Source organism: Macaca fascicularis, chromosome 8 (genome assembly GCF_037993035.2).
Source record: "Macaca fascicularis isolate 582-1 chromosome 8, T2T-MFA8v1.1".
Classification (NCBI taxonomy): Eukaryota; Metazoa; Chordata; class Mammalia; order Primates; family Cercopithecidae; genus Macaca; species Macaca fascicularis.
The window spans coordinates 896,965-1,931,287 of NC_088382.1; the positions used below are offsets into that span (position 1 = coordinate 896,965).

General features: G+C 47.8%; 3 protein-coding genes, 5 long non-coding RNA genes and 1 pseudogene across 28 annotated transcripts; 6 read left to right on the forward strand and 3 right to left on the reverse strand.

The window, feature by feature from the left end:
- Positions 1–4,218: 4,218 nt before the first annotated feature.
- DLGAP2 (DLG associated protein 2) lies at positions 4,219–924,068 on the forward strand. Of its 10 annotated transcripts, XM_045398975.3 has the most exons (17): positions 4,219–4,384; positions 113,119–113,220; positions 187,360–187,671; positions 196,903–196,957; positions 515,657–515,689; positions 726,983–727,048; positions 778,827–779,884; positions 797,829–798,040; positions 853,454–853,601; positions 857,940–858,159; positions 890,464–890,813; positions 891,876–891,917; positions 898,648–898,733; positions 900,629–901,044; positions 913,476–913,567; positions 919,101–919,253; positions 922,655–924,068. In XM_045398975.3, the coding sequence occupies exons 3-17, from the start codon at positions 187,480–187,482 to the stop codon at positions 922,871–922,873; spliced, it is 3,342 nt and encodes a 1,113-aa protein (XP_045254910.1). In that variant the 5' UTR covers positions 4,219–4,384; positions 113,119–113,220; positions 187,360–187,479; the 3' UTR covers positions 922,874–924,068. The 10 variants fall into 10 exon arrangements, with proteins under 10 accessions (XP_045254910.1, XP_045254915.1, XP_045254911.1 ...); XM_045398980.3 differs by lacking the exon at positions 187,360–187,671; XM_045398976.3 differs by lacking the exon at positions 113,119–113,220.
- On the forward strand, positions 5,086–6,918 carry LOC107130539 (uncharacterized). Its single transcript, XM_015454420.3, has one exon. The coding sequence runs from the start codon at positions 5,466–5,468 to the stop codon at positions 5,907–5,909; it is 444 nt and encodes a 147-aa protein (XP_015309906.3). The 5' UTR covers positions 5,086–5,465; the 3' UTR covers positions 5,910–6,918.
- On the forward strand, positions 221,455–222,522 carry LOC141407545 (uncharacterized). Its single transcript, XR_012416994.1, has 2 exons — positions 221,455–221,576; positions 222,265–222,522. It is a non-coding gene; the product is annotated as an uncharacterized lncRNA (long non-coding RNA).
- LOC141407505 (uncharacterized) lies at positions 625,821–633,053 on the forward strand. Its single transcript, XR_012416885.1, has 2 exons — positions 625,821–625,915; positions 625,974–633,053. It is a non-coding gene; the product is annotated as an uncharacterized lncRNA (long non-coding RNA).
- Positions 864,641–868,310, reverse strand: LOC141407544 (uncharacterized). Its single transcript, XR_012416993.1, has 3 exons — positions 867,675–868,310; positions 866,084–867,642; positions 864,641–866,029 (listed from the first exon to the last, which is right to left on the reverse strand). It is a non-coding gene; the product is annotated as an uncharacterized lncRNA (long non-coding RNA).
- Positions 924,069–949,160: 25,092 nt separating the features above from the next.
- On the reverse strand, positions 949,161–953,880 carry LOC141407546 (uncharacterized). Its single transcript, XR_012416995.1, has 3 exons — positions 953,766–953,880; positions 952,983–953,291; positions 949,161–950,929 (listed from the first exon to the last, which is right to left on the reverse strand). It is a non-coding gene; the product is annotated as an uncharacterized lncRNA (long non-coding RNA).
- A 20,035-nt stretch (positions 953,881–973,915) lies between these two features.
- Positions 973,916–1,016,216, forward strand: CLN8 (CLN8 transmembrane ER and ERGIC protein). Of its 12 annotated transcripts, XM_015454423.4 has the most exons (6): positions 973,916–974,061; positions 974,186–974,266; positions 978,334–978,445; positions 988,403–989,067; positions 997,679–1,003,058; positions 1,003,411–1,004,305. In XM_015454423.4, the coding sequence occupies exons 4-5, from the start codon at positions 988,525–988,527 to the stop codon at positions 997,994–997,996; spliced, it is 861 nt and encodes a 286-aa protein (XP_015309909.3). In that variant the 5' UTR covers positions 973,916–974,061; positions 974,186–974,266; positions 978,334–978,445; positions 988,403–988,524; the 3' UTR covers positions 997,997–1,003,058; positions 1,003,411–1,004,305. The 12 variants fall into 12 exon arrangements, with proteins under 12 accessions (XP_015309909.3, XP_005562569.3, XP_073856306.1 ...); XM_005562512.5 differs by lacking the exon at positions 978,334–978,445; XM_074000205.1 differs by lacking the exons at positions 973,916–974,061; positions 974,186–974,266; positions 978,334–978,445 and adding an exon at positions 981,657–981,736 and having other exon boundaries at positions 1,003,323–1,003,427; positions 1,003,473–1,004,305.
- Positions 976,038–981,442, reverse strand: LOC123575148 (uncharacterized). Its single transcript, XR_006700278.3, has 3 exons — positions 981,155–981,442; positions 978,691–978,918; positions 976,038–976,558 (listed from the first exon to the last, which is right to left on the reverse strand). It is a non-coding gene; the product is annotated as an uncharacterized lncRNA (long non-coding RNA).
- LOC135964587 (uncharacterized) lies at positions 998,010–1,004,305 on the forward strand (annotated as a pseudogene).
- Positions 1,016,217–1,034,323: the final 18,107 nt, after the last annotated feature.

Here is a 1,034,323-nt window from a genome sequence, read left to right on the forward strand (position 1 = left end):
TTCTCCACTTCATCATTCTCAACAGCACTCAAGCCCACTGTGGACTCCCCCATAACAAAATCCTCCCAGAAAATCTGTATTTTTCTCTAGCCCTGTTTCTTCAATCTCTCCCACACCCAAACTGGCTGAAATCATTGACCACAAAGCCAGTCTCCACTTTGAAGTCTTCCATGGACTCTGTGACCCCGTCCATCTTTTCTCTCCACCATTCCACTGCACCTGCTCCTGTCAAAGTCCCCAAGGCATCCATGTCCCCAGCCCCAACACACACTTCTCAGTAAGCATGTAACACGCTAAGGCCTCCCAGAAGTGTCATCCAATTGCTGGGCCAAACTTGGGAGTCACTGGTGACTCTCCTCTTCCTCTCTTCCTGAATAACCCATCCAGAAAAATCACATCAAGCGCATTCTGCTTGCAACGCATCTTACTTCCACTGCTGAGTTTGTGTCTTCATCATTTGTCACTAGGATTTCTCCAGCCTGTTTTAGGTTGATCTCCGCAATCCCAGGATTTCTCCGAGCATTTTTAAATTGATCTCCCCAATTCCACTCTAGTTCCTCACTCCCACCCTACTGCCATCTCTTCTTATGGCAGCCAAAATGGTCATTTTAAAATCTGCCATTTAAAAGCCACTGCATGTGGGCCATCGCAGCAACAGAATAGGGAAGAAAAACCGCACAATCACATCAATAGATGCAGACAAAGCATTTGACAAAATCCAACACCCATTCATGATTTCAAACCCAAACACCAGGCTGGGCGCGGTGGCTCAAGCCTGTAATCCCAGCACTTTGGGAGGCCGAGACGGGCGGATCACGAGGTCAGGAGATCGAGACCATCCTGGCTAACCTGGTGAAACCCCGTCTCTACTAAAAAATACAAAAAACTAGCCGGGCGAGGTGGCGGGCACCCATAGTCCCAGCTACTCAGGAGGCTGAGGCAGGAGAATGGCGTAAACCCGGGAGGCAGAGCTTGCAGTGAGCTGAGATCTGGCCACTGCACTCCAGCCTGGGCAACAGAGCGAGACTCCGTCTCAAACAAAACAAAACAAAACAAAACAAAACCCAAACACCTTCAGCCAACTATGATTAGAGGGTAACTTCTTCAGTTTGATAAGGGACACCTACAAAAACCCTAGAGCTCACAGCATACTAAACAGTGAGAAACTAGAAGCTTTTCCCCCTAAGATCAGGAAGAAGGCAAGGCTCCCCCTCTCACCACTGCTTCTCACTGTCACACTAGAAGTCCTGGCCAATGCAATGAGACAAGAAAAGTAAACAAGGTATACAGATTGGGAAGGGAGAAATAAAAGTTTTGTCTGCAAATGACATGATCGTCTATGAAGAAAATCTCTGCCCTGCTCAAAATCCTACATCATAATTCATTGTATAGAGGATACAAATCAAAGCCCTTAAAATGTCCTGAAAGACAACCTTGAGTTTTTCTCCAGTCACGATCATGTTGTCCTTCTTTTCTCCCTCAGTTTCAATTATTCTGACTGTTCTGTTAAAGGAAAATGTGGCCAGGCATGGTGGCTCATGCCTGTCATCCTAGCACTTTGGGAGGCGGAGGCAGGAGAATCACTTGAGCCCAAGAGTTGGAGACCAGTCTGGGCAACGTAACAAGCCCCCGTGTCTACTAAAAATACTAGAAGTTAGCCAGGCATGGTGGTGCACACCTGTAGTCTCAGCTACTCAGAAGGCTGAGGTGGGAGAATCACCTGAGTCAGGGAAGTTGAGGCTGCAGTGAGCCATGACAGCACCACTGTATTCCAGCCTGGACAACAGGAGTGGTGAGACCCTGTCTTGGAAAAAAAAAAAAAAAAAAAGGCCAGGCACAGTGGCTCACGCCTGTACTTTGGGAGGCCAAGGTGGGTGGATCACGAGGTCAGGAGATCGAGACAATCCTGGCCAACATGATGAAACCCCGTCTCTACTAAAAATACAAAAAAAAAAAAAAAAATTTGCTGGGCGTGGTGGTGCACACCTGTAATCCAGTTACTCAGGAGGTTGAGGCAGGAGAATCGCTTGAACCAGGAAGTAGAGGTTTCAGTGAGCTGAGATCGTGCCATTGCACTCCAGCCTGGTGACAGAGTGAGACTCCGTCTGAAAAAACAAACAAACAAAAACAGCAAGTCCTTCTATCTCCCCAGGTCTTCAGGCCTGCACTTATCTCCCTAAATCCTGTTCCCAGGGCCATGGCAGAGGCTACCTCTGACGCCACCCTCACTGTGCTCTCAGGTTCCGGTGCACTTCCTTGCTGGTTGGCCTCTGGACTTTCTTTGAAGCTTTGGGAGGTGCTCAGCTGGGGGAGCAGGGTGTGTGGGTGAAGAGCAGCCCTCAGTCACTGGTACCTAGAAGCTGAAAAGCTGTCCAGCCTTCCTATGCTGACGTGCACTCCAAGCTGCTCCTCTTAGAGCACCCCCAGCAGGACGGGGCCCCACTGCCGACAGGAGCAGCCTGGTGTCACCGCAGCCTCCAGGACGTCCCCTCCTGCCCTGCCTCTCTCTCCCGACTTCCTCTAGTTTCCTGGGATCGATCTCCAAAATGAACTACCTGCACCCAAATCCACATCTCAAAACCTGCTTGTGGGAGAACCCAGGGGAAGATTTAGTAACGACATCCTCAAAAAGTTCTTTCCTGATGTCACAAACCATATTCGTTGCCGTTTTCACATTCACCAATAACACTCCATATGTTTCCTTCAGAGAAGTAATTATAACTTGTAATTGTTCCCTGGGTAACTTCTGGGTGGACCCCTCTCTAGACAGAAGGCTTCGTGGGGCCGGCGACCGTGGCTTTCTGTACTGCTCACACACTAAGAACACAGGAGAGGCCGTCAGTAGATTTGTGTGATTTTCTTGTTGCTGTTGCATGAAAGAATAGATTCTTTTAAAAAATGTGAAGGGATGGGGACGAAATGCCGGGGAGGAAAGCAAAGGGAAAGTAAATTGTGAAATGAAAATAAATTGACCTGGACGCTCTCCCCGGTTGAGGTTTGGGCTCTGAATCCAGTGGAGACCACTGATGGATTCGGGAAACATTTAGGAGAAATGGACAGCGGCTGTACTTCTTTCTTCCATTCACCTTGCTACCCTCTCATCGTTTAGCACTCTGCCTTGAAAATACACTGCAACTGATGAATATTTGGGTGATCAACTATACGGGAAATTCTTACAGAGCCTGGTTTAAAGATCTTGGAATTTCTGGAAAAGATGGGTTTGTCCATTCCAAATATTTTGGATGACCTGATTTCATTCTAACTCCCATCCGTCTTTCTATGCGGTTTGTTTTCGCATCTTTTATCTCATTTAAATGCCATAGCCACGCAGGTGGAAAGCAGAAATCCATTTCTGCATTTACGTTAAACTGGGACTGCGAGACTTGCCCAGGGTCGGTGACCGCCCGGGGACCCTCATGCCAGTGCGTCTCGCTCCCGCGTTCCGCTCCTGGAAGGGCAAACTCATGACCCTGGCGAGGGTCCGTCCACACGTGGCCAGGGTGGCTGATCTTCCCGGCTGCTGTGGTTGTCAACACCACTTCTCCGGGTCGATTTTCCCTTTTCCTCGGCTCTGTCGTCCATACGCCGCTCACAGCAAACCCAGGCGGCGGGTCCCCTCCAAGGGCGCTCCCTGCGTCCGGACCCAGGTTCTCGGGGCGCCCCCGGTGGGTCCCCGTGAAGCCGCCGCCGCACACCCACCTCAGCGGAGCCCGCCAGTGGAAACCGGGGGAGGTTCCGCCTCCAGCACCCACGCGGCGGCCGCACCTCGCAGTGAGATCCTCGCAAGCGCCCGCGCCTCCCTCGCCCCACGTCCCCTCTGCCCCGCGAGCCCCACTGGGAGCCGAGCCGACTCGAACCGGAGCGCGAGTCCCTTGCACAAAACGCCGGCGCGTCCCTAACCGCGGTCCAGAAAGGCTGACCCTGCCCGGGGGCGACGGGTGTGACCGGGTCCCCCGCTAACTTTCGGGCGCGGTGAGCGTCGCCCGCGCGCGCCGCGGTGGAGGCCGCTGCTTTCCCGCCGGGAGCCCCGCGCCGTCCCCAGGTGACCCGCGCGCCCCGCGCAACAGTTGGGGCCGGGCTGTCCGCGCGCTCCCCGAGCCGGGCCCTTCCCCAGATGCAGCCGCGCGCCGGCCGCCCCCCAGTGCGCCGGTGCCTCCCCGGGCGCCGAGTGCGCAGGCGCCGGCCGTGAGGACCGACCGTGCGCCGGGCTCGAGCGCTGTCTGAGCGCGCGGCGGCGGCGGTGGACGGACAGACGGACCGCGGACGGACGCACGGACCCCGACCCGCGAGCCCCGGGAGCCGCCGGCCTGAGGAGGGGCCGCTTCGCCATGTCGCCCCGCACCTGCTGAGCTCGGAGCGTCCGAGGATGTCCGCGCTGAGGAAGGTGCGAGCCACCGGGGGCCGCAGGGAGCTGGGCGCGAGAAGCCGGGCGCGGGGCTGCGAGAGCCGTCGAGGCGGGGAGGGGGCGGCGTGTTGGAACCGCGGGGACGCAGCGAGGGCGTCAGGGTTGGGGGCGGGGGCGAGCGAGGGTCGTGCCGCCCGCCAGGGCCGGAGCGCCGGCGACCCCAGGGACAGCCTGTGCTCGGGGGTCGCGCGTTGCGCTCCTCGCCGGGCTCCCCGCATCTCTGGCCGCGCTCGGGGGTGCCGGGACCCTGGGCTCCGGGGGTGCGGGAGCCCACGGGGCCGCGGAGGTGTGAAATTCTCCGTTCGTGGAGGGGGCACAGCCTGGGAAGCGCCGGCGGGCCAGGGGCTACGCGCCTACCTCCGGTGGGACAGCTGCGAGCGAGTGGGGGCGGCGGGCAGCAGACTGCATCCCCCTCCCCCCAAGCCCGGATGGAAACGCCGACGGGGACCGGGAATGAATGAAGGGTGTCAGGCTGGGCTGCGCGCGCGGGGGCTCGCGGGGGCGGGGGCGGCCAGGAGGGGCCCCTTGTGCCGGGCGGCCGCGGCTGCCGAGACCAGGCGGGGTGGAGGGTGCGCGCAGCGAGGGGGTGGCCGCCGCCCGGCTCTCCAAGTGCGAGCGAGGAGCACGGGGGCTTTTTTAGGGGTGGTTGCTAAGCGAGGCGCTACCCAGCGCAGGGTTTTGTAACTAAGCCTCCCCCGGCAGCGGCTGTTGCTGTTCTCCGGCTCCTTCGCTAACGATTGCAGGAGAAATAATGAGGATGTAATTATTACAGCTCTGCGCGGAGGGCTGGGAGGCGGCGGGCGCCGGCTCCTCTGCCTGCGCGCCCAGGTGGGGCTGGGCTGGGCTGGACTGGACACCTCTCCCCGCCCGGCCCTCCCTCCGCGCGCGGCGTGTGTGGTGCCGGAGGCTTGGGAGCAGGCTGGACCTGGGAACCCGGGGAGGGGCCTCGAGGAAAGATAGTTGGGCGAGGTGGGCGCCGGCGAGAAGGCGGAGCCCCGGGACAGCGGAGGTTCTCAGGTGCAGAGCGGGCGCGGGGGCGAGGGCGCGCGGCGGGTCTGCGATGCGTGTCGGAAACTCGCGGCCCCGGGTCCGGGCCCTACGCGCTTGGAGCCCGGGTCCTTCCCGCCCCTGCGCGACGCCGCCGCCGCCGCTGGTGAATGGCGATCCCGGCCACGGCTTGGAATTGGGAATTCGTGACTTATCGGCGGCGCCGGTCTCGTATCGATTAAAGATAAAGCGATCAGCAGTGAATTTATCCTTCGTGTGGATGAACTCGGCCAGCCTGGGCTGTGGGGGGTTTGGGAGCTGGAAATATCCTCCAAAGCGCCGCCGCTTCTCCCATCATCCCGGACTCGAGGCTGGAGGCAGCTCCGGTGACGCGAAGGCGAGGACCCCCGGCGGGGTCGGGCCGGGGGCGCCCCGGACAGAGACCCGGTCCCAGCGCCTGGCGGAGCCCAGTGATCCGCGCTGTCAGGAGGACTCTTATCAACAGCCGGTGAATTAATTGTGTTTGCAGTTGGGAAATAACCCAGCACCTCGGCGTAGCCCGAGGAAGTCCGGGAGGCTCTCCAAGGACCCTTCCCCCAGGTCGCGAGGCTGCGCTAAACCCCGGCCCCAGCGCACCTTGGAAAGCACATTTTGGCCTGAGATGAACGCACCTTACACCATTTTCATTTTACTTTCTTCCTTTTCTCTGAGAAAGGTAATAGATAACCAAGGCCAAAAATGGCGAAATGATGAAAAAATGGTAATTCTTGGCAGGTCAAGTTGTTACTCTGGGTTTAAAAAAATGTCATTAATCAGGATTTTCCAGTAGCCAAATTGTCTTGTGCCGGCAGCTGGGTGACTCACAGATTTGGCTCCAATAGTAATTGTAGAGTGTGCGTACCATTTCCTTCTGGATGGTGTGACTTTTTCATTGCTTGGAAGAGAACACATTAGAATATTTTATCCCCTACATCTGGCAGCACGGGGAGCAGGCTGTAGGCAATATTCTTTCCAAGCACAATCTGGGCGGGGAGGACGCAGAGGGACAGAGGTGACCCAGAGCCGGCCCTGTCCTGCGTTCTCTCTTGGGTCACCTGAGGTATCTTCACCGCGGCAGCTCAGGGGCGTGGGATCTGCTCTCAGTGATGACCTGGGGCGCGTCCTGCCTCTGTGCGCCATTCCTGCCCCTTCGCTGTCACTCCTTGGTGATCGCCCCTGTTCTTGGGTAAAAGCGGAGAGGTATGGAACGGCTTCCTCTGTTGAGCTACCACGTCAAATCTGTATGTTGTATTTTCAGGTTAAAGGATAAACGTTGTAAGCAAAATGAGTACTATGTCAAATAATTCATGGAATGAAGTAATTAAAAGTAAAGTTTTCTCAACACAGATGTTTTCTCAGATAAGCATTCTAAGTCAACTTTTCATAGTATTCAATGTGTATTTGTTATCCTTCGAAAGAACTTTGCACTTACCATAGTCCAAAGTGGTACAGCTTAAGACAGAAATAAACATGTATTTATTTACCAACTTTTTGTATGCCTTTTGTTACTTGTGATTTAAATGGGTTAGTTCGATTTTTATTTTTATAGAATTCAGATCACATTACATTATTTCTCCCCAGTGACGTACATGCCCTTCTGTGGCAATCTATTGCTTCTCTTATTTTTGTCTACTTATTTCAGTTTTGAAATTGGTAGAAATTCCAAATTAAATATAAAAGCAAAAATAGGCTTCATGGAATTTAAATTACATTGGATTCTATGTACCCAGAACTCAACTAATTCTGAAACTAAAGTGCTCTAATATCTTTTTAAGGGTGAGAGGATTTTGTTTTGTTTTGTTTTGAAGACATTATCTTCCATAATGTCAAAATTGAAGGAATGCTATAAATTTTTTTATTATATAGCCGTATTTGAGGAAAAGCTTCATGACTCCTCAGTTATCCAAGGAACTGAATGATATATACTTTGATTATAGATTTTAAAATGAAGTTAATTAAATGTTCTATTTATTGACCCTCAGGACAGATGCTCCATGGTCATTCATTGGATATAATAAAAATAGCTATGATTCATCATTTTGGCCAGATGGGAGTCATATTTAGAGCATTGCCAGCATGTTGGTTATAAAAGAATTATAGGCTGCCATACAGGAAGTTAGTGGGCTCACTTTCTATGCAGTTGAAAATTATTCTTAATTAACCGTAGTTTTACCAAGTAGTTTTCATCATACCAGGCTTCCTAGTACCACCAACTTTTTAAATATGTTTTGTTGTTTCCTAGGTACCTGTGTGTACAAAAACTGAGCATGGTGATTTCATGTGTGTTCATGACAAAAGACTTTAATTTTTAGGGAAGGTAAGCAGATGGGCTTTGGCGTTGACCAGGCATGGGGTCGTAGGGTGTGCAAACTCCAGTTTAAATCCTGCATCTGCTGGTAGCCACCTTTCCCCTCCAGGGCTTAATAGCAGAAACAAATTAATCTCCTCAGCAAAGGCAGTAGAAGCTCATCTGTAAACCTCTGTTTTTCTTTTTTCATGTCATTCTTCTGTGCACTGACTTCATCTGCCTATGAAAATCTTCTCCCAATCCTCAGGTCATGGGCCTTGCCCTTAATCTCAGCTCCAGGAGAGGTGCCTGGCTGTTCTGGCATCCCGGTGATGGGTGTCCGCTGCAGCTGCTCTAAGGCATGCACCTCTCCTGACTTGCTGGCAGTGTCTGCATGTGGGATGTTAGTTGCCTTAGTTCTGGAACTGTCCTGTCTGTATTTGTTGGTGGGTCTTCAGGAGTTGAGCTTTCCAGACCCGTTACTGCAGACTCTGGTGTATTCGCAGTTCAGCGTAGGCTTGCCTTTCCAGGCAGCAGAAAGCTCCCCTTGGAGAACACCTGCCCCCTCATGGGGTTGGCTTGGTGGACCCCTCTTCCCAGCAGAGGTGGCCCCTGACTGGTTGGAGCCCTAGCTCCCTCTCAAGAGCACCTGGATCAGTGAAGAGCGGGAACTTTCTAGGAAGGGAAAGCTTTAGGAAAAACGGCGGGAAAGGTGTAAGGCCTGGAGCTGTGGCATCAGTGCACAGTCTTGTGGGGATGGCATGTCTGGAAAGGACACCTTCATCATCTGTCTGTGGAGAAGGGCGGCCGTTATGCAGAGAGCTTGGTCCTGAGGACGCTGTTGGAAGCTGTGAACTAAGTTATGCCTGAACCGTCATTACCCTGTGATTTTCAGTTACATAAACCAGGATATTCTTGCTTTGAATTGACTTTTCTGTCCCTGACAAGCAAGTGGGATGTTTGGGTTTTTAGTTTCTCCAAACATTTCCATGTTAAAGCTCTTGTTGCAAGGAAAGGCTTGTTCATCTTCAGGTACTGTTTTTTATATGGTACATTGTGTGTATCGGCAGGAAAAGAAGAAAAAAATTTAAATAAACCATTTTAAACAATGAATAAACATTTGGAACCAGCCCATCTGTAAACTTGTGTTAAAAATTTTCAAAGTAACCTGCGAATCTGACTGATCATTGTCTTTAAAATGTTTCACACTCTGCACAAAAGAAGAAAAATGGAAATGATCCCCAAGGGTCCATAGAGTATGTATTTTAAGTTAGGCTGTATTTAAAAATATCCTCCTGTGTGTAATGAATGTTTGTCCTGTGATTTTTGCACAGCGTTGCAAGTGGCTTTCTAGAGACAAGGTATCCCTCTGTCATCCAGGCGGGAGTTCTGTGGCATGGTTGTAGCTAACTGCAGTCTTGACCTCCTGGGCACAAGTGATCCTCCCACCTCAGCCTCTCTAGTAGTTGGTGTATGCCACCACACCCAACTAATTTTTACTTTTTTTTTGTAGAGAAGGAAGTCTTGCAGTGTTGCCCAGGCTGGTCTTGGATTCCTGGCCTTAAGGAATCCTCCTGCCCTGACCTCCCCAAGTGCCGGGATTAAAGGAGTGAGTCACTTTTCCCGGCTGCATTTGGCCCTTTATTTGACCTCACCATATTTTAGTTTTCTCATCACTAAGAGTGGGGCTAATGCAATATTAACTTATAGGGTTTAGGAGGATTAAATGAATTGATGACTGTAAAGTGATAAGAATGGTGCACGTAGTAAATGCTGGATTAGTCTTGACTATTTTTATCATGAAAAAATATAATTGAGGCCTACTTTGAGCCAATCCACAATGGAAATTAGCAAGCCACTCTTTGATTTCTCCCAAAACTCTTTTACTTATTATTTCTGGTCTTGTTTTATTTTTTTGTATCTCTCTTGCCACTTTCCAAAAAGTTTTTGACTGAACTTAACCACAAAAGGACAAGGGCAAAAAAGTTAATTAGAAAATAGAAGTAGAAAATTAGAGGAAACAAACGTGATAACCATGAGGATGGATGTAATTCTTCAGCATCACATTTGACACTGAGCTTCCAGGGAGTCAAGTCAACAAAAACCCAAAACCACAAAGCCATGTTTGACCTCACTTGATCATGCTATCAGGGTGGACAATGGATACTCATTTTTTGGTGAAGATGAATTTTCTCTGGCACTAACTTGTAAGAGATGTTCTGAGGGTAGATCTTATATTCAGGGGCTGGGGTTGTATAACATATAACAGTTACAAATACAGAAGTTGTTTTTTTTTTTTTTTTTTTTTTTTTGAGATGGAGTCTGGCTCTGTCACCCAGGCTGGAGTGCAGTGGCCCGATCTCAGCTCACTGCAAGCTCCACCTCCCGGGTTTATGCCATTCTCCTGCCTCAGCCTCCTGAGTAACTGGGACTACAGGTGCCCGCCACCTCGCCCAGCTAGTTTTTTGTGTTTTTTTTAGTAGAGACGGGGTTTTACCGTGTTCACCAGGATGGTCTCGATCTCCTGACCTCGTGATCCGCCAGTCTCGGCCTCCCAAAGTGCTGGGATTACAGGCTTGAGCCACCGCGTCCGGCCACAGAAGTATTTTTAAATGATTGTGTCTTGATTTGGTTTCTTTGAAATAAACCAGAAAAACTCACATGCACAGCCTACACTCAGCACTGATGATCTCTTCTTGGTATTTATTTACTTATTTATTTAGAGATGGTCTCACTCCTGTCTATCAGGTTGGAGTGGCATAATCACAGCTCATTGCAGCCTCGACCTCCTGGGCTCAAGCGATCCTCCCACCTTAGCCTCTCAAGTAGCTGGGACTACAGTCATGCACCACCACACCCAGCTAATTTTTTGTATTTTTAGTAGAGATGGTGTTTCACCATGTTGCTCAGGCTAGACTCTGACTCCTGTGCTCTAGCCATCAGCCTACCTCAGCCTCCCAAAATGTTGCAATTATGGGCGTGAGCCACTGCACCAGGCCTTTTGCTGGTATTTGCATGGCCAGGTCTTCGTGTCTGCATCACTCACTAAGCTACTGTGGTTTAGGGCTGAAGACACGTGGATTCACGTTGTGTGTCCTGCAGACAACAGCAATTTCTCAAGTTTCGTGTGCCTTCACATTCCATCTGAGTCTTTGCATGTAGATGCCCAGAACCCTGTTTTAGCTGAAGGTAAGTGTTGTTCTGGTGGCCGAGGCAGTCTGTGGATGGAGCCGTCATAATGGTTCTCTCAGACCCGTTGCCACTTCCCTCTTCTCTCCCTTGTCTTGCGCTTTGGGAAGAAGTGCTCGTTCGCTCAGCAAGCTTAGAGGCAGCATCTCCTCTCCGCACATCCTCCCTGACCCACGAGATTGGGTTGGGCAGGTTTCTCTGTACTCTGACTGTTAGGGTAACGCCTCTCACCACCTTGTAATTCCCACTTTCCTTGTCTTTGATGTTTTGGAATAGCCACTCTGTGAGAAGGGTCTTGATCACCCTTGAACCCTGGCCCCCGGTCTCATCTAGTGATCTGAATGGGTGAAGGTGCAGCAGAGGGCTGATGCCTCCTCGAGGTACAGATTCCCCAGCCCGACCTACGTCCCTGCCTCTTCTCCGGCCACGTCACCCTCCCGGGGTGCTGGCTGTCTGCTCCCCATGGTCACTCTCTGTTCCCTGCCTGGGCTGTGCCCCAGCATGACTCTGGCTTCACCCACACTTGACAGTGCTTTTCATTCTGCCTTTTCCTCATGTCTTTTCTCTCGAACCTAGTTGGAGTGCTGCTTCCCCGGCCCCAATGCCCGAGTGAGGTCATGCTCCCAGCCTCCGAATTCCTCGCTGGGGCTGGGTCCCAGCCTCCACCTCCCCCAGTCTGTCCACATGCTGTCCTCAGTGCAGCAGAGATGGCAGGAAGGGGTGGCCCAGGCCATCTCTACACCTGCTGCAGGGTTTTAGGCCATGTCACTGGATAAACAGTTGCATGACCTCGTAAATACACACAGTTGACGCCTCGTTACGCCGCCGTCCCTTCTCCACGTTTCAGCCGCTGCTTCCGAGTTGCGAGTGCTAGAGACAAGCACAGCAGCAGGTTCTTTGCCTTTTTTCTTGGTCTTTAATATGAAACCTTTAGCTCTTTAAAAATAATTTCCATTGTGTAACATTCTTCATAATATTTTGACATTCTGAACAAACTTCCAAACATCTGTTTTCTGACTATCTTTACTATATATAATTTAGAAATTTGCGTAAACAATTGAGAGTTGTAGTTTCAACCTTTTGTTGTGGCCCTTTTAGAATGTAACACTACTGGGCCCGAAACAAAATGTTCTAGGTTGTCCCTATAATTAGATTCAAAGTTTTATTTTTGTTGGTGAAACCTGAATTCTGTAGTTCTTTAAAGCAACCAAACAGTATTTCTCAGTCTTCAATTTTTCCTGCTACTTGCTTTTCTAATGATATTTTCTTAAGAGTCACAGCACTCAATTAAAAAAAACTCTTCTTTGCATGTAACTATCCCAGCAATTTCACTTCTGGAAACTTTTTCTAAGGAAATAATCATGAATTTACAGCAAGTTAGGTAAGTGGATGTCCTCTCCAGTTGTGTTTCGTAGTATAATACTGGAAAACAGCAGTAACAAGATTGGGTAAATTCATGGTGACACAGCAAAGTTATAAAAAATACACATCCACAAAAAGATGGAAGTTAAGTACTTAATTCTATAAGAAGGTGTTCATACCATATTAAGTAAAGAGAACGGATTATAAGACAGTGTGAATATGTTCATCCATTTTCCTAAAGCCACTGAGTTTGGAGCATAAAGACCAGACTGGAAGGATACCGACTCCAGAATGAGGAACCCTAGAAGCCCGATCACATCTCCATCTGCCTCAGCTCCAGGCCACCTGCTTATGGGGGTCCACACCACCCCTCACAGCCCGCCCAGGCCAACCAAGTTCATCCCCTCAACACTCTGCCCCCATCACCCAGGCCTCCTTGCTGGTGCCTGAACTTCAGTGATTGTCCTGGTTCAGGGCCTGTATGCCCTGCAGGAAGGATGGGGCGTATCTCTCCTTCCTCCAAGCCTTCCCACATGTAGGGCTTCTCAGAGAGGCCAGGCGAAAGTGGGTGCCATCCCTCTGGTGCTTCCGGCTCCCTTGCCTTCTCATGCCCCATGCAACTTATTTATTTTTGATGTTTTCTGATCATATCTGGCATCTCTTGAGTGCTTGCTGTGTGCCTGGCACTGCTGGGTGAGTTACTCACATTAACTCATGTAATTCTCATGCTAGCCCTGTGAGGTCAGTGCTGGCGTTGTCTGAAAGCTGCAGATGAGGAAACTGGGGTAGAGGGGTCAGATGGCGCATCGGATCCCGTGTGAGGTCACACAGAGCCGCAGGCCACATTGGCAGGGGGGTCTCCAGAGCTGGGGACGCAGCTGCCACCGTCCAGTGCCACGGGCTGGGAGAGATCTGTGGGATAGAGGGCCACCCACTGTGGTCATGGCAGTGTCCCCCATGCCTGACACCTTGCTGGGCATGAGCCCCTCATTTGCTGAATGAATGTGGATCAGAATGCCAGCTGCACACCTGCAGGTGCTGAGGTGGACAGTGGTTCTGATTTTCTGGGTTTTATTGTTTTGTTTTGTTTTTGTTTTTTTGCTGTATCAGAATACTTTTGGCTGCATATAATAGAAAGTCCCACACAAAACAACTGAAACTGAGGATTTGTGAGTTCTTACCACAGAGCACCACAGCATGTCATCCTCAGCAACCAGGTTCCCGCTGCCTGCTCTGTGGCCTTCAGCATCCCGGCGTAGCCCCTGCTGGCTGCGGACACTGGCCCTAAAGGCATGATGCGGGGACGGTGCCCCTGTTGGTGACGTCAGCCCTGCAGGCGTGATGGGGGACACCTTTGCAGTAAGGAAACCTTACTGTGAGTTCTCCAGAAGACCTCCCCTCACATCTCATCATGTCCAAGCCAGTGGCTGGGAAGGGCAGTGGGGCCCTTGTGCTGGGCCTGGGGTGGTCACACTCGCCCTCCCGGGCTGAGCTGTCCTGGTTCTCCGGGGGCCGGGGAGAGCGACACAGGAAAGCCGGCCTGTCCTAGAGACCAGGAGGCTCTAGAGGGTGAGGGGCTGCCTGGCACTGCCCCGCCTCTGACTGCTCTTCTGAGTGTGCACACTACCCACAGTGCATCATACTTCTGAGTCTTACGGGACTTCTTTATGTTTTCGTTCAATAAAAAGACTGCAAGATATCATAAAGCAGACAGGGAAGGAGAAACCTCCTCTGAAAGCCATCGAGCCATAGTGACAAGTGCACCATTTACTGTGCCCCGCGCCAGTCACGTGATGGACTTCACCGCCAGGCCTTGCTTAGGCATCTTTGGTCCCGAGTTCCAGAAACGAGCTGTGACTGACGAAAAGCAAGGCGGAGAGACCGGGAGGACAGGCCATGTTCCAGCCTAGGGGAACGCGGAGGACACAGGCAGCCAGAGGGTGAGCTCTGAGGTGGGATGGGGTGCAGGGCAGGGGTGGGGGCTCTGCAGCAGTATGCGGGGGGGCTCCATGACGGGATGGGCAGGCTCTGTGGCAGGATCGGGTCGGGGGCTCCAGGATGGGGCAGGGTGGGGGCCTCCGTGGTGGGACAGTGGGCTCTGCGGTGGGATGAGTGGGTCTGTGGTGGGATGGCGGGGAGCTCTGTGGCAGGCTCTGTGGTGGAACGAATGTGTCTGTGGCAGGATGGGCCGGCCTCTGTGGTGGGATGGGTGGGCTCTGTGGTGGACTCTTTGGGGGGCTCCGTGGTGGGATGGGCGGACTCTGGTGCTTTCTGTCTCTGCCTCGCTCCTCTAAGACTGAGGTCCACAGAGCCAGCTCAGCGCGGCTGCATGCTCCACGTAGCCGCAGAGGTGCATGACCCCTGGGTGGGGACAGAATGGTCCCCGTGGGCGTCGGTGGGTCAGCATATCCCATGCTGTAACCCGAGGAGGAAGCCCTTACCTGGCGTTTGTTTTCTCGCAGAAAAGCACTAGAGTCCAAACCATAGAGGAGCTGCGAGATAGAATATCTCGTATCATTTACCACTCACTTTAGCTTTTTAAAAAGTGCTTATGCATATTGGGTGACATCCAGCCCCGCAGTGCTGTGAATTTGCGAACAGCCTCACTGAGGAGTGCGTGGCGGCACACTGGTGTTTGGCACTGCCCATCAGCACCTGCCCGTTCCTTAGAGCCCTCCTCTGTGGTGGGCTGGGACACGCTCAGAAAGCAGCCAGTGGCTTCCCAGTGGACAAGGACAGGTGAAACCCCGGGGTTACTGCTTTGTCGTGTGTCATGAGACCTTTCCTTGGCTACCAGATCTTTGCTTTCTGACAACTTTTACTATATTTGTTATAGCTCTTGAGATTCTTCTCACCTACAATTCATTTTGCTCTCTCTGTATCTGAGGGTATCATGGGAGGCGAGTTAGGCTACTTTTGTACATTTTCTTTTCTTTTTTCTTTATTTGAGACAGGGCCTTGCTTGTTGCCCAGGCTGGAATGCAGTGGCATCATCATAGCTCACTGCCGCCTTGACTTCTTGGGCTCAAGTGATTTTCCTGCCTCAGCCCCTGAGTAGCTGGGACTACAGGTGCATGCCACCACGCCCAGCTAACTTTTTATATTTTCAGTAAAGCTGGGGTTTGGCTATATTGCCCAGTCTGGTCTCAAACTCCTGGGTTCAAGCAATCCTCTTGCCTTGGCCTCCCAAAGTGCTGGGATTACAAGTGTCAGCCATTGCACCTGGCCTTCTTTTCTTTTATTTCTGGTCATTTTATCTGCTAAGTATTTAGGAGCTAATGAATATATTACAAGTCAGCAATAATTCCATGACCTAGAAATGATTATAGTTTATTGGTGTGTTTCTTTCCAGCCTTCTTCTAATTATTTTAAAAATCAGAATTGGAAACTACCTTGTTTTTTTTCACTTTATATTCTTTTCTAAGAATTTGCCCATATATTGAAAACATCCTTTTATAATTTAATTTTAATCGATGTGTAACGTTCCTGTATGGAATGTGATTGAAACTTTCCCCTATTGTTTGACATTTAAGTTACTTACAAAAATGTTTGGCCATTGTTCTGTGGTTAATGTATTTTTTTGAATATTTTCTGAAAATGTAGATCTTTCTTTTCTCCAGTCAATTCCTAGGAACAGAATTATTGATTAATGGGTGTGTTTAGTTTCCTAGGGGCTGCCATAGCAAGTTACCACAGATCGGGTGCCCGAAACGGCAGAGTGCAGTCTTGGTGCTGGAGGCTGGAAGCCTGGAGCCCAGGCATCCTGGGACCTGCTCCCTCCAGAGGCGCGGGCGGGCCCTCCTCTCCTGGCTTCTGATGCTCCAGGCATCCTGGCTTGTGGCCTCATCACTCCAGCCTGCTTCTCTGTCTCCACGTGGCCTCCTCTTCTCCGGTGTCTCCCCTTCCATCCATTGCAGATCTACCCCACAGGACACATGTGAGGGCGGTCAGGGCCCCCTCAGAAAGCCCAGGGTTATCCCCTCACCAAAGAGCCTTAGTTCGTCAGCTCTGCAAAGCCCTTCTTCCAAACAAACTCACATTCCTGGGTTGAAGGGCTTTTCCTGGGTCTCCCGAGGGCCGGTTAGGCTGGCTGCACGAGCGAACGATCCCGAGTCTGGAGGCCATTGCCAGAGCTCTCTCTAGACTTGCGTGTCCACCGTGGTACTGCACGTGGGCACTGGCCGTGCCGCGTCCTTGCCACATGAGGGGAGGTCAAGGCGACTGTGTGGACTGGGCTCAGGGAGGACATTAGAGGAAAAGTAACAAAAGAAACCAAAATAAAAAGGAATGAAGAAATGGATCGATAGATCTGACGAAAACATTTTGAATCTTTTCTATGTCTACAGTAATAAAATCAAGTGCACTTAGAAACAGTTTAATATGCTAAATATGAGGGTTTTCCTGAGTACATAAAAATGGACAAAAAATATAAACAAAATTAATAAAGAAGCCAATATTTCAGTTAATAAGCATTTGAAAATGGCCAGAATTGCCAATGAATGGTAACACAAAACATGACTTTTAAAAACTACAAGTGAGCTATTATTTTACAGTTAATTAACGGCCATACATTTTGATGTCTGACTTCCGGGACACCTGGCCCATGTCCCTGTCTGTGCCTCCGCCCTTCCCCGCGCGGGTCCGTCTACTGCGCGGCCCCACAGCTCGTCGTCTGCAGCATTTCGGGCTGATGGGAGAACAGTGTGTCCTGTCTTTATAATGAGATGTATATTCCCTATTTCAAAAGGCCTAATGGGATAGCATTTTAAAAAAAGAATTCAAACTGACTAAATTTAGTTTCTGAAAAATGTCCAGTCCATAAATAGACCTATTCCGAAATATTCGTCACTGGGACCCTGCTCGTTTTGTCTGAGCAGGTGAGTTGGCCGAGTTGTGGACGGTTGGAAGTTTCTTTCTCCATCAGCAAACAGGTGTCCGTAGGCACGCCGATGCGAGGCCACCCTCCCCTGGAAAGGAGCGTTTTCCTGGCGCTTGGCTGCTGCAGGTTTCTGACAGTCACTCGGGAGGTGTTGCCCTCTGTCCCTCTCACTCGGCCGTCTCGTGACTCTGTGACCAGGCCTCATATTTTTCTCCCCTGACACGTTACAGAAGTTGAATAGTGAGGTTAGAAAAACCTCTCTCTGAGTTTCCTGTCTCTTTCTGGTCCTCATAGAAAGTTCATCTGACACTTTTTTCAAGCCCATTTTTTCTCCTTAAAGAAGTGGTCAGTTGCTGCTGGCTTAGAAAAGGGTCTCCCTCCAGGGCTCTGCTGTGGCCCGGTTCTTCCCTGGCATTCACTCACCCAGTTTTCATCTCGCTTGCTGCTTGGAGGTGAGAGTGCTGGGTTGCCTGTGCCACTTTCTCCCTTCCCTGAGCTGAAATCATTGGTCTGTCACTTTTTCCTCACTGTGAGGTCAGTGTGGGCTGAATCGTTCTGTCCAGTTGTCCTGCCATGAAGCAGAGAGGGCGAGGAGAGACTCAGGATAATCCCCAGGCTGCCAGCTACCACCAGCAGTGCAGAAGGCAAGGTGCACGTTGCTCTACGCTCATGCCTCGCCTTCCTCCAGCCTAGTGTGTCCGGGCTGGTCTCACACCCATGGATTAAAGGGCAGGTGAGGCCTGGTCTTGCCCTCCGGAGGTCCACAGTCAGGCAAGAAGCACAGATGTGCCAGTCTTGGTCGCACCACCAGGCAGAGGTGCAGCCGTGCTGAGCCAGATGCCGCTGCTGATGGCAGGGCCCGGTCAGCACCAGCCGCCTGTGCTCCGTGTGGAGTCAGAAGGAGGGGATGGGGCAGGAGGTTCTCCAGACGGCTCTGTCCTTGCTGAGCACCGTGGGGGCTGCTCAGAAGATGAAGGCTTAAATTCCCTCCTGAAATTTATAAATGGGAAGATGCCATGGCGGCCGGGAGGCACTGGAGAGAGGCAGCCTGGAGGTGCAGGCCGCGCCTGTGAGGGGTGCTTGTGACTGGATGCTGTACTTTCAAGGTGGGTAGGGGAGGCCCTCATGGTGCTGTTGCCTGGGTCCGGGGCACTGCACATCCAGCTCAGAGCCTCCCACTCCTGCCCCTCCAAGAAGGCGAGCTCCGGGTCCTCAGAGCAGCCTTCTGTAGCGACTCTCTCAGCCATTTCAGTAGATAACCCTCACCCCGTTCCCATTATTATCACGTGAAAAATGGCAGAAACTGCAGTCATTGTGTGGTCACCACTTTCCTATACCTCTTCCTTAAGGGAACAGACAGATTACAGCTCAAACAATCTTTTAACTTGGTGTCTTTGGGTCAAGTGTTACCATGTGCCTTGCAAACGTGAAAGCAGAGATGTTGAGAATCCAGGAGGCTTCACTGGGGGGATGCAGACCTGACCGTTTAGGGCCAGATGGGTGTTGCCGTGGACCCAGTCACTTACACTGAGGAGGGGCCCGGTGTGTATGAGGAATTGCTACTCTGTATCATGGAACACAAACTTTACAAACGTGTCTTTGGAGGCTCATCATGCCGGGAGGTCAGGCCGTCCCCTGCTCTTTCCTGAGTTTCCAGCTCACACAGCCCCGGTGGGTTTGTTCTGAAGCCCCCTCTCTAGGGAAATGGGGCATTGAGTCACTCGGAAGAATAAGGGCCTTGAAATCATAACTACGCCAGCGAACGTTGACTTCCAGGAAAGAAGAACTGCAGGGATGCCTGTGAGATGGGAGGTGCCGCTGAAGGTCTTTTGAAATTGTGGACAGAACTGCAGGAATGAGAAGTTCTCGGTGAGGCGCTGACAGGGAGCCACAGATGCCTGGGGGAATGAAACGGAGCCACAGACGGTGGATGGAGCGGGAGGAAGTAGTTGGTGGAGCAGCCAGCAGCCCTAGGAGCTTTGAGTTCTTGATTCATCATTCGAATGCTGTGGGTATAAAAACGTGCTGGCTCACCAGATGGAGCCTTATCCCCTCCTTAGACACACTCGTGTGTCCTCTAAGATGATCCAAGATAATGAAATAGATAAATACTTGCTATTTTCCTTGAGGTCTTAACAAATCCTGCACAGAGAAGGCCGGGGATGTTGAGCGGCCCGCCATGGGAGGCCGTGCCCTGTCTGGGTGGCGCGGTGCACCAAGTGATTGCAGCAGGAGGGCCTTCCCGGCACCACCACGCGCCCAGCGGCATCGGGTGCACTTTAACTCCCCATTTAACAGCCCTGCCTTCTTGCTTAGTTGCCTCGGGGTGGGAAGGTTTGGTTGCCTGGCGGATCTGAGTGAGGATGGAGCCGCACCGGTCCACGTGGGGGGTGAGTGGAACCGCTCCACGTGGGGAGTGAGTGGTGCGGCGTGGGGGGCGTCAGGGCAGGTGGGAGGGATGGCTCCACGTGGGGGGTGAGTGGTGCGGCGTGGGGGGCGTCAGGGCAGGTGGGAGGGAAGGCTCCACGTGGGGGGTGAGTGGTGCGGCGTGGGAGGCGTCAGGACCGCGCCACGTGGGGAGTGAGTGGGAGGCCTATGGCGTGGGAGGCGTTAGGGCAGGTGGGTTTCCCAGTCCTCAGGGCAGCCTCTGCAGCAGGCGTCCCAGCCACATGACAACTTTTGTAGGGATCACTTTGCGAGACCCTGACAGAATTCGTCGTTGAACCTTAAACAATGGGACAACTCTCTTCCTAACAAGTCCGGGACTGGCAGGAGCCAAGACACTTTCAGCCTGGAGTTTGCATGTTTTACCTCCCTCTGTGCCCGTGCCTTTCCGGAGAGGTGCAGTGAGCTTGGCTTAGAAACAGTGGTTGCAGTGTCAGTATCTTACATTCCTGAAGATAGGAATAATATTACTTAGACGTCCAGGGCCACAGAGTAGGGACTGAAAAGCAGTGTGCCTGGTCAGGGGCAGGGCTTACACCTGCAATCGCAGTGCTCTGGGAGGCCAGGGAGGGAGGATTGTTTGAGGTCAGGAGTTTGAGACCAGCCTGGGCAACATAGTGAGACCTCACTTCTAAAAAAACATTAGCCAGGCGTGGTGGCATGCACCTGTAGTCCAGTCACTCAGGAGGCTGAGATGGGAGCATCGCTTGAGCCCAGGAGTCTGAGGCTGCCATGAGCCACACATGCCACTGTACTCCAGCTTAGTGACAGAGTGAGACCCTGTCTCTAAAAAAAAAAAGCAAGCAAGCAAGTTAGGAAGCAAGCAGTGTGCTGTTGTAACCAAGATACATATTTTTAGTCCATCTGGTAAATCATCCTAGCAATTTGTGATAATCTGGATGACTTTGGCTGAGTTTCTGAAAGCTTGCTGACAATATGTTCTTCTAGAAGAGGCTTTTGGCGTGTCTGGTGGATACAAAAGAGGACATGAGGGTTTATTACCGATGAGTCATTCATTCATTTGATGTATTTACCGATAACCCCCAGTGCACCTGTCACTGGGTTTGGCCTTGAGTGTGCTTTTGTAAATACAGACGACAGTGTTTTCTGGATTTAGAGTCTGTGGAGGGAGGTAAGTATTAAGTATCCTGTAATCCCAGCACTTTGGGAGACCAAGGTGGGTGAATTGCTTGAGCTCAGGAGTTTGAGACAAGCTTGGGCAACATGGAAAAACCTCGTCTCTGCAAAAAAAAAATACTCAAATTATTAATACCTGGATATGGTGGCTCGTGCCTGAGGTCTCAGCTACTCGGGAGGTGGGAGAAGCACTTGCCCAGGAGATAGAGGTTGCAGTGAGCTGTGATTGCCACTGCACTCCAGCCTAGGCAACAGAGCAAGACTCTGTCTCAGAAAGAAAAATAAATTAAGTGCCAAGCAAGTGAATTGCTAAACATGTTTTTAATAATCTTAATTATAACTGAGCTCTGACTGTGTGAGCAGCTGGAAGCCCAGGAGGGAAGCGGCATTTGAGGTGAGGTCTGGAGCGTGAGTAGGAACGAGGGGCAGGTGGGGGTGAATGTATTCCAGGCCCAGGGAGAGAGGGAGGGGCGGAGCTCTTGGTGAATCTGAGGACTGTGGGTCGACCAGCGGCTGGCGTGGCTTGAGGGGCTGGAGAGGGGGCTCCATGTGTGTCGGATCCCTGGCTGGGCTGCTGTCCACTGGCTGATGCCCCCAGGTGTGGTTTGAAAGAGCAAAGTGCTGGACATTGGCTGGGAAGCCAGGGTTCTGCATTTGTCAATTGACTGTCAGGGCTGTGCCACCCACACACTAGAGACCATGGCAGGCAGGGAGGCAGGTGGAGCGTGGGGGATAATGCTGGGGTGTGCCCACAGGTGGTCGGGGGATCCAGGGGCATCCTAGTGCTTGCCCGGGGCCTGGTGCCCTGGACTGTTGGGGTCCTGTTTTAGGTTATAACTGGTATTTGACTGACAAGGCATTAGGGGCCAGGCTGTGAGGGCCTTTTAGGTCATGTTAGTGGCTTTTTTTGTTCTAATAGTCATAAGAATACTTTATGGCTGGAATACTTGCCAGGGGCTGTGTGAGGGTGAGCAGGTTGGGGCCACGAGTGTCTGGAAGGATCTGGCGTCTGTGGGGGATGCTGCTGGTGGCATAGGAGATGGGAGAAGGTGATGGACTCATGCTGTTTAGCAAGTGGACCAGGCATTGTCATGGCCATAGGGGAGCAGGTGTGGGCAGGTGAGGGCTGACGGCAAAGACAATGCTGTTGTGGGACCGCCTTTGAGGGCCAGGTTGGGTTAGAAACCATGGAGCTGATGTTGAGAACGTTCTCTAATCTGGTTTTAATTAGCACAGATGCAATCTTATATATTAGAGAAGATTTTAAGACACAATAAAAAATGCATGAATTTTAATTTGCCAAACCAGGCCTTGTTCTTTAGGTGTGAAAGTTGGGATTTACTTTTTTTTCATCTCCCTGATTTCATATTCATATCCAGCCTACCCTGAGATCATACTGGGATCTCAGGACAGAAGTCAGTTGAGTCAAGACCTGTGTAGGCTGAAAGATCATCTGGTCAGGCCTCACCTTTCGCAGATTTGGAAACTGAGCCTGGACCTGGAATCCCCCTTCCCCCAAGCGCTGTCTCCCCACACAGGCTCTGCCCAGCCACGCCCTCCTCACCCTGAGCTTGAGTCAGGAGAACGTTCTTTTAGCAGATCTCCCGCCTCCGGTCTCTCTCGGCTTGAAACCATCCTACACACAGCTGCCGGGATAATCTTTCTGGAGCCATTTTTATCATGTCACTTCTCTGCACGCGGTGTTTTCTGTGCCTTTTGGCAGACCCAGATTTCTCCTTTCTGTCTCTCAAGCTTTCTGCAAAATGTCCTCTTTCCTGGGGTGCCCGCAATGGGTCTTCCGGAACGTTTGCTGCAAGAAGCTGTTTCCGTGCAGTTCCTTGTTCGTGGCTCCGTGTTTCCTGCCATGGAGCCTTTGCACATGCCGCACCCCCACCTGGAATACTCGCCATCAGCCCCCGCCTCAAGCTGTTTCTCCTCGTCGCTCTCTGTCCCCTTCCCTTTCCCGTCTAACGCAGGGCCCTTTCTGCTTTAAACTTGCTCCAAAAAATTCTTTCCTCCCCTGAACTCTGACCATTTCTTCCAGTTTGGGTCCCTTGTAGCAGTGAGTTATCCAGTTTACACTTATAGAATATGTAAAATTCTGCAATCCAGCCAACCTGCCCTCATCCAGTGATGAAGCTGATCTGTGAAAAACGCTAAGGCAGCCCCCATGAGATTTGTTGAAAACACGGTTTCCTTCATGTGTCGGCCATGGTGCAGTTGCGTGAGACTCGATGTGTTTAGCATGGTGTTTTGAGGACCGTTGTTCTGAAAGTTGAATGACACCCGTCACTGGGCACTGGGCTAAAGGGATGTTCTGGTGGGTTCCTAAGCAGGAGCCTTTGCCTCATTTGGGTCTTCTCTTTGGACCCGGCCGTCCCCTCCCCTGTGTCACATGCTGCTCACGGCAGCTGATGGATGGTGCTGAGTCACAGGCTGCGTGGTCCGCAGGCTGGCTGAGGGTCAGGATCGTACGGGACCGTATCTGAGATCAGATGTCTTTGAATTAAAGAGTGTGTGTCTTTGATTTTCCTATTTTACATTCATGTTTTTAGCAGAATCTGGAGGGTGTTGAAGTTGTTCTGAAGCCGTATCCAGTTCCCTGGTGCTCTGCATCAAAGTCACTGTGGAATCAAAGACTGAGTCTCCTCTCGTGTATTGTGAAGAGGAATCGGGGCACATGTACCAGGCATTCCTGAGTGCGTCTTTCCTCCTCCTTTCCCACCTCTGTGCTCGTTAATGACCACTGGGCAGCGTGGGGCAGGTGTGTGGGGTTGAATCCTGGTGTGGCTGTGCCCTTTACTGTCCCTGCCCTGTTATTTTATCTGCGAAATGGAGATGATGGTAATTTCATCACCTACCATCCATGGCTGTTACAAAGATCAGAATGAAAGTGAGGTCACTGTGGCCTAAAAAGCTGGAGTGGCCATCCCGAGGTTCCCTCATGTCCAGGTGGACAGTGAAGCCAGGACTGAAGGAAGAGCCCTGTATTGTGAGCAATATTTCTTATTTTTGTTTCCAAAAATATTTTTTTCTTCCGGCAAAAACTCGGTAGCGCCACATCTGTACTTTCTGAATAAACTTTGACACAATCACGAAGGCCTTTCTGTAGATAGAGAGTTACCTGGTTTCCCTGTTATTGCTTATCAGGTTGTATTTAAAAACTTAAAAATGATTTAATGTTTATATATTTATAGATATTTTAATGAAAGTAACATTTGTGTATAGTTTACAAATCAAATAGTTCAGAAGGAATTACAATTGAAAGGCAAGAGTGTCTTGCTCTGCCTCTGGCTGCCCCAAGGTGCCCAGGAGACTCACTGGTAACTCACTGTTAAAGACTTCCTTTTCTGAAATTTTATTTGAGACAGGGTCTCATTCTGTTGCCCAGGCCAGAGTGCAGTGGTGCGATCATGGCTCACCCCTGGGCTCAGGTGATTCTCCCACTTCAGCCTCCTGAGTAGCTGGGACTCCAGGTGTGCACCGCCACACCTGGCTAATTTTTGTATTTTTTGTGGAAATGTGGTCTTACCATTTTGTCCAGGCTGGTCCTGAACTCCTGGGCTCAAGTGATCTACCCACCTCAGCTCCCAAAGTGCTGAGATTACAGATGTGAGCCACCATGCCTGGCCAAGACTATATTTTTCAAAGAGTTTTAGATACACAGCAAAATTGAGCAGAAGGCACAGAGAGTTCCTATCTACCCACTACCCTTCCCGACAGCCTTCCCATTATCGATACCCCGACAGCCTTCCCATTATTGATACCCCCACAGCCTTCCCATTATCAATACTCCCACAGCCTTCCTGTTATCAATACCCCCAATAGCCTTCCCATTATCAATACCCCCACAGCCTTCCCATTATCAATACCCCCACAGCCTTCCCGTTATCAGTTACCCCCACAGCCTTCCTATTACCAGTACCCCCACAGCCTTCCCATTATCGATACCCCCACAACCTTCCCATTATCAATACCCCCACAGCCTTCCCGTTATCAATACCCCCACGGCCTTCCTGTTATCAATACCCCCACGGCCTTCCCGTTATCAATACCCCCACGGCCTTCCCATTATCAATACCCCCACGGCCTTCCCGTTATCAATTACCCCACAGCCTTCCCATTATCAATACCCCCAACAGCCTTCCCATTATCAATTACCCCCACAGCCTTCCCGTTATCAATACCCCAACAGCCTTCCCATTATCAGTACCCCCACAGCCTTCCCGTTATCAATACCCCCACAGCCTTCCCGTTATCAGTTACCCCCACAGCCTTCCCGTTATCAATACCCCCACAGCCTTCCCGTTATCAATACCCCCACAGCCTTCCCGTTATCAATTACCCCCACAGCCTTCCCGTTATCAATTACCCCCACAGCCTTCCCGTTTTCAGTTACCCCCACAGCCTTCCCGTTTTCAATTACCCCCACAGCCTTCCCATTATCAATACCCCCATAGCCTTCCCGTTATCGATACCCCCACAGCCTTCCCGTTATCAATTACCCCCACAGGCTTCCCGTTATCAATTACCCCCACAGCCTTCCCGTTATCAATTACCCCCACAGCCTTCCCGTTTTCAATTACCCCCACAGCCTTCCCGTTTTCAATTACCCCCACAGCCTTCCCATTATCAATACCCCCATAGCCTTCCCGTTATCAATTACCCCCACAGCCTTCCTGTTATCAATTACCCCCACAGCCTTCCTATTATCAATACCCCCACACCCTTCCCATTATCAATACCCCTACAGCCTTCCTATTATCAATACCCTCGACAGCCTTCCCATTATCAGTTACCCCCACAGCCTTCCCATTATCAATACCCCCACAGCCTTCCCGTTATCAATACCCCCACAGCCTTCCTATTATCAATACCCCCCACAGCCTTCCTATTATCAATACCCCCACAGCCTTCCCATTATCAATACTGCCTGAGTGGTGTGTCTGCCACAGTGCATGGACCCACACTGACGCGTCATTGCTGTGCAGAGTCCATGGTTGACGTGGGGCTCCCCCCTGGGCTGCATGTTCCTGGGGTTGGGACATGTTCCCAGGGTTGGGACGGGTGCGCACAGGTGTGTGTCCAGTACTCTGAAGTCCGTGGTTGACGTGGGGCTCCCCCCCGGACTGCACGTTCCTGGGGTTGGGACACGTTCCCAGGGTTGGGGCGGGTGTGCACAGGTGTGAGTCCAGCACTCTGGAGTCCGTGGTTCATGTGGGGCTCCCCCCGGACTGCACATTCCTGGGGTTGGAACACGTTCCCGGGGTTGGGACGGGTGTGCACAGGTGTGAGTCCAGCGTCCCCCAGGGTGGTTTCCCCGTGTGACTCCCTGCGACTGGTTCCTGTGTGTAGCTCTGTGGGGGTGACTTACATGCCCCCTGATGTATCTACTCTAGACATTAAGTATTTACCACCTCTTCCCCTCTCTCGATGGAATTGAACCATTGCTTTTAGTACTCCCTTTGCTGAATCATTAACTTTAAATAATACATCGCACCTTAATTTCTTGCTCTGTCAACTCTAGGCAGCGTCAGTTGACAGCCCAGCTTGCCATAGAGAGACGCTAGCACCTCCACACTTCTCATTGCACTTCTGCCACCCAGCATTTGTCAGGGTTGAGACCTTTGAAAGTCTGTTTAGTAATCAGAGTTAATTTTGGTGCTTTTTGTATAAGCCGAACATTGAAAACAAATCTCTGTGTCCACCTTACGCTGACATTTTCCCCTGCAGAGCCGGCTGCTGCATGCTGACGGTTTTCTTTCTTGTCCTTCCTGGAATTTCTGTGGCTTCTTTTTTTCTTGCATTTCCATCTTTATTCCTCTTAAAGGCGTTCCAGAGGCCCAAGGGATGACACAGGTTTCTCACTGTGACGCCTCCTGTCTCCTCCCTTGCTGCCTGGTCTGTGGGGATTTCTTTCCTGGAGGCTTCTCTGTGAATTTCAGAACCAGCTTCTCTTTAGGCCTGAATGCAGTGCTGTCCTTGCTAACCCTTTCATCTCTCTCCTGGTTAGACCTATTGTTTCTTAAATTTCTCATGTTTTTCTGTCTTTATTTCCACCCTCATTTTGTCGATGTCCATCTTCAAATAATTTCCTAAAGTTTCTCATCTTGCCTGTCTGAAACTCTACCCTCATATATTTGAAAGTTTGATTGGGTATAGAGTTCTGACACCAAAATTATTTTGCCTAAGAATTTTGCGGGCATTTTCCTTTCCTGAGTTTGTTGGTTTGAACTCAGTGTTGTTGCTGGGAAGCCTGATTTTTGTCCCTTTGCTGACACTGACTCCTGCTGTCCCGACCCTCAGTTTATTCTCTTTATCCTTGTGTTCTAGAAACTCACAAAGGTGTGCATGGGTGTCAGGCTTTTCCCTTAGTGCAGACGCATGGCTTCGTGGGCACCTCTGATTTGGAATTGCACGCATGCACCTGCTGCTTCCACAGGCGCTTGGCGGTGTCCCTCTACCCCTCCCACTTCACAGGTGCTTGGCGGCTTCCCCCCACCACTCCCACTTGCTCTCCTGTTGCTGGGGTTTGCTGTTCTGCTCAGGGTGGCTGCACCGAGAGCCACCGTGCTGCGGGAGACCCTAATCCCCAGAGCTTAGGTCTCAAATCAGTTTTTGAGAGGAAGAATGTTCCAGTTTTGCGAGTGGGTGGTAGTTCCCAGGCTGATGGGCATTTTGTGTGGGGCATGTGAGGACTGGCAGCTGACGTGGTCGGTCCTGGCTAGCATCGAGTGTTTGCCTGTGCCTGGCGCCGTTCAGAACTATCCGCTCTCGGCACATCGCATGTGTCCATTTCGTCTCTGCCTGTAGTAACCAGGCCTGGGTGTCTCGAGCCTGGCGTGGGGGGCCGGGTCCCTCCTCTGCTCCCTTCCTCTCCAGTTCCCAGTAAATTGGTGGAACCTGCTGATCTTCCACCTAAGCCTTTCATCTCTGTAGATTTCTTTCTTTCTGAACTCCTTTACCGTCACTCACTGGGGGTTTGAAGGAAGAGGAGGTGCATACATGCAGTTTACCGTCACTCACTGGGGTTTGAAGGAAGAGGAGGTGCATACATGCAGTTTACCGTCACTCACTGGGGTTTGAAGGAAGAGGAGGTGCGTACATGCAGTTTACCGTCACTCACTGGGGGTTTGGAGGAAGAGGAGGTGCGTACATGCAGTTTACCGTCACTCACTGGGGTTTGAAGGAAGAGGAGGTGCGTGCATGCAGTTTACCGTCACTCACTGGGGTTTGAAGGAAGAGGAGGTGGGTACATGCAGTTTACCGTCACTCACTGGGGGTTTGAAGGAAGAGGAGGTGCGTACATGCAGTTTACCGTCACTCACTGGGGGTTTGAAGGAAGAGGAGATGCATACATGCAGTTTACCGTCACTCACTGGGGGTTTGAAGGAAGAGGAGGTGGGTACATGCAGTTTACCGTCACTCACTGGGGGTTTGAAGGAAGAGGAGGTGCGTACGTGCAGTTCCTCAACCACCTCGAGTCGGGAGCAGACTGCAGTTCTATTGTGTCACGGATTTTGGCTTGAAATGTAATAGAATTCTCTAACATTATTCACATAATAATGGTCAGGCCTTCTGTAAGATTCTAGTTTTTTCTATCTACGTGGTGTTGCTTTTTAAAAAAATCTGTGGATTTTTCAATTTCACAAGTGGACCTGTGACTGAAAGGTCAGTGTGGGGGATCCTGGACGGGATGGGTACCGAGTCCCCTCCATGTGCCCTTAGGGGACGTCTTCTTTCATGTTTGAAAGCAGAGACATCAGCAACATGGTGTGAGGATCATTCCTGTGTGTCAGGCACTCCTGGAACCCTTCCTAGAAGACGGCCTGAAACACAGAGCAAGCTCCCTCTGTCCCTGAAATGAGTGCTTGAGGAAAAGCCTGAGGTCGCGCTGTCTTCACCCCTCCATCCCCGGCTGGCTTCTTGCACCAGCTGTCCAGCCCGGCCTGCGACACCCTGGGGAGGAGGCCCTGGAGGGAGACGTGGAAATGTTGGTCTCAAGACTGAGAAGGTGAGCACCCCTGAGGACTGGATGAAGATGCTTCTGAAGCAGGAGATTTTTACTTGTTTTTAAGAAAACCCAAGGAGGAGCTAATGAACCCGCCCCGGACGCAGCATCGGGAGTATTCATGGTGATAGGTCGCTGTGGGTTTTGGCGTGTATCTTCCAGGCAGCCAAAGGCTGTGCTACGTAACTGTAACAGAACTCCTATGTATCTCTTTGTGAGCGAGGTTCTCATGCTCACGACTAGAAAAACAAAACGTAATCCTGGAAGTAATGCTTGGCCCAGTTAGTCCAACAGAAACTAATATTTATCCATGGGAGAAAAAGCCCACTCTTGCCATGAAGTGGTAGAAGTTGACTTTTTATGTGCAACTTATTACTAACGATAGGGAGTGTCTTCGTCAAACACTTGGGACCTCATGGTCACAGGGTGTTTTAAAATGTAAATTGTATTCGCATATACATCTTTGTTGCAGGAAAGTATAACATGATGGATGAGAACTTTCAAGCATGTAATATGTTACTTTGGGATGAAATTCTTTGGCTCAGATGGAGTAGAATTAAGAGGTGAAAGAGAGTAAAAGTAACAGTGTCAAATTTGTTCATGTATTTAAGAGAAACCATTCCAAGTTGCCACTCTGCTGACTCTCACAGGTCACCGACTACTTTGCAGAGCTCTTCTGCTCGCCACCTGGGCAGCCCTACCACGGCGGCCACCCAGTGGGTATGACCCTGGGGGTCCACTGAATACATTTAAAGGAACAAGGTGACAGTCTGGCTGATTGATTGAAGGAGACAGGGTCTCACTCTGTAGCCCAGGCTGGAGTGCAGTGGTATGGTCACAACGGTCACAGCTCACTGCAGCCTCTTGGGGTCCAGTGATCCTTCCGCCTCAGCCTCTGGAGCAACTGGGATCACAGGTACACACCACTACACCAGGCCAGCTTTTGAATTTTTTGTAGACACAGGGTTTTACCATATTGCTTGGGCTGGTCTCCAACTCCTGGGCTCAAGCAATCCACTCACCTTGGCCTCCCAAAGTGCTGGGATTACAGGTGTGAGCCACTGCGCCCAGCTGACAGTTTTATTTAAATGTCAGTAATGACAATGGAGTAGGAATTAAGTCTCTTGCAATACTTCACTAGTTATTCAAAGAGGGATTGGAGCGGGGGGGGGGGGGGGTGGGAGAAAAGGAAGACCAGTAGTTCAGGGAATCAGGAATCCAGAAATCCGGTGGGTTTAGGAGCATGGGGACGAAGCCCAGCCCAGGCTGACCGTGCCCTGGAAGGAGCGCAGCGCTGCAGAGATGTGGAGATCGGGATGAGGACTGGGGTTAACCTGCACTTCCCTTCCCATGCTACTGCTGTATTTATTGAGAAGGTTGCTTGTTAAGGATGCACATCGTATTTAAATGAAGATCACTGTTACTGTTTTCACTCATCTTCTTGTATATCAAGATAAAGAGCCCTCCATGGTTATCAGAAAAACTGCTTGAATCTGAAGGGGGAGCTTCGCTGTTTCTGCCGGGCTCTTGTGCTATTAGAAGTTGTAAAGGAGGAGGACTTATCAGTGGCATCTTGAACGGGATTCTGTTCCATAATTCCCACTTCTAAGACCATTCCTTGTAGAATTTGCTCCAAAGGGTCTGTTGAGATTAAGAGAGATGGAGTGACAATTTATGATGGAAACACGTGATGAGTGGCAGACGTAGGCAGGTGAGCAGATGGTGGCAACCCAGAGAGGCAGTGCTGGCTGAGGAGAGGGCAGCACACCTCACCAGGGACTTGGTGTGTCTTTGGTCTCAAAGACAATAAATGTGTCCTGAGTGCAAGGCCTTGTACACACGTGAGGCGTGGAAAACCCAATACCCAGTGGTAGAATTAAAACAAAATGAAAAGAATGAGGCAAACGATGAAATAGAAAATCCTTCTAACTGCAGTCTTGACTCATAGCTGATGATTTCCTTATTTAAAACAGTATTTAGTTAAACAGAAAGTGATGGCCTCATAAGGTGAAACCAAGTGATATTTGGAGGGCCAGGGCCTTCACTGTGTTTGGCTGAACTTCTGGCTTTTAATTGGAAATCTTCATTTTTAAGAGTCTAGTTTGTTCCAATAGGGTATGTATGTCTTAAGACTTCCTAACCTGTAACCACATTTAGTTTTTGTGGTTTAAATAGACTGGTGAGGTACTGAGTCATGCCTCTCCCTCCCAAAGGCATGACATGCTGTCTGAATCAGGCCAGGGCTCAGCACCATGCCGCAGCTGCCACTCATCCTGCTCATTTTGGCAATGAAGAGTCACAGGCATGGATTTAGACTGTAAGGCTTCTCACTACCCAGAGGTGAGGAACTGTGGGGTACAACATTTTTATTCAAGTTTCCATCTAGAGAAATTGCTTCTATCACAAATCTTTTTAAACCCTTACTCAGTAATTTTCTCACTTCCTATGAATTACTCCATCCATCCAAGAGAAGAAATGAGATCAAAACTTACATAAATGCCTATTATATACTTTGTCACTTTGCTGTTTAAAAAAGAACTATCATTTTCTTCTAAAACCCATTAATGTGTCTTCTGACAGAATAACAAGCAGGAAATACCTGTGGTGGAGCCCACAGACTTTGTGGCTGATTTTGTGGTCTAGCCTTGTTACCTGATTCCAAACTGTTCTCAGTTTTATTAGGTAATAAAAATCACCCTGGTATTATTGATCAGTTATTTTTCTAATTAGACACATCAGTAACCTGTACCATAAGTACCATAAAACTGGCCCCGTCACACACCTTATGGTTGTAGTAGAGGAATGACTTGTGCCGTCTTCTAAGCTGTTGTGGACGGGGCTCGTAACTTGCAGGTTCCCTCATAGGTATAACTGTGACCTCACCAAAAAGCAGTCTATTCTAAATACCAGCCACAGAACTTTTAAAAAAATTTGTACCAAAATTTACCTATAAATCCCGATGTTTCGTATCTAACCTACCCAAAGCAAAATGAAGATTCAGGGAGAAAAATGAATGATTCCTCAGTAACCAGAATAGATTCAATAAAGCTTGTGGCTGTTACTAATATAAATTGACAGTGACTAGTGGTAGTGAGCAAATTTTATTGAAAAGTTTGAATTGGCATTTAGAAAGTATTTAGTAAAATTGGAGTATTGCAGAAAGGGACTTGAGGAACTGGGGCAGCTACAGTGTGGGGTGCCCGTCTCCATGCCCAGGTTTCAGGATGAGTTTTTCTGCTCTTATCTGTTTTTATATTGGAGTTTTTGTATAAGAGTTTATTTAAAAGACAGTTTTATTGCAAAAAAATCCTAACATGAGCTACAAGATTTTCAAGGGCTATTCTAGGACTAAAATGATTTGATAATGTATCAATGTTAAATACTGTATTTGGTAAAATCTTTTTTTTCTTTGGTGTGCAGGTAGTTTATTAATAATATCCTTAAACCTGTTACTCAGTGGATAGAAAACAAATTCTTTGTCACGAGTCTAACAGTGTTATTGCCACATGTTGGGGGAGACCATTTTTGTTGACTTGTGCTGGACTCTAATTATTAATTGCCAGATATGTAGCATTTGACCTGTCTCAAATGACATTGGAATACAGCAGCCCTTGGAGCAGGAGAATGTCAGTCTAGTTTATATTCAATCACTGTACCCCAAAATGGTCCTGAAACCATAGTGACCCTAGGGAAAGAAATTAATTTTTGTATAATATAAACGAGGGTCACATTTGGGAACTTCAAGGCTCTATGGAAGTTCCTCTATCATCAGGAACATGGTGCCTTCACCTGGTTGCTCTGCCGTCCTTGATGTCTGTCTTCCATCTCATGAACCAAGAAAGATGGTAGCGCATCTTCCATGCCTTGTTTGCTTCCTAGCCATGGCTGAGAACAAAGGGGCAGAGAAGGACACATTTTCTGTTCTTACCAGTGTGTTTTAGGGCCACACACATATTTCTGCTAATAGCTTACCATCCAAAACTTAGTCAAATGGCCATTCTTGGCATCAAAGTAAGCTAGGAGATACAGTCTTTATCTTAGGGTGAGCGCATGTGAACTTTTTCTTTAAAGGGTCAAGTAATAAGTGTTTTAGTCATAGCAGGTCTGTGTTGCAGTTACTTGTGTCTGCCACTGCAGTCTGGAAGTGCCCAGACAGGATAGGAGTGAGTGCGCATTGCCATTTTCCAGTAGAGCTTTATGGACACTGGAATTTGAATTTCATGCAATTTTCACATCATGAAATATATTTTGACTTTTCAGTCATTTAACAGTGTAAAAAACATTTTTAGCTTGTGGGCCATGTAAAAACAGGCAGTGGTATTTGGTTTACTGGTCTGAATTTGCCAATCCTTGTTCTGGAGTGTCCTAAGTCCAGGGGTTCTAGAAACAAAGAAGGACATTTTTACATTCATAAGAGACTCAATACATCAGAAAGATATGACAATTATAAACACGTAGGCACATAAGAACGGAATCCCCAAAACATAGGAAGTACTAATTGACAGAATTGAAGAGAGAAATAAACAATTCTACAATAATAGTTAACAATTTCAATAACCCATTTTTCAATAGTAGAACAATCAGAAGATCAATAAGGAAAGAGAGGACTTGAGTAACAGTATAAGCCAATTGGATCTAACAGATAGATACAGAACATTACACTCAATGATAGTAACTACACATTCTTCTCAAGCACTTGGTCTATCCTCGAGAATGCTATCCAGACCATTCTCCAGATAGACCACATGCTTGGCTACAAAACAAAAATTTTAATAAATTAAAAAATTTAAGGTAATGCAAATTATCTTTTCTGACCACAATGAAATGAAAGTAGAGATCAGGCCGGGTGCGGTGGCTCAAGCCTGTAATCCCAGCACTTTGGGAGGCCGAGATGGACGGATCACGAGGTCAGGAGATCGAGACCATCCTGGCTAACACGGTGAAACCCCGTCTCTACTAAGAAATACAAAAAACTAGCTGGGCGAGGTGGCGGGCGCCTGTAGTCCCAGCTACTCGGGAGGCTGAGGCCGGAGAATGGCGTGAACCCGGGAGGCGGAGCTTGCAGTGAGCTGAGATCCGGCCACTGCACTCCAGCCTGGGCTACAGAGTGAGACTCCGTCTCAAAAAAAAAAAAAAAAAAAAAAAAAAAAAAAAGAAAGTAGAGATCAATAATAGAATGAAAACTAGAAAGATCACAAGTACGTGAAAATTAAACAACACACTCTTAAATAATCAATGGATCAAAGAAGAAATGACAAAGGAAATAAGAAAAGACCTACAGACAAATGAAAGCAAAAGCACAGCATACCAAAACTTGTGGGATGCAGCGAAAGTAGCACTCAGAGGCAAATTAATAGCTGTGAGCAACACCTACATTAAAAATCCAGAAAGATCTCAAATCAATAACTTAATTGCACATCTCAAGGAATTAGAAAAAGAATAGCAAACTAACGTAAAGTTAGCAGAAGGAAGGACATAAAGATTAGATTGTAGATAAATAATACAGAAAATAACAAAGCCAAAAGTTGTATCTTTGACAAGAAAATTGACAAATCTTTATTGAGATGAATTAAGCAAAAAAGAGGGAAGGCTCAAATTACTTAAATCAGAAATGACAGAGGAGGCGTTACTTACTGACTTAACAGAAGTAAAAAGGATTAAAAGAGAATACCATGAACAACTGTGTACCAACAAACTGGATAACCTAGATGAAGTGGACAAATTTTGCGAAACATACTACCTGTCAACACTGAACATTAAAAAATAGAAAACCTGCACAGACCTATGACTAGCAAGGAGACAGAACTGGTAATCAAAAACCTCCCAAGAAAGAAAAGCCCAGGACCTTATGGCTTCACTGGTGAGCTCTTTCCAGCATTTAAAGAATTAACACTGGTCGGACACGGTGGCTCATGCCTGTAATCCCAACATTTTGGGAGGCTGAGATGGAGACCATCCTGGCTAACATGGCGAAACCCCATCTCTACTAAAAAAAAAAAAAATTAACTGGGCATGGTGGCATACGCCTGTAGTCCCAGCTACTCGGGAGGTTGAGGCAGGAGAATCGCTGGAACCCGGGAGGCGGAGGTTGCAGTGAGCCGAGATCGCACCACTGCCCTCCAGCCTGGGTGGCAGAGTGAGACTTCCTTCTCAAAAAAAAAAAAATAAAAAAAAAGGAAGGGAAAGTAATGTTCCTAACTCATTCTGTGAGGCCAGCATTACCTTGATACCAAAAACCGGATAAAATCACTAGAAGAAAACTACAGACCAATATCCTGCATGAATATACATGCAGAATTCCTCAGTAAAACACTAGCAAACCAAATTCAACAGTGTTGTAAAAAGATTGTACACTGTGACGAAATGAGATTTATTCCAGGAATACAAGGGTGGTTCAACATATTAAAATCAATCAGTGTAATGCACCACACTAATAGAATGAGGATTAAAAAACCACATTATCATCTCAATTGATGCAGAAAAAGTATTTGACAAAATCCAGCCTTCTTTATGGTAAAAACACTCATTAGGAAAAGAGGGGACATCCTCAATGTCATAAAGACCATATGTGAAAAACCCACAGCTGATGTCATACTCAATTGGAAAACACTGAAACTTTTCTCCTAAGACCAGGAACTAAGTAAAGATGCCCACTTCCTAACTTCTATTCAACACAGTGCTAGAAAGTTCTACAGAGAACAGTTAGGCAAAGAAAATAATCCAAATTGGAACATAATAAATTCAACTATTTCTGTTCACAGATCACATGACATTATATGTTAAAACCGCAACAATCCACAAAACAAATCTTTTAGAGCTAATCAACCCAGCAAAGTAAATTTGGCAAAGTTAAAAGATACACAATCAGTCCACAATTAGTTGTATTTTTATGCACCAGTAATGAACAATCAAAGGAAATTAAGGAAGCAATTCCATTTGTAATAGCATTAAAGAGAATAAAATACTCAAATATAAATTTAACCAAGGAGGCAAAAGGCTTGTACATAGAAAACTACAAAACACTGCTAAAATAAATTAAAGCTATAAACAAATGGAAAGATATTCTATGTTCATGGATTGGTAAATTTAATATTGCTGAAATTACAGCATTACCCAAAGTGCTGTACAGATTTAATGCAATTGTGGTCACAATTCCAACCACCTTTTGGGCAGAAATAGCAAACTCCATCTTAAAATTCATGTGGAATTTCAATGGAGCCCAAATATCCAAAATAATCTTGTAAAAGAACAAAGTTGGGGGAATATACTCTTGATTTTAAGACTTAATTCAAAGCTACTGTAATGAAAACAACATAGTACTGGCATAAGGATAGCCATATATATCCATGGAATAGAATTTCAAGTTTGTAAATAAGCCATCACACCTCTAGCAAATTTTATTAATTTTAAAGTTTTAATTTTTAGAGCAGTTTTAGGTTCACAGCAAAATTGAGTGGAAGGTTCAGAGATTTCCCATGTATCCTCTGCTGCCCCCACAGACTCGCTCATTATTAACATCCTTCACCAGAGGTGGTGCATTTGTCAGAATTGTGGAACCTAGATTTACACATCATAATCACCCAAAGTCTGTCATTTAGGGTTTGTGCTTGGTGTTCCGTGGGCTAGGACAATTGTATATTGACATGTATTCACTATTATAATGGCTAATTTATATTTGACAAGGGTGCCAAGTCCATTGAATGGGGAAAGAATAGTCTTTTAAATGATGCTGTGAAAACTGTATCAATAATCGAAAGAATGGAGTTGAACCCCTATCTCACACCATATACAAAAATTAACTCAAAAGGGATCGAAGACCTAATTGTAAGAACTAAACTGTAAAGTCTTTAGAAGGAAACAGGGCAAATCTTTGTGGCCTTGGTTTAGCAATGATTTCTTTTTTTTTTTTTTAAATTTATTTATTATTATTATACTTTAAGTTCTAGGGTACATGTGCATAACGTGCAGGTTTGTTACATATGTATACTTGTGCCATGTTGGTGTGCTGCACCCATCAACTCGTCAGCACCCATCAACTCGTCATTTACATCAGTTATAACTCCCAATGCAATCCCTCCCCCCTCCCCCCTCCCCATTATAGGCCCCAGTGTGTGATGTTCCCCTTCCCGAGTCCAAGTGATCTCATTGTTCAGTTCCCGCCTATGAGTTAGAACATGCAGTGTTTGGTTTTCTGTTCTTGTGATAGTTTGCTAAGAATGATGGTTTCCAGCTGCATCCATGTCCCTACAAAGGACACAAACTCATCCTTTTTTATGGCTGCATAGTATTCCATGGTGTATATGTGCCACATTTTCTTAATCCAATCTGTCACTGATGGACATTTGGGTTGATTCCAAGTCTTTGCTATTGTGAATAGTGCCGCAATAAACATACGTGTGCATGTGTCTTTATAGCAGCATGATTTATAATCCTTTGGGTATATACCCAGTAATGGGATGGCTGGGTCATATGGTACATCTAGTTCTAGATCCTTGAGGAATCGCCATACTGTCTTCCATAATGGTTGAACTAGTTTACAATCCCACCAACAGTGTAAAAGTGTTCCTATTTCTCCACATCCTCCCCAGCACCTGTTGTTTCCTGACTTTTTAATGATCGCCATTCTAACTGGTGTGAGATGGTATCTCATTGTGGTTTTGATTTGCATTTCTCTGATGGCCAGTGATGATGAGCATTTTTTCATGTGTCTGTTGGCTGTATGAATGTCTTCTTTTGAGAAATGTCTGTTCATATCCTTTGCCCACTTTTTGATGGGGTTGTTTGTTTTTTTCTTGTAAATTTGTTTGAGTTCTTTGTAGGTTCTGGATATTAGCCCTTTGTCAGATGAGTAGATTGCAAAAATTTTCTCCCATTCTGTAGGTTGCCTGTTCACTCTGATGGTAGTTTCTTTTGCTGTGCAGAAGCTCTTCAGTTTAATTAGATCCCATTTGTCAATTTTGGCTTTTGCTGCCGTTGCTTTTGGTGTTTTAGACATGAAGTCTTTGCCCATGCCTATGTCCTGAATGGTACTACCTAGGTTTTCCTCTAGGATTTTTATGGTATTAGGTCTAACATTTAAGTCTCTAATCCATCTTGAATTAATTTTCGTATAAGGAGTAAGGAAAGGATCCAGTTTCAGCTTTCTACTTATGGCTAGCCAATTTTCCCAGCACCATTTATTAAATAGGGAATCCTTTCCCCATTTCTTGTTTCTCTCAGGTTTGTCAAAGATCAGATGGCTGTAGATGTGTGGTATTATTTCTGAGGACTTTGTTCTGTTCCATTGGTCTATATCTCTGTTTTGGTACCAGTACCATGCTGTTTTGGTTACTGTAGCCTTGTAGTAGAGTTTGAAGTCAGGTAGCGTGATGCCTCCAGCTTTGTTCTTTTGACTTAGGATTGTCTTGGAGATGCGGGCTCTTTTTTGATTCCATATGAACTTTAAAGCAGTTTTTTCCAATTCTGTGAAGAAATTCATTGGTAGCTTGATGGGGATGGCATTGAATCTATAAATTACCTTGGGCAGTATGGCCATTTTCACGATATTGATTCTTCCTATCCATGAGCATGGTATGTTCTTCCATTTGTTTGTGTCCTCTTTTATTTCACTGAGCAGTGGTTTGTAGTTCTCCTTGAAGAGGTCCTTCACATCCCTTGTAAGTTGGATTCCTAGGTATTTTATTCTCTTTGAAGTAATTGTGAATGGAAGTTCATTCATGATTTGGCTCTCTGTTTGTCTGTTACTGGTGTATACGAATGCTTGTGATTTTTGCACATTAATTTTGTATCCTGAGACTTTGCTGAAGTTGCTTATCAGCTTAAGGAGATTTTGGGCTGAGACAATGGAGTTTTCTAAATATACAATCATGTCATCTGCAAACAGGGACAATTTGACTTCTTCTTTTCCTAACTGAATACCCTTGATTTCTTTCTCTTGCCTAATTGCCCTAGCCAGAACTTCCAACACTATGTTGAATAGGAGTGGTGAGAGAGGGCATCCCTGTCTTGTGCCAGTTTTCAAAGGGAATTTTTCCAGTTTTTGCCCATTCAGTATGATATTGGCTGTGGGTTTCTCATAAATAGCTCTTATTATTTTGAGGTACGTTCCATCAATACTGAATTTATTTAGCGTTTTTAGCATGAAGGGCTGTTGAATTTTGTCAAAAGCCATTTCTGCATCTATTGAGATAATCATGTGGTTCTTGTCTTTGGTTCTGTTTATATGCTGGATTATGTTTATTGATTTGCGAATGTTGAACCAGCCTTGCATCCCAGGGATGAAGCCCACTTGATCATGGTGGATAAGCTTTTTGATGTGTTGCTGAATCCGGTTTGCCAGTATTTTATTGAGGATTTTTGCATCGATGTTCATCAGGGATATTGGTCTAAAATTCTCTTTTTTTGTTGTGTCTCTGCCAGGCTTTGGTATCAGGATGATGTTGGCCTCATCAAATGAGTTAGGGAGGATTCCCTCTTTTTCTATTGATTGGAATAGTTTCAGAAGGAATGGTACCAACTCCTCCTTGTACCTCTGGTAGAATTCAGCTGTGAATCCATCTGGTCCTGGACTTTTTTTGGTTGGTAGGCTATTAATTATTGCCTCAATTTCAGAGCCTGCTATTGGTCTATTCAGGGATTCAACTTCTTCCTGGTTTAGTCTTGGAAGAGTGTAAGTGTCCAGGAAATTATCCATTTCTTCTAGATTTTCCAGTTTATTTGCATAGAGGTGTTTATAGTATTCTCTGATGGTAGTTTGTGTTTCTGTGGGGTCGGTGGTGATATCCCCTTTATCATTTTTTATTGCATCTATTTGATTCTTCTCTCTTTTCTTCTTTATTAGTCTTGCTAGTGGTCTGTCAATTTTGTTGATCTTTTCAAAAAACCAACTCCTGGATTCATTGATTTTTTGGAGGGTTTTTTTGTCTCTATCTCCTTCAGTTCTGCTCTGATCTTAGTTATTTCTTGCCTTCTGCTAGCTTTCGAATGTGTTTGCTCTTGCTTCTCTAGTTCTTTTAATTGCGATGTTAGAGTGTCAATTTTAGATCTTTCCTGCTTTCTCTTGTGGGCATTTAGTGCTATAAATTTCCCTCTACACACTGCTTTAAATGTGTCCCAGAGATTCTGGTATGTTGTATCTTTGTTCTCATTGGTTTCAAAGAACATCTTTATTTCTGCCTTCATTTCGTGATGTACCCAGTAGTCATTCAGGAGCAGGTTGTTCAGTTTCCATGTAGTTGAGCGGTTTTGATTGAGTTTCTTAGTCCTGAGTTCTAGTTTGATTGCACTGTGGTCTGAGAGACAGTTTGTTATAATTTCTGTTCTTGTACATTTGCTGAGGAGTGCTTTACTTCCAATTATGTGGTCAATTTTGGAGTAAGTACGATGTGGTGCTGAGAAGAATGTATATTCTATTGATTTGGGGTGGAGAGTTCTATAGATGTCTATTAGGTCTGCTTGCTGCAGAGATGAGTTCAATTCCTGGATATCCTTGTTAACTTTCTGTCTCGTTGATCTGTCTAATGTTGACAGTGGAGTGTTGAAGTCTCCCATTATTATTGTATGGGAGTCTAAGTCTCTTTGTAAGTCTCTAAGGACTTGCTTTATGAATCTGGGTGCTCCTGTATTGGGTGCATATATATTTAGGATAGTTAGCTCTTCCTGTTGAATTGATCCCTTTACCATTATGTAATGGCCTTCTTTGTCTCTTTTGATCTTTGATGGTTTAAAGTCTGTTTTATCAGAGACTAGTATTGCAACCCCTGCTTTTTTTTGTTCTCCATTTGCTTGGTGAATCTTCCTCCGTCCCTTTATTTTGAGCCTATGTATGTCTCTGCGTGTGAGATGGGTCTCCTGAATACAGCAGACTGATGGGTCTTGACTCTTTATCCAGTTTGCCAGTCTGTGTCTTTTAATTGGAGCATTTAGTCCATTTACATTTAAGGTTAAGATTGTTATGTGTGAACTTGATCCTGCCATTATGATATTAACTGGTTATTTTGCTCATTAGTTGATGCAGTTTCTTCCTAGCCTCGATGGTCTTTACATTTTGGCATGTTTTTGCAATGGCTGGTACCGGTTGTTCCTTTCCATGTTTAGTGCTTCCTTCAGGGTCTCTTGTAAGGCAGGCCTAGTGGTGACAAAATCTCTAAGCATTTGCTTATCTGTAAAGGATTTAATTTCTCCTTCACTTATGAAACTTAGTTTGGCTGGATATGAAATTCTGGGTTTAAAATTCTTTAAGAATGTTGAATATTGGCCCCCACTCTCTTCTGGCTTGTAGAGTTTCTGCCGAGACATCTGCTGTTAGTCTGATGGGCTTCCCTTTATGGGTAACCCGACCTTTCTCTCTGGCTGCCCTTAAGATTTTTTCCTTCATTTCAACTTTGGTGAATCTGGCAATTATGTGTCTTGGAGTTGCTCTTCTCGAGGAGTATCTTTGTGGCGTTCTCTGTATTTCCTGGATTTGAATGTTGGCCTGCCCTACTAGGTTGGGGAAGTTCTCCTGGATGATATCCTGAAGAGTGTTTTCCAACTTGGTTCCATTTTCCCCCTCACTTTCAGGCACCCCAATCAGATGTAGATTTGGTCTTTTTACATAATCCCATACTTCTTGCAGGCTTTGTTCATTTCTTTTTCTTCTTTTTTCTTTTGGTTTCTCTTCTCGCTTCATTTCATTCATTTGATCCTCAATCGCTGATACTCTTTCTTCCAGTTGATTAAGTCGGTTACTGAAGCTTGTGCATTTGTCACGTATTTCTCGTGTCATGGTTTTCATCTCTTTCATTTCGTTTATGACCTTCTCTGCATTAATTACTCTAGCCATCAATTCTTCCACTTTTTTTTCAAGATTTTTAGTTTCTTTGTGCTGGGTACGTAATTCCTCCTTTAGCTCTGAGAAATTTGATGGACTGAAGCCTTCTTCTCTCATCTCGTCAAAGTCATTCTCCGTCCAGCTTTGATCCGTTGCTGGCGATGAGCTGCGCTCCTTTGCCGGGGGAGATGTGCTCTTATTTTTTGAATTTCCAGCTTTTCTGCCCTGCTTTTTCCCCATCTTTGTGGTTTTATCTGCCTCTGGTCTTTGATGATGGTGATGTACTGATGGGGTTTTGGTGTAGGTGTCCTTCCTGTTTGATAGTTTTCCTTCTAACAGTCAGGACCCTCAGCTGTAGGTCTGTTGGAGATTGCTTGAGGTCCACTCCAGACCCTGTTTGCCTGGGTATCAGCAGCAGAGGCTGCAGAAGATAGAATATTTCTGAACAGCGAGTGTACCTGTCTGATTCTTGCTTTGGAAGCTTCCTCTCACGGGTGTACTCCCCCCTGTGAGGTGTGGGGTGTCAGACTGCCCCTAGTGGGGGATGTCTCCCAGTTAGGCTACTCAGGGGTCAGAGACCCACTTGAGCAGGGAGTCTGTCCCTTCTCAGATCTCAACCTCCATGTTGGGAGATCCACTGCTCTCTTCAAAGCTGTCAGACAGAGTCGTTTGCGTCTGCAGAGGTTTCTGCTGCTTTTGTTATTGTTTACTGTGCCCTGTCCCCAGAGGTGGAGTCTACAGAGACAGGCAGGTTTCCTTGAGCTGCTGTGAGCTCCACCCAGTTCAAGCTTCCCAGCAGCTTTGTTTACCTACTTAAGCCTCAGCAATGGCGGGCGCCCCTCCCCCAGCCTCGCTGCTGCCTTGCCGGTAGATCACAGACTGCTGTGCTAGCAATGAGGGAGGCTCCGTGGGCGTGGGACCCTCCCGGCCAGGTGTGGAACATGATCTCCTGGTGTGCCTGTTTGCTTAAAGCGCAATATTGGGGTGGGAGTTACCCGATTTTCCAGGTGTTGTGTGTCTCAGTTCCCCTGGCTAGGAAAAGGGATTCCCTTCCCCCTTGCGCTTCCCAGGTGAGGCGATGCCTCGCCCTGCTTCAGCTCTCGTTGGTCGGGCTGCAGCAGCTGACCAGCACTGATCGTCTGGCACTCCCCAGTGAGATGAACCCAGTACCTCAGTTGAAAATGCAGAAATCACGGGTCTTCTGTGTCGCTCGCGCTGGGAGTTGGAGACTGGAGCTGTTCCTATTCGGCCATCTTGCTCCGCCCCCCTATTTATTTGTTTATTATCTGTCTCTCCTGACTAGAATGTAAATGCATTTGGTTAAATGGACACTCCCGAAACTTCCCAAAGCTTCTCCAGCCAGCTTTGTAGCTAGTGCGTGTTAGGGGCTCAGCAAATGTTTGTGGACTTGCACCACAGATGTGAAGAAATTTCGTCGGATAACTGTGAATTTATATCCTAGTTCTTGCATCAGCTAGCTGAGGGGCCCTGGGCAAGTTATTTGACCTCTTGGCACTTCAGTTTTCTTGTTTCTTTGTGAGATGCGTTCTCATCGCTTAGCTCCCACTGTCACCTCCATTTTGAAGACTCCTGTAACTTGGTCATCAGCAATGATTTCTTAAACATAATGCGAAAAGTATAGGCGGCAAAAGAAAAAAAAATAGATGAATTGGTTCTTGTTTGTAGGAGAGAAAATCTTTTATGTATAAAGTACACTATGAATGGAAGAAAATATCTGTAAATCACATGTGTGATAAAGATTTGTTATTAAAATATAAATAACTCCTACAACTTAACAACAGAAGGACAAACGGCCTGAATAAAAATGGGCCAAAGATATGAGCAGACATTTTTCCAAAGATGATATACAAATGGCCAAAACACATAAGGAAAGGTACTCAGTGTCATTATTCATAAAGGAAATGTCAGCCACATCCACAACAAGATTCTGGTTTACCCTGACTAGATGGCAGTTAAAACAATGACAAAGGACAATAGCTGGTTGTGGCCGTGATGTGGAGAAACTGGAAGCCTCACACATTGCTGGTGGAAATGTAAAACTTGGCTGCTGGGGCAAACGAGTTGGCAGTTTTGTGACCCTGCAATTCCATGCCTCGGCCTATGCCCAAAGGTGGTGATGACAGTGACTCAAACAGATGTTTGTGCTCCGATGTTCATAGCAGCGTTAGTCACAACAACCGAAAGGTTGTGTGACTTTTGTGAAGCAACCCAAGTGTCCATGAATGGATGGACAGATCAACACAATGCGGCTTCTGTGGACAGCGGAATATGACTCGGCCAGTAAAAGGAATGAAGTTCTGATACATCTGACAACATGGGTGAGCCTTGAAAAGATACTAAGTGAAATATGCCAGACACAGAAGTGTAAATATTGAATGATTCCAGTTATATGAGGTACCTAGAATAGGCAAATTTAAAAAGACAGAATCTAATAGAGATTACAGGGGGGCTGGGGGAGGACAGAAGGGGGTTACTGCTTCATGGACAGTAACACAGAGTTATTGCTTGTGGCGTTGACAAATTTTGGAAAAAGGTAATGCCGATGGTTGTACAATATTGTGAATCCGATTAATGCCACTGAATTAAAAAACGCTTAAAATGGCAACATTTGTTATTTATATTTTACCACCACCACAACAAAAAAGTTACTAAGGATGAAAAAGGGCATGAGTCTCAGGGGCGAGGGTTCGTGCTGTGCTCCCTCCTCCCTCAGCAACCTGTTGAGCGTGTCTGTCCCCACAGTGTTCATCTGGTTTGAAACAGGTGTGTCAGCCCTTCCAGAAGAAAGCCTGTCATTTTAGTGTTAAAAACCGTAGACCACCGAACAACAACAGCTATACCTTCAGTATTCACTAACTAGAAAACTTCACTATCCTATTAACTTGCTAATTCATTTAAGTGAGGGGTATTTTTTGGGTATATTGTCATCCATATACGTTTTAGCAAAAATAAACATTATAACAATCTCTGTTTTTACTTAACTATCTACCTCCTTCTGTGTCTCAACACAGTCCCTCTGGTCTCCTAGGCCTTCTTTGCCCACAGGTGGGGAATCTCTGGATAATGCATTTCTTTTTCATTGGCACCTGCTTTGGTTTGGATCTGGTTGGTTGTTCTCGCCCAAACCCATGTTGAAAAAAAGTATGAAAAAATGCTTAACATCACTAATCATCAGAGAGATGCAAATCAAAAACCACAGTGAGGTACCATCTCACACCGCTCAGAATGGTTGTTGTTAAAAAGTCAAAAAATAACAGATGCTGGAAAGGCTGTAGAGAAAAGGAACATTTATACACTGTTGGTGAGAAGGTAAATTAGCCCCTGTGGCAAGCAGTTTGGAGGTTTGTCAAAGAACTAAAAATAGAATTACTATTCAACCCGGCAATCCCATTACGGGGTGTGTACCCAAAAGAAAATAAATTATTCTATCAAAAAGACACATGTACTCACATGTTCATTGCAGCACTATTCACAATAGCAAAGACATGGAATCCACCTAGGTGCTCATCAGTGGTGGACTAGATAAAGAAAATGTGTATGTATACACCATGATATATCACACGGCCATAAAAAGAACAAAATCATGTCCTTTGCAGCAACATGGATGGAGCTGGAGGTCATTACCCTAAGAGAATTAACACAGGAGCAGAAAACCAAATACCACCTGTTCTCGCTAGGTGGGAGATGAGCCTTGAGACACAGGGACATAGATGTGGAAACAGCAGACACTGGGGACTGCATCAGTGGGGAAGGACAGGAAGGGGGCAGAGCTTGGCAAACTGCCTGTTGGGTGCTGTGCTCACTACTTGGGTGATGGGATCATTAGAAACCCAGACTTCAACATTGTGCAATGTACCCACGTGCAAACCTGCACACGTACTCTCTGAATCTAAAAAAGAAAAAGACTGAGAAACAAAACCAAAACAACGCATGTTGAAATTTGACCCCCAGTGTTGGAGCTGGGGCCAAGGGGGAGGTGTTTGGGTCATGGGGATGGATCACTCATGAACGTCTCAGTGCTGTTCTCTTGGTGGGGAGTGAGTTCTCACTTTTGCAAGACAGGATTTGCAAGACAGGATTTGTTCTGTTGGGAATGGATTTGTTCCCTCGAGGGGGGTTGTTACGAACCCAGGTGCCCCTTGCGTGTTGCGTCTTTGCCGGTGTCTGCTTCACCTTTGACCTTCACTGCCATGTTGTGACACAACATGAAGCCGGAGGCCAGAGCCAGGCCCTTGAACTTCCCAGCCTGTGGATGTGTGAAGTAGATCAACCTCTCTTCTGTGTAAATTACCCAGTCTCAGGTATTCTGTGATAGCAACACAAATGGACTGAGACGGCACTTCGTTAATTATAAATACGGTAGTACTCGTTACATGTGTGGAGCTGGCCACTTTATGAGATTTAAAAAGTGTTTATGAGGCCCTTGAGTAAAATGATCTAGATGTGGCAGCATGAAGTACCCCAGGACAGACAAGGAGATGGGCGCACCTCGGGATGACGTGAGGAAGGCCTCTGAAGAACCCGTAGCAGTGAATGCACTACTGCGAGGTGTTTAGCCGTGATGATTCCGTCCACGGAGCCATCACTTCAAATGCGTAGAACCGCGTGTATCATGCAGAGAAGCAGAAGCCCCTGGAGTGGCTGGAGTGGGTGGGCCTGGAGCTGGAGTGGGCTGCAGTGGGTGGGCCTGGAGCTGGAGTGGCTGGAGTGGGTGGGCCTGGAGCTGGAGTGGCTGGAGTGGGTGGGCCTGGAGCTGGAGTGGGCTGGAGTGGGTGGGCCTGGAGCTGGAGTGGCTGGAGTGGGTGGGCCTGGAGCTGGAGTGGCTGCAGTGGGTGGGCCTGGAGCTGGAGTGGCTGCAGTGGGTGGGCCTGGAGCTGGAGTGGCTGGAGTGGGTGGGCCTGGAGCTGGCATGAAAACCATGAGAGGGGACCTGGAGGGACGAGCGTCTGGGAGGCTCGGCGCTGGCACCTCACAGCTTCCTAGAGCTTCTCCCAGAGGCTGCCTTGAGTGGATTACTCAGGCTCAGGCAGGGCTGGAATCCCTGCGAGGAGGGAGGCGTGAGCCTGGGGCAGCCACATCTGTGAACGCTGCCACGTGCAGCCTGTGGGTGGGGGACTGGGACCTAAGTCTGGCGTTTGAATCCGTGGTGGCCGTGTTGCCATGACTTTGAACTGAACTTTTTTTTTGCTTTCCTCAGTGAAACCGGGGTGCTTAGGATTGTATCTGACTTTTAATTTAGTTTTGTGTGGTGAGTCTCTTTGCTGTTAATATTGTAAGATAATTACTGGTGATGGCAGCACAGCATTGTGGATGTGCTCAGTGACACGGAAATTTCACTTAGAAACGGCTAAGGTGGTGAATGTTACATTACACGCTTTGTGTCTAAGAGGACACTGGGTGCTTGATTTACTGAATAATATAGAACTTTCCACAGATGCTGTGAGAGCCTCATTAGGCTTCTCCCTCTCGAAGGCATGCCTCTGCACCTGTCGTTTGGAATAACTGTGGGGATTACTTTTGATGGCAGATGCAGATTTTTAAGAGGTGATATGACTGGTGCACTTAGTTTGCTTCTGTGTTATAGGTGTTAACTGATTAAAAATGTAATTGTTGATTTATTGAACTCCGAAAATAATTTTTCAAAATGGTTTTTGCATTTTGGTTGTATATGCCCGCTTCAGCATCTCTCATAGTTTAAAAATTAATATGTATCCTTTGTAATCAACTGAGTAATTTTGTACATAAAATACATTTTATGCCATCACATATATTACATTTGTTTCAACACAGAAGAGTTGAGAAGTCTGTCTTGTTGCCTGGAGATAGAAAAATGAATCCCAGCCTATTACAGTTAAAATGATGTGTAAAAATGAAGTTGACCAACAGAAATTTTCGTTCCACCTCTTAAACCAGAAGCACGTTAAGTAGAGTGTCTTCAAGCAGGCGGGACGCAGAACTCTTCTCACGTGGGCTTTTTCTGTTACATTTAAAATTGATTTTATAACGGATCTGTGCTGTAAAATGGAGAATGTGCTTCTCCCAACATCTTCATTTCTGTTTCCATACTCTTGGTACCCCTCGGTTTCTGTCCTCTCTTCTCTGAGAACCTCTCTCCTGTCACTCACAAGACGGACTCATTCCCAAGGAGCCTCTCGAAACTAACCGCAGTCTGCTGTGGGGAGCTCGCGTCCGGGAGGGGGTGGGCTGCTGTGTTTGGATTCTGTTTGTAGGCGTTTTTTCTGTCCATATGCACATACGTGTGTGTGTGTGTGTGTGTGGATGTGTGCATATCACTAATCGTGTGTGGTATGCCTGCCACATAATCTGTGTTCAAGACCTGACCTCACCACTCACTCTCCCGAGTTTTGGGTAGGTCACTTAAAGATCAGTCTCCTTACTTGAAAATGAATGCTCACGCCTGCCTTGTGGGGTTTCTGCGACAGCCAACTAGAGGGTGTGGGAAGGGCTTGCATGTCTCAGACAGGCAGGTGCTGGGAGGTGTGCCTCCACTTCTCCGCACCTGCCTCTCTCCCTCTTCGCCAGGGAGTGGCATCCCTGACTGCACAGACGCTACACAAGACTGGGCTCTGCACATCCTGGATGATGACTCCAGGGACCGGCGGAATTATCCTGGGGCCTCTCTTGGATGGGACTGTTGCTTTGCATTTTCACATGCAATGGAGCTATATTCTTTCCATTACCGTTGTATTGTTATTATCATCACTGTTGTTGTAGTGCTAGCAGCACTACAGTAATAGCTCTGTGTCAAGTATGAGCTTCTCCTTGCTATTCCAAGGTGGCTGTTTCTAATCTTCATTTTGTTTTCTCATTTTGCTGTTTTGTCTCCCTGTGTCTTCATGCTGAGTAACGCAGAATCCTCTTGCTTGCCTGTGAAGCTTGCGAAACAGTTTTCACTCCTCTAGAAATCACGGATAGATGTTTGCACAGTTGAGTTTAACCCACGTGGTGTGGCCCTCTGGGAGGCGGGCTGAGGTCAGGGATGGCCCAGGTGTGGGCCCCAGATGAGCTTGCACCTCCTGAGGCTCCGGACGGGTGTTGTTCACTCTCTCCACCTCGCTGCCAAGCTCCCACTGCATCGTAAAACGGGGTTCAGAGAGGAGTAGGAGGTCCCCTGCCTTCAAGACCGCACATCCCATGACATGTTGGGGAGCAGACAGAAGAGACGGGGCGACACAGGCACGGCTCTCACAGGGGGTTTGCGCCCGGTGCTGGTTGTGCAGAGAAAGCCCTGCCTGGTCTCCACTGTGGAATCCTTCAAAGACAGCTTCTCAGAGTTAGCAACGGGGGTGTAGACATCAGGCGCATCTCCTACAACTTCAGCTTCTTCAGGTCTCTCTTCCCAGGCACACTACTGAAAACTTGGATCAGGGTTGAATTTTATCAAATCCTCTGCCACTGTCCCTGGTGCACCGAGCAATGGAGCCTGACTTCTTCTCTTGAGAGTGGAGACCTTGTGCACTTGGAAGAGTTTCACACCCTCAGCTGCCTCCTTATCCTCCAGCCTCTCTCCTTCCCGAGAAATGTCTCTATTCCACTGCTTCTCTGCAAGATTCCTCTCCATCTGCATCAACGCAGTCTCCCCTGGCCCCATATTGCCGTGCGTCGGCCTCCTGTACCCGGCTGATGGTCATGCTGGCTGTCTGGTGCCCTCCCGTGCCCGGCTGATGGTCATGCCGGCTGTCTGGTGCCCTCCCGTGCCTAGGTGATGGTCACGCCGGCTGTCTGGTGCCCTCCCGTGCCTAGGTGATGGTCACGCCGGCTGTCTGGTGCCCTCCCGTGCCTAGATGATGGTCACGCCAGCTGTCTGGTGCCCTCCCGTGCCTAGATGATGGTCACGCCAGCTGTCTGGTGCCCTCCCGTGCCTAGGTGATGGTCACACCAGCCGTCTGGTGCCCTCCCGTGCCCGGCTGATGGTCACGCCAGCTGTCTGGTGCCCTCCTGTGCCTGGCTGATGGTCATGCCAGCTGTCTGGTGCCCTCCCGTGCCCGGCTGATGGTCATGCCGGCTGCCTGGTGCCCTCCCGTGCCCGGCTGATGGTCATGCCAGCTGTCTGGTGCCCTCCCATGCCCGGCTGATGGTCATGCCGGCTGCCTGGTGCCCTCCCGTGCCTAGATGATGGTCACGCCAGCTATCTGGTGCCCTCCCGTGCCCGGCTGATGGTCATGCCGGCCGCCTGGCACTGGTGCTGAGGGTGACGCCTTGAACCTGGGAAAGGGCGTTCTTCCAGGACGTCCTCTTCCCCTGGGCCTTCGGAAACTTATTTTTTTGATCGCTGAGGAAAAGCAGTTCGTCAGTGACTGCAGGAAACAAGTCTGGTTGCTGCATGGAGGTTGTGTTGGCTGTTTATGATGGTTAAATGCCTCACACAGAGGTGAAGAGCAGTCCTGTTCCCCCCAGGGCCGGGGCCCTGAGACAGCTCGGCAGGGCCTAGTTCTGGGCTTTGGGCCTCCTGCTTTGTTTCTTACTCCACATGTCACTGTTTATAAGGGACGTAAAGTTCCCATTAAGCAAGAGGAGTAAGCTCTAGAGGTCAGCTGTGCCACAGGAAGTCAGCTGTGCCACAGGAAGTCAGCTGTGCCACGGGAAGTCAGCCATGCCATGGGAGGTCAGCCATGCCATGGAGGCCAGCTGTGCCACAAAAGGTCAGCTGTGCCACAAAAGGTCAGCCGTGCCACAGGAGGTCAGCCACGCCATGGGAGGCCAACTGTGCCACAGGAGGTCAGCTGTGCCACGGGAGGTCAGCTGTGCCACGGGAGGTCAGCCGTGCCACGGGAGGCCAACTGTGCCACAGGAGGTCAGCCGTGCCACAGGAGGTCAGCTGTGCCATGGGAGGTCAGCTGTGCCATGGGAGGCCAACTGTGCCACGGGAGGTCAGCCATGCCACGGGAGGTCAGCTGCACCATGTGGTGTGCGCAACCCATAATGATGCATGGTGCACTTAAAAATTGCAAAGGGAGATTCCGTGTAAAGGGTTCTCATCACATTAGAATGCAAGTGTGGCATCCACACACACTCCATTCGGATTAAGCCACCTTTCAAGGATAGTTCACCTTTTCATTACTAGCACACCATCCATTTGTTTATTTACAAGTCAGCTCTTTCTCGAGTTTGAGACTTAGTTACTTAGCCTTGGGAGGACCTTGGGGTTGTGGATGGAGGAGTGTGCTTTGTGCTGCGGAGGTGCACTCGTGTGTGGGGGCTGCTGGTGCCTCTGGGGGACTGGCTGCACTAGAGCTGGGGGAAGAGGCATGGCCCCAGAGCTTGGCTGCATGAGTAACAGGACTGCTGGTGCCCTCTGCTGTCACTGGGACACTCCTCTCTGTGCCACCTGAGCAGGGGAGAGGTTGCAAAGCTGCCGTCAGGCCTAGCAATGGGGTTCATCATGTTTATCAGGATAAAAGAAATACTGTTCTTAATTCTTTCAGGAGAACTGCCTTTTGTTGGTAAAAGGGACGTAGGTTTGTTTTCAAATGAGTTTCAATTTGTTTAGCAATTTGTGCACAGCATTTGATAGAAACAATTTAGAAAATGACAAAATTTATCATTTTTTCTAATTAAAATTTCATTTCTTTTTTTCTGAATTTCATTTATTTCTAACACATAATTGGTTGAAGCAGAGTGATTCTCAGACTTGCCCTACAGAGTGGGTATCTCTCATGCTTCTTTTTACCTGGATGTATTACTCAGCTCAGGGCATCGTAGCAAAGCACCCTGGACGGGGCGGCCACACAACGGGAGTCTGTCCTCTCGCAGCCCTGGATGCTGGACGTCTGAGATCACGGCATCACCAAGGTGGTTCCTCTTGAGGCCTCTCTCGGGTGTGTGGACACCACCTTCTCCACCTGTCCTCACAGGGCCAGCCCTCTGTGTGTGTCTGTGTCTAAATCTTCTCTTATGGGGACTCCCATCAGATTGCATCAGGGCCCCACTCCTGTGACTTCATTTAACTTTAGTTACCTCCTTAAGGCCCTGTCTGCAAATTTGGCCACACTGGGGGTTCAGGCTTCAACAGATGAATATTTGGAGCATGCAGTTCAGCCCATAACACAGGCTAAACCATGTATGCGTATTTCTGTGTTTCCACAAATTAGAATGGTTCTTGAGTTCAGCTGTGGAAAAGTAGGTGCAGCCAGGTGCATTGGCTCACGCCTGTAATCCCAGCACTTTGGGAGGCCACGGCAGCAGATAACCTGAGGTCGGGAGTTCGAGACCAGCCTGACCAACATGGAGAAACCCCATCTCTACTAAAAATACAAAATTAGCCAGGCCTGGTGGAGCATACCTGTAATCCCAGCTACTCGAGAGGCTGAAGCAGGAGAATCACTTGAACCCAGGGGGCAGAGGTTGCAGTGAGCCGAGATCATGCCTTTGCACTCCAGTCTGGGCAACAAAAGCGAAACTCCATCTCAAAAAAAAAAAAAAAAAAAAAAGAAAAGAAAGGAAAAAAGAAAAGCAGGTGCATCCATCAGTGTTGCCTCTATGGATTTTTGTGGCTTGGTGACATCGTTCATAGGATGAGGGCACATGTGACTAGACCAGAGTTAAGACAGGAGCAGCTTTGCTTTCATTTTTTAATCAGCAGGTGTTGTCTAGAGGAATTAGTTGAGTTGTTTTGTCTATCATGTAGGTGATCATAAAGGCAGAGGTGCAGTTGCCAGAAAGGCTGTTTCATTTCCATGGGAAAATGTTTCAGAACCACAGAGTATCTGTTATCCGTGACAGGTGCTCTTTCTGTACCGATAAAAATGAGGAGGTGGAGTGTCCACTAATGTTCCAGTCACCGTGTAAGTAGGTCTGTTTGACATAGGTCTATTTTCTTCCTTTTCCTCGTGTTCAAGATCACGCAGTGGTGGTACCATTATTTAAACGTGGGTGATACGGTTTGGCTGTGTCCTCACCCAAATCTCATCTTGAATTGTAGTTCCCATAATCCCTGTGTGTTGTGGGAGGGACCAGGTGGAGATAATTGAATCCTGGGGGCCATTTACCCCATGGTGTTCTCGTGATAGTGAGTGAGTTCCCACAGGATCTGATGGTTTTGTAAGTGTATGGCATTTTCCCTGCTTGTACTTCTCCTACCTGCCGCCATATGAAGAAGGATGTGTTTGCTTCCCTTTCCACCCTGATGGTAAGCTTCCTGAGGCCTCCCCAGCCATGCTGAACTGTGAGCCAATTAAACTTCTTTCCTTTATCAGTTACCCAGTCTCCGGTATGTCTTTATTAGCAGCATGAGAATGGACTAATTCGGTGGGTCTGTTTTGAAATTTGTTGGCCGAAAACCTAATTTAAGGAACCTAAAATTAGCAGCAGAAATCTGATGATCTAGCACACCCTTTCTAATGACGATGTGCCTGTCTTTTGTGATCTGTCCCTTCTAATTCTTCTTTATACGGGTGGGTTCTGTCTGCACCTCTGTCCCGGGTACCAAGCACAGATGCATTGTAGAACCCATGACTGAAAAGACAAGGTTGTACAAGCCATGGGTTTCCGAGGACACCAGGTGTGATAACACGGATGGCTCTGTGTACTTTGTAGTGTTCCTAGAAAACAGCTCAAAGGGCATGTGCTGCTGAAAGGTTAGCCACAGCGATCTTCTGTGCACAGAACAGTGCATTGTTATATTAAGGCACTAATAAGGGAATGTTTGTTTACTCAATTCTTGATAAAAATAGATTTGTGAATTCAAAGGTGATCTCTCCACACCATCCAATTCTCAGTACATCTTATCTTAAAAATGGAGCATGGAAAACCTCTACATTCTGCAATTTCAGTATTCAGTGCCTCCAGGAGTGTGGAGGCAGGTGCAGCTTGCCAAAGGCCATCCCGGGGCCTCTGTTTCAGTCCCAAGGTGGTGCAGGCCGCCTTCTGCTGCTTTTCTTGCAGGATTCTCTCCCTGCTCCTTGCTGACCCCCACCTGGTCTGATTTGACAAACTTGTTCTCGTGGGGAGCAGCTGCCAGTGGCTGAAGGTATGGTGAATTCACATTTTCGTTGGTACTTGGGTTTACTTCTGGGCTTTCTGTTTTCTCTCTTGGTCTGTGGATTTACACACGTGCTAACTCATGGTCTCTGCTGGGGTCTATCTCAGGAGGCTAGGGCTGGGAGGGCAGCCATCATACTGGTTTTCATGCATGTGACTTGGTGAGCTGTGTCTACAGGAACCTGGCAGGGAAATCTCGACCCCCCCCACTCCCCGGGGGGAACAGGGACAGCTGGGCGAGGGGCTGGACCTGGGTCAAGGAGGGCCAGAGAGCCAAGGGCAGCTGACCCTGGGATCCTAATTAATTACGTGCCATGGAGCCGTTGCTCATTCAGGGTTAGGTCCAGGGAACACCCAGGCTGAATGGTTCCTTACCGGCCAAGGAGTCATCCCGGTGCCCAGGCTGTGGGCCGGTGCTGCCTCCCTCGGGGCCTGGAGGCACTGGAGACCCTGCCTGTCCCTGTGCTGCTGTGGGAGAGTCTTGAGGACTGGGGCTCCCTTGAGAAATGAGATACTGGCTGGTGGTTCTGTCTGGAAGTGAGTAAGTTCTGAAAAAATTCGGGGCAGCGATTTTTTTTTCTGGATGCCGGTCAAGAGAGAAGTATTAAAGTGAAGGTGTGTTTCTCGGGGATATCAGAAGCCTTCCTGCTGTGGAGGGAGGTTGATAGCTGAAGAACCCAGAGATGAAGTAACAGGGGCAGCCCAGTCCCTGCACAACACGAAATGAATTAAGGATACACGAGACACCGCGAAAGAACTGGAGCCTCTCAGGTCTTTGGAGAAGGGCTTGGGTCTGCCTCTAAGAGCTGAGCTTCCTGGTTTCCCCTTCTGTAAGGGATGGCCTGGGAGGCCTGTGTGTTCAGCTGACATGGAACAGAGCCGTGGGCTGGAACTGGCACTGAGGGGGCCACCTGCACCCCAGCCTTGCGCCTTGGAATCTGAGCGGGGAACTGATCCTGCATTTTGGGGCGGATCTTGGAGCCAGGTGTGAGGCTCAATGTTGGATTCTGGCATCTATAGTGGATTTCTCATTTTGAAGTAGAGAAGGAGTTAAAGTATTTAATTCATTTTCTCGGTGTATTTTTACTCCAAAAAATGTTGACACTCCCTGCTGTAACCAGAGAGGCTCTGGAGCCCAGGCCGGGTCTGCCCTGAGAAGGCCCAAGTCTGAACGGTGAGGATGGGGCTGTGGACTTAAGAGTCACTCAGGCATAGGAGGGCCTGTTCCTCGTGCCAGGGAAGAGCTGATCATACAAGTGGCGTTTGTAGGTTTCAGGAGGCTGCCTTGAAGTCAGGCGCTGAGGTGGCTGGCAGGTCTGAAGGTGAGAAAGCCTCCAGTTGGGTGCAGGGGAGGAAACCTGAGAAATCAAGTCAGCTTTTGTTTTTAGAAACTCCCCCTCCCCCATTAGAAATGCCATTATTTTGGTGAAATAGTTGGGAATCTTAGACACAGGTTTCCAAACCGCCCCTTTCATCCAAGAATATGCTTGGAATTCTGGCAGCTACTGGAAGGGCACCGCAGGTGCCTCCTAAATGTCTTTTCAAGTGTAAGAGGCTTTTGTGTTCCTACATCAAAAAACAGACCAGGTGCTGATTAGGCACAGTTGGTTCCTACGATTGTATTTTAATGTTTTAGGAAATTGAGAATATATAAATACAAACTTAAATATACATAAATAAAAATACGCTCTTAGAAGAAACAAAATTTCATGTCATACCTTAAAACCAGCTGTTATGAAGTGTCATAAAACTCTGTGCGTTTCAAACTGGAATGCAAGAATCACGTACACAGCCATGTCACGGGAGTGAGTAACTCTCAGGATAATCTCAGCACACCTTCTCTTTTTGTAAAATAACAGCTTTATTAGGTAGAATTCACAAATCACACAGATCACTCATGTAAAGCGTAGGGTTCTCTGACATTCATGTACTCACAACAAGGCAATCACTCATTTAAAGCATACGGCTCTGACGTTCGTGTTCTCAGAGCTGCATAAGGGAATCACTCATTTAAAGCATACCGCTCTGATGTTTGTGTGCCCACAGAGCTGTACAAGGGAACAACTCATGGAAAGCATTTGGTACTGACATTTGTGCCCTCACAGAGTCATACAAGGAAACTTAGCCAGTGGCAAAACACAGTGCTCTGGAAAGTGTAATTTCAAATATCAGCTGTAATTTTACACCTGCCATATTCACAGAATTAAAAAAACTAATTATACCCAGTATTGGTGAGGACATGGGGAAGTAGGAACTTGCATTGCATGTTGGTGTGTAAATTAGTGCAGAACTCAGTGTGGGGCATGCTGGCAAGTGTAAATTGTGAGAACTTAGCAGTGTCTAGTAAAGTCAAAAATGTGTTACCCTGGAACCTTGCAAACTCCTCTGCTTTATACATCCCAGGGAAATTCCCACCCCAGTGCCCAAGGACTTACTGACGTGTATTTCAGCCTTGTCAGTGATCTGTAGGTAACAACCTAGAAACACTCTTGAGTGAAAAATACAATGAAAGGATTTCATTTCAAAGTATCATATGTGATAATTGATGCAGATTAAACACATGGGTAACTTATTTATTTCTGGGTAAAGATGAAAACACGTATCACTTGCCCTGGATGAGCACTAAATTCTTCTGACCGTGGTCTCTGGGGAAGAGGATTGCCAGGAGGGTGATGAACTTTCATCATTAATGTTTCATTCTTAAGAAAATACAAGTGATGGTTACACAGTTTTGTTATATGACCCTTTGCATTGTCTTTCCTTAAAAATTCAGATTAAGGGCCGGGTGTGGTGGCTCAAGCCTGTTAACCCCAGCACTTTGGGAGGCTGAGGTGGGCGGATCACAAAGTCAGGAGATTGAGACCATCCTGGCCAACATGGTGAAACCCCATCTCTACTAAAATACAAAAAATTAGCTGGGCGTGGTGGTGCCTGCCTGTAATCCCACCTACTCAGGAAGCTGAGGCAGGGGAATCTCTTGACCCGGGGAGGCTCAGGTTGCAGTGAGCCAAGATCGCACCCCTGCACTCCAGCCTGGGCAACAAAGCGAGACTGTCTCAAAAAAAAAAAAAAAATCAGATTAAGAAGTAGCCACACGACATAAAGATTTTAATCAGGGAGAACATTCAAATACTTTGAGTGAAAGGCAAAATTCATGTGAATATTTCAGACAGACACGGCCCTTTAAATAAAATTCATGCTGTGGTTTTTCTTGTGGCTCTCGCCCCACCCCCGCCTGAGCTGCTGCAGTTTGAACAAGCCCTGCTGTTTGCCCCTTGCCTGGCCTGTCAGGTCCCAGCACCAGGGATGAGTCCTCTGTGTTTGGAGGCACCTTCCTTGAGTCCCGTGTTTCCACAGCCACTGGCTCAGGAGCACTGTAGAGTTTCCGAAGCAAATCCTGGCAAACCCTCAAGCCCCAAGTGTGCGTGGCTGCTGTCCAGAGAGCAGATCTGTGAGAACGCTCTGAGGTCCAGGCTGCCTCTTCAGTGGCACTTTTCCTGTGCTCCTGGGGTCACGACCCTGCCACGTCTCCCGTGTCTGCGTGCCAATGCCTGCCAGGCTGGTTCCACAGACGCTGCCCGCGCTCCTCTCCTGCTCACTCGATGTGCGTGGATGCCATCTTTCCTTCTTCTGTGTTGACTGTCCCTAAGTGAAAGGGGTGTGTCATGAGGCCATTTGGTCCCCAAACAAATCAGGTCTGTACTGGCTTCTGCTCCAGTTGTAGAGGTGCAGCTTTCTGCTCAGTTTGCTCCTGGTTACCTGAGATTCTAAATGTCCCTTCTCTCTAACTCAGATTTTACACAGTTTTGATAGAGAGTAGTGAAATCATTTTAAATGGGGTTCCTACAAACCTTAAATCAGACTTCTTCCCAAGCAGAAAGCCCCAGGTTCCTGCCGTGGGTGTGTCATCGGGCTTTCCTGGGAAGGCACAAGTATTGGGTGTTACCTTTAATGACATATGTATCTCGGTGTGTGTGTGTGTGTGTGTGTGAATATATATACACATTTATATATATTTGTATATATATATTTATTTAATATATATAATATATATAATATATATATTTGTATATATTTATTTTATATATAATATATATAATATATATGTATATATATTTATATATAAATATATTTGTATATATTTTTTTAACCAAGGCAGCGTCTCGTTCTGTTGCCCAGGCTGGAGTGCAGTGGCATGACCTTGGTTCACTGCAACCTCCGCCTCCCAGGCTCAAGCGATTCTCCCACCTCAGCCTCCCAAGTAGCTGGGAATTCAGGCATCTGCCACCACACCTGGCTAATTTTTCATATTTTTATGTAGAGATGGGGTCTTGCCATGTTGCCCAGGCTGGTCTTGAACTCCTGGGTTCAGGCAATCTGCCTGTGTCCTGGGATTACAGGTGCGAGCGCCCCTGGGTCCTGCTGAAATACGCTGCATATCTTATCAGAGAAGACTTGAGGCAAGTCCTCTAAGCCAGGTGCGGTTTTCTCCCTGACTTTTGTCAAACGCTGGAAGCTGATTTCCTTGTGGACGTGAAGGAGTTCCGGTACCAGAGAGTCCGGGTCTGTGCTGCTTGCCCTGCTCCCTTTGGGGTGTGTCTGGACAATGGATCCGGCCTTTCTCCCTGCCTCTGGCGTTCAGGATTTTGTTTTTCTCAGGTCTTCTCCTCTGTTTGGTTACATTTCACGTAGGGAACAGTGGTTGGCATTGTTATGAAGACATGCGCCTGTGGACTATGCAATTAGAGAGGGCCAGAGGAGGCTGCTCCATGCTCTTTGACAATTAAGCACCAGAGGCTGTGGAAAGCTACTGTTGCCATCCAACCATACCACACAACCACTGGAGCAGTGTTCCTGCACCCCTAGGGCCTCACTCGCTACTTAGCTGTGTAGTCAGAATTGCCATCTCCGCTTTACAGAGCGGCTGGGGATCACGCTGATCACGTGATGTTTCCAGAGACTCACAGTGAACTGGTGGCACCAAAATGCACTGGGTGTTTCCCTGGTTCCAAATCATATTAGTGGGAATATTCTATTTTATAGCATATACTGGCAGCCAATTTAAAAATAATGTAATTTTAAATCTCTGAATTAAATAAAATTTCACAATAACATTTATTAAGAGTCACTCTGTGGGCACTGAGTCCTGGGAACGGGACCCAGAACCCAGCACAGCTCCTGTTCCTGTGGGGCTTTGTCTTTAGCGGGGAAATGGACATGGAAACAAATGCACGATGCCATATCGGAGAGTCACAGGTTCAGCAAAAAGGGAGGGCAACAGAGAGTACAGGGATGCTCTTTTAAGAATGTTCAGGAGAGCCTTCAGTTGTCCTCTCAATAGGCGACTTGTCTCTTGTTTAATGTGCCCGTGCCGTGTTGATTTGGGGTCTGGGGCGGTATCTCGTCATTGGTCAGTATTTCTGCAGTGGAGGATGTGAGTATTCACATGAGGGAGGGTGAAGACAGATGGTTTTGTATCAGTTCAGGTCCTAGGCTGCCTCTTGGAGGGTGAAGGAGCCAGGCTTTGTTGCCAGCACACTTATGATTTTCAGAGCTTTTTGAATTTTGAATTTTTGGATGAAGGGATAGTGGATTGGCCTGTATTTGTGAGAGTGGAGGAGGCCAAAGAACTGAGAAGGGAGACTTACAGGGAAGAAGACACAGGTCAGACATTTTTCCCTGCCATTCTTTCCCACTGTGACACATGTGTGTACACACATGCACGTATACAGATACACACGTGATCTTGCACACACAAATGCACAAATACACCCACACACATACAACCACACACAGGTGCACACAAACATACCCACATACTGCCGGGCGCGGTGGCTCACACCCGTTTTCCCAATACTTTGGGAGGCTGAGGCAGGCAGATCAAAGGTCAGGAGTTCGAGACCAGCCTGACCAACATGGTGAAACCCAGGCTCTACTAAAAATACAAAAATCAGCTGGGTGTGGTGGCATGCACCTGTAATCCCAGCTGCTCCAGAGGCTGAGGCAGGAGAATTGCTTGAACCTGGGAGGTGGAGGTTGCAGAGAGCCGAGATTGTGCCATTGCACTCCAGACTGGGTGACAGAGTGAGACTCCGTCTCAAAAAAACAAAAAACGAAAAAACCATCGCACACAACCCACATACCTACAATCACACACAGGTGCACACACACACATGCACATATGCACACACACACTGGGTGTGGGGTACGTAACATCTACCCCAAACCCTTTCCCAGTCAGCTTGTCACCCTGTGGTGTGGCTGCACACCCCTTTTTGGTCAACCCTTGTATGTGTTCAAGTCATACTTATGCTGGAGGCCGTCTTTCCTCTATGTGAGCTGCAGCGTTCTTTGAAATCAGTCACATAAATCTTTCTAATGTCCTCCAGAATTAAACTCTGGGGTGACCCAAATTAGCGCAGCAAATATATTGTGATAATAGACGAATTACGCCCAGTGCCTCTGCCTTTATCAATGTGTCCGGCATTATTGGCTGTTGGAGTGGGAGGCAGAGCTTATTCCACCAGCATTTCTCTCTGGGCAAACACACACATGCATGATACTCGGAGTGTTCATGTCCGTTGACCAGTGGGCACTGTGCAGTCTCACAGAGGATGGTTTTCATTCTTTGAAAAGCAGCTTTTGTCTTACCAGAGTCAAGCACCAAAGAACTAAGCTTTCCTGTCAACACTGCCGGTGTCAGACAGTTTAGCAGATGCAGTCGGGACAGACACTGTGTCCATCCCGAGGCTTGGCCGAAAGTGGTCTGAGAGCTGCTTATTCTGGGCTATGTTTTACAGTTCCTTGGCTGGATGGGCGGCCTAGACTTGTAACATGTGAAGACTGGGGTGGGCAACAGTGAGGGGACATCTGAGGCCATGACTCAGCGGGAGCACAGCCTCCTCCTCCTGGGGCTGCACTGGTGTCAGGTGCCCGTGGGATGGGAAAGCCAGGCTCTGAGATTCTGGATGACGAAGATCCTCAAGCACTGTAACTTCTAGGAAAGGAAGTTAGATCCAGGGCGCCATCCCCGGGCTGTGTCTCCTCTTTTGAGGTTGGTGTCCTGGTTATGAGCCGTGTGTTTCTGCTGGGGTCACATCCACGGCCCTGCTTCTTCCTGGATCCTTGTGGTCCTGCATGATGGACCTTCCACTCTTGCTAGCAAGGAAATAAAAACACAGGAACACCAGCCCGGTGAGGCACAGTTGTGGGAGGAAGTCAAGAGCTCAAGGATGCCCAAAGGCACAGGCACAGGTGGTGCTGGCTCTTGGCTGTTGACTGTTTTTTTTTGTTTTTTTTTTTTTTTTTTGATAGAGTCTCACTGTGTCACCCAGGCTGGAGTGCAATGGCGCAGTCTTGGCTCAGTCTTGGCTCACTGCAAGCTCCACCTCCCAGGTTCAAGTGATTCTCCTGCCTCAGCGAGTAGCTGGGATTAGAGGCGCCTGCCACCATGCTGGCTAATTTTTGTATTTTTAGTAGAGATGGGGTTTCACCATGTTGGCCAGGCTGGTCTTGAACTCCTGACCTCGTGATCTGCCCACCTCGGCCTCCCAAAGTGCTGGGATTCCAGGCACGAGCCACTGCACCCAGCTGTTTAAGTGTTTAAGGTACAAGGAGTTTGTGCATCAATCCTTAGGGTTGAGACATTACAAGATATTTCTACAGAGGTAGTGAGAACATTTGAGACACAGGCAGCTGCAGCAGAACTTTGGGGTGAGCACTCTTGGTAAGTGGTTTAGAATTAGCAACCGATAGCAAGGTTTTTATCAAATTCAGTAAACTTGACCCTCAGGGAGAAGTTTCTTGCAGTAGAAGGCTTCATTTGTGCCAGTGATGGCATAATAATCTCTTGAGATGGACATTTAAGCTGTTTTTTTACAATGTAAGAAATAACCAAAGACATTAACTCAGAAAAACAATACTTCTCTGATGTATAATTTACAGGGACATGATGGGGTGAAGGAAGATGTGCGTTCTCTTTCAGCTCTCCAGTGTTTCCCAACTTCCTGCGGGCTTTGGGAGTGTAATCAGAGGACAGGAAGATACAGGTCTCATCACTCATTGACCAGTTGGGTTTGTCCGTTCACTACAGTGTCTGAGGGAGGCGGGAGAGGCACTGCCATGAGCTGGTCAGACAGGCTTGTGGTAGCTGAGCCCTGCCTTTTGTTAGCGTCTCCACCTTATTCCAGAACCACTTCTTCTAAGAGTAGCGTGGTTATTTACTATACAGTCACTCAGACAAATTACTCAAATAACTGTTATTTCAGTTAAGCTTTTCTCTGTGGGCTTGTAAGGACTTCGGCATGAACCAGGAGGGAAGGCGTTGATTTTTTTTTTTTTTTTTTGAGACAGAGTCTCTCTCTGCCGCCCAGGCTGGAGTGCAATGGTGCCATCTTGGCTCACTGCACCTCCGCCTCCCGGGTTCAAGTGATTCTCCTGCCTCAGCCTCCCAAGTACCCGGGACTACAGGCACCTGCCACCAGGCCTGGCTAATTTTTTGAATTTTTGGTAGAGACAGGGTTTCACCATGTTAGCCAGGATGGTCTCGATCTCCTGACTTCGTGATCCGCCCACCTCGGCCTCCCAAAGTGCTGGGATTACAGACGGCATTGATAATTTTGGTCTTCACTTTGACTGAGCCTGCACCTCCTGGTGCACTCCAGCATCACACAACACTTAAAAATGGTGCGTTTCCATCTGAAAACCTAACATTTAAAATTGGCATGCTTTAAATATACGAAATTCATTGGCTACTTATGTCAGTTCTTGTGTCTGGGGTCGGGAGAATGCAGTCTGTGTGGGGCTGAGGACGCTGGCTCTGGTCTGAACCTCGGGCTCCCCCAGCCTGTGTGAGGGGGCATATCCTTATCCCTCAGGGCCACAGCTTCCCAGAGGAGGGTGACACCAAGGGATTGTTTCGAGTATTAGGTGAGACAGTGTGTGCATGATCAGGTATGGTCCCGGTTCAACAGTGAGTGTAAGCAGCTCTGATCTCCAGAGAAAGAAAATAAGCTCAGAAACCTTTTGAGGTTAATAAATAACGATAAACAGAAGCATTTCATCCGGAGGGGCAATTTGAAAGCTAAGAGACTGGCTGGGCGCGGTGGCTCAAGCCTGTAATCCCAGCACTTTGGGAGGCTGAGACGGGCGGATCATGAGGTCAGGAGATAGAGACCATCCTGGCTAACACGGTGAAACCCCATCTCTACTAAAAAATACAAAAAAAAAAAAAAAAAAAAGTAACTGGGCATGGTGGCGGCGCCTGTGGTCCCAGCTACTCGAGAGGCTGAGGCAGGAGAATGGCGGGAACCCGGAGGCGGAGCTTGCAGGGAGCCCAGATCGCGCCACTGCACTCCAGCCTGGGCGACAGAGCGAGACTCCGTCTCAAAAAAAAAAAAAAAAAAGAAAAAAAAAAAAGAAGAGACTAAGATGTGAAGGCACATGGAGTGCCTGCAGGGTTGGGTCTCAGTAGGGAAGAAGTATGTTCTCTTGAATTTCTACTCAGCTATCCAGCAGAAAAATGCTGACAAGGACTTGTTTAAAGGTGACTGTCGGTGTGGTCAGTGGTGAAGTGGGATGTGTCATAACAAGCGACTCCGCTGCTGATGGGAAGCACAGCCGTTAACCCCGAATACAGGAAAACGGGACAAACTGTTTAGAAAAATGAAACAATAGAGAATCCCCGTGAAATTTTCCCTTTCAGTATTGCTCCTTTTTAAAAAATTATGAGAAATCTTTCAGAAAGTTTCAGAATGAATATAGAAGTAAACTGGGCTAATTTATTGATTCAAAGTTTTGATGAGTTACAGACATCTGTGGGGACGTGTTGGGATTTGAGCGGCTGAAGTGAAGCTTATGTGTCTGTACACAGTAGATGGTGGCTTGGGTTAGGGGCAACAGAGACACTCATTTCCACCCCTCTTCCTCCCAGGGACTCGAGCCTCTTGCATTCCCTGGGATTCTTCCCATTAAAAATGACAACTCAATGGGAACAGAAGCCGCATTGTACACGTCCACAGGCCCCCAGAGCAGCCTCCACGGATGCGTTACAGAAAACATGAAAGATGGAGTCAGAAGCTGTGAAAATGGACCACGGCTGAGCTGACAGGTTTCAGCAGCTGCAGGGGTCGTGCTGACCCCAGAGTCACTCATGCAGCTCCACACAGGAGGGTTTTCTTCCTGTTCAGAATCATGAAACATTGAGGGAGAGAGAGCTTTAAGTATGAATAATAATAGGATCTTACATGCAGGCATCATTATCCTACCATACCTTCAAGACCTTTTCTAGATGATCTTATCACAGGTTTTGTACGTTTTTATAAAGAAGAAACATACTTATCCTTATTTATTCAGGTTCATTTGCACAGCACAGTGCTGCTAAAATTTGCCTGGAGTTGTGGAGTTAGTGAGGGGCTGCCAAACGCTCATCTCTTGAGGGGAGAGGGAGAGCACGTGCGTGGCGTGCGTGGCGTGCGTGGCGTGCGTGGCGTGCGTGGCGTGCGTGGCGTGCGTGGCGTGCGTGGCGTGCGTGGCATGCGTGGCATGCGTGGCTCGGAGGGAAGATGGAGGTGTGAAGGAGGCCCTACTCCTCCTCTATGTCCTCTGCGTCCCACCCTGTGGAGCGCGCTGCACTTGTAGGTTATTTAATCGCAGGCCCACGCTATGCCAATTTGTCTGTGACTTAAGACTTTCTGACTGATGACCAAAGGCTTTTTTTCTTATAGAAATTAAATTTTGAGACTGAAGATATATGTTGTTCACTGCAGAAAGCCATATGTTCCTCAGCTTTATAGGGCTGCCAACCCCCTGCCTCTCCTCAGCTGATTTCTGTAATTCACTTGGTGTCTCCTTGGCAGTTTCTGTGGGCTCTGAACAATTTCTAAGCATGCACCTCTGTCCTTTTTGGCCGAGGAAGACTCAGTGGCATCCCTCCTTCACGGTGACCTCCTGCATCTGGCTGTGGGATGTGATTACTGGGCTGACTGTGGAACAGGTTCAGGGAGTTATGCTTGCGTTGCGAGCCTCTGAGCTGTAAAATCCTGGGTCAGACATCACACAGTTATATAGTGGTCTGTATTTCTCTTGTCCATGATAAGACATGAATGACATTTAACTCATAAACCTAATTTTGGTTTAGAAATTATGCCCTTTTTTTTTTTGAGTAGAAGGACACTTAGGGATGGAAAAATTTTTTCAGTTTTCTGTGGGGCAGGCTGATGTAGTCTTCTCAGTGTAAGCGGGGGTCTTTAAAATATTACCGCTAGATGTTTTTATGATGATTTTGGAAGTGTGAGTATCCTGTTCTCCAGACTGGTGCCTTCCGGCTCCATTTCTCCATTTCGTGAAGTTGTGACAGGTCCCTTGGTCCTCCTGTGCTGGGGTCAGAATCGAGTAGTGATTGCAAAATTACCTAATTTATGTCAGTGATTGCTAACATTTCCATAAACTCTAAACACTTAAATCATGTGTATTGCTACTTTTCTGCCCACATCTACTTGCAAATATCATTAAGAATTTTCTGCAAATGCTCAAAACTAAGAGGTATGAGTTTTAATGCAAACGTGCTGTACAGTATGCATTTTGTAAAAGGATCGAGGGACCTCTGTGAACGCTTAAATCTAAATACATTTCATAGAGTTATTAGGTAGGTCTCCCTTATTAAATAGAGAAAATCACTTTCAGAAACACATTTAGATTTTGCTAAAAGGGTTTTATCCTCTTTATCCAAAATCCTGGGCCTGCACTAGCTGGGTCTAAGGCAGGTCTGCTAACTCTGTCACTAAGTACTTGCCACTTAATTGTTTCATACCCAAAATTTGTGTATTGCCGGGGCAACTTTCAATTCTAAATTAAAAGGCTGTCTGTACTAGTCCAACCTCGGTGGTTTACATAAGAGTGACGGCCACAAGAGTGGCAACCCCTACCTTGCTACCCAGAGATGCATTGAAAATGACATGGCCTCTGTGGCTCTGCCCCAGTGTTAGGTTAAAATATTTATCCCCAGAAGCTCCTTTTTTTTTTAAAAATGACTTTGTTTTAAAAATTATGGAAGTAATTTACACTAACCATAAAAATCAAAGCGGCACATAAAGAATGAACAATGGAATGTGCAGTGTGGAGCATGTCCTTCTAAATTGATTGTGTCTGGTAGGGACAGAATTCTAGGCTCATCTGCAATTTTATTTCGTTTTATTTTTTTAGAGACAGGTTATATCTCTGTCACCCAGACTGGAGGGCAGTGGCACCATCATAGCTCACTGTACCCTCCAACTCCTGGACTCAAGTGATCCTCCTGCCTCAGCCTCTTGAGTAGCTGGGACTAAGGCATGCACCACTATGCCTGGCTAATTTTCTATCTTTTTGTAGAGACAAGGTCTTGCTCTGTTGCCCAGGCTGGTCTTGACCTCCTGGGCTGAAGTGATCCTCCTGCCTCAGCCTTCCAAAGTGCAGGGATTACAGGCATCAGCCACTGTGCCTGGCCTCATCTGTAATTTTAAATTTTCTAGTAGCCACATTAAAAAAGTAAAAACAGCTTAAATCATGTTTAATAATATAGTTTATTTAAACCATTATGTTTAAAATGTCATCTCATAATCATTATATTAATATTAATATATTTTTTTTGAGACAGAGTCTCGCTCTGTTGCCCCGGCTGGAGTGCAGTGGCATGATCTCTGCTCACTGCAAGCTCTGCCTCACAGGTTCAAGTGATTCTCCAGGTTCAACCTCCTGAGTAGCCAGGACTACAGGCACACACCACCGCGTCTGACTAATTTTTGTATTTTTAGTAGATACGGGGTTTCACTATGTTGGCCAGGCTGGTCTCAAACTCCTCGCCTCAGTTGATCTGCCTGCTTCAGCCTCCCAAAGTGCTGGGATTACAGGCAGGAGCCACTGCGCCCTGCCTTAATAAAGTATTTTACTTTCTTTTTTTCGGTACTAAGTCTTCAAACTCTGAAGAGTATTTGACATACCTGCAGCCCATCTCAACTGGACAGACCACGTTCCAGGTGTTTGAGAGGGATGTAGGGTCAGTGTGCCCTGGCTCCAGCACAGTGCCAAACATGGCTTCTCATGGCAGGCGTGGAATTATGTGCTCTGCAAATCACTTCTTTCACTGAACAGCGTACATTGGAGGGTTTTGTGTGTTATGTGTAGGCAGAGCTTCTTAATTCCTCTGGGTGGCTGCGTTACAGCTAGAGTACGTGGAGTGTACCCTAGATGCAATGAGCCATCAGCACACACACTCCATGAAAGACCTTCCGGTTTGTTCTCTGTAATAGCAGGATGGCATGGACATGCTTGTTTATGCTGGGTGAGGTAGTGCTTGGGCCGTTGCTAACAGATCTGCTGAGCTGCTTAGCTGCTATAACCAAGCCCCGGATTCTGGGAGGCCTGAACAGCAGAAACTCATCTTTTCACAGCTCCGGAGGCTGTGAACCCCCAGTCAATGCATCGGCAGGGCTGGTTTCTGCCAAGGCCTCTCTCTCTAGTGGGCAGACAGCTGCTTTCTCATGGTGTTCTCACATGGTTTCTGGTGTCTTTACAAGGGCACTAATCCTATTGGATCAGGGCCCCATCCTCATAACCTCATTTTATCTGAATCACTTCTTTATTCCAAATACACCTACACTGGGGGCTCAACACGTGAATGTGAGAGAGGCACAGTTCAGTCCAGAGCATTTTCTCTTCTTTTCTTTTTCCTTTTTTTCTTTTTTTTCTTCAGACAGGGTCTCACTCTAACTCCCAGGCTGGAGTGCAGTGGTACCATCATAGTTCACTGCAGCCTCTGCCTCCTCGGCCAAGTGATCTTCCCACCTCATTCTCCCAAAGTGTGGGAATTACAGGCATGAGCCACCATGCCTAGCCTAATAGCATTATTTTCTGAGAAGGTGGTAGTGACTTGATGTTTTCTGGTTTCTAGAACTGTCTTCTACCATTGTTAGCCATCCAAGCCTTTGCTTTCTCTCAAGCAGACACTAACGGAATATTTGTAGCAGGGCCACATTTCTCTGTGTCTTTTGCAGAGTTCATTGCAGAGTCTTCCAGTCCTGCCTGCGTTCCTTTTTTATATTTTATTTCTAAAATTATACATTTATATTTTATTTTAAATTGATAATCACTGTATATTTATGGAGTACAGTGTGATGTTTTGATCTATGTATACACTGGGGAAAGAGTCAAGTAAGCTACCTGACATACCTGTCACCTCACCAACTTACCATTTTTTCTTTTTAGTGAGAACATTAAAATTCTATTCTAGAGATTTTGAAATGTTTGAATTATTATTAGCTGTGTTCGCCATGCAATGCAGTGATTACTAAGCCTTAGTCTAAACTTTGTACCCTTTGACCTACATCTGCCCTTTCCTCATCCCCTCCAACCCCACCTGCCAGCCTGGCCCTCACTGTTCTAGTCTGTTTCTATGGGGTTCACTTTTTCAGATTCCACATATCCGTGAGATCATGAGGCATCTGTCTTTCTGTGCCTGGCTTTTTTCATTCAGCATAATGTCTTCCAGGTTCATTCACATTGTCATTAATAACAGGATTTCTTTTTCTTTTAAGGCCAACTGGCATTCCACTGTGCACACAACCATGTTTTCTTTATTCACCCATTGACATACACGTAGGTTGATTCCGTATCTTGTCCATTGTGAGCAGTGACCGTGCAGTGACCATGGTGGTACAGACTTCTCAGCGTAGTGATCTCACACCCAGAAGTGGGATTGCTCGGTCTTGTGGCAGCTCTACTTTGGTTTTTCGGGGAGGCTTCTCAGTTTTCCACAGCGTTTTACTAATTTACCTTTCCGTCAGTGGTGAATGTGGGTCCCCTTCCCCCATATCCTCAGTCACACTTACCGTTGCTCCTTTTGAAAATATCCACTCTAGTCACATGCTGGTTAGCTCAGTCTGCAGGGCAGGAGGCTCTTGTGACAATTTGGAAACTCACAGCACATTGTCATTAACCAGAGTCGCCGTGCCTGGCAGCTCTCCAAACCCGTTCCTGCTGCCTCACTGAAACCCGGTGCCCTATAGCCATGTTTGGTCCTTCCCCCTTCTCCACACCCCCTTTTTATTCCTTTTCCAAGGATCCAAAGGAATCCCCCTGTACCAGAATAGCAATTATTGAGGACATCAAAAAAATATACCAAGATATATTTGCTTGTGCTAGGATTTTGTGTGAGGGAACTAGCGTCTGGAAATGAATTACGTTTCTCTCCATGAGGTTGTATAGTACCTTATGATTTTCAAAGCATTTTGTAGCTTTGTTTCAGCCCAGGCATGAAAATATGTATAGATAACCCCTTTTTTGGTTTTTATTATTGAGTGATCTTTATTCCCTTAAGAGTAAGTCATGTATCTGTTAAGAATTTCTAGGCTCTTTTTGTATTAAAACTTCATATTTATTGTTAGTAAGGACTATATTGCTCAGTATGGTATACCTGATAGTGCCAAATTTATAAGCATCATCAGATGTTAAAACTTTGTGTTGAAAATTTTTGCTTATGTTTTCCTATTATTTAAATGACATTAACTTTTTTTTCTTACTATTTCTTGAACTTCTTAAAAATGAGGTTTGATTCCTAAAGCTACTCATGGAAGGGTTAGGAACATCACAGAAAATAATTGATGAGAAGACCTCAGGGATTTTTTTTGCTATTTTAATTACTTAAAAATGCAAACCTGAATGCAAATATGAAGGCATTTTGAGACTTACTACAACTGTGATTAACTGCTGTAATTAACTTTTAGTGTTACAGCCCTCTCAAAAGTGAGGGGTTGCCCAAGTACCGCATTAAACCTGTGAATGACTGCAGATTACAGTGGTGGTGGGGAGTGCTGAGCCCATTAACACAAGAGGACAAAGAAGTTCATTGTGACACGGTGTTTTGGATGAACATTTAAATGACTTGTTAACGAAAGAACTTACTTCTTAGAGTCACACAAAGCACATGAAAAATTTGTCTAAGGGCCCATGTCATTGTTGCTATGGGAACTACAACTTCATTTCCTGACATAGGTTTGTTAGAATTTTTTTGCAACAATTATGTAACCTAATGTTTGTGCTATAATTTTTGTTTCTTTTGTGAAAAAGGAGAAGCTGAGCGCATTTAGGAGATAGGATAATACCACTGCTATTCAAAATTGGGAGCTGGGGGGATGGAGAGAGGCTGATTAATGGGTAGAAATGTACAGTTAGAAGGAGATAGAAAATCTGGTGTTCAATCAACCAGCAGGATGAATACCATTAACATTAATTGATTGTACATTTCAAAATACCTAGAAGAGAAAAATTTTAATGTTTCTAGCGTAAAGAAAAGATGAATATAAGGTAACAGATATCCCAGTTATCCTGATTTTGTCACATTAATGTATCAAATTATTGCATGCACCCCCCAAATATGCACATTTATTATGTTTTGATAAAAAAGTATAAAAGTTAGATCTTTAAAAAAATTTTTTATAACCTAGAAGAGAGGGGAATGTCCTACTTATTAGAATTCCATAGATAACCTCTAACAACTGGTTGTATCTTGATAGAATTCTAGCTTGATTTTTTTAAAAAATCATGTAAGACTTAAGACTGTCTCTGGAATTGATGACATATTAATAAATACTCTCTTACTAGGCTATCAATTATGAATACCTAAATATTATGTTAGATACTCCATGTCATTTCATGTGGATCAGTATTTTAAGTTTAAGCATCCTCAATTATTTGTCAATCTATACATGCCAATATTTGATGAAATATGTTAATTATTGACAAAATAGCAAGAATTGAAAAGCAAATGCAGGTTAAATTATTGCTACGGCAGATTCAAATCAATGTGAAGAGACCTGAAGGCAGAGTTTATGTGTCAAAGCACTTGAGGGCCCCCACCCTGAGCACTGATTTTATCACCTGTTTTTCTCTACTCATCACTTTTGCACTCTTTCTTTACAACTAGTTAATTCATGAGGATTTGTTGTCTGCCAATCCCATTCCTACCTCAGAACACCTTGAAAAGCAGAAATACCACTGAGACCTCGTCTCCCTGTTGGCCCTCTTCTGCATCTACTGTGTCCTCAGCTGTCAGGTGACAGATGAAGAACCAACCCCCAAATCACAATGCTCTGTTAGGGCTCAGAAACAGTGTGTGGCTGTGCTGCCTGACCCGGGAAACCTGGATTAGGATGGATGGTTGTGTCTGCAGCACTTGGTGGGATTAACCAGTGACTGCATGACAATGTAAAGCTGATGCAATTGACTAAAGTTACAACAAAGATTCTGCCTTTTCTAGGACATCCTTTCACAATGACGGATAATGTGACCAACATAAGGTCTGTAACCTTTCCTACTGCAAAAGTTTCTTACCTCAAGAAATATCCCAGATATTAATACATGTGTCTTTTTGCGCTGCTTAGGAAGAATGTAAGAATCACTCTTCATTGCTCAGAAATACTACAGAGGATGGTTTGCCTGCACTCTGTTCCCTTGGAAACTTGTTTAAGGGAGAGAAGGAGGTTAAGGAAATTAAAATGCATGCTAACATTTCTTTCTTCTGTCTTGGTTCTGGTCTTTTGTTTTTACAGGTTTAAAGGAATCTAATGATATTACATACACGGGAAAGTATCACTTGTGACTGTTTTCTAAACTGGGTGCAAAAGATAGAGATGGTTTTCTGGGCATTTGGATGTGAAAAGGATGATGTTTTGTGACCTCACCTTAGCACAGCAGACTTCACATTAAGGAGCTCACCGTTCAGTGGCACATCGGGTTTCTTATAGGGGTGATGATATGAGACGGTTTTAAGGCAGTTGATTTCTTATCTTAGGGTTCACGGGTGCCTTTCCCTACAGTCTGCTAATCTGAGAAAGTGTCTGAGCAATGCTTCTGTGTCTTTGCCTACTGTGTTCTCAAACTCACCCTTCCCCCTCTTATGAAAGAGGGAAAGAGGGAAAAGGTGTACCCTCCCACCCCATCTGGAATCTGGCAGGGAGTATTGCCCTCGGGCGTCAGAACAATGGACAGTCTGGGATAAATGTCTCACTGCTGGTGAAGTTAATGACTAGTGTTATCAGCTAATTCTTAGGAGTAATTGTTAATGGTAAGTGCTCAGTGATTTCTGAAGGAGTTCCAAGGCTTGAGGGCCGTTGCCAGAATAACACACTTATGTTCCATCCAGATATTAATGCAATCTAAGTTTCCCATCTTACAGCTATTAAAAAAGTCATTGACACTGAACCCAGCTTTCTTTCACTAAAAAGTAATATTTATCCCTGAGTATATTAATGAATTGGGAAAAATCTCATTAAGAAATGCATTTCCAATTCAGTTTTAATGGTAATATTTAATGTTCATCAAAATTTATAATTATATTTTAGGGTCACCTCTAAAACTAACAATAGTCAAGATGACAGTTTTATCATCTAGAATCTTTGTCACAGAAAATTTAAAAATGTATTTTTGCTTTTATATGCATACACGTGAAATGTGTGTTCATGTGAGTATAGACAGAAAAAGAAAGGAAAACACATTTTAAGCTTAAATATATGTTACAGTAGGATGCGGTTCTGTAGGAGGAGATGGAATGGAAATAAGAATTTAAGGACAAAAATGAATACTGTAATATTTTAGGCCATTTAATACTAACATGTTCATATGTGCTTTGAATGGATGATGGCTGGTATCAAGTTAATATGGTGGATTGTGGTATTTAGTTAGATTCCAGTTGATATGTTAAAAGGGCGATATAACAGTTTTATCTCAGAATGTCAAATGTACCCTATCAAGATCTTTTCCATGGGGAGGAATTTAAGATGTGGACCTGACCATGTGACTGTGGACCCCTACACAGTGTTCCCGAATACAGCAAAGACCACACGGCCCAATGCCTGTGAAGACCAGTGCTATCTGTAAACCTTTTGAAAAAGACATAGTGTCATAATTAACGTGGAAAAGGTACAATAAGCCTCATTTTTATAGTGCTCTTTGTCTAGTTTGGAAACTTGACCTCGGGAGGTGTGAGAAGAAAGTTTCTTATTTTACAACCACTAAAAAAAGGGCACATCCTGGCCGGGCGCGGTGGCTGAGGCCTGTAATCCCAGCACTTTGGGAGGCTGAGGCAGGCGGATCACAAGGTCAGGAGATCAAGACCATCCTGGCAAACACGGTGAAACCCCATCTCTACTAAAAATATAAAACAATACAAAATATTAGCTGGGTGTGGTGGTGGGCGCCTGTAATCCCAGCTACTCGGGAGGCTGAGGCAGGAGAATGGCATGAACCTGGGAGGGGGAGCTTGCAGTGAGCCAAGATCGCGCCGGTGCACTCCAGCCTGGCCTGGGTGACAGAGAGAGACTGCGTCTCAAAAAAAAAAAAAAAAAAAAAAAAAAACACAAAAAGAAAAGAAAAGAAGAAAAAGAAGAAGAAAAAAAGGCATGTCCTGACCATGCTTGCGCCAAAGCTCCGGGCGATTCCCCTGTTGCTCAGGCTGAAAGTGGAGCTCTCCTGATGCAGGCCGGGCCCCTGCACCTCATGCCCCTCTGAGGCCGGCTTCCCTCCTCCCCTCAACCCCTGTGACACCAGCTTCCCTCCTCCCCTCAACCCCTGTGAAACTGGCTTCCCTCCTCCCCTCAAGCCCCTCTGAGGCCGCTTCCCTCCTCCCCTCAGGCCTCTCAGACGGGCTTCCCTCCTCCCCTCAGCCCCTATGAGACCAGCTTCCCTCCTCCCCTCAGCCCCTGTGAGGCCGCTTCCCTCCTCCCCTCAGCCCCTGTGAGGCCGCTTCCCTCCTCCCCTCAGCCCCTGTGAGGCCGCTTCCCTCCTCCCCTCAGCCCCTGTGAGGCCGCTGCCCTCCTCCCCTCAGCCCCTGTGAGACCAGCTTCCCTCCTCCCCTCAGCCCCTGTGAGGCCGCTTCCCTCCTCCCCTCAGCCCCTGTGAGGCCGCTTCCCTCCTCCCCTCAGCCCCTGTGAGGCCGCTGCCCTCCTCCCCTCAGCCCCTGTGAGACCAGCTTCCCTCCTCCCCTCAGCCCCTGTGAGACCAGCTTCCCTCCTCCCCTCAGCCCCTGTGAGGCCGCTTCCCTCCTCCCCTCAGCCCCTCTGAGGCCGGCCTCCCTCCTCCCTTCAGCCCCCGTGAGACCTTCCCTCCTCCCCTCAGCCCCTCTGAGGCCGCTTCCCTCCTCCCCTCAGCCCCTGTGAGACCTTCCCTCCTCCCCTCAGCCCCTCTGAGGCTGGCCTCCCTCCTCCCTTCAGCCCCCGTGAGACCTTCCCTCCTCCCCTCAGCCCCTCTGAGGCCGGCTTCCCTCCTCCCCTCAGCCCCTCTGAGGCCGGCTTCCCTCCTCCCCTCAGCCCCCGTGAGACCGGCTTCCCTCCTCCCCTCAGCCCCTCTGAGGCCGGCTTCCCTCCTCCCCTCAGCCCCCGTGAGACCTTCCCTCCTCCCCTCAGCCCCTGTGAGGCCGCTTCCCTCCTCCCCTCAGCCCCTGTGAGACCTTCCCTCCTCCCCTCAGCCCCTGTGAGACCTTCCCTCCTCCCCTCAGCCTCTCTGAGACCGGCTTCCCTTCTCCCTCGCCCGCTGTACAGGCTCCTGCCGGGCCCCTCCGTGGTGCTGCAGAGACGGAATGAATGAACCAGGGAACGGGAGCACCGAGCGATGTGGCGTCCTCCGTGGAGGTGTGATGTGTTACCGTCACCGAGGGCTGTGGGCCTTTTCCACAGAGAGCTTTTCCGCAGAGAGCTTCATCAGGAATGGCCCAGACCAGAGCTCACCGCCCGCCGCCTCCGACCAAAGCCTCTTTGCGAAACACACCAATGCCTGAGCTTAGCTCAGCTGGGCCGGCACCGGGGCAGGAAGAGCCGGTCCTGGCAGGCGTCCTTGCCCTTCTTCAGTCTCAGCCTCTGGCTCATCAGTTTCCTCGGTAGCTCGTGGGGCCCAGTGGGGTGTGGGGCGCCTCCGAAAGCCTGCAGAGAGGGTGCAGTTGGTCCATGGAGCTGGGTCCCGGAGGTCACCAGGAGCCACGGTCCGGGCTCCCACTTCTCGGGGCCGAGTCACTGGCGTGGTGCTTCTCACGTCTGCATCTTCCGGGCACAGCCACCATTTTCATGGATTCTCAAAAGAATGACCGAGAGGGAAGGGCCAGCAGAGGACTTAGAAACGCAGCAAGTTTTGAAAGCGTTTTCTTCGCACGCCCACATAAATGTAAAAAGCCTGAAACAGCCTTGCTGTACACAAAGGCACTACGCGGCCAGAGAGGCCAGCGGCCCTGCCCCTGAGGAGTGCACCACGCACGGCTCCCTTAGAGACCCAGGAAGCAGCGGCTCCTCGGGAGACACGGTGACTGCCAAGGAGGTGCCTCCAGAGACCTCCAGGGAGGGGCCTCGCTGCTGGCCGGGAGGGGTCCGGTGGCTGAGAAGGGAGAGTTTCCCTATTAGCATCTGCCTCCAAGTGATGACTGCACCATTTAAACTTTTACAAATGGTATGAGTTGGAAGCATCATGAACCTTGTCTTCGGTTTTTTTTAACAGCGTCTCAGTGAGACCTGTGAACATGGCTTCTTGGAGGGGTTACCTGGTGATTTGAAAGAGTCTTCAGCTCACCTAAAACCTCTAAGATGAGATGCCTCAAAACACTTGTGTCCTTGGAGTTCTTTTAGGTGAGGGCAGAAAGCAGGTTTGGTCCTGTCAGATTCTAACCAGGAACAAGAGCTTTCTCTTTCATTTTCTTTTTGCTTTTCTTTCTTCTTCTTTTTGTTTTGTTATTAAAGAAGCCACCGAACTTGGAATATTATTCTAGGTAAACTGACGATGCTTTATTCAATTTTCCTTCCCTTAGCAAACCTCCCTACCCCTCATTCATTTATCCCACCTGATGAATGTTCACCCAGCCTCAGCTGGTTCTTCCTTTGAAGACTGCCATGTGTCTTTCCTGTGTCAATCACTCGTGTCCAGACATTAGTAACTATGGCAGAGCCTGACAGGTCTGTTCTCTCACATTTGCCTGTCAACGGCGATACTGATGTTCTGTGATGCTCAGGACCCTCCTTCCCATGTTGTAGCAATCATACACCCCTGGTTAGCCATGCTCGTTGCAAGCCGAGGAAGGGTGGCCTCTAAAAAATATCTTTTAACTTCTCTCTCTCCACTTCTCCAAAGAGAGCACCCTTCTCCACACCTGTGCTTGTTTTGAAGGAAGGATGGTCCCGCGATGTGGTCATTCTATGGACCACTCAGGATGTGCAGGGGGCACTGGCCCGTGCTGCTCTGTCTCCCCTGCAGCCTCACTTGGTGAGGTCAGCAGTGTTGGGTGGAAGCTGGGAGCTCCCAGAGTCATATTCCACCAGCCCGTGACCTCTTCCCCGCTCAGCCTTGTCTTGCTCTGGGCCCCCTTGCCAGATGACTTTCTCGGCATCACAGATCACCCTGGGGGCTGTCTTAGCCTACATCGGAATGGTCATGCACAAAAGTTCATCTTCCTGGAGTGTATTTGCACAGTGACCCCATGCTGGTGGTGCTGTTGGGGCTTGAGGCCTGGGTTTGGGCTCGCTCAGCACCTGGGGCTGCTGTGAGGTGCGGGAAGGGGGTGATGAGAGGCTGTGGCTCTAATTTTCACCAAATCGATGAAAACCACCTTGCTCATGTATGGTGGCATTCCAGGTCTGGTGTCCCTGTCCACCTCCAAGCCAGGACACTCCATGGCTCAGGATTCTAGGAAGTAGGACGGCAGCATGGTGGCCACAGGGTCTGCCCCTGCAAAGGCACAGCGATGGCACCAGATCCCTCCCATGGCGGCTATGCTGGGTCTCCCCCCACTTTGAGATCCTGTCTCTGACAAGCATGCTGTTTGGTGATGAAGTGTGGTGGAAGATGGGTGAAGGATGAAGCTGGTACGTCTCTCCCAAATCATGAATCTGATCCTGTATTTTCACACAGCTTCCTGTTGTTATTCTGTAGCCAAATGGCTGTTCCCGAGGCATCGACATCTGTTCCCACATGGTCTGGTCAAGATAGCAGCGTTCAGAGTCCACGTGGTCCGGTTGAGGCCTCAGCATCTGTGTCCACGTGGTCCGGTCGAAGCCTCAGCATGCATGTCCACATGGTCTGGTCAAGGCCTTGGCATCTGTGTTTACACGGTCTGGTCGAGGCCTTGGCACCTGTGTCCATGTGGTCTGGTCAAGACCTTGGCATTCAGAGTCCATGTGGTCTGGTCGAGGCCTTGGCATCCGTGTCCACGAGGTCTAATTGAGGCCTTGGCGTCTGTGTCCGTGTAGTCTGGTCAGCAGCAGCCTCAGCCTTCGGGGCTTCACTTGCAAGTTTGGCACCGTCCCAGGCAGTGTCCAGGGAGCTTGTGATTATATTTTACCCTTAGATAAGATAGTAGCCATTTACAAATAACCTACACCTTTGATAAAAATAAATATTCTTTCTTAGGATGAAATATCTCAGCTTGGAAAAAAGTGAAGTTTGATTTTGCGAGAAGTCCAGAGGAGGGAGAAGTCAGTGCTGTTCCGCTCTCCTTCCTGGAGGCAGTGTTTTAATCAGATTTCTTTTAAGAAGTGGGGTGATACTGATAGTAAAGAAACAGCAGAAGTCACTTGTTTTCACTGGGTTGTGATGGGTTCTGTTCTACTTTATCGAAAGGTTATTGGGTCTTTGTGACTTTTTCCCATGGGTTTTTGTTATGCTTTCACTGTGGGTGATACAGCGTTTTTCTGGTGAGACGCCTTTGGCCTCAGGTGGGAAGCACAGATGGTTCCTGTGTCCTCACAAACGTCAACATCAGAGCCAATAGGAACCCTATTTGCCACCCGTCTCTCTTCTGTGGGGAAGTGACTGTTCAAGGTTTTGCCCATTTTAAAAAACATGCTTTTCTTCCTGTTGAGTTTCGAGAGTTCTTTATCTACTTTGGACACAAAACACAGTCAGATGTGTGATTTGGAAATATTTTCTCCCTGTCTGGAGCTTGTCCTTTCATTCCCTTTACCGTGTTGTATTAGTTCTTTCTCACACTGCTATAAAGAAATACCTGAAACTGGGTAATTTATGAAGAAAAGAGGTTTAATTGGCTCACGGTTCCTCAGGCTTTATAGGAAGCATGGCTGGGAGGCCTCATGAAACTTACAATCATGGCGGCAGGTGAAGGGGAAGCAGGCACATCCTGCATGGCTGGAGCAGGAGGAAGAGAGTGAAGGGGGAGGTGCTACACACTTTTAAACAACCAGCTCTTCTGAGAACTCACTCACTATCACAAGAACAGCAAGGGGAAATCTACCCCCGTGATCCAGTCACCCCCCATCAGGCCCCTCTTCCAACACTGGGGATCACAATTTGACATGAAATTTGGGTGGAGACACAGAGCCAAACCATATCAATTGTCTTTTGCAGAAAACTGACTCTGGATGATGGATACTTAAATTTTCAGTTAGATAATTCTTACTCTTTTTTGGGTAACATACTAGTATATATTCTAGATAACCCCCAAAGTGGACACTATCACACTGTCAGCAGACACTTACTATAGCTCCAATGCATTCCAGTCCTTTGAAGGCATTTGCTGTACCCAAAGTTGAATCAAATACAGGCCCTGCTTTGCAAAGCCAGCAATGCAGTTTAGAGACCTGGCCTGTGGAAGAGTATTGTTTCTGTCTCTCAGGTTAGTGTAGACCTGAACGAGTGGTATTGCCCTGTGTAATGATTACAAAAGCTGGAGACCTGAAGCCAGGAAGTTGGAATCTTAGCTGCACCCCCTGACCCACTGTGCTTAAGGTTGCTGAGCTCTGTTTTGTCCTGTGGAAACTGGGGAGATGATGTCGCCTCCCAGGATGGCAGTGGTAATTCAGTCATGGGACGGACAGCATCAGTGCAGTACATGTCAAATATGTCCTGGCTCCTGTTCTACACTCCCCAGAGCCAGAGCCAGTAGATAAAGTAAGAATCTGAGGAGAAAAGGTCACCTTGGAAGCTCTTAGGGGAGAAGGAGTTTGGATCTAATCAGGGCCTTGGAGAATGAGGAGGGTTTTGACAGGAACAGAAAAGGGAAAAGGGAGGCTCGAGTCAGGGGGTGGTGCAGAGGCTGGACAAGAACCGTGCATTTCAAGGGAAATAATAGAAGGGTTTGCCTGAACTGTGCAGGGTGCAGAGACAAATGAAGCTGTAAGAGACGCTTGGAGATGACGTGACCAAAATGAAAAGATATTTGTTAAGTCTATGTATCTTGAGTTTGTTTCCCATTTTCTGGCCCGCAAGTCTCAGGAAATATATTTCTTATACTTTGTTGTGGTTTTCATCTATAGAAGTTACCTTATAAATGCTTAGCATAGAGATCAGAATGTAGCAAGACCAGCATGGGGAGTGAAACCTGGAGAAAGGTGTGAGTAGTTGGCTTAGCTGGTAGATATTTCCTGGTCCCAGTGTAAAATCTGAATGGACTTTGTATTTCAGTAAAATAATATTTAATAATTTGGTCTATGCTGACAAGAACTCCGTGTTTCATTTCTTGGTTTCTCTCTTTCATTTTGGGGGACATAAACCCATCAGTTATTTCTCATTTTAACCCTCATTTGAAGAGGTTTTTTTTTTTTCCCCCCCCATGTTTTCAAAACAGGATTTCTTTCTGTTGCCCGGGCTGGAGTACAGTGGTGTGATAATAACTCACTGCAACCTCGAACTCCTGGGCTCAAGTGATCCCTCTGCCTCAGCCTCCTGAGTAGCTGGGACTACAGGTGAACGCCACCATACCTGACTAATTTTGTACTTTGTAGAGATGAGGTTTCACCATGTTGCCCAAGGTAGTCTGAAACTCCTGACTTCAAATGATCCGCCCACCTCAGCCTCCCAAAGTGTAGGGATTATAGGCGTGAGCCACCATGCCTGAACTGACATGCATTTTTGAATCATTTTTTGTCATTGTGAAAATTGGATTTGTAATTGTTTTCTTATTTGCTTTTTTCCCCCCCAATTTTAAAAATAATGCAAGCACATTGCAGAAAATTTGGAAAGCTTTAGAAAGTAAAAGGAAAAAATTAACAATCAGCCCTAATCCTGTCACAGATATTTGATTACCGTTGGGGTTTCACCATGTTTTCTGAGTGAATGAACCTCACTTCCCATTTCTGGGAATTGTGTGACTGCCAGTGACTCCCTCCACGGAGAAGCCCAGGCTGTTCCAGGTTCTTATCTTCCCTCCTCCATGCCTCAGTGTTACCAAGAGAAAACAGTTTAAACAGGGATATGTTTTTAAATGATCTGAAAAATATTCTAGATATTCAGGGTTGAATGCTGAATTTCTTTTCACCCTTCAAATTCCTATCTTCCCCACCTGCAACTGTATCTAAGACTCTGGTGTCTCAATAGGTGTATATGAAAAGAAATACTGTATAATGTGAATATACACTTAAATGCCCACATTTCCATTCTAACATAAATAATCATGATGTGCACAGTGTGCTGTGAATTTTTTTGAGGTAATGTGCCAAATCTTTGTTTTGATATCTGCACATAAAGTTAATTAATTTTAAAATTCCTTTAAAAAACCTTTTTTATTTGGGAGTAATTTCAAACTTCAGGAAGACTTCAAGAAAAGCATAGCAGAGAGAACCCATTATGCCTCCCCCTTATTCACCTGTTGCTGGCGTTTTTTGTTGCTTGAGCTCACATGCGCTCACTCTCCTGTTCCCTCTCCACACACAGCACTGTTTTCTGAGCCATAAGACAGTTGCACACCCCATTAGCATTTACCTCTAATGACAGCATGTGTGTTTCCTAAGAATGGGGATGTTTTTTACATAATCATGGTGCAGCTGTCACTGCATTAAGCAAGTGGTTGGATTTACTGAGTCGCTGAATGTACCTGTACGATGTTGATAGACACTACATTTACCAGTGTGAATTTTATCAGCCTTTTATGTTTTCTACTTTGATGAAGAATAATTATAATATGGTTTTAATTAAATTCCAAGATTTCTGGAGAGGCTGAACAAGCTGTCATAATTTTATTAGATATTAATATTTATGTAATCACCACTTATTATTTCATAAATCACCTTTCCATATTCTTTGCCCATTTAAAAAATCATGGCATTGTATTATTTTTCTTACTGAAGGATTTCTAATTGGTTGTCAGCTGACACCCCAGGATTTTCTAAGTGGATAAATTATGAGTAAGTGCTAATTTTATTTTTCCCTTCCTAATATTTATACTCCTAGTTTTTGTCTTATTTCGCATTTTAGGACTTATAGCACAGTGCTGAATACTAAAATTGATCCTGGGTGTCCTTTTATGTTTCACCATAATAAAAACGATTCTAATGTTTCATCATAGCATGAATGTTTGTCAGAGTTAAGGTAAATTACCTTTTATCAAATTAAAGAAGTTTCCTCTTAATCGTATTTTACAGGAATGTGGAGTAGAAGGTTCATTCACTCAGAAAATGCAACAAAATACCAACACTGATTGTATCTCAGTGTCAGAATAAAAATGGATTGCTCTTAGTTAGAAAGTTATTTATAAAGTTAGGAATGGTGTTGGGTTTTATCAAATGCTTATTTGGTTTCTGTCTGATAGGAGTTCCCCCCATTTTGTAAGTTTTGAATGAAATAATAACTGTTTTAATACTGAACCGTCTTTTCATTGTGTGGTTACATATTTTAATACAGCGTTGGACTCCACTTGCTTATATTTATTGAAAGTTTTTGCATTTTTGTTTATGGGGCGGAGTGTGCTTTTACCTCCCACACATTTCTATTGTGCTTTTCTATCAGCACCTTTTACCTTAACAACAAGGGGTTGTCTTCCCTGCCCTTCCCCATGCTGAGACGATGTGAGCTTTAGTTTCAGATGATTATTAGTTGACTTTGTTATGCATCAGCAGTCATTTCCCTTAGCTGTATTTTACTATCCGCCCTCCTTTCTTCTTGCTGCTGGCTCTTCTCCCATGCCTTCCTTGTTAATTTTTATTCGCTTTTCATTTGGCTGATGTCTATCTTCTAGAGAGTCTCTTTGTTCACATCTGTGGGTGGGAAAGCTCTTAGAATCCTTGGATGTCTAAAAATATGTTTATTCCCACATAAAATCTAATTTTACTGAGCATTGGAATCTCAATTCAAAATGATTTGCCTTTAAAACCGCTGCCTTCTACCAGTCAGTGTGGTTAGTGGAAAGTCTAATTCTAATCCCGTCGTCTTTTTTGTCGATAAATCTCTTTCCTCCTCCCCTCGCCCTGATGATTTTACCCATTTTGCTGTGGGATTTCACAGAGCTGTGCTCGCCTTGGGCTGCCACCATCTGGGCTGGTTTGCTTGGCTTCCCCCCACCACGCTGCTGGGTCTTCGTGGCTCTTTCAAGATCTAGTGCCTTCTCTTCCTTCAGTTTTGGAAATTTTTCTTCTATTATTTCTTTCTTTTACTCCCTCTCTTCTGAAACTCCTATCAGACGGGTCTTGAGACTTTCTGGACCTGTTCTTCATGTCTCTGGATGTGGAATTTGTCTAATCTTTGCATTTTGTGCAATTTCCTTATAGATTTCCCTGACAGAGTACACAGCTCACAGATTTTCTCTTCTGTGTTCTCCTGTGCCCAGGCTGTTTTCTGCTTTATCACGATGGATGTGTTTTTGATTTCCAGCACCTCTGTTATTTCTGTTTACGGAACCAAGGACAACATCTTCCTGGCACTTCCTGTGGCCCAACTTCTCAGCTTTGTTTCCTGCTGGCTGAGCTGGGGGATCTCCCTCTATAGTGGGTTTTATTCACCTCTGTAGGACTCCAGGCATCTGCTTGTCTTTGTCTCTGAAATCCTGCTGGCCTGTGGGTGGGGTGTTTGTGGCTGCAGGATGGGGTCCCTGGTGGCGTGAGTGAGGTTGAGATGAGCTGCCATTTGTGTTATGCGTGTGGCTTGTCCATCCCTCCAGGTGACTTTAGCTGATGGGGACTTCCCTGTCTTGAGGTCCTCCGTTTAGTTTGGGAGAGAAAAGTTAATATTGCTGGTGACTTGGCATAGGGACCAGGGAGCACTGTTTAGACACCCGACTGCATTTTCTCAAGTAACCACCTGGCTCCAGCGGGTTTTTGTTGTTAATAGCAGGTATGTTCTGTGAAGTCACCGTGAACCCTGAACCCTCGCTCCTGGAGAAACACAGGTTCCTGCAAGCCTCTAGTCAGGGCGATTTTGTCAATCAATCAGTGCATTACCTTGTTTTATGTGTGTTTCTGCTTAGACATCTGATTTAATATCTACTGCTGACTCATCAGTGCTGAACTCAGAGCCGACAGCCCATGGCCCGAGCTTTGGCGAAGCTTCTCTAACATGTGTTTTCTCCGTGGGGCACATCACAGCCTTGCACTTAGGCTATGTAGACAGCACCTCAGCACTAAGCTTGGGGCCATTTTAAACAGTGAAATCACCCACAAAAAGCACAAAAATGCACCCAAATCTGGACCAAATAAAGCTTGCAAAGGACAGGCACGTGCAGCGTGAGCTGACACGATGCCGCATGTCGTCCTTTTGACCGCAGCAGAAAATTGTGCGTTGGAGACACACAGGTCTGTCACGGAGCAGGTGTCCAGTGTGAGCAGCTGTCCAGTGTGAGCAGGTGTCCAGTGAGAACAGGTGTCCAGTGTGAACAGGTGTCCAGTGTGAGCAGGTGTCCAGTGAGAACAGGTGTCCAGTGTGAACAGGTGTCCAGTGAGAGCAGGTGTCCAGTGTGAGCAGGTGTCCAGTGTGAGCAGGTGTCCAGTGAGAACAGGTGTCCAGTGTGAGCAGGTGTCCAGTGTGAACAGGTGTCCAGTGAGAACAGGTGTCCAGTGTGAGCAGGTGTCCAGTGTGAGCAGGTGTCCAGTGTGAGCAGGTGTCCAGTGAAAGCACAGCTTTGGGGGTTCCAGGTAGAGTTTAGCAAGCAGATGGATTCAGGACCAGGCTCCCTGGTGATGAGCTGACTCTGGTCTTGGGATCCCACCTGGACTTTGTGTCCTTGGTCTAGCTCGTCATCAGGCCACCCGCTGCCAGGAGAGTTCTTCTGTCACGGCCCCTCAGAGCCTCCGAACTAACTTCTGCCTTTCCTGGTACCCTCAGGATTTCCCTGCGACTGCCTGGATGCTTTCCTGATGTTTGGTGCTGGTCTGTAAAATCTTGGCAACATCCGGAGGTTTGCGGGGGAGGGGCAGAGGGAGTGGCCTGCTCTGTTCTCTCCCTGCCTCTCCTCCCGGTGCCCCTCGCTCCCTTTGCCCCTCACTTCCTTTGCTCAAGCGCTCACTGGCCTTCCTTGGTCTGAATGGATTCCTCCTCTGCAGCCTCAGAGCCTAGCAGTGCGTCCCTCCTGTCCCTGCTGGAATGCTTTTTCAGACACAAGCCCGCCGTGCTGCTCCCCTATTTAAACTCCCCTGCCGGCTGCACCTCTAGTGTGCAGTTGTGACTTTGTAGTGTATGAGGCCTTCATGGCCCCATGCCCACACTATGACAGGCCAGCTGTTTCTGCAGCTACACCCCCACTGGCACCATGACAACCAAGTGGCTTCCATGTTCCAGCCACCTTTTCCCTTAGTGCTGCCCCCTTCACCCCACCCTTTTTGCTCAGCAAACACCTATCTTTCAAAACATAAGTCAAGGATCACTTTTGCATAGGATCAAATGGCAAGCCTTCCCCAACTCCCAAACTTTTAACCCTGTTTGCAGATAGTATTTTGTACTTAAAATGTATTTCCATTGGAAGATCCAATATTACTTTCTTGATTTTTAAACTTTTATTAAGGAATAACTTTATGCAATAAAATGAACAGCTATTAAGTGAGTTCCATGAGTTTTGACAATTGAACACAACTCTGTAGTCATCACCCAAGACAAAGACATCCCATCACCTCCAAAAGTCGTCTGTGCCTGTTCATGGAAGGTCTCCCACCCACCGTGCCCAGGGGCTCTCACTTGCTGCTTATATCACTGTGAAATGTTTTTCTTATTCTTAAAAAAATGGACTCGTAGAGCATGAATTTTTTTGAGTTTGCTTATTTCTCTCAACGTAGTGTTTTTGAGATTTATTCATGTTGGTGCATGTATCAGGAGTTTCTTTTCCATTGTTGATTAATCTTCTGCTGAAGAATGTGCCACAATTGGCCTTTCCATTCTCTGGATGGACTCCTGGCTGTTAGGAATTTGAGGCTGTTGTGAATGGGGCTGCTGTGACTATTTCTGTTGAAGTCTTTCCATAGACATATGTTTTCATTTCTCTTGGGTAATTCTAGGAGAGGAATTGCTGGCCATAGATGTCAATGTGAGATGTTGTAATTTTTGGAGAACTTGGCACACATCCCTCGGTGATGGCTGCACTGTCTCATACTCCCACCAGGCAGGGCTGGGAGCTCCTGGCACTCCAGGTCCTCATCAGCACTTCCTGGTGTCAGTCTTTTGTGTTTTATTTTATTTTATTTATTTTTTTGAGACGGAGTTTCACTTTTGTTGCCCAGGCTGGAGTGCAGTGGTGCAATCTCCACTCACTGCAACCTCTGCCTCCCAGGTTCAAGCAATTCTCCTGCCTCAGCCTTCTGAGTAGCTGGGATCACAGGCACCTGCCACCACACCTGACTAATTTTTTATATTTTTTTGGAAGAGACGGGGTTTCGTCATGTTGGCCAGACTGGTCTCAAACTCCTGACCTCAGGTGATCCATCCACCTCGGCCTCCCAAAGTGCTGGGATTACAGGCGTGAGCTACCACGCCCAGCCAGTCTTTTGTATTTTAACTGCTCCCAAGGCCCCTGTTGCATCTTCACCAGGCTGTTTGTGTCAGTCTCTCATCTGTCAGCTGAAAGACCCTCCAAAGGGTCTGGTTCTCTGTCCTGGCACCCCCTGTGGTGCTCAGGACCTGCAGCCTTGTGCCCGTCGCCGGCCAGGTGATGGGTGCCTGTTTCCGTTGGCACTGAAAGCAAAAGCTTGTTGAGTCAGGACCTGCAGCCCCGTGCCCCGGCCCTTGCCAGGTGATGGGTGCCTGCTTCTGTTGGCACTGAAAGCAAATGCTTGTTGAGAGCCTTCCCACTTGGTGTTTTCCTTAGAATCTTGGAGTGTTTTTGTGCGTGTTCACGTCCTGACCTGGGATTTCAGGGCGCTGGGGACAGTGTGACACGTGTTGGGATTAAGAGACTCTGGCGGTCCCGTGCCCTCCCTCCCTGCCCCCACCCTGCACGCTCACACCAGCTGTGCCTTCTTTTCGATGAAGCCAGTTTTCTCCCTAAGAATCCGAGTGTCTTTGGGAGGCTGACACCCCAGGCCTTCTCTCTGGGTTTCAGCTCAGCCTGGGCTCATTTCTCGGGCTCCTTCCCTGGTCAGCACCCTCACAGCTCTGTTTTCTGGGTGCTTATGCATAGGCACTTACCGTTTCAGTGGGCAGAAGCTTCGTTTACAGTCGCGCGCTTGTCTTGTGGGCAGAGGAGGGAGTGTGGCGGGAGCAGCAGGATCCTGGGTGCCTGAGTGGGAGGTGGCCGCACCTGAGAATTAGACGCATTTGACGTGCGCTCTGCTGGAAGTTGGAAAAGAGGATGGAAGTTGGCAAATTCAGCTTACTTCACATTTTGTTTTTGGCTGACTCTGTGTACCTAACAGAGTCCACATTATGACAATACTTATTCTGCAAAAATGCATTTTGCAAATGATGCCTATCAAACAGCTGATATGAACTGTGAGCTCACTTTAGATTTTTTTTTTTTTTTTTAAAGACAGGGTCTCTGTCACCCAGGCTGGAGTGCAGTGGTGCAAATACAGCTCACTGCAGCCTCAAACTCCGAGGCTCAAGTCATCTTCCCACCTCAGTCTCTTGAGTAGCTGAGACCATGGGTGCACGCCCCCACATCCAGCTACATTTTAGTTGCTTTGTAGAGTTGGGGTCTTGCTAGGTTGCCTAGGCTGATTGCAAGCTCCTGGGCTCAGGTGGTCCTCCCACCTTGGCCTCTCAGAGTGCTGGGATGACAGGTGAGAGCCACAGCACCCAGCCCCTCACTTTGAATTATTAAAAGTGCTTAAGCCTCATGAATTAATGCTGTAATTGCAGTGATTGGATTCTCATTTCTAATGCGTTAATGAAAGCTGCAGTCATGGCCAGGCAGAAGCAGCGTACCGAGAAAACCATGTTTCTGGATGTCCTTTAAAAACTTGCAGCACAGGCCCACATTCTGAAGAAAGCCATGCCCGCCACTTTTGGTGTCTGCTGGCTCTAATCTGGTCTGTGCCACGTGCCAAGTGGAGCTCCTGAGGATGAGGTGATGTGTCTGAGGTGCGGGTCCTGCCAGGCTCCAGGCCTGTGTGAGGACTTTGTGCGCGGAATCATCAGCGTTCCTGGGTGGTTTGAGAGGATTTTAAAGATGTTCAGAGATTGTGTTTTCTTTAAAGATCAGAGGGCAAATGCTGGAGAAGCCTAGTGAGGCAGTTCTGTGATGTTTGTTTAGTGTTGCCTGTGAAGGAGAATCAGCTAGATGTGGGCTGTTTGCACAATGAGTTTAGACGATTGTACACAACCATGTAACCAACACCAAGGGCCCAGCTCTCATGGCGGAGCAGCCTCCATCTGCCGGGCATGGAGACTCTAACCCACAGCTGGGCTGGGGCCTGTGTCTTGCTGCCTTGGGAGTTGAGATTCACATGATGAGATGCCTGCATTGACATCCACAGTGGAGAACCTTGTGCACCTGCATGTGTGTGTGTACATGTGTGTGCATGTGTGTGCATGTACATGTGCATGTGTGCGTGTGTGCACATGCGTGTGTGCACGTGTCTGTGTGCATGTGTGCACATGTATATGTGCGGGTGTGTGCGTGATCATGTGTGTACATGTATGTACATGCACTGTCTGCATGTGTGTACATGTATATGTGCGTGTGTGCATGTATGTGTATGTGTGTGCACGTGTCTGTGTGCATGTGTATACATGTATATGTGCGTGTGTGCACGTGTGTCTGTGTGTCCATGGGTGTATGTGTATATGCGTGTGTGCACATGTGTGTCTGTGTGCACATGTGTTTTCTGAGAGTGCGGTTGTGCAGGTGGGGCTGTGACATTTGCTGAGAAGAAGTGGAGATTGGTGGCCCTGCCTCTCTGAGGCCAAGTCTGTGCTTGCCCCAGCACCCGCTGGCCGTGCAGTGTCCTCGCCCCCCCCAAACGCTGCTTCTCTCCTTGGCTTGCTTGTTTTCCCCCCCCACCCTTCCTCACCTGCCGCCGTCCACAGCCTGATGCACTTTCAATGGCTGGTGCGGGGTTTATGGCTCATGAATCCTGTTGATAGTAACTTCTTTCCAGATCCGTGGTCTTCTCTTACCATGCCACGTGTTCACAGATCCCACTGCACGATAGGTTGATTAGACGGAAGCCGAAGCCGTCGCTCCTGCGCATTTCTCACTTCACAGAGTGCTGGGTGCACCTTCGGTGGTGAATACGCACGGTGGCAAGCAGCCGCCAAGCGATCATTATGATCAATACAACTTTGTTGGATTAATGAAGTAGTTTAAGGAAATAAGAAAAGCGTCTCCGTGAGGAGATAATCTGAGGAGTGCAGCAGTGGACCTTAGGGCCTTGGATTCAGGTGTAGGGAACCTCCTTTGTAAAGAGAAACTGAGGAAGGTCAGATTTGCATAAGGCCCTGTGGGCCCCACTCTTAAGGCTAAAGTTTTCAGGCTGGAAGTGTTGCCTTCATTAGGATGGTGCATACGTGCTTTTAGAGCATGTGCGTTCATGAAGTTAAGAGTGGTGAGGTCATGGAACGCTGAAAGGCTGTGCTGCCTGGTTCTGCCTTGGCCCTGGATCTTCCCTGAATAGCTGTGTGGCTCGTGGCTTGTGGGGCTTGCTGGACGGTGGGGCTGCTGGGATGGGCTTTGAAACACCTGTTTCTCCTGTGCAGCGGGCTTCTCGTGAGGAGCAGCTGTCCTTAGCCCACTGTGCCTTCCCACTCTCCAGCAATATGACTTTCAGCTCATTTTGATTAAAAATAATGTCCACAATAGGCTGGTTATCTCCTGGGAGTTCACACGGATGGTCCCTGCTCAGGGATGGCTTACCACCCTTGCTCGCCACCCAGGTGGTTGTGCCCTTTCGTACCTGAGCCGCCTGGTCCCATTGTCTTCACTCACACTCACTGTCATAGTGTAATAAATGGCCATTCGGTGAACACTGGGCCCTCTGTCCTCATGGCCTGGGGAACGGCCTGCATCCCTCCTGGGTCCTCCCTCCTCATGGCCTGGGGAACGCTCCCCACTCCTCCTGTCCTCAGGGCCTGGGGAACGGTCTGCACTCTTCCCAGGTCCTCCATCCTCACAGCCTGGGGAACAGTCTGCACCCCTCCTGGGCCCTCCATCCTCACAGCCTGGTGAATGGTCCCCACTCCTCCTGTCCTCATGGCCTGGGGAATGGTCTGCACACTTCCCAGGTCCTCTGTCCTCACGGCCTGGGGAACGGTCTGCACTCCTCCCAGGTCCCCTGGCCTCAGGCCACAACTTCCCTCGTCCGGCCCAGTCTTCCTGGTTGAAGTCAGTGCTTTGAGCCCCTGGGCAGCACCTCCGCCCTGGGGTGGCCTTGGTCCCTTTGTCGCTACTTGTTGTGTTGTCCTTTTGTTGCTGCTTCCCCACTTGCTGGGTGGTGGTAGCTGAGGTCCCAGATGGGCCCACCCAGTCCTGACGGCACATCCAGCTCTGTGCCAGGCACTCAGGGACTGCGTGGCAGGGTGGGACCCAGCCACCATCAGAACCCGCAGTTCCCGAGAGGCTGCATCTCACCCTCTAAGGGATCTTTTAGACAGGTTTTCCCTTGATCACCGCCCTCCATGGAATTTACTAGCAGAGATGGGCTGCATCTTTCTACAAGCCTGGACCTCTCAGGGGGTCACACATCACCATAACATCTAAGATCTCTTCAGGTCCCAAGTACCGGTTTTCACCCCTGGGGGCTGATGGGGCCTCTCTGAGAAAGTGAATGGGAACGAACTCATTTGCAGCAGTGAGCAGGCTCCGGGCAGAGTGGACAGTGCTGTGACTAGGAGGGGGTGTGATTTTACACATACTCCAAATAAAGGAAAGGTGGGTGGGGTCAAAAGAGGTCGAGAATGATTACGGAAAAGGTAGGCATTTGTTGGGACCTTAAATCCTCTCTAGAGTTTGAGTAGGGTGAGAAGAGGCCACGAGGAGACCCAGGAAACAGCCCCCATGACGGACTTGGACGCTGGTGGCGGCTTCTGGGCTCCATGGCTCCCACGGCTCCTGGCTTTGTGGCTGGGGTGCATTCATGTGTTTAGACTTTGGGCCTGGGTTCACCCCCAGGTCCCGTCAGGGTCAGCGTGGGTGCCGCTTCCTCCCCACAAACTTCTCCGTGTTTCTTCAGCGTGGAATTGCTTCTCCCAGTCTGGAGCTCAAGCCCCGTTTTATCTCTGCCTCTCTTCCTAGAATTACAGTATATTCCTTATATTATAGTTACTTTTACTTGTGGTTTATTCCTTGCTATATAGGCTGTAAACCCTATACAAATAACATCTACATCTGCATGTATCGTCTTTTTTCCAGTGTTTATTGATTGAAAGGGAACGGGATCCTCGAGGCTACCTTTACTCCAGCTACTCCTGTCCATGGGAAAATGGGAGCCCAGGAAAGCTTGGAGATGGCTCCCAGTAGGAGCTGCCTCTGACGTTACCAGTGAGATGCCCACCAGAGAAGGATCACACATCTACATGCCCAGAATTCCGCTTTTTTTTTTTTTTTTTTTTTTTTGAGGCGGAGTCTCACTCTGTCTCCCGGGCTGGAGCGCAGTGGCCGGATCTCAGCTCACTGCAAGCTCTGCCTCCCGGGTTCACGCCATTCTCCTGCCTCAGCCTCCCGAGTAGCTGGGACTACAGGCGCCCGTCACCTCGCCCGGCTAGTTTTTTGTATTTTTTAGTAGAGATGGGGTTTCACTGTGTTAGCCAGGATGGTCTCGATCTCCTGACCTCGTGATCCACCCGTCTCGGCCTCCCAAAGTGCTGGGATTACAGGCTTGAGCCATCGGAATTCCACTTTTAAGTTACTTGTGGGTTCATTCTTTTATAAAACTTGAATCACAAGATACAGTTAGAAGCAGGGCTGCCTCAATCCACTGGCCTTCCATGGTTAGTAGGAGTGGTTGGGTCAAAGGAATGTTTTTCTGTTTTAGCCAGAGAAACATGCTGTACTTTGGATTTTATATTCCCATTTTGTGATACTTATGCTAAAATCATGAGCATAATGAATGAGCACATTATGTTTGCACTGCACTATTGATTAGACATTAACATTTTGCTAACACCAGGAAGGAAATATAATTCATGCACTCAGGGCTTTCAAAAGAAATTTGGAGTCAGATTATGGATAGAAAGATGTATCCGTGAGATACATTTAACTATAGCTCCAATGTGAATTTTAAGCTACTGTCTTCTTGCCGGGTTGGCGGGGAGTGTGGATTTTGGTTTAAACGGTGGCAAGAGTGACGTTGGTTCAGAATAGGAACAGGCCTCTCTGTTGTAGGTGATTAAGCACTAGGATATCCTATGCACAGCTTTGTAGGATTCTTATTGTAGAGATCTTTAAAAACTGGAGGGAGAATCATATATTTGTTTAATAATAGATTATTATGTTCCCTGGAGTCAGAGCTATTCTAGATTTTTCCTTGAAGTCTATTTTAGTCCACTGATTCTGGGATTTTTAAGGAGACTGTTTTCCTCTGTATCTTCTTAGATGTTATGGATCCAATGCTTAGACTCTTATGTAAGTTCAAAGAGAGGCAGGCAGCGATGGTCTCTGTTTGGAGTCTGCACACGTCCCAGCCCTCCTGCCTGTGTGGCAGTGGTACAAGCCACTGCTGCACCAGATACGGCTTTCTGTTTCAAGGAGATCCGGGGTGACCCATCCTCCGGCCTTGTTGCTGTTTCCATGTGTTATCAGGTGACGAGACGCAGGGCTGACCTGCTATGGTTTGCCCTGTGTTCTCTAGTTCACAATTTGTGCTTATTTGAAGAAATGAACGCTGGCTAAGCTGCCTGTTCTTTACCAGGAAAATTCTAACGTAAGAAAAAAGCTCATTATGTTCTCTTTGAAACTTTTAAATAATATTTGAAACTTTTAAATAATCTTTTCACTTTGATTCAGCTTAAGCTTTCTGATTTCATCCAGAAAGGGCACTCATTGTCCTGTACAAATTAATATCACTTCATTTTCATTTTCTTTTCTTTCTTCCTTTTTTTTTTGGAGATAGGATCTCACTGTCACTCAGGCTGGAGTGCAGTGGTGCAATCATGGCTGACTGCAGCCTCGGCCTCCTAGGCGTAAGTGATCCTCCCACCTCAATCACTGAGTAGCTGGGACTCCAGGTGTGTGCCACCACACCTGGCTAATTTTTGTTTGTTTGTTTTTTTGTAGAGACGAGGTCTCCCTATGTTGTCAAGGCTGGTCTTGGATTTCCAGGCTCAAGTGATCTGCCTGCCTTGCCCTCCCAAACTGTTGGGATTACAGGCATGAGCTACTGCTCCCGGCCTCTTCCTTTTTCTAAAAGCTCCAGATACTTACTTGAGTGATGAGTAATGGGGGTGATTTAGCCCCTAAGCAAACTATTATTGTATAAAGGTAGAGTTTTTCTTTTCTCATGTATAATGCCCAGAATAATGAAGGGTTTTCATGAAGCTCTATCAGTGGTGATTAGGATAAGAACTACTTCTTCCTGTCCCCAACCCCACGACCATATATCCTTCCTAAATTATTTCATTTCTTCTGGGTGGTTTCTTAGTCCAGGGAAGCCCTTCTGATTACCAACAATCCTTCCTAAATTATTTCACTTCTTCTGGGCGGGTTCTTCATCTAGGGAAGCCCTTCTGATCGCCAGCACAGCTGCCCAGTCTGCTGAGGGAGTGTCTGTGGGGCTGGGGCTTTCTTCCTGTAGGTGTTCCTCACCCGCTGCCACTACGTTTTTATGTCCCACTAGGCTCTTCACTTATGTAAAGCTCTTCCCTGACAATCAGGCCCACACCCAAATTCAGATGGCTCCCAGCTTACAGTCGGGTTGCATTTCAGAATGCCCTTGTGTCCGTTGTTTTGAACTCCCAGACCACCTGTAGTTTCTAAGGTTCTAAAAGTATCCGTACTATGATTTTTTTTTTTCTTTTCTGGGACAGGCTCTCTTTCTGTCACCCAGGCTGGAGGGCAGTGGCACAATCTGGGCTCACTCCGCCTCCCAGGCTGAAGCGATCCTCCCTTCTCAGCCTCCTGAGTAGCTGGGAGCCCAAGCAGTCCTCCGGCCTTGGCCTCGGCCTCCCAAAGAGCTGGGATTACAGGCGTGAGCCACCACACAAGGCCTGCACTATGATTTTTAAACTAGTTTCTAGTGTCCCATACACTGCTGTGGGCTGATCTTGTTTGGATGTGGTCCAGGCTGGGAACATAGCCAGCACCTACAAGCATATTTCTAGGGGAAACCACATTCTGAATTTCAACTTGGTCTGTGAGTTCCTGCTGGGTTTCCCATCTAGCCCTTCCATTTTCAGGAGAAAAAGATAGAATGATGCCTTTTGCCAATTCCTTTTACATAGGTTTTTTGCCAAGACTGTTTGGAAACCACATGGAAAATTGGGTGTCTGTTATCAGCTTAAGACTCGAAGAAGATGCCAGGCAGCAATTTACCTGCATAGAATTGCAGCTGACTTGATTAGTCGGATTGACTTGGTTGCGAGTGACAGATACTCAGCTCATTCTGGTTTACAGAAGTAGAGACTCTACAGGATCATGTGATTGGAAGCAGATCTGAGGTCTCACAGGTGTCATGGGGCTGGGTCTCAAGGTGTTGCAGCTCTTCTCTCCGGAGGGCGGCCCAGGCAGCCAGCATTCGGTGCCCATCACTCTGCAGCAGCCATGCCGCCAACCATTTCTGGATCTGTGAGTGGTGTTCGCATCTCTAGACTGGTCACTGCGGCCAGGGGATCCAGTGTGCACCTGGAGAATTGGCAAAGCCTGGGAAGTATGGAGAGGGAGGGCTCCCCAAAGGGAGACTGAGGCAAGACAGCACAAGAGGGACAGGTGCTCTGCAGAGAGCTGACAGGTGCCCTGGAAATAGGTGCCCCCGGAACAGGTGTCCCCGGAAGAGGCTTCCCTGCTCAGCTGCTCCTGTGGTCCATTTTGACGCCTTGGGGCCAGCACTCCATTTCCTTTCTCGTTGGAACTTTTCAATGCATTTCAGAGAAGTTATGATTGATTAAACAGCATTTGCTTCCCATAATCATTGTTGAGTGACACAGCAGACTCTCCTACTCAATTACATTTTGAAATATGATGTCACTCTTCTTATTAAAGAGGTTATGTAAGTTAGAGAATAGCGTATGAAAGAAGAAGCATTAAATTATCACTGATAGAAATGACGGACCCCTAAGAGCAAGGCTGGAAGGAAAGGTGAGACCCTTGAAGGAAAGACGAGATCCTTGAAGGAAAGACAAGACCCTCGAAGGAAAGGCGAGACCCTCGAAGGAAAGGCGAGATCCTTGGTAACCGCACTGTATGATTGGGGTGGTGGACACTGCAGTTTTCCCCTGGAACTGGGCGTCTAATAACACAAGCACGTGCTTTCACCCTGAGTCTCCTTCCTGGGACAGAAAACCTCAAGTAATTCTTGACTGAAAGACTTTCAGCCACTGCAGCAGAGGTCAGATTCTGCCACGCACTTCTGTATTTAGGGTTTTAACTTGCTCTGTGTGGATTTTTCCCAGTGGGCTGGTGGCATGAAATATTCATCTTCTCTTCCTAAACTCCAAGCTCTTCTTTGGTCTGATGCAAAGAAAGATACTCGTTCTCATTCATATGTTCTCTCTCCTCTTTTTCTTCATTTTATTCTTGATAGAAACCCAAGGAATGAGGTTGTAGATGCAATGTGTGTGTGTCCCTGTGTGTTTTCCCATAGCTAAAAGGCAATTTCGTAGCTACTTAGCTGTCTCTTTTTACTGCTACCCATTTTCCCTTTGAACTTAAAGCTACTTTCAAAATGACGGGGGTGCTGGCGCATGGGAATGAGGAAGGGAGGATGTGGGGGGAGTAAATCACAGCAGCCGGGGGAAGATAAAGGGGAGAAGGTTGGCGGGGAGCTAAGAACCGGGTCTTGGGATAAAATGTGGTAGCAGTGAGGCCACTTTCTAAGCAATTCATGCTACTAAGCAATTGCTACGTGCAGTTCCAAGGCAGAAGATCTATGGTGGAGTCTGGGCTTTGCTTCTGGTTTATTTGGATTATTTTATGCTCATCTGTGTCAGCCTTACCTGTCCTGTGGCGGATGTGACACCTGCCTCACAGGGTCATCAGCACGTGGATCCTCTGCTTTCTGTGTCATGGGGTGACAGGAGGCCTCTGATGTCAGCATCACGCAGGTTTGGCACATTTGACCTCTGCCTCAGTGATACGTGCTGACGATGCACTTACGTGTGCATGCAGCGGTGTTCGGTGCAGCTCCATCTCCAGGGGGCCTGTGCACCACGCCAGGAGTGTGACGGTGCATTTCACTGGGAAAGATGCCTAAAGTTCTTGGTGTGGGGCCCTTATTCCCTCTGATGTTTGGAGTCTGTTCCTGGGTCTGCTGAGATCCAGGAAGGTCGCATTCAGCCCTAGGAGAGGGAGTAGTCCCCGGAGGGACATTCCACCCCAAAACGGTGTTCTGGGAACAGGGAGGACCAGCAGTGGGATTCCTTCCTCATCCAAATGGAACCACAGAGACTGAAGGGTGGGGTTGGTGCCTCCAGTGAGGCTGGGACGAGGGGATGTGTGAGTGGCATGCGAGATGGAGCCTGTGTGAGGACAGTGGCCGCTGCCCGAGCTGCTGCTGACCGACGGTGGACGGTAGTGCTGAGGGGCAGTGCCGCTTTATGGCACAGGTGTGTGGGCCATTTCGGGGCAGCCTGCCAGCCAACCCACCTCATGCTTGCAGGAGGCACCCACCCTCGGTTTTTAAGCAGTGTGCTAACACTTTCTCTTTGAGAGAAATACTTGTGAAATACTTGTTTAGCCAGTAATAACCCTTATATGTAACCTTTAGGTGCTTAGTACCTTTCACATTGGATGATAATTGCTGTTGCTACTTTTTTTTTTTTTTTCTGAGACGGAGTCTTGCTCTGTCGCCCAGGCTGGAGTGCAGTAGTATACTCTCAGCTCACTGCAACCTCCACCTACTGAGTTCAAGACATTCTCTTGCCTCAGCCTCCCAAATAGCTGAGATTACAGGTGTGCAGCACCACGCCTGGCTAATTTTTTTTATTTTTAGTAGAGACAGAGTTTCACCATGTTGGCCAGGCTGGTCCCGAACTGGCCTCAAGTGATCTGCCCACCTTGGCCTCCCAAAGTGCTGGAATTACAGGTGTGAGCCACCGCGCCCGGCCAGTGATTACTTCTTCATATGTTATTTACACTCTATGTTAGCACGTGGGCACACTTCAATGATTTACTATTGAAACACCTTTAATGTCCAAATTGGTTCATAGACAATTATTTTCATTTAGGGTTCTTTCTCACTATTTGCACTTGTCCAGTAACCTTTTGACTTTTACCTACACCATTTATTTTGTCTACGTTTTTACTGCTAAGGAAATACGTCATCAGTAACGTGCTTAGGGTAAGTACTCTCTCTCTCTGGCAGGTTTTTTTGTGGCTAATTTCATGCAGCCGATATCTTAGGCACTTTCAGCTTCCCATTTACACAGCATGAGTCTGTCTAGTTTGACGTGGTTACTTGATGGTATGGCATTGGGGAAAACCATAAAATTACAGATGAAATGGCCTCTTTTTGCACAAGTTAGAATCTACCAATACAAGTCAACCTGACTGAAATTGGTAAATAATGGAGGTGCTGTTTTCATGTGAACTTACCTCCTTTGAGATGAGTGTTTGGCTGAAGATTTCACCCTCCCCTGGCCTTGGAGAGAGAGGGTGACCAGAGGAAAGGGAAGTGCTGCCATTCTCCTGGTTTCCTAGGGTGATGAGTTATCTCTGTTTCTTTGTCCCTCACTGTTCGTTCTCTAGGGTTTGTCACGGGAGGTTCCACTCTGTCCTCCATCTGGCTCTGACTCGCCCAGAAGCATGGTGTGCTCTGGTGCTGATTTCTCTTTGGTTGGCGATGTCTTGGAGAAGGCCTGGACTGCGGTCGAGGCCCTCAGCTCTGAGACTAACTCTGCACCTGACAGTCTGCTCTAACTCCTCCTCTCAGCGGGGCTCAGCCCATCAGCACGACTGGGGGTGTGAGCTCGCTCCATCCCTTTCTAACTACCGTTCATGACCTGCAGGCCTTCAAGCGTCAGCTCCTCCTCACCCTCCTCTCTCTGGAACATGTAGACTTTCCTCTGTGAATCTCATGCTGTTTACTGTCCCCACTTTTGATCTTTGCAGCTTTCCTCTGTCTTTTAATTCCTCCAATTTTACTGATTCTTGCAATACTTGACAATTTAATATTGCTCAAAATGCATTTTGTACTGAAATGCTGTTTCATATCATTTTAGTCATTAATTAAAATATTAAGGAAAATAGAGGGTAGTTTATCTGGTACCCACCATTACACATTTTATGCTCGTGGCAATACAGTGATTTTAAAACAATTGCAGATATGAAGTTGTAAGTACCTAATACTCTGATAATTGGATTTCACACAAAGCTCTTTGCCACCTATTGTTTTTGAAGTACATTCTATAAATGAAACTTCATTACACAGTAAATTATTTTTCTGTAATCCTTATTTATGAGACATGCCGTGTTGCAATTTTTTCTAACCATTGTTTACTAAATTCTGTTGCCATTTTTAACAAGATAATCAACTATAAAAAGGTATAATTGAGTTTTCTTGTCCAATTTGTTTAACAGTGGGTTTTTAAACTGAGAACAGAGGAGGAAGAAAAATAGCGGGCGGTGATTTATGAATCAATTCCTTCATCTTATCCTGTGGCTGTTTTCCCATATGCCAACACATGCCAGAGCTCAATTTCTGTCTGACACACTTCTCGTTCAGTAATGCAGTTATGTTCCTTAGGGACACGTGTTTACGCGGAATTGCAAACTTGATTAGGCGATCCTTTGTCAGTGTTGACATCTGGAGGTGGCTGTTGTTGGGTGTTCGGGTATAATGCCTGTTGGAAGAGGAAGAATGTACGGGGAGGGTGAACTTGAGGCTGTGAGCTTGGACGGCCGCTGTGTAGAAGGCATTGCCGTCATCTCCTGGACTTGCTCTTCACTTTCTTGGTCGTGACCCTGATTTCTGTTTGTTCATCCACGGCGCCTCCCTGGCCTGTCCCCGTGCAGCCTGGGTGTGCTGGTGAAGCTCACTCCATTATCCCGCCTGTGGGCACGAGCAGGTAACCTGATTCAAGTCTGTGAAACTGGAGAAGGGGCTTCTGGGAGAGAGGTTTCCTCCCTTCTCGGAGTCAGCTTCTAGGAGTGCGGATTGCTCCCCTTCCTGGGAATGAGCAGGAACTATCTGGGGGCCCTGCCAGCCCTCCTGCCGAGGTGAGAGGACACCAGCTTTCAGACGAAACTCCCATCATCCTTGGAATGAGCAGGAACTATCTGGGGGCCCTGCCAGGGTTCCTGCGTGGTGAGAGGCCACCAGCTTTCAGATGAAGCTCCCATCAAAGGATATAAGGGGAAGAAAATAAACCACGGCTTCACTGAGCCGTGGGACCAAACTGACTCTGAGGCTCTGCACTTTGCCTTCCTGTGAGCCAGTAAGTTGCCTTTACCATTAGGCAAGCGTGAATTGGTTTTTCCTTAACTCTTCATCAAACACGACGTGATTGGCACCGGCCGGAGTTCTGGAAGGACATGGGGTGGTGAGGCCTCCGGACTTCTGCCAAAGCCTGTACTGGTCGAGGTTCTCCAGAGAAACGGGATCAGTAGGATGTGTCTATGCTCCTCCATCTCTGCAAGACGGAGGGAAGGAGAGAGGGATTTAATGCCAGGAACTGGCTTGCACAATTGTAGGGACTGGTGAGTCTGAAATCTGCGGGGTGGGCCAGCAGGCAGGAGACCCAGGGAGGGTTGGTGCTGCAGCTGAGGTTCGAAGGCCATCTGGAGGTGAAGCCCCCATGACCTTCTGGGTGACCTTGTCCCTATGGCAGTGGGAACGCTTGTCCCGTGGTGTGTCCTGACTGCCCACAGAGGGTGGTGAGGGAACGAGTTAGCGATGGTGTCCATGGGAAGTCCCTGCCTCCCAGCCTCTTGTGCATGGCTTCTCCGTCCTGCCTTGCCCTCCGCCAGCCCTGCCAGACTCTCAGCATCGACTCAGGAGTTCTTCCCAAGAGGAATGGGGACTTGAAGAAAGGGTGGCTGCGTTGAGCATGGGAGGAATCAGGTGTGGCATTTTGTGGCAAAGACAGTATCATTAGAGAAGGTAGTTTTGAGAATGATTTTTTTTTTGCTGATGAGATGCCTATGACATTTCAATTAAATCTATAATTATAGAGTAATATATTATAAACTAATCAGATAGATGAAATTATCAGCTACAGATCCTTGCACGTGGTGTGCTGAGATTTAATCAAAGCTTTGATAAGGGTGGGGATAACAGATTAGCAATCAGACGGCATACGGGAGCTAAGTGTTTAAATGGGACTGAGAAATCAGATCAAAATTACAACATTCAGCTTTGGAGCATGGGAGCAGCTGAATTCCAGGCACAATAGTGGTTATGCTAATGCACCCGTAGTAAAATTCCTATTTAAGTATTTAGGTATTGATTAGATTAATAGTGCTTTTGAATACATTTATGAGTTTAAAACCTTTGGTAGAGAATCTCTGATTCTCAAATGAGGAATGGCCGATGGCTGTGTGTCATGTAAGTGACAAAACGTGATAATAGAACACGTGTAATTTTTCATAATACCCCGGTATGCTTTGCCATAGCTGCTTCTTAGCTATAATGGAAGACTTTCTAAATTTTATATTATTTTCAATGAGTAATACCTTTCAACCAACAACATGGAACCTAAAATTGCTATATTTTCTCACCTTATTATGTGGTCAAGACAAAAAACATTGTGATCTATAGTTTCTGTTATCTCATAGATATCCTAGTGGTTTATATTTCCTTGTTAAAGGAAAAGATAAAAAACCCAAAATGAGACATTTTGGGATTGTTAGTTACAGTATTTATGGATATAAATTAAGTGGGGGATATTTGATAAAGTATTTATATTCATATAAACACTTGTATTACAGAAAATATTATGTTGTGATTTGGAAGGTAGATTCTATAATATCATCTTGTTTCTTTTTATTAGAAAAAGATGCCCCGTGTGAAATAGAAACTTGAACTCTGCTCTTCCTGGTACCCTTGAGGTGTGTGTGTCTTAGATTTCTTCAAACCTGTTCTTTTACTTTCAAAACTGAGGAATAAGTAGGAAGGTAAACTGATACGGAAATTATACAGCGTGTTTTAAAGGAGGTGAGGGCCTAGCCACTCGCTGATGCTGCTGGCTGAACCCTCCTCCAGGGCCTGCTCTGCTGAACTTTTTGTCTCTAGCACAAAAGTAGGGGCAGTTCCCTCTTTCGCCAGCTCTGCATTCCCAGGAGAGCTGAAGAATCTGGGGTTCCTTCTCCCTCCACTGGTTGAGGCTCCACATTTCCCCAGCAGATAAACAGTGAGATGCCTGTTATTCTATGCAACAACTACCTGCCTCTCAATGTTCTCCTGTCAAATGTTCTGGGACCCCAGAAGCAGGACTCCTGTCTGCACTCAGTGTGTAGTGATGAGGATGAATAGATGATAAAAAGTATAGGACATCTAAAGGGAATCATTCCCTTGGGAACTCAGAAAAAGATCTAAAGTGTCTTTGAGGGAAGGTTTCAGATTTCTTCTGTAAAATAAGAGCAGGATGCCCTAACAAAGGAAGAATTTTAGCATCACAATTTAGTTTCTTTTCCCCTCAAAATCAGTAGAGGCAGTGAAAAGTAGAATAGATATTATAACACCTCAGTTTTGATAACTGAGTTAAGTGACTGGCCCCAAGTTGTGTAGTGCATAAGAACGAACAGACACACTTGGCTCCGGATGCTGTGTTTGCAACACTAGTTGAGCTCTTAGAACATTTCTATTCATGTCCTGAGGACTTTACCTGAATAATTCATTGAATCCTTACACATAGCGTACGAGGTAAGTGTTATTATTTTCATGTGCACACTAGGAAACAGGTATGGAGAGTTTATGTACCTATGTCCTGAGGATGTTTTACTAGTAAGGGCTGGATCCTGGATTCAGACCCTGATTCACATCCCATAAACCAATGTGCTATGCGGAACACCTGTAAAACAGGAATAGGTAGTTTTGTAAAATGACCAATCAGAAATACTATGAACATTGGGAGACCGAGGCAGATGGATTACGAGGTCAGGAGATCAAGACCTTCCTGGCTAACACAGTGAAACCCTGTCTCTACTAAAAATACAAAAAATAAAATAAAATTAGCTGGGCGTGGTGGCAGGCGCCTGTAGTCCCAGCTACTCGGGAGGCTGAGGCAGGAGAATGGTGTGAACTCAGGAGGTGGAGCTTGCAGTGAACCGCGATCACGCTACTGCACTCCAGCCTGGGCAACAGAGCAAGACTCCATCTCAAAAAAAAAAAAATTATGAACATTATAGCTCTTGAAGTGAAAACTCGGTAGATATTTCTAGATCAGATATAGCTGAAGAAAAAATTAATGGACTAGATTTAGCTAAAGAAATTTCCTAGTGTTAAGCATAAAAAGATAGAACATGAGAAAGCATGTTAATGGAGTGGATATATCTGAAAAGCAAAAAAATAGATCCATTAGAAGCTAAAGAAGGAGGTAATAGGTGGGTGTCATAGTCCATGTGTGTTGCTGCAATCAAATACTTGAGACTGGTTTCTTGATAAACAACAGGAGTTTATTTCTCAGAGTTCTGGAGGCCGGGAGTCCAAAGTCAAGGTACAGCAGACTTGGGGTCTGGTGAGGGCTGCTGTCTGCTTGTAGGGTGGTACTCTGTGTCTGTGTCCTCTGAAGGGAGGAGCACTGTGTCCAGACTTGGCAGAGGGGCAGAACACCCTGTTCCCTCAAGCCTTTTTATGAGGGCCGTAACCCATCCATGGGGGCTTTGCCCTTGTGACTTAAGTTTTAGTATGTGAATTTTGGAGACATTTTTAGACCATCACAGTGGTCAATCAGTATTTGAGATTAAAATGGCAGATAATTTCCCCAAATTGAGAGAAAATCCTTTCAGATGGATACATTGTATCACCTGCTAAGCAGAAATAAAGATAAATTCTATGCCCTGATATATCACTGTAAAATTTCACTGTGTTGAGGATGACAACAAAATCCTAAGCAACTTGGTAAAGAAAATATAAATTGGTTATAGATTGGTCAATAATGCCTTAACAATAATACTAGAAGAAGATATTTATTGAATGTCTTGAATTCTGTCCCTAATATACCTATCATTTGATACTGAGGGCAAATAAAGACATTTTCAGACTTGGCAAGTTCACAGAGGCCATACTGAAAGGAAGACAAGAAGATGCAAAAGAAGAATACTTTGGAGCATGAGGAAAACGAACCTAGAAGGATGTTAGAAAAGAGATCAAAGAAACATAAATAATTCAGGTGTTAATTAATATGTAGATATTAATTTTACAGTTGGTAATATTCTCTCTCTTTGTTTAATAAGAAACTGTCCCTGATGATATATGTAACAATATCAGAGCAGGGTGAGGGTGAGGGAGATGTGAGCCTGGAGGGAAGGGACGTGTGCTGAAGTTCTTTTGTTGAAGAGGCTGCTAGAAATACTGACTAATTAGTGGCTTTATTAGGAAAATGTGCATATATAATTGCCTAAGCTAAAACTTTGAAGGGAGAAGTACAACGTATGGGCACTGAAAAAGTAGAAAGTATAATTCCTATCTGTAGAAGCCAGGAAAACAGAAAAAAGTACAAAGAAAAACATGGTAAATTAACAAACATGAAACATTACAATAAAACAAGTTCCAATATATCATTGATCACAGTAAATGTGAATGGATGAAACTCATACATTAAAAACAAAGATTCTCAGATTAGAATAAATACAACGTTGAGTTATCTGCTGTTTATTATTTCTTAATTTTTTACATTAATAGGTTTTTGGGGAACAGGAGGTGTTTGGTTACATGAATAAGTTCTTCAGTGATTTCTGAGATTTTGGTGCACCCATCACCTGAGAACAGTGTACACTGTACCCAATGTGTAGTCTTTTATCCCTCACCACCGCCCATCCTTTCCCGAGTCCCCAAAGTCCAATTTATCATTCTTATACCTTTGTGTCCTCATAGCTTAGCTCCCACATACAAGGGAGAGCATACGATGTTTGGTTATCCATTCCTGAGTTCCTTCAATTAGAATAGTAGTCTCCAATTCCATCCAGGTTGCTGTAAATGCTGTTAATTCATTCCTTTTCATGGCTGAGTAGTATTCCATGGCATATATATACTATAGTTTCTTTATCCACTTTATCTTTTTTGTATAATAACTTCTTTTCCTCTGCATAGATAGCTAGTAGTGGGATTGCTGGGTCAAACAGTAGATCTACTTTTAGTTCTTTAAGGAATCTCCACACTGTTTTTCATAGTGGTTGTACTAGTTTCCATTCCCACCAACAGTGAAAAAATATTTCCTCTTCACCACATCCACACCAACATCCATTATTTTTTGATTTTTTTTGTTTCTGGCCATTCTTGCAGGAGTGAGGTGGTATTGCATTGTGGTTTTGATTTGCATTTCCCTAATAATTAGTGATGTTGAGCATTTTTTTCATATGCTTGTTGGCAAGTTGTGTATCTTTTGAGAATTTTCTATTCATGTCCTTAGCCCATTTTCTGATGGGATTGTTTGTTTTCTTTTCTTGCTGATTTGAGTTTTTTGTAGATTCTGGATATTAGTCCTTTGTCAGAGGTACAGATTGTGAAGATTTTCTCCCCCCTGTGGGTTGTCTGTTAACTCTGCTGATTATTTCTCTTGTTGTGCAGAAGCTTTTTAGTTTAATTAAGTCTCATCTTTGTTTTTGTTGCATTTGCTTTTGGGTTCTTGGTCATGAAGTCTTTGCCTAAGCCAATGTCTAAAAGGGGTTTTCCAGTGTTACCTTCTAGAATTTTTATGGTTTCCAGTCTTAGATTTAAGTCTTTGATCCATCTTGGGTTGATTTTTGTATAAGGTGAGAGATGAGGATCCAGTTTCATTCTTCTATATGTGGCTTGCCAATTATTTGTTGAATAGGGTGTCCTTTTCCCACTTCATGTTTTTGTTTGCTTTGTCAAAGATCCACTGGCTGTAAGTATTTGGCTTTATTTCTGGGTTCCCTATTCTGTTCCATTGGTCTTTGTGCCTATTTATACCAGTACCGTGCTGTTTTGGTGACTATGACCTTATAGTATAGTTTGAAATCAGGTAGTGTGATGCCTCCAGATTTGTTCTTTTTGCTTAGTCTTGCTTTGGCTATGTGGGCTCTTTTTTGGTTCCATGTGAATTTTAGAATTGTTTTTTCTAATTCTGTGAAGAATGGTGGTGGTATTTTGATGTGAATTACATTGAATTTGTAGATTGCTTTTGGCAGTATGGTTATTTTCACAATATTGATTCTACCCATCCATGAGCATGGAATGTGTTTCTGTTTGTTTGGGTCATCTATGATATCTTTCAGCAGTATTTTGTAGTTTTCCTTGTAGAGGTCTGTTGCCTCCTTGGTTAGGTATATTCCTAAGTATTTTACTTTATTTTTGTTTCAAGCTATTGTGAAAGGGATTGAGTTCTTGAGTTGATTCTTAGCTTGATCACTGTTGGTGTATAGCAGAACTACTGATTTGTGTCCATTAATTTTGTATCCTGAAACCTTTGCTGAATTCATTTACCAGTTCTAGGAGCTTTCTGGATGAGTCTTTAGGGTTTTCTAGGTATATGATCATATCATCAGCAAACAGTGACAGTTTGTCTTCCTCTTTACCAATTTGGATGCCCTTTATTTCTTTCTCTTGTCAGATTGCTCTGGCTAGGACTTTCACTACTATGTTGAATAGAAGTGGTGACAGTGGTCATTCTTGTCTTGTTCAGGTTCTCAGGGGTAATGCTTTCAACTTTTCCCCATTCAATATAATGTTAGCTGTGGGTGTGTCATAGATGGCTTTTATTACCTTAAGGAATGTCCCTTCTATGCTGATTTTGTTGAGGGTTTCAATCATACAGCGATGCTAGATTTTGTCAAATACTTTTTCTGCATCTATTGAGATGATCATGGAATTTTTGGTTTTAATTCTGTCTCTGTGGTGTATCACATTTATTGATTTACATATGTTAAATCATCCCTGCATACTTGGTATGAAATCCACTTGATTGTGGTGGATTATCTTTTTGATATGCTGTGATATTTGGTTTGCTCTTATTTTGTTGAGGATTTTTACATCTATGTTCATCAGGGATGTTGGTCTGTTTTTGTTGTTGTTGTTGTTGTTGTTGTTATGTCCTTCCCTGGTTTTGGTATTAGTGTGATACTGGCTTCATAGAATGATTTAGGGAGGATTCTCTCTTTCTCTGTCTTTGGAATAGTGTCAATAGGATTGGTACCAATTCTTCTTAGATTCTATATCTTTCTGGTTTAATCTAGGAGGGCTGTATATTTCCAGGAATTTATCCATCTCCTCTAGGTTTTCTAGTTTATGTGCATAAAGGTGTTCATAGTAACCTTGAATGATCTTGTATATTTCTGTGGTATCTGTTGTAATATCCTCCGTTTTGTTTCTAATTGAGCTTATTTGGATCTTCTCTCTTCTTTTCTTGTTTAATCTTGCTAATGGTCTATGAATTTTATTTATCTTTTCAAAGAACCAGCTTTTTGTTTTATCTTTTGTATTGTGTTTTCTGTTTGTTTTAGTTTAGTTTAGTTCTGCTCTGTTCTTCATTATTTCTTTACTTCTGCTGGGTTTGGGTTTGGATTATTCTTGTTTCTCCGGTTCCATGAGGTATGACCTTAGATTGTCTGTTTGTGCTCTTTCAGACTTTTGATGTAGGCATTTAATGCTATGAACTTTCCTCTTAGCACTGCTTTTGCTCTATCCCAGAAGTTTTCATAGATTATGTCACTATTATCGTTCAGTCAAAGAATTTTTTCATTTCCATCTTAATTTCATTTTTGACCCCACAGTCATTCAGGAGCAGTTTATTTAATTTCCATGTATTTGAATGATTTTGAGGGTTCCTTCTGGAGTTGGTTTCCAATTTTATTGCACTGTGTTCTGAGAGAGTACTTGATATAATTTTGATTTTCTTAAATTTACTGAGACTTGTTTTCTGGCCTATCATGTGGTCTGTCTTAGAGAATGTTCCATGTGCTGATGAACATAATGCATATTCTGTAGTTGTTGGGTAGAATGTTCTGTAAATATCTGTTAAGTCCATTTGTTGTAAGGTATAGTTTAAGTCCATCGTTTCTTTGTTGACTTTCTGTCTTGATGATCTGTGTAGTGCTGTCAGTGAAGTATTAAAGTCCCCCACTCTTATTGTGTTTTCATCTATCTAATTTCTTAGATGTAGTTGCCATTGTTTTATAAATTTGGGAGCTTCAGTGTTAGGTACATATATATTTAGAATTGTGATATTTTCCTGTTGGACTAGTCCTTTTGTCAGTATATAATGCCTATCTTTGTCTTTTTAAAATGCTGTTGCTGTAAAGTTTGTTTTGTCTGATATAAGAATAGTTACTCCTGCTTGCTTTTGATGTCCATTTGCATTGAATATTTCTTCCACTCCTTTGTTTTAAGTTTATGTGAGTCGTTATGTGTTAGGTGAGTCTCCTGAAGACAGAAGAAACTTGGTTGGTGAATTCTTATTCATTCTACCATTCTGTATCTTTTAAGTGGAGCATTTAGGCCATTTACATTCAATGTTAGTATCGAGATGTGAGGTACTATTCCATTCATCATGCTATTTGTTGCCTGAATACCTTGGGTTTTTTTTTTTTTTTCCATTGTGTTATTGTTACATGTAATAGGTCCTGTGAGATTTATGCTTCAAGGAGTTCTATTTTGGTGTATTTCAAGATTTAAAGCTCCTTGTAGCAGTTCTTATAGTGCTGGCTTGGTAGTGGGGAATTATCTCAGCATTTGTTTATCTGGAAAGAGTGTATCTTTCTTTCATTTATGAAGCTTAGTATTACTGGATGCAAAATTCTTGGCTGATAATTTTTTTTGTTTAAGGAGGCTAAAAATAGTACCCCAGTGCCTTCTAGCTTGTAGGGTTTCTGCTGAGAAATCTGCTGTTAATCTGATGGGTTTTCCTTTATAGGTTACCTGATGCTTTTGCCTCACAGCTCTTAAAATTGTTTCCTTTGTCTTGACTTTGGATAACCTGATGACTGTGTGCCGAAGGTGATCTTTTTGTGATGAATTTCTCATGTGTTCTTTGAGATTCTTGTATTTGAGTGTCTAGATCTCTAGCAAAGCCAGGAAGTTTTCGTTGATTTTTCCCTCAGATATGTTTTCCAAATGGTTAGATTTCTCTTCTTCCCTGGAAACAGCAATTATTCTTAGGTTTGGACATTTAACACAGTCCCAAACTTAGAGGCTTTGTTCATATTGAGCAGATCATGAGGTCAGGAGATCGAGACCATCCTGGCTAACATGGTGGAAGCCTGTCTCTATTAAAAATTTAAAAAAAATTAGCCGGGTGTGGTGGCAGGCACCTATAATCCCAGTTCCTCAGGAGGCTGAGGCAGGAGAAGGGCCTGAACCTGGGAGGCAGACCTTGCAGTGAGCAGAGATCATGCCACTGCACTCCAGCCTGGGCGACAGAGTGAGACTCTGTCTCAAAAAAAAAAAAAAAAGTTATATTTCTTTGTCTTTGATGGGTTGGGCTAATTTGAAAGCCTTGTCTTAAGCTCTGAAGTTCTTTCTTCAGCTTGTTCGATTCTATTGCTGAGATTTTCCAGTGCATTTTGCATTTCTCTAAGTTTGTACTTGATTTCCAGAACTTATGATTGTTTTTCATTTATGCTATCTATTTCACTGAAGAAGGTTTCTTTCATATCCTGTATTATGTTTTTTCATTTTGTTAGTTGGACTTCACCTTTCTCTGGTGCCTCCTTGATTAACTTAATAATTGACCTGGATTCTTTTTCTGGCAATCAGAGATTTCTTCTTGGTTTGGATCCATTGCTGGTGAGGTAATACGATCTTTTGGGGGTGTTAAATAACCTTGTTTTATCCTGTTATCAGAACTGTTTTTCTGGTTCCTTCTCATTTGGGTAGACTACATCAGAGGGAAGATCTGGGATTCAAGGGCTGCTGTTCAGATTCTTTTCTCCAATGGGGTGCTCCCTTGATGTGGCTTCCCTTAGGTATGTGGCTTCCTGGGAACCAAATCGTAGTGATTGTTTTTGCTCTTCTGGGTCCAGCCACCCAGTGGAGCTACAGGCTCTGAGCTGGTGCTGGGGGGTGTCTGCAGAGTCCTGTGATGTGACTTTTGTCTTCAAGTCTTACAGATGTGGATACCAGCACCTGCTCCGGTGGAGGGGGCGGGGGAATGAAATGGGCTTTGTGAGGGTCCTTGGTTGTTTTTGTTTAGTGTGATGGTTGGTCTCCACCCAGGAGGTGGTGCTTTCAAGAGTGCATCAGCTGTAGTCCCATAGGGAGGAAGCAAACTTGCCCAAGGGTCGCCTAGCTAAATATTCAAGTTTCTCAGGCAGTGGGCAGGGCCATAGAGCTCCCAAGATAGTATGACCTTTGTTTCAGCTACAGGGTGGGTAGAGAAAGACCACCAGGTAAGGGGCAGGGATAAGCATATCTGAGCTCAGACTCTCCCTGGGTGGGGCTGGCTGCAGCTTCTGTGGGGGATGGGAGTGTGGTTTCTAGGCCAATGGAATTGTGTTCCCAGGGGGATTGTGGCTGCCTCTGCTGAGTCACACAGGTCACTAGGGAAGTGGGGGAAAGCTGGCAGTGACAGACCTCACCCCACTCCCACACAGCCTGCTATCCTAAAGGTTGGTCTCACTCCCACTGTGCCCCACCAACAGCACCGAGTCTATTTCCAGGCAGCCAATAACCCCCTGAGAATTTTCCCTGGAACTTTCCTTGGACCACGAGCATCCCCATTGAGAAAGTGCAGACTCACAGTTTTTCGACATTTCAGGGAGTCCGCAGCAGTGATCCAGTTTCTTCCAAGGGTCTGTGGATTCTCTTGGCTTTCCTAGTATGTTCCTGCCATAGTTCTTGGGGCAAAAGTTCATGACGTGAGTCTCTACATGCTGCTCTGTCCATCCGAGTGGGAGCCGCAAGTTAGTCCTGCTTCCTATCTGCCATCTTAATCCTCTCCGCTGTTTAAAAGAGCACGTGTAAACTGTGCCGAGAATAGGAAACTTGCGACAAGATTTATAAAGAAAATAAAGAGACAATTCAAGAATATACAGTTAGTGAAAAATGTGATAGAATCATAAAGTTAGAAGGAACAGAAGATGATCTGTAGAAATTTTTGCTGAGAAATTTGAAAATCAAGATAAATGATTGGTTTTCTTGGTGACTATAAATGATATAACTTGATTCAACAAAACTTAGAAAAATTTAATGGAGCAGTAATCATAGAAAAATAAAAAATTTTCATAGATGTCTCTTTATAAGAGGAACTGGCTCAGATTTTTTTTTTTTTTCTAGACAGAGTCTCACTCTATTGCCCAGGCTGGAGTGCAGTGGCATGATCTCGGCTCACTGCAAGCTCTGCCTCTTGGGGGGTTCCCACCATTCTTCTGCCTCAGCCTCTCGAGTAGCTGGGACTACAAGCACCTGCCACCACGCCCGACTAATTTTTTTTTTTGTATTTCTAGTAGAGACGGGGTTTCACCATGTTAGCCAGGATGTTCTCGATCTCCTGACCTTGTGATCTGCCTGTCTCAGCCTCCCAAAGTGCTGCGATTACAGGTGTGAGCCACCGTGCCCGGCCAGAACTGGTTCAGATATTTTATAGATAAATTCTATACAACCTTTTAGGAAATGATCATTTTATGTTATGTCAGACTAATAAGCATCACTCTCATTTAATGACTGAATCCAGAATTTGATAAATATCACAGAAAAGGGCTGACCTTATTTAAGAATATATAAATTTCCTACCCAAAATGTTAGCCAATTGAATCTAGTTAGATGTTAAGTATGAGCATAAGCTTTGCCTCATAAGTGCAATATTATTTTAATAATAGTATCTCTGTGTAATAATGCATAAGAAAAGGATATTTTTTAAAAAACCCTCATGACTATATCAGTAGATATCATAGGACCTTTCAGTGATATGGCAGCCACCTGTGATAGAATTCTGAATGAAAGGGAAATGGCAGGAAACTTCCTCGAAACGGGTCAAGATATCATCAGAAACTCAACAACAAGCAAAGGAGTAAGTGGGAAAATGCTAAACTATGGAGCAAAACGGCAATGCCACAGTTATTACTGTTATTCCATTTCTTCTGAAGTCTTTATAATCTTGGGAAAATATATGAGAAAAGATATTAGGAATCAAGAGAGTTATTTTCATTGGAAAATGATAGAGACTATACAAAACCCATAAGACAATCAGTAACATTGAGCATGGAGAACAAATACGAGATCAATGAATGAAAATTATTAACTGTACTGTGCATGACAAGGTAGCAGAAAAGTAGGCCCATCCTCAGAAAGAATAAACCTCACAAAATATCTTGGAATGAAACAGAAATGTGTAAGATTTATAGGGAAAAACAATGAAACACTTGGGAGGTACGTAAAACATCAAGTATTTGGTGTGGAGCGGTGCTTATGTGGCCAACTTGGCGTGGAAATGTGGCACTTCATGGAAGCAGGGGGTGTGGATTATATCATTTCCATGGAAACTCTTTCCTGTTTGGATTGGTCATGAAGGCAGGAAGAGGGGAGTGGATGTTCCCTCCATCCACTCCCCTATTGGTAATGAAGTTAACCTGTAAGAACAAATTCACAAGATTGTTCAGTAAGATGTGTTAGAGAAAAATCTGAACCGTGAGAGTTCCTGTCTACTAAGAGAAACACACTAGTGCTGTAGGAGATAAATCAGTCTGTAGAACACACTTTCTTTTTTTTTAATTTATAGTATTCTGGGTTTTTTTTCCATTATTATTATTTTTTTATTATTATACTTTAAGTTCTAGGGTACATGTGCATAACGTGCAGGTTTGTTACATATGTATACTTGTGCCATGTTGCTGTGCTGCACTCATCAACTCGTCAGCACCCATCAACTCGTCATTTACATCAGGTGTAACTCCCAATGCAATCCCTCCCCCCTCTCCCCTCCCCATAATAGGCCCTGGTGTGTGATGTTCCCCTTCCCGAGTCCAAGTGATCTCATTGTTCATTTCCCACCTATGAGTGAGAACATGCGGAGAACACACTCTTTTTTGTGGGTAGCATTTTCAAGTTAGGAAAATTTACTTCAGTAAATTTGTTGGGATAATTGGTTATCCATTGGAGAAAAAATTCATTTCCACCTCATAACTCAACAAAGTTTTAAGCATGTTAAATATGTAATCATTAAAGTTAGTTACAGAAAGTCTAACAGAAAATTTAGTACAATATGTTTTTAAAATTGTAGAATTGGGAAGATCTTTTAAATCACAGAAATGGTGAAGGAAGGAACTGATAGATTTGGACACATGCATATGAAACCCTTCTGAACTGTTGGAAGATATCATTAGTGGGGCTAACAGGTGAATGACAAACTGAAAAACATTTGCAATGTATAGAATAGATAAGCATCTGGCATATGTAACGAGTTCCTACAAAGTAATGAAAAATTTATCCCCCAAAAGAAAAAAATAAGGAACAGTTTACACGGAAATGTGTTTGCTCAATAACCACATTAAAAGGTTCCTAGACTCTAGGAAAACAGTGAGAAACTATTTTTTTCTACCAGAGGCAAAAGCAAGAAGATTGTTGATATGTGGCAATGTAAATGGAAACCAATGTTTTGGTAGCATTTTGGGGTAATGTGCATATCCTGTGACTCAGTAATTCTGTCTAGAAACCTATTCTGCACAAAGTCACATAATGAGAAGCATTAAAAAATGTATGCATAATTCTTAGGAAATGGGAAAATTGGAAATAACCTAACTACCCAAGAGTCAGGGATTTGTGGGGCTAAAATAATTGTGACTCTTTCATGCCGGGAAAGATTTAGTTCTGTCTGTACCGATATGGAGAAATGTTGATATATTAATAGGAAGTGGATAAGGTTCCTTGAAGAGCAGAATGTGAATTCTAGAAGGGTGGAGAGTTTAACAGTAAGGGATTTGTGGGGCTAAAATAATTGTGATTCCTTAATGCCGGGAAAGATTTAGTTCTGTTTGTACTGATATGGAGAAATGTTGATATATTAATAGGAAGTGGATAAGGCTCCTTGAAGAGCAGAATGTGAATTCTAGAAAGGTGGAGAGTTTAACAGTGAGTGCCTGGAAATGAATATGCAATTTAGACTGACAATCACATAAAGCGTATGTTAACTGGTTACAAGAAAGCAATGGTTGATTTTCAGTTTGTATATTATTTTATAATGAATATTTCCCAAATGTGCTTGCTACAATAAAAGTCAGCTAATTTTCTTACCTTATTAGGATTTTACATTTGAAAGTAATTACATGGCATTAACTAACTGATCATCAAACAGATGTTTGGTCAGAGATTTTGGTGACAATAAATTTTCAGCAGATAGCAGGCAATGTTCAGCAGCCCTGACCTTCAGGAAAGTTACTATAACATGATCATGGTTTTTAAGGCTATATAAAGTGTATGTAGGAGAGTGTTTTGCAATCACCAGCTCAGTGAGAAGAGTGGCGTATCTTTCCAATATAACTTTATAAACCTAATAAGTCTCCTTAAAAAAAACACAAGTGTTCGTTCTTCCTCCGATTCATTTCTGGCGGGGAATAATAATTTCATGCATTAGTATGCCATGGAAAAAATGAGCACGGAATTTTGTAATTTATCAAAAATCATATATTAGCACCTTCTTTTTAAAAACATGCTACACTGAATTTCATCTGGGTACATAGCATTTTTGTCTCCTGGAAAGAAAATGATCAATTATTAATATTCTCTGGTACTGCTTGTTTCTTGGAATCTGTTTGGTTCTTTGCAGAACTGGACTAAGCTCACAGATACCGTTTTTATCATCAAATTATATAAGAAATCATCATAACTCCTGATTTAAAGTATGGTTTCATTATTTTTCTTTGGTTCAATATTTCAAAATGGTAAACGTATGTTATTATCATTTCAAATCCTGCTTTAGAATGGAAATAGTAGTTTCCACGACCATACATCCTGGATCCACTCACGCGGTGCGCCATTCCACGGTCTGATGTACGAACACTTGGTGGTGATTTTTATATACAGTTTCTATGCCGGCTTCTTCTTGCCATATTGCTCTTTTCAGCTGATTAATTATTGCTTAGTCTCACTTTTTAATGTACTTTCCATGTTTTTTTTGTTTTGTTTTGTTTTTTGTTTTCCATGGGGGAGGTTATTTTCCCTTTTTATCACATTTTCCCCATCTCTATCCATTCTTCACCTAGGCTTTCTCGCCATCCGAGGCTTGGCCCTAGCCCTGTGCGGCTTCCCTCGCGGCTGCGGACCCTCTGCCTGCGCCCAGCCCAGCCACAATGGGGACTGCTCAGGTACAGTGTGATCTTGCTCTTGCTTCCTTTGTGTGTCCGTCCTGCGGTCCTTCCCAGCATTTGCTTCCTGCCTGCTGTGATGGGCGCTTCACCTGGGGAGGAGGCACAGGGATGACAGGGGCCTGGCCAGACTTGGAAAGAGCCAGGCAGCCGGGCGTGGTAAGGCCGAGGGGTGAGTGTTCCTGGAGTAGAAGCAGGAGAGGCTGCGGACACTGCCCACAGCTTCAGCTGGATGTTTCTCTGTTCAAACAGAGCTGTGTTTACAAACTTCTCATGTGCACAGTGTTTGTCGCTCTGTTATCATTGGCAGTGGTGACAGAATGTTGAGAAATTCGGGAGGCCTGATGGAGGATAGGAGCTGGGCCGTGTCACTGCCTGTGCTCCGAATGAATCCGTGCATTCACCGAGTGTACGTGTGACTGCAGATTGTCCCCAGATACTGCCAGAATGGAGTTTTTCAAACAGCAGTCTGAACTATTTTCCAGTGGCTTTCCAAGAGCTTTCCTGTGGAAGCTGGTGGTATGTGGGGAAACAGGAGTGCACGGCCACAGGCCTGGGCATGGTGAGACGGGACACAGCCTTCAGACAACAGCGTCCTGGGGCTGTGGATACTACAGTGACCGCTGCCGGGTGCTGCAGGGACTGTCCAGGGAGCCGTGCCCACCTCCTGCAGTCCCCAGACCCACAAGAGCATATTCGAGAGGAGGGTTTTGTCAGTTTACCTGCTGCAGTGCCAGTGGGTGAAGCACACAGTCATGGAGACGGCATTTCACGTGATTTGTTGAAGGGAAGAGAGGATTATATATAATACAATCTTATTTCTTATTCCAGAAATATTTCGCACTGATGGAAATGTCTAAATTTCAGGGGGGCCATGTTGCTGCCGCTGCCCTGTCATCTCCTTCTCTTTCTTTCCTTCTTTTACGTCTCACTTGGTGGCAGCTTCACACGTTCTGGCTCAGGGTTCCGATACTTTCTGTACCTACTTGGTGGCCTCAGAAGATGGTGTTGACTTCAGGCTGCCAGACCAAATTGCCACCCCAGGAACAGGCAGCTCTTGTTCTGGGATTTTGGGAGCTCTGTGTACAGCTTCTGAGGAGTTGTAACGCGAGCTTGAATTCATTATTGTTTTTTGATATCTGCTTTCCCCTCTGATCAGAAAAGACAGTCCACAGTATGCTCGTCAACTCTCCACTGAAACTCCCTGTAACCAGCTAGGGGCAATTGCTTATTTGTCCTGTGAGTTAGTTACGGTGCTTGATGGCCAAGAAAAGACTCACTCTGGTGGGTTTAAGCAGAAGATAACTTGTTAAAAAGGAAATCAGGCATCCCATAGACCCTGGACCTCCGTTAGCTCCAGCAGTGTGGGGCTCAACAGGAGACCCCGGAGAGCTCTGCACAGACCCCTTCCTGGCGTCGCACCCCAGCAGGGATGTGTGGGTATCAGGATACAGCTATGGCGCCTGCCTCCAGCTGCCAGAGATGTCGATCAAAATGTTTTTGTTGATGTTTGTTTTCGTTTTGTCTTGCACTTTAGAAAGGGGTCATTTGCAGCACGGGGAGCTGTCAGAAGTGCAGGGAGGCCATTTGGGAGCCTGGGGCAGCCAGGACCGGGGAGGCCCGGAGTCTGCGGCCTGGGTCCATCCACCCAGGCTGTCCTCTTGTTCTCTTGTGTGATGTCAACGGCAGCTCCCGTGAGACACAGCTATCCCTTATAAGATGGGCTCCCACTTAGTCTTATCCCAGAGGGGAAGTGCAGTTGCATTTGTCATGTCCCCTAACTCCTAAAGGATCCTGGGACAACATTGCTTCTTCTTTCCTTTCTTCTTACTCCTCCTCTTCCTTTTTCCTTCTTCCTTCTTTCTTCTTTTCTCCCGCTGTCACTCAGGCTGGAATGCAGTGGTACCATCATGGCTCACTGCAGCCTCAACCTCCTGGGCTCAGGTGATCCTCTCACCTCTGCCTCCTGAGTAGCTGGGCCTACAAGTACTTGCCACCATGCCTGGCTAATTTTTGTAGTTTTTGTAGAGAAGGGGTTTTGCCACGTTGCCCAGGCTGGTCTTGAACTCCTGGGCTCAAATGATGTCTTCGGCCTCCCACAGTGCTGGGATTGCAGGCGTGAGCCCACCATGCCCGGGCGCATTCCTTCTTCTTTCTCTGGGTCAGCACAGCCCCTCTCGATTTAGATGCTGCCAGGGTTCCCTGCAGGAAATGAGGGAGCGCGCTGGCTTAGTTTTGATGTATAAGTATCTACATGACACAGCAGTGTTACAGGCAGCCTTTATGGTTTGAGGACCCGGTGTTCATGACTCCTGTCCCCACCCCCACCTGTGTTCCCCTTGTCCTGGTCCCAGTCCTGGCTCCAGGAGCTTTCCCTCTGGTGAAGACGACTGCTGACCTCCTGGTGGTTCCTTCTGTGTGGGGTCACTGGGGTCACTGCCATCCTCTGCAAGCCTTGGTAAGTGTGGTAGTACCAGCGATTCAGAGGACCCCGGGTCTGGACACGCTGCCCTCATCAGCAGCAGCAGAGGCTCTCCTGCACCCCAGGGACGTGGTCACACCCACTTCCTTTCTGCCCCCTGGTCTGGTGGCACAGGCAGCTCAGCCTCCAGCTGCAATTCATGGAGCATCCCGCATGTCCCCTGGCACCTCACTCCCTGAGGGGACATGGGAGCCGCAGGGCATCAGGGGACAGGAGACAGAGGTTTTGAGAGGAGCCGCCCACCTCCGTGGCAGTCTCTGGAGCGACGTCTTCTGGCTGCGGGACAAGCAGCACCCTGTGTTGGCTCCAGGTGCGAGTGAGATACCCACCACATCCTGCAGGAGCCGGCTTGAGAAACCCCCAGAACTCACTGTGGACCCGGCCAGAGGAGGGTTCTTCCTCTGCCCTCACTGTCCCCAAAATGACCCCACAGAACCGTCTGCAGGGTCTCTGCTACTGTATGGCTGTCAGGACAGATACGTGCCCTCGATGCCTGAGACCCACGTGCCTGTGGTTCAGCCACACAGCTGCTGAATCAGGTTGTTCTGTTAGATTCTACCTTGGGAGGGTGGAGCTTCTGTGGGAACCTGCACACCTTTAGGATGAATAGGCACCACGGTTTGGATTTGGGATCAGAGAGTTCTCTGCTGTGGGCTTTCCTGGGCGTGGAGGCTGTTCCACAGCTGCTGGCCTCTGCCCAGAGGCAGCTGCACTTCCCTCCAGCAGTGAGTGCCAGGCAGTCGTCAGCCCCGTCAAGTCCTGTGGGCAAAGCATCCCCACCCACTGAGAAACTTTGTTAGCATGAGGTTCATTGTGTTCCTTTATTATCTCTAACGACATCGTCCCTCTCATTCCAGATGTTGCTAATTTGGGTCTTCTCGCAGTTCTTCCTTTTCAGTCTGAGGTTTATCCATTTTGTTGATTTTATCAATGAACCAGGTTTTGGTCTCATTGATTTTCTTTTTTTTAAATTTTTAATTATTGTAGGTACATATTAGGTGTATTTATTTATGGGGTACTTGGGATATTTTGATACGGGCATGCACTTCAAAATAATCACATCAGGATAAAAACGTATCCATCACCTGAAGCACTTATCTTTACTTTGTGTTATAAACAATCAATTATACCCTTTTAGTTATTTTGGAACATACAAGAAATTACTGTTGACTGTAGTCACCCTGTTGTGGCATCAAATACTAGATTTTATTCATTCTATCTGACTATATTTTTATGCGCATTAACCAGCCCTTCTTACCCTCCACTACCCTGGTAACCATCTTTCTGCTCTATCTCCATGAGTTCAGGGTTTTAATTTTTGCTCCCACAAATAATTGAGAACATGCTGTGTTCATCTTTCTGTGCCCAGTTTATTTCACGTACCACAATGAACTCCAGTTCCATCCATATTACTGCAAATGACAGGATCTCATTCTTTTTTATGGCTGCATAGTACTCCACTGTGTATGTGTACATTTTCTGTATCCATTTGTCTGTGGATGGACACTTAGGTGGATTCCAGATCTTGGCTGTTGTAAACAGAGCTGCAGTAAACATGGGCATGCAGATACCTCTTTGACGTCCAGATTTCCTTCCTTTGGGCTTGGTTTTACTGATTTTCATTGTTATGTTTATATTCCCTGCTTCACTCATGTCTGTCCTGGTCTTTATGATTTCCTTCCTTTCATTCACTTTGGTTTTAATTTGCTCTTCTTTTTCAGGTTTTTTAAAGGTCAAAGCTGAGGTCAGAGATGTGAGACTTTCCCCACAGGCATTTAGTGTTACAGAGTTTCCCTGTGAATTTCCACCTTTTTGGGTGCTGGGTATTTTGTGTTTCTGTGACATTCTTGGAAGTAATTGTTTTGCTGAGCAGAATTAGCTGGGAGCCCTGCCTTCTGCCTGTGGCTGCAGCCTGGTGTCTGGAGGGGCCCGCGACTCCTCTCGCAGCCCTCTCTGCCCGTCTGTGCTTCACTCGGTCAGGCTGACTTGTCTCTCCTGCTGCTTGAGGGACCTCGGTGCTGTGTTTCATCGGTGGCCTGCATGTTCCTGTGTCCCAGCTATGTTGGGGATTTCTTCTTAGACCTCTGTCATTTATGTGGATTTGAGGAAGAAGAGAGAAACTGAGGGGTGTCCTCATTTCCCAGCCTCGCGCCAGTTTTCCTCATGAATGTTTTCGTAGAAACATCCGGGCTTTCCATGCCGTCTCGCTAGAGGAGGCAGAGGAGGCGCTCCCCTCGCTAGAGGAGGCAGAGGAGGCGTTCCTCTCGCTAGAGGAGGTGTTTCACAACTAGGGGAGGGCTTGCCCCACATCTCCGGGGACGTACGCTGTTTCCCCTTGTGGCAGTGGTTCTAAATGGGGGCAGTTTTGTCCCCGGGGACATTTGGCCAGGTGGGGAGACATTTTTGGTCACACGGTTGGAGGACGTTTACTTCCGGCATCCGATGGGTCATGGTGGAAGATGCCACCGAGCAGCCTACAGTGCCTGGACGGCCCCACAGCCAAGAATCATCCAGACCAAAATGCTGAAAAAGGCTTCTTTTATTACCTAACCTATAACACTTAGGTGTCTTCTGGAGTGTGAATAAGAAGGGTAAGGAGATCATATAACCTTGATATAGAACTGTTTGTCTTCAGTGTGAGGATTTTTCATGGGTGTTCTTAGGGCATTGAATGGTAGCAGACTTGCATGCAAATTCATTTAAATGGATTATTTTTAAAATACACATTTGGACTTTTGGGAATAACAATAAAATGTCTTTGAGACAACCTACTGAACTTATTCAAATGATTATTTCAATGATATGATAGTTCAGTGTAATTGCATTTATAACCCTTTCTGTGGTAGTTATTGCAGTTGCAATCTTCATGCAGAACTTAGACCAGTATTTACATTTCTGTTGTGTTTAGACAAGCATAAGAATGACTGCATTTTGATATTTTGTCTCATCTGAAATAAGATAAATTATAGCATGAATTCTTAGCATTAGTTCTGGGTCAACCCACAATAATTCTGAATGAAGAAATCTAATTTATTTTGCAAAAGAAAATTCTCTTTCCTCCAGGTAACTGAATAGATCTATGTTGCTCAGAGACAAAGACTATGTGGAAAAGAAACTAAGGATGACACATTTATTATCTTAAGTGTCTATATGTAATCATGTACCAAAAAGCAGCTCTGTATTAAAATATATTATTTTTTAATTTCTACCAGGTAATGAATCATTGGCTTTTAGTTAGGGTTTGGAATGGCTTCTAATTTTTTAAAGTGTGTTTAGCTTTGACAAACCTAATTTTTTTTTTATTAAACCCACGAGTCCAATTTGGTTTCATTGTTTATGAGGCGAAACCAGGAGAAATCCATAGTGTTTTCTTCCATTTCTCCCTTAACTAGCAAGAACACTGTGAGATAACTGACGTTGCCTGTTAGAGTGGTAAGGAATCCAGTTTCTCATGTTACAAAATAAAGTGGAGGCAGAATGTGTGAAAGTGATCAATATTTGCCTGGCTGTTGGAAACCGAGTTCTAGTTCAGGTTTGTCAGTCTCTTTTTTGACCCTGATGAAGTTTGTTCCACCTGTCCCATTTCATCACCCGTGAAGGTGACAAGCTTTGACCAAATGCCCCGAGGTCTCTCTGTTTCTCAAGGAAAGAGAACACTTGTCTTATTACAAGGCCTTCTGGGTATGGGATGATGAATACCCATTGTGCTTATTTATAAGTAGAGAATTCTAAGACTTTTACTTCAACAAGTTAGGAAACAAGTTTATTATTTAAAAGTAAGCATACACATTATAAAGGTAAAAGTACTTTCTATCAAATTCAGAGCTTTACTTCTAGAAATTGTGAAAACCATAAATTGTTTTGTTAGTTATTTCTTTTTTCAAACTATATAAGCAATATGTCTTACCATAGAAAAATTAACAAAATGAAGAAAAGATGGAAGGTTCAGAGATGAGTGTTATTGACATTTTGGTTTACTTTCCACATTTTCTATGTTCTTAGTCACATATAGGTTCACAGTTTATATTAATGAAAATAGATATCTTGTGCCTATTATAATAACTACAGTATATTATGGTACTTTCCTTGTCATTCAAATATTCAAAATGTGTTCATAGCTATGAGGTTCCCCATAACATGGGCACACCTCAGTTTATGTACCAGTCTCTCGTTATTGACAACAATGTTCAATTCTCCAGTGATGTAGATAATGCTTGGATAAATTACCTCTATTTGGGCACTTAATTATTTCCTTAGAATAGCTCTTGGGACTTAAAATATTTCAAAAGGTGTGGAGATTTTTAAAGATCTTCATTGTAAAGTTTTAATATAGTTTCTAGGCAAATGTACCTATTTGCCCTCTCACCAATATTGTACATGTCACATTTGCTTTTTATTTAATTTTTAAGTTTTAATTTTTGTGGGTACATAGTAGATGTATATGTTTATGGGGTACATGAGACATTTTGACATAGGCATGCAATGTGTAATAATCACATCGGTGTCAGTAGGGCATCCATCCCCTCAAGCATTTATCCTTTTTGCTTTTTACAAACAATCCAATTATACCATTTTAGATATTTTAAAATGTACAATTACATTATTAAACTATAATCACTACTGTTGTGCTATCAAATATTAGACGTTATTCATTCTTTCCATTTTTTTGGACCCACTAACCATCCCCAGTTCCCCCCAACCCCCATGACCCTTCCCAGCCACTGGAGCCATCATTCTACTCTCTATCTCTGTGAGTTCAATTATTTTAATTTTTAACATTTGCTTTTTAAATTCTTGGTATAGTTCTTGGTATGGCAGATGATACATAATTTGCAACTCTATTTAAGTTACGGGTGCTACTGAGTATGTTTCTTCTTTATTTTCCTTTTTTTTTTTTTTGGTGCATTCCTTGCATGGTCTATTTTCTCATTTCAATATTATTAGGATGTTTATTTTATTCTTTTGAAATCAAAACGAGGTATTAACCTTTTTTCATATATTTACAATTCAAGTATTTTTGTTTCTCAGATTGCCATTTGAGTTATTTTGTTACTTATGTAAGAAGTAAAATAGCTGACTTTGGTGCCTTACTTTAAAAGTCTTTCTTTGCCAACAAACCCTATTTAAACATTCAGCTGTAACTTTTTCTTTTCTTTTTTTTTTGAGATGAAGTCTTGTTCTGTCACCCAGGCTGGAGGGCAGTGACACAATCTCAGCTCACTGCAGCCTCCGCCTCCTGGGTTCAAGCAGTTCTCCTGCCTCAGCCTCCCAAGTAGCTGTGATTACAGGCACGGGCCACCATACCTGGGTAATTTTTTTGTACTTATAGTAGAGACAGGGTTTCACCATGTTGGCCAGGCTGGTCTTGAACTCCTGACCTCAGGTGATCTGCCGGCCTTCACCTCCCAAAGTGCTGGGATTATAGGCGTGAGTCACCATGCTCAGTCCAGCTGTTACTTTTTTCTTTTTTTTTTTTAAATACTTTAAGTTCTAGGGTACATGTGCACAACGTGCAGATTTGTTACATAAGTATATACATGTGCCATGTTGGTTTGCTGTACACATCAACTTGTCATTTACATTAGGTATTTCTCCTAATGCTATCCCAACCCCAGTCCCCCAGCCCCTGACAGGCCCCAGTGTGTGATGTTCCCTGTCCTGTGTCCACATGTTCTCATTGTTCAGTTCCCACCTATGAGTGAGAACATGCAGTGTTTGGTTTTCTGTCCTTGTGATAGTTTGCTCAGAATGATGGTTTCCAGCTTCATCCATGTCCCTGCAAAGGACATGAACTCATCCTTTTTTATGGCTGCATAGTATTCCATGGTGTACATGTGCCACATTTTCTTAATCCAGTCTCTATCATTGATGGACATTTGAGTTGGTTCCAACTCTTTGCTATTGTTAATAGTGCTGCAGTAAACATACATGTGCATATGTCTTTATAGTAGTATGATTTATAATCCTTTGGGTATATACCTAGTAATGAGATCACTGGGTCAAATGGTATTTCTAGTTCTAGATCCTTAGGAATGACCACACTGTCTTCCATAATGGTTGAACTAATTTACATTCCCACCAACGGTATAAAACTGTTCCTATTTCTCCACAGCCTCACCCACATCTGTTGTTTCTAGACTTTTTAATAATCACCATTCTGACTGGCATGAGATGGCATCTCAAAGTGATTTTGATTTGCAGTCCTCTAATGATCAATGATGATGAGCTTTTCTTCATATGTTGGTTGCATAAATGTCTTCTTTTGAGAAGTGTCTGTTCATGTCCTTTGCCCACTTTTTGATGGGGTTGTTTGTTTTTTTCTTGTAAATTTGTTTAAGTTCCTTGTAAATTCTGGATATTACACCTTGTCAGATGGGTAGATTGCAAAAATTTTCTCCCATTCTGTAGGTTGCCTGTTCACTCTGATGGTAGTTTCTTTTGCTGTGCAGAAGCTCTTTAGTTTAATTAGATCCCATTTGTCTATTTTGGCTTTTGTTGCCATTGCTTTTGGTGTTTTAGTCATGAAGTCCTTGCCCATGCCTATGTCCTGAATGGTATTGCCTAGGTTTACTTGTAGGGTTTTTATGGTTTTAGGTCTAATGTTTACATCTTTAATCCATCTTGAATTAATTTTTATATAAGGTGTAAGGAAGGGATCCAGTTTCCAGATGTCACATTTAAATTTTATTGTTTACAGTCATCGCCTGCGTTCTTCTGGATTTATTTAGGTGTATCTGTAAGTCAAGTCTTTGCTTGTCTCTGCCTCTGATTGGTGAATCCACTGTTGTATTTACTGAGAAATGATACTATTAAAAGTTTTCTAATGTCAGATTATCTTTGTATTTTGGGAAAATGTTAATTGTGGTCATAGGATATCCACTTGTCACTTTTCTTTTGCATTGATTTTTTTGATAAACGCTTATGTTAAAGCTTTATTTCCCTTTTCAGAGTGCCTGTGGAGGAAGTGAGGACAACTGTGTTTGTGTAAGAATGTCAGCTGCAGTAGGCAGCACACGCTGAGAGCCTCTGCTGGTCCCTGACAGGAGACTGTGCTCAGCTTTGGGTGGGGGCTGAGCAGTGAAGACACTGTGGGATCAACTAGGAGGAGAGAGATGGCACGGGGTGTATGGACATGGGGTGGGCTCTTCCTCCTGGGAGTCAGTTATTTGTAATGGGATGATGGCTACAGGGCCCCTCGTTCACTCTGGTTTCTCACACAGCACACTGATCTGGATTTCAAGTTTGTGTAGATGAAGGTGTAAACCCAGTAAACACCTCTGACAAGCACCACATCCTCCCATCATCCCTGCGAGCAGCACTGGGGTTGAGACAGGGCTTACCTGTCTTCATGGTGTGTTCACAGTGTTAGTAAAAAATGGCAGACATATGATTAATGCTGATGTCTGAGAGCTCTGTCAGAGTAGTGGTGACATCACCCAGTTATTCCTAAGACTTTGGGAAGGCACACTGGGGGAGTCAGCACTCCAGTACCCATTTCCTGAGAGAATTCAGGCTCTTTGCTGTAACAAATTACCACACACTTCTTAGCTTAACCAATACACATTTATTATCTTAGAGTTCTAGAGGTCGGAAGTCCAACAGGGGTCTTGCTGGGCTAAAATCCAGGCGTCAGCCAGGCCAGCTCCTCTTGAGGTTCTGGGGGGACCTGTTTCTCAGCGTTTCCCAGCTTTGGAGGGTCCTATGCTTGCCTTGGCTTGTGGCCCCACCTCCGTGTGCAAAGCCAGCAGCAGAGGGTGGGGTGGGGGCGTCTCTGATGCTGCACCTGTGGCTCAAGGTTCTCTGGCTTAAGGACTCTTGTGATTAGAGTGGGCCATGGCTAGTCCAGGATCACCCGTCTCATCTCAGGACCCTCGGCTTCTCCCCTCTGCAAAGTCCCTCTGCCATGTGAGGTCACCAATTCTCAGCTTCTGAAGATCACAGTGTAGACTTCTTTGGGAGTCATTATCCTGCTGCCAGAGGACTTGTTTTTTATTTAAATGTATGCATACCTTTCATCTTTAGAGATTTTATTTTTACCATGGATTTAGACAAAATTTCTGTATTTCCTGGGAAAATAGTTGCAAAGGAAGTTTTTCATCTTTTAATCTCAGAACATGACAGGTTGGATTAGCCTCTTTGCCATTTTCCAAGTGGTAAAAAAGAAAAATTATTTATGGAGCTGGTGGCTCCTCAGTGGGATGAGAATTCGTGCCTTTTCATTGGTGCAGTGGGCTCGCCCTTGTGTGGGACACGCAGAGGCCTGGAGACGTTGCCCGATTCAATCAGTAACCAAGGAGTGGGATTCATTAGGGGAAACGGAAACCAGGCTGAATCACGTTCCCAGGCAACTCAGCGTTGCCTAGTACACCGAGCTTGTCTCAGGATGCAATCCTAGTCAGTCATTTTGTGTCTCCACTCGTGGAAGAAGCGGAGGACTAGACCACGGGCTGACCAGTCCTAGTATAGCAGCGCTGGCTTTTGTGACCCCACACGCCCCCTGCCCCTCACTTGGGGCAGAGCTGGTCCTGCGTGCCAGCATGTGGCTGTTTTAATTTGTGGGCTTTAACATGCAAAATTTGAGCCAGGCATAAAGACAAGCTGAGAAGTTTAAGCCATTATAGTTCCATGAAGTTGGTAATAGGTTCTGAGCAAATGCAGGCCGACACATGTGCCTGCCTTCCTCAGTGCCATGAGCACATCATTCAGGACATTTTTGGTGAACAGAATTAATGCTATTCAGCTTAAACGTTAAGTGCAAATCTCACTGCTGTGTTCCACCTACCTGCACTTTAACCTGTGATTGTTTTTAAGAGTGGTTAGATCTTTCTACCTTTAAAACACCCTGTCTTCCTTGACCAAATCAGTGCAAAAAAAGGAAACCTTCTGGGAAATGCAGCCCTGGACCACCTCCTTGTTGCTAGGGAGGAGGGGGCTGAGTGGGTGCTATGCCCTATTGGGTACTACACTCAGTACCTGACAGGATCCTATTGGGTACTATGCTTAGTACCTGGACGTCAGGATCATTCGTACCCCAAATCTCAGCCTCATGCAGTATATCCATGTAACAAACCTGCACATGTAACTGTTAACCTACAATAAAGATTGAAATAGTTTAAAAACAAAAAAATGCTTTCTAGAATGAGACTTAACCCAAGCAAGGCTGTCACATTGTGTCACATGTATGTGTGCCTGGCTCTGTGTGTACATGTATGTTGGGGTGCACAGGTGCATGCAGGTTACTGCTCACATGTGTGCACATGTTCGTGTGCATGTATGTTAGTGTGCACATGTCTTAATATGCATGGGTGTTTGTGGAGGGGGGCTGCTGTCATCTGGATGGAGTTAATGCTCCTCCTCTGGTACCATGCACTGAACTGAATTCACCAAACTGACTAGTAAGGAATAAAACTTTAGTTGAACTATTGCCTACCATTTAAAACATTTACTTTTAAATATTTAAGTTTCTCTTTATATACTTAAAATATTATCCACTTCTATTCAAATATTATTTGCTTCCAAAATCTAGTAAGCCAACATTTGGGGTTGAAGTGGCTTTCTTCAGAGACATTGGGAGAAGGGAGGTAAAAAATCAAAACATGAGGACATCGCTCCCAGGCCAGGCCCTATTTTAGATTCTGCACGGTGCTTCACACCGCCCCCTAGAATGCTCCCCACCCCACCCCTCTCTCCATCTCCCTCTCCCATCTTGACGTTTCAGGTTTTTGGTGGTGGTATTGTAGTCCGTGGTCCCCCGTGCTCCTGGGTCCCCTGTGCTCCTGTGTCCGGGGGTTCGTTTGTGGCTGGCCCTGCTGACAGGGCGTCTCTCTGCCGTGTGGGTTTTGAGGCACTCTTAAAACGAGTTCTCTTCCTGAACTTCAGGTTTGCTACCTGTGAACTTGGAATTTTGCTATTCTCTGTGCTAGGCTGTGTCACCAAATTTCTGAAATACTTAAGAGTTATTAAAGAGTATTTATGGCTATTAATTTACAGTTAATTCAGGCTTTCCCTTCTCTGGAGTTCATGCTTTCTCCCCGTACCAGCCAGTCTGTGGCGCGTTCTTTCGTGTGGGTCCAGGCTCACCGTGGCCCTCTCAGAACTGCTTTCCTGTTACGCTGTCAGAACTGCAATGTTTGTGTATCCATCGCTTCATGTGTCAAACGCAGACGTTTTCTCACAGGTTTGGTCATTTTTGGGTCTGAGACACGTTCCTTCCTTGGAAGACTTTTTGTCCGTGAGGGTGAATGGATCCGCAATTACTCAGAATAAACGCCGAGATGTAAAGGACACCGGCAGCCATGGAGCACAGCGGCGGCACAACAGCTGGGTTGTTCGTGAACGCTTTTTCTCTGGTCTTAAATGTAAACACCGAATCCTACAGATACCGGGAAAAGCCGGAGAATGCAGCTGCGGGCTGGGGACTCGGCCAAAAGCCCCGGCCGCCTCCTGCTTGCAGTACCCGGCAAGGCTCAGGCGGGAGGTGACTGTGCCCGTCCACGTTCTTCCCTGTGGAGTAGACGCTGTGCGGCCATCGGGTGAGATGTCGGCTTGGTCCTGGGCCCTGCCTTGCGGGTGTCCGTGGGATAGCAGGTCTCAGGGCCCTGGGCCCTTGTCCTGGAAGAGGCACTGGACGGGGCGATGCTCTGCAGGTCCTGCAGGTGCCCTGGCAGGGATGGGGCCCGGGGGCTCCTGTGTGCCAGGTTCCTGAGATCTTGGCAAGCGTTCCAGGCCTGGCAGGTGCGGGGGCACAGAAGGCTGAGGCTTTGCCAGGGTGACCCTCTCAGGCCAGCGTGTCTCGTGGGAATAAAGCCGAGCTGGGGAACAGGCCCTGTGGGCAGGGGGTGGGGGTGGGGTGCTCCTACTTCCGTTTCCGGGCCTGCGGCGCTGCCCTTTGACCCTGGAAGGGCTTTGGAGAGAGAGGGCCATGTTGGGGCCAGGGCCGCGTTGCTAAGGAGACGAGGGCGTTTCATGCGAGCACCGCGTTAACGAGCTGCCTATTTAAAGATGGCAGCAAACGGAGATCTTTTGTTTTTCTGGTCACTTTACCGAAGGAGAATACCAGACTCAGCGCTCGTCTCCTTTCGTGTTTTTCTTCCGTTCTGCCTCTCCTGGCTCGTCTCTCCCAGGGCACATGCGCACACCTGGTGCTGTTCTGGTTGGAAGATCCCACCTCTAACATTCCCTGGTAGAAAAACAATGTTCTTCTTTTACTTGGCAAGATAATGCCATGGCTAGAAACACAGATTCTGGAGCCAGATTCCGGGGGTTGAGTCGCATCTCGACCACCTCCCGTCTCCTGGGCAGGGGCAGGGCGCCACCCCTGGCATCTCCGTGTTCCCATCTGTGACACGTGGGTGGCAGCGCCTTCCTCCTGCCGGGATCCTGGGAGCGGATGCGCTCAGGCCTCGGGATCTCGCGGGCCATGTGCCCAGTGCTGCTGGCATGAGCTCGGCCAGGTGTTCGAGGCAGCCTGGCAGGTCCTTGGACCTGTGTATCCTGCCGAAGAAGGGGCCGCACCTTGTGGATAAGGAATGTGTTTCATTCATCTTTGTGTTCCTGGCACTTTTTGTGGTTCCTGATTCATAATAAATGTTGTTCATTGAATTTATTAAACATCGGTTTTGACCAAGACTCCAAACTGAAGCACGATGAGAATGCTGGAGAATGTAATATGAAAAATTATGTCTCAGAATCCTTCAACATTTTTATAGTATGTTCATCACCATCCCTACTTTAGTAAGTAGCAGTGCAGACGTGCTTTTATTTACCTGCCTGACCTAAGGCCGCACTCAGGCTGCAGGCAGCGTCTCTGGTCCATCCTGGCTTCCCAGGCTGGCTGCTGTGTTGGGCACATTGTAGAAGTGTGTGTGTGTGTGTGTGTGTGTGTGTGTGTGTGTGTGTCTATATATATTTATATATATATTTTCAGATGGAGTCTCCTTCTGTTGCCTAGGCTGGTGTGCAGTGGCGCGATCTCGGCTTACTGCTACTTCTGCCTCCCATGTTCAGGCGATTCTCCTGCCTCAGCCTCTTGAGTAGCTGGGATTACAGGCACGCTCGACAACGGGCGGCAATTTTTTTTTTTCTAGTAGAGAGGGGGTTTCACCATGTTGGCCAGGCTGGTCTTGACCTCAAGTGATCTGCCTGCCTCGGCCTCCCAAAGTGCTGGGATTACAGGTGTGAGCCACTGCTCACAGCCTGAAACTCGTATATATTAATATTTGGTAAACAAATGTTAAATGAGGTACTGTGCGTGGATCCTGTAGTGTGGACGATGGTGGAAATTGAATTAAATATGTGCAGACTCCTGATGATGTCCTAAACATACTTTACAATAATTTAAGGGATGCTGGCATTGCACTTCTTGTCTTTCCCCTCCCTTTGTTGCTTCCTTCCTCTCCCCCTTCTTCCTTCTTCTCACTTCCTTTCTTTCCATTTGTCCCTCCATAACTAAAGTTTAGATACTAAGACTGTCTCAGTAAGTAAAGCTTGCTGTAAATTATGGTTATTATTTTGTTAAATTCTTAATGTTTTTAAAATGAAAAATGGTCAGAACCTTTTTCTCTTTCAGCATAATGAACTCATTGTGTTTAGAAATCTCATGGTTAAAACCTAACAGAAATCAGCTACTCCACTCACACAAATCCTGATTCACTTGTTCTGGGGTGTGGTCCTGGCATCAGTATTATTATTATTTTTTTTAGTGCTTCCTGAAAAATTTCATTGTACAGCCAGGGTTGTGAACCACTGCCATACATTGATAATATTACAGGTCTTCAGGAATCTCATTTACTCTATAATATACATTGTTTGATAAGCTTTAAAGTAAAAAATATTAATTATAGATCCAGTGGATTTCCCTTTCTAGCTTGGACAAGTGCTCAGGAACACCAAAAAAAGGGAAAAGCTCTTGCACATTTTTGTTTTTACTCCTAACTAGATTGTCGTGTTAATGTAATTAAACTTCTTTTACTGCAAACAGGGATCCCTTAAGACTTGAAAGAACAAGTGATGAAGAACTTTCTTTAATGAGGGAAAAAGAGCCTTCTTGCTTTGCACATCATGGCTGACAGAAGACAGAAGTAAAGACAATTAATTAAAGCTGGACTGTGATTCCCCTGCTAGTAACTTCCTGGGGAGTGAGAGCATGTCTGTGGTTATGACAAACAGCATCTGAAACGGCAAGGTGCTGCTTGTAGCCAGTCTGTAAGCAGAAGTTAATCACAGTGATTAGATGCTCAGAATTCTTATCAATGAGTTTACCTGTTATTTTGTTAAATCAGGAAAAGCTTACATATGACCCCAGTGAGATATCACCTCACACCTGTTAGGATGGCTGTTACTTTAAACCAAAAGACAACAAGTGTTGGTGAGGAGGTGGAGAGAAGGGAACCCTAGTGCTTTGTGGGAATGTAAATTAGAGTAGCCATTATGAAAACAGTATGGAGGTTCCAAAAAAAATAGAAATAGAACTACCATGTGATCTAGCAGTCCCACTTCTTGGCTCAAATCCAAAGGAATGAACTCAGTGTGTTGAGGAGATGTCTGCATTCCTATGTTCACTGCAGCATTATTTATAATAGCCAACATATACAATCATTCTAGGTGTCCAACAGCAGGTGAATGGATAAAGAAAATGTGTCAATATAGATGCATATGCTGAATACTATTCAGCCTTTAAAAAGACAAAAGAATTTTTATCCTTTGGATGAATCTGGAGGACTTTATGCTGAGTGAAATAAACCAGGCACAGAAAGACAAATAGCGCCTGTCCTCACTTATACATGGAATCTGAAACATTGAGCTCACAGAATCAGAGAGTACCATGGTGGTTCCCAGGCCTGGGATTAGATGGATGGGAAGAGTCTGGCCAAAGGGTACGGAAGTTTGGTGAGATGAATCACCGCCTTGGTGAAAAACAGGACGGTGCCACCTGTCCCTCTGTGTGCCTCGTCCTAGTCAGCACCCTTGCTCCCGCCCTAAGTGCCCCTGTCCTGATGCTCATGATTATCATTTCTTCATGTTTATTCATCATTTTATCACCCACATGAGCATTCCCTGTCTCTGCAGCTCAGCCTTCAGATTTGTCTCCACTGAGATGTCTTTTAGGTCTCTTTTGACCCACAGCCTCTTCTACTGCTCCTCTTTCCCTGGGTCGTTTGGGCTGCACGTTTCCCCACAAGCTGGATTCTACCAGTGTGTCTACATGGCCCACGCCTGCACGTTTCCCCACACTCTGGATTCTGCGAGCGCGTCTACACGGTGCATGCCTGCACGTTTCCCCACACGCTGGATTTTGTGAGCATGTCTACACAGTGCACATCATGCATTCCTCTGTGTTTTCAGCCTTGGCAGCTGGATCCAGAGACTGGATCCCCTTGTGTATTCTGTTTGGCAGGACTCAGCCGTGGCTGTGCCCTTTCATCCAGGGACAGTGTGTCTAGCTCTTGCTCTCTTGGTGATGTCAGAAAGTATTGATTGATGAGAGCCTAGGCCCGTTAATTCGCTGGGGGTTGAGGAGTGGTAATATTTTGATTTTACCTTTTATTTCTCATATATAAATTGGATTTCTTTCTATAAAATAATAGCCCTTCATCTATTTCATTATGAAATGGAGCGGTTCATATGGGAAAGGCAAGATAAATTCTCGATTCTTCCCCTGAATTTAAAAGTTATCAAGTAATGAATTGGTTTATCTCACCCTCCAAAGAGGACCAATTCATTAAAATTATGATGAACTCATGCATGGCGCACGTTTGGCATCTCAGCACATTGTGATGGTCGCTCATACTGATGCTCACATTCATCCATCTGTGACCAGTGGGGCCCTCTTCTCTTGGCTACTGAGTCCTTGGGACACATCCCTGGCAGCCTTTGATAGATGTTCATGTTGCCCAAGTTCTGTCCCAGACTTGGAATTATCTGTTATCTAAGGAGCTCTGCTTTGTTTAGTGAAACTGGCATTTCAAGAACACGACCCGGTTACTAGCGGTGTACATTGCTACATGAAGGTCATTGTTTCTAGACCCTTGTAAGGCAAAGCTAGAAATACATGTGATTTTTTTTTGAGATGGGGTCTTGCTATATTGCCCAGGCTGGAGTGCAGTGGCCATTCAGGTGTGACCTTGGGTCACTGCAGCCTTGAACTCCTGGGCTCAAGCGATTCTCAGGCCTCAGCCTCTGAGTAGCTGGGACTGCAGGTGCCGCCGCCACACTCAGCAGCATGTGAATTTTTGAAGACTAACTATCACATTAATTAATACTGGTACTTCCAATTTGAACTTAGGAATTTGGAATACTTTTTACTACAGCTATTTCATATCACATTTGTGTCTGTTGTTTTCCATGCTGGGTATCCTGATTCCCAAGAGCACAAGATATAATAGAGTTACAGTGGTCCATAATTAAACATTTCCTCTCTCCTACATCGTGCACCTGGCAGTCTTAACATAATGATATGGACACTGCCACCAGTGTGACTACGGAAGACACCAAGTACCTTTCTCACATGCTTCCCCGTGTCCTGCATTTTTAGTGCCATAATATATTGGCATTGTCAGAGCAGATCCATTAAATTCTGCATTCTTTCCCTTCTGGTCATCACTTAGGGTTCTATGAGCAGCCACATGTTTACTCCTAACTACTCGCCCTTAGGCCACCATCTCTCTAGTCACTGTGGTTCCCTGGAGTTTGTTGTCTAGAACTTTCTTCAAAACATCCTCATGGGAACAATACTCCTTGAGTGATTATGCGTTGCTGTCAGTTTTTCTGTGTCCTTTATACCCGAAGGACAGGTTTGCTGCGTATGCAATGATTGGCTTATATTTACTTTCCTGGCGGATCTGAAAGGTGTTATTCTGTATTCCTCTAACCTGAACGATGCTATTGAACAGGCAAGTGCTTGAATCTGTTTCCCTTAAAAGTCACTCATCTTTCTGCCTCGATGCCAAAGGACTTTTACTGTCTTTATTGCTCAGTAACCATATTATTATATGCCTTGGTGTTCATCGTTCTGAGTTAATTTCTCTGGTACATGGTTGTTCTTTCAATATGTAGTCAAACTTTTAAATTTTCAGGGAACATTTACGAATTATAGCGTTTAACGTTTGTTCTCTTCTGCTGCTTTGATTTTCACTTTTAGAGATTCCTATTATCTGTTCTTTCTGTTTTCTTTGCCTGTCTAATATTTGCAACTTCATTTTTAGAGGTTTTCTTTTTTTAACCGTATATTTCTCTTAATGCATCATTTGTGATTATTCATTCTTGTTTCCTCTATTTTATTCTTCATTTCTGAAATGAGCTATCATTTATTTCTAAAAGTTTTTGCCTGAGTTCCGTTGCTTCAGTTTTAAGTTTTTCTAATTCTGATTTACATTGTTCTTTTCTGCCTTATGTAATCTTCTTAGTGTCTTCCAGCTTGTTTTACAGCAGCAGGTGGTAGTTTTGCCTGACTTTGTGGATGTGCCTCTCTAGCGGCTTTTGTTGTTTGCAGGCAGGGGTGTTATTCGGCTTCTTTGTTTTCCATAGTAACTTTTATTGGATTGATTTGACCATGATGATAGCTTTCTGTTGCTTGTTTTTATGTGACCTTGATGTAGCTGAACTTTGGGAAGAAAGCAGAATCCGGGAGAGCTTTTCCGACTTCCTAGAGCTCTCCCTTCTGTCGTTTTCCTGTGGAGTTAAGAAGGTGGCAGTTTGACTTCTAAGATTTCCTGGCTCTGTTCCCCTCCCCTGGTTTCATGGAGGTGTTTTTCCCTCAGACCTATTGTCACCTCAGACCCTTTCCTGGAAGGGCGGTGTGGCTGATCAACCTCAGGAGTTCACGGGGGCTGTCTATGGGGAGACCCCTCTGCTCACTGACTGCCGGTAGGCAAATCCCCTTCCGGCTTTGCAGCCTGGCTTGGGCCACTGTGCCATGATGTGGAGTGGGCGCCACGGCCTCTCCTGGGGTTCCACCGGGCCTGGCCTGTCCCCCACCAGTCACTGCCCCTCTGTCCTTGGACATGTACGCCACGCAGATCTTGGGTGGTTGGTGGTCCTTGTACTTCCCCATGTTTTACACTTCTTGGGCTGTCTGGTCACCTAGTTGCTGTAAATGGTTTTTGGGTTTTGCTGTCTTGTTGCTTTGTGTGATGTGATGTGCGATATAATTGGTCTGGGAGGACTGAAAGCTGTGTCGCTGCATTCACCACATTCCTCACACTGAGTAGTTGTAAAGGAGTATTTAAAAAGAAAGCCTTAGGCTTTCTGTCACTGTGTCCTCGCTACATGATATCTTTACATTTCTTCACGTGTATTGTTTTAAGCTGTCAATAGGAGTAACTGTATGGAAAAGATATGTTTAAGTCATTGATGTTTATCTGTCGTGTTTTAGACACATTTTAATGGATTATTTAGGGGATTAAATATTTTAAAACGTTGGTAATATGTTTTAATGTGTCAGATGTAAATTATTTTGTAAATGATTTTTGTCATTTAATAGTACCTGTTGCCAAAAATGTTTTTGATGTGAAGTGGTCTACTAATTTTTTTCATTTGCCTAACATATTTTTGTTTACTTTGTTACCACGAAGTATCTGTCAGCTCTGCCATTGCAGTGAATGAGTTAGAAAGGAAGTGTGTTTGTGAGAGGGAGGAATTAGTAATTTCTCTATTAGGAAGTGAAACTGAGTCAAAATAGTAGGGATGGTTCATGTATACATCGATTCGATTTACTTTTTTTAAAAGACATTTTTATTGAACTATGACATACCTGCAAAAAGGCCAGTCATTAAGTTCACAGCCACTGAATTTTCATGGAAGGAGCACAGCCTTCTGCTCAGCAGCCAGATCAACAAAGAAATATTGGTAGATTACAGTCTCGACTGACCCCCTTTCCAGCCATGCTGTCCTTCCTCACCCATAAAGGATCAATAAGGAAGTACTGGTAGACTGCAGTCTCACTCGACCCCCTTTCCAGCCATGCTGTCCTTCCTCGCCCATCAAGGATCAATAAGGAAATATTGGTAGACTACATTCTCACTTAACCCCCTTTCCAGTCATGCTGTCCTTCCTCACCCATCAAGGATCAATAAGGAAGTACTGGTAGACTGCAGTCTCACTCGACCCCCTTTCCAGTCATGCTGTCCTTCCTCGCCCATCAAGGATCCCCACTGTGGGGACTCCAAACCACATGGATTAGTTTTGCTTATATTTCAACTTCAAATACATGAAATTGTACAGTAAATGTTATCTTTTATTAACAAATTTACTTATATGTAACTCATATACTGTGCAGTTGACCTGTTTAAAGTACACAGTTCAGTGGCTTTAGCATCTCCAAAAGAAACCCCACCTGCCTTAGCCATCCTCTCTTCTCCCTGCCCCCTCCCCAGGCCAGGTCTGGCCACCACGAATCCACTTCTGTCTGGGTTGATTTCACCACTCTGGACATTTCATGTAAACAGAATTGTACAATATATGGACTTTTGTGACTGACTTCTTTCACTTAGCATAATGTTTTAAGGTTCATCCATGTTATAGCAGGTATTCTCTTTTTATTGCTGAATGACATTCATTTTGTACAGGCATACCACATTTTATCCAGTCATCAGTTGAAAGCTTTTGGGTTGTGTACACTGTTTGGCTGTTGTGAATAATTTTGCTGTGCATACTTATGCACAACTTTTTGCATGAACATATGTCTTTATTTCTCTGGGGTATATACCTAGGAGTGGAATTGTTTGAACATTTTCAGGACGTTCCAGACTGTTTTCCAAAGTTGCAGTACCATTTTATGTTTCTGCCAGCCGTGTAGGAGGGTTCTGGTTTCTTCACACCCTCACCAGCCCTTGTTATTTGGCTTTTTGATTCTATCCGTCCTAAGTGGTGTGAAGGTTATGGTATTGTGGTATTTTAGGGTATGGTATTATGGTTGTGATTTTATTTCTCCAATGGCTAATGATGTTGCACATTTTTCCATGTGCTTGTTGGCTATTTGTATATCTTCTTTGGGGGAAATATCTATTAAGATCCTTTGCCCATTTTAAACTAGGTTTTTGTCTATTATTGGATAGTGAGGATTTATGTATTCTAGATACAAGTCCTTATCAGATGTATGACCTGCAGATAATTTATTCCCATTCTCTAGGGTGTCTTTTCACCTTCACTTTTCTTTTCTTGATGGTGTTCTTTGAAGCATAGATGTTTTAAATTTTGATGATACCCAGTTTATTTCTTCTTTTGTTGCTTGTGCTTTTGATGTCATATTTAAGATACCATTGCCTAATCAAGGTAATGAAGATTTATGCTGTTTTCTTTTAAGAGTTTTATATACCTTTTGCTCTTACATTTAGGTCTTTGATCCATTTTGCATTGATGTTTGTATATGGTGTGAGGAAGGGATCCAACTTCATTCTTTGGCATTTGGCTGTCCAGCTGTCCTGGCATCGTCTGTGGAAAAGACTGTTCTTTCATAATTGAATTGTCTTGGCACCCTTGTCAAAAATCAATTGGCCATAGATGTATGAGTTTCGTTGTAAACGTTTGTTGTTTATGTTTGAAAATAATACTTATAACACTTATGGAGTACAATGTGATGTTTTAATACATGTATAAATTGCATAATGGGTAAATAAGGGCAATTAGCATATCTATTACCTTAAACATTGACCATTTCTTTGGGTGAGTACATTAAAAAACCTCTATTTTAGCTATTTTGAAATAAACAATACATTATTGTTAACTCCAATCATCCCACTATGCAACAGACCACCACAACTTAGTCTTCCTATCTAACTGTAGCTTCACACTATTGACCTTCCTTTTGCCATCTTCCCCTTCCACACTCTTCCCCAATCTCTGGTAACCACAATTCTACTCTCTGCTTCCATGAGATTGACTTTCTGAGATTCTGCACATCAGTGAGATCATGTGGTGTTTGCCTTTCTGTGCCTGGCTCTCTTCACTTAACATATGTCCTTTATGTTCATCCATGTTGCCCAAAGTGAAAGGATCCCACTTTTTATGGCTGAATAGTATTCCACTGTGTGTAAGTACAATATTTTCTTTATCCATTCATCTTTTGGTGTGTGACAGTTGGGTTGGTCCCATATCCTGGATATGGTGAATAGTGCTGCAGTGAATATGACGGTGCAGAGATCTCTTTGACACTGACTTTATTTCCTTTTGATAATACCCAGTAGTGGGATTGCTGGATCATATGGTAGTTGTATTTTTAATTATTTTTAGGAACCTTGATACTGTTTTCCATTCCCAACAGCAGCACAAGTGTTTTCTTTCCTCCACATCCTTCCTGACATGTTTGTCTTTTTGGTAATAGCCACTCTAATTGGGATGAGGTGATATCTCATTGTAGTTCTGATTTGCATTTTCCCAGTGATGAGTGATGTTGAGCACGTTCATGTCTGGCTTGCTCTTATTTTGGTTAGGGTTATTCTATCCATATTCACATGATACTACCCTGTAATTCTTGCTTCTCCTGTTTTTCTTGTTAGGGTTTACTACTAAGCTTATATATCCTTATAAAATGAGTTGTGAAATGGTGCTTTTGATTACTACAGAATAGTTTTTGTATAGTTGGAATTCTTTTACCTTAAATATTTGGCAGAACTTGCCATTAAAACCACATGGGCCTAGGTGTTTTCTTTGTGGAAAGATTTAAAACTACTGATTCAATAACTGTTAGGGTTATAGGAATATTTAGGTTTTCTGCTTCTTGACATAATTCAGGAAAATGTTGTTTTTTCTGAACTTTTCCATATTATCTTAGTTTTCAGATGTATTGGTCAAAGTTCACAGTGTTTCTTTTGATCTGTTTAATCTTTGCATTGTTTTTACTTATGTTTCCATTTTCATCGATTCTGGCTATTAGTGTTTTATTTTTAATTTTTGACTAAAATTAAAAACAGTTTTAATATCAGCATAATTGAGACGTAGTTTACACTTTTTTTCCCTTCTTTTTCATGTAACTCTGACTAGAATTTTAAAATGATCTTTTTGGTTGGATTATCTTGATTGTGTACTTTTTTCTTTTCTTTTTTTTTTTTTTTTTTCATTTTCTTTTTGAGACAAGGTCTCGCTCTGTCACCCAGGCTGGAGTGCAAGTGGCGCAGTCTCAGCTCACTGCAGCCCCGCCTCCTGAGTTCCAGCGATTCTCCCACCTCAGCCTCCAGAGTAGCTGGGACTACAGGTACACGCAACCATGCCCGGCTACTTTTTGTAATTTTTGTAGAGATAGGGTTTCACCATGTTGGCCAGGCTGGTCTCAAAGTCTTACCCTCAAGTGATCCGCCTACCTCGGCCTCCCAAAGTGCTGACATTATAGGCTAGAGCCACTGCGCCTGGCCTTTGATTGGGAACTTTTTTCTATTTAATTTCTATGAATTTCTGCTCCTGTCTTTATTACTTTTTTTCCCCTTTACTTTCTTCTGTTCAGTGGTTCTTATTTTGACTTTTTAGCTTGGATACTTGCTTGCTTGTTTGTTTATACTTTGGTTTAGACTTAATGTGAATATTAAAGGGGTAAACACTTCTGCTAAGATCTTGTTTAGTGGCACCTGCAAGTGTGGGCCTGTTACTCTTCAGTTCTGTGTTTCCTATTGCCTGCTCCCAGCCACAGGTACCTGCCTGCCTGTTCTCTGGCTGTCATGTTTCCTTTTCCAGAATGTGACATAGATGGAGTTTACCGGAGGCAACCTTGAGACACTGGCTTCTTCCAGTTAGCATGATGTATTGTAGACTTATCTATATTGCTATGTGAATTAATAGTTGGTTTTTATAAATTGCTGAGTAGTATTCCAGCATAGGATCATGTGGTGTGTATTCCAGTACAGGAATGTGCGGTGCATGTTCCAGTATAGGAACGTGCGGTGGATTGTGTGGTGTTTGTTCCAGTATAGGAACGTGCAGTGTATGTTCCAGTATAGGATTGTGTGGTGTTTGTTCCAGTATAGGAACGTGCAGCGTGTGTTCCAATATAGGATTGTGTGATGCATGTTCCAGTATAGGAACGTGTGGCGTCTGTTCCGGTACAGGAATGTGTGGTGTCTGTTCCAGTATAGGAGCGTGCGGTGTGTGTTCCAGTATAGGAACATGCTGGGGTTTGTTTTAGTATAGGATTGTGCAGTGTCTGTTTCACTATAGGAACGTGCCGGGTTTGTTCCAGTATAGGATCATGTGGTGTGTGCTCCAGTACAGGATCGTGCAGTGTGTGTTCCAGTATAGGAACATGTGGTGTCTTCTCCAGTATAGGAACGTGCAGTGTGTGCTCCAGTATAGGAACGTGCGGTGTCTGCTCCAGTACAGGAATGTGCAGTGTGTGTTCCAGTATAGGATTGTGAAGTGCTTGTTCCACTATAGGAACGTGCCAGGGTTTGTTCCAGTATAGAATCATGTGGTGTGTGTTCCAGTATAGGAACGTGCCGGGGTTTGTTCCAGTGTAGGAACATGCCGGGGTCTGTTCCAGTATAGGATTGTGCAGTGTTTGTTCCACTATAGGACTGTGCCAGGGTTATGTTCCAGTATGGGATCGTGCCGGTGTTTCTATGGACTCCGTTGCTGAAAGCGTTGGAGCTGTTTCCAGGTTCTGGCAATGATGAATGAACTACTGTAAATACTGAGTGCAGGATTTTTTGTGGAAATTGGGTTTCATTTCACTTGGGCATTTAGTTTGATGCCTGGGATGGGAGTGGCTGTACCAATGGTAGTGTATGTTTAACTTTATGAGAAGCTGCCAAGCTGCTTTCCAAACTGACCGCGCCCTTTTGGGTTTCTACCAGCCTTGCCGGAAGGTTCCAGTGGTGCCACATCCCTCCAGGACCCCTGTAGCCTGGGTTAATGGTCTCCCAGCCATCCTAATAGTGGAGAGTTGTATCTCTTTCAAGGTTTTACTGCATTTCCCCTAATAACTGATGACATCGGACCTTTTTTCACATGCCTGCTTTCCATCTTTAGTCTTTGGTGAAGTATCTGTTCAATTATTTTTCTCACTTAAAAAAGCTAGGTTGGCCGGGCACGATGGCTCACACCTGAAATCCCAGCACTTTGGGAGGCCAAGGTGGGAGGATCACGAGGTCAGGAGTTCCAAACCAGCCTGGCCAACATGGTGAAACCCCGTCTTACTAAAAATACAAACATTAGCTGGGCGTGGTGCCGCAGGTCTATAATCCCAGCTACTTGGGAGGCTGAGGCAGAAGAATTGCTTGAACCTGGGAGGCAGAGGTTGCGGTGAGCCTAGATCGTGCCATGCACTCCAGCCTGTGCAACAAAGTGAGACTCTGTCTAAAAAAAAAAAAAAAAAAAAGCTAGGTTGTTTGTATTTTAATATTTGGTTTTGAGACTTCCTCCTGTATTCTGGGTCTGAGTCCCCTGTCAGATATGACATTTGCAAATATATCTCCCCCACCTTTGCATTGTCTTTGCATTTTCTTAACGGTGTGTTAAAATAGTGTTTTGAGCAACAGAATATTTTAATTTCAATAATATCCAGTTTATCACATTTTTAAATGCATTGTGGTTTTGGAGTTGTATCTAAAAGCAATTTTTTGAACTTTCCACCTGTTGCTAGTAGTTAGAAGCTACACTGCCTCTCGAAAGATTTCATTTCCAATTTACAATGTATTTTTTAAAAAATCACGAAATTTGCTTTTAAGTGTTTTTATTGTTTCACAGAAAGGTTTAAATTAATTTTTATAAGAATATTTTGGAATAGGGAAACTCTTATTTTCACAATTTGGCAGAGTATATATCTATGTTCATGTATATTTGTGTGTCTGTGTGTGTATGAAATGAGGCTGTTGCTTGAATAGCCCAGCTAAATGTTGGCATGCTTTATTTTACCTAAGAAGTAAAATTAGACCCCAGAGAGCAATATATGCATTATTGGCCTTTATGTATTTTATAATTATTTTATAATAGCATGAAATTTTAAATGTTGTGAAACTGTCTGGCTACTATTAGGCTAATACTGAAAGTACACCACAGTGTTGTAATACACTGTGATTGTCTCAGTTTTCCTAAAATAATAGTTACATTTTTTTTTTTACTTTAAAGAATTCAGAGATAAGTTAGTAAAGTTCGGTAACAAATTTTTCTCACATAATATTGTCTTTCACTCTCTCTCTTTTCATTTTTGAAATAACCAAGATTCACACCATTAGAAAACGTTGCAAAGAGGCCACGTACAGAGCTGTGTGATGAACAAGGGAGAGGTACAGCAAAAGATGAAAGACGCACTGTCCAGATGGAGTTCTCTATATCTAAACAACACGTTTTTAACAATACGAGTTTTCTGTTTCTTTGTGCCATAGATGTTTGCTGTTGAGAGAAGACTTTTCTGTATTTAGATGCACAGGTGCTGTGTGTTATAGTTGCCTTCGGTGTTCAGTACAGTCACACACTGTGCAGGTGTGCAGACTAGGAGCTGTGGGCTGCCATTCAGCCCAGGGGTGTGGTAGAACGCACCATCCAGGTGTGTAAGATTACACTCTGTGCTGTTCCACCCTGACAAAGTCGCCTGATGATGCATGCTTAGGATGTAGCCCCATTGTTAACCGACGTATGACTGTGTTTTCTTACCACGTCAGTGTTGTTGTGTTACCTGTGAGTGACGTGTAAGCTCATCGCTGCTTCGGAATGCGTGTTGCTATTTCCCTGCTACTAGGTAATTTAAAATAATGTGTTAATAGGTAGCACCTATATTCGTATATTGTGATGAAGACTATTTGATTACTCTATTACTATATGATTTTTTTGTGTGCATTTTATTGTGTACATTTACAAACACAGTTCTGAGATTAGTTCCTGGGATTTGTGGACTGGTCAGTTTTTCCTCTGTTCGAAAAACTTGTCACATTTATTTATCCAGCTGCCAAATTGCTCAGATCAACTGCCAGAAAGCATGCAGTTTTGTGTTATTTGTGGCTATGGATGGGGCACATGAATTTCCTCCCTCATTTAACAAGACTCATGGAGCCCACACCATGTGCCCCACAGCCTGCTAGATGCCAGGAACCACACTCGGAGCTGGGAAGCAGCGACTGTTCTGTGACTGCTGGGTGGTGGGAGCTGCAGGTGGCCCCGCTGTGTTTCCCTCTCACCTTCGCTAATACCTGGAGCTGTCTTTGTTACCACTCCTTTCTTATTAGCGAGGACACTGGTCTTGGGAAGGTGCAGTGACTTGGTCAGGGCACTCAGCTAGTGGGCGGTGGACCTGGGACTCAGCCCCGAAACCCAAGCTCCCGCTTGCCCTGTGGACAACAAAGGCGTGCAGCCTCCTGCCAGCTGTGAGAATTGGCTTTGGTGTAAATTTCGATTTCCTCTTATGTGTGTGTGGAGATTCTGAGAAGCGACACATTGGAAGCTTAAAAAGCACGTCAAAAACAGTTTAAGGAGTTGCTCTGCGGGATAGGAAATCTCTCACTGTGCTCTGTCTTGGTGGATGACACGGACTTCTGTGTCCCCTCTCCCTGCACCTGGATTCGGAGGCCACAGTCCTGGGGCTCTGCCTCCTGCCTCCACTGAGCTGTCATGAAACCACAGTATCCTCCTGTCTGAAATCTGAGATTGGCTTTTCACATGTGATCATCAGTTTTCCAGATGGAAGAAAGAACACTAATGGCAAATCCAATGAAACCATCATGATTCTTTTGTGTCTTTTATCTGCTCATCAGCTGTAAATTGTAATGAATTATTAGCTTGATTTTACTCAAGATTCTGTGGGTCATTTTCCTTTTTCTCTTGCCAGCTTAATCGATTGTCTGATTGTGGTAAATGAGCAAATCAACATCTCTCAGCCTCATGGGCTTTTGTATAAATCGCGGACAGAGTGTTATGTTCCCAGCAGACAGGATTTGTACTGATTATGTTCGCAGATGTCATGCTCACACCTTGGCTACTTCAACGTTTCTGTAAAGGGTAAAATATCCACCCAAACCCAGCAAGGCTGAGGGCGTTCTCGGGCGAGTGTTTCCTTGGGAAATCCAAGTAGCACAGTTTCATTCTGAATCACAATGTCCTTCATGTAGAATTACTGTTGCTTCACAAAAGCACCTCATTTACCTTTGTGCTGTTTTTGTTTATGGATCCCCTGGCTGATTCCATTATTTCTGCAACCAATTTTGGTAAAACTGGCTGTTCTTCTGTGCAGCATGACGCCAGATCTTCGCAGATGGGTCAGACTGGCTGCTTTGGGGCAGTGGGCTTTGTCGGGACACATTAAATAGTTACAGATACTTTAGGAGCCAAAGAGGAAATTCATTGCTTAGTTTATAATGCTGGGTGCTAGAGTTTGAGTCTAACATTGCACTTACTTGTGTGTTGGGGTCTCCAAGAGCACCCACAGCTCTGTGATTCGCCGGGAGCACTCCTGGGGCTCGGTGCAGCTGCAGGACGGCTTGAGTTGTTACAGAGAAAGGACGTGGAGCGTGGTCAGCAGAGGGAGAAGGCGGAGAAGGGAGGTCCAGGGAAGCCAGGTGGGAGCTTCCAGAGCTGCTCCCCACAGGGTCCCAGGAGGGGCTTGGTTCCTCCAGCATCAGGCTGTGACCACGTGAGTCGTCCAACAGGAAGCTCATGAGAGATGCGGTGCCCAGGGTGGTGCGGGGGTCTGCTCAGATAGACACCCCTGCCAGCAGGAGAGCAGGTGTGTGGTATAAACATCATCTGCACAAACGGTTTAGGTACAGGACGCCCCTCATCAGTTAGGGAATGGTGGGGAGCCCCCTACGACATCCAAGTTCTCAGATGTAGCCCAGGGCCAGCCTCACAAGCAGCCGTTCTAGGGGAGGAGTCTCAGGCCTGCAGCCACACGGCCCCCTGCACAGGCTTAACTACTTTAAATCGCTGGAGGGTGTGTTTGTCATTTAATTTAATAAGAATTCAGTATTCATGCCCTGATTTCTAGGGACTGAACCAGGGTGTTACTGAAACAAGGCAGTTTTCTCTCTATGTTGATTCTCTCTGTGGTGGGCTGAAGGTTTGTCCCCCAGATTCATACCCTAACCCCCAGTGTCATGGTGTTAGGAGGAGAGACCATTGGGAGGTCACAAGGTCATGAGGGTGGGTCTGCCACAGGTGGGATAAGTGCCCTTTTAAAAGGGACCCGAGGGCCGGGCGCGGTGGCTCACGCCTGTAATCCCGGCACTTTGGGAGGCCGAGGCTGGCGGAACACAAGGTCAGGAGATCGAGACCACGGTGAAACCCCGTCTCTACTAAAAATACAAAAAATTAGCCGGGCGCGGTTGTGGGCGCCTGTAGTCCCAGCTACTCGGGAGGCTGAGGCAGGAGAATGGCGTGAACCCGGGAGGCGGAGCTTGCAGTGAGCCGAGATCGCGCCACTGCACTCCAGCCTGGGCGACAGAGCGAGACTCCGTCTCAAAAAAAAAAAAAAAAAAAAAAAAAAAAAAAGGGACCCGAGAGAGCTCCCCACACCTCCTCACTAGCGAGGACACAGTGAGAAGGCACTGTCTCTGGACCAGGAAAGGGGCCCTCGGTAGAGACTGGAATCCACTGTCCCTTGATGGTGGACTTCCAGCCTCCAGAACTGTGGGAGATGAATTCCTGTTACCTGTATGATACCAGGTCTGCAGTCACATGACTAAGACCCTGTAGGAGAGCCCCGCAGCAGAGGGGACTTGGGCTCGCCACAGTGAGGGGGACAGTGCATTGTGGGGTAGGTGGGGCTTGTGTGGGGGTCCTTAGAGCAAGGCCCAGCAAGCAGGAGCCGCTGAGTGGGGGCCTTGGGTGGCTATCCTTATCCTTTTATTCAGGAGGCAGAAAGGACAGAGTGGGCTCTGTCTTGGTCCATTTGTGTGGCTATAACACAACACCTGAGACACTCACCGCCTGGAGGCTGCAGTCCAAGGCCAGGAGGCTGTGTCTGGTGAGGGCCTTGCTGTATTGTCCCGTAGCAGAAGGGGGAGGTGGGAGAGAGTGGGTGAGAGAGGTCTGAACCAATGTGTGTATTCATGTGTGCATGTGTCTCTGTGTGTTTGCATGTTCATGTGTGTGCATGTTGTATGTGCATGCATGTGTGTGCATGTTCATGCATGTACATATGTCTGTTTTCATGTGTGCATGTGTCTGTGTGTGTGTTCACATGTGTGCGTATGTGCTTTCATGCAGGGGTGAGGGGACACAGAGGGCCAGGGCTGTCTGCAGTCTGCAGTGGCAGGTTGGATTCAGGTGTGGTAGGGCCTGCCTCAGTGGCAGGAATGTGGTTCTGGAAACACTGAGCTTCAGGATGAGGTCCCTGAGATGCAATGAGGCTCTGGAGAAAAGCTTCCCATGTGGGAAATGCTCCTGCAGATAAGCAGTGAGTGAGGAAAGACCTTCCCAGATTTTCTTTGTGGAAAAATGGTGCTGGCAGCAACTGAGGAGGGGCTTGGGCAAAGTGCAGGTTAAAAAAGAAAGAGGCCAAAACAGGCCTGGCAGTAGTGGGCCCAGGAGGGAGGGATGGGAGGGGCTTGCCCAGCGGTGGGGAGGAGGCGGGAGAGGGTCCTTGAGTCTGGGATGTGCGATTGGGTTGCTGTGTGCAGCGTCTTCATGCAGGTGGCGGTTGGAACCGTGGGCATGAAGATTTTTAGAAGACACCTGCAGGCATTCATGTGGGATCGTTCACTCCAGCTATGTTATGCTTTTCGTTTCCTTTCTTTTTTCCTTTCTCAGAACCGTGTATTCCCACGGGCACTTTCAGCATGAATGCCTCTGTTTTCCACTAATTCCTGTGCTCCCAGCCGCTGTGTACGGTCAGGAGAGTTCTCTGCGCTCCCCAGTCAACACTGGGACCAAGGCTGAGTGTGAGCTGCAGGGATGTTTGTTGAATGAATGAATGAGTTACTACAGAGGAGTGACCAGAGAGGCAGGAGAGTCAGGAGGCTGGCATATTGAGGGAGCCAAGAGAAAACAATTTCAAGAAGGAGGGTGTTTGACGGTGCCACGTGTCACACAGACACATCAGGAGCAGTGAGGGGCAGTGGGGGGTCTGTAAAACGGATGCTGTAAGTTCCCATGTAAGCTTCATGTGCTTGAGAGTGAAGCCAGGTTGTATTTGGTTGGGGAAAGAATGGAAGTACAGGAAGGGGGGGTCCTCAGTTACTGATGTTTGAGGCCCTACGAAACAGGTTGAAGCTTTACTCTAGCTATGCAAGGCTGGTTCAATATTCAAAAATCAGTTGATGTGATCATCCCATCAGCAGGCTAAAGAAGAGAAGTCCTGTGGTCATATTCATAGATGCAGAAAAGGCATTTGAAAAAATCTAGTCCCGTTAATGATAAAAACTTTCAGTGAGCTGGGGATGAAAGGGAACTTCTCGAACTGAATAAAGAAAATCTAAAAACCCCCCACAGCTAAGTTCTCACCAAATGGTGAGAAATTTGGAGCTTCTCGCAGAGATCAGAAATGAGGAAGCGTGGCCTCTCACCCCTCCTTTTTAACACCATACTGGAAGTCCCAGCTAATGCAATAAGACAAGAAAAGGAAATAAAAGATATGTATATTGGGATATAATGAATAAAAATGCATTTGTCAACGGATGACATGACTATGTAGAAGATTGCAAAGAAGAATCAGTGGAAAAATCTTTTTTTTTTTTTTTTTTGAGATAGAGTCTCACTCTGTTGCCCAGGCTGGAGTGCAATGGTGCAATCTTGGCTCATTGCAACCTCCACCTCCCTGGTTCAAGGAATTCTCATGCCTCAGCCTCCTGAGTACCTGGGATTACAGGCACACACCACCACACCCAGCTAATTTTGTATTTTTGGTAGAGACGGGATTTCTCCATGTTGGTCAGGCTGGTCTTGAACTCCTGACCTGAGGTGATCTGCCCACCTTGGCCTCCCAGAGTGCTGGGATTACAGGCGTGAGCCACCACACCCAGCAGTGGAAAAATCTTCTGAAACTAATCAACAGTTTTAGCAGGGTTTTAGAATGCAGGGTTAATATGCACAAGTCAGTCACTTCATTTTATACCAGCAGTGAATGAGTAGAATTTGAGATTAAAAACACAGAACCATTTACATTAGTACCAAAAAAAGGTAAAATGCTTATGTAAAAGTTGAACAAAATAGCATAAGATCTATATGAGGAAAACTACAAAACTCTGATGGAAGAAATGAAAGGAGAGCTAAGTAATGGGGAGGTGCTCCATATCCTTGGATAGGAAGAATCCATGTTGTTGAGATATCCGTTCTTCTCAATGTGTTCTATACATTCAGTGCAATCCCCATCAAGATCCCAGCATGTTATTTTGTGGATATCAACAAATCGATCCTAAAGGTTACATGAAGAGGCAGAAGACCCAGACAAGCCAACACAGTATTTAAGGAGAACAAGGTCACAGAACTGATGGTTGACCTCAAGACTTACTAGAAAGCTACAGTAATCAAGACAGTGTGGCACTGGTAAACAAAGAGACAAATAGATCAATGGAACAGAACAGAGGGTCCAGAGACAGACCCACGTAAATACAGCCAGCTGATCTTCGATGAAGGAGCAAAGGCCATTCAGTGGAGAGAGGATGCTCTTATCAACAAATGGTGCTGGAGTGATGGGACATCATGTCACCAAAATGAACCTAGAACCAGACCTTACACCCTTCACAAAATTAACTCAAAATTGATTATACCTATAAAACTCCTAGGAGATAATATGGGAGAACCCTGGGTAACCTTTGATTTGGTGACTTTTTAGATATACCACCAACTGCATGATGCATGAGAAAAATGGAAAATTGGACTTCATTAAAATGAACAGCCTCTGCTCTGCAAAGACACTCTTCAGAGGATGGAACCACAAAGTCCAGACAGGGAGAAAATAGTGGCAAAACACACATCTGATGGAGGACGAGTGTGCAAAATATACAAATAATTTTCAAATTTCAACGGTGAGAAAACAACCTGATTTTAAAAATGTGTAAAAGATCTTAACAGACTCCACCAAAAAAGATACAGAGATGACAAGCATCTGAAAAGATGCTCCATGTATTCATCATCCAGGAAATGAAAAGTAAATAAAACAACAAGGAGACAGTGCTGCACCCCTGCTAGAATGGCCAAGATCCAGACATTGGCAATGCCATCAAGTGCTAGTGAGGATGTGGAGCGACAGGAACTCCCCTCCTCACTGTGGGGAGTGTGAAATGGTGCAGCCACACTGAAGACCACTAGGCAGTTTCTTACGAAACTGCACATTTGCCATGCCGTCCAGCAGTCAGGCTTCTAGGTAGTCTCCCAGATACTTGAAAACTTCTGTTCACACAAAAACTTGCACATGATTTTTTTTTTTTTTTTTTTTGAGATGGAGTCTCACTCTTGTTGCCTAGACTGGAGTGCAGTGGTGTGATCTCGGTTCACTGCAGCCTCCGTCTCCTGGGTTTAAGTGATTCTTGTGCCCCAGCCTCCTGACTAGCTGGGATTACAGGCATATGCCACCACCCCCAGCTAATTTTGTATTTTTAGTAGAGGTGGGGTTTCACCATGTTGGCCAGGCTGGTCTTGATCTCCTGAGCTCAGGTGATCTACCCGCCTGTTGGGATTACAGGCATGAGCCACCATGCCCAGCACACATAAATGTTTATAGCAGCTTGGAAACAACCAATGTGCCTTTAAAAGATGAATGAATAATCAAACTGGCCTATCTGGACAAGAAGTGCTGAGAAGGAATGACCTACCAGGCTGTGAAAGGACGTGGAGGAACCTTAAATGCATGTGACTACACAGAAGAAGCTCGTCTCCGACGGCTGCGCACTGTAGGATTCCGGCTCCGTGTCACTGTTGGGTTCCGACTCCACGGCATTCTGGAAAAGACAGAACTGTGCAGACTGGAAAGGTTCAGTGACTGCCATGGGCTGTGGGGAGGGAGGGATGAATGGGCAGAGCACAGAGGAATTGCACAGCAGGGAAGTGCCTCTGTGTGATGCTGTCATCGTGGGCACATGCCACTGTGCATTTGTCCAAACCCACAGGATGGACACCACCAAGAGTAGCCCTCGTGTAATCTGTGGACTTAATAATTATCAATATTCGCTCATTACAGCAAATGTTTCACACTAACACAAGATGTTAATGCTGGGAAACTGGTGGGGAGGGGGTTATATGTGAACTCGGTGAACTTGGTGGTCAACTTTTCTGTAAGCCTATAAAAAATAGTCTTTTAATTAAAAAATACATCAACATTCTTATTTTATTGTCACTGAAAACGTGAGAGGTAGACCAGCCCCGCCTTAGTCTTCTGTTTTTTTTTTTTTTTTTGAGACGGAGTCTCGCCCTGTCGCCCAGGCTGGAGTGCAATGGCGTGATCTCGACTCACTGCAAGCTCCGCCTCCCAGGTTCATGCCATTCTCCTGCCTCAGCCTCCCAAGTAGCTGGGATCACAGGCGCCCGGCACCAAGCCTGGCTAATTTTTATATTTTTAGTAGAGGTGGGGTTTCACCGTATTGGCTAGGCTGGTCTCGAACTCCTGACCTCAGCTGATCCACCTGCCTTGGCCTCCCAAAGTGCTGGGATTACAGGCTTGAGCCACCACACCTGGCCCCATCTTAGTCGTGTAACTGGAGTTTAGGTGACTGGAGTTTAGGGAAGTGAGGGTGCCTCGCCTGAGAGCTGGTTAGCAGCACGTTTGAGCTGATCTCCGGTCTCCTAACTCTGTGGCTTAGTTCATTTCTACAATACAGAAACTGAATGGCCCATCACCCCCTGCCCAAGCCTGCTGGAGGAGGCTGGCTAGCTGGACGTGAGAGTCTGGGAATGAAGTCAGCTGTCTCAGCGCCAGGACTCTGGCTGTCTTCGGTGAGGAGCCAGGTCAACAAAGCAGAATGAGAAGTTCTTAGAATTCCGGATTTGCTGCATTCACTCTGGCAGGTGATTTTTCTCCAGGGCCTTGGTTATTCAAGTAGCAGGAGTGAAGGGGTTAACTGGCAACCCTAATTAGAGTGAGGTGTGGTGTAGGGCCACCTCACAGGCAGCTGAGATTGAAGACGTGGCTGGGTTATAAACGCACACACGAGACACGTGGGCTTGTGTGGGCTTCCTGTGACATTTCCAGTGTTGAGGTGTCTGCTGCTACTGCTGCTGCTGCTGTTGTTGTCGTTGTTGGTTGGTTGTTTTTGGAGCTTGTTAGTGTTAATGGTAATAAGAAGTAGATTAAAGTTACTGCTAACTAAGACGATTTCTTTACATACTAAATTTGGTTTTAGGTTTAGATTGTTGTTTCCAAATTAAAGAAATAAATGAAGAAGGATAAATATTTCTGATTTTTGGCCATTTTGGTTTTTTGCTGTAGATTCTGTCATGACTCCAGGAGCTTTCCATAGTTCTTGTGGTCGCCTTAAATACAGCATTTCAGGTGGCCTTCATTATGTAAACTTTCAAATCCGCTAGTTGGAAATGAGAATGGAGTTTTGGGATGACACCCCAGGTCTTGCAGAAAGATCACTTTTGTGACCAGCGACTGGCTGCCGCTGCCAGCTCTGCTGATACCGTCGAATAGCAGAGCCCCTGGCCTGCTGGCTGCGGCTGAGAAATGAAAACAGCCCTGGACTCCAGAAACACCTTCAGGGCTCTCCGCTTATTGATCACCTTGGCTTTTCTGTCCTAATGGAATGAATTTCATTGTCGTGGACCAAATGGCTTCACTGGGGCCGTAGAGAATGGAAAGGGTGGACGCCTCCGGCAAACCGTCTGTGTCTGCATGACACTCACGGCAGTGACTCAGTCGTTACCACGGGGACTGATAGAGTCCTTTTCCAATCCCTAACCTGGACTTAAACCATTTTTAACTTTTATTTATTGGCAAAAAATGTAAAGACGATAACTATCCTTTCATTCGCTTTTTCATTTATTCCACAAATACTTAATCAGGCAAGCTTCTTGGTGATGGAGGCGCAGCAGGTAGCGTGTGCACCCTGTGCAGAGGGCAGTCAGTGAGAAAGACGGAGAAGAAGCAGACAAATCATGCTGTAATAAGTATCATACCAAATCATGAGGCCTATAAAGAAATGATGAAGTAGGACTAGGGTGGAGGAGCAATGGGTGTTCTCTCAGGTAGGAAGGCTGCTCATGACCTGAGGGTGAGCTGTGCCCATCCCCTGCTGGACAAATATTTCATACGTGGGGGCCACACGTGCAAAGGCCCTGAGGTTGATGTGTATGTAAGTGGCCAGAGAACAGCGGGAGCAGAGGGAGTGGGAGGAGAGTGGGGCAGTGAGGTGGGAGGCAGCCAGGACCGGGTGGTGCAGGGCCCAATCCAGGAAAATGAATGACTGGGTCTCTTCTGAACGTGCACAGACTTCTTTTGGACGTTGTTCCCTAAACGATACAGTATAACAACTATTGACATAGTATTTACAATGTCCTAGCTATCACAGGTGATCTGGAGATGACTTAAAGTATCTGGGAGCTGCGTAGGTTAGATACAGACACTGCCCCTTTTTATATAAGGGACTTGAGCATTTGTGGAGTTTGGTGTCTGCGGGGGGTCCTGGAACCCCTCCCCCACACATACCAGGGATGACTGCACTTCCCTCATGCTTGCAGAATTCCTAAATACCTGTGTAAGAAGTCTGAAGCCCTAGCACAGCAACTGCTTTGACCATTTAACAGAAATCAAGAAACCAAACATTTCATGGATCCGTAGCTCCTGTCATACTTGTTACCACTTAGTAGGTCTTGTTGAATGATAGAATAAATGAATATGTAGAGTCAGGTAGTTTATCCGCTTTTATTTTAACAGTGCTTTTGAAAAGTTGTTACCTTTAATATGACATCAAATATGGAATTCCAAACAACCCAGGAATAATTCAGGAAATGACAAGACACATACCTGGCAGCGTGAGGCATGGTGGTTGCAGACCTGGCGAGGCTCCATTCCTGCTCAGGCACAGCGGCGCTGACGCACAGGCTGTATCATTTTGTAAGCAGGAGACACCTAACTTCCCGGTGGAAATGTGTTTGCTGGTGGGTGCTCACATGTCTTTGCCAAGGCATTATTCTTTGTTGATGATTCACATGTTGTTTTATCCTTTAGGTAATATTGTAGGGCTCAGTATAAATAAATGCAAATTGTCCTCTTTGAAATCATTAGGAAATTGTTTTAAAAGGCACTTATGCATAAATTCTCATCCCACCAACTGTTTAGAAATTTCTTTTGAAAGAAATTCCAACCTTCTGCATCAGTGTTTCTGACACAGTTCTCTGTAATTCTCCTGAACTATACGCAGAAACAGTCATTTCGTGGTTTCATGAATTTATGATGAGGTCTCTTCTAGTAGAGCCAAACAAAATTGAACTTGAAATAAATTAAAACCTCTCTTTTGAGATCTGTGTGAGCTGTGGAGACATGTGATACGTTGATGCTGACGGGCAAAGCCGCCTGGAAGTCAGCCAGCGCGTTTCTGCCACAGTCGGAGTGAGCACCTGTGGGCCGGAGCCCCGTCACGGCCAGGAGAAGACTCTGGGCCTCGTCCAGAACAAAAATAATCCACGGGCTGAGTCGCACCCAAATTCCGACATGTCCTGTGGAGAGGGGATCCTTTTCTCAGGTATGTTGGAGCAAGTCCTGGACAGTCAGCAGGACCGGACTCCAGTTTTCTTTTTTGTTTTCTTTTTTCTTTTTTTTAGACGGAGTCTTGCTCTGTCGCCCAGGCTGGAGTGCAGTGGCGCAATCTCGGCTCACTGCAAGCTCCACCTCCGAGGTTCAAGCCATTCTCCTGCCTCAGCCTCCTGAGTAGCTGGGACTACAGGCGCCGCCACCACGCCCGGCTAATTTTTTGTATTTTTTAGTAGAGACGGGGTTTCACCGTGTTAGCCAGGATGGTCTCAATCTCCTGACCTCATGATCCGTCCGCCTTGGCCTTGCAAAGTGTTGAGATTACAGGCATGAGCCACCGCGCCCGGCTAGACTCCAGTTTTATTCCTGGAAATAACTGTGTGGTCCTGGGAAAACCTTTTGACTCCACCCTGCCCTCAGTTTTCTCGCCTGTGAAATCAGCAAGTGAGAACAGATGTCGTCCACCGTTGCTTGGAACCTCAGGTGTTTTGAGTCCAACTGGACGTGGTTGAATTTGAAGCTTCGGCTTCAAAATGGGTTCCGCAGGGTCCCAAAGTCTGGTATTGACTGAGGACGCACTGCTGACATGGGACTGTGGGAGGTCTCTGATCATGATGTTATTTTATATTTTACTTATTAGCATACATAATTGATCCACAAAATCAGGAAAATAAATCATAGTACTTTTCCACTGCCACAGAGAATACGAGTTATTTGAATATCTGAGTCAGTTAGTGTCTCTCTCCAGAAACACAGATATGAATATGGCAATGAAATGGAGTTCAGGGACATGCTGTGAAATCTTGTACTTTGCTATTTGTGAATTGTCTATGCATGCACGATTCCGTTGGAAGGTGTGAATCCTGTGAGGTTTATTTGGTGCATATTATTCCTGTTGCTGACGGCCAAGGAGGTTCAGACACACAGTGGTTAAGGGACCAGCCTTTTTTGTGGAGGGGGCAGTGGCAGGATTGGGGTGGAAGTTGGGGTCTGGACATGCTCTCCCTCCGCCAGCTGCACCAGGGTCATCTAAGGATGTGCTTTGATACCAATGGCGTGGATTTCTTTGTAAACAAACCCTCAAGTCGTGGATGGAGTGCTAGATTGCATCACATAACAAATATTGATGACATCCCAAATATTTAAGGTTAGCTGTCCTTAGACTCACTGTGAAGAATAATTTCTCTGTTCTCATTTCCAAGTAAACAGACACAGCACCTTGTGTTTCGGCATTCCGCTGGTGCCCACACCGCTCGGAATTAACATTTCAGGATGCTGGATGTTAACCGCTGTCAGATCCATGCTTTGCAAGTATTTCCTGCCATCTGTGGGTTGTCTCTTCACTCTGGTGATTGTTTCCTTTGCTGTGCAGAAGCTCCAGTTTGATAGAACCCTCAGCACCATGGATCATCAGGGAGATGCAAATCAAACCCACAACGAGCTGTCCCCTGGCCCTTGTTCGAGTGGCTTTCACCAAAAAGACAAAGACAGCAGATGCCAGCACGGGTGTGGAGGGAGGGGAACTCTTACACACAGTTGGTGGGAATGTAAATTAGTACAGCCGCTATGGAAAACAGTGTGGAGGTTTCTCAAAATGCTGTGATCCAGCAATCCCACTACTGGCTACAACCCCAAGGAAATGAGGTTGGTGTGTGGAAGAGAATCTGCACCCAGGTCCATTGCGGCACTGTTCCCCATAGCCCAGATATGGAATCAGCCTGCTTGTTCATCAACAGGCGAATGGATAAAGAAAATACGGTACACAGTAGATATGACTCAGCCATCAAAAGGATGAAGTCCTGTCATTTGCAGCAATGTGGATAAACCCAGAGGACGCTTTGCTAAGTGAAGTGAGCCAGGCAGAGAAAGGCAAACACCACATGATCCCACTCGTGCAGAATCTCAGAAAGCGGATCTCACAGGAGCAGAGCGTAGAATGATGGTTACCGGGGATTGGTGGAGGTGGGAGGACAGGGATGCGGGAGATGAGTTAGCAGGTGCAGCGTCTCGGGTAGGGGGAAGAAGCTCTTGTGTGCTGCTGTGTGGAAGGGTGACTACAGGTGACAATACTGTACGGTGTGTTCCAAAATAGAAGAGAAGATTTGGAATGTTCTCACCATAACGAAACGATGAATGTAGGAGATGATAGAAATGCTACACACCCTAATTTGAACATTGCACAAAGTCTCTGTGGATTGGAACATCTCACTGTGCCCCATGAATAAGTACAATTGTTGTGAGTCAACTAGAAAATTTTAGAAACCTCACTATTCTGGGACATCTTTTGGCCAGAAAAATACGTAAGGCCAATCTCTGCAGTGGTTTTGGGAGAGACTTGGATCATCAAGGTGCTTCCGCATGATATGATATTTTAACTCACTTTCGCTCAAATGACTGGGAGTTAGGAGCTATAAGCATAGGACTCAAGGACGACAGTCACCGGTGCACTTTCAGTAAACCTTTTGCAGTTGCACAATGCTGAGCGTTCTGTTTCAGAAGTGGGTGCACCTGCTGATGGGAGGCCCATGGGAGCTGCCAGGGTCCTGCGTTAACGCTGAGAGCTTGTTTTTAAAGAGGGATGGCTTAAAAGAGTAAAATATTATAAAATGTTAATATTTATATTGGTCAATGTTCTTGTCATTGATAATTGTAAGACCAATTATACACCTCCCTCTTTAAATGTTTCTTCTTAAATATTTCAAGTTAAATGTATTCTTAGATATAGAAAAACTGGGAAGTGGATTTAGGAATCTCAGATATAAACTTGTTGAACATCTGAATTGTTTCTAGATGGAGTAACCTTGTTTCCATTCTCAGATTTGGAAATGATGTTGTTTTCAATCTCGGCTATGCGGTCTCATGGCCACTGTCCCTGTAGGACCCCCATGGAACCAGGGGGGCCCTTCCAGATTTCCACGGGCTGACCTGGCCCACCAGGATGATGGGTGCCCTCACTGGATGTGCTGTCTGCAACATCTTTGCTCCAGCAAGACTGATGTATGGAAATTTCCTTTAAGGGATCTTCTAGCTATTCCTGTTGAAGTCCAGTTAATACAAAATGACAGAGAGGAGAGTTATTGCTTCTAAACGCTGAGCTCATGCCACAGGCTCATGCTTTTATATTAGCTTCTGGTGGAGAAGATGGATTTTAAGATTGTGCTCCAGAGTTAGACTTTCTGGGATGTGTCTTGATTTGCGGCATCAGGTCTACCTGCAGCCTCCTTGCAAGCCTCGTGTTGTTCTCAGTGTTGATCAAATTCTGTGATGTGCCCGAGGCTGTTTACTTTGTGAGCCATTGTGTGACTTCCAAAATCTATAATTCTCCATCTGCCTTCTCATCCTTCCTTCCAAATTGCTCACCTCTCTCCAGCATACGCATTTCCATGGTATTTACTGTTAGGAAAGGTAGGGTTTATAGCTAAATCCGGTTTTAAGGTTGTGGGAATGGCCACTCGCCCTCACAACGTGCTCTTTTTTTATAAGGCCGCTGTGAGCTGCTTGGATGTCTGCCACAGAGCCCTTTTCCCTCCTGGCAGGGATGGGCCTTCGTGGACGTGGACGTGGACGTGGACGTTCCAGCTCGTTCGACGGGTCTCCCCAGCTATGGGGCCCTGAGCTTGCGCCCTCAGGGAGAGGTGCGGTCTGCAGCTAACAGCAGGACAGGGGGAACAGCTGCCTAATGCATTCACTTGAAATAAGAACATGTTTTTCCGGCCCTCCCTGTTCATCCTACATTAAAAGCAGGGAAAGGGGAGTGCTTAGTTGGGTACAATATTCGAATCCAGTTACTTTTATGGGTCTCTTTTTAATTTTGATGGGGAAGAAACTGTGTGCTCTTGGGACAGGATGGTGTTTGGAGCCATGGTGCTTATTGGTTTATCTCAGGCATAGCAGCAGGCAGAGTCCTCTGCTCTGTGTGTCCTGCAGCATGGCTGGCCGGGGCCCTCGGTGCCTCTCACACACCCTCAGCATCCTGATGCCCCGTGCCTGGCCAGGCTCCTTATCCCAGGCCTGTCCAGGTCTTCCAGAGCCGTGCCCGTATCTCTCATGGAATCTCTTTCACAAGGGGCCCTGATTCCCGCTTCTAGGTGTCTTGTCCGGGAAACATGTGTGGGGCACATGCTCTGTGTTGGGAGTAGGTGCCAGGCAGGTGCAGGTGACCAGGAGACCTCAGGGCCTCGGAACCATCTCTCAGGGTCCGAGGCAGCGTCTCATCAGGCCTGCCTTCCAGTGCTTTCATTTCAGTTCCCGTCTGTATAGGGTAGCTGATCAGCCCCCACCTTCTGGTAAACTCACTTCTCAAGGGCCTGGCCTATCAGTTGATTCTGAAAAGAAGGGTCTGGAGGACCGGGGTGCTGGGTTTGTGTCTCCGTGGGACAGGAGAGTTGGCCTTGGTTCATGTGGCCATCGGGAAGGGCTTGCTGCCAGCTCTGATGGCTCCTGGGAGCTGTGCAGCTTCTGGCCACCACGCCAGGGCCTTCTAAACACTTTCTCAGACGTTGTTAACTGTGAGCATCAAAATAATACATATTCCTTTCTAGAATCGACCATTTCTCCCTTTCTATGACTCAGACTAGGATTTGCCATTCATTCCAGGTCCCTGGGCCTTTCCCGCTCCCAGTGACTTGTTGGAGAAGCTGCTCAGAGCCGGTGTTCTCCTGTTGCCCCAACACACAGAAGCCACATTCCCAGGGTCTGGAGACAGTGTCTTCAGCCCTCACGGTCTCACTGCCTCGTGCTGGGGTTTGTTCTCTCTCCAAATCGAGGGCCTCTCTCCTTCCCCATGAGTCAGATGTCCAGCGTTTCCGCCGTTCTCTCCTATTCACCCATCAGCTGTCTAACCCGGTACCACTGATTCGTGTGCCACCTACCAGCCGTCAGCATGGGCAAAGTGACCACAGAATTCTCAGTTCAGATGCGGAGTTCGTAAATTAATGTTATCTTTATTGATTGGGGAGCTATTTGCTTTATGAAAGAAAAATGCTGAGTTTTCCTTGGGTCTTTCCTGGATGCAACCAGCTCTTTGCTTTTGCAGTTTTATGTTAGAAGATGTTGAACTCAAGTATGTATAATTATCCGAACTTTGTACCCTCCTCGTTTTAATTAGCAAAAATAAACCCTTTAAGCTGTGGTTATCTTAATTGGCTGGAGTCAGTAGGAAGCCTGGTTGGAGGAGGAAGACAGAAGGTCCTTCAGAGGGTTCTGACAGGTGCTAGTCCTTGAGGTGTGACCTTCTTTTGATATCCAAGCTAGTTGAGAACAAAAGAGGAACAGTGTTGTGATTATGTCATTATGTGGCTTTCTCTGCACTGCATTCAGGCTGGACCTGGTGACAGCAGCATCTGGGGACACGCACACATCTTGGAAGGCTGGGGATCTGGGATTACTGACGAGGAATAAATCACTGATACTGGCTCGGGTGTAGCCTAATGATTTAATGTGAGACATCGATGTCACCTGGTCACCTGTGCTTTCTGCTGTGGCAGCAGATGCAGGTTTCTCAGTGCGTTATTCCTGTTCATATTGGTTTCTTGTAGGGGAAATGAAGCTTCGAATGATTCTGTTTTGAATAAATCTCAAAATTATGAGAAGTGAGCTGAGCATTATTTAAGTGGCGTCTTTAGCTTCCCACTTAGCGCATTTATGGCAAACATATTTGCTCAACTTTCTTTTGGCAGTTGTGCGAATTTTATACTCATGAAAAGCTTTGTTAACATCTGAGATGATAGTTTAATATTTTTGTATTATTTAAAAAATTCAGCAATAGCTTCATCCCTCTTAAAATGTGTGATACGTAGAAATTATTTGTGGGTGTCAGTTTTCAAAATGGTTATATGCTTTGAGCTATTTTTAAAAATGATTTTGCATTTTTTTCTGTATTATTTATATTTAAGGAGTATAATTAACCTTATAGATACAATGAGTAAAGGGCTTATGAGAGGAAGGAGATTGTTTTTTATTCTGAGCACTTATTTTTGTCTGTCCTGTGGGGTCACATGTTCTGGAACAGCTGTGGCTCTCGTGTCAGCAGCTGCGGAGGTGTGTCTCATCGTTAGCGTTGCTGTTGATCCTGTTCTTGTATCCACATGCGGATGCGTGTACTTACAAGATCAGCTGGCACCTGTTCATCCAGAAGAGGTCTATCTACAGAAAAACGAGCCATCTTCGTCGTCTTACAAGACACTCACAGAAACGTCTCGCTGTGAGAAGGTGCCTGGTTGGCGCACAGTGAGCCATGCCCTGTTTCACAGCCCCACAGCCACACCGCTCAGGGTCAGCCTCAAGTGACTGGGGACGATGAAGATGTGTCACTAATCCAGAAAAGGTGTCCGTCGTCTCTGAGATGATTTAAAGAAGAGCTCCAGGCGTACTTTAGTGTCCGCCTCGCTGGAGCACTCATGTGTTCTTCCAACGGTGCGCGACACCTTGAAGAAGGCGCTGGTGTGGGCTTTGGTGTGTCTGAGGCATGTGCAACCCTGTCTGTCACCTGGGAGTCCTGTCGCACAAACCATGTTCCCTCTTCAGGTGGATCGCGTGTTCGTCTGAGGCCACCACACCTCCCGGCCTAGAGAGCGCAGTCACTGGAGGCTGGGAACATCAGGCAGCCTAGAGTGAGAGGGAAGTGGGGGCCGCACAGGTTCCAGTCATTGTGTCTCCTGGTGTTTTGGGTTCTCCACGATGAAGTGAATATGTGACAATTTAAAAACTGAAATTGCTGTCTCAGAAAAGGTTTGATTACCATTTGGTCTAACTTTGATCCACAGAAAAGGATGGCGGGTCTCTCCACAGGCGTCCTGAGTACCAAGTCAGAGAGCAAGTTTCTGGGCTGGCTGCCCTGGGCCCTCCCTTCCCCTCCTCCCTTCCCCTCCTCCCTTCAGACCCCGCTTCACCCCTCCCTTCTTCCCCTTTATTTACATATAAGGCTTAGTGTAATTTTGAGTCAGTTCATTTGTTTTCCCTGTAGTTACCAACCAGCCACCCCCAAATGGTTCCTCTGTGGCTGGAAGTCACAGTTTGGACCTTCTGTTACTGTTAAACTGTTTTCGCGTCCTTCCTGCGCCACATTTGATGAAGTGAGTTGAAGGTGCTTGTTTCCGTCACAAGAGTCACGCCCTCCCTGTCGGATCCTGAATCCCAGGGATTTATTTGCAGTTTTGTTTCTCTAGCTGAAAGAATGCTGCATGTCTTCTTTTTCAGAAAAAGAAAATTTGGTTTACGTTTGTACGCTGAGAGTTCGAATATACAGTAATTAAAACAGACGTTTCTTAATTTTGCTCTGTGGAAAGTGATAGCATGTCACAATTAATCACTTTAAAAACTCTCAAACGTGGGCTTTTAATAACTCCAAGACCTCCCTGTCTCTTCCAAGGCTGGCGGCTGGATAAAGGTGAATTTAATAAATATAAGAAAAATAAAAGGCTCCTTGGTCTTAATGAACATGCGTATGTTTTGAATCATAGTTGGAACATTCAGGGATCAGGAACTTCATGGGAAAAAACCAGTGATATTTTGGCAAGGCTGGTTCCCCAAATCTGGGTCACAGGAGCTGGATGTGGTGGTTTATTGTGACGAGTGGGCAGGCCTGACGGGCACCCTGGCAGCGGGACACGTTCTAAACAGCAGGACTCTGCTCAGGAAAAGACACTTTCTGAGCGGCGGCTCTCTGCTCCGGAAAGGGGACTAATCAGGGAGTACAGAATGAGGTTATTGGTTGTTTCTTCAGGAGAGCAGGGCCATTTAGAAACTGGCCGAGAAAGATACCATGCCTAATTTACAAAAGAAAACAAGATGACTTGAGGCTTAACGTCAAATTCTAGGTCGTCTTTTCATTTCTTATTGTACATTTAACCATTTTATATCTACAAAACTATTGCTTTCTTAAGCTTTTCTCTCTGGCTTCTATAATACTCCATTATCCTGATTTTACTTCTTCTATGGCTATTTCTTTCCTCCAAAACGTGGATATTTTCCGAAGTTTTCTCGCCCATATTTCTCCTGACAGGATCCCTGAGCTGTCACCACTTAACAACTGCGGTTATTACGTCCATGCAGATGATGCTTATAAACCTCTGTCTTCCATGCTGACCTCTCTTCCAGTACTGGACATCTTCACCGAGAGATACTGACAGCTCTTAAAAGCGGCGTTCATGTTCCCTCCCAGGACCCTAAACATGCGGCTGCCCTTGGAGACTCACTGCTTCTGTTAGTGGGTCTGTCTCCTTGGCACCCCAGCTTGAAAACCTGGAGAATTCAGATTTCCTGCACTCTCTCACCCCTTTGCATCTGTCTCCTCTCACTTCCTGCTCTCTCTTCTCACTTCCTGCTCTGTCTCCCCTCATTTCCTGCTCTGTCTCCTCTCACTTCCTGCTCTGTTTCCTCTCACTTCCTGCTCTGTTTCCTGGACTCCTCAGGCACAACATAACCTCATTGTTTTATTTTTCCTTCCTGTGGTCATGGCTGTAATCCAGACCATGATCCAGATTTTGGATCTGCCACTTCTTGGTGAGAGATTTCCAGAAACCTCCGCAGCACCCCAGCATCTTTCCTGAGCTCCTGGAGTGGGCTTCGGGTCTCCACATGTCTTCTTGCCCTGGCAAAGTCAGTGAGTGAGGGGGAGGAGGGCTGCCGGTGGGGGCTGGAGTCTTGGCTCTCTTTCCCTCGCCACTGATAAGGATAGAACTCGGGAATCTGAGATTCATGTCTTGGGGGCCCAGGAGGTCCATGACCACTCTGTGGTTATTCCCCCAATTCCAAAATGTGTAACTGTAGTAGACGTATCTGGCACCTGAGCTCAACATTTTCCTTCCCCTGGTTCTTCAGAATAAATAGAAGGGACCCAGTGGTCCCGTTAACCTTCCCTGAGATGTTCTGTGGCAGCGCGCACTCTTTGACATTAGTCAGAGCCTGACCACCTCTCGGTGCCAGCGTGCAGGTGTCTGCCTGTGAGGATTTACGCCACTGTCGGGTGCCGTGCCCTCCCCAGCCCGCACCCCTTCATGCTGAGAGGGCCCATTGCAGGCCCGGTCCAGGGTCCCCCCTGCGTCTCTTCAGATGGCCATCCAGCGTCCACGCCTGAATTAATTGGCTGCACTATCCTGTGTCCAAACTGTTAGTTGAGTTTTGGATGGAACCTTTATCACCTGCTAAATTTCCATTTGCACTTTGGTTTACTTTTGTGTTCTAAGAATGAGTTTTGTAAAATCTGACAGGGTGATCCTGCTTCTGCGTCCACCATTGCTCATTTTCCTACATGTTTCTTCATCCAGATAAACTTTACAATCAGTTTTCAAGTTTCCAAAGAATTATGTCTGAAATTTTGATTGCGATTATCCAGGTTTAGAATCCTAAATCTTAAAATTTGAAATCCAAAGTGTTCCAACTTCCAAAACCTTTAGAGAGCTGACATGATGCTCAAAGGAATTGCCCACTGGAGCATTTCGGATTTGGATATTTGGATTTGGGACATTCAACCAGGTAAGAAGAGTCCATATCTTCCAAACTCTGAAAAAAATAAACAATTTGAAGTACTTCTGGTGCCATGCATTTTGGGTAAGGGACGCTCAGCCTGGGCTGGATTTACAGATCAATGGGAGAAACTGACCCTCTGTTAAGGATCTGGGGTCTCACAGAGCAAGGTGGGCCCACCTTCTTGTTGGCATGTATATTAAGTAATTCTTATTAATATGTCATTCAGAGTTTCATCCCTTCATGCATTTTTTGTCTACGTGGTGTTATTTGGGCTGTTCTTGTTGAATTTCTTCTTACATATTCTACAGTTTTTGCGTTAGCTATTCCCATACATATAACAGATTTTGTGATATGATTATAACAGATAGTTTTGTGCTATTCTTGTTTAGGTTTATATCATTGTTTTCATTGCTTAGAAGCTTTAAAAAATTATGTAGTGTTCTTTATCCTGTGTGTTTATTTGGTGAGCTTTCTTCTCATTTTTCTCCAGAAATTTAGAAGGAATTTATTCTAAGGTTCATTTTTAATAATGTAATTAAATCCTATTTTTTTATTATTCAACTTCAAAGCCAGAACTATTAGGACAGATGAAAAGATGCTGCACTTATATTTAATGACAGCTAAGCTTCCTTTCAACAGAGGAAAGTTTTCTCTGACTTTTTTTTTTTTTTTTTGAGACGGAGTTTGCTCTTGTTGCCCAGGCTGGAATACAATGGTGCGATCTCGGCTCACAGCAACCTTCACCTCCCGGGTTCAAGGAACTGTCTTGCCTCAGGCTCCTCAGTAGCTGGGATTACAGGCATGCGTCACCATGCCCGACTAATTTTGTATTTTTAGTAGAGACGGGGTTTCTCCATGTTGGCCAGGCTGGTCTTGAACTGACCTCAGGTGATCCACCCACCTCGGCCTCCCAAAGTGCTGGAATTACAGGCGTGAGCCACTGTGGGCGGCCTTCTCTCACTTCTTAATAGCAGTTTTATTGAGATATAATTCATATACCCCATACAATTCACCCATTCAAAGTGTACAATCCACTGGTTTTTATTATATTCAAAGGTGTATGTGCAACTGTCACCACAGTCAATTTCAGAACACTGTCCTCACCCAAAATAGAAGCCCTGCACTATTTAGGTGCCCTCCCTGTCCTCCACCCCTGCCTCCTGTATCGGCACAGTCAGTCCTCCATATCCAGGGTGGGGCAGGTGCCAGGACCCCCACAGATACCCACATCCACGGATGCTCAAGTCCCTGATAGCGAAAGGCTATTTTTGCCTATAACCTATGCACATCCTCCTGCATAGTTTAAATCATCTGTAGATTACGTATAAAGCTTAATACAATGTAAGTACTGTGTGCGTGTATGCATGTGTAGTATTACAACTGATTCTTTATATTGACCACACATGCTCCTGCATACTTTAAATCATCTCTAGATTACTTATAAAACTTAATACAATGTAAATGCTTTGTATGAATAGTATTACAACTGATTCTCTATAGTGACCTTGTATCCTTCAACCTTGCCAAACTTTATTTATTAATTCTAAAAATTTTTAGTAATTTTTCAAGAATTTTGTGTATATGACATCATGTCATTAGGAAATAGAGATAGTTTTATGATTTCTTACTTTAAATCTGGATGCCTTTCATTTCTCTTCATTTCCCTGGCTAGGACCTCCAGCACAATGTTGAAAGGAAGGAGTGAGAACCAACATCCTTGTCTTGTTCCTGATCTTAGAGAAACAGTATTTAGTCTTCCACCATTAAGTATGATGTTAGCTATGTAGTTTTCATAGATGCCTTTTATTAAGTCAAGGAGGTTTCCTTCTATTTCTAACTTATTGCTTATTTTTAATTAATACTTTATAGTTATATACAATTGCTGGATTCATTTTGCTAATATTTTATTGAGGATTTTAAAATCTGTATTTCTGAGATATTGATCTTTAGCCTTCTTTTCTTATGATGTATTTGCCTGGCTTTGATATTAGGGTAATACTGGCCTCACAAAATGAATTAGGAAGTACCCCCCTTTTTTCTGTTTCTTGGAAGAATTTATGAAGCATTGTCATTAATTGTTCTTTAAATAGATTTAAAGAAAGTTTGTTTTGTGACTTAGTTAAGGTTTGTTTTGATTTGGCAGAATTCAGTGGAGAAGTCTTCCAGGCCTCAGCGTTTCTTTGGGAGGACGGTTTTTTGATTTGTAGTCTTCACTTGTGAGAAGTCTGTTTAGATTGTTTTCTCTTGAGTCAGTTTTGGTAGTTTGTGTCTTTCTAGAAATATGTCAATTTCATCTTAGGGCATCTAATTTGTTAGTATAAAATTATTCATAGTGTTCCTGTATAATCCTTGCTATTTATGTAAGGTTTGTGATGATATCCCTCTTTCATCTGATTCTCTTAAATTGAGACTTCTTTTTTTTCTTTGTCAGTCTAGCTAAAAGTTTGTCAATTTTGTTGGCATTTTCAAAAAGCCAGCTGTTCGTTTCATTTACTTTCTCTGTTTTCTGTTCTCTATTAATTTCTGTTTTAATATTATTATTTTTTCTTTTTCCTGCCTGCTTTACATTAGTTTGTTCTTCTTTTTCCAGTGTCTTAAAGTGGAAGTTTAGCTTCTTTATTTGAGATCTTTCTTTTTTCTTCATATAAGCATTTACAGCTATAAATTTCCCTTGAACACTGTTTTGGCTGCATCTCATAAGTTTTGGTATGTTGAATCTTCATTTTCATTAATCTCAAAGTATTTTCTAATTTCCTTTTGGATTTGTTCTTTGTCCCATTGGTTATTTGGGAGTACGTTGTTTAATTTCCACAAACTGGTGAATTTCCAAAACTTTTTTCTGTTGTTGATTTCTAATTTGATTCCATTGTGATTAGAGAAAACAATTTGTGTTATTTGTGTCATTTTAAATGTATTGAGGTTTGTTTTATGGCTTAACATATGGTGTATTCTGGGATGTTTTATGTGCACTTGAGAAGATTTCATATTTTGCTGCTGTTTTTGGATGGAACGTTCTATTGGTGATTATTAGGTCTAATTAGTTTACAGTGTTGTTCAAGCCTTCTCTTTCCTTGTTGATCTTCTGTCTAGTTTATCTATCCATCATTAAGAGTGTAGTATTAAAGTCTTCAACTATTGTTGAATTTGTGTCTTCATTTTTGTCAGTTTTTGCTTCACATTTTTTGGTGCTCTGTTATTAAGGTGCATGTGTGTGTATATATGTATATCTACATATGCACACACACAAATAAAGATATATTTATAATTGTTATTGCTCCTGATGGGTTGACTCTTTTATAGTTAGTCCCTCTTTATCTCTAGTAACACTTTTTGTTTTAAAGCCTATTTTGTCTGATATCAATGTAGCTATTCTAGCTTTCTTGTGATTGCTGCTTGCATAATATATTTTTTCTATCCTTTTCTTTCCACTTGTATCTTTCAATCTTTAAAGTGTGTCTCCTCTAGGCACGATAGAATTGGATCTTTTTAAAAAATTCAGTCTGACAGCGTATTTCTTTTGATTATATTATTTAATCCATTCACATTTAATGTTATTATTGATATAGTTGGATTTGCATCTGCTGTTTTACTTTTTTCCCTCATATGTTTCTGATATGGTTTGACTGTGTCCCCACCCGAATCTCATCTTGAATTGTAGTTCCCATAATCCCCACGTGTCATGGGAGGGACCCGGTGAGAGGTAATTGAATCATGGGGGCAGTTTCCCCCATGCTATTCTCGTGTTAGTAAGTTCTCATGAGATCTGGTGATTTCACAAGGGGCTTCTCCTTTCCCTTGGCTCTCATTCTTCTCCTTGCTGCTGCCCTGTGAAGAAGGACGTGTTTGCTTCCCCTTCCACCATGACTGTAAGTTTCCTGAGGCCTCCCTGGCTATGCTGAACTGTGAGTCAATTAAACCTCTTTTCTTTATAAATTACCTAGTCATGAGTATGTCCTTATAGCAGCGTGAGAAAGGACTAATATATTCTCATATCTTTTTTATTTCTTTATCCCTCCTTACTCATTTTTTGCATTAAGTGAATATTTTCTAATGTAGCATTTTAAGTTACTTAAGGATTTTTTCAGTATATTTTTGAGTCATTTATTTTGTGTTTGCTCTAGAGTTTCCCATATATGTTTTAGCTTATTAAAATGAGTTTCAGACTTATGCTGGCATAATTCTGGTGATAAATAGAAGCATCACTTCTACGTAGCTATACTGTGTTTCTCCTCTTCTGTGATATTATTATACTTATTACATCTCTTAATGTTGCAAACTAAACAGTACTTTGTTATCATTATTACTTTACCACTTGTAATTATATTCTTAGTATAACATAGCTTTGCTTCCACCAACCCCCTTTGTGTTGTTATTGACAAACATGTTACACATATATTTTTATGTTTATAGGTCCACCAGTCTTTTTCATATGTATTATTTTATACAATTTTATTTTAACTCAGTTAGGAGGAGAGAGAAAATATGTTAATACTGTCTTTTATAATTATGTAATTACCATTACCAGTTATCTTAATTTTTCATGTGGATTTTAATATTATCAGGAGTCACTTGCTTTCAGCCTCAAGAACTTTCTTTAGAATTTCTTGTAAGGTTGATCTGCTAGCAATAAATTCTCTGAGTTTTTATTTTTCTGGAAATGTCTTTATTTTGTCTTCATTTTTGAAGAATAGATGTTCTGGATATAGCATTCTTGATAGACAGTTTTGTTTTTCTTTTGAGGACTTTCAGTATGTTATACCACTGCTTTTCCGGCCTCTACTGTTTCTGCTGAGAAGTCAGCTATTAATCTGATTGGGTTTCCTTTGTAAGTAACAAGTCATTTTTCTCTTATAGCTTTTAAGATTTTCACCTTTTCTTTGACTTTCAGCATCTGTACTGTGACATACCTGTTTGTAACTCTGCTTTTATCCTTGTTGGAGATTGTTGAGCTTCCTGGATGTGTAGGTTATTGTTTTTCAGTATGCTTGGGAGGTTTTCAGCTATTATTTTTTGCATATATGTTTTGCTGCTTTCTCTTACCTCCTTCTGATGCTCACTGTGCTTGTGTTTGTGTGCTCTAGGTGCCCCATGCTTCTGAGCTCCTTCACTTGTCTCTATCTTGTTTTGTCTCTCTGCTTTAGCTTGCAGAACATCTATGTGTCTATTTTGCAGTTTGCTTATTCCTTTTCCTGATGTTGAAATCTACTGTTAAACCCCTTGATTGAGTTTTTATTTCAGTTATTTTACTTTTCCAACAGTGAAATTTCCATGTGGTTATTTTCAGTAATTTCTATATTTTTACTAGTTTAAAAAAAATTTTTTTTGCAACATTCTTATACTATCTTTACCTCTTCAGTCATAGTTTACTTTGGTTCTGTGGATACCTTTGTGACTACTTTGAAATCTTTTTCTAATAAACCTGGCATCTGGTCACTTTCACAGGCAGCTTGTGTTGCCTCTGCCTTTTATTGTTTTTTTTCAGTGTATGGATCATACTTTCCTATCTCTTTGCATGTCTCATAATTTGTTGTCAGAGACTGGACTTTTTTTTTTTTTTTTTTTTTTTTTTTGAGATGGAATCTCGCCCTGTTGCCCAGGCTGGAGTGCAGTGGTGCCATCTTGGCTCACTGCAACCTCCGCCTCCCAGGTTCAAGTGATTCTCCTGCCCCAGCCTCCCAAGTAGCTGGGATTACAGGCGTGCGCCACTACGCCCAGTTAACTTTTGTATTTTTAGTAGAGACGAGGTTTCACTATATTGGTCAGGCTGGTCTCGAACTCTTGACCTCGTGATCCGCCCACCTCGGCCTCTCAAAGTGCTGGGATTATAGGTGTGAGCCACTGCGCCCAGCTGAGACTGGACATTTTGATAATATAATGTCGTAGGTCTTGCCAGTGATAGTGGTCCGTCCCCAACAGCTGGGCTCGTTGTTGTTTATTTGTTCAGTGATTGCCTGAGTTTGTTTAGAGGAGTCTACTGTCTGCCCTGTCCCCCATGGTGTTTAGCCTCTGATGTGGCTCCTTGTTGGGGGGTGCAGCTTTGGGTGTGACCCCTTTACCTGGGATGACAGTGGTGTGGGCAGGCTTTCTTCCTCTCTGGCCCTGACCCAGGCAGCTATTAAACTTCACTAATTGCTGCTGATTGCCCTATTATTTCAAGCAATGTCCTGGGGGGATACATTGCTCCACAAATAAACCTAATCAAATTGTGGCTTCTTTGAAGGAATAGTTTGAGGTTCCTGTTTGATACTTGCTCTGACACAAGAAGGATCCTCCCAGCTGTCTTATTCCCTAGTTCTTCCTTGCAAGCCAACAACCTACAGGTTTGCCTGTGTCTTGAATCCCTTCCCAATTGCATTTCACCACAAACTCCAATGCTCCTGAGAGCTCCCTTAGGTTTAAGCTTCTCCATATTCTGTGCAAATGATGTTTGGCTCCTTTGGAAAGAGATTGTCTTCCACGGCTCTGAATGTCAGTGATGGCCCATAACTATCTGCTTTTGTCCTGCTTCTCCACCAGAAAAATGAAGACATCCCAAGTGGAGTCTCTGACTTTCTGAGCTGGGAGGACTAGGAGGGAGCAGACTTGGTTCAAATCCCACAGGTGCTTGTCTCCCTGAATTTTCATAGCTTTTCTTGAAAGATATTTCTTCATTTGCTGTTTGCCAGTGGACCATTTTCAGAGACTGTAGATGTTTTGTTGTTGTCATAATTTTCAACAGTTTTCCTTGAGAGTACTGGGATTCCTCATACTGTCATGCTGGAAGTCATTCTCCCATTTTTTTAACAATGAGAGAGACTTGAATATATTTAAGTACTCATGGGAAAAGTCAGTGGTGGGAGGAAGGTTGAATTTATAGACAGAGATGGAATAATCAATAGAAACAAGTTATTTTAGGAGAATATGGGATAGAGAACAGAGCTAGAGTGTTTAGTTTGAAATCCATGGGACACTTTCTGAATGTAATGGAAATCAGAGAGGAACACATGGTAGGTTTTGTTGTTCAAAGTTCAGAGAATTCTTGATGAATGCTTTGCTCTTCCTTGTGAAGGTGGTGGTGGGGTTGTGGGTCAGAGGACGATGTGTGGAGGTTGTGGGGACTGCAGAGCTATTGGGATGAATGAGAGAGTAAATTTCTAGGAAAATGGGTTAGAATTTCCATGTTATGGTAGCCATTCTCAATCTTGTTGTTCCAGTGGTGCTATGGTTTGGTATGGTTGGTCCTCACCAAAACTCATGTTGAGGCTTGGTCCCCATTGTAATGGTGTTGGGTGGTGGGAGGTATTTGGGCCATGAGGGATCCTCATGGAGAGATTAAATGCCATCTCTCAGGAGTGAGTTCTCCTGGGAATGGGTTGGTTTCCAAGAAAGTGGATTTTGTAAAGTGAGGCCACCTCTTCTGTTTGGTCCTTCTTTCACTATGCCCACTTCCCTTCCCACTTCTCTGCCAATTTGTGAGGTAGCACAAGGCTCCCACCAGAAGCCATGGGTGCCTTGCTCTTGGACTTTGCAGACGCTAGAATCATGAGTTAAATACCTCTTCTCTTTACAGATTACTCTGCCTCAGATATTCTGTTATAGCAACACAAAAGGGACTAAGACAGATGGCTTTAAGAGTCCTGGAACTGATGTTATCCTGGTCTGGGCTCAATGAAGGAGGCTCCCAATATCCTAATTGGCCAAAGCCAACTAGGTTGTGTGTGAAAGCAGCTTGATTATATTATGTTCTTTATTTTTATTTTTTACATTGACAAATGCCATCTAAAATTTTAACTAGGATCACAAAGGGAGTTTGTGGATGTATCAGTTTGGGTTTGACCAGTTTGTTCACTGTGATACAAGAACAAGTCCAGAGGCACATAGATAATTTCCCTGTTAGCCACTGGCTACAGAAGAACTATTCACTCTCTGGCCAGTAATTTGTGAAGACCATTGAGTTCACTGTGAACCCCGGAGAAAACATTTGTTTTGCTGTTAGGACATTCACCAAAATGACACTCTCTGCTTGGGGAGCGTAGGGTTTACTTGAAGATAGAGGTCCTTTGGGTCTGGTGGTACCCGTGGATAAGTTCCCATGGTTTTCTTCATCAGGTGTCACTTTCCCCAGGTGGGGGTGTTGAGCACTAGGCTCGGTTTGTCCTGTGAAGGCATCTTTCTGCCATCATCCCTGCCTTAGGTTAGAGTCACTACAATCTGACCCATGATCTAGTCTTTGAACATCTCTGGTTCCTTCTTCCATCTCCCCCTGTTGTCTTCATTACTTTCCTAGGAGCCAAGACCACACAAATCCATTCTTTGTGCCACGACCTCCCTTCTCACCCACTTCCCTCCCTAATCTATCATTTTGTTACTTGGCAAAATTCCAATGTTGGATTTTTTCGTCATTGACCTTTTCCACTCTATACCCCGAAGAGTTGATTGCTGCTAGGAAGAACCATGTATCTGTGCAGTGGATGCTGATAAAAATAAAACAACATCAACAGCCTCCACTTTATGTAAGCTCTCATTGTTACCTGGACTCTCTTCTCCATGCCATTGTCGAGCACTTCTCCATTCTCCTTCCATGTCTCTCCTGCCGAATGGAATTTTATATCTTAACCATATCCCTCCAGCCTGCGGCCTCCTTCTTTACTCATTTGATCTCAGCAACCAATGGGCACCCTTATTTTGTGTAAGAAATGTAGAGGTCTTCAGGAAATTCTGTCCTGGTCTTCTTGTCCTGCTGCTCCCAAATTCCTCAGAACAGGTCTTTCCTTTGAGAGGGGTGAGGGGAAGTTTTCTTTCCATCCGTGGTGTGTGTTCACCTGTGTTCTTGGCCCTGCCCCTTCTCCCTCCACTACGCTTGCATCTCTTTCTCTGAGGTTTGTTCCTCTGTCCCTCTTTTCCACCACATCCTCCTATTCAATTTCGGTGTTTCTAATATTCTTCTCATGCACACACTCTGTGCATCCTGCTGCCAAGGCCATGCATCTTCTAGAATGTAGATGTGCTTCTGTCTCACATAAGATACCATAAATCGTTCCCTAGGAAAGTGTTCATGCTCACACACAGAGGGTTCTGCTATCAGGCTTCTGTCCGGGGTGACCGTCCAGCGTGTGTCCACTCTCCAGCCCTTGCCTGCAACATGGCATCTTAGCTGGGGAGACTTTGTATGTGGGTCCTTCCTCTCCCGAGAACGTCCCCATCACCCACTTGCCACGGTAACTCCTGCTCATTCCTGGACTCAACGCAGATGTAATTTTTGCTAAGAAGTTCCTCCTTCCTAAATTAGGGCGGGTGCCTCCTCCATGCATGAACATAATGCCCTGATCTCCACTCTGTTAATTTATAACTAGTCATATCACTTAATATCTAATTGCACAGCCAACTTTCTATCTCCAGGGCCTGCACAACACCTCATGGTTGATAGGTGCTCAGTAAGTGGCTTATATATAAGTGAGTAAGGTCTACCTCCATTTTACAAAGCTAAGGTGATATTCACAAGAATTTGCAAAGATTACATAAAAATGACTTATAGCAATACACTTAATCTTACATATTGCAAAGTAGAATCTTCCTTTTTAAAACAATTCAGGGAAGTTATGAGACCTAGGATAGGGATTTTTACTTTTCAGAAAATTAATAGACGATCTTCATTTGAGCTATAAAACTCTCTCAAGGTAGTCATACATCTACATGGACTTAGCTTGGCTGTGAATCTCATTTATCCCTCAGTTTTATGTAGGACATTTGCCCCGATAATTTGACTGGTTGTATCTCCATCTCCGTAGATACCAGAGAATCTGGTTCCTCTTTTGTTCTTATTTCTCAGACTGTTATGTTTTGGAAACAAAATTACAATGAGAATACTTTAATGCATCAATAGAAATAAATGCAGAAGGACATTTATTTTCTCATCCTCTCCTTACCATTTCATCTCTCTCTGTATTTTCTTTGTGTGTGTGTGTGTGTGTGTGTGAGAGAGAGAGAGAGAGAGAGACAGAGTCTCGCTCTGTCACCGAGGCTGGAATGTAGTGGCATGATCTTGGCTCACTGCAACCTCCGCCTCTCGGATTCAAGCAATTCTCCTGCCTCAGCCTCCCGAGTAGCTGGGATTATAGGTGCACACCACCACTCATGGCTAATTTTTGTGTGTGTGTGTGTGTGTGTGTGTATATATATATATATATATTGTGTGTGTGTGTGTGTATATATATATTTATTTATTTTTTTTAGTAGAGACAGGGTTTCACCATGTTGGCCAGGCTGGTCTCGAACTCCTGACCTTGTGATCCACCCGCCTCAGCCTCCCAAAATGCTGGGATTACAGGTGTGAGCCACTGCGTCCAGCCCATCTCTCTTTTTATTGGAAACATATGCTCCGTCACTTTGTCCCCAGAAATAAACTGTGAAATGTAACAGAATATAAATTCTCCCACCCAATCCCCAGTCTCATTGAATTTATTCATTCCAAGATATCTGAGTCCCCCACCATGCAAACTCATAGCCTTGTGTGGTATATTTCACCTTTCCAGAGGGCATAAGTGCTCACCTGTGTTCTGCCCATTCTGGGCACTGAATCTTGTGCCAGTGGTCACATGATATCCCCCAGTCCAGAGGCTTCCCTGTAAATACTTGAAATGGCTCCTTAACTGGGAACATAAGAGAGGTGTCAGTGATGCTCCAAAGGAGACGTGAGACCCAGCTGAGGCCTGAGACATGAATGAGACACGACGAGGATTTATCTAATTCAGTTAGCACATCATCAGAGATCTGCGGAGGCCTCTCCTGCGGGCACCCGTGCCTGGCCCAGCGGCACCTCTCCCTGGTGTCAGCAGCTTTCCCATTCGTTCCCCTCCACCCGGTGGTGTCGTCACTTCTTGGTTGCTCACACTGGGATGTTGTTTCATTGGGTCAGATCTCTGCATCGGTCTGGGTATGAGTAACTACTCAGGATTAATGTCACAAGTTGAGTTTTTGTTGGTGACACTGACAAGCCTTGTTTCCCTCCCTGTGCTCTGCACAGGCTCTGGTCACAGGCTCTGGTCCTCCAACACCATCTTTCTGAGCCCCGTGCTCTGCAGGGCCCGGTCAGATGATTTCCTGAGCAGCGCGTATGTCCTGTGCTGCTGGAATGGGGTGAATTCTCTCTCAGTAGGAAGAACAGTTTTCTGATTGTGATCTGAGTGGAAGTCACGTGCTGTCCCCACCACTGGACAGACCTTGCTGGCCGTGGCCTCCACGTGCAGTGACCGTTCTCATGGCAGCATCTCAGGCTGTCTGGACCAGCTGTCCCAGTCTCGCTGTGGGTGAGTCACCTGAGGCACTGTATGGCGGATAAGGATGCATTGCCCTGGGAGGTAAGCCTGGGCCTACATTGGCCTAGGGACAGTTGTGAAGGTTATCTTGTTTTGATTCCTGGCCACAGAGAAATTTAGAATAATGATCCTTTTTTTTAAAAAAAGTATAGAATAATGTCTTTATTACTTGATATGCAAATGCATATTCTTTTCTTTTATTTTCCTTTATTCTTCTAAAAAAAAATCCAGGATACATGTGCAGAATGTGCAGGTTTGTTACATAGGATACGTGTGCCACGGCGGTTCGTTGCATAGGTACGCGTGTGCCACGGCGGTTCGTTGCATAGGTACGCGTGTGCCACGGCGGTTCGTTGCATAGGTACGCGTGTGCCACGGCGGTTCGTTGCATAGGTACGCGTGTGCCACGGCGGTTCGTTGCATAGGTACGCGTGTGCCACGGCGGTTCGTTGCATAGGTACGCGTGTGCCACGGCGGTTCGTTGCATAGGTACGCGTGTGCCACGGCGGTTCGTTGCATAGGTACGCGTGTGCCACGGCGGTTCGTTGCATAGGTACGCGTGTGCCACGGCGGTTCGTTGCATAGGTACGCGTGTGCCACGGCGGTTCGTTGCATAGGTACGCGTGTGCCACGGCGGTTCGTTGCATAGGTACGCGTGTGCCACGGCGGTTCGTTGCATAGGTACGCGTGTGCCACGGTGCTTTGTTACAGAGGATACGTGTGCCATGGTGGTTTGCTGCACCTATTAACCCATCCTCTAAGTTCCTTCCCCTCATTCCCCACCCTACAACAGGCCCTGGTGTGTGTTGTTCCCCTTTGTGTCAATGTGTTCTCATTGTTCATCTCCCACTTACGAGTGAGAACATGCGGTGTTTGGTGTTCTGTTCCTGTGTTAATTTGCTGAGGGCAATGGCTTCCAGCTTCATCCATATCCCTGAAAAGGACATGATCTCTTTGCTTTTTATAGCTGCATAGTATTCCATGGTGTATATGTACCACATTTTCTTTATCCAGTCTATCATGGATGGGCATTTGCGCTGGTTCCATCTCTTTGCTACTGTGAATAGTGCTGCAATAAACATACATGTGCATGTGTCTTTGTGGTAGAATGATTTACATTCCTTTGGGTATATACCCAGTAATGGGATTGCTGGGTCAAATGGTATTTCTGGTTCTGGATCCTTGAGGAATTGCCATACTGTCTTCCACAATGTTTGAACTAATGTACGTTCCCACCAAAAATGTAAAAGCATTCCTGTCTCTCTGCAGTCTTGGCAGCATCTGTTGTTTCTTGACTTTTTTAATAATTGCCATTCTGACGGGCATGAGATGGTATCTCATTGTGGTTTTGATTTGCATTTCTGTGATGATCAGTGATGTTGAGCTTTTTTTCGTATGTTTGTTGGCTGTGCTGTGTAAATGTCTTCTTCTTAGAAGTGTCTGTTCATATCCTTTGCCCACTTTTTGATTTTTTTTTTCTCCTGTAAATATTTTTAAGTTCCTTGTAAATTCTGGATATTAGACCTTTGTCAGATGAGAGAATTACAAAAATTTTCTCCCATTCTGTAGGTTGCCTCTTCACTTTGATTATAGTTTCTTTTGCTCCTCAGAAGCTCTTTAGTTTAATTAGATCCCATTTTTCAATTTTGGCTTTTGTTGCCATTGCTTTTGGCCTTTTTGTCATGAAGTCTTTGCGCATGCCTATGTCCTGAATGGTATTGCCTAGGTTTTCTTCTAGGGTTTTTATGGTTTGGGGTTTTACATTTAAGTCTTTAATCCATCTTGAGTTAATTTTTGTATAGGTGTAAGGAAGGGGTCCAGTGTCATTTTTCTGCATATGGCTAGGTAGTTTCCCAGCACCATTTTACTGAATAGGAGATCCTTTCCCCATTGCTTGTTTTTGTCAGATTTGTTGAAGACCAGATGGTTGTAGATGTGTGGTGTTATTTCTGAGGTCTCTGTTCTGCTCCATTGGTCTATATGTCTGTTTTGGTGCCAGTATCATGCTGTTTTGGTTACTGTAGCCTTGTAGTATAGTTTGATGTCAGGTAGCACAATGCCTCCAGCTTTCTTCTTTTTGCTTAGGATTGTCTTGGCTATACGGGGTCTTCTTTGATTTCGTATGAAATTTAAAATGGTTTTTTTCTAATTCTGTGAAGAATGTCAATGGTAGTTTGATGGGAATAGCATTGAATCTGTAAATTGCTTTGGGCAATATGGCCATTTTCATAATATTGATTCTTCCTGTCCGTGTTTAGTCTTGGTAGGATCTATGCATCCAGGAATTTATCCAGTTCTTCTAGATTTTCTAGTTTATTTGCATAGAGGTGTTTATAGTATTCTCTGATGGTAGTTTGTATTTCTGTGGGGTCATTTTTTATTGTGTCTATTTGATTCTTCTCTCTCTCTCTATTCGTCTGGCTAATGGTCTATTTTGTTATTTTTCTTTTTCAAAAAACAGCTCCTGGATTTGTTTATTTTTTTTGGAGCATTTTTCATGTCTCTATCTCCTTCAGTTATTCTCTGATGTTAGTTACTTCTTGTCTTCTGCTAGCTTTTGGATTAGTTTGCTCTTGTCTCTCTAGCTCTTTTAATTGTGATGTTGGGGATATCAATCTGACATCTTTCTAGCTTTCTGATATGGGTATTTAGTGCTATAAATTTCCCTCTTAACACTGCTTTAGCTGTGTCCCGGAGAGTCTGGTATGTTGTCTGTTTGTTCTCATTACTTTCAAATAACTTCTTGATTTCTGTCTTAGTTTCATTATTTACCCAGGAGTCATTCAGGGCAGGTTGTTCAATTTCCATGAGATTATGTGGTTTTGAGTGAATTTCTTAATCCTGAGTTCTAATTTGATTACACCGTGGTCTGAGAGACTGTTTGTTATTATTTCAGTTCTTTTGCATTTGCTGATGAGTGTTTTACTTCCAATTACATGGTTGATTGCATAATAATTGCAATGTGGCACTGAGAAGAACATATATTCTGTTGATTTGGGATAGAGAGTTCTGTAGATGTCTACTAGGCCCACATGATCCAGACCTGAGTTCAAGTCCTGAATATCCTTGAGAACTTTCTGTCTCGTTGATCTGTCTAATACTGACAGTGGGGTGCTAAAGTCTCCCACTATTGTTGTGTGGGAGTCTAAGTCTTCTTGTAGGTCTCTAAGAACTTGTTTTGTGAATCTGGGTGCTCCTGTATTGGGTGCGTATATATTCATAATAGTTAACTCTTGTTGTTGAATTGTTCCCCTTTACCATTATTTAATGCTCTCTTTGTCATTTTTGATCTTTGTTGGCTTAAAGTCTCTTTTGTCAGAGACTAGGATTGCAACCCCTGCTTTTTTTTTGCTTTCCATTTACTTGGTGAATATTCCTCCATCCCTGTATTTTAAGCCTATGTGTGTCTTTGCATGTAAGATGTGTCTCCTGAATACAGCACCCTGATGGGCCTTGACACCTTATCCAATTTGCCAGTCTGTGTCTTTTACTTGGGGGCATTTAGCCCATTTACATTTAAGGTTAGCATTGTTATGTATGAATTTGATATTGTCATCATAATGCCATTTGGTTATTTTGCACACTAGTTGATGCAGTTTCTTCATAGTGTCATTGGTCTTTATATTTTGGTGTGTTTTTGCAGTGGCTGGTACTGGTTTTTCCTTTCCATATTTAGTGCTTCTTTTAGGAGCTCTTGCAGGGCAGACCTGGTGGTAATGAAATCCCTCAGCATTTGCTTGTCTGGAAAGGATTTTATTTCTCCTTTGCTTATGAAGCTTAGTTTGGCTGGAGATGAAATTCTGGGTTGAAAATTCCTTTCTTTAAGAATGTTGACTATTGGCCCCCAGTCTCTTCTGGTGTATAGGGTTTCTGCTAGAGGTCTGCTGTTACTCTGACTGGGCTTCCCTTTGTAGGTGACTTGGCCTTTCTCTCTGGCTGCCCTTAACACTTTTTCCTTCATTTCAACCTTGGAGAATCTGATGATTATGTGTATTGGGGTTGATCTTCTCATGGAGTATCTTAATGGTATTCTCTGTATTTCCTGAATTCCTAGCATGTTGGCCTGTCTTGCTAGGTTGTGGGAGTTCTCCTGGATAATATTCTGTAGTGTGTTTTCCAGCTTGTTTCCATTCTCCCTGTCTCCTTCTGGTACTCCAATCAATCGTAGGTTTGATCTTTTTATGAAGTCCCATATTTCTTGGAGGCTTTGTTCATTCCTTTTCATTCTTTTTTCTCTATTCTTGTCTGTATGCCTTACTTCAGTAATATGATCTTAATACTCTGATATCTTCTCTTCCACTTGGTCAATTCAGCTGTTGACACTTGTGTGTGCTTCATGAAGTTCTCGTGCTGTGTTTTTCAGCTCTATCAGGTTGTTTATTTTCCTTTATAAACTGGTTATTTTAGTTAGCAATTCCTCTAACCTTTTATCAAGGTTCTTAGCTTCTTTGCATTGGGTTAGAACATGCTCCTTTAGCTCGTCGTAGTTTTTTATTACCCATCTTCTGAAGCCTACTTCTGTCAATTCATCCATCTGATCCTCTGTCCAGTTCTGCACCCTGACTTGCGATCATTTGGAGGAGAAGAGACACTCTGGCCTTTTGGGTTTTCAGCTTTTTTTTTTTCATTGACTGTTTCTCATCTTTGTGAGTTTGTCTAGTTTTGGTCTTTGAGGCTGCTGACCCTCGGACGGGGTTTTTGTGGGGGCCTTTTTTGTTGTTGTTGTTTTTGCTGTTGTCGCTTTCTGGTTGTTTGTTTTTCTTTCAATAATCAGGTCCTTCTTCTGTAGGGCTGCTGCGGTTTGCTGAGGGTTCACTTCAGGCCCTTTTCCTGTGCCTGGAGCTGTCGCTCAAGGAGGCTGAGAACAGCCAAGATGGATGCCTGTTCCTTCTTCTTGGACCTCTGACCTTGAGGGGCACCAACCTGACACCAGTAGGATTGCTCCTGTACAGGGTGTCTGACAACCCCTGTTGGAGGGTCTCAGCCAGTTGGGTGGCACGAGGAGCAGGCCCCGTTTAACGAAGCACTTTGTCCTTTGGTGGAGAGGGTGTGTTTCGCTGCAGGAAAGCCCATTCGTTTGGGCTGCCTGGATTCCTCAGAACTACCAGGAGGAGAGGCTAAGTCTGCTGGTCCGCAGAGACTTTGGCCACCCTGCAGCTAGGCGTTCAGGTCTAGGGAGTTCTGGAGTTTGTCCCTGAGCTTCTGGCTGAAGTTATTGGAGTTCCTGCAGGAAAGCCACCCACTGAAGAAGGATGGGACAGGGTCGGCCTGAAGAGGCACTCTGGCCACAGACTGCCACAGGGTGTGTTGGGCTGTGACGACCAGTCTTGGAACCAAGCCATCCTGCTTCCCTGGCTCCGGCAGGGGAAAAGTGCAGCCGGGAGCTACAGAAATGGGTGCCCGAGAGCTTAGCGTGTTAGGCCATCTCGAGCCCCAGGACAGCTGGCTGCTGCCCCTCCCCAGGGAGTTCAAACAGCTTAGACAGCAGGCAGCTGCAGCCAGTGCTGGTCACCCTTCCCCCGGGAGTTCTGTAGAATTAAGCAGATTCCGGCTGAGAGGCTATAAGAATCTTCACGTTCCGGGGCTGGGACTCTAGGCCCCAGTGTGGTGAATTTGCGAGTGGGATCTTCTGATCTTTGGGGGTTGCACAGTTTCCCCCGCTGGGTAGCGTGGTCACTCACAGTTCCCCCCCTGGGTAGTGCGCTCACTCACAGTTCCCCCTGCTGGGTAGTGCGCTCACTCACAGTTCCCCCTGCTGGGTAGTGCGCTCACTCACAGTTCCCCCCGGGTAGTGCGCTCACTCACAGTTCCCCCCGCTGGGTAGTGCGCTCACTCACAGTTCCCCCCGCTGGGTAGTGCGCTCACTCACAGTTCCCCCCTGGGTAGTGCGCTCACTCACAGTCCCCCGCTGGGTAGTGGGCTCACTCACAGTCCCCCGCTGGGTAGTGCGCTCACTCACAGTTCCCCCCTGGGTAGTGCGCTCACTCACAGTTCCCCTGCTGGGTAGTGCGCTCACTCACTGTTCCCCCCTGGGTAGTGCACTCACTCACAGTTCCCCCCGGGTAGCTCGCTCACTCACAGTTTCCCCCGCTGGGTGGTGCACTCACTCACAGTTCCCCCCTGGGTAGTGCGCTCACTCACGGTTCCCCCCGGGTAGTGCGCTCACTCACAGTTCCCCTGCTGGGTAGTGGGTTCACTCACAGTTCCCCCCTGGGTAGTGCGCTCACTCACCGTCTCCCTTGGCTGGGGGGAGGGGCTCCCCTTCCCTGTGTGTTTCTCGGGTGGTCCCCATACCACACTGCTCTTCCTCCTCTCTGTGGGTCACACCAGCCTTCTGGTGAAGTTTGATGACAGAACCTGGATACCTTGGTTGCTGGTGAAGGATTCACATGCTTGTTATGGTTTTTTCTCGATGGGAGCCTCCAAAGGGCACTGCTTCTAGTCAGCCATCTTGGCCAGAATAATCATCCTTGGGCATTTAGTTTCTGATACAGACATTAAGAAAAGTCGTCTAGGATGAGCCATGCACACGCATGGCAGAGTGTGGTTTGCTGCAGGACTTTTCAGAGCGCTTATGGCCACTTGTCATTGCAGGCACCTGGATCAGTGTGTTTATTCCATGATTCTTCGACTTCTTTGACCATGGAACGTTCTTTTTCCCATGGGAATCTAGTTTGGGAATTGCCACTCCAGCCTGATGGAAGGTTGGAGACGTGGGCCGTCTTCCTTTCTGGTTCTGGTTCTTATTCCTCTGCTCAGCCTTGCCAGGATGGTGCTTCCCTTCTGGGTCTGGAAAGCGCCTCCTCCTCCCCTCCCTCCTCCCCTGCCTCCTCCCCTCCCTCCTCCCCCTCCCTCGGAGGCTGTGTAATTCCACTTGTGCTTTCTTGATTCTACCTCAGGAGCCTCACAGTGGGGACCTGCAGGTTTGCCCTCACCCACCCAGTGCCACCACCAGAGCCACCTGTCCAGGTACAGGTTCAATGTTGTCCTATCACAGATCCCCTCGGCAGAGTGTGGCTGGGATCTGCTTCCCTTGTGTCTCCAGCCTCAGCCCCATGTCCTTTGCAAACCTCCCCTCTGTGCCCAAGCCATCCAGGAGCATTTCCTGACACCCGTAAACTCTAGGGCATGGTGTGGAATGTCCTTGGCCCTCTTGCTGGGAGATCCTCACTATGTGGCCTTCCCACCCACCTGGCCATGCCCCTTACTGGCTCCCCCTTGTTCTCGCTCCCCCCAGGACCCGGGTCAGTGCTATTGGGTTTGCAGGGCTGTGTCCCCCATTCCCTCCCCTCATCCCTTCATGGTGGGCAGGGTGTGGCTTCCGCTTCTGGCTCCCTCTCCCTCTGTGGGTGGCTTTCGGAGGCTGTGAGGAATTCAGGGTAAATAAGGCACCCCCCCCCAGTCACCAAGGCCGTGGACATGGGCTTCCAGCCCGCAGATGTGATTCAGGTCATGGCTGAAGGTGAAAGGCGGCCAGGACCCATGTGGCATGTGCACGTCAAGAAGGGTGCTTTATTTCATCTTAATTTTGAGAAATGCTCAGGATTTCAACAGAAAAGCAGAAGAAAGGCCAGGGGTGGGGCTGAGAAGCCGCAGACGCCCAAAAGGTCAGGCTGCGGAGAATGTGAGCAGTGCAGCCCTGGTGAGATGTACGCGTGACAGACGAGGGACGTGCTCTCCCTGCGGTCGGAAGCCGTTCTCTTGGGGTTCGGATGATGCCAGGTGGCACCTTCTCTGCACTCGTGCGTGCGTGGGCAGCTGCTGGGCCGCAGGGTGGAAGCCTTGCCCAGGGAGGGTGGATCACAGGCCTCCTCCGTCTCAGAGAGCATGAGGCCGGAAGGTGGCTGGTTCTGGGAGCGGAGGGTGGGTTGTGTGGGCAGGAAGATCTAATGTAAATGATAAATAGGACCCTTGAGAAAGAAGAATCCCATGACAAAGAGGCAAAGAGAATTCTAAAAGACACACGGTGGAGTGCAAAGCATGTCAGGATCCCAGTCAGCCGAGGAGGGGGAGGGCCTGGGAGAGCTTTTCACCACCTGGGGACGCAAAGCACGTCAGGATCCCAGTCAGCCGAGGATGGGGAGGGCCTGGGAGAGCTCCTACTGCTACGGGGAAGCCAGGCTAGTGACTGGGGCCACATCCACAGGTGTCTGGGGGCTGCGCCACACAGAGCATGGGGCGATGCTTCCCTGTAACAACACACATAAGTGTGCATGAGTCAGTGCTGAGGAAGCCTCTTTTGCCCCTTAGGACGGCCACTGGCAAAACCACAGAAAATAACAAGTGTTGGGAGGCTGTGGAGGAATTGGGTCATGGGTGCTGCTGTTGGGAATGGAAGATGGGGCAGGTGCTGTGGGAAGTGGTGTGTGGAGATTCATCAAAAACTCAAAACAGAACCACCGTGTGACTCAGCAGTTCCACTCCCGAGTTGATCCAAATGATGGACAGCGGGGTCTCGGGCAGCCCCTGCACACCCAGGCTTACAGCGGCTCATGCGTGGCAGCCAGGGGTGGTGGCTGCCCGTGTGTCTGTCCACGGATGGGAGGATGAGTGAAGAGTGGCCCATCCACGCAGCCGAATATGTGTCAGCCTCAAAGAGGAAGGAAATCCCGACGAGGCTGCGGTGTGGATGAATGCCGAGGACGCTATGCTGAGTGGAATGAGCCAGTCACAGAAAGACCGTGCTGTGTAATTCCTCTCATAGGAGGCCCCTGGGGTTGCAGATTCCTAGAGGTGGAAGGTAGAATGGGGGGTACCAGGGCTGGGGAGGGGCATGGGAGGAGAACACAGCTAGATGGGGAGAGTAAACATGTAGTCAGAGAAAAAGGAGTGTTTAGCTACGCGGCCTCCCTGGGTAGGTGAGTGCCCTGGTCTGTTCCCTGTGCTGGAAGCACAGTACTGTTTCTGCTACAGAACAGAGAGGCAGGGGAGACCAGTAACCACCAGGCAGGGCAGAGGGACGGGCAGGAGAGGCCGAGCCAGGCGGGCCGTGCTCCAGCGGTAGCAGCAGCATCTCAGGTTTAGGAGGGAATTTAGGGTTTTTCCTGCTGCAGCTTCTTGGTCCTACAGAAATGTTAGATGAATGTAGTTTCTAAGCATCCCTGGCCAGCCCCGCCCCGCCAACCCACCCCCACGGAATCCCGTGCCTCCTGGTCTGCATCCTGCCTCTGGGATTGGTTTGTGGATGTGCAAGCAACTGTTGGTTCCAGGTTCGAGCTCTTGACTCACAGAAGCACTTTGCACCTCCAGAGGAAAGCTGGGGGCTAAAGAGGCTCTCTTTGCTTTTTACAAGATGACCTGAAGTGAGACAACCTTGCCTGCAAGTGCAGAAGGGGAACCGAGGGCAGGCCGGGTCCTGCTGAGCTGCGTGCGACGTGGGGTCCTGGGAGACTCCCACCCTCCAGAGTCACTTTCCCTTTGGGTAAAATGATGAGGTTTTGCAGAATCATCCTTCCAAGCTTTAAGGTTTCACGTCTGTCTCCATGTGACAGCTAGGAAGGCAGGCACCATGGAAGACCCTGAACTGCTGGGTGCCTTTTGACCCTGCCAGGATGACCAATTTGATGCGGCCGCCCTGTGATTCATCTACCTTACGTGTCATATCTAATTTCTCACATTGCAAATCAATTCAATTAGATTTAATTAGGCAGATGGAGCAAATATGCACTGTTGTCTGCAGCAGATAGGCAGGAAACCTGTCCCATGAAGGGGAAGGCGGGGTTAGAGTCCAGCCCTGCGGTCTTGGATGAAGCCGCTCCTCCATCCAGCGTGGCCTTGAGGCCGTCCCTCAGCCCAGAAGCTCCCGGGAGGGTCTTTCTGCGGGCAGGGAAGTCCGTTAGGCATGCTGTGGTTTCATGACAGCGTCCAGCAGCCCTCCTGCCTGCAGGTCTATCCGGGACTCTGTTAACCGTCGTTCTGTTGGAAAACGTTTACAGAGCACGATCCCTGCCAGGTGCTGGCATAGGCTCTGGACATGGGGGTGTCCGAGGTGTGTCCTGACGGAGCGAGACCCCCTTCAGCTAGCAGCACAGCACGGGGCCCGAGCCCCTCCTCTTGCTGTGGCGATGTGGATGTGGTTGTCTCGGAGTGCAGAGGTTCCCATGGTTACTGGTGAAGCATTGGGAGGTTCAGCGTCTCCGGGTGGCTCAGGCTCCTCTTCTTGGCTGTTGGCCTGAGGCTTTGAGGTCACCCAGGCTGTGTGGCTCCGGCGTCAGGCCCTTTCTTGCTCTTCCCTTCTGGCAGGCAGGGGCGTCTTCCCCTCGTGGGTGAGACCTCCTTGTGGGAAGGGCCCTCTGGGCAGTGTGCGTCTCCCTCTCCTGTGGCCACTGTGATGTTTCCGCTGTTGGAGGCTCAGTCAGCTGAGCCCTTGGATGGGAGATGCCCCCAGAGCAGCCTCCTGGCAGCCTGAGATGGACATGGAATGAGTGGTCTTTGTGGATTCCAGCCCTTAGACTTGGAGGCTGTCACTCCAGCATGGTCGAGACATCTCCGTGTTACAGAGACTGGTGTGACAGGGACAGGGCTGTCCTCCCCTCCGGTGCGTTCTCAGCAGCCAAGATGCTGAATCTGCCTGCATGCCCAGCAGTGATGGGTGGGTGAAGATAATGTGGCATGTACACAATGGAATACTATTTAACCTTAAAAAAGAATGAAATCCTATTGTTTGTGGAAACATGGATGGAGCTGGGGGACACCATGACAAATAAGCCAGGCGCAGAAAGACAAGCACAGCTGATCTCACTCACGTGGGAATCTATGAAAAGGCAAATGTATGGAGGCAGAGCAGGGGCGAGGTGGGGAGAACAGAGTGGTGGTTGGCAGGGGTAGTGGCTGGCAGAGGTGGGGTGGGGGAGTGGGGTGGCAGATGGCAGGGGTGGTGTGGGGAGAGCAGAGTGGTGGCTGGCAGGGCTGGGTGGGGGGAGTGGAGTGGTGGCTGGCAGGGCTGGGTGGGGAGTGGGGTGGTGGATGGCAGGGCGGGGTGGGGAGTGGGGTGGCGGCTGGCAGGGCAGGGTGGGGAGCGGGGTGGCGGCTGGCAGGGCAGGGTGGGGAGTGGGGTGGTGGCTGGCAGGGCGGGGTGGGGAGTGGGGTGGTGGATGGCAGGACGGGGTGGGGAGCGGGGTGGCGGCTGGCAGGGCAGGGTGGGGAGCGGGGTGGTGGATGGCAGGGCGGGGTGGGGAGTGGGGTGGTGGATGGCAGGGCTGGGTGTGGGGAGTGGGGTGGTGGATGGCAGGGCAGGGTGGGGAGTGGGGTGGTGGATGGCAGGACAGGGTGGGGAGCGGGGTGGCGGCTGGCAGGGCAGGGTGGGGGGAGTAGGGTGGTGGATGGCAGGGCGGGGTGGGGAGTGGGGTGGTGGATGGCAGGGCTGGGTGTGGGAGTGGGGTGGTGGATGGCAGGGCTGGGTGGGGAGTGGGGTAGTGGATGGCAGGGCTGGGTGTGGGGAGTGGGGTGGTGGATGGCAGGGCGGGGTGGGGAGTGGGGTGGTGGATGGCAGGGCAGGGTGGGGAGTGGGGTGGTGGATGGCAGGGCTGGGTGGGAGGAGTGGGGTGGCGGATGGCAGGGCTGGGTGGGGAGTGGGGTGGTGGATGGCAGGGCTGGGTGTGGGGAGTGGGGTGGTGGATGGCAGGGCGGGGTGTGGGGAGTGGGGTGGTGGATGGCAGGGCTGGGTGTGGGGAGCGGGGTGGTGGCTGGCAGGGCGGGGTGGGGAGTGGGGTGGTGGATGGCAGGGCTGGGTGTGGGGAGCGGGGTGGTGGCTGGCAGGGCAGGGTGGGGAGTGGGGTGGTGGATGGCAGGGCTGGGTGGGTGTGGAGAGTCAGGTGGGTGAGCTGGTGACTCTGGAGGCTGCACAGTGTGGTGACTGCAGTTAATAATAACATGGAGCTGCATATTTCAAAACAGTCAGAAGAGGGGATTTAAAATGTTTTCACCACAAAGAAATGGTAAAGCCTTGAGGTGATGGATATGCTAATTAGCTCAATTTGGTCATTCCACATTGTATGCAAAATGAAAACATCATATCGGACTCCATAAATATGCACAGTCATTATTTGTCAACTAAAAATAAAACTGTTAAAATTGTGGATGTGTATAAGGTAATAGCTGTTGCAGTCGCAGCGTCCTTTTGTGTGTGCCCCCCCGTGCTGAGACACAGCAGCTCTCTCCACCTCTGTTTCCGGGGTGCAGGGGGCCATCGCCTCTGGATGCTTCCCCTACCCCCCACCTTCTGAGACCACACGCTGGGCGCTGATGAGGAGCAGGGAAGGGTTTGTGTAGCCAGAGCGTGGGAGGAGACTGGGAGGAGACTGGGAGTCGTAGCTCAAGCCACATTGCATGAGGCCTTCAGGCTCTTTAAGGACAAAGTGTTCGAGGCCATCGCGGAGGGTTTTGAGCAGAATGATGCAGCGTGACTTGGGATTTACGAGGTTTATGAGAACCCTTTTAGTGGTGGTGTGAAGGAGGGTTATGGGACAGGAGGCTGCTGGACCAGTCAGGCTGTGGGAGGATGGTTGCTGGCCAGGTAGGTGTGGGGCAGTGGTGAGAGGTGTCAATCTCCAGGGTTTGTCGGATGGGGATGATGGACAGGATGCAGGTTTGGAGGAGAGGATGCAGGGTTTTGTGCAGGACCGGCAGGGAGTGGAATGGTGGTACCATTGCCAGTTCCACCCAGCACCCCGAGCTGCCGGGATGGGGTGATACCAGGGCAGGGGGCTGGGTGGTAGGAAGATGATGTATTTGGGGAAGTCACACTAATTTTGGGACACCCATCCAACATCTAAGTGGTGCAATGGACTGAACGTGTCCCCCCAAATTCCTGTGTTGAAGCCTTGGTCCCCAGTGGAATGGTGCTTAGAGGTGGGGCCCTGGGGGGCGATGAGGGCGAGATGTGGCCATGAGGGTGGGGCCCCGTGTTGGTATTCGTGCCCTTGTAGGAAGAGGAAGAGACCCAAGGTCTGTCCTGCATGGGAGGGCATGGCTGGAAGGCACTGTCTGAGCCAGGAAGTGGGTCCTCACCAGACACTGCCGTTGCCTCCACCCTGGATTTGCAGCCTCCAGAACTGTGAGAAATGAACTCTGCTGTTCATTTATGAGCCCTCCGGTCCATGGCTTCCATTTTATCAGCCCCAGCTGACTAAGACAAGTGGTGTGTCTTGATGAATTGATGAATTCTCTGTGGTTTGAAGAGTCTTCGTGGATGGTGCTTCAGCCGGAGGAGATGCATGTGCTTTGTAAGAGATTTGGGGAGCGAAGTCCCCCCCAAGTTTTACATCTATAACAGGCTGTGAATGACTGTTCTTGCCTCAGTGCCACCAGAGTTGGTGCAGGGGAGAAGCATTGGAGGGAACCCCCACACTGGTGTGGAGTCGGGGCACCCTTCCTGCACTTGGAGTGGGGGTTCGGCAGCAGGGTCTCTGTTCGTTGTGACAAATGCTGACATTTCATGGGGATGCTGGAATCTGGTGTAAAACGTGAGTGTGGATTCGCCCTCAATCCCTTATTTCACAGGCAATTGTCACAAAGCGACCCTGGTCCTGCCAGGCCGTGTTGAGGGTCCGTTCTTTCTTCGAATCCTGTTTGCTCTTGTCTGGGTGTGCTGGACACTTGTTTTAAATAAGAAGGTGAAGACTATGAGTTTGCGGATGTATCTACATTGTAACGGGAAAGCTGTAGGAACGCCTGGGAGGACTTCAACTCCAGATGAGTTTCACGGTCCTTTTACATTTTTTTCTTAATGACATTTCAGTGCTGCTTCCTCATAGTTGTAAAAATCGTTGGGCAGACTAGCTGGACATTATTTTACATGAGTCCTTTTACTCTCGTCTAATAACACATGGGCGCCCGGTAAGAAGCCAAGGAGTCACGGCGGCGTGTGTGATTGGGAAGGGCTGCCTCTCACCCGCATGGCCCGGCACCCCTGCATCCTCCGTCCTCTCTGCCGCCCCTTCCTGGCCCTGGCGGCTGCTCTCCTCCCGCCCCTCCCCTCCCCATGGGCTCACAGGGCTGCATCTGAGTTTCAGATGAGCCAGAAGTGAGCACGGCAGATGCCTGAATAACGCTCTTCTGTTCAAGGGCGTTTCCTTATGACACTGATGAGGAAAACGCGGATCCCAGCTGGCGTGCTGCACATGCGCGGGTTGGCTCCTTCCCCCAGGGCTCTGTGAGTTTCTCTGGGGACTGGGTTTCCTCCCACATCCCAAAGTGGTGCACGTGCGGCGAGTTGCTGTTCCCTGGGTCCCTGTCTCAGTGCCTGGGGCGGCCTCCGTCCAGGCCTGGTTCCCGCCTGGCACCCTGAGCTGCTGCTGGGATGGGCTCCCGCCACCTGTGACCCTGACCTGCGGTAAGTGGGTTGGAGAATGAATGAATGAATGAACGAATGAATGAATATAAACTTTTGTAAAAAGACATGTATCAGGTCTGCGATACCCGTACAAACGCGCAGTTAAACCATGCAGCAGGAGAGCGCTCCGTGAGAGGCTGTGTGCCGTTCTTGTCTGTGACCTGGGTGGGGGCGGAGGTGCTCCCCACCGGGTTTGCTTTGCAGTTATCCCATGACTCAACCCACTGTGGCCAGGGCGTTAGCCTCCTGCTTGGGTGAGGCCTGGCAACTTCACTCCGCAAATCTCTTATACAGCACACGTATCCCCTCGGGCTGAAGTGCATCCTGGCATGGTCCCTAGAAGGCGGTCATCGGCTGGGGCAACACTGTTCCTTGTGTGAACTTTGCACTTATTGAGATGCTTCATCCGCAGGGCACACGTCCAAAGCCCGTGCGGCGTCCGGTTCCCTCTCATCCATTTCTCTAGTCAAGGAGATGAGGTTGGGGTGCCGTGTGCAGGGAAGGGGCCTGGAGAAGCCACAGGTTTGGATGTGGATTTTCAGACACCTGCCTAAAGGACTCCACGTGCTTCCAGCCCCTGCAGCTCATTGCTAGGGTTCTCAGATGCCTCCATGAGGACCTCTGGTCCTGCATTCCCAGCTCTAAGCAGGCCCTCCGTCTGCTCTTTATCTCACAAAGCACGTGGAAGCTGTTACCTTGTGCTCGCCGAGTCTGTTCTTCTGGTGCTTGTGAGTTTTTGCCTTGGTCACTCTCCCGTGTAAAATGGGGTTTCAGCTGCAGCTTTGAAGGGGGTTAATGGAGTGTATCTCCCTGTTCACTGGAGGTTGAGCCCTTCACATCAGAGAATGTTTCTTGCACCAGCAGCACCAACAGTGCCTGGGAGCTTGACGGACAGACTCTTGGGCCCCGCCCCGGGACTCCTGGGTGGGCCCAGCAGAAGGCGTTTAACAAGCCCTCCAGGTGGTTCTGATGCCGGTGGAAGTGTGAAGACCTCTGCCTCATGATTACAACCGTTGACTGATTGCAGCTCATCCCGGTGCTGGTGAGATCCAGTGAAGCAGCAGCCTGATGTCTTCACAACGGTGTCACGACATCTCCAGCCCCTGGATGGTTCCTCTGTCCAACCTGCTCCCACAGCGCCTTCCTCATGGGACTCCTTCAGTCCTCAGCTGCCCTACGAGGTGTGGTTTCGCCTGGACATGGAAGGTGCAGCCCAGCCTGTGAGCCATTGGCCAAGGATGGCCTCCCCGTGGCGGCAGAGGTGAGAGGTGCCCCGAGCAGCCTGTCTGATGCCTGCACCTGCCTTCCCTGGGCCATGCTGCTGACAAGGGCCTCAGTGGTGAGTGTGACTCCTTAGAGCTGGCAAGACCTGGGATACCAGCCCTGTGTGCAGAGGCACAGGTGTTACATCGGGTGCACGGGGTACGGGACTGGGCCGCGAGAGGCAGAGGGGCGTTCTGGTCCCAGCCTCTCTGGCTGTGTGTGTGGTAGCAGGCACCTCATCTCTTAACTACTTTTAATGCCACAGAAGGGAGGCCAGAGATAGAAGACATTATCAAACAAATATGGAAATCATTAAGTCCTGGCATCACAAAAGTTAAAATGCTATTATGTCTCATCTCAAAGAAAGCTTGTAATGCCGCATATTCTAGAAAAAAACCTAAGGCTGTTTCTTCTAGGTTGAATTAGCTGGAAAGAATTAATTGAGTACGTGTGAATGTTCTTGACACTCTAAAGCGTGTATTCATGTCTCGGGCTTGTGTGGCTGGAGAAGCACATTCAATGGTGTGGGGTAATTTCACGTTTCACGACACACCACTTATTTGTTATGTGAACTGCAGAGGGTGAAACTGTGAGGACGACCCGGGGGACACGCACCCTCCGTCTCCCGAGGCTGATGGGAACAGCGAGATTCACCATCCCAGAAGGCAGAAGACACAGAGGATGGGTGACAGAAGAGAAAGCGGAACACATCTTTAAGACCTTTGTGTTTGGAAATAACTTCACATGTAAAAGCTGTAAAAATAAAGGAGCACTGGGTGGATGGTGGGTGCCACCTCTTCACGGGTGGACAGTGGGCACCCTGCTCTTCACGGCGTTACTCCTGGGTGGACGGTGGGTGCCCTTCTCTTCATGGTGTCGCTCCTGGAGCCGCGAGGCCCATGTCCTCTCACTCCTGGTGTTCATTTTGGTTATACCTCGGAGCTGGTGGTCTTGCTAACATATAATTACTATTCTTTCTCTCCCTTTGCAGCGAATAAGCAGTGTGTGGGGAATAGTTTTAAACCACATGATACCTTGTTCCCCATCAGAATTTCCCCCAGTTCGGTACCCATGGATGGCTCCTGCCCCGTCCCATGTTTATGAGGCTACATGTAAACTGGAAGGGAGGAGCTGGCGTTGAATCCATCACCAGGAGGCGGCTGCAGCCTGAAAGGAGCATTCGTGGAAAGAAATGCCAGGGAGGTTAACAGCAGGACGGCAGAAGCTGAGATACTCACTAAAAGATTGGAATGGGAAGGCGAGAGAATTTTCCAGGAACAAAAACACAGAGAAACAGAAAACAGAAGTGAGATGTTAAAAGAAAATGAGCTCTGTAGGTCCGACAGCTGAATAATAGAAGTTCCAGGAGAAGAGAACAGAGAAGTATTTTGAACTTCCAAAAGTGAAAGGATATGAGTTTTTATTGTGAAAACTATACACATTGTTTTAAAAGAAAAGTAGGTATAGGCTGGGTGTGGTGGTGTGTCCGGAATTGGTGGGTTCTTGGTCTCAGTGACTTCAAGAATGAAACCATGGACCCTCACGGTGAGTGTTACAGTTCTTAAAGATGGTGTGTCCGGAGTTTGTTCCTTCAGGCATTCAGATGTGTCTGGAGCTTCTTCCTTCTGGTGGGTTCGTGGTCTCGGTGTCAGGAGTGAAGTTGCAGACCTTGCCGGTGGGTGTTACAGCTCCTAAAGGCAGTGCGTTTTGAGTTGTTTGTGCTTCCTGGTGGGTTCGTGGTCTCACTGGCTTCAGGAGTGAAGCTGCAGACCCTCGTGGTGAGTGTTACAGCTCATAAAGGCAGCGTGGACCCAAAGAGTGAGCAGCAGCAAAATGTATTGCAAAGAGCCTTCCCCCAGCGTGGAAGGAGACCACAGCCGGTTGCCACTGCTGGCTCAGGCAGCCTGCTTTTATTCCCTTATCTGACCCCACCCACATCCTGCTGATTGGTCCATTTTACAGAGAGCTGATTGGTCCGTTTTGACAGAGTGCTGGTTGGTGCCTTTACAATCCTTGAGCTAGACACAGAGTGCTAGAGAGAAAAGTTCTCCAACTCCCCACTAGGTTAGCTAGATACTAACTAACCAGAGTACTGATTGGTGTATTTTCCAACCCTGAGCTAGACGCAGAGTGCTGATTGGTGTCTCTACAATCCCTCAGCCAGACATAAAAGCTCTCCAAGTTCCCACCAGACTCAGGAGCCCAGCTGGCTCCACCCAGTGGATTTCTCAGGGGGGCTGCAGGCAGAGCTGCCCCCCAGTCTGGGCTGTGCAGCTGTGCACCCGCATTCCTCAGCCCCTGGGTGGTCCATGGGACCCAGCGCTCCAAAGCAGGGGCAGCGCTCTTCGGGGAGTCTGGGCCACAGCGCGGGCGGGGGAGGGGGTCGGGGGGTTCGGGCTTGGCGGGCTGCAGGTCCCCAGCCCTGCCCCTGGGGGAGGCAGCTGAGGCTCCGCGAGAACTCGAGCGCAGCGCTGTCCACTTGGCACTGCTGGGGGACCCAGTGCACCCTCTGCAGCTGCTGGCCCGGGTGCTAAGCCCCGCACTGCCCTGGGCCGGTGGTGCCTGCTGGCTGTTCGGTGTGCGGCCGGCTGATCCCGAGCTGGCACCCACCAGAACTCGCACTGGCCCACGAGCTTTGGGTGCAGCCCTGGTTCCCACCCGCGCCTCTCCCTCCACACCTCCCCGCAAGCAGAGGGAGGCGGCTCTGGCCTCAGCCAGCTCAGAGAGGGGCTCCCACAGTGCCTGCAGGCTGAGGGGCTCCTCAAGTGCCGCCAGAGTGGATGCGGAGGCCGAGGAGGTGCCAGAGCGAGGACTGCTAGCACGCTGTCACCTCTCAGTGGCTCATGCCTGAGATCCTAGCACTTTAGGCGGCTGAGGCAGGAGGATTGTATGAGGCCAAGAGTTTGTGACCAGCCTGGTAAAGACCCCATCTCTTAAAAATTTTGTTTTTTAATTAGCTGGGCATGATGTTGTGTGCCTGCAGTCCCTGCTACTCAGAAGGCTGATGTGAGAGGATTGCTTGCGCTGAGCCCAGGAGGTTGAGGCTGCAGTGAGCTACGATCGCACCATTGCGCTCCAGCCTGGGCAACAGAGCAAGACCCTGTCTCAGACAAAAAGTAGGTCCAAACGCTTAAACAGCAATGCAGTCCTCCACTGCACAAATCGGTCTATTTCTGTATTATTTGAATTTCTTCCAAAGAAAGAAGGCTGTACAGGGAGGGTTTGGACAGGAAGTTGAAACTGATCAGTGGAGAGGGAGATCCAGCAAGAAGAGCCTCGGTGGCAGTACGTGGCGTCCCCATTGCAGTGGCAGCATCCATGTCTCCTGACCCTTGAGCTCGACACCTTCCAGGCTCATCAACAAGCATCTCATGTGCTGTGAGCCATTTAATACTTGTCCTGTGACATCGTTGTTCCCATTTGCAGGCTGGGCATGAGAGTTCCAGGGCTTTGCTGGACATCTGTGTCTCAGTTGAGAGCCTCGGGGGTGGGCAGGGAGGAAACGGCTGGAGGGCAGCTTGGGAACCGTGCAGCCCCCACTGGACCCCACCCGCGAGGTTCTGTGGTCAGACGAACCCAGGGGGATTCCAACTCATGGTCATGGGAACTGAGGAGCCCTGGTGGGTCCATGGTAGAGGGATTGGTCAGGAATGTTGCCCCAGAAGCAAGACGCAGGCTGGACTGAGGCTGAGGCCAGCAGACGGGGGACAGTGCGGAGGCACAGACCCAAGCCCGGCCACTCCCCTCCTTGGGCGTCCAGCCACGTTCGTCTATTCCTCTAGGGCTCTGGTCACTCCTACTGGACAGGAGTCCTCTCTGAGCCCCCATGTACCTGGCACCGAGTGGACGTCTGCTCTGGGACTGTGTTTTAATTTGAGGGGAGACGTGGTCTTGCACTGGCGGGGGCGGCGGGGGGCTCAGAGGGTTCAAGGAAGGAGTCACGGTGTGTGGTTCATGCTGGTGGAGAGGAGGGCCCAGGCGTGTGCAAGGTTTGAGCCCAGGGAGCCTGGCGTGAGTCGCAGATGCGCTGGGTACCGTGCGTGAGGGTGAGTGGGATACAGTTCCCGCCGTGGGGAGCCGAGAACCACGAGGAAGCAGCCGGGCTGGGAAGGAAGAAGAGGGCTGGCGGCTTGAGGAGATGGATGCCAGGGCTCGGGGGTGGAAAGTGTGCGGGTAGGTGGGGGGGCTTGGCCGGGGGCACGTGTCTGGGTCGGCGGGGCCTAGGGGAGGGTTGGAAAGTGTGCGGGTGGGCGGGTCCGCGGGTGGGTGGTGGAAAGTGGACAGGTGGGCGGAGACAGGGGGTTGGAAAGTGTGCGGGTGGGCGGGGGCGGTGGGGGGCGTGGTTGAGACGGGTATTGTGGAGCAGCAGGCGAGGGATCCCACGCGGCGCCCTCAGAGTCCCTGTGAGTTACCTTGCTGCCTCCATGCTCTTTTATCTTGTTAATATCAGGACGTTTTTATCCTTTGATTTCTGGAGGGAGTCCTGTGACTTTGGTTGGGGCCAAAGATGACAAACAAGGATGTTTTATGCAGCTGCTCAGCAGGTTGGGGAATAGCTGGGTTTGGCTGTAGGATAAGGGAAGTGTAGGCGTCCTGCCCGCTGGTTCAAACATCAGTTGGAGAGCAGGGAGGGGCGGCAGAAGTAACTGCAGAGCCCCGGGGGCAGCGCCTTTGAAGGCTGTGATGTCGGCTCAATACGTGTGATACAGCTCAAGGCCATGTCCATAAAATCAGCCACAACAGGCCTGTGTGTTTTTGTGGCTGTGGCTTATGTAGAGCTAGTAACGACTGTCACCATCTCAGAATACAGCAGCTGCCAGTGTCAGATTGCTTCCCATAGGACGTCATCGCGGGGCAGCTTGTTTCTACTACATGAGCCCTGCCTGGTGTGAGTGTTATCCCCCCGCTCTGTACGGGGGCCCCTGAGACCAAGAGCTTGGTGACTCGGTGCATGGCACGGCCAGGGAGGACGCTAGGCTCTCCCGTCCTCATCCCTGAAGATGTTATGGCTCAATCGTGTCTCCAGAAGAGTGTGTGATGGAGCCCAGTGCCTCCAGACATGCCCTTCTTTGGAAATAGTGTCTTGGGGGAAACCAAGTCGGCACATTTCTGTTAAGTCACCTGGTTTATGGTGCTTGTTACGTGGCCGCAGCAGACTGATGCGTTCCATAGGAACACTTCCCCAGCTCCGACTCACATTCATCAGGGACCCTCTGTTCCCTTGGAGGACGGAGCTGCACCAGAGGCATCAGGGAGGGTGAGGAAGAGGCGTGGCCGGGCCTGGGCCTCTGGACACAGGGGACACACGCAGTCCAGGCCCTGCGTGGAGAGACAGGATGCTGGTGGGGTGTCCAGAGCCCTGGCTGGGGCTGAGTTTCTTCATCTGAAAATTGGTCGCGTGTCCAACATCAGCAGCGTATGACGAGGCCACTGGCCACACAGCCTGTGAGCATGTGGTATGTGGACAGTGTGACCGGGCACCCAGATTTCAGGTTTTAACTGATTTTCATTAATTAAAATTACATTGCTGGCCAGGCGCAATGGCTCACGCCTATAATCCCAGCACTTTGGGAGGCCGAGGTGGGTGGATTGCTTGAGGTCAGGAGTTCGAGACCAGCCTGGCCAATGTGGCGAAACCCCATCTCTACTAAAAATATAAAAATTAGCCAGCCTTGGTGGTGCGCACCTGTAATCCCAGCAACTAGGGAGGCTGAGGCAGGAGAATCACTTGAACCCGGGAGGCGGAGGTTGCAGCGAGCCGGGATTGCACCACTGCACTCCAGCCTGGGCGACAGAACAAGACTGTGTCTCAAGAAAATTACATGGTTGCATGTGACAGCCCAGTGGATGTGCGGCCACTGACCGGGGGGTGCCCCCTCTCCACACTTTCCGATTCTGCTTTCCTCAGACAAGGAGGGCCGTGCTCTGGCTGATGCCCCGGAGGGGTTAGAAATCAGTATTTTAGGAACACGTGTCAGTGCTCACAGCTGGGCAGGTATGGACGGACACCTCGGGGTGACCGCTGAGTATATTTTGTGGCCGCGGCAGCCCTGGCAGGAGAACTCAGCCTCCTGATCTTTCTCAGCTGCCGTGGAACAGGCAGCTTGCGTGGAACTGAACTTTCAAACGTGCCTTGGGCAGTGAGGATAATTTCATTCGTGTCTGTGGTCTTCTGTAAATCCTTCAGAGAGGAAGAAATGAACCTATTATGGTCCTGCCTTCCTGCTCCAGCCAGAGCCGGTGCGGGAAGCGACGAGTGCTGAGCCTTCCAGAGGCCGCCGCTGGTCTGGATTTAATGCACTGTCCTGCCTGTGACTGTGGCGGGGAGGACGCTGTCAATGTTAGGTATGAGCACCTTTTTTGAACACAGATTGTCTGCCTTTAGGGAAGTCACAAGTGGATTCTGCCCTGGAAGGTTGATGATTTGTCTTGGATCCTCAAGTGAAAAGAACTCTCTGGCAGGTTCAAGGAAAGCTCTGTGGGAGCCGCAGTGTTGGGCATTGTGTTTGTGGGACCATCCGACGAGATTCCAGGGTGCAGTGAGTGGCTCTGCTGGTCGGAGCTGCTGGGGGCTGCCTCCTGGGGAGAGCGAGGGGCTGGAAGGACCCCAGGGGTCGGGCGTACTTGGCTCCATGAGAGTGGACGGTGCACAGCTGCCCCGGGAACCCCATGACTGGCTCGTGGGATCATTCATCACCCGGCCAACACGCCGTGCGTCTGAACTGGTGGCTCTCCAGTGATTTCCTCCCCAACAGCCCTTTTTCAAATCGAACAGAGATGGTGGAAAACAGGCCCCAGCAGATGCAACTGTGTCATGCGTGAGGCCTGGTCGCCTGAGTGCCCGTGTCCAGGGATGAGGTTTGAGGTTTGCAGTTCTGCGGAGCGAGGACCCTGCCTGTCCCTGACCCTAAAGGAGCCCCAGAGGCAGGACGTGGGCTCCCGTCAGCACCTCCAGCGCTCTGGTTCTGTGCATTGTCAGAATCCAGGGTTTGGAGGGACGGTCACGGGAGCTGCAGCATTGGAGGGGGGTGCCGGCTCCCACGGAGGTGACATCCTGGGCTGGTCCTGCTGCGGCGGCCCACAGCTTGGGGTCCCAGCCCCGCCATCCTGCCCCGAGCACGTGTCCTACTGGCCTCACACGCATGTCTCGTGACCTCTCACGGCCCTCTCCAATGCTGTCACCACTGCCTGTGATTTTCATCTGGATAGAAACGTGGCCGAGACCGTGAAAGGGCACCGATGGTGGTGGAGTCCCGCGCTGTGATTTGATTGATTGAGACTTCATTCCCGCTTCTTCAAGACGTGTCTGTGGAGTGGTGTCGCCTGTGCTCGCGTTAGTCTAGAGCTGTACCGGGGATGCTGGAGTTAGTCTGGAGTTAGGTCGGTGCCGGGGATGCCGGAGCAGGCCCCGAGTTCTGCTGTGGACGTGCCTGGGGCTCACCCGTGGGCAGCCCCTCCTTAGGAGCAGCACCCAGCAGCAGCAGCAGCTCACGATTTCAGCCGGGAGGAGACTGTGAGGGAAGAGATCCCTCAGGTGGCGTCTGCAGCTGACTGGGTCAGTGTTTCCCCTCTGGCTGTTAATGGGAAGTTGGCACAGGAAAGCATTCTGTGGGCAACTGAATTTAGGGAAGGACGCGCGCGGAGCCTGTCTATGGAAACGTGTGTCTCTGATCTCCACGTAGGGTGTGGAGGCGGTAGCCTTTTCAGACCTAGTGGATCGTTGACTGCCTCCGGAGGGGGTGGGTTCTGAGGCCTGGCCTTGATCCCTGAGGCCCTTTGGAAAGTTCTGGAAAAGGTGAGTGAATGGGTGTGGCTGTGGAATGAGACAGAGGGCAGATCTGCAAGGAGCCCTCGGAGGTGTCGAACCTCAGGACTTGAGTGTGGGTGTGTGTTCTTGCACTGTTGGGCATGGGGACTAGGAGCTCATCAGGGAAACAGTGTCAGATATGACCCCACAGGCTCAGACCACACTGATGAAAAATACCGACAGCTTCTACGTGGCACGGGGCCAGCACCTGACCCTGTGGTGATCACAAGGGTTAGCGCCTCCCTGCCCCGACTATCTCACCAGGGTTTGCTCTCTGCCTCAGCTACACGGTCAGCTCTGTGCAAATGAGAAGCATGTGATGGAACTTTTAATTCCACATTTTGCACAGCATTTGGTAGGTACTAAAACTCATTATTGTTTTATTTTCTGTCTCTCTTGATTTGCACAGAGTTGAAAGTTTGTAATACTGTCTTGTTTGTGATTGATTGTATTTGGGAGAGAATTGTTCTTTTTTCAACATAGAAGGCGGTGGGGGGATGGAGGAGAAGGGAGTGGTTATTCCAGATCATCTCTTGTGGTTTCATCCATTGCATTTATGAGAGCCTGCTGTATACTCAGCCAGACAGAAAGTCGATCCAGGGCCAACATATGACTGGTGTTTCTTTGCAACACCCTCTGCTCGCCCTCTCTCCTGAGTAAATTGCCCTAGAACAGGTAATAAGCAGAGACCTCTGTTCTCCCTCTCTCCTGAGTAAACTGCCCTGCCCTAGAACAGGCAATAAGCAGAGACCTGTAGGTGCTGCCTTCATGGAGGGCTGAGGAATGGCTGCAAGTTCGTCGTGTGGAGTATTTAGGATGAAAGTTCAGCTTTTCCTCTAATTGAGTTTAGAAAGATAATCACACATTTCCCGTAGACATCTCTTCAGCTGCACGTTACTGGACTGTGTGCTTTGCAATTTGTTTTATGTTGATGAATCTTGGGAAAGCCATTCTCTGTTATTTTCACCTCTCCTTCCCTTACCAAATAAGGTATTTTCTTCACATTTTACTACTGAAGTATGAATGTAAATGCAGCCCTTACTTTCACATTCTTCTTTGTGATTCACACTTGATGGAAGCTCAGACTCTAGAAGACCCAACACAACGTTCCAGCAGCCCTCCATCTCCAGGCTCTAATTGCGCCTAATATTTTAAAAGCCATCACAAAAATTGGTGGGTCCATTTACCTTATTGTGGGAGCCCCTGGAGTACAGCTTTCAAGACCCTGATGGCCCATTAGGGGCATCCATTAAACCCGGCTGCATTCCCATTCCAGAAATGGCACAGATGATAATCACACTCACATGATTAACCTTTTCAATGAAAAATGTATGTCATCACGATTCTTCTGTACCATTTAATTTGTTAGGCCATTCTGGGCGTGCTGACTTTGTGCAGCATTGGATGACCTTATTAGAAGAAACACTCGTAACAGTTAGTGAGATGCCTTCCTCCACCCGAATGATAACAAATGCATTTTATTTGTTTGTTTTAAAACAGGTTTTGCCTGGCATTCTGCAGAAGCATTGCTGTATCTTACCTGACAGGAATACAGGTAAATACATTTCATTCTTCTGATTTGAGATTATAGGTTTCATATCAGTAGCAAAATTGAGAAATGTGATTACCTAATTTAGATATTTTGTGCATTTTTATGTTGTGGGTTGTTTTTAGTGCAAGGTTGCATATTAACTAACTATAAGATGTGAAAATAGGATATTTAGTTCTGTAATGAGTTATGAGCTGAGCCCAGAGATCTGTTTTTATTTGACAGAGGAAATTGATTTATTAATAGATGATTGTTGTATTAGGTTTTTAAGGGAAAGTGGTTGTCTTATAAACTTGAATTTGTTGGTTTCAAAGCTGTTTCTTTTGCTAATTATACTTATTTATTAAGGAAAAAACACCATTTTTATTGGCTAGAGTGAAATGTATTTGGAGTCTGTTTGCAGTCAAGGCCTTTCTTTGTGATCAGGGAAGGAACTGGCTAGATGTTATGTTCTTAAAACCCCGAAGGTCTCAGTGAATAAAACGTGGGCATGAATGTTTTGAAGTGGGAGATCCATCTCTGTGTAACTTCTCATGACAGGACAGGTGTGTGTGGCTGGTGGTTGTGAGGAAGTGTTTTGCGTGACTTTTAAGGAAACATGACGAAGAAAGAGAAGGTCTAAAAAAAACTTTGTTATCATACAATGAAGGGGAAAAAGAATCAGTCGGGGGCCGGGTGCGGTGGCTCAAGCCTGTAATCCCAGCACTTTGGGAGGCCGAGGTGGGCGGATCACGAGGTCAGGAGATCGAGACCATCCTGGCTAACACAATGAAACCCCGTCTCCACTAAAAATACAAAAAAATTAGCCGGGCGTGGTGGCGGCGCCTGTAGTCCCAGCTACTCGGGAGGCTGAGGCAGGAGAATGGCGGGAACCCGGGAGGCGGAGCTTGCTGTGAGCCGAGATCGCGCCACTCACTCCAGCCTGGGCGACAGAGCGAGACTCCGCCTCAAAAAAAAAAAAAAAAAAAAAAAAAAAGAATCAGTCAGGGCTTGTTATCCTGTGGATATGGATCTGCGTTTTTGTTATCCTCCTGCAAGAGTTCTGATTTATGTTTATCAAAGAAATTGCAAGTCCTGAGGAAAGTAAAGAGAAGGTGGTGCGAGTTTATTCATTTCTAAAAGCAATCATGTTCTGTCAAGTATGTATTTGTGTCCCAGGATATCTTAGTTGCGTATGAAACAGAGGTTTGCTGACATTTTCTTACTTGTTTTCTAGCTATAACAAGTTAATTACAAAGACTCTTCCATGGCAATTAGAAGAATTTAATTTGTTGGGCTTTACTGTTGACTCACCACTAAGAATGGCATCTCAGTAGCCAACGTTGTCTGTATTATACATTCCAGAGTAAAACACCGGGTGTTTTGAGAAAAATACAATCTTTATTTATTAATTATGAGCATGGATGGATGACATTACTGATAGTACTCTTCTTCAAACACAGAACTGTCCCTGTTTTGTTTTTTTTTACCCAGTCAACTGTGTCTCAGCTACAAGTTTGAGCATATCTACTGCTTACGGGGAAGCTCGTTGAGTGTGTCAGATATTTTTGAGCCTCTTTTTATTTTCTGGAAGTCTTGGTTATAAGTAAAATTACATGAAAAAGTCACATGTGCAAAAACAAAGATTTTGGCAACTGTGTCCATCAAAGTCAGCATCACAAAATTTTTTAAAAGAAATTAATTTTCCGGGTTCAGGTGAATCATTACTCTGATTCTAAGAAACATCAGAAATAACGGTAAAATAAGTTAAAAGCTAACTACTTTACTGTGGGCATCTCAGTGGGTCTTAAGTATGGAAATGCATTTTCCTTGTTTTTTTTTTTTTTTTTTTTTTGACAATTTGTTCTGTTAATGGTTTTAAGTTAATTTGGAAAACATCGCCAACTGGAGATGTTTTATTTGCTCTTCATGAGACTCTAAGTAATCAATCTGTAGAACCAAGAGAGTTGCCTTCCATTGGGGCCTCAATGCAGAAGACAGTAGCCGGGCAATTTCCTCAAAATTATTTTTATATTATAGAATGTTTCACTGTCATGTCAGCTGTGGAAGACCATAGGCTTTAATATTCGGTGTGGATAAGGGAAGGAGTGGCTCCAGAGAAGAGAGAGGAGTTGGTTGAGATTATAACTCTTAAAAGTGTAAGTCCATTCAGAATGGAAAGATGGGGAGAATTCTAGCTTTTAGCAAAGAATTTGCTCCAGTATGTCCAAAGCTCCTTCATGATTTAGAAGATCTTGTTTGGAAATGTCTTCGGACCTCAACACAGCGGAGGTTCTCGGTGAAAGCTTCTGCATTTCAGTGGCATGTAAAGGTTCTTGTAAGGGTGACTGTAATGTTCTTCTACCTTAATGGTTTTGTGGAAGAGTTTTCAAAATTTCTCATTAAGGACATTAACTTTGGAATGGGCACCAAATTTCCGTTTTGGAAGGTGAAGCGCGTTCTGCAGAAGGAGGATGGGGACGGCTGCCCAGCAGCAAGAATGTAGCGAGTGCTCCGAACTGGCTGCTTAGGCAGCAGCTCCACGGTGGATTCTGCGTTACGGGTGCTTGACCAGAATTAGAAAGAAGATTAACTTTGGGATGAATCATCACTTTTTTCTCGTTTGGTTTTTACTTATTTTAGAAACGCTTTATACTCCATTAATTTTATACATGTCATGTTTCTGAATTAAACATGGCTGCTTGTGAAAGATAAATATATTATCATTTTCTCTCGCAGTTTTGATTACTTGTGATGGTTTTAGGCAACGCCGTGAAGCGTCAGAGGGAATCCCACTGGTTACTTTCCCATACGGTCTTGTTTGGCTGCTTGTTCTCAGAAAAGCGTGTTTGTTGGTGGAGAATGTGACCAAGGTGACCATCCTTTTCATGAAGGCACAAACGTAAATGCATATGTAGCTTTTAAGCCTTTAAAAAAAAAAAAAAACCCAAAACACATTTATGCCTGTCTTTAGTTCTAAGCATTCTTGCCTTTTCTTGCTTTGGTGACCCCTGATTGGCCTTTCATAGGCCTTTGGTTTGCGACCTACCTGGAGTGGGCTTTGAAGCCAAAATACACAGGAAGGTGGAGTGACTTGGGGAAGAGTGGACGTCTCAGGTGTCTGGATTTTAGCAGCTGCCTCTGGCTTGAATCCAGCATCACCTTTTACTAGGATTGGTGTCCTTGGAGGGGGTGTTCCATCCTTAGCACACCTTTTTTGGTTAGCGGGCTATAGAAAGGATCGCCAAGCAAGGCAGGCCTTGGGCACGGCATCCTGGACGCGCCACCACGTTTGGGCTGAAGGCAGGCCCACTTGCTGCTGGACTCGGGCTGTCGAGTTTCTGGTGAAACTCAAGGCATCGTGCAGTTAAAATAGTCCCAGATGCCTGCCGATTCCTGCGTGGAGCTGGAATCCTCATTTGAGGAGTGACTTTTTCACAAATACCCTTTCATGACGAATCGCTGTTTCCTGAGGGAAAGTGAACCTGTCTAAAGTTTTATAGCCAGGTGTGCCTCCTAGGAACAGGTGTTCCTCCTAGCAACAGAGACCTCTTACAGTTGCTTTAGTACTTTTGACCCAACTGGAGGGGTGAGAACTTTGGTTCCATGGTGAAGAGATGACGCGGCCTAAGCAGTGTGTTTTCCTTCAGGGACTCTGTTTCTTAGGATGTGTGTATAATGTACGTTGGAAGGATGCTGGAGAATGTTGGAAGGATGCGTGTGTAATGTATGTTGGAAGGACACGTGTATAACGTATGTTGGAAGGATGTGTGTATAATGTATGTTGGAAGGATGCTGGAGGATGTTGGAAGGATGTTGGAGAATGTTGGAAGGATGCATGTATAATGTATGTTGGAAGGACACTGGAGAATGTTGGAAGGATGTTGGAGAATGTTGGAAGGATGCATGTATAATGTATGTTGGAAGGACGCTGGAGGATGTTGGAAGGATGTTGGAGAATGTTGGAAGGATGCATGTATAATGTATGTTGGAAGGACGCTGGAGGATGTTGGAAGGATGTTGGAGAATGTTGGAAGGATGCATGTATAATGTATGTTGGAAGGATGCTGGAGGATGTTGGAAGGATGTTGGAGAATGTTGGAAGGATGCATGTATAATGTATGTTGGAAGGACACTGGAGAATGTTGGAAGGATGCATGTTTTCATGTAGGTTGGAAGGACACTGGAGAATGTTGGAAGGATGCATATATAATGTAGGTTGGAAGGATGCTGGAGAATGTTGGAAGGATGCAAGTATAATGTATGTTGGAAGGATGTTGGCGAATGTTGGAAGGATGCATGTATAATGCATGTTGAAAGGATGCATGTATAATGTATGTTGAAAGGATGTTGGAGAATGTTGGAAGGATGCTGGAGAATGTTGGAAGGATGCATGTATAATGTATGTTGAAAAGATGCATGTATAATGTATGTTGAAAGGATACTGGAGAATGTTGGAAGAATGCTGGAGAATGTTGGAAGGATGCATATATAATGTATGTTGGAAGGATACTAGGGAACACATCAGAGGCCACCTTCCATTTAATCCACATTTCCCTGACAGTGAGATCTAAGCAGGGAAAACGTTGGGAGCTGTTTAGTTCCTAGAAGATCTGGCTTCCTTACCTTGATTGTTAATGACCTTCACTTCAGAATTGCCGTGACATTTGGGAAAATTAAGTTACACAGTTGTAAGCGTAATACATTCTTTCTTTAGGCTGCACAGTTGGCCAGGTTCTGACTTTGGGCTTAGCTGCCTCACACAGCCTTTATCCTGAGTGTTTCAGGAGATGGCCTATTCTACTGCCAAGAATAATTAGAATTTTCAAGAATGAATTGATTTTGCAATATGGCAGCAGTAATTACCCATGCAAACTTTGATAATAACAACTGAATAATGAAACCTCAAATAGATCAAGCGTGCGGGAGTACTATGTTTGATTTTTGAGATACATTATGTTTCTAATTGACAGTGAATACAAAATGACTGTGAAACACGTTATATATAAAAGTTGGGTGGAAAGGTTTCACGTGACTTCCCTGTGTTTGTGGGACTGACGGTGGCTTTATTTGCAAATATGTAATGGAAACTCCTGACTCTGAAAGTGGGTCCCCACAGCAATGTGCTGGTCAGCATTTATCAACTGACTTTCTGATGCTGGGTGAGAGGGAGGGTGGGGAGGCCTTGTTCTAGTGTTTGCCAGTTTCTGTGGTCCAGTTTCAAGCTGCTGCTTGACGTTCTTGGACACGGAGTTGTGGGGAGTTCTTGGCAGCCACCAGTTGTGTCCAGCTCATCGGAGCCGGCTCCTGCACCGTGGTGCCCGCCTTCCTCTGTGTAGCTGACTCCCCACACCAAGATGCCCGCCTTCCTTTCTGTGGAGCTGGCTCCTGCACCGTGGTGCCCATCGTCTTCTCTGTGTAGCTGACTCCCCACACCAAGATGCCCGCCTTCCTCTCTGTGGAGCCGGCTCCCCGTACCATGGTGCCCGCCTTCCTCTCTGTGTAACCTTCCTGTGGTCATTCCCTTCGGTAGCTGCAGTTCCTGTGTGTTCTCTGCAGGGTGGCGAGCTGTTTAGTTGTGCGTTGGCAAAATGAAATCTTGGATTGAAATGTAGCCTTTGTAATGGAGTGCTTCATTTTCAAAAATCTACGTAGGTTGAGCGAATGTTTTTGTGATTTATATTTGGATGTTGAGCATATTTGTATTACAAGGTAGGATTTTAGAAGCCTACAGGGTGGCAGACCTAATTATACTTTATTAAGTTTCCGCACGTAGAGCTGTTGAAACCCAGTCGCCACTGGAGCAGTTTGCAGGTTTAGTTCAAAACCGCAGAGGGACACCATTGTTGAAATGTTAGGAAAGGTTCTGTTTGGTGATTGTAAATCCCCTAGATTTCTCGTGAGCTAAAGGTTTTAAAGAGCTTTTAATTTCATGATGGACAAATAACGGAAAATCAGTGGACCAGTTTGCATTCTCTGCTACAGGCCTGTCTGAAAGGCCAACAGTTCGCGATAGCTGGTGGCACTGAGAGTCTGGCGTGAGCGTATATGTGGAAATGAGACTTGACTTCATTAATGTCACACCTCCCTGGCATAGGATTCCTAAAGCTATGTAGACAACGACATTGTTACTTTGTGTTACATGTGAATTCTTACACTAATAGTGGATGTTACATGCTTTTTTAATGCTTTCCAGTTTATAAGGTGCTTTCACATTCATCTTGACTAGTCCTGTAACTTTGTTGTGAGATAGAAAATGTGTCCCCATTTTGCAGAAGAGAAAACAGATCCAGAGGTACCTGTGACTTCATTGTCCCACAGCTGTGCCTCAGATTTGTGTTTGCACTAAGTCAGTGTGTGATACCATGTGACCTGAATAAGTCCTGAATTACCCACCTGTGACTTTCCGGTCACATTTGATGCAGAACAGCACGGCGTGGACCGGGAACCCTGACGTGGGAGCCGAAGGACGGGGAGGCTGTGGGCACAGCCCCCGGAGCCCCGGAACTGAGCTATGCAGGCACCTCAGACGGGTTTGCTGCTCCAAGAGATGGGAAATCTCCACGTGTGGATGTTACCTGTTTTCAGGAAGTCAGGGAGCGGTATTCACACATACAAGATTGAAGATGAGCCGGGCGCGGTGGCTCAAGCCTGTAATCCCAGCACTTTGGGAGGCTGAGACGGGCGGATCACAAGGTCAGGAGATCGAGACCATCCTGGCTAATACGGTGAAACCCCGTATCTACTAAAAAAAAATACAAAAAACTAGCCGGGCGAGGTGGCGGGCGCCTGTGGTCCCAGCTACTCCGGAGGCTGAGGCAGGAGAATGGCGTGAACCCGGGAGGCGGAGCTTGCAGTGAGCTGAGATCCGACCACTGCACTCCAGCCTGGGCGACAGAGCCAGACTCAGTCTCAAAAAAAAAAAAAAAAAAAAAAAAAAGATTGAAGATGAGATCTCATTTCTTTGAAAGACCAAATACTTCAAGTAAATTTCTTTTTACCCAGATACTAAAATTATTTATAATACCTTTTCTCTTTCCAAAAAGCACTGAGGTTGTGCAAATAGAATTCCATACGATGTGATTCACGCAGTAAGAGCAGCAAAACCAAAGCCAGGGCTGAGCTGGAGGGAGGAAGCGAAGGCAGACGCCCTGGAGCCTCCCCGTGACCCGTCTCTAATGACCCAGCACCACCTTCCAGTGAGCTGGAGCCTCGTTTCCTGCGTCCTCTCTCCCTCCCCACCAGCCAAAGAGGAAAAAACCACATTCCTCATATGCTTGAAAGGACTTTATTTCATACCCTGGAAATGCCTTTATTAGAAAATTGGTCACGCTGTTTAATTCCTGCTCGAACAAGGGGGCGCGTATCAGTGTGTTAGGGCCACTGGTCTTTCATTTCATGAGGCTTCTAGCATAGATGCTGTCTGTGCTGATTGGAAAAATGTGACCCCCTGGGGAAAATGCAAACCCTGAATGAAGCAGGGTCAGCCCCCGTCCGTTCTGGGCTGGGCACTTCTGTGCAGAGCAATAATTGCACGGTTATAGATGGCAGTCCTATTAACCCCAGAGCAGGTTAATGGACGTATTTACCTAGGTTTGTGGTTTACAGCCAGTTTAATGTGGAGACATAAAGAAATTTTATAGCTCAAGGCTGCGTGTTCTGTGGATACTTCTGTGCTGAGAGGGTTCACGAGTAAACCTGGTGTGTGATAGTCCTGTTTTAATGATATACCAACGTAAATTCCTGGGACTTTTCTGTGTGGTGCAGATCTGTGGGGCCGGAAGTAGACCTACAGTTACTTTTTTGGGAGATGTTTGGCTTTGTCTGAGGGTTCATGCTTGGGGGGGTATCAGGAGGGTAGATTTCTGTCACATCTCCTGGTTCTCCACCTGCCCCCCGCCCCCCCGGCCCCGCCCCCCGCCCTGCCCCGCCATCCTGTAACTTTGAGTGTAACTATCGACACGGGGGTTGCTGCCACAGGTTCCCGTGAGAGGGTCTATGTCAGGTTCCTATAGGAGGATTGTTCGGGCAAAGCCTCCCATTGGGATACTCTGAAATCTCTTCCTAAATTGAGAGAGAGCCCTGTCTTGAAGACGTCCTCTGCATCTTCGTTGATGGTGCTTTGGTGCTGTGGCGTTGCCCTCCCTTGGGATCAGGGAACATCTGTGAAACCCATCGCTGGAATGAGAATGTTGTCGGAGTCTTGGTGGCACCTGCCACAGCCCCCACCCCCTCCCCTGGAATTCCCGAGTCACACAGCTGGTCATGCGTTTGCCTTAGCTTTTAGGAAATGCAACAAATGTGTGGTCATGTGTTAAATCTCCACGTCTATTCATCTCTCTGTCCATCAGTTCACCTGTCCGTCCATCCGTCCCAGGGCATGGTTTCTGTGTGTACCCACAGATCCTCCTCATTGTAGATGTTCCCCACTCTCTTTTTCTATCCACCTGTTTTCCCACCCATGTATTTGTAGGTTACCTTAAATTCTTTCCCGTGTGAGACAAGATACATGTGCCTTCAGACATACATGAAATTGATGACAAAACCCAAGGTTGACACCAACGCTGATATTGCTCATGAAACCCCATCCAGGCTTCTCTGGTGCCAGAGCAGAGGGCCACCGAATTAACCCACTTGTTATGATTTCAAGGCAAAAGGCTGATTTGTTGGGCAGTGGAAGTGAAAATGTTAACCGAGCAGCTCAATCTTGCATCTTGGTTTGGGAATTTGGCCTGGAAGCCTGGAGTTGAGCTCCTGGAGAACTGCGTTGAGACCAAGATGATCCTGGCACTGATACCTGGGTGGGCACGCCCAGGGCTCAGCCTCCTGTGGGGACAGCCTGGGCCACAGCCTTCCTCAGGACCAGAAGGGTCTCCTCTCTGGGATTTGCCCCTTCCTGGGAAGAGAGGAAGATGTGAGAGGCAGGAAGCTTGTGGAGCCACTGCTTCCTCATAGCTTGTCCTGCTTCAAAGTAAAACACCAGTGAGGCACATGCCTGTACATTTTCAGGAGTGAAGGGCCAGAGATAGTAAAGCGAATTTTGAGTCACCCATTTTACCTGTTTTCCTCACTAAGGTTTGTACATCAGTATTCCTCCCTCCCTCCCTCCTTCTGTTCCTTTCTTCCTTTCTTTCGAGACAGTCTCACTCTGTCACCCAGGCTGGAGTGCAGTGGTATAACCACAGCTCACTACAACCTCCACTTCTCAGGCACAAGCGATCTTCCCACCTCAGCCCCTCAAGTACCTGAGACTACAGGCGTGCGCCACCACACCCAGCTAATTTTTGAACTTTTTATAGAGGCAAAGTCTCCCTATAATCCCCAGGCTTGTCTCGAACTCCTGGGCTCAAACAGTCCTCCTGCCTTGGCCTTCCAAAGTGCTGGAATTACAGGCGTGAGTCACTGCACCCAGACTGATTCTCTTTTGTTACAATGTTACTGGACAACGTCTCCAGAGTATTCTTTGTTGTTGTTGAGACAGAGTCTCGCTCTGTTCCAGGCTGGAGTGTAGTTGCAGGATCTCGGCTCACTGCAACCTCCACCTCCCGGGTTCACGCCATTCTCCTGCCTCAGCCTCCCGAGTAGCTGGGACTACAGGCGCTCGCCACCATGCCCGGTTCATTTTTGTATTTTTAGTAGAGACAGGGCTTCACCATGTTGGCCAGGATGGTCTCAATCTCCTGACCTCAGGATCCGGCCGCTTCGGCCTCCCAAAGTGCTGGGATTACAGGCGTGAGCCACTGCGCCCGGCCTCCAGAGTATGTTGTGAGATAAAGTTGATCAAAATGAATAAATACAAGTTGAGTGATAGACTGCCTCCTGACTTTCTGAGACAAACTCTTTGGTAAGTTGCATGTCTAGGGCCACGGATGACGTGTGCAGCTGAAGAGGAGGTGTGCAGCCCTGCTGTTTGGGAGCTACGGATGTAAATCTAAGTGAATTTACCTAAATTTTGTGCCTTCCCCAGCTCTGGAATCTCAACCTCGTCTGAATTCCGAAGGCATTCTTTCTGGTCTGTGTGGGTCTGTGTGCAGGAGACTGGGGCATGGAAATGTGTGTTCATGCCTGCGCTTACTGGCAATTCAAAACACTTTCGATTTAAGCCTCCTGTTTTAAAATATGTCTCTGTTATTTGGTTTCAGCCAGTCAAGCCCCCTTAAAATGGCAAGTGTTGGTAATTTGTTTTTAAGCCATTCGTAGAATTAGGGTTTACCAGTCGTCTGACAACCTGTGTCGCTTAGATGGGCTTGTATAACAACCCACGTTTAGTTCTCGACTGTTTTCTGATTGTGCAGACTGGGTGCAGTGTGATTCCTTATGAAAGACAGCAAGACAGGCACGGCCGTGTCTGTGCCACGCTGTGTCCACGTCCATCCTGAACAGGTTTACTTGGTGTTCACTGCAGTCTTCTGTTTGCTATCTTTGTGAACAAGACTGTGGTGATACCTTGTGGATAAAGTACCAGTTGCTATAGATGTGTTTCCAGGAAGACAATTGTGTTGACCCACACTGTTGTTCAACTTAAGTTCTTGACTAAGAAAATGGTGTTCCATCCTTTTCTTTTATAGCTTTTTAGACCTAGAGACATGTAGACTTGTATGGGTAAGACAAACTAGTTTGAATTGAAGACAAACTGATATAGTTATGAGTTATTGGAGATATGAAAGCATATTTTTTGAGTTATTGGAAAGATCTAAACATATTACTTTTTAAAACATTCAAATCTAAAGACTGAGCTTTCAATGCTGTAGTTTTTTTATTTTTTTGAAACAGGGTCTCACTGTGTTGCCCAGGCTGGAGTGCAGTGGTGCGATCAGAGCTCCCTGCAGCCTCAAACTCCTGGGCTCAAGTGATCCTCGCGTCTTGGCCTCTCAAAGTGCATGGATTATAAGCATCAGCTACTGTGTCCAGCCTCAAAGCTTTACTCTATTTTGAGAGTAAAAAGTACTTGGCATCTAAAATACATTATTATTTGACCTGAAATGGAAGGACTTGACATTGTAATTGAAACTGGTTTAATGTATTATCAGGGAATTGTGCTCACAGTAGGAAGGAAAAACAGCCGTCCTGTCCTGGATGCCCTCATGGTGCTGGGGTCGCTCAGACAGAGCTGCTGGTGTCAGGCCACGACGGGCAGGATGCTCGTGCTTTCTGATGCGTCTCAGTCTTTCTTCTTTGCCTAAAGTACTAGGTTCTGGGCAGCGTGGGTGGGGAAAGGAAGCTGGGGGAGTTTGTGAGCCCCCCTGCTGAGCTCCAAGGAAAGGCAAATCCTGCTGGGCAGTGTTCATTTGCTGCCACCATCCACCCAGTTACCATCACGCTGGCCTTGAGAACGGAGTCCAGTGTTCACAGTGGGGCCCTGAGAACAGGAGAGGCTGCCGCCAGTGCAGGATGGAGCCCCGGTGTGCCCGGGATCCGTCCGGCCGAGAAGCAGCAAGTCCCTGGAGGAAACTGCCCCAGGGAAGAAGGTCAGAAAGAGCAGAGCCTGGGTGGGGTGTGAGCCGCTGGGCTGTGCTCGCCACCACCCACCTCTGCTTCCTCTGTGGGACACAGAAGGCTCTGCCATGTGGCTGTGCTCTCTGTGGTGTCTGGAATATTTTCTTCCATTTCCTCATTATTGAAATCTTTCCCTTTACTAAGAAGCGCCTTTAAAATGGAAATGTCTTTGAAACCTGGGTAGCAGTTTTAATAACTCCCTTCCACCCCATGTCTATAACTAGCATTGGGGTCCCCAGGAGCACCCCCACTCCGCCATTCACTGGGAGGACTCCTGGGGCTCGTGCCCAACAGGACGGCCATGATTTGTGACAGAGAAAGCACGTGGAGCGTGATTAGTAGAGGGAGAAGGCCGAGGACGGAGGTCCAGGGAAACCGGGCAGAAGCTTCCAGAGCTGCTCCCCATGGAGTCCCAGGAAGGGCTTGGTTCCTTCAGCATCAGGCTGTGACCATGCGTGTCATCCAGCAGGAAGCTTGTGAGAGACGCGGTGCCCAGGGTTGTGCTTCGCCCACAGAGGCACCCCTGCCTGGCACTTACCCGAATTCCGGGCTCCCAGCAGGACGGCAGGTGTGGGTATGAACCACGTGTTTGCACAGTTTAAGCACAGGAAGCCCCTGTTATCAGGGAATAGCCCCCAAATCCACATTCCCAGGAGCCAGCCAAGGACTGACTGTAGAAGCTTCCCTTTCTAGGGAGAATTTCAGGTCTGCTTTGTGCATCCTGTGTGCGTCATAACAATAAACAAATTTAAAGACGGCCGGGCGCGGTGGCTCAAGCCTGTAATCCCAGCACTTTGGGAGGCCGAGACGGGTGGATCACGAGGTCAGGAGATCGAAACCATCCTGGCTAACACGGTGAAACCCCGTCTCTATTAAGAAATACAAAAAACTAGCCGGGCGAGGTGGCGGGCGCCTGTAGTCCCAGCTACTCGGGAGGCTGAGGCCGGAGAATGGCGTGAACCCGGGAGGCGGAGCTTGCAGTGAGCTGAGATCCGGCCACTGCACTCCAGCCTGGGCGACAGAGCCAGACTCCGTCTCAAAAAAAAAAAAAAAAAAAAACAAATTTAAAGACAATTCAGCAGGCACAGTGGCTCGTGCCCATAGTCCCAGCACTTTGGGAGGCAAAGGCGAGTGGATTGCTTGAGCTCAGGAGTTACAGACCAGCCTGGGCAACATGGTGAGACCCCATCTCTACTAAATACAATTAGCCAGGTGTGGTGGTGCACGCTTGTAGTCCTAGCTACTCAGGAGGCTGAGGTGTGAGGATTGCTTGAGCCCCGGAGGCAGAGGCCACAGTGAGCCACGATCACGCTTGGGTGATCTGCTGAGCCTGGGTGACAGAGCGGGACCCTGTCTCAAAAAATATATATAAAAAAAATTGCAAAAATAATGTCCAGATACACTTTGCCAGGAAAACCCTGTGAGGACGAGGGCCGGGCTCACTGCGTGCTTGCTTCATGCTGAGCTGAATCCTGGTCCTCACCCCACTTTCCCTCGTTTTTGTTAATGCCTGTTGTTCATTCCCCGGGTGCTCTGTGAAACCCTCCACCTGAGCTCCGTCTTCCACATCACAGATTTACCTACGTGCACATTCGGCTCTTCGTGACTTCACGACTTGGTGCAGATTTAGCCCTTGGCTTGTCTTCCTTCTTTAACTCACCATCTCTGTCTCCTTCTGTGAGATTTCATCTCAGTCCATTTTCTTCCTTTTTTGTTTATAGTCCTAGGAATCATTTTATAACTTTTTTTTCCCCAAGACTAAGTGGCTCTCTAGACTTGTTTCCCCTGATTTCTGTGGCGCACACTTTCCCGGGCTCAGGATTTAAATGTTGGTCAGACCCGTCCTCCCTGTCGCGGTGTTGAGTGTGGATGCGTGTCTATGAGCGTTTCTGTGGCCATGTGCTTTCACAAGACCCATGCATCCCGGAACGGGAGACGACCTCCCTTTCACTGGCATTTCCCATAGACAGTCTGTGGGATTGTCCTGGCCCCGTGTCCCGTCTGCCTGGAGGACCCTGGAAACTCCTCCCCTGGCAGCAGTTACAGATGCTGTTCTGTACCTGTCACGGCTGCGGCCACCCGGCCGTCCTCCACGCGGGACTCCGCTGCTCAGAGCAGGCTTCCCACGGCCAGTCCTATCAGGCCGCCTCACACGGAGCCAGTGGCCGTGACCTGGCTCTTCTGGTCTTGGTCTTGGCCTTGGCCGGCCAAGGGAGCCAGGCCAGGGTCCTCACCCACCGCTGGTCTCTGCTCTCCTCCAAGAATGTGCATCTTCCAGTGGACAGAGGTTCGGGCAGGAGAACTACAGCTGCTTCTGGGGTGATGTCCGCCTCGTCTTGTGGGTGGGAGCCGGCTGCAGGCTGCAGTCCTGAAACGGCAGACATCTGCGTGGGACACAGGTGTGTGACATGCTGGCCGGCTGCAGGCTGCAGTCCTGAAACGGCAGACATCTGCGTGGGACACAGGTGCGTGGCATGCCGGCCGGGTGTGGCTGCAGGCTGCATTCCTGAAACGGCAGACATCTGCGTGGGACACAGGTGTGTGACATGCCGGCCGGGTGTGGTGCAGCTGGGCAGGTGTCATGTGCACTGTTGTTATCATGTTCATGGAGAAACGGCTCCTTCTTTCTTGCAGCAAATGACGATCTGTCCTTGTTTTCAGAGGCGCCGAGTGCCCCTCTCGTTTTTGGTATTTTCATGGAAGTTGGTAGAGGCTGTGTCAGGGCTGTGAGCCAGATAATACTTTAAACTGGAAGCCTTCTCTCTTCTCTAACCCATTAACCGTATCTCTTCGGGATGCGTCCTGCTCACTTTATTCTGGGAGAGAGAGGTGCTAATTGCGGTAAAGGGACAGCGGACCCCTCCGGAGGGAAAAGGAATCCCTGAGGTTGTTCGAGTGAATTTCTTATTTTGAGATGGAAGACAGTTTTAATATTTGCCCCCCAAAATTTAAAAGTAATTCCCGGAAAGCATTTTATTGAAAAGACGACTCTGCACTAAAGGGGAAAGGTTTTAAAACTATGACTTACTTCATCTTTGATGAAAACTATTGTTTGTTGGGTTTAAAATAAATTAAAACTATTTCTAAGCACCACCGTATTCTGGGATGGTTTTGTGGGTGTGTGCGTTGTGTTCTGAGAAGCTTTGATTATTTGCAACCATGAGCCATATATAATAGAAATAGTTTTAGTGTGTATTTTAATACCCTCCCATTAACCAGAAGCATCAGATAAAGACAGTGATTGATTTTTCCAGCAAAGCTTTGCTTATTTAGCAGTGGCAGTTTCATTGCTAAACAGGTATTCAGGTGGCACATAAATCAAATTGGCGAGACTTGATTTATGGCCACTGTTCTCTCAGGTATGAGTTGGGGTTAATGTGCAGGCATCTGAAGCACTGATGCACAAATAATGAAAGAAAAGAAAATGTTTCTTGAGGGAAAATGAGGCCAGGAGTTTTGGAATATAGAGGGAGGTGCCCAGGGCTGGGAATCGCAAGCCCTGGGCTCTAATGGATGCTTGTTACCATGGAACACGTTACTCTGTGTCACACTCTGTATCATACTGGGGGGTGTGTAGATTTTGCTACCATGTTAAAAGCTGTGGTGTAGCAAACCCTGGGTGGGTGTTCCCTGACTGTGCGGCAAGTTACTATGGAACAAGTTATTAGGTAGCAAACCACAGGTTATCCGGGACGTGTCATAATGTCTGGAAATGAGATGGCTGGTCTGCGTCAGTCTTGGCGGATAGACTTTCTCTATGTCACGTCCTGCGACTGTGTTTTTCCTTAGGAATGCATGGAGGAAGACTCCGAGGGGCCCCTGCCGTGATGGCTGTGACACCCACCAGGGCATGGGTGTGAGTGCTGATGGCCCCTGACCCTCCACTTTAATTACCTTCCACCCAGGAGCTGGAGATACCAATATGCCGAGCCCTGCATTCAGAATGAAAAAGCTACAGTTCCTGAAGTTTACATAACTAGTTAGGGTATTCGCTAAGAAAGAAGCAGGGGGTGACATTTAAATGTATCCTTTTAAAGGCATGGCATAGAATTCCTTGGGAATCAGGATTGCATGTTACTGGTTTAGAGACGCCTTGGATCTTGGTGTATAGGGGACAGTCAGTGGGAGCATTTTAATTTGAACTGAATTGAACCTGTGCTTGTATCAGATGTCAGGGGTCTGTTCCTGGAGAAAAAACGTAGGAGAAAAGCATAGCCAATTAAGGGAAAATGTCTCAGACACTGGCTTTTAAAATAATTAAACAATCAAAGACTGCCAAAGGTCTATTAGATGCACACTCAAGTAATTTAGCGGCTGTGTGGCAGGCAGAAATGGCCTGTGAGTGATTTCAGGGTCACCCCAAACAGAAATTATCTTCTGAAGAGAGGGATCTAGTTTAATGTTCTTAGGTTAAGTCATGATGCTGTTAATGTGTTGCGTTCCGTAGCTACTGAGGGATGTCGCCTGACAGCATCCATTGCGTATTGATGGCTGCAGATAGGAGACTATAAACATGAGAATGTGCACATTTGGAGGGAGTTTCATGAAAAGGTGTTTCTGGTTTTCAGCTTATCATCCTTTTTAGGGTCTCCTCACGGGACCAACACCAGCCGCGTCCCTCACAGCCACTGCTGATTATGTCTTAAAGGAGGTGACGTTAATTCAGTCAATCCCAGAGATGCTGGCCCTTCTTAGTGATGTGGGTAGAAGACAGTGAGGCCATCTCTGTCCTTGGGCTCATGTTTTTGGAGGCGGGAGGGCAGTGCCGACAGCGGGTCAGCAGGTGTTGGGACCAGATCCTCGTGGAGCCCTGGGCTTGGACGTTGGGTGGGGTGGATGGGGAGGGACGATGTTGTGGGGTCACGTTGTGTGGCAACTGTTATGGCAGGACTGTGAGCCCGGTGAAGTTTAGTGCTGGCCTTGCCGGGGTGCAGGACGTGAATTTATAGAGGCACATTTCAGAAACTTTGGGAAGCTGGCACTACATGCTTATCTAAGTTATTCTTTTTTTATTTTTATTTTCTTTTGAGATGGAGTTTTGCTCTTGTGGCCCAGGCTGGAGTGCAATGGTGCAATCTCTGCTCACTGCAACCTCCACTTCCTGGATTCAAGTGAATTTCCTGCCTCAGCCTCCTGAGTAGCTGGGATTACAGGCATGCACCACCACGCCTGGCTATTTTTTTTGTATTTTTAGTAGAGATGGGGTTTCTCCATGTTGGTCAGGCTGGTCTCAAACTCCCAATCTCAGATGGTCCACCTGCCTTGGCCTCCCAAAGCGCTGGGGTTGCAGGCATGAGCCCCCGTGCCTGGCCAATCCGGGTTATTCTTACTAAATCCAGACATTGTAAAGGCCTGCTTGCTATTGATGTATTGATAATTATGTTGATAATGGTGAAAGTGTAGGCGCGTGTGGGTGGTGGCCACTTGGAGTGCTTTGGGTATGTTTGCTTTTAAAGAAGAGATCTTATTTTGTCACTCCAGCTGGCGTGCAGTGGCCTTCTGGGCTCAAGCGATCCTCCCATCTCAATCTCCAGAGTAGCTAGGACTACAGGTGCACACCACCTTGCTCAGCTTTTTATTCATTTATTTATTTATTTATTTATTTTTTGTAGAGGTGGAGTCTCCCTATGTTGTCGAGGCTGGTCTTGAATTCTAGGGCTTAAGAGATCCCAGCTCAGCCTGTTTGATATACATATATGAAGTGTGAATGGTTGTCTCTGGGCTGAGGTTACCTCATGGAAGGATGCTGTTCTGTGTGGATGCTGGACAGGGCTGGCTTTGTGGTGGTCCAGGAATCCATGACTTGGGGGACAGCCTGGTGGATGGGTGTGGAGAGAGTGTGTTAGCACAGCTTGGATGTCTGCATGGTGGATGGAGTGACCCTGTGGGCTTTGCAGGTACATTAGGGCCCTCCAGAGAAGTGGAAGCCGTCGGAAGTGTGGGTGTGTTTGTTTACACATGCGTAGACCCCATGCTTGCATATGTAAATCACACGATGTACATCTGTGTGTATAGAAGGAGATTTGTTATAAGGAATTGGCTCCTGTGGTTACGAGGCTGACAAGTCTAAGATCTGCTCAGCCAGCTGAAGGCCCAGGAAGATCCGATGTGTCCATTCTAGCATGAAGGCAGAAAAAACCATGTTGTTCCAGTTCAAAGGCAGGCAGGGGCGTTGCATAATGACATTTATTTTAATTAATTAATTCAGGGTTTTCCTGCCCTACTGAATGGGGTTGAGCTCACGGGAGGAGCGGATGTGTCACGGAGAATGAACACATCACACTTCCATTACTCAGGGAGTAACTCGCTTGGGCTCCGGGCCGCTCGCGGGCACAGAGCAGGTCTTCGCCGTGCTGTTAATTTTCCGTGTTCTGATGCTTTCGTGTCTGGGTCTCACTGACTTGGGAGGGGTGGCTCTTCCTGGGCTGGCCGGTTCCTGGGGACAGTAAGAGGCTTGGCTGCGCTCGTGGCTTTACAGGAAGCCGACTTCCAGAGCCCACGCCTGCCACTCCCTCCATGGGCTCTCATGCTCCTGACCACTGACAGCCCAGAGCCCCGGGAGCATTCGGCCTGGCCAGGCCTAAGCCTGCTGGTCCTGCTTTCCCGTTCTTCCTTCCCAGATCCCAGTGAGGGCTCCCCATGTTGGCCGCCCCCTCCCACACGTCCTGGCCCTCCCAGTGCACCTGTGTGGCCCTGCCCCATGGCTGGCCCTGCCCCATGGCAGGCCCTGCCTCCGAGTCCGGGGTCTGTGTGTTTCCATTTCTCCATCCATGATGGTTATTTCTGTCTCTGTGTCTCACTGCACCTGAGTAAACAGATCCCAGGATCCCTGAACACAAGCAGAATCTGTGCCTGTTGTTCTCCTGGCTCCTGGAGGGCATGGTGGGCTCTGCTCCTGCTGGGAGGAGAGCGTCAGGTGGCACCAGGTGGCACAGAGAGCTGCTCTCTGGAGCCGCCTGGGCAGCCGTGGCCAGGGCATGAGCTGAAGGGGGTGTGCAGCCGTGGGTGGCTGCAGAGGGACTGGCAGCAGCTGAGCCACGTGGAACTAAACTGAGTGAGCCGGGAGGAAGGATGAGGGTGCTGGCACGCAGAGCCGGCCGCACCCACAGGAGCCGTCACACAGCAGAGCTGCCCTCCTCCAGCAAGGACGGCTGCGGTTGTGTAATAATCCCGGTGGGACTCACAGCGCTGTGTGGCAGGAGCGGAGCGAGCCTCGTAGGAGTTCCAGGTGTTCCCTGAGCTGGATTAAATGCCTCTGCGCTGTGGGGGTGGGGACAGCGTGGGGGGAAGCCGGGAAGAGCCGGGGCCAGAGGACCCCCCACCGAGAAAGAGAAAGAGCTCAGAGCCGGGGGCTGGAGGCCTGGAGGAGCCGATGTGGGAGAGGCCCTCGTGGGAGGGCCCCAGTGGCCGGGATGGTAAAAGACTTCGGAGCAAACTGATCGATTGTAATTACATGAAGGTGAAGCTGGTGATGATGTGTCAGATGGGGAGCGTTCAGGAAAACTCCTACAAAGGTAGGAACGCCGTTTATAGAATGTGATCCGTGGCGGGGGATTGCTGTTGATGGAGGACAGTGATGAGCCTGTGGGGATTTTCTTGAAGCTTCTGTGGTGACTGTTTTCTTACTTGAACGTGTTGATTCAATGATTAAAAGTTACCGTGATTGTAGCCCTTTGTGGGGGTGTGTTTAAAACGTTCTGGTCCCCAAGGCTCTTGGGTCTACCCGAGCATACGCGGCACACACCAAAGGTCTCAGGGTGGAACTGGGCACGTCAGGAGTGTGCTTTGAGCAAGTGGCCGATTTTGAAGTCCTTCAAATTCAGAGTCCTCCGTGTGTCCCTCACCGAGAGACACTTAACGCCTCCGAGCCTCGGTTTCCTCATAGATTGGACGTAATCATGACAATTCTGTTCTGAACAGAACTGTGAGGCCCACCGGTGTGGGGATGTTGCTGGCTGTGGTACAAACGTGTCAGGCCAGACACGACAGGAGGGACGGAGGTCTCGGGACGTGGGGAGCAGGAAGAAGGTTTGGAGTGTGGGGTTTGGAGTTGGGAATTATTGCTCTTGGTAGTTCCTGGAGATTATAGTTAGAAATCTCTCAAGAAATATATAATGAGAAAAATAGGACAGAGTTCAGAGAGCTAAACTGCAAAAAACAACAACAACAACAACAAAAAAAACCCCACAAAGGACCAGCACACAGATGCACAAGGTCCCTTGAAGGGGCAGAGCAGTGCCAGGCCCATCAGACACCATGGGACACACTTGAATTCCGTTGCACAGCAGAAGGAAGCACGTATGTGCAGTAGAAGGGACACCGACCAGCCATGGGGTCCCAGGAGAATGGGACCAGAGTGCCCTGCCCAGAGCTGAGGGTCTCATGGTCCCGTGACTGGGGAGGGCGCCAGCCTGAAGCCACCTCCTAGGAGAATTTCTGGTCATGTCATAGACATGGAATTACTGAGGCTGAGTACATATTTAGTAGGCGTCATGGACACAGATGTACGAGATTTTCCTGGACATGATTCACCGAGGTCCAGTTTGTGTTTAGTAGGTGTCCTGGACATGGATTTACGGAGGTCCAGTTTGTGTTTAGTAGGTGTCCTGGACACGGTTTACTGAGGTTGAATTTGTGTTCACTGGGCGTCCCGGACACGGATTTATGGAGGTCGAGTTTGTGTTCAGTAGGTGTCCTGGATGTGGATTACTGTGTCCTCAGTGTATCTCGGGCTTCATGGAAGTGGAATGAAGAACAGGTCCCGAGCTTGGTGCTCAGGTGCCTGTTTGATTCTTGTGGTGACAACACAGGTGATATTGGCGGGGACTGCATACTTGACACCTTGCAAAGGCATCTGCGAAGGGTGGGATGCACTCAGAAAATGGCATAAGATTTTTTATTTAGAGGAATTAAAAAAAATAAAGCACAGGAGAAGAACTTGGTGATAACACTGGACAGGTCCTCCTCTGGCTTTTCCCTCGCATCCAGGGTCAGGTGCAGGATGTCCACACATGGCAGGAAATAGGTGGGAATCGCTGCCCTCAATGCAGGAAGAACCAGAAGATTCACAGAGCCTTCGAGTTAGAAGGGACTCGAGGATTCTCTGTTGCGAAGCCTGATTTCACAGAGGAGGAAACAGGAGTGCTGAGGCTGTAAGTGGGTTGTCTGGGCTCACATCAGGGTAGAGGCAGGGAGGGCCAGACGGCTTTTCAGACAGTTTTGGCTGCAATCCACTCCTCAAGGTTTGTCTGGAAAGACGAAGACCCCCCCGCCATTCCCCCCTAAACATCCCACACCCCCCTCCATTCCCCCCTAAACATCCCACACCCGCCCCCCTCCATTCCCCCCTAAACATCCCACACCCGCCCCCCTCCATTCCCCCCTAAACATCCCACACCCCCCTCCATTCCCCCCTAAACATCCCACACCCCCCTCCATTCCCCCCTAAACATCCCACACCCGCCCCCCTCCATTCCCCCCTAAACATCCCACACCCCCCTCCATTCCCCCCTAAACATCCCACACCCGCCCCCCTCCATTCCCCCCTAAACATCCCACACCCGCCCCCCTCCATTCCCCCCTAAACATCCCACACCCCCCGCCATTCCCCCCTAAACATCCCACACCCGCCCCCCTCCATTCCCCCCAAACATCCCACACCCGCCCCCCGCCATTCCCCCCTAAACATCCCACACCCGCCCCCCTCCATTCCCCCCTAAACATCCCACACCCGCCCCCCTCCATTCCCCCCTAAACATCCCACACCCCCCGCCATTCCCCCCTAAACATCCCACACCCGCCCCCCTCCATTCCCCCCAAACATCCCACACCCGCCCCCCGCCATTCCCCCCTAAACATCCCACACCCGCCCCCCTCCATTCCCCCCAAACATCCCACACCCGCCCCCCGCCATTCCCCCCTAAACATCCCACACTCGCCCCCCTCCATTGCCCCCTAAACATCCCACACCCGCCCCCCTCCATTCCCCCCTAAACATCCCACACCCGCCCCCCTCCATTCCCCCCTAAACATCCCACACCCGCCCCCCTCCATTCCCCCCTAAACATCCCACACCCGCCCCCCTCCATTCCCCCTAAACATCCCACACCCGCCCCCCTCCATTCCCCCCTAAACATCCCACACCCCCCGCCATTCTCCCTCTAAACATCCCACACCCGCCCCCCTCCATTCCCCCCTAAACATCCCACACCCGCCCCCCTCCATTCCCCCCTAAACATCCCACACCCGCCCCCCTCCATTCCCCCCTAAACATCCCACACCCGCCCCCCTCCATTCCCCCTAAACATCCCACACCCGCCCCCCTCCATTCCCCCCTAAACATCCCACACCCCCCGCCATTCTCCCTCTAAACATCCCACACCCGCCCCCCTCCATTCCCCCCTAAACATCCCACACCCGCCCCCCTCCATTCCCCCCTAAACATCCCACACCCGCCCCCCTCCATTCCCCCCTAAACATCCCACACCCGCCCCCCTCCATTCCCCCCTAAACATCCCACACCCGCCCCCCTCCATTCCCCCCTAAACATCCCACACCCGCCCCCCTCCATTCCCCCCTAAACATCCCACACCCGCCCCCCTCCATTGCCCCCTAAACATCCCACACCCGCCCCCCGCCATTCCCCCCTAAACATCCCACACCCGCCCCCCTCCATTCCCCCTCTAAACATCCCACACCTGCCCCCTCCATTCCCCCCTAAACATCCCACACCCGCCCCCCTCCATTCCCCCCTAAACATCCCACACCCCCCGCCATTCTCCCTCTAAACATCCCACACCCGCCCCTCTCCATTCCCCCCTAAACATCCCACACCCGCCCCCCTCCATTCCCCCCTAAACATCCCACACCCGCCCCTCTCCATTCCCCCCTAAACATCCCACACCCGCCCCCCTCCATTCCCCCCTAAACATCCCACACCCGCCCCCCTCCATTCCCCCCTAAACATCCCACACCCGCCCCCCTCCATTCCCCCCTAAACATCCCACACCCGCCCCCCTCCATTCCCCCCTAAACATCCCACACCCGCCCCCCTCCATTCCCCCCTAAACATCCCACACCCGCCCCCCTCCATTCCCCCCTAAACATCCCACACCCGCCCCCCTCCATTCCCCCCTAAACATCCCACACCCGCCCCCTCCATTCCCCCCTAAACATCCCACACCCGCCCCCCTCCATTCCCCCCTAAACATCCCACACCCGCCCCCCTCCATTCCCCCCTAAACATCCCACACCCGCCCCCCTCCATTCCCCCCTAAACATCCCACACCCGCCCCCCTCCATTCCCCCCTAAACATCCCACACCCGCCCCCCGCCATTCCCCCTCTAAACATCCCACACCGCGAAACTCAAGCAGCGTTGGCCTGGCTTTGATTGGGAGTACCCGGCCACAATGAGGGCTACAGTCTAATTATACTTAGAGGAAATATTGATCTTGGTTTCCATGATTTATACTACAGGTCATTTCCACTTTAATTTGAGTTACCAAGAATGGACACATTAGTGCAGGATGAAATTGAAATGTACTGGGCACTATAGAAATTACTTTGGTCTCTGTGGCTTTGTTTTTCACCTCAGAAATGTGTGTTTTTTTCTTCCTGCCATTGCAGTTCTAATTTTGTGTGTTGTGTCTCTGGGAGGAGTGAGGTGGTGCACCTGCTCATCCTGATTCATGATTTTCTTGTGCCTCTCAGTCTGAGACAGGCCACACCGATGTGTTTGCATCGGGTTGAAGGCCAAGAATTCTGACTCAGACCTGGCGACCCTGGCCTCTCCTTTCTGCAGGCCTTAGAAAGTGAGTGTCTCACCGTAGAACCCAGGGCTTCACAGCCCATTGCCTTCCCGGAGGAAGCAAAGGCGAGACACGGAATTCAGTTTGTTCTCCTTTTGGTTGATCACATGGGCTCAGAGTCAGTGCACGATCCACCTACTCTGCCGGCCACCAGGGTTTAAAGACAAATGCGGTGTTGTCTCTGCTTTGGGGGAAACGATCGTGTCCTACGGAGACAGCAACATGAGCGAGGGGTTCCTGTGTGGGGTGCACACCAGGGACTCCAGGCACATAGAGAGTGATGTGACAGCACTGCACTGGAAGCCAGGGGTGAGAGGATTCTCTGCAGAAAAGGCCCAAGGAGGGGACTTCAATGCTGAGTCGTTTACAATAGATTGCCAGGCAGACAGAGATACTCTAGGTAGTGGAGGAAACCTGCAAAAACTACTTGGAGATGCCGAGAGGGCAGGTGTGTCCTGGGCTTGCTGCCACGTAGGATGTGGGACACAGGCTGTGGGCCAGACACCAGGAGCAGGTGCAGGTGTGCAGGACTGGGAGCCTCGTGGAGTCCCCACACTGCAGAGCCTTCCTCCCACTGTCTTCCAGAGCTGTGGGAGCCACACCAGTGTGCCAGGGCGTGGCGCAGAGGCCGTCCTGTTACCAGTAAAAAACAGGGAACTCAGATTTACACCCCGTTTATTATGTAATGGGAGGGAGACGCCTTGCCCATGGAAATCCCTCTGGAACTACATTAATTGGGAGGACGTTGTGGGTTGTTCTAGAGATGAGTGGGGATGGAGGCAGGGGAAGGGCAGAGGTTTGGGGGCTCAGATCCATTCTTCTGGGTTTCCTTAAATCCTCAGTGAAGATGACGCGATCACAGAATTGTCTTTGTCAAATGATTTCACGAGGCGGAGGCAGTAAAAGAGAGGATTTTTTTTTTTTTTTCCAACTGAATAGAAACGCGTGTGTAGGTAGGAGGTGTGTGTGAGAAAGTCGTCAGCTGAAATCCAGGCATGGAGGCCACGGCCTTGGGCTCCTGGATCTTGGTCCTGCGGCAGGCGGGTCTCTGAGGGCTGAGGAGCTGCGTGGACAGTTGACACAGGCCGGTTGTGTCTCTGAAGAAGTGGTTCCCAGTTATGTCCACACCCTGGCGCCTGGGGGACTCCCACGCTGAGGGAGCAGGGAATGGCAGGGGCGTTTCACGCGAGAGTGAGAACGAGAGCGCTCTGCCTCTCCCGCCTCCTGGCTCTGGAAGAAGAATCAGGAACGTGTTCTAGAAAAGGCCGCCTGTGATTCCTTCTTCAATTCCTTGGCTACCCCGGGATCTGGGATTCCTGGCCCTTCTGTTACGAATCCCAGGTATTTCGGCCGTTATTTTTAGGCACTGCCACTTGTCATGATGTTCTTCCTGCAGTGAGAGCCGGGACATTCGGCTCCCGGGAACCTTGGCGGGTTTGTTACTTCCATTTGAATTTCATTTGTTCTCTGGAGTCCTCGTCAGCCCGTTCTGAGATTCTGATTAAAGCCCTCCCCGTCGTCCCGGTGGCCACCCCCTGGCTCCCAGCCCTTCTTACTGAGCTGCTGAAACGTGGTGGTGGGTGTTGGCAGAGGAAAAAGAGCTCCACTTGGTTTTTCTTTAAAAATCTTTGGAGTCTTATGACATCCTTGCTCTTCATTTTTTGGACTCTCAATTAAACAACATAATGTATGTAAAACCCACAGTTTTGAGTCTTTTGCTGGAATTCGTTTGGCCTCCGTCTTCCCAGGAGGATTAACTGAGGGGCTGTTTGGTCCCCGTGGCTGGAAGGAAACGGGTGAATATTTGCCTCACGCAGGTTTTATTTGATAATCTTTCTTTTATTTGAGGAATGTTCTGTTATCAGTGGAAATATTCCCTTCTAGGAAATATTGCAGCACAAACATGTGCTCTAAGACCTCGTGGCACTCCTGTGAGTTTGCTGGGATCTTGGAGGAAGAACAAGTGTCTGATGTTTTTGTCGAGAAACCTTTTCCTTTTCACCTTTTCCCTCTCACCTTTGGCTTCCAGGCACTTTCCTGACCAAAGTCCATAACCACACATGCAGTCCGGCAGCCACGCGTGTGCTGAAATGGAAAAGGCGAACAAACGTTCTCTGAAGTTCATAACCTTCGGATTTTCACACACTGAATAATTCCTGGGAGGGGCTCTCATGATCCGGTTCTTTTCTTCTTATGATTTGTAAAGGGAAAAATTCTCAGTGGAGATGGAGAAAGACTGAGAAATGGTTCCAGGTTAAATAAAACTAGAGATGTGACGAGTACAACATGTGGTTTTGTGCGGAGTTTTGTTTTTTCATTTCCTATAAAACACAGGAGTGGAACAACTGCCAAAATGTGAATAAGGTTTGTCAGTGAAATACTAGTATCTCAAGATTTTGATGATCGTACTGTGGTTATTATGAAAATCCCATTGGTTTTAGTAAACACACAATGAATCATTTACTATGCGAAGGGCTATCATGCCTGCAATGTAGTGTCAAGTGGCTCTGAAAAATAATTACATGAGACAGAGAAAGAACAGTAAACGTAAAATGTCAGGGTTTAGGAAATCAGGGTAAAGAGTACGTAAGAATCCCCTGTACTGCTTTTGCAACTTTTCTATATGTCTGAAATTATTTCAAAATGAAAAATTTAAAAAAATTCTTAAGATGAAAAAATATTGATAACCAACAGTTTGAAAAAGATCAGCCAGCATTTCACATTCTTGATTCAAAATGTAACTTCCCCATTTCCCCCTGATCTTTCTGTAGGTTCTTAGACTGTTTTGGACAAAGATAAAGCATATTGGAAATATATGGTTAGGGTTTTTTCTTCCCTCCTGCAAGGATATGTGGGAAGGAAGTAATATTTTCTGGAGTTCCTATGGACTCGTCTATAAAGGTACCTTCCAAGCCTGTCCCCGTCCGTTCCTGCAGAGCCCTGCACGGTGGCAGCTGCTGTCTGTTTCCTTCAGAGAAGGAAGCTTTGGCTTGTGAGGCAGTCGGGTCGTCATGGGAATTCAGGTGTCTCCAGGGTCAGACCCTCTTTGCCACGTCTGCTGCTTCCCTGACCCCGATCATTCTGTGGGTTAGGGAGCCCTCTGTCCTGGAATGGCTGCCGGCCCTGGCTGTGGGCACAGGGGTGAGGGCAGAGCCTGCTGTGCAGACACCTGGCTGTGGGCACGAGGGGAGGATGAGGGCAGAGCCTGTGTGCAGACACCTGGCTGTGGGCATGAGGGGAGGGTGAGGGCAGAGCCTGCTGTGCAGACACCTGGCTGTGGGCATGAGGGGAGGGTGAGGGCAGAGCCTGCTGTGCAGACACCTGGCTGTGGGCATGAGGGGAGGGTGAGGGCAGAGCCTGCTGTGCAGACACCTGGCTGTTCGTTCTCATCCCACTTAGCGGGAACGGCAGCCTGTCGGAGTCAATCTATTTCCAGCTCCATTGAGTGGGACCCGCTTGAAACAGGCCCCCTCTTCGATTCTTGCCTTGGTTTCTGCCCACCGCTACTTGGGGTGGCTCTGAGTCAGCTGCGCATCCCAGGGGGCGGAGAGGAAGCGAGTGCTCTCTCCTGCGAGGGGGGTGGCGTGGCTATTCCCGGCTTGTGGTGGGGAGGGTGGAGGCAGAGCGGGCAGCGGGCGCAGATTCGGAGACTCATCCTGCTTGGCACTCGCTCGTCCTCATGAGCTCCGTGAGGCGGTGGACCCCAGCCCCATGTCGGCTCTGGGGGAGATGGAACATTTGGGGAACCAGAGTACCCACCTTTTCTTCAGTTCAAGGCTGTTCTGTCTGAAGAAGAACAGATCAGACGCACAGGTGTTCCCGGCTGTAAGAGCAACAGAAGGAAGGAGTGATTTGCTGTCCAAAGATAGAGGTTTCCCCCAGCCCTGCCTCTTTAAAGTCTAAGGAGCCTCCAGCGTTCCCGTCATCTTCTTTCTGTCTCTTCAACGCTTCCAAACCCTCTGAGTGTGATTTGTAAGAACGTGTATTCCTCGGCTTCTGTTGGCACTGGGAAGGGCACAGTACCTCAGCCTGGCAGACCCGCGTGCTGCGAGCTGTGTCAGTGGCCACTACACTCCGCACGCTTGCAGAGGGCCCGCTGCTGTTCCCGCAGGAGACGCTGAGGCGGCCGCCCCTCGAGAGGGTTGGAAACACCTTCTCCGAGCGACTCCACCGTGGGGGCGTCTCTCTTCCTTCCTGGTGTGGGTCTGGGGCTCAGAGACGTGCTCTTTGCCTTGGACTCAAAGCTGTGTGTGGGAGCCCTCGCTGTCCCCTTCGTGTGTCAGCTGCCAGCCACATGCGGTCATGGGCCCAGGACGCCCGGCCACTGCGTCCACAGGGTGTGTCCGTGTAAAACACTTTACGCGCCGGATTTTGAAGACTTGGTATGAAAACACATGTGAAGTAGCTTATTAACATATTTTACGTTGATTGCATGTGGAAATGATATTTTGCATATGTTGGATTAAATAAAATATATGAAAATTAACCTCACCTGTTTCTTACGGTTTTAATGTAGTTAATAAGACCATAAATTGCACATGTGCTCACACTGTTTTTCTCTTGGATGGTGTGGTTCTGTCGCGTTTGCAGACTGCTCCACCGATTTCCGTGTTTCAGGGCTGGGTGTGCCTCGTGTTCTGTCATCTGTCATGTCTAAGTGTGCGTCCTTCACACCATCTCTACATCCCACAGCACAGGACCCGTGCATCTTGCTCTAGTTTCAGAGCTTCCCTCGAAGCAGAGTGGTTCCTGTTTGTTGGCTACGAGGAGGAATTCCACATAAACCTCTGGGTTGGCTTTTTGTTTTTCAGGAAGTATGAGCGTTTATGTGCTTTTTATGTGGTTATTATTAAAATGTCTATCAATTGTTGTTCATACTTGCCTAATGAAAATTGGAGAGCTGCGTAAGAGTGGGGACGTTTAACAATGATTGTTTCTAGGAAACTGGGAACAGTCTAAGAGTCAGAGTAGGAAGTTCATTAAAATGACCGAGGACCCTGCCCAGTGGGACCCGTCTCCAGCCCGCTGGAAATTAGCTAACAGAGCATGTCGTGGGCTGAGCTGCTGGTTCGTTCTGAGTGGAACAGAACACTGTGTACCGTGCGTTGCTGAGTTATGGTCGGTTTATGAAGAGGGTCTCGGAAGAGAATGAGCCTCTGTAGGCGTCTGTGTGGCCCTGTCAGCAGAGCCCGGAAGGCCAGAGCGAGCAGCCTTGACTGCTCCCATCGAGAAAGAGAAAGGGACCCAAGGGGGCCCTATTCAAAGGTGGCCACACATGCTTCTACACTGGAAAAGGCAAAGTGCAGGAACCGACCGACGTGTAAAACTCGGGAAGCATGTGTACTGTTAAATAGGACCTCTGTGCTGTTAAATCGCCTCCCCTGGGAAATGGCGGCCTGTCTTTTAAGAACTTAATGCCTAGGGAGGAGACACCTCTCCATGTGTCTGAGCTGGAGCCTGGTTGCAAGCTGAGTGCAAGGTCTTCTCTTTTTGTGTTGTTTTTTAGTGCTGTTGGGCACTTAGGGTCCAGCGTGGAGGCGGCAGGGAGCTGCTGTTTCAGGGAATGCTCTGCGGATTCCTGGGAAATTGGGTGAGAGAGAGCATTTAGTCAACTTTTTCATGACTTTTGAATAAAATAAAGCGCTGACCAGGAGAATGTTTCCAGTGGTGTAGGAGAAGATTCTGGTCCATTGTTTCACCTCCTTGAACCATTTTCACAAAACACACCGCATGACGCCAATGGGTGATCGGTACTGCCCTTTCTAAAGGCGGGGGGGCTCACATGTGAACTTTCCTCAGGCCTCAGAGCTGGCGGCGGGGCCTGTCCCTGAGTACGGAGGTCTTGGCATGATGGCCTCCTGCGTGAAGACCCCTAAATGGCCCTGCGCAGCTACAGACACGTGGTGCCCTTCAGCCGTGGCACTTTTCTTAAGACCTTCCCCTGAGGACACTCCTCAAGCTTCCCTTACTTGCCTGACAGGCTGCTGCCTATCTTGCTGTTGTTCTGGGAAAATGCTATCCTTTACAAAGGATCTCTGGTGTCTCAGGTGGGGCAGCCATCTACATATAGACCAGGAAGTGCTGGTTAGCCTTCCTATCAGGTGGGGCAGCCGTCTACATATAGACCAGGAAGTGCTTGTTAGCCTTCCTATCAGGTGGGGCAGCCATCTACACGTAGACCAGGAAGTGCTGGTTAGACTTCCTATCAGGTGGGGCAGCCATCTACATATAGACCAGGAGGTGCTCGTTAGCCTTCCTATCAGGTGGGGCAGCCGTTTACATATAGACCAGGAAGTGCCAGGTAGACTTCCTATCAGGTGGGGCAGCCGTCTACATACAGACCAGGAAGTGCTGGTTAGACTTCCTATCAGGTGGGGCAGCCATCTACATATAGACCAGGAAGTGCTCGTTAGCCTTCCTATCAGGTGGGGCAGCCGTCTACATATAGACCAGGAAGTGCTGGGTAGACTTCCTATCAGGTGGGGCAGCCGTCTACATACAGACTAGGAAGTGCTGGTTAGACTTCCTATCAGGTGGGGCAGCCATCTACATATAGACCAGGAAGTGCTCGTTAGCCTTCCTATCAGGTAGGGCAGCCGTCTACATATAGACCAGGAAGTGCCAGGTAGACTTCCTATCAGGTGGGGCAGCCGTCTACATGTAGACCAGGAAGTGCCGGTTAGACTTCCTATCAGGTGGGGCAGCCATCTACATGTAGACCAGGAAGTGCTCGTTAGCCTTCCTATCAGGTGGGGCAGCCGTCTACATATAGACCAGGAAGTGCCAGGTAGACTTCCTATCAGGTGGGGCAGCCGTCTACATGTAGACCAGGAAGTGCCGGTTAGACTTCCTATCAGGTGGGGCAGCCGTCTACATGTGGACCAGGAAGTGCTCGTTAGACTTCCTATCAGGTGGGGCAGCCATCTACATGTGGACCAGGAAGTGCTCGTTAGACTTCCTATTGTTCTTGCCGTGTGCGCTCAGCACAGGATGCACTTACAGCGGCCCAAGAGGCAGCTGTGAGTCCTCTCCAGTCACTGTCACCATGATGGGCACACTCTTTCATATGGATTCAAAACATGCCCATATTTCATCATATTGAGATCAAAACAAAAGTGATGTTTTAAGTTTTTCATCATCTCTATTGTTTTAAAATCGGATCTAATTGTCATTTGCTTTCTCCGAAAAAATTTTTTTAAGAAGCCTATTTTTCCCCATGACTATGAGAGAGGCTTCTTTAAAGAGATGCCAGTGAATGGAACTTTTTAGAATGTCGCATGATTTTCAAAGCCAAACACAACACAGTGGAAAGACCCTCTGCTCCGTGGATGGTTGGGTGCGTTTATCAGAGAGAACAGTCTTTCTCCATACAGATCCCTGGAGTTGCTTGGGGATGGAGGAGCCGGAGGAAGCGCCAGAGAGAATACCCTTGGAAGGCGTGGGCCTCGTCTGGCCCAACTGCCTCGCCGGGTGCCGGGTGGAGCTGGGATGGGACAGGGTCTCCTCCGTCTCCCACAATCAAGGCAACCTGGTGTTGTCTGCGTCTGTGCTCTGTGTTCTAAGGTGTGTGTTCCCTGTCTAGGCCTCATTTTTCTCTTACTGAAAGTGAAGGAGTGGGACCGACTCTATGGACGCCTCCAAGTTCAGTATCTTGCCTTTCGGTGACTCTGTGAGGAGATGACAGGTGCCTGGGGTGGGGGGACAGGAGGTGTCCGGCCCGGCCTCTCTGCAGTGCTGATCCAAGGTGGAGCTGAGGGTAGTTCGGCAGTTCTTACTCTCATATTGGAACCCCCTGGCCTTGTGTCTCAGACAGCCATTCCTTCCACACACATCTGCTGAGGCCCTGCTGTGCACTGTGAAGGAGGAGAGGAGGAGAAGCACCGCGCTTCCTGACTTAGCACATCAAACGCACAGTGTGAGCTGTGGATCCCACATGAGCTGGGAAGGCCACAAAGCTCAATGACAAGTTAGACTCAGCGTGTTTTCCTTTTCAACTGAGACAGGGTCTCTCTGTGTTGCCGAGGCTGGAGTGTAATGGTGACAGAGAGAAACCTTTGAAGGCTTACTACAACCCCGAACTCCGGGGCTTAAGCATTGCTCCTGCCTCCGTCTCTGAGGAGCTGGGAGTACAGGTATGCGCCACCATGCCAGGCTAATTTTTAATTTTTTTTGTAGAGACAGGGTCTCGCTATGTTGCCCATAGAGGGCTTGAAGATGGATCCAAGTTCTCGAGGGGACAAAGGTGAAGAAGAAAGACCAGGCCTGGACCCTGAGCAAGCTGTAGTGGATGCTTGGGTTGTGTGGAGCACACGGCAGGGGTAGGGAAGGGATCTGGGCCAGACCCAGCCTAGAAGGGCCTCCCCTGCTCCCTGCAGTAGCGGCTCCTTATTCCTGGCTGCAAGAAAGAGGCTTGGATGGCCACACTGGCCTCCTGCTCAGAAGCCAGAGTGTGACCTGGGGGTGACCAGCCCGCATGGCAGCCTGTGTAGCTCAGCTTGGGGGGGCCGTGGCCTGGCTGTGAGGTGGCGTGGGCATGGCCAACCAACATGGCAGCCCTGTGTGTCTCAGCATAGGGGCCACGGGAGCCAGAGGGAGCCCAGGTCTCAGCTCTCATTGCCTCAGAGGCCAAAGAGAGGGCAGAGGACGTGAGAGAAAATGACAGGAACTCCCAGGCCTCTGCCTTAGGCCCTGGGGAAGAGCGTGAGGATGAGACCAAGGTATGAGGTGAAGGGCATCTGTGCTCAGGAGGCCAAGCCTCTCTGTTCAGAAACCTCTGCGGGCAACCTCTGGAGACACAACAGAGCAGCCACTGGCAGGGCTGCAGAAAGCAGGACCACAGCCCCTGCCTGGGAGTGGGAGGTGCACAGATGGGGCCGAGGTGCCCACTTAGAGGCGCCAGGCTATGGTCCCCACGTGAGGCGATGGCTGAGGCCTTCCCAGGGTGAACATGCCCGGGCTCCTGGGAGTACACACCAGGCCCCCAACTGCCCATGAGAGAATCTGGGCATAGAAGGAGCCAGGATCTCCGTCTTTAAGATGGAAAGTGTCTTTGGCTGCTATGGAGTGCAGTAGGGTGCTTGGAATGTGAACGAAGGCCACAGAGCCGTGGAAAGACCGTGGGACGTGGGGCCTAAAGACATGGCTTACGGCTTGAGTTTTACTACATATTTGATGACTCTAGTGACATTTACTTAAGTTCTCTGAGTTTCCCTTTCATCTTTAAAATTGGGAGAACAATAACGGTGACATTCCGAACTGGTCAGGTGGCCGGGATGGGCAGAGGCATGAAAACCAGTGTCTGCGACATGAGGTGGTCCTGTGAGGTTGACAGAGCCAGGCACAGGGACAGAGAGAGAAGGAACAGGGTGCTCAGGCCCAGGAGTTCTCTGCGATTTCACCCTGGGCGGTTCATCCCTCCTGAGCCAGGATTCCTCATCTGAAATGTGGGTGTGGACGTCGTCTGTGAGTGTCTTGTGAGGAACGTGCAGGAGCTGACCGCATCCGACATGCAGTCAGAGGCTCTGGGTCACTATGGATTCGGGGCTCTGGCAGCAGCTGAGGAGGGCAGCATGGGACATTCTGGCAGCAGCTGAGGAGGGCAGCATGGGACGTTTTGGGGGGAAGGGGGAAGGAAAGGTTTTCAGGCGAGTTTGGAAAACCAAAGTTCACTGATGCTCTCCTTCTTCTCCCTTGTCTCCAGATGCTGGGGTTTTGTTTTACAAAAATTTAAAATAGTTTTCTGCAGCTGCTTTTGTTCTGATCATTATCCGGTGAGAATACATCACCCCCTTTCCGGGAAGAGCTCTTGGTGGTCGTCTACCCACCTCACTGAGGTGTTTGCTCTGGGAAGAGGGGAGGGGGCAGTCAGGCTGCCCGGGAGACTGAGCCCAGGGGTCATCAGCCCTGAGATGTCCCCCAGAGCGGGCGGAAGGCGCCACCTGCCAGGAGAGGGGGGCAGCAGGGTCACAGTTCAGCGATGCCCCCACCCATCTGCAGGTTTTGCAGGAATCGCACGTATTAGCCTTTGTACCAGAAGCACGGTACAGAGCTCAGCAGCGTGCTTTCAGATGGCCCCAGCAGAGAACAGGCCCTTTCCTGGGGCTTTCATGTGGGACCCTAAGGGGGGTCCTGGCTGCTGCCGTCCCTGTGTCTGAGTCCTGTTCGTGGGGTGGCACCGGTCACCTGATCTCAGCTGGGCACAGCTAGTGTCCAGACAGACACAGCAGATACTGTCAGGTTTTAGCATAGACTGAGGTTTGGGCAGTTAGGATCTGGGTATCTAGGATTTTGGGGAAAGCCAGTGGCTTTTCTTGGGCAGCAGCAAGGTGAGATATGGCGGGGTCATGTCCCAAGCCCGGTCCAAGCAAGGCTTCCCCGTGCCCGTTTGCTTTGTCAGCCTGAGGGTCTGTGTTACTCACTGGAGATGCGCACATCAGGCTGGAAACCCGCCAGACTCGAGATGCCATGAGGGCTCACTGGCTCCTAGAAAGTGCCTTTGAAAACCATGGAAGAGTGTCTCCATCTGGAGGTTGCCTCTCTCCCTGCTCCCCTTTCTCCACAGGCGCCCTTGGAAAAACTAACAGCAACTCTCATCGTTGTGGAGATCGAATACTAAGGAAGTGTACGTTTCAGTCGGCCAGCCACAGTGAAAAGCCATCGTGTCCTAAGCAGCTGTGTCCTCTCGATGTTATCATTCTTTGTGCAGCTTTCTTTGATTGGGATAAGCTCTCTAGCATTTATGAAATTGCAAGCATATATATTTTACATCAGTGTAGGTCCTATATTCTGATTCAGTAGCCACAAAATACATTTTTTCAAAATCCTTCCTTTCTTTTTTTCCTCATTGGAAGTTTACTGAAACCTCTGGCATTAAACTCAGCATTTACAGGGCTGACATTCCAGGTGCCTGGAGGTCCTGGCTGGGAAGCAGGTGGGACCGAAGCACCATCAGTGGGAATGTTTTTGTTGTCTCTCTTTAAATAATGGTCTTTTTTTTGTAGAGCTGGGCTCTCACTATGTTGTCCAGGCTGGTCTTGAATTCCTAGCCTCCAGTGATTCTCCTCCTTTGGCCTCGAGTCGCTGGGACCACAGGTGCATGCCACTATGTCCAGCTAATTTTTGTAGAGATGGGGTCTTGCAATGTTTGCCCAGACTGGTCCTGAAATCCTGGGCTTAAGTGATCCTCCTATTTCAGCCTTCCAAAGTGCTGGGATTACAGGCATGAGCCACTGGGCCTGGCTCTGAGCGTTTCTGTTTATCTAAAGCTCTGCTGCAGCCTGTGTAACCTGACCTTACATTTATTCTTCCCACTTCAGGGAGGGAGCAACACACACTTGTAGTGTTTCTGGCACATTCAGCACTCACCTTAGGAATGTTGGGGTCTTTCTCCTCCCACCTGGAGGAGAGAACAGAAAATCAAAGTCCTCACCTGGGATGTACTTTTCCCACTCACATCAGCCAGAACAGCCAAAATCTGTCCCCAGGTCCAGCAACCCAGCTCTCCTGAGCTTGGACTATAATTTCTAAACTCCGTAGATGACTTTTCCCTTTCACGGCATTTGGCAGCTCAGCTGCGTTTCATGCTGTGGAAGACTCGGGAGCTGACATCTCATCTTCACTTCTTCATCCCTCATTTTCCCAAAGAAAGCTTTCCTCATAGTTCAGTGAGGCAGTCATGCTAGTGAATCCCACTTGTGACACCAACTGCACTGGGGTTCCTAAGACCAACTACAGGCTGGGAGATTTGCTAGAAGGATTCACAGGGCTCAGCATGAGGTTTTATTCACAGGTAGGATTCATTACAGTGAGAAGACATAGAGCCAAGCCAGCAAAGGGAAAAGGTGCACAGGTTGGAGTCTGGAGGACGATAGTGCAGGCTCCCAAGAGTCCCTCCCAGAAGAGTCACATGGGGCGTGTTTGCCTCTCCAGCAATGCATTGCAAGGGTGTGCAGAGGGCTGTCTATCAGCGCTGCTCATCAGAGCCTGGGAGTTCAGGGCTGGATTGTGGGTTGGCCACATGGGCATATCGAGCTTGCATGACTGACCACAATCCGAATTCCTGACTGTCAGAAGAAAATCAGGTTCTCAGCAGGCATCACATTGTTTATACAGGGGGTCTGGGCACAGGGAGACACGCTTACAATTTTAGGGGCTATTTTATACCAGAACACAGGGTACAGAAATGTCTACCTGTTGAGTGCTCAGACACAGGATGGCTGTCTTTCCAGGCAGCCTTTCTAGGGATTGCATTTTCAGGCCTGCTGCTTGCCTTTCTGCACAGTGTGTAATCAGTGGGAAAAAAAAATCATACGGTGAGATTTTACATTTTTTAATGCGAAGTCCTTGAAATCCAGTGTGTATTTTTTGCATGGAACACTTTGGTTTGGACTGGCCACGTTTCACATGTGTGGCACCTGCATGTCTGGAGGCTGCTGTGGGGGAAGGCAGAGCTCTGGCATGTAGATGTCATGACGTGGCCGTCCCGCCACAAGCACAGTGAGAACTGCTGTGTACAAGATCATGTGGAGAAGCTGGTAGTAAATTTTGATCTAAGGCACTACTTAGTGAAACATAATTGATTAGATTGAAAATTATCAAAAGTTAATGAAGGTATCTGAACAGTGTGTGCTGAAATGTCTCATCCGGAATTCCAGGAAGTCAACCTTAGTCTCTCACAGATCAGATTTGAATCTATCAGTGTTGAAGATCAATAGTGAAGACATCGAGATCCCCCTGCAGATGATTAATCTTGAGATTGCAAACATAACACAGCTCTGTTTTCACAAATCTGTGATTTGTTTTGGCATAGAGACCATTTGGCATCTAACTGTATTATATAATTTGCCCTAATGAGGAAGGTAGTATGACTGTTGCTCAGAACATATTTTGTTGCTGATCTGTTAGGTGGTAACTGATCCCTGTGTGGTGATCCAGTGGGTGGTAACCAGTCCCTGTGGGTGATCCAGTGGGTGGTAACCAGTCCCCGTGGGTGATCCAGTGGGTGGTAACCAGTCCCTGTAGGTGATCCAGTGGGTGGTAATTAATCCCTGTGGGTGATCCAGTGGGTGACAGCCAGTCCCTGTAGGTGATCCAGTGGATGGTAATTGATCCCTGTGGGTGATCCAGTGGGTGACAGCCAGTCCCTGTAGGTGATCCAGTGGGTGGTAATTGATCCCTGTGGGTGATCCAGTGGGTGATAACCAGTCCCTGTGGGTGATCCAGTGGGTGGTAATTGATCCCTGTGGGTGATCCAGTGGGTGGTAATTAATCCCTGTGGGTGATCCAGTGGGTGATAACCAGTGGATGGTAACCTATCCCTGTGGGTGATCAAGTGGGTGATAACTTATCCATGGGGGCGATTCAGTGGGTGATAACTTATCCATGTGGGTGATCCAGTGGGTGGCAATCAATCCCTGTGGCTGACCCATTGGGTGGTAACATCCCTGCAGGTGACTCAGTGGGTGGTAACTGATCCGTGTAGGTGATGCAGGGGGTGGTAACCAGTCAATATGGGTGATCCAGTGGGTGATAATGATCCCTGCAGATGAGCCGGTGGTTGGTAACCAATTTGTGCAGGTGATCCAGTCAGTGGCAGCCAATCCCTGCAGGTGATCTGGTGGGTGATAACTGATCCGTGTGGGTGATCTGGTGGGTGGTAACCGATTTTTCTAGTGATCTGTGAAGTGGTAGTTGGTCACTTCTGGGTGTTTAACACAATCTATATGTTAGATGTGACTAATTCAAGAGCAAAGTTCTTTCCATCCCAATTTCCATTCTGTTCAGTTTGGGGATTCTTTGACAGAAACCTGTACTGGGGAGAATGAGGATTCAGTGCATAAAACACCCCTCAGAACCATGACTTTTATTTTTATTTTTGTGATATCTGACTGGTTTATAAAAAGTGTGAGCAGTGTTTCAAATCCAAGGCACCAGCAGCTGATGGCTGCTTCTGGTCCCCTTCCCTGCACCTCTGTCTGCATCCTGTCTCCTGAGAGTGGATCTTTTCATCTCTGCTTGGCCTGGCACCAGAAACAATTCTCAGAATCAGGTCATTGGCCTATGGAGAAAGAGTGAGTTTCTAGACCCCTTTTGAGACTGATACGTTGTTTGACCTTGAATACAGGTATAGCATTTCCGTGTTTATTGTTAGACTTTAAATTTTCCTAGTTTCCTAGCAGCTAGAAGAACGAGGCTGAGCCCCAGACAAGCTGAGGTCACCATTTTCCTGCCCGCCCCATCTTTGTCTCTTCTTACTCAGCCTGGAGAACAGATAAAAACGCCACCACTTAATGTACATTTGTGTAAGAGTTTGTTGCCCTAAAAAGCCTATTGAGCATTACTGTGGTTTCTAAGTTTAAAGAATGAAGATTGAGTCATTTCTGTACCAGCATCTTTGTTGGGAACATTTACAGGGAACATTATCTAATTTTCTCCAAGTTAATTCCTTTTCTTGCTTTTGCTCTCTCCTTCCCTGTCTCTCCATTTCCTTCTCTCTCTCTCTCTCTCTCTGTCTTTCTGTGTCTCTTTGCCTACATTAATGTTGTTTTGTCTGAAATATGTGTGTTGAAGTTCCCATGTTTCCTTGAAGACATGGGAAGTTTCTGGAAAGTAACAAGACTGATTTTCCGCTGTGCCCGTTTAGGACGTTAGCTGATGACTGTGCTCCACTCCACAGCATGGTCTCTGGGGGGTCAAACTCCTTTGTCCCTGAATCGGTGTAAACTTGCCCTCCAGGGCTGCAGCCTCCTGTGCTCAGCACCCCCATTTGTGTGTCCTGTGATTGCGGGAAGGCTCTGGGAAGCTAAGCTTGGGCAAACCCTTAGCATGACCCCCTGGCTCCCCCAGGGAGTCACACATTGACTGGTGTCTGATCTCCTGGGATGTATTGGGGTTTGTCTGAATAACTCGGTGCTTCTGTGAGAGTAGTGCTGTTACTTAGGTTTTTTGTTTGTTTGTTTTTTGAGATGGGAGTTTCGCTCTGTCGCCCAGGCTGGAGTGCAGTGACCTGATCTCCACTCACTGCAAGCTCCGCCTCCTGGGTTTATGCCATTATTCTGCCTCAGCCTCCCAAGTGTTTGGGACTACAGGCGCCCACCACCACCCCTGGTTAATTTTTTTGTATTTTTAGTAGAGACGGGATTTCACCATGTTAGCCAGGATGGTCTCGATCTCCTGACCTCGTGATCTGCCCGCCTCAGCCTCCCAAAGTGCTGGGATTACAGGCGTGAGCCATACCACCCGGCCTGTTTCTTAGTTTTTAGCTGTCACACAATTTGCACGACAGAATGACTAGATAGGGGTTCTTTCTGTTTTTATTTCTAGATTGAGTGAAATTTTACATGGTAACAGCAGAAAGACAGGTGGCTGTCACCGCAAAGTCCATGTTATGACTCTGGGTGTCAGGACTGAGTGCCATAGTAGTCTTGAGAGTTCTCTGTGAACACTGTAGACTGCCGACCCATTCTCATTACAGAAGAACCCCCATTACACACAGAAATACCAACAGCGCAGCAGCTTCCCCGTCCTGCACGGTGGCTGCCAGCAGCCCTGGTAGCACAGTCTGTGCATAAAGCAGGAGGGAAAGCCACGGCCTGCCCTGTCCTGTTGCCGGGGTTGCGCACCGGGCGAGGGCTCTGGGAGGTCGGGTAGCAGCGCCACCTGCTGGGCACCCATGGCTGCACTCGGCTGCATCTGGGGCTGGCCGCTTCCCGCTCCCTGGAAGGCGCCTCCCAAGAGAGACTCTGGTTCCCTCGGGAATCGCATCCCCGGCTCCCGGTGTGCCTGCATCTGCCAGGAAGACTGCCTTTGAATTGAACACAGCAGTCGAGTCATGCTTTACAGTAAAACAACCCAGGAGCCTGGGGAGCTGCATCTGCAGGGCGGCCCCACCACACTCTACCAGGAATCTCCCGGGGTCTAGGCTCGTTCCTGTCAGGGGCTGGGTGCCAGGTGGTCTGGGCTCCGGGGACAGGGGGGTCCTGTCAGCAGGGGCTCCCTCACACAGGACATAACTCTGGGGGAAGGATTTTCATGTTGCATTGGCCCTGCACTTGCTGCAACGGGCCCTGTGCGTCCGCAGGCTCAGCCCTGCCCTGGCACAAGGCGTGGAGAAGCGCGCGCTGTGTTCCAGTAAGGTGTGGCCTGTGGAGCCCGTGGTGGCTGCAGGCTGCCGATCCCTGACCCACAGGTTGCTGGGCCCCTCGGTGTGGCTGCCGGCCTCACATCACCCGGTCCAGGCCCCGCTGGCCTCAGCCCAGTCACCCCCTCCGCCCCGGCGCTGTCTGCTCTTGGCCGGGCCATCCTGTCCTGGCTCCCAGAAGAGCTCTGTCAAGAGACTTCTCCATTCCCACCCATCACCTTCGAGAGCCCGGCTCCCGGGTCCCTCCTGTGCCAACCAGCATGTGCCATGGCTACCCAACCCCGTGCCAGCCCATGTGCTATGGCTCCCTGACCCCGTGCCAGCCCGCGTGTGCCATGGCCCCACCGCATGTGCGCCATGACTCCTCCAACCCCGTGCCAACCCACGTGCACCATGGTTCCACTGACCCTGTGCCAGCCCGCGTGCACCATGGCTCCACACACAACAGCCAGTGCGGGCTGATCTGCCCAGCTGTGGGCGGTCTGAGCTCTAGGCCATGGGACAGCTTGGGCGGGGAGGGAAGATCTTTCACTTTGATTTGGGGCATCGGGGAGGCTCCCCGCTACGGCCCTGTGCGGAGGGGCCTGTTTCTTGGGTGTTGTGATGCCAGCAGCCTCGGCCCTGGCTCCTGGTGCTGGTGCGTGGTGCCTGCCGCCGTGAGGTCCGTGCAGAGGAAGAGAGGAAGAGGAAGGAAGACGTGAGCTCGGCCCGCCCCGGCTGCAGGAGGAGTGGACGAGGCGGGGGACAGGGTCCCCTGTGAGCGCAGCCCTCGTGGGGGAGGCCTCTTCCCCTTCCTTCCTCAGGCCGGGCCTCCCTCCCGCCCGCCACACCAGGCGCTTGCTGGGTGATGGCGGGGTGACGGCAGCACGGGGCGTGAGTTCAGAGGAAGGAGGTGAAGTAAGCGGTGACAGCGGGTTCCTCGAGGCGCCCTGGAAGGCGAGGCTGCGTTCTCAGAGGCAGGCCGGGGTTGCAGTGTGGAAACTCCCCCGCGCTGCCCGGCCCCACGTCTCCCTGCTGCTCCCGCGCAACCCAGGCCGCCCTTCTCACTGCCCCAGGGCTGAGTGGGGCTCACACCGTGGGGAGCCAGCCCTGCCAGACACTGCCCTTCGCCATGAGTGACCAGGCGAACGCCTGAGGCTTCGGCGCAGAGGCGCATCCTGGCCTGAAATGCGCCTGAAGCCACGCGGGAGCCAGGCCTGGTGTTGGGGTGCGAGCAGGGCCCGTGGGCGTGACTGCCGCCATCTTGAGGGGACGCCCGGGTGGGAGCAGGGCTTGTGGGCGTGACTGCCGCCATCTTGAGGGGACGCCGGGGTGGGAGCAGGGCTTGTGGGCGTGACTGCCGCCATCTTGAGGGGACCCCGCGATGGTTGCAGGCCCTGTGGGCGTGACTGCCGCCATCTTGAGGGGACGCCGGGGTGGGAGCAGGGCTTGTGGGCGTGACTGCCGCCATCTTGAGGGGACCCCGCGATGGTTGCAGGCCCTGTGGGCGTGACTGCCGTCATCTTGAGGGGATGCTGGGGTGGTTGGAGGTCGTGGCTCTGGAGAGGTTGGGTATTTGGAGACACAGCTGACGGGATTTGCGGGTGGAAAGGGGGTGTGGTTCTTGGAGAAGATGGGATCAGGGATGCATCAAGGTCCAGCCTGAGCTGTGAAAAGCCGAGTTGCCATTTGTTGGCAGGAAAAGGAGGAACTTTCCTAGTTCCAGGCACAGGTGCAGGCCAGGCCGCTGGACGTTGAGTCTGGGATTCAGGATGGGTTCGTGGCGGACAACACGCTGGATAGTCCCAGCTGTAGACAGTGTCTAGAGTCACGGATTGGCTGGGGCCGCCCAGGATGAATGTGGATCCAGGAGAGAGGAGGAGGAGGGAGGTGTCTGCCAGAGGAGCCCTGGGCTTCCGGTGTTGAAACTCGAGAAGGTGCGAACATTCAAGCAGAGAAGACGAAGAGGAAGGCACAGTCAGGCCAGTGTCTGCCCGGGCAGGAGCGCGTGCCAGGGCGTGTGCTCCCCAGGATGGGCCTCCCCGCTGCAGCTTCCTTATAGCAGGTAACCCTCTTTCCGGTAGCTTCTCTCTCTCTTTCTGCACATCCTCGTTCCCATCCCCCCTGCAGTGTCCCCAGTTGTCCTCAGGTCAGTTCAGGGACACGGCAGATGTTCTGCTGTCAGTCACGGGCAGAGAGTAGAGCTAAGAGGCCTTTGTGGGGACCATCCTGGGACGCAGGTCAAGAGGGCCCTCCGGAGAACACAGGCACCCACAGTGACCCTTTGGTCTGATGGAACTGGCGCTTTTCTCTTGGGGGCAGATGAATAAAAATAGCGTTGACTTTCTGCTAACAGGAAATGGGAGTCTTGGAAGATACTTATCTGGGCCCAACAGCTTTTAATACATTTTCAAAGTGTGCACACACACAGAGAGACACTTGCACAAATCGCTGCAATGTGTCCCGTCTTGCCTCTCCAGGGGACCCAGGTCTTTAGGAGGCCTTATCTGCTCAGCAGCACCTGCCTTGGTACCGCAGGGCTCAATACTCAGGGACTGCAAATGAAGTCACCTGGAGCGGGAGAGTCCAAAACAGGGACTGGGGACTGGGTTTTCAATCTCATGCCCGGCTGAAGTTAATTTTGTGATCTCAAGATGCAGCTTCTTGATAACATGGTACCAAAAGTCATGAGGAAATACAGCATGGTCCATTTTGCTTTATTTGATGATTGTGATACAATTTGACAGGGACGTAGATTTACAAACGAGCACTTCCCAGAGAAAAATCATTCAATATATCTTTGTTCAACCTTTTAGTTATTCGAATAATACATAAAATAATGCCTTTTATTGAGGGCTTCATGCGGGTCACATCATGTCATTTGCAGCACCATTTATGAAGGAACATTTGGTATACAGGTGAGAAATACAGCACAGTTAGTAAATTGTAGGAATGAAATGTAAAGCTGATCTGTTTATCTGACCGTTATTTCTCACCTATCCTTGCAGAAAAATTTGTAGAATATTTCTTATATTAAAAGATTGAGTGAAGCCAAGGAAAAACTCACCTGTATCTCCTGCCCAGCAATAATCACTGTGATGATTTGGATTCTTATTTTGTTCATATTTTCTTCACATAAACCATGTAAATAGGATAAGAATATGCATACTACATTCTATTTTTTAACTTAACATTGTATTGCAAATATCTTTCCATATTTATTTTTCCAAAACATTTTAATATTCTATTGTGTGTCTATACCGTAATTTTCTTCAATTATAGGATTTCTCCCTTGTTTCCGATACTTTGTTACTTTAAAAAATACTGCAGTGACTCTGTGCATGTCTTTTCACACAGTGGATAAATGTATTTTCTTTTCCTTTTTCTTTTTTTGAGACAGAGTCTCACTCTGTTGCCCTGGCTGGAGTGCAGTGGTGTGATCTCGGCTCACTGCAACCTCTTCTTCCCGGGTTCAAGCGATTCTCCTGCCTCAGCCTCCCAAGTATTCGGGATTACAGGCGCCTGTCACCACACCTGGCTATTTTTTTATTTTTTATTTTTTATTTTTTAATAGAGATGGAGTTTCGCCATGTTGGCCAGGCTGGTCTTCAAATCCTGATGTCAGGTGATCTGCCCGCCTTGGCCTCCTGAAGTGCTGGGTTACAGGCGTGAGCCTCCGCACCTGGCTGATAAATGTATTTTCAAAGGGAAAGCACACTTTTAGTACCCTTGATAATTATTACGTTCATGAAACTTGTCCCAGTTCATGCTCACTATTTGTAATAACTCAGCAGATATCTACCGCATGGCGCGCTGTGCTGGGAGATGTCCAGGTGCTCCTTGCAGGCACGGAGAGCATCCTTATTCAGACGGGTCCTCACGTGGGGCGTCATGCGTTTCCTAGATCAGATGAGTAAAGGAGGAGAGCAACTAATGACCTTAGTGACTAAAGGCAGTCTCAAATGCATGTTTATCTTACCCCCTTTTCCCACAACTGTTAAGAAACAATCATTTCAAGGTCCTGGTAGACTCATTGGAACCACTTGGAAGCAAAGTAACTTGAGGAGTAAGGGGATGAGTTCTGGGCATGCAGTTTGCTCCTGCTGGTCCTGGCTCCGGTTCCTCCACTTGGACTTTGTCCTTGCCCTCCCGGGAGTGCCCACTCCCAGTGGGATCTCCTCTGGTGGCACCGACCTCTCATTTTTGGTTGAGTTTGGTAGTTCCACTTTATCCCCAGGTGTGGAGGATTGCAGGCCTCCTCCCCAGCTCATGGAGACTGCATTGATGGAACCACCTTGTAAAATAATCCGACCCACTTTGCAGAGCTGAAAGGATGCACCTCCCTGTGACCCCACATTTCCCAGTACATCCTAGAGCACAGGTTTTGAACTTTCAGAGTTTAGGACCTCTTCATGCTATTACTAAGAACCAACAATTTCCCCAGAGCTTCTGTTTATGTCTCTTGATGTTTATTGCATTAGAAATTAAAATGGAGAACATTTCAAATTATTTAGTGTTTCATTTAAAAATAATTCTTTGGGAGGCCAAGGTGGGTGGATCATTTGAGGTCAGGAGTTCAAGACCAGCCTGGCCAACATGGTGAAACCCCATCTCTACTAAAAATACAAAAATTTGCTGGGCGTGGTGGTGGGCGCCTGTAATCCCAGCTACTCAGGAGGCTGACGCAGGAGAATCATTTGAACCAGGGAGGTGGAAGCTGCAGTGAGCTGAGGTCACGCCACTGTACTCCAGCCTGGGTGACAGAGCAAGACACGGTCTCAAAAAATAAAATAAAAATAACATATTTCATATTAATAAAAGAAGCAGGTATATATGAAAAAACACCTATTTTCCAAAAAATACCTTACCAAATTTTTGATGAGTGACATTATTTTATCTTTTCAAATTTCTGGCATATTAGAAGCATGTGGAGTCTCATGTTTGCATCTTTGATGTATTGTGACATGTTATTTTGGTTCATGTATATGAAGAAAATGCATTCTCACACAAATATGGAGTTAGGCCATATTGATAAACATTTTGTCATTCCTCATGTTGAAATCTGTTGGTCTGTTTTATACTTTGGAAGGTTCTTTTGCTCATACGTGAGATTATAGCATCATGCACCGGTCATTTGGAAATTATTGGTTCACTGAATCATGCAGGTCATCAAAAGGCTGACAGATCCTATACAATATGGAAAAATCTCATTTGTTAATATCACTACCAATTTAATCAAAAAAGCCTTTAAGTTTTGGAAAGCTTCCTTGCTCATTAAATACAGATTTTCTAAATTTCTACATTTTTTTTTTCTTTTTTCTTTTTTTTGAGTGCAGTGGTGCAGTCTTGGCTCACTGCAACCTCTGCCTCCCAGGTTCAAGCAATTCTTTGCCTCAGCCTCCAGAGTAGCTGGGATTACAGGTGCTCGTCACCACACCCAGCTAATTTTTGTATTTTTAGTAGAGATGGGGTTTCACCATCTTGGCCAGGCTGGTCTTGAACTCCTGACCTTGTGATCCACGTGCCTGGGCCTCCCAAAGTGCTGGGATTACAGGCGTAAGCCACCGTGTCCGGCCTAAATTTCTAAATTTCTAATTTTTGCTTGGAAGCTTAAATTTGATCACTGATAGAAAATACTTTGTTGTTTTTCTAAAAGTTATAGTGTCTTTGTTTCTTTTTTAAAAATAAAATGTCTCCCATGTTGCTAAATCCCAGTGACCATAGTTTGTCCATCAATCTTTTTTCACATTAAAACGGAGTTGCATGAAAGAAGGTGCCTAGTGGAGATGACACTATAACATTGAAATTGAGTGCTTTTGTTTGAGACAATCATTTGCTGCGTGGCAGAAGAGCTTTATGGGACTTTCCATTTGGTCAGTCACTCAGACTGTTGAAAGAGTTGAGATATAATAAAACTGATCATAGTTAATGCTTCATCAAGGATATTCTTTAGTGAAACAGACTTTTTTTAAAACTGCAAGCATTTGCTGAGGAAGGTGCCAAGAGGACTTTTGCCATTGGTGCTGGCTGTGTTGACTTCTTTGGAGGCACCAGCAAGCAGCTAGCTCTCCACTGTGCATGCACTGTTAGGCAACCCTCACCATTATTATGAAAGTAGTTTTGATGTCTTGAACCCCTGAAAGAGTGTCAGTGGCTCCCAGGAAAAAGTTGTCCACGCTGCCTAAGAGAAATTTTTTTGAGGTGCATAATGTGGCATTTTTAAAGTTACCACTTGTTTTGTGTAGTGAGAAAATTTGAGATCTACTCTCAGCACATTTTATGTGTACAATACAGTATTATCAACTATAGTCACCATGTTGTACGATAGAACCCCAGAACTTGTTCATCTATAAGTGAAAATTTGTATTACCCTTTGATATTTCTCCATCCCTCTCGCCTCCCTTCAGCCCCTAGGAGAAACTCTTATACAAGTGACCAAGAAATGTGTTTAAAATGTTCACGGAAGCAGTATCTGTAATACTAAAATTTGGAAACACATATAAATGTTCATTGACTGGAGAATGTATAAATTGTGTTGTATTTGTAATGTAACTGAATATTACACAATGGTGAAAAATGAACTGCAGCTTCATACGTCAGAAAGGGTGAATCTTAGGAACATCCCATGGAGAATAAAAAGCAGGTCATACAGGGAGACATATAATAGGATTGGATTTAGATAACGTTTAAAAACCTGGAAAATAAGCAATATATTGATTATGAACATATGATACAACCATAATAAAAATCAAGGGACTAATTAGTTGAAAATGTGTGACACTGGCTAGCCTGGGTGGGGAAGAAGATGGCCAGGGAGTTGTGTCCAGGGGTCTTTGTGGGTAGGGCTGATCTGGTAGGTTCATTGATGTAAATTCCCATGTTATTCTTAATACCTTAGATGTACAGGTGTTAGTTATCTGTGTCTAATATTTAACTAAATTAGAAAAATTTTAATGTCTTTCCATTTCATATGGTCATCAGTTGTTCCCTAACTGCCTAGAAGAGGGTGAGGATTTTTAAAAAGACAAGCAAACAGCATTCCACAGAACGGTTTCATTTTCAGTACGGAACTGCCAGTGCCTATTGTACCAATTTGTCTCTGCTTCGTCAATATTGATTTCTGTGAAAGGCCATGAGAATTTGAAAGTTTGCCGTTGACACGAGGCGTCATCACCTGGCAGGTCTTCATGCTCATGGAAGCTCACCTGTGTATGTTGTGTTTGAGTTTGCTTCCCGGAGACTGGGAGCCTGTCTCGGAAACTACTTTCCTGGGCGCACAGTTGCCTCTTCACCTCACATATGTTTATGTAGTTAAACCTGTGATGCCTTTCTTTCCTTTGTACCCCCATACAGCTTTCCAAGTGCTCAGCGAGGCCTCTCAACGTCACTCTGTTTCCACCCACTGGAATCTTGTGTGTCTGTTCATCTTCCTCCCTCCTCCGCACTGCTGCCTGCCCTAGTGTCAGTTTTTGGAAGTAAATTCTGCCTTCTCTGTGTGCTGCTTTTTGTTAGGTTCCTTAACCCCCATTTCTGAGCCCCAGATTGAGTGGGCTACCTTCTTGGCTTGTCTGTCTGATGGGGCTGCGGCACACAGACATTCCACATTTATAATACATGGGATTTACTACTTGGAGTGACAGCGCTCCTTTTTTCTCCTTTTTCCCCAAAACTTCAAGGCTTTTTTCACTTCGTGTTCCAGATAAACTTTTGAATTATTATCCCAACTTCCCCAACATGAATTTTAAATAGGATTGCATTGATGCAGTCTGCCGGCTTGCGAAGAATGGACATATTCCCAGTATCTTACCTTGTTGAACAAACGTGGTGCCCTTGCCATTTGCAGCTCTCTCTTCTCATCTGTAGTTTTCCTGGGAACATCGAGGGGTGGTGGCCTTCAGTGGCATGTGTTGTTCAGTGCTAAGGACACAGACAGCAGCCCAGACCACCCAGATTGGAGTCTTGGCTTCAACCTTTGTGACCTTGCGACTGTGGGAGGCTCATTAACCCCTCTCCCCTCATAGCTCTCCTCAGAAAGATGGGGTGATGGTCGAGTTAAATTCCCTGGTGGGGCTGTTTTGAGGATGGTTATCAACACAGGTCAAATGCTGACATCAGTACCAAGCATATTGTATAAAGCAAGCGTGAGATATGTAATTTGTGTGTGCATCTGGTGCATTTCTTTTATTTCTCACAGGCTTCACTTCCTGTGCTGTGGTGGATGTGATATTGGAATCTTTTCCACTGGGCACAGCATCTGAAGACATGCAGCCCACAAGCTGTGCTTCCCGGGAGCTCAAAAGCTGCTTGGCAAGGCCAGGTCTTGTTAGGAAAACACAATGTGCCCCACAAAGCTCATGGTCATTTGGTGGATGAACGGTGTTGACAGGGTCACAGTGACTGTGTGGGGGTGGCTAGAGATCACTGCAGGCTGGGGTGGCCAGCGAAGGCCAAATGACAGGACCCTCTCAGTTCTGAGAAGCAATCTGTCCACATGCCGGTTCCTGGCATGGCAGGGGCCACAGCCCAGGCACCACTCAATGAGAGTTTTCTGAAGGGCCAGGGCAGGAGGGGCCACAGAGCCATGCATCATAGGCATCAAAACACTCCTGAAAACTGATAGTTTAGACTCCTGCCTTCGTTTTCCTACACCCACATTCCACTTACAAATCTAATACATGTGATGGCAAAATATCCAGAGATTTTCCACGCTTGTCAATTACAGTTTCTTAGGCAAGGGAAGCCCTCTCCAATCTGTCCTGAGGTCTAACCATGATTCAGGGTTTATTTTATGCTTTTCCAGATACTCTAGTGCACATGTCACTGTTTATATGCTATTTAAGTGGGAACAGGATTATTGTGGTTGTCCAGCAACTTGCTTTTGTCATTTCTTATACATGTCCATGAGAGAATGGATGAAATTGAGTTTTAATTTTGTTTTCACATTTCACACCTCCCCTCTTGTTCATCAGAGCTATCTTACTTGATTGCTCCAAGACACACAAGTGTCAGGGCAGAAGAAATGTCACCTGTCAGTTGTCCTGGCTTATAATTTCAAACACCCAAGCTGGTAGGAAAGCTCAGACCATTTGCAAAGATGTGGGAGAGGAGGTTTGCTTGAAGAATCAGAGTCAGTTGGAAACATGGGGAATGGGGCCTTGAGCTGGCTTCAGAGAGTCCTGGACCTGGCATAGGATGGATAATGGTGAGAGCTGTGGGCCTTTGAAGCCAGGATCAGGGCTTGTGGGACGGCCAGAGGCTCCTCCAGGGCCTCCTGTCTTCCCCACAGCACCAAGGATGACCCTGGAAGAGGAGCCAGGGAAACCCAAGGGTGCATTCCATGGGCCCTGTCTGTGGAGTTCAGGTTAAAAGTTGTCCTTCATTGATCTATAGAAAACACAGGGCTGCTGTGTCTTGGAAGCTGAGTTTAAAGCATGTTTTTCACCTGTGACTCCATTATGCTCAGAATTCTCACATGTCCAAAGCACCAGCCTAGAGATGCTGATATTAGGTCACTGCCGATGTGTATTCGGATTGTGTCCATGTCCTGCTGTTAGAAACAGGCAGCAGCGTTCATCTTTGTGCTCCTGTCATTATTTCAAAGGGATAAATTGTTACAATTCCTAAGTGTTGAAATAGTCAAACGACTGTCTTACATAATCACTATCAGTAATGACAGTATCTCTAATGCCTTACCCTTGTCAGTCTAGTTTTATCAATCTTTCAAAAATCTTTGTCATTCAGATGTGTTTGTTTTATTCCAGCAGAAATGAACATTTTAAAAGAACATGTAGTCTGAAAATAATCTGTGTCTAATTGGTATAGTTTCTTATTATGAAAGAAATTATATATGGGAAAAATATTTTTAAAATATTTTTATTGTGGGAAAAATATATTAAAAACATAGGATTTCCCACACTTGCAATTTTAAGTGTACAATTCAGTGACAGTACGTTCCTGGTGCTGTGTGACCCTCACCATTGTCATTGCTGTGGAAGCTCTGTGTCATTAAACAGCAGCCCTCACTAACCCACCCCCAGCCCCTGGCATCCTCTATTCATTCTACTTTGTTTCTATAATTTTGACCATTCTAGATGTTTCTCAAAAGTGGAGTTATACAATATTTATAATGTTTATTTGGCTTATTTCAGTTAGCATGATGTTTTCAGGATTCTTTTATGTTGTGACCTGTGTGAGAACTACATTCCTTTATATGTCTGAATAGTAATCCATTGTGTTGTGTGGACACACACAACATGTTTTGTCGATCCGTTCATGTATTGATGGGCATTTGGGCCATTTCTGCCTTTGGCTGTTGTGAATAGTCAACAGTGGACACTGGCATGTGAGCATGTGTGCAGGTCCCAGTCGTCCCCTCCATTGTCATCTCCTTTGGGAATGACCTGCAAGTGGAGTGGCAGGGTCATATGGTGATTCTGGTTTTCATTGTTTCTGTGGGGATGAGAGATGGAGCTGCTCATTCAGCCATCTTTCTGGAATAGTATTTTGCAGTCATTCCAGTGATTGTAATGCCATTAGTTATTGGAAATTAAACTAGAACTTAAAAAAAAAAAAACTTTTCCCAGGGATATTAATGATGGGAAAGACCCAAGAAAAATCAAGCCATGCAAATGGAAGCATTCCTGCTTCTGTATTGTATTTAGGGCATATTTGTATCTAGCATACCAAATCTTAGCAGAGTTTTGGTAATTTAGTTGAACCAAGTCTTCAACTATTGAACCAAGGTATTGGAATCGAAAGGGCATGTTGTGGGACTTAGAATGAGAGCAGGATCTACAGGAAAAGAAGATTTGATGATGGGACAGGAGACACTTGCTCTGAAATCTTATACATACAAACTATGCAATGAGAATGTGAGGTGGCTTGATACGATTTTATTTTATTGAAGAAAATTTATAAGCAGATGTTTTGGTGTGCAGGCTTTTGAAGTGTTGATGCTGAAGGTTATGCAGAAACAAAATGTCTTTCCATGGATACAATCCAAATTCAGTGAAAAGGCCATGCTATGATAATATCTATGTAATTTGAATTATGGCTATGTAGGGGGTGTTTGCATGTGACTAAAAACTATCAGTAATAAAGTGATAATATGTATTGTGTCAGGATAGTTGGATAAAAATATGGTATTTCCTAATTTTTTAATAAACTTGCTTATACCTCTCTGAAAGACATGTAGAAGAGAGAGTGTTTCAGAGGAAAGAAGAGTTGTGTAAGTGCAGCAGCTGGTGTTGTGGCTCTAACACGTTTTGGGGAAGGAAGTCTCAAGTGCATTTGTGTGGCACACATGACAGAATAATTGATGTCTGCTCCGCTATCACAGATGAGCCAGGCAGGGCTGGGTCCCTCAGAGAAACGGCCCTGTCCTGTGAGAAGTGCCACTGCAGAGTCATGATTTTCCCACAGTTTTAGCTCTGAGAATGCCCTGGCTCATGCTGGCTTAGAATGTGATCTTGAAGAGCTTGAATATTATGCTGTCTTCTGCGTCCAGGGAAGCCTGGTGCAACAGAGAGCTCTGTGCCCATCGTCATGAGGCTGGCTTCCTCGCTGGGATGTGAGTCCACTGGGCAACACTCTTCATTCCATTGAACTCGAGTGTGGTCTTCTGGGAAACTGTTACTGGTCACCAGTCATATGACATTGTGAGCATTAACTCATCATGGGTGTGAGAGGTCTTTGTGAGAGATGCAAGGTCTGGTTGGCTCAAATGCAAATAACTTGTCCATCTGACATTCACTTTTTTTTAAACTAAAGAGGAGAGAATATGACTGTATTCTCATTTATAAAAAGCATAATCCTCAAGTTGTTAGAAACAATGATTTTCATGTTCATATAAAATGAGTTTTATTTAACTTACTGATGAGGCAGATAGAGTGGACAGCTGTCTCAAAAAGGATTTACATAGTGAGGAAAGGAATACTGAAAAAAGGTAGTTATGCTAGGTATAAAACCGGGTATTGTTCTATAGGGCAATAAACTGATGTTTGAGGATTATCCTCTCTATCAGAAAGTAATAAAATCTTCAACCCTTGAGTTTTCTAGTTAGGCTGTAAGTTTAAAAGGTTTTAAATGTTAATAATTTGTTAGTTGTGGTTATGTTTCCAAAGATGGCCCAGTTCCCCTCATAAGGGTTCTTGCATGCTGTTAGAAGGGCATATAGTCATCCTTAAAAATTTATTTCCAAGTTTTGGGCAATTATTCCTGAAGTGTGTGTGTGTGTGTGTGTGTATATATATATATAAAAAACTACATATATATATTTTATATATATATATATATTTTTTGTTGTTGTTGAGACACTGTCACTCTGTCATCCAGGCTGGAGTGAAGTGGTGCAATCCTGGCTCACTGCAACCTACACCTCCTGGCTTCAAGGATTCTTGTGCCTCAGCCTCCAGAGTAGCTGGGATTACAGGCAGGCACCATCATGCCGGCTATTTGTATTTTTAATAGAGACGGGGTTTCACCATGTTGCCCAGGCTTGTCTTGAGCTCCTCCTGACCACAGGCAATCCGTCTGCCTTGGCCTTCCAAAGTGCTGGGATTATAGGCATGGGCCACCACTCCTGGCCTTGAATTGTATCTTCTGTGATCGTAAATCTCCCTAATGATTATTCTTGATCATAAAAGGCTACTCTCACTTGTGTTCATACAAAGACCGTTAATTGAATTTGTTGTTTAGTCAGCTGGTATTTACTTATCTGATAGATACTAGAAATTGGACATACATTTAATTTACAGATGCTCCTCGACTTATGATGGAGTTATAACCTGATAAACCTATTGTAAGTTGAAAATATTGTAAGTTGAAATGCATTTAATACCCTGATAAGCCCATGGTAAAGTTGAAACATCATAAGTTGAACCATTATAAGTCCAAATGCTTCTTGACTTACCATGGGGTTACGTCCCAATAAACTGATTGTAAACTTAAAAATTGTAAGTTGAACCATCATGAGTCTGGAAATGTCTGTATAGCATTTATACAGTTATGATTCCAAAAAGTAATTGTGCAGCCATTGATATTCCTTTTCATCAATTTTCTAATTTGGGGAAGGGATTCTGCACAGACCCCCATGTTGACACCGATTCAGTGGTGGCTGTCTCGTGTTGCATGTGAACTATACCTGGATGTTGTACATATTCCATTAGGCTTGCCTGATCTATGCACATAGATGCATTAAAAGGTCTTGGTTAGCATACATACTACTTCATATGTGGTCAGCAAAAGCTGGGGCCATACAATGTCAAGACCACTGACTTCTGTCATGTGGCTTTGTAAGGTTCCTGATGGCATATTTTGACCACTTCCTGTGTGTTCAGGAAAATGAGTTCCATCATCAGCTCATTTATTTTTAGGCTTGGATCCAAGAACCATCTAGTTAGACTCCACACAAGTTTGCATATTTCACCTGTAACAGAGGGTGTATGCTTCTTTCTACAAGTCCCAGTTTGCTGAGGTTCTGGCTTGCAGAAGTGACATTCTTTTCTTTAAGGTGTGAACTTAAGCCAAAATGTAGATACCAGTTCTGTTTCTTAGGAGGGCTTTCTGAATGTCATTTCTGTATGGGGGAGCCATCCTGGCTGTGCAACAGTGGGACCTGTCATTTTATTGAATGAGATTTTCCTTAAATTTATACACAAGTATTTCTGATTATTAAGACATTAGAATTAATACATTTTCAAAGTAACGTACCAGTATTTTTATTTTCTTTTAATTAAAACATAACTATGTCAAAATTATGGAAGATATGAAAGAAATTTATCCTGACATTCTGACATTGTTAAAAGTTACATGTTTGTCTAAATTTTTTGTTTTCTTCTCTGGTAGAAAGAAGGGCAGGTTCTTATTGAAACTATAAAAGTAACTAAACTGTCATGATAAGTACTGGACTCGGGAAGGCTTCATAGACCGTTTGATCACCACGTGGAGTGACTTTGCTGGCAAGGCTGATCAATATGGGGATTATTTTCTCCAGCGTCGTTATAGAGGCCACCAGTGCAACCATCCACACAGAGATTTGATTGGTTTCAGGTTATTATAGTTAGAATGAGTACAGTTTAAATGTAATCATTAATTAGATTTCTCAGCTTAGCATTTGTAAAAGCATTTCTTTGAATTCTGATGATCATAGTCGTCGTCATACTTGCATGCCGGTGGCTAATTTTCTTATAATTTGCATTACATTTTGCATAGGACATTTTTACCAAATTCTGAGGAATTAGTTGGAACAAGGTACCAGTGAAAGGGTCTCTCATCTCAAGTAGCAAAATTAAAGCTAAAAACAGATGGCGGAGTAAGGAGAGGGACTTCTTCCCATGGCCCTAGAAAGCAGAACACTGAATACAATTAAATTACCCTCATCAGTGCCATCCGGTCTCGATGATTAACTTTCGTTCTGCCTGATCTTGGGTCAGCAGCTGCCAGTGTAAGCCACCTGCCTATGGAGTCAGTGTCCAGGAGTTGCTCACTCGTCCTTGCACGGTGGCTGTGGGGCGGTGCTGGGAGTCCATGCTGGGGTGGGCGCCTTGAGGGAGCCTCCTGGAGCTGCTCACGTGGGGCCTGGCCTGACCTGTGCTCCCAGACACTCCTTTTGAGGTCACCTGCTCCAGCAGAGGCCCCCACCCTCGGAGAGGGGAGTGGGAAACCAACCCTGTGACAAAATGGAGAGGCTCCGCTTAGTGTTCCCGGCAATGACGACATCAGATGGAGCAGAGTGGAGCTCTCCCTGGAGACGTGATGTGCTGTGACTCCACAGGGGTGGCCGTGGCAGCAGGGGTGGTCCCAGCAGGGAGCATGGCCCTCAGGCCCCAGGCGCAGGGCACTTTGCTGTGGCCCTCAGGTGACAAGAGCCTTGGAAACTCTGATGACCTTCATAGGATGTATCTGCGGGTGGCTTTCATGCCAAGCTTTGTGACCGTGCCTCCCTCCATGCTGAGAGGTACTGACTGCAGCAGCCCATTCCCATGGGCAGGAGGCAGCTCTTGGGTTTGGGATCCCCTCATGGGAAGAGTGTGGGAATGGGCAGCCATCACACAGCCATGCTGGCTGCTGTGCTCCTCTTATCCAAGACTGTGTGGGTTTTGGTGCAGGGGCCATCCAGGAAAGCACCAGCGACATCAGCATGAAAAGCAGCGACAGCAGTCGCCCCCCGGAGCTTCTTGTGTCCAAGGAGGGTCCACACCCAGGAAGGAGATGACCACTGGTCTCATAGGACCTTGCCTGCAGGGAGCAGGGGTGGATGTAGCTCAGCCACCCCACGACCCTGTTTGGAAACAGTGTTTGAAAATGAGTATTTCAGAAGGCAGCCTACATAAGGCAAGTTAGCTCTCAGATGTGAGGGAAAAACAAAAGTTAGCAGCTTTGGAGTGGACTTATTTTGGAATCTGAGCTCCCCGGGCAGATTACACAAAAGATAAAGAATAACCTTTTATTGCCTCTTCTTATTTAATTACCAATCTTCCCTGTGTATATGGTACATATATGCATTTTTGCTTATTAATTTTAATATAACTTTTATGCAAAATATTCATATGGATGATTGTTATTTAAAGGAAGCGTTAAATTCCTCTCAATATAGTGTAAGCAAGGAATAATCACATTAATTTTATCATCTTAATTGGAACTTTACAAAAAGGAAATTTAGTAAAAACTGTGGTTGGTGACCCCCAGGATCTACTCTTTCTCTGCCTCGGTGAATTTTAATTCATTTAATATTGTCTGGGTAACCAAAGATTTCTCATTTATTAACTCAATATTATTTCAAGATCCTAATGTCCTTTATGAACAGTAGGAATTCCATTAAACGTTACATAAAAGCCAACACCATCACAGTTAACATGAAAAATTTGACAGCGAGATAACATTTAAAATTTTTGTGCAATCAATACAAGTGTAAAGCCAAGTCCAGGTGGCTTGCAGCATTGCCTAAAGTTTGAAAGAACTTTTTTTTTTTTTAATCCCCTAGAGATCACTTATTAAAATTCCTTAGTTGACCCAAATGTGTATATTTTCATAATCTCAAACATTATTTGGAAACAATAACTGATAAAACTATATGGAAAAATTTAGGAAGCTTATGCTTTCCACGAGAAAACAAATTCAAGCCTTATGTAAAATAAAATGCACGCTTCCCTTGTATTCCATGTTATGATACATTCAGGGAGACATAAAGCTGTTTTTAAACCCCCAATTTTTGAACCTATCTGATGTCTTCAGGGATTCGCCTTGATTTGAAGTATGATAGCCCTGTGTCTAGGTGAACTCTGTTTATAAACCAGAAATGAAAAAGTGCTTCACAGAGGGCTGTTCTGTATGTTTTTATACGTGTGGCCCTGGTGGCACCGTGCTGTCGTAGACTCTGCTGCGACGCAGCTGTCACTTGCTGTCCTGCCTTGAAGACCTTTCCAGGTAGACACACAATTCTCCCACAGAGCAGAGTCGCAGAGGACCCAACCTTTTATTAAAGCCTATCATAAATCGAGAACAATTATTTCTAACATGCTGTACCTATCTCCAGGTTCAAGTGTTTATTTGAAACATAAACAGAGTCCTTGGGAAATGTTGCTGGTATCTGCCCTGTTCCCCAGGGGAGAAGCCAGAGAGCGTGGCAGGTGTCAGTTCTGTCCTGGGACCTCGGCCTCCTGATGTTCCTCACCAAGGCCTGGTCCTCCTTCAGGGGTCCCGTGTGGCTTCCCCCCACACTCAAGGGGCCCAGGCCTTTTGATATCTGCTCCCCCGGGTGGCCACCGCCTCCACCTACCCTCCCCCAAGGGCCACACATCCTGCTGCTCTGTGCAGATTCCGCTGGAACCCCTTCCAGCGCGGCCAGGCTCAGAGCCTGGTGGCCCTGGGATGGCGTTGTCTCTGCCTGTGGCCACCCTGGGGGTGGGGGGGGTGCTGCCTTGGTTTGCTGAGCCCGACTTCCACGTGGCACACGGCACCGTCTCCACAGCACATGCGGCCCCTGAGCCCAACCCCCATGTGCACATGGCACTGTTCACCTCACAGGGCTCCTGATCCCGACCCTGCCTTGCACAGGACACTGTTCACCACACAGGGCTCCTGATCCCGACCCTGCGCTGCACAGGGCACTGTTCACCTCACAGGACTCCTGATCCCGACCCTGCGCTGCACGCGGCAGTGCTCACCTCACAGGGCTCCTGAGCCCAACCCCCGTGTGCCCATGGGGCTGCTCACCACCACAGGGGCCTCCTGAGCCTGAAGAGAAGCGTGGTGGCAAGGACAGCGACCATGACTCTCCGCGCAGCCGTGAACCCTTATCCTGGGCTGGAGCCATCATAGAGGACGGGGACGCTCCTCAGCTCTGCAGTTATCCCCGTGGTCTCCCAAGGACAAACGCCATTCTTGAGGGAAGATCACAGCTTCTCGCCAGCCTCCCTGACGAGGTCAGTCACGCGCTGAGACCAGAGTGGGGGCATCATCCTCCTTTCCTGCACAGTAAATACAGCGATAACAGTCTGGATCAGTGGAGCCAGTTGTGGAAATCCACAGGAATTTGAGTTTCAGCCATTGTTCCAGGCAGCGTTTTCGGGGGAAGGGTTTACCAGTTGTCCACGATGGGCTGTGAATGAGTGACGCTTCATGAATGTAACTTTAAACACTTGATCAGAAGGAGAAAACAGATGACATGTTTCTGAGATATCATGACTAAGACGATTTTTTAAAATATCATTTAAAAAGATAAGTATTGAGGAAGCTTCAATTTCAAACCAACTCCCCAAGAAAGTTTTAGGGTGAATCAAACCTCTTTTTCTGTAGTTGAGTTAATAACTCTAAATATATCCATTTTGTCTGTGAGAATGCTTTCATATCCGTTTTTTAAAGTACTTTTAATTCTCAAACTTTAAAAAAATGACAATGAATATTTTTGGCAATGATGAGTTTATGCTATGCACACTGCTTTGTAACCTTTTTTCCTCTAATGAAGTGTGATGGGTGTTATCTTTTATTCTCTTTCTCAGTTTTTGCTGCTGGTGGAGTCTTTTAGATCTGGGTTTATTCAAACACATAGAAGCAAATGGATTGAGAGTGAGCATCTGCCTCTCCTCACATTTCCTACGCTAGAAATGACTGTTGTTAGGATGGTCAACCATCTTCCAGCCTTATTTCCACGCCTGTAAAATAAACGGGTCTCTATGTAAAATACACCTCTTTTTCTCACAAATTGATCCTGTTGAGCTTATTTTGTGCTTCAAAGTGCCTTTTGTCACTTGACATATATCAGATAAATTTCCTGGCCATTGATGTTTCTCTTGCATTTTAGTGGCTGGGTGACATTGCAAATATGGATGTACTATCACATACGTCATGTGGACATTTGGGTTATTTTTCTTTTAAATGAATGCTGAAATAAACTTCTTTGTGTATTTACCTTTCTTGATTATACAGATGTCTTTTCAGCACAGGTTCCTCAGAGAGGTGGCTGGGCCATCGCTGACATTCGTGCCTTCACTGCCCGTGCCATGTGCTCACACACTGTACACATTTAACCATTTCCTTACTGATGGAGAGTGAGATTCTTTCCCCGTGTTAGTTTTTCCTAAAGTGCATTCTAGTTTTAAGCAAATGGGAATGAGCCCAGCTTAAGGTCATATCCCTTTGGAACATGAAGGTTCAGATAAGGCATGAACTTGAGAATTCTGTGCCAGTTAGGCTTTGGGTACCTGTGGTTTTGAGAATGAGTAGATTATTATTACTCATTGATTCTAAGAATGAGTAACTGTTGCTAAGGCTTAAGATGCCCTTAATGGTTTGAATACCTTCATGAATTTCAGATTATTCGTGTTCAATAGTCGTATGGAAAGATAAGGATGTGAAACCTAGAATTCAATTCAGAACAATAGGAAAAGTTCAAAATTTTGCCATGCATGACTATTTCAACATTTCAATGCACAATTTGTCTTAAATTATGGGATTTTTTTCTTGGATGGCTTGTGGATTTCTGGGGAATGTACATATACCTATGTACATTTATTGCTGAAAGAGGTTTTTTTTACCACTTTATAAAATCTTAAGGGATCCCAAAAGTGATATTCCACGAACAGGTGTTTTCTTCATGATGACTATGCTAATGTCTTTACGTCAGGTTCTTCACTGTATTTAGTCTGTAGCCTCTCTGCTGACACACAAATGCACTCACACACATGCTCATTTGCCCTCATGCCGACACACATGCACACACATTGTTACTCACCTGTCTTCCTAATTTTTCTTTCCTTTGGTGTTCCCTCAGTTTTGAATTTTAATTTGGTGACTTCAGGCAGAGTCTGACTTGTGACTTCTGTTTATGTTGTAACTGGGAATATGACTTTTATTGAATACAAGCCACATGTGGGCAGTAAAAAGATGATTATGACAGCTATGCTCGTGGGGTGCCTGCCCCCCACTGGGGCTTGGCTGACTGCTTTCAGGTACCGACCCACCTAATTCTCTGAGAACCTTTCATGGTCAGTAGGAATAGGAAGCATGGCCCTGTGAGCTGAAGTGACTTGTGGGGGCTCCATCAGTGTGGAGGTGTTCACAGGAGGTCCACAGGGAGGAACTCCAGAGCCTGTGCCTCCTGCTACTCCTCCCCCACATTCCTCCAGGTCCTTGCATTCGCTCATGCACCTGGACCAGAGGATAGGGCTCCCTGGCATCCGTGTGGGGCTACTGTTCCATACCAGCCTCCCCTGATGGCGGCCAAGCCTCAGGCCAGCACCATGAGTGCATCCTTGAGAGTCGGGAGGGCCGGGCAGACTTGACCACCGTTTTTTCCACTCTGTTTAAGTTTCTGTAACATACAGGGACAAAAGAAAGAAAGCCCTTATACATGCACTGGGCAGTGCCTGTGTCAGCGAGTGACAGGCTTTTAGCAGCAGTAGGTCCTCACCTCACATCTTCAGTAGGGTTCCTGGAAGCTGCGACTAAGTGCATTCACGTATAATGAAACCAATGTTTTTTCCTCATCCACCCTGTAAGGAATCAAAGTTGAACTAAAAGACATTATTGCAGGATTTGCTGTAAGTTGTTTCACCTGAAGTCACAGTTCCTGTGAACCGATCAGTGACATTGAGGACTTGCTGCATAGCGTGTTGATTCATTAGAGGCTCAGCTTGAGTGGGCCACGGGGTTCCCAGGCATCAGTCAGATGTTCTTCTGGGGATGCCTGGAGGCGTTTCTGGATGAGATTCTGATGATAATTTTTGGCCTCAGTGAAGCAGACCGCTCCCCAGGGCAGGTGGGCTCACACAATCCCCTCAAAGGCCTGACTAGAATGAAGGACACCTTCCCCCAAGTCTGAGAGAATTCCTGCTTGATGGCCTCTGATGTCAGCTCTTCCTGGGTCTCCAGCCTCCAGGCTTCAGAATGGAACTTCACAGTTGGCTCCCTGGGCCTCCTGCTGGCCGACACACTCCACAGATCTTGGGACTCGTCAGCCTCCATGCACGTGTGAGCCAATCCCTTAAAATCTTCTCTGCACATGCACACCCTGTTGGTTTCTCCGGAGACTCCTGAAGAATACACAAACCCGTGCAAGTTTGTAGCGCAGCAAACCCAGCGGTGCTGGAGCAGCTCGTGCTGGCTTGCAAGAACCAACTGTTAAGTTTTCAGGAATCTTGTGTGCCAGTTTTAAAAAAAAAGATATAAACTTAAATAATTATATTACCAACAAACAATGCATATTCAAAACTTGTCGTACCCTAGGTACTTTGTGGGTGCTCTAAAAGTTCCTTATTTCTCTCTTGTCTGCAGGGAGGTGCAGTTCATGCTGTGCTGCTGCACACCTCCCCTCAGCTCCCTATTCAGTGATGTCTTAGGGGTGACTTGGAGGGAGTCTGGTGGGAAAATTCACACCGTGGGTATCAGCAGATATTTTGCATCAGGCTCTGATTTATCATTTTGGTGATTGTGTAGACTTAAAGTGATGGGGAATATGTTATTAGTATAGATTAAACCTAAAAGTGTATTGCGTCTGTGGCCATTATATTGTAAATAGCATAAACATTTGAGGTTATGTTCTTTTAGTATTCAAAACTATTATCTGGTTCAGCAAAAAACTGTTCACACCATTGACAAATGAGTGAAATTCTGACATATATCTTCATATTTTTTCATTTTTATCCTGCTCATTAACCTAAATAAAAATATCCACCAGCATTCATGTTGGAACTGCAGTCATTTGTCAATGACACCAGCAGCTTCTTTGCTGAGTCAGATAGTGATCAAGTTTTTCTTCTTCATCTTATTTGGTGACAATGTTGTTACTGATAGAGTTATAAAAATTGATGGTGGGTTTGCAAGAAAAACCAAGTCACAAAGAAATTATAGGCATATTGAATTTATAATAAGGATATATTTTATTTTTTTTAAATTGTGTGCAACTCATTTTTTACATTGCAAACCTACAAAGACACATATACACATTTTTCTCCAGAGAGGTGGCTGATAAACATTTATGAGCACACCACTGCTTAAGGACAAAGGGCAGGCCGGGCGCGGTAGCTCAAGTCTGTAATCCCAGCACTTTGGGAGGCCGAGACGGGTGGATCACAAGGTCAGGAGATCGAGACCATCCTGGCTAACAGGGTGAAATCCCGTCTCTACTAAAAAACATACAAAAAACTAGCCGGGTGAGGTGGCGGGCGCCTGTAGTCCCAGCTACTCAGGAGGCTGAGGCAGGAGAATGGCGTAAACCCAGGAGTCGGAGCTTGCAGTGAGCTGGGATCCGGCCACTGCACTCCAGCCTGGGCGACAGAGCGAGACTCCGTCTCAAAAAAAAAAAAAAAAAAAAAAAGGACAAAGGGCAAAATTCTTATCATGACTTTCACTTGCCATCTGTACTTGGATGAATTTCTTCTGTAATAGGAATAGAATAGGCCTGTTTTATGGACTAATGTAAACATGAGGGATTAGATTTTGTAAGAATATTTACTTTAAGAATAACACTATATTGTTTGTTTTTACAAACCAAGGTTTTTTTCTTCTAAACTGTCTGAGAAATGGGAACACATGTGTTCTGTGACCTTAGAAACATGTAATTATTTTAACAAATGGCTCTTAAAATTTAGTGTAGGAAAAAATGCCTTAATTATTCAACTAAATGGGTGATAGAGACTTGAGCTGTACAAACCTTCTAGTATATTTTATGGCCTTGATTTTAGCCTTAATAACACACCCAAGAGATGCAATGAACTTTCCATTATCAGACCCCAGAGTATCTTAACCTTGTTAACCATTATACCCTTGTAAGAAAATATAAAATTTCAGTGCTTAAGTAATGTGCATTATTTTCTGCTAGACTGCAAGTGAAGAAAACAAATTTTACCTCCATGTTTAACTGTAAACCTTAGAGTCTGCCCATCAGTAGTGTGGCTCTCCTGTTCAGATCAGGATCATAAATGCTGACTTGAAAACCTGGGAGTATGAATCAAAATTCAGGACTTATATAGATAATTGTACTTTATCAAAATTAGTAATTTTTGTGCTTTCAAGGACACCATCTGGAAACTGAACAGAGAACATAAAGGGTGGGAGGAAGTATTTTCATATCAAATATCTGTATGTATCCAGAATTCATAAATAACTCTTGTACCTTAACAATAAAAGGACTAATAACCCAATTGGATAGTGGACAGAGGGTTTCTGCTGTGACACGTAAGGGCCTTGGAAGTCACCACTCTTATCCTCCTCACAAGAGAAGTGCTGAACTTGCTGAAAATTGACAACTTTTCTTAGATTCCTGGGGGAATTGAGGTCACAGGGCACTTGTTCCTCCCCAAAACTGGAGCAATCAGCAGATGGATGTAGGAATCACAGCTTGCTACCACCGCTGGGAGAAGCAGCCCCAGCTGGAGTCAGCACCCACTGGGAGCACTAAAACCACAATTGTCAAAGTGCTGGATTCCAAGCATGGACTAGCTTGAGAGAGAAGACTCTGGAAAGCCCATTCTACTTGTGTGAGTTTTACTTCTAGGACCCCCACCAGGTTGCTCAGGTGAAGATCATACAAAAATACCCACATACTTCTGCCAGGAATAGGGAAAAGTCCCCATCATGGAGTACTCTCAGAGCATTCTATTCTGAGCAAGGCCTGCCCTCAACAGAAATCTGTTTTTCAAGCCTTACAGACTTGGGTTTTATGGGAGCCTAAGCAATGACAGTGAAGGGGAATTCTCAATTCCAGCCCCATTGTCTTCCTTCCTTACACAGGGGGAAGAAAGCTAAGAAGCACTTGTGATGGTTGCAGCCCAGGGGTACAGGCTTATTATAGAACTAAGACCCAATTGTAGCATTGTTTGGTGGCTCTTCTCCTTCAACACCTTTCCACCACATCAGTAGGGCTCCTGTATAATAACATGGAACTAGAGCTGAAAGGGGTCATTGCTAGATTCAGGCCCTATTTAAGAAGGCATCTTGGGGAAACCAAAAGGTGTAACAGGAGGGACAAAAACAAGGACAACAGAGGGCATTTTAACCCCTTAAGCCTACAGCTATAGCAGACATAAACACAGCCTGACTCCTAGATGGACAGACATAAATCTCACCCTAAAGGTTCATTTAACTCAGTACACTTTTACCTGCTGCACTATATCCAGTATCTAACAAAAAACCTACAAGGCATGCTGAAAGGAAAAAAATGAAGGATAATCTGAATAAAACAAGCACCAACATAAGATCTAGATACAACAGAGACTGTAATTATCGACACAGAGTGCTAAGGGTTCTAATGGAAAAAAGTGGACACTTACAAGAACAGATTAGTGATATAAGCAAAGAGATGGAAACTCTAAGAAAATCAAAGATAAATGCTGGACATGAAAAACACTGTGACAGAAATGACAAATGCTTTTGATGGCCTAATGAGTAGACTGGGCATAGGCCAGGTAAAAATCAGTGAGCTTAAGGAACTTCCAAACTGAAAAGCAAAGATGGAAAAGATTTTTTAAAAAGTAGAATATTGAAGAACTGTAGGATAATTACAAAAGAAGTAACATATGTGGAGTGGGAATATCAGAAAGAGAAGAAAGAAAGAAAAGAAATATTTGTAGTAAAAGTTGATGAGAATTTTTCAGAACTAGTGGTAGACACCAAACCAGATCCAGGAAGCTAGAAGAACAAGCAAGGGGTGTGTGTGTGTGTGTGTGTGTGTGTGTGTGTATGAAATCCACAACTAAGCATTTCATATTCAAACTATAGAAAATCAAAGATTAAAATAAAATCTTAAAAGAAGCTACAGAAATAAAATGGCTAACAGAGGGTAAGGATAAGAATTACTTAAGTCTACTCTTTAAAAACCATGCAAGCAGGAAAAAAGTTGATTCAAATATTTAAAGCGTTGAAGGAAAAAAATAAAACACCAATCCAGAATTCTGTATATAGACGACTTCATCCAAAACAGCAGAAACACATTCTTCTCAAGCTTACATGGAATATTCACCAAGATAGAATATATTCTGGGCTATAAAACACACCTTAAAAATTTAAAAGAATTGAAGTGGCACAAAGTCTGTTCTTAGACCACTGTGGAATTAAACTAGAAATTAGTAACAGAAAGATAGCCAGAAAATTCCAAAATACATGAATGTTAAACAACATACTTCTAAATAACACATTAGTCAAAGAAGAAGGCTCAAGATAAATTTTAAAGTATTTTGAACTAAGTAAAAATGAAAATTCAGCTTATCAAATTTTTGAGATACCAAAAAAGCAAGACTAAAAGGAAATTTATTTAACATTGAATACATATTTAGAAATGGAGTATGATCCAAAATCAATCATCTATACTTCTGCTTTAAAAAACTAGAGAAGAGCAAATTAAATCCAAAATAAGCAGAAGAAAAAGAAATACTATGAATGAGAAAAGAAATCAATGAAACTGAAAATAAGAAATCGGTAGAGAAACTTAATGAAGCCAAGAGCTTGTTCTTTGAAAAGATCAAAACATTTGATAAACCTCTGACCAGGCTAATGAAGAAAAAGGGAGAGAAGATCCAAATTACTGAAATCAGAAAGGAAAGAAGGGCCATCAGTCCTGATTCCAGGAACATTAAAAAGATAATAAAAGAATACTATGAATAACTCTATGCCCACAATTTGATAACCTGGATGAAATGGACAAGTTGTTTGAAAAACCTCTCAAAACTCACTCAAGAAGAAATAGACAATCTGAACAGGCCTATACCTATTAAAGATGTTTAACCAATAACTAATAACTTTCCAAAACAGTAAGCACCAAGCCCATATGGGTTCACTGGTGAATTCTATCAAATATTTAAGGAAGACAACTAGTTCAGTACTCTACAACCTCTTCTAGAAGACAGAAATAGAGGGAATACTTCCTAAATCATTCTACAGAGTCAGCGTTACCCTCAAACCAAAACCAGACAAAGACATTTAAAGAAAGGAACACTGCAGACCAGTATTTCTCATAAACTTAGATGTGGAGATCCTCAACAAAGTATGAGAAAATCACATCTAACAACGTATAAAAATAATTTTACACCATGACCAAGCAGGATTTATCCCAGGTATGCAAGGCTGGCTCAACATCTGAAAATTGTAATCACCAACAGGCTAAGGAAGAAAAAATTACATCATGTCTATAGTACAGCAAAAGCATTTGCCAAAACCCAACACCCTTTCATGATAAAACTCTCTATAAAATAAGAATGGAGGGGGAACTTCCTCAACTTGATAAAGAATATTTACAAAAAACCCTATAGCTAACCTCACACTTCATGGTGAGAAACTGGACAATTTTCCCTCATATCAGAAGCAAAACACTCTTACTATGTTGGAAGTTTGAGCAAATGCAATAAGACAGGAAAAGGAAATAAAAGCTATACAGACCAAGAAGGGAGAAATAAACCTATTTCACAAATGACATTATTGTCTGTGGAAAAATTCCAAAGAATCAACAAAAATTACACTGAAACAAATAAACAATTATAGCAAGGTTGCAAGATACAAGGTTATTATGCAGAAGTCAGTTATTTTCCTATACACCAGCAATAAAAAATTGGAATTTGAAATTAAAGAAACAAGATAAAATTAACACCAGAAATAAAGAAATACTTAGGTATAAATCCAAGAAAGCATGCATAAGATCTGTATGAAGAAAGCTACAAAACTCTTAAAAAAGACATAACATTTTCATGATAATAAGTACAAAGTTGGAGGGATGACTTCAAGACTTATTAGAAAGGTACTGTAATGAAGACAGTGTATATTGGTCAAAAAATAGGCCAGTAGAACAAAATAGAAAGCCCAGAAGATAGCCTCAGTGCAAATAGGGCCAACTGATCTTTGACAAAGGAGCAATTCAGTGGAGAAAAGATGGCTTTTTCAGAAATGGTGCTGGAACAACTGGACATCTACATGTAAGAAAAAAATGGATCTAGGCGTAGACCTTTGACTTGTAAAAAAAGAAAAACTGAAAATGGATTTTAGACCTATATGTAAAATGCAAAACTATAAAACTTATAGAAGATAACATAAAATATCTGGGTGACCTTGGACTTAGTGATGACTTTTTAGATACAGTACCAAAAGCACTGTTCATGAAAGAAATAATTGATAAGTTGAATTCCCATTAAAATTAAAAACTTTGTGAAGACTGTGTTCAGAGAATGAAATGACAAGCTACAGACTGGGAGAAATTATTTACAAAACACTAATAAAATACATGGATTAGTAGCCAGGATTTATGACTTGTGCTTATCTAAAAATGGTACTCAGCCAAAATAAGAGGGCAGCTTCCTACGTTTCTTCACCTCTTTCGATTTCCTCTCCTTCCCTCCCCTCCTGAAGTGTTGCAAATGTTTCTGATAGATCAGCCCCGTGGTGGGCAGAGGCCTACTCCCTTGACTCCCTCTGTACCTGATTGGTGTAAAGGCAATGAGAAAATGAAGTCATTCCTTCCCTTGAAGTTGCCCTGAAGAGCACCTCCTATGTTAGTTCTTCTGACGGCTGAGGTGGTCACATGCCTTTGGTCAGGCAGGTAACCGATTGACTCATATGTGCAAATGAGTGGGTTAGTTTCCATAGAGGGCACATGGCAGTGTGAGTTGGGTCAAAACTCTAGGTTTGGCCGGGTGCGGTGGCTCAAGCCTGTAATCCCAGCATTTGGGAGGCCGAGACGGGCGGATCACGAGCTCAGGAGATCGAGACCATCCTGGCCTACACGGTGAAACCCCGTCTCTACTAAAAAATACAAAAAACTAGCCGGGCGAGGAGGCGGGCGCCTGTAGTCCCAGCTACTCGGGAGGCTGAGGCAGGAGAATGGCGTCAACTCGGGAGGCGGAGCTTGCAGTGAGCTGAGATCCGGCCACTGCACTCCAGCCTGGGTGACAGAGCGAGACTCCGTCTCAAAAAAAAAAAAACTCTAGGTTTCTGACCCCTGTGATGTGTGACATGTTCTGATATAGCAAAATGTCTTTCTTCAATAAGGTACAGTCAAAGCTGCTGCTTCAAATTATTGCCAGTTAGTTTTGGGTACTTATTTCTGAACTCATGCCTCCTTGTGAACTTTTTCAAGGAGTTTTAACAGGACCCATATTTTAATTCATACTTAGTAAACTCTATAAAACTGTCCTTCTTTGTGAAACATTTATAATAAATAGAACATTTTCCCCTTTATAGACTGTTTTTTAAGAGCATTCATATAATTTTAGTAATGTGGTGAGGTGCGTCGGGGATGCAGTGAGGGGCTGGGTTCTGGTCTTTGGTGTTGTGGGGAGGGTGTCGGGGATTCACTGAGGGACTGAGTTCTGGTCTTTGCAACGCGGGCATATGTGTATATCGTCTGGTAAGGCATTTCAAAGGTGGGATTTTCCCCAGAAGTCAATGAAGACTTTTCAAACAGCTTACCTTTTGATAAGCTTGACAAAACCAGGTTTCTTTACACCCTCCCGGTTAAAAATAATGCTGAGCCCAAATACTAATAGCCAAAAATGTATGACATCTTATTGGAAAAATAACTCCACAATCTTTCTTCACTGGCAGCGAGTTTAGGGTTTGCTGGCAGATCAACGAGGTTAGCGAGACCCTGTTAGGAAGCCTGGGTCACTCCCCAGCTTGTTCCCCCACTTCAGCCTCCGCAAGAGCGTTCAGGAGCATGCAATCTGAATGCTAGCCCTTGTCGTTAAGAATTCTAAATTGGGGGTGGGGGGTTGGCGACTGCAGTTCTTGAATCTAGATGAGCTCAACATTGTTAAAATTCTTCAAAAGCAATCACAATGACTCCACAGATTATCATAATGGCACCTAGCATCTCTTCTGATGGGATTATAATGACAAACTAATAAAAACAGTAAGCAAATGGAGATTACAGCTTTAAATATACTGGCATCCGAACAGGTGGGAAAATAGATGCAAAGACTGACGGGAATCCCAGTGGATATCTACCCCATAAGGGAGAAATTGAGTAGTTGAACCTAACAGCAGACATAATAGTCTGTGATTTTATCCTTTTTCTAAAAATGTGCTGCCACCAAAGTGACACAGTGACCTTGTTCCCAGTCTCATATCCCTGACTTGTACCTGGAGAGACAGGAGATATGGCATTGTAATAAACTCATGAAATTTGAGAAAAAAGTGCTTGTTGATTTTCACTGTGTGGGCAGGTTTTGCACCTGCCTGTAATGATGGCATAATTTCTCATTATCAGGTAAAGCGTGATCCTACTTTGAAATGAGAACTGCCCTCTTAGCATCAGGAAGCGGTTGGCTTGGTGGAAACTAGGTGTGAAGCATGGCTGTCCACTCAAAGTGTCCCATTGTTTTCAGGCACATGTGCCAGTCCTTCCTCTTGGATGCAGTTTTAAGGAAGGATTAGGATATTTTGAGATGTAACAGTTTTGTCACATGGCCTGCCTAAGTAAAAGAAGGGAAGCATTTGCAGTCTTGGACACTCAGTCTTTTGGGAAGAAGTTTGTGGTTTCCTTGGGTTTGCCACTCCATGTTCCACCTCACAGCTGTGGTGAGAAAGAGGGGTGAGGGAGGGGCTGGGAGTGAGGCACGCAGAACCATAGAGCTGCTAAGGGGAGATGTCTGCCTGCAACCTCTGGGACTTGGCAACTGCTCAAAAGTGGATTTGTGGAGGTTTTGGCTTCAGTGACTGGGAAAACGATAGTGACACCAAGACCAGGCTCCGAGCTGGGCTTCTGGGAGTCAGAGTGACTAAAGAGGAGACCTTGCACAGGCAAATCTGCAACTTGGAGGGTTCAGGCCAGACTTTGTGATTTGAAAATCCTCTGTGTGGACATCATAGCCAAAGATACGGGGTGGGAGGAAGTCTTCACAGAAGGTGCGAGGGCCCAGCGTGTAGAATGGTGGAATCCTACGTTTTGGTTAGTGACCTGGGAAAGATATGATTTGGGATATTGATGGCTGTAGGGTCCAGATTGCAAAAGCTCAGTAGTGAGTAGGGATAGACCTTCTAAAAACACAAAGTCAGTTATTGCAGTTAAACTGCATATAATGAGCCACAGTTGAACCAAATTATCAATTAGGGGATGATTCTTTAGTGACTTTATAAAGAGCTTAGAAAATAACATCTATGAGCATGGCCTCATTAGTTATGTAAGCAGACATTTTCTAACACTTAGTTGACAAGATTAGCATGACTTGTTGTAATGCCTCACACCTGATGACGTGACAACACCAGGACACACTCGCTGCCACCTCCGCCCAGGGCACTGGGCATTGTCTCCATTGTGAGCACAGGGGTGGTGGGTGAGCTGCATCCAGGGAGCCTGGTTTTATGAGCACACTACTCCTTAAAGAGTTTTTCAATATCCCCAAATTCCTATATTGCTAGCAAATCTGGGTTAAAAAAATCATGCTGTGTGTTGAACATGATTCTTGGATTCTCACTGCTGTAGAAGAAACAGAGAAGAAGGGGCTGATGTTCAAGAACTCAACAATTAAATTGGGCTTATAAAACAGAGATGGTTAAAGAAAATAAGATTGTAATCGACAGTTCATGGGGACTAAGAAGTAATGTTGATAAAATGATCATAATTCAATAATTCCAGAGTTGTTTTGTGGTCTTTGTATTGTCTTAACCTACACATTTTAAGTAATCAAGCATTAGGTGTGTAGGGAAAGGAAAGAATCAAAGCCTCATTATGAAAACTTAGCCCACCTGCGCTTCTCCTTGTTAAAGGTGTCTTAACAGAGTGGTTTATTATGCCTGCTATAGGAGGTGATGTAATGTCTTAACACTGCAAGTCAGAAATAAATCCTGAAGGGAAATGGGTATATCGACGGTGAGTATCCTTGTCCTCAGTGCTTGGAACCAGAAGTGTTTCAGTGTTGGTTTTTTTTATTTTGAAATATTTGCATTTATAAAATGAGAGATCTTAGGGATGGCATCCAAGTCCAACCACAAAATTCACTTGTTTCCTATGCACCTTAGACACATAGCCAGAAGGTAATTGTATGCAATAACTGGGGAGGTGCCACACTTTACAACAACCAGGTCTCATGAGGACTCGTTGTTGTCTGCCATGAGTGGTCCACTATGATCCAAACACCTCCCACTAGGCCCCACCTGCAGTGTTGAGGATTACAATTCAACATGAGATTTGGGTAGGGACACTGATCCAGACTCCATCAGTTTCTGAATAAAGTTTTTTTGTTTTTTTTAAACATTCTGCTTATTTTGTGAGCTACATATTCTCATTAGCTAAATTTGCAGAATTTCTTTTTTCCCATTAAAATTTAAAAGAAGGAATTTCAAGCGATTTAAAAATTCATGAAAATTATTAAAAAATCAAATACCATCATTGTACTTTCAGAAAAATCTTATCTAATGTTACAAGTCTATTTGTTTTATAATAAAATCATTTGTACCTATAAATTAATGTTTTAAGAGGAATTTAGTTTGATTTAAAGTATAGTCTGTTAGGGATCTTTAAAGAATACCCACAAATATGTGAATATCACCTATCATTGCGGATGCCATAATGACTGAATAAAATGATGTGTTGGGTGAAGAATATGAAGATATCCTACTGTTTATCTCACAAACTAATCATTTTGCGACTCCATCCCACTTTCTTGGCATGTTGCATTGTCCCCTGCGACAGCCTGTTGATCTGAATGTTCTGGTCTGGCTCTAGTCTCTCTGGTAATTTCCGTGAGGGGAGTCACTGGCACAGAAGAGCTCCCCCGGGGTGTCCTGTTAACTGTGTGCTGTCTCACGCCAGTTCCACCAAATGCCATCTACAAAAGCGTGTTGAAAAATCAGGGAAATTACTCCAACATTGAGACAGAAACTCTTTCCTAAGAAAGGGAAGGGGCCTTTGGTTTGATAGGTCTTAATGGACACATAACATTGATCCATAAAAGCTGTACAATTGACATAATTGCTTTATTCAGTCCTTTTTGTTATTAATCAGGGGCAGTACATTGTCCACCTGCTTGACAGAGTCCACCCTTCATGAATTTATTCTTCAAGATGTTTCCAGGTTTTTTGGTTCTGGGCACCCTTTGAGTCTAGGAAATTTTTCCCAGTGCCCCTCACTGAAATAAACACCCAGCCGTTCTTCTTATGAAGTACTTAGGTCCAGCCAACTTGATAAGTATTTATCACCTAACATGGTAGTAGCTGTTCAGAAAATACATGTAAATGGAAAGATAAATCTTCACATTTTATTCCTAAATAGCCATACCTGTGTAATTTTTATTTTTATTTATTTATTTATTTATTTATTTATTTTGATGGAGTCTCGCTCAGTCACCCAGGCTGGAGTGCAGTGGCGTGATCTCGGCTCATTGCGACCTATGCCTTCCCGGGTTCAAGCGATTCTCCTACCTCAGCCTCCTGAATAGCTGGGTTTACAGATGTACGCCACCGCGCGTGGCTAATGTTTCTGGATTTTCAGTAGAGACAGGGTTTTGTATACAGTGTCTCTAGGCTTCATACAGCTTTTAAAGCTTTGGAGTCAGAGTGGACATGACTGCCCTCACTTACTTTTCCATGATGATTTTTGCTTGGCACTTGCTTTGAATGAAGGAGCTACCAAAAACCCGGCTTCCTGAAGATACGACGTCACCTCAGGGAATGACGCACGGCATCATGTCAGAACCCTGAACTCCCAAGAGGCGATCCTTTGTGTCTAGTCGTTTCTGTTTCCCTGGGAAGTTTACATTTCCTGCATCATCCTCGTACCTGAGAGAGCCTTGGAGCATGGATCGGGAACGTGACCTTGGGTGCTTATTTCTCTTTTCTCTTCACCAATTCATTCGCTCACGGTTGTGAAACACGTGCTGTGTGCCATCCACAGGGCTAAACTCTGTTGACACAGAGGTGAATCCCAGCAGGCAGGTAAGAGGAGGAGTCGGTTAAAGCAGCCGTGCTGAGGAAGGAGAGACTCCAGCAGGAAGGAAGGAAGCTGGGTCCCAGGAAGACACGCTGGCTCAGCCGAGGGGACAGAGAAGTAGGGTGGGGAATGGGGGCTCGACAGGTGGCAGCTGGGCATTTGGGTGACCTGGGGCCAATGTGAGAGGGAGGGATGGGAGTGGACAACGGGCAGCAGTCAGGGAACATCCAGGAATGCCTGGAATTCTAGACTGAGGAGCTGAGACATTGGTGTGATGGTGGCAAAATGTACATAACATAAAATTTACCATTTTAATCATCTGGGTTCACAGTTCAGTGGTATTAAGTATATCTATAATATTATATGACCAACATCACCATCTATTTCCAGAACATTTTCTTTATGCCACATAGAAACTCTGTCCCTGGTGAAGAGCGGCTCCCTGTTCCCCGCCCCAGTCCCTGGACCTGTAACCTACCGTCTGTCTCTGGGACTTCACCTATGCTAGATATTTCATGTAAGTGAGATCATATGGCATTTGTCCTTTTGTGCCTGGCTTATTTCACTTAGCATAGTGTTTCCAAGGCTCATCCGTGTTGTGGCATGCATCAGAATATCGTTCCTTTCTGGGGCTGAGTTGTCCCTCCTTGTAGGCATAGACCATATTCTGTTGATCCGTCTACCTGCTGATGGGGACTTTGACTGTGTCCCACCTTTTGTCTCTTGTGAAGAAGGCAACAATGACACTGGTGTCCCAGTGTCCACTTGAGTCTCTGTGATTCTTTGGCTTTGCATCTAGGAGTGGAAGTGCTGGGTCATATGGTAAATCTGTTTAACCTTTTGAGGAACAGCCAAACCGTTCGCACAGTGGCTGCGCCATTTTACATTTTCCCAGCAGCGTACGAGGGTTCCAGTTTCTCTGCATCCTCTCTACCGTGGTATTTTCTGTTGTTTGATAGTAGCTGTGCTAGTGAGTGCGAGGTGGTGTCTCACTGTGTTTTATATTTGCATTTCCCTGACAATTAGTGACATTGAAGCACCTTTCATGTGTTTATTATCCATTTGTTCATCTTTGGAGGAATACTCATCCAAATCCTTTGCCTATTTTCTGATTGGTTTGCTCATGTGTTGTTGACTTGTATAAGTTCTTTATATATTGTGGATGTTCATCTCTTCTCAGATGTTTTGTTTGAAACTATTTTCTATGAATCCTCTTTCCACAAAGAGTTTGAGCTTTAACAATGAATGGGAATCGAGTGCATCTCCGTGCCTGCGGCTCTTCCTTGTTTTCTACTGTTCACAGATAAAGTGGATACCACATCCCTGGCCTTGGAAGTCATCTCTGGGCAGTGTTGTCCTTTTGCTCCTCCACCTTTAACCTTGCTTTGATCCTGGCTGACCACGTCTCCTCTGTGCAGCATGGGACAGGTTAGTCAGGAATGCTCTTCAGCTTCCCCAGGGGCCTGGCTCTGGTGCCTTCCAGAGCAAGTGTGGACAGGCTATTTAACTCGGCTGTGTCTCAGTTTCTTCATTTCTTCATCTACAGAGCAGGGATAATGATGGTACCTAACACGGGTGACCGTGCAAGTCCCATTAATGAATGAATGCACACGAACCTCAGAACCATGCCTCAGCAGGCACTCAGTATGTGCGGCAGTTTTTACTGTAATATTTTGTATTTTCAACTAGACTCAAGAACTGTTGATATTTTTGTGGCTTCTTTACTCTTATCTCATTCTTTTACCTCTGCTAAGTGGAGTTGCTTAGCAATCAGTCAAGGGTTTGAATGACTTCTCTGTGCCGAGACCCACAAAGGGCTTTTTGTTTTCCGGAAAGAGTTCATAAGGAATTTTTGTGAAGTGATAGATATTGTTTCTTTGTCAAGGAAAACTAGAGCCTTATAAAGAAAGCCAGTTATGCTATGGAGGGAAGTGAAGGTGAAGAGGCTTAGGAAGATGAGGATTCTTTGCTATAAAATAAAATTCTTTCAAGAAAAATAAATGCTATATGGATATGTGCAAATTCTTGGATTTCTGGTCTCAAGAGCTTTGTGAATGCTTCTGACCTAACCAATAAGTCTCTGCCCTGTGCTGGGACCTAAAGCAGCTGGGCAGCCTTTCGTATGCAGCTTTCTAGTCCACGGTCGGTCCGTTTATATTGCCTGGTAGTTTGGTATTTGTGTTCATTTTTTATCTGCTTTAATACACTCTAGAACTTTTAAAGGTGGGATTTTTTTTTTTTTAAATTTCTGATGCCTTCATGGTTTTTGCACGAAAAGCTCCTTAAGAAAGATTTGCCAAATGCATATATCTGCTTTAGTTTCCTATTTCTATATAGGGCTTCCCTTTTAGACAGGGAGCTGTTTGAAAAACAAGAGTTACTGTTCACTTTTCCTGCAGGCTAGGCTCAGGGCGGACTGGGCTTACCTGATGGAATAGCCAGCCTAGGTCCACACAGCACAAGTTTAGCATTTAGATGATGTTCTCTTGAAAATCAGACACTGATGGACCTTTAAATATGCCCTTAGAATCTGTGTGTTGGTGGCACGTACAGGTCCTTGAGATATGCTTCTGTTCAAGTTCCACCTTCATCATACATACCCTGGATATGTCACGTAACTTCTCTGAGACTCAGTTCCCTCACTTGTTATTTGGGTGACTATGAAGACAAAAAAGAGGTAGCATTTATTTTAATTTTTTTTTTTAATTAAAAAGTTTTTGGATAGGGTCTTGCTCCGTTGCCCAGGCTGGACTGCAGTGGTGTGATCGTGGCTCACTGCAGCCTCTACCTCCCAGGCTCAAGCGATCCTTTCACCTCAGCCTGGCCTGGCTTGGCTGGGTTTTTTTTTTTTTTTTTTTTTTTTGTAGAGACCGGGTTTCGCTCTGCCCAGGCTGGTCTTGAACTCCTAGGCTCAAGTGATTCTCCTGCCTTGTGCTCCCAAAGTGCTGGGAGTGCAGATGTGAGCCACTGTGCCCGGCTGAGGTAACATTGCTAATGCCCAGTGTGGGGCCTCGCTGTTCCAGGATTCCTGAGGAAGAATGTGCCGAACGCATGGAAGTCAGAGAAATGGTCCTTGGGTGTGCAGGGCGGTCAGTCCTCCTGGTGTCTCAAGTGTAGCTTTTGGGTGCCTGTCCCTGCCTCGTAGGGATTTTTTATTGGGATTCCCAAAAGTATGTATTTTAAAAATCATATGGAAAGAATCTTGAATTGTGACTTAAACGTCCTGGATTCCAGCCCAGTTTTGCCGACATCCGACCTTGGGCATGGCTCAGCTTTGTCAGCCTGTTTTCTTCTACGCGAGGTGAGGTGGCTGAGCTGGTCGCAATCTCTCTCAAGGCTAATATTCTCTGTCTCTGTGAAATCCCAGTGCATGCCTTTCATTTTTGCTCAGTCCTTAAAAAAGGTTCACTAAAAGCTTTTAATTGAGCCCCTGCCTCCAATCCAGGAGCTGGTAGCTATCAGAGGGCACTGTTTCTAAGGGGTTGGGCCTAGGTTTATCTTGGCCCTGGGGAAGGTCAACTTGGCCCATGCTCCTGGCCACAGACCAAACCACGGCCTTGCCTGGCATCTTCCCTGCAAAGACTGTGTAGAGCAGGCCTGGCGCAGTAGTGAGGACAGTTCTTAACAAATCTGCCACCCTCCAGGAACAGCAGCGTAAAGAGCATGGCATCCCAGTCAATACGCCGACCTCACTTAAAGACAGGACGTGATTAGCTGAGATGTGTTTAGATGCACAGCTACCCTTATTGCATCTGTTTTTACATTTTTAATTGTTTAGAGTTTGGGTTGCTGAGTCCCTAGTAAGTGATCGATAAGGACAGTGAATGCAAGTGGCATAAACAAATGCACCTGATTCTTCACTGGTCATAAAATGAGGGTGACCTGAATTTTGCTCTGTCTGCATCTCTTACTATTGATCCTCATCATAGGAAAGATAGCCAGGCTCCTAACCGCACCTCAAAAATAATTGCTTCCTGTGTGTTTATCTAAATGCTAAGCTTAGACAGAACTGGTGTGAAATGTCTCAGGCGAACTTCCAAATAAATCTTGAGGGGAAAGCAAAGCAAATATTTATAAAGAGCCTCAGAGTTTGCATAATGTTTCCACATAGTCATATCTTGACAGCGATAGTGCCAGAGACCTTTGGGTGTTTCCGGCGTCCCTGGCTGAGCACGACTGTGTGCAGGTTACAGCCTGATCCAGAGGAAAGAGAAATCCCTGGAAATGAGTCAAGATACAAGGTCGGAAGGCCTGGCTCAGCCCGCCACACCCACCGTCCCGAGATGTGTGTCCTTCAGCACGGTGTCATGTAGAATGCCCACTCTTGGCCTTGGGGGTACATGAGCTTCAGAATCAGATCTAATGCTGTGCAGACAAGTTGCTTAATTCCTCAGAACTGTGATTTCCATACTGGCAAAACAAGGGCTGTGACAACCACCTCATAGTGTGGTCAGGATTAAATAAAATCATACATGTGCTGGCACATCCGTGGTCTCAAAGATGTTAATTTCCCTGTTCTTTCACCAGTTGCTTAGCAAGTAGATATGATTAATGCAGATACAATTTTACAAAGTGAATTTATTATGCTGTGAAGGAGAATTGACCAATCAAATTCATGTAGGATGTTTATAATGTTTTATGACATGAAATTCTAGTAGGTCTAATCTGTATTATCTGAGAGCAGAACATCTGGTAATGGCAGAATATTTTGCCTTTGTTAATTTCCCTAAAATATTGAGAATTTGTCATGAGGAAGATTATTTCAAGGTAACGCTTATCTTTGGCCTTTTGATCCCCGTGTTTCCCCAGATGTGAGAATGAGGGACGCCTGGTTCCTTAGCAGCAAGGACTACAGGCACGGGAGCTGCCCATTTGCTCAGTCGATCACCTGACAAATCCCTGTGTTTCAGCCCCTCCATGAAACCCTCTTCCTGGGCCTCCCTCCTTGAAGATGCTCTTGGTGGAATAAAAACGTCCCAAAGAAGATGCTCATTAGTGGGGAGTATGGCTGGTTAGAAAGAAGTTTCTGGAAACTCTTGATATCCCAGTTATTTGGGGGGAATGTGGCTGGTTGGGAAGAAGTTTCTGGAAACTCTTGATATCCCAGTTATTAGTGGGGAGTGTGGCTGGTTGAGAAGAGGCTTCCGGAAGCTCTTGGGATCCCAAAGAGCTTAGGGTGTTGAGCACAGCAGGGTCAGGGAGAGCTGTGTCAGTCTCTTAAGCGGCATGGCTTCTGTGCCAGGTTTCCTTTATGCTAATGGCAATGTGAAATAAACTTTTCTTATTTTAAAAAATTTTACTTTAGTTTCTGGGATACATGTGCAGAACCTGCAGGTTTATTACATAGGTAGGTATTCATGTGGCATGCTGGTTGTGAATTAAACTTTTCTCTAGATGTTTTAGTATCTTACTTTACATGGTTCTTAATTATTATCTAGTGTTAAGTGTTGCATATGTGTAATTTCTTACTTAGAGTTAAAAACTACAGCTCAAACAAAGTTTCTCCCAATTGCCAAGAGAGAGAAAGGGGCTGTGTTCTGAGGCAAGCAGCCACAGCTCACGTGCAGATGATGTGATTGGAAGGAAGGACTGGAGGGGAAAAAGAGACTCATAATATATTTACTGGGCACCCACTGCATGTCAAACACTGTATTTGATTTTTTTTTTTTTTTTTTTTTTTTTTTTGAGACAAAGTCTCACTCTGTTGCCTAGGCCGGAGTGCAATGGTGTGATCTCGACTCACTGCAACCTCTACCTCCCAGGTTTGTGCGATTCTCCTGCCTAAGCTTTCTCAGTAGCCAGGATTATAGGCGCCCCCCACCACGCCTGGCTAATTTTTGTATTTTTGGTAGAGATGGGGTTTTGCCATGTTGGCCAGTCTGGTCTTGAACTCCTGACCTCAGGTGATCCGCCCTTCTCGACCTCCCAAAGTACTAGGATTACAGGCATGAGCCACTGTGCCCAGCCCCTTGATTTTTAATAATGTGGTATCATTTAATCTATACAGCAATCCACAAGGAGGAAATAAAAATTGTGGAGCAAATTCCTGGTGAAATCAGGTTCAAATTTGATTTTTTTCTGCTTCACCAAACTCCCATCTTTTTCCTGGACTTCTTTGGGCATTTCCGGTTGTTCCTGAATTCTCTCTGTTCTCCTTCCTATTCAGTGATGTCACTGGAGGTTGGTTTGTGATAGTGTCCTTGCAGGAGTGCCTGGTACACTGGCCGGGGTCGCCCGAGGTCAGGAGGCCTGGGCGGAGGTGGTGGATCACCCGCAAGAGCTCAGCTGAAGGCTTAGGACGTGTCCATGGGTCCTGCTGGGACTCTGCAGGTCTGAGTGGGGCCAGGCCAGGAATTGCCTTCGGCCTGGTTTGCGCACCTGCAGGAATCTTGTGGAAGGAGGCGTCGTCATCTCCCTTGGCTGCAGCCCATCCTATTGTGAAGATCAGGTCTCCAGAGACCACAGGAGGAAGAGGCAGGCCCGGCACAGTCCTGCCGGACACCCCCACAGCCTTCCCTTGTCCATTTTCCAGCCTCTGTTGTTGAACTGCTGGTTTTGTGGTTGCCGTGGAAACTCAGCCAGCAAACAAAATAGACAAACTGCTTATTTGTCAAGATCTTTAGCTTCCTGGTCTTATTGCAGCTCGTGGGATTCCTGCTCCCTTCCCCTTGAATCGTAACCTCAGCTTTTCTGCCAGGAGGTGGGTAATTAGTTCAAGCCGATGACAAGCCCGTTCCCTTCACCGAGGCTGTTGCTATTTAAGTGCTTCTCACTTTTACTCACACAGGGTGCTTCCTGTGTGCTGGCTTCTTCCCCAGTTTTCCCCAACGTATGACAGATAATAAGGATCCTCTTTTTCAGCTGTTAATTTCTAACTCACCTAGGATTCTATTACATGTTTTACATATATGGTCAGCAACATTCTCCGTATGTATTACGGAGTTCAGTGCTTCTCTGTGGCTTCAGTGATATCCATCAAAGCAAGTCTGGTTCTCGATGTAACTGCTAGCACCATTGAATTTTCCTCCATGTGCACCAGACTGGGGAGGAAACTGCCTAAAGGGGCCTAGCATGGTTCTATTCTCATAGGCCCTGATGGCAGTTCCGTTATTTTCTGTGGTTTTCACATTCTTGTAGGTTGGTAGTCAATCGCATGATTTTTATGTGGAATGTATTTTCTAAAGAGTTTGTATTTAGTACTCTTTAGTATTCAGACAGAGAAATAGGTCCCAAATTGCCTTCAGAGGCAGAATAGAATTTTATAAGTGTGCATTTTGAAAAGCAAATAGATTTTAGCTTCAGGGTCACTGTGGAATCTACAAATGAAACGGAAGCCCTATACGTCTCTCGGCAAAGCGTCATTCTTCATTCTTTTCTCCAACGCTTCAGATAACACTCAGCCTTAAATTCTCTTATGACCTGCCCAGAGCTGTTTCCTTCGGTATTCATTACACATGAAGGACAGAGATGTGGCGTCTTCTTTTTTAATTTGCAGTTTCTTTGGCAACAACAGGCCTTGAAGAGACCCCTCCTGGCTCAGCCTCTGTTCAGCCTTGGTCTGGCTTGGCCCTGGGGTTGTCTGGCCTCAGCCTCCTCCCTTCCTGGGTCTGATGTCCCGCCCTGCATGGCACCTTCTCTCCTTGGCTTCTGCCTCCTGGCCGTGGTTGTGCCGTGGCTCTGGACTTCCATCTGATGTACCCCCTGCCTGCCCTGCCCCCCTGCCCTCTGGGTCCTGGCCTCCGTCCTCACCCTCCCTAGCCCCGGGGTTTGTCCCCCAGGGATCTGGTGACCGCATGGCTCTCCTGCCCAATCCTGCTTTTTCTGCATCATTTCCAAGCTCCATTGGTGGCATTGCTGTCTCAGTCACCTGTGTGAGAGCCCCTGGAGTCTCTCAGATGCTTCTCTGTCCTCTGACCATGCAGGTGCCTCTCCACGTGCTGTGGATTTTACCTCTTTTCTTCTTAGGTCTCCCATCTGTCGTTGCCTGTACCGCCTCCACTCAGGATTCCCTGGATCTTGTCTCTGCTGTCGAAGGCTCTCTAGGTTGGCCAGGAGGCTGTTTTAAAGCACAGATCCTGTCTCATCAGCCTCCAGTGTGACAACCACAGGGCAGTCCCAGCCTTCAGCCCTGCGGGACACCACCTTGCCGCGTTCTGCACTGGCCTTTGCTCAGAGCACATGGGGTGCTCTCCCTCACAGCACGTCAGGGCCCAGCAGTGCTCCCCATGGCAGTCCCTCTGGGGTTCCCAGGAATGAGCACCCCTCCCCGCTTCACTCACCCACATCCTAACCTCCTCTCTATCAGCGAACGGCTGCTGTCCCAGGGCTTGAGGGAGGGGCTGTCTTAGGGGTTTATATTCCTGACACCGTATCCATAACAGACGTCCAAGTCTTGCTTGCACCTGAATTGGCCACACTTGTGATTTTGGCCTCTCCTGTGTCTTGGGCGGCTTCACTTCCTCTGTCCTCTACATCTCGGGTTCCACCTGCAGTCAATGGAAGTACCAGGATGCAAAGGCTTTGATGCCAACTTTCTCACATGTCACGGTGTGGAGTGACTCAGCAGGACGAGCTCTTCCTGCCCTGGGGTCAGGCCTTTAAATGTGTTGAAAGGTAGACATTCCTCGAAGGCTGATATGTGTGATTCCGCTCCACCTGGAACCTGAGATAGGGGAATGAGTGACATAATTTCTAATAGTTTGAAACTGCAATTAGTTTAAAATTTTGAAATTGGCTTAATCTTATGAAATACATCATATTGTTTTGTACTTTGGGATTCAGAAATTGAGGCTTCGCAGGGTCCCTGCTAATGGCTGGCAGCGTGACTTTGGAGGAAATCTCTCAGGACACCAGCTGCTCTTGTCACTTAAAAAATTATTTTATTTTTCTAAGTCTTTTAAAAATAACGGGATTGTAATTTGCATGCAGTGAAATGTAGCTGTTGGGTGTTGAGTGCGATGAGCTTTGAGGAACGTGTTTCTCGGAAAGGCTCTCTTGCTCCTCCCAGCCAGCCTCCCGGACCACAATACCAGCCAGCGTTTCCTGGTCACTTCGTTACAGACCACTGCTTCCTGCTGTAGAATTTCATGAAAGGGATCATCTGCGGCTTCGGCACCGTGTTACCTCCTTTCTATCCGCCTGATGATTTGAGCTCCATCCATGGTGTTGTTTTTATTAGTGGTTCATGCTTTCTGTTGGTGAGAATATTCCTAATTTTTCTTTCTTTTTTTTTTTTTGAGACGGAGTCTCGCTCTGTCGCCCAGGCTGGAGTGCAGTGGCCGGATCTCGGCTCACTGCAAGCTCTGCCTCCTGGGTTTACGCCATTCTCCTGCCTCAGCCTCCCGAGTAGCTGGGACTACAGGCACCGCCACCTCGCCCGGCTAGTTTTTTTTTTTGTATTTTTAGTAGAGACGGGGTTTCACCGTGTTAGCCAGGATGGTCTCGATCTCCTGACCTCGTGATCCGCCCGTCTTGGCCTCCCAAAGTGCTGGGATTACAGGCTTGAGCCACCGCGCCCGGCCCCTAATTTTTCACCTGTTACGTTTGTGTCGTGATGTTGCCACCTGGGTGCCCAAGTCTTACGCTGAAGTTTTCTGTGAAAGTGGCCCAGACCCCCTCGACCCCCGTACTCGGAGTTCCTGTTCTTCTCTCCCACCTCCAGGAACTTCCAGGAGCGTCTGTTTCTCCTGGTCATCTCAGCTTGTGTTCTCATATGGCTGATGCCTGGCGTGTGTCCTTTCTCCTGTATCAAGCATCTCCTTCATGGGCTCCTGGTCATCTCAGCTCGTGTTCTCATATTGCTGATGCCTGGTGTGTGTCCTTTCTCCTGTATCAAGCGTCTCCTTCATGGGCTCCTGGTCATCTCAGCTCGTGTTCTCATATGGCTGATGCCTGGTGTGTGTCCTTTCTCCTATATCAGGCGTCTCCTTCATGGGCGATTCTGCCATTTAGTCTAAGAGGACATCAGCACACTCATGCCTCTCAGGGATATTTATATTTCAACACAGTAGCCAGAGGAGCAGTTCTCTAGATGCAGACTTTAAGACACCATGCAAGCAAACTGATCGGCTATTTTGTGTGTGTGCGTGCGTGTGTGTGTTTGTATTTTTGCTTTTGGTTGAGGGCCTTTCTACACCAGTTAGCTGTGTCATTTCAGCTACTCAGAGGCTTGACTCTAATAGCAGATCCTGGCTGGCAATTTTCCCCTTTTGGTATGTAATTGTGTAGTAGACTTAGTATAGAGAATGAAAGTGCTGTTTATTAGTATACTTTTGTATTTACACTCTAGCAGTGCACTTACTTAAACCCAGCAGGCGTTGCGCAGACAGTACTATCAGGGTTTTTGGATCCGGTGTTTTCATATTAGAAATCACCGCTGTACTACAATGTCATTAGTGATTCTTACTGGGGAGTTTTGGGAAGTAGACAGAAATTATTTTGACCTAAACATCCCTATGGTGTTTTATTTTATTTTATTTTTTGAGTTGGAGTTTCACTCTTGTTGCCCAGGCTGGAGGGCAATGGCACGATCTTGGCTCACTGCAACCTCCACCTCCCAGGTTCAAGTGATTCTCCTGCCTCAGCCTCCCAAGTAGCTGGAATTATAGGCATGCACCACTACACCCAGCTAATTTTGTAGTTTTAGTAGAGACGGGGGTTTCTCCATGTTGGTCAGGCTAGTCTCGAACTCTCGACCTCAGGTGATCCGTCTGCCTCAGCCTCCCAAAGTGCTGGGATTACAGGCATGAGTCTCTGCGCCCAGCCTGGTGTTTTTTAATAATAATTGTCTCCGGGAGTTTTCTAAGGCTCCAGATCCTCAAGAACAGCACTCTTAACTTGTCTAATTCTGCACCTGTGCTGCTTCCTAGAACACGGTAGGTGGGAGGGCTTGGGATGGATGCATCCTTGCCTTTCAAGTTGCATTTACACACAGGGGCTGGAACTCAGCTCTGTAGGAGATGGCGTGATCCATCGTAACATGACTGCTGGGCGCTGGAGAGAGCCGGAATAGTTACAGGTCAGACCTGCTCCCTTGCTGGCAGTGAAGCAGGTCCCCACAGTGTGATTCAAGTTCCATCCACAGCAGACCAGGAGTCATTCGGCTCCAGTTTATGGACTGCTGGGGTGTTTTACACTTGAGTGCATTTGTTTTAATGACTAGGAAATAGAACATCTAAGGCCAATCGGACAACAGTGGTATAGTTGGCTTCACGGGGGCAGGGCACATATTTAGTACCTGAAATAGAATTTTTCAACTTACCTTTCAAGGTTCTGAAATAGATTCTAATGCTGTTCTGTTCAGGTTAACAATCTCAGAGTCCACAAACATGCCTGTAAATTATTGAGCAAATGAAAAGGAATACATAAAATTATTTTTATTGCCTCAGACAGTCTTTTAATTGGGTAATACGGAAAAAATCAGATTTTTTCACATTATACTGTATAAAGCAGTATAATTTTTTCACATTACTGTATAAAACAACTGTTTTGTGGGAGGAAGTGGGTGAGGTTGGACGTGCGTTGCACTTATAATAAGCACTCTGGTTTCTGTGACATCAGTTTTTTGATTTTTAAGAAGTTAAAATCTAACTGCAGTTGATAGAAACATCTTTTGATGTCAATGAAATATTATAGTAACTTGTAATTAAACATTTTATTTCCCGAAGGATGTCTCTAATTAACAGTGATTTATATTCCACACAATCAAAAACCGAGTCTCATTATAATTCAATGGTTTTCCTCTTATAGTTTGCATTGCTGGATTTTAGTATTTCCATTACATATATGCATAGTCCTTCCAAATACAATTTGTACCACAAATGTTAGCCATGCTCTGCTTAGTTATAGAAAGAACCTCCCCTGTCCCCCTTAGGAAGTGACCTGCACATACTTCTGTCCAAGGTGTAAGATGGCTAACACCCCAGAAACAGAAGTGACTCAGCATGGGTTGTTGACAAGTAGCAACTGTTTCAGTTAGAAAGATACTAAAATAGTTTGCATCTCGTTTATGAAAAGCAGGAGTGATTTCCATAAATTCGGTTCCCCCTATTTGGTGATGCTGGGGTGCTAACAGCATAGAGAGAGACTTGGGGAAGTGAGATGTGTCTCTCCAAGGAGGGTTAAGCTTACGGCTTCACAGGTGGGCCGGGGAATGAAGGAGACAAAAGAAAAGATGGGATATTTGTTTTCTTTGGCTGCAGTGCAGGGAGGAACCAAGCAGGCTCCTGGCAGCTGGAGATTCCCTCCCTTTTCCATGTGGTTCTGAAGTCAGCAAAGGCAAGGCCATTGTCAGTTACTTATCTGGAATTAGACTCAGGAGAAATCCAACTACATCACCGTTTAAGGAAGTTCCTGAGACCTGTATGCTGTGTTCTTCCGGCTCCAGGGACCACTCCCTGCTGTTCCTCTCCACTCCAGAACTGACGGAGGACTCACGAAAGGCAGCTAGACCGAAGCCTTCTTTACTGATAGTAACTTTTCTTTTTCTTTAATTGTGAGATGGAGGCTGTGAGTTACCTCCCCAGAATCCCTCAGGTTTCTTTTCGGGGGGTCATTCATGTTGTTTAGAGACCACAGAGCTCTTCTCAGAGGGCCCCGGTATCACCATGGGAACAGGGAAGAAATGGAATCTGAGTGGGGTGTGGGTCCCGTGTCCTCAGCGTGTGTGCCTTGAGCAAGCAAAGGCTGTTCTGCAGGTTGCTGGCCGCCCTGCCGAAGGAGCCTTGTGTTAGGGTGCAGTGGCCGGAGGCTCAGGTTTGTGCCTGTAGATGGGATGTGGCTGCATTAATGAAAGTCCCTCCGTGGGCGAGGCTGTTTGTTCTCGGTTCTCTAATGATGGAAAGACAAGTTTCGTTATCAGCCTATGAATATAGAAGGATCTTTGCAGAAGGTTTAGTTTGTTCAGTAGTTTTCAGCCTTTAAAATATTCCATGGAATGAAACCTCCACAAGTTAATCGTCGTCATTCACTTTTTAATACTCAGTTCTCCAACGTGTGTTGATTGCTGGGCTAGTTAGCGAGGAAATTAGGAGAAGCGTAAGTATGAGTTCATATGCGTGGCAGACGTCTGTCTATCTAAACAGTAATATAGCTGGTTTCTTCTGAGAAAACCCCCAAGAACTTACATATAGATTTTAAAGCTGCCACCTTCCCACAAGTCACACTGTTTCTCACCATTTTTAGAATTTCACTTTGGAACCCTTCGTAGACCAGGAATGTATCTGGAGTTATATTAATCATATCTCATGTGGACAAGAATGTATGATCGAAGGCATTGATTGCTGTGTTTTACAGCAGTAGGAGAATAGAGAAAGTATAATATACGTGCATGTGATGGACTGTTTTGCTCACTGTATGAAAGTTAATTGAAAAAAAAAACCAAGATATAGAATAGCATGATCCTAATTTTATAAACTGTCTCATGATCCTCAGTTTCTGAGTAGAATTCACTTAGCAACAGCAAGCTTTGGAAACTTTGATTTTCAGACTGAAACATTAACCCCTACTGATTTACACGAGAAATGAATTCAAATATTGAAATTAATCATGAAAATTACAAAATATTACATTCAAAAATGCTATTTAAATATCTGGGGATCCTGGATGGTTTTACTTGATACTTTTTCCCCTGTCCTTTTTAGATTATCTTTTTTTAAGTGAGAAGAAATACATGTTGTAAGACATTGAACCAATATAGAAAACTACAAAGACAATAACTGATCGCAAGGCCTTCTACTACTCAGGAGTAACCATCATTCACTACCATACACATACAGCATAAAATGTAGAAGCACTTCATCAAATGGGATGATACTCTATGTGGTATTTTAAAATAAAGTATGAAACGTAACTATTTGATTTTAATAAAACTAATAAATTGACTTGAGAAATGGAACTCATTCCTATGCTTCACACAAATGTTTCTTCATCCCAGTAAACATAATTCTTTAAAAGTCTGAAAATAACGAAAGAGAAAATATAAAACAATATAATTTTTGAAAAATGAAAGTACTATTCCTGCATTTTCTCATGCATTTTCTCCTCTACCACAAAAATTTAAATGTGTTTATACTTATGCATACATACACATGTGTGCATACATACAAACACACACAAACATGCATACACACATGCATACAAACACCCATACACACATGCACACACACAAACATACACACACACCCATGCATACACACAAACACATATACACATGCATACTCACAAACACACATACACATTTGCCTACACACACATACACATGTGTACATACACAAATACACATACACACGTGCATACACAAACATGCACACACACAGAAACACACACACATGCACACACTCATACAAGTGCGTGCACACAAACATGCGTACATGTGTGCATACAGAACACACACACATGCATACACACAAACGTGCATACACATACATACACACACGTCTGCATGCACACACGGGTCAGCGTTGCCCCATCTGTGTCATGTCATACAACTCCTCAGCTCCTACAGAGGCTTATCTTTACTTTTAGTCAGTTTACCTAGACAGACAGGGTCTTGCCCTGTCACCCAGGCTGGAGTGCAGTGGTGTGGTCCTAGCGCACTGCCACCTTGAACTCCTGGGCTCAAGCTATCCTCCCACCTCTGCCTCCTACATAGCTAGGACTACAGGTGTGAACCACTATACCCAGCTAATTGTTTTTTATTTTTTCTAGAGGTAGGGTCTCACTTTGTCAGCCAGGCTGATCTTGAATTTCTGTGCTTAATCAAGCCTCCGACCTCAGCCTCTCAAAGTACTGGGATTACAGATACCAGCCACCATGTCTGACCTCGTCTTTTTTACTTTGATCTCTTGGCTGGTCAGTTTTATTATCGAGTTGTTCTTTTCTGCATGGGTCATGAGAGTTTGCTTCCTGATTTCTTCCTTGGTGAGAATGCCTGCCCTTTGCTCTTAGAATCTGAGGAAAATTTGGCTGCTTTTCAACGTTTGGGTCATATCCTTTCTTTCCTTGGAACTTGAATATACTGTTTCACTGTCCTCATAACAGCAGTCTTTATACTGTGGATATTTTGGGGGAACTGGAATGTGTTGTCATCCCCATCTCCAGTGCAGGGAGCCGGGTTTCTGTTTCCCGAGTTACTGCTGTGCGAAGGGCCACCTGCAGCCGCTGTTATGCCTGAGGATATGTGGGCTGGGCGCAGCAGGTGTGGGTCACGTTACCTGTAGAATCCTGAGATCAACGTTGCTCCCTCCAGATGAACCACACCAGGTTAGCTTCTTCCTCCAGGATATGCCTAAGTGATTGATCATCTTCTTAAAAACATGTATTTAAAGCTTGATAACCTCGTTAGGACGTTTTCTGATATTTGTTATTCTACACAAAATTAAGAGTACAGTTAGTGCACCCATCCAGTCCTTTCCTCCCACCACAGAGACTTTCTCCTGCCGTGTCGGTAGAGCTGTTTTATCTCCTGCTTGTTTTCATTTGGTTTTGTCCTTTGCTGCTGCTTCTCCGGCTATGCCTGTCACGCTTCCTGTGTATTCCCCTTTTCCATCGCCTGTTACCTCTTCTCTCACTTTTCCAACCTCCACTTCCCTCGTTGAATTTAATGTGATGATTTTGAATCTTCGATGTCAAGAATTTTCCTGTGCTATGTATCATGTTTTGATAATCACTGTCCTGATTTACCTCTTGGTCTTGTGGTGTGTGTCTTTTTTTTTTTTTTTTTCCCCCGATGGAATCTTGCTCTGTTAGCCAGGCTGGAGTGCAGTGGCGCGATCTCGGCTCACTGCAACCTCCGCCTCCCAGGCTCAAGCGATTCTCCTGCCTCAGCCTCCTGAGTAGCTGGGATTACAGGCGCCTGCCATCACGCCCGGCTAATTGTTTTGTGTGTTTAGTAGAAACAGGGTTTCACCGTGTTTGCCAGGATGGTCTCGATCTCTTGACCTCATGATCCACCCGCCTCGGCCTCCCAAAGTGCTGGGATTACAGGCGTGAGCCGCCGCGCCCGGCTGGTGGTGTGGGTTTAACACTCAGTTGAGTTCCTTTCCTGTGCAGTTTCCCTTTTCATCTCTTTTATCATCTCCTCTTCGAGTTCTTGCTTTGTGGAACTGAGGTGCTCGCTAAGGATTTTCTCTAGAGCAGACAGATACGGGTGGAGGTGGTTTTCTTTTGCACTGGTGTCTAGATTTGGTTTCTGCATGCCGTGTTCCATGTACTGACGCATTTTTGTTATCCTGGTTGCTCTGTTACTACTTTTCCTCTTGGTTATGCACTGTCCAGTCTTACTGTTTGCTTTGATGTGGGATAAATTATTCTCCAAGGTTTTTTTTTTTTTTGGTAGCCTTGATGTTTACTCAACATCGCCTGCAGGGGTGTTGGGCGTTGGGGGTGGGGAGGGTGACAGTGTGGAGGTGGCTCCCAGCAGCCTCTGTGGACGGCCCGCTTCCCTTCTGAGATGTGGGTAGACAGGTGTGGGGGAGGAGAGGGAGACCGTGCTCATCGGGTGCTGATTCTCGGCTCCGTGCGGCGTCCGAGAGTACCTGGGAGCAGGTGAGACTCCCCTCCAGGGATTTCCTCAGTGTGGGCAGGAGTGCCGCTCACCCCGCTCACTGCGTTGTTTAAAACCAGGAGATGCCGATGACATTTGCAGGCTATTGTTGATGCTTTCCATTCACCTCTCTGAGTGACAGTGGCAGGGGAGTCACAACTCCTCTACTCCCTTCTTTTGATAGAAAACATTTATTCATGAGTATGTGCCCCTTTTTCTTGTGTGCTTGCTGCTATAGATATGTTTTTGGAGGAGACGGGAGAGCTTTGACTATTTTCCGCATTTTATTGTGATCAGGAGAGGGTTGTACTGTGCACAGCCTTTCTCCACTGGCTCTGTCAGAAGCCGGAGAGCTTGACATCGTTTTAGCCAGAAGCCTGCTGAGCACTTTTTGAACAAAAACATAAGTTTGTGTTACATCCATGTATTCATTTGTTTCTAATATTTATCCTTTTTAGGCCAACCTCTTGACAAACTTAAAGTAATATTTATAATCTCTCAAACTTCTTATCTAGAAAATGTTTTTATGACCTGATACTATTATTGATGAGAGCAAATGCTTTTGGTTATAAAACATTGTAATAAAATATTGAGGAAGGTGTAATGAAATCTCAAGTGAAAGTTATGGAGAAATGATAGGAAAGAACTGAATTGCTCTTAAGTGTAAAACAGAGGTAATATTTTAGAACTACATTTATTTTAGCTATAGCATTCAAAATAATATTGAAGTTATAAAAGTTGGCAAGTCCCCTGAGTTTGGCAGCAAGCCATTTATCTTTTTCTCTACTATTGCTTTAGAGTACATACAAATTTGAATGTCCCTCCCCCCCACCCCAACTTCTGTTACAATTTCAAGAACAAGGAACAAGGAAGGAATCTGGACACTCAGAACAGATCCTGGTCTAAGGGTCTGGGAGATAATGCTGCCGATGCTTTGAGGCTCAAGAAAGGGCTTGGTTTGAAAAGTGATCCCTGTAAAAACGTGTTTGAGCTTAAAAATGGTCCTATGAACCAGGAGAATTGACACTTTTCTGAAAGGTTTTAACTTTTTTATGCGATATACGATGTGGGCACTTAACATATTCCGGAACTGTGCTACCTGTTTATATAGAGTTTTCTCAATTGTCATCCACCTGCTTAAATGAGCCATGATTCCTATCCCTTTCTGCAGATAAAGACGCCCAGGCACAGGGCATTCGATCACTGGCTGAGAACTCAGAGCTAACAAGGGGGAGCCCGGGCTTCCTTCCTGGGTGCTCAGACCTGAGGCCCTTTTGTTTGTCACCATGTTCAAAGGCACTGCTGCACAGACATGATTCTTCCAGCTGCTTTTCAACGAACATCTCTAGGACTTCCTCAGGGGTCTGTGACCTCATCTATAATTAAAGGGAAAGAGATCTTCCTGAGATTATCCTGTTTTACTTGTTTAACTAGATGCATGCTGCAAAAACTGTTTTCGATAAATGAATAATTCGCTATTTAAAAAGAACCAAGCCTTAAAATAAGACCAGGTTTTAATAGGGAAAACATTCAGTAAAATATTATTCTGCAGTGACTTGTGGAATGACTGCTGTACACACAGCTCCGGGCTGGGTACCTGGAAGCTCACGAGCTTGTTTGGCCTCCCCTCCTGGACACAGGAGGTGTCCAGGCTGTGGTCAGCAGAATCACCCCGGCTGGACACTGCGTGGATGCCCCGTGTGGGGTGGCTGTGATGTGGGTGCAGTTGCTAGTGGCAGCGTCCCTGATACTACTTCTGAAAGGGACAAGATAGAAAAGCAAACCAAACTGAAACAGAAGTTGTGGATGATACCAGGGGCGCAGAGTGGCTGACGGGAAGAGACTGCCTGGAGGGTCTCAGAGCCAGTGGCTGAAGTGGAGTTAGTTTGACCGAGTCCTGGACTAGGGAGGGGACCCCCAAAGCACGCCCAGCATGGCGGGGTCCAGGTACCCCATGTCCCAATGGCTAGAACCAATAATCAGGCTAACATTCATTAAATAAGAAGTGTCTGTGCCCCCGAGATACAAATCCTTTATAACAATCTGGGACACCAGCTCAAGTCTGTGTTCCTTTGTCCTCCACAGTGGTGTGCAGCATGAAACTCAGCAGTTTGGGGTCCCTGAGCCACTGTCTACTCCCTGCTCCATCCCAAATCGCAGGGACCCCTGGGCATTCATGTGGACGTGCCCCACCACGCCAGTGCTGCTCCTTCAGGGTGGCGCAGGGCCCCGCTATGGGAGGACTCTCTGAAGGGTGGGTCTCAGGCCCTCCCCTCTTACCCTAAATCAGGAGAGCAAACCAAATGCGCTGCCCTCTTCCTTCACTCCTGTGTCCTGGCCCCCGCTGTGGCCTCGCTGTCAGCTGGGCATCTGTGCTCCTAGTTTTCATGGGTGGCCCGACGGGGGCTGCAGAAAGTTCATGCATCGCACTGCCCATCAGTGGAAGGTGCAGTGATCCTGCCACAGGTGTCTTTGTCACAGGTCACTAGAATGAAGGCTAAAATATCCATGGGTGGATGGAGTATTTATTTGGCCAAATTGTTTTCTAACAATCCATTGGTTTTGGTTATCTGTTGCTGAATAATAAACCACCTCAACACTTAGTAAGCAGTGAGCATTGCTTGAAGCCACTGTTCCTGGTGGCCAAGGTTGCCTGGGCTCAGCCGGGTGACTCTTCTGCTCTGTGGTGTGAGCTGGAGCTGAGCATCTGGAGACTTGACTGGACAGTCAGGCACTCACACAGGGCAGGTGGGGCTGGCTGTCAGCTTGTAGCTCATTTAGGGCTGTTGTCTGAGCACCTCAGTTCTCCCTCGTGAGACCTGCCTAGCACCTTGGTCCCCCCATACCCTGGAATGGTGGCTGGGCCCTAAGTGGGAACCATTGAGTTAATGATGACATGACATTCTATCAAGAGATGGCACCACGAACCATACAGACATTTCTCACTTGTGTTTTTGTCATCATGTTTCAGCTTGTTTTAGCTTGATGTCCCCCTCCCAAAAGATTATAAGTTCTTCCAGTGCCAGGAATATATTTATTTCAATTCTTTTATACCAATTTTTTTTATTCCCATGTTCTTGCCTGGCACAAAATAAGTGCCCGATACATGTTAGGAAAGAAGTGACATTTAGATTGTTTCCAATCTTTTGGCTTTTATAGTATTAAAACAAAAATTTAATTTCCTAAAGCTTTTTCCATACAAATTAAAATTCCCCTAGAATTGTTCCTACAAATGGAAACACTGGCTCTAAGTATATGAATGTTGTAGACTTGCAATACACACTTCCAAGCTGCTTTTTCTCTAGGGATCACACATATTTATGTTGCCATTGGTGAGCATGAGAGAAACCTCCCAAGGAGCTTAACCAGCATTTGGCCACTTTAATTTTTTCTTTTATCTTCATAAATTTGGTAAGCTACAGTGACATTTTATTGCTTTAATCTGCATTATGAGATTATTACCTGCTATATGAAATAGGTGAGCTCTAGTTTTTCAAATACACACCCAGATTTGGCTTGACTTGGAGTATTATATTCAAAATAGAGTTGGCCACACTCAGAGTTGGAAGTACCTAAGCTGTCATCTAGAATCTCCCTTTGGCCTCACGACTCTCTTGAGTTTCAGACCCTCCCGTAGCGCCTGTGAAGGGATCGGGTCGTGTCCACAGCTCGCACACTGAGCCTCTGGCTCAGTCACAGCTTAGAACTGGTTACCAACCTAATTTCAGTTTCCTTAGGAAGGTAGGAGTGTCTCCGCTAGGTACAGCGGCTTTCTCAGATGGGAGGTCGACTTCACACCAGCAGGTCGAACCCCGTCTTCACTGCGCTCTGCCCTTGGTGAGAGAACCCGTGGCCCAGTATTGCAGCTGAAGTGTCCATGTCAAGGCGTTACCATACGTTTTGTATCCTCAACTGTAGCAAAGTGAAAATGTGACGCAGTGACCAGAACTCAGGCAGGAGGGGGCTGCTGTCGGGCACCACGCGGGAAGGCTGTCTGGCAGCGGGGATGGTCACGGACACACACAGGTGGCCCTGGCTTTTCGGCTGACTCTTGTGCAGTGGTTGAATGAGATGTGTCCATGGAGGGCAATGAGTGAAGAACACACAGAACCTCTCTCTGCTGCCCTTGTGTCTTCCTGTGGATGGATCGTTATTTCCAAAGAAAAGATCGAAAGCAGCGTCACTGGTGCGTCTGTGCGGAGTTCCTGGTCTGCTGGTTGAGGCTGCTGACCTCACCTACAGGTCGGAGCCCTTTCTCCCGTTTTCCCAAAACACATTTGCTCGGCCTTGAGAGAACAGCTGTGGAGCTTGTGTCCTTGGAGTGAATCAACCTTCCTGTGACTTCCACTCAGAAAGTCTGCAGAGAATGTCCTAGAAAAGGGAGCCTTAGCAAGGCAGCCCATCAAATGGCTGATGCTCCTGTTGTTTCAACAACTTCACTTGTTTTTTTTTTCTTTCTTTCTTTTTGCTTTTGAGACAGGGTCTTGCTCTGTCACCCAGACTGGAGTGCAGTGGTACAATCAGAGCTCACTGCAGCCTCAACCTCCTGGGCTCAAGTGATTCTCCTGTCTTGGTCTCCCAAGCAGCTGGGACCATAAGTGTGTGCCACCATGCCCAGCTAATTTTTTTTTTTTTTTTTTTTGGCAGAGATGAAGTTTCAATTTGTTGCCTAGGCTAGTCTCAAATTCCTAGGCTCAAGTGACTCTCCTGCCTTGGACTCCCAAAGTGCTGGGATTACAGGCATGTGCCACCGCTCCCAGCCCTACATCCCCAGTGTTTAAGCCATGCCTCGTGCACTGGGAATTGCAGACACCAATCTGGATAATCTCTCTTGTCCCTCTTGAAATTCAGTAACCCAAATAATACCTTCAGGGAATGTGCTCCAGATGTCCCATGACTGGCAGAACCAGAACTTAGGTAATGGGGAATGAGAGAGATCAAAGAAATCTCACACCCCGGTAGGGTGTGGTGGCTCATGCCTGCCAAGGCGGGCGAATCACAAGGTCAAGAGATCTAGACCAGCCTGGCCAACATGGTGAATCCCTGTCTTTACTAAAAATACAAAAATTAGCCAGGTGCGGTGGCAGGCACCTGTAATCCCAGCTACTCAGGAAGCTGAGGCAGGAGAATCACTTGAACCAGGGAGTCGGAGGTTGCAGTGAGCCAAGATCGCGCCACTGCACTCCAGCCTGGGCAACAGAGCAAGACTCTGTCTCAGAAAGAAAAGAAGAAATCTCATGCCCCACCCGCCTCCACCCCTGAAAAAGACGAGCAACTGTGCTTCTGGGGAGGATTGTGCCTTTATCACGTTGGGGGCGCCGTGTGTCTCAAGTCTTGGGACATGGTCCTTTATCACATCGGGGGAGCTGAGCACATCTGAAGTCTCGGGATATGGTCAGTCCCGCACTCTTACATGTCTGCACAGGTTGTCTCTGTGACTGCTGTGATTTCCTGGAGGGGTTTGCGGGAGGACCCAGCCGGCCGCTCTCAGGTGCCCACGTCTCGCTCTGGTGACTTCTCTGTGCTGTAACCAAGGGGGGGTGAAACGGAAGGAAGACCAGCATTTTCCTGCTACCGTTGAATATTGTCAATCCTGGCCCATTTTACCAAGCCCTTCAGGCAAGAGCAAGTCATCTGACTTACATCCCAGGAGGGAAAGACGTGTCTTTAAATCCTGGGGAGGCGAGGCCAGCTGATGTACACGAAGCCACGTGGCCGTAGTCTGGCGTGCTCCCTTTAAGGCTAAAGGCACCAGTGGCCCAGTGGCTCTTCCCTATGGGCAGTGTTTTTGGGGGATCTTCTGTGAGTCCACTGGCTCTATCGTCCATCTCTTTGGGAGTCAGCAGTAGAAATGCTGCCAGCCATGATGCAGACCTTCATATAAGGAAGCTGCTGATTTGGGTGTACAGTGAACTGTGTTTTATGTTGCAGTGAAATTCATTGTGATTTTAAGGGCAATGTTTTTGGTTAATTTGTGCCCAGCAACATAAAAATTTATAAGGTTTTCAGTTTTTATGGCAGGGGCATTTTAAAAGAGAAAATGTGCCATAGTGGGGGAGGGAGTGAACCCAATCCGTGGCGCTCGGTCTGTCTCACTGGTGACAGGACGCCCTCCATACGGAAGGACTGTTCTTTTCCTGTGATGGACGAGTGAGGCCCTGAACGTGCACCTTCAAGGTATTAGTTGAAAATGACATGTAGTCTCCAGGCTAGAATAAGTTTTAAAGTGTTTTCTTTTTCATCCAAATTGATTAGTGAAGCAAGACCCTGACCTACCTTACCATTTGGACATAATTTATTTCTGAAATCAGGAAGTAGTTGAAACATTCAAGGTCAAGATCTTGATGAAAGATAAATGTCAGTAGTTATTACATAGAACAAATGCTAAGACAAAACCAGGCCATTTGAAAACTGGCTTGCCATTAGTTTCTATCAAGAAGTTAAAACATTTCAGCTTTCTTTTACCTTCATTTGCACGAGTGTCTATAATGTAGCCAAAGCCAGGAAGTAGAGAAAACTGGTATTCATTTTGCATATATGGTTTTAACATAATTGTCATATTCTAGTAATAGGCAGCTCAACTTTTAAAAAGAACTATTTGTGTTCTTGAAGAGGAAACAAAGCAAACATTTGTATATAAAATCGTATTTTCTTATTAATGCATTATAATTGCTGATGGCTGTTCCTGCACAAGAAAAAGTGGAGACTTGCATGAAAACTTGATATAAAATCTTAAATGCTTAGAGCTGCCTTTGTCAGTGGAAGCCGATGTCCTTTGCATGGTTCTTACTGTGCCGTAATTAAGTTGGAGAACAGCTGTCTGCCTCTGCAGGAGGACTTGTACTCACTAGATCACCATGCCAAGGCTGGCGCCCCGCTTCCCCCACCCCAGCACTCAGTGTCCGTCGGGGAGCAACCCTCCAATTGCTGCATGGCACTGCGCCCCCACTGGTGTGCATGGGAACCGGGAGAGGGACCCCGGGCCTCCTAGTCCCGATTCCACCCAGGCAGGCTCCGAACATGGGTGAGACCACATGGCCCCTTCTGACACCCAGCTGCGACCCTGTGAGGATCTGGAGTCAGGTCGGCAGCACCCACAGGTTCCCGGGGATGCAGAATCACACTGCCGTGGCCAGACCCTTCCTTGCAGGCCTCCAGTACCCCTTTCCACCCATGGTATTTCCCTTACAAAAGCTGGGTGGGGGCCCTGATGGGGGGCAGACAGGAGCGTAGCTGCACAGCTCAGTCTGGGGATCCTCTCCCATGTGGCCAAGGGCGGTGTTCCTGCAATGCTCGGTCAGCTCTGCCTCCTGCTTTCCAACCTCCTAAGGCCCTGGGCCCCCATTTCCCACTTCTGTCTCCCAAAACTCGCCTTCCTCCCCTCCTTCAGTGGAATACATTTTCTTTTTATTCGTCAAGGCCCAGCACAACAGACATTAGAATGTTCCCAGTTTCGTTTTTATTAGAACGTTTCATAGACATCATGTGGGATAACGGGCTCTTTCTATAATGGTTTATTTGACCTAAGGAACACATAATGGATTTTTGGAAGGAGATTCTAAATACTGAGAATTCGATTGTTCTTCAGAGTTAATACCCTAGAACAGACTTTTGGTGTTGCTTCTGACATTTTCTTTTACTGTGAATGATGAAGTGGAATTTCTAAACTCAAATGAGGGAATTAGCTTTACACGTGGGAATTTTTTTCAGCTCACACAGTTCATAGTGGAAGTGGATTGAGTCAGATAATTATGTCTTGTGTCAGTGGGAAGCAGAGTCCGTGACCCGGACTGACTTAGCTCCAGGTTCGTTTTCATTCTTCGAGGAACTCGCGTGGTGAAGCAGCAGAAATGGAACCTCTTCCTTTCACTTGCTCCGTGTGTGGACTGGACCACGGGTCGCTTGTCTCCACAGCCTAGACCTTGCTCACACAATCCTGGCGCTTTGCAGAGGAAGGAGGTAGTAATTTTGCAGATTATCTAAACTAGATAAATAATATCAAATGCCCATTTATCTGTTGGAAATACCTCACAGGAGACTGTGTTTGGAATTGGTTTTTCATTAACAAGCCAGTAAGGTCTTGTGTTTTTACACAGTTGATTAAAACAATGGAAGGTGATAGCACAACTCATTTTTCTTAAGACGTTTCCAGGTACACCTTACGCTAAAAATAATGTTAGTATTTCACTGTAGTTGCTTTTAATATCACAGTGTCAGTGAGCTGAGGACTTACTCATCTTCAACACACTAAAGATTTAAAAATTATCTTAATCGGTTAATCACAAGCTACTTAAATACATATATGCACACACGTATGCACACACAGACACATGCACACACGTGCACACTCAGATATTCTCTCACATGTGTGCACACATGTACACACTACTCAGATATTACACATTTACACACATATACACACACGCACACACACACAGACTTTGGGCAGTGAAGAGTAGAGCTGTTTTACTGGTAATCTACAAGTCCAGTTCCACTTACAACATCAAATGGAGCTTAATGAGATTTAACTAAAACCTAAAGAGTGGGTGGGGCTTTTCCCGTAGGTAGCCACCGGAGTGGTGTCATTTCAGGGACCTAGGAATAATTTCCTGCCGTAACGCTTGGTTTTTGCCCTCAGAAATAAACTCCTGAGTGTCTTGAAGACTTTTTGTTTTTAGTTAAACTTTAAAAACACTTCAGTGATCTAAACCCCGGGCAGCATCACGAGGCTCCTTACCTCTGGGTCCAGCCACAGGCAGGGCCCTGCACAGTGGGCCCTGGGCGAGGGCCTCGGTCTGCACGGTGGGCCCCGGGCGAGGGCCTCGGTCTGCACGGTGGGCCCCGGGCGAGGGTCTCGGTCTGCACGGTGGGCCCCGGGCGAGGGTCTCAGTCTGAGGCACGGACATGGAACCAGGAGTCCTGGACGGACGTTTTTCCAATGCTTTGTGTTTCACCGAGGATGTTCTCTTGCCCTCTGCTCCACCTGGACGCGTAGATGGATATCTCGGCTCACTCTAAATTCAAGCTGGTTGTTTGAGTGGCTCAAGCCCAGGGGCATAGCTTTCACAGAAGATGTTTCCTAAGCCCTGCAAACACATGCCAGGTCCTTCACATGCACGGCCCGTGTCCCAGGAAGAGCAGGCTCCGTTCCCCACTCGCAGACTCAGCCAGGTGCAGTGCCATCGCCTTGCTAGGCTGTGATTTTCTCCGTAAAGTCTTGCCTTTTAATTTTCGTCCTCACTCAGGCCTGACATGTCTGACACCCTTGCTGACTTCCATCTGTGACAGGCTTAAATCCCCATCCCTGCACTCTCCTGTAGTCCTCTCTGTTGCAGGGATTAAAGTTAAAATAGAAGATGAAGACGGCCCTCTCGGAAGCCCGTCTGCCACACGGATGCTGTGCTGTGATAGAAAGTGCTTCCTGGTCCCACAGGCTGCTGCCCCAGCGAGGATCTCCGCTGGTCTCTGTGTGGCTGCCTCTGCGGGAACTTCCAGCGGCAGTGTGGACACCCTCCCACCAGCCCCCCACTTTCCAGTGTTCTCCCACCTCTCCCCATCGCGATAAACATGCCAGGTCCTGCTGAGACCACTGTCCCGTGAGTATGTGTTGTGTGCCTGGCGATTGCACCTGTGTGTTCCTGTGTAACCTCAGCAACACAGGGGTCCCTCTAGCGTGGCTTCAGTTTTGCAGACGAGGAAGTTGAGACTCTGGACTAGGAGGTGTTTCCCTTCTTCCTGTGTCTATAGACTTTCAGCGTTGGAGCTACATTATTGGTGTGAAAAGTTCAGCATTTGTGAACTGACTGCCCACCGTGTACCGCCCTGTGCAGGACCCAGTAGGGCTCTGAGCATCTCGTAGGTTGATAAGGAAAAGCCACAGGCACAGATTAAAGGACAGGAGGGGGAACAGCCTCATGCATGTGTGTAGAGCTGGTGTCATGACACCCTAGGGAGAGAGACAGGAGGTGCTGCTGGACCAGCTGGAATCGGAACAGGAGGCAAAGGAGCCAGGCTTTCCCAGGACGGGCAGCGTCACAGGGTCGCGGTGGGGCGTGGTGGGGCTGGGTGATGATGTTGCCGCAGAGGTCCCCAGGCAGCACTAGTGTGACCTGGCCCAGCAAATGGACAGATGATGCCTCCACTTTGTGTGTGACCAGGAGCCTTGGCTTGTGTGTCTTATGGGGTTTCCATATCCCAGGGCTGCTAGAGACCATTCTCACGGCCTAGAAGCAGGACGTGGACTGACTGAGGCTGCAAGGGGGCTGCCGTGTGCAGGTGGACGTGTCTGGGTGTGAATGGCCGCCTTACTCCTCTCCACGCTACCGGGTTCACCCCTATCCCAGGCCTCCAGCTGCTTTAGTTCAGGGCCAGCGAACTGTGGCCTGCATCCTGCCACCGAGTGTGCAGATAAAGCTCGACTGGGACCCAGCCACACCCATGGCTCTGTAGTGCTTGGGGCCACTTTCCTAGTTGTGGCAGAGAACGTGTGGGCCCCACTGCCTGAACTATTCACACCCCATCCCTTTGTGGAAAGTGCTCACTGACCGCTGCCCTACAGGCCCTCCGTCCTCATGCATGGCCCTGCTCAGTCAGAGGCACTGACCCAGACTCTCACACCACAGGACTTCCTTCTTTCAACACTGATTCCGGCTGATGTTCAGTGTGTAACTAAACTGAGCTGTGAAGAAACTGGAGTAATTGATTTGACCACAGCATGTTTTACTGGGATTCTATTTTGCATTAGGTTGGGACGTCCTCCTGCAAGCAAACCTGGTTTATTGTCTTATTAGGGAGCGCTCCAGCTCTTGGCTGCCCTGTGAATGGCAGTCCCTGCCAGGCTCAGCCAGGCCTGCCCTGCTGAGGTTGGCCGGCAGTCCCGGGGTCTGAAGGCCTGGAGGCAGCAGTGACTCCATCCTCCTGGCTCTGTGTGTGTTGGGCTCTAAGCACACATGGCTCTTGGCAGAAGTTAAAGTTTATCTGCCCTTGTAATTAAGTTGAGGTCTCCTACATTAAGTAATCCATGATATTTAAACAAAGCTAATACTTTTCACATTTAATTGACTATTTTAGGTCATAGTCCTTATCAACTGGAAATATTTTGTTAATTCCAAGGAAACACATTTCAACAGTAATCATTTCAACTAGAAAGTCATTGCTATTTGAGATTTTATCTTCTTGTCTCTTAAAAAACTGTTTGGCGCCTTATTTTGTATGAATTAAATTTCCAAACGTTCAAATCCGATGTGTGCAATGACAAGCTGGTGTGGCTGAAACGGCAGTTGCTGAAGAGCATCAGAACGGCCTTCACCCCATGGGTTTACACGGACAGCTTGGTCAGCAGACGGTGAGACGGGCGCTTGTCCACTTGTCCAACACCGGGGGGCCATAGGAGGTGGTGACTACGAAGGTCGGTCCCATTAAAAACGCCCTTTGGCTCATCTGGAAGATGTGTCCCTGGGCATGCACCATGCCAGCCACGCCAGCATTATCACCACATGTGCTTCTCATCATGCAGACGCTGTTCTTCTAGAGTGAGCGTGAATAACTTTCACACCTGGGCACTGTGCTGGTTCCCACGCTGGCTTTCCCACGTGCACACAGGTGGCTGGCACGCAGCTCTGCACCTCTCACTGTTGGGAGCTCAGAAGCCTCTCTCTGTGGTGGTTTCTCATCTCAGGATAATTGAACCCAGCTGGGAAGTACCAGGCCCAGAGAATCTCTGCTGCATAATATCACCACCCCGTGGCAACTCACAAAGCAAGATTTTCACCAAGAATCTCACATAGAAAGAATTCCACATCTGCTTCGGGACAGATTTTCACCAAGAATCGCACAGAAGGAATTCCACGTCTGCCTCTGGAGCACATTCCCCTCTACAGAGAGGGGCGGAGCGACTCACCATCCATCCTCATCTGGTGGTGGAAACCCCTTCTAGGTTTGAAGGTGAATTATTCATGTGGGAATTTCATGATCTCTGTCTGTGGGGACTGTGGCTTATTTCACATTGAGGTTTGGATATTTTTCAGGGTTTGCTTTGGTGTGATTACACGTATAGAGATAGGTGGAATTCATGTTTCTATCAGATTCTGATTATTTCACCCTGAGGTGTACCCACTTCTGCCCTCCTGCCGACCTAGCGCCCATGTCAGACTGGGGGACTCAGGTAAAGTAAACCGAGGGAAGCCTTGAGCTTGGGGCAGAGCCCCTGATTTCTTGCAGGGACAAAGTCAGAGAGCAGTGGCGGCGTTCCCTCCCGGGACGGCCTGTGTGTGTGTGAATCGGGGCGTGAGGAAGGACAAAAGTTGTTTCCCCGGCAGCACAATAAAATCACTTTGTAACTTGGGTTCAGTATTTTAATTGTCAAATATGTTAAGTTGCTTAACATTTTAATTGTCAACAAATAAGTCGATACATGCATTTAAAATTTGATGGCCATTCAATAATTTTTATAAAGCAAATATATCATTTTCAAGTATAAAATAAATTACACAATTATTCAAGTATCCATACAGTGGCCTGATTTTTATTGATTGCCTTGCAAGTAAAATTTACTTATTTATTTCTTGTAAAGCAAGGAAGCCATCCTGCTTTAAAAAGTTTTCAGCTCCAGAGGGACCAATTTGGGTATGAAACCCTGAAGCATATTAGAAAGTGACCCTTAACTGCTAACCTGAGAGAACGTTTGTATTTCAGGCCGCCACGAAGCCCCCTGATTGGCATAAGGACAGGTTATTTTATTCAACAATCCTGGTTGATTTCTAACTCTAATTGAAGCCCTTTGTTTCTTACTCTACGTAGTAAGGGCTGAGGCATTCTAGCCTCGCAGTTTTCAGAAATCTTCTACATGTATCATCGCACCTGATTTTGTACTGAATTGAAGAAGGGATTGAGGTCTCAGAGATGGTGCTCACACTACGTGTTGAGTGCATCAGGGCGTGTCTGAAAGTGAGAGCAAATGCACTGAGAGAGAGCAAATGCACTGAGAGAGAGCAAATGCACTGAGAGTGAGCAAATGCACTGAGAGAGAGCAAATGCACTGAGAGAGAGCAAATGCACTCAGAGAGAGCAAATGCACTGAGAGAGAGCAAATGCACTGAGAGAGAGCAAATGCACTGAGAGAGAGCAAATGCACTGAGAGAGAGCAAATGCACTGAGAGAGAGCAAATGCACTCAGAGCAAATGCACTCAGAGAGAGCAAATGCACTGAGAGACAGCAAATGCACTGAGAGTGTTGTCAGGACAGCAGTCATTAACTGCGATGGTAGTGAGCACACTGGGACCTGTGAGCACCCTAATCTTAGGACTCGCTGAGTAAGGGGAATCAACACCCACTCAGACTGTCTTTGGTAAACATAAGAGAGTAGCCGTCTGGGTGTTGGGAGAATATGCACAGAGCCCAGGGCACGGAGTGCAGAGCTGGGGCTCCAGCCATGGGTTTGGGACCCAGGCTTTATGGCTCTAGAGACTGAACAGTCTTGAGATTCCTCCAAGAGTGACTGACCAGCTCAGCACAGCTGGGGCCATCCCTGCCTCATCCCCCATTCCTACAACTGCTCATCTAGGTCTTAAGAGCAGGCAAAGCAATTAATCAATATCCCACTGCAGTGGAACAAGGCGTTACGCACCTTTTATAGATAAACTAAAAGGAAGAGACGTTCCAAAATCACCGTGCATGTGTGACGTCTGGGATGCAGATTGACGGTACTGAATTAGCCCATCATTTTGTTCCCGTGATGGTCACTTGTGCGTACAGATAATTAATACCAATTTGACTATATTCTTGAGAATAAATAGCTCTAGTAAAAGTGATATAGCTTAAATATCTTAAGAAGATATTGTTACCCTTGACATCGGAAACATGAGAAGGACGGAACCCATAGATTTGCTGATTTTTCCAGGGTGTACAGACGATAAGCTGCCAGCCCTAAAATACGGTATATTTTGGAAAGTGCAGAGAACAACAACTGAAATGACCCATTTAATTCCCTGATGATGAAAATGCTCTAAGGTGAGAGCAGAAACCGTGAGGGTGGCGTGCGGCATTTTTCCTGTTTAACTTCGAGTGAAGGCATTCCATTATTGGCAGGGGCGGATTAGCCGTGCTGAGCTCAGCTAGCATCTTGGGACCAATTATTGGAGCGATTTCCCCTAATTATAGATCAACAGGTTGTGGGCAGGCAGACACCTGTCTTGGCTGCCTTGATCTCAGGCAATCAGAGTCCTGGAAAAACTGTTGATATGATGAAAAGAGGTCAGAGACCACAAATAATTCACTGAGTTAATAAGAAGTCAGCTAAAGACTCCATGAGACTCCAGCTCACATACTTTTACAGCAGGGTACTTCCTTGGGGAAGGTGGGGGACCCAGTGTCTCCTCCCACCACGTCTCCTGCCCATCTCCCCGTGGGACACCCCAACCCAGATGCTGTGGGGTTGGAAGGTGCACACCACTGCCTGCGGTGGGGAGGAGGCGGCGCCGTGAGGTTCTGCCTGTGATGTGTTCCTCTGTCTGGGCTTCTCTTGTTTTTTCCACGACCATCTCCACCCCCCACTTCCTGGGGGCATCTTCTTTCTTGATGTTAGTGCCAGCTTTAGGAAAGGGCCTGAGACCATCATGGCCAAGTTGGATGTGCAGAAGCATCATGGACAAAGCCACTGGCCTTGCAGAGGGACGAGCCATACAAAGTCCTGTGCAGAGCATGTTGGTTGTCACCAGCGAACAGGTGCAGAGAAGCCCAGACAGCACCCAAAGCCCGTCTGAGGGCTGTGCCCCACCCAGCACCCACCCTCCCTGGGGTGGACAGTCCCGTGCCGAGGTGGACACTCCTTGTTGGTATTCAGGGTATTCAGGGTGCTGTCTTTACACTGAAATTGGTGTTGGTATTCAGGGTATTCAGGGTGCTGTCTTTACACTGAAATTGGTGTTGGTGTTCAGGGTATTCAGGGTGCTGTCTTTACACTGAAATTGGTGTTGGTATTCAGGGTATTCAGGGTGCTGTCTTTACACTGAAATTGGTGTTGGTATTCAGGGTATTCAGGGTGCTGTCTTTACACTGAAATTGGTGTTGGTGTTCAGGGTATTCAGGGTGCTGTCTTTACACTGAAATTGGTGTTGGTATTCAGGGCATTCAGGGTGCTGTCTTTACACTGAAATTGGTGTTGGTGTTCAGGGCATTCAGGGTGCTGTCTTTACACTGAAATTGGCAGCTTTAGAAATACTGGTGGATTAAACAACCTTGATCCGAATCTTAGAGGCTGCCGTGTGAATGTCCTCACAGGGAACATATGAAGAGCATTAAACACACATGTGTCTTTGCACAGCGGAAGGAGCGTTGGGATCTGCAGACACCCAGCCACACGCCGTGTGTGATGCTGGCACCGTGGTCAAGATGGTGACCTTTCCTCCCCAGGCACCGGCGTGATGCCGATTTTCAAATTTTCAAAGGACACGCTGTTGCTAATAGAAATACTTTCTTTTATTCAGATGCCCAGGGCCAAGGGACTTGCCAGTATCTGGTTAGGTTGTTCTCAGAGTGCCTGAGATAGAGCAGCTCAGAAGTGGAGCTGTCACGTAGGGCTGTTCGCTGGGCTCTACGGCTGTGACTGTGGCTGGATCAATTCGGCTGTCTTTGCTCCTCTCTCTGTAGCAGTATGTAGAGGGGGTGTTGGTTGATGGATTGATGAGGTCTTACAATGTTCCCAGGCCAGATTCTAACTCCTGGGCTCAAGCAGCATCCCGTGACCTGAGCCTCCCCTGTAGCGGGCACTGCAGCGGGCATTGCACACCGCAGCGCCTGGCTGGAGCCCCGTTTTAGGTCCAGCAACCAGTGATTCATTGAGGACAAGAATGATCTTCGTGTGTGTGAACCTCAGTGTGTATGTGTGTTTCAGAGCAACAGCGTCGACAGGCCCCGTGTGCTCCTGCCCAGGACCTGGTGATCGTCATTTTGGTGGCTCCTGTTTCTTAAGAGCACCTTTCCCCCATTGCAGCCCAGCCCTGCTGTCCTTGGAGGGCACCTGTGAGGTCTCGCCTCACCTCATTCTGCAGTGAGATGCAGCATTCCCATTTCACTGTCTGTCTGTGTTAATATTTTCAAATAGCCCTTGGTCTTTCCGTCTGCCAGTGCTCGAACTTTATATGTATATATGTGTGTATTGTGTGTGTGTGTGAGTGAGTAGTTTGCCTCCAATGCTCTGCAAAATCCTGGCTGCTGCTTTCTGTTCTAAGTGGGGGTGGCTGCGGGCCTGCACCTTCCCCTTTTTCTCAGCCTCCACCTCTTGCATCTCAGGGCCCCTGTCTTCCTCATGCCTCTGCCCAGGTGCCACGTGCAGTGTGGGGCAATTCAGACCTCTCGCTGCGGGACGCGGCCTCTGCCTTGGGCTCTAAGTGAGTCCCCAACGGAGGAGTGCCGGGCTTGCGCCTCTGCCTGGCACAGCAGCTTGGGGGCGGCTGTTCCCCGCTGTGCCCTCCATGGTGGGGGCGCCTCCTCGCTCCCTCTGAAGAGCTTTACTCCCTCATGCTCCGCTGTATGACTGGAGACAGAACTAGAACCGAAAGGAGGCGACGGAGGAGGAGCGTGGTGGGTTTGTCCTCTCTGCTTGTGAAGAACTCACAGGCACTTCAGCCGGGCTGGGTCACAGTCACGTAGGGTCTTCTGGGTGAAATGGAGCTTCTTATGGAGGCTCCTGTGGGACACGCGTGAGGGGCTTGGGCCAGCAGCGTCTCAAGCTCCTGTTTTGAAGAACTGAGATGTGACTCCATTTCCCAACTGCAGCCCTTGGTCCTTGTAATAAGGGGAAGCTGGGAACAGAACCCTGGGGTGGCAGAGTCTGGAGCGAGGGACAGAGGCGTTGGTGTGGGTCTCTCCCTTTCGGGAGCTGCTGCCTCTTTACACAGGAATAGCGGTTCTCTCTGCCTCTTTCTCTGTCTGTGCTCCCCCTTCTCTCTCTCCTGTGTGTGTGTGTGTGTGTGCCTTAATTAGTTGCATTGTTTGGGTTCGCCTAGAACATTCTTAAATCATAGCCTGAGCAACTTCCGAACAAGCACAGTGCAGTGCTGCCCCTTTCGCGCTCCCCCACCCAGAATCCCCGATCCCAAATGCGAACTTCATGACGTGTCTGAAGATTGTTTTCAAGGCCGTCCTCTTGGCCTCTGTCCAGCACGTTTTCCCATAAACTTACTGAGCCCGGCACTGGGGTGACAAAGATTAATAAAATAGGGTTCTTCCCAAAGGAGCCCGTTTTGCGGATGGAAAAGATGTAACTACAAAATAATTGTAATGTAAATAAATACAGTAAGAGAAGCACAAAGAGTTACCGGAATAGTTTAGTCAAATACCTTTTCTGGTTTTAAGTGGTTGATGTGGGAGGGAGCGGCTGTGTGGATTTCTGCCCCTCCGGGAGGACGAGTGATGCGTGGAGAAATTCCACATTGGGTCTTCTCTGTACTTTCCCACCCTCTCCCACCACCTGCCCTAGAGCCATGCCTGGCTCTAATAAAGTGCCGCTTTATCAATCTTAGGTCTTTAGAAAGAAGAAAAAGGAACAAACGACAGGGGAGGCAGGGGCCAGTCCGGCGGGGGTTCTGAGGGGCACGGTGGGAACAGCTCTCAGGCCAGTCAGCCCTGGGAGTCTCCAGCTTCACGTGAGCACGGTGCCCTGGCTTCTGTGCGTACTGAGAAAAGACAGTGTGCAAACCGAGGAACAGGGACGGGGCACGCTGCAGCGCAAGTTCCGCAGAGTTTCTAGGGAGCAGGGAGCACCCGGGACGCACAACTGGGCTCCAGCAGCAGGGCTGAGGCGCTGCCCTGCAGCTGCACCAGGGATGCCCGGCAGAAGGCTCCGGCCGGTCCAGGCCGCCTCCAGCACCGCCATGCACTTCGTCCCGGCTTCCAGGAGCCCTGGCAGAAACGCAGCTCAGCCGCCAGCCTGGCGTCCTCGAACATGCGAGTGACCTCGGTGTCCACAGCTGCAAAAATGGAATCGTTTTCGCCTCCTCCAGGATGTGCATCTCGCTGTGAAGCTGTCTCGCGGGTGAAGACGTTTGCCATCTTCGAAGCTTCTCTGCACCAGACCCTCTGAGATGGCGCGCTTGCCCCATCATGACCCCAACGCTTTGCGGTTCACCCGTCTCCTTTGACAGCCCGCTGTGACTTCAGATTGCCGTTCCCATGGAAGCTGCGCTTCGCGGTTGGTGTTGTACTGTCTGCTTTTGTGGACGAGGACGCCTGCCACCGCGGCTGCACCCTGGAATGCGTTGTGCTGGGCCCCGGCTGCACGCACCTGCTCCGACCCGCTCCTCCTGTGATCTAAACTGCTGTCTGTGCTGCCAGTTTGTCTAATTATTTTTTTCCTTTTCTTTGCAGGTTGTCTTATATTGAGAACATTTTCTTAATTTGTCACTGCATTAATGTCCGTATCTGGAAACTGACAAAATTCACAATAATAGAAAAAGACAACAAGTTATATTACTCTGTAGACCTTGATTTTGTCATTTTGAATTGAAAATATTGGAAACTGAAATTAAACATGTGAAATACTGCACATGGCTCAGGTTTCTTATTCATGCAAAACAGCATTGAGTGTTATCAGTGCTACATATTCTATGCTTTAGGTAAAGTATTTATGAAGATACCCACGAGATTAATGACTTGTGTGTATTCTAACTGACCCCCACACATTTATTCTAATTTCTTCTGATCTTTGAAGTTCTAAAGGTTATCACTAAGCATTGGGAATATGTGTCTTTTTAAGGTATGCCTGGTCTATAAATTATTAAAAATCATTTACATTGTATGCTTAAAAGTTAACCAAATAAGGATCACATTTGAAAAGTTAGAAGTGATTACCACACTGTTTGTGGCAGGTGAAAAATATGTCCGTAATGGCTGTGCCTCTTTATTTCTAGGATTTAGGTAAGGGTTTTTTTACTTAAATTATTTTACAGAAAAGGTATAAACACAAGATGGGAAATGGAAGAAGTTCATTATATTTCACAGTTACTTAACAACCTGTTATGAAACAGGATTATAACAAAGTTCGTGTATTTGTGAATTATGTGTTAATCCAGCACATATTAGTTACACACCCGTGGTGCTGCAGGTGCGATGCCAGGCGCCCGTTATCCTCCAGGTGAGATGCCAGGCGCCCGTTATCCTCCAGGTGCGGTGCCAGGCGCCCGTTATTCTCCAGGTGCGATGCCAGGCGCCCGTTATCCTCCAGGTGCGATGCCAGGCGCCCGTTATCCTCCAGGTGAGATGCCAGGCGCCCGTTATTCTCCAGGTGCGGTGCCAGGCGCCCGTTATTCTCCAGGTGCGGTGCCAGGCGCCCGTTATCCTCCAGGTGCGATGCCAGGCGCCCGTTATCCTCCAGGTGAGATGCCAGGCGCCCGTTATTCTCCTGGTGCGGTGCCAGGCGCCCGTTATTCTCCAGGTGCGGTGCCAGGCGCCCGTTATTCTCCAGGTGCGGTGCCAGGCGCCCGTTATTCTCCAGGTGCGGTGCCAGGCGCCCGTTATTCTCCTGGTGCGGTGCCAGGCGCCCGTTATTCTCCAGGTGCGGTGCCAGGCGCCCGTTATTCTCCAGGTGCGGTGCCAGGCGCCCGTTATTCTCCTGGTGCGGTGCCAGGTGCCCGTTATTCTCCTGGTGCGGTGCCAGGTGCCCGTTATTCTCCTGGTGCGGTGCCAGGTGCCTGTTATTCTCCAGGTGGGGTGCCAGGCATGGCTGCCCTGGCGGCAGACGTGGTGTGGGACACAGATGTTCCTCAGAAGCTGTAGGATGCTCACGGGGCTGGAGAGCCATGGAGAAGCTGGGGTGTGGAGACACAGGAGGCTGGTGGGGTTAAGATGGGTCATCACCACTGTCAACCACCCATGGCAGGGAATTTGGAATTTTAAAGGCAATGAGAATCCCTTGGGAGTTTTTAAAGCTGGAAATCTTTTGATCAGAGTTGCATTTTTGGAAGCTCCCTTGGGCTGCACCATGGAGATGGGTTAGCAGTGTGGAGGGGGGACAATAGCGGGATGTGGAAGGCTCTGCTGTGAGCCTGTGAAGGACGACCTGACTGAGGGGCAGCCAGGGCAGGAGGGACACGGCCCTATGGGAGGAGGGTCACTGAAGATGAATTGGACATGGCTTGTGAGGGCGAGGGATCCAAGCCGTCCCAGCTTCCCCTGAGCCTTGGAAGCACTCTGCACTTTCAGCTGCAAACAGGTAGCGAGGCTCTGCGAAGGGCAGCAGGTGCAGGGGGAGGAGGTAACATAGCGTGGCCTGCCAGGTCCCCAGGGCATGCCTGTGATCTTGAGTCTAGCAGACAGCGGGAGGGCTCAGTGGAAAGTCTACAAAGCCTGCACTGGAGCCGCTTGGGTAAGATTCTTCCAGATTTGGAGGTCAACCGAAGGTGGAATTCTGGCTGAGGCTGTCTTGGATGGGACATTAGCGTGAGAAGAGTTCAACCTGAGACAAATTTCCAAGGAATACCAGCATTTAGGGTGGGCAGAGGAGTGAGAAAAGGGGGCAAAGCATGGCTGAGGTACAGAGGAAACTGGAGAGAGTGGCGTCAGGGAAATCAATGGAAGAGGTTCGGGTGGGACAGCCAAGGGCGTCCAGCGGTGCCAAGAGGTTCAGGTGGGATGGCCAAGGGCATCCAGCAGTGCTGAGAGGTTTGGGTGGGATGGCCAAGGGCGTCTAGCAGTGCTGAGAGGTTTGGGTGGGATGGCCAAGGGCGTCCAGCAGTGCTGAGAGGTTTGGGTGGGATGGCCAAGGGCGTCCAGCAGTGCTGAGAGGTTTGGGTGGGATGGCCAAGGACGTCCAGCAGTGCTGAGAGGTTTGGGTGGGACGGCCAAGGGTGTCCAGCAGTGCTGAGAGGTTTGGGTGGGACGGCCAAGGGCGTCCAACAGTGCTGAGAGGTGAATCTGTGTTTTAATGCTGAGAACAGTCACTGGGTTAGAGAAAGGCAGGTGACCTTGACTGAGGAATGTAGGAGGGGCTGGGCCTCAGTTACAGGGATGGAAAGTCAAAGTGGGACGGAGAGGAGGCCAGGAGCACCAAAAATGCATCCTTGTCTGGGAGGGGCAGGTGGGGTCAAAGGAGAGAGGTGGGTTACTGTTCGAGCTGGGAAAGGCAAGAGCTTATTTGAATCTTGACAGAAAGACTCTTGCAGACACAAAGGTGTGGGCAATGTGGAAAAGGAGGCTGTGGTTGGTGCAGAGACCTGGATGAGGGAAGAGGAACTCGTCCTGAAAGGAAGCCGGGACGCCCAGCCCTGCGTCCAGGGGACGAGGCACAGAATAGGCTCATTACCTGGATGTCGTTACTATTTCAACCTCAGGATTAAACAAATGTTAACTTTGTAAATCTTAAAATACGTATTTTCGCCCCAGGAAATAATGGTTAAGGCCCTAGTTCCTCCTCCTCTTACAATAGTCTAACTGTGAGATCCAGCTCTTGCTAACAGACCCAAAAACAATGACCCTACCTGAGATCCCGGTGTTCAGCCTCTTAATTAAATAAAAAGTGAAAATCTGTTTTGCCAGAGTTTATTCTCGAGACTCCTGGGTCCCATTGTGTTTTGTTCCTGAGGTGTTGGGAAACTCTGTATATGTTTTTCAAATACAATTCTGTTCAAAATTAGATTTCTTCATCAAACATACCATGGCTTTGAAGCTCCAGGGCCGGCTGCAGGATACAGAGTCCAAAGGTGCCTGTGGCTGAAGTGGGCGTGCGTTGCGGGTGCAGAGGTGCTCACGGACTCGGCTGTAATGTGTGTTTTATTATTGCTGTAGAGATTGGGAAGAGGCGCTAGTTTAAAAACATTTGACATAAAATAGTCTCCGAAATACTTTTCACATTTAAGCTTTAGTCAGGTGGACTCTTCGTGGATTAGCTAACATGTTGGAGAGTCTGTCCGTAGAACAATTCGGAATGCGGGCTCTACCCTTTCTTGTGGTTGCTTTGCAGTTTTGTCCTCCGATGCCAGGATGCTTCCTAGAGACCCAGGTTATTGAGGTTTTGTGAACTGACCTAAGTTGAAGCAAAGGTGCTGAAGGCAGCCAGTGGGGCCACAGCGGGACCTTCCCTGTCCCTGTCCCGGAGGAAAGCAGACAAAACACTTCTCAGACCACAGCAACCAGACCCCCAAGGTCAGTTCTGAGAAGGGCGCAAGGTCAGTGCCTGACCCAGCGTCAGATCCACACCGACCTCCCCACACTGGGAAACTGGCCAGTTGTTTTTGTTGTATTTAGAAAATAATATTTTTAGAAAAGGTTGTTTTTCCTGGTGGCTGCGGGTCTTCTGCCTCCGCTGTGTTCCCGGAGCCTGCCTGGCGTCTGTGGGAGGAGCTTCTTAGCAGGTGCTGGGATTGTGTCTTACGAGTTCCCTTTTCCAATTTTGTTTTTGTGTCATGATGCTGCCTGTGCCTCACCCAGCACATACACACTCGATGTCCTTTATGGAAGAATCCCAGGGTGGCAAGAGACGAGGGCTCCCATTCTCTTGAAGTTCAGGACGGAAGAGAAAGTGTGAAATCAGAGGCTCTGCAGGGCACGGATTTGGTGGCTCCAGGTCTTATGCTAGGATCATGTCGGTTACAGTTGGGAGGCCCTGAGGACTGACATCGAGACTTCTTGCACTTTATTTTTTTTAATTTTTATTTATTTATTGGGACAGGATCTCACTCTGTCACCCAAGCTGTGGTGCAGTGGCACAATCACAGCTTAGTACAGCCTCAACCTCCCGGGCTCAAGCGATTCTCTTCCCAGGAAGCCTTCCAAGTAGCTGGGACTGTAGGGAGCGTGTCGCCACGCCCGGCTCAGTTCTGTATTTTTTGTAGAGGTGGGGACTCACCATGTTGCCCAAGCGAGTCGTGAAACTTCTTGCACTTTATAAAGTGAAAGGATTAAATTAGATGTTCCTCTGAGACCATTTTCAATGGAAAAAAATTAATGACGCTTTCAACAAGAGCATTGATGCCGAAGTGTGGAAATAGTTTATTTAGTATGTTTTTATTAAGAATCAGTTTACCAAAAAATAAAAATCATTATGATTCTGAGAAGATCTCTTCAGTGCATTAAGCAGAAATGCTGTTTATGTTAGAAATGAATTCACCTGTGGCCACCCTGAGTCCAGTGCTACGCTGGTCTCTCAGATCTGGATCTTTGACCCTGAACAAGCAAGTCTGTCTGGGGATGGAGGGTTTGCATTCCAGCCAATCCCCAGGGGCCCTTGCGTGGTTCGTGGGAGCTGCTGACTGATGGCGTCAGCGTCTTCCATCCAGCTTACAATTCCAGGAGCATTTGTGAAAATGTCCACGTTCTGAACACGCCTCTGCCCCTGGGTCTGCAGTACCCTTCGGGGTCTGCTGAGAGTCAAGCAAGACAGTGCGAGTTAGCACATCCTTTCAGGCTGGGGCCTGTCTGCCTCCCCGAGCTCACGGTAGGAGGGGCAACAAAGGCGTGTTCCCCCCACCCCCACCCCGTGGCTCTGCTGTGGAGGCAGCGGGCAGCCGGTGGGCAGCCTGGGTCGCAGCCGCACCCACTGCAGTCAGTGCCCTGGGACAGTGCTGTCTGCCCACTGGTCACTCGGCAGGACCTGGCTCCCAGCAGTTTCTCTTCAGGTGGACGTATCCGTCTTGAGCCAGCGCACAACGGAAAAATGTTTGGACACCTGAGAATAATTCCAAACCAGCCTAGGGAAAAATGACCTTGACATGCTGACGTGTTGGCTACATAGTACAGGACTAATGGAGTCCACCCTCAGCTGGTTTTCTTTGTTGATTTAAACATTTTCTGGTCTGTTTTTCTTTTTAGGTCTGCTGTGTGCCAAAATATCTCACCGTGCCCTAAAAGTGAGATGTTGGAAGTGGACAAGGAGGAAATATTTATGAATATTTGAGTCTATTATTCTTCAGGTTAAGCCATTTTGGCTTCTGTTGTACTCCTGAATCACTCCTGAGAGCAGAGAAAGAGCTCTGTCTTTGTAGAAACGAGATGTGCTCCTGTGTGCTGTCTGTGATGCATCCCGTGGTCACCGGAGTGCTGTGGCCCTAAGGAATGGCAGCATTAAGGCATGGATGTTAAAGATAGACAAAAGCATCGTTCACGGAGTTGTATTTTAAAATGACGATGTGTATGACAATTAAACTGTTGTGCTTTCTTGTACTCCACACGTTCTGCCTGACAGCTGGGTGCTGGTGTTTGGATGCCCAGAGGGTGATTGTGGGTAACTAGCACTGGATGGATGTAAAAGGTGGGACAGTAAATCTGCAAATGATGGCAGTTCCATTGCTTTTGCAGTGAGTGCAGTGGCTTAAGCTGATCCAAGGATGCGGGGATTCTTCGTCTCCCTCCCTCCCTCTCTGTCTTGGGCACTGACCTTCCTCTGCACAGATAGATGCTGTGACTGATCATGGCCATCAGCTCAGGCCTGAGCATCTAAGCAGTGCTCAGAGCTGCTGGAACAGAAATGACAAACGGGCTCTTCACCTCATGATGTTAAAATTCTCTTATACAACTTGCTTCTCTGAGAAAGCACATGAGCTTCTTATCTCTGTCTCAAGAAGGGACAAAAATGGGATGAATGAAGAATAAGGACTTAGCTGGGGGTTGGGAGTGGTGGTGGCTCACACCTGTAATCCCAGCACTTTGAGAGGCTGAGGCGGGCAGATTGCCCGAGCTGAGGAGTTCGAGACCAGCCTGGGCAACATGGCAAAACCCTGTCTCTGCAAAAATATACAAAACTTGCTGGGCGTGGTGGTTCATGCCTGTAGTCCCAGCTACTGGGGGGGTGAGACAGGAGGATTGCTTGAGCCTAGGATGCAGAGGTTGCAGTGAGCCGAGGTCACGCTCTACACTCCAGCCTGGGCGACAGAGTGAGACCCTGTTACCCCAAGTTAGGGAATAAGAACCGCAAATGGATTCACAGCCTCATCCTGACCCCACGTGTTCACATGTTTAATGGACACTGTGCTAGAAGGTGGACAGCAAACATACCACAGCACCCCATCCCCTGCGGTGGACGCTGGCTTGGGGAGGACACAAGACCCCCTGACGTGTGGTACGAGGTGGGGCCGGCGAGAGCTCAGCTCCTTAAGGCTGGGAAGTCTTCTGTCCAGGGGACCCTAAACGGGGTGCGGCTGGGCAGCTGTAGGTCAGTCTGGTGGCCGTGGGGATGGCCAGGGGGAAGGCGCTCTCCCTCAGGCGCGGGTGAGAGTGTTGGGGCCTTCGGGGATCCTGGAATGGGCCCCGTGGGGCCTGGGGGCTATAAGGGGAGGCCTGGCAGGCTGTAGAGACCAGTGCTTGGTCAGGGCAGGGCCTTGAACTGTGCACCCTAAAGCGCAGCTGGTGTGCACATGGCGGGAAGGGTGCTGGCTCCGGCTCAGAACAGCTCGGGCTGTGGGGGAGCGTGGGGTGAACAGGAGGAGCTGCAGGCTGGGAAGTGCTGTCACTAAGAAAAGTGTCCATAGGCAGTCGTGGTTCAGAATCCTGAGTGCCCTCAAAATAAGAAAAGGCGATTCCCTGCACTTAATTTTATCCCTTGAAACATAAGCTGCTGTTTTTGGACATCAGAAGGTGGCCCCCGCTCCCGGCACGGTTCCCAAAGTCCGGGCTCCAGGCTTCCTTCTCCTGATGAACTGGGGGCCACGGAGCCTCCTGAGCCAGTGATTGGGGAACAGACACTTGCTGTTCTGCTGGCCAGACGGAGGAGCTGCCTCATGGCGGGCAGGTGTGCTGTGTCTCTGGAGAGTGGGTGGCGTGGGCTCCTGCCCTGGGTCATGGAGAGAGAGAGGAATCCTATGTGGATTCAGTCCTTCCTGCCACCTGCACCCGGGGAGCTCAACAGCCTTGAGCGTCCACTGCTGTCCCGTCCTCCCGGCCCGAGCGCCCTGAGCTTTCCACCTTCCCTCAGGCCTTTGCCTCTCTGTTATCACCTGGCGTGACCCTGACTTCAGGCTCTGGCTCAACCCGAAGGACACCTTTTATCTCAAGCTCTTCCTGCCCCTTCAGTAGAATCTGCTGTTCCACCTCGGGCCCAGGGTTTCCCTCGGTGTTATCATTGTCTCCACGGTTCCTGCACCCCCAGGACCCGGCGGTGGCCTGGGTGCTGTGCACTGAAGAGGTAGCGCCACCTTGTCCTGCCCGAGAGGCAGAGCACGTGGAGCCGTCAGCTGCGTCATCTGCTGTCCCTCCCGGCATCACCTGCACTTTATTCTCTAAGGGGTTAATTTTACACTTTTGTTCTCTACAAAACAGTAGTTTTTAAAATGCCAACGCCGTGTTTAGTGAGCAGTGGCTCTGCCCTTGCTGGGTTCTCGTCCTTATCCGGGAGGAAGTTTAACCAAAGAGGAACATGCAAAACCCAGCCCCCTTTTAGCCGCTTGGGGCCGTTAAAATATCTGAGCAGGGCCGGTTCCCTCTGACTTGTCTCAGCCAGGGGCTCTCCAGCGTTAATGTGCGTCGGAATCACCCCGGGAAACTTACCAAAGCTCAGACAGCCGGCCCCTCCACGCTTCTGATGCAGCAGGCCTGGCGTGAGGCCGAGCATTTGTGCTTCTGAGACCCCGGCCTGACCACACTATGAGAACGTCTGTGCTAAGCTGAGGTTTTGTAGACATGGAGGACATTGGTGTCCATCGTGTGTAACTAGAGGCCGGCAGAGCCGGCGTGGAGCCTGCGTGGGCAATTGGATCCCTTTGTCGTTGGCGTCCTCGGATGCTGCAGGTTGGCTGCGTGCGTTACGTGTGTGGTTCATACACAAGTGTCCGTCCCTCTGGAGCCGCCGCCTGTGGGTTTCTCAGGAAGACGGAGCATCTTCTGTGCTAATGCAGACGTGTCTATGGTTGAGGGTCCTTCATCAGAGCTTGCATCTCTCCTCTGGTTTGAGGAGTTACAGCTTTTTGGATGATTCTGCAAGAACCTTTTTTCCCTTCCAAGTGTCCTTGGGCTCAGTTATGGGCAGTTTGGTCCAGGACTGACTGTGTGACCCTCTGTGCGATTGGCCTTGGCAGGGACCCTCCAGCCCACCAGCAACTGTCCTCTGAAGTCCAGGAAACGAGAAAAACACCTGCAGCTGTGGATAAAATGACGGCATTTGTATTTCCTGGAGCCTCTGTTCAGCCCTGAGTCGGACATCATGTGGCAGGAAGGAATAATTCTCGAGCAACATTTTATGGGCTATAAATAAATATTAAGCATTAGGAGTAATTCTTAAGAAGTAGCCCCATTATGCGTCGGGTAATTTGGATAAATTGAAAGCCCTCTTTTGGTTAATTTCACGGTGTGCCTCCCTGTGGTTTCTATTTCTGTAAAAGCATGTAAAATTTGAACCTTGAAAGGAATAATAGGACTCAAAGAAAATATGAAAGTGGGTGAGGGTCAGAATTAATACGTGGGTGGGAAGGAGGACACTATGTATAACTGCGACGCACACGTGCTCGTGGAAACATGCCTGGTTTTTCCGTCGGAAAATCAAGTTGTTGTGTAAGGAACCTCCTCAGTGAGACTCGGTGTCATATTACATCAAATATTTGTCAGTTTCTTGGGGAACCCGTCCATTTGAATTGGATGCGTTCGTGTCTCTCCATGTTATATTTAATTCTTATGCACTGAGGTCATATAGCCTGTTAGAAAGATTTTAGGATACAGTTGATTTCTGTAATTTTTCGGAAACTCAGTTTTCAGCCACACTTTCCTCCTTTATAAAATGGAAACAATGACTTCAGCAGAGCAAGCTCACATAGCTGGTTGCATTGAGGGAGACTCATAGGAAGTGACCCACGTGGAGATGTGTGGTCAGCCCAGTGTGTGTGCTCAGCTTGGTGTGTGTGCTCAGCTCAGTGTGCGTGACCAGCTCGGTGTGCGTGGCCAGCTCGGTGTGCGTGGCCAGCTTGGTGTGCGTGACCAGCTCGGTGTGCGTGACCAGCTCGGTGTGCGTGGCCAGCTCGGTGTGCGTGGCCAGCTTGGTGTGCGTGACCAGCTCGGTGTGCGTGGCCAGCTTGGTGTGTGTGGTCAGCTCGTTGTGCATGTGTGACCAGCTCAGTGTGCGTGGTCAGCTCAGTGTGCATTGTCAGCTCGGTTTCCGTGGTCAGCTCCGTTCAGAAGAGCCACGTATCAGGGCACATGATGCTCTGGGCTGTGAAAATGTGGATCCAGCAGGAACCTGGAGTCACGGCCCCTTCCTGGTGTGGGAGGATGTTTTTCATTACTGACTCCAAGGTGAGCTTCTCTTCCTCCCCAGGACGCACCCTCGTTCCTGGTACTGCCCCCTTGTGATCTAGGCTGTAAACCAGGATTTGTGATTTACTTTTAGTCTGTAAAGGTGCAGGGTGTTTCGAGAAACAACATGCACAGGACGTGCTGAAACTTTCGCTTTCAGCTACTTTGTGTGGTGAGGATGGCATCTTGATTTTAACTGAGTTCCAGGAAATGTTGCAGACTGCGCTCTTCTTGCCTAAGGGGAGGTATCTGTCCTCGGCAATGATATGGTTAATTTTAAATAACAATTAAATGTAATCTGTAATGGCAGGATTATTTAAATTTTGGGAAATAAAAGTCCCCACCCATGTTGTATCTGCCACAGACCCCAAACCCACATCGTGATGGGGACCGTATGTTAACACAGCCATAAATGGTAACCAGCGAGTTAGCTCAGAGGTGAGTGGAGATCGCCCCTCACAGCCACTCTCAGCCTTTTTCTTTTGAGTTGGCAGCTAAAACCTACATGGCCGATGCATCCGTGTCAGCGTGCACCCTGGTCGATGTGCGCCCTGGCAAGAGGCACTCAGGAGGGGACAGAGCCTGTTTCAAACCCCAGGTTTTAGGGTGAAGGAGGATGTGGCATTTTCTTCTTTCCTGTATTTCTGCGCCTGTTTCTCCTGTTTCTGGGAAAAGTGTTCTCCGAGCCCCTTGCCGTGGGTGAGCGGGACTCTCACCATGCAGAAGAATGTCGGGTAACCATCAGTGCCCGCTCTGCTCTTGGAGTCAGCTCTCTCTCCCTGGCTGTTTCAGGAGCCTGCGGGAGTTCCTCTGCCTCGGCTGTCGAGGTAATTCTGTGTCCCCTAGATGGAGCCGTCGACCTGACTTGCAAAGCGGAATGGCCAGGGAGAGTCTCTGGGCCATGTCCTCAGACTACAAACCCCGGACACAGAGAGGCAGGGGAGCCCCCAGCCCCAGCACTTCCCTGGCCGGGGAAAGCCTGTGCCCCCAGTGAGTTCCTCACACCTGAGTGATGCCTCGTCTGGCTTTCCCAGGGAGGCTGCTCAGCCCCCTGCTGTGGAGAGTGGAGGCGGGGACCTTCTCAGGGCACAGCCTTGATTTGGATTGAGCTGTTTCCAAGGTCGTGATCCATGCGGGAGAAAATCAACATGACTAGTACAGAAAGCAGATTTGTGGGGCTTCCTTAGGGGTTTCAGGAAAAACATGTTAGACTCAGTTGGCTTAGGATTTAACGTCTGACCTTGAATCTGTCAGATCACTTGTTATCTTGTAAACGTGAGCCCTCAAAGGAAGCCATAGGCCTGCAGTTGTGTTCTGCCGAGATGTGCGTGGAAAATGGTGGTGAGAAGAGCCATGAAGCGTAGCCCAGGAGAGCACTGCCAGTATTGAGTGACGCGTTTAGCACGTGAGGTCACAGACCAGGTCCCCAGCAGCCAGTGGCCAGGGAAGGCCTCCACCCTGGGAGCTCCCAGGAAGGTGCGGGCGACAGGCTTGTAAGCAGACAGCTCTACAGATGCTCATGACTGCACTGCACTGGTGTGTTAGAAAATGCCATTAGTTCAGAAAGCAGATGAGGGATTATGCTGGCCGAGTCAGAGGAGGGCACAAAGTCCAAACACAGGCCGTTTCTCCAGGATCTTCAAGGATGTCTGGATGACACCTGGACAGGCAAAAGCGAAAGTCATGGCAGAGGTGAGTAGGTGAGTGCAGAGATAGCTGGTCTGTCTGCAGGTGCTGGACATGACTCATGGGTGATGAATGTGGTTCACAGATGGTGCATGTGGGTGGGGGATGTGGGTGGTGGATGTAGGTGGTGGATGTGGCTCATGGGTGGTGGATGTGGGTGGTGGATGTGGGTGGTGGATGTAGGTGGTGGCTGGCAGGTGGTAGATGTAGGTGGTGGATGTGGGTGGTGGATGTGGGTGGTGGATGTGGCTGGCAGGTAGTGGATGTGGGTGGTGGATGTGGGTGGTGGATGTAGGTGGTGGCTGGCAGGTGGTAGATGTAGGTGGTGGATGTGGGTGGTGGATGTGGGTGGTGGATGTGGCTGGCAGGTAGTGGATGTGGGTGGTGGATGTGGGTGGTGGATGTGGGTGGTGGATGTAGGTGGTGGCTGGCAGGTAGTAGATGTAGGTGGTGGATGTGGGTGGTGGATGTGGGTGGTGGATGTAGGTGGTGGCTGGCAGGTGGTAGATGTAGGTGGTGGATGTGGCTCATGGGTGGTGGATGTGGGTGGTGGATGTGGCTGGCAGGTAGTGGATGTGGGTGGTGGATGTGGGTGGTGGATGTGGCTGGCAGGTAGTGGATGGGGGTGGTGGATGTGGGTGGTGGATGTGGGTGGTGGATGTAGGTGGTGGCTGGCAGGTGGTAGATGTAGGTGGTGGATGTGGGTGGTGGATGTGGGTGGTGGATGTAGGTGGTGGCTGGCAGGTGGTGGATGTAGGTGGTGGATGTGGGTAGTGGATGTGGGTGGTGGATGTGGGTGGTGGATGTAGGTGGTGGCTGGCAGGTGGTAGATGTAGGTGGTGGATGTGGGTGGTGGATGTGGCTCTACTGGGACTTCTCTGTGGAAAGCTCCCCCTGGCCTTCAAGGGACAAAGGATCTTCAGGAAGCGGTAGGTGGCTGGGAGGCCCCTGTGACAGTGTTGGTGAGTGATAAGGAAGACCAGGAGGACTGCAGTGGGGAAGGGGATGAAGGGCGAACACGGGCTGTGCTGCTCAGTCACGTGGATGGGGACCAGGTGTGATGGGAGGGAAGCGTTCTGGCCTGTTGGGTTGTCAGATAGTAACAATGCCCGGGTTTCTGTGCATGGGATAAGTTAATGCCCGGGTTTCTGTGCATGGGATACGTTAATCACCTGCATTTTGGGCTCTGAGGAGGCGGGCAGTGCCTCTTTGGCTCCCGTTAGAAGGACACAGTAAGGCAGTGAAGCAGTCAGGAAGCAGGCGTGCCTCGCTGCTGGGCTCCAGGAAAGCAGGTGTGGAGAGACGGGCAGTGAGATCCCAGCTGGGGTGCAGGTGCTTGTGATGCTTTCTGGGTTAGAGACTTTGCGTCACCTCTGAAGCGCCCAGGACTTCCCAGAGGATGGAGCACGAACATGGCACTTCTCACAGCGGTGGCCATGCTGCCACGCCGTGCTGTGGTTTACACGTTTTTATTTTTTAAAGTTGATAAATACAAAGCTCACAGGTCCCACTCCTGCTGGCTGTGAAGCTCAGGATGGTGAGATACTGCCTCAGTCCTCCTTGTATCCCCTCCCCTTACAGCCTGGCACAGAGCAGAGCCTCAATAAAGCCCTGTTGAGAGGAACTGGTGGTCATAAAACTGAAAATACGGCAAGTTGTCACTTAGTCTCATCCCAGGTAAATGGAATATGTAAGAAAATGAAAAGATGGGGGTTTGTGATTGCAAACTCTCCCTGGGCAAAACTCTGCCACCTGTGGATTTGTCGTGTTCCCTTGGCAAAGCCCTGTCCTGTACATGGAACCACCATCTCTCCTGCCCCTGCTCAGGCGCTGCACAGGCTGGAGGGCCGCAGACAGCTGGGCGAGTTGGTCTCACTGCACGTGCGTGGCCACCAGGCTCAAACGCAGCCCCAGCGCTGCCTGGCAGGACACAGTGTCTCTCTCGGCCTCCAGACAGTCATTTCTCCCGCATGGATCCCAGTGTCCCCTCTCCCATCCTCTCTCAGTAGATGACTTCGAGTCCCATTGCACTAAAAGACTAGAAGCTATCGGAGGAGAGTTTCTGCCGAGCTCTACCTTGGCACGTCTCAGCTCCCTGTGTCTGTGGCTGTGGCTGCTCCACACCCCTCACCATGTAAGAACTATGCTGGATCTTACCTCGGGTCACCTCTCGACCTGCGCAATGGACCTAACCATGTGCTTTCTCAGGGCCAAAACCCCAATAATTCTTCCCTCTGGTTCTGAATCTTCAAACCTTTCCTCTTGACCACATGATCCCCATTACCCCACGGTGAGGCCAGCATTTCCTCTATCTTTCAGAGGAACGTGCTTACCTTCAGCCACAGACTTAAAAGATCCTTGTCATTTCCACGTAAGCGCACGTGATAAGTGAGAAGAGAAAGAACCTCCTATTTCTTCCTTCTTTCCCGAGGCAGCTCAGCTGAGTGCCTGGTCCATCCCCTGAACGACAGAGGTCGAACGCGGAAACGCTGGTCTAGACTGCCCTGCCGGCGTCCAGCGTCCAGCGTCCGCTCTGCTGCCTAAGAGCTGTTTGGCTTTTGGCAATTTCCCGAAATTCTCTGCATCTTAGCTTCCCTGTTTGTAAAAGCAGACAGCAGTGGTGTCCACCTAATAGGCTGGTTATGAGCATTAAATGAGTTAGTGTGTATAAAGCACTTTGCACACACGGTGCCCGGCATATATACTCAACACCCCTTACTTTTAAACGCTTTTATTTTTTAAAGTTGATAAATACAAATCGTATATGTCTATGGTATACGAAGTGTTGTTTTGAAAGATGTGTACACTGTGGAGAGACTACATTGGGCTAATAACATATGCATTGGTCACACTCACTTTCTTGGATGAGGCCCTTAAAATCTGCCCTGTTAGCAGTTTTCCAGGATGCAGTGCCTGCTGGACTGCGGTTTCCATGCTGGGCATCGGTCTCTCGACTGATTCCTCCTATCTCATTGGCATTTTGTGTCCTTTGACCTCCCCAGCCGTGCCCCCACCCAGGTCCTGGTGACCACTGCTTCTGTGAGTTCCCTTGTTTAGATGTCGTGTTTTAGGGACCGGTGTGGGTGTGTGTTGTCTGTTTGTTCACTTTTGGATGGGGACACCTAGAAGGGTTCTGGCGCATAATAGGTGCTCAGTAAACATTGGCTGCAGGCCGGAATGTGCAGTTCCAGGAGACTCGCCATAGGAGGGCGCCCCGTGGTCGCTCGGATGTCTGCGGAAGGTTGGAATGTTTTGACGCCCAGACCTGCCGTCTGCAATCAAGTTTCACCGGGCTTGGGTCCCAGTTATTTCAAAGCGAAGGGATGCAGGAGGTAAAGCCTTTGGGTTTTAATTCAGGAAAGAGGGGGAAAGTGAGAGAATGCTAGGAATGTGCTGTTCGATTTTGTTGAAGATTTTTCTCTTTAAGTCCCGGAAGGCAGCCCAGCAATATAAAAGCTGCCCAGTTACCAGTAAATTAGTGATAAATAGAATAAAGTCAGGCAGTTATTAGCAGAAACAATATTTTTGAAGGCTAATGTGAGTTTAATCACTTTTATTTTCCTACTGCCTTCATTTTTGTTCCGCCTTGAATGCAATCTGTAATTTGGCGTAATGAAATCCGTGCCATAGGACGTTTGCTTTGCCAGCTTGGGATCAGGAGTGTCAAAGTGTGCACGTGACCGAGGGCCACGCTTCACTTCACCTCTAGTTTGGAGGTTGCTTTTGCTTTTGCTTGGACTTCATGATCTAAATTCCACCTCCCATTTCCCTGGCTGCTGTGCATGTATGACTTTGCAGGGGTGGATGTGTACGTGAATGGGACTGGCTGATTCAAACGTCTTCTGCTGGAATAAAAAGAGATATTAAAGAGAGATATTAAAGGGGCCCTAAGTAACAATCCACATTGCATGTGGGCGTGTCTGAGGCTTTTTCACATAACGTCTGTGTTTCCTTCATCCCTGTAACCCAGATGCTGTTGGAAATGTGTCAGCACGTGTTGAATAAGGGAATAAGTGAACCCACTCTCTCCTTAACATCAGTGTCATGCATATGTAGCTGGAAGTTGCTTTACAAATGCAAATACGGTGTGATCTCTATTCAACTGTTGATTAACAGAGATACTTGTGGAATGAGGAATTTGTGGTTTATAAAATTTTCTGCTGAATTTGAATTTCACCGCAAACTCCTTTTTTTTTCTGCCTAGCCATCTGGGGTCAAGGCCTCATCTGTTGTCAGTGCTTGGTAAACACACGCAAGGTTTGAAAGGACTGAAACGCGTCTTTTTTTTTTGTATTAAAATAACAGGATTTTTTTTTTTACAAAACAGCTTTATTGAGACATAATTCACATACCATAAAATTTACTCATTTCTAGTATAGCATGCAGTGGTTTTAATATATTCACAGAGTTTTGCAGCCATCACTGCTATCTAATTGCAGAATATTTCTTATCCCTATAAGAAACCCTGAGCCGGTCGGCAGTCGCTGCCCATTCTCTCCTTCTGCAGACCCTGGGAAAGCACCAGCAGACTTAGTCTCTTTCTGTAGGGAGCCAGCTTTCAGCATCTCATATGAAAGGAATCATACAATATGCAACCTTTTAGGTCTGGTTTCTTTCACTTAGCAAAGTTGTCAAGCTTCTTCTGAATTTTATGATATACAGGTTGAGTACCTCCTATCCCAAGGTTTTGGGAAATGAAGTCTTTTGGATTTTGGAATTTTTTTTGGATTTTTGGAATATTTGCATTATACTTACCGGTTAATGATCCCACATTTAAAAATCCAAAATGCTCCAACGAGCATTTCCTTTGAGCATTATGTTGGCACTCAGAAAGCAGATTTTAGAGAATTTTGGATTATGGATTTTTGGATTAGGGATGCTAAACCTGTATCAGTACTTTTTACTGCCAAATATTATTCCATTGTCTGGGTGGAATATGCTGTGTGTCTCCATCCTGTCTGCTGATGGACATTTTCATCATTCCCTGTTTTTCGCCTGTTCGGGATAACGGGGCCCTGAGCACCCGTGTGCCGTGCCCGTGTGGACGAACGTTTTCGCTTCTCCTGAGCATCGAAGTAGGAGTGGAATTTGTTGGGCCATGCGGTAAGCGTAACATACCGAGGAAGCACCACTGTTTTCCACAATGGCTGCACCCATTTGCGTCCACCCCTGCGGAGTATGAGGGCTCCGTATCCCCTGCATCCTCCCCGTCACCTCCTAGTGTCTGCCTTCCTCGTTATGGGCACCCTAGTGAGTGTGAAGAGGCGTCCTTGTGTAACTTTGATTTGCATTTCTGTGTCTGTCAATTATGTTGAGCATCTCTCTGTGAGCTTATAGACCATTTGTATATTTTCTTTGGAGAAATACCTCTTCTGATCCTTTGTTCACTTAAATAATGTTCCTTTTTACACTTTTGTTGTTAAGTTTAAAGAAATATTTAAATATTGTGGATATAAGTCCTATATCAGTGATGTGACTTGCAAATATTTTCTTCCATTCTGTAGATTGTCTTTTGGGTTTCTTGATGGTATATTTGCAGCACACGAGGTTTGAATGTTGATGAAGTCTAACTTACCTATTTTTGCTTTTTGCCACTTTTTTCTTTTGGTGTCATAGCTAAGAAATCATTGCCTAACCCAAGGTCACAAAAAAATGACCCCTAGACTTCAAGCATTTTCTAGTTGGAGCTCTTACAAAAGGTTCGCAATTCATTTTGAATTAATTTCTGTTTATGGTGTATGATAGAGATCCAACCTCATTTTTTTCTTTTTTTTTTTTCCGTGTGGATATCCAGTTACCCCAGGATCATCTGTTAAAAAGAATATACTTTTCCCATTGAGTCACCTCACATCCTAGTCCACTCAGACTGCTGCCACAGAATAGCCTGGACCGGGTGTCTTATAAACAATACAATTTATTTCCCAAGGTTCTGGGATATGGGAGGTCAAGATCAAGACACTGGCAGGGTCGGTGTCCGGCGACGGACACTTCCTGGTTCCTAGACGGCCTCCTCAGTGTCCAGCGACGGCCACTTCCGAGTCCCTAGATGGCCTCCCACGGTGTCCCCCTGTGGCAGAAGGCCAAGGCAGGTCTCTGTGGCCTTTTTATAAGGACTCTAATCGCATTCATGAGGGATCAGCCTTCATGACCTAATCACCCTCCTAAGGCCCCACCTCCTAACACCAGCACTTTGGGGGTTCGGTTTCATCGTATGGATTTTGAGGGGACAGAAACATTCAATCTATAGCAGCATCCTCGTTAAAAATCAATTTTAATGTTTATTTGTGGCTCTCAGTTTTATTCCATTGTTCTACATGTCCAGCCTAGGTACAGAGTTGTAACTCAGTCTTTCTTTCATGTTTGAAAACCTTAGACCGTTAAGGCCTGCAAGGGTGCAGACACTGTGGTATTTGCCCGACTGTATGTAGCTCAAGTTTTGGACCAAGCTGTCTGAGTCTGAATTTCTGCTGGAAAGTATTTGACCTTATGAGAGTTGTTCAACTCCCTAAGCCTCAGGTTTTTTTTTTTTTTGAGACGGAGTCTTGCTCTGTCGCCCAGACTGGAGTGCAGTGGCGCGATCTCGGCTCACTGCAAGCTCTGTCTCCCGGGTTCACGCCATTCTCCTGCCTCAGCCTCCGGAGTAGCTGGGACTACAGGCGCCCGCCACCACGCCCGGCTAATTTCTTTTTGTATTTTTAGTAGAGACGGGGTTTCACCGTGTTAGCCAGGATGGTCTCGATCTCCTGACCTCTCGATCCGCCCGCCTCGGCCTCCCAAAGTGCTGGGATTACAGGCTTGAGCCACCGCGCCCAGCCGCCTCAGGTTTTTAATCTACAGAATACAAACGAACTTGATAGAACTGGCCTGCAGTGTGGGTGAGACGTCTATGAAAAGCATGTAGGTCACTCAGAACCGTGCCTGGCGCGTGTTCTCCTTCCACCCTCTGTCCTGTGAGGCTGTCGTCTCCGTTTTACAAAGGACGCCCCAAGGCTCACAGACGTGCAGGAAGTAAATCAAGGTGGAATGTGAATCTAGTTCCATCTGACTTCAAAGCCGTTGCCAGTTCAGTTATTAGCGCCTCTCCTGGTCTCAGTAAGTGCTGAGTCTAAAACCGGCCGCCAGGTGTTCACAGGTAGTGATGGCGTCTGCGCATCTGCGCGCAGTGAATCTCTGGAAGGTGTGGGGTGGGCCTTGCTGCGCTCCGCAAGGCCTCTGCTGTGCAAGACAACGTCCCTTCTCTTCTGCTTGAAACGACGTTTAACTAGCAAAGTACAGTGGTGAACACTTGGTGTGTTTCCTTGGGCTCAAACCACACGCCTTGACATGGTTGTTGTGACGCTGTGTGAGTAGAAGAGGAAGCCGCCCAGGACCCTAGACCTGGAACCGGGGCTGCGGTGGGCCTAGCCTGTCCCCAGGTCTGCCACCAAAGCTGCAGTCTTGGGACAGCCGCCCTCCCCCGTGTGCCTTTCTTCTCTGTAAAATGAGTAACTGGGATTGCATATTCTCCTGGTACGCTCTGACTTTAAAATTCAGTGTGCCTATAAATATGACTAAGTGATTTCAGAACTATATTTAAGACTGCATGAACAGACTCACTGGTAGAAAAGCAGCAGTGATTTGACTGAGCCACGCCAGCCCTCGGTTTTCCAGGAAGCATGATAAATTGTAGAAGTTTCGGAATGATATTGATAAGAGATTGTCATGTGTCTGTCATTGACCAGTTACTTCCCGTTGAGGATCCATTCCTATAAAACACATGTGAGGGAAGCATCTTGCAGCGGGCGCCGTCAGTAATGTTTCGACGACAATTGGTGTCTCTGAGCCTCAATTCCACGAGACTTCGTACTCATCGTCTCTCACGTTACGGGGAAAATGTGTAATGAAGTGGCGAGTTTTATGCAAATGGGGGAAATGTGTAATAAAATGGCGAGTTTTATGCAAATATCAATGTTGAGGATGAAGGCCCATTCTACTTCTATAATTTTAATGTCTTCGAAGACACGGACACCACCTTCCTGTGGCTCGCTCAGAGGCTCCCCAGCCATTTTAATGTCTTCAAAGACACGGGCACCACCTTCCTATGGCTTGCTCAGAGGCTCCCCAGCCATTTTAATGTCTTCAAAGACACGGGCACCACCTTCCTATGGCTTGCTCAGAGGCTCCCCAGCCACTGCCATCTGGTTAGGGACGTTTGGTCAGCGGCCGCTGGTTGAATGTTTCTTTCTAAACAGCCTGTTTAACATCACACGGGAATACAATTTACCCTTCTGTCCTTTATTTGTAAAAACGTACTGTGCTTTCCTCCTGTTAGGTAAATATTGTTTATGTTATAAAAGGTAGGGTGTATACAAAAAGAAAATACTTGGTTATTCCATACTCCTCCACTCTAACCACTATTGACAGTGTGCTGGATTTACTTTCAGGAGAGATATCCTTCCATGAATACAGACCCATGCGTGCGTGGACACAGACACAGGCACATATGAATGGAGGTGCAGACATACATGAACAGAGACATACAAACACCATGCATAGACACAGACCTATGCACACACGAGTGCAGGCAGTCATACACATGTGCATATGTGCACACATGTGTAGGCAGTCACGTGTGGATATGTGCACACACATTTGCAGTCACACACGTACATACATGTATGCACATGCACAGGCAGGCAGACATGTGCATATGTACACATGTGGATATGTGTACACACATGCTGTCACACACACGTACATGTACACATGCACGGCAGTCACACACACACGTGTGTTCACAGATGTGCAGGCAGTCACAACCACATATACCTATACTTTCAGAGAACAAACTTTGTATGCCTACAGTTTTAACCAGCTTTTAAGTATTCATTATAAATTGTAAATACAGACAGTCCCCGAATTAACCATGGTTTGACACACAATATTTTGACTTTAGGATGGTTCAAACATGATACAGGTTTAGTAAATGCCATACGAGTGCCCCTCCTCTTCTGTTTTTCACTTTCAGGATAGTACGCAATATTGCATGAGATATCCAACACTTCAGTGTAAAACAGGCTTTGTGCGAGGTGGCTTTTGCCCACTGTAAGCCAACGCGTGTGTTCTGTGCACGTTCAAGCTGGACAAGGCTGAGCCGTGATGTTCTGTGGATTAGGTGTATTAAATGCATTTTTGACTTATGGCATTTTCAGCTCATGATGGGTTTGTTAGGAAGTAACCCCATTATAAGCCAAGGAGCGTCTGTCCCTGACTGCAGGAACTTGGTGTTCTTAGACTACAGGAATTTAATAGCTAATTGCATCCCATGTACATGGGATAATTCTTCCAACCCAGTCTCCTCATCTTGACATTTAGGTAGCTTCCAGTTCATCACACACATAACACATTTTAAAGTATCTTCTCCTTAAACTGCCTGGCTGTTTTCTCAGGAACTAGATTGAAGGGCAGATTCTCAGAAACCTTGAGTCAGGAGGTCTGTAAGGGATGAAAAGGGCCTGAATTTTTTATGTGCTTCCCCATAGATTTTGATGCGGCAGTGTGTGAGGAACGTGTGTGACCTGTGGGCCTTAGAGAGAGGCTGTCACGTGCCCGGTCATTTCTGGGTGGGGGGTCATTTTGTGGTGGGGTCATTTCTGGGTGGGGGGGTCATTTGTGGTGGGGTCATTTCTGGGTGGGGGGTCATTTGTGGTGGGGTCATTTCTGGGTGGGGAGTCATTTTGTGGTGGGGTCATTCCATGATGGCCCTCGATGGGGCAGGGCACAAGGGGAGCAGCTTCCTCCTGGGCGACGTCCTCGGCGCCACCTTGAAGCACACCTGCGTGATTTGACTTTATCCCAGAAATTTCTTTTCTCCAGAGGCCTCATTGAAGGGAACCCAGGCTGTCTGGGCCACGTGGATGCAGCAATTTTCAGCAGCACTCACCTGGGAGGGGCACCTGACTTTGTTGTTGCAGATCCGGCTGCAACTTCTCTCCATACAAGATCGTTTTACCCTCAGATGCAAAATGATCCAATACCGTCGGCACAAGGGGAGTGCTGCTGTCACTTCGGAAGCGAAGGCACAGACTGTGTTAGTGTTAATGCCGCTCAGCATGAAGATGACACATGCAGAGCGTTTTGTCAAAAAGACACAACAGGGAATTTACACATGCACAACCAGAAATAGACTTTCTACTGTAGAATTTTATCTAATAGAGCATTTTCTGGAGTCTTCAGTGGACTGATTTTGGGATCCACAATAAAGTCACGTCCGGTCCACGTCACAGTTTAGACTCATGGAAGCTGCTTCCTCTCATGCAGCTCCCGCCACACTCAGCACGGTGGCTGTGTGAGGCTGGGGGGCTTCACCTCTGTCCTATGCCTGCTCAGTCACCTGCCAGGTCTCCTGCCTGGGCCCCTCAGGGCTTAGCTCTACTCCTCTCTAAGTGGATAAGTCGATTGGGAATCTGCTAGGGGTTTTTTCCTTTCAATTTCAACATGCCATGGGTTCATGAGAGCAAATGAGCTTAAATACGTCATCTATAAGCCTATTCATTTTTAAATTTGACACCAGAGGAATGCCACCTGCCCACATTCTGCCCACAATGGGATGCCCCACAGGGATGCAGAGGGAGAAACCAGGCTCAACACGCCTGCCACCAGCACGCAACTGCCAGCTGCACACCGGCGTGGTTCTCCTGCGCCTGGCATTGCAGCCCCAGAGTGCCTATTGTGGGCACTGAACTCCCGTGTCACGAGGTGGGCCTGGGCCCGGCCACCCTTCCTGGGTCTGCCTCTGACCACCCCTTACCCCCATTCTCATGCATGTAGACAGTTCATACATAGCCCAGTGGGTTTTACCTCATTCAGCTGTTTCTTCCTCCTTTCTACAAATTCAGAGGACTTACTTTACATACAAAACCACGCCAAATGCCATGGGGTCTTTAAAAGCTAAGTAGCCTGTAATCCTGACTCAAAGGCAGTAAGAAAGAATTTTTACAGGTAATGTTAACGCATGGCATCGCAGCATACACTGGGAATGGGGAAAGTTGGCTCTAAGGTGTAGAGAAGGCAGTGGGGAGAGGAGGGAGTATAATATTTGGAGGAGTTACTATATTCCAGGCGTTGTGTAGGAGGAATCCTCTGATGGGGGCTCATGGGCAGGGTCCCTGGAGAAGGTGGCATTTAGCTTTGGCCTCGAAAGATGGCCAGGGGATCATTAGAGCTTCTATAGGAACAAACCCCGTGGATGTTGCATTGGTCTAGCGGGGGCAGTTTGTTTTTTCGAGTTGGCCTGGTCATTAGAATAACTCATCTGGGTAATACAGGGAGGGGTTTTCTAGGGGCTCGATTATACACACTGACTTGTTTATAACATAATAGAGGCTGGGAGCATTTCTGCAAAATGGCCTATAAAAACACGGGGCAATGACGGAACCTGTAAGGAGGATGGAACTGGCTGTAATCCATTCCTGTAATTTTCAAACTCATTATTAATCTTCCCCCAAATGTCTAAATAGAGAACCAGGCGATATCCAGGTTAAGCAAATATTCAAGAGAAATGTAAATGTGACCTTCCTTAATTAACAAATTTGCTAACATTTCTCATCACTGCAGAGTTGCTATAGAATGTTCAGCTGCCCCTTGAATTTACATGTGTGTAGAGTAACAAACAAGGAAGCGTATGTAATGCACTTTGCCGTTTGCAGTTTTGTGATGGAAAAGAGGTGCTGTGCATTTTGCTCTGTAATTTTGAGTTATTTAAAAGAAATCAAAATAGAAGCATGGATGTCGTGGAGTCGCACCCATCAGATGCAGAGCCTTCTCTCTCCTGGCGACTGGGCCAGTCTATTTGGGCAAATTATTTAACGCTCTCTGACCTCAGGCTTCTAATCTGTAAAATGCCTTCCTCAGAAGACTGTTAACGAAGTTTGGCGTAACATAGAATGAAGTGTTTCCTACACAGGCAGTACAAGTGAGTTCATACCCTGGGAAGGGAAGGAGCTTGTGCAAGCTTGATCTCCACAGAGAAGGAACCAGAAGGACCAGGTGTGTCCCAGTCAGCTCTGTCATCCCAGCCGGCTTTGTCATCCCAGTCAGCTCTGTCATCCCAGTCAGCTCTGTCATCCCAGTCAGCTCTGTCATCCCAGCCGGCTCTGTCATCCCAGTCGGCTCTGTCATCCCAGTCGGCTCTGTCATCCCAGCCGGCTCTGTCATCCCAGCCGGCTCTGTCATCCCAGCCGGCTCTGTCATCCCAGCCGGCTCTGTCATCCCAGTCGGCTCTGTCATCCCAGTCGGCTCTGTCATCCCAGCCGGCTGGCAGTCTCTGAGGCCGGGGCGGGGGGGGGAGTTTAAAACCTGGGAAGTGAAATGTGTGCCTGCAGCTGAAGAAGAGACAGACTCGTGAGTGATGAAGATTGACGCAGAAACACCAAGCAAAGAGGCCCGATAGCCGTGAGGAATTCCGTGGATGTGTACTGTGTGGGGAGACGGGATAATTCCTGGATTTAATTGCAAAGGGCCCCAGTCTTTCTGCTTGACATATTGGGTGCTAGAAGAATGTTGCCATAGCAACCCAGCAAGGAACTGTGGCAGGTTAGCAAGCAGCCAAAAATCATTATAATATTTAAGAACCAAAACTTTAATATTTTATTTTCGTTACCGTCACTGGTTTTCCTTCCTAGCAGAATGGATTCCTGCGCTATTTGTGGGAACCTTTTCTGCAGTGCTTTTAGAGCAAGTACTGTTGAGTTTATATTTTCCAAAAGATTAAAAATGATCCTTTTGATGAATTTCACTTTTGTTTGGGTCTTTCTGTGTAAAGAAATCTGTGGTTAGCAGTACAACAAATGTGTTACACCGGCTTCCTTTTCCTGGTCGGTTTCGACGTGCCCCTGCTGGGTGCTGTCCATCGTCACGAGTGCTGAAACGGGAGCCTCTCAGCCCGTGTGCCGCGCCCGGGGGTTCTGGGAAGCTTCCTATGGATTTTTCCTCTCCTGGTTTGATTACAGGCATGAATACGCACACGCGCACACACGGACACACGCATGTGCATGCACACACACACACGCGCACATGGTCCATGCATAAAAGTCATTCGCTGTCATGTCTATGCTCAAACCCAATATTAAAACATTTCGTGTCTCTGTTTCAGTGTCTGTATTAAATGGCTTGGACTTTACTCTTGGCTAAAAGCGTCTGAGATTTGTGGTCGCCAATTACTCTTCGGCTTTGTAGGCTCCTATCATGTCAACATAAGTTTTGACAGAAGAGCTGTCATTAAAGTAGTCTAACTTACTGTATATTAGAATATATGATGTTTCTGCAAATACTTATATTTTCGATGTAATTCATTATTAGTATAGAAATTAAATAAAACATGCCCAGTAATTTATCATCCCTCTCTTGAGTTGTGTACCTAGGAATGATCAGATAACAATTGACTGCTTAATTTAAATAAAGAAAAGCAGTATTCTCAGCATGAATTAACATCATTTGGAATGTTTGATTCATGGTTTTTGCATTGTTATAGTGTTATACTATTGCATTGTACAAGATTTTAAAAAACTCTTGGAGACTGAGACTAAATTATTCTCAAACAATCAAATTGTAAGGAAAAACCGTAACTTATCTAAACATTTTTTATTATCAACTGTTTTCATTAATGCTTTGTGTTTGTTTTATAAAAAGCACCAGAACAAAATAATAACAGCCTTCATAGACAGTGGCACACAAAAATAGTTTTTCCTCATGAAGCAATAATTGCATGTAGAAAATTGAATATACTTCTACAGCAAGAAATGTTGAGCCCACATGATCAGAGAACAGTTCCATATTATGACGCACATTTTAGATGTGTATAAGGATCAACTTTCTAAAAAACTTTACCAAGAGTAAAAGCTATGGAATAGACATTTTGTAAAGATGGATACTATGTGTTTTGAGATGACTTTTTCTTAATTGTCCAATTGTGTGATTATGTGATGACATTCTCTAAACATAAAGCCCTTTTGCTGGTGGTTTAGGCCTGATGAGCTCTATTTTAGTGATGAGTGCATTAAGAACTGTAGCTTCAACTTATCAAACTAGCAAATTGATTTTCTGTTTTTCATTTCAAATCAGAGTCATAGTGATTTGGAGTCGTCCGTCCGCTGTAAGTCTCTTCTTCCTGCTCTAAATATTAACGTAGTAAGATATCTAGGTTCCTTATCTATGAATATGTTAGGACTTTAACTGGTTTACTGTTTGAGTCAGATAAAATATTTTTCTACTGAAGCTCTGTAGTCATTACTTATAAGAGATTTTACATGTGGACTATTTATTACATGACCCTACTCATATTTTCCATCAAATGTCTAAAGCCAAGGACGCTCGCCTTCTCACTGCTGGACATCTGGATAGGATGCTGGAAACAGCCGTTGGGTAGGCCGTTGGTCACCGTCTTCTAGCTGCTTCACAAAGCAGGCTCTAGAGCTGCAGCCCCTGCCGTAATAGCCCAGGAATCTGCAACCAGCACTGTGGCCATGCTGAGCGTTCACAGCTCATCCCACTGAGGAGGCCTCGCCAGCAGAGGGGCATCTGAGTCAGGCTCATCTGGGCTTGAATCCTGATTCTTACTTCAAGGATTTGTGCACAATATTTAATCTCTATAGATCTCCTCTTCTCAATCTTCAGATGTCAGGGATAATAATACCTGGCCGGCTACAGAAAAGAGTGGTTGCACGGGTTGGATTGTGGTCACCTTGGTGTGCCCTGGGGGATGTTGAGATGCAGGAAGTGGCTCCTTATGGAGGCAGCTCAGGGAGTTGAGAGCAGAGAGGGCTTGGTAGCTCCTAGGTAGCAATATTTCACGACTGAGTAAGAATTGAGTTGTATGACTTCCTCAGGTGATTCAGTGTAACACTGGAGGGTTTTTAGAGAAAAATGTAATTCTTGTTTTAGGAAAACATACTGTTTGTTCCTGGTTATAACTTTTGATCAAACGACCTCAGTTGAGTGTGTTGTGTGGAATACTTTTACAAGGGCCTGGTCACGTGGGCCTTTCCACTCGCGGCATCTGTGGCTCCTCTAAGGCATCCTGTAGTTTCACATGACTGTTCGTGCGTGTGGCAGAGGGTGGAATTCCTCTAGCTCTGCGTGTCCTCTGTCCAGGTTTACTTCTGCTTTCTCCTATTATTCCCGTCTCTTTTTCCTAGTTTGTTTATTTACATGTCTTAATTTTGCAACTTTTTTCATGTTTTGGAACTGTGTTTCAAAGAGCCATTCTTTAGTCTCTTGTTTGCTGTAGAACTATTAAAGAAAATTTTATTTTTTCCCCCAAGCCAGCAGGACTCCAACTAATGACTTGCAAAATGTGTGTAATGAAACACGACTCCAGTTGTAAGGTGCCGGGACACTGACACACCCGTGCCAAAATGTGGATTTATACAGGGATGCCGTTAGCACTGTTCTGCCGTCAGCATCAGCTCTGGAGTCAGATTGAGCTGGATTTGAATTCTGACCCTGCCAGGTAATCGCTCCAGAAGTTTCTTAATTTTGATCTCAGTTTCTTGAGTTGTAAAATGGGAATTCCAGCACTTACATCAGACCAGCCGCAATGAGTACATGCAATTGTGCCCCTGAATTTCTAATTGTACCTGGTAGGTAACTCAGTAAATAGCAATTCCCCCTTAATCCTCTGCCTTCATTTTCTAGTGAATACAACCCAAATATGGAGGTGAGAATTTCATAACGATAAATCCCCTCAAAGAGACAGAGACAGACCATGTTTGTCAGTTTTTGTTAAGCCCGAGAACTCACGGACCACCAGAATAATCCACACCCACAGTCTGAGAAACTACTGTGAGATACATATTTTTCTGCATGAAAATGACTTTGAGTTGTAAAAGTATTACTGCAGAGTTTTACCTTTCAAACCTGTGAACCCTTTCAGTGTGAGCATACTTTTTTACCCTAGGACACACAGTTCCCGTGAGATATGCATCTGTTACGACACGTTGAAGTTAGCTGTCTGTGTTACCATAGGTTATTAAGAAACAGGAGCTTTAACACAGGTAAATTTGAATTACATACATTGAAGTTAGCCATCTGTGTTAACAGGTTATTAAGAAACAGGAATTTTAACACAGGTAAATTTGAATTACGTACAGTTCGTGTTAATCCAAACATTCAGATGCTGCATGTATTTTCCATTTTACTAAATCGTTATTCACGTTAGGGTTCTGCATACAAGGCTAAGTCTTTAATTGATGGTTCTTCCCTTCTATGGATATAAATGGCACTGCCTAAGAATTCGGCTGTTCGTTTATTGTCTCTCTCACTTACTGGCTGTGCTATCTCTTGATTTCTTATGTCTGTCTATGAAAGAAGATTAGAAACCTCTATTCTGAACACTGGCAAAGTCTTTCTGCAGGATGTAAGCAGGGACCAGGCAAACAAGAAAACCTCCGGTGTCATTTTCTCTGAATTAGATTTGTTTGCGAACAGCTTGTGGCCTTTCATCTTTGAGAATTGTGACTATGTTCATTGATACTAACACCAGAGGTTAAAATGTGTTACCGAGAGAACAAAAGGGAGATAATCTTTAATTTAATGTAGCAAAACAAAGTACTTGTTGAAGCTTTGATGTTTAAGGCTGGAGAAATAAAAAGAAAGATGTTGAGTTTCTGGCTCTCGTTTTCCAGTTCTTAACTCCTTCATTTTATATTAGGACCCAGAGACATCAAGCTGCATAAAACAAGAAAACTTGTTTTGCTTTATTTGTGGCTCTACCTGAACCTAGGATTTTGGGAAAACATTCTGTGGATAGTCTGCGTCTGGTGAACGTAACAGTTTTGAGAAGAAAAGATGTTACCCCGCCCTGCTGCATCCCCGAGTGCGGATCATGTGGGATTGCATGCGGGTGGATTCCCCCGGGGGCGTGGCCGGCTTGACTGGCAGCGGGTCTGGGGGCGTGGCCGGCTTGACTGGCAGCGGGTCTGGGGGCGTGGCCGGCTTGACTGGCAGCGGGTCTGGGGGCGTGGCCGGCTTGACTGGCAGTGGGTCTGGGGGCGTGGCCGACTTGACTAGCAGTGGGTCTTGATTTCAGCATTTTGCTAAAGACCCTCTTTTGGGACTGAGACGTTGCTTTACAAATAAATAGTCACTCACTTGGCCCTGAGAGAATAAGCCTGAATTTCTGTAGGAACCAGCACCTGTCACAGCTCTGATGGGCGACCTGACTGCTGCAGGCCACGCTCCGCAGTGAGATGCTGTGTGATGTGGGTTCGAAGCTTTGCACAGTCCAGTTCAGTCATCAGTGGAACTCTGAGAGTGGCTTCCAATACTCGCCCATGTACCCATTCTCAGGTCAGCCTCGAGGGGCCATGCAATGACTTAGCTGGCTGATGTGGTTCAGCAATGGGGGAGCACTGTGTTGGCAAAGAGGAGATCAACTTGGAGGGAGCAGGGGGAGCCTGGCTCATCAGGGCTGGTTAAAAATCCACATTTATAGCCATCTACCAAGTAGGTCGTTTAACCTGTTGTCATTTATGTGGTTGGTAAATTAGAGTTGTGGTTGTCACCTCTTAAGACAGATTGGCCTTGTATTATATGGACAAGCTACAAAGATCAAGCCATCTTAAAAGTGATGTTTGAGGCCCACCCCAGATTATTGGGTTAGGAATCAAGAAACACGTTATGGTGTGACTTCATGTAAGTTTCCTGGCACTTGTGAGTGTTCGTTTCTCTTGATGGCCACACCCACCTGTGTCTACCTCAAAAGACCTAATCAAAACTGGTGTTAGAACCTCGAGGTAGAATGCAATTCAGCCAACCTTTTTTTAGCATCTCAGGGCTGTACCTTGGGCTGGATGTTGGCTGTAGCAGCGTCTGCTTCCGAGAAGACATAAACAGAGTTCTCCAGGGCTCCCCCATGTGTCCATGAATAAGCCTCAGGCTCTCCCGTGTCTGTGTCCAGTGGGAGTCCTAAAGCCAGCAGCGCTGCTCTCTGCTCTGGGGCTCTGTGACAGCTCTTTGGGCCCTGGATCCTCTTGGCTTCAATTACAGAGAGAGGCTCCATCACTGGCTGGGCCTCATCCCCTGCCCACTGACCCCCCGGGGTCCCAGTATACTCCATCCCTGAGGGCCTCCTGGGACCCCTGCATCCCCTGGGCAGGGACTCTCCGTGCCTTCTCCATGGAGGCACAAGGGGTGGCATATTCCTTAGGAGCACAGCTCTGGAGCTGCACTCCTGAGCCCAAAGTCTTGGGCTCCTCTCTCAGTTCTGTGCCTCAGTTTCTCCCTCCGTGAGACCCTAGGAACTCCAGCCTCAGGGGCTGTGGAAGGATTGAACGAGCAGTGCACGTGGTGTGTGGCGAGTGTGGGCTGTTCAGTGCCTGTTGCCTCCTCTCCATTAGGCTCTGAGCTTCTCCCCTCCATTAGGCTGTGAGCTAGTGTGTGGTGAGTGTGGGCTGTTCAGTGCCTGTTGCCTCCCCTCTGTTAGGCTGTGAGCTTCTCCCCTCCATTAGGCTGTGAGCTCCCCAGAGGGAGTGGTGTGTTCATGGCTTTTGGTCTGGTTTGCTCCCTCCTGTGTCCCTACCACGTCACCAATGCCTAGTGAATGCTTGTGGGTAGATATGCTGTGGTCAGCCTCCTTGGACCAAGGCCTCCGCTTTCCTGTGGGAAGGCTGAGGTGGGTGAGGCAGGTGATGTAATTTCATGTGTGTGCAGGCACAGTGGTGACCACAGGAAACTCCAGGACAGATGGAGACAGGCCCCTTGGGAAGGCAGCTGGGCTGTGGGACGACCGTATGGGGCAGTACAGAGAGCCAGGGGTGGCCACAATGCAAATTGCCATTCCATGTGGCCCTGGGGCGTGGATCAGGGGTAGTAACAGCTGGTGGTTTTGAGGTATGAGTGGGCTCTAGAGAGCCAGAAAAGTGGTAACAAGGACGTCTTGACAGCAAGCAAGTGGTTGCCGGGATGGCTGGGTGAGCTGGAAGCGGAATCTCAGGACGTGAGCCTGGGGCTTTGAGTTCCTCCGCAGGGTCAGATGCGAGCTGTTTCCAGCGTCAGATGTGAACCATGGAGTGGGTGCTTGGAAAAGCCTCAGGGCGTGCGTGGCTGCATCCTTTCCCCGTGGCCGCTGTCATGTGACCACAGACTGGGTGGCTGAAGGTGACAGAAATGTACTTTCTCGCAGTTCTGGAGTCCAGAAGCCTGAAACCAAGGTGTCGGCAGGGTGGGCTCCCTCTGGAGGCCCTGAGGGCTTTGGTTCCATCTTTGGTCCCTCTGCTGTGTCCTTGCTGTTCCAGGCCCGGGGAAGCGCGTCACCACCCCCTGCCCCTGCTTCACACGGCCGCCTCTCTCTGTGGGTCTCTGTGTCCTGAGCGTCTCTTCTTAAAAAGATGCCTATCATCAGATTTAGGGCCTGCTCTAAATCCAGGATGACCGCGCCTCAAGATCCTTAATTAATCACATCTGTAAAGACCCCATTCCCGAATAAGATCCCATTCTGAAGATCTGAGTGGCCCTGCATTGTGGGATATGCTGTTCATCCCGTTACTCCTGGTGACGGTAATGTCCTCAGTGATGACAGCCCCATATTTCAGGGCATCTTGTGGCCACCTTTACCTCAGAGGGGAGCCTGCAGGGTCCACGTCCTGGCCTCCCTGTGTGCCTGGGATGGGGCAGGAGGCCACAGCTGGGGCAGCCTGGGGTGCTGGTGAGGAAGAGGAGGTGGGCTCTGCCCCCTCACAGTCAAGGCATCTGAGGGAAGGGAGACTTACTTGTGTTCCGAGTGTGTCTCCCGGCCTTCAAGGTGTTGATATTTTGACGTTGTGTAATAAACACAGAACTGTGGATATTTCTCTATGTTGGGCAACCATGGCAATTCCCCTGGTGGGCAGAGGAGCAAATTCCCTGATGCACCCTCCACCTTTCCAGCATGAAGAACCCTCCGCCAGGTCTGTTTTCCAGGAAGATTCTCCTCTGATTTGGTCTGTGGACCTGGCGCTGTGCATCGCCAGCCAGCCTTGTTCACGGTGAGCCATTCGGTGGAATCACCGCCCGTTCCAAGTGAACTCTTTGGGTCACTGGAATAGTTGAGGGGAAATGTTAGAAGATTTTATGATGAAAATATGCCGGAACACCTGCCTTGCTCTCTCCAGCGTGGGCCCGACTGTGGTTTCTACCACCAGCTGTCTTTGTAGGCTTGGGCAGTGGAAGCTGAGGTGTGTGCAGAAGTGAATCCCAGCTCATCGTCTCTTCCATGTGTTTACGGAGGGAAAACCGCTGCTGCCGGTTAGAATTTACAGTTAGAACTCCGCCACCCGTGAGTTGTGGAAGGATCGTGTCACCCCTTCTCATCTGCATCCCCCGCTCCAGCCGTGTGTTTTACGGGGTAAGACCTGTGTGGACTCGGGGGGAGCAGAGCTGGAGTCTCGCTACTTCCAAGAAGAGCAGCAGCAAAAAGGCCCCAAACTGTCGCTGCCACAGAGAGTCCCTGTGGTGTTTCCCAGGGAGCGGGGGCCCGCGTGGGCGGCAGGTTGTGCTGCAGATGCAGCGAGCTCCAAACTGCTTCCCTTCCCTCTCCCTCCCTGGTGAGGACTTTCTTGGAGGTTGCACTGAGCCATTTCCATGAAGGGCTTTCCTCCTCCTCTGGAACTTTTCAGACACCAGGGAGCACGAGACCGGGAGGAGCTGCTCTGTGCGGACGGGGCCCTCCGAGCACCCTGCCCACTCACTCTTATAAAGACCCGTGTCGTCAGCACGGTGACGCTCCCTAGGAAGTTGCCCATTTATGGCTACTAGAGCGAATGATATCATCACAATAGGTGGCTCCTGTCTAAATAGGGATCATTTGTGAAATGAGATTATAGACATTTATCTGGAAAAAAAAAAAAAAACAGGAGATAGAGGCACCTGCTTTCTGTAATTGATATCCTGGGGGAGAGCAGTGCGCGGTAATTAAGGCGTCCATCTCCATGGCTAACTCTGTTACGAGGAAGGAGCTCGCCTCTCCTGCTCTGCACCAAGCAGCCCCCACATCCACATGGAGTCGACTCCAGATCCATGTTTTCTATTATGCTTGACTATATGGGCCATGCATCGCAGTCCTGTGCCTGCCACGCTGCTGCAGTGCCTGGTTTGCAGAGCTCCGTGGCAGCCTGGTCCAGGCTGTGGCTGACTGGAGCCTCGGAGGCACGCTCCGTCGTCTTGGCCTGCTTCTCTTGCAAGGATGTGCAAGCTTCCCTGAGTGCAGGTCTCCCCGTCCGCCCAGACGCCTCCTGCACTCGGCGTTTGGATGCTGCAGACGGAGCGGCAGGAGGCTCTCCTCGGTAAGTCAAGGATGACTCATTTCTGACTTTCTGTACCTGGAACATCTACTTCGCTGGTGCGGTGGCATCAGGTAGACAGTGACCAGCTGGTAGCACTCAACTAGTTAATCCCGATAGCTGCTTTCCCTCCATACTTGGCAGCATGTTTTTCCCTTGCCCTCCTCCCTCCTGGCTGCAGGTCGTGCCTTTCTTATAAGTAAAGCACTCATCTCTTGATAGACGTTGTGATAGCAGCTGGGGGTGGGGGGGACTAGGATGACTGCAATCCAGGGAGCATCTTAATTGCCAGAAAGCTTTGGGGGAAAAGCTCTTGTACAGCAGCCCAGAACTATGGTGCTGTAATTCTAAGGAGACAAGTTCAGTCTTCAGTTAACCATTATTCCAATAATCACCGAATACCGGAGCAATTTGTAATGCAGGAGCTGTTCCAGCTTATTCTCCGTTTGCTATAGCAAAGATGCAGCAGCCGGGCTGCTGGTTTCAGTACTCCTTTGGGAATGAGTAAATCCAGGGACCTGCAGCTATTAAGACCTGTGTTTTTCTATGCAAGCAATGGAGAGAGAAGCCTGTGGAGACGGCTTCTTTTGTAATGCCGAGTACAGTGAAAGACTGGGTGCTTCTTATCAGCCGCATCAAATAGGATAAAAAGAAAAGGGGGAAGATGTTTGACTGAGATGCCACAAAGTGCTGCCATATATTTGTCATTAAGACCAACAACCTCTTCAAAAGCAGAGATTCCAAGATTTAGCTGACCGAGCGGACTGTCCTCTGTTCTGTCTGAAGAGACAGGTTTTAAGTGTGATGGGAATTGCTGAGATTTTAGAGGAAAAGTGCTTCCGAGTGCACACATTTTGACGAGGGTCTCTGCGATCCCCGAGGTCTCGGGGTTATACCATCCACAAAGGGCTTTAGCAGTGGGGAACTTTGTAACAAGTGACTGGCACCTGCACAGTCCACAGGATGATGGTCAAGTGTGTTTTGGGAGGGTTTTTCTTTTCATGCTTCTTGCCTTACTATGCTGACATTTTTTTTTTTTTTTTTTTTGCTTTTGCTTTACCTCGTGCAAAAATATGCACCTCTTTAAATGGTATTGTCTAGCCTCTTTCTGATGTAATAGAATGTCAGTAAAAGCATGTACTAGCTTAGGCGTCTAGGTGATTGCTAGCTTTAAAAGTTCCTATAAATGACCAAAATATCTTACATTAAAATGTTATACTCTGTACAGGACTGAGCGTGGCCAATAGGAAGCTGTTATTGGTTTGTCCATATTTAGGTGGGTATCGACTATTTCATTCATAATTTTCCCAGAGCTCGGTGCCTCTCCACACAGAGGTTTAGTGTTAAAATGGTCTGTTGTGGCCTTTAATTTGCTCATGAAACAGAGCAAGTCAGTGGGACGCTCTCCAGCTTGGTGAATCACGCTTGCCGTTTAGCAACAAGTGCCGGCCTCCGCAGCCAGGGTCGTCTGTCGCTCAGGCCATTCATACATTCATACGCAGGATGACACGGTTCTCCGGAAGAGCAGTTAGGAGACGCCAGCCTCTCACAGGGTTTGTGGCCCAGGGCAGAGAGGTTCACTGGGAGCAGCTGCAGCTGTGGGAAAGCTTTAGCTCCTGGGGACAGTCCAATGGCTGGTGGGGCGATGAGGGACTATTTTACTAAGTTTAATTCTTGCTCCCAATTTGCAGCAGTTACTCAACAGTAAGTACTTGCAAGTAATGAATGTTGCTTTTTTAAACCAAGTCAATGTATGTATGGTTAAAACAAAACTGGATAACCAGAAAATAAGTGGTGTGTGTATACAGTGTTCAAATTGGAAAAATGTAGTTGCAAGAGGTACACGCAATTCCTCAAATATGTCCGGAACCCGGTTTTTACAACCAAACCAGGGTGCTGTTTGGGGATGTTGTATATTAGACAGATATGCAACAAATGTGATTTCACCAGTATTAATAACTTCAAACCAAATGCATTAATAACTTCAAACCAGCATTAATAACTTCAAACCAAATGCATTAATAACTTCAAACCAGCATTAATAACATCCACTCGCATGTTATTTTACCAACATTAATAACTTCAACACCACCTGCAGTTGTTGTTTTCTAAAGCAATATCTGTTTTATATAAACACTATTTAATTTGATGGCTTTCTTTTTTCTTCAACAAGGAAGTCTTCAGTAAATTTGACATTCTCTAAAATATTCGCCGTCAACACAGGCTGAATATGACCTCTCCACGTAGTCAACACATAAAAATTAAGCTCTGCCAATTATATATAACATTTTAAGCCAGTGTTTCCTCTCTCCTTTTGTTCTGCTGTATGCGGCAGAGGGACAAATGCTCATTCGGAAGACAAGCCTGGTCCGTGATACCACCCCCTCCACCCTGACACGTGCACACCCGGCCCCCCCGACACCTAATGTGGAGAATCCTTTAAGGAACAATGAAGGGGGGGAACGTGGAAGGGTTGTGGTATCATGGGGGGTGTAGAAAGGTGGTTTGAAAGGCGTGCTGTGCACTCACAGTTTATTGCTGTGTGAGTCTGGAGATACAGCCAGACACCTCCACACAGCGGCCGTTTCCCACCCACCAAACTGCATGCCCAGGGGATTTCTGAGAAAATACGTCTCCACGCGCCAGGGCGCCTGCCTTTATTCACTCTCTCAGTTTAAAACACAGAGTTATTCACCCCTGAGCTTCCGCGCACACAGCCCAGCATTCACTGAAGCTGTGTCTAAACCTCTGACTCAGGAAGGTCTTTTCAAAGATACAGCTGTTGCCAGAAATTTGATTATCGGGTCGTTATTTTATTCATGATTATTTCAAGGTAACAACTGGTAGTAAAATTAGCATTTTTCATATGACTAACATCAAGAAAAAAGTCATCACATTTTCATTTAGAGAACAGTTATTGTGGAATTACTTTTCTGACCACACATCTTTGTTAAAACAGCACTGTGTTCAGTAGAGATTGAAAGCAGCATATTCACACTGGAGTGGACAGTTTCTGACTCTTATCACACAACACGGAGCGTTTCGCTTCTAACTCCGTGGATGGGGAGTACAACATACTCTAAACCACTGGCCTCTGCGAAATGCAGCTGTATGCCTTAAGAATGACATTGTTTATAATGAAATGTTTAACAGATGCCCGTGTGCTTCCTTTCTTACGGGATCATCAGAGACTTTCATGCTTGTCTTCCTTCCGATTCGATACTCTCCTGAGATTTATCTGTGCCGAACGTCTGCACTTCTGGTTGTCCCATTTAAGTGCATCGTTTGTTCCTCGTGGGGACAGTTCAGAGGCAGAATCCTGACTGCCGAAGCCCCCGAACAGTTCTGTAGGATGGTCTGTCTGTGGGGATGGCCTGGGTCCCAGGAATTCCGGGAAATCTTTCCGAGCTATTTGCTCTCAAGTTGTCATTCTCCTGCGTGGTCTGTGGGCAAAATGCTCTGGGGCTGACTTGAGTCTCAGGAGCCCTCAGAGGAGAGGCCACCGAGCTGGACCCTGTCCAACCTGAGTGTGGCCATGCCGTGGTGGTGTCCAGGCTGTGTAGTCGCTGGGGCTGGAGTCTGCTCGCTGGATGCGGGGCAGGTCCGAGCGAGGACAATTCCCCATCATGGGCAGGTCTGGGCGAGGAGGGCAGCTCCCCACCACTGCCCTGTCTTTGTCCTCGGCCTCCGCACGCAGCACCTCCATTCCTGCTGTCTGGGCGGCCAAGCTGTGCTTGTCGAGGGCAGGTCTTCATGGTGAAAAGGACCCTGACAGGACGTGGGAGAGCTGGGACCCAGCACAGTCTCAGTCCTGTTTTCCTCTCAAGTCACCGTCAGAGCCCACAGCACCCCTTGCCTTGGACCTCAGGGGCTTCCTGGTTGCAGCAGGCGGCCCATGGCTTTTGCCGCATCCCCAGCCGAGGCTGTCCGGGGCCACCCCGCTGCCGGGCTCTGCCTGGTGGTGTCTGTTTTGTTGCCGAGAGGGGTTGGTCTCCTTCCCTCCTTCAGGTTCCATCTAATCCCAGGTGGGTGGGTGGCTCTGACCCAGCCCCTCCCCGCAGCCCCTCTGTGGTCTTCACATCCTTCTGTGACCAGGGCTGTGACCACGTTGCCACGCACCCCGTACCTCACGCTGCTGGCCCAGATCCAGGCCCCTTCTGACCTCCGGTTCCTGGGCTTCCTCACTGTTCTTCAAGGAGAGACTGAGAAGGCTGAAGGGTGGTGCTGGGTGTTCTCTGGTCAGGAGGTTCTAGACTCCTAGTGCTTTTGCTTTGGGTGTTCTGATCTGTTGGTGTTCCTGCTATGGTGCCTGCCCAGCAGGGGCCCTGCCTGTAGGAGCAGCACCTGCCTGGGAAGCTGCAGGCTCCTAAGTAGACTGGGGAGGTCAGAGGCTTGCTGGGAGGCGGCCGCGCTGAGGAAGCCCGTATGGGAATCGTGTCCCAGCTGTGCCTTCCTCCACACGGGGCCATGCCCGGCCCACGCACGCCTGGGCAACTATTTTCACGCTCATTTTCCAGATAGGAAAACTGAGACTCGGGTGGTTGAGTGACCTGTGTGTGTGTGTGTGTGTGTGTGTGTGTGTGTGAGAGAGACTTAATATTTTTAGCACAGTTTTAGGTAACCAGCAAAATTAAGTGGAAAGCGCACAGTTCCCATATGCCCCCCGCCCCACCCACGCTGTCCCTCATGACCCGGTCCCCTCCAGAGTGGTGCATTTACTGCAGCTGATGAGCCAGCAAGACACGTCGTCCTCACCCGGAGTCCGTAGTTCACCTCGGCTCACTCTTGGAGTTGTCATTCCATAGGTCTGGGCAGGTGTGTGATGACACACATCCCCCGTCACAGCAGCACACTGAGGAGTTTCTCTGTCCTGAAAATCCCCTCTGCTCTGCCCACTCCTCCCTCCCTCCTCGTGAGCCCTTGGCAAACATAGGACCATTGACTGTCTCCACAGTTTTGCCTTTTCCAGAACAGCGTTTATTTCATGGGAACCGAGTGCACAGCCTTTGCAAATGGGCTTCGTGCACTTTGTGACGTGCATTTAAGGTGCCTTCGTGTCTTTTCCTGGCTTCATTGCTCATTTCTTTTTAGCACTGTGTGCTGTTCCGCTGTCTGAATGCTCATAGTTTATCTGTTCACTTACGAAGGGCACCTCAGTTGCTTCTGAGTTTGGGGAATGATGAATGAAGCTGCCACAAACATGGGCCCCTCCCAAAGTGCTTTCCTGTGAGTGTTCCCAGGGAGACCTCATGGGGGCTTTCTCCAGCCCATCCTCTTCCTGAGCTTATTTGTCAAGAAGATGCTTCAAGAGTGAGGGTTTTTGCATAAGAAAGGGAATCTGCGGCCTGGGCAGCCCCTGGGGCTGGGCTCAGGACAGGTTCTGTGCCTGGCATTTGACCTCTGTGGGACCCAGTCCTTGAAAGACTCACAGGAATGTGCCTAATGGAAATCCAGTCCCAGTAACAAGAACAAACCTTAAAAATCCCCGGCTGAAGTTGGCGGACAGCACTGCCCTGTGCTGGACGCACATTTGTACAAGAACAAACGTTAAAAATCCCCGCCTGAAGTTGGCGGACAGCGCTGCCCTGCGCCGGACACACGTTTGTTGCAGCTGATGCAGCAGCAGCATTCTTAGTCGCTGGAAGAGTGATGCGGACTCTGGGCAAATATTTGTGGAGGAGAGACTGGGCCCCAAATTGTGTTTGCTAAGGCAGTCTTGTTTAAACTGAAAAGATGGGGCTGGCGGGCAGGGAAGTGGGAGAGGCAGTGGGGGCCACTGGCTGGGCCGGACAGAGCTGGGGCCCATGGACAGGTCGCGAGGACGCCGGGTGTCACAGGAGGACAGGCCAGCTTCTCCCAGGACCCGGACCCTCTGCACCCTCCTGTCCTCTCAGCCCTTAAGGTCAACTGTAACATTTTTAGAATGTTACAAAAAGAAGGCCCAGCAACCCCAGGACTTGAATTTTTGCTTTTTGGACATAATGGTTTCTAGGGAGAGCAGCGGGACCTGCACATCCGAGGGTCAGAGCCTTACTGTCCCTTCACTGTGGAAATTCTCATGGCTCCCACCTCGGTTGTCTTGTGTTTTGCTTAAAAATAGCACCATTAATGTATAATAATATATACTCCTATGAGTCCCATATTTAATATGATATTACAATGCTGTACCTATGATAAAAGTTCCTGGTGCTCGCCAAATGCAGAGTGCTGGGCTGAGGGCTTGGAATTCAGCATCACGTTTGGATTCCACAACAAGATGAGGTAGAACCACAATGCGTGTCTTGTGGAGGAGGATGCTGTGAGGGCCTGTGGCTGCCTCACGTCTGCGGAGGAGGCCAGGTGCCAAGCTAGAGAGGCCTCAGTTTCCCCTCCTGTCCTCCTTTTGCCAGACTGAACTCCCTCCCCAAAGCTGCGTCAGAGGACAGAGGGAAGGGATTTTAGATCAAAGTACATTAAACACACATTTAGCTTTGGAAATGTTTTGTTCTTGGACTTAAAAGTATGTCTTTCTGGCACTGTGAATATTCAGACATTGTTTTCTCAAATCACGACGCTACTTCCTGAAAACCTCCACTTTAGGAAAACCCGAGAAGGTTCTGGGACGTCTTGTTCCCCTCTTTGCTCTTTGCTCTTTGATGTGAGCTGATGTGTAGACTCAACCAGTCCTTTCTTGCCTCCTTTCCTGAGTTCTGTGTTGTCTGAAATGGGAGAAGGAGATCTTGTTTCATGGGGTGGGTTCAGGGCAGCTGGGAGAGGCCACAGCGGGGCCTTGGGCAGAGAAGAGGCCCCGTGTCCCGGATGCCTGGTGAGCAGCGGCTGACATGGGCTTACCCTGCCAGAGCCCAGTAGATCTCATGGTTCCTGAGGGAGGTGTGTGGATTTCACATACAGTTTTAGAAATGTTCTTGCCGCTGCCATTTATAACATCAACATGCAACCCCAAAATGTGTCGTGAAAACATGTGAAAGTCAAATACATGTCCTTGGGCTTTGAACTTTCTCACAAGTAAGGGGGGATTTCTGCACTGTCCAATGTCTACTCGTGTTCCAAACACACAGTTTGAAAGGTGCAGCTTTCACATATATGCACATATGTGAAAAGTGTGAGTGTGTCTGTTTAGACACACACACACACACACACACACACCCCTCCCTCCTTACAGAAAAGACCGTGGGGAAAGTTAGCCTTCAAAACTGTTTTCCCTCAGCTAGTATTTGGAGTGAATGAATGAATGTTCACAGGAAAAAGGATGCACTGGCTTTTCCTTGTAGAGAGGCGGCTCTGAGCTGGGCTGTGGTTGTTCCGACTCGCCCCTCACGCTCACTTTCCAGACTCCACAATTGCAGATGAGCACTGAGCAGCATTGGCTCCAGGATAGGAGGCAGAGGGGAAGCCCCTCAAGATTCAGCCTGTGTTCTGATGGCTGCTTTTCCAAATCAGAAGGGGCGTTTTAGCAAACAGCATGCTGTAGATGAGGTTACTACATGCTGTAGATGTAGCACTGGCACCTCACTGAGCAGAATGAGGGTCCTGTGTTTCAGGGGCGACCTGGGCCTCTCTCTCCTGGTCTCCTGCCGCTGACTGCTCCTCCCACAGATTCGCAGCTGACAGCAGCCCAGCTGCCGAGCGGAAGCCGAGGAGGAGAGGATGGTGAGTGGTGCTTTCCAGTTTTAGCTTTTGTGTGATGATAAAAACTGTACTTCTAGAGTAACCCGGCATTAAGCTAGAATCCACTTGTCACCTTTTACTTGTGGGTGAGAGGAATAACCACCACTTTCCACAGTGTCTGAAATAACCACTTCGGCTGCCTCCACGGTGCTTCACTTTCAAGGGTGGCTTCCTGGGTGACACCCCTCCGTCCTCCATCACCACCCTGGACAATGTGCAGTCTCTCCTGGGGGGCGGGGGGTGTGCTGGCCTAGGCTGGGGCAACTGTCCTCAGCTGCCAGTCAGCATAACACTTGCTCCTGCACGTCCCAGTGCCAGACAGGATCCAGAATCCCCTTCTTATCATGTGCCTTTCACAAAACAGCACTAGCCTCATTCTTTCCATTTTCTATTTTCTGTGTCTAATTTTTTCCATATCCGTTTTCCACCTGGTTCATTCAGTGATCCTGATTTTCAGCCTTATTTTTTTAAGGATTTGTGAATACTGTACAACTTATTAGGATAGCGGTGGAATACTGGCTCCAAGGATGCAATTTCGATTTATTTTCCTAATATGTGTGTATAGATAAATGTCAGCGAAGTGAATATGTGTGTGTCAGAAAAAGAAATATCCTTAGTCACCTGGTTATTTAGTCAAACATTTAAAAAGTGACATGGCCTTCTGCCCGGGCCCTGGAAGCTGTAGGAGGCTCCCTGGCCTGTGAGTTTAGGGAACTTGTGTCAGTCTGGTTGAGTGGGTGGTTTGGGTGCAGTGCTGGCTGTATGTGGTTTCTTGTCAGTGTGCTGGACATTGGCCAGCCAGCACTGCCTGGGCCTTGAAGGCGGAAGTGGCTGCAGACACCACTTGGATCACGGAGTGGATGATCTTTGGCTCCCTCCTGCCATGAAGTCATGCTTGGAGTTAGTCACATCACCCACCACCATCAGGGCACACAGCGGAGGAGGTGCATGTTTGTTGCAGTTGCAGAAAAATTGGTGACATCGAGAGACAATCCCCCAGGGACTGTGAGGGGACCGGGAACCTCCTGATTGATGGTGTTCAGATGCAGTGCACTCTCTCCAGCTTTTCACTTCCATCGGTGATGGTGGAGGTTGTAATAACAGTTTGGAAAGTAAAAGCTTCCTATTCATTAATTCTTCATCCATATAATTCATAAATCTTGGTTCTCGCATGTGATCATCCAATGAAAATTTGATGAGTTTGATTTGTTGAAGTCTTTACTGGGTGTCCTCCAACGTTAAGAATGTGCTTGGAGACTTGAAATGCAGAGTCCTCATTTGCGTTATCCTGGAGAACTTGACGCGTGTTTGATTTCACTGCAGCGCTTCTCCCCGCCGTAGTGCAGGCACCTGGCAGGGTGGCACAGCCTGGCTTGTGGCTGTTCCCGAGAGCACTGGGTGTGTGTTCAATGAAGGTGCTGGTGGGTTTGACCTTGCCATCCTTTCAAAACAGATCAAGCAGGTCTGTTCACCATCATGCTCTCCTGGAGAAGATGTGCTTCTTATTAAAAATACATCAGCTGCACACAGCGCTTTACACTGGCAGGTTTTGTTTAGGGCAGAGAATGACACTTTCTGTTTAGCCAGCGTTTATTAGGCGCATACCTTAGATGGAAGACGAGGGCTGCTGTGGAGCTCCACTGCCGGGAAGGTTTTGGGGAGGCTGCATGTGCCTGGGGACCCTGCGCCGCTAGGATTTCTCCCTGCTAGCTGAGATGGAATCCGCGGTTACTGTATTAACTTAATTAGGGAGTTCTTATGTGACGCATTAGGATTTTTAGCTTTATCCCACTAATTATCACTCCCCATTTGTACCTCTCATTTGTACCTCTGATCTTACGTTGTCACAATCATTATAGCACTGTATTTTACCCAAGAGAAAAAAAACCCACAGTTGAAGTCAGTCTCGTAGCTGTTATTTTGAGTTGAGGCAGGATCTGGCTTCCAGTCTGTCTTCCACCTTCCAAAATCATTTATTCAATAGAAATGACACCAGCAAAACATTTGAGATCACCTTTCTCTTCTGCCTTTGGAACATATCAGTTTATATTTTCTTCCAAAATTAGTTCTAAAGACTAAAATTGTAAAAAAAGAAAAAAAAAAACTGGGTACAAAGCAAATAGCCAAATCATTTGTTTTACTAAATTACATGGAGCTATAAAGTTTTGTAGTTAATACATTACAAAATAATCATTCTGAAGTATTTTTTAATGATCATGGAGTCTCTGCAACATTTGTCTATAGTTATTTCTATAATAGAATTATTTTCATATTAGCCTTGGAAATACAGACATGGATATGTAACTCAGAAAAAATATACTCGCTCCTCAGCTCAGAATTTAGAAGAACAAAACGGTTGATTCGGAGTAAATAGCATGTGTTCTCTTACTTTTCCAAAGATGGTTTTTGTTTTCTCAGAAGCACTGTGTCATAGTTCCTTGAATGAAATGGTGGAACATGGCACAGTCGTGTGGAAGGGGCTGTACAGCCCTGCACAGAGGAGCCGTGTGCATTTTGTAGATGGCCTGGAACTTGAATTTGGCCAGTGTTTTCCACAAACATTTCCCATGCACGGCTCCCATGCAGAAAGTTAGTAATCCTGAGAACTGCCATTCCTCCCCAAACCCTTTATCTTTTCACACGTGGATATTTTTATCTTCTGCTATTCTGTGGCAGAATCCAGGGGAGTAAGTTCTGATTTGTTTGTACATTTGCCTTCAGACTGAGGCTGAACTCACCCGGGTGCATATTCAGGATTCACTGTAACAGAAAGGTTTGCAGCAGACTGAGGCTGAACTCACCCGGGTGCATATTCAGGATTCACTGTAACAGAAAGGTTTGCAGCAGACTGAGGCTGAACTCACCCGGGTGCATATTCAGGATTCACCGTAACAGAAGGGTTTGCAGTACAGCGTTTCTCTTCATCCTTTTAGTTCACATCATGCTCAGTCTTTGCCTACAATGTGTCCAGCTGACATCAGAATACAGAAACCCTTTCATGTGGGCACAGAGGGAAGTGAGTGAATGCCGGGGACAGAGAGAGCTCCCACCTTCACAGCCGAGGCTGCCCTGGCCTAGGGGCTTCTCCACTCCCCTCTTTTTGCTTCTTACCAAGAGCAAGCCTAGATCAGTAATAGAGTTCAAGGTGAAGATGAAGCATTTGATCCGCTTGTGAATTAAGTGGAAAATGGACCTAGGTATTTAACTTTGGGGAAAAGAAGAGAGCATTTCCCACTCCTCGTCTTTCCAGTGAGCAGGTGGTCAAGGCGTGGGTGATTTTTGAGAAGTCACTTGGTGTATCCTTTAAGATTATATAGACTTGATGCAAGTCCAAGAAAATTCAGTACTGCCCAGCAAAGTGATCCACAGCCTCCAAGAGGTCACTGGGTCATAACCAGCAGGGTCCTGCATGGGGTCAACCCAGTGAAACTCTCCTTGGTCACCTTGCAGTTGGCAGGGGTGCAGCGTATCTCACCAACAAACAGTGCAGTGGGGAATGGGGACCACGTCTCACCAACAAACAGTGCAGTGGGGAGTGGGGACCACGTCTCACCAACAAACAGTGCAGTGGGGAATGGGGACCACGTCTCACCAACAAACAGTGCAGTGGGGAATGGGGACCACGTCTCACCAACAAACAGTGCAGTGGGGAGTGGGGACCACGTCTCACCAATAAACAGTGCAGTGGGGAGTGGGGACCACGTCTCACCAACAAACAGTACAGTGGGGAATGGGGACCACGTCTCACCAACAAACAGAACAACAGGGAGTGGGGACCATGTCCCACCAACAAACAGTGCAGCAGGGAGTGGGGACCACATCTCACCAACAAGCAGTGCAGTGGGGAGTGGGGACCACATCTCACCAACAAGCAGTGCAGTGGGGAGTGGGGACCACGTCTCACCAACAAACAGTGTAACAGGGAGTGGGGACCACATCTCATCAATAAACAGTGTAGTGGGGAGTGGGAACCACGTCTCACCAATAAACAGTGCAGTGGGGAGTGGGAACCACGTCTCACCAACAAACAGTGCAGTGGGGAGTGGGGACCACGTCTCACCAACAAACAGTACAGTGGGGAATGGGGACCACGTCTCACCAACAAACAGAACAACAGGGAGTGGGGACCATGTCCCACCAACAAACAGTGCAGCAGGGAGTGGGGACCACATCTCACCAACAAGCAGTGCAGTGGGGAGTGGGGACCACATCTCACCAACAAACAGTGTAACAGGGAGTGGGGACCACATCTCACCAATAAACAGTGTAGTGGGGAGTGGGAACCACGTCTCACCAATAAACAGTGCAGTGGGGAGTGGGAACCACATCTCACCAACAAACAGCGCAACAGGGAGTGGGAACCACATCTCACCAACAAACAGCGTAGTGGGGAGTGGGAACCACGTCTCACTAACAAACAGTGCAGTGGGGAATGGGGACCACATCTCACCAATAAACAGTGCAGCAGGGAGTGGGGACCACGTCTCACCAACAAACAGAACAACAGGGAGTGGGGACCACGTCTCACCAACAAACAGTGCAGTGGGGAGTGGGGACCACGTCTCACCAACAAACAGAACAACAGGGAGTGGGGACCACGTCTCACCAACAAGCAGTGTAACAGGGAGTGGGAACCACATCTCACCAACAAACAGTGTAGTGGGGAGTGGGAATCACGTTTCACCAATAAACAGTGCAGTGGGGAGTGGGAACCACGTCTCACCAACAAACAGCGCAACACATAGGTGCCGGGTGTCCTGACTCAGGCTTGTAATGCCAGCACCTTGGGAGGCCAAGGCAGGAGGATTGCTTGAGCCCAAGAGATCAAGACCAGCCTGGGCAATAGAGGGAGACTTCATCTCAAAAAAAAAAAAAAAAAAAAAAAAAAAGACGAAAAATCACAGGATGGTCTGGGCCTGAGTTCTTAATAATTATTCTATGGGGTTTTTCCAGAGAGAGCAATTGGAGGATACATTTGAGGTGTGTTTCTCAAAGAGAAAAAGTAATTCATACTAATAGCAAAAGGTAGGATTTTTTTTTCACAACAACGTTCTCTAGAAAATCCACACGTGATTTAAAAGCACAGGCTGGCTGGTCCTGCTCCAGGTGGCACAAGCCTGTCTGTCCCATCAAGGTGAACCTGACGTTCTCCGCCTCTCCCCTCACCCCTGTGCCGCCCGTCTTCCTGCCTGTGAAGGAATGAGCCTATACCGCGTGCTGGTGGGTGGAAATGGCGTAAGCCCCCGCTGGCTGTCCGCAGCACACACGGCACCAACACGGACCCTGAACTCCAAATCCCAGCTCACTACGTGGCAGTGAGTCGCAGCTCCCCATCTCCGAGCCTCAGTTTCCATATGGGAGAAGACACTGAACTCCAAATCCCAGCTCACTACGTGGCAGTGAGTCGCAGCTCCCCATCTCCGAGTCTGTTTCCATATGGGAGACGTAACGTATTTTGGGGAGAGTCAGACGCGTCAGAGGGCAGGATGCTTTCGAAGTTCTTGCTGAACAGGAGGCAGATCTCCCGCTCATGGCCCACACCTGGGTTGGTCTCGGAGGATGGCCCCTGGGCTGTGAAGCTCCGGCCAGGGCCATGGCTCATCCCCTCTCTTGAGCCACCTTCCGTTTTCACTTGTGAATGACGTTAGAAATTGCAGTCTGTACGTCTTCTTCCTAGCAGTTGGCAGAGTTTTAGGAATGAAGCATCATCTACCTCATCATTAAAGGCTGTTCCCCCTAGTTTGTTAGTATCCTGGGCTGCCGTAATACAGGCCTCACACCAGAGATTCCTTTCCTCATGGCTCTGGAGGCTCAAAGTTCAAGATCAAGAGGGTGGAGGAGGAGTCTGTCCCAGGTTCCCCCAAGACCAAGAGGGTGGAGGAGGAGTCTACCCGAGGCTCCCCCCAAGCTCCTCATTTGCTGTCAATCTTTGGGGTTCCATGGCCTGATCACCCTGATTCCAGCCTTCACCTTCGTGCAGCGTTCTCCATGTGTGTCTGTCCTCCGGTTTCTCCTTCTGATGAGGACACCAGTCATGTGGGGGCAGGACCCTCCACTCCAGTGTGACCTGACCTTACCTAGTTACCTCTGTAGCAGCCCCTGTTTCCAAATGCAACCATGTTCCGAGGTCCTGGGCTAGGGTTTCAGCACACGCCTCCGCAGGGCACAGTTCTACCCACATCTGTTAATGAAAGCTCAATGAAAGCTCAGCTGGGCACACAGCAGTCCCATCATATCCGTGGCTCTCAGGAGCAGAGGGGCGATGGTGGTGTCGGGGCCTCAGCTTCTAAAGTGAGCCACTTTGCTGTTCTTGCTGCCACTGAGATATTGGACTTTTAGGTGAACATCATTGGACCCAAATTCCATTCTGGGCGCCACTCTCTACCAGAGGCACTTCATAATACCAGCTGGTGTGCTAACAAGAAGGTGAGATGGTGTGCGCCCAGGATTGTTTAAACCACCAGTGGCCGTACCACATTTGCTGGGAAATCTGCCAGAATTCCACCTCTAAGTTTTATACTAACAATGTTCTTAAGAAGCCCTTGAGCTCTGGGTTTTGCTCCGTTGTTTCTGTAGAGAGATTAGCCCACACAGTGGTTACTGAAAAATCTTGGCATAGTTTATCAAACCCCCCTTTTCCACAAGAAGATGCAAGCTTCCTGCATCCTTTTTCGTAGCTCTTCCGGGTGACACAGGGGAGCTCACGGCTGTCTCAGCACCTGCCCTTGTGCATGCACGGGTTCTCCAGTGGCCGCCACACAGCCTTGGTTCTCCCCATACCACCGTCTAGTGCATAACTCCAGGGGCGTCCTCCACACCACATCCTCTGTGGCTGTTACCAGCTCTGTGGGGCAAATACTCTTTACAGGTCAAGCACGGAGGAACTTATATCCCACTGGTACCTGGTGGGGGTTTTACCTTCTGTCCCTGGTTTTCCTAAACTTCAAGATGGGAGGGAAGGTGGGTCCCATCCCTTCCAGCTCCCTCAACATGCTGGCTCTCCAGAGACGCTCTCCTGGCTTAGAGCATTTACTCATCCAGAATGTTACTGACAATGGGAAGAACAGTGGCTTGCACTGTGTTTTAAATTAATATAATTTACTTTTAAGAGCAGGTTTAGGTTCACAGAAGCATTGAGCAGAAATTACAGAGTTCCCACATACTCTTTCTGCCCATATTCAGTTTCTCTGCTGTTAGCATCTCACGTGAGGTGCCACATTGGTTACCGTTGAGGAGCCAGTATTGATACGTGATTATTAACTGAAGCCCACAGCTTATATCACATTCAGCCTTAGTGTTGCACATCCTGGGATTTTTTTGGCACATGTGGAATGGTGTACACCCACCCTGGCACCATCACACAGAGGAGTTTGCTGCCCAAAAAATCCTCTGTTCTCTGCCTGTTCCTCCCTCCCTCCTCTCTAACCCCTGGCTAACACTGATCTTTTACTGTCTTCACAGTTTTGTCTTTTCCAGAATGTCATAGAGTTGGAAATAGACAGTATGTAACCTTTGCGGATGGACTTTTTTCACTTAGTAATATGCATTTAATTTTCTACCGTGTCTTTTTGTGGCATTATAACTCATTTCCTTTTAGCCCTGAATAACATTCCATTGTCTGGATGTACCGTAGTTTATTCATTCACCTAACGAAGCACATCTCGGTTGCTTCCAAGTTTCGGCAGCTATAAATAAAGCTGCTGTAAACACTTGTGTGCAGGTTTTTGTATGGAGATATTGTCAGCTCAGCCAGGTAAATAGCAAGGAGTACAGTTACTGGATTGTCTAGTAGGAGTATGTTTAGTTTTATAAGAAGCTGCCGAATATTCCTCCAATTTGGCTGCTCCATTTTGTACTCCCACCAGCAGGGATGAGAGTTCCTGTTGTTCCACGTCCTCGCCAGCATTTGGTGCTGTCAGGGTCTAGATTGTGGCCATCTGGGCAGGTGTGTGGTGGTGTCTCCTTGATTTATTTTGCATTTCTTGGGTGAGAAGTAGTGTGGACCGTCTTTTCAGATGTTTGTTGCCCTCTGCATATGTTCCTTGGTGAGGTGTCTCTTCAGATCTTTGTGTATTTTTTAATTGGATTGTTTTTCTTATTGTTGAGTTTTAAGAGTTATTCATATATTTTGAATATCCACCTTTTATAAGATTTGTGTTTTGCAAATATTTTCTCTCAATCTATGCCTTTTCTCAGTCTATTTTAATATGAGTGTGTGTGCTCTTTTAAAATGTATTAGTGCCTTAAGTTCTTCTGGATTATTTTGTTTAAACTATTTTTCAAAAAAATTGAAGTGAGATTAGCAGCCTTTATTGGTTGCTTGCTGAGAAACAGATGGTATGTTAAGAGCTCATTTGGTCCTATAAACTCCCTTATTCTATGTTTTGTGGTTTCATGATGCAGCCAGGCTCCCCAACAAAGGAATAATTCTAATGGTCATGCATTTATCTTAGGAACATTTATGGACTGTGGGCTATGAATAGGAACTCTCCAAGGTGCTGGAGACACAGAGACAATTAAAATATGATTCATAGATTGGACGAGGTTATAATCCAGTTGGGAGGACAGGCATGGACATAAATAGCAGCAATCCAAGGCAGATGAGAAGTGTCCGCAAGATGAGCCCAGGGCAATGGGGCAGAGGAGAGAGAATCAGCTCAATTTGGGTCTGAAACATCAGTGAGGCTTTCACAGGAGAGCAGGTTTTGATTGGACTTGGCAGGCAGCTGGGGCCGCACGGGCTTGTGAGGGCACGGGCTGGTTAAGTGGCAGTGTAACAATGCCGGAATGGACTCCTCTCCAACATGGGTTGTGGTTACTGTTGTTATTGTGATTCTAGAGATGTGGAAGTGGAGGCTTCTGAAAGAGGAACGGGTTAAGGGCATGGGTTTTGTCCTCAAGCATATGATCGAGGGCCTGGCACGGGCCTTCCGCAGCCTCCCAGCCACGTGGCCGGTGCTGCAGGTTCACTGGGGGGTGGCAGTGGGCACTGAGCAGATGAGGAGTTCCACATAAGAACTGCTCGCATTTTTGTTTTCCAGAAAACACTCAGCTTGCTGTCAGGCACACAGCGGGCACGTGGTAAAGTCTCGAGGGTGTGATGCGGGCACCCCCTGTGCTGCTGTGCTTTCCTCAAGTGCCTTGTTAATGCTCCTGCAGCCGCCGTCCCTTTAGTGCCCTCACAGAGGCGTGCGTTACGAAGGGATGCTCGTCACACTTAGAAAATGGCCATCAGCCCGTGCGCTCTGTGCTTGCACATCTGAAGTGGGACGGAGAAGCTGCATGGATGCAGAGCTCCTAGTTTTGTGTGAGGGAGTCATCAGGCAGAACAGGGACCTGGCCCCGGCGCCCAGTCCTTCGTGCTGAACACGGTAGTTACTCAGTAAAGGGCTGTTGAACAGGTGCTTGTTCAGCCTGTGCATCTGGATCCTAATGGCTGTCTGTGTTCCAGTTGTGAGTCCTGTGCACTAATATATTTAAACCCATAAATCCTTAAGTGTCAAATTTATACTGGGTCAGATCCACTCACTCGGCACTCTGAGGAGTTGTCCAGGCTACTTTCTCGTACTGGACATTTACTGTATTAAATATTGGTTTAAAGGAATATATTGCCCGGAATTCTACATATCTATCACTAAAATATTTTTGAAAATGGAGAAGCCATTGGTATCTTGATAGTCCAACAATACAAAATTATATGCATATTACCTCATTAGCATACACATATGTTTGGTATATTAAAATTTAAAATAATATTTTATTGAGGTGATGATTATAAAACCTTATTAAATTTGTATTAATTTATTCCATCTTTTTTTTACAACTGAAATAATGCTGAACATGCCTCCTTTCTTAATGTTTGCTCATTTCTGAAACAATGATATTAATAATAACAATAACACATACCTCACAGGGTTGAAGGCAGTATTAAGAGTGTTAATCTATGGGAACTACTTACAGGTTCCTGCACTTAGTAAAAGCTCAATAAAAATTCATTCTTAGCCATTACTATTTGTGTCGCTAAATTTCTGGTTAATAATAAGATACATAAGAAAGGTTTTAAGAGAAAGTTTTTTTGAGATGGAGTCTTGCTGTGTCGCCCAGGCTGGAGTGCAGTGGCACAATCTTGGCTCACTGCAACCTCCACCTCCCAGGTTCAAGCGATACTCCTGCCCCTGCCTCCGTAGTAGCTGGGATTACAGGCCGCCGTCACCGCGCCCAGCTAAATTTTATACTTTCGGTAGAGACAGGTTTCTCCATGTTGGCCAGGCTGGTCTTGAAATCCTGTCCTCAAGTGATCCTCCTGCCTTGGCCTCCCAAAGTGCTGGTATTAAAGGCATGAGCCACCATGCCCAGCTAGTTTTAAGAAAAATTATTTAATATTGTGTTCCTTTTCTTATTGATTCCATCCTGTTCTTTCATGATTTATTGAGTCTCTCCTATAGGCAGGGCACCCAAAGTTCACCCAGGGTACTAGGAACTTTGAAAACTTAAAACACTCTCACATGTTCTGAAACACCCACAGCAACAAAGAGGAAAAGAACGTCCAGCAGGTGTATTCCATCTCCAGCAGCGAGTGGATACCAAGGCTGCTGCTGCTCCTACCCCTGGTCACTTACGCCCCAGTCAGGAAGCCAGGAAAGTGCCCACTAAGTTTCACCTAAGAAGGTGAAATCTCCAAGCCAAGAAGACAGTGAAACTGTCTTTTCCTTGTTCCGAAAATGGCAGGGCCCTCTCTGTGCTGGAAGAAGTGCACCTGGCACTGGCGAGTCGTGTGATGTCTGCTCTACACGTAGTAAAAGGAAAAATCTTTTACACATTAACTTTTTCTCTCTCTCTCTCTCTCTTTTTTTTTTTTGTTTTGTTTTGTTTTGTTTTGTTTTGTTTTTTGAGACGGAGTCTGGCTCTGTCACCCAGGCTGGAGTGCAGTGGCGCGATCTCGGCTCACTGCAAGCTCCGCCTCCCGGGTTTACGCCATTCTCCTGCCTCAGCCTCCCGAGTAGCTGGGACTACAGGCGCCGGCCACCTCGCCCGGCTAGTTTTTTGTATTTTTTAGTAGAGACGGGGTTTCGCCGTGTTAGCCAGGATGGTCTCGATCTCCTCACCTCGTGATCCGCCTGTCTCGGCCTCCCAAAGTGCTGGGATTACAGGCGTGAGCCACCGCGCCCGGCCTTCTCTCTCTTATTTTACCCCTTTGAGTCTTCCCATTTCTACATTTTCTTTATTTTTTTAAAAAAATCACCTTTTCAAAATATTGTCTGGATCTAGCTAAGGGTGCGGGTAGCCAACACAGGATACCAATGGAGAAAATCTCCTGTCCACGTTGGGGGTGCCATGGCTCTCAGAGGAAACTGATAGCAAATTCATGCACAATTAAACTCAGAAGGAGAGGCACAGGCCTCAGAACACGCGTGCCAAAGAACCCACATTTGGCGGGAGCAGGGCTGGGCACGGTGGTGGCTCCACGCTGTCTGTCAGTCTGCCTCCATCCATGACTCCTTCTGGAGAAAGATGAAAACGGCTTATTTGGGGACTGCTGGGAGACCGGAGGTATTCTTCACACAGGAAGAGGGTGTGCACTCTCTTTTCTTTGTCAAAAATTGTGTCTAGATTGAAAAACCTGGTAGGAACAAAACGGTACTTTGTGGAGAGAATCAGTGGTGACTAATTTGATTTGGGAAAGTAAAATTCAAGATAGGCTATTTCTGAAACCATTTAAAATGAGGACAGGGGAAAATGAAGGTATTATTTCCTAGTTTTATTCACCTTTTGGGGGAATATTTTACAAAACTTCTTTTTAGAAGGGGTCTGTCATGGAGTTATATTATGTTGAAATGTTAAAATCCATGTCAAACCTTATTAAAAATGAAGAAGGTATGTATTGACCACAATTAATTACTTAGTTATAAGAGTCCATGCTGAATTTACTGTCAGTCAAGTCAACAAGAGACGTGGTCAGTTACACAGTTATCTCTGTATGAAAGAGAAGTATTTTTTCTTCAAAAGAGGCCAGTTTGGGAGAGGAATATCCTAAATTTTGAAAGGAATTTTTCACGTAGGATCCTCTACAGGGGCATCGCGTAACACAAATGTCAGCTTTCCAGCAAGGGCAGGACATCGTCTCATGGCCCCTGTTCCTACTGACCAAGGCCAAGCGTGGGGCATGAGCTTTGCTTTTTAATTCTTCACAGGCTGCAGAGCCCAGCCTTTTGTAGAGGCGGGGGGAAGAGTAGCCATTCTCTATTTATAAATATTCCTTTCTTGATTTTAGGAAGTAACCAGATATTATGGGGAGTTTGAAGTCATTTTAACTTTTATGACATTCAAGTTTGTATGGACGTTTTAGTGTCCAAATTTATGCTCTGAGTATTTTGAGCTGAGCTTATTCATTCCACAAAGTATACGTTTATAAATATTTTAAGTATGAATTTAGTAACAACCTTTTCCCTCATAATTATGCTAACTGACGTAGTGAAATGTTGAGAGAATCAGATGTTAATGGTTGGCTGAGCTGGGGCAATTACGTGGCATTTATTAGTCTTTTGTTATGGCACACAGTTCTAAAGTAGATCATTTAAAAAGCATTAATTTCATCTGCAAGCACCAGTACACGATTCAGCAATTACATTGAGTTATAAAAGTTAGATCTCAAAACTATGAATGTACCTTAATGAAAAAAGAAAGTCTTATTTTGCACCACAATGAATTTTTTCTTAATATAGAAAGTGACTCATGTGTCTCAGTGGCTAAGAAAGAACTGTGTTCGTGTTCCTGGCAAAATGCAAAATCATAACTTTTTAAAAAAGGGATGCATTTTATTGTATATAAATTATGCCTCAAAATAATGTAGGACCCCATGATTGTAAGCTCCTGATAGACGTATGTTCCTGTATGATTAACATGCAAACTTTTCTTTTATCTCATTGTTTGGTCACATTTTATTATTTGTATGTACTCTTAACTCAGTTATATATTTTAAAGCATTTAAATTTATTTTGTTTAATATCAGTAAGTCTTTTATAGTGACAAGTTTCTTCAAAAGATCTAGCCTGTCAAACTGCCAAGAAGCAGTGCTCAGTCCTTCTGTTTTTAAAAATGTATTCATATTTATTTATCATGTTATATTGATAAATTATAGTTGCATACTTTAGGGGCACAAACTGGTGCTATGATTTATCAATCCAGCGTGGCGTGATTAAGCTAGTTAACATATCCATTACCTCACATGTTTAACATTTTTTTTTGTGATGAGAACATGAGAAATTTACTCTTGGCAATATTTACATGTAAAATACTCAATAATTAGCTGCCGTGCTATTGATGTAGAGACAATCAGACTTGCCCTCCTGTCTGAGGCTTTGGACCCTCTGACCACCATCTCTCCCTCCCCACGGCCCCCAGCCTCGGGTGACCACGCTTCTCCTCACTGCTTCTGTGAGTTCAGTGGTTTTAGGCTCCACATTTAGGTGAGAACATTCAGTATTTGTCTTCTGTGCCTGGCTTCTTTAACTTAGCATAATATCCTCCCATTCCGTGCGTGTTCTCCAAAATGACGGGCATTCTTTCTTCCTGAAGGCTGAACACTGGTCCGTTGTGTGTGGACACCCTGCTTCCTTTATTCATTGCTCCCTTGAGGGACACAGGTTGATTCCGTGTCTTGGACGTTGTGAATGGAGCTGCAGTGACCACGGGAGTGCAGGCATCTCCACATGCGATTTCAGATCCATTTCTGAGTAAACACCCAGAGGTGGGACTGCTGGATTACTCGGTCATTCTCTTTAATTCCTGAGACACCTTTTTCCTGTTCTCCAGAGTGACTGTGCTAATTTACATGCCCACTAACAGCGAGCAGGGTTCCCCTTCTCCGCATCAAAAACTCTTGGTATCTTTTGTCTTTTGGACCATAGCCATGGGAACACATGTGAGCCAATATCGGGGATTTGATATTGATTGGCGGCTCCTTGTGATTCTTGATGCTGAGCTTTCCTACATGTGCCTGTTGGCTGCTTGAATGCCTTCTCTTGAGAAATGTCTGTTCACGTTCCTTGCCCATTTCTTAATTGGATAATTTGTTTTCTTTCTGTAGAGTTGTTTGAGTTCTTACATATTTTGGATATTAATCCCTTATCAGATGTGTGGCTTGCAAATATTTTCTCCTAACCTGTAGGCTGTTTCTTCACCCGGTTGATTATTTGATGGGCAGAACCTTTCTATTTGGATACAGTCTCATTTCTCTGTCTGTGCTTTTGTTACCTGTGCTTTTGGAATTAAATCAACTACCATCACCCAGACCAATGTGATGTAGTTTTTTTTTCCCTTAAGTTTTCCTCTAGTAGTTTTGCAGTTTCAGTTCTGATATGTAAATCTTTAATGGTTATTGAAGAGATTGTGCTTTTCCCGTGTGTATTCTCGGCGCCTTTGTTGAAGATCAACCCGTGCATGCATGGGTTCGTTTCTGGGCTCTCTGTTGTGTTCCATCCGCCGATGTGCATATTTTTATGCCTGTGTGGTGCTTTTGTAATTACTGTCACTTTGTAGTATAGACTGAAATCAGGCAGTGTGATTCCTCTAGCTTTGCTACTTTTGCTTGTGATCGTCTTATCTATTTGAGGTTTTTTATGGTTCCATATGAGTTTTAGAATTGTTTTTTCTATGTCTACAAGGAATGACACTGGTGTTTTAATAGAGCTTGCATTGAATCTGTAGATCCCTTTGGTTATGATGGACACTTCACAATATTATTTCAATACATGAACACAGGACATCATTCTGCTTATTTGTATCTTCAGTGTCTCTCATTAAGGTTTTCTAGTTTTTAGTGTACAGTTCTCTTTCCTCCTTGGTTAAATTTATGCCTAAATATTTTATTTTTATTTTTTGTCGCCATTGTTAATGGGATTGTTCTCTTGATTTCTTTTTTAGAAATTTTATTGTTAGTGTAGAGAAACACTAATGACTTTGGCATGTTGATTTTATATCCTGCAGTTTTACCACATTTGTTTATTGGTTTTAACAGTTTTTGGTGGAGTCTGTAGGGTTTTCTATATATAATATGGTGTCATCCGCAAACAGGAACAATTTAACTTCTTTCCAATTTGGATGTTTTTCATTTTTTTTCTGCTGTCCAATTGCTCAGCATAGGACTTCCAGTACTGTATCGAATGGAAGTGGTAAGAGTGGGCATTTTCATCGTGTTTTGGGTATCAGAGAAAAAGCTTTCAACTTTTCTCCATTGAGAATGATGTTTGTTGTGGGTTTGTCATATATGGCCTTTGTTGTATTGAGGTACATTCTTTCTATATCTAATTTGTTGAGAGTTTTTTTTAGTCATGAAAAGATGCTGAATTTTCTCAAATCTCTTTTCTGCATCTTTTGAGATGATGATATGATTTTTGTCCTTCATTCTGTTAATATCATATATCACATTTATTGCTTTGCATATGTTGAACCATCCTTGTGTCTCAGAGATAAATCCCACTTGGTCATGGCGAATGATCCTTTTAATGTGTTGTTGAATTTGGTTCACTAGTATTTTTTTTTCTTTTTTTTTTTTTTTGTTTTTGAGACAGAGTCTCACTCTGTCACCCAGGCTGGAGTGCAGTGGCACAATCTCGGTTCACTGCAACCTCTGTCTCTCGGGTTCACACCATTCTCCTGCCTCAGCCTCCCGAGTAGCTGGGACTACAGGTGGCCGCCACCACGCTCTGCCAATTTTTTGTATTTTTAGTAGAGATGGGGTTTCACCGTGTTAGCCAAGATGGTCTCCATCTTGTGACCTCTTGATCCGCCTGCCTCCGCCTCCCAAAGTGCTGCGATTACAGGTGTGAGCCACCGTGCCTGGCCTTTGGTTCACTAGTATTTTGTTGAGTATTTTTACATCTATGTTCATCAAGGATTTTGACCTGTAATTTTCTTTTCTTATGATGTCCTTGTCTGGCTTTGGCATTAGGGTGATGCTGGCCTTATAAAGAGTTTGGAAGAATTTTCTTCCTTTAATTTTTTTTTTGAGTCATTTATGGTGAATTGGGGTAGTTTATGGTGCCAATTCACCATAAATTACATAGTTATTTAAATGTTTGGTAGAATGCAATAGTGAAGCCATCAGGTCCTGGGATTTCTTTTGATAGGAGGCTGTTTATTACTGATTCAATCTCCACTCTCATTTGTCTGTTCAGATTTTCTATTTCTTCATGATTCAGTCTTGCTAAATTCTGTGTGTCTAGGAACCCATACATTTCTTCTAGGTTATCCAGTTTTTTGGCATACAGTTGCTCATAATTGCCTCTTGTGATCTTCTATATTTCTGTGGTGTCAGTTATAATGCCTCCACTTTCATTTCTGATTTTATTTACTTGAGTCTTTTTTCTTTTTGTCTTGGTGTGTCTACATACAGGTTTGTTGCTCTTGTTTATCTTTTTTAAAAATGGCTTGGTTTCATTGATCTTTTATATTGTTTTCTAGTCTCTATTTTATTTCTGCTCTGATCTTTATTTCTTTTCTTCTGCCAACATTGGACTTATTTTTCCATTTCTTTGAGGTGTAGTGTTATTTGTGATCTTTCTTCCTTTTTGATGTAGGCATTTACTAAGCAATACTGAGCAATGTTAAGAATGCTCTGGGGCTGTGATGTTGGTTTTTGTAATTTTTCCCTAACATCGAGTTAATGGACAAAAATTGTGAGTAACAACTATAGATAAAATAAACTGTCAAGGGATACATATTACAGAATAATATAAATTTGGACATCAAAAACATAAAATGTCAGGGGGTGAGTAAAAGTGTAGAGTTGTATACAATCAAAGTTAAATTATCAGCTGAAATAGACTGTTATAAGTACAAGATGTTCTTTGTAAGCCCCATGGCAACCAGAAAGCGAAAATCTGTAGAAGATGCAGAAATAAAATTTTTTTAAATATTCAAAACATAGCATTGCAGAAAACCATCAAACCACAAAGGAATACAGCAAAGGAGGAAGAAATAAGCAAAGTGTCTATAATAAAACCAGAAACAATTAACAAAATGGCCATAATAAGTCCGTACCAGTCAACAATTACCTTAAATATAAATGGATTAACTTTTCTAATCAAAATATGTAGAGTGAATATACGTATAAAAAAATAAGACCCAACTATACGATGCCCACAAGAGGTTCACTTCGTTTTTAAGGATGCACAGCCTGAGAGTGATGGAAAAAGATATTCCATGCAAATGGAAGTTGAAAGAGAGGAAGAGTAGTTACATAAGACAGAATAGACTTAAAGTCAAAAGCTGTAAAAAGAAAGAAGGACATATAATGATAAAGGGGTTAATTCATCAAGAATATGTGACAATGGTAAATATGTATGCACCCAACAATGGAGCACCTAAATATATAAAACAAATGTGAAAGGGATCGAAAGGGAGCGAGAGGCTACAATGCAGCCATCATAGGGGATTTTACCACTTTCAATAATGGAAACATCATACAGACAGAAAATTGTAAGAAAACATTGGACTTGAACAATACTTTAGACCAAATGGACCTAATAAATACAGAACTTTGCCCAAAACAGCTAAAGAACACACAGTCTTCTCAAGCACACAGGGAACATGCCTCACGGTAGATCATTTGTTAGGCCACCAGACAAATCTTAGCAAATTTAAGAAGACTGGAATCATATCAAGTATCTTTTCTGACCACAAAGGTATGAAACTAGAAATTAATATGAGGAAGTTCAGAAAATTCATAGCGAAAAAAATTAAACAACATGCTCTTGAACAACCAATGGGCCAATAAATAAATTAAAAGAGAAATTAATGAATATCTTGAGATAAACAAAAATGGAAACATCATGTGTACTGAAACGTATGAGATGCAGCAAAAGCAATTTAAGCAGAAAGTTTATAGCAATATCATAACATTTTGAGGTCTTTCCTCTCTATCTCAATAAGTGTGATTTTAGTACATGGTGAAAATATCTTATTTGGTTGTAAAATAGAGCAACACTTTTATCCCATGAAAGTCTTACTGGAATCAATAAGAACTTAAATATCTATTAAAAATGGATAGTTTTTGGCATTTAATACTTAGGTCTTACTGATCCTATTATGAATCTAAAACATTTGAAGGTATGAATGCATTCTTTCCAAATAGCATGTCAGTTCCTCATTTTCTTCGAGGTAGTCATCCTGTTGTCATCTGGGATCTTCATAAATCATTCCATCTTTCCATCTAAAACCATTACTTCCCCACTCACTTCTTACCACAATGTACAAATGTGCTCATGAATCCTTCTGCCTTAAAATGCGTGAGACCCTGACTTTCTCCCCTGATCCGCTGTGTCCTCCAGCTCACTTGAAGTCTTTTCATTCTTCTCCTGTCCACTTCAGAGTGTTGTCTGGGCCTGGCTGTGTTCCTCACTCCATCTCCTTTCTCAAGGCTATGAGCAGCATCAAATTGTGTGTGACTCCTGCAGTATTTGGCAGGATGATTTGTAATCTCAGACATTTCGTTTAGTTGTTAGTGAACTACACGTGTGGCTCCTCTTTCTCTCTCTGTTTTTTTTTTTTGTTTGTTTGTTTTGTTTTTTCATGTTTTCTCTGTTCTGTCTTCATCTTCTAGGCTCTCTCCTTTGGCTGTTTCATCTGATCTTATTTCTCCAACTGTCACATCAACATATTTGATTCCCCAGAGCTAAATGCTAGTCTTGATGCATCCCCAAATTGTCGGAGCCTCCTTCCAAAATCTACGGACATTCTCACCTTGATGACTGGTTACCACTAACACACCACATCCAAACGGAATTCATTTCACTCTCTCCTGACACTCCTGTTCTCTCTGTCCTTTCTCTTCATGGGCTCGCCATCAGCAGACACTTGAGTGCAAAGCTCTGGGTCCTTCTGCCTTCTCCCTGTCTCCACGTCCATGTCACCAGGTCCCCACCCTCTCACAGTCTGCCCTCAGGACACAATGTCAGCACCTGTTCCTGGGCTGTGTGGCCTCCTTATCCATCCGGGGTAGAACTGCATGTCACTGCCTCACAGCTCCGGGTCCCTTCCCATCTGGTTCTGCCTTCACACCACTGCCAAAATCGATTTCTACAGCTGGACTTGGCCCCACAGGGGGTCTCTGCTTTGAGAGCTTTGCTTGTTCCACATCACTAAGGTAGCTGCCAGTCCACCTTCCAGGTGACTTCCGACCACCTAAACAGGCGCTGCAATTTCTGCACCAGTCCTGGTAGCCAATATTCATTGCTTCTCCTTGGGCCTCTGTGGCACTTCATTAATAGACTTTAGACCTACCATGAAGAGTTGTTCCCTATCTGTCTGTCTGTCTGTCTGTGGGGGAGAGGTGTAGGACAGGGCACCAAGGGCCTGGTGGGGACTGGGTCACACAGGACTTTCTAAGCCAGATGAAAAAGCTTTTGTTCTCCTCATCTGAGTGCTGTTGGCTGATTTCCATCTTCTATGGCAGTTGACCAGTAACACTGCCAGAAATTCAGACAACAGCTGAATTTTAGTCTTACTCTGTCTCAGTTTTTCTTGCCCTTGAGATGGGATAAAGCCGTCAAATCTCTGACATGTGGTGCGTCATTACAGATTGTAGGAAATTTAGTTGTGGCTTCTTCCGGGGTCTCCAAAAGGCAAACTGGCAGAAGAACATTACTCACTCTCCCAACCCACTCTCTCCACCCCTCATCCAGCATGCTATGCAGTTCTCACTCCCCTACCCCACTCTCTCTACCCCTCATCCAGCAGGCTATGCAATTCTCATCCCCGCACCTGACTCTGTCCACCCCTCATCCAGCAGGCTATGCAGTTCTCACTCCCCTACCCCACTCTCTCTACCCCTTATCCAGCAGGCTATGCAATTCTCACTCCCCCCACCCCACTCTCTCCACCCCTCATCCAGCAGGCTATGCAATTCTCACTCCCCCACCTCACTGTCTCCACCCCTCATCCAGCAGGCTATGTAATTCTCCCTCCCCCACCCTACTCTCTCTACCCCTCATCCAGCAGGCTATGCAATTCTCATCCCCGCACCTGACTCTGTCCACCCCTCATCCAGCAGGCTATGCAGTTCTCCCTCCCTCACCCCACTCTCTTTACCCCTCATCCAGCAGGCTATGTAATTCTCACTCCCCCACCCCACTCTCTTTACCCCTCATCCAGCAGGCTATGCAATTCTCACTCCCCCACCTCACTCTCTCCACCCCTCATCCAGCAGGCTATGCAATTCTCACTCCCCCGCCCCACTCTCTCCACCCCTCATCCAGCAGGCTATGCAATTCTCCCTCCCCCCACCCCACTCTACCCCTCATGCAGCAGGCTATGCAGTTCTCCCTCCCTCACCCCACTCTCTCTACCCCTCATCCAGCAGGCTATGCAATTCTTACTCCCCCACCCCACTCTCTTTACCCCTCATCCAGCAGGCTATGTAATTCTCACTCCCCCACCCCACTCTCTTTACCCCTCATCCAGCAGGCTATGCAATTCTCACTCCCCCACCTCACTCTCTCCACCCCTCATCCAGCAGGCTATGCAATTCTCACTCCCCTGCCCCACTCTCTCCACCCCTCATGCAGCAGGCTATGCAATTCTCACTCCCCCACCTCACTGTTTCCACCCCTCATGCAGCAGGCTATGCAATCGCTCTGGCCATAGTAGCTGCTGCAAAAGTAAAAATGAAAGTAACAAATCTCTTAGGCCAGCACAGGCTTTCTCTGGACGTGGTCTATTGGTCTGTATATGTCAGCCTGAGTAGCACCATATGATGAAAACAAACCTCTTACTTTCCCTTTTGACACCAGCCAGCCCTTTGTCTCCCGGAGGCATGTTGCCCTCACTCATAACTGTGGGCCGGTGAGACTCCATCGTCTTCCTAACTGTGGGCCGGAATGGGCCCATAGTCAGCTCCGTCTCTCCCCCAGGGTCTCTCCTGCTGCCCCAGGCCTCCAGCAACATCTCTGTCTCTGCAGAGGCTGGCATCCTCCCTCCTGGCCATGCAGCCTGAGAGCGCTGAGGCCCAGTGCTCAGATTTGGGTTGGAAGTCGGTATTTTGCAAATGTGCTGAAAAATGATAGGTTCATACTGATTTTCAGGCCAAGGAATGCTGTTCTTATAAATGCTGTGTTCATGATGTTATCATTTATTATAGCAGTTTAAAGGATATTTTTGAAAGGAGGGGTGTTTTCCTTTGGAGGACATTAAAGGGCATTCCTACAACATATCCTTCCGTTCTTTCACTGGTGTGTGGATTCCACATTGTGATCGGACCCAGATTGTTTGGGAGACACTTGGGGGTTGGAGACACATATAATAGTTTCTTGCTGAACAGCTGCAGCTCTGAGCTGTGCGAATCCACGGCTTGGGATGAAGTCTGTGACTTCACTGGAAGGAAGTGGCTTGGGGGGTCGTGGAAACTCACACCCCGAGGACCTGCTGCCTGTCTGCCTTCTGGGGCCCTCCTGGCCAGGCAAGGCAAGCTCTTGGGCTCCTTAGCTTTTGACCAGGACAGGGTTCGCCTGTGCCAGATGCCAGCACAGGGCGTGTGCACAGATGCCTGAGGCAGTCCAGAAATTCGGGGCCTGAGTGGGAGGTTTGAGAATCCACAGGGGGTTGGAGCTGTGGGGAGAGTGGCAGCCCCCCGGCTCCAGAGGTTGGGGTCTTGCCTCTTGCTGACTGAGCCCAGCGGGGCCTCCAGAGGCTGCTGCGCAGGTGGAAGGCAGGACACTGTGTGGATGTCTGCTGACTCCAGGGTACCCTGGGAGCTGTTTTCTGTTTCCAGGTTTTTATCCTGCATAGGTGGTGGTGGTTGTTGTTGTTATGATTATTTGGTGCAAAAGCTGAATGTGGGGAAAGTAATTCTTTTCACTGAGGATTCTTATCGATGGAGATTTTGTCCAAAAGTCTGTTTAGACTCACAGGAAAATCATTTTCTGTAATTTCATGATTTCAGTTTAAACTTAGTATTCCCGTGGCTTGGAGTACTTAGCAAAACTGATTACTTTGGAAGAACATCTTCCAGCCTTTGGAATTCTAAACTCATCAGGACGTGAACTTCGGCTTGAAGGACGTGGTGTTTCTCAGTCTTCACTCCAGGTCTGACAGGCAGTCTTGCCCATCTGTGCCAGGGCTCTGGGCGGCCTGCAGTGCCCAGACCCATCTCCAGCAGTGGAGAGCCAGAAGCACACAGCCCAGCCCGGCTCTCTCTGGGAGCCTGTGCATCTCTTCCTGGTCATGTAAACGTCACTTTGTGAAATACTGGAAGCACCCGGTCAATCCCACGGGGCCACTGAAATTCCAGAACGGATACTCGAAGGTGAGGTCCGCGAGGATTAAATCCGCCGGCACCTTGTCTGTAAAAACTGTACAAAAATGTCCAGAAGCGTCGCTGAGCATCGGGTTGGCGAAGGACATGGGAGAGGCCAGTGTTTCATGGCCTCAGTGGATTCCTTTTCTCAGTCTAGTAAGACGCTAACTATTAAAAACATCTACTTAATAAAGTTACAAAGAGAAATGAAACATCGTCTTCATTTCACCATCCGGATGGCTGGTATTTTGCTGTGTTGCTTTCCAGCACCCACCTATGTGTGTGCACACACCTGTAGTGCTTTTCAGCCAAAAGCCCGCAGTGATGTCGTACCACCCGGTAGGTTCTTCCGGCTGTTATTATCTGTCTGTGTTAAATAGAGACCTGCATCATGACGCTGGAGGCTACGGAGATACCTTGAGTTGGTGAAGCAGTTCTTGTAGGTGGACGTCTGGGTTGCTGACGTCTCCTGTCTCCCGTGGAAGCTGCAGCTCTGGCCCTGAGTCTCCTCTATGGCCCCCGACGCTCTCCCCACTCCTGCCCCTCCCCAGTCCCTGTCATTCCTGCCCTCACTGTCCCCACACCTGCCTTCCCCGCTTTCCCTCTTTTGCTCATTCTGCTTTTCCTCTTCCCTAACGCACAGCTCCCCACATCCCAGGCTGGGGCATAGTGGCCCAGCCTCTGGGAGTTCCATGTCATCCACCGCTTCTGCCCGACGTTTTATTTTCTGATTGTTCAGTAGCGACAATGGAACAAAACACAGGGTCAGAGAGCAGCGTGTCTGAACTGCACCCACAGTGCGGCCTCTCCTGCGTGTCTCCTCTCCATGTTGTGGGGACTCTCATGGGAGCGGCCTGTGTCTGCCCCTTCATACCCAGGACAGGCTTTGTCCTCGCCTACCTGGCTCAAGTTCCGGGTGGAGCCGGCCTCACAGGTCAGCGCTGGGCAGTCACACAGTCCCCGGAATCAGTTTAAGGCCCTGCTGTCTTCACAGTTTTCCAACCCAGAGCCTGGCATTTCCACTTTGCTGGGCTGGCACCTCCACAGCCCTCTGCTGATGTGCAGTATGTGTGCTTGGTGGCCATGTGGACGCATAGGGTCTGCCCGGCACCTTGAAGCTTGTCAGAGCCTTTGCCATGAGCAATCCCGGGGCTGATCTGTCTGTGGTTGGACTTCGGCTTTCCCCTTCCTCTTTGCCCCATGGTTCCTGCAGAGGGTTTCAGGGGTGGGCGTGCAGGGAGCATGAGGGCCCTGGGTCTGGGGTCTCCTGGCAGGAATAGGGGGCTGTGGCCATCTCTGTGGCATCCACAGGTGGACCCACTTCAGAGGAGCCACATGCCTCTCCAGGGACAGAGTTTCGAAGGCTGGAGACGTTGATTGGCTCTTGTAATTATAGTCACGCTGTCTCGTGCTGAGGTTTCAGGGTTGGTTCTGCAGAATCCTGAAGACAGAGAGGAACCTGAGGTCCCGACGTGGTCTGGGAGCCCAGATGTGGCTCTCCCAGCAACACAGATGGTGTGGGGGCCCCTCCCATGGAGGGCAGAATCCAGCCACAGGAACGGATTCCTGGAGGGCAGGAGTGTGGACAGGGGCCTCATAACTGGGTTCAGCCCAGATCAGCCACTTACACTGTGTGATGTGGGGCAGTGAACAGACCCTGTAGGGGTGTTTGTGGATAAAGAGAGAGATCGATTGTAAGGAATCATTTCACCGGATGTGGGGGCTGCAGGTCTGAAATCCCCAGAGTGGGCCCTGGGCAGGCGCCTGTGAAGAGCCGGTGCTGCAGCTGAGGCTGAAAACCGAGGCAGAGCTCCTTCCTCCTCGGGGACCGCAGGCTTCTTCTCTTACAGCCTCCAGCAGACTGGGTGAGGCCCACAGTATGAGGGCCATCTCCTCCACTCACAGTCAACCAGTCTAACCATTAATCCCTTCTAAAAAAACACCTTCACACCGACAGCCAGACAGAAACACCTTCACACCAACAGCCAGACAGAAACACCTTCACACCAACAGCCAAACACCTTCACACCAACAGCCAAACACCTTCACACCAACAGCCAAACACCTTCACACCAACAGACAGACAGAAACACCTTCACACCAACAGCCAAACACCTTCACACCAACAGCCAGACAGAAACACCTTCACACCAACAGCCAGACAAACACCTTCACACCAACAGCCAGACAGAAACACCTTCACACCAACAGCCAGACAAACACCTTCACACCAACAGCCAGACAGAAACACCTTCACACCAACAGCCAAACACCTTCACACCAACAGACAGACAGAAACACCTTCACACCAACAGCCAAACACCTTCACACCAACAGCCAGACAGAAACACCTTCACACCAACAGCCAGACAAACACCTTCACACCAACAGCCAGACAGAAACACCTTCACACCAACAGCCAGACAAACACCTTCACACCAACAGCCAGACAGAAACACCTTCACACCAACAGCCAGACAAACACCTTCACACCAACAGCCAGACAGAAACACCTTCACACCAACAGCCAGGCAGAAACACCTTCACACAGACAGCCAGACAGAAACACCTTCACACCGACAGCCAGACAGGTATTTGACCAACTCTCTGGGCACCATGGCCTGCCAGGTGAATACACGACATCAGCCATCATGGCCAGGCACCTGCTGCTTCTGGCTCTAGGAGTATTCAGGTCTGGAATGAGGGTTGGGGTCTCAAAGGTGACGACGTCTGCATTTATTCTTCTATGGGTGCCAGCCAAGGGGTCTGTCCGCATCCGAGGAACTGGGGCTGAAGTCCACGCCTCTCTGTCCGCAGGTGCTGGTGGATGGAGGGCAGCTCTGTGGAGTGGGCAGGGGGCAGTTTGTGCTCCTTGATGTCGGGGCCCATTTGGGAACAGAGCCCTGGGAGGGGCAGGGAACTGCGACTGTGGCTGAGACTGGGCGGTAGAGCTGGGAGGGTGAGCATTTCCAACGTGACTAAAGTTTTCAGCAACTGAAAGCTGAATATTTTAAGGCATTTTAACTTTAATTATGTTTTTCTTTTTTTTCTTTTTCTTTTTTTTTTTTTTTTGAGATGGAGTCTTGCTCTGTAGCCCGGGCTGGAGTGCAGTGGCCGGATCTCAGCTCACTGCAAGCTCCGCCTCCCGGGTTTAGGCCATTCTCCTGCCTCAGCCTCCGGAGTAGCTGGGACTACAGGCGCCCGCCACCTCGCCCGGCTAGTTTTTTGTATTTTTAGTAGAGACGGGGTTTCACGGTGTTAGCCAGGATGGTCCCGATCTCCTGACCTCGTGATCCGCCCGTCTCGGCCTCCCAAAGTGCTGGGATTACAGGCTTGAGCCACCGCGCCCGGCCTTAACTTTAATTATGTTATAAAAAGTGGTTTCTTTCCAATCCACTAATGGAGTTAGAAAGTCACGAGGTGGGTCCACAGTGAACTGCAGGGATGGAGAATCCAGTATTTACGGTAAAACTGGGGCCTTCCTGTCAGTACAGAGAATGAATAATTAATTGTGTATTTCTGGGTGGAAAAAGAAAAAAAAAAACAGCTTCAAGTGCTTTTCTCTGTTTTGTGCTGAGGTTTAAATTTCTCAGTCCTTTGAAGGTGCCTCGCACCTTCCAACATGTCTTGTTTCTATGGCGACACCCACGAGCTGCAGCTTGAATTCTTCGGCTCATCACAATATGAGGCTTCTTTAGGGATTTACCCAAAGCCTTCAGAATGCACTGTTTTGTGTCTTTATTGACTGTGCAGTGGGCACAAGGGAGGCCAGACATGCTCCGTGCCTCCCTCTCTTTCTCTGGACCCAGCCGCAGGTTCTTCTCTTGGCACGGGCGTGGCATCGAACACAGCAGGCTTATTTTAGGGTGTTAGAATGTGCTGAGAGTATACCGGGATTATCCAACCAAACGTCCTGACCCCTGGGGCGGTGTTCCCTTTGCACTGGTTTTGGTGGTTGTTTTCCTGGGGGGTTAGTTTGAGTGGACACGGGGAGAAACAGAAGGACGCTCTGCTCTTCAGGAGGGACACTTCCGGGTCTCAGGAGCCACGCTTCCGGGTCTCTGGAGCCGTGCTTCCGGGTCTCAGGAGCCGCACTTCCGGGTCTCAGGAGCTGCACTTCCAGGTCTCCACAGCCTGCTCCCCCCGGACCGCCTTCCCACGGTGGAGCGAGACAGCCTGGTGCTCCTTCAGGAGGGAGGTGAAGATGCCGTGGTCGCCCTTTGCTTGTCGTTTTTAAACCGGTAAACACAAAAGCACAGGAATGGAGGCCCTCATACTTGCGTTAGGGCCACATTGGGGAAAGAACAGAGAGAGTGGTTTAGCATCCAGATCTGCAGAACCGCTCTCTCCCCACCACCTGCCCTTTGCAGACCCTGGACATGAGGCCGGTCCCACCCCTGTCCCCAGCAGACCCCGAGCTCACCCTCGCCCGGGAGGTCATTGTTGGGATCCTCCATAAGGGCGGCTTCTGGTTCCCCTTGACTTCCCGGTGGTGAGAACAGGGGTTTTGGGTGAAGTGAGTCAGTCCTACTTCCTGGTGGCCTTTCCGAGCCCCCTGGCTTTAATTGTAGTAATGGGTGAGCAGTGCCCACCCTCAGCGCTGTTGTGAGGCTTGGGGGTCTTCAAAGTGAACCATTTTCCGAGTACTGGGCGCACAGCCGGGGCACACGGTGAGGACTTGCTGTAATGACTGTGTTATTGTCAGCTTTGTCAGGTCCTGGGCCAAAACAGTCCCGGGCTAGAGAAGAAAGCTCGACGGAGGCTGTACTCTGAAATGTCTTTTTCTTTTTGTAATATAAAAACCTTATAATTCTAGAATACAGAGTAAATAGTTAATAAAGCAATTGCATGCATTAGTAAGAGCTTATTTATTTTTCAGTGTGGGCCAAACTTGAGATGTCTAAGAAATGTCTGCAGAGTGAATGCATGCTCTCACCTACAGAGTAGGCTCTGGCTGAATTTGACACCAAAACTAACGATTTTAGAGAACTGCATATTTTAAGAACAAAATTAATGACTTTTTTAAGGAATCAAGATCTAGATGCTACCTGAAGAAAATATTCAGTGTAAAAACTTTTCAAAACATTGGTTTGTTTAGAAATGATGTTGCCCTAAATTATTTTTCCGTTTACACCACACAAATGTGTAAACAGTGTTCTAGGTGTGTTTGGGGTTAATTGGACCTGTTTTCATGCTGTTCACCGTGGCTGACTTTCCTTGGTTGCTGCCAAACCAGGACTATTGATTATTTCCCAAGCTCTAAGAAGGACCTGGGCTACTTATAAAGTCAAGGCTTGCCAAGCCTTCACTCAGACCTCTCCAATGGAAACTTGGATGTAGGAGGTTTTGTGTGCGCTCAGGGCACCAGCATTTAAATGCATTCCGGGCCATATGCATCATCAAGAACTTTAGGGAGCAGTGTGTTAGCACAAAGGGAGAAGCAGCAGCACCCAACCTCTGTGGCATGGAGAGGACCGCTCCAGCGTGAGACCCACCTCCCTGTGCTCAGGAGAGTCAAGCTGGGAGCCTGGGGCAGGCCTTCACCCTCTGTGGCATGGAGAGGACCCTCCAGCGTGAGACCCACCTCCCTGTTCTCAGGAGAGTCAAGCTGGGAGCCGGGGGCAGGCCTTCACCCTCTGTGGCATGGAGAGGACCCTCCAGCGTGAGACCCACCTCCCTGTTCTCAGGAGAGTCAAGCTGGGAGCCTGGGGCAGGCCTTCACCCTCTGTGGCATGGAGAGGACCCTCCAGCATGAGACCCACCTCTCTGTGCTCAGGAGAGTCAAGCTGGGAGCCTGGGGCAGGCCTTTGTGTCATGTTGATTCTGCCCTTGACTGAGTGTGCTTAGAGGTTTGTATGAACCCCAACTGCATGGCCTTCCACGTTTCTGCCTCTTCTCTGACCATGTTGACCGGTTTTGATCTGAAGAGAAAACTGCAGTGAGTTATATTCCCCTTACAACGCAGCTCTGCTCTCAGCAAACGTTGGCGGTGCCACTGACACACATCCCTCCCGAGGAGCACACACGGGCGTCCTGGCCTTGGAGCTGGACTGAGTCCCAGCGTCCTCTGCCTGTGCATCACTGAAACTCCTCTGCACACCAGTTTGTTTCCAAAAATATGTTTACAATTTGGAAACTAACTTGGAAGTGAATCATTTTAGATACAAAATGGCAAATGAGATGCTCAAACAGTGAATGTTCACCTTCAACGCTGGAATGTGCTTCTGGAACATTCAGTGACACCTGTCATGGGACTAGCTCCTCCTCACAGGGGCCTCCCAGGCAGGTTTGTTCTTTTACAACTTTGTGGGCAAATTTGAGAATGTTTTCCAAGGCATGGAGAAGCTGGGAATGCAGCCAGTGTTTGCTGGCCTTCAGGGAGGACAGGCACAGTGGGCTGGCTCCACCCTGCGATGGCCACCCACAGACGCGGTGACCCGCACCAGGCTCCCGGCCACCCACAGACGCGGTGACCCACACCAGGCTCCCGGCCACCCACAGACGCAGTGACCCGCACCAGGCTCCCAGTAGGGCCCTTCATCCTCGCTCGATTTGAACATCGTACAAATCACAGAAGCACTTTGCTGTTGCCGTTTACCAAATGCGTTGCTAAGTGGTGCCTCAGAGGTGGGATAGGTGTGTATTCCAACAGTCTGTTCATTTGGAAAAGGGTACATTTCATGGCTCACTCCTCTGGGGCTAGTGTGCATCTTAGAAAATACTGTTCTTAGAGCATTTCAAAGAGATTCTTTGAAGGCAAAAAAACCTATTTACTAAAATAGACTCCGTTCTCAGCCTCGCCGGCGTTCCTGGCTTCCCGATTTCGAAGGTGCCCACGTGCCTGGCGGTTTTCCCTGGATGTGCGCTCAGATCCTCTCCGAACGCGTAGTAACTGCGATGAATTCCTGCATGGGGCTTCTGGGAGTTCATATGTCTGTCGACAGTTTCTTCACATTCTCAACAATGAAAGGAAAACGAGGAGCGACCTGTGTGTTGTGTAGAGACGTGTGTCTCCCGGTGTGTGGAGCGGAGCCTTTGATCACCCCTGCAGCCATTTGTCTTTGCTGCAAGTTTCATTCAACAAATGACCGAGTACCTGAGATGTGCCAGGGACGTACTGGGCTACGTTGATAAGTAAACTCGGCGCCGACCTCAGCCCTCAGGAGGCTTCTGGTCGGTGCCACCACATCCTCGCAGTGGCGTCTCTTCCTTAGAGCGGGGACTTTGTCCGTGTCAGAGGCTGCCGGGAGGATTAGGAAGAGTGTTGGGACGTGTTTCTACGTGAAGGTTTGAAGCTTCAGAGGTGGAGAATGTCTTCTGCCCTGAGATTTGTACATTAATTAACTGAGTAGCTTGTTTGAAATCAATTGGTTTACTTACTAAAAGTAGCCTGACATTTAGACATTGGTAATTAGTGTGTACAGTATTTAGAAATACCGCAGGTCTTTTATATTTACCCAATCCTTGGGATTCTGAAGATAATTCACTTAAATGTGATAATTCCTTCTTAATATCCATAGACATGCATTCAAAATCCTTATTCCGATGGAAACGTGTACCATCTTTTATGCCACAAAGCTCGTACAGTAGGCTCCCCTCTCCAGGGTTTAGCTTCCCAAGATTTCAGTTACCTGAGGTCAACTGAGATCTGAAAATATTAAATGGAAAATTCCAGAAATGAACAAGTGGTAAGTTTTGAATTGCACACGGTTCTTAGCAGCATAATGAAATCTTGTGCCATCCTTCCCTGCCCTGCCTGGGTCGTGAGTCATCCCTTTGTCCAGCAGATTCACAGTGTACAGTGTGGGTAGGGAAAACCTTTGTCCAGCCTATACACAGTGTACAATGTGTGTAGGGAAAAACATGTATTAGGGTTTGTGGGGGAGGGGGTGTGTGTGCACACGCACGTGCCTACCCACAGTTTCAGGCACCCCCTGAGGGTCGCAGAACGTGTCCTCTCTGATACAAGGGAATTGCTCTATAAGAAAATAAAGGTGGGTCCACACACTTAGAAGGCGTATTTCAGAGGATAATTGTCAGACATGATTGACGAGTTTGTGAACTTGGCACCCCTGTTGCATTTCAGCTCCTTTTGACTTCATTCTCTTTCCACACGTGATCTGCCAGGCAGGACAGAGTTTTGTAAGAAGGAGGGGCTGCTGAGAAATCATGCGTTCTGTAGAAATAGACTAACCTTGAAAATGGATTCAATTTCGTATAGATGATAGCATTTAAAAATCAATTTCTTAAAGCCACTCATTTTAACCATAGCATTTCAATTGCTTTGTAGCTGTTCCAGTGAAACTTTCTTTAAAGATAAGCAGTACCAGTTACATTTCTTTTACCCGCGTCACCTGCAGTGATTGGGAGGCTGTGGTGAGATTCCCGTGCTGGTCCCACGTGGGGTTTCTCCTGGGTTCCTGGTGTTCCCAAGGCCACGTCTACTCCTCGGGGGCTAGAAGGGCCTGACGGGCATCTTCGCTCTGATATTAGCAATTTGAATCTGCCCTGATGGGCATGGCAGGCGCAAATGTTAAGTGAAATAAAATCTGTCTCTGAGTGTGCAGCCTGGGGGTTCTGGAAGCACTGCTGAGTGGCAATTCCTTAAAATTCAACAGGCTTCTCACCAACACAGGGTGGGGCCAAGGCCGGGGAGCGGAGGGGCTGTTTCTTGGCCGGCGTATGCTCTGCTTACAGAATAAATAAGTGAGCATGCTCTGTATTAGAATTCTGCCACAGGCTACAACGTGGATGAACCTTGACGACATTCAGCTCAGTGAACAGGTGGGCCACAGAGGGGCACCCGCAGTGTGGCCAACTCACAGGAGGCACCCAGAGTCTGCAGACTCACAAAGACAGAAGGCAGATGGGGTGCTGGGGCTGGGGGTGGAGGGGGCATTTCCTGGGGGCAGAGGCTCAGTCTGGGAAGATGGAAGAGTTCCAGAGAGAGCGGCACAACGATGGGAGGGTCCTCGTCACCCCTGAGCCGAACACAACAACGATGGGAGGGTCCCCTGAGCCGAACACACACAACGATGGGAGGGTCCTCGTCACCCCTGAGCCGAACACAACGATGGGAGGGTCCTCGTCACCCCTGAGCCGAACACACACAACGATGGGAGGGTCCTCGTCACCCCTGAGCCGAACACACACAACGATGGGAGGGTCCTCGTCACCCCTGAGCCGAACACCTAAGACAATCAAAATGGTGGATTTTACATTATGTTTATTTTAGCACAAAAAAGAGGAAAAAAGATTTATGAACTAAAAAAAGCAACCAGCGTATATTATATTATAGGGGAACGTTCAATTCGGGAAATGTTCAAATAAAGAGAAGAACTCATATTATAAAACAATATATGTGATATGACACATTTTATTCAATATAAATTAGTAAAAGCTTAATATATGTTCAAGTTCTTACTAATTTATAATTATATATAATGTTGAATATATATTATTGAATATATATTCAAGCTTTTACTAATTTATAATTATATATAATATTGAATATATATTGAATATATATTCAAGCTTTTACTAATTTATATTAATATATATTTATATACATATGTAATATATAAAATATAAATTACATATAATATATGATTACATTATAATATGTAAAATTACATATATAATTTTGTATTATATATAATTATATCTATATATTTACATGTAATTTATATATACATAAAATATTACAGACACACACAGCTGTCTCGAATCACTCAGTGATTGGCATGCCATCCAAAAATCCATGTTAGAGAGAGACTGTCTCTTAAATGAGAAATGCAGGCTATTCCTGTGATTCGAGAGTAATTTATTTATTTTAATATTGTATATTTATACCGTAAGTGTGTAGACATGGTCTCCTGAAGGCTCTGCACAAGTCCATGCAACTCTGATAAGATTTCAGGAAAAGTGATCTGCCCGCTGGGCCTGTCGCGTGGGCGCCCGCCTCTGTGGCAAGGGAGCCTGTGAGGCCGTGGCCTCTTGCGTGGGGGGATTTAGGCGTCTGCACTCAGGAGCCTGGGGTCCTCACAGGTGAGAGGTGGTGATGTGGGGAGGAGAAAAAGAGGGAGAAAGCACAGCCCCGGGGGAAGTGACTGGGCAGAAAATGTGTGTGGGGTCTTGTGAGTCTCTGGGGTCTTCGTGACTCTCTGGGGTCCTTGTGAGTCTCTGGGTCTCTGTGGTTTTCTGGGGTCTGCGTGAATTTCTGGGTCCCTATGAGTCTCTGGGGTCTCTGTGGTTTTCCCGGGTCTTTGTGAGTTTCTGGGGGTCTCTGCGGTTTTCCGGGGTCTCTCTGAGTCTCTGGAGTCTGACTCTGGTGGAGGTAAGAAGGGAACGGAGGTGACTGTGAGTCTCAGCGGCCTAGCTGCTCTGTGTGTGTATCTCGTCCTGGCCACCCTCTGTGTGTATCTCATCCTGGCTGCCCTGTGTGTGTGTCATGTTGTGGCTGCCCTGTGTGTGTGTCATGTTGTGGCTGCCCTGTGTGTGTGTCTCATCCTGGCTGCCCTGTGTGTGTGTCATGTCGTGGCTGCCCTGTGTGTGTGTCACGTCCTGGCCGCCCTGTGTGTGTGTCACTTTGTGGCTGCCCTGTGTGTGTGTCTCATCCTGGCTGCCCTGTGTGTGTGTCTCATCCTGGCTGCCCTGTGTGTGTGTCATGTCGTGGCTGCCCTGTGTGTGTGTCACGTCCTGGCCGCCCTGTGTGTGTGTCACTTTGTGGCTGCCCTGTGTGTGTGTCTCATCCTGGCTGCCCTGTGTGTGTGTCATGTCGTGGCTGCCCTGGCCATCGTCTGGGGGTGTTTGGAGACTTCCAGGGCTCTGTGTGGTTCATCTGGACTCACAATGCTGAGACTTTCAGGGCTTCTGGATTTATTTGCAGAGTCGTGCGGCTTTGGTTAACGGTGATGACTGGCAGGTGTCTTATTCAGGAGTGTGCAAGTGGTTAATTGTTTATTGGAAATCAGTTCGGGGAGTCCCCGCACCCATGTCGGGGCTGCACCTGCCACTGTTGAGTTGACCTTTGGTGAGATGCCAGTGACGGACTTGGCTGTGGGAATCTTCTAAAAACAAACCCTTTCTGGACCCCTGCATCAGGTGGCATCACAAGAACACAAAGTGCTTGCTTGCGGGGCACAGGATTGCTTGGCTGGCTCATCCTCACGCATGAATCACCACAGAGAGACGTGTGCACGTTTCCTTCATGCCACGGCAGAGGGAGCCACGGGGGTGCCACGTGTTAGGGTCAGGGGTCACTGGTGATGGACAGTTCAGGAACAAGAACAGCATCCAGCCCCGGCCACAGCGGAGCCTCAGACAAGGTGGCTGGAGAGAGGCGTTCATTGAATATTGGAAGGAGGGTTGACGCCAGCCACGTAAAGAGCCTGGGAGAGGGTTCCAGCCACAGGACCAGCATAGCCACATCACAGCACCGAATAGTGGAGGGAGGGTTGACGCCAGCCTGGTAAAGAGCGTGGGAGAGGGTTCCAGCCACAGGACCAGCACAGCCAGGTTACAGCACCGAATAGTGGAGGGAGGGTTGACGCCAGCCAGGTGAAGAGAATCCGGGAGGGGGTTCCAGCCACAGGACCAGCACAGCCACGTTACGGAAAACCCTTTGGTGATGGGAAGTCAGGGCATGTGTGGGCTGGAGCAGATGCCTTAGGGGTGGGCATGTAAAACCACGAGCGTCTTCAGAGGGACTTGAACTCATGACTTAATTGATCCTGAGCACGATCAATAACAGAGGCCCAAACGGTTTCTAGCCTGGCCGAGGCGTTTGCTGACTCTGTCTCAGTTAATCCTTGGGCTGCTCCAGGAAATCACCGCCCGTGGCCCCACTTCCCAGAGGAAGACGCTGTCGCTTCCAGGGCTGGTGGGCTGCACTGAGGGGTTGGGGTCCCGGGCCCTGGGGCCGCCACCCCCTTCCCCAGTTTGCTCCTGTGCCCAAGGCTTGTCAGCGAGGCAACCCTGGGGACCGCTCGCACCTGCTGTTAGGTTAATTACTCTTAATTAGGTTGCATCCCTCACCAGAGAGCGGGAAGTGGAGTGTGCTTCCTCCATCTGCGGGGCCTCTGAGGAGCACCTGGCAGCTTCCTCCTTAGCAGAGGAGCAAATCTCCGCCATCTCGTCCTCGCCTACCTCGACTGGCCAGACGTCCCGGAGCGGAGGAGGAGCGGTGGTCGGCAGCGGCCGTGCAGGTGCCGCACCTGATGGTCCGCCTGGGAGAACCGGGGAGGAAGCCGGAAAGGTGCGGTCTCACGACATGAGGATGTGTTGAAGGAGGCTCACGGGTGCCCCGAGTCCCAGTGTCCAGGCTCGTACATTGTCCTGAGATTTCAGAGTGATGATTTGTCATTGATTTACCTTCTTAACTCCACCTTTTCATATGTGATCCATTCTACAGAGAAAAAGTTCTAACACCTTAAAAATTACAACCATGGTGCCTGAAAGTGAAAAGTGTTCTGAAAGTGAAGACTCTGCCACAGTTGTGGTTAGTGAGGGCTGTGGAACTGTCCAGGCCTCGTGTTGGGGGGAGTAACCTCGTTCTGCCTGAAGGAGGAGGATAGTGCTGGGAACAGGTTCCCCACATTCTCACCAGCACCTGTGACTTCTGTCCTTTGATGAGAACAGTCACCTTAACGTGGTTCTGGTCCGCGTTCCTCTGATGGTGGGAGATGCAGGGAGAGGGAGCCATGCTGAGCGGGGGTCTGTGCTGAGTGGCAAGGCAGGAGCTTCCTCCCGGTGCATTTTCTAATGAAGGGAGCCATTCTAGGAGGGTGGACGTGCTTGTCACTTACTTGCGAGTGACACCTGTGATGAACTGTGTTCAAAGGGAAATTATCAAATGAAAATAGAACCATTTGGACTCTGTAGAGGATAAGACTCTGAGGGTTCTAAGGGTTCTAGGAGCAGGTTTGCTTTAACTTCTCAGACATATTTTCTTCTGGGAAGAGTCTTACCAGATGAGCAGAGTGAGAGAGTTAAACCGCACCTGTGCACGGCATCTAGAAGGCAGCAGTGCGTGCACTGAAAACGGATTTCCCATTCTAACAACATGTGGCTTTTGTGTGAGTTGCTGAGCTGCGGGCAGTATCACACACGCCTCAAAATAAAAGCGAGTGGGGGCGTTTAAAGCACTGCGGAGTGGAGAGAGCAGAGGCTTTGCAGTGCACTGGTTCTGTGACTTTGCTCTGAGCCTTGGTTGAAATGGAGACAGTGGCTCACAGAGAGGCTGGAGGTGAGGGCAACTGAGTGCTTTCCAGATACTCATCACCGCCCCAGGGCCGGAGGCTGGGCTGGCATGGACCCTCGCTGTTGCTGAGCCCCAGCACCCGGGCCTGCCTCGGCTTCAGATCCACTCACACAGAGGTCACTGAAGGCTTCCAGAGGCGTCCAAAGGAAGCTTCTGTGCACCGGGCCGATCCTTGTCCCGTGCGGGTCACATTTGGCCTGAGAAGAGGTCGCAGCTCTTCACAGGGAATGTCGGGGCCCCTCGCACGGGAAGCTTATGTGCTGTTATTTTCCAGCAGAATTCCAGGGTGGAAGCACAGAGGCAGCTAACTGGAGAATTCTAAGAGAAGGGGCTTTCTGTACGACATGTGCCTGGAAGGGCTTGCTGAGGCTTCATTTCCGCTGTTCTTCCCTGCTCTGTCCCAGCAGAGCCGTTTTTATAAAGCACACGTAGTATTTGCCATTCTTCACTTTAATTGTGCCAGGGACTCCGTTCTCTGTCCGCCTCTGGGACTTACGGCCCCTCCCATGCTGTTTCCACCTCCGTGTTGCATTTGGCAGAAGCTTTCCTGATCCCTGAACCACCCTAAGCTGTCAAATGTCTATAGCTCGGGGGGCGCGAGAGGGAGCTCACGGGATGGCAGACAGACCAGGGGTGTGCACAGAACGTAACCTTGGGGCGTGGACTCCTCTCCTTGCTGAAGTGCCTGAAGCAAAGTCGTAACTGAGCCTGAGTTTCCAGAGGGGCAGAAAGCCAACTTGCGTGTTTTCTTTTTGTTGTTTCTTTGAAAAACTGGTCCTAATTTCAGCTTGTTTTTCCAACCATGGGAAAGGATGGCCTGGACGCTGTGCGGAGTGGAGATCTTAGGTAGGAAGAAGAGATCGGAAAGGTGATGGGAAATGAATTGGCTGTCACTGTCTGTCCTGTCCGGATGCATTTGGAGACTTTCTGGAGAATGGTTTCCAAACTCAGTATGTGCTGAAGGTTTCCCCAATCTGTGGGGAAGTGAAAAGAAGACAGTGCAGTGAATTTGAAAGTTTACCACTTTCAGCATTAATAAAACAAATGAAACCCTGGGAGCAGCTTTCATGCTTGTTTGACGTTGCAGGGGCTGCCTGTGATTGAGGCTGTCATATAAGATGATGATGTGAGGATGTGATTGAGTGCACGTGCCTGTGACGTGTGCTGGGTCTGTGAGGTGTGCACGTGCCTGTGAGGTGTGCTGGGTCTGTGAGGTGTGCTGGGTCTGTGAGGTGTGCACCTGCCTGTGAGGTGTGCTGGGTCTGTGAGGTGTGCTGGGTCTGTGAGGTGTGCTGGGTCTGTGAGGTGTGCACGTGCCTGTGAGGTGTGCTGGGTCTGTGAGGTGTGCATGGGCCTGTGATGTGTGCTGGGTCTGTGAGGTGTGCTGGGTCTGTGACGTGTGCTGGGTCTGTGAGGTGTGCTGGGTCTGTGATGTGTGCTGGGTCTGTGATGTGTGCTGGGTCTGTGAGGTGTGCTGGGTCTGTGAGGTGTGCTGGGTCTGTGACGTGTGCTGGGTCTGTGAGGTGTGCTGGGTCTGTGACGTGTGCTGGGTCTGTGAGGTGTGCTGGGTCTGTGACGTGTGCTGGGTCTGTGAGGTGTGCTGGGTCTGTGAGGTGTGCTGGGTCTGTGAGGTGTGCACCTGCCTGTGAGGTGTGCACCTGCCTGTGAGGTGTGCTGGGTCTGTGAGGTGTGCTGGGTCTGTGAGGTGTGCACGTGCCTGTGAGGTGTGCACGTGCCTGTGAGGTGTGCTGGGTCTGTGAGGTGTGCATGGGCCTGTGATGTGTGCTGGGTCTGTGAGGTGTGCTGGGTCTGTGACGTGTGCTGGGTCTGTGACGTGTGCTGGGTCTGTGAGGTGTGCTGGGTCTGTGAGGTGTGCTGGGTCTGTGATGTGTGCTGGGTCTGTGAGGTGTGCTGGGTCTGTGAGGTGTGCTGGGTCTGTGACGTGTGCTGGGTCTGTGAGGTGTGCTGGGTCTGTGAGGTGTGCTGGGTCTGTGAGGTGTGCTGGGTCTGTGACGTGTGCTGGGTCTGTGAGGTGTGCTGGGTCTGTGAGGTGTGCTGGGTCTGTGAGGTGTGCTGGGTCTGTGAGGTGTGCACCTGCCTGTGAGGTGTGCTGGGTCTGTGAGGTGTGCTGGGTCTGTGAGGTGTGCTGGGTCTGTGAGGTGTGCACGGATCTGTGACGTGTGCTGGGTCTGTGACGTGTGCTGGGTCTGTGAGGTGTGCTGGGTCTGTGAGGTGTGCTGGGTCTGTGAGGTGTGCTGGGTCTGTGAGGTGTGCACCTGCCTGTGAGGTGTGCTGGGTCTGTGAGGTGTGCATGGGCCTGTGATGTGTGCTGGGTCTGTGAGGTGTGCTGGGTCTGTGACGTGTGCTGGGTCTGTGACGTGTGCTGGGTCTGTGAGGTGTGCTGGGTCTGTGAGGTGTGCTGGGTCTGTGAGGTGTGCTGGGTCTGTGAGGTGTGCTGGGTCTGTGAGGTGTGCTGGGTCTGTGAGGTGTGCTGGGTCTGTGAGGTGTGCACGGATCTGTGACGTGTGCTGGGTCTGTGAGGTGTGCTGGGTCTGTGATGTGTGCTGGGTCTGTGACGTGTGCATGGGCCTGTGACGTGTGCTGGGTCTGTGAGGTGTGCTGGGTCTGTGACGTGTGCTGGGTCTGTGAGGTGTGCTGGGTCTGTGAGGTGTGCTGGGTCTGTGAGGTGTGCTGGGTCTGTGATGTGTGCACCTGCCTGTGAGGTGTGCTGGGTCTGTGACGTGTGCTGGGTCTGTGAGGTGTGCACCTGCCTGTGAGGTGTGCTGGGTCTGTGAGGTGTGCTGGGTCTGTGATGTGTCCTGGGTCTGTGATGTGTGCTGGGTCTGTGAGGTGTGCTGGGTCTGTGAGGTGTGCTGGGTCTGTGATGTGTGCTGGGTCTGTGATGTGTCCTGGGTCTGTGAGGTGTGCATGGGCCTGTGAGGTGTGCTGAGTCTGTGAGGTGTGCACGGGTCTGTGACGTGTGCTGGGTCTGTGAGGTGTGCACGGATCTGTGACGTGTGCTAGGTCTATGACGTGTGCTGGGTCTGTGAGGTGTGCATGGGCTCTGTGATGTGTGCTGGGTCTGTGAGGTGTGCACGGGTCTGTGATGTGTGCTGGATCTGTGAGGTGTGCATAGGGTGGGTGAGGTGTGCACGTGCCTATGAAGTGTGCATGGGTCTGTGATGTGTCTGGCATCTGGCACGTGAGAGAGCCAGCAGTGCCGCGTTATCCCTGAAATTAGGGGAAAACAATGACAAATCCAAACATCTGCAAATAACAGCTTTCCATTTTCAGGGAAGATTTATAGCAGTTATTTTTTGAGAGACGTTGAGCGTCCCACAGCCCTGCAGCAGCACTGTTCTCATGGACCCTCTCTCTCACATGCAGCTGTCTGTATTTACCCTGCACAGCCCTGACCTGTGTCTTAGGTATGAGGACCCCCAGGACCCCACACACCGTCTGTGCCTGGCACAGGGCTCAGCTACCCCTGTCTGTAGGGTCCTCCCCTGTGGATGGTGCTTTTGGGGGTTTGGGGTCAGGGAGTGTGGGGGGTCAGTTCCTTGGCTGGGTTAGTCAGGTGCATCTGGCAGCCGAGGGTCACACATGGGTTTGAGCAGCCTCTCCTCGTGCCTGCTGGAACACATGCTCCACACACATGTCCCGTCTGCACGCCACAGTGCCTGACTCTGGACCCGCTCTCTACCCAGGCCTTCCTCCGCCTCACAGAGCCCAGAACATCACTCATGGTAGGGCTGGAAATGCAAAGATGGCTGAGCTACGGAAAATAATTTAAATACAGAGAAAACGTGGAGAGAGGTGGCTTAGTATCTGACTTTCCCAGCTTCCCATTGGTGCTCCCGGTGTGGCGGCAGGAATGGTCTTCCCTCCGCGCCCAAAAGACCCAGCACTGTGTGTGCTGAAGGGTGTGGATTCTGGAGCCAGACTCCTTGGGTTCAGATTCCAGTCCCCATTTTCTGTGTGACCTTGGGCGTGTTTCTTTTTTTTTTCTTTTTTAGCTTTTATTTTTGGTTCCAGGGCACATGCGAAGGCTTCTTGCACAGGTTAACTCATGTCACGGGGATTTATGGTACAGGCTATTTCATCACCCAGGTTTAATTCAGCCCGCTACTCGATAGTTAGATTTCGTGCTCCTCTCCCTCCTCCCACACTCCACCCTCTGATAGACCCCAGTGTGTGGTGTTCCCCTCTGTGTCTATGTGTTCTCATTACTTAGCTCCCACTTGTAAGTGAGAACATGCAGAATTTGTTTTTCTCCTCCTGGGTTAGTTTGCTAAAGATAACGGCCTCCAGCTCCATCCGTGTTCCTGTAGAGGACGTGGGTCTTATTCTTTCTATGGCTGTGTAGTAGTCCATGGTATATATGTACCACATTCTCTGTATTCAGTCTGTCAATGCTGGGCATTTAAGTTGATTCCATGTCTTTGCTTTTGTGAATAGTGCTGCAGCGAACATTCATGTGCATGTGTCTTTATGGTAGAACGATTTATATTCCTCTGGGTATATACCCCGTAATAGGATTGCTGGGTCGAATGGTAGTTCTGCTTCTAACTCTTTGAGGAATCACCACACTGCTTTCCACAGGGGTTGAACTACTCTACACTCCCACCAACAGTGTGTTAGTTTCTTTTTCTCCACAACCTCACCAGCATCTGTTATTTTTTCACTTTTTAACGATAGTCATTCTGACTGTGTGAGATGGTATCTCATGGTGGTTTTGCTTTATTTCTCTAATGATGAGTGATATTTAGTTTTTTTCAAATGCTTCTTGGCCACATGTATAAGACACTTTAAAAAAGTGTCTGTTCATGTCCTTTGCCCACTTTTTAATGGGGTTGTTTTTCTCTTGTAAATTTAAGTTCCTTATAGATGCTGGATATGAAACCTTTGTCAGAGGCATAGTTTGCAAATATTTTCTCCCATTCTGTAGTTTGTCTTTTCTCTCTGATGAAAGTTTCTTTTGCTCTACAGAGGTTCCTAAGTTTAATCGGATCCCATTTGTCAATTCTTCCTTTTGTTGCAGAAATTGCATGAATCGTGAAATCTTTGCTCATTTCTACGCCCAGGATGATACTGCCTAGGTTGTCTCCCAGGGTGTTTATAATTTTGGGTTTTACATTTAAGTCTTTAATCCATCTAGAGTTGCTTTTTGTACGTGGTATAAGGAAGGGGTCCGGCTTCAATCTTCTATGTATGACTAGCCAGTTATCCCAGCACCATTTGTTGACTAGGGAGTCTTTTCTCCACTGCTTATTTTTGTCAGCTTTGTCTAAGATCAGATGGTTGTAGGTGTGTAACCTTATTTTTGGGCTGTCTGTTCTGTTCCATTGGTTTATGTGTCTGTTTTTGTACCAGTGTCATGCTGTTTTGGTTACTGTAGCTCTGTAGTATTGTCCAAAGTTGGATAATATGATGCCTCCGGCTTTGTTCTTTTTGCTTATGATGGCCTTGGCTATTTGGGCTCTTTTTTGTTTCCATATGAATTTTACAATAGTTTTTTTCTAGTTCTGTAAAGAATGTCATTGGTATTTTGATAGGAATAGCATTGAGTCTGTAAATTGCTTTGGGCAGTATGGCCATTTTAATTATTTTGATGCTTCCTATCCACGAACATGGGAGATTTTTCCATTTGTTTGTGTGTTCTCAGATTTTTTTGAGGAGCATTTTGTAATTCTCATTGTAGAGATCTTTAACCTCCCTTGTCAGCTGTATTCCTAGGTATTTTATTCTTTTTGTGGAAGTTGTGGATGGAATGACCTTCCTGATTAACTGTCAGCTTGGCTGTTGTTGGGGTGTAGGAATGCTAGTGATTTTTGTACATTGATTTTGTATCCTGCAACTCTGGTTAAGTTGTTTATCAGCTGAGGGAGAGTTTAGGCCCAAACTGGGGCTTTCTAGATATAGAATCATGTGATCTACAAACAGGGGTACTTTGCCTTCTTCTCTTTCTGCTTGGATGCCCTTTATTTTTTCTATTCCTGATTGTCCTGGCCAGAACTTCCAATACTATGTTGAATAGGACTAGCAAGAGACGGCATCCATGTCTTGTGCTAGTTTTCAAGGGGAATGCTTCCAGTTTTTACCCATTCAGTATGATGCTGGCTGTGGGTGTGTCATAGGTAGCTCTTATTATTTTGAGGTATGTTCCTTCAATACCTAGCATATTGAGAGTTTTTAACATGAAGAGGTGTTGGATTTTATTAAAAGCCTTTTCTGCATCTATTGAGACAATCATGTGGTTTTTGTATTTAGTTCTGTTTATGTGATAAATCACATTTATTGATTTATGTGTCCAACCAACTTTGCATCCAGGAGATGAAGCCTACTTGATTGTGGTGGATTAGCTTTTTGGTATGCTGTTGCATTTGGTTTGCAAGAATTTTGCTGAGGATTTTTTTCATCAATGTTCATCAAGGATTTTGGCCTGAAGTTTTCTTTTTTTGTTGTGTCTCTGCCAGGTTTTGGTATCAGGATGATGCTGGAATCATAGAATGAATTGGGGAGGAGTCCCTTCTTTTCAATTTTTTAAAATAGTTTCAGTAGAAATAGTACCAGGTCTTCTTAGTACATCTGGTAGAATTCACCTGTGAATGCACCTGTCCTGGGCCTTTTTTTTTGGTTGGTAAGCTATTCATTACTGATTCAGTTTCAGAGCTTGTTATTGGTCTGCTCAGGGAATCAATTTATTCCTCGTTTAGTCTTGGGAGGGTGTAAACGTCCAGGAATTTATCCATCTCCTGTAGGTTTTCTGGGTTGTGTGCATAGAGGTGTTCATAGTAGTTCTTGATGGTTATTTTTATTTCTGTGGGGTTAGTCATAACATTCTCTTAGCTATTTCTAATTGTATTTATTTGGACCTCCTCTCTTTTCTTCTTTATTAGTCTAGCTAGCAGCCTATCTTATTAATTTTTCTTTTCAGAAAAACAACTTCTAGATTCATTGATCTTTTGAACGAGTTTTTGTGTCTCAGTTTTCTTCAGCTCTGATTTTGGTTATTTCTTGTCTTCTGCCAGCTTTGGGGTTGATTTGTTCTTGCTTCTCCAATTCTTTTAATTGTGATATTAGCTTGTTAATTTGAGATCTTTCCAACTTTTTGATGTGGCATTTAGTGCTATGAATTTTCCTCTTAACGCTGACTTAGGTGTGTCCCAGAGATTCTGGTATGTTGTATCTTTGTTTTCATTAGTTTCAAAGAGCTTCTTGATTTCTGCCTTAATTCCATTATTTACCCAAAGTAATTCAGGAGGATGTTGTGCAATTTCGATGTAGTTGCATGATTTTGAGTGATTTTCTGTGTCTTGACTTCTATTATTTTTATTGTGCTGTGAGCCAAGATTGTATTTGGTGTGATTTTGGTTCTTTTGTATTTGCTGAGTATTATGTGGTCTGTTTTAGAGTGTGTGCCATGTGGCAATAAGAAGAATGTATATTCTGTTGTTTTTGGGTAGAGCGTTCTATAGAGGTCTGTCATATCCATTTGGTCCAATGTTGAGTTCAGATGCTGAATATCTTCATTGATTTTCTCTCTCAGTGATCTGTCTAACGCACCAGTGGAATGTTGGCATCTCCCACTATTAGTGGAATGTTGGCGTCTCCCACTATGATTATGGGGGAGTCTTCGTCTCTTTGAAGGTCTCTAAGACCTGCTGTGTGAACCCAACCGGGTTCATAAGAGCCCAAGAGTATGATTCTGTGTTGGATGCATACCCATTTAGAATAGTTAGGCCCTCTTGTTGAATTGAACGCTTTACTGGGCATGTTTCTTAACCACGAGGAATAACTTTTCCTCTGAAAATTGGAGTAGTAATAACTACTTTATAAAAATATTATGAAGATTCCAAGTTTGTGTATGTAAAGTGCCTAAGACACACCATATATGCTGTAGAAATTTAAATGATCTAAATACAGTGCCATATTTAGGGATCCTTCTTGCAGGCAATGGTAAAATCCAAACAATTAAGAGGATGGAGGTGTAGCTGTGAAGTGTCTGAGCTGCCAGGAATCCCCAGTGCTGAGACCACTGGCTGTGTAGAATTACAGCTGGTGCTCTTGGCACGAGAATTCATGTCAGTGGTCAGCCACACTCATTTTAAGACACAAATAACAGTTTTTACATTTGTTGAGACGATCTCACTTGGGCTCTTCTTCTAGTCAGTCATTTATCCCTACCACACACGGGGGACTGTGCCGGGGGTATGGAACGTTGTTGTCCTTTGCTCAGTGATGGGATGTAATGGCCCTGGAATCTTCTAGAAGACATGAGAGCATCACTCACAGACATCAGTGCCCAGGAAACAATCCCAGCAGACAGCACCATGGGAGCCAGTCACTCCATCAGACGTGCCCAGTGACAGCCACTTGGGAGGACTTTCCAGGGGTTCTTGGAAAGCTGGAGGTGTGGGCCTGGTGGGGGTCTGTGGTTTTGGAGAGCTCAGCCTTGATGGGGTATGCAGTCCCGTCTCCATGGGGTGCGCAGGGGGACACCCGCACCGGCCTCTGTGTGAGAAGGGAGCAGGCCTTCCCCATTCATCTGGGCCCTGACATGCCCTGGGCTTCTTTCTGCATGTCAGATAACTAAGGGTGACTGACCACGATGCCCTTCAAAGCACCAGCCATGTCTCAGCCACAGCCTGGACAAAGAGTGAGGGGTTGGCGCCCAGAAGACTTGGGGTCAGAAAACCTGGGTTTGGATTTAAATTATACAATTTGGTGCTAGATAACCTTACATAAGACACTGGGGATTTTCTTATTTCTTCAGTTTCTTTATCTGTAAAGTGGGGGTGACAATATTCACCTCACATTGAGAATGGGGCAGATAATATATTTGAAAATATCCAGTACTTATAATCCCTGCACTTAGGGAGGCCAATGTGAGTGAATTGCCTGAGCCCAGGCGTCTGAGACTAGCCTGGACAACATGGCAAAATCCCATCTCTACAAAAAATAAAAACAATTAGCCACATGTGGTGGCATGCAGTCCCAGCTAACTCAGGAGGCTGAGGTGGGAGGATTGCCTGAGTTCAGGAGGTCAAGGCTGCAGTGAGCTGTGATTGTGCCACTGCACTCCAACCTAGGTGACAGGGCAAAACCCTGACTCAAAAAAAAGAAAAAAAAAAAAGAATATTCGTTACTATATCTGGAACATGAAGAACTGAATAAAAATTAGTTGACTCTGAGTCGGAACACAGTTGATGGGAAGACAGAAACCAAAGCAAAACCTCTTCGGCAGCCAACAGCTACTGGCTTCCTCTGCGGGAGGGAGATCCCAGGATCACTTCTGCCAAAAGAAAGCTGAAAAATAAACCCAATGTGCAGTCCTCAGATGAACCCCGGGCTTCTCTGCAGGATCCCAAAGCTTTATGGGTTTTTAAAATTTGCTGTTGCCATTTCACCTCCTTGGGACCCAGCGTCAAGAAGAGGTTTTGGAAAACCCAACACCATCTCTTTGACCTCTCTTCCTGAGGTGAGCCTGTGGACGAAGCACGGTGCTGAGCAGGTGCCACGGGGCTGTGCCCTCTCTGAGGCTGACGTCACAACCCTGAGCAGGTGTGCGGACACATCCCGCCTCTCGGAGGTGCCACACTGGGGATGCCACGCTGAGGATGTGGTGACGACACCTGAGCAGGTATGCGGACACATCCCGCCTCTCGGAGGTGCCACACTGGGGATGCCACGCTGAGGATGTGGTGACGACACCTGAGCAGGTATGTGGACACATCCCGCCTCTCGGAGGTGCCACACTGGGGATGCCACGCTGAGGATGTGGTGACGACACCTGAGCAGGTATGCGGACACATCCCGCCTCTCGGAGGTGCCACACTGGGGATGCCACGCTGAGGATGTGGTGACGACACATGGTCTTCTTTGAGCCAAGAGATTGAAGACAAAGGTTGGAAATGTTTAGTGAGTGATCAAGTATCAGATTCAGAGAGAAGAAACAGGCTTATGGTGGGAAGATGTGTAGCAACCAGGACTGAGGGTGGGGTGGACACTCCGTAGAGCAAGTCTGAATGGAGACGGCCTTTTCATTCTTGCCCTGTGGTTGCCGGAGTGAGAGGAGGGCAGTAGAGAGGAGGGGGAGGCGGCTGTTCTCCAGGCGAGGACTGTTTGTGAGACACCCCCAGGGGATCCCCCAGGAGGGTGTGCACACGGAATCACCTGCACATTCTTGACATTCACTTGGGCTCAGGGCCTTCCCCTTTCATAGTGGGCAGCATTGGTTCACAGTTAGACTTTTGAAAGATTTTTTTTTTCTTTTTAAAAAAATCAGACATAAATATCAGCAATTCAAACATGGAAAACGCATTTTAAAATAAAAGTTAATGAGTACATACCCTTTTCCAGATGGAATAGCTCCAATGAAATTATAAAGCAAATTTGTTAACCTTGATATACTTTCAAAAGTTGTATAGATTCATTTGGTCTTGAGTGGTTTTGACCTGAATGCTGTACCTCAGCTCCCAAAAGCGTTGCATGTCGGTTGACAGAGGAGCGGGCGGAGTGGGGAAATTAACCGCAGTTCAGAAAGTGCTTTAATGGCTTTTTCTAAAATGCATTCATTACACTTTAAATAGGCCATGTCTAGAGATTCTGAAGTCCCTGACGTAAGTAGGCTGTGAGCTCAGGGGAACTGCTTCAGCTTCACTCTGGTGCTGATTCCAGCATCTGCAGCTCTTGACCCCTTACTGTGTGAGCAGAGACTGAGAATGCGGTGAAGGCTTTCGAAACTGCGTTAGTGTCCCTGTTCGGTTCCTTACGTGACTGTCTGAGGACAGTGAAAAGGGCCCTCCTGGTGGAAGGTGCTCGTTTTAGCTGCCGAGAAAAGCCTAATTTATCTTTAGGGCAAAACTTCTGCGCTGGGACAAATGTCTTCATTAGAATCCAAAAGCAGCATCAGGAAAGCAGCTGAACTGTGCAAATGAGAACGAATGGGCGGCTGCTGCTGCCGCTTGCTTTTTAATCCGTAGAAATGGGATTCTGCCTCCCGAACAGAAGTCTACGAGGAACTGCAGGCGGCCCCTGTCCGGAGGGCACTTTGTCAGTGTTTAGAGTGGCCTTCGAGGTCGTGACACTCTGCTCTGAGGACTGAAAGAACTTGGAAATAAATAAATGTACATGTACTGTGTGGTGGGACCCTTTCTGAACCTGAACTAAATTAAATGATGGGAAACATCCTTGGGTGAGTTCCTCATGGCTGTACTTCCTGGAATGATACAATTTTTCAAAATACTTTGTTTCCTTGAAATGACACCAACACCTACAGTTAAGTTTAAATTTATGGGACTAGGTGAGTGTTATTTTGTGAGACGTAGCGTTATGCTTCCATAGAATAATTTATCGGTTGATGTTTAATATCATTTTATTTAAGCCTAACTGTGGAGAACCATTCAAGTGACTGTATAATTACTTCATATAAGTACTTAATAGACAACTTTACTATTAACTCTTTTCCTACTACTTTATAACTGATTCAACTTTCAAAAGATAAGTGATTTTTTTTCCCAGTTAAGTACTGACTTGAAAATTAGGAATGAGATTGGCCCATATTATTTTGCACTGAGTTGGCATAAATGCCACATCCTTCCCATACTTGAGGCATGCAGTTTGCAGAATAGGATGTATAGTTTAAGTAGGTTTGGAATCTTTTGTAGGACTACTTTTATTTCAGGCTATAGCCTTTGATATAATGTAAGCTTGCTAATTCATCTGCAAAATATTTTAGTGTCCAGTGTGTTTAGCTGGAAAGAAGCTCCTCTTGCCTCCCCATGCTCTTAGAGGGGAGGCTGACTGTGCCTCTACTGCGGTGTGTCGTGTGAGTGCTGGTTTTATTCCGTGACACCAAGAACATTGCTTAACTTCTGTACTCGTCAGTTCATAGATGAGCAGAAGGCCCATTGCTTCTCGCAGTTCAGCCCTTCCCCTCTTCTTCAGCAGACTGGGGTAGCAGGGGCAGTATCTGAGAGGTGCTGAGCAGCCTGAGGCTCCTGGGTGCCATGCCTGGAACTGACCTCACCACAGCACACACAAGCTGTTTCCTCTTGTGACCAGCTGAGCTTCAAGTGATAGTGTGTGTGAGAGGCTTTGCCGTTCAACTTTGAATTTAAGTCTCCCCAGGTACTGTCAAACTTTTCATATCCAATGGGGAATTTCACCTTGAAGTTGGACCACAGCTGCCTCTAGAGTTGGTACAAGCTGTAAGAGTCACAGTTGACCCTACCTTGACTTAGGAGGGTGGTTGGCACCACGATTTTAAATAAAATACCGTGGAGTCCAGCACCTTAGCTTATTCCACGTTAGGGACTGCTCACTAGAAAGTGTTCCTTGTCGTTGGGAAGACCCTTTCTGGAAGGCTGCTGTAGGAAATGGCTAGGAGGAAAAGGGAGGCTCAGCACTGTTAGGGCTGGGCTGAAAAATGAGTCTACTGGCAAAACCCTGGGTCAGGCGCCAACTTCTAACAAAAGCAGGAAAATCCTGACTACATCTTAGCTAGGCTGGAAATTCAGACATCTTTGCAGGTCCCACTTCACCGCCATTGGGTCTGTGGACATAACCCTACTGAGCGTTAGGCTAAGAGCTCAGCTGCTTCCTTTATGGGAGGAGGAAGAGAGCCATCCTCCATGCAGCTGCTTCTGTGGCTCACACCCAGACACGGAGGGGTCAAGCAGAGGTCAGGGTCAAGGCCTGAGAAGCTCAGACCACACTCATTAGGCATCTTCATTCCAGCCAACAGGCGTCTGAATGAGAACAATATGAAGGGGCACCCTTCAGAATTTGTGAACACTAACTCTAGTCCTTCAGATGCCATGACAGCTACGCTGGTATCTTAAGAACCCATGAGTGCCCATTCTAGACCCTTCAGAAATCATAACCACCTTTCTGCTACTTTCAGAGCCCACAGCCACCCATCCTCATTCCTTCAGAACCCACAGCCACCCATCTTCATCCCTCAGAACCCATGACCACCCATCCTTGTCCATTAGGACCCATGACCACCCATCCTCATTCCTTCAGAACCCATGACTATCAGCCCTAGTCCTTTGGATGCCATGACACCTATCCTGGTACCTTCAGAATCCATTACTGCCCATTCTAGACCCTGCAGAACCCATGAACACCCATCCTAATTTATTTAGAAACTAGTCATTCTAGTCCCACCCTAGTCCCTTTAGAACCCATGACCTCCCATCCTCGTCCAGTTAGAACCCATGACCTGCCATCCTTGTCCCTTCAGAACCCATGACCACCCATCCTTGTTCCTTCAGAACCCATGACCTTCCATCCTTGTCCAGTTAGAACCCATGACCTGCCATCCTTGTCCCTTCAGAACCCATGACCACCCATCCTCCCCTTCAGAACCCGTGACCTCCCATCCTCATTCCTTCAGAACCCATTACCACCCATCCTCATTCCTTCAGAACCCATTACCACCCATCCTTGTTCCTTCAGAACCCCTGACCACCCATCTTCTTCCCATTAGAACCCCTGACCACCCATCCTCATCTTTCCTGAACCCATGACCTCCCATCCTTGTCCATTTAGAACCCGTGGCCTGTCATCCTCATTCCTTTAGAATTCATGACAACACATCCTTGTCCCTTCGAACTTATAACCTTCCATCCTTGTTCCTTTAGAATCCATGGACGTCCATCCTATTTTGGCCATTTGCTCAGAATTCCTTTTAATGGGAGACAGACCCTCTTCGGGAGTGAGTGCTTCTTTCTCGTGGTGTTGCCCCAACCCATTGAGTCGGAGACTGCACTCCCTTAGGTGAGCTTTGGGCCAGATGTGGAGTTGTTACCACCGTTACCGTCAGGTTCTGGTTTTGTGTATGGCTTTAGGGATCATTTGGTTCCACAGCAGACTCTCATTTCATAGAAGAATGAAATGGGACTTCACGGGGTGGCCCTGTTTCTCCCCTTCCGTCCATGAAGTGGAGTTTTCATGACACGCGCAGGTTTGCCAGTTGGTCCATCTGGTCAGGGCTGAAAGAATCTCAGAGTCACTGATGACACATGAGGTTCTAAATGGATTTCCCCAGGATGGGCTGATCTTTACCAATGGGCTGTTTAAATGTGCAGCTGAGGAGGATTCCTGGAGCTCTGTTACTGCCATCCAGACCTGAGCGGAACGTAGAGAAGGATCACATTTTGGATCCCACAATACGTGGAATTGCAATTAAGAAAACTTCTTCTTTTATCCTAAAGTTTTGTCATAGTGAACTTGTTTCCCTTTGGTGATTTATGTACATTTTTCCTGCTTACTAAGTGTATGTCTTTCAAAAATACATACTGGTTTTTATATCAAGGTAGAACTGATCCTGCTCTTTGAGGAATATTTTAGTTGATAAAGTAGAAGCTATACTCCCTTTCTTCCTCCTTCCTTCCCTTTTTCTCTTTCTCTCTCATTTCCTCCCTCCCTTCCTCTTCCTTTTTTCTTTTTTTCTTTTCTTTTCTGGGAGCTGTCTTTTTAAGTTTGATGCAGTCTTGAAAATACCATTTCTCTCATTTCCCCTGACCAGTAGTTCCTGTCGTATTAGATGGTGAAGATTTGTTAGGCTCTAAATGGAATCATAGGAGCTCTGGGAAGAGTGTGATACCAGCTTTTTAAGAACATCGCACAACGAGGCTTTGGCTTAGGTCCGCCAGACAGAGGGTGATCAGGAGATACAGTTAAACTCAGCATAATTCTATGCCTTCAAACTGGGTGGGGGGCACTAAATATTCAAATGTATTTGAAAATAACTATGCAAATCTTTCTGTCAAAACTATCTCACAGTTCAGATGATAGGTTTCAGCTCAGAAGCTTTGAATGAGCGCCTTTGACTATTTTGTGAATTATGAACCAAAAGCCATCTCCATTGATCAACTTTTATAGAAATTGTAGTTACTAATGGCTTTTGCATTCTAAAATGTAAAGCAAAGAATCATGAGCAATGCTTTTTATTACTGTAAACTCACATGGTGGTTCTTTCATGTTTCACTTCTCAGTTCCCATGAGGCGGGTGATAATATTCAAATTTGCTCAAGTAACATCTGAGACTTAGTAGGTAAAGCCCTCACCCGGTGAGAATGAGACACCAGGACTTAGTGAGTCTAAGCCCAGTGTTTGCCAGTAAACAAGGAGGTTCTTCATACTATTTTCCAAGCACACATATCATGGAAAGATGCCTGTTAGCTTTGGAGATTCTAACAGGAAAAACCATTATAGTGTCCGATGTTTGGTCTGAAACCTGGAAAAATGATTCATTATAAACCTGAGAAGGCCATTCAAATGATGTATAATTTATCTTTCCTTTTTTCCTAAGGAGAAAAAGAAATGGTTCTATACACAACCTCTTTCTCCTCCTCCAGTTCCTAGGTGTCTCTCCCTCCCTCCCTTCTCTCGCCACCCTCCTGACTCCCTTTAGGAATAAAACTTCAGTACTTTGTACATTTATCCATATTCATTAATAATATCAAGGATTAACCTCACCTTTTCCTCAGTATTCTTTCCTGTTAACCTAAAACTTATTTTATTTTTCAGAAGAATCTTCTTTCTTCTGAAACAAAGAACATGTTCTGATTGACAGCATGCATTCAGGTTGCTCCCCAGAGCAGGCAGTGACCTTCTTTTTCTTGCCTGTTTTTAGAGGAAGCGAGAGCATGGTATCTTTAAAAAGTTCAGCCCTTCATTTCCCCTGGATGCAGAGCAAGCAGCACTGTCCTGGCACCGTGAACATGTCTCATGCCCATCGTTTTCCCAGAGTTTAACGCCAACAGAAATGTCAGGTGCTGTTCTAAACGCTGTCTGTGTATTGCCTGAGTTAATCCTCATAACACACATAGAACATAGTCCTTGGTTTCCATTCTGAAGAAAGAAGCTGAGTCAGCAGGGAGAGGACCACGGGCTGAGGAACTCGCCACGGAGAAGAGCCAGGAAGCGGCTCCAGGGCTTCTGCTTCCGGAAGGGTCTCCTGCGGCCCAGACTCCTCTCAGGGACCTCAGAGCTCAGTCCAGGGCCCAGCACGTTGCTGCCAAGGGCTCCTCCTTAGACTGTATGTTTGGGAAGCTGGGCCACTTAAGTAAGCTACATTAAGCCACCATGACTTGGCTAATGTTTTCCTATGTTTCTGTTTTTATCACTCATCAAATATACTTTTCTGTTTGTTTCCTACCATTCATGATATATAATTGTGAATTGAATATTTGCACCATGTTGTAATCTAGCTGTGTTCCCGCACTAAGCTGCTTAAGAAAGACAAGCAGCTGAAAACAGGAAACCTGCATTTTAGCTCATCTGTGTTATTGATCCTGAGCAAACGTATGATTTTCACTATCTTTTGAAATACAGATAATAGCCATCGGTGTCATTGCTATCATCTGAAATGACACACACAGTCCCCATGTGGTGTTTTCATTTTTCCCATCACATCATCTCATTTTAGCGGTGTAGAGGCCAGTCTGCAGGAGGGCTGAGCGGGGCCCGGAACCCCAGGCTCCAGGTTTCAGGCATGATTCCCATTCCAGCTGCTGATGTGGCCCTCGGAAGGCTCTGCCCCCACATGGAGGAGGCATCATCCCCTCTCACTGACTGTCCAGCACCTGCTCTGCCCCCACATGGCGGAGGCGTCTTCCCCTCTCACTGACTGTCCAGCACCTGCTCTGCCCCCACAAGGAGAAGGCCTCATCCCCTCTCACTGACTGTCCAGCACCTGCTCTGCCCCTACAAGGAGAAGGCGTCATCCCCTCTCACTGACTGTCCAGCACCTGCTCTGCCCCCACAAGGAGAAGGCGTCATCCCCTCTCACTGACTGTCCAGCACCTGCCCTGCCCCCACAAGGAGAAGGCCTCATCCCCTCTCACTGACTGTCCAGCACCTGCTCTGCCCCCACAAGGAGAAGGCGTCATCCCCTCTCACTGACTGTCCAGCACCTGCCCTGCCCCCACAAGGAGAAGGCGTCATCCCCTCTCACTGACTGTCCAGCACCTGCTCTGCCCCCACAAGGAGAAGGCGTCATCCCCTCTCACTGACTGTCCAGCACCTGCCCTGCCCCCACAAGGAGAAGGCGTCATCCCCTCTCACTGACTGTCCAGCACCTGCTCTGCCCCCACAAGGAGAAGGCGTCATCCCCTCTCACTGACTGTCCAGCACCTGCTCTGCCCCCACAAGGAGAAGGCGTCATCCCCTCTCACTGACTGTCCAGCACCTGCCCTGCCCCCACAAGGAGAAGGCGTCATCCCCTCTCACTGACTGTCCAGCACCTGCTCTGCCCCCACAAGGAGGGGCATCTTTCCCCTCATTGATAACTGTGCAGCACCTCCTCATCTGGGGCCTGTATTCAGGCATCGTTCCCCTCATTGCTGACTGTCCAGCACCTGCTCTGCCCCCACACAGAGGAGGCATCGTTTTCCCTCTCGCTGACTGCCCAGCATTTCCTCGTTCAGGGTCTGTGTTTCTAGTTATTTGAATCCCGTCGTGTCTTTGTGTTCCATAACACCTCTGCCTTCTCTGGCATACTCAGACCATTTTCCCAAGATTGACTTTAAATATTTCCCCGCTACTGTGTATGGCCTTACAATGACAAAACAGGATGCTTACCGCTTCCTCCACACATAATCTATTACACCATGAGTGTTTTAAAAATCTCCCTGTAAGATATTTAATCGTCATTCTCCACCTGGAACTTCCAGTCTCCAGAACGGTATGGTTAGAGTTTTAGAATCAAAATTCTACTGCGTCCCAGACAAATACTCGGCTCTTGATCCAATTTTTTTTATGGGAAAAAAATGAGTTTCTTTCATTACCTGCAATGGAATTTCCTATGATAGCATGACGCTTGTTTTTCAACCAATTGTAGGTACTATATCTATAATAAATATTCCTAGGTTGTGTTTGAATGCCATATAACCACTTATTTCAAATTATATCATGCCGACGAAACCAACTCAACTCTTAAAAATAGGGGCTATTTCTTCTTGCTATCTAATCTGATTCAAATCTAGCAGTATGAAAGCCAGGTGATTTACGTTTTATTAGATAAATAACATAAAAATACCCATCACAAATGGATGTTTTCTTACTAATGTGCTTTGATTTATCTGTGCATTTCAGACTTGCAGGGTTTTACATTGTCTTGTGTATAACTTACTGAAACCCGTGTTTGGGAATTTGAAAGCAAAGCATTGCAGAGGTGGGAAGGCCGCCCGACAGTTAGGCTCTTGAGCCTGGAGTTAGTGGGGCTGAGGCGGGAGGGAGGTGGAAATGCGGGAGACAGCAAGGCAGGGAGGACTGCGGGGGTTGAAGAAGGACCCAGCGGGCTTGATGTTGGCATTGAGAATCCCTGGCGCCCCATCCACCCTTTGCTGTAAAGAACATGCTCATCTCCATGGACACTTCTGGCTCTGGCAGTCGGTAATTTGTAAAACTGTCCGTGTATCCCCTGCCATGGTCTTACCCACATGTCTTCAAGAAGCAGGAAATCAGTGACTAGAATCCCAGTGTCTGACGGCCCCGCGGTGAGTGCGTGAGGGGTGGTGCCGTGGCTTCCGCGTTTATGCAGATGTGCTGCCTGCTCCACCTGCCAGGCTTTGCCAGGGCCATGGATTTTCATAGCCCTATACCCTTCATTCTCAAAAATAGGTTTTTAAAAGTCAGTAGGTCTTTGAAAGCTCCCTCCATATATAAAAATATATTTCCATGTAGCCAGAAACAGGACAGAGAAGAAGAAACACAGGCAGATGAGGAGGGATGCAGGGGAGGTGAGGGCAGGGGTCTCTCGTCGTGCTGTGCATGGACAGGAGGCAGGCAGAGGTCAGGCTGGGAGGTCTCGGTGGCGGGATTAGAGGCTTAGACTCCGCTGTGGGCAGTGCTGTGCTGCTGAGGGCTTTCAGGGAGGGTCTTGGGGTCAGGTTAGTCAGAATGTCTTTTGGAAAGAACATTTGTTGTCTCTGGAAGGAAAGACGTGCAGAGACTCTCGAGGGGTCCAGGAGACCAGACGTTGCTCTGGAGGCTCCCACGGGCTCTGGAAGGCACCGCCCCGTTGTGGTGCAGGTGAGGGGCCTCGCTGGAGGATCCCCAGGGGAATGGGCCTGCCCTCCACCAGCTCCTCCTGACGCAGAGCCCCCGCGTGTGCCTGCCTTATGAGGGACCCCCCACCCTGTCCCAGCCCAGCTCTTAAAGGGTCCTTCTGCTTGTGTTCCTGGAGCTGCCTCTTGCAGGGCTGCTGTGGCCATGCTTTGAGGAGTTGAAGATTTTTAGTGGTTGGGCTCAGCAGGGTGACCCCAGGTCGGGTGAACCCCATTCTCTTCCTGAGCACTGCGGCCACCATGAGGGGCAAGGGAAGGGGCGGGCTCAGAGCCACAGGCCCCAGGTCTGCTGGCCCTGCGTGTGGAGGCCCCTTTGTGTGTGGAGGCCCCTTCGTGGCCACGTTAGAGCTGCGCGTTGCTTTTCCCCGTGCTGTGGCTCCCAGGCTAATCATCTGGGGCAGTGGCCTTCAGACCACTTGGCTGACCCTCCTGCATCCGATGGACACGTCTCAAGTGGCCTCAACCCTCAGCCTGAGCAGTGAGAGGAGGGCACAGCCTGAGGGCAGCCCCAGGCCCCTCCTTTCCCCGTCCCGTGCAGAACCCTGGAGGGGAGAGATGAGATTGTTCTGGCTTTAACAGAAAACCTCGGAAACTGCAGCTTTCAAGAAAACACGGAGGCCCAGAGGAGAACGGTTAACGACGCCCATCCTGTTGTAACTGGGTGTGAAGTAGAAAGGCCGGGTGCTGTTTTGATGTGGCCTCGTCATGATTAAGTGGATTAGTCATTCAAGGCTTGGTAGAAGAGTCTGAACTAAGAGTCTAAAGATGCACTTTCCTATTGTGGATCTTTCAAATAATGATTAAGCCACACAAAATGTTCTCAAATAGATTCTCATTCTCCCAATTTAAAAGTAAAACAAAATAAATCAGAGGCTTTTTATGTTTCCATGCTTGCCTTTTTAGGAAAGAGCAGCTCACATTTGAATACGGTCGTGCACCGTATCCCAGTGTCGTGTGCGGTGAGGGCCGCTCCCGGTGTCGTGTTCGGTGAGGACCCACTCCCGGTGTCGTTCAGTGAGGACCCGCTCCCGGTGTTGTGCAGTGAGGACCTGCTCCCGGTGTTGTTCAGTGAGGACCCGCTCCCGGTGTTGTGCAGTGAGGGCCCGCTCCTGGTGTTGTGCAGTGATGGCCCGCTCCCGGTGTTGTTCAGTGAGGACCGGCTCCTGGTGTCATGTGCAGTGAGGACCCGCTCCTGGTGTTGTGCAGTGAGGGCCCGCTCCCGGTGTTGTGTTCAGTGAGGACCCGCTCCCGGTGTTGTGTTCAGTGAGGACCCGCTCCCGGTGTTGTGCAGTGAGGACCTGCTCCCGGTGTTGTGCAGTGAGGACCCGCTCCCGGTGTTGTGTTCAGTGAGGACCCGCTCCCGGTGTTGTGTGCAGTGAGGACCCGCTCCCGGTGTTGTTCAGTGAGGACCCGCTCCCGGTGTTGTGCAGTGAGGACCCGCTCCCGGTGCTGTGTGCAGTGAGGACCCGCTCCCAGTGTTGTGTTCAGTGAGGACCCGCTCCCGGTGTTGTTCGGTGAGGACCCGCTCCCGGTGTTGTGCAGTGAGGACCCGCTCCCGGTGTTGTGCAGTGAGGACCCGCTCCCGGTGTTGTGTTCAGTGAGGACCCGCTCCCGTTGTTGTTCGGTGAGGACCGGCTCCCGGTGTTGTGTGGTGAGGACCGGCTCCCGGTGTTGTTCGGTGAGGACCCGCTCCCGGTGTTGTGTTCAGTGAGGACCCGCTCCCGGTGTTGTGCAGTGAGGACCCGCTCCCGGTGTTGTGTTCAGTGAGGGCCCGCTCCCGGTGTTGTGCAGTGAGGACCCGCTCCCGGTGTTGTGCGGTGAGGACCCGCTCCCGGTGTTGTGTTCAGTGAGGACCTGCTCCCGGTGTTGTTCGGTGAGGACCGGCTCCCGGTGTTGTGTGGTGAGGACCCGCTCCCGGTGTTGTTCGGTGAGGACCCGCTCCCGGTGTTGTGTTCGGTGAGGACCCGCTCCCGGTGTTGTGTTCGGTGAGGACCCGCTCCCGGTGTTGTGCGGTGAGGACCCGCTCCCGGTGTTGTGTGCAGTGAGGACCCGCTCCCGGTGTTGTGTTCAGTGAGGACCCGCTCCCGGTGTTGTGTTCAGTGAGGACCCGCTCCCGGTGTTGTGTTCAGTGAGGACCCGCTCCCGGTGTTGTTCGGTGAGGACCGGCTCCCGGTGTTGTGTGGTGAGGACCGGCTCCCGGTATTGTTCGGTGAGGACCCGCTCCCGGTGTTGTGTTCGGTGAGGACCCGCTCCCGGTGTTGTGTTCGGTGAGGACCCGCTCCCGGTGTTGTGTTCGGTGAGGACCCGCTCCCGGTGTTGTGCAGTGAGGACCCGCTCCCGGTGTTGTGTGCAGTGAGGACCCGCTCCCGGTGTTGTGTGCAGTGAGGACCCGCTCCCGGTGTTGTGTTCAGTGAGGACCCGCTCCCGGTGTTGTGTTCAGTGAGGACCCGCTCCCGGTGTTGTGTTCAGTGAGGACCCGCTCCCGGTGTTGTGTTCAGTGAGGACCCGCTCCCGGTGTTGTGTTCAGTGAGGACCCGCTCCCGGTGTTGTTCGGTGAGGACCGGCTCCCGGTGTTGTGCGGTGAGGACCCGCTCCCGGTGTTGTGTTCGGTGAGGACCCGCTCCTGGTGTTGTGTTCGGTGAGGACCGGCTCCCGGTGTCATGTGCAGTGAGGACCTGCTCCCGGTGTTGTGCAGTGAGGACTGGCTCCTGGTGTCATGTGCGGTGAGGACCCGCTCCTGGTGTCATGTGCGGTGAGGGCCTGCAGGGGACAGTGGTCCCATGGGACTACAATGCCGAGTTCTTACTGTACCTTTTCTAACTTTAGCTGGGCTTAGGTGCACACATACTCGCCACTGTGTTCCAGCTGCCTGCAGGACTCAGCGCGGTCACGTGCTGTGCGGGTATGTAGTCCAGAAGCAACAAGCGGCACCGCACAGCCTGGGTGTGCAGCCGGCTGGATCGCCGGGTTTGTTTGACACACGATGATGGTCACACCATGACCAGATTGGCCAACAACACGTTTCTCAGAACCTATCCCTGGTGTTGAGAGACATGAGATTGATTTAGCTACTTGATATTTTATGTCTTAGGAGCATGTGTCAGAAATACTGAAGCACTAGAATTTAGTGACTTTTCTGAGTGTCCCAAAATATCAACATGCCAAATCAGTCTCTGATAAGACATTAAAAGCTCATGGTTTGTGAAGTGTTGGATGTCTGGTCTTTACTGGTTTTCGGCCGATCCGTAGTGGAAATAAGCCCAGAAGGTGCAGCTGGTGAGTTAACCTGGATGGACGCATCAGACGCTCCGTGAGGCAGGGTGGCCGACAGGTGTGTCTCAGGACACTGGCAAACTGACGCTTCCCAGTGGAACTTACAGTTCTTTGCCCACTCATAGTCATGTGCTTTCAGTAACAAGAAATCAAAACAAACTCACAATTCCACTTCATGGTCCCCTCTCGCTTTCATGTACAGACATGGACATTGGAATCACATTTTAAATTTTACTTAGGGCCGGGCGCGGTGGCTCATGCCTGTAATCCCAGTACTTTGGGAGGCCGAGGCAGGCAGATACAAGGTCAGGAGTTTGAGACCATCCTGGCCAACATGGTGAAACCCCGTCTCTACTAAATACAAAAAATGAGCCAGGCGGCTGGGCGCGGTGGCTCAAGCCTGTAATCCCAGCACTTTGGGAGGCCGAGACGGGCAGATCACGAGGTCAGGAGATCGAGACCATCCTGGCTAACACGGTGAAACCCCATCTCTACTAAAAAATACAAAAAACTAGCCGGGCGAGGTGGCGGGCGCCTGTAGTCCCAGCTACTCGGGAGGCTGAGGCAGGAGAATGGTGTGAACCCGGGAGGCAGAGCTTGCTGTGAGCCGAGATCCGGCCACTGCACTCCAGCCTGGGTGACAGAGCGAGACTCCGTCTCAAAAAAAAAAAAAAAAAAGAATTAAAAAAATGAGCCAGGCATGGTGGCACGTGCCTGTAGTCCCAGCTACTCAGGAGGCTGAGGCAGGGGAATTGCTTGGACCTAGGAGGCAGAGGTTGCAGTGAACCGAGACTGTGCCGCTGCACTCCAGCTAGGCAACAGAGCGAGACTCCGTCTCAAAAAAAAAAAAAAAAAAAAAATTTAAACAGGTAAAAACTTATTAAAATTTAAAGGCAAATTTACACCTTTCTAGAACTGAAGCAAGTCTTATCACTCACATTTGCAGCTATAATCCTAATGAAGTTTTGTGAAATGCTGGGAGGAGACGTTGATATTATTTTGAGAGGGGCACCTGCCCCCACAAGCCTCGCAGGAAGCCTGAGAGTTTGCCAGCGATGCCCCGTAGGTGACCCCTGCTGTCTTGGTTTCATTTTTACTTAGTTTTCTCATAACCGTGGATACAGGTCGAGTTGGTGCTGGTGTGTTCCATTCTCCCACATTGCACCTCTTCACGTGTTAGCGGGAATCCTGCGTTTTACGATAGGAAAGAATTGGTCCTTACGGCAGAGACCCACTGAGGAGCAGCCTGGATTCCCGGCTGGGAGCCCTGACTCTGAAGTCAGCAACCACGGGCCTTGGACCCCCAGGTCCACGTTTGTTACGTGAGTAATGACAGGTGTGCCACGAGGCTCTGATTCTGATCACAGTCAAGGGATCCTGCGCGTGTAGCCCGTGTTGGGCACTTCACACGAGTTGTATGAGATGATGCAAGGAGTGGTGTCAGACGCAGAGGGACCTTCGGGTAATCAGCCAGAAGTGAGGTGTGTTATTGACAAACGCACTCCAGCCTCTCTAGATTTAAAAGGTGTTATTTGCAGAAGGAGATGTTTGGATTGATGAGAAGTTTAATGTTCTGTTTTATTGATACAGATATGATTATACGGGTGTGTTTATTTTTTCTCCTTTATTATTCAAAAAAGTAATAAAAAGCAACTCACAGATATGACAACAGAGTTCAAAGTAAAACAGTATCGACAGGATAAACCAGGAGCAGAAGGGACCTGTCAGCGTGACCCGCCGTCGCTTGAGATAAGCCAGGAATTTAGACTTTTGTCTGGACAGCCAAAAAAAACAGAGGGATGGAGGCTCAATTAGGTGACTCATGCACCCATTAGATGAAAGCAGACGCCGCGTTTTCTGGACCACAACCGTACCTGGTCCCCCGCGACAAAGAGACACCCCCTGGGTGTTTACCGGGAGGCTGCAAAGCACGGCGTGGACCAGCATGTCTGTAACCATGGCAACCAGCAACCAGCCTCTCCCTCCCAGGCAGGGCATCCCAAGACAGGCCCACCAGAGGCCTGACATTTGCTGCAGTCATCTTTGGGGGGAAATGGGAGTGCGACACAGCACGCCCCCCAGCTGTGCAGCAGCCAGGCTGAGAGAACAGAGACGGGCCTCCCTGATGAGGGGAAGGGTGGCCTCCCTGCACAGCGTGCCCCCCAGCTCTGCAGCAGCCAGGCTGAGAGAACAGAGACGGGCCTCCCTGATGAGGGGAAGGGTGGCCTCCCTGCACAGCGTGCCCCCCAGCTCTGCAGCAGCCAGGCTGAGAGAACAGAGACGGGCCTCCCTGATGAGGGGAAGGGTGGAGTCCTGGCTGTGTCCCTGCTGTTGCCCAGAGCACAGCTTACTCCATACGCATTTTCTCATGCCACTCAGTTTTCTTTAGAAGGATGCACATTATTTTCCTTAATTTTGAGAAAAAATGTTTATTTTTTAATGTTATGGGAAATATAAAATGCACTCATTTTATAACAGAAGAAAAGCAGTAATCCAACCTACACAGGGCTTGCTGGAATCCTTCAGCTGCTTTTCCTGGGTTTCAGGGGCCCCATTAGTAGCCACTTGGAGTCGGGGTGCCAGGCGTGTGCCTGTTTTCAGGAAAAATGAGTGACTGGCTCAGTCACCCAGGCTGCTGTGACACGTTGCCATAGATGGGCGGCTGAAAACAGCAGCTTCATGTCTCACGGTTCTGGAGGCCGCGAGCTCCAGATCCAGGTGCCGGCAGGTGCGGCTTCTGGTGGGAACCTTCTCCCCGGCTTGCGGGAGGCGGCTTCTCACTCTGTGCTCACATCGGGGAGAGGCGGCTCTGGGCTCTTCACATCTTGTAAGGGGCTCGTCCCACCGTGGCTTCTCCACCCGCATGACCTTATCCCACCCAAACTACTTCCCAAAGGCCACACCCTCCTCATACTGTCCCACTGGGGGTTAAGGCTTCACCGTGTGAATTTAGGGCGACATGAACACCTGCTCCATATAGCAACTTTCACGAGAATGAACACGGGCTCCGTTCCACACTAGGTGAGATGTTTTCTGGACACGGGCTCCGTTCCACACTAGGTGAGATGTTTCCTGGACACAGGCATCATTCCACATTAGGTGAGATGTTTGCTGGACACGGGCTCCGTTCCACATTAGGTGAGATGTTTCCTGGACACGGGCTCCGTTCCACATTAGGTGTGATGTTTCCTGGTCACGGGCTCCGTTCCACATTAGGTGAGATGTTTCCTGGACATGGGCTCCGTTCCACATTAGGTGAGATGTTTGCTGGACACGGGCTCCGTTCCACATTACGTGAGATGTTTCCTGGACACGGGCACTGTTCCACACTAGGTGAGATGTTTCCTGGACACGGGCTCCGTTCCACACTAGGTGAGATGTTTCCTGGACACGGGCTCCGTTCCACATTAGGTGTGATGTTTCCTGGTCACGGGCTCCGTTCCACATTAGGTGAGATGTTTCCTGGACATGGGCTCCGTTCCACATTAGGTGAGATGTTTCCTGGACACGGGCTCCGTTCCACATTAGGTGAGATGTTTGCTGGACACGGGCTCCATTCCACATTACGTGAGATGTTTGCTGGACACGGGCTCCGTTCCACACTAGGTGAGATGTTTCCTGGACACGGGCTCTGTTCCACATTACATGAGATGTTTGCTGGACACGGGCTCCGTTCCACATTAGGTGTGATGTTTCCTGGTCACGGGCTCCGTTCCACATTAGGTGTGATGTTTCCTGGTCACGGGCTCCGTTCCACATAGTTGTGATGTTTCCTGGTCACGGGCTCCGTTCTACACTAGGTGAGATGTTTGCTGGACACGGGCTCCGTTCCACATTAGGTGAGATGTTTGCTGGACACAGACTCCGTTCCACATTAGGTGAGATGTTTGCTGGACACGGGCTCCGTTCCACACTAGGTGAAATGTTTGCTGGACACGGGCTCCGTTCCACATTAGGTGAGATGTTTGCTGGACACGGGCTCCGTTCCACATTAGGTGAGATGTTTGCTGGACACAGACTCCGTTCCACATTAGGTGAGATGTTTGCTGGACACGGGCTCCGTTCCACATTAGGTGAGATGTTTGCTGGACACGGGCTCCGTTCCACATTACGTGAGATGTTTGCTGGACACGGGCTCCGTTCCACATTAGGTGAGATGTTTGCTGGACACGGGCTCTGTTCCACATTACGTGAGATGTTTGCTGGACACGGACTGCATTCCACATTAGGTGAGATGTTTGCTGGACACGGGCTCCGTTCCACATTAGGTGAGATGTTTGCTTTGGGGATCTGGTAAGATATGCTGTGTTATAGACATTTCCTGTATTTCTAGCTTGTGAAGTGTTTTTATCCAGAATATGTTTTGAATTTTATGCTTTTGGGGGACATGCGAGTTATCTTTTCCTCCCTTGATTTATCAATGAGACGGTCCCATTTTTCGATGCTGAGTCATTCTTCCATTCCACTGGATTTGATTGACAGATACCTTAATTAGAATGTTTGTATCTTCATAAGTGTGACTGTTATGAATTAGAGAGGATCGATGGTATCTTACGTTTGACCAGCTGTGAAAGAATACAGGTTGCATTTAACTGTCAGCACAGACTAGAATAAGATGGTGTGTGTGTTCCCAGATAATGCACAAAGGTTAGTGCTGTGATCTCATAATGAATGACAGTTTTTCGTTATATGTGTTAATTGTGAAATCAACAAGTCAACCTTATTTGACAGTAGAAAGCTACTGTCGTGTTTAAAAGACGTAAATTTGTAGAAATCGAAAGCCCTGTTTTTGATGACTTTTAAATCCTGTAGTCTTTATTTTGTTTTTGGTGCTTTTTATTGCAAAATCTCTTCTATTAATTGGTTTATGTTAAAGCCTGGTATAAAAACTAGACTGCCTGAAGCATTGCCTGGAGACGGGTTAGTGAGGGACTAGCAAAACCAGCTGTTAGATACAAATGTCTGTAGCATTACAGTTAAGTTACTTGTCTTTCCTGAGTGGTTAAAAGAGGAGCGCAAGGTTGAGAATCAACCAAATAATTAAAAGACTAGATCATCTGCAGCAGTGAGTACGATACTGCTTGATGGGTTTTCTTAGTAACATTTATTTACTGTAACATGTACGTGTGTACCTTGATACAGAGCTGAGCTGGCATCCACTCACCCAACACAGTAAAGCCAGACGCTCACACCGCGGTTTTGGAGTGATGTAAAGGAAGGCGTTTATTGCAGAGCGCCAGGCAAGGAGGCCAGTGTCGCTCTAATCCTGGCCTCCCCATGGCTGCAGCAAGGATTTTTAAAGGCAGGGGTGCAGAAGCTACAGGCAACATCATAAATCAACGCATGGAGGCCACACATGTTGAAGCTTGAAAGGACAGGACACCCTGTCGCCGGGGCTCACGGATCATAGCTGGATTCAGAGATCTTCTCATTTGCAACTGGTTAAAGAAGAGAAGCTTTGTTTAAAAAATTGGGGGTCAACAGAAACATGTTAACTTGCTAGGAAGACTTTCTCCAAGGCCCTCAGGAAGAATTCAGAGCAAAGGGCAATCCTTGTAGTTGTGTCCTCACTTCCCCCTAATCTGGGGTCTGTGTGTGGTGGGGTCCTTATGGGGTCAGAGCCTGTGAAGGACAGTTCAAGGGCAATATCCAGGTGTTGTCTTTAGTTTCCGGAAGAAAGCAAACAGCTCTGGAGCTCTGGCTTCCTTGGCTGTTGTTTTAGGTGATTACCTTCTTAACAAGCTACTTAAGTTCCCTGGGGCTAGCTGGATACCTGGAGTTTTTCTGAAAAGAACTCTGGAATTTTCCTTCACTTCCATGCATGGGGGTTTGCAGGCTCCTAAAGTGGGGGTTTCTGCTTCATTTCAACTTCTCTGCAGAAGATTATGGTTAGAAAATTATCAAAAATAAATTCATCTTTCTGTAAAACCAGGAAGTTATCATAAAATTATATTGATCATTAATAGAAGTCATTATGAGAAATATATATGAATAAAAATATATATTTTTTGCTTTTGGAAGGGACTTAGAATGATAACTAATAGATTTGTCTTCTGGAAAAAAAATTAAGTACAACTTTATCAGAAATAGATTTCTGGAACTGTGACTATTTTGCCCAGATCATAAAGCTGGCTTGGAATTAAGACAGGCCTGGACACAAATACTTTGCTCATCAAGTCATAATAAATATTATTCAGATTTTATTACAGCATAAATTCTAGTTTAGCCAGCATCACAAATGTCAGGAATTCATATTAATATTAATCATATGAATGTGAGCAATAGAATTAGGAGTAATCTAAAACCGGACTTTTTTTTGGATTTCAAATAACAGAGTAGTATTTAATTTGTAATGAATATCACACAGTTGTTTTGTACAATCATAAAATCCATATTGGGAATTGATTAATTTTTTTTTTTAAGTTCAGTGGTACAAGTGCAGGTTTGTTACACAGGTAGATGTGTGTCATGGGGATTTGCGATACAAATTGTTTCCTTATCCAGATATTAAGCCCAGTGTCCATTAGTTACTTTTCTTGCTCCTCCGCCTCCTCCCCCTCCACCTCCCACAGGCCCCTGTGGATGTTGCTCCCCTTTATGCATCCCTGAGTTCTCATCATTTAGCTCCCACTTATCAAACAGAACATGCACATTTGTTTTCTCTCCATTAGTTTCCTGAGGATAATGGCCTCCACTTCCATCCATGTTCCTGCCAAGGACATGATCTGGTTCTTTTTTCTGGCTGCATACTATTCCACAGTGTACATGTACTACATTTTCTTTATTCAGGCTACCAATGATGGCATTTAGGTTGATTCCATGTTTTTGCTATTGTGAATAGTGCTGCAATGAACGTGCATGTGTCTTAATGGTAGAATTATATATATTCCTCTGGGTTTATACCCAGTCATGGGATTGCTTGGTGCAATGGTAGTTCTGGTTTTAGGTCTTTGAGGCATCACCACCCTGTCTACCACAGTGGTTGAATAATTTACACTCCCACCAACAGTGTATAAGCAATTCCTTTTTTTCCGCCACCTTGTCTGCGTGTGTTATTTTTTGAGTTTTTAGTAATAGCCAGGAATTTATACTAAATTAATGACAGAACATGTATAAATATTAATCATATTAATAATGTAAGCAATGTAATCTAAAAGACGATTTCAAATTGAATAAACTTGTATGAGTTCGTTTTCACACTGCTATAAAGAACTGCCTGAGACTCGGTAATTTATAAAGGAAAGAGGTTTAACTGACTCAGTTCGGCAGGGCTGGGGAGGCCTCAGGAAACTTAGTCAAGGCGGAAAGAGAACAGGTATGTCTTGTGTGGCGGCAGGCGAGGGAGAGTGTGTGAGAGCACAGAGAAAAACCACCATTTATAATATAAACCAGATCTCCGGTGAACTCACTGTCACGGCAACAGCGTGGGGGAGACCGCCCCGATGATCCAATCCCCTCCCACCAGGTCTCTCCCTAAATACCTGGGGATTACGATGCAGGATGAGATTTGGGTGCAGATATCAATAGAATCAATATCAAACTCTATTGATTAAACTTTGAATATGATTTTTAGTGCCAAAGAGGGCTTCGTTAAGATGATTCTATTCTTTATTTTCTATTTCCTCCATTCTTGTCACTGAAAAGTGTCCTTTCCCAAGGATTTTAACACCTTCACCTATAAAGCTTCTGGGATTTGACAGCTTTTTTTTTCTTTTGCTGCTATTGGTTACTTTAAATTACAAGTATAGGCACTTACTCTATGTAACGTTGTGGGTTTTTTTGTTTTGTTTTTGCTTAACAAATATATGTCAGTTAGTATTTTCCAAGCTGCCTAAGCAAAGCCTTTGTCCCCAGATCCAGTTTCAAGAATTAAAAAGCAGCTTCAGGACACAGTTTCATGACAGCAAAAGCAAAGCGAAGGACCCAGGTGGCTGTCTGAGTCCATCTCGTCGCAGGGGAAAGAGCCTTTGACGGTGCGTCGGCAGAGAGGTGGAAATGGGTTTTATGAAGCATGCAGACATAGTCACTTACAAATTTCTCACCTTGGATCCTGGAATTTTTTTTTTTTTTTTTTTTGTGGTTTGGTTTTTTGGTTTTGTTTTTTCCCGTTTCTTAAGAAGTGCTAGACTCTGAAAAGGAGCATGAGGTGTTTCAAGAAACGGAGCACGGCACATCTGAGGGGAGCGACAGTCTCAGCCATGCCGGGAAACATCCTTCCCAGGAACGGCAGGTTGGGAACTAAGCCTCTGCTTGAAAACAGCCAGACCTCTCCGTGGATCCCTAAGCTTACGAACACAGGTGATGGCCACTTGTGTGGACAGTATGAGCTGGTGACATTTCTGGTAGAAAAACACGAAGGGGACATTCATGATGATGAAACAGCAGATCTCTGTTGAACACGGGGATTGGTGGGAATCATCGCAGGGAAGGTTGCCAGTTGTTTAATCACAAGCAATCATCTTTCTAAGTTAAGAAATGAGATTTAAACTGCTTTGCAGTTTGCCTCTTGTCACAGGCTGTAGAATCAATGAGCCAGATCCTCCAAAAATGAAACTTTATTCAAGTCAAGAAGCTCATTCTCTTCCTGTGCTAAAGATTTTTTTTGCAACCTGCTCACAAAAAATCCACGTGAGTGATTTGAGATTCCCCTCGCCTTCCTCTTGCTTCCAGGGGAAGCTGCCAGGTAAAAGCTGTAAGGAGCCCAGTATCTCACTGTGCCGAGGGGCGGGACGCCTGCCTTTGAAGACCCCTGGGTTCTGCTGCCCTTAGGCACATGGGTTGGGTTGACCCCATGCCTGGCCTCAATTTCCAGCCCTCTCATTTACCAGTGAGTAGACTTCAAATGTCTTTAAAAAAACTCCCCTCCCGTCAGCCATGAAGGGGGGCTTGTAACTCAGATGCCCCACGGCCTGTCCACTGCAGATGCTCATGGGAGAGAAGGGAGCCGGACCACAGCCTCCCTGCGGCAGCAACCCTGGACAGCACTCTGGTTCCCCAGACAGGCCGGGGCGGACGCCCTCCTCATCGTCAGGCTGGCTTTGCATAATCAAAGTTTCCTTCATGAGGGTCATGGCAGACAACGTGACTAGCACCAAATACAGCGCCTGGTGTGTAGACAACGCAGGGCGCTGAGATCTAGTGCTTGGTGCACAGCAGATCCATGGCTCTGAACACGTGACTACGCTCAGTAAAGGCGCCTTTCTCTATGTTCTGCAAATTGAATGTGGATTCCCCCAGCCTCGTGCCCGAAGAGAGTGAGGAACCACCTGAAGCCAGCTCTCGAGGCTGGCAAACGCGGAGGCCAGAGAGCAGGAGGACACGGGGCGTGCTGATGGCGCAGGTGTGCCCGGAATCCCAGGCCCGGCTGCTCTCCAGAACGGCAGTTTTTAAATGTAGTGATCCTAAATGGTGAAGAGTGAATGCTCAAAACAAACAAAGACATTTGACAGCAGCTAGCAAGTGCCGGAGGTATTCTCTCTGCGCCGCTTCAGCTGGTGTGTGTGGTATGTCTGAAAAACTGTAACTCTGCCTCTCAAGATGGTGCCCAGCCACCGTGCTAGCTTGGGCCGTGATCCCAGAATGGCTCAAACAACAGGAACTTACGTTCTTGCAGGTCTGGAGGCTGGCAGTCCGAGGACAAGAGGGCCACAGCCTGGCTGGTTTCTCCTGAGGCCTCTCTCCCGGCTTGCGGTGTGGCCTCCTGCCTGTGTGCTGCGGCCTCCCCTCTGCGCGTGTGCAGGGAGAGCCCTGGCACCTGTTCCCCTTGTTACAAGGACACCGGTCCTGTTGGATTAGGGTTCCCTCAAAACCTCATTTAACCTGGATTATTTCTTTCTAGGCCATCTCCAGACTATAGTCACATTGGGCTGGGGCACGAAGTATGGATTTGGGGTGTGTGTAATTCAGTCCAAACCACAGAAGGCGCCCCGAGCCGACGTCCCGCTATCGGTGAGGCTGCAGGACACTGTCACGTTACTGCATGGAGCCTCTCACTGTCTGAGCGGTCACCTGAAGCCGGCCCACACCCTTTTCTTATTCTGTGCACTGGAGCAGAAATGTTTAACTGACTACGATGGGTGATTCCTAAAGTTATATTGGACTCGGAAAAAAATGCATTGGTAAAACTCACTCTTTGAATGTTTCTAGTATTCAGAGTCCAGGTCAGAGTCCAGGTCACTATCTTTCTATAACAATTGGTATCTGAAACAAGATCACTGGCTACAATGTCCAGTCTTGCTCTGTCTACTGTATAAACTTCCCCAATCAAATATTTTTCATAAAAATGTTTTTGGAAATGAAAAGTTACAACCTGGTTCCCAGCTCTCTTTTTATTTTTTTTCTCTTAAGACAGAGTCTCACTCTTGCTCAGGCTGGAGCGCAGTGACACGATCTCGGCTCACTGCAACCTCCGCCTCCCAGGTTCAAGCAGTTCTCACGCTTCACCCCCTGGGGTAGCTGGGACTACAGGCGCAGGCTGCCATGCCGGTCACAAACTCCAGGCCTCAAGCAGTCCACCCGCCTCAGCCTCCCAACATGCAGGATTACAGGCGTGAGCCACGATGCCCGGCCCCGTCTCTCGATAGAACATTTTCGAGGGCATCACCTCATCACATCCACCCTGCCCCGCTGACACCAGGACGGGCGGCTCTCAATCCCTCGATGCCACGATTCCAGCAGAGTGAGCCTGAGTATGGATTTGAGGGGAAGGGGGATGTCTCCTGGCTCACTGGTGCTCAGCTTTGGAAAGGGCAGCCCGTTAGAAACCCGAGAAGACGCTGAGAAGTACAAGTGCGAATAAAGTGACATTCCCGACGTGACATTCCCGACCTGACATTCCCGACCTGACATTCCTGACCTGACATTCCTGACGTGACATTCCCGACGTCACATTCCTGACATGATATTCCTGACGTCACATTCCCAACCCGACATTCCCGACCTGACTTTCCCGACCTGACTTTCCCGATGTCACATTCCCGACCTGACATTCCCGATCAATTCCGTCTTTAAGTGGAATGTTGCTGGCCCCCCTCTCAGGTCTGGAAAAATCTTTTCTGAAGCCAAGTTCCAGTCTGCAGTGGTGCCTTCTCCTCCTGTTTATTTACTAGTTCTGGCCTGTGCGGCTGGTGGGAAACGTTCCCCCTGCCTCGGCCCCCTGGCTGGTTACGCATTGTTCTGGTTGAAGGAACTTTTGAAATTGCTCTGAAGTCCTGGTTGTTCAGGTGTTTCCTTGGGTGATGACTGCGTTTCCTGGGTGCCTGTTGCCGGCCTCTGCAGCCTGGCTGGGGGGACGTGGGCACGGGTGGCCTGCTGGGCCACCCGTGAGACTGGGGTATGTGCAGGGCGGGGGGAGCTCCCAGCCACCAATGGCTGCCCCTCATTGCCCCTGTGTTCTCTGCCAACATTTGTGCTTATCTTACAAAAGCAGGTCAGTAAGCACTGTCTCAGCTGAGGCCACCGGGACGCAGTACCGTAGGCCGGGCAGCCTTGGCAGCAGACATTTCCTTCTCACAAGGCTGTGATCAAGGTGCAGCAGGTGTGGAATCTGCAGTGGACGGTGTCCTGGCTCACAGATGACGCCCTCTCGTGTGTCCTCACGTGGGGCGAGGGGCGAGGGGCCTCCCTGGGCCCCATTATTCAGGAGCTTCACCCTCTTAACCTAGTCACCTCCCAAAGCCATCACCTCGGGGGTTAAGATTTCACCGTGGGAGTCTTGGGGATGCAAACGTTCAGCCCACGGCAAATAGGAAGCCCACAGATCACTAATTAACGTGAAGCCCAGAGAGACACCTTATCAGGGGAAGAGTGAGACCACCTAGAACTGGCACCCGACGCGCCCGTATTATTTCAGGACCTTCATGGAGAGGGAGTGAGGATGGTGCCTGGCACAGGTTTTGGGGTCTGACAGTTCCCAGGGGCTCTCTCAGCACTCTAAGTGTATTAACTTATTTAATTCTCATCAGGGGTCTAGGGCGTAGGGTTCTGTTACCAGCTCTGGTTGAGGTGAGGGAAATGCGGGGGAAATGAGGGGATTTCCCTGAGGTCACACGACTGGTATTTGGCAGAGCGAGGCTTGAACATGGGTATTCTGGGGCCTGAGCCAGCCTTGGTGCCCTCTCCACTATACAGGAATATGGCACATTTTCATAACATTATGCATTTTAAGTGGTGCTTTTTTGCTGGGTAAACATCATAACAGTGTGGCTATCAGCCCAGTGGGAAGAATCGTCTCCCATTTCCATTACAAGGAAACCTAGATTCAGAGCAGATACAGCACTCGGCCAGCCCCACGTCGTAGCGGGGCGACACGAAACTCTGGGCCTCAGCGCTCGTCCCGCTCTGCCAAGGGCATTCCTGGACGAAGCATTGCCGGGTGGGTGACATCGCCTCTGCTCCTTGGGAGGCCCCGGCACGGTCCCACGCCTTCCCTCTGGCCTCCCTTCCATCTGGAAGGCAGAAGAGGGCACACGCCTGCTCCGTCCTCTTTGCTGTCTCCCCCGTGCCTCGTGCCCCAGGGCACTCATTCCCCACCAGTGGTCTGTCCCAGCAACTCCCAGAACCAGCCCTGGTGCCCCTCGGAGGCCCCTGGGTCCCACGCACCTGATCAGAGACCTCCTGGGGCTCTGGCCCTGACCCTCCCTTCCCTCACTCAGCCCGGCTGGGGGCTGACTTCCCAGGTCGTCCTCCTGTATTTCTTGCCACCTTGTTCTTTTTAAATTCCCTGCCTTGGCCAGGCACGGTGACTCACGCCTGCAATCCCAGCACTTGGGAGGCTGAGGCGGGCAGATCACTTGAGGTCAGGAGTTCAGAGACCACCTGGCCAACAGGGTGAAACCCTGTCTCTACTAAAAATACAAAAATTAGCTAGGCACGGTGGCACGTGCCTGTAATCCCAGCTACTCAGAGGCCGAGGCAGGAGAATCAGCAGAAAAATCGCTTGAACCCCGGGGGCGGAGGTTGCAGTGAACAGAGATCATGCCACTGCGCTCAGGCCTGGGTGACAGGGCAAGACTTTGTCTCAAAAATAAATAAATGATAAGGTATCTGGCTTCTTCATTGAAGGTGTGGCAGGAAAGTGGTTTGGTTTCCTTGGGCCTGTCTTTGTTGAGTTCAGGACTCTGCTGTGTGCTGTGGACGGTAATGATGGGGAGGCCCTGCTACCTGGAAAAGGTAGCTTTCTCCTGGGGAGGGGCTGAGGGGCTTTTACAGAGGGGCTGGGTCATGATTTCTGATGCGGGTGTGGGAGTGACAGGATTCGCTGAGATTAGAGAAGGGTGTTCGTTTCAAGTGAGTGTTGAAAGTTGAATCCTTTTTCAATTAACTCATTTTTAAGTTCTGTAACTGGATTTCCCAACAAAACTGAATTTGGGCTAAAGAAACCCAATTGAACCTGATTTATGTTATGCTTGATAAAGCATTTCAAGCATTATTTTATGCTTGAAAATTCATGGGCACAGGAATCAGAACTCTTGAATTCAACGCACCTGATATTGAGAAGAAAGCCTATATTATTAAAAAAAGAAAAATGTAATCCAAAATATTGGTGTTGTGGTCAAACGGGATCTTTCTTATATGATTAATGGGAACACAGACAGCCACAACCTTTATAAGAGATTACACCAATTCTAGAATATTTTTCCTGTGGACATACTCAAAGACATGGGTAAATATTAGCAAAAATTTGGACAACCTTCAAGTTCTAACATAGAGGAATGAGAAAATGAATTATGTACCAAAAACTTGGCAATAAAAATCATAGTTTTGAAGAATATTTAATACCACGAGTAAAGTGCTTAACATATAAAAATGACTGAAAAATACGACTCAAGGCCGAATACTAATGATATTTATACAAAAGCTTAATGCTTATGCTTAGATTTTAGATTTCTTTGTTTCTTTATATTTTGAAAAATATTTTCAAAAATTTCTGAAATGAACTCATATTAAATTTATAATTTTTAAGCATGCTATCAACATTGTATATGGAAAAATTCAAAAATAAGTAAGCTTATTTTTTGCTTAAGAATGGTTTGGAAAAATATATCTCAAGGTATTTTGCTGCTTTTTGGATGACTTACAAATGTCCATATTCTGCGTACATATATAAGTTTTTTTTTTTTGCTATGAAATTACCATTTTTAGACAATTGTTTTTCATAAGAAATCTTTGGAAAGTAAATTTGCATTTTATTTAAGGATTTGAAGATCTTTAAGGTTCTGAGAGGTTGCTATACAGTTTTTTGTGTGTATTAATTGGATAATAAAATTATGCATCATAAGGTGGTTCACCAACAAATTGAAGAGTTTTACAGTTAATTTTTCTCTGAAGAAAAAAAGTATGACACATAAGCCATGAGTTCTGAACATCACATGCCTCATAATTTTAAATGTAATAGAAAATGAGTCGATAGGCTTAGCACATCCCTTGAACGTAGAGATATGCAGGAAGAAACTAGATGGAGTGTTCGTACCCAGAGGTCAGCAGGGAAGCTAGTGTTGCCTCACCGCTTCGATAGATATTCGTGAACTATTTGGGTCTAGTGTAGAACATGTTTTGTAAAAGTGCCATAAGAGGAGAACACGTGGCATTTCCGCCGTGAAGAGATGAAAAGGGCAGATCTTGATTCGTGCTTGTCCTGTGAGCCCTGGCGCCACAGGGTTTTGGGAAGTGCCTCGACTTAGGGGAAGTGGTACCAGCTGTTCCATTGGCCGTTGGAATGGCTTTGCCAGGGCAGAACGGAGCTACCATTGTCGTGCCTGCATTGCTGGAGTCAGGACAGTTCTAGGCATGGGGAGGGTGAAGGGAGGGAGGTTAGGCAGAGGATTGAAAAGCAAGGAAGGCCAGCCCTTCACGAGAGACCCAGTGGGAGGAGGAGACGCTGGGATCGTGGCAGGGCAGGGCAGGGCACACCCAGGTTTCCGAAGAGCCAAGAGGGGTCGCATCTCCTTCCTTTCAGAATTGCTCATCGTGTTCTCATAGATACTTTGGAGAGCAGAACTACACAGGATAGAGGCCGTTTTTCCTGAGATTGGATTTATAGGAAGCTCGCGGGACGGCCTCCCCTCTGCAGGGGCCTCCCGAGTGTGGGGACTGCGGTCACGAGGCCCACAGCTGCTTGACGTTAGTGCAGTGGCCACCCTCCAGCCAGGGTTCTCTCCTTTATCAATTGGGGGAAACAGTGTCTCCCAGTCTCTGCTGCTGTTCTCTGTGTAAGTTACTGTATGACAAAAGGGTAAACTGAAAACACATATCATGTGCTGGAAAGGACAGAAAGTTCCACAGACTGACGTGAATGACGCACTGAAACGTGGACATCCTAAGTGGGGTGTCTGTCTGAAATGGGCAGTAAGGAGAATTTCTCTCAAATCTCTGCATTCAAAGTTTTAATTTACTGTTTCACCACTCTGAGTCTCTCTCCCCTTAATATCTTTATCAAACTCTCAGTTTTTGGTTCCACAATTTCTTTCCAAAAAGCTACAGACGGGATGTTTACTGAGTTGTGAGAGCACTATGATTAAGGAACTGGAACAGGAGCCCACCGGTGTGGCGGATTTCAGCGAGGCGCTTCAAATTACGTCTGGTCAGCTCTCAGGGCTCTGAGCCTCGGGCTCTCTGGGCTGCCTGGGAGGGAAGTGCAGTTCTGCAGGCGGCATCTGAGAGGCTTCAGAACAGGCCTCTCCTGCCCTCACCCGCGCTGCCTGCTATTTGGCCCATGGATGCTACACGCTGGCCACCCCGAGTCACTGGCTACCTTCACCTTGTTCTCTGTTCTTTCAAACCCAGTCTCCCCAACAGTCACCAGCACCCTTGTGTGCAGGCATCGCTGCTTTCCCTCCTGTGCAGTGCTGGGCCTGCCTGACCTGCACCTGTGCCCCTCACTGAGGGTCTGTGCAGTGCTGGGCCATCCTGACCTGCACCTGTGCCCCTCGCTGAGGGCCTGTGTGGTACTGGGCCATCCTGACCTCCCATACCAGTGCCCCTCACTGAGGGCCTGTATAGTGCTGGACCCTCCTGACCTCTCACACCTGTGCCCCTCGCTGAGGGTCTGTGCAGTACTGGGCCATCCTGACCTGCACCTGTGCCCCTCACTGAGGGTCTGTGCAGTACTGGGCCCGCCTGACCTGCACCTGTGCCCCTCACTGAGGGTCTGTGCAGTACTGGGCCATCCTGACCTGCACCTGTGCCCCTCGCTGAGGGTCTGTGCAGTACTGGGCCATCCTGACCTGCACCTGTGCCCCTCGCTGAGGGCCTGTGTGGTACTGGGCCATCCTGACCTCCCATACCAGTGCCCCTCACTGAGGGCCTGTATAGTGCTGGACCCTCCTGACCTCTCACACCTGTGCCCCTCGCTGAGGGTCTGTGCAGTACTGGGCCCTCCTGACCCCGTGCACCTGTGCCCCTCGCTGAGGGCCTGTATAGTGCTGGGCCCTCCTGGCCCTGTGCTCCTGTGCCCCTCGCTGAGGGTCTGTGCAGTGCTGGGCCCTCCTGACCCCCGTGCACCTGTGCCCCTCACTGAGGGCCTGTGCAGATGCAGCTTTCTGTCTCTGTTGCTAGCTCAGCTAGCTACATAACAGAGGACTAGATGCATGTGTGTTATTTGAATGGCATAACAGATAAGGGACGTCAAGATAATTAGGTGGAATTTTGGAATACCTGGAGTTAGGACAATATTCCACACAAAGCGCATCTTAGTCCTGTTATTACCGCCAGCACCATTTGTTCCCTCCATTGCGTACCTTTCCCGTGCGTTCAGAATGTAAGGAATGATATCAAGTAAATTAATGAGGGGAGTCACGGAAGAATAGAGATGAGGCAAAAAGAAAGGAGGGGAATGGCTTCCAGCGGGCGCATTTTCACCGCCCTGTGCTGGAAAGGCACTTAGGAAGATAATATAAACTCACAGTATCTGGACACAGATGGAGAGTGCGGCGGAGCATTCGAGTGGATGATTAAAGAGAAAAACAAATCAGAAGGTAAAATTACTGTTTATGGGCCAGGGAGGCCACGTCGTAAAGTTTAGTGGAATTGTGTTTTAGAAAGAATGCTGTAAGAAATCTAGAAACTGTGAAGATGGTAAAGACAATGAAGATAATAGTGAAGCTTTCTTGTTTCTTTGAGGCTTCTAAATGCTCCTACCCAGTCTGTGTCCTGCTCTGTCTGGACGTTGCAAATGAAGGATTCTTGCTTTGTCGGTCTCCATCCTCCTGGCCACCTCCAGAAGCTACAGGAAATAAATGCTCTTTCCATCCTGGTCCCTTTGCCACCCGCAAATACAGAGAAGTTGCGTCTAGGTAAATATTAATCTCTGCTTCTGCTTTTCCTTCCTTTGTGCTGTGAGCATAGGCCCTGTCTGCAGTTTTACTGTTGGCTGAAGTAGCCCATGCTCTAGGGTCCATCCAGGAAACACACAGCCCACAGTCAAACCACAGAGGGCCCGTATCCACAGTCAAACCGCAGACAGCCTGTATCCACAGTCAAACCGCAGACAGCCTGTATGCACAGTCAGACTGCAGACGGCCTGTATGCACAGTCAAACCGCAGACAGCCTGTATCCACAGTCAGACTGCAGATGGCCTGTATCCACAGTCAAACCACAGAGGGCCCGTATCCACAGTCAAACCGTAGACAGCCTGTATGCACAGTCAAACCGCAGACAGCCTGTATCCACAGTCAGACTGCAGATGGCCTGTATCCACAGTCAAACCGCAGACAGCCTGTATCCACAGTCAGACCACAGACGGCCTGTATGCACAGTCAAACCACAGATGGCCTGTACCCACAGTCAGACAGCAGACGGCCTGTATCCACAGTAAAACCACAGACAGCCTGTATGCACCATCAGACCACAGATGGCCTGTATCCACAGCCAGACCACAGGCGGCCTGTATCCACAGCCAGACCACAGGCAGCCTGTATTCACAGTGAGACCGCAGACAGTCTGTATCCACAGTAAAACCACAGGCGGCCTGTATCCACAGTAAAACCACAGATGGCCTGTATTCACAGTACAAAGGAAGGAAAAGCAAAAGCAGAAGTTAATATTCACCTAGACACGACTTCTCTGTATTTGTAGGTGGCAAAGGTACCAGGATGAAAAGAGCATTTATTTCCTGTAGCTTCTGGAGGTGGCCAGGAGGATGGAGACAGACAAAGCAACCAGAAACACAACTTTCCCCCCAGCCACCATCCAGAAACACAGCTTCCCCCACCCAGCCACCATCCAGAAACACAGCTTCCCCCACCCAGCCACCATCCAGAAACACAGCTTCCCCCACCCAGCCACCATCCAGAAACACAGCTCCCCCACCCAGCCACCATTCAGAAACACAGCTTCCCCACACAGCCACCATCCAGAAACACGCTCCCCCACCCAGCCACCATCCAGAAACACAGCTCCCCCACCCAGCCACCATCCAGAAACACAGCTCCCCCACCCAGCCACCATCCAGAAACACAGCTCCCCCCACCCAGCCACCATCCAGAAACACAGCTCCCCCACCCAGCCACCATCCAGAAACACAGCTTCCCCCACCCAGCCACCATCCAGAAACACAACTTTCCCCCCAGCCACCGTCCAGAAACACAGCTCCCACCCAGCCACCATCCAGAAACACAGCTCCCCCACCCAGCCACCGTCCCTCCAGGGAGCCGCTGTTTTCAGTCCCCTCCCATGGGTTATGAATTGTGTCTGGCGCGGTGGCCCCTGGAGCGTGGGCTTGTTGGCTGTGGTTCCGCTCGCCCAGCATGGGGCCTGGGAGACCCGGCTGAACTGGTGTGCGGTGTCCTCCGTACATGACTCCACTGTTGTCTCCTATCGTGTGGCTGTGTGAGCTTCATTCATCCACCGCAGTGTCAACAGACCCCTCTCCTCCTTCCACTTCTCTCCTCCTCTTTTCTAGTTTGAAACTCTTACCAATAATGCTGCTGTAAACATCTTCTGCATATTTTTGGTGAATCTGTGGATGTATTCTGTTGTGTGTGGGTAGAACCGGGATGTCGGGTGGCAGAGCGTGCCTGTCCTCCTAACACATCCCAGCAGACATTTCACCAACCCACACGCTCACTGCCAGGCCAGGAGGGCACCTGCCATGCACCTCCGCAGTTGCGAGGGTGTCAGCTTCTCCACAGGAGCCCCCACAGGTGCTGTGACGGCGTGTTGCCATGGTTTAGCGTAATGTCATGGACGCCTGGTCACCTCAAACTTCTTTTCTTTATCCGCCACCCCATATCCGGTAGCTTCTTTTAAGAAGGGCCAAATGGAGTCCTGTGCCCATTTTCGTAGTGTGCTGTCTTCACAGATTCCGGATATGAGGCCCTTTGCAAACACAGGTTTGCTAATGCCTCCTGCTCTGTGGGACATCTTTTCATTCTCTTAAGTGGCATCTTTGATGATCAGAGGTTCTTACATGTAATTCAGGCCCATTCGTCACTATTATCCTTTGTAGTTAGAACTTCCGTTAAGTTCTGGAAGCGTTACTGTGTATATTTAGACCTGTAATATCTCTGGAACTGTGTGTGTGCGCGTGTGTGTGTGCATGCACGTGTGTGTGTGTGTGGGCATGCACCCGTGTGTGCGTGTGTGTGCGTGTACATGTGTGTAGGGAGATGGGGGACTACATTCATTCCTTTTCCCAAGGCATATCCAGTTGGTCCAGCACCAGCTATTGAAAGGACAAGACGTCCCCACTGTCCTGAAGTGCAGCCTTTCAAAGTTCAAGTCCCCACACAAGGACAGGCCTGTTTCAGGGCTGCCTTTGAGAACCACTGATCTCTTTGTCAGATACTGAGCCAATTCCGCACTGCCACAATTACTGTTATCACCGTATCTTGCTTTCCTTTTCTTCCAATACATTTTTCTTCTTCAGAATTGGCTTTTATGTTCCAACCCTGCATTTCCAGATGAATTTTAAAATCTGCTTCTCAGTTTTTAAAGAACAACTCATTGGGCTTTGATTAGGAATTTATGGAATACGGAAATTAAATTTTGGACATCTGGCATCCTTATATCGAGTCTTTCAAATACATTGACATAGTAGTTTCTTCCGTTTCTTTGGACGCTCTGAGGTTTCTCCCAATGTTTTACAGTTTTCTGTGCATTTGTCCATCTTCCTTAGATTTATCATAGGCATTCGATATTTCCTCATGCTGTTGTAAACTTTATGTGCATCAAAAAATGATTTTTTTTGTAGAAATGAAACTCTATAAAGTAGTTTACAGGTTTTTTATTGCTATTGTGTAGAAATAAATTTTTTATTAACTTTGATTCTAGTGATCTTGCTGTATTTATGTATTATTTAACTCTAATTTATTTTTTCGGTAGACATTTTAGACTTTCTACATTTATAAGTTGTCTGCAAATGCCAGTTTTATTATCTTTCTGATGAAATTCATAAATTGAATTCAACGTTTTTCTCAGCAAGATGATTATGTAATTGTTATACTTTCTTTTTCTTTTCTTTCTTTTTTTTTTTTTGAAAGACAGAGTCTCTGTCACCCAGGCTGGAATCCTGTGGTGAGATCAGAGTTTACTACAACCTTGAACTGACTCAGGCTCTCCTCCTGCCTCAGTCACCCTAGTCACTGAGACTAGAGGCAAGTTCCACCAAGCTCAGCTAATTTTTTCAGAGAGAGGGTCTTGCTGTGTCACCCAGGCTGAACTTGAACTCTAGGCCTAGAGTGATCCTCCCACCTCGACTTCCCAATACCGTGGCATAGTGATTGATTTCTGAATGATAAATGAAATTTTAATTCCTGAAATAAATACAATAATTTTGTAATTTTAAAATTGTTTTAACATGTAATATTTGCTAATGTTTTATTTAGTGTTTTTTTATTTATGTTTACAACAGATTGTCTATTTTTAAAAATTCCTTTGATTTGGATAAAGTTAATGTGGCCTCAAGACAAGTTTGAGAAGTGTTTCTTTTTCTCTATTTGAATAATTTGTATAGTTTATATTATTTATTCTTTAAACATTGGAAATATTTCTGGAGAAGCCATCTACTTCTAGTGGTTCTCTCTTATGTGAAGGTATAATTACAGATTTGATATCTTTTCTAGACAAGACTGTTGAGATTTTTTATTTCTTCTTGTGTCAGTTTTTATAAGTTGTGTTTTCCAAGGAACTTTTCCATTTCAGTTGGATTTACAAATTAGTGATATAAAATTGGTTACACCATCCTCTTAAAATCTTTTCATGTCTCTAGGATCTGTGATTATTTTCCTTTTCAATTCTGATGTTATTGCTTTAAGCTTCTTTTGTTTTCTCTATTAGTTTTAATAGGAATTTATCAATATTAGTAGTCTTTCAAAGAATAATAATTTTTTGGTTTTGTTGATTTTTTCCCTACACTGTGTTTTAAAATTAATTTTTGCTTTAATCTTTATTATTTCTTCATTTGGTTTTAATTTCCTATCCTTATTCTAACTTCTTGTCATTGATGTTTAGACTTTTATCTTCTAATATGTGCACTTAAGATTGCAGTTTTTTATGCTCAGCTTTAGCTGCATCTCAAGAGTATTAATAATTTCATGAACTTCAGTTTAAAACATTTTCTAATTTTCATTTGATTTCTCTTTTGACAAAAATATTTTAGAAGTATCTTTCCTAATTTTTAAATAATTGGCCATTTTCTAGTTAGCTTTTCATTATTGAGTTCAAATTTAATTCTACTATAGTCAAATAATATATTCTGAATATATTTTAAGGATTTCAATTACTTGAGCTTTTCTAGGTCTTTTTTTTAGGTTCCTGCATATGGCCAATTTTGGCAAATGTTTTGTGTGTACTTAAAAAATGAAATTCTTTTATTCTTGACTTTAGTGGTCTGTATGTATCAATAATTCAGTATTAATCCTTGTGTTCAGACATTTTAAATATTTACTAATATTTTCAGATTAATTTATGTGCTTAATTGATCAGATTTATCCAGGTTTGTTTATTTTTGTCTTTGGTTCTGTCAATTTTTGCATCTGATGTTTTGAAGTCACATCATGGGATGTACAAATTCAGATTCTCATACCTTCCTGAAAAATTCATTCTTTTATCATTGTGAAATACCCTCTTTATCTCATTCAGTGATTTTGGTCTTAAAATCTACTTATCTGATTTTAGTATATATCAGTTTTCTTTGGGTTAATGTTCGCATGTTATGTCTTCTTTCATCATTTTACTTTCACACTTTCTATATTCTAATATTTAAATTTTACTCTTTAAGCATATGGTTGTTTTTATTTTCATCTGGTCAGACTGTATATATTAAATGTAATTCCTGACATCCAGGAATTTCATCTGCCATCTTACTATTCATGTTGTATTCTGCACCTATTTTATATTCTTTGTTCTCCCTTTCTTACACCCAGTTATATTGACCTAGATTTATCTTTTTTTATTCCACATTTTCCTCTCTTGACTCGTCACTTTCACTTTCAGTAGTTCCTGAGGATCACCACAGTCATCTTTAGGTCATCAGAAACTCAGACCAATGGGTATTATTATCACCTTCCAGAAAATGCCAAGGCCCTGAAAGGCTTAACTCCTCTGATATCTTCCTGCTCTGTATTTAGCCACAAATACGAATTCTGTATGTATGTTTAAGGCCAGTAAGACATCAGTGTTATTGTTTTATGTGGTTGATAGATTTAGTGACCCACATATTCACCTTTCTTTGCTCTTCATTTTTTCACTTATTTCCTTGTTTTTGTCTGGGATTGTTTTGCTCCTCCCTGAAGAGCTCCCCTAATTTTTGCTTTAGTGTGGATCTCTTGGAAGAAAATTCTCTCAATTTTTGTTTGCCTAGAAATGTCTTCATTTCAGCTTTTGGTGAAAAAGATGTTTTCTCAACTCTAGAACTGTAAGTTGGCAGTTATCTATTTCAGCCTTTTAAAGCTGTCATTACACTGCCTTCTGCCTTCTCTGTTTTTATTAGGAAGCCAGGGCATGGTATCATTGCTTAAATCTTACGTTTCTTTGGCTTCTTATAATATTTTCTCTTGGCTTTTGGTTTTTTTAAGTTTTGCCCTGCTGTCCTAGGCATGACTTTGTATCCATGTGTTCTGTGTAGAGCTGAAGGCTGAAGAATCTTCTATCTGAGAATGCAGGACTGTGCCAGATTTGTCTTTTATACTTAAAATTCCTCTTGGGACAGAGATGAGGATTTGTCATTGTTCCTCATTCCTATTAATCTACTGTGGCTTCTTGACAGTCCAAGGAGAGAAGGGTGGCGTCCATGTTTTTGATTTGGTACTCCACGTTCTTTTTCCATTGAAAATGACGTTAACATTTTTATATTTCATTAACATTTTTTCAGATGATCATAGGTAGTGACTGGCTTCTGTCTCATGGATGCATTTTTGTTCATTTAACCACGTCCCTGTAGAGGAAGAAAAACTTTTCCTCCACCCTCTTTCGTTTTTTAGCTGGAGTCTGCCAATTAAACCGACAAAAGATAGATTCATAGGAGAAAAGTCGTACACAGTTTACTTGATGTTAACATTTTTACCTGCACAGTAAAAATGAAAAGAAGCTCCACAGTAAAAAGTGAAAAACTCAGAGAAGCAGTGAGACTCGGGGGCTCACAGGCACTTTAACAAAGGCTGACACGATGCAGAGAAGCGACTGGACAGAGGAAAAGGAGATTTGGCCTTCGCCGTGGCAGCTCTGGGACGGTGAACATGTGGAAAGATGAATGGGAGAGCAGGGTTATCTTCGTAAGACTTGTTTGCAGATCCTCTCAGTGCAGGCTTTCCGTGTCTGGCGATTCCAGTTGTTCTTTGCCTGGTGTGGGAGGTGAGGGACACCTTCGCGAGGGCAAATGTGTGCACTGGCTTTAGGTAGAAAGGAGGAGGGCAGAGAGCTCCTCCTGTGCCTGTGGTTTCTCTCTTGGCTTCAGCTCAAAGCGGTGCTTAGGCCAAAGAGGCCAATTGTCACATGGTGTCGTCTCATCTTCTTCGTCCCTGGGATCAGGCATTTAGGTTGTTCTGTTTATACAAACTACTCTTTGTACTGTTGCAGTCAACTTATTGTTACACAAATCTTTGGCTTTGTTTCTGGTTATTCCATTAGAACACTATTGGAAGTAAAATTATAGGGTCAAATATCATAAACGTGGAAGGGTCCTTATGTGTGAAGGCTGATTGCTTTTCTGGTTGTCGGAATAAGTGTTTGTTCCCACAAGACACTGCGAGTAGTTTTCTCATCTCAACCTCACCAGCATTAAGTCATGGTTCATTTTTAATGTTTTCCAAATTAGAAGACGACAACTATATTCCATTTTACTTTGCGTTTTTCTGTTTCCTTGAGAGGCACAATATGTGTTCAAGTGTTTACTGGCTATATTTCTTTTGTAAATTTAACTTGTAGACATTTATCTGTTTTTGCTATGAGAGTGTTAGTGATTTTCTTATTGTTTCTTTCGAATTCTTTATATATTGTTGATATTAATAGTTTGTGACTTTTAGAAATATGTTTGCAGTCAGACTTTGGCCTTTTTATTTTGCAAATGCCATTTTTAACATGTATAAATTGTGATGTAGTCTGAAATTTCCTGCTGGAACATACCATCATTAAAACACAGAGTTTGATGGAACGTGTTGCCTCAACGCAATGACAGCGTTTAAACGGGATGACGTAGAGTCTCTGGAACGAAAAATGACTGGAAGACTTTTCCTTCCTTCAATTTCCTGGTCGCAGTTAAATAGGAAAACGTATGTTCACTCCTCTCCCAAATACCCTTTTTTGGATGACTTTAAAAATGCAAAGCAGTGAGGAAGGTGGTGGTTGATGGAATGACGTCATGGGGGGCCCAGCAGGGGAGGCCTTGTGGTCGGGCAGGGAACTCCCGGGGGTACCTGCAGGGCCTCCTGGGATGTGAGGTTGGGGTTGGGGAGAAATGGGTCTTCCACCTCTTGGCATCATCGCTATCTTAAACATGCTCGTTTAGAATCAGCTTCCTCCCACATGCTGAAGCTGACGGCTATGTCTGAAACCACCCGGGCCAAACCTGTATCACATTTTGCCTCTTAGTGGCTCTGTGCAAAAAGTGCTGCTGTGTTCTTCCACAAAACAGCCATTCATCTTGCACACCATTTGCTTTGGAAACTAGAACTTAAGCAAATCAGCATCTTTTTGCAAAGTATGGAAACAAGCCCACTCAAACATTTTTCCTCTCTGATGTATTTGGCACTATTAATTCAAGCTATTCTGTAGAAATTTAAAATGAAACTTACCTCCTTTACTCATGCTTAAGATTCTTTTAAAAGATAGGAAATGATTTTATTTCAAGAACACTGCCTTTGAGACACCTTCTCCCCCTGCTTTGACTCACCCTGACTTAGTGCATTTCCTTTTTTGTTCCTGCAAAGGGCCTGACCCTTCAGTTTCCAGACTCTGAGTGGTGTAGCAGGCATGTGGTTCCTCGTGGTCTGGCCAGAGAATCATCAGTCTCGATCTGAACATGCCCAGATAATTGGGGTCATCTTCTTCGGAAGGAAAAAAATCAGCTTTTGGCACTGGGTATGCCTAAATCATAACTTGCCTACCTCAAGAGCTATAAAAGCGGTTTAGTCAGGCTTCTAAACATGCCTCTTTCTAGTCGCGGATTTAATTAGTGTAGAACATGGTACAGTTCGCTCTTTCTCAGCAATGTGTACAGTAGAAACCTACCAGTCGTGTGGATTATTATATGCAATCCTTTCCCCACTAATGAATCCAGGAACACATCCTGCCAACGTCGATGTATATGGTGCCCACTACGTTAATTAACCTGTTTTTATTTTCTTTTTCATTAGAAGTATCAACCGATATTAAGTGAAAGTCACAAACCAATATTTTTTAGACTTTTCATAGGCGTATCAGAATGTGAGTCTAATGAGAACTAATTCATCAAAATTAGGCTTTTCCTGCATTGCCAGACCATTAACATTATTTTAATGTCATTAGCTCTGCTTAGCAGCAGACATTTGCAGTCGTAACTGTTAGGAAACACAGCGTAATGTTTTGCAGATCTCATTTCAGTGGTAAAATTTCACCACCTAAAGTCTTGATAAATGCATCATCTAGCACTTTCCTCGGCAAAAATATTACTGACATGAAAATCAGTTCAAGTGCACTGGACTCCATAGAAATTTTTCTGTCTCCTCCCACTTCCTAGAGGTTTCATGTTTGCAGTGATCTTATTTTTCAGTAATTTTGTTTTCTTGTGTTTTCCTCTCAAAAATAACTTTATTGAAATGAAGCAAGCATAAACAAGGGGAATATGGAAGAAAATAACAAGCAGAAAAGAGAAATAAGGAACTAAAAATGTGCACACGTGGATATGCACCCGCATCAAACCAGATGGCTTCATTTGGGTATTGTGAAGATCAGATGCCTTAAGGTAATGTGAGGGGCCACTGTGAATCACTACGATGTCATCCAAGCAAAAGAGAAAATGCATTGCAAAGCAAATGACACTGATGTCAGGTTTGAAGAGCTGATTTACTGACCTGAGTGAGTTTGTGAGATCCCCCAGCACAGCAGAACGACCAAGACCAGGTGTGGAGATGTGCCAGTATTTGCCCCCAAACGAATACATCCAAATACAATTTTATGTGAATGTCCCTCTCTTCCGAATGATCAAAGTAGTAGGTGTCACTCATTTCTAACGTACATTTGTGCATATTAATTATTTCCCTTATTCAAAGACAAGGCAGAGAAAATTGATCAGAACAAAACTGAGAAACTAAATAAAGCGATTTTTTCATTTCTTTTCTGCTCACTTTCTTGTTTCTTTTCTTCTCTCATCACAATCACAAGAAAAGACAGATTAACCATCCATAAAAATCCCAGCAGCCAGTTACGCTGCCATGGAGGTGGCCAGGACCAGCTTTCCAGGCCCCTCCAGAGGCGAGGACCGAGCCTCCTTTTCTCCCACAGTCGGTCAGGATTTCAGTCCTCACTATGGCCGGGCACCCTCTGCCGTGGTGCTGTCCATCCCACCCTAAAATAGGACTGTGGGCCTGACAAAGGCCAGGGGTGCCTTGGGAGTTAGGATTTCAGCTGCCACTCTGCTCATCCACCCTCTAGTGTCTGCTACCTGGACCCTCAGTGTCCTCGGCCTACAGGAACCGTATCTCTCTTCTTACTGTTTCTCCTCACTGCAGCCCCTCACCCAATGGCTGCTCCTTCCCTGGCCTTGTCCCCTCATCCCTTCTTACTTATGTTCTTCCCGCTCATTCTGGCAGGCCTCTGCCTGGGCACCAGCACCTCTCACCCTGGCCACTGCCTTCTTCAGAGGGGCCGTCTTAACCCCTGCCTGGGTCCCGTCCTCTGGGTGTCCCTGGGGCAGGGGCTGGCCGGGTCCCGCGTCCCCTGTGTGTCTCCTCTGCCCAGCACACACGAGGGTTTCTTGGAACGCTTGCTGGAGGAGTGAACAGGTGCGTGAATGACTTGTCGCTTCTCGTTTTGGCTGCACCCCGTCTTCCCAGAGGGAGTGGTTTCCAACACGCTTTCTTGGCCTGTCTGGAAAGTCCTAGGGCTTCCTGCGAGGGGCACCGGGGTTGGGGATCTCCCCGGACGGTCTCCCAGCGGAGCTCTTGCCAGGGGCTGCTCGCTGGGATCGCAGCGGCCTCACCGACTTCCCTGGGTGTCTTTGAGCGACCTCGGCAAATTCACTCCGGAAATCTCGGAGGGAACTTTTCTGAAGAGCGTCCGTGGCCGGAGGCTGTAGAAGACAGCAGGTGTGGGGTGTGATGTGTGCTGCAGGCTCGCAGCTTGCAGGGCAGCCCCAGCTCCCGCCACATCTGGCCGGGGTTTGGCCTCACGAAGGGCGCGGTCTGGTCTTTCCGGACTCCGAGATCCCCAGGCCCCTCCGAGGCTTCCCCGCCCGCGCCGGCTGCGTCCCTGGAGCGCGGGGCCTTGGTCGGCGGGGCTGGGACGCCCGGGTTCGGGGACAGGTGCTGCAGCGTTCGTGGAATGAACACACGATCTCTAGTGGGCCAGCGGCGAGTGTGGAGAGGAAGACGAGGAAGGAAGACGAGGAAGGACGAGCTGTCCGCAGCCAGGGGCGGGGGAGGCCGGTGTGCAGGGGCCGAGGGAGCGGCAGGGCTCGGGGAGGCAGGGTGGGCGCCCCGTTCCTCCTCGCAGAGGCCCCTCCCGCCGTTCGGTGAGGAAACTCTTGGTGCAGCCGAGCCCTGGTTCAGGGGCCGCAGATGCGGGGTCTCCCTCGGAGCCTCCCCTGGGCTTGGCTGTGTGTGAATCACCCGGGCTGAGGCTCTCAGACCCTCCCTCTGCCGCGGGAACCTGAAACCCAGGACCCGGTAGGTCTCCTCCTCCTTCCCGGCTGGGCCCCGGTTACCCGAGGAGAGCGTGGGCGCTGCAGAAGCCCGCGGCCCCGAGGCGAGGAGGGGAGGAGGTGGTGGCCTCACTCTGGACGCCCCGGGTGTGGCCCACACGGGTGTCCCTGTCAGGCCTCACATGGTGCCAGGCCCCCGCTCACGTCTCCGCCTCCCCTGCCCGGTGGCACAGCCGGTCACACAGGGAGTCAGTCTCTAGGAGTGGACCCGACTCCCCCAGATCCCGGCCACGCTCTAGCTCAGCCCCCCAGCCCAGCCCCCAGTCCAGCCCCCCAGCCTAGTGCCCCGGCTCAGACCCCCAACTCAGACCCCCAGCCCAGCACCCCAGCCCAGCCCCCCAGCCCAGCACCCCGGCCCAGCACCCCAGCCCAGTGCTCCGGCTCGGACCCGCAACTCAGACCCCCAGCCCAGCCCCCAGCCCAGCCCCCCAGCCCAGTGCTCCGGCTCAGACCCCCAACTCAGCCCCCCAGCTCAGACCCCCAGCCCAGCCCCCCAGCCCAGCACCCCGGCCCAGCACCCCAGCCCAGTGCTCCGGCTCAGACCCCCAACTCAGCCCCCCAGCTCAGACCCCCAGCCCAGCACCCCGGCCCAGCACCCCAGCCCAGGCCCCCAGCCCAGTGCTCTGACTCAGACCCCCAGTTCAGCCCCCCAGCCCAGCCCCGCAGTTCAGCCCCCCAGCCCAGCGCCCCAGCTCAGCGCCCAGGTCCAGTGCCCTGGCTCAGCGTCCCGGCTTAGCACCCCCAGCCCAGCCCCCCAGCTCAGCGCCCCCGGCTGGTGCTGAGGTCTCCTTTTCACCTTGTTCCCAGGTGGCATTTTTCATCCACCTTCATTCACACCGAGAGAGGTTGGTAAAAAGGTCCTGATTTCCACGTGAAGATGAGGAGGCTGACTTAGGAAGGCCCTGCAGTGCACTCAGGGTTTTCAGTCGGTCCATCCTTGAGTTCCTGTCTTCACTGTGTTTCACTCTCTTTTCCAGCTCCTCCCCCGAGTCCCCTCCAAGTTTCAGGGGAGCCAGTGTCCCAGGCTCTCAGTGATGCCTTCAGAGGGAGCTTCTGAAGGACTCGGTGGTGTCTGTTAATTACGGAAGTTTTGACAGACTTTGGTTTATCGTTCGTCTTTCCTGGGCTTGTGGATTTACTGGTGACCGCGGGGAAAAGTTCTGTGTAGCTGTGATCGGCCTGTGGGTTCCGTGCCCCGTGTGTGAGGCAGTTCCCAGGAGCATCACGCGATTGCCCAGACACACTGGAGGATGTCTCTCGTGGCACAGATGAGAGCTGTGACGTTCAGAGACGGCCGGCTCAGCCATTTCACCAATGGATGCTCTTCCAGCGACAAGGGCACACAGGACGGCCCTCGGGGAGTTCCAGTCCTCTTGAGAAGTTGTCGTTTTTAAGAGTACATGCTAGGAATGGTAGAATCATAATTAGAAACCAAAGTTTGCAATGTTTTTCTATTCCCTTTCAGTCTAAAGTTTTCATTCCCATCTCCCAGCCCCAGGAGACCCATCTAAATTACGTGGACCTTTCAGAGCCGTTCAGGCCGCGCTGTGTCCCAACTCCCAGAGCAAGACCAGCAGACGGTAGCGCTGTTTGTCTTGGGGCTGTTCTCACTTGTGCATCCTCTCTGGCAAATGTACTGTAGAAAGACAATTCTAAAACTCTAATAAAGATAATAACAGGCTCTTAATAAAAGTAACACACGGCGACCTGATGAAAGAACATCAGCCACCCACCTATGCGTGGAGCTTCCTAATGTGAAAAGCCTTTTCAACACAAGGTCATCCTGGGATCGGAGGGAGACGCTTCCCATTTGCTGAGCACAGAGCATATCCCAGGCGCTGTCTCAGACGCTGCCTGTGTTCCGTTGTGTTCAGTCTCCTGGGCACCTTGTGTAAGTCAACAGTTATCATCCATACTGTTCACTGTGCCTTCAGGAATATCGGGAGTTACACAAGAGACAGATTCCAGTTTTATGGAGTAGAATCCTGGGCACCAAAGAGGTTAAATCACGGCCCATCGTAGCTTACGGCGCCGTGGAACCATGGAGCTGGCTCTCGCGGGTTCCGCCTTTGCATTTAGTTTTTCTAATAGACCATGCTGCTACATATTTACAGCTATTTCTAGAAAGCTCATGTAACTCAAACATATTTGGTCAGTCTAAATTTGCCAGTTTGAATAAGCTATATAATGATTTTGTGGCCAGTATAACTTTTTGAATTAAAATGAGGCAACGTAAAAAATTGCCATTATGGTGCTGCATTATACGGAGGAAGCAGTACACATCATTACGTGTGTGCATGTATCTGTGTGTGTGTATATGGCAGCAGACACCGTTACATGTGTGCATGTATCTGTGTGTGTGTGTATAGCAGCAGACACCGTTACATGTGTGCATGTATCTGCGTGTGTGTATATAGCAGCAGACACCATTACATGTGTGCATGTATCTGTGTGTGTGTATATAGCAGCAGACACCGTTACATGTGTGCATGTATCTGTGTGTGTGTGTATAGCAGCAGACACCGTTACATGTGTGCATGTATCTGCATGTGTGTATATAGCAGCGGACATCATTACGTGTGTCTGTGTATCTGCGTGTGTGAATATAGCAGCAGACACCGTTACATGTGTGCATGTATCTGCGTGTGTGTATATAGCAGCACTGTTACATGTGTGCATGTATGTGTGTGTGTGTGTATATAGCAGTAGACACCATTACAGGTGTACGTGTATCTGTGTGTGTGTGTATATAGCAGCGGACACCATTACATGTGTCCGTGTATCTGCATGTGTGAATATAGCAGCAGACACCATTACATGTGTGCATGTATCTGCGTGTGTGTATATAGCAGCAGACACCATTACGTGTGTGCATGTATCTGCATGTGTGTATATAGCAGCGGACATCATTACGTGTGTCCGTGTATCTGCTGTGTGTATATAGCAGCAGGCACCGTTATGTGTGTGCATGTATCTGTGTGTGTATATATAGGAGTAGACACCATTACGTGTGTACGTGTATCTGTGTGTGTGTATATAGCAGCGGACACCATTACATGTGTACATGTATCTGTGTGTGTATATATAGGAGTAGACACCATTACGTGTGTACGTGTATCTGCGTGTGCGTATATAGCAGTGGACACCATTATGTGTATACATGTATCTACATGTGTGTATATAGCAGCGGACACCATTACGTGTATACAGGTATCTGCATGTGTATATTTGCATGTATGTATGTACATATGTAATCTCCCTCAGAATACAGTGTGTGTAAAGATGTTTTATTGACTTATACTTGAGAATGCCAACTTTTACTATAGATTTGATTTGCAGTTAGTGTCACTATACCTTGGATCATTGGGGGTTACTAATGTAATAATTACACCTTTCCAGTGGTGTGTGTGTGAGTGGCTTTCCGAAGATGATGTTTTCATATATAGAAACTGCTGTCTTTTCATGGCTTTGGACAATACCCGTGAAATGAGTGGTTTACGTGGAAGCCCTCTGTCGTGCCAGGTGGTTGGAACCTGCAGCTGGCCGTTGCGCTCTGTGTTTGCTGCGTGACACCATCCAGAGCAGCTTTGCCCTTCGTGGGCTGCGCACCCAGAGCCACGCGGGTCCTGGTGGCTCCAAGTCACACAAACTCCTTGAGGTCTCCTTCATGATTCCTTCCACATCGACAACTGCACAGTTTATTTTCCTGTGTGTTGGTCACTTTGGGGACCCTGTTAGCGGGATTCTTACTTCCTGTTTTCCAAAGGACATGCTTAGAGGGTCGGGCCTGACCAGTGGAAGTGAAAATGACTAAAAGCAAAGGAAACTTGGGTGGACTGACCCCTCTCAAAGGTACAGAACCTTTTATATATTTTCCTCTTCCTTCCCTGTATCTCTCCAGAGACGAAAACACTTTCATGTTAACCTTGATGTCAGTGAGCTTTACCCAGGAGCCACGCTGCTCTGTTACCCTTGAGGAGGGAAGAAAGTGGACCTGGTCATTTGACACCTTTAAGGGATTTCTGTGATTCTTGGAAAGATGTCTGATAAAAAATACAGACAAGGTTGAGGTCTCTGCATTTAGTCAAAGCTATTATAAATGTGAGCAATTGTTGTTTTGGTTCTTGTTCCATCTATGAAATCAAATTACTACTTTATCTGTCTCAAGAGTCTCCTGCTGTTTAATCCTTTAAGGAAACTTGTAATTAAACAATGTAAGAAGAGGTATCAGGAATACTGATTTTGATTATCAGGAACTTGTTTACTTTCAGGACCGGTTTATTCTGTGAGATCAAAAATGCATCTCAGAGCCCAGGTTACTGAGATGTATCACATGTCAATAATTAATACGCAGTTATCAGAGTTCCTTACATACAGAGTATTGCACTTGGCTTATGGAGACACTGGATTTTTAGTTACTAGAGTTTTTACTGGGATGTGTACTAAACAGCTCACAAACCAGCACACTCTTCTGTATATTTAATTTTTCTATCTAGATTTGTACGACAGAGTGAGAATACCTGCATTTATCAAAAATATCTCAGAATGGAAATATTGGGATACTTTGGTAATTTTATATACATTTTCACTCCACACACGGCTGGTACAGTTAGTTATATGGAGTTTGAGGCTATATGATTTCAATCACACATTGAAAAATACTAATGACGTATTCAAGGAACGAATGAAAACTTGCTGTGTTTATGGATTACCTGGAACAAGGTTGAACGCAGCCCCTGCGGGGTGTCTGTCTGCAGGCCCCCAACCCCCGAAGCAGGTGTGGACACTGGGCCCTGGAACGCTGCTCCCACCTCCCTGTGAGACTAGAACAAAATTTAAATAAGCATCGCCTGAAAGCGCTTGGCGTTGTGGAGCCGTCCTAAGTGTGAGGAGGCAGCATCACCTGCACCCTGTTTGCGAGGATCACCGTGGTCAACCGAGCCCCACGGCACCTCACAGGCGGAACTTCCATCTTCCACGGAAGCTGAGGCCGCTGCCCCCGTGGTTCGGAATTGCTCTGAAACGCTGTGCACTACTTGGCAATGTGAAACTTAGGCTGCTGCTTAGAAGTAGGCAGTTCACAGTAGAAAACACCTGTATAAATAGCACAGCTTTTCACCTGGGTGGGGACCTCAGCCTGGAGCCTTGGCTTTACATGCCCTGGGCAGTCAGTGATTGACAGGTCTGGCGCCCGCTTCGCCGGGTCCTTCTGGAGAATCGAGGACGGCCCCACCCCAAACTCGGGGCAAGGAAGTGCTGGTCTTTGCCTTAAGGCTTTCTGGGATGTGGGCGCGGGCGCGCGTGAGCACGTGTGCGTAATTTTCTCTAGCCTTGGAGGTGCTTTTTCCAGCTAGCGGAGTCTCCTGTGGTCAGTTTTTCCGCCGCAGACTGAGGAGGACGTAGTGCACGTGCTTTTGCTTTGGATGCCTTTATCTTACGCCCATTAGTTTGCCAGTTTGGGGAGTAACAGCTTAGTTCCACGTACAGGCCTTGGAAGAGATGGCTGCTCTCCACTGGGCCCCATTCGTTTGTGCTTAAATGTGTGTGTAATGAGGATAACTCCAGGACAGTGCGGACCCTCACGTCAGCGTGGTGCAGACCGCAAAGCCGCCCGGGCCTGGCTCTTCTGGTTTTTCACCACCTCCAAGACCAGCACGCGATTCCGCCTCCTGCTTGATAGTTTTTGGTGTTTAAATCTAAGTCTACCCATCAGGTAAGTCACTAAAGACTGGCCATCATCTGGGTTTTTCACCTAAGGAATTATTTTACCCCATAGCTATGGCAGAAATAGCCACCAAGATGTTGGTGAATGTATTTCATAATTGGATAGTATTCTACAGCATTTATTTATATCCAACTTATTCCTGAAGGTACTTAAAAAATTGATAAGAGACTTTGCCTATTCCAGCAGGTTTACTTTTATGGCTGTTACTACTAAATTATCAGCAGTCACGAATAGAAAAAGGTCTTACATTTATTAACAGTTTGCATTATGTCAGCTTGTAAACACAAGGATGTGTCCCACTGTCCAGAGAGATCTTTGTGGCTGGCATGGATAGAACCATCTGCTGATTTTAAATACACAAGCTGACCACACCGGCCCAGGGCCTGGCGTGGAACAGGCGTGAACTAGGTGTGGTAGGAAAGGAAATGGTAAGTGGGCTTAACGTTTTACAAGCAGGTGGAAGATTTCACTGAGCTTCTCAACTTCCTGATCAAAGATTATCTCTGTAACGGAGATCAAAAGGCTTAAATGCTGGCAGAGGGCTCAGCGATCTTGCAAACTGGCCTAAGAGTGGGGGACAAATTCCGTTGGGATGTGTGGGGGCCGGGGCAGGGAGAAGACCTCCTGGCAGACACACACTCAAAGTTAGGTAGAAAATGGGCACCTTCCCAAACTCCGCTCCACAGGATGAGCCGATGGGACTTGGCCCTGGAGTCACGCACGTGTGCTGGGGTTTGAACGCCTGGAGGGAAACAGAGCCTACCCAGGGCTCACACCAGGAGTCCGCGTCTCTGTCTCAGGGCACGCATGGTCCAGCCCCGCGGAGCTGTCCTGTGCAGACGAAGCCTCCCTGGGTGCCGTGGTGCACCCACGGGGCTCCTGGAGGCCTACTGGAGATAGACAGAGGCCACACTGGTGCCTCTTGGTGGCCTTCTGTGTTTGCGGCCTGCAGGTACCCTCTGGAGCCACAAGCTCGAATGAGACGCAGTTCCCACCCTTGGGGCTTAGGGCGTAGACAGGAGATCCGTGTGCCAAGTCGGGTGTGTGTCGGAGTCACCTGAGGGCCTGCTTGCTAGAATGCAGGTGGCTGGGCCTTGGCAAGAGGCACTGGAGGGACCAGCGAGGGGGTCGGAGCCTGCGTTTGCAGCAGATGTTCCAGCTGATTCTTATCTTGTTAATGCCCGTAAGCCCGTGGGGCAGATTCCACAGGGGGCTACGGAGGGAGGAAGCCCTCCTGGCAGCAGGGGCGGCCTGTGCTGCAGAACTCGGAGGCAAGGGAGGCGGCAATTCATCCATTTTGAATGAAGAGTGTCGTTATTCATTTATTCATTTCGCAAATATTTGCCAGTGTTTACCGAGCACCGCGTCTGCGTAGGTGAGTCTGACTCCATTAGACGTTTGTTTCTAGCCAGCGTGAATCGAGCGGTGGCTGAAACAACACACACTGGTGGTGGAGACGTCTCCGGTGCGGGAGAAAGAATGTTGTTTTCAACAGGAGAATGCATCGGTTAAGGCAGTCTCGTTCTACTCGTGGAAGAGAAATACGCAACTCCCCGCTAGCATCACTAGGAACAGAGACCATCAACACAGAACATTAAGCAGGTTTAAAAACTATCAAAATATAATCTATCCAGTAGTCTCATAATAGTGACATTCAGAATAAATGACGTGAAACGTGAGCGTGCACACATTGAAGTTCCATCTTAGGGCTTAGACGGTTGAGTGTTTTGTGGATACATTTTTATTTCATAATATTAATTCCATAATATAGTTTAGTATACAAACAGCCCCAAGGAGTGACTGGGAAGATTCAGACGTGTGCTGTGTCCATTGTCTGTGCTGCTCTGTGGCCGCCAAATGGCCCAGTCCTGATCTCGGGAGGTCCCCGGGTGCTGCTGTGGGCAGATGCTAGCCCTGGCACAGGGGCACCAGAAGAGGGTGCTGGGCTGGGGTCCATGATGGCTTGTCCTCCGTTTGCTCAGCTGAGGGGGCTCCCATTTGGGGAGGAAAGTCAGAGCTTGGTAGAAGGCACCTGTGAAGCCCTCAGGAATCCCATCCACCTGGGAGCTGTGGTGTTTGGTGTGGGACTCCGAGGCGAGGCCCTGGAGTGAGAACGTGGAGTCCTCGGCTGGTAGAGGCCTGGGGCTGTGGCATGTGAGGCTGACTGTGTGTCTTGTCCCCTCCTCTGGTCCTCCGTGGCCGGGAGGCACAGGCACTGAAACTAGTGCCAGTACTGGAGGCCACTGATGCATCTGTGCCAGTGAAAAACTGACGATGGCAGATGCACCTCCTACCAATTGCCTCGTCTCTGGGGAGTCTCCTGTGAGATATTAAACTCCCAGACAGGACCGTGTAGGCTGTGCTGCACCCCCTGCCTGCTGCCGGCCTTCCCGGGTGTCTGTTCCCTTCACCTCTGCTGAGCCCTGTCTCTGGGGTCCTGGCTGGAGACAGGCCGCCCCACAGTGGGCGAGGGGAGGCCTGTGTCCCATGCTCTGGGACGCTTCCCAGCAGGAAGCAAACTCTGTGGATGCCAGTGACAATTATGTATTCACTGAGACTCCAAAGACTCAGGAGCTGTAGGATTTGGGATTAATTAACGAGTCTGAGCAAAGTGCTTTCGGGGCAGAGCGCTGCCTGAGCCAAGAACGCGGTTATGTAACGGACTTGGGAAGCGCAGGGCCCGGGAGAGGCGGCCCCCTGGTGCAGGCTGGGGCTGGAGAGGGTGCTTCAGGAGCTATTTGTAATGACTGGGCACATTCGGTGGTAACTGGTGGAAGTAACACGGCTGCCTTGGGTGCAGCACTCTCCTGCCTTCTGTTTCCTAAATGACGGTGGTGAGGAGCGGCTGCCTGCGGGGTGGGCTTTGGGCACGGAGGCCGAAGAGCTCTGCTCAGCACTGCAGCTGCCGACATGTCCTTGCTGTTGGGTCTCCTTCAGGAGAGGAAGTCCGGTGTCCAGGGACCCCGGCTTCCTCCGCGTGAGGTCGTGGAGGCCGCCTCCCAGGCCTCCGAGACAAGAGCCCTCTGAGACTCAGTGTCCAGATTTTTTCCTTGACGAGATGCTGTCCTTCATCTCCTCCATGAGATTCGGTCTGTCGGGCTGACACTGGGGCCGTCTTCTCTTCCCTGTGGTGGGGACAGATTTTTCTGTGAGCCCCCCGGGCCTGTTGTTTTGGTTTGTAGGGAGCTGCAATTCAGCCCCATGTGAAGGTCTGGAGGCGACGGCCTGGCTGTCACTGGCCGACGTCCTGTCGGGGGAGTTAACCGGGTTAACCAGCTTGGGCGTGCGGGAGCTCTCCTCCCTTCCCAGTGGTGCCACGGACACTGCCCAAGTACTCGTGGGTCATATTCTAAGCCCAGATGCCACAGAGCCCACGTCAGAGGGAAGAGCTGTGCTCAGAACCACTGGGGCCTGACTCGGAGGCCCTTGCCTGAAATTAAGCTGCATTCTCTGGATCTCCATCATCAGTTTTGTGAAGTTTGTCATTCTGACTCCGTCAGGCCCAAAACAAATGTCGAAGGTCTATGAAAAGTCATTCTTTCAGAGGAGCTTGCGACTGCTGCCTGTGGAAAGTATGCACGCGAGAGCGAGAACACCAGGTCCCTTTGTCATTGTCGCTGAGATAGCCCCAGGCTCTCTGTGGTCTCACCCTTGACCTCCTCTCCTGTGAAAGCACATGGTGGAAAATGACAAAGTTCTTGAGCTGTAGAAACCCAGAGGATCTTCCCAGTAGAGAGGCTGGGAGTTGGAGACTGTTCTGAGTTCAGGGATGGGGCTGGGTGTCGCGAGTCCGGAGTCCCGGCTAAAGATTCCGCTCCCTCTCGGCTGCTCCAGATGACGTTTCCTTCCCTCTCAGGCCCTGCACTTCTGCTGCCAGAGGGAGGGAAGGAGGGAGGGGAAGACAGAGGGAGAGGGAAGGAGACAGAGAGAAGGGAAGGGAAGGGGAGGGAGGAACAGAGGCAGAGGGAGAGGAAAGGAGACAGAAACAGAGATGGGGGAAGAGAGAGACAGACAGAGTGCACGCACAGCGTCAGCCCTCAGGGCCCCAGGATCATCAGTCGCTGGCTACAAGGCGCTGGCACAGCCAGGCTCGAGTCTTAGGGGACAGGTGCTATGATCAGAGGCTGATTTTTCACAAAGTATGCATGTGCGTCTGTGCATTTGTTTTTGGTGCAAACGGCATCGCACTAATTAATGTGTACATTCGCTCATCGGATGGTGATTTGCATGGCGTGTGTTGCCAAGCCTGTTCTAGATACTGGAATACATCAGCCAGCAAGAGAGACAGTGGCCCCTGCCCTTGTGAAATTGCGGAGTCGCTGCGCGTGACTGTTACGTGATTTTCATCCTTTTTAATTTTTAATTTTATTTGTTGAAATTATGTTTTTAGCTCAGTGTGCAGTGCAGGGTTTACAAACAATATTATGAAGCTTTGCTTTTTCAGTTTTCTTAGGAACTCTAAAATTTTACAACTGGTATCTCCTCCTGTTACTTTTTCTTCTTTGGCTCTCATTTCTTAAAAGCCTAATTTTCCCATGTTAAATTAAAGGAAAGAAAAATTCAGGAAGGCTTAATGGATGTGCCACTTTTAAGATAATAACAGATTTTATTGCTTGTTATGTTAACCATTATCGCGTTTCTTGTTGCTGTTGATGTTTTTCTTAATATTTGGGAAAAAATGTGGCTAATTATTAAGAAAACTGAGTAATCTCCCATCAGTAATCCACAGGTGCTCTGTTGCCCAAGGTTATCTAAAGAGGAGGCTCTTGCTTTCTCTCAGGTCATGGCACCTTAGCGGCTCCATGCCAGAGCGTCAGGCCTGGCCTTCCCCGGCCTCTCTGAGGTCTTGTTTGTCTTACAGCATCTGAATTTATTTATATATTTTAAACAAATGCCTGCACCACACACTCTCCCCCCCGCTGCTTTCCTGAGTCATGGCTAACGGCCCAGTCTCCATGGTAGATGCACCACCCGGTGCTTCCGTATTCCCGAGGCCCCGGCCTGTAATTATCCTCTTCGTTCAGGACCAGCATCTCGTTGAAGATGTAACCAGGTTGATTATTTAATGCGCCATCTGATTTGACTTCTGCTAGTTCAAGCTTTTCACCCTCTGTTCATCTCCAGGAAGGAGTGGGCAGAGCTTCACATTAGAATATTCTGTTTGATTTTTCTCCTCCTTTTCACCGTATGAATTGCTCCGTTTTTATAGAAGGGCAGAGCATTCATGAGAAATGTCCCTGCAGGTTAATGGTGTTCATTTCTCCAATTTTATCCTTTCTAAGAATACAGAGTCTCCTGTCAACGCCACATAAGCATGTCGTCTGTTTCCAAACATGCCTGATTTAATCACCCCACATTGTGAATGTGTATCAAAACATCACAGTTTACCTCTCAATAAATTATACAATTATTATTTGTCAATTAAAATAAAATTTACATACAATAACAATGGTCTCTGGTAAATGTAAGTATTGTTTCGTGGTTTTCTACATATGGATAATGATAATAGTATATTAAAGTAGCTTATGAATTTTGAAAGAAAAAACACTCCTAGTGCTTTGGGAGGCCAAGGTGGGAGGATCACTTGAGGCCACGAGTTCAGGATCAGCCTATGCAATGTAGTGAGACCTCCATCTCTGCAAAAAATTTTACAAAAACTTATCCGGGTGTGGTGGCATGCACCTGTAGTCCCAGCTAATCTGTAGGCTGAGGCAGGAGGATGGCTTGAGCCCAGGAGGTTGAGGCTGCAGTGAGCTGTGATTGCACCACTATACTCTAGCCTGGGCAACAGATCAAGGCCCTGTCTCTAAAAGAAGAAAAAGAAAAACCAAAATTTATAAAAGCCTCCTGACTTATGTAGCCAAAAAAGTTAAAAGAGAAGAAAAAGCACATGTATGAAACTCACAAGAAAAAGTCCCCAAAGGTTCTGACTCCATGAAATTTATCACAGAACCTCAACCACAGCAACTTCAAGGGCAGGAGAGAAATAACTGGCTTTCTGGAGTCCAATACACACTGCAGGGAAGACCAGTGCGCCTCACAGGGAGTTGCTAAGCAGGAAGAAAAAAGCAGAGAGGGGTGAGGCTGGCAGGGCAGAGGCTGTGTCCCCAGCTGCTTTGGAAGCAGAGTTTCAGGGTTTTATGCATGTCAAACCTGTGGTGTTTCTACATGAATGACTGGAATTGCAGTGTTACAGCCCCGGGGATCTTAGTCGTGAACTGCACCCTAGTTTCCTTTAATCAGATGATCATAAGTGGCCCACATTGAGTTAATACTTAAAATTATATTGAACATCATTTAACCTTGTTTTAATGATTATGAAAGTTAATTTCTTTAGGGTAGTAGTCATGAAATGGAATATTCTTGGTTTAGGGAAATCTGGAATTTCTTCTTAGGATATTGTTGGGCATCAGCATCCATTCAGTTGACAAACATTTGTTGAATGTCTGCAGTGCCTGACACTGAGGTACAAGGTCAAGTATAAAGTACATGGTTGAGGTCCTAAACCAATGTTCAGTAGAGGGATGTAGACAAATTAGCAAGTACTTAACCTGAGCCCATTGTTTATGACACAGCTATGCCTGGGCTGTTGTAGAGGTCATGGAAGCAGTGTTAAACAGTGACAGAGGGCTCAGGGTTTAGGGGAGATCTAAGTGGGCCTGGAACTGGGTATTGAAGGGTGAGTTAGGAATTAGGTACGTTTTACAGCATTTTAGGAAGAAGGAAAAACAGAAAAAGTGCTATTCTGTAGGGAGTGTGATAAGTCTACCCACATACCCATCATCACCATCACCACTATCATCATCATCATTGTCATCACCACCACCACCACTATCATTGTCATCATCATTGTCATCACCACCATCATCATCATTGTCATCATCACCACCATCATCACCATCATTGTCATCAGCACCATCACCATTGTCACCATTGTCATCACCATTGTCATCACCACCACCACCAAAATCATTACCATCACCAAAGTCATTATCACCATCACCAAAATCATCACCACCACCATTGTCATCACCATCACTTTCATCATCACCACCATGATCATCATTACCATCACTACCACCATTACCATCATTGTCGTCATCATTACATCACCAAAATCATTATTACCACCACCACCACCATCATCACCATCACTGTCATCACCATCACTGTCACCATCACCACCATCATTACCATCACTACCATCATCATCACCACCATCATCATTACCATCATCTAGACTGTAGCAGCTGGGTTCTGTTTATCTCTGTTTACAAAATCCAAAGTGAGTCAGGGAAAGAAGGTGAGACAGGCAGGAGGCAGCTCTGAGAGGGCTTATGTTGTTCACCACCTTCTTGTTATGATAAAAAAATTAATTCCCCGTTCTAGTTCCCCCAAGAATGAAAATTAGATATTTCCCTATAAAAGTAGTCAGATGACAGTAGAGAGTTTGGATGGAACTCAAAAATAAATTTAGTTTCCCAATAAAATTATTCTAGGATTCCCCTTCCCACACTTTTTTGCTACCTTCTGTCTTTAGATCTGGAAGAATCTATTTTGTTAAATGTTAAAATTGATGACATTTATGCTATGGCCGTAAAATTAACTAGTAGCCCGCAGTGAGTACAGAAATGTCTTCACATGCTTGACTTTTAAAAACTGAGAAGTGGCGTTAAATTTAGCCCAATAGTGCATGTCATGGGGCAGATCAATACATGAACGTGTGGGCTTAGTTTTCTGTGAATCTCATCTAAGAGTCTAGAAGAATATCATTAGCTGTAAAAATTACATTACCATCATATTTGTGACTAAAATAGCCTTCATTTATAAAAAGGAAACTATTATAAAAGCATAATTTGATCACTAATATATGTACTTGGGCTAATAAAAGTTGTTTATCATGTGTCATTGAGGCTCTCCGTGGAAGGGAGAACATTGTGTTCTAGCTCTATATGCGACTCCATTAGGGCAGTAGGAACATGACTAAATGCCAGGCTGTCTTTGAGAAATTTGGAGGGTGTTGCAGTAAATACATCCCTTGCGTTTTGCCATGGCTTGGTGTTGTCAGACTTCTAGAGACAATGTGTGGGGTTAGATGTCAGCACCTTCAAGAGCTCGATTCTGGACCTGCTCTGTGTGAATAAAGAACTAGATCTTTGTCATTCACTCTATACCTCATGGGGAAAGTAAATCTTAATAGTTATTTGGGCACGTAGTATAGAGGAAGGCACTCGGCATTGGATTTACACAAACCTAGATTAAAACCCTGTGCCTGTTGTTTATTATCCACGTAGCTGTGGGGAGGTTGCATCCTCCCTCTCAGCTTTGCCGTCTGCAAAGTGAGGACAAAGAGATTAGCAGATGTGGGAACCGGCACGGGGCCTATCTCACACCAGCCGCCCAATAAATATTGACTAGTCCATCTTCCCAGATGGATAAGCCTATTCTCACACTGCATAAAAATACTACCAGAAACTGGGTAATTTATGAACAAAAGAGGTTGAATTGACTCACAGTTCCACATGGCTGGGGAGGCCTCAGGAAACTTACAATGGTGGTGGAAGGTGAAGGGGAAGCAAGGCACGTGTTACATGGTGGCAAGTGAGAGACTGTGGGAAGTGCTGCCACTTTTAAGCCATCAGACCTCGTGAGAATTCCCTCACTACCACAAGAACAGCATGGGGGGAACCATCCCCATGATCCAGTCACCTCCCTCAGGTTCCTTGCTGACATATGGGGATTACAGTTCGAGAAGAGATTTGGGTGGGGACGCAGAGCCAGACCAGATCACCAGAGTTTCTGTGAGCTCTGTTAGTTCTACACTTTGGGTGTTTGTTCTGAGTATTTAAACGAGATGTAGAACGATGAATGGAGCCGCGAGCATTACAGCCAGGAGGAGCTACACTTGGAGATCCTGCCCTCACAGCTGCCCTGTGAATGTAACTGGTTTATTGATGGCATTAATGCTCAGGTCCCACCCATCTCAATCCAGTGCCCCTCTCACGTTTCCTTGTGAGGATGACAGGGAAGAAGTTGGAGGCTGGGTGAGAGGGCAAGAAGGTGAAGGTCACCAGGGTGGCAGCCCAGAGCTCTGTCTGCCATGCTTCCTGCTGTGCACTCAGGTGCAGCCCTGTCTGCTGGTCCAGAACAGACGGTCCCCGGGTCCCTGCAGAAAGAGCTCTCAGCTGGAGGCAGGCCTGGTGGTTACGTTCTCTCAACACACCCTCTGGCTTCTTTCCACACTCTCGTGGAGTAGCTAAGGACCAGATACATCACCGAATCAGACAGGACCCAGCGTTTCATGCCATGGCAGCAAAGCAGCACACTGAGAGAATTCGGGAAACTCAGCAAGCAAGTCACGGTACACATAAGCGGTGGCCTGGCTCTGGAAACTGGGAAAAGTCAGTCCTTGAGATCATTGTTGATGTTGCATTAACACTTTAAAAAATTATACTTGCCTTGGTATATTATAACAATATAGTCAACATGGTCTAACCTGTTACACGGGGTCTGAAAGTCCCAGCTTCCAAGTGGACGCACGCATGCCCAGCGCCCCATGAATGAAGAACTTTGCTGGGGCCCTTGCGTCTTTTCTTGTAGCTCAGCTGTGTGGTTTGTCTTGTGTCCCGTGATTGTGCTTTATTTTAGATCCCTTGCCAGTGCCCATATTTATTTATCCTTTCTCCGTATGTTCTTTGAGTATTTTTTGCCCAGGAGAGGCATTATATCATGAGCTTGGCTGTTTTATCACATTTACCAGATCGAAAAATGTGTGTTCTCCTGGCCCGAGTTCCGCCGTCTGTTGCCAGGAGGCCTCCGGACTTTCCCACGATCTTCTGGGCACAGCAGAGCGGATCACAAGCCCCGATTCTGGACGCTTGGTGCCAGTGTCAGATGTTAGTGCCGTTGTTTGGCGTGTGGTTATGTTGCTTCGTTTGTTTGTGTCTTTGCTCTTAGATGACATTTATTTCATTACATTTCAATCTCAAACAGAGAAAATAGGCAAAGCCTGTCTTAGTCCATGTGGGCGGCTGGCACAAATACCCCAGACTGGGTCATTTATAAATAATAGAAGTTTATTTCTCACAGTTCTGAGGCTGAGATGCCGGCAGGTTCGATGTCTGGTGAGGGCTGCTTCCTGGTTCGTAGACGGCGCCTGCTGTGCCCTCACAGGGTACAAGGGGTGAGGGAGCTCTCTGGGGCCTCTTTGATAAAAGGCCAAGAATGCTATGACGAGGGCCCCACTCTCTGACCTCATCACCTCCCAAGGGCCCCACCTCATGATACCACCACTGTGGGCTCCGTTTCAGCATGTGAATTTCGGGGAGATGTGTTCCGACCAGCAAAGCCTCAGGAAGCACCAGCTGTGGCCTCAGTGGTCGACATCTCCAACACAGCGACTCTCAGTGAAGGGCTGTGGCCGTGGCCAGTGGTGGTTGGCACCTCTCGGCTCATGCCACGTGGTGCTCTGGGACCTGAACTGGTGGCATCTGAGTCATTACCCCAGGATCCAAGGCCTGGGAGAGAACTAGGGGCCCCCAGAGGATTGCCTGAAGGCAGGGAAAGGTTAAATTCAGGAAGATAGTAGTTAAATGTGCATAAGCAGGTAATGTCCCAGAGGTGATTTACGGAGTCACTGCATTTGGCTGGTGAGGTTAGAAGGCTGCAAATTGTTCTTTTCTCATTCGGACAAGACCTGCACTTTGAGAGAGTGTCTGCTGGCCCGGTGGTGGGGGGATGGTTGGGGGGTTCCTAAGACTTACTTAACAGATTCAGGGGTTGGTGCCCCCACTCGCTCTGTATTTCTGTCCTGCTTCTGCTATCATAATAGACATCCTTATTAAAACAGCTGAACAGGGGCCGGGCACGGTGGCTCAAGCCTGTAATCCCAGCACTTTGGGAGGCCGAGACGGGTGGATCACGAGGTCAGGAGATTGAGACCATCCTGGCTAACACGGTGAAACCCCGTCTCTACTAAAAAATACAAAAAACTAGCCAGGCGAGGTGGCGGGCGCCTGTAGTCCCAGCTACTCGGGAGGCTGAGGCAGGAGAATGGTGGGAACCCGGGAGGCGGAGCTTGCAGTGAGCTGAGATCTGGCCACTGCACTCCAGCCTGGGCTACAGAGCGAGACTCCATCTCAAAAAAAAAAAAAAACAGCTGAACATAAATATCAAGTAATGTTGACGAACACAGCATTTGGTTTCATCTGGGATTTAATGAAAGGCAAAGTTAGGCATCTCTGTTTTTTGAGGCAAGGTTAGCTCCTACTTAATTTTGCCCAGGTTCTAAAGTATAAATGCAGCTCAGCTCTCAAACCCACCTTGAATGGATTTTGGGAAATGCACAAAATGTAGAGGTTTTAGCAACCGCAGGGCAGCACTTTTCTTCCGCTTTGACTCAGAGACCATCTTACCTGCAAGGATTCTCTGCCAATTCCAGGGAAGACCCAGGTCAGCTGTGCCGACCGCCAGCATCTGTCCACCCTGGTTTCCCACAAAAGGGCATGGGTGTGGTTCAGCGGCAACGGCTCTTTCGATTAAAAGCGCCCCTGCCCCACACCGGTGCCCCTTCAGCCTGGGCACACCAGCCTCTGCACCCGGAGCCCACACCTCCCTGATCTCATCTCCAGTTCACCGGCTTTAGGTCCCTACAGATTTATTTTGTGCTCCTGCTGTAAAACTCCCAGCTTCTATAAGGAGTTGAGTTTTAAGAGCAGGTACGCACTTTTCTATAAGGAGTTGAGTTTTAAGAGCAGGTACGCACTAAAACGGGCTTTAAACGAAACATCAAGTGACTTTTCTACACCAGGTTAGGGCACCAAAGCGCCTGGAGTGTTTCAGGGACTTAATTTCTTTAATCCCTCAAGTGCCCAAAGAAAGTAAATGGCGAAGCCTGTTGTTCTTCCCAGTTTGCGGTTTGGGAGCTGGGATGACTTAGTATTTCAGAGACCTTAGATGCAGAGTGGGAGTGGGTGAGCACTCAGCTCCCTCATTCCCCCACCCCCATCTTTGCCTGTGCCAAGGTGGCCAGGCACCAGCCGAGGCTGTGGGTGGAGGAAGCGCTTTGCTGGAGGACTCTGACTGTGCAGTCGACGGACACCTGTGCTGCCGGCTTTCTGGGAAGGCTCAGCTCCCTGCTGTCCATACCTTCAGGAGTGTCCCCAGCAGGCTCTGCAAGAGACGTGGCTGCCCCACAGGCACCTGGCTGCTGGGTTGAGCCTTCCACCTCTCTCCAAGTTTCCTTTTACTCAAGAAAGTTGCCTTTACATGCAGTTTTAAATAAAGCTGTTTTCTATGTGTATTGCAATCCTAATTTGTGTTTTAAACATATATTAAGTGACACTGGAATATCAGGCGCTACCTTAATATACAGTTAGAGAGTTATAATAATTTTATGAAATATAAATGGGAGTACAAAATTTTGAACTAGAGAATAAAAATATTTTAGGTTTTGTAGCATACCCTTACATTTATACCCAGTGACTGCTAAGAATAGATTGAAAGATATTCAATATATAACAGTAGCTAAAATGTACAAATAATTATGTGAAAACAAAATAACGAGTAGACGGGAAATTAAAGCATGCCTTTAGAAATAAAGACTGGATGCTTGTTTGAGTAAATGCAATTAAAATACTTGGTGTTTTATACTGGCCAATTAAAGTGAACACATAATATAATTTTTTATTCGAATGGAGAAGCACTTACAAAGAATTGTTGACTGTTCATATTGTATCAATTCCATACCATCCAATAAATCAGTAAAAATGGATGTCCCTTCACAGTGACACTGTGATGTTCACTTCACAGTGAACTTCCTCCTTTTCCAAAGTGGGACCTAAATTGCACTTTTTTTCTGAGAAAGCCAGATTTGTTTTTTGACTTACAACTTGCAGTGAGGTGGCCAGATTCTAGCTACACATATGTCCATGCAACCCACATGCCAGTCAGATGCGGAACTCTTGAACACTCCAGGCCGTTCCCTCCTGCCAAATCGCGGTTACACCCTGGCCACCAGAAGCACACTTCTGATTTCTTTGATTGATTTATTATCATTTTTGAGACGGGGCCTCATAATGTTGCCCAGCCTGGTCTTGAACTTAGGCAGTCCTCTGCCTTGGCCCTGTGTGCCTGGGATCTCAGGCAGGAGCCACCATGCCCAGCTCGTAGTCTTCTGTCTTGCATCACTATGGATTATCCGTTGTAATCTCACACAAGAACGAGTGTGTGTGGTGCACATTGTGTGAAAGGCAGCACACTTACCGTCAAGTGTGTGTGGGTGTGCAAGGTCAGCACACTTACTGTCGAGTGTGGGTGGGTGTGCAAGGGTAGCACACTTATCGTCGAGTGTGTGTGGCGCACGTTGTGTGCAAGGGCAGTACACTCGCCATGTTTTGTGGTCTGTAGAAAAAGTAAAGCTTGAGTGTACTGTTTGAGCTTTAACGATGGGAAGAGTGTTTTCTGTTCCCGTGTTAGATTGCTAAGGATAACGGCCTCCAGCTCCATCCATGTTTCTGCAGGGTACGTGATCTCGTTCTTTTTAATGGCTGCATAGTATTCTCACCTCTAAGTGGAGCTGCATGAGGAGAACTCATGGACACCGAGAGGGACAACACACAGCAGGGCTGGGAGGAGAGAGAGGATCAGGAAAAGTAACCAATGGGTTCTAGGCTTAATACCTGGGGGCGGAAATAATTTATACAGTAAGCCCGCAGGACGCAAGTTTACCTCAAACCAACCTGCACATTTACCCCTGACCTTAAAAGTTAAATAAGACATGAACAAACGGCGGGAAGAATGTAAACTTGCAACAGTGAAGCAGAAGCAGCCCTGTGCTCCCCAGGCTGGGCCAGGGCGTGATGGATGGAGACCCCGGGAGGAGGCACCACGCAGAAGGCCTTGAGTGACAGGCCCCACCTTCCTCCCTGCCCGGCACTCCCTGGAGAGGACTTTGCCTCGTCCCTGTAATCCCAGGATGCGTTTCTCCTGTTCCTTGTCTGTGAACCCTTGATAGACAGTAACATTTTAGGTGAACCTGTGGACCTACTCAAGCCAGGAGCTTTCCTTCCTCACAAGCCTCTGCTTGATAGCTGAGGCGGAAGGTGAAGTGGAGCTGACATGGGAGCTTGCAGCCCCTGCGCTGAGGTGGGAAAGAGCCGTGTGCCTGATAGACGGGTCTTGCTAAGGAGCTGATCTTCAGCTCACAACAGTTTCTCCTCCGCGTTCTGTTCCCGAGGGGGCGAGTCGTGTGCAGCTGCTGCTTCCTTTGCATGGGGCATCTCAGTCACGGTGCACTAAGCAGGGCAGAAACCACTTCGTGTTCCCAGCAGGGCTTAGAGGCGACTGCCGTGTTCTTATTTTGGACAAATGGAGAGAAGGGCACAAGGTGTGTTCACCTGAGGTCCCTTGACTGTGGCAGTGCTCACACACGCAACGTGTGTGTGGGATGCCAGGTGGCTGGTTTCAGAGTTGGGGCTTGCGGCCCTAACAGAATTGTATCCATAGGATCTGAGCAGGCATTTAATGCTCACACAGGTCTTGTCTCCATGAGATGCCAGGTTGCTGAATTCTCGTGTCAGTAGGAAATGAGCGTGCATTCATGCTCACACGTGTGATGTCTGTGAGATGCTGGGTGGCTGGATTCAGAGTTGGCACTTGTGGCCCTAACACTTGTGTCAATGGGAAATGAAAGGGCATTTGGCGGTCATCCTTGCCTGTCCTTCTGTGACCTCTGCATGGCAAATTGGGCATTGAGCTCCCATAGGTCACTGAGTCTGCCCCGCCGCCAGGTCTGCGCTGCCCTGAGACACGGAGCTCCAGCATGTTCTGTGGGGCACACACCACCGAGTGCAGCACGTGTGAGAGGCAGGAAGGGAGAGTCCTGTCCACGGGTCGGCGCCTCTGGGCAGCGGTGCGTGGGGGACGGGCTCCGCAGCCTGTGGGATCGGCAGCATCCAGGGAGGTGCAGCGGGGCTCAGGGGAGCTCAGGATGCAGTGAGCGCACAGCCCTGCGTGGCATGGGTGGGAGACGCGCACCGTGGAGCCGGTGGAAGGTAGACGTTCGAGCAAGCTGGGGCCAGTTCCTGGAAGTATGTCGTTGTCAGTGCGGGGAACGTGAGATTTACTCACCCAGCAGCGGAACCTACTGGAGTGCTTTTGGTAAGAGCGGGATGACACAAATGCATTCAGGTTCAGTTCCCCCGAGATGCCTTGTGGGTGGGGCAGGGAAACAAGGAGCTGCATGAGGACACGGCAGCCGGGATCCGGGATGGAACCGGGAGGGCGTCTCGGAGCGGGGTCCTGGCGTGGAGGGGAGGAGGACGTGACAGACATTGAGGTTCACAGAAGGGGAGACTCCAGAATAATATCAGTTCACACAATAAATAAAATAACTACAAGGGAAAACGGCCAATTTGTAATTAGCCTAGCAATTGTTTATTTTTAGATTATAGATCTGGCAGTGCCTGGTGTGTGCAAGTGTGTTTTCTGATATTGATGTTTGATCTAGTTCGTTGACATTGCTGCTTTATAGATTGCACTGCTAAGAGTAATTGCAAATGTTTACTTGTCAGGAAGGGTTCCAAGTGCTGGAAATATCCTCACTGATTTGTTAATCGCAGCAGCCTATGAGGTAGGGGCTGTTAGTATCCCCACCACGTTGCACATGCTGCCCTGGGCCACGGAGGTGGGGGCTTGTGAGGAAGGCACCGCTGCTGGCTTGAGGAGGTCCACAGGGCCGGCGGTGGAGCCCAGGAGACAGGGCAGAGAGGCTGCTTCTACCCCAGGCCTCGTTCCTGTTATCACTGCCTCCTGGTCCAGGCGTCTTTATTAATGGACATCTGCTTTTTTTGAATCATAATTCTAAACCAAGCTGCAGAATACGAAGCACCCTTTGCAAGCCTTCAGGCCGAGAACGTCCTGCCTCCATTCAGCAGGTGTGCACCTGGCTGAGTTATTTAAGGTCTCAGCCTTTGTCAGTTTATCAACTAGGAATAATAGTATGTAATCATTGTGTGATCATGACATTAAAGTTATACACGTAAAAATGATATTTGGCCAATAAAAACATTTCTGTTGATTTTCACCATTATTACTGTTAATATTATATGATGGTCATAGAACTCAGATGGCTGAAAGGCTTTGGGGAAGTGGTGTGTTTGCGGTCGTGTTTGGGGAAGCAGTGTGTTTGTGTGGTGTTTGGGGAAGTGGTGTGTTTACGTTGTTTGGGGGAAGTGGTGTGTTTGTGTGGTGTTTGGGGAAGTGGTGTGTTTGCGTTGTTTGGGGAAGTGGTGTGTTTGCGTTGTGTTTGGGGAAGTGGTGTGTTTGTGTTGTGTTTGGGGAAGTGGTGTGTTTGCGGTCGTGTTTGGGGAAGCAGTGTGTTTGTGTGGTGTTTGGGGAAGTGGTGTGTTTGCATTGTGTTTGGGGAAGTGGTGTGTTTGCGTTGTTTGGGGAAGTGGTGTGTTTGCGTTGTGTTTGGGGAAGTGGTGTGTTTGTGTGGTGTTTGGGGAAGTGGTGTGTTTGCGTTGTGTTTGGGGAAGTGGTGTGTTTGCATTGTTTGGGGAAGTGGTGTGTTTGCGTTGTGTTTGGGGAAGTGGTGTGTTTGCATTGTGTTTGGGGAAGTGGTGTGTTTACATTGTTTGGGGAAGCGGTGTGTTTGCATTGTTTGGGGAAGTGGTGTGTTTGTGTTGTGTTTGGGGAAGTGGTGTGTTTGTGTTGTGTTTGGGGAAGTGGTGTGTTTGCGTTGTTTGGGGAAGTGGTGTGTTTGTGTTGTGTTTGGGGAAGTGGTGTGTTTGCGTGGTGTTTTGGGAAGTGGTGTGTTTGTGTTGTGTTTGGGGAAGTGGTGTGTTTGCGTTGTGTTTGGGGAAGCGGTGTGTTTACGTTGTGTTTGGGGAAGTGGTGTGTTTGCGTGGTGTTTGGGGAAGTGGTGTGTTTGTGTTGTGTTTGGGGAAGTGGTGTGTTTGCGTTGTTTGGGGAAGTGGTGTGTTTGCGTGGTGTTTGGGGAAGTGGTGTGTTTGTGTTGTGTTTGGGGAAGTGGTGTGTTTGCATTGTGTTTGGGGAAGTGGTGTGTTTACGTTGTTTGGGGAAGTGGTGTGTTTGCATTGTGTTTGGGGAAGCAGTGTGTTTACGTTGTTTGGGGAAGTGGTGTGTTTGCGTTGTTTGGGGAAGTGGTGTGTTTGTGTTGTGTTTGGGGAAGCGGTGTGTTTGCGTTGTTTGGGGAAGTGGTGTGTTTGCGTTGTGTTTGGGGAAGTGGTGTGTTTGCGTGGTGTTTGGGGAAGTGGTGTGTTTGCGTGGTGTTTGGGGAAGTGGTGTGTTTGCGTGGTGTTTGGGGAAGTGGTGTGTTTGCGTTGTGTTTGGGGAAGTGGTGTGTTTGCGTTGTGTTTGGGGAAGTGGTGTGTTTGCGTGGTGTTTGGGGAAGTGGTGTGTTTGCGTGGTGTTTGGGGAAGTGGTGTGTTTGCGTTGTGTTTGGGGAAGTGGTGTGTTTGCGTTGTGTTTGGGGAAGTGGTGTGTTTGCGTTGTGTTTGGGGAAGTGGTGTGTTTGCGTTGTGTTTGGGGAAGTGGTGTGTTTGCGTTGTGTTTGGGGAAGTGGTGTGTTTGCGTTGTGTTTGGGGAAGTGGTGTGTTTACATTGTTTGGGGAAGTGGTTTGTTTGCGTGGTGTTTGGGGAAGTGGTGTGTTTATGTTGTGTTTGGGGAAGTGGTGTGTTTGCGTTGTGTTTGGGGAAGTGGTGTGTTTGCGTGGTGTTTGGGGAAGTGGTGTGTTTGCGTGGTGTTTGGGGAAGTGGTGTGTTTGCGTTGTGTTTGGGGAAGTGGTGTGTTTGCGTTGTGTTTGGGGAAGTGGTGTGTTTGCGTTGTGTTTGGGGAAGTGGTGTGTTTGCGTGGTGTTTGGGGAAGTGGTGTGTTTGCGTGGTGTTTGGGGAAGTGGTGTGTTTGCGTTGTGTTTGGGGAAGTGGTGTGTTTGCGTTGTGTTTGGGGAAGTGGTGTGTTTGTGTTGTGTTTGGGGAAGTGGTGTGTTTGTGTTGTGTTTGGGGAAGTGGTGTGTTTGCGTTGTGTTTGGGGAAGTGGTGTGTTTGTGTTGTGTTTGGGGAAGTGGTGTGTTTGCGTTGTGTTTGGGGAAGTGGTGTGTTTGTGTTGTGTTTGGGGAAGTGGTGTGTTTGTGTTGTGTTTGGGGAAGTGGTGTGTTTGCGTGGTGTTTGGGGAAGTGGTGTGTTTGTGTTGTGTTTGGGGAAGTGGTGTGTTTGCGTTGTGTTTGGGGAAGTGGTGTGTTTGCGTCGTGTTTAAAGTGACTTGATGTTTCCACGTTGCACGGCGGTCTCTGTCATGCGACCGTCACACCTCATTCTAAAACTGTAGAGAATATGCCATTTAAAAGGTTAAATTTTAAGTTGCCCTAAAGAGAACATATACTAAAATACGAAGCCTTTGTGATTTATTATTTCAAGACGTGAAACTTGGTGAAAGTGCACAGTTCCGGGGGATGCATCCGAAACACAGACTGGAGTGTGAGCGCTTCTGGGGAGCGGCTGTCTGGAAGCTCACGTCTTCCTTTCTTCTCGTGGTAGCAGTTTAGTGCTGGAAACATCCCGGGTGAAGGAGACGAGCAGAAGAGGCTGAGGCCATTTTTCCCTGGGAGCCAGTGGGGACCCGGGGTGCACTTGCTGTTCTCAGGGCAGTTGGAGGGAAATCATCACTGCGAATTCTAGTGACCACAGATTGGGTGGTCGACCTGCATCTTAAATTAAACCAGCAGGGATTTCCCAGGCAGATGCCGAGCCTGGGGCTGGAGGGCAAGTTCGTTTTCAGCAGGCAGCACCCTCGGAGTGTGCGGGAAACAGTGGGGTGTGGTTAGGAGGCAGGAGGAGGCTCCGTGCACGCTGTAGCCCAGTTGGAGGGTGAGGCGACCGGAGGCAGGCGTGCTGGTGGCACCGACGGGTTGGTGAACCTGGCCCCCTTCAGGCCGCGGCGGAGTGCTCTGTGCACACCGTGTGCCTTCACCTTACAATCTCCATGCCAGTTAAGGATCTCCAGGTTGGAAGGAGCTCACTGAGTTGCAAAGGTGACTCACTTGTCCACATCATAAAACCTGGTGCAGAAGAGGCAGGTTTCAGACCCAGGTTTGCTGAGGGGCTGAGACTTTAGAGCAGGAGTGTGGGGAGTGTTGAAGGGTCTGACCCGGGGGACGGAGGATGGTGAAATGACTTGTTTCCCAGGAAAGGTCAGGCAAGGGATCTGAGTCCTGCGGCCCCTCTTGGGGTGTCGGGGCAGAGGAGCACCTGGCACTGGGGGCAACGTCAGAACTGTTGAACACGTGCCCTGCGAATGCTGCTCATTTTTATTCCATTTGTTCCTCTCCATGGCGCCACAGAAAGGTGGTTTTCCTTTATTTTCTAGCCCAATACAATGGGGGCTCTGAGAGTTTCTCTGTCAAACTTCAGGGCTGGGGTGCAATGAACGTGAGCCTCGGGCTGAGTGACACCAGGGTTCTGCTGGCGTCATCCCGGAATCAGGTGTTGTCTCCAGGGCACTTGCAGCAGCACCGGGCCATCTGCAGGCACGAGGTGACCCCTAAGGCCGGTCAGCTGTGCCTCTGGGAAGAGAGAGAATGGTTTAAGATGCAGGTAGGATGCTGAAATTGACTAAAAGGAGGAATTTTTGGATGTGGGGGTTGTTTGATCAAGCTCCTAGGAACCATCATTCCACAAAGCATCCTAACATCCACTAGTCACTTATTGACTCCCTAATTCCATCATGCAAAATGGTAAAAAAGAAAATCTAAAAAGGACCCGACAATTCCAAAAGCAGTAGGAACCAAGGCTGGTGGAAGAGCAACGTAAACTAGCTCTAAACACACACACATGCGTGCACACACACACATACACACACACGCACACACACACATACACATACACACACACGCACACACACACATACACACACACATACACATACACACACACATGCACACACATGCACTCACACACATACACACGCACACACACACACTCACACACTCACACACACACTCACACACACATACACACACACACGCGCACGCACACATTCAGGAGATCCAATCAGCAGTGATGCCAAACTTACCCCACAGAGAACACTCCGGAGCTCTAAAACACACACACGCACACACTCAGGAGATCCAATCAGCACTGACGCCAAACTTATCCCACAGAGAACACTCCAGAGCTCTAAAACACACACGCGCACACACACACATGCACACACACACGCGCGTACACACACATGCGCGTACACACACACGCACACACACATATATACACACACACACACACATTCAGGAGATCCAATCAGCACTGATGCCAAACTTACCCCACAGAGAACACTCCGGAGCTCTAAAACACACACACGCACACACACACGCACACACGCACGTGCACACACACACGCACACACACACGCACACACACACACATACACACACACACATTCAGGAGATCCAATCAGCACGGACGCCAAACTTACCCCACAGAGAACACTCCGGAACTGAGAAGCAGGTTCCCCTCTGCCGAGGACTTCTCGCCTCGGAGTTCCGTGATCTCAGGCCCCCGTCACCTCCCTCCAGAAGTATTAACCAGGCCGGCTTCCTTGCCCTGTTCCTGTGCTGCATGAGTGAGTCAGGTTTGGAGTGTGGCAATGCTGGGCTCTGGAGACAGCCCCAGGGTCGAACCCAGCCCGGGCCTCCTCCCAACTCGGTGGCCTCGCCAAGGCGCTTCTCGCCCTGCATGCTTGTCTGCGGGCAGAAGGTTTTGTTAGCATTGGTGCCAGGATTACGGTGGGTCGGTGGCACCCAGGGTGGGGCTGCACTCTGCGGTAGGTGCCCTTGCAGCAGCTATGCCAGGGTTACCAGGAGGGTCGAGCGCCTGCAAACCTTGGGAGCAGATCCAGCGCACCCACCGTTAAGGCAGTTCACAAAATTATTTCCTCCTTATTCTGACCAGGGTCCACATAGACTCTGCCAGCTGCAAAACTGTGACCAGGCAGAGAAACGGGTGGGGGATAGTTCCCAGGCCTCCTCTCAGCCCCGCTGTGCAGTGAGTTTACTCGCTTCGTGCCCTAAGCCAGGAAATACCCACCAGCAAGGATGTCAGTGACTGCAGCAGCTTCCAGGCGCCTCATCCCTCTGAGCTTCCCGATAGCCCTGCAGGATGTTATTACGACCATTCCCTTGTCGTGGAGGTGGGGGGGTCTCCTGAGCTGATACTCCATTGTGAGTATCTGTGGGGTGTGACCGTTCCCTTCCTGTCATGGAGGTGGCGGGTGGGAGGTCTTCTGAGCTGGTAGCCTGTTGTGAGTGTCTGGGGTATGACCGTTCCCGTTCTGTCTGTGGGATAATTTCAAGTCGTCGCCTCCCCTGGCTCCGAGGAGGCTGGTCTTGTCTGGAGGTTCATGGAAGCCCCTGCGGGAGTGCCTGGCTTGGCTTTGCCTTTTTGTCTTCTTCCTACTCTTCTCTTTCACTTTCAGAAGCCCCCACGTCTGCCCTACCTCACCCACCCCATATCCCTTAAACAGGTATTTGGGAAATCGTGTGGGGCACGAAAATCCAGCAGCCTTGTTTTCCACACCTCTCTGTCACAACCGTAAATCGAACAATCTAAGCCTCGCTGCAGGCGGCCGATGTGGGCCTTCCCCAGGCCCAGAGTCCGTGGAAGGGCTGCTCTGAGCAGCTGCTTGGAGATGCGTCAATACCTTCAGATGACTGTGAGTTGCCAAAATAGCACCGGCCACATGTTGACTGTGATGTAAACTCGGGGGCAGTCATCACAACACCGGGGACTCTGATGTTTGCCTCCCGAAATCTCACGGCTCCTCCCAACGGAGGAGCGACTCGTCCGCCCGGCACTCGGGGGGGCGCGAAGACATGTTGCTTCTTTCTGTGGCAAGCAGTTGAACAGTCACCACGAGTACAGAGTCGGAGTCTGAGATGTCCGCATCTGGAAAGACGCTTCCCGTTACACGCTGAAGAAAAGCTTTGGGGCGGCCGCCTGCTGCATACTCAGGATGTGACTATTTTAGGAAACACTGACTTGTCACTTCAAAACGTTAAGAAGCACCTCCAAATACAGATGACACCACACCGTCTCCTCTGCACGCAGGTTGCCTTGCGGTGTGGCTTCCAGGCAGGTTCCACGGCTGGGGTTGACAGTACACGGGGTTTGGGCCCCATTTCCGCAGTTGGGGTTGACAGTACACGGGGTTCAGGGCCCATTTCCACAGTTGGAGTTGACAGTACACGGGGTTCAGGGCCCATTTCCACAGTTGGGATTGACAGTACACGGGGTTCAGGCCCCATTTCCACGGTTGGGGTTGACAGTACACGGGGTTCGGGCCTCAGGCTGGTTCCGCAGTTGGAGTTGACCTTACACGGGGTTCAGGGCCCATTTCCACAGTTGGGGTTGACAGTACACGGGGTTCAGGCCCCATTTCCACAGTTGGGGTTGACCGTACATGGGGTTCGGGCCCCAGCGGGAGTTGCTGTCACCCATGTCCACGCCAGCTGCAAGGGCGGGAGACCCAGGAGCCCACCATGGCAGTCACACGTCCAGCGGGAAGATGGGTCAACGTGGTCCCTAAATAACACTTAAGACACTGAACCATCTAAATAGAGTGCAGTTACCATGTCAGAAGCATTTGGAAGAGGAGTGGTCTCCACCAAGAGACGTTTAAACCAGACCTTCTTTTACCCACTCAAGCAAATACTATACAGTAACTCAAGTTTACGCTCTATGGATTATGAATTCAATGCAGTTGGTTACGGAAAGACTGGCTTAAACTCTACCTTTTACTGTGTAGAAACTGTTTTTCATCATTCAAGCATGTTCGGCAGTTGATGTGTGACCGTCCCCGCGCCTGGAACCTGGGATGGGTCAGTGATCGGGCCGGATTTTCCCCTCAGGAAGTTTACAGCTCGCAATATGAAGCGAGCTCGAGTTATCCAATAGCCGTTTGTGTTCAGGACATGGCAAATACAGCCGCCTGCCTGGGACGTTTCCATAAGCTGGAGGGCTTCAGGAGGGGCCCCATGAGGGGAAGAAGGGGCTGCTCTGGCAGGCAGGAGTCGGTGATTAAGGGAAATCACGGAGGTGATGGGGGAGGATAACTCATGGCTTTGGGTGCCAGGAAAGGATACAAAAATCCTAGGAAAAGCCAAGTAGGGTGAGTGAGATTGTAGCAAATTCTTAACACCATTAAAAGGAGAACCCTGTTCTCTGGAGTTTAAAGGCCCTCCTTTACTCACAGAGTTGGCAGGCTAATTATGGGCTCTGGTTTGCTGCTGCCTGAGGGAAGTGCCCTCTGGACTCCTAATGCTGATAATAAACAACTGCACTTTGTAGGGCCTGAGCTGAGTTATGGTTTGTACTTCAGATCAATGGATTCCGTGTTGCCCTAATGCTCAGACCCAGACCTCTTCCGGATGCTGGTGGTCTCACAGAGACTCCTCCAAGTCCACGGCACTCCTCGGTTGCTGTGGTTTACGGCACCATCGTGCCCTCTGTCCACTCTGTTTCCTTTCACGTGGCTCGGTGAAATAGAAGCGTGATGCTGCGGCCTGTGTGTGTTGGCGGTTATGTGCTTGGAGCGGCGAGAGTCAGGCTGGGTGAAATAGAAGCGTGATGCTGCGGCCCGTGTGTGTTGGCGGTTATGTGCTTGGAGCGGCGAGAGTCAGGCTGGGTGAAATAGAAGCGTGATGCTGCGGCCCGTGTGTGTTGGCGGTTATGTGCTTGGAGTGGCGAGAGTCAGGCTCGGGGCGTCTGCTGTTGGAGTCGCTCCCCTGTGACTGACACTTGCTGCTGGGCGGTCTTTCCCGGCAGCATCTCATGCAGGAGGCACCCATCCCATTCGACGCCTCGGGCCACCCCGTCCTTGCTTCTCATCTCAGAGGGCACCACGAGCTGCCTGTCGCTTTCGGCACTGAGAGCTGACACAGCTGTTTGGTGCCTGTGCGAGGTCGTGAGTGTGTGGTTGGCTGGGAGGCTTCTCCTCATCCTCCCAACCCCATGTCTTATGTAGGGAAGAGGAAAGCCAAGGCCAGAGGTCACCTGCCTCAGTGAAGCTCCTTAGGCCAGGGGCAGACCCATGACCAGAGTCCAGGCTCCAGGTGCAGCAGCAGCAAGGCGTGGGGCGCGTGTTTATGCTCCACGCAGCTCTGGAAGCCGTCCCACCACGCGACGGCGACATCCCCAGCAGCCCAGTGAGGGGGTGGGTGAGGCCCAGGCCCGTTCCTCACGGTCGGGGGAGCTAAGGGACCTGAGTCCAGCAGGTGCAGGATGACCCTGCCACGTCCCACGGGGAGAGGCTGGGTTCTGAAGCTTTGAGGTGTTTATTTATATGGGATGTCTTGCGATACATTTTGTGAATACATTTCTTTGTAACTAAGTGTTTCCACATAAGTAGATACAATTTACCTATAAGAAAATTCTACTATCCTGTCTAAAGTACTAAGTAAAACAAAAAGTAAAAAGTATTATCTCTTGAAATTCTGAAGATCCGTCCTCTGCGCTTCTTACACAGAACAAGACGGGCAGCCCGATGTGTTGATACAACGTTTAACGCCAGCGCGTGCAGGACCTGGGGCCTTCTCTGTTCCAATGAGCAGACAAAGCTTCAAAACGTTAGAAATCGAGAAAGAACTTGAGCTCATTGCCACTTACTGTTTAATTTCCACCTCTGATCACACTTTACCCTCCTATGTTTGTGTATTTTCCTTCTTCCAGGGGGCCTTTACCTTGGAATTCAATTGTATAGAAATAAACTGTATTATCTTACATAAGATACGCCTTTAAGCTGGTATCACGTGTTCACATTGCGATCAGTAGGAAGCACCTTTACTCTGGGCGCAGTCGGCCCCTCTGAACGTGAAGCTCACTGCCGACCTCAGCCGTGGCCATTGGTTTCGCATGGTATTTGTATTTGTTGCACAATGACTTTAAAACGTAACATCTCCAAATCACAGCGAGGGGCTGCGAATTCCTGTTACCTTGTGTGACTGAGACTCATAGCTGCTGCCAGCCTCCCAGGGCTCTCTGAGATGGATTTGAGGTGTGCGTGGCCCCTGCACTTTCTGAATGGCTTTGTCGTCTCCTACCTGGTGACACTGGCGCCATGATGGGCTGGGCTTGCAGCTGTGGGCAGGGCTGTTGAGATGCTCCTGTTGCTACGATCAGTCACAGCCAGGGCCATGAAGCAGGTGCCAGCTAAGCTGGGCAATGGGTTTAGTCCTTTTCAAGTACTTATTTACATTTATTGATTTTAAGTGACAAAAATATACATTTATGGTGTGCAGTATGCTTTGAAATATGAATACCTTGTGGAATAGCTCAATCAAGCTGATTAACAGATGCCTCACCTCACTTTTTTGCCGTGAGAACAATGAAATCTACTGTCAGTGATTTTCAAGAATATGATGTGTTGCTATGAACTGCATCACCGTGACGAGCTGTAGAGCTCTTAAACCTGCTCCTCCGTGGGTCCGAAATCTCGTGCCCTTTGTCCAGCCTCTCTCAAGTCTGTCCCCAGCCCTGCCCTTGGCAGCCGCCCTTCCACTCTCCACTCCCCTGAGTCTGAGTGTCTTGGGTGCTTCGTGTCTGCGCGCTCCGGGGTTGCCTCGTGTCAGCGAGCTCTTGGGGCGTTTGGCTTTATGTGGTTTCTGTCACTCAGCACCATGTGTTCAGGGCTCATCCACGCTGAAATCCACAGACGGCAGGGTTTGATTCTTGTTTAAGGCTGGACATACGCCTCTGTGTCCACACACCACCCCGTTATCTGTGTGTCCGCTGATGGATGCTTAGATTGCTTCCCTGGCACGGCTCTTTCTGTGAACGATCCCACTGAGGCCACCTGAGTCTCGCGTGGCTGGCACTCTCTGCACCTGAGACCCCTGGACAGCATCCGGATGACGGGGTCCTGCAGGGCAGATCCCAGCCTCGGCCTCCAGAGCCTCCACACTGTGCCTCCTGCAGCCAGGAGGAGCTGCTGTAGGGAGATTTCCATTCTCAGTAATTTAAAGTCTTTGCTGAGAGCCTGACAGGAAGGAAATCATAGTGTCTGAAGCCTCTGGTGAAGTTTCTCCTTGGCATTACCAGGACCAAATCCACGTACTGTGACATTCAAGTCAACACGACAGATGTGAACTGAGATGCCGCAGTGTAACAAGTGCAGTTTTGACACTGTGGAAAATTAGATAAAGTGAGCAAGACACAGTCCCTACTCTTGAGGGGTGGGGGGATTTTAAAGAAGAAACTGCCCCCTGTGGGAGGCTGTGCCTTGTTCTCAGCCAGACTCAGGAGGAGCTCAGCTGCTGGGAAGTTTGAAACAGAGGCTCTGGCGATTTTGAGAGTGAACCTACAAGAGACGAGCAGACGTTGGCAGTGCCGCGTCCCGGCTGTGTGGAGGGAGCCCGAATGCCAGGCGGACAGTCAGTGGTCGGTTGGCGGCCAGCCCACATGAGGGCATTGTGCCCGCCATGTCCAGCAGAGCTGGAGGCTCCTCGTGCCCAGGGCGGCTTCCAGGTGGGGAGGATGGCAGAGCTTCCCTCAGCTGCACTTTCTGGGTCATCCCCAGGGCTCCCTCTGGGTCACTCCTTGTGATGTGAAGAAATTCTCCATCACATGGAGAGTTCAGGACCAGTCAGGAAGCCCTCAAACACCCATGCCTGCTCATTCAGCGGGGAAGATTCTGGAAGCCGAGTCCTTGCTACAGGAACATGTTGGTGCTGCTGCTTTGGGAAACCGCCCCGACCACAGGCTCGCCCCGGAGCTGCCACGGGTGTCCTGGGCGGCGATGGAGATTCACTTGGCCGGATGAGCTTCATTAGACCTGAAGCTGGGAACGCTCTGCTTCCCACAGGAGTCTCTATTGTTCTCTCCGGCTTTAGGTCACCACCGTGAGATTCGTGTGGCCAGGGTTCTTTCCCTCAGGCTCAGACACGGGGGGCTGTGTCCGTGCTTGGTGCTTACACTTTACTGCTGAGACCACCTGGGCATTCAGTTGTCAACTACCCACGGACGGTCGGGGCTGCCCCACCTGGGTGCACAGGGCTGCACCCCCTCTGCTCTCCCAGCCTTCATTCCTCATGCCCTGCTCTCCTGAGAAGCCTGAACACAGTGTGTTCATTTCAGAGGCGTCCACCCCAGCATGAGTGCTCAAGCCCTGTCCAGACCCCCGGCATCCTCATGGCTATGGCGGGTGGAGATTAGAGTGCCCGAGGTCACAAAGGTGTCAGAACGGTGAACATCTGAAGAGACAAGAGTGTCAGGAAGGTGCCCCATGGTCATCCCAGCCGGGACTGGGGCTGCGGGTGTCCAGGACGGGCCTCCCAGCTCTGCCTCCCGCTGGCCAAGCACCCAGTTAGAACTGGCTTCCCTGAACTCTCCCAAGCAGAGCCTGAAGTCAGGGCTGTCTACCGGGCGTGGAGCTGGTCAGATGCACGCAGCCACCGGCAGGTCGGAGATGGAGGTGTGTGTGTTATTAATGAAAAACATGGGGAAGTGTCTTTAAAAGGGAAACAGGCTGCACGGTGAACCAGGACAGAAACTGTTTTCAGAAAGCGCTACTGAGAAAGCAGTTGTTTCCCCACTTGGAGAAATTCTTGCTGCGTATCCAATTATTTGGTACCTTCCTAGTCTTTTAAAAATATGTAATTCTTAATTCACTCACAAAACATATAATTCTTATGTAAAAATATCTAGAATTTTTTTTTCTTTTTTTTAAATTTTTTATTATTATACTTTAAGTTCTAACTTAGAACATGTGCATAACGTGCAGGTTTGTTACATATGTATACTTGTGCCATGTTGGTTTATGGACGTCTTATCAGGCGTTAGGGGCGTGTGTTGTATGTCAGGACGTTTGTTTGATTTTCGTTACACAAACGATCCCATCACCATCGTCGCTCACCCAGGAGCTGACCGTGTGGCGCGTTCCCCGGAACGTGTGACCTGCTCCGAGGCCTTGCAGTGACAGAAGCATTCTGCAAAAAGGCTTCCGAATGAGGGTCACTTTTCTTAACCGAGGTTTTTAGCATTTCTGATTCTCCCATAAAGTGCAAGAATATTTTGTTTCAACTTAATTGTTACCTCCATGTCTGGATGTTCACACTGGGCGGCTGTGGGGATGCTTGTGTTCGTGAGCAGAGTTCAGCTTCTCTCAAATAGCCGCGACACAGAGAAAAATCAAATGGAGGCCACAGCCCGGAAACCTGTGTCCTAACTTAGGCATCACCAATACCCAGGGCCCCGTCACGTTGTCTCTTGATCCGCTTAGCTGCTTGTTGCAGTGGTGGTCACTGGTTAAACACCCTACTTTCATGTTATGGGTTTGTTTTTGGTAAATTGTCCATCGATTCTTTTATAAATAGGCCACGTTTCACTGTGTGTGTGTGTGTGTGTGTGTGTGTGTGTGTGTGTGAATGCATCTGCATAGAGAAGTGTTTGTGTCCACACACACCAGTGACAACTGTTTCCCGAGCACCATGAAATTCTCCTGTGTGGAGTGTGCTTGTCTTTCCCCATCCCCAGGTGTGAGCACGAGGCTAACACAGGGAGAAGCAGGAGAGGTGTGTGACGTTAATGCCGAGTGAGTGAGTGGGGCAGGGATCCTGTGCCCCGGAAGGAAACATTCAAGTTTTCGTCGTGTTTCAAGCCTGAGCTGGAACAAGTCGTCCGTGATTTTCATAGCATGGAGTTTCTCAGCGGATAACCTGAAAGAATAATGACAGACAAGTGGCTATAGTCACCAACGGCCCTTGTGCAGAGGCATCTACAGGTCGAGAGGGGTATCTCTGAGATGAAAAGAGTATTTTGAAAAACACATATGTCGGGAAAGGTAGTGCCATCTGCCATGATTTCCCAAGCAGCCGCACGTTGTCAGTGGGGCTCAGGTAGCTGCAGTAGGAGCCCGCGCCTCCTGGCTTGGACAGCTGCACCTCAGCTGCCGCAGTCATGAGCCTGCGATAGTAACTGCGCATCGCACACACACCAGGTTCTCCCGAAAAGCAAAACTGACAGGATATATATGGATATGCAAGAGGAGATTTATTATGGGAATTGGCCCTCACAGACACACCCGGACGTCATGTTCCCATGTTGCAGAGTCCAGTGCAGGTCCCTCTGGAAACGCCCTCACAGACACACCTGGAAGTCATGTTCCACCGGTTACCTGGCTGTCACTTATCCCTGTCCATGCTGACACAGAATTCACCACGACACCCTCCCTCCTCTTCTCCCAAATGAACACCAATACCTAAGCCCTGGTCTCAGTCTCTTCTTTCGGGGGAACCCAAACCAAGATAAAGACCCTGGACAGAAAATGCTGTAGAAAAAGGGCTACTTTATAACCCAGGATCAAGCACTGTTTATCTTCCATAAACCTAAGCCACGTGGCTGTGGAGCAGCTGGGCCACGCCAACATGGAGCGTCCTGGTCACCAGCTGTCCATACAAACCGCACTACTTTTTTCATCTCCTGGGCCCCCTGCAGTGTTCCCTCCCCTGGGGGACGAGTGGAATCAGGTGCATCCTCCCAGAACTGGCCCACACATGCATCTGTCCTCACCCGTGCACACCCAGGTCTGTCCTATGAGTGACCTTCGAGGAGCAGCCTGGGTTATTCAGGGACCCGGTGGAAACAAGCCAGGGCTGTGGATGAGGAACAGAGGCCTGTTCTGTGGACTCTTACCTGTGTGGTTGTGTGTGTGTGTGTGTGTGTGTGTGTAGACATAGACTCCCACATAGGCCCTCTGGTGTGGTGCTGGGCCACACTGTGGCCAAAAGGAGCACTTTCCTTGAGCATGCCAGCTCCTCACCCCCGTTAGCGAGCTGCATGTCACTCTGAGAAGGAAAGGGACTTTCGTCAGCTTCAAGTTTGTGACCAGAAAGCAGCCCAGAAAAACCTCCCTATTGTTCTGAAACGACAACGACAGCTTTGTCGTGGGCATCACGTGTGTTGCACCAGCTTTGTCGTGGGCATCACGTGTGTTGCACCACTGCTTTCTGCAGAGAGCTGCCGGACATGTGCCCTGGGTGTGCAGAGGGAGCGCAGGTGGCAGCTGCCTCCCACCCACCTCTGTAAGTGCAGGTGGAGCCGGGGCCTGCGGTGCGGAAGGATGAGCGTCTGCCAGAGCTCGGGGGAAGGGGCTGCAAGGAGACCACTCATGACTCAGGAGGGCCAGGTCCCAGGTGGCGGGTGTGGTTTGCAGATGAGTGTGTGCTCTGCAGACAGGCAGACCCCAAAAGGGAAGGGGAGAGAGGCCGAGCGGCTCAGGCCCAGCTCCACCCCATGTCCATGGGTCCGGCAAGCCCCTTATGTCCTGAAGAGACACGTGTGCCTGGGCAGTGGGAAGGCGTCCTCTGGCAAGACGGCACCTGAAGGATGTTTCCCCTTCCCCTCAGGAGTGAGCCCTACAGGAGGGGGATGGGCACCTCCCTCCTGGGCTGGGCATTGGTCTTGGCTGGGGGTTAGGAGCTGCGCCCCCACTCCTGCATGGGGCGTGTGCAGGTGCACAGGGAAGGGTGGCAGCGGGCGTGTGTGCCCAGGACCTGAGTACAGGCAGACTGTGCTTGGCAAGGGCTGTGCTAGTTGTGGATGAGTCCTCAGAGCTCAGTTTCAGCTGCTCCTTAAAATGCAGCAGAGGTCGCATGGCTGAATAAAGGTGAAGTTCCAGACTCAGACTGCGCAGTTTAGAAAGGTTCTAAGTCATCTGAAATAATTAAAGAATACTTAAATACACATACACACAACAACAGCAACAACCGTCTGAATTACTGAAGAGAATTCTGGGGTATTGAGTAATAGTGTAGAAATGAAATTTTAACATCGTCACTCAGTGGGGATCATGGAAAGCATGGCTGAGTAGATCTCATTTAAGACTCTGCTTCACTCAACAAGCATCCTGCAATATTTGAGCAGGTTGAGCTTCTCCCTTGTGATATATTTTGGCTATTAATTTATGTAGCAGTTCTTTTTTGCATACTTTGTAGGAAAGTAGATTCCAGGACTACAGAAGAGAAGTGAGTATTCACTACAAATTAGTGGACATGTTAAAATGTTGGATAAAAGTAGGGTAGGAGGACACAGTAAAGGCACACACAGTCCAGTGAAGGCTGGTATGTGTCCGGATCACAGCACAGCCACCTCCAGGCCTCTAGGTTGGGAGACTCAGGATTGGCTTCAGAAAAGTAATGACATTGGGAAAAGCCATCTTCGTGATGCACACTCATGCCTGCCAGACGAGCACTAGAAAGTGAATGCTGTCCTTTCAGTGAAAAACCCCACTTTACGGTGGAGAGTCTCACGGGTATTTGCACTTGGCAGCTCTCGGGCGAAATGTTTGTGTCTAGGACACTTTAGCATGGGAACTCTCGCACAATGGAAGGTGTATGGAAACACTTAAACAATGATTATTTTCAGATCAGTGAAGAGGAAAAAAAATAAGTCTTAGAAACACCAGAGTCCTCAGCTGTGTCACTGGGTGGAGAGCGTGATCTCCGCACCACCCCTCCCCCGGTGACGACACAGCCACGGGGTGGAAGGATCTCCCCCCGCCCCGCAACCCCCGTGGAGGCCGGGTCTCAGGAGGGGTCCGTCCCGTGGAAAAGTGTGGGGAGGCTGGGGGTGACCCCGAGAACAGGAGGACGAGGACGACTCGGTACAGGGAAGCCGGGAGGGACGCAGGCGGAAGGGACCAGGGTTTGGGGGCCGGGAGCAGATTCCTGTACAGGCCTGCATGGCCCCCGTGCTCTCATCTTGGAGACGTAGCACCGGTGTCAGCTTCCTCCTGGGACAGCTTGGTGTCTTTCCCTCGTCTGCCTCTTTCTCCAGTGAGGCTTCATGCACCTTCTCCAGCCTCTTGCTCTGGGCTCCTGCGTGTTCTTTTCTCATTGAGCTCAGCCCCGTGGCCCCGGCTCCTAATTCATCTTCAGTGCTTGTTAAAACTGTGCTTTTCGATGTATTTCCTCAAGGACAGTCGCTAGCAGTTGTTCTGAAATGATTCATGGTGTTTCCGTTCACACCGCGATGCTTATTCATCATAAACCATCCATCTGGCCTCTTGTTCCTCGGGGCTGAAGGGCCTGGATGCTGATTGTGCTCTGGTCTGACCCGCCAGCTCCTCAGCCACGGACCCCTCGGACCTCCGGAAAGAGCCTCCCGCCTGCAGGTCCCACGTCACCCGTCCATTAGCGCCACCAAAGTGTCACTTGCGCTGGACGGCAAATTGCAAATGTTGGTTTGACAAAGCCTCGGGGGAGTGCACAGACCTTGACCTTCAGAGGTTGGATCTTATTTAGAGACACATTGAAATCAGGGAGCCTGGATTCAGATTTACAGAGCTTTAATTGATAACACGGGTTCCTAACTTGCTCGACGGAAGCTTCCAGAAGACTCTGAGAGAATGGAGAGTAGCAGCTTTGACTTTGTTTTCTGTTCACACACTTCGGTTTGGCATCAAATGATGCATCTGCTGCTGGCTCCCGGCGGTGGGCGATTCAGATCAAGGAGCGTGTTTTGCATGGCAGGGCGCTGCGCTCAGCCTTGGGGAAAGAAGGCGCAGCTCTCTCCCTGGACCCTGCTGGAAGGTGGACCCCACGGTTAGGGACCCACACCTAGAGGTGTGTGTGGCGCGCGCGGCCGGGTGAGGGCCGAGATGCCCAGAGACCAGCACCGGGGAGGCCGCTCCGGTCCCCGAGGCCTGGAGCTGTGGGAGGAAGAGGCGGGTGCCACGGAGCCCCGGGGAGGCTGCAGCCGCTGAGGAGGGAGCCCCGTGTCCATCAGGGTTCTCGAGAGACACAGAACCAGGGGAGCATGCCCGCGTGTGACTGGAGGCTGGCAAGTCCCCACCACGGAGCCCACGTCCTCAGCATCCCCGCCCGGGGGTGAGGCCGGCGGCGACCCTGGAACCAGCCGGAGCTCTGCTGCTGCTCAGAGGCCTGGGGAGTCCCCCTTCCTCGGGACGGGACGGCCTTCTGCTCCCTTCAGGCCTTCGAGGGTGGGATGAAGACGCCAAGAGGAGCTGGAAGGGGAGGAAAGTTCTCCAGAGCCTCCAGAAGGAAGCCGGGTCCTGGGGACAGTGTGCTTCAGCCCAGGGAGTCCGTTTTGGACATCGCATCTCCGGACGGATCTAGATTGCTTTAGACACCCGGCGTGTGGTCGCTGGCACGGCAGGGGTGGATGCAGGTGCGGCTCACACAGGGGTTCACACGCGCGGTGCTCCTGGTTCAGTGTCTGCTTGTCAGATGCCTGTGATGTGGCCCAGGCCGTGGGATCCAGTGAATGGAGCTGGACCCAGAGCGCGTTTCCCTGTGAGGGGCTTGTATGCTGTGCCCTCCCTCATCACAAGGCGGCATCCGCAGACACACAGGGGTGCCCCTGTGTGTGTGTGTGGTGTATGTGTGTACACGTGTGTATGTGTGTGTACACATGTGTACATGTGTGCACGTGTGCATGTGTGCGGTGTCTGGTGTGTGTATACGCATGTGGTGTGTACAAGTGTGCACGTGTGCACATGTACAGTGTGTGTGGTGCGTGTACGCATGGTATGTATAAGTGTGCACGTGTGCACATGTACAGTGTGTGTGGTGTGTGTACGCATGGTATGTATAAGTGTGCACGTGTGCATATGTACAGTGTGTGTGGTGCGTGTACGCATGGTATGTATAAGTGTGCACGTGTGCACCTGTGGACAGTATCTGTGTATCTGTGGGGTGTGATGTATCTGTCGGTGTATGTGTATGCATGTATTCTGTATGTATAGATGCATAGTGTGTGTGTGCATATCTGTGGAGTGTGTGTGTGCATATATGTGGGGGGTGTGTGTGTGTGTGTGTATTGGGGGTGAGGCCTGGGCCAGGGGCAGGGACGGCTCCTCGTGGCAGCTGTTGTGCAGTGGACGTCCTTGCTGTTGTGGGGCACGCGTGAGCCCTCAGGACTGTGAGGACGTGTGGTTTCAATTTGGGTTTCTTATAATGGGGAATCATTACCTTTTCTGTAGGAAGGAGGAGATGTCAGGCATACAAAAACATGTTTTAATACATATATTCCAAGTCCATCTCTAATGCATAGGAATTCCCCAGCAGATGGGAGGTGTGGAGACGCCACAGAGGCTGTAACACGGGACAGCTCTGGGGATGGGGGCCAGGCAGTGCCCCCTTCAGCTGTCACAGTCAAGGTGGCAAGTGGGGCCCCAGGACCCCTACTGCCCAGCGCTTCCCCCTCGGTCTCCTTTGCACCTGTGTGAGATCCAGAGGCCTCAGGCATTCGCCTTGAATCCGCCCAAATGACAATCGCCCAGGCCACTGAACATGCCTGATCAGATGCAGCTGGAGGAAAAAGCAGCCAGGCCCTGTCTAAGCTGTTAACCGGCCGCTGCCCGCAGACCACCCGCGCCTCTTCGGGACACGCGTTTCTCCTGGATGGGGTGAGCGCGTGCACCCCTGAGAAGCTGAGCAACATCGCGGTCTCTGTATACTCCGGTGATTCCAGAGTTCTCCTCACCCCTGCCCTGTCCATCTGCCAGGCACCCACATCCATGCCAGTGCCGGAAGCTGCTCTCAGGCTCTCCCAAATGGGCTGCTTGTCCGTTCCTCTTAGGATTTTTTTGTTTTTGGTCTGTTATTCTTATTAACACACATTAATTATCCACAAAGAAGTGAATGCTGTTCATTGCTGATCTGGGCGCCCCTCTGCGGACTCTGGCGGGGGTAGCACAATCCCTTTTCTGGTATGACGAGGTCCCCTTGGTCCTGGGGCAAGAAGACAGCCCCTCCCCACCCAAGTGCCTCAGGTCTGCAGGAGGCCGAGGGAACGTCAGGAGCCCCGGCCCTGGTCGTGAGTGACTTCTTGGGTGCGATGGCCTTTCTGTTCTGTCAGTGGAACTTAGCTTGATGTATTCATTCTTTGGGTGGATTTCAGGCAAATGTGGAAGTTCTGTTCACATGAGTGTAACGCCCACAGAGCCAGGCACCGGAGGTCGCATCCCACTGTGACTGGAAGGAGTGGCCAACGGAGCGAAGAACTGAGGTTATAGAAACCCCCTTATTCTCGCTCTATACCCACCACACGCACAAATGATTTCTCCTGTCACTTCACAGTGAGAAAAGATCACTGTTGTTCTCATGTAACCAGTGTCACCAGCGGCTGTCCTGTGTGTTCTGGTGCGTGGATGGTGCGGCAGTCGGGGAGCTGGCTGGAGGCAGGCTCCTTCTCACTTAGGGAGGAGTGGAAGGTGCCCGTGTCAGGGCTGAGCCTGCTCACCTGTGAGCCTGCCCCGAGGTGTGTGCATGTCAAGTGTCAAAAGGTAGGTCACTTCCAAAAAGCGTTCTTTTGAACTGAGCATGTAGGGTAAAGCAGTGCTTCTGAAACACTGATGTGCTTAGAAACCCCCTGAGGATCTCAGGAGAATGCAGATTCTGACTCACGGGTCTGGAGTGGGACCTGAATTCTGCATCTCTGAGAAGGTTGCCATGGATGGCAGCGATGCCGGTCCACAGACAGAGTTTGAGTAGCAAGGGGGCTAAGTCACACCCATCACAGAATATCAGCGGGTTTTTATCTGCTCCTACTGTGTGCCCCATGCTGTGTTAGGTTCCTCGAGAGATTGGAAATAAACAGGATGAGACAATCTCATCATCTGCTGAGATCAGAACTGCTCAGGGGAGAACAATTACAGACCGTGGTGTGGAAGAACCCAGGGATTCAGGGAGTTAAAGAAGGATGGACTTTGGAGTGAAGTGATGGCTCGTGGGTGTGAGTGGTGGTGGACGCTGGCTGGAAGCCAGGCTGACCGCGTACTGACTGTGTGTGGCCCTGAGCAACTTAGCGCATAGCTTCATCTATTCGATCTAATTTTCACATCTGGTGAACCTGGACAAAGAACACATGTATGTGTGTGTATCCGTCCATGTACACCTACGATGTGCTAGTTTCTGTGGGTAATTTTGAGGCCTGAAGGACCGGAGAGACAGGCTGGGAACTGCACGTTGGCTGATTTGCCAACGAACCCAGCCCATTTCCCCATCCTTCGTGTGAGATCCTTGACATCTGCCTGGAAATGAGGGAGGAATGGAGATGGATGAGGTGATGGGAGAGGAGAAAGCAAGGGACAGGGAAGAAAAACTGTGAATCAGAGGTTCTTATGGGCAGTAGAGTGGAAAGAGAGATAAGTTAGATTTATGAGGCTGAACTAAATTACGAATGGCCTTGAACACCGGCCCTCTCCAGAACTTGGACTTGGTCCCGGAGCCGACCAGGGTTGCTTGCCTGGAACAGGAGCAACAGATGAAAACAGTCCTTCAGCAGGATTAATTCAGTGGGGCTGACGGCTCCATTGTAACGTCCAGTCGTTCGTTTGTTGAACGGAGCCGTGATTGCAGTCATTAGGGCCGGTCTCTGCATCACAGGGAACCGGAATGTGGTTGGGTCCCTGTCTGTCAACCAGGGGCCAGATGGGAATTTCTGTGTCTCACGACCCTTGTCCTGGAAAGGTCCGTCACGTTTTTCCCTCTGCTAAGATAAAACCGGTTTTGTTTTTATGTTTGTAACTGTAGGGTAAGAAGTCGATGCTCTGCCTCAGTAAAGTGATAGTTTTACAGCTGATGTCAAGGAGGTGTGTCCAACAGGAGGAGTGGGGGGTAGCCCCTGAGGTGATAGGCAGCCTGTTCCTCAGGGTCTTGGCTGTTTGAGAAAAGGAAGGGTCTGGAAGTGCAGGCTCTTCCTGAAAAGGCTCTAGAAACACATGACGTCCCAGTCTCAAAGAGCTTGGGAGGGAGTCCAGGTGGTTGACAGGGGGACCCTCTGTGGCCACTGATTAATTCCCAGACAACTGGTGGGGTCTGTTCTTAGGAAGAACCCTGGGAGCTTTTTCTATAACACAGAGGCACCAGGAGCTGCCACTGGGACCCGTGGTGTGTGAACCATTCTCTGCTCACCTCGCCTCGGGAAAGGCCGCAGGTAGGAGGGGGGAGGGCCGGGCAGGTAGCAGGTGACCGGAGCATTGGGATTTGGACAGGTTCTCAGCATCTCAATTTCCAAATGGAGTCCTTATGATGGGGGAGGGAGACATGGCTGTCTTGTGACTGGAAATTCATGGAATCCTAGGAGGATTTCACTCCGCCTGAGTGAGAATACATCAAACCTCGAGGACATATTATTCCCTTCAAAAATAAAGGGCAGCCGAGTGCAGTGGCATGTGTCTGAGATTGCAGCTACCCGGGATGCTGAGGTAGGAGGATCACTTGAGCCCAGGAGTTTGAGTACAGCCTGAGCAATGTAGCAAGACCCCATCTCAAGGAAACAAAAGTGAAGGGTGACCTTGGGGATTTCATCAGCAAATCAAACACGAAGTTCAGGCAGCCATCTCAGTCGGGATATCCCTGAGTGTTTAGAAATCCTGTTAACTCCTCTGCACCCAAGGTGATGTTACTGTGAGCTTCTCGGTGGATCACAAAGGAGTTTGAAGGGAAGACGCTGTGGGAAGGGTATGTACAGGTGCCGTGATGGTTGATGTTTGGGTGTTTGAGCACCACAGTCTCTTGGCCACACACCACTGGGCACTCCTGCAGCTCCAGCCATCCATGGGCTGGGGTGGACTGTGGGCGGTTAAGCTCCAGCCATCCGTGGGCTGGGGTAGACTGTGGGCAGTTAATCTCCAGCCATCCGTGGCCTGGGGCAGACTGTGAGCGGTTAATCTCCAGCCATCTATGGGCTGAGGTAGACTGTGGGCAGTTAAGCCCCAGCCATCCGTGGGCTGAGGTAGACTGTGGGCAGTTAAGCTCCAGCCATCCGTGGCCTGGGGCAGACTGTGAGCGGTTAATCTCCAGCCATCCATGGGCTGAGGTAGACTGTGGGCAGTTAAGCCCCAGCCATCTGTGGGCTGAGGTAGACTGTGGGCAGTTAAGCCCCAGCCATCCGTGGGCTGAGGTAGACTGTGGGCAGTTAATCTCCAGCCATCTGTGGCCTGGGGCAGACTGTGAGCGGTTAATCTCCAGCCATCCGTGGGCTGAGGCAGACTGTGAGCGGTTAATCTCCAGCCATCCGTGGGCTGGGGTAGACTGTGAGTGGTTAATCTCCAGCCATCCGTGGGCTGGGGTAGACTGAGTAATTAATCTCCACGCCCTCCTGGTCTCCTGAGTGCCTGTCACAGGAACCAGCTGTGTCCTGGAGAACTGGGCCCTGCCTACCTCTCTGCCATTGCTGCTACCATTCTTTGTCTGCACCTGCAGGCTGAGGCTCCACAGGCCCCTCTTCTGTCCCTGACACAGCAAGGTTTTCCTACCTCAGCCTTCTCACGATCCATCCCTGTCCCTGGTCTGCCCCCATCTCCGTCCACCAGTATTCCTTGTCACCCATCTCAGTGCTGAGTGAGCACTATCTCAGTGAAACCTCTCCTGCCCACCCTCCCAGAGAGGCTTCTCCTGTCCCCACCACACACAGAGCTCACCCAGGTTTCACCCTCTCCATTCCTAGATGTGTCCTTCACAATCTTACCTAAACCTACACTTCTTCCTTTTTTATTTCAATAGGTTTTTGGGGAACAGATGGTGTTTGGTTATATGGAAAAGTTACTTAGTGGTGATTTCTGAGATTTTAGTGTACCCAAGCCATGTAGACTGTACCCAATGTGTAGTATTTTATCCCTCATTCCTCCCCATCCTTCCCTGAGTCCCCAAAGTCCATTGTGTCATTCTTACACCTTTGCATCCTCATAGCTTAGCTCCCACTTGTAAATGAGCACATACAATGTTTGGTTTTCCATTCCTGTGTTACTTCACTTAGAATAATGGTTTCCAACTCCATGCAGGCTGCCGCAAATACCATTATTTTGTTCCTTTTTTTGGCTGAGTAGTATTCCATGGTGTATATATACCACATTTTCTTTTTTTACTCGTTGGTTGATAGGCATTTGGGCTGGTTCTGTGTTTTTGCAATTGTGAATAAACATGCATGTGCAAGTATCTTTTTCGTATAATGAGCCTTTTCTTCTGGGCAGATACTCAGGAATGGGATTGCTGGGTCAAACAGTAGATCTACCTTTAGTTCTTTAAGGAATCTCCACACTGTTTTCCATAGTGGTTGTGCTAGTTTACATTCCCACCAGCAGTGTAGAAGTGTTCCGTGTTTACCACATTTACACCAACAGCTACTATTTTTTTATTTTTTAATTATGGCCATTCTTGCAGGAGTGAGGTGGTATCACATTGTGTTTTTTTTATTTGCATGTCCTTGATAATTAGTGATGTTGAGCGTTTTTTCCATATGTTTGTTGGCCATTTGCATATCTTCTTTTGAGATTTGCCTATTCATGTCCTTAGACCACTTTTTGATGGGATTTTTTTTTTCTTGCTGATTTGAGTTCCTTGAAGATTCTGGATATGAGTCCTTTGTCAGATGCATAGTTTTTGAAGATTTTCTCCCACTCTGTGGGTTGTCTGTTTGCTCTGCTGATTATTTCTTTTGCTGTGCAGAAGCTTTTTAGTTTAAGTTTCATCTGTTTATCTTTGCTTTTGTTGCATCTACTTTTGGGTTCTCAGTCATGAAGTATTTGCCTAAGCCAATGTCTAGAAGGGTTTTTCCAATGTTATCTTCTAGAATATTTAGGGTTTCAGGTCTTAGATTTAAGTCTTTGATCCATCTTGAGTTGATTCTTGTATAAGGTGAGAGATAAGGATCCAGTTTCATTCTTCTGCATGTGGCTTGCCAATTATCCCAGCACCATTTGTTGAATAGGGTGTCCTTTCCCCACTTATGTTTTTGTTAGCTTTGTTAAAGATCAGTTGGCTGTAAAATCACATGATCATCTCAATAGATGCAGAAAAAGCATTTGACAAAATCCGGCATCACTTTATGATTAAAACCCTCAGCAAAATTGGCATGGAAGGGACATACTTTAAGATTATAAAAGCCATCTATGACAAACTCACAGCCAACATTATACTGAACATGGAAAAGTTGAAAGCATTTTCCCTGAGAACTGGAACAAGACAAGGATGCCCACTTTCACCACTTCTTTTCAACGTAGTACTAGAAGTCCTAGCCAGAGCAATCAGACAAGAGAAAGAAATCAAGGGCATCCAAATTGGTAAAGAGGAAGTCAAACTGTTGCTGTTCACTGATGATATGATTGTATACTTAGAAAACCCTAATGACTCATCACCCGAAAGATCCTAGATCTGACAAATGAACTCAGTAAAGTTTCAGGACACAAAATCAATGTACACAAATTAGTAGCACTCCTATACACCAACAATGACAAAGCTGAGAATCAAATCAAGAACTCCACCCCTTTACAATAATAGCTGCAAAAGTAAATAAATAAATAAATAATAAAATGCTTAAGAATATACCTAACCAACGATGTGAAAGATCCCTATACTTCTACAAGGAAAACTATAAAACACTGCTGAAAGAAATCATAGATTACACAAACAAATGGTAACACATCCCATGTTCATGGATGGGTAGAATTAATATTGTTAAAATGACCATACTGCCAAAAACAATGAACAAATTCAATATCATTCCTATCAAAATACCATCATAATTCTTCACAGAACTAGAAAAAACAATCCTAAAATTTATGTAGAGCCAAAAAAAGAGCCTGCATAGCCAAAGCAAGACTAAGCAAAAAGAATGAATCTGGAGGCATCACATTACCCAACTTCAAACTATACTGTAAGGCTATAATCACCAAAACAGCATGGTACTGGCATAAAAATATGCATGTAGAGCAATGGAACAGAATAGAGGACCCAGAAATAGAGTGTAATTTTTCTTTATAGGCTTATTTGTTTATTGGCTTTTTCCTTCCCTACATTTTAAGTTCCAAAAAGATGATCAGGTTTGTAATATATCATTGCATATGTAGTCCTAGATCTGTGCTGGGCCCATGGTGGACATTAGCTGTTCCATCAATGTTTCTTGAGTGAATCATTTTCATAAATACAATTAATCCATTTCTATACTACTCTAATAAATTCCTGTGTTGAAGCCCAAACTCCCAATGTGATGGTATTTGGAGATGGGGTTTTGGGGAGGTAATTAAGTTTAGGTGATGTCATGAAAGTAACCCCCTATTCCAAGCACTCTTGGAATGTCTGAACGTGTCATTAATGAGTCATTTTTATAATCAAAGGAGAACATTTAAAGATGTTTTTCCAGGAATTAGTCATAAGTGAGCTTATTTTGCACAACTGTGACGGTCTGACTTGTCTGTATCCTGAGTTGTCACAGCTCACTGAGATATTAGGACTCTTCCACAGAAGCTACTCAGAACCCCAGGCAAGTCCTACCCCCTCGTAATCCCGCCTCCCTCCCTGAGAAACGGTGTGTCATCAGTGGCACTTGACCACTTTCAACTGGAGAAATTTTATCTTTTTAGCTACTCAAATAATATGCCAGTTTCATAATCTCCAGGATTCAGTGTCTGTCATACTGCTCAGTGATCCCCCTGGCCCCGGCGCCTTCCAACCCCTGAGCCTAAGAGCCTGTGATTGACTTAATCCCAGGTAGGGTGCTGGGCCTTGCTTGGTGTTTAGTGGTGGCGGATTTACACATCATCACCCCCCAGGTTCCAGGCCAGGTTCTGTGGAGTGGGCTCTGCTGGGCATGTGACGAGCGTCCCATCCGACCAGGGCTCAGGTGGCCTTCCTGGAGTAGCCGGCTTAGGACGGGGTGATGTTGGAAGCATAGCAGGGATTCAGCTGATGTTGGGGCAGGAGGAGGTTTGGTTGTCTGGAAGGGCATGCGTCCAGGGCCAGACAAAACCAGTGCAGTGTTTAAGAAACTGGATGCAGCCTGCAGCAGAGGAGCTTGAGATGTCTTGAGGGCCGACCCCGTTAAAGAGTTTCCATGTTCATTCAAGAGTAGCAGGGTTGTGTGGGGGGAAGGATGGGGGCTCAAGCCCTGAGGTGGGGCAGGCAGCTCTGCTGAAACGTAGAATGCCTCCAGCAAGCACAGCACAGGCCTCCTGTGTGGGGAGTGTGCAGAAAAGTTTCTCTGGCAGGTGGGGTGTGGCATGGAGGGGGCTCCCTCTGGGGCCTGGTTCTCTTTTGCCATGGCTGCTGCCTTGAGAGTATTTTAGAAGTGAGTCTGGGGCCACTTGAGGCCAAAGAAGGGAAGCTGGCAAAACTGACCCCCCAACCCCAGTCCTGGTTCCAATGGCGGCACCCCTGCAGGGCCGAAGTGGGTCCTGGGTCCCTTCCCACAGCTCCCCTGGGCCCCGTGTGGTCGGTTTTCCCGTCTGGGACACTTTGTAAGGTCACTCCCCTGTGGCTCCCCCCCCTCCCAGATTCTCTGCCAGTCTGGGCAGCAGTGTCCCTCCCAGGACACTGCCCTTCTGCCCAGCAATCAATGCCATTTTCCATTAGGTTCAAGGACAGATCCTCCCCAGCATCCAGCGAGGCTGCAGCTGTCTTTAAAGGACAGGCAGCCCACACCAGGGAGGACCTGGTAGGCTCGGCTCTTCCACCAGCTTTGGGCAAGTGGAGATCAAGTGAGGGTGAGCTGTGGTTTGAGGGCATTTCCAAGCTTGTTTTGAACAACGTTCCGTGGTTTTGCAACATGACCTCACATGAACAGCCTGCGTCCAGCACAGCGTTCTCAGGAGCCGCCGACCTGCAGATCCTCCCCATCACTTCTGTCATTTTCTGAGTAAAATCCACCTTCCTTTATGGCAAAGACAGGGTGGCCCTGGGGACATTGTTAAAAGTGGGTCTGATCAGTGGAGCCTGTGAGGGCTTTTGCAGGGGTGATGAACACCACCAGCCAACGATCTTGTTTTTCCATAAGATAGATGCACAGAAAAACAACTTTGGGTGCAGCAAAAAGGATTTTGCTTTTAAACCTGGAGCAGTTGGATTTTGAATTAAATCCAGAATTCATTAAAAATTTCTCGATGATGATATAAAGTACTCTCATTATATTTAAAGTTTCTGTTTTAAACACGTAAACAGCTTATGTGAGGTGTTAGCACCACATCATCGTATCCATTAATCAATACTCATTTGTGTCCAGGCACAGTGACGCATGCCTGTAATCCCAGCACTTTAGGAGGCCAATCACCTGAGGTCGGGAGTTCAAGACCAGCCTGACCAACATGGAGAAACCCCGTCTCTACTAAAAACACAAAATTAGCCGGGTGTGGTGGCGGGCACCTGTAATCCCAGCTACTCAGGAGACTGAGGCAGGAGAATTGCTTGAACCCACGAGGTGGAGGTTGCAGTGAGCCGAGATCATGCCTTTGCACTCCAGCCTGGATGACAGAGCGAGACTGTCTCAAAAAATAAATTAATAAAAATAATCATTTGCTTCCATCGCTTTCCATGCTCCTCGCGCTCCAGGCCACCATTGTCAGGACGCAGGTCTGATTGGTGCTGTGGGAACACAAGGCTCTTGGTTCTTGGTTCTCCACCTGATTCACAGTCCTAAAGCATAGAGGAGAGTGGGCACACAATTATTTTATGAGTAAATGAAAACATTTAAACCTGGGGATGTGCAGTGACTCAGAGAATACCGAATGTGCAGAAAAAGAAATGAAATAACAAGAAAAGGGCAAAATCGCCACATTCCCAAGAGCCTCATGTTGACGATCTTTCAAAGATGTGCAGGGTGTCTCACCCTTCAGATACCTGGAATCTCACCAGGGAAAGAAGGGATCGGACTTGGAGCTGCTTTCAGTTCTAAGGGAACTAACATTAGGAAGGTTTGCTCGGTCTCCAGAGGTACACAAGAGGTCGTCCTTCCTCTTGGGCTGAGACCCATGGAGCATTAAGAGAACTCCAGGTTATGGCACAGGCGATGCCGTCCTTTGAGCTTTTAAAAATCGTTCATTTGGTAGAGATCTATTTGATGTCTAGTTAGTATGAACGAGACACTTTTGAGCCACGTAGCACTGTCCATAGACAGATGAGATAGATGAAATCTCAGTGTCCACACACTTCGCAGTGTAGTGGAGAGAGAGACGTATTAACAAACTGCAGTCTAGAATGAGGAGGCAGACGTGCTCAAGGAAGGCTGCCTGGAGGAAGTGACTTATATCTTGGTTTTGGAGGACTGTTGCCAGCAATTGACATCACCCCAGGTGTGCTTAAGAAACCTTCTTATTTCTTTATTTTTCCAGTACCTCTCTCTCTCTCTCTCTCTCTCTCTCTCTCTTCCTCCCACCCCCCCATGATTGGAATTTTAATTGGATTAATGTTCTTAAATTCATGTTTCTTAAGAATGACATGTATAATATTTACTCGTCTTCTCAAAAACATCACATCTCTTAGTTGATACAACTCTTTATTTATAAACCTTGGAAAATTTTAGTGCTGTTCATATAGGTCACAAACATCTGTTGTGAGGTTTATTCTATTATATGCCGTTGTTGCTCTTATGGCAGAGATTTTCTAGTTAAATTCTGTAAGTTGTCTTATGATGAGAATTTGGGAGGCCACAGAACGGTGAGTATCCGGCATCTTAACAAACTTTTCACTGTCTCAAAGATCTCTGGGTTTTCCTAGAAAGAGAATCACATCATCCGCAAGTCACGGTGTGTTTTCCTTGCTGTGTGTGGGATGTTATTAGCTGGTTTGCGGGCGTCATACTCAGTCTTGTCTGTGGCTTTCCTGGGATCGAATCTGCATGTCAACAACAGGCTTCAGGATGTTCATCCTTTAAGAAACTCAGGAGGCCCACATTTGATTGATTTTACTAAAAGTTAGTTTTGATCAAGTTTTGAAATTAAATTTCGTCAAATGCCTTTCCACTGTATATTGCAATGATAACCCAGTATGTCTTTATTAATTTATGGCAATAAATATTGATTTCCTAATATTACATCCTTAATGTCCCAGAGTAAATCCTTGCTGTACTCACCATGTTGCTCCCATTATAATGTTAACTATTCCTGAATTTACATCACCCGTGTTTGTGAGGGATTTCCACCTGTATTCCTAAGATTGCTGGGTAGGTTTTCTGCGGCATCTTTCTCAGATATTGATAGCAGGGGTAAGCGGTGTTCTTTAGGGAGCTTCCCTTCTTTCTCTGGGCTCTGATCCAGATTAAATGGTGCAGGAATTACATCTTCTCTAGTATTCAAGGGCCCTCTCCCATCAGACTGTCGGGGACCAAGAGCTTTCCATGAGGTGCTTTCTGGACACCAGCATCCGTCTTTCCAGGGGCTCCCGTGGCCATTGCGCTTGGCCACCGCTGCTTCCTGAGCTGATACAGGTGATCCCTGCCTGCCTAGAAGACGAGCACATAGCAGACTCCGCCCCATCACTCGGGCCCTCACTGCTTTTGCTGGCCCAGTTCCTTTTCCACAGTGAGCTCAGGGTGACCATGTGATTTTCCCATCTCCAGCCTTCAGAGGCCACCTCTGCCCTGACATCCATTCAGAGACCGGGCCGTGGCCTCTGTGCCTCCCTTGTCCACAGCCACCTGTCCTCACCTGCATGTGGTTTCCCCAGGCTCCTCCCCTGGGACGCTCTACAGGGGCCTTGCCTCTTACTGCACTTTCTCCCGGCCCCCTTCCCTCCACACCTCATTCCGTGCCAGGCCTCCCAGAACTGCCTCCCAGCAGGGGCCTTTTATTCTTCGAGTCTCATTTTAAATGCCCCTCCTCAGCAGGGTCTCTCCTAACCAACCAGGTGGAACTGGGAGAAGGAAGAGCCGTCAAAACCACAGCTCCAGGACAAAAGCTCACCATCTGCGGCCCGGCCACTCAGGCAATCGTTTTTCCATGACCAGCCCAGGGTGCCTTCCAGAGGGAACAGGTGCTGTTGATCACAGAAGGACAACTGGTAGATTGGGACTGCAGGCAGCAAGCTGGGCTGTTCGGTGGTTTTAAATATCAGCTATGATTATTATCCCCACTTTACGTAGGAGATGCTGAGGCAGAGGGCAGTGGCCAAGGTAAGACCGCAACTCGGAAGTCAGATCCCAGGAGTGAAGTTACCTCTCACATGGCCGCCTTCTCATTTATCGTGTGGTCTCTTTCCATTAACTGGTCGTGTGTCTGCTTCTTCCCTATTGTCTGTTTTCAGTTAGGCTCTGAGGTCCTTGTTAACAAGGATGGCATCTTTCATTCCGTGCACAGCGCCTAGTTCTTAGCGCAGACACAGCAGGCTTGCCTCAAGTCTATGCAGAGTGAATGAATGCGTAAATATTTGCTGTTGTTACTACTATCAAGATTTTCTAATTAGCCTTGACTTCCACATAACATTCTCTAATGAATTAAAGCCATCTGTTGCTGCTGTTGTGTTTTCCACGTTTGTGGCCATAACCTGAACTTAAATGGGGCAGGTGCATCCCTCCTCCGGCTCAAACATACTAGAACATGCGTTTAAAAATGCAGTGCAATCTCGTTTCAGGAAAGCAATCTGTGCTCTTGTATCTCAGTGCCCACTTCTCTCTCTAAGGCTTGTGGAAATAGTATAAGAACACAAAAGGGAAAATCAACTTCATCCATGCAGGAAACAGTAAATGTTGTCAAGTGAGGAACTTTGGGGCACTCACAAAAATATGGTACAAGAGGGGGAGAATTGAAGGAAGTCATTAATGGAGTCTCATTTTTGGAAAGGTAAACAAAATCTTAAAAATCAAATTGGGAATTAAGATAAAGAATTTGTGAGTAGGAGAAGAGAAAGTCAAATTAATGTGTTAATTGTCTTCTTGACATGTCAACACCTTCTGAGCATGATCATAGGAGGCTGATAGGTGAGGTTGGTTGAGAGTTAAGGTCTAAAGCTGATCATGGAGGTTGAGAGTGGTACCTTGATGGGCTCATTTGAGTGCATTGCCTGGACAAGTCCAGGTACCTGTATGGGTTCATTTGGATGCATTGCCTGGAGACGTCCAGGTACCTTGATGGACTCATTTGGGTGCATTATCTGGAGAAGTCCAGGTACCTGTATGGGTTCATTAGGCACATCACCTGGAGACGTCTAGGCTCACACAGTGCTTGGAAGGAGCTTTCTGGTGCATCTGTGCATGTTGGTTGGTTCCAAGTTTGAATTACTTCTAATTTGTGAAAGGAGGTTCTGTTTTCTCAGTTGTAAAGGGTGTGTCTAGACAGGGAGTGTGTATTCGCATGTTTGCACACATCTGCAGGGGACTAATAGCTGCACTTAACCATGTCAGATTGGGGTCTTCAGGTCTCACGTGAACTGATGTCTCAGTTACCCTAGACGTTGAGTGGTAACTACAGATAGCTCAGTCAGCTTCATACAGGGGGCTCTGACATCCAGGAAGGCACGTCCATACTTCAGGGACTCAGGCTCTCTCTTAATTGATTTTTTTGTAAGAGGCAGGGTCTCACTCTTCCCGAGGCTGGAGTGCAGTGGCTCAATCTTGGCTCATTGCAGCCTTGACCTTGTGGGCTCAGGAGATCCTCCCTCTTCAACCTTCCATGTATGTGTCACCATGCCTGGCTAATTTTTTTTTTCAATTTTTTTTTTTTACAGATGGTCTCACTATGTTGCCCAGGCTGGCCTTGAACCTCCTAAGCTCAAGCGATCCTCCCACCTCAGCCCCTCATAGTGCCGAGATTACAGGCATGAGCTACCACATCCTGCCCTCAGTTGATTTTTAACCACCAACAAGTTTTTATCTAGTTTTCGCCTTAAACTGTACTGTAGCTCTCGTATTACCTAGCCCTCCCTTTCTCTCTCATAACTGTTCATACATCATCGACTCTTCCCCCACCAAAAATCTCAGATTTTTCTGAATCTGATATGAAGTGAACAGTAGTAACCTAATTAGGGAATGAGTTCTATTCTATCTTAGTTGGTGGAAAATTATTTACAAATCAAGATAAATACGAGATGGATATTCCACACATAGGTACCGTTTCTCATTTACAATGAGACCTGGCAAGGATGATGCTGCTGCTTTTTTCTTCACCTTTTACCTTAGGTTTGGGGTGCATGGGCAGGTTTGTTACATGAGTAGATTGCATAGCTGGGGTTTGGTGTACAAAAAAATTCGTCACCTGGGTAGTGAGCATAGTACCCGATAGGTAGTTTTTCAACACTCTCCCTCCTCCCACCCTTCATCCTCAGGTAGGCCCTGGTGTCTGTTGCTACCCTCTCTGTGCTCATGAATTATCAGTGTTTAGCTCTCAATTATCAGGGAGAACATGCAGTATTTAGTTTTCTGTCCCTGTGTTAGTTTGCTTAGGATAATGGCCTCTAGATGCCTCCATGTTCCTGCAAAGGATATGATATTGTTCCTTTTTTATGGCTGCATAGTATTCCATTGTGCATATGCACCACATTTGCTGTACCTAGTCCATCATTGCTGGGCACTAGGATAATTCCATGTCTTTGCTATTGTGAATAGTTCTGGGATGAACATAGGAGTGCGTGTGTCTTTTGGGTAGAATGATTTATATTCATTTGGGTATATACCCAGTAATTGGATTACAGGATCAAATGGTAGTTCTAGTTTTAGTTCTTTGAGAAATCTCTAAACTGCTTGGACTGTTTTTCCATTTACATGTTTCATCTCTGATTTCCTTTAGCAGTTTTGTAATTCTCTTTGTAGAGATCTTTTACCTCCCTGGTTAGCTGTATTCCTAGGAATTCCATAAAATTCCTAGGAATTTTAACCTCCCCGGTTAGCTATATTCCTAGGAATTTTAAACGAGTTCACAGTGGCTGAACTAATTTATACTCCCACCAGTAGTGGGAATATAAATTAAGTGTTATCTTTTCTCTGCAACCTTGACAATGTCTGCGATTTTTTGACTTTTAGTAATAGCCATTCTGACTGGTGTGAAAGGGTATCTCATTGTGGTTTTGATATGCATTTCTATAATGAGTAGTGATGTTGAGGATTTTTAAAATATGCTTGTTGCTTGCATGTATGTCTTCTTTTGAGAAGCGTCCATGTCCTTTGCCCATTTTTTAATGGGGTTGTTTTTTGCTTGTTGATTTAAGTTCCTTGTAGATGCTGGATATTAGACCTTTGTCAGATGGGTAGATTTGCAGATATTTTCTCCCATTCTGTAAGTTGCCTGTTTGCTCTGTTGATAGTTTTTTTCTATGCAGAAGCTCTTTAATTAGGTCCCACTTGTCAATTTTGGTTTTTGTAGTAATTGCTTTCAGAGGCATCATCATAAAATCTTTGCCAACACTATGTTCAGAATGGTATTTTCTAGGTTCTATTCCAGATTTTTTATAGTTTTAGGTTTTACATTTAAGGCTTTGATCCATCTTGAGTTAATTATTGTATATGGTAAAAGGAAGGGGCCCAGTTTTAATCTTCTACATATGGTTAGCCAACTATTTCAGCACCATTTATTGAATACGAAATCCATTCTCCAGTTGCTTGTTATCGTCAACTTTGTCAAAGATCAATTGGTTGTAGGTATGCTGCTTTATTTGGGGGTTCTCTATCCTGTTCCATTGGTTTATGTGTCTGTGTTTTGTTGTTGCTGTTGTTTTATTTTGTTCTTGTACCAGTACCGTGTTGTTTTGGTTACTGTAGTTTTGTAGTATAGTTTGAAGTTGAGTAATGTGATGCCTCCACTTTCGTTCTTTTTGCTTTGGACTTTTGTGGCTATTCAGGCTCTTTTTTTGTTTCAATATATATTTTAGAATAGTTCTTTCTAATTATATGAAAAATCATGTTGGTAGTTTAATAGGAATAGTATTGAATCTGTAAATTGCTTTGAGTAGTATGGCCATTTTGCAATATTGATTCTTCATAACGATGAGCTTGGAATGTTTTCCCATTCACTTGTTTCATCTCTAATATCCTTCAGAATTTTGTAATTCTCATTGTAGAGCTCTTTCACCACCCTGGTTAGCTGTATTCCTAGGAATTTTATTCATTATGTGACTATTGTGAATGGGATTGTGTTCTGGATTTGGTTCTCAGCTTGGATGTTATTGGTGTATAGAAATGCTATTAATTTTTGTACGTTGAGTTTGTATCCTGAGACTTTACTGAAGTTTATCAGTTTTAGGAGCCTTTGGGCAGAAACTATGGGGTTTTTTAGGTATAGAATCATATAGTCTAAAGACAGGTAATTTGACTTCCTCTCTTTCTATTTGAATGCTTTTTATTTGTTTCTCTTGCCTGACTGCTCTGGCAAGGACTTCCAGTACTATGTTGAATAGAAGTAGTGTGAGAGGGCATCCTTGTTTTGTTCTTGTTCTCAAGGGAAATGCCTCCAGCTTTTACCCATTCAATATGATGTTGGCTGTAGTTTTGTCATAGATGGCTCTTATTTTGAGGTAAGTTCCTTTGATGACTAGTTTGTGAGGGTTTTTAACATGAAAGGATGTTGAATTTCATTGAATGCCTTTTCTGCATCTATTGAGATGATCATGTGTTTTTTATTTTTAGTTATGTTTATATGATGAATCACATTTATTTATGTTTGTTAAACCAAACGTGCATCCAGGAATAAATATTGCCTGCTTGACCATGGTGGATTAGCATTTTAATGTGCTGCTGGATTTGATTTGTTAGTATTTTGTTGAGGATTTTTGCGTCTATGTTCATCAGGATACTTACCACAAGTTTTCTTTTTTCTTTGTATCTCTGCCAGGTTTTGGTATCAGAATGATGCTGACCTCCTAGAATGAGTTAGGGAGAAGTCCCTCCTCCTTGATTTTTTGGAATAGTTTTATTGGTTTGGTATCCACTCTTTCTTTTATGTGTGGTAGAATTTGGCTGTGAATCTGTATGGTGCAGGGCTTTTTCTGGTTGGTGGCTTATTACAGAATCAATTTTAGAACTCATTATTGGTCTGTTCAGGATTTCAGTTTCTTCCTGGTTCAATATTGAGAGATGGTACGCTTCCTGGAATTTATCCATTTTTTTCTAGGTTTTTTAGTTTGTGTGCATAGTGGTGTGAGTAATAGTCTCCAAGGGCTTTTTGTATTTCTGTGGAGTCAGCAGTAATATCCCCTTTGTCATTTCTGATTGTGTTTATTTGGATCTCTCTGTTTAAACTTAATCTAGCTAGTGGTCTATCAATATTATTTATTCTTTCAAAAAACCAACTTATGGTTTTGTTGATCTTTTGAATGGATTTTTGTGTCTCAGTTTTGTTCAGTTCAGTTCTAATTTAGGCAATTTCTTTTCTTCTTCTACCTTTGGGGTTGGTTTGCTCTTGCTTTTCTAGTTTCTCTAGGTGTGATGTTAGCTTATTAATTTGAGATCTTTCTAGCTTCTCGATGTAATCATTTAGTGCTATAAACTTTCCTCTTAACACTGCTTTACCTGTGACCCAAAGATTCTGGCATGTTGTATATTTGTTTTCATTAGTTTCAAATAATTTTTGGATTTCTACCTTAATTTCATTCTTTACCCAAAAGTAATTCAAGAGGAGGTTAATTTCCATGATGTGTATGATTTTGAGCAATGTTCTTGGTGTTGATCTCTGTGTTTATTGTGCTGTGGTCTGAGTGTGGTTGGTATGATTTGGGTTTATTTGAATTTGTTGTTGAGAATTGCTGTGTGGCCAAGGATGTTATCAGTCTTAGAGTATGTGCCATGTGGAGATGAGGAGACTATATATTCTGTATAGACTACGTATATACTCTGTTGTTGTTGTTGGGGAGAGTATTCTGTAGACATCTGTTAGGTCTATTTGGTCAAGTGTGAAGTTTAAGTCCCAAATATTTTTGTTAGTTTTCTACCTCAATTATCTGTGTGACACTGTCAGTGAGATGTTGAAATCTCCCACTATTATTGTGTGGTTGTCAAAGTCTTTTCATAGCCTCTGAGAACTTCTTTTATGAAGCTGGGTGCTCTAGCATTGGGTGCCTATATATTTAGTATTGTTAAGCCTTGTTGAATTGAACCTTTATCATTATGTAATGCCTTTTTTTGTCCTTTTTGATCATTGTTGGTTTAAAGTCTTTTTTTTTTTTTTCTGAAATAAGAATAGCAATGCTTCCTCTTGTTTGTTTTCCATTTGCTTGATAGATCTTTCTCCATACATTTACTTTGAGCCTATGGCTGTCTTCACATATGAGAATAATCTCCTGGTCTCTTGAAGACAGCATGCAGTTGAGTCAGTCCACTGGTAACAACACTCCAGTGGGGGCTGCTAGCCAAAGTGCCCTTGTGGAGAGATGATAAGTGCACACGCATGTTTGTGCTGGCAAGACAGAACGGGGAGGCCGCAGGTGGGTGCATGATGGTGGGGGAAGGCTGCGGGTGGGTGCATGCTGGTGGGGGAAGGCTGCAGGTAAGTGTATGCTGGTGGGGGAAGGCTGCAGGTGGGTGTACACGGTGGGAGGAGGCTGCGGGTGGGTATGTATGGTGGAGGAAGGCTGCAGGAGGGTGTACATGGTGGGAGAAGGCTGTGAGTGGGTGTGCACAGTGGGAGAAGGCTGCAGGTGGGTGCATGCTGGTGGGGGAAGGCTGTGAGTGGGTGTGCACTGGTGAGGGTTTATCTGCAGAAGTGCTCTGATGGACAGGCAGGTTCTGCTGGTGAGAGGGCTATGGCTGTGGCTACTGATGAGTGACTTGGCTGGGCAGCTGTTGCTGTGCTGCAAGTGGGTGCATCCAGGCAGGGAGCCCGGAAGAGGCCAGCAGTCAGAGGGGCATTCAGATCAGACTGGCTGCATCCCAGGGGCCGGCCAGCCCTGCTCTCTTCTGGTCCCACAGCTAACAAAGCCTAAAGCCACCTAGGGGAGTGTGGCAAGCGTTGGGGGATGGGGGCCCATGGCTGAGCTCCACTGCAGCCATTCCCACACTAAATCTTCTGGAGTTCTGTCTGCCAACTCCGTGGGCACTTCTCCCTGCCAGCTCAGATGTCTGTGGGGGTCACTGGGTCTCCCAAAGCTGGGATCGAGGAGATGCAGGTCAAGAGTGCGTCATTCCAGGCCTGTTTCTCTCAGTCCTCCCCTTGGAGTCACTCAAGGCCGATAACAAGTCCTGTTGCCCAGCAACCCTGCACAGGGTTCCCAGCTTCCTCCCCTTCCAGCCAGGGATCTGTGTCCTCACCGTCCACGCTCAAAGCCCTTTTTCCAAGGATCTGTTCGCAATGTGCTGGTCTACGCCATGGGCTGGTCTCTGTGAGAAGCACTTCCTACCTGCATGGAGCCAGCCATCTTGGCTCTTCTCCGAGGTGCTGCAATTTTTAAACAGTGACTACTGTTCAGGGTGGGGAGAAGAAGTACTTTGAAACAATTAGTGGGTGGATGACATTTCTCTTTCTTCTACAAGATGACTAAAAGTTTAAAATTTTAAAGAAAAAAGATCATTGTCTAAGGAGGGCTGCTTGAAAGAATGGTTTGACCAGGGTTGTTGATCTTCACTTTCTCTTTTTAAAAAACATGGCATTAAAAATTGTAAGTGCCTTAAACACTAGAGACATACGCACTGATTTGTGTTCCCACAGCAAGATTCCTGAAAGGGAAGAGTGAGACTTGTCTGCCACTGTGGACCCCTGCAGTGATGATGGAGGGTTGTGTGATGACTATTCGGTTGTCCCTAAGGGAAGTGGGATAATTAACCTGTTGGAATTCCAAGGAGAAAAACAATTGAACAGTAGGTAGAGATTTATTGAGCACCAGTATGCTCTATATGTGTATATTTATGGAGCATCTGTATGTTCTGTTCTCTGGCAATCTGTGTGAGATGGAGAAAAACAGAAGACATAGCCCTCGTTGCTAAAAACAATAAGGATATTTTCTTAACCTTAATTATTTTACTTTATTAATTTTGATTTCTCCTTTTTTGTTTCCCCTTGATGTGGATTAATATGAAGGCAGATTCAAGTTAAGCAATTAATCAAAATGATATTCTTGAGCATACAATATGTTTGTGGCATCGTGGCAGACAGAATTTAAACCACAAGAATGGTTAAGATAGGTTTTCTCCTCTCGAAGAGCCATTGTCTAAGAGGAATTGCAAGAAAATGACAGATAATAAAAATATCTCTTATTTTAGCATTTACCTGACATTCATGGAACATTTAATGGGGGCCATGAAAAAGGAATATAAAGATGAGTAGGGTTCAGTTCTTTCATATAAGAGACATAATTGATATGCATATTTTTAAGTACCATCATGTAGAACAAATTTTCACTCTCATATCCCAAGCACCAAGAACAGAGCCTGCTTGGCAGATAGAAAGCATCTTAAATAATTGTTGAATTAATACATATTTATACACAAGTTAGTTTTTAAAGGTGCTTTCACATTCAGGTGTTTATTTCATCTCACAATTGTTGTGTGTAAGGGTGGACCAGAAATTAATAAAATATCGAATACAAAAAATGAGAGAAAAAAATCCATGAAACTGTAACTTTATTATTTGAAAAGCTCAACAAAATTTTTTCTTTATGAGCCTTTAAGTAACTCATAAAGAAAAAAAGATGACTCAAATTACTAAAATCCAGAATGAAAGAAGAGAGATTCCCACTAACCTTACAAGAATAAAATGAATTATAGTGTCTATAATATTCGAAGAACTCTTACAATTCAACAACAAAAAAAGCTTAAATTTAAAATGAGCAAGGGACTGGATGGACATTCTCCAAGGAAGATATACAAATGGTCAACAAGCACATGATAAGATGCTTAAAACTACTAGTCACTGGGGAGTTGCGAGTCAAAACCACAATGAAGTGCTCCACAACGCCCGCTAGGATGGTTATCAGTGACAAAATTAATAGGAAGCAAAGTAATAAGAGTTAGCAAGAATATGGACAAGTTGAAATCCTCATATGTTGCTGTTGGGAATGTGAAGTTATTTAGCCATTGTGGAAAAGAGTTTAAGTTTTCACTATCCATAAAAACTTAAACATGGAAAAGAATGCCATCCTGCCTGTCTGCCCAAAAGAAGTGGAAATAGGTGCCCAAACCAGTGCAGGAGCTTCCAACTCACAGCAGTGCTTGCGTTATAGCCAAAGGGGCACCACTTGGATGTCCACAGGGGTGGATGGTAAGCACATGCGTATATACAGACAACGGAACGTTTCTCAGTTATGAACATGAGTGAGGGATTGGTAGATGTTACAGCGGAGGAAGGACCTCAGAAACCTTATGCTCAGTGAAAGAAGCAAGACACAAAAGGTCACATATTACATGATTTCACATCAATGAAATATCCATAATTGGTAAATCCACAGATACAGAACACAGAGAGGTAACTGCCAGCAGCAGAGCAGGGAGGAGAATGGGGAACGGTCACTCACTAGGATGGGGTTTCCTTTTGGACTGATGAAAACGTCTTGAAACTAGACAGAGGTGGTTGAACATGTGAATGTATTAAATGCCACTACATGGATCACTTCAAAATGGTTAATTTTATGTTTTTTAATTATATCTCGACTTTAAAAATTAAAATCATATGCAAGTATGATGAACACTTTTAAGCCAATAAATTTGGTAACGTAGATGAAATGAACAAATTTCTACTAGGCACATACTACCAAAAATAAGAAGAAATATTAGGGAGCTCTTGGTCCAAGGACAGAACATTTCAGTTAGACTGAAGGAATAAGTTCAAGACATCTATTGTACCTTGTGGTGATTGCTGTTTATAATATATTGTATAAATAAAAATTGCTAAGGAGTAAATTTTAAGTTCATGCCACAAAAAAGATTTAGTAGCTTGATTTAGCCATTCCATAATGCATACATATATCAAAACATCATGCTGTATGCCATAAATATATATATATAATTTTTCCTTTTCATTTTTAATATTTTAAAAAGATATTTACAAGGTGGTGATTTAATTTCTCATAGGTATATATGGATATATGTGGTATATATGGAAGAGGAATTGCTGAGTCATATATCTAATAAGGGGGTAATATCCAAGATTTATAAAGAACTTATATAATTAAATAAAAAATAGCTCAGTTTAAAACATGGGCATTCTATTATAAAGATGCATGCATATGTATGTTGTAGCACTGTTCACAATAGCAAAGACATGGAATCAACCCAAACGTCCATCAATGATACACTAGATAAAGAAAATGTGGTACACCATGGAATACTATGCAGCCACGAAAAGGAATGAGACCATGTCCTTTGCGGGCACGTAGATGAAGCTGGAAGCCATTACCCTCAGCAAACTAACACAGGAACAGACAATCAAACACCACGTGTTCTCACTTATAAGCAGGAGCTGAAAAATGAGAACATATGGACACAGGGAAGAGAACAACATACACTGGAGCCTGTCGGGGGCAAGAGGGAGGGAGAGCATCAATAAAAATAGCTAATGCATGTGGGGCTTAATACCTAGGTGATAGGTTGATGGGTGCAGCAAACCACCATGGCACATGTTTCCCTATGTAACAAACCTGCATGTCCTGTACATGTATCCTGGAACTTAAAAAATAAACTATAGGCAAAGGACCTGAATAGATACTTCTCAAAAGATGATATAAAAATGGCCAACATGGTTTTGATTTGCACTTCCCTGAGGATGAGTGATGTTGAGCACTTTTCACACAACTATTGAAAGTGCTCAACATCACTAATCCTCAGGAAAATGCAAATCAAAACCACTGAGATATCACCTCATGCCCACTGAATAGGGTAGCTATGAAAAAAGAAGATAACAAATGTTAGAGTGCAGAGAAAAGGGAACCCCCAAACACTTCGGCAGGAATGTCGGTTTGTGCAGCAATTATGGAAAACAGTATGGAGGTTCCTAAGGAAAGTAAAAATAGAACTACCATAAGACCCTGCAACCCCTCTAATGCTTGTACCCAAAGGGAACAAAATCACAACCTCAGAAAGGTATCTGCACTCCCTGTTCACCTGGTCACTGCAGCATATTTCACAATAGCCAAGATATAGAAATGACCGGAGTGTCCCTCAACAAATGAATGGGTAAGGAAACTGTGATATATATATATATCATATATATGAGATATGATATATATGATGGATATATATCTATATAGATATATAGTTATGATATATCATGTATATGATATATATATCATCTGTTCTTTTGTTAACAGTGTTTTATATGTTTGTTTTATACACACACACACACAATGGGATATTGTTTAGCCTTATAAAAATAAGATCCTTATGTAATGCCTTTCTTTTTGTCCTTTTTGATCATTGTTGGTTTAAAGTCTGTTGCTTGGTTGTTTTTTTTTTCTGAAATAAGAATAGCAACTCTTCTACCTGTTTGTTTTCTATTTGATTGATAGATCTTTCTCCATACATTTACTTTGAGCCTATGGCTGTCTTCATATGTGAGATGAATCTCTTGAAGACAGCCTAGAGTTGAGTCTTGCTTATTTTCTTTCTTTCTTTTTTCTCTGTTTTGTATTTTTATTTTATTTTATTTTACTTTAAGTTCTAGGGTACATGTGCACAACGTGCAGGTTTGTTACATATATATACATGTGCCCTGTTGGTGTGCTGCACCCATTAACTCGTCATTTACATTAGGTATATCTCCTAATGCTATCCCTCTCCCTTCCCCCAACCCCACGACAGGCCCCGGTGTGTGATGTTCCCCTTCTTGTGTCCAAGTGTTCTCATTGCTCAATTCCCACCTCTGAGTGAGAACATGCGGTGTTTGGTTTTTTGTCCTTGCGATATTTTGCTGAGATTGATGGTTTCCAGCTGCATCCATGTCCCTACAAAGGACATGAACTCATCCTTTTATATGGCTGCATAGTATTCCATGGTGTATATGTGCCACATTTTCTTAATCCAGTCTATCATTGATGGACATTCGGGTTGGTTCCAAGTCTTTGCTATTGTGAATAGTGCCGCAATAAACATACGTGTGCATGTGTCTTTATAGCAGCATGATTTATAATCCTTTGGGTATATATACCCAGCAATGGGATGGCTGGGTCAAATGGTATTTCTAATTCTAGATCCTTGAGGAATCGCCACACTGTTTTCCACAATGGTTGAACTAGTTTACAGTCCCACCAACAGTGTAAAAGTGTTCCTATTTCTCCACATCCTCTCCAGCACCTGTTGTTTCCTGACTTTTTAATAATTGCCATTCTAACTGGTGTGAGATGGTATCTCATTGTGGTTTTGATTTGCATTTCTCTGATGGCCAGTGATGATGAGCATTTTTTCATGTGTCTCTTAGCTGCGTAAATATCTTCTTTTGAGAAGTGTCTGTTCATATCCTTCACCCACTTTTTGATGGGGTTGTTTTTTTTCTTGTAAATTTGTTTGAGTTCTTTGTAGATTCTGGATATTAGCCCTTTGTCAGATGAGTAGATTGCAAAAATTTTCTCCCATTCTGTAGGTTTCCTGTTCACTCTGATGGTAGTTTCTTTTGCTGTGCAGAAGCTCTTTAGTTTAATTAGATCTCATTTGTCAATTTTGACTTTTGTTGCCATTGCTTTTGGTGTTTTAGTCATGAAGTCCTTGCCCATGCCTATGTCCTGAATGGTATTGCCTAGGTTTTCTTCTAGGGTTTTTATAGTTTTAGGTCTAACACTTAAGTCTTTAAGATGGAGTACTGCTCTGTCGCCCAGACTGGAGTGCAGGGGCACGATCTTGGCTCACTGCAACCTCCACCTCCCAGGTTCAAGCAATTTTCAAGCATTGCCATTTGTGACAATGCAGGTGGACCTGGAGGTTGTTATGCTAAATGAAATAAGCCAGATGCAGGAAGAAAAATATTGCATGATTTCACTTACATGTGGAATTTAGAAATTTAAAAAGTCAAATATAAAGAGATAAAACTAGTTATCAGGGATGGGGTAGAGAGAGGAAAAGGAGAAATGTAGGTGAGAGGGTACAAAGGAGCAGATATGTAAGATGAAGTCTAGACATCTATCATAAAACAGGAGAATTATAGCTAATAAAATTGAACTGTATTTGGGATTATTGCTAAATTAATACATCTTAGCTGCTTTTGCTATACACACACAAAATGGGTAACTATGTGAGATGATGAATATGTTATTTTGCTTCACTGTAGTAACTGTTTTACTATCTATATGCATCTTATGACATGTTGTATACCTTAAGTATACACAATCAAATTTATTTAAAAAATAAAACTTTACAAAAAGGAAATCTGAAAAGATCTATAACATGGAAAGAGATTGAATTAATAATCAAGCTAACTGTGCCAAAGGAAATCCAGGTTCAGATGGTCTCACTGGTGAATTCTGCCAAACATTAAAGGATAAATTAATAACAATCTTCCATATGCTCTTTCAAAATCAGAAGTTGGAGGGAGTCCCCACCTCATTCTGTGAAGCCAGTATTTCTTTGATACTAAAACCATACAATGACATCATAAGAAACTACAAACCAGTGTCTCTTATGAATGTAGATATAAAAGTCCTCCATAAAATAACTAGCAAACTGAATCCAGCAACATAGAACATACCCAACCAGATTTTTTCCAGGAATGCAAGTTTGTTTTGACATCTGCAAATCAATTAATGTGATGCAACATATTAATAGAATAAAAAGGGGAAAATGACATGATCAACTCAATAGGTGTAGAAAAAGTAGTTGACAAAATTCAACACCTCTTCAAATAACACTCAAAAAACTGGAAATAGAAGAGAAATCCTCCACCTTAAACGAACACATATGAACAACCTACAGTTAACATTATACGTAATGGTTAAGGACTGAAAATTTTGCCTCAGTGACCTGGAGCAAGACAAAGATCCTGGCTGTCACTACTTCTATTCAACATTGTACTGGTTTTAGGCAGGAAAAGCAGGTGAGAAAAAAGAAAAGGCATTCCTATTGGAAAGGAAGAAGTAAAATGGTGTCTATTTGCAAGTAATATAAAGTTGTCTAGAAAATATTTAGAAATTTCCTAACAAATTATTAGAAATAATAACTGAATTCAGCAAGATTGTAGGATACAAAATCAGCATACAAAACTCAATTGCATGCACGTATACCGTCAACAAACAGTACAAAAATGAACACAATGTAATAAAACAATTACAAAACTTATACTCTGAAAACTATAAAATATTGAGAAAATTAAAGAAGGTTTTAGTATCAGGGTGATGCTGGTTTCATAGAAAGAGTTAGGAGTTCTTCTGCCTGGATTTTCTTTTTTTTTTTTTTTTTTTTGCAATAGTTTTAGAATAGGAATCGGCTCCTCTTTGTACATCTGGTGGAATTCAAGTATGAATCCATCGTTCTGAGGCTTTTTTTTTTAAGTTGGATTTTTATTACTGATTCAGTTTTGCTACTTAATAATAATGGTCTGTTCAGGGTTTATATTTCTTGCTGATTCAATCTGGCAAGATTATGTATTTCCAGGGATTTATCTGCTTCCTCTAGGTTTTCTAGTTTGTGTGTGTAGAGGTATTCATAATAGTCTCTGAGGATCTTTTGTTTTTCTGTGGGATTAGTTGTAATGTGACCTTTGTCATTTCTAATTGTGCTTATTGATAAACACAGATGCAAAAATTCTTAACAAAATACTAACAAATCAAAGCCAACAGCACATCAAAAAGTTAATTCCCCACAATCAAGTAGGCTTAATTCCCGGGATGCAAGGTTGGTTCAGTGCACACAAATCAATACATGTGGTCCACCACGTAAACAGAATTAAAAGCAAAAATCATACAATTATCTCAATACATCTGGGAAACCTTTAGATAAAATCCAACACCCTTTCATGATAAAAACCCTCCAGAAACTAGGCATCAAAGGAACATACTTCAAAATAATAAGTGCCATCTATGACAAACCCACAGCCAACATTAATACTGAATAGGCAAAAGCTGGAAGCATTCCCCTTGAGAACTGGAACAAGACAAAGATGCCCACATTCACCACTCCTATTCAACATAGTGCTGGCCAGAATAATCGGGCAAGAAAAAGTAGTAAAAGACATCCAAATAAGAAAACAATGAGTCAAACTGGTTATCTTCACAGATGATATGATTCTATACCTACAAAACCCCAAAGACTCTGCCAAAGGGCTCCTGGAACTGATAAAAACAATTTCAGTAAAGTGTCAGGATACAAAATCAATGTACAAAAATCAGTAGCATTTCTAGACATTAGTGAAGTTCAAACTTAGAGCCAAATCAAGAATGCTATCCTATTCATAATAGCCACAAAAAGAATAAAATACTTAATAGTACATCTAACTCAAAGAAGTGAAAGATCTCTACAAGGAGAACTATAAAACACTGCTACAATAAATCATAGATGACACAAGCAAACATAAAAACATTCCATGATGATGGAATGGAGGAATCAATATTGTTAAAATGGCTGTACTGCCCAAAGCAATCTACAGATTCAATGCTATTCCTATCAAACTACGAATGTCATTTTTCATAGAACTAAAAAAAACAAAAAACAAACAAAAAAAACTATTCATGTTGAACCAAAAAGCTTGAATAGCCAAAGCAAGCCTAAGCATAAAGAACAAAGCCAGAGGCATCACATTACCTGACTTCAAACTATACTGTAAAGCTACAGTAACCAAGTAGCATGGCACTGGTACAAAAACAGACACATAGACCAACAGAACAGAATATACAACCCAGAAATGAACGCTTACAGCTAAAGTCATCTAATCTTTGACGAAGTCGACAAAAATAAGCAATGAGGAAAGGGCTTCCTATTCAGTAAATGGTGTTGAGATAGCCAGCTAGTCTTATGCAAAGAATGAAACTGAATTCCTGCCTTTCCACATATGCAAAAAATAACACAAGATGAATTAAAAATGTAAATGTAAGACCTCAAACTATAAGAATCCTAAGAAAAAAATAGGAAACACCATTCTGGACATCAGCCTTGGGAAAGGATTAATGACTTAAGTCCTTGAAAGCAACTGCAACAAAAACAGAAATTGACAAGTGGGACTTAATTAAGTTAAAGAGCTTCTGCATAGCAAGAGAAACTATCAACAGAGTAAACAGCCTACAGAATGGGAGAAAATATTTGCAAGCTATGGTCTAATACACAGAATCTATAAGAAACTTAACAGTTGAACAGGCAAAAAACAAATAGCCCCATTAAAACCGGACAAAAGACACGAACAGACATTTCTTAAAAGACATACATGTAGTCAAAAAACACATGAAAAAATGCTCAACATCTCTAGTTGTTACAGAAATGTAAATCAAACCACAATGAGATACCATCTCACACCAGTCAGAGTGGCTATCATTAAAAAGGCAAAAAACAACAGATACTGGTGAGGCTGCAGAGAAAAGGAAATGCTTATATCCTGTTTGTGGGAATGGAAATTTGTTCGGCCACAGTGGAAGGCAGTTTGGAGGTTTCTCAAAGAACTCAGAAGGACCATTTGACCCAGCAATCCCATTACCGGCTGTATATCCAAAAGAAAACAAAATTGTGCTACTGAAAAGACACATGCACTCACATATTCATTGTAGCACTACTCACGATAGCAAAGACAGGAAATCAGCCTAGGTGTGCAACACAGGTGGACTGGATAAAGAAAATGTCTTTGTACACCATGGGATACTACATAGCCATAAAAAGAATGAAATCATGTTCTTTGCAGCAATGTGGATGCAGAAGGTCATTCTACTAAGAGAACTAACACAGGAACAGAAAATCAAATACCGAACGTTCTCATTTGGAAGTATGGATATAATGATGGCAACAGTAGACCCTGGGGGCCGCTAGAGGAGGAAGGAAAGGCGGGAGGAAGTGTTGGAAAACTGTTGGATACTGTACTCAGTAGCTGGGTGACAAGTTCAGTCATACCCCAAATCTCAGCATCCTGCAATAGACCCAGGTAACAAACCTGCACATGTACCCCTGAATCTAAAATAAAAGTTGAAAAAATTAAATTTAAATCTTTCAAAATAAAATTATAAATGACAGAAGCCCCCCCCCCCCCCCCAAAAAAAAAATGCTATGGGAATCTGAAAGTACCACACAAGTAGTGAACCAATATTTTGAATTCCTTTTTAACTTTAATTTAAAGAAGGGCCTGGGATGGTTATTTGAGGAGCTCTCATCCAGCACTGTCCCCTTCATGACTGGGTGGTGCTGAGCCATCAGGGCAGCTGGAGAACAAAGTGTCACGTTGCACACCTGCTGGGGTCATCAGTCGGCAAGAGCTGGCCCACAACACAAAAGGACCCAGTGCTGAGGAGTGGGTTTTCCTGGCTTGGCTTTGCTGTTTGGACCCTGAATGGGAGTGTCTTCCTCTGGCCCCACAGGCTGTGAAGAGCCTGCTCTTTGGGGCCAACATGAGCGATCCTCGTCCTGGTCATTCCAGGTCTCCACCCCATCCCTTTCTCCAGCACCCTCATGGTAGTGGCCACCAGGGTCAGGTGCAGGCTGTGGGGAGGGGAGGGTGCCTCCTGTCTCTCGAACTTCACGTCAGCTCCTTTCCTCTTGCATCACCGTGCTGGGCTGAGGCTCAGTGTGGTGATGGGGGCTATGGCTGTACGGGGACAACTTATCCTTTACGTTGGCTGATGTTTGTATTTGTTGAGCGTGGAATCCACAAGATGCTTTCATGTACACATTTCACTTATCCTTGCAAAATCTCTGTAGACACTCTCCCTCTCAACACAAGACAAGGTGCATGTTCAGTAACTTGTCTGAGACCACTCACTCATTCGCACATTCATTTAATCCACTAACTTTTTTGAATAACTTTGTTGAAGTGCAGTGAACATATCACATGGTTTACCTTTTTGGATAGCTTTGTTGAAGTGTAGTAAACGTATCACGTGGTTTGCCTTTTTGGATAGCTTTGTTGAAGTGTAGTAAATGTATCACATGGTTGACCTTTTTGAAGTGTGCAAGTCAGTGGTTTTTAGTGCGTTTGCACAATTGCGCAGCCATCACCATAATCTAATTTTAGAATACTTTATCTTCATTAGTAACCGCTCCCATTCTAGGCCCACCCCCTGCCCAGCCCTAGGAAGTCCCCAGTCTACTTCCTGTCTCTATGAACTTGCTATGCTGAACATTTCATAGGAATAGAACCATATGGCATCGGTGGACTTTTGTGCCTGGCTTCCTCCACTTAGCACCACGTGTTCAAGGTTCATCTGTGGGGTAGCAGTGCCAGCGCCTCATAGACACCCCCTCCATGCTTCTAACAAGCAAATAATACTGTGTTGTTTGTATATACCCCATTGTATTTATCTGTTTGTCAGTCGTTGGACATTTGAGTTGTTTCTGCCTCTTGGCTGTGATGAATGAGGCTGCTGTGAACATTTGTGTGGGCGTCCCGGATGCATTCCCCTACCTTTCACTGACTATTTGCCATGTGATGTATTTACAGAGATGAGTCAGGCCTGGCCTATGCTCTAAGAAGCCCTTAATTCAATAGCAGAAGACTCAGCTGTAACCCCCTGAGAGCAGGGGTGTGTCTGTCTTAGTAATTATTGCAAATGTCATGCCTACCATGGGCCTGAATCGTTGGCTAATGGGGCTAGTTGCAGAGTGCAGGGAAGGGTGGGATATAGACCGCAGCTGGAGCCCTGTGATGTGAGAGGCCTGGAAGGATTTCAGAGGTCACTCAAAGGGACCTGATGCTAGCAAGGGGTGAAGATGGAACTCAGGCTCGGAGGTGTCTAGCTCTGGGTCCAATGGGCAAGACTTGCTAAGCTTTGCTTGTGTTTTTAGTTATTGATACATGATCTCGGTGCCTAAGAGTGTGTTGAGCACATGTCAGTTGACTTTCTGGGCAATACAAGGGGATATAAATATTTAGAACATCAGGGTCCCACAGGAAGCTGTACTCCATACTTGGAAATGTAAAATGTACCTAAATATAGAAGTATTGGAAAGAGATATTTTAATCCGTAGGCTAAACCACTGTCCTCTACACATGATAGTGTCACACAAATGTGTATGGAGGATAATAATTATAATGGTATTAATGACACAAAAGGACTCAAGGTGTCCTAGGACGGGGTTTGACCAGGTGGTCAGTAGGCCTGCACTGGGTGGGCTCCATGTTGACTGGTCTGTTGGTGACTGGTAACAGCACTATTGAAAGGCCCAAATGAGCATCTAACTTTTTTAAAGAGATAAATTGTCAAAGAGAAGTTCTTCACCATTGTAGCCTATTACTATAAAAAGGAATTGAGTTTAAAAGGCTTTTCTTGTCCTGCCTCCGAAGGGGAAAGTCCTCTGCGGCTGTTGTCATAGGTGGTGCACGTGTCTGCTGGGACTTCTGTAACCAGTGGCACAACCACTAAAATAATCCCATCTCCAGAACAGATTGAGAACAAGGCTTAAAATTATGTCCCACAAGCTTGACTTTGGACTGACAGTGATTCTGTTGCACGTCACACCCTTTCTGGGAACTCATAGGTGGTTAGGATCAAGCTGCCTCTGCGTTGTGCAACTGGGGCCTTTCATGTGCCCTCGAGTGAGTGAGTTCACAGCGTCACATCAGGAGTGACACCTGCACTGATCAACACTTAACTGTCACAGCGCCATGTCTAGGAGTTCCCTCTCCCATGGCCCGGGTCTAGGAGTTCCCTCTCCCACGGCCCGTGTCTGGTTCCCTCTCCCACGGCCCGTGTCTAGGAGTTCCCTCTCCCATGGCCTGTGTCTGGTTCCCTCTCCCACGGCCAGTGTCTGGTTCCCTCTCCCATGGCGCGTGTCTAGGAGTTCCCTCTCCCATGGCCCGTGTCTAGGAGTTCCCTCTCCCATGGCACGTGTCTAGGAGTTCCCTCTCCCACGGCCCGTGTCTAGGAGTTCCCTCTCCCATGGCCTGTGTCTGGTTCCCTCTCCCACGGCCAGTGTCTGGTTCCCTCTCCCATGGCCCGTGTCTAGGAGTTCCCTCTCCCACGGCGCGTGTCTGGTTCCCTCTCCCACGGCGCGTGTCTGGTTCCCTCTCCCACGGCGGGTGTCTGGTTCCCTCTCCCATGGCCGGTGTCTGGTTCCCTCTCCCATGGCCCGTGTCTGGTTCCCTCTCCCATGGCCCGTGTCTGGTTCCCTCTCCCATGGCCCGTGTCTGGTTCCCTCTCCCATGGCCCGTGTCTGGTTCCCTCTCCCATGGCCCGTGTCTGGTTCCCTCTCCCATGGCCCGTGTCTGGTTCCCTCTCCCATGGCCCGTGTCTGGTTCCCTCTCCCATGGCCCGTGTCTAGGAGTTCCCTCTCCCATGGCCCTTGTCTAGGAGTTCCCTCTCACACGGTGCGTGTCTAATTCCCTCTCACGAGGCGCCGTGTCTGGTTCCCTCTCACATGGCGCCGTGTCTGGTTCCCTCTTACATGGCGCCGTGTGTAGTTCTCTCACACAGTGCTGTGTCTGGAGCTCTCACCCTGAGGCAGTATTTATTTCTTCCTTGACGTCGTTGCCGTCACTCTCGAGGCCTGTAGGGGCAGTAGCCCTACAGAGGAAGTGGAACATGTTTCCTGTGGGGCCGTTTGATCCAGTTCTCTCCCGGGGGAGCCAGTCAGCTTCTAGAGACTTCTCACTCCACACTGGGCTTAAGCGTTTGTGAAATACTCCATTATAATTTGTGGAAATGACTTGAATTAACTGTATAATTTTAATTTTTCAGGGCGAGTGTATGGTTTAGATTTTAACCAGCAAAACATATGTAAGTGGTGAAAAAAAAAACTAATAAATTCTGGAAACCTTCAGGTTGGTCTTGTTTAATTTTAAAGTTCAGAGGCACTGACACTCTTAAATCTGATGAGTTAATTTTCACAACTTGGTATTGTAGAGAAAAATGTAGTTGTCACACTGTTAAAATGACTTTTCTAATAAATGTTCTTGAAGTTTTAATATGACAAGGTACATGAATGATGAGCACTCCCTCTACTTAAACATTCCTTTATGGCACGAGGCGGTCTCTGAGGGAACTCTGGGAATGGCATGCAGGTAGACGTGCTTTGATGATTGGCATATATTCCAGTATAATTTGGTGTAATGGGATTTAATTTGTTTGTAGCTAAACCTACCTAAAGGGACCACGGCAGGAACAGAAATCCCATAGCTTATATAAACAACAGAACATTAATTAACACGAAGACACTAATTAGTTTATCCAGTTAGTTGGCAGAGCTCCGGGAACTGAGGGCCTGAGAGAGGCCTGGTGTGTTTGTGGAAGGTCGTGGGGAGAGGGGTTGGTTGTCAGAGACATGAGAGGATGCAGGTGACGGGGCGAGGGTGCGGTTCTGGAGAATTTGGGGGAGCTATGCCATTACCTGCTCATGGCTAGAAAGGCCATGAATGGGCAGGGCCCCGCGTCATCAGCCAGGGGTCAGCAGCAAAGGGCTTGGCCTGTCTGTTCTTTCCTGGCCACGGACCTTGTTCCCTTGTTTCTGATGAAATGTCCCATCTCTGGAATGCTGCGCCCACCCAGCCTGCTTCCTCTTGAATCCTGCTCAGGTACATTTCCCCCGATGCAGAACACGGCCCACCCTTGCATGAGCCCTCTGCTTTGTGGCACTTGTTGCCGTTGACCTTGTGTGTTTGTTCTTGGGATTCCCTGATTCACATGCCCTCTCCTCCTTAATGGTAAGGGGCCCACAGTGAGTGGGTGGGTGGATGGATGGACAGATGGACAGATGGGTGGACAGACGGTCAGATGGATGGATGGATGGATGGATGGATGGATGGATGGATGGACGGACAAACAGGTGGATGGATGGATGGATGAATGGACGGACCAATGGACGGATGGATGGGTGGATGGTCAGATGGACAGGTGAATGGATAGATTGATGGATGCTGGACAGATGGATGGACAGTGGATGGACTGATGGATGGATGGAGGGACAGAACCTTCTCTGATGCCTCAAATATCATCCCAAGCATCGTCTTCTCTGGGGAGCCATTCCTGAATCTTTTCCCCAGGCAAACTTGCGAACTCTCTCCTTTGTTTTCACGTCCCCATGTTGCCTTACTTTGTTGCCTGACTGCTTGAACAGTTGTCCTTTGTGGGAGGTCACCGTGAGCACTGCATGGGCAGGGCAGGGTGTGCTCATGCAGCTCACGTTAAGTGGACACACGAGGAGAGTGAGGACCTGCCTGGCCTTCAGAGCTCCTGCAGGCACCTGCCCTGAGGTTTGCTTGGCTCCTCAAGGGAAGGGGCTGGTGCCGTGCAGAGCTGAGGCGGGAGCTGGTGCAGGTCTGCTCTGTGAGGTAGCTGCCAGGCACACGTGCACACACCTACAAACCCAGACACTTGTGAGCGACGTCATTCCTCTTGCGTAGCTGCCTGGACTGCACCCTCTACCATCTGAGGCCAGGTGTTCTGAACTTGGCCCCGCGGAGAGATGTTCTGAACTTGGCCATTGCATTATTTATGTTCTGTTGTCATTTCATGTTATTCTAGTTTCCTCTTATTTTTTCTTCTCGCTCATGATAAATTACAAAATCCTTGAGGTTCTGGTTTCCTCACATTATTTTGTTTGGACCCCTCTTCCCTAAAGAGGATTCAGAAAACCAGCTCTGGCGTGTGGTTCCCACGTCCCATACTCAGTGGGGCTGGAGCCTGCCGATGCCCACACCACTGCCTCGGTCACGCCCCGATCCTCCTCAAGTCCTGAGTAACAGAGCATCTCATCCCTGCTGTCTCCTCTCTCAGGTGGGCCACCTACCCTGCCACCAGAGAAACCTTCCTGAGTCCACGTTTACTTATCTAACTCCCTTTCTTTAGGCCCCCGAGTAACCTCACTCTCCACATGATTAAGTCCAGTGCCTAAGCATCTGTTCTCTTGTTAAAGAAACTGAGCAAGTCCCTCCTGTGTGACCGGGTCTACCTTCCAGCTCCCAGCCTCCGCACTCCACCGTAGGGACGGTGTCAGATGCTCCCAGGTGCAGGCTCCTGTGCGTGCCAGAGGCTCTTCGATGCCTCTGAGTGCGATGCAGTTAGAGTTCATGTGTAGGTGCATGTACCTGTCTCCTTTCTGGACAACTTCGTTTTGCACCCTAGTGCCCGGCATAGGCTCTGTCACACTGTGGAGGTGCTTAGTAAATAGACCATTTTTTCTCGAAAGCGCACGCTATTGACTGAGCCCATGCGTTGAAGGCTGTGTGAATACCGAGGTATGAGCTCCTGAGGAGGAAGGCAAAATATAATGAGATTAAAGTTTTGTAAAGGAGGTGCTGTAGAAACAGAGGAAGGGACGATTAGTTCACGATGGAGGGGTTGAGGCTGCCTCTCCAAAGGGCCGATATTTACAACAAATCTAAAGAATGAGTAGGATTTCTACAAATGGCACTGGGGCAACTGGGCACCCACGGGCAGACACGCCAAATTCAGCCCCACCCGCTCCCTACACAATACTAACTCAAAATGGGTCAAAGGCCTAAAGGCAAGAGATAAAATTATAAAACAACATGGACTTGCATCCTTGTGACCTTAGATTAAGCAGCGGTTTCTCAGAGATGACACCCAAAGTACAAAGCACAAGCTACAAAAGAAAAAATATAAACCAATTGAGCTTTAACAAAATAAAGTTTTTGTGTGTTTCAGAGGTTACCATCAATAAAATAAGAAAACTCACGTCATGAGGTAAAATGTTTGCAAAGTGTATGTGTAAAAAGGCTTATATTTGGAAGAACTCCTACAACACATCAAAAGACAACGAAGCCGAGAAAGGGATGGGCGGAGGGCGTGAACAGGCAGTTCCCCCACAGAAGGTGTGAGAAGACACTGGACATCCTTGGCCAGCCGGGAAATGCAAATCAAAATACAGCGAGACACCATTGCCCACCCGTTAGGATGGCCGTAACGGCAGAGACGGACAATCACAAGTGCCGGCAAGATCCTGGAGCAATTGGAACCTTCATCCATGACTGTTGGGAATAGAAAATCGTGCAGCCACTTTGGAAAACCACCTGGTATTTCCTCATAAGTTTAAACATAGAGTCACCGTGTGACCGGAAATCCCATTTCTTGGTACATACCCAAGAGAAATGAAACATATGTCCACTAAAAACACTCGTACCTGATTGCTTACAGAGGCATTATTCATGGTACTCCAAGAGAAACAGCCCAGGTCAAGTATCCGGACACGGAGGGGTGGACAAACACGCTGTGGTCCATCGTGCAATGGAATCTTCTCTAGCAATAAAAGAATGAAGCACTGGTGCGTGCTACGGCACAGACGAACCTCAGAAACGTTTTCTAAGTGAAAGAAGCCGGTCATGAAAACCACGGATAGGATTCCATTTAGACGCAGTGTTCAGAACAGGCAAATCTATACAGAAAGTAGATTACTGGTAGCCTGGGGCTGGGGGCACGGAAATGAGGGCTGGCTGCCGAAGGGCCTGGGTTTATTTTTGGAGTGACGAGTGTTCTGCGATTGATTGTGAGGATGGCTGCACAGCTCTGCGAGTATGCTATTGAGCTGTGCACTTCCAGTGCGAGAATCAGATGGTGTGTGGATGATATCTGAATAAAGCTGTTAGGAATAAATCACTTTTTAAAAAGCAATGAAGAGTAGTTTTCCAGGGGAAAAAAAAGGGCAGAGGCAGACATACTTTGTGCACAGTGGCACACATGGAGACCCCGAGGCGCACGGGACCCTGGTGTGGTTGAGCTCCGAGCGTGGGTGGTCCCAGTGTGACTGCCGTGGGGAGGACAGAGGCACCTCCTGTGCCTGACAAGCAGGGAAGGCCTCAGCGTTCAAGAAATGCATCTGTTGAGGAAGAACTCTTTCCACTTCCACACCCAAATTTCATGTTGATAATTGTTCCTGCTCTTTATGTACTATCAGTGTCTACCTTTTAGTTCAAATGAAGCCATTTGCTTTCTAAATATCTTAAATGTGTCATGAATAGGACTCCCGTAGGTATCTTCTGAATGCTTTGTAATTACTCCATAGCACTTGGTCAATTTAATATTCAAGATGTGGGCAATTGGCCCAGACAAAAGTAATAAATTAAGGCGAGAACGTAGCCATAAAATAGTAGACTTGTAGAAACTTGCAGTCGGTCTGGACATATATAAACGAATTTCCCACTATTCACAGTTCTATGCAGGAAAGTGAGTTTAAAGCCATAGTGCCTTTGGAGGCCCTACCTGCTTACCCATCTCCCGCTGGGCATCTTTCCCTCCACCAGGGCCTCCTGCCTTCTGCGGCTGCTGAGAGCACAGGGGCCTTCTCCTCAGTGTGTCTCCTCAGCCTCCTGTCCCTGAGGGGAGCAGCACAGAGCCCTTGGATTTGGGAATTCATCATGCTCTTCTGCATCAGGTTGAAAAATTAAATACTGTGTTTTTATTGAGATGCACAATGCTTAAGATACTATTAGGAAATCCTAAACCCACCACCCAAGTTTAGTGAAGACTGTTGCATCTGCTTTCACACAATGGAGATGGAATTGGAGGGATTTGTACTTGAAGGACTCCTGGAGGTTGAGCATGAACCACTGGGGATGTGTGTGGCATTGCCACACAAGGCACGTGCCCTGACGCCGGTGCAGACGCTTGTGTGAGTCTCATGGCCCACGTCGGTGGCCGGCCAGACCTTTGAGATCGGCGTGGGAGTGATGGCCCACGTTGGTGGCCGGGAAGACCTTTGAGATCTGTGGGGGAGGCAGTGCCAGCCTGGGTAACAGCCGAGCTCGGGAGGGCTGGGCATAGCAGAGAGGGAGTGGCGGATGCCCCGAAGGCCGAAGCGGACGGTGAGGTTGACTGTGCGGAGAAAGGTGAATGGAGGAGGCTTCTGGGTCCGGACGGTGGGAGGAGATGTCTGCGGTGGGTGATGGAGGTGGGACCTGCACGCAGTCACCGGGTATTTGGCTCTGTGCCTCTGAAGCTTGAGGACACCTTTGGCATAAATGAGTGGAGGCGAAAACCTTGAGGTCGGATGAATTTCCCAGAGAGGCCGTGAAGGCTGAACTCAGCCACAGTGCGAGAGCAGGACCCCGGGGACATCCGTGTTTAGGAGAGAGGCCCTTTTTGCTGCTGTGGCATTGAAGAGACTCAGCTGGGACAGAGGCTGAGAACACCGGAAACGGAGCTGAGCACGAGCGTCCTGCGCGCCGCCCCAGGAGGGTGGCGGATTAATGAGAAAGCACCGCCCTATCCTCCCTGCTTCGTTGCTGCAGAGAAGAGAATGGCAAGAACTCCACAGGCTCAGAACTCAGCGCTGGGAGTGCATTTCAGGAGCAGAATGGCAGACTCGGAAATGGGCCACTGGGCCTGCCTGTGCATCCTCCGGGAAGTCTCAGCCTGCGTGAGCGAGGGTCTCGGGCCCCTCGTTTGCCCATGAGTGGAGTTCGCCGGCCGTGTGCCGCCCATCTAGTTCCTGACGTGGTCTCTTCAGGCGTTTCGTAACTACTGAGGCCTAAACACGACTTTCGTCTATTCCTCTGCGCTTACGTATTTCTCATGTGCACATAAAAAGCTGGAAAGAGATTGCACTAAACAATCTTCTGCTTGATGAAATATTTTGGAAATTGTTAAAAACAAAACTAGAATAATTCCTTATATGAACGAATGGCTGACCAGAGGCAAATCACTTCCTTTCTTTGGGCATCCTTTTCCTGAACCGAATGAAAGACGTAAACAAGCTGATGATTCACACACAGCGGTCGTGGAGTTGGTAAGACTGGAGTCATGAGCAGCATTGAGTTTCATAGATTAAACGGATATCAAAATAAACTATTGGTTATCCAAGGGTGGGCCATTTACTTTTTAGCTAGTTGTTAACCCTGGGTGCACATCCGTTAGGCAGTGAGCACATGTTTGGGTTGAATAATACCGAGACCTTGTTTTTCCTTAGAGGTTTTAAAAAAGTTATTTAACTTTGTTTTCTTTTTTTTTGAGACAGTCTTGCTCTGTCACCCAGGCTGGAGTGCAGTGGTGCAATCTCGGCTCACTGCAACCTCTGCCTCCCGGGTTCAAGTGATTCTTCTGCCTCACGTCCCAAGTAGCTGGGACTACAGGTGCACGCTGCCACGCCCAGCTAATTTTTGTCTTTTTAGTAGAGATGGGGTTTCACTGTATTGGCCAGGCTGGTCTCGAACTTGTGACCTTCAGATCTGCCTGCGTCGGCCTCCCAAAGTGCTGGGATTACAGGCGTGAGCCACCAGCCTGGCCGTCTTTCTTAGGCTAAGCTTACTCTGAAGATAAATCTGCTCCCTCAGAAACATCCCAAAGTCAGATATGGCATTTCAGGACGTGACAATGGCTAGCGGGGAGGCTGAGCTGTGAGCTCGGTTTGTCTCCAGAGCAGCTCGAGCACTGGGTCTGCACACTGTGCACTTCCTCCTGCCACAGCTGCAGGCGTCAGGGACTCCAGAATGAAAGCTCTGGGAGCCGGAGACATCCTGTGTTGATTGCAGGCGGCCCCCAGCACATGGAGCAACACTAGGACCGTGGCAGATGTTCGGTCATGTTCGTTGAAGGAAGAAGGGAGTGAATGAATGCCTCCTCTGAGGATAGCTGAGCACCCGTGCGTCCGTCTGGCCATGAGAGCTTGGTTGTGCTCACATGAGGGTCCTGAGCAGGTAGTTATCTCGGACCAGAAGCAATAGCTTCAGGCAAAGAGAAGACGTGTTCCCTCCCTGTCTGTGCATCTGACTTTCATGGTCGTGCCCTACGGTTCGTTGCTTTATTAAAGCCAGTCACTCCTGGGTTTGCCTTCACGTTTTTCAACTTCATTAAAAAAAAAATTGAATGAGAATTGAATTTGAATGCATATGTAATTGAAGGAACTATCCTACACACGATTTATTAATTAACATTGGAGCATACTTATGTCAACCTGCTTCCTGATTACAGTCAGGCGTCAGTAACGACGGGACGACGCTCTGAGAAACGTGCCAGCAGGCGGCTTTGTTGTGTTGCCTTCATTTGTACAAATTTAAGGGATACAAGCACAGTTGTGTGACGTGGGTGCGTTGCGCAGTCGTGAAATCTGGGTGAATATTTAGGGGTTGGCTTTGTGCTACAGGTATTTTTTCTTTATACATCAACTATTTGCAGTTTAAACATTGGTTTTCAAATTAGAAATTAACCCATGTTCACAAGAATGTTACTCTGTATTCTTGTCTCCCTTCCCTAACCCATGCAACCAGCAATATTGTTACCACAATTTCTCCCTAAGAAATAACTTCTAAAAATCTACTGTCATTCTGGGCTTTTACTTAGCATTTATAAATATACATGACTATTGTTATTAGAATATTATCAATGACTATCTCCTAGCGTAGTACCTGACACAAAGTAGGTTTTCTGTGAATATTAAGTCAGTATTAAAGAATACACATCCAAAAATAAAAATGAGATAATGTGTTACCTTTTGCTCTTTCTGTTTTTTCATGTTTGGTACTTTTCCATTTGAGCAAAGAAGATTCCATAGCATCCACAAATTATCTTTATTTATTTATTTATTTTTGAGACAAGGTCTCTCTTTGTCCCCCAGGCTGGAGTGCACTGGTGTATTTTGGCTCACTGCAGCCTCAGATTCCCAGGCCTAAGTGATCCCACTTGGACCTCCCAGAGTGCTGGGATTACAGGCACAAGCCACGGGGCCTGGCTGAATTGTCATTTAAGCATCACTCAGTTGATGATGAGTGGGGTTTTTGGCCTCTGCGTCAGGTCATGTTGGAACACAGTCATGTGATCGTGGAGACACGTCCTCATGTCATACAGCTGTGTGGCCAGGTTGTCATGCAGTCACGTTGTCATCTTGTCCTAGGGTTGTGGTGTCCCATCGTCACGTCACATTATCACGCATCGCACGGCTGTGTCCTGTAGGCATGTTGCATATTCTTACATCATGTTGTCTTAGGGTCATGTGTCCTATAGCCACGTCACAGTATTGTGTGGTCACACGGTTGTGTTGTCACGTGGGCCTGTTGTGTTTTCTCACAGTCATGTTGTCCTGGGTGTCACAGTCATGTCACACTTGTCACACTGTGGTGTTGTCATGTGGTGTGTTGTGTTGTCCTGGGTCACAGAGTCACAGTCATGTCATGTCACACTGTGGTGTTGTCATGTGGTGTGTATGTTGTCTCACGGTCACGCCCTGGGTCATGGTGTCACAGTCATGTCATGTCACACTGTGGTGTTGTCACGTGGTGTGATGTGTTGTCCTGGGTCACAGAGTCACAGTCATGTCATGTCACACTGTGGTGTTGTCACGTGGTGTGTTGTGTTGTCCTGGGTCACAGAGTCACAGTCATGTCATGTCACACTGTGGTGTTGTCACGTGGTGTGCGTGTTGTCTCACAGTCACGCCCTGGGTCATGGTGTCACACGGTTGTGTTCTGTCAAGTGCTTGCATGCGTGAGTGGCTATTCACATAATCTTGACTAAGCGTCATCGTTTCGTGCCCTCTGCTGTGTGAGAAGTGCTAGCAAGGCCGCCGGGTACCATGGCTGGGCAGTGGCCATGGCGGCCTGGCAGACCTGCTATTGTCTAGAGCTCCTGTTGACGCGTGGCTGGACGCGGTGCCTCCAGGTGGCTGCTGACATGGAGCCTTTCTTGATGAGCACAGCAGAGGATCCTGCCATGTGCTCGGAGACTTGGAAGAGGAAAGACGTTGGCGGTTTTCTCCCGTCTCTTAGTCACTGTCACAGCTGGAGGGAGGCAGAGGAGGACAGAGGACGGGGGAGGCAGCAAATTAATGCAATTGTCACAGCAGCCTGGTGCTGGGCCTCACATCTAGGCACCCCCACAGGCCTCCCAGCACCAGGCCTCCCAGCGCCAGCCCTCATCCCGCTGTCCCTCCGCAGCCTGTGCTGCACGGCCCACGGCAAACGCCGCCCACGCCCGGGCCTGTCCCCGCATGGCTTCCTATAGAAGGAGCACAGACGCTCTTTGCATTCATGGGTGAGTTAGAACCAGCCTCAGGAAAGCAGGACCCGTCCCCAGCAATGCTGAGCTCGGCCTCGCCCTGAGGAGCTCTGGCCAAGGGCCCGGGCTGTGTCCACCACGCACGGCTGCAGCAGCTGAGCGGTTCCTGTGCGTGCCGTTTCTTCCCGGGGCTCCAGGAGAGCTGCCGGGGCTCCTTTATCTCCCGGCTCCTTCGGCTGCTGCTGCGCGCCCCTCCCCGGGCTGGTGTGAGGAGGGAAGGCGGTTACTGCAGAGGCCGACTCCATGCAGAAGCCAGAGAGAGTGTGCTCGGCTTCCCAGACCTCAAAGCTGCCTCTCCAAAAATATGTGCAGACATTTAAAGTGGCCTCCGTAGATAACTTGCTCTATGAATTTACACAGGAGATGCTGCAGTTTCCTCTTTTCTAGGAGATTAACACAAGACGCCTTGTGTCAGAAAACACTGGGTTGGGCTTTTGCTGTTCACGTCTGGAGCTTGGGGAAGGAGCCGGTTCTCACTGGGCCGCACGTGGTGCAGGTACGGGTTCACCTACACAAAACCATCAGGCAGGTTTCTCCATCTGTGTCAATTAGCACAGATCAGTGCAGGCTTCTCCTAATTTAAATGAGACTCAGCACTAATGATGATGGATCCACAGTGTATCGAGGTTAATTCTCTACATTGTGAATATTTTTTTTAACGGGTGTTCCTTGGGGAAGAATTCGTTGAAAGGGTCCATGCTGCTGTTAGTAACTTGCTGTGTGTTCAGCTTGCTGGGTGATTTTAAACATATGTGACCTGTGACGAAGATGAACTCTGGGGAAAGCCTTGAATCTGTGGTCAGTTTCGACGCACATTTTGGTTCGCGTTGGACAAGAGGTGCGGAACCACCGTTGTGATCCACATCCGAGTGGGCTGCCCATGAGGCTTCCAGTCCCTCCTGGGGGCACGGGGTGGGGACAGCCATGGCCGGGGGGCCGATTTGAACCTGGTGTGCCTGCAGGTTCCGCGCTGAGGGCTGGTCACAGATCCCAGCCTTGCGGGTCTCAGTCGGCCTCTCCCTTCCCTGAAATCAGTGCCTCCTACAGGCACCATGGTGAAGCCAGCGTCTGCCCTGCTCTGGGGGAAGCCGGGGCACATCCGGGAGTCCGCTCTGTCCCCATCGTGTGGCCTCTGATGGGTCCATCGAGGCCTCATGGTCTCCTCCACATGGGAGGCCGGAGTGGATCCCACAGTTCCTGACACTTGTGTTCACTCCGTGTTCCTGAGTGTCCTGCCGAGGTCTCGGTGGTCACATTTAGGAACATCTTGATGAGATAAGATGAAGTGGGCTCCGATGTCGTGGGCCTCCTCGGAGCCTCTAGTTTGGGAGTGGCTCTCATGAACGTACCGTGGGGGGCGATAATTGGCAGCACTGACTTTTTGTTTGGGGAAAATAAAGCGATCTATGGCTTCAGATGGCTTCTTGCATCTTGACTCTAAAATAGACTTTCAGGGCCTCGCGCTCTTATTTAAAGCAGTTTTTTGTCCGTATGACTCAGTGGCGTCCTTCCCGGGAGCCTCCTGCCTTAGCTCTTCTCAGGACGAGATGAAAAATCCCTTTTGGGTTTCGGGGGCCGAGTGAGTGTGCAGAGTTTTGACTTTTGGATTTTAGCTTCCCTGGCCCATGCGGTTCACTGCATTCCCGCAAAGCCTGCTCCTGACTTTTCCTCCATGGGCCTCACTCTCCGGCCCTCTGGTCCTACTTCTCCTGTCCGGGTGCTGTGTGTGTCATCTCCTGCCCGGGCACTGTGTGTGTGTGGCCCGTGCCTCCTGCAGTCAGATGCCAGCATGGAGAGTCTCGCCTTGGAGACCGAGGGGAAACTGACTGTGGGCCCTCTGTTCCCCAGCGAGAGGCCTCTGCTTCCCACTTTCTGCAGAATTTGTGAAGGGGTGGTGCCCGCATTTCCAGGTTAACTAAACCTGAGGGTCTGCTTCAGTGACGGCAACGATGGGATGGCCTGAGCCTGAGCTGGCTGCCCCATGTCCCCTGGGTGACAGGAGCCCTGCCTCCCTCCACAGGCTTTGCGGATGGTGATGGCTGGGACGGAGGTGGCCCCGTGCGTGGACCATGGCCTGTCCCATTCCTCTCATGCGGAGCAGTGTGGCCCTGGGCCCAGGGCTCCTGCATCCGAGGGCTGCTCCTTCAGGTCCTGCCCTGCGGCCCCCACGTCTTCTCTCCCCTCCCCTCCACCGGTGCCCGTGAAGGCAGGTGCAGTCAGAAGGGTCCACCCCGAGGCGTGTGGCTCTGTCTCCCCGAAGTCGGGAGAGCTCAGTAGAGCTCAGTCACAGTTTTAAAGGACGATTCCTGTTCTTTCCTTTCCACCAGAACCCTCTCCCACTCGCCCACAGAGCCCGACCGGCCCCAAACACGCGGGCCCCGCGTGGGCTCTGTCCCCGCCCCGCCCAGCCACCAAGGTCACCTTCCAGAGGAACCATGAAAGCCTGTGAGGCTCTGCCTCAAAATCCCTTGTTGCCTCCTAATTTTTATTTTGAACAACACCTCAACTCCCTTTTCAATGTTCCGCTCCCGCCTGAACGCCCTCTGCTCACCTCCCTGCCTGCCCCCCACCCCGCCCCATCCCTCCGGGCAGATGCTGCTGCTGTCCCCTGCCTGTCCCCTGCCTGTCCCCTGCCTGTCCACCTTGTCCATGCCCTTCCTGGGACGTCTGTGCTCCCTCCCCAGATTCCTATTTAAAATCCTGCTTGTCCTTCAAGGCTCAGGCCAGATGGCATCACGTGGCGTCTCCTCTATGGGCCCTGGGCTGTCACATGGGATGGCAGAGTGTGTGCCTCTGTGGCTGGTGCAGAGGAGCCAGTGTCTTTCTGAGGGCCTGTGCAGGCCAGCGCTGTCCCTGCAGCCTTAATATCTGACACACCTGCTCATTCCCCTCCCACCCTTGTGGGCTCAGGGTCCTCGACACTAGTTCAGGGCTGGGGGTTAGGTCACCTGCCTGCATGTTCTCAGGAAAGTGGATGGAAGCTGGCTTTGAACCCGGGCCCACCCAGCCCCCAAGGCTGAATTCTTTCCCACGAAGATCTCGCACTTGTGTTTCTGTGCACTTGCTACAGCTTCCTTGTGTGAGGATCAGCTGTAGATGCTCCCAAAGCGTCTGTGTCTGTTCTGCAGACAGAGCCAAGTTCATAGTCACTCAGGGACCTACGTACGGGGGACTCAGTCCGTACCCATGGATTTCAGTGTTTTCCTGAAAGATAATACACATTTGCTCATAACTTGTGCCTGAAAGGAGATGTAACGGAGCTGTAGCCAAAGTCAAGGTTTCAATATTGCAACTGGGATAAAATATACCATTCTTGTTTCATCTAAGTAATTTGTGTTCAGCCATATACAGTTAAAAAACTATATTTGCTGTGTGCATATGACGGAGAGGTTGTTATTACCAAACACCACATGTTCTCACACATAAGTGGGAGTTGAACAGTGAGAACACATGGACACAGGGGAACATCACACACCAGGGCCTGTTGGGGGGTGGGGAGGGGTGGCGAGTGGGGAGGGAGAGCATTAGAACAAATAACGTATTGCATGCGGAGCTTAAAACCTAGATGATGGATTGATGGGTGCAGCAAACCACCATGGCACATGTATACCTGTGTAACAAACCTGCATGTTCTGCACATGTCTCCCAGAACTTAAAAAAAAATGTTTTTTTTTAATTCTCAAAAGTAAAAATGTAATCTGTAAAACATTTGCCAAGGGAAGCTTTTGAAATAAAAGTTGCTGGCGTGCAAGGTCAGAGCTGGCTTTGTTTACGGAGGGTCCACCGGCTCTGGTGGTCGAGTGGCATCATCTCAAAGTTGTACTTTTGTTGTTGCTGCTGTTGAATCTTTAACTGCATGGTTGAGACCCTGTGGGTGTAACTGCTTCTCTCTGTCTCTGTTTCAGAGTCGCAGTGCACGCTCTGCGGGGAGCCGGAAGGTGAGTATCTGACATGCTGCCTGGGGTGGGCGGGGGCCGCGCGGCTCACAGGTGTGTGGCTGGTGACAATCTGCCATGAAACGTGTTGAGAACCTTGAACACTGAGGACCCTTTCTGTGTGCTGTTTGATATGAACATGAATCAAATAATGGAAGCAAAGTGCAGGGTGAGCGTTAGGACTGAGCCGCTCATCTCTGAAGAAGAACTGGCTTTACCATCAAATTGCAATATTGTCTTTATTTTTTTTTGTTCTGGATCGATAAATTTCCGTCAGTCTCTGCAAGGTAACAGAGGCGGATACAGGCTTATTGGCTTTAAGTGCATGAACCCAAGATGCCAATGAGCCTTGGCTGAGTCGGATCTGGGAAGCCGTTCCCGATTGTCGGTGGCTCAGCCTGAGAGCGTGCGGGGCCTTTGCTGGCCATGAGTGACGTTCACCAGTGTTGCTTATTTCACTTTCCGCGCAAGTCTCATGTGTTTTAAACACACGGCAAAGCGGGGCCCTTGAGTCTGTCATTTGTTGACTCTTTGGAATGGAATTAGTGAAAGCCAGCATTGATGTAATATTTTTCGATGGTCTAATTGGAAAGAATAAGGAAAATGTGGTAAACGCCTGACCCCTATTAATGGGGACTCTGAATTAACTGGAGCTTTGATTTCGAGGTCTGTTTTCAGCAGAAAGAGGCAAATTGGCTAGAAAACGAGTCAGCCTCGGGGAACACGGGACGCTGCCAACCCCAGGGGTGTGCCTTCGGGTCAGAGCCCAGCCCAGCTCTGCTCCCACAGGTGAGACAATCCCAACCCGTGACTCCGAGAGCTGAATGTTAAAGGCTTCTGTACACTTGCGGCCACAGCAGCTCAGTCACATCCACTGGAAAGGCTCTGACCCGCAATTTAAAAAATAAAATAAAGTGAGTACAGGGTTAACTTGGAACTTCTGTCAAACACTCAATTCCCTCATTTGGTGGTTAAGGGAAATATGACAAGGCTTTTAAAACTTTTTCCTGTGTCATTTAGTAGGCATGGAATGCACAGATATATCCACGATAAAGTCAGTTACTGTGTATTTTAAAATCTTAAGCTTCACTTTTATGCAAAACATCAGACTTTGGATCCCTGGCATTTCCAGAGTCAAAAGTAATGTGATGTTTTAGAGTCAGGTGGGTGGGGGCTGTTCCCAGGTGGAGCCTGGGATGCTGGTCTGGGTGTGGCAGGGGCCTCCCGTGATTGGGATGCTGGTCTGGGTGTGGCAGGGGCCTCCCGTGATGGGGATGCTGGTCTGGGTGTGGCAGGGGCCTCCCGTGATGGGGATGCTGGTCTGGGTGTGGCAGGGGCCTCCCGTGATGGGGATGCTGGTCTGGGTGTGGCAGGGGCCTCCCGTGATGGGGATGCTGGTCTGGGTGTGGCAGGGGCCTCCCGTGATGGGGATGCTGGTCTGGGTGTGGCAGGGGCCTCCCGTGATGGGGATGCTGGTCTGGGTGTGGCAGGGGCCTCCCGTGATGGGGATGCTGGTCTGGGTGTGGCAGGGGCCTCCCGTGATGGGGATGCTGGTCTGGGTGTGGCAGAGGCCTCCCGTGATGGGGAAGCCTCAGGTCCTTTCTCCTGGAGACGCCAAGGCTGCTGCAGAGGATCATGAAATTCTGCAGCCTGTCTGTTGGGTGTTTGAAAGCTTTGTTATTTCTTATCATTATACTTCCGTTGCCATTCCCACTATGGAAAGCATATCATGCTTTGAGTTCATTTTTCATTCTCTTTCCCCCAACCCCCTATCGAGAGTTTTCAGTGTGTGAGAGAAACTGTGAAATATAAAACCTTGTAAATAGTGGTTTAAACACATTGCATCTTGCTTTTCATCTACTTGTTTCTAATAACAAATGTCTGCCTCTGCCAAGGACAGTGGCCCATGTGGGGTGTGTTTTGTTGTCGTGTGCCACTTAGCATTGTCATGAAAAGAAGAGTTTGGTCCCAATAAGTCAGAATCAGTGATGTTTGGACCGAATGAAGGCTAGTAAATCACCCCAGAGTCCTGGCTCAGGGATGGATGTTGGATGATTTCTGGGATTGACTCTAGAAGGGACCTTGGCTCGCCCAGGCTGACTTGAGACTACCAGAGTCGTCCGGAGCATGAGGAGGTGGGCTGGCTCCCTCGGGGCACTCCAGCCTGAGGTCTGTGGCCTTTCAGGCCCGGCACCACCAGACGTCAGACCAGAGTGTGCGGTCCTGGACAATCTCAGGGTCGCTCCCCCTGGTCACCTACCTTGGCTCGACCTCCACACCACACATACTGTCAGCTCACAGCAAATGTGTGACAGTGGGGTGGGGACGGGGAGAGACCTGCTCCTTGCTGCTCTAGGGGCCGGTCAGCTTCCGGATATTTAAAACGAGACAGACTGGGACGGCAGGTCAGCTTCCAAATGTTTAAAACGAGACAGACTGGACTCCAAATAAGAAGAGTCCCACTGTCCGGTGGGGAGCCCCACAGAAGTCGGGGGGCTCTCCAGCCAAGGGTGGCGGGGGAGGGGCTGGGCAGTGGGGGCTGGGGGTGGGGCTCACTGCTCTGGCCTGCCCCTCCCCACTGGGCCGCAGTTCTCTGAAGCTGCCCGGGTGTTTCAGACGTGTGAGTGCGGTTGCTCCAGATCAGGGAGGAGGACGGGCTCATGGCGAGGTCTCAGCTGTGTTTTAGTTTTTGCAAAGCACTGTCATATGAATATTCATACATTTTTAAAATCATTTAAGTAATTAGTCTAAGTGAGAACTGGCTGGGCGCGGAGAGTGGAATCTGAAATCAGCCTTTTTGTTCGATAATTTCTTAGGCAGCTTCTGTGAGTTAACTCACAAATGTCGTGGCACAGTAATGACCAGCCAGAGGCTGGCGGCAGCACGGACGGCTTGGATGTGGGTGTGCAGCACTCATTACATCCAGAAGGTGAAGGCACCACTCATTTAGCGTCTCTCTTTCTTGTCAGAAAGCTGTTAACAGCCTTCGGTGGCTAAGCCAGTGAAGTGGGAAACACCTATTTGCATTTTAATGATTAGTTCTTTCAGTGAGACCTAGTTCTTTGGATCCAGATTGAATAATTAGCCTGGTCTCAGATGATAATATCTGTCAAACAAACACGACCCGGGACAAAGTTTACAGGATGCTGGAGACCTCAGAATTCTACAGCTGGGGAGGCCCTGCAATGGTGTGGCCTATTTTTCAGAGAACTTAAAATTTTAATTACATATAAAATGTAGACCGTGATCTCAATACGCAAATTACTTACATGTTCTGTGTTACAAGATTTTGAAACTTGTGAGACTATGTTTTCATGAGATAAAAATGTTTAATAGATTGATTGTTATTTATTGGTACCTTTGTTCCTACCAAGAATAATCTCAGGACAATCTCAGGGTCGCTCCCCCTGGTCACCTACCTTGGCTCGACCTCCACACCACACATACTGTCAGCTCACAGCAAATGTGTGACAGTGGGGTGGGGACGGGGAGAGACCTGCTCCTTGCTGCTCTAGGGGCCGGTCAGCTTCCGGATATTTAAAACGAGACAGACTGGGACAGCCCAACTCTAAATCCTTGAAATGCAGCGTGGCGTGAAAATGGAGCAGCAGTTTGCTTAATGAGGGTCTCGATGCCTTTAACAGGAGTGCAGTTTCTGCAGGTTCTGCTTTCAGAGACCTCTCCTAATAATAATCATAAATTTACTAAGAACAATCTCAGTTGTCATAATAATCTGCCAATTTAATACTAAGATGGTCTCAATTTGTATCATTTTCTTAGTGATTCCTGTTACCTTTTAGCTAAAGGCAGTAACCACATACTATAGAGCGATAAGATGGCAGACTGGTTTATCTTGACACAACAAAAATTCGTGTGTCATATAATCTGTCAGTTTAATATAGGAAAATAAGAGTACATGATTCTTTTTAAACTTTATTGACAGATGCATGACACTACTTGCTTTTCAACTAGAACACGGGAAAATTTATGGACATTGGGTGGGGTCACAGATGTCAGTTCATGGATTTGTCTGTTGGTTTACATTTTTATGGTTTGATTTGTTACCATAGCAGATAGATTTTCCGAGGTAGGAAGACAGATAATGATGCCTGGTGGGGCCGGGAGAACGTATCTGAAATCCACAGCGATGGAATAACAGTGTCTTAGATCTGTGTTATTTGCCCCCATTTAAAACTAAGAAATAAAATAAGCTATTAGTATTACTATATAAATGTAGCATGAGAAAATGCTACAAAAATGTTGGGATACATTGACATGAAAGATTCTTTAGCAATAGAGGCCTTAAGATTGGAATTTTAAGACACAATAGATTATTTGTGATGGCAGAAATATATATATTGGATTATTTGGGTAATGTTTTAGAAATTCCAGGCTAAAAGCAAAATTCAAGTCTTAAAAAAAACTAAGTAGTTTAAGGTACGAGATTTTCTTTCTAAATCTGTTTTCATTTTTGTTGTTTTTACTTTGGTTATTGGAAAACACAATCTGCATGCTGCCCTTGGAATTCTGGGAAGACGAACAGAATCTTGTATTTGAGCATTTTGGGAAGACGAACAGAATCTTATATTTTATCACAGGTAGGAGGAACCCAGGCCATCTCTTCTCCCTTCATAACTCATAATCAAGATATTGGGAAAGTTTTCCTGAAGTTAGTAGCATGAAGTTCTTGATTTTTAAATGTAAGATATTCAAGATTTTCCCCACAAGTGACTCAAAACAATGAGGTCTCGTTAGTGGTTTTTTGTTTTTAACCTTAATTGAACGTGTGTCGTCTTGACGTTTCAAGACCTCTTAACAATTCTGGGGTTCTTGAAATTGCATATTGAAGAGCTTAGAAAGTACCCCCAGCCCTGTTCCCTGCTCTCTGTGGAGGGGAAGGGCACCACCTCTTCAAAGAGGGCTGCCACCCCGTCTCTCTGAGACCATACCTTTTTAATTGAATGCTTTGTATAAAAATGGTCTTTTCTAATTGCTATTTGTGGTTTTCAGTGATTATTGTTGCTTAAGAACTAAAAAGTTCAACTAAGATTTGAAGGAAAACAGACTCAGCTCCAGCCAGTCCGTCTTCTAGGACGTTAATATGGTTAGGGTTTTAGTGGAAGTCAGGAAACAGTCTCTAGGGTAAGAGACAGAATACTGCTCCTCTCTTACCCCAGACGGAAGACTGAGTTGACCCCTGTCCCATGCCCAATAAGAATAAATAAAATACTGTACAATTTGTAACAAAATTTATTTCAGTGCATAGTTGAGCTTGGATGAAAACAAAAGAAAGGAGATCCCCTGAGCCCCAATAACTAAGAAGGAATTCCAGCCAGGGGATCAGCACGAGTTCCAGCTGCAGTAGCTCCTGAGATGCAATCCCAGAAAGGGCCTGGGATGGGGCTGGGATTGCAGTCTGTGTCCTGTGAGGCAGGGGTGGTGGAAACACTGGAATTGAGCCTCTTGAATCAAACCCAGACACTCACCCAGTTTCCCTGTTTGTGAGAAAAGAACTGGAAAAACATGCCTGAGAAAGTGTGAAGAAGCTTATCACACATCCAGGGCCGTTGGTAGGATATAAAGTTACCAACAAGAAATGCACACTCCAGGTATGGATCTGAGATCTGAATTTATATTACCTGTGTGTTGCAGAAGGACAACATGGTGACATTCATATGAAAGTTGTTCCAAAATCAATTATGATTCTGTCTGAGCCTAAGGGCTCTGGCAGAATCAAAATCACAAACTATCTACACAGAATTCTTGACAACATAGGGGTCAAAGGACTTCTCCACTATAAAATAGTACCCACTTTAGATAAACATACAGAAAAGAATATAATCCATATAAAGAAACTTTAAGGAAGTGATATGGTTTGGCTGTGTCCCCACCCAAATCTCATCTTGATTTGTCGCTCCCATAATCCCCACGTGCCGTGGGAGGGACCTGGTGGGAGGTAATTGAATCATGGGGGTGAGTCTTTCCTGTGCTGTTCTCATGATAGTGAATAAGTCTCACGAGATCTAATGGTTTTATAAAGGGCAGTTCCCCTGCACACACTCTCTTGCCTGCCGCCATGTAAGACATGCCGTTGCTCCTCCTTTGCCTTCCACCATGATTGTGAGGCCTCCCCAGCCAAGTGGAACTGAGTTCATTAAACCTCTTTTTAAAAATAAATTACCAAGTCTCAAGTATTTCTTCATAGCACTATGAAAATGGAATAATATGGGGAGTAAGAAGACACAACAGGACAATGAACAACCAAAGCTCTAGAAATAATAGACTTGCCTAGATATTGGATACATTTACAAGTATTAAATAGATTTTCAAAAGAAACAGGAGCCATAATTGTAAGAAGTGTCTATTATGAGGAAAGAAAGACTTAAAAACAAACAGAATATCTGGAAACAAGATAGGTCGTTTAAATAGACCACTATGTGGATATATTATTAGAAAGCAGATTAGACAGAGCTGAAAAGAGAATTGCCAAACTGGAAACTAGATATTAGGATATTACCTAGAACTTTGCATAAAAAACATAAAGGGAAATAGAAGAATTAAGATGCATGGAAGATGGCTTGAGAAACACAAACACATGCCTGGAATTAAATGAGAAATTAAAAAACAATGGGGAGAAAGGAGAAGTGGCGTTAGTCAAAGAAGTAGAGGCCAATATTTTCCTAGAACTGAAGACATTTATTCAGCCTCTTTGATCTAAAGACTCCTAAGACTGAAGCCAGACAAGTACAGACACTCCCATGCCTTCTAAAGTGAAACCACAGAATAGGAGACAAAGAATCAATAAAGCCAGAGAGAATACAGACAAATGTACTTGATTTTCAGGAGACTTTTTATAGTCAATATTGATGCCAGATGACATTGGAATAATGTCTAAGAATTTCTGAGACAAGAGAGTGAATAAAATGCAAAATACTTAATGTAAAGGTGAATAGAAGAGGAGACAGGTAGGGGAAGGGAGAGAAAAAGGCTCAGACAACACAAAGCACATGGTAGGATGACTCCGTTTTTTTTTTTTTTTTTTTTTTTTTTTTTTTTTTTTTTTTTTGAGACGGAATCTGGCTCTGTCACCCAGGCTGGAGTGCAGTGGCTGGATCTCAGCTCACTGCAAGCTCCGCCTCCCGGGTTTACGCCATTCTCCTGCCTCAGCCTCCCGAGTAGCTGGGACTCTAGGCGCCCGCCACCTCGCCCGGCTAGTTTTTTGTATTTTTTTTTTTTTTTAGTAGTGACGGGGTTTCACGGTGTTAGCCAGGATGGTCTCGATCTGCTGACCTAGTGATCTGCCCGTCTCGGCCTCCCAAAGTGCTGCGATTACAGGCTTGAGCCACCGTGCCCGGCTGACTCAAGTATTTTTATAGATAAAATCATTGTTTAATGATAAAGGGAATCTGCTCCAAGAAGCTATAAGAACCATCTACTTTAGAATAGATTCAAGATATGCAAAAAAAATAATTACAAGGAGAAACCAACAAATGAAAAATTATGACAGGAGGCACCCTTGTCTAAGGACACAACCTCATCGAAGGGAGTGGGTCCCACCCAGCGAAGGAAGAGACGCTCTGAAAGGGGTTTCCCTGGCCCCCGGCATTCCCAACAGGGACGCTGTCTTCTATCTGCTGAAGGGGGTTCTTGCCAAGTTCACAAAGTTTAATTTTTTGCTTGACTTCAGTCCTTTTTTGGCTTATGTGGCATTTTAGCAAGCACTTATCCAAGCAGCCGTGCTTTTATTGGAAATATTTGCAGGACCCTTCTGCTTTCCAGATGAGCACAGATTCCCCTGGGTGACATTCTCTCTATTGGGCAGGGTGTGGAGCAGGAAGCAGCATCTTTACTCTCCCTTCCCAGGGTCCTCAGAAGCTCCAAGAATCCGTCTCCACATCACCCTGGTCTTCATGGCCAGCCATAAATAACTATTACCAAAGCATAAGTCGATCATATCATTTCCTTCCTTAAATGTTATCCGTTCTTCCTCTGTTGGAGAAATTCCACATTCATGATCTTGCCCCTACTGGTCTGTCCAGTGCTATTTAACCACATATGAAATAGGCACCCTCCGTTCTCAGTCACCACACACTGACGTCCGGGTCCGTGGGTGCACCTGGGACATTGAAGGCTTTACAATAAAAGCACGATACAGTGATGGGGGAGGAGGGGTGTTGAGTGCAGACTGAGTGTGTGTGTAGGTGTTTGTGTGTGTGTTTTATGAACAAAGAGAAAGCTGTTGAGGAATACTTTGGAATACCTCCCCTCTCCCCGCTGTGTGTGTGTGCAGCTTCTGCTAGGAGAATGAATGGCTTGCTCATTAATTCGTTATCCCAGCAGAAGTTGCACACACAGCGGGGAGAGGGGATGTGTAATAGTTTGTATTAAAAATAAAAAGGGGCCAGGCGTGGTGGCTCATGCCTGTAATCCCAGCACTTCGGGAGGCCGAGGCAGGTGGATCACAAGGTCAGGAGATCAAGACCATCCTGGCTATCATGGTGAAACCCCGTCTCTAGTAAAAATACAAAAACAAAATTAGCCGGGCGCGGTGGCGGGCACCTGTAGTCCCAGCTACTGGGGAGGCTGAGGCAGGAGAATGGCGTGAACCCAGGAGGCGGAGCTTGCAGTGAGTCAAGATCGTGCCACTGCACTCCAGCCTGGGCAACAGAGCGAGACTCCATCTAAAAATAAACAAATAAAATAAATAGTCAGCTATGTGGGCACAGTAGCTCACGCCTCTAATCCCAGCACTTCAGGAGGCTGAGGCGGGTGGATCACTTGAGGTCAGGAGCTCAAGACCAGTCTGACCAACAGGATGAAACCCCAATTCTACTAAAAATACAAAAATTAGCCAGGCGTGGTGGCAGGCGCCTGGAATCCCAGCTACTTGGGAGGCTGAGAATTGCTTGAACCCAGGAGGTGGAGGTTGCAGTGAGCCGAGATTGTGCCACTGCACTCCAGCCTGGGAGACAGAGCGAAATTCCAGCTCAAAATTAAGTAAGTAAATATATAAATAGGTCTAGAAAAAGACCTCCAGGGTCAGCTCAGGCACCATTTCCCCGATGAGACCCCCGTGCCCTCCCTGTCGCTGGCCCCTCCGTAGAGCTCTGTTGGGCTTCCTTTGACACCCCTTCCCTTTTTCTCCTCTGCAGATGTCTGTTGGGGCCAAATGTGTGTCCCACACTGAGCTCAGTGCTGGTTCTATGGGAACTCTGAGCATGGAAACTGATTTTTCCTCCACCACACCCACCCTAGTCCTCTGCATTTCGTAGCCATGTATTTGTGAATCAAATGCATAAAGCTGGCTTAATGGACGTCTGTTCTTATTACAATATAAGTGCTGCATTTAGAATCAGAGGTGATGCCACAGCTATTAAATATGATAAGACAGTGAAATGGGGATGAATTGTACACACCATCTGGTGTCTGAGACTGCAGCAATTACCCATTTATGCAGAATGTTATAAAATTCACAAATGCTAATTTGCAACTTTCTTTCTTTTTAAGAAATAATATCCAATATCAGAGGTTCAGGTATTCTGGCATTGAAACAATTTCACCTCAGTGATAGGCTCAGGAATACATAAATATTTTATATTTTTGGTCACTGGGTAATTTAAATATCAGGCCATGGGTTTAGTGTGATTAGAGAAAATACCGTTTCTTTTCTTTTTGCTAAACATGCCTAATTGTTGAATTTTGAAGCATATTTGGGAGATGGAAATATATGCAATTGAATGTTGAGGAAAAGAAGTATTAGAATTATTCTCAGTAATTCATAATAAGCTCATTTGCAATATTGAAAAAATCGGCTAAAGAGAGACATTTAATGTGGGGTAGAGTCTGACAGCTGTCTTCCGTGTGAGAATGTCGCCATCTCAAAAGCAAGAACTTTGTTGTAAAATTAGAACATCATTCATGCCGTCTCACAAGAAGCATAAAATACCCCTAATTTAACGTCTTTCCGTTGATCATCTGAGAGTCAAGTATCCTTAAGAGAATTCTTATCTTCCTGAGCTCCAGGAGTACAAAGATGTTAAATGGTTATTCGATTTCCTGAGAGTTACGTGTCGCTGCAGAAGCCACATTATCTCAACTTACTCTTTGTTTCTTTAAAAAGTTAAAAACATTTCCTAATCATGCACCTCATGTCGCACACTGGGAAATGTGAGCATTGTTCTGGGGTCTCACTCTGACTTGGCAGGTGCCAAGACCTTTTCAAAGAGAAAGAAGCTTTTATTTGACTTAGACCTTCCAGCTCAGTCAGCTTTGTGGTAGAATGACATGGCCAGAGCCAACAGCAGCGGGGCCCTCAGCTCTATCTGCAGCTGATTCTACAGACAACTCCGCCATGGTCCTTGGTCTGAGATGAATCTTGGAGGGAGACCAGAGACGAGGAACAGAATTCCCTGATGAACTGGTGGGGCGTACAGATGTGAATTCATCAAGTCTAAATATCCTGGGCTCCTAAGCAACTGCACGTTGGCCCACCCCTTTGTCGGTGGACCCGTCTGCCCCCTCTTCTCCGGGCCATGTTTGTCGCTGCTTCCTTCCCTGCCCTTCTCCTGGATTTTCTTCATTTTCCTGCCCGCATTTCACAGCAGTAAATGAGTCCCAGGACACCATGCTGGGTGCCGGGAGGAGGAGCCAGAGGCTGTTCCAGGCTTGAGCTCCCAGCCTGCAGAGGTTCCTGGTACAGGGAGGACCAGACCTGCTAGAAAGACCACCCCGTGTGGCACCACGTGGCTCTGTGGCTTCACAGAGCAGGTGCAGCGAGCCCAGGTCAGAGCCGTCCCCCTTCCTGTAACACTTTCTCCAGGGCTTGTGTTTCTACATTCGAGCTGAGTTTGAGATATTCTTTGTCTGTTTATGTAACTGGGAGAAATGAGAATCCCTTCGCCCTGAAACCCCATATTATTGTGGCTATAAATCCCTAATTGTGCCCTCCTCTCTGATTGGTACATCTAACAACATTAGCAATTACAAAGAACCGAAATTTTTGCAGCACCCACCTTTGCAAAATGACCTTGGAAGGAAATCACCCCAGAATAGGATGACTGTGCACCCCCTCCCCCAGCCAACCTTGCGATCGGATGACCCAGAACTCAAGCTGCAAACCTAGAAATAAGCAAAAAAGGCTGGCGAGGAGTTTTAGATACTGACGTATTTTTAAAGCTGGAGAATCACCGTGGTGTAATGGGCACACCAGAAGCCCTGGAACCGCTGGGTGACTCATTCTCTACAAAACATTGAACTCAATCTTCATTTCCTCTTCATGGACCGTGGAGAGGCACATGCAGAATCCCGCGTGTGGACGGAATCGTCCTGAAACCGGTGTTTTCCTGGGCGGGGAGCGTTTTCATCACAGGCCTTGCCTTTCTCAACATGCAGTAGCGGGTGGTCTTTTCCCGTTTCCCCTTGGGGTCCTGGTCTCTCCTGATGAAGTAGAACCTCCTCCTTCTCCCCGCAGACACCTGTATTCCACCCAGAGCCCACGTCTTGGTTGACCGACCATGACGCAATGCTTTCTCCTGCTGGCCGTGGGTCGCTCTGATTGTTTTTTTGTTTTTTGTTTTTTTTTTGAGACGGAGTCTCGCTCTGTCAGCCAGGCTGGAGTGAGTGGCACCATCTCTGCTCACTGCAAGCTCCGCCCCCCGGGTTCCCGCCACTCTCCTGCCTCAGCCTCCCGAGTAGCTGGGACTACAGGCGCCGCCACCACGCCCGGCTAGTTTTTGTATTTTTAGTAGAGATGGGGTTTCACCATGTTAGCCAGGATGGTCTCGATCTCATGACCTCGTGATCCGCCCACGTCGGCCTCCCAAAGTGCTGGGATTACAGGCGTGAACCATAGTGCCCGGCTGCTCTGATTCTTAAAAAACAGGTGGGTCTTGTCTCACCAAGATGGGAAGCCACATGCAGGATGCTGTGTTTGGTCAACAGCATGGGACTGGGAATATGAGAGCTGTGAACCGTACACACAGAAGGGACTCGGATCAATGGAGAAGCAACGTCTGCGGACGTGCTGGAACAACAGCTCTGAAAAATGTCCAGAAATAGAAGGAGAAGTAGAACCTGTAATGTGGGCAATGGGGAGAATGAAGGTGATTATTGATCATCACAGCCTCATTGACTTATAGGATGCAGAAGCATTTGTTTTGCTTTAAAAATCGTTTACAGTATACATGTCCTCTGTTTCCACTCCTGCCTTATGTCCAAGATTGACTTTCTTCAGGAGAAATGCAGGCTCCGAGCCTAGCGGACAGAGTCAGGCCAACATACATGTCCTCTGTTTCCACTCTTGCCTTATGTCCAAGATTGACTTAGGAGAAATGCAGGCTCCGAGCCTAGCCTGGGACAGAGTCAGGCCAGGAACCAGGTGCCATCTTAACCTCTTCACCATTAATTCAAAGTGGGGGCTTCTTAAGAACCTGACTTCTCAGACCCGGACGTTCTCCTGTAAAATTCCCTTTGCCTTAAAATTCTGTGTCTCTGTGTGTGTGTGTGTGTGTGTGTGTGTGTCTGCCTCTTTCTGTGTCTGTGTCTATGTGTGTCTGCCTCTCTGTGTGTGTGTGTCTCTGTGTGTGTGTGTCCGCCTCTCTCTGTGTCTCTGTGTGTCTCTGTGTGTGTGTGTTTCTCTGTGTGTGTTTCTCTATGTGTGTGTTTCTCTGTGTGTGTATGTATCTATTTGTGTCTGTGTGTGTCTCTGTGTCTGCCTCTCTGTGTGTGTGTGTGTGTCTGTGTGTGTCTGTGTGTGTCCGCCTCTCTCTGTGTCTCTGTGTGTCTCTGTGTGTGTGTGTCTGTCTGCCTCTCTCTGTGTCTGTGTGTGTCTGTGTGTGTCTGCCTCTCTGTGTGTGTGTGTCTCTGGGTGTGTGTGTCTACCTCTCTGTGTGTGTCTACAGAGTGAAGCCTCTGCTGTCGGGCTGGTTTTTATTTTCTGGATATTCTACATGAATTTGGTTTCCACAACTGTAAACGCCATTGACCTGCTACTTGGTAAAACTCTGTTTCTTATTGTTAGACGTGTTGCAGAAAGGCAGATGGGAAGTAATTTTTTAAATTTCGGAATTGTAATGATGGATGACCCATTTCCTAATATTGCAGTTCTCAAATTCTTTCCGCACATCTTCGTGAAATCAGCGGTGGTGAATTTTGGCAGATTAACCATTACCAAATTAAATTATTAAATAATTAAATCATAAACCCACAAAAAAAAATACATGAAAAGGGGAAAATAGCATACATTAGGAGTCAAGATTAGAGCGAAACAGGCCTTGGTAAAAGTCTGGCTTTCTCCACCTCGCACTGCGAGACATCCAGCCCGTGGTGTGACCTCACGGCGTCTGGAGTCCTCAGCCAGGAGGGGTGAAAGGGCGCCCATCTCAATGAGATTTTGGAAGTTATGCTCTTTAAGCACAATGCGTGGCACACAGTGGGGATGCAGTGACTTCTGTTTTATTTTTATTCTGGAGACTTGACTTGATGAACTTCCTTGTTCATTTCTTGATTATTCACTTCTTGTGTCTTGCGCCAAGCCCATTTATCAGGCATTACATGAGTGCCAAGGAAGTATAGGCACAAACGAGATAGTTGTACATCCGAGAAACATCTGAAAATTCAATCAATAGTTGCAATAAAGAGTTGTAAATACAGCAATAGTTGTACTGTAATGATGATGAATATTGATCTACTGTTTTATAAAAATGGTTCCCACAAATGGTGAACTCATAGAAACAAGAGTAGAATGGTGTCTGCCAGGGCTCAGGGGGAGGGGAAATGGGACAATGTTGGTTGAAGGCTACACACTTGTTGCTTAAGATGAATAAATTCTGGAGATCCAATTAGAATGATTTCTTTTTAATTTTTACATATTTATGAATTTATTTTTAAAGAGAGTCTTGTTCTGTCGCCCAGGCTGGAGTGCAGTGGTGCGACCTCAGCTCACTGCAACCTCCACCGGGTTCAAGTGATTCTCCTGCCTCAGCTTCCCAACTAGCTAGAACTACAGATGTGTGCCAACACACCCAGCTAGTTTGGGTATTTTTTTTAGAAGAGATGGATTTCACTACATATTGACCAAGCTGGTCTTGAACTCCTGACCTTAGGTGATCCGCCTGCCTCAGGCTCCCAAAGTGCTCGGATTACAGGTGTGAGACACCATGCCTGGCCTAGAATGATTATTCTCCATTTTCTCAAATAAAAAATAAGAAAGTTAATGTACTCACATTTTAAAAGCAATTAGAATACCCTTATTCTAGGTAAAATGTAAGACAAATTGAATTTGAGTTGGTATTTCTGCAGTTAGAGATGGAAACATCAACTCAGTTTATGTGAGTGAACATATATAATGCATAGCAGGTCCACAGTGTGCCAGTGTATTGTGGTAGGGGCCAAGGAATTTCCAAAAAGTGAGATCTAGCGGGAAAAGAAAGCTTTTATATTATATAGAAGTTTTATATATAGAAGTTAGGCGTCTATATATAAAACATTATATATATATAACATATATATTACATATAAACGTTTTATATAGAATATATATTTCACATCTATGTTTCATATAAATATATCTATATATCATATAAATTCTGTAACATTTTAAACTTTGTTTTATGATCGTGCCAAAGCAGCACGAATGATTTCAGTTGTGGAGAGGAATAATCAATCGTGAAGTGCTGGATATGGGGGAGGCGTTTGATAAATGGTGCGCAGGACCCTATAGGAAGGCCAGGCCTGAGGAGCATGGTGTTGAGGTTCGAGGGTCTGCAGAACTCAGACCATGGGTGACTCTTCCCATCATGCTACAGATATCCCTCTAGAGCTAAGAAGGTCCATGAGCTGCAGGCCTACAAGTCCCTCTCACTGTTGTAAGTGTCTGTAGAGGCTTTGGCGGCAGAAGGATGTGTAGTTTCCATCAAATTTTCATGGAGATTCATGACCCCATAAAAGGTGAAAAGAGCCGCTTCCGTGGTGTGGGTTATGGAACCTGGAAAGGAATGTTTAGAGTGTGTAGATGTTCCAAAGCCATCTGGGTCCACCTCCGCCTTGGATATCTCCAACAAAGTCCATTTGACCACTGGGGTTGATCCTGGTCCGGCTCCTGAATTTTTATCTCAGGCCCATTCTTATGATAAAAATGAGTAAATGGTAGCTGTGGATAACTATGGAGAGCTGTCTCTGGAAGGTGTTTGTCTGAGTGGACCTGGCTGGGTTAGTCTACAGGCGTGCCCTCCCTCTAGCCAGAAACACACATGTACCCTAATGTCCAGTACTTGGGTGTGGAAAGAGGTGGGAGCTGTAGGAAGTCTGGGAGCCGCCGGGGCTGCTCTGAGAGAGCCCTGCTGGAGACTCGAGTCCCTGCTGCCAGATAAGCATTAGCGTGGGAGCATCAGGCACAGCTCACATTCCTGAATTACCCCAGGCTGCACAGCTGGCTGTGGAGTGGAGACCCGGGGGGTCAATGTGCCTTTACGTCCCACCGTAACTTGACGAGGTTTAGGCTCATGATGGGTGACCAGGAGTCTCGAGCTGCAGCAGTTCCCGCGCTCAGGTGTGGATGGCCGGCAGGAGCGTCCTGCTCTGCTGGTTCAGACATGCAGTGACGGCTTTATCAGGTGCAGAGGCAGCTCCATCCTTCCCAGAAGCCCCTGGCTCTGCACAGGCCCTTGGAGTTTACTGCATGCAAATGTTGGCCTGAATTTGAATTTAATCCAAATTCTCCAGCCCACGTGGTACCTCTGCTCAAAGCTGCTTCTAATGAATCAGGATATATGCTGCATGTAAAATTAAGATAAACTTGTTGTAGAATTCCCAGGGAGGCAAGTGGGATTCTGTTCAAAGAGTGAGAGGCTGGAATGACATTGGTGTAGAATTCCCAATGGGGGACTTTAAATGAAATTTATGGACTTTAATATCTTCATGTACAGCCGGGAATCTGCTCTGACTCTGGACAATAAGGTGTGTGCTCACTAAAGCTCTTTGTGATTTTGAAACCAGTTCCAAACCTGAGTCATTCAGTAATCATTTTTCATATATGAAAGTCTTGTCAATTTAAATAATGGCTTTGAGATAAAATCGTTAGAATTCTAACAGCGTAACGGCTCTGTTCAGCATATCTGAATTTGCAAGAGTCAGGCATTTTTACATTTATAGATAATTCTAAAATTATATCTTCTAAAGTTATATCTTGTAACTTAATATTTTAATTTTAAAATAAATACTTTATATTTCAAATAAATCTTAAATTTATTTAACAAAATTATTTAAAATCATGAACTCTTCCCCACCCACTGTAAATGTACTGGAATGACACACGCATGACACACAACCACACATGTGCCCCCACACATACACACATATTTTCATGTGAACATGAAAATAAGCCAACACATATAAGAACATAAACCATAAAATGAGTGACTTTGGATTTGTTTTCTGAGATTGTTGTTTTCATTTATCTTTTTTGTTTGTTTGTTTGTTTGCTGTAATTGTGGTCAAGCTGAACTAAGCTAAGAATTCCATCCCGAACATTCAGGCTGGATATTTGGTATATAATTCCAAACAAAAGGAGGCAAGGAACCCTCTTTCTCTTAATTTACCGACTTAAAATGCGCTCTGGCTTTAATTCGTTTGGGAGCAACTACTTTATGAATATTCCTTGTAGACCCCACCTCATCCAGCGCTAGGAATTGCCGCAGCCATAAGTAAGTGTTCACTGCCTGCTGCTGTGCCCGGAGTCCCAGCTCTCTGATTCATGACCCTGTCTGTTGCTTGCTCTACAGACAGACAGACAGAGCCCACCATGGTGGTGGCTCCAGCCCAGGCAGAGAGGGTCCCTGAGGACCTGTGTTTTAATTTTGAGCACTGGCTCAATGTCATGGTCCTAGTGCCTCCCTGAGTTACAGAGACCAGCTCTGGAGTTATTATGTATAAAACCTGATCCCAATGTTAAGAGGAGGGAAAAATAATTCCTTTGGGATCACATGGTCCAGATCCCTCAGTCTGCAATGAAGGAACTGGGGCTCAGAGAGGCAGAGTAGCTTACTAGATGCTTGCAGAGCAGATAGAACCAGGTACACACTCTAGCTCGGGCAGGGAATTTGGAATTTTAAAAAACACACACACACAACAATAGATTTGCACCCCAGATGCTGAAGGAGTGCTCACATCCATCGCATTTACCACAAGACCTTGGGCACTGGTCCCGGGGCCATCCGGAGATGACTTCAGTCTCCAATCAGACATCGGCATCAATCCCAGATGCAGGTGGAACTCGTAACAGCATCGTTTTCATGCAAACTAAATTTATTTTCATTCCCAGATCTTCACAAAGACAAAAAGATACTGCAAAACCTCTCTTTGTAAGAAGTATATAGGAAAAGGGTCCAAGTAATTGTCACTCTAGGGCTTCTGGAACTTTGTCCCCGTATGAGTCATGGTTCTCTAGAGGGACAGAACTGAGAGGAGATATATATATAAAAAATACAGGTGAGCTTATTAAATATTAACTCACAGAATCACAAGGTCCCACAATAGGCCGTCTGCAGGCTGAGGAGCAGGGAGAGCCAGTCCCAGTCCCCAGACTGAAGAACCTGGAGTCCGATGCTTGAGGGCAGGAAGCGTCCAGCATAGGAGAAGGGTGTAGTCTGGGAGGCTAGGTCAGTCTCTCTTTACATTTTTCTGCTGCTTTATCTTCTAGCTGTGCTGGCAGCTGATTAGATGGTGCCCACCTGGATTGAGGGTGGGGCTGCCTTCCCCAGCCACTGACTCAAATGTTAATCCCCTTAGGCCCCACCCTCACAGGCACACCCAGGATCATACTTTGCATCCTTCAATCAAGTTGACCCTCAGTATTAACCATCACAGTCCCCAATCTGAAAAGAGCAAAATACATGAAATTCCATGCAAAATAAGGATTTGAGAGAGATCTATAAGGACTAAAATAAAAGATGCTTTTTGTAAAAATCAATATTGCCCTTTGGGGAACATTCATTAATGTGTATTTGCCATGTATAAATGCTGTCCTTTATTTCTCTAATCTTTTTACTTTGACCTTCTTACAAAAGAGAACAGCCATAATATATAACTGAGGAAAATGAAACGGAAACTCGCCATCATCCTGCCGCGGAGAGACTCAGGCACTGCTCACGCACTTGCTCTCTCTCCTAACTCCAATTACCACCGCCCCCCACCCTAGCTCTCAATGTTATATTTCTTTTATAACAACCTAAAAAATCATGATAGCTGCTTTTGTACCCAAAACACTATGAAAGTGATAGTTCAACATTAGGGTCTCGGACTGACACATGAATTGACTTGGAATGTAGATTTTCATCAGGCACTGTCAGATGGAACCAGTTTGGATCCTGGCCACATGTTGGTAAACCCGCCCGGCTTTGCTGAGTGGGTGCTGGGGAGGGAAAGGTTGGGTGGGGACGGGAGGGCTGCTGAGGTGGCATCTTCACTTTGCTTGTGTGTGTATCTTCACGTATTCCGCCTGTACTTTACCCTGAAGGTGTTTCTCTTGCTATAGTTTTCACTTTAAGTGCGGTTTGAGTACACGATGACCAGGAAGCCCAAAGGCAGGTGCATCTGGTGTCCATGCTTTGACTTTCCGCCACACATCCCCGGATCCCTCTAGAAAGTCTGCTTGGATGAGTAGAACGAGATACTCTAGCTCACATTTTATTGGCCAAATGTCTTGGTTGGTTTTCTTTAAATGTAGTACTTATTTAAAATGTAAAGTTGTTTTCATTGTTGAATTGATATTTTATACTGGCAAAAAGAACTTCAGTATCTTGGATTGGAAGACATTGTCATTTTCTCACTAAAATTAATAAAATTAGGTTTCCATGTCGTGGCAGAGTTTTCAGGAATGCTGTGAGTAGGGAGTAGGTGTTTTTTAATGGAATCATATAACATCAAATGTGTTCCTAAATATCATTTTTAGTGGTTGCATATTATTCCATTTTGTTGGCCCACTGTGATTTACGGAATCGGTCCCTTGTAATGGAAATTTAAGCTGTTTCTAATCATTTTACTGATATAAGTCGTACCTTTGGGAATACGTATATAGCTTTATCTGTATACTCCTTCATGATTGAATCTAGAAGTCTCAGAAATATAGTGGTTCATTCCAAGTGTGACTATTTTACTAATGAATTTTTGGAACCCAGGAGTGACTTATAACATGTGCTTCTTCCCCATTCTGAAGTGGCAGACGTGTATCTGTGCCTATGTAGCCCCTCCCCAAGGGTTTGGAAACTGTATTATTATTTTTTTTGTTACTTCAAATAAATCTAGACAGCTTGTTTTTGGCAGGCTCTAGACTAAGCAGCAAGACTGTGGAAATTAAGAGAGCATGGAGAAATACATATAGCAAGAAGCATATAAAACAAACATCTGACCTGTGATAGATGTGTGGGGTCAAATGGGGATGGCCAGTTTTACCAGGAGGCAGGTGAATTAGAAAAAAAATGATTATGAAGCAGATGATTCTTGAGCTGTCTTGGTATCCAAGTATTAGCCCAGCAGATGAGTATCCAAGTATCAGCAGGCAGGTCAGTGTCTGAGTATCCAAGCGTTCACCTGGCAGGTCAGTATCCAAATATCCAAGTCTTAACCTGGCAGGTCAGTATCCGAGTATCCAGCTGTTAACCTGGTGGGTGAGTGTCCGAGTATCCAGGTGTTAACCCAAATGAGTGGGGGGTGGGCTTCCAGGCTGGGGGCAGCTGCACTGAGCTCGGGGCAGGAATCAGCATGCCCACGTCAGGGAGCACCTCCTCCCTTGGCAGGACCGGCTTGCTCTGAAACCTCACCTTCCTCTGCACGTTTCTGTAAGGGTCCAACTCCCCACCCTTTGCTGGGGCAGGGACTGCACAAGGACAGTGAGGCAGAGGTGACCTGTCCGTGACGATGTTCATGGCAGAAACGTGATCTTGAATCTCCGTTAATTTAACGTGATTCTAGATTGGGTATTGGGAGGGAGTTGGTAGGGATGGGAGCTCATCAAACATCTTAAAAAATAAATTATTATTTTTAATCATCTTTGTCAGTAGCAGCTTCTCAGTAGCCTCTTGCAGTTTCAACATTCGGGACACATGCCTTTCTGTTTCTCGTTTATTCAGATGATGCCTCAGGCCAGGTCAGGTGAGGGAGTGGCATCCGTGTGCTCGCGGAAGTCAGCAGAGCTGTGTTCTAGCTCTTTCTCCTCCATCAAAAAGCTGGATGACATCAGAAGCCACTCACTCCCTTGGGCTCCCAATTAACTTCCCTATGAAAGTGGAAAAGAAAATCTATATTCTTTCTAAGATCTCTTCCAGTTGCAAAGCTCCAGTGATTAGAAGAACAGAATTAGACAGCATGGTCCTTGACTTGAAAGAGCCTCAGCTCTTTGGGGACTCTGCTCGCCATGTCATCGGTGCAATCGTGAACCTGGTCAATACTCAATTACTTTCCTTGTTGTTGGTTGAGGGATAAATGCCGAGAAGGATAAATGAATTCCAATACAATTAAATCCTTATGCTAACTTAACAAAACAACTGCATATCATTCTGTTTACTTACTGGTACTGTCAGTAACTTGATGAATCTTTAAAATTTGGGTTTAGTAAAATTCAGATTTTAATAAAAATGATGTATTTCTTTAGTCAAGCCAAGGATTTGTTGCAGAAAAGAGATCCCTGTGTAGCTGGTGCCTTCTTCTCTACTTCACCTCATTGGTGGCGTAACCCTCCTATCTGTATGTTTTAGGCACAGGCAATTATAACAACTGCCTTTCATTTGATAAATGGATTATGTAATGAAGATCCCTTTGACGATGAAAGGTTTTAAGCCATAAAAATACTTTCAGTGTTCCATTTGATTAAACACAAACACTTCTTAGTCTTTCCAGAGGAGAGGAAGACTATGTATATGACTTTTTGGACAATTTAATGTTTAGGGGATATTTATGCAGAAATGTCCTTCACATTGATGAATCCATGATTGTACACGAGTAAAGTCACTTATGATTTCTTTCAGTTAAGACGAGGATACATAACATATAGAACATTAGCAGTAACGGGGAAGAAATGAATTATACTCACCCCAGGGGATGTGCTTTAACTGTAAAAATTTACAAAACAAGAACAAAATGTATTTTTTCTAATTGGGACTTGGGCAGCATTGCAAATAGAGGTGTCAGTAGTGTGCTTTGACAGGCTTATCTCTGATAATTTTAAGTTAGGAAGTTCTTAACCTCGAAAGCCCTTTGTAAGAACAGCACTAACGTCCTTGCATCATTTTGTTATTAGGATTCGTCAGCTCCTTGATTCTGTGTTCTAGAATCTTCTTCAACTCAATTTCAATCCAATAAAATTTTATAACTGCCTTCCGTGAACGAAGCTCTGGTTGGCACTTGATGTAAATATGTGGGCCTAACTGCGGTGTCTGTCTTAATTGATTTTACCAAGAAGTATGAAAGTTAGATGTGTTCAAAACTAAGCTTCAAGGCAGAAATACGTATCCTAATTAATATACCAAGAAGCTGCTGCAGAGGGAAATTGCAATTCTAGGTGTACTAGATTCCTATGGCTGCATAATAGACTGCCGTAAGCTTAGCAGTGGAATACAACACGCATGTGTCATCTTGGAGTGTGAGTCCGGGGTCTGGGAATGGCGTAGCTGGGTCTTCAGCAAGGCTGTCATGAAGGTGTCAGCTTGTGGGGCTTGGCTGAGTTGGTGCTGGCTTCCAAGCTCGCCCAGCCAGCTGGTAAGATTTATCTCCTTGTGGGCTGTAGGATTCGTGGCAGCTGCTTCAAAGCCAGCAACAGAGCAAGTGGCAAAGTGGCAGGCAGGATGGAACCTCCTCACTGTATCCCCTACTCACAGGAGAGACACCCAGGACCTTGGCCACCCTCTGTTGGGTAGAAGTCTCAGGCCCTGCCTGCACCCCAGTGAAGGGGTTCACACAGGTTCACACACAGGTTTGAGCACCAGGAGGCGGGGAGCCCAGGAGGCGCCTACATTCTGTCCACTGCACCAGGATGAAGAAGTAACGTGAACAGAAGTTCTGGACTTCGAGGAGCTTAGAATTTAGTAACCTGCTGACATGCACTCACATAAGGTCTGGAAGTTCTGAGCTTTCTGGTATGTGAATGCTCTTGTGACCTTAACTGATCCCCAAATGTGGCTTCAGGGGTCGCACAATTCCTTTCATTCATTCCTGATGGCTGTTCACTAGCTGGTTTGGGTGCCTCTGAGGTTTCCTCTTCATGAGCCAATTTTATTGATCAAATCTCATGAGTCCTGCTACTAAGGATTTGAACCATCTCTGCACTTAGTTTATAGCCCGGCTGTGCTCCTAACCCCTTCCCATCTATTTCCTTGCAATTAAAAGTGATCCATGAATATTTAACTGAGGAAAATTTTCTTAAAACCTACCTGCATCATAATACTTATTTATCTCTATTTAATAAATATCTATTGATTTTCCCTGTATCAGAAAAATACATGCCACTAGGTATTTAAATAGGAAGGTATTTAATAGGAGGATTTAGGAAACAGTAATATCTTGGGGGTCTGTACAGGAGGAAGGATTTCTTGTGGCTCAAAGTTAAAGAACTTCATGGCAGAAGTGACATTTGATGTGTGTCTTGAGGAGTACGGGGAATTTCATTCAGTGAAGAATGGGAAGACCCCTGCCACCAGGGCCCCTGTCGGCAGGTGCATGGGTCATGGGCATGGAGGGGAGGTAGGAGAGCTTGGTGCCGCCTCCAGCTGGGCAGAGGAGTCTAAGGATAACAGGCTGGAAGGGCAGCTTGGGGTCAGGTTGCCGTGCAAGCTTCGTGTTTGCAGATGTCACCTGTAATGGGGAGATTCTTAAATGGGACGCAAAGGCCATCCTAGGGCTTAGGGTATCTTCAGGTCTATCCCTGAAATCACATTCAAGTATTACATGCGTGTTCTGGGAACAAGTCCATTGCGTTTGCATCAGACGCTGTATGGGGAAAGTGGATTTGGAGCCAGCTGGAGGTGGACAGGGAATCCTAACCATAGCTCCACGATCTTGGTCAAGTAATGGCCTTCCCGAGCCTTCTCTGTAAAACTGAGATAAGAATAGTGCCCAGCTCAGAGAAAGCTGTAGGTTTCAATGAGATTATGTATGTCAAGTTCTTATCATAGTGCCTAACGCACTGTAATTATTTACTTTTAAAAAATGTGTGTGTGTGTGTGTGTGTGTGTGTGTGTGCATATTACGAGTTTTAGTCTGTATCCTATCGATGTCTAAGCAGGGCTGATTTAACAACCTCAGAATGCAGATACCTTCAAAGTTGTAGATGTGGGTTTTGAGCCATGTGCTGCATTATGTTCTGTGAGAAATGGGTGATGGTGGAGGTGCCTCCACCCCCTCGCTCCCGGCGAAGGCAGCCTCTTGGGTGACTTCCTGTCATCATGACCTTGATTCTATTCCTAGTCCCTTAGGCACCCCCAGTGGCATACGGCTCAATGCTCAGTGAATATTCCAAGTTCCTGCGCTTCCTCAGCCCTTCTGTCCCCTGGGCATAGGCTGAACACGCATCAGCCCTGGCAGAGATAGCCCTGGGCTCCCTGAGGTCACCTGCAGGGCTCAGACAGCATTAAAGACGTGAGTGGAGACCCAGGGTTGACCAGTTCTGAGCACGTCCTCATTCTCATTGGGGAGCTGTTATTAATAAAATCCATACCCAGTCAAGAGTACAGCACCAGTGTTCTTCATGAAATTCAGCTCCCCACACTCCTTAAGGCGGAGCTGACCAGGGAGAGGTGGCCGCCCCAGCTCCTTGGAAGGCTCCCCCGGGGGGTCAGCTGTACGAGATGGGAACAGAGGTGTGGAGGAACGCAGCCCCACCCCACTGGCCTTTGAACTGTGACATGGCTCCACCACACTGGGCTTTGATCGGCCCTGGGAGAGACGTTCAAACCACAGCCAGAGGGTCATGGGATGGTGTCAGTTACTGCTGATCCGTGAGCATGCACCAGGGCTGAACCATCCGGACGTGGTGTGACCTGAACCCAGCGCCCTGGATTTGTCACTCTTCCATTCCCTCAACAGCGCCCAGGCTTTTCACATTCATAAAAGACATGTGTCTTTGGGTATCACATGTTTGTTTTGATTTATTGAATATGAGTTATTTTAAAATAAAATACAAATGTATCATCCTTTGCTCTACTGAAAAGATGAATCACTTAAGCAGCTGCAGGAGACAGTTCCTTTCAGCCCGGGCGCTCGGCTTTGCTTCATTATAATTTCCAGTTTTCTATTTGCCTTTGCTTCAACTGCAGAAACGAGTAGCGATGATACTGATACAATTTTCATTGAATATTCAGCTTTCCTTTTGTATTCTTTTTGCCACCTAACAAACATTTTGAAAATGTTCATGCCCTTTGGCCTTGTCACTCTAATTCTGGGACACAATCCATGAAAATAAGTAAATATTCAGAAAAAGCTTCAAGTATAGCATATTTACTGCCATTTTATTTACAAAAGCAATTTTAGCACTACCACACTTAAAGTATGAGAGTAAGCTACACCGTTCGTGTGATAAAATCATGCACAGCCCTTCCATGTGATGTTTTATAACATTTCTGAAAACGTGGAAAATGCTAGAGCATCCGTCTGTAGCTAAAGTAATGTTCAAAGTGATTATCTTTCACGTTGGAGCTCTAGATTCCTATTATCTTCCTGCTTCTCTTTTATAGAGTCCAAATTTTCTATGACAAGTATGTGGCCTTCTTGATAATAGGAAAAGTTGTTTCAAAATTACTATTGCCCAGTCCTTAGAGCAGCAGGAAAGTGAGACAGCTCAGAGCATTCTGACTGCGCGGCTGTCTCCCGCAGCAGCTAAGTGCAGCAATCTCCAGGACAAAGGGCTCTACGGTTGCCGGTGGTCATTTGAGGAGTCCACTGCAGGCTTACATTTCCAGGAGAGATTTTCTAAATTGCTTCAGAGGAACCCATTAAAATGATCCCATCAGTAATTGAGGTGCAGTATGGAGAGGAGACGGTGAGAGTATGCAGGTGTGTGGACCATTACCCGGGCTCTGGCGCTAATGCAAAGATGTGAGGATTTGCTGCAAGACCAGACCACAGTCCCCATGCAGACCATGAGCTCTCAACTCATCCCCTTCAGCGCTGCCTGTTTCTCTCAATTCTTTTTATTGCTCTTTCATTCATCCCAAACAAAACATTTTTCCTGTCTTCTTCATTCTTTGTTTATTCTTTGTTCTTCTTTTTTTTTTTTTTTTTTTTGCTCTGTCACCCATGTTGGAATCTCAGCTCAGTGCAGCCTCAACGGCCTGACCCTCCCGGCTCAGCCTCCCGAGTAGCTGGGACCACAGGCCTGGCTAATTTGTTTATTTATTGAGAGATGAATATTGAGTGTTGCCCAGGCTGGTCTGGAACTTCTGGCCTCCCACGTCAGCCTCCCAAAGTGCTGGGATGACAGTCATGAGCCAGCACTTCTTCTTTCCTCATTCTTGACCTTCTGTATTCCTTTACTTTCTTTTTGCCTGCCCATCTTGTTGCACCAGAGTCTTAGGGCTCAGAGCCAGCAAATGCCAGGTTCTTGTCTCCACCTGCATCCTGATTTATTTCCCTTGCTTTTTGGTGTTTTGCCAAATTTTAGCAATATCCTGCCCATGCCATTTAATAGGTTATGTGTAGTGTAAATTCTACCATATTTTTTATGTAATTGAATTCCACATGGCTGGAATGAGGAAACTTGGCACTTGCATCGTATCTTTCTGAGTGTTCTGTTGTGTTGGTCACCTTCCCAATGGCTCCCATTGTGGACTGAGAATATAAGTAGATGACTAAACTACAGGTCACACATCTCAGTATCTACCATATGAATGGTTTTCCATGATTCATTGTTAAAAAATAAAACAGTACATACATTTGTTTTTTAATAATGCCTTTTGATTTATTTTTCTCAAAAAGCTCAAACTGCAAAAAAGACACTAACAAATGAAAATAACACTGCATTTAGATTAGTTTTGGAAGATATTTGAGAAGAATATGCTTGTGAGTAGAGACTGTCCTAGAGATGATGGAAGGCCTGTCTGGATTCTGCTGTGCAGGTGTCTAGTATCTGGTGCTGTGGAGTAATAATAGTCCACTGCCCACGTGAACAAGATGCACCTGTTGCAGGAAATAATTCTGCTGATTCATACAATAATCACTGCTTTTTAAGAGGGGAAAAATAGCTTGTAACAGATTGCTTTAACAAAGTGATAGACCATAAATACACCTTAAATACTTCTATTTTTGTGGTTCATTCCTGTAATCCCAGTATTTTAGGAGGCCGACACAGGAGGATTGCTTAAGCCCAGGAGTTCAAGACCAGGCTGGGCAACATAACTAGACTTCTTCTCTACAAATAATTTAAAAATTAGCTAGGTGTAGTGGCACACACCTGCAGCCCCACCAATCCTTGGAAGGATTACCTGAGCCCAGAAGGTTGAGCCGTGATTGCACCACTGCCCTCTAGCCTGGGCGACAGAGAGAGACCTTGTCTCAAAGAAACACCCAAAACCCTTCTATTTTTGACTTGTTCATTTACATTTTTCTTTTATAATTTACCAACTGATATGGTTAGCCTCTATGACTGCACCCACATCTCATGAATTGTAATAATCCCCATGTGGCAAAAGCAGGACCAGGTGGAGATAACTGAATCATGGGGTGGTTTCTGCCATGCTGATCTCATGACAGTGAGTTCTCACAAGATGTGATGGTTTCATAAGGGGCTTCCCCCTTTGCTTGGCACTCATCCTCTCTCCTGCCGCCTTGTGAAGAGGTGCCTTCTGCCATGATTGTAAGTTTCCTGAGGTCTCCCCAGCCAAGCAGATCTTTGAGTCAATTAAACCTCTTTATTTTATAAATCACCCAGTTTTGGGCAGTTCTTTACAGCAGTGTGACAGCAGACTAATATACCAACGAATACAATGTATATAGAAATCGAAATGCAAAGAGAATGAAGGAAGAAGGTGCGTTCAAAGCAAGCTCTATCAGTTACCCTCTCTGGAAAAGCTTGCCCCGTAGACTGGTTTCTCGTTTGTAAAATGAGGACATTGCATAAACGGAGGGCTGAAGCCTGTGTCTGGGTTGCGGAGGTGCTTGACAGTGAGAGCTTTCCCCTCTCCATGCCCACACCATCCTCTGCTGCTGTAATGATCTAGTCTGACCTGAACTGTGTATCTGTGCTGGGCTGTACAGCATCTCACTCAATCCCTATGAGAACACTAACATATCTCCAAGGCATTAAGCGGAGCAACTGGAGTGTTAATCCGCACTTATCTTCAAAGTGCACCCTCTTTGTGCTGTGCTGAACCACTTCCCCAGTGTCTCTGGATTCAAATCAACTCCTGTGGAAGGATTAGAGTTGTTAGACCATGTGGGGAAAGTGACTTGATTTGCACAAGTGCATTCGAGGAGAAAACCAAGTCTCAGTAGAATGAGAACGTTAAATACGATGAGGGCTTATGCTTGAACTGGCCATCAGCAAGTTATTTTAGGCAGGTATAAACCTTAGCAAATTATTTTTTTTTTAAAAAAGGTCAGTTTTATAATGTGAACCAATTGCTTCATTTGTTCAGCTCAGTGTGTGTGTGTGTGTGTGTGCGCGCGCACGCATGGTTCTATTAGGAGAACTGGTTTTGGTTCAGCGTGTGTGTGTGTGCGTGGTTCTGTTAGGAGGGGAACTAGTTTTGGTTCAGTGCGTGCGTGGTTCTGTTAGGGGAACTAGTTTCAGTTCAATGTGTGTGTGTGTGGTTCTGTTAGGAGGGGAACTAGTTTCAGTTCAATGTGTGTGTGTGTGTGTGTGGTTCTGTTAGGGGGGGATCTAGGTTCAGTGTGTGTACATGGTTCTGTTAGGGGAACTAGTTTCGGTTCAGTGTGTGTGTGTGTGGTTCTGTTAGGAGGGGAACTAATTTCGGTTCAGTGTGTGTACATGGTTCTGTTAGGGGAACTATTACACAATGTTCATTGCTCCTTAGGCTTCAAATGAATTCAGTTGCTTGGCTTGCTTTGTAGAAAATAATGTAAGATTTTTAACATGAAGTTCAGGACTTAGAAAATGCAAGTCATTTATGCATGCGAGTTACTGAATTTAAGAAAACCTCTAAGGAAAACAAAAATCCCTTTGAATCTGTTTTCTCTTTTGACGTTGGCAGATAGAGCTGGTATTGCTTCTGTCTGGGAACTGGCAATGCTAATGTACTCTATGAAGGCTTCTGAATTGAGACCCCAGGCTGTTTCTAGCCTGGAGAAAGCTAATGTCTGCATTTAGCGGTGTTTATGTCTTAGTAGCCAGTATTGGGAGTGCAGGATTCATCAGAAACCATTTAAAGGTTGGATAAGTTACATGGATCAGTAAGTTTGTTATAGGATTGCTAATACATAGAGGCATCTACTTATTTGACCAAATTGGAGGAAATGAAAATTATTACATGTAGAAGACACATTTAACAAGTCATGTTTTTTTAGTTTGAGACACAGGGTTTCCACCTCAATTCCACTGTTAGTTCACAGAGTGGTTGCTACGCATATGGCCTGTCTATTTTGCAGGGTTCCCTTCTTCTATTTTTTAAGTCGTTCTGCACACCGGACAGTATTAATAAGATCTGCGTGTGGGGATATGGCTGTAAAAGCTCATGCCTTGCTCCTTTTGTTCCTCGTGGATGCCAGTAGCTTTGCTTGTCACAGTTTTCAGTGCAGTCCTGGGAATGCCTGTTCCTGGGGGCTGGCCTGGCTTGCGTTCCTACTTAGTCCCTGCTGCCTTTGAGATGAACGGCTAAGCCTCCACTGTGCAGTGTTCTCACAGAAGTACTCCCCTGGGCTAATGTTGTGAGATTGTGCAACCCCCGGAGAGCTCAGCCTCCTCCGCGAATGCAGGAATCGCTGTGCTGTGGACCACCTACGAGGAGGAGGAGAACCTGCTCGTGACCTCTGACCACTGGATTCCAGCAGTGATGGGAATTAAGAGAATCTCTCCTAAGATATTTAAGATGATTTGTAAGTGGTTTTATTCAATTCAGTATATTCTTGACCATCTATTGATACTCAAGACAGATCAAATGGTAGATTCTGGGGATAAGATGTAGTCATAAAGGAAGGAGTAGCTGCTGAAAAAGGTTCTATGCACCAAGTGGAAAACTAACCAACCCCTGTTCAGGGTCCCTGTCATATTATCTCAGTGACGTGGTTGGTGTTGGGGATTTATTCCTACCTGGGTTGCAGGTGCTGAGAGAAGAGGCTCTGAATCTGTTATATAATGTGCGACATGAGTCATCACAGGCCTCTCTAAGCAGATCTAGTCAGCCGGACTCGAGCAAAACGAAGACGGGGAGTTAGCAAAGCTGAGAAAGTCGGGAAAGGAATCACGTCTGTCGCACGCCTGACGCTACACAGTGCATCCAGTTCCATCGAGTTGTCATTTACAATACACCTGCAGTTTGCATGTGATGGTCCCGCTTGACAAATGGTGCCTATGTAGTGATGGCAGGGTTTGAACTTCGGGCCGTCTGACCAGCACACGAGCGCTCCTGCCCTTCCACGAGACTAGTGGCCAGATCTTTAATAGCTTTTAATTGTCATCAGAGGATAAAACCATATAAGGCTCTAAACCCGTTATAATGGATCAAAGGTTAGTAATTGTAAGAGACAAGTTACCCACAGAGGCCTTTAGGAAACAGGTGCTCCCATGGGGAGACAGTGGACGCAGCAGAAAGACCAGGAAGGCAGAGGCCTCTGTGGCAGGACGGTGGCTGAGCTTTAATTTCCTCCCATGCACTCTCCTGTGTTTTCTGGGAGACTCTGTAGACTGTGTATCCAGTTTACACTCCAGACAGTATGTAGTTTAAATGCTAAAATGCTGTGTGTACAAAGCTTATGCTCAGGTCTGATGGCTTGGAGCTGTCAACATAAACAATACTGTGTAAGGTGTGTTTTAAAGAAATAGCCTTACTTTTTTCCACTGTGGAAAAATAGACATAACATGAAATTTACTACCTAAACTATTTTTAGTGTACTGTTCAGTGGTGTTAAGGACATTCACAATATTGTACAACCACCTCCCACATCTATCCACAGAACTTTTTCTACCAGACCAGCCCCACAACTAATACTAAAAGGAATTCTAAAGCTTGAAACGAAAGGTCTATATGCACCAGAATAGAACCTCCTGGAAGCATGACACTCACAGGGCCTATAAGATAATAACCCCGTGAAGAAAACTTAATATCTAGGTAACAGTCATCACGATGATTGGAAATGGGTCTCACATATCAAATATTAATGTTGAACGTAAATGATGTAAGTGCTCCAGTTAAAAGTTACAGATTCACAGAATGGATGGAAAATCACAAACCAAACATCTGCTGTCTTCAAGAGACTCTGCTAACATGTAAGGATTCTTGTGGACTCAAGATAAAGGGATGGGAAAAGCATGAAAATGGAAACCAAAAGCAAGCAGGAGGAGCTCTTTTTCTACCATGGGCGTTACTCTCTAAAGTCATGATTTCCACATGTGAGAGTGAATTATTGGTCAAAGGGAAAATTTTGCATGGTGAGGCACGAATGAAAGGCAGACGTATGGCCCCCTTCAGTGCCATATTTCCCGTGGTGGAGGGAAGCCCATGACACAGAGGGCTTTTGTGGCATATTCGAAGCCCTGCCATTCCTAATCTGGGAGTAATTCTGGGGAAGCCCCTGCCTACTCTTAGCATATTTCCTGTCTTTAAAATTAGGGGATCAGGCTAAGGGATCCCCAGATACCTTCCAGTTTAAAATCTAAGACTCTATAAGTGGATGCACATCCTCCTCAAAGTTGGGTATTCCAGTGTGCTGTGGACCCCAACACCACTCCCAACACTGAGCCCCCTGGGGCCGGTTTTCATCATACAAGCAAATCCATCTCCCTGCCCTCCAGCCACACCTTGTGCTGCTCAGCAGGTCGTGTGGCTTAGGCTGATCACCCAACCTTCTCTCCAGTCTTGCCCTTGACTAACTTTTGGCTGTTACAAAAGGTCCACTCTCAAAAGACTCTTAATCACAGAATCCAGGGGCCAGACAGATGTAGGGACATGAGAGGTTTTCAGTAAAGATGTGAAAAACAAATGCTAGTGGTTGAAATGTTTGGAGATGTAACATCAATAAGGAAAATTCAGTAGAATGTTCTGACTCTGAAGACATATGAATTGAGGTGTGTCAGCTGAGCCTGTTATTAAAAACAGCAAAAACCCTGGGCACCCTCCAGAAGCACTGGCTGTGGGGGGAAGCAGGCTTTGCTCATCAACACTCTCCTCTGCTGGCTAGAAAGTGAGCTCTGTCACCTGTACTCACAAACAACAAAGGTACTGGGTTCCCTCTGCCCTGGCTCTTTCTGGCCAAGGAATGTGGAAGGACAGGAGAAGAGGTGGCCCTAGCGTGTGGTCTGATATCCTGTGGATCATGTCAGAGTCCCATCAGCCACCTGGAAATGGCCTGTCCCACCGGTCAGGGAGAGCTGCCTCCTGTCGGAGGCTGGGACGGTGCTGCGGTGCTTGGGCAGCTGGGAGTGTGCGTGATCAACTTGACTTCTCAGGTGAAGGAATAGCTCATCTCTTTCCTTTCTCTACACAATTTCGGTCTGTTCCTTTTTTTTTTTTTTTAAGATGGAGTCTTGCTCATCACCCAGGCTGCAGTGCAGTGGCACGATCTCTGCTCACTGCAAGCTCTGCCTCCCGAGTTCATGCCATTCTCCTGTCTCAGCTTCCCGAGTAGCTGGGACTAGAGGAGCCCACCACCACACCCGGCTAATTTTTTGTATCTTTAGCAGAGACGGGGTTTCACCCTGTTAGCCAGGATGGTCTCGATCTCCTGACCTCATGATCCGCCTGCCTCGGCCTCCCAAAGTGCTGGGATTACAGGCGTGAGCCACCGCACCTGGCCCGGTCTGTTCCTTTTATACCTTTTCAATAACCTCTGTTTACATGTGGTATAATTTTATTTTAAATTCTCCCTGAAATATTTTTGAAAGTAGGTTGAGCAAAAAGACAACAAATACTGTGTTACCCAATGTAACAGCCTCCGTCACTTGGACACTTTGTAGGCTGAGAAAGGCTGTGTGGATGGGGCTTTACTTTCCTTCTGACCCAGGAATTATTTGGAGTTGGCCACATTGGTGTTGCTGTCTCAAGCCTCCTTTCCACTCATGTCACCCCTCTTCTCGGAACACCTTCCCAAGCTCTTTCATTTCACTCCTGCTCATCCACACATCCCAATCCTACGCTGCCTCCTCCAGCAATAATGCCCACCCCGTGCGTGGGCCGGTGTCCCCTCCGAGTGCCCCGTGCATACGTCGGTGTCCCCTCCGAGTGCCCCATGCATACGTCGGTGTCCCCTCCGAGTGCCCCGTGCATGGGTCAGCATCCCCTCCGAGTGCCCCTAAGCACCTGTCCTCCCTGCATTGGGACCCTGGGCATGTCTGTCTCCCCCACAGCGTGGTGGCCGTTCCTCGTCTCTCTTTTTCTGCATGCTTAAGACAGGTGCTTATCCAGGGTTTTGAGTCCAAAGCAGCTGGAGTAAACGTTGAGTAAGTCAACCTGACCCCCACTGGGGGAGAAAGAGGGAGGCATGAGCAGGGTCCCCAGTTTTAATCCATACGTGTCTCTAAATCCTTCCCTGTCTCCCCCTCTCTCTCTGTCTCTGTCTTCCTCTTTCTGTCTCTTTGTCTTTTTGTCTCTGTCTCCCTCTCTCACACACACATGTGCCCACATGCCCTCTCCCTTTCCTGGTGCAATGCAGGGGTACCCGGGCGTGGAGCACGGCCCCCAGCCAGGCAGCAGTGGGCAGGGCTCCTGGATGGCTCAGCCATGGCTCCTTCCCTGTGCCTCCCTTTTCTGGGCTCCTGTGCAGTTTATCTCAGTGAGATTAATGGCACAGGAGATTTTCCCATTATCTTCCTTTGGGCCTGGATTTTTTCCTGAAATAACCTACGTGTTTCTTCATTTCCTTCTGTGCTAAAATTTATTTGTCACATCCTTAACCATTAACCTCCAATCTGAACAGAAAAAAATTATCATGCCTGCTGTCTCTAGAATTTCTCAGAAATCAAAGAAACAGTGCCCAGCCTCAGCCCTTCCCCATTCTTTATAATACCAACAAATGATAATTAACATTTTGGAGCTGGGGCGAAGTGAATCCCAGAGACTCCTTCTTCACATACTAAAAATTTTGTTTTCATTGGATATTGTTAGTATTTCTTTCTATCTGGTATTCTTACTGAGCAATATATTTAAAAAGTAGTTTATTATCTTCAGAAACGGGTGTGCTGAGGTCCTGAACCTGATTGATTTTGATGCAAAACAAGTACCAGGCTGCAGGTGCCTTACACCATATTAGAAAGAAAGGTTGCTGTGGGAAGGTGGCTCGCTGGCTGGCCGCCACCAGGACTCCCTGCTGGGCAGAAGAGAATGGACTCGCCTTCGCTTCCTGGAATTCAGACAAAACTCGGTGGAGGAGCTGGTGGTCCCTCAGGGCCCACACATCACCTCCCACCTCTCCCCTTGCCGGCTGTTCAGGTTTCACAGAATTTAATTTTCTTGGTCACATCCTCCTTGGGCTGGTAAACATTGTCTTATTAAGGCAAAAAATGTCCTGTTCACACTAGAATCTCGGAGAAGCCGGCCTGTGATTGGCATCCTCCGTCGTCGTCCATGAGGGACTGGTGAGGTTGTTATGGTGTCTCCTGTTTGAGGCACTGTTTTCCCCATTTTTCTGATGAGTCACTGAGACCATGTGTTAAAACACATTCTCACCGTCACGTTCTAAGTGTGATTGGCGATGGAGGCGCGTTTCTCTCCCGCGATTTGGTGAGCTCTTGACAGCGAGGACGGTGTGGCGTCCCACCTGTGTCGCGGCACTACTGGGTCAATGTCGAATTGGATTTTTAAAATTAAGAGTAAATAGGCTTTTTATTATCTGTCACCAAATGTTTAAAACATAAAGCCATCCTATTGAAATAATGTTGTATGTGTGAGAGATTTAGATTATAAAAGCTTATTTTGGCTGGGTGTGGTGGTGCACACCTGTAATCCTGGCACTTAGGGAGGCTGAGACAGGAGGATTGCTTGAGCCTGAGAGGTGGAGGTTGCAGTCAGCTGAGATTGTGCTATTGCACTCCATCCTGGGTGACAGAGCAAGACCTTGTCTGAAAAAAGAAAAAGGAAAAAGAAGAAAAGCTTATTTTTTTAAGTCACCAAGTTTTGTTATGTAGCAGTAGATGACTTGTATACTGGATATGATATAAATTAAGATTTTACAATATATTTAAACTTCACTTGAGAAAAAAAGGAGTCACATAGTCACTGTTAATAGAAGGGTGATATCGCTGAGCAGAGGGAAAGGAACTAATTTTAAAAGGCAAACAGCAAACAGGAAATCCACTGGGCCCATGCTGCAGTGGGGTCTGCGGGCTGTTCACAAACCCGTCTCCTTGGGTGCCTGCATGTTCTGGCCTCCCTTACAGCAGACGTGGTGGCAAGAGTGAGTGCCAATCAGACTGAAGGCGGGAACCTGAACACCTCAAAGCCCTCCGTGCCGCCTCTTTCTGTCCATGGGGCAGATACTCACACACAGCACATTTGCATATTGAAGATGACAGAGCCTCAGAAACCAAGCTTCCTGGTGACCGTGGGCCTGGAGTCCCAGCGCAGCAGCTGCAGGCTCTGCCCTCCTTGGTGGCTCTGGAGTTCTCCCTGGGCAGCTTCTTCCAGCCGCCAGGAGGGGAGGGAAGCCAGGAACGGCTGTGGGCCCCCAGCCACATCAGCGGAAAGCACAGTCGCTGTCCACCATGACCTGCTGGAGCACCCCAGCCATCCTGCCCCACTGAAGTGAAAGGGGCTCTGGTCGGCGCCTGCTCCTGGAAACTGCTCTCCACAAAGGCAGGGTGCCGTGGGTCAATGTAGGATTATGACTATAAATCCCAAAGGGCTTTGAAATGTTTCATAAAAGCCAAATTGGATCCTTTAAAGACAAACAGAATAAAACCCACTCAGGGCTTCAGTCTCTCTGTGCACCCAAGGACGGGTGACACCGGGCAGGGGAGCTGTGGGGTGTGTCCTGACCATCGTCCCCTCATGACAGGGAAGTGGGAAGAGATGTTCCGTTTTGCTCATAGCAGAAGCCGTCATTTACACACCTTCTCCTGGCACCTGCCTGGGAATTGGAAACGATTTCAGGAGCCTTAATTAATGAAGCATCACAACATGCCCGCAGGCTACGTGAGAGTTATTATCCTGGTTTTGCCAGGAGACAGCCGGATGCGGAGGAGTGCGACTCGCCTTTGAAGGTCACCAGGCGCGTTAATGAAATCCCTGGAAGGGTGTCTGCCAACAACGCTTTTATTTTGGCTTTGCCCGCTGTTCGCCCAGTGCCTTTAAAGCTTTCCCCTGAGTGTTGATTTTCGGAAGGGTGCTTTGCAGGGTGGAGTCATGGTGGATGAAATGCAGGCCCCCGGGTTTCTGACTCCCTTTGCGTGGTGCAGGTGGGCTGGGACCCTTGATGACCAAGAGCTTAGAAATCAATGGACATAAATTCAGCGCTCTTCTTGAATACATATGATCCGTGTTCTATCATGGGTTCTTTTCTAGAACCTCAATTATAACTCTATAAATGAATTCCAACGAGTGTCTTCAAGAGATTTTCAGCGTTCCTTTAATCTCCATGGCACGCTGGCTGCATGTGCCTTGTAACTTCCAAAAACAAAATGGATCGCGATTATCCAGATCCAAGGGAGATGTTATCACTGGAGATTTCTTAGCCCTCAGATTGTATGTGTGTCTCTAGGAAGCAGAGCCTTGGTGCTCGTGCTGATCTTTGTCACAGCCTAGCTTGCAGAGTGTGCATTTTATTAAATTCTTTCTGGAATTCTACATGAATAAATATTTTTCTGGGATAGCATAAAAGCTGCTTTCATGATCTATGCAAAGTCTTACTGAACGTGGGATTTTGACACATCCTGGGAACAGAGAACACAGCCCTTTCCTCCCCACTTTGCAAAGGAGGCGCTTAAAGCATCAAAGGCCCTTTGGGTTCCTTTGTGGGAAATGTGGCACGTGAGTCCCTGAACGTGACGCTGACGTGCGGACGGTGTGGCAGGTGCACGGCCACACCAGAGCTGCCCCCGAGCCACTCAGGGCAGTGCTGTGGAGGGGATGTTTCATGCGGGGCTCAGAGAGGCCGGGCCTGGAATCCTGAGTCTGTGGAGGCTGCGTGACACTGGGGTGGGGTGGAGGTCATTCAATCCCAAGGCAGAGTTGAGCATCCCGGATAATGGGAACTGGAGACCGAAGGGCCTGTGCTAAGGATGGAACTCCAGGAGAGCTGGAAAAGCCTCGGATCATGCCTGGCAGAGCGCAGGTTCCCGGCAAATGCTGTTCCTTTTCTCCCTCTTTGCTGCACGGTTTTCATGAACGTGGGGAGAGGAAAGATGTCTTCACAGTAATGCAGGAAGAACACAGTCAGAGCGATGAGAATGGCACGGACCTCCAGGTACTGCGTTTACCCCAGTCTCCTGCGAAAGGACACAGTCAGAGCGGTGAGAATGGCACGGACCTCCAGGTACTGAGTTTACCCCAGTCTCCAGGTACTGAGTTTACCCCAGTCTCCTGCGAAAGGACACAGTCAGAGCGATGAGAATGACACGGACCTCCAGGTACTGAGTTTACCCCAGTCTCCTGCGAAAGGACACGGTCAGAGCGATGAGAATGACACGGACCTCCAGGTACTGAGTTTACCCCAGTCTCCTGCGAAAGGACACAGTCAGAGCGATGAGAATGACACGGACCTCCAGGTACTGAGTTTACCCCAGTCTCCTGCGAAAGGACACAGTCAGAGCGATGAGAATGACACGGACCTCCAGGTACTGAGTTACCCCCAGTCTCCTGCGGAAGGCATGCATTCGTATCCACAAATACATCTTAACACTTCCGTGTAAACGTATGTCAGAAAAACACGTCTCCCCTGCTGTTTAGGATGAGAATGTTCTAGAGTCTAGAGGTTGTTGGCCATCTCTCTAAGAACCAGCGCTTCAGTGAGAGCTTTAAATCGTGTATTTCACTTGGTGAGAAATGTGGCACGCATGAACAGACACCACGTGAGACAGGAGAAACGTGGCACGTGTGAACAGACACCATGTGAGATAGGGACGATCCAGGACGTGATCTTATTTCAGCATCTATATAAAGGATCAAGTAAAAGTCATATAATTGAAGTTATCTAAACCCCCCACACACCAAATGCGCCCACTTTCTGGTCCGTCTGTCCTGCAGCCTACAGAGGCCGCATCCTTCCATGCAATGGCCCCGGGCCTGGCACTGTCGCTGTCCCTCGGTGGAGATACCAGGAAGCCCTGGATCACCATGTGACACGTTCTGTACTGAGGTATAAATATGGTTTTATGGGGACACACAGGAGGGAGCTGAGTGTGCTCCTGTGGCCCTGGAGAGCGCTGAGAGGCAGTGCACCCTGCAGAAGCATGGCAGGCACTGAGCATGGGGGGATGCCTCAGCGGGCACCTCAGACACAGTCCTGCCCGTCCACGCGCCCTGCAGAAGCGTGGCTGGTGCTAAGCACCGGGGATACTGCAGCGGGCACCTCGGCCACAGTAGATGCCTAGGGCCACAGGACAAGCATTCGTGTGCGGCAGAGGGGGTAACTAGAATTTACAAAAGGGCAAGACAATCCCCTTATAAAAAAATTAAAATAAAGGCTTCCATTTGCAAAGACTGTCTTGAGAGGCAATATAATGCTGGCCGTGGCTAGCTCATGAAAAAGTGGTGGTAATTCGAATGTCCCAGCGAGCTCCCAGGGGCAGTAACACAGGCCTGAGGCAGGAACAGGGGGAGAACCTCTTCCCACGGCTGGGTCGAGCTGCGGCACTTGTGTCTCTCTCAGTGATTCGTGCTGAATGACCCAGAGGGGCCCAAGGGGAGCAAAGGTGGGCAAAGGCTGTTACTGCCATCTAGACCAATGCTGCCGGCAGAGCATGGGAGCCTCGTGGGTAACTTTTAAGTTGGATTACTGACATGTGAATGTGTACAGTACAAAGAAGTAGGCAAAATTAAGTTTGGTTTTGACCAAATGCAAGATGGCATTTCAGGGGCTCAGAGTGGTGGTGGGTAGCAAGCAGGGCAGCACAGCTCTGGGCTCTGCAGTGGGTGCCCATCCTGACCGTCCACAGAACCCCCCACCCGAGGCCACCCAGGGTGCCACACGGATGGTCTGTCTGGCCTCCCTGGATTTTCAGTGGCGTCTCCACCATACAAGTGAATAAACAAGTGCGAAATCCGGAAACAGAGTCTCATGGCCCTTCTTTCACATGTGGATCTCATCTAATGTTTTTCCATAAAATTGTGAGGATGCTTAATAATACTCTTTGTGATACTCTTAGGAATCTTAGGAATGCCAGGTTGCATGAGGTGAGCATAAACGCATATGGAGGAACAGCCCTTTCCAACAGAAACACGGTTTTCAGAATTCGATCGCACCTTCAGCTCAGTAACTAGCAGATTCGTTCCTGCTGGGACATTCATTTTAAAAGCTTGTCTTCTGATGTTGGCTGCAAATTAGAAGCAATAATGCTATTCCCAAACTAATATTTTTCAGTTATGTTTTTAAAGTACTGTGAGCTCCTCAGAATAAAACCAAATGATATCATAATTATTATCATCTACAATTCCCACGGGGCTGCACTTTTAAAGGAGGTCAAGGGTAGATCTGAAGCAACTTTCTTATGTAAGGAAAATTTGAAAATCAACCCAAATGACTTCGTCTTAATCTGCTGGAACTTCCACAACAAAACACCACCGACTGAGCAGCTTAAGCAACAGAAATTAATTTTCTCACCGTTCCGGAGGCTGATCAAGGCGTGGGCAGACCTGGCTCCTGGGGAGGGCCTCTTCCTGGCCGCCTGCTCGCCGTGTCCTCAGGGAGACAGGCTGGTGTCTCTTCCTGAAAGATCCTGATCCATTCAGATCAGAGTCCCCGTCTCGCTACCTTGGTTTACCTTCGCTACTTCCTCATGCCAAACGCAGCCACGCTGGGTGTTAGGGTTCAGCATAGGGATTTGTCAGGGAAACCAAATTCAGCCCTTAGCAATATTAAAAGCTGATAGCACCCTTACATGTGTGGGTGTCTGTGTGCAAAGTGTGCATATGTGTACAGTGTGTAGATGCACACACACACATACACACACATATACGTGGGCTGGCCCCTGGAGTGGGTAATTGGACCCTGCAGGGGACTGAGGGGAAGGGTAGGAAGGGGGGCCCTGGACTGGATTTGACCAGACACGTTTTCTCTCCCTACACTGGCATTTGTTTGCACGGCTGAAATGCGGCTCTGCCCACCCCAGATGCATAACAGGAGTTGAATGCCATCTTTCCTCTGTGAAGCACCTGGGGACATAGAGCCGTGCTCAGTACCTATCAAGCACTGACCATCCCCCTTGTCCCTGTTCAGTCCCGACGCGAAGCAGACCCTGCCGGGTGTGGGGTCAGCACAAATTGGAGTTGGAGGTGAGGGGGCCAGTTTTTGGTGAGAATCCCGAGTGCAGCTTTGAGGTTCACCTGCCCAGCGTCTAAGCTGCAGCTTCCTGGACATCAGCCTAGGAGATGGGGACAGCAGCATCCCTCATGTTTTCTGAGACTGCACCATGAACAGGACAGGCCTCACATCCAGGGACACAGCACGGGAACAGTGAGAGCAGCCCCTGAAATAAGTGTGTGCGGCGTGTTGCAGTTCTCTTCGTTTTCTATGTGTGATTTCATCCTTATCTTATTATCTAAGCGAATATTTCCAGCCAGCGAGGCCGGGTAGATAAACCCTAGAGCCTGCTGCGTGAACTGAGCTCAGCGTCCTCCCTGCGGCTCGGCGTCCACTCTGCGCTCGTCTGGTGGGGCTCACCACCCTCACCTGTGGGAAGCGGCCCTGCCTGGCCGCACGTGGCTTCCAGCTCCTGGCTGTGCGGCCTCTGCAGCTGAGTAACAGAGCTGCCCACCCCCCAACCCCTCCTCTGGCCGTGGAAGAGGCCGGGCCGTTTCTCACAGGTAGCGTGGCTGTGTCCCATGGCTAGCCAAGCCCTTCTGGCTCCCCCAGGGCTGCAGGTCCTCTGAGCTTGAGGTCTTTCTCCAATCGATACCTGACGTGGGAGCTAGACCTGAGCCCTCCTGCAGGACTCTGTCCTGACAGCAGCACATCCTGCCCCTTCCATGGAAACTGCTGTCTCCTCCCCTAGAGGCCTCCGCCTGGACATCATGCCCCGAGCTCCGGGGCCTAGGAGGCACGGGAAAAGCTCATCTCTGCTGCAAGCTCTGCTCTCAATAGCAACTGATCGGCTTTGAAATGTAGGACACCCTCCAAACCTCCACTTTTTTTTTTTTTTCTTAAAGTGTTTTTTTGAAGATGATCAGCTCAAGGTAGGTCTGAGGCTCATGCTGGACATCGAGTACGTGACACCCAAGCTTTCACTCTTTTTCTCGCTGTCGCTATCCTGATGGTCCCGATCCTGCCCGTGTATGGGCGTCCCTGCCTGATGGACGCTAGGAGAGGGTGGAGGATAAGGAAGGGCCCAACATAAGCTTCACATTTTACAAATAAACAAGGCAGAGATGATTCCAGGTTGGGATGAGTCCTGCAGAGGATGTCAGGAGGCCTCTGATGTTTGAAGGAGGCGCTGGGCTTGTTCTTGCCACAGTGCCCCTCTCTTCCCATGGCAGCAGAGCCATGGCCAGTTCCATTTCCTCATTCCTCAGGGAAGGGCTGTGACCACAGCAGAGGCAGTGGTGGGAGGCCCCCTCAACGCAACACAAGGTTTATGCCAAGGTCCCGCTGTTCACAGCTCTAATTCAGGTGTTTTCCAAAACCTCAGGCTGTATGTAACTCGCCTCCTTCTGCTGTGCCTTTGGTAGATTCAGAAAAACATGCACGTCCTTGGAGACTCCGTCGCTGTAGGAATCATTTCTTAGCTGTCGGCCGCAGGCTGCGAGGATGGACCTTCGTAAGGACACAGATGGTTGGATGTTCCTGGACTCCACCTCGCAGGGGAGTGAGTGTACTTGGAAGAGGAAAAAGCCAATGAACAAAAAGGGGAAGGGGGCTGGGCACGGTGGCTCATGCCTTTAATCCCAGCACTTTGGAAGGCTGAGGCAGGCGGATCACAAGGTTGGGAGATCAAGACCATCCTGGCTAACACAGTGAAACCCCGTCTCTACTAAAAATACAAAAAAATTAGCTGGGCGTGGTGGCGGCACCTGTAGTGCCAACTACTCAGGAAGCTGAGACAGGAGAATTGCTTGAACCTGGGAGACGGAGGTTGCAGTGAGCCTAAATCACGCCATTGCACTCCAGCCTGTGCAACAGAGTGAAACTCCATCTCGAAAGAAAAGAAAAAGGAGGAAGGGAAAGAGGAGTGTTTTCCTCCAAGATTTCCCATGGAAGGGAAGGAGCTCTGTCCTGGAAATAAGATCTGAGCTTCACAGACCCTGCTGGGCTGTGCACTGCCCTGGTCTTATGCATTAGCTTTAATGGGTTATTTATTTTTTAAAGGTGTAACCCTCTCTTAATGGAGAATAAGTAGAAAGTCCTCCGTCCATGCCTCTGAACACACTCCTAACTCCCCAACACTCAGGAGTCCACAGGAAGCCCTAAGGCCCAGGGTCTCCTTGGGAGGAGTGGATGCCTCCTCCCTGGTGTTTTTTCCTCTGGTCTCTGGGGTTTTGCTTCTCACAGGAGCTAAATTAGTCCTGCATCTGGTGCTTGCCCAACACTGCGTTGCACTGAGGAGAAGGCGGGACTCTCAGGAGGCACCCTGCAGGCCTGGCTGGCCTGCCCCTGAGCGGAGCCCAGGAGGTGGAGGGAGATGGGGTTTTGAGGCCATTTACCTCCCTCGTAAATGGAGCTGCTGATGCACTCTCACAGAAGGGAAGAGGTAATTTTTCCATTTGTGAGGTGAGTGCAGACCCTAGAAGGCTGCTTAGCCACTCAACCTCTTCCAGACAGCTCATTTCTCAGACTGCAAAGGTCAGCAGCAGAATCAGGGCAGAGGGGTTTTACTGCATTCTTCAGTGCAGAGGCCATTTTAATATTCATGAAATTGCAACTGAAACCACTGGAAGGTTTCATGAGAGCAGGCCAGAGTGTCCTTGAAAGGAACTAAGAGATGACAGATTTTGTGTCCACACTGAACTCTTCCTCGAGGAGACCTGGGCATGGTCTACAGAGACACAGGACGCTGGCCACTGTGGCCCCATACCCAGGGTGGCAGGTGCAGCCAGCCCTGATGATGAAGACGACATGGATCTCTCACTCTGGAAGCCCTTGCACCTGACAGAACGAGGAGGAATTTCAAGTGCCCAGGTTTCACGTATGGAGAAAGTTGTACATGAGATTTTAAAAAGAGTGACAACCCACCTGTTCCAAAAACAAGCACTAAACACTGACAGCAAAGGCGGGAGATGTAAGGAAAACAGCTTCCATAATGATTTGTGGGCAACAGTGGGTCTTAATCCAGTTTTGTTTTAAAAGAAGAAAGTAGGATAAGAAAAAAGATGGGTGCAATTGTTCTTATCCAATAATAATTAAATTGATATGGCTGTACCTTAAGGATAAATACAGTGTGGAAGTACTTCTGATGGAGTGGGAGGAGAGAGAATGAAGGAAGATGATCGATAAAAGCAAGAAGGGTAATTTATCGAAAGCTAAGTACCTCTTGCTACATGAACATTTTGGGGTCCTGTACTTATAAATCCATATTTTGTGGATCACCATCAATTATAATAAATGCTAAGCACCCCTCAGTACTGCACAAGATAAGCTGAAAAGCACAATCTGTGTTCTCTGCAATCGCACTTGACATAATCATCTGTCATTCATATATATAGCGCATAAGGTAATAATCATATATATACCCAGCTGAAGTAACACAGATATGAGTTGGACAAATACAGCTAAGAATAACTGTGCAGGAGGTGTCACATTTGGTTTCCACTTTTGTAGGGGCTGGCAGGTGACCCCACCTGGAGGTTATCCCAGGAATATCTCTCGGGAGCATCAGAGTGGCCTGGGTAAAAAGCTTGCTCCGCCACTTCCCATTCAGTGACCTAAGCAAGTGACTTCTTGACTCTGAGTTTAGCTTCCTTCTTTAAAAAATGAAAGTAGCATCTCTCAATGTTAGGGAGTTGTGAAAATGAGAGACAGCATATGTGAGGTGTTCGGCCTTCCACAGGTCCCCATCTTTAGTGGCTGTTGTTTCTGGGATTTTGTGGGGCTACTGAAATTATGATCTTCAGCATTATTTTGTTTGGTTTAGATAATTCATATGTTTATTTTACATTTGGCTTAAAAGAAATTAGTCCTTACAGTTTTCATGAGATGTAAACCCCTTACAGTCATCCCTGGGTGTCTATAAGGACTTTATTCATACATTTTTGTGTTTTTCTGTTCTGTCTGTGTAAGGAAGAATGCAGGGTCCTCATCTGTGCTTCACCCAACTTGAAACTCAGGCCAGAGAAATTAGGGACATTGTTTGAAACACTGCAGGCCTCCAGCAACCTGCCAGGACAAAAATTACCCTGAAAACATACCATAAACACTGCAGGCCTCCAGCAACCTGCTGGGACAAAAATTACACCGAAAACATACCATATACCACCTAAAGCCTGGGAGCAGAAGCTGGGAGAGTTCCTTCAGTAAATCAGGACATTCGAGAGCACCTGTGTAACCACATCTACCACCCCACTCAACAGCGGATGACTGAAAGTTCTTCCTGTAAGGTCAGGAACAAGGCAAGTGTGCCCTTGCCTGCCCTCTACTTATGTGCTTTTATAAATGGGATTATTTTCTTATTTTCCTTTTATACTGTTCATTCTGATAGTATAGGGAACACCTACTAATTTTTGCATGTAATTTTGTATCCAGGCACTTTGCTGAATTCCTTTTATAGAACAGGAAATGCCACTTCTATTCATCATAGTAGAAGTCCTAGATAGATAAATTGGGCAAAAAAAGAGAAAAAATAGAAAATCATCCAAATTGGAATGAAGTAAAATTATTATTTGCAGATGACATAATCTTATATTAGAAAACTGTAAAGATTCCCCACACACACATACAAAAGGTTATAAAAAAGGAATTCAGCAAAGTGTCTGCATACAAAATTAACACACAAAAATCAGTAGTGTTTCCATATACTATCAGAATGAACAATTTAAAAAGAAGTAAATAATTGCATTTATAATAGCATTTAAAAAATTCTTAGAAATAAGCTTAACTAAGGAGGAGACAGACTGTATGCCGAAAACTATAAACTGTTGCTATAAGACATTAAAGACACTAATGAATGGAAAGACGGCTGTGTTCATGGATTGAAAGGCTTACTATTGTTAAGATGTCAGAACTACTAATAGTGGGTTTTTGAGAAATAGAAAAATCCACCCTAAAATTTATATGAAATTGCAAGGGATCCCAAATACTCAAAACAATCTTGAAAAATGAGAACTAAATTGGAGTCTCACACTTCCTGATTTCAAAACTTACTACAGAGCTATGATAAGCAAAATAGTGTGGTAAGTGCTGGTATAATCACAGACATCTAGACCAATGGAACAGAATAGAGAGGCCAGAAATAAACCCTGGTGTATATTGTCAAATAATTTCTGACAAGGGTGCCAAGATAATTCAATGGAGAAAGAACAGTTTTTTCAATAAATTATGTTGGAGAAACTGGGTATCAACATATAAATAATGAAGTTGAACCTGTACCTTATACCACATACAAACAATACTCACAGATAAAAGACCTAAACATAAGAACTAAACCTGTAAGACTCTCAGAAGAAAACAGAGAGGATAAGCTTTATGACATTGGACTTGACAGTGATCTTGGATACCAAAAGTACAAGCAACCGAAGAATAGACACATAATTTAGACGTCATAAGAATTCAAGCTTGTGTGCGTTAAAGGACACTTTCAGCTGAATGAAAGGGATGGGGTGGGAGTAGATATCAAATCATATATCAAAATTCAAATCGTATATCGATCTGAAAATGGACTGAGATCTACACTAAATAACTACAACTCAACAGCAAAATAATCTGATTCAAAAATGGGCGAAGGACTTGGATATTTCTCTAAGAAGATTTACAAATGACCAATAAGCACAGCAACATCACTAATTATTAAGGCAATACAAAGCTAAACCACAAGGAAATGTCAACACACATTAGAGTGGTCATTGTAAAACAACAACAACAGAAAGAAGAGAACAGGTGTTGGCAAGGATGTGGAGAAGTTAGAAACCTGGTGCATTTCTGGTGTGAATACAAAAAGATGTTCCCATCATGGAAAATGATATGGTGAGTCCTCAAAAAATAAACATGGAATTTTCCTATGCTCCAGAAATTTCACTCTGGCCGTACACCCAAAAGAAGTGGAAGCAGGGCTCAGATAATTGTATATTCACGTTCAAGCAGTAGTAGTTACAGTAGCAAAGGTGGAAGCAGCCCATGTGTACAATAGACACGTGAATGGATGGATAAGCAAAATGGGGCCTAGACGGGTCAAAGAAGAACATTTAGCCTTAAAAAGAAAGGAGATTCTGACACATGGCACAATATAGATGAACCCTGAAGACAGTCTACCAAATGAAATTCTCCAGTCACAAAAAGAGAGTGACTGTGATTGCACTCACATGAGGTATGAAAGCAGTCAGATTCATAAAGACAAAGTAGAAAGGAGGCTGCCGGGGACTTGGGGCTGGAGAGAAGAAGAACTAGGTAGTTAGAAACGGGCACAGAGTTTCAGATGAGGAAAAGGACACGTTTTGGAGATGATGGTGGCACCATGGTGTGAATGTCCCTAACACACCACAGAACTACACACATGAAATGGTTAAGATGAATATTTTACCACCGTTTTTCAAAAAAGCACACATGTACATGGGGGAACGCACAAAGCTATGCACACACGAGGTCAATGTGTGCAGAAAAGGCCTAAGAAGATCCATAACTTTCCCCTCAAGCTGGTCCCTGGGCTCGTTGCAAGCCAGGCGACATGTAGAAGTGCCTCAGGACAGAGTGCCCGCAGAGAATGGGAAAGGTGTGTTTGTCTTTTGGTTTGTAGCTCTTGGCATTTAATGAAATATCTGTCATCAGACTAGCTTGAAACAAGCTAAGAAACAGACTCCAGTGACTGCACACAGCAAATAATACAGTGTTTTCAAAAAATAGTTTGGAAAGTCACTAAACAGACTATACCAGCCTTCAACAATCAAAAACAGCCAAACCAGAACAGCACGTTCTAATATCCAAGTGTCCAGTTTTCAACAAAAAGATTAGAAGACATATTAAAAAAACAGGAAAGTATGGCTCATTCAGAGCAACAAAGCAAATTTTTTTTTTTTTTTTTTTTTTTTTTGGAGATGGAGTTTCACTCTTGTTGCCTGGGCTGGAGTGCAATGGTGTGATCTCAGCTCACTGCAACCTCCACCTCCTGGGTTCAAGTGATTCTCCTGCCTCAGCCTTCCAAGCAGCTGGGACTACAGGCATGTGCCACCAGGCCAGGCTAATTTTGTATTTTTAAAAGAACGAGGTTTCTCCATGTTGGTCAGGCTGGTCTTGAACTCCTGACCTTGGGTGATCTGCCTGCCTCGGCCTCCCAAAGTGCTGGGATTATAGGCATGAGCCACCATACCTGGCCCCAAATAATATTTTTTAAAGCTTTCTTAAATATGCCCCAAAACTAAAGGACACTGGGAAACAATGTATGAAGAAAATGAAAATTAAAGAGATCAGATTTGAGCAGGTAGAGGAAAGAGTCTACAGATAAATATGGGACAAATGAAATTGTGGAGCCTGAGGAGCAGAAAGAAAAAGAGAAGAACTGGGAGCCAAAACCTGAGGGCCTGTGGAACATCATCACGCTGATCAGCCTACACATTACGAGAGTCTCAGAAAAGGGAAGAGAGAAAGAAATGAAAAGAAAGAATATTTGGAAAAATAAAAGCCAAAAACATCCAAAATTTGAGGAAAGATATGAATATACAAATCTAAGAAGCATAATGAACTTCAAGTCAGATAAACATGAAGAGATTTGCAAAAGACACGTTATAATCAAACCAGTGAGGGATAGAGAAAATCCCAAAAGCCGCAGAAGAGAAGTGACTCATCACACACAAAGGATGATTATTTATTTTTCAGAAAAAGCTTCTCTCTTGGTTTCTCTAGAAACCATGGAAGACGAGAATGGGATAATAAAGTTCTTAAAAAAAAATCAAGAAGTTTATAGTCAGTACAACTATCCTTCAAAATGAAGGAGGAAGTAAGACATTCCCAGATAAATGAAACTTGAGACTTGCTCTACAAGAATGCTAAAGGGAATCTTGCAGATTGACGTAAAAGGACAGCAGCAGTAGCTCAAAGCTATGTGAAGTAAAAGGTCTTCAGTAACAGTGAATACATGGGTAACGAGGAAAACCAACAATGTTTTGTATTTGGTTTGTAACCCCGCCTTTTGTTGCTATAGAAATTAAAAAATGAAAGCATAAAGGATAAGTATACATCACGTTACTGCGCACTCAATGTGTAAAGGTGAAACCTGTGACAGGACGGGCGCCGTGGCTCACGCCTGTAATCCTAGCACTTTGGGAATTCAAGGCGGGCAGATTGCTTGAGGTCAGGAGTTCAAGACCAGCTTGGCCAACATGGTGAAACCCTGTCTTTACTGAAAACACAAAAATTAGCCAGGCATGCTGGTGGGTGCCTGTAATCCCAGCTACTTGGGAGGCTGAGGCAGGAGAATCGCTTGAACCACTGTAAACCAGCCTGGGCTACTCCATCTCAAAAAAAAAAAAAAAAGATGAAACCTGTGACAGCAAGGGAGGAATGGAGCTGTTATAAATCTGGGGTTCTATGTTTAATCCTAATATTCTAAATTTATCTTCAAAGAAAGTATTTTAAAATATATACTCAACAGGAAACAAAAGGGAAATCAAAATAGTTCACTCCAAAAAAATCAACAAAAAAGACAATAATTAAGAAAACCAAGGACAAAGCCTTGACAGAAGGGTCTATTTCACCAGGGAGATACAATTATTTTAAAGATATATGTACCAAAATCAAAAACAGAGTCCCAAAATATGTGAAGCAACCATTGATAGAATTGAAGAAAGTAAGGGGTAGTTCTCCAGTCATAGTTGAAGGCTGGAATGAACCACTTTCAATAGTAGGCAGGACATCTACACAGAAGATTAACAAAGAAACATGGGGTTTGGACAGACACGTATAGAACCATCCACCTGACAACAATGGAAATACACATTTTTCTCAAGTGTACATGAAACATTGTCCACAATAGGCCAAATGTTAGGCCAAAAGACAGGTCTCAATAAATTGTAAAAGATTAAAATCATACAGAGGTATTTTTTTTTTTTTTAGATGGAGTCTCATTATGTCACCCAAGCTGGAGTACAGTAGTGCGATCTCGGCTCACTGCAACCTCTACCTTCTGGGTTCAGGCAATTCTCCTGTCCCAGCCTCCTGAGTAGCTGGGACTGCAGGCACCCACCACCACACCCACCTAATTTTTGTCAAAGTAACATTTTAGCCACAATGACATTAATAACAAGAGGAAAACTGGAAATTTGACAATGGGTCAAAGAAGAAATTACAAGATAAGTTAGGAAATACGTATTTAGAGATAATTGAAAATGAAAACACAACATACCAAAACTTATAGATGGTTACAAAGGCTGTGCTCTGGGGAAAATTAATAGCCTATGTTTAAAAAGAAGAAACAGCACAGATAAATAACCTAATTTTACACCACAATGAACGAGAAGAAAGCTGTCAGACGGAATTAACACAGAGTAGAAAAGAGATCATTAAATTAAATTTAAAAAATAGAGTACCAACAAAACTGAAGTCGGTTGGTTGAAAAGACCAAAATATTGACAAACCTTTAATGACACTGACATAGAAAAAAGAAGACATAACTAAAATTGGAAAGGAAAGTGGGGACATTACTACCGACCACACAAATAAAAAGGATTTAAGACAATACTATGAACAGTTGTACACCAATAAACTGGCTAACCCAGATGAAATGGACAAATTTATAAAACAGTGATAATGATCTAAACTGACTGAAGACAAGTTACAAAATCTCAACAGATCTATAATAAGTTAAGAGATTGAATCTATAATGATAAAAAAAATCCTCAGAAAGAAATATCCAGAATTAGATACCTTCACTGGTGAATTCCACCAAACATATAAAAATGAATCAACACAAATCCACAGACCCTTCCAAAAAAATAGAAGTGGAGGAAACAATTCCTAACACATTCCTTGAAGCCAGCATTACCCTGGTAGCTGAGCCAGATAAAAATGGTCATAGAAGAGAAAATCACAAACCATATTCCTTATCAATGTAGATGCTGAAATTCTCCACAGATTACCAGCAAACCTAATCCAACAGTGTATTAAAAGGTTTAGACATGTGAGCAGGTGGGACTTATTCCAGGAATGTAAAAGTGGTTCAGTTTAAGAAAATTAATTAACACTACCTGCACATCTCAGTTGACACACAAAAGGTATCTGACAAAATCTCATAACTGTTCATGATAAAAACTCTTATAAAATTAGAAGTAGAAGGAAAATTTCTCAATATGATAAAGGGCATTTGTGAAAAGCCACAGCCAAGACATCCAGTTTCTGGTCCAACATTATACAATAATAGAGGGATTAAATCTCCAAGAAGACACAGCAATCCTTAATGTATATGCACCTGACAACAGCGTGTCAAAATGCATAAGGCAAAGACTGATACAACTGCCAGGAGGAATAGATGAGTCCATCATTAATGTTGGAGATTTTAAGCATCTGCTATCAGTAATTGACAGATCCAGCAGGCAGAGATTCATAAATTCAGCAAGGACAGGGTTGAACTGAGTGATACCATCAGTCATCTGAATCTAACTGACATCTGTAGGCTACTTCATCCAACAGCAGCAGAACACAAATTCTCCCCAAGCTCACACAGAACATTCACCAAGATAGGCTACATTCTGGGCCAAAAATCTAGACACAGATCTCAACTCTTTCATAAAAGTTACCTCAACATGGATCACAGACCTAAATGTAAAACACAGTACTCTAGAATTTAACATCAGAGGGAACCCAGGTGACCTTGAGTCTGGTGATGAGTTTTTAGAGACAACACCAAAGGCAGCCTAGGAAAGAAAAGATTGATCGGACCTCATTAAAATTTAAAACTTCTGCTCTCTGAAAGACAGTGAAGAGAATGAAATGACAAACCACAGATTTGACAACATCTTTGCAAATCACATCCAGTAATGGACTGGTATCCAAATGTACAAAGAACTCTTAAGCAACGAGAAGAAAACACACATGGAGACAAGAATAGATCTGGGGTTTCTGGGGGCTTGAGGGAGAGGGAATGGGAGTTATTTCTGAATGATTATAGAGGTTCTATTTGGAAATATGATGGGTGTGCAGCATTATGAATGTATTTAATGACACATAATTACACACTTAAAATCAGTGAAATGGCAAATTTATGTCATCTGTACTTTACCAGAATAAAAAATATTTATAAAAAATAAAATTAAATGCACATACCTTTCGACTCAGTTAATTAACTTGGAATTCATCCCATTGAAGTGCCCGCATGCTCACACATGTAGAAGGAGAGCTGCTTCTTGCAACAGGGTTTGCAGGAATGAAAGACGGGAAATGAGCGTGAGTGTCCATCTGTAAGAAAACGACCACTTCACTGTGCATCTGTGCTGGGAGCACCGTGAAGCCCGTAAAATGAGTGAGGCCAGGCCCTACGTGCAGCACGGACTGATCTCAAAGGTCGTGTGTCTCCTTGAAAAATAGCAAGACGCAGAACCCCAGATGTCCTGTGTTCTGTGAGGTCAGGACTGAGACACACACCCTGATGTGCCTGCCGGCCACGGTCTGTGCTGCCCAGTGTGTGCCAGAGCCCCTGGACCCAGTCAGATATTTGGTGTTGCCCCTTTGGGGGGTGACATTTACCTATATCTGTTTATATAGACATAGAACATGTCTGAAAAATGAAACAGGCCAGAAATCCTGTAACAAAAGTTGTCTGTGAAGAGGGGTGCGGGGTTTCTCAATCATGAGTGCCTGAAATTTCGTTGTTGTTCAGCATGTGTCTGCATTATGGACATTCAGTGTTGATTTAACAGTTAAATGATTTCGTTGTTGTTCAGTGCGTGTCTGCATTATATATATTCAGTGTTGATTGAACAGCTAAAATGTAAAACTTGACACTTAGAATAAACAAATTGGTCGTCTTCACCACTGGATTCTGGAGGAATCCATGAGTCTTTAGAGAACCCTCCGGTTGTCTGCACATGTGCCGTTCACCTATACTCTCCCCCATACTCTCCCCTATACTCTCACCTTTAATTATGGAGAATTGTAAAGTCCAGAATTTTGATAAATCTTTGAAGAAAAGTCAAGAATGGATAAACAGTAGTGAGGATGGATTCCTCGTAAACGTTTTGCCTACCGACCAACATGACACTTCCTCAGGCCATCTGGTAACAGTCCAGAAAGTCAGGGGTGGATTCAGACGTCACAGCGGCAGGCTCTGTCCCGGGGTGCCCAAAGTCCCACCTGAACCCGATGGTCACTAAAGAACAAAAGAGGGTTTCAATCAGAGACTAGAAAAGGTCAGATTTTTGAATATCAGATGTAGGAAGGCTGAATTCTGTCAGGGGAGGGGAGAAGGAAGCAAGACCCAAGTTCAGCCGGCACCGAAACTGAGCCTTGATAATCATCCCCCTGTCATATTCATCAGTGACATCAAAGACTAAGGGCTGAAACCCACCTCACTCCCACAAACCACCATACAGAAACTTTCCACACAAACTGATCTCACTTCACTATTGGTTATCAGATTTTTAAAATTATTACATTTCATAAAATCCTGTGAAACCATATGATAAGAAACACAGGTTTATTTGCTTTAGAATTTGTAGCAACACACGCTTTTCAGTTATCCATTTTAATTGAGTTACTGCTGACTTAATTAGATATGTGAAATGTTGGTTTCAGATTTTAAAAATTAAAATATTTCATAAAATCTTATGAAACTGTATGATAAGAAACACATGTTTATTTGCTTTAGATGTCATAGTAACACACACTTTTCAGTTATCCATTCTAATTGGGTTACTGTTGAGTTAGATATGTGAAATACTTTTGGTCACTGACCCTTAAAAAGTAAGAGGTTTTCGGCCGGGCGCGGCGGCTCACGCCTGTCATCCCCGCACTTTGGGAGGCCGGGGCGGGCGGATCACGAGCTCAGGAGATCGAGACCATCCTGGCTAACACGGTGAAACCCCGTCTCTACTAAAAAATACAAAAAATTAGCCGGGCATGATGGCGGCACCTGTAGTCCCAGCTACTCGGGAGGCTGAGGCAGGAGAATGGCGGGAACCCGGGGGGCGGAGCTTGCAGTGAGCCGAGATGGCGCCGCTCACTCCAGCCTGGGCCACAGAGCCAGACTCCGTCTCAAAAAAAAAAAAAAAAAAAGGCGAAGTTTTCTTTGCACCTGGAGGCCAACGTCATATTGTAGCAGATTGAAGTGATTTTGCCGTTGACTCTTCCCCTCGGAAGTGCATATTCTGTCACAGTAATGAAATTAAAGGGCACACAATATTTTTTAAAACTCCATTAAAATAATGACACTCTAGAGCTGTCTGTGCTGTCACAAAAGCATTTTGGGATTTCTCCATCTAAAAAATAACATTTTTAACATGTCAGGGGAGACTTGGCCGAGTCACCCTCCGGCCACCATCCGACTTACCGAACATCACTCTTGTGTTGCTGCGTCTCAGGTGTGCATTAGTTTGAGGGTCTTGGAGAACTGGGGCAGCCCATGGTCTGGTGTAAGGAGGGTCCGTCCGCCTGGGACCGGACTGCTGGGGGCCCCTCTCCCACCCCAGTCCACCTCCTGCCCCTGAGGTCGAGGACTCTCAGGGATCTCCCTATGGTGCCACTTCTCTCTTTTCTGAATTTTTTGGAAGTTTCATTTGTTCCTTAGGAAGGATACACAAAGGATTGAACCTATCTCCAACCTAAGTCTCCTCTGAATTTCCATGAATAAATCCTGAACCCTTTTGAAGAAAAATACTACACGTTTCCTTTTACAGCTCCCACGTGCCCTACCTGGGAAGGCACAAGTTGCCCACTGAAAGGGTGACCTACCCCAGCAGCTCTAAGCCACCGTTGTGTGTTTTTAATTATTAATAGGACTTTCAGAACACTGCTTCATGGCGATGGTTTTCTAAGTAATACTTTTTTACAAGAGAGGTTTTTTCAGAAAGTGACACCATAGAACCGTATTTAGTAAGTAACATTTTGAGAAGAGTAAAGCTTCCTGAAGAGAGTGAAGAAATAACTTGGGATAATTCCCAACACTCGAGAAACTCGGCCGCTTTTTAAAAATAGAGCCTGTGTGAGTGCAGCGCGAGTGCAGCGTCTCGTAAACAGGGGTCTACACTCGAGAAACTCGGCCGCTTTTTAAAAATGGAGCCCGTGTGAGTGCAGCGTCTCATAAACAGGGGTCTGCAAAGGGCTTTGCTGCTTTTCATTTCTTTGCAACCCTTGAAGGGTCCTCTTTCAAACTCTGATTTCTCCAAATCAAGGCAACAATACGAAATAAAAAGCTTGATTTTTAGGTTGTCAAAGAATGTATGGCTTTATCAGTTCAGTTTTACTTTCCTGGGTTTATTTTCAAAACCATCTTTGTATTGTATTTCTCCGACAGGGCTCCGCACTGTCCATATCTAGTACACCCAGATTGTTAGTGACCTTCGTTTCTTCGTGTCCCCCATATGCCAGTTAGCAAAATGGCAGCTGTCGTCGCACCTTTGATCCTGTAAAAGGCTGTTCCCAACTTCGAAGTTCAGGCCTCCACAGGGGTCCATTGTCAGGGCCGGTTTTTCACCTCATGTGGAGAACAGGTTCCCCCATCGATGTAGAAAGGCAGTTCTCTCATGTTACGAAAATGGGATCTGTGGCTATAAATTAAATACTGCCAAGCAATATATTAACTTACCACTTTCAAAATGAAAATTGAGTGGCTCCTATTCATATTGAATAGAATCTTACTGTTTTCATTGTGCAGACTCATGGACTAGAAGCACAGCAGTGGGAAGGCTAGTGACACCGGATCGTCTGTTTCTGTGGCTTAGACACGTTCCAGGTCGAACCTTCTAAGCATCCTTACCCTTTGGCTCAGGGGAGCTCTCAGTCTCCATTGACACCCGTGGGCAGCCACACGGTTATGGAGGAGGCTGCTCGGGCTGGAAAACCTGCTGTGTCCAAACCAAGCTGCACACCTGGTGCTCCACTGGAAGTTGTGGGTGCCCGGAAAGGTGGGGCCACACCCTGCAGAGAGGGCAGGGGCTGCCCGGCACCCTGTGCCCACACAAAGCTCTCCTGACGGCTGGGCCGATGGACGCATCTGTTCCTGCCTCTGCCGCTCGTGGGGACAGTGCGTATGAAGTGCCTTCCCTGTGTCCAACCCCAGGTTAGGATTTGGGGGATGTAGCAAGAGTAAAAACATTCTTAAAAAGTATCTAATCTGAAGACAGTAGAAGCTAATGAAGTTCAGAAAAAGGGAGGAAAGGGAGCCAGGAAGGCAAGCAGTGAGGAAGGAATGTGGTCCATCCAGGCAGTGGGACGTCCCCTCCCAGCTGTGAGGAGGAAGGGAGCACAGACAGCTGCCGGAGCGTGCTCCTCGAAGGCACGGCGTGGAGGGAAGGAAGCACGGAAGGCCACTGAGTGTGGGATTCCATGAATGGGGACCGTGTAGCACAGGCAGGGCTGCAGGGCACAGAGGCTGCTGGGGCTGCCAGGGGCTGGGCAGAGGACTGGGGCTAATGGGGTGATGAGAATGTTCTGGGATTTGATGGCTGTGAAGGCTGCACAATTTTGTTACTATACTAAAACCCGCTGACTGGTACACTTTAGAATGTAAATTTTATGGTCTATGAGTCCTGTTTAGGTGGTTCTAGGGATTGGTGAGGGCCACCAGAGCTTGGCTAGGCTTACACTGTCCCCAGCGTCACAGCTTTCTCCATTTGTAAAAGAAAGAGCCCAAGAGGGCACGCTGAGCTCTCCTGTGGGGCTCCACGGTGTCTCCACGTGGCCTCTGGGCTCCAGCCGGGTTGGGCCAGCCGGGAGGATGGTGGAGGGGAGGACGGTGGAGAGGAGGACGGAGAGGAGGACGGTGGAGGGGAGGACGGTGGAGGGGAGGACGGAGAGGAGGACGGTGGAGGGGAGGACGGAAGAGTCACCTGGAGGATGTGGCTTCCAGCCATGGGTTGAAGCCGCCTTGGAATGCCTTAAGTCCCAGCGTCTTGTGCGATGAGATGAGGTTTCCTGCTGTGTAAGGACGGAAGGAGACAGGAAGGAGGGTCCGTGTGATTGTGTTTTGTCATTGGCGAGCACCATCCTGGGTGGGGGCTGTGCCTCTACATTCCCTGCTGACATCCTGTCTGCAGGTGCCTCAGAGTGTGGCTGGGTTTGGAAGTAAGGCCGTTGCGGAGGCAGCTGGTTAGGAAGAGGCTGTGCTGGAGAAGGTGGGCCCAGCTCAGCAGGACTGTGCCCTTCTGAAGAGGGAGGTTTGGACACAGACACGCACACGGGAACGCTGCCCGGCGATGCCTGCAGAGATTGGGGTGACGCATCTGCACACCGAGGAACGCAGAATGCTGCCAGCGGCCACCAGAAGCCTGAATTGCTGTGATATGCATCAAATATTTAGTGAGTTCACACAAAGCGATGAGTCAACAGTAACGCACCCTTGTGGCTGAGGCCTTGTTCACATTAGCAGGTTTAATAGGAGGTTTTGCTTTGCGGGCCCCCACATCCGTGACTGTAGTTTGCTTCAAAGCCCTGTTTCTGCTGTGGGGATGTTTGCCTCAAGTGGATACCGGTCCCTGTTTTTGGCAATAGCTTTTCCTTGGCAAACCTAACTGAGTGCTGAGAAAATAAAACATATGTATTTAATTATGGTTTTCTTTTCTTGCGAAATGGCTTATTACTAGATTAACTTATAGCTAGATTAACAAAATATGAGTGTAATTTATGTCGCGCGTGACTGGAAAAGTGTGCGTGTCGGGATGGAAGAGGGGGCTCCGCTGCCCAACTAATCCATTGTCAGTGATCAGCCCCCCTTCCCTCCCATCCTTGGGGCCTCCACTATGTTCCCCAACAGCTGCCGGAACGGTCTTCCTACAAGGCAGAGTTAGTGATGTCCTTCCACCACTTAGAAGGGTTCAGTGGGTCCCCATAGATTTCAGGATTAAGCCAAAATTCTCAGCATGGCTTTTTCTCACCTGTGAGATGGGAATCGATGTAGCGTCTGCTTTATGGGGCTTTCAGGAGATTTGGGGATGTATCAGTGAGAGCTTAGACGCGAACAATGGGCTCCCTGTTGCTCACTGAAGCAGAATGGAGACTTGGCGGGATTAGTGGCCTCTGAGGTCGCCGAGGGCTGGAGGGCGAGGCTCCGCTGGGAAATTGTGCTCACTGCCTCCCCTCCCTTCTCCCTGGTCAGGGCATCTGCTGCCACCCCAGTGAACTGCTGAGTTCTGAGCTGAGCTCTCTGGAATCGTTACCACCACCTCTGTCACAATGTGTGCTGGTAAAGTGAATTCCCTGAAACCTGAGGTCAACCTTCTCTGACTCAAATCCCAGATCAGAGGCTCATGCAGGTGCTGGGACAGAGGCGACGTGTGGAAACCTCCTGGCAGGATTCTAGGAAATGAGTGTGTCTGTCTGTCCACCCACTCACCCATCCTCTGTCCTCCAGCTCTGCACCCCAGGAGAGACTGGAGTGGGTGTGGAGGCAGCTGACGTGGAACCAGTGGAGCACTCATTATGGAAATACAGCACGAGTTAAAAGTCACAATCACTGACTTCAAGGAGCTTGTCTTCTCCCAGGAAGGTAGGCTTGCCGGATGTCCATCGGCTGTGATGAGATGAGAAAGGGCCTGGCCAGTGAGTGGGGAGGAGCTCATGTCAGTTAAGGGAAAGCCTCTCTGAGGCGTGCGCATTCAAGCAGATGTCAGAACGACGGGAAGCGCCAAGACATATCAGAAGCTTTGGGGGAGAGTTTCCGGGCAGGGAGCTGTTGCCCATAAGGGGTCAGAGACCACAAGGAAATGTAGATCGCATGTCAGACAACGGCAAGGTCAGGTTGCTGGAGCACTGTGGTCAGCCTGGAAAACCACGGGAGACAAAGCCGGAGGGAAGAGACGGGGACGATGGGTGACCCAGGGCCTTTGAGAATGTGCTGGGACTTCGCTTTTACCCAGAGTGGGCTGTGAGTTCCTGAAGGTGCCAAATGCTGGTAGAGTAATGGGGGTGGGGGAGAACAGGTCAGGAGACAAAGATGAGTGTACACGAAGATGAAAGGTGTTGCGGCCCAGGGGTTGAGGAACTCGGAGTGGCTGGGCTCTGGGTGCATTCTGGAAGTAGAGCCCATGAGATTGAGGTGAAGAAGGGAGACCAGCGTTGAAGGGACGGCCTGTGTCCCAGCTGAGCGTTGAGTTGTTAGTCATGGCGGCATTGTTTCCGGAAATGGGGAAGGGCAAGGATGAAATGATTTGCAGGGAAAGTCGTGGGTCCTCCCTGAGCCCCAGCGAGTGTAGTAAAGATCCAAGCAGACGTGCCAAGGCGGCAGCTACCCCGAGACACCTGGAGTCCAGGAAAGAGGCCAGGACCCGAGGGAACTAAAGCGTTTTAACCTACAGATGACTGTGAACCCTGGAGCCAGACTGGAGGAGGAGGAAGGGACACAGTGAAGAAGGTTGGGCGGGGTGGAGCCCGGGTTGTCTGTCTGCTGAGGCTGGGAAGGCACCTGGCAGATGAGTGAACGGGCAACGTGCGGGCGTGGAGCAGTGGGTCCCGCGTTGATGTGATAGCCACGCCTGTGCTTGAGCTCTGCCTGGTGCTTCATGCTCAGCTCTCTCGACTTCTCGAACGTACTATAAGTTCTGGTCATACGGGACTCATTGCAGGTGTCCCCAAGCATGACGTTCTTGTCGCTCTCAGCTTTGAACCAGCTGCCACTTCCCAGCACCTTGTGCACACCCACCCCATTCATGGCCAGATCTCTCCAAATGCTTCTGCGGTCTTCCCCCAAGCCATAGGCCTTCAAGAACAGTGATGCCACAGCCAAGGCTGGAGGTGCCGCCACCTGTGTGTGTCTGTGTGTGTGCATGTGTGTCTCTCTCTGTGCATGCATCTGTTTGTGTGCGCACATGTCTGTATGCACAGGTGTGTACGTGCGTGTGTGCATGTATCTGTGTATACACATGCCTCTGTGTGTGCGTGCATCTTTGTGCCTCTGTGCGTGCATCTGTGTACCTCTGCATGTGCACGTACATCCATGTGTCTCTGTGCACATGTATCCATGTGCCTCTGCATGTGTGTGTGCATCCGTGTACCTCTGCATATATGTGTGTGCATCCGTGTGCTTCTGCATATTTGCATGTGCATCCATGTACCTCTGCATATGTGTGTGCATCCATGTACCTCTGCATATATGCGTGTGCATCCATGTGCTTCTGCATATTTGCATGTGCATCCGTGTGCCTCTGCATATGTGTGTGCATGCATCCATGTGCCTCTTCATTTGTGTGTGTGTGCATCCGTGTGTCTCTGTGTGTGCACGTGCATCTGCGTCCATGTGCATGTGCATGGTCTGTGACCGCCATGCTGCTTGGCTCTCATGAGAGGACTTGTTCACAGCCTCTGCCTTCTAAGTCCTGGGCTAACTTTCCTCCACAGCCCACAGGAATTCAGCAGATAATTGTTTTTACATCAGGATACTTTTTTTCATATTCACCTTTAGTATTAGAAAGGAACTGAAGCTCTTCTTGGGATGTTTAAAATCACATGCATACAACTCATGGATTTTCTCTAGAACTCAGCTTCCTCGTTTATAAAATCCAAAATTCAGTGATTCTCTGACTTTAGAATTCTAAAGGGGAAAATGTGTAATTGGAATTCTAAGGAAAATAATGTGCTTGGTGATTATGTGGATTCTGGATAAACAGGAGTTCCTTCCTTTATTTTCAATTAGTGGAATTAATATTCTCAGACCTATTCTTCAGCTTCCAGAGCAACCAAACAAACTGATTCAATAAATACAGGCATTTAATTTTATGTTGTGGTTTAAAATCTAGCTTAAGCCCTGAAGCGTGCTTAAATTCTAGAGATTAGAATTTATATCTGTTGTAATCCCCAATGGATTTTTATTTTGTAAGTGAGCCTACAAGTTAGCAGAAACCCTAGATAGCAGTGAACTAATGATAAAAAAAAAATAGTCCCGACTTGATATTAAGTGAATACTTTTTTTCTAGCAAACTATTCCCTCAACATAGCTGAATTATTTAATTGTGAATTAATTAACCACTAAATATTTCAGATGTACATCATTTAATAGAAATTAGAGTATTTCATATTTTCCAAAAATATAATTTTAGTTAAAAGCCAAGCATACTGAAAAAACTTTGAAATCCCAAACTTAAAATGTTCATTCTTTACCACAATAAATACAACAAAGGCAAATCAGGACGTATTAATAGAGAAATGTGCGTGGAAATGCGTGCATCTGCCCGGCGTGCTGCCTCCTGCTTCTGTGACTCACACGTGTTGATCTGTGGAAATGCGTGCACCTGCCCGGCGTGCTGCGTCCTGCTTCCGTGATTTCACCTGTGTTGTTCCGTGGAAATGCGTGCACCCGCCCGGCGTGCTGCGTCCTGCTTCCGTGATTTCACCTGTGTTGTTCCGTGGAAATGCGTGCACCTGCCCGGCGTGCTGCGTCCTGCTTCCGTGATTTCACTCGTGTTATTCCTTCAGCCGAAGATGATTCCCTGCATTTCCTGCCCTGGGAAACATAGATCAGATCGGATCCTCCCTGTTGCATCAGGGCCTTCTCTGATAAGCCGAGTTAATCACTTTCTCCTTAACGGTGCTATATATGTAGGTTTGTATGATGTGTCATTTGTCACAGTGCATAATTATTATAATCATATTGTGTATTATTATCAGAGCGTCTGCCTCATTTTGTAGATTATGAACTCCTTGTAATTCATTTTATTTTTAAAATTCACCTTTGTCCCCTCCATGCCCCACAGAATGGGTGCTTAATAGATGTTGATAGTGTTAAACTCACGTTTTTTTGTTTTTGTTTTTTGTTTTGTTTCATTTTGTTTTGTTTTCGGGGGGTGGGGGACAGAGTCTTGCTCTGTTGCCCAGGCTGGTGTACCATGGCACAATCTCAGCTCACTGCAGCCTCCGCGTCCCAGGTTCAAGCAATTCTCCTGCCTCAGCCTCCTGAGTAACTGGGACTACACGTGCCAGCCACCACACCCGGCTAATTTTTTGTATTTTAGTAGAGACGGGGTTTCACCGTGTTGCCCAGGCTGGTCTTGATCTCCTGAGCTCAGGCAATCCGCCCACCTCAGCCTCCCAAAGTGCTAGGATTACAGGTGTGAGCCACCACTCCCGGCCTGAAATTCACACATTTTAAGGCTTTTTAAACAATCATGATGCTCATTCTCTGGGAGGGAAGGTTGTTAAACTGGGGCTGGCTTTGAGTCTGGGTGGCCCTGGTTGTAAGTTTACATGACAACCATGACAAGGGAACTCTTCCTCCCGCCGCACACGGTGGTTCCCGCTGTACCAGGATGCAGATGCGGTGCCGGGGAATGCAGTGTGGGAAGCAGTGGCTCCCGCTGTACCAGGATGCACATGCGGTGCCAGGTGAATGCAGTGTGGGAAGCAGTGGCTCCCGCTGTACCAGGATGCAGATGCGGTGCCGGGGAATGCGGTGTGGGAAGCAGTGGCTCCCGCTGTACCAGGGTCCACTTTACACCTGATGCGGTGCCGGGGAATGCAGTGTGGGAAGCAGTGGCTCCCGCTGTACCAGGGTGCAGATGCGGTGCCAGGTGAATGCAGTGCGGGAAGCAGTGGCTCCCGCTGTACCAGGGTGCAGATGCGGTGCCGGGGAATGCGGTGTGGGAAGCAGTGGCTCCCGCTGTACCAGGATGCAGATGCGGTGCCGGGGAATGCGGTGTGGGAAGCAGTGGCTCCCGCTGTACCAGGATGCAGATGCGGTGCCGGGGAATGCGGTGTGGAAAGCAGTGGCTCCCGTTGTACCAGGGTGCAGATGCGGTGCCAGGTGAATGCGGTGTGGGAAGCAGTGGCTCCCGCTGTACCAGGGTGCAGATGCGGTGCCGGGGAATGCGGTGTGGGAAGCAGTGGCTCCCGCTGTACCAGGATGCAGATGCGGTGCCGGGGAATGCGGTGTGGGAAGCAGTGGCTCCCGCTGTACCAGGATGCAGATGCGGTGCCGGGGAATGCGGTGTGGGAAGCAGTGGCTCCCGCTGTACCAGGATGCAGATGCGGTGCCGGGGAATGCGGTGTGGGAAGCAGTGGCTCCCGCTGTACCAGGGTGCACTTTACACCTGATGCGGTGCCGGGGAATGCAGTGTGGGAAGCAGTGGCTCCCGCTGTACCAGGGTGCAGATGCGGTGCCAGGTGAATGCAGTGCGGGAAGCAGTGGCTCCCGCTGTACCAGGGTGCAGATGCGGTGCCGGGGAATGCGGTGTGGGAAGCAGTGGCTCCCGCTGTACCAGGATGCAGATGCGGTGCCACGCGAATGCAGTGTGGGAAGCAGTGGCTCCCGCTGTACCAGGGTGCAGATGCGGTGCCAGGGGAATGCGGTGTGGGAAGCAGTGGCTCCTGCAGAACAGGATTCGAATGCAGGGCAGGCAGCATCAGCTCCTGCTGTACCTCAATGTAGATATGGAACGGGCAGCAATGCCCAGATGCCCTGTGGCCTCTTCAGGACAGTTATCCTTAGCACCCTGTCCTAGAACAATCCCCAACTTGCCAGGTGAGACAGGTGCACTGCCTGTGCTCCAATGACTGAGTCACCCTCTGTGCTGCCCAGGACGCCTTTTTATTTGGATCTTTGAAGGAAGAGTTCCACATCGTGTTTCCTTCCCTAAGCACGTGTGTTTGGAGCTGAGGGCTTGGCTGTACTAGCAGCTGAAACGAGGGCATTTCATGGATCACGTTTCCTAATTATTTGTTTATTATTTATGCTCTGCCTCTTTCAAAAAGCCCAATTGTTATTTAATAGGATTGATGTAGGGAGTTTCAACACAGTAAAGAAGTTGCTGTTTCTTTACACCTGATTCATCTGGCAACTGAAGTGTGCGTCTGCTGTGATATCCAACAGGAAAGGCTGAAGTTATCTCCCTAGGGCCCCTGGCTTAGTGAAATAAAAGTGTGCATTGAAGGGGGCAGAAGGCAACCCCAAAGTCTGTATTTTGAATACGGACTGTTTGCTGTTAAGCTGCTTTGAACATGATTCAACCTTTCCCAAATTAGGACAAACTGCTGTCTGTTCCCCTGTAAGAACCAAACGGTGTTTGTAATTCAATAACAACATGGTTTTCATTGTGCTCCAGATCATTTTGTGCCAGACAGCACGTTCCTATCCTAGCTCTTCTGTACTGACTCAACTTAGTCCTGAGTTTGACTGTACAACACTGTAATTGGATTGATGTTTCAGCTGCCCTTTTAAAAATGCACAAGATTTCGTCTGCGTTACTGTCTGAAATTCTTCCACGGCATTCAAGCAACATGTTTCCACAAGCAGAGCAGGCACCTTCTTCCGAGATCATCTTAGCCATTGACACATCGCTCAAGATGTAAAACCGTCCAGGACACAACGTTCCATCCATTCTCTATAGGGGTTTCTTAAGCTGCATGGTTTGCAATTTAAGGACAACAAGTGTTACCCTCTCAAAATCTCCATTTGACTGGGATTAATTCCTGTGTCCTTGAGCCATGTCCTTTTCAGCCGTTTCAGAATCCCTTAACTATTGAGGACTTAACATACATGAGATACTTGGGCAGGCACGAATTCCGTGTTCCTGTCTTTCTTCCTAAAATATCAGAGGAGCGGGAATCACAGCATCTAAAATGAAATTCATCTTGGCAGTCCCATTAAATATGGAGCTGACTTGTTTTCTTGCTGCAGAGAGCACAAGAATAAAGGAGGAATCTACAAGCCTCGTCTTCCGGATCCTGCTGACCTGCTTGGCTCAGCCTTGCCCTGGAGGCAGACTCAGGATGAGAATTACAGATTCACAAATATCCCAAACCATCCCTGTACTTCCCAGGGCAGATGGTTCTCTCAGTTTAGACCTCTCGAGCTGAACCGATGGATGCCCTGCCTGGCATCCTCGGCCTCCACCTCACCCAACACTCACCTGCTTGTCTTTCCAGTCTTAATTTAAAACTCAGCTCTGCAGAGACACTTTTCCCCAGTCCTCCAGAGCTGGTGTAGTGGATGGTCTTCTCAGCGAGGCTGTCCTGAGATGCTCAACATCACAATGAGACAGTCATTCCAGGACCCCAAGAGTGAGAGGTCCGATGGTCTCACCAAGCTTTCTTTCCTGGACTGAGGCAGTTCCCATACAACGTAGCATCTAAGAGTTTAAGCTGCCTGCGTGTCCAGCCATCTGCCTGCAGGGGGGCTTGTCCCACCTCCAGCAGCACTGGTCCCTGGGTGTGGTCCCGCAGCCCTGCAGCCCAGCTGCTATAGCACATTTTTGAGCTACCTGCTGGTCAAGTGAACTTTCACTGTTTCCTAAGGTTTCAAGATTTGGGGTGCTTGGTGAATTTATCTTTAACAAACTCTGTATGCATAAATTGCTAGCTCAGCCCAAATTAAATCTAGTTAACATTTGCTTTTACTTGATTTGGGATGCAAAAGGGATCTCTCCCAAAAGAATTAAGGAGACATACCCTACAGAGCCCGAACAGAGCAGCCTCCAGCAGTGCTTGCTGGGGTTTCCATTATTCCTCTCGCGTGTATTGCTAGAGAGTTTAAAGCAACTTTGGTACAGCTTGCTAAAGAAAAATGGCAAACTCAGATCTGTTTTCCTGAGATGGGTGAAATGTTAAATTACTGTGTCAAGGGTTATCCTCAACTCTTCTTGGATCGTTTTTGGCAAGGACCGTCCATGGAGATGGCTTTCCAGCCACCGTCTCCTGTTTTGATCTCCTTCTTCTATTTTGTAATCTTTATTGTAGTAGTAACTACAGGTCTAATCATTATATTCCCCACTAAGCTATAAGGCCCATGGAAACGTGAGTTTCTGCCTCCGGGTTAGCCATCTAGTTTTTCGGACCCAGGGTAGAATGAAAATATGGGCCACTTGTTCAATAAGCAGGAAAAATGGCCACAAATGGACTCAACTATATAGCTTTTTTCTTCTTCCATGGTTTCTTGACTTGCCATGGTGTTTTTTATGTGCTCCTTAATGCTATTTTAAATAAAGATTAGAAGTCTAAACTATTAGTATGCTTTTACCATTTGTCTTTATACTGCGTGACAGCAGTTTTAAATAAAAATAAAAGAGCATTTAACTTGTGTGCAGAATCACTGAAATTAGACAATCTGTATTTCAGTATTGCACATATATTTTGTTCTTCCTGGAACAATGGAAATATTGAACTAAATAAGTACTTTAATTTCACTTCACAGTGTGCTACATTTTAACAAAACTCTCTACCATTGACTCACTGATGAGCAAGGGAGGAATGAAAGGAAAGAAGCTCTGGGCCGCCCTTTCTTTTTCTTTCTGAGTCATCGTCTTCAGCAGAGGTGGTCGGCCCGCTCAGGGAAGTAAGGTGACCAGGGAGGTGTGTCATAGGATTCCCGGACCGCCACGTCTCTCGGACGCTGCTGCCTTCTTTGAGCTTCTGAAGCTCGGTCCGGCTTGAAGGGGAAGCCTGACTTCTTGGGTCTGGTGTGTCCCGCCCACCTGTCCTGGGCACAGCCTTCTGCTCTGGCTGAGCCTTGCCGAGGGTCCACGACTGTGGATCTCCCGGGCTTCTGTGCTCCCAGGACATTGCGAAGGCTGCGCAGATGGAGGGCGGGAGGAGCAGGCGTTGTGGTTCGCCGCGTCCCCTCTGCCTGGATGTGCTCCCCGGTCCCATGCGCTTCGTTCACAAACCCCCAGATTCCGAGACAGTTGCCGAGAACTCGGAGGTGGTGACGCAGGGGCGTGACTCCAGCAGGAGGCGCTCGCGAGTCCACGGCGCGTGAGAACCGGATGCCGGAGCCGCAGCGGAGACGCGGGGTCGCCCCGGGGGAGTGGGACAGGGAGGCGCCGTGGGTTCCAAGGCCCCGCACAGAGCCCCCGGCCAGGACGGTGCCCGCGGGCCCAGGAGGCCAGCCCGGCCTCTCCTTTGGGACTCAGGACACGGCGCTCGCTCGGTCTCGGTCTCGGTCTCGGTCTCGGTCCCGGTCCCGGTCCCGGTCCCGGTCTCGGTCCGGACCTGCCAAGTGAACAGGAGCTTTCCATTGGGGAAGTTAAAACCTTTAAAGAACATGCTTGAACCTTAGTTCCATCGTCTTGGTTTTTCAACTGGAGAGACTAACTCCACGGCTCTTTCCAGCTCTTGTTTCTTCGCGTGACTCTGATTTATGCCCAGTTTTCACAGTACCTTCCTCCCTTCCGTGTTGTAGTATGTGGTGTTGTGGAAATATCTAAACACGGTGAAAATAGAGGGAGAAGAGAAATAGGTGGAAAAAACCGTTACACAAGATCAGCTTTTTAGCCAACATAAAATGTCTTGAGCAATGACACAGGTCTTGGGTTATGAGGGTGAACTAAGACCTAGGCAGTGATTCTGAAGCCAATGTTTCCATAGCGAAGATCCCGGGCCGGCCCCTGGAGGCAGAGCCCTAGTTCCACATGGCCCAGCCCTCTCCTGAGAGCGAGCCTGCCTTCCATCCTCCTGATGCTGAGCGAGATTAGGGTTCCCAGGCATCTCACATTTCACCATTTAGGACGTTAATGCTGCTGTGTAGTTGTTTGCAATTTTACAGGTGAGGCTAAGCTAAGTGACCAGTCAGGGTCCCTTGGCCGAGGCGGATGTAATGGGTCCACCCCTCGCTGCACAGCCTCACAGCTCCACACCTGTGGCTCCGGGGGGCTGCAGTGAGTTTCATTTAAAAGGTCATCAGTCTGTATAGAGTATTTTGGGCTCATCAGAATGAAGTATGCCTGAGCCATCATTACATCTCTTTGTCTTATTTATTGGTTTAGTGACTTCTGGTCATTTAGTTATCACTTGCTATAGTTTGTGAAAAATAGATCCAGAGAAATTGAACTTGACCTTTTTAAAAAGTTTAAATCTCTCACAAGTGTAAGAAACATTGTAAGCCAGGTGTGGTGGCTCACGCCTATAATCCCAGCACTTTGGGAGGCCAAGGTCAGGAGATTGAGACCATCCTGACTAACACCATGAAACCCCATCTCTACTAAAATTACAAAAAAATTAGCTGGGCCCGGTGGCAGGCACCTGTACTCCCAGCTACTCGGGAGGCTGAGGCAGGAGAATGGAGTGAACCTGGGAGGCGGAGGTTGCAGCGAGTTGAGATTACACCACTGCACTCCAGCCTGAGTGACAGAGCGAGACTCTGTCTCAAAAAAAACAAAAAAAGAAAGAAAGAAAGAAAAAAAGAGAAAGAAACATGGTGGAGGAAGATTCAAGGAGAATGGTCAACAGGAAGAGCTGCCTGTTCTTTTGAGCCTCAGGTTGCACGACAGACTCGGCAAGCATGAGCGTCCCAGGTGAGACCAGTGGCTTGGTGTTTGAGCCGCCATTTATCCCAGGGGGGCGTCTGGGCGCTCGCACTCAGGAGCCAAGCAGCCTGTGTGTGCCCCGTGGTACCTGCTGCCTGGCGGATCGTGTCCACCACACACACTGCAAGGTCACGCGGCCTCGTGGGGAGATGAATTTCCTCCCTTTGAGTGCTATAAGAGCTATTCTGAAGTCCAATAGCAAGGCCCAGACTTCAGATGGGCACTCATTTTCTATCGACTCTGGGAAGAAACAAAATCTCCAGACACTGGGAAATACAAGAAATATGTGCTTCAGTAAATTCTGGTAACTAGAAAGCAAGCCAAATATGCAGTAAAACTGAATGATTCCTATGTGACAGTTTTAGGAAAAGCAAACGTATCAGTAAAAAACAGAAAATAAAAAGAAAAGACAGTGTGTATACAGGTGGCCACACAGTGTAGATGAAGACACGCCATGTGACCCGCTTGTGCTGGACCCTCAGGGAGGTGACGCGTTGGCCCTTAGAGGGGTCATTGTTCTCTTACTTGAAGTAGAAGCCCATATCGTCTGACTAGTGGAGTGGAGGCAGCAACAGAAAAATCATTACATTCTGCTAGAAATTAGGTTGAATCTTATTTGAAAGCCATTGTTTTGACAGTGGGTTAGAACAATAATAAATGTGTATCATTTTAGTCTGTAGAATAACACAAAATGTGTCTCTGACTGGCTGAAAGGCTTCTGGCATTTTAATTTCAAAGGCACGCTGCCCACAGGAAGAAGAGGAAGCCCCCATCTTTGCTGTGATGTGTGCGAAGCTGCCGTGCTCTGGAGCAGCACCTTCCTGATGCCCAGGAACGCTGGCCCGAGGTGCTCAGCCTCCCAGCAGTGATGGGCAGGTGGCTCCCCTGGCCTGAGAGCCACACAAGAGGGCCCTGTGCTGGGCTTAATGCTCCGCCGCTGACATCCTGGCTTTCTTAATAATTTTTCAGTAACGGGGGATCTGCATTTTCACTTTTCACTGACCGCTGAGATTGGCGGCCAGGCCTGTGACAAAGGTGCCTTCAGGGCAGGGCAGTTGTTTACCGTTTATTTTTTGAGGGGATCAGGGCAGGGCAGTTGTTTACCATTTATTTTTTGGGGGGATCAGGGCAGGGCAGTTGTTTACCATTTATTTTTGAGGGGATGCATTTTATATTCATGCAAGTAGTGTTCTTAAAAATCACATGCTTGTCGGCCGGGCGCAGTGGCTCACACCAGTAATCCCAGCACTTTGGGAGGCCGAGGCAGGCAGATCATCAGGTCAGGAGTTTGAGACCAGCCTGACCAATATGGTGAAACCTTGTCTCTACTAAATATACAAAAAAAAAAAAAAAAAAAAAAAAAAAAAGCCAGGTGTGCTGGTGCGCACCTGTAATCCCAGGTACTCAAGAGGCTGAGGCAGGAAAATCGCTTGAACCCAGCAGGCAGAGGTTGCAGTGAGCTGAGATTGTGCCACTGTATTCCAGCCTGGGCGACAGAGTGAGACTCCGTCTCAAAATAAATAAATAAATTAATTAATTAATTAACATGCTTGTGAATGAATCCATTCTCCACTTTTTCATTAATTCTGATGCATCTTCCTCAGACTGTGCAAGACCACAGGGATTGCTGGTTCGTGTCTTTGGGCCCTGGAGACAGAGCAGAGCCCTTCAGGCTTTATGGGTGAGGCTGAGACTGTGTTTCTGTAACAAGGGCCTTTTTACAGTTAATTTTTTTTTTTTTTTTTTTTTTTTGGAGACAGAGTCTCACTCTGTTGCCCAGGCTGGAGTGCAGTGGTGCGATCTCCGCTCACTCTAACTTCCGCCTCCCAGGTTCAAGCTATTCTCCTGCCTCAGCCTCCCAAGTAGCTGGGACCACAGACATGCGCCACCACACCAGGCTAATTTTTTAATTTTTTTAGTAGAGACAGGATTTCACCTTATTGGCCAGGCTGGTCTCAAACTCCTGACCTCATGATCCACCCACTTCAGCCTCCCAAAGTGCTGTACATTTAATATTATTATTTTTGAGATGGAGTCTCACTCTGTCACTCAGGCTGAAGTGCAATGGCACAGTCTCAGCTCACTGCAACCTCCGCCTCCTGTGTTCAAGCTATTCTCTTGCCTCAGTCTCCTGAGTAGCTGCGGTTACAGGCTCACACCACCATGTCTGACTAATTTGTGTAATTTTTTTTTTTTAGTAGAGACAGGGTTTCACCATGTTGGCCAGGCTGGTCTTGAACTCCTGACCTCAGGTGATCTGCCCGCCTTGGCCTCCCAAAGTGCTGGGATTACAGCCATGAGCCACTGCGTCCGGGCTTACAGTTAATATTCTTAAATTTAGTGATCACCATTATTCACTCTTTTTAAAAACTCTTAGTAAAGACAGATCAACAACCACAGCAAAATGAACGAAGCTCCCCATAATAATGGGAGATGGTGGAAACGTCGGTATGCCGCTTACGTATCGGGGTGTTTACGTAGAGCTGTGTTTCTGAGAAAGGCGGAACACAGATGCTCATGTGCACACTTCGGTGGTTTGCTGAGACACGTAGTAGAAACTTTCGGGAAATGGCATGAAATAAAGAATACAGTGTCTGGTTCTCTGCAACACTCTGAGGAGCTGTGTTGTGGATTATACGCGGAAGGCTCTTCTCAGCCTTAGAGCTGGAGGCAGAGTCCACGTGCTGGGCACATGTGTGCTGCTCTGATAATGACTCGGCTAAACTGCGACAGGCGAGCGGGAAGAAAAGTCTTCAGAAGGGGACAGATTCAAACGTACGGACCAAACTGGGCCCAGATCAGCCTGGGGTCCTCAAGAGACTTGGAAAAACCTTTATGGGTTAAAAACAATGTCTTTTAGTCAGTCTTTAAAAGTATGTTTAATTTCTGAAATTGTTTCACGGAATGACGTTTACTCTCATCATCGCACAGGTGTGCCCGTGAATGCCGCATTCCTGAACTTTCCGGCTGACTGAGATTAAATGGCATTTCGTTTAGAATCCATATCCATTTTCGATGTTTTATTCACCAGTTGGTTAGATTCAGCCAGATCCATTTTTAAGGTCATTTTAGATCAAAATATTATTTCTATGATTTCTGAAATTTTGCAGTTCTTTCTTCCCAAGTGTTTCATTTAGAGAGTCTGTGCATGTGTGTGCATATTCAAAGAGCAAGTGATTTCTATTTGGGGAAATTCAATTCAGTAGATGCTTACTGACTGTCTACTCCATCCTGGTTCTGTGCCGGGTCCTGAGGTAGCCGAGGGGAATGAAGACGGGCCCTACATGAGGTTGCCTTCTAACAGCAGAGACCCCGGGGGTGAACGAAGATGAGCCGTGCGTGAGGCCACCTTCTAACAGCAGAGACCCTGGGGCTGGGGGTGCATTAGCCCCGGCTGCACCTGCCTGAGCCCAAGCTAGCACTGCTGTGAGCCCCATCAAACTGGGGCTGGACTTCCCACCATGTGTCTCATACCACACAGGCCTAGGACATTTCAGAACCTTGTCTTCTAGCTCTCCTGAAATGCACAACTCATTGCTGCGAGCCGTAGTCACCCTGCCGTGCGGTAGAACCCCAGAGCTTCCTCTCCCCGTCTGGTTCACTTGGTTGTCTGGGGCTGGGACTGAGTGAGCTGCGGACCGCCCCCCGACGGGGACAGAATGAGTGTCCATTAAAGCGGCTTTGCTCCATGTCCCATGCTTGTGGCAGGTCACGGTCCCTCATTTGGGGCCAAGGTTTCTTTCTATCTTGCCCCTGCGAGAGATGTGGCTCTGGGAGTGAGGAGGTGATGGCAGGAGCCGGCAGGTGCTGGCCGTGGTGCTGACGCCCAGGGCAGGTGGGAGCACCGCTTCACAGGGACGGAGTTCCCAGTCCAGGTGGGAGCACCGCTTCACAGGGACGGAGTTCCCAGTCCAGGTGGGAGCACCGCTTCACAGGGACGGAGTTCCCAGTCCAGGTGGGAGCACCGCTTCACAGGGACTGAGTTCTGGGTGGGAGCACCGCTTCACAGGGACGGAGTTCCCAGTCCAGGTGGGAGCACCGCTTCACAGGGACCGAGTTCTGGGTGGGAGCACCGCTTCACAGGGACCGAGTTCTGGGTGGGAGCACCGCTTCACAGGGACCGAGTTCTGGGTGGGAGCACCCCTTCACAGGGACCGAGTTCTGGGTGGGAGCACCGCTTCACAGGGACCGAGTTCTGGGTGGGAGCACCCCTTCACAGGGACCGAGTTCTGGGTGGGAGCACCCCTTCACAGGGACCGAGTTCTGGGTGGGAGCACCGCTTCACAGGGACCGAGTTCTGGGTGGGAGCACCGCTTCACAGGGACCGAGTTCTGGGTGGGAGCACCGCTTCACAGGGACCGAGTTCTGGGTGGGAGCACCGCTTCACAGGGACCGAGTTCTGGGTGGGAGCACCGCTTCACAGGGACCGAGTTCTGGGTGGGAGCACCGCTTCACAGGGACCGAGTTCTGGGTGGGAGCACCGCTTCACAGGGACCGAGTTCTGGGTGGGAGCACCGCTTCACAGGGACCGAGTTCTGGGTGGGAGCACCCCTTCACAGGGACCGAGTTCTGGGTGGGAGCACCCCTTCACAGGGACCGAGTTCTGGGTGGGAGCACCGCTTCACAGGGACCGAGTTCTGGGTGGGAGCACCGCTTCACAGGGACCGAGTTCTGGGTGGGAGCACCCCTTCACAGGAACGTGAAGCGACTGCAATGTCAGGGAGGACGGGCTGCTCCTGGCTGGCTTAGCCACGTGCTGGATATTCATACACACTTTCTTTCATCTGTGTTAATAATCAAATGGCTATCGCAGCACACTGGGAAAGTGGGTTCGTAGATGACAGGAATCTAGTGATGCGGCACTGATTTGCTGATCGAAGCCATACTGTGTGCTGTAAGTAAGGCCACAGATTCCTTCAGAGGTCCTGGGAGCCACAGTGTCTGGGGTTACACTGGTTGGGTGGGTCGGCTGCACGCTCTCCTCACACACCCATTTCACAGCCCGGAGTGGGCTAGCGGGCAGGTCACAGGCCTTTCCTACAGACCCCAGCCTGAAACGTGTCCCTCCCTCCCCTTCACAAACCTGCCCTCCTTCCAGACACCGTGCCGGGCAAACGACAGACTCCTCCTGCCCCGGAAACCTTTTCTGATGACCTCGGGGGCGAGGCTCTGGACACTCTTCGTAAACTCTTTGCATTTGGAGACTTTGTTGTTCATCCACCTCAGTGTTTGGTGATAGAATCCGTCTTGTGTTTTTCTTGGATGCTTCTTTAATCTCAGTTTGGTGGCAACATATTGGGTATATGACAAACGTGGTTAAAATATCCTGGACGTGAAAGATGACCCACTTACAGAGGGTCCTTCCAACATTTAAAATGCGTCTTGGTTTGCTCACGGCCTGGGCAAACTTCTCACATCCCAGATATGTGTAAATCCGTGCACCTTTCTGGGATCTGTGAACAGGCAGGGGCAGAGGGAGAGCGGCCGTGGGTCCCTCCTCTCAGGCCTGCAACCTTCCCACTAGAGCAGCGCTGGGGTCGGGGGCCGCATGTCAGCAAACAGTCCCTAGGGAGCCACCGGGGAGGGCACAGCCACCTGCTGCCAACCCCCCGAACAGCCCCAGGGTGGGCCATGGCTGGGAGCGGGCGGCGGCATCTTCCTTCTTTTGCTGGTGAACCAGTGTGGGGGTGCAGCCCTCTGCGAGGGGTTTCCACAGCCTGGCGCAGCCCATTCCCAACAGCCGCCTTCCCTTACCGCAGCCAATGTGTGTCCTGGTGTAGAAATGGGGGTGTGTGAGAGTGTGTGTGTGCGCAAATGTGAGTGTATTTGTATTTGTGTTTATGTGCATTGTGTGCTTCTGATGGTGTGTGTGTCCACATGTGTGAGTATATGCATGTGTGTATGTGTATGTGTATATACATCTGTGTACATATATCTGCACGTGTGTGTCAGTGTGTGTGTCTGCGTGTGAGTGTACGCATGTGTGTATGTGTGTGTGTATATATGTCTGTACATATATCTGCACGTGTGTGTCAGTGTGTGTGACCGCATGTGTGCGTATATGCATGTGTGTGTGAGAGTGTATATACTTCTGTGTACTCATATCTGCACGTGTGTCAGTGCACGCACACTCCTACAGATGCACATACACTTGCTATCACAGGGAGCTTCTCTGCCCCTGGCTGTCACACATGCTCTGAGAAGCACAGTCCTCCCCTCCAGGCCCCACATCCACGTGACCAGCCTTTGGCCTCCACAGGCTCAGCCTGCAGACACAAGGAGCGTTCAGAAATCACCTCTGAGTCACTGGTGAGCTCAGCCTCACCTCTCACACCCCAGGCAAGGCAAAGCCATGGAGGCTGCAGGTAGCTCTCTAGGGTCCTGGACCGTTCCTAGCCGAGCGTCACATCAGCGTGGCTGGAACGAATGAAAACACATCAGCTTCCTGCTGGGTGCAGCAGACACGCGTGTGGAAGGCGCCGGGCGTGTCTGGAGTGGGAGCACTTGCTGGTGTTTCCTCAGAGAGCCCAGCAGAGCCCCCAGCAGAGCCCACTCCCGTCCACAGCACGTGGCCCCTCACAGCAGGCCCACCTTCCTCCAATGGTGTGGCGCGCCGGGGCAGGGGCAGCCCTGTGGCACCTCCCGAGGCGTTGAAAGTGGCGGTATCTGGGGCAGGTCAGGCTCTTCACGCCTCCTGGGGGTCTGTTCCTCCTAAGCAGATGGATTCCCGGCTGCAGGCATGAGCACAAGGAGAGACATCAGGGACCATCCAGAAGCCTCCACAGACTGCCTCCTGCACATTTCAGAGATGGAGGGAGGAGAAACCCGCTGCTACCCTGGCCAGGAGGAGCAGAGCCCTGGTGGGCTGTGCAGAGTGTGGCGCCTCGAGTCTCGACACGGGGACGGGCAGGGCTGGGGTGTGGGCGTCTCCCCCAAGGAGTAGGAAGCAGAGGTTGAAGAGCTTTTGCTCTTGTCCTCTCAGGACACAGGGACAGTCAGGGCTGGGGTGCAGGTGTTTCCCTGTCTCCCTTCCCTGGGGAGGAGGAAGCAGAGGTTGAAGAGATTTTGCTGCCATGCTCTAATGTCCAGCACAGTCTTCATTTATCCAACTGTGGTCCTGTCCCTGACACTTTCCCATCCCATTGTCCGACGGTCTGAATAGCGATGTTTTGCGAGTTCTTCCACGGACGGAGTTCACACTCTGTTTCTCCTCCCGTAAGTCCTGTGTGCGGGGTTTATTCGCCCAGACACCCCCATTGCCTGAGCGCCTGTGGAGTCCATATCAAGCCCTCATAATAGGCGGCGCCCGTGGAGTGAGAAAGGCACTCGGAGGTAATTTGTGTGCTGATGTAACCGTGGGCTCCCCAGGCAGGTCTGGACTTGCTTATGTGAGACTTGCCTCAAATTCGGTTTCATATGATTCTCACCTATTCTCACACCTGATTTTAATGGGGAACTTTCTTTCAGAGGAGGTAAGACGCGGGGTGGTCCATCTCCACCTGAACTTCTCTAGCAGAGCAGGCGGAACAGAAACTCAGGTCCCAGGTGCATCCTTGCCTCCCACTGCGAGGCTCGGCCCCGGGGCTGCTGAAGGTGCAGATGCGGTGGCTCAGGGGCCAGCACGGCTGGGGAAGCGGCTTCCTTGCATGAGGAAGGCCCACGGTGTCCAGATTTCACCGAGAGACCTCTGCGCCCCTGAGAGCCCCAAACAGCTTGTGCCTGGACCGGAAAGAGTGACGCACAGTGATGTCTGCGTTTCTCCTCGGTGCGGTTCTGGACGTTCCGATGGGCTGCCTTGAAAGCAGAGGACATGTTTCCTGTGATGAAAATGGACAGCTTTTAGCTGCACAGCTGAGCTGATTAAACTGAGAAGCCACACTGGTCAGCAGCTGCCACTCCACGCAGCCCTGGCAGCTCCCCCAGAGCCAACACGGTGGCCCAGCGTTCCTGGCATCAGCCCTCATCCACCTGTCACCAACTCAAAAATGACATCAACAAAACCATCCACATCCAACAGTGGATACTTCAAGGGTTCGGTGAATTTTCTGTAAATACGTGCTGTGGGAATGTGCTGTGGATTTCTCGTGCCTACTTTTTGTTCCCGTAAATCTTCTGGGAAAGGCACTGGTGTGATTCCTAAAGCAGCTTCCAGTGAGGACGTCACGCGGACGTGAGTGTGAGAGGCAGGCCCCTCCCCACCTGCCTTCGACCCCCTCTGAGGACGTCACGCGGACGTGAGTGTGAGAGGCAGGCCCTTCCCCACCTGCCTTCCACCCCCCAGTGCACAGATGTGCCCACCGTGGGCCATGTGTGGACTCCGGCGGGATGACCTGTGTGTGTCCACGTCGGCATTCCCGGCACTCCAGGGTAAACACCTCCATGGCAGCCAGGCCGTGTGCCTTCCGCAGCACCACGTGGCAGCTATTTCTCCTACCAACCAGAAGCCATAATGTAACATGATAAATACATGATACGTGTGTTGACATGGTGTAAAGGAGGAGACATGAAATTGCCTCACTAACACCCCCGTCTTGCCTCTCTCACCCCTTTTCTCTGAATGTTCTGTCTGCTCCTCCCTGCCTCGGCCCTCGCTGCGGGGGCACCGGTTCGACATCTCCCATCAGGCAGTGTCCCGGGACCCAGCCCTCACAGACACTTCCATCAGGCCTTGAAAACACAGAAATCTTATAAGCATCTAAGTAAATCGTAGCTGGTGCTGGATTGTCTAGAAATTCAGGGCAAACCTGAAGGAACAGTTAGTTCTAGGAACTGTGGTCTGACGTTTCTGCAGAAGCGAACTCCTCATCCAGGACACGGCTGTTGAGTCGCTGCCCAGATAATTTCTGGATTTCTTGGGAGTGACAAACAGAGGTAGTGTGGCCCTTCTCCTTCAGTCTACACCTAAACCATCAGGAGGCTTCAAGCTCCAAACCAGCTGTGACCAGAAGGCTGGATGCTTTAGGGTGGCCTGAAAGAGGCTGCTGCTGGAGAAATGACCCTCAGCTGGCCACAGTGGACAAAGAGTTTAGAAGATCGAGTTTAGCGTTACGTGTTCACTCTGAGACAGTCCTGTTCACACTCCGCAACACGTCCGAGTGTGTTCTGTGGGCTGGCATCATGCCGTGTCCAGAGACCCAGAACCGAACGGGACGATGTGCTTCCCCTAGAGGAATGGGTAATAATCACATTGCAACATCAGACGTGAGGCCCAGAAAGACATGCCAACTGCTAAATGAGCTCAGAGGAGGAGGGTGGTCGTTGGCAGGGCAGGGTGAGGTGCTGGGTGGGAGTTTCAGGAAACAGGGAAGCTTTGGACTGGCCATGATGGATGAGTAGGAGTTTGATGGATAGAGGAAGAGCCAAGAGCAATCCTGGAAGAACACACATTGTCTGTGAAGGACGCAGGACGCCCAGGGAACCCTGAGTATGATGTATGTGTTTTGTTGCCATGTTTATTTATGCCCTTCCTTGTTCCAGAGTGGATTTATTGTGGCACAATAAAACAAGTTTCAGATAAATAAGAAAACGCAACTAAAAGGAAACTAAGGGAAGCAAAGTGTGTCAGAGCCGGGGCTGTGCGTGGTGACGCAGGAGGCATCAGGGCCCCCAGAGCCAGGGCTTCATGCTTTTTCTCCAGCTTGATCCTGGGCCCCTCAAACAGAGCCTGAAACAGAATCAGCGCACACACGTATTTATAAGACAAATTACATCCTCTACCCTTGCTGTGGTTGAGACAACTTGTCCTGGAGAAGGCAGCACCGCTTATTACAAGATTTAGAATACTGACGTGGCAAAAACAAAAAATTATAAACCAGAGGAAAAAAGAAAATGAAAACTGGCATACGTGATAATCCAACAAGACAGACAGAAATCTCACCCAGTTTCCCACGTGGGGAAACCTCCTGGGTCCTCCTGGAAAGGAAGGGGTTGTGTGTGACTCCAAGCATCCACATCTACAGTGCTGTCCCCAGACCACGGGTGAAAATGCACTTGTGCAAAATGGCGAACGCGATGGTGGTTCAGCAACCCCCGGATTGTCTTCCCACATGATGGTTCAGTAAACCCGTGGATTGTCTTCCCACACAACGGTGGTTCAGCAACCCCCGGATTGTCTTCCCACACGACGCTGGTTCAGGAACCCCCGGATTGTCTTCCCACACGACGCTGGTTCAGGAACCCCCCGGATTGTCTTCCCACACGACGGTGGTTCAAAAACCCCCGGATTATCTTTGAACTCGAGGTAAAGAGCCCCCAGTGGGGAAAACATCACGATATAAAGAAACTCTGAGCAGTGCTGGGTGGTCAGCCCATCTCAAGTCAAGCCTGGTCCTCCACACCTGCAGTCTTGGCTGCTGCATCCAATAGCACCCTGTTCCTCCCACCTTGGTGACCCCATGGGTCCCTCCTTTCTGTGGATTTGTTCTGAGCTTTAAATAAATGTATTCAATGGATGGTTTTGAATGTAACTATGTTCTTAACTGGATTTACTTTGAAGACGCTGATTCAGTGCTAGCATGGAAACAGTCAAGCAGTTCTGAGATCTGAAGCACCTTGGCTCTGGGAAGAAAGGGTGGAAGTGAAGAAGAGAGAGGGGTGGGGAGAGAAAGCAAGGAAAGAGCTAGAGGAAAAGCGGTGGTGAGGAGGAGGAAAGGCATCGTGCATCCAGAGGCTGCCAGGGACAGGAGGAAAAGTGGCGAGGAGGAGGAGGAAAGGCACTGTGCATCCACAGGCTGCCAGGAACCAGCCGGTAGAAGTCTGGTCTCTTTCCTTCATCTTTACAGACATCCGTTATGAGGACGTTCTGGTGTGCCACTGGAATGCACACAACTCTGTACCAGAAGCTTTTCCCAGCACAGGAAGGACTTTGGCTGGGCTCTGGGCTTGGCACAGCTTGTTCCAACTACTCACAGGGGCCTGGACACCAGCAGCCTCTGTGGCTTCTGCACCTCCAATGCATCTGGAAGAGGCTGCGGCCCCTCGAGGCCCATGTCTTGCTTCTGTTGAGCCACTCTTTTCTCACCCCTAAGTAAGTTAGATGCATTCAGTGACCTCTCAGCTTACCAGTGAAGGCAATGGGCTCCTCTCACCCTTTTTAAATAAACTACTTAAGAGCTGTTGTTCGTTTAATACATACACACATTTTTCCTAATGTTCATTGCAAAGTAATTTAAGGAGTAGCTAAAAGGTATTTATTCTGGGATCAGAAAAACATGCTTTTTACTAGCAAAATGACATTGAGCAATTCATATTTTCTAAATATAAGTTATCCCATCCGAAAATGAAGATATTATTGACCAAATGGGACTGAGGAGCGGAGGTGATGAGTTCCTAGAATAGTCGTTGGTGATCAGTACATAGTAACCAGTAATGGCAGTGTGTGACACGATGAGGAGAAGAGAGAGAGGAGGAGGAGGTGGAAGATGAAATAGATAATGATGATGATGATGGTGATGGTGATGGTGAGAATGATGGGGATGAGGACGATAGTGAGGATGGTGATGATGGTAATGCTGATGACAGTGATGATGATAATGATGCTGATGACAGTGATGTGAGGATGGTGGTGATGATAATGGTGGTGGTGAGGATGACGATGGTGATGGTGAGGATGATGGTGGTGAGGGTGGTGATAATGATGATGACAGTGATGATGTTGATGATGGTGATGGTGATGATGGTGAGGATGATGGTGCTGAGGATGGTGATGCTGATGACAGTGATGATGGTGATGTGAGGGTGATTGTGGTGATGATAATGGTAGTGGTGAGGATGATGATGGTGATGATGATGGTGGTGACGATAATGGTGTTGGTGAGGATGACAATGGTAATGATGGTGATGGTGAGGATGATGGTGGTGAGGATGGTGATGGTGATGCTGATGAGAGTGATGATGTTGATGATGGTGATGGTGATGATGATGGTGAGAATGATGGGGATGAGGATGATAGTGGTGGTGAGGATGGTGATGATGATGGTGAGAATGATGGGGATGAGGATGATAGTGGTGGTGAGGATGGTGATGGTGATGTTGATGACAGTGATGATGTCGATGATGGTGATGGTGAGAATGATGGGGATGAGGATGATAGTGGTAGTGAGGATGGTGATGGTGATGCTGATGACAGTGATGACGTTGGTGATGGTGATGATGATGGTGAGAATGATGGGGATGAGGATGATAGTGGTGGTGAGGATGGTGATGCTGATGACAGTGATGATGGTGATGTGAGGATGATGGTGGTGATGATAATGTTGTTGGTGAGGATGATGATGGTGATGATGGTGCTGAGGATGGTGATGCTGATGACAGTGATGATGGTGAGGATGATGGTGCTGAGGATAATGGTGGTGAGGATGGTGATGATGACGGTGATGGTGATAATGATTATGGTGATGATGACATAATAATGGAGGAGAAGAAGAGGAGGAGGAGGGCAAGGAGGAAAAGGATGGGGGAGAATAAAGAAAAAAAGATGATGATGATGATCATAATGGTGGTGGTGATGAAGAGGAGCAGGAAGATGGCATGCTTGGGTTCATCTTTGATTCATGCATTAATTCATCTCCCCAAAAATGGTTAGGCAGTGGTTTCTTAGATGTGACACCAAAAGCACAAGCAACACAAGGGTGAAAGCAGGCAAATTAAACTTTATTGACATCTTTTGTGCTTCAAAAGACACAATCTAGAAAGTGAAAATACAACCGATAGAATGGTAGAAAATATCTGCAAATCAGTTATCTGAGACAACTCTAGTGTCTGGATTGTGTAAAGAATTCTTCCAACCGGTGAAAAAGACCACTCAAATTAAAAATGGGCAAAAGACTTGAATAAACAGTTCTCCAAAGAAGGCCTTAAAATGTCCCACTAAGTACAGGGAAGCTCAACATCATGAATCATTACAAAAATTCAAATCAAAACCAAGATGAGATACAATTGCATTCTTACTAGGATGGCTGTGATTGAAAAATGAATGATGACAAGTACTGGTGAGGACTGGAGAACCCGGGTCCTTCAGAGATAGCCCGTGGGCACGAAAAATGGTGCAGCCACGTGGTTTAATTTGGAAATTCCACACAAAGTTAAACAGAGTTACCTTATGACCCAGTGTGTGTGTTCCTAAGCATTCATCCCAGATAACCAAATACTGCATGTTCTCACCTGTAAGTAGGAGCTAAATGATGAGAACTCATGGACACATAGAAGGGAACAACACACACTGGGACCTATGGGAAGTGGAGGGTGGGAGGAGGGAGAAGATCAGGAAAAATAACTAAAGGGCACTATGCGTAATACTTGGGTGATGAAATAGTCTGTACAACACACCTCCATGACACAAGTTTATCTGTGTAAGAAACCTGCACGTGTACCCCTGAATGTAAAATCAAAGCTAAAAAAATGAGATACATATGAAATAAGTTTTCAAATATTCTCCTTTTGTTTGAAAAATAAGCGTGTTTTGTATCCCCCAGCATTTTTCAACAGAGACCTGCAGTCCTTTTGGCATACTTTCTTTTTGCAGTACATTTAATTTTATTAGATAGTTCTTACCCAGAAATTATTCATAGCCAAATTGTTATTGAACATTAGCTTCATAAATCACTCCTCTCTGAAACACATATAGGCATATTTAACGGAAACCCCGCGTCAGCAGTTCTGCCTACAGTGTGGGCTGGATGAGTTAGTTGAAGCCATGTCTTGAAAAAATCAGAGATGGGAAGGAGATGACTATGGCTGACCCAGTACAAAAGTTAGTTCTGTGTGGTCTTCCCCTGAATCCTTGCAGGTAAATATGAACTTGCTGGCTGTCTTGACCAGAGGGGCTCCCAGGGAAACAGAGATGAGCCCCTGACCCTCTGGTGTCTCCCGTCACCGCCCTTCTGGGCACGTTAACACGGTGTGCTAGCAGGTGCCATTCGCCAGCTGCAGCAAGAATGCTGTCCACAGGGTCCCTCCATCCCCAGGTCCTGGTGCATTGCGGAGGTCGTGGCCTACAGAACATGGAGCTATCACTTATGGGAGCTGAAATCAGTGGGTGCACTGTGGGATTCTAGCCTGCGGGTGAAGCAGTTGAGGTCTGAGGTTTTGTTTTGTTGTGTTTGTTTTGATTTGTTCTGCTTTGTTTTGTTTTTTGAGACAGCATCTCGCTGTGTCACCAGGGCTGGGGTGCAGTGGTGTGATCTCAGGTCACCGCAGCCTCTACCTCCCGGACTCAGGTGATTTCCTCACCTCAGCTTCCCAGGTAGCTGGGCAACAGGCAGGTGCCACTACCCCCAGCTGATTTTTTTGCAGAGACGGGGTTTTACCATGTTGCTTCCCCAGGCTGGTCCCAAATCCCTGGTCTCAAGCAATCCGCCCACCTCAGCCTCCCAAAGTGCTGGGATTACAGGCGTGAGCCACCGCACCTGGCCCGGTTGTGAGGTTTAAAGTGACTTGCTTCAGGCAGATCAGAGACTGGATTGCAAACCTCCCAACCTCACATATTATTTCCAGCAATTTCGTGAATTACTGGGTCCCACAAATGATGCATTCAATTTGTGATGTGCGGGAGGTCTTCCGATTTTAAGTTTTAGGTAATACATTGTAGCGTCCATAATATTGACCCACCCTGTTGTTGTTAAATGATGCACAGCACAGTTCAGCTACCTTTTTCTGTGAAGGGCCAAGTGTTAATAGTTTGGGTTTGTGGGCCATGTGGTGTGTCGCATCTATTGTACTTTTGTAGTAGGGTAAGTTTTGATTCCTGACATGTACTAGTGCCAAAGGCTGGCTGTGCACCGAGCTGGCATTTCAGCAAGAGCTTTATCACATGCGACTGCTGAATTTTCTGTTATTTCTCATCCCTAACTTTATATTCCTCTCTTAACATTAATTGCAAATGACTAAACAGAACGTCAAAATGAAAATTAACAAGCTTGTGAAATACGGCATGTGTGTCGAAGTGCCGGAAAGAGTCCTGTGGTGCCTGTTTGTCATTTCTCTCATGATTAAGTTAGCACCATATTTCTGAGTTCCAAGTCACAATTCTTTCCCTTACCTTTTGCTTTCCTTCTAAACTGCTTTCTGTCATCTTTGCCGTGAGACCAGGTGCCAGGCACCAGCTGTTTCTGTTTTTCTGTAAATGTTAGGCTCCGGCATGTGCTCATGCCTGGGTGTGGGGTGCTGGAAGCGCAGAGATTATTGAGAAATCTGTTCTTGCCACATCAATTTCTGTACTTTTTGTTCCTATTTTCACAAACTGAGACCCACACCCTGGCCAGTCCTTAGTAGATGGTGCTTAATTATTCACCAAGCGTGCGGAAGTCCCCAAGACCACCGGGAGGCTCAGGATACGCCAGAAGGACACAGACGAGCGGTGTGCATGGTTGTGGCCTCGCAGGGCAAAAGGGCACCGATTAAATCAGCCACGGTGAGAGGTGCGCAGGGCTCTGGAGAGACCAGGCCTGAGCCTCCAGGTGTCCCTCCCGGGGGTCACACAGGTCGTGCTTAATCCCCCAGCGGTGACACACGACAAGACCCACAGGCACGGCCAGCCGGAGTTGTCCACGAGCCTGTGTCCTGGGGTTTTCTTGGGGTCCACGAGGTAGGCTTGGGGTGCCCACGTGACTGAGCCTAGATGCCCAGTCTCCAGCCCCCTCAGAGGGAAAACTGGTACCACGTGGCCCAGGGCCTCGATAAGCAAGGACTCCCTCAGGCTGGAAGCCCCGAAGGCTCACAGGTCACCCCAGGCGCTGGTCAAAACCAGCCCTTTCTTGGCAATATTAACCCTTCACTGCACACCAAGTAAATGCACGTCCTGTTTTTCCTCGATAAAAGTAGGGAGATGATTTCCGCAGTCAACTTTCGGAACGTTTTTTATGGGGAGGGCCGCTAGAGGGTCCAGTGTTCACAACGGTGGAAAAGAGGCCTCTCCAAGAGGCAGCGGCAGTGCTGTGGGCTTCACGCCTGCTGTGGCATGAGATCCTCCCCGCACGTCCGCCCGTGACGAAGCGGGTGATGCTCCAGCTCCAGGGAGTAGGGGGAGCTCGGCCCTCTCATGCTCCTCACGGGTGCCAGCTCCCTGCCACGTGATGTATGCCAGGGCTCTCCCTCGTGGCCGAGGGCAGGTGTACGGAGAAATATGGGGGACAGAGGAGACCTGCATTTATCGGCGTCCTATTCACAGATGTTTCAAGTTCGTTGACAGAAAAGAACAGGTCCTGTCTTTACAGTAACGGAATAATGCCTGCAAATGTCACGTAGATGGGAAACGTTCACGGTCAGGCATTCAGTGCTCGTGTCTTACGTCTGGTGGCGTTAATGGCTGCAGGACAGAGAGAATAAGATAACTCACAAGGTTATTAACTAAGATTTCACCCGCTTCCCTTGGTCAAGGCTACACATTTATTTACTTTGTGTAAGATAACTACGTGAGTCCCCTCAGGCTGCCTGAGCAAAGCACCGCAGACTGGGGTGGCTTAAAGAACAGAAATGTGTTTCCTCACTCCCAGAGGCTGGAAGTCCAAGACCAAGGTGTCAGCAGGGCTGGTTTCCCCAAGGCCACCCTCCTGGGCATGCAGACACTGTCTTCTCCCTCACAGGGTCATCCCTCTGTGCCTGTCTGTGTCCTGATCTCTTCTTAGAGGGACACCAGTCAGATTGCATCAGGGCCCACCCTAATGAATTCACATTACCTTAATTACCTCTGTAAAGGCTCGTCTTCAAATACAGTCATATTGGGGTTAGGGCTTCAGTATATAAATTTTGGGACAACACAATTCAGCCCATGACAATAAATCTATTTTTAAGAAATCCGTTAATGTCCTGAGAAGCTCACAGCTTCCAGCCGTGGGTTTCAAACTGCAGCTCAAGAATGCAACGAAGTGTGATAAAATTTTCACTGTCCTGCAACAAAGTAAGAAAAGGGGGGTTGAAGGCCATGTGGTGAGATAGATAGATAGATAGATAGATAGATAGATAGATAGATAGATAGATAAATGTATTCTAGTTAATAACCTGTTTTTTTTTTTCCTGATATTCCATTCTTTCATAATTACATGTTATTTTATAATAGGGGAAAATGAATAGCGTTTTCATTTTTACTTTCTCATTTGTTGAAAAAGATGTTGGGAATCCCACATGGGTCCGTGTACCAGGGGTCCTGTCCTGGGTCCGTGTACTTGGGGCCCTGTCCTGAGTCCGTATACTCAGGGCCCTGTCCCAGGTCCGTGTACTCGGGGTGCTGTCGTGGGTCCGTGTACCGGGGGCACTGTCCTGGGTCCGTGTACTCGGGGCACTGTCCTGGGTCCGTGTACTGGGGACCCTGTTGCGGGGCCTGTGCCGTGTAGAATCTGTAGCTGCACGCTTTGCCCAGCCTCCTCTCGAGCTACGTGCCCGGGCATTCTGGGTTGCTGGCAGGTTTGTGCAGACAACAGCCTCCATGGTGCCACCTGCATTGACCTCATAACTCACACACGGCCAGGGTACAGCCATGCATCCTCCAGAGAGGTCTAGTGTTGCTTTCTCTGAGAAGCTGCTCCCCATACTAGGTGGCCATGTGTGTAAAAGCCTGGACTCAGACTCACCTGTTTGACATTAGTTACTGAAGCACTTTGTGCCTCAGTTTCCCCATCTGTAAAATGGGAATATTCACATTTTCTCCATAAGAGTGTCACAGAGATTTCATGGAGTAATTCCTAGGATAGACTAAGAGTGCCTGTACCTCTCAGTGCTCAGGAAAACCGGGCACTGGTCTATCTGCTACATCGTAAGGCTGTGCTCTGCTCCATTTCCTGCTCTCCTCCTTGGGGATCACTGGTAACGGAGGCATCTGTGCAGGACTGGGCATGTGCCTGGCTCACAGCAGGTACAGAATACATGTTTGTTGAACTAATGAATGAGAGACTGGAATATGAAGGCTGGCCTCTCTCCTGGACCGAAATATTCCACTTCCAGTCAAAGACAGGGTCTTGGTGAAGACGACTCAACATCACCAGGCACTACCAAAGGGCTGGACCACCCATTAATCACTTTCAATAAAATTCCTTCCAAATTTGATATTGGGACCATGCATCTTTCAGAGGAATCATTTAAAAGCTCAGTTATCTGGCCCTTTGCAAATTTCATGACTCTGGAACAATTAGCTTAGCTGCGTGTATAAATGACAGAATTCAGTTTTGGTGCAGTGTTGAGACCAAGGAAACTCGTTAGGGCACAGTACATTTTCTATGAAGTAGAGTTCTGAGGAGTGTTACTGTATCCTGCGCTTAAGATGCAGGTTCAGTTCCTCCCATGCAGTGTGCGGTTGTTCTGTTTCTCTGCTTAAGATGCAGGTTCAGTTCCTTCCGTGCAGAGCGTAGCGTGCAGTTCTGTTTCTCTGCTTAAGATGCAGGTTCAGTTCCTTCCGTGCAGAGTGTGCGGTTCTGTTTCTCTGCTTAAGATGCAGGTTCAGTTCCTTCCATGCAGAGTGTGCGGTTCTGTTTCTCTACTTAAGATGCAGGTTCAGTTCCGCCCGTGCAGTGTGTGCAGTTGTTTTGTCTCTCTTTGCCAAACACACTTGTTAGATTGCTTTCCTCTGCTGTTGAGAATAAGTACATTGGATGTAATTTCCCCCATTTTGTCCTAGTTGCCAAAATCTAAAGAAACTACATCTACTACAAAATATACAAACGATTTCACTCTTTGTCCCTTTGTTGAAAATAGTTTTTGCTATTACTTTGCATGAGTTTTTCTGTTATATAAAATTTTTAATCTGATAAGCCATCTTAATTGTTTTAAGAAAACACTGTGTTGATGTGATTCCTTGGTTGTCATAGTCCTTCACGTGTGTTAACACGTCTCATCAGCACACAGCAGCCCTGAGGAGTGGGCAGGACAGGGAATGACCCCACTTCAGGAAAATGCACAGAGGCTCGTGAAAGGCCCGTGCCCCGGGATCGGACGGACGCGAGGGGCCCGTGCCCCGGGATCGGACGGACGCGAGGGGCCCGTGCCCTGGAATCGGACAGATGCGAAGGGCTCGTGCTCTGGAATCAGACAGATGTTGTTTCAGACACCGGTTATTGACCTTCCCCAGGCTTTTTATCTTTGATCAGTGTAACGATGCCTGTAATGCTGACCTCAGCGTTGTTGTAACATTAAGTGGGTGTGCTTGGAGTGCACTGCTTGTCGCCATCGCTAGTGGTTGACCTCTAGGAAGGAAGTAAACTCAGAGACGTGAAATGACTCCAGGCAGGAAAGACAAGGCAGCGCTTGACTTCCGAGCCCTTGAGCTGCCCATAGAAACAGGGTCCAGACTCTGGCACCAGCTCCTGTGTCCAGTGTAGATGGGACAGGTTCAGTGCCCACACCATGGGCATTGCACTCATGGTGGCTGTGTGGAGGTTGAGTGCCCGGCAGAGCTGCATTGTACTTATGGTAGCTGCACGGAAGTCAAAAGCCCATACACGTCTGCATTGCTCTCATGGTAACTGTGTGGAGGTTGAGTTCCCATACAGAGCTGCATCGCACTCATTGTGGCTGTGTGGAGGTTGAGTGCCCGTGCTCTGATGTCTTGCACTCATGGTGGCTGTGCAGAGGACCCAACCCATTCTGAATGTGGTGCAGCATGTTAATGCATTCAGCACTAGCCAGTATCGGTCCCCACCACACGTTGGTTGCTTCCCCCTCCATGGCCTGCTTGTGCCTTTGGAATCTTGTGGCATCGTCTCAGGGTAGGATTTTGGATGTGACCTGAATTATACTGAAGAATGGTCACCATGGTCTGTTGCCTTGCTTAGAGATATTTTTAAATATTCTCAGCAATCATTTATCTTTCTGGAACTCATAGTGAGATAAATTAGCTGCAGGGTGGAGATGCGGCCACTTGTTCCTGCAAAGTCACCTCAGGGGTGAGCTGCTCAGAGAGTGCCGCCATTTATTTTGTGGTTGTTTTGTTTGTTTGAGATGGAGTCTTGCTCTGTGGCCCAGGCCGGAGTGAGCGGCGCCATCTCAGCTCCCTGCAAGCTCCGCCTCCCGGGTTCCCGCCATTCTCCTGCCTCCGCCTCCCGAGGAGCTGGGACCACAGGCGCCGCCACCGCGCCCGGCTAGTTTTTTGTATTTTTAGTAGAGACGGGGTTTCACCGTGTTCGCCAGGGTGGTCTCGATCTCCTGACCTCGGAGTGCCGCCATTTTTAAGGGGCCAGCAAGCCCATCAGGTCTCTTTCCTTCCCATTCACCTAAACAGACACAGCTTTATCAAACGCAGCTGTGCTGTACATTCGCATTACATATTAAAATGTGACATTACAGTAGCTGAGATCCATAAACCAGGTGTTGGAGAGGACTCTGTCGTGAGCCTCCCGCCCACACACACGCGCAGGCAGGAAGAGGAAGGACGGCGTCTTTCCCTCCGACCACCAGTGACTCCACAGAGAGGCGCAGACTCATCACACGTCTTGAATTGCTCCAACAACTTTTGTTGCTATATAATAAATTCTGTACCTCAGTTACATTGCGTAGACTGTATATCTTTGTTTAATATTCAGAGCAAACACATTTGCCTCTATCTCTAGGCAGATTCTTACAAACACGCTGTACTTTATAGAGGCTCTATTTTTTTTCAGCAACCAAAACAAACACATATAACCTTACAGCTAATATAAAAGGGAACAAAATGATGACTTTAATACTGAAGCTGTTTCGATATTAAAGCATTTATAAGGTGCCAATAATTTATTCATATTTGTAAAATCAACTGGTTATTAAAATGCAGGAAGAAATAAAAACCTCCCCGACTGCTTCATGCTCTTGTGGCTGTGCAGGCCCCGATGGCAGAGGAAGCCGCTGGGGCCGAGGCCCGGATTGCAGGGGAAGCCGCCGGGCCGAGGCCCCGATTGCAGAGGAAGCCGCTGGGGCCGAGGCCCGGATCGCAGGGGAAGCCCCTGGGGCCGAGGCCCCGATCGCAGAGGAAGCCGCCGGGGCTGAGACCCCGATCGCAGGGCAAGCCCTGGGGCCGAGGCCCCGTCCGCTGCTGGCGGCTGCTCCTCAGGCTGCAGTGTCTGGTCTGGAAGGAGCCCCTGACGTGGTCCTCGCCATCGCAGTTGGACAAACCTCTGGTCTGCCCCAGCTGAGCCCACGTGGCCCCAGGACTGGATTTAGGTTCTCATTGGAACTGCCAGTTCTTCGATGAGCTCTTCGCTGGCGCCCAATAAATGCCTCTTCTCTCAGTGGTAAAAGGGAGGTTTGGTAAGGAACGAAGGAAAAGAGCGATTTCTCTCTTCCCTTGTGGTCCCTTCTCTCTCTCAGCCTTGCTTTCAGATCCTTGCCTCCCACGTCCACGCGTGTGGTCAGCATTTCAGGCACTTCTCTTCCATCAGAGCTTCCGTTTTTTCCATTATCCCCAGAACACTGACTTTTCCATGCCATGCATCCTCCAATAGAACAGTGGGTAAGGAAATGAACATGAAATTCACCAAAAGAAATACAAATAGCCAGTAAACACCCAAACACCCGTGGTTTCTATCGTACCTGGCAAAAACCGCCTTCCAGTCCAGGAGCTTCCTCATGGGCCGTCTCCTCCTGTCCCTGGGAAGTCCCCCTGCACCTGCCCTTCCCTCCCCTTCCTGGGGTCACCGCTGGGCCTTAGCTCTTATCACTTCCCGAAGACTCTTCCCACCTCAGACAGACGTCTTAAGTGCCACCATGGCATTAAGATTCTTAGAGTGTTTATTATAATACCATTTTAATTCATCCAAGTTTGTAATAATTACTAAGTATGTCAATTCCTGGAACCAACAAGCTTCAGTTGGCCCATTTCTCTGAATAAGCTTTGAGGTAAAGACTCGGACCCTGACTGGGGCGTGGCTGGCCTTGTCCACATTCCTTCTTTATATGACTTCTCTGCCCTGAGTTTTACAGCTCTCTGTGCCCTGCAAATGCATTTCCCCTGCCTATCTGAGGCTGGTAGTTTTCCAGTCTGGGATGCCACTCTCCAGCCCCTACCCACGTCTGCTCATCCCATCCTCAGTCATTCTGTGGAGGTGCAGGAGGTCCTAGAGGAAGGAGAGAGAAGGGCTGAGAGAGCCTGAGAATGGGGTCTCTGGGCTTCCAGCTCAGCCTCCCATCGGGGTGCTCCTTGACTCTTCCAGAGCTCTGAATCCATACCCACGTGTAGACAGGATCGAAGGCAGATTTTGACTCAGTTGAAGGGAGAAGTTCTTTGGATTCAGCAGTGTCCTGAACTGGCATGAGCTGCCTTAGACAGTAGGAAGCTATGAAGGACCCCCCACCCCGAGGTCCGTGATCAGAGGAGGTTGCAGGTCCCTAAGGGTATCCGTTTGTTTCCCACACCTGTGTGTGCTGTTGATTTTCAGAGGCATGAGCTGCCTTGGACAGTAGGAAGCTACGAAGGACCCCCCACCCCGAGGTCTGTGATGGGAGGAGGTTGCAGGTCCCTAAGGGTATCCGTTTGCTTCCCACACCTGTGTGTGGTTGATTCTCAGAGGCAGGTAAGGATGTCCTGCATTAGCTTCCTTCCGTGCTCAGCTCCCAGCGCAGGGCTGTGTACACAGGAAGCTTTCTCTAGACACGTGTGAATAAAGGGACAGACGGTCCCGGCTCACAGCAGTTCGATAAGGTTGTTTTACTTTATGATGCTGCGAAAGTAATGCCCATTCATTAGAAACTGTACTTCGAGTCCCGCACAACCCTTCTGATTTCTGCTGTGAGTATTGTGGTCAATGAATTATGTAAGATATTCACTGTATGATGAAATAGGCTTTGTGCCGGATGATTTTGCCCCGCTGTAGGCCCATCTAAGTGTTCTGAGCACGTTTAAGGTTGGCCAGGCTACACTATAATGTTTGGTAGCTTAGCTGTATTACATGCCTTTTTGACTTACAATGTTTTCCATTTATGTTGGTTTGTCAGGACATAACCCCACTATAAGGTGAGGAGTATTTGTACTATGATAAAAATAGAGGCAAATTTTGGATTACCAAGCCTTTAGAAGCATGAAATTGAATTAGGAATAGTAAGAAACATAATTTACTTAACATAAGATTCAAATTTCTATAGGTCAAAAAACCTTGTAAGCAAAATTAAAAGGCAGAAACACGGCAGGAAAAATATTTGCAACACATTGACACCAAATTTTTAATACAGGAAAAATATCTCAAATCAATATGAAAAATGCAGGTTAATATCCCTAGAGGGGAAAATATTGGCAAAGGGGAAAAAGTAGTTATTTAGCTTTAGAAATTATTAGAAAATACTAGAAATTATTTAAAAAAAAATCCAGCATCACTGCCAATGAAGTAAGTGGTCATGTTTTAAAAGTTAAAAGCCTAGTGCTTCTTCTATTTATGATGGAGTGGCAATGGGCAGCACTGTTTATAGAAGGATGAATAAATGCAGTCTTCAGGGGGGAGAAATGTTGTATCAGAAGCCTTAAAAATATTCATTTACTTCACCCAGAAATTGAAATTCTGGAAATTTACCTTAAAGGATATTCTCTCAGCATGAACCGTTAAAAACAACCTGTTCAACAGTGAGATATAATTTAAGAAAAAAAATAATTATAGAGGCCAGGCGTGGTGGCTCACACCTGTAATCCCAGCACTTTGGGAGACCAAGGCGGGTGGATTGCTGGAGGCCAGGAGTTCAAGACCAGCCTGGGCAACATGGCAAAACCCCGTCTCTACTAAAAATACAAAAATTAGCTGGGTGTGGCAGTGCAGGCTTGTAGTCTCAGCTACTCAGGAGGCTGAGGCAGGAGAATGGCGTGAACTCGGGAGGCGCAGGTTGCAGTGAGCTGAGATTGTGCCACTGTGCTCCAGCCTGGGCGACAGAGCGAGACACTGTCTCAAAAAAAGAAAAGAAAGAAAGAAAAAAAGAAAAGAAAATACTATGGAATGAAAGACTCTGGGGCTGTTAAGATGACATTGTGGATGAAGGTGGAAAGTCACGGAAATGTGTGTTGTATGTTTTAAGTAGCAAAGCAGAGCAGAAATCACCGTGGCTGTGGTGGCACCTGCGTGCCAGTGTGCAGGGCACAGGCAGCACCTGCATGCCAGTGTGCAGGGCACAGGCAGAGAGCACCTGTGTCCTAACAGGCACTAACGGGTTGTCTCTGGGTGGTGAGATTGTCAGAGATTCTTTTTTTTTTTTTTTTTTTTTAATCTAAGCAAGTATGAGTGTTTTTTTGTTGTTGTTTGTTTGTTTGAGATGGAGTCTCGTTCTGTCGCCCAGGCTGGAGTGCAGTGGCACAATCTCGGCTCACTGCAACCTCCGCCTCCCTTGTTCAAGCGATTCTCCTGCCTCAGCCTCCTGAGTAGCTGGGATTACAGGTGCGTGCCACCACACCCGGCTAAATTTTGTATTTTTAGTAGAGACGGGGTTTCTCCATGTTGGTCAAGCTGGTCTAGAACTCCTGACCTCTTGATCCACCCGCCTCAGCCTCAGAAAGTGCTGGGATTACAGGCGTGAGCCACTGTGCCTGGCCAAGTATGAATATATATATATTTTTTGAGACGGAGTCTCTCTGTCGCCCAGGCTGGAGTGCAGTGGCCGGATCTCAACTCACTGCAAGCTCCGCCTCCTGGGTTTACGCCATTCTCCTGCCTCAGCCTCCCGAGTAGCTGGGACTACAGGCACCCGCCACCATACCCGGCTAGTTGTTTGTATTTTTTAGTAGAGGCGGGGTTTCACCATGTTAGCCAGGATAGTCTCAATCTTCTGACCTCGTGATCCGCCCGTCTCGGCCTCCCAAAGTGCTGGGATTACAGGCTTGAGCCACTGTGCCCAGCCAAGTATGAATATTTTTTAATGAAAAAATAAAACAAGTGCTTGATTGACTGGTAGCCACAGAGCTCTGAGCACGACTGGCCCTGTCCCTGTGGACAAGTGCCCCACAGCTGGGTGGCTCCCTGACTCCTCCCACAACCCCCACCCCTGCCCCAGCCCCAAGGTCCTAGCCATGCCCACCAGCCAGTCCCTCAAAGCTAGTCCCCTTCACTCCTACCCTGGGATCACTGTCTGCATTATAATCACCTGTTCATATTCACATTAAGCAAAATTCCATGCCCAGGCCGTTCAAGCACACGCGTGTTGGGAAGCACAGGCGGCTCCTCCTGTGGGTGTTTGTGTGTCCCCCCTCCCTGCCCTGCGTGGTTGGGGCCACTGCACTGTGGGCCACTGTGTAGCGTGGGGCGGCCCTCACGCTACGCCAACCAGTGCAGGTCCCTGGACGAGGTGGGCCCCACTGGGAGTTGACAGACGGTTCGTGTGGACCTCACAGCCCCTCCATGGCTCTCGCCCCGTGGTTGATGCTGTTCTGTGGACCCCCGGAGAGACTCCCTTTGAAAGCTTTTGCTCAGGGAGATGGGACCTGGGGAGTCACTGTGCAGAAAGCTCACCTGCTGTCAGCTGTCCTCTGGTTTTGCAGCTGTATCGATCCCCTCACCTTATGGTTTGAACGTTTATAGGCAGTGAAACAAATCCTCATTTTCTAGATGGTGAAAGCTCATTAAGTTTAGGATTCCAACCAGAAAAATACAACCATGTGAAAGTGCTTTCAGAGGAAATGCCAGTGAGAGGCTGCAGTGGGCATCTCTGGGGGTCTGGACTCTGGGACCTGGTTCTGTCTGTGCTGGTGGCCTGGGATGGGATGCCAGGAAGCACTCCTCCCTCGGGGTGCACACTGCGAGAGTTATCCTGTGGCCCCCCAGGCAGAACATGGTGGAGATGTGCAGGGATGGTAAAGTACGAGGCAAAAACGGACAGTGGGATATGGTGAAACCATGACGGTCAGTGAATGAGATGAGTATGAGCAAACGATCATTCGCCACAATGTGACACTACAGTAAAGGGTAACGGCCAAGGCCAAGTATGGAGGAAAAACAGACAGTGGGATATGGTGAAACCATGACAGTCAGTGAATGAGGTGAGTATAAGCAAAGGATAACAGCCAAGCCTGCACAACCAGGAAACACCTCGTCTTCAGGGTGTGCGCTTGTGTCTGCAGCGTCCATATCTACACCGCATGTTCATTCAGCAAACCTGTGAGCAGCTGCGAGGGCTGAGGCTGTGCTCACAACTGGGAACACACAGCGGGGTACGGCTCAGAGCTCAGAGTCCGGCGGGAGAAATCGTCCTCCCTGTTAATGTCTGTTCTGCTTGCAGACTTTGATCCATGACATTAAAGCAGATGAGCAATCCAAAATTAATATACAATGCTCTACTGCAGAAGAAATATGCTCTACACCAGTCTGTGGCCCAGGAAACAAGCTGCCCGGGGTGTCGGTTACAAGGGTGGGCCCGGGTGGTCTTGGTGCAGACATTCGCGGTTCTCAGACTGCAGAATGTGCCAGTCCTTGGAGAAGGGGTGTCCTTCAGGGTAGTGCTTCACTGGCTAATGCCACAGAGTGGCTAGTGGATGGCCAACTCATCACACTGATACCCCCGCTCACCTAAACCAGTTACAACCCCTTCCTGATGCATCCGTTGGTGTCGAATCTTTTGGGTGTGTGTGTGATTTGTTATTATTAAAACAGTCACTGCAATTATCAGGAGTCCTTTAATGTACAGTGACTGCTATTCCTATTGCTGGTGAGTAATAATACCATCTATAGTAGTGAGACAGCAAATATTTTCCCCCTCACAGGTGCCCTGGCATTTTAGTGCGGAAAATATTCTCATAGTTCCCTGGAAAGCACGCTTTTTAACCTCTTACACATTTTCAAAATAGAAATTTTTAAAAAGAAGCCCTCTTGCCTCTGATGGATTTTAACTCTCATAATGTGAGACGCCAGCCTTGCTGCGATACCGGGCACCACAGCAGACGCCTCCAGCAAGCGCTGTGCTCTGCTGTGGTTCTGCGCAGCCGTGTGCTGCCGTGCAGTGCTCTTCAGACATACGCTGGGCTTCAGGGCTGTGGATTTCAGAGCTCAGGGAGGGGGCGGGCCCCCATGGGGAGCAGCACCTGCCCCTGCACCTGCATCTAACTGACGTGGATGTTGGCTCCCCACGCTGAGAGCACCCGGGTGTTCTGGCTCCTTTGCTGGTGAAGTTTAGGACAGACCCAATCGACTTAGAGAGCCGTCTCAGGACTCCTTGACAAACCAAATGGAGGAAGGAGGGGAACGGCTGGCAGGTGCTCCAGGAGTAGGGGCACAGGCAGGATGAGAACGCAGCCCCCTCCCAGGAGGAAGCTCGGGTAGAAGTGAAGATTATAAAATAAAAGAGAAAACCCAGGTGCATCCTTTTATGAAGTAGCTTTGTAGGTGAAAAGTTATTCAAAAGGATGTGGACGCACAAAGGAAAAGAGGCTGTGAAAGGTTTGGTGAGTGGAATGAGGTGAGAGTCTAAACTATTTCACTGAAGTATTTTCTCCTAACGTTTTCATTTCCAATCAGCAGCTTTTGTTTAAAATATGTCAGGTGCAATCATGGATTACAGGAAGAAGGCAGGATGGACAACTCAAGAGATCTGGTGTGGGACCCGGGCCTGAGGTTAAAATTGTATTGATCAGGAGGGTTTGGTTAAGTAGGTAGATTTTAGCTGATTCTCCACACTCTTCATCCACGTCCACTGGGGAAATCCATGAAGCTCTTCGTGTGGCGTTCGGAGGAGAGGAGGGGAGCGGTTGCAGGGATTTGTCTTTCTGGGTGTGACCTTGGTGCAGATGCATAAGGGTTAAGGACCTGCTGCTTCCCGGATGCGCTCGGGGGTGGGGCTTCTCGGGGGCGGGGCTTCTCAGAGGCGTGGCTTCTCGGGGCGGGGCTTCTCGGGGCGGGGCTTCCCCTGAAGGTGCTTCTCCATGACGGCGCTTCCCCGGGGCGGGGCTTCTCCCGGACGGTGCTTTCAACAAATCGTCCAGCAGCCCAGGGTGCAGCTAAAGGCTACTCTCGGCGTCTGCCTGTGCCTGTGTTAGAGTAGAGGGCATGGGTGTCCTCCAGGTACCCAGAGAGTTTTGCCCACTCCAGGAAGAAAATTGAAGGGCCCACCCTGCCCCGCTGCATGTGGACATGGCTCAGGGTTGATTGTTCGCCCCCAAGAGGCAGCACGGGACCCCAACTGCCCGTCTGGGTGAGCTGGGCTGGCAGGCCGAGTCCAGCACCCCGAAAAGCACACAGGGAATCCGATTCAACCAGGGGCATACGCACATCTCCCACATCCTGAGGGCACCTGCAGCCCTCAGAGACCGAGAAACACACACCACACCGCCCCACCATGGGGATCAGCAGCCGTGTTCTGGTAGCTTCCAAACTCCTGTTTGATCGTGATGGTCAGTCTCTTGTGTAGCCTGACACCGTTGCCCATGAGGCACGAGGAAACAAGAGCCCTGAGGCAGAGCGTGGGCCGTCTGCACACGAGTGGGAGATCCAAACAGAGACCCGGGAATGCGCTGGTCCCACCGGACACGTGAACAGGGTTTCACCCTCTCGTCACTCACGTGTGTTTGAGAAGCACAGTGCCAAGTGTCTAAAAGGGAAGTGGGTGATTACAGAAAATGTTGCCAGGCTTAAAATTTCATCCTGAGAAGGGGACGGAAACTCTTCTGTGATCCCTTCCTTTTAAGCTTTGTGTGGCCTGTGCCCGGGGCCAACCCCCGGCTGTTCACAGTGATGGTGCTGACCAGCTGAGATGGTCCTTGGTGGTCACTGCCTGGGACCTCACCACGCGAGATTTGCAACAGTGTCTGCAGGGGTCGAACCACCAACTGCAAATGTGTAGCCTCGACCATGGTCCCTGCGGCAGGGTGACTCCCCAAAGACAGCGGAGACCTTGCTTCTCCAGTCGATATTTCATGAATAAAATTCTCCCCGACACACAACTTTAAAGTCGGCTTTTATCCATCCAAAGTCTCTACTTCAGATTCTATGTATAGGACATGGATTTATGTTTCTTAGTGCTTTATACAAATAAACAGAAATCTATGTGTTGCCTTTAAAAATTACTCTTATCTCTGTAGTTTTTTCCCCTTATCTTCAGAATTACTGTAACACACAGCTCTGTAGGTAGCCATCTGGTGCTGAGAATTGCATAAACATTTCCTCAGCTTCTTCTTGCTCATCATTGTTTTAGGGAAATGATGTTAAATATGTTATTGAACTTGATACATTCTTAACTCACTGCATAGTTTAAACGGTGCATGGAAGACCCCCTGGGTCTGATTATTAGCTTTCTTCATTTACTAAATTGATGTCAAGCACCTTCGTGCAAGGCCCTACAGTGTAACTGAGCCATGAGGAAGCTGCGAGTCAGAAACTTGTAGAAAACTCCAGTGGAGGAGAAGATCCTCCCCGAATCCGCCTCCGTGGGTCGAGTTCTAAGAGAAAAGTGCGCGTGCAGCGTCTTCAGCGCAGGCCTGAGCCCGGCTCCAGCGGTTTCATTTCCGCTGGTTTCTTCTCTGCTCTCCTGGGCACTAACTGTGCTGCCTCAGCCTGGCATTCTCCCGGGAAAGTGCTGGCTGCAGAGGTGGAGTGGCCCTTCCCTGCTACGGCGGCAAGTTCGGTGTCTGGGGTTGAAGTTTAGGAGAATGAAAGAGAATTCATGGAGAACGGTGCAGCTGGGACTGATTGTGTGATCTGAGCCTTCTGAGGTATCTGCAGCACCATCTCGGCACTGGCAGGGGAGGGGCAGGGGCAGCCGAGGTGGCAGCAAGTCCTGGGGAACCATGGGTGGGACCTGGCGTTCCCCACAGTGGCAGCTCCACTCAGGGCCAGGCAGGTAAAAGGGTCGAATCCTGGGTCTTAGGGATGTGACCTGGGTTTGGACCCAGGTCCTGCCACTTACAGCTCACGACCTCAGGCAGGTTGCCACTTCTTGATCGTCCATCTTCCCATGTCCCACGCGGACGGCAGCCCCGCTGTCACAGCGCCCTTGGGAGACTTGGTAAGGGCCGGAGTGGTGCACATGCAGCCTCAGGCGAGGACACTCATCAGTGTCCTCACTTCCCCTTTCACTGTGTGGTCCCTGTGAGCCGTGGCTTCCACATTAACTGTGGGCTAGCCCTGATCTCTCACGGCCATAGTCGCCATGGAAAAGTGACATGAGGCCATCTCTCCCCTTAATGCCAGCACCGTCCTCAGCTTTCTCTGAAAGCATTTTATAGCGGCAGGCAGTGCTGAGCCCCGAAATAACCAAAATCTATTTTCTGCCTATTTGCTTTTTAATTCAAGAGAGAAAGCCTTAGTTTCAAGCAACAGCATCCATTTCTTTACTTCTTTGACACCGTGGGTTTGGGGTTAAGCGCGACCGCCTGGGCTTCCAGTCTTCTCCTGGTGATTTGTGTTGGACGTTTTGAAGTCAACTGCTAGTTTCTCTTTTCCCTTCTCTTCTCCTCTTTCCCATCTTTCCCGTCTGTCTGTCTTCTCTTCTCGTCTTCCCTGTCTGTCTTCTCATCTTTCCCATCTGTCTGTCTTCTTTTCTCATCTTCCCTGTCTGTCTTCTCTTCTCTTTCCTGTCTGTCTATCTGTCTTCTCTTCTCGTCTTTCCCATCTGTCTGTCTTTTCTCATCTTCCCTGTCTTCTCTTCTCTTATCCTTCCTGTCTGTCTATCTTCTCTTCTCGTCTTTCCTGTCTTCTCTTCTCATCTTCCCTGTCTGTCTTCTCTTCTCGTCTTTCCCATCTGTCTGTCTTTTCTCATCTTCCCTGTCTTCTCTTCTCTTATCCTTCCTGTCTGTCTATCTTCTCTTCTCGTCTTCCCTGTCTTCTCTGCTCATCTTCCCTGTCTGTCTTCTCTTCTTATCTTTCCCGTCTGTCTGTCTTCTCTTCTCGTCTTCCCTGTCTGTCTTTCTGTCCTGCTAGTGTTCTTCATTTCAGGGCAGTAGCCTCAGGGGGTTTGAGGGCCTTGGGCAGCCGCAGAGGAAGCCACATCTCAGCCCCACCGCTGGACACAGGCCTGCACCACCAGACCCTCTAAGCTTTAAAGAGAAGCCAAAAATCTGGTTTCTGTCTGAAATCTTCTCATTTTTAGAAGTTGGCAAGTAATTCATAAAAAGAAAATACCACGTGGGCCACACAAAACCATCTGCAGGTGGAGCTGGCTGCCAGGCTGCAGGCGCCAGCCTTCCTTTCTGAGAAAGAAAAGGAGATTCACACGAAGGTACGGGCGGCACAGGCAGCATCCCGAAAGCACCCCCGTGCCCACGGCTGCCTCTCCTGCCTCCACGTTGCTGGTCAGGAGGACACAGAGGCACACGCTAGCCCTCCATCCCCCACACGCGTTTCCTCCACCACCCAGTGATGGCCTTGTCCACAAAAAGCCATCGTGGCAGGAGCTCGGGGCATGTCTCCCCGCAGGGGCGGTGGGATCCCCAGCATTTCCAGAGGAACCTGGTCCTGGCTGTCTTCTCACAGCCCTGTCAGGGGACGTCAGGATCTGGATCTGCAAATCTTCTCTGATTTCTGGCCCTCTTGACCTTGCTGCTGGGTGGGGACAACAGTCAGGACATGGAGAGAAGCTGCAGAGAAGGAAAGAGAACCCGAAGTGCCGGCAGCTCGTCTGCGATGGCTGAGGTGCAGCCTTGCTGTGTGGGACCCACGGGAGACTCAGCCAGGCCTCAGAGGCTGTCGGCGTGACAGAGCCCGGCTGCCCAGCCTGGCCTTGGCCTGCCATGCTTCTGGGAGGCCCCTTCTGACCACCTGCTCCCCATAAGGTTGTGCTGGCTGGAGAATCCCTCCCTGACAGTGACAGTCAGGCTATTGGCCATGGCACAGTAAGAGTCAGGGTGCCTCCCAGCCCCTCACCCTCTGTCAGGTGCACTGGGGGGGACCCCTCACTGATCCTCATGGAGCCCCAAGGGCGTCTTCCTCACCCCCACCTCCTTCAGGTGGAGACCCCATGTCTGGGATAACACAGCTCTCGGCCCCACCTCCCTTCCCTCCCGAATCCCTGTCTCCCCTGCCTCCTCCCGCTGGATGACACGTTGCATCAAGGAGCCCTGTACAGAGGGGAGGGGCGGACGGTGCCCCAGGGCTGGATCCCAGCTGTGAGTTTTGCCTCAGGTGGCCTTGAAGCCAGCTGCCCCCAGAGGAGGGGTGCCCTGTGGTCCAGGTGGGAACAGAGCTGGGGTGAGAGAACCCAGACTCAGAGTGGGATCGTTCTCCTGAACGCCAAGGGCTGCCAAGCAGGAGATGAGGGGTGTGTGCTGCAGTGACCTCGCAGGCCTGGGGGCTTCCTCCACCCCGACCTTCAGGAACCCCGGATTCTGGTGAAAGGGCGCCGCTGTAAGAGGGAGATGGGTGCCGGTCATGGGAAGGGCATGAGGGACAGCGAAGCAGACACATTTTCCCTGGAGGACTGGGGCTGGGAGGACAGCGTCTCTCAACTTCATTCCCTCATCTTTGCGACAGGGGCCGGCGCACCACCTCTCCAGTGGTTCTGTCAGTGACATAAATGCATTGTGTCAAAGTGAAAATTGCTCTGGGCGAAGCTCAACCCGCAAGACTTAAGTCTCCGCTTAAGACTTGCAGCAGGGGAGACAGCCCCGGACTCAGCCAGAGTTCACCTCCCCTTGAACGAAGGACGGGAGGGCTTCTCAGAGCTGGAGAGAGAGGCGATGCTGTGCATTTCCGTCTGAGTGGACGAGGCTCCCGGGGCTCTGCGTTTGCCGATCGGCCTTTCCCAGAGGAAGAGCAAACTCTCTTATCTTCATGGCAGGGGGTAGTTTTAAAACTTGGAAGAGCTGCGAGGCTCCCACCCTCCCCAGAGACTGGGTACAGGCCCCCCCCCCATGCCTGTATTGACACGGATGGCTACCCGGCCCTCAAAGATGGGTACAGCTAGGAAGAGTCCAGCAGAAGATTTACATCTGAGATGACCAGAGAGAAACCCTGCAAGGACATAGTTTTATCAAGTAAATGCTCTATGAAGTGGGAGGTCAGAGGCTTGCAGTCAGGACAAAGCCATCTGCAGTTTGGGGAAGTCGAGGGGTGTGTTGGGACCTGTGTGGTCACTTCTACCCAGTCCACACATGCGTCTGGCAGACACTCCTTAGGAACCCCTCACTCAGAGCCTCGAGCTCTGGGGATATGTGGCTCAGGTGCTGAGTGTGGGGGTCTCTGCACCGAGGCTGCAGGTGGTCCAGGGTCCCCAGATACTGGGAAACAGGCACAGGGGAGCAGGCAGACACTTGGAGTCCTGCGTCTCCCCTGGCTCTCCTCTCCAACCATGGAGGTGGAAGGGGCAGATGGAGCCCACTGGAATCCGCAGGGCTCGCTCCTAATGAAGGAGGAAGTGCAGTTAGTGAGCAGGTGCCCTCCTGGGTCCAGGATGGCAGGTCCTGCAGAATCTGTGGGGATGGCTTCGGGAATTTTGCTTGCCCAGGTACAATAATTCTTGCTACACCACTAAAAGCTGCTACCTGGATGTCCTCTAGCTATTAATGGCATTGACCTGTCTCCAGAACCAAGCATCCAGGTGTGCCGAGCCAAGCACAATCAATCTCAGGTCCCAGTAGATGGAGTCGCTGCAGCCCAGACCACTAAATTTCTAAATTTCCTGGGAGCTCTGAGGCCCATGAGGAGGGGGAGCCTGCGAGAAGGCACGTGGGGGACCAGAGCCGTGCCCCGTCGCATGCCGGGGCCCTGGGGGGCTGCAGCTCAGATGTAAATACAGTGTCACCTCTCTCTTAACTCCCCAGAATAAATGCCTGCCCAGGAGGAAAAACAGGCAATGGCAGAAGCCACGTAACTGTAGCTTCACGACTCTTTGTGGAGAAATTGCCCAGATGTCCATCGTCCTTGCAAAACCTCCCGTTGTGGCACCGCCCAGCCTGGCTTCTGCCACAGACGTGCCATCCCATGAACCGCAGCTGGCAGGGGCGGGTCTGCCTTATGTTATGTCACTGTGCACCCAAAGGCCAGACCCTGTGCTGGGGATTCATTAAGTTTTTACAAGTTGAAAAGTTTCCTATTTTCTTTATTCTTTCTCTCCTTTGGCCTCCATTTTAAAAATGAATTGTAATGTGCTGCTTTCTGTACTGTCAATATTCATGCATTTGTTTATTCCTTCATAAAATAAACATTTATCACCCATTTGTACCATATCCAGTGCTAAGGACTGGAGATAAAGGTGCATGAGACACGTCTCCTGTTCTTTAGGAATTCCCAGGCTGGAGGGGCTGCACACCCAGAGAACTGTCACTCTGCAAGGGCATGTTGTGAGAGAATCAAGTGCACTGTGTCCTCAGGGCAGCAAGAACAGACATGGGTCCCCGTCTGAAGGAGGGGCAGCCCAGGAGGCGTTCCTGGAGTTGGTCGTCCTGAGCTGAGGCTTTGGGGATGAACGGGCTGACCTGGGACAAGGCAGAGGTGTGAGGGGAGGGATGGGGCAGAGGCACCCCGGGCAGAGCAGAGTACAGGGCACAGGAACAGAGCAGGGGAACCCAGTGGCGTGGAGCGCTGGCAGAATTCACTTGGTGCAGAAGAAAGGGGCAGGACAGGAGGTGAGCTGGGAAGTGGCAGGAGGTGCCTGCGCCCCACAAGGACGGAGAGCAGGCATCATCCTGGAGGCTAGGCCTTCTGTCTCAGGTCCCTGCAGCACGTTTGCTCTGAATAAGAAAAATGGAATAAGGGTGTGTGTGGTGAAGTGAGTTATTGAGAGATTCGAGAAATGCCATGTAAATAACAGTGTTAACATTTACATGGCAACCCCCTCCAACACACACGCAGTGACCACAGACCCCAGCGGCCAGTATGATTTAGGAACCGCAGATCGTCTTTTGAGAAATAGTTTCTCTTAGGAATGGGGGTTGGCCGTTGAATCAAAAGGCAAGAATTTTGACCATTGCCTGGTGACTTCATAGGAGTCACCATAGGTGACATGACACAAAACATGCAACTCAAAAGCTTTCTCGAGGAATCAATGCCTAAAGAAGATTCTTTTGGATTCTCCTTTTCATCCCAAACCTTTTAAGAATCTGCTGAAAACTTGTTCCTGTCTCTCTGGGAAAATCCACAGACCAACCAGCACACAGAATTAGCACACCCTCCTGTCAGAGCCTCATTCATAATTCCCCGCCCCAGCACATGCCTGTGGAGCAGCTGGAATCCCAAAAGTCCAGGCACACCCTACTGGGAGCCGCAGAGGACAGTGGGATCGTGGTCACCTCCCCTCTAGAGCTGCTCTCACCGTTCTAAAATGTCAGGAAAGGCATAACTCACACGTTGCTAAGAAAAAGCATTTTGGAAGGTAATTGTGGTTGCTATGCATGGAAACTATGCTACCTCTTAGTTTTGTAACAAAGAGTGTTTAATGAGTGTCTCATTTAAAATGGTTCCCTATTGCGGAACGTTCTTCACTGCAGTTCAGAAAATCACTCTGTTGTGTATTTACAGTGTATTTGGATTAAATATCAAGATTTTATCACAAATAGCAAGTTATTTAGCCTGTGTCTAGACATAAATCATATATAAACTGGTGAGAGAGAAGAGGGGGCAGAGAAGTCAGATACCCAAACAAGCTAAGTTGTTCTGGATGATCTTCAGTGCCTCGCATGGAGCCAGCACCGGCTCTGCCACCAGAATTCACCTACCTCCTCAGTCCCCAGATGGGGACTGTCTGGTTTTATTTTGGGGGTTAACTCCACTTTCACATTTTAATGTGCGTTCCTATCACGGCGGCCTCCTGTGTTGCTGTTGCGTTGAGTGCCGATTGTATGTGTGTAGGTCTGTGTGTGTATGCATGTGTATTTGTGTGTGCACATGTGTGTGCATATGTGCACGCATATGTATGTGTGTGTGCATATATCTGTGTGTGTATGCATGTGTGTGTGCATCTGTGCATGTATGTGTGTGCATATGTGTGTATGGATGTGCATGTGCATATGTCTGTGTATATCTGTGTGTATGTGTGCATGTGCATATGTATGTGTGTACATGTCTGTGTGTGTTCATGTCTGTATGTATGTGTGCATGTTCATGTGTGTATGTGTGTGCACGCATGTGTGTATGCATGTATGTATGCATGTGTGCATGTGTGTATATCTGTGTGTTATGTGTCTATGTGCATGTGCATATGTGTGTATGTGTGTGTATGTGTGTGTGTGCATGTATGTATGTGTAAGTTTTGTGGCCACATGGGGAGCTGTGGGCAAAGCTCTCCCCTACGCTGTGCTCTGTGAAAAATGTGGAAATACACAGAGGATTATCACAGTAAATATTTGTAGAATATACCATCAAGTCTGACCTCCGTTTATTAAATGTGGGCCTATTTTGGGAGGATTAATAATTAAAAATGGATAAAGGCAAATCTTTCAGGGTGATTAAGATGTTTATGAGTCTTTTTGTCCTTTTGGTGCCGTATATCAATTTTTTATTTTTATTTTTGGCATAAAGCACGTGGTATGCTACAGAGTTATCTCATTAGCTGGTGATCTAATAATTCGTTATCTGCTGACTCCAGAAATACAGCCGCAACAGCCCGTGCTGGTTTGAAATCCAAGTCATCTTTGCAGCATTTAGGTAAACTTTTGCTTAGCCTGGAACCATCTATTTCTGATGCTTTCCCAGCACAAAGGTCAAATTGACTCCGATGGCTCCAGGTGGCCTCTTCCTGTAATACAGCATCCACAGCTGATTGTCCCTTCCTGTCCTCCACACATACTAGGCGTCACCCTGAGCTCTGTGCACGTGACGCCCGGTGCCTGGCATGGGACACTGGTAGACACCGAGCTAGTTCCTGCACACAGAGCCCCTTCCTGCATGGAGCTTACAGTACCGCAGAGAACGTAGAACCCTAAATCCACATTGGAATCCCACAGTTCTATGTTATAACATAACAGATAGCTTTTGATCAAAGCTTTCAAGTTTGGTGTTCCTCTGCTGGGGCTGTCATTACAAATTACCCCAGATGTTGTGGTTTCCACATTTATTCTCTCACAGTCCTGAAGCCAGCAGTCCCAGATGGTGAGGTGGGCAGGGCTGGACTCCCCTGAGGCCTCCCCTTGGCTGTCAGATGCCATCTTCTTGCTGTGACCTTACATGGTCTTACCTCTGTGTGTGTGTCTGTGTCCTGTCACCCCTTCCTGTAAAGACCCCAGTCCTGTTGCATCAGTGACCTCATTTTACCTTAATCACCTCTTTAAAAACCCTGTCTTCAAATGCAGTCACATTCTGAGGTCCCGGGGGTTAGGGCTTCAACGTAAGAATTTGGGGGCCACAATTCGGGCCCTCGGAGTTGGTTTTGCACCAAAAATTCTTTCCCCATGTTTCCCTGTCTACTTCATTTGGCCTCCAGTGTAAATTCTAGAAGTGCCCATATCTTACAGGATGTCTCATCCTGCTACATTCTTTTCGGTGGAATGCATGAAACTCCGTTCTCACATCTAAATCGCACCCACCTCGCGAGCCCTGTCCAAATCTCTAGGCTCTTGGAAAGCCTTTTCCAAATTATCCTAGCCCCGCCAAGTTCTGTAGCTTCTGAACTCTTTTAACATTTTGTATCTGTGCAAAGCACACAGCAGTGATGTAGGAAAATGCCTTGGTTCTCTGAGGCTCTCGTGGATCCACGATAGACACTTGGAGGCGCAAAGCACAAGCCTGGTGGAAAGACGCTGTCCCGGGGCGTGCAGAGGCAGCTGCCACAGTCTGAGGATTTATATAGCCACCATCTTAACACCGTCCAGGACTTCTCACTGTTTATCTTACCATTCGTGCTTTCAAAATAGTGAGGTGGCAAATGAACATAAAATAGGTTGGGGCATTCCACTCTCCTTTATCTTCTATTTAAACCATCTATACTTAAGTAATAAGTCACATATTTATTTGTGTTTCCTTTGCTTAAAATAAAATGCTGAAAAATCAATTTTAAAAAAGAAAAAAGCTGTCTTTTATCACCCTCTGGTTGCTACAGGGAGCACGGGGAGCTGTCACGTCCAACGAGGATTAGAAGCCATCTGAAGGCACCTGCTCCTGGGATCAGCCCAGACAACCCCTCCACTCTTGCTTTCTTTTTTTCTGTTTTGCTGGTGTATGTAGGAGCCGGACTCGGCACCCAGGCTCTGACAGTTACCACTGCCTGGCCTGGGGCAAGTTCCTGAAATCTGCTATTCCATTCCTCCGTTTCTACATCATTAAAACGGGCATAAAAGATGAGTAACGCACCACACAGGACTGCTGTAGGGAGTGAATAAGTTCATCTGTGTGTTAGGTGCCTACAATAGCGCTTTACACCATGGATAGTATTTGAATAAGTTCATCTGTGTGTTAGGTGCCTAGAACAGCGCTTTACACCATGGATAGTGTTTTACGTGTCAGCCACTTCTAATACCATTCATGTAATATGATTGCAGTAATTGTCATCGGAAGCAGCCTTGGCTGAGGCACTGTCATTGCTTTTATAAACCATCCTGCATGTTTCTTGCCTCCCAGATGCACGTGTCGTTCCTCAAGGAAGGGAGTAAGACATGTCTTTTGCCTCCATCCTGTACACAGTAACAGTGCCAGCACCTGGTCAGCGGTCCTCAGACAGGCATTGAGTGGAACTAAACGGATGCTCGCCTTAGCCGTAAGCCTTTCCTTCGGCCTCTATCTCTAGTGACTCGCTCCTTTCCTTTCCTGACTTGGACCTGGCTGGTGCTGTATCCACACGGATGGCATTTGCGCCAGGGCAGAGGCTCCGAGCAGTTGCCGCTTGGCAGAAGTCAGGCATGGCTCCTGGACTCCAGGCATGGGCGATGGACAGAAAGGCAGGATGACTCAGGCTGGTGCTGTGCCCAGAGCATTGCTACCCAGTCACTGCGGGATTAATATGCAGTGGTGGTTTGTGGCTTCTGTAATTGGAAATCTCTTCTGCAGAACTCTATTACCCTCTCACTTCCCAGGACTTGATTGGAAAAGAAGGAATTTAAAGATCTTTTATGTTTTCTTAAATTTGATGGTAATGAAACTGGATGTTGAAATTTGAGGTTAATAAATCATTGCTAACAGGACATCTTAGGGCTGAGCTGGAAGAACAGAATTGTGGCCAGGGCTTTGAGCTCACACGTCATTGCCACTTGAGAGGGGAAGTGGATATTTGTGCATTTCTCCTGTATTCTATGGGCATCATGGAATGTCCACTCACCCCGGAAGTGAGCTTGACTGTTTTGCGTGTCAGGATGAGGAAGCTGGGCCCCAGAGAGTCCGGCGTCACACAGACCAGCGACCGGCATCACACAGACCAGTGACAGAGCGCAGGGCCCTTTTCAATATGCCACTTTGCTCTGAAAAGGGAGCCAGGGAGAACAGGAAAGAGTTTCTTACGAACATAGACTGGGCATTTCAATGCTGCAGGTCAACTCAGTGGTGCAGCCTGCTGTCTGCGCGGGTGGGGGGACTGAGGCCCACACTGCTCAGGCACCTGCCAGGTGATGGGGTGGGTGGCTGGGGGCAGCTCTGGGACCTGGGCCTCACCTGCAGGCCTCCTCCTCCCTCCCAGGCATGTGCCGCTGTCACTCGTCATTTCTGCAGCTGGAAACTGTCCCAGCAGCCCTCCGGCAGGACTCACGGCTGCCGATTTCCCAAAACCTTCAGGGTAGTGGCATTTTTTACAATTTTATTCAAAGTGTTTCATGAATAAATATTAATTACCAAATAGGAAAGGCCACTTAATTGCACCTGGCATATGTTAAAATCCTCTTCCCTGCTGCCCTCCTTCCTTCCGAGAGAACGAGAGTCAGAAGGAGCATCAGTCCGAGCCGTGTCTGTGTCGTGCGCACACCTGGGTCTGGGTCGTGTCTGTGTATCTGTCTGGATTATGCTGAGGTTCTGTGAGAACGAGAGTCAGCAGGAGCATCAGTCCGAGCCGTGTCTGTGTCGTGCGCACACCTGGGTCTGGGTCGTGTCTGTGTATCTGTCTGGGTTATGCTGAGGTTCTGTGAGAACGAGAGTCAGCAGGAGCATCAGTCCGAGCTGTGTCTGTGTCGTGCGCACACCTGGGTCTCGGCCGTGTCTGTGGGTGCCTTTCTGAGTTATACTGAGGTTCTGTGAGAATGAGAGTCAGGAGGAGCATCGGTCCGAGCTGTGTCTGTGTCGTGCGCACACCTGGGTCTGGGCCGTGTCTGTGTATCTGTCTGAGTTATACTGAGGTTCTGTGAGAACGAGAGTCAGCAGGAGCATCAGTCCGAGCCATGTCTGTGTCGTGCGCACACCTGGGTCTGGGCCGTGTGTGTGTATCTGTCTGAGTTATACTGAGGTTCTGTGAGAACGAGAGTCAGCAGGAGCATCGGTCCGAGCTGTGTCTGTGTCGTGCGCACACCTGGGTCTGGGTCGTGTCTGTGTATCTGAGTTATACTGAGGTTCTGTGAGAACGAGAGTCAGCAGGAACATCAGTCCGAGCCGTGTCTGTGTTGTGCGCACACCTGGGTCTGGGTCGTGTCTGTGTATCTGTCTGGATTATGCTGAGGTTCTGTGAGAACGAGAGTCAGCAGGAGCATCAGTCCGAGCTGTGTCTGTGTCGTGCGCACACCTGGGTCTGGGTCGTGTCTGTGTATCTGTCTGGGTTATGCTGAGGTTCTGTGAGAACGAGAGTCAGCAGGAGCATTGGTCCGAGCCGTGTCTGTGTCGTGCGCACACCTGGGTCTGGGCCGTGTCTGTGGGTGCCTTTCTGAGTTATACTGAGGTTCTGTGTGTCCAGTGCCAGAACAGAGGATTCACACAAGTAAGTTGGACGCTGTAACTTTTCTTTCTGCCTTCGCTTTAGAATAAGAAATGAGGGCAGCCAGGAAGAAGCTGGTTTCCTACATTGGAGCTTTCTCGTGGCCGGTGGTGCTCAGCTTCAGTGAGCCTCAGTCACCCGGGGGCTTGTGGAAGCAGAATTCTGGGCCCACCCCACACCTCTTGATTCAGGGGTTCTTGGGCAGGGCTTGGGGGGCCACAACTGAGAATTTCCAGGGGAAGTCGAGGCTGCTGGTCCCAGGGCTGCTCTGTGAGAACCAGCACTCTAAGTAGTAGGGAGGCAGCAAAGGGCGTTAAGGATCCATGACAGGAACAGACTTTCATGGCGCAGACGGATTCTCCAGGGAGAAAGTCTAGGCAGAGAGACCAGCTGGGATGCTGGTCACTATGGCACCAACACTAAGACACCAGTCACCGTGGCGCCAACACTAGGATGCTGGTCACTGTGGTGCCAACACTAGGACACTGGTCACCATGGCACCCAATTATAGGACACCGGTCACTGTGGTGCTAACACTAGGATGCCGGTCACCATGGTGCCCAACACTAGGATGCTGGTCACCAGGGCACCAATGCTAGGACGTTGGTCACCATAGCACCCAATGCTAGGACGCTGGTCACTGTGGCGCCCAACACTAGGACGCCGGTCACTGTGGCGCCCAACGCTAGGACGCTGGTCACTGTGGCGCCCAACGCTAGGACGCTGGTCACTGTAGTGCCAACACTAGGACACTGATCACTGTAGTGCCAACACTAGGACGCCAGTCGCCGTGGTGCCAACACTAGGACACTGTTTAATGTGCTTCCAACACTTATCGAGGGCCGGCTCTGCAAGCGAGCAAAGCAGACACCGTCCTGCCCTCACTCCTCCCTCTCCTGGTATGGGGAAGACGAATGTCATGTGGGTCCCCTCCACAGCAGTGCTTCTCACCCTCAGCTCTCCTGACATCCAGGCTGGGTAATTCCTCTGCGTGGGCACCGTCCTGTACACTGCAGGATTTTAGGAGCATCCCTGGCTGCTGCCTGCTAGATGCCAGGAGCACTTCGTGAAAGTGCAGAGACTTTAAGCCACTCTCCGGAGTGACCTGTCCGATGATTCAAAACCAGTTATCTTAATGCTTTTCAATAAGTTGGACATGGATGGCGTGGGTTAGAGGAAGATCAGAGAGAGAGAAAATTGTGATATATTTCCAGTGTTTCATCATTAAACTCTTATTTATTGTACTGCAAGAGAGGCAGTACATTTTCCCAAGTGAACATGGGGTTAGATACAACCAAATCAAAATTCATTTCAATGCCAGAATTCCTTCAGCTGTGTTTCATTCTTCTTTGTGAAATCTTAGGGGTTCCGTTTAAAGATCCGTACAGGGCACTCTGAGTGTGTTATTAAATGTGTCAGTGAAAGGATGCGGGGTTATGTGCTCCCCTACATGGCCATGTATGCAAGATGACAGTTTCGTTCATAGTTTAGCCGTCCTTTATGAACAAATCCATGTTCCTCCTATTGTTTCTTCTGGAGCACTGAGACTTCGTTCGTGAGAGTGATTTCCACGAGATCTCCATGGCTGGGGAGGCGTCAGCATGTGGGGCGGGGGCGTCTCTAGGGGTCTCATTTGGTTTGACCGTTGGAGCATTTGCTTTTGCTACCGTTTGCTTGAGTGACTGACTAAACAGCAAGACTCTGTGCTGGAGAAAGCCACGCCCCTCGGGGAGAGACGCGGCCACCACGCGTGCGCAGCCCAGACCTGCGGCAAGGCGAGACGCCGCCACCACGCGTGCGCAGCCCGGACCTGCCTCGAGGCGAGACGCCGCCACCACGCGTGCGCAGCCGGGACCTGCCTCGAGGAGAGACGCCGCCACCACGCGTGCGCAGCCCGGACCTGCCGCGAGGAGAGACGCCGCCACCACGTGTGCGCAGCCCGGACCTGCCTCAAGGCGAGACGCCGCCACCACGCGTGCGCAGCCCGGACCTGCCCCCGGGACGGTGTCGGGAGCTGAGCGCAGCGCGCAGCCGCTGACGGGCCGGCCTTTCCGGAGGCGCCGCGCCGGGACCGTGGCCACAGGTTGGGAAGCGCCAGACGCAGAGCCGGGTGCCACGTGCGTCTCCTGGGCTTTCTGCCCGACAGGGACGGGGGTGCTGCACGCAGAGACGCGTCTGCGGAGACCCAAATTCGGGGTCAGGTTTGTGTTTCTGTCGACACGTCTGCCCACAGAGAGGGCAGTGGGCGATCGTTCCCTTCACCGAGATGTGGTTTTTGTCAACATTCAGTGAGATCATTTCACCGGTGAGGCGGCCACAGCGGCGCTCTCTCTACCCTCACCTCACTTCCTCTTGCAGGGGGTTCCAATCTGGACCATCAGTGAAGTCCTTCCACATCCATGGGGCGTCCACCAGCTAGGAGCTTAGTCAGTGCACCGTGGTGACCTCTCCACCTCAGGGACGTGCCTTTCCCGTGTCTTCTCCTCACACACAAACGTAGCCTGCAAGGAAGGTCAGGTTCAATGCACGGATCTACCCTGCTGCCCGCTGCCACATGTGTACACGCGCGGAGAATGCTCTCCACAGCACGTGAAGCGCCGGACACATGGAATTAGTGTAATGGGCATTCTCTGAGAAAAGTTATCCCTATAGAATAGTCATTTATTTCTCTTTATTGTAACCCAATAGGTCACAAAATGCAACCTGAGGTTTAAGCCCAAGGGTGGGGTGTTTGCAGAGGGCTGTGTGGTGGAGGTTAGGTTAGGTTTGCAGAGGGCTGTGTGGTGGAGGTTAGGTTAGGTTTGCAGAGGGCTGTGTGGTGGAGGTTAGGTTTGCAGAGTGCTGTGTGGTGGAGGTTAGGTTTGCAGAGGGCTGTGTTGGAGGTTAGGTTAGGTTTACAGAGGGCTGTGTGGTAGAGGTGGGGCCTTCTCCCTGTCCCAGGGTGGTCCCACACAGTCCCCCAAACACACACGCGTGGGTCCAGTGACCTCAGCAGGGAGGCAGCTCCCTGATTACAAGGCCGACTTTTGTTCTTGGACCAGAGCCGATTTTGCTTTCTCTGTAGGATAATTGCACAAAAGGTCACCAGAGTCATTCGGAAAGCAGCAGGAGTTCTGAGGCTTCTATTTGCTCCAATTTACTTAACAAAGGGCATTCAGGTGGATTTGTTTGGGCTGTGCTTTATGATTCTCTGAAAATTAAAAACCCTTCCGGTGATGTAACTGTGTGGCAGAGTTAAAGATTTGAACCCCAAGTTCATCTCTGATTTGTTTCGATTCTGTAATTATTCATCCTTCTTGACTTTGTTAGTTTTACTTTGCATTATCAAAATGCATAAAGTGGAGACTGGACGGTGGAAATCCCTGCAGGTCACCGAGGCACCTAATGTCACAACTGCAGTCCGAATCGGTCCAAGCAGAGGCCACTTAGGAAAACAGCCGTGCGTGGGACGCTGGTGCCACATGGCCTGGCACTTCGTCTTCCATGATTCGCCTGTTTCATAAGTGGGATCCCAAGCCCACAACCACAGCCGGAGCGCTGTCCTCACTGACAGCAGATGGTCACTGGGGAGAATGCCACTGAGGCACTGTTCATCTCTAGGAAATTAGATTCTTAACATCACCTCTCCATGGCATGAGAACTGAGCCCCCACCTCCTACATTTGGGCTCAGTGTTTCTCAAATAAGACAGACATCAGCCATGAAAGGAATCAGAATGAGGCAGTAAATTCAGAAAGAGTCCTTGAAGCCCAGCTGTGGGTGAAGGGCCCGGGATGCGCTGTCTCATAGCCATGAGCCACCTCCCGGGAGACAAACCAGGTCTCTGTGCCTTTTCTTCTCACTCTGTGAGCTCCCGTGCACCACAGTCCCTCACAGAGCATCAGCCACAGGGCCTGTGGAGAGAGGAGCTTCTTTGAAAAGCACCCCACCGCGTGGCCTCTGTGCCCGCCTGCTGGCAGCAATGAATCAGCCTGGAAGCTGGGCCGACCTGCGCTTCAGAACTCAGAGCTCCGACGGTGCTAGAGGCCTTGCTGGTACAATTGAGGCGCTTTCAGAGGAAGACGCTCCCTTTCAGAAGCTGCTCTCCTCCTGCTGAGGAAGGGGGAGCCAGGTGGCGGTGGGCAGCCGGGTGGCGGGGACACGCCAACTCCCAAGGCTGCTGAGACCCTCACTTTGAGCCTGGTGGGATGTGTGGTCGGTGGATGGTGGGGACGCGCTGGCTCCCAGGGTTGACAGGACCCTCACTCTGAGCCTGGTGGGATGTGTGGTCGGTGGATGGTGGGGACACGCCGGCTCCCAGGGTTGACAGGACCCTCACTCTGAGCCCGGTGGGATGTGTGGTCAGCAGGTGGAGTTGTTCTTGTTACTGCAAGCATATTTGGCCGTGAAAGCGAAATGTGCAAGGGTAGGAAATGGCCTCAGAGCGGGGCCCAAATCGAAGGATTCGTCGTGGCCCCTTGTGCAGACGTGGTTCTGAAGGAATAGGAACTGATTTGTAATCATACCATGCAATTAACCAAGTGCACCAAGGGGCCACAGGCTCCCACAGAACCACAGTGTCAGCTACTGTGCGTGGTCCCTGGCTGCTTCAATTAGAATAGGGCAGTGAGGCGGCTGCCACTTCTGTGCGGAGCTTCCAGACAGGCGTGTGCGTCCCAGCGAGAGGAAGTCCCCGGGGCCCAGCCCCACAGCATCTGTCCCTGCCTGGCGCCTGCAGGTCAGTGGTGTGCAGCTGTAGGGTTAGGGCAGCAGAGGTGTTTGGGGCCAGCCAGGAGGGGGCTGCTTAATGCACAGGTCTTCATATCCCAGGAAAGGTGAAGCTGGGAGGCAGAGGGTAACACCCCAGCCTGTCAGAACCCAGTGTGCCCCGAGGGCCTGCGGGGAGGGCCCTGCCGGGATGGGGGTCGGTGGATCTGAGTCCAGTTCCCTCCTGTCTCCTCCCAAGATAATATAATATTGCCAGCTCGGGTATTCTTGGTCCAGCACAGCTTCTTAATCTTTTTCACCTTTGTGATGTAAGACTCAAGCTCCACGCAGAACCCAAACATAGGCATGGAAGTGTGCCCAGGGGGAGGCCTGGAGCCTGCATCTCCTCGGCCAAGCTGCACCTACCTTGTCTGTCTCAGGGAGGAGCCCCAAATCAGCTGATGGAGTTCATGCACCCCTGTGCAGACGCAGCCTCCCCCAGGGCAGTGTCCCCCAGGGCCTTTGGCTGCCGTACACCCTCAGGCTTGGTCCCTCTTAGTAGCCGCTGAATCAGACAGCTGCCCCGAGACCTGACCTGCACGTTTCTTCAGAGAGGAGTTGCTGTGCTCCTGCTGAAGTGACCCGTCTCAAGATATCTGGATGCAGGTGCACACCTGGCCTCACTTGTCCCTCATATGTATGCCTGACTTTGCCTGTCAGTCCTGCGCACACCTGACCTCACCTGTCCATCCCACACACACTCGACTTCAGCTGTCCGTCCTGCACACACCTGACCTCACCTGTCTTTCCTGCACACAAGTGGCCTCACCTGTCCACCCCACGTGCACCTGGCCTCACCTGTCCACCTGTCCACCCCACGTGCACCTGGCCTCACCTGTCTGTCCTGTGCACACCTGACCTCACCTGTCCCTGCCACACGCACCTGACTTCGCCTGTCTGTCCTGCGCACACCTGACCTCACCTGTCCCTGCCACACGCACCTGACTTCGCCTGTCTGTCCTGCGCACACCTGACCTCACCTGTCCCTGCCACACGCACCTGGCCTCGCCTGTCTGTCCTGCGCACACCTGGCCTCACCTGTCCACCTGTCCACCCCGCGTGCATCTGGCCTCACCTGTCTGTCCTGCACACATGGGTTGGGCGGGAACAGGCTCCATCTTCCTCTATGCTTTCATCACCCTCATTTTTGGAAAGTCACGTTTTGCTTTTATTCTATTTCCATTCTCGCTTTTTCACTCTTTTCTTACGTAGTTTCTGGCATTTCCTTGATTTCCCCAGGTTCTTTCAAATCCTGATTCTCTTCCCTGAGGAGTCTGCACCGTCCTCTTCAGGGCAGTGTGGTCGGCCGGTTCAACACTCACACTTCCCTGTCCTTTGGCCTCCGAGTTGTTAAAAAATTCAATCACTTCTAGCTCAGTGTTAGCCCTGTAGGATCCACCAAAGCATGTGTTCCCTTGGGCTGACATTGGGCTATGGATAAAGCTTCTTTTTGAATTAAAATGAAAAAATTCAATTTCTTTCCCAAAAAGGTGTAGTTTCTATAGCTACAAGACCATGAAATGCACACCTAAGTAAGGAGATGAGGCCGGTTCTTCCCTGAGCCCCACTAGACTGTGGCACGTCGGTCTCGTGGGGACACCCGCTGCCATCAGCCTGAGCCCTCCTGCCTTCGCACATTTTAGCTCATGTCCATGCAGTACCGGCTCTGTGCCAGGCACAGGTCTGAGGGCCACATCTTTGCTACGTCACCAGCTCCGTGCTAGGCACAGGCCTGAGAGCATCCTTGCTAAGTCACCTTCTCTGTGCCAGGCATAGGCCTAACAGCCACATCTTTGCTAAGTCATGCCCCTGGCACAGCTGCCCCACACAGCACGTATGCCTGGCATCCCTTAACTGAGAGGTGGAGAAACAGGCAGGGAGACTAAATACCTGGCTGGGATTCAGACCGAGGCAGCTTCTGGCCGCTGAGCCCTCTCCTCATGGCGAATTTCCTCTTCCCGCTTCCTTCACTCGTTCACTGAGCCACCATGCGTGCTGCTGTGTACACTAACGTGTCATATTCAGTCTCTTCTTGTAAGAACGGTAACCCCCATCATCATTTTTAACCAGGTCCCTGGAGGTCTTTGTCATATACAGATGGGAAAACTCGTTCCAGGCCCTGAAAGAGTTTACTTTCTAACTGGCAGGGGCCCAGCACTTAAAATCGGAGTCCCCAGTGCCCTGAGTGACAGAGGCTCGCATGGCAGCTGTGCCTGGGAGAAGGGCAATTGTGCAGGGGCTGCCAGGGAGCAGCCAACAACCTCATTTCCCTGCTCAGTGAGGGCCTGCTGAGTTCAGGGTGCCCTCCCGTCCCTCGCCTCCTGCTCGGTGGGGGCCTGCTCTTTTGGGGGTGCTCTCTGAGTCTCTTCTGAGCCTGGCTCCATCCCAGCATCTGCACCCTGGTCAGGAGATCACTGCCCTGCCCACTGCTGAGTCCTTGGGGTCAGCGGCTGCCTCTTCTGGGTCTCATTCTCTTTTATGTCCCAGCCAGGCCACTGGTTTGTAGCAGTAGTTCAATAAACACTTTCAAATGAACATGCGCAGAAATCCTGAAAAGAGTTCTGGAATGTGGGAAAGGGTGTCTCTTGGCACTTCAGGCAGCAAAGTGCTTTGCAGAGACATGAACATGAGTGTTTGCGGTGCATGTGGGGCTGCTGGCGCCGACGCAAGCTCAGGCTTTGTTGCTTCCTGCATCGCAAATTACATGCACCTGGTTAGCAGCAGCCGTCTCTTCAGAAATTGTGAAATAAATCGCAGGTTACTTCAGAAGCATTTCAATCACCATTGAGTTGAACTAAGGAGACTGGAAAAGCACAAATTCGTACATAAAACCCACCCCTCCAGTTGCCAGAGATGCTCAACTGCACAAAAGACTTGTGATAAGCGAGGCTTTTTTCTGAGATAGCGTGCGGGCCTTTTGGATCTCACCTGGTTACAAAGCGACATGAATTAAAGGCCACATGAAGGATCAGCATGAACACCCAACCACGTCTTACTCCAAATTGCTTCAGAAATTAAAAGTTCACCGAGGTGTCATGTTCAGTTGGGACTCTGTAGCGCTGAGCTACTTTGAAAAATTCTTTACACTCTTGCTAAAGTAATGACTATTGGTATTAACTGGGACACAGGGATAGCTATTTGGAAAAAAGTGACATCGAACTCACAATACCTTATCTTATTAAATTCCATGGAGACTAAAAGCTTAGACTTAAGAAAATAAAGCCATAAGAATTGCAAAAGATGATTTTGGTGACCATTTGTATCATCTCAGAACTGGTTGGATGTTTTGAACATGATTTAAAAAAAAAAAAAAAAAGCACCCAAAAGGCCAAAAAGAAAAAAGGCTATTCTTTACATTTTATATTTTTACATTTATATTTTATTTAAATAACATAAGGAATTCCTTTCTAAATCAAAATTAGATTTAAGAGGAAATTAAAAATAAAGGGCTCACAGCACATGGTGAGGAGTTGCTCTTCGTAACCAACGGAAAATGCTTCATACGCGAACATGGCTGGACGACGGCCAGAACAGGTGTTTCCCCGGGACGTCCAGAAACAAGCAGAGACAGTGAAGGACGTTCAACCTCACCACCAATTCTGTGTGTGCCCATGAAAATAAGATTCCATTGTTGGCTGTTTCAGATTGGCAAAGATTAATAATAGCCAATGTTAGCAAAGATACGAAAAAATGGGCCGTTACGGTTCCTGCTTACATATTAAACATTTCTGTGGGTCAGTTTGGCAATTTGAACTGAGCGTAACTGTTTTGTACTCAAGGAGTAAGACATGATGGTTTGATGTCAGTTTACCTTGTGCAGTGATGACCACAGCCGGGTAAATTAACACACCCATCCCCATCCAGGCTGGACAGTGCAGCCCCAGAACTTGCCCATCCTGTGACTTGAATTTATGTCCTTTGATCAGCATCTCCCCATCCTGCTTTCCCTGGGCCCTGCTGCCCACTCTTCTACTCTGTAGGAATCTGGGTTTTTCTAGTTCCACAAATAAGTGAGGCCACGCGGCGTTTGCCTTTCTGTGCCTGGCCTATTTCACTCAGCAGCATGTCCTCCAGCTCCATCGGGTTGCCGTGAGTGCTGGGATTTTCTTCCTTAGCAAATATGAGGATTATTCGTGTGTGTGTGTGTGTGTGTGTGTGTGTGTGTGTGTGTGTGTGTGTGACATTTCCAAAGTAAGCATAGCCATTCAGAGAGGAATTCCATGTCTACACATTTACGTTAAGGAAATATAAAATGTATGTTTCTTGTCTACCCCTGAACCCCAGCACCAAGAATGATAAAGTCTACACAATGTTTTTTAGATTACATGTATGCAGTCTTGAAAAAATCAAATAAATGCATAGTTGACCCTTGTAAAAAAGCAGAGGTTAGTGGTACCAACCCTCTCATGCAGTCAAAAATCCACATATAACTTTTGATTGCCCCAAACTTTGCTACTGATAGCCTCCTGTTAACCAGAAGCATAAGCAATAATACAGTCACTGACACACATTGTGTTTGTTACATGTATTACATGCTGTATTCATACAGTAAACTAAGCTAGAGACAGAAAATGTTATGAAAATCATAAAATACAATACATTTACATTTTATTAAATGGAAATGGACCACCACAGAGGCCTTCATCCCCGTCCTCACGTTGAGTGGGCTCAGGAGGAGAAGACAGGTTTTCCTGCAGTCTCAGGGGTGGCAGAGGAGGAAGAAGATCCACATATGAGTGGACTCCAGCAGTTCCACCCAATGTTGTTCAAGGGTCAAGTGTCCATGAATATATGTGCAGAGATATGTATCATCAGTCAGGCACGGTGGCTCACAGCTGTAATCGCAGAGCTTTGGGAGGCAGGGGCAGAAGAATCGCTTGAGCCCAGGAGTTCGAGACCAACCTGGGCAACACAGTGAGACCCCATCTCTACAAAAACTAAACTTTTAAAAACTTAGCAATGCAGTGGCGTGTGCCTGTAGTCCCAGTACTTTGGAGGCTGAGGTGGGAAGATTGTGTAAACCCGGGAGATCCAAGCCGCAGTGAACCGTGATCATACCACTGCACTCCAGCCTCGGCAACCCAGTGAGACCCTGTCTCAAAGGGGGGAAAGAAAAATGTATAGTTTATGTTTATTATAGCAAGAAATTAGAAGCCATATTGAATGCTTCATCAAAGAGGACTGGTTAAATAAACTTTAGTATATCGCCCCAAAAAAGTTCTATAGACAATTACAATTATGGAAGGGATGTATGTATACAAAGTGTGTGTGTGTGTGTGTGTGTGTGTGTGTGTGTGTGTAGAGAGGGAGACCCCAATCAATGAGAAATTATAATATTATGTTAATCAGGCTGATACAATTAGCATATGCAGTGTTATCTTTGTGGAACACAAATCTAAGGATCTTTGGACATAAGTACTCTCAGATGGATATTCCTCACCATGTGAGCAGTGCCATATCTGTGTTGTGAGATTGCAGGGATCATCTCCTTTATCTATTTTGGCAAATTTATAATTGTGTCAGGTATATTCATTAATTTTGTAACCAGAAAAATAAGCGATTTTTATTTTGAAAAAATAATTACATGCTTTCTGAAAAGTCATCAAGTTATAAGGTTTGGAGAATATATTACAGTACTTCAAATTGTCAAATATGGAAAAGGTGTTGGAAAAGTGCTTCTGCTGCCACTTGGTGCCGGATGCTGAAAACATACAGGGCAGCAACCCTGAAGGAGAAATGCATTAAAAATCTCAGACTTTTATACAGAGATTCTGTCACATGGTCTGGGATGCGTTAGCCCTGCCTTGTACACACGAGAACACAGAGGTGGAGGCTGATTGGCCTTCGCTCAAGGAAGGAAATGGTTCAGGACACATGAAGTCGGCGATGTTACCAGTCTGAGGAGCTTTAGCCTCCCTGCCTGTGTCTTATTTTTGGGGAAGCTCAAAGGCTGCTTGATTAACGACCAGATCCCAATTCCGTGGCTCCCTTTACTGGCTGGGGCTGGATAGGCTGCCATGCGCCTGGCCCGGGGCTGAGGCTGTCTCTCTGTAAGGTCAGTGAAAACTTCGTGGTGTTTGAATGGCCACATCAGAGCCCATATTAACTTTAACTTGACAGTGACAGGAAGCGTGAATTACACTCCTGGTCAGATGACCACCAGCAGCTCCCAGCATCCCTTTCCAGCAGAGTAAACTAACGAATCTCTTTACTCTTCATGGGTGACAGAGCGGCAGACGTCTTTGGCGGTGGACTCTGACAGGAAGCTCATTTTACTCCCGTTCTCTTCTCTGATGTGATATATTCGTGAAGGAGACCCACACATGCGTGTCTGGGGTTTTGGTGTCTGTACTTAGTGATGAAATATGTGACCCCAAGAATAAAGGGTTTTTCATTATTCACTGGCTCATTCAGACGTTGGGAAAGAAGATACGCTTATTTAGGTATCAATTAATAGAAGAACTAGGTCAGAATTCGTTAAGTTGCCATGTCAGGTCTGTATTTGTTAAAGTAAAAGTTACTGTGACCAAAGCATTCATAAAAGTTCAGAGATGAAGTGGCTCGGGATGTCATTTTCAGAGTTTAATTTTTTTCCTGGAAAGAGCAGAAATTGTGACTGCACAGTCTCTGCACCCTCCTCCGCCCCAGCCTATGCCCAGCCCCTGAGAGCTTGGTGCACAGTTACCCCGGCCTGTGCCCGGCCCCTGAGAGCTTGGTGCACAGTTACCCCAGCCTGTGCCTGGTCCCTGAGAGCTTGGTGCACAGTTATCCCGGCCTGTGCCCGGCCCCTGAGAGCTTGGTGCACAGTTACCCCGGCCTGTGCCCGGCCCCTGAGAGCTTGGTGCACAGTTACCCCAGCCTGTGTCTGGTCCCTGAGAGCTTGGTGCACAGTTATCCCGGCCTGTGCCCGGCCCCTGAGAACTTGGTGCATCTCCTGGAGCCACGGGAACCTAGCCAGCAGCACCCAAAGTCCTAACACCAGAATCAATGAGATCTGAGGATACAAGCAATTCCCAGGCAAGTGCTCCTAGGAATTAAATCTCTCATTACAAACATATGGTTTAATCTACATGGGATTTTGAAAATAAAATTGAAAACAACAATCTCCCAGAAAACAGGAAAATGACAAAATAATGGAAAATAAGAGTGAAAAGATGAGCTGCTCAGAGTGACTTTGCAAAAACTCCAACATATGATGACAAAGTTCTCAAAAGAGCATAGAGAACACAGAGTGGGGAAGTTGTCCAGGAAAAGGAAATTCTAGAAAAATCACCAGACCCAAAGTTGGTGAGATTGTAGATGACAGGAGCATGAACTCCCCAGAACAACGAACACAACGTAGGCCGACACCACTGGGAAACTCCCATACACCGGCATAGCCGGGGGAGCCTGTGAGCTTTCAGCGAGAAAAGACAGATGGAGAAACAGGACGGCTTCCGTCTTCTCCAGGGCAGCAGGGACAGCTGGGAGAACCTGCAGAATTCCCTCCAGGACCCTGGAGAAGTGGTGGCTGCTCCAGAGCTCCAGACACAGGCACACCACCGGCCGAATGTGAGAGGAGAGTGTGAGGCCAGCCACGCAGTCTCTGAGGTTCCCCTTCCCTCTCTCAGCAAGATTCGGGGGATATGCTGGCCCAGAAATGAGAGAAGAAACCTGGACAAAGGAAGATGTGGGGATCCGGGAACCGGGAATCCAGCCAGGTGGGAGCCTGAGGGGACACTCAGAATGGGGAGGAAAGCCCAGGCCACACGGGCACAGAGTGCGGCAAGAGGGTGGGATCCAAAGAAAAAAGGATTGATTTTTGAATGGGTTTTACCATACTGATGGAAAAAAATGATATGACTATGTTGAGAGAATTTTAAACTGTATTAATGATACAAATTATGCACATTAAAAATAAAGTAATAACTCCAGGGAAGGCAAAATGTTGTATGAGGATAGATAATAATAGCTCATTATGCAGATTGACATTGAACAATATTTATCTAAAAATAATTTTAATACTAAATATTAAATTGAACGTCATATTGGTAAGCCAGAGAAGAGGGGAACTAGATACCAGCATGGACTGCTGGTGTGGCTGAAAAGCTCAAGCATCATATAGCAAAACAGCCCCAGTAAGGAAGATGGTATTGAAGAAAACGGCTGGGAGAGGTGAGCTTGCCTGTGGGATGAGGTCTTCATGCAGAGGGTGGAGAGACTGAGAGGCAGGTCTGCTGATTTTCTTCGTAAGGCTTGTAGTATTATTGGGTTTTTGTAAAAGTGTATACATGAAAAATTAGTATAAAGACAAAATTTGGAATTTACAAGAATGGAATAAGTTCACAGAGAGTAGAAACCCCTGAATTGGGCAGTGGCCACGGGGCTGCAGAGAAGGCTGGGTTTGAGCCACCTGGAGACGCACGTCACAGCATTAAGATTGGCGGTCCGGAGCACGGGGCCTGAGGGGTAGTTCGCAGAACTGAGGAGGTTCTGGAGATGGACGGTGGTCGTGATTGCACAGCAGTGAGTGTATCTGACGTCACTGAACTACACCATCGGACATGACTAGAATGGTCAATTTCATGTATGTTCTACCCCACACAAAAAGATCAGGTGCCTGATTGACTTTGAAGTGAGGAAGATCAAGAGGCGATAAGTTGGGTCCCGGGTTTTGGCCTGAGGTGGTTGGTCACTGAGAGGGGTGAAGGGTGAGAGGAAGGTTCGGGTAGGAAGGGCAACCAGGTTTTTCTCAGTGGAGGGCCTCACCTGTGCCACAGTCTGAACCAGGAAAAGGCATAAGGAGGCCAGTGATGTCAGTTTAAGAGCCTGTGCATTTGGTGGCGCTGGAAGCTGAGATGTCCTGTGAGTGGGTTCATGTGGGGGCCTGGAGCCCCGCAGTTAGGGTTACGAGTGGGTTAGGGATCAAGGCGTGGAGGTCCCCAGTGCATGAGCAAACACTGTGGGCCCAGAGCTGCTAGAGACTCACCGGCCAGAGGTGGATGCAGCCAGTGCGTGCGGGCTGGGGCTGGTGTCAGCATCTCACGGCGTCGGGGCTGTGAGAGGCAGAGGCCGTGGGTATGGAGGGCTCTGGTCGCACAGACTAAGGGTGTGGAAGTGCAGGACCTCTTCATGGCGGGAGGCACGTGGACCTCTTTATGGGAAATGCCGAATGGGAGGAGCGGGACACAGGAGGAGGACGATGGGAAGGGGACATGGCTCCCTCCCTGTCAGTGGGGAGGGCAGCTGCAGCATCCCAGGGAAGCCAGAGGCTCTGCAGAGAGGAGAGGTCAGAGAGCGTGGCGAAGCTTGGAATGATCACTCGGGAGTCGACGAGGGGCCCCGCTAAGGGCACCCAGAGCTGGAAGAGGTGTGGATGAGGCCGCTCTGTGCAGACCACAGGTTTGTAGCAGAACCAATCTGCCCAGTTCTTTGATTTGTATCCCACCAGGCTCAGCAGCTTGGATAGGAAAAGCCAATGATGAAATGTTTCCAGACCTCAGATTGTGCAGAATGGATGCAGCGGACAGACAAGCACTGTGTGTCTGTGAGAACGTCCTCAAGGACAGCTGTTTTCCAGACCTCCTCTTAGGTGACGGTGGAACAGCTGGGGGACCTGGAGGCACAACCCGGGTGGAGACCCAGAACGAGCCTTCCCTGCAAGGATCCAACGCAGACCCAGATCCACCACAGACCTAGATGTGTCACTTTGTGAGAATCGGAAGACAACGGTGATTGCTGAAAAACAGCTAGCAGGCGTCCCACAGAGAGGGGCTGCGGAGCACCCAGCTCCGACATGGACAGCTCTTCCTCACACGTGAACAGGAGCAACCGCAGGCTCTTGTCTGCACCCACGGAGCATGTCTGGGTGGACATTGCCCGGAAATGCTTCCAGGCAGGAAAAACTTCACAGGCCAACATTTCGTCCATTGATGGAGATCACAGGGCCCTGGTGGAGTATCAGGCTTAGAGGAGAAGCTCTTCCAAAAGTCAGTAACTAAATCGAGGCACTCTATGAGCTCTGCAGATGTAAACCACTGACTCTGGAATGATCTCTGCCATAGTAATCATGTTGGTGGAAACCAGACGGGAGCCTCTCACCTGGGTGTCTCCAGAAGGCGCGGAAATGTGTCTGTCACCTACACAACACTGTGGTGTGTTTCTTTACAAACTCTTATGTGTGACCTTTTAAAACTCCATTTATTAAAATAATACTTTTTTTTTTTTCATTTTATTCCTTTTGCTGGAGTAAGTTTTTTGGAAGCATAAAATGAAACAGATGGCCATGAACTCAGAACATCAGGATTAGTTCCAGGCCCACCTAGAAACCTATGCGGTGTATTTTGGGACCTCTGTGTCCTGCACTACAGTTAGAAAATTGCGATCTGTCTGAGCTGTGTGCTCCTGTATGCATGCAGGCATCTGGGCTCTGTGTGCTGCTTCCCTTGCCCGTGTGGGGACTGGACTTCTGCCCTCTAACTGCAGTCCCGTCCACCTCTCACCTCCGTTCAGCCGCCAGGCTCTGATCGGAATCTCTCGTTGGGCGACGGTGGTGAGCGAGGATCTTTGCATTTGCCAGGGGGCTGTGCCTAAGAAAACTGCAGGTGGATTTCAGCTCAACCCTCTGTTACAAAACCATTTTTCAAGTCTCTTATCCACAGAGCGAGCCCATAGCAAATGCAAACACACTGTGCTGTGTGCAAGAGTCGTAAAGAATTACAAGGCAACATCACCATCCTCATAAAATGGCAAGGCAGGCAGCAGCCTAGGGAGCCAAGTTAAACACAGCCAGCGTGGCAGCACCGAAATCAGAAGGACCCAGGGTCTGCGCTGGCGGGACGAAGGGGCAGCAGCTGCACCCCCCCATGTGAGGTCATCGGGAACAGGTGCCTTGGGTGAAGACAACAGGACCTCGAAAATGAGTTGGACTGTAAGAAGAAAGAACACATTCCAAGAGTAGGAAGAAGCTTTGGAGGCAGAGATGTCTGGGGATAATGAGATGCCTGGTTGGCTAGATGGGAACAGGAAAGATTCACTCAGAAGTGTCCATGGAGACATTGTCCAGGATGTTGAATCCAAGGCTAGACATTACGAGCTTCCAAACCAGGCAATGGGGCATTCAAGGACTTGGAGCAAGAAAGCAAACGGCCTGAGGTAGGGGTTTTGGGGTACCCTGCAGAACATCCTGGCAGTACCCGTGCGTCTGGATGCCCCATTTGGAGGCCAGATCGGATCTGTGCAGGGACGTACAGCTCATTCGGAGACACCAGGCTGTGGCTGCAAATGGGATGTCAGGAAGGGGTGACTCAGTGCCAAGCAAAGTGAGGGATGATGGAAAATGGTAATATCGGGTTTGGCCCAGCGTAATCACAGTAAGATTGGTGTTTTTATCGGTTGGAGCACTACAAACACATGGTCCACCGTGGATGCCTCGCAGAGCTGACCCCGTCCAGGGTCCAGGAGGGAGCTGGGCGGGGGGGCTGCTCTGGAAGAGGAGACAGGTTCATAAAAGATTTAGAGGGCAGAGGGTCTGGCGATGTGTTTTCTGTTCTTGATTTTACTCCAGTATTTAAGGAGCTCACTTTGGTGCAAATAATTTAGTTTTCCTAGATTGAAGACAACACCCTTTCTCAAGCCAGTTTATCTTTAGAAGCGATCATTTCATTAAGCGGAGGCAGCAAATGCGTCGCTGCGTCTCCACGGCCCGAGTGTGTGTCCTACCCTCCCGCACGCCTGTGCGTCCACCTTGGACGACCAGCGAGGGGCCATGGAGGAGCCGTGCGTGTCTGTGAGAAAATAAGCCGTTGTTGCCATGCTGTAGGATCTTTCAGAAAACCCGGGTCGTAGGACTGAGAGCATGAAGACCTGTTTGAATCGCCTCATCTATATCTCTCATTTTTCGGAGGCTGGGGAGGGCATAGAAAGCAAGACCCCTGGGTTCCAGGCTCAGGTGCCATTGGAACACCCAGATGATAGACAGGGCAGCCTTGAAGTGGACGCGAGTATGAGTCATTCCTGTGTGAGTCCAGATCCCGGGTCGAGGCGCAGGGTTGCCCGTTACCTGCACTCCCAGGAGGAGGGTTTCCCTTTCTTCCCATCAACTCGCGGCACTCGGGGAAAGCTTGCAGCCTGCGTCGGCCTGACTTGCTAATGGGAGGCGAACCCAGTCCGCTGACTCAGACGCTATGTGGTCCTTCTAAGTGCCATTGTCCTGCTGTGCCTCATTGCCAAGCGTGAGAATGCAGCCTAGTGAAAGCAAATAGACCTTGTCCGAAAAGGCCTAAAATAGACTCTGCTTATTTTCATATTAACTTTGAACTTTAATTGTGACCCTACACGTTGTGGAAACCCATGGGGAGTCACACAGGCCTGCTAATGAACGGCTGGGCCTCCATGCATCTCTGGGGACTGGGCAAGGCCTGGGTCAGCACTTCTGCGTCTCAGCAAAGGCACCGGGCCTGTGCCGGGTGATTGCACGGCAGCGATGCTCGTGGGCTGTATTCTTTCTTCTGGATAATTGCAGCTTGGAACCCCTGAGCATCTGCGATTTGACTTTGCCAAAGTGAATGTATGTGTGTTGGAATGGGGCATGCGTCTTGTTAAATGTGACTCTTTTTTTACAACTATTCCCCCCAAATGCAGACAGATCAGTTTTGCTCTAAATGTGAATCCGAGGCCTCAGGAAGGCATTTGAGGTTTTCAGAACCTCCTCGTCCTCCAGAGTCGTGTACTGAGTGCTTACTGAGCGCACTTCCTTGTCCTCTGGAGTCGTGTACTGAGTGCTTACTGAGCGCACCTCCTCGTCCTCCAGAGTTGTGTACTGAGTACTTACTGAGCGTACCTCCTCGTCCTCCGGAGTCATGTATTGAGTGCTTACTGAGCGCACCTCCTCGTCCTCCAGAGTTGTGTACTGAGTACTTACTGAGCGCACTTCCTCATCCTCCAGAGTCGTGTACTGAGTACTTACTGAGCGCACCTCCTCGTCCTCCGGAGTCGTGTATTGAGTGCTTACTGAGCGCACCTCTTCGTCCTCCAGAGTTGTGTACTGAGTGCTTACTGAGCGCACCTCCTCGTCCTCCAGAGTCGTGTACTGAGTACTTACTGAGCGCACCTCCTCGTCCTCCGGAGTCGTGTATTGAGTGCTTACTGAGCGCACCTCCTTGTCCTCCAGAGTTGTGTACTGAGTGCTTACTGAGCGCCGCAGGGTCCACCTCAGGACTTCCAACAGTTCCTGTTGGGGGTTGGGGTGGGCTGTCCTGGACAGCACAGCATGTTTAACAGCATCACTGGACTCAGTACTGGATGCCAGTCAGGACAACCAAAAATGCCTCCAGATATTGCCAGATGCCCCCCAGGGGATAGAATTATCCCCTGAGAATAGCTGGTCTTCACTGAGGTCAAGGCAAGCCCAGTCTCTGGCTCACTCTTTCTTTCCAGCATCTGCAGCTAACATTTTATTCCTGGAGTTGAAGAACACAGGAATCCTCACGCTCTTTCCATCTGCCTGACTGTCCAACTCATCTTCCACTTTCTCGATGCCATTTCAGTTTCCCTTCCTCCTGATGACCTGGGTCTGTTTCCTTACTCCCCAGAGTGTCTGAAGGTTTCCCCTTCCCTCGGGATGCGTCTGCATTCTCATCAGGGGAGAAGTCAGTTCCAGGCCCCAGCTCCAAGTTCCTCGCAACCTCTTAGTTCACCTGGGGCCTGGCATAATCTCCATAAGCATCTGGGCACAGTGTCGAGTCCTGAAGCCCTCGTGGCCCTGCAGAGGGAGCTTCTCTGGGCTTTGGATGATGCAGGTGCTGCTGTGGGTGCTGCTCTCTGCTGGGACTCGTGGCCCTGCAGAGGGAGCTTCTCTGGGCTTTGGATGATGCAGGTGCTGCTGTGGGTGCTGCTCTCCACTGGGACTCGTGGCCCTGCAGAGGGTCCTTCTCTGGGCTTTGGATGATGCGGGTGCTGCTCTCCACTGGGACTCCAGCATTGTCAGGCAAGACACACACGGTGTTGACTGTTCAGCAACTGGAGTTTCTAAGCCTGTTTTTTGGAGCAGGCAACATGGATTCGTGCATAACTTCTTTGAAAATGCGTCTCGGATGTTTGAGGCCTCCTAGCAAGTCCTCGTTTCAGGCTTTCACAGGACAGTGTAAAGGGTTTTCTGGTGAGAGCAGAACCCGGGAAAGCCAGGTTTTGGGAACTCGTAGCAGCTCTACCCCTGAGAAACCCTTCGTCTGTCACGTTCACTGCATTAGTGAGAAGATTTGACTGTCGTTTTAACATTCAGGTGTGCAGGGCACAGAGAGGAAAGCCGGGCAGCGGTGGTCCATGATGCCCGTCTGCCCACCTGCCCGGGCCGCAGGGTCCGTTGTGTTGGAAACAGTGGACATTTAATCGATGTCTGTTGGGGAAGCGTCAGTTAATTCCCTGAAAGATGCATCCACCTGTGAAAAGACAGCAGCATTGCCTCAGTTCCAGAATGGACCACTGCCCAGTCCCTTCCTCACTGTAGCAGGCGCCCAGCTCCCCTTGGCAGTCCTGGTCCTCAGCATAGAATTGTGTAGATCAGCTGAGGATCAACGTGAAGAAATGGGCTCAGTAAAGACTGATTTCAGAAATTCTTTAGACACAAGTTCAAGACGAGAGCTGGGCATGACGAACGTGCTCAGAACCCTCCACACTTCCCGGCCTGTCACCGTGTGATAGTGAATCTTTTGCATCGCCTAGACTGGGATAGGGGATGCCGCAGAGCTGGGAAGACATTATCCACATGTGTCTGTGATGGTGTTTCTGGAAGGGACCAGCGTTTGAATCAGGGAATGAGTAAACAGACCCCTCCCCAGTGCCGGCGGGTGTCCCCCAGTCCACGAGGGCTAGAGTAGAACAAAAAGATAGAGGAAGGGAGGACCTCCTGTCTTCTTGAGCTGGGACCTTCCTCTTCTCCTGCACTCACCGGAGCCCCAGGGCCTTTGGGCTCTGAGGCTTTCACCGGCAGCCCCTCAGTGCCAGGGCCTTTGGGCTTAGACTGAATCACACCCGACGCCCTGGGTCCCCAGCTGTGGGGCTTCTCAGCCTCCATAATCACATGATCCAGTCTGGAAAATAAACCCCCCTGTTATGTGTCTGTGAGTCCTGTTGGTTCCGTTCCTCCAGAGAACCCCGACGAATACCGCTGCAGGTGTGTAGACCCTCAGCTAAGTAAGCAACGGTATCAGGTCCACACGCCAAACGGTGTCCTCCCCAGGAATGTCCGACTCTGACACTGAGTGCCCAAGGGGAAGGGGCGGTTTCAGAACATGCCCTCGATCTGCTGAGGAGACCTCAAGCTTCCATCAGGGCCCAGATCATCTGGGAGTGGCTGGAATCTCACTGGCTTCAGAGCAGAATCTTTGCAGTGGGAGGCACTGGCAACGAGGATACAGTAATAGTGACACAGAAGGTAACGTTCGCAGGCATGGCTTCGGGCGTGTGGCACTGTGGCCCAGGCAGCCTCACGGTGAGGAGCTCACAGCAGAGCGGACGCCGCTCTGACCCCTGTGAAATACTCGCTGAGCACCTCCTTTTGATTCTGTCCCCGCAGTTCACATATTTCTGTAGTAATAACTTACTGTCGTGTCCCACAGTGTCATGGGGTCACTGGAGGAAGGATTCCTGCAGGAGTCCGTCCACAGGCTACTGCATTTCTGCACAGGTCGGGTTAAAGCATCAAGTCAGCTCCCTTCTCAGAATGAAATACAATGAAACTATGGCTTAAAACTCCTGGGAGAGCTTGTAAATGTGAAGAGGCAACAGCACCCAAGTGTGTTTCACACACGGCCTCAGGGACCACCCCATGGGCCTGCGTCAAACCCCACATCCAGGTCAAGGGATCCAGAGATGCTGATTCGGAACTTAGTTTTCTTGTTCAGGGATTTTCCCAGATTATGGTCACCTTTCCCTGTGGGAACCTCCTTGCCTCACTCTGGAGCCATTTTTTTAAAAAACTTCCTTGAGTTGTCTTATCCAGGAAGGAAGGCTGAGTTCCTGGTGAACATGTAAATATCTTTACATCTCTGTTTAAGAGATTGTAATCGTTAGTTTGTTATAATTGCATAGTGTTGTACATTAGTTTGATTCATCAGCTAAACTAATATTGCTCTGGCTTTATTTATTGAGTTTCAGTGCATAAAAAGTGACCGAAGTGTCACCATGGAAAGCTACCTGTATATGCCAAACGTTCCCTACAGGTCTTCAGTCATGGTCTCTTGTTCTAGAAACCCAACATCTCCTAATTAAAATCATCGTATGCTAATTGTTCTGCTTAACCACAGAGAAATTATTCATTGCCGTAATTTGGTCTGAAAATAAGTGCTTATATTTATATTATATATATCTTTTAACAATGTGCAATGAATAGCTACATTATATACCATTATAAGTCAAAGAAAACAGAGTTAGGAATAATCAAAACACCAAAAATGTTGTATGGTTTTGAAGGCAGGGAATTATAATGTTGATACATACGGGTTTTCCACATAAGACAGCATAAAAGCACGAAGGACTTGACCCCTGAGCCAGGCAGTCCTGGCTGGCCCTCGGCCCCACTTGTGCTGACGATGTAGCTCCAGCCTGCTTACCTCCGCCTCCCTGGCCTGGCAACACTGGCAGGAAGATGGAGTCATACACCGTGCTGGTGGAGCCTTGGGCAGATTAGATGAGGTAACCAAAATGCGAAACCTGCAGGTGGTAGACTTGAGGGCCTCGCGCTGCTCCTGGCCCGGTTTATCCACTCATTTCCCTCCTGCTCTGAACCATCTGCTAAACTTCAAACAATGCCAAGAATACACATTTCACAGGCTCACTAAGCTGCGTGTCTGCTTCATTTAAGGGCTTCTAAAATTATTTTCGTGAACTTTCCAGAACTTGAATTTATGGAAAGCGATGCATGAAGTCTCTCTCACTAAGGGTGAATTTTCCCTAATCAGCTCTGCCCCCGTGAGCCGTCATGGGGGCCCTAGTGGTGCAGCACACCCATCGAGGCCTGTGCAAGTGGGACACAGAGTGTGGGGGTAGGTGCTGCCACGCCAGTATCCTCCACGTTCAGACGCATGCTCCGAAAACCTAAAGGCAACAGCAAGGGCTCTGGAAGACGCAGATGCTATGGCCAGGTGACCTCCTGCTAGGGATGTCCTGCCATGGGCCCTCACCTTCCCTGGAGTCGCTGCCCTTTCTCCATTCCTGCCTCCAGGCCTCTCAAGCTTGGGCTGGGCTTGCTACGTCTCCCTTTTCCTCACCTGTGCTCCCATTTTAACCCCAGTGCTATGGCTCCCACTGCCCTCTGCAGAGCCCCCAGCACTGGAACTTTTGTGCTGAAGGGGAGGTCCCCCGCCAGCCTCCCACTCTGGGCCCTAGACTCTGCGGCCTGCTTGTTCTTCAGGCCTCCTCCTCCCTAGCCTTCTGAGGCTCCATTCGCTCCCTCAACCTCCCTGTCTCCCAGGCTCTTTCTCCTCCATCTCTCTTATAGATGTGGAGGTTCCAGAAGGTTCTGGGAGTCTCACCCACTTCTACATAATTTGTTACATTGTTAAATGCATGCATCTGATCTCACGAATTCAATGCTGAAATATCCCACTGCTGCTACTTGACCTGCAAAATAAAAGTGTGGTTTCTTAGGTTGGCCTTGTGTATCCTCGGTAAGCCCCAGTCTTTCCAGCGTGAGCCCTCAGATAAGTTCCTTCACCCCTCTCTGCCTCAGTGTCCTCATCTGAGAAATGGTGATAGCAACGGAACCCACTGTGAAGATCACAGGCTTTTTGTGAAGGTCAGAGTCAGTGCATGTAATTATTGAGTCTTTCTTGCTGTTCTTGGGCACCTAGCAAGACCTCTACAGTCACAAGGCAATGGCCATTCTGGCTCTAATATACCCTCCCTCTTCACAGTCCTCCCCAGCAGATGCCCTGTGTTTCCAGTGCCCAGGGCCACCTTCCATTTCCTGAGATTACAGTGCCTTTCACATGCTATTTCCTGTCTCTGACTTCCCTCCCTCCCACTGGGAAAAATCCTTCAATACCCAGCTCAAGTGTCCCCTCCTCTGTGAAACAGACTTGCCCTTCCTGACCACAGTGTGGGGAAAATCCTTCAGTACCCAGCTCAAGTGTCCCCTCCCCCGTGAAGAGGGCTTCCTCTTCCTGACCACAGTGCTGTTCCCTCCTTGGTGCTCCCAGTGTCCCCTGGAAAATCCCTCTTCTGGAACTCACAGCCCTGTGTTCTATTTGCCCCTCTGTGCTTTTTACTGGATGGTGGCTCCTTCCAAGTCATGGCTTGTCTCCCTGCTCTCTGTAGCACCTTTGTATGTCTCAACACCTTTACTATTAGCTATTTATTTATAGTATTTTTAAAGTAAATAAAGGAAGAAGCAAAAGATAGAAGGATGGGAAGCAGAATGAATAAATGGATAGATATTTATGAGAACAGAGGAAGAAACTGAATTACTATTGTAATATAAATGAACCATCTATTGAAGAAAGGAAAATATAGTTTAAATGCTCAAGAAGCATAAAAAAGACTTTCAAAGTAAATCCAATTTAAGGGCAAGCAAAAGTCACTATGCATATTTTACTTAGATTCTCAAAAAGCTGTAGATTACTTTCCACTAAATCTGGCAAGTATAGAGGTATAATGGAAATGAAAAAATGTTTTTGTCACAGAAAAATATTGCCTTAAAGTTCAGAAACATGAAATGTTTGAAGGCCCTTCTCTGGATGGAGAAATGATATGAAAGGGAATGAAAATCTCAGTAATCAATGATTGGAGTCACTCTTATCTTTGATAAATGGTCTTGAACTCAAAGGTCACCACCCAGTCTCCCAATATGTAGCTCCTCTGCAGCTGCAATGACAGGATGATGGGGATAGATTGTGCGGCTGTCACAAAGCTCCATGAGTGCACACATGCCTGCCAGGTGGGCCTTGGTGAGGCACAGCCTGAGAAGAGGCACGTGCAGATGCGCAATGTCAATGGTATACTTATTAAATGGTGAATTCTTGTTTATCACTTTTTTTCAAAAAGAGCCCCAAAGTCATTGTAAGCTGTTCCCTGAAGACACCGTCAATAGGGTGCTGTCATTTAAAGCAAATAGTCAAAAAGTGCAGCTCAGGGCACTGCATGGACACTTGGTGACATGTCCAGGAATTCTGCTTTTTCCTCTGCTGTTAGTGCTGGGGAAAGGCATTCTTTCAAGGTCTGTAAAGTCAGAGTTACAGGCTGTTGAGAAAGTGGAATATTCAGAGTTGGGGGGAGTTGTCTGTTGAGAGAAACTGACATATTCATAAAGATGGAACCTGAGAAAGTGCTAAAGCCGGAAACTGGCATGGCAGGAGTGTTCTGTGGACTCTCGTGAGGTTGGCACGGCGCCCCAAGCATGTGATTGGAGGGTGTGTTTCACAGCTGTCAGCATGATGGGTGAAGTGAGGCCAATAAAGCTGAAGGCTGTAGCCAGGGAGAGGTAGTGAGGACCTGTCAAGGGCAAGCCAGAAATGCAAGGTCCAGGGTGTGAGTCAGGTCATGACCCACAAAGCCAGTCAACTGTAGGAGGCAAGAGGCACAGGGACACAAGGGACTGACCAGGCTGGGGGTCCCAGCGCAGGGTCCACACCAGAGCAGAAGGTGGCGGGGAGGGACTGAGCAGAGCTGTAAGCCGGGTGTCTCTGAGGATCCCACCATCCACGCATGTCCAGGTGGCCTCTGCCCTCAGCGTGTCTTGCCTTACAGGCATGGAACCTCCTGTTAAATAATCAGGTGTCTGGCTGGGTGCAGTGGTACATGCCTGTAATCCCAAAACTTTGGGAGGTCAAGGCGGGCAGATCACCTGAGATCAGGAGCTGGAGACCAGCCTGCCCAACATGGCTAAACCCCATGTCTACTAAAAGTACAAAAATTAGCTGGGCGTGGTGGCAGGCACGTGTAATCCCAGCTACTTGGGAGGCTGAGGCAGGGGAATCACTTGAACCTGGGAGGTGGAGGTTGCAGTGAGCCAAGATCCTGCCGCTGCACTCCAGCCTGGGCAACAGAGAAAGACTCCATCTCAAAAAAGGAGGAGGAGGAGAAGAAGAAGAATCAAGCATTTTGATTGATTCTTGATCCTGTATTATACTTGTCCAGCCTTTGGCTGTGGTGCACATGCATACACACGTGTACACACATGTGCACACACACTTACAAACAAGTACACACATGCACACACACATGCGTACCAACAGGCAAGTCTACTCTGCCAACCTGTGGGCTGTCTCTATCTTTAATCTGTGAACTTGACTCCAGGCAGCCCTAAGCTGGTTTTAGAATACAAAACTTTCACTTTTAATTATCTTCTTATGACTTTCTCTAGTGAGTCTCTTTCTGATTTAAGGGCTAATTTTTATTCTTCCAACTTTTATTTTAGATTTGGGGGTACATGGGCAAGTTTGTTACATGGGTTTATTTCATGACACTGAAGTTTGGGGTACAAATTATTCCCTCACCCAGACACTGAGCACAGAACCCAATGGAAGGTGTTTCTTGCCCAGCCTCTTTTTCCCTCCCCTTCTGGTAGCCCCGGTGTCTGCTATTCCCACCTTCACGTCCATGTGTGCCCTATGTTTAGCCTCCACTTGTAAGTGAGAACACATGGTGTCTGGCTTTCTGTTCCTGCAGTAATTGACTTGCGACTAAGGCCTCCACCTGCATCCATGTTGCTGCAGAGGATGTGATTCCATTCTCTCTTATGGCTGCGTAGAATTTCATGGTGTATAGGTAGCACTGTCTCTTTATCTCGTCCGCCGTTGATGGACACTGGGTTGCTTCCATGTTTTTGCTATTGTGAATCGTGCTGCTGTGAACATACATGTGCTGGTGTCTTTTTGATAGAATGATTTATTTTCCTTTGGGTATATACCCAGTCAGGGGATTGCTGGGTCAAATGGTAGTTCTGTTTTAAGTTCTTTGAGAAATCTTCAAGCTGCTTTCCATAGTGGCTGAACTAATTTACAATTCCACAAACAGGGTAGAAACTCCTTAAGGGGTAATTTCGTGACTAAAAGAATTTTTTTTAACATATAAATTGGGGGAGGGTGATGGGTGACAAAACTGACTACCCCTGCCAATGGGAAGCAGGTGGAAAATGCAAAACTATTTGGCAGACTTTGAGATGTTTTTAGATGACAAAAACATAGAGGATCCTGTATAATATCTGCTTGAGCTGCTAAAGAGACTTTTCAAAGTATTTTCAGTGCAAAGCCATCCTGTCCCCAGACGATGCCTGGATACCAGTGTCAATACAGAGTGGCCACCAGATGATTCCAGCATCTCTACAGAGTGGCGACCAGCCAGGCTTGGCGGGGGATTGTATGTTCCTGTCACCACAGCCGTGGAAACCCGCCTCCCGTGGTCAGCGCAGGTGTCCGTCTTCCTATTTCAGATATACCTGGTCACTTGAGGGAGGTTCAGACCTCTGCAGTGCAGCCATACTTCAGTTTCTAAGGCGAATTAAACTTTTCCGTAAACGTGTCTGATCCTCAGAACAGTCCATCAGGCGGGAGATTCCAATTTTCCTGCTCCTGTTTCCTAAGGGAGGACACGGAGTTCTGGCCCGGCTGAATGAGCCACCCGAGGTCGGAACCAGAACCCCTCTGTCTCCACAGCCGCCCCTTCTTTGAAAACGTCACCATGAAAACCAACAGTTTCTTGTCACCTCAACATAGAAATGTCAACATGGAAACTCTATGTCCATGTTGACATTTTAATCCAAAGTATCTATCAGGTAGCTTAATAAGTAAAACAAGGAATCCAAAACCAGGTAGTAAAACAAGGAATCAGACACGTTGGCTGCCTAAGAGGAGAGCCTGGCGGTGGAATGCGGCTCGTCAGCACCGTGCAGGCCTCCCTTTCTGTCTCTCCTCAGACACTGGTTTCAAAGCCTGAGCTTCATCCCTTCTCTCCCTGAAACCTGTTCATGTGAACGCTTCTCAAACTTGCAAAGAATGCGCTTTGGTTCCAGGAAACAGATTTGCTGAGTGAGGAGGCCCAGCTCAGCCGGCTGTGGCTGTGGGACTCCGAGCCCAGGCTTGGGGGTCCCCGTCACTCTTCCGTGCAGCCGTCAGGGTTCCCGCCCACACTCCCCCTGGCGGGCTGAGCAGGAGAAAGGGCGGGGCGGCGAGACCGGCGTCCATTTAGCGTCTGAGGGGGGAGACCGGCGTCCATTTAGCGTCTGAGGGGGGAGACCGGCGTCCATTTAGCGTCTGGGGTGGGGGTGTTGGCGGGGGGAGACCGGCGTCCATTTAGCGTCTGAGGGGGGAGACCAGCGTCCATTTAGAGTCTGAGTGGGGAGACCGGCGTTCAGTCTGAGTCGGGGGAAGGAGACCGGCGTCCATTTAGCTTTTTGAGGAGGGGAGACCGGTGTCCATTTAGCGTCTGAGAAGGGGGAGACCAGCTTCATTTAGCGTCTGAGGTGGGGGAGACCAGCCTCCATTTAGCGTCTGAGTCGCATGGAGGAGACCGGCGTCCATTTAGCTTCTTGAGGAGGGGAGACCAGCTTCATTTAGCGTCTGAGGCAGGGGAGACCGGTGTCCATTTAGTGTCTGAAGTGGAGGGGGGAGACCGGCGTCCGTTTAAGCTGAAGCCTGGGGAGACCCGCGTCCATTTAGTGTCTGAGTGGGGGGAGACCAGCGTCCATTTAGTGTCTGCGCGGTGCACAGGTTGGACAGCCTCTCACCACATTTTCATAGAAGCTCTTGAAGCAAGCAGCATTGTCACTGCCTTTATCCTGATCCGGACACGGAGCCTCTGCTCCTTGAAGCAAACCATGTTTTTCTCTGACTTCAGCTCTTTGTGTTCTCTCACTGTGAAGGTTAATGTGGTAACAGTGGTTTCGACGGGCCCCACCAGGGCAGGCATAGTGCATAGCGCAGGTGTGAATGCAGCGGGGATCCGAAGCCCAGAACGGGGGAGGGGAGGAGAAAATGCGGACACATAAACTGGAGGCTCGGAAGGACCTCACTGCGTGGCCGCCTCCAAGGGAGCACAGCAGACCTCACTCCTGCCTCATTCAAGGAGGCTCCAGGGGGGCACAGCAGACCTCACTCCTGCCTCATTCAAGGAGGCTCCAGGGGGGCACAGCAGGCCTCACTCCTGCCTCATTCAAGGAGGCTCCAGGGGGGCACAGCAGGCCTCACTCCTGCCTCACTCAAGGAGGCTCCAGGGGGGCACAGGGGTCCTCACTCCTGTCCCGGCGAGGCTCCACGGGGGCGCAACAGGCCTCACTCCTGCCTCACTCGGTGAGGCTCCAGGCGCAGAAGCAACGGAGACCTATGAACAGACCAGAGGGTCCTGGAATGATTTCAGAGAAAGTGATCAATGTCGCCATAAATGCAGCTAATGCATTTGAAGAATTCGATTACTACCTCGTCTTTATTGGCAGAAATTCAGAGTTCACAACACACAAGTGCAGCTCCAGGAGCCTTTCGCTCTGATAAAATATTACATTTTCAAAACAGAGCTACCACTGATATGCGTCTGTCGTGAAACAAAGAATTAAATATCTGAAATCACGTTTGGAGAGTGGGGTCTTTAGTCCCATTCTGGACAGGGGAAGTGGAGGATTAGATGCCCTCAAGAATATTCTTATCTCATTAGCAAAAATAAATGTAACTCCTGCCCCTCCACCAAATGAAAGATCTCCAGCCATACGGTGCGGCCTCATGCACAGAAATCTCCTTCGGATTCATTTTCAAAGACCTTGATCTTGGGTGGCCCAAAGAATGATGATGTAACTGTCAGCACTACTGAACATTTAAGATATGAATATTCTATATGTAATAACTAAGTCATTGATTAAATAGTATGGTCTAAAAATTAAACAGCTTCACTTTAGATGGCCTCAAACATGAACATATTCATCTTTTAGATATTTATATTCAATATCCTCTAGTCATTAAAAAATATAGCTAATGAATGGATTTGATTCTGGCATGTTTTTTAAAAAATGATTATTTCTGTAGTCAGTGTGAAATTATAGCCATCATTAACTTCTTTCTCTCTTTTAACCCTAAACCCACAATTTATGTCTCTACTTTCACAGTTAAAATGGAAGCCTCAGCTGGCTGCCAGTGCTCTCTCTGCACTCTGACGCCAAATAGAAGTGAAAAAAGTGTTTCTTTCTTGACACCAAATGCAAGAAAAATTCCATTTTTTTTCTTTGCTACACTTACACCAATATTTCTGACCACCAAATGTGTGGGTATTTTCCCATGCATAGTTTCTCCCACTACCAGGACACCAACTGGGTATCTTCTAATTCATTGCAGTCCTGACACTGACCACCTGCGCTTAGCTTCAGACCCCGCAGGTTAAGGACGCAGCCCCAAAAGACCCGGGCCAATCCCAAGTCTGGCTTCTGGCCTGCTGGCTAGAGATCAGGGGTTCACCACGGCCCCACCTCTGGTTCAGTGATTTGCTCGAATGGCTCACAGAACTCAGGGAAACACTTTACTTATGTTTACCCACACTGTATAAATGCTGCTGCTCAGGCACGGCCAGGTGGAAGGGGCGCATGGGGCGAGGTAGAGGCCAGGGCCAAGTGGACCCTCCATGCCCTCTCTGGGCATCACCTTCCTGTTTTCAGCCCTCTGCAAGCACTCCAAAACCCTTGGTGGTTTTGTTTTTCCTTTTTAAAATTGTTACTTTTAATTATAGTAAAAGTTACTTTTACTATAATTATAGTAAATTGTTACTTTTAATCATAGTAATAGTACATATTTGTGGGAGACTGTGTTACACTCTGATACGTGTGTGTAGGTTTTGTTTTCCTTTTATAAATGGTTATTTTTGGTTGACTCATAGTAATTGTACATATCTGTGAGTCCTGTATTACACATTGATACGTGTATATAAGGTATACGGTGAGGTATAGGAACACATGTTTAGCATCCAGCATCGCATCACTGATCCCCAGGGGAGTGCAAATCAAAACCACAGTGAGATACTGTCTCATTCCAATTAGCATGGCAGTAACCAGAAACACCAAAAATAATGGTTCTAGCAAAGATATGGAGAAGGGAATTCTTACAGTGTTGGTGAGAATATAAATGAGTCTAGACACTGTGGAAAACAGCATGGAGGTTCCTCAAAAAACTAAAAGCCACCATATGACCCAGCAATCCCACTACTGGGTGTATAGCCAAAAGAAGTGGTATCAGAGCTACACCATTCATAATAGCCAGGAGATGGAATCAAACTGAGTATCTATCAACAGAAGAATGGAGAAAGAACATGAGAAATGGGGTAGGCAGACACAGTGGAATACAGTTCAGCTGCAAAAAGAATGAAATCCTTAGGATTTTTTTTATGGAGACTTCATTAGATAAGCACAGTGGATTAAATCACCGACCCTCCCTGATCCGGCTAACCTTCAGTCCCTTTTCCCTTCCGGGAGGTCTGGGGTGGGGAGAGGCTGGAAGTTCCAATCCTCTAATCACAAGGCTAGTTCCCTGGGGACTGCCCTATCCTGAGGCTCTCCGGGGTCCACCTGGAGTCTTTGCATCAGTGTAAACTCAGGTGTGGTTGAAGGGCTGGCTGGGAATGACCAAGGACTGTCCTTTCAACCTTTATTACCCTTATCGCTTGGGAAGCCGTGGGGTTTTAGGAGCTCTGAGCAAGAAGTCAGTCATCACAACAGTGTTTAGATAAGTCCACATAAATGAAGCCTATTTCTGGCCACCTCACTTCAGCAATTTTCTTCCACTCTATGCTGGTGTCCCAGGTCATCTCAGCACTTTGAGTTTTTTCTAATTCCAATTCATCCTATAGAAAATTTCCTAAACTACAACTCTATGCATGTCACTATCCTACTAAAGCATGTTTAAGCTATCTACAGTATATCCAGAATATATTTTAAAATGTGATCTTCTGTGTTGAGCACAGCCAAAGCCTGTGGGTTAAGGTTTCACGCTCTCAGGACCCAATTTGTGCTTCCGACTGCATTCCGTCTCGCCAAAATGCCCTCCACTCCAACCCCATAGAGCCACTGCTGTTTCCCAAATCTATCACATAACTCAGCTCCCTGGCTCGGTGGTAATCTTGTTAACCTGGCCCTCCCGCAGTGACCTTGATTAAAATCCCATAATCATCCAGGTTTAGACCTATTGGTGCCATTTCAAAGGCGCTTCCCCATCTGCGCAGTCCTGTTTGGTGTCTTCATTGCCTGCGCTGCAGGTGTGGCAAGGGTCTCTCTTTCTTGCATTGTAATCATTCGATCGGCTGTTTTGAGGCTGTACTGAATGTTGCTTCCCAAAGAGCAGGGTCCTCTCTCATGGGCTGTAGCTCCCCTGAGGAGGATGCAAGTTGTGTTATAGACTTTCCAACTCAGAGGAATACACTGGAGAAAACTTCAGTCTCTCCAACAAGTGACTAGTAGAAAATGGTAAAATCACTTATCCAAAATATGTTTTTCAGACATTTGAATTTTGTGCTTCATAAACAGGAAGCCAAGCTCTTTTTTCCTGGAGGATGGCTCTAACATCTGTGTGTTTCATGTCGTGTGTGTGAGCGCTGCTGTAATCTGTGAACACAGCCTGTCATTTGCTCTTCTTTGATTTTTTTATCCAGTGCTTTTTGAACTGAAAAGCTTGTGTATAGGCCTTGCATGCATCAGAATCTTCCAGCTGTGTTTGAATGAAGTTGTGACTGCAGTTCATCAATCAACATCCCATTCTGAGGCTCCCAGAATAATAACACCCGCATGAGACACACAGAATTAATATATAGGCCAACACAACCTGAAAATACGTAGAATCACTTTCATGCTACGTACTCAGCCTTTCTGTAATACCACAGTATTCCATGGGGTGGGGGGAATTTAGTTATTTCATTAAAGTTAGGAATATTAGGAAAGTTCTATTTTCATATATTGAAGAGAGTAATGATTGCAAAAGATGAGAGTAGAGATTAGTGATGATCAAGAATGTTCATCTATTATAAAAGTGGTAGGGCAGGGCACAGTGGCTCACGCCTGTAATCCCAGCACTTTGGGAGGCTGAGGTGGGCGGATCACGAGATCAGGAGTTCGAGACCAGCCTGGCCAACATGGTGAAACCCCGTCTCTACTATAAATACAAAAATTAGCCAGGCATGGTGGCGCATGCCTGTCATCCCAGCTACTCAAGAGGCTGTGAGGGAGGAGAATCAATTGAACCCGGGAGGTGGAGCTTGCAGTGAGCCTACATCACGCCATTGCACTCTAGCCTGGGTGACAGAGCGAGACTCCATCTCAAAAAAAAAAAAAGAAAAAAATGTGGCAGGTAAAAATGTTAGCAATCATAATAGCTGATATTTACTGAGCATCTAATGCACACCAGGCACTGAGGGCGAGGTGTAGATGAGGTGTAGACAGTGTAGACAAGTTCATTACTCTGTGGAATCTCAGAGGCCCCGGATAGGGTGCGTAGGACAGCTACCCCGTTTCATGGACCACATGGCTGGGTCTCAAGGGCATTTCCTAATGTCTCACAGTCGCTAGGTGGGAAAGACACAGCCACTCCCGAAGGGTATTTTTTAGGAGTTACAGAATATGGAAAAGATAGAGAAGACCAGGGATAGAAAAATGTCATTCTAGTTTTCAAAATAGGGAAGAAGTGGATTCTGGCAATTAATTATGTACCTGTGAAATTTATGTCCACTGCAGACGAAGTTACACAACTCAAGTCTTAATGACACACTTGTGTATACGTAGGGAGAAAAGCGAAGATGACCATGACTGAGCATGGTTCACTAAGAGCAAGTGATGCCAGGGAAACCTCTCCTGTCTTTAGAGACTTAATGTACATCTGCGTCTTGATCCCATGAAGGCAGAAGAGTGTTTGGAAAAGGCTCTCTTTCACATTAAAAAATAAAGTAAAATAAGGTGTGGGTGGAACAGACGGGGTAGATGCATCTTCAGAAGCTGACTCACCGTTATTGGCAAAGGCCGGAGGGCGTGGCTGGTGTGTGTTCCCTGGCCACCATGGGGTGGTACATAGCAGGTGCTAATTAAGTGCTCAGGGAACTCAGCATGCTGAGACCAGCCAGGATTGGGGGTGGGGGGGGATGTGTCAGTTCGTTAGCAGGGGAAAGGCTGAGGGCATGGGAGTGTTTCATCCACAAACAGTCTTCAAATGTGAGAGCTGCTCAGGGCAGAGTTGGGTACTGTGCTGTTCCAGAATCAAGCACTGTGAGGCCTGAGGAAGCTGTAGCTCCCTCCTCACTTCACCCTAGGCCAGCTCTGTCCGGGGGGCCCCTTAGCCTGGGTAGGTGGTCCAGGCATGGGGCATGGTACATGTGACTGTGGCTACATCTTGAGCACATCAAGATACATGGTGCTCATCATAGTGACATCAAAACAAAGGTGAAAATGTTCAGACTGCCACAACAATGTAGACAAGTGGAAATCTTTTAGGTGGAAATATGTGTTTTTAAAATAATGAATGAATTGCAACAGCTAAAGCCCAGGTGGCAAGTTAATAGTTTAATATAGTTTTGAATTCAACCAGCAGAGATTGAGTTTTTTAATGTAAACACAGGTGTGTAGAGCTCAGAACTCTACTTAGTCACAGCTCTTACCACTCCCTGACCCCAGCCCCGCTCAGTCCATGGGACAGACAGGTTCCCCCAGGCACCTGGGCAGCTCAGGTGGAGGCAGAGCCCAGGACCACCCCAGGTTCCGCCTCCAGGAGGGATCGAGAGTGGAGTTTGCGTTTCCCACCACATGCCGAAGTCCACTTTGTGCTCCACGAGGTCTGATGACCACTGCCCTGCCATCTCCATACTGCTCCATGCACTTCTGGCACCAGCTTGTCAAGGCATCAGCGCTTTCAGGCCCAAGCTTAATACTCCTCAAGTGTTGACTGTGAGTGGCTTTGAAAAGCATGACCCCCAGGATGAGGGAACACGATGTTGGGAGCGGAGGCTGCTGGGACCTGCTGCTCCCTTGTTGAACTCTTGGAGGAATTGCTCCGTGCGGTGACAGCCTGGCATGTTAGCTGCTAACACCATCAACAGAGTGTGCATGAGCACTCCAAGGGAGAGAGGCGGGTGGGGAAGACGTCCAGGGCTAGTAGCAGGAACAATGGACCCATGCACTTCCAAGCTTCTAGTTGTTACAGGAGAAATTCGAGCAAGTTAATCCCTCTTTCACATGACACTTGCACGTCTACAGCCATTCCCTGCAGGGGAACATCAGGAAAGCAAAAATATCCTGCATTCAGAAGAACCCAAATGAGGAAGGAGTGCTGAAAAATAGATGTACTCTTGTGATCAACTCACATGACTGGAATGAATTCTGCAGAAATAGCAGCCGGATTATTCAAAGCTCGCATCAGGCAGCCAGTTGGATGGAGGTTCTCCTCCCATGTGAGATACTCTCCTGTGGCACTCAGAGGACACCAGTGTGAACGTCCTTGTGAACTAAAGCAGGCTCCACATGGGTGAAGGAACACAGAATGAGCCTGCAGCTGTTTCTCTCTTTCATGCAAGTCGAGAGACCTCTACAGATTCAGCTAGTCTTAAGCTGATGGCTTGGCATAGGTAAGAAAGTCACTGCCAAAGGAGGTCTCTTCTGTAGTCTGCATCTAACTCTTCAATCTAAAGACAACAGAGACTTATTAAGACATACATATCAAGGGTCCACTATGAGCCAAGCCCCTTGTTACACATTTTTCTCATTTTTCTTTAGCCAGATCATATTGATACTTGGCATATGGGGTGGTTGTGATTTCCAAATGAAATAATAAAATGAAAATGTTCAATTGTGTATAGCCACCCAATGGAATGTTACCCTGTCATAGAAAGGAAGGAAATTCTACGCAGCCTATGACTTGGGTGAACCCTGAGGACACTATGCTGAGTGAAATAAGCCATCACAAAAGGACAAGGATGGTGTGATTACTCTAACATGCAGCACTTGGAGGAATCAGATGCACAGACAGAAGGCCAGATAGGACAAGGATGGTGTGATCCCCTTACACGTGGCACTTGGAGGAGTCGGATGCACAGACAGGTCAGAGGGAGGCTGCCAGCATCTGGGGAGGGAGAATGAGGAGGAGTGTTTAATGGAGTAGAGCTTCAGTTTGGGAAGATCGAAAAGTTCTGGAGATCATGGTAGTGATGGCTGCACAACAATGAGAATGTGCTTAATGCCACTAAAATAGACAAAAATGTCTATGATGGTGAATCTTACATGTAGCTGACCTCAATTTAAACATTTAAAAAGTTTTAAGCACTTAGTTTTTAGTAAACTTGTATAGTACTTTGCCAACTAAGGTAGTTTTTAAAATTATATTTCAGCACTGGGTGATATAAGGATTTTTAAATTTATGAATTATGCCTAAATCCATAGCCTCATGATAACATTATAAATTCAATCTTTTAACTCGCTTCAATGATAGTGAAAATATATGTCTGTATTTTAAAGAATATAAAGGACTTAGCCATGCCCATGGCAAATGGGGGGTTAATAAAAGCCTGTGCTTGATCTGTCAGAAGGGGACCTGGTGTTAACATCTAGCATCTTCCCTGGGAGGCTGGCCAGGTACAACATTAGCTGTGCTACTTGACAGCATCGCCTGTGGTACCAGGGACCCATCAGGAAACTGAGTTGGGACTAAGAAAGAAGTGTCTGATGGGAACACTGGGCTTAGGTCTTCCCTGAGGACAGACACAGATGGACAGCTGGGCGCATCTCCACAGGGGCCCCAGAAGGTGTTCCTCTGGATCCCTTGGAGCAGACGTGGACCTCTCCAGATCCCAGACAGCCTTGGTGCACAATCCACATGGTCATCCATAAGCCTAGAGCTATCACATGAACCCTTGATGCTGCCCTGATGGCAAGATGAGGCTCCTGTCCTGTAGGGAACTGGTCCCTGTGGGCTCATGAACCAAGACAAGGATATCTGTGCACCATGAGAAAAATAAACCCACAGCACAGCCACTGCAGGATGAGCCCAGGGGATGTCAGGGCCCTAGACCCAGAAACAGAGACAGCCAGAAGTTCAGTTCAGTGCCCGAGAGGGGAATGCGGACTGGAGCTCAGTGTCTGAAACCAGGGAAGAAAGGAGACTGGAGAAAAGCAAAACAGCCAAGACCTGATGTAGGGCTTATGGAAACCAGGCACCTGGAGGACAGCACCGAACAGAACATGCTACACCTGCAAGGTGAAGGGATGGGTGTGGGGTCCTCAGTGTGGAGTGAGGCCCAGCTCTGAACTGCAGGGAGAGCATCCCCCAAGGCTGGGAGAAATCATCAGGGTAGGGTAAGAGGAGGAAGAAACCAGCTCAGCTGCTGGAGAAACTCACCGCAAGGCCACACATGCAGCAGGACAATTGTGAACTGACTTTGTTCATCCAATACCCACATCAGCAAATTAAAAATGATGAGAAGAGAGGCAGATGTGAGTTAAGAACAGATGTCTATGAAAAACGAGGAGACCAAGGAATTTGGAGACCTAACATTGGGAAGGACTGACTCCAGACTAGATCTGCTCAAAGTCCATCTGGAGGGAAATGTTGAGTTGCCCATGAGAACATGGCTGAGGAATACAAACAAATGAACCGTATGAAGCAGAAGCCCAGAGCTAGGGAGGAAAGATGTAGAGACTCCAACAAGTTAGCAGAATTCCAGAAGAAAAGATCCCAGAGGGTGACAGAGAAGCTGTATCCAGGGAAGAGTGACTGGGAAGTGACCAGGATAACATCACCCATCCAGACTGAAAGTGTTCAGCTGTTGCCTGAGGCCTGGAAGGAAAAATCCCCAACCTGGACAGATGATGTGAAACTCAAGACCATGCATGGCTAAGAGAAACTCTTATTAATCTCACCCAGAAAGATAGGAATCTACAAAGGAGCAAGGATTAGACCAATAATAGATTCTTCATTAGCAAAAACATATGCAAGAAGATGGTCAAATTATGGATTCCACATCTCAAAGAAAAATAAAATTCCTACCTAAAATCTCATGTCTAAGTAAATTAGTTGTAAAAAAAATTTAGTGTCAGATATACAAAAATTCAACCTTCTATTCTACTTGAAAGATTACTGCAATGCATATGAAAGCAGAAAAAAATAATGACAGAAGATACAGAATACAAGAAACAACAATGAGCAGAAAGATCAATAAAAAAATTGTGTCTTATTGACAATTAAAACCTATGAATGTTTATTTGAATAATTTAAAGAAGTGGCTTCAATAGGTAAAATGTGTTAAGATCTTTAATAAATAACTTTAGTAAAGGCAAAATACAAAATAAAGGATAAACACTACATAGAGTTAAAAATCCAATTAATCAGGAGCATAACAAGTATGAACTAATAAGCCTTTTACAACTAGGATTAAATTTAATAAAATAAGGAGAAATTGACTAGCTTACAATTATAGATTTCAGTATATTTTCTCAGAAAAGGAATTGCTCAAGCAGACAAATTAGTGAGGATATATATGATTTGAACACAACGACAAATGTAATATGATAAATATGTATTACCAAGTATAGAATAAACACTCTTTTTAAGCATACCCCAAAGAGTAACAAAATCAATTACAAACATTTTAAAGAATAAATATGATGCAGCTGCTCCCTCATAATGTAATGCAATTGAGTTAGAAATAATAAAAACAAACATACTCATATCTTTGAAAATAATCAAATGTCAACAGAAAGCACTTGATATGGTTTGGTTGTGTCCCCACCCAAATCTCATCTTCAATTGTAACTCCCACAATCCCCACATGTGGAAAGAGCATGGTGGGAGGTGATCGAATTATGAGAGTGTCTTTCCTGCTCTGTTCTCCTGATAGTGAATGAGTCTCATGAGATCTGATGGTTTTAAAAATGGGAGTTTCCCTGCACAAGCTCTCTTCTCTTGTCTGCCACCATGTGAGACATGCCCTTTCACCTCCCACCACGATTGTGAGGCCTCCCCAGCCACAAGGAACCAAAAGTCCAATAAGCCTCTTTCTTTTGTAAATTGCCCAGTCTCAGTTATGTCTTTATCAGCAGTGTGAAAATGGACTAATACAGTACTCTTCTCCGTAATTCATGACTTAACAATGCCACAATGAATATTGTAAAATACTTGGAATTAATATAAAATGTATTTGTAGGAAGACAGCTAAAATGCAACTTAGATTGCAGCCTTAAAAGTTAAATGTATTTATTGGAAAATAAAAATAAATGACTTACATAGCAAAATGGGCTAGAAAAAGAACAGAGTACACTAAATAAGAGAAAGAAAATGATAAATATAAAATAAAAATACTCAAAATGGAAAACAAAATGCTAGTTCATTAAAAATAGTCTCTATCAAAACTCACCAAATCAGAAAAAAAATTTAAAACCTATTAGAAATATAATTTTTTGAAAAAATATACAATAAACAATTTTATGACACAAAATTTAAAAAGCTAGATAAAAAGGACAATTTGTCTAAAAAATTAAATTGAACAATTCAGTGAGAATGCAAATAAACTTTTTACCAGTAAATAAAGCCATAATTTTAAATAATTGGATCTCTCTTTCCTTGAGAGAGAGAGAGAGAGAAAGAGAGAGTGAATATGTGCCAGGGAATACAAAAGAGGGGAAAGCTACTTGGCTAACATGAAAATGGTATATTCTTGGTAACAAAACAGGCCAAGGACAGTATAAGAAAAGAAAATTATAGGTCAGATTGACTGCTGGGAACAGATGGAAAATATTAAATAAGACAGACAATTACAGGTACAGAAATATGCATATGTATACCTAATAAATATGCATATGCCCATACTTTTAACATAGTGATGGCTCTCAATCATGTAAGGTTTATCTCAGGAATGCAAGGATGGCTCAATGCCAGCAAATGTGCCAAGTGGAAACTTTGCAGGCAGGAAGAGGCCATGTGGCTCATATGGCTCATATCAGTACATGTGCTGCACACCATCATGGGAGAGCCTTAAACAAAATCTGGCATGCATGGTCCATCATCCAGTTGCTCATTTACCAGCTAGGTGACTCCCATGCAAAGGACGTCCTCCCCTGCCCTGCTTAGCTATCTAGGGTGACCCATCCTTGTTTTCCTGAGGTTTGGGCATTTCTGTTGTTAAAAGATCAACTTAGGCACATTAAAATTCTGTGGAATCTATTTGAACAGACAGCAATTCATGAATTGGGCAGCACCAGACTGCAAGCAGTGTAGCACTTCTCTGGGGCTTGAGAGGTGAGACAGAAGCTTTCATAAGTTGTTCCTAGAAGCAAAACAAAACATGTCAGATTAGTTAGAAATATCCCTACTTAGAGTTAATTGATAGTTTCTGATTGGTGGAGTCTCTACTTAGAGGTCAGTTGGCAGTTTCTGAATGGTAGAATTCCTACTTAGAGGTGAGCTGGTGGTTTCTGATTGGTAAGGTCTCTGGTTTCATTTCACCATTTACATGGGACTTTGGTTTGCTTACATAGGAACCAAAAGTGCTGGGGCCATCCCAGCCCAATGGCCTCCCAATTAAACTTTTGTTAACACTGTGGCAGCTGCTGTCACTCACTGTGAGCTCATGGGGTCCAGGATTGTGTCTTGTTCATTGCTGTGGCTTCCATACTACACAAAGTACAGGAGACATAAGAGATACAAAAGGCTGGGTTAATGTGCTGACGATGTGTAAGCTGAAGATGACTCAGGAACATGGAACACTGCTCTTTTGTGAAACATTCTTAAATAACAACTTACAAGAACTAATCCTAAAGACAGTCATCCACAGCCACTGAGAGGAGGGGAGAAATGTGTTCTACTGCCCCGTGTCAGCAAAGTAAAAACCAGCAGGGATGAACCTGCAGCAGGCATGTGTCACAACTCTCCAAGCAGACCTCTCCTCCCTGCCATAAATCCCAGTGCTTTTCATTTACACATAGAGGATATTCAGTGCATGCTTCACACTGAGGCAGAAAAGCAGTGTTTTTATGTCCTTAAAAAAATAAGCAGTATTCATCTGATTTGTCCAAGGTGATCTGGCCATTCATTGTGGAGTCAAGCCCATGCTCAGAACCCATTTTACCTTCATCATACATGGCCTTTTCTATAATTTTCAGATACGCACCTGAAAATATCCCGCAGAACAAAAACAGACAGAAGGGAAGAGATGCATATATATACACACATATATATATGAACATAGAATTCATTTCTAGTGAGAATAATTATGTTACAGTGTGGTAAAATAAACCACTGCCACAGCATTTTGCCTTTTAGGATAATTTTATGGCTCATTAGGAGGTTTCAGTACTCACTTTAAAGATGACATCCTCTGCAAAAATATTTTAATCCCTATATGTCACCAATGATCTGTGATTCCTTTGGTTAGATTTTAATTTAGATTCTAAATAAGCATTTGAAATCCGCCTTGCTAAAAATAAGAAGAAAATAATAGTACAGATTAAATCTTAAGCGGCTTCATTGCTTTATAGAGGAACTTAGCCACATTTACGTTGCATTGTGAATGTGTGGGTGTTTTCTCAAATACAAGGAAATCATGCTGATGTTTCTTCAAGGTCGGTTTGATGAAATCACATTAGGCAAAGGACTTGTAAGCTGGGCTTCCAGTGGAAGAAGACTAGAAAGATTGATGTTCGCAAAGCCTAGGTCTACAGGCCTTGTAGCTAAGGTGACTCAGACAAATCCCATCGCCTCTGGGCCTCAGAGGTTTTGTATTTAAAATGAAGATCAGACCATGGATCTCAGTGTCACAGTTGCCTATGACTGCTGTTCTATGAGATTCAGAGGAGTTTGTGACCTGCCTTTCATACTTTCTTGAAGAAAAATTAATCATTTTAAGTATTCTTTTCTATCACAGTTTTCTTCCACTCAGAAATAGCTTCAACCTGCAGATCCAAAAATAAGATGAACAGTTATTAAAATGTCCTTTGTTAGTCTTTAAAAGACGACCCTAACATGTCTGACACATTAAATCAGGAATGGCACGGCAGCGTCTTCGATATCAGGCATAGGCGATAATGAATGAATAATGAAAAGCTCTGGTTTCCAATTCTGACTCGGCTGTTGACTGTCTCTGGGGTTCTGGGCAAATCATTATCTTCTCTTTCACTTCAAGTTTCCTTTTTACAAGATGAGGCTAGCACTCATGCCCCTCTTACGGAAAGGAGCAAAGGAAATATTTGGACATAGAAACAAAAATATGCCTGTTAACTGTAAAATGGGAAGCAAAGGCGGCTACTATTATTTCCATTGTTACAGCCCAGTATACAGAGAACAGAAACACACACGATTCAAATACAAGTCACTGAGCCGAAATGTCTTTCATGCCTGTTACAGGCCATTGGCAAAAGTTACATCTTGTGTCAATCTGACACGCCATTAGAATCATTATGCATAAGTCCCGATTCAATGTTTTGGGATGTTTTTAAAGACTAAAACTCACTAAATTTAATGTTGAGTAACAGAGTAGGGGCTTTATTCATCTATTTATTCACTATGTTCCTTGATTGCACCTCTGATCCATGCTGACAACCTACTGGGCGCCAGCACCGTGTCTAGCTCAGTCCCATTGGCTGACCAGGTGGACGGGCAATGCATAGAAACAGCAGCAGCGAGAAGAAGAGAAAGGACAAAGGAAGAGGCGACCAGCTGCCTGGTGCTCAGCAGCTGTTCATGCACGAGTTCCCAGGCCAAAGGCAGCACTGGCCACGTCCACCCATGCAAGGAGTCAGCTGACCTATCGTAGGCTCGCTGGCATGGTGAGGAGACCGGGGCTTGGTCCTTGCAGTGTAGCCTTCAGTCCGACAGCCGAGTGGAGACACTGGCTCTCAGGCTTACTCTCTTTGGGCTATTGGGCAGCTTACTCAGCCTTCCTTTCTTTACTTTGGTGTTTTCATTTGTAAAATGAAGACACTGATGCGTGCATGACATGGACTCTTCTGATGCCTCCGTGTCGATGGTCACCAAGCCCTGAGAATGCTGCCGGCACCCAGCACCCCACGCCAGCCGGCACCGTGACAGCTGCCGTCCATCGGGGCTCAACCCAGGTGCTTCATCATTTGGGGCTAGTTCCACCTCACACACTCATATGGAAACAAGCATTTCTCTTTCTGCTGTTTTGCCCCATATTTCGTTGCTGTAAAAGCCAGTGGCCAAGATGAAGATTGCAGCATTTAACAATTCTTTATTGCTTTGCTTTGCTTCCTCTACAAAAGCACCTGCCAAATTTAGTCTGAGAAACTGCTTTTATATTCAAGAAATTCTATGCACCTTAAAAAATTAATGGTAGAGGGGATGAAACATCCACTTAATTGAAAGAAGCTACAGTCTGGGGATTAACCCAATCAAGAAAGCCACAGTCCTGTCTAAACGTTTATTTGTCATTTTCCCATAAAGATTCATGGGGCATATTCTCTTGAAATTGCCAGTGAAATTGTTGACTGGGGAGAGGAGACAAAAGAAATGGACGAGGGAGTCAAGGGTGTGGAATTTATGAAACTTTGTCTTTTGCAGTTGTAGTTCTAGAAATTCAAGGCCTTTTAAGTTAATTGTAAAAACACATTTGAAGTTTTCATATTGAAAGCACTGGCTCTGAGCTGTTCTCTTCTGCGTCTGTCACGTCAGCATGCTGTGAATTTGGCCAGTGAGATGCTGGGCCTCTGGGCACCTCCATGACCTGCCAGCGGGCCCACCCGCGGCTGGACCTCCACGGAGGTGACCCCCACAGTCTGCTCTCCTCACGATTCTGCCAAGTTTTAGTCCCAGGCCACTTAACACAGGCTTTGGGACTCCCTGGCTGAGCCACGTGTCTGCCGTGTGTAGGTGGGAGTCAGCAGGGAGGAAGCTCCCGCCTCCAGGAAGATGCCGGACTTGGGTTCCATGAACTCTTGAGGGAGCTCACCTTGAAAATAAGTCACTGAAGATGCTTCCCAGTGCCTCTGGCAACAGAACCCATCCAGGTGTCTGCTCTACATGTTCCGAAGCAACCCCTGTACTGGTCCAGCTATGGCTGTCGGGGTTTCCGGTCCCAGGCAGCACACGGCCTGTGTGTGCCACAGACAGGAGGGGCTGGTCCTTACCATGCACCCACTGCATGGTGACCACGGCCACGCACCCGAACCACGCGGTTTAGAAAGGTCCTTTGCAAAGGTGCTTGCTGCTGAGCCCGTGAGGCTGCTGTGGTGTGCGAGTGTACAGGGGGTGCTGTCTGGCGAGCCCACCCAAGTGGGTCCTCGAGCTGGATGACACATTTGAAGAATAGTCCTAATCAGTAAGGTGCCTAGTTGGACACTGGGCAGCAAACACAGCTGACGACTGACTTGGATTTTTTTCTGTATCCACAAACACACATTCAGCAAACTGCTGAACACTGATTAGGTGCCTGGAGTTTTGCTAGACACTGAAGATAAATACACAGATGAGGCAAAACTGGCTTTTTTTTTTTTTTTTTCTAGGAGAATTCAGATATTGTGTTGACAGCTGAACAGGTCATATTTGTCGGAATCCAAATTTTTATTAAATGGTATAAACCTTTGCTTATTTGTTCTAAATTTCTCCATGATGCATATGGAATCCAGTGCTGTCTGCAGTCCCTGGGGTGCTTACACTCTCAGAAACCGAGAATAACCTCTTTGCAAACCACAAGCCAAGATTCTTCATGTAAATATGTTAGTGGAGAGAAAGAAGGGACGTGGGCATCTCACTAAGCCTCTCCATGCCCTGCAAGAAAGTGTTTTTACACAGTCCCAGAAATGGCACCAAATGAGGCCCTGTGCTGTGGGCGTGGCTGCTTTGCAGATGGGCGTGGCTGCTTTGCAGATGGGCGTGGCTGCTTTGCAGATGGGCGTGGCTGCTTTGCAGATGGAGCACGGAGAGGCGGAGGCCGCTGCAGGGCTGAGGGTTTGGCATTGGAGGATTAATGTGACCATCAGCAGCTCAGCCGCTCTCTTTTCCTGAGTGGGTTTCATCTTGGCAAACGTGGATTCTCTGGCCCTGAGGAAATCTCATTCCGTTTCCCCGCAGATAATCTGGGTCTGCAGAGATGGGGTCCTTGAGTCACCCAGGAGGCTGACAGGGGACAACAGGCAGAAGGGCCATGCGGGGAGGTAGCCGCACACGCAGACAGCAAGTGCTGCACCTGCCTGGCCCACCTCCTGTGTAAGGGAGAGCCCGTAGCATCCTGCCGCGTCCACCTCGGGGTCACTGAGATACCGCCTGGGAGAGTGTCGGCATTTTGGGTTTTGGTTTTGTTCTTTTGTTTTTTTTTTTTTTGAGACAGGGTCTCACTCGGTTTCCCAGGCTGGAAGACAGTGGGGAGTCTTGGCTCACTGCAGCCTCAACCTCCTGGGCTCAAGCAATCCTCCCACTTCAGCTTCCCTAGTAGCTGAGACTACAGGTGTGCACCACCACACCCGGCTAATTTTTGTGTTTTAGTAGAGATGAGGTCTCACTACGTTGCCCCTGAGTCTCGAACTCCAGACTCAGGCAATCTGCCGGACTTTGTCTTCCAAAGTGCTGGGATTACAGGCGTGAGCCACTGTGCCCGGCAGTCATTGGCATTTTGAGAAACAGAAAATGCTCCGTGAACATGAATAACACGCATTATCGTTCCTTCCTCCTCCTGTCCCGCTTCCTCCTCTCCCCTCTCCATGCCGTCATCATGCTCATTATTATCACTGGGCTCTGATCAGGAGTGGGTGTGCCTGGTCTGCATGTCACATGCCTCTGGCCCTGGACTCTTGATCTTGTGGATCCAGATGTACAACACTCAGTACTCTGTGTTATTCTTCCTAAAACGTGAGCTTTGCCAACATTTCAACGGTCACATTGGCCCCGCCGTCCTTACTGCTCCTGGATGCTTAGGAACCCACGGCCCTTCCAACCTACTTGGGCCTACTCTGTCCTCTTGTATTTCCTGAACAAGCATAATCTGGGGTTAGGATATTTGGGTTTAAGCCCCAGATCTTCCACATCAGCTGTGTGACTTGAGCAAGTTTTGTAGATTTTTGGGTGGTAGTGGAATGAGGGCAACACAGCCTTTTTGTAAGAATAAACGGGCGTTAAGTGCCATGGGAAGCAGGCAAGGGCTTTACAGCCTCCCACACCGGCGCTGTGACTGCATCACGCACCACACAAGCGTGTTTCCGTCAAAGACAAACTGCAGGTGCAGCGGGGGCCCCGTAAGATCGTCATGGAGCTGGAAGACTCCTGCCGTCCAGTGACCTCGTAGCCGGCACAGTGGTGACTCACGTGTGACTTACCCGGGTGAAGAAAGCCCCTGTGCAGCCACTGTACGGAAGTGTAGCCACACAGGGACGCGCAGTGCATCTTGCAATGATGCTGACAGGCGACTGTGTTGCTGGTGTATGCGTCTAGGATACTGTACGTTTCGTCATTATTTTAGAGTGTGCTCCTTCTGCTTGTGGGAAACCGTTATCTGCAAACAGCCCAGGCAGGTCCTTCAGGAGGTGTCCAGAAGAAGGCACTGTGGTCGTAGGCGATGGCGGCTCCATGTCTGTCACCGTCACTGCCCCTTAAGTCCTAACAGTGAGACAGGAGGTGAAGATGGAAGATGGTGATGTCGACAGTCCTGACCCTGTGCAGGTTGAGGCTGATGTGTTTTTGGGTCTTAGTGCTTAACAAGAGAGTTTAAAAAGTAAATTTAAAAATTAAAGATTAAAAATAGTAAAAGGCTTATAGAATAAGAATATTAAAAATATTTGTACAGCTGTACAATGTGTTTGTGTTTTAAGCTCAGCATTACAAGAGAGTCAAACAGTTTTAAAAATAAGATTTATAAAGTACCAGAGTTACAGTGTGTGTATGAGTCTGGGTTCTCTAGAGGGATGGGACTAATAGGATAGATGTATATGAAGGGAGTTTATTAAGGAGAATTGACTCACGACCACAAAGTGAACTCCCACGATAGGCCCTCTGCAAGCTGAGGAGCCAGGAAGCCAGTCTGAGTCCCAAAACCTCAAAAGCAGGGAAACCAACAGTGTAGTCTTCAGTCTGTGGCCAAAGGCCCAAGAGTCCCTGGCAAACCACTGGTGTGAGTCCAAGAATCCAAAAACTGAAGAACTTGGAGTCTGATGTTCCAGGGCACGAAGCATCCAGCACGGGAGAAACATGGAGGCTGGAAGACTCAGCCAGTCCAGGCCTTCCACCTTCCTCCGCCTGCTTTCATCCTGGCTGTGCTGGCAGCTGATGGGATGGTGCCCACCCAGACTGAGGGTGGGTCTGCCTCTCCCAGGCACTGACACAAATGTTCTTCTCTTTTGGCAACACGCTCACAGACACACCCAGGACAACACTTTGCATGCTTCAATCCAGTCCAGTTGACACTCAGTATTAACCATCACAGTATGCTAAGGTTAATTTATTATTGAGGAATGAAAAATATTTTTTAAAGATTGAATGTAGCCCAAGTTTGCAGTGTGTGTAGAGTCTACAGTAGCGTACAGTGATGTCCCGGGCCCCACATTCACTCCCCACTCACCCACCCACTCACCCACTCACCCACCCACTCACCCACCCACTCACCCGCTCACCCAGAGTGGCTTCCCATCCTGCATGCTCCATTCATGGCGAGTGCCCTCTGCAGACATACCATTTTAACCTTTCCTACCATATTTTTACTCTAGCTTTTCTATGTGGAGCCATGTTGAGATACACAACTTCTTACCGCTGTTTGACAGTTGTCTATAGTCTTCAGTGCAGTCACACGCTGTACAGGTGCAGCCTGGGAGCAGGAAGCGTGTGCCCTTCAGCCCAGATGTGTAGGGGCGGCGCCGTGCGGGTCTGGTCCAGCCCAGGTGTGTAGGGGCAGCGCCGTGCAGGTCTGTGTCCAGCCCAGGTATGTAGGGGCGGTACCATGTGGGTCTGGTCCAGCCCAGGTGTGTAGGGGCAGCGCCGTGCGTGTCTGTGTCCAGCCCAGGTGTGTAGGGGCGGTGCCATGCGGGTCTGGTCCAGCCCAGGTGTGTAGGGGCAGCGCCGTGCGTGTCTGTGTCCAGCCCAGGTGTGTAGGGGCGGTGCCATGCGGGTCTGGTCCAGCCCAGATGTGTAGGGGCGGCGCCGTGCGGGTCTGTGTCCAGCCCAGGTGTGTAGGGGCGGCGCGGTCGGGGTTTGCGTCCAGACTGGGCATGTAGGGGCCACGCCATCCGGGTTTGTGTCAGTGTGCCCCACGATGCTCACACAACCACGAGGCCACCTCACGTTTCTCTGTGTCCCCTCATTAAGTGGAACATGACTGTACTTATTACTTCTAATGATGGAAAGTAGAACCTCACTGGTTTGTACCGTGTTTTCAGTGAAACGCTGTTTTACCGAATTTCTGAGCTGTGTCAGAGCACACAGAATACTCTCTGAGTGGTGAATTACTTCCTTTCGTGATTCCTCATCGTGTGAGGAAAAGTTATTTCCCCTCCATCAGCTTTTTTTTTTCTATAAATATGCATCTAGTTTATACATTAAAAATAAATATTATCGGCTTGGCTCATGCCTGTAATCCCAGCACTTTGGGAGGCCAAGGGGGGGTGGATCATTTGAGGTCAGAAGTTCGAAACCAGCCTGACCAACATGGTGAAACCCCATCTCTACTAAAAATACAAAAATAAAATAAAATAAATTAGCTGGGCCTGATGACAGGTGCCTATAATCCCAGCTACTCGGGAGGCTGAGGTGGGAGAATTGCTTGAAGCCTGGAGATGGAGGTTGCAGTGAGCTGAGATCACGCCATTGCACTCCAGCCTAGGCAACAAGAGCAAAACTCCATCTCAAAAAATAAAAATAAAAACCAAAGTAGGAAAAGAGGCCCAAGTTAAAATTGTGTGTAGAGGATTTCTCAAGTTGTGAGCTAAGTGTTTTCACTTCAGAAACACCTGCTGCTCCCCAGAGGTCAGTACTCCTGTCCCAGGAAGTGCTGGTCCCCAGAGGTCAGTACTCCTGTCCCAGGAAGTGCCGGAGGGAGCACTCCCATCGTGTGGGTGTGGTTATGAGGGAGGACAGGCGCGAGCCACCTGGTTCTTTTAAAATGCATTTTAAATAGTGTGTGTTTCAGACTTTGAAGTCTTCCCCAACCCTAGTTTCCTCCCCCCACCTATTCTTGTCATGGACAGGAGGAAGGGTAAGGGATCTTTCCATTACTGAGAATTAAAACCAGAAGACCAGTTACAATTAGCATTTTTGTCTTAAATCTCATCAGATTTGCTGCTTAGGAGGCCATTTTAGTGGGTTGCTAAGGGAGTTTTTCCAAAGAATAAAATTACTATTTTAACTTAACAGTAACAAGGCCCAAAGAGCTGTGGCTTGTTAAGAAACCCCCTCCCCCCCCGTACGTATGTAAGTGGTGACTCACCACTAGATTTTGACCAAGGAATTTTTTTCTTTTCAAAAGAATAACTGATATCAAAAATATTTTAGTGAAACTAGCAGTGAGGAGAGAACCGAGAACTATTTTATACATGGAGCAAAAGCCGGGCAACACTCGCCAGAGTTTTTTCCCCCAAGGGCAGGATCTGATGTATCACAATACACACTTCATCAGAAAATGACTTCCGCATGCACAGACTGTGGTAACAATGCAGTTCTTAGAACGGAGGCAGCAGCAGCTCTAAAGATACGTCGCTCGTTGCTATGGAAACTGCCATCCACAATGTTTCATGAGCAGAAACTGGTTGGAAGTGGAATAGGCTCTAATAACGATATCGTAATATTCACCTTCTCCCTAATTTTTTTTGTTAGAAAAAAAACACATTCACAACTGTGAAGCATGAAAATAGGAACATTTTGTTAAAATAAGGTTGGCCACTTTGTAGTAGCTTCTGCTTAGGAAGAAACAAAGCTTTAGTGTGGAGTGTAAATGGGAGAGGAGAGAAGGCACATCCTGGGCTGAGAAAGTGGTGACTTCATCCTCCTTGATGATTTATGGAGCCATGTGGCATGTTAGGTGCTGAGAATTTAAGAAAATGAATGAAAAGCATAGTCCACTCAGCCGCTCCCCTCTAGAGGCGGGAGCAGGGTCCCCGGGGCCAGGACTGAACAGCACGTGGCAGCCAGGTTCTGGTGGCAGAGGGAAGGGAAGGAGGGACGGACGCTGTGGGGGTTTTGGGAGGAAGCTTCGTGCTGTCCGTGGGAGCTGGAGGTGGATGCTGACAGCATCGTCATTGCCACAGGCCTGCTGTGTACCATGTGCCCTCCGGAGCCTCGGCGTATCCTGTCTAGTTCCTCACGGGAGCCCACCCAGGAGGCCCTGCTGCCCAGCCTTGCTGACCAGGGTTCTGGAGCTCAGTCCCATCCTCGGAGGCCCACCCTGGCTACGTTGCCGAGCTGAGATGCTAATGTGGGCCTTGCTGAGTCCCACAGCAACATGGTCTTCAGTCACTTTACTACCTTTTTTTCTAGACAAATAGTGAGAATGTTGCAGGCAGAAGTCCGGAGTGCGCAGTGAGACGGGGTCTTGAAACGGAAACAGCAACGTGAGCAGCGGTTCTCCTGCCCACCCTCTCCCCACCGTCCCTCAGCCTGCTTTGGATGAGCCACGTGTGCACACAGAGCAGAGAGGTTGCCTAGTGGGGCACTCGCTCTGGAGGCCTCCTGTGTGAAGAGACGTGAGACCGTGAACGGGTTGAATGTCCTCATCCCTAGACAATGACTGTGAACTGAGTTTTTATTAAGGCCACAATATATTTTGATGTTTGAGCACCTACGATGTGCAAGTCAACAGAGCCACACTCTAGTAAGTGATGGATCGAGGACGTAAAGATACGAATGTGGTTTAAAGACTCTCCTCAGCCCTGAGCTCAGCTGCCTCTCGGGTCCCATTATTCTAGGAAGCGGAAATGTGCGATTTTACTCCTCTTCATTTTAAGAAGGAAAAAAAGTCTATTAAAGGGGAGAAAAGACCCTGATACAATTCCCACCAAATATAAAACAGACATAGCCCTAAATTGTGGTGTAAATCGGGGATCTATTTTGAGTTCAAGTTCCACTTTAGCATACTTTTAAATTCAGGATGTTACAGTTTCTTGAATTTAACATTAAAATGGACTCACATGAGAAATGGACTCAATATTTTACACATTGAATTTTGCATTACATTTCAAAAGTGAATGTAAATATACAGGTGTAAAACCAGCGGGACGGCACACAGGCACTCCACTGTGAGTGTGCTGCCCGCCCTGCCGAATGCAGAGAAACACTAGAAGCTCTTCACCCAGCAGTGAGAAACCCAGAGAGTCTGAGCGGAATCTGTTAGCCGTGCAAATGTTACACGATGCACATTTGCTGTGACACGAATCTAAGACTAAAGGGGGAAAACGTCAGAAATTATAAAAGACTCGTGGGCTCCCCTGAATAAAAATCCTGCTGAACTCGTGACTGGCTGGGCATGGATTGTCGGGTGAGCCGCCGTCTGGGTCCTGAAGGGTCCCTGGTGTCTCTTCACAGAGAAGGAACCCCAACATTGGTGCAGGCAGGCAGATGAACCTGCAGACGAGGCTGGGCACTGCCCGGGTTGTGAGGACCAATGGCTCTGTTTATATTCCAGCAACCACGGAACTCTCTGGAGTGCCCAGGGGTGTTTTAGGACATCCTAAACTGCTACTTTCGTGCCAAGTTTGGAGGACTGTCTTCTGAAATATCTTTTATAAAAACAAATATAATGCAAAAGCACACAAGCCTACGTGAAGCCCTCCCAGCCTGGATTTTTCAGCCAAACAGTAGGGGCCTACATAGAAAAATGAAATGTTTGTAGTTGTGTCTTAAAGTCAGAAAAGATACTGAAGGGAAAAGTTTATATTCAAAACATAATCCCAGAATAAAAAGCTCCAAGAAATGCAGTTTTGAGGAAGTATTATCTGAACAAAGAGATGTATTAATATAATTGATGTGCAATATTTATTCAGTGTTAATCTTTTCATTAAAATGTATCCTGAGTTTTCATAAATTCTGGCAGACTTAATTATGTCTATACTGTTTATCATTGTATTTTTAAATTGCATAAAATTACATTACTTATGTCTGTGCTTGTTAAATAATCGAAATGTCTTCATGCCGCTATTTTTGTTAATTGTTCACTGTTTCTGAGAGTGATTAACCTATGGCCCCATTTAAAGTAGAACTCGGCCGGGCGCGGTGGCTCATGCCTGTAATCCCAGCACTTTGGGAGGCCGAGGCGGGCGGATCACAAGGTCAAGAGATCAAGACCATCCCGGCCAACATGGTGAAACCCTGTCTCTACTAAAAGTACAAAAATTAGCCGGGTGTGGTGGCGGTGCCTGTAGTCCCAGCTACTCAGGAGGCTGAGACAGGAGAATTGCTTGAGCCTGGGAGGTGAAGGTTGCAGTGAGCTGAAATCGCGCCACTGCACTCCAGCCTGGGCGACGGAGTGAGATTCCACCTCAAAAAAAAAAAAAAAAAGAAAAAGTAAAACTCAAATTTAGGATCGTTAGGATCACTGTTCAATCTGAAAGTTGCCCTCTCAGCTTGTAACATATGATAAGAGTGGGCTTTCACCAGTTTGACCAGTTTCTTTTTTAAAAATTATTTAATTTAATTTAAAGTTCTGGGATGTGCAGGATGTGCAGGTTTGTTACGTAGGTAAACACGCTCCACGGGGGTTTGCTGCACCTATCAGTGTGGTCCATATACACCATGGAATACTATGCAGCCATGAAAAGGAACAAGATCATGTCCTTTGCAGGGATATGGATGGAACTGGAAACCGTTATCCTTAGCAAACTGACACAGCAAGAGTGTGACCAGTTTCTAAGGGGAACTGTGCACACAGGCCCAGAGGGCACCTTCTTAAACTCAGGAGTGACAGAGTGAGCATGTGTCTCCTCTGTCCTCCCCAGGAGATGGATCCAGGCATAGACCTGCCAGGCTGCTGTGGGTTCATCCCCTGGAGGAGGAGATAGATCCAGGCATAGACCTGCCGGGCTGCTGTGGGTTCAGCCACTGGGATTGTCCCATAAACCACAGGATCCTGAGTCTAGCTATTTGTATCACGTAAATGTGCTTAAATCTTTTTCTATAAATATGAGTTCTGCTTACATACTTATGGAAGCTCTTGTGGTTAAGATTTTTAAATTAACTTTATCATTCCTTTAATATTTAGTGCATTTCTCTTTGCTAGACAACCCTTAGTTATATTATCATTTTAATACTACAAATACATGGAAAGTATATAGTTAAAAAAAAGTGAAAAGTTTTATGTTGTGAAAGTCATAATCATTATAGAAAAACTTAGAAAACATAGATCAACATGAAAACATATTGACATGTAATCCCACCGCCCAAAGATAATCGCGGGTGATGTTTGGATATTTATACTTCCAGCCTTCCCTTCTCCAGCTGCACCTGGGTTTATTTCTACCAGTTTCACTTAATGCTTCATGAACATCTTCTCACATCACTCACTCTTCTCCTGCAACAGAGGGGTAGCGTGGTGGATGCGTCTGTTCTCACCCTGCTAGTAAAGACATAGCCGAGACTGGGTAGTTGATAGAGGAAAGAGGTTTAACGGACTCACAGTTCCACACGGCTGGGGAGGCCTCACAATCATGGCAGAAGGTAAATGAGCAGCAAAGTCCCATCTTACATGGTGGCAGGCAAGGAAGCTTGTGCAGGGGAACCACTAAAATGGTTATCAAACCATCAAATCTCATGAGACTTATTCACTACCACGAGAACAGTATATGGGAAACTACCTGCGTGATTCAGTTATCTCCACCTGGCCCCACTCTGACACGTGGGGATTGTTAAATTCAAGATGAGATTTGGACAGGGCCACAGCCAAACCGTGTCTCATGGCAACAGTGTTCAGGGTGAGTGACTTGGAAGTGGTACTGATAAAAGCCTTTCTTGATGATAAATGACAACTTTAGCTCTGTAACAAGACAGAGCTGTGACTTAAGCTTTCTAGGACTATCAGAAGTATGCCAATTATGAGTTTTCCAGTGTTCATGATCATTCCACTCATGCTGAATACGTGGATGGAGGAGAAAAAACATGACCTCACTACACCTCCCTCTACCTTCCGCTCCAGTGCTTTTTGTCTCTCTGTTACCCAGGCTGGAGTGCAGTGGTGCGATCATAGCTCACTAGAGCCTTGAACTCCTGGCCTCAAGCGATCCTCTTGCCTTGGCCTCCTTGGCCTCCCACAGCTCTGGGATTATAGGCATGCATCACTGCACCTGTCTAAATGTCATAATCTTCAATAATATGACTGAAATATAATTTAACCAACTCCATCTTAGTGGGCACTTACATGGTATTCGAGTTTGTAACTGTTAACAACACTACCAAATACTCAAATCGTTATTGAAGAGCAGCATTGTGGCTTTCTTCATTTCTGGAGATCAGTGTCTACAATATTTCCATATTTAAGGCCTTCCCTAACCTTGTTTTTTTTGACGTCTTTGATATGCCATCATTTGCATGGTGGGTCTTTGCATTGCTTATGGGATTTTGTAAGAGAGAAAGAGACAGTGTGCATGATCCTTCAAAGAGCACATTGACAATGCTCCATGATCCCTAGAACCCTCCCTCCACCTCCTTCTCCATCATCCCTCTTTCAGGGCCTTCTTTCCCCCATTTTTCAGGCTGATGATCTCATGATTTTCACTCAGTTTCACCATCTGCAGTCTCCTTTCTCCCCTGCTTACTCCTGTAGTCAGGCATAGTAGGCATTTCATGATCATGCCTCAAGCCAGGTCATTCTTTTTCTTTTTTTTTTTTTTAAGACATAGTTTCGCTCTTGTTGCCCAGGCTGGAGTGCAGTGGCACGATCTCGGCTCACTGCAACCTCCATCTCCCGGTTCGAGCGATTCTCCTGCCTCCCAAGTAGCTGGGATTACAGGCATGCGCCACCATGTCCAGCTAATTTTTGTATTTTTAGTAGAGACAGGGTTTCACCATGTTGGCCAGGATGGTCTCGATCTCTTGACCTTGTGATCTGCCTGCCTCAGCCTCCCAAAGTGCTGGGATTACAGGCATGAGCCACCATGCCCAGCCAGGTCATTCTTAGGTACTCAAACAAACACTATCACCCACAAAATAATACAGCTAAATAAATTGAATACTTCTGAGCAACTAGAACACTTTGACAATTCTTTGCTATTATTTTTAAATGTGCTTTTCACTTGGAGACCCAACATTTTTGTTCAGCATTTCTGTCCTCAGTGCCTACAAAAATCAATGCATGACATCAGTCACTGCCCTGATCCAGCCATGGAAAGATTTGAAGAAAGCCTGGATTCTAATGTTGATCCTCACCCGTAATAACAGGTCACATTTCAGATGTCTCCACAGTGGGTCAAACATTCAGCCACTGCTGGGCCTTCAAGGAAACAGTCTGTGTCCTGAGGTCACACACAGTGTGGTTGAAAAGCTGACGCGTGTTCTGAGAGCTGTAGGCTGTGATGGGGAGGCTCAGCAGGGGTCAGGGATGGCACATCCCGGCCCCCCACCAGGGCAGTTCTGGGAATGCCTGGTGCCTGTCATCCTGGCCTAATGACTATTGATTCCTGTTCTTTCCTCTCATCTTCCCCGATGGGGAAAGTCACTTACCTGATTACACCGACCACACAGCACACGTCTCAGCCCAGCTGAGCCTCCTGCTGCCAGAGAGGTTTCTACACGTACCAATGAAGTCCTCACCCTCGTGATTCCGGGGTAATTGTTCTGAGACAGGGTCGGGCTATGACGGGCTAAAGAGTGCAGGGTCACTGGGGCATGGGCCGGCGTGCTTAGTCCAGCCCAGGCAGCCGCAGAAATTCTCTCAGAGTTGACTTGGAGCTGGAACTTCCAGGGGGACTCGAGTTTGACAGAGCTGGGAATAGAGCTCAGCGTTTTGGGAAGAGCAGTGGGACGGGACGGGACGTGCGTGCGTGGACCTGGGATGTCAGAGGCGCTCACAGCCAAGCTGCTGGCTTCCAGTCACCATAGCCACTGAGCCCAGCCTGCGCCCAGATCCCATTCCTGAGCCTGGCACTCTGCATTCTGAACAGGCAATGCTGAGGCTGCCGGTCCCTGGGCCACACTTGCAAAGGCCAAGATTTCAGCGGAAGGTGGGAGCAGGGTGTGCAGATGACACCAGCCGCCAGGACAGGCCTTGCTATAAGGATGCAGGATGTGAACGAGAGAGGCACGGAGGGCCTCAGAGAAGGAGCTGTGCTGCAGTCGGCTGCCGTGAAGATGAGGTGGGCGGCCTCGGTGGCTGTGGCGGGGCTGTGAGGACACATCCGGAATCAGGGCACTGCGGGGCTGGCAGGACTTGCCTTTCTATGAACCAAGGCCCCGGGCCACTTCCTCCTGCCCGCCTGTTTTCCTGTCTAAGCTTCCACTGTTCCCACTCTACAATTATGTGACACTGCGTTTCCAAATGACCAGCGTCCCCAGGCCGAGGGATGAGGAGGGGGCCGAGCGACAGGCAGCGTCCTCCACGCAGCGTGGCTGCATCGCTGTGCTCAACATTCCAAAGCCTGGGAGACAGAAAAGTGCTGTTTGGGCAAATATTTAGAAGGCGTTTGTTCTGGTAAAGAACAAAATAATAATATTTATTTTAAAAGACACACCGTAATAAACAGTCGTCTATGAATTGCTTAGTCGAACACTTTTTATGTTGCTTCTCTTTGTATAATTTCTCTATTTGGAAATGCGTCAAACCTCGTAAGGTTGCCGTGACGAGGGAGCCCCAGTGTCGCCGAATTCGAGGGCATCACTGGCTCGCTTGGCAGAGGTCCTGTGGATACCCATGGTGGTTTTTAAAGTTACGTGAGTAACATATCCTACTTAGAGAAAGAAAGACAGAGAGAGAGACAGAGAGAGAGAAAGATAGAAAGAGAAAGAAAGAAAAGAAAGAAAGAGAAAAAGAAAAAGAACATGACCCTGAACCCATCACCCAGAGGGAACTGCCGTTAACATTTCGCTGAAGTCTCCTCTATCTTTTCCTGTAGTAAAATATTTTACATTGTCTGTGATGGAGTCAGTAAGTCTATGATTGTTTATAAAAGACACAAATATGTCCTAGGCCAGGACCGACCTCCAGGGACCCCTGACTAGAGAGTCATCAGGATTCAGTGTCTGCCTTTGGGATCCTCCACGGCGTGGCCCAGGCCTCCCTGAGGGACCCGAGGCCCAGGGGGGTGCATCTCTCTGTTGCCACATCCCTGGTGCTGGCATGTGGGCGGTGGGGGGCAGGGGAGGTCCTGAATTCACTCAGTTCAGGGGAGTTCTAGCCACACTGCCCGGGGCCCAGCCTGAGTGCTTTCGACTGGTGATATCAGTGCAATGGCAGACGTCTGACCCCACAGCGGTGCTGGTGTCCGTGGTGATGGGAGGGCGTGTGCAGTTATGGACAAAGGTGCTCAGCCTCCTGGCACTCAGAGGAACCCCAGGAGCCCCCAAGCCCTTGTCCAAGGGACTCCCCAGGGGCCTTGAAGATGTCACCTGCAAGTGCCACGTGAGCCAGGCCCCCAGGCCGGGAAGTGACAGGGATAGGAAGGGTGTGGACCTCGTCATCAGACCCAGGTGGCCTCCGTGCGAGGTCGGCCTTGATGCTGTGTGTTAACTGCTGAAGCACCTCGTGCCTTAGTTTCCTTTTCTGTTGGCTGGGGCTACAAGGAAGCCAAAGGAAGGAAGGCAGTGAGACCCACATGTACGTGGCTGGAATAAGCCCTCCATTCTCGGGAAGCATTCTTCATGTCATCTGTTGTGACTTGGCCCGGCCGCCTGCAGAGCCTGAAGCCAATCCTGCTGCGGTCGCCCCTGGAGCTGGCCTGTCTCCAGAACCAGCGGCTCGCCTGTGCTCAGAGCCTCATCACAGTGGCATTCGTGCATGACCAGGTCTTGCATCTGGCTCTGGCTCAGCGCCTCTCAGCTTTAGGGTACACACAAATCACCTGGGGCCTTGTGAGGTGTGGACCCCAATTCTGTGGGCCATGGGTGGGACTGGAGTCATGCCTTTCCAGCATGTTCTGCTGCTGCCAGTGCTGGAGCCTTGTGAGATGTGGATTCTTGTTCTGTAGGCCATGGGTGGGACTGGAGTCACTCCTTTCCAGCATGTTCCGCCGCTGCCAGTGCTGCTGCCATATTTGGAGCCTGGTTCCTTCTTCTACACCTGAAGAAGGAACAGGCCTGTTGCAGCATAACTAACATTCTGTATAACCACACCACTAAAACTCAGCCAGCTCCCCAGACTGAGTCCCTGGGGGAGGAGGCAGCCAAGGCCGGCACCTGTTTTCCTCTCCAAGTGCCTCTAGGTTTCGTGCATGACTGAGTCCTCATGCCAACTCCTGCCAGACCTGAGGTTTGCTTGACACTTTCTCACATCCATCAGCCCCAGCACACTCTGAAAGGGCACCAGTGCCAGGGTCCCTGTCCCACCTTGATCCTTCCCCACCTCGGCATCACCCCAGCCTCATCAAACCCGAGGCACCTGTTCCGCCTCCGTGACATGTCCCCTCCTGGCTTCCCTCCACCTCTACTGCCCTCTGCCTCTGCTGCTGGCTCCTCTTTCCTCCCCACATGGAAAACCAAGGTCCCCAGCAGCCCCTTCTCAGCCATCACGCAGCCTCTGCTGCCTCCGCCTCTGCAACTCCGTCTATGTCCAGGACCTCCCTCCACACCAACCACTCCCACATCTTCCTGAGGCCTGACATTCTCCCGACGTCCAGACGTCCCACTAGGTAGCTGGGCCCACGTTTCCTGCGATCATCACGAATGGACCCAAACCATTCTGAACACCTCCACGCTCTCTGTGCACCACTCCCATGTCTGATTCTTACAACAACAACAACAACAAAATCTAGTTAAGAGAACGGGAACTGCGGTTTCTGTCCACGTCCCGTCCAGCATGCAGCCGAGGCATCCAGGTCTGAGCCATCCGTAAGTTTGCCAGTGGGCATGGTTGTAGCAAACACACATGTGCCAGGACTGTGTCTTCCAGCTGTCTGTCAAGACACTGTCTCAGTTTGAGGCGTAGCCTGGTGGCTGAGCATTCTGTGGCTGGGTGTTCTGTGGCCAGGCGTTCTGTGGCCGGACGTTCTGTGGCCAGGTGTTCTGTGGCTGGACATTCTGTGGCCAGGTGTTCTGTGGCCGGACGTTCTGTGGCCGGACGTTCTGTGGCCAGGTGTTCTGTGGCTGGACGTTCTGTGGCCAGGTGTTCTGTGGCCAGGCATTCTGTGGCCGGGCGTTCTGTGGCCAGGCGTTCTGTGGCCCGGTGTTCTGTGGCCCGGTGTTCTGTGGCCCGGTGTTCTGTGGCCGGGCAATCTGTTGCACAGTGAAGGGCCACGCACCCTCCACGCAGGTGTGCACAGGACAGAGGTGCTTATGGGAAGAGCATCAAACACCAGCCCGGAGCCGAGGCTGTGCGTGCGACAGGTTCATCAGCCCCAGGTCGGGAAGGAGAATGAAAACAGTGGATGATGCTTTCAGCACCAGTGGACCTGGAATCTGGTCATCTCAGGGCCACTAGGATGCCTGACGCTTGTGAGCATGTGGGACGCTGGGCACTCGGGGGAGAGCTGGAGGTCCAGTGGTCTGGCTCAAATCCCCAGGCAAAGGGTGGAGGTAGGACACAGGGGAGAGGAGATGGAGAATTCTGGAGGGAAACAGAGCACTTAGGAGGCAGTAGACCCGAAACATTATCAGCAAAGGTTCCCTGCGGGTTCTGCACCAGGGGCTGAGCCGTCACCTCCACAGCAGCCAGGGTTGGGCTGGGTCAGTGGTTCTCCAGGGGTTTCCCGGACCAGCATCTCTGGGGACCTGAGCTTCTTAGAAACGCAGGTCCATGGACCCCAGCCTATGAAACCAGATTATCTCAGGAAGGTGCCCATTAAAGAGTCTCTGTTTTTGTAAAAGGCGGGTGGCCGGGTCTATTATGAAGGTCTCTGTGCTCCCACCATGCAGTGGATCACGGGGGTTTGATACCTGTCGGGCGGCAGGTGTCACGGATGGGAAGGAGGCATGAGACATCCGCAGTTCAAAGAAAGAGACACTGAGTGCCGTCTGTGAAGGGTTAGACATTTCTCTAGGGTGCAGATGGACACAAATGACCAGAAGAGAAATCCCTGGTGGAGGAGACAGCTTGGGAGCTGAGATGCCAGGAAAGGTAACGTTCTTGGGTACTGGAGTGCGCTGGGCAGAGGGCTGGGGCGGCCCACTGAGCCCAGGATGGAAGGTCTTAGGCACGCAGAACTGGGGGCTGTGACGGTGACGGGAATGGGCCGTGCCGGCTGGTCAGGCTGGGGAGAAGCAGGAGGAGCCTGGGGAGGTGTGTGACTGGCCCAGTGGGAGAAAAAGTCTTTTCCTTCATCATATTTATCTTCTTGAGTATTTCTCACAAGTGTCTGAGAAAGCAACACAGCCCATAATGAAATTTACCTTTTTAACTAGGTTATTGTTAGGGTCGACTAATTATTCCATACGTAAGAGGGAGAACGGAGTGTATGCTGGAGTGTTCGTGGGGCTGCGTTGAAAATCATTATGTATTCTGAGTAAAACACCCAGAAATTAAGTGGATTGTTCCTGAGTGCAGTCATTTGCAAACTGAGTTCGGTGACACCTTACAGAATATCTCTTGGGGTCCTTTGCAAGAGGCACGATTCCACCTGTGCCTGCACCACCACCGTCCACCCAGCCGAACCCTCTACCCGGGCCTGAGAAGCGGGAGAATCAGCCTCATCAACTCTTCTCACGAGAATATTGACTTGCAGATTAGAAAATGTGTTTGGACTAGTAACCAGCAGGAGTTTCAACATACTCCCAACCCAGAAGGCATCACGCAAGAATTATAGAGAAAAACGCCCCCTCGTTAGACAGCTCACTTTGATTTCCGTCTCCATGGAAACGGGATATTCAGATGTGCTGGGATATTTTTGTCTTTGGGGTTTTACATGTCTTGGAATGTGGACACGTGCACAGACACAAAGCCAGATGTGGCGCGTGGCACAGGCGATGTCCGCCGGCGTGGCCTCCTGCCAGGCAGTGGGATCAGCCGAAAGGCAGAGCGGAAAGTTACCACTGTTGAATGACAGATTGCAGAGTTAAAATCTGAGGCACGATGAAGCTATGGAGACCACATGCAAAGAGATTTGGGAACGTTTTCTGGGCTGGGAATGGGATTCGGATCTTCACAAACCGTGTGTGTGTGTGTGTGTGTGTGTGTGTGTGTGTGTGTGTGTGTGTGTGTGTGTGTGTGTGTGTGTGTGTGGTGTGTGTGTGTGTGTCTGTGTGTGTGTGTGACAAGCAGTCCACAGCCGCCCGGCAGGCTGTCCCCATTCGATGTCATCCACAGAGTCCCCACTTGGGAGGTGGCCGGTTTCCACTGCCAGCTTTCCCAGCTGCTGGACAGGACCATCTGTGGCAATCTGCACACCTCTGAGGTTTATCTTCCTCTGTAACGTTTTGATGTTTTTCTCTCTTGTCTGTACTGAACCTACCGTCCCTGCATGAGTTTGAGGGCAAGGGTGTTCCTGCCGGCGACTTCACAGAGGGGAGGGCAGGTCGTTCTGGGGCAGCAGCTGTAGCAGTGACTCAAGCCAGAAACCCGCCCCGGAGGAGAGGAGCAGAAAGCGCTGCATCCTCCTGGGTGGGCTGGGATCGACCAACGTGAGTGATCATTGCAAGGAAGGCCAAGATTTATCTCAAATGATATCCCTACACATTTCCGAGCTCCATTCCAGGGGCTGGACACTTCCAAAAACTCAAAGGACATCTTTGACTTCACTTATCCTCTAAGGGAGCTCAGCTTGAGGGCTGAGATACCTGTTTGCTTGAGGGCTGAGATACCTGTTTGCTTGAGGGCTGAGATACCTGTTTGCTTGAGGGCTGACATATGTGTTTGCCTGAAGGCTGAGATATCTGTTTTGTGGTTTGAGGTCATGAGCAGCATCAGTCACAGAACAGGCGGGTAGAAAAGGAATAAAGTCAGTGGCCCCGAGACTCCTGGTGAGCACTCAGACCTTTGACACCCCATCAGGATGACGGAAGGTTGAGGCCTTTGTGGTCCTGTGGCCCACCCTCCCGTCATGCAGACAGGATGAGCCGATGGCCAGGACAGGAAGAGTGGCCACTTCTGAGCTTCCCTGCCAATCGGGCCCCCAATTTCCACACATTCATCCGTGGTAAACCACAGCTACCCATGAGCATGTCAGCTACATCTTGGGGGTCTGGGGAGGGTGAGATGTGGGATGCAAGGAAGGTTCCAGACAGGTCATCAGATCCCTGGCTGCCGTGAGGGGTAGTTTGAGCAACGCGATGGGCCCGTGGCAACCCTGTGAGCGGCTGCCCTGAGAGCCCGTCCAAAGCCCGGATGGAGATGCTGGCACCAAGTCTGTGAGTGCCCAGGGTCACGGCGCTCCTCATGGACGCCCAGTCAGGTGCAGGTGGGTCGGGCACTGATTTGCTCACTGGGGCAGGTTTGTGGAGCTGCCTGGCCACAGGTGGGGGTTTCCCGATGGCGGGGTCAAGGCCGCTGCAGACGGGAGTCCACGTGAGTCCCCCTGTCCCTCGGGGTCCCAGGTAGACCCTGGCCTGTCAGGACTCAGCTGTTGGGGAGAGAACTGAAGGGAAGATGTCAATATTCAGACGTGAGCCTAGACAGCTGCCTGTGTCCTTCACGCCCGACCTGGGGGCGAGAGGAGGAAATCAGGCCGCCCGATACACAGAGGTGCTGCCAGTACCTTTTGCTTTTCTTCGTGGCCTCAACGGAGGCAGAGCGCACCTCGTCTTTGAGCTTGTCCTGCTGTCTCAGCCCAGGCCCGGTCCCACTACCAGGGGCACTCCACCATGTATTCATTAACTAAGGGTCGTATCCTCCAGAGGCGCTTCCTGACCCTCACCCTTAGTTAATGTATTCATTAACTAAGGGTCATATCCTCCAGAGGCGCTTCCTGACCCTCACCCGAGCTCCATCACGCTGCTGAGCGAGTGTGTGGAAGGCACCACCTTCTCCCGTCAGCAAGGCCGTGGCGTCCTAGGCAGACCACAGGCTCCAGGACGGCAGGCAGTGGGTCTGTCTTATTCATTGTCTCGCCCTCCGCCCGGCACGAAATCCATACACATGACTGAGAGGCTGGATCCGATGCCCCCAGCACGTGGTCCGACCCATGACACATCATCTTGTCTTAAAACGAGCCGACTCCCCTCGATGCCCACCAGCCCGATGGCTTCTCGCTGGTTGCATTCTGAGGAATCTGTTGTTGGCCGACTCCTGGGTCCCTCCCAGGAGCTTTCAATGGATCAAAGCTTGACTCCCACGTCACGCTGAACTCAGATGTGAGTTCATGCAGGTTTTTGAGCCACCTCTTTCCTAAGAAAGCCGTGGATCCTGCAGCATTTTGCCAACAGGATGCCCTGGTCTCTCTGCCAAGTGCCGAGTGTGCTGCACACTGCCTTCCTCATTGGCAGCATTGCAGGTTATGGAATGTTTCCACGCACACACTTCTCCCAGGCTGCCACCCTGTACATATTCATCGCACCTTTAAATACGACCGAAATTCTTTCATCTTCCCGATGAATGGCGCCGGGTGAGTCGTACAGCAGAGCGTCTTCAAGGCGATCACATAATGGTTCAAAACTGACTTCGGTGTCTGCTCTGCTGTTTGCAAACAGCAGATCAAGAATCTGCCAAATCATACTCCAAGGATCAATCAAACTCCAAGGATGGTGACAGTGTGGTCCCAGAAAGGGCCCATTTCTTAGTAAAAACTGGTTTGTAAAAATTACCATCGCCTTTTTGCAGCACACTAAGCAATTTAATGAAAAAGTGTCACCAGAGAAACATAAATTGCATCATCAGAAAAATAAAAATGAGACCAATGGTTGACGAGTTGTCTAGGATGTTTTATGTGACCAGCCAGCACTGACGGCCCCGGTGGTTGGACTTCAGCAGGCTGTGCGCTGGTGACGTCGGTTTTGCCAGGGAGCTCTGTGATGCTGATGAGCCCGGGTGCCTGCACTCCGGCCCCGAGCGGTCTCTCAGTGGCACCACATCACAGCACATTAATGAGTGCTGGCGCCCGGGCCTGCAATTAGCCTTTCCCGAGTTCAGAGGGTTGCTCGGCTCTGGGCCTGCAGATCACGGGGCTTCATTTCAATGCGGTCCTCTTTGTTCCCTCCATGCCTCCGGTGATTTGATAAAAGACTCCTATTTTATTGGAGTTGCAAGATTTTTAAAGGCATCCTATATTCAAGCAGATGAAATATGTTGGAGTAGGCCTTTTGTGTATTCTTTTTCATCCCATTTTATTTGTTTTGCTTACATACATTTTTTACAAGATCGAAGTCCGAGGGGTTGTTCTCGAGTTATAGTCATAATTCATCGATGTGTTCGCTGATTGGCAACCACGGAAATAGTTGCAGAGAGAAAACAAACGTCTCCACTAGATTTCTTCATTGTTCCTGCTTTAAAATGAAACTCTCAGTTTTCATGGAGGCTGCGTATACCGTAAGAAGAGATTTACTGAGAAATGTATTCCAGCATATTTGTCTGTACCCGGTCTCCTAGAAACATAGGTTTGTATCCTTAATTAGTAGCCCAGAAATCTACTTTGAATACTAATAGGACAAGCTGATGGCAGCAAGTCGAAACTTTAATTCTGATAAGACAGATGGTTTTTCGCAAACCAGCTTCATTTTGAAATAAACTGATATCTGGTATTTACTAAAAATGGTATCTTTCTTACAGGCAATTTTTCCTCACTGTGCATTAATTGCCATATTTCTCTTCCCTGTAACACAAAGCATAACTTCCTCCATGAAAGCCAAATATTGTAGCCCACCCACCCCTCCTGTCCCACCCCCTCCCCCGGAAGGTTGCCCTTCCTCCCTCCAGGATGCCTCAGTGATGGCAGCAGAGAGCTGGTATCTGCAGAGCCACAGAACTCACTGCTTGTCATTTTCTTTGTTAATTCTATTTTCAAGGGCACACACATTTCTGCAGCTCACGAAATAGCTTTAAACTATGAGGCAGGGAAATTATAAAAGCTGAACTCCTGTCAGTTGTCTCTGTTCTCTGATCTTTTATTTTTATTTATACATACATACATACATATATATATATTTAGACAGAGTCTCACTCTGTCACCAGGCTGGAGTGCAGTGGTGCAATCTCTGTTCACTGCAACCTCTGCCTCCCAGGTTCAAGTGATTTTCCTGCCTCAGCCTCCCGAGTAGCTGGGACTACAGGTGCCCACCACCACGCCCAGCATGTTTTTAGTAGAGACAGTGTTTCACCACGTTGGCCAGGATGGTCTTGATCTCCTGACCTCGTAATTCGCCCGCGTCGGCCTCCCAAAGTGCTGGGATTACAGGCGTGAGCCACTGCGCCCGGCCTCTGTTGTCTGATCTTAATAAGATCTTCTATGTTGCCTTCCTGCACATGTTTGGAAACACACAAAATTTTTGAGTTTGTAGTAGTTTGGTCATTGAAGTTAGTTTAGTATTCTGAATAACTGAGCACCTTCCCCACAGTAAGGATAAAACCTTTTACTCTGTTTCATGCCTTCAGGTAGAAGTTATTCTAACGTGTATCATACCTGGCCTTTGATTGTGTTGAATCAGATGAGATGACTGATATTTCACTGTTTTTGACCTTCACAAATGTCAGCTTCCCATGGTTCAACCTGACATATTTAGACAGGCCTTGCTACCTGGCGTCATGACTAATGGCTCAGACTTTAGGGAGTTCATGAAACCCTAACACTTTCTGCAAAGTGGTGTGTAAATGTGTCCGTGACCTTTTATCAAACTCAAAACAATCTCTGAGCCTCCAGCAGCGCAGCCCTGTGTGGGGCTTCGGGTCGCAGGACAGGGCTCCGAGCAGCATCCCCCGGGGAGGACAGGGTTTGCACACAGCCTTCAGGACCCACCTAGGACGTGTCGACTTCGAGAGAACACAGGGAGTTTTCTCTGCATCCAGACATGGAAACACGAGTGGGAGAAGGCAGCCGTGCAGGGCGTCCCAGGACAGAGAGCAGGGCCAGGCGTCCCCGTGATATGGGGCTCTGGAGGCTCTGCCAGGGCCTCTGGCCACTCAGCATCTTTCCCACCAATGTGCAAGACCAGTGTGCGTCCCAGACAGGAGTGACAGCCAGCTGGTTTACAGGCATCTACCTGAGGGGTCACCCCACAGACCAGTGTGCGTCCCAGACAGGAGCGACAGCCAGCTGGTTTACATGGATAGACCCGAGGGGTCACCCCACAGACCAGTTTGCGTCCCAGACAGGAGTGACAGCCAGCTGGTTTACAGGCATCTACCTGAGGGGTCACCCCACAGACCAGTGTGCGTCCCAGACAGGAGAAACAGCCAGCTGGTTTACATGGATAGACCCCAGGGGTCACCCCACAGACCAGTGTGCGTCCCAGACAGGAGCGACGGCCAGCTGGTTTACATGCATAGACCTCAGGGGTCACCCCACAAACCAGCGTGCGTCCCAGACAGGAGTGACAGCCAGCTTGTTTACATGGATAGACCCCAGGGGTCACCCCACAGACCAGTGTGCGTCCCAGACAGGAGTCAGCTGGTTTACAGGCATCTACCCGAGGGGTCACCCCACAGACCAGTGTGCGTCCCAGACGGGAGTCAGCTGGTTTACAGGCATCTACCCGAGGGGTCATCCTATTCTGCTGAGCATGTTAATATTTTAAGCACCACGTTCAGAGATTGTCACTTGTCGTGATATTCATTATCTGTAATTAACATTGCAACTGAGGAATGCTTGAAAGATGTTCTATTCCATGCACGCTTGTTTGTCACTGTCAGGAAAACTTTAAATGAGCTTGGGCTCATTTCTTCTTCAAATTAACTGCAATACCAAGCATGTATTGTTTATAAAATTGATTAATTGCACATATGTAGGAAATGGGAGCAGGCCTAGAGCAGTCACAGAGCTGTCAGGTCCATCCAGCCCCCCCTCTGGCATTTTAAATTTTGTTGTTTTCTTTTTTTCTTTTTTTCTTTTTCTTTTCTTTTCTTTTTTTTTTTTTTTTTTTTTTTTCTGAGATGGAATCTTGCCTGTCGCCCAAGCTGGAGTGCAGTGGCGTGATCTCGGCTCACTGCAACCTCTGCCTCCTGGGTTCAAGCAATTCTCCTGTCTTTGCCTCCCGAGTAGCTGGGATTACAGGTGTGCACCACCACGCCCGGCTAATTTTTGTATTCTTAGTAGAGATGGGGTTTCGCCATGTTGGCCAGGCTGGTGTCAAACTCCTGATCTCAAGTGATCCACTTGCGTCAGCCTCCCACAGGGCAAAAAGTACTCACAGAAGTTCGGGACCTAGGGTGTTTTTATGTAATGGAGTGAAGTCAGTAAACGCTTTCACTTCCCAGAATTGGCAGAGGGACCCGGAGAGTAACCGCCCCGCGTCAAGAGCAGGTGCAGCCTGAGCACGAAGGATGCTGGCGCGTGGCCGGACTCAGTCCGCGGCCCTGGGCTTCTGTCCGCACCGTGCTTCCTTTGAAATGTGGAACTACATAGGCCTAAGAATTGAGCCTGTCATTGTGAAATAATTCTCCGTTGAAGACCACTTGCTCAAATACACCAGAGCCATGTTCTCCATGGACGAGTGACTTATGATCGAACTTGTGTCTTATGACTATATATGTATTTTTAATTTACTATGAAGAAACTAAAGCATTGGCTCTGATTTTGCAAACAAATATCTGTGGAATAAATGTAACATGTCAGACGCTGGGTAGGACTTTTATCAGCTTATTTCGTGTCGCCCTCACAACAGCCCCTTGAAGATGAACATGTCGCTTTATTGATGCAGCCAGCAGAGCCCAGAGAAGTCAGGCGACTGCCTCTGGCTGCACAGCTGGGGCTCAGGCAGGGGCCGCGCCTCTCCCTCCTCTGTCACAGCCGCCGTCCCGGAGCCACGGTGGATCCGCGCCTCTCCCTCCTCTGTCACAGCCGCCGTCCCGGAGCCACAGTGGATCATAGCACAGCCATGGTGACTTGGTGGCCTTTTCATTGATGGTTTTCATGACAGGTTTTTAATGATGGAATTGTAAAATTTGATTCTTTTTTGCAGGAAGACGGATAATTTTTTGTGCATTTTTTATACATTAGATTAGGGTAACATTTTCTCAACTTTAAAGAGATAAAAACTTATACTTTGTTTTGTGCCACAGTCTCTTTGGAGACATTGGGTTGGAATCAAAAGTAAAGAATGATTTTTACTAAATCGGAGAAGATACTTTACGGGTGAAGACTGCAATCTACAAACCTGGAAACTGGCCAGTGGGTTTTATTCAGTATAATTTCCACACGAGTCTTTGGGTCGGTGCAGATCAGAAAGGACTGTCTCCAGAGATAAATGCCAGGGTACAATTTGGACAGAACTGAGTTTGGAAAGCCTGGCCTGGGTTTCTGCCTCCACAAACCAAAATCAGCAGCCCTCACATGGGCTGGGTACAGCAGCTGATTCGGTGGCCAGGAGGAGGGAGAAGGGCGGTGTTCGGGTCCCTCATATGGGCTGGGTACAGCAGCTGATTCGGTGGCCAGGAGGAGGGAGAAGGGCGGTGTTCGGGTTGGGAGAAGGTGCTGCTGTCACAGGACTGTGGCTGCCTCGGGTGGATGGGAATTACTTTAGTTCCTCCCCAACTCAGTCATCCTGGGGTAATTCAGCCTCCAGGACTCAGGCTGCCAGTGGGGAAGGTGAGGGGACCAGGAATGTGCCGTCTCAGGCCCAGGGAGCCACGTCTCTCCGCAGAGGCCAGGGCTGCCACCTGAACAAGCCTCATCTCCATGAGATACAGCAGGCCCCGCCCCCGACACAGCAGCAGCTTCTAATTTCTAGGATCTATTTTATCTGAAAGGATTCGTTCAAGAAGGAAATGTTACTTCCCAGCAAATGGCTCAAACACATGTTGCCCTCATCCCATTCCATGAGAAGTTGGAAGTAACTTTAAAGGTCAAGTGGGCCGGGAGCGGTGGCTGACGCCTGTAACCCCAACACTTTGGGAGTCTGAGGCAGGTGGATCATTTGAGGTCAGGAGTTCGAGACCAGCCGGGCCAACGTGGTAAGCCCCCATCTCTACTAAAAACACAAAAATTAGCCTGGCGTGGTGATGTGCCTGTATTCCCAGCTACGCGGGAGGCTAAGGCAGGAGAATTGCTTGAGCCCAGGAGACGGAGGCTGCAGTGAGCCAAGATCGCACCACTGCACTCCAGCCTGGGCAACAGAGTGAGACTCTGTCTCAAAAAAAAAAAAAAAAAAAAGTAGTATCTGAGTAGAGACAAGCACAAACCAGATGAGGGAAAACAAACCACAGTGCTTTTCCTATTTTCTCACTCAACAGCAACCAACACAGAAGACTTCCATGACCAAATGTTGGGGGCTTCTCCCCACCACCCAGCAGGTGATCAGCTCTGCTGGGGACACCGGCCAGGTATCCCCTAATTCAGCATATTCGCCTGGCTGGAGCCTCAGGCCCCGCGGTGGACGCCTCCTGGCTGGAGCCTCAGGCCCCGCGGTGGACGCCTGCTGGCTGGAGCCTCAGGTCCCACTGGGTGAGGGTTGGGTCCCCAAGACCACCCATCACTTTGGATGTTCATCACAAGCTCCAGGAGCTTCTAACCAGCCAGCAGTAAATCGAGGCTCCCACAAGCCCCCACACGTGGGTTCCATTAATTTGCTAGAGTGGCTCCCAGAACTCTGGGGAGCACTTAGGTTTCGTGGTTTATTATAAGGGATACAGACGAAGAGATGAGCAGAGGGAAGGGGCGTGGAGTTTCTGTGCCTCCCAGGGCACCACCCTCCAGGAACCTTCACGGGTTCAGGTGTCTGGAAGCGCCACAAAATCCCCGGTCCCAGTCCTAGGGCTTTTTGTGGAGACTCCACTGGATGGGCATGACTGAGGCACAGACCGCCGTGTGGATGGGCGTGACTGAGGCACAGACCGCCGTGTGGAAATGGCACTGGACAAAGTCGCTGTGCTGTCTGCTGCTGACAGACCAAGGGTAGAAACCAGCCAGGCCTGCGTGTGCAGACTCTTCCCGGCCTCTCTGCTGCGTTCCGTCCTCCTGGCGTGGGCGGGACCCTCCGGGGTGGGGGTCTGGGAACTCACATGAGAAAGGTGGGTCAGAGATGCCTTTATGGCCAACACCATGACAGAAAGGCCAGGAAAGGGCCCTGCCTTGGGGAGAGAAAGAGCAGTGAACAGAGCGGGAGGTCAGAGAAAGATCCCCACGTTACAGCAGAGGCCGAGGGAGTCACGGGGGCACCACAGGCGGAAGCCGGTTGCATCTGCCATAACGTTCCCGTCTGCTTGTGCTGTCCGACCTACGCTGCATTTCTGAGTAATAAATTAACCGCGTTCGTGTTGGAGCGTTTAGGCTGAAGTCAAGTGTGCTCTTGACCCACATGGATAAATAGTCAGAGGGGGTCAAACCAGACAGGAAAATAAAACAGTAGACTCTTTACTAATTCACAGAATGGCCTTTGCTTCTCGGAAAAAAAGATTTTATCATTTGGACTGGAAAGGTTTAACTGACAGTTTGGTGCCAGGCGACCTGAGCCAAGCAGAGCAGTGACGAGGCCCATCTGACCCTCGTCCTCAGCAGCAGCTCCCGCGGCTGCCCCAGGAGACATTTCCCTCCCTTTTCCTCTCCGGCTGGAAATCTGCCCCCTGGAACTGCGCGTGCCGTGACTGTGTGGGGACACAGTGGCTCAAAAGGGAATTTTTTTTCCTGGCACAGGGTATCAGGAACCAGGGTACAACTTTTCCAGACATCTCAATGTGTGTGTGTGTGTGTGTGTGTGTGTGTGTGTGTGTGTGTCTGGCCCACACGTGATAAAAACCTTAATTTCAGCACTGTAATGTGATCGGTGAGACGTGTGGTAATTACTATTTTTCAGGAAGTGGCCAGAACCTAGGAGCTACCAGGGCAGGGAGAAGCTGTTTCTTTTCCTTTTTTTTTTCCCCTTAACTAGAGTCTAAACACACCTTTTAGAAATTAGTTTAAAAGAGAGCTAGTTATAGAAGTGATTTTTAATTTTTTAAAAAAGAGGCTGAAAGGCTGAACACTTTGAAGCCTCAAGAAACTGGGGGGAATGTGGGCAGATGGGATTTTTGCTGGGTGACAAAGAGGACAGACGCCCGGGACCAGGAGGGTCAGTCCCAGATCCAGCCAGAGGGAGGAGGGACCCGGCCTGGGGGGACCAGGAGGGTCAGTCCCAGATCCAGCCAGAGGGAGGAGGGACCCGGCCTGGGGGGTCCAGGAGGGTCAGTCCCAGATCCAGCCAGAGGGAAGAAGGGTCTGGCAGGGGCCTGGGAGGTCTCTCGTCGTCACGTGTGGCTTCTCTCTCCGATGTCACCGAGTGTCCTTCACAGTCCCTCCCCCCATCCCCATTCACCCTCATTTCTACATCCAGCCCTCCTTATGATCCTCCTGCAGGCCCCAGCCCTCAGACCCATCCCCATGTGACTGCACCTCCCATCCACGGCCTCCCACAGCCCCCAGAGCTCTGCCCTCTAGCTCCGCAGGATACCTCCCGGGAGCTCCAGACAGACCCAGGACCCCCACTCACCAAGAGGCTCCCGCACTAGACCTCTTGAGGGCAGGGGCTCCATGACCTCGGCTCCAGACCCCCAACACATTGGCAGAGCCCGGCACAAGCTGGCATTTGCTAAGTGGATGGGAGACCACAGGCGTTTGGCGTGTGCAGAGGGAGAGTTTCAGGGAGCCTTTGTGTCAAGCAGACAGACTGCCCTGCCCTGCCCACCTTCCCATAAGCCTGCACATTTTAGCCCCCAGCACAGAACCACGGCGATGTCCCATCACTAAAGGGAGCGTGGCCTGGCTGCTCTCCATAGCTCACTGCTGCCAGTAAAGGGGGCAGAGCGGCGGAGACCACCGTGGTTCTCAAACTGTGTCCCACAGCGCCCTGGGGTCCCACGCCCTGCTGCAGGGGTGACGCCAGGGTGGGAAGCTGACCTGGCTCTGAGATCCCAGACCACCTCTGGTCAGGAGGCGACCACATCATACAGCTTTGTTTCACTATAAATAAATAAATAAGTAAGTAAGTTAGTAAGTTCTGAGGCTACACATTTTTGACAAGTGTTACCGAGCTAGAACCGTGCTACTTCTTTCAGCCCTCCAATTCTAAGAATCTTTGTGCTGCGAAGCGGGGGTGCTGTGGCTTTTGCATCTTGACCCCTCTGCAGAGACACTTTCAGAAATCATTTGCCAAAGACGTGGACGCAGGGTCACAGGAGCAGGGAAGTCCAGGCAGGCCCTGCGTCCCCAGCAGCCGGGGTTGGTTCTGAGAACTGCCCCCGTTCACACGGCATGGATCTGGGCTGGCCCTGAGTCTTCAGCAGCTGTGGTTGGTTCTGAGAACCGCCCCTGTTCCAACGCATGGATCCCAAGTCTTAGGCTCCTGGTGCCACCAGGTCAGGACCACGGCATCCCTCCGCCCTTGAAGGAAACCCAGGAAGCCTGTGCTTTGGGGCCAGGGCATTCCTCGCTTTATCTACTAGGGCTGCTGTAAAAAGTGACTCCAGCCTGGGCAGCGTAAAGCACAGAAAGGCATCCTCTCGCCGTTCCGATGCCAGAAGACCAAAGCCGAGGCAGGGCAGGGCAGGGCAGGGCACGGCTCCTGCTGCAGGCTCTGAAAACTCTCCTCTTCCCTCCCACTTTCCATGGATGCCAGCAGCTTGTGGTGACCGTCGTCCTGGGGCCACGCTGCCCAGCCCGGCCTGGCCTCTCTTCCGATGTCCGTCCTGCTGTGCTCACTCCAGCCTCTCCCTCTCCTTAGAAAGACATCGTCCTGGTATTGGGACCGCCTTCCCTCTGTGCGGCCTCATCTGAACCTGGGGCCACTGCAAAGGCCAAGGTCACAGTCACAGGCTCCGGGGTGAAGCTGTCAACACGTCCTTCTAGGGACACAGTTCAACCCATGACACATCCTGTCATTCATTCTATGAAAGAAATCCATGCTGGGCACCCCACATGTCCGGCTGGGATGTGAGCACCAGGCAGAGGCCTGCCCTGGGAGCTCTGGCAGACCCTCCAGGCCAGAGGTTTCCTCCCCTCGCCCAGCTCCTGCACAGTGAAGGGTGGCTGTGGCCAGCGCATTGGCCATGACAGCAGCCACCCTGGCTCCTGGGACGACACCTTGTGGCATTCAGCTCTGTGCCCAGCGGGCCCTGTACGAGAGCGAAGAGGGCTTTATTTTGACTCCTAGGAGCCAGCTGTTAATGCACGGTCACCACCTCCTCAGGAGACCCTCGGCGTGGCCACCAAGGGCAGCAAAGTGTGGTACATCTCTGCCATTTCCTGTGCAGGAAAGCTTTCTTCGGAAGCTACTGGAAAGCAGCCTGGAGAGGGACGCTGCTGTTGAGGATCCTGCCTGCTCCTTCGCTGCCCGCCCTGACCTTCCTCAGACCTCCCACGTGTGTTGCCTGGCAGCTCTCGGGCAACGTGGAGTCAGCAGCGCACCTGCCTCACCCCAAGATGATTCTCACGTCAGAAGTACCTCCTCCACATGTGCCTGGGAATTCTTTGTTGTATCACATTTATTATTTGTCGCCCTAAATAAAATCCACCCCAGCAATGGGCCCTCCTTGAAGTGCTGCTGTTGTTTGAGAGGAACCGACTTTACAAGTCCACGTATGACACTCGGTTATTTCTCCGTTATTTCTCTAGGAGTTGCACAAAACACAGACTCCTATGAAACTCACTTGAGGGCCGAGCACGGTGGTTCATGCCTGTAATCCCACACTTTGGGAGGCTGAGGCAGGAGGATTGCTTGAGCCCAGAAGTTCAAGACCAGCCTGGACGACATAGGGAGACCTCATCCCTTAAAAAAAAAAAAAAAAAAAAAAAAAAAAAAAAAAAAAAACTAGCCAGGCATGGTGGTGTGTGCCTGCGATCCCAGCTGCTCAAGAGGCTGAGGCAGGAGGATCACTTGAGCCCAGGAGGTCAAGGCTGCAATGAGCTATGATCGTGCCACCGCACTCCAGCCTGGGTCACAGGGCAAGACCCTGTCTCCAAAGAAAAGCCTCAGTTGTGGCTGCTCAAAGACAGGATCGCCGGACCATGGATGCTTCACTCCGCTGTCTCTCTGGGCTTCTACGCTGTGCCGCCTGTGTTCAGTCCTGGTGGCCAGGTGCTCCATCCAGCACTTCTCGGCCCCCAGCACCATCCCCCATCCCTCAACTGGTGCCACCAAATCGGGCCCACTGGTTCCTTACAACACGAGCCCACCACGGTGGGAGCTGGAATTATTCTGAGCAGTCGATGCAGTGGCAGCTGATAGATATGTTTAATATCATCCCTGCTGAAACACCACCTTCTTCCACCGACTCTCTTCTGAGTATTTCCACAGAATCGTTTAGATTCAACTAAATCCATGGACCAGTCACACGCGGAGGCACGTATTGGAATCCTATTCTATTCTTTCTTAAATATTTGATGTTTGACTAAATCCCAAGCCACTGAATAAATACTCTAGCAGAATAGACGTGAAAGTGACTAATCTCTCCACACAATCCTGCCATTCTAAGAGCCCATAGCTCCGTGTGGATATTCTGTGATGAAGGCATCACCAACCACGGCCTCCCCTTCCCCAACTCCTCCAGCCTTTCCCAACCCATGCAGCCTTTTCCGACCCCTTCAGCCTTTCCCGACCCCTTCAGCCTTTCCCGCCAGCCACTGACCTCAGCACTCTGTCCCCAGCACAGCTCCCAAACAAGGCTTCCATCTGACTGTGACCCAGGACACTCCCAGCCGCCTCACCTCTGTCAGAGGCTTGTGCACAACGGCCAACGCAGCCTCTGCAACCCCCTCCCCTCCCCAGCCTCCCCCCTAACCTCCTCTCACCTCCTGTCCACAGCCCACTCACCCCTGAATTAAGGGAGCCTCAAACAACCACCCCACACACCTCCCTTTATGACCATGGGAAATGCCTCTTCTTCAAGACCAAGCAGGGGTTCGTATCCATCAGCAGCTCGTGACGGGCCACGCCGTGTAGGAATTCACCCTTGCTACTCCCAGCCTTGGGTTCACATCCCACCTTTGTGGCTAAAGCTGGGTGAAATCAAAATCAACCTCTCCGAGTCTTCTTTTCTTCCACGACCTCACACGTGCCGTGACAGTTGCGCGGGGTTCCGCACAGGCCTGCGGTCCGTAAATGGTTATGATTGCAACCGCTTCTTGTGCTCGGTACAACATCAGTAAATTGTTCTTTAATCCTTCATTAAATAAACATGCACTTAGCTACGGTCTCTGTGCCAGGCACTACGTTAAGGATAAAGCAGTGAGCACCGACAAGCCCTGGTCTCACAGCAGCCACGACTGAGTGTGGGAGTGAGACAGAGGGCCTGAGCGTGAACAAGTGCCCCTCCGCGGTGAGAACACAGAGCAGGACGTGCAGAGCTCAGACGGGGCCCACACTGGGGAGGTGATGCTGGAGGAAACCCTTGCAGCAGGAGGGACGCTGCCACCGTGTTGGGAGGGATTGGGGTTGAGCCACGCAGTAGAGCAGCTGTGCACCAGACGCGGGGCCGGAGCAGGAAAGGACGCAGCTGGGAGGGAGGCCAGGGGTGCAGGTGCCATCATCCCTTCAGGCCCTTCTGGTAAATCCCAAAGCGGGTGCAGCTCTCATAGTTGGTTTTGTTATGTTGGTGATTTTTGTTTTGTTTTTTAGTGAGAATGACATGGTCTGATTTACATATTTCCAGAATTGCTTCCACTTTGTTTGTTTTGATATCACTAAACAAGGACAAGGCTAGAAGCAAGGAGACGGGGCAGGAAATGTCAGGGTCTCAGGCCCCGAGTGCCAGCAATGGAGACTCTGAGGTCAGACTGAGGATGATGGAATAACACACGATGTAAACAACCCTCGACATATACAGGTTCAGAATTAAAGCTCAGAAGGTATTTTCTACAGATGAGGCAAGGGGTGCAACTGCCAGCCAGCCACAGTGGCCTCTGCAGAAAGTTAACCCTATCATGACTAAAATTAGAAAAACACTAACTGGAGTGACAAGGACGCGGAGTGAGTTGAACTCCCATAAGATGCAAGACAGAGCAACTGCCTTAGAAACTTGTTTAGCAGTTTTTAAAAAGTTAAGCATACACTTTTCACGTGGCCCAGCAATTCTCTTCCTAAATATTTCCCTAAAATGAAGGAAAACTTATGTCCTCACAACATCTTTCACACAAGTTTTGTTTTTATTTTATTTTATTTTATTCTATTTTATTTTTGAAACGGAGTCTTGCTTTGTCCAGGCTGGAGTACAGTGGCATAATCTCAGCTCACTGCAACCTTTGCCTCCCATGTTCAAGCGATTCTCCTGCCTCAGTCTCCCAGGTAGCTGGGATTACAGGCACCCACCACCACACCTGGCTAATTTTGGTATTTTTTGTAGAGACATGGTTTCGCCATGTTGGCCAGGCTGGTCTTGAACCCCTGACCTCAGGCGATCTGCCCACCTCGGCCTCCCAAAGAGCTGGGATTACAGCTGTGAGCCGCCGTGCCCAGCCCACAAATGTTTATAGCGGCTTTATTCATAATCACCAGAAACCCATAGCCACCCAGTGCCCTTCAGGGGCTGAGCAGATGAACAGAAGGAGGTTCCTCCGGCCAGCGGAGCACCACTCAGGGACGAGAGGAACGGAGGACGGAGCCTGCAGTGAGGGAGGGGCTGGAGGCGAAGGTGTTCAGGTGGTCCACGTTGTAAAATCACCAGAAAACGGCTGCATATGGTTTCATTCTACACATATCACATTCCCAAAAAGGCAGAACTGAAGGGAAAAAGCCGCATCTGTGGTTTCCAGGGGCTGGAGACTGGGGAGGGGTTTAGCTGCAGTGGGACTCAAGCAAGCTTTGGAGTGATGGGATGTGCTGTCTTGAGTGTGGTGTTTGGCTGTGTCCTCACGAAAATCTCATCGTGAGTGGCAGCTCCCATAATTCCCACATGTGTGGGAGGTCACTGAATCATGGGGTGGGCCCCCCATACTGTTCTCGCGGCAGTGAGTACATCTCACGAGACCTGATGATTTTATGAGGGATTTCCCCTTTGGCTTGGCTCCCATTCTCTCTTGTCCGCCACCATGTAAGACGTGCCTTTCACCTTCCACCATCACTGAGGCCTCCCCAGCCACGTGGATCTGTGAGTCCATTAAACCTCTTCTTCTGTGCAAATTACCCAGTCTTGGATATGTCTTCATCAGTGGCGTGAAAACAGACTAATACATGAGCAGTGTACACTGTACCCAGTGAGTAGTGTTTTATCCTTCACCACCTCCCCGCTGAGTCCCCAAAGTCCATTATATCATTCTTATGCCGTTGCAGCTTCATTGTTTAGCTCCCTCTTATAAGCAAGAACATTCAATATTTGGTTTTCCATTCCTGAGTTACTTCACTTAGAATAATGGTCTCCAACTCCATCCAGGTTGCTGTGAACGGCTTTATTTTATTCCTTTTTTTGGCGGATTAGTAGTCCATGGTATGTGTATACCACAGTTTCTTTATCCACTCGTTGATTGATGGGCATTTGGGCTGGTTCCACGTTTTTGTGATTGTGGATTGTGCTGCTGTAAAGACGTGTGTCCAAGCATCTTTTTCATACGATTTCTTTCCCTCTGGGTAGATACTCAGGAGTGGGATTGCTGGGTCAAATGGTGGATCTACTTTTAGTTCTTCAAGGAATCTCCACACTGTTTTCCATAGTGGTTGTACTAGTTTATATTCCCACCAGCAGTGCAGAAATGTTTTGTTTTTATCACATCCACACCAACATTATTTTTTGATTCTTTGATTATGGCCAATGAGTAGGCACCTCTCAAAAGAAGAAGACATACAAGTGGCCAATAAACATGATGAAATGCTCATCATCAGTCATCACCCGAGAAATGCAAATCAAAACCACAGCGAGATACCATCTCACATCAGTCAGAAATGGCTTTTGTTATAAGGTTAAAAATAAACAACCAGATGTTGGCAAGGCTGTGGGGAAAAGGAATGCTTACACACTGCCAGTGGGAATGTAAATCGGCTCAGCCACCGTGGAAAGCAGTTTGGAGATTGCTCAGAGAACTGAGAGTTAAACTGCCATTTGACCCCATAATGCCATTACTAGGTATGTAGCCAAAGGAAAATAAATCGTTCTTCCAAAGGGCACATGCCCCCATACAGACATCACAGCACTATTCACAGTAGCAAAGACATGGCCTCAACCTAGATGCCCATCAAAGGGGAATTGAATAAAGAAAATATAGTACATATCCACCATGGAATACTATGCAGCCATGAAGAAAAGTGAGGTCACGTCCTCACAGAGACACAGGTATAGCCAGAGTCACTGTCTTAGTGAATTAACACAGGAACCAAACACTGCACATTTTCACTCGTAGTGGGAGCTAAACATTAGGCATACATGGACACAGAGATGGGAATAAGACACTGGGTGTCCCAGGCACTCACTACCTGGGTGACAGTATCCGTCGTACCCCAAACCTCAGCATCACACAATCAACCCATGTAACAAACCTGCACATGTACCCTCAATTCTAAAATAAACGTTAAAAAAGAAAAAAAGCGGGAGGGGAGCAGGTTTTAGCTGTAATTCTAACAGCTCTACTGAGAAATCACGGAGCAGCCTGATACCTTTTGATCCCCCCTGAAGTGCCCTAGGTAGGAAATGGAAAACCGAGCCCATCGTGGTGACCAGTCATCAAAATGAGAACACTCCTCCCCCAGCGTTTTGCTTTGGAGGCGCCCGGCTGATGGTTGCTGGTTGTTTTGTGAGGATCGATGAAGGGCTGGGAGTAAACATCTTCCATACTGACTCAGGTCACTACCCCCAAGCCCTACAAAGTCATTGATCCTCAGAACCGAGGAACATTGCTTGTCGTCACAGGACCCACCGCAAGGCCACAGCAGAGAGGAAGCCAGAACCCTCACGTGGTCCACGGCAGAACATGAGTGGCACCTGCCGGCAAAAGGCTTGTCAGAAAGAATTACTGTTCATCAACTATTCAATAATTCTTCTAGTGTGCGATTTATAGGAGATCATTACTCTTTGTAACCAAATGGAAAGGTTCAATTTTCAGGTCCCATTTCTTGTTTTTTTTCTCTCCCCTAGGAAATCTTAGAAGTAGCTCTTCTAGAACGTCATTAAAATGTCTTCTTCATTATAAAGAAAAATAGTTTTGTAGTTACTCTTCTCGAGTTTAATCTTGCAGGAGGCAGAGCTGGCCAACACTCCTTTTGAATAAGGAAATATGAGGGGCCCAAGGCATCCTTCAAAAGGGGGCATCACTGGTTGTTGGGAGTGTAGGGGGTACAGTAACCAGTGTCTGAAGAACAAGACAGTGAGCCTTTCGCTCTCTGAAACTCAAGACCTGCTTTGACTCCCACTGGCTTCATGAGCCAAGGTGCTTTCATGGACCCATGGCTTGCCGTGGTACATCTCTCAGCTTTTAGTTCCATTTCTGTACGTTTTTGAAGTGTCATCTGAATGATTTTTTTTAATCCCTCTGAAGTCTTATTTACATGTACATCTACATGAGAGAACAATACAATCCTAATAATATTCCTGCAGCACATTCTCGGCTGCATCGCAAAGTAAATCTATTCCTATCGCGCCCTCGACTTCCTTTCTCCCCTCTGCACTGCGAGGGCGTTGCCTGTTCCTTCCTGTTTTTTTATAGTTCAGCTGAGCGCTGCGTGGGTATTTTGAGCTGAGTCAAACTGATTTCCACTGAGACCAGCTTGGGTATTTTCATCACACACCTCCTCACGGTTCCCCCACCACCAGGGCAAATGTTAGTGCTGTCCCCATCGGTGACATTCCTCAGAAGCCAGTCTCTCCCCATCTTTACTACCTGGAGCCAGACCCACCCATGATGGCTGCCTGCTGTCAGCCACCACCAGCCCGTTCTGCAGACCCACCCATGATGGCTGAGTGCTGTCAGCCACCTCCAGCCCGTTCTGCAGACCCACCCATGATGGCTGAGTGCTGTCAGCCACCCACCAGCCCATTCTGCCAAGTCAGACGGACATTGTGATCTGCACACTTCATGTGATCCTCCAGGAATCTAAACACCTGTGAAGACAGGTTTATTCTTAGGTCATTCCTGCAGAGCAGAGCTTCCACCGCAGACACAATCAATCATGTCACTGCCACAGGCACTGCACACATAGCCTTTTATCTCAAGGGGGTTCGACCCACCTGCTGGGAATGTCACCAGCTGGATGTGAGGTGGGAGTTGTGGGGGTGGATGTGCACCTGTCCAGGATGAGAGACCCCACCCTCTTTGCCTAGGTCAGGTCTCAGATGATGGCTGGAAGGTACCGACCGTAATGCAGGGTACTGGACAGATGTGAATTGTCCCAGGCCGTGTTGGTGGCAGAGCCGTGGAAGGTCCAGCTGGACAGGCCGCCTCCCCACGCTCCGGCTCTGTCCTTTCCTTCTGAAGCCTGCCTCTCTCCCCACCCCTGTGAATCTGCGCTTTGCCTGTCCCTGCTGGACCGATTCAAGTTCGCTTTCTCCGTTCAGCCTTAACCATGAGGAACCTTGTTCTTTCATTGAAATTCTGGCTCAGAAATGCAGCTGCACAGCCTGAGAGCCGGCAGCCCGGCGGTCGTCTTCAGGGCCTGTCTGCTGTGGTTTCTATTCCTCACAGCTCACCTGTCTGTGGCCATGACAAACAGCCTGCTTCTGCCCATCTGCACCCAGGAATGTGCATCCAAAATAGCTCACTTATTTACTTCCCTGACATTTATTTTCTCATGTTTAAACATGTGGATTATTATGGGTTCACAGACTCAGAGCCCACAAGAAATCAGATTATGTGGCCCAGAATAATTTGAAAGGTGAGAAAGAAAAAAAAAGTGTCCTAATGAAATGATAGTCCCGACCATGGAATGAATAGACCTGATTCTGGATGCCGGTGTCGGGATGGCAGAGTGACCCTGAGTCATTTTGCCCGAGACAGAGCACCTGTCAGTCCAGTGGAAAATGCATTTTCAGTGGTGGGAGGCAGGGGATTACCTGCCTGGTTTGGTGCTGCCTGTCGCCCTCCATATGTAGGGTTTGATTTACTTTCATTCCCCCAATGTAAGGGGCAAATGTGACCTTCAGAAGTCACTGCGTTTCTTTTCCCCATTTGCCATCTTTCACTGAAGCATCAGGCTTTAACCCGGCAGTTAAAATCGTAGTGGCCTTCTGCATGTGACCCGTGTGGATAGTAAGGAGACCGTTGCCATCTGACAGCTGGTGGGAAGCCCGTAGGACTGGGCTGGCGGTTCAAGTCTAGTCTCTAACTGAAATCTGTTTACGTTTTCCTGCAAATCTGACCAAACAGGCAGTTGTTGCCTACGTGATTCAGCACTAAGTTTTCAAGAAACGATTTTTGCAAACAGTCCCTGAGCTCTTGATCATGGGAACGTAACTGCTGCAAATTAATGAAATGTCCTCTCTTTTTTTAATCCCGGGTGTCTGTCCACTCTCTCGCATTCATCTTACCCACGAGCCTGTGGCCGTCTTTGTTTACTTCTCCTTCGGGCTGGGACGCTGGTGGCTCCCTCTGGGCTGTCTGGGGTGTGGGTGCCAGCCCTCCTTCCCTTTCCTTCAGGACTCTGTAGCCAGGAGGACACATACAGGCATGAAGGAACATGAGAACCCCTCAGCTCATGTGAGACGTGGTATGTGTAGACAGCGTATTTTCCCAGAGTTTCCGTGAGATTTTCAGGAGCTCCTCGCAGTGTGAAGGGCACTGCTTTCAGCCCCGGCTTTCAGCAGGTGGCCGACAGCGTCCATGATTCCGGCCATTCTTGCTCCACAAGGCCCTCCTTTCTCTATCCCTCTCTCCATCGACACGGGAGATGCCCAGGGCAATGGTCAAACCAGCGGAATAGACCTGGTCCGGGACGCGGCATCTGGATGGCAGCCACCCCCGGCCACCAGCTGGTTCCCCAGCGTGAGAGCTGCATGTCGCTGGGAATCCCGAAAGGCCTGTGAATGGAGGGTCATTAGTCCAGCCCCCTCCTTGAAGATCAGTCATTAGCCAGGTACAAAGGAAGAGGAAAGTAGCTTGGAACGAGTCATGAAGCTGGAGGTTGAGGGAGATCACGGCGCATCCCAGAAACTGAAGGTCAGGCCGCAGCATTAGCCACGTCCGACTTACAGAAAATAACCTCTGGGGACATGTTAATTTACTGGCATTCCACAAATGATGCTGAAACAATCGAAAGGAGCACCTGCTTCCAGTGGCATAGAATCAGCTGAGAGCACAAGGGCCTCTGAGGGTGGAGCAGGGTGAGCCCGGGCAGGGGAGCAACCCCGGGGCAGCAGCCAGCAGGCCAGCGTTTCTCCAGCAACCTTTCAAGGAGAAGAGAGGCTGTGAGTCTCGGAGTCAGTCACGTCTAACACGATGCTCCTTTTCAAAACCTGCAGGACCTCCTGACCTTTACTCCGCCGCCAAACCAGATGGGGACTGGGGGCGGTGGGGACAGAGTAAGATGCTGGGCGCAGGGATGATTAGCTGCCTCTCAAGCTTTCATCCCCTGGGCATTCTGGGATGAAAGTGACCTCTGTTTGTTTTTGCATAGGAAGCATTGTCCTGGGAAGCTGGCAGGATTTACTGCCAAGGTGTGAAAACACAGCGGCATATTTAGCCACTAATTAATTGCGAATGGGCATCTGAACATTGGATCCATCCTGAAAGGGGGTGGGGAAAGTGGCGTTTACTTGACGGAGGACCTAATTCATGAGCAAAGGGGAAGGCTGTGTGTTCCATTTCCCCTGCTGATCGATTCTTGAAAGCAATAAATGGTAGAGTTTGCTGTTTCATTTCAGTGAGTCATTCATTTCTGTCTCCTTTATCATTCCTATTATGCAAAGGGGTTGGCCAACCGTAAGATGAAGAAAATAGTTGATTTCAAGGTAGTCTTTTCCTTGCGCCTCATCAGAAGCCCCCTGCAGTCCAAGCTGGCTGTTAATTTTTGGGGTCTGTGCTTTGCGATAAAGTAATATGAATAGCGAACAGAAATTTTGGCCTGGGAGACTTTGTTGGGCTGGAAAATGTGAATGCTATGATTATTTACCCCGGTGGGGTTCATTGTGAAAGTATCTCAGCTGTGTATCTAAATTGGGTAGTGCTGGCGTGACTTTTGTTTTTCACAAGCGCTCCAGCCCCTGTGCTAAATGTTTCACATAGATTAGTCCTCAACAGCCCCTGTAAGACAGGTGCAATTAGTATCTCTCTTGCAGAGAGAGGCACGGATGCCAAGGGCAGGCAGTGAGTCCCAGGGACACCCGCGCAGTGCAGAGCCGAACCCCAGCTGTCTGGCTGCAGGCGTGGAGCCTTTAACCACCACTGCGCCGAACATCCCCCATCCTCCTGCTGAGCTTTTCAGAGCACAGGAAACACGGGGCTAGATGTCAGTTTTGAGTCTCCAAAAGCCAGGTCTTGTTTTTATGTCTCCTTGGAGTCCACACGTGATTTAAATGGATTTGCCTCCAGATTTTCTTGGAAAAGGAAGAGGATGGGTGATGGGGATGTCTCAGTGCTGACTCCGTCTTTCTTCCTAATACTCAGGGTCACGTTTTACTGGCAGAAGCTCTGTGCACTCGTGGCAGGGCACGTTCCCACACACACATTTTGCTTAAACCCAGAAACACAGCACTGAAGCAAACACACAGTTGGCTGAGCCCCGACCTGGCCCAGTCCATCACTCATCAATGATTTGCCAAATAAAGAGTTATGTTAACAAGATAAAAGAACAGGCCGGATGCAGTGGCTCATACCTGTAATCCCAGCACTTTGGGAGGCTGAGGTGGGCGGATCACCTGAGGTCAGGAGTTCGAGACCAACCTGACCAATATGGTGAAACCCCATCTCTACTAATTAAAAAAAAAAAAAAATACAAAATTAGCCAGGCATGGTGGCTCCTGCCTGTAATCCCAGCTACTTGGGAGGCTGAGGCGGGAGAATCGCTTGAACCCGGGAGTCGGAGGTTGCAGTGAGCCGAGATCGTGCCATTGCACTCCAGCCTGGGAAACAAGAGCGAAACTCTGTCTCAAAAAACAAAACAAAACAAAACAAACAAACAAAAAAAAACCAGCAAAAATGAAAGAAGACTGAAGGAGGCGTTTTTAAAACCTCCTGGAGCCTAGTTTTATGCTCTTCTTATATGATCCATGGACAGGCCATTAAAACAAACAAAACAGTGTGATAACTGATGAGTGTGGCCGTTCAGAGACCAGCCTGGAGGTGGAGATAGGAAAGATTTACATTTTTCTTTCCAATGGCAAAGCCTTTTGCCAGAAAAATCTTAAGAGGAAAAGTCAAAGTGAGATGATATTTTATTGGATTTTTTTTTCTTTTTTCTTTTTTTTTTTTTTTTTTTGAGATGGAGTTTTGCTTTTGTCGCCCAGGCTAGAGTGCAATGGCGTGATCTCGGATCACTGCAACTTCCACCTCCTGGGTTCAAGTGATTCTCCTGCCTCAGCCTCCTGAGTAGCTGGGATTACAGGCACGTGCCACCACACCTGGCTAATTTTTGTATTTTTAGTAAAGATAGGGTTTCACCATGTTGGCCAGGATGGTCTTGATATCCTGACCTCAGGTGATCCGCCCGCCTCGGCCTCCCAAAGTGCTGAGATTATAGGCGTGAGCCACCGCGCCCGGCCAAATTTTATTTTCTAAGACATGAGACTCTCAGAAGGGGAATTGTAAAAATATCTGACTCCTTGGCTGGCCCAGAAAACTAAACTCACGTCAGGGCACCCAGTGGGTTGATCATGTCTCAGGCTCAAGCTTCCAGCCCTACCCGATTATCCTTCTGATGCCAGGGTTCCTCCCACCAGGCGGGTGGAGAAGGGCCAGGTGGGAGGGGCCCCAGTGACTGCCCCCAGCCCTCCCGTGGAATCAGGACTGTTTTCCTTGGGGGAAAGTTGGTCACGTCTTCACAGCAGGGCTGGAAAGTCACCGTGCTCACAAGAAATGAAAGCATCCAAGTGGCTGTGTGACATCTGTCATCCCGTGTCACGCTCACATGGCAGCCTGCAAGGAATCACACAGTTATATCAAATGTGATGTGCTTCAGAACATGTGGGTTTCAAAGATATTTTGAAATTCAGAACACGTGCTTTTTCAAGTCACCCTTTTCCTTTTCAAAGAAACGCGGAAAAAGCCGTTTGATCTGCTTCTTGATAGCTGGGCCGGACAGCGCGGTGGTCAACGCTGTGCGAGGCTTGCCTTACTCAGTTCTATTCTCCACCCTCTGTCTGTTGTGGTTGGTTCGAGTGTCTTTACACTAGAAACACAGCCTAGCATTTGCTGAAAATCATTGCATTTCTTCTTAAAGAATGTATTTAAAATCATCACAGTTGGAATGTATGGGATGTCTGCTCGAAGCAATTTATATGCATTTTTAATTATTCACAGGGCAGTCCCGCAGAGGATCTTGTAGTTAACAAAAAAGGCTCAACAAGCCCAGCTCACCGGCCTGGCTCGCTCTCGTGGGCCAGACACAGGGTGGGCCGCTTGCTCGGCTGGGTTTCTCCCGCCCGCTCCCCACGGTTTCCCTGCGCGGTGGTTCCCACGGCCGCCTGGGCCAGCCTCACCCGACCTGGGATGCGCTTCCTTCCACAGCTGCAACGCCCGGCGTCTCCCCGCCCCAAACAGAGTAGGAGCTGCGGGCAGCCGTGGGTGGATGTGGGGATGGGCATCGGACCCTCGATGGGCATCAGGCTGGACCAGAGGAGGACGGAGACGCACGAAGAGATGACAGAGAAGGAAGCAAAGACACCAGCGAGGAGAGGGACCCAGGAGAGGAGGGCGGATGGCCTGAGAGCATTCGGCCCTCCCACAGCCCGGCCATCCTCACGTCCCACGCTCGGGCCCTGGCGCACCTGTTCTTCCCTCCCGCGCTGCCTCCTCCCCGGAGCTGGCTTGAGTAGGCCTCCGGCGCGTGCGGCCAGAGAGCCGGAGGCGAGCCCGGCGGCAGCGGGGGAGATGAGCCACGCTCGGTGCCGGCAGGAAGGGCAGCTGTGCACCGAGCGCTGGTGGCTGATGAGAGGCCCTGAGGGGTCCAGGGAGTCTGTACTTTGTGGGGAAACTCAGGTTTTCATGAGGAAGTGACCCAGCCCAGGCTTTAAAATGCGTCCCTTTAGAATCTGCTCCATGGCTGAGGAAGTGACCGTGGTGGGCAGAGACTGGGCTGGACGTGCATGAGGCTGCAGTGTGTTTCCAGAGTCTCCAGGCGCCACGTGGAGATGAGCACACCTGGTGTTCGCTTGACGGACCCAAAAGCTGAACTGCTGTGGAGGAGGCTCAGGGAGCAGGACCTGAGGGCGTCTCCACAGGGCAGGGAAGCAGGCGCAGGACTGGGCACCAGGGAAGCAGGCGCAGGACGCGGGGACCAGGGAAGCAGGCGCAGGACTGGGCACCAGGGAGGCAGGCGCAGGACGCGGGGACCAGGGAGGCAGGCGCAGGACGCGGGGACCAGGGAGACAGGCGCAGACCACAGGGCTTTTGTAAGGGGTCTGGGAGCTGTGTTTTGCTACAATTGTTCATTGACTAGTGCCTGTTAGTTTCAAAAATAGCAACACCGTATAGTAATGAGAATGAAACTCATTTTTAAAGAGTTTTTAAAAGCTGGGCAATGGTGTTCTTGCCCATGGATTTAGCGTGATATGGAAACTGGGATATTTTGCCCCATTTTAAACACTCTTCTGGGAAGAGGACCCCAAAGGCATGGAGGCAGCTGGAAGGAAAAAAGACAAAGCCGGCTTCCTTCCTGAGAGCCATTGTGGGCTGAGGAGCTGGTGAGGTGGCAGAGAGCAGCCAGGGCAGGCCCTCTAGGTACCAAGGCCAAGGCCTCCTGGGCTCTGAGCTCCATGAGCTTCTGAATAAACAGTGAGCTGGCTCAGCCATGGCTATCATTTTTGCAGGGCTTGTTGTCAGCAGTCAGACCCGCATCACTGCCTGATCCAGCAGAGTCAATGGCCTTGATTTCCAGAATTCAACATTTCTGATTTAAAAAAGAAAACATCCGTGATTATTTTAAGACACGGACATGAGTTCCTTAGATCCTCATTGCCCACGGACACTTGAAAAGGAAAAGGGAAATTGGAAACCTGCTGGCTTAGGCCTGGGACTGGACGGCTCTGCCCCGGAGTGGTGCCCGCTGACCCGGGTCCTCCATGGCGTGTGATGCTTTGATCACAATGGCTGAGGCCTTTGTTGAGAGCCCAGAACAGCCATCCAGACACTCAAAGCAGGTTCACACTGATTCAGAGTCCTCAGGGTAAAACCAATTCAGACCCAACTTAGGAGCTGGACAGGAATTTCTGGTGAAAATGGCTAAGGCATTTAATAGAAAGATATTCATGTTGTTAGTCCGTAAACTCTTATGAGAGATCCATGAAAAATTAAACCAACCATAGCTGGGCATCATATTTGAGGGAGAGGGGTGGCAGCAGAGCCTTCTGTGGCTTCTGAGACGGCTTCGTGTCCTCTCACCCTGAGTCATCGGCTGTTACCACAGTATTTCCTGGCAGCAGAGAGCAGACCTGGTCTCTCAGCTCAGCCTCCTCCCCTCCCTGCTCTGCCGTCTCTTTTGCCCTCTGCCCCCTCGTTCCTTCATTTTGTCACAGGGGCTGCAATGTCAGTAAGAAGGCATTACCTTAAATTCCGCTAAGAATAACTGCATTGAGGATGAAAATTTCACATTACCATCAGGCGTTGCCACGGCCTCTCTTAAAGAGCTCTAGAAAGTGATGTGGACACTTTCAAATGCGCCTTGACAGGAAGTTTCAGAAACGAGCTTGGAAATTGGGACGACGTTAATGCAGCTGCCCGGTCAGTTTTCCGTAAAATTATTTTTATCCTCCCTTCCTCTCATCTTGCCAGATAATTATGATATACTTTTTGCATATAATTTAGATTAGGTTGATTAGCCAGACCCACTCTATGCTATAAAATGCAGCTAATGAATTGCAGATTTTTCCATATCATTTTTCCACCTAGAGCATAGGCAGGACCTATCTATGATTCAAATGCAGAAAATATTTTTAAGAGCGTTCATGCATATTCAGAATTCAAGGAAAACCAGTTTAGAGGCACAAGTGCCATGAGGCTTTACATAAGAAAGGAAGTAGGGAAAGCATGAATGTAAGTCATGGACTCGCTGGATGCAGATTTTTATAGTAGACGCAGTTAAGGAAATTTGGAGAGGCTGCATGTCCCACGCTGCATCCATGTGAAGATGGCAAAACTGGTTTATCCCCGTTCTTGGTTCCTTGAAGGAGAACGCTTCAGTCCCCCTCCCAGGTCCCACTGTGGGAAGACAGGTGTGGTCTGAAGCCCTGCCCCTACTGACACAGGGAGGATAAGGGAAGTGTTGAAAGGGCCCAGGGAGGTCATAGAAGGTCAGTCATCAGGCTGGGCGCGGTGACTCATGCCTGTAATCCCAACACTTTGGGAGGCCGAGGCAGGTGGATCACTTGAAGTCAGGAGTTTGAGACCAGCCTGGCCATCATGGCGAAACCCAGCTCTACTAAAATACAAAAATTAGCCGGGCGCGGTGGTGGGCGCCTGTAGTCCCAGCTACTCAGGAGGTTGAGGTGGGAGAATCACTTGAACCCAGCAGGTGGAGGCTGCAGTGAGCCGAGATCATGCCACTGCACTCCAGCCTGGGCGACAGAGTGAGACTCCATCTCAATAATAATTTAAAAAAGGAAGATCAGTCATCAGCGTGGCCTTCAAGATCTCTGCTCGCGTCCCGTGCTCCGCCAAGATGCTGCATGGACATTTTCCTCACCTCATCTTCAGAACGACCCTTGGCACGAACGGCATGAGGCCCATCCTACAGATAAGGAAACCAAGGCTTTCATTACTTGCCCCAAATCATAAGAACCAGAGCCTGGATTTGAGCAAATCAGGCCGGCATATGATGGCAGATGGAAAGCTGTGCAGTCTGCGTGTTCAAAGAGCCTTTGCAAAAGGCAGCTAAGACAGGTGGGGCCGGAAGTCTGTTCAGGAGAATGTGACATCTCAGCTCCCGGAGGCCGTTAGGGCTGTGTCCTCTCTGGATCTGTGTTGTTTAGAAAGGACTGCTGTGCAGTGGCAGGTGCAAAGCCTGTCACGTTCCACAGACTCCGAAAGCCGTTTGCCTTGGAGAAGGGAAAGAGCCCCTACGGAAGGCTGTCTGCTCAGCACATTCCAAGAAATGGAGGAGTTTCTCGGTTTCCTTAGGAGCAGTTCAGCATCGGCTGCGATGCAGAGAGTCGCAACACTAGCAGACCTGCATTTGTCTCCTCTTGCTCTTCCAACTCAAAATAATATCTGAGCATTTCATGCCAAGTGGGATGAAATTGCCAGGGTTTTTCAGCGCAGAAAACATAAATTGCCGAAGGCGGATACACTGCCAGTGGAGCTGGTGACGTGAAAATCATGCATGTGAGTCACAAACACGCAGTAAAACACATGCATTTATGCAGCTGCTAATCTCAAGAAGCACCAACAGATGGGAAAACTGGAACAGCCTCTGCCTGGAACGTGTGTCTCCGCATTCCTGATGCTGCTGGGTAACCCAGGGAGGCCAGCTATTTGGGGAGGTGGAAACAATATCGGGGCCCGCCAAGCTGCCATGGCCTGGTTAAGTTTCAGGTTAGGAACTCTGTAACCTGTTAAAACACAATCGATCTAGAATCCGAGGCTTTAAAAATGAATTGCAATCTAGGTGCTGTGCTAAAACCTTATGCTTACTTGGCTTTCTGCAAGTAAGCTTGACATGTGATGTATTTAAAACAAGAATAATGATGTCTCAGGCATGATTGGTCCGTGAATAATAGGAAACTGGTTTCATCTGTCATTTTTTAACAAATGCCATTCACTGTTATTAATACCCAGAGTGGACTAAATGAATAATGGCTAGGCCTGGGGATATAGATCAAAATTCAGTTTTATGGGTAAATAGTACTGAAAGTGGGTATTTACAGAGATTTAGGGAAGAAAACAACCAACCACAAATCAAGTTTTTGAAGGTGCTTTAATTTAGAAAATGAGAATAAACATACTATTTTGGCTGCGAAATATTCTGGTATATAGATTTATATAATAAATTCTATCTATAGTCGATTGAGTTGACTCAATTCTGTAGGACAACTGAGTGCAGATTTAAAATAGTGTTACTGAAGAGAAGGATGTGCTTTTTAAGCTGGTTTGCGCTGTGAGGTTGTCCGTCTAACCCAGATAACATGAGTCACTCTCCCAGTACGTGTGTCCGTGACTGAACTGATTTCGTGGCGTAGGAATCGTCTGTTCACACATGATTCTCCTGCCTGGCTGTGAGCCCGCAGGCCGGGTCCCACCTGTGCACTGCTGCATCCCAAGCGTGCACCACACAGCGCCGATTCTTAGGTCCTCACCCTCAAGGACTGGTTGGATACGAGTAGTCGGTGAAGCTTCCTGTCCTACCTACCTTCCAGCAGGTGCGTGGTGGTCCCTTTACCTGTAACTGGGAGGACAGTGGTCACCACAGTTGCTGGAGCTGTTCTGCCACGTCGTCCTCAGATCATCCCTCTAAACTTCATTCCCAGGACAGGTTCCGTTGGGTGAGATCGTCCCTGTGGAAATCATTGTCGAACCAGGACAGGTTCTGTTGGGTGAGATCGTCCCTGTGGAAATCGTTGTTGAACCAGGACAGGTTCCGTTAGGTGAGATCGTCCCTGTGGAAATCGTTGTTGAACCAGGACAGGTTCCGTTAGGTGAGATCGTCCCTGTGGAAATCGTTGTTGGACCAGGACAGGTTCTGTTAGGTGAGATCGTCCCTGTGGAAATCCTTGTTGAACCAGGACAGGTTCCGTTAGGTGAGATCGTCCCTGTGGAAATCCTTGTTGAACCAGGACAGGTTCCGTTACATGAGATTGTCCCTGTGGAAATCCTTGTTGAACCAGGACAGGTTCTGTTAGGTGAGATCGTCCCTGTGGAAATCCTTGTTGAACCAGGACAGGTTCCGTTAGGTGAGATCATCCCTGTGGAAATCCTTGTTGAACCAGGACAGGTTCCGTTACATGAGATTGTCCCTGTGGAAATCCTTGTTGAACCAGGACAGGTTCCGTTACATGAGATTGTCCCTGTGGAAATCCTTGTTGAACCAGGACAGGTTCTGTTAGGTGAGATCGTCCCTGTGGAAATCATTGTCGAACCAGGACAGGTTCCGTTAGGTGAGATCATCCCTGTGGAAATCCTTGTTGAACCAGGACAGGTTCCGTTAGGTGAGATCGTCCCTGTGGAAATCCTTGTTGAACCAGGACAGGTTCCGTTACATGAGATTGTCCCTGTGGAAATCCTTGTTGAACCAGGACAGGTTCTGTTAGGTGAGATCGTCCCTGTGGAAATCCTTGTTGAACCAGGACAGGTTCCGTTAGGTGAGATCATCCCTGTGGAAATCCTTGTTGAACCAGGACAGGTTCCGTTACATGAGATTGTCCCTGTGGAAATCCTTGTTGAACCAGGACAGGTTCCGTTACATGAGATCGTCCCTGTGGAAATCATTGTCGAACCAGGACAGGTTCCGTTGGGTGAGATCGTCCCTGTGGAAATCCTTGTTGAACCAGGACAGGTTCCGTTAGGTGAGATCGTCCCTGTGGAAATCCTTGTTGAACCAGGACAGGTTCCGTTACATGAGATTGTCCCTGTGGAAATCCTTGTTGAACCAGGACAGGTTCCGTTACATGAGATTGTCCCTGTGGAAATCATTGTCGAACCAGGACAGGTTCCGTTGGGTGAGATCGTCCCTGTGGAAATCCTTGTCGAACCAGGACAGGTTCCGTTGGGTGAGATCGTCCCTGTGGAAATCGTTGTTGGACCAGGACAGGTTCCGTTAGGTGAGATCATCCCTGTGGAAATCCTTGTTGAACCAGGACAGGTTCCGTTACATGAGATTGTCCCTGTGGAAATCATTGTCGAACCAGGACAGGTTCCGTTAGGTGAGATCGTCCCTGTGGAAATCCTTGTTGAACCAGGACAGGTTCCGTTACATGAGATCGTCCCTGTGGAAATCCTTGTTGAACCAGGACAGGTTCCGTTGGGTGAGATCGTCCCTGTGGAAATCGTTGTCGAACCAGGACAGGTTCCGTTAGGTGAGATCATCCCTGTGGAAATCCTTGTTGAACCAGGACAGGTTCTGTTACATGAGATTGTCCCTGTGGAAATCCTTGTTGAACCAGGACAGGTTCCGTTAGGTGAGATCGTCCCTGTGGAAATCCTTGTTGAACCAGGACAGGTTCCGTTGGGTGAGATCGTCCCTGTGGAAATCCTTGTTGAACCAGGACAGGTTCCGTTAGGTGAGATCGTCCCTGTGGAAATCATTGTCGAACCAGGACAGGTTCCGTTGGGTGAGATCGTCCCTGTGGAAATCCTTGTTGAACCAGGACAGGTTCCGTTGGGTGAGATCGTCCCTGTGGAAATCCTTGTTGAACCAGGACAGGTTCCGTTGGGTGAGATCGTCCCTGTGGAAATCATTGTCAAACCAGGACAGGTTCCGTTGGGTGAGATCGTCCCTGTGGAAATCCTTGTTGAACCAGGACAGGTTCCGTTAGGTGAGATCGTCCCTGTGGAAATCATTGTTGAACCAGGACAGGTTCCGTTACATGAGATTGTCCCTGTGGAAATCATTGTTGAACCAGGACAGGTTCCGTTGGGTAAAATCATCCCTGTGGAAATCATTGTTGAAATGATCGCTTTGAAAGGAGTTTCCATCATCGCCAAGAGTCTTCCCTGAGGAGGGCGGAGGTGTTGAGTTCCTTGGCGGTTTCAAGCTGTGGATTTCTTGACAAGGCCGCTTGGGGCAGAGCCTCCACTGAGGAGCTGGGTGGGAGGCTGGGAGTCCTTCTTCCACACGCCCCTCCCACACAGTCCTCCACGCCCTGCACACTCCTACCCGGCAGCTCACGGAGAGGCCTCATCTCCGGAACACAGATGCCTGTCTGGGATTTGGCTATAGCAGAAGGACGCAGCAGGGTGGCTGTTCCATGGAGGCCACTGGAATCCACTCGTACTCAGTATCGGTGAGCTTGGCAGGTCTCTTTTCCAAGCTCAGATTTTGATGCCAGAAAAGGAGTGGCTTAAAGAGAAATGGGAATGGGCAGTTGAGCACCCAAAAGAGACATTGAAAGGCCAGTCAGAAGGGTGCCTGGCCCACACTTCATCTCCCCTTTATTTTTGCAAGGACGGGTCCTAAGCAGCTCCACAGATAGCTTGAGGTGGGCTGCAGCCGCCAAGGCCGAGAGGTGAGCAGTAAATACTGACACACCACACAGGCAGAAACGGGGGCTGTGGAGCCAGAGAGAAGTTGAGGATGCAGGTTCTCGTCAGTACTGCCACGGAGTAGTTGTGGGATTTTAATTCCGTAACATCTCCAAACCTCACTCTCCTCCTCTGCACCATGAGCGTGATGACGTTCTATCTTCCGCATTCAGAGGGTGTGTGTTCCCTCCTCTCAGGCAGCTGCAGTCAGCGACTATGATGTCCAGAGATCGCCCCAGGCTGACTCTTGTCCTGGAGATAGTGGGGCATGCAGGGAGCATCAGAGGGGACCTGAATTCAGGCTGGGTGAGCAAGTGCAGGCACGTCATCCCCACAGCTACCATTTCAGATCGTTTTCGGAAATCGATTACGGGAAGACACCAGATAGACCCCATAGACTCAGTTGGGACTCAGCTTAAGTAATCTGTGCTGTTAGCTTCTGCACACAGTCCAACTTCTTAAGGAACCAGGGTGTCGCCCTGTTCAGATGCATCCTCCAGAGTTGCTTTTCTAGATGCCCAAGAAAGTATGTCCTCCTCCGTGTTACCTGTGGACTGTAAAAGCTTGGGAAGCAACCTTCCATGCTGAAATTTGAGCTGCTCGTTAATGCGACCAACGTGCTTCTGATGTGTGGAGCTGGAGTTCATGGGAAAGCAGGACCGTCAGCTCTGAGGGCAGCACGTCTTCCTCACTGTCTGAGTCTCCTGCAAGACGCGCTGTGCATCGATGGCACCGGTCCCTGGTGGAGTGGATGAGTGAGGGACTGTTCTGTGGGTATCTTTCTAGATGGCAGAGCTGCCACCATCTGTGTGAGGGAACAGAGCAGTCACTCGGGGCTGACCCACGTTAGAGGAAGAAGGAAGGAAGCTGCACGTCTTTACCACCACGCTTTTCATTCCAGGCCACGTCATTCCGACAAGGAAGACAATTCAGATGCTGTCTTTACCAAAGACTGTTGGATGCCAAGTACTTTTACAATGTTTTATACTTAGGCATACAGGTTGGTGGGAGAAAATTTGGAAAGCACAAAATGTTTAAAGAGGAAAATAAAATGCGGCCATAATTCTGCACAGAGACTATCGCCGTATCTTGATTAATTGCCACCAGACATTTTCCAGAGCAAACTCAGATCACAAACTGTATTGAGTTTGCGTATACCATTTCTCACATAACGTTATGATGGGAATTTCTAAACACTTAGAAGCTTTCTAACATTCTGCATGATAATCGCACCATAATTTACTTAACCATTCTGCTTTACTTGGACATTCCAAGATCAAGGCATATCAATTTTTTTTTTTAAGATGGAGTCTCTGTCTCCCAGGCTGGAGTGAGTGGCACAATCTTAGCTCACTGCAACCTCCACCTCCTGGGTTCAAGCAATTCTCCTGCCTCAGCCTCCCGAGTAGCTGGGATTACAGGTACCTGCCGCCACACCTGGCTAATTTTTTTTGCATTTTTAGTAGAGACAGGGTTTCACCATGTTGGCCAGGCTGGTCTTGAACTCCTGACCTCGTGATCCACCCGCCTCAGCCTCCCAAAGTACTGGGATTACAGGCGTGAGCCACTGTGCCCAGCCTCGATTTTTTTTAAAGTAAAAGAAATGGGTGTCACAACTTACCCTGAAGTCATTTGCACAAAACGCAGAACAAGTGTCAGTAGTAATTAGAGCTGTCACTGCTCCTGCCACATCGAAGCACCTCACGTGTGGGGTTGAAATGGCACCTGTGGAGAAGGACAGAAACCAATCCCAGGCGTCCATCAGCTGCAGAAAATCCAGACAATACACACCCACTAAAGAAGTTAAGAGCATTTCAAAGTGAACATTTTTTTCGTGTTAAAATGCCTGAGAAAGTTCTATCCAGAAAGCATATTATGTAACAAAGACATTGAGAGAGGGTGATGGGAGAGTCCTGTGTTTGTGTGGAAAGGCAGTGGTTCCAGAGAGGTCCACAGAGGTGGGGCAGCCCTGGGCGGCAGCCGGCTCAGTGGGTAAAGGTGAAGTGGGCCCTCGGTTAAGCACTTTTGTTCTGCCCCACTTACTGGCGGCCTCAGCCCCGGCTGTGGATAGATTCACCTGTGGTACTGTCAAATGAGCTGACCTGGGCCCCACGCCACAACAAATGAGCGGGATCTCTGGGCTGGGGCGTGAGGCCTGTGTCCTCCTGTAAGGTCCCCAGGGTTAGGGAGGCAAGATTTAGCCAATAAAAATACAGGAACACCCAGTTAGGTTTGCGTTTCAGAAAAACATTTGATGTTGCATGAAATATATGACAAAAATGTTCACTGTTTCTCTGAAATTCACATGTAACTGGTGTCCCGTGTTGCCTGACAGCCCTGCCCAGGGACTTCCAATGCAGTGAGCAAGAGAAACGCTAAGGCTGGTTTCAGGCCGCTCCCCCCGACCCCAGAGGCTTCGGCTGCTCCCCCCGACCCCAGAGGCTTGCTCCCCCCGACCCCAGAGGCTTCGGGCCGCTCCCCCCGACCCCAGAGGCTTCGGGCTGCTCCCCCCAACCCCAGAGGTTGTTTCAGAAAGTGAGCACGAACAGCAGTAGCCTGAGTTTTGAAGGCCACAGTTTTCTAAGCTTTGTGAAATGCCCTTTACTCTGTCTTTAAAGTAGTGTTTCCTGGGTAAACATGGTGGACATATCCTTAAGGTATCTTTGGTATAAAACCTTATTAAGTATAGATGATAGTACAAGAGACCTAACCCTGCATGCGTTTGGAATTTAGATCTGAAACAGGTTACATAAAATGTAAGTAGTGTCACTTTTCATGAGAACGATGTTCAAGTTTCACCGCAGGCAGATGTGATTTCATCTTGAAGTTTTCAGATATTTAAGAAATAGTGCGCCTTTCTGCTTTGGCACTTTTTAATTTTTTTTCTGAGTCCAGAAAAAATGCAAAGTGAAGTGTATGTTGCTGTTAATCATAACTGCATTCCTTCGGAAGATGATGCTGTAATTTATCGGAAGGCATGGTAGTGTTCAAGCTGGTAAGGCCTGCAGAGCTCGGGAGCGGGAGGCGAGGGGGCCATGTGCGCACCTGGTGACTGGAGCGCGGGCCCCGCTGTCGTGCGCCTTCGCGGCCATCTGTTCTGACAGAGGCACTGATTGTCATTCTCAGTTGAGTGGGGTTGCTTCATTAGTGACTTTGAGACTTTCTCTTGGCCTGATTTAAGTGACATTTAACCACTGGTAAAAATTCCGCAGACTTTAGGGGCAGCTTCTGTGGAGACTTGATCCTCGGTCCAAAATAAAATTAGGAGCATTTCTATGGTTTTCAAAGAAAAGCCATTAGTAATCATTACGGCGGTGGCTGAGCGCGGCTGGTGCACAGCTGCGAGTGAAATGGAAGAGGAAGCCGGCATTAAAACCAATCAATGTCATTGTCCTATCGGAGCAGAAATGAATCCCTAATTTAAACAGCCTTCAAATCCTGTCATTACGGAAGCGGCTCAAATGTAGGCTCGAGCGTGTTTTCTGTAAAAGTAAACTTTTCAAGAGTTAGAAGAATCTAGAAATGGGGCGAGCTCAGATGGCTGAACTCTGCGCGGACTCTCGGAGGTCTGCTTCTGCTGAGTGCTCCCTGCATGTCCCGGAAGCAGCTCCTGTGGGCGACACCCGATGGGGACCGCACTTTGCTCTGCGAACACTGTCACTGCACCTTCGCAGTGACTCCAAGAGCCGAGGCCCACACCTGTCTCCTCCTCCCATGAGGAGGTGCTGTGGAGCACGTGGCCTGACCCTCCCTCACAACTGGGGGCAGAGGGGCCGGGATGGACCCCATGCCTCCCTGACTTCCAACCAGGCACCCTCCCGGCTCCATGCTCATGGCGAGGCAGCTGATTCTGCGTGAAGACCTGCGTGCTACCCATGGGAGGCCAATAAGGAGAAGGGTTGTGTAAGACCACGGAGAGCTGTAGGGCAGTTGGTCTGAGAAAAACAGGGAGAACTCCAAGACAGGCACGCTCCATACCTTTCCACACATCTCCAGAGGCACATGTCAGCCCCCCCTCCACCCTCCACTGCCATCCCACCCTATGCATAGGGGAACAGTTAGCATTCCTTGGGAAAGATGGAAACCGAGTTCTCACCCAGGCAAGAGAAAATGCCAGGATCCCAGGGGCAGGCTGGACAGAGATTCAGCCTCAAGGAAAGTCCAGGAGGATCTGGGCAGGGTGCGAGGTGAGAGCGAGCTCAAGCTGTGCAGTAGAACCAGGTGGATCCGTGTAGCAAGAACTAGGGGAGAAGAGGCAGCGCCCAAGGAGCCCAGACGGCTGCCCTCATCTCCGCAGCTTTGAGACGCGCCTCTGTGGACCGAGCGCATAGGCAGCTGCCTCCATCTCCGTGGCTTTCAGATGTGCTTCTGTGAGCCCAGAGATTCCCTGGATGAGAACGAAGCAACAGAATGGGACAGTTAGAGGGACGGACCCCAGGGAAGACCCAGAGACACAGCTGAACGTGTGTGGGGGCCGTGAGGGTCCTGGTGAAGTTCCCCAGATTCTGAACCTTGGTTTAATGGTGAAGGCTTCACATTCTAATCCTCCTGTGAGCAAAGACATCCGTCAGCTCAGAAGACGTCCTACTGGCAATGAAAGGAAGTAAGCGTGCTTTTCAGAAACGGAAAGGAAGCAAGCCCACTGCCTCCTACCATCTCCCTGGGCAGCAACTGGGTCCCATAGAGAAGCTGGGGCGGGTGGTGGGCAGGGCAGAGGTAGATGCAGAAGGGGTGGACGCGGCAGGACCCTGCATCTTACCCCGATTCTTCCAGGGCAGTGCTGACAGCATGTTTTATGGTTTGGGGTTCTGTGTCCATTTCATTTGGAAAAAGGCCTGTACTATAAAAAGTGCAGTGTGGAATCACCACACTGGCGGGAACGTGTTGAATCTCCTGACCATGGTGGGGCTGGCCCGCCATGCCAGGAGGATGCAGGGCACCTACCCTCCTGTTCTGCATCGAGGGGCAGTGGGATGAACCCATCAACACATAACAAACACTCTGCAGGGCCTACACACAGGACAAAAGTGGATCCTTTCCTTCTCCTGGTGTCTGTGAGGTGATAATACTATTGTTTCCTTTTTCACCAAGAAATCCAGTATTTTCTTATGAGCAGTTTCCCTTTTCATGTGTGAACCTGGTTTTCCCTTCCGACACTTTGAAGGCTTAACTGGTTCCTTTTGCTTCCACATTAGCATGATTTAGAGACAGCTTCCCCGGGAAGATGCGGTTTGTGCTTTGAGTTTAAAACCTGTCAATTTAAAGTGTGGGTTTCCTCCTCTTCCTTCCCAAACCTCGCAGCTGGGCATTCACGGGACAAGTCTTTAAGAAATGAGGGGTTGCTTGGGCAGGCGCAGTGGCTCACGCCTTAATCCCAACTTCTTGGGAGGCCAAGGTGGGTGGATCACGAGGTCAGGAGTTTGAGACCAGCCTGGCCAACATGATGAAACCCTGTCTCTACTAAAAATACAAAAATTAGCCGAGCATGATGGCAGACGCCTGTAGTCCCAGCTACTGGGGAGTCAGGCAGGAGAATTGCTTGATCTCGGGAGGTGGAGGTTGCAGTAAGCTGAGATTGCACCACTGCACTCCAGCCTGGGCAACAGAGTCAGACTCCATCTTAAAAAAAAAAAAAGAAAAGAAAAGAAAACAGATGCCACTCAATGCAACTCCTCCAAACAGACGCCACCACACAAGAGAGTACACGGAGCTCCAGCCGCAGAGTTGAGGCTCAGCTTCACGGAGATCTTCCTGGAGGACCCTGGCTTTGGTCTGTGGTTGTGCTGAGCTGGACATCTTTGCCTCTCAGGATGCAGATCACAGACGCTCGTCATCTTGCAGGCAGCTCCAGCTTGTGTGGTGGCCGTGCTGGGTCTGTGCTCGGGGCCTTCCCCTGTATGCTGTCCGTTTCTAGTGTCTGCAGGTGATGTGCGATTCACTAATCACCCGAATTCAGTGCATCTCTATGTTAAATAGTGTGTGTCCATCTGCAAAGCACACGACGGCCTGGTGGCCACTGGGTGCCGGCTCCCTGGCCTGTCCCAAGAGCCTCTGACAGCAAAGGATTGGCCCAGGTGTGGCTGACGGTGATGTGGGGCCCCCAGCACGGTCCTCCTTCAAGTGCCGGGAAACACGAGCCCACCTGATACAAAGAGAATGTAAAACACCCACTGGCTTCCCTGAAAGTCAGGTTTCTTCTCACAAGTAAGTCTACCCTGGAGCTACATGGCCCATTGGTCACTGGCTTGCCCACAGTCATTTCTTTCATCTCTTCTGCCTCTTCACTGGGGGAGTGTTCTGCCTCCCTCCATCATGGCTCAGGAGAGCCCCGTTGCAGGTCAGTGCAGAATCTCTACATGAGACATTGTGGTGTTGGTGGAAGCATCACAGGGCCTCGTGGGGGCACTGAAAGGAGCACATGGGGGCCGGAACCGCAGGTCTGTCTGTGCCTCTGAACTTGGAGGATTGTGGGGGCACCAAGAGGAGTGCGTGGGGGCGGGAACCCACAGGTCTGTCTGTGCCTCTGAACTTGGAGGATTGCGGGGGCCGGAACCCGCAGGTCTGTCTGTGCCTCTGAACTTGGAGGATTGTGGGGACTGGAACCCACAGGTCTGGCTGCACCTCGGTCCTCTGCATATGCGCTCTGCCTCTCTGGTGCTGATTTCCTCACTGGAAAGTGTTGATGGTGCGGCCACCCGGGCCCAGGGCTCTGAGGGCGGCTCTGGGAAGCCTCCCACTTCCTTCCTTTCTCACGGCGCGTGGCCGGAGTCTTCCTTCCAGGAAGCGTGAGCAGCTTGTGACACTGAGACGACTCATCACTTAGCAAAGGAAGGCAACGTGGGTACCCCGCAGTGCTCACGGCGCCCTGTGTTTCACTAAGGGCTGTCACAGACCCTCAGACCCACCAGACCCCGCTGGGCCACAGGGGACTGGCAGGACAGCCGTTTCTCTGAAGCTCAAGGGTGATCAGAAATGCTAGAAAGTGCGCCTGTGTTGTGTCCACGCGGGGCAGGTCCGCGCTCTCCAGGCGGCACCCGAGGCACCGCACATGCCATCCACGCTTCTGCTCCTGGGCCCGGAGGGGTGCGGTGCTGGGGGAGGGCTGGGTGCGGACTCCGCGGAAGCACCGGGGCACGGAATCGCTCGACCGCTTTGCTGCAGCTTCCCCGAGACGGTTCACGGGGTCTCCCGGTCACGCGTTAGGGAGACGGTTCACGGGGTCTCCGAGTCACGCGTTAGGGAACACGGTTCAGGGGGTCTCCGGGTCACGCGTTAGGGAACACGGTTCGGGGTCTCCGGGTCACGCGTCAGGGAACACGGTTCAGGGTCTCCCACGCGTTAGGGAACACGGTTCACGGGGTCTCCGGGTCACGCGTTAGGGAACACGGTTCACGGGGTCTCCGAGTCACGCGTTAGGGAACACGGTTCGGGGTCTCCGGGTCACGCGTCAGGGAACACGGTTCAGGGTCTCCCACGCGTTAGGGAACACGGTTCACGGGGTCTCCGGGTCACGCGTTAGGGAACACGGTTCACGGGGTCTCCGAGTCACGCGTTAGGGAACACGGTTCGGGGTCTCCGGGTCACGCGTCAGGGAACACGGTTCAGGGTCTCCCACGCGTTAGGGAACACGGTTCACCGGGTCTCCGGGTCACGCGTTAGGGAACACGGTTCACGGGGTCTCCGGGTCACGCGTTAGGGAACACGGTTCACCGGGTCTCCGGGTCACGCGTTAGGGAACACGGTTCAAGGGGTCTCCCACGCGTTACGGAGCGCGGCCTTCATGGAGCTCCAGCAGGTGAGAAAGGCGACTCCTGAAGCGCGTTCTGCCAGAAGGGACCGAAGTGAGGGGCCTGAGTGAGGAAGCCCCACGTGGAGTGGCCGTGGTGAAAGTTGCGTTTCTCCAGTGAAGACAGACGCGCATCCCACGCGTGAATGGGTGATTCCCAGCACTTCTCAGTGGAAGGCACGTGTCTGGTTTTGCCACGGAAACGTGATGTGGGAGGTCGGCGCTGTCAGTGCCGTGATCAGCGTGGGCAGGGGCTGGGTCGGCACCGAGCCTCTCCCTGGGAGGTGTTCAGTCTGGACCGTGGGAAATAAGGACGCCAGGTGGAGGGAGCTCCGTCGCCTGATTTCAGAAGGTCTCAGCGCGCAGGCGGAGCTGTGGTTCTATGACGGCAGCCAGGCTGGCTTCCTAGGCCCTGCGGCCCATCTTTCCCATGGTCGCTGGAGCAAACCGCTCTCCTCCCTCATAGGAGGCGGCCAGGAGAGAGAGAGATCTACGGAAAGAACGAGGGTTCCTGTGTCTCTTTAAGCATAGATAAGGGCATTTCTGAGGTGGCTGAGATGGTCATTAACATTTTTCCCCCACAGTCCCAGATGCTGAAGATGTGAGGAGGAGGAGAACATGGCCCTACCCACGCCTGTCCAGGCGAACAGCGTTCTTGCCCAGTGAGCGTTCTGGACTGGGGATGGGAACGTGGTAGAAGTACCCTAGTCCCCTCTGTCCACGGGGACATGTTCCAAGACCCCCAGCGGATGCCTGAAACCTCAGCCAGTGCCAGCACTTGTAGGTAGATTTTTCCTATTGTCCACAAGAAGAGTCAAATTCTGTATTTCGAAGGGATTTATTCTGAGCCAAATATGAGTGACCCATGGCCGGTGGCACAGCCCTCAGGAGATCCTGAGAACACATGCCCAGCGTGGTCAAGATACAGCTTTTGGTATTATACACTTTAGGGAGACGTAAGCCATCGGTCAATACCTGTAGATGTACGTTGGTTGGGTCTGGCAAGGCGGGACAGCTGGAAGTGGGGCCTCCCAAGTCATTATGGAGTCAAACATTTTCCGACTGGCTGTTGGTTGAAAGAGTTAAATTATTGTCTAAAGACCTAGAATCCATAGAAAGCAATGTCTGGGTGAAGATAAGGAGTTATGGAGACACGGTTCCCATTGTGCAGGGGAAGCCTCCGGGCAGCAGGGTGCAGAGGGGATGGATGGTAAGTGCTTCTTACCAGAGGCAGTTCTCTCCTGGATCTGGGAAAAGGAAGGAAAAGGAAGGGAATACTCTTTAGAACGTAGATTTTCCTGGACTATTTCAAGATATGGCAAAAAAAAAAAAAAAAAACCACACATTCAGGATTGAAATATTTTTATTTCCTTCTTTATCTGTCACATGATGTGGTGCCAGAGTCAGGTTGGAAAGTGAGCCACGTTATGCAGGTAAAGAAAACCCCTCTAGTGAGACTCCATGGTTTGTAGGGCATGACTCCCCAGGCCCCCTGGATAGGAATCTGGGCAAGACAAGAAGAAAGCCGGAGTGTAGAACTCACTGTGTGTGTGCACCCATGATAAAGCTCAGCTGGTAGGTTAACCACAGTAAGAGAGTAATCTGAATAACTATAATGAAATCAGCACTTATAACAATCTACTGTAATAAAAGGTGTGTGAATGTGGTCTCGTTGTCTCTCTCAAAATCACTCATTCCATACCTCAGGTGACTGAAGCCACGGGAAGAGAACCTCCGAGAAGGGGGGGAATACAAAGCCTCGTTAGATAAGGAAGGATGGTAACCACAGTTATACCGACACACATGCTACATTAAGCTCTCCTAGCTGGAAGGCCACACCACACTCGGAAACCTTCCATACATGTACTCTCAGCCCATGCTGGACTTTTAACTTTGGGCCATGTTGCCTGAGCCACGCGGCTTTCAGACCTCCTATTATCTCATCCGATAAACAGCAAGGGCAGGTGGGAGGAGATCAGGCAGCAAAGCATTTGTACTCCTCCAGTTCGAGGGCTGACCTTCGAACGTCCCCACGCCTCATCTTTGGAGTGCCATTCTCAAGATAATTAGGTGTGTTCCTCGAGCAAAGCACAGGCTTCTGAGACCAAGCTTGTGCTCTGTGTGAAGCACGTGGCTTTGCTAAACTCCATGCCTGCTGCTGCTGGTGGTGTTAGCAGAGCGCCCATGCTTGTCATTGCAACTGTGTGATGTTGGCCCATCCTTCAAGTCCACCTGGTGGGAGCCCTGCCTTGTCTCTGCATGTGTGCTGAAACTCGGGCATAAGGAGGGCGGAGGTTGAGGGTCCATTGTTTTAGTTTATCCCCAAATTCCATTCTCACCTAGCTGGATGCTCTGTTCTCACATTACTCACACATGTGATGATGGTCTCCATGGAAACTGTACTTAATTAGAACTGTCCATCCTATTTTGACATGAATGAGACCATTCCAGTCTGTGGCTTTATGTTATACTTAATGTGGGCATTTGGCAGATGTATTTCATTAGCTGAAAGATGCAACTTAGAGTATGCAAAAAGTGCTGTTAGCCTTGAAGAAATGGGGTTGAGTTATGTTAAATCATTTGAATGAGCTGTCTTGTAAAATACTTAACCTAATTCACATAGCTACTTCTTACACATGTATGTTTTTTAAAAAGCTGTAACTGGGCAATCCCATAAAATGAAATCTTAGTTCACATTACCTGAGAGGCAACTGTATCCTCTTCATCAGCATCTCACATTCCAAATCTGTCATCTTCCTTTCCTGACCTTCTGCCAACTCACTGAAAACAGCAGATGCCGATTTGCTGAAACAGGGGTGGTGACAGCAGTGTAAGTGGCTCCAGCATCATGTTCTGAAGTAAATCCTTTTGCAGACTACAGCCTGGCTAACTGCATCTAACACTTGGGTCAGGGGTGGGGGCAAATGTGAAATGTGCCTCAAAGCCTGTCCATGAACATTGGAAACCCATGTATGTGTGAATACATGCCTAGAGTCCGAACCTGCAATCATATTTATAATTATATTTTGGGCACATATGCCAAAGTGGTGACAAAGATGTGTGTACATACATGTGTCATCGTTCTGATACATACCCCATAAATAACATGTTTACAGGCATGTGTAACATGGTGCCAAATGCTGCCTTATCTGATGCTCCCTGTCCGCCTCCTCAGGCCATTCCCCACCCCTCTCACTGTGGCTGGTGTGGGGCAGAGCCTCCCTGGGATCCGGCTGTGTCTGCGCTGCCTCTGCAGCCAGGTAGAAACCAAGGCGGCCTGGAGAGTTGGCACCTGGTTTCCTGGGCAGAGCACATCGGGAGGAGAGCCACTGGATGGCGCTCAGTCCAGCTCCCCAGGGACCAGTTAAATAAAATCACAAGCTCATCCGTCTCCCCAGGTCCCTGTTGCCCCACACATGGAGGGAGGACAGTGCTCAGTGACCCCAAGACCTTTTACAGCCACATGGTGATATCATTCTAAGAAAGTGATGTCTGCTTTTGTGTTAGCACAGAGTGAACAATGGAAAATCAATGCCAGTGACCTGGATGATCTCCCAACAGAGGGAAATGAAATCAGTGTTTTGGTCAAAGTGGACCTAATATGAACTAATATTAAACACTAAGACCACAACTGTAGACTTTGAGCATTGCAAAATGAGGCTTCGAATGGCGTGAAGCTTTCTAGACAGGAAGGAAAGTCTTTATCATGGACGACGCGGGGCCCTCGCGGGACTCACCCAGCTGCAAGGAACCAGGGACAATCAGAGTGGGCTGATTTTACTGAAGTCTGTTCCAGTGCAAATAAGGCCTAATAAATTTGAAGTTAGGTCAGAGTTAAAGCTGAGAATCATTGGGACTCACTGCCTACGTCCGTGTCTAGGTAGGAGAAATACGTGCATCTGTGGTCACAATGCTTCCTTACAGAAAACAGTGGTTGTTCCTGAGGTTATTGGCACAAAATGCTGGGCTCTGAGCAGTGACGTTTGAAGAAATACGAAGGTGTCCATCATGTTTGAACTGTGTTGAGTGTGGAGGCTTTTGAAGATGTGCTGGGAGTGACTGCAGTCTATACCAGAAACGCATTAAAGAGTGACTTTGTTTCTGTCTTTGCAGAGGAAGAAGGTGGAGACCTGGTCCAGCCGGGCATCAGCTTTCCAGGGCCGGCAGAAGAGGATCTAGGTAGAGTACCTTCGTCAGCCCTACTGTGGCGGGGCCCGGACAGAACCGGGCACGCTCCGGGCAGCTCCCACCATCGGGACCTTCCCACAAACACACGTTAGCATGTTTGCCTTTAGAAAGGGAGCTAAAAAGAACTAAGTACATTGGGACACTTTTTTCCAAAAATAATAGTTTTTAAACATTACAGAAGTGCTGGGTGAGGAAGAGCTGTTCCTGGCCCTCAGGAACTCAGGCAGCCGTTCACATAAACAATGCATGTCTCCAGAGGTGAAGGACCCTTCCTTTCCTTGCTCCTCTGTGACTAAACGTATTCAAAGCAACCTCAGGAAGCAGGGAGCTCCCATATTTGCGTTTTTCACATAGCCCTTCCTTGGCAGGAAGCAGCTCATCTCTCCAGCCAGCCCCACACACTGGGGTCTGGATGCTGAGTATGACTGTGCTCTTCCTTCCAAGGACCCGGGGAGAGGCTGCCACGACATACTTTCCCTGGTGCTGGTTAAAATCACGTGGAAATTTCATTTCTGAGCTGCCACTGGCACAGTAAAGCTGGTGCCATATTTTCCATCAGTCTTTTGACATGGAGCTATGCTTACAAGAAGAAGGCCAAATGCTTGTGTTAAAGATGTGAAATGTTGAATACATTTGACATCAAACGGTTGAATACAATCAACGACAAACCACAGCTGAAGACGGAAGCCCATCAGTGGCTCTGTCTGTGGTTATTCTCTAGCCTAAAAGAGGTTTGCTGTCTTTGGTTATTCTCTAACCTAAAAGATTGTTGGCCTCTTCCTCAACCCACTGATGGCTGTCTGCGGTGACAGCACTCAGGGCTGGGTCATGGATCACAAGTTCAATTCATATTTAAATGTGCATTTTTAAAAACGTAATTCGGACTTTTAGCCAATGCATCTGTTGCTGGTTTGATTTGCCTAAAGAATAATGCTGAAAATTGAAGGAGTCCACTTTACATAAAGCTGTGATTTCTGTTAAAGAAAAATACCGCCAAAAAATGTTTGCTTTTCAATGTAAGATGATGGAAATGGGTAGAGTTGTAAAGGATGACAGTCCATTATCCACTGCAACTGGGTCCTAAATTTGTTGCTAACTGACGTTCTACATAGCCTCTCTTCACTTGGAAATAGACGAGTGAAAGTATTTCAACTTCTCATTAGGAAGCAGCAATGGCTATTGTGTTGGAATAATTAGGCATCTGTTTTTCAAACCTCACTCTGGTAATAATCCATCGCGATGAATCTTCACTACTCAGTCTGCCTAGGGAGGCTTCCAAATGCATGTGACTCATTTGACATTTGTTTTCTTGAGGCTTTGGAGGTAGCTCAGCTGCCTTTTGCACTGTCTCTGGACAATGTTAATGCCCTAGTTGTGTCTATGCCAGTTCTTCTCCATAGCAGTGGCCCCCACTTGCCCCAGGGGCCTTCTCTTGGGCACAGGCACAGTGAGAAGAACCTGGAGGCTGCAGCAAGGGGCACAGAACCGAAACAAGAGTGCAGGAGTCACTCTGGGGAGGCCAGCTTTGCCCGGATTCCGACCCTGGACTAGGCACACAAAGTGAGAATCAAGGGAGAGGCTGGGGGGCGAAGGAGGCAGAATGTCACACGGGTGGCTTGGTGCAGGCAGGATTGTAGGAACAGAAAGCATTTCTTCGTCTTAGTCCTTTGTAAGTAAGTTCAGCAGCATTAAATGCATTCACGTTGCTGTATAGCCATCAGCACCTCCGTCTCTAGAACTTTTTCCTCTTCGGCAAGTAAAACTCTGTCCCCATGAAACACTCACTCCCATTCCCCTCCCCAGCCCCGGCACCCCCATCCTGCTTTCTGACTCTGAATCTGACTGCTCCGGGGCCGTCCTAGAAGTGGAACCACACGGGATTTGTCATTTAGTGACCGACTCATTTCACACGGCATAATGTCTTCTTGTTACTGCACATGTCAATGTGTCCGATGCCCTTTCTTTTGGAGGCTGAGCCACACTGCACTGTGTGGATGGACCACACTGGTTTCCGTTCCTCTGTGGACAGATCCCGGGTCACTTCTCCTTGACTGTTGTGAATGGCGCTGCTGTGAACACGGCGTGCAGCTCTCTCCCCATGTTGCTGCTTTCGGTTCGTTTGGGTAAACGTCCAGCAGTGGAATTGGTAGAACCCGTGGTGAACCAATGCTTCCTCCTTTTGAGGAACCTCCACACTGCTTAGGGACGGGGTGTGCTTTGCAAGCTGCCTCTATGGTCTTGCCATGGGGTGAGGGTTGGCGGTTGTAAGAATGAGAAGGGTCAGATGTTAGAAGCTTTGGAAAGAAGGAAATGAGAGGATTTGGTGACGATTGGCTGAGAGGACCCTCAAACACGTGCCTGGCTTTCCCCTCTTGGGGCGCGCGTGGGTGGAGGGAGAGGGAGGAGCCGCTGTAGCCGTCTGGTGAGCCCAGGGAGCTGAAACAGCCGGGCGCAGACGCGCGGTGACCTGGAGTCGAAGATTTGTGCAGAAGTGCACCTGGTGAGGAAGGTGGACGCACTGGTTCCAGTGAGTCTGTTTAGCCTGTTCACGGAAATATTAGGTCTTGACCCTAGTTCTATGTCAGTCAGGATCACCCTGGAGAAAGTTTAAAAACATACCAGTGCCCAGGCTCCATCTGATGTATTTGTCTGAGGAAGGACTTGGCTACTGTCATCTTTAAAAGTCCTTTACCTGATGCTTTTTTTTTAAATGGAAGAAACGCTTCTTGTTTTACTGTAAAAATATTTTTTTCTAGCTTCATTAAGTTATATTCACAGATACAAATTGTGTATATTTACGGTGTACAACGTGACGTCTTGATACAGGTATATGCTGTAAGATGAGTTGTCAAAGCTAATTAACATCTAATTAACATTTAGCCACCTCACATCCTTATCATCATCTTGTGCTTGTGAGAACACTTAGGATCTCATCTCTTAGCAATTTTCAAGTATACAAACCATTTACCGTGTGGTACCTAGACCTCCTCACTTACTCCTCTTGTCTAACTGAGATGCTGCAGCCTTCTGCCAACACCCTCCCGGTTCCCCCCGACCCTCCCTCTGGTGACCACCCTCTGCTTCTGAGCTCTCTGCTTTCATATTCCGCGTGTAAGTGAGGTCACATGGCCTCTGTCTTTCTGGGCCGGGCTTGTTCCACTTAGCATGATGTCCTCCAGGCTCATCTATGTTGTTGCAAATGCCAGGATTTCTCAGTTTTCAAGACCGAGTAGGTATTCCACGTTTTCTTTATCTGTGCCTCTGCTGATGGGCTTGAGGCTGGTTCTGTGTGTTGGCTGCGGTGAACAGCACCTCAATGAACACGGGAGAGCAGATTCCCCTTCCACACGTCGATTTTATTTCCTTCAGATAAATACCCAGAAGTGGGATTCCTGGATTATTCCTTTATCATTCTAATGTACCCCTAGGATTGAGAATCCTGATATAAAACATATGAAAGGATAATTAAGAGTAAAAGCAAAAAACACAAGAAGAAAGGAAGAAGGAAGGAACGAAGGTGGGAAGGATATCTGAGTTAGGTTCCTAACGCTATCCTAATAACATTGGGAGCAAATAGCATCATTTTAGTCATTTATTTTTCCAAATTGAGTGTTCCAATCTCCTCATCTTTAAACTGAGAGAGTTAAATGATGATTTTAAGGGATCTTCCAAGTCACAAATTTATGGATCTATAATTCTACTGGGTCAAATTAAAATTAAAAACACTTCATAATGATCTTGATGCTATTACAGTAAATGAGTAACCATCATTTCCAAAATGCGGGGGGACATTTTATAGCACAGTATAGGTTAAAGTCATAAAGCAATGAAGTGACATTTGCTTCTGGTCCTATTTCAAAGCATCAATCTTTTTTTTTCCAACTGCCCTCAGTCTCCAAAAGCTCCAAGGAAAGCTGAATGGCATTGGCTGAAGAGCTTAAGATACCATTAGTGCCAGATGAATTAATAAAGCCGTCCTTGCCTGTGTTATTACCCATTACCTCTTAAGAACATGTGCGTTCTCTGAAGCTCATAGAGTGTAATGTATGAAAAGTAATTTTATGATGGGGAAAATGGCTGTGAAATATAGGAGGATAAGGAAGTTTTCTATAAAATTAAAGTCACCAATAAAATAGATTAATGTGGCACATTCAAAATGAGTACAATGAAAAAGAAAAATCCCACTTTTTCCAGAAGAGAGGTTTCTAGGGAAGACCTTCAGACACACTAGAATTAAATTGCCCTCTTAGTAACGTTTGTAACATTGGCTCATTATAGATGTTACTTCTAAGAATGGCATTTTTCTTTCATTTTCCTGAATGTTATATTTAAACCAGTTGTAAAGAGTTGGTAATTTATTTGCATCTATGAAGATTGTTATATTGACCCAAATTTTGCATTGATAAATGAATGCAAAATGAAATGAAAACAATAGGCAGATTAAATCATCAAAGAATATTAAGCACATATTATATATGCAGCATAACACTGAGAAAATGTACACACTGTGTGATTTTGAAATACCTGAATATTGAAATAATACTTAGAGCTTTCCGCCTGGCAGGCACACAGATTGTGAACACGTTTATATAATGGGACCTCAGATAGCTTTAGTCATCGCCCCAGCATTGAAGTGCACCAGCGTCTCATTCTAGTGATGATCCATGTCTTGTCTCACAGGAATTCCCTTTGGGATGTTTGTTTACTTTTGTGTGTTCTTTCATAAAACAAAAACCTGGCTCTACCTGTTCTTGTCACTTTATTGTCCGTACTTACTTCCTGCAGGGAAATGTCTAGACATAGTGGAAGCAGTGATGTGCTGAGTTTCTGTCTAGGAAGAAGGTAGCAATCCACCCTCAGTCTCCCAGGCATACGTTCACCCAGGTCCTCAGCCACCAAGTCCTCCTCCTGCACTGACCACCCTCCTCCACTGACCACCGTCCCTCCACTCACCACCCTCCTCCTCCACTGACCACCCTCCTCCACTCACCCTCCACCTCCACTGACCACCCTCCTCCTCCACTGACCACCCTCCTCCACTGACCACCCTCCTCCACTCACCACCCTCCTCCACTGACCACCGTCCCTCCACTCACCACCCTCCTCCTCCACTGACCACCCTCCTCCACTCACCACCCTCCTCCACTCACCACCCTCCTCCTCCACTGACCACCCTCCTCCACTCACTACCCTCCTCCACTGACCACCCTCCTCCTCCACTCACCCTCCTCCTCCACTGACCACCCTCCTCCACTCACTACCCTCCTCCACTCACTACCCTCCTCCTCCACTCACCCTCCTCCTCCACTCACCCTCCTCCTCCACTCACCCTCCTCCTCCACTCACCCTCCTCCTCCACTGACCACCCTCCTCCTCCACTGACCACCCTCCTCCACTCACTACCCTCCTCCACTGACCACCCTCCTCCTCCACTGACCACCCTCCTCCACTCACTGCCCTCCTCCACTGACCACCCTCCTCCACTCACTACCCTACTCCACTGACCACCCTCCTCCACTCACTACCCTACTCCACTGACCACCGTCCCTCCACTCACCACTCTCCCTTCACTGACCACCCTCCTCCTCCACTCACCACCCTCCTCCTCCACTCACCACCGTCCTCCTCCACTCACCACCCTCCCTCCACTCACCACCCTCCCTCCACTCACCACCCTCCTCCTCCACTGACCACCCTCCTCCACTGACCACCGTCCCTCCACTCACCACCCTCCTCCACTGACCACCGTCCCTCCACTGACCACCGTCCTCCACTGACCACCGTCCCTCCACTGACCACCGTCCCTCCACTCACCACCCTCCTCCACTCACCACCCTCCTCCACTGACCACCCTCCTCCACTCACCACCCTCCTCCACTCACCACCCTCCTCCACTGACCACCGTCCCTCCCAGGCGTCCTGTAGCCTCCTCTGCCACACTTCTTGGGAGGTTCGGGCTTCAACCTTGTCCCTCCTACACTGCCCAGTGGGAGCACTGTGACCATAGGAGGAGAAGGCTCCTTCTCCACTGTGACATCAAACACGTGGTCACGTGAAACGCCTGGTCTGTGGCACAGGAAAGGGGCCGTGACGTGCAGTGGAAGGTCAGTGTCAGTTAATCACAGGAAGGCTCACTGGGAAGCACTGCATTTTAACAAGCCCATTTTTAAATTTGTATCCGCACAAACACATCAGATACTTTTAAAGTTACACATATCTAACATTTGTGAAACTTAGGATGCCGGGGTTTTTATCTGAATTTCTGGGGTGCATTCTACAGCTTTTCTCCTAAACGTCACACATTCCAGCCTGGCCCTGCCTCCCGCCGGGCGGTGCCTGCTCCCAGGTTGCCCCCCAACACCCCTGCCACCCCCCGCAAGCCCCCGCCATCACACACATGTGGCTGTTGATCATTCCTGCCTCCACGCGCTCTGGCATCCATTCAAACAGCAGCTACTGGTGTTTTCTCCGCTGTGGGATGTGCCAGTGGGAATGACCTGGAAGTTCCCAGACATACGTAGCAGGTTCAACGTCGGGGAGGAGTTGGAAAGAAATAAGGAATCCACAACTGCTGGAGGGAAGTGAACCCAGTGCCCGCAGGAAGCACTGACGGTGTTCCCTAAAAACACAGCCAGCAGGCACGTGAGTGCCGACTAAGCGCCCGGGGAAGACGGGGCGGACGGGCGGACGGGGCACAGGCTCGGGCTCCGGGGATTCAGAGGATCTCCAGAGGTGATCATTTGTAGTTAAGGACCTAATGTTGTCACATTGTCAACGGCTTCTGTTCTGCAGTTCTTTTAGAGCACTGAGTTTTAAACCGTGGGCTACAACTCATTCACGAGCCATGAATTCAAGTGACCGGGTCACTACCAGCAAATTTTAACATGGAAACAAAAATACAACAGAAAAATGTAGACTAGGCCGGGCACGGTGGCTCACGCCTGTAATCCCAGCACTTCGGGAGGCCGAGGCGGGTAGATCATGAGCTCAGGAGATCAAGACCCTCCTGACCAACATGGTGAAACTCTGTCTCTACTAAAATACAAAAACTTAGCCAGGTGTGGTGGTGCGCGCCTATAGTCCCAGCTACTCGAGAGGCTGAGGCAGGAGAATAGCATGAATAGCATGAACCCCGGAGGCAGACATTGCAGTGAGCTGATATTATGCCACTGTGCTCCAGCCTGGCAACAGAGCAAGACTCATTAAAAAAAAAAAAAAAAGTATAGACTAGAAAATACCAAAGTACACTCTGGATAATAGGGGCACATGTTTAATGAAACATTTTTTGGTGTGTGTGGGGGTATGTGGGTGTGTTAGGTTCTGATGTAAAATATACATCTTACTGTGGAATCTAATCCTAAAAGTTTGAAAGCCCTTGGCAGGAGCAATGCCTTGCAGCAGTCGGGCTGGTGGAGAGAAAGGAAATCGCTTTTGTGCTGTCTCGGGGTTTGAAACAGGAAGCAGTGCGCGTCGTGGGTTCTCAGAGGCAGGTTCTGCAGGCAAAGCCTCCCCTGGAACTTGGGCAATTCACCCAACTCCCCTGTTCTTCTCATTCTTTGTTTGTTAAGATAATTGAATATGGCAATATAAGACCTCAGAACAAGGTGTGGCTCACAGCAAGTGTTCATTAAATGCTGGGTTTTACCATGATTAGTATCATTGTCATTGCTTTTACGCTGTGACAGGTAACCCAGCATCACCTGTCCAGGTGTAGAAGTGCATTCAGGAGGTTTCAGGAGTGCAGCTCTGGAGGACACAGCCACGGAGCGGCTGTCAGTAGATGACCATCTTCCATGGAAGTAAGGGCTGTCTAGTGTAGGACAATCAGTAGATACCCATCGTCCATGGACGTAAGGGCTATCTAGTGTAGGACAATCAGTAGATGACCATCTTTCATGGACATAAGGGCTGTCTAGTGTAGGACAATCTTCCATGGACGTAAGGGCTGTCTCGTGTAGGACGATCGGTAGATGACCATCTTCCATGGACGTAAGGACTGTCTAGTGTAGGACAATCAGTAAATGACCATTTTCCATGGACGTAAGGGCTGTCAACTGTAGGACAATCAGTAGATGACCATCTTCCATGGATGTAAGGGCTATCTAGTGTAGGACAATCAGATGACCATCTTCCATGGACGTAAGGGCTGTCTAGTGTAGGGCAATCAGTAGATGCCCATCTTCCATGGACGTAAGGGCTGTCTAGTGTAGGACAATCAGTAGATGCCCATCTTCCATGGACGTAAGGGCTGTCTAGTGTAGGACAATCAATAGATGACCATTTTCCATGGACGTAAGAGCTGTCTAGTGTAGAACAATCAGTAGATGACCATCTTCCATGGACGTAAGGGCTGTCTAGTGTAGGACAATCAGTAGATGCCCATCTTCCATGGACGTAAGGGCTGTCTAGTGTAGGGCAATCAGTTGATGACCATCCTCCATGGATGTAGGGGCTGTCTAGTATAGGACAGTCAGTAGATGGCCATCCTCCATGGACATAAGGGCTGTCTAGTATAGGACAGTCAGTAGATGGCCATCCTCCATGGACGTAAGGGCTGTCTAGTGTAGGACAGTCTTCCATGGATGTAAGGGCTGTCTAGTGAAGGACAATCAGTAGATGCCCATCTTCCATGGACGTAAGGGCTGTCTAGTGTAGGACAATCAATAGATGACCATTTTCCATGGACGTAAGAGCTGTCTAGTGTAGAACAATCAGTAGATGACCATCTTCCATGGACGTAAGGGCTGTCTAGTGTAGGACAGTCTTCCATGGACGTAAGGGCTGTCTAGTGTAGGACAATCAGTAGATGCCCATCTTCCATGGACGTAAGGGCTGTCTAGTGTAGGACAATCAATAGATGACCATTTTCCATGGACGTAAGGGCTGTCTAGTGTAGGACAATCAGTAGATGCCCATCTTCCATGGACGTAAGGGCTGTCTAGTGTAGGACAATCAGTAGATGCCCATCTTCCATGGACGTAAGGGCTGTCTAGTGTAGGACAATCAGTAGATGCCCATCTTCCATGGACGTAAGGGCTGTCTAGTGTAGGACAATCAGTAGATGCCCATCTTCCATGGACGTAAGGGCTGTCTAGTGTAGGACAATCAGTAGATGCCCATCGTCCATGGACGTAAGGGCTGTCTAGTGTAGGGCAATCAGTTGATGACCATCCTCCATGGACGTAGGGGCTGTCTAGTGTAGGACAATCAGTAGATGACCATCTTCCATGGACGTAAGGGCTGTCTAGTGTAGGACAATCAGTAGATGACCATCTTCCATGGACGTAAGGGCTGTCTAGTGTAGGACAGTCAGTAGATGGCCATCCTCCATGGACGTAAGGGCTGTCTAGTATAGGACAGTCAGTAGATGGCCATCCTCCATGGACATAAGGGCTGTCTAGTATAGGACAGTCAGTAGATGGCCATCCTCCATGGACGTAAGGGCTGTCTACTGTAGGACAGTCTTCCATGGATGTAAGGGCTGTCTAGTGAAGGACAATCAGTAGATGCCCATCTTCCATGGACGTAAGGGCTGTCTAGTGTAGGACAATCAATAGATGACCATTTTCCATGGACGTAAGAGCTGTCTAGTGTAGAACAATCAGTAGATGACCATCTTCCATGGACGTAAGGGCTGTCTAGTGTAGGACAGTCTTCCATGGACGTAAGGGCTGTCTAGTGTAGGACAATCAGTAGATGCCCATCTTCCATGGACGTAAGGGCTGTCTAGTGTAGGACAATCAGTAGATGCCCATCTTCCATGGACGTAAGGGCTGTCTAGTGTAGGACAATCAATAGATGACCATTTTCCATGGACGTAAGAGTTGTCTAGTGTAGAACAATCAGTAGATGACCATCTTCCATGGACGTAAGGGCTGTCTAGTGTAGAACAATCATTAGATGACCATCTTCCATGGATGTAAGGGCTGTCTAGTGTAGGACAATCAGTATATGGCTGTCTTCCATGAATGTAAGGACTGTCTAGTGTAGGACAATCTTCCATGGACGTAAGGACTGTCTAGTGTAGGACAATCAGTAAATGACCATTTTCCATGGACGTAAGGGCTGTCTAGTGTAAGACAATCAGTAGATGACCATCTTCCATGGACGTAAGGGCTGTCTAGTGTAGAACAATCAGTAGATGCCCATCTTCCATGGACGTAAGGGCTGTCTAGTGTAGGGCAATCAGTAGATGCCCATCGTCCATGGACGTAAGGGCTGTCTAGTGTAGGGCAATCAGTAGATGCCCATCTTCCATGGACGTAAGGGCTGTCTAGTGTAGGGCAATCAGTAGATGCCCGTCTTCCATGGACATAAGGGCTGTCTAGTGTAGGACAATCAGCAGATGACCATCCTCCATGGATGTAGGGGCTCTCTAGTATAGGACAGTCAGTAGATGGCCATCCTCCATGGACATAAGGGCTGTCTAGTATAGGACAGTCAGTAGATGGCCATCCTCCATGGACATAAGGGCTGTCTAGTATAGGACAGTCAGTAGATGCCCATCTTCCATGGACGTAAGGGCTGTCTAGTGTAGGACAATCAGCAGATGACCATCCTCCATGGATGTAGGGGCTGTCTAGTATAGGACAGTCAGTAGATGGCCATCCTCCATGGACATAAGGGCTGTCTAGTATAGGACAGTCAGTAGATGGCCATCCTCCATGGACGTAAGGGCTGTCTAGTGTAGGACAGTCTTCCATGGATGTAAGGGCTGTCTGGTGAAGGACAATCAGTAGATGACCGTCTTCCATGGACGTAAGGGCTGTCTAATGCAGGACAATCAATAGGCCATATGATCAAAGGTGAACCACAAAATCTGTTTAGGAATTGAAAAGAGAAACATTAGGCTCCAAGTCTTATCAGAGCCTGACAAAAAGCATGCATGTTTTATGTGCACTTCCTACCACCCCTTGGATTTGGCATGGGATGAATGCTAGCTGCAGTTAGCAGTAGACATTTGGCTAACAGTCTTCAGAAGTCTCCCAGAGAACGGTGTTCCTCAGCCCTGTGAGGCATCAGCCCAGGTAGGCAGGGCTGAGGGCTGATGGCCTCCCTAGCACGTCTGGTCCACGGTTCAGCAGGAGAAGCCCTGATGGGAACGGCTGGGTTAGAACACGCTCACATTGCAGAAAGCCTGTTGCTAGCAAACAAACGTCCATCATAGAAGAATGTGTGCTCCTCCACCATAAATTTCAAAGAAACAAATGTCCATAAACTTAAAAAATAACCCATGAATGTTATTACACTTACCTTGACAACATGATCAAAGTTGTTTATTTCACACAATTTCATAAGCAGAAATCACCAGCTAGTGATCACGGTTCAGGCAAATGGTGGAAGTCGTCAGTGGCATAGGGATGGGGCCCAGCATGGGTGTCAGCTGTGGGTGTGGCAGTTCCATCCTGACCTCGGTGCATGCCTGCTCTGGAGTCTAGCATCGGAAAATCACAGCCCACAAGACCCTCGGGTTGCACTTGTGACTCACGCACTCTCTCGAGAGACGCTGACACCTCACAGCAGCCTGATGCAGCAGCGAAATGCCTGCACTGAGGCTGTCCATTAAAAGCAAACACCATGGCAGTTGCTCTAGCCAAGCATGCTCCTTGCTGAGAATTCCAGGAGGCTCAGCTGACAGCAAATGCGTGAGTACCCCAGCCCGCTGTGCCCATGCAGTAGAGATCTCACCTTCACAGCTTTGACTTATCAATCTAAAGGTTAATCAGACAAACTGGGTGACTACTGCCAACATTTTCTAAAGAAAGGTCACACTCTAGGTTTCTAATTGTCTTCCCAATGACCCTGATCCTGGGAAGTGAGGCCCCAGGTCCCGGTCGCACCGCCACCCTGTACCATCTGCGTGTGCACATTGGTGTCCCAGGCCACAGCGGAGGAGGACAGGAGAGGCCACAGGCCAGCCCCAGGGAGGCTCGGTGGGATAAGCTCTGCCTTTCCCTGGGAACAGCTGGTGGGAGAGGTGCAAGCACAGCCCAGCTCAGAGGGGCCATCACCCCTTCACTGGCAAGCGGTTTGCCTCTGTGGCATAGCACCTGCCCATCTCCCAGAGACAAATGCTGCCTGGAAAATCGCAGCATGGAATTTCTGAACCTAAAAATTGAGGTGAGACCTTGCTAAGCCCTCCTGGTCATGTAAGCCCTTTGGGAACTGCAATTTTTCTCAGTAAAAGTTTCCTAATCATACGCAATTCCCCATAACTAAAAGAAACACTTTTTAATAACCAATTATAGATGCATAAGAAGTTGCAAAAACAATACAGAGAAATCCCGGGCACCCTTCCCCCAGTTTCACCCATGGGCACATTCATACAGTCCAAGGGCCAACAGGAAACATCCTTTTTCCAGACAATGGCGGTGGAACTCTCCGATCCATCCGTGCCTTCATTCATCCATCCATTTGAGCATTTACCGAAACCCTGCTGCCTACACACTGTGATTGAGATGTTGAACTGAAAGGTACTAGGAGCTCACACATCCCCTCCCCTTCCTGGGTTATCTTACGTGATGTGGGTCACAGTTTTCTTTTAACTGTTGACTTCTGAGCGCCCCCCACTCTGGAGAAGGCATTGGGTGGTGTCTCATGGCCACGTGAGCAGCCCGAGTGAAGCGAAGCCTGCACCCAATTAGATGTTGAGGAATTCACAGTGACGGGAAAGAGGAATTGTACAGAATTAGCCAGAGGTATGTTTTCTCCCCAATACGAATGTCCTCTTTCTGCCTGAATTTAAAGGCAACTCTCATTTTTTCTTATGCCAGTATTCCCAGAAGGCATCCCGCATCCTGCAAAGTGAAGGGGAACCCGGAACAGCCCAGGCGTTTTAAACGTCACACACAGTTCCTACTTTCTGTTTCACGTAACACAGAACCCGAGAGCACGTTTTAAGCTCCACTTTTAAAACTTGATGAAATTGTATAAAATTCAGCGACTGTATCAAGGAACAGCGAGAAAATATTGTGTTGGAGAATATAAAAGGAAATAATATGAATAGCGATAATCTTTAAGAGCTACAGATGTGGTCAGGAGTGTGAAACTTCTATCAGTCATATATGGGCATTTGTCACCTTCCAGGCACCACTGGAGGTCTTTGCTTACACTCACTGATGTCACTCATCCCTCCACAGCTGTGTGGCCTCTCACTCTGCTGTCACCCCATCCTAAGGGAGGGGACAGCACATGACAGACCAAGTCCCATAGTCAGTGAGTATGGGCATGTGGCTGCACGTGGAGGCCCAAGCTCCTAGCCCGTGTGGCTGCTGCATCTCCCAGCAGGACAGGAAAGGAGGCCGGCCTGAGTCTGGGGGGTGGCGCTCAGGGTGATGCCACCCAGAGTCTGATGGAGCCACACGGCAGGACCCAGGGGAGATGAAATCCGACCTCACGAGGGGAAGAGCCCCTGCAACGGCACAGCCAGTGGATGGGAGCATGCAGGGAGACCGACATGGAGGGAGGGGACACACAGGGAGACCGACGCGCAGGGATATCTATCCCTACAGGGAGACCGACATGCAGAAAGTGCATGTGTGGCCTGAAATGGGATGGATGCATCCAACCAAAGAGAAAACAAGGAAGGAGGAGACATGGAAGGCAGCCTTGGAAACAAGGGAGAGTTGTTGCATTGATTGTTTTGCAGCCGATGAGCACGCCCACCCTGCACTTGAGTCTCAGGGCTGAGGTGTCTTTCTTTCATTTGAGGGGTAAAAGGACCTGGGCCAGAGAAACCGTGGAGGCATCCTGGGAGGGGCACAGAGAAAGGAGTCCTATCCCTTCCCTGAAGAGAGGGCAGTCAGCATACACATGCACATACGTGAACATACATGGACATGCATAAACACACAGGCATTCACACATGTGAACACACATGCACACACACATGCAGACACAAGCACACAGACACATGCACACGCATGAAGACATGAAAACAATTGCAGATATGCAAAAATATGCAGACACACACATACACATGCACACATACAGGTGCATGCACACAGACACATGCAGACATGAAAACACAAATACAGAGACATGCACATATTGACACACACAGATGCACAAATATGCAGACACACAAAAACATGCACATGCAGATAGGCACACTCACATGTATGCACACACATGCATAAACATGCAGACACATACAAAACGCCTGACCTGTCTGCCCCTCCAGTCTGCTCGCTGCTCCCATTCCCTCCGTACTGTGCTATGGACTCTTTAATTCTTTTCCCTTTTCCTCTACATCTCACAGAGGGACGGGCTCATTAAAATGTTCAGTTCTCTGAATGGATGAGTGAGTGAGTGAGTGCAGGAGGGAATGATCGAGTGAGTGAATGACCGGGTGAGGGAGTGACTGGATTAGTGACTGAGTTACTGAGTGAGAATGAGTGAATGAGTGAATGACGGAGTGAACAAGTGAGTGGATGAGTGAAAGAGTACATGAATGAGTGACTGAGTACATGAATGAGTGAGTGACTGAGTGAGGAAGGGAAAGAGGGAGGGAATGAGTGAGTGAGTGGATGAGTGACCAAGTGAGTCACTGAGTGAAAATGAGTGAATGAGTGCATGAATGAGTGAATGAGTGAGTTACTGAGTGAATGAGTGAAAGAGCACATGAATGAGTGTGTGAATGAGTGCATGAATGAGGGAGGGAGGGAGGGAGGGAGTGAATGAGTGAGTGAGTGACTGAATGGGTGAGTGAGTGAAAGAGTACATAAATGAGTGAGTGAATGGGTGCATGAATGAGTGAATGAGGGAGGGAGTGAATAAGGGAGGGAGTGAATGAGTAAATGCACGAATGAGTGACTGAGTGAAAGAGTACATGGAGTGAATGAGGGAGGGAGTGAACAATGAGTGACTGGATGAGTGACTGAGTTACTGAGTCAATGAGTGCATGAATGAGTGAGTGAGTAAATGAGTGGCTGAGTGAGTGAATGAGTGGCTGAGTGAGTGAAAGAGTACACGAATGAGTGAGGAAGTGAATGAGTGAATGAGTGAGGGAGGGAGTGAACAATGAGTGAGTGACTGGATGAGTGTCTGACTTATTGAGTGAATGAGTGCATGAATGAGTGAGTGAATGAGTGGGTGAGTGAAAGAGTACATGAGTGAGTTCATGAACGAGTGAGTGAATGAGTTCATGAATGAATGAGTGAGTTCATGAATGAGTGAATGAGTGACCGACTACGTGGGTGAGTGACTGAGTTCGTGAATGAGTGATTGAGTTCATTAATGAGTGAGTGAATGAATTACTGAATGAGTGACTGAGTACACGAGTGAATGAGTGAGTCAATGTATAAATGAGTTCATGAGTGACTGAGTGAGTGAATGAGTTTATGAATGAGTGAGTGATTGAGTGAGTGACTACATGGGTGAGTGACTGGGTGAGTGAGTGAGTATATAAGCTGTGAGTGAGTGAATGAGTGACAGAGTGGGTGAGTGAGTGAAAGAGTACATAAGTGAGTTCATGAATGAGTGAGTGAGTGACTAAGTGACTGAATGAGGGACTGAGTACATGGGTGAGTGACTGAGTGGGTGAGTGAGTGAAAGAGTACACGAGTGAGTGTGTTCATAAATAAGTGATTGATTGAGTGATTGAGTTAATGAATGAGTGAATGAATGAGTTACCAAATGAGTGACTGAATATGCAGGTGAGTGAATGGATGAGTGAGTGAGTGAATAAATGAGTGTATAAATGAGTGAGTGGGTGAGTGAGTGAAAGTACACGAATGAGTGAATGAGTGAGTGAATGAGTGCAAGAATGAGTGAAAGGCACAATCAGGGTTGTGCCTTTTGGTGCTGAAGTTATTTTTAAGCAGGTGAAACTCCCTACGGCTTCAAGAGGATGAGTAGATGCATTTTCTTCTGTTTGCTTGAAACAATAAAATACATGGAAAATGAAGCACCTCATCCACTGTCTCAGGCAGCGAGGGCCTGCTGGTCCCCACCAGCCCCAGGGTGCGGAGGTGAGGAAGGCTTTGTCACCACCGGGGTCACCAGGAATCGAGGTTCAGTAGAATCACCCCATCTTGAAGGCCGCAGCCTCAAGGTCCAAGTCTTCATTCCCCAGGTTGAGGACGTGAGCTGGGGACCCACGTGGCTCTGGGTGGAGGGTGAGTCCTGGATGTAGTGCTTCATTCTGTCTTTTGGAAGGGGTGATGTTACAAGGTGAGTTCTGGCAGCCATGGGGAGGAAGAAGTCCAGACCTCTGTGGGGTGGGGAGCTTGGAAAAAGAACCCTGAAGAGTTAGATTTGGAGTGGCTGGACCTAGGCAGGGGTAGAAGAACGGGTGTGGAGCCCAGGAGGAGCAGAGGGCATGCCATGAGGGAGGGGCCGTGGCAAGCAGCACCCCTGGGTGCCCATTGCTGGATCCTGCACAACCTTACATCTCAGGATGTTTCCCCACCCCCTGCTCCACCGAGACCCTCCCACCCCGGCCTCCTTTCCTCCACTGAGCTGAGCTGTGCACCTTCAGCGCGATAGAGCAGAAGAGCCGCTCCTCTTTGGAAAACTGAGAAGCTCTCCTCTGAGCCAATGCTCTCCCCATCCACCAGCAAGGGGTCCCTCCACCCGAATGCAGGCACACACCTGCTAAAATGCACCACGCACCAGAAGGGCCTCCCGTTTCTGGCTAGGAGAGCCCTGCCTGTGGCAGGCGGCAGCATTTGCAAGCCTTTCTGCAGTTACGCTAGGAGTTTTGGTGGTGTGGAAATAGGCAAGAAGTCGATGTCCAGCTGCTTGTTGGACTAGGGATCACAAATGTGTGTTTATTTTCCAAAAACAAAAGCCATCCTTCATCCTTCACGTCAGGGCTCACACTCGGCGTTGGTAGTGTAACCCTGGAATAAGAGGGTCATAGAATAAGACAGGGACCGGGGAACCTTGCACAAAATAAGCATTCCCCACGGTCTATTGTTTGTACCTGGGAACTTTCTGGAGCAAATGCCCATTGTCAGTAAGACTAACTGAATTTCACTCAAGGCAGATTTGTGGACTATTTTGTTGAAATGACATCTGTAGAAAAATTTAAAAGTGATTAAAACTGATGGCCGCTGCCGGATGATGGAGTCTGGTGCATCTCAGACAGCCCTCATTTGGAACCGTCTGTGGGCATGTCTAGGTTATTGAGTGTTACGCTTCTGTGTTATGTGACTTGTCCGTACCATTTAGCCTTCCAATTGGACACAAAATCAAGTTTGCTAGCGTCCAGCCCTAACTGGAATGGCGACTGCTCCCAAATTGCATTCTGGCCCTAATGAAATCTGTCTGCTTCATCCTCATCTGCCAGGACACAGCACATTAGCTCTTATGGGTTTTGTTGTTTGTTTTTGTCTTCAAATTGTTGATTCTGTGGCTGTGGCAAACCAAGTGGAGGTTTAAAATGGACTTTTAAATACAAATTATGAAGGGAAAAAGCAAGTCACCTCATATATACATGTGCGTTTACAAGGCACGTAGAACAAAGCTGACATTTATATAATGTTTGAGTTTCCTAAGAGCATGGCTATGGTGATTATCCTATTTTTAGATGAAGAAATTGAGTCTCATCCAACCTTGATTAACTAATAAATGACCGTGTGGTTATTTGGACCCAGACACCCTTATGTTCCTACTAGATTTGAGCTCAGGTCATATAAATTTGGTTCTCCCTGCCATGGACCATGGTTCTTGAGTAAATTATGGAGTCTTTGAGACTTGTTTTTCTCAGGTTCCAAATATTGTGATAATATGTAAATTGTACAGTGATTCTGCAAACCATATCAAACCAATGTTAGATATTTGCATTCTAGTCACCATCTTTGGCTATTGGAAAATAATTGTATGTGCGTGCACGTCGGCATTCGGCGGGTAGTGAATGGCATCTGGATATTTAGTAAAACACATTCTCACGCCAGTGCCCACGCTTCTCCCTCTGCATGGCTAAGATGAGACCAGCTCTGCTTGGAGGATCCTGTCTGTCCCAGGCCCACCCGACCCTGCGTCCTCCAGCTAATCCCAAAATTCTGAGTGCCAGGATCTCAACAACGAGCCACAGACAGGAGCCTGCGGTCCCTGCCGTGAAGGAGCTGGCAGAGCTGGCAGTCCAGGAAGGGATATGAAGGCTTAGCTTTCACATCTGAGGTGCTAAGGTGTCAGAAAAATTAACAACGCTGCCCTGGGAAGTGAAGAACACCAAAGTCAGCTCGGCTTTCTGCAGCGGCACGTCCCGTCCTACGCCTGAAAACCAAAAGCACAGAACCTTGTCTACTTGGAAATCTTTAAAACAAAAAAACATAAAATCTAAACATGTGCTTTGTGTGTCAAACTGTAGCTCCAGGTTCACTTACTGCCCGAAACTCCGTGTTTTACATGACAAGTTCATTAACCTGCTGCTGAAGGAGACTTTGAAATTCAAGATTGGACCCATCAGAAAATAAAATATGGAATCGATAAAGCTCCCTTTTCAACTCAGTACTTTATTTCCTCTCCAGTAAGAGACTTTCGTTAGAGAGGCACAAGCTGCCTTCTCTGAAGTCGAAGTGAAAAAGCCCTGATCCCCTTGTTTAACGGTTCCGTTGACCCTGAGCCTGGCTCTCCCCGTGCACCTTCCCCATGGATGCAACCTCTTGCCTAAACTAGATTAAATGTTCCAGACCCCAAAAGAAAAGTCCAGAGTTCATTGTGGGCCTGGGATCCATATGCATTTTCCTGCCTGCGAGAAGCCAGCCTGTGGGCCCGGCCCAGCTGGGGTGCCAGCATCCTGGGGACCTGGCTGTCCGCTGCCTGTCACAGTGGGTTTTGTGCTCAGCAGGTGATGGCCTCGGCAGGGCCCCCCATGGCCTCCTTTGGGGGCACAGAGCAGGGGAGCATGGGCGGGGTGGGGATCCTAGACCCGAGGGGCTGGGTTTGGGTCCATCTTCCCACACCTGCCCGGGGAGCCTCAGTTTCCAGTCTGCGGAAGGAGGAGGAGCTCCCAGCTGCTTCGCAGGGGCAGGAGGTGTGGGCCATCGCTGTTGGTTACATGTGAAGGAGAAGCCTTCTCCACTGACAGCTCTCTGCCCTGGAGTGCTGGGCACGTCGTCCCTGTCTCTGCTTCCTGGCACACCATGGGCCATACACCTGATAGGCGTGTTAGTGATTATACGACGAGATCAATGATTCATCAGCTATTGATGGTGTGTCCACAGTGGCTGAGGAGAACAGCTGCAGGCCCCAACCCCGGAGCTCATGGTTCAGAGAGGGAAGAAGATGGGAAAACACAGGCACGTGGAGGGGAGCGCCGCGATTGGGAAACCCAGAGAGTGCTTGGGGAGCAGGAGGAGGTTCACCCCGAGTGGTTTCCCGAGCTCTTCACCCCTCGCACTGGCGTGGTGCATCTGTCACTACTGATGAGCCAGAATCGATGCATTAGTGACTAAAGCCATCCTTCATCCTTCACGTCAGGGCTCACACGTGGCGTTGCCCACCCTGTGGGTTTGGATGAGTGTGTAATGGTGTGGACCCCCCACTGCCGCGTCACACGGAGCAGTTTCCTTGCCCTAAAAATCCTGCATGCTCCCCCCGTTCCTCCCTCCCCATCCCTAGCCCCTGGCAAACACTGACTCTTTCACTGCCTTTTCCAGCACATCCCATGAATTCAAACAGGGTGTAACCTTTTTCATGGCTTGGGAGCTCATTTCATTTTAGCAACTGAATAATATTCCACCGTCTGATGTAACAGTTTACTCACCTACTGAAGGACATCGTCCAAGTCTGGGCGTTAGGAATAACGTTGCTATAGACATCTGTGTGCAGGTTTATGTGTGGATGTCAGTTTTGAGTTTGTTTGGGTGAATAACTCGGGGTGTGATGGCTGGATTGCATGGTGAGAGTGCCTAGTTTTGTAAGAAACCGCCAAAGTCTCTTCCAAAGTGGCTGCACCGCTTTGCACTCCCACGGGCAATGAAGGAGAGTTCCCGTGGGGCCCATCCTCGCCGGCGTCTGGTGCTGTCGGGGTCCGGATTCTGGCCATGCTAGTCGGGGTGAGGTGGTGTCTTGTTTTAATTGGGAATACTTGGGCGGCAGGCGGCATGGGGCATCTTTGGTTCGCCCACTTGGCATCCGAGTGTCTTCTTTGGTGGGGTCCGCTTAGACCTTTCGCCCATTTTTCCCAGTTGGGTTTGACGTGGCAGCGTCCTGCCATGTAACAGTCTGGTTCTGATGCTTGCTCCGTTTCTTCAAACTGCATGTTCTGTGCTGAAGTACGCCTTGTGGTGATTTTGCTGAAAGCCAAAACACTTCGGCTTTGGGTGGAAGGAACTGAGGGGGGAGATTGGCCTGGTGTGTGAGGCTTCATCTTTACCTGCCGGACATCAGCCCAGATTCACTGCACCTGTGGGTGTCCGAGACCAGTACCTGCTCCGGCATTCTTGGCTCTGTCTCCCCTGGGATGCAGCAGCCCTGTTGCTGAGTGAAGATGTGGGTTGGGCAGGTGTCCCTGGGTCCAGTGACCAGTCCCCTCTGTCAGCCAGCCTGCGCCCCAGGCCTGCCTTCCCCAGAGCTCCTCAGATGCCCCTTTCTCTAAAGTAGGTGGGACACGGTGGTTGCAGGGGGCTGGAGTTAGTGTTTTCCTTCGACAGGCGGGCAGGCTCTGATAAACCCCAGCAGGGTGGGGTCTGGTTAGCAAGTTTCCCCTGAGGGCAAACCTCATTAGAAACACCCAATGCCCTGGCATTTTCCAAGATAGTTCCCTTCCCCTCTGCTGGCTGGAAGTTCGGGGAAATTTTTCTCAGTATTTACTGTGGGAACCTGGTTGAGCTCTCGGAGGTAACATTCACCAAGCGCAGGTCCCCCATAACTGGGTTCCCCTGGAGTTTTTCTCTCTCACTTGTCCAGGTGGCATCTCCAGAAATTCATCAGCAACAGCTCAGGTCCCTGGCGCTGGCCCTGCGGAGTTCTGCTCCCATCAGCTGAGGTTCCCAGAACCTGCTTGTCTGTGTCTCCAGTTTTGGGTCCGTGCTTTGCCTTGTGACTTAGTTCTCTGAAGAATGAAGAAGGAGAGTTACTGATTTTCAGTTTGCTTGGGGTTTTCCTTGCTGCCAGGATGGTGTGAGGCCCACCAAGCTCCTCATGTGTGCAGCAGAAACTGAGGGTCTGACAGGTTGTTTGAAGCCACTGGGCTGTGGGAATTTGTTACAGCCAGGTCCAGCAGATGGGAGGACCTGGCTCCCCAGATGCCGTGGAAGGAGGTGGAGAGACAGTGGAGGAATTCCAGACAGAAGGAAGACACAAGCAACACCCGGACTGGGGGCACAGAGAGCCCACCCCACGAACTCTGTTTAGCGTTCAGGCCAAACCGAGGGGTCTAGAGGCAGTTAGACGACGTAGGAGAAATCCAGGGAATGAGTGGAGCTCTGGCGTGGATCCAGGACAGGGGCCTTGCTGTCTGGAGGGCATGGATTGTGTACCGAAGCAACGCAGACACCTTGAGGTTTTGTGAAGAGGAGAAGCAAATCAGAGCCACGCCTCCAGAAGAGAAAGCCAGACTGATGTCCATCATCGGGGGACGGGCAGGGAACGCAGCTGCAGGGACCACCGGAAGCTGCCGCCTGGCCCAGGAGAGGAGCGAGGACCCGAGTCCAGTGACAGGTCAGTGTGCCACATTGTGGAGAATGCACAGGACTTCTTGGCCCTCCGTGCACTTTAGACCTCACGATGACAGCGCAGGTGGCCCCACAGACATGGATGGAAAGCACATCTCAAGGGAGCAGGAGTCCTGGCCTGCCGGGACGGCACACAGTGCCCCGTTGCAACACCCCTGCCGCCTCCTGTTGTGGAGACAGATGCAGAGATGGAGGTCGCCCTCCTAGGAGAGGGACAGGCCAGCGTTGCGGCCTTCCTCCCCACAGCTGAGTGCATGGGGAAGCTGGCAGGTGTGGAGCAGGCGGGGCCCGGGGCATCACACCCACAGGGGCCCGGGGACCTCCCTTTGCTCAGAGCATGGGATCCACAGTGCTGGGGCCAAGGCCAGTCAGAGCCTCACGCACGGGTCCTGGGTCGTCACCTCGGCCAGGAGGCTGGGCCTGCGGCCATCAGCAGATCCCTTACTCCCTACATCTCGGTTTTCTCATCAGTGAAGCAGGACACACAGGCTTCCGTGTGGCCATTGCAAGGATTTAAGGGGACACCTGTAAAGTCACCAGCAGAACCTGGGAGCCGAGTGGAGGAGCTTCTATTTCAGCAGAAAGAGGGAGAATGAGTTTTCCGGATCAGGAGACGGCAGTGACCTGCTGTGTAAACTTTCGAATTATACACGCCAAGTGGTTCTAAATAAATAAATCAGGTTAATTAGCAAGCAACAGCCATTTATTCTCTTTAATAGCCTCATGGGAAAAAATATGATATCATGCATTTTGGAATGAAAATTAGGGAGTAGCTCTCCATTGCTAAAAGGGATGCAGCTTTTTACATGGGTGACAGATGTGTATGTTTTAAAGTAATTTAAATGCCTTACCCCTTGCTCTTCATGGCAGCCACGTAAACTAAGGACCGGGGGCAGCTGGAGGTTCACTGGTCAGAACCAGCAGCACTGGGGTCGCACCCAGGCTGGGAACCCACAGATGGCGCTGCTTGTGAGGCCTCCCCTGAGACCTGGGAGCTTTCACGCCACATGTACAATAAGTTTTGGGGGCGGGAGTGAGGAAAAGGCCCCCTCTGGTGGTCCGGGCCCATGGTCCCGCCAGGGGCCCACAGCATGAAGACATAGCTCCCTCACACACACGTCGAATTTGGATTTGCTTCTCTGGCTTCTGCTGGGGAGCAGGATGTGGGGATGGAAGGACCAAGACACTCGACAGAGAACAGCATCACGGGGTCACTATCCCTCTTTCCACCCCGTGCCTCACAGCACAGACGGGGATTTGCTGACCCCACGCTGGCCAAGCCACTGCTGACTTCACGCAGCCCCAGCCGTGCCCCACACAGACCCACGGAGCCCCAAGGCGGCCAGGTCTCCGGTCCGGACGGGGCTGTGGAGCTGTGCCTCAGACGGCGGGAAGGACTCCCTGCCCCAGGCTGGCACCGCACGGAACCTGGGTAGAAAATGGAGTCCTGTTTGGAGGACAGCTGCTCCCACATCTGGGGGCCTCCGGATCTCCAGGGCAGGGCTTTGGTGGTCCATACACATCCCCCGAGGAACACTCCTGGAGCCGTCTGCATTTTATTATTGTCAGTTATGGCACTAGTCCTGTCCTTCAGCTAGAGATCCCGCAGTGTCTCTGCTCCCACGTCACATCCCTAAAAGGCAAGCTCAGGACAGCCATCCATGGTGGCCTCCCAGCAGTTCTTGCACTTCATAGCGTTTAAAAGAAATCCGGTGAATAAAACAATTCAGCTTCAATTCAGTAACCGCGTGGAATTCCCCTTGTAAGTCGAGAAGTTGAGGGCCTGAGACAATCTTAAGCCGTTGGATCTGTGGGGAAAACAAACATCTGAGGACCAGAATTCGTTTGGAGACTCTGCCGCAGGTCCGGATTCAGCATCAGATCAACTGGGCTGTGCGTGCTTCTGAAGACGTTTCTGATCTGCATGACGTCGTCCCACGGGAGTTCAGCGGTGCCTCCACTCTGGACAGCAGAACTGATCCCCAGACGGGGCTGGCCTTGTCTTTCAAGCAGCGATCGGAGTGGGCTTTTAAAGGTGAACATCTTCAGGGCAAACGTCAGGCTCAGCCTCATGTTCCCAGAGCCCATCAGAGAGGCTGGCAGGCAGCGAGGGACGCTGATCCTTGCTGTTTGTGGTCCACCAATCTCCTTAGAAGGTTGTCTCTTTAGGGGACTAAGTAGAGCCTCACTGGTGCTGACTGGGAGGAAGGAGCCTGGCTCCCCCCAGCCGTGATTCCAAGCAGTGTGAGTCACATTCAGCGTTGTTTGCAGAACTGAAATGCTCCCTGTAGAGTCAGCTGGGGCAGCCCTAACTAAGTAGCCCAGAATGGGCGGCTTAAACAACAGGCATTGATTCTCTCACGTCCTGGAGGCTGAAGTTCAAGACCAAGGTATGGCAGGGCTGGTTCCCACCGAGGCCTCTCTCCCTGGCATGCAAACCCCGTCTTCTCCCCATGTCCTCACAGCGTCATCCCTCCATGCGTTTCTGTGTTCCCATCTCATCTTCTCAAAAAAATAGATCCTGGAGCTCTTTCCATATAATCACATAAAGAACCTTCTCATTGCCATTCCAAGGGTGCAAGTGACGTTACACAGTGAGATGGACACAGTCATCGGACCAGCTTAGTCTTCCTGCCACCTTGCCACAGACCTGGGCTTTCTGTGAACATCTCAGGTTCTTCCATCATCGTCAGACCAGCTTACAGTCTTCCCGCCGCCTTGCCACAGACCTGGGCTTTCTGTGAACATCTCAGGTTCTTCCATCATTGTCAGACCAGCTTACAGTCTTCCCGCCGCCTTGCCACTGACCTGGGCGTTCTGTGAATATCTCAGGTCCTTCCGTCATCATCAGACCAGCTTACGGTCTTCCCGCCACCTTGCCACAGACCTGGGCTTTCTGTGAACATCTCGGGTCCTTCTGTCTGCATTTCTCTTACCACTCGTGGGTTCAGCATCTTCCCACATGATCCTGGGACCTGTTAGTGCTGTTTTCTGTGAACCCTCCTCCAGCCCTTGGCTGTTTGTCCCCAATCATTTGTTGGTGTTTTTCTTCTTGACTTCTCAGTGGCTTTGTGAGGAGATTGTCATTTTGTGCATGGCAGAGCAACCAATCCTTTCCCTGGCTTTCATTTGCCTTTACTCTGCTTCCATTGTTTTCTTTCTGTTCAGAAGTATTAAGTGTGCTCGAATTCCTTGGTCCTTTTTGTACAGCTTCTGGATTTTCAGCTGTTTTTAGGCCTCCCAGGGCAACAACTTCAAAGCCATTCACCCATGTGTCTCTAGGACTCTGTTGTCTCTCTTTTTTTCTTTTCTTTTCTTTTTTTTTTTTTTTAACATATGACATTGTTGAAACTTTTGGGGAGCGAACTTACCTTAAAGTCATGAGTTCAAAACTCAAACCAGGGATCTGACAAGTTACTACCACCAAGTATTATCTAATGTTTTTGGTTAATTGCTTTTTAGTTGTATTTTTCTGGATGAAATTGATTGCTGTTAGCTGGTGGAATTACAGGAGCATTTTCCATCCATTTTTTCTGAGCTACACGGTTATTGCGACCATCAGAGTCCCAGTGTTCAGTCCTGGCGATGGTGGAACAGGAGGTGGGCAGATCTCAAAGCTGCGGTCCTCAGGAAATGGAAGAACTCAGGACTTACACAGCAGAAGCTCCACATTTCTAAAGATTTAGTGAATTCCCAGACCCAACCATGTGCGTATCCCAGAAAGAATAGTAGATTTTAAAAGTCACCTTGAGATGCTAATGCTGGGAGGTTCTTCCTAATCTCACCTCTACTTATACAGCATATGCTCACTCCCAACCTCTTAGCAAAATGCTCCAAATCGCCTGTGTGACGTTGGGTGGTGATGGAGCTTGGTGTATCTTGGCCTCATCTCCTGTGTGACATTGGGTAGTGATGGGACCTCAGCGTGTCTTGTCCTCGTCTCCTGTGTGATGTTGGGGGGTGATGGAAGCTTGATGTGACGTTGGGTGGTGATGGGACCTCGGCATGTCTTGGCCTCATCTCCCGTGTGACACTGGGCAGTGATGGGACCTTGGTGTGTCTTGGCTTATCTCCCATGTGACGTTGGGCAGTGATGGAACCTTGATGTGATGTTGGGTGGTGATGGGACCTCAGTGTGTCTTGGCCTCATCTCCCATGTGACACTGCGCAGTGATGGGACCTTGGTGTGATGTTGGGCGGTGATGGGACCTCAGTGTGTCTTAGCTTTGTCTATAAGGTGGATTTATGCTGCAGGCCGAGTATCCCTCTTCTAAAATGTTTGGCATGAGACATTTTCAGATTTGGAATTTTTTTGGAATGGGGAATGTTTGTATTATATACTTACCAAGTGAACATCCCTAATCCAAAAATCTCAACTCCAAAGCACTCCAGTGAGCATTTCCTTTGAGCATCACTGCGGCAGCCAGTAAGTTTCAGATTCGGGAGTAATGATGTTTTGACAATGCTGTGAGCACCTCTCAGTTCCCATGGTGTTCCCAGTGGACTTCGGTTCCCGAACGCTGTTCCTTCCTCTGCTGGAGCCTCCCACATTGACTCGGCAGGTGGACACTGCGGTGGCGACTGTGTTTTTACACTCACGGGTCCATAGCCCTGCTCTGTGGCAGCGCCTCACCTGCATTAACCTTCCTACCTTTTACCTGCACACCTACTGGGCAGGGCTGAGTCTCCCCACCTCACAGGGGAGGAATCAGGGGCTCAGAGGGTGGGAATGCATGTGGGTCCCAGGGCAGTCAGTGGTGGAGCTGGATTTAGACTCATTCATCTTAGACTCCAGAGCCCAGGACTGTAATCATGGGCAGTGATGCCTCTTTATTTTGGAAGCAGATAATGAAACACCTGAATTACAATCATTTGAACAAGCAAAGCTGGTTTGTTCTCATAGTGAGACTTCCCGAGGAGGACAGCTGTGAGTCCTGGCTGACCGCTGAGTCCTGCCACTGAGGACAAAGGCTTTCTTCATCTTTTCACTCTGCCGTCCTTATTGGGATGACTTTAAGTCCTCTTGGTTGCAAGGAGGTTGCTAGATATCCAGCTACTAACTCCACATCAAGAGAGGAAGGAGGGAGCTACAGTGGTGTGAGCTATGTCTGTCCCTGTTAGTGGAAACCCAGAGCTTCCCAGGGACTCCCCTACATAACTTCCATTTACATCTCAGGCCCAGGGGTCTCTCTGGGCAGCCCTCCTGCAGCAGAGCCTAGAAAGGGGGGCAATGACTTTGCCACCTTGGAGAGGACAGAGCAGGACAAAAGGGAAGGAAAAGTGGTATGGCCTTGAGTTAGGCTGCGAGCAGCAGGTGCCATCACAAGCCCACCCATTCCCCAGGACTTCACATCGTCTACACCACAGGCTCACGTTCACACATCCTATCCAACCCTCTCCTGTGAGTTCATAAATCCGTGATTGACATGGTGTGCCCCTCATCCTCTTGTCCAGGCTTCTTACAAATAACACATCCCACCCCAGCTTTCAAGTCTTCTCACCAGAGCCTTTGCTGCCCCATGCCTGAGTGACACCACCATCCACCCGGGCTCCAGCCAGAGGCCCCCTCCTCTCCCGCTGCTCCCTTCTGGGCGGGGCCACCTGGTACATCTCTGAGTCAAGTCACCGTCACAGGCAAGCTCTCGCTTCTCACGTGCAGGACAGATGGCGCCAGGAAGAGGATGTCAGTGGAAAGCCAGAATAAGTTCAAACATGAAATTAGTGTCTCACAGCAGCTCTGGTCTTTGTCAGACTTTAATTAGGATCAGCACAGATTCATTGCCATGGAGAGGGAAGTAAAATAGGTAAATTTCAGTGCATTTCTGAGAGTGAGAAAAGTTTCTATTTTTCCTAAGGAAAGAAGAGAAGTGAAATATGCTTCCTATTATAACCTATCTATGTGGGAATGGAACGGAAATACCCAGAATGTAAAACACTCCTGCCTGTGTCTATGCAGCACGCACGGCTTGAGTGGGGCTGGCTTGAGGGGTCAAGGACGGGCAGGACTCTCCCTGCTATCAAGTGTCTGGCTTGGAATCCATCAGCCAAATATGGCTTACGTATTTAAGCACTGTGTGTATGTATTTTATGTACTTATTATTTCATTCCAGGTAACTGTATTATTTCAAACCATAGGTAAAGTCACCACTGTATTTAACATATTAGCTCCTTATACTAATTTGGGAGTCTGAACCAATGGCTGGGTCCTTGCAGGAAATAGAGTGTGAGGGCATCTCAGGTGTGTACCGCAAGTGTGAGGGTGAGGACCCGGTCACCTGGCAAGGGGGCAGAGGGCTCTCCCTACTAAGCTACCTCTACTGTCTGTTCCAGGCACAGGCCAAGAAGGAACATGAGGGAGGCACCAGGTGAACTCTGAGCGGAACACACGCAGGTGTCTTGGTGCAGTGGTGTCTGCGTTGTTGTGACCTCACACTCTTCTCACTAGAAACGCATCTGCAAATGCAGCATTGATATTTGTATTGATTCATTTACAATCCACGTATATCTGGCACTTTACTGATACTGTATATATAATAAACATCCCAATAGAATATTTTAAAAGATGAATTAAAGATAAATGAATGAATAATGTATGATAATTTAACATTTTTATTTGTCAACAGTACAAAGATACTCACTGTTGCTGTAAAATCTGACTACCTGAGAACATAGAATTACAGATGCTAATTATGTTTGAAAATCTCAGCTTTAGCTGTTTATGAGAAGCCCAAGCTCTTGTTCTAAGTTTAGCTTCTTTAGATTGTTTATTTAGTAGGTGGCATAAAGAGGTGTCTCACACAGTTATGTGACTCAAACGCAAGAACGCATCATCCTAAATCATAATTCATCTTTTTCAAACCTATGCAGAAGGATATTGTTGTAATCTGATTGGTAATTTTCTTTCTCCCTAATATTCCTTGGTGGTTCTTAAAAACAAACCTGTAAGTTTTTCATGTTGGTATTCTTCATTTCGTTCCTCAAAAAGCTCTTCCCATGGCACACGTGTATTGCACACAGCAGTTACTTCCTCACTGTCAGCGCCACCCCCCTCAGGGGGACACGGTGCATGCATTTAGCATCTCCCAGGACATGTGCTACCTGGAGCCCAAGGGAGAGTCCACCCATTTTTAATGTTTTCTGTTTGAAAAAAATACATAGCTCATCTTTACATTCAACTATTCTTTTAAGTATTTGCAGGAAAAAGAAAGTTCATTCAACTGATTGTATTACATACAATTTTCATGGACATTTTTTGTACAGTGATGACACTTCAGCTAAAAGAAAAATGTCCTCACCGAAAAAGACTTAAAATACAGAAAGCACTGCCTCTCCTGGAGGAACCAGCAATAACGTGGCTTCCAGCCACACCACGGCAGCGACTGCTGTGCGGTCCAGGCCTCCACCCCATCAGATGCAGTGATACCTGCTGAAAAGAGCACCTCCTCCTGGGTTGCTGGGTTCCACCGCTGGAACACCTGCCCCGAGGCTTTCTAGCTTTCCTCCTCAGGCCACTGGCCGAGTCTAGGCCCAAGCAGGAGCCCACCCCGGGCAGGAGGACAAGTACCCCAGGAGGCCCTGAGCCCGAGAACGCTCCTGGCTCACCGCCCAGGCCTGGAGTGAACAGGGCATTGTTCCCACCCCAGTGCCAGGGAGGAGGGCAGAGGAAGAAAGTAAAGCAGAACAGAAGACATCATAAACTCCCAAGCCCAGAGCACTGGGAGATCTCACATCCCTGAAAACTTCCCAAAGGGCGGTGCCTCCACCAGGAACAGCAGCAGCTAGGAACTTGACAGAAATGTAGATTCTCAGGGCCCACCCAGGGGGCTGGCCTGCGATGCCCCAGGTGATTCTGATGCTGAGAATAAATGTGACGCTGGCTCTGTCTCCTGTCACCACCTTCAACCTGGAGCCGTCCTCAGTCAGCGCTGGCTTTGCCATTCCAGCTATAGGGACAGGTGAGTGGATGACCAGATGACTGAGCTGAAACAGAGGCCCTGGCAGTAAGGAGCCTGGCCTTCCTGTTTGGAAACAGGAGGATAAGCCAAGGAGGAAACATGGGAAAGGAATGTCCTGCCATCTTAAGGAAGGCCTGGGAGCTCCCCTTTTACAGAAAGCAAACAAATGCTTGATTTCGTAGGTGACTTCCAGGCAGAAAATAGTGGTGCTCCGGAAACGGCAAAAGCCTTTCCACAATTTTAAAAAAATAATTCTCTCCTCACTTATTGATTCCTAGCATTTCCTAAAATGCTTATGTGATATTTAACCTTCCTCATGTTTATAAAATTATAGTGGCTAAAAATCCTTCTGTATTAGTCCGTTTTCATACTGCTTTATATAAAGAACTGCCTGAGACTGGGTAATTTATAAAGGAAAGGGGTTTAATCGACTCACAGTTCAGCATGGCTGGGGAGGCCTCAGGAAACTTACAGTCATGGCAGAAGGTGAAGGGGAAGCAAGTCCCTTCTTCACAAGGCGGCAGGAAGGAGAAGGGGAAGAGCCCCTTGTAAAACCATCAGGTCTTGTGAGAACTCACTATCATGAGAACAGCGTGGGGGATATGGCCGCCAGGATTCAATGACCTCCACCTGGTCTCTCCCTTGAAACATGGGGATTATGGGGATTGTCATTCAATATGAGATTTGGATGGAGACACAAAGCCTGGCCATCTCACCTTCTCATGATGTCTTTCACACCACGGATTCTCTCAGTGGTGGCCGACGAGATGGACCAAAGACTTCAGAAGCCACAGGAGAGCTGAGAGGTTGGAGTGTTCATCAAATACTGAGAAAAAATTTAGGTTTATGGAAAGCACTAAATCCAAAGATATTTATTACCCAAAGAGAGTGATCCACCAAGTGCTGTCAAACCCAAGAGAGGGACCTGAGTTGCCAAAAATTCCAGACAACTGCTGATATGGTGAACATTAAAAAATTACAGAAGTTAAGCTTGAAAAATGTGGAAAAAATGGCAAATAATTGCTCTTTGAACAGACACTCAAATTGTTGTGATGATTATGACAATTCCACGTGCACACCTTACCCACTTCCAGCAGAGGTAGGTGAAGACTTGGGGTCGGAAAAGACTGTTTCCTGTGTGTGAATATCAGCCAGTGATATGGTCTGGTCTATCAGGAATTCAGTAGGCTGAAATTCCAACTGTAAAGAACATTTTTGGATTTAACATATAAATGGTTAGGTACAAACATTTGTTTTCTAACCTTCATCACTTTGAAAGTTCATTCCAATGTTTTGTGTTTAATAAATATTAAGAAACCATAAAGTTTCCAAATTTATTCCACATTTCCTTGAATGTGCTGAAACTTTGTGTTTTTTTCTTTTAAAGTTTAATTTTGAAGTAACTTACGTTCCTCCCCTCCCCCCTAAAAAAGCAGGCAATTGGTTAAGTATGGCACATTTATTAAATAGTAAGATATTAGAGAGCATATGTGTGTGTGTGTGTGTGTTCATATTCTTAACCTGGGACAAATTTCATAAAGATAATAATGAGATAAGGACAACCTTCATTCTGTATTCTCCTAGTTTTCCTAGAATAAGTTTCCAGGTGAAATTATTTGCTAAATGGACCTCCTATATTTCAAAAGCTGTTCTCTTCATTTAGTTCAGTGATTTGAATGTTAGTGAGGTTAGAATTTTTTTCAGCTATTTGTTATTAATTTGTATTTTCATGTCTATGAAATTATTTTATATTGATAATTTTTTGAAGGAAGTGTTTTCTTATTTACAGGAATTTTTAAAATATTAAGTATGTTATTTCACTCCAGCCTGGGTAACAAGAACGAAACTCTGTCTCAAAAAAAAATTAGGTATGTTAGTGTTTAGGATGTATATTTCCTTTTTTATATTTTAATATTCTCGAAGAGGAAAATTCTCTTTTGATTTTGAAATGTATTTTTCTGACCAACTCGTGTGGTCTTGGGGTGTGCATAACTAAATTTTGTTTCTCTCCTTGCATTGACTGGCAGAAAGTTAGAGCTACGTGTAAATCATGCCTATAGCTAACTGTGAACCCTGAACATTTGAGACAGGTCTCAGTTTATTTAGAAAGTTTATTTTGCCAAGGTTGATGACCTGCACCCGTGACACAGCCTAAAGAGGTCCTGAGGACATGTGCCCAAGGTGGTTGGCGCACAGCTTGGTTTTATACATTTTAGGGAGACATGAGACATTAATACATGGAAGAAGTACATTGGTTCAGTCCAGAGGGGGTTCCAGGTCACAGGAAGGTGAGAGACACATGGTTGCATTCTTCTGAGTTTCTGATAAGCCCTTTGAAGGAGGCAATCAGAATATGCATCTATCTCAGTGAGCAGAGGGATGACTTTGAACAGAATGGGAGGCAGGTTTGCCCTGAGCAGTTCCCAGCTTGATTTTTCCTTTTAGCTTAGTGATTTTGGGGCCCCCGGATTTTCCTTTCACATAACGTGGGGGAGGTCCTGGAACACACTCTGTGTGGAAGCCTCCCTCCCGTGCCACTGCCATTCCCATCCTTCTCTCTCTTGCTTCATATCTGAATACACTATAAATGTACCTGACTTTCTCATTTGTATTTGCAAAATCAGATTAACTCCTTTGTAGAATGTGTCAGGGAGTTAATAAATAAGCAATACGAGATTGGTTTTCTAATGCTACAGAAACATCCTTGTGCAGGGGCGGTGCCTTCGTTCAAGAGTATTTTCAAATGGAATACTATAATTACCTAGCCAAAGGGTGGAAACATTTTTATGGCTCTTAAGATTTGGCTCAGTTTATTTCTCAGAAGGTCACACTAACTGATAAATGCCCTCAAATAATCAATTCTTGCTTTACTGCATCCTAATCATAACAGCATATTTTAATTTTTTAATGTATCTATTTGATTCAAAGAATGTGCAAAAACTTTCACTTTGATTTACAATGGAGTTACTTTTTAAAATAGGTAGAAACGAAAGATTGGGTTTGTGAAAATACCCTTTCTCTGCTTTCTACTGACATCAGTTAGGAGGTTCTGTTATAGTCAAATGTTTTGAAACAATTTTAAGGAACTGAACTCACAAAAAGGCTCTTCCTAGGAGAGGAACACAAGTCCAGTGTAACTTTCTGAAGTCCTCAGGAGCGAGGCTGCCTTTCCACCGGCCCAGCACGGCGCATGGCCCCCGTGAAATCACACCTTTGCCGGGCTCTGAGGTGCACTCACCTGCACTTCTGTCTACTCTCCTTGCATATAACGCTATTTCCAGATGATTCTTTCAAATTCATAGACCTGATCTAACCTGATCTATGGATTCCTAAATGAGATATTCTCCCCCAAAGAAATGTGTCATTTTAAAAAATGTGCAGTTGTTAGTCACTGATTCTGCGGGGCGGGGGAAGATTAATGGCATACATTCATATTGATGTTGCCTATTTATCATTTCATTTAGTAAAAGAATATGTTTTTCCTAAAAATGTTCTGTGCACTGATGGCAATGAACAAATACTGTCTGACCATTTTCAGGGCTTAAATTTAAATGTTAAATTTTATTTAAATTTAAAATGTGGATTTTAAGTTGCAATGTTTAGACCAAGGATTATGAGTTTCTGTCATCTTAAAACTTAAAATTAACTTAATTTTCATAAAACTTCAAGTTGATAAACTGAGAAGGTCATCAACAATACCTTAAAAATACTGTGAATCAGCCTAGGCAACGTGGAGAGACCCTGTCTCTACAAAAATTAAAAAATAACCTGGCACAGCAGCATGAGCCTGTTGTCCCAGTTCCTTGGGAGGCTGAAGTGGGAGGATTGCTTGAGCAGGAGTTTGAGGCTACAGTGAGCTATGATCACACCACTGCACTCCAGACTGGGCAGCAGAGCAAGACCCTATTTTAAAAAAATACTATTAATACATATTTCAAAATTACATTTGCTTATGAAATAATTCTTAAAAGTCAAATGTTTTAAGACAAGCATTCTTTTGCTGTATTCTGGTATATACATTTGGAAATTGTCAGCAGGTTATAAATTTGTGTCAAAGCAAAAATATAATCACCCAAAACCATATAAAAGGTAAAAGAGAAAGATTGATTGGTTGGTTTAAATTAAGGAGCCCTTGATTTTGTTTCCAAGGAAACTCAAAGATATTTGGGAAACAATTATAATTACTTTTGTGAAGCGAAAAGTGTGTTTCACAAGGCAAATTCTCTAGCACAGAGAGTAAGGTATGACCTTTTGGCTTGAGGAATAATGAGATTAGGTTTACAACTGAGAGCAGCTTTCTTTTGTGCTTTGGAAGTCATTGTTTTCAAAAGTTACAATAAAGATCTGTTTAAAAGCTACTTAGTTAGCCTCTAAATAAGATGTCACTTGGTAATTAAGTGCAATTAACTTGCAAATATGCTCACCATAATGCTTAATCGAAAATGTAATGAAATTCTGAAAAAGATTTGAAGAGTTGAACACCTGAGTTTAGAATCACAAAACTCCTTATGTTCACCTTGTACCAATTGAAAGACATCTATAGCAGTTTTTCTTTAAAATTAGAACTTTGATATATGTGGAATCAGTGGGGATTTTTGTTTTAAAGATTTTTTTTAAAGATGGATTTTTTTATCCATCTCGCTATTGAACCTGCTGGTCTGAGAACCTGCTGGTCAAAGATGAATCACAAGGCTCTGTGTGTGTGTGTGCGTGTGTGTGCGTGCACACGTGCGTGTGTGTGCATGTGCGTGCATCTGTGAATGTGCATGTGTGTGTGTGTGTGTGTGTGTGTGAAATCAGACTTTGCATGACCTACTCTGGAACATATTATAAGAGTTAATGCAGTGGTTCATGCCTGTAATCCCAGCACTTTGGGAGGCGGAGGCGGGCGGATCACAAGGTCAGGAGATCGAGACACGGTGAAACCCCGTCTCTACTAAAAATACAAAAAACTAGCTGGGCGTGGTGGCGGCGCCTGTAGTCGCAGCTACTCGGGAGGTTGAGGCAGGAGAATAGAGTGAACCCAGGAGGCGGAGCTTGCAGTGAGCCGAGATCGCGCCACTGCACTCCAGCCTGGGCGACAGAGCGAGACTCCGTCTCAAAAAAAAAAAAGGTAATGAAATCCTAAATATTAGCTGAGATTGTGTTGAATGGATGAAATCTTCCTAGCCAGCTCCATTTCCAAGGTGGCCTTTTCATTCCATTTGCCAGAGCATACTGTTTTTGTGTCCCAGGTGTTCATTTGATTAAGCTCTTTCTGGTTGCAAAGGGCAGGCACCCGGAGCCACCTTCTGTAGGGCAAGGTCCTGTGGAGCCACAGGAGGAATCGACGGAGGCAGGCCCGGTCTCAGCAAGTGCTGGCCGCTCCCTGACAGACGCCCAGAAGTCCCCCCGGGGTAGTGGCCGCCTCTGTGAGGACACTCAGGCAGAGGACTGGGCTGCAGCCCTGGTCATCACGGCCTCAGCCCTGGACAGCTGAATTGAGCCTGGCAGCTGAATTGTTCTCCATGTTGCTGTGACCCCACTGACAAACTCCTGCCCTGAGTGTCTGGATTTCAAACACCCTGAGAAAGAGGATGTGATTTATCCTCTCCATCACCCACCAACGTGAAATGCACTTGCCTGGCCTCACCCCACGATGGGTCAGGAACGACGGCCAGGAGGGCAGGACGGTACGGGGCTGAGTGTGGCGACACGTGTGTTCACCATGCGGTTGGGTGGGTGTGCCTGGCACACACACGTGTTCATGCAGGGTGTGTCTGGCACACACACGTGTTGCTCACGCAGTCAGATGGGTATGTCTGGCACACACACGTGTTGCTCACGCAGTCAGATGGGTGTGCCTGGCACACACGTTGTGAACTCTTGCATTGTTAGTAAGATGTGTGATGGATTTGGTTTTACCAAAAATGGCGAATGTGGAGTTATTTTTAAGGCATACTTCGTGTGCTGCTTCTTGATGTGGTTTTATCAGATGGTGTTGTTTTCATCCACCTTGGCACAATGGCCATGGTGTTGCAAGAGGAGGTGAGTTCTGAGCAGAATTCTCACGTATCTCCACTTAGGACACAGTGTTGAGCATTGACGTGTGCCAGAGACTTGCAGGGCATTGAAAACAGACAATGGGCTGTCCCGTGCCGGCTCTCAGGGCCCAAGCCTGGATGACTTGGGCATGGATGGTGCTGTGGATGGATGGTATTGGTGATCAGCCAGCACAAGCACTGCTCTTACGTCCCTTGCATGGCAGACACGTTGCCATCCTCTTCGAGGCTCGACCTGAGAGTCTGTTGTGTGTGCTATAATGTAACAGTCATGACACGTGAGTAGCATTAGCCCCAGTTTCTCCATTAAAGGAATTAAACCTTTTGTGAGAGTCAACTCAGTGTAGCAAGACAAGCACCTGGGGCAGGTGGGGGCACCCAGAGTATTCAGGAAAACTGTTGGTTGATGGAGTGGAAGAGGCAGAAGCCAGGGCATCGTGGTTCTGGCTGAAACTTGGGCACCTACAAGCCATCCGAACTTGGGAATGTCACCTTCTTGGAGCAGTAATGTTGCCATCTGCCAGTCATGGGTAGTGACTGATGACTTCCTGGGATTGTTAGCAGAATCACATGAAATCAGCACCATGCCGATGACCATGAAAACTGCCTCTCATTTCATACCTAAGAACCAGTATCTTATTCATTCCTAAAAAAGGATTATCTAACATCCATGGGGTCAGATTAGCCGTACAGAGGCAGATGCATTAAAATTCTGAATTTTCAAGTGAACTAAAAGATCTTCCTTTTTCTATTCCGTAAACCAGAGTACTGCCTTGATCTGGAAGCATTTTGAGCCTGGTGTGATGGACTTTGCGCCTCTGCTGAAGTGTGGTATAAATTCCCACAGGGCCAGCCCTGCGTCCTGACCATCCCCGAGGACTCTCTAGAGAAAGATGTCAAGAGTAGCCCTGTCCTCAGATGCAGTCAGCAAAGTCTTAGTCTGAACCCCATTTGGTCTCATATTCATTTCCTCTCCCTTTTGCCCAAAGCATCGCAATTCCTGTTCTGCCACTTCTCTCCCAAGTTTTCCCGCCTCTTTATTTTTATTTCCATTCAAATATTTCATTTTGACACCACTGAACTAATTTCTCCCTGTAGGAAGCACCGGCCAGGCCCAGGAGGAGACATGAGGGCAGTCAGTGCTCGCAGTGGTTAACATGTGATCTGCTTGCTGCAGGCCTGGCATGGTCCAGGATGTTTCCCTGTGTTGGCTCATTTAATGCCCACCATGACCCTCCAAGGCAGGGGCCCTTCACACCTAGGAGGAGTCAGGAAGTCTCCCAAGGCGGCACCGCTGGTATGTGGTGGATCGCTGCTGCTCTGCAGTCTGGCTTTCAAGCCTCTGGGTTCTCTTGGAGCTTACGACCTAATGGGTGTGCATGCGTGCATACATGTGTACAAAAGCATGTGTATCTATGTGTTTGCATGCGCTTGCAAGTTTGTGCATGTGCATAATCATGCATGTGTGGTTACACATGTGCACATAGTTGTGTGTGCCTTTGTGTGTGTGTGAGTGTGGGTTGGGGTGGAGGTGAACAAGGCAGGAAAAGCGGGAGGCCATGACAGTTTTTATGTCATTAAAATGATTTCCTATCCTCGAGTTCCAAAGGATGTCTGCCAAAGCCTTCCCTGATTCTCGGATGCCTGCCACCACCACCCGGCCCCAGTCTCTCAGCTGTACCCCTTTGTCTGCAGGAGAAACCCTGTTCCAAGGATTGTCTTACTCACCGGTTTCTCCTGTTAGACTATGAACACCACACCTTGCTTCTGTAGGACAGGGACCGTCCTGCTCATCTCTCTATCCCCAACATCTGCTGTGGAGCCTGCAACTCATGATGCCTGTGGCTTCATGGATGCAAGGATGGAAGGATAGATGGAAGGATGGATGGATGAAAGGATGGATGGATGAAAGGATAGATGGATGGAAAGAAGGAAGGAAGGATAGATGGACAGTTGGATAAACAGATGGATGGATGGAATAAATGTCATAGGAAAAGTGCAGATAAAATTCTAATGTTCAGAGAAAAGAGAACTAAATTTAGGTAGGAGAGTTTAGGAAGATGCTTATAGGAGAAGAAAGCTCTTACGTGTGGGTCTTAAAGATGGATGGAGTGGCCGTAAGTAAGGAGGTGAATCAGAGCAAGACACTGCCGGGGGAACAGAGAGCTGTCCATGGTGAGGGCAGCTGTAGCCTCATGCCGAGTGCCTGCATTTGAGGATGAGAAGCTGGCCTGGGGCATCTGCAGGGCTTGGGGCTGCATGTCCCACACACCATGGCCTTAGTCCTCCCTGCGTTCCTTGCCTTTTCTTCCTTTTCCTTCCTGTTTTCTCTCTCATTCATTCTCAATTCTCTCTTCTTTTTATCACTATCTACGTCACCCAAATACACTTCTTAACTAATTAAAATCTCTACAGTGTGTTCAAAAGTTATTTCTTACCTGCAGGACTCCCTTGACCTCCAGGCTGTCCGTTCCCCCATTTCATTATGCCCCCAAAAGGCTGTGCACGTTTTAAAACATGTTCTCTCCACAAACACAGAATTCCCTGAGCCCCTAAGCAGAACTGAATAGAGAGGAAATGAAAAGCATATTAAATTCCTCTTAGATCCCCAGGCTGATTTCTTTAAGGCTCAGTGCTCAGGCTGCATGATAAGATAACCATTTTGTGAAAAGATGAAAGCTGCTCCGGGCAGGCCGACTTTGTGCAGGTACAATACAGATAGGGAGGCGCTTATGTCTCCATCCTTCCTCCCCCGCTCCCATCTCACCACCTCTTTTCTGTTGAGATTGTCTAGAATGCCCTGGCCCTCTTTTCTATCCATTGGATTTTACCATTTTCATTCCAACCTCTCTTGTCAGAGGCAAAGCCCCAGGGTGCAGCCCTCCCCGCAGCGTGGCCACAGTCACTCAGAAATCCAGAGAGTCACGGCCCCCCGTGCACATGTGTGTGAATCTATCAGCGCAGTGCCCTCAGATCCCCACCCTGAGGCACAGCCCCTCGTGTCATGACAGCTGTCACTCATCTTTTTTTTTTTTCTTTTTGAGACAGAGTCTTGCTGTTACCCAGGCTGGAGTGCAGTGGTGCGATCTGCACTCACTGCAACCTCCACCTCCCAGGCTTAAGTGATTCTCATGCAGCCTCCTGAGTAGCTGCGATTACAGGTGCACACCACCACGCCTGACTAATTTTTGTATTTTTAGTAGAGATGGGGTTTCACCCTGTTGCCCAGGCTGATCTTGAACTCCCAACCTCACGTGATCCACCTGCCTTGGCCCCCCAAAGTGCTGGGATTCCAAGCTTGAGCCACGGCACCTGGCCTGTCACTCATCATTTTTCGTTTGTTTTCATAACTAACAGCATGTCCACCAACAGACTCTGAGAAAGCTCAGGCAGCACATATTCTCTGGGGCATAATCGCCGCTGTTGGCCGGATGCCTTCCGCATTGAGATTCAACCCACAGACAAGTTGTCAAGTCCATCTGGGTAAGGACTCGGAAGAGGAAAACAGATTACCACGTGACACAAGTAGCCACACCATTAAAACACTAGCGACTGTTGCTGTGATGGACAGCTCTAATCTCGGTGCCCTTGGGGATAACAAGCCCATCCCCACGAGCTGAGTGAGAATTTAACTTGTGCCTGGAGCCAGAAGCGTGACGCGGAGTGGACGGGGGTCCGTTGAGCCTTGCCAGGATCCCGCGCCTTCACTGGGAGCTGTGATGGGGCCACCTTTTCCCTCTCCAGGCCCCATTTTCCTGTTTGGAGGATGCCAACAGCGAGACCTGCCCACGTTGCATTGCTTTGCATGTCTAGCTGTGCTTGATACAGAAGACCTTTTGTGTGGATGTGTGACACGCCTCAGAGCTGGCAGGTGGGACACAGTGTGCCATGAGCACCACGGCCCACGTCCTGTGGGACCTCCCTTCTCCGTCTTCTTCCTGTACCCCCGAGACCCCTCAGTCCATCCTCAGCAGCCGGGGAGACCCCTTCAAGTGTCAGTGGCTTCCCATCTCTTCTCTGCTCCTATGGCCTCCAGACTCAGAAGCCCGGCAAAGTCCTGTGATTGCCAGCACCACCCTTCAGGACCCAGACAGGGCCTCCTCTTGCCTGTTCTCCCTGTGGTCCTCCTCCCTAGCAGTGCCGCCCCAGGCACCAACTCAGAGCTGTGGCGCACCGTGCCCGGAACCCTCCACCCAGGACCCTCAGAGAGCCATCCTACTTCCTTAGGTCTCTGCCCCAGTCAAGCCCTCCCCGCCACACCTGTCCCAGGGGGTAAAGCCTGGACACGCATGGTGATCAGCCCCTTGCCCAGCGTTTTTTAGAGTGTTTGTCACTGTCTGACGTGTGCCTGTTTATCTGTTTATTGCCAGTACCACCTCCCAGCTGAAGACTGTGGAGCAGGGGCTGTTTCACTAACTGTCCACCACGGTGCCTTGTTTGCAGCAGGTGCTTTGTAAATTTTGTTTGAAAGGCTGGGTTGGGTCATTAATGAAAGAGAGAGAAAGGAAGGCAGGAAAACACTTTTAAAACTAATACCACAGAAGATCTATCTAAAACCTCTCCAATTCTATAATTCTATGACCTCATGAGAAAACAAAACAAAAGCAAAAAAAAAAAAAAAAAAAACCCAAAAATAAAAAACACCCACCTAGTGACCATGATGTAACAACTTCCTCCTGGGCTGGGCGCTGGAGTTGGCTGCAGCTGCACCGCTCTGCTGCCTTGCAGACCCCTCCAGGGAGCTGGACACACGCTGGTGTCTCACCCCACGGAGGGGGCATCGCTGCGGCCAGAGCCCAGCGGGGGCGGCCGTGACCGGCGGTGCTTCCTCTCAGAAGCTGCCTGTACCTTCTGGAAATATGAAATACGGCAACCCCACAACCATTGCTGGATAATACAGTTCTACCTTTGAAAATGGTTTGAAACTACACAAACATCCAGGTCTCATCTATTTAGGGCTACGATTTTAGAAACAGTAGAATTTTTCTTACAAAAACATTTAAATAAAAAAGTACAAAGAAGCGCCTGTGAGTACAGCAACAGAATTGTTTCTACAGAATTCGGCCCAGGGATCCACAGTTCGGTAACCGGGACGGGATTTTCTACGGAGCCCAAGATTTTCTGTGGAGTCCTTCCTCTCAAGAGCGTCAGAGTGCTTGAAAATATTAACCGTGTGTTATTTGGAGCAATTCCAGCCTTGGAAATTTGCGGAGGATGAAAACTTTGCCAACTGACCTAGAGGAGAGCTTCACCCAAATTCTTACCTCCACTGAGCCCCTAATGCACACTTCCTCTTTACGTTTAATCCATTTATTTATTCATTCCATTATCAAACATTCATTGAGACCTCTGTTGGTAGTTTAAGAAATTCTACTAAGTATACAGCATGACTCAGATTAAAGAGGCCAATTGGGACACACAATATCAAACATAAAAATTAATGTAAGACAATGCAGAGCGTAAACCTGGTAGCTACTGATATGTGCTGATATCACAGACTCCTGGGCTGCACCCCAGAGGTATGGTCTTGCTGCGCCTGGGATGATGTCCAGAAATTTGTCCTTTACACACTTCCTGGGTGATGCTGAGGTGTAGCCTCGGTTTAAAGCCCTTTGAACTATGGGAAAATAAAGGCAAACCTCAAACAGATAAGCAAATGCAAGACCTCAGCGAGCTGTCCCAGGACCAGATCTTGGATCCCATGAGTGGGAAACAGCAGAGCCCACTGGGTTCCGGACCCTCTGCCAGCTCACCCAGATGGGATCTAAGGATTTCCCTTAAGCTTTCCTCAGCAGTTATCTGGGTGGGGGATAAAGAACCATCAGCCATTTGTGTGTAACTCAAACTCACATTATCGGGTCAGTTAACGGATTTAGTAATTTATACCTTGCTTCATTTCATGAGGAACTGAAGTAAGAGCAGAAACGTATACAACGGAATGATGGAATGTCCACTGAATCCACAATCGTGGTCAAGGAACGTTAAGCGGGAATGAAGGGCAAAGAAAAAAGACACATGTGACTGTCACAGGACCTTCGATTATTGATTTAAGAGCCTCAGATGTGTCTCTGAGCCATATGGTGATCAGAGCAACCCAGGAAACAGCTCCAGCCACATTCTTTGTTCTGTGGAGAAGGAGGAGATTTAGAAGCAAAAAATAAACATACCTGCTTTCCTAAATTTTACAAAACAGAGCTTTTACTGAGTTCTAAAGCAAGTGAAGAAAAATTTTAAGTGAAGTGTGTCCATATTCGATTTTGAGTTTCTGTGTATGTCTTCCTCCATCACGTGTGTGTATTTATTTTATTCGAGCTTTATGGGGATAGAAGTAACACACCATACAAGTCATGCTTTAGGATGTACAATTCGGTGGCATTCAGTAGATTTACAGGTATGTGCAACCATCACTCTAATAAATTTAAAACATCTTTACCCCAAAAAGCAACCCTGTGCCTTAGCAGCCGCCTGCCCTCTCACCCGCCGGGCGATGCTGAGAATCAACAATCTGTTTTCTGTTTCGAGATCTGACTGTTCTGGACACTTTATACAAATGAAATCGTACATTGGTGGTCCCTTGTGACTGGCTTCTTTCCCGTGGCATAAGGTTTTGAAGGCCCTTCCCTGGCGCAGCACGTTTCTGGGCTTAACTGGTTTTCATTGCTGAAAATGATTTCATCGTGCGGTGCAGCCCCCATGTTTGTCCAATCGTCCGTCGGGCGGCATTCAGGTTGTCTCCACTTCTTGGCGACTATGAATGATGTCGCTGTGACATTCTTACACAGGCTTTTGCCTGGATGTGTTTTCATTTCTCTTGGATGTGCACCTCGGAGTGGACTCACTGGGGCATTTGGTGACTCTGTGTTCAGCCTTTTGAGGACCCGCCAGCCTGTTCTCCCTTCCCCAGCAGCGCGTGAGGTTCCAGTTTCTCTGCATCGTCATCGAGGTTTGGAACTGTGTCCTTTTCCCTCTGTCCACCCTGGGGGCTTGAGTGGCACCGCACTGTGGTTTTGATTTCATTTTCCTACTGGCGAATGATGCTGAGCGCCTTTCTGTGTGCTCTTTGGCCGTTAGGACGTCTTCTTTGGAGAAATATTCAGCTCCTTTTTTTTTGGATGCCCATTTTTATTTGGATTATTTGTCTTATAATGGAGTTGTCAGATTTATAGATTCTAGATTCAAGTTCCTTCTCAAATATGTGATTTACAAAAATGTTTCCCATTCTGTGGATGACCTTTGCATTTTCTTGATGCCATCTCTTCAACCATAAAAGTTTTTACTTTTAGGTAGTTCATTTTATCTATATTTTTTCCTGTGCTTTGGTGACATGTCTAAGAAACCATTGTCTGGTTCACAGTCACAAAGAAATGCATCTATGTTTTCTTCAAATAGCTTTACAGTTTGAGCCCTTTTCTGTCTTTAAGCCACTTGAGTTCATTTTTGCAGATTGTGTAAGATGGGGGGTTAAATTCATTGTTTGGTGTGTAGAAACTGGGCTATCCCAGCATTATTTGTAGGAGAGACTATTCTTTCCCCTCTGGATGACTTTGTCTCCCTTATCAAAAGTATCGCAAGTGCAGGTGCATGTCTGAACTCCAGTTCAGTTCCATGGGTCCATGTGTGCACCCTTGTGTGGGGCCCCACCCTTTTGATTACTATCACTTTGTGACTCTTGGGATCCATAAGTGTGAGTCTTCCAACCTGGTTCTTCTCTCTCAAGATTGTTTTCGCTTCTCAGGACCCATTGCATTTCTATATGAATTTGAGGATTGGCTTTTGCACTTCTGCAAACAATGCCATCTGAGGTTTTGGCAGGAATTTCAGGGAATCTGTAGGTCACTTGGTGTAGGACCTACCTCATCTTAACAATATTAAGTCTGCCAATCCATGAACATAGGATGTCTTTTCATTTGTGTAAGTCTTGCTTAATTTCTTTCAGTAGTAATGTTTTCTAGTTTTCAGTGTATGAATCTTTCACCTCCTTTTTTAAAGTTTACTTATTTTTTATTATACTTTAAGTTCTAGGGTACATGTGCACAATGTGCAGGTTTGTTACATAAGTATACATGTGCCATCTTGGTGTGCTGCACCCATTAACTCGTCATTTACATTAGGTATGTCTCCTAATGCTATCCCTCCCCCCTCCCCCACCCCATAACAGGCCCCAGTGTGTGATGATCCCCTTCCTGTGTCCAAGTGTTCTCATTGTTCAATTCCCACCTATGAGTGAGAACATGTGGTGTTTGGTTTTCTGTTCTTGTGATAGTTTGCTGAGAATGATGGTTTCCAGCTGCATCCATGTCCCTACAAAGGACATGAACTCATCCTCTTTTATGGCTGCAGAGTATTCCATGGTGTATATGTGCCACATTTTCTTAATTCAGTCTGTCACTGATGACCATTTGGGTTGGTTCCAAGTCTTTGCTATTGTGAATAGTGCCACAATAAACATACGTGTGTATGTGTCTTTATAGCAGCATGATTTATAATCCTTTTGGTATATACCCGGTAATGGGATGGCTGGGTCAAATGGTATTTCTAGTTCTAGATCCTTGAGGAATCGCCACACTGTCTTCCACAATGGTTGAACTAGTTTACACTCCCACCAACAGTATAGAAGTGTTCCTATTTCTCCACATCCTCTCCAGCACCTGTTGTTTCCTGACTTTTTAATGATCACCATTCTAACTGGTGTGAGATGGTATCTCACTGTGGTTTTGATCTGCATTTCTCTGATGGCTAATGATGATGAGCATTTTTTCATGTGTCTGTTGGCTGCATAAATGTCTTCTTTTGAGAATTGTCTGTTCATATCCTTCACCCACTTTTGGATGGGGTTGTTTTTTTTCTTGTAAATTTGTTTGATTTCTTTGTAGGTTCTGGATATTAGCCCTTTGTCAGATGAGTAGATTGCAAAAATTTTCTCCTATTCTGTAGGTTTCCTGTTCACTCTGATGATAGTTTCTTTTGCTGTGCAGAAGCTCTTTAGTTTAATTAGATTCCATTTGTCAATTTTGGCTTTTGTTGCCATTGCTTTTGGTGCTTTAGAAATGAAGTCCTTGCCCATGCCTATGTCCTGAATGGTATTGCCTAGGTTTTCTTCTAGGATTTTTATGGTTTTAGGTCTAACATTTGAGTCTCCAATCCATCTTGAATTAATTTTCATATAAAGTGTAAGGAAGGGATCCAGTTTAAGCTTTCTACATATGGCTAGCCAGTTTTCCCAGCACCATTTATTAAATAGGTAATCCTTTCCCCATTTCTTGTTTTTGTCAGGTTTGTCCAAGATCAGATGGTTGTAGATGTGTGGTATTATTTCTGAGGGCTCTGTTCTGTTTCATTGGTCTATATCTCTTTATAAGAGACAAAATCTCACTCTGACACTCAGGCTGGAGTGCAGTGATGCAAGCTCGGCTCACTGCAGCCTTGAAATCCCAGACTCAAGTCCCAAGTAACTGGGACTACGTGTGCCTACCACTATGCCTGGCTAATTTTTGTGTTTTTTGTAAAGATGGGGTTTTGCCATGTTGTCCAGGCTGGTCTCAAACTCCTGGGCTCAAGTGATCCCCCCCCATCTCAGCATCCCAAAGTGCTGGGATTACAGGTGTGAGTGACTGTGTCTGGCCCTCTTTTACATCCTTGGTTAGGTGGTCCCAGGGATTTTATTATTTTTTATGTTATTTTAAGTGGAATTGCTTTTTAAATTTCCTTTTGGGGTTTCTCATTGCTAATGTATAGAAATACAATCGATTTTTTATTTTGCTCTTGTAACCTGCGCCTTTGCTGAGCAGCAGTGAAAGTGCGCATCCTTGTCTTGTTCTCTTCTCACAGGGAGCGCTTTCAGCCCTTCATCATTGAGTATGATGTTAGCTGTGGGTTTCCCACAAATGCCCATTATCATGTTGGGAAAGTTCCCTCTAGTCCTAGTTCTCTGAGTGTTTTTATCATAAAATGACGGTGTACTTTGTCAAATGCCTTTTCTGTATCAACTGTGTTGGGTATGTGGCCTTTTCCCCTTTGTTCTATTAAAGTGATTTATTACATTTATTGATTTTCCTATGTTGAACCACCCTTGCACAGATGGGATAAATTCTATGTAGTCACACTGTGTAATTCATATATGCTGCTATATTTGATCTGCTAGTATTTTTGAGGATTTTTTTTTTTTTTTTTTTTTTTTTTTTTTTTTTTTTTGAGACAGAGTCTCGCTTTTGTCACCAGGCTGGAGTGCAGTGGTGTGATCTTGGCTCATTGCAACCTCCACCTCCCGGGTTCAAGCGATTCTCCTGCCTCAGCCTCCTGAGTAGCTGGGACTACAGGTGCAAACCACCATGCCCGGCTTACTTTTGTATTTTTAGTAGAGATGGGGTTTCACCAGGTTGGCCAGGATGGTCTTGACCTCTTGATGTCATCGTGATTCACCTGCCTCGGCCTCCCGAAGTGCTGGGATTACAGGCATAAGCCACCGTACCTGGCCTATTTTTGAGGATTTTTGCATCTGTATTTATAAGGGATATTTATCTATAGTTTTCTTTTCTTGTCTTTATCTGGCTTTGCTAGCAGGGTAATTCTGGCCCTGATAGAATTACCATAGAATGGGCTTGGAAGCATTCCTGCCTATTCTAGTCCTGGGAGACTTTGAGAGGGATTGGTGTTAATTCTTTTTTAAATATTGATAGAATTAACTTGTGTCACCATCTGGTCCTGGACTTTTCTTTGTCAGGAGTTTTTCAATTATTGATTCAATCTCTTTGCTTGCTATTGGTCTGTTGGGATTTTCTGTTTCTTCTTGAAGTAATTTGTGTTTTTTATGAATGTATTTATTTCATCTAGGTTATTTAATTTTTATCATGTATTTTTTGTAACATTCTCTTATAATCCTTTTTATTTTTTAAAAGTCAGTGGCAAGCCCTTTTATTTCTGATTTTAATAATTTGAGTTTTCTCACATTTTGAGTTTTAGTCTAGGTAAAGGTTTGCCAGTTTTGTTGATATTTTTTAAAAACAAAATTTTGATTTCATTGATTCTCTATTGTTTCTTTTTTTATTTATCTCTGTGCTGATCTTCTTTCTTTCATTCTGCTAGCTTTGGCTATAGTTTTCCTTTCCTTTTCTTAAAATTCTGTGAATTTTAAGATCAGCTTTTGAATTTCTAAGCAGTAACCAACTGGAATTTGATAGGGATTGTGTAGAATCTGTACATTAATTTGGGAATTCTTTCTGTCTTAACCACGTCTTAACCATTGGATTAAGCATTCCAATCCATGAATATGGTATGTCTTTCCATGTATCTAGATTGTCACAATTTCTGTCAACAATGCTTGACAGCTGTCGGCATTCAAATCTTATACTTTTTGCTAACGTTTTAAGGAACTTTTTAAAAATGGGGCTTCAGATAGGTTCCTTTTGCCATATGGTGGACTATGCCTTTCATACCATCATACAGTAAATACAGGAATAGGTTCAATCTCTCTTTCTTACTATGATCCTTGGCCTATGTTTGCACTTGTGTTTGACCAATGTTTTGACCAATGGCAGGGTGGGCTCCAGGGCCTGGGGGGCTTTAAGAGAAGCAGGATGAGCAGGTATCACTTGGGGGACAGAGAAAGGGACAGCAGAGCAGATGGAAAGACCAGGATGGCCGAGAGAGTCAGTGTGACTCCAGCACCACCAGGGCTGTCTCACCATGTTCAATAACTGCAATTGCAGTTTCTGAGGAAATGTTGCTTATGTTTAACTAGTTTGTGAAAAATACACTGTGGTAGAGTATATCAGTTTTTATTTAGAAACTCGCTCCATGGTCCACTTTATAAAGCTTTTGTTGTTCTGTTTTGTCTTGGTTTGTTTGGTTTTTGCTTTAAGTTCAGCAGGCTTCCACTTCCAGCAGGGCAATTCTTTCTAGGATGGAGGGCAGGAGAGATACATGCTGAGGGTCTCCCCATCCCTTTCCTAAGCAGAAGAAAATGCAGGCAGATAAGGCCGGGTCAGACGAGCTTCAGGCAGGGAGGAAGAACTGGCATTCCTAGTGGGAAGGGCCCCCCATTGCCTGTAGTCAGGGGAAGGCTGGGGAGGACCCCTGTGCTCGGCCTCTTCCTCTCTGCTCTCACACTGGTGGCTGCCCTGGGTAAGCTGCAGGCTTTCCCCAAAGCCCTGGGCTGAGATCGTCACCGAGGTGTGCAGGCAGCTGGCTGGCTCAGGTCAGCCCCGTGTGGAACTACTCGCTGGGTTTGGACAAGAAAGTAGGAGAGTAAGGCTCCAAACACTACCTTCCCATCCATCAGCGGCCAAGTGTAAGATGTGGGAATGCTGCCCATCCACCCTCAGTTTCCTCAGCCTGCAACAGGGTAAGCGCTGCTCCGTGAAGACTGTCGGAGGGTAGGAGGGGACCTCCCGGGAAGAGCCTCCCAAGCACGACATGCACCCTGTAAGTGCTCCATGAAGGGATGGAGGGTTGGAGGGGACCTCCCAGGAACAGTCCCACAAGCATGGCGTGCACCCTGTAAACGTTCACTGCGTTCTTCACGTTTTTATTCCTACGCTCACAATATGCTGTTTAGATTGGGTAGGCCAGCCGCCCTATAAGTGCAACAGTAAGACTTGCATTTACATTCTATTCTGAATTTGGGGAGATGGTTGTACGTTCATGAATAATGACTATAATTGCTGTTTTTTCTCTTAATGACAAAAATGGTGTCGTGAAGAGCTGGAAATTAGGAAACTAAGATGCTTTCCGCCTTTTGTGTTTGCGACCTCATTTTCACAAAAAGAAATTACCAGCCCCTAAGTATTTATTATACACATCGTGTACATCTAAAAAAACCCAAAAAAACCTAGCTCAGTGCTCATTACACGTTCTAGTGTTGCCACTGTTTACAGCATGCTGCCATTGTCATTATTGTGATAATATTTTAAAGTACATGTTTCCATGCATCCATCAGGAAATCCAGTCCTGTACAGTGGAAATGAGAATGTGGTATCAACATGTGGCACAATCAAATTTAATTCATTTCAGTTAAATTTTATCTTTTATGCCGTTCTTTTATGGAGCCACATTCATAAGATAGCTTCTGGGCTAAACATTAGGCAGAAATAGGATACGTGAGTGGGGCAGTAATGGACTCGCTTTTTAATATGAAGGGAGATTAGAATTGTATTAAATTACACGTTAATGGAAAAACAAAGTAAAAGATAATAGGATGACAACTTTATGCTGCTGTAAAGTCTGGATTACAGCACATAGTTTTGCTATTTAGCAGTTGAATATTGAATTTCATTTGGAAACTTGCTTTTAATTATATTAAAATAATATCTAAATATTCCCCCAATATATTAAAGTGCCCTCGTTATAATTTGACTATTTGAGAAAGGAAGACGCAGCCGGGCCGTTACAGCAGGTGCTCCTGTGAGACGGCGTGGGCACCTGAAATATAACACAGTGAGGCTCACTTTGAAGTTAAGGGATCTGTTTATCCTTGAACTGGAGACTGTTTACTGTGAGAGGATGCAGGAGAAATCGCTTTGCTGGCCTCAGTGGGAGAAACAGCCCCACACCTTGCTGTCAGTCTTGGGATCCCTCAGGAAATCTTTATATTCCCTTCTGCTTTCACACCTGGATGTGAGAAGCTGGTCCCTGACTTCCCAAGGACCCATGAAATTGCATCCCTTCCTTATCCCATGTTTCCGTGGCCATGCTGGCCCAGACGGCCAGCAGCCCTGGATCGTGAAACGGGACGTTTCGAGGCTATACCTAGGATTAGTCATTTGGTAAACTTTCTCAGCAGGGGATTTGTTTTTTGTTTTTTTTTGTTTTTGTTTTTGTTTTTTTGGTTGTTTTTTTTTTTTTTTGCCTTGGTTACCTGGAGGGTTGGGGTTGGACGCGATGGGAAAACTCTCACTCCCCATCACTCCGCTTGCTTTCCCCGGCATCCACGTTGCTCAGGGAGTCAGAGTGGGCGGCTCTATGAGTGCAGGGGCATGACGGACTCACCCCAGGACTGCAGGCAGGGGTGCGTCTCAGGCTGCGGAGGGTGGTGGGGAGAGAGGAGCAAGTGGAAGAGACGCTTATGGTGATAGGGGAGCTGGCAGGCAGGAACTCGTTCCGGGATCCGAGGCATGGAGATGGCCCAGGGGAGGTAGCTGTTGGACAAACGTGCGGGGGATAGTTCCCTTCCTGAGGAGATGGCCACACTCAGCCCTTGAGGAGGCCACTTCTTGCTCCTGTCTGGGTCTTTGGCCTCGAGGACAGCACACAGCAAGGCCGAGTGGTGTGGAGCCGGGTCTTGGAGTGAATGCAGGGGATGCATTCCAGGCCTGGGAGCAGAGGTGGCAGAACCCAGGCAGCGACATCGACAAATGATGGCAGCCCGGTGTGCTTAAGGCCCAGCAGACTCACAGGGACGTGTGGACCGTAAGGCAGAGGGAGGCTCAGCAGCTCCTCTGGTCATCACAGAGCTCGGACGTCTGGTCTGGGCCTGGCACTGCTCCAGGGTGGCCCATGGCTGTCACAAGGCAGGCAGCTGAGCCCGCAGGGAGCTCGCTGTCCTAGCCGTGGACTTGGTTACAGGCCAAGAAGACAGGGCTCCCCTAAAAGTTGGTGGATGGGCTGGGGTGCATTTGAGGGGGACAGCCCCACAGCTATGTCTGGGTGGAGGCAGGGGAGAGGGAGACAGAGGAGGAGGCCATCGTGATGGTCCTGGTGACAAGGAGGAGGGTCTGGGAAGGGAGGGGCCTGGGATGGAGGAGTCAGGTGTGGGGTTGTGGGGGGCCTGCCAGGAGGAGGAAGATGTGGGTGCAGAGACCAGGGGGAGCAACAGGCCGTGGAGCTGGCAAATCCTCCTTCTCTGCAGGTCACCCCAGCGCCCAGCTGCCCTCCTAGGGAGAGAGGAGAGAGCAAGCGACCTGCCCCTTGGTGGCTCAGCGGCCATAAGACAGGCTGTGCTGTGTTGTAGCCACGGCCTCACTCCCCCAGGCATTCAGGGAAAGCTCACTGCAGGCCGAAGAAGGGCACAGGGAGGAGTTGGGTGGGCAGGGATGCAGCCTGGCCTCTGGGAGGAGTTTGGTAGGAGGGGTTACAGCCTGGCCTCTGGGAGGAGTGGGGTGGGAGGGCTTGCAGCCTGGCCTCTGGGAAAGGAGGCATAGCTGCCCCCACACAGATGGGGCCTCGAGAAAGCCCCTCCCATCCTCACTGGCCTGTAAGAATGTGAACTGAACAAATGATTTCACAATTAATATGTGTGTATGTGATACATGAGCTTCCCAGACAATATCACCCATCAAATACCAGATGCTATTTTTAAAACTTCTTAAGCTGTACCACACAACTGAAATCTAAGTGAAATACAACTATGCTTTTCCCCCAAATTGTTAATTTCCTTTAATACCACAAAATCCAGCTGTCAAGAGACCTGTTGAATCTACTAGCTGCTAAATCTTGGTCATTAACCATTTGGGAACATCAGTGTTCCCTCTCCACTCCTCACACTTTGTGATATAAAAACAACTGCGTGGCCGGGCGCGGTGACTCACACCTGTAATCCCAGCACTGTGGGAGGCCAGTGATCACCTGAGGTCAGGACTTTGAAACGAGCCTGACCAACATGGCGAAACCTCGCCTCTACTAAAATTACAAAATTAGCTGGGCGTGGTGACGCCTGCCTGTAGTCCCAACTACTCAGGAGGCTGAGGCAGGAGAATGGCTTGAACCCGGTAGGCAGAGGTTTCAATGAGCTGAGAACGTGCAATTGCACTCCAGCCTGGGCGACGGGGCGATACTCCGTCTCAAAAAACAAACAAACAAACAAACAAAAATTAGCCGGGGCAGTGGCGGGCACCTGTCATCCCAGCTACTTGGGAGGCTGAGACTGGAGAACCGCTTGAACCCGGGAGGCGGAGGTTGTAGTGAGCCGAGATCGCGCCCTTATCCTCCAGCCTGGGCGACAGAGCAAGACTCTGTCTCAAAAGAAAAAAAAAAAAAGAAAATAAAGAAAAAAAAACCAGAAACCACAAACCTGCCCTCTCGAGTGCCCAGGCCAGACACGGACACTGATTACTGAAAACACAGCCCACGGTGGGGGTCACACGTTCCCCTTCCCCGCGCCTGGGGGTTTCCGCCGCGCTTCCGGGTGCTGAATGCCGTTTCTGTTTCCCCGCAGACCCGCAGTACTCATGGTCGCCCACGCAGCACTTCAATGAGGAGCGCTACTCGCCCGCGCCCAGGAGCATGAAGGGCCTCTCCGGAAGTCGGACCCAGCCGCCGCTGTGTCCCGGGCACACGTGCGGTCTGGCGCCCCCCGAGGACTGCGAGCACCTGCACCGCGGGCCCGACGCGCGGCCGCCCTACCTGCTGAGCCCCGCGGACAGCTGCCCCGGGGGGCGCCACCGCTGCTCGCCGCGCAGCTCGGTGCACTCGGAGTGCGTGATGATGCCCGTGGTGCTGGGCGACCACGTGTCCAGCAGCACCTTCCCGCGGATGCACTACAGCTCGCACTACGACACGCGCGACGACTGCGCCGTGGCCCACGCGGGCACCAAGATCAACCGCATCCCGGCCAACCTGCTGGACCAGTTCGAGAAGCAGCTGCCGCTGCACCGGGACGGCTTCCACACGCTGCAGTACCAGAGGACGTCCGCGGCCGCCGAGCAGCGCAGCGAGAGCCCCGGGCGGATCCGCCACCTGGTACACTCCGTGCAGAAGCTCTTCACCAAGTCGCACTCGCTGGAGGGCTCCTCCAAGAGCAACGCCAACGGCACCAAGGCGGACGGCCGGGCGGACGACCACCACCACGCCCACCACGCCAAGCACAGCAAGAGGAGCAAGAGCAAGGAGCGCAAGCCCGAGGGCAAACCCCGGCCCGGCGTGAGCAGCTGGTGGAGCTCGGACGACAACCTGGACAGCGACAGCACCTACCGGACGCCCAGCGTGCTCAACCGGCACCACCTGGGCCCGGTGGCCCACTGCTACCCCGACGCGCTGCAGAGCCCGTTCGGGGACCTGTCCCTCAAGACCTCCAAAAGCAACAACGACGTCAAATGCTCAGCCTGCGAGGGTTTGGCGCTGACGCCCGATGCCAAGTACCTGAAGCGCAGCTCCTGGTCCACGCTGACGGTCAGCCAGGCCAAGGAGGCCTACCGCAAGAGCTCGCTGAACCTGGACAAGCCGCTGCTGCACCAGGACGCCAAGCCCGCCCTGAGGCCGTGCCACTACCTCCAGGTAAGCAGGCGCAGGGCCCTGTGGAGGCCCACTCGGCACAGCAGGTGGTTTTGTCGTTATTCCATTTTTCATTGACAGATGACAACTGCATACACATTTAGGGTGTGCAACAGGATGTTCTGATATACGGATATGTTCTGGGACCGCTCCACTGAGCTGTTAAAACACACATTACCTTACATACGTTTTTTCTTTTGTGGTGGGAACACTTAAAATCCACTCTGGGTGATTTCCAAGTATTCAATACACGGTTGTTAACTGATGCTACTGTGCTGGCCAACAGGTCTCTTGAGCTGACCCCTCCTCACTGAAATGTCCGTTGACCAACATCTCCCAGTTCCTCCCCATCCCCAGTCCCTCTGGTAACCACAGTTCCACTCTCTGCTTCTATGAGTTCAGCTGTTTCAGATGCCACCTGTGAGCAACTGTGTGGCCTCTGTGTGCGCCGGGCTCATCCTGCTTTGCAGTTTCTTCCAGCTTCCCCATGTTGTGCAGAGTGGCAGGTCTCCCTCTTTCGAAGGTTGAATAGTGTCCCCTGTGTATGTACCGCATCTTCTTTATCCGTCATTTGCTGGTAGACTCGAGGGTTGACCGCACGCTATGGCTTTGTGTGTGGGGCTGCAGGAATGGCAAGACGTTATTTACAGGCAGCTCTCACGCGTGACTCCGGCCTTCTCTGGGAGGGCCTCTGGAGATCCCAATTCCTCCTGGGAACCATCCCTCTAAACACAGTGGGCCATTTCTTTAATGCCTCTAAGGCTGGAGGGTTTAACAACCACAGCAAACACAGACTAGCCTGTGTGGATGTTTTCCACGTGAAAGCTGATGGACCGGCCTAATGGAAATGGGCCTGCGACATTTGTGAGTTCACTCCCTGCAGCTGACTGCAGCCTCTCTAAGCCCCACCACCACAAAGAGCCTGATTATGGAAAAGGCCTCTGTGTCTCTGGGGTGTGGCTTAAATGAATTTACCAGAGGCAAAAACAAATGAAAGCAGGTACATCCCTAGAGCTGGCGTATTGCGGAATTGTCTGTTTTATGTGATCTCCCTCTCTGTCTCTGAATTGTGCTATGCCGGAGTTCACTGGGGAAGTCCTCTGGGAAGCACACGCTACTTCGGAGGATGCTGCTAAGTGAAGACTCCCCTCAGTCGATAGCGCTGTTAACAAAACATAACTTGTGTGTCCCAACTCACAAATCCCTCCTGCTTGCCTAGAGCAGCAGCTGTGGGCTGCACGTTGGGTTGGAGATGTCACCACGGAGTAACGAACGGGACGTTGATGGCGGAGCCAACGGGCAGTCAACTAACGGGGCAGCGAGAACCAGCAGCCGTGATGCTTTCTGGGAGTCGTGGTGGCAAATGCTTCCAGCGGCACCATCGCCGTCAGGTCCAGCGTCCACGTCTCAATAGCTCTGTTTTGAAAGGAAATGCTAACCAAATTGCCTTTGCAGGCAGGTTTATTCAGAGACAAATTGGTAGTTGCATAAAATATTATTTTATAGCAATGGAAGAGGCACAAATTTTGTTTGCTGTTTGCAAACCCTAATCATATCCAAATGCAAAAGTTGTGTCTGCTTGTTTAGAGAAACCTGCTGTAAAGAATTGGGGTTCACTCTGATCGGTCTCCTCGTTGTCACAGACACACAGCTCTCTTGTTTTTGTCTGTAACTGGGGTGTATAGTCTGTTCCCTGAGTGAACACTTCAGGACGCTGTCAGAGCCTCCAGGTTTTGCCCCAGGGTCACCTGCCTCCAATGCCTGCCACTCTTCCCCAGCCCTTCTATCCGTGCCTTCTCCTCAGGTCCTGTGCCCTTTGGACCTGCCTTCTCCCAGGAGTTTCTCCCACACACTTCCTCCCAGGCACACGCTTCTCTCCACCTCCAACAGCTACTCCATGGTGTAGGTGCAGGGAATACCAATCATTCACAAAGGTGAAGTGAGACAGAATGAACCTGCACACCGTCAGTCCCTTTCAAACACCATCCCTCCGAGAGTGACCTCATTCCCTCTGCACTCACGCCTTCCCACCCAGGCTTCACTGCGACAAATCCCACACGGCAGACAGATACAACTGTAAATATGCCTGTGTTGATCTCCAAAAGATCCACACGGAACAATGAGGATGCTTTCTTTTGAAGCATAACCACCTGCATTATGAGATACTGAAAACAATATCAGCCTGGTCAGTGGTCACATTCCCCTGAGGGCTCGCTGTCTCTTGTTGGCTTTTATTTGGATCAGGATCCAGAGAAGGGGCCCACCTGGCAGCTGGTGATGAGCCTCTTCATCTCGTTCAGGCTGAGGTTTCTCCTGTCTGTCCGCTCGTCCTTCTCCTGGATTTTCTTTGTTTGGAACCAGCTGGTTGGTCTGATTGTGTCTGTCAGTCTGAGTTCCGTGCCATGGGGTCATTTCAGACACTCTGGTCCTGTTGTTCTGCAGCCGGCCACCCACTGCTGGACTTCCCTGCCCCGAGGCCTCTCACCGTACATGTGTGGGTCACCAGGTACCTTTACGTTCATCAGCCGGGTTTCCTGGCAAGCCTGTAAGAGCCTTGAGGGCAGAGGCCAGGTCAAACCTCCCTTTTCCTGGGGTCCCCCCACAACTCTGCCGAGCGCTGAGAGCCAGCAGGGCAGGGAGCGACCTGGGTTGGGCCGAGATGTTGTCCCAGCAAAACGCATTTTTCCAGACTTCAAAATGTGATGTCTTTTTATAGTAACAGGTAAAGAATGACAGGCTGGCCAGGCGCAGTGGCTCAAGCCTGTAATCCCAGCACTTTGGGAGGCCAAGACGGGCAGATCACAAGGTCAGGAGATCGAGACCATCCTGGCTAACACGGTGAAACCCCGTCTCTACTAAAAAAATACAAAAAACTAGCTGGGCGCGGTGGCGGCGCCTGTAGTCCCAGCTACTCGGGAGGCTGAGGCAGGAGAATGGCGGGAACCCGGGAGGCGGAGCTTGCAGTGAGCTGAGATCCGGCCACTGCAGTCCAGCCCGGGCGACAGAGCGAGACTCCGTCTCAAAAAAAAAAAAAAAAAAAAAGAATGACAGGCTGTGATTTGACCCCAGGAAAAGGTGTGATTCTGGGGACACAACATTGAGGTGAAATCCCCCTGGAATTCAATGACGTGGCCACAAGACAGAGACAGGAAAGAGAGGAGAAAGCAGCCACCAGGCCTCACACCCACCAGGGCTTCCCTGCAAACAGCTTCGTCTGCTTCTCCATGGGGGACAGCGGCCCTGCATGCAGCACAACACCTGCCATGGCCACCAGCCTCCCTCTCATGTCCACTCAGGTGAACATCCTCGGAAACTGAACCCAGAGCGTTATCGTGCCAACATTGGGAAGCACTGCCTGGAGGATGGGAGGACATCTGCAGCCACGGCTTTCATGGTGCTTGTTCACAAGGGCACTTTCTTGCAGTAGCAAGCTCCCTGCATCCCCACATCCACCTCCCAGTGAAACCACCTCTTTCGGGGATGCAGCTTGGTGACTTTTCTCCCCTCCTCACTGTCCCCCAGTGGTCACCACTGGGCCCTCGTGGAATGATCTATGAAGCTGAATATCAGGAGCTGTGTGCCACCTCCTCAGACTGCTTCTGTCTTAGGACCCAGCTGCATTGATGTCTGGCGTTTTCAAAGATGCCTGTGCAGGACTGTCCCTTCCTGTCGATTGCATTAAACTTTCTGGTAGAAAACTTTAGGTTTCTGGGTCCTCACAAACCCAGATTTTATTTCACAGCCAGGAAATAGTGAAACTAAAGGAATTTGTCTGTGGGTCCTAGTGTATGGATAAGATTTAAAAGAATTAGAAGAGAGAAGTAATGTTTATAAATTACATTCCTTTTTTTTACTGGGAAGACTTGCGGCTGAATGACAGGATAACTTTTTATTTTCACCCTTGGTTTGTACAGAGTATGTGGTTCATATTAGAGGAAGATTTTTTTCTTGTTTTTAAGTAGTTCAAGACAGAGACTAAGTGGAATTGAAAGGCAATTCTGACCTCACGTTATTCTTTCACAAAGCTCTTATTTTCATCTTTTCTGTATCAGCAGACTAAGCATCTAAGGTCAAACTTTTAATGAGCATTGTAGGAATGCAGAAGGGATTCACTGAGGCTTAGCTCAGGATGCAAAAGACTCTCTATGCCACAGTCCACAGAAAGTCCCAGGGACATGCAGGGAGGGAGAGAGGCCGCCTCCCCGGGAAGGCTCCCGGCGGTGTCCGATGGAGGGATAGAGGGTCCCTGCTGCCTCCCACAGAAGACCTGGCAGCCCCTCCAGCCCTTGGCCTCTGTCCCCGCCTCCTTCTCTGCTGTCCTCAGGCCTCCTCTCTGCGGCATCCCAGTCTCCCACCCCCTCCTGCGCTCCTGGTTTTCTCCTCTTCCAGTGTCCTCCCCACCTGGCATCTCCCGGCTGCAACCCTGGCCCTCCTGGGGAAGAGGTTTGGACCCTAGGTTTTATTTGACTTGAAGAGGTTCAGACCCCCCGTTTTATTTGGCGTGTTCACAGGCAGCAGCCAGTTAGGCTTTGGGTTTTACCTGTCAGGCTTTTTACCTGTTCACGTGTTGGAAGCAAACGGCAGAAAAGAACACAGAGGGGAGGGGGTGGAATGAAAACACGGAGCCATGAGCGTTTCCCGCCCGCGTGTGAAGTATTTCAGAGCCTCTCCCTGCTGCCGCCCTCTGCAGCGGGTCCCAGCACCGAGTACGGACCCTTCCTCGCAGCCGTTCCTCTGAAGGACGTGTCTGTTTTGTAGGCTGTGCAGATCCCTGCCTTCCAGGCTCAGCTACTACATTGGTGAAGTTTCCGGTCAGGCACAGAAACACGTCTTAAAAATCCATCTCCCCGGTCACCAGGTCATCCCTGTGGTGTAGTTTAGAAAAATCATCCATCTTTTACAAAACGGAGCCAGGCTCCCCTGTTTCTTGTCTCTACAATAAGCATTTAAAAGGCTTGTCACGGGGCCAGGCACGGTGGCTCACACCTGTAATCCCAGCACTTTGGGAGGCCAAGGCAGGGGGATCACCTGAGGTCAGGAGTTCAAGACCAACCTGGCCAACATGGCAAAACCTGTCTCTACTAAAAATACAAAAACTAGCCAGGCATGGTGACGAGTGCCTATAGTCCCCGCTACTCAGGAGGCCAAGGCCTGAGAATTGCTTGAACTTGGGAGGTGGAGGTTGCAGTGAGCCAAGATCGCGCCACTGCACTCCAGCCTGGGTGACAGAGCAAGGCTCCATCTCTAAATGAAATAAAATAAAATAAAAATAAATAAATAAATAAATTGTTTGTTTGTCATGGAATGCACAATGCTGGCCATTTGCTTCTTTCTGCCCGGTCTGGGGTGGAACCTGAGTTTCATCAGAGTTGGGACAGCCTGGGCCACCTCTGGCCCTCCCGCCACAGGGCCACCTCCACGTGCTGGGTGGCCCCTCCCTGCTTGTTTCCTTCACACCCTCAGCTCAGCTTGGCCTCCACCTTGGCCTTTATGGAGGGTCCCTCTGCTCGCCATCTGTCTCCTGGTCCCGGGTGCTGTCTTTGTCCCACTTTACCTCTGTATCTAGGAGGGTCCAACACACTCGGTACCGATTCGCGAGGGGGCACCTGTGTCCTACAACGTTCCAGAGGACGCTGGCTCGAGCATAAGGATCTTTCTGGGCACCTCAGTGTCCCATGTTCCAGAACTTGGCAAGCAGGAAGGCCCCAGGTGTCCCAGTCCCCCACCCCACCACCCTCACAGTGTCCCCACCTGTTCAGGAAGGTCCCCACCTGTTCAGGAAGGCTGGAATTGTGGCTTATAGGGTGCTTTCAACTCCAGAAAACCAATAGTTCTGACAAGCTTCTCAGAAACTTTGTATTTGTAGTTTTAGGGCCGAAAGAGTGAGAGAGGAGATGGCTGTGGTTGGTTCCTGTCCTTAGCCATACCAGTGCTCAGTGGAACGGAAGAACCAGCCAGTCGGGCCGTGCTCCACTCTAACACACGTTTGCAATTTGAAAGGAGAGCTTTTGTTTTAAGTGGCTCGTGGTGTAGATCTTGGGCCGTGAATGGATAGGAGAGTTGGGGTGTGGTCACACCTCACTTCCAATCCCGTAGTGGAACACCAGGGCTGGGAGGAGCTTCTCATCCCCTTTTAAGCTGCTCTGGACACAAACGCACAGCCCTGCACTCCTTCCACAGCCCCTTGAGTTCCTTGTCTGGATCTGTCCGGCACTAACACCTGGCCACCAGCTTCCCCCTCCATCTGCTGTGAGTCCTAAAACGCCTCATTTGGACAAAGCAGTGGCCTCTGCACCAGCACCAGGAGCCACGTGTGCCCGGCCCCCACACTCTATGTTCCCCATCCTGTGGCCCAGGCCACACCATCTCCTGACTGCAAAGCCTGTGTTGTGAGGGGCACCTCCACAACGGCCCTGCCTCTGGGGCACCCCTTCCTTCCCCCCAGCCCCGACTGCCACGGAATCCTCTCTCACCTTGAGAAACGTCACACAGGGCTTGGCAGGATCACGCTGGCGCTCACCGAGCCCATTCATGTAATCAGGGACCATCTGCAGGAGTGCGGGAGATGGGCCTGTGCCTTCGAGCCTCCCGGATTACGTGATGCCACTCACTGTCTCCCCGGCTGGACTCCTCCCATCACCCCCCGTTATCCTGGGACCCGGCATGTCACTGCTGGGAGCAGCTTGGTGCTGGGCAGGCAGGGAGATCGCTGGGCTGTGTCACATTTCAGTGACATCATCTTAGGACCCACCACGTTCTCATCCCCATGACAGAAATTCCAGCAATGTTTGTGGAAACGCTGATGGATGTTGAAGGGTGTCTGGTTTCGGGTTTTTGACCAACCTTGTGTCTGGTAAATCTTTCTGCCTCATCGATCCTGCGTGCCTCAGTTTGTGATGAGATGCAAGACAGTGTCCTGAAAAGCGCATTGGAAATCATGACTCGTGTGAACATGGAACACTGGGTGGGCACATGCGCTGTTTTATCCAGGTTTACCAGGTGAGAATGACACGGCCTACATGTAACTTAAGGTGGCCGTGGATGCAGAGACCTCGTGGTGACTGGGTACAAAGACCCTGTGGTCTGTGACTGGGTCCTTGGATTCTGTGATCTAAGACCCTGAGGAACCAGCTGCATTTAAGCAACGAGGGTCACCAAGTGGTCACCTTGTTCTGGGCACGGTGCCCTCGACTTGGCAGCTAAGGCTCTGCTCCTGCAGGAGTGCAGGTGGATGGGGTCCTGTTCTGTCCTCTCCCACCCAGGATAGCTAAGGCTCTGCTCCTGCAGGAGTGCAGGTAGATGGGATCTGGCTCTGACCTCTCCCACCCAGGACAGCTAAGGCTCTGCTCCTGTGGATATGCAGGTAGATGGGGTCCCATTCTGTCCTCTCCCACCCAGGACAGCTGAGGCTCTGCTCCTGTGGGTGTGCAGGTGGATGGGGTCCCATTCTGTCCTCTCCCACCCAGGACAGCTGAGGCTCTGCTCCTGCAGGAGTGCAGGTAGATGGGGTCTGGCTCTGACCTCTCCCTCCCAGGACAGCTAAGGGGTCTGCTCCTGTGGGTGTGCAGCTGGGCAGAGTCTGGCTCTGTTCTCTCCCTCCTAGGGCACTGGATGCCCCAGGGTTCTCTGTCCCCCTGAGTCTGTGTCTCCTGTCATGGACTTGGTGGTCCACACACAGTGCTGGTCCATGAATGATCCTGGAACGGCTGGCCCAGCCCAAAGTGCAGCAGGACTGGGAGCTGTTGGAGCTCAGGCCAGTGAGCTACGATTTAAGTCATCCCTCGTCTGTCTTGGTGTTAGGGAGTGAAATGGAATCAAGTTTGTCCTTAAGAAAATGAAGTGGGCAGCTGAACCCTAAACCTAATCCTGACTTGGTTTCAATGGCTCAGGGGAAAAACCACAACAAACAAGCAGGAAAGGAAAAACTTCCCGCCCAAGCTAAATTGTTGTAGGGACCCCAGGGTGGATTGAACAGCGTTGCGAAGATCTCTTCCGCTGAGATGTGCACCCCGGGAGGCGCAGCCACGCACCCTGCGTTTCTCAAGCCCAGCATGGCGGGATGGGGGTGGGCGATGCTTGTGGGGTCCGTCTTATGCACTGGGAGATGTCGAGCAGCATTTCTGGGCGCCACCCACTACCTGCCAGAAGCACCCCCATTTAGTGACAACCAAACACGTCTCCAGATGTCACCAAGTGTCCCCTGGGGGCAGAATTACCAGATTGGGAACCGCTGGTGTCATCCAAAGAGCGTGAGCTTTAGAACAAGACAGACACGTGGGATTCTTCTTGTAAGCTGTGCAGCCAGGGGGCTCTGAAAAGGGGCTTTCCATGGAAATGAACGGCTATGACTGTGCCTGCCTAACCTCCCTCAGGGTCCCGGAAAGAGCCCCTGGTGAGATGGACGTGTCAATGGCCACAGGTGTCCTCTCAACAAGGAGATGGTGATGGAGGGGCGAGGACGCAGATGGGGCAGAGGGCAGGGGTGAGCAGCGGGGAGGAGTCGCGGCCAATTCTGAGAGAATTCGGGTGCCGTGTGAACTCAGGGGTCCCCGCACCAAGGCAAGGAGTGGGCGTCCTGCCTTCGTGCCGCCAGCCTGGGTGGTACATGAGTCAGCTCAGGTGCCATGACGGGCATCCACACCCGCGTGGTCTAAAGGCACATTCATTCTGCAGGGTCCTGGCGGCTGGCGCCCAAGACTGTGGAGTCCCAAGGCCAGCTCCTGCTGAGCCTCTCCTGGGTGTGCAGACGCCGTCCTCTCCCGCATCCCCACAGGGTTGCCTCCTCTCTGCCTGTCTGTGACCTCATCTCCCCTCCTTAGGAGGACGCCAGGCAGATGGGATCAGTGCCCACCCTGGGGACCTCATCTTACCTTCATCACCTCTGTCAAGGTCCCACCTCCAAATAATCACATTCTGAGGTCCCAAGGGTTAGGGTTCAATACAGGAATTTGGGGTAACACAATTCAGGCCATAACCTGTGTGTTCTTCCCAGGGAGGGACATGGGGGAGACAGCTTTCTTCCGCTGAGGGGATCAGGGCACGCCCTGGAGAGACTTAGCCATTGGCCAGCACCTCCCAGCAGCTTGGAGCGGGCACCTTGGTCCTGGAGGGGTGAGTGTGGCATCCACGCATCCTGGGACTCCTGTGTGGCTGGGGTCATGCCGGGCATGCAGCGCCTCCGTTGGTGGCCTCCCGGTGTCCGTGAGCCCGTGGCTTCCATTCCTAGTATCAGCATGAGGGTGAGAGGAGCTGGACGGGGCCAAGGGGCCCAGTCACGTGTGCCCAGTCACAGGCGGGTTAGATGGGGGTTTTGTAGACTCAGCTGTGGTGCGGCCCACAGGTTTGGAGACAGCCGTAGGAAAGACAGTTCACAACTCACAGCCCCAGAGGAGGGTGAGGCCACACCCCAGGCCCCAGGGACACCCCTATGGGTCAGGAGGCGGGGGAGGAGGGAAGCATGGGCAGGAGCCTTTGCCACAGTCTCCCGGAAGGAGGGAGACACATACACAGATGCACACACATACGCACATAGGCGTGCATGCACAGCCATATACCTGCACACACACACACACATGTACACACATTACACACACATACACACATGCACACACATACGCACATAGGCGTGCATGCACAGCCATATACCTGCACACACACACACACATATACGCACATTACACATACACACATGCACACACATACGCACATAGGCGTGCATGCACAGCCATATACCTGCACACACACACACACATATACGCACATTACACATACACACATACACACACACACACAAGTCTTGAAGGAATGCAGAAGACATTTGCCTGCGGGCACGTGCAGCAATGGACGATAATGTTCTTCCTCGGTTCCAGCGCCTCAAAGAGAATATGGTGATGGAATCCTGGCCCCTTTCACCTGGGCTTTGCAGCTTGGAAGAAAGAAAGGATATTTCAGTTTGTGCAGTGTTGAACTATCCCTAAAGCAAGAAACAGGAGACATCGAAATGTATGCTGATGTCACCCTTATGAAAATGCCTTTTTGTTAGAAATTATGAACATCACCCATCACGAGGTGCAAGGAGGTAATTAGGGTAATTGATTGCCGTGAAATGCAGCAAGGACTGCAAACTGGATTTGCAGAGTCTGGTAGCTGTCGTGAAAAGAAATTTATTCATTCCTTCACTGAAGGCCATAAAGCCATTTGGGTTTCAGAGCGTGCACTTGGCCACCCTGGGCTGAGGGCTGCAGGGTTCGAACGCTGTAACAAACGGAGAGAGATTTGTTTGCTGAGGCAGGCTGGTGTTTTAGTATTGCTCTTCTGTTCTTTTGATAGTCTCCAGACATACGCTTTGGAATGGGGATTTGGTACTTGAATTCATGCTTTGAAACTGACTCTGGTTGACATTCTTTCTGTATTGAAATTTCTTCTGTCAAAGCCTGCGAAATTGGCTTCTTAAATCAGAAACAAACGTATAAGCTGGTCTCATTTGTAGTTAATTTGCAGGCTGCTGAAAAAAAAAATCTTTACTTTGTTTTTTGTGGAAACATGTTTTTAATTCACACACAAAAAAAATCTCATAAACCTGCCAAAGTGAATCTCTTCTCTGATGGCAGATGAGCTGCTCTTCCATCTGCCGCCAGCCAGCCTCAGCCTCCCTTCCCGAACCCAGCTCTTCACGCGTTCCCGGGAGGGTGGCAGTGCGAGCTCCCCTGTGCCCAGGAGCCTGGAGGCCAGGCCTCCCTCTGCCCCGTCGCCTCTGCCTGCACCTTCTGCTGGTCCAGCTCAGACAAAAGGGAACCCGGACCTCACCCCAGGACCTTCCCTGATCCTGGCCCCTCCCGTCGGCCGACAGTGACCTTCAACACGTGTCCCCTCCACACTGGCTTCTCCACCCTAATGATGCTATCCCTCATTTCTTGTCCATCTCCTGTACCGAATTGTAACATCATTGAGGACTGTGGCTTTTCTTAAATTAAAAATAAGGGTGTTGATTACAAAAGTCATAAGGGTTCATGTAGACAATTTAGAAAATATAAGGAAAAGTCATTGAAAAGCCCGTAACCCTCATCTCCTAGCGACGGCCCCTGTTTCACATCTTCTGGCTGTTTCTGCACATAACACAGTTACATCTTTAAAAGGCATAAAAAGGTCAAGTGGACACTGTGCTTTAAAAATTGCTTTTCCCCCTCATGAGCATCTTTTCATCACTAAATACACATTCTGCAATGTTATTTTTGATAGCTGGGTAGTATCCATCCTGTGGTTGTAATAAATATTGTAAGTCATCTCCTATGATGTAGTATTGTTGTTTCTCCTTTCTCCCTGATTAGCAATTCCCCAGTCCCTGGCGCTGGGTCGCACTGTCTTGAGGAACCTTCATGGAAAGAAAGTTGCCCAGTCTAAGGACATGACCAGTCCGAAGGCCTCCAGTCATCTCCAGAAAGACTGGGAGCTTCACCGCCCACCACGTGGCCTGAAGACACGTAGATAAGAATCGTCAAGTCCCCAAAGTTGTGAATGTTTTATTCTTCCTTAGTCACTTGTTTTCAGTGCTCCAACTTCCTCACTGTCAGGAAATGTGAAACCAAAATTCACATGGACAAAATTTGAACAAAACATGGGCAAATGTATGCCTGTTTTCTTAATTGCTGATTTCTTGCTGGGAGAACCTGCTGTGGCTGAGGCCCCAGGCCTCTCTCTTACCCGACCTACAGCTCTGCAGCTCTGCGGTGTCATCTGTGGGAGTTTTACCTTGACCAGGTCATTAATACCTGATATGGTTTGTGTCCCCGCCGAAATCTCGTTTTGAATTGCAGCTCCCATAGTCATCATGTGTCGTGAGAGGCACCTGGTGGGAGGTGATTGCATCGTGGGGGTGCATCTTTCCTTGCTGTTTTCATGATAGTGACTAAGTCTGCTGAGATCTGATGGTTTTATAAGGGGGAGTTCCCCTGCACGCACTCTTTCGCCTGCCGCCATGTAAGACATGACTTTGCTCCTCATTCACCTTCTGCCATGATTGTGAGGTCTCCCCAGCCATGTGGAACTGTGAGTCCATTAAACCTCTTTCCTTTATAAATTGCCCAGTCTCGGGTATGCCTGTATTAGCAGTGTGAGAACAGACACGTACAATACCTCCAGTTCCCTTTCAGCGTGGTCTGTGTTCCTCTTTGAACCGTGCAGACCTGGGCAAAAGGCACCAGGTCATAAAGGCTTTAGAAGAACCCGGCTGGAGAGGACCGCAGACGCTGCCTGTCCAGCTCACAGTCACAGGCCAGGATCCTTCTTCTGAGCCTTTTGGCCTCTTGGAGTCTGGGTGGAAGGAGAATCTGGAACTTTCCATCCTGTCCAACCCTCTCCTCATCACAGCATCTGGATCTTCTAGTGTGCATGGTGCTGGGGTGTCACTGTGAGCTTCCGTATGTCTGGGCCACCTTGGGGGTGCTACAGCTGTGATCTACCTGCACTGTGACCCACAGGGGCTTGAGGGACTGTGGTGTTCAGGTTTCTGCCCCTTGTTACTGAGGGACTATGTGTTGTTTGGGTGTCTGCGCCTTGTTACTGTGGGACTGTGTGTTGTTCGGGTGTCTGTGCCTTGTTACTGAGGGACGGTGTGGTGTTTGGGTGTCTGCTTCTTGTTACTGCAGGACTGTGTGTTTGGGTGTCTGCGCCTTGTTACTGTGGGGCTGTGTGTTGTTCAGGTGTCTGCGCCTTGTTACTGCAGGACGGTGTGGTGTTCGGGTGTCTGTGCCTTGTTACTATGGGACTGTGTGTTGTTCGGGTGTCTGCGCCTTGTTACTGTGGGACTGTGTGTTGTTCGGGTGTCTGCGCCTTGTTGCTGCGGGACTGTGTGTTGTTCGGGTGTCTGCGCCTTGTTGCTGCGGGACTTTGTGTTGTTCGGGTGTCTGCGCCTTGTTGCTGCGGGACTGTGTGTTGTTCAGGTGTCTGCACCTTTTTACCTTGGGACTTTGTGTTGTTACGGTGTCTGTGCCTTCTTACCTTGGGACTTTGTGTTGTTTGGGTGTCTGCCCCTTGTTACTGCGGGACTGTGTGTTATTCGGGTGTCTGCGCCTTGTTACTGTGGGACTGTGTGGTGTTCGGGTGTCTGCGCCTTGTTACTGCGAGACTGTGTGGTGTTCGGGTGTCTGTACCTTGTTACTGCGAGACTGTGTGTTGTTCGGGTGCCTGTGCCTTGTTACTGTGGGACTGTGTGTTGTTCGGGTGTCTGCGCCTTGTTGCTGCGGGACTGTGTGTTGTTCGGGTGTCTGCGCCTTGTTGCTGCGGGACTGTGTGTTGTTCAGGTGTCTGCACCTTTTTACCTTGGGACTTTGTGTTGTTACGGTGCCTTGTTACCTTGGGACTTTGTGTTGTTTGGGTGTCTGCCCCTTGTTACTGCGGGACTGTGTGTTATTTGGGTGTCTGCGCCTTGTTACTGTGGGACTGTGTGTTGTTCGGGTGTCTGCGCCTTGTTACTGCGAGACTGTGCGGTGTTCGGGTGTCTGCGCCTTGTTACTGCGGGACTGTGTGGTGTTCGGGTGTCTGTACCTTGTTACTGCGAGACTGTGTGTTGTTCGGGTGTCTGCGCCTTGTTACTGTGAGACTGTGTGGTGTTCGGGTGTCTGCGCCTTGTTACTGCGGGACTGTGTGGTGTTCGGGTGTCTGTACCTTGTTACTGCGAGACTGTGTGTTGTTCGCGTGCCTGTGCCTTGTTACTGTGGGACTGTGTGGTGTTCGGGTGTCTGCGCCTTGTTGCTGCGGGACTGTGTGTTGTTCAGGTGTCTGCACCTTTTTACCTTGGGACTTTGTGTTGTTACGGTGTCTGTGCCTTCTTACCTTGGGACTTTGTGTTGTTTGGGTGTCTGCCCCTTGTTACTGCGGGACTGTGTGTTATTTGGGTGTCTGTGCCTTGTTACTGTGGGACTGTGTGTTGTTCAGGTGTCTGCCCCTTGTTGCTGTGGGACTGTGTGTTGTTCAGGTGTCTGCGCCTTGTTACTGTGGGACTGTGTGTTGTTCGGGTGTCTGCGCCTTGTTACTGTGGGACTGTGTTGTTCGGTTGTCTGCCCCTTGTTACCACGGGACTGTGTGTTGTTCGGGTGTCTGTGCTTTGTTGCTGCGGGACTGTGTGGTGTTCGGGTGTCTGCCCCTTGTTACCGCGGGACTGTGTGTTGTTCGAGTGTCTTTGCCTTGTTACCTTGGGACTTTGTGTTGTTTGGGTGTCTGCCCCTTGTTACTGCGGGACTGTGTGTTGTTCGGGTGTCTGCCCCTTGTTACTGCGGGACTGTGTGTTGTTCGGTTGTCTGCCCCTTGTTACTGCGGGACTGTGTGTTGTTCGGGTGCCTGTGCCTTGTTACTGTGGGACTGTGTGTTGTTTGGGTGTCTGCGCCTTGTTACTGTGGGACTGTGTGTTGTTTGGGTGTCTGCCCCTTGTTACTGCGGGACTGTGTGTTGTTCGGGTGTCTGTGCTTTGTTGCTGCGGGACTGTGTGGTGTTCGGGTGTCTGCCCCTTGTTACCGCGGGACTGTGTGTTGTTTGGGTGTCTGTGCCTTGTTACTGCGGGACTGTGTGGTGTTCAGGATCCCTTGCCACACGGGGTCCATGGTAAGGGGAGCTCCTGCTCGTCCAGGCTGGAAGTCCAGGATATGTGAGTGACAGAAATGAGCAAGGCTTTCCCTCTGCCTTGGCTCCTGTCCTGGGCTGCAATGTGGAAGATGTCAGATCTGCCAGAGCGCTGGTGTGGCACGGCATTTAGGAATGAAAAAAGGGGCCTTCAGCCAAAAGACCTGCCTTTACCACCAGCCACGCAGATTCCTGCTGGTCGTGCTATCGATCGACTCACAGGCAATATGGACACTGGAAAGATAGCAGGTTCCTTTTACGATGATATAAAGAATATACCTCAGTATCTAAATATTTTACAGCAGGGGAAAAAAAATACCCTGTCTGAAGACTTTTTAAATATGGAAATTTTTTATTTTCTTTCTCTGTAAACAGCATTTGGGGAGATTCTCTTCTCCAGCATGAAGAACACACTACGTTAGTTCCCTGACTACCGACGGTGGGTGATGATCCGGTTGCTATGGAAAGCTTTGGAGTTCTCTACGCTCAGCGATTGCATGCTGTGTTCTTTTGCTTTTGTAATGTGAATTTGACCTATAGAGTGAACTTTATCCAGAGCCTCTGGGGAGCTGTTCAAAGCTAATGAACCGTGGGGAAAAGAAACCATGTCCTGAGCCGCACAGAGCAGCTCCCGCGGCGCAAACCACCGCGCTCCAGTTCCGTGACGTTTTGCTCATTGCCGCGTCGGGTTTCCAGTTTCACAGATGGTGGATGGAAACAGAATATTGGCCCGCGTTGTCGTCTTCATGGCTTACCCTCCCCTCAGAGAGACACTTAACACAAACACACAGCAGGCAGCCTGTGGGGCCGTTGTGGGTGAGATATAAAATGCACGCGGGTTCGGTTCTGGGCCAGTCAGATACACAGCACAGGGGGCTGCTCAACCCCACGCCTGGCAGGATAAAATATGCACACCCGTCCAGCTCCGAACAAGGCAGAGCATATAGTGCCGGTGCCCGATGGTGTGCCAGGCGGGCATGTAACGTGCACATGCCCAGCTCTGAACCAGGTGGACATATTATACGTGTGGGCTCTCAGCTGTGTGCAAGGCAGGTATATAGCATGTATGTGGGCCCAGTTCTGTGCCAGGCAGATATATAATGGCATAGATGCTCACCTCTGTGCCAGGCAGATGTGTAACATGCACAGTTGCTCAGTTTGGTACCATGCAGATATATAACATGAACGGGTGCTGAGTTCTATACCACACAGATATACAACATTCGTGGTTGCTCAAGTCTGCACCAGGCGGGCATATAACATGCTCAACTGTGTACCACACAGATAGATAACATGAACGGGTGCTCAGCTCCGTACCAGGCAGACGTATAACATGCACAGGTGCTCAGCTCCGTACCAGGCAGAGGTATAACACGCACAGGTGCTCAGCTGTGTACCACACAGGTATGTAACACGCACAGGTGCTCAGCTGTGTACCACACAGGTATGTAACACGCACAGGTGCTCAGCTGTGTACCACACAGGTATGTAACACGCACAGGTGCTCAGCTCTGTACCACACAGGTATGTAACACGCACAGGTGCTCAGCTGTGTACCACACAGGTATGTAACACGCACAGGTGCTCAGCTGTGTACCACACAGGTATGTAACACGCACAGGTGCTCAGCTGTGTACCACACAGGTATGTAACACGCACAGGTGCTCAGCTGTGTACCACACAGGTATGTAACACGCACAGGTGCTCAGCTGTGTACCACACAGGTATGTAACACGCACAGGTGCTCAGCTGTGTACCACACAGGTATGTAACACGCACAGGTGCTCAGCTGTGTACCACACAGGTATGTAACATGCACAGGTGCTCAGCTCTGTACCACACAGGTATGTAACACGCACAGGTGCTCAGCTCTGTACCACACAGGTATCCAACATGCACGGGCGCTCAGCTGTGTACCACACAGGTATCCAACATGCACGGGCGCTCAGCTCTGTACCACACAGGTATACAACATGCACGGGCGCTCAGCTCTGTACCACACAGGTATACAACATGCACGGGCGCTCAGCTCTGTACCACACCGGTATCCAACATGCACGGGCGCTCAGCTCTGTACCACACAGGTATCCAACATGCACGGGCGCTCAGCTCTGTACCACACAGGTATCCAACATGCACGGGCGCTCAGCTCTGTACCACACAGGTATCCAACATGCACGGGCGCTCAGCTCTGTACCACACAGGTATACAACATGCACGGGCGCTCAGCTCTGTACCACACAGGTATACAACATGAACGGGCGCTCAGCTCTGTACCACACAGGTATCCAACATGCACGGGCGCTCAGCTCTGTACCACACAGGTATCCAACATACACGGGCGCTCAGCTCTGTACCACACAGGTATCCAACATGCACGGGCGCTCAGCTCTGTACCACACAGGTATCCAACATGAACGGGCGCTCAACTCTGTACCACACAGATATACAACATGAACGGGCGCTCAGCTCTGTACCACACAGATATACAACATGAACGGGCGCTCAGCTCTGTACCACACAGGTATACAACATGCACGGGCGCTCAGCTCTGTACCATACAGGTATTCAACATGCACAGGCGCTCAGCTCTGTACCACACAGATATACAACATGAACGGGCGCTCAGCTCTGTACCACACAGGTATACAACATGAACGGGCGCTCAGCTCTGTACCACACAGGTATACAACATGCACGGGCGCTCAGCTCTGTACCACACAGGTATACAACATGCACGGGTGCTGAGTTCTGTAACAGGCAGACATATTCCATGCGCAGGTGCTTAGTTGTATATCAGCTGGCATATGATGTGGCTGGACAAGATCCTTTTGCAACTCTGAGTGCTGAGAATTTGCATGTGTGATAGAACTCGGCTTCTGGAGTTAAAACTGTCCTCCTTTATTTGCTTGCAAATAAGATATAAATGGACAACAAGATAGGCATTTTCTCCCTTGTTTTCTTTTTTTTCTTCCTTTTTTTCTTCGTTCAGTTTCTCAAGTTTCAGTTTCCTCTTATACCAGAGGGAAATAAACTAAATTTTAGCCAGTGCTTTCTCCCAGCTGCTGAGATTGCAAGTTTCCTTCTTCTCTTACTTTTCTCACATGTTCTCACTGTATCCATATGTTTACCTATCACTTATAATGAAGAAAAACCAATGTTTTTATTCATATCCTTTTAGGGTATGCATTTTTTTGCATCTGACTTTAACCGATAAATGACCGTAAAGAGATATATTTTGATGGAATTGTAGAGGATTTGTTTCCAAAAAGGAGCTGATGCCACCGTTCTCAGTGATAAAGTTGACGTGTGTTTCGTGTCTGTCTGCTCCTAGGTGCCTCAGGACGAGTGGGGAGGGTACCCCACCGGTGGCAAAGATGAAGAGATTCCCTGCAGGAGAATGAGAAGCGGGAGTTACATTAAAGCCATGGGGGACGAGGAGAGCGGAGAGTCAGACTCCAGCCCCAAGACGTCACCAAAGTCGGCGATCCGACCGGAGCCGCTGCTGAAGTCCATCGGACAGAGACCGCTTGGAGAGCACCAGACGTAAGTGAGGCCAGCTGCCTTCCCACTCCAAGCGCTTCCCACTGTCCGCGGGCTCCCTCTGCAAAACCCCTTCGCCGTGAGCTGAGTGCCATCCATTTAAACAAATTCCCAAGCCGGAAATAGTAGACACCATGGCCATCAATTTTCAAGTTTTTTGTTTGGTTGGTTTGGTTTGGTTTGGTTTAGAACAACCAGAGCTTTGGCTATTTATTAATCACATAGTAATTAAGGAAGTATGCTTGGGCAACTTCCATTTCAAATTTTAAAGCCAATGTGATCTGTTGTATCTTTCTGATCATTCAAATTATCCTCAGGACAAGCACACGTCTCTGTTTGTATGAATGTGTGCATACGGGTGTGTGTTTGAATGTCTTTGTGAGTAAAAATCGTTAACAGGGAATTTTGTCGTTGTCTATAACTTTATAAGTGCATTTCTAGGCAACACATTTTTTGTAGGGGAGGGAGGAAGTAGACTAGCTTTATAAAGATAAAACCCTACACTTTACATATTTGCCCAAAATTTATTATTAATAAATTTAATTTTGAAAATATAGACAGATAAAACTCTTTGGGAAATCAGCAGTTCCTACGAACCATGAAAATATGACTGTTACTCTCAACAGCCAGCTGCTGTGAATCTTGAGTCCCACAGGTTAGTTCGGGTGATAATACCAAGAACTGCCTCCCGCGGCCGGCTAGTCCCACAGGTTAGTTTGGGAGCTAATGCCAAGAACTGCCTGGAAGCCCCCCGCCCCCCCCGCCTCCCGCGGCCAGCTGTGTGGTCCTGGGCAAGTGGACAGCCAGGGCGGACCTGCTTCTCAGCCTTGGCCAGTGCCACATAAGAGATATTAATCAAACCCACACGTCAGACACAGAGCCCCAGGCCGCAGGCCCTCCCTGTATCGTCTCTCTCCACGCCAGGTGCACCCAGCGATGAACCAGTGACCATGTGACCTCTTCCAATGTTTCCAGTTGCTCATTACTGTTGACTTACAAGATGAAAAAGTGAACTTTTAAATTGCAACCAAATCTTACAAATTAGAACTTAACAAATCCGAACTCTATCATTGTTGCCTGGTTCAACTAAATTCAAGCGCTATAGTGTTGGAATGGCAGACAAGACATGCCCTGAGACCAGGCCCTATGTCTGCCCAGCCCAGGCCCATCCATCTCCTCTTCTTCCACAGAGGGTGGTCAGTGCCAGCTTGTGGGACGAGTGGCTGAGAACAAAGCCAAAGTCTTACCCTGGGGAAGCTCTTAGACTTGTTGGAAGAAAATGGGGAGGAGGTGTTTGTAAGCCAGGAAACAACCAGGAAACATGATTACCAGGAAGGGGCTGGGGAGCTGGACGGAGCTGGGAGCAGAGCCAAGTTGTCTGACCCATCTGCTCCAACAGGCAAGTGAAGGATTGGACTGGATGTCGGCTCTCACCCACCTTTTATTTGGGGCACTTAAAGACATTAGGGGAATTATGAATTATGTGAGACCTCTTCCAGGGGAAAAGCACACACATGCAGAAGCTATGCTTCGTGGGTCCAGGGCTGCCAAACCAGCCTCAGTCCTGGGGTTTTGGACCCCCAGCTAAACAGCCATTGATAACTTCACACTTTAAACGTTTGTGATTCACTTCATGATTCTATACATTTGAAAGCAAAGCGTGAAAAGAAGAAAAAAAAAAAGCCTTTTTTAGACCATGGGCAGGAACTAAGAATTTTAAGAATTATTTCGTAATTTTAAGAATTATGAAAGGCATTTTCATGTTAATGGGTTCCTTCTCCCACTCATTCACCATCACTGCTCCGGGTCCCCCAGGATCGTTATCACCTCATTCTTCAGTGGCAGAGACGGTGTCTCCTTCCTTTCTTCACATCAGGGACTGGCCCAGAGTCCTGTACGAGGCTCCAGTGCTAACGATGTTCAGAGGACGCTCCCAGAACTTTACATTTGCAAAACTCACACCATCACCCAATGTAGTTGAAACTCTTCGAAAAGCCAGGGATTTTCGAAGGGATGTGAGCCCGAGGCCCCCTGACAGCATCACCTAAACACTGGCAAAACCCTCTGGGAGTTCACCCACCAACAACCCTTAACACCTGACCAGAAAGCATTCCACAGCCTCAAATCTGATCAGATGTGAGGAAAACGGGTGAGACGTGCTGCCTAAGTTACTCCTGTTCTAAACACAAATCCGTCTCTGCCCGTGGCCCCCGTGCCGCCGTCCACTCGGCAGACACAGGTCCGACTCTGCCCGTGGCCCCCGTGCCGCCGTCCACTCGGCAGACACAGGTCCGACTCTGCCCGTGGCCCCCGTGCCGCTGTCCACTCAGCAGAGATGGTGCAACAGTTGGGTCCATTCTTCCATTTATCCAGGATTTATTGCTTCATTGATCAGTCCAACAAATGTCAGGCATTCTGCCAAACTCAATTTATGCGTGCCCCAATCATTCTTTTTCCTTAAATCTGACACCGTGGTGTGGATGACAAAACGCAGACAGCAGCTGTGTGATGGGTCTAGACCACACCCTGCCTGCCGGGAACTAACCTGAAAGTCCCCGAAACTCCCATGGGTCACTCTTTGGGGTTAATGTAATGAAAATTTCTGCCAAAAAAAAAAAAAAATTTGTTACCAGGAGGTATCACCACATTTTTGCTATTGCCTGTTAGCACCTTAGTTTATCTTATATTCCTTTACGTTTTATGGATTCCAATGTAATTCATTTACCCATTTTCAATGGCATTGCTGAAGCTCAGCTACGGAACTCAGGGAAGCTCTGATGATGCCTGTTTTGTGGACAGAAACATGGCTCAGGGAGGTGAGGTGCTGGAGGCTGCACAAGCCACCAAGGCTCTCAGCTGAAGGTAACTCAGCCCCAAGCCCCGTGGCCTTCACCCTGTGGCACTGCTCTGTGGAGGGCAGTGGCTGAGGCCAGAGTAGATACTATGGGGAGAGGAGAAAAAGGAAGAAAATGGCCAGGACTGGGAGAACTCCCATAGTTGCCACTCTGTAACCCTGTGTTTCCAGGAAACAAGGGCACACTAAGTTGTAGTGAGTGTGGACAAAATTTCCTTGAAGGATTTTAACAGTGGAGATGTCAGAAGCACATCACAGGGACCTCAGATGAAACAGGAAAGACAAGACTGAGGAGGCACATACACATCCATGTGCTGTCTTCATTCTCCTGGCCTCCAGAGTCGTGTTAACTGTGCTGGGAACGACTTGGGTTTCACCCACGTGAACTCCCAGCACCACCCATGACTGTGGCTGGCACCGTGATGTCGTCTCTGCATCCTGCTCCATTACGCACAGCCCTTTCGTAACGTTCACTCCTGGGGTCCTTTCCATCTGGGCACATTTAAATATCTGCATTTTTAATGTGTAGCAGGTGAATATTCATATCCAAACATGTTCTCCTAATCCAATTCCTCATTTATCTTAGTTTTAGAATTGATTTCTGAATTGACCATTCCCACCTAAGCTTGGAGAAGGCTCAGTTGGATTTCACATGTTCACCACAGTATGGGTGCAGACGCCATAATGCCCAAGAGGCTGGCTGTGGAGGCGTCTGCTGGGATGGAGAGGAGAGAGGGTGAACTGTGGGGTGTCATGAGATGGAGAGGAGAGAGAGGTGAACTGTGGAGGTGTCTGATGGGATGAAGAGGAGAGGGGTGAACTGTGGGGGTGTCTGATGGGATGGAGAGGAGAGAGGGTGAACTGTGGGGGCGTCTGATGGGATGGAGAGGAGAGAGGGTGAACTGTGGGGGTGTCTGATGGGATGGAGAGGAGAGAGGGTGAACTGTGGGGGTGTCTGATGGGATGGAGAGGAGAGAGGGTGAACTGTGGGGGTGTCTGATGGGATGGAGAGGAGAGAGGGCGAACTGTGGGGGCGTCTGATGGGATGGGGAGGAGAGAGGGTGATCTGTGGGGGCACCTTCTGGGATGGAGAGGAGAGAGGGGTGAACTATGGGGGCATCTGATGGGATGGAGAGGAGAGAGGGTGAACCGTGGGGTGTCTGAAGAGCTGGAGAGGAGAGAAGGTGAACTGTGGGGGCATCTGATGAGATGGAGAAGACAGAAAGGGTGAAGAGTGTCTGAGAGAAAAGTCCTGTAGACCCCTGACTGCTGTCTGTGGGCTTCACAGCTTGGGGAACGTGGTCTTGCTTAAGTTATATTTAATCATCAATAATAACAGCTCATTTATTCGGGAAGTATGTAGGAAACATCACATGCTGTTCTGGTGCCCAAATGCAGGAAAATTAACACCAGAGAATGGAGCTTTCAGTCCAGAGGCTGGCCACCAAGGGCTGGCCAAGGGCCTGTTTTGTGAATAAAGTTTTATTGGAATGTGGCCCACTCACTGGTCATCATGTTGCTGCAGCTGCCTCCCAGGTTCAGGTGGGCTGAGCAGGTGTGAGGCACCCCGACACCTGGCAGACCCTAGAATACTCACATCTGGCCCTTTACAGAAAGCGTGAGCCGACCCCTTAGAATCTAACAGAGCCCGTGCCCTTTAGTGAGTAGTCACAAGCGGTGTAGGTAACTTACATGTGTAAAGTGAGGTACTCTCTAAATGCGTGAGACAGGACTCCTAACCCATTCCGGGAGCTCCGGGCTTGTCTCTCTGCAGACTCACATCTGCACTGAGAGGTCCAGCCTAGAGCATGAGGGTAAGCGGTGGGTAGGAGAGCATCGGCCCTGCGTAGAGCAGGACCAAGTTCCCAAAATGCAGCATTTTTACGGGAGAGGGAAATGATATTTTATAATAGCACTATTTCATGTTGAATGCCAACTCTGTTGCATCACTCAGGTGCGATCAGAAAATGGAAACACGTTCCGCGTCACCAGATTTTAGTGTACGAGGGGTAAGGTGAGACCGGAGAGTGATGAACTAGGCATAGTGCTGGCAATAATTACAGGACTTGTAGTATACCAAGAACAACAGCCATCCCAGCCCTCACCGCTCTGGTAACTGTGCTGAAGCAGACACCATGACCCACGCCTTAGAGATGAAGAGCCGTGTCTCAGCGAGTCACACCGCCGCTGGAAGTCAACTCTAGGTCTCTCGGTTTTATGCCGCTAAACCACGCTGCCCCCCGCCCCCAGAGGCAGCAGAATCTCCCCTCGGTGATGAGTCACGTCCCTCGGTGATGAGTCACGTCCCTCGGTGATGAGTCACGTCCCTCGGTGATGAGTCCTGTGCGTGGCCTTCCCACCAGAGCCTCAGTATCCATTGAGCAAGCGCATTTATTAAACAGTTTGTTGGCGTTTCCATTTTATTATGACCCAAATCGTGTGTTACTGCAAATAAAAGCTCCCACTTAGGCTGAGCTAAGCACCTTTACTGATAAAGTTGGCTGACCCACATTAAACTGCCAACATTCAGCCAATATTCAAAAGCAGAAATTGTATATGGTTCAACCTGATCATTCCGGCCCCAAGAAAGGAAACCCACGAACACACATGATGACGGGAATCTCACTCTACATAAATATGGGACTCATGAGATTTTGCAATCCTTGAGAAAATACCGAATGAGTCTCTCTTGAAGATGTTTCTTCGCCTAAGAGTTGTGTTTGGAATCCCCTGCTGTGCTTCCTGCTAGTGACTGAGTGTCTTCTATAAACACACACGTGTGTACACACTCACAACACAGGGACAGAGAGAGGCAAGCGAGGGAGAAACACAATGTTAGGTCATAATGATGCGTAACAAGAGGCTATGAACAATACAAAAAATCATCACCAGCGACAGAGTTTCTTCCTCTTTAGGAGTGACTAGTATTCCACACCGTATCTACTGCATTTTCATCCACTCACCCCTTGGTGACGGAGGTTGACTCTGTGACTTGGCGATTGTGAGCAGTGCTGTGGCGAATGAGGGAAGGCAGACATGAACGGAAGCAGAGGGCATTAGGTTACATGAAATAAGCCAAAATACAGAAAAACAAACACTGCAAATCCCCACCTAAATGCAGGACCTAAAACAATGGAACTGACAGGTGCAGAGAGTGTAATGGAGGTTCAGAACCTGGGGGTGTAGAAAATGGAGAGACAAGGGTCAAAAGAACCAGCCTCAGTGAGACGGGAGGATATTCTTCATGTTTTGAGATCACTATGGCACGCTGAATACTGCGAGTAATTGAGTACTGCACATTTCAATATCACTGAATGAATTTCTAATGTTTTCATCACACAACTGTTAAATATTTGAGCTGATAGCTATGTTAATTCACTTAATTTTTTACATTGTATTTAAAATCACAACACACTTTTTAACCCCATAAATACACATACTTTGTCAATATACTATAAAAAATTTTTAAGGGGCCGGGTGCAGTGGCTCACACCTGTAATCCCAGCACTTTGGGAGGCCAAGGCGGGTGGATTGCCTGAGGTCAGGAGTTCGAGACCAGCCTGGCCAACATGGCAAAACCCCATCTCCACTAAAAATACAAAACTTAGCCAGGTGTGGTGGCACATGCCCATAATCCCAGCTACTTGGCAGGCTGAGGCAGGAGAATTGCTTGAACCCAGGAGGCAGAGGTTGCAGAGAACCGAGATCACACCATTACATGCCTGGGCTGCAGAGTTAGACTGTCTCAAAATAACAGTAATAATAATAATAATAGTTCAAGTAAATGTCACGGGACATCCAACAAGAGGTTTATTGTGAGAAATGGAAGAGGAAAGGCGGCCTTGCTGGAGGCTGCGTCCTGGTGTCCCTGCAGCAGGGACAGGTGTCGAGAGCAGCCTGCGGCCGGGGGAGTGAGAGGAACCTGCAGAACCCAGGAAGGAGCAGCAGCCTCGGAGTCCCACGGCGGCCCACGGCGTGCTGGGGAGCGGGCAGCACTCAGCGCAGTCAGCACTGACCTTCCTTTTCAACCCGCCTGGGCCCCGCGGGTCCTGAGCCCCCGCCCGAAGCCTCGGAGCTGCCATTGGCACCAGCACGGGTGCTCATAGCTGCCAGAGGCAAGGTGTGGAAATCTGCGTTAACGTAATCTGACGACGTTTTGCCGGTAAATTACACAAAGAGACACCCTTATCCTAAGTTTATTTTATACCCAAAGGCTGCTTTAAACAAAATGGGTGATTCTATAATTGTATTTTGAACAGAATTGAAAGTAATTGGATACAGTGCACTGAGTGTTTTTCTCTTTTTTGCACCAAAGAGCTTCCCAGCAGGAGCTGATTGACAAAATCTGTTAAGTTGCCAAGTGATTCAAACGATAAAAATGTGAATGAATGTTCACTTGTCTCCGTGAGGCTTTTATTCTCCTCTTGGTGTGCACGAACAACTTCTAGTCACCTGAACAGTAGTTAAGAATGCAAATGTTATGGGAAGATGGACTTACTAATTGTACTTAATTTTAATTTGATAGGTATGGGTTCAGGTTCTTACCCGGAAGTTATCAGGCACACCAAGGCCCCGGAGGCTCTGGACACCTGCACTGACCGTGCCGTCCTGCGAGATGGACTATGTCAGCAGTTCTTTTTTGACTGCCTGGTACGGGAGTGGAAGAAGGCTGGGTCTTTAATTAGCTGTTATCAGCCCTCCTTCCGGACCACAGAGCAGAGCACTCCTTCTGCAGAGACTGCAGGGATTCTACTTCAAAATGTCCCACCTATGCCAGAATTATTCTGTTAAAAACCATCTTATCTTCCTGCTGTAAAACTGAGAAAAAAATCAGTCTTCTCATTAATCACTTAATATGCACATCCTAATTATACATATGAGCACTCTCACTTATGCCCTGCTGTATTTTCTAACATGGTGCATGATAACAGAAGGCCTTGCGCTCTCAAAACTAAAAATAAAAACAAGCAGCAATCCTGTCCCACCTGTCTCATGCCCTGGTGTACAGGTTCTCGGCCTCGTGTCCCCAGTCGGAAAGGTCGGATCCCCGGGACTGATGGCCCCGTCCATGGGTCAGACCCTGCCCATGTGCAGGGCACCACTTAGAATTATTATCAACTAATTGAAATGCAAATTCCAAGTCCTGCTGAATCCAATTTACTGCATTTCTAAATTAGCTTATGTATTAGTGTTTGAGATACTGGACTTGCTTATGTATTAACATTTGAAATACTTGAATAACCAATTCAATTCTGATTGTGATGAAAGGTAGACCAAATAATTTCATCTGGAGGCCTTTGCTTTTTTTCTCTGCTTAGTTCAGTTAAAAAGTCAAAGCTCTAATAATTTTAAATATCTGAGTCATTCTCTAGTGAAGGTAGCACTTTAAATTTATAAGGAAAAACGAGCTTATTTCAAAGATACTTCATATCATATATAAAGATAAATTCTGATGGATTAAATATGTAAGCATAAAAATCATATATATACACACATATGTGTATATGTATAGACACATATGTATATGAGTATTCTATACTCTTGGGATGGAGAAGAGGTATCTGGGCCTGATTCCATGGGGCAGAATTATAAAGATACCACTTTAAATTCATAAAATTGAAAACTTCTTTATGATAAAAGCCAACAAGCAAACTAAAAATACTATCACCAAAGTAAAATCATAATGAAAACCTGGGAAAGAGTTTTTCAATATAAGTAACAAATGTTTGTATTTTTAATCTATAAAGCTCGCCTTACAAATCAATAAAGGAAAAAATGAATGACTCTATGCAAAAATGAGTAAAGGCCAAGCAAAGACTATTCATCTACCTTATCAATAACTAAAACTTTTGGAGAGCATGCCATTTAAAACTGAAAATCTAAAAGTTTCTTCTAAAGAAATTCCTGAAAAGCATGCAAAGACGTGAAAAATACAGCCACGTTCACTAGCGTGTTACACATCATTGTAAAAACACAGTACATTGCCTAAGTGCCTATCGTGAGGGGTTGGTTTGGGTGAAGTGGGGGCACTGAGAAAACCTCTCCATGCCCTGCTACCAGCCTCAGCAAAAGGCAGCTCTGGAGGAAGTAAAGTGTGTGCTGTGGCACAGGCAGCCCCAGGGCAGCACGATTCAGCCAGCTCTGCACCTCATCTGATGGTCTCAACACCTCCACCGAAAGCCCGATCGAATAAGAGAGCCCTGTCCGCTTCCCAGCACTAATACCATTGACCTCCATGCCCACTGTTCTGTACACAATGACCAAGATTTCATCAAAACTTAGGAGACATAGTAAAATTAAAGCTCATTCTCAAGACACAGGGCAATCGAGACAAGATTCAGAAGTGGCATGGATGTCCCCACAAACTCTCAGAGAAGCCGTTAAAGTAACCATGGTCATGTGATCAAGCAGCAGCACAGTGGGCCTGGCTCAGTGGGAAGCAGCGGAGAGAGGAGAACTCTAAGAAAGAGGCAGAGGTAAAGACCACAGATGGGATTCATGGTTTCAGAAATCAGTAATTTTCCTGATGAGTCATCAGTAGGCTCGACATAACGAAGGAATCAGTGACCTTGAAGACAGGTCCATGGAAATTACCCAGCAGAGGCTCAGAGAAAAAGCGTGGGAACTGGAAGGCAGAAAGAGCATCCAAGAGCTGTGGAGAGCGATCTAATGTTCTCACACACACAGAACCCGAAGCCCAGTGGAGGGAGGAAGGGAGAGCAGAACAGGAGAAACGTGGGAAGCGCTGTGCCAGGGAATTTCTAACATTAACGAGATACGTCACCTCACAGACTGAAGAATCTGAGAAAATCTCAAGACAGATCAACCCCGGAAACAAACCCCACACAGAACTGAAGGATACAGACAAAATCTCTCCCATATGCACACACCACAGTCAAACCAACAGAAGTGAAGGATACAGACAAAACCCCGCCCATACACACACCACAGTCAAACCACCGGAAGTGAAGGATACAGACAAAACCCCACACATGTACACACCACAGTCAAACCACCGGAAGTGAAGGATACAGACAAAACCCCGCCCATACACACACCACAGTCAAACCACCGGAAGTGAAGGATACAGACAAAACCCCACACATGTACACGCCACAGTCAAACCACCAGAAGTGAAAGATACAGACAAAACCCCACACATGTACACACCACAGTCAAACCACCGGAAGTGAAGGATACAGACAAAACCCGCACAGATACACACCACAGTCAAACCACCGGAAGTGAAGGATACAGACAAAACCCCACACATGTACACGCCACAGTCAAACCACCGGAAGTGAAGGATACAGACAAAACCCCGCCCATACACACACCACAGTCAAACCACCGGAAGTGAAGGATACAGACAAAACCCCACACATGTACACACCACAGTCAAACCACCGGAAGTGAAGGATACAGACAAAACCCGCACAGATACACACCACAGTCAAACCACCGGAAGTGAAGGATACAGACAAAACCCCGCCCATACACACACCACAGTCAAACCACCAGAAGTGAAGGATACAGACAAAACCCCACACATGTACACGCCACAGTCAAACCACCAGAAGTGAAAGATACAGACAAAACCCCACACATGTACACACCACAGTCAAACCACCGGAAGTGAAGGATACAGACAAAACCCGCACAGATACACACCACAGTCAAACCACCGGAAGTGAAGGATACAGACAAAACCCCACACATGTACACACCACAGTCAAACCACCGGAAGTGAAGGATACAGACAAAACCCACACAGATACACACCACAGTCAAACCACCGGAAGTGAAGGATACAGACAAAACCCGCACAGATACACACCACAGTCAAACCACCGGAAGTGACGGATACAGACAAAACCCCACACATGTACACACCACAGTCAAACCACCAGAAGTGAAAGATACAGACAAAACCCCGCCCATACACACACCACAGTCAAACTACCGGAAGTGAAGGATACAGAAAAGACCCCGCCCATATACACACCACAGTCAAACTACTGGAAGTGAAGGATACAGACAAAACCCCACACATGTACACACCACAGTCAAACCACCAGAAGTGACGGATACAGACAAAACCCGCACAGATACACACCACGGTCAAACCACTGGAAGTGAAGGATACAGACAAAACCCCGCCCATATACACACCACAGTCAAACTACCGGAAGTGAAGGATACAGACAAAACCCCACACATGTACACACCACAGTCAAACCACCGGAAGTGACAGATACAGACAAAACCCCGCCCATACACACACCACAGTCAAACCACCAGAAGTGAAGGATACAGACAAAACCCGCACAGATACACACCACAGTCAAACTACCGGAAGTGAAGGATACAGAAAAAACCCCACACATGTACACACCACAGTCAAACTAACAGAAGCAAAGGATACAGACAAAACCTTTTCCAAAAAAAAAAAAAAAACCAAGAAAATTAAAGACTATTGTATACAGAAGAATAAAGAACTACAGCAAACTTTTCATCATAAACTATTTCGCCAGAACACAATCAAGTGGCATATTTAAAATAGGAAAAGAAAGGACGTTAGCCCAGAATTCTAGACTGAGAGAAAATATCTTTCATAAATCAAAGTGAAATAAAGACATCCTTAGGAAAAAAAAAAAAGCTGGGAGAATCCATTGCTAGCAGACCAGTACTGCCAGAAATATGAAATGAAGTTCTTTCTCCTTCCCCCCTGCCACCCAAGATGAGGTCTCGCTCCCTCAAACCAGGCTGGAGTGCAGTGATGTGATCTCAGCTCACTGCAACCACCTCCTCCCAGGTTCAAGCGATTCTCCTGCCTCAGCCTCCCGAGTAGCTGGGATTAGACGTGTGCACCACCACACCCGATTAATTTTTGTATTTTGTATTTTTAGTAGAGACAGGGTTTCACCAGGTTGGCCAGATTAGTCTCAAACTCTGGACCTGAAATGGCCCGCCCGCCTCTGCCTCCCAAGAAAGGAAGTTCTTGAAGCATGGCTGTGAGAGAAGAGGGCAGCAGGAACTTAGAACTGCAGTGAGAGGAAGGGCTGCATGTTTCATTGTGGTGGTGGCTGCGTGACCGTGCATTTGCCGAAATTCTTACAGCCATGGAGAGAGTGAGACACATTGACCGATTCAGCATCTGCACCTGAACTGCCAAAAATGAATCTTCCAAAACAATGGATAGTGGAGGATGCAACAGAATCCTGTGAAGCAGTTTCTCCAAGGTGAGAAATAAACTGTATTCTTGTACATTTTTCATCATATACAGGAAGAGTATGTGATGAATATGACATCATATATATGTCATATACATTTTTCATCATGTACAGGAAGAGAAGGGGCAGACCTCAGCCTCCTGACACCCGTTTGGGGATATATTTATGAGTAGCCTATTTAAGTCATGAGATGGCTCCAAGCCTCTTCTCCCTGCCATCTGCCGTTGGTTGGGTGAGGTGATCAAATGAGTAACCAAGAGAACACCAGCTATTGGTGGACGCATCTGAGAAGAGCTCAGAAGACAGGCCTCAGACATTCCTCCTGGCCCATCAGCCTGCCCTGGAAACACCTTTTGCTCCAGACAGCGTAACACCACCATGCTGGCAAGCTGGTTGCCTGGCCCGGGGATCTCCTAGCGTCCACTGGACCATGGCAGGTGGCTGTGCCTCCATAGGCAGGGAGCGTCAGGGCTGCTTTTGAGACTTTGCAGAGTCAGGCTGACATCTGAGTCGGAAGCCTTTCAAAGAAATCACAGTTTTTGCGGAATCCATCTAGAAAGACGAAAGACCCTTCAGAGCCGCTTCCTGTGTTTCTAAGCCCAGCAATCCTGACATTGCTGCGTTTCCTGATGCTGAGACTCCATTTGGTATCTCGGCTTTCACAGCTTCCTTCACACCACTCAGCTCCTAGCACGTCTTGGCCACCAGCTCCAAGTCCTGCCTCTCACGTCAAAGGCTGATCTCATGTCTCAGCTTTCTGTTTGAGACCCTCCACGCTCCGGTTGCAGGGGTTTGCCATATCCCAGTGCAGATCCTTCATGATCTGCCCCGGAAAGCCTTGTTCCCCTGACAGCTTTCTTCCTCCTCACTCCCCTACTTGAAGTTGGCTGTTCACCGTCTCCTCCCTGACTGCCTCCTCCAGGAAGCCTCCCTGGAGTTAGGTCCCCTGCAGCGAATTTCCACTGCTCGTGCTTGTCTCTGCCACACGCCTGTTTGCTTTCCCAAGAGTCGCCATAGCCTTTGAAAGCAAGAGCTGTCTCACTTACCACTGCCATTGCACCTGCACTGGGAGGCATTACACGTGCTGCGCACACACTGGATGAATGGATAAAACCAACGTCTTATGATGCACTTGTCAGGGATTATTGATAATCAACTTAATAAATGAACTGCTATTAGCAACGCCGATAAAGTAATCATGTTTAGAGCCTAAACATAAAGATAATCAATTTAAAAGACGTGTGTAAAGCTGATTCACATTCCCCCGATTTCTTAAGCTGCTTTAAGTTCTATCAGTCAAAACGGGAGCAGACGCCAGCCTCCTCGTGCGTGCCACACACCTGCAACCTGCAGTTCTTCAGGGAATAGGAAGCTATGTGCTCCTGCGGGGGAGGTGTCCTCTCTCTCACAGTCTCCTCCACCACTGATGGGCTGCTGGCTCCACATTTTTAGTCTCAGCTGGAGGGAAGCGGAGGGGAGATTCTGGTCCAGCCTGTGTTGCAACCGTTGCCAGCACGTGTGGAGAGAGCATTTGCACTCTGATCGGTCCAACCCTAGGGGTTCCCAGGTCTCTGATGACGTCTCTCATCAGAGGCACAGGCATCCGGGCACGAGGTGAGGGCCTGGGGATTCGAATGGCACTTGGCACTTGCTCCTGGGGACTCTGCCCATCGGGGAAGCAGCTAACCCCACACCCGGCGGGCCCAACAGGCAGCCGTGAAGAACGGCCGCGGGACATTATCCAGCCACCTGTTTCGTGCTGTTCCCAGTATCTCACCTTACATCTCTTTGTGGATTTCATTGTTTCCCTAGTAAATTCTTCGCTTTTTACCTCATTTCTTTTTTCTTGTGCATACCAACTCTAGTCTCATTCTAACTTTTTCTATTAGAAAAAATTTCCTTAGTTAAATCAAAAACTTAAGTAAAAGGAAAGACAACTTAAAAACTTCCATTTTTAAATTTCACGCTTTACTTATTCTTTTCTGTTCTTTCTATATTTCTCATATTTTACTTCAACATCTAGTTTTTAACCTGCTACAACTGATATTGTTTTCATGAAGACCTTAGTTAAGAGGGAGGCTCCTAAGACTGGGGCCTGCTTTGTTCATTAATACTGACTGGGCACACGAGGGCTCACACCTGTAATCCCAGCACTTTAGGAGGCCAAGGAGGGCAGATCACTTGAGGTCAAGAGTTTGAGACCAGCCTGGCTAACGTGGCAAAGCCCCTTCTCTACTAAAAATACAAAAAATTAGCCAGGCGTGGTGGTGCATGCCTGTAATTCCAGCTACCCAGGAGGCTGAGGCAGGAGAATTACTTGAATCTGGGAGGTGGAGGTTGCAGTGAGCTGAGATTGCACTACTGCACTCCAACCTGGGCAACAGAGCAAGCAAGAAAAAATATATATATACTCCTTAGGGCTGTCAGCTCAGAGGGCTGCAGTGGGTGCTGTGTTTCACCATCCAGCTCTTTACAGAGAACTGCAGCCTAAAAACACATCATCCACAGAATACATACGCTTTTCTTTAAGCCAACTGTGCCATTGCAGGTGCAAACAAGAAATGCAGCTTAGCGAGCTCACCACAGGGAGACGTCCCTAGAGATGTGTCTCTGGGAAACCTGGCAGCCCTGCGCCCCCACCACCCAGCTGTGGGCAGTGCCTGGGCAGTACTGTAGCCAGCCTCTCAGCACACTCGCACTCCATTCAGTAAATGAGTTATTAAGCTGATGCTTAAACTGTAAAATTAGGACTCATCGTAAAGAGCTAACACAATATGTAATTATGTGAAGTGGAGTATCACTCTGTCTCTGCTATGTCCATCCCCAGGGGTATCCACTGCCCATGATTTTACCCTGTCCAGACACTTTCGTGTGTGTATAAAAATGTACACGAATGGACGTATTTTACAATAAACATGAGGTCCCACTGTGCGCATTACTGTACAATTTCCTTTTCTCTCCCAAATATTTTGTTAGTTTTCTGTTGCTATCATAAAAACTGCCACAAACTTAGTGGCTTAAAACAAGACGTTTATCCTCAGCCAAGTCCTGCAGGTCATGAGCCCAATACGGGTCTCTCTGGGCTAAGGCTGAGGTGTGAGCAGCCTGCCCTTCCCGGGGCTCTGAGTGGGGAGTGGGTTTCTTGCACATCAAGGTGTTACAGTTGCAGGACCAAAGCCCCGTGTCCTTGCTGTCAGCTGAGGTCAGCCCCCCGTTTCCAGAGGTCGCCCACAGGCACGTGTTGGCTCTGGCCCCTGCCTGCATCTTCAGAGCCAGCTGGACAGGGTGGGGGGTCTCTCACTCTGCAGACCCCTCCTGTCTCATGTCCACATCGATCTCCAACTCGCTCTGCCTTCCTCTTCTGCTCTCAAGGCTCCTGCGATGAGCGGGGGCCTGCCTGGGTCATCAGGAGGTTCTCACTACCCCAGGGTCGGCTGGTTAGCAACCTCAGTTCCGCCCGCACCCTTCCTGCCCGCTTGCTGTATAGCGTGACGTGTTCACAGATGTGGCACCAGCGTGGAAGGCCCCAGGGGTCAGAGTCCCGCCTGCAGACCTACCACATGCATCCTTCTGCGACAGACTCTGGGTCCAGGTGTCACTGGACGGACACACTGCTGCGCGACTTTAACTTTACTGTTGGGGAACTGCCTCTACGTTTTCACTGCTGCACAGAGTGTGGCAGAGAAAATACTTGTGAATGTGCAGCCACCAGTCTACTTATTCCCGAGGTATCTCTTCTTCTGGGCAGCGTCACAGGGGCGTTTTCTGGGGGTGTGGCTGCCTCTGAAGCTTTTATCTTCATCAGTGCAGCTAAGGAGATTCTGACTAGAATGGAGGTTATTCCAATTTTTTTTTCTTTTTTTTTTTAATGGGCTCCCTATACCCGTAAACTATGCATAGTTTAACCCCTACCTCTGGAAAGTCCTGGCGGGAGGGCGAGGACCCCACAGACGCTGGCTTACTGCCTGTTTCCCTAAAAACGTAACAGCATGCTTTCTTAAAAACATCCTACTTCCAAAGGGCAGCTTGAGAATCTCCTAATTTTAGGCGGCATAGCCTTATCCCAAGTACCGGTCTCTCTGCAGAAATCCATTGCCCATTCATCTATAGGAATGATTTAATTTCAGGAAATAACTTTCTTAGAAGATTTTTATAGATTTGCTTCTCAGGGAAAGTACCTTTGCCTATAGTGGTCTGCCAGCTTCAGGGGGATTGTCCTGAAAACTGAAAATGGTGATCTGGGGTGAAGCCAGAGAGGAAGTGGCTCGTGGGTGGATTTAAACATTTTCAATTGTTTTCTAATTCATTAACTTCTGCTTTTATTGCTATTTCTTCTTTGGCTTTCCTTAGACCTATTTGTTGTTTCATTCTTCATCTGAAAATATATTTAGTAATAAAAGTATATGAGGCTATAAGTGTTCCTAAGAATATATCTTAGCTACATCACACATATATTGATAGATAATGCTTTTACAGTCACTAATTTCTAAACACTCAGCAATTTTGACTTTGATTTCCACTTTGACTCAAGGGATGCATGAATGAAAGGAAGGAGAGAGAAGGTTACTAGTGCAAATATAGCCACTATTAATTATTTTTCTTCCTTTAAATTACTTTTTCAAATTTTTATAATGTGTAACATTATTTAATACTGGCCTCTTTCTCTTTTCAGCCCATGCTTTCGGTAGGGAGTTAGGTTTAGAGACATAGATAAAATACCATCATTTTTTTCCATTTCTAATTATATGAAGTCTTAACTTTCAAAAACAGCTAAGTCATTCATGATAACACTCAGAGCCACAAAGTGCATTTACTAGCTCTTCAGTATACCAGTGAGCTACTTTTCTGCATTTTCCTCTGACTGTGATACGTGCATTCCTGCCCCATAACCAAGGGCCTTACCTGAGTTCATCGCACGACTCCTAACAGAGGTCTGGCCGCGCAATGGACAAAGCATTTTTCACATTTGCATGGTGAAGAGTGTTCAGAATAATCATTCCTTGAACATGAGTCACTCTCTTTACTGTCATGGACTTCAGAATGTCTAACAGCAGCAGCACAGATAGTTCAGCTAAATACTTCTGTGAAAATTCACACAAGGCTTTCTGTTCATGTCTCTTAATCTAATGGCTGTTGAAGGTCTGACACTTCAGGATTCCAGAGAATGTACTGAATGAAGAGAATACAGCAAAAAAGAGTCCAATCTGTAAGATTTCAGGACACAGCTAAGTAGAATCACACCATTAGTAGAACCTGGTGCTAACCTTGAAGCAGCAGTGAGTTTTACTAAACAAGTCATCTTAGATGTAATTCTCCTTAACAGTAAAGACAGTGTATTCTGTGAGTTCATTGTCTTCTTTGGCATATGATACCTAATATATGAATTTATTCATTTATTCATTCGGTAAGTAAATACATATTAAGGACTGAATAGATAAATTAATTGTCAAGTAAATAATATGTGTATAGACTGTTAAAACATTAACAGTGTTTAACAGGGTGCTGTGGCTCACACCTGTAATCCCACCACTTTGGGTGGCTGAGGCGGGCAGATCACTTGAGGTCAGCAGTGCAAGACCAGTCTGGCCAACATGGTGAAACCCTGTCTCTACTAAAAAAAAAAAAAAATTAGCTGAGCGTGGTGGTGCATGCCTGTAATCCCAGCTACTCAGAAGGCTGAGGCAGGAGAATCACTTGAACCTGGGAGGTGGAGGTTGCATTGTGCTGAGATCACACCACTGCACTCCAGCCTGGGCCAGAGAGTGTGACTTCATCTCAAGTTTGGAGGGAAATCGGCCAATGTAAGCATTCATCTCTTCTAAAACACACCTGCACATCAACATCCATGCAGGTGTTTGACCATATGCCATGGTACCACATCCTAGTTGACACACACAAACTATCGCACACAGCAGTGAAAACTAATAATGCATGAATGCACAATAATCCTAACAGTGGTTATCTCTGGATTTGTGGTTGAATTGTATTTTCTTTTAAATATTTTCCAAATTTCCTGCAAAAACCATGTAGCACTAAAATAAGAAAAGATATTGAAAAACATTAGGTTCATTGTCTTCTAAGCCCCCTAGCAACCTATAAGTACAGTTTTTTCCAATAATAATGCTGCATTTAAAAACAAATTATCCTTGTGTTGCAGTTACCATAGTAATAAATTTGTGATCAACAGCTTTATTATACTTTTCAGCTATGAGGGGAACGATAATTTTATGTGTGTTTCAAAGCTTCAGAAATGAAATTTATTCTTAGTGTATTACCACATTTTGTGTCTCCAAGGTCATTTTTTTTGAGACAGGGTCTTGCCCTGTTGCCCAGGCTGGAGTGCAGTGGCAGAATCACAGCTCCCTGCCGCCTCAGCCTCCCCAGGCTCAAATGATCCTCTTACCTCAACTTCCCGAGTATCTGGGGCTACAGGCTTGTGCCATCATGCCCAGCTAATTTGTTTGTCTGTTTTGTTTTGTTTTTTTGTAGAGATGGGGTTTCACCATGTAGCCCAGGCTGGTCTCAAACTCCTGGGCTCGAGCAATCTACCTATCCCAGGGTGTTTTTAAAGAAGATGTACAGTAAGGGAATACTTAGAGACAGAACCACATCACGGGGAGTGGTTGGGGTTTGCTGTTAGCACCAGGGAACCCCTTGCTTTGATGGAGAGTGAGGAATGCGCATTTGAGTATTGCTGGGATAGAAGCTTTCTGAGGTCGCTTCCGACTCAACACCATTTACATTTGGGAATGGACTGTACTAGTTTCTGGGCTGCCATAACAAAATACCACACACAGGGTGGCTTAAAACAATAAAAATTTACTCTCTCCCAGTTCTGGAAGCCAGCAGTCTGAAATCAAGGTGTGGACAAGGCCCCGCTCCCTGCACGTCTCTAGGGGAGGATCCCTCCTTCCTCTTCAGCATCCGTGGCTATGGCTGCATCACTCCGCCCTCGGCCTCTGCCTCCCAAGGCCTTCCCCATCTTCGTCCCTTCTCATCTCATAAGAGCACTGTCATCCTAGGAGCCCGCTCCGGTGACCTCATCTCAACTCATTCCATCTGCAGTGACCCTATTTCCAAGCGAGGTCATGTTCTGAGGCACTGGGGGTGAGGATCTCCCTGGACCTTTTCTAGAGGGAGACACAGTTCAGTCCATAATAGAAGCAATCGCGTAGCCAGGATAATGAAGTATGCATAAAACGGCACCCCTCTATCTTGGTAATTATCAGACACTGTTTCTGAAACTTATTTCCGTCTCCATGTTGACTTTTCTCTTCCGGAATCTGTGGTCAAACACGGGATGTCATTTCTCCAGCTGGGTGACCATGGTGATTTTGCTGCTGACTACTGGAAGCACGGATTACTCAGCTGAAACCTGATTTCCCTTCCTCAGTTATCTGTCTTCAAATCAGTTTAGCGAATGATTGTGATTCTTCATGAAGAGCAGTAACTTTAGCTACCTAAAATAAAGAGAAGTGTATATTCCACACTCTCAAGTTCCACTTTAATTTCATGGTTAACTGAGTTTGTCGTTCTAAGAAATTGGTTGCTCAAGATCTTGTTCTGTCCTATTCGCCTGAAAATGGGAATCCCACCTGTGTGCTCCTGGGTCCTGCTGAGGGACATTCCTTCCTCCCCAGCCCGTTCGGAGGCTCCCTCTGGTCCACAGCAGACAGTCCCTTGCATCCCTGAACCCCACCCCTGGCGGAGGCCTTTACTGTCAGTGTCACTACCAGGGACTGCTGGATCTCTGTCCCTTAACCATTCTTTAAGCCGCCTTAGAGAAGCCATCTTCAGTGGTGTTGGAGGACCAAGCAAACATATGTGCTTCTTGTCTTGGGATAATTAAGGAAACTCAAAACATGAGGATGTCAATATGAAAACATCTTACACGTTCTTGCCCTTCCGTGCTCGGGACCCATCCCCATGCCGGCAGCTGCAGAACTGGGTGCACCCAATCTCAGGTGCCGCCCGTGAAGACACCAGCCCTTAGCCCTGTGCAGACAGACTTGATGTCTTTTCACCTTCAGTCTGTTTTCTTATTCAAAGTTCTGTTCTTCCATTCCCTCTGCAAACCTCAAACATTAATTTCTAGGGACTTACAGGGAAGGGAGGTGAGAGCATGGGGGTCACTCACACCCCCTCCCCTCCCTCTTCCTAATGCTGGCTCCATCTGGGCCGGGTGTGAAGGAGGACAGAGGAGAAAGAAGGCTGTTGACTGAGCAAAAAGAAAGGGCCTTTCTGGTGTCTGGTCACTGCTTCTCTAAGACTGGACATTGGACTGGGCATTTTTCAGTGCTTTTGAGCATCCTGATGTGGTCTTCCCTTCCTTTCTGTTCTAACATGGAGAGATGGCTCAACCTCCCCTTTTCCTGCCTGACACCCTCCTCCGCCTCCCACCTCCACGGTTTACCCCTACAGCCTGTTTGGATCCTACACTGTGGGGCACGTTTCTTCGGGACTCATTGTGGGTAAAATGACCCACACCTGATATTTGCCACGCATCTACTTGACCTACAGGAAATATGCGTGTGATTGCTCTACCCAAAGGCGGGTGTGCAGCCCAGTCTACACCCCACACACCACATCTCTCCTGGCCCCACATCACACCCAACTGCATCCTGGATCTCCAGCAGGAGGTCCTCACCCAACCCCAGCAGAGGGAAGCCCTGCTTCGCTTCGCATTTGTGGATTCTGGAACCGACGCTTGGCCTCTACGTCAATAATTCTAGCACAGGCTACAGACTCCGATGGACTCCCAGGGAGGTGCCTGCCACCCCGAGTGGCGGATGGAGGAGGAGCGGAGGGAGAAGGTGGCATGCAGACAGGCCTTGGAAATCCGAGCACGTTTCCTGGGATCTAGCTTCATGCCTCCTGCTGCACAATTCTGCTGGGAGCTGGGGCACTGAGTATCCAGTCTCACTTATCCCTTATCCACCGTGGCCCTTGTTGGGCCCAGACACACAGAAAGCTGTGATGGCTTGCCCCAGCACACGCCCGCCCAGCCTCACCTAATGGGGCCGTCTCCTGGTCGCAGATCTCCACGGTTCCCCACTGCCAGTTTAGTCCAGTTCACATTTACCAGGAGCCTTCACAAAATACGCACCCATCGGCTGTTTCTTATTACTCTAAGGTAGATTATGTTCGATTATGTTCAGTAAAAATCTTGAATTATGAAAACTCTGAAAATCTTCACATTCTATTTTTTTATCCCTGTCTAAAATCTTTATATTGACGATTGGCCTGATGTGTGCCTCTGGCCTCTTTGACTTTACCCCTGTGTTTCTGCTTAGAAAGGCTCCCTGAAATGCAAATACGGTCCTGTTGCCCCTTTGCCCCCTGAAGGTCCAGAGAGCGGTCCCCAAATCCCATCCGGATGTAACTGGAAGGAACTTCCAACATCCTCCTAGTCCAGCCAAGGGGTTTCCCACCACGCATTTCCTTTTCAGGGTTCCCATTGCATGACTGGAAAACTTCTAACTGTTGAAAATTTTCCATTGTGAGAATTCTCCGTGTGTCATTTTTCTGTAGTTCCATTTAATGCAGTGATGGTTATTTTTTATCTTCTGTGTTTTCTCTACTTCCTGATTAAATTATGGCCTCCTCAGATGGAAGGGCAATATAAACTCATTTCTTTTTATTATCCCACAGTAATTGTCAGGCTCAGACTTCTCTGTGAGCATCACCGGCTGACCAGGGTACCGTTGGCTGGGATGTTACATGGTGCGGTTACACTAGCATTTTAGTTTCAAATGGATGGACATTCAGCAAACACTTTGATTATCTAAAATCACAGCAGGATGATAGATTTTACTGTCTACAGATCCTTACATTTATATTATGAAGTACTCAAATTATTTATTAATTCAGCATTTGTGATTATACATTGCAACAGTAAAAATCTTTTGGGGAGCGATTTCAGTAAGATAATGCAGTACGATGGTCTGGGCCCTCCTTCCTCTCAACAAACACAGCAGTTCAACAATAATTTGTGGAAAAATTCCCTTTACAAAAATTTAGACACTAGGCCGGGTGCGGTGGCTCATGCCTGTAATCCCAGCACTTTAGGAGGCCAAGGCGGGTGGTTCATGAGGTCAGGAGATCGAGACCATCCTGGCTAACACCATGAAACCCAGTTTCTACTAAAAATATAAAACAATTAGCTGGCCGCGGTGGCGGGCACCTGTAGTCCCAGCTACGCAGGAGGCTGAGGCAGAAGAATGACATGAACCCGGGAGGCGGAGCTTGCAGTGAGCCGAGATCACGCCACTGCACTCCAGCCTGGGTGATAGAGTGAGACTCTGTCTCAATAAATAAATAAATAAATAAATAAATAAATAAATAACACTAATTGAAAATCTCCTGCACCCTGGGAAAATATAAAACCAGACTTACCAAAGATGCTTGGGAGATTCCCTCAAGAATTCCTACCCTGGCACAGCACCCTATAATCAGGAAGAGACCCCCTGGCTCCCACCTTTTCCCAGGGGAGGGAAGGATCAGTACATCCAGCACCCTAACTTTTCTAAGAGGACCCCCAGAGGTCTCTGACCTGCAAGCATTGGGCCTGCTGGAGTCTGGCCTACTCTGGCTGCCTGGGGGAGAATGAAGACAGTGGCATGGCTGGTAGATCCCTCCTCAGCACAGAATAAGCAAACAAGAACTCCGTCTTTCAGCTTCCCACTGAGGAGGAAAGAAGTGATCCATGCATCCCACACCTCAGCTTCTTCAGGGTTGCACAGAGAACTGCATCTGTCTTCCAAGCCTTCCAGTCTTGGAGCTCTGATGGGTCCGGCCGTCCAGCCACTTAGGGGAGGACAGAGATGACAGCTTAGACTAGTAGATGCCATGTTGTTCATCCCTGACTCAGCCAGATCAACCAGGCAAAAACCACAGTACCTGCTTCTCTCTGGAAAGGGAAAGAATTGGCTGAGACCCTCAGAATCTCTGAATGATTGGTGGGGGTCTTCTCACGTATAAGACAAGGTCACGAAGACTGAGAGAGGCACCAATGCAGAGAGTCAAGGAAAATGAAAACTCAGGCAAAGATATTCCAAGGAAATAAAACAAATCTCCAGAAACCGACCCTAGTGAAATGAAGTTATATGATTTATTTAACAGAGAATTCAAAACAAGGCATATGAAGATGCCCCCTAAGGTCAAGAGAACAATGAAGGAACAAAATGAGAATTTCAACAAAGTGATGGGACATATTTTTAAAATGTGCCAAACAGAAATTATGGAGCTGAAGAACATAATTGACCTGAAAAATTTACTAGAAGGATTCAACGACAGACAAGATCAAACAGAAGAAAGCATTGGTGAACTCAAAGACAATGTTATTACAAATAATTCAATCAGGACAGCAAAAAATAATAATAAAAAGAATGAAGAAAGCTTACAGAACTTATGGAAAATCACCAAGCAGGCCATTATAAACATGACGAAAGTTCGAAAAGGAGAAGAGAAAAAGAAAGAACCAGACAGCTTATTCAGAAAAATCATGGCTGAAAACTTCCCAAATATGGGGGAGGAAATAGACATTTAGATCAAACAAGCATGAAAAACCAAATATGGAAAACCGAAAGAAGTACCACCAAGATGCACTATGATCAATTTGTCAGAAGTCAAAGGCAAAGAGAGAATTTTGAAAGCAGCAAGAGAAAAGTAATTTGTCACATACAATGGAGCCTCTCCATGCCTACGATTGAGTGGATTTTTCAACAGAAACCTTGGAGGCCAGAAGGGAATGGAATGGTATATTTAAAATGCTCAAAGAAAAAAAAGTGCTCACACGGAATGCTATATATGGCAAAACTATCCTTCGAAAATGAAAGAGAGATAAAGACTTTCCAGGACAAACAAAACCTGAGGGAGTTTGTCACCACTGCACCTGCCTTACGAGAAATGCTAAAGAAAGTTCTTCAAGTAGTAACAAAGGACACCAAGGAGTCACATGATAACACAAGAAATTTCAAAACTCACTGGTAAAGGCAAATGTATAAACATACAGAATACTATACTACTGTAATAGTGGTACGTAAATCACTTTTCATTCTAGTATAAAAATTAAAACACAAAAATGTTTAAAGCAACTATAACAAAAAACATTAAAATACACAATTTAAATAGTTATAAATTGTGACAAGGAGAGCATGGCATGAAGAAGGAGCGACAGTGAAAGTTCAGAGCTCTATGTGATTGAACTAAATTGCTATCAGCTTAAAATAGACTGTTATAGACTGTTATATGTTATGTAAGTCCCCAAGGTAACCAAACACACCAAAAGAAAAAACTGTAGAACTTACACAAAAGAAAAAGAGAAAGAATTCAAAGCATATCAATAAAAAAAAAACAAGATATAAAGACAACAGAGGAAAAGACAGACAAAAGAACTGTGAAACTAACAGAAAACAACAAAATGGCGATACTAAATCCTTCCCTAGTAGTAATTATTTTAAATAGAAATGAAACTCCCCAATCAAAAGACAGAGTGCCTGTACAGAATTTTTTTAAATAAACAAGACCCAACAATATGCTCTCTGTAGGAAACTTGCTTTAGATTTAAGAACACACATAGGCTGCAAGTGAAAAGATGAAAAAAGATATCCCAAGCAAATGGTAACCAAAAGGGAACAGTTGTAGCTATACTTATATCAGACAAAAACTGTCAGAATAGACAAAAAAGGACATTATGTAATAGTAAAAGTTCAATCCAACAGGAAGATGCGACAATTATAAATACATGCACTTAACATCAGAGCACCTGAATATATAAAGCAAATATTGACCGAATTAAGGGGAGAAGTAGACAGCAATATAATAATAGTAGGACCCAGAAGCAATGACGCATGGCAGAAACCAGCATCTGCAGCCAGGCGTTGGTTTCCTACCACCGTCTTCTCATAACAGGAACCAGGCTCTTGGGAGAAATGTCTGATCCCAGTCCCAGGCAGGGAAATGGCAAGAGCAGCGTGGAATCTATGTGGCTTCAGAAAACACAGAAAGACTGGAAGCATGAGAGGAGCAGGCAGAAAAGGCACAGTGGAGGGAGCCAGCCTCCGCCGCCCTAACCACGTGCTCAGGTGAAGGGCAGCCCTGCCGGACACCTTGACATCAAGCGGCCTTGACGCTATGCACCGACAAACCCCGACATCACGCCTGTGGGGTTCTTGCCAAGAGCATGTTTCCTCCATCTAATCGTGGGCAAGCATCACGCAGCCCAAAGAAAGGGGTATTTTGCAACATAAATGACAAATGCTCGTTGGAAGCATCCAGGCCACGAAAGACAAGGGGAACCCTGGACCGTGTCACCAAATGGAGGAGGTTTAGGGAGGCAGGGGAGTGAGCACAGTGTGGGGTCCTGGACTGGACCCAGCACCGTGGAGAGATCCTCAGCGAGATACAATCCGGATGAGGTCTGTCGCCAGCTGGGAGTGCCGTCCTCGTTGGAATTTCCTGGTCTTTCTCAGCCACTGTGGTGATGTAAGATGTTAACCTTAAGGAAAGGTGGTGAAGGGTAGATGGCAGCGCTCTGCACGGTGTTTGCCACTTTCTTGTTGGTCTACAATTATTGCAAAGTTAAATATTTTAAATGTTAAAAATTGATTATTGAACTCAGAAATTTCCAAAAAGTAGACATATCCAGGCCATACTCTTTTTTTTTTTTTTTTTTTTTTGAGACAGAGTCTCACTTTGTTGCCCAGGCTGGAGTGTAGTGGCACAATCTCGGCTCACTGCAACCTCTGCCTCCCAGGTTCAAGTAGTTCGCCCACCTCAGCCTCCCAAGTAGCTGGGATTACAGGTGCACCACCACACCCAGCTAATTTTTGTATTTTTGGTCAAGATAGGGTTTCACCACGTTGGCCAGGCTGGTCCCGAACTCCTGACCTCAGGTGATCTGCCCACCTCAGCCTCCCAAAGTGCTGGGATTACAGGCATGAGCCACCGTACCCATCCAGGTCACACTCTCTTATGATGACTAATAGAACTAGAGTTTAACTGCCAAAAATATGGTTTAAAAAAAAGTTAAACATTTTAAAAGTCTAACACTCATCCCTGCCCCTGCTCTTTCTCTGTGCTCTACCTCCTGCCAGCCACACCCCCTGGACACAGCCAATTCTGTCCCACCTGTGTCTTCTTCCTACCACTCACTCGGGGCTCCAGCTGTCAGCAGGACCATCGTGGGGTCGCTCCACTAACTGGCCTCCTGCTTCCTATCTTGAATCTGTACACACTGTTCTCCACGCAGCAGCAGCTCCTAGGGTTTCGTTTTTTTTCTTTTTTGAGACAAGATCTCACTCTGTCACCCAGGCTGGAGCGCAGGCCACGATCTCAGCCCACTGCAGCCTCAACCTCCTGGGTTCAAGCGATTCTCCCACCTCAACCTCCCGAGTAGCTGGGATTAAAGGCACCTGCCACCACCCCTGGCTAATTTTTGTATTTTTAGGAGAGATAGGGTTTTGCCACGATCCCCAGGTTTTACAGGGTTTTTTTTTAAATATATATAAACTTTTTATTGACACATAACATACATACACAAAAGAGGAGAAATAATAGGTTCCCACCTCAAAAATCCTCCCAAATACTGAAGTCAAGAAATAGGTCATTCTGGAAGTCCCCAGCGAACTCCCCACCCAGTTACTCCCTTCCCAAATTCACCACTACCCTGCCTATTATTATTTTTTAGATGAAACCTGGTAATTTTATTGTTTGACACTCCTATATCTTTTTTTATTATTATACTTTAAGTTCTGGGATACATGTGCAGAACATGCAGGTTTGTTATATAGGTATACATGTGCCATGCTGGTTTGCTGCACCCATCAACCTGTTATCCACATTAGGTATTTCTCCTGATGCTGTCCCTCCCCTAGCCCCCCACCCCCTGACAGGCCCCTGTGTGTGATATTCCCTTCCCTGTGTTCATGTGTTCTCATTGTTCAACTCCCACTTGTGAGTGGGAACGTGTGGTATTTGGTTCTCTGTTCCTGGGTTAGTTTGCTGAGAATGATGGTTTCCAGCTTCATCCATGTCCTGCAAAGAACATGAACTCATCCTTTTTTATGGCTGCATAGTATTCCATGGTGTATATGTGCCGCATTTTCTTTATCCCGTTTATCATTGATGGTCATTTGGGTTGGTTCCAAGTCTTCGCTATTGTGAATAGTGCCGCAATAAACATATGTGTGCATGTGTCTTTATAGTAGAATGATTTATAATCCTTTGGGTATATATCCAGTTATGGGATTGCTGGGTCAAATGGTATTTGTAGTTGTAGATCCTTAAGGAATCACCATGCTGTCTTCCATGATGGTTGAGCTAATTTACACTCCCACTAACAGTGTAAAAGCATTCCTATTTCTCCACATCCTCTCCAGCAACTGTTATTTCCTGACTTTTTAATGATTGCCATTCTAACTGGTGTGAGATGGTATCTCATTGTGGTTTTGATTTGCATTTCTCTGATGGCCAGTGATGAGCATTTTTTCATGTGTCTGTTGGCTGCATAAATGTCTTCTTTTGAGAAGTGTCTGTTCATATCCTTTGCCCACTTTTTGATGGAGTTGTTTTTTTCTTGTAAATTTGATTGAGTTCTTTATAGGTTCTGGATATTAGCCCTTTGTCAGATGAGTAGATTGCAAAAATTTTCTCCCATTCTGTAGGTTGCCTGTTCACTCTGATGGTAGTTTCCTTTGCTGTGCAGAAGCTCTTCAGTTTAATTAGATCCCATTTGTCAATTTTGGCTTTTGTTGCCATTGCTTTTGGTGTTTTAGACATGAAGTCCTTGCCCATGCCTATGTCCTGAATGGTATTGCCTCGGTTTTCTTCTAGGGTTTTTATAGTTTTAGGTCTAACATTTAAGTCTTTAATCCATCTTGAATTAATTTTTGTATAAGGTGTAAGGAAGGGATCCGGTTTAAGCTTTCTACATATGGCTAGCCAGTTTTCCCAGCACCATTTGTTAAACAGGGAATCCTTTCCCCATTTCTTGTTTTTGTCAGGTTTGTCAAAGATCAGATGGTTGTAGATGTGTGGTATTATTTCTGAGGGCTCTGTTCTGTTCCATTGGTCTATATCTCTGTTTTGGTACCAGTACCATGCTGTTTTGGTTACTGTAGCCTTGTAGTATAGTTTGAAGTCAGGTAGCATGACACCTCCAGCTTTGTTCTTTTGACTTAGGATTGACTTGGCAATGCAGGTTCTTTTTTGGTTCCAGGTGAACTTTAAAGTAGTTTTTTCCAATTCTGTGAAGAAAGTCATTGGTAGCTTGATGGGGATGGCATTGAATCTATAAATTACCTTGGGCAGTATAGCCATTTTCATGATATTGATTCTTCCTATCCATGAGCATGGAATGTTCTTCCATTTGTTTGTATCCTTTTATTTTGTTGAGCAGTGGTGTGTAGTTCTTGAAGAGGTCCTTCACATCCCTTGTAAGTTGGATTCCTAGGTATTTTATTCTCTTTGAAGCAATTGTGAATGGGAGTTCACTCATCATTTGGCTGTTTGTTATTGGTGTATAAGAATGCTTGTGATTTTTGCAAATTGATTTTGTATCCTGAGACTTTGCTGAAGTTGCTTATCAGCTTAAGGAGATTTTGGGCTGAGACGATGGAGTTTTCTAGATATACAATCATGTCATCTGCAAACAGGGACAATTTGACTTCCTCTTTTCCTAATTGAATACCCTTTATTTCGTTTTCCTGCCTGATTGCCCTGGCCAGAACTTCCAACACTATGTTGAAAAGAAGTGGTGAGAGAGGGCATCCCTGTCTTGTGCCAGTTTTCCAAGGGAATGCTTCCAGTTTTTGCCTATTCGGTATGATATTGGCTGTGGGTTTGTCATAAGTAGCTATTATTTTGAGATGCATCCCATCAATACCTAATTTATTGAGAGTTTTTAGCAGGAAGGGCTGTTGAATTTTGTCAAAGGCCTTTTCTGCATCTATTGAGATAATCATGTGGTTTTTGTCATTGGTTCTGTTTATATGCTGGTTTATGTTTATTGATTTGCATATGTTGAACCAGCCTTGCATCCCAGGGATGAAGCCCACTTGATCATGGTGGATAAGCTTTTTGATGTGTTGCTGGATTCGGTTTGCCAGTATTTTATTGAGGATTTTTGCATAGATGTTCATCAGGGATATTGGTCTAAAATTCTCTTTTTTTGGTTGTGTCTCTGCCAGGTTTTGGTATCAGGATGATGCTGGCCTCATAAAATGAGTTAGGGAGGATTCCCTCTTTTTCTGTTGATTGGAATAGTTTCAGAAGGAATGGTACCAGCTCCTCCTTGTACCTCTGGTAGAATTCAGCTGTGAATCCATCTGGTCCTGGACTTTTGTTGGTTGGTAGGCTATTAATTATTGCCTCAATTTCAGAGCCTGCTATTGGCCTATTCAGAGATTCAACTTCTTCCTGGCTTAGTCTTGGGAGGGTGTATGTGTCCAGGAATTTATCCATTTCTTCTAGATTTTCTAGTTTATTTGCACAGAGGTGTTTATAGTATTCTCTGATAGTTGTTTGTATTTCTGTGGGGTCGGTGGTGGTATCCCCTTTATCATTGTTTATCGCGTCTATTTGATTCTTCTCTCTTTTCTTCTTTGTTAGTCTTGCTAGCTATCTATCAATTTTGTTGATCTTTTCAAAAAACCAGCTCCTGGATTCATTGATTTTTTGTGTGTCTCTATCTCCTTCAGTTCTGCTCTGATCTTAGTTATTTCTTGCTTTCTGCTAGCTTTTGAATGTGTTTGCTCTTGCTTCTCTAGTTCTTTTAATTGTGATGTTAGGGTGTCAATTTTAGATCTTTCCTGCTTTCTCTTGTGGGCATTTAGTGCTATAAATTTCCCTTTACACATGGCTTTAAATATGTCCCAGAGGTTCTGGTATGTTGTGTCTTTGTTCTCGTTGGTTTCAGAGAACATCTTTATTTCTGCCTTCATTTCGTTATGTACCCAGTAGTCATTCAGGAGCAGGTTGTTCAATTTCTTTGTAGTTGAGCGATTTTGATTGAGTTTCTTAATCCTGAGTTCTAGTTTGATTGCACTGTGGTCTGAGAGACAGTTTGTTATAATTTCCGTTCTTTTACATTTGCTGAAGAGGGCTTTATTTCCAACTGTGTGGTCAATTTTGGAATAAGTGGTGTGGTGCTGAGAAGAATGTATATTCTGTTGATTTGGGGTGGAGAGTTCTGTAGATGTCTATTAGGTCCACTTGGTGCAGAACTGAGTTCAATTCCTGGATATCCTTGTTAACTTTCTGTCTCGTTGATCTGTCTAATGTTGACAGTGGGGTGTTAAAGTCTCCCAGTATTATTGTGTGGGAGTCTAAGTCTCTGTAGGTCTCTAAGGACTTGCTTTATGAATCCGGGTGCTCCTGTATTTGGTGCATATATATTTAGGATAGTTAGCTCTTCCTGTTGAATTGATCCCTTTACCATTATGTAATGGCCTTCTTTGTCTCTTTTGATCTTTGTTGGTTTAAAGTCTATTTTATCAGAGACTAGGATTGCAACGCCTGCCTTACTTTGTTTAGCATTTGCTTGGCTGATCTTCCTCCATCCCTTTGCTTTGAGGCTATGTGTGTCTCTGCACATGAGATGGGTTTCCTGAATACAGCACATTGATGGGTCTTGACTCTTTATCCAATTTGCCAGTCTGTGTCTTTTAATTGGAGCATTTAGTCCATTTACATTTAAAGTTAATATTATTATTTGTGAATTTGATCCTCACATTATGATGTTAGTTGGTTATTTTGCTCGTTAGTTGATGCAGTTTCTTCCTAGCCTCGATGGTCTTTACAATTTGGCATGTTTTTGCAGTGGCTGGTACTGGTTGTTCCTTTCCATGTTTAGTGCTTCCTTCAGGAGCTCTTGTAAGGCAGGCCTGGTGGTGACAAAATCTCTAAGCATTTGCTTGTCTGTAAAGGATTTTATTTATCCTTCATGTATGAAGCTTAGCTTGGCTGGATATGAAATTCTGGGTTGAAAAGTATTTTCTTTAAGAATGTTGAATATTGGCCCCCACTCTTTTCTGGCTTGTAGAATTTCTATCAAGAGATCTGCTGTTAGTCTGATGGGCTTCCCTTTGTGGGTAATCCAACCTTTCTCTCTGGCTGCCCTTAACATTTTTTCCTTCATTTCAACTTTGGTGAATCTGACAATTATGTGTCTTGGAGTTGCTCTTCTTGAGGAGTATCTTTGTGGCGTTCTTGGTATTTCCTGAATTTGAATGTTGGCCTGCCTAGCTAGGTTGGGGAAGTTCTCCTGGATAATATCCTGAAGTGTGTTTTCCAGCTTGGTTCCATTCTCCCCATCAGTTTCAGGTACACCAATCAGACATAGATTTGGTCTTTTCACAGAGTTCCATATTTCTTGGAGGCTTTGTTCATTTCTTTTAATTCTTTTTTACTCTAAACTTCTCTTCTCGCTTCATTTCATTCATTTGATCTTCCATCTCTAATGCCTTCTTCCAGTTGATCTAATCAGCTACTGAAGCTTGTGCATGCATCATGTAGTTCTCATGCCATGGTTTTCAGCTCCATCGGGTCCTTTAAGGACTTCTCTGCACTGGTTATTCTAGTTAGCCATTTGTCTAATCTTTTTTCAAGGTTTTTAACTTCTTTCTGATGGGTTCGAACTTCCTCCTTTAGCTTGGAGAAGTTTGATCGTCTGGAGCCTTCTTCTCTCAACTTGTCGAAGTCATTCTCCAGCAAGTTTTGTTCCATTGCTGGCAAGGAGCTGCGTTCCTTTGGAGGGGGAGAAGCGCTCTGATTTTTAGAATTTTCAGTTTTTCTGCTCTGTTTTTTCCCCATCTTTGTGGTTTTATCTACTTTTGGTCTTTGATGATGGTGACGTACAGATGGGGTTTTGGTGTGGATGTCCTTTCTGTTTGTTAGTTTTCATTCTAACAGTCAGGGTCCTCAGCTGCAGGTCTGTTGGAGTTTGCTGGAGGTCCACTCCAGACGCTGTTTGCAGCAGAGGCTGCAGAGCAGCAAATATTGCTGAACAGAAAATGATGCTGTCTGATCGTTCCTCTGGAAGTTTCATCTCAGAGGGGTACCCGGCCGTATGAAGTGTTAGTCTGCCCCTATTGCGGGGGTCCTCCCAGTTAGGCTACTCAGGAGTTAGGGACTCACTGGAGGAGGCAGTCTGTCCGTTCTCAGATCTCAACCTCCATGCTGGGAGAACCACTACTCTCTTCAAAGCTGTCAGACAGGGACATTTAAGTCTGCAGAGATTTCTGCTGCCTTTTATTCGGCTATGCGCTGTCCCCAGAGGTGGAGTCTACAGAGGCAGGCAGGCCTCCTTTAGCTGCGGTGGGCTCCATCCAGTTCAAGCTTCCAGGCTGCTTTGTTTACCTACTCAAGCCTCAGCAATGGCGGGCGCCCCTCCCCCAGCCTCACTGCCACCTTGCAGTTCGATCTCAGACTGCTGTGCTGGCAATGAGCGAGGCCCCGTGGGCGTGGGACTGTCCGAGTCAGGTGCCGGATATAATCTCCTGGTGTGCCGTTTGCTAAGACCATTGGAAAAGCGCAGTATTAGGGTGGGAGTGACCCGATTTTCCAGGTGCCCTCTGTCACTGATTTGCTTGACTAGGAAAGGGAATTCCCTGACCCCTTGCGTTTCCGGGTAAGGTGATGCCTCGCCCTGCTTTGGCTCACGCTCAGTGCGCTGCACCCACTGTCCTGCACCCACTGTCCAACAAGCCCCGTGAGATGAACCCGGTACCTCAGTTGGAAATGCGTCACTCACGCTGGGAACTGTAGACTGGAGCTGTTCCTATTCAGCCATCTTGGAACCCCTTTTTTCAAGGTTCTTAGCTTCCTTGCGTGGAGTTAGAACATGCTCCTTTAGCTTGGAGGAGTTTATTACCCACCTTCTGAAACCTACTTCTGTCACTTTGTCCAACTCATTCTCCATCCAGTTTTGTTCCCTTGCTGGCGGAGTTGTGATCCTTAGGAGGAGAAGAGGTGTTCTGGTTTTTGGAATTTTTAGCCTTTTTGAGGTGGTTTTTCCTTATCTTCATGAATTTATCTAACTTTGGTCTCTCATGCTGGTGATCTTTGGATAGGGTTTTGGTGTGGACGTCCTTTTTATTGGTGTTCATGCTATTGCTTTCTGTTTGATAGTTTTCCTTCTAACCATCAGGCCCCTCTGCTGCAGGTCTGCTGGAGTTTGCTGGAGGTCCACTCCAGACCCTGTTTGCCTGGGTTTCACCAGCAGAGGCTGCAGAATAGCAAAGATTGCTGCCTATTTCTTCCTCTGGAAGCTTTGTCCCAGAGGGGCACCTGCCAGATGCCAGCCGGAGCTCTCGTGTATGAGGTGTCTGTCGACCCCTGCTGGGAGGTGTCTCCCCATCCAGAGGCACGGGGTTCAGGCGCCCACTTGAGGAGGCAGTCTGCCCTTTAGCAGAGCTCCAGTGCTGTGCTGGGAGATCCCCTACTCTCTTCAGAGCCGGCAGGCAGGGATGTTTAAGTCTGCTGAAGCTGTGCCCGCAGCTGCCCCTTCCCCCAGGTGCTCTGTCCCAGGGCGATGGGAGTTTTATCTATAAGCCCCTGACTGGGGCTGCTTCCTTTCTTTCAGAGATGCCCTGCCCAGAGAGCAGTTTTACAGGCTTTTCACACACAGATCAGACCATGTCCCCGAAAGCCCCGTGACGGATGTCTGTCACGTTGAGAGTGAAATGGATCCTCTCCACCGCAGCCCACAAACATCTCTGTTACCAAGACCGGTCTGCTTGCTCGCCACTCTGGTCTTTAATTTACTCAAACACTCAGAGTTCTCTCATAGCTTAGGGTCTTTGGAGTTGCTGTTTCCTCTCCCTAAATGGTTCCTCTCAATCCTTGCATAATTAGTCATTGATATATAAGCTTAAATAGCACTAGTTCAGTGATACTTTTTCACCACCCAACAGAGGTAGCTATGTAGTCACTGTTGATCCTAAAATCTTAATTTAATAGGGTGTGTGTGTGAGAGTGTGATGGGTGTGTGTGTGTGAGTGTGTGTGAGTGATGTGAGTGTGAGTGTGTAAGTGTGAGTGTGTGAGTGTGATGTGTGTGTGAGTGTGTGTGAGTGTGAGTGTGTGAGTGATGTGTGTGTGTGATCAGCCCGTGGTGCCTTCTTGCTTGCAGGGGCCTCTCTCCCTCACAAGCAGTCAGTCATGCTGCCTGCTGCATCCCAGACCTCGGCCACACCGGCTGCATTGAAGCCCTCAGCCTAGGGTTGTTGAATATGTGAATGAGGGAGTGAGTGAATGGATACGTTCTTAATGCCCCAGCATCATTCACAATGCATATTCGATATTAATATTTGTTGAATGGCCCAATATGACAAGAGGAGTAAAAGTGTTCTAGTAGAAAGTGTAAGCTAATGTTGATATTTCTAATTAATGATATTCTAGTAGAAAGTGTGAGACAGTGTTGCTGTTTCCAATTAATGGTGTGCTCTGACTAATCAGTGTCATTGAAACGGGGTCTTCCTTTAAAAATGCTGACATGCTTTATGGCCTGCGGCTTCAAAGTTGGGCATTATTAAGAATCTCCAGCTTTCACAGTGAAAGGCCCGTGCCACACGGGGAGTTCACAGTGAAAGGCCACATGGGGAATTCACAGTGAAAGGCCACACGGGGAATTTACTGACTCATGCAGCTGCGTTGTCCAGCTGGCCAGGGCTGGAGGCCCGAGTCCATGGGGCCAGGCCAGGCCACCCCAGCACCAGGTCTCAGGCCTGCCCACCTGCTTTGGCTTCATTCACACTGTCCCAGGCAATGATGAGATGGCACCAGCTACTCCAGGCTGACCCTCTACCAGCCCAGAGACCACCAGGGCAGGAAGGAAGCCCCCTCCTCCCCAGGAGTGACGTCAGTTCATTCATTCATTCATTTATTCATTCATTCATTCATTCATTTATTCATTGCACAAGTGTCCCTTGAGCTCCTCCGTGTGTCTGGAGCTGCTCTAGATGCTCCACAATGCCGTGAGCGTGGCAGGCAGTGACCTCCGCCCTCGTGCTTCCCACCCGTCACCGAGGAGGACAAGTAATAAGCAGTCAGCATGACAGGTGACCAGTAATAAAAAGTGAAGTGTGTAGCATCTTAAAGGTGTCGAGTGCCACGAGGGAGAAATCAACAGAGTGAGGGGGTCTGTAAGGGTGGGAGGCTGTGTCTCAGTTCTGTAGAGGCTGGTTAGGGCGGAGGCTGGGTCTCAGTTCTGCAGAGGCTGGTTAGAGAGGAGGCTGAGTCTCAGTTCTGCAGAGGCTGGTTAGGGCGGAGGCTGGGTCTGAGTTCTGCAGAGGCTGGTTAGAGTGGAGGCTGGGTCTCAGTTCTGCAGAGGCTGGTTAGGGCGGAGGCTGGGTCTCAGTTCTGCAAAGGCTGGTTAGGGCGGAGGCTGGGTCTCAGTTCTGCAGAGGCTGGTTAGGGCGGAGGCTGGGTCTCAGTTCTGCGGAGGCTGGTTAGAGTGGAGGCTGGGTCTCAGTTCTGCGGAGGCTGGTTACAGTGGAGGCTGGGTCTCAGTTCTGCGGAGGCTGGTTACAGTGGAGGCTGGGTCTCAGTTCTGCAGAGGCTGGTTAGAGTGGAGGCTGGGTCTCAGTTCTGCGGAGCCTGGTTAGAGTGGAGGCTGGTTCTCAGTTCTGCAGAGGCTGGTTAGAGTGGAGGCTGGGTCTCAGCTCTGCAGAGGCTGGTTAGAGAGGAGGCTGTGTCTCAGTTCTGCAGAGGCTGGTTAGAGTGGAGGCTGGGTCTCAGCTCTGCAGAGGCTGGTTAGAGAGGAGGCTGGGTCTCAGTTCTGCAGAGGCTGGTTAGGGTGGAGGCTGGGTCTTAGCTCTGCAGAGGCTGGTTAGAGAGGAGGCTGGGTCTCAGTTCTGCGGAGGCTGGTTAGGGCGGAGGCTGGGTCTCAGTTCTGCAGAGGCTGGTTAGAGTGGAGGCTGGGTCTCAGTTCTGCAGAGGCCGGTTAGGGCGGAGGCTGGGTCTCAGTTCTGCAGAGGCTGGTTAGAGAGGAGGCTGGGTCTCAGTTCTGCAGAGGCTGGTTAGGGTGGAGGCTGGGTCTCAGTTCTGTAGAGGCTGGTTAGGGCAGAGGCTGGTCTCAGTTCTATAGAGCCTGGTTAGAGAGGAGGCTGGGTCTCAGTTCTGCGGAGGCTGGTTAGAGTGGAGGCTGCGTCTCAGTTCTGCAGAGGCTGGTTAGAGTGGAGGCTGGGTCTCAGTTCTGCGGAGCCTGGTTAGAGTGGAGGCTGGGTCTTAGTTCTGCAGAGGCTGGTTAGAGTGGAGGCTGGGTCTCAGTTCTGCAGAGGCTGGTTAGAGAGGAGGCTGGGTCTCAGTTCTGCAGAGGCTGGTTAGGGTGGAGGTTGGGTCTCAGTTCTGTAGAGCCTGGTTAGAGTGGAGGCTGGGTCTCAGTTCTGCGGAGGCTGGTTAGAGAGGAGGCTGGGTCTCAGTTCTGCGGAGGCTGGTTAGAGAGGAGGCTGGGTCTCAGTTCTGCGGAGGCTGGTTAGAGTGGAGGCTGGGTCTCAGTTCTGCGGAGGCTGGTTAGAGTGGAGGCTGGGTCTCAGTTCTGCGGAGGCTGGTTAGAGTGGAGGCTGGGTCTCAGTTCTGCAGAGGCTGGTTAGGGTGGAGGCTGGGTCTTAGTTCTGTAGAGCCTGGTTAGAGTGGAGGCTGGGTCTCAGTTCTGCAGAGCTTGGTTAGGGCGGAGGCTGCGTCTCAGTTCTGCAGAGCTTGGTTGTGATGGGAGGTTGGGTTTCAGTTCCACAGAAGTTGATTAGGTTGGGAGGTGGGGTCTTAGTTCTGCACAAGTTGGTCAGGGTGAGAGGCAGGGCCTTCCTTCTGTTCGGTTGTGCAGACAAGGCAATGGCGTCATTCTCAGGCATTGCTTTGCTCATGTGTGGTCAAACCTCTTCACACTAGCACGAGAGCAGAGACTTTGCCCCCGGTGTCTCCTCCACACTGTGACGGGCCCAGGATCCAGTTCACAGTAGCTGGAACAGTCAGTATTTCCGTCTTGGGGCTTATTTGCCTATGGAACTGGGGCTGAGGAGGGATCTGCAGGCTTCTAAACCTGACTACATCGTCCTCCCCACACATCCTCCTGGCAGGAGACGGCTGTTCCATATTTGACCCCTTAATATTTGGTGAGATTCCATGCAAATTATTAAACTCAAGTTGCCTTCATGCGAGGTGTTTTCTGAGTCCTGCAGCTCCTCCTGCCACCTCCCCACACACCCCAGCCACCGTCTGCACCTCTCCTCAAGTCAGGCAAGCTGCAGCCACACATTCCCATTCTGATGCCCAAGACACAGCTGGGACAGGACATGTACTTAAAGACACTTAAGTGAACAGCTCCAAAGATGAAGGACCCTTCTTCATTTTGTGAACACTGCAGACCCTGTTCACATACGGCCGGTATTGACATGGATTCAGAAATCATTTTCCTGGAAACGTTGCTGGGTAACTGGGGGAGCAGGGACCTTGCTGCAAATGCACTGGAGTTTGCTGAAAATATAAATATGAATCTTGTCTCCCAGCACCAGGGAGAGATGCTTCGCTGGGGTGTTCATTATGAGTCGCAGATGAAATGGACAGAAATTCAGATTCTCTAAACAGCACCTCAGCGGGGCACCCTGTCCCTCCATCCAAATAGATCCATACTTCTCAAAGTATGGCCTGGCCCGTAGACCACCAGGAATGGAATCACCTAGAATGTTTATTTAAAATGAGGATTTGGGGCTGACCCCACCCTTCTAAATTTCATCTCTGGGAATGCAATCCAGGAATCAACATCACACAAAATCCAGGAATCAACATTACACACAGACAAGAAGACCGTGATCCAGGAATCTATATATTACATACTAGCCTGCAGGAGACTGTGATCCAGGAATCTATATTACATACTAGCATGCAGGAGACTGTGATCCAGGAATCTATATTACATACTAGCATGCAGGAGACTGTGATCCAGGAATCTATATTACATACTAGCATGCAGGAGACTGTGATCCAGGAATCTATATTACATACTAGCATGCAGGAGACTGTGATCCAGGAATCTATATTACATACTAGCATGCAGGAGACTGTGATCCAGGAATCTATATTACATACTAGCATGCAGGAGACTGTGATCCAGGAATCAATGTCACACACAGACAGGAAGAAGACCATGATCCAGGAATCTGTTACATACTAGCAGGCAGGAGATTGTGATCCAGGAATCTTCATTACATGCAAGCACACAGGAGACTGTGATCCAGGAATCTATATTGCATACTAGCACGCAGGAGACTGTGATCCAGGAATCTACATCACATACAACCACGCAGGAGACCGTGATCCAGGAACCTACATTATATGCAAGCACGCAGGAAACTGTGATCCAGGAATCTTTATTACATGCAAGCACGCAGGAGACTGTGATGCAGGAATCTACATCACATACAACCACGCAGGAGACTGTGATCCAGGGACCTACATCACATACAAGCACACAGGAGACTGATCCAGGAATTTACATCACATACAACCACGCAGGAGACTGTGATCCAGGGACCTACATTACATACAAGCACACAGGAGACTGATCCAGGAATTTACATCACATACAACCACGCAGGAGACTGTGATCCAGGGACCTACATTACATACAAGCAGGCAGGAGACTGTGATCCAGGAATCTACATCACATACAAGCACACAGGAGACTGATCCAGGAATTTACATCACATACAAGCACACAGGAGGCTGTGATCCAGACTGGGATTTCAAAACCATCCAATGAATGTTTGCTTGTTGCTCCAACACCAGCCTTTAAATGTAAACTGATGACAGTCAAAACTATTTATAAAGAAAAAAACAATGTACTTGTTTAAAAGAAAACTCAAACATAAATGGCTTAGATGTAAGTAATAATGAAGATGCCACAGGCAGAATCACAGCTTCTCTGTGAGAGGCCGGGGGTTAGAGTCGCTGTGCTTAGCATCTGCCAGGAGCTGCTGCAGAAAAGGTCCGGTGTTTGGCATCACGTGTGGAGCGGCTGTGATGGAACAGGATAAAGATAGTGCCGTCGCTTTGTTGTTAGAAGCAACAGTTCCAGAAGCCAGGCAAGGCGCACCACCCTACAGCCAGCCTCGGTGCCATCGGCTTACCTGACTTCATCGGCCCCTGATGATGCAGGTCAGACACGATCATTGCTTCCATTGTCAAAAGAGGAAACTGTGGGCAAACAGCATCCGTGACTTACCCAGGTTCACACGGTGAGGACGGACAGAACCGAACGCAAGCCCCAGACCCAGACCTCCTGACCTCCACTCCTGTGTTCTGGACACAGCCCCCTGCCACTCAGGGCAGGTTCATGCAGTGAGGATGGACAGAACTGAATGCAAGCCCCAGACCCAGACCTCCTGGCCTCCACTCCTGTGTTCTGGACACAGCCCCCTGCTGCTCAGGGCAGTGGACCGATTTCAGCCGAAGATGGTTACATACTTGTTTTGCACTTCCGTCACCACTCAGGTGAATACAGCAGGGCTCTCAGAGCGCGTGCCTTGAGATGCTTGAGAAGCAAAGCAGTCTCCGTATTCCCCTGACGTTTTCTGTTCACGACTTGAAGGCAGCAGATGATCACAAGAATCTCTCGTGAATGTGAGAATCCGGGGCTCTAGTGAGAGCGGCCTCTACTTAGCCATGAGCTTTAGAAACATGCTACATTCTTGTGGGCCTAAGTGCCTCTTCAGGATGAAATCTTTTCAATTAGCAGCCTAAGGCTTTTATGCCCTGCTCCTTTCGACAGTCGTCCCCTTCAGCAAACCTGTGTCTCTGCTGATGTTATGTTCCTTGTTATAAGGGAGAAAACAGACCACAGCCTTTGCTAACTGCCCAAGCCCACAGCATCCATGAAGGGCTGAGAACCGAAGCCTGCAGCTCCCCACTCTGGAAATAAATTGTTGACTCGTTTCCGTGTTTGTCTGAATTATTAGTTTATCATATAGTTGTAATAATCCATGGCAAATGTTTACAATATGCCACAAAAGCAACACATGCCAAATTTGGAATCGGAAGGCCTTCAGGCTCAAATCGCAGCTCCAGCTTGTGCTGTGGAGCCTGTCCCCTGTAAGTGAAGACTTTCTCCTCTTGTTAAAGCAAGGTGAATTATACCTTCTGCAGAGAATCACAACCAGCACCAAATGAGAGGTGAAGAATGAAAGTATTTGTGGAAAATGAATTACTGTTAACTCTGCTGCCTCAGAGCTCCCTCACTGTCCTCCCTTGAAGCCCGAGAGAGAAGACGAACTGAAGGTACCAGTGGTTTGTTTGTGAAAGTTTGTTTCAAGTCTACATTCTGAGCATACAGTTCGTTTCAAGTTACAGATGAGGCAAAGCTAAATAGAGTGCTCTTCGTATCTTGTTTTCATCCTTTATTGAGATACGATTTAAGTGCCATACAATTCATCCACATGAAGTACAATTCAGTGGTCCTAAGTTTATTTATGGAGTTGTGCGAACATCACTGCAATCCATTTTAGAACATTCACTTCACACCGAAAAGAAATCCTGTACCGTCACTCCCCGCTTCCCCTAACTCCTCCAACCCCTGGCAACCGCTAATCTGCATTCTCCCTGTCATAGCCATGGAACCCCACAATATTGGAGCTTTGTGTCTGGCTTCTAGCATAATGTTTTCTTTTTTTTTTTTTTTTTGACGCGGAGTCTTGCTCTGTGCCCCAGGCTGGAGTGCAGTGGCGCGATCTCGGCTCACTGCAAGCTCCGCTCCCCCGGGTTCACGCCATTCTCCTGCCTCAGCCTCCCGAGTACCTGGGACTACAGGCGCCCGCCACCTCGCCCGGCTAATTTTCTTGTATTTTTAGTAGAGACGGGGTTTCACCATGTTAGCCAGGATGGTCTCGATCTCCTGACCTCATGATCCGCCCGTCTCGGCCTCCCAAAGTGCTGGGATTACAGGCTTGAGCCACCGCGCCCGGCCATAGCATAATGTTTTCAAGGTTGATACGCATTGCAGCATGTGTCAGAACTGCAATTATTTTTATGATGGAACCATATTCCATTGTATGGATAGACCACAGTTTATTTACCCGTCCATCATGGATGTATACTCAGGTTGTTTCCTTTCGGGGGCTATTGTGAATAACTCTGCTATGATCATTATTCTTTTTGTTTTCTGAGATGAAGTCTCACTCTGTTGCCCAGGCTGGAGTACAGTGGCACTATCTCAGCTCGCTACAACGTCTGCCTCCTGAGCTCAAGCAATCCTCCCTTCTCAGTGCCCCCAAGTAGCTGGGACTACAGATGCACACCACCACACCCAGCTAAGTTTTTGTATTTTTGGTAGAGATGGGGTTTCACCATGTTGCCCAGGCTGGTCTCAAACTCCTAAGCTCAAGGGATCCACCTGCCTCAGCCTCCCAAAGTGCTGGGATTGCAAGTGTGAGCCACCGCACCCAGCCTCTTGTATGAGTTTTTATGTGGACACATGTTTTCATTTCTCCTGGGCATATACCAAGGAATGGAGTTGCTGGGTCCTTGATAACTCGATGTTCAACCTTTTGAGGAACTCCCAGACTGTTTTTCAAAGTGGCTATATTACATATAATATTAAATAACATAAATGAGTTGCATATGTAACATTATTGTATTATATGTTTTCATATACATGTTGATATGAAAATTCTCCCTCATTTTTAAAAATCTGATTTGTGTTCTTTAATCTCTAAAGATTTATAGAGACACGATTTTGTAGCAAGAGCAGATTTTTCATCTGTCTTAAAATTTGTATGTTCGTCAGTATGGATATACTGACACCCACATCCTGGAGGACGAATGAATGGAGGATTTCCATAATGCTCATCACATATTTTCTGATGTGTAAGTCACTCTCCTTTCTCAGAGGGAATCTAATTTATTCTCCTTAGCACAATATTGCTCTCTTTTCTTAGAAATACATTTCACAGTGGAAATATAAAGCAATTTGAGAAAAATAAGATTTTTAGATTGACATCGAGCATCTGTAAATATATCCTTTAGAAAATTGACTTCAACTGAAATTTCTACACTGCGCAGCCAGCTCCATGAGGACAAGGGCCATGCCTTCATAAACGATGCCCAGGAAGTATTTGATAGATGAGTAACTCATTTTCTAAGTTAACATATATTAGAAGAATATTTTAACAGCAGCAGCGAATGCCCGTTTTTGAGAACCTGTTCTGCCCTGGTTCGGACAGATGTAGGTCTCCATTCTTCCGAATTCATGTCAACCCTGCGTGTTCAGTTCACTCACATTGGCCCCCTCTGTATTCTTTTTGGAAAAACAAATCATAGAGAAAGATTAGCAAATTGAATTTTTAAAAAATAAGCCTCAAAAATGTTGAATACCAAAGGATTAAATTGCTACCTTCCATTCTAGTTCCATCAACCATTCCCAGTACAAATATCAACGATAAGGCCAGGCTTTGCAATGTGTGACCTGACAGGTCTGACTCGTCAGTGTTTTCCATGAAAATGGGCCTCCGGGGGCCTTCGGCAGAGCCAGGTGGGGGAGGCTGGTTCACTGCAAGTGTATGCCCTGGCTTCAGCCGTGGCTGAGTCCTTGTAGCCTAGGGGACATGGTGGGTCATCACATACTCCCATGGGGTCCTTCGCAAACCCCACCAGTACTTCAGCAGATGGAGAAATCAACTCTTCATAGGCAAGAAAAAAAAAATGGATGGCACAGAGCTGGGGTCTCCTGAGTATTTGCAGTCGGGCAAGAGAGCAGCTGGGGGGCCTCTGCAGCCAGAGGGGGAATCTCCCCTCAGAACTGCCTCAGTGAACACGGAATCACCAGCCGCGTTGGCAGAGACCTCAGTAAGTGCTGCTGGTACCACAGGCAGGACGAGGGGTGCCGAGGTTGGAATGTGACCACAGACACCCGGCAGACTGGAGGTGGCCGCTGCCGCAGCTGCCATCAACAGCTTGGACCCCACTTTGTGTTGCCAGCATCACCTCCAGGTGTGGAGAAAACACGTCTTACCAGAGGACCTTGTGCCCACAAGAGCTCTGGGGAGTCTGGAAAGGAGACCCCCCAGGCAGAGGCCCCCGGTGGTGCAGCCTCTGCTTCTACGGTGCTGGGCTCCCCAAACCAACCACCAAAGCAGCAGAACTGATATGCAGGTTGGCCGAACCAAGGACAGACAGATGCTCACCCTGGTAACACGATTTTTTTTAATGTAATAAGGAGTTCTGGCTCTGGGATAGTAGCTTATATTGAACAAACGCTCACACAGAAGACAGCCATGAACTGCGGAACCCACATACACATGCACACACACGCACACGCATGCCCACACACACACACACGCACACACATACATGCACACACACGCACATGCACACACATGCCCTCCTGTTTGAAAGCAGAGTTGGGCAGGAAGTGGAGACTATTCACATTTTAAAGGAAAGGCACCACACTCACTCAGGGCTGTCCACGGTCCCGTGAGCTCCCTCTGACCCCCCTCGCTACCCACCGCGGGAGGGCAGTAGGAGCTGGAGCAGACAACCGCAGTCTCCTTGGATGTGTCTGTTACAGGATGGGATTTGGGGCTGCCAGAAGAGGTGGGGGTCAGCACAGAAGGGGTGGAGCCACAGAGGGGAACCCCAAAGTCTATTAACACTTGGGGACCACTCAAAGAGTTTAGTGTCCAGCTGCTGACCACCGATGGTGAAGACCAGGCTGGAGGCTGAAGCCCACCAAGTGCATGGGCCGGGTAGACCATCTGCAGCCTCCCCAGGCCCGCCCCAGCAACACACGAGCCAAACACCCAAAGCTCAGGAGGACTGGCCACAACCAAAACCAGCACACGCCGGAGGAGGGAGCAGGTGCCAGGGTCTTCTCCAGTCATGTCCTTTATGCCAAAAAGAGGCCAAAGTTGTAGCAACGTGGAACCCACATGCGAGGAAAAACCTGAAGTGCTCAAAACAAAGCCTGAGAAGACCTCAATGTTAGAATTCACCAGAAAGATCTTTAAAGCAGCCATTGTAAGGTCTTATGAATGATATAAAAATGTTAGAATTCCCTGGAAAGATCTTTAAAGCAGCCATTGTAAGGTCTTATAAATGATATAAAAATGGCTATTACAAGATTAAAGATCTTAAAGGAAAAGAAGGTCTTAATGCATGACTAGATGGAGAAATGAAAGCCATGAGAAAGAACCAGATTGAATTTTCAAAAACAGAAAACCACAATGTCTGAAATGAAAAGTGTATGGGATGGGTTTAAGAGTGGATTGAGAGAGCAGGATAAAAGCTTAGTAATTTGAAAATAAACCAGTAGATATTGTCAAATATGAAGAAAGTAGAGGTGAGATATTAAAAAAAAAAGAACAGAGCCTCAGTAATATGTGTAAGAAGAAGTGAAGGACACACGTATAATTAGAGGACCAGGGAGAAAAGTGGGAGAATTTGGCAAAAGTTTTTGAAGAAACAATGGCCAAATATTTTACAAATTTGGTTTAAAAGAATCCATAGACCCAAAATGCTGAGTGAACGCTAAAAAGATAAATAGAAAAACATCATACCTAGCCACAAAATAGTTAAACTGTGGCAAACCAGAGAGAGATAAACCTACAAAACAACTGAGGAAGGGGTCAAATCTGAACACACAGGAATAATTAGAAAATTATGACTGACTTATTGTCAGAAGCAATGGGAGCCAAAAGACAATGGAATCATGTCTTTAAAGTGATCAAAAATGTCTATCGATTCAGAATACTATACCCAGCAAAAGTACCTTTTAAAAAATGAGAGCAAAAAAATACTTTTCAAATAAATAAAAGCTAAGGAATGTATTTTTAAATTAAATCCATGTCTCCACATGTGGCCACTATCTTTTTTTATCTTTCATTAGTTTCAGGGGTACAGGCTCAGATTTGTTATTTAGGTAAACTCATGTCATGTGGGTTTGGTGTACAGATTATTTCATCATCCAGGTAATAAGTGTTGTACCTCATAGGTATTTTTTCTGATTGTCTTCCTCTTCCTACCCTCCAGGAGGCCCCAGTGTGTTGTTCTCCTCTCTGTGTCCATGTATTCTCATCATTTAGCTCCCACTTATAAGGGAGAACATGGAGTATTTGGTTTTCTGTTCCTGTGTTGGTTTGCTAAAGATAATGACCTCCAGCTCCATCCATGTTGCTGCAAAGAACATGATCTCATTCTTTTTTCTGGCTGCATAGTATTCCATGGTGTATATGTACCACATTTCCTTTATCCAGTCTACCACTGATGGGCATTTAGGTTGATTCCATGTTTTTGCTATAGTGAATAGTGCTGCAATGAATGTGCATGTGTCTTAATGGTAGAATGAGTTCTGTTCCTTTGGGTGTATACACAATAATGGGATTGCTGGGTCAAATGGTAGTTCTATTTTTAGTTCTTTGAGGATTTACCACTCTGCGTTCCACAATGGTTGAACTAATGTATGCTCCCACCAGCAGTGTATGAGCATTCTCTTTTCTTCACAGCCTCACAGCATCTGTTTTTCTACTTTTTAGTAATAGCCATCCTGACAGGTGTGAGATGCTATCTTAGTAGGGTTTTGATTTGCATTTCTTTAATGGTTTGTGATGTTGAGCATTTTTTCATGTGCTTGTTGGTCACATGTATGTCTTCATTTGAAAAGTGTCTGTTCATGTTCTTTGCCCACTTTGTTTTTTGCTGGCAAATTTGTTTAAGTTCCTTATAGATGCTGGATATTAGACCTTTGTTGGATGCATAGTTTGCAAATATTTTCTCCCATTTTGTAGGTTTTCTGTTTACTCTGTCAATGGTTTCTTTTGCTGTGCAGAAGCTCTTAAGTCTAATTCGCTCCCATTATCTACCTTAATGGACAGCACACCTCTAGAGCAACACTCAAATACTAATGCTATGCCATACAGCCAATAAGAGCTAAAGCTCAATATTAAAAATATTTGATTAACCCAAAAGAAAGCAAAAAGAAACCAGAGGAACAAATATATGAATAGGACATATGGAAAACAACAGTAAAACAGTAGACTTCAACCCAGTCATTATAATAAGTGTATTAAAGTAAGTGGAATAAGTAAGTAAAAGGCTACAATTCTAACCCTGGGGAAAAAATGTCAGCATTAAGGGTGCAACATTTAACTCCCTCCCTAAGATGAGATAAAACATAAGGATGCCAACTCTCAGCTCTTCTACTTAGCATTCTAATGGAGGTCCTCACCAGACACAGAAGGCAAACAAGAGGAGAAAAGGCACAAAGTTTAAAAGGAAGAAGCTCCTTCCATGTTTATATTCCAGGTTTATTCTTAGATCACATGATTGTTTACATAGAAAACCTAAGAAAACTACAAATCAAATCCTGGAACAGATCATGCCATTCGTCAAGGCTAGGACGTGAATGAAATGGGTAGAAATCCATTGCATTTCTGTAGACCCGTGATGAATAATTGGAAAATGCAATTAGTTTTAAACATCTCAACAGCACTGTAGAATTGTGGTGCTCTAAGAGAGACCATCTGAATAAATCGAGAGCTAGACTGTGATGCATTGGAAGTCTCAGTGATGTGAAGATGTGAAATCTCCCTAGACTGAGATATGGATTCAGTGTGACCTCAGGAGAATCAACGTGATTCAAGCAACCTCAATTTTTAGAGAAACTGACAAGAAGGTTCTAAAATGTGTGAAAATGCAAAGAACCTAGAAGTGTCAAAACAACCTCGATAAAAAAGACCACAGTTGGAGGACTCACACAATCTGATTTCAAGACTTGTGTTACATCTTGGGACAGTGTGATATGCATGTAAGAATAGAAAAGGGTCTCTCAACCTCAGCACTCTTGATATTTGGGGCCAGACAATTCTGTCTTGTTGGGAGCTCTCTGTGCACCTTCAACACTCGTGATATTTGGGGCCAGACAATTCTCTCTCACTGGGGGCTCTCTGTGCACCTTCAGCACTCTTGATATTTGGGGCCAGACAGTTCTCTCTTGTTGGGGGCTCTCTCTGCACCGTAGGAACTTTTGGCGGCATCTCCGGCCTCTGTCCAGCAGACATGAGTAGCACCCTCCTCTAAGTTGTAGCAAACCCAAAATATCTCCAGACACCACCAGATGTCCCTTGAGGGCATAATCGCCCCAGATTAAGAACTACTCAAATAGACAAAATAGATCCATGTGACAGAATAGAGACTCTAGCCATCAAAATCTTTAAATTCTGTTCATTAAAAGGCACAATTAAGAAAATGGAAAGGCAAGCCATAGAATAAGGGAAATATCTAGCTGACAAAGGGCTTGAATGCGGAATATATAAAGAACTCCTACAAAACAAGAACATAAAGACAACCCCACAAAAATGGGCATAAAGCCAAAAGTTTACTTTGCAAAAGAAGACACACAAATGTCCAATAAGAATTAGTCATCCAGTAGGTGAAAGTTAAAACTTTAATGGGATAGCACTTCAGTTTCATTAGAATGGCCTAAATTAAAAAGATGACAATACAAAATGCCCATGAGGACATGGGGTGGAGGCCACAGATAGTCAACATCTGTCACTCACTGATTCCTACCTGTGCCTTTCACTGTCTATCAGTTTTCTCTCAATTAATAAAATTTAATGGGTATTTATTTTTCTGTTTCATTTCTATGTAAGAAAGAAAAATAATTTTCTTTTGGGTAAGTTTACCTTGTCCTTTTCCCAAAATAAAAAATAAACAGTTGAAATGTTCAGACCAGTTCTTTCTGAGACATCTACCAAATGCCAACATCTGGAGTCACAATACAGGTCTCTCAAAGACAAATTAAACAAACATAGTATGTGTTAATATTAACTAAGTGCTTACTATGTGTTATACTTGTATTACATGCTACATTCTTGCCTAATATTCACAGAACTCCATGAGTTATGTCCTGTGACTACCGTCCTCATTGTATGTTGCTTAGATTAAGAGATTTGTCCAAATGACACTGTTGGCAAATGGCTGAGCCAGGATCTGAACGTGGGCTGTCAGGTATCAACACGCGTGCTCCCTGTGCATGCACACTGCCATCTGCACGCCATGTTACTTCCGACCTGTACAGCACATTTCACGGCCGAGCACACCGTTGGTCTCAGCCTAGCATTTCCCGCAGACAGGAAAAATGATCCCAGTCCAGCCTCTTTGAGTGTCTTTCCCATGGTGTCTTATTTTCACCTTCTAAAAATAAATGTTCATGTTGTCTCATCCTCCCACCCAAGAAAACTCACAGCCTTTCTCAAACCGCCTGTCCGCGCTGCTCTTTCCTGCCGAATCGTTCAGAAGTTCCACTCGTGCTTGCATTTTCTTCCTTTCACGTCTGCAATCTCGTTTCTGCACCCAGATCCACTGCAACCGTCTTCCAGGTTCCTCCATCCGACAGTCTTCCCCATCTCATTCCACTTGGTTTCTCAGCATCTGATCCAGGCCGGACTCCTCCTGCCCCACGGGTGCCCAGGAGCCTCCCCCGCCCCACGACCCTCTCACTCTCCTCCTGGACTGCCTTCGTGGCCCCGCCTCACCCAGGAGGCCTCCTCCACGATTCTGCGGCATGACCCTCACAGCCCGACGCCTTCCACACTTCGCATCTGAAGCGCTCGGAGGTTCACAGCCCTGACCGTCTCATTGGCTCTGTTCTTTCACAGACTTCTTGGAACTGCCTTAGAATCCGCAGGTCCAGATCAAACTCAGGCCCAGCCTCCAAAACCTGCTTTTCTTCCTAGCATAGATCTTGCCTTTGTTGGGAAGTCTACGTGCCTTGGAATCATCTCAGTTCTAACACATTCCTCGTTCCTGTGGGCTCAGTGTCCCTAAAATCCAAGCCCTCTGGTGTCTCATGCGAAACCACCCCAGCTCAGGTCTGTGTGAGCCTCTCGGGGTCTGTGTCCAGGGCACCACTTCCTGCATTCAGGCTCCTCGTCTTCCAAGCCCCAGGCACAGGGACCTTCCTGAGCTCCCAGCCCACAAGTCCCTGATCAAGAACTTGCAGTACTTTTCTTTTGCCTGTGACATAAACATCAAGCTCTTTGGGGTGTCCCTCAGTTTCCCCCTCTGCTTCCACAAACTTCTCTCCCAGAACGCCTTTCCCCGCTTACCCTCTGCTCTCCAGACAAACAGTGCTCGCTTCCCGCCTCCAAGCCGGCGCACGCTCTAGATTTCCTTTTAGCATTTTGCATTAAAAATATCTATGTTCCAGTCTTTGTCCCCAACACACTGTCAACAAGCGCTACTCTTGCTATCTTGTGGAAGGCCTTTTCTGCACTTCCAAGCACCCAGACTTATGTGGCAGGTGCACCTTACTGAGATGCCTTCTCCTTATGTTCTGTTTGGGAAGCCTTTGGTGGCACATCCTTGCAAACCTGCCCAGCCCCGGTTATAGCAAAGGACGGGTATAGCCAAGTGGACGAGAGCTGGAGGAGGTTGTCCTGGCTGGTTCGGGGTCAGCTGCAGTGGGACCAGGGCAGAGGAGAGCCAGAGGAAGTTGTCCACACTGGGTCAGGGTCAGCTGCAGTGGGACCAGGGCAGAGGAGAGCCAGAGGAGGTTGTCCACACTGGTTTGGGGTCAGCCCCGTTAGGACCCAGGCCAGCATCATGCATCAGAGCATGCTGGCTCTCACAGCTGGCCCTGAGTCAGCCACTGCAGCCCCACCTGCCACGGGCTCTGGGAAGATCAGTCGTCAGCATGGAGAAGGCCGGACTCTGCTCAGAAGCCGCTGAGCAGGTGCTCCATGGACTCACCAGCTGGAGCGGGGTCACACCTCGGAGGCTCCATCAGCACCAGAAGGGCGTCCAAGCAAGGGTGTGGCGCTTCCGAGCCTCTGCAGTCAAGAGCCCAGAGATGGGTTGTCGGGGTAACTGTGGGGCAGCCCAGATGTGGGCGCCAACAGTGAGATGCAAATGTGGTTTTCCCCAAAAATGTGCAGTTAGGGAACAAGCATGCCTTCATCTCCTGCAAGGGCACAGAAAGCTCAAGAACGCTTTTTACCCTGAATGTGGAAATAATCAGGAAAGAAGCCATTTTCTGAAATCCAGTCACGCACTGTGATATTATTTAAAATGTGTACTGAAAGATGTTCTAAGAATTTCCCTTTTGCAGGTAGAATACTACACACACGTGCACACACAGCACACACACGCGTGTGCACACGAATGTCTGTTTCACTAGCGCTGTTTAGCGTGCTCCATTTTCCGTTGAATGCAGTGAAAGAAACACTTCTTATATTTGGGAGCTTCTCCTGTCAGATCCCATTTATAGAAATGAGAAGATGCTCTCTGTATTTCAAATGAACGCATTTAGTATGGAAAAAAAAAATCTTAAATGTCTCCTTAGCACAACCTGCATAGAATCCTTACTGCTTTCCAAGGTAACAAAGGAGATGGTTTACGCTGTGTATTTTCAAGCATGTTTAGATGGATCTAAACAGCTGGGGTCAGAGGCCCTTTCAAGGGTACCTTTGTTATGTACGTTTTTTCTCATAGTGACCTAAGTCACAGAGGAGGTTTTGAGCCAGGATTCAGCAAGCAGCTCTGGAACCATTCGCACGTGGCGAGAACAAGGTTGAACACCAGGAATCCTGCGGTTCTCTCGGGATTGTGGATCCATCTGCACGGCTTGTCCTCTCGCCTGTGTGTGGATGACAAGCTAAGGGCAGCGACATCTGAAAGGCACAACTAGAACAAAAACATTTCTGTGTTATTCTAGAAAACTTTTCACTATTTTTAAAAAAAATTTCTGAGCTACTAAGTGTATACGGCAAAATATGTTTCTGTTTCTGGCACCTGGGATGCCGTAGGAATTTTACCACTTGGAGAGATAACCAAAGGGGCTGAAAGTCAACTTCAAAATGCCCCGGGATGTCCGAGGGGGATTTTCAGGAGGAAGCGCCAGGTGGGTTTTGTGGAGCAAGCAGTGCTGGGGGCGTCACCGTGTGTCACGTGGCAGAGCCACCAGAGGGTGCATCCCCCCATCTCGATCGGCGCCCCTGGTCCTAGTTCTTGAGTTTTGATCTGTGACTGTGAGGAACCCAGCCTTCTGGGACGCTATATGATAAAATGCTAAGCCATTATAATATTTTTAAAAAAGCCTCTTAAGCCAAATGAGGCTGAGGTTTTGTTTGTTATTTTTTAACTTTTTAAAATGTCTGTGTCAGAGGATGGGATCTTTTGGGCTCCGTAGTCCTGTGACTCAGCAGCTGTGACCTTGAGATTTTAGGGCATGAATTCCAGAGTCAAAATGCCTGGACTCAGAGGGGAGCGCTGCCCCCACCCCGCCCAAGCCTGAGTGCTTTAACTGGCACCAGTGCGTGGTGACCTGGCACCAGTGTGACCAGTGTGTGTGACCTGGCACCAGTGTGACCAGTGTGTGTGACCTGCCTGAGTGCTTGACCTGGCACCAGTGCGTGGTGACCTGGCACCAGTGTGACCAGTGCGTGGTGACCTAACACCAGTGCGCATCTGATGCTGCATTCATAGGAGGAGGGTTGGGAAGAGGCCTGGTTTATAGGACTAATGTAAAAATTAACTGTGTTAGGACAATGCAAAACACTTATTAGCATCTCTGGCGTAATTGTGCCTAGAAAAGGTTAGCTACTGTGAGTCCATGTTTTAAAAAAAAAATTATTAGCTGTCTTCAGTGGCAACATTTACATGTCACACCCCATTTTGAAATAAAGAGAATCATTGAGAGAATACGTATTTGAAACATAGACTCACAAAGCACGTTGATCCACCTGTGAGGGCCGTCCAGTAGCCACCACCAGGGTGATGAGCCATGGCTCGAAGTGATCCCTTCATTCGCGTACCACGCGCTGTTTAGACAGCATATCCAGAGGGTGAGAATCCTTCTTTTAGGTTTTCTCAGTCTAGAAGGCAGCCTCAATTTGAGAATGTTAAAATGCAAAATGGTGGTATTAATCAGAAGGGATGGCTGTTGTATTGGAAGAAAATTGGTAATTGGTAGAAAGTGCTGAGTAGTAGAAATGCAGGTTACGAAACCAGCAATCTCAAGGAAGCACAGAAGGAGAGCAGACTTGCAGGAGGTTTATGTTTCTGCAAAAACAAAGGTGAATCAAGTTAAGAGCCTCAGTCAGGGCTCTTGGCATCCACCTGAGGCCACACAGCTTGGGCTCCACAGCTCAGGGCTCCGTCCCCTGCACATGACCCTGTGTTAAAAACGCACAGGCACGTGGACACATTCAAAGGAAGCCAGCGGTGGTCTCTTGCAGAATGAGTCCACGCATCCATCAACCTGAGCCTCAAACTTGCGACCATATCTCAGAATACTGTTGACATATTGCCACTCTGTGGAACCTGTGCACTCAGGGTGGTGACAGCCAAGGTCAGGGGTCCGTGTTTGTTCACCTTGTGTTCACTGGCAGGTGACCTGGGGGATCCACAGAGGAGGGGAGGGGACAGGGCCCCTGCTGGTGCAGGTGCAGGTCCCCACATCTGCAGCAGAGCTGCCCATCCCACTGCCCAGGTGCAGCGGGAGTTGGCGGGCGTCGACGTGAAGACCATGTGCTTCATACATAGTGAATTTAGAATTGGCTCAAAACTAATTTTCTCCCTTTGCTTTCTCTCTCTCTCTCTCTTCCTTCCTTTCTTCCTTCCTTTCTCTCTCTCTCTCTCTCTCTCTCTCTCTCTCTCTCTCTCTCTCTCTCTCCCCCTCCCTCCCTCCCTCCTTTTTTTGGTCTAAGTCAGGGAGGGGAAGATAGGTAGGAGCTGGAATATGTTATACATTTTCTCTTAAAGCAAAAATATTTAGCAGAAAGAATGACTTTAAATCTATAATGAATAAACTTCACTTAATAAGAATTCATGGAGTCCAGTTTTTTTCTCTGATATTCCATTTTTAAAGACTGAAGTAAATCAGAGAAAAACTGCACCAAGTGTTTAATTTGAAAAGCAAGTGCGTGCTTTAATGCCCAGCTCTGGAGTCAGAATCATCCACCTAACATCTGGATACATTTTTATGTACCTGCTTGTGCACTGATATTTAATGTTCCTATTATGATCCAAAAGAGGCAAGAAGAATAATTAATCATATTTGTCCACATTTCTACAGCTTTTGATAAAATGAAATGAATTTTGCTGCATTGTGGTAAGATTGTCAATAAAACTGGAAAGTGGTCCAGTTAGACAGAAATGTAAGCTAAGCCAGACCTTCGATCTACAAAACACTCACAGGGTTCTTCCACGCTTTTAACATTTCACAAAATGGCAAGAAGGAAGACCAGAGAACGCTGATTTATTTTAAGGGAGTTTGGAAGGAAATGACCATTATGATAATAAAATGGATTTCACTCAGCCTACTCCTATTATATTTGCCGATATTGCATAACCTGGACAGCTTTGCATAAGTTAAAACTGAAAGCGAGCCTTGTATTTTTTCTGTTACTTTTTAAATACGTAAAGTTGCCAGAGAGCTAATAATTTTTATGAAACTCTCAGTTTTTTGGCGTAAATTCAGGAGCTGAGTTTGCTATTATGCTGTAGGAGTTACTAGTGCTTTCAGCACTTTTCTAAAAAAAAAATGTGGAATGATCTTAATTTCACTGCCTGGCCATAAAATCTCAGGTTTCAAAGGCAATTTTGTAAATAGCCTCCCCTATTACTTTTGATGAAATTCACAATCGTAAATGTGAATCTCAGAATATTTGCATAAGGCAAAGTTACCCATCAAAAGACACAGACATTCCGCTGGAAATGTGATGCTGGCCTCTCGGTGGGTCGGACGATTGTTCCCATCTCTGCCCTGCGGTGGGTGTCAGCCTCTCGGTGGGTTGGACGGTCGTTCCCATCTCTGCCCTGCGGTGGGTGTCAGCCTCTCGGTGGGTCGGACAATCATTCCCATCTCTGCCCTGCGGTGGGTGTCAGCCTCTCGGTGTGGGTTAGATGGTTGGTCCCATCTCTGCCCTGCGGTGGGTGTCAGCCTCTCGGTGTGGGTTGGACGGTCGTTCCCATCTCTGCCCTGCGGTGGGTGTCAGCCTCTCTGTGGGTCGGATGGTCGTTCCCATCTCTGCCCTGCGGTGGGTGTCAGCCTCTCTGTGGGTCGGATGGTCGTTCCCATCTCTGCCCTGCGGTGGGTGCCAGCCTCTCGGTGTGGGTTGGATGGTCATTCCTATCTCTCCCCTGCGGTGGGTGTCAGCCTCTCGGTGTGGGTTGGATGGTCGTTCCCATCTCTGCCCTGTGGTGGGTGCCAGCCTCTCGGTGTGGGTTGGATGGTCATTCCTATCTCTCCCCTGCGGTGGGTGTCAGCCTCTCTGTGGGTCGGACGGTTGTTCCCATCTCTGCCCTGCGGTGGGTGTCAGCCTCTCGGTGTGGGTTGGATGGTCGTTCCCATCTCTCCCCCGCGGTGGGTGTCAGCCTCTCGGTGTGGGTTACATGGTCATTCCCATCTCTGCCCTGCGGTGGGTGTCAGCCTCTCGGTGTGGATTGGACAGTCGTTCCCATCTCTCCCCCGCGGTGGGTGTCAGCCTCTCCGTGGGTCGGACGGTCATTCCCATCTCTGCCCTGCGGTGGGTGTCAGCCTCTCGGTGTGGGTTGGACGGTTGTTCCCATCTCTGCCCTGCGGTGGGTGTCAGCCTCTCGGTGTGGGTTACATGGTCGGTCCCATCTCTGCCCTGCAGTGGGTGCCAGCCTCTCGGTGTGTGTTACATGGTCATTCCCATCTCTGCCCTGCGGTGGGTGTCAGCCTCTCGGTGTGGATTGGACAGTCGTTCCCATCTCTCCCCCGCGGTGGGTGTCAGCCTCTCGGTGTGGGTTACATGGTCATTCCCATCTCTGCCCTGCGGTGGGTGTCAGCCTCTCGGTGTGGGTTGGACAGTCGTTCCCATCTCTCCCCCGCGGTGGGTGTCAGCCTCTCGGTGTGGGTTACATGGTCATTCCCATCTCTGCCCTGCAGTGGGTGTCAGCCTCTCGGTGTGGGTTACATGGTCAGTCCCATCTCTGCCCTGCAGTGGGTGCCAGCCTCTCGGTGTGTGTTACATGGTCATTCCCATCTCTGCCCTGCGGTGGGTGTCAGCCTCTCGGTGTGGATTGGACAGTCATTCCCATCTCTCCCCCGCGGTGGGTGTCAGCCTCTCGGTGTGGGTTACATGGTCATTCCCATCTCTGCCCTGCGGTGGGTGTCAGCCTCTCGGTGTGGGTTGGACAGTCGTTCCCATCTCTCCCCCGCGGTGGGTGTCAGCCTCTCGGTGTGGGTTACATGGTCATTCCCATCTCTGCCCTGCAGTGGGTGTCAGCCTCTCGGTGTGGGTTGGACGGTCGTTCCCATCTCTGCCCTGCAGTGGGTACTCACAGAATACCTTTTCTCCTTTCTTCTTTCCTGTAGCCAAAGCTACCTGCAAGCTGCAAGCGACGTGCCTGTGGGCCACAGCCTGGACCCCGCTGCGAACTACAACTCCCCGAAATTCCGCTCCCGGAACCAGAGCTACATGAGGGCCGTCAGCACCCTGAGCCAGGCCAGCTGCGTGAGCCAGGTCGGGTCCCTTCGCCCTTCCCCTGGGGTCCAGTCTCCCAAGCCAGGCTGGCACAGAGGCCCGGTGCGCAGGCGGCAATGGCACTGCCCTCCCGTCAGCAGCGCTTGTGCAAGGCCACGCCGAAGGGGGTTCCGCCTGGAATTAGCTCTGACCGATCAAAGACTCACGGACTTACTATTCTTTTCGACGTGTCGTGTCATTTTGCGATGATTTTTTCTGGGGAAGCAATGACCGGAAGGCTGGACATCCTGGCCTCTCAGGCTGTCTTCCTTCTTCCCAGGCTCTTTTTCCAGTAAAAGGGGGCTAGGGAAAGGCTCTGGCAGCACGGCTTTCAGCTGTGTCCTCTGAATTGTGCCTCAGAAAGTCCTGTGAGAGGAGGGCCTGGTGTCACTCACAGAGTCCTGCCGGTCGGGCCCACTCCCAGGCAGGGCTGGTTTCAGGACAGGCACAGTGGCCAGGAGAAGGGTCCCTGGGCACCACGCGAGGGGTCGTATTAAAATCAGGTCCCTGAGACACGGGGGCTGTGAAAGGGAGGTCCCCCTGCTCCCCCACCTGTGGTGGACAGGCCTGAGAACGCACGGTGACAAAATGGGCAGGTGTCCTTCAGTCTAATCATCCTATATTATATGGTAAAGAAGAATCGAAATTTTATCATTTTAATTACACACATTGCTTACTCATTTAAATGCCTCGGAAAACAGTGCTTGAGTTGACCTTGAGTTTGTATACCTAACGTTTTCTCTTAGTGTGGAGTAGGGACTAAGAGCCTGAGCTGACCGAACATTTTCTCTGACTTACTGTGGAGTAGGGATTAGCCTGGGCTTTCCGTGCCCTCCCATGACGCCGTTCACCGCGTGACAAAATAAGTATGCAGTCCATTTTGGATGTTATTAGGTAAAGAGTCCAGCATATACTGAGTACTCAAAAACGATAGCACTTATTATTACCATGATAACAGTAAGTAATAGTATATGATTCTGGGCACGAAAGCCCCCCTGACTGCAGACCGTGCTATGAGCTTTGGAAGCATCCCTGGGGCTCAGTAAGCACAAGTCTTTTCTTTTGCCACAGACTTTAAATTCCTCATGAGGTAGAGTCTATTCATTGTGCAGGTTTTTTTCTCATCAGAAAGTTGTACTCGGAACTTTTTCCACTGAACTATTAAGGTTTTTCCTAGTCCACAAGTCAAGAAGTCTACCGCCTCTTTTATCTACCCAGTTACCTCTTTGCTTCCAGAAATGGGATTAAGTTCTCATCTGCGGCAGGAATTGCATTGACTCTTTTTCCCAATGACAAGGAAAGACCATCCCCAGCCCTGCACTCAAGTCCTGGGCAAATGGGAATGGTGGGCCCTCCAGCCCCTGCAAACAGTAACATCAACGGACCCTCAGCAGCTAGATAATTGTAATTATTTTAATAATTGAGGAAATACTCTGTTTCAGCATAAAGTCCGAGATGATTCTGGGAGACACTAATGAACTGAACAGAGTAACTGAAAGTCAGTGATACGTTTTAACAACTTTCTCGCTACACAGACATGAGGATAAAGCAAACTTTCTTCTTTTAAAGCTGGCACCTTCCGTTTCAGTTGATATAACCTGGTTTACCAAAATACAGCTTTAAAAATCAGATGTAACCCAACAAAAGGTTTAAACGGAAGTGCAAAGGTATCCCATCTGAGGTATGAACGTTCATCTCTAATGCTTTCCACAAACAAGTTTCAATTAAATGGATCTCACACCTCTTTAGAGACTTTTATGAAACTTTCAGAGGCTCTCTGCGACTCGTCGCCATTTTTGGGGGTAAACGTAAGCTAAATATACTAGTTCTCTCGTCATCTTGCTTTTGATGAACCCAAGATGGTATCTACAAAAATAAGCCAGTAAAAATAACATTTTCTCACATCTTTTTCTATCTGAAAGGATTGACATTGGAAACAATGGTTAAGCAGACAAGTTGGGTGCTTGGGGGTTTATTTAACGACTTTGAAATTTAGAATTCTAAGTCATTCCTATGCAGAGTTCTGTGGCATTACTTTAAATTGAACTCAGTTCTGAATTCTCAAAAAAAAAAAAAATAGTGTTATTTAAAATAATCCTGGAACGCTAGTAGTAGCTGAGACTGTATCACACCCAGAAATAAACTTCCACTAATTGATTGTCCAGCCCTAGGCCATGAGACCCAACAATTCTGGAAGGAGAGGGGACAGTTCCCGTGGTTGAGGATGGGACAGCTGGAATTTCTAACACTTCAGGGCTCTAGGGAGATGTGAATTTGGTGACAAACCAAAGTTTCTTAAAAGTTTGCCCTTCATCTTTAACACTCAATTTTTTCTCAAGCACAAAAAGGGAATTAACAATCTAACTGAAGTCTTGTGAGAGGCACTTATGTCCATGCCGTTTCCTCGTTGGAACCTCAGTAGCTGGACTCTGCTTGGGTTTCCTGCAGCTCGTGTTCCGAGAGTCTCGGGCAGAGGTCCCCATGTCCTGAGTGTCTCGGCAGGAGGTCTGGGTGTCCTGAGTCTCGGCGGGAGGTCTGGGTGAACGGATCATTTTAATTCCCTGCTGGACCAACTTGAGATGCTCCTCAACCACTTTTTATTTGTTTTGGGGAGGAGGAGTCAACTTCATGTCTAGAACCTCATTGAAAGGCTTTTAGCTGGAAGCACAGCCAAGGGTCCTTGCTGAGATGCCGGCTTCTGTTTGTGAAATGCACGCACCAGGTTAACGGTGTCTCGAGATTCTTTAGGAGCGAGGGCAGCTGGGCCCAGGGCCGGGCTTGCAGAAGGGTGTCCACTGAGGCGTACCAGGGCCTCACATAGATTCAGACCTTCTCACACTGTCTACTATAGATCTTTGACAGGAATGACACAATCTAAGACTTTTCCATACAATTCTACGTAAGTGAAAACTTAGATCGGAAGAAATTTATGGTCCAGAAAAACGTCCCGATTCCAAGCCAGTGTGTGTGTTTCTGAGCACTTTGCTGGGTTCCTGAGGCCGTCCTGCCGGCTGTGTCCCGGTTGTGCCTGCCTGGGTTTGTCTGTCTCTGTCCAGCATCAGGAATCCTCAGACCTTTCTGAAAAAGGCCACCCTGCCGGTGTTGTGCCAGCTCTTTCTGCAGCCCGGCGTGGGCCTGTCTTCCCTGCAGGGTGGCTTCAGGCTTCGCTGCCCTTAGCTCACCCTCTGCCTGTCCAGGGTCAGTGCTGACTTAGGCTCACGAGGAAAGAGGCCGTGTCCTTCCAGCACGTAGGTCACCTCAGGGTGAAACCAGAGAAGTCCACGGGTCTGACCTTGGAGACGGCACCAATTGTCGTGTTGTGTCAACAACACAACTACTAGAGGGAGAACCTGATTCTTTCACTTTGCCTTTTACTCTGCTGACAACTAGAGGAAAAGAACAAATCTGGTGTTTAAAACAGTATATTTTTAAAATGTATCTGCCAACATAATCCAGGGAGTTCAGAAAGTTGTTGGTGCTTTGAGCTCTCACACATCCCCAGGAGAAACAAGAAGAGAAATAATCTGAATGGGAGGGGGTGAGGGGAGAAAGAGAAAGAGAGGAGGGAGGGAGGGAGGGAGGGAGGGAGGGAGGGAGGAAGGAAGGAAGGAAGGAAGGAAGGAAGGAAGGAAGGAAGGAAGGAAGGAAGGAAGGAGTATACTAATATCCTGAGCTAAGGAAGAATAAGAAAGCCTGGAATTTAGGTAAAGTAGCACGTTTCATGTGGACAAAAACACCAGTACAGCCATTTCTTTCTCATCTGGACTCAGATTGTTGCCGTAATGGTGAGAAGGAGATGAGTTTAGAAACCAAATTTGTGATGAGTTGCCATGGCAATGGGTAGAAGCAGACTCCGTATTCTGAAAAAGAACTGAGTAGTTAGTGTACGCACTGAATGGGCTTTTCCTTACACGGCCTCAGTGCCCGGAGCCATCACACCATTAGTAGCTTGGAAAGGTGGGGCAGTCATGCAGGAAAGGGAAGGAAGAAATGGATTCTAAACAGTTACTTTGTACCAGGTACTTTGCTAATCTTTTAAAAGTCCTCTCTCTCTCTTAAACTTTGTAAAAACTGTCAATCTTACCTCGAAGGTTCGCCTTGTGGTCCCCCAGAATTTCATCAACGTTTGGGACTGGCTGTTTGCCTAAGTGTTTTGTAAGGGAACACCAGTGATCTCTTCCCCAAGCTCAGCCGTTGTCCGTGCTGACTTCGGGTTCACTGGGCTGAAATAGGAGGCAGTGAAAGGGAGCGCGGGAATGAGTGCTGTCTCCTGGCTCTTCTGTAATGTGACGGTGACCCTGGAGGCCGGGGCGTCACTTGTGCTGTTGATGATTGCAGGTGAGCGAGGCGGACATCAATGGGCAGTTCGAGTCCGTGTGCGAGTCCGTCTTCAGTGAAGTCGAATCTCAGGCCATGGACGCCCTCGACCTCCCGGGATGTTTCCGAACAAGGAGTCACAGCTACCTTCGAGCCATTCAAGCCGGCTACTCCCAAGATGACGAATGTATTCCCATGATGACACCCTCTGACATCACCTCCACCATCAGGTCAACAGCAGGTAAGGGAACGCCATTTTCAGCCTTTCAGCGGGGCCTCTAGAGGCTTGCCTGTCTTCCTCCTAGAAGGAGAGAGGAGCACGTGGCACCACAGGCACAATGTACCCTCCTGACGTTTAGTAACATTTCCTAATTGCGTTCGTTACACCGTCGCATTCGCAAGGGTGTTTTGTCTCTTGTAGCTAACCTTTCTTTTTCTTACAACTAATTATCAAGTTTCCTTAAAATAATCAAGTGTAACTAGTATAAAATTTCAGAGAGGAGGGAAAAAATGGAAGTGCTAACATTTGGAAGGTGATCGGCCGGGCGCGGTGGCTCAAGCCTGTAATCCCAGCACTTTGGGAGGCCAAGACGGGCGGATCACGAGGTCAGGAGATCGAGACCATCCTGGCTAACACGGTGAAACCCCATCTCTACTAAAAAATAAAAAATAAAAAAACTAGCCGGGCGCGGTAGCGGGCGCCTGTAGTCCCAGCTACTCGGGAGGCTGAGGCAGGAGAATGGCGGGAACCCGGGAGGCGGAGGTTGCAGTGAGCTGAGATCCGGCCACTGCACTCCAGCCTGGGTGACAGAGCAAGACTCCGTCTCAAAAAAAAAAAAAAAAAAGTGTTAAATATCAAAGTGTAATGGATTGCAGTGAGACCTCGGCTGATGAGTGGTGACGCCCAGGCTCCCCGGTAGCGACGTGCAGACAGTCTCTTGCTCAGTAAACAGATCTGTAAACACGACTCACCACCGCTAAGCAGGTACATCATTAATGCAGCTGCACTAATCATCTTAGAGCTCTGAAGACTCAAGTCTCTCTATTTCCTTTAGTTCTCATGGAAAACCATACCCACCCCTTCGAAAATTTACTGCCCAACCTCAGTATTACTGCCTAATATTTTACTGCCTAATATGTTATTATTTCTATAACACGATGAATATACATGGCCTGGAGAAACCCATAAAACGCAGCAAGCAATAAAAGCTCGAGGCACTGCACATAGAGGCTAAGAGAGAAGCTATAAAATAACACAGTGCTGGGGCGTGAGGCGTTCTGAATACCAGAGGGCTTGGAATGCTACAGCTGTGTCTTAGGAATTTACAGGACAGCTCGGAGGGGAAATAGAACAGAGCTATGTTCGTGATAAATCGTGTTAGGAACAGCAGACACATAACAGGAGAGAAGCAAAGAGAAGTTCAGCAGGAGTGAGTGTGTCATCACACCCGTGAAAAGGTCTTGGTTTGTTTCAGTGCTAAAGTGAACAAGAATTCCAGGAGATTGCACTTTGCAGAACCGCACATTGCAGTCGGCACTATCGTCGCACTTTGTGAAGAAAGTATTTCATAGTGGAGTCTGTGGATGGAAGGGAAGGAACTGTGTTCACACTGTCTTCCATCATGTCCTCACTGTAAGACCTTAGGCTTGTTAACTTTTCTGACTCTTGGTTTCTGTGGTATTCAAAACGAAGCTGTAGCCATGGGTAATTTATTTGCATAAGTTTAAAGATTATTTTTCAAAGAAAGCTGTGGATCCTCGGTGTGCTTTTTGTGTGGTAGAGGTTTCTTCAATGCTGGCGCCACTGAGCCGGGGCTTTGGGAGAAAGGCAACAGATCCTGGCCCTCTGGCTCCCAGCAGGGCTTTCTGTGCGAGGGAGAGCAGTGCCCAGGACCTGCCGAGGGATATCCACAGGCTGACAACACGTGCCCCAGGTGCCGCCACCGGGTAGCTGTGGGCACCCGGCATAGTCTCCTGCTTTCCTCTGGTTTGGCCTGTTCTGCTCACTCCTGCCCCTCAGTGAAATCCTGGGCCAGTTCTCATGCTCTGCCCTGATGTAAACATTGAACAAATTAGAATTCGGGAAGTCATGAGATCTACAATGATTGCATTGAAAAACAGCACTCCAAGACATCATTACTCATACATTCAGCAGTATTTGTTTACTGTCTCTTAGGAGCAAGTAAACAGTTAAGCACTTTCATAGTCTTCAGAAATGCTTTGAAACAATCATTACCTCATAGAAAAGGACTTTATTGTTTTTAGGGCTGTCATTATAGAGAGAATAAAAATAAAACAGATTTCACAGTGATAAGAACCAGTTCTGAGCTCAGACTAAAATTTTAATTTATATATATACAATTTTTACCATGTGTATTTTGTATTCCAAAAATGCACCTACCAAAGAAATTACAAAAAAAAAAAAAAAGATTCCATTCAGAGTTTCTATTGTATCTTGGCCTAGTTTTGAGTCAGAATTTCCTCTAGGTGATGCAGGGGACTGTCCGAGTTATGTGACATCTGAGAATCAAATGAGGAAAGAAATGAAAAGCACTGAGGGAAATACTTAGCACTGTAAGATTACAAGTTACCCTTGTGAAGAAATATAAGTACAGACTAATCATTAACCTTTCCTGTTTCCCATTTTACTCTAAGTATTGTATATTAAATATTTAAATCTTTATTTACTAAATAAAATTTAGATGACATGCGATATAGTCTATTTAGCAAGATTATGAAAAAGTACCAAAGAAATGAAAAATCCCCATCTGGGAAAACAAAATTATGGGGGAAAACTATCAAAATGTACAGGATGTAAGTGCCTCGATCATTGTGACAGCTGAACTTCAAATTTGATCCAAAGCTTCCTGTCCGTGAGTCAAGTGGATTTCAAAAATTTTCTACTTAAATACTTCTGACTTGTGTATTTAAATACTTGGGAATTGATATACTAACACTACATTCAGTAGCTATCCTTTATCGATCCGTGTGTGTGTGTGTGTGTGGTGTGTGTGTGTGTGTGTGTGTGTGTGTGTATGGGGAGGGAGATTATTTTGACAGATTGATTTTCTTTTATGATTTTCTTTCTAAAACTAGCTCATGAAAATAATTCTAAAGAGCTATTTTTGAAAACATTCCAAAGTGAGTACTTTGAAGAACAAGATTTGTTTAAACACATTACTTTATGCAGGCTCGAAAGGTAAAAGTTGGTGTTATTATTAGATTGTTTCACCTTGTAGAAATACAAATGTATAATATTCATATAATAAATATTGAATATATACATCAAAGATGTATTGAGAATTTAAAAATACATCTTAGACCATCATTGTAAACATGGACAGGTTGAGGTTCCCAGAGGACATTTGTTGGTTTGGGGACACCCCAGTTCACCTGCTTTTTCCCTCAACCTTTAAAGGCAGCTGGTGATTCAGCTGAGATAGACCCTTTTAATCCAATTGCCAGGGAACTCAAGAACAGAACGCACTGGGAGGCGGGTGACCTACACACATGCACGTTCCTTCGTGCCACTATTTCTCTCATTATGAAAACCACTGCATATTGATTAGTGTCCTCGCCTTCAATGAAGTGGTTTTGAAAACATCTAACTTTCATTTCACACATGGTTTCTTTCTCATCTGGGAAATGATTTATCGGATTGCTTTACTTGTCCAAATATGCATCTCACCTGATTTTTCTAGGGAGGGAATATTATTGATATTGTGAAGCAAAATGCTGTAAAATTAGGTTATAATGATTTTTCTCTGGGTCAGAAATGTTCTCAACATATGATACAACTGATTCTAGAAGTCGTGAAAACAAAGGGAAAATCTGTAGAAACCATGGCAGAGGAAACAGCCCCAGACTTATTTTATTATTTATATTTCTATAGCAACTTGTCTCTCAAGGGTACACAGTAATTTCATTTCCGAGATAGATACTTGCCAACATAGAGGAGAAAAATTATCTCTATATATCAGTACCTTGAATATAAGAGGCAGAATAACTATTTTTCAATGCTATGATTTTTGTTGCTGTTTTAAAATTTTACTTCTTTGCTGACCTTCCTCAGTTTGAATAACTATGATTTATTTATGTATTTGATTCTCCCATTTTTAATCTTCTACAATAAAAGACAGTGTTTTACTTAATTTTATCTTATCACGAAGAGCGGATTTTCAGGCGTGTGGGCCTGGCGAAATTTTCATCATGGACTAAACGTGTTGCCTCAAACCTTCTTCTGGTACCAGGGCCTGGTACCGTCGAGTTACCGTATAACTGACATGCAAGTTTGCCTGACAAGATGGTGAACATATTTTAAAACTCGAATTTGAAAAAGTAGAGAATTTAAAAGAAAAGAAACTGAAAATGGATGTCAGCTGGGCTGTTCATAAAATGTTTTGCCAATAGACTAAAGGTGATTTGAAATCATAAAATACCACAGGGCATACTCAGGTGTGTTGGGCCACACGGGCACCCCTTGGTAAACCCGGCTGATGGCTGCCGAGTACGCAGCACCCCAGGTCAGAGGGAAGAGGTGCACCCCAGAGGAGAAGGATCTGTCTGGCCTCTGGCTGGCTCCGCGGGCAGGATGCCTCTGCAGACGTGCTTGCTTGGGGACCAGGTGTATGGTGTGCAGCCTTTCCAGGCCCACGTACCTCTGACCAGGCCCTTCACCCTCCTCTCCTCCCTCCCCATAGGGCTGGCAAGGAGACCCTGCAGCCAACTTCCCTGCGGAGTTAAAATAAGATGCGCTATATGGGGAAAGGTTTTGGGAAGGACATTTAGCTCTTCACTGGAAAAATGAGCAGCTGGAGATTCTGTGAGCCACAAAATCTGAAAACCAGAAGATTCCCCAAACACGTCTTCTCCTTGGATCTGTCATTCAGACACGAGGGCTGTACAAATAGGCTCAGAAACTGTTGCTTGGGGCTCTCAGACCCACAGCCTCAGGTCATAGCTTTCCACAAGTCAACAGCTACGCGCTGCCAGGACCAGCCTACACACCCCACAAAGGCGACAAAAAGCCACATTTCAGTAAACACATGAACAGAGTCATTTGTTCATGAATGAAAAAAGTCACACGTGATCACTTTCTGTTTTAGAAACGCAAAAAATGAACTAGAATAAAGAACAGTCATCTTACACGCCAACTGAAGATTCTAAAGGAAGGATCAAATTACATTTATATCGTAAGCATTTATTAAGCGTTTGCTGTGTGCCGGCCGCGGCACCAGGTGCTCTGAATCCTGAAGCACTAACGTCCTGGGCGTTGGCCCCAGAGGCCTGAATTCTGGAAGCAATTTCAGTTGAAGGCTCGTCAGCCATGGCCACCTGCTGGGTGCTGTGAGATGTGTGTGGACAGCTCTGGAAACCCAGGGGAAAGCCAGCACCTCGGCAGCCTCAGGGATGCCTCTTCCACCTATGGGAAGACTTGGGCTGAGGCTTCAGGCCTGGGCAGGAGAAACCTGGGCAGAGGGAGGTGCCAGCCTGAAGTAATGACAAACCTCCCAAAAACCGCTGGGCACCTCAGCCCCAGGATTCACAGGGCGCCCGGCCCAGAGGGAGAGGCGGGAAGGCAGGACGGACGGGGGACACGAGCTCACGGGGACGTCCACACTGCGCCTGTGGTGCTTGCACTTGCAGAATTCAGAGGTCACTGCAGGACTCGAAGCAGGAGACGGGGCTGAAATTCGGAGGTCACTGCAGGACTCGAAGCAGGAGATGGGGCTGAAATTTGGAGAACACTGGAGGACTCGAAGCAGGAGACGGGGCTGTGGCTGGGTTGTTTTCCCCAGACCTGGTGCTGAACCCTAATCCCAGGACCTGAGAATGTGACTGAGTTTCAGACAGACCCTTCGAAGAGGTAACCAGGTAGAATGAGGTCACAGGGGGCCCAAATCCAATCTGTCCGGTGTCCTTATAAGAAGAGGACATGAAGACACAGACACGCACGGAGGGACCAGCCTGTGAGGATGCGGGGAGAAGACGGCATCTGCACACCCAGGAGAGGCCTCAGGAGGCCCCAGTTTTGCCGGCACCTTGGTCTGGGACTCACGGCCTCCACGATGTGAGAGAATCAGCGTTGCTCCATTACCGCAGCACGGCAGGACGAACACGGGGGCAGAGTCAAGTTATAATGAAGACCCGCGGCCCTGCCATACTGCAGAGGAGCACGAAGACAGCTCCTCAAAGAGCACAGGTGAGAAGGGACAAGGCTGGGCTGTGCCAGGCACAGGCGCAGGAATGGCTTTCAGAGGAAGCTCCAGGGGCACCCAGCTGAGCTCTAGGGAGCTGTGAAGAGGCTTCTAAGAGGCCTCCTGCCTGGGCCGTGGATGAGGCCCAGAAAGCCAGCGTGCAGGCAGGGAGTCTCCAAGACCTCATCCAGGAAGCGCAGTATCCTAGGAGTCCAGGAGGAGAGGCTGTAATGATGGCTCCGTTCAGGGACAGACGCAGAGAAGGCGGCGGACACATGCAGATCCCAGCATGAAAACACATGAGCAGTAAACACATGAAGAGAGTCATTTGTTCACGAATGAAAAAAGTCACACATGATCACTTTCTGTTTTAGGAATGTAAAAAATGTACTAGAATAAAGAACAGTCATCTTTCACGCCAACTGAAGATTCTAAAAAAAGATCCAATTACATAACGGGGCTGTGCCATTTCCTCCTCGGGCTGCAGTAACAGGATGAGGTGATGCTGTCGGAGCCGAGAGAGCTGGGTCATGGAGTGCGGGTAGAAGAAGGGATGACCACTGCGACCGGGAGCCGGGATCGAGTGGGATGAAGTGCCCGACAGCCCTCTCCAGCTGCTGCCTCTCAGCAGCCGAAGCCAACGGGGCCCAGCTCCCACGTGCTGAGCTGAGGGTCCCAGGACTGGCCAACCCAACTTCAGGAAGAGGCATGGAGGTCGAGGCTGGAGGTGCAGTCTGGAACCATGGAGCCACCCCTGAACAGGAGGGTGTAGCAAGAGAAGAGGCCTGAGACCAGAGCCCGCAGCGTCCAGCATGTTGGGGAGAAGGGGCCTCCGGAAGGAGAGTGGAAAGGTGGGAGCCAGGAGGGATGGGGAGGGACCACGGGAGGGAGTTCAACGCTGCCCCAGCTCACCACAGTGGGAACAGAGGCTGCCCCTGCGTCTTGGCACTGTGGACAGTCCTGGGAAGCCGCTGCGAGGCCTGAATTGGGCAGCCCGTCTGTTGAGCAGCGGGGGTCCTGTGCCACCCCCCACCCGGGGTAAGCCCAGGCTCCTGGTGTCCATGAGCCCTGCATAAATTCACAGCAGAGACCCCTATGGGTCACCCCAGAGATGGGGCTGGACTGAGGAACCCCTAAAAAGCAGGTGTGTTGGTCTCATATTTGTGGCTATAAAGATGGTCACAAGCCCCGTGGTCTACAGCAGCGCAGATGTACCATCTCACAGCTGCAGAGGTCAGAAGTCTAAAGTGGGTTCTGTGGGGCTAGTATCAAACATCGGGTCCTTCTGGAGGCTCCCCGGAGTTCACTCCTTGCCTCCTCAAGCTTCTGGAGTTCTCTGCCATCCTTGGCTCCGGGCCACATGGCTCCTGCCTGGGCCTCCATCATCCAAGCCTCCTCCTCTGACTCCAACCCCCTCCCTTCCTCATGTAAGGACCCTGGAGATCACACTGGACCCACTTGGATGATCCAGGATCGTCTCCCCATCTCAAAATCCTGAATTTACTCACATCTGCAAAGTCCTTTTGCCACATAAAGTACCATGGTCACAGGCCCTGGGGACTGGGATGCAGACATTTTTGGAGGAGTGTTATTCTATTTACCATAGCAGGTTTCGGTAAATAATGGAGTATTTACCATTCAAGAATGGTGGACTCATTTTTGAATGAATGAGTCAAGAATGAATGAGTTCTTCTCTGGAACCGAGCCAGTTATAAATGGTGACATTCTCCAGACACTGACCCATGGGGAACCCATTTCTCTTCCAGGAGTATTACACAAATCCTTGTAATAAGTCCAGGTTGATCCTGATGGAGAGGAGCCAGATCTGGCTGGGGCTGATGGATGTTGTGTGCAGGCTCAGAGTCCACCCTGGGAAGCCCGGGCGTGCTGCCCCGTGGGTCCTCAGCGTCAGACCTGCTGCTGAAGGGAAGCCCAGGCGGGCTGCCCCGTGGGTCCTCGGCGTCAGACCTGCTGCTGACATCACATCTCCAACCCCGTAGCGCAGCATAGGCCGGATTCCAGAAACCTGGCAATGACGATATCGTGCGGGAGTTGGTCCGAAATGTCCCAGGGAAGGTGAACGTCTTCCCAGCCGCTCAGGAGGTGCCTCTGGTTGTCATGGTCCCCATTAGAACGTCTCAGAAGCCGCCAATCACGATGGCTTCCATGAAGCCCAAGAATCCTTCGGCAAAAGCTCCACGTTGCAAACTAAAGCCCAGGGTGTGCATCATGAAGATCCCATCCCTGTGTCCGAGGTTCAGAGGCGCGCACCCGGGACTCGGGCATGAGACCCCGTTACGGGCCTGAGCACGGCACCAAGATCATCAAACGCTAAACGCAGGCGCAGGGGGACGTCTCACGTGGCCGCCCCTGTGCATCTAGACGTGTGTTTCACAGGAAATGACGACATGCAGCCCAGATACCTAAAAGAGGAAAACTGATCTTTGTGATTTCATTGTCTTTGATTTCTTTGAACGACAGCCAAAGCTTTATGTACTTTATCTGTCGTGTGCTGAGCACACAGGATGAGTGGATGAAAGCCGGTCGGCCCTGGGGACTGATGGGAGAAGCCATGGCAGAGCACAGTCTCCGCATAGAGGAGGGAGACCCAACGTCTCCTGGCTGTGGGGAAGGAGAAGCCCTGGGGGGCATGGGTAGGGATCAGGTGTCGGAGTTAGGACAGGAGCCCCTGGTCTGTGCTGTAGAGAAGGAGTGGAGCCAGCTCCCAGTAAGGGTTTCCAAAGGTAAAATACTTGACACCTCTCTCTAGAACAGACACGGCAGACGAATCACATGCCTCCCGGTTTGCAGAAGGCGAGTGTGATGCAGGACAGTCGTGCATCTGTGTCAGGAACTGCATGTGTAAGCCGGAATTACTCGGGTGAGAACAAATGTGTTCATAAAGATTTTCCCCGAGTGTGTAGCCCGCTCTTCCCTTCAAAGCCGCCGTTTTCAAGTAATTTGTGTCCTTCTCTGATACAATCCTCCTGTCTACGTACTTAGACTGGAATTACAATGTGAATGCTGGGATGATCTCCCAGGTAATGAGATTTCAAGATGAGGCTGTCATTGAACAAGCGAACTTGTCTAGACCAATTAGTCGTAATAGGAATGAAACTAGAGCCATGGGTTCCTGACTCATAGTCCAGGACTCTTGCAGTTGACAGTGATCTGCATCTGTCCTGGGGCTCCATCTCCTCCCTAAAGTAGGGGTGCATCTGTCCTGGGGCTCCGTCTCCTCCCTAAAGTAGGGGTACAGTTGGAGGCACATGTTTATGGGGATGGAGTCAGAAGTCCAGTGAGGACTTCCGTATCATTGTCCTAAGAGTAACAGTTACTGTGAGAAAGGATTTCTCATTGGTCATTTAACATCTTATCACCCAGAAAAGTAATGGCTGAAATAAATAATTGATGTTTGCATAAGTCAGTAGGTGAATGAATGAGTCATTTCAGGTTTTCAGATATTTGTGGAGATGGAAGTACTGTTGGATCTGCCTCCTACACCCCTCAAACCCACCAGCCCTCACCTGTGTCACCCCTCAAACCCACCAGCCCTCACCTGTGTCACCCCTCAGGGCTGAAACCATTGTCAGTGCTCACCTGGGTGCCTGCTCAGCCTCCAAGGCGCCTGGCGGGACTTCCCACCCACTCTCCATCCTGCCTCCAGGACATTCTTGCTAAAAACACAGCCTGACCCTAACCCCGCCCAACCAAGAGCCCTGTCTTGGCTCCATGCAAGAGCCAGAGGAGTGAAGGCTGCCATCCTCTGTGGGGTCGCAAACCCCAGTGACCCGGCCCCGCCAGGCGGCCTGGCTGCCCTCTCGCTCCCACCCCCTCCCGGCCACCCTTCCAGAAATTCTCGCACCTCCACGCCTCCACGGCTGCTGCTCGTCGGCCCAGAATTTCTTCCTTGAGTTTCTGCCTGAGTCCTAGCTGTGCTTTAAGCCCCAGCTCAGAAATCGTTTCTTAAGGAAGCGGCACGACGCGCTTCTGATCTGATCTGTGTCTGCACGAAGCACGGCCTCTCCTTCCCATGGTAGAGAATTATGTTTATCATTTGCTTGTCGTTACATTGTCTCATCAATATATTGAAAATGTATTGACACCGTGGCTTTTATTCTAACAGGATGTTCGTTTAAAAAGCATTACATTAAAAACAAATTATGTAGATTCATAAAATTAAAAACATTCTGAAAACGTTGAGAAAAAAATACTTTTCCTCTCCTCGCGTAAAAAACTAGAGTGATGCTTTTCAATGAAATTACTTGCTGGGCGCAGTGGCTCACGCCTGTAGTGCCAGCACTTTGGAAGGGTCACTTGAGGCCGGGCATTCCAGGTTAGAGAAAGCCCTGGTTGCACCACCGCACTCTAGCCTGGGTGACAGAGCAAGACCGTGCCTCGAATGAATGAATGAATGAATCAATGAATGAATGAATGAATGAATGAAATAAAATCATCCAACATTAGTACAGATCATCCCTGACTTAACGATGGTTAGACTTACAATTTTTCAACCGTATAATAGCATGAAAACCACCCACATTCTGTAGAAACCATACTCTGAGTGCCCACACAACCATTCTGTTTTTCACTTTCAGTACACTGTTCCATGAATTTGAGGAGATAGTCAACATATTATAAAATAGGCATTAATCGAGATGATGTTGACCAACTGCAGGCCAGTGTCAGTGTTCTGAGCTCATTTAGGGTAGGCTGGCCTAAGTTATGATATTTGATGGGTTAAATGTATTAAATGTATTTCCCACTTATGATGTTTTTAGCATATGACGGGTTTGTGGGGACATAATCCCACTGCAAGTTGAGGAGCATCTGTGTATTTATTTCTTCCATGTAATGATGCAAAATATGGATTATATGGAGTAATATATGAAATTTTTAAAATGTGATCATGAAGTATATATATATATACTTTTTGGGTTTATTGATTACCCAGACAATAATCTTACAGATACTATATATTACAGTAAAAAGTTGTAATTTATTTGTTACCTTTTTTTTTTTTTTAATTAAGACGGAGTCTCGCTCTGTCTCCCAGGCTGGAGTGAGCGGCGCTATCTCGGCTCCTGCAAGCTCCGCCTCCCAGGTTCCCGCCGTTCTCCTGCCTCAGCCTCCCGAGTAGCTGGGACCACAGGTGCCACCATCGCGCCCAGCTAATTTTTTTTGTATTTTTAGTAGAGACGGGGTTTCACTGTGTTAGCCAGGATGGTCTCCATCTCCTGACCTCGTGATCCACCTGCCTCGGCCTCCCAAAGTGCTGGGATTACAGGCGTGAGCCACCGCGCCCGGCCTATTTGTTACTTTTATAACTTGAAATTTTCTTCCTTTGCTTCGTGGGTTCCAAGAGTCATTGAGATGATTTAATAGGACATTTTTGGACGTAAACAAAATAGCTTCCTGATAGGTATTCCTGGATCCCAGAGAATTCACCTTAAAAAGGTGTTTTTCCTTCGAAGCATCACATGGAAATGAAAGGAAGTAGACATCTTGCTCCCCACACGCCGTGTCCCGGCCTTGTCTTTCCCGTTCAGTTTGCAGATGGTTAGGTGATGTCTGCCATTGGTGGTGGGGGCCTGAGGCGATGCTATTCGGAATAATGCCGGACAGTTCTCTGGATGGGATAAAAAGTGCGTCTTTGTCTTCACTAGCTTTCACTAACTTGAATTTACAATTTACTTCTGTTATGAATGCAGACAGCAGAACACATTCCTATGAGATTCATACTCACAGCAGCATCAAGATAGTTCATCCCTGAAGGGTTCTTGCAACGGTCTGGAAACGCCACCGTCCCCACACCTGAGGCTGCAGGAGCTGCCGGTCCCCTGCCGGGTCTCTGTCTCATTCCACGCTGGTTGCTGTAAGGAAGCATCATAGCCTGGCTTATGAACCCCACAGATTTATCTCTCACGGTTATGGAGGCTGGAAGTCTGGGGTCAGGGTGTCCAGCGTGGGCAGTCTCCTTGTTCATAGGAGCAGATTTCCCTGTATCCTCACATGGTGGAAGAAGCGTGAGGAAGCTCCCTGGGATCCCTTTATAAAGGGACAAATCCCTCATCCTGCCCCCAGACAATCCACAAACCCACGGTCACAGACATCGGTCGACTTTTATACATTTCATGTCACTACCACGCCCAAGGCCCCTGTGGCGATAAGTCAGATGAGTTTAACCTGTGCCACATACCGTACCAGGCCAGGCTCGATAAATACGGGTTGAACGTATGAGTGAGTGATTTGAAGATTTACTGTTGATAAGATCTTTAATTCCCTTTCTATTCAGAGTTTGTCCTAACTTAGAGGACTTGGATGTTTAAGTTTTAAACTCCACTGTGCTCGGCTGTTAGCCTTGGCATCGACTGGATCCTTTTTCTGTAGAATTCCTTTCTGAGGACGATACTTATTCAGGGGCACCCATGCATCCTTATCAGATGTTCTATGTGGACATGATTCAATTATCTATAACCGACATGTGCAAGAAATAATGGGTTTTTTTTTAATCAACTGAATTTCCATTCTGAGTTCCCATACTTCCTGCCTGGTGTCCTGTGAAATTCAGCCTCTGTCATTTCAGGTTAAACTCAGGGCATTACCAAGGCCAGGACTCCCAGGAGGTTTGGAGGCATCTGGGAAGCCTCCTGGTCGTAGGCCATTGGTTCCCTCCGGCTGTGCTGAGATCCTGGGTCCCTCTCTGCATGCAGGATTCCATCAAATCTGCAGGGCTTCCCTGGGGCATGATCAGGACAGGAGCCGTGTTCTGCAGCTGCTCAGGGACCCGCAGCTCCCCTTCTGTGGCTGTCATCATTTCCGGCTTCCAACCTCTTCCCTCCTCTCCCTGGGCCCCTGGGCCCCTCGGTCACGTCTCTACTGAGTACAGGCTTTTGTGAAAGTCAAGGTGATCTTTGCCAGTGAGAGGATATCCTGGGGTTGGCTTCCTCCCATAGAAATCTCTGAAAGGAAGAACCGCTGATCTCACTTGAAATGGGAAGAACTGTGGGGAAAAACATACAAATCCCATCACAGAGGTTTATTCTTCAACGTGAGTGGAGTGCAGGCGTTTCCCGGAACGACAGCCAGCACGCGGTCATCCTTGGATGGCGTCTGAACACACGCCTGGGGAGAGGTGCAGAGGGGCCCGAAAAATCATTGCCTGTGACCCTTCAAAATTTAATTTTATTCTCCAGAAAAGTAAAAATTATTCAGGTAGATACATACATTGAATTTGAATAACTGCCTTTACCTAAAACTTAAGATGTCCAAAAGCCAACACTATATATCAAAAATATTTTTAAACTGAAGGAAAAACCCAACCACTGAATTCTTTTTGCTTTTCAAAGCTACCAGAACTACTCAATACCCAGTGTCTAGTTATTGCTAGCTGTTTATATTTTCAGCAGTGGTGTTAGGCTAAACAGAATTTGTTTAGGCCATTTTAATGTTCCTAAAATCAAAGCAAGAGATTAAATGAGAATGATTACTCTGAATTAATCTTTGAACCCTTTTTCAAACACCAAAAATGTAGTGTGCTAGAAACTTCACTGGTTTGGTCTGTGGTTTTAGGTACTTGGGTGGTGAGATTTGTATCACTACTACTGATATTTTCAAATGACATAGAAGGTGGCAATAAAATATAGTAAGGAAATAGTTATATAGGAAGGAAACTTCTATGAATATAGGAAAAATACTCCTTTTTAAAATATGTAATTACATTGGATTCATTTCATCCTAACATAGCCATTAAGATAGAGAATCGTGTTGTGCTCTTGAAGCATAAGTCATGGGAAAGCTTTGAAAATCCCAGTGGATTCATCATGGGGAATATTTGTATCTCTGTTTATTTATTTATTTATTCAGTTTTGGAAGCCAAGAAGGAAAGAGATAAAGAATGGAATGATGGATTGTATCAAATGTTACCATGAGCATAAGGAAGATAAAGAAAAAGAAAAACATTGATTAGCTAAGGCAACCGAAAGATCATGGTCGATACAGGCAACTGCAGATTCATGGAATTTCTGGAGGAAAAGTCCCACACTTTAAATATGGCGACAGGCTACATTTCCAGTTCTTCATAGGGCAGGATATGCTCCTAATCTCTTTCTGTAATAAAAACGAGTATTTTTAGGGCCGGGCGCGGTGGCTCAAGCCTGTAATCCCAGCACTTTGGGAGGCTGAGGTGGGCGGATCATGAGGTCAGGAGATCGAGACCATCCTGGCTAACACGGTGAAACCCCGTCTCTACTAAAAATACAAAAAATTAGCCGGGCGTGGTAGCGGGCGCCTGTAGTCCCAGCTACCCGGGAGGCTGAGGCAGGAGAATGGCGGGAACCCGGGAGGCGGAGCTTGCAGTGAGTTGAGATCCGGCCACTGCACTCCAGCCTGGGCCACAGAGCAAGACTCCGTCTCAAAAAAAAAAAAAAAGTATTTCTTGTATCTGTTTATTGGTTTACAGCAGGTCATTACAACCATTTCGATCAATCACACAATCAACTGAATAAACTCACAAATATGTATTTAGTGCCTGGTGTGTATAAGATAATGGAGAGATGCTTTATAAAAGGAAAGGAAACAGAATTGAAAATAGATTTAGAAGCTCCGTATACACAAAAGGATAATCATGTTCAAAAACTTTTGTCCCTTCTTCTGATCGGTGTTGAATGACTACAAACTGTTCTATGATTCATAAAATGGTCAAAATTCCTGTCTCTTCTGAATATTGACAGCATAAGCTTAGATCATGATTTAATTATAAGGCATAGGAGTGGTCTGCCACACACTTATTCTGTGGATGGAGGTTTTATTCTAAAACACCTGTGTTATCTGGCAGATGGCGCTAAACAGAAATGAATTATGTGACATTTTCGGCTATTCCAGAGAAAGATACTGGGTGTTTTTCAAGAGATCCTCAGAATGTGCATCTGCATTTCTTGACCGAGAAGACGGAAGCTGGGGTGACAGTTGCTGGAGCAGAGATGGGAGGAGGGTAGAGACAGAAGCTGGGGTGACAGTTGCTGGAGCAGAGATGGGAGGACGGTATAGACATTCCTGCCATTGCTGCTGCTTCCCATCTCTGCCTCCAGCATCCACCACCAAGAAAACCCCTGCTCAGCGGACTACATGGGGAATGATTTGGGGAATTTTGCTAACAGATACATGTATTCACTTTCTCAAACGTACCGTCCAGGGTCCACGTTCTGAAGATAAACAGGTTTACCGATTCTTCGAAAGCACTCAGATACCGTATTTCTTCCTCCCCACCTCTGCCTCGCAGCAGAAGGGCCAGGATTGAAGCAAGAGCCACACCTGTATGTGGCTGGAAATCTTGACCCACTAGATTCTGTGTGTTCTGTGTGGCCCGTCTTCCCCGGGTACCCTGAGCCCAGCCGAATGAAGCGCTGGCCCCGTCAGCAGCCACGGTCACGTCCACTTGCAAGTTCCAAATCCCGAGGTTCCTGCAGAGAGCAGGTCTCTGCTGTGACGCCAGCTCGTGGTGAGGGATCCAACTCCCCTAGTTACCTCCCCCATCACTAAAAGACCGGAAGTTCCTGGCATACAACATAGGCTGAGAACCCCAACTGAGCTACTTCTCTAAAGTGGGGATAGCAGGCATGGCTCCAGCTCATGGCGGCTGGGGTGTCCATCCCTTCTGGAAGACGCCCCGCCATGGCCACCCCACTCCTGCTGGGCTACTCTCTGGCCCCCAGCTCCAGCTGCTTAAGCCCCCAGCTCTGTTCTCTGCGTTCACAGAACCACCACGGGCCGTGTAGCCGTCCCCATGTGAAGTAACAGGGGAAGTGGTCTGACTTACAAGGCAACTGCCAGGCAGCAGAAAACCTGATTTTATTCTCCATCTGGGTCTGTGCTCATCAGAAGTAAATTTGAAAAGTTAAAAAAAAAAAAAAAAAAAAAAAAAAACCCACACAAAGTGATGGAGGGACACAGTCGTGTGTGACTACCTGAGGCAAGCCACCTCCTGCACCTCTGGCCAGACGTTCCCAGCGCCAGCCAGCCTTTGTGTGGGCCAGCATCAGAGCCTCGTCAGACCCAGGCCAGGAAGGTAACCTGCCCCAGGCACCCACACAGCTCATTTCTGCAAGCCCCATTTGCCCAGTGAGTCTTTCTCTTTTTCCTTGAGAATTACGTTGTTTTTTTCTGGTCATACACTCCTTAACATGCAGGTGTAGAACTGAGAGATATTTGTGTTTCTTTCCTTTTTTAAGTAATTCCATAAACCTGGTGCTAAGGAAATATTACATTAGACCCCTGGTGTGGGCAGCAAAGGAGATTGGGTTTTACGCACACCGAGGTTCTTACCTAAAGATGCTAATGACAGTCCTCCAGGAGTTTGTGTGAGCCCATCACGCTCCTCGTCCTGTTATGTATATTTCAGTAATTTGTTCCATTCATTGTGAGTCTCTCCCCCAGCTAGAATATCAGATCCACGGGATCTGTGTTTTCCTTGCTGCTGAATTCCCATGCCTAGAACAGAGCTTGGCACATAGTAGACACAGATGTTTGTTGATTTATTTAGTGAAAACAAGGAACAAATGAATGAATAAGAAGGATTCTCTCTCTCTCTCTATGAACTGCTATGTTCGCACTCCTGCCCACTTGCAAATGACCTTCATCTTGTGAGTGATATTTCTGAGTTTCCAGGAGGGCAGAGACAAGGTAGAGAATTTTGTCAGGTCAACAACATCTGGGAAGTGGCAGGCAGTCCATAGATTTTTGACAAAACCTTTTGTCAGGTCAGCAACACCTAGGACATGGTAGGCGGTCCATAGGTTTTTGATAAAACCTTTTGTCAGGTCAACAACACCTGGGAAGTGGTGGGCGGTCCATAGATTTTTGGGGACATGTACATGGATGAATCAGTCCTTTCTGTGCACTTAATGTAGAACTTCTTTTCATTCATTATGGAATTTGCATCATCTGTTTCTGTCAGTCTTGAAGTCAGGGTCAGATCTTTATTTTAAAATAAAGAATCACATGCGAGACAGACAGTAATGAGACCAGCTGGCGAACCCAAATGTTTTGAGCGGTTTCTGAAAAGCAAAGCAAAGCCTCTTTCGTCTGCGTATCACCCGTCAGCGTTCGCGTCTCAAGGCTGTGCCACAGATAATTCATTGCGCAATTGTCATGCCAGCCTCTCCAGTCCATATGCCCTCTGCCTTGGGCCCATGAGAGCTGGGATTTCCTGGTGACCCAGAGGACTGTCATGAGCATTTCTCTGTTTTGTTAGAAGCTCTTCATTTTCAGGGTACCGCTGTGAATGGGGGATTTGAAACACATCTATTTCGACCATTAGAATGAAGAAGGAGTGCCCAGATCCTGCCAGGCCTGGAGACACTGGCGTCACGTTGGTTCTTGGTGCTAGCCCTCTGGGTGGGGTAGGGAGCCAACAGTCCTCACCACACAGATGCTGCCAGGCCTGGAGACACTGGCATCGTGTTCGTTCTTAGTGCTGGCCCTGCAGGTGGGGTGGGGGGCTGACAATCCTCACCCCTCTCACGGGGAGGCTGCAGGTGCCTGGGGTCATAGGGCTTCCTGTGGTGGGGCCAGAACCGAGCCCAGGTATCCCATGGCCACCCATACCCCCACTCTCTGGAGGCTGCTTCCCGGCCACAGGCGTCGTTCATGCTCAGCTAGCTCAAATTGATGCTTACTGATCCACATAGGCTCTGGAGATTGACAGAGCAACTCCAATCCAAGGAGCCCTGATTTACTGGCAGGACCAACGGCAGCCCTCTGATGGGTCCACCTCTCAGAGGTGTGGGCAGAGGGCAAGTCAAGATGCGTGGGCTGTGAATTGCAGGGGCGGATTCCTGTATTTCCTTTTCCATTAGCGTCACCTTAAGATTGAGATTAGACATCCATAGTGTGGGTTGGGGGCCTTCCAACCTTCTGATCAAGCTTCACGGGAGACGTTGACATGGTTTAGGATCTATTCATTTGACTCTGAAGTGTAAGTCGGGGTAAGCACAGTCTTAACTCTTGCCAGTTGTCTTTGCTTTATTGTTTTATTAATTTTTTAATTGAAGGTCACTTCCTTTTCTTTAGAAAGAGAGATATTAGGCCGGGCGCGGTGGCTCAAGCCTGTAATCCCAGCACTTTGGGAGGCCGAGACGGGCGGATCACGAGATCAGGAGATCAAGACCATCCTGGCTAACACAGTGAAACCCCGTCTCTACTAAAAATACAAAAAACTAGCCAGGCGAGGTGGCAGCGCCTGTAGTCCCAGCTACTCCGGAGGCTGAGGCGGGAGAATGGTGTAAACCCGGGAGGCGGAGCTTGCAGTGAGCTGAGATCCAGCCACTGCACTCCAGCCTGGGCGACAGAGCGAGACTCCATCTCAATAAATAAATAAATAGATAGATAGATAGATAGATAGATAGATAGATAGATAGATAGATAGATAAATAGAAAGAGAGACATTAGTAACTTCAGGTATATTAGCTGATGGATCAATGTCTGTGCACTCACTATTTGCCATGTGCATGGTAAAAATAAACTCTTTCATCATTAAATGCAATACCACCTACAGAATTAGGCCTCCCTCTAAATCTTGCTGGAAAGATTTCATTCTGATACAACTTCAGCATAGACGTCATTCACAATTAGGTGTCCCATGTACACACATGCACACACAGAGAGACACACTGACTATGAAAGTGTGTAACAAATGCTGCCTCCTGTACAGTTCACAGCATCTCAAAACACAAGCTCACCAGCATCCTCCAGTTCTTGGTCTTTCCATTTTTCCACTGGAAAAATTATTCCTTTCAAACATGTTTTCATCTAAAAATTTTTGCATTCTTAAAGAATTGGAACATGGCCAGGCACGGTAGCTCACGCCTGTAATCTCAGCACTTTGGGAGGCAGAGGCGGGCAGATCACCTGAGGTTGGGAGTTCAAGACCAGTCTGGCCAACATGGTGAAACCCCATCTCTACTAAAAATACAAAATTAGCCGGGCATGGTGGTGGGCGCCTGTACTAGCAGCTACTCAGGAGGCTGAGTCAGGAGAATCACTTGAACCCGGAAGGCGGAGGTTGCAGTGAGCCCAGATCGTGCCATTGCACTCCAGCCTGGGCGACAAGAGTGAAACTCCGTCTCAAAAAAATAATAATAATAATAATTGGAACATAATTGTGTCCTACTGATCAATTGGATTGGGAAGGAGCCAAACTATGTTGCTGATATGTTTCTTTTTTTGTGTGTTGATGTCAAATCATCCTAAGAGTCAGTGTGTGCCATCACTGATGATGGATTCCTTTTCCAGGTTATCCTTTAGTTTTGTTACCTGGCCCTTTGAACATTCAAAATTCTGTACTTAGAAACATGTGACTCTTCAGTTCACTAAAAGTTGATTCATTCTCAGTATTCTTCAGAAAATACAAGTTCTCACTGTGTGATGTGATGTTCAAACCTTTTAAATGGAAACAGGAAGTGTCTCGAACAGCAAAGTAGCTGTCATCACTTCATTTTACTGTCTACAAGATGTTAAATGCTGGTTAGACTATAATTTCTTGCTAATTAACACATTCAAAATAGACATCTTTGCTGCTAACCTATCAACGTTGCCCCAGAACTCGGGGGGCCCACATAATTTCTTGTAACTTCAGGAAAACCATTGTGTGTATGCTTGTGGGATGTGACTTCTATGTCCCGTCTGATGTATACTTCTGTTTTGTGACTAACATTAATTAAAGTGTCCAAATGGCTTTAATCCTCTATGTTGAATCTTTTGCCTTGGAAGTTTAGTTTGTCCAATATTCATTCTCTCATTCAGACATTCATGGGCTTGATGACTGTAATTCCTTTTATGCGCTCATCCTTGAAGTTCTAATTAAGAGAGTGCAGTGAATTCCAGTGTGGCTGCTGCATTCGAATAGAATGGCAATGCTTGTCCTTCCAAGTGCATTTTATCTTGATTACGTATTTGTGCTTTATGCGATGGAATGCTAATTTTCAAATTCCCGCTTGGCTTGCAAATGACTCTCAGGGATTGAATTCAGAAGTGGTGTCCGGAATTCCAGGTGCAGAAGGATCATTAAACACGTGTTTAAAGCGATGATGGATTCACATTTGCGATTCCTCAAAGCCGTATGACGTGAGGCTTGTGGAGCAGTTTCTTTCTTCTCATTCACATGAGCTTCTTTCCAGTAAAATGTGTTGGTCCAGAATCTCCTCCACGATGCTGTCTAACCCAACACTGAAGACCTGAAGGAGAACCTTCACGATCAGAGTCCTCTGCTTCATGCGCTGTGTTAGAACACTCGGGGAACTATGTCCAGACACGGCCTTTTCACACAGGACATGTCCTAGACACGGCTGCCAGCACAGCCGTCATGATGAGGAAGATGTTTCACGCTGAGGCAGGCCAGTGCGGTAGCCGCTGGCCACACCTGACTATGAGCGGTGGACACACAGCGTGTGCCGCAGAGGAACCCAAGTGTAATGGTATTTTAGGTATTCAGAAATGTTAGAAGCTTGGAGGCCAGGTGCAGCGACTCACATCTGTAATCCCAGTACTTTGGGAGGCCGAGCTGAGGTTGGGAGTTCGAGACCAGCCTGTGCAACATGGTGAAACCCCATCTCTACTAAAAAAAAAAAAAAAAAAAAAAAAAAAGCAAAATTAGCCGGGCGTGGTGCTGGGCACCTGTAATCCCAGCTACTTGGGAGACTGAGGCAGAATTGCTTGAACCTGGAAGGCGGAGATTTCAGTGAGCTGAGATCGTGCCACTGCACTCCAGCCTAGGAGACAGAGCAAGACTCTGTCTCAAAAAAAAAAAAGTTTGGGCCATTTGCTGTGGCCGGTGGCTAAGCTATTGGGCAGGGCAGTCTAGAAGGGAGGCTTTCTGACACAATTGCGGTGAACCTAAGTATGTGGGCATTTTCCGTGGGTAGCAGTCTCCCACCCCTTCAGTCTGCCAACACTGCAGCCCCCACTGTGTATTTATCAATTCTGCCATCTCCCCTTCTGACAATCCTTTTGACTCCAGAAATTGGACCAATTTCTTCAGAAAGGGTTTGTAAATGAGATGGGCTCAATTCCAGATACATCTGAGGAAGGTCAGTTTTTACACACCTCTTCCCTGCCCCATTTATTCAGCTCTAACAGAGAGGGACACATCCACCCGAATACATTTCCTTTAAGCATCAACACGCTTCGTTTCATGCAATTTTTGTGGAAATCTTCCTAAAACTTACTATATGCATGGTTCCCTCCATCCTAAGTCGTGTACTTAACCTTTTCTTCATGCCCGAAGTCATTCCATTGGCCTCAGAGTACTCAAGAGGCAAGGCATTTTACACAGTTCCCTCTGACCACAACCCCATTATTCGTGGGGTGACACCAAGATGTATGTGATCCCTGTGAAACAAACAAAATCCAAACCAATTCAGTCGTTGAATTACAAAGCCCAGGTATATTTTCATCTATTTCCCTGTAATTTGGAAGACACTTAGAAAAACATCAGGGATTTTATAGTGTTGTTTACATGGTAAAAGAAACCAATGCTAGGCTTTTAAAACCAGACAGACACTCATGGGAGGAATTGGTAATTATTTTAAAGACAGTAGTCAGGTCAGGTCTTCAGAAACTTTCAGTTATTAAACAGTCATTTCTTCTTCTAATTGCAAAATACATATTTGATCACTTATATAATCCCATGTGACTGTTTAGTAATCTCTGTCTCTGTCTTGATTCATCTTCTTTTTGAGGATGTAGACTAGAATTACATTGCTCACTTAAATTTCAAATTTTCAAATACATTTAATGTTGGACATACATATAGAAAGTGATAGATAACACAGCCTATACCTTATAAGGATTAGTTCTGATAAACGCATGCTAAGCGTGCATTCACAGAAACAGAATTAAGACGAGTATTATCACCCACACCATCCAACTGAATGGCTGGATGTTTTTCTGTAATGTGTAAAATGCTTTCATTCATTGATTTTAATCTGTAGCAGCAAGTTGATGTGATCAAATGATCATTTTAAATTCTTTCTTTACTATTGTTTCCCAGCCTCCAATTTTAACTTTAATAAGCCATGTAGGAATTTACAATTCTATCGCACAGGGCTGTACAGGCACAGCAAATGTTTGTCAAAAGAATGGACTAATGAACGAATGGATGCAGTGATGTACTTCCATGTTTCAGAAATCATTTCTTAATGTTAATCTCTATGTCGAAAGCATTTTATGTACTGCAATTTTTATTTAACCAGGACAACTGATAATTTTTAAATTATAAAAATCAAATATTGCCGATATAAGGAAAATGTAAGTGAAACAGCTTCGTTGTCTGGGGTATGTGCCCTGGTCCTTTTGTCACGGCCGAGAAAGAATTTACCACATGGACACATGATTTTAGGGGCAGAAAGTTTAACAGAAAAAGGAGAGAGAAAAGGCTTCCTTATGCTGAGACAGCAGATCGCCCAAAAGGTCTCCCGTTTGCAGCAGAATGCAGTCAGTTCTGTACAGAGGCTTGAGGAGGTGGTGATTGGTTTACAGAGGGCCCAGGGGATTGGTTAGACCAGGTGTTACATTTACGTAGCCCGCAAAAAGACCAGCCCTCCCACCCTCATATTTTATTATGCAAATGTGGCCTCCACCCCCCACCTGGTTGGTCGCCACAATGCCTGTATGCGTGGTTTTACCTGGAGGCTGCCGTGACACCCTGCACACATGGTGACAAGCAAAAGCAAGCAGGAGATGCCATATTGAATATACCTGGCTTCCAGGTACAGCTGCGCCATTTACATATGAAAGCTCCTAGTCTGCATATCTTTGCCTGACTTCTCAGGCACCTTTCCCTTAAGGAAAAAGAAATGGTTTAGGGGCTACTTTCTGGGTTTTTTTTTTTTAATTACTTTAAGTTCTGGGATACATGTGCAGAACCTGCAGGTTTGTTACGTAGGCTATGAATCCATCTGGTCCTGGGCTTTTTTTGGTTGGTAGGCTATTAATTACTGCCTCAATTTCAGAACTTGTTATTGGCCTATTCAGGGATTTGACTTACACCTGGTTTAGTCGTGGGAGGGTGTATGTGTCCAGGAATTTATCCATTCCTTCTAGATTTTCTAGTTTATTTGTATAGAGGTGCTTATAGTATTATCCGAACATATTTTGTACTTCTGTGGGATCAGTGGTGATATCTCCTTTATCATATTTTATTGTGTCTATTTGATCCTTCTCTCTTTGCTTCTTTCTTAGTCTGGCTAGCAGTCTATTTTGTTGATCGTTTCCTGGATTCATTGATTTTTTTTGAAGGGTTTTTTGTGTCTCTATCTCCCTCAGTTCTGCTCTGATCTATCTCTTGTCTTCTGCTAGCTTTGAGTTTGTTTGCTCTTGCTACTCTAATTCTTTTAATTGTGATATTTGGGTGTCAATTGTAGATCTTTTCTGCTTTCTTCTGTGGCTGTTTCGTGCTATAAATTTCCCTCTAAACACTGCTTTAGCTGTGTCCCAGAAATTCTGTGTCCCAGAGATTCTGAGACACAGCTCAAGCATTGGTTTCAAATAACTTATTTATTTCTGCCTTAATTTCGTTTTTTACCCAGTAGTCATTCAGGAGCAGATTGTTCAGTTTCCACGTAGTTGTGCGGTTTTGAGTGAATTTCTTAATCCTGAGTTCCATTTGAGTGCACTGTGGTCTGAGAAACTGTTTGTTATGATTTCCATCCTTTTGCATTTGCTGAGGTGTGTTTTACTTTTAATTATGTGTTCAATTTTCGAATAAGTGTGAGGTGGTACTGAGAAGAATGTATATTCCATTGATTTGGGGTGGAGAGTTCTGTCTATTAGGTCTGCTTGGTCCAGAACTGAGTTCAAGTCCTGAATATCCTTCTTAATTTTCTGTCTCATTGATCTAATATTGACAGTGGGATGTTAAAGTCGCCCACTATTACTGTGTGGAAGTCTGAGTCTCTTCATAGGTCTCTAAGGATTTGCTTTATGAATCTGGGTGCTCCTGTATTGGGTGTGTATATATTTAGGATAGTTAGCTCTTCTTGTTGCATTGATTTTTTTACCTTTAGGTAATGCCCTTCTTTGTCTTTTTTGACCTTGTTGGCTCAAAGTCTGTTTTATCAGAGACTAGGATTGCAACTCCTGCTCTTTTTTGCTTTCTGTTTGCTTGGTTAATATTCCTCCATCCCTTTATTTTGAGCCTATGTGTGTCTTTGCATGTGAGATGCGTCTCCTGAATACAGCACCCTGATGGGTCTTGACTCTTTATCCAGTTTGCCAATCTGTGTCTTTTAATTGGGGCATTTAGCCTGTTTACATTTAAGGTTAATATTGTTATGTGTGAATCTGATCCTGTCATTATGATGCCAGCTGGTTATTTTGCCCGTTAGTTGATGCAGTTTCTTCATAGTGTCGATGGTCTTCACAATTTGGTATGTTTTTGCAGTGGCTGGTACTGGTTTTTCCTTTCCATGTTTAGTGCTTCCTTCAGGAGCTCTTATAAGGCAGGCCTGGTGGTGACAAAAATCTCTCAGCATCTGCTTGTCTGTAAAGGATTTTATTTCTCCTTCACTTATTTAGTTTGTTTAGTTTGGCTGCATATGAAATTCTGGGTTGAAAATTATTTTCTTTAAGGACGTTGAATATTGGCCCCCACTCTCTTCTGGCTTGCAGAGTTTCTACAGAGAGATCTGCTGTTAGTCTGATGGGCTTCCCTTTGTGTGTAACCCGACCTTTCTCTCTGGCTGGAGGGCTGCTTTTTATTAAAGGAAAAATCTAGTGAGATCTTTTACCTTTTCTAGTTGTCTAAAAATAATTTCTTAATAACTGCTATATTATTTGTAACTTATTGTTCTGCTATAAACACTCCCATTCAGAACACATGAGGGATTGTATTATTTGCCTATAGGCCCACTGTAAGTGAGAATGACAAAAGCTGTATTTAAAATAGATTTTAAGTGCCTGTCCCAGGTCTTCACACAGAGATCCCCCTGGACTTCTGTACTCACATGTAAAAATGAGTCTGGTATCTGCATGCCTGGAAGTTTTTATGTGTATTCCTAAATGTTTCTTTAACTTCTATTGTGTTTCCAATTCTTTAAACAGTACAGATCAGTTATTTATTTCTATTAAAACTATGTGTTGGATTTCCCATGGGGTCATTAACAAAGGGACTCACATGGACAAGTGATTAATATTTTTAGGGGATTAGAAATATCCTACCAGGACACCTGTTCCCTCCTGCAGAGATGGCATTTCAGATCCTGTGGTTGGTAAACCCTCAGATGATCAATTGAAACTTTCCCTTGGTCCTTTAGCTAAGTGGTCCAAGTGTTTTTGAAAGAACCTGAAGTACTGGTAACATAGTGGGCTTTTCCCCTTGAATGGTGTCACTGAAGAATACGAGGCTCCGTGATTCCATAGCTAATACCTCAACCTTCAGCAACGAGGCTGCTGGGACCCGAATGTTCCACTTCCTGTCTACAAGACAGGGAGAAACTTCACCTGTTTCTGCTGGCAAGGGTTAGGGGAGGCTAGGGGACAGATCCATGTAAAGACAGCAGTGACTGGCAGTTCACAAGCGTTCGAGCACTAGCTGATTCCAAGAAAACGTTGTCTAACTAAAAATCCTTTTCAAAGCCATTCAAGCTGGTTTTCTTCCTGTTCACATTGGAGCCCCAGGAGAGCTCTCATTCTTAGCCTGCTGGGCCCGGGTTCTCCTCACCCCGCTGAGGCGCTGCACCTCAGGGCGGTGGGTGCTGCAGACCTGTGTGATGCAGCCTCAGGGCAGTGGGGGCTGCAGACCTGTGTGATGCAGCCTCAGGGCAGTGGGGGCTGCAGACCTGTGTGATGCAGCCTCAGGGCAGTGGGGGCTGCAGACCTGTGTGATGCAGCCTCAGGGCGGTGGGGGCTGCAGACCTGTGTGATGCAGCCTCAGGGCGGTGGGGGCTGCAGACCTGTGTGATGCAGCCTCAGGGCAGTGGGGGCTGGAGACCTGTGTGATGTGTGACCACCTGTTCTCCATGGCCTCTTCTGTGTTCACATGGCCAGAAGGAGCGCTGAGAAGAGACAGGGAGTAACATCACTGTTGCCAAAAGGCCGGAAGCTGAGTCTAAGGTCTGCTGCTCACTGCACAGAAAGCCAATCACTGAGACAGCAAGTATCGCCAGGGAAAAAGGCTTAAATCAGATGCTACAGGAGATGGGAGAGCCATCTCAAATCCATCTCCCTGGCAAATTAAAACTAGAGGTTTATATAGCAGGGAAGAAGTGTAACCACGTGTAGGAAAACAGGAATGAGGGAGCCGTGAGGAAGAGGCGGCCACCAGGAAGTAGGTGATGGGTTGGGCAGTCAGGGTGGATGCGGGGTCTGTGGTCTCATTGTCTAGATGCAGTGATCTGGTGAATTGCAGCTCCATGATGCTATCTGGGAGGCCCAATGGCTGCTGTCCTTAGAAAGGAACTCAGATAAGACAGATGTAACTTTCTCAGGTTTCAGGACTAGGAGGGTCAGTTTCTATGTTTATTTCAAAGAAACCATAAATATCCGCCCCTATGGGACAATTCAGCCGGTGTCATCACCGTCACTCAGCCAAAACAGAGAACCAATCTCCTGCAAAGCCCGCTCCTCACAGTACGACGAGCCTGGGTGCTCTGCCAGAGCAAGGTCACGGGGGAACCTCACGGTACGGCGAGCCTGGGTGCTCTGCCAGAGCAAGGCCACGGGGCAAGAACACAGTCATGGTCACGCGGCTGCTGCAAAGGGTCTTCCGTCCATAGATCATGAGGGAGAAACTGATGCTGTGGAAATCAGTGGGTCCTGCATGCCTTTCCCATGAACCAGGGAAATACATCATCAGGCCAATAAACAAATATTCGAAGTCCTCTTTCCCAAACTAATTTTCATTGATTTGCTATGATTTAAGGAATTGAAAGATCATTTCATATAATCTCCTCTTACTCTGGCTTAAGCCCATTCGTTAATAGTCCCTTTAAACAGTTTGGGTCATGGAGTGTCAGGGTGCAATCTTTAAAATGTCTTCCTCCACCAAAGGCATTTTGATTTTTTGTTTTTAGGAAACCTGGAACCGCCATAACTCTTGCTGAAATAAGTGCCTCTTTCATTGAATTTTGCAGTGGGCAAGGATTCCAATGTGCACTCTTGGACCCGTGTCTTAAATGAGAAAATACTAGATCAGGTCATGAGAAATAAGGTTCTGCTATGTAAATGGTCACAGAAAGAAAACTAGACTCATAACCAACAGCTGGAGAGTCATCTGAATCCCAGTTCTACCATTTTTCTTGTGGGCTGATGTCAGGAAGAGGTTTAAGCCCATTCACACTTCCACCTTCTCTTCCAAGAAACGGAAATGCCAAGACCGCCTACCCCACAAGGTTGTTACAAAAGCTTAATGAACTGCAAAATATAATGTGCTCCACAGAGTGCCTGGCACAGAGCGGATGCTCAGTGAACTGTGGCTGTGTATGAGTGTGTATGACTGAGCATGTGTGCATGCATGTGTGCATGAGAGGTGTGTGTGCATGTGTGTGCATATGAGTGCATGTGTGCGTGACAGCGTGGGTGTGTGCACGTAAGGGGTATGTGTATGCAAGTGTGTGAGTGTGCATGTGTATGAGTGTGAGTTTGTGAGCGGTCTGTGCACACATGCGTGTGTGCATGTCTGAGTGTGTGCACGTGGTGTGTGTGTACATGTGTGTGAGTGTGGGGCAGTGTGTGTGCCTGTGTGTACACATGCATGAGTGTGGGGTGTGCGTGTGTGTACACATGCATGAGTGTGGGCTGTGTTTGTGTGTGTGGACATGCACATGCACACTCCAAGGTAACTTTTCTTTCTCATACTGATGAAGGGGTGGTGGCAAGTTTGCAGGTGCTTCTGGCATTTTCTTCTCTTCTTTGATGGTGGAGACGGCCAGTGCTGTTCAGGGATCCGGTGGTGACAGTGCCCTTACTGTGCACCCATCTCCGCCAGCTTCTCTGGATGCTTATCTCCGCTTCGTGAGACGCCGGACACCACAGAGCACCCTCAGACCAAGGGAAGGCAGTTTCTCCAAGATCACACGATGACATCATTTCATGTCTGAAGCAAGAAAGATTGAGTTTAATAGAACCAGAAGGAAGTGTGTGAGATGTCCCTGTCCAAAGATTTTGCAGGAAAGGACCGAGAAGCCCCCTTTCCCTTGGGCCCTGAGCGAAATGGTTAACTTCTACTAACCCGGCAGGGAGAGGGCCCTGAGTGAAATGGTTAACTTCGACTAACCGGGCAGGGAGAGGGCCCTGAGTGAAACGGTTAACTTCGACTAACCGGGCAGGGAGAGGGCCCTGAGCGAAACAGTTAACTTCGACTAACCGGGCAGGGAGAGGGCCCTGAGTGAAACAGTTAACTTTGACTGACAGGCCAGGGAGAGGGCCCTGAGCGAAACGGTTAACTTCGACTAACCCGGCAGGGAGAGGGCCCTGAGCGAAATGGTTAACTTCGACTAACCGGTCAGGGAGAGGGCCCTGAGCGAAATGGTTAACTTCGACTAACAGGGGAGGTTTGGTCTGACAGCTGTGACTTGCCTGTGAGTCTCTGGATCCTATAAGTGAAACTCAACTTCAGGGAGTAGTAAAAATCATCTCAAGATATTAAATCACCAAAGGAAAACAGAGCAAAACAAGAGTTCAAGTGTCACAGCACATGTTTTATTTAGAGGAAGAGAGAACGGCAGAACGGTCACTTGCTGTTCTGCCAGAAGGTAAATAGTTTGAGGAAAATTCCACGACACTTGTAAAGAAGAGAAGAGATCAGGCTGTATCCCCAGAGCACTAACGTGACCCGCGGTTCAGCCCCAGAGGAGCCTGCAGACCACTGGGGAAATCCAAGTCAAGTTTGCAGTATCTTTATGCCAGAGAATACTGGTTTTGTTGATAACAACTGACCCATTGATATCAAACCCTCCTCCACCAGGGCTGCCTTTCTAGAGCTGAGGCTGTGGGTGCGGATGCGGCAGCATCAGCGTTTCTGCAGGACAGGCTGTGTCCACTGGCCCTTCCCGTGGCACCATTGGTGCGTCTGCAGGACAGGCCATGCCCACTGGCCCTTCCCGTGGCAGCTCTGGTGCGTCTACAGGACAGGCCGTGTCCCCTGGCCCCCTGAGGTGGCATCGGTGCATCTACAACACAGGCCATGTCCACTGGCCCTTCCCGTGGTGGCACTGGTTCATTGAGGCACAGGCCACGTCCACTGGCCTGTCCCACTCCTGCTTCCCAGGAGCAGCTCCATCCACCTCAAGGCACAGCCAGGTTCACCCCCAGGAAGCTTCCTTCAACCCGAGTCTCTCTGGGCATCCCCAGTCTCTGATGCTGCACCCTCGGTTCTCAGGGCTGCCTTTCCAGTGTGACTATGGACCTCACTGGGGCCAGGCTCTTAGGCTCTAGATAAACGCCTCCTGAAATCAGCGAATCTTACAATCTTACATCCACCAGCGAAGCTTGCCAGGCACTTTACATCCGTGCCCAACGTGGAAGAAAGCCCAGGGTCTTCAGCCTCCTTATCAATGGTCTCCGGAAAGCCTATATGGTCACAGCAACCATGTGGACACTCAGGTTGAACTGAATGCCGTCGTCAAACGTCCGTGTGGGGTTTCACCGCGAAATTGATGATATGTTACAGACTCAGTACCAGTGAGCAGTTGTTTTAAGCAATAATTTTTTTTAAATACTTGGATTCACATCCTAAAATGTGGATTCCGAGAATACAGTAGGCTAAATAATGACTTTGACACTGGAACTTTGCTGATTCGGTGAAAAACAATGCTCTTCCACAAAGTTCTAACTATAACTTAACGAAAGTCAGTCAGTGGTCATCTCCGCACCACCACAGCACAGCTAATTGCTTCAAACCGCGTTTTCGTTTTAGTGGTTCTGAGAACAGCCTGGCAGGCATGTGCACACACATTTAGAAACAGTATAATCCCTTTAGTCATCCAGGAAAAATCGCTGTGTGTGCCCTCCCAGGTGGAGTGTAGTAAATTCTTCCTTTTGTATGCTGGAGGTGAACTGCTCCTTCTTAATCTGTTTGTTTTAAAAGTGTGGCATGTAACTACATTTTTACAAAGAAATCAGTTTAAAAAATCATTTCATCAGCCTGTAGCAAACACCTTATAAAGTGAGAAGATGTGGTATGCGATTTTCCTGTGATATGGAGATAAGTCATAACCTGCCCCATGAGCTTTTTTAATTTACAAGATATTCCACACAGGAAGGAAAGTTTAGTTGTTTTGTGAAATTTTTCACTCTCTTTAAATTTTACTTAAATACACTTAGTAAGGTCTGTGATTTTGAACAGTGGCGACAGGAGACCTTTGAGAGTAACTATGAAACACATAATGAGCCAAGGTGGGGATGAATTTGCATGCATTTGCTTACATTTTCTGGGAAGGTCACTAACTGATTACTTTCCTCCCTGTTGCATTTTCCTGTGACGTGTGGTGAATGGTTATGACGTTTGATATGTGCCATCGTTCCCTGCTGAGGTGAACCTCGCTGGGAAAATCCAACCAATCCGGGGTGTTTAGTGTCACCTTTGTCACCTTTTACTCACCTCAACCAATCCGGGGTGTTTAGTGTCACCTTTTACTCACCTCAACCAATCCGGGGTGTTTAGTGTCACCTTTTACTCACCTCAACCAATCCGGGGTGTTTAGTGTCACCTTTTACTCACCTCAACCAATCCGGGGTGTTTAGTGTCACCTTTTACTCACCTCAACCAATCTGAGGTGTTTAGTGTTACCTTTTACTCATCTCAACCAGTCTGGGGTGTTTAGTGTCACCTTTTACTCACCTCAAACTTGCCACAGAAAAATATATTTATGCTAAGGCAGATGTCACATTTTAATCTGTATTCCTGCGTCTCTGTTGATTTTGATTGTTACTACCCCTGTTGCTGGGACTCAAAACTTCTTCGGAATCAGTATTTCTGGTTAAGAGAACCAACGCAGAGTCAGCTTTGCCACTGGAGAGGTCACTGAGAGCCCCCGTCCGCAGTCTCGCTCTGGCGCGCAGCAGACACCGGCCTGCCTTCGGCTAGAGCCGCACAATCTGAAGACGTGTCATTAATGATGAAGACTCTGTTTTCTGTGAATGTCCCATGACAAATGGGTCAACATGAAAACCGCCACCTGCTCTCCAGGGCTGTCACGTGGAAACCCCTTTATCAATAAGCCCTCTTCACACCTCCACCCGCCGTCTCTCTGATCATGTGTCCATGTCGCACTTAACACCCTTGATAAATCAACACTATGAAACACTGTCAGGAAAGGCGTCATGAGAAACAAGTGTTTAAACGGACCTCATCCCTGCCGAGGTGAGATGAATGCGTGGTAACCCAACGCGTCCCACCCAGAGAGACAAAATGATTTCCTAACCCAGGTCTCTCCCTGGCACTATTGGCCTTTGGGATGGAGAAGTCTTGGGAACTTTCTGAATCTCCTAAATAGTGCCTTGAATATTGTCAGTTTTCAATAATTTTCCTTAAGGGATGGATTGACATTAGGGGGAAACGTCAGGAACAAAAGGAAACAAAAAGAAGACAGGATTTTGAATGTTTCTCTGGTAAAAGAGAAGCTCAGCACCCGACTGATTTGATAACATCTGATCATCCTTCCTCAGTTTTCTAGCCTTCAGATTCGCTTTCCAATGCAAGGTTTTTAAAAATGTATCCACTTTGGGCTGGGTGTGGTGGCTCACACCTGTAATCCCAGCACTTTGGGAGACCGAGGCGGGTGGATCATCTGAGGTCCTGAGGTCAGGAGTTTGAGACCAGACTGGCCAACATGGTGAAACCCCATCTGTATTAAAAATACAAAAATTATCCAGGTGTGGTGGGGGGGGTGCCTGTAATCCCAGCTACTTGGGAGGCTGAGGCAGGAGAATCACTTGAACACAGGAGACGGAGGCTGCAGTGAGCCGAGATCGCGCCACTGCACTCCAGCCTGGGCAACAGAGCAAGACTCCATCTCTCTTCTGAACCTAACGTGATAGAATGAGCGTTTTCCATGATGACGTGACCTGCGTAGAAATGATGCCACACCATCATTTGTGTGCTGTCCTGCGGGGACACACCTTGCTTAGCTGTGTCTCTACTGCTGGATTTGTTGGTATTTTTATAATCCTGCACTTTTACAAGTATATTCATGTATGCTGTCTCACTTTCCCCACATTTTGTGCTATTGTCTTAGGCTAGACGTCCAGGAACAGACTTGCTGTGTCAATCACAGGGCGTGGGCGTGGTGAAACTGTAGACCAGAGGCTGGTGGGGGAGAACACGCTTGTTGACTTGGGACTTTCTTTTCTTACAGCCGTCTCATATACAAATTACAAGAAAACCCCCCCACCAGTGCCCCCTCGGACCACCTCCAAGCCTCTGATCTCGGTGACGGCGCAGAGCAGCACCGAATCCACCCAGGATGCCTACCAGGACAGCCGCGTACAGAGGATGTCGCCGTGGCCCCAGGACAGCCGCGGCCTCTACAACTCCACGGACAGCCTGGACAGCAACAAGGCCATGAACCTCGCCCTGGAGACGGCCGCGGCCCAGCGCCACATGCCCGAGAGCCAGAGCAGCTCCGCGAGGACCAGCGACAAGGCCATCCTGGTGTCCAAGGCGGAGGAACTCCTCAAGAGCCGCTGCTCCTCCATCGGGATTCAGGTAGCTGCTCGTGGCCGCCCGTCAGGGCCTCGCTCTACTCAGTCCTGCCGATAGCATAGAATAAGCCAGAACCCAGCCAGTGGCCCTGGGTCCTTAGCACTGACCCTAACCCCAGCAGGGCTGCGGAACCTGAGAGCAGGGCTGTGCGTTTGCATTGCAGACCTGCCAGCACGGCGAGTAGGCGGGAGACCCCTGAGGTGACGCAGACCCCGGTCCAGGGCTGAAGGAAAGCCAGGGGTTCCAGCTCCCTGTCCCCTGTCACCCTGAAAATACACTCCGGGCCGCGCATTTTCCAAGGGCCAAAGGCTGCCTAGAGAGGATGGAGATAACGCTATTTTGATGCTTAAAAGGGAGGGTTTCTGTTGAAGTCTGATTTTTCAAAAAGCTTCTCAGTATTGTGGCCAAAGAGTTGAGTGGGGGAACCAAAAGGTGTTGGGAATGAAGAGGTAAAAGGAAAGGTAGGCCCTCGTCCATACAGAACCTGGGCGTACTCACAGCAATTTCAGGTACAGGCAGTCCCCTCAGCTGGGGTCACAGATGCTGCATCCGTGGTTTCAGACCACAGATGGTTGACCCACCGTCCATCCGGGCCCCCAGATGTCTGCCCATGATACAGGCGTGGCAGACGGTTCCTTTCCCCGCGAATGGAGAGCTCTGGCCAGCTCCCGCCCACAGGGCACCTCCCTCTGCAAGTCCGTTTTAGGTGCAGTGCTGCGCACCCAGGAAGGCCGGGAGATTGTCCTGTGATCTGGGTCAGGCAGCCCATCCCTCCGGGATCTGGGAGATGTGGTTGAGCAGGGCTGGATGTCAAGTCCTCCGCCAACACGGCCCACCTCCTGCTTCCTTTTACCCCTGCATTCAGCCTGCGTTCCTCGGAGCTTTAACAATCAGATTCTTGATTGCCGCTGGGGCGGCCCAGGGAGGAGGGTGAGTGGAGCGTGCGTGAGAGCCGGGCCGTGCGCGCTGGTAGCTAGGCATGCGGGCGGAGAGAGCAGGGGAGCCGCCCGCTGGTCCAGGGCCTCCGAACCGGGTCTCCACATGTGGCTTCATTGTTTTGTTTAGGATTCTGAATTCCCAGAGCATCAGCCATACCCAAGGTCAGATGTAAGTACCGAAATGTGCTCCAAAGCCGCGTCCGCATGACTTTCATTTTCTCTCCCTTTTTGGATGTTTATGCGACTGCTCTTGTCGCCTCTGTCCTGATTCTATATGCCAGGCACTATGCTGGGTGCCCCCATCCATCCCCTCTTGCCTCTGTCCTGATTCTATATGCCAGGCACTGTGCTGGTTGCCCCCATCCATCCCCTGTTGCCTCTGTCCTGATTCTATATGCCAGGCACTATGCTGGGTGCCCCCATCCATCGCCTCTTAGATGAGGACAAGGGGCTCACCAGGGTCCATAACCTGCCTGCAGCCCTGGGCCTCGCTGGGCCCGGGCACCTGTAAGCAGGAAAGCCAGGGTGCCCTCGCCTGTCTCCGTCTCCAGGGTCATGTCTGCAGTAGAGACTGGAGAGGTCCCCAAATTAGCCAGGTGACTTCCCACTGCCAGATACTCCCACCTTCTCTCTTTTCTCCTCAGCTGCCTCCCACAGGTGCCCTCCAGGATGTCCACCCAGCCATGACCAAGGCAGCGCCCACTTCTAAGCACGTGCAGTACCGACTTTATCTGAAATGAGTGGGACATAATTTTGGAAACTCATACAGTTAAGTCAGCACGCTGGGCACAATGCCACCACTTCCTGCCCCACCCACAGCCAGGATCCCACACCCCTCAGTGGTCACCCCTCTTCCACTCCCAGCTCTCACCCCTGGCACAGCAGCCTCTGCTGAGTACAGGCTTCTCCTCATCCCCCCAGCTTCCCCTGCAAAGCTCAGCCTGTGCCTTTACCCCCTCCCAGGGGCCTCTCTGGACCCCAGCCCCACACACTGTGTCCCGTGAGGGGGACTGCACCCCCAGCCTCTTGCCACCCTGCACCCAGCACTGTGCCTGGCACATAGGGAGTGCTCAGTAAATGTTGGGTGAACGAGTGGACGGATGGGTCGCTGGGTGTGTGCTGGGTGAGGATGGATGCAAAGACAGGAATGAAGGTGGATAACAAAGTCACCTTTCAAGGCAGTAAGAAAAAAAAACAAAACGTACAACATCCTGTGTGTTTTCTGTGCATCCTGTGAGCTGGTGACCTCACAGTTATCCAAAGGAAGCGAATTGAAAAGCTATGGAGAAAATGTAGCTGGAGCAGCTCCGGTGTCAGGATAAGGAAAACAGCCAAAGAATTGAAACCACTGCAGGAGTAAAGGGGAGGAAAAGAAGGAACCGAGTGGATGAAAGACAGGTTCCTGTGGGTGCCTGGCAGGCCTCAGGAGGGGAGCTGCAGACAGCAGCCTTGCCAGGGCAGGAGGTGACAGGCTGAGACAGGAGTGAGCAGGCTGTGGACAGGTGGCCACGTCCCCGCCAGGCACCAAGGCACCATTTAATCCTCATAATAACCCTGTGTGCTGGTTGTTACTGTGCCCAGCCTATCGATGGGAAAACTGAGGCTCAGGGGGGTCAGGGACTTGCCTAAGGGCTCACGGCCAAGATTATGAGTGAAGCCAGCGGGTGAGACTCTGGAGCCTGCACTCCACTCCACTCCTCTCTGCTCTGCTTCTCAAAGAGGAGAAAATCCCAGAATGATTCTGTGCCCTCAGGAGCCTGCCCTGGTTCTATTCCTGTCCTGGGACACAGGGCAGGTGTCACGCTGTTCTGAGCTCATAGACAAAGCTGGCCAGCCTGTGTTCAACCAGCATCCAACGGGACTGGCTTCTGGGAAACTTTGGGCACAGTTTTGTCTGAGTGCAGATAGCAGGAGAATCTGTGTTCTGCAAATGTCATTCCTACAAATGAACAGTGTCCATGCTACTGAACACATCTTCTGTGGACCTCACGCCCTCTGTGGCCCGCTGGCTCGCAGAAAGACAGCTCCAGGGGGGTCCCGTCCCACAAGGCAGCTCCCTTGTTCACAGTGCATTGCATGACCTTTTACTACCAGGGTTTGAATTCAGGATTCTCATTATAATTACTGGGCTGTGTCTAACATGATCCCCAGTGAGTGAGGGTCCTCAGCTCACACCACCTATGGCCCCCATCCTCCCTCCCTGCCCAGCTTAGAGCAGAGGCCAGTGGCAAGTCCCCTGTTCCTCAGATGTCTGGACATGGCCGTGTGAGTCTGGCCCTTACAGCAGGACACACAGACAGGTCTCATCAGAGCTCCAAATTTGCAGGCTAGATGCCCGTAGGAGAGAATGGGCCCCAGTCTTGGCACTCATAGGCCAGTCCTAGGATAAGGAGGAGAGCTTGTGGGCATGGCTGAGCCACCTCGGAGAGGTCCTCTGACCCGGTCTGGCCTGACCTTGCTTTTCTTCCAATTGGACCATTTGTGTTTTCACTTTCATTTTTATCCTTTGCAGTTTGTCTCTCCTGCTAAGTTTTCCATTTTATTTTGTGTGCATGTGTGTGTTTGGGGAACTCTGTGGGAAATGTTTACAGCTCCCAGATACTGCAGTTAGGTGAGGTGGAGGCCTGGTCTAACAGTCAGGATCCTTCTGTCCCTGGTGCCTTACGAGCCCCACCTTTAGAAATGAGATCAGTTTTGTTGTTGTTTTTTAATTTTTTTTTTTTTTTTTGAGATGGAGTCTTACTCTGTTGCCCAGGCTGAAGTGCTGTGGCCTGATCTCGCCTCACTGCAGCCTCCGCCTCCTGAGTTCAAGTGATTCTCCTGCCTCAGCCTCCCAAGTAGCTGGGATTACAGGCATGTGCCACCATGCCTGTCTAATTTTTGTGTTTTTAGTAGAGATAGGGTTTCACTATGTTAGCTAGGCTGGTCTCGAACTCCTGACCTCAGCTGATCCACCTGTCTCGGCCTCCCAAAGTGCTGGGATTACAGGTGTGAGCCACCGCGCCCGGCCAATGAGATCAGTCTCTATTCTGTGATCTCACCAGGTTGTGAGAGGGCAGAGGCAACCTGGAAAAGACGCTGACTGGTGTCTGCCCGATTCTCCAGACACACAGTCAGCTGTTCTTCCTCATGGCTGCCCTGGAGCTCAAAGCCTCACAGGCGGGGCTGGCCACTCACCCCTAACTCTTGGAGGGAGAGCACGTCTCAGAGGGAAAGAGGAGTTTGCATCAAATCCAGGGCACCTGCCCTGCTGTGTGTGAGGTTTGGAAGAAAGAGCAGAAAATGAGCTTGTCGGGAGAGCAGAGATTACAGGTTGGCACCCTGGCCCGATATTACTAGTGAGCGGTTCCTGCTGCCAGCCCTGCCCACAGTCATTTTCTCAGCGTCCCTGCAGAAGCTGGCTCAGAAGCGGCTGGTTGGCTTTGACGCTGCTGCTAGCCTGGGACTGCATGGGAGGCGGGACAGTGATTTCGCTCATTCATCTTTTTTCTTGCACCCATGTATTTTTCAAAACTGTAAGAGATGAGGGCTTGCTGTGTTGCCCAAGCTGGAGTACAGTGGTGCAATCATAGGTCACTCCAGCCTCAAACTCCTGGGCTCCAGTGATCCTCCCCCTCAGCCTTGCAGAGCACCAAGGTTACAGGTGTGAACCCGTGTGCCTGGCCTCAAAACTTTTTAAACCTACTTCTAGCCAGCATTTCCTTTGGAAAAGACTCTTGAATTGCCTTTCCACTGTACAAAATAATTTATTTTCTTTGTCCCAGATTTGCTTTTCTGTCTCACAGGAAGCCTCTCTATGCCCAGGATTTCTGAAATTGATACTTAACTCCTCCTGGCCAAGTATGATTTTACCATGTCTCCCTCAGACTTTACCTTCCAGCAATGCTGAACTTCATTTTCCTTAGAAAGATTTCATGAGACAGCCACGATAAAATCTGCATGGTTCATCATATGCGTGCACCTTTAATGTAATTTTAATGTAATATGCATACCACTATTCACCTGACCATCCTTAAAGCTGGGATGAGAGAACAGGGAATTCGCACTTGCTGTGGACGAACCTACTTGAGTCAGGCCTCATGCTGAGAGTTTTACATCAGTTAACTGAGGCATTGGATGTCCCCTCTTTGAGACAAGGAAGCAAAGATTCAACAAAATTTAAAAGACTTTCCTAAGAATTGCATGGCCAGCAAGTAGCAGAATCTGACCAGTTCCAAAAGCTGTATTTTTCAAATTCACTATAAAAATAACAAAAATATATTAGAGGAAATTTGGAGACAGAGAAAGGAAGGAAAAGCTTTTACTTTTTTGTGTGTTTTTCGTCTCTTCCATGGTACACGTACTTGCCTGTGAGTATGGGTGTTTCTACGTGTGTGCATGCACCTGGTAATTCTGTTGTCCATGGCACCTGTTAATCTGTGTCCTTTAAAGTCTGTATTATAAGCATTCTTGAGGTTATCTTTATAACCATCTTTATTTTTTAGAGACAGGGTCTCACTCTATTGCCCAGAATGGAGTTCAGTGGTGCATTCACAGCTAACTGTAGCCTCAACATCCTGGGCTCCAGTGATCCTCCTGCCTCAGCCTCTGGAGTAGCTTGTCCCACAGGTGCTGCCACTCAGCTAATTTTTGTTTTGTTTTGTTTTTTGTAGAGATGGGGTCTTGCCATGTTGCCTAGGCTGGTCTCAAACTCCTAGGCTCAAGTGATCCTCCCGCCACAGCCTCCCAAAGCACTGGGATTACAGGCATGAGCCACCATGCCCAGCTCCATCGTTTTCACGGCTGTGTGGTATTCCATGTCACGAGTAAATCATGACTTACTGCACATTCCTATCCCACTGTATCCCCCTCATTCTCCCCAGGTGCTACCTTATAAATAATGCTGCAATGAACACCTCACACATTGGTCAGAATTTAAGATCCTTTGTTTAGGCTGGATTCCTAGAAATAGAATAAGTGAGACAAATATTCTCCACATTTTTATGATAAAAACTTTAAAAGTATCCATTGGAATTTATTTCACTCATATCAGATTTGACAATATCTACCAAAATTAAAAAGTGCAAATGCCTCTGACCCAGACCTCCCATCCGGTGGATACATTCACAGAAGTTTTCACACACACACAAGTACAGACATGTATTTGTAGCAGCATCATTTATAATGGCAGAAAACTAGAAACAACCAGATTTCCCTCCACTGAAGGCTCATTAAATGCACTAGGTTGTATTCATCAAATGGGATCCTTTGCAGGTAAAACACGAGGCAGCTCCATAGGTACAGACGTGGAATTTTAAATCTATTCCTTGTATTACAATCCTTTTGTGTAATAATGTTTATGTCGAGCAAGGTAAGGTTTAATAAAGCCGTGACCCACTTAAAACTAGAAAGGGGAATGGTCAATTCTGACAGGAAGGCCAGGATCTTCACTCAGGAATGTTCTTCCTCCTGTAGCCCGTCTTACCCAGCTATCAGAACACGCATCCCAGTCTAGGGACGGATTCTGCACCTGTCTTCAGAATTACACCCAATGAAAGTGGACGTCTCTGTCCATTCCCCTGGCTCCGTGGCCGACCAAGAGCTCCAGGGTTTTCTCATATGCTTTCTTCCATGCCACACACGGCTCTGGGGTCAGAGAGATCTGGGCAAGAGCCCTGGCCCTGCCCCCCAACCAGCTGGGCACTCCTGAGCAAGTCACCCCCCCCCCACTCCTCTGATCCCCCAATTCTCTCCTGGGGCTGGAAGCATGCTTGGGGTTATTGTATGGATTACACGCGGTAACGCTGGAACCTCAGCATAGTGCCTGGGACAGGGTACGCGCCAAGTAAGTCTTCCCTGTTACCATGATTACTTCTCTTAGCCACAAATCTGAGCCAGTCCTTGTTGACACAGGCTTAACCTTAGGACAGTCACAAACTGCAACTCAAATGTCAACGTGCAGCTCCTCTCTTGACTCCCAGAGAACACGGTCATAATTATTTAATGCTTTGCACCTTTTCCTTGTAGTGATCAGTAATATGTTTAGGAAAAGAGAGATGTTTTATAACTTAGCTGTGACATTTCAGAGAGGGATCAAAAGCCCTTTTGCTACCATAGGTTATATTTTTCTGGAAGGAGGAATGACTCAGTGCCTGGAATCTCATCAATGGCTTAACTAACGTTTGGTTTCAGAGTTTTCCTACTGAGACTTAGGGGTTTTTTGTTTTTAAGAAACTGTACTGTACTAGAATTCCCTTGTGGGATAACTTTGCATAGTTGATGATCATTGAAATGTTTGGTGGGTTTGTGGGGACTTTTTGGCAAATATAGCCACAGTAAGAATTCTCTGTGGAATATATGATTTCTGTTCTGATCTGACATCACCCTGCTGGCCATCGTCTTAGCAGATGTGAGACAGCTCTATGGAGGTCAAGGTGGAGAGTTTGCCTCTGTTTCTGATCAATGCTTAAACTCCTTTCTGTGTCTCCCTGTATGTGGCTGCAGCCATCAGTATAATTCTATTAAATTGCTTATTTGTTGCCATTAGCTATGTTTGGTTCATGCTGTACTTTCATCACCGTAGGGCGTGATAAGAGCTTTTAAGTCCTGTAATAATGCAGTTCAACAAAACCTATTTTTTGCCTGAGCTGAACTAAGCAGTTTTATTTGCATACATTTAAAAGACCAAAGTGCAGCTCTGAGTTCAGGTAGTTATGTAAAATGTGATGAGACGCAGGAGCGATGTAATTACTCTGATGTGAATGCATTTCCCTCTCTGTGATTCTACTGGGTCAAGTGTATCTCTGCATTAATTAAACAAATACGTAATTAATTACAGCAAATCAGCAACAACAACAAAATAGTCCCTTGCGCAGGCCCCATGTTTCTGTTCTAAAATAAGATGTTCTCTGTTGAATTAGGTGGAAACGGCCACAGATTCTGACACGGAGAGCCGTGGTCTGCGGGAATACCACTCCGTCGGGGTGCAAGTGGAAGATGAGAAGCGGTAACTCAGCCCCTTCTGACACGCAGTCACCCCCGAGGGAGAGCTCTTTGTCAAATGCCTGATGGAAGCTCCTAGGTCCTGCTGGCCCTCAGTCATGCCTGTGCTTGTGGAAACAGGGCCATACGTTTATACTTTTCCATTGATAGCCCCCAAGTATGAGTTAACACCTGCCTATGTCTTGTTTTTGCAAGAGGCAAGGGAGTAATTCTTTCCAAAGTAATTTGTCACCTCTGAAAGCAGAGCAGCTGACTGCCTGAAAGTCACAGTCCTTGATCCAAAGGAAAGAAGGATGGGCTGAGGCTGGGCACGGTGGCTCACGCCTGTAATCCCAACACTTTGGGAGGCCGAGGTGGGCAGATCATGAGGTGAGGAGATAGAGACCATCCTGGCTAACATGGTGAAACCCCGTCTCTACTAAAAATACAAAAAACTAGCCAGGCGAGGTGGCGGCGCCTGTGGTCCCAGCTACTCGGGAGGCTGAGGCAGGAGAATGGCGTGAACCCAGGGGGCGGAGCTTGCAGGGAGCCAAGATGGCGCCGCTCACTCCAGCCTGGGCCACAGAGCCAGACTCTGTCTCAAAAAAAAAAAGGACGGGCTGAGGGTGACACCAATACAGGCTTCACACCTTGTCATGTTAAACGTGAAATGATAGAAAGACAGCAAAGCACATTCAAGACCTTCGTATAACATGAAGTTGTTTCACTTCAAAAATACTACCTGGAAACATAAAGTGATGTCCATTAGTGTTATTTTTGCAACGAGGCAGGATGATCATTTTAGTTTATATTTAAAATAGCATGTATTGTCTATTTCATAAAAACAAATTTTGATGAGACTATTACATTGTGAGGGCTCAGCCAGCCTCTGATAGGGACAGTGTTGGGTGGCCTCCCTCATCAGGGAGCATTTTAGCACCCACCCTATGGAGATTTTTGATTACAAAGAGATTCCGACCCCAGCTCATGGCTTCCCCAGTTTCCAAGTAGACCTCCTAGAACCTGGCCATATTCTGCACCGGGGAGCCGGGCAGGCTGCCTTCCATCCTGCTCTGTGATTCAGTGTCCCTCCCGCAAAGGGAACACGTGGCAACATTACTAACCAGCTCTGTGCTTCTGTGGGTTCAGCCTGCAGAGCCACGGGGATGGCTGCAGTAGCTGGGGCTATGTAGACACAGAGACACACACCACACAGGCACACACTACAGATGCACATATGTACACATATCCCAAACACAGAGATAAAGAGGACACACATGTGCACACACACGCTCACAGCGTTCTCACCCAGCATGCTGGTCTCCAACTATAAGCCCCTTCCTGCCGACTATTTCAGTGATCAGCCATGTGGAAAAGGATGACATTAAAATACAGACAGTGAAAATGTTTTTCAAACACCAAAGTCAGAATTTGGAGTCCTTATTTTGCACATAGGGGTTAATGGGGACATATTAAGTTATTCAGACAGAAGTGGCTCAGGCCCTGAAACACAATTTGGAAGCCACTAAAACTCAGTATGATGTGGGTATTGTTTACATAGAAGAACCCACGACCTCGGCTGTATAAGCTTGTAGCATATTTCTGAAAGGGAGGTAGCCGTTTGCTAATAGCGGTTTCATGAAACACATTAACTCTCATTGTATCATTCAATAAACTTAAATCCCAAGTGGGCGTTTTTTAGGGCCTGAGACTTAGGCAGATGTTAAAGTTTAACGATTTGCAAAACCAAATGTTCTTCCATAGACAAACACCAGCACATTTCACAGACAAACCACCACCCACCCTTGAGCTGCTATGCTGCCGCGCTCAGGTGTGCTCCTGACAAGCCACATGTAGGATTCTGTTGCACCAAGTCCTCTCAGAAAGGCTACCCTCTCTCTTCCTTCCCTCCTTTTGCAGACACGGGCGTTTTAAACGTTCTAACAGCGTCACGGCTGCCGTCCAAGCTGACCTGGAGCTGGAGGGGTTCCCAGGCCACATCACCATGGAGGACAAAGGCCTCCAGTTCGGCTCATCCTTCCAGCGGCACTCCGAGCCCAGCACCCCCACCCAGTATGGCGCGGTGAGAACTGTACGGACCCAGGGGCTCTTCAGCTATCGAGAAGACTATCGGACCCAAGTGGACACCTCCACCCTGCCCCCTCCGGACCCGTGGCTGGAGCCCGCCATCGACACAGTAGAGACTGGGAGGGTGTCTCCGTGCCGCAGGGATGGGTCCTGGTTTTTGAAGCTGCTGCACACGGAGACGAAGAGGATGGAAGGCTGGTGCAAAGAGATGGAGCGAGAGGCGGAGGAGAACGATCTCTCGGAGGAAAGTAAGAGCTCAGGCTTCCCTGGGGCCTCTTAGACACCATTTCTCAGTCATGCAAACATGCACATCACAGCATTAATGGAGAAAAGTTCCTTCCTTTGGTATTCAAGTGAATGAAAATAAACGTGCTTTCTAGTATATCCCCCTCAATTCTAAGAAAAGATATAAATTACATGAAAAGAGAAGCAGCCACTAAGATATCGGTGGAAAAGTGTGTGTTCTGTTCGTCAGGTAAGTTGAATAGAAGATCAACTGTGCTGACAGTTTCCTTGGGAGCACAGGTGATCTCACAGTCCACCTAGCAGTTCTCTTGGATTTTGGCAAAAACTTCATTGGGAGCATTCATATTATTTTCTAGTATTGTTACCAGCTCATGCTTTACAAGAAAATGCCTTGGCATTATGCCGAAGGTAAGTAAAAGATTAAGTTAGTTAACGATGTGATGACGTACCCAAAGGTCTCCTCACCTGGGTGGGACGGGAAGGCCACGTCGTTCCTCTACCAGGTGTCACCAGGCAGATCTGTCCCAGCCCCTTTGGGGCTCAGCTGTGCCTCTGCCTCTCCACGTGGAAGGGGACAGCCCCTTATTCTCCACCTTCCTCCCATTTGTCTAGAGAAACCTACCATCAAGACGGTTCAGACCAGGCGCGGTGGCTCACACCTGTAATCCCAGCACTTTGGGAGGCTGAGGTGGGCGAATCACCTGAGGTCAGGAATTCGAGACCAGCCTGGCCAACATGGTAAAACCCCGTCTCTACTAAAAATACAAATTAGCCAGGTGTGGTGGTGGGCACCTATAATCCCAGCTACTTGGGAGGCTGAGGCAGGGGAATCACTTGAACCTGGGAGGCGGAAGTTGCAGTGAGCCAAGATCGTGCCGTTGCATTCCAGCCTGGGCAACAGAGTGAGACACTGTCTTAGAAAAAAAAAGGGCCGGGCGCTGTGGCTCAAGCCTGTAATCCCAGCACTTTGGGAGGCCGAGACGGGCAGATCACAAGGTCAGGAGATCGAGATCATCCTGGCTAACACAGTGAAACCCTTTCTCTACTAAAAAATACAAAAAAAACTAGCCGGGCGAGGTGGCGTAGTCCCAGCTACTCGGGAGGCTGAGGCAGGAGAATGGCGTAAACCCGGGAGGTGGAGCTTGCAGTGAGCTGAGATCCAGCCACTGCACTCCAGCCTGGGCAACAGAGTGAGACTCTGTCTCAAAAAAAAAAAAAAAGAGTTCAGAAGCAGCTCCCATTATAAATTGCTGTATTTGACTTCTAAGCTAATACTACCTGTCTTTGTTTATAGATTACATAATTGCACAGTACCTACAACTAGTGCTTATGTTGAACACAGTACAGTTTCACAAAGCTATTTCTGAATGTCTTGACAAATTATGTTCTTTCTAAAGTGTTTTTCTTTTTCTTCGAATTTATTTGTACATTGACATGATCACTATAAATTCTGAACTTCAAAAGGATAGCTGAGATCCTTGGAAATTTGTCCCTGACATTCCATTTCTAGATGGCTGTGTTAACAGGGCATTCACTAATCCTAGAAATAGAAGTACAACAGTGAAACTACATTGACCGGGACTTACAGAGAACAACGGCCTTGGAGCCTCAGCAGTCTGAGAACATCATTGACGTGCTGATTTTTTATTGTTATAACTTAAGGTCTGAACCTAGGAAGAAAGAAAGAGATTGCCTTTAATTGACTAATCCTGTTCTTCCACATTTGTCTCTTAATCATCAAATTCCACGTATCCTTTACAGGAGGTGACGCTGGACACTGAGTGTTGGGGAGGAGATGTTGCTGTGGGAAAGCCTTCCACGTGACCCAGTCCCCGCAGCACCCACGGCTGCAGGGGGCTGGCGCAAGTCAGTGTAGCCGTGTTCCGATCGTTCCCGTGGCGTTCGCATTTCTCATGGTTAGGGTACATTGAACAGAGTGACTGCTCACGATTTTGACATCTAAAAATCACTCATTTTCTGCAGCACCTTCCCCCTTGTTGGTATATGCCTCAACTTGGCAAAACTGTCTTAATTATAAAAGGGGTTTGTAATCTTTAGCACAAAGATACAACACAGAAAAACTGTATTGCCCAAGTTGAAGCCAAATTCGAGTTAAAGTGCCAGCTCTGGTTTGGTGCGTGCTGACGGGGCAGCGTCGGGCTGGGGTACCTTCCTTCCAGGATGAGAGCAGGTGGTGAGACCTGCGTGTCACTCAATCAAGGAGTGTTTTCTGCAGCATGTGGTTCCTCAAAAGAACACTTTTGAGGAGGAGGAGAGAGGGAAAAGTTTACAAAGAGGTCATGTTCGTCAGGGCTTAGCCCATAAAATGCCTATAAAATTGTATCTTATTATCATTTGAGTGTATCCCATTCAGGACACATTCAGAAAGTTCTGTTCTTCTTTAGAAGGTGTAAGACATTGAGACATTAGCCATTACTGTGTTTATAACACAGAGACTACATTCCCTGTCATTTTCCACGTTTAGTGTGTACTTTCAATTTAGTTTCTTCAAGGATTATCATTTTTGAAAAGATACCTTTAAAAAAAAATAGAATCGGCTGGGTTCTGTGGCTCACGCCTGTAATCCCAGCACTTTGGGAGGCCGAGGCGGACGGATCACGAGCTCAGGAGATCGAAACCATCCTGGCTAACACGGTGAAACCCCGTCTCTACTAAAAATACAAAAAGTTAGCCAGGCATGGAGGCAGCTGTAGTCCCGGCTACTTGGGAGGGTGAGGCAGGACAATGGCGTGAACCCAGGAGGCAGAGCTTGCAGTGAGCCGAGATCCTGCCACTGCACTCCAGCCTGGGCGACAGAGCGAGACTCCGTCTCAAAAAAAAAAAAAAATTGCAATCCTCAGCTGGGCGCAGTGGCTCACACCTATAATCCCAGCACTCTGGGAGTCTGAGGCAGGAGGACTGCTTGAGCCTAGGAGTTTTAGACCAGCCTGGACAACACAGTGAAACCTTGTCTCTACCAAAAAAATAACATTTTTAAAAGTAGCCTGGTGTGGTGGCACATGCCTGTCGTCTCAGCTACTCAGGAGGCTAAGGTGGGAGGATTGATTGCCTGAGCCCCAAAAGTGGAGGTTGCAGTGGCCAATATCCCGCCACCACTCCAGAACAAGACCCTGTCTCAAAAAAATAAAGGAACAATATCTAGACCAGTTCTCCCTGAACACATACGACAGGTCAGGTTCTAGGCTGAATGCACTGCAGACCTCACTGATGCTCATCCCCACGGACTAGGCGGGTAGTAGTGCCAGCATTCTACAGGTAAACTGGGGCTCCGAGAGATTAAGATCTTGCCCCAAATCACAGAATAGCAGCAATGACTCGGGACTGGGAGTCACAACCCTCTGACGTTGAAGGCTCCGCCTTTCTAACCCGTGGTCCGAAGGTGTCCAGATGTTCCCTTACAGGAAGCACCCCCTCCACTGCCTGCTTCCACGCTGGATGTGCATCCCCTGCTTTCTCCTGCTGTTTCAGACAAGGTTGTGTCCCATCCCTGACCCTCCACCGCTGTGACCCACACATGGCCCACAGAGTCCCTCAGCCGCGAAGCTGAGGCCAAGGTTCTCCCGCATTAGCCACTGGAAAATAAGTGGCGGGAGCTGTAAGGAGGCAAATTATTTCTCAAACCAAGAATGAAAGTCCTTACAATTAAAGGGCTTTAGTGCTGAGGCCCTGTCGCAGTAAGTCCTGGTTTTCTGTCACTAGAGGCATTCCAGAAAATTCTATAAATTATGCCATAAAAGTACTACACGCAAAATTGAATTTGATGACATATAGGGACCCAGATCAACAGTAAGATTCCAAAATCTTAGGATATATAGTAATTTTTTTTTTTTTTTTTGAAAGGGAGTCTTGGTCTTTCTCCCAGGCTGGAGTGCAATGGCATGATCTCGGCTTACTACAACCTCCACCTCCTGAGTTCAAGTGATTCTCCTGCCTCAGCCTCCCAAGTAGCTGGGATTACAGGCACGTGCCACCATACCTGGCTAATTTTGTATTTTTAGTAGAGATAGAGTTTCACCATGTTGGCCAGGATGGTCTTGAACTCCTGGCCTCAAGTGATCTGCCCACCTTGGCCTTACAAAGTGCTGGGATTACAGGTATGAACCAACCATGCCCAGCCAGGATACCTAGTATTTAAATTTCACTTACCTTATTATTAGGCATCTGAAAAACTATTTTTCTTCAATAAGGTAGGGTGGAAAGTTAATTTTTGCTGCCTCCAAATTGTATTTCCTTAAACACATGTTTGGTTTTGTTGTAGGGTTTTTTTGTTTTGTTTTGTTTTTTACCTTTTGGAGCCTCCAGGATCCTCCTCTGGACTCTCTCAGCTCAGTGATGTCTGCATTCAACAGATATTTACTGATTTCTTATGATGGAGCAAGCCACTCTCCGACAGACAAAAATGATGAAACAATGAGTAAGACATGGCAAAGGACCTAACCAGTCACCTGACAGTGGGAGCAGACAGACCAGGGAAAAACTATTTACAGGAAGTGGAAACTGTTTAGTGTCACAAGAGAGGTGCAGATAAAGTACCTTAAAAACTCAGGGGTCTCAGCAACGCTTTCACCTGGGAAGATTCTGAGAAGGCTTCCCGGAGAAGGTGGCACCGTGCTGGGCCTTGACGCGCGGTTGGATTTGGCCAAGGAGGTGGATGGGGATGATAGAAAAGGAGATTCAAGAGTCCACGCAGAGGCGGAGCACTGGGGAGCAGAGGCCCCTTTGTCTCCTTCCTCTGGAGGAAGATCTTCACGTCAGCACTGCCCTTCACCCGGCTTGCGGGGAGGGTGTGCGCTACCTGACCTCTCAGAGCCTTCTCTGTCGGGGCCATGCCCCATGCCCTGGGGGACAGGTGTTCCTCAAAGGATGAAACTTCCCTAAAGCTCCACCCTCTGCCTTCATTTGAGATTTTAGTCTCCTTCAATGCAGTAGTCACATTTAACATTTATCATCCACAGATAGTGCCTCACACATCGCCTGGCACAGAGTGCCGTGCAAATAGGAATGGGGAGGAAGAAAGGGAAGAAGGAGGATGGGCCGTCTTAGTGAACAGGATGCCACACTCCTGCTCACACGTTTATAAAAGCAGAACATCTAGAATCCCAGAGAATCACCCAGCCGTCCTCAGTTTCGGAGGCTGGAAGTAGCTTATACACTTCGCATTCTATAGACATCCACTGAAATGATCCTGATTGTGCTTGTCTTTGCTCTACTATTTTTTTTTTTTTTAAGACAAAGTCTCACTCCATCGCCCAGGCTGGAGCGCAGTGGTGCAATCTCGGCTCACTGCAACTTCCGCCTCCTGGGTTCAAGCAGTTCTCCTGCTTCAGCCTCCTGAGTAGCTGGGATTACAGCTGAGCGCCCCTATGCCCAGCTAATTTTTAATCAGAAAATGTAACTGCATTGCTATAAACTTTGAACACAAGGAACAGAGAATGGATGAACTTGATACTTTTTGTGATTTTCTTAATTTCTTTTCTTAAATTGCCCAGATACCTTCATCTTTTTGTGGACAAAGATGTCAAAACACTTGTTATGCCTCTCATCTATGTACTTTGTCCATAAAACTAGCACAATATTAATCAAGCTCAGATAATTCCCTAAATGTTTAAAAGGTAAGATGATAACCTTAATTTCTAGTCCTAATTTTAGGAGCAGATACAGGGTTATTGGTTATGGCACTTTTTAAAATAAAGATTAAATTAAATGGCTTATGAGACAAACTCTGATCTCTGAATATTGAAATTTCCATTATATGAAGTAATTTTTGCCCAAAATATAATTTCATAACACAGTTCCCTGAACTGATTGAATGAATCTAGATTCATTCAATCTTCTATGGTTAATAAAACTATTGTGAACCCAAAGAAATGCTGGTCTGCATGAAGTCACATTAATGCAGGCCTCCTCTTGTTAATAAAAGTACTCTCAAGACATTGTAAATCATTACTAATGTTTTAAGATTTTTGTATTAATTATGTTAAAATAGGTAAATACATAAAGGAAAAATCAAAAATTTGCACATTTGCTAAAACAAAAGGAATCCTTCCCAAGCTAAGACTTTATTGAATAATTCCATTGAGATGCAACTCTCATCAAGAACTCACCAAGGGAGCACATGTACAGATCTTTCAAGCGGTATCGGAAACTTCCTTGCCCCAAGCAACTCCTCCCAAAGTAACAAATAATCTATGTGTTCACCAGGTCAGATGCCACATTCCAGGCAAACACTAATGCTGGGAGGCACATAGGGATTTGCTCACTAAGGTCTCCTTTTACAGCCAGAATGACCACAAGTCATATTAACACAAGAGCTGGGATCAGATGTGTGGCGTTGTATCTCCTGGGCCATCTTCCATCTGAGACACAATGGTCTGGATGGGAAGAAGCACCCGAGCAGTCGGCACTCACACAGAGGTCAGCAGATGACAAAGAGCCCAGAGCAACTCTGAGAACGAGAAGAACACATGCTCCGTGCAGGGGATGAGGAGGACATGGCCACAGAGAAACTGTGCCTGTGTCCATGGTTGACCCAGGCGGTCTCAGACCAACAGAGAAGATGGAGGAATCAGAAATACTGATGATGTTCTGAGCACAGCAGATGCCTGTGCACATATTGGCAGCTACCAGCCTTAGGGGTCAATGTATCACACAGCTTAACGGAACATCCACTGCTTCCAGATCTCCTGGGAGATGCAGGTCATGGACTGTGTCCATTATGCGGATCCAACTAAGAGAATCAACCCACTGACCAGGCCTCTGCTAAGCACCTGTGAAGATGTCACCACACAACCCAACTAAATGGCCATGGGGAAATCGGACCATAAAAAGGCATGGATGCTTGTCAGCACAGGAGAAGTAAACAGTCAGCAAAGTAAAAAGACAACTCACAGAATGGGAGAAAATGTCGGCAAACTGCACATCTGACAAGGGACTAAGAACCAGAATATATAAGAGAGCTGAAACAACAGAAAACACACACACACACACAATTCAAAAATGGGCAAAAGACCTGAATAGACATTTCTCAAAAGAAGACATACAAGGGGCCAACAGGTATGTGATAAAAAGATTCGACACCACTAACCATCAGGAAAATGCAAATCAAAACCACAGTGAGATATCACCTCATCCCAGCTAGAATGGCTATTATCCCAAAGACAAAAAAAAAAAAGCAGAGCTCATGAAGGTGGATGGTTCTCCAATCTACTCTGGTAGATTCCCAGAGTCTGGGAAGGGAACAGGAGGGAGGAGGAAGAGAAGTTGATTCATACTAATGGGTACAAAAATACAGTTAGGTGGAAGAAATAAGTTCTAGTATACAATAGTACAGTAAGAAAACATGGTTAATAATGTATTGTGTATTTCAAACTAGCTAAAAGAATTGTAATGTTCCCAACACACACACATAAATGTTTGAGGTGATGCACGTCCCTGTCACCCTGATTTGATCATAGCACATTGTAAACATGTGTCCAAATATCACATGTGCCCCCAGGAATATGTACAACTGTGATACATCCATTAAAAACACACAGAATAGATGTGCTCAAAAACATGAAAATGATGAGGCTCGTCTTCAAAGGAGATTTCTGGGAGCCATAACTTAGGCAGACCCCACTACAAAATTAGTCACAAGGGAATCTCAGGGGATCAAGGTTACAAATACTCAAATGATCATTTCAGACTCTCTGCAAATTTTATAAACATCCATCTCAAATATTAGAACACCAGAATAGTGTAAATTATGTTACTTCATACCAAATTTAGATAGAATTGGAATGATAGAAAAAATAAAAGAGCCAAGTATGTTAATCAAATTTCTTTGTACATCAAAGGCAAGGGTTCTAGCAGGTTCTCTGTGAATTTGCATTCGGATGAGAATTAGTCCTTAGTGTAGCTCCTGCAAGTGTCTAAACTATGGCGAAAGTAGAGACTGGAAGAGAATAAATTGAATTTTCACTTCAACTTCTTTGCAATTATAGAAAGCTATTTACATTATAGGTATCAGATAGGATCATTCTCAGTCACTGAACAGCAAAATTCTCCTGCCATTAGCAGGCATGTCATTAGCTACACTCTTTGACATTCATTATCTCTCCCTAGCAATATTCAATTTATTCCCTTTATAATAACTCTCCACTACATTAAATCAATACCAAGATATTGCCCATATATTCATGTTGTGTTAAAGAGTATAAATTGAAGTACTTTGTATTAACAGTTGAGTTGAATTCCACTTTAAGAGAAATGTGAAAATTGGGGATTAAACTTCAAATTTTAAAAAACTGATAGACTTTAATTACAGTTTGAGGAAGAATAGAGTTGGCAAAATAAATTCATCTATTAATCCACTTCTATATATTTCTGCAGCAACCACTTGCTTAAAATAGTCCCTTTAAATATCTTCATTAATTACCCAGGTTTTAGAATACAAAAGAAATAGAAATTCAACATTTCAAAAGCAAAGATGATTCCTCCCCTCATCGTCAGCGAGACCAAGGCTGCAGAACACGTTCATTCTGGGGGCATCGGCGCGCGGAGGAAGGATGAGGGGCTTTCACCATCACCCCTTTCAAGAAACCGCTCAAGGGCACCTGTAGTCCCAGCTACTCGGGAGGCTGAGGCAGGAGAATGGCGTGAACCTGGGAGGCGGAGCTTGCAGTGAGCTGAGATCTGGCCACTGCACTCCAGCCTGGGCGACAGAGCGAGACTCTGTCTCAAAAAAAAAAAAAAAAAAAAAAAAACCGCTCAAGCCCCAACGCCTCCAGCTGCATCTCGACCGCAGCGGCCCCTCCACTCCCCTCACCCCAACTCAGAGCCCTGCCAGCTCCATCCTAGGCCACATGGGCAGGGGCTCCAGCCTCCCTTCTCCAGTTCTCCCCTCCCTTCTCTGTTCCCAGCCTGGCTGGCAAATCAGCTCCATGGAAGAGCAGCCTGTCTTGAAGTGGATTTGTGAGCAGCACGAGGCCCCGGTGTTAAGATGCCCGACAGACAACCTTCCATTCTTTTCTTCTTTTCAAGACTGAAATGATGCCAAAGTGTTATCCGAGTTATTTGCTTTTATTAAAGTTATGCTTTCTTCATCTTTTTCATACCCTAGAAGCAATGGAGAATTAGATGATATTCAGGAACTATTGTCACCTTCGCGGGGGTGACAGTGGCCCTGGTTCTACAAGGTGGTCACAGGTAAAGGGCTCAGGAAGAGATACCACAGGACAACACTAACAGCTGTCTCCACGGAACGGGGAGGGAGCTGTGGGTTCCACTTTTCTTCCCCATTTTCTGTATGTGTGAAAAGCTTCATAATAAAACTGTGGGGAGCAAAACAATCTTCACTTTAGAAAAATAAGACAAGACAGAAAAGGATGTTTTTAAGTCCATTATCCCACCCAGGACAAAACATGTGGCACAGAATGCCAGACCTTCCTGTTCTGAAAAACAAGGGACGCACCGCACACCCTGCTGTGTGGTCGACTCCCGGGTCACAGCGTGTCATAAGCCCTCTCAAAGTGATCTTTGCAACGTCATTTTCGCCTGGCTCATAGCATTTTATTACATGAACATTAAGGCCCTTTGTGCCCATGACATGTGGTTCTTCTTCCCTAAAGCAGCGCCCTAGCTTGGGCGGCAGGATGCCAGGGTCTCTGATGCCAGTTTCTGGATCGTGTGGAATGAATCTCACCAGTAACTGTCTCTGGGACTGACTGTTAAGGAATGTTTGGGGAAAGAGCTGTTGTGGAAGAACCTCCACGGGGGTTGAGTTCACTTCCCTGGACCTCGGTTTCGACTTCTGGAAATGCTGTCTAGGCTTCCACAGTCAGGTGTGCCCTGGGAGCCAGCGGGGGCATCTCCTAAATGCTCGAAAGAAACGGACTCTCTGGCCCACCCAGACCCCATGAGTCAGGCCATGCCTGGCACAAGATCCCCAGGCGAGGCACAGGTGGGTCTGCAAAGTCCCCTGAGCTCCAGGCACCTGCACGTCTCTAGGCAAAACCTTGAGCACATCAGTATTCCCTCGCGAAGTACGTAAAACCACAGATGTAAGTGGGGATGGATCTCTCGCCTCTGCGTTCAAGGGGGCAAATCTCCAGGATAAATGCCCCCTTTTCCTTCCAGTGAAAGCAGGAGAAAGGGCTGGGCTAGTTAAACCAGCAGCACTTTCAGTTTTAGGGTGTGTCGTGTAGGTTAGTGATTTGTGCGCTGCAGAGAATCTCCAAGGAGAATAAAAAGAGCAGGTGGAAGAATCAGCTTGGCCGGAAGAAGCGGAAGATGCCTCCTGAGCAAGCTCAGGAAGGACGGCCCCACCTTGAAGCGCCCGTGCTGAAGGCCATGACGGGGAGACTTGGTGTGAACTGAGAGGCGAGGAGATGCTTATATCATCTGCCCCCTGCCTTGTGGGCAGCCTGGCCCCAAGTGCTGACCTGGGTACAGAAAAGCCACATACGTGTACTGGGCACGCTCTATGGAATGACGTTGAATTGTTGCTCCAGTAAATAAAACCTAGCAGAGATCCATGGGCCCGGGGTGCACTGGTAAGAAATGGGTTCCAGTGGATTCCTGTGTGCTTTTGAAGATCATGGTGAGCTAGGATCTACCAAAGCTATTATTTACAAAGTGGGGACCAGGCTGACAGCAGACGCAAGAGTGGGTGTGAACACGGGAGGAGGAAAATGAGGAAGCTCGGAAGGCTCGGAGACAGACTCCTTGAACAGAGTATTTTTTTTGACTAGTCTAAATGCAAAAGTAGCTGCACCTATTTTTCTTGGTTAAATTATTTCCACTGATAGAATTATATTATGGCCAGTCGTGCTAGTTCACACCTGTAATCCCGGCACTTTCAGCGGCCAGGATGGAAGGGTGGCTTGAGCTAAGGAATTGGAGAGTGTAGTGAGCTACCTGCCACTGCACTCCAGCCTGGGTAGCAGAGCAAGACCGTCTCTAAAACACACACACACACACACACACACACGAGCCAGGTGTGGTGGCTCACGCCTGTAATTCCAGCACTTTGGGAGGCCAAGGCAGGCTGATCACTGGAGGTCAGGAATTCAAGACCTGCCTGGCCAACATGGTGAAACTCTGTCTGTACTAAAAATACAAAAATTAGCCGGGTTTGGTGGCAAGCGCCTGTAATCCCAGCTACTCCGGAGGCTGAGGCAGGAGAATCGCTTGAATTCGGGAGGTGAAGGCTGCAATGAGCCAAGATCACGCCACTGCACTGCAGCCTAGGTGACAGAGTGAGACTCCATCTCAAAATAAATAAATAAAAATAAACACACACACATACAGTATATTCTTTTTAAAAATCTTACGGCTGGGCACAACAGCTCACACCTGTAATCCCAGCACTTTGGGAGGCTGAGATGGGCAGATCACTTGAGGTCGGGAGTTCGAGACCAGCCTGACCAACATGGAGAAACCCTGTCTATACTAAAAATACAAAATTAGCCAGGCGTGGTGGTGCACACCTGTAATCCCAGCTGCTGGGGAGGCTGAGGCCGGAAAATTGCTTGAACCTGGGAGGCGGAAGTTGCAGTGAGCCAAGGTCACACCGCTGCACTCCAGCCTGGGAGATAAAGCGAGACCCTGTCTCCAAAAAAAAAGAAAAAATTACTATTTGATTAACCAAATAAAGTCATTGCAATTAGGAACCATTTGTAGATTAATTCTTCCTACCCCACTAAACTGTGGTCTGCTGACTCAGCACTTCAGAAGTGTAGCGTGCGCATTACACGTTCACTGGGTACCTGGATTGGTGAGTTTAGTAGCTGTGAGCATATTCAGAAACTCGTGACCCTTTTGCCATCTTCAGGAGAGGAGCCAGGTCTTAGCTGCTACGACCTTCCTGTGTGGCCTCTGTCCACACAGCCTCTTCCTACATAACACACACCTCACAGCACTGCCAGGAGATGGCGGCCCACAGTCCACTAGAAATTATTTAATCCAATCCAATGAGAGAACACATATGGATGTGTTTGTTTTCTAAAAATGAAGGAATTCGCACCTAACCGAGTTCACTAACACGTCACGGAGTCCAAAAAACAGGAAGAACTCGGTGTTGCTTTTACTCACACGTGTTCTTGTGTCTTCCAGCTCATCCAAACAGCAGCACTGAAATAATCTCGATGCCAAAATAAGGAAAACTCCCTGAGGTATAGGCTGCCTTTTAAACTAAGTTTCTCCCAATACCCAAGGAGAATGTCCCCGCGGTGACGTCTGGTCGTCTCTGGATTTCCTTCGTGAGCTGGGGACGGAGCAGGCAGAGGCCCGACTCACCGGCGAACGCACTCGGCACGATGAAGTCCTCGGAGTTTCCTCTCCGGCCGGACCCGCTCCCTTGGTGTGATGTTTCTGCTTTTGTTTAATCGACCCAGTTTTGAAGCTGTTGTTTTTTTGTTTTTGTTCTAAACAGTTCTCGGGAAAATCAGGAGTGCTGTTGGGAGTGCCCAGCTTCTCATGTCCCAGAAATTCCAGCAGTTTTATTGGCTTTGCCAACAGAATATGGTAAGTGGATCCTCAGAGAACCCCTGTTCCCTGTAACCAAGTTAATGGGCGTCGTTCCCTAGATCCTCACTGTTTTCTTCCTTGTCAAAGAGTTCCTATCGGTATGCAGAATATCACACGCATCACACAGAAGACTTCCCGCCCTGGGGACAGAGACAATAGGCCCTGGTTTAAACACGATACCGAGGCAGGGAGGCATATACGGCCCTGGTTTAAACGTGGTACCGAGGCAGGGAGGCTGAGACGGGCCTGGTTTAAACGTGGTACCGAGTCAGGGAGGCTGATACGGGCCTGGTTTAAACACGATACCAAGGCAGGGAGGCATATACGGCCCTGGTTTAAACGTGGTACCGATGCAGGGAGGCTGAGACGGCCCTGGTTTAAACGTGGTACCAAGGCAGGGAGGCTGAGACGGGCCTGGTTTAAACACGATACCGAGGCAGGGAGGCATATACGGCCCTGGTTTAAACGTGGTACCGAGTCAGGGAGGCTGATACGGGCCTGGTTTAAACACGATACCAAGGCAGGGAGGCATATACGGCCCTGGTTTAAACGTGGTACCGATGCAGGGAGGCTGATACAGCCCTGGTTTAAATGTGGTACCAAGGCAGGGAGGCTGAGACGGGCCTGGTTTAAACACGATACCGAGGCAGGGAGGCTGATACGGGCCTGGTTTAAACGTGGTACCGAGGCAGGGAGGCTGATACGGCCCTGGTTTAAACCTGGTACCAAGGCAGGGAGGCTGATACGGCCCTGGTTTAAACGTGGTACCGATGCAGGGAGGCTGAGACGGCCCTGGTTTAAACGTGGTACCGATGCAGGGAGGCTGAGACGGCCCTGGTTTAAACGTGGTACCGATGCAGGGAGGCTGAGACGGCCCTGGTTTAAACGTGGTACCGATGCAGGGAGGCATATACGGCCCTGGTTTAAACGTGGTACCGATGCAGGGAGGCTGAGACGGCCCTGGTTTAAACGTGGTACCGAGTCAGGGAGGCTGCAAGGGGGAGTGGGGGCAGGAAGAGGGGGGCTACAGCAGCACGGGGCAACGCTGTGTCTTTGCAACTGGGTGTCCCACCAGAGCATCTTAGAAGAGGAGAAATAACAGAAATCTCTATTATGGCTAATGTCACAAATGAAGAAAATGATCTGAGGTGCCTGGAAATAAAAACACGTAAACAATTACAATGAAGAGATTAAGAGGATATTTTGCAAATAATTTATCATTTGTATTTTATAGTCGGTAGTGAAACAAATACACCATGAACTAGACGTATTAATACAGTTGATGTTAAACTTGGTTATTCCTGACAAAGAGAAAGAAAAACCACATATATATTTACATATACTTAGATATATACCTGTTAATATATGCTTATATGTGCTTATATATAAATATATATACACATGTTAATATATAAATATGTATTTGCTATTTCTGGCAGAGCAGAAAAGCTCATATATACATCTCATATATATTAGATTTATACATGATTATAATCATGTATGCATCTATATGTTTTTATATATACCTATATAAACATATATAGGTGTAGTGATATATAAACATAAATATTAACATGTATATGAAGGTTTACTTATGTATCCTTATATATACATGTTAAACATTAACATATATAACATATTAACTATATATTTTATATATACAAATATATAGTATATATAAAATACACATAGTATGTGCGTAGGCAAATATATAGTATACATAAAACATATGTAAATTTACTTGGTAATATATTTTATATATATTATATATTTGCCTACACACATACATATACACTTTATATACACTATATATGTAAGTTTACATATATATGTTAATATATTTTATATATACTATATATTTGCCTACACACATACACGTATACTTTTCCTTAGCTGACTAAAGTATTCACTATTTTGAGAAATAGCTAAATAATATTTATGCTACTTAATAGGTTGTTTTATAATATACACATCGATTTTTTTTCAGACCAAACATTTTCAGTCAAATGCAAATAGGTCTCCTCTAGGCCTCGCATAGCAATGGTGCCAGGTGTTTTGATTGTTTTCCCTGGCTTTTTCACACGCAAGGAGACATAATATTATTCTTACATATCAAAGGATGCACAAGCAAGCCAGAGTTGCCATCTCATGTCTTTTCATTAGGATCATTAAAAAGTGTGCCTTCTCTAACACTTTCCAATCAACCCCATTGAAGTTCACAGCAAATTTAAAGAGTTATCAACACATCACTCTGACAAAGTTATAATCATCATTTAAAAGGGGGAAACAGAAAGGTTTGGAGTGCCTTGAAAGAAGCTGCTAACTGTGTAAACACTGAGCTGTCGTGTCGCCTGTGAACGTCCTTGCCTCCTCTGTAGTATCTATTTAATTGTTACCTTTAAAGGAATTCATTCGGACCACTGATGAACTCTGTGTAATATCATGCAGACTCGGGTGAGCCTAGGCAGGCGCTGTCTTTAGGTAAACGCTCGTCCAAAGCTTCCCACACACAGCCCAAGGTGCATATTCAGGCTTGCTACATGTTCCTTTCTGCTCTGCCAGAAATAGCTAATATTTGGCTTAAAATTGTTCATTCTAATATTTGTTATGCCTTTTGAGTTTTGAAATAGCTGGCTTGGCTACATCCTTTTCTTTCGACTTCTATTCAGGATTAGTACAAAAACACTGTGACACGTTTGCTGGGGAAGAGTGGTGTGGGGAGGGGGTGGTGCCTGAGACAGGCCTGGCATGAGAGGAGCGCTGATATGGCAAGACATGCTTTGCTCATCAAAGCCAAATGGTCCACAGCACGAAGTAGCACCACTGTCTGCTGGAAGTTGTTGGTGGGTAACTAAGCTTTAAGTCAAAGAGTGACCCTAGAAAATGTCAGAACCCCACCCCGAGATTGAGGACGGACCACAGGGAGCGGAGCCTCTCAGGGTCGGGTTGTACGGGTGGCTTGTGACGCAACCAGAAGGCACATAATACCGGAAAGAACTTTCCCTCAAAGCGTGCGGCCTGATTGCTGTGCTTCTGGGACCAGCAGTTTGGCATCCCCAGAAAGGTTGTTACAAACTCAGTCTCATTCAGACCCACTGAGCCTGCCTCTGAATTTTAACTCCATCCAACCCCAGAGGTGTGTGCGTCTGAGCAGGTGCCAGCGCACAGAGAGCTGCCCCAGGCCACACGGGGCACCGAAGTTCCTATCCAATGGACCAGATGCCAGAGCCACAGGGCTGTGTGAATTTAAAACAGTGGCAATTTCACAGGAACGAGGCCCTGCATGACTTTGCTGGTGTAAAGGGAATGGCATGGCACAACCATTGACTTTTTTATTATAAACACCTTATTGTCTCTGAATGTCCAGTGGATTCAGGTGCAACCGCCTCCCCCACCAAAAGAAAACAGAAGACAAAGCCAAATCCTGATCATGCCAGGCTGTGCCCGTCCGGCCCCAGTGTGGTCTGGGTGAGCCCAAAGGACGGGCATGTTGTTGCCGAGGAGAGGGGCATGGAAAGGCGATGCCTGCTCTCAGACCAGGGCAGCCTCCGCCACAGTGGCCGGCCATGTTCCTCCTGCGTCCCCTGGGAGATGTGACCAGGACCACTCAGCTGCGGGCGAGGGAGGAGAAGCCGCTCCGCTTCCCCCCACACCATCAGGCAGAGCCATGCCCAGCCCTCCAGAAAGAGGGGGCACAGCCATGCCCAGCCCTCCAGAAAGAGGGGGCACAGCCATGCCCAGCCCTCCAGAAAGAGGGGGCACAGCCATGCCCAGCCCTCCAGAAAGAGGGGGCACAGCCATGCCCAGCCCTCCAGAAAGAGGGGGCACAGCCATGCCCAGCCCTCCAGAAAGAGGGGGCACAGCCATGCCCAGCCCTCCAGAAAGAGGGGGCACAGCCATGCCCAGCCCTCCAGAAAGAGGGGGCACAGCCATGCCCAGCCCTCCAGAAAGAGGGGGCACAGCCATGCCCAGCCCTCCAGAAAGAGGGGGCACAGCCATGCCCAGCCCTCCAGAAAGAGGGGGCACAGCCATGCCCAGCCCTCCGGAAAGGGGACATTGTTAGGTTGGCGACGACTTCTGGAAGCCAGGCAGGCACCACCCCTACAGCCCCTGAGCAGCCTCCCTGCTGCTGCTCACCCGGCCCGGCCTGCCCTGAGGCTGCAGCTCCTGGCGTCCCTCGACTGACTTCGGTGCAGAACGTGGCCTCCTTGCCAGGCACTTTGGTTGTCCCCACCCACAGAGGCTGAGTTCGGGCTCCCGGCCGGCGGCCAGTGCCGCCCTCCCCGTGCTCCTGGGGGACGCCTCAGTGGCCTGGTGGGGCTCTGAGCGGCCAAGGCTGCCCTCGTGTGGCTGCAGAGAAGAACGGGCTCAGCCGAGCAGAGGGCAGCTGGGGACGCCAGGTCCTGGCTCTGGATGAGGAATCGCAGAGCTGTCCGTTCAGCGTGCTCTTCACTGAGCGTGCCGAGTGTGCACTGCTGAAACCGGAAGCAAATCCAGTTGAATGTCGACCCACCAGAAACTCCTCTGACTCTGCTGAACCCCCACTGAATCAAGGGAACCATGCCTGGAAAAGTCATTCGGATTTCAATGTAGGGAGCAAGCCAGGCGCGGTGGCTCATGCCTGCATCCCAGCACTTTGGGAGGCTGAGGCGGGCGGATCACCTGAGGTCAGGAGTTCGAGACCACCCTGGGCAACATAGCCAGACCCCATTGCTACAAAATTAAAGAAATTAGCTGGGTGTCGTGGCCTATGCCTGTGGTCCCAGCTCCTTGGGAGGCTGAGCAGGCAGGATCTCTTGAGCCCAGGAGGTCAAGTCTGCAGTGAGCCATGATCACACCTGCGCTCCAGCCTGGGCAACACAGCAACACCCTGTCTCAAAAATAAATACGTAAATGTAGGCAGCTGGTGGAAATCATGTATCTATCAGGCACTGTGCAGAGAAACCAAGCACATCTCTGGGTCCCACTTGGCCAGGGCTGCAGCCCAGCAGCATCACCTGTGCCTCCTAAGTGTGGGCGCCGGTTGGTGAGAGCGTCCTGTTCCTTGGCACGTTACATTTGTAAGATGTCATCCCGTAAGAACGAGAGCTAAGAGCCGTCAGAGAACAAGCAGGTAAAGAACGGGCTCCAAGCTGGTTCCCCACTACCACCACCAGGCCAATACCACGGCAGGCTCACAGAGCCCTGTCCCTTCCGAATCATCCACAGGTGACCAAAAACACAGGGTCCTACTGCTTTTATGAGCTGTGGAGCATTTAGAAACTCTCCCATGTTCCCCATCCCCAGCATTTTCAACATGGGACAATGAACGGCTGTGCTACGTGTTTTTAAGCCATCAGCAAATACTTGTGCTAAAGTAAACTGTCATGGAAGCACGGCAGGCCTTCCCAAATATTTGCCTCAGGGTGGAATTAGCCACGCTTCTCCCTAATCCGCCTCTTGAACGGCGCGCGTGGGGAGGAGCGGCCTCCCCCAGCCCTGCGCCCGCGGGAGACTCTCCTGGCTCTAAACACCCTGTGTGTGTCCCCAGGACCCCAGCGCCATGCCGAGGCCGACGTCGCAGGACCTGGCCGGCTACTGGGACATGCTGCAGCTCTCCATCGAGGACGTCAGCATGAAGTTCGACGAGCTGCAGCGGCTTCGGCTCAATGACTGGAAGATGATGGAGTCCCCGGAAAGAAAGGTAAGGGCGTCTGTGCAGGGCCAGCTCCCCGCAAACCCCCTTTGCCACCGCAGTAACGACCTGCTGCAGGTACCGCACGACAATGGGGTTCTCAGTCTTTTGCTGGCAGCACAGGAGCACGTTTCCCTCTATGTATGTGTGCATGTGTGCGGCATGTGCCCAAAATGGGGCGGAATCGAAGCCTTGGGCATGGGTGGTAAGTCATAGGGCCTTTGCTGCTCTGTCTCTTCTATATAAGCCTTTCAGAGAGACACTAGCCAAGATGACAGGAAAATCTGCAGCCTCATTCCGGACAGGCGTCTCACCTCTGAATTATATTCATCAAACCTGTTCTGATCGTGTAAATATGAAGCTGGTTTCCCACAGGGGAAGTTTTAGCCCTGCTTATGGACTGTCTCCTAGTCAATATACCTTCTAGTACAGCCATAATAGGCAAGGCAACATTTCATACCTTATCGAACAGTTTGATGAATTAATCTTCCTGTAGATCCATCAGCCTCAGCCCTTAAAATAGGCTGAAATTTCCCATTAAATCTGAACCCTGGCATTTCACTTCTTCCATGTTGCTGTCATCAGAAGAACTAGTAGATGGTTCTGAGTCAGCAGCAGACATTGACTTCCTCACACGTTTTAGAGACATCCTGAGGAACCATCATTGGATTTTTCTAGACAAATGTTATCAATTAAAATGATAAAGAAAATCAAGTCAGCATCCTTTGGGGGAAGTGGTGTTTGGTATCCAGCAAGGATGCACACCTGGGTCATTAGAACGAGAGCCAAGGCTGATCGTCCTCATCATCAGCTCCTCCCAGAAGGTGTCCTGGCCGCTAGAGGAGTTCCAGGCCAGATGCTATCCATCCAGATTCCCTCTCATCCCAGATGACGGGGGAGCAGGGTGGGAGCACACAGGGTCTGTGTAAGCCATGCATGGGAGAGATGCACGAGCCACACCTGGGACAGGTCCACGTAAGCCACATGTGGGACAGGTCCACATAAGCCACACGTGGGACTAGGCAGGTCCAAGTAAGCCACGGTTTGGATCTGAGGTGAAGGAAATGATCAGTGATGTTGAGTAAGAAGGCTGTTCAAATGGAACGTACTGAAGTTAGCCCAGGTGCATGCGATGGTTCCATCTAGTTTCCATTCTTTGGTCATTGAGAGTGAATGTGAGCCCATCTACCCAAGCTGCACATAGAGTATGATTCTCAAAATGGAAATGTCTTTGGGAGGCTGGGTTGATCACGAGGTAAGGAGATGGAGACCATCCTGGCTCACATGGTGAAACCCCATCTCTACTAAAAATACAGAAAGTTAGCAGGGCACAGTGGCTCACGCCTGTAATCCCAGCACTTTGGGAGGCCGAGGCGGGCGGATCATGAGGTCAGGAGATGGAGACCATCCCGGCTAACGCAGTGAAACCCTGTCTCTACTAAAAATACAAAAAAAGTTAGCCGGTTGTGATGGTGGGCGCCTGTAGTCCCAGCTACTCAGGAGGTTGAGGCAGGAGAATGGCGGGAACCCGGCAGGCAGAGCTTGCAGTGAGCCGAGATTGCGCCACTGCACTCAGCCTGGGTGACAAAGTGAAACTCCATCTCAAAAAAAAAAAAAAAAAAGAAATGGTTTCTTGCTGAGAGCAGAGCACACCAGTCCAAAAAGTGAGCAGAGGCTCCATGCCTGAAGAGGCAGCCCTGCCCCTCCTGAACATGGCATCTTAAAATTCCCTGGGGTGAGACTGGCGGATCACGAGGTCAGGAGATCGAGACCATCCTGGCTAACATGGTGAAACCCCGTCTCTACTAAAAAAATACAAAAATCTAGCCGGGTGAGGTGGCGGCGCCTGTAGTCCCAGCTACTCGGGAGGCTGAGGCAGGAGAATGGCGGGAACCTGGGAGGCGGAGCTTGCAGTGAGCCGAGATCGCGCCACTCACTCCAGCCTGGGAGACAGAGCAAGACTCCGTCTCAAAAAAAAAAAAATTTTCCTGGGGTGGGCCCTGCACGGCATCTGCTGGACACTCCTACAGAGCCACACCCGCAGGCTTAGAAGCTCCTTTGAACGGGGAACCCCACAGTAAATACTGATGTGTGCGCCTCACAAGCTCACAGTTCAGGGGACACCAAAGGAGGAAAGGGACCCTCTTCTTTCCTCTCCTCTTGGCGTCCCCTGAACTATGAGGACAGTCATGTGCTGAAACCAGGAATCACTTGTTAAAGTAGCTGAAGGTTTCAGTGAACCCATCGCCCCCGTGTTTTAGATGGATGCCGAGAAGTCAGGTAAGAGTCATTGCTCCCGGCCTAGGTCGTGTAAAATAAGCCGAGGGAAGAAAGTTCCAGACACCAAAGCAGCCTCCGTGCCACAGGCCTCCTCCGCACTCACGCTACTACCTGTCTCCCCGATCTCCAAGCACCTCTGGGCTCCCTGTGGAATGTTTCAGAGGCTGAAGAGAAAAAGACACGAGTGGGGTTTTCGTGCTTTTCTCCCCCAAAATTAGATACCGACTTAGGAAAGTGGTTCTGACGCCTTCTGCCATGCGCCCTTTCCTGGGAAGGAAACAGCTGGCTACAGAGTCCCTGTCATGGCTCCGTCCAGAAGGGGAGACGGGGCAGGCCCCGCTGTCTTTAGGAACGATGTGAACGCACAGTTGTGGACACAGACGTTTTGCGGGGGCAAGTGCAAGCTTTACCCTTTGCATTTGTTGCGTAATTGTGAGATTTATCTTTCTAAAAAGGCATACACGTATTTTAGCGCGACTTATCTGAGAATCTGAGCTAAGGGTCAGGAATACTTACTTGCATCTTTTTACAAAGCAAGCCAGTGAATAGTGGTTTTGTAAATATCATCCATGTCAGTGGGATTTGAGGCCAACAAGAGAATTCGGCCAGTGTTTCCCAACACACCCACCCATGTAAGATGGTTTTCATGAACACACTTGGAATCCCAGAGTCTGCGGAAATCCCTGCAGTGTTTAATAGGGATGTCCAGCGATGGTGTCCAAAACCCTCGCAGTGCCGAGCTTGGCGACGCAGGTATCGGCCGATGCTCAGAGGAGATGACACAGGGCTTCGGGAAGTGCAGGAATCAGGCAACAATGTCAGAATAACTCAGTGACTCCAGAGACGCAAGGCGCGAATCTGCAGAATGTATTTCCTGATTCGTGAACCCTGCCCCCAACACCTCTGCCCCCTTTGAATTCAGAGTGTGAGGGAGCTTCTAAAATTACATACTGTGCAGAAGGCAAGCCTGTGGCCTGGGAGTCAGGGACCAGGGGAAACGTGGGAAGGGAATGAAGGATGCTGCCACGGGGGTTGTGGTCGGGAAGGGTGTGGGCCAGACCCCAGGGCCACTGAGCTGTTAAGGACCCACCTCCGACCACCTGCCAATGTTGACTTGTGATGCTTTTCAGGAAGAAAGAAAGGTCCCACCTCCAATACCAAAGAAGCCCCCCAAAGGGAAATTTCCCATCACAAGAGAAAAATCCCTGGACCTGCCCGACAGACAACGTCAGGAAGCCCGGAGACGACTCATGGCCGCCAAGCGAGCGGCGTCCTTCCGGCAGAATTCTGCCACCGAGCGCGCGGACAGCATCGAGATCTACATCCCCGAGGCCCAGACCCGGCTCTGAGGATGGAGGCCGGCCACCTTCCCCTTGGTTGTTCCTGCTTTTTCACAAAACGCTTGTACAGTTTGTTGCCTCCCTGGTGGTTTCTGTCATTTCTTCCACTGAACACGCCCTTGCTCTCATGCTCCTTGTACCGTGAACACAGTGGAATGCGGTCAGTGGCCTCAGAGTCCACGGAGCTCGTGGCGAGGACGACTTTTGTTTTTTTTTTAACTGGTGGCCTGGCTCACACTCGGCTCTGAGGGACAGGCGTGGTGAGACCTGACTTCTCCTCCGTGTTCTCAGAGGACGGCGAGAAATGCCTCTGGAGCTGGAACCCAGCTTACATTTTGTTATTTCTATTTTTATAAATTGTGTGATAATTAGAGGTAAGAATAACAAATAACTATAAATGGGTGCATCTCACCACCCCCTAGAGGCATTAGACACCCAAGTGGAAGGTGCTACAACCTGAAGTGCAGGAAGAAAGGCCCATTCCCCTCGCACACCCGAGCTTTTGCTCCCTGAGCACAGGCAGCCCATCCACCCGCTCCGCTCTCCTGCTCCTGTTTGTCACAGGTAGAAAACATTAGGCTCCTTGTGTCCAGCTTACTGTGAGGGAAGGTTCTCTCTCCAGCCACCAAACTCCCCACCATACAGTTCTCCAGCATCCCAGGGGATGACAAATCTGAACCCACTAAAATACCCAGCACAGCATCTACACATTGAAAAGATAAGCCGAGTGTTCCCACGAGGAAGTCACAGGCAGAGAGAGGAGAGTCTTACGGAGGGCTGGGAGCATAAAGGGGAAACAATGTCCTTACTTCTATGAAATAGTTATTGTATTTTTTATTTCTTTGTAACTTAAAATACGACACCCAGTATTTTCTTTAAGTTTCACCATTTACGCTACATGTGATTTTTTTTAATGTATGTATATATATATTCTCAAATTGTTCTATCAGCTGACTTTCCAGGGTATCCTTAAAAAAAAAACCACGAAAAAAAAAAAACACAAAAAGTTTGCTTGTTTAAAATGACAATTGTGATGTTGTAAAAAGTTTCAGAAATATGAATGTGAGTGGTAAGTATATCTCAGTTTAAATGGTAAAGAAGAAATGTAGTTTACATTTGTATTTTTCCAGAATTATTTTGTCCAATGCAGTATTGCTTAAGTCAAGAATATATTCCTTGCCTGTGTTAGACCTGAAGGGAAAAAGAGGTCACATATTGTGATTTCCAGCTGTGGAATTCAAAAAAAAAAAAAAATTAGTGTTCATGACTCTGTGGTCGGTGCCAGAGGAAAATAGGAACGACTAATAGGCTCTCCGTGTGTATCATTAAATTCAGCTGCCATGACCGTTGTTCCAACACGACTTGTTTCACAGTTCAGACCAGTCTTCGAAGGAAAAGCCTATCAGATTTTCCCACTGGGTTCCAGTTTCAGAGTCCTCGTTATTACTCAGAGTAAAAGCAGGACTGCGATGTAAGATGTTTCCACCCCAGTACCTGGTCTTCCTTCCCGGCTTAAGGAGTACCATGTACTTAGCCACAGGCAGAACCGCTTTCGAGGACGACCCATAGCACTTTGTTTCTTCACCTTGATTTGCACTTTACAGCGTCCCCGGCCCCTCTGCAGCCCGTGGCTGGCAGGGCGTTCGAGGCGCAGCTGTCCGGCAGAGCGCCCTCCAGAGCCGCGGGGTCTCCCTGCCTCATTCGCCACATCCCACGGAGCATGGGACCATTGGGAGCAGAGCTGATACTAAAGCATGTTTAGCTTCGAAGTTTTACTTTTTTAAAGCTGAGTAGTTAAGAATTCCCTGTAACAACAAAACCCTGTAAATTGAGCCTCGTATCTGGTATATATTTTACCAAACAGCCTTAAAATATATTTGGAAGCAAAAATCAGTACGAATGTATCTCCTTGAAAAATGCAAAAAAAAAAAAAAATTCCCTGAAATATTCTTCTATAAATGAATCCTATTTCCCCAGGGTGTTCAAAGCATTTTTCTACCTAAATACCTAAATTTTGAGTAGTGTACAGTAATGATGCTTCTTCCTATATCCACTCTATTATGTTAAAACAAATATATTTGCGAGTATTGGCATTTTAGACTTTAAAAATGCTGTATGATTTCAGATGAACTCTGCTGTTTAGAAATAACCACAGTAAAGCAAAGTCAGTGTGCACTCCGAGTGAAAGGAAATGTAATGTGGATACAGGCCCGCCACCTCCTCACGTTGGTCTATCTACTGGCAGCTGATATGTTTCACTCATTTCCTTGAGCTGATACAAACATGTATAAAAACAAACTGTTAAAGTAGACAATAATTATTCGTCTCAGATCCCAGATTCTATGATCCCTGCTTAAAATGTTCACTGGATGTAGGTTGATTTCTTACGTTGTGTAGACTCATTATTTTTCAATCCCCAAAAGTCTTGGCCTAAACCATCCCTAGGTGAGCAGACCAACCTACCACTACATTGCACAGGGGTTGGTGACTCGACGTGGTGAATGTGGACACGCCCCGCTCGGTCCGCCATGTTCCAAAGAAGATGATTTAATGGTAGAACGGATACCTGCTGCTAGACCTGATGGAATGTTACCTGTCCGTGTTACATAATCAAGTGCAATATACTCAGTTCTCATGCAGGTGACATTCTACCATGAAACGCAGAAGATAAGCCATGTTTATGTATTGTACATGTCAAGAAAAATAAAACTGTTTATGATACTTGTGTTAGTTACTCGAGCTAGCTTATTTCAGCCACTTCTAGCAGATACATACCATGGAGCTCACGTGTGACCATTTCGTCATATTTAAAATATAATTTTAAGAAAAGAGTAAACATCCATTGGAGAACATGGCTGAAAATTATTGTGATGTTCGCTCTAACCCCATACCCACATTCTCTAATGATACAGCCAATGACGGGTGAAACTCAGACACTTTCCGTATAGCTGACAGGTTGATCCTGCTCTGTTGAAGGCTGTAGTTAATAAAACACAAGTATGATAAACAGGACCTCGCATTTAGCCCAGGAAAGGAGAATGCTGCTTGTTACCCAGAGTGCTTTTCTTGTGATGCGTCTCATGCATCTTCACGTGTTATTGTTTGAAGTAAAACTAGCTGTTCTCAATGACAATTTTTACCATATTTTTCTCAGCAAATTTATATCACCATCTTAGAATGGTATATAAAAAATTGAACTGTTTATGATACCAAAAAATTAGTTTTGTTTAAAAGGAAATGTTTTCAACTCCAAATCAATTCTAAAAACTTCGAGCACGTAATTGAAAGGTAAATGGTTAGATAAAAATATAAATTACATGTAAGGTTATCTGGTTTTTTTGTTTTTAAAAAAAAAGGCTACAAAATCAGTGACCTGCTAAGTAGAGGGAGTTTCTCCCTGCTGCTTCTTATGACAGTGGCCAGGTTTATGATTAGAAGACACAGTGGCAGAGCGCACACGTGCATAGGTTCTGATTATTTCTCTTGGAACGTATGTCCTTGTCTTCCCTGTCTTGATTCTTGCCTTTTCAATGCCATATTAAGCAGCCACTGTTTCCACCCCTTTCATTAGAAGGCCCTGCATCTGTAAATTCGCTCATCTCTGTTTTCGTGAGATCCTTGTAAGCATCGCTACCCCAGTTCAGGATGGAATTCCACAGGAAAGTGAAGGGATACTGCAGGCCTGTGTTTGGAGCGCCTGTAGTGACTATAGAATGAGCTGTATTAGGGACCGCTCTCTGGTTTGGGCCAAACCTTTTGGGGGCGAGTAGGGAGTCGGGGAGGTGGGTCCGAGTCTTCCTCAGGAGGGCCTTTTCTATCGGCAGGACCTCCATCAAGTCAAGCCATCCTGTGGTCCTGAGCACTAAGGGGCCAGGGGACCTCCTGGGAGACGCAGCTCGTGTTTCAGCTGCGTTTCATCAGTCAGCCTTGCTTGGAATTCTGGCAGGTTCCCTGGGGTGTTTCAGCAGACAGGAGGCCCATGTGCCGTGGCCAAGTCAGCCTGGGTACCCCAGTCACCAGCAGGGCCATCCTTGATGACAGGGCCCCCCATGAACCTGGGAGAGGCAGCAGGAAATGTGTAAGAGTGTGTGCAGGGGTACGGACGTAAAAGCGTTGCCCAAAACAGCACTGGTTCGGGGAGGGCCCCTGGATACTTCCTTTGACCCACACTGAAAACTGGAATCGCCCCACCTTTGAGCATAGAAACAAGCTCCTCCAACACGGGCCGAAATAACCAAACTCCCCGTGGTCCTTGTGTGCTCACTTCCCAGCCCTCTTCTTGTCAAGCCTGAACTTCATTTTTTTTCTAACTGCAAATTTAACAGGCTGGTTTAAAACAGCAGTTTTCGGACGACAGCCCCTGGGAATGTGCGAGGGTTCTCTTGTTTTGATCTGCATGTCTGTTTACACTTCTCTGTAGGCATGGGTTGAATACAAGGTTCCAAAACTTGAAAATAAAAGAGAAAACCATGAGCTTAAGAGATGAAAAAGATGACCCCTTTCTGAGTAGGATCCGTAACCCTGTGGACTGGGGCAACGCAATGTGCTTCCTTCAGCACCGTGTCAGCCGTAACACACACCACGGGGGGTCAGATCAGAGCCACGGCTTCCCTTGCGGGTGCCCCATCTTGTTGCTATTAGTTGGGAGTTGCAATTCCTTGTTGGCCATAAACAAAGTGCTAAAGGAAAGGGCTTGTTCTATGCATTCGGCTGAATGTCCCCCAGCACAGAGTAGCAGCAAAATGTTCTGGAAGTAAAGGAGATATTGCTAGGAATCTCTAGGCCGTTAGTCAGGCAACCTGGCTTTTATTCATCCTCAGCCAGCAACTCATCTCAGTTTTTTCCTCTGGAAAGGGGATTATAGTTCCTGTCCCCATCTCCCTTGAGGACACATTGTGAGGATTAATGATATATTGGCTCTAAAGTCCTTTGAGCTCCTGGGAACAGGTGGTGAAAGTGTGAGTTCTTGCTAAGGATGAGTCCCTGGCCTCTTCTGGAATGCTGCCCTCCCAGCTCTGCAAGGGATGCTGCCAAAATCCAGGCTGGTTGTAAACATCTCAGATAATCAGGGACCACCAGAGGCAAAGGCCATGAGACTGTCTTTGGAAAGGTTTGGAAATGGAGAAATAACTATAAGGGCCATTCTCCTTAGCTTCTGGCTGTCATTTCAACTGTTTCTAGATGCTTCCAAGAACAAGAACCCAGCATCAACCAGAATTAGGCCACGTTTTCACCATTACTTAAGCTCAGTTGCCTCTTAGATGAAATGAGGAGATACACTAAACATTAAAGTGATAAAGGAAAAAAAAAATTTGGAAGCAGAAAATTGCATGGGTAGGGAAACAGCAGGAACGAAATCAGACACAGTGACTCAAACCACAGAAGGGTTTGAGAAGCCCACCCCTCTAATTAATTCCTCTATTTCACACTTCAGAGAAGGCAGAGGTGGTCCGTGGGAAAGCTCTGGGAAATAACCATCTTTCATCCTTGCCACATTGAAAAATGTCCACAATTTTATGAATTGCTGTCCTAACTCTGGCGTTTTTATCCAGTGTTAAAATAAATTATTTCAAGTTTCAATGTAAACACTTAACAGATGACTTCTTTGCAGAGGAAATGTTCGTTACCTACTATCAAACTACTTTTTAACAGATTTTGTACATACACACACCAAGGTGACAGAGATTTACCTCCCTACTTTCTTAGATTTTATGTAACTCTTTTCATTGGTGCTTATTCAGAACCTGAAAGCCTTGGGCATCCAAGCTTTCACCTACTCAATGGAGGAGAGGTGATAATGAAGGAAAAGATTGACACCAGGTTTCTTGGACAAATTTAAGTTCAAATTTATCTCTTTCAAGTAGACCATGGTCTCCCTAGAGAGTGTGTTGGTTTGGGTCTGCCAGTACGACAAAGGATGCTCCCAGCTTGATCGTGGTACCTTATGGAAGCCACTCACCCATTCTCTGATTTACCCCCAAAACACTACCATGCCCCAGCCCCACTCATTTGAATAATACAATCATATCACTTTCAAAGGGCTCAGCATGAATGTCCCCCTCACTCCACTTTCTAACTGGTTTGCTGAACTCAACAAAGCTTCCCCTTACGAGCAGTGAGACCTAGTCTCCTTTTGAATGCTTCCTTCCGAACGGTGAGCCACTTCACTCTCGGACAGGACAGGTCCTCCCTGCAGAGACACAACTCATCCCTGACCTTCCATACTACAGACCAAAATACCCAGGTGTGGCCTAAGGACTACATTAAATGCCTCCTATAGAAATTCAAGGAATGTTAGAACCAGGAAACTAGCTGTTTAGTTAAAGTTTTAAAGAAGTATATAAATATATATATATAAAAATATAAATATGAAATCATATCGAGTGTGAGGATGAACAGAGTGCCAAATATTCAGCATCTGTACAAAGTCATTCACTGGAATTAAACTATTTTATGTAATTCTTTCTCATGCTTTTATGGTTCTTTTGATAAATTCTATTTAGTAGCATGCAGGATACCTAATCTGAATGTGCAATATGCTATTCATCACTGCGACAATTTCTTACTTCTTCTTAGTAACTTATCAGAATGTTGGTCGTTCCTTTAAGGCATTTAAGGATTGCTTTATTTGTGTTCTTTTTTCCCATGACTTTTTTTCACTCATCTGACTGTAAGAAATGCGCACCGTTTCCGCCATAACCCTCTGTGATGATGCCTCCATTTGACTTCTGTATCGCTGTTCACCTCCTGTAAATAGTTCTGCAATTAAATTTTTTGAGAAAAGTAATGTTTACTTTTTTATTGGAGTGAATTCTCGTGTTATTTTAATCTCAGAAAAATTATATAGACCAAAGAGTTTTATCCGAAAAGAAATTACACTCTTCCTCCATTATATATTTCATTGTTGAAATACCCTCAATTTCTCTATATTTTAAGAAGTAATGGACATTTATTAAGGCTACAGATTTAATATGTATGCAAAAATGGTATAGATTAAATGAGTTTTTAATTAATAAATCCTACAGTATTTAGTTAACGGTTGTTTTACGCTCTTTTGAGTTGCATTGAAAAGAGACGCACATTAGCTCCCTGGACCTCACAGATCCAGGCGTCAGTGAGACGGTGGGATGTGGACGTGGTGACGAAACTCCAGGAGGACAAGTGGGTTCCACTGAGCCTGCAGCTGCCAGGAAGCAGTGAGAGCCAGTCCATCCAGGGAGGTGGACCAGTCCGGGGAGGGGACCAGTCCGGGGAGGGGACCACTCCAGGAGGTAGACCGGTGCGGGAGGTAAACCAGTGCGGGAGGTAGACTGGTTAGAGAAGCTGGACCAGTCTGAGGAGGGGACCAGCCTGGGGAGGTGGACCAGTCGGGGAAGTGGACCAGGCCAAGGAGGTGACCAGTCGGGGAGGTGATCAGTCGGGGAGGCGGACCAGGCCGGGGAGGTGGACCGGGCTGGAGAGGTGGACCAATCCAGGGAAGTGACTGGTCCAGGGAAGTGACCAGTCCGAGAGGTGGACCAGTCCGGGAAGAGGGACCGGGCCGGGGAGGTGACCAGTCCGGGAGGTGGACCTGGCCGGGGAGGTGACCAGACCAGGGAGGGGGACCAGTCTGGGGAGGGGGACCTGGCCGGGGAGGGAGACCAGTCTGGGGAGGGGGACCTGACCGGGGAGGGGGACCTGGCCAGGGAGGGGGACCTGGCCAGGGAGGGGGACCACACGTTACCACTCTGAGCAATTGCTCCCTGCCTTCCACCTCCTTGATCAGCTGCACTTTTTCTCTTGCCTGTGACCAGCTAGTCTCACTCCCATCGGTGAAGTCCTGCTGCCTTATGTCTCTGCGCCTTCTTTCTATGCACTCCTATGCCTGGATACTCTGAGTAGTGCCCTCCCGTCTCCCCAAGGGCACAGTGCAGCTCCTGAGGATGACCTTCCCCCAGTGCACATCAGGACTGTGTTTCATGCATTGGTTTTCCTGTCTTTCCTTTACGGTTTTTCTTTTCATGATACACTTATAACCAGCAAATGCAAAGCTTTATATAGTTTTCTTTTTTAATGCCATAGCCCTTCAATAAATATTTTAATTTACTTGGCCTTTCATTTGAAACTTTATACCTTCATCCTCATGTGGTCAAACATTTTCCCAGAAGTCAGTAAAAGTACAAATAAATTAATATGGAATTCATTTTAAATTATAACAAGATAATTTATAGAACCTTTTAATTAAAAACCAAGGGACCAGTGCATGAGAATTTCTGGTTTCTCATAAAGCATTCTATCCTCACAACAAGAAAAAGTGGAGCAAGCTGAAAATCAGCAATTCTTTGTAGATTCTTATCAGAATGAATGTCACAGGCAAACAGCTCCCCCAGAAGGGCAGAGGCCGACACAGAGACTCCCAACCCACTGAGCAGATGCCCAGGTACAGACGCCTCCGTGAGGACCCAGGCTGGGCTGGGGAAGCCTGACCTGCAGCTGACAAACCCAGAAGCTCAACATGGACAAAGCTGAGGACTGAAAACTCGAGGGGGCCCAGTCTTAGGACGCCCCTCACACTTTGTGAGCTTTACCCCCAGGAACCCCCCTAGGTTCTCAGGGTGTAGATCAGAGAAAAACGCCCTTGTGTTTCCAGCAGGTGGGGAGAAAGTAGCCATTCTGAAATACGCCCAGAGCATCTGTTCACCTGACAAAAGGCCCTCCAGTGAAAGAATCCTACCAAAGCCTAACAAACAGACTTAGGGTTTGCCAGAGTCTGACGTATCTAGGGGAAGCCCCCTCTAGCCATCCTAAGGCAGGGGTGGGGAGGAGGGACTGAGAAGGATTTATGAAGATCAGACCTCAGGGCACAGGCTCACTGAAAGATTGAGACCCAATCATAGGATAAGAGAAAGCTTCCCCTCCCCTCACACCTTACCATTCCATCAATAGCACTTCTGTATTTAAAAGGGGGGAGGCCGGGTATGGTGGCTCGCACCTGTGATCCCAGCACTTTGGGAGGCCAAGGTGAGAGGATCACTTGAGCACAGGATTTTTTAAAAAAGAGACCCAACAACATGCTGTCGACTAGAAAAGCGTTTTAAATATGAAGAAACGGATTAAAAGTGGCACCGTGGAGCAGTGCATACCGTGCTGACACCAATCCAAAGAAAGTTGCAGGTACTGCATCAACACCAAACAGGGCACCCTTCAGACAAGGAGTCTCCTCCGGGACACAGAAGGACATGGCATGATAAAGAGGCCAGTTCTCCACAAAGGTGTGACAGTGCTCAACGTACCTGTGCCCAAAAACAGTATCAAGTGACACAAAAACAGCAGAACTACAAAGAAAGAAATCCACTGTGACGGTTAGAGAGCTCAGCACCTGTCTACCAGTAACCGACAGATCCAGCCAGCAGAAAATCAGGAAGGACATAGCTGACCTCAACAGCACCCCTGGTTACCTAGCTATAATGAATGCCTAACACCCTACTTCATCCAGCTACAGCAGAACACACATGCTTCCCAAGCTACACTCTGGGCTACGAAACACACCTTAACAAATGTAAAAGAATAAAAAGAATAGAGTCACACAATGTATGCACTCTCAATTCCACAACGGAGTTAAACTAGAAATCAGTAACAGAAAGAGAGTTGGAAAATCCCAAAACATGTGGAGATTAAGCAATGCACTTCTAATAACACACGGATCTACAAAGAAGTCTCAAAAGAAATTTAAAAATATTTAAACGGAATGAAAATAACAACACAATATATGTAAATTTGTGAGATGCAGCAAAAGTAGTACCTGGAAAAAATTCTAGTGTTCAATGCCTGTATTAGAAAAGAATGATCTAAAACCAATCATTTAGATTTCCACCTTAGGAGGCGGTTAGACCCAAAGTAAGCACAGGAATAGAAATAAAAACTAGAGCAGAAATTAATAAAATTGAAAATAGGAAATAGAGAAAAATAATGTAATCAAAAGCCAGTGTTTTGAAAAGATCAATAAAATTGATAAGCCGCTAACCAAGCTAAGCAAGAAAAGAAAGAGAGATGACATAATTTACTAATACTAGAAATGAAAGAAAAAGCATTACTACAGATCCATGAACATCAAAAGGATAACAAAATAAAATCATAGGGCCAGATGTGGAGGCTGACACCTGTGATCCCAGCACTCTCGAAGACTGGGGCAGGAGGATTGCTTGAGTCCAGGAGTTTGAGACCAACTTATGTAACACAGTGAGACTCCATCTCTACAAATTTTTTTTTTTTTAATTAGCCTGGTGGGGACTCACTGGCAAGATGGCTGAACAGGAACAGCTCTGGTCTGCAGCTCCCAGCAAGTTTGACGCAGAAGGCGAGTGATTTCTGCATTTCCAACTGAGGTACCCAGTTCATCTCACTGGGACTGGCTGGACAGTGGGTGCAGCCCGTGGAGGGCAAGCTGAAGCAGGGTGGGGCGTCACCTCACCCAGGAAGCGCAAGGGGTCGGGGAATTCTCTACCTACCTAAGGGAAGCCACGAGGAACTGTGCTGTGAGAAACGGTGCACTCTGGCCCAGATACTGCTCTTTTCCCACGGTCTTTGCAACCTGCAGACCAGGAGGTTCGCTCCAATGCCTACGCCACCAGGGCCCTGGGTTTCAAGCACAAAACTGAGCAGACACTGATCTAGCTGCAGGAGTTTCTTTTTTTGTTTTGTTTTGTTTTTTGTTTTTTTCCATACCCCAGTGGCACCTGGAAAGCCAGCGAGACAGAACCGTTCACTCTCCTGGAAAAGGGGCTAAAGCCAGGGAGCCAAGTGGTCTGGCTCGGCAGGCCCCACCCCCAAGGAGCCCAGCAAGCTACAATCCACTGGCTTGAACTTCTTGCTGCCAGCACAGCAGTGAGGTCGACCTGAAATGATCGAGCTTGGTGAGGCTTGAGTAGGCAGTTTTACCCTCACAGTGTAGCAAATCCTCTGTGAAGTTCAAACTGGGCAAGCCCATTGCAGCTCCGCAAAGCCACTGTGGCCAGACTGCCTCTCTAGATTCCTCCTCTCTGGGCAGGGCATCGCTGAAAAAAAGGCAGCAGCCCCAGTCAGGGGCTTATAGATAAAACCCCCATCTCACTGGGACAGAGCACCTGGGGGAAAGGACGGCTTTGGGTGCAGCTTCTGAAGACTTCAACGTCCATGCCTGGTGGCTCTGAAGAGAGCAGTGGATCTCCCAGCACAGCATTCAAGTTCTGCTAAGGGTCAGACTGCCTCCTTAAGTGGGTCCCTGACCCTCATGTATCCTGACTGGGAGAAACCTCCCAGTAGAGGCCAACAGACGCCTCATACAGGAGAGCTCTGGCTGGCATCTGGTGGGTGCTCCTCTGTGGTGAAGCTTCCAAAGGAAGGAACAGGCAGCAATCTTTGCTGTTCTGCAGCCTCCGCTGGTGATACCCAGGCAAATAGGGTCTGGAGTGGACCCCCAGCAAACTCCAGCAGACCTGCAGCAGAGTCCTGTTAGAAGGAAAACTAACAAACAGAAAGCAATAGCATCAACAGCAACAAAAAGGACGTCCACACCAAAACTCCAGCGGAAGGTTATCACCATCAAAGACCAAACATAGATAAATCCACGAAGATGGGAAGAAACCAGCGCAAAAAGGCTGAAAATTCCAAAGACCAGAGTACTTCTTCTCCTCCAAAGGATCACAACTCCTCACCAGCAAGGGAATAAAACTGGACAGAGAATGAGTTTGACGAATTGACAGAGGTAGGCTTCAGAAGGTGGGTAATAACAAACTCCTCCGAGCTAAAGGAGCATGTTCTAACCCAATGCAAGGAAGCTAAGAACTTTGAAAAAAGGTTAGAGGAATTGCTAACTAGAATAACCAGTGTAGAGAAGAACGTAAATGACCTGATGGAACTGAAAACCACAGCACGAGAACTTCGTGAAGCATACACAAGTATCAATAGCTGAATCGATCAAATAGAAGAAAGGATATCAGAGATTAAAGATCAACTAAATGAAATAAAGCGAGAAGACAAGATCAGAGAAAAAATAATGAAAAAGAATGAACAAAGCCTCCAAGAAATATGGGACTACGTGAAAAGACCAAATCTAAGTTTGATTGTTGTACCTGAAAGTGACAGGGAGAATGGAACCAAGTTGGAAAACACTCTTCAGGATATTATCCAGGAGAACTTCCCCAAACTAGCAAGACAGGCCAACATTCAAATTCAGGAAATACAGAGAACATGACAAAGATACTGCTCAAGAACAGCAACCCCAAGACACAAAATCATCAGATTCACCAACGTTGAAATGAAGGAAAAAATGTGAAGGGCAGCCAGAGAGAAAGGTCAGGTTACACACAAAGGGAAGCCCATCAGACTAACAGTGAATCTCTCAGCAGAAACCCTACAAGCCAGAAGAGAGTGGGGGCCAATATACAACATTCTTAAAGAAAAGAATTTTCAACCAGAATTTCGTATCTAGAGAACTAAGTTTCATAAGCAAAGGATAAATAAAATCCTTTACAGACAAGCAAATGCTGAGAGATTCTGTCACCACCAGCCCTGCCTTACAAGAGCTCCTGAAGGAAGCACTAAACATGGAAAGGAACCACCAGTACCAGCCACTGCAAAAACATGCCAAATTGTAAAGACCATCAACACGATGAAGAAACTGCATCAACTAACAGGCAAAATAACCAGCTAGAATCATAATGACAGGATCATATTCACACATAACAATATTAACCTTAAATGTAAATGGGCTAAATGCCCCAATTAAAAGACACAGACTGGCAAATTGGATTAAGAGTCAAGACCCATCAGTGTGCTGTTTTCAGGAGACGCATCTCACATGCAAAGACACACATAGGCTCAAAATAAAGGGATGGAGGAATATTAACCAGGCAAATGGAAAGCAAAAAAAAAAAAAAAAAGCAGTGGTTGCAATCCTAGTCTCTGATAAAACAGACTTTAAACCAACAAAGATCAAAAGAGACAAAGAAGGCCATTACATAATGGCAAAGGGATCAATTCAACAAGAAGAACTAACTATCCTAAATATATGTGCACCCAATACAGGAGCACCCAGATTCATAAAGCAAGTTCTTAGAGACCTACAGAGAAACTTAAAATCTCCCATATTGTTGTGTGGGAGTCTAATACTCCACTGTCAATATTAGACAGATCAACGAGACAGAAAATTAACTGGGACATTCAGGACCTGAACTCAGCTCTGGACCAAGCAGACCTAATAGACATCTACAGAACTCTCCACCCCAAATCAATAGAATATACATTGTTCTCACCACCTCATTATACTTACTCTAAAATTAACCACATAATTGGAAGTAAAACACTCCTCAGCAAATGCAAAAGGATGGAAATCATAACAGTCTCTCCGACCACAGTGCAATTAAATTAGAACACTCAGGATTAAGAAACTCACTCAATGGCTGAGCACAGTGGCTCAGGCCGGGGCGGGCGGATCACCTGAGGTCAGGAATTCAAGACAAGCCTGACCAACACGGAGAAACCCCGTCTCTACCAAATAAAGGTACACAAACTTAGCCGGACGTGGCGGCACATAGCTGCAATTCCAGTCACTCGGGAGGCTAAGGTGGGAGAATCCCTGGAACCTGGGAGGCAGAGGTTGCGGTGAGCTGAGATTACACCATTGTACTCCAGCCTGGGCAACAAAAGCAAAACTCTGTCTCAAAAACAAACAAAAAAAGAAAAAAGAAACTCTCTCAAAACTGCGCTGTGTAACTACATGGAAACTGGACAACCTGCTCCCGAATGACTACTGGAAATAATGAAATTAAGGCAGAAATAAAGATGTTCCTTGAAACCAGAGAGAACAAAGACAACGTACCAGAATATCTGGGACTCAGTTAAGGCAGTGTTTAGAGGGAATTTTTTTTTTTTTTTTTTTTTTTTTTGAGACAGTCTTGCTGTGTCGCCCCCAGGCTGGAGTTCAGTGGTACGATCTCAGCTCACACTGCAAGCTCTGCCTCCCAGGTTCACGCCATTTTCCTGCCTCAGTCTCCTGAGTAGCTGGGACCACAGGTGCCTGCCACCACGCCCAGCTCATTTTTTTGTATTTTTAGCAGAGACAGGGTTTCACTATGTTAGCCAAGATGGGCTCAATATCCTGACCTCGTGATCTGCCCGCCTTGGACTCTCAAAGTGCTGGGATTACCAGCGTGAGCCACTGTGCCTGGTCTAGAGGGAAATTTGTAGCACTAAATGCCCACAAGAGAAAGCAGCAAAGATCTAAAATCGACACCCTAACATCACAATTGAAAGAACTAGAGAAGCAAGAGTGAACAAATTGAAAAGTTAGCAGAGACAAGAAATAACAAATATCAGAGCAGAACTGACAGAGATAGAGACATGAAAACTCCTTCAAAAAAAATGAATCCAGGAGCTGGTCTTTTGAAAAGATCAACAAAATAGATAGACCGCTAGTCAGACTAATAAAGGAGAGAGAAGAATCAAATAGACACAATAAAAAATGATAAAGGAGATATCACACTAATCCCACAGAAATATACAAACTAACATCAGAGAATACTATAAACACCTCTATGCAAATAAACTAGAAAATCTACAAGAAATGGATAAATTCTGAGACACAAATACTCACCCAAGTCTAAACCAGGAAGAAGTCGAATCCCTGAATAGACCAATAACAAGTTCTGAAATTAAGGCAGTAATTAATAGCCTACCAACCAAAAAAAGTCCAGGGCCAGAGAGATTCACAGACAAATTCTACCAGAGGTACAAAGAGGGGCGGGTACTATTCCTTCTGAAACTATTCAAAACAATAGAAAAAGAGGGAATCTTCCCTAACACATTTTATGAGGCTAGCATCATCCTGATACCAAAACCTGGCAGAGACACAACAAAAAAAGAAAAATTCAGGCCAATATCCCTGATGAACATCAATACAAAAATCCTCAGTAAAATACTGGCAAACCAAATCCAGTAGCACATCAAAAAGCTAATCCACTACAATCAAGTCAGCTTCATCCCTGGCATGCAAGGCTGGTTCAACATATGCAAATCAAACATAGTTCATCACAAACAGAACCAATGACAAAAACCACATGATTATCTCAATAGATGCAGAAAAGGCCCTCAACAAAATTCAACAGCACTTCACGCTAAAAACTCTCAGTAAACTAGCATTGTTGGAATGTATCTCAAAATAAGAGTGATCTATGACAAACCCACAGCCAATATTATACTGAATGACCAAAAACTGTAAGCATTCCCTTTGGAAACCAGCACAAGACAAGGATTCCCTCTCTGACCACTCCTATTCAACAGAGTATTGGAAGTTCTGACCAGGACAATCAGGTAAGGGAAAGAAATAAAGGGTACTCAGTTAGGAAAAGAGGAAGTCAAATTGTCTCTGTTTGCAGATGACATGATTGTATATTTAGAAAACTCCATCATCTCAGCCCAAAATCTCCTTAAGCTGATAAGCAACTTCAGCAAAGTCTCAGGATACAAAATCAATGTGCAAAAATCACAAGCATTCCTATACACCAATAACAGACAAACAGAGAGCCAAATCATGAATGAACTCTCATTCATAATTGCTACAAAGAGAATAAAATACCTAGGAATCCAACTTACAGGGGATGTGAAGGACCTCTTTAAGGATAACAATAAACCACTGCTCAAGGAAATAAGAGAGGACACAAATAAACGGAAAAACATTCCATGCTCATGAATAGGATAAATCAATATCATGAAAATGGCCACACTGCCCAAGGTAATTTATAGATTCAGTGCTATGCCCGTCAAGCTACCAATGACTTTCTTCACAGAATTGGAAAAAAACTACTTTAAATTTCATATGGAACCAAAAAGGAGCCCACAGAGTCAAGACAATCCCAAGCAAAAATAACAAACCTGGAGGCATCACACTACCTGACTTCAAACTATACTACAAGTCTACAGTAACCAAAACAGCATGGTACTGGTACCAAAACGGATATATAGACCAATGGAACAGAACAGAGGCCTCAGAAATAATACCACACATCTACAAACATCTGATCTTTGACAAACCTGACAAAAACAAGCAATGTGGAAAGGATTCCCTAACTGCCTAGCCATATGCAGAAAACTGAAACTGAACCCCTTCCTTACACCCCATACAAAAATTAACTCAAGATGGATTAAAGACTTAAACATAAAACCTAAAACTGTAAAAACCCTAGAAGACAACCTAGGCAACACCATTCAGGACATAGGCATGGACAAAGACTTCATGAATAAAACACCAAAAGCCATGGCAACTAAAGCCAAAATTGACAAATGGGATCTACTCAAACTAAAGAGCTTCTGCACAGCAAAAGAACCTATCATCAGAGTGAACAGGCAACCTACAGAATGGGAGAAAATTTTTGCAATCTATCCATATGACAAAAGGGCTAATATCCAGAATCTACAAAGAACTTAAATTTACAAGAGAAAAACAAACCACTCCATCAAAAAGTGGGAGACATGAACAGATACTTCTCAAAAGGAGACATTTACGTGGCCAACAAACATATGAAAAAAAGCTCACCATCACTGGTCACTAGAGAAATGTAAATCAAAACCACAATGAGATACTATCTCACACCAGTTAGAATGGTGATCATTAAAAAGTCAGTAAACAACAGATGCCGGAGAGGATGTGGAGAAATAGGAATGCTTTTACACTGTCGGTGGGAGTGTAAATTAGTTCAACCATTGTGGAAGATACTGTAGCAATCCTCAAGGATCTAGAACCAGAAATAGCATTTCACCCAGCAATCCCATTACTGGGTATATACCCAAATGATTATACATCATTCTACTATAAAGATGCATGCACCTGTATGTTTATTGCAGCACTATTCACAATAGCAAAGACTTGGAACCAACCAAAATGCCCATAAATGATAGACTGGATAAAGAAAATGTGGCACATATACACCATGGAATAATATGCAGCCATAAAAAAAGGATGAGTTCACGTCCTTTGCAGGGACAGGGATGAAGCTGGACACCACCATTCTCAGCAACTAACCCAAGAGCAGAAAACCAAACACCGCGTGTTCTTACTCGTAAGTGGGAGATGAACAATGAGAACACATGGACCCAGGGAGGGGAACATCACACACCAGGGCCTGTCGGTGGGTGGGGGTTAGGGGAGGGAGAGCAGTAGGAGAAACACCTAATGTAGATGATGGGTCGATGGACGCAGAAACCACAATGACACGTGTATGTAACAAAACTGCATGTTCCGCACATGCGCCCCAGAACTTAAAGTATAATTTTAAAAAATTAGCCTGGCATAGTAACCTGCACCGGATTCTGGTGCATGCACCTGATAGAATAGCTGTAATCCCAGCTACTGGGAAGGCCAAGGCAGGAGGATCACTCAAGTCTGGAAGGTCAAGGCCACAGTGAGCCCTGATCGCACCCCTGCATTCCAGCCTGGGTGATTGACAGAGAACCTGCTTTAAAAAAAAAAAAAAAAAAGAATTGTATAAACAACTTAATGTCTAAATTTGATAACTTAGGCGAAATGGACCAATTCCTAGGAACATACAATCCAACGAAACCCACATAAGTAGAAACATGTATTCTGAATAGGACTATATTTATTAAAGAAATTAAATAACCACCTTCCCAAACAGAAAGCACCCATCCCAGATGAGATCACTGGTGAGTTCCACCAAACTCACCAGTAACTATAAGAATCACACCAATGCTCCATCATGTCTTTTAGAAAATAGAAGCAGAGGTACAAATTCCTAACTCATTCTGAGGCCAGAATTCCCCTAAAACCAAAGCCAAACAAAGACATTAAAAGAAAGAAATTCTAAGATCAGTATCTCTCAGGAACATAGATGCAAAATTCTCAAAAAAAGAAAAACCCAAAATTAACAAATCAAGTTCAACAATATGTAAACAGAATTATATACCACAACCAAGAGGGATTTATCCCCAGTATACAAGACGGTTACAAACATTTGAAAATCAATTAATGTAATCATCACATCGACAGGCTAAAGGAAAAACAAAATCAAATGATATCAGCAGATACAGAAAAAGCATTTGGCAGAACCCAACACCCATTCACAGTGAAGACTCTCAGCAAACTCGGAATACAAGGAACTTTCTCAACTTGATAAAGAGCATCTGCAAAAGCCTACAGCAAGCACCATATTTAATTATGAGAAACTGTAAGACTCCCCAGCAGGATCAGGAACAGGGCAAGCACGTCCCTCTCACCACTACTGTTCATCATCACACTGAAGATCCCAGCTAACACAAGAAACCAAGGAAAGACGAGGCACACACATTGGGAAGAGATTAAAAATCTTTGTTTGCAGATGACAATTGTCTGTGTAGAAAATACCAAAGAAACAACAAAAAAACACTCATGGAACCAAAAGTAATTATAGCCAGGTTGCAGGATAAATAGTATGAAAAAACAATTGCTTTCTTACATAGAAACCATAGACAATCGGAATCTGAAATTCCAAAACATCTTTAATGCAATCGCAATAAAAATCCCAGCAAGTTACCTTGTGGCTACTGACAAATGGATCCTAAAATGTATATGGAAAGGCAAAGACCCACAATAGCCAACAAAATATGGAAGGAGGAGAATAAAGTCAGAGGAGTGACACTTCCCACCTTCGAGTCTGACTCTAACACCACAGCAATCAGGACAGTGTGTGATTTGCTAAATAACAGACCAGATCAATGAAACAGAATCAAGAACTGAGAAACAGACCCACATTAATGTAGTCCACTGATCTTTGACAAAGGAACAAAAGCATGTCAGTGGTGAAAAGATCGTTTTCTAAACAAATAGTGCTAGAACAGCTGGACAGCCACACGGGAAAAAAAAAGAATCTAGATTTAGACTTTAGACTGTACACAAAAATTCTTATTATAAATGGATCATGGCCTGGTTGGCAGGGCAGTTCACTCCTATTATCCCAGCACTTTGGCAGTTTGAGGTGGGAGAATCGCTTGAGCCCAGGAATTTGAGACCAGCTTGGGCAACATAGAGAGACCCTGACTCTACAAAAAACAAAATTACCCAGGTATGGTGGCGGCACCTATAGTTCCAGCTACTTGGGAGGCTGAAGCAGGAGGATTACTTGAGCCCAGGAGGTCGAGGCTGCAGTGAGCCAAGATCACACCACTGTACTCCAGCATGAGTGACAGAGCAAGACCCTGTCTCAAAAAAGTAAAAAGGAAAAATATAGAAACTTTTAAAATAAAAAATAGATCACAGACCTAAAAGTAAAGTGCAAAGCTATAAAACTTCCAGAAGATAACATAGGAGAACATCTAGGTGACCTCGAGTTTGGTGATGATCTTTTAGATACAACACCAAAGGTGTGATCCATGAAAGAAAGAATTGATAAGTTTGAATTCATTAAAATTTTAAAACCAATCTATTCATGAAAGACCATGTTCAGAAAATGAATTGGCAAGTCATAGACTGGGAGAAAATATTTGCAAAACATTTATCTAATAAAAGACTGGCATCCAAAATATACAAACATCTCTTAAAACTCAACAGTAAGAAAACAACCCAATCAAAAAATTGGCAAAGAGGTGCGGTGACTCACATCTGTAATCCCAGCACTAAGGTTGAGGGGGGAACATCACCTGAGATCAGGAGTTCGAGATCGGCCTGGCCAACATGGTGAAACCCTGTCTCTACTAACACTATAAAAATTAGCCGGGTGTGGTGGCGGTCACCTGTAATCCCAGCTACTCAGGAGGCTGAGGCAGGAGAATCGCTTGAACCTGGAAGGGGGAGGTTGCAGTGAGCCAAGATCATGCCATTGCACTCCAGCCTGGCTGGCAAAATTCCACCTCAAAAGAAAATAATAATAATAATAGTAATAATAATAGACGAAGACCTGAAGAGATACCTCACCAAGAAAATGTCCAGAAGGCGAATAAAGCATATGAAAAGGACATCGCGTGCCATCAGGGAAATGCAAATTAAAGCCACAGTGAGATACCACCACACACCTGTGAGCATGTCCGCTCTTCACACCACTGACAACCCCAGACACCAGAGAGGATGCAGGTTAACAGGTGCCTTCGTTGGCTGCTGGTGGGAATGCAAAATGGTGCAGCCACTTTGGAAGACAGTTTGGCAGTGTCTCATAAACCTAAATATTATACTGAAGCTATTAATATGCAGAGTATGAAGACCTAAATTTTGATCCCTATCTAATGCCTACAACAGACTTTAAACCGGGAGAACCACTGCTCTTTGAAGTTGGTAACTGGGTAGTCGTACCTGCTGAAATGTCCATCCACATATCAGTCTCATCTGGAGACGTACTGCCCTCCTGAGCTGGCCCATCTCTAGGCCTAAAACAGATTCAGATCCAAGACTTTCAGACAGAGCAGCTCTGACATCAGTGTGGCCTGACCTGGACCGTGGACAGTGCTTAGACATTTCGAATTGAACTTTCCATTCAATCCAGGAATTGTGCTCCTTGGTGTCTACACAAAGGAGTTGAAAACTTGTGTCCACACAAACACCTGCACCGAAATGTTTACATTCATAATTGCCAAAACCTGGAAGCAGCCAAGAGGTCTTTCTGTGGGTGAAAGAATCATGGTGCCACCTCTACCACCATCTGATCTTCGACAAACCTGACACAGACAAGAAATGGGAAAAGGAGTCCCTATTTAATAAACGGTGCTGGGAAAACTGCCTAGCCATATGTGGAAAACTGAAACTGGACCCCTTCCTTACACCTTATATAAAAATTAATTCAAGATGGATTAAAGGCTTAAATGTAAAACCTAAAACCATAAAAACCCTAGAAGAAAACCTAGGCAATACCATTCAGGACACAGGTATGGGCAAAGACTTCATGAATAAAACACCAAAAGCAATAGCAACAAAAGCCAAAATAGACAAATGGGATCTAATTAAACTAAAGAGCTTCTGCACAGCAAAAGAAACTACCATCGGAGTGAACAGGCAACCTACAGAATGGGAGAAAATTTTTGCAATCTATCCATATGACAAAAGGCTAATATCCAGAATCTACGAGGAACTTAAATTTATAAGGAAAAAAAAAAACTCATCAAAATGCAGGAGAAGTATATGAACAGACACTTCCCAAAATAAGACATTTATGTGGCCAAGAAACATATTTAAAAAAGCTCATCATCACTGATCATTAGAGAAATGCAAATCAAAACCACAGTGAGATATCATCTTATGCCAGTTAGAGTGATGATTATTAAAAAGTCAGGAAACAACAGATGCTGGAGAGGATGTGGAGAAATAGCAATGCTTTTACACTGCTGGTGGGAGTAGAAGTTAGTTCAACCATTTTGGAAGACAGTGTGGCAATTCCTCAAAGATCTAGAACCAGAAATAGCATTTGACCCAGCAATCCCATTACTGGGTATATACACAAAGGATTATAAATCATTCTGCTATAAAGATACATACGCACATATGTTTATTGCAGCACTATCTACAATAACAAAGACTTGGAACCAACCCAAATGCCCATCGTTGACAGACTGGATAAAGAAAATGTGGCACATATACACCATGGAATACTATGCAGCCACAAAAAAGAATGAGACCATGTCCTTTACAGGGACATGGATAAAGCGGAAACCATCATTCTCAGCAAACTAACACAGAAACAGAAAACCACACACCTCATGTTCTCACTCATAACTGGAAGTCAAACATGAGAACACGTGGACACAGGGAGGGGAACGTCACACACCGGGGCCTGTCGGTGGGTGGGGGGCAAGGGGAGAGATATCATTAGGACAAATACCTAATGCATGAGGGGCTTAAAACCTAGATGACGGGTTGATAGGTGCAGCAAACCACCATGGCACATGTATACCGATGTAACAAACCTGCACGTTCTGCACACATATCTCAGAATTTAAAAATAAACTGCGGTGCATCCAGACAATGGAATATTACTCAGCACTTTTTAAAAATGAGCTATCAAGCCATGAAAAGACCTGGGGGAAATTAAATTCTTATTACTAAGTGAAACAAGTCAACGTGGAAAGGCTACACACGGCGTGACTCCATCTGCATGACCTTCTGGAAAAGACGGAGCTATGGAGACCGTCAAAAGATCAGTGGTTGGTAGGAGTTAGGGCAGGTGGGGTGGGGTGGGTCAGGCAGGGCACAGAGGATGTTTAAGGCAGTGAAACTATTCTGTGGATACCATGCTGGTAGATCCACGTCATGACACATTTTCCAAACCCACAAATGTACACCACCAAGAGTGAACCTGCAAGTAAACTACGGACTTTAGTTAATAGTAATGTGTAATTGTAAAATCAATGATAAAATATACCCACCAATGCAAGATGTTAACAAGAGGGGAAATGGAGGTCAGAGCGAGGGGTATGTGAGAATTCCCTGTACTTTCTGCTCAATTTGTCTGTGAACTTAAACTGCTAAAATTAAAATCAGCAACAAAACAGGAGGCGATGAGAAAATGTCAGATACAATAATTTGAATGTTTTCAGCTTGTTTTCCATTATTTGAAATTTTAAATGAAGTTGCCTTTTTAAAATTAGAACACTGGAAAGAGTTCTGTTCCTTATTTTTAATCTTGTGAGTTCTTAAGTTAGCATCACTTAATATGTCCCGAGAATTGCTACTTGTGTCTTAGTGAAGGTGAGGAGCAGTGCGCAGGTGTTGGGCCAGGAAAGAAGAGATATTGGAAAGGGCTGCTCCCAGACTGGCATCCAGCCACAGGGTGCAACTTGAATACTGGGGACTTCTCCACACAGCCTCCACTGTAGTTTAAAATGGGCTAAGTGGATTTTTCCCAAACAATTAGGGTCCAGTGCAGATGGAAATCCATTTCCAAATGATCTCATTACACTGCTATGGTATGTAACAATTTAGAGTGTGAAAAATTCAATTTTATACCAACACCACATTTTGCATAGCCAAGATTCTCTGAAGATGCAGACCACATTCAGGACACACCACCCGGTGCGTGGGCCGCCGTGGCTCTGGTCCTCCCTAGTGGCAGCCTGGTGCTCACAGCCCTGCCCTCAGTTTCCCTCCATTGAGGGGCCCTCCGCAGGCAGGCCACAGGAGGAAGACTAAGGCTGCTCCGTGAGCCTCCCCTTTCTGGGCCCCCCTACCCCTTCTCAAGGTGTCCAGCCTTCGCCCAACCTTCCCCACTCTCTGCACAGCACAGGACCCAGTTTCCGGGAGCTGAGACTCTGCCTGGGGGGTGGGCACCAGGGGGCCAGGCGGGCAGCCCATGTCCACGCCTCTCACTCCTGTTTGTCTTCCTGGTCACAGTCAGCCCTACTGCCCTCAGCAGCCTCCTCCACTTGTGCTCACACAACATCCATTTCCTATTGAGCACATGCATAACGCTGGCAATAAGCTGTTTTTGAAATTCAAATTCCCCAAATGGCTGCTTCTGGCTAAACCATTTCAGTGACTCCTCACATTCACAGAACCCGTCCACATCTTAATCCACCTTGTTCTCCAGCCCAGCAGCCACTGTGTGCTTGATATTCCCGCTATTCCCAAATTCATGCTCCGTCCAGGGCTGTGCCTTTCCCTCCATGTGCCCTCAGTGCCAGCACCCCCATGCTGCCTGGACCACCACCTCCAAGGGCCTCCCTGGTCCTTCAGGGTGAGTTGATCACGTTCCTCTTCCCTCTCCCAAAATGATAGTCAACCTGGCAACTGTCCTCATACATCACAATGAGCAGCAAGCATTTGTTAACTTGCTTGTGATCAAATTGTGAGCCTTTTAGGAACGAATATATATATATATTCTTATGTCTCTGGCTCCCGAGAAAGTATGGCACTGGATACATCCTCAGCGTTCTTAGTGCACGCTGGGTGACTGGTTGGATGATGAAAAGACCAAACTCCTCTGTGTGTCATTCATTGATTCAATAAATATTTACTGAACAATGCTTATGTGCTGTCCACTCTGCTGGAAATACTGTATTTAAACAAACAAACTACAATGGGTGCGGCTTCCTGGAGGCAGTCAGGTCCCACCTCGAAGAGGATGGAGGTGACAGGGGACACCAGGGCACCAGAACCCAGCGAGATTCAGACTCTAAAGCTGGGCTAGCGGCACTGCAACTACAGCCATGAACAGTGCAGGTGGTCACCTCCCGCCTCGAGGACCTGAGCAGCAAGGCCTGTGACAGCCTGGCCATTGACAAGTCCCTGCCACTCGTCACCCGGGTCCTGCAGAGGCTGGCACCGTGGTGATGAGGATTACTTCCTGTGTCCGCCTTCCAATACTAAGTGCTTGGTAGTGACCGATAATGAGAAGAGGGCATAGGACAATTCTGATGGAGATGCGGCTTTGGTTTCCCAGGCATCCTTTGATGTGAATGAAATGTAGCGGGTCGTGGTTGAAGTGGAAGAATGTGGCCAGGCGGCTGAACGAGGCTCCATCCAGTGCCATCCTCCTAACAGAGGAGGACCATCCCGTGCTCAGACCTGGTTCAGCAACTAAGCCAAGGCTGTGCCACCATCCAGGGCCGCAGAACACGTTCCAGCAGGTGCTTGGCAGAGGAAGCGGTCCGTCCAGGCAGCTCCTGGAGCTGTACCTCCAGGCTTTGGAGAAAGAGGGCAGCCTCTTGTCAAAGCAAGAGGACTCCAAAGCAGCCTTCAGTGACGAGGCAGAGGCAATAGACATGATTTCAACAAAAAGACCTCCTCTGGGCCAGGCGCGGTGGCTCACGTCTGTAATCCCAGCACTTTGGGAGGCCGAGGTGGGCAGATCACTTGAGGTCAGGAGTTCGAGACCAGCCTGGCCAACATGGTGAAACCCCATCTCTACTAAAAATACAAAAAAAAAAAATTAGCCAGGCGTGGTGGTGTATGCCTGTAGCCCTAGCTACCTGGGAGGCCGGGGCAGGAGAATGGCTTGAACCTAGGAGGCAGAGGTTGCAGTGAACTAAGATCACACCATTACCCGCCAGCCTGGGTGACAGAGCAAGACTCTGTCTTGGGGCAAAAAAACAAACCAACCAACCAACCTGCAATTGCACTGAGGAGCCAGTCCCTTCCCACACTTTAGGAGAAGCCGGCCCTGGAGCTGGGTGTGTCTACTCAGGATGTGGAGCTGGTTACCAAGGGAGACCCCAAGGCGCTGGCTGTTGCTTTGAACTGGGACATTATGAAGACAAATTGTTCAAATGGCTGGTGACCAGGTGCTCGCCCTGCGCAGACGCAGGGCTTGTATTCTCTCAGGGACATCTCAGCAGGGAAGAACTCACTCCCAGAGAACTGCAGAACCCTAAGCCAGCCAGGCGAGACTCCGCACGGCTGCAGCGGGAAGTGTGCCCCGGAAAGCCCTTGTCTCTGTTATTGGTATCACCTGGTTGCTTTACTGTCCACGCCTTACTCTACCAACTACCTTAGAGCACGTTCCGGGACAGGCTGGGAAACTGGCTTTTTGCTCCTCCGGAAAAGCTATCTCAGGTCTCAACATATGCCCTTCCCCGTTTTTTTTGTTTGTTTTGTGTGTGTGTGTGTGTTTGTTTTAATTTTGGCCTCACCAGCTTCAGGACTTCCCCCAATTTTGAGATGGAGTTTTGCTCTTGTTGCCTAGGCTGGAGTGCAGTGGCACGATCTTGGCTCACCACAACCTCCATCTCCCAGGGTTCAATCAATTATCCTGCCTCAGCCTCCCAAGTAGCTGGGATTACAGGCATATGCCACCAGGCCTGGTTAATTTTGTATTTTTAGTAGAGACGGGGTTTCTCCATGTTGGTCAGGCTGGTCTCAAACTCTCGACCTCAAGTGATCCACCCGCCTTGGCCTCCCAAAGCGCTGGGATCACAGGTGTGAGCCACCGTGCCCGGCCTGGACTTCCACCAATTTTAAATGGTATAGCTGTACCAACAATATCCCACCTCCTCTAATTACACACTCTTATGTTCTCTGTATAGCAGTAGTTGTTGGCAGCTCCACTGCACTGCCTGAGTTAGCCCCGCTCCACAAGGAGCAATTTTAAAAGAGAAAAAACATCAACAAATACGGAAACAAAAGTAATTGTCAGCCTGGGCAACACAGCAAGACCCCGTCTGTACAAAAAAATTTAAAAATTAGCCAGGTGTGGTAGCTCACACCTGTAGTCCTAGCCACTCAACAGGCTGAGACAGGAGGATCTCTTGAGCCCAGGAGTTCAAGGCTGCACTGAGCCGAGATCGCGCCACTGCACTCCAGCCTGGGTGACAGAGCAAGACCCTCTCTCAAAAAGAAAAAAAGATAATTATCAAGGACAATGAAAAGAAATGCTTGTATTTCAGACTCATCATCTTTATTCCAAAGATAGTACTGCAGAATTTTAAGCACAGATCATGGTAGAGGAGGTGACATTGGAGAGTGTTACGGCCACAAACTTGTTTCTCAAGTTAATGAGTATTTTTAATTCGTTTCAAGGCACATGTTAATTTTGCAGACCCTAGGGACATACGCAGCGTCTACTTCACCATTTCTAATGTCTAATTCAGTGTTGTGCAATTGTATCTGTTACCACTGTAAAACTCTTTTCAGTTTTCTAATTGTTTTATCAGCAGGGCATATAAAAGGTCATTAAAGCAATTTCCATGTGGAAAAAAATTAAAATTAAAATAATAAGCTCTGAACTTACGTTGAACTGCAAGGTCACGAATTTTCTTTTGCTTTACTTACAAGTTAAAAAGTTACCTGTTGCTAATTCATTGACGCTGGTAGAAGTCGGGAGCCGCGTGGATCAGAGACCGGATTTTATTCCTCACTGCGCAGAAGCAGCACGAGCAGCAGCCTGTGGTTCCTTTGGCCCCACATCCCGCGGGGCCCCGTGGAACAGCTCAGCTGGGCGCCCCGTGCACGCTGGCTCTGTGTCCCGGACACGGACACGGACGCCGGGACCCTGTTCTACAGCAGCCAGCCGATGCCTGCACCTTGTCCGCGGGGCACACGCTTCCTCCTCCCTCGGGGTGGCTCCCTGCAGGCACAGCCCTGAGAGCGGGTCTGGGAAAGAGCAGTCCAGCCATTGAGCTCTGGGCATGCCTGAGGAAGACACTTAGACGTGGGAAGGACCCTGGGACTGTCTAGCAGGAGAATAGGGAATTAGGGCAGCCACGGGCTGAGGCTTTAGCAAAAGAACAGCAGGTGCAGCCAGTTCCGGGCAGGATCCCGCGATACACAGGCCACAGCCTCGCTCCTGTGGTAACAAGACAGAAGCCTCCACTGCAGCCTCTGATTGACCACGGCCTTCTCCACTGCGGCCTCTGATTGACCACCACCGTCTCCACTGCAGCCTCAGATTGACCACAGCCGTCTCCACTGCGGCCTCTGATTGACCACCACCGTCTCCACTGCAGCCTCAGATTGACCACCGCCGTCTCCACTGCGGCCTCTGATTGACCACCGCCGTCTCCACTGCAGCCTCAGATTGACCACCGCCGTCTCCACTTCAGCCTCTGGTCGCAGGCCCATCCTTCATAGGCAATAACCAACTGGAGGCCACTAAAGGGCACCTGGGTGCTGCCACGTTATTTTGGCTTTATAAAAATCCTAATTGGGCCAGGCGCAATGGCTCACACCTGTAATCCCAGCACAAGGTGGGTAGATCGCTTGAGGCCAGGAGTTTGAGACCAGCCTGGTCAACATGGTGAAACCCCATCTCTACTAAAAATACAGAAAGAAGCCAGGTGTGGTGGCAGGTGCCTGTAATCCCAGCTACTCAGGAGGCTGAAGCACGAGAGTCCCTTGAACCCGGGAGGTGGAGGTTGCAGTGAGCTGAGATTGTGCCGTTGCACTGCAGCCTGGGCAGCAGAGCAAGACCCTGTCTCAAAAAAACGAAACAACTACAACAACAAAAACCTAATTGGAGAGGTTCTTGAGCCGCCTGCAGAAGCCCATCCTGCTTTGTGAATTGTGCTTTTACTTCTTCAGTAGATCTGTGCCTTCCTTACTCCCTCGGTTCTTCTGTTTCCTTCTTTTGTTACTTTGTGCATTTTGTTCAGTTCTTCCTTCAACACCCCAGGAAATTGGACAACTCTATCCAGTAACATTCTGTTCTGAAGCCACAAAGATAACAAGATGCCCGTACTGAGAAGTCAAGTCCAGGTGGCATTTTCTTACCCCCATCCTGACGCTGCCATTTTCTGTTTCGAACCCCAGTCCACCCCTCGGCTCCAAACCACCCTCCCTGTCTCCAGTTACAGCTGGCACCTGCTGCTGCACTGATGTGGGGCAGCCACTGTGATCTGAGCCCAGAAGCTTAAGGCCAGGCTTTTGTGCACTGGGCCAGCCGGTCCAGACGGGAGCGCTTGCCTCACTCCAGCACTATACATAGCACCTGTGATTTGCAGATCATTTCTTAAATTAACATCTACAACCTAATTCCTAATGAATCTTGGAACTTCTCTAGCTCCCTAAATTCTCCAGGTCTAGCCTTGCAAAGTGATTGTGTGCTCACTAAGGACATGTGACCTGTAATTTGGTTTTTTAAAAAAGAAGGGACCGGACACAGTGGCTCACGCCTATAATCCCAGCACTTTGGGAGGCCAAAGTGGGTGGATCACTTGAGGTCAGGAGTTCCAGACCAGCCTGGTCAACATGGTGAAACCCTGTCTCTACTAAAAAGACGAAAATTAGCCAGGTGTGGTGGCAGGTGCCTGTAATCCCAGCTTCTCAGGAGGCTGAGGCATGAGAATTGCTTGAAGCTGGGAGGCGGAGGTTGCAGTGAGCCAAGATTGCACCACTATACTCAGCCTGGGCGACAGAGCAAGATTCCATCTCAAAAAATAATAAGTGTAAAAAAAAAATTTAAAGGGAAAAGGAGAAATATTTTAAACGTTTAGCTCTAATAAAAGCCTATTTTAACTGTATCAAAGAAGATGGTGATTTCGTAAGACATTCCAGACAAACCAAAATTCTAGCCGCATTTGCGCTCCTAACCTGATCCAGCCATTTCCCTGTGAAATGCCCCCAAGCCATCTCCATTTGAAATATGAGGAAAAGAGGCTTCCAGAGGTGAGACAGGGAATTGGCTTTGGGGTTTAACAATTCTCTGCACATATTCAGTTCTAGAGGGCCAGCCAGCTTTCCCCCATAACAACCATGAAGAAATCGTCCAGGAATTCCTTATTTGAATTAAGTAATTGAAACCAAGCGAACGTTTTACGGATTGATGCATTATGAAGGAGCTATGAAGGGCTAACCGACTTTGTAAAGTAAAACATATTTTATCTTTGCTGCCTAAGGATATTTTTGGCTTCAGGCAAATGAAATTAGATTCACTAGATTAGACTCAAAAGTGTAAAGCTCTGCAGCGTTCAGGATCTCACACAGGAGGGCAGTGTGCTCGCATTCCGAAGCAGCAGAGCCTCTTCCTGGGCTCGGCTTGAATTGGAATTGACAACTGAGAATACTATGATTAAATTCTGATTTTTAAGTTTATCTCACATAAAGTCAGTGTTCAAGGATGTTGAATAAATAAGGATTAGTAAAACAACATCGTATTTCAAAATATGTGCAGTCTGATCAAAGCTGTCACAGAGCTGCAGTTGCTTGACAGGAAACAGTATCTCCCATAACTAGCAATTCTCCTCTGAACTAATGAGCTATGACCCAGAAAGTTAGATTAACAAGAAAATGTGGCCGGGCGCGGTGGCTCACGCCTGTAATCCCAGCACTTTGGGAGGCCGAGACGGGCGGATCATGAGGTCAGGAGATCGAGACCATCCTGGCTAACACGGTGAAACCCCGTCTCTACTAAAAAGTACAAAAAACTAGCCGGGTGTGTTGGCGGCGCCTGTAGTCCCAGCTACTCGGGAGGCTGAGGCAGGAGAATGGCGGGAACCCGGGAGGCGGAGCTTGCAGTGAGCTGAGATCCGGCCACTGCACTCCAGCCTGGGCGACAGAGCGAGACTCCGTCTCAAAAAAAAAAAAAAAAAAAGAAAAGAAAATGTATAGGATACATTGAGTAAGAAGTGGCTGAGGTATTTTAATTTTAATCCTTAGTCAAAATCAGCCAATAACTGTTGCCTCTTCTAAGCTATTCCTTGCATGGAAAATCCTTATCAGCTGCCCCTGGACTCTGGACAGACGTCTCTGCCCCACACGGACCTTCCTGCTGTTCCAGGCGTAGAGACGTCTCACGGCATCTCTCAGGAGAAGGCTGAGCCCCAGCAGTGTAGACCACGAGGATAAATCAGATGTGATGTCGTCCACATAGGGCTGGGGAGTTTTCCACCGAAGCTTCTACATTATATAACGTACAGACTTAATCTTGTTTTAATTCATTAACCATTTTAACTCCTTTGAGGCCAGGCGTGGTGGCTCGTGTCTGTAATCCCAGCACTGAGAGGCGGGGGCAGGCGGATGACTTGAGCTCAGGCATTCAAGACCAGGCTAGGCAATGGCGAAAACCCATGTCTACAAAAAAGAAGACAAAAATTATCCAGACATGGTGGCATGTGTCCGTAGTCCCAGCTACTCGGGAGGCTGAGGTGGGAAGATGGCCTGAGCCTGGGAGGCGGAGGTTGCAGTGAGCCAAGGTCATGCCACCGCACTGCAGCCTGGGCGACAAAGCCAGACCCTGTCTCAAAAAAAAAAAATTTATTTTGAGTGCACTTGCATGTTTCCCCTTCTTAGTCATTCTACACACGAGGGAACCAAGGGAGGAAGGAAAGAGAGAGACCGACAGAGAGACAGGAATGGAGAAAGGGAGGGAGATGGGGAGGAAGGAGGCTAATTTCATTAGGTGTTGGGCACAACATTGGAAATGTTAACACCTGTTTCCCATTTAACCCTAACACAGGCTTGTCTCAAGACAGATTAGCAAGAACCATTCCCCACCTTAATGTGGTTGGTGTATTCGTCTGTTCTGCGTTTTGCTATAAGGAATACCTGAGGCTGGGTAGGATATGAAGAAACAGGTATAGGTGGCTCACGGTTCTGCGGGTTGTACAGGAAACATGGTTCCAGCATCTGCTTCTGGGGAGGCCTCAGGAAGCTTTTTCTCCTGGTGGAAGGTGAAGGGGGAGCAGGTGCGTCAGATGATAAGAGAGGGAGCAAGAGAGAGAAGGAGGTGCTAGGCTCTTAAAACAGCCAGATTTCCAGTGGACTCACTGGAGACAGCAGGGAGGCACCAAGCCATTCATGAGGGATCCGCCCCCACGACCCAGTCACCTCCCACCAGGCCCACCTCCAACACCGGGGGTCACATTTCCACAGGAGATTTGGAGGGGCCACGCATCCAAACTATATCAATTGGTTTGTTTTTTAAAAAAAAAAATCACTTGCAAAGAATTGTGCTGGGCTCAAATACGATGACCCCTCCACTCTCTCCCAGAGCTCGTGCTACCCCCACAGCCTCCCTCCTCTGCCCCCAGTGCCTCATCCCCATGAAAACCCTCTTTACTTCAAAACCAAGCCTGCCTGGCTCGTCCCCTCACCTGGGACTCCGACAGCCAAACGTTGCCGTGTTTGTGAATGTTGGGATGAGAAAGCTGGAATGTTTAGCTTTGTGCTCACATTTCTCTACCGAGGTCGAGCTGGGCAGTAGGAAAAAACCTCTAATTTACAATTCTAAAACACGAAACATATTCACTATCTGGTTTAGTCGTAAGTTTAGGGAGAAAAATAAAAGTGAAACTCAGCCCTCAAACAGCACAAACCCTAATTGGATTGAGACGTTTTGTTCCCACCCACATGCCTGCCACGAGTAAAAGAAAATGCTTCCTGAAGATAATACATCCAGATCCCAAATCGTCTCTACAGCCCTTAACAGGAAATAGCAACATTCAATCAAAACTTACCTGACAGAGATAAGACAAGAAAGAAATTACCGACAGTCAAGAAAAACAGGCAATAGGACGAGGTCATGGGAATTTCAGAAGCGGAGTTATGAGATGTGTCCTCTAAAAATACATGGGGTTACTCCATCCAAGCGCTGACGTGAGCTGATGGAGAGTTTCACCAGAAAAGTGAAAACTATAATAATAAAAGAGTCAGGTAGAAGTTTTAGAAATATGAAACGTGATACTGAAAATAAGAACTCTAACATGGACTGTAGGCAGCAAAGGAGGGGACAGGGAAAATGGGCAAGGCCTCCGAAGCATTTGCACAGCCCAGGCACAGGCAGAGAACAGAGGAGGGAAACAGGCAGGGGGCAGAAGAGACCAGGGCACTCAGGACGGGGGAGCAGGTCCCCTGTGTGCACACAGCCCCAGAGGAGAAGAGAGAATGGGGCAAAAGAATCATAAAAGAGGTGAGAACCAATTATTATTTTTGTTTATTTATTTTAATTTTTTTTTTTGAGATGAGTCTCACTCTGTCACCTGAACTGGAGTGCAGTGGTGCGACCTTAGCTCCCTGCAACCTCCGCCTCTCGGGTTCAAGTGATTCTCCCGCCTCAGCCTCCTGAGGAGCTGGGACTACAGGCGCCACCATGCCTGACTAATTTCTGGATTTTTAGTAGAGACCAAAAATCTCTACTTGGCCAGGCTGGTCTCGAACTCCTGACCTTAGGTGATCCACCTGCCTCTGCCTCCCAGAGTGCTGGGATTACAGGCTTGAGGCTGCACCTGGCCCACTGATTTTTTTTTTTTTTCGAGACAGAGTCTTGCTCTGTCACCCAGGCTGAAGTGCAGTGGCGTGATCTCGGCTCACTGCAACCTCCGCCTCCTGAGTTCAAGCAATTCTCCTACCTCAGCCTCCCGAGTAGCTGGGATTACAGGCACCTGCCACCACACTGGGCTAATTTTTGTATTTCCAGTAAAGACGAGGTTTTGCCACATTGGCCAGGCTGGTCTCAAACTCCTGACCTAATGATCTGCCCACCTCAGCCTCCCAAAGTGCTGGGATTACAAGATTATTTTTAATAACCAATCAAAGTCAAGGTAAACTCCAGCACAAACAGATGAGTTTCCTGATGGTTGTGCACAGGCTTCTGACCCAAGGCAAAGTCTTCCTGTTTCAAGCCCCTCTGCCATCATCCTGCCTCCCCACACATACCCCAGTGATATCGTTTGGATGTTTGATACCCCCCAAAACCTCTGACTGACATTGGATCCCCAGTGTTGGCAGGAGCCTGATGGGAAGTCACTGGTGTGGTGGGAGGTGTCTGGTCACTGGTGTGGTGGGAGGTGTCTGGTCACCGGTGTGGTGGGAGGTGTCTGGGTCACCGGTGCGCTGGGAGGTGTGTGGTCACCGGTGCGGTGGGAGGTGTCTGGTCACCGGTGCGGTGGGAGGTGTCTGGTCACCGGTGCGCTGGGAGGTGTGTGGTCACCGGTGCGCTGGGAGGTGTCTGGTCACCGGTGCGCTGGGAGGTGTCTGGTCACCGGTGCGCTGGGAGGTGTCTGGTCACCGGTGCGCTGGGAGGTGTGTGGTCACCGGTGCGCTGGGAGGTGTGTGGTCACCGGTGCGGTGGGAGGTGTGTGGTCACTGGTGCGGTGGGAGGTGTCTGGTCACCGGTGCGCTGGGAGGTGTGTGGTCACCGGTGCGCTGGGAGGTGTGTGGTCACCGGTGTGGTGGGAGGTGTCTGGGTCACCGGTGCGCTGGGAGGTGTGTGGTCACCGGTGCGGTGGGAGGTGTGTGGTCACCGGTGCGGTGGGAGGTGTCTGGTCACCGGTGCGGTGGGAGGTGTCTGGTCACCGGTGCGGTGGGAGGTGTCTGGTCACCGGTGCGGTGGGAGGTGTCTGGTCACCGGTGTGGTGGGAGGTGTCTGGGTCACCGGTGCGCTGGGAGGTGTGTGGTCACCGGTGCGCTGGGAGGTGTGTGGTCACCGGTGCGCTGGGAGGTGTGTGGTCACCGGTGCGCTGGGAGGTGTGTGGTCACCGGTGCGCTGGGAGGTGTGTGGTCACCGGTGCGATGGGAGGTGTGTGGTCACCGGTGCGGTGGGAGGTGTGTGGTCACTGCTGTGGTGGGAGGTGTGTGGTCACCGGTGCGCTGGGAGGTGTGTGGTCACCGGTGCGCTGGGAGGTGTGTGGTCACCGGTGCGCTGGGAGGTGTCTGGTCACCCGTGCGGTGGGAGGTGTCTGGTCACCCGTGCGGTGGGAGGTGTCTGGTCACCGGTGCGCTGGGAGGTGTCTGGTCACCGGTGCGCTGGGAGGTGTCTGGTCACCGGTGCGGTGGGAGGTGTCTGGTCACCCGCACGGTGGGAGGTGTGTGGTCACTGCTGTGGTGGGAGGTGTCTGGTCACTGGTGTGGCCCCTACATAAATGTCTTGGTGCCATCCTCATTCTATTTGTCTCATCCCATTAGTTCTCATGAGATCTGATTATTAAAAAGAGACTGGCACCTCCTTTCGTCTCTCTCTGTCCCTCTCTACAGCTTCTTTCCTCTTGGCATGTGATGCCTGCTCCCCTTTCCCTTCTGCCATGAGCAGAATGATTTCTCACTTTTTTTTTCTTCCTTTTTTTTTTTTTTTTTTTTGAGAGGGAGTCTCACGCTGTTGCCCAGGCTGGAGTGCAGTGGCATGATCTTGGCTCACTGTAACCTCTGCCTCCTGGTTCAAGCGATTCTCCTGCCTCAGCCTCCCGAGTCACTGGGATTACAGGTGCCTGCCATTACGACCAGCTACTTTTTGTATTTTTAGTAGAGATGGGGTTTCGCCAATGTTGGCCAGGCTGGTCTCGATCTCCTGATCTCAGGTGATCCACCCCACTCGACCTCCCAAAGTGCTGGGATTACAGGCGTGAGCCACTGTGCCCGGCCAATTTCTAACATTTCTGAGGCCTCACCAGTTGCAGATGCTGGCACCATGCTCCTTGTGAAGCCTGCAGAGAGGTGAGCCAAATACACTTCTTTTCTTTATAAATTACCCAGCTTCAAGTAGTCCTTGATAACAAAACAAGTGGACTGAGACACTCATCCTAACTCAGACCCCAGCTTCCCCATGAAGCTGTCAGCAAAAACAGCAGCTATGCTCCCCTCCTTCCACCGGAGTCTGATGGCCTCAGTCCCGCCACAGTTCAACCTCCAACTTGACTCTGCTTACCTCATGCAAATGAACCTATTTCTTTATTTTTCAGGATCCAAAATGGCAACTCCCTGAAGCCAGAGCACCCATCAGAACTTAAAAACAGACAATTTTTTAGAGCAGTTTTTGGCTCACAGGAAAATGCACAGAAGATACAGACACCTGCCATGCACTCCCTGTCCCCCTCCCTGCACACACAGCCACCCCCACCGGCAAGCGTGGTGCGTTTGTTACCGTTAGTGGACCCACATGGACACATCGTCATTGCTTGAGTCCGTGGTTTACACAAGGTCTCGCTCTAGGTATTGTCCATCCTCTGGGTTTGGACAGACGTGCACTGACTCCTAGCCACCATGACAGTACCATACAGAGTAGCTTCACTGCCCTGAAAATCCTCTGTGCAGTGTAACTTCATCGCCATTAGGAAGAAAACAATCTCTTTTAACATCACGTGTGAATAAGACAGATGATGTCCCAGCCCTCCACGGGGTTTCCCATTCTTGTGAGGTGGGAAGGGCAGGACAGAAAAGAAACAGTCCACAAAGAGATAAAAATAATTATCATGCCATTACAGATTAAGATCATCCAATGAGTGAAATGCAAGGACAAGAGTGAGTAAGAGAGGGAGGCAGGCCCGACAGGTAGCGGCGTCCCAGGTGGTAGCTCCTTCTCAGAGCCCAGCCAGAGTCAAGACCTGAAGGATGAGGACTTGGTCCTTGGACAATGGAAGAAATAAAGACCCAGGTAGAGGCAAAAGTAAATGTGAAGGCCCAGAAGCTTGAAAAGGCTGAGCCTGTCCTGGGAACTGTCAGAGGCACAGTCTGATTGGAGCAGAGTCAATAAGGAGGGGTGGTGAGACCCACGCTGGATAGGGACAGAGAGGTCCCAGTCTGATCGGAGCGGAGTCAACAAGGAGGGGCGGTGAGACGCACGCTGGGTAGGGACAGAGAGGTCCCAGTCTGATTGGAGCAGAGTCAATAAGGAGGGGCGGTGAGACGCACGCTGGGTAGGGACAGAGACTTCCCATGTTTGAGTCCTTGGACACATGACCTCAGCTTCCTCGGCTGTAAAACATGACAGGAGGCAGCGCGCGGTGGCTCACGCCGGTAATCCCAGCACCTTGGGAGACTGAGGCAGGCAGACCATGAGATCAGGAGATAGAGACCATCCTGGCTAACACCGTAAAACCCCATCTCTACTAAAAATTCACAAAATTAGCCAGGCGTGGTGGCGGGCGCCTATAGTCCCAGCTACTCTGGAGGCTGAGGCAGGAGAATCACTTGAACCCAGGAGGCGGAGTTCACAGTGAGCAGAGATCACACCACTGCACTCTGGGCGACAGACAGAGACTCTGTCTCAAACAAAACAAACAAAAAAACACAAAACATGACAGGAGCCACCTGCTATTATGGAGGTAGCGTCCAGATGCTGTGAGGGATAAAGAAATGAGTGATGGCAGAATCTTTGTTTCCAAGAGTTTATAATTTGGTGGAAATAAAGTGGAGAAGCGGGAAGACCTACAGAGTGGACTGGCAGAGTAGCAAAGTCCCCTGACCGTGCTGCCAGGCGTTTCAAAGAGGACAGTGGGGGAGGGGATGTCTGCTGTCTTGGGAAACCTTCCCTGGAGGTTTGGCAATGTCTTCCCCATGCTGACGCGATAACCTTCATCTCTCATGAGCAGGTGAAGGCTCAAAGAAAAACACAAACACTGATCCTGTCAGCATCCTTACGCACGACCTTGTGGGAAATATGTTTGAATTTCTGCTGGTAAGGAGGAATTGCTGGGTCGCCATGTAAGCTGAAGTTCAGCTTCAGTGGTTATTGCTCCAGGGTCAATGCAAAAATGGACCTTCCCCCCAGCGGTGCGCAAGTGAGTTCAGTTTCCCCCCAGTGGTGTGCGAGTGAGTTCAGTCCCCACAGTGGTGTGCGAGTGAGTTCAGTGCCCCCCAGTGGTGTGCGAGTGAGTTCAGTCCCCCCCAGTGGTGTGTAACTCACTCGCACACCACTGTGGGGACTGAACTCACTCGCACACCACTGGGGGGGACTGATCTCACTCGCACACCACTGGGAGGGATTGAACTCACTCGCACACCACTGTGGGAACTGAACTCACTCACACACCACTGCACTCCAGCCTGGGCAACAGAGTGAGATCCTGTCTGAAAATTTAATTAATTGATTAATTAATTAATTAATTAAATTAAAATAGTCAGGGATCAGCAAACTTGTCCAGTAATGGGCCAGAAAGTTATTCTTTTAGGTTTTGTGAGCCACGTGGTCTCTGTGGGACCTATTCTCCCGCTGCCACATAAAACAGCTGCAGACAATACTAAACCCATGAGCCTGGTGCTGCTCAGTTCATCTTATTTTGATGGACTTGAAAATGTGAACAGCATATCATTTTTACATGTCACAAAACATCACTCTCCTCGTACATTTTTGAACCATTAAAAAAAAAAAGATAAAATTCATAGTTAGCTTACAGAGAACACAAAAAAATGGATGGTGGACCTGATTTGGCCTGAGGGCCTTCTTTTGCCAGCCCCGTGCTAGATGAAGATCCTGGGTCAGTTACACACCTGGCAAAAGCTTCCCCCAGTTTCCTAATGTTTTCCTTTGAGAAGTGAAAGTGTTTTCTTTGGATGCAGCCCTGGTTCTCCTTCCTTCGGGCAGGTGGCTCATTTGGACTGGAAGGAAACTGCATCTCCCCTGCTCTTTAGTGTCCTCTGGAGGGATAGGAGCACCCACAGATCCGCAATGACGGGCGCCAGCCGCCCCGGGCGGGAGAATGAGTGCTCGCTGCGAGGCAAACAGTCCCACCACTGAGAGGGGCTTGTGCAGCCCTGGCCTGGGGGCTGGTCTCCACCATGGGCCCGCTCTCCCCCTGCTATGCCTTTGCCATTTTCGTAGCTTATTCTCTTTCTCTGCTCTGAACCAATAGGCAGCCTAAAACCACAGCCTTTAAAACGCTCCCATAAAGGCACTTGTGGCGTTGATGAGTGTGGGGAGGGCTTCCCAAGGGAGGGGATGAGTGGGGCTCGATGCGCCCATGGACGTCTGTGCACACACTGGCGACACCAGTAACCCAGTGCAGGTTCATCAGCTGTAACACCGGACCACTCATGGCGTTGGCCTTTCTCTGTTTTGGGCACATGTAGAATGACACGTACCCACCATTACAGTGTCACTGCCTAAAATTCCTTCGTGCAGCATCACTTTTCCGCTGGTAGGAGGAAAGCAACATCTTCGAGCCTCACAGTGTGAATAAGAACAGACAACGTTCTGTAGAAAATAGCTGCTCCTTCATTTCCACCTTCTGAATTTTCTGCAAATCTCTCTTCCCGCCAACAGGAAGTTGGAACCATTCAGGGAAGGGAACTTTGAGAAACACAGATTAGCCAAGTGAACACGGTACAGAGCCACTTGGAGAGAAGAAGAATGAGTCATCACGACAAAGGCTCATCACTGATAGGGTCAAGGCCCTTCTAGTGACAGAACAGGCAGGGGAGAGCCAGTGGAAGGAGCCGCGTGCCTGGCGGGAGGCTCTGGGGAGGCTCCTTGAGGACGAGAGGAGATGAAAACTCGGGAAGGCAGCTCCCAAGGCAGGTCTTGCGTGATATGCAGGAACTCTCCTGGCCAGGAATGTGACAATGAGACGTGACACCGGGAAAGATGGCAGCATGTGCACAAATAATGAGTGAAGGTCAAAGTTGAGGTCTGGAAACGGGCTGGTGTGGCTGGGAGGGGGACTTCCTGGAGGAAGGTGCAGGGCGGGAAATGGGAGCAGGGCCCTGGAGGGGGCTGGTCCAAGGCGAGGGCACCCAGACACTTCGAGCACCCAATGGCGTGCCGCATGGCACTTGCTATGACCTTGGCATCAACACAGGACCTGGCTCGTGATGGGCAAAGTGCACAAGGATAAAAACCTTCCCCTGAGATGTCAAGAGAAAAAAAATTGGCTGGGTGCGGTGGCTCACGCCTGTAATCCCAGCACTTTGGGAGGCCGAGGCTAGTGGATCACCTGAGGTCAGGAGTTTAAGACCAGCCTGGCCAACATGGATAAACCCCATTTCTACTAAAGATACAAAAATTAGCCAGGCATGGCGGCACACACCTGTAATTCCAGCTTCTCGGGAGGCTGAAGCACAAGAATTGCTTGAACCCGGGAGGCAGAGGTCATGCTGAGCTGAGATCATGCCATTGAACTCCAACCTGGGTGACAAGAGAAAACTCTGTCTCCAAAAAAAAAAAGAAAGAAAGAAAGAAAGAAAAAGAGGAAAAACAATCACAAGAACAGCTAAACAGCTCCACGTGGCCCTGAGCCTGGCACTTAGGTAGCACTTGGTGAATGCTGGATGAATGGCTTAATGAGTCAGCAAAGGAAGTTCACCAGTTCTTCTTTTCCATAATGAAAAGGTAGTTTCCCCATAGGGCCAGAGGCTCTCAATGGGCAGGGAGCGATGGAGACAGCTCAGCCTTTGATTCTAGCCCTTACATGGAAGACAGCGTATTGCAGAGACTCAGCCACAAAGATGATCGAATACAGTGTCTGAAATTCTCCTTCTCCTGAATTCTCAATATTGGTGTCTTTTCACTTCTGAACAGGGTTCCCTGAGAGAACCACGAGGCTGGCCCAAACGTGTAGGCTGTGGCTGGCTGTTTTGTTTTGCTGTGGTTTGTCTGGATGCACAAAAATGCTTAAGCTTTAAGTCTCTGATACTTTTCGTTTTGTAATTTAAGAACAAGAAAAAAACTTCCTCTAACCTAATGCTTTCTGCAAACCAGAAAAAACAAACAAACAAAACCTGCTCTGCTCAGCTTCCGTAATTCCAAATATTTTGTAAGGGTGACTGCAGCACTGGCGGCTTGCTATTTCTCCAGACTGTGGGCTGCCCCCCACAGCCAGGCCATGACTCAGTCACCTCTCACTCTCTCTTGTTGTCTGCCCACTGGATTTGTCACAGAATCAGAGGTCCACTGGGTGACCAAGGCTTGCCTGAGCAGGACACGAAAGCTGCGCTGCTAGCATCTAAGCTGGACCGCAGCACAGGCCACACCCTTTCCGTACTCACCGCCCTGTAACATGACTGATGTTAGCTGCGGTGGGGCGAGGGACGCCCCTCTTGTGTCCTGAGTCTGATCACCTGGTCAGAGCACAAGTTGGAGGTGTGGGTTTCTGAAGCGACAACATCCTCACTGAAATTCTGCCCATGCACTTTCTCTTCTCATTTTTGTTTCCGCCCACCGTGACCGTTTTCCTCTTTTTCCACCCCAAAGGAAGAGAAATGTCGAGAAAATAACACTACAGAGCACAGACGGAGGACAGGCAGATGGTGTGAAGATTGCAATAACTGTGTCCCTCCAAGTTATCGGATGATGAAATAAGGCAAGTGACGGGACCCGTGTTCAACATGGCTCGGCTAGAAGGTGCTTTCTGCTTTAATATGTGGGGATTCCTGAGTGTCTCTGGACTCTCCCCAACAATAAGTCCACAGTTAGTGAACCCTGAGTCAGCAGGCTGTGAGGGCCTGAGGTCCAGCAGCTCTGCACTGTGGCTCTCGGCCCCCCCCAACCCCAGCTTGTGACCGGTGAGTCACCCAGCCCAGCAGACACCATTGTGCCCTCTGCAGATGCACAGGCTGCTTCCTGCCTTGCTTTCCTCCCAGAGCTGTTTGCCATAAATGACCACACGCATAAGAAAGCACACTGCATACTTCTAACATGCGTTGTGAGCACCACGTGTGCACATAAACAAGTATCCATGCATTTATCTACAAAATAGAAGTAGTCCAAGGATATGGTACAGTTGTTAAAAGGCTTGATAAAATTGAAACACAGTAATGGTGCTTCTGAAGTTTGCCAAATTTCTATGACGATGAAAAAGTTTTTATCCTGGATACAAACCCTTTACTCTCAGTATCATCTAATGACAAGTCGATGGGATTAGGCATTAAAAGATGGGATGAGGATTAAGTAGGATCACTGGGTTTTGGTGAAAGACACTGCTATGAGTTAAATTATGCCCCATTCAAAAAAAACGATATGTTGGCGTCCTAACCCCCACATACCTCAAAATATGACTTTATTCGGAAATAGGGTCTTGTCTATTTCCAAAGAGGGAATGAAGTTAAATCAAATTCAGATGACATCATGAGGGAGGATCCTAATTGAATACAGTCAGTGTTCTTATAAAAAGGGGAAACTGGGACACAGAGAGACACACACAGAGGAAGAACACCACGTGAGGACTGGAGCTCCACCACCCAGCCAACGAGCCACTGAGCCAAGAAGCCACTGAGCCGAGGAGCCACCGAGCCGAGGAGCTACCGAGCTAAGAAGCCAGCCAGCCGAGAAGCCACCTGGCCAAGGAGCCACCGAGCCAAAGAGCCACCGAGCTGAGAAGCCACCCGGCCGAGGAGCCACCGAGCCAAGGAGCCACCGAGCTGAGGAGCCACTGGAGGCCGGATCCAGGCCCAGCTGGGACAGACTTTCCCCTGGAGCCTTCAGGGGAGCTCGGCCCTGTGGACACTGGGATCTCAGACTTCTGGCCTGGGAGAGAAGACAGTCCTATTGTTTGTGGCACTTGGTTATGGCTGCCCAAACAAACGGATACAGACCCTAAAGCGAGAGGGGCGGACACAGTTCTGGCTTTGAAGGCACGAAAGCCCACTTTTGCATTCCGGTTCTGATGCTTATTGATGGTGGCATCACCTGATTTCTCTGAGCTTATTTTCTTTCCCTTTACTTATTTTTGAGAGGGAGTCTTACTCTGTCACCCAGGCTAGAGTGGAGTGGTACAATCTCAGCTCACCGCAGCCTCCGCCTGCTGGGGTCAAGCGATTCTCCTGCCTCAGCCTCCTGAGTAACTGGGACTACAGGCACCCGCCACCATGCCCAGCTAATTTTTTTTGTATTTTGAATAGAGACAGGGTTTCACCATGTTGGCCAGGCTAGTCTCAAACTCCTGACCTCAGGTGATCCACCAGCCTCAGCTTCCCAAAGTGCTGGGATTACAGATGTGGGCCACCGCACCTGGCCTTATTTTCTATGTAAAAAGACATATGTATCTATATGCACATACACATTACAGACACAGATGTGGATATAGATGTAGCTACGGACATAGATGTGGCTATGAACATAGACGTAGATAGATACAGTAATATAGTGTAGATATTTGTCCCCACCCAAATCTCATGTCGAGTTGTAATCTCCAGTGTTGGAGACGGGGCCTGGTGGGAGGGGTTTAGGTCATGGGGGCAGATCGCTCGTGGTTTCGTGCTGTCCTCACGATGGTGAGTGAGTTCTCAGGAGATCTGGTTGTTTAAGTGTGTGGCAGCTTCCCCAACCCACTCTCTCTCTCTGACTTCAGCTCTGGCTGTGTGACGCGCCTGCTCCCGCTTCACCTTCCGCCATGAGCAAAAGCTCCCTGAGGCCTCCCCAGACGTGGAGCAGATGCTGGTACCATGCTTGTACAGCCTGCGGAACCATTAGCCAACTACACCTCTTTTCTTTATAAGTGGCCCAGTCTCCGGTATTTCTTTATGGCAAAGCAAGAAGGGCTTCACAGATATAGACACAGCTGTGATATGGGTATAGATGTAGATATATAGAGACATGGGTATATGACTATAGATGCAGGTGTGGATGTAGACACAGATAAGGATACAGATATGCGATTGGTGCACCTACCTGGGAGAACACAGATAAAGATGCTTCCTGTCTGTTCTGCTAGACCGGGAGCTCACTGGCTGCAAAGACTCCACATTGCTTCCTGTGTCTGTCCCAGTGCCACAGGTGCACCTAGGCACACAGCAGATGTTCTTGAGCACCTGTCAGGAAGGCTGGCACAGCCTAACCCCCTTGCCCACTCCTCCGACCTCCCACGTGAACGGTACCCCGTCAGCCACTGTGGTGATGAATAACCAGAGATCAGTGTCTGGCTGGAAGTTCTCTGGCTTTCAAAAATTATTTTATATACCGAACATATGGTTCAATGTTCAAATTCTTTAAGCTTGACCTACGTAATGGAGCTCACTGATTAGCCCACAACTAAGGAGTCTTTGCCATCACATCTATGTCCTTCTCTTTATCTCGTTTCCAGCAGCACCCGCCGCCCTAGCCTGAGCCTCCCCACAAATGGATCTTTGCCTCTACCTTCCCCAGCTCTGCCCCAGTTCCAGGTCAGGCTTTTGTGCTCCACAAATCATCTATGGATTTTCTGCATTAACGCCCATGACAATTCAGTGTCTCTTACCAACATCGGCATCCCGAAGCTACACGAAATGCCTGGATGTGAAATCGATAGTAACAGCTCCTGGGTAGCTCTGTGCCCCAGATTCACCGATCAGCCTGCAAACCATTTGCACACAGGCTTTCGTTTATACCAAGAGCCTACATTTTAGCATGAGGCAGACAAGAAACTCTCCCAGAACTCGTCTGTTCTTCTTTTCAATTACTTTGTAATTATATACTTTCATTAAGAAGTTAATTACTTCAACATTAACCTTCCATCTATCCTTTTAACATAAAACAAACGAAGATTGGGTAAAAATACAAGGACTTACTAAAATGGCAAACGCTTATATAGAACACTTATGAGGCGGCAGGCGGGGTTTCCAGGGCTCTGCTCATCGAGTATATTAACTGGGATTCCCTCGAGGGCCGTGAGACAAACACAGGCAGCGCTCAAAACGCTTCACAGCCCGTTCAGCTCCACGTTGATTGCTGAGTCGTGGAAACGTGCAAGGGGTCCCGGGGAGTCAACTCTTTACCTACTGGCTTGGGAGTATTCAAATGTGTAACAACGGAATGCTGCTGTGCCAGGGTATGTGGCCTGAATCCCAGCCTCTGTGGCAGGGACAGCAGCAGTCCATTTCACAGAGAAGGACACTGAGACCCAGAGACAGGAAGCGACATTCCCAGGGCCCACAGACAGCGTGGGTGCAGACGGACTGTGCAGTCTGGTTTCCACAGCTGAGCCAGTGGCCTCTGCACTGTCTCAATTCTGGGACTGGAAATGGACTGCGTATGTACGTTGCAACATCGTTTTAACAACCAGATACATTTTCTCACTTACTAGGAAAGCTTTCAAATGGGCACAGAAAAAGTGAAAAAGAAATAAGATGAATACTCATGTACTAAACAACCAGATCAACAACTCTTATTGTTTAGTCATATTTACTTTAGCACATACACGTACACAACACTCTCACACCCATACACACACACACATACTCACATGCTCACACACATAGACACACACATACACACACATGCTGACATACACACACACTCACATACACTCTTGCACACACAGCTGAGCCCTTTCACAATAAACCACCATACTGTCCCTCCAGCCCCGTGCTTCAACACATTTCTCTTAAAAACATAAACTTTTGGCTGGGCGCGGTAGCTCACACCTGTAATCCCAGCACTTTGGGAGGCCAAGGTGGGCGGATAACCTGAGGTCGGGAGTTTGAGACCAGCCTGACCAACATGGGGGAACCCTGTCTGTACTAAAAAAAAGAAAAATACAAAATTAGCCAGGCGTGGTGGCGGGTGCCTGTAATCCCAGCTACTGGGGAGGCTGAGGCAGGAGAATTGCTTGAACCCAGGAGGCAGAGGTTGTGGTGAGCCGAGATCATGCCACCGCACTCCAGCCTGAGCAATAAGAGGGAAACTTCTATTCAAAAACAAAGAAAGTCAGTAGTAAGTCACTAAGATTACCAAATTCTCAGTCCATATTGAAATGTCCCCAGTTGTCCCTGCGAATGTGTCTGACCGCTGCCTGTTGGAAAAGCTTCCAATCACGGCTCCCGTGGCGAGTGCAGTTGTCACGTCTCTTCGGCTGTTTTAATCTAGACTCAACTCCCTGACACACACACACTCCCCCAGCCGCTCCCAGCACACTGACCTGTTATGGAGACCTGGCCAATTGTCCGGCAGAATGTCCACATTCTGGATTTGTCTGGTTCCCTATGGCTTCATTTAACTGGTTCCTCTGTGGCCTGGATTTTCTGCCATATGGAATTTCAGCCTTGATTGGCCAGAAAGCTTCACAGGGAATACCTCGACTCACAGCATCATGCCCGGCGGCAGGTCCCCTCAGGCTGACCACATGCATTTTAACGATCGTCAAAGATGTATCAAGCAAGATAATTTAGTAAAAAATTCTGATGTTAATAAATATGCTGACCGGGTGTGGTGGCTCATGCCTCTAATCCCAGCGCTTTGGGAGGCTGAGGCGGGTGGATCACCTGAGGTCGGGAGTTCAAGACCAGCCTGAACAACATGGAGAAACCCCATCTCTACTAAAAATACAAAATTAGCCAGACGTGGTGGCGCATGCCTGAAATCCCGGCTACTCTGGAGGCTGAGGCAGGAGAATCGCTTAAACGTGGGAGGCAGAAGTTGCAGAGAGCCGAGACCACGCCACTGCACTCCAACCTGGGCAACAAGAGCAAAACTCCTTCTCAAAGGATAAATAAATAAATAAATAAATAAATATGCTGGTCAGGTGTGGTGGCTCATGCCTGTAATCCCAGCACTTTGGGAGGCTGAGATGGGCAGATCACCTGAGGTCAGGAGTTCGAGACCAGCCTGACCAACATGGTGAAACCCCGTCTCTACTAAAAACACAAAATTAGCTGGGCATGGTGGTACATGCCTGTAGTTCCAGCTACTCAGGAGGCTGAGGTAGGAGAATCGCTTGAACCCAGTAGGTGGAGGTTGCGGTGAGCCGAGATCGCGCCACTGCACTCCAGCCTGGGCAACAAGAGCGAAACTCTGTCTCAAAAAGAAAAAAACAAAATCTGATGTTAATAAAGATGCTGGCTGAGCATGGTGGCTCACGCCTGTAATCCCAACACTATGGGAGGCTGAGGCAGGAGGATCACTTGACCCTAGGAGTTCAAGATAATCCTGGGCAACATAGCAAGACCCTATCTCTACAAAAAATACAAAAATTAGCTAGAAGTGGTGGCTCACACCTGCGGTGCCAGCTAGTCCGGAGGCTGAGATGGGAGGATCGCTTGAGCCCAGGAGGTCAAGGCGGCAGTGAGCTGTGATCGCACCATTGCCCTCCAGCTTGGGCGACAGAGCAAGACCGTGTTTCAAAACAAACAAAAACATACACACAGACACACACAGACACACAGAGAGACACACACAGACACACAGAGAGACACACACAGACACACACACAGACACACACGGACACACACACACAGACACACACACACACACACACAGACACACACACACAGACACACAGACGCACAGAGACACACACAGACACACACAGACACACACACACAGACACACAGACGCACAGAGACACACACAGACACACACAGACACACACACACAGACACACACACAGACACACAGAGACACACACACAGAGAGACACACACAGAGAGACACACACAGACACACACACAGACACACACGGACACACACACACAGACACACACACACAGACACACAGACGCACAGAGACACACACACACAGACACACACACAGACACACACACAGACGCACAGAGACACACACGGACACACACATAGATACACAGAGACACACAGATGCACAGAGACATACATGGACACACACGGACACACACGGACACACACACCCAGACACACACACAGAGACACACACAGACACACACACACAGACACACACATAGATGCACAGAGACACACAGACACACAGAGACACACACACAGACACACAGATGCACAGAGACACACAGACACACAGACACACACACAGACGCACAGAGACACACAGACACACACACAGAGACACACAGACACACACACAGACACACAGACGCACAGAGACACACAGACACACAGACACACACACAGACACACACACAGATGCACAGAGACACACAGACACACAGACACACACACAGACGCACAGAGACACACACGGACACACACACAGACACACACACAGACGCACAGAGACACACACGGACACACACACAGACACACAGACACACACACAGACGCACAGAGACACACACGGACACACACGGACACACAGACACACACGGACACACACGGACACACACACCCAGACACACACACAGAGTTACACACAGACACACACACACACAAAACAAACCTGCTGAGACTGAAGTGTGGATGCCCTGTAAGTTCAGGGGTAGGGATGATAGTGGAGTCGTGTCAGGGAAAGCAAATTTAATTCCCCGAAGAGCTTGTTCGGGTCATAGAGCTTTGTCCATTTCCTAAAAGAAGAGCCTGTCTTGAGGTGTGGGCCGGTAACCTGGCTCCGGGCTTGTCCCTTTTGTGGGGAAGTATTTAACAGTCGGTGGCCAGCCTGTCTTGTCACACAAAGTCCATGTTTTGTGCTTAACCTTGACACCCCAAATTCTTGACACACCAACCTCTGGCCATCGGTCCATTGAGAAACCCTGTGCACAAAACACAGGAGGAGGTTGGGCGGCAGGTGAGAAGATGTCATTGGCCTACCTGGTTATCTTTTTCACTCTTTTAATAGAATCTTTCCAAATATCATTTTCTTCTTATTATTTGTCTTTTATTATGAAAATTTCCAAACATACAGACATGTTGAGATGACAATAATTAAGGAACAGAAACACGCTCTTCTGTTTGATTTAACGGCTGCTGACGTTTTGCCTTCTTCGCTTCATCTGGCTTTCTTTCCTGCTGATGTATTTTAAAGTAAATTGTGGACATTATTACATTTCATCCCTAAAAGCATCTCTACGCATCTCTAAAAAATAAGAACATTTTCCTGTAGAACCACAATGCCACTAGCTATCCCACAAAATTAATGATCTAACATCATCTAAAGCTGGCTATATCCATAATTTCCCCATTGTTTGAAAAATTTATTTTCCAGCTGGTTAGTTGACATCCGGATTGAATTCAGGACACACATTTGGTTTTCTGTCTTAAGTCTCATTTAATGGGATAGTGCTGTCACTTTTTTTTTTCTTTCATAGCATTGAATTGTTGAGAAGACAATGCCTGAAGTCTGAATGTGTCTGTTTCCTTGTGGTGTCATTTAATTTGTTTCTTATTCCTGTATTTCCTGCAGACTGGTAAGTGAATCAAGAGTTCTATCGATTTAGGTTAAACATTTACTCAAGAATCCCGCACAGGTGGTCCTGTGTGCTTCCTACTGGACAGCGTTGGAAGGCATGTGGCTCACGTCCCACTGTGATGACGCAAAGATCTTCCTCTGAGTTAGGTGGTGGCAGCCTCATCTCCTCATCAGCAGGTACATTTTCCCCCTTCTGGTAAGCACGTAAGTTGGGGGGTTGGGTACGTGGCAAGATGTGCAGCTCCTCACTGCCTTTCTGCCTAATGGTTTCAGGAATCTATTACTGGTTCTTACCTGCCTCATTATTTTTATTAGGAGTTGCCAGATGGTGATTTTGAAATTTTGTCATTCCCGGCTGGGCACGGTGGCTCACGCCTGTAATCCCAGCACTTTGGGAGGCCGAGATGGGCAGATCAGCTGAGGTCAGGAGTTCCAGACCAGCCTGGCCAACATGGTGAAACCCCATCTCTACTAAAAATACAAAAATTAGCCAGGTGTGGTGGCAGGCACCTGTAATCCCAGCTACCTGGGAGACTGAGGCAAGAGAACGGCTTGAACCCAGGAGGTGGTAGTTGCAGTGAGCCGAGATCACGCCATTGCACTCCAGTCTGGGTGACAAGAGTGAAACTGTCTCAAGAAAAAAAAGAAAAAAAGGGCCAGGTGCGGTGGCTCACACCTGTAATTCCAGCACTTTGGGAGGCCAAGGCAGGAGGATCATGAGGTCAGGAGATAGAGATCATCCTGGCTAACACGGTGAAAACCCATCTCTACTAAAAATACAAAAAAATTAGCCAGGTGTGGTGGTGGGCGCTTGTAATCCCAGCTACTTGGGAGGCTGAGGCAGGAGAATGGCGTGAACCTGGGAGGTAGAGGTTGCAGTGAGCTGAGATTGCGCCATTGCACTCCAGCCTGGGTGACAAGAGGGAAACTCCATCTCAAAAAAAAAAAAAAGAAAGGAAGGAAGGAAGGAAGGAAGGAAGGAAGGAAGGAAGGAAGGAAGGAAGGAGGGAGGGAGGGAGGGAGGGAGGGAGGGAGGGAGGGAGGGAGGGAGGGAGGGAGGGAGGAAAGAAGGAAGGAAGGAAGGAAGGAAGGAAGGAAGGAAGGAAGGAAGGAAGGAAGGAAGGAAAGAGAGAAAGAGAGAAAGAAAAGAAAGAGAAAAAGAAAATAAAGTTTGTCATTTCCTTGCATACTCCTTACTGGACAGTCCTAACAGTCCTAATCAGGGAGGGGGATTCAGGTTGGTGGGACCAAAGGAAAGCAAAAGGAAAGTGGATAAGCTGTGAGCCTGCCTTTCTTCATGGTCCAGGACGCACAGACCCCCTGCACAAATAACTCAGTCTTCTTGTGCCCAGTGATAGCCAGACCTTCGGCTGATACAAAAATTGCAAGTTAGCTCCCTGAAATCTTGGCATTACGAGCACTGCATATAGCCCTCTCCAGCACACACCACGAGCATCGTCCTATCAAATCCCCCGCAAGCCTCTGTCTCCTGGCAGTCAGCTCCTCTCCTGCTGACCCGCCCATTGCTCCCTTGCAACGTACTTTCATACTTTTTCTAATAAATCTGCCTTTCTTTACCAACAACTGTCTTGGTAAATTCTTCTGAACCCCTGCACCACACCACTGGCTTGAGATAATCACCAGGCACTCACAACAATTACTTTCCAATCTTATGTAAAATTGAGCTTTCCCTCTCAACTGGGTCTCTTTATTTGTCTTTACTATCTTTATTTGTTTTGAATATCTTTATTTGGTCTCAACATGTCTATCAGCCTGGTTCTCTTTTGTAGTGAGGACTTTCTTATAAGCATTCCCAGGAGATAATGGATATTTTCAGAACTTGAGATCTTTCTGAGAGTATAACAGTGATATTCTTCTTCTCCAAAACACTTCAGCATCTAAAGCTGCTGTCAAACACACATTTTTCATCCTCAGACAACTACTCATGGGAAAGCACCCAAGAGGGAACTTGGTGGGAGGCTGGGTGAAAGTGGAGAGCAGGAACTACGGGCAAGCCGTCCCGAGACATGCCAACACCATGCCTGCTCTGAGGATGCAGTGAGCTGCGGAAGGCCAGGTGACTCAGTGGATAGTTCACAGCACATGTGTGGGTTCATCTGCTCACCTGGTGCCCTGGGGGTCCAACAGGCCATCTCTGCCTGCCCAGAAGCAGGCCAGAAGTTCTTTCTTCAAAGGAGATCAGCCACTGAAGGAGAAGGAGCCTGGCTGCAAGGCCCCAGAGCCCCTTCCATGACTGTGCAGTTGGTCTTGTGATATCCTCCTCCCCTACATACCTCCGAGCCCATGAGATCTGCTGGGGCTGCCAGATCTGCTGGCTCCTAAGGGCTGCTTCAGGTTGAGTCTACCAAGACCTTCATCATTCCTTGAACTTCTCCCTTTCACAGCAAGTGAAAGAGAATTGACCATTCTGGGAAAGGGAGAAGTTGATGGAATGACGTGGGTCTTGATAGACACAACCTGACGTAGACTAACAGAGGGGTTAGTCTAACTAACAGAGGGGTTAGACTATGTCATGCATTAAACTTTGCTCTGGGTCCAAACCTTACAAAGTCCTCCATGGAGTTAGAGATTGGATCTCCACCCCATTCCCCTGGCTCTTCCCATCCTGTTTTCTCTCACTGGCGTGGGGCTTTAGTCTCCAAGCCCCTCAGCGGCCCCACACAGACCCCTCCCCACCTTTGTGGTCTGGCGAGAAGCCTCTGCCCACAAGATACAAGTGCCTCCCCGCCGCTCTGCCCCTCCAAAGACAGCTGGCTTGTGTTAGCTGCTCTCTGAACACCGGGTCACAGGTCCTGACATATCACCTGCTCTTTACCTTGAAATGACTGACACCACCGGTCTGCCCAGAGGGCAGGGGTTTGGACGCACCACAGCCTGGCCCAGCCCCTCCTGGGTGATGATGGACAGCCCATCGGGTGGCAACCCCACTTCCTCAGCAGCGACAACATCCTGTTACACCCTGTCTTCATGCTGAGCGACTCTAACCTCCTCCGGAATGAACTCCATGCCTGCGGAGTCATCTTCAGAATGAGTCAGCTCCGCCCTTGTCCCAGGCAGGAGACTCGAGAGTGGATGTGAAATGCGGATTCCCGGTGAGACAGAGCACATTCCATATCGCGTCCCCTCACAACTGTGTGGGTCTAGTTATTTCATAGGAGAGGGGGAAATGTGAATTGTAATTTTATGTCCTAAGTACTGTTCTTGGTGTCTGACCAGCTGATTCCAAGTTTCACATCCTTGTCTGTGAAGCTAAACTCGACGTTGCTGTGTGGGAAGATTCGGAGAGAAAACTCTTAGGTAAGTTTTCACTGTTTGGTGTTTAACAAATACACCACTTCCCTGAGTTGCTTTCGGGAGCTGCCTGCTTTGTAACATTCTACCCGACATTTTAAAGACACGAAATTTCACTAACTTTCATAAATCTACATCTTTTATGCCATATTATGCTGTGTGTTTGGGGGAGAGGGGAGGCGAGGTCTGAGTCTGTAAATTTTTTCCTAAAACAGTAACAGGGATGAAAAATAAATCAAATTGATTATACTTCTCTATAGGTATGAATTAAGCATTCCTTAACGGAGTTTCATTCTTATTGCCCAGGCTGGAGTGCAATGGCACGATCTCGGCTCACTGTGACCTCCGCCTCCCGAGTTCAAGCAATTAACCTCCCTCAGCCTCCCAAGTAGCTAGGATTACAGGCAACCAACACCACACCCAGTTAATTTTTGTATTTTTAGTAGAGACGGGGTTTCACTATGTTGGTCAGGCTGGTCTCGAACTCCTGACCTCAAGTGACCCACCCACCTCGGCATCCCAAAGTGCTGGGATTACAGGGGTGAGCCACCACACCCGGCCTGAATTAAGCATTTCTTAAAGCTGCACTCAAGTGCCATTTGATATCATTCCAAGAGATGAAGCTGGAAAGAAGACCTAATACTTGGGGCAGCGGAAAGTCCACTTTGAGTGCAGCGTCCCTCTCTCTACAGTTTTAGTTTTTAAGCGGAGGTGTGTCCTTTTCCAGGATATAGATTTTTCAAGCTCAGCACCATTGATGTTGGGGCTGGGCCATTGCTGTGGGGTTGCCCTGGGCATTGTCGGAAGCCTAGTAGCCTCTCCGCTCTGAAGGTCAGCAGCAGCAACCTACCTCTTGCCCCAGCTCATGACAACCAAAAATGTCTCCAGACACGCCCAATGTCCCCATGGGAGGGGGCCTAGAGGACGGTGTGCTATGGTGGCCCCACAATAGCTGTCTTTGTAGCCCTAGAATCAATGTGATCTTGTCAGGGCACTTTTTTTTTGTTTTGTTTTGTTTTTTGTGATGGAGTCTTGCTCTGTCGCCCAGGCTGGAGAGTAGTGGCACAATCTCAGCTCACTGCAAACTCTGCCTCCCAGATTCATGCAATTCTCCTGCCTAAGCCTCCTGAATAGCTGGAATTACAGGCATGTGCCACCACACCCAGCTAATTTTTGTATTTTTAGTAGAGACGAGGTTTCACCGACCTGGTCACTAACTCCTGACCTCAGGTGATCCGCCCACCTCGGCCTCCCAAAGTTCTGGGATTATAGGCGCGAGCCACCATGCCTGGGCACTTTTTAAAGGCTGGTTGTTATGGGCACTTTTTAAAGGCTATATATTATGGCAATGTCTTCGTCCAATGAGGATTTAAGGCTTCTTTGGGTACCAAGATAATTATGGCCATTATCTCAGGGTTATCATTTTCAACAGGAATAACCCTGTCCACTGTTGTTTGTCTGATCCTCAAATAGCAGAAGATTCAGGATCATCTAGCTTTAATGCTGGTGGAGACTTTAGGGACCAATCTCATCCTTTTACACTTGTGGCTCAGAGAGGTTAAGCAACCTCTCCAAGGTCACACAGCCAGCAGAAGTAACACCCTGCGTAGAGATCATCAAGACAGCATCAGAGCCCTTTAGTATGATATCCCGAGTGTCCCACATGCAAGCCATCGGCACTGTGTTTTGTGGCTCAATATTTTTCAGTTTTTAAGAAAGATACACTTTTTGGAAAAAGAAATGAACACAGTGAATGCCCACATCAGCAGAAAGACAGTTTTCTATAATGGGTTCTTTTTCTCTTTATTTCGAAGAAGGTTTAATTTTGCCACAGTTGCTAAAGAAAACATTACACACGGCCCTTATTAAAAAACGGTGCGACAGACTTGTCAACAAAAAGAGTCAAATTTGTAAAATATTTGATGAGATTTATTCTGAGCCAAATATGAGGACCATGATTGGTGACACAACCCCAGGAGGTCGTAAGAACTGGTGCATAAGGTGGCTGGATTCCAGCTTGATTTTATGCATTTTAGGGGGACAGAAGTTACAGGCAGAAAAAAAGAAAAGGGCAAGACGATCCCCTGCCACCTCCATGACATCATTTCAGTTGTGTCTTCTCCAAACACCTCACGGCATCGTATTTCAAAATTCGGCTTTGTCATTTAGCAGTGTGTGGAGGTGTACACGTTGCCAGTCGATACGTGTAAGGTGTCCAGTGGTTTGGTCCAGAAAGGTGACACAATTCCAGGGATGGAGGTGGGAGGTGTCCAGGTCACAGGTGGAGTCAACGATTTTCTGATGGGCAATTAATTGAAAGAGTTAAGTTATTATTGTAAAGACCTGGAATGAACAGAAAGGATTGTCTGGGTTAAGATAAAGGTTATGGAGACCAAGGTTTTTTTGTTTTTGTTTTTTATCTTCAGAGCTCTTATTGGACCTAAAAGAGGTGCCAGACTCTTAGTTAAATCTCTCCTAGATCAGGGAAAAGACCTGGAAAGGGAAGGGGATTCTGGCGGGATGTAGATTTTCCCCTCGAGAGACAGCTGTGTGGGGCCCCTTCAAAATATGTCAAATAAATATATTCTGGGGCAAAATGCTTGATTTCTTCCAGGGCCTGCTCTCTGTCATGTGATGCTGTACTAGAGTCAGGTTGGAATGTAGTATCTTACTGCTGCAGAGTCTGTGTTGTCAGTCTTAAGAGCTCTGCTTTGATGTTAATGCAGGTCAGCTGTGCCCGGAAGGCGGTTATAAGGAGCCTGTCCAACCCCCACTTCCCATCACGGTCTGAACTAGTCTCTAAGGTTTACTTTGGAAAGCTCGTGGCTGAGGGGGTTTGTGGGGGACTAGAATTTTATTTTTGTTTTACAGTCTCAAGGGAATCGCGATAGGTGCGGGGCCACTGCAGTGGGACTGGGCTCAACTCTGAGTATAACAAGAAAAATGGGAATGCACAGCCATGAAGCGGGTGAGGGCAGATGGAAAACTATGAAGAGGTGACATCAGGCCAGGGGGGTTCTTGTTAGAACCACTTGGCAGGATTCCTGCCGCAGGCAGGCCTGGTGATAAGATACTGAGGGTGGGGGATGAGGAAGATGATCAGATATCGGGGGTGGGGGATGAGGAGGACGATCAGATATCAGGGGGTGGGGGATGAGGTGGACGGTCAGATATCAGGGGGTGGGGGATGAGGAGGATGGTCAGATATCAGGGGGTGGGGGATGAGGAGGATGGTCAGATATCAGGGGGTGGGGGATGAGGAGGATGGTCAGATATCAGGGGGTGGGGGATGAGGAGGATGGTCAGATATCAGGGGGTGGGGGATGAGGAGGATGGTCAGAGATCAGGGGGTTGGGGATGAGGAGGATGGTCAGATATCGGGGCAAGGAATTGTCACTGCATTGACTCAGCAGGATTCTTTTGGACGGAAGGGGCCAGGGGCCCAGGTCAGAGCCCTGAGGGCCTGGAGTTAGGTCAGGGAGAGTCTTTGCCACAGTGAGGCTGAGAAGCTGAGCATCTGATCTGTGGGAGTCCAAAGACCCTTATGCTTACTGAGGACTTGCTGTCAGCAGATCCTGAACTTAGGTTCCTGTGTTTTAAAGTGTTGTTTGCAAGCACAGCGGTCCTGCTCTCCCACCCACAGAACTCCTATTGCTCACTGGTGAAGGACACTGTGGATTTAAAATCAGGGACGTTCTTCCTCTCTCGCTCACTATACAGCCCTCTGAGAACACAGTCATTTTGCTCTGTTTAGGAGGAAGAAACAGGCAGAAGAGAACTCCTCCCGTCCCTCTGCTAATGGCTTTTAAAACGGTCTGTCTTTTCTGTAATGGAACAACCAAACCTCCCAATGAGCGCATATTGCTTAGGTGAGCAGAAAATAAGAGTAAGACAGTCCCCTGACACCTCGATTAAGTCATCTCGATTGTCTTCTCCAGACACCTCATGGCATCGTACTTCAATCTTCAGCTTTGTCATTTAGCAGTGTGTGGAGGTGCACATTGCTAACCTCAGCCTCACTGAACACTGGTTTTTTTTTTTCTATGACATGTGGATAATGGTGCCTGCCTCAGACACCTGTGATGTTTGAAAGAACCAATTTACCAAAGGGCTTAGCCTACTGCCAGATACACCGTGCGCCCAAGATGAACGTTTGTTGTGTCATTCGATCTGTCGGAGAAGGTGGTGAGACACCTGTGGGAGGCAGGGCAGGAGGGGAGTACACAGGCTGTAAACAGCAGTGCCCAAGCTGTGACACAGCAAGCTGGGAATCCGCCTGGGTTTCATTCAGTCTTCCACATCCCACATGAGTACTGGTTATATCTGTGATTGTTTTTTAGAAAACAAAACTGTTTTATCATTCTGCTTTAAAAATGGCCGAGTGGAAAGACGCAGTCCTGGAATGTTTAAATTCAAGCTGAGGAACTTACCAGCCACGTGACTGAGGAGGTTTTGGTTTCATCTTTCTAAGCCTCAGTTCGTTCTTTGTAAGACAGGCCTCAGTGTGCTGTGAGTGTGAATCCGAGGAACCCAATGCTGCTGGAGAAAGGGGTCCAGTCCAGACCCCAAGAGAGGGTTCTCGGATCTTGCGCAGGGAGGAGCTCAAGGGAGTCGCAGAGTGCAGTGAAAGACAGCTGCTCTGATGCAGAGTGGGACGCCTGTGGAAAGCAGGAGGAGGAAGGTGCCATCTTTCTTTCAAAGGCATCTTGTATCAGTGTATAAGCCAAGCTATGTGTAAGTGCAGGTGGGCTGACGGTGTGACAAAATCTAGTACTTTGTGGATGTACTTTGTGGCATTTCAGTGTGTACCTACATCTTAGCATGACTATAACCATCCAAATTTTTTTTTTTTTTGAGATGGAGTCTCGCTCTGTTGCTCAGGCTGGAGTGCAGTGGCGTGATCTTGTCTCACTGCAACCTCTGCCTCCCAGGTTCAAGCAATTCTCCCGCCTCAGCCTCCCACGTAGCTGGGATTACAGGCTAGTGTAACCGCCACACGGGCTCGTGTTGCCTGCTGCCTAGACAGAGCTGATTTATCAAAACAGGTGAACTGCACAGAGAAAGAATAATTCACACAGAGCTCGCTGTGCGGGAGACCAGAGTTTTATTATTACTCAAATCAATCTTCCCAAGAATTCGGAGTTCAGAGTTTTCGTTGTTGTTTTTGAGATGGAGTCTTGCTCTGTTGCCCAGGCTGGAGTGCAGTGGTGCAATTTCACCTCACTGCAACCTCCGCCTCCAAAGTTCAAGCAGTTCTCCTGCCTCAGGCTCCCAAGTAGTTGGCATTACAGGTGTGTACCACCATGCCTGGCTAATTTTTGTATTTTTAGTAGAGACGGGGTTTTGCCACGTTGGCCAGGCTGGTCTTGAACTTCTGACCTCAAGTGATCCGCCTGCCTTGGCCTCCCAGAGTGCTGGGATTACAGGTGTGAGCCACTATGCTCAGCCCTGGAGTTCAGAGTTTTTAAGGATAATTTGGTAGGTAGGGGACCAGTAAGCTGGGAGTACTGAGAGGTCAGATCAGAGATGAAATCATATGGATCAAAGCTGTACTCCTGGCCTGAGTTAGTTCCTGGGTGGGGGCCACAAGATGAGATGAGCCAGTTTATCCATCTGGATGGTCCCAGCTGATCCAGCAAGTGCAAGACCTGCAAAATATCTCAAGCACTGATCTTAGCTTTTTCAATAGTGATGTTATCCCCAGGAGCAATTTAGGGAGGGTCAGAATCTTGTAACCTCCAGCTGCATGAATCTTAAGCCATAATTTCTAATCTTGTGGCTAATTTGTTAGTCCTACAAAGGCAGTCTAGTCCCCAGGCAAGAAAGGGATTTGTTTCAGGAAACTATAAACCAAGTTTCTTCCAAAGTTACTTTGGCCTACACCCACGAATAAACAAGGACAGTTTGGAGGTTAAAAGCAGGATGGAGCTGGTTAGGTCAGATCTCTCGCTGTCTCTCTCACTGTCTCAGTTACAATTTTGCAACAGTGGTTTCACTGGTTTTAAGATGGAGTTTATTTTATTTTTATTTTTTTGAGACAGAGTTTCATTCTTATTGCCCAGGCTCGAGTGCAATGGCGTGTTCTCGGCTCACTGCAACCTCCGCCTCCTGGGTTCAAGCAATTCTCCTGCCTCAGCCTCCTGAGTAGCTGGGATTACAGGTGCCCACCACCACACCTGGCTAATTTTTTTTGTATTTTTAATAGAGACAGAGTTTCCCCATGTTGGCCAGGCTGGTCTCAAACCCCTGACCTCAGGTGTTCCACCCACCTCTACCTCCCAAACTGCTGGGATTACAGGCGTGAGCCACCGCACTGGCCACGATGGGTTGATTTTAAAACGGTGTCACCCTGGCCCTCCTAGGTTCCTGTTCCTCTAACACCATGAACGCTGCTGGTAGTTCTCTGGCCTCCAGGGAGGCCTCCACACACATTTACCCATGTTCTTAGACAATCCTAGGGACTCAAGGTTTCAACAAACCTAAATGAGCCAGCAGAAAAATAAACTTGAACATGAATGTCAACGTTTTCCCACGTGTACTAAAGGGTTATAATAATTTTGAAATGTTTATTTCAAAGAGCGTTGGTAATTTAAACGTCCTATTTAATCCCCAAAACAGTCCTGAGGGGGAGATAAGGCAGTTATCTTCATGGTACAGGAAAGGAAAAAAGCGAGGGTCCAAGGCCCACTATACCCTCAGCTCCATTAGCCCCCGAGGCCTCCCCCGCCAGGCGGACACTCCCAGTGCAGATGTTCTGTATGGATCGCTTGCTATCGGTTCTTTCAACGAACTGTATTGATCACCAATTAAGTGGTAGGTACGCCTCTAGATGTCGATTTTAAAGAGGGAACAAACATATTAGAGAGAAGAAACATAAATAACTCGAATAACAACCTTAGCGAACTGCTGAAACTCCTACAGACAAAAACTCAGGCGTGGGCACAGAAGGGCCGGGGATGGGCTCGGTCAAGACCTGAAGGCCCGGGACTTGGGCCCTGTGAACTCAGCGCGCGCCCCGGGGAGGCTCCGGCTCCGTCCACACCCGGAGCGCGACTCAGCCGCAGCCGGGCCAGGGCTGCTCTGCTGAACGGCGCGGTCGGGCTCTGCCGCAGCTTTCAGGTCCCCTCGGCCCCCTCCGGGTGCAACGCGACCAGGCGACCCGCGGAGCTCCACGGCCCCCTCGACCCCGCACGCCAGGGTTCAGCCAGGCCCCGCCCCCCGCCGGCCCCGCCCCTCCCGCCGGCCGAGGTTCTGCGCCCCCGCCGCCCCGCCCCCCGCGCCCGCCGCCGTGGTAGCGCCTAGGCGGGGCCTCTCGTAGCCACGCCCCCGAGGCAGAGCGCGTGCGCGTGCGCGTGCGCGGGCCGTGTTTGAGGCCGGCCAGTCGTGACCGGGCGGCAGTGCCGTCAGTGAGTGCCGGGTGTTCTGCAGGCGCGCGGCGGCGCCAAGCGCAGGGATCCCGGGTGAGGGGCAGCCCAGGTGAGGGCGCGGGGAGCCGGGCGAGGGGCCGGGAACCCAGGTGAGGGGCAGCCCAGGTGAGGGCGCGGGGAGCCGGGTGAGGGGCCGGGAACCCAGGTGAGGGGCAGCCCAGGTGAGGGGGCCGGGAAGCCCGGGTGATGGTGCCGGGGATCCCAGGTGAGGGGCCGGGAACTCAGCTTAGGGGGAACTCAGATGGGCGCGCGGGAGCCCACGTGAGGGGCAGCCCGGGTGAGGGGTCGGGGATCCCAGGTAAGGAAGCCCGGGTGAGGGGTCGGGGATCCCAGGTAAGGGAGCCCGGGTGAGGGGCTGGGGTGGCTCCTAGCGTCCGCGGTCCCAGCCCTGCCTTCCGGTGGGCGTGCGGCACCCCCGGCTGTGCCGTTCCCGGACAGTAGCTTGTGGGGGGCGTTCGAGCCCTGCAGCCCGGAGTTCTGCCCGCGCGGGTGCATGGTGGGCTTGGGGGGCTCCTCACCGCGACGCTGACTTTGGAGCCCTTGAGCGGCGCGGATGCCGGACGGTGGGAGGGGACAGGCGGAGGCGGAGGCGTCGCCCCTGACCTCACTCCCCGCAGACCGGCCGGGCAAGTATGGTCAGCTCACCTGTGTGCCCACGAGGCAGGGAGGCGGCTCCTGCGGAGCCACAGAGGTGCTGTCGGAGCTGCTGTCAAGGACAGCAGGTGTCACGTGGGTGTGGCCTCCACTGGTCACCGAGTTAGCTGGGGCGGAAGGGGACAAGGTGGTGCTCAACAGGGTGTGGGAGGCGGAGGGACGCTGGGTCAGTCAGCACGTGTAGGAGGGGGGAGGGACGCTGGGTCAGTCAGCACGTGTAGGAGGGGGGAGGGACGCTGGGTCAGGTCACCAAGGTGTGCGGAGGAGGAGGGGACGGGGGCGGAGAGAGCGGGCGCTGGGTCGGGTCAGCAGCGGGTGGGAGCCGCCTGGGCTCTGGGCCCTATCGCCAGCTGCTCTGGGTTGGGGTTGGGTGTGGACAGTAAGGAGGGGAGCCAGGGGCTCCCCAGCCTGTGTAGATTCTGCTGTGACTGTTCTCTGAAAGACTGGGGCGAGGCAGCTGTTTCTGACTCCTGTTTCCGTTTACCCTCTGTGTGAAATCTGGAACTATCCAGCTTCTGCTTACCTCACTCCCATATTTTGAGTTTTATTTACATACAACTTTTCGGGAAGGCTGTGAGAGGAAAAAGCAGTGAGCAATGGTGAAGGAAGCCTAAGTGATGGAGGGAATATGAGATGGCCACAGCTCCCCACGGAGCTTGAACACTTTTGTGCCTGCCTTTCAGACTGGCTGTCATCGAGGCTGTGGTTTTTAAGGAAGTTCTTCCTGAGCATGCAGTTTCCGTAAAAAGAGCACAGGTTCTCCAGGTGGCCTCGAGATGTTCACTACAGAATGTCTCATGATAACGAGGAACTGGGCAAAAGCCTGGCAGGACATCGGGTGGTAAATGGTGGAGTCCCTGCAGCCGTTTTACCGAAGAGGATTAGCTGTTGCTAAGAGAAGAGAAGCAGGCCAGGGAGCAGCTTGTATGCTGTTATCCCCTTTTACGTAAAAAGGAAGAGTTTATATCTAGAAAAACAATTGATGCAGCAGGCACCAAAAAATAGTGATAGTGCTTGGAGCTGTGTAAGAGGATTGTGAGTGTTTATTTTTGTATTTTTATGCTTGTTTATATTTTCTGAATTTTGTGTATTAAACATGTATTTCTTTTGATTTTGGAAAACATATTTTTACCAGCCATCAATGTATAATTTCCAAAATGTTAGGAGTATAATTCTCATGTAAATAGCTCTTGTCAGGTTATATTTCAGTCACTAATGCAGTATCCAGCAGGATAGGAGTGCCAGTTCAAAAGAGAATACGCAAAACTAGGATTTTCTGAGTGAGTGGGTAAAAGGAATGCTGAGAAAAGATTGCCGGATTAGATATAAGATTGGTGAATATCCTGTGTGCATTGAAGCCACAGGTTTTGGGATTGTCTTTTCTTCTTGATGGAAGGAGAATTAACTTTGCAGATTGTAAAATGTGTGACCCTCAGTCAGTGGTAAATAGTTTAGTTATTTCTCCTAGAAAGTCAAGTGATTGTCGGGGTTGTAAAACACTCAACTTGTGTTAGGGAAAAAAGCATGCAACCATTTTTTCCTTTTTGACTTCACTTCGAAGTTTGGATAAACTATCTCAACAAAACACAAAAATGCTGGTATCCTTAGCAGTTTAGCCCCTAGTAAACCGGAGGAGCGCATAGATGCATGACAGAGCCGAAGGGTTCCTGTGGCCACTGAGCCTGGTTCCTGGTCACAGTGCAGCAACAGAGCTAACACTCTTACTGATGTGTTTGCATTCAGATTACTAAAAACTGCATGGCTCAGTGCAATAGAAGAGCTGAAACCACAGAATCTTAGAAGACAAGATTTTTGTATACATTTTCCCCAAAGAAAGTGAAGATCTGCAGAGTCAAGAGACGGTGGCCTTCCAGGAGCTGTTTCTTCTCCGGCTCTGCTTTCTCTACTGCAGAGAGGAAAGGGGCTGGTGTGGAAGGGCTTGGAAGCCTTCTAGAGTGAAAGAACAGGATAAGTCCATTAGGTTTGGCCTCCAGTTTTTCCCATGGAAGGAACAGCGACTTCCAGCTGTGCATTACACTTAAGGACTCCTTTGTGTGGCCTGAGCCTTGTGGAGCACAGCAAGGCAACAGTGGGAACCCCTGTGTCCCATTTTGCATATCAAGAGTGAGAGGGTGTGGTTGGGTCAAGAAGCAGAAATAGAAACAAAAGGAGAAGCTGAACTCTTCCCATACCCCTTCTCCGCTGCCTATCAGAACAAGGCCTAGTCACACTTCTGTGGGTGCCTGCCTTGTGACTTGGGGTGAACCACAGCTGTTCTCATTACAACACTGAAGCCACAGAGGGACAGCAGAGCTCTGCAGGACTCCAGGAAGACTGGCCACTTGGGCGGGACCCTGCCTCTGGGGCTGGCCTTCTACCCTCATGGCTGAGAGAGCTGAGGGGTTCACCTCCTTTGTGAACTCCTGGCTGGAAGATGCTGGTTGGCACTAACGAAGCTCAGAGACGCACAGTCATGAGTTAGACTAGAACAGCACCAGCTTACCCAGAAAGTTCCTGTGCACACTACTGTGTAGAAACACACACAATCAGGAGGTCTGAGCAAAGAATCAGAACAGGGATTCGCTACAGGATTGGAAGGGGTGGTAAGCATTCTGGTCTTTATAATCTGCTGTTTCTGCATCCCTAATTGGCACCTGTTCTCTGACTGCCAGGAGGGTTTGCCCACTCTCAGCTCTGGCTCACTTGTTTCTGTTTCAGTGTCTTTCACCTATCTGCCATTTTTCTGTAGATATGGTAATCTCTCCACAAAGGTATCTGGAAAACTTGAAGACCTGGTAGCTATGTGCTCTTCAGGTGGAGATCACACAAACTGGTTGAACATCTGGCTTGTAGTAGGTGCTTCATTTCCATTGCTCTGTATGTTTCTTTTCTTTTTGAGATAGAGTCTCAACCTGTTGCCCAGGCTGGATTGCAGTGGCACAATCTCAGCTTACTGCAACCGCCACCTCCCGGGTTCAAGTGATTCTCCTGCCTCAGCCTCCCAAGTAGCTGGGATCATAGGCACGTGCCACCATGTCTGGCTAATTTTTTGTATATTTAGCAGAGTTGGGGTTTGACCATGTTGGCCAGGCTGGTCTCGAACTTCTGACCTTGTGATCCACCCACCTTGGCCTCCCAAAGTGTTGGGATTACAGGTGTGAGCCACTGTACCCGGCCTGCTCTGTGTGTTTCTTTTTCCCGTAGCCAGACACTGGGGTCCAGAGTGGTTAAGAAAGAAACTCGTTTTCTTTCTTTCTTTTTTAAATTGAGATGGAGTTTCACCCTGTTGCCTAGGTTGGAGTGCGGTTATGTGATCTCGGCTCACTGCAACCTCCACCTCCTGGGTTCTAGCAATTCTCCTGCCTCAGCCTCCTGAGTAGCTCAAATTACAGGTGTGCGTCACCACGCCTGGCTAATTTTTGTATTTTTAGTAGAGACAGGGTTTGGCCATGTTGGCCAGGTTGGTCTTGAACCCCTGACCTCAAGTGATCCACCCACCTTGGCCTCCCAAAGTGCTGGGATTACAGGCGTGATCCACTGCGCCCGGCCTGAAACTTGTTTTCTTAGCTTCTAAATAGAGAAACCAAGATCAGAACCCACTAAGCCAACTGCTCTTCTTGGTTTTTGGTTCTCATGTCCTGGAGTCCTTCTCACCTTGACCAAACCAAAGACCTCCTGAAGCATCACTTGGGCTAACCACTTCCACTGAGGTGGGTTTGAGTCACTGCTCTGGGCAGAGCCTTCTGGAGGCGGGGACTCTCTCGTCTCAAGGCAAAGGTCCCACAGAAGTCAGTGGTCTTGGCCAAGAGCAGCACATTGATGCACCTGTGGCAAAATGGGACCTGTAACCCAGATTTCATGACGCACTCGTGGAGAAGCACGGGAAGAAGTTTTAGGAGGGGTCCATATTTTAACCTTTAACAGTGCTGTTCAGGGGAATCCTTTTAATGGATTGCCATTCTGTGCTTGACACCTGTCCTTTCCACCCAGCCTGCTTTTCTTTAGTGCTGGTAAGCCGTCTCCCCTCCAGGCATTAGGCTGCACTTGAAGTTGATCTGCTCTGGGAAGCGCATAGGGGTTCAGTGACGCCTTGCTGCACACTGAATACCAGAGCCAAGTGCTCTTGCCAGCCCCTTAATACCATGTTCAACCTGGTTTGTGTACAAGTTAACAGAAGTGCATTTGGAGATGTGTAAGTGCACTGGAGTCTTGATATAGCATGACCAGAAGCGTGGGTCACGAGGGCACACGTGGGCACAGCAGCCCTTCAGTCGTCATCCATAGCATCTATCAGAGAGCACACCTGTGTGCCCTGAACACACGCACCAGGGGCAGCGTGACACGGGAGCCGTTTCTCTAGGGAGAAACATGAATGCCAGTGCTGTCTTTCCCGGCATCAGATCTGTGTTCTCACAGAGCTAGTCTGTGTTAAATCTGGAGTGTCGATGGAGAAACAGACAAACACTCGTACTATTTTTGCCTTTGATTACATGACCATTATCAAACCAAGAGGTTGGGAGTTATCAGTGCTCCCTTGTCATTTGCATCAGGTCCCGGGACTCACATTCAGTGCATGCTGGAGTGAGTTGGTGCTTCGCATGCCCTTGGGGTGTGGTCACAGCGACCTTTTTGCCTGAATAATGATTGGCAAGTTTTTGCTGAATGGCCACAGTGAGTGGCTCCTCCTATGCTTCTGGCTCTAGTCGTGCTTCCTCACAATTCAGTCAATTCTGGGGTCCCTTCCAGAGAGCAGAGGGTCCAGCTGTTTGGGGAGTGAGGTGCTCCCAGCCCTGCTGTCTGTTCGCTGGCTGTGAGTGACAAGAGTCCCCACTCCCGGCAGAAATTCCATTATCTGGGCAAGTCCCTACATACTGGGTGAGGGGGAAGAGGGGGATCTGAGGCTTTGTTGCTAGCCGTTCCTATGTCCTCGTTGTGTGCCTGGGGTTCCTGCCATGTGAAAGGAAAGGCTGGAATCAATCACAGGTCCCTTCCAGTTTTGAGAACTTGAGACTCTGGTGTTTGTAGCTTTGCAGACAGGTTCAGGCTTAGGTAAACTGGACCCCTTGAGCGTGATTCAGCGTCTGTTCATGTGTTCCACAAATGTTTCTTGAGGGCCCGCTGTGGACCCAGTGCTGCATCAGGCAGAGGAGATGCTGTGATGAAGGCAGGTGTGGTCTGTGCCCTCACAGAGCTTGCTGTCCAGTGGAGGTGAGGATTTAGTAAGCACTTGTATCAAAAATGAGTATTTGGGGGATGCATCAGGAGCTTGTAGCAAAGATACTTAACCCAGTCCGTGGGACTCCCCTGCTCTGGGAGGGCATCTGGAGCAAATGGCCTTTAAGTGAGGACCTGACAGGTAAGATGGCGCCACCTGCGGGGAGGCAAAGACTTTTCCCGGGAGAGGGCCCAGTAGCTGCAGAGCCCGCAGGTGCAGGAGAGCGTGATGTTTTCAAAGGACTGGAAGGCTGTAGCATGGAGTGAGATGCCGGGGTGGTGAGAGTGGAACCGTAGAAGGCCGCGTTCTGCAGAGTGCCATAGGCCACAATCAGGAGTTCAGGCCTTCCCTGCCGGTGTTGAGAAGCCGTTCCATGGCCTTAACCAAGGAATTAACACGAAGAACAGGAGCACAGGTTCTCATGACATCCTTGGGGTGTTAACTAGGATCAAACAGCAGAAGTTCAGTGCTGTAACAAAGTGTATCCCAGTGCAACGAGTTAAGTATGTTTCATCCTGCGATGCTTGAATTGTGTGACTGACCGGGGCTGCTGTGAAGGCGGGAGCCTTGCTGGTGGGGTGCACATAGGACGAGCATAGGACCTCGTGTTCCTGCCAGCACTGCTCCAGCCTCCTGTTCATGGCTGGACCGCTCTAGCTTTAGTTTCATTTTCTTTCCTCCTATACTGTCAGTGGATATTATCTTGGTATGTTTATGTATCCTGGTAAATGCATTAAGAATAAGGTACAGAATTAATTTGTCGTTGAATGTTTGCATTACTGGGGTAGTGATGTGTCCTTGCTTCTGTTGAGTCAACATAAAATGAATGATCTTTTCTTTCTTTAGATTGAAGATGGACACGTGACAGTCCCAGGGACCGCTGCACGGACTTCGTTTCCTTAGACAAGACACAGTGTAGGGCCCGGCCCGTGTTGGGCCCAGGACTCCTTTGGAATACAGTGTGGACAATGAATCCTGCGAGTGATGGGGGCACATCAGAGAGCATTTTTGACCTGGACTATGCATCCTGGGGGATCCGCTCCACGCTGATGGTCGCTGGCTTTGTCTTCTACCTGGGCGTCTTCGTGGTCTGCCACCAGCTGTCCTCCTCCCTGAATGCCACTTACCGTTCTCTGGTGGCCAGAGAGAAGGTCTTCTGGGACCTGGCGGCCACGCGTGCAGTCTTTGGTGTTCAGAGCACAGCCGCGGGCCTGTGGGCTCTGCTGGGGGACCCTGTGCTTCATGCTGACAGGGCACGTGGCCAGCAGAACTGGTGCTGGTTTCACATCACAACAGCAACGGGATTCTTTTTCTTTGAAAATGTCGCAGTCCACCTGTCCAACGTGGCCTTCCGGACATTTGACTTGTTTCTGGTTGTCCACCATCTCTTTGCCTTTCTTGGGTTTCTTGGCTGCTTGGTCAATCTCCGAGCTGGCCACTATCTAGCTATGACCACATTGCTCCTGGAGATGAGCACGCCCTTTACCTGCATTTCCTGGATGCTCTTAAAGGTAAGTGCATGTGTCAGCAGAAGATGACACGTGCCTCACGCATTTAATCACTGGCTAGAATGTCTTGGACGCTGCCATAAACTCAACAGCAGGCGGGATTGCAGCACACACATTCAGTTAAGACTCATTTTAGTTGAATGCAATTTTCTTAATTTTAAATCTTTTAGGCTCTCCACTCCTTAGGGAAAGAAAGCTCAGTAGATCTTATGGCTCAGTAGTGTCTGGAAGCACTTAATTATTTTCTTTCTTTTAATACTTTTATATATATCTGTATATATATTTTTTTGAGACAGAGTCTCACTCTGTCGCTCAGGCTGGAGTACAATGGCATAGTCTTGGCTCACTTAACCTCCATCTCCCGGGTTCAAGCGATTCTCCTGCGTCAGCCTCCCGAGTTAGCTAGGACTACAGGTGCACACCACCACGCCTGGCTAACTTTTTGTGTTTTGAGTAGAGACGGAGTTTCACTATGTTGGCCAGGCTGGTTTTGAACTCCTGACTTCATGATCCGCCCGCCTGGGCCTCCCAAAGTGCTGGGATTACAAGTGTGAGCCACCACGCCTGGCCTCTTCTAATACTTTAAAAAAAGTAAAGTAATATATGTGTGTACACAGGTGTCTTGCTTGCCTTTTAGTTTTGAATAAGGTTGTTTTAGTAGTGCTCAGAAGTATTGGGACGTTGCAGAGTTATTTGCCTAGCACTTTCTTTGTTTTTGAAAACATGTTTTAAAAATGTTTGTCACTTGATTGTCATATTGATGTCAAAATGTTCTTCATGTTAAACAATTTAATTTTTTTTTTTTTTTTTGAGACGAAATCTCACTCTGTTGCCCAGGCTGGAGTGCAGTGGAGCGATCTCGGTTCACTGCAACCTCCGCCACCCAGGTTCAAGCAATTCTCTTGCCTCAACCTCCCAGTAGCTGGGATTACAGTACCCACCACCACGCCTAGCTAATTTTTGTGCGTGTGTGTATTTTTAGTAGAGATGGGGTTTCACCATGTTGGCCAGGCTGGTCTCGAATTCCTGACCTCAAGTGATATGCCCGCCTCGGACTCCCAAAGTGCTGGGATTACAGGCATGAACCACCGTGTCCAGCCTTAAAATTGTTTTTACATAGATTCTTGCTATCTTTTATGACCCATCACGTTGTTTATGCAATATTTGATATTAAATTTGAGATCCTGCAAAATGTTCCACCATTCACACGAATGGGTCGTGTTACTGCACGTTTCTTGTGTACAGGAGACTGGTAGCCTTGAGAGGAAACATAAGCATAACAAATTACTCCTGCCTTTGGGGTCTGGGTGGGTAGATGGTATCAGTCCATCAAAAGCGCACTGAAGTGTAAACAGTACCGACTGTTCACGCGTAACCCCCATGGACGCCAGCCGCGTGTCAGACACTGCTGGCACCTGAGAACTCAAGGAGGAGCTTGTGTTCCTGCTGTCCCCTGAGGTTGGCCCCATCTGGCACCAGATGGGGTGTGTGAGCACAGTGACAGGAAAGTGCAGAGAAGCCATGGCCCCAGATGGGGACCCTGTGCAGGAGGAGAGGGGGGCACGTCGGAGTTAAGGCAAGTGAATGAGGGTGAGTCGGGCATAGTTATCGCCAGTGCAGAGCCTCACAGGGTGGCCATGGAAGTAGATGGAGCCCACAGCAGGCGATACTGGAGACGTCCTTGTGAGTGCGTGGTTTGGGCGGTGGCAGGAGGAGTTTGGGGGCAGTTGTGATTTAGGTAGACCTTACCAGGGAAGAAGGGTTGGAACCGTGAATGGTTTGAAAGAGGCCCTCGAGTGACCTGGCTACTGAGTTCCCTTGCTGAGCAAATGACTGAATATGAATCTGCTGGTCTAAGTGTGGGGTCATTTTAGGAACGATGCTGTGACCTGGGACCTTATCAGCGTCCTGTGCGCGGCATGCAGTTTTCCAGTTTTCTCTTTGTGGGCGTTATTTCCATAAAAGCGCGGGCTTCTGGGGATGTAGGGCAGAGCTGTGACTTCCCCGGGTTTGTCTGGCGTGAGATCAGCGTGGAGTGGAGAGGTGTGTGCTGGAGGAGGAGGCCTTGGCCTGCGCCCCGCGTTGCCTGCTCCTCTCACCTGAAAACAGCAGACTTCAGGAGTCACTCGGCTGTGGCAGAAAATAGAGTTCTTGAAAGGAAAGCAGAGGCGCTGATTCACATCGATTCCCTAAACATCAATACCGCATCAATGTCCCGAGTGGTAAACAGTGACTGAATTATTAATACATCCCACAAGATCGTGTGTTTGGGGTCATTAGCGTGTTTTAAGAAATAGATTAATAATTACCTTGTATTTTTTTTTTTTATTACAAGTTCTTTAAAAAAACAACAAGAAATGAGTCAGTCTCTCCAGTCCTCGGGGGAAAGCAGTGTTGGGTTTCTCCAGGGTTTTATCTGTGCTTCTCCTGGAGCCGGGTGTGGGGACAGCGCCTCCTGCAGGATTTGCCGACACAGGCGTCTCCAGCGGTTCTCCCTCCCCAGGTGTAGTGGTGGAGCCCAGCCTCCAGGAGGACAGGCTCAGAGCGAGACTTCATTTTGGAGTTTGCACATTCTCTAAAGCTTTTAGGGTGCTGTTTGTGTAGAATGGAGAAAGGGTTATTTAAGTATTTACTTCTAACCCTGCTCATGTTAACTGCGTAAAGCCAACAGACCTCAATAACAGAAAATTATAACCTAAATTAATATAGCTCAGGGCCAGTATGTCTACATAGTTCTATTTCACTCTAGTTGAAATAATAGTAAATGCAGTAAGAAAACACTGTGTCTAAAATTTTGAAATTCTTTTAAAGCTGATAGATTCTCGCATAGCAGTAGGGCATGAGGATTCAACATTTCTCCCCCATCAAGGTCTGATTTGATCAGAACTAAAGGATGTAAAGACAAAATACGACCATCAATTTAGTAGGATGGGTGTCTAAGTCGAGCACAGTGGCTTGTTCTTCGTATTAGATTTCTGTCTTAGATTTGGTTCTGAAATGTTTCGAATTACATAGGACTCAAACATCTAAACATGATTTATCCACAGACTCACTAGTTCAAAATACAAATGAGGTGATATAAAAACACTGTCAGACCGGGTGCGGTGGCTCACACCTGTAGTCCCAGCACTTTGGGAGGCCAAGGCAGGCAGATCACTTGAGCCCAGGAGCTCAAGACCGGCAACATGGCAAAACCTCGTCTCTACAAAAAATACAAAAATTAACTGGGCATAGTGGCACACGTCTGTAGTACCAGTCACTTGGGAGGCTAAGGTGGGAGGATCACCTGAGCCTGGGAGTTCAGGGTTACAGTGAGCTGCGATTACACCACTGCACTCCGGCCTGGGCAAGAGTGAGACCGTATATCAACCAAAAACCAAAACCCACTGTCAGTTTTAATATATTTTGTATTTATACATGTGTGTGTACATATATGTATGTATATAGTCGACTTTCTGATTCCATGGGTTCTGTGTCTGGATTCAACCAACTGTGGATCAAAAATATTTGGGAAAAAATTAGAATAATACAACAATAAAAAATATAACAAATACCAATACAATGAAGCAATTTTATATAGCACTTACATTGTATTAGGCATTATAAGTAATCTACAGATGATTTAAGGAGTAAGGGACAGTGTGCTTAGGTTATATGCACATACAAAGCCATTTTATGTAAGGGACTTGAGCATCCGTGGCTTTGGGTATCTGCAGGGAGCCCAGGAACCAGTCCCCCAAGGATACTGAGGGCAACTGTATATTTAAGTATGGATATAACTGCCGGGTGACAGAGCTTGGCATGTGTTATGTCACAAATTTTGTTCCTGTAGATTTTGCCTCTTTTTTCAGAGCCTTTGGTGACTTTGACTACAACAGTTTTAGTGCCTTAGTAAAACCAAAGAACTCTCAGTTCTCAAGCTTTGAGTTTTCTAAACTTAAGGTAGTGATTATATTCTGATGTGACTATTGATAATTTAAGATGACTACTTTCAGTAAGTGAGGAAAATGGTGGAGGAGAACTTTTTGTGAATTGTGAGGGAATGGCCGAGTGAATGAAGACTGAGCTCGCAAGAGCCTGGGACTGAGTGCACGGTGTACTGTATAGTTCATCACTGTGTGGGGCCTTCCAGCTAACGCAGAGGATTCTGACATTCAAAACGTCGACTCTTCAGTGTTTTGTCTTCACACACTGTTTTCACTCCTGTTGATACCGTACGCTCTCTTGAGGAGTAATGAGCACTCTTGCAGGCCCTGTGCCAGGCGCCGGGTCATAGCAAAGATGATTCTCAGTCTTCCATAAGGGAATCTGTGGCAGGCACGTGTGCGTGTGGCGGTGCTCCGGCACACACATGACAGAAGATTCTGGAAGCTGAATCTGTGAAGGGCACACGTATGTGGTGGTGCTCCAGCACACACATGACAGAAGATTCTGGAAGCTGAATCTGTGAGGGGCACACATATGGGTGGTGGTGCTCCACACACATGATGACAGAAGATTCTGGAAGCTGGAATCCATGAGGGGCACACATGCATGGCAGTACCCCAGGACACAAATGATGACAGAAGATTTTGGAAGATGGAATCTGTCAGGGAGATACTTGCATGTGACTGTGCTTCTGTTCACACAGAAGGTTCTGGAAACTGGAATCTGTGAGGGGCAGCTGTATGTGTGGTCATGCTCCAGTACACATGTGATGACAGAAGGTTCTGGAAGGTGAACTCTGTGAGGGTTGGATATGAATGTGACCCTGCTCCAGTACACACACATGTGATGACAGAAGGTTCTGGAAGGTGAAATCTGTGAGGGTTGGATATGCATGTGGCCCTGCTCCAGTATACACACGTGATGATAGAAGGTTCTGGAAAGTGAAATCTGTGAGGGGCAGATGTGTGTGTGGCCCTGCTCCAGTACACACACACGTGATGACAGAAGGTTCTGGAATCTGGACTCTGTGAGTGGCACACGTTCGTGTAGCCATGCTGCAGTCCACTGCGTGACAGAAGGAGCATTGTCTTTCCTTCAGTTTGTGTCAGCCGTTTGATAAATGCTTGAGTGTCCAGTTTGATCACTAGCGAGGGAAAACAGTGTGTGAGACTTCTGGTGTCCTTGCGACTCCATGCATAGGTCTGTGCCTGACCCCAGTGCACCCACATGTTCACTCGAACAGGGGTACTGGGATTGTCTTAGCCACGCTGTTCATTTGGCCTCAGACTGCATCCTACTGAAGCCCCATCATCAGTGGAAAGGGCTTGTGAGCTGAGTTTGTCCACGCAGCAGAGGGGTGGGCAGCAATATGGATGGTTTACACAGACACGGTCAGAGACGGTACCCAGACCCAAAAGAGTACACAGTGTGTGACACTGTTCCATGTACAGTCATGTGTTGCTCAACGACGGGTGTGTTCTGAGAAATGTGTCCTTAGGCTATTTCGTCATCGAGCAGCCGTCATAGAGTGCCCTTCCACGTGTCTAAGCCAACTCCACCCTTGGCTCTATGCACCAGAGCCCATTGCTCCCAGGCTGCACACCTGGACAGCACGTGGCTGTACTGAATACTGCAGGCGAGTGTAAAACAACTGTAAATATCTGTGTATCTTAACATACCTAAGCATAGAAAGGTATAGTAAAAATACCGTGTTAAAGATGAAAAATGGCACACCCATGCAGGGCGTGAACTGGGAATGGAGCTTGCAGGACTGGAAGCTGCTCTGGGTGAGTCAGAATGAGTGGTGAGTGTGAGGGCCTATCACTGTGCACTCCTGTAGACTTTATGAACTCTGTGTACTTAAGCAATGCTAAATTTATATTAAAAATTTCTTTAATCATAAATTAGCCTTAACTTACTGTAACCCTTTTACTTTATAGATTTTAAATTTTTAAAACTTTTCTACTCTTTTGTAATCACACTTAGCTTAAAACACAAATACATTGTGTGTGTGTGTGTGTGTATATATATTCTTTATACCCTTATTCTGTAAACTTTTCTTAATTAAAAAAAATTTTTTTTAAATTGTTGCAATCTAAGACGCAGATACACATTCACCTGGCTCTGCACAGGGTCAGGATCGGCCATATCACTGTCTTCCACCTCCACAGCTCGTCCCCCGGGGAGACTTCAGGGGCAGTAACAGACACGGGGCTGCCACCTCCCGCGATGACAGTGCCTTCTTCTGGACCTTCCTGAAAGACCTGCCTGGGGCTGTTTAGAGTTAACTTTGTTTTCATCAGAGAAGGAGTACACTCCAAAATAATGATAAAAGTATAGTATAGTAAAATAGTAAATGATAGGAACTGTTGAGCTCCATTATGATCTCGTGTGGGCCACCGTCTGTCTGTACACTGCGCTGGGGACTGAACAGGCGCTGAGCCCTGGACACTGCTGTCGGTGCAGTTGTCAGGCCTCACCTGGGTTTGGGCCCACCTGGTCCTGCCACTGTGGGTCTGAGGGAGGTGTGAGATCGAAAACTTGCCTGTGCCAAAGTCCAGCATTGTCCTTCACCACTTTTGGACCTGGTGGTTGTGGCCGGTTGTCAGAGTGACTATATTGTTTACCACCCAGACAAGGATGTCAGGGACTGCCCAGGCAAACCAGGATCTGCAGTCACCCCAGGGGCTGAGAGCCAGCTACATTTGGGACTTTTGCTTTGGACATACCAAGAACCTCCAGGAACTTGTAGCCTAACTCTCTACTTTCACAAGTAAGAAATAAGTTATAGTATTAACTCTTCACATTTCGTTTCAATCCCACGTCACTTAACCGTCCAGAACTGACAGCCACGGGTTCTCCTGGTCTGCGTGAGTTTCTCCCCTGTCCTGTTCAGTTTGGAGGCTCCAGGCCTGTTTTGGATCCTGCTTCCTCTGCTCTTCTTCCTGAGTGTTCGTTGTGCCTCAGCAATGCTGAGTGCGTGGGAAGTGTGTGGTCCCGGCCAACCAAGGTGGCCCCAAACACAGGTGGGAGCGTTTCGTTTGCACCCGGGGTTGGGGTGATGTTTGTGGAAAGCGGCACTGGCAGTCTCTGAAGGCGTGTGTGTGCGTGAGGCTGCCATGATGCACATGTGGGAGCCCCGATGTCCCCTCTGAGACCTGGGAAAGACTCCAGTGACAGCTGTGTGAGGCAGGCTGGGCTACTCCGTTCTGCTGGCCTTTCTCTTCTAATTTCCCTCACATTTATTTTTTCAGTCCAGACTTAGAATGGATGCTCTTCGACTCAGGATGGGGTTACATCCCATTAAGCTCATCATAAGTTAAAAATATTGTGTCGGAAATGTGTTTAATACAAGCAGCCTACCAAACATCATGGTATACAGCCTGGCCTGCCTTTAACATGCCCAGAAGACTTGGATCTGCCTACGCTTGAGCAAAATCTTATAGCACAAAGCCTGTTTTACAACAGAATGCTGAACAGCTCCCATAATTCAGTGAATGCTATACTGAAAGTTGAAACAATGGTTATGTGGGTACTTGAAGTACGGTTTCTACTGAGTGTGTATCACATTGGCACCATAAAATCAAACAATTGTAAGTCAAACCATTGTGAGTAGCGGACTGTCGATAAAAGCTAATACACTTGGGGCTTTAAATATTCAAAACTACCAGAAGAACATGTTATAACTTTTTATTTTATTTTTTTGAGACAGAGTCTCACACAGAGTCTCACTGTTTCTCCAGGCTAGAGTACAGTGGCACGATCTCAGCTCACTGCAACCTCTGCCTCCCAAGTTCAAATGATTCTCATGACTCAGCCTCCCAGATTAGCTGGGATGCCATGTTTGCCAGGCTGGTCTCAAACTTCTGACTTCAAGTGATCTACCCACTTCGGCCTCCTAAAGTGCTGCAATTAGAGGCATGAGCCACTGTGCCCGGCCCAATTAGAATATTTTGCCGGGGTGGTATACTGTATTAGTCAGCTTAAGCTGCCACAGCAGACTGCCATAGACTAGGCAGCTTGAACAGCAGAAATTCCTTTCTCACAGTTTTAGAGGCTGCAAGTCTGAGATCAAGGCACCAGCAGATTCGTGTCTGGTGAAGACCCACTTCCTGGTTTACATGGCCACCTTCTGGCTGTGTCCTAGCAGGGAGGAGGGGAAGGCTCTGGTCTCTTCCTCTTCTTATGACACTAATCCTGTCATGGGGCCCCACCCGCATGACCTCATCACTTCCCAGGGTCTAGGTATGGGAGCTTGAGATACCTGTGTCTGGTTTTGCCAAATAAATATTGCTTATTTACCTAATATGTGCAAATTCAAGATAAAACAAAGACTGAAGGGAGACCGAAAGAAAGGTTGAATTTATCATAGCTTTAGGGAACGGAAGTCAAAAGCAAGAGGAGCAGGAGAACAGCATGAGCGGGCAAGGGTCAACCCTGCTGGCCCAGGCGCGCCCACGGAGCCGGCGGCCTCCTTTCAGAATGAAGTCCCAGTGAGAGCAGAGCCCTGGGGAGGAAATTCTGTTGCTTTGAAATGAATTTGTTTTGCTTGGTAAGTAAGGTAGCAAATACCTCTTTGTGATGTGAAGAATGAATGTTGGCAGTTTCGTATTAACTTGTGCGTTTGTCTTGCCTCCATGCAGGCGGACTGGGTATTGACTTGTGCGTTTGTCTTGTCTCCATGCAGGCGGGCTGGTCCGAGTCTCTGTTCTGGAAGCTCAACCAGTGGCTGATGATCCACATGTTTCACTGCCGCATGGTCCTGACCTACCACATGTGGTGGGTGTGTTTCTGGCACTGGGACGGCCTGGTCAGCAGCCTGTATCTGCCTCATTTGGCACTCTTCCTTGTCGGACTGGCGCTGCTCACACTAATCATCAATCCGTACTGGACCCACAAGAAGACTCAGCAGCTTCTCAGTCCGGTGGACTGGAACTTCGCACAGCCAGAAGCCAAGAGCAGGCCAGAAGGCAACGGGCAGCTGCTGCAGAAGAAGAGGCTGTAGCTGCTCCGGCCGGGGCTCCTGGGCACCAGCGGATCCGGTACACCGATTCTGGGAAGCTCCGTGAATAATGGCTTTTGAATTAATGAGGCAGCGAATGTTTTGTGTTTAGTTCTGAGGGCAATACTAACTTTATTTCTCATTAGTATTAATTTTGAAGTAGGTACAAAGTATTTTTAAGAAATTATAATTTTGTGAATGTCCTGGCAGGTTCTGTCAGTGTAGCCGCACCAGACCGTGTCAAGCATCTAGGAGAGGAGTCCATGGCGTCCGGGGGCGTCACACCTGTTGAGGAGTGGGGTGGCTTTGTCTGAATGCTGGAAAGGGCTTCATAGTAAAGTGCCTCCCACTGGGCGGGTGGGTCAGCGTCAATTCTTTCCAGCCACACACTCATATGCCGTGTGTCTTATTCAGAAGTCACATTGTTTTCAGTTGGAGAGAATTGGGCTAAGATAGAACATAATACAATTTGTTTCTTGTTAAAGTTTCCCAGCGTATGAAATTCTAAGCTGGACGGGGTGGCTCACACGCAACGTAATCCCGGCACTTTGGGAGGCTGAGGCAGGCGGATCACTTGAGACCAGGAGTTCAAGACCAGCCTGGCCAAGATGGTGAAACACCATCTCTACTAAATTACAAAAATTAGCCGGGTGTCGTGGCACACATCTGTAATCCCAGCTACTTGGGGGGCTGAGGCAGGAGACTTGCCTGAACCCAGGAGGTGGAGGTTGCAGTGAGCTTAAATCACACCACTGTATTCCAGCCTGGGTGACAGAGCAAGACTCTGTCTCAAAAAAAAAAAATCTAAACCCAGGTGTACGGCAGCGCCATCTGGTGGCAAAGGGCGCAAAGACAACGCCGAGGGATAGTGACGCTCCGGTAGCAGCAGAGGCTCCTTGGAGTCTAACCCCACCAACCAGAGCCGGGGTGGTCGAGTGAAATCTTGCAAGTTTTTTTTTTTAAATCATGGAACCTGTTTTAAAATGAGAATTTGTCATTCATACTGTATTGCTCATTTGACAAAATAAGGTAGGTATTTCGTAATCAGGTTGTCTGGGTTTTAGAGCTGTTTTTAATTGACTGAGTTACCTACAGGCACCCAATCCAGACCCTAATTCCGTGGTTGGTGTTTCTCTGTAGATTTCTTTTCTTTTCTTTTCTTTTTTTTTTTTTTTTGAGACGGAGTCTCGCGCTGTCGCCCAGGCTGGAGTGCGGTGGTGCCATCTCCCCTCACTGCAAGCTCCGCCTCCCGGATTCACGCCATTCTCCTGCCTCAGCCTCCTGAGTGGCTGGGACGACAGGCGCTGCTACCACGCCAGGCTAATTTTTTGTATTTTTAGTAGAGACGGGGTTTTACTGTGTTAGCCAGGATGGTCTTCATCTCCTGACCTCGTGATCCGCTCACCTCGGCCTCCCAAAGTGCTGGGATTACAGGCGTGAGCCACCACGCCTGGCCTCTCTGTAGATTTCAAGACAAGTAGTGATGTCATTTTCCCACTGAGCTGTAGGATAGACCTGGACCCCTTCAGAGATGCTCAACTGCAGGGTCCTGGGGTCCCTAGAATAGTCCGGCAGCAGCTCGTGGCAATGAGCTGCCTGATGATGAGTCCCAAGGTACCTTGTTCCTACTGTTTTACATCCAGGTAGAAGTTACACACCAATTTAGCAATTTTGTTACCAGACGTACAGAATTGCGTGTGTGTGTGTGTGTGTGTGTGTGTGTGTGTGTGTGTGTTTTGACATAAACGTGCAATTGAAATTCAAAGTTTATTTTTTATCAAAAGCACCTTTGAAATGTATGTGGAAAACGTCGGCTGCTCGTGAGAATCCTGTGTGATTATGTTCCTTATGTTTCGTGGAACTCTCAGAACACTGTTTTGTTTTTGTTTTTGTTTCTGTTTTTCTGAGACAGAGCCTCACTCTGGCTCCCAGGCTGGAGACCGGCGGCATGATCTCGGCTCACTGCAACCTCCACCTCCCAGGTTCCAGTGATTCTCCTGCCTCAGCCTCTCAAGTAGCTGGGATTACAGGCGCCACCACCACGCCTAGCTAATTTTTTGTATTTTTTCTAGAGACAGGGTTTCACCATGTTGGCCAGGCTGGTCTCCAGCTCCTGATCTCAAGTGATCTGCCAACCCTGGCCTCCTAAAGTTCTAGGATTACACACATGAGCCACTGTACCCAGCCCAGAGCAGTGTATTTTGATTGGTGGTGCTTTAACTTTATTGATCACGGTGTATAGTAACCTATTTATGACATTTTACAAAGCGATTTTAATCTTAAACCCATCGAGCAAATGGTGTCCCTGCTGCAACTTTTAGCTGGAAACCCCACAGCCTGGCATCCTCTGCAGCCGCGCCCTTGTGGAGTCAGCAGGAGCTGGTGTTTTTCAGCCAGACAGAGGCGTGATAAAGTGACTGATGTTTACAGAACCCAGACGATGCCTTCCTCTCTCTCAAAATAACTAACCTGTTCACATTGCTGTGAATGTTTTATCTTGGAGATAGAAAATATAATGATAAATCGTCGTGTGTTCAGAATTCGGTTTGGAGGTGGAAGTGGACAGCCTAATTTTTATCTCACCTCCACTAGGACTTTGACCTTCCCCGGGGTCCACACTTTACCTCCTGTAGCTTCATACGCACATTTGGATGCACAGGGATGGAGGCGCCGTAGAGAAGCACAGGCTCACTCGCTCCGTCCAGTGTCACCCACACATTGGTCCAGGGACCCCTCAGTGCAGAGCCTGAAGTTGGGGGCTTGTGGGTAGAAAAGGCTTTGTGAACTGTTATGATCCGGACCCCTTCCAGACGGCACAGCACTTTCCCATGGTGCTCACTGGCCTCAGTCTCCCCGACCGGCAGTGGGAGGGGACGGATCCATAGTGGAGCGTGTGGTGCAGGTGACATTCACGAGCTCCGACTTCTTGGTGCCAGGTTGCCGTGAGCCTGGGCCCAGCCCACTCAGCAGCCCACATTGGCCAGCATCCATCTGCACGTGTGCACTGCGTGCTTCACATCCTCTATTGAGAGTTGCAGCAAGTGTTAAACGAGGCGAGTTCACATAACAGGAATTCTGGAACTGCTTGAAAACCAGGAAGATTGTGCAATATCGGCCTTAACTCCACCTGATGGCAGGTGGCCCGGATAGAAAATGGCCCTGCCTTTAGCCAGGACGTGGCTCTCCAGCTTGTCTTCCGTGTGATCACTTGTCACTGCGCTTTTTCTTTCGGTGGTGAAATCCTTCTCCATGCCACGTTTTGTTTTGTTTCTTAAGTTGGGAAACAGAATGGGCCAAGGAGGCTGAGTGACTGAAGACCGAGGGTCGGTGCAGCCTCCTCGCCGCGCTGCAGGGCTGGGCCGTACAGGCCTTCTGCTCTTCTCGGTGTCCAGCCTCCTTCGGTGACGCTGGAGCTGTCATGGTGGCAGTTCAGTGTGAGATTTTTTTTACCAGGTATTGTGCTTAAGGACATGGTTTTCCGTTTTCTTCGCCCTGACGGCGTGAACGAAATAGGCCCTGTTGATTCCACTTCAGCCGAGGAGCCTCGGGGCTCGGAGCTGGTGGCGTGCCCAAGGTGATGCAGCTCGTGGGCAGCCATGCCTGCCTCGGGCACAGCCTCCAGCGCCAGGGCTGGGCTCTTCAACGCGGCATTTAGCACAGAAAGTCGTGTTTCAGGCAGTGTGGGCCACTATAACAAAACACCTGAGACTGGGTAGTTTATAAAGAACAGACATTCAGGCCAGGCGTGGTGGCTCACGCCTGTAATCCCAGCACTTTGGGAGGCCGAGGCGGGCGGATCATTTGAGGTCAGGAGTTTGAAACCAGCCTGGCCAGCATGGTGAAACCCCATCTCTACTAAAAATACAAAAAAAACTAGCCGGGGTGGTGGCGCATGCCTGTGGTCCCAGCTACTTGGGAGGGTAAGGTAGAAGAATTGCTTGAACCTGGAAGACAGAGGTTGCAGTGAGCCGAGATCACGCCATTGCACTCCAGCCTGGGTGACACAGTGAGATTCTGTCCAAAAAAGCATCATTTCTCAAAGTTCTGGAAGCTGGAAGTCCAAGATGAAAGTGTGGGCAGATTAGTTTCTGCTGGGAACTCTGCATCCTCATGTGGCGGAGGGGATGGAAGGTCAAGAGGCCTCAGCCAGTTCCCTGCTGCCTTTTTATGAGGCATGAAGCCATTTGCAAGAGTAGGGGGCCCACCTCTTAGTACCACTGCAATGGCAATTACAATGTCATGTGAATTCTGGCGGGACACGGTCACACCGCAGCACCCGCACCCGGTGAATGTGGTTCTCTCCCATATCAGAATTTTGTGAGCTCCACACAGGGTTGCATCTGTTTTATTCTCTGATTGATTCTAAGCCCCGTGTCCCTGGCATGGGATGGCTGCTTGGCAGTGGGGAGTGGATGAGCCAGTGGTACCCAGGGCTGCCAGGCAGGGCCCTGCAGGGAACAGACCCAAGGGCTGACATGGGGATGTCTGCTGAAGGGCGTATTTACCACGATAAGGGCAGGGCTGGGAGACTGGGCAGCCAGTTTCACCCTCGCACAGGGTACCTGGCAAGACCAGCGGCCGGAGGTGACGTCCTCAGTAAAGAACAGTGGCCACTGGAAACTGCGCGGCTGGAAGGGGAAACGCTCGGGCCTCTGGTGGGCACCGGCCTGGGGTGGGGTCGGCCAGGGTCAGCTGCCTTTCCTCCATGCTGGGACGAAGATGTTGTGTGCGTGTGACAAAGCATTTGATAGCACGCCAAAAGTTTCCTCCATTATGTGTGTGTGAAGTGTTTGACCAGGTCAGAAGTCTTGTTCCATGCGCGTGTGCTCACACAGAAGCAGAGGGGCCCCGTCGCTCTGCCCTCACACCACTGAACCGCAGAGTTCTCCCACTCGTCAGGCTTGCGACTCAGCCGCTAAGTGTGTCAGGTGTGCCTCTTGGGCTCTCCTTCGTGCTCTGTCCTATGGTGGCACAGGCAGGGGGGTTAGACAGGTACCGGTCAGATTACATACAGTGGCACAGGCAGGGGGGTTAGACAGGTACCGGTCAGATTATGGTGGCACAGGTGGTGGGGTTAGACAGGTACCGGTCAGATTATGGTGGCACAGGCAGTGTGGGGTTAGGCAGGTACCGGTCAGATTACGGTGGCACAGGCGGTGGGGTTAGACAGGTACCGGTCAGATTATGGTGGCACAGGCAGTGTGGGGTTAGGCAGGTACCGGTCAGATTACGGTGGCACAGGCGGTGGGGTTAGACAGGTACCGGTCAGATTATGGTGGCACAGGCAGTGTGGGGTTAGACAGGTACCGGTCAGATTACGGTGGCACAGGCGGTGTGGGGTTAGGCAGGTACCGGTCAGATTACGGTGGCACAGGCGGTGGGGTTAGGCAGGTACCGGTCAGATTACGGTGGCACAGGCGGTGGGGTTAGACAGGTACCGGTCAGATTACGGTGGCACAGGCGGTGTGGGGTTAGGCAGGTACCGGTCAGATTACGGTGGCACAGGCGGTGGGGTTAGACAGGTACCGGTCAGATGCATGGGCTCCCCACACCCCTGCTGTAGCTTTGGCAGTAAGGACAGGACACACCCACGTCACAAGAGGAGCACAGGTGGGGTGTTGGTGTTGGGGCAGCCCTCAGGGTCTCCAGACCCCGGCCCCCCTCACACAGCAGCCCAGGAAGGAAGGGCAGAGTCCCAGGTGTCACCCAGGATCTCCCAGGAGCTGCCCCTTTCTGCAAGTCACGGGACAGGAATGACAGGTCGGGGGACTGCAGGAAGCTGCCACCTCTGGGGTCAGAACCTGCCCAGGCTGCAGGGGCTCCACTGCGGGGTCTTCGAGAGCCAGACAGCCTGCCTTGTGCTGCACACCTGGCTTTGCTCTGTGCGGAACCCAGCACACGTGATTTTGTGTGACATGCCAACAGCCTGGCTCCCCGGACAGCAGGCCTGCCCTGGGGGAGTGGCTGCAGGAGGAGGGTGGGGCGGGCACCCCTGAGTCTGGCCAGCCTTGTCACAGATGCGTCGCCCGCCCTGCAGTCCTGATTTCAGCTCACTTCAGAGTAAATCAGAATAAACCGCACCTGGACTTTCACAAATGCATGTCGACGCTTTCAGTTCACCCCTTCCTTTGCTAACTTTCTTCCTATTTTCTTCTAATGCAAGAGCTTATTAATTCAATATTTATCATTTTGAATAACGTTTTCCCTTTTTAGTAACAAAATGTACTCCACTATTAGTAAAATGTATTTACTATTTTAGTAACAAAAATAGACTTGCCTAAACATGTTTAAAATACAGTGATGTGAACAATTCAGATGTCTCTATTTTCTTTCTTCTGATGACTCAACCCCAAATGTCTGGAATTGACTCCGAGGTATCCAGGGCCCAGAGCCAGCCTCCAAGAGGAAAAAGAAACCACACCCTTCCTTCTGGGAACCTGGCCAGGAACCCCAGAGCACAGGCGCCTGGCCTCAGTAACGCTTCATTTCCACATCTGCAGGCCCACGGTGTGAATTCATTTCTTTTCTCTTGTCACTGCGTGTATTTTGCTTTTACTGTTGCGCTGTTTCACACTTGGCAGCCTCAGTTACACTCCAGCCCGCCTGAAGCTGTGCATAGCCCATTCCTACAGGGTTTGATACCTGCAACCTCAAACCCATCGAAAGATTCCAAAAATTGAACCAAAGTTAAAATCCTCCATTATTACAGAAAGTTATTAAATGTCAAGTCTCAATCTGAAAAGTTTCTGCCAAAACTTTACAGAAAAAACTTTTTTTTTTTTTTTAAATTCAAGACAGGATCTCTATCGGCCAGGCATGGAGTGCAGTGGCGTGAAGTGCAGTGGTGTGATCATGGCTCACCGCAACCTCAAACTCTTGGGCATAAGCGATCCTCTTGCCTCAGCCTCCAAAGTAGCTAGGATCACAGGTGCATGTCACTATGCCTAGCTAATTTTTAAATTTGTTGTGTGGAAATGGGGGTCTTGCTCTCTGGCTCAGGCTGGTCTCAAACTCCTGGGCTCAGGCAGTCCTCCCATACTGGCCTCCCAAAGTGCTGGGATTACAGGCTTGAGCCACCGTGCCCGGCCTACATAGAAAACTTTTATAGTCCTTGTAGCTTTCGCATTTTCTGTGTTGTTTTTCAAAAATAATATGTGAAATGCAAAATCCCAATTGGAACACAGTGCATTTTAGCCGCCGTTTCATTGGTTACAAGGAATTTCCAAGCATATCTGGTCAACCCCAGAGATTTTGTTTCCACACAAAACCACCACAGAGCACAGAACGTTGGAGACGTAGAGTGGTTTTGTGCAACAGCCAAAGCTTAGAAAGGTCGAGGCCACCATGCGATATTCCCATTGTGTGTTTTCTGTAATTTCAGATTATCTCACACAGAAAGCACGCAGCCCTTAAAAAAAATAAAGCTCAGGAAAAATCTCATTTGCTAAACGTGGCTTTTTACATTTTAATTTGGAGCTAGTTGCAGGACTGGAACTGCGTCCTGCCAGCGTGGGTCCCTGGTCAGCCAGTCCTCTGCCAGCTGGTGTCTGTCTTCTGGCCCTTGGTGTGCACGCAGCACCGTTCTGGCCACTGAGAAGGGGAGGGCTTGTGGCTGAGTGAGTTTCCTTTGCAAGTGAATGCAAGGCTGGGTCGAGGACACCTTCCCACCCCTTCCTGCCTCGTTTTTGCTTGAAATGTAGTCCTGATGCCTACAGGGGCACCTGCTGTTGGCACCATGAGGGGCAGGCGTGAGGATCCACATCCATACTTAGGCACGGGCAGCAACGGGTGGCACAGCCCTGGGCCGCCAGCCTGGGATCCCATCACGCAAGAAAAACACCAGCCTGTTGGCAGCAGTGCAGGAAGCACCCCACCTGCCGTGTTGACCTTTACCCTTTCTCACAGGTTCCTAAACACACAGGATGAAAAGTGTTAACCTGCTAAGCATGTTAACCATGGGAATGATGAGAAAATCCGCCCTAGGAGACACTAACAGTTTGCAACTGTGGACTTTTAAAAATCATCTTGACTGGGAGGGGAGACAGAGTTGGGGGGCCTGGACTCGTCACCTGTGTCTCAGATGCTGCAGCTTCAAAAGGAGGCTTCCTTGTTTAAAGGAAGTTACTCTGTTCCATTTTTTTTTTTTTTTGGCTTATTTTGAATTAATTTCAAACTTACAAAAATTTGAAGGGAAAAAAAACAAACCTTCCATATACTCTTTAAGCATATTTATCCATTTTTAACTTTTTGCCGCATGTCACAGCAGTCTCTCTCCCTTCCCCTCTGTCTCTCTCTCCTTGCCTCTTTCTCTTTCTTTCTTTCCCCTACTTTACTTTGTATCCCTTACCCCTTAATACTTTAGTGTTTATTGGCTGGGCACGGTGGCTCACATCTGTCATCCCTGCACTTTGGGAGGCCGAGGCGGGTGGATCACCTGAGGCCAGGAGTTCGAGACCAGCCTGGCCAACATTGTGAAATCTCGTCTCTACTAAAAATACAAAAAATTAGCCGGGTGCACACTTGTAATCCCAGCTACTAGGGAAGCTGAGGCAGGAGAATTGCTTGAACCTGGCAGGTGGAGGTTGCAGTGAGCCAAGATGGCACCACCGTACTCCAGCCTGGGTGACAGAGTGAGACTATGTCTAAAAAAAAAACAAAAACAAACAAACAAACAAAAAGTTAGTGTTTATTTCCTAAGAATAAGGATATTATCTTATGTAACCACACAAGCTATCAATTCAAGAACTGTAACGTGGAGCCAGTACTTTTTATCTCATCTACAGTTTTCATTCTAACTTTGACAGTTTCTTTCCTATCCTTTTTTTTCTTGGTCCAGGACGGAGTACCAGATCACATCCTCCATTTAGTAATCACATCTCTTTATTCTTTAATCTGTTGCAGTTCTTCAGCCTGTCTTTGTCTTTAACAGCAGTGATATTTTTGAAAAAATACCAGCCGGTTGTATTAAAGCGTGCCCTCAGTTTGGTTTGGTCTGGTATTTTGTCAGGGTTGATTTCGAGTTACATATTTCCGACTGGAGTGCTCTGTAAACAATGTCCTTGAGATATGGAACACGGAGGCGTCTGTCAGCCTGCCCTGATTGGCAGTGTTAATTTTGGTCCCCGATAAGGTGGTTCCTCCTCTGAATAGTCACTGATTTTCCTCATCCTTGGGTGTCCTGCGGGAGATCTGCTGAGGCTGAGAACGCCCTGTCTGCCCTTAAAGCCTCCTCCTGCCCCAAGCTGGCCTCACTGGCACCAAGTCACGTTTGCACTCAACTGGGTCAGCCATTACGGTGACGGTTCAATCACGTTTGCATTCAGCTGGGTCAACCGTTATGGTGACGGTTCAATGTGTTGATTTTCCACCTCCGTCACTTCTCACAGCATTCGATAAAGAAGGGCTACTTTCTTCCCAGTGTTTGTTTACTATCCCTGTGGGTTCATGGATTCTCTGTTCGGCAACGTTATTCTATTTATAGTGGGTTATAACTGATTGTTGTTCTGATAGATGTTGCTGCTTCCGTTGTTCCAGGTTTGCTGTGGGGGTCTGTCCAGGCTGTTCCAGCATCTTTCTTTGGACCAGTCCTTGTTTTGAGTACATCCTTATTTTCTTTTTCTTTCTTTCTTTCTTTTTTTTTTTTTTTACATGTCTGCATTTCTTTCTATTATTATTGTTTTTATTATACTTTAAGTTCTAGGGTACATGCGCACAACGTGCAGGTTTGTTACATAGGTATACGTGTGCCGTGTTGATTTGCTGCATCCATCAACTCGTCATTTACCTTAGGTATTTCTCCTAATGCTCTCCCTCCCCCCTCCCCCCACCCCATGACAGGCCCCAGTGTGTGATGTTCCCCACCCTGTGTCCAAGTGTTCTCATTGTTCTATTCCCAACTATGAGTGAGAACATGCGGAGTTTGGTTTTCTGTCCTTGTGACAGTTTGCTCAGAATGATGATTTCCAGCTTCATCCATGTCCCTGCAAAGGACTTCAACTCATCCTTTTTTATGGCTGCATAGTATTCCATGGTGTATATGGAGCACGTCCTTATTTTCTTTTCTTTCTTGCTTGCTTTTTTCTTTTTTTTTTTTTGAGACAGAGTCTCACTCTATTGCCAGGCTGGAGTGCAGTGGTGCGGTCTTGGCTCACTGCAACCTCTGCCTCCTGGGTTCAAACGATTCTCCTGCCTCAGCTTCCTGAATAGCTAGGACAACTGGCACAAGCCACCACGTCTGGCTAATTTTTGTATTTTTAGTAGAGATGGGGTTTCACCTTGTTGGCCAGGATGGTGTCAATTTGTTGACCTTGTGATCCGCCAACTTCTGCCTCCCACAGTGCTGGGATTAAAGGCGTGAGCCACGCACGCGACCATGTCCTTATTTTCTCTGCAGCAGATGCACCTTCTCTGCTGTGCCACTGAATCCAGCCCTTTCTCTGAGAATTCTGGTTCTTTTTAGTGAGGAATGGGATTTGAAGTTAAGATGTGAGTGGGAGAAGTGCTTGTTGCTAGTGGGCCATCAGAACCTCCAGACCCTTCTACCTCCACTACAACCCAGCCCCACGGCACTTCCTTACCTGCCTCACTCCTGTGCGTCCCGTCTTGCATGGTGACCATCCCGGCTCACGGCCGCAGAGGGAGCATCACGCGTGGCTCAAACACGCCGTAACACAGCAGGTTTGGAATGGCTCCACCCACAGGACCACAAGAAACAAACCTATTGAGACTTCCAGATCTGTTTGCAGCTTTTTTCTTTAGTCTGAGGGTATGCAGTCAAAGTGCTGTCTTCAAAAATTACTTAAATTTGTTTTGTCCCAACTCTCTTTCAGATGATGGCTAATTATTTGAAAGACACTCGGGTTCCTTTGTTGGCATTCTGTTGTAGCATTTTCCCCAATTCTTGATAACTTTATTATTTGAATATGTAAAATGTCATGATTCCAAAAGTTAAAACTATTCAAAACGCTGTGCTCAGAGAAATGTCTTCTCTCTATTTCTTCTGTCCCGTTTTCTCCAAAAGGAAGCAGTTCATTTATTTTTATTTTAACAGCTTTCCTGAACTATAATTCACATACCGTAAAATTCACCCGTTTAAAGTGTATTTAGCGGGTTTTAGTATTCATGGAATTGTGAAACCACCACAATCAATTTTAGAACGTTTTTATCAACCAAAAACAAAAAAAGAATTTGTACCCATTAGTAGCTATTCCCCGTTTCCCGCCCCTGACCCCAACCCGATCCCCTTAGCAGTCCTCCTCCCTGACCTTAGGCAACGGCTAATCTTTTTGTCTCTGCAGATTTGCCAATTCTGGACATTTCCTATACGGGGAGTCCTACAATACATAGCCTTGTGCACCTGACTTCTTTCACACAGCATCATGTTTTCAAGGTTTATCTGTGTTGTAGCGTGTATCAGTACTTTATGCCCTTTTGTTGCCAAATCATACCCCATAGTGTGGACTGACCACGTTTTATGTAGCTGTCTGTCAGTGGATGGCCATTGGCATCGTTTCCTCTTTTTGGCTGTTATGAACAACTCTGTGATGAACATGGTGGCATGTTTTTGTGGGGGCATAGGTGTCCCCTCTCTTACGTATTCCACCAGGAGTGGAACTGCTGGGTCCTACATTCGCTCTATGGTTAGATGCTGAGGAACTGTCAGAGCATTTCCTGAAGCACCTGCACTCTTGGCTGCTTTACGCTTCCATCAGTGCATGAGGGTTCCGGGCTCTGCACATCCTCAGCAACCCCAGTCTCTATCCCTCTGCGTCCTGACCGCCATGCCAGTGGGTGTGCGGTGGTGCCTGGGTGTGGCTTGATTCCCATCTCCCTGACGGCTGATGACGGCGAGTGTCCTCACTGGCACCCGGCCCCTTCGTGTGTCTTCCTGAGAGCAACGCCGCTTCACGTCCTGTGTCCGCTTGGCCCAGTGGGGTAATTCCTACCCCGTGGAGTGGAGAGTTCTGGATCTACTCTGGATGCACAGCACTTATGAGACACCTGGTCTGCGCAGACCTCTTTCCACTCTGGGCTTGTGTTTTTACTCTACTGATGTTTCTGGAAGTTTCCTTTTGTTGTTTATGGTTTTCGGATCGTATCACAAAAGGCTTTGCCTAACCTGAGACTGCAAAGATTGACACTCGTATTTTTTTCTGAGAGTTTTAGAGTTTTACCTTTTACATTTAGGTCTTTGATCCCTTTCTAGTTTATGTTTCTCCTTAGTTAGCCTGTTCTAGGCCGTCCTTTGTTTTTTACAAAAATCCTTCTTGCTACAATTTCAGCATTTTTATTTTTGAAAAACATGCCTTTCATCTGTACTTCCTAACTAATACACCGTTTTTAAAATGTACTTTTTTATGTCAGCAAATCTCTCTATATCCACAGGGCCTTTTGTTCTGTATTTTGTTGATTTGTTTCTTACTTGCTTGTTTTTTGGTTTGATTGGTCTTGTTCAAGCTCTATTTATTTTATTCATCTCTCTGAGAAGTAAGGGGGTTTTTTGGTTAACCTTTTTTTGATAATTTTTTATTTGTTTCTGTCCTTATATTCATTATTTCCTTTCTTCTTCTTGTTTTCAATTTATTCAGTTTTTCTATTCAGTTTTCAGATTTTTGTATTGAATATTTTGTTTTATTTTGAAGTTTTCTTGCTTCCTGTAAATACATTTGAAATTATAAAATTTCTTTTAAGTACTAATTTAACATTGTCCCACAAAGTTTTACATTTTTGTTTTTATTTTAATTTGGTTCTAAATATTTTGTAACCCTCTTCTGATTTACTTTTAAACCCAAGGGATATTTAGTAATGCCATTTCCTTTCCAAAAATGTGGTATTTTAAAACTTCTATCCTTTTGTTATTTATTTCAAGATTTATTATACTGTTATGTTAGAACACACTTTGTTGCTTTAGAGTTTGTGTTTCTTTCTTGCTAAATACATTTTTCATGATATATGATTAAATTGTATAAACATTCTATGCATTTTAAAAGTATAGTCTTCATTGGATGAGAGTTCTATGTAAATATAATGATTTAGAATTTGTATATTTCAAACCTTTGATGTCTGCTATTTTATATGTTTTAAGAAATATCTAATATAATTGCCAACTTATGTTTTTCTCTGTATAGTTGTGTGAGTTTTTGCCTTTTTTTTTTGAAACAGAGTCTACCTCTGTCACCAGGGCGGAGTGCCGTGGCGCGATCTCGGCTCACTGCAACTTTTGCCTCTCAGGTTCAAGTGATTCTCCTGCCTCATCCTCCCGAGTAGCTGGGACTACAGGCACGTGCCAGCACGCCCAGGTAGTTTTTGTATTTTTAGTAGAGACAGGGTTTCGCCATGTTGGCCAGGCTGGTCTCGAACTCCTGGCCTCAGGGGATTCGCCAGCCTCGGCCTCCCGAAGTGCTGGGATTACAGATGAGAGCCACTGCACCCGGCCAGTTTTTGCTTTTTTAAAGAAATATTCTTAAATACTGATACGATCATGATGGTTGCATCTTGTTCATTTGTTTCCTCTTTCAAGTATATAACATCATGCTGTTCTTTGGTGATTACTTTGCTTTGGACTTTGCAGATAGCAGGGCTACTGTCTAGTTTCATATTGATTCGAATTTGCCTAGTGCTTCTTTTTCTATTTATTTTAAAACTTTTTAGTGTCCTTTACTTTCAAGTATGCTTCCTTGGAAAACCGTTGATTCTTTTTTTATAAATCCAGGCTTCGTACTGGTGTTTTAGCTCGTTAAGTTGATCGTGTCTGTGGTTGCAGCAGGACTTTATTTCTGCCTCCTTTGTTCATAATTGGCTTTTACATTCCTTTCTTTTCCACCAAGTTTCTTCTATAGATTTTAATAGTGGTTACCTTTAGTTTAAGATCCACATTGATACATATCTAATCCTATTCATTTCCTGAGCAGATTAATATTAAATCTTTGGATTCCCATGTTGATTCTGTTTAGATATTTACTTTTGTGTTGTTGTAAATGTACTTCATCCTCTCTCCTCACTTCGGTCCTGGCTTTTTGTTTGTTTGTTTGTTTGTTTTTGAGATGGAGTCTCGCTCTGTCGCCCAGGCTGGAGTGAGCAGCGTGGTCTCGGCTCACTGCAAGCTCCGCCTCCCGGGTTCACGCCATTCTCCTGCCTCAGCCTCCCGAGTAGCTGGGACTACAGGCGCTCGCCACCATGCCTGGCTAATTTTTGTATTTTTAGTAGAGATGGGGTTTCACTGTGTTAGCCAGGATGGTCTCGATCTCCTGACCTCGTGATCTGCCCGCCTCGGCCTCCCAAAGTGCTGGGATTACAGGTGTGAGCCACCGCGCCCGGCCGGTCCTGGCTTTTTTAGATAACAATAGACTTTATTAAAATCTATTTGATCTAAAGCTTTTTATACCCGTAGTTCCTATCAACATCCTCCTGGATTTATTTATCTTCTAATTTCCTTGAAGAACGTTTTCAAAGTGGGTCTTGGAAAAGTGGATCTTCTGAGGCCTTTGATACTGGAAGATAATTTGATGTGTGCTCATACTTCAGTGACAGTTGAGCTGGCTATAAAATTCTACGTCAAATTCTTTTTTTAATGTTTTATTTTATTTATTTATTTATTTTTCAGATGGAGTCTTGCTCTGTCCCCCAGGCTGGAGTGCAGTGGCATGATCTCGGCTCGGCTCGCTGCAATCTCCAACTCCCTGGTTCAAGGGATTCCCCTGCCTCAGCCTCCCTGGTAGCTGGAATTACAGGCATGCGCTGCCACACCCAGCTAATTTTTGTGCTTTTAGTAGAGACGGTGTTTCACCATGTTGGCCTGGATGGTCTCCATCTCCTGACCTCATGATCCACCTGCCTCGGCCTCCCAGAGTGCTGGGATTACAGGTGTGAGCCACTGCGCCTGTCTTCTGTGTCAAATTCTTTTCCTTGAGGTCTTTAAAAATATTACTCCAGTGTCTTCTGGCACCCAGTGTGGCTGCTGGAAACTCTGAAACCAAACTTACTCTTTCGTCGGTGATCTGCTCTTCATAGAAACTTTTGGAATTTTCTTTGATATTCTTGAGTTTCACTATCAATTACGGGTAAGTTTCCCATCCATCCTATTTGACACTCTCTAAGCCCTTTCAGTTTGAGAGCTTTCATCTTTGTTTAATTTTTTCTCATTTTACCTTCAAGTATTTTTTCCTCCATTTTTATTTGTCTCTTTGTTCCTGGAACTCCATTATCTGTACATTGCCACTTCTTTAATTACCTTAATCACCTTTAACCATTCTTTCTTAGGTTCTCTCTTTTCCTGTTGCCTTCTGGGCGAGTTGCCTCTAGCCCGCTCACCTGGCTTTGGCTGTATTTGGCCTCATCATGTTCCTTATGTCAATTATTTCATTGGCTGCTAGACATTCCTTCTTCCCTGCTTTATGTCTCTGGTATCTGCCCTTATCTCTTTGAATATGTTTATTTGTATAAATTCTTGGTGCATCTGTTTTAAAACTTTAAACAGGGGAGGCCGAGGCGGGTGGATCACCTGAGGTCGGGAGTTCGAAACCAGCCTGGCCAACGCGGTGAAACTCCGTCTCTATTAAAAATACAAAGATTAGCCGGTGTGGTGGTGCGGGCCTGTAGTCCCAGCTACTCAGGAAGCTGAGGCAGGAGAACTGCTTGAACCCCGGAGGCGGAGGTTGCAGTGAGCCGAGACTGCGCCACCACACTCCAGCCTGGGAGACAGACAGAGATTCATCTCAAAAAATAAAAGTAAAATAAAATAAACAAATAAAACTTTAAACAGTATCCTCAGCTCGACTTGTTTCTTTTTCAGGGGTTGCAGTCCTCAGGTGTTAGCTCTTTGGAGTGGGTGTGATCCCCCTGGGGTGTAAGACACTGGTCAGAGGAGGCCCAGGTCAGGTCTTCCCCAGAACTGGGGCCAGGAAGGGGAAGAGTCTGGGCCAACCACTCCATTGGCTCCAGCCCTACCGCCAGCATCTGGGGGCAGGGAGTTGCAGTCAAGCTCTTGAAAAACAAAAGCCGAAAGTGCAGCGAGGTGAGGTATCCGCTGAGGACAGGATGCCGAGACCTGCCTGCTGTGCAGGGGAGGGGAAAGAGGGCGGGGCCATCTCCCACCCAGCCCTGAGCCTCCCTGATGATGCTCCCACCCACGCAGCTCCGGATGGTGCTCCCACTCACAAGATGGCTGCTTTTCCCATAGACTGGAAGGAACTCCAGGCCTTCTCTCCAGCTGTCCCTGAATTCTCCTTGTCTCCTTTCTTCCTAACTTCCTCAGTCCAAGGCTTGGAGGCCGCAGTCTGCAAATCAGGACCCATGTCCCTCTCCACACCTTCCCATTTGTGTAGTTCTGTTTGGAGTCTGGACTCAGTAAATCTCTGTCCTCCTGGACCAGGTTTTGGTGCCCTGGGGCTGCTGTGGAACATGCCCCAGGTGTTTCCCGGTCATTACAGATCCCAAGACCCTCCTAGGTCCCAGATCCCTGGATCTGGAGGAGTGGGGCCCCTTCTTCCAGGCTTCCTCCCTGGGTCACGAACTCGCATCTGCCCGGACTCCCACTGCTGTCTCTCTCTCTCTCTCTCTCTCTCTCTCTCTCTCTCTCTCTCTCGCTCCTTCTCACTGTCCGCTAGATTTTATGGAGGAATCCTGAGAGACGTCCCAGGCTGCCTACCATGACATTGACCATGCTCACCAGCATTGAGGCTCTGCACCATCTCCCCGTCCTGTCTGAAGCCCCTTCCACCCGGTACCGTCACCCCCTTACACTCGGGGGTACTGGTCCGTCTACGCCTGCTGAGAGCTGCTGCCATGAAAAGAGCCCTGGATCTCACCCCTCCGGCAGCTACCTCTTCTCCGCTTTCTAGAGAAACCACCTAGGAGGACTTTGTACACATACTGGCCCCACCTCCTCTTTCCTGTTGTCTCTAAGGCCCAAGGCCCACCACAGTGCCCTCTGCCCCCCACAGTCAACCCCTGCCAGGGCGCCGGCGGCCACATCCCTCCAGTGCCCTGCAGCAGCACTCGCTCCACCAACCCCTCCTCCAGACGGGCTTTTTTGGGAGGGATCCTGGAGCCCGATCCTTGTCCCCCTCCCATCATCCTAACCTCCTCCTGTCTTTCTTCTCCAGCTATTTTTTTCTCAGAGGATCTTCCCAGGCAAAGTCACCTGTAAATCACATCCATACCCCAGAAGCTCCCAAAATCTCATCTTCAGCCCAGACCTGAATACTGGGTCAGCTGACATCTTACCTGGGCATCACACACTTTCTGCAGCCTCGGCATCCACACCAGGACTTTGCTTTCCCGGACAAGGTGCTCTTCCTCCTGTTACCTCCATCTCGGTACCAGGGGCTGCTCTCCTTCCAGTTGTTGAAGTCAAACCTCTTGGGATTTTTCTTGTTTCCTCTTTCTCTTCAAACCCCCGTCCAGTCCCAGGGCCAATCCTGTTGACCTACCCTGTTCATAATAAAGCCCTGTGCCCTGCGCTCCTCCTCTGGTGGTTTGATGAGCGTTCTTGTACCCATCACTAATTTGATCCCAGCGTCTCCACTGGAGACAGGAGATGCCTCTGCACACACTGACGCACACTGAGTGTCACAGCAATTCCACTGGTGGGAGACAGACATCCCCGAGCATTTGAACAATCGCTTTTCTTTGTTGAAGTTTTCTTCCACCCCATTCACTGTCTCCTCTGACCACACAACTTGATTTTGCCTCTTTCTCCTTGTTGAAGGCTGCCCGGTGGTCTTTGACTGTTGATTTCTCAGCATAAGGCACTGAGAAGGGATGTGGAACCCTGGGGGTCTGTGTGTGTGTGTGTGTGTGTGTGTGTGTGTGTGTGTGGTGTAAGGAGGTTTGCCTGTGGGCCCTGGGATGACCAGGGAGGCGCATGGGTCTCATGTTGAGGAACCCACGAATCACGCAGATTTTTCTCGTGGGTGTGTTTCCCTGAAAGGAATTCTGTCCCCTGGGGTGTGGGGTGGAAGGACCTGTCATTCTGTCCCCTGGGGTGTGGGGTGGAAGGTCGTGTCACTCTGTCCCCTGGGGTGTGGGGTGGAAGGTCGTGTCACTCTGTCCCCTGGGGTGTGGGGTGGAAGGTCGTGTCACTCTGTCCCCTGGGGTGTGGGGTGGAAGGACCTGTCATCCTGTCCCCTGGGGTGTGGGGTGGAAGGTCGTGTCACTCTGTCCCCTGGGGTGTGGGGTGGAAGGTCGTGTCACTCTGTCCCCTGGGATGTGGGGTGGAAGGTCGTGTCACTCTGTCCCCTGGGGTGTGGGGTGGAAGGTCGTGTCACTCTGTCCCCTGGGATGTGGGGTGGAAGGTCGTGTCACTCTGTCCCCTGGGGTGTGGGGTGGAAGGTCGTGTCACTCTGTCCCCTGGGGTGTGGGGTGGAAGGTCGTGTCACTCTGTCCCCTGGGGTGTGGGGTGGAAGGTCGTGTCACTCTGTCCCCTGGGGTGTGGGGTGGAAGGTCGTGTCACTCTGTCCCCTGGGGTGTGGGGTGGAAGGTCGTGTCACTCTGTCCCCTGGGGTGTGGGGTGAAAGGTCGTGTCATCCTGTCCCCTGGGGTGTGGAGTGGAAGGTCGTGTCACTCTGTCCCCTGGGGTGTGGGGTGGAAGGATCTGTCATCCTGTCCCCTGGGGTGTGGGGTGGAAGGATCTGTCACTCTGTCCCCTGGGGTGTGGAGTGGAAGGATCTGTCATCCTGTCCCCTGGGGTGTGGGGTGGAAGGTCGTGTCATTCTGTCCCCTGGGGTGTGGGGTGGAAGGATCTGTAATTTGGTTGCCACAACTCTTGGATCCAAGTAGGCAAAGGTCACTGTTCCTTTACTCCTCCTGCTTCCCGTTCCTGCCTCGGAATCTCCATGACAGTGTCTTCTGGCCGATGCCTCCTGGGCCCTCCCAGCTGGGCCGGGGCTGCCGCCTGCCCTCCTGGGTGTGGAGCAGGACCTGGAGATCCCGTGCCTCCTGCTTTCAGCCTCCCCTGATGCCCCCTTTCAGAGATGCCTGAGCCTCCCCAGGCTCTCCCTGTGGCTCCAAGTAGCCTCCTCTGGCCTCACCGGTATCCACCCGTCCATCATCTGTCCCTCGGCCTCCAGCCCTCAGACTTTGCCGTGGCCTCTGCCTTTCACTGTCTTGGCCCTGGAGCATTTTGTTTCTCCTCCCCTTCCTCCTTCTTCTAATTCTTCTTCTTTTAATTCTTCTTCTTCTTCTTCTAAATGGAGACAGGGTCTCACTATGTTGCCCAGGCTGGCCTTGAATTCCTGGCCTTGAGCAATCCTTTTGTCTCAGCCTCCCAAAGGGCTGGGATTACAGGCGTGAGCCCCCACACCCAGCCATGCCTTCTATCTTCTGCCTTCTATCTTCTTTCTCTACTTTCAACACTTAAATAATTTTAGCCAGGTTTCAGCAGGAAATGGATGGACATGAGTGCTCTGTCTGCCTGTTAGATCTGCCTGTTGGACCAGAAGCCCTTGCATCTGATCTAAACAACCCCCATCTTGCCTTTGTTAGGGTTTCTTCTTGGTTTTATTCATAAAATTGACGTCTCAACTCTAATATTTATGTTCTTGTCACAGACAACTGTGATAGACTAATCAGTTACCTAATTGTCCTAAAGCCAATCTTTTAATAAAATCTGGTTTCTTAAGAACTGGAGCGACAGGTTTGTGAGAAAGCTCCTGCCTGGACGAGGCCAAGAGTGGCGGAGTGAGTTTCAGGCTCCCAGAAGTGGGAAGTATTTCGGATTTTTAGGCTGTAAAGAATTCCCTGTAAAAATAGCTGAACAGATTGGTCTCATATCACTGTGGGACTTTCTTGGAACATGAGGTGAGGTTATGGGTTGGCTTGAAAATAAAACCAAGCACATTTCCTGATGAGGGAATGGGGCTGTGGTTAGGGTGGGGTCCGTGGGGGTTCTGGGGTGCTGGCAGGGCTCGGCGTGTGATCTGGTTATGTAGCTGTTTGCTTTATAACCATTTACCAAATGTACGGTTTGTGAATTCTTCTGCATGTATGTTTTATTTCACAATAAAATGTCAACTTTTTTAAACAACTAAGCAAAGTGAAGAACAATGCAGTGTAGTTTCTTTGGAAATACGCTTTGGTAGTTATTTAATTGGGCAAGTGGAAAATTACTTTTTATGAAGACGGTTTCTGCATATCACAAAAACGCCGTGTGCTGAGCCATGCAGTAAGTGAAAGCGCCTAGATAAGAGCAGCCGTTTGTTCTTCCCGATAAGGCACCCCCTACTGTTTTCTCTGGAATCCAACTGGCATGCCTGATGACTGGCGTTTTTATAAATCAGTGAGTATTTACACGTCTCAAACAGGCAAGTTTAAAACCACAAAGTCAGGGGTATGTTAAAAACTTGACTTCGGGTCTTAGTGATCCATTGATCTTTTCATTTCTTCATTTTGGGTCCGGCTGCTTTGCATGAGGATGTTTTTCTCACGTCTCTTGTTGCCGGGCTTACAGGAGAGTTGGGTGATAGAAACGTGACGAGCAGAGAACGCACCGGCCTGTGACAGCCGCTCTGTGCAGATCGGTCCTTCAGCCACGCACGGGAAGTGCCACCAGAGTGGGACATGTCTTCTATCCTCTTGGAAGTGATGAAACCGCTTTTCAGAAATCACAGCAGTGAGAAAACTGTGACGTTGAATGATACCTGACCTAACCCACCCCCATCCGGCCTTTGACCTCCAAACTGTCTTTCATCATTCCTAGGCCTGGGCCAAACTAACTGGGAGATATTTATAGTTTAAACGATAATAGCCCTTCTCTCAAACTGAACTGCCTGCGTAAAGCTAATGAAAGGCCACTAGGTTAGGAGGATGAGAGGAGCCTGGATTCTGCTAAAATGTAGATGTAAACGACGACCAGCCATTACTCCGGAGGTCACAAGATCTGCAGCTTCTGCAGATAAACATCACTATTGTAGAACCTAAGACTGGCCGTTTGAGATGTCCTTTCAAGTTTTTGCATTTCTGGTGTCTGACTGGTCCTGTGGCCCCACTCAGAAGCGGACTCCCTGGCCTGCTAAACTATCCTTGAAAAACGCTAACCTCCAAATTTTCGGGGAAATTGATTTGAGTAATAACTCCATCTCCCATGTGGTGTGGCTGGCCTCGTGTCAGTTAAACTTTCTTTATGCAATGCCATAGTTTCAGTGAATTGTTTTTTCTGTGCAGTGGGCAGGAGTTTTAACCTCTTAATTTTGGATCCAGCCTTCAGGCGGTGACTGTGATTGGATAATTACTTTAGTAGCATTAGATACTGAGGCTGCCGCACTCAGGTGGATAGAATGCGCAGGAAACATGACTTGAATGCGGCAGGGACTCTACACCAGCATCTGTCCCCTACAAAAGGGCTCTAGGAACTTGACAGTCATTCCCACCTTCTGTGCACATTCGATCACTGCACAGAGCATGGGAATGTGCTTGCCTGGCCGCTCTGGGCCCAAGCTCCCATGTGAGCGTTTGTTTTAAACCAAAAATAAAATTCCAAAAACCAAAAGCCCTACATCCAACTGAATGGACTCCCACTCTTGGCCAACAGGATTGCAAAGAAACCCGAAAAACAAGTCAGGCCGTGACGGGAAGGGGAGGGTCTGATATGCCTCATTGTACCCTCTCCCTTTGGGGTTCAGGCACAGCTGACGGCATTAACTAACACAGAGACCTTCAGACTGACCAGACAGGCTCTGGAAGTGATAGGAACGAGGCCCAGGGTGCAGGAGGAGCCTCAAGGGCTCACACTCGCTCTCCTACTGCCTTATGAAGAAGGTGCTTGTCATGCGCATCTGTGTGAAGAGACCACCAAACAGGCTTTGTGTGAGCAACATGGCTGTTTATTTCACCTGGGTGCAGGCGGGCTGAGTCCGAAAAGAGAGTCAGCGCAGGGAGAGAAGGGTGGGGCCGTTTTATAGGATTTGGGTAGGTAAAGGAAAATTACAGTCAAAGGGGAGTTGTTCTCTGGTGGGCAGGAGTGGGGGTCACAAGGTGCTCAGTGGGGGAGTTTTTGAGCCAGGATGAGCCAGGAAAAGGTATTTCACAAGATAATATCATTGCTTAAGGCAAGGACCGGCCATTTTCACTTCTTTTGTGGTGGAATGTCATCAGTTAAGTCGAGGCAGGGCATTTGCACATCTTTTGTGATTCTTCAGTTACCTCAGGTCATCTGGGCGTAAACGTGCAAGTCACAGGGGATGCGATGGCTTGGCTTGGGCTTAGAGGCCTGACAGTGCTTACTTCCCTCTTGCCTTCCGCCGTGATCGTAAGTGTCCTGAGGCCTCCCCTGCCATGTGGAGCTGTGAGTCAATTCAACCATTTTCCTTTAGAAATTACCCAGTCTCGGGTATTTCTTTATAGCAGCGTGAAAGTGAACCAATACAGCAAAATAAGCTTTCTAAATGGATGGAGACCTGTCTTGGATACTTTTGAGTTCACACTTTCGTCCGTGGGCTGTGGTGTAATATCGTCTTTTCAGGCCTCCCCGTGGAGCTGGGATCTTCTGGAGTGATGATTTCATTTTTCTACGATGTGTAGCTTAATTTATGGTCTATGTACATTTTCCTCTTTGCAGCAGCTAACCTTCACTCATTTACTATGGCATTTTTTAGAATTTTACCGTTTGTCAATAACTTCCTTTGCAAAGTGTTCCTGCTCTCTGGCATGACTTTTTTATTTTATTTATTTATTTTTTTAGACAGTGTTGCTCTGTCTCCAGGCTGGAGTGCAGTGGCATGATCTCAGCTCACTGCAACCTCCACCTCCTGGGTTCAAGCGATTCTTCTGCCTCAGCCTCCCAAGAAGCTGGGACTACAGGCATGTGCCACAAGGCCCAGCTAATTTTTGTATTTTTAGTAGAGACGGGGTTTCACCATGTTGGTTGGGCTGGTGTCGATCTCTTGACCTTGTGGTCCGCCTGCCTTGGCCACCCAAAGTGCTGGGATGACAGGCATGAGCCACTGCGCCTGGCATGACTTTTCTTGTAACTACATCCTCCCTATTCTGGACTGAATGAGAAAATAGCAGGGGTGTCCATCTTCATCAGCACTGCCTCATTTGGACAGTTTGGTACAGGCTTCAAGGTTTCAGGCCTTAAGCTTTTGCAAATCACTTGCTCAGAAAAACTGGAGACAGCAGGCCCATTTATATTCATTTTAAACACTTGACAAGAGGAAGATGTCATTTTACAAAGGGCAAATGTTTCTTTGAGTTATGCTGATAGGTTACTGCTAGTGCTAATTTAAAAAGACATAGCATGTCAAAATATGCCTAACTGGTTCTTATGTATTTCTTGCTAATTCAGCCTTGAATAAAATGGACTTGTACATATTGATACTTCTTATCTATTAGAGAAATTCACTCATTGTTTTAATCAGTATAGAAATGTAATAAGTATTAGTTTTGGAAATACAAAGTACAATAAAGAGGGAGGTGAGTTTTACTCCCATCTTTACTAGTTTTAGGTGCAGCTGGGAGACATGGGAGGAGGGACATGGCATGGCCACCACTGGGCGGGAGAAGTGAGCCTGCTTTTCTCTGGGCTCTGCCTCTCTTGGCTGTGGACTCAGATGTCTCCTGGGTTTTCCTTGGGGCTGATTTTCACATGAAACTGCTAATTTGGTTTAGGAACACTCGGGAGTTTGGGTTTTCTTTTCAACAGCACCCCCTCCCCACCCGGCCCCCAGATAATCCTATAACTCCTGGTCTCTCACTCACCTGCACAAGGAAGGTTTTGAAGTGGAGGCTACCTCATGTCCTATCCCCTAAGCATTCTCAGTAATATTTGTATCAATAGATTTTCTGAACCTTTAAAAACTAGAAATTCTCTCTCTATACAAAATATATATGCTGTACATACTATATATATTCATAAAAATGTATGTACAAAAATTAAAAGTATATGTAAAAAGGGGCCGGGGGCGGTGGCTCATGCCTGTAATCCTAGCACTTTGGGAGACCGAGGCAGGTGGATCACCTGCGGTCAGAAGTTCGAGACCAGCCTGGCCAACATAGTGAAACCCCATCTCTACTAAAAATACAAAAATTAGCTGGATGTGGTGGCGGGCACCTGTAATCCCAGCTACTTGGGAGGCTGAGGCAGGAGAATTGCTTAAAATCGGGAGGCAGAGGTTCAGTGAACTGAGATCGCACCACTGCACTCTAGCCTGGGCAACAAGAGCAAAACTCCATTTCAAAAAAAAAAATTATATATATATACACACACACACACACACACACACATATACACATACGCACATATATATTCAAAAAGGAGATTTTAATGAATATATATAATTTTTGTCAACTAAAAAATACAGAAAAAAGTGGCTAAAAATTATTGGGTCTACAACTTTAGAAATTGAATAGTAGAACCAACCAAAAGTATATTGAAAGGAGAAAATAAGGGCAGAATAAATAAAGTAGAAGATAATAATACCATGGGGACAAATGACAGAACGGAGTTTGAAAAGACGGAAAAATTGGAAACCTCTAGCAAAATGATCAAAGGGGAAAAGAGACGGAAAAAACGCATGGAGTTGCAGATCAGCAATCTGAGATGTGGTGACTTCAGGGTGTCCACGCAGGACCCCCCAGCAGTAGGCGAATGTGGCCTTCCCAGGTGAAGGGGGCTTTGCAGATGTGAATAAGGAGAGGATCTGAAGGGGGAGATTGTCCTGGATCGTGTGGTGAGTCAAGTGTATTCCCGGGTGGTTTTGAAGGTAGAAGAGGAGGCAGAAGGGTTCAGGGGCAGGCGGCAGCACAAGGACTCAGCTCACTATTGCTGCTTTGGAGGTGGGGAAGGAGCTGCAAGCCAGGAGTGTGGAAAGTACAAGGCAAGGCTTCTCCCTGGAGCCTCCGGATGGGAATGCAGCCCTGCCACTGCCATTTCAGTTCCGAGGCAGCCCTGTTAGAATCTGTCCTGCAGGTACACAACCCACAGACAGTCAATTCGTGTTGTTTTAAGACTAAGTTTGTGGCCGGGTGCGCTGGCTCACATCTGTAATCCCAGCACTTTGGAAGGCCAAGGCTGGAGGATCTCTCGAGTTCAGGAGTCGAGGCCAGCCCTGGCAACATAGTGAGACCCTGTCTCTACAAAAATAATAATAAAAAATTAACCAGGCATAGTGGTGTGTGTCTGTAGTCCTAGCTACTAGGGAGGCCGAGGTGGGAGAATCTATTGAACCCAGGAGTTCAAGACCAACCTGGGCAACATAGTGAGACCTCATCCCTACTAAAAATAAAATAAATTAGCCAGATGTTATGGAGCATACCTGTGGTCCCAGCAACTTGGAAGGCTGAGGTGGGAGGACTCTCTGAGCTCAGCAGGTTGAAGCTGCAGTGAGCTATGTCCAGCCTGGGTGACAGAGAAAGACCCGTTTCAAACAAACAAATGAAAACCCCCGAAGTTTATGGTAATTTGTTAAGGGAGAAATAGAAAACTAATACAGGCATGAAAAGAAATCCATGTCTATTTGGGCAGCAGAGAGTAAAACAATAAATGACGAGCTCATAAGCAGCTCCGTGGCAGCACATTTGAAATCTTAGAATCAGTGCACACATTCCTGCAAACATAGACAGTGCACACATTCCTGCAAACATGCACAGTGCACACATTCCTGCAAACATGCACAGTGCACACATTCCTGCAAACATAGACAGTGCACACATTCCTGCAAACATAGAGCACACATTCCTACAAACATGCACAGTGCACACATTCCTGCAAACATGCACAGTGCACACATTCCTGCAAACATAGACAGTGCACACATTCCTACAAACATGCACAGTGCACACATTCCTGCAAACATGCACAGTGCACACATTCCTGCAAACATGCACAGTGCACACATTCCTGCAGACGTAGTGCACACATTCCTGCAAACATAGTGCACACATTCCTGCAAACATGCACAGTGCACACATTCCTGCAAACATGCACAGTGCACACATTCCTGCAAACATGCACAGTGCACACATTCCTGCAGACGTAGTGCACACATTCCTGCAAAACATAGACAGTGCACACATTCCTGCAAACATAGAGCTCCCCAATGCTGGCTGAAGAAGCCTCAATAACTCTTCTTAAAAACTGAGTAAATAAAATTCTTCCAGCAAGAAAATGAAAGTTCCAGGTGCTTTTATGAGCTAGTTCCATCAAAAATTTCAGGAAGAGAGAATTTAAACTTTAAACAGACTCTTCCGGAGAGTAGCAAGAATTCACGTATTTGATGAGGTCAGTTTCAGCTTGGTGAGAACAGTATGAGAGAGGGAAATGGCAAAGCACTCATTCATGAACAGAGATGGCAAAAATGCTTCTCAAAGTTAGCCAGTCAAATACAGCAATTCTTTCAAAAATCTATTACCTTGAATCTCCACATTGCCACCTAAAGTAAAAAAAAAAAAAAAAAAAAAAAGTATATGTTTATTCAATAACTGCAGAAAAGGCCTTTGATAAAAATCAAACCCCATTAATGATAAAACCTCCTAGCATATTAGAAATGGAAGGGAACTCCCTTAATCTGATAAAGGGTATTTACACTCATATCAGATAGGCAAAATTTAACTCAGAATACTGAGCCCAGTCGGTAGAAGTAAAAACAGTTTCAACTATTTGGAAAACAATTGGTGTCCTCGGGGGGAAATTGAAGATGTGGAGACCTAGTACCAGCAAATCCACTCTTAGACACACACCCTATGGAATGCATAAGTGCATGATATACATGTGAATATTCATGTGGGTGTTGCTTATAATAGCCCTAAACCAGAAATGGCAAACATGTCCATCAGCGTGGTATATTCATGACTTAATTACTGTAGAGGAGTGAAAAAGAAGGAACTTATTGGGAACAACAAAGAAAGCCTCAGAAAAATACACGTAGTGTGATACCAGTCGTATAAGGTACCAAGAACATGCAAAGCAGCCAGACGTGGTGGCTTGGGCCTCTAGTCCCAGCACTTTGGGAGGTTGAGGTGGGCAGATTGCTTCAGTACGGGAGTTCAAGACTAGCCTGGGCAACACGGCGAAACCCCGTCTATGGAAATTAGCTGGGCATGGTGGTGCACACCTGTAGTCCCAGCTGCTCGGAAGGCTGAGGTGGGAGGATCACCTGAGCTGAGGGAAGTCGAGGCTGCAGTGAGCTGCAATACCACCAGTGCTCTCCAGCCTGGGCAACAGAGTGAGACCCTGTCTCAAAAACAAACGAACAGGAAAACGAAAAGAACGTGCAAAGGTAAACATATATAAGAAAGACAAGCAGACACGGGCTGGGTTGAGACGTGGGTATTAGAGCAATAAACTAAAGCAAGGGATGATCAACCCCGAATTTGGGATACTCCGGGTACCACTGGGGATGGAGGAAGGGGTGCAAGTATCCTATTAATAGTCTGTTACACTGAGTGGTAGGTACAGGGGTATGCATCCTATTATTCTCCCATCCATGTGTGCTACACGCATGATTCTGCCTGTGTGGAATAGGTCATGAACTTTCATGATATGCTAACATGATCTGAGGTGAGACACTGACATCATGTGCTTGGTTGAGTCAATTATGTGGTGCTTTATGGGACGAATGGCAAAGAAACCAAATAGCAAGAATTGTCTGCAGTGAAACTTTCGATTGGAACACAGCCGTTTACTGGCTGGGCACCTTGAACTCATGTGTCTCAACTCATAGGCCTATGAGTTAAATATTTGATCCAGTTATCCAGCTAGTCGAAGCATGAAGATTAAGATTTGTATATCTTTTTATTTTCAGCTAAATACACTTTTTTTTTTTTTTTTTTTGAGACAGGGTCTTGCTGTGTCGCCCAGGCTGGAGTGCAGTGGTACAATTATGGCTCACCGCAGCCTGGAACTCCTGGGTGCAAGCAATTCTCCTGCCTCAGCCTCCCTGGGACTACAGGTGTGCACCTTCATGCCCAACTAAGTTTTGTATTTTTTGTACAGATATAGACTCACTATGTTGCCCAGGTTGGTCTCGAACTCCTGGGCTCAGGTAATCTGCCCACCTTGGCCTCCCAAATTGCTGGAATTATAGGCATGAGCCACCGCGCCTGGCCCCAGATGCACATCTAAATATAGCAGGATGTTGCTTCTTATAAATACGATTTAAGTTTCCTATGGTTTAAACTAAGATATCCATGTCTATTTTCAGAAGAGGAAATGCTTAGGAGGATTTGGAATTGATACCATTTCCCCTCAAAATAGTTTGCTAATATTGTTCATCTACTGTGACATGAAGGGCTTGTGTAAGTTTTACTCGGGAAGGAAATAGAAGGGATTTAAACAATGCCATTGTGAATATGGAGTGAGTCAGAGTCTTTCTACAAATGCTTGAAAATCTTGGCTGGGTCCCACCCAGCAGTGGCCAACATTGTGGAAATACAAAGGGCGAGGCTGTTTGGTTTTGAGAATAGCTTCTTGGTGGTCTGTTTGTTACATATTCCAGTTCTATCAGAATTAAATTTGAGGACAATTAGGTGAAGATTGTAAAAAAGTTGTTAAAATGTTTAATGATGCCTGTGATCGAAGAATGGAATGCACCGATATGAAAAGCCAACAGCACAGGCACCTTCTGGGGAGCAGCTGCACCCGGAGCCCCCAACTCCAGGCGGCTGCCTGCAGGCTGCGTGTGGAGGCTGCGAGTGAAGGAAACTCCCTGGCAGCGTTGCTCTGACTCACCCAAAACCTGCCAAAGCCACAGGCCCGTGCATTTGGAATAAGTAATAAAAAATAAGGTTTCTATTCCCAAAAGTAAACCAAAGGGAAAAGTATTACAGAGTAATATAATTGAATAAAAAATCATTTAAAATTTCTATTAAACATTAGTGATCAAAAAAGGTAAGTAGTGGCTCATGCCTGTAATCCCAGCACTTTGGGCGGCTGAGGTGGGCGGGTCACCTGAGGTCAGGAGTTCGAGACCAGCCTGGCCAACCTGGCGAAACCCCGTCTCTACTAATAATACAAAAAAATTAGCCAGGTGTGGTGGTGGGTGCCTGTAATCCCAGCTACTCAGGAGGCTGAGGTAAGAGAATCGCTTGAACCCTGGAGGCGAAGGTGGCAGTGAGCCGAGATTGGGCCATTACACTCCAGCCTGGGCGACAAGAGCGAAACTCCATCTCAAAACGACAAGAGTGAAACTCCGTCTCAAAACAAACAAACAAACAAAAACCACCCTGCCAAAGCCACAGGCCCATGCATTTGGAATGATAAGTAATATAAAACAAGGTTTCTATACCCAAAGTTAAAGCAAACAGAAAAGTCATACATAATAATATAATTAAATAAGAAATCATGTAAAATTTCTATTAGAGATCAATGCTCAAAAAAAGTAACTGTAATTAGGAAGAGTGAAGAGGAAAGACTTTAGCAGAACCTGAAAGAGGCTGGCAGGGTCGACAGAGGAACTTGAAGGTTTGGACTGTTACTTTTGCCTGCTGGAGGACTTCATAAACGAGGATGCACCATCATATTTTGAGATTCGTCCATGTTGTTCTTTTTCACTGCTGAGTACCATTCCATTGTACGACGATAGCACGACGCATTTCTCTACTTACCTGCTGATGGTTGTTACCAGTGCGGCTCTTTTGAATAAAGCTGCCAAGAACTTTCTTGTTCTTAAAACATAAATTTTATTATTTGGAGCGAACACCTAGGAGTAGAGTTTCTGGGTCATGTGCTAAGTGTGTGTTTACTTTATAAGGGACTGTAGACTGTTTTTCAAATAAAACGTATTACTTTACACTCCCATAAGCAACACTTAAGAATTCCAGTGATTCTGTGGCCTTGCCAACACTTTGTATTGTCAAACTTTTTAACTTTATCGTTCTAGCGGGTAAACGACTCATTTTACATAAATGAAGGGCAGGGTCATTTTTAGAGGATCACAAACAGAACAAAGAGAGGGAAACAAGATCAGAGTTCTTAAGGGAATTAACGAAAATAAGAAAGATGATTGGGGAAAACTAAGGACACAGTACCCACATTGTCCCTTAGGGGGATGAAAAGGAGTGGTCACCAGAAATCTGTCTGATGTTCTTCTACGTGCTGTAGGTAGAGGCACCAGCCCAGGGGAGCGAAAACCATCTGGAACAGGTGGAGTGAGAGCTAACTTAGGGGAGGGGTGCAGGGCCCATTGTTTGAACTGGATGCTCAAGCATTACATATCCATTAGGACCCCTGCAATCCCATTTTAATCAACCACTGGCCTTCCTACTTGCAGCACATACATCCTAGAAATCTGAAGAGAATAAATAGTTTTATGTAAAACTTTTGAAATACTTCTTAAAATGTCATGCCATCTGCTGATGTGGTCCAGTGGGAAAGACGGAAACCGAGAGTTCTATGATTCAGGCTTCCCTCAATTTCTGCCGACCACAGACAGAACTGGAGAGAGATGAACAGCAACAAGCCGCCCCACCCGCTGCTGCCGGAACTCAGCTTCTGTGAGAGCCTTGCCCTTGGTCCCCCAAAGTGGGAGGGAAGCCTTGCAGGTTCCTGCGAGTCCAAATGGCTCCAGGTGTGCGTTCTGTAGAGTCAGGCAGGCGGCCTACCAGAGAATGCGACTGGGAAGAGAAAACAGGGGAAAGCAGAGGAGCCATCCCAGCACGGACCCCGAAACCCAGGCAGGGTGGCAGGAGCCATCCCAGCACGGACCCCGAAACCCAGGCAGGGTGGCAGGAGTCATCCCAGCACGGACCCCGAAACCCAGGCAGGGTGGCAGGAGCCATCCCAGCACGGACCCCGAAACCCAGGCAGGGTGGCAGGAGCCATCCCAGCACGGACCCCGAAACCCAGGCAGGGTGGCAGGAGTCATCCCAGCACAGACCCCGAAACCCAGGCAGGGTGGCAGATGGCAGGGGCAGAGAGGGGGCAGATGTGGGAAAACTTGCCCAGGAGGCTGTTGTCCTGGCCGAGGGGACGTCCTGCAGCAGCGAGTAGCTGGGACAAGTCCAGGGGGGACAGAGAGCAGCCTAAGAGTGGGCCCAGGGGGAGGCCTCTGCAGAGGGAAGGGTCACGAGGCCAGAGAACTTGGAGGGCACACAGTGGGGTGAAAAGCAGACACAGCCACAGTGTCCTTGCTCAGGCTCTGCAGACTCAGACCCAGAGTCCGGAATTCACATGGACCTGTGCCTAGGGAACAGTCCCCGAGAAGCTACCAGTTGGGGGAAGAGCGGGTGAGGAAGGGGAGGAGGCCACACGGCTGCATCTTTAGGGAGCGCCGACCCAGCTGGACCCTCAGAGAGTTCTACAACACGAACTCCACCTGCCCGAGACCCCTCACTTCAGCCCTCAGGCTCTCCACACCTGAGTCCCTTAGTCATGGATAGGGGAGACCCGGCTCTAGCAATGGGCAAAGTGTCCCCACAGCCCAAGGACAGACCCCAGACCGAAGGTGAGGAGGGCGGCTTGCAGGAAAAAAGAAAAAACTGCAGGATGGGTGACAACATGGGAGAAGATCCCAGGATGGAGGGGAGACCCCACTAGGGGATGGACAGGGAGCTGTGAGGGGGTCCCGGGAGGGAGGGGAGCCCCGACTAGAGGATGGACAGGTTGCTGTGAGGGGTCCTGGGATGGAGGGGAGCCCACACTGGGGGATGGACAGGGAGCTGTGAGGGGTCCTGGGAGGGAGGGGAGCCCCCACTGGGGGATGGACAGGGAGCTGTGAGGGGTCCTGGGATGGAGGGGAGCCCACACTGGGGGATGGACAGGGAGCTGTCAGGGGTCCTGGGATAGAGGGGAGCCCACACTGGAGCATGGGCACAGGGGACTCTGAGGGGATCCTAGGGTAGGGGGAGCATGACTGGCCATCTTTGAAAGGAGTTTCGAACATTTTCAGCGGAGTTTGTTGGGCTTATGAATTTTGTGCCTGTTTTGAAGTAGCGACAGGATCGCAGGTAAACCCTGCACATCCCAGGACTACTGTGGCCTTGAGCAGGAGGAGGACTCTGTCCCCTGTGAACAGGGCGGGGGACACAGCACACTGGTTTCCCTTCAGATAAGGTGCCCGCTCAGCCTCCACGTTTCTGGATACAGTTGGACGCAGCACCGTATTTTCGGTCCCTCTATTTTTCATTTCCTTACTCTCCTCCCGTATCAAGTAACATTATGCCATATGAATTCCCCATGTCCCTCCCCGTGTGGTCCCGTATCCTACATCTTTCCTGCCCTTGTTCCCGTGTAAACCTACCTGTCCTCCATGCTCTTCCAAAATGGTCCTCAAATGACTAGTGTGGATCTGGCCAACTGCTGGTGTTCAGCTGTGTGTGTTATGCATGAGGGACTTCAGGAAACACCCTTACATTATAACTGAGGCGTTCAGTGCTTTAACCAGGAGTAACAGGGAACCTCAGGCCAGTGGGTGGGAAGGATGGAAGACTCACCTGCACAGGCATGTTTTGTGTGTGGGGTGCTGTCCCCTCTGGGCCTCAGATCATGGCCCGTCCCGGCCACCTGTCCTGCTATGCACTGACTCCCTCCCCACGCTGTCCTATATGCTGACGGCTAGAGCATGTTCTGAACGCCAGGCCCCCAGTGCAGGAGGGAGCCCTGCATGTCACCGCCAGAGCCCCCCCACACGGCCCCACTCCCCGGCACACCACTCCCCCACCCCTGCTCCTCCCTGCCACCCCGCCCCACTCCCTCCTGCCCCTGGTTTCTGCACTGAGGCTCCTTCCAGCCCCGCCACTGAGCTCTGAGCTATGCTGGCAGAGGCTGGCTCTAGATGACGGAGGGGGAAGGACAGGGGGCAGGATGCAGGGGGGTGCCGGTGGGGCCTGCCCCAGATGAGAGTCATGGCCCTCCCTGGGCCTTAGGTGAGCGCCCGCAAAGGGGAAGCATTTAAAGGGAAGCACTTCCTCCATCCTCCCCCACCACCTCCTGAGCTGGGCCATTCACTTCCTCCATCCTCCCCTAGCGCCTCCTGAGCTGGGTCACTGGAGAGTGGCATTCCCTTCTTCCAGTTCTCTCCTCTTCACCTCTACCTCCCATTTGAGCAAAGCAAGAAAACAGGCTTAGTTGTTGCAAGAGCTCTGGAAACAAAAACATCACTGTTTTCCTCCTGGAACAATGCTTCCTTCTCCCCCACCGCATTCATGCTGACTCCTTTGAAACAGAGGAACAGTGTTAAGCCTCTGGATCTTTCTGGGTGCCCCCAGCCTCCTCTCTGCTTCTTCTCTTTTTTTACCTTTCCTCTCTTCTGCCCCCTCTTTTGCCTTTGGCCTGCCCTCCATCAAACGGGACATGGATGGAGCGGCATGGGAATCAGAAATGTTTCAGGCGAGCACCTGCAAGGCCTGTGGTGAGAAGGCCGGCTCTCTGTGCTTGCTGCTCTCTGGACACAGGCATCGTATAATTTCCCACTTCTCACTGCTTCCTTAATGACCACCTTCTACTTACCAAGGTGCACTTCTATTTTTGTTTTGTTTTGTTTTGTTTTTGAGACAGAGTCTCACTTTGTCGCCCAGGCTGGAGGGCAGTGGTGCCATCATAGCTCGCTGCAGCCTCATACTCTTGGGCCCACGTGATCCCCCAGCCCCAGCCTCCCAAGTAGCTGGGACCACAGGTGCACGCCACCAGGGTCAGCTATTTTATTTACGTATTAATTTTTTTGTAGAGACAGAGTCTTGCCATGATGGCCAGGCTGGTTCAAGGTGCATTTCTAATTCAGCAGCCCAGACCAGTCTGAGTTAACCCCTAGAGACACGCTCTAATGATGGTTTATGTAGCTAGGGACATGCGTCTGTTTGAGTCAGATAATCTGCTCTAGGCTCTCCAGCTAGGAAGGCAAGACCCCAAGGCCACTGAGTGCCCTGCGAGATGTAGGTGCTGGCGTCTATGCTGGGAGCCCTCGCTGTGTGGACTGGACTATTTCTTAGCTTGGGATGAGAGGAGGACCATGCTCACGTAGGGAAGCCGAGTGTGCTGAGTGTGTGTGTTCTGTCTGCCCCTCCACTTTCCCTTCTTCTGCAATCCGTTTTCCTGGTGACATCTATCCATTGTTTTCTCCCACTGAAATGTCCGCAGTGTGTTCCTCAGCCTGTTTGTGTTGCTAGAAAGGAACACCTGAGGCTGGGTAATTTATAAAGAAAAGAGGTTTATTTGGCCTCTTTTTGTACGAGAAGCATGGCGCCAGCACCTGCACGCGGGGAGGGGCTGAGGCTGCTTCCCCTCAGGTGGAAGGGGAAGGGGAGCCGGCAGGTGCAGAGATCAGAGAAAGTGGCAGGGGGCGGCCGGACGCGGTGGCTCATGCCTGTAATCCCAGAACTTTGGAAGGCCTAGGCAGGCGGCTCACCTGAGGTCAGGGGTTCGAGACAAGCCTGGGCAACATGGCAAGACCCCATCACTACTAAAAATACAAAAATTAGCCAGGTGTGCTGGCAAACGCCTGTAATTCCAGCTACTTGGGAGGTTGAGGCAGGAGAATCGCTTGAACACAGAGGTGGAGGTTGCAGTGAGCTGAGATCGTGCCACTGCCCTCCAGCCTGGGCGACAGAGCAAGACTCCAAGACTCTGTCGAAAGAAAGAAAGAAAGAAAAAGGAAGGAAGGAGAGAGAGAGAAAGAGAGAGAGAGGAAGGAAGGACGGAAGGGAGGGAGGGAGGGAGGGGCGCGGGGGAAGTGCCAGGCTCTTTTTAGCATCCAGCTCTCACAGAGCTAATAGAGCAAGAAGTCACTCATAGCCTCCTCCATTAATCTATTCACGAGGGACCCACCCCCATAACCCAGACACTTCCCACTAGGATGCACCTCCCGCACGGGATACAATTTCAACACGAGATTTGGAGCAGACACACATGCAGGCCACGGTGGCGTCCTGATCAGATGGGGTGCAGTGTTCTAACCAGATGGGGTGCGGCGTCCTAACCAGATGGGGTGCAGATGGGGTGCGGTGTTCTAACGAGATGGGGTGCGGCGTTCGTTTGGGAAGGTGGAAGGCTGTGGGGTCCAAGAGGGCGGATGGAGAAAGTTCCGCAGCAGAAACGCCCCGCTAGGGAAGCTTTAGAATTCGCCAGGGGGTTGCTCCGGTGGTCAGTGTGGGGCATTTGACAGGTGGAGGCCAGGGATGCACCGTCCAGGCGGCCACACACTCGCAGCAGAGTCCAGGGCGGCCTGCACAGCCTAGGTGGGGCCCACAGGACGCCACGTACGGGGAAAGCTACCTGTAACCATCTGAGCCTAGATGCTAACTGTTTACCTACAGACACACCAACGGCACCTCCCAGGAATACAACCACCGGGGAAGTCCAGAGGAGACTGCGCTGTGTTCCGTTCGAAACATCCCAGGGCGGTTCATCAAGGCTTCAGAAAAAATTACAGCCGCACAGGCAGGGTTGCTCTGGCCTTCCTTTATTTTAACAGCTTTATTGAGGCGTCACTGGCACACAGTGAACTGCACGTAATGACCATGGTGGTTCAGTGACTTTTGAGGAACACATAGCATGTGAAACCGTCGCCACAGTCAGGAAAGTGAGAGCGGCCTCTGCCAAGCCTGCTAGGCTCCCAGGGAACCTGCCCCCCGCACCGCAGCCGCGGCCCTGCAGAGGCCGACCGGACCCATCCCTCGGTGGTCTCTGTGTTACTGTCCTTGTTTGTTTTTGTTTTATTTTAGAACTCTTTATAAAGACACAAGATGATGAGTAGAAACAAACTCACACCAGGAAATGGACTGTGTGTGGTTTGCAAAGCGATGAGCACGGTCTGTGTCCGGAACCCTCAGCTCAGGCAGCACCCTGGGCTGTTTCCCGGGGAAGTGGCCACAGCAGTCCTATCTGCAGAGCATCCTGTTTTCCTGAAGGGCATCCGCGATGCCCCCCAGGCCGTACTGTTGTCTGTAAGTCCCGAGTCCCCTGTGGGGACAGGTGCTGGGAGTGGTGTGGCCTGCTGGGGGCTCTTGGATGTGTTGCCCCGGGAGCCCTGCCAGGAGAGACGGCAGGGTGATGCCTCGGGGTGACTGGGGACGGGTGGGCAGGAGGTGAAGGCAGGGCATGGAACACTGAGGTGGGCAGCTTCTTCCCAGAGCTCGTCAGCACTCCAGCCTGTTCAGCCACGTCTGGGGTTGGGTGAGCCCAGACAAAGCTCATGGCTCAAGGCTGGGAGGTTGAGAGGCCTGGAGGGGGCCTCGGCTTTCCTTGTTACCCCTGCACCCCACGTGCATGTGGCCTCTGCACTTTCCCAGGGCCTCTGCCGTGTGACTGCCCCACCCCACCCCCACACTGTCCCGGGGTCTCCCTGGAGAGACGTCTGTCCCCTGCCAGGCTGTACCTGGGTTCCTTGACTGAGCGGCACTGGGTGGAGACTCACTTGCTGGCTCTTCTCCCATCACAGCACCTGAGCAGCCCCGTGACTGCAG

What these genes read in the sequence shown, in the direction of transcription:
- LOC107130539 (XM_015454420.3), top strand. Translation starts at nt 5,466, where the DNA reads ATGCGTGTCGGAAACTCGCGGCCCCGGGTCCGGGCCCTACGCGCTTGG.
- DLGAP2 (XM_045398974.3), top strand. Translation starts at nt 215,676, where the DNA reads ATGCCTCTGCGCTGTGGGGGTGGGGACAGCGTGGGGGGAAGCCGGGAA. An exon ending in AGGCCAGCTGCGTGAGCCAG is followed by an intron (nt 853,602 to 857,939) that starts GTCGGGTCCCTT and finishes TGATGATTGCAG; the next exon opens with GTGAGCGAGGCGGACATCAA. An exon ending in AGCCATACCCAAGGTCAGAT is followed by an intron (nt 891,918 to 898,647) that starts GTAAGTACCGAA and finishes CTGTTGAATTAG; the next exon opens with GTGGAAACGGCCACAGATTC.
- CLN8 (XM_015454423.4), top strand. Translation starts at nt 988,525, where the DNA reads ATGAATCCTGCGAGTGATGGGGGCACATCAGAGAGCATTTTTGACCTG. An exon ending in TTTCCTGGATGCTCTTAAAG is followed by an intron (nt 989,068 to 997,678) that starts GTAAGTGCATGT and finishes GTCTCCATGCAG; the next exon opens with GCGGGCTGGTCCGAGTCTCT.